The following is a 1,153,433-nucleotide window of genomic DNA, read 5'->3' on the forward strand; positions in this document are numbered from 1 at the left end:
GAGGACAGGAGTTCGTGACCACTCTGGACAACATAGCGAAACCCTGTCTCTACTAAAAATACCAAAATTAGCCAGGAGTTGTGGTGCATGCCTATAGTCCCAGCTACTGGGGAGGCTGAGCTGTAATCTCAACCACTGGGGAGGCTGAGTCTGGAGAATCACTTGAATCTGGGAGGCAGATGTTGCAGGGAGTCAAGATCAAGCCACTGCACTCCAGCCTGGGTGACAGAGTGAGACTCCATGTCAAATAATAATAAATGATAATGTGTTTGGTATTGCTCTTATTCTCATGTTTGGAGCAAGCCTGTGAACAACTGAATTATTAATGTTGCCTCTTTATCTTCCATCCAAAATTCTCATATCTAGCCATAAATTTTCCACACAAGAATTCTTGTGTTTCTCCATAAATATTACTTGACTTTGCCTTCAGTCATAATGCTTAATTTGACGTATGTGGGCAGAAGTTAAGATCTTACCAGTTCTGAAGCTAGGACTTAGAAAACATTGTTATGTGTCAACTTGCTATCTTATGCCCTATTGTTGTCATAACAAGAATATGCCTCAGCGGGCTCACTGAACAAATAAGCATAAAGACACATAATTTAGACTACTTCCTCAGCTACATGTTGTAGCCAAGACCAGCGGAGCCTAGCCAAACACAGCCTGTATCTGCTTATGCCTACTGATCTGCAGACCTGTGAGAAGGATGGTTGCTGCTTTAAGTCATTGATTTTGGGGATGATTTGTTATACAGCAGTAACTAGCTTGCTCTCCTTCCTCTCTTTTCTCAATCACTTAGTCTTTTCACTTCAGAATTAATATCAGAATAATTTCCTGTTATGGTTATCCTTGTGGCACTTAACGATGCTTTGAATTCTGATAATCCAGTTCCACTAACAAATCAGGAAAAGAAAAAGTAGAATCTTACAGCTAACATAAAAAGCTTTCTTTTTCCACAGATAATGTGGTAACTTTCACAGTCCTTTTGGTAATTTTACTATTTGAGATTGAAAATGTTTAAGAAAGTCTCACAACTCTCTATGTAACAAATGGGAGCAACTTAGAGGATATTAAAAGAAAACAAATGTTGCTGTTTGTGCATTGAGTATATTATTGGATTTTGAATATTTTCAGCTCACTAGATTTTCAAATATTTAGCATTAGGGACAGAAAACAAATCTCTGAGTTTCCTAAAGCTCAAATAAGCCTCTACATTTTACATAACACTTCTATAAGATAGTGAAAAACTCCAGATAGCATTGCTCTATTCTTATTTTATTGATTAGAAAGGTAAGCACAAAACATGTTAAACAATTTTCCCAAACAAAGGAAGCAACCAGGGAATATGATTTTTTCAAAGTTTCAGTTTCAATTCAATGTCCACTCTGTACTATTTCTGGTGAAGTTGAATAATACTACTTTGTGCCTGTAGAACATTCAAAACATTTTATAGGGCTTTATAAATCTTTTTACTTCCCTATGAGATTGAAAAATCAAAATGTTTGATATATAGCACAATGAATCACCATGGTTGTACTACAGTTTCAAAATGCTTACACATCAAAACCATCCCCATGAATTTCTACTAACTGTCAGCATTTGCAAAACAACAGCATTTCTGGCTAGAAAGGTTTCAGTATTTCATAAGAAATTCAAACTTAACCCCTCATGTATGAATTTCTTTCCCTATTTGTTATGAAACAGCTGTACATATTTTGCAAGTTAAGCTATTGCATGTTTTTTAGAGCCTTATGAATTTCTGTGATTTTAGAATCAAGTCAATATATGTTTTAAATAGTAAATGTACTTAAGTGTCACATAGTCTGAGTCCTCTACAGACATAAAATAGTCATATTCAATTTCTCAAAAAAATGAGGTAACTTTGGGCCGGGCATGGTGGCTCATGCCTGTAATCCCAGTACTTTGGGAGGCCAAGGCAGGTGGATCACAAGGTCAAGAGTTCGAGACGAGCCTGGTCAATATAGTGAAACCCTATCTCTACTAAAAAATACAAAAATTAGCTGGATGTGGTGGTGCACGCCTGTGATCTCAGCTGCTTGGGAGGCTGAGGCAGGAGAATTGCTGGAACCTGGGAGGCGGAGGTTGCAGTGAGCTAAGATTGTGCCGCTGTACTCTAGCCTGAGCGACAGAGTGAGACTCTGGGGGAAAAAAAAAAAAAAAAGTTACTTTAGTGTAAGCATCAAAAAAAAGAAGAAAAAATTTACGTAGCTTGAATACAATTAGGTCAACACACGATTGGTCATTATAAAAATGCCATGATCCATTTCTCATAGTTACTTCACATAACATATTGTGAAGTGTTAAACTTTATGAAGTATATCCTTCATCACCATTGTCCAAATTTATTATTGTTTCTTTATCAAAATGAAGTGAAATATTAAGTGCAGTAAATACTGACAATAGTCATAACAAATGTACAAAACAGACCTAAGGAATACTTGAAGATTTTATTCCCAGTTTTTATTACTTTAAATATGTATTTTTTAACGTTAATAATCTCACAATGTATCCCATTAGAAAATCTGAGAGTGAGAGGCAGAAGATACTAGAGCAGATTTAAGAAAAGTGCACATCTCCAAATGTGCTGAAGTGGGGAATGGGTAATGAAGCTAACACAGCTTCCTAATTAGGAAATTTCTGTAGCACCCAGGAAATGAAGAAGAAGATGAATTTACGTTGCCACAAATTAGGTGTAAAAAAGGTGGTTTTATACTGTCTGGTGAATAACTTGGGTATATTAGTGGAGAAATTCAGGGTTATGCCTTTGCTTGACAGGTTATCTGAAAAGCAAGAGTGTTGAAAGTTTGGTCAAAAGAATTGAAGTAATAAATTCTTATATCTTGTTGGAAAATAATACAGAGCTAAGAGACTAATAGAAGAGAGAGGGTGAAATTAATGCTAGGCCACCGTGAATCAAGAAACAATGGTAAGAAGGGAATGAGAGATTCAGAGAACAAGAATCTTACTTGGAAGATGAAAGTTTAATATGTTGTAGTAAAGATGTTTGGGTGAGGATGAGTCTAAGGTGTAGTCAAAGAAGTAATCTTTTGATATGGAGCTGAAGACAGGGCTATTAAATTTGAGCAAGAAAATACCATGAACATGCACATCAATAATTTAAAAACGATGTTGGTTTTTTAATATTAATTCAAGTACTTATGGCACCCTGCTGAAACCATATCTACCGTCAAATGTGGGATAAATATTGGGAAATTTATGCCATAGAAGATATTTGTCTTAGCTTTTTTTATTACTTGGTTGAAATGTATGCTTTCTAACTGTGATAAGTAAGTTTTCTTTTTAAAATAGAGGTGCTTTGTGACCTGAATAATTGTACCATTACAACCTAACTTTATTTTTTCACATTTCTGTTTTTAAATTTCATCTCTTTTCTTTTTACAAATATTATTCTTAGTTTTCTGCAACCAAATAACTTTTTTTCCAAGCTTTCCCACCCTTGGGGAACAGACTGCATCCTGACATCATCTATGGATAAGAACTTACTCTAGTGGGCTATTGTGCTCATAGAGCAAGCATATTCTGCATTGTGACTTAAAGTCAAGAATCTTAGTTGATAATTATTTATTAAGCTCACATTATGTGCTTTAAATAGGAGAGAGGGAGTACTCAGGAATGAATGGTACTGGGTTATAGATAGAAAAAAAAGTATAATGGAATGACTTGACAGGCAACACAATAATCCATTATTTACAGCTACCGTATACAAACATTATTACATTAATTCCTTAAGAAAATTTTACTCAGCGCTTTTTAAAAGCCAAGCACTGTCCTATTGTTGGGGCTATAAAAGGGAGGAAGCCCTTAATCTTATGTTCAATGCAGTCTAGTTTATTAGAGAAATTCACAGATGATTTTACTACTATAATATTAAAATGTTAAATGCTAAAGTGACATTTACTATTTTGTGCAATTGCTATGATGCTACATAGAAAGAATCCTTTAACAGTGGTTTAGGTGCTAGAAATTTCAACAAAGAGAAATATTTTTTAAGTAATCTCTGGAAAAATAAAGAGGATGTTTCTAGGGCAGACAGAGAGAAACAACCCAGCAAGAATGAATAACATCCCCTTTATTACCCCAACAGAAACTCAGTGTCAGATACTGAATGAAGACTGAGTCAAGTGGCTTCTCGAGATCCTACACATCTATTAGATTTGGGCTATGTTATTCCACCATGAAATATTTGTTAGATATTTTATATAATGATATGCTATTAATTATATTTTATTGTTAAATTGTTATTTGATACAATATACTATACTGATGCTATATATTTATTTTATATAATACTTTTAATTTTATATAATATTTATATTTTTTACATTTGTACAATTTACACTGTTCTTATACTTATGACATATTCCTTTTTGTATTCCATAGTAAATTATTTAAAAAGTATATTATGTATATAATATACATATTTTTTATGTTTTCTATTTACGAACTCTAAATTATATTTTATGTTACTATGTATCATCATACATTTAGCATACTTTGAAAGATGAATGTAGAAGATATTTTATAAATGTGAAATGTGTGATTATGCATAATTATACATAAATCATATATAATATATGATCAGTATACAACTATTTAATATTTTGAAATTTGTCTATTATTTTTTAAAATATTGTTTAATGGAATGGATCACAGTACCATAGTTTTACACCATAATGTTTGACTATTATATGTCTAACCAAAACTCCCAAAACACAAACACAGAAAATAATTGCCTAAATAAGGAGGAGTTGAAAATTTATTTTAAAAGTATATTTAAAACATTAAAATTGTTTGTATATTTTGGATAACAGTCCTTTATCATGTATATCTTTTCCAAATATTTTCTCCCAGTCTGTAGTTTATCTTCTCATTCTCTTGACAGTGCCTTTCCCAGAGAAGTTTTTAATATTAATGTTTACACATCAGTTCTTTCTTTCATAGATCATGCCAATAGTGTTGTACCTAAAAAGTCATATCTGCTTTCTTCTCTGTTATCCTATAGGAGATTTATAGTTCTGCATTTTATCTTTAGGTCTAATAACATATTTTGAATTAATCTTTGTGAAGGATGTAAGGTCTGTGTATATATGCATTTTTGTTTTTCATGTGGATGCCCTGTTGTTCCAGTACCATTTTTTGAAAGGACAATCTTTGCTTCATTGTCTGTTTTTCTTTGCTTCTTTGTCAAGGTTTAGCTAAATATATTTTTGTGGATGCATTCTTGGGCTGTCTATTCTGTTTCAAAGGCCTGAATATTTTTTTTTTTGACAATACCACACCCTCTTGATTACTGCAGCTCTATAGTAAGTCTTAAAGTAGGGTAATCAGTCCTTTTGATGGCAACAGCAGGCTGCCTGGAACAGCCTACTGCCATCATGCCAGCTGCAACAGGGAGGCATGGCTGGGGCTGCATGCTCCATGGAGTCAGCAGGAGTCAGGGACAAGTGGGAGTCTCACCTCTTCTGAGTTGGAGTGGGAGCTTCTTGGGTGCCACTGCAGCTGTCCAAGCCCAGCTGTGGACCAAGGCATCTCTGTGCCCTTGGGGGTCCAGGTGCAGGTGGGAGCCCCACCCTCCCTGACACAGCTGCAACTGCCCAAACCACAGCTGCGCACCCAGGCTTCCCCCTCCAGAGAATGGGTGGGAGAGGGGGAGGGGGAGGGGGAGGCCCACCCTCCTGGGTGTAGCTATAGCCACCCAAACCGGCAGCTGCAGACCCAGGCATCCCTGCACTCTTGGGTGCCCAGGAAGGTCCCTTTGCCTTCACAGGCTCAGAAGTGTCTGCTCCTATGGCCTGGCTTCTCCCTGTTGTTGGTGCCCACTCCAATTTTAGAGCAAAGTCAGGGCCAAGCCCAGGTGCTGTTACATCCTGTTCAGGCATGCACACACTTGGGGCAGTGCTGAAATACCAGCCCCCTCCCACCTCATTCCCCTCCGATTTTGGGTATCAATGAGCATAGGCGGGAAACTGAGGGGGGACTAAGGGAAGTTCAGCACTGGCCTGCTGGTACCACTTGGCACCTACAGTCTGGGCTCCATGAAAGGAAGTGGGAGGCAGACAAGTGCCTGGGGAGAAGGGAGCAGGTCCCTGGTGAGGCCTCACCTTCAGGCCAGAGAGGGCCTTAAGGCTGGTGTCTGGGCTGCTACTCCCATGGACCTGAGTGGGAACTTGTGGTGCCTTTTCTGGGCCTGCCCATGGACCAACTGGTGTGCTCTTCCTCCCATCTGAGGCCCATAAAATCCCCAGACTCAGCCAGAGCTGCATAAATGTTGGGATGACCAGCTGCAGAGAGGAGCTACCCACTCCAGGGTCTCCTCTTTGCTGACAGCTGCAGAGACAATGGGGGCAACCTGCCTGCAGAGAGGATCCTCCCACTCCAGGATTTCCTCACGTCTAGGAGCTGAACACTCTTCATAGGGATACCCTGGCTGCTGAAAGGAGCTGCTCCCTTCAGGAGACTGAGCTGTTCTATCTCTCAATAAATCTCTTTGTCTTGCTCACCCTTCACTTCTCTGCATATCTCATTCTTCCTGATCACAGAATAAGAATTTGGGACCTGTTGAATGGCAGGGCTAAAAGAGCTGTAATACAAACAGTGCTGAAACATGTCCGTTGCTTGCCATGTTTCAGGCAAAGAGAAGGGGAGAAGAGCTGAGGCCCTTCAAGAAGCACAGACCTAGGAGGTCCCCAGGTCAGGGCTGTGACTCCCTCTTTGGGACCCTGTATTCCCTTGCATCTACAGGTTTCTGTGTGCCACCATGTTCCCCTGTGCCAGCCACGGAAGCTGCTTCCAGTATGCCTGGTCTGGCTGCAGCTTCACAGAGAGCTAGTGCCTATGCTGGCACCTGTAGCTGCCCACGCACCTGCAGAAGCTGGCATGTCTGACTCACTCACACACCCCTCGTTGTTCCATGCTTGGCTCTCCCTTGGCAGGTGTGAGACCCAGGCCTCTAGGGTGAACTGAGCATAGCTTGACAGGCTGAGTAGGCAAAACAAGCCCAGCAGATCCAAGGCAAAATGCAGGCAAAGGTGCCCCTGGCTTCAGAGGTTTCTGGCCAGAAAAACTACACCTCAAGGATCATGTAACACTGTGACTTTATTCCTCTCTTTTAATTTTATGTTGGCTACTCTGTGTTTTTCCCTTCCCATATAAATTTTGAGTCAGTTTGTCAATGTACATAAAATAATTTGCTGGGTTTTAATTGAGATTTAATTGAAACTATGGCTCATTTTGGAAAGAACTGACATTTTAAACCTTTGAAACTCAACTACAGGAAAATAAATAATAAGAAAAAGATCAACCCAATTCCCCTCAACAATAAGAAAAGGAGCAAATTGAATTAAAAATGGGCAAAAGACATAAATGAAAACCTTACCAAAAATGGTATGTGGCAAATAAGAGTATGAAAACATGCTCCACTTCATAATGTCATTAAGGATTTGTAAATTAAAAAGAACAATTATGAGAATTACCAAAATCCAAAACTCTGAAAATAGTAAATGCTGGAGAAGGATTTGGAGCAACAGGAACTCTCATTCATTGCTGAAGGGAATGAAAAATAGCATAGCCATTTTGGAAGACAGTTTTTACCATTTCTTAGAAAACGTGATTAAAAAACAACAGTAGATTTGCCATTAAATATCCTTGGATTTAGTTAATAGTTTCAGATTGAATATGAAACCTCAGTTTTTATGGGTACCATATTACAAAATAAAATTTAAACACATCCAGTTATACATAAAAACGATTATTGATTTGGGAATTCAATAAGGTAGATAAAATATCTACATTTGTTCATCAGTCTTTTAATTGTGGAAAAATTTTCATTGATATATAAAAGCCAAAAAGTGACTTTTATTGTTTTAATTAAAATAAACATGTTGGAAATGATGTTATCTCTTCAAATGTGTATCTTCCATTTTTATTCATATCCTCCATGGTTGTAATATCTTAATTGCCAGACAATTTGAAAGGCATTGAGTTACAAGAATAAACTACATAGGTTGAGCCTAAGTTATGCCACCTAAGCTAATAATATTGCTTATTTTTGGTTATTTTAAAATTTTATTTTGGGGATATTTAAAATGAAAAATTAAACAAGTTACTTTTTTCTCCAAATTGTTATTTATTTTCTTCCAATTTCTTGAAAATGTAAAAAAGGCAAACTCTCAGAGAAACAGGTGCTATACACAGGATATTACATATAGCTTTCATTGACTTACATTATCTGACAGAACTTCAAATTCGTTTCACAAGACACTGATTGAAAATGTAATTTTTTTCTTCTACATCAGATGTATTTTTGTTGTTTTCACATATTTATAATAGTAACAGATGATGGTGTTCTTCTAAACTTCCCGGCAACCAAACAGTCAGGGACATTTAAAAAAGAAACAACTTTTATTTGTGTTGATTACCGATGTCAATCATTTCAGAATAAATTAGGCATGCTGTTATTAATAGGAAAGTATGTTACTGCTGATATTTTAAACTGTGATACATATAAGTTACTACAAGAATGCCAAGAAATCATTTCTCATTGCTATAGGTATAATTTTACTGAAAGAAAGACCATTAATATAAATAAGGTCAAGATATGTTGCTGGTAGCTATTTTAATGCCATTTTAGAGTGCATTATTGTTGATAATAAAATATGTTAAATAATATAATTCTTAACAAATATTTTTAATACTAATATTTAATACTGATATAATTATTCTTTCAACAATATTGTTTCCTTTACAGTACACAAGGATATAGCTTGTCATTTCCTAAACTGAAAGGAAATCACGTAGACAAGAAAAGATGTTTATAAAGGAGTGCACTAAGTGCCACAGTGACTGGAAGAATCTACCCTGAGCCTGTTATTTGAAGTAAGAAAATACCCTCCGAACCTGACCTGAATTAAGTCTTTTCTCATCGTTGTAATCTTTCTTTTTTGAAATTTAACATTTGTCGCAGTGCAGTGGCTCACACGTGTAATCCCAACACTGTGTGAAGCCGAGGTGGGAGAATAGCTTGAGCCCTGGATTTTGAGACCAGCATAGCAAATAAAGTCAGATACCATATCTGCAAAAAACTAACCGGGCCTAGTAGTGCATTCCTGCGGTTCCAGCTACACGGAAGGTTGAGGCAGGAGGATCAATTGCCTGATCCCAGAAGGTTGAGGCTGCAATAAGCTATGCTGCATCTGCAGGCCAGTGACATAGTGAGACTCTGCCTCAAAAAAAAAAAAAAAAAAAAAAAAAAAAAAAAATTAAATAAAATAAATAAAATAAAAAAATTAACATCGTTTCTAGTCTGCATTCACCACCACAAAACACGTTTCAAATTACAGTCTACTGTTATATGCCAATAGCCTTATGTAAGCTATTTTATTCAAATCGTATAATAATACATTTAAGAATATGATCTGTTAGTCTTACCTCCGTTTCATGATCAATACCCACCCAAATTTCATTTTGAATGGTAATCCCCAGGTGTAGAGGAAGAAACCTGGTGGGAAGTGACTAAATCGTGGGGGCGGTTTCCCCCATGCTGTTCTTATGATAGTGAGTGAGTTCTCACGAGATCTGATGGTTTTATAAGTATTTGACGGTTCCTCCTTCACGCGCGCGCGCACACACACACACACACACACACACACACACACACACACACGCTGTCCTACTGCCTAAGGGGGGGCCTGCGTCCCCTTCCGCCATGATTGAAGTTTCCCGAGGCCTCCTCAGCCATGTGGAACTGTGAGTCAGTTAAATCTTTTTCCTTTATAAATTACCCAGTCTTGGATTGTATCTTTATAGCAGTCTGAGAATGGAGTAAAACAATGCCCCTAGCATTAAAATCTTTTTTAAAAAAAGTATAGGGCCGCGTGCCGCGGCTTAGACATGTAATCCCAGCAGCTTAGGAAGCTGAGACGGGTGGATCACGAGGTCACGGAGTTCCAGACGAGCCTGACCAACGTGGTGAAACCCCCTCTCTACTAAAAATACAAAATTAGCCAGGTATGGTGGCGCATGCCTGTAATCCCAGCTACTCAGGAGGCTGAGGCAGGAAAATCGCTTGAATCCGGTAGGCGGATTTTGCAGTGAGCCGAGATCGCGCCATTGCACTCCAGCCCGGCAACAACAGCAAAACTCCGTATCAGAAAAAAATAAATACGTAAGTATACACAGAGTCTTTCAGTATACCCTCCGAAAAAACAAGTATGCAAACCAAAAAAATGTAAAAAGCTACATCAGAGGTAAAAGTAGCATCCTTTATTGTGTCAGGTTACAAAATCAAAACAAGAAATGTTTTGCTCTAAACCCCTAATATCTAGCTTAGAAATATAAAATAAAATATTAGCCACAAGTAGAAAACATATCTATGAATAAAATAAACAAAAAATAGATAAAATCCATTAGACATAATTTTAATGTCATCTGAAGGAAAAAAATGATATAGGAAAAAATATTAATTGTGGAAAAAATAAAGCTCTACCTCCTTCTCATGCCTAACGTAAATATGTATACTAATGGATTAAAAAACCTAAATGTAAAAAGGAAACCAAAATTATGCTGGAAAATGCAAATGTAAATATTTCAAAGTCTCCGGAGAGTGGGTTTCTAAGAAAACAAGATAAAATCTGTATAATCAAAGATTGGCAGAATGTATTGTAGGGAATATATCTTCATCAAAGTACTCATATACAATTTGATCTACTATGATTTCATAGAACAAACAGATCTTATAGGAAAATGCCCTTCTTATAAATTTAGTATCAAGTTTTTAGACAGGTGTTTTTCTCTGCTATCTTCTGGAAAACATTAATTTATTCCTGGTTTATTGTTAAAAGCGATAGTCCTTTGTGATCCAGCATTTGTTGGAGTATTCTGTTGGAATGTTGAGGACAGATACTGAGCTTTGTCTTTCAGCAAGAGTGGTAGTGAGTGCAGGGCTCTTCTGCCTCTGTTGATTCTCACTTTCACTTCGTTTTTGTCATCTATGAATTCTTGTATTGTTGCAAACTCATCCCTATATTTACAAAGCTCTAAGCAAGGTTGTTGATCAGGGTATTTGTTTTGCCATATTGCAAGATAAACACTTGGTATTTGTTCCCTTAAAAGCAGACAAACAAATAGTAAAAACCCTTATCAAGGAATGTAAAAAGTGAAATTACATTAGAAATCAAAACTTTTTGCAACATATATAAAAAGCAGAAAGTTGAAGTACTTAATATTTAAGAGATCTTGCAAATCAATAATAGACTTTTCCATTCATTAGACATAAACATCAGCATGTAACATTTTCTCTTCCAACTATTGTATTAGATTTTTAATTGGGTATAGAGTATATTTAAGATTTAGAAAATTGTATTACTCTGAGTTTCTTTTTTATTGTGAACATTAAGGGAGATGATGACTATGGGTACATTTCTTGCAAGGTAGTATAATAACATATCTGTCCAACTTACCTAGTATTCTGAATAATATTGGTAAGCACAAATTATCTGTTATGTAGGTTTATGTAATTATGTAAGTTTATTTTTAATTTTAATTTATCTCACCATGTTTGTGTAAAAATTATTTTCTGTATTTTAAAAATATGTATCATGATTTGCCTTTCCATGTTATTTAAATGTATTTTCTAATGGTATGTCATTGTTTTTAGTTCACATTCATTACAATCTGAAAATTTAAAGCTTATTACTTCTTGTTACATTTTAATACAATCTTCATCCATAAATGGGACACTGTTATGCAATTGTTTTTAATGCAAAAATCCAGAATTATTATGAGGTTATACTTTATCTCTCATGACAGTGAGTGAAACATTATATAACTTCCATTTGCTTTAAGAAGAACTGTGGCTAGCTGACACAGTTGTTATAATAATGGTAATTTGGTGCTGAATGAGAAAGACGCTACCCTGGGAGAGAATTTCCATAACTATTGCATCTAATATCAGAAAAGAAGTGATTTCCTCCCATACTGCATCCAAAATATTCTGTGAGTTCAGGGACAAGAAAATAGCATGTTTAAAATCTATATACCCACCATTAGCTTCTGTCATTCCTTTGTTCATCTAGTGCATTTTTGACATATTTCAATGATAAAAAATTGAAGAAATGTATAGAAATGCAAATCCATACCTTCCTAATTCCATCCATTAGAAATAATTTACAACCAGTCTGTCTCTGTCTCACACACACACACACTCACACATGTACTATCATGGATACCTCAGAAAGTTTATTTGAGGATAGAATTTTCTATAGATTTAGTTAAAGACCCTTTGAATATTATATGATTGTCTTATGCCAAGTTTGTTTGGAAGAGTGTAAATGTACTACAGAGACATAATTATCTCAGTAGTTGTCATTTATTAAAGAACAATTTAGAAGAATATAAATCAGGTACTGAATTGACATTTGTGGAAACTGTTTGTAAGCTCCTTGGAATCTGGGAGTACCTAGGTATATTCTCTTTTCTCTCTTTTTAACTAGTTATACAGCATAAGTTTAGACAAGGTTAACACTCATAAGAAATAAAGGTATGTATTAAGAAATATATATATTTTGTAGCAATACAATATATTGAAATATAGTTCAGAAACTTTTCTGTATTTTTGCTTTGGTTTTTAATTTTTGAAAATACATTTATTATTTATTTAATATATAAAAATGTATTGAAAGTTTGTTTCCCTCTGGTGTATTGTCCATGCAGTACTCTGCATATAAACTCAATCACTGGGTTTCAGACTAATCTCCCCACAAATACCGTCTATGAGTTGGAAAAAATACAAAACAGTTTTGAAAACACCAAGAGTATTCTAAGGCAGTCAAGACTTGAAGGACAAATATCTTGGAGATAAATGCTCACTGATGCAAGCCAAACTTCTCTGCACCTTTTTTTCCTGAGAGTGTTTGCTGATTCACATGAGAGCAATAAGCACTAAATAGAAAAAAGCGTATATTATTTAATGCAGTTTCACTGAATTTAGAAGTGAAATATAAGGGAGTTTGGGTCTATAGAGGCAAAAAATGATTTCAAATGAAAGAATCCCAAAGAACAAAAGGACATTAAGAAGCAATCCCGGCATTCTGCAGGAATTTCTCCTTGGGGCATATAGTAAATAATATGCTAAACATAAATGGACCAACAGCAGAGGAAGCAAGCAGAATACACCTGCTAACTAAAAATAACAAGTGTAGATCTCAACATTCTTACAGTACTGAGAAGAAAACAATTTGAGTTCAAAGACTGCAAGTAGGAAGCAGCCCAGTAAACACTTCAAGTTTTCAACGGATATGTCTGAGGTAATTGGAGATGACCTAGAAATAAACGAAAAATTATTAATAGCCTCAAAGTACTTTTTTATTATCTTGCAGTCTTCTGCCAAAAAATAAATAAATAAATATAAGTAAATACGTCCTCTCTGATGGAAGACTACTTTATCCAGAGTCACTACAATTTGTCATATACAAACTCATACATTTAACGACAAAATAATTTGCCATGTTTACCAGGAAACAGAACATAGAAACAAATAATTAGAATTATATAAAAGTCAATAGAAAAAGATTTATAAGTAATAAAAATTATTAGAAAACATATTCAAACAACTATGGCTAAGAGTTTTAAAGAAAGGGACAATCTTTTTTAAAATTACATTTTAGGTACCAGAGTAAATGTGCAGGTTTGTTATATAGGTAAAATGCATGTCACGGGGTTTTGGCACACAGATTGTATTGTCACCCAGGTAATAAGCATAGTATGCAAGTCGGTAGTTTTTCGATCCTCACACTCCTCTGAATCTCTACTCTCAAGTAGGCCGCATTTTCTGTTGTTCCCTTCTTTGTGTTCATATGTACTCAGTATTTAGTTCCCACTTTTTAAGTGAGAACATGCAGTATTTTGTTTTCTGTTCCTGTGTTCACTTAGGATAATGACCTCCAGTTCCATCCGTGTTACTACGAAGGACATGGTCTCATTCTTTTTATGGCTCCATGTTATTCCAGGGTGTACATGAACCACACTTTCTTTATTCAGTCCACCATTGATGGGCATTTAGGTTAATTCCATGTGTTTGTTACTGTGAATAATGCTATGATGAACGTACATTTACGTGCGTTTTCATGACAGAATAATTTATTTTCCTTTTGGTATATATCCAATAATGGAATTACCAAATCGAGTGGCCATTCTGCTTTGAGATCTTTGAGGAAGTACCAAACTGCTTTCCATAGTGGTTGAACATATTTGCATTCTCATCAGCAGTATATAAGTGTTTCCTTTTCTCTGCAACCTTGTCACCATCTATCATTTTTTGACTTTTTAGTAATAGCCATTCTGACTGATGTGGCATGGTATCTCATTGTGATTTTGATTTGCATTTCTCTTTATTAGTGATGTTGAGCACTTTTTATATGCTTGTTGGAGGGCCGTATATATTCTTCTGAGAAGTGTCTGTTCATGTCCTTTGCCTGCTTTATAATTGGGTTATTTGTGTTTTGTTTGTGGATATATTTAAGTTCCAGATTCTAGATATTAGCCATTGTTGGGTATATCTCTTACAAATTTTTTTTTTCATTCTGTAGGATGTCTGTTTATTGATAGTTTCTTTTGCTGTGCAGAAGCTCTTTAGTTAAATTAGGTCCCATTAGTCAATTTTTTGTTTTTGTTTCCATTGCAATTGCTTTTGGCATCTTCATCATGAAATCTTTGCCATGGCCTATGTACAGAATGGTGCTTACTTGGTTATCTTCCAGAGTTTTTAGAGGTTTAGCTTTTACACTTAAATCTTGAATCCATCTTCAGTTGATTCTAAGGAAGGGGTCCAGTTTCAGTCTTCTGTATATGGCTAGCCTATTATCCCTGTACCATTTATTGAATAGGGAGTCCTTTCCTCATTGCTTATTTTTGTCAACTTTGTTGAAGATCAGATGGTTATAAGTGTATGGCATTATTTCTGGGTTCTCCATTCTGTTCCATTGGCCTATGTGTCTGTCTTTGTTTGCTTACCATGCTGTTTTGGTTACTGTGGCCTTGTATTAGGTTGGTGCAAACATAATTGTGGTTTTTGCCGTTAAAAGTAATTGTGGTTTTGCCATTATTTTAATGGTAAAACTGCAATTACATTTTCACCAAACTAATAGTATAGTTTGAAGTCAGGAACGTGATGTCTTCAGCTTTGTTCTTTGTGGTTAGATTTTCCTTGTCTATTTGAACTCTTTTTTGGTTCTATATGAATTTTATTTTTATTTTTTCTAATTCTGTGAAGAAGAATGTCATTGGTAGGTTGATAGGAATAGCATTACATTTTTATGCCATGTTGGAAAATATGGCCATTTTAATAATATTTATTCTTCCTATTCATGAGTATGGAATGTTTTTCCACTTGTTTGTGTCATCTCTGATTTCACTGAACAGTGTATTGTAATTTTTAAAGATTTTTCACCTACCTGGTTAGCAATATTCTGGAGTATTTTATTCTTTTTGTGACTATTGTGAATCAGATGGCATTTTTTAGTGTGGCTTTGAGCTTGAATATTGTTGGTGTATAGGAATGCTATTAATTTTTATACATTGATTTTATAATCTGAGAATTTGCTGAAGTTGTTTATCAGATCAAGATGCTTTTGAACAGAGATACAGAATTTTCTAGGAATACAGTAATATCATCTGCACACCGGGATAGTTTGACTTCCTCTCTTTGTATTTGGATGCCTTCTATTTCTTTCTCTTGCCTGATTGCTCTAGGTAGAACATCCAATACTATGTTGAATAAGAATGGTGAAAAAGAGCATCCTTGTCTTGTTCCAGTTTTCTCTGGAAGTGCTTCCATCTTTTCCCCTTTAAGTATAATGTTGGCTGTGAGTTTGTTGTACACAGCTCTTACTATATTGAGGCGTGTCCTTTAATGCCTAGTGTGTTAAGGGCTTTTAAAATGATGGAGTGTTGAAGTTTGTTGAAAGCCTTTTCTTCATCTATTGCAATGACCATGTGGTTTTGTTTTTGTTTATGTTTATGTGGTAAATCACATGAATTTAACTAGAGAAGTAGAATTTATAAGAATCAAACGAAAATGCTAAAGAGAAAAAAAAACTTTTACAAATTAGCAGCAGATTGAATACAATGAAACAAAGATTAGTGAATTGGAACATATAAGTATAAATTGTTCAGGTTGATACATAAAGCAAATGTATAAAAATATATTAATAAGCTTCAGACATGTGAAATGACACAAATTTTTGTTTGTAATTGAAATTTCTATAAGAGAAGAGAAAAAGGCTGGCAAACTTATATTTGATACATTACTAGCAAATTATTTTTCTAAAACTGATCTATATACAGTAAAAATAATCTCGAGAAAGGTAAAGGTAAAAGTTTTAATGTACTTTCATTTAAAAGTGGAGAAATTTACATCAGCATATATGAATTATATGAAAATTATGAAAGTGGCTATTTGGGTAAAATTATTCCAAATGAAAGCATGAAAACTCAAAAAGAAATAAATAGCAATCCCTGTAACCCAAAATAATTATTGTCTTTGTCAACCAAAAATAATACAATGGTGAAGTTAAGAGTATCTGTAAATTTGAAAAACATGACAATAATTTAACAGAAGGTGAGATTAAAAAAAGAGATAAATTGGAAATACTATTTTTCTTTGTTTAGGAAGTAGCACAAATGATAATGCAAAGTAGTGTAACTTTTACTGAGGACACAAGTAAAATGTCTAAGATAAACACTGGATGCATAATAAAGACATGTATAATCATGAGCTAATAAAATAAAAAGTAAAAAAAAAAAAAAACAACCCACGAGTTAATTGAAAAAGAAAAAGATAAAGGGTGTTTAAAAAAGAGAGACAAAAAGTTAGTAGTAAGAAGGCACAATCAAACCCAAGTATATCAGTAATTCCATTTAGTATATGTACAATAATGTTCCAATTACAATTAAAAGAACATCAGGATTGAGGCTCTAAAACTATATGCTGTTCAGAAAAAAATACTTTAAATCTGTGGAACATTTAACTTTCTTAGAAAAAGGATAAAAAACAGTGTTCTGCTCAAATTTCAACCAAAAGAAAGTTGCTGATACCATATAAAAACTATAAGAATAGAAATACTAGAGGAGATGAAGAGGGCTACTTCATAATTATAAATAATCCAATTTAACAGGAAAATGTAATCATCCTAAAAGTTAATTACCATGTGGCATATTTGTAACATGTGTAGTAAAACATAAGTGACATTTATGTACCTAGCATAAAACATACACTACCATATATGTACCTAGTAACATAAGCAACCTATTTGTATAGGTTGAGAAAACTAAAATAAAATATAGAATAATTTACAATTACAGCTAGAAATTTTAACAAACCATGTAAGTAATAGCTGGAATACACACACATACACAAACACATACACACACAAACATACACACACATAAACTCACATGCAGAATTGGTAAGTATATAATCATTTTGAATAATGCAATTTGGATTTAACCAAACTGAAACCCAAATCGTGACAAATATTCATTTCAAATGAGCAAGGAGTTGTCTCCAAAATTTACAAAATATCTAAGGGCACGAAACAGACTGATAAGTCTTCCTAACTACAGACATAAAATATCTTTGATAAAAAAGAGATTGACAGATGGCTTGAAACATGACTTAAAGCAGAAAGAAGGACTCAGGGAGCCAAACTAGGCCCTACTTAAGGACTATTCCCCATTTCTTGAGATCTGGAGATTTATGTGTGACTGAATTCCAGAGTTGTTGTGGACCAGTAACTGCTATGCGCTCTCGTTCCTCTCTATTTTGAATGAGAGTGAATCCTGCTGTTATCTTGTCCCTGTTTCACACTTGTAGTTTGGGAATTCAGAGGTATTAGTTCATAGGTCTGAGTTAAGAGGCTTCCCTGAGAAGCTACAAATGAGTGGGACTTGATCTACCTCATACACATTTGGGAGTGATTTAGATAACAAGATACTAAAACCTAAGCATGATTCTGATGTAGTAATATGATAAGAATTTTGGAGTAGACAGTGAGTATATGGGCATATGGGAAAAATATAAATATTTGTGTCCAGGGTGCAAGTGTTTTTAGATTGAAAATTGTGTGTAATATTAATTCACAGGTGTGAGTGTTAATTTGAAAATATATATTGTAATACTAGAACAACAATTAAAAATTAAACATAAAGATGTTTAATGACATTAGTGAGAAAAAATAATTAACAACAACAACAAAAAACCAATTTACACCAAAAATTCAGGACAAGAGAAAGACAAAAACAAACAACACATGACAAAATTAAAAAAATATATTGAGGAGATGGAATCAAGCCCACCATTATCAATAACTACATTAAAAATAAGTTGTATAAGGTTATAAACAGACACTTTTCAAAAGAAGACATATATATGGCCAACAAGTATATGAAAAAAAGCTCAATATCATCAATCATTAGAGAAATGCAAAGCAGAACCACAATGCAATATCATCACACAGTAGTCTGAATGTTAATTACTGAAAAGTCTAAAAATAACAGATACTGGTGAGGTTGCAGAAAAAGGGAACATTGTGTAAAGCAGTATGGCAGTTCCTCAAAGAGCTAAAAGCAGAACTACTATTCAACCCAGCAGTCACATTACTGGGTATATACCCGGAGGAATATAAATCATTCTACCATAAAGAAACATGTACGTTAATTTTTATTGCAGCACTATTCACAACAGCAGAGACATACAATCAACCTAAATGCTCATCAATGACGGATTGGATAAAGAAAATGTGGTACATATATACCATGGAATACTGCAGCCATAAAGAAGAACAATATCATGTCTTTTGAAGGAACATGAATGGAGATGTAGGCTATTATCCTTAGCAAACTAACAGAGGAACAGAAAATTAAATACCACATGTTCTCACTTGTAAATGCAAGCTAAATGATGAGAACTCATGAAAACCAAAAGGGTAACAACAGACACTGGTGTCTGCTTGAGGGTGGAGGATAGGAGGAGGGAGAGGAGCAGAAAAATAAGTATTGGGTATTAGATTTAATACCTGGGTGATGAAATCATCTGTACAACAAACCCAGGTTACTTAAGTTTGCCTGTGTAACAGATCTTCACATGTACTCCTGAACCTAAAATTAAAAATTTTTCAATTAAAAAAGGCAGAGATTGTCAGATTAGATGAAAAAGCAGGAATCAAACATAGCTGTTTACAAAAGATACCCTTCAAATATAAACTCATAGATAGATTAAAAGAAAAAGGATGAAAAAGAGATTTTAAAAAAACACTGACACAAACAAGCATAAAGTAATATATTCAAATCTTTAAAAAATATAAATTCTTTAAGAAAAAAATTCTAAGCACCAAACTATTAGAATATTTTTTCAATAAAAAAGTTTCAGTTTATCAGGAAACTGTAAAATCTTAAATGTAATTACACCATAAAACGGAACTTCAAAATAGACAGAACTAAAGAATAAAATAGACAAGTCCATAATTATACTTGGTGATTTTAACATACATCTTTCTGTAATTAATAGAAAAGATAGACAGAAACTTGGTAAGGATGTGGAAGATTTAGTCAACACTTTTAATCCACTTAATGAAAATTCATAAAATATTTCAACTAACAACAGCAGAATAGAAGTTATTTACAATTTAACATCATACAAAAACTTAGCCATTTCATAGAAAAAAAACAAGAGTGACTATGATCATATGAAAACATACTAAATATCTTTAGTCATCAGAAACATGCAAATTAAAAACCACATGTTGCAGGAAGTCAGGGACCTCAGTGAAGGGACTGACTGAAGCCATGGCAGAAGAACACAAATTGTGAAGATTTCATAGGCACTTATCACTTCCCCAATTAATACTCTTGTGATTTCCTATGCCTGTCTTTACTTTAATCTCTTAATCCCATCATCTTCATAAACTGAGGATGAATGTCGCCTCAGGACCCTGTGATGATTGTGTTAACTGCACAAATTGTTTGTAGAGCATGTGTATTTGAACAATATGAAATCTGGGCACCTTAAGAACAGGATGACAGTGATTTTCAGGGAACAAGGGAGATAACCTTAAAGTCTGGCTGCCTGTGGGCTGGGCAGGATAGAGCCATATTTCTCTTATTACCGAAAACAGGTAAGAGAAGTACTCTTGAATTCTTTCCCCAGTAAGGAATATTAACAATTAACAGCCTGGGAAAAGAATGCATTCCCAGAGGAGGTCTCTGAAATGGCCGCTCTGGGGGTGTCTGCCTTATGCAGATGTAGATAGGGATGAAACACACCCTAATCTCCTGCAGCACCCCAATGCTTGCTAGGATTAGGAAATTCCAGCCTCGCAATTTCTAGTCAGACCGGTTTTCTGCTCTTGAACCCTGACAATGCATGCACAGAGGGACATGGAGATTCATTAGTGAGTCTAGTTTTGCCCTGACCTTCTGCCGTGTGATCTTTTGTCACCCTTGAAGCATGTGTTCTCTGTGACCCACACCCTATTCGTACACTCCCTCCCTTTTGAAAATTGCTAATAAAAACTTGCTGGTTTTATGACTCAGGGGGCATCACGGAACCTGCTGACATGTGACATCTTTAAAATTTCTCTCTTTTGTATTCTTTCCCTTTATTTCTCAGACCAGCTGACACATAGGAAAATAGAAAAGGACCCACGTTGAGTATCGGGGGTGAGTTTCCCCTGATAACCACGCACCCATTAGAATTGTTAAAATTAAAAACTTTACAAGCAAGTATTCATAATAAGGTGGAGCAATTGGGATTCTCATGTCTTGCTGACAAGAGTGCAAAATGGTACAATTGCTTTGGTGATATTTGGCAATTTCTTATAAAATTAAACATACAGTAAGCCTCACTTAACATTATTGGTAGGTTTTGTAACTTCAAGCAAACTGATGTAGAGCAGGTCCTCGAATAATGTAAACTCCAACTCCTTGTTTCCTTATAACATTGATGAGAAAAAAATTGGCTTTGTTATGAGTTTTGCTTAACATTGCAGTTTTCAAGAATCTCTTGATGATCTTAAGTGAAGACATACTGTATACATATGCTATGGTCCAACAATTCCATTCCTAAGTATTTACCAAGATAAACAAAACAAAATTTAAAAAAAACTACCCATATCCACAAAACACTAGTTTAAAAATATTCATAGCAACTTTATGATAGCACTAAAATATAAACAACTCAAATGTATATCAATTTTAACCAGAAATATTTCCCTTTTTTCCCACAAAAAATGGTATGTCATAACTGCCTTATGCAATATTGCTATATGTTATATTGCTATACATGTGTATATATACATATTGCCATGTAAATATATGTACACGTATAGCAATATATGCATATGTGCCCATATAGCAATATCAATATATAAATATATATTTATATATTTACACATATTGTACATATTGTATATATTGCATATACACATGCTGCCATATGCGTATATGTATTTATATAGCAATATATCCACATATGCAGGGAATGGATAAACAAGATTTTTTACATTCAAACAAAGGAATACCAGTCATCAACACAAGGACAGAATACACACACACACACAGACACACACACGTACCTTATGAAGTAATTTCACAGACATTGTGTAGAAGGAATAAAAAAAGTTACAATATCATCATGTTCAGTATGGTTCTACTTCTAAGTAAAGGCAAAAACTATCTAGGATTCTTAAAAAATCAGAAAATGGTTTCCTGTTGTTGTGTGAATAGGGGGTGGCATGTAGACGAGAAAGGAACTTGAGGGAAGTTTCTGGGTAATGGAAATTTATATCTTGATTTGTATGATGGTTTCATGATACATATAGTCAAACTCATTGAAGTGGACAGTTCAGATATTTGTGGTTTTTATTACATAATTTCTACCTCAAAATATTAATTTAAGAAAAATATATCCCTCCACCTTCTTTACATTTGTCCCAGCTAAGATAACGCTATTGAAATACATTACAGTTATGAGCACAAATAAAAAATTATCAGATGATAGTCTATTTTGTTGCTTATATCAAATGAAGAAAAATGCAACCTACATAAATGTAATAAATTCCAATCTCCATCTTCCCTCAGGAATGATTTCTAAATAGCTATAATATTATGATAAATATTAGCTTGTCTAGAGAAAATCAATTAGAGAACCCACACTTATGTCTCTACGTAATAAATAAGATCATGGAATTTCACATGATTAAGGTAAAATTGGTCTATTTGCATAAATATTTCTTGACCAGGACAGCTATCAGTACACAAAAGTGATTTACACAGCTCATAAGTATAGTACACGAAACTGAAATTGAATGAATTCGGTGTTCTCCCAATTCAACTTCTTTTAGTGGCGTCACCTAAATTTTCATGTATATTCAAATGAGAATGATCAATTTTTATCATTTTACTGAGACTGAGTGACTTTGAAAAAAAATATTGATTCACAAATACATTGAGGAGAATAGTTTTGTTTTGAGGATAAAGCAATGAAATCACAGATTGAAACGACAGTTTTAAAACATACTTAAAGCTGGACATTGTGGATCATATCTGTAATCCCAGCACTTTGGAAGGCCAAGGTCAAAGGATCACTTGAGCCCAGGAGTTTGAGGTCAACATGGGCAAAATAACAAGACCACATTACTACCAAAACAATAATAATATTAAAAAAAATTAGCCATACATAGTGGTGCCTGCCTATTGTTCCAGCTATTCATGAGGCTGAGGTGGGAGGATCGCTTGAGCCCAGGAATTTGAGGTACATATCACATTGGGAAATTATTATGAGTATTTTGAAAAAAATACAGAGTGTCAGAAATTTTCGAAAGTGAAAAAAAGGAAGAGAAAATGATCAATCCAAAATTCTACACACTTTACACCACATTATACTAACTTGATGTGTCTGTATTTGTTCTCTTCTAGTTGTTTTCAATGTGTAAGTGTTTTTCTTGAAATTAACAAAGAAAAATAGCATTGTCTCATATAACTTTTATAATGATATTTCCTAATAGATTTTAAATTCCCCATTTTTGAGACTAGGCATGTGTAGAGATAGTATGTATATGGGATATATCTGTATCTTCCTCTCAGTCTTGCTGTGAACCTAAAGTTGCTCTAAAAAAAAAGTCCTTAAAAAAAACCTCTGTTTTTAAAATACAATAATTTAGTTGGTTATTAATGACCAATTAATGGCTAATAGTCATTAGCCTTTGCTTACTGAGTTACTGGGATCTTTATAGTTTATTATTTGCAATGTTAAAATAATTGATGTATTAAATCGCAAATACATTTCCTTATATATTATTTTCCTTTTAAAGTATTTTTTAGAAATATGGTCTTACTATGTTGCCTATGTTGGCATGAAACTCCTGGGCTCAGCTTATATTTTTAATTTAAAAAATATAACAATTTTTTGTTTTGACACTTTTTTCTTTTCAGCAATGTCCTGATCTTTACACAATGTATTTATCTTTCCTAAATAACTCAGAAATTGATACAACACCCCCCTCCAAAATAAATTATTTACAGGTTTAAAATAATCACTTCGGTCCCTGAAATGACTCCTGCTGTTTATTGACATATATACAGATGTAGATTCATTTCAGGTATCTTATAGGATCAACTTTTTAAAAATAAACATTTATTTAACTTCAAAAAATTAATTTATAGAGATTATTTTATTGGAAATCAAGAGGAATATTTCTGAAGTAATCTTTCTTAATTGCTCAACAGTAATATCAATCCTATATTCCAAATAATTATTACTTTCTGAATAATTGTTACTTTCTCCATCGACAAATAGTGCTTTTTTTTCTTTTTATTTTATGTTAGTTTTGAAATCAGCTGTAGAGTTTAGTTTTGGTAATTATGTTAAATTTCTTCATAAATTTAATTTCTTCTGATGTAATTCAAAAATTACATCAGAAGAAAAAAATGGCATTTTCACCCACCATTTTTGACAAAAGAAGGTCTCAAGATCAAGTGAGATGCCATTAATGTAGAAATGGAAAATACTGCAAGAAGGTGAGACAGTGAACAATTGGAGAAAAAAAAAAAATATATATATATATATATATATAGTTTATTACACCAACTTTTAAGGCTATAGCCCAGATCCTGATTCTGTAACTACATGGCCTGTGAAGGCTAATTTAGCCTTTCTGGGTTTCAGCTTCCTTATTATAGTAATGAGCAGATAATCAACAAAAATCAATCAAACAATATGGAGACTATATTTAAGTGCTAAATTAAAGAGATAGTTGATTTTCCTTTTCTGCACCTAGAAAACATCTACACTGATGATAATAAATACTTTCATTTATATGTTTAATTTTTATTCTTTCAATCTCATTTCCAAACCTTCTAAAACAATAGTAAAATTAATCTATACAAGGAGAAGAGGAAGCAATTTAATCCTATCAATCTGAGAAAAGATTTGGTCCTTTTTGAATTATTTATATTGCCCCTAAGATTCTTTCTTTTTCTTATAATTTTTTGACATGGAATGGTAATTTGATTTAGGGACTTTGTGAACTCTTTTAACGTATGTTTAGTATTCACTTTATAAATATAAAATTATTATAGCTGACAAATTTTTCATTCTGTGATTTATACTTATTTCTACTCAGTTCTTTATTAATGGAGATTGAGAGGAGTTGGTCACTCTCCTGAACGCAAGAATCTTTTTTTGTTGAAGCTTTTCATTAGTCAGTTTCTTTAACATTATCTTGTAGCTCTTTTTTGACTCACGAATAATCACTACCACTCTTCTCTGAACCTTATTTACATTTCCACATATTTTTAAAGTTCTGAGACAAAGAGAAGGAAAATACTCTAGTATTCATTTACCTTAAACCGTTTATTGGAATTTAAATTTATTTGGTCGTCATATAAATCTAAATCAATAACTTGTACAATTTTTTTAAAAGATGGAAAAGTGAGTAAATAGAATATATTAATAACTAACAGTGTAATCTTCTAGGTACAGCTTATTAATTGAAGATATATGCAAATAGAAGAGAAAATTCTATATGTAAAAAAGAAGACTGTTAGCCATCACCATGATTACACCTCCTTCCAAATATAACATCAAAAATATGTTTGTCCTGTTGGTTAGGGAATATCATGATGACCTTTCTCTCATATCTTCCAATAATTCACAGAAATACTAGAATATACAACTAATTTGACAATATGAGTAAATGGCTTCCTTTCCACTGTTGTTTTACTTCATTGTTATTTACCTTTTGTGAATGACAATTTTGAAAAAGGATTAAAAACATGAATGTCAAATAGAATTGACTTGTCAGCATCCAGATTCTATAATCTATAAATATTTTACCTTTGACAATTATTTTTTCTGTGAAAAACAGGGATAATAGTAATATTTTTCTCAGAATGCTAAAAGCAATAAATAAGACACATAAATAATTAAGCAGTAAATTAGACACAGTGTTTAGCAGTGTGTCACAGAGAGGAAATATTTAATAAGTGTTACCTGTGATTATCTAATGAACTCTATGAGAATTATCAAAATAAAGAAGTACCTGTTTCTTTTATACTTTCCATATTTCTTAAATCAGGGCTCTTCTTGAAGTAAATATATGTTGTCAGAATCAAATTTCTCCAGATCCTAAGGAATCTTAACTTCAGGGCCCTATGTTTGCATTCCAGATAGACTGCTTGTAGTTCATATTTTTGTTTTTCATGGCAATTGGCATTGAGAGGCTGTGGAAATTTTATATTTTCAATTTTATACATTTTTTTAAATTAAAGAAATAATCCTCCTACAACATGTAAAAGGAGCCAGGAACAGGAAATGCTGAACCCAGAATGCCTGGTAAATTGTTCGTATTATTTCTACTTCCTGATGAATTAATGTGGATGTTAGTATTAAAATGTTTCAAATGTTTCTCAGTAAGTAACATTATTTATTTTAACATTTATGAAAGAATTATTTGTATTCATTTATAATCATTTTTCCATTAATTCATATTATAGAATTGGATTAAATGAAAATTTTATAACTACACTGAGTAAAAAAAAATTTCTGAATATGCATAGATATGAAAATTCAGTACTGTTTTCTACCATTCATTTAGGATCAATATTTCTATGCCTAATATAACAATTGCTAAAAATATTTATAAATTGCTACCAAACCATAGTAGTTGTTTAACCAAGGAATATACCCCAATTTTATAAACTTCAAAGGATTAAAATCTCCCTTGTGTCTTCCCTGAATCATTTACCCACTAAAGCATGGACACATTCCACTGTTGTATCAATATAACTAGCAGTGGAATAAAAGCAAAATGAATTACATCATTGATTTTAACTCAAATAATTCTTGAAAATGGTAATCTGAGTCATAACTAATCAAAATGTCATTTTTATAATTTTAGAAATGAATACTATTTTTCATCTCAAGAAAATGTATTTTATATTTACACATCTATTTAAAAATCTGCAGTACTAAAATCTCAGAGAATGTATTTTTATAAACACATAATTTTTCTCTTTGAATAGAAGACAATTATCTTTCCATCATTTCCTTAAACTTATGACAGAGTTATACGGTGGCATTTCCTGAATACATAGTACTGGGAATACAATGCCACCTATTCATCTGTTTCTCATCAATAACATTTGTTCTGTTTGTGGTGATTTAAGAATTCTCTAGGGCAATTTAGGTTTTCTCTACCATGCTCTTCACTTTTCTGAAAGTCCTTCCCAGCAGAGTTTTTAATGTCCATATTTCTGATAACAGTCTTCTGTTAAAAATCATCTAGACATTTTCTATCATGGGCTCTTCAAAAGTATTCCAATTTCTTCCCACTGTTCAATTCCAAAGGCACTTACACATATTTTAGGTGTATGTCACAGCAGAACCTCACTCCTCGTACCAAATCTGTATAGTCTCCTATTGCCATAACAAATTACTACTAATTAGTATTTAAAACAATGATGACTTGTTATTTAACCCTTCCTATGGGTCAGAAGTTCATGCTGCTGACACTCAGATGGCTTCTCTGCCTTGATTACCCAGGGTCAAAATCAGTAGATCCATTGGGCTGATCTATTATCTGAAAGCTCTGAAGAGGAATATTCTTCCAGGCTTATTCAGGTTGTTGAAATTTCATTTCCTTGTCATACTTTGCATGTTGTATAGGGTCTCTTCAAGCCAGAAACAATAAGCATAATCATTGTGCTTCGAATTTCTGACTTTTTTCTTCTCTTCTCTCTTCTTATTTTTAAACAGCTTATAAAGAGGTTATACTTAAGGCAAGTCCTGAAGTTTGGGCAGTATAAATGCTAGAAAAAAAAGTTTTGTGAATAACTATCACTCTGTGCAAACTTCTTGGAATAGAATATCCTGGATTTTTTGGGAGAAGCAGCATAAAATAAGGTTGGAATGAGAGTCAGGGGCCAGATTATAAATAATTCCAAAGTACAGCAAATATATTTTGATTCTGATCACAAATAATATTGGAAATCATTCTAAGTTTTAAGTTGTATATGTGTGTGTGTGTGTGTGTGTGTGCCTGTGCCTGTGTTTATGGTATGTGTTGATTGTGAGAAGCACAATTAAATTTGTTGTTGTATACGCATTTCTAGGAATTCCTTATATATTCTGTATTCAATACCTTTTCTAGTTTTTGTCAACAATCTAATCTTCTGGCTTTATTTTTTGTCAACTATCTTCTGTCTGTGTGTCTTCATGTTTTACCTTCTCAATAGTGTCTTTAATTAACAGAAATTCCTACTTTTAACCATTTTCTTTATGCCAGTGATTTTTGGTCCTTTTGGAAGATTTATTTTCTTGCCACAAATTTGTTAAGGTATTTCCTTATGTAACCATTATTGTGCTTCACATTTAGATCTTCAATTATCTAGAATTGATGCTTGTACTTAATGTAAACTGAGTCGTTTCATTTTTTTAATACAAATGATACAGTATCACCTTTTGCAAAGTAGTAGTATTTTGAAAATGTTTGCATCTAAATCAAAAGATACAGTGATCACCAGTTGTTTTGTTTCTTGTGAAGTGTTTGTCTAGTTTTGGTATAAAGATAAGCTTGACTTCAAAAATGAGAAAAAAAATGTTCCCTCATCTTCCATTTTTTCACAACAGTTTGTGAAGGACTATTGTTAAATTTTTAAAAAATATTTGGTAAAATTCTCAGGGGAAGCTACTGGACTCTTTATTTGGGGATTTTTTTTATTATGATTTCATTCTTTTTGTTTACTATGTGTCTAAGCTTTATTATATGATCTTGAATCTTCAGTCTTGTTAGCACATATCTTTCTAGAAGTCTATAGATTTACTCTAGGTTATCTAATTTGTTAGTATACCATTGTTCATGGTATACTCTTGATTTTTCTTCTTTCCCTGATAATGTCAGAGTGATTCTGATTCTTCCTAATTTTTCTAAGTTGTCATCTCTCTTATTTGATCAGTTTAGACAAAGTTATGTCAATTTTGTTGATCTTTCAAAGAATCAACTTCTGATTTGATTGATTCCTTTATTTTTTATCTGTTTTATAATTTCCAAATTTGTCTTTAAAATTTCATTCCTTCTGCTCGCTTTGAATCTGTACTGCTCATGTGTCACCCTAAAAAAGGTTTGCCAAATTTTGTCTTCCCTCTCAATGTGCTAGATTCAGTTTAGTTTTCAGTTTTCTCATAGTTGCTTTTTATATTTTATTCACAACTGTAGTAATAATAGCAGGAATGTTAGGTCGTGGTGATTATACTGTACTTTGACTAACAACAGAAGTCTTCTGTGTTTTCAACTTAACCTGGATAAATATTATTATTAGTTCTCCTTAGGAGAGAAATTCATGATTTCTTTTTTCTTAGCTCAGGATATGGACAGATGTATGACTTTATATAAGAAAGTCTCAGTTAAGCAGATATTTTTAAACCTATGTTTTAATGTAGTAGAAAATCACATATTTTAGTATTATAAATTCTGTGAGTGCTCTATTATCTTTAGATCTAGAGTTATTGATATTCATTGGTAGGATTCTTAAAATCTACCCTTCTGAAATTTCAGGAACTGTAGTTTTTAGTAGTCCATAAAAGCCACTTAATTTAAGATATCAATTTGAGAGTTACATTTGAGAACAATTTATGAAAGAAAAGGAAGCTCTATAGTAGGCATTTTATATTGGAAAGCAATGCTCATTGTTTTATTAAAATATAAAAAATTCCAAGAGAATGGTTAACATAAAATGACATGTAGCTGAAAATGTGCTAATGTTACAACTCCCACAGCCTATAATGAAAGAAAAACTTTTGGTTTCCATAGTTCCTCTAATCTACTGCATGTCACATTCTTTTGTCCGTTTTAGCTAAACTTTTATAAAAATTAAAGGTGTCAGAAGCTAAGAAACAGTAGGCCAAAATGAAAATACTTATCAAATCTGAAGGATGATTATAGTCAACCATAAAGCATAGGAAAGTTGTGATCTGACTATATCAGCAATTAGAGGAATTAAGCAATAGTTTTAGATTTTACTTTAGACACAAATACAAAGAATCATATTTTTATCACTACACACCAAAAAATGCAAAGTAAAAAGTCAAACCACAAACAGGGTGAAACTATTTGCAACACATATGTCAGAAAATGTCACTATATCTAAAACACATATATATAAATAGCTTGATAAAAAAGGGAGAAATTACTGAAATCAGAAAAATAAAAAAATAAGCTATCCAAATGTCTTCTGAACATGTCAAGAGATCACCAACGTCATTAGTTGTTTGGGAAATGCAAATTAAAATAAAAATGAGATATAATACACATACACCAAAATAGTTAAAACTAAAAATACTGATAACAATAAGGGTTGGCAAGGATGTAGAACAACTGGAACCATAAAACCTCGTTAATAGGAATAAAAAGATTCTCAAATTTGAGAATTTATTGGTAATTTCTAATACATTTGAGTATACAGGCTGAGTATACTTTATCCAAAATTACTGAGACTAGAAGTTCCTTAGATTTCAGATTTTTTGTTATTTTGAAATATCTTGGAGATGGTACCCAGTCTAAACATAAAATTTATTTATGTTTTACATATACATTTTTACACATACATTTTTACACATAGCAAAAGGTAATTTATACAATAGTTTAAATAATTTTGTGTGTGAAACAATGTGTGTATACACTGAACCACCAAAAAGCAAAAGGTGTTACTATCTCCTTCACCTCGTGGAAAATCTGTGGTTGTTTGGTGTCATTCCTGACCCCAAATTTATATGTAACCCATAAGCAAACATTTTTAAAATTTTGACCATTTTTCATATTACTGTTTTTAAAAAAAGAGATCCCATCTCTACAAAAAAAAAAAAAATACAAAAATTGGCTGGACATGGTGGTATGCACCTGTAGTCCCAGCTACTTGAGAGGCTGGGGTGGGCGAATTGCTTGAGCCTGGAAGGCAGAGGTTGCAGTGAATCAAGACCGTGCCACTGTGTTCCAGCCTGGATGATAGTGATACCCTGTCTTAAGAAAAAAAGCGAGAGACTCTTGTGCTTTCTTCAATATGTCATTGCATTTTCCAACTCCAGAATTTCTACTTGATTTTTAAAATTATTTCTAATTCCTTGTGAAATTTACCTGCTAGGATTTGAATTTCTTCTCTGTGTTATTTGAACTTCCTCTAATATCCTCAAAATAGGTATTTTGAATTCTCTGAATGGTCACATATCTCTTGTTTCTCTGCGTTTGGCACCTGGTGTCTTATTTAGTTCAATTGGTAAGGTTATGATTTCATGAACGGCATTGATACTTTTGGATGTTTGTTGGTGTCTGGGCATTTAAGAGTATTCACAGACTTTTCACAGTCGGAGTTTGTGCTCACACTTCTTGAGAATGCTTTATAGGTGTTTTATGGGACTTAAGTGCTGTAATTCAAGTTTTGACCGCTGCATTCATATCTGCCTTAGGGGCAAGCCAATCCCAGTAATGCTGTAGTTCTTGCAGAATCATAGAGGTACCACCTTGGTGTTCTTGGATAAACTCTAGAAGAATTATCTTGATTACCAGGCAAGGACTCTTGTTCTCCACTCTTATTTTCTTTCAAACAGTGTCATTCAGTTTCTCTCTCTCTCCCTCTTTGTGCTGAGCTGCCTGGAATCAGGGTGGGGTGACACAAGCGTCCTTGTAGCTACTACCACTGGGACTGCACTGAGTCAGACCCAAAGCCAGCATAGTACTGTATGTCACCCAAGACCTGCTGTAACCGCTACCTGCCTACTTCTGAAGGCCCTATAGCTGCACAATCAGCATGTGGTAAAGCAAGCCAACCTATTTCCTTTCTTTCAGTTCAGTAAGTTCTCCAGGACTCTGGGAACGTCCTTCTTTTGAGAAGCGGCTATTCATGTCCTTTGCCCACTTTCAAATGGGCTTGTTTGTTTGTTTGCTTGTAAATTTGTTTAATTTCCATTTAGATTCTGGATATTTGACCTTTGTTAAATGTATAGTTTGCAAATATTTTTTCCCATCTGTAAATTGTCTGTTTACTCTGTTGAGTAAAATTTGTTTCTTTTACTGTACAGATTTTTAATTTGTTGCAATTGCTTTTCACATCTTCATCATAACATCTTTGCCAGAGCATATGTCCAGAATGGTACTTATTAGATTATATTATAGAATTTTTATAGTTTTAAGTTTTCAATTTAAGTCTTTAAGCTATCGTCAGTTGATGTTTATATGACATAAAAAGGGGTCCAATTTCAGTCTTCTGCATATGGCTAGCCAATTATCTGAGCACGATTTATTGAATAGGGAGTCTTTTCCCCATTGCTTGTTTTGGTCAACTTTGTTGAAGATGAAATGGTTTTAGGTATATGGCATTATTTCTGGTATCTCTATTCTGTTCCATTGTTCTATGTGTCTGTTTTTGTGGAGTTATCATGCTGTTTCAGTCACTGTAGCCTTGTAGTATAGTTTGAGGTTGGGTAAGAAGATGCCTCCAGCTTTGTTCTTTTTGTTTAGGATTGCTTTGGCTATTCGGATTTATTTTGGGTACTATTTGAATTGTAAAATCGGTTTTTGGAATTCTGTGAAAAATGTCATTGGTTTTTTGCAGTAGTTTCAGAAGGGTGGTATCAGCTCTTCTTCATACATCTGGCATATTGTGGCTGTGAATCTGTCTAGTCCTGGGCTTTTTTTGGTTAGTAGGTTTTTTGTTTTGGTTTTCATTTTTTTTTTTCTTTTTCACTGATTCGATCTGGAACTTTTTATGGTTTTATCCAGGGATTCAATTTCTTCCTGCTTCATTCTGGGGAGGTTGTAGGTATCCAGGAATATTTCCATTACTTCTGTATTTTCTAGTTTATGTGCATAGAGGTGTTTATAATAGCCTATAGGGATTAAAAAAAAATCTGTGGTGTTATTGGTAATTCCACTTTGTCATTTTTAATTGTTTCTATATGGATCTTCTGAGTTTTTTTCTTTATTACTGTAGTTAGTAGTCTATCTTATGAACTTTTTTTTAAAGAACTAGTTTATGGATTATTTGATCTTTTGTATAGTTTTATGTCACAGTTTCCTTCAGTTCACTTCTTATTTTGGTTATTTCTTGTCTTCTGCTACTTTTGGGGGCATAATTTGCTCTTGTTTATTTAGTGTCTCTATTTGTGATATTAAGCTGTTGATTTGAGATCTTCCTAACTTTTTGATTTGGGCATTTAGTGCTATAAAGTTCCCAGTTAACATTGCCTTAGCTGTGTCCTGAGAGATTCTGGCATATTGTATATTTGATTTCACTACATGCAATGTTTCTGCCTTAATGTTCTTGAAATGATTTGACTGTGTCCCCACCCAAATCTTATCTTGAATTCTCACCTTTTGTGGGAGGGACTTGGTGGGAGGTAATTTAATCATGGGGGCAGGTTTTCCCATGCTGTTCTCGTAATGGCGAATAAGTCTCGAGAGATCTGATGGTTCTATAAAGGGAAGTTTCCCTGCACAAAATCTCTCTCTTTGCTTGCTGCCATCCCTGTAAGACATAACTTACTCCCCTTGCCTTCCACCATGATTGTGAGCCCTCCCCAACCATGTGGAATTGTAAGTCAATGAAACCTCTTTCTTTTGTAAATTGCTCATTCTTGCGTATGTCTTTATCAGCAGTGTGAAAACAGACTAATACAGTGCTTACTTACCCAAAAGTCATTCAAGAGAAGATTGTTTAATTTTTAAGCAATGGTATAGTTTTGCGCAATTTTCTTGATATTGATTTCTACTTTTATTGCACCATGGTCTGAGAATGTCACTGGTATAATCTCGTTTGTTTCATTTTGTTTTTGTTTTTGTTTTCTTTAATTTTCTGAGGATTGTTGTGTGGCCAATTGTGTGGTCAATTTTAGAGTATGTGTCATGTGGCAGAGGGGATAATATATATTCTGTTGTTTTAGGGTGGAAATTTCTGTAGATTTTCATTTGGTCCATGTGGTCAAGTATTGAGTTCAGCTCATGAATTTTTATTTTTATTTTTTTAAATTTTTTTGCCTGATGATTTGTGTAATACTGTCAGTAGGGTGTTGAAATCTCCCACTATTTTTGTTGGGTAATCTAACTCTCTTCATAGGTCTTTCAGAAGTTTCTTTATAAATCTTGGTGCTCCTGTGTTTCATGCATATATATTTATAATAGTTAGATCCTTTGTTGAATTGACCCCCATACTGTTATGTAATGCCTATCTTTGTCTCTTTTATACCTGCTAGTTTAAAGTCTGTGTTGTGTGAAATTAGGATAGCAACCATAGCTTTTTTCTCTTTTTCATTTGTTGGGTGATATGCTTTGGCTCTGTATCCCCAACCACATCTCATGTTGAATTGTTCCAAGTGTTGAAGGAGAGGCCTGGTGGAAGGTGACTGAATCATGGGGGTGGACTTCCGCCTTTGCTGTTTTCATGATAGAGTTCTCACAAGATCTGATTATTTAAAAGTGTGCAAAACCTCCCCCTTCACTGTCTCTCTCCAGCTCCACCATGTGAATGTTGTACCTGGTTCCACTTCACCTTTCATCATGATTGTATGTTTCCTAAGGTCTCACCATCCATGCTTCTTAAACAGCCTGCCAAACTTTGAGTTAATTCAATCTCTTTTCTCCATAAACTGCTCAGTCTCAGGTATTTCTTTATAGCAGTATGAGAACAGACTAATATACTTGGTAGATGTTTTTCCATCCTATTATTTTGAATCTATGTGTGTTATGGCATGTGAGATGGAACTCATGAAGACAACATACCACCGGGCCTTGCTTCTTTATCTAACTTGCCACTCTGTCTTATTTAATTGGGGTATTTAATCCATTTACATTCAAGATTAGTATTGATATGTGTGGCTTTAATTTCTGTCATTGTGTTATTAGCTGGTTATTATGCAGACTTGTTTGTGTGGTTGCTTTTTAATGTTACTGGTCTGTGAACTTAAGTGTGTTGTTGTAGTGCATGGTAAGGGTCTTTCCTTTCCTTATGTAGCACTTCCTTCAGGGCCTCTTGTAAGACAGATCTAGTGGTAACAAATTCTCTCAGATTTGCGTGTCTGAAAAAGATCTTACTATTCCTTATTGTATGAAGCTTAGTTTGGCAGGATATAAAATTCTTGGTTGGAAATTCTTATCTTTAAAAATACTGAATATAGGCCCCCAATATCTTCTGGTTGTAGGCTTTCTGTGGAAAGGTCCACTGTTAGCCTGATGGGGTTCTCTTTGGTTGAGTGACTTACCCCTTCTCTTTAGCTGCCTTTGACATTTTTTCTTTATTTTTACCTTGGAAAATCTGATGAATATTTGCTTTGGGATGGTCTTCTTGTGCTGTGTCTCACAGGGGTACTCTGCATTTCTCAAAAATAAATGTTAGCCTCTCTAGCAAGGTTGGGAACGTTTTCATGAATAATAACCTGAGATATGTTTTTAATGTTGCTTGCTTTCTCCCTGTCTTTTTCAGGGATGCCCATGAGTCCTAGCTTTGGTCTCTTAATATAATTCCATATTTCTACAGATTTTATTTGTTCTTTTTTCTTTATTTTTGTCTGTCTTAGACATCCAGTCTTCAAGCTCTGATATGCTTTTCTCAGCTTGATCTATTCTGCTGTTAATACTCATTATTGCATCATTAAATTCTTGTAATGTGTTTTTGAGCTATATATGATCATTTATACAGCTTTTTAATAATGACCATTTATCTGTTACCTCCTGTATCACTTTATTGTAAACCTTAGATTTCTTGCATTGGGTTCAACTTTCTCCTGAATCTCGATGATCTTTGTTCCTGTGTTCTGAATTCTGTTTCTGTCATTTCACCCATTTCAGCCAGGTTAAGAATCATTGCTGGGAAACTACTTCAGTCATTTGGAGGAAAAAGGTATTCTGGCTTTTTGTGTTGCTGAAGTTCCTATGCTGATACTTTCTCATCTTTATGTGCTGGTGTTCCTTTAAATGAAGTGTAAATTGAGCACAGTTATTAGACTTCTTTTATCAGTGTTTTCAGAGTGTGAGGCTTTGTGCAGGGTCTTTATTTGTAGCTGTATTATTGTCCTTGGTTTCACAGGCTGGGTTCGGGTTATATTAGCAATGTATTTTTGGTGTTGAAGCTTTGGGCTGTGATCCAGTAGATGATGCTTAAGCATAATGGCATATCTGATACACATCTGATATCCAAAACTCTGAATAAACTTATAAAATATTCTTTAACTTTGCAGACTTTTTCTGGTATTATATTCCATACAGTAGCTGTTAAGAGCATAACTTCTGGAGCTAGACTACCTGTGTGGAAATTCTGACTCTTCCTGTTCCAGTTTCTACTACTGTCTAACATATACTTTAAAATTTATCTGTTTAAGGCAATTACAATTGACCCATGAACAACACCAGTTTCAGCTGTCTTGGTCAACTTATATGCAGATATTTTAACCTAGCTATGGATCAAAAATACTGTATTAGAGGGATGTGAAAGCTGATTATGCAGAAGATCAACATTTTTTATATTTTGTGTATTGAGTTTCACAGAGTCAACTGAGGGATTTAAGTATGCATGGATTATGGTATACAGCAGAGGTCCTGGGACCAATCCCCTACATTCACTGAGGGATGGCTGTATTTTATTATGCTCATGGGTGCAGTGGGTCAGTAATTTGGACAAGACACAGTTAGGGAGACTTGTCTCTGCTCTATGAAATCTGAATTTTACGTGGGCAAACTCGAAGGCTGGGCATACAAGAGTTGGTGGGGCCAGAAACATATAAAGACTCATTTACTCATCTGTCTGGCATCTGGGATGGTAGAACTATTAGACTAGAGTTAATGCAGATCTAAATGCCTACATTTGGCCTCTTCTAAGCTGTTACGCACAGAATGGTGTTAACTACTCACAGTCCTAATCAGGACTCCAAGTGCCAGTGTTACAGGAAATACAGTGGCAGTTGCATCACTGTCTTAAACCTACCCTCCTCTGAAGGTATACAATATATCTTTTATCATCTTCTATTATTATGAGTCACCTAAATTTCCCTTTGAAGAAATGTTACTGAATTCTCAGTCATTCTTATGAAAATTGCTACAGTCTCCTAGAGTTCTCTAATTTTGAACAAATTGCCTAACTTTATTACTTGAGTTTTTTAAACTATAGAAGAAATATAATAATAATAATTACCTCATCGGTTTTTGTATTCAGTGAATTAATATGTGTAAACTATTTGGACAGTCTATGGCATATTGCAAATGTTCAATAAGAATTTAATAATTATTTCTATTATCACAATTATTTTAAGAGAGCAAGTAAACACAGTGGAACCCACCTCTGGGAGGTTTGCTTTCCTTAGTATTGTTAATTCATTAAAAATCTATTAATATAATTAAATAATGAATAAATATAAACAATATTTATTTATATAAAAGGAATGTCTAAGAATAAAGGAAATGAATACTTCAGAAAAATATAAAAGATGTAGATTTACAATAACAATATATTAGACTACTATTAAAGAAGTTTTATAAATGCACTATTCCAAGTAATCATTTTACAAATGATAAGAAGCATTCATGAGCAAGCCTAAATGATTTGCCTTAAGTCAGTGGGAGAGTAAGGATGGGAACCAAGGTCCCTAAGGCCACTGTAGAGTGGCTTATCCTTTACACTACAGTGCTGCAATTTTAATTAATATTTGTGAATTTTTAAACTTTGAATATCTGTGAATTAAAAGAAGAGGAAAGAACAAAAAGTGGAAATAAATTTACTAGTTTTAAATTCCTTTAGCACATGAGTTCATCACTTGTTAATAACTTACAAACTTTCTTCTAACAAAGAAGAGAACTATTTTTGTAACAGAAACTACCAGAAGTGGTTATTTTGACACATTGTTTAGTATGTGCTAAATATTTTTTAATATATTACATGTAAATAGTATCCTACTGCAATAATTCAAGATCCACTCTCGAAATATCTTGCTTCATAATATCTGGACTTCAGCTAGGCAAACTCAATGGCTGGATATGCAGGAGTTGATGGGGCTGAATTTCTTATGGGAGAATATTTTTATTTACAAAAATAGAATAACATCGACAAAATTTAAACATTTTTCAAAGCAATAACTACAGTCAATGGTCAGAAATATCCTTTCACTGGTATGAAATATCTTTAACACAAAATAGTGATTTAAATATAATGAAAATTATTGGTCTACATATTTACACACATGAAAGTTTGTATTTGACTGAGAAATAGACAATTTAAGGTAACTTTATTTTATTGCAGTTACTGACTTAAATAAATTGCCAAGGTTATAAAGTTACAAGCATTTTATATATTTTGTAGAAGTTGACACCTATTACACTAGACCTTTATGTTTGAATAAGCACAGAAAAAGTGATACAACCACAGGAATATAAATATTTATTGCAAAATCTTATTTTGCTATAGAAAAAAACTAATAAACATTTTATTTCTACATTTGCTGAGTATGCTAAGTTTTCATTGTATAAATCATGTTTTTGCTTTAATCGTATATATCAGCATGTCAATATCGTGACTGAACTTATTCATGGTAATTTAAATTAGACATACAATTTAAATATACTTATGAAAAAATACCATCTTTTAATAATGGTCACTTATGACCAATAATTCAAGCAAAACTCTTAGGTAATCAAATACATGATTACTTTTTAAATCTTAAAGTATAAAATACAGAACTCTTTGTGATTATCTTATATAGCTTCAATGTTATAGATTGAAGATATTATAGATATTAGATAACCTAACAAACACAAGTATGCATACCACTTATGACCTACTATGTAACAGATGTGCTCTAATTATTTCTTTAAAATGCTAAGTAATCATAAATATATGTTGGAGTAACCAGAAAAGTTATCAGGTGTATACTAGTTAGACATTTTTGTCTCATTTTTTACTTTCTAAGATGACTGAGATAGATGAAGTCACTTCCCAATCATCAGATCATGCAAGTTGTCTGCTGGGAGAGTGGTAAACCTGGGCAGAAAAGTAAGCAACATTCTAAGAGAGAAAGGACAGAGATCACCAAGCATTTCCCTTTTGAGGTAAACGTGGACCATGTGGGTGATTATTTTGTTAACCTAAAAAACAAAAGGGGCTCTCTAATATTTTTTAAAAGCTACTTATTTGGAAATAGGGTACTGCAATGGGGATACTCCTGCCACAACAAACTGTACACATATTCAGAGAGTAAAGAAGACAAAGGTTTTTTAAATAAAAAATGAGGAGGATTACATAATTGTTTTAAAATTGTTATCTTTGGATTCAAAGAGGAATAGTAAGGGTGACAACAGTTCGTGGTTGGACAGACAGTTGCTCAATAGATGTCCTTGCAGAAGTATTTTTTTAGTAAGGTTGCAATGCTCTTTGCAAAAGATTGTGTTTTTTGCAGTTTTTTGGTAAGAGTTTTTGTTATCAATCATACAAGCATAAGAACATTCTCCTCATAGCCTTTCTGGCTCCACTTGCAAGAATAATTTTAACATTAATGACTCCATTTTAACTTTGACAACCTCCTAAATTTTCAATAATAGCTGTGATAAACCCAGCCTAAATTCTTTTTGATGCGAGTTTCCTGCTCTGACATATGAAAAGTAGCTATAGAAAGACAAATATCTCAAAAATAACTGTGAGTATAGCTTTACAAATATTTCATCTAGAAATAGCTCAAAGTATTATTGAGGGAGGCTTACCAGCAAAAACAGAACCATTCTAGGGTACAGGAGGTTAAACGGTTCAAATTCCATAAACGTCTCTGGGTCCCCAACTTTTTACAGGTAAAAAAGCTGGCTGAGAAAGCTATTCAATGGACTGGGCAGCTTCTTTTATAGAGCAGTATAGAATAAATGCCCGAGGCTCCAATTGTATAGTATAACAAGGTCATGGTTAAGGATTATTTACTACTTCTGGAGTAAATAGGTCTATTGCAGTCATCTTTTTGTATCCTTTGGGGGACTACTTCCAGAACCCACCTCCCTCCCCCAGGTACCAAAATCCACGAAAGCTCTAGTACCTTATTTAAAATAGCATAGAATGTGCATATGATCCACATCCCCCCACATACTTCAAATCATCTCCAGATTACTTATAATACGTAATACAATGCACACATATTAATTCATTGAATGGCAATGTAGTACTTGGCAAATGGCAAATGTAAATTTTGTTTTTTTGAAATTTTGTGGATTTTTTTCTAAATATTTTTGATCCTTGGTTTGTTGAATTCATGAATGCAGAACACATGGATATGGGGGCCAAACTGTATATCTAGCGGGTTTTCAGAATTGTTTTGGAGGAGTGATTGCTGTATACCTTCCATTCTCCCTTCTTTTGAATAGGGGGGATTGTGATAGCATCTCCCTTTCTCATTACATGTTGAGAATGTGTGGGAAGATGGCTTGCATTTTGAATTCACAGATTTATGAATTAAGAGAGGAGCTGCATTTTAGAAGTTTATCTCAACATGAAATAATACCAAGATTTTGGACTTTGAACATGATACCACACTTACATAAGACTTTCAGGGTTCTTAGCGTGGGTGAGTATATTTTGCATGTAGCAGTAATGTGATTAATTACAGCAAACTAAGAGCTATCATGTGTTGCTTGTACCAATGGCTGTACTTATTTCTCTTTCCACATGCATGCTACTTTCCAATATGATTTTGTAGCTCCTTGCATTAAAATTCTGGAATCACCTTCTCATTCACTTTGATCAATAAAATTATGTGGAAGTGACAATGAGCTGGTTCTAAGCCAAAGCCTCAAAAGCTATGACTATTTCCTCTCCATCTTTTTGAAATCTACACAATCACATAAGTTGAAGCCAACTCTAACCTACTGGATTATAAGTGGTACATGGCTCAATCACCTCCATCATCTGAGCCATCAGTCATCTTAAGAGTTAGAAAACCTACTAATATGCTGTTGACTTCACACATACATATGAAGAAGCCCTGCTGAGGCCAGTTTAAATTTTAGACCAACAGAATCATAGGCTAACGAAATGGATGTTTTAAATCACTAAACATTGTGATAATTTTATTTTCAGCAATATTGACTGATACTGATAGTGACTGACGGATTGAAATCGTTTCAGATTAGGTGTGCTCTCAGGAAGGGGCACCAGAATGAATAAAGAAACTCATCATGAGAATAAGTAATGACTTTGCTGGTGACCTAGGTACAATAACTGAGCCAATTATTTTAAAGTAAAGTTAGTTGTGGTGGCAGAATGTGAATGAGTTCAGCATAGTTTTCCCTCTGGCTATCCTGACATTACTGAGCATGCTGTAGAAATGTAAATAAAAAGCTGAAAAATAAAATATGACATTATTTAAAGTATCATCTAATGACGGCACAAGGCTTAAATGTTACCGTAAAGAGAAAGGCCTCCTCCTCTTCCCACTTCCCCATGAGGAAATATGCTGACCTCACTAACTTGGTCATTACTAGAATAAATAATAAAGTAGGGACTTGTGAAAACTTTCTATTTATGGCAGCAATAGCATATGGCAACAACAGCATTAAAATGACAAATGTTAGGGGTAATTATTAGACCTAACTTCAGATGTTCTTTCCTTGTCCTATGGGCACTCTTCCCTGTTCCTCCCACTAAGTATAGTATAGTATAGTACTTCATGAGAGAAACAGGCAAGAGTGCCCATAAGACAAGTAAACAGAATTTTAAAACTTTAAAAGGAAAAAATCAAACCACCTACTTGTATTTGTTCATTGCTAGTCTCACCTCAGCTCCTTGAACTGAATCTGGTTATTAGCTTATATTCCAAAAATATTTATTGAATGAATAAATACATGAGCATTAAAAAAGTGATATGATCTTTCTTTGAGTTTCATACTGGTGAGATAAAAATATTAATTGTAATAACAATATGCAAGTTATGTAAGGCTATAAAAATACTCAATTGCTTTCCTAAAACAATAAAAATAAACAGTTTTTTATACTTGATACTTTGAAAAGTACCAAAATATATGTTGCTAATCCAATTATAAATGAAATTATATTAAGTATCCAACACTATGTCAAGAAATGTATATTATTTTCCCTATTTTAAAAACAACACAAGTTAGAAGAGATTAAGTCGTTTACTCAAGGGCAAGTAATTAGTCATGGATTTTGAACTCAGATCCTGATATGGTTTTGTTCTGTGTCCCCTCTCTAAATCTCATCTCAAATTGTAATCCCCATGTATCAAGGGAGGAACCTGATGGAAGGTGATGGAATCGTAGGAGTGGTTTCCCCTATGCTGTTCTCATGCTAGTGAGTGAGTTCTCATGAGATGGGATGGTTTAAAAGTGTTTGGCAGATCTCCCCACCCCCAATACTGCTGCCAAGTAAGATGAACCTTACTTCCCCTTTGCCTTCTCTCATTATTGTAAGTTTCTTGAGGCCATCCCAGCCATGCAGAACTCTGAGTCAATTAAACTTCTTTTCTTTAAAAATTACCAAGTGCCAGGCAGTTCTTCGCAGCAGTGTGAAAACAGACTAATACAGAAATTGGTACCAGGAGTAGGGTACTGCTATAAGGATAAACTGAATATGTGGAAGCGACTTTGGAACTGGGTAACAGGCAGAGGTTGGAATAGTTTGGAGGGTTCAGAAGAAGACAGGAATATGTGGAAAAGTTTAGAACTTCCTAGAGACTTGTTGAATGGTTTTGACCAACATGCTGCTATGATATTGACCATGAAGTCCAGGCTGAGGTGGTCTCAGATGGAGATGAGGAACTTATTGGGAACCAGAGTAAAAAGTCACTCTTGCTATACTTTAGCAAATAAACTGGTGACATTTTGACCCCACCCTAGAGATCCGTGGAACTTTGAACTTGAGAGATTATTTAGGGTATCAGTTGGAAGAAATTTCTAAGCAGCAAAGTGTTCAAGAGGTAACCTGACATTTTCTGAAAGTGTAGTCCCATATGTGTAAACAAAGAGGCTATCTGAAGCTGGAAATTTTGTTTAAAAGGAAAGCAGAGCATAAAAGTTTGAAATATTTGCAGCCCGACCATACAGTAGAAATGAAAAAAACATAGTCTAGGGAGAAATTCAAGTCAGATGCAGAAATCTGCATAAGTAATGAGGAGCTGAATGTTAAGATAATGGGAAAAATGTCTCCAGGTTATATGAAAGATCTCTGTGGCATCCCCACCCATCACAGGCCTGGAGGCCTAAGAGGGAAAAAATGGTTTTGTGGGTCAGGCCCAGGGCCTGGCTGCTCTGTGCAGCCTCAGGACATGGTGCCCTGAATCCCTGCTGCTACAGCTCCAGCCATGGCTAAAACAGGCAAAAGTACATCTCAGGTCGTTGCTTCAGAGGGTACAAGCCCCAAGCACTGGCAGCTTCCAAGTGGTGTTGGGCCTGTGGGCATGCAAAAGACAAGAGGTGATCTTTGGGAACCTCTGCCTAGATTTCAGAGGATGTATGGAAAGGCCTCAATTGCCAAGCAGGTCTGCTGCAGGGGCAGAGCCCTCATGGAGAAACTCTACTAGGGCAATACAGAGGGGAAATATGTGGTTGGAGCCCTGACAATGAGTGCCCATTGGGGCAGTGCCTAGTGGAGCTGTGAAAAGATGGCCACCATCCTACATACACCAGAAAGGTAGATCCATTGACAGCTTGCACTGTGCACTTGGAAAGACAGCAGACACTCAATGCCAGCCTGTGAAAGCAGTCATGGGGTATGTACCCTAAAAAACCACAGGGGCAGAGCTGCCCAAGTCCCTGGGAGTTCACCCCTTGTATCAGCATGCCTAAGTGTGAGACATGGAATCAAAGGAGATCATTTTGGAGCTTTAAGATTTAATTGCTGCCTCACTGGATTTTGGACTTTCATCAAGCCAGTAACTCCTTTGTATTGGCCAAATTCTCCCATTTGGAATGGGAACATTTATCCAATGCCTATGCCCCCATTGTATCTTGGAAGTTACTAACTTACTTTTGATTTTACAGGCTCCTAGGTGGAAGGGACTTGCCTTGTCTCACATGAGAGTTTGGATTGTGAACTTCTGAGTTAATGCTTAAGGAGTTTGGGGTACCAGTTGGGAAGGCATGATTGGTTTTGAAATGTAAGAGGACATGAGATTTGGTTGGGGCCAGGGGTGGAATAACATGGTTTGGCTCCATGTCTGTACCCAAATCTCACCTTGAATTGCAATTCTCATGTGGCAAGGGAGGGACCTGGTGGGGAGGTGATTGAATCATGAGGACAGTTTCCCTCATACTGTTCCCATGACAGGAAGTGAGTTCTCATGAGATCTGATGGTTTAAAAGTTTTTGACAGTTCACGCCTCAGCCTCTCCAGCAGCTGGGACTACAGGCGAATGCCGCCACGTCCAGCTGACTTTTTGTATTTTTATAGAGACAGGGTTTCACTGTGTTAGCCAGGATGGTCTGGATCTCCTGACTTTGTGATCCGTCTGCCTTAGCCTCCCACAGTGCTGAGATTATAGGCGTGAGCCACCTCGCCCGGCCTTACTAGTTTTAATAGTTTTTTTGGTAGAATCTATAGTGTTTTGAATATATTAAATCATGTATTCTGCAAACAGGGACAATTTAATTTCCTCCTTCCCAATTTGGATGCACTTTGTTTCTTTCTCTTGCTTGGTTGCCCTGTCTAGGACTTCTAGTATTATGTTGACTGAAAGTAGTTTCTTATTCCTGAACTTCAAAGAAAAGCTTTCAACTTTTGCCCATTCAGGATGTTGGCTGTGGGTTTGCCACATAGGGCCTGTATTACATAGATCTTTACAATAGATCTTTACTACACCTAATTGGTTGAGAGTTTTTAAATCATGAGAAGGTGTTGAATTTTATCAAATGATTTTTGTGCATTTATTAAAGTGATTATGTATTGCTGGTTCTTGATTCTGTTGATGTGATGTATCATATTTATTGATTTAAATATGTTGAATCACCCTTGCATCACTGTAATAAATTCCAATTTATTATGGTGACTAATCAAAAAAAAAAAGTGTTTGACAGTTCTTTTTCTTCTCCTCCTCTCTCTCTTTCTCTCTCTCTCTCTCTCTCTCTCTTTTGCTGTCTCTTCTGCCACCATGTAAGATGTGCCTTATTTCCCCTTTACTTTCTGCTGTAATTGTAAGTTTCCTGAGGTCTTTCCAGCCATGCAGAGCTGTGAGTCAGTTAAACCTCAACTGGACTAATACAGATCCCTTGCTGTTCTTATCACAGTAGCCCATAAATGATGAGAGAAAATAATTTCTTATTGAAAATATCTAGTGCTTGCTGTTTAAAGTTGACAAATGATAGAGCACAACTTGATCATTTATACATAACATTTAAGAAAATGTGGTAATTTCAGTTTTATGTTGAACAAACATACTCTGGGTAAGCAATGAACCTGCATTTTGGGTTCAGTTCTCCTAAATATAATTAAGTAATAACAATAAGTAAACCACTTAAATTTTCTGGAATACCTCTTTCCTCATCTTTAAAATGAACAGATAAAGTTTTCAACTCTAGCTTTTTACACACAAGCTTATTTAAAATTACAATGTGTAAAACAAATAGAAATATATATGCTATGCTTGAAGGCAGCAAAGGAGAAGAAATTTCTAACATAATCCCCTTATTACAATTTTGTCAGGGATGACTACAGCATCTACAATGAACCAGGGTTCAGTTGGACCTATCCTAAAATGGTCATAACCAGGGATCTTCTAAAGTTCATTTTAGTCATAGGTGTGTTTTATATGGTAGTTAAATCACTGTGATATCTGTATTGGTCATGTATTGCATGTATTGCTGCATGATAAATTATCTCAAATTTAGTGGTTTAAAACAACAAAGACTTAGTATTTCACAGACTATGTGATTCAGGAATCTGGGAGTGGCTTAGCTGGGTATATTTGGCTCAGGATATCTCAAAAAGCCATAGACAAGCTGTGGTCCTGGGCTAAATTTATTAATATCGCAGGGCTTGATTCAGGCTGGAGGATCTGCTTATAAGCTCATTCACATGGCTGTTAGAAGGTCTTAGAATATGTAATTCCAAACTTACTCACATGGTTGTTACAGCCTTAATTCTTTGCCATGTAAGTTTTTCCATAGATTATTCAAGTATTTTTATCACATGGCAGCTAATGATTTGAGTGTGTGGTGGAGAACACTTAAGGTGGAAGTCAAAGTGATGGAAAAATCTAATTTCAGAAGTGAAATTGTATCATGTTCACTGTATTCTAGGCACCAAACACATGCCACTAAGTCCAGCCCATACTCATAGGGATGAAATCAAAATTTCACATCTTGAAGGTACATGCATCAATGAATTTGTGTACAACTGTTTAAAACCATTGAAAGACCTGATGGTGAGTTTTATTGGAGGCAGCTACATTCCTAGCTGGTGTGATTATAAGCAAAAAAAGGTCAAGCTTTATGATATTGAATGTGAAAGTAAATAAATGTTACTTATATTGTTTCATGACGAGATGCCACTTGGACTAAGCCAAAAATGCAAAACCCCTATTCACTCTCATGCACAAACTCACCTGATATCCAACATATTATGTTTAAATGAATATCAATTAAAATAAGATTAATTTATCATTACTCAATCCTACTCAAACTATTCAGAATCACTGAATTCCATATAGAAATATCTCAAGATCTGTGTATTATATTGATGCCACATTACCTTTGAATGCTAAATCACAAATTAATCTTTTCCTAAATATCACTTAATACTTTGCAATATATCTGCCCTGCTATTCAGTAATCAATATTTTAAGTAATCCCTAGTATTTTAAAAAGTCACACAGCAATGGAAAAATTGCTTTCCTTAGGAATCTTAGAGGTGAAAAAACTGAAAAAAAAAATGAATTATATTAAAGTTTTGAAATGTGTTTCTCTTGATGTACATATGAGTCTCTATCTTCTTTGATACATATAAATGGCAAATGCAGCGTAATATATATTATGCAATTTCTGTACTACTTTTGTTTTTATTAAGTACTATTCAAAGTGCAAAAATAGCAATTTCAAACATAATTTATAAGGTTATATATACAAAAAAATCGTAATTTAAATAGTTGAAAGGGAACCATGAGCTCATATTTTATATTTATATAACAATAAAGTCTCTTAGGATTTATTAGTATTGGTATCCTTGTCCTTCAAGTCCCAGTTAAAACGGTAATCCCAGCACTTTGGGAGGCCGAGACGGGTGGATCACGAGGTCAGGAGATCGAGAGCATCCTGGCTAACACTGTGAAACCCCGTCTCTACTAAAAAAAATACAAAAAACTAGCCGGGCGAGGTGATGGGTGCCTGTAGTCCCAGCTGCTCTAGGGGCTGAGGCAGGAGAATGGCGTAAACCCAGGAGGCGGAGCTTGCAGTGAGCTGAGATCCGGCCACTGCACTCCAGCCTGGGCGACAGAGCGAGACTCCGTCTCAAAAAAAAAAAAAAAAAAAAAAAAATGGTAAGTTCCTTATAGAATTTTCTTCCCAGTATAATTACTTTTTTTGTACGCTCTCTCATCTGATTTGTGCTTCTCATTGCAATCCAGCACTCACTAGACTACAAATTTTGTGAATGTTGAGAATGTGTTCTTATATCTCTTACTTTAATAACCATAATACAATTATTTATTTACATATCTTCAGCTCTATCTTTGAAGTTTCTGTGCAAAACTAAGCTAATCACCCAATAAATTTAAGAATAAAATTACCAGATAAACTATCCATAGTTGTATTAGAATAAATTAAAATTCCTTGTTGTAACAAACAATCCCAAATTCTCAATGGCTTAAAGCAATGAAGGTTCATTACCTCTTCATTCCACAAGTCCAGTGCAGACCTAAAGGAGAGGTCAATTTATTGTTATCAATACGGGTGATGGAAGCTGCTGGCATTGCAGTACAAGGTTTCAGGATTCATCTCAGCTGGGTAAGAGAGCATGAAGGATCACTTATCAGGTATCAAGAGCTTCCACCCCCAAGTGACACACACTACTTTTGTTCACATTGCAATGACCATGAAACAAATCAGATATTCACAGCTAACTTCAAGACACTGTGTGGCCAGAATGAAGAGCCAAAATCCTGATGACCAGTAGTGATGGCCTCCACAATAGTCATTACATAGTATGGTATATAATCTGTACACAGGGGGTCACACAAGTTAATGAAGAAAGTAGTGAGTAATGAGCCAGAGCATACATGATTAATATAAGTCATTTGTATGAAACTTGGATTACTTTAAAATAATTTATCACAAATTTTATTGTTTTAACTTGTATTATCACATTAAATGTGTGTATATAATATATAAATAGTCATCATTTGAAGAAAATAATTTCAGAACTATGACATAGAAAATATAACAGTGTTTTATAGTAACTATTTTCTGCACTCTTATAGTATTACAAATATCTATTTATCTAATCTTTAAATATTAAATTTAAAAGATTCTTTTAGCTGCCCTTCTTTTTCTAATTTCCTGCCTCTGGTTTATATTGGATCACTGGTCCTGCCTAGATACCATTTCATCATTTCTCTGATTTAGGTCTGCTTTTTCAACCATATTCAAAGAATTCTTGTATTTTCTAAGTAACCAGTTACAGAAAAAAGTACTATAAATTAACTTAATTAACATATTCACTTCTCACATACATGTACAAATGTTCATCTTTGTCTTGAAATTCATAGAAAACATTTTTTCAAAGCAAAAAGGAGTTATTTTGAATTGTGAAAAATAATGTCATGATTCTTAGTTGTTTTTATTTATTGCATTAACTTTTCATTATTTCTCTTTAGTTCATAATAGATTCCAATTTGACATGATGAACATTATACCCACTATTGAATTGCGGTGAGAAAACTTATTTTCTTGGCTGTGAGTAAAAAACAGAAAACTTTGTATAATGTAATACACTACCATTGAATTCCCATGACATAATATTGATAGTATTTATCCTAGAATTATTGAAACTTTTATCTGCCTTTAAAATAAAGACAATAAATATATTGTCTATATATATTGTCTATATAAATATGAATACATTGTCAATATTTATTTTTGTTTCTATTTATTCATTTATTTATTAAAGCCTAAAGTGTTTAATTTATATATTATAAAATATTAGCATGGGTTTACCATCATAAAGGTTTGAAGACATTATTAAATTTAAAACGCAAAAAAATACTTTACATAAAATAAATTACTCCTTTTCAAAAATTGCGTTCCAGTCAGGTTTTTGTCCTTTCATGTATAGTTCATATTAATATCTTGCTAACCTAAGCCACTGATGCCCCAGTCACTTCACGTGATTTGACGACAATCCACCACCCGCTACACACAGAGCAGCTTTCTGGTGGTCATATTACCTAGTCTTGGACAATTACATTTTCTACCCCATGAATCATAGAGATTGCTTCAAGGATGGATAACTGACCCAATATGTTTAAGTGATTTTTTTTTTTAACTACTGAGAAAGTACAGTTCTGTTTTCCAAGGTAAAGAGGTAAGATATTAACATAGCATTAATGGGGGGTCACCATTATAAAAATAACTTGCCTGAGAATAAAGCCAACACAGAGATGAAGAAACCAAAATAATAATATATTTAATTTCCTGGATCCAACTAAGGCTGAAGTTAATTTTATCCTTGGGCTTTTAAGTTGCATTAGTCATTGAATTCTTTTTATTTCTGGATCAGTGTGAGTTTAGTTGTTATAATGTGTACCATGAAGTCCTTGTGAGTTCTGCATTTAAACATCTCTTTATGAGATGTCTAGAAGGCAGCTGGACTGGTGACAAAGCATTAGAGATGACAAACTCTCTAAAATTTTTATATAAAGAGTCTGTTAAAATCTAGCACCCAATGCTTTTGACAATGGTTGGAGTTTTACAGATTCTATGTATAATTTAACCCCATAAAAGAAGTAATTTTTATTCATTGTAAGCTTTTCCAATATTATCATTAAATAGAGCAGCTGAGTCAATATTATGAAAATTACTTACGGTAATATTATACTCTATAATATTAATGAAAATCATTTAATTATATATTTTAATTATAATTAAAATTAAACAGTTCAATTTTAATAGATATCTAGTAAGAGGAAAAAATATTTTATTTTCAAATATTTACTCCTCTTTTATATTATATATGTAATGGAAATAGTTAGACAGTCCATGAAAGTGAATATTATTGCCATTTCAGACAATAAAATGATTTCAAAATTAACACTGGAAAATTCAATGTTATTCTATTTTATATTTGTCTCTCATTTTCTATACAAATTGAACCATGAACATGAAATGTGCTTTAAAAGAAAAACAAAACTTCCAATAATTTTATTATTTGCAGTTAAGTTGCAATTCTCAGAAATACACATAGTGAAAATAAATTTAAAGCATTAAATATGGCAGAAAAATTTTCAAAATGCATAAAGTATTAGTAAAATAACTGCTAAGAAAATAAGCCATTCACAAAATAAAGTTAATATCTATATAATTTTTTTCAATGATTATTACTCAATCTGATCATTAGAAATTGTCAATAAAAAATTTTTTCCAATTTTAACTATATTTTAGTTAAATTTAATGAGTTGAAAATTAATGTATTAATTTTATTAATGTATTACCACATTAATATATTAATGTAAAATGTATATAGAAATATTTATACTGATCAATCTACATATAGAAAATGTAATATTAATTGAGAGAAATTTTCACCTAAAAATTGTTCTGAAAGCTAAATATTGATATATTTTCTTCCAGTTTGTTGAGATTAAAATGTTTTTTATTCACAAATATATTTAAATACACCCTTAATGAGAATTGAAAGTCTTACTGATTCATTCTAACATGTATCCCTCATCTCTTTTTTTATTTTATTTTACTTCCATTGGGATTTTTTTTCTAGTTAACATTTCAGCTGTTTCATTTGGAATGAAATATGCTCATCTTCATCAGTCTGTTTTATAACTATTTTACAAAGGAGATTGATATTCTTCAGACTTTGTCAGCTATCTTGTTTCTGTAACATACTGTTGCTTAAAAACATCCATGAGATTTCCAGGATCCTGAAAAAATACTTAAACCTTATACACCATGGAATACTATTCCGCCATATAAAAGAGATTATGTCCTTTACAGAGACACAGATGGAGCTCAAGGCCATTATCCTTAGCAAACTAATGCAGGAGTAGGAGACCAAATATTGCATGTTCTCACTTATAAGGGGGAGCTAAATGATGAGAACACACAGATACACAAGAGGGCAATGACACACACTGAGGCCTATCAGAGGGTGGAGTGTTGGAGGAGGAAGAGGAACAGGAAAAATATCAAGTGGGTACTAGGCTTAATACCTGAGTGATGAAATAATCTTTGCAAAAAAGCACACCATGACATAAATGTACCTGTATAAGAAACCTGCACATTTACTTCTGAACTTAAAATAAAAGTTAAATAAAAAATGAATAAAGTTTAATCTTACTATGCAGTTATCTAAATGTTAGACATAATATCTAGTATATGTTATATAAGTAACAAAACAACAAAATAAGCTTTCCTCATTTTATAGATGCTGAAACTGAGTAATAAATTATTTAAATAATCTTGCCCAGTCTCTTCAAAATCATCCCAGTCTGGTTCCAGGATCCAAGGTCTTTACTGTTCTGCATACTGTCTCTCACTCTACAGTGGTATTTAGTTAAGTGCCTAACACTTTGTAACTGCTCAGAATCTATCTGTTTATTATTATGTATGAAATGACTGAGAGAATGAATAAGGAATATGAATAAATTTCTAATGTCTGCAATGATTTAGACAAACTTTGAAAACATGTAAGTTAATCAAATTATTTTAAAAATGCTTAAATCTTGTCTGTTTCATTAATCTATTTTTTCAATAAAGTTATAGTGCTGTATATTAAGCTTTTATTAAGAATGAAGACATCTCTTTAACTCTTTCAAAGCCTATATGAACTTTGTGAAAATTAATCTTGAAGTTAGATTTTCTGAATATTGCTCATAACAAAATTAAATACTAATTGAAATGAGACTCAAGGAAAACATTTAATGCTTATAATTATATTTGGAATTTTTTTCAAATGATAGAAATTTCACATAGTCTAATGCTTCTTCTTTCTGTAAAAAAGTATATTTCAATGAAAGTTAGGTGCACATAAATATTTAAGATGTGACTGAATCTGTAAATGGATAAGGGTAAGACTATATATAAAAATAGAATCCACACCCACAACCTGCAGCAATTAAGCCAACATCCTATCTCCAGAAACCACCTGCAAAAGCTATTCTACTGTCTATAGTAACTAGTCCAGGAAGCCAGACGATCATCTCAGACAACCAATTTAGGAAGACAAACAATAACCCTTGTAACAATAAGCTGTTAGTACTTGTCAGCTTCCCTAATATTTGCTCTTATTTAAAACAGGACTAACCAGAGAAACCCAATTACAGGGATGCCCCACTTCTGCTAGCCTGCCTGCAACTCGTCTATGTCAACAGCTTCCCATCAGGGCATACCTGAGGCTGGCTGTCTTTATTCTGCTATATACCAAAATCAAGCGGTGGTAGCTGATTTCCCTGCTATAGCAAGGTCTGAATAAGTAGCCTTTTCTTGTTCTCATTTGTCTCGGTTTCATTTAGTTTTGCCAATCTTGAGTCTAAATAGACTTAAATATATTTAACTATTACAAAACTTTCAAATGATCTATTTTATCAGATGGTTTTTTATTATTGTGTTATAATTGATAAGTTGAGATTAAAATATATCCTATAAACATTGTTTAAACATATTTATTATGGTGCTAGCAAAATACATTCCAAACAGAAAAACTTATTTGATTTTTGGAAGGAAATCTAAAAATTTCAGAATCAGCAAGATTTATTTTGATTTATTTTCTTTGGTTTGATTATATAACTATGGTGATGAATACAACTTAAAATATATTAATGCTCAAACGCTTATTTAAAGGTCAATTAGAGTGAGCTTTCAGGTGAGATTAAAACACTTAAATTTATCACTCATTTTATTCTCTGAATTTTTGTAAAAGACTTTAAACAATCTTTAGTTCACACGTAGTTCCTGTTGTTGCATTTCTTTGTGTTGTTTCTACTAAGTGTTAATTACTTTTCTATTTTTCATATATTTAATAGAAGAAAAAACTGACATAAAAAATGATTCAAATGACAATAATGGATTGTAGATCACTTGTGGGAGATTATAAGACAACCTGATCATATTGACCAGTATGCTTTATCTGTAACTATGTTAATCAAGACCACTTCTGGCTGGGCGTAGTGGATCATGCCTGTAATCCCAGCACTTTGGGAGGCCGGGGCAGGCAGATCACAAGGTCAGGAGATTGAGACTGTCCTGGTTAACACGGTGAAACCCTGTCTCTACTAAAAAAAAATACAAAAAACTAGCCGTGCGTGGTGCGGCACGCGCCTGTAGTCCCAGCTACTCAGGAGACTGAGGCAGGAGAATCGCTTGAACCTGGGAGGCAGAGGTTGCAGTGAGCCGAGATCATACCACTGCACTCGTCTGGGCAACAGAGCAAGACTTCTTCTCAAAAAAAGAAAAATAATAATAATAATAATAAAATAACCAAGACCACTGCTAACACCAAGTGAGCAATATAATATTGGAGCTTATAAAATCTGGCCACAGTTTGTTCTCTAAGAGTCAGTTTTGATGTCATACCCTGTTTTCCATAGAATTGATAATGGCATGTTTTTTCAGTCAACAGGTTTTGATTTGCTGTAAGTTTCCAGGATATTAGGATCATTTCTGCTTTAGAAATAATTCTGGTAATTGAAGTAAAATGGTGAATAATTTTTAGTATGTTTTTAGTCCAGGATAAAACTTTAAAACTCTTTAAACTTCTCTTTGACTTTGGCAACTCTAACTTTTCAGAACACTATGTTAAGATTATTCTCTTTCAGACTGCAGATTGTTTCTAATTACATTTTCATCTTTTGCTTGTTTTTCTAATTCTTCATCATACCAAAGTTACTTCTTTATCCCATAAAATTACCAAATGCAAATCTTAGGAATTTTATGGATAATAATTGAGTAGATGTGAATGAAAGAAGTAATCAAATTATTAGTTAATATATAAACACATTATAGAGAGAAGTAAAAATCAATGCATTGGTTTCTGAATCAATTGAGAGTATACTAAATTTTCATTTAATTATTTTAATACTAGTTATTTATTACTGAGATGAAGGACATACCTTTAGAGCCTCCTTTGGATTTTTATTTCTAACATTCAACTTCTCTCTTTTCTTTCTTTTTTTCTTATTCTCTTCACATATGTCATTTATATTCCTCTTCCTCTATTCATATACCAACATATGTAATATTCTTGGGTAGAATGGTTAGAATGTGTCGGGGGACATAAACATTGTGGATGATTCTGATTTCTGTCATAAAGCAAGACTCAGTTGAGACAAACAGAAAAAGCTAATTCATTGCAAAATCTACAACCTTCATATTTCTGACCACAGATATGAGGAAAAGGGGCTAATAATTCACCTAAAATTATTTCAGCGCATTCAAACTAATTAGGTCATATTTTCGTGTATTACCCAGGAGGCAGTGAAGTTATGCTCAGGCATATTGAAAGAGAATCTGTGGCTGACTTATAGTATACCTGGTAGGAAAACCACTCCGATATCCCCTATATGTGGTGTAGGATCAATTGTAACCTCAGATTTCTTACAGCATTTCCTGCTGTGCTGTTAAAGTAACAGAAAATCTTTAATTCCAATCTTTTAAAAATACTATGTTTTTCTCTTTTGAGAAAAGAGCAAATAACATGTAACTCAGTGTTATGTCCTGATAGTCCCAATGTCCACTTTAAGCTCACTTTTTCAGTTGTTTATGCCTGTAAATTGGTTAGTATGTTCACGATAGTTTTCTTTTTCAAAAAATAATTGAATTTCTATTCTCTGTGGAAACATTTGGCTTGCAAGCTGCTTTCTTTATTTCTTTATAATATTTCAACTAAAATGTAACTCCTGGTAATTATGAAAGCAAACAAAACAGAAACAGTATGTGAAAATATGTTTAGATTCTTTCAAAATCTCCTGTTTTAAAAATCTAAGCAATAACCTTGCTGTTTTTCTTGATCCAAATGACAATGAACATAAAGATAGCTATGTTAAATTTTATATCTAAGCACTTTCAATACATTTGCAGATAAACTATAGCAACATCTATTAAATATAAAAGGTACCTATAATAAAAATAAAAATGGCTCTTGTTAGTAGGGTCAGTGGGTCAAGAAACTAAATGTAATCCATTGTGACAATTTGAGATTAAAAAATGGTTCCATGTGAGATAATTATTTCATAATGATTTCTGAGTATAATTATGGCTTATGTTTTGCAGATAATTGTCATTTAGTAGTTCCAGAGAATTTAGACTTTCAGAATATTTAACATGAAAATTCTATGTTCTCAAAGTTATAACAGCCTTGACTGTCGAGATGTACAACCTAATTTAACCAGATTTAATGGCATACTGAAACTTTCATTATTTAGAAATTTGTATAAAAACATCATTTAACTTTTCATTTATTAGTGAATACAGGCATATACAAAACATCATTATGCTGTGATAAGAGTCTATTTTTTCAGTTCTTGTGAAACCAAGACTATTTTAAAACACACATATATTGCACTGTGTAGTGACCACAGTTAAAAATACTGTTGTATATTTTATATTATTAAAAAATAGATTTTTAGCATTCTCACCACAAAAAAAAAAAGTTGGTAAGCAAATATGTGAATTTGCTTGATTGAATCATTCTGTGAAGCATACAGAGATCAAAACATCACACTGTACTCAGCAAGTATATACAATTATAATTTTTGAACTAAAAATAAATTTTAAAAAATACACATACTTGACATCTGCACCTAATTTTCCATGTAATATAAAATATTTAAGTAAACGTTCTTAGAGTTTAATTTTAGTGTTATACAGTAATTATTCTTGCCTTTCTCAGTATTTATCAAGTTAGTAGAAAACTATATTTGTTAGACTTTGATATATAGCTATAAGTTGAGACAGCTTGCTTGTGAGATATAGATCTTTTTTAAAAAATATTTTATTCAGGCTCATAGTCTACTGGGTGATGGATTGTGTGCTGATAGGATGAGATTAAGTTGGTATCATTTCAACATATTATACTTCATCTTACATTTGCTCAAGGTGTCAAACCTAGTGGTCCTTGAAAAATATGTGAGACATTTACTGAGAGACATTTATATTGGCCAAACATATCAATTCAGTCATAAAACATGAGCTTTCTGACCCTCATATCACATATGGAGAAATTAGTAACTTGTCTCAGACTGATTTTCATTACTTTGACTGATACACCAGAGTATTCACTGAATTTATACTTTTATCTGGTAAGATCCATGTCAATATTCCCAACATTCTAAATTTAACTAAAATAGCACAAACGATTCTCTGCATGTGTAAAATATGTGTTATATGAGCTCTTTGGATTTGAAAAATTCATCTAGATTCTTCTGTCTTTGGGGGAAAATCTCTTAAATCATAACTTAAATGGAAGAATGGTAGTGTAGAGAAAGCTTCTTCAGCTGTTTAATTTCAGTTGTTTCAATCTGTGATCTCTGGGTTTGAAAAGTCTGTAGGGCAAACCAAGGAAAGCATACTTTGCTCCTCACAACCAGTTCAACCTAAGAGAACTGAATCTTAACTTTGGAAAAGCACACATATATGATTGAGGGCCAAGTGCAGTGGCTCATGCCTGTAATCCCAGGCATGTAATCTCACTTTGAGAGGCCAAGGGGGAGGATCACTTGAGCCTAGGAGTTTGAGACCAGCCTGAGGAACATGGTGAGACCCTGTCAATACAAAGAATAAAAAATTAGTTGGGTATAGTCAACACATTGTGGTCCCAGCTACTCAGGAAGCTGAGGAGGAAGGATCTCTTGAGCTCAGGAGGTTGAGGCTTCAGTAAGCCTTCGCTGCATCGCTGCACCCTAGCCTGGGTGACAGAGTGAGACTCTGTCTCAAAAAATTAATTAATTAATTAAATGTTTAAAAGATACGATTGGAATCTGAAGTAGGGTGGCTTAAATCCTTAAACAAGTATAGCATTGCTTCCAAATAAAAAAAGAAAAAGTGGAAGTCTTGGATAGAAAATAAGATGCTAAATATTAACACTTTTGTTAGAGTAAGAGCTATGAGAAAAATCACGTTTCCTTGGCTATACATATTATAAGCAACTGTATTGTAAATTCTAGAGGCCATCAGGTACTTTTACCTTTTTAAACAATCAGAAACAGGTATCTAGAAAAAATTATATTATTAAATTTAGATTTATTTTATTCAAAAACTATTATTTGGTTTGACACAAGCAAAGCAAAATAAAACATTTTTACATATTATTTGGCTGTTCATATTATCAATATATTAGATAATACTTATTAACTGAATAATTAATTACCACATTTTTATTAATAATCTTTAGGTGCTAAGGAATTCCCTATGTCATAGGTTACAATGATGCATAAGACGGTCAAGACTTGGGTACCTCTAAACGAGGTGAGAGGCTATAAACATATATAGAAAGGCACAAAACATACAATATAAGAAAAGTGAAATTAAAAGGATTATACAATATAGAGAGTAACTGATGAGTAGAAAGTATTTTAGATAGTATTTAGATTTGGGCAGGATTCTGAAAGATGAAAAGGAACCAACTACTAAGTTCTTGAGGAAGTACATTGTTCGAGACAAAAACTGCAAAAGTGATGGAGTAGAAATGGGCATGGTAAGTTTGAGCAACACTGTAGTTAGAGCATTGTAAGCATGAGAAGATGCATGCGAGATGGAGTTGAAAAGATAGGCAGTGTCCTAACATGCAGGGCCATGGTGACTTTAGCTTTTATTACAAACTCAATGAAAAGCTCTAAAATGCTTTTCCACAAAGTAGCTAATACAATCTATTTTACATTTTAGAAAATAATAAGCTAAGAATGGTTATAACAAACCAGTAAATTTGATGGTGATTTGGAATAAAAGACCAGACAAAGAAATGTGAACATAATTGAGCTTTTGGAGTTAGCACCAATAAGAATTGTTGATGGCTGTGTTTTGCAAATGTGTGGCACTTTAAATATACTCATTACATATGTTAACTTGTATCTCACTTTACTACATAGGATATACTTTTAAAGCAAATGCAAACTTCTTATCCAAGACTTTTGAGAGAGAACATCAAGCTGAAGTTGACTTGCCTATCCCCGACGTTAAGCATCGATTTTGATAAAATTATTTCAGCTTATGGATCATCTCATTCGTTTTGAAACTCAGGCCATTTACCTTTTCTTCATTGATTTTGGCTTAAAATGAAGGAATTAAAAAAAAGTCCACTATAACTTATTTTTCAGTGAGTAGTTTTGAATATCCAGCAGAGTTTATTAAGTTGGATAAATGAAGATGGTTTACATTAAATTAATATAAGCAGTTTAAAATGTCATAACAGCTCCAAATTTATTTTGACCACTAAACTACCAGAAATCTTTGCATATTAAATCACACAGTGCATACCTTTCTCCATCTTTAAATCTAGTTGAAACGTTTTCTTCCTCTAACTCTCCTTTTCCCCACCCTGTTGTTTAAAATATAGTTACCCAGACAACTAATAATTTTTCTAATGTTACTATGCATACATGTTTACTTACTTCAAATTCCTCCTCTTGATTCAGTTCCTGGCACACTTCACATATTCAAAGCCCATGGGAGAATTTAGATGAACAAAATGGCCATATATACCATGCCTTTCATGAAGAATAGGCAGAGACCCTGAAGTTGACTTTATCAAGGTTACATTTAACCCATAAAATTAAATAACAAAATATAAAATCCTTAGAGATTGGAGTCTAAGGCAAAAATTAATTTTGAAAAAATCAATTTTCTTTTTCTTTTTAAATTTAACATGTAAAATTAAGCAGCAAAATGAAATGCTAAAAAATACAAATTGTGTGTGTGTGTCCTTTATTCCACAGACAAACTTGTGTGGAATATAGGGACGATAAAATGGAGACCACCCCACCGTTTCCATTAAAGGATATATTTACTGTCCAATAAATCAGTGGCTTCAGAAGGAATTTGTTTTAGATATTTTAAAATTCAAGATCCAAAAGATTGGCCAGGGGCCCTGATTTTCCTCTATGGGTCCATTGTTAAACTCTTAATTTTCAGAAAGATTAAAAAGAAATAAAATAATATCTGCCTAACCCCTCATTGTAATACATGAGATATCTGCATTTTACTCCAATATAAATTACCTAGCTGCACACCAGTAATTTGTTAGTATAATATTGAACTTACCATTGCTAACACATTTTGAAAAGTAGTTGATAAGAATATGTAATTTATTTATATATTCAAAAATCTCCTGAAATAGATTATAAGAGAAATGGGTACATGGACAAGTAGTGCTTAATTGATCTGCTGTTGGACAGTCTTTTACTAAATTGTGTTTTACCAAGTTGTTGTATGTATGGTAGTAACAGATACATTTCGCTTTGTTTTTTTCTTACTCTTCGGGTCTATGGATCTGGGAGTGGAGCTAATAAAGTGTGGAAATTATATCATGAAGAATTAATATTGGCAAGAGAAAAGTCTGTTTCCTTAGCACATGCTTCCTCAGTGGGATGTGATATTGCCTACAATAGATGAAAAATTGGTTTTGGGGAATGGGGAGGCAAACAAAAGTACTCTTTTATGTACAAACCAGAGATACACATGCAACACATAAAGAGATATACAGTATATATATACTATTAAAATTTTCTTTATGGGAGGAACATTTAGGAAAAAATTAGAAAAATATCAAATTCTCTCCTTAAATGGGCAATAATGAAAAAAAAAAGTTGAGAAATACCAGTCTCTAATATACGTTCAACCTGAGAAATAAACTCTTGAGAAGTATAGGGAAACACCACTCTAAGATTTCACTCTTGCATTCACCAGCAAGTGTGGTTCTAATTATTAGATTGTTTATTCTGTACAGATTTTCCAAGGCAAACTTGTAATTTGTGTTATAACAAGAAGTAGCCTTATGAGTCCCCCAGGCATTTTTACTAGGTGGATTATTTTGAGAAAATTAATTAGTTACATTACATAATGTTCTCATGTTGAAAATGTTTCAATGAAACATTGACCTGGCCTCAATGCTTGTAATAATTGTTCTCCTGAGTATCTGTTTGGTTGTCTTATGAAACTTGTGAAATCTATTTCCCTCTTCATATTGGCTAACAGAAAACATAATAAAAATTTTTTACCCAGTGTGAAGTATAGAAAAGATTGAAAATATGTATATATGTAACCTCATATTGGTTGTTATATCTTGCTTTCCTGCATTTTTTGTTTTATTATTTTAACCTAGTTTTAAATGTATGTAATTTTACATGAATTGTCTTATGGCTTATGCTATCTGCAATTACATTTGTAACATAAAAGATATAAATGTAGATAGAATGAAAGAAAGGACAGTAGCTTTTACTTAAAAAAAAAAAAAAAAAAAAAAAGGCAGGGTTTCAAATTTACTATGGACCCTTCCAGTACTAAAATTCCAAGTGAGTAAACTCATAAGTGAATCCAACCCTTTAACCCATGTTATTATTCAAATGTGAACATCACCCTTTGTGATTGTTGAGAATGCAGTCTGAGTGTTGTGTGTATGTGTGATGAATATGTTTGTGGCCATATTGTGAGGCATGGAGACCAACTGACATTCAGCAAAAAGAAACCTAAAGGAATGAAAAATTGTGTACTTCCAACCCCTTTTTATTTATGGAACACAAACTAACAAACAAACAAAAAAAAATAGCAAGTAGTCCTCATATAATGCAAACTCAAATGTATGGAGAACTGTGTTTTCAATTATATTAGGACAAACTTACTGGAGCACTGATGCATTATGACTTAGCGTAAACTCAGCCTATGGAGATCAATATCTGTTCGTGAAGATATTTCTGTCTCCCAAATGTTTAAAGTTAAAATAAGACAGGTGTGAATAAGCAAGCCCTTAATAAAACCCCACAGAATCCAGCACATGGATATTCTTGCTTGTACAGTAAAGTGCCTATCTTTGGATCAACAAATGTCATTTAAATTCTTATTGTCACAAGACCCTATCTCTTTAACTAGATTGCGTGAGAAGTGGAAGGCTCCAGGGGACATACAAGAAGGGGCAGACGTTATGAAGATCTTGAAGTATTAAAGGAAAAATAAAGCCTTTTCAGTGTCCCTATTACTATATTAGAATTAGCAAAGATACAAGTGATGTTGTAAGGACTAAGTTTATTATTTTTTTCACCCCCAATCAAACTGATGTTTAGTTATATGTTTTTATGAATTGTAAACCCAATTGATTTTGTCTAGGCTTTTATTTAGTTTAGTTGACTGGCTGTTTTCTTATTTAAAAAGTCTAGAACCTTTAGGCAGGGTGCGGTGCCTCACGCCTGTAATCCCAGCACTTTGAGAGGCCCAGGAGGGTGGATTAAGATGTCAGGAATTTGAGACCAGCTTGACCAGCATGGTGAAACCCTGTATCTACTAAAAATACAAAAATTAGCCGCGTGTAGTGGTGTGTGCCTGTAATCTCAGCTACTCAGGAGGCTGAGGCAGGGGAATCGCTTGAACCCAGGAGGTGGAGGTTGCAGTGAGCCGAGATCATGCCACTGCACTCCAGCCTGGGCGACAGAGCGAGACTCTGTCTCGGGGGGGGGGGGAGGGGGAAAGTCTAGAACTTTTATACTTCCCTTATTTAATAGGAAAAATTTCAAGGAAAATGTAAGATTTCCAAGAGCCAAAGTTGCTAAATTATATAGATATTTTTAGATTACTGAATATTTAATTAATCAACAATAGTGTTCTATGTAGCATTGAGTGATGTCCTCCAACTTAAGACACACGTTCCTTGCGATTCAGAAAGGATTGAAAGAAACAGATTTACTAGTTTCAATTCATGTTAGGTGACTAATCACAAAAGTCCTCTATTAAAGTAGAAAATAGTAGCTGTGCTTATGGGAAGAATACACCAAAGTTCAGCTCAAATTGCACAATATGTATGATACATGTGAAATTTGTTTCGAATCCAAATTTTGAATATCAGAGTAATATTTTAACAGCAGTTCCTAAATCCTACTTGGTAATCATGTTGCAGTTACCTTCAGAATAGATTTTTGATGTCTGTTGCCATTTTAAGTAAGATAGCTTACTGATGTGATTCTCCCCTGAGCTGGTAGAATAAGGAGGACAACTTCGCATTTCTATTTCCGATTTAGTAACTGGTAGTAACTTTTACCTCAATTTTTGTAGAAAAATGTCATGTCTCCTTAAGCCTTAAAAATACCATTCTAAAAATTCTCTAATACTTTAATGTTTGAAGAAAATCTAAAGTTTTATTCATGGAATGGAGCTTTTATGTCATGCAAAGATATAAAATGTTTTGATAGTACCTGTTCTCTCTATTTTATAACTGAAATAAACTCTGCTTTGCTGTAAAGCCACCTAAAATGGTAACTGGATAATAACTCTACTTCTAAATATCACAACCATGAAAAAGTAGTGATTTTGCCTTTATGGTTTAAAAAATAAGGAATTAAAATATCAGATTTCTAACAATGCTTTATTTGAAGAAGAAAATTTAGGCATTACTATTTGAGGAACTTATATGTAGTAATGTATGAGAAATAAAGACACATAAAACTGAGAAAGTTTGCTTCTGTGGTTCTACATATTTTCATATATATATATGTATATATATTTAGACAACTAGAATCTGAATTTTATAAAGATATAGTAAAATATTCTCAACCTGATTTCATTTTAGTTTCAGCAGATTTAGAAGAACCTATCACAGAAGTACAAAGTTTCCAGATAGTCTGAGATCTAATCCTTTATCCATTGGTAAGCCTCTGCCTTTGTTTTCAATATTAAGATAACAGTGTCTCCAATAGTGTCTGCTCAATAACTACCAGTTTTCTCTCTCTTTCTATATTAGCAGTTTACTCAGGATGCAGCTGTTGGACTTCTGGTGTATAATTGGCACCCCAATAAAACCATGCATAGAATTTTCCTTTAGTCTTGAAAGAAAAAGAGAAAAGGAGTCCTTTACAATATGATTTAATTATTTTAACTAATCATTTTATTGAAAATTATATGTAGATAAGAGACATGTAATATTATGTGTACATGTTCTAAATTCATAACAAAATTATTTTGTTTATGATATACCTCTCCTGATAGCAATGTCAGAGCCAAAGGAAGCTCCTCGCATTGATATAATTTGGGGGGTCAGAATCAGATTCTAATTTAAGGGTTCCATTCTAGTGATTCAAGCAAAGTGACTAAATAATAAGTAGGTGAGGAACAATGATACAGGAAAGTAAAGGCAGCAATAACAGGTGGGCTATTAAGCCAACTATGTAGTGGAATCTGGAGAATAATCCAAGGAGCAACTCTGAAAATGTAAAAACACAAGCCTCTGTAATAACAGACAAAGTATTAGGAAGCTATTAGACCATTCACTGGGTGGTCAGTGGTTAAATCTTTCCAATATGATAAACATTAACTTCCAAACATATCCAGCATCTTGAGGACAGATCAAGGGAAATCAGATTGATTCTGGCTCTTTGAGGTCAGCCTCACATAACATAAAAGTATTTAGAACTTTTGGTACAACAATAATTGCAACTCTATAAATGTTATTTTATTAAAAACCCATTTATTTAAAAATATAAATGTAGATAATTCCTACTCACAATAAATTTAATTTAATGTATTACACATTTTTAAAAAACTTAGCTAGATGAAACGTTTTATTACTCAACTATGAGGAATACATATTTTATTCAAATAACAATACAAATTATTTTTCTTACTACAGAACAAATGCATGCTTATTTCGTAAGATTAGAAACTATAGATGAGAAAGGTAGGTAAATTAAAATTTCTGAATATAATAAATACTATGAATACATAGGTACTATTAACTTTTTGAAAATGTTAATTTTTTCCTGATGCATAACCTTATTGCTAATGATGTTAGGATAGATAATAATATCTAGGATAGAATTAGGATGGATAGATAATACCTACCCTGCATTAATAATGAATATTTATTTTTATAAAATATTTGACAGAAAGTAAGAGAAAAACACTTCCACATTGAGAGAATATATTGGTCATGAACTAAGCATGGGTGTGCACGGATTTTAGAGTAACAAATAATAAGCCTTGTTTATGTGTGTGGGTGTGTGCACATGCATGTATATGCCTAAGTAGTGTCAGGTAAGGTATGCCTGCTTTTTTAATTGTTTGGTTCTCTTAGAGTACACAAATGTAGGACCATACTAAATTAATGCATACACTTACACTGAAGAGTGGCTTCTCTGCATAACATATAAAGGAGAATGATGATGCTTCATTCTAATTATCTTTATGGTTAGGCTAACATATAATACACAACTCTATAACATTATTTGGATAAACATATATATTTCTAAAATTATGTCAAATTTTATCAAATCTGACCCTACTAGAAACTTAGATGAGAATATCGTATTTTTATGAGTTTCTTAACATAGCTTTGGTTCTATGTGAAGTGATTTATGTAAATTATGAGGTGTTTTCCTGTATAGCTTAATTCAGATCTCTCACTCCAATTTCAGCTGTAATTTATTATACAAAATTTATGTAATTAACTTGCTTGTTTATTCAGCAAAGTACTTAGACACTCACTATAAGCATTGTGGTAGTGGCTAGAGATAGTCTATCAATTAGTTTTTAGTGCTTTCAAAAACCCCAAAACTTAGTGATTTAGCAAGAAAATATTCATTATTTCTTTCAGTTCTGCAGTAGAGTCATTATTTTGTTGTGTGTCAGTCTCTCTAGTATCTGTGTTATGCCGGTAGCTCAGCTGAGACTGATTATTCTAGGATGGCCACACTATGTATCTGGCATTTGGCAGGCTATTTGATCTAGACCTTTTCTAGGTCTAGGCTATTTTTTCTAGGCTAGAACACTTTACCTTTGTCCCATGAAGTTCTCTTTCCCACTTACTGACTAACCCATGCTCCTCCAGTTGGTAATATCAAGGGTCCAAAAAGCAGTGAGAGACAAAGTGCCCATGCGCAGACTTTTCTCAAATTGCTAATGTTTTCTTGGACAAATCATAAAGCCAGCCCAACATCAGTTTGAGAAGCTACAACCAAAGAGACTGAATAGGGAGAAGGGAATACAATATTAATATTATAAAATACTATGCTGTGTAATTTCATGTAACATTTGTTCTGAAGAAGCTCACAGTTTGGGGAAGGAGAAAGAAACATAAACATATTTTTAAAAGGTCAGTGAAAATATAATTATTGAAACTTACCAAGATGACCTTAATATTGCTTTTCACTGGGCTAAACCTTGATGGATTTATTTCTGACTGTGAGCTCCTGACCTCACTTTTCTGAAAGCATTACTTTAGAAAACTTGCAATTATAAATTCTTTCTCTGCCCCTTTGAGATGTAAATATTCTTTCACTTTCTTGCCAGTTTTACAATCCAAGAATGTCTTTCTCAAGGACCTTGAAGCCATCCCTTTGGAATGCAATCATTCAGAAAGAGCTCTGTCTTAGCCCATTTTCTGCTGCTACAACAGAATACCTAAGAATGGGCAATTTACAAAAAGAAAAAAAAAGATATATTTCTTACAGTTCTGGAGGCTGGAAAGTTCATTATCAAGGTGCCAGCATCTGACAAAACATTTCTTGCTATGTCATCCTGTGGCAGAAGGTGAGAGAGTGAGAGAGAAAGGGAGAGAAAGAAAAGTAGGCCAAACTTATCCTTTTATAAGGAACTCCCCCTCCGCCGTGATAATTACATTAATCAATTGATGAAGGCAGAGCCCTCAAGACCTAATCACCTCTCATTAGGCCTCACCTCAAAACACCATTGCAGTGGGGATTAAGTTTTCAGCACATGTTTTTTGGGGGAACATCAAACAATGGCAAGCCCTTATCTTTCAGTTTATATGTCATAGTGAAAGCCTAACTTCCATAGGCACCAGTTATTAATACCTAACACAAATGGCCTAATTACATTAGCCAATATTTCCCTTAACTTCCTCTAATTTAATTTTTTCACTGCTCACCACAATGCTAAAAATACTCTCTTACCTTTTGTTTTAGGGGAGTCTTTCTCACCAATTGAAATAGTCTTGAACAAAGTATTCCTTGACTGTTTAACATGTTCAATGCAATTTTTCTTTGACAGAAACAAGAGGGAGGGAGATTTAACCTGTCTTGGACAGAGCAGTAGAGTAGGAATCAGGGGACAGGACTTATGTTGGTATTATCTAAGTTAACTGTCCTTATTATGAACTACTTTGTAAACAAAACTTGATTTTTTTCTTCAAGGGACTTTTAGATAATTTCTGGTTTCACTATTATTTTGAAAGAAATAAAAGTGATCTGGAGTTTAAAGAAAATATTTCTGAATTCTATCTCAACATGTTTACTCAAATCTTCTGAATTTTTTTTTTATTTTCAAGAGTTATTTTGACACAAGCACTGGTATATCTTCAAAAGAGTACATTTTTTAATTTCCCCCAGCTTTTATTATAAAATTAGACATTTATATTCTGGCATTTTCATTATGCTACTGTATGTAACTTTTGATAGTAAGAATAAGTCAGAATAAATCTTTAATAATTCTAGAATAGTTGACTTCAGAGAATGGGACATTTCTTGAAAGAAAGAATCTATCATTTAATGTGAAGTTGAGTCTCATTTCCTGATAGACATTACTTTTGACATTAAGAAAATCCTCAATACTCAAGTTGCTAAATGTGTTTTTTAGAAATATTAGTAAACTTAAAAAGAGATGTGTATTTTTATTTTATCCACCACCCTTTAAACATACTATTTCTGCTTGATATATTTATGTCATTTCTTAGTTTTGCCAAATTCCTGTATTCTGAAATTAAATTTTAATTTCTATGATCTATTATAATACAATGGGGGGAGTTTATTTTCTGTTGTTATAATGAGTAGATTTTATGTTCATAAGTATACATAATTGATTCATAAATTTTTATGCTAATTTTCATCTTTGAGCTTTAGTGTTAGATCAACATTGTAACATACAATAAATTTTCCATCACCAATTTTCAATAAGTAACAGTTCTTTTCAAATTTCAGTATATCAGAAATTCATCTAAATGCAAGCACATTTATCTTAGTTATGTTCCCAATTTCTCTTATAATTATTGTCCCATTATATTTGTCATCTTTATATTCCTTAAATCAATTCTATTAACCTATAGTTTTTGAAAAAATTGTACACTGATAGAATAAATTATTTTTGTATAACTCAGTGTTTGTATGCATCCTACTAATATCTCCCATATTATGAAGAGCAAATAATCCATTATCTTTCATACCTACATATTATAGAGAAGTTATAAATCACTGTTAGCTACAATTCATGTGTAATGAAGCATTCAGAACAGGCAGAGGCATCCACAGGGCATGATGGTTGAGAGAGCTGGGTGTAGAGTTTTATGGAAAAGAGGAGAGGAGCATGGGACCAACAATGGTAGAATATACATAAAAATTACTTCAGAATTTCCCTAAGTGGAAAAATGTGGAAAATAATCTCAGATCTGGCACTTTTAAGATACTGGCTACTATGGAAATCAAAAGCCTTACCCTGAGAAGGCATTACTTCTAGGAATGGGGGAGATGACTTGGAAGGGATGACAGCCTCTGGAGGATTCAGTTTGTTGATGGAAAAAAGAAAATGAAGAGAAAAGTGAAAATTAAGAATCTTAGAAAAACTGAAGAAAATTAGAAAGTCAGAAAAGGCAAATTCCTCCCTTCCCTAAATACCACCAATATATTACTTAAAATGCAGTTCACTTTATATGATCACTGTATATGATCATTTTCCTGAAGAAGAAAATTATATGACATTTTTAAATGGAAAATTGTGGATAATATCTATAAAGAGATAGTAACTGAACAAAAGATCAAAATACTCTGGCTAATAAAAATATTCAATAAGAAAGCAATCCTAGCCAGGAGCGGTGGCTCACGCCTGTAATCCCAGCACTTTGGAGGCCGAGAGTGGCGGATCACGAGGTCAGGAGATGGAGACCATCCTGGCTAACATGGTGAAACCCCGTCTCTACTAAGAAATACAAAAAACTAGCCGGGCGAGGTGGCGGGCGCCTGTAGTCCCAGCTACTGGGGAGGCTGAGGCAGGAGAATGGTATAAACCCAGGAGGCGGAGCTTGCAGTGAGCTGAGATCCGGCCACTGCACCCCAGCCTGGGTGACAGAGCGAGACTCCGTCTCAAAAAAAAAAAAAAAAAAAAAAAAAAGAAAAAAGAAACAGAAAGCAATCCTAAAGAAGAAAAATAGTGTAACATATTATTTCACTTGCAGAATAAAAGAAAAAAAAAACAATATTTAAAATCCAGAATAGAAATAAGAAAAACATAAGAAGATGTGAAAAAAAAAAAAAGGTGACTAAATTTGGGAAAGAAATTAAAGTAGGTGTGGGATAGAAATTCATCCCAGAATTGAGACTAAATCTAAAATACATAAGAAATAATACTTTTCACTAAAGACAAAATACATCGAGGAAAAGAAAAGAATAAAAAAATTGTTTAAATAGTGGAATTAAGAAGTATAAAGGATTAGAGAAGTAATGTATTTAGATAATAAACAAACCGACTTCAACATACATACAGTTAACATCTCTGGGGGAAAAATAAGACAGAAATTATATTCTAAGTATAACATGAGTAAAATTTCCAGAAAAAAAAAAAAAAGAGACTCTTGAATCTACCAATAAAACAGGCTCATAATGTAACTGAAAGTCCTGATCCTAACGACACACTATAGATCTGTACCAATGATGTTACTTGAATCCAGGAAAAAGGATTGAGAAAATGGAAAGACAGGTAGGTTGTTGAGAATACTCAACAACAGGATACAAATGAGATGGCAGTGAATAATATTTTCAAAAATCTCAAGAAAATAAATTATAATCCATGAGTTTTATATGGAGCCAAGCTATTCTTCAGATATCAAAGCTATTGTACTAGGATTGTTAACACATGAGATTTCAGGAATAATCATACACACAGGGTCTTTCAGGTCATCCTACTACAAAAAGAGCTTCACCCAAATAAGATATGACTGGGGATATCTTTGCAAAAGTTCTGATAATGAACATCGAATATGTTTAATCATACAACTAAGACAAAATAAAAGTAAAAACGAGTGAAAGAATAATAGTCAATGTTCTATGTTCTGACCAAGTAGACATAACGTAACTAAATAATTTGGAGAAGGGAGAAAGACTGAAGTAGAAGAAGCTCATTGATAACTTCGAAGGAAATAAATAGAAAAAATAATAAAATGTTAGAGCATTTAATGCTAACAAAAGAAACTAAATGATAAAATAGGTCACTACAAAAAATATGAAAGGCATAATTGTAAAGAAAATCACTAAAAAATGCAAGAGAAAATAATGAAAAATAGTAATAGAAAACCAATTTTGAAAAGTTTACAAACCATGTAGACAAGTCAATCATTATAAGCATCCACAGTAAATATGACAATGTCAGCTACAAGTTTATCTTCACAGGTACAGAACAAGACCAGAAATCATCCTTCTTCTTACCCTGAGACTGATGCATAATTGACTTTTCCTCTACTTCTTCTTTTCACATGTTTACCTTAACTAATATAAAAGGTAGACTTACTGAGGGCTAATCAGAGCCTCGATGGAATGTAACCTTTGGCTTACCGGCCCACCTTCCGTCCCATTTTCCCTTCTCCTTGCTTTTTCCCTTTATTTGTTTTTATTTTTTAATTAAAAATTACACAGTTAAAAAAAACGGTTTTTTTCTTTAAATTCTGAGTTCCCAAAACCCTCTTTAGAAAGCACAAGTCACAGAAGTTCCTGTGACTTGTGATTTTCCCAAGAGCTATATCAAACTTTGGCTCAATAAAACTCCATTGATTGAGACTCTTGCGTCAGTCATTTTTCCATTAACATATGTATGAAATTTTAAAGCTGCAATAATGAACAATGTATCTACTCAAGTTCTTATAGGACATTTAAGAAAATTGGCCACACACACACACACACACACACACACACACACACACGTATGTTTCATAAACTAGAAATACCATGACAAAGTTATCCGGTAATAAAGGAACAATATCAGAAATGTTTAATGAAAGCAAAGGCACATAAAAGTTGTTCTAGCTAGACTTGAAAAGCTTTTTATTAAAAGGGGTCTTTGGTGAAAGGAAATATAAAGACACATAATCATTCATTACATTAACTTTTCAAATCCCTCAAGGAATATTGTGTTATACAGTATTCTCTTAACATTCTTATTTTCTCATATAGACGTTTAATACAATTTTTCTATTTCAAATTTGAGAAATGGATGTGTTCTTTTTGTGATCCTATTGAAAATATGAATAATGAATTTTTTTAATAGATTGAGGTTGTCAGATTTATCAATTCCAGTATCTACATTTTCACATTCATTTATTATTTGGATTTAATATTTTTTTCTTCTGGCTTTCCAGGAAAGAATAGACATTTCAATTACAAAGTATTTTGGAATGCTGTAGTCAAAGAAAATGTACACAATATATTTTTCTATTATTGAACAACGATGTGCAGTTTACAAGAGGAATATCTCAAACAATACTGTGAGGGGTCAAATAAAAGAATAGATTACGCTGCTCAAATAACAAATACAAAAACTGATCTATTAATGTGAGTACATAGGTTTAATAAAGACAAATTATTAGAAATAAAAAGATTACTTTGTAACCTAAACAGAAAGATATATAAATTAAAATTTAATAGATATACAAGATAAAATAACAAAGCCAAAATTGTCTTTCATCTTAGCTTTTCCTGCCTTCTTAAAAAAAAAAAAATCATTTTTGGTTTTCTGTCATAAAATGTATCTTTTGGTTTTTTTAGTAAATTATCCTTAGGGGTATGTTCTTTATTTCAAAGATATATTTATCACTGTGTGTGCATTATATAGACACAGGCTATGGCATTGCTTTCTGTTTTTTATCTTTAGTGAAAGCTATTTTGATCTGGGAAAAAAGTGCATTTTTTAATGTTGATTTCCAATGTTTCATACACCAGTTTTTGAAAATCGTACTTTTTCTCCAAGTAACTAAAATTTACCTGGATCTAAGATCTCCTACTATATTGTTGCTTTGGATGGCATACCATACAAAGGAAAATTATTTGGCATGAATAATGAAGTATGAATGTATGCTGCAACTTGGATGAACCTTGAAAACATGATATCGAATGAAAGAAGGCAGTCACAAAAGGCCACATATTATATGATTCTATTCATAAGGATTTTCCAGAATAAGCAGAAGGTAGATTAGTGATTGCTGTGTAATGAGGCAGGGAGAAATGGGGTGACTGCTAATGGGTACAGAGTTTCTTTTGGAATGACGAAAATTTTCTGAAATTAGATAGTGGTGATGGTTACATAACCTTGTAAATATACTGAAAACCAGTTAATTATACACATAAAAAGTGAATTTTATGTCAATCATATCAATTATATTTCAATAACACTGTGTGTGTGTCTGTATGAGTGTGATTATACAATAGATGGAACAGCCAAATAGGAAGAGAAGTCTTATGTCAGTTTCTGCAATCCAAAATTACATATCTTCACAATGCATATTTGGCTGAGTCTCCTTGAGCAAGAATGTTGCAACACTACCTCGAATACATACAATAGATATTTCTTGAATTAGTTAAAAGAAAAAACAACAACAAAAACAAACAAAAAAAGAAAACAAAAAAAACTTCTACCCATTTAACAAAATACATTGGGGAAAGTTCAGTAGCCAGACACATTAAGAGCTATTACATACAGTATCTGTGCTGCCTCAGTTTTCCATATGATCCCTTTATTAGAGGTAAGTTTAGGGAAGTTAAATCCTGGCCCAAGTCTATTGTACAGTGAGTCCACTAAGTGTGTGGTCCTCCCCTTGGTTATTATTGCCTTTAGCCTCTGCTGCAATGAAATATGTACCAGGTGGCAAAGATCACACACAATGGCTATGTGACCTACAGATAATTTGCCTTATGTAAAAGCTTGGCCAAGAGGAAACCACTAAAATTACCTCTCTGTCTGTATTCAAGATTATAAATAAGAAATTATACTTTATGCCTGCAAGAATAAGATAGGTCATCACTTTTTTTTTTTTAACTTTAAGTTCTAGGATACATGTGCACAACGTGCAGGTTTGTTACATATATATACATGTGCTGAGTTAGTTTGCTGCACCCATTAACTTGTCGTTTACATTACGTATTTCTCCTAATGCCATCCCTCCCCCATCCTCCACCCCACGGCAGGCCCTGGTGTGTGATGTTCCCCTTCATGTGTCCAAGTGTTCTTATTGTTCAATTCCCACCTATGAGTGAGACCATGTGGTGTTTTGTTTTCTGTCCTTGGAATAGTTTGCTCAGAATGATGGTTTCCAGCTGCATCCATGTCGCTACAAAGGACATGAACTCATCCTTTTTTATGGCTCCATAGTATTCTATGGTGTATATGTGCCATATTTTCTTAATCCAGTCTATCATTGATGGCCATTTGGATTGGTTCCAAGTTTTTGCTATTGTGAGTAGTGCCACAATAAACATACGTGTGCATGTGTCTTTATAGTAGCATGATTCATAATCCTTTGGTTATATACCCAATAATAGGATCGTTGGGTCAAATGGTATTTCTAGTTATGACTCTTGAGGAATCGCCACACTGTCTTCCACAATGGTTGAACTAGTTTACACTCCCACCAACAGTGTAAAAGCGTTCCTATTTCTCCACATTCTCTCCAGCATCTGTTGTTTCCTGACTTTTTGTTGTTGTTGTTGTTGTTTTGTTTTTTTGAGACGGAGTCTTGCTCTGTCGCCCAGGCTGGAGTGCAGTGGCACAATCTCGGCTCACTGCAAGCTATGCCTCCCAGGTTCACACCATTCTCCTGCCTCAGCCTCCCAAGTAGCTGGGACTACAGGTCCCTGCCACCACGGCCGGGTAATTTGTTTATATTTTTAATAGAGGCGAAACACAGTTTCACTGTGTTAACCAGGATGTTCTGGATCTCCTGACCTTGTGATTCACCCGCCTCCACCTCCCAAAGTGCTGGTATTACAGGTGTGAGCCACCGCACCTGGCCTGTTTCCTGACTTTTTAATGATTGACATTCTACTTGGTGTGAGATGATATCTCATTGTGGTTTTGATTTGCATTTCTCTGATGACCGGTGACGATGAGCAATTTTTCATGTGCACAACATGCAAGTTTGTTACATATGTATACATGTGCTGAGTTGGTTTGCTGCACCCACTAACTTGTCATTTACATTAGGTATTTCTCCTGATGCTATCCCTCCCCCATCCCCTCGCCCCACGACAGACCCAGTGTCTGTTGGCTGTATAAATGTCTTCTTTTAAAAAGTGTCTGTTCATATCCTTTGCCCAATTTTTGATGGGGTTGTTTGGTTTGTTCTTATAAATTTGTTTAAGTTCTTCATAGGTTCTGGATATTAGCCCTTTGTCTGATGAGTAGATTGCAAAAATTTTCTCCTATTTTTTAGGTTGCCTGTTCACTCTGAAGGTGGTTTCTTTTGCTGTGCAGAAGCTCTTTAGTTTAATCAGAAACTGTTTGTCTGTTTTGGCTTTTGTTGCCATTGCTTTTGGTGTTTTAGTCATGAAGTCCTTGCCCATGCCTATGTGCTGAATGGTATTGCCTAGGTTATCTAGTAGAGTTTTTATGGTTTTGAGTCTAACATTTAAGTCTTTAATCCATATTGAATTAATTTTTGTATAAGATGTAAGGAAAGGATCCAATTTCAGCTTTCTACATATGGCTAGCCAGTTTTCCCAGCACCATTTATTAAATAGGGAATCCTTTCCCCATTGCTTGTTTTTGTCAAGTTTGTCAAAGATCAGATTGTTGTAGATGTGTGGTGTTATTTCTGGCCTCTGTTCTGTTCCATTGGTTTATGTCTCTTGTTTTGGTACCAGTATCATGCTGTTTTGGTTACTTGTAGCCTGTAGTATAATTTGAAGTCAGGTAGCATGATGCCTCCTGCTTTGTTCTTTTGGCTTAGGATTGTCTTGACAATGCAGGCTTTTTGGTTCCATATGAACCTTAAAGTAGTTTTTTTCCAATTCTGTGAAGAAAGTCATTGGTAGCTTGATGGGGATGGCATTGAATCTATAAATTACCTTGGGCACTATGGCTATATTCATGATGCTGATTCTTCCTATCCATGAGCATAGAATGTTCTTCCATTTGTTTGTGTCCTCTTTTATTTTGTTGAGCAGTGGTTTGTAGTTCTCTTTGAAGAGGTCCTTCACATCCCTTGTAAATTGGATTCTTAGGTATTTTATTCTCTTTGTAGCAGTTGTGAATGGGAGTTCACTCATGATTGGGCTGTCTGTTTGTTATTGGTGTATAAGAATGCTTGTGATTTTTGCACATTGATTTTGTATGCTGAGACTTTGCTGAAGTTGCTTATCAGCTTAAGGAGATTTTGGGCTGAGATGCTGGGGTTTTCTAAATATACAAGCATGTCATCTGCAAACAGGGACAGTTTGACTCCCTCTTTTCCTAATTGAATACACTTTATTTCTTTCTCCTGCCTGATTGCCCTGGCCAGAACTTCCAACAATATGTTGAATAGGAGTGTGAGAGAGGGCATCCCTGTCTTGTGCCAGTTTTCAAAGGGAATGCTTCTAGTTTTTGTCCATTCAGTATGATACTGGCTGTGAGTTTTTTTATAAATAGCTCTTATTGTTCTGAGATGTGTTCCATGAATACCTAATTTATTGAGAGTTTTTAGCATGAAGGGCTGTTGAATTTTGTCGAAGGTCTTTTCTGCATCTATTGAGATAATCATGTGGTTTTTGTCTTTGGTTCTGTTTATCTGATGAATTATGTTCATTGATTTGCATATGTTGAACCAACCTTGTGATTTTTATCTTTGGTTCTGTTTATATGCTGGATAACATTTATCGATTTGTGTATGTTGAACCAGCCTTGCATCCCAGGGATGAAACCAACTTGATCTTGGTGGATAAGCTTTTGGATGTGCTGCTGGATTCGGTTTGTCAGTATTTTATTGAGGATTTTCTCATCAATGTTCATCAGGGGCATTGGTCTAAAATTCTCTTTTGTGTGTGTGTATGTGTGTGTGCGCCAGGCTTTGGTATCAGGATGATGCTGGCCTCATAAAGTGAGTTACAGAGGATTCCCTCTTTTTCTATTGATTGGAATAGTTTCAGAAGGAATGGTATCAGCTCCCCTTTGTACCTCTGGTAGATAAAAACCACAAAGATGGGGAGAAACCACAGCAGAAAAGCTGAAAATTCTAAAAGAAACAGAGTACCCCTTCTCCTCCAAAGGATCACAGCTCCTCGCCAGCAATGGAAGAAAGTTGGATGGAGAATTACTTTGACAAGCTGACAGAAGTAGGCTTCAGAAAGTCGGTAATAACAAACTTTTCTGAGCTAAAGGAGGGTGTTTGAACCCATCTCAAGGAAACTACAAAACCTTGAAAAAAGATTAGACAAACGGCTAACTAGAATATACAGTGTAGAGAAGACCTTAAATGACCTGATGGAGCAAAAACCATGGCACAAGAACTACGTGATGAATGCACAAAAAGCCTCAGTAGCTGATTTGATCTCGTGGAAGAAAGGGTATCAGTGATTGAAGATCAAATTAATGACATGAAGTGAGAAGAGAAGATTAGAGAAAAAAGAGTAAAAAGAAATGAACAAAGCCTTCAAGAAATATGGGACTATGAGAAAAGACCAAATCTACATCGGATTGGTGTACCTGAAAGTGACAGGGAGAATGGAACCAAGCTGGAAAACACTCTTCAGGATATTATCCAGGAGAACTTCCCCAAACTAGCAAGGGAGGCCAAAATTCAAATTCAGGAAAAACAAAGAACACCACAACGATACTCCTCAAGAAGAGCAACCCCAAGACACAGAATTGTCAGATTTACCAAGGTTGAAATGAAGGAAAAAGTTAAGGGCAGCCAGAGAGAAAGATCGGGTTACCCATAAAGGGAAGCCCATCAGACTAACAGTGAATCTCTCAGCACAAATTCTACAAGCCAGAAGAGAGTGGGGGCCAATATTTAATATTCTTAAAGAATTTTCAACCCAGAATTTCATATCCAGCCAAACTAAGCTTCATAACTGAAGGAGAAATAAAATCCTTTACAGAGAAGCAAATGCCAAGAGATTCTGTCACCACCAGGCCTGTGTTACAAGAGCTCCTGAAGGAAGCAGTAAACATGGAAAGGAACAACCTGTACCAGCCACTGCCAAGACATGCCAAATTGTAAAGACCATCTGTGCTAGGAAGAAACTGCATCAACTAACGAGCAAAATAACAAGCTAACATCATAATGACAGGGTCAAATTCACACATAACAATATTAACCTTAAATGTAAATGGGCTAAATGCCCCCATTAAAAGACACAGACTGGCAAATTGGATAAAGAGTTAAGACCCATCAGTGTGCTGTATTCAGGAGACCCATCTCATGTGCAGAGACACACATAGGCTCAAAAATCAAGGGATGGAGGAAGATCTACCAAGCAAATGGAAAACAAAAAAAGGCAGGGGTTGCAATCCTAGTCTCTGATGAAACAGACTTTAAACCAGCAAAGATCAAAAGAGACAAAGAAGGCCATCACATAATGGTAAAGGGATCGATTCAATAGGAAGTGCTAACTATCCTAAATATATATACACCTAATACAGGAGCACCCAAATTCATAAAGCAAGTCCTTAGAAACCTATAAAGAGACTTAAACTCCCACACAATAATAATGGGAGACTTTAACACCCCACTGTCAATATTAGACAGATCAACGAGACAGAAGGTTAACAAGGATATCCAAGACTTGAACTCAGCTCTGCACCAAGCGGACCTAATAGACATCTACAGAACTCTCCACCCCAAATCGACAGAGTATCCTTTCTTCTCAGCACCACATCACACTTATTCCAAAATTCACCACATTGTTGGAAGTAAAGCACTCCTCAGCAAATGTAAAAAAAACAGAAATCATAATGAACTTTCTCTCAGACCACAGTGCAATCAAATTAGACCTCAGGAATAAGAAACTCACTCAAAACCGCACAACTACATGGAAACTGAACAACCTGCTCCTGAGTGACTACTGGGTAAATAATGAAATGAAGGCAGAAATAGAGACGTTCTTTGAAACCAATGAGAACAAAGACACAACATACCAGAATCTCTGAGACACATTTAAAGCAGTGTGTAGAGGGAAATTTATAATACTAAATGCCCACAAGAGAAAGCAGGAAAGACCTAAAATAGATACCCTAACATCACAATTAAAAGAACTAGAGAAGAAAGAGCAAACAAATTCAAAAGCTGGTAGAAGACAAGAAATAATGAAGATCAGAGCAGAACTGAAGGAGGTAGAGATACAGAAAACCCTTCAAAAAACCAATGAATCCAGGAGCTAGTTTTTTGAAAAGCTCAACAAAAATGGATAGACCGCTAGCAAGACTAATGAAGAAGAAAAGAGAGAAGAATCACATAGATGCAATAAAAAATGATAAAGGGGATGTCACCACTGATCCCACAGAAATACAAACTACCATCAGAGAATACTGTAAATACCTCTATGCAAATCTAGAAGAAATGGATAAATTCCTGGATGCATACACCCTCCCCAGACTAAACCAGGAAGAAGATGAATCCCTGAATAGACCAATAACTGGCTCTGAAATTGAGGCAATAATTGATAGCCTACCATCCAAAAAAGTCCAGGACCAGACGTATTCATAGCTGAAATCTGCCAGAGGTAGGTCATCACTTTCTTCAAACACAAAGGACACAGGGGAGATTGTCTCATCCTTTTAACAATTAATTGGCATGTGTATTCCTTGCACAAATCCAATTATTGTGGGTGAGATGCACTTCCTTAATCTTGTGCCCCTTTAGTTAAACAAATTAACAAATCCTCTAGCACTTGATATGCTGTTGCTGAATTGAAAAATGTATTATTTCCAATTTCCGCGATGAAAAAGGATAAAAAACCAATTACTTTTAGGTGGAAAGAACTACAGTACAAATTCACCATCTTTGCTTTATGGCTATGGTGACTCTCCTATTCTCAGAAATAGCATAGTCCCAGGAGCCTTAGTTATGTTATGATTCCTTTGACTTTCACATTGGTCTTATATTATTAATATCATGCTAACCAATCCTGGAAACAGGAAGTAGATTAGTATTCTGAATGCCCTTGGAAGTATGTGCCTTCTGTGGCATTGAAGATAAGCCTTTGATGCCAAACCACTGTGGATAGCCGTAATAATCAGCAACCCTGCTCCCTGGTTACTTTGAGCAATCTGATAACCAGTAAATACCGTAATGAATAGAGTCTTTGATTCCAATTATTTTCAAGGGAAGTTTTCTGCAACAGAATGGAAATAAAAGAGTAGTGTATATATATACATATATGTCTTAAACTCAGAGGACTCATCTTTTGCTTCATGGCCTGTATTAAGCTTGTTTGGGTATTTTCAGCAACCATACCTGGCAGCAAGGACAATGAAACCAATAGCTCAAATCTTTCAGGTATGGCAGTCTGGGTCACTCCACAAGGTTAGCATTCTAGATCAGCTGAAGTATTCACTGGAAGTAAAGGAAAGCTAGTAAGTATAGTAAAAGAAGGAGATGCTAAGACAGCTTCTGTAGAAGATTAATTTCTTACAACAGCCTTCTTGAATAAGTATTTTATTGAGATTGTACCTGACCACTGTTTTGAAATTTTCTAAAGAGGAGATTTAATTTGGGGCACCAGAATATGTGAGTAATTAATGGGATAGATTTTGATTGATGTTTTGGGCTGCCCAATATCACATCCTTTTGACCACCAGTAACTTTGACCTTTAATGCATTGAAAAGTTCCATGTTAACATGAACTGAAGTTGGTGGTATCTCACCTGCATTGTTCCGTACAGATTTCAGATTTCAGATTTCTGCCACAGGACTGTCTCTAAAGCAGTGGGAGTCCACTAAGCGTGAAGGCATGAGAAGTCTGTCACATGTGGGAAAGTTGATTCTCCCTGGGGCAATCTTCAAAAAATGTGGATGAAAGCTGATGGATAAATGATCCATTCTATCTTTTCAACAGACAACTATAGGAACCATTCTTTATGTTTCTCTGAGTTCCTAATGGAGTAGAACTTGTACTTGCCACAAGAGTAATGTCAATAGAGTTTTCTCATTTTGGCCTTTTTGCTTTTATCTCACTTCTTGCTCCTGGTCCCTGGCAGTTCCTTCCAAACATACTGCGTGCATCTAAGCATTTTTCTTAAGCTTTTCCTAAGCTTGGTTAACCCCAAAACTAAGACAGCTGGTATTAATGTATAATTATTAGTTACATTATACATTTATATATCGTACATTTCCCTGGAAGTGAATTTCATTTCATAATTTTAAAAAGATTTTTTATTATTGTGTAATAGGAATTCATTGAAATGACTTAATAAATGTCATGAAATGATTGATTTGTATTTTAAAACATACAGCTTGGCTGCTGTGTGAAGAATAAATTAAATGAGGAAAGAGTGGAATGCAGGAGACCAATGAGTGTTACTGAAGTTGTCAAGATGAGAAGTGAAGTTGATGCCCGCAAATATAGTGACTGTGGAGACAAAGAGGAATCAATGGATTTCTGATACGATTTGTAGTTAAATGTTTATGATATAGTGATGGGTTTAATGTCACTATAAGTAAAATATGTGGCTTTTTAAAATATACGTAACACCCATCTTTCATTCAAAACCATTCTTTAAAATTACTCTAAAATATTCATTATGGGTTTAAAATGCTGTTACTTAATGGTTAAGAAGAAAAGAAAAACATTGAAGAAATAGTAACAGATCTATTCTAAAATAAAATCAGATAGACTTTGAAAGATTTTTATTTACTATAGAACTGAGAAAAAAATGGTAAAAAAAAATAATAAAACCATGAAATTTTATTTATTTATTTATTTTTTTGGAGGAAGGAGAGAATGGTGTCCAAGAGCAATTATTTTCAGTAATTGGTGCTTCCAAGTACAAGGCAAGCCATAAGCAGAAAAAAAAATTTAAGAAGTAGCAAACAAAGATAAAGACACTAAAAATGTTTTTAAATGTTCAAATTCAATTCAAAGATGTGAAGTCTGGCAAAAGTTCAAATTTGAAAGTTTCAACACATAAAAAGGTATTTTCTGATATAAAACACTTTTTAATTAAATTTAGAATATTGGACTAACGAGAAACACTGCTTATAGTTAGTTAATTTTAATGAATGTATTTTAATTTACTCATTCATAAACATAGACATAGACATTGAACAACAGTTTATTTAAAAGATAATAATGAGAGCTAGCATTAATTGAATACTTACTATATGCTAAGGCTTTCCTTTTTTTTTTTTTTTTTTTTTGAGACAGAGTCTTGCTCTGTTGCCCAGGATAGAGTACAGTGGCACACGATCTCAGCTCACTGCAACCACCACCTCCTGGGTTCAGGCATTTCTCTTTCCTCTGCCTCCTGAGTAGCTTGGATTACAGGTGCGTGCCACCACACCTGGTTAATTTTTGTAGAGATGGGGTTTGACAAATAGGTAAATCTGGTCTTGAACTCCTGACGTCAAGTGATCCACCCGCCTAGGCCTCCCAAAGTGCTAGGATTTCAGGCTGTGAGCTACTGCACCTGGTCGGTAAGCCTTTTCTTATCATTCAACATGTATTAGCTGCATTTTTCCCTCAACTATTCTAATGAGATACATATTATTATTATTGTTTTATACAAGTAGAAACCAACTAGAGTAAGGTTAAGCCACTTCTGAGGGCTACAAAGCAAAAAGTGCTAGAGGTAAGTATTAAAACCAAGAATCGTATTTTCACAGTTCACATTTTTAATAAAGTCAAAATAACCATGACTTGACTGTAATTTTAATTGTTTTAATGATTGTATACTTATTACAGAAAATTATTTTATTTTTTCAACTATCAGATTGATACTCACATTTGTATATAACTAAAATTATAATATGTATTAAAATAGATGTATATATTTAATTTGGCCTTTCTTTTATTGAAGACCTAAAATTAAATGTGTGGTAAATCTTACATTACATGACATTTTGTAATCATGACCAGATGGAAATCTATATTTTCTTGTTTAATAATAAATGGAACTAGTGATAGCTATATTGAAATTTTTTTTCAGATAATTTTGTTTAGTACCAACTGTAATTTTAATAGTAATTTTAAAATGAAGTATTCTATTAAAATTTAGAAATAAAAAAATCTTTATATAGATTTTCTGTTCATGTCATTATTTGTGAACACATTGCTTGAAATGAAAAGGTATTCTGTCTTAAATTAAAATTCAATCAAAAGAGTAAACCCTTTCATTACAATTGATTAACCTCATTTCATTAACCAATAGCTCCATCCCCTTTCTCCTCTAATTTGTTTAATAAGACTGGTAAAAGATCCAGTCTTATTAAAGTTGAGTTTCACCAACTTTTACTTACTGAAAAAAATTTACCTATAGGCTGGGCACTGTGGCTCACACCTGTAATCCCAGCGATTTGAGAGGCCAAGGTGGGTGAATTGCTTGAGCCCAGGAGTTGGAGACCAGCCTGGCCAACATGGCAAAACCAATCTCTACTAAAAATATGAAAATTAGCAGTGTATGGTGTCTTATGCCTGTAGTCCCAGCTACTTCTGAGGCTGAGATAGGAGAATTTCTTGAGGCCAGGAGGCAGAGGTTGCAGTGAACCCAGAGGGCACCACTGCACTCCTGCTTGTGTGACAGAGTGAGATCCTAACTTAAAAAAATATATAATCTATATAATAAAGCAGCTTCTGCTTTATCAATCTTTTGAAACCTTTTTCTCTCTGTAAGCTCTTCCAAAAGAGGTCTCAAGATATCAGTTTGCTTCTGACTCATTTCCTGGTAAAATGGCCCATAGGATGTAGTTAATATAATCAAAATTCCACTGACTTTTCTAAATTATTGCATCAGGTAAGTGAGGTGGCTGCTTAAAATTAATGTAATCATAAATAGTAAACATATTTACAGAGAGTGGATTGATGCATGAGAAAGACTCCACACAGGAGTCCCAGGTATCAATGTAGATGTCTTGGCTCTGCTCCCACAAGTTTCATCTGAAAAATAAGAATAATAATAACTCTTGTTTATATTATGTACTGATATGGTTTGGCTGTGTCCCCCTCTAAATCTTATCTTGAATTGTAGCTTCCATAATTCCCATATATCATGGGAGGGACCTGGTGGGAGGTAATTGAATCATGAGAGTAGGTCTTTCCCATGTTGTTCTCATGGTCATGAATAATTTTCATGAGATCTGATGGTTTTATAAACGGAAATTCCCTTGCACAAGCTCTCCCTTTGCTCACTGCAATGTAAGAAGTCCCTTTGCTCTTCCTTCATCTTCCACCATGATTGTGAGGACTCCCCAGCCACATGGAACTGTGAGTCCATTAAACCTCTTTCCTTTATAAATTATCCAGTCTAAGGTATGTCTTTATTAGCAGTGTGAGAACAGACTAATATTAAAGTAAATTGGTACAAGGTAGTGGGCCAATGCTATAAAGATACCTGAAAATGTGGAAGCAACTTTGGAAGTGTGTAACAGGCAGAGTTTGAAACAGTTTTTAAGCCTCAGAAGAAAACAGGAAAATGTGGAAAAATTTGGAACTTCCTAGAGACTTGTTACATGGCTTTGACCAAGTGCTACTTGTCTCAGATGGAGACAAGGAACTTGTTGGGAACTGGAGGAAAGGTAACTCTTGGTATATTTTAGTAGAGAGACTGGTGGCACTTTGGCCCTGCCCTAGAGATCTGTGGAACTTTGAACTTCAGATAAATGATTTAGGATATCTGTTGGAAGAAATTTCTAAGCGGCAAGTTGTTCAAGAGGAAGCAGAGCCTAAAAATTTTGGAAATTTTGGAGCCTGATGATGCAATAGAAAAAAAAAAAAAATGTGGGGAGAAATTCAAGCTGGCTGCAGAAAATTGCATAAATAATGAGAAACCAAATGTTTATTGCCAAGACAATGCAGAAAATATCTCCAGGGCATGTCAAAGACCTTTGTGGCAGCCCCTGCCATCACAGGCCAGGAGATCTAGGAAGATAAATGGTCTCATGGGCCAGGCCCAGGGCTCCCTACTGTGTGCAGCCTAGGGACTTGGTGTCCTAAGTCCCAGCTGCTCTAGCCATGACTAAAAGGGACCAACGTACAACTTGGGCCATGGCTTCAGAGGGAGTAACCCCGAGACTTGGCAGCTTCTATGTAGTGTTGAGCTTGCAGGTGTACAGAAGTCAAGAATTCAGGTTTGGGAACCTCCACGTAGAGTTCAGAGGATGTATGAAAACACCTAGATGTCCAGGCAGAAGTTTGCTGTAGGCATGGAGACCTCATGGAGGGCCTCTTCTAGGGCAGAGTGGAAGGGATATGTGGGGTGGGTACCCCCACACAGAGTCCCCACTGGGACACTGCCTAGTGGAGCTATGAGGAGAGGGTCACTATCCTTCAGACTTCAGAATGGTAGATCCACTGACAGATTGCACCATGCACCTGGGGACAGCTTGCACCATGCGCCTGGAAAAGCCACAGACACTCAACGTCAGCCTGAGAAAGCAGTCAGGAAGTGTACTGTACCCTGCAAAGCCGCAGGGACAGAGCTGCCCAAAACCATGGGAACTCACTCCTTGTAGCAAGATGACCTGGATGTGAGAAATTGAGTCAAAGGAGTTCATTTTGGAGTTTTAAGATTTGGGTGCCCTGCTGGATTTTGAACTTACATGGGGCCTGTAGCCCCTTTGTTGTGGCCAATTTCTCTCACTTGGAATGGGTGTATTTACCCAATATTTGTACCCCCATTGTATCTAGGAAGTAACTAACTTGCTTTTGATTTTACAGGCTCCTAAGCAGAAAGGACTTACCTATTCTCAGCTGAGACTTTAGACTGGAACTTCTAAGTTAATGCTGAAATGAATTAAGAACTTGGGGGACTGTTAGGAAGGCATGACTGGTTTTAAAATGTGAGAACATGAGATTTGGGATTGGCCAGGGTGGAATAATATGGTTTGACTGTGTCCCCATCCAAATCTCATCTTGAATTGTAGCTCTCATAATTCTCATGTGCAATGGGAAGGACCTGGTGGGAGGTAATTGAATCCTGGGGGTGAGTCTTTTCTATGCCATTCTTGTGGTAGTGAATAAGTCTCAGAAGATCTGATGGTTTTATAAACTGGAGTTCCCTTGCACAAACTGTCTTTGCCCACTGCCATGTAAGAAGTCCCTTTTCTCTTCCTTTATCTTCCACCATGATTGTGAGGACTCTCCAGCCTTATGAAACTGTGAGTTTATTAAACTTCATTTCTTTCTGAATTACCCAGTCTTGGGTATGTCTTTATTAGCCACATGAGAACAGACTAATATATGTACTTTGAAAACTAATATATTGTGTCAATAATTTTAATAGAATTTAGGGATCTGTAAATTAAAATTGTTGCATACTGTAAAAATGCAAGGTAACATGATTACTAATCTCGTCCTTCAACATAATCATCATTTCATATTGTATTTACTAAGTTAAATGCAAACAACAAACTACTGATATACTTTAGCTGCTTATATTTTATTTCTACATTAACTTCAATTTCATATTTATCCAGAAAAAAAAAAAAAACAGGGCATTAACAAGTGCTTCTTTGATTAGCTGTCCTCACTCAAATGATTATTTACATTATATAGATAACATATATAAATGAACATAATATAAAATATATATTTTAACATAATATAAACATATATACATAAGTAAATATATATGTTTATATATAAAAATATGATTTAGATATAATTTGAAAGTAAAATTTATGAATTTAATAGAAATATAAAATTTTTATATTTTACATAAATATAAAAGTAAATATATAAATACAAAAATAAATATATAAATGTATAATACATTTTAAACAACATCAGATAAATATATATAATTACTTACAAATTCAAATAGTCCAGAAGATTATACATACATTCAGTGTTTAGTTATCTCTTGTTAACTTTTCACACATAAGTCTGTTAACTGTTAAGAGTCAACTCTTGTGCATTATCTTATACTCATGCATTTCTAAAGAGAAATGCATCATATGCACATTGAACTGCATTGCTGCTAATGCTGCTTGTACTGAACTTGCTCATACTGTATCACTGTTATTTTTCCTGACTTCACTGTCCTTCCCTTCATTGGATCCCACCTGTGTCCTAGCTTTGTTTACCGTGGCCATTACCTGCTAGGAGCCTTCAAATCTCTGTGTCTGTATCCCAGACTATAGCAAGGTAGTTCCCTAGCTTTACCATCATAACTCTCAATCTTTCCTTCTCTGCATAACAAAGGATTAGGAAACTGTACACCTGAAACTTTGCTAATGCCAATGCACATCTCTGATTCCCTGACAGAATACTATTGAAAGAATTATTCTTTGTGTCATCTTCCTTATTCCAAGAACACAAATACACAAATGGTTGATTTTCATATACTTATTTCGTTACTTTCAATTTCTCTCAGCTAAAGCCACAGTTGACAGACATATATTTACCTCTACTAAGGAAATAACATATAATATTTGATAGCTCTTGTCTCAGGTACAGGGACCAAGAAATGAACAAATTAAAAGGTTGGGGTAGGGTGGAAGCAGTTAGTACTGAAAGAAGATTTTTTTTAAAAAGTTTAAAAAATGTAGTATATTCAAGTATTTGGATAATCTGGCATTTACATGCTTATGATTACAGAAAAATAATTAGTTACTGATCTTTAAGACCTATGATTACTGCTATTAAAAATAATTCATGGAGCCTCACATTAAAAGTTCTCCATGAAAAGGCGTCGAATTATTTTACCAATGTTATAGTTTATTACTTTTCATTTCATGCTCCTGCCATAATGAGTTATTTTCTTTACAATTGCCCTACACTTTACTGTTTGCCTTTGCCAATCTGTCCTTATTGAGAAAAATGCCCCTGTCTTCCTATGACTTCTGAACATGCAAACCCTGTCTGCTTCTCAAGGGGTCTTCAATGCTCTCTCATATGCAGAGTGTTTCTTAATCCCTGAGATGGAACTGAGCTCTCCTGTAACTACCCAAGTCATTTTAGCTGTGTCTCAGTTTTGAGCTTATATTTTTGTGTCTATTGTGTATGCACTTAAAAAATACCTGGTCTTATGCGATAATTCCTACTTTACTCTTTATATACTCCTACTGTACTCTTTAAGAGAGTATCTTTACTCTCTATAGTGCCATGCCTGGTGCTTTACATGATAATTGACAGGGTGGACATATAAAAAAGGGATTCAATTAAATTTGCTGAATAATGTCATATTTAACTGTACCAATATGATATAATAATCATGGGTAAATTGTATAAGAAAAATTCCAAGTGAAATTTTCATTTCAAAATTGCAGTACTATTTCCTAATCTTTTTTTTTTTTTTTTTTTTTTTTTTTTTTTTTTTTTTTGAGACGGAGTCTTGCTCTGCCGCCAAGGCTGGGGTGCAGTGGCCGGATCTCAGCTCACTGCAAGCTCCGCCTCCCAGGTTTACGCCATTCTCCTGCCTCAGCCTCCCGAGTAGCTGGGACTACAGGCGCCCGCCACCTCACCCGGCTACTTTTTTGTATTTTTTAGTAGAGACGGGGTTTCACCGTGTTAGCCAGGATGGTCTCGATCTCCTGACCTCGTGATCCGCCCGTCTCGGCCTCCCAAAGTGCTGGGATTACAGGCTTGAGCCACCGCGCCCGGCCCTATTTCCTAATCTTAATAGTGAGCTTCTCACAACAAGGTTAAATATCCTTTAGTTCATGTGGTATGACATAAATTGCTATGGTTCTAACATAGAAAATTTTTGCTCTTATCACTCATTTAAAAATATGTTTTAAAAAATAAATATTGGAAAAGCAGCATTTATACTACAGAATTTCTAAGTATGTTCAGTAAACATCAAAACAACCTTTCAGAGTCATATTAAAATCTTCTTCATTATTTCCTTTTTGTATAACATTTTAAACATTTAATATTAACATCATTTTAGTATGAAAGGTTAATATGAAAAGAATCATGTTATATGTACTGAACCTGGATCTTCAGGCTCAGATATGGAGTAAATTGGGATGAAGAAACATATAGATGGAAAAGAAAAAGGTGGTAATGGAACTCAGTTTGTAAAAATACTAAAACTTGGGTGTGTATGTTGTGTGAGGGGATAACCAGCAGACTCAACGTTGGTGGTGAAACACAACTATCATGTTTAATAGAAAACATCTTCAAGAATAAATTTCAGCACAATGGTAGGCTTTTGTTTCTCAAAGCTCACACATTATTTGTACCATATTTATCCATGTGGAGCAGGACTAGTGAGTGAAAAAGAGGAATGCAAAGATTTAATCAGTGTATCAGCACTGTAATAAAATGAGCTATAATTCAGAACTTTCACAGCTGTGATTCAGATCTGGAATGCAGTTAGATTACTGAGGTGGAAGCCCAATTGTATTATCAAACTCAACTGGCTTTAGCTGGATGATGGCATTTAGAAGACATGGAACTATCTTTCCATCTCAAATAAGGTATTTGGACAAAACGTTAACTCATTCTATCCTTTGATATCCTTTCAATGCAGGTTTAGCTTACACATTGTTCTGGATGTGTTAACACTGTATGCAGAGACTCCAGTTAAACTAGACTGAGAAAAATGGGCTCTTTCAATATGCATCTACCAAGCTCTAGCATCATTCTGTGGAGATTTATATTTTCCTTTAGACCTCCTTTTTAAACATTGTATCATTAATTTATTAATTTTTAAGCCAATGGGGTCTCATTCCATTGCCCAGGCTGGAGTGTAGGGGAGTGATCGTAGACCACTGTAGCCTTAAACTCTTGTACTCAAGTGATCCTCTTACCTCAGCCTTCCAAGTAGCTAGAACTATAGGCAGGTGCCACCATGCCTGGCTAATTATTTTTGTTGTTGTTGTTGTTGAGATGGGATCTCACTCTGTCGCCCAGGCTAGCCTCAAATTCCCGGCTTTAAGCCACCCTCCAGTCTTAAAGGACTAGTCCTTTTTTTTTAATGCTGTACAAAAAAGAAATGCTGTTTTGTTATTTGACACATTAAAATTACCACTATGAGCTCTTTGTGAGAAATAATATATGGCAATACATTATGTATTATATATAAAGTATACAATATATGTAAAATATATATATTAGATAAATATTACTGTATTAATATGTCATATCAGATTATATTATTACATAATATATTGTAATATAACATATATTGCTCTGTCCTTTAGTAGTCATTTTATCTGTAAACTGTTTTTACATATACATATTCTTTGCTATTCACAACTTCATTAGTACCACCAAGGGGCTGGATCTCCCATAAGGCATCTAGCCAATGATTGATAAACTTGGCTTCTACATTTCCATTATCTTTTCATGCTAACACATCAGGAAGGAGGCTGACATGGAATGTTGACAGCTTGAGGAAAAAAGTACATTTCATAAGAAGGTATGGTGCTATGATTGAAAACAGAAATATCCTCACAATTCCTTCAGGTTTACCTATCAACACTGTCACTCCAATGAGAAGCGAGGGAATGTGACCACTCTGAGAGGCACAGAATAGATAGTATTTTAATTATGAGTAAACTAAAGCTTAAAAGTTTAAATCATTTGGTCAAGCCTTTACATCATTTAGAGAGATGGTAAAATATTAAAAACTAAACCTTTTTAAGGCTTTTCTATCAATCATTAACTCAGAGAAGATGGAAGGCAGTATTAAAGTACAAGATAGCATGGAATAACAAGAAGTCAAAAATGAGACAAAGAGAATGCTGATGGCATAGACACAATTAAAATTTGATGGAGACAAACACACTAATTTCAACATGTTACATATCTTTAGAACTCTAAGTAGTCTTAGAGATCAGCAGAAAGCAATTTGATATGAATTTTAAAAACCTCAGTTTAAATCCGAGGTGTTTTATTGCATTCGCACACTATCTACATTTTACATGTGTTTTTTTTTTTTTATTTTCTTTACCTTGGAAATAATAACATACACTTGCAGGTGGTTGGGAAGATTTCATGACTCAGTGTTTAACAAAGTGCCTGTCTCAGTGCTGATTTCACAAGAAGAGTATAGTAAAATATTAGATGGTGATAGTGATAATGATGATGGCAGTGACAAAATTGATGGCAGTGACAACAGTGAATAAAAATAAATAACAGAAATCCAAGTAGGGTAGGAGACATCTCTAAATACATATGATTATTTGCTTTTGATAATTCAGTTTTTTATTTATATTTCAATTTTTATGCATTGTTCAAATGACCCTTTGTTTCTGATTCAGTTTTATAGGTTATATTTGGAAAATAGGACCTCTTAAAACCTTTAATTGGCTTAAATTGACCATAGTTTATAAATTTATGCCAATAGGGATTTTTAAAATTACATATTTTGTCTAAAGGTGTAATATATGTAGATTAGTAAGTGGGAAAGTGAATTACTCTTTGTCTGAAAAAGATGGTGTCCTTGGCTCTAGTAGAGAAGAAAAGCAATGGTGTGTTAGTGAGTTTTGTGTCACAATAAAGGAATACCTGAGGCTGGGTAATTTGTAAATAAAAGAGGTTTATTTTGGATCATGACTTTGCAAACTGTACAGGAAACATAGTACTGGTATCTGCTTCTGGTGAAGCCTCTGGAAGCTTCCAATTATGAAGCCTCTGGAAGGCAAAGAAGGAGCCAGTATCTCACATGGTGAGAGAGGGAGCAGGAGAGGTGCCAGGCTCTTTGAAACCACCTGCTCTCACGTGAACTAACTGAGTGGGAAATAACTTATTACTATCAGGAGGGCACCAAGTCATTTTTGAGGAATCCATCCCTATGACCCAAATACGTCCCACCAGGTCCCACCTCTAACACTGGGAATCACATTTCAACATGAAATTTGGAGGGGACAAACATCCTAAATATATCAAATGACAACTTCCCTTTCAATCTGATAATGAAATCATGTGACAAAAGTGAGATTCAAAATTCATGTAGTTATAAATGAAATTATCAGATAATTCATACCTATGTATTCAATTTTTGTCATTTTTCCTTGATGTATCATAAACAGAGCTTTATACAATTTAATATCTTACATATTTATAAGCTATTCAATGGGATAGAAATAACAACTTTTAACTTATTGTGTATTTTTTTCTCTCTTTTTTTAAAGATCAGAAAATAGAAGTGCATATTCTGGATAAAACTGCCAATATAGGCACCTTAGAGTGGTATTTATGATTTATGTCTTCAACCACATAGTTAACAAATGCTGGTGCCTTTACATCCCTTAAGGCATAATTAACAATCAAAAACACTTTTCTATGGATCCTGCTTTACTAATAGTTCTCTAAAATCTTAAAATGTATTAAATCATTATCTATAACAATCAGGATAGCTACCAGAAAGAGTTGCTATACCTCTCAATGATAAGTTAGTAAGACCCCCAGATGTTCACAGGTGACACCATGTTTGCTTAGAAAGCTAATGTGGTTCTGGTATTAGAGAAAATGCTCCCATTCTGGATCTAAAGTCATCTAAACATAGATAGAAAACCATTCTAGTTGAGAATAACATGCTTTCATCTGTTTCTCCATGAACCCAACTTGGCATCAAGAAATATCCAACAAAATAGAAAATGTTCACTTCATGCTTTTTTTCTTTTCCTTTTTTTTTTTTAATGTGACAAATGGAATGAAGAATTGAGATCACTGACCAGATAATTTGGGGGGAAAGTGTTACTGATTCAAGCTATAACCTTAGTGATTATATGATTTTAAACGAACTAGGCATTAATTAACAAGGCAATTATTTTAAACTTTCTTCACATTGTGTTTTAAATTAGATAGAAAAACTAAACATATTTGCATATATCACATAATTATTATTTCTAGTTTTATGGTTTATATTAATTACCTGTAATATTTTATATTAAAATTTCTTCTACCTATAAACTTGGATGATTCTTATTTTATCTGGGAGATAACCAATTATATAGAAAAACTAGTTTCATATAAGTTACAAGAATTGCTTTCAATTTTTCTGAAGAACTACCTAAATTTCACCTTTTGGGTGGGAGAGAATATAGATGAGAAAAAAAAAAGAAAAATCCTTACTCTAACTCTTCAATGAGAGGCAAAAGATGGATTTCTATAGTGGTCATGGGCTTCCACGTGTTCTGTGAATGTATTCCTTGGTATTAACACTGAGAAGTGTTCTGTAAAACACACCTCTATTACCGCTGCTTCTCTGTTCTTTGAGGAGACACATATCCTCAGACTTGCAGGAAAAGATACTGTTCAACACTTTAATAACACCAGAATCTAAGGTTTCAGAAGCTTAATTACAGGATGAATATTTAATCAAACTATTTCAAAAAGTTTCCTTTTCATCTTTATACATACCTTTTTATGGAATTACTTTTCTGAAAAATTACTTATTTTAATTTTAATTTTGGTTCTATCGAGTACTACAGTACTAAGAGTCTGCCCTTTACCAATGTTTATAGATCTGGGAAAGCATTAGAGACTATGTAGTTAGTGCTCTAGTTTTAAAAGGAGAAAATACAGGACCTAGAAGATTAAGTAAGGTTTGGTAGCTACACTATTAGAATCAATATGCTACAATATTGCATGTATTTTGCAACCATTTGATGTTTCCAAAAGCAGAAAAATAATGAAAATTATAAGGGATATTTTGTAAATAAAGCGATGTTTTTTTTTTTGTTTTTTTTTTTTTTTTTTTTCTTTCACTGGAAATAATTCATTGTTGATGCCAGGGACATGAAGAAATCATTTATACATTTTGCATATAGGAAATTACTAGTATGTAGTGAAAACAATTACAAAATTTAGGGTAAATTTCATAAAGCTATCAAGAAAATAACTTGCTTTGCTCACTTAAAAATATTCAGTAATTCACAATATGAATCACATACAAAAGTATTTCCCATTGAGGTTTACTTAGAAGTATACAAATATCAATGCCTATTTTAGAAGAGCATTTTGTAAATTCAGAACTGTTATGGACTAAATGTTTGTGTCTCCAAAATTCATATGTTGAAGCCCCAACCCCCAATGTGGCTGTATTTGTTGATGGACTTCCAAGAAAGTAATTATCTTTGTAACAGTGGGCCTCTGATGTAATAGGATTGGTGTTTTTAAAACAGATGGGAGAGCCAGTGCCCTCCATTGCTTATGCTTGCTTGCTTTCTTTCTCTCTCCATTTGCAAGTACCAAGGAAAGCTCATGTGAGCACACAGTGAGAATGCAGCTGTCTGCAAACCACAAAGAGAGCCCCCACCAAAAACCAAACTGGCCAGAACCTTGATCTTCGACTTTGAACTGGGAGAACTTGAGTAAATAAACTTCTGCTGTTTATTCCACCCAGTCTGTGATTATGGCAGACCAAGAACACTAAGACAACCACTTTTTGAGTTTTGAGTAAGTCAAGGTCATACACAATGTTTCATTAGAAAATAATACTCTAAATACACCGATTTTAAGATGATTAAAATGTATTTTGTAATAAGATTGCAAAAAACAGAGTGGAACAAATTGGAGGAGTTGGTAGTTAAAATGATAGAGCACATTCACTCAAAAAAATATTCAATAAATTAAAACATTTTAGGTACTAAAAACAAATTTTCAGAGTCCTTATTATATATTTAACTATTTCATAAGACTCAAAATATTTAATACATTATGGAAGAATAAATCTGTTTTAAATACATTTTAAGAATGTTAAGAAAAGGCATCTAGCTGATCACCAAGACCATTTATTGTTCCTATTTATAAATGCAAATATTTCCCAGCCACCTACAGTTAGATTTGGCCAATGATTAATTTCTAGTCAAATAAATGTGGATAACAAGGATGGGCTCACTTCAAGCTTGGCCCAGAGATACTCTCAAACATGTTTCTCCACGTCTTTACTTCTGTCTGACTCAGTGTGAATTCCTCTTCCCGTGGTGCTATTTGGAGACGTGTTGAAGATTGTGGAACCACAAGACGACAGAAACCTGGGTTCCTGTGTCACCACTTAGAGGAGATCCATCCAACCAGGAATACCCACAACTGAACTCTTATATGTGTAGTACCTAAACTTTATTTAAGTAATTTATTGAGATTACAGAGTTCAGCATCTAGTGTTATTTTCATTACATGAGATTGTAATAAAATTGCATTAGGTAGAGAAGATGGCAAAAATTTCTTGATGTTTTGTGGTTACTGATTTTTATTCAAAATAGATCTGTATAATATAGAATTTCACCACTTTAGGAAATTAATGTCTATTTTCAAAAAGGAAAGAGAAAAAGGTTTATTTAAATTACATTTTACTACCAATTTGATATTTCTAAGAACCTGTGGAGAATTATTTCCCAACTGCAAGTTAACTTAAAACAATTACAGGTCACAGGTTGGGTGGGTTTCTTTCTTAAACTGAGTTTAAAAGGTGAAAACTAAAACTATAATTTGTAAGCTTTCCCTGTGTTTTATGTGTATTATACTGACTACTCAGGGAGACTCCACTAAAGACCAAATCCTGCCTACGTGCCTTCTATTTGATCTCTGTGTTAATACTTTCAGTTTGTTGTTCTTGAAACATATAAGCCATTCTTTTCCTGGTTGTTGAATGCCAGCTGGTACTGTCAGCAACCATTGTTTCCCAGCTGTCTGCCTTGATACCCCATTGCTTCAGGATGCCTGAAAGAGTCTCCTTGAAGCACATTATTTGACCTCCTTATTCCATATTCTCAATTAGTTTATCACAGGTACTTGGAATACTTGGTTGTAAAATCAGTCTACTTTTTCATGGTATAAGAGTTGATATATAATATATATAAATTTGCCTCCTGAAAATATTTGGTTTACATATTAGTCCTGTGGTCTCCAAAGTTTTGGTTACTTACTCCTATCAACAAATTTTCTAGCACACAAACCAAATATATACATAATATATGTATTTAATTATATAATATGTGTTCACAGGTACACAAACCTAATATATGTTGTGCAACTTGCATAAGCCTATTTCTAAAATATTTTTATTTTATAATTATAGTGCCTATCTTTGCTCATGTTAGAAATTATTTGTAAAAAGCTTTTTCTATTCATTTTATTTAAATACATAGTTTCAATGAATGCTGTCATTGAAAAGGCTATGTAGGCCATATTTTTTAAATGGTGTATTAACCATAAATCTCATGATAGGCATTTTACAATCAGATCTGCCAAATATGTAAAAGCTATGTTGTAATTTAGCTGGTAAGTTTCCATTCATTTAAAACCAGTGAGATATTTGTTTCCTTTTTCTTTTTTCTTTTCCTTTATCTTCTTTTATTTTTCCTTTTGAGACTGAGACAGTGTCTCGGTCTGTTGCCAGGGCTGAGTGCAATGGCGCGAACACTAGCTTACTGCAGCCTTGACCTCCTAAACACAAGTGATCCTCTCACCTTAGCCTCCCAAGTATCTGGGATTACAGGTGCTGGCCACCACACCCTGTTAATTTTTTTTTATTTTTCATAGAGACAGGCTCTTGCTTTGTTGCCAGGGCTCCTGAACTCCTGGACTCAAACGATCCTCCCTCCTTGGCCTCACAAAGTGCTAGAATTACAGGTGTGAGCCACTTCACTGGGCCCAATGAGGTATTTTTGAAAACTAATCAGATCCTATAGCATTTTTATATTTTTAAAAAATGGTTCAAAAACACAAAAAATATCAATTGGTATATTTTTGAGAAAATCAGTAAAAACTTCTGTCTCCTATTGTATTCATTAGAGACATGTTTGAGTGTTTTTACAAAATCATATAACAATAAAGACATGGCCAAAATATCACTTTTTCACTGACTTCTCTTTACCCAGAGTTTCTTTTGAAAAATAATTTTACACTCATTATTAAAATGTCAAGTTTACCTTGAAAAGAAACATTGAGGGTGATGTTTTGAAGTTTGTAAGTAGCAGCTTAACAAGTATTTGTGAAAAATGGAATGAAATCGATGCAATGATTTTTCTATTATGCCAAATTATATATTTTTATTCATTCATCCATTGACTTATTAAACTAATTTGTGCACTATTTGAGTCAATGTGTTCTCCTGTGTCTTTTATCAAACTATACTTGCAGAATCCTCAGAAAGTAATAATTCTTATTAAGTAATCATTCTGTGAAATGTTCCTTTTAGGTGTCCCATATTATATATATTTTTGCTTTGAAATATATATACACACACAAATATATATGTATATATGTACATATATACACATATGCGTATACACATATATATGTATATATGTATATGTGTGTATATATATCTCAAGAGGAAGTTTATGAAGAAAGTAAAGGAACAAAAGAATGGCTACTCCATAGACAGAGCAGCCCTGAGGGCTGCTGGTTGCCCATTTTTATGGTTATTTCTTGATGATATGCTAAACATCAAGGGTGGATTTTTCATGTTTCCCATTTTTAGACCATCTAGGGTAACTTCCTGTTGTTCTGTTGTTTCGATGGCATTTATAAACTGTCATATCACTGGTGGGAGTGTAGCAGTGAGGACGACCAGAGGTCACTCTCATTGCCATCTTGGTTTTGGCATTTCTTTTTGAGATGGCGTCTTGCTCTGTCGCCCAGGCTGAAGTGCAGTGGAGGGATCTCGGCTCGCTCTGGGTTCAGTTTTTGTGGGGTTTGGCCTGTTTCTTTACTGCAGCCTGTTGTATCAGCAAGGTCTTTATGATCTGTATCTTTTGCTGACCTCTAATCTCATTCTGTGACTTAGAATGCCTTAGCCATCTGGGAGTGCAGCCCAGTAGGTCTTAGTCTCATTTTACCCAGCTCCTATTCAAGATGGAGTTGCTCTGGTTGAAACGCCTCTGACATTTCCCCACTCCCTTTTACAAGAGAACCCTTAATCCTAAGGATTGCAGAGGGCAAAGATGAATCTTCTGTAGCTTCTTCAAGCTGAATAGGGGTGATGATATTCCTGCCTGACGAATCTTAATTCATATAATATTTGAATTAAGTTTAGGCACACATTTTTTTTCAAACTCAAATTTAAATATAAAATGTTAAGTGCTATTAAAGTGTACTTTGAAAATATATAAAATACCCCCTGTGTATGACGGGCATGCAAGAATGTATGTATAAAATTGTAAATACTATACATTTAATTCAGCTATTTTCTTCCAGATTTTAGTAGCTAATTAGAGATACCCTTGCCTAAAATTATTTAAATAGAAAATGTAGTGATTCTGGACATAATTCTTCCCTTTATATGATCCATGTTTTATGCAGCCTGCAACATTATGGGTTAGTTGAATCTTGAATCTGTAGTTTCATACCTGTTGAATAAAATGTTTAGTCTGTGCAAATCTTCTTCTTAATATACTAATATAAAGGTATATCCAAATCTGGAATATATTCATTCTTTTATTGTTTTTGTAGATATTCCTGATATAAGCCCATTCTATCCAGAATGACTTCCATTCTTCCGCACTTTACCTGTGTTAATCAATGGATTTCATCATTCAGTCTTTGATCTATGCTTTTCTGCTGTGGAGAAGGGGTTTTACACATCTCTCTGCCTCTTTGTGAGAGACAGAAGCACCCATCTCTTCAGAAGTCACTGAATTTAGTTTGTTATGTGTTGATTTAGCAAATGTCACTTCCTGCCTACTGGCTATAACAACCAGAGCTTCTTATACTTTCTTAGTTCAGAGTAACTAGATTTAGGAAAATAGAATCATGTACTAAATACTGCTAATAATTACAAGAGAAGTTGAATATTTTCTAATGTAATTTCAAACTATTATTATTTAGTGAAGTCAGAAGAATAATTTTAAAAAAGAACCTACACAATGCATTACATGCAGTGTGCAATAAAATGGCTGTTGATTTGTAAACAGGCATGCATTCCCCTCCATTCTCACTTAGAAAGAAATAGATCTAAGACATTCTTTTTTCAGAAATCTCTTGGGGTTTGTGAAGTTAAAACTAGAGAGTAGGCTGGGTGCGGTGGCTCATGCCTGTAATCCTAGCACTTTGGGAGACCCAGGTGGGCGGATCACGAGGTCAGGAGATGGAGACCATCCTGGCTAACACAGTGAAACCCCGTCTCTACTAAAAAATACAAAAAATTAGCCAGGCGTGGTGGCGGGCGCTTGTAGTCCCAGCTGCTCAGGAGGCTGAGGCAGGAGAAAGGCATGAACCCTGGAGGCGGAGCTTGCAGTGAGCCCAGATCACGCCACTGCTCTCCAGCCTGGGCGACAGAGCAAGACTCAATCTCAAAACAAAACAAAACAAAACAAAACAAAACTAGAGAGTAAATAAATACACATATATTAAACACTAATGTTTATTTTATGCATCTAAGCTTTTTTATGTGATTAATATTGTGTATGAGGTACTATAGCCTTTAAAAATATTAGTTGATACATGAAAGTGGTCATTTTTTTGCCTTCAAATGTTTTAAATCATAGGATATAAAAGTAATTCACTATACATGGTAAGAAAAATATTTTGTTTTACAGGTTTCTATATTCAAATTTAATTTTAAAAATATTAATGGTAAGTAGAGTCTTTTAAGACTCTTGAAAAATGCTGAGAGTGGTTATAAGTGTTCTCACTGCAAAAATGATAAAGCTGTCAGATAATGTATATGTTGATTAGCTAGATTTAGTCATCCCATAATTTACACATACTTCAGAACATGTTGTATGTGGTAAATATACACAATTTTATTTGTCAATTTTAAAATATAAAAACTAAAAATTATTTTTTAAAAGATGTTATATTGTTATTCCACCCCCCAAGTTTGTAAGGGGAAAAAAAAAAGGAATTAGAAAGGCTACATGAAATACTGATAGTCTGAGAAAAGATAAAAATAAATGGATAAATGTTCACAAAAAGAAAAAGCAGAAGACAGTATAGGAGCCATGTACTTTGACCTAACTTCAAATCTCAATGATAAAGGTGATTTAAATTTTGACATTTAGCTTAATTGCTCCTTTATTATCTTTGAAGTATTTGCATACATATTTTATATATCTAATTTGATACAGTTTGCTTATTTGTCGCCTCCAGATATCATGGTGAAATTTGGTCTCTGGTATTCCAGATGGGGACTAATGAGAGGGGTTTGGGTTATGGGAATGGATCCCTCATGAATGGCTTAGTGCCATTCTCATGGTAATAAGGGAGCTCTGACTCCATTAGCTCCCCAGAGAGCTAATTGTTAAAAACATCCTGCAAATTAAAACTGCAATGAGATACCACCGTGTTATCCCAGTCAGAATGGCCATTATTAATAAGTAAAAAATACATATATTAATAGGTGTTGGCATAGTGAAGTAAAAATGGAATGTTTATACAACATTGGTGGGAATGTAAATTAGCACAATATCTTTGGAAAATGGTATGGAGATTTCTCAAAGAATTAAAGTAAATCTAACCTTTGATCCAGCAATCTCACCACTGAGTATCTACCCAAAGGAAAAAAGTCTTATCAAAAGGACATCTGCCCTTGTCCACCACTCAGCCATAAAAAAGAAGGAAATAGTGTATTTTGCAGCAACCTGGATGGAACTGGAGGCCATTTGCCAAAGTTAAGTCACTTAGGAATGGAAAATCAAATACCAGACATTCTCACTTATAAGTGGCAGCTAAGGTGTGGGTACACAGGCGTCAGAGGCATGTGAACCAGAGCAACTCCATCTTAAATAGGTCCTGGGTAAAATGAGGCTGAAATCTATTGGGCCGCATTGTCAGATGGTTAAGGCATTCTAAGTCACAGGGTGAGATAAAAGGTCAGCACAAAATACAGGTCATAAAGTCCTTGCTGATAAAACAGGTTGCAGTAAAGGAGCTGGCCAAAACACACCAAAACGAAAATGGAAATGAGAGTCACCTCTGGTTGTCCTCACTGCCACACTCCCACCAGCGCCATGACAGTTTACAAATGCCATGGCAACGTCAGGAAGTTACCCTATGTGGTCTAAAAAGAGGGGGCATGAATAATCCACCCCTTATTTAGCATATCATCAAGAAATAACCATAAAAATGGGCAACCAGCAGCCCTCAGGGCTGCTTTGGCTATGGAGTTGCCGTTCTTTTTTTTAATTCCTTTACTTTCCTAATAAACTTGCTTTCACTTTGCACTGTGGACTCGCCCTGAATTCTTTCTTGCAAGAAAGCCAAGAACCCTCTCTTGGGTTCTGGATTCAGACCCTTTTCCTGTAACACAGGGGCATACAGATTGGTGTAATGGACACTGGAGACTCAGAAGAGGGTATGAGAGTGGTAAGGGATGAAAAATTACCCATTGTGTATAATTTACACTATTAAGATGATAGGTACAACTAAAAGCCCAGACTTCACACTATATAATTTACCCAGGTAACCAAAAACATCTGTACCCGTAAATCTATTTCAATTAAAATTTGTATTTAAAAAAGAGCCTGGTTTATCCCTTTGTTCTCTCTTCTTTCCTTCCTGTCTCACCATGTGTTGGCTCTCCTTCACTTTTCATCATGAGTAGAAGCAGTCTGAGGCTCTCACTGGAAGCAGATGCTGGCACCATGCTTCTGGTACAGCCTGCAGAACCACGGTATAAATAAACTTATTCTTTTTATAAATTGCCCAGTCTCAAGTATTATTTTATAGCAATGCAAATGGACTAAGACACCATTTAAATCTGTCTTATGTTTCAAAGAGATTTTAGTGTCTCTTTTCTAGACTAAATTGTGAATATCTTTTGTGAAATGACTTCTTTTAATGACTGAAATTCCAAAATTTCCTTGCACTGTATCAAAAATGTGATTGTTTGTTTCATTTTTCTTCCTAGTCCTCAGATGCTCAAAACTGAGTTAAAAATCTTCCTTGGGACGCCTTACATATTACTATCGTTCTGTTTTGTTTTATCATTTGTATTTCTATTTATTTATTTATTTATTTTTTTAACTTCAACACCAATCCATATTCCATTCCTTTCCTTCTCCAATTATTCATTGATATGATAAGTTAATGGGACTTGGTATCTGAATGATATTGTTGAGGTGGCATAGAGTAAATATTATGAGTGGCACATCAAGTTTTCTATAATATACTATATACATTTCTGTTTTCAAATCTAAAATATTTACATATGTCTTGCCAATTCAATATATTAATTTGAATGTGTGTTCTAATGCTTTTGAAACTTTTTGGAAAATCATGATAGTGCAAACTTAATTATTAGGGACTACTGAACCTCTGAGAATTTGGGGTTTCATACAAAAATTTTCTAAGATCAATGTTTAAAAAATGAACTATCACTAAACAAAAATGTAAAAAAAAAAAAAGTGAAAAAAAGAATACATTTAAATACAGTGTGACGCTCAAGACCAGAATGCAAAAGAAGTATTTTAAAATCCTTGGTAGATGGTATTTGTCTATACTTTGTCTAAATTATCCAATTTAAAGTGCATTGGCTTCTATATAATATAATACGTGTCTTCTATAATGCATTATCTGATATTCTCTTAGAGGAAAGTATTTTTGTCTATTTTACAACAGTTTGAGCAAAGGTAAGAATTTAGTTGCAGAAGCTACATTCTAATTCTTTTAAAGCAAAAAAAAAAAAAATTAAAAATTAAAAAAAAAAAAAAAGAGAAAAGGAAAAGAGAGAGAGAGAGATCTAACAGGCAAACCATAATTGGAGGCCTGATGGAGTAAAATCTAGAATGGGCCTTCCATTTGGCTGCCCATCACATTACAATCAGGAAAGTGGGAAAATACAAGGCTACCCAACAATACAAAATTCAGGAAGCCGATAAAACCATCACAATTTTATCTTGCTCTCCATAGAGGTGATACCAGGACACTAGAAACATTCCTTAAAGCAAAGAAGGACTATAATTACCAGCAAGGGGGAAAAACAAAAAGCAATTTTACTTTTGTCCCACTAAACTCCTAAAAGTAGAACAAATTGTCAGAACTTAACCGATATCCAGAACCTCGGCATCAAAGGATTCCAGGAAATGTACTTTTACAGAATTCGAAATGTTAGAAGAAACAGTAGAAGTGTGTGTGTGTGTGTATGTATTTGTGAGTAATGAAAAATTCTACTCATAAAAAAATGTAAAAATGCCATGGTTGACATAGGAATATAACAATTCATAAAACTGCGGTACGATGTGAGACTGTTGGATGATATATATAACAAAGTCCTTTGACGTGTGTGCCTCACTTCTAAACTCTCAGATAAGAAGACCTCTACTAGAAAGAATAGAAGGGATATAACATCTGTGAAATTAAACAAGGGGTTAGGATATATTAGCATAATAGCATAGCGGTGTAAATAGAGAAACTAATGAATTACAGAATGTACATACCAAGAGTTGCTCCTGTTCCTAACACTTTAGAACATGCTAATATTACTTTTTCTTATCAGACTTTTTCTGGGATAATCTTGTTTTAAGGAACTGTAACAGACACATGACAATTTTTCTTTAAAAAAAAAAAAAATCCACAGAGTAGAACTTTAAAGATGGTAGCTCAAGAGTTAAAATGCATTAGAATTGCCCATACCCTTCAAAAAAGGAATTGCTGTCCTCCTTCAGGTATCATAATTAGCAGTTTTCACTGGCCAGCTCCTCCTGAATCTTCCATTGTCACATAGACTTTCCCAGAGCAGCCTGCATGATATGCCTGGATGAGATGAGAGTGTAGAAACCCAACCATTTTGTCATGATGTGGGACTACTCTGACAGGTAACATTTGCTTCAAAGCTTCCCACTGGGTTAAGCGAAGTTCAATGGATCTGCAATGGAGATTACTTCTTCCTCCACACAATTCTTCTCTCTCACTTTCCTTCAGAGTTATTGATTGCTAAACAATATTTTGCTTTTCAAACCCCATTTCAGTATCTGCATCCAGAGCACCCTTCGAGGGAGGACTATTAATAGGAATCATACTGCAATGTATTGAAATATATCAAATCTTTATTAGTATATCTTACCTTTCCTATATAAACTGTATCACTGGGTATGCAAGTATTTGATGAAAGAAAGTTCTTCTGTATAGAATAATCCTAGCCAAACAATTAAGAAGGAATAATAGAATTTTAATTCCATCATTTTGTAACTTCTAATGAATTCATGGATTCACGCATTGTATTTCAAGGAGTGCTAACATCACAACAAAGATATCAGAATAATAATGTGCCTTTTGGTGGGAAAAATCAATACCTAGGAAGTAGTTTTTCTACCCTTTCATACTAAATAGCATCTGAATTTGATTAACCCTCCCTACATAAGTGCTAATTTCCAGGAAATGCAGGGGAAAGAAAAACAAGTGAACTTGATCATGCGATACAATTTCCAAAATATAGACATTGGTGAACTCCATAGAAAGGGTAACTCAGTTTCTACAATAAATAAGTTATAAAAAGTCAAAAAGTAAGAGATGAAGGAAAATGTGTAAATTTAAAATACTTTAATAATACTATTCAACTGTAATATGAACTTTATTTGGGTCATGATTTCTTTAAAAAAACTCTTATAAATGTAACATTTGTAAGATATTTATTAATTTGAACATTCATTTGGATATTCAATACTATGATATTTTTAATTTTTACAAGTTATAATGATATTAGGGTGGTGTTTCAAGATGTCAGTACTTTTGTCATTCAGAGGTAGATACTATTTTTTTTTTTTCACATGGAATTAGGATTTGCTCCAAAATAATATGGAGGAAAGAATGGGATGGAGTATAAATATATCAGATTGTTTATGAGTTAATAATTGCTAAAAGTAGCAAACAGGTACATAGGCCTTAATTATACTCTGCTGTCTGGTTTTGTGTCTATCTTTTTGAGGTTTTTTTTTTTAATAGTACATTAAAATTTGTAAGTATGTACTGAAAAATAGCAAGAGAACCATGACATTGGCACAATCAGAGCAACTAAATGAATCAAGACACTGTCAAAAGAGATTTCTTTTGGATGTTTCAGTGGGAACTATACAGAAAGGAGTCACCTAGAGGAGAAGGGGTTGTATCCATAGACATGTTTTATGTAGTTTAACATAGAAAAGCGTAAAACATATAATAGAGTGTATCATTATTTTCTGTTAGTAATCTCTTCTATTAGCAAAATAATGATACCAGAAGAATGTGTGCCAGAGACAAATGAAGCATATTTATCTATGCTGCATCAGGGAAATCCCTGTGGGCAACATCACTGATTGCCCAGAGTAGTTTCTAACATGGCTGACTTTGAACTCTTCTTCAGACATTTCTTCAATATAGGCTTTTAGTCGCTGCCTTGAATTCATTCAAGTTACTGCTTAAGATGAAATATAATCTACATCCACATTCAATGCACATTTTTTCCTCAATCAAAAACATTAAGAAACACAGTGACATCATAATTTTGTTTTCAGTTATCAATTTGGAACACTATTACTGGAATTTCCATTAAGGAAATTCTAGTATTTCATGTAATTTGTATTTCAAAACATACTTAGATACCAACCTGTGTTACACCAAATTACAGTTAATTTTTATGATAGATTTCTTCAAATCCAAATGTTAACTTAGAAGGCACTCTTCATCTCCAATACAAGAGAAGATGCACATTTGTAATAAAAAGTATAATTCTGTGTTGACAGTTATTGCAAATTAATCAAGATATTTTTAAAGAAAAAGTATTTAGATATAAATTTATAGGATATTGTTTCAGAATTTGTTAATGCAGAAGAGTAAAAATAATATATTTTATGTGATGACATGTAAGAAATAGTTAAAGATCAGGTTTGTTCAGTTTTAAACTCAATCATAGTGATGGTTCCAATTATTCATGTACATTATTTTTTATTTGAAATGGTATTAAAAATAAAAGTGAACATCTTTCAGGTAACTATTATTACTATTCCAGGTGGCCATTATTCCTGTCCTAGTGATATCTGATAAATATGGAAAACAATAGTTTTTCTAAAAGAAATGTGTTACCTTACTATATCATAAATTTCTCAGCAGATTTACCAGAGTCAACAATCATTTCTTATTCTTCCACAGTGTTAAGTGCAATATCTAATATGTTGTAGGAACTCCAGATATATTTTTGAAATTAATAAATTGATATATGTTTAGAGATTAGGAATATTTTTAACTTGATTATTTTTGTTTGTTTTCTAATTTAGAAAATAAAGGCTCTGAAATATTTTTAGATGTCTCATCAAATAAATTTTAAAATCACTTGATGGCAAAAGGCATCACATTTTACTATGTGGACTAAAAAATCTGTGCTTTTAAACTATATTTATCATAAAAGTAGCATATTTTGAATTTGATATTTACTAACCTGGATGATAAAAACTTTAATAAATTCTCTTAAATATAGTAAACAAAATGGCATTATAGAGTCATTCTTAGATAAGGAGACTGTAATTTCTGGAAGTTAATTTGTCCACGATCAAATACTTAGAAATTGGAGGAGTTGATCTGAAACTATGTTAAAAATTATCTATAAGATTGTACTTTCCATTGTACACATAAAATATTGCAGCAAGTATTCAAATATGAAATTACCAAGATTTTGTGTTATTTGAAGTTAGAAAAATCAGGTAAACCTATGATCAATAATTTTAATTAGATTTGCTTATGTCCTCCAACTCAGCACCTTAAATTAACAAGGACAAAGAGTAGTGCTATGATGTATAATCTATAATGGATACAGATCATTAATGTGCACTCCACAAAATAGCAACTGGACAGGAGGGTGAAGAAGAGATGAATGGATTGAGTAGACTAATTAGCAAGCTGAAGTGTAGGAGTTACTAGCAGCAATAATGTGGTAGGAAAGACACTGCAAGCAATGTAGTATAAATAATGACTAAAATTGTAATAAAAATAACAAGTATTCTGGGAAACAAGTGCTACTGCAGTTTTATTTAAGTAAATTTCTTTGACCGTTACTAGATGTACTTTTGAAGGTGCAAATCAGTAAATAAAATTAAGACAAAATTTGACTACATCACACAAAGTGGGAACCATTTATGAGAAAGGCATTGTTGCAGTTCATTTGTATTTATTCTTATCACTGATTTTCTTATTTAAAAACTTCAAACACCGCATGTTCTCACTCATAGGTGGGAACTGAACAATGAGATCACTTGGACTCAGGAAGGGGAACATCACACACAGGGGCCTGTCATGGGGAGGGGGGAGGGGGGAGGGATTGCATTGGGAGTTATACCTGATGTAAATGACAAGTTGATGGGTGCAGCACACCAACATGGCACAAGTATACATATGTAACAAACCTGCACGTTATGCACATGTACCCTACAACTTAAAGTATAATAATAATAAATAAATTTAAAAAAATAATAAAAATAAAAACTTCTGTTTACTACCTAAAAAACAGTAATGCTAAACACCTTACATAAAGAGCTAGATTTATGAAACCAGATGTTTTTGAAAATTTGTAGTGAAATGGAGTAATTAGATGTTGGTTGTTTTTATAATCTCACCATAAATTTAATGTACATATTTATGAACATAATTGTGTGTGCATAATATATTTGCAATTATATAAGGTTGAAATTATTATAAAGAGTAATTTGACCTACATAAATGGATATTCCATATTGCCTAAATTTCAATGCATTTCCAATTAAAATCAATTTCTATAAGAAAATGAAAGATTGTCAGTGAAAGACTAGACCGCAAAAATTAGTAATGTATATTTTGTCAAAATGTGACAAAGTTCTTAGACATTTAAGACTATTGATATTTACAAATATTTGTTATTGGGCATCAGTGTCTTATGTGATTGACGCCAATAATAAATATTTGAAACTGTAACTTTGGTGACATTTAACGTTTTGCGTAGAATTTTAGCAGCGCTAAAAAATCAACTGAAAGAACTATAATAGAAATGGAGGTAAAAAACAGAGTTAAAGTTAAACAATATTTAAGTGAATCACAATAAAATATATCACTTCATAACATGCATATTCATTGTTACATATTGCTGAATCTCAAAAGTCTTAAACAAGTTATTTACAAAGGGAATCACATAAAATATACAAATACACATACACCTTAGAAGTTTGTTCAGCTATAAAATGAGCAGCAGATTTCAATTTCCTCCACTGTCATCCCATGAAAAATGAGTTTTATTATGAAAAGTGTTGTAAACCTTAGCTTACCAATTTAAAACGCATGTTTATTTGGCTTTCTCAAAATATAAAGTACCCATACTTCAAAATCCCATTTAAAAATAATAATAAAGTAGTATGTCCAGATTCATTCCCAAGTTCAACAACTTGGAATACAGTATTTAATGAATCTATGAATTCCTAGCACTGTGCTGGTTTCTGATAATAATATTGTATTAGTTTCAAGTTGTATTAGTTTCAATATTTGAAACTCTATGCTCAAATGTTCATTTAAAAATGATATATTTAAAATTGTTACCATGCACAATAAGTACAATTTTATTACAATTTAATCTTAGCTCTTGACCACTATTATAGTAAAAAAGACATTCTGTACTACTAATAAAAGTGTGTCAATAGACACAAGTTCATATATTTATTTTTACATTAATACCTGTAGATATATATTGCTATGTAATCCCTTATTTTTTGTATTTTAATGAAAACAAAACGTTCATAATATTTATACTTAATTTTTCCAGAAAAAAGAATTTACATATTGAATATTCTAGGTAAATTTTGTATTAATAAAACAAATTTTTAAATATATCAATAAACATATTTGGGTAATATTGCCTCCTACTTATTTAAATATATATCTATATCATTTATATATTCAATTATGTTTTTATAACTATGCATATATCAATGTTTTATTTTGTAATGTATCTGCAGAACACTGTTCTATATACAAAGTATTTTAACACTAATTTTTTCATTTATACTTAAAATAGTCTTGTGATTTGGACAGTACTGGTACAATTATCCTAGTTTATTACAACTAGTAGAGATAACTTGGCCAAGGTCATTTAGCCACTAAGAGTCAATTAGTTCAAATATCTAGCAGGTGATTGAACTAAAATTAAAGTTCACAGTTTTTATTTTCTAATGTATAATTATTTTAAATAAAGGACTCAGCCCCTCTAAAATAATGCATGGATTGGTTCTGTACCATTGTATTAGAACAAATAAAATACATCTCTGTATTCTCTGCAAAGATTCAACAAAACAGGTTTCTCCTTTCCTTTGCTTTTCCTTTTAGGGAAGTGTAGGGATTTATTGTTTTTGTTTGTTTGATTTTTATTCTATCAATAAACGAGCATCTAAAACTTGTATTGGAAGAGCCATATCGTTAGTGATTGAATTTCCCCAGTATCGGATCAATTAGGCATGCACAGATTTGAAGCAAAACTTGGAACAGTGTTCACGTGTGACCCATATGTTTCTACACATTTGCTAAAGAGGTTTGAAAATTGGTAAAAAAGATATTCTATTAATAAAAGTTATTATTTTTCAAACCGATGTTACCTGGCAATGCACTGATGGCTATGGAGCCATTGTTCTCAAACTTTTTGGTTCCAAGGAATTGAAAGACATTTTGATTAGGAGGGGTTTTTTTTTTTAAATTTTTTATTATACTTTAAGTTCTAGGGTACATGTGGATAACGTGCAGGTTTGTTACATATGTATACTTGTGCCATGTTGGCGTGCTGCACCCATCAACTCGTCAGCACCCATCAACTCGTCATTTACATCAGGTATAACTCCCAATGCAATCCCTTCCCCTTCCCTCCTCCCCGTGATAGGCCCCGGTGTGTGATGTTCCGATCAGGAGGGTTTTATCCAGTACTGTGATAAATATTTAACAACAGGCTCTTGGGAGAGGAAATGGGTGAACAAACCCTTATTTGTTGTGTTTACTGATTGTTGTGATGTCAATACTTCTACCATTTTCAATGTCAGGCTACCAATGTGATATCACTGAACACACAATTGTAAAGACGTGTGCACAATTAGCTCTCACAAGCCCAGGCAAGCTAGTTCCAGTATACCACTGATTATATCTATGAATATTTATCATAAAATAAATTAAATCAGAATGTTTAAAAATAATTATAAATTAATTCATTTTAAAATAACAATAATCTATTTCTTATCTGTTAACAAAAATAACACGATCTTGATAAAGAATAATATTTTCCAAACAACAACAACAAAATGTTAGAGGCAGAACTGGCCTTGTTTTACATATTCTCAAATTACTTTAATATACAACTTAATAGAAGACTGCTGGGTCTTCATATCTGAGAAAGCATTCAATCTGGTATAAAATCACATTAAGTGTCCAGTGGAAAACTGCACTATATATCTGTACAGAGACACAAATAAAGAGAACATGTTAGTATTACAAAGATATCTCATCTCACAGACCCACATAATAGGTCTTAAGGACTCACTGCAATCCTTGAATCACACTGTAAAAAATGCTACTAAAGAGAAATAGTTGGAACCAAAAAATGGCCTATGTTGAAATTATCTAAATAAAAGGAAAGCAAGTCACCATGACTGTGATTTTTCTTCTCTGAGAAAAACAGGTGGTAGCATTGCAGGACTTTTCCTTAGTTCAGCTAAAGACAGGGTCCTTGTCACACAGCCACGAGAAATTAGGCTTGCAGACAATTTGAAGGGTGAGTAAGGCAGGATTTTGTTGGGTGGAAAGGAAGAAAAGAGGAAACAGAGACTCTTAGTAAAGCGAGAGTATGTGTTTCTCTGCCAGTGGGTTTCCAGCCTCACAGATTGAAATTCAGGTTCCACCCAAGAAAAGGAGGGGCCAGACTCCTCCCCACTGCAAAAGATGTAAAGTTCTGTGGCTACACCCCAGTGTGAACTCTTCCCAGTGTGCAGGCTGGTTGGAGTTTCTCTGGGAACCCCTTCCCACCTGGCTGTCTCAGTGCGGGAGAGAGAGAGACAGAGAAACCGTGAGGCACTATACTAATGTTATAGTTTATATATCATAAACTTCACCAGGCAATCTGTGATCTTCTGAACAAGGACCAATGTGAGGAGCTGAAACAAATTGAGATTTTAAAATATCTGAATTGATTAATGTTGTCCTACTTTTCTGTGCTTTCTACATTTGTAGGAGGTATACTGATGATCATCTATATATGTAGAAAGTCCTATGGAATCTACAAAAAAGTTATTAAAATGATTATTTGCATCTTGCAAAGTTGCAGTCAATTAAGTCAATGTAAAAATTCAATTGTATTTCTATATGTTAGAAATTAAGAATCAAATTGAAAATTTTAACTATATGGTATTATAAAGCATTCAAATAATTAGGGACAAATCTGACGAAAGATGTGCATTCTCTGTGTACTGAAACACTAGAATATTGCTGAAACAAATGTTAAATGATCTAAATATATGGTGATAGATACTATGTTTATTGTTTGGGAGACTCAATAATGTTAAAAATTCAGTTCTCTGAATATTGGTCTCTGGATTCAACACAATCTGAAAACAAGTATCAGCATTTTTGTTTTTTTGTAGATGTTAACAAGCTGATTCAAATATAGATATGGAAATGCAAGGACTAAGAATGCTAACACCACTTTGAAACTGAACAGCAAATTTAAAAGACTTATGCTTTCTAATCCCAAGAAAAATCAGTTTCAATGAAACTACACTGATTAAGACTGTGATATTTACATAAAGATTAGATTAATGGCCAGCAGAGCAGAATTGAGAGTCCAGGAATAGACCCAAAAATGTATGGTCAGTTGCTTCCATGGGATTTATAAAGAATAGCATTCCTGACCTGGAATAATTTATTTTCACCTCATCAGGATTAGCAACTTATACCACAAAAACTCACACTCTGATGGCTGAAGAAATGTATCCTGAGTACAGACCAGAAAAAGCCATTCATCTCTTCCCTATTTCTCTTGGAGCACTCTTCTTTGAAATGCAGTCACCAGGTAACAAGTCTGATGGCTCTGAAATGTCCATACTGGAGAGGCCATACCTCGGTGCTTCCGTAAATGGTATCAGCTGAACTCTCAGCTGACAGCCAATATAAACAGTCAGGCAAGTGTGAGAGCCATCTTGGATGCCCAAACCTGTTGAATTTTCACCATAACTAACATCTGACTTTAAATTGCATAAGAGACATTGAGAACTTCCAGTCAATCTCACTAAATCCTTGTCCCACAAAATGGTGAACAAAATAAGATGCTTGTTTTAAACAGCTAAGCTTTAATGTAATTTGCAGTGTAGCAAAAGGTAACTGGAACATAGCCTTACCATAACATGCTGCAGAACTGTCCTAATATGTAATCATCATCTGCCTTCTATTTTACTTATTTCCCCTTTAAAATTAGAATTTTTATAGCTCTATCCATCATTTGTCTTTCTATTAACTGTCTTCTCTACTATTCATTTTTCTTTCTTCCAAATATCTTATGCCTATATGATTTTTAAGTACCATGTAGATAAGTTATTTTCAAGGTATGCCTTTCTCTAGTTTGATACATGTATCAGGTTACTATGGAACAGTCTTTAAAATTCCTGGAAGCCTTTTTGCCTAGTTTAGAAGGCCTACAAGTTAACGCCCAGTAAATCTTTCAAAAATATTTTTAAAGAACTTATAGCCACTCCCTTGATTTAATTTTATCTCATAATTTCTTACTTTAAGGATATTTGCTTTTGAAAGAATGGAGATGAAAAAGGTTTTAATCTACATGTAGGCAAACTCTGGAGCTTCTATATTTTCTCTAAATTCTGCTTGCAGACTGTTTTCTTTCACTCATGTCTTTCTTCCCATACAATGTTACAATATTTTGCTGAGAAATAACCTTAACAAGGTCTACATGTCCATTAGAATTTTTCCATCTTCCATGTTACCAATAGGGTACAATTTTCTAATTTTTTCTCTATTTCATATGAGACACCATACTTTTAGCCTGTTTAGATGTTTCCTCACTACTTTTTCACATTTACTAACAAAGTTGTCATCATTTTCCAGCCTTCTTAGAGTTTCCGCATTGCTTTTTCATCCTGTTCCAGCCACCATGTCAAATCACATGCCATTATGTTTTAGAATTTTGGTTATGTAGTACCTCACTTCCAATTTCTGTATCAGTTAGCTTATCCTGCAAAACAAGATATTCTAACTTTAAGCAAGTTAAAGCATACAGATTTATTATTTCTTCATGATTCCGTATATTGTTCTGGCAGTTTTTCAGTTCTGGTCCAGGTCAGCTGAGGCTGGAGAGTCTAAGGTACCTCAGTCATATGTCTGTGGGGGTTAGGAGCTGGAACGTCTGAGAAGACTAAGGGCCTCTCTCATTCTTCTAGCCCAGTCTTGTTCATGTGATGAATGAAGAGTTTTTGTTATCAACAGAAGCTAAGTACCAGTGCAAAGGAACATTTCAAGTCCCAGTATGCATCATATTTGCTATCTGTCATTGCCAAAATCAAGACGAAGGCCAATGCCATGAAAAATGACTCTGAAACATCCGTGCTGGAGAGGGCATACCTGGGTGCTGAAATAGACAGCACCAGCTGAATTCTCAACTGACAGGCAATATACACAGCCCAATGTAAACACGAAGAATGGCAGTGGCCTTTGAAGACCAGTGATGATAAAGAATCGGACTTCTCTTTAAATGGAAAGAGTGTCAAAGCCATGTTATATAGAAACTCTATTGAGTAAACACATCCCACCCCAAATGCATATGTTGAAACCTAATTCCCAGTATAAGGTATTATGGGGGTGAGGTCTTTGGGAGGAGATTGGATCATGAAGGCTTTTATTAGTGGGATTAGTGTCCTTTAAAAAAATAATCTCAGAAGGCTCATCTACTCCTTCCTTGTGTGAGGACACAGAGAAAAGACAACCATCTGTATACCAGAAAAAGGTCCACAAAGACTCCAAATCTGCCAGCATCTTGATCTTGAGACTTCCTCAACTCCATTACTGTGAGAAACAAATTTCTGTTGTTTGTAATCCATTTGGTCTGTGGTGTTCTGTCATTGTAACCTGAATGACCTATAAAAAGGGTCATAGATACAGGGAGGTGTGAACAAATTGATAGTCATTACTGAAATAGTGTAATAGTTGAAATAGTTAGATCATATTAAATTGGGTCATCTTTGGACATTTATATAAATGAGAATAGACTTGTTTGCTGAGCAGCTAATAAATCAAATGTAGTGGGCTACTATTAGAGGGTTTGCAAAGACTATGCACTTCTTTTTAAAATAATTCCAGAAGCCACTTATGCATTTAATGTGACATAAATTTTAAATTTTGTTCACCTAACTGCAGATGAATAGGTAAATTTAAACATAGGTGTAACCAATCATATTTTCTTGCTCTACAATTTGTGAGACACATGGAGGACTAGTATAAACTAAGTTAGATCAATATTAGATAGATAAAGGTTATAAAATTGCATCTCCCTTTTTTCTTCAGTTCTCGATTTGTTACTGATCAATATTTTCTATTTCTTTGAAAAACTCCAGGGTTCTTTCATAAATTTGCCCTCAACTTAATGTATATGTATATGTTTGGGTGATTAGAATGGTTTGCAGTATTGCTCTGAAGCTTACAATCAACAATATTGTTCAAGGCAATTACTTCAGTTAGGATCCAGAGAGTGGTATATCTGATTCTGAAACCTGTACCCTTTCCACTGAATCATGCTGCCTCATTGTTTTGTAATGGCTTTTAGGGGAATTGAACTTACTCTGCTCTGCCTTTCTCCTAGGCTTTGCTTCCAAGGAGAGAAGATGAAAGCAGAATTACAGAAGACTGTTATGGCAGATAAACTGATTATAATATTTGATAAAGAAATGATGGATCAGCATTTATGGTCTTGCTCTTACAAGTTTGCTACTACCTATTTTTTTTTTTTAATCTTTGCTTTCTAACAAGCAGCTTCTACTATTACACTCACAACTCTGTTTCTTTCTATACAGAGATTCTTCATCACACTTATTAAAGTTTGTTTTATTAGTATTATTATGCTTTAAAGATATGTAGTTCTTTTTTTATTCCCTGTAAGTTGCTATATTCTGTGAAAGTCCAAGAAGGAAATGTACTGGGAAAGCTTATTAAGGGAATAAGGGAATAGCCATTTAAATTCAATTAGCTGATGATAGTATCTAGAAAGTTTACTGGGTATACTTTTTAAAGATATTGAACCAGGAACCAGTTTTCAAAGATACAAAAACTCCAGATATCTTTAGAAAACATCAGGGCAGCTAACCCAGAGTGGGATATAGTGTTACTGCTACAACTTTTTCAGGCCACGGGTAATACAATAAAAATAAAATCTCTTTCCCTGAAAACTGGTAAAATTTGCAAAAGTTCTTACTCAACTCTTTACATAAAACATATATTAGTTAACATTTTCTTTCATTAAGAAGAAAGTAAAGGCCAAAACATAGTACAAGAGCAATTAGTTCTAGTAATGAAAAAGTTTAAATTCTTGACTCTATCCTGTTTTTCTAATCTTTAGAGTACTGTCATACAGAATATTTTTTCAGCCTGAAAATATTACTGAATGAGTGTTTCTGCCATGGGATGATATACTGAACTCATTTCTGCAGCCTTAACAGCAACCCCTAGCACTGAGATTTGTATATCTCCTCAAAAATCCCCTTTCAACAATCCCATGTGGCACTTGCTCCAATTATCACAAACAATAATGTCATAAAGTTAATAATTCCAAAAGTCAAGATGGCTTTTTGATGTATCAATGTCCAAAACATATCAATAACTCAACAGTAAATATTTGTTGAATATATACTGTATGTTAGAAGAGTGCATCAGCATTATCTAGGGTAAATATCGTAAAAACCAAAAACAGGGTGTTGTACAAAATACACATGTTTGAAACTACCCCAGACCTACTAGGAAAACTTGTGGAATTGAATCCCAGCATAGGTTTCATTTTTTGTTCTCTGAATTCAGAAATTTTACTGCATTTTTCTCTCCTTCATTTGTGAAATAGGGCTAGAAGCAATCCTTCTCCTCATATGAGTTGTAAAGCTCACAGTGTAGAAGTCAAAGGTTAGCTTTTACTATCATGTTCTTCAAAACCATCATCATGATCATCATCAACAATCTTATGTTTCACAAGTACTGAAAACTTAATATCACTTTGCTTCTAACAAATTCTTTTCTCTATATTTTTACACAAATTAAAATGAACCATTTTTTTTATAAACCAATTCATTACATTGCATGATGTCTATTTCTATTACAAGTAACAACATATATATCAGAAACAACACATTCAAATAAGAGAGCAATACATGAAGTATAGTCATTAGAACATAGAAAATTCTGGAAGAAAATTACTGAAATATTATTTGTACTTAAAGACATATAAATCAAATTTCTGAAAAGCATAGATAATATTAAAATTTATTATTTAGTATTTGTAAAAACAAAACTCATTTTGGTATAAGTACATATGTTTTTTTATGAATAATACAGAAATCTATGTGGAAATTTCCATATCTACTTCCTCAGATTCCCTGTGAGGCAAGAATGAGTACACTATTAAACAATTCATTCACTCAAACTAATGAACCTTCATTTCTCAGGACAATTGGAACTCTGTCAGGTGGCTTATTTTAAAATAATCATAAAAGTACTCAGTAGGTTTAGAAATAATTAAAATGACTGTATTATTTCTATGTTACAGTATAATGAGTTGTTAGAGGTGCCTAGAGGATTAGAGATTGATATTGGAAGACTTTAGTTTTTTCAAATTGGAAAAATGAACATGTATAAAAATTCATGTTTCTGCTAAAATATTGTTTTTGATGTATAGCTTATAACATATTTCAATACAATTATTTGAGATTGTGAAAAATTAAAGATCTTACCTTACATTAAATTATAAAAACTCCTTTCTCAAATTATTTCCTGTATGACCTACTATATACAAAATTACTTTGAATCATTTAGTACACTAATGATGTCATTTTCATTTTGAAATAGTTTTCTTCTTATTCCTCTGAATCAAATAAATTCAATATTGAGTACACCATTAAATGTAATAAACCCAACATGAACTCCCTCTAAATATTTGGAAATTGATTTCAGATAAATTTATTATATAAGTGCTGAGGCCTTTGTGAATCAGGAATTGTTCCCGATGCTATATACCACCATGCAGAAAACATATAACAGATGATCACAGAAGCATATAATGGAGGACACCAGGCGGGATATATGAAAATATAGCAGGGATATCTTAGTTGTCAGGTGAGATAAGAATTGTAGTGATACTACAGAATTTAAATTTTTAAGAATGTTTACTAAAACAATGATTCTGAATATTCTTTTTAAAACTTCATTTTAAAATAATGTTAAAGTTACAGAATACTAGAAATGGTAACGCAGAGTTTCAAATATGTTTCACTCATCTTTAATGTTAAAATTTTACATAAATATTATATATTTTTATATATAATATTATATATTTAATATATTATATATTATAAATTATATATTATAGATTATAGATTATATATAATATATTAATTATATATTATATATTAATTATATATTATATCATTATATATAATATATATAATTATATATTAATACATTAATAAATATTATAGGCCGGGCGCGGTGGCTCAAGCCTGTAATCCCAGCACTTTGGGAGGCCGAGACGGGCGGATCACGAGTTCAGGAGATCGAGACCATCCTGGCTAACACGGTGAAACCCCGTCTCTACTAAAATACAAAAAAAAATTAGCCGGGCGAGGTGGCGGGCGCCTGTAGTCCCAGCTACTCGGGAGGCTGAGGCAGGAGAATGGCGTGAACCCGGGAGGCGGGGCTTGCAGTGAGCTGAGATCCAGCCACTGCACTCCAGCCTGGGCAACAGAGCTAGACTCCGTCTCAAAAAAAAAAAAAAATTATATATATTTTATATTTATATATAAATATTATATATGTTTTTATATATAAATTTATATATATATATATATATAATAAACAAAGTGAAGAAGGTAACATTGGTCCAATCCTGCCAACTGAACTACAGAGTTTATTCAGATTTACCAGTTTTTCACTAATGGACATTTCCAGGATTCAATCCAGGATTCTGCATTGCATTTAGTTGTCACGTCTCCTTAGTTTCCTTCAATTGGTAAGAATTACTCAGTCTTACCTTACATTTCATGAAGAAACATTTTTCAATACTGGTCATGTAGTTTTTAGATTGTTCCTTAAATTGAGTTTCTTTGAATTTCTCTTGATTCCACGGAAGATATGGATTTGGCGGAAAGATATCAGAGAGGTGATATGCCTTTCATATCACATATTGCGGACACATGATGTCAATATGTGTTATTACAGGTGATGCTGATCTTGATCACTTGATTATGGCACTATCTACCAATGTTCTGCAGTGTAAATTTACCACTTTCCCCTTTTCGTACTCAATTCATTAGAGGTGAATTTCTATATTCAACCCACACTCAGGAAAGGACTTCTGCTCCATCTCTTGGAGGGAGAATAATCTGAGAAGGTTGTATGTATGTTAAAATCACCATAGTAATTACAGACTATATCCAAAAGTATGCTGTGGGTTATGCAAATATTTTCTTTCTCTTTAAAGTTTTAGTCAGTAATTTTAGTAGTCATCAATGGATCTTGCCTATTGCAATTATTACTGCAATTCTGCAGTCCTGATCTGTTTCTCTCCATACTTACACATTCATGTATTTGATTTTTTTCTGTAAAGAAGAGTTGTCCCTTCTCCACTGCTTATTTATTTACACATGGATATTTATTTTATTTCTTGATTTATAATGAATACCATTTTTGAACATTATTTTATACACTTTTATATTATTTATATTTGCTTTCTTTTGGCAGAATTGGTTATATTCTAGTACTATTTCTGAAGATACTTCTTATATGTACTTTTAATTAGCTTTTCTCTGCTGTTATCCAATTAGTAACAAGTACTGAAAGAAAACTAATTAATTTTTCAAAGGAACTATAAATATATAATTGCTGTTTATTATACCCACTACAGTTAATATATATGATAAATACATATACATATGTGTGTGTGTGTGTATGTGTGTGTGTGTATATATATATATACACATTCTTAACCAAATAATCAAATATCAGTCTCACTATTTTCTTTAAAAATCAATCTTCAACTATTGGGGTATCTTTCTCCTTTAAAAACTTCAGCTAATAGAATTTTAATGGACTATCTTATAATAGTCCTGATATTGATCATTTAAAAATCTAATAAAACGGAAAATTTTTAAATCTAGAATAAATTTTGGTATTTGTTACTTTGCATTGTAATTTTATTTTTAACTTGCTGTTTTGTCTAATATATTCATTCAATCCTGAGGCAATATTAGTTGTTAAATAAATAAAAGTTGGTAAAAGGTTAGATAATCACTCAAAAATAAGTAGAATGTGTATTGAAATGCAGGATGGTATACAGCATGTTCTAGTGACATTTATTACTCTTGCAGCTAAAAGCGACTTCTGGCTTATGTAATTCAAAAAAATTTATAGCACATTCTTTCATTCCCCATTCTGCCACATCACATGCTCCTCTACTTCCTCCTAAAATTCTTCAGTGTCTATGGCCAATATTATAGCAGAGATTGATAAACAAAAAGTGAATACATAGATAAATTACTATTCCTTCTCCTTTTCCAGAATTATTTCAAAATATCATATCTAATAATTGAAAAGAAGATTTGGAACATATAAGGAGTAGGAACACAGCATTCTGAAAGAAAATAACAAATATTTATTTCCCTTATAAGCTTGATAATGTCTTTGTGTTTACAAACTAAGGTAAGTTTGGGTAGAACAGCTCACTGAAGATCATATCTTACTTATTTCATAATATCAAGCATGGTGAAAATTTGAAATCAATGTGTATATCATTTATATACATTGCAGCCTTTAATGTTTGAAATTAGTGTCAAAATTACTGACAATGGACATGCATATTGTCTCTTCTAACAGGTTATCTCTTGAAAAAGCTTTCTAAAGCTTAAAATACTTTGGACTTGGAGTTTTCATATTAGAGTTTCATGACTTGGATTTTTGGGGGCTTGGTTGTCATTCTATATGAAAGATACCTATTCTGAATCCAGCACTCACAGATAGGCTGTCTGTTACCCAGAGTTAGGAAGCCCTAGTCCAGTGTGTGTTTAGAACATATCAGTTTTATTACTATGTTCAATGGGAAAGTGTACATTTTCTTATTTATAGGAAACACAGTAAGATGCACTTGATGTTAGAGAAATCAGTTCTCATATAGATAAACATATAGATAAGCTTCTCTCTCAGGCATAATTTGTCTAAAATAATAACCATAACATTTGTGTAAAATTTTTTTGTAACAGCTTTCATGAATAATTCAGTAATAATTTGTTTTGTGAACCCCCAGCTAAATTGGGGTTCTGATATCAAAGCAGCTAGCAGCCCTTCCCTAAGGACAATGAAAGAGAACTCGATGTGAGTGTTTACAGTGTGCCTTTCACAGGGTACTGCTTTTATCTGGCACCCAGCCTAACATGTAGTTATACAACCCATGACCAGGGGACCCCTCACATGGCAAACTTGTTTATCCTGGAAGATGCCTTTGTGGCTCTTGTCTGACCCATGTTCAGCATATGTCTGCCTGACCATTGCTCTGAAGCTGAGAACCTGATGCTGTATTACTCCTAGCACCCTGGGGATATCTCAGCCTGGGGCATCCCCTAGTTCTTTAGATGGATGCCACAAATTCAATGCACCAGCACAATAGGAAACACGTTCAAAGATTTTACTTTCAGATTCTGGGCAAGGAGGGTCCAGTGAGTCAGGAAGGCAGTACTTGGTATCCAGGCCATATGAGGCAGGAATGAGGAATCAGCAGGGAGAGAGAAGAGCATGTGGCAATTGGCAGTATAGAGAAGGGAACAATGTGTGGGTCACTTTAAGAGTCTGGGCAAATGCCTCAATGGTCAGCTTAAAGGAAGCTGTGGGAAAACAAGGAGCCCAGTCAACTAGACTGGAGAGATACCTGTAAGTTCTTACATCTGCCCACTGGCTTGAGATACTTGAGTAAGGCATAGAACTGAAAACTGTGTCAAGAGAGATTGACTTCTGTTTGTGGTACAACAAAGACAAACCTGTATTCAAAATGATTGCTGAAACAACATAAAATTATAAGAATCTACTACATACTTATATCAAATGTATATAAAATTCAAAAAGATATATATGAAACCAAGTTTACATGAAAGAACAATCAAATTCAAGAGAATACCATTGATATTTGTCTGTGGATGATATTTGCTTGCATGTATACATGACTAGTGGTAATTTATTTGGCTTGAGGTATTTTTAAGTACTCTAAAACTTAAACAAAGAAAGAAACCCCTTAAAATGGGAGAAAATTAGAAGTTCAATTTCCATTACATTTTAGACAGTACGGTAAAATAACACATTATTAAATTATTAAATTTTGAGGTAAATTATTTAAATATTTCTGAAATAATTCTAAATCTATAGGGTTTTAATAATTGTCTTTGACCATGTACTCCTAGAAAACTAAAAAAGTTATAGGCTCCTTCTCCAAAAAAAATACTGTTCATAACCAGATACTCACACCCAATAACATGTACAATTTTAGACATTAGCTCCTCCTTTGAACCCCACTCATGGAATCATAGCCTTCCATATCATCTAGGTTATACCCTTTTGTTTTAAAGGAATGAAGATAACAAAATACTAGAGAAAGTGAACAGATAATGGGGAAGAAGAAAATAATAAAGGTTTTGACACTAGTGTTTGAAATACCATATTCACAGAAAATATGACTTTACTAGGGTTTTGAGACCTATAAAATCCTTTCTTTAATAAAGTCTATACCTAATATTATACCTTGGAAAGAAAAGAATGTGGAAAGAAATTTACAGGACACTATCATAGGGAGAGTGTCACATTCCCCAGGTACTTCACTGACATAATAACGTGAAGCCAATATAAAGTCTTACAGTTAGATGAGAACTGTTGATTTCAAGGAAGGGATGAACTTGACTGAAAAACTGTCACTGAAAACTAAAAAAAAAAAAAAAAAAAAAAAAGATAAATACTTCAGTTACAAAAGACAGGACAGGAGACAATGTATTTCATTATTTTCTGAATTGACTCTGTCAGTGTTATTAATTCATATGTATCTCTTGATAATCTAAGTTTTTGTATTAATAAAACTATGGATCAATGTATATGCTCTGTCTGATATTTAATAACAAGACATAACAAAAATACAAACAAATAATACCTCAATGAGATTTCTTCATTATCATTTTTTAAAAAAACTTTTATTAATCGCATAATAATTCATTGTCTTCAAAAATTCAAAGGAACACTAATACATGTAGAAACAAAATTAAGTCTGACTAAAAAGAAAATAATTTATTTCCAGAGAAATAAGAATAAATAAACAAAACCACAAAATATCAGTAACAGTAAAATAGTTACAAATAGGGTGCTAAAATATTCCTTTTGTATAACAATTCAGTTTCAGATGGCCTCAATATACATTTTAGTTTGACTCTTCTCAGAATTATAGAGATGTATAAGAGATAAATATGAAAATGATTTACTGCTTTCTCATTCAGATAAGTATACAAACTAAAGCTTTAGCTCTATAATTTAAATAATTTTAGCTGTGCATTTCGTATTTCATCTTCTTGAAGATTGAAAAAAGCATATTAAAAATATGCTTTTCACACAGAATTTTTCTTTATAAATTGCCTAGAGAGACAATCTGTTGATCTCCACAGGCCTATTCCTAGCTACTCTTCCCAAAGTAAAACTGACTTTTAAAGAAAGTAATAGAGTAGCTGTTTGAATGACCTCTTTATTATTTATTTACATTTTATTTCTTCCGCATACATTTGAGTAACCTTTACATTTTATTTTTTCTCCACTGATTGATAGAGCCAACTTGATCCCCTCTAGAGGCCACCAAAGCTAATTCCTGACTCAGCAGCACCCTGATTTTGTTTTAGTCCTGGCCAATTAGCAGAAAAATCACCAAATTATGATGTATTGAAACACAATTAAGAAAATGACCAATTCACTCAAAGCAGATTTGACAAAAGAAAATTCCTTGAATGAATGATTCTCCAAATAAACATTCACTGAATTATTGAGATATTTTCCAGAGCTTTTGGTTTGCCATAGCTGCAGCTGCTCTGCAATAGCCTTTGCAAGGATTATTAGCCCAGCTGGGTTGATTTTCAGATTTGTGTGTTTTACATGTGGGAAAGCTCCAGGTTGATATGTGAACAGTAGATTTTCTCTACGACACCTGTTTCCGCTCTCTTATTCTTTGTCCTTACACCTTCTCTGCACTGACTTTGCTTGTGCTACAGCATCTCTCTAGTGGCCAGGTTTTCCCCTGCTCCCATATATCTGTATTATCAGGATTCTCCAGAGAAACAGAAATATATACATATATGTGTATGTGTGTGTGTGTGTGCACGCGCATGCACATATACATCTATAGCAATACTTTTTATATATTTATATATATAAATATATAATTATATGTAAATGTATACATATATATTATATATGAAGTCAAGGGGCTGTATATGTATACATTATGTAATATACATATACTGTATATGTACACATATGTATATGCATACATATTATATATGTAAATATATAAATATATAATTATATGTAAATGTATACATATATTTTATATATATATATAATATATATATATGAAGTCCCAAGATCTGCAGTTGGCAAACTGGAGACCAGGGAAGGAGTGTCAATAGTGTAAGTTCCCATTTGAGTCTGAAGGCAAAAGAAGAACATGGTCTTAACTGCAAGTTGGTCAGGCAGAAAGAGCAAATTTCCCTCACTGAACATTTTGTTCTATCAGGCCTTTACCAGCTTGAATGAGGACCACTCACATAGGAAGGAATCCATCTTCTTTATTCAGCCTGCAATTTAAACATTAATCTCATCCAGAAACACCCTCATAGACACACTGAGAGTGTTACCCTAAATATCTGGGCACCTTGTGGTCCAGTCACATAGACACATAGAATTAACTATCATAATACCTTTCTGCTCCTGCCTCCAAGCTTTAATAGACTGACCAAAAACTGAATGAGGATAGAAAAGTGTGTTGGGAGAGTGAGTAGCCTTGAAAAGTAGAGAATATTTTAAATGATATGAGCTTTTCTCTAAGATCCTTTCATTTTCTTTCCTCATAGCATCAGAGGTTACAAAAATCTGACAATTACCTATCTGAATCTAGAAATAAGTCATCATTAAAAAGAAGTGTCTCCCTACATCTGGGGAGAAGGGTCTATTTCAGTCTACTTTGGAAGCAGCAAAGTTATTAAACATAAAGAATGCTCAAGAAAGTTTTCTGGAACATTCCATAGAAATAAAAGAATGTAATGAAAAAGCCAAAAATCTAGCGCACCAGCATAATACTGTTGCCTGCTAAGTAGCTTTTTAACCCACTTGACTACTTCTTTCTGCAGTAATTCCTTCTTTAGCAAGGAGAGCATCTTCACTCCATCTTGTGTAGAAAAAAATAAAAACTGTATATGTCAACAGAGAGGTCACTGAAAATTTTCTATTTACTAAAAATTTAAATACCATAAATATTCCCATATACATAATTTTTATTCATGGGTCATCCGTAAACCTTGACTCTAAGGATTGCTATATATAACCTAAGCTTAGAATAAAATGAATAAATGCCAGCAGAGTGTTCATCAAACATTTTCACCACCATTATCAAAATAATTAATTATAGGTTACAACCCAAATATATTTAGAATTATTTGATGTCTGACAGAATAATGCCAATGACAAAAACTCAATATGAGCAGGAATTTATCAAATTTTTATTTTTTATTTTTATTATTTACTTTTGTGAGTACATAGTAGGTGTCTATACATATGGGATACATGAGATATTTTGATACAGGCATACAATGTGTAGTAATTACATCAAGATAAATGGAGTACCCATCACCTCAAGCATTTATCCTTTCTTTGTGTTAAAGACAATCCAATTATACCCTTAGTTATTTAAAAATGTACAATAAAATTAGCCAGGTGTGGTAGTGGACACCTGTAATCCCAGCTACTTGGGAGGCTGAGGCAGGAGAATCACTGGAACCTGGGAGGCTGAGGTTGCAGTGAGCCAAGATCATGCCATTGCACTCCAGACTGGGTGTCAAGAGTGAAACTCCATCTCAAAAAATAAATAAATAAATACAATAAATTATTGTTGATTATAGTCACCCTCTTGTGCTATCAAATACTGTATGCTATTCATTCTATCTAAGTATGTTTTTTTATCCATTAACCATTTAACCATCCCCATTTCCCCCCACTCCCACTACACTTCCCAGCCTCTGGTAACCATCCTACTCTCTATCTCCATGAGTTCAATTGTTTAGCTTTTTAGCACCCACAAATAAGTGAGACTATGCGAAGTTCATCTTTCTGTGCCTGGCTTATTTTACTTAACATAATGACCTCTAGCTCCATCCATGTTTTTGCAAATGACTGAATCTCATCCTTTTTAATGGCTGAATAAGTACTCCATTGGTATACGTACCACATTTTCCTTATCCATTTGTCTGTTGATGGACTCGGGTTGCTTCCAAATCTTGACTGTTGTTAATGGTGCTGCAGTAAACATGTGAGTTCAGATATCTCTTTAATATACTAGTTTTCTTTCTTTTGGGTATATCCCTAGTAGTAGGATTACTGGATCATATGTAATATGGTTTGGTCTGTGTGTTGTGCCCAAATCTCTTGTTGAATTTTAATCCCCAATGTTGGAATAGGGCCTGGTGGGAGGTGATTGGATCATGGGAGCAGTTTCTTATGATTTAACCTCTTGGTGCTGTTGTGGCAATAGTGAGTTCTTGTGAGATCTGGTAGTTTAAATGTGTGTGGCACCTCCTCCTTCTCTCTCTTCCTCCTATTACAGTCATGTGAACTGTCTTGCTCCCCCTTTGCCCTCTGTCATGATTGGGAGCTTTCTGAGGCCTCCCCAGAAGAAGCTGCTATGCTTCCTGTACAGCCTGCAGAACTGTGAACCATTTAAATCTCTTTTCTTTATAAATTTCCTAGACTTAGGTATTTCTTATAGCAAGAAAAAACTAATATAATAGGGTAGTTCTATTTTTAGTTTTTTGAGGAATCTCCAAACTGTTCTCTATAGTGGTTGCACTAATTGACATCTCCACCAAAAGTGTAAGAGGGTTACTTTTTCTCCACACCCTTTCCAGCATTTGTTACTGCCTGTATTTTGAATAAAAGCCATTTTAACAGGAGTGAGATGATATCTCATTAGTTTTTAGTTATTTTTCCCTGATAGTCAATGATGTTGAGCACTTTTTTATACACTTGTTTGCCATTCCTATGTCTTCTTTTGAGAAGTGGCTATTCAGATCATTTGCCCATTTTTAAAGCAGATTATTAGATACTTTCCTATAGAGTGATTTGAGCTCCTCATATATTTTGAATATTAACCCTTGCCAGATGTAGAGTTTGAAAATATTTTCTCCCATTTTGTGGGTTGTTTCTTCTCTTTGCTGAATGATTTCTTTGCTGTGCAGAAGCTTTTTAATTTGATATGATCCTATTTGTCCATTTTGCTTTGGTTGTCTGTACTTGTGGGGTATTATCAATCAATTGTTGCCCAATCCAATGTCCTGAAGAGCTTCCCCAATGTTTTATTGTAGTACTTTCATAATTTGAGGTCTTATACTTAAGTCTTTAATCCATTTTGATTTGATTTTTGTATATGGCGAGAGGTAGGGGACTAACTTCATTTTTCTGCATATGGATATCCAGCTTTTCCAGCACTGTTTATTGAAGAGACTGCATTTCCCCAATGTATGTTGCAGAACCTTTGTTGAAAATGTGTTCACTGTAGATGTATGGATTTGCTTCTGGGTTCTCTATTCTATTTCATTCGTCCATGTGTCTGTTTTTATGGCAGCACCCTGCTATTTGGTGAAGAAAGTCATTGATACCAAGTTCTTAAATAGCAACAAGTCCTGACCTTTTTCTTCCTAACCCTGCCTCACTCATCGCATCATAATGCTAGTCCTAAATTAAACTATTAAACACTCTATAAATAAAATATAGATAATAATAGAGCATTCCTAATTATGCTGTTTTTAACAAATGACATAATCTATTTAAAGCCATCCAGTATACAATAGGTGTCAAAAATATTAGATATTATTGCTGTTTTTGTTGTTGTTTTTGTATTATTCCCAATCATGCCTAACTTTGTCTGTATTCAATCTTGCATATTTAAAATTTTCAAACTTTCTCCTATGACCTCATTGGTGAAAGTGATACACACTTTGGATAGGTAAATATGTATTAAAGATCAAACCCTGTATTTATTCTATAAAAGTATCTTAATCAATAGTTGTTGAATGAGTAAATGAAAGGGTAAAATAATTTTTTGTGGCAAGCCATGGTCTGCCAATCCCTGTAAAAAGTGACATTTCTAAGCGTCTCTTTTCTTAATTTCAGGGAGACAATTTTTGGTGAATGTCTTGTGAGTCTGTATGTTTTCCATGCACAGGCATTTTAACCTGTGCATGAAAGATATACAGATTCAGGGCTATGTTTTCAAGTATGACTGTATAGCATGCAACCTTGGAACAAGGTACTGTCTCCCTCCAGTGAAGAAGATACGTTTGTTTGTTCACCAGGACAAGATTCAAGAAGGTTTGCCTGCAACCACTTAAAAGGATTAGAGTGTTACTAGCTAAGGTTTCCTCATTGTGATGGATATTCACCGCTTAGGCAGCATTTTTCTGAGTCCTGAGTCTCTCTGTGCTCTGCATGACTCTGTGAGACTTGGGGGATAAGGAGAACTAAAGCAAACATAAAATACATGCTGCCTGCTATGTCATGATGAGTGAGGTCCTTTGTCTCCGACCTGAGAGTCTCATATCTCCTGCCAGTGTTTATGAAACTGTGGCAGCCTAAGTCATTACACTGTAACCAGGGTAAAATCTCAGACCTAAGTTTTTGACATTGGTAAACATTTTGTATAGTAAATCATGAAGAAGATGAATTTTAAAAGTGCATACTTTGATTTACAGGAGCTTTCAACATGAATGTTGACTTTCAAAGTTAGTGACATCTGGAGTTTCAGCTGAGGAGGAAAAATATTTCCATTTATTCAGTCATTCAATTCATATTTTTATACATATAGGCCAAGCATGTTACTAGTATCTTAGAATACTATATTACTTAGAATAGCTAAAAATAATCTGTGGTGAATAAATTTTAACCCCAAAATATCAGCAATTAACAAACAAAGGTAATATTTTCCTCATTCTAGATATTTACAAAGGAACCCAGATTAATAAACATTCTGTTATCTCACACACATGTACCCCATGGTGGTCATTCCATGGAAAAAAACAGAGCATTTGCTGATTCAGCTCAGAAATTAAAAGTATTATTTAGGTATTATAGTCCAGAAACAGTCACATGGCTATACTTTACCACATAAGAGCTATAATCTTATATGTGTCCAGAAAGGAGGAATAGAAAATAAGCTTTGGTACACCCACAACATTGTACCATAGATTGAATGAAAAAAAAGATGTGCTTCTTCTATTCACAATAGCAAAGACTTGGAATCAACCCAAGTGTCCATCAGTGACAGACTGGATTAAGAAAATGTGACACATATACACCATGGAATACTATGCAGCCATAAAAAAGGATGAGTTCGTGTCCTTTGTAGGGACATAGATGCAGCTGGAAACCATCATTCTCAGCAAACTACCGCAAGAACAGAAAATCAAACAGCGCATGTTCTCCCTCATAGGTGGGAATTGAACAATGAGATCACTTGGACACAGGAAGGGGAACATCACACATTGTGGCCTTTTGTGGGGAGGGAGGATGGGGGAGGGATAGCCTTAGGCGATATACCTAATGTAAATGACAAGTTAATGGGTGCAGCACACCAACATGGCACACGCATACATATGTAACAAACCTGCACGTTGTGTACATGTACCCTAGAACTTAAAATATAATAATAAAAAGAAAAAAATAAGGAGACAGCCAAAAAAAAAAAAGAAAGAAAACAAGATATGCTTCTTGCATTAAAATTATAATATATTTAATGAAGAACCCAAAGTAAAAACCCAGAAAAAAAAGAGGTAATTATAATAAATAATAACAAATTTTGTAATAGCCGTACTCCCCGAATATGTATAACCCAACTCAGTTTGGGGTTAGAGATATCTTCTCATTACAGGAGGCATCTAAGATGAGACACACAAGATCACCAAATATTAACCAGAAGAAAGAGAATGTGGTAGATTCTTAAAGCCTCATTAATAATACATTTCACTGTTCTAGCATCTCATGCAACTGATTAGGTATGCCTAGCCTTGATAACTTCTATCTCCATCACCTAATAAAGAAGACATACATATCGAACAACACAAGTACAAGATTAAAGAAGTTGTTATTTGTAAAATATATATGCTTAGAGACACATGGAAATCACTGGACAAATTGAGTATTTTCAGACTGGCATAGTTTCGATCTGGAACAGGATATTTGTTATTATTCCTAAGAGGTACATCCCCCAAGCCTGAAGAAAAATTTCCTTGTAGAATTTATGTCAGTATTTATTCATAACAAGCTTAAATTCACAACTAAAACCAGCATTTATGAAAGCAAATCATATCTCTGCTTAGAGAGTGGTTGGGGTCCTAATCACAGCTGTGTAATAATGGTTAATGGGGATTGTCTCTGAACATGGATCTGCCAACTTAACCCTTCTGGGAGTATGAGAGGTGAAAACAGTAACATCAAAGTTCTTCCATTTAGCTTAGGTCTCAGTGACACAAACTTCTGTCTTTTGTTTCTTTGAGTAGTTTTAGCACAAAGAATCTGAGGATAAAGTACAAAAAAATAAGTACCAGTTAAAGAATCTATCATTTAAAAAGTTAGCCATAAGTAAAAACAAATTGATCTGAAGTTAAAATCAATCTAAATATTAATGTTAAACCATTGTTTTCAGTTTCTTACTTGATCTTGTAAAAGTATTAAAGTCATTTAAAATGAAAAGGCCACTTTTTAAGAACAATTTGCAAAGCAGCAGTTTTGTGTCAGTTTCTTTTATAAAAAAAGAGGTAATTTTAAAATAATCTGCTTTTAGTTAGTCTATCCTAGTTTCCATGGTGTCTACTGGGGCAAAGTGACATGCCAATTCAAAACTGACTTCTAAAGGACTAAATAAAGAAATCTTCCCAATGAACAGTGAGAATTGCTTAGTAAATGATAATTGCTAATGACATTGAACAAACACGTTAATTGACATTGGGAATTTGAGACATTTTGTGTGTCATTTTCTGATAAAGGTGATAATATTCCTCATTTTTTCCTTAACAGTATTCACTATCCTGCCATATGGGAGGCAATTTTCCTAGTCTGAATCTCTCCTTATGTGCACTGAGCTCATTTTCATATCAGTTAACTCTGAATGAAGACAGAGGTCCGTGCCAAACAGTAATGAAAGGGAGATCTACTACTCCTATGGGGGGTTGGGGGGGTGGAAGGGAGGGAACATTTATGGCTGTTGGATTTATTTCTAGTGTTCAACATAGGCTGCCTATTTGACACCACAACACTCAAACTGATAGCAAAATTTCAAAACTTACACATACTTTGAGCTCTCCCTCTCCCCAAGTTGCTCCTCTTCTAGTCTTTTCTATTCTGATAACAGTTCATCTGCTTCTACCCAACTGCTCAAGCCACAAAACCAGGAGTCACTATTGAAGACACTTAACTCTATTTTAACACCCATCAACTTTCACCAAATTCTACTAATTTACCTCTCAATATATTTCAAATCTAACTTTCTTAATCTCTGGGCACCCTAGTAAATCTCTTTTGTAGATTATCACCAAACAGTCATGCATGGTTTAACAATGTAGATATATTCTGAGAAATGTGTGGTGAAGTGATTTCATCATTGTGTGAACATCACAGATTGGGTGTAACAAACTTAGATGGTATATCCTGCTACAAACCTAGGCTAGACAGTATAGGCTAGTTACTATAGCCTATTGCTCCCAGGCTACAAATCTGTATAGCATGTCACTGTCTTGAATACTGTTGACAAATGCAATGCAAAGGTAAGTATTTGCATATCTAAACATAGAAAAGGTACAGTAAAAATACAGTAGAAAAGATTAAATAAAATAGTCCGCTTTTATAGGAGAGGCTCCATCATCATCTTACAGAACAACTGTCTTATATGCAGTTCCTCATTAACCGAAATGTTGTTATATGGCACATGACTGTACGTTTTAAATAAAGCTGGGCTTCTCTTTGTGTCACTCAGAAGGATAGTTTAAAATGCAAATACAGCAGTATCAGCTGGCCAAAAATCTATTTGGGATTTCTTTTGCATTTAAGAAAATATAGAAAATATATAACCTGTTTTCCAAAGTTTGCATCACTTGCTCTAAATCTTCATTTCTAAGCTTGTTTCTTGCCTCTTTCATTGGTTATTGAACACTCTTTCCCCCTTTCTTTGCCTGCCTAAGTCTATGAAACCATATGCAACTTTTTGCAGTGAGATCTTCTCTAACCTTTCCCTTTTATTATATTTATCTGAAAATTCCATTTTAATATAGCATTTACTAAAGATTAATAATTATGAATTTAATTTTCCATTTTTTAAATTAAATATTTTCCCCACTAGGTTATAAGCCATACATGGACAGGAACAATATTTAGTTCATTGAACACCTTGTATCTGTAGCCTATTCAGAAATTAGAAAAAAAAATAGAATAAATGAGCAAGAACTTTTAAGTTTTATTTTGTTTTTGTATTGTATAACTGCAATTAAGATAAAGAAAGCTGTCAGTCCAATCTATGACTTTATACCTACGTTGTCTTTTCTTTTTCTTCTCTTTTTTTTTTTTTTTTTTTTTCTGAGATGGAGTCTCACTCTGTTGCCCAGGCTGGAGTGCAGTGGTGTGATCTGGGCTCACTGCAACCTCTAGCTCCTGGGTTCAAGTGATTGTCATGCCTCAACCTCCTGGGTAGCTGGGATTACAGGGGTGAGCCACCACACCCGGCTAATTTTTGTATTTCTAGTGGAGATGGGATTTCACCATGTTGGCCAGGCTGGTCTTGAACTCCTGACCTCAGGTGATCTGCCTGCCTTGGCCTCCCAAAGTGCTGGGATTACAGGTTTGAGCCACCATGCTTGGCTATACCTGCATTTTTTACTAGTATTTATCCTTCAGTTACAAACCTATTTAAGTTCAATATCCCCTTTAGTTAATGAACAGACTTTCATGGTCACTTTATTCAATCAAAGAAATCTCTATACTTGTTTTGCCAGAAACCATTGATTTATTTTTAATGTTTTTAATAATTCATTTACATAACTTCAGAGTTTTTATTTTGCACAATGAAAAGCCTCCCTCTCATGCCTGGCTCCCAGACAGTTAGTTTTCTTCTAGTTGACAACTCATCTTACTGGTTTCTGGTAGTTGTATTGCAGATATTCTATATGGTTACATGAAAAATATGTTTATAATGCCTCCCCTTCTTTCTTTTTCAAGTATTAGCTCATGAATATTAATTCTATACCTTGACAATGTATCATGGAGGTGGTTCTAACTAAACAAGATGGCTACTTTTATACATTGCCAAATCTAATGTGTAAAATATTTCCTAATAGCTGTATTAAATATACTATTCTGTGATTTTAAAATATATCCTGCTATTGTATCATCAGTAAAAGTGCTATAAGAAATAACTATAAGAAGCCCCTCTAGGGAAATGTTTAGAAAAATAAACTGGGAACAGAGAAATGAACTCCTATATCTAGATTAGGGTTCAAGACAGGTAATGGTAGTTGTAGACGAGGAAAGAAAATGGAGAAATAAAGAAAGCTGGATGTGAAAGGAGACTTGACCTAAGTTGAACAGGATTGAAAATATGAGGACAATTAAAGGTGAGCCAGACTTCACCCTTCTGTATATGTGCCTATATGTGCATATATGAATTTCTGTATGTGTAGAGAAGGTAGAATACACTATACCTAGGATATATGGTGCATAGATTAAAATTCAACTTATAATGAATATTGTTTCTTTTTATTAAAAATGAATCTTAAAATATGTTTTTAGTAGAAGCTCAAACAATAACTCCATGTGACATCTTAAATTAGCTAATGAATATTTTCTGAATATATTATTACAAATATATAAATTACTGGTTTGGGGCAAAATGTGAAACCTCAGACACTAATATAACCTTGGAATAAGAACAGTTAGGTGAAATTCAAATGCCTTCTGGTGCAGTGACTGAGCTGGTACAGTGATTTAACTTGATTGAACAAATTCATCTCTTACAGATGGCAGAACTGAAGCTGCTTGAAGTCATTTGGGCTGACAGTATTGAGATAGAAAAGATCCTTGAATTTCTATTGTGGAAAATGTGCTGTACACAGAAGTAGCTTTCAAAGCCATTCAATGAAAAGAAGTTGCTCAGTCAAATTCAGGCAGAGTCTATTCTCTTCAAAGTAACTAAACAAAATTAAGGTCATGATCTACAGAATCAGCCTATGTCAGTACTGATTTGAGATAGCTAGACCTGCTCTAGAGAAGTGGTCTAACTTGGTGATTTGAAACAGGGGAATGGAAGATGGCCATTCAGGGATCTTTGTCTCTATTGGGGACTTTTACCCTCAGTAGAGGCTTCTTTCAGAGCAATTCATAGTTTAAAGTGACATAATATGGATCTTAATCACTCTTTCAAATGAAGGTGAATTTCCTTCGGTAATTCTAGTTTACCTCCAAGCTGAAACAGCATTCCTAAACCAAAGCACTAAACTTCTTAAGTGTAACACTTAAAGTTTAATCTTCAAATTCATAACTATGGTGTTTCTCTAGTGTATGTGAAATTACAATTTTGTTATCTACTTTTATTCTTTGTTACTTTGATATTCTTCTATGGAGTAATGTAGGCTTTACTTAATTAGCGATACTGAAAAAGGATTAACACTTTGAATCAAAGCATGAATAGAAAGATTATTGAGATAATTTAGGTTTAGGGTAAGTAGCCACCGTAAACTAACAGGAATATCTGTTGATGTCCTACTACACAATCTAAAAGTTCTAACTCCATTTCTAGTGCTATATTCAGTGCCTTACAGCCAACATGTACATGTAAAATTACTATGTGAATTAGAAGTTATCATGCATCTATCATTATTATCACCCTGAGATATTTCATATAAAATTATTACTCAATTACCACTTAAATCCTGGAGATCTTTAATTTACTATTTTCAGTTCATTCAGATCACTCCCTCGCACCCCAGTACCATAGAACATATATGATCAGCTGCCTACTGGGTGTTCTATAGGTAGTTTTATTACACATATTCAATTTTGAGTATATGAAATTCGCCCCTAAATCTGGCCCTCCTACTTTATCCTCTCCCCAACCATTCAGTTGCCTAAGGCAGAGTGACACCCTTGTCTTCTCGACTTTTACTTATCACTAACACCCAAAACTATTGTCAGTAACTATGGATTCTACCTCTGAAGTATCTTTCATAATCATTTACTTGCCACCTTCAATCATCTTATTATTTCATCTCAGCACATCTTATTTTTTCATCTGGATTACTACAGTAGTGTTCTACTTGATGTCCTTTTCTACACATGTCTTCCAAACATTTTTCCTAAATAGAAAGTGATTTTCTATTACCAAGCTGTGAATTTGTCATAACATATCATTTCAGTAATGCTTCTTCTCTTACTAGGTTTTATCTCAAAAGCAGAACCTCAAGTAAGGATTTATATTTGGGAGGTGATCCCAGGAAACAAATACAGAAGACCAGGGAATAAAGGCAAGGAAGGGAGGTAAACTAAAAAAGAATCTGTTAACAAGTCTGTTGCCTTTGCATGCAACTGAAGCTTTCGTTCTCCTTAGAAACTGAAAGATAATGTAGAAAATGCCTTGGAGGTTTGTTCAAATGAGCAGTGAAAACACCTAGTGTTTTCATTATGAATGACTGTGTAATAACCCACTAAAAATGTGGAAGTACAGACTTAAAACAACTTTATTTTCTTCTGTGATCTTTTTCAGTTTACTGGACTCAATTGGGTGATTCTTCAGCTTCATGTCATTTCCCCTGTATTCTATTGGTTAGGGAAAATTTCAAAGCCAGCCTAGATTTGAGAACAGGATCTCATAAATGTGAGTACCCTGGGAGATCTGCATCATTGGTGGTGGGGCCAGGACTGGGGTGGGGGCGGCAAGGTATCAGTGTAGCACACCAGACAGCCTTGATAACAGATTGGATTATCTTTTAATCAAATTTCCATTCATCACATTTTGATAGCTGTTTCTGAGGAAATTAACCTCAGGAACTCAGATTTTCTGGGAGAATGGAATAACTTTGTCCTGCGATCAATAAAGAATAACAAATGCCCCTCAGAAAAGAGTTAAAGGTTTTTGTAGTATACCCATTTAGTGTGTAGAGAAAAATGCTGTGTGAATATGGGCAGCTTACTGATACAATCTACGATAAAGCTTAAAACATTTTTAACATGCCTTACAAACTCATGATTTTTTACCTTTAGAGATTTTTCTCAATGTGTTGATGCATTGAACCATTGACTACTTCTAATTATTTTTATTTATTTTGAACTGCTTCTATTTATTTTTATTTTGCTTTTATAGTTATACAAGTTACAAGTCTACAAAAAATTCAACCCGTCTTATAATGGAAAGCAGTAATCTCTGCCTCACTCCTTCTCACTCATATTTCTATTCATTACCAACAATTACTTTCAAATCATTTGGCTATTTGAAAATTTTTGTTTCATTACAATTTAAAATAACTAAAGTGTACTTTTGTTGATTTTTACATTCTAGATATCACTCATTAACTCCTTCTTCCCCTCACCTCACTTGCCTTTCCCTTTCTATTTAATTTTTGGGTTAAATATCCAGTACTTAACATTATTAAGGTTATATAGGCTGAGTGCGGTGGCTCACTCCTGTAATCTCAGCACTTTGGGAAGCCAAGGCAGATGGATCACTTGAGGTCAGCAGTTCGAGACCCGCCTGGCCAACATGGTGAAACCCCATCTCTACTAAAAATACAAAAACTAGGCAGGCGGGGTGGCATGTGCCTGTAATCCCAGTTGCTCTGGAGTCTGAGGCAGAACTGCTTGAACCTGGGAGGAGGAGGCTGCGTGAGCCAAGATTGTGCCATTGCACTCTTGGGTGACAGAGTGAGAATTCATCTCAAAAAAAAAAAGTTATATAAATAACACTAGCAGTTATGTAGTATATTCTTATTTTATTTGTTTTTTAAAATAAAATCTTGATTGTTTTTGCCCAGAAATGAACATCTTATTCATTCGATTATTTTTTCAGTGCACCTATGAATTAATGCATCTCCTTGAAATACACTCAAACCAATCAGATCATCTCCAATTTTATCCTCTTCTTGAAAGTGTCCCTTCTGCAGCTCTTTATATTTTTGCTCCAGTCATGGTTATGTTATCTACCAGACCATGGCACAGATCTTATCTGTGGACTTTTCATCACCCTAAATTATCCAGAAAATTTCTTTTGCCTGTTTTCTGTGACAGATCCACTATATTGTGCATCACAGATCTTCCTCTGTATTCAAATATCTCCCTTGTTTTGTTGGAACACAAGCCACAGCCTCCAGTCATGCAATAGAATATTAGTTTCTAATAATTTGTATGCCTGGGAATGTCCTCCAAATCTTACCCATGATTAGTAGTTTATCTGGGTATAATTCTATGTAAAAATAACTATTCTATTGAATTTTGAAGCCATTTTCACTATTGTCAGATGCTAGTATCCAAAAACTAAAATGTCTTTGTTTTGTTTTAGTTTTTGGATGACAGTATCCAAAGACTAAAACTTTTTTTCTTCTTTTTTTAAGAAACTCTTTCTGAAGTCATTGGCTTTACTTTTCATTAATGTGGCTGGGTCATTTCAGTATTATAAGTTTTTTCTTTTGTCATAGTCAGTTTTCTCAAAGAGTAACCTGATAAACTCCTGCATAGGTTGCATAAGCCCAATTTCTAGTGTTCCTAGAGTCTGGCTGGGGAAAGAATTAATATTATTATGCCACTTACTAAATAGACTTTTATTTAATTCATCTTTAATACAGTACCTATGCCTCCTTCTGCTGAACCTAGATTTTCTGAGTCCCAAATTAATCTGTTACACTAGGTTGAAAAAGAGAAAATTGTCCAAATTGTCAGGCTGGGAAGAGGATTGGGGTGTCTAACTGTTTTGTACAGAGAAATTTAACTAAGGCACCTTTTTTCTACCTTAACTGAACTACTACTCTCAGAGAAAATTTCTGACCCTTTCTGAAGTATATTGTTTAAGTCTGTTTTGGAATTTCTCTCAATTGTTAGTTTAAATTTTAGGTTTTTGATTTCTGTTTAGTCTAGTACTACACTTCTATCTTTATAGTTTTTTGGCACATTTTCCTTTTGCTGCATTCTTTCTTCCCATGGGTTTATTTTTAACTTAACACTAGTAAAAGTTCAGTGTGTGAATATATATATATTCAATATATATTTCGAATATATATATATATTTCAAAATATTTCATGCTTAACTACAACCACACTATTCATTCATAAAATGTGTTATATGATAATTTATATGATGACCTTCAGGGTCACTCCTTTTATCTCCATGACTGGACTAATAGGTGTCCTCCTACAGGATATCTTATTAGACTATAACAGCCACCTGATTACTTCTCTGTATCTTCGGCTTACTGCAAGCCCTTTGAGAAGGTAGATAATGTCTTCCTTATGGCACAGTGTCTATCATGACATAACACTCAATAAGTACTTGTTAATTACTGAGTGATTATACTATGATACATTGGCCCTCCACATTCTTATCATTGCACTCTTGAGTCTGTTTATTAAGATCAGAGCTATTCTCATCTGAACTATCTTGAAATACAATCAAACCATTTTTTTTCATTGAATTCCTTAATTTTTGCCCTTTATTGTCAAGAATTCAAATGTCAGCCAGGCACGGTGGCTCACGCCTGTAATTCCAGCACTTTGGAAGGCCGAGGCGGGTGGATCACGAGGTCAGAAGTTCAATATCAGCCTGGCCAAGATAGAGAAAACCCCTCTCTACTAAAAACTACAAAAATTAGCCAGGCACGGTGACAGGCTCCTGTAATCCCAGCTACTCAGGAGGCTGAGGCAGGAGAATCGCTTGAACCCAGGTGGCAGAGGTTGCAGTGAGATGAGATCACGCCACTACACTCCAGACTAGGTGACAGAGTGAGACTCCATCTCAAAAAAACAAAGCTAAACAAAACAAAACAAAAAAAGAATTCAAATGTTAACAGACACAAATTAGTCGCTGCTTGTTTAGTTAAAATAAAAAAGAAATTGCCCTCTTGGAGTTAAATTTTAATAAGGAAAACTGGACATATTCATAAATGATGATAATACCATTCATTTGTTATTCCAATTTTTCATTTATTCAACAGACAAGACTGGGTGTGGTGGCTCACGCCTGTAATCCCAACACTTTGAGAGGCTGAGGTGGAAGGATGATTTGAGTCAATAGTTTGAGACCAGCCTCAGCAACATAGTGAGACCCCATATAAGCAGAAAAAATTAAAAATTAGCCGACCATGGTGGCACATGCCTGTAGTTCTAGCTACTCAGGAGGCTGAGGTGGGAGGATCACTTGAATTCAGGAGTTCACAGCTGCAGTAGAGCTATGATTGTGCTGCTACACACCAGCTCAGATGACAGATTGAGGTATTATTTCAAACAAAGAAACAAACCAAATATAAATAAATATTGAAGAATTATTCTATGCCTAGCCTAGCCTAACATTGTTTTAAGTACTGAGCATACAGGGGTAAACAAAACATACAAAAATTACCTTCATGCAATTTATGTGCGGTAGAGGTAAAGAGAAAGTAAATAAATATATAGTTACTCAAATGGTGATAAGTCCTCTAGATAGTTGTACAGCACGTAAGGGTATAGCATATGCAGGGGGTGGCTTACTATTTTATGTAGGGTGGTCTTCGAAGGTCTCATTCTTAGGAGACATTGAGCAGAAGCTGAAAGAAGAAAAGTAATGAGTTGTGTGGATGTGAGAGGGATGAGAATTGTTCTCACTGAGATTGCATGTGCAAAGGTGAGCTGGGAACTGTTCACCCTGCTTTATGAATAGTAAGAAGTCCTCTGGCTAGACGGCAGGAGCAATGGGGTGACTAAAGGATGAGCAGCTCTTAGGGAGAATGGAGCCTGATTATATAGGTCCTTACAGGTCATTTAAATTTTTTACCTTTGTGTTAACTGAAATAAGAAGACTTTAGATAATTCTGAGTAGAATTACAACAATATCTATTTGATGCTATGAAAAAATGATTCTTTCCTCAATGATGGAAGCTTGAAAGAGGGAAGTGACGTAGCTGTGGGAAAGGCACAGAGCCCTACTCAACACAAAGGGGAAAATGTTTTAAGCCGCTTAGGGAAACAGCAAATGTTATCACGTCCAGGATACAGGTAAATTTAGGTTTTAAATATGGGCAAATTTGCTAATGCAAGTTGATAACCATCATCTTTAAAATCCTGAGGTTTGGCCTCCATGGCATTATTTACCTATCTTAAATTCCCAGCTTTCTTGAGCCCAGTGCCTTATATTCATGGAAGCTTTGAGACAAAGTTTGCTGATTTCTATGACATGGGAAACATTTGAAATTTCAATGGTGATGGTAGAATATCTGTCACTTATCTTGCACATATGTGATATATTAAGTTTTCCAGATACTCATTCTAGGGGAGAAAAAAAGATACTTACCAAAATTATCACAAGATAGTAGACAGCCTACAATCTTAAGGCTGTCATGGTCTATTAAGTACAGCAAACATGCATGGGAAATACTGCATTAGTTTCCCACAACTAAAATATTTTATTAACCCCCCTTTTCCTCTCCTGGCTAAAAAGTCAAAATTGTTCTTACTTACCTCCTTGTTTATTCTTACACAAACTTCAAATCTTTTGGTTATTTTTGCAATGTCTCTCTTTACTCCTAGTTATTACACAGGTTGTAAAATCCAGAACCCAGTTCCAGACAGGTTACAGTACTTGTAAGTGTGGTAAAATGATTATGTTATTATTAAGTTCCAGAACTTTGAATAATGTGAAGGAGACTGTATGTGTGTTTTACATTTTATTATATTAACTAACTTTTAAATTGTGATATTTTATTGATACCCACTGTTTTCTCATTCTTACAATGAACTAAAGGAGTGAATATGACTATACCTAATAGTGATAGGGACCAAACCATATTGTCTAGTTCTTGTGATATTTTTGAGACAATAGGTATTTTTTTAATTTCTTATTTTGCTATATTTACCAAGATACCTATTGCTACAAATAGGCACATACAAAGTGAATGGTTAATTCTCTTTCACTTAATAGGTGTAATTTGTGTAATTAACTGTGGTTTAATAATCATCTCATCATTTTCTTAGTGCTATTGTCTCTATGAGCACCCACTGATCTTAACAAGCCACAAGAATCACAGTATTATGCCCTCGGTACAGTTCTACATTACCCTGCCCATTATAGGCCTATTATCTTTGCAACATAAATAAAACTGTTCCACACAGAAAAGTACTCTCTAGAATAATAATATTTTTACATAGAAATGCCTGATGTAAAACAATGACACAGAGCAGCATTCATGTGTTTACTTTGAAGTCAGTAATGCATGAGACTGTAGTTTCCAAATGGATGCCCTTGTTTTATGACTTACCCACTATAGCCAACTTGGTATCCAGGCCAATTTAGCTACTCTGGGTTTAGCCTGATTCAAATAAAGTGAATGGTGTGTTCAATTTCCATATGGGATACTTAACAGTTTCAAGAAAAAGACTTCAGCATCCTTAAGTGGCAATATAATTGTGGCCAACCATTTCACAGATGTATGTATATGGTCACCAGAGAATGAGATAAAACGAAAGATTTACAACACAAAGTTACTGCATTATTTCGGTGTGGCAAGTTCTGTTCTAAATTACAGGGGAAACAAAGCTTATACATTTGTTACAGTAACCCATTGGAGGTAGATAATATCATTATTCCTTTTCCATAGATGAGGAACTGGAGGAACAGAGAAGTTAAATCAACTATCTCAAGTTATAAGACTAGTAAGGTATACAGCTGGGATTTTAACCCTGGAAGTTTGGCTTAGATAATGTAACATATGACACTAGCATATCCCCAAGTAGTCATGTCCATAAATCTTTTTTATGAGGACATGGATATAACTGGCCTTGAAGAACCTTGTCTTCACTCTCTTCCAAGTTGACATTTTAATTACTCACTAATATCTCATTTAAAATATGTTAATAATTTTAAATATATATATTTTTAATATTGTTCTTTGGAAATGCATGAGAGCTACTATGCGCTAAAATTATATGATCAGTTTTAATTTTGTGTATTTAAAGAAAATTGACTATAATTTGTAATTGCTAGTTCTATAGGACTGAGTCACCTAAAATATGATAAAAGCAGTAAGTAAGGCATACATTGAACAGATACCAAGACTTTTCTAAAAAGCCTGATGTTAGGCTGGTTGGCAAAGAATATGGATCAGTGACTATTTAATACACACTAGTGATAATTCACCTAATAGCACAATTGGATATTTTTAGAGTGATAGGAAGATGCCCATTGATACTTCATAAGGAAATAATGGGTCATCACAGGCTATACTTAAAGTACTCACAAACATATGTAAACATGTATAGCTAGCTAGATAGATAGAGAGATAGATTGCTAGATAGATAGATAGATAGATAGATAGATAGATAGATAGATAGATAGATACATACATACATACATACATACATAAATAGATAGATAGATAGATATGTGAGGGATACATCATTTGAAATGTAAGTCAAACTGCTTCAGCTAGTTTAAGCAAAGGAGAAGATTGTGTAGTTTTGTATCTTAAAATCATGTGAAGTCAGGAATAGATCTGACCTTTTTATGCATGTGTTACAGAGTGAAGCACTGATGACCCTTGGTTCTAAACACTTATTTCTAGAATGTTTGTATAGTGAACAGCCTTGGAAAATGGAGATAGCGTCTCCCTCTAGAACAAGGATAAGGCATGCTTAGGACCATCATAAAATATTTGTTATTCCTAAACTTGGAGTTCCTGTTATGTAATGTCACCTACTTGTTTACAGATATAATCTGGTATTCTTCCTATCACCATAGGGGAATTAGGACTTTGAGAAAACATGCAAAAATGATGATTCTGTGACCACTGCTATTGCTCTGAGTAATACACTGCCCTTTGTCTTTAATCCATGAGTCTTGTATATTATACCAGCATTCACAAAACTGGCAGGCTAATTCATTAGCTTGCAAATTTGGTAAAATATCAGACATCACAGTTGTTTGCACTGAATACTAAAGAGGTTTATTTCATCCAGATTCAAATATCCAAAATATTTCTTGTCTTTCTCTTCAAGGTTTTGTTCATATTTCACATTCTCAGTATGGTACACACTTCCTTTAAATTTGAAATTTTCTGTTTCTCTTCAGAATATCCTACCTTGTTTCCTGATTATTTTTTCATAACACTTCTCTCTGTCCATATGTATACACATATGCATGTGCATGCACACACCAACATATATGTACATATTTTAATTTGTATCTGCATCTTCTCACAAAAATATAAACTCCCTGAGGATAACAATTTTCTTCATCTTTATTAGCAACTGCTATGTGCCTAGGGTACCAAGAATGTTATCTTTAACATAGTGGGTACTAAAGTGTTTAGTGAATAAATGAGTGATTTCACTATATAAAATATCAGAGAGTTTGACATACATGTTATTCGCAGCCCAATCATCTTGCTCAGATAATTTGAAAAATATAATTATATGAGTCTGGATTACCTATCCCCTGCTATGCTCAGGAAGACAGCTGCTATTACTGCAAGAAAGGTGGAGATGAAGCCTAGAGGTAAAACCTATAAACTCACTTAAGAAATAAGCAAGCAAACAAACACATAATAATAGTAATAATAATAATAATAATAATAATAATAATAATAATAATAGAGTGGTTCTCTGGTTGTCCCTTTGGAATTGAATTCCATAGAGTTTTATATATTTCCAAAACATATCCTGGCATCTCACATAAAACAGCCCCACATGAAACTGCAAATGGTAGTCTTCCCTTCCCAAGGGACATGCTCATGCGTAACTACTGTATACAGCTATGAGTAGAGAACTTGTGAATAAAGAAACTCCTGTTTAATCAAACTTAGGTGTGCCACTTTGTGATACATCTAATTAATCCAAACACAGCTGCCTAATCTACACATGAAAGTGCAAACTTTACTTTTTCTAAAAATGACAAACAGAGTTTTATAAACCTGTATTGGTCATTTCATGTAAGCTGTAAAGGCCATTTCTTGGAAATATTGCAAACAAGAACTTATCCAAATGTTCAGCATTTTGTCCAAATATTGTTAGCCAGTCAGCATCACTCTGAGACTTTGTTTTATAAACATGGGACAGAGACTGTTTGTTTGTTTCTGCTTTTAAAGAACACACTCTCTTTTCATCCTTCACCCTCATCTCATATACCCTAATCTGGGTTTTCTACTTAACAGTAAAACTTTCCCCCAGCATTCCATCTTTGGACCCATAATTTTTATCTTCTCTTGACATGGCAAACTATTTAACAAATGACAAAATTTTCCACCACAGAACAAAATGCAATCATAATCATCATACAATTTTTATACAAAAATTAAGGAATTAGGAAGCAATATAATAGGCAGAAAAAATATTCCATACACTGGCAGATATGCAACAGTACATCCATTTTTTAATCATGTTCCTGGAGGTGGAGAGAGCGCTAGGCTGAAAAGTTTCTTTTAGCTGTGTTTTCCTAGCTTGAATGTTCTTTCATGTACTGTCCACGTAACACTAAACAGAAAAACAGATTCTTATTTCTAAAGTAATATCATGTAGATGTCTATGTTCCCATGAAACAGTTTTAAGCACGAAGGTGATGTGTTATGTGTTGAGAAATATTGGACTTGTTTTGGCCGGAATTGAGGTTTCTCAATACTTGTCCCTTAACACTTAAATGACCATCTGTCATTTTCAATCTGGAGGACTCCATTGCCAAACATTCAGTATTAGACTTCTTGCTGAGACAGCAATGCTTGTGTCTGGGTACTAAACTTGTGATTTTCTTCTTTCCAAACAACCATACATCTTTCTAATCAACAGTTTCTCTCTTGGTTTCTACCACAGACTAACATGAAACAACACACTGCCTTGGAAAAACAGTATTAATTGGCTTTATGTCCCGCAGGATACTTCCAAGTGGATTTTATTTATTGAAAGAATAATTCACAAGGGAATAGCTTAAGAATAAGTCTGGAAGAAATAGGTTTCCTCATATCCCTCTGGCTTTCCCAAACATCACTATTTCTAGTCTCCCCACTTGTCAGCTATCTAGAAGCATTGACCAGTGGCAAAATAACCTTTATTAGAAAAGTGATGTAATTCTCTCTCTCTCGTTTTTGCTTTCAAATGGCCTCCTTAAGTTGAAGCCTGTTGTATTATTGTACATTACTTCAGCTCACAAAGGGTAGCGGACAAAATTCAATCACCATTTTTCTACAAAGTTTTCCAAATATAATTCTTTTTAAGAAATGATGTGTAAGAATGAAATGAATAAATATATAAGGCTACAAAAGAAAATAAAATAGAAACTGAAGGAATGGAGAGAATATATTCCTGGTTGTGAAGATTTAATATTATAAAAGCATCTATTGTCACCATAGTAATTTATAAATTCAACACAGAAAACCTTTTAAATAACTTGTCAAGCTGACTCTAAAATTTAGCCAAGAGAAAATATTAAGAATATTTTTTAAAGTGAAAAAGAAGAATGGTGGAGAAATGGTCATAAAAAATATTTGTATAAATATGCATAAAAATATCTATCAAGTACAAAAATACAGTAGTTAAAACAATTGGTATCAGCTGAAGGCAGGGCAAAGATAAAGCAGACAATCGAAAAACAAAACAAACCTAAATATATATGATATTTAATATATAACAAGGTTGTCATTTTGAAGACATAGAACATTCTATTTAACCAACTGCATTAGACAATTGTCTATACACATGGACTAAATAAAATTTGAGTTCCATATTACATATAAATAATATACTTCTAGGTACTCTAAAGACTTAAAAATAAAACATAATTAATATAGTGTAAATAAGAGGGGAAAAGATTAAACCACCATGCAGTCACTGGTTTGAATCCCTTGCAGAGGACAGAAAGAAGAAACTTATCTTTCTAGCTCAGGATCTGTCAACTCTCAGGGCCTTAACCCAAGCAGTTTCACATTCCGTGATGCGGGTCTTGCAATATTGCTCAGGCTTTTTCACCACTGAAAAAGAGAATGGAAATGGTATTAAGAATAACAGACTCAAGTGACACAAATGTTGGAAATTTCTCTTTTTCTGTCTCTGTCTCTGCCTATCCCTTTTTGTCAACATAATTTTCCACTACTATGGGTGCTTTTCTCTTTATTACGGGGACCATAAAAATATGCAGGATCCATACACTGTAGTGATCCTAGATAATGAAGGATTATTTTTCTATGTTTTGGTATATAAAATTCCAGGGAAGGACTCAGATTATCCTACTTCTGTTTCATTGTTCATATTTAACTTATCATCAAGACCAGATATATGAGATATATATCACTTAAATGTAAACCAAATAATGCTGCATAAGGAACCAACCACATCTCAATACACCAGCATTTATTAAGCTCACAAGTTCAAAGGGCAGTTCATCTGGTCTAGTCAGCTCAGCTCTGCTCCCCACACATCTCTCAACCTCCTTCTAGCTTAGATATGCTTTTTTCATGGTGATGGCAGAGTCACAAGATGGCAAGAAGAAACATACAAGGCTTCTTTGGGTCTAGGATTCTATCTAGCACACTGTCTATTCTACTTCATTTTATTGATCAAAGTAATTCAGATGGTCACATGACTAAATCCAAAGTTAAGGGAAATGATAGTAAATATACTGCACTTCTTTAAGATCCTTCTTGTAAAGGGACTAAAGGATCACGTAGCAAAGAGTATGAATCCAGAAGGAGTAAAGAATTCGAGCCAGTAATGGAATTGAATCCAAGAAACATGAATGGTTCCACTGAGATTTATGCTTACTCTCATGATCTTAAAATAAGAACCTGTTTTCAGAAGACAGAAAAAAGAGGAGTTTGATAGAGCTAACGCTAACTTGACCACATACAAAATCATGTATGTAAACTAGTTTCACAGACTGGTTTAATGGCATAAATACGAAATCCTTTAAAGAAGAGAGGTATTTTCATTGTTAAAGTGTATAGATGTCCACAAATCCTTCATTCTCAGTAACCTCTTCTTTCTTCTAGACTTTAGTGTACTCTGCATATTAGAAAGGAGTAAATAGCAAACCCATACCCTGCTGTTATCAGAGGGAATATTGAGCAGTATTACAGAGAAAGTGCCACAGAATTCATATTTCTATTCAACTAACTGAAACTGAAGTTACTTTTTCACCAAGTAGTATAAACTCTTTTGCTGCTACAGGGATTGCAGAGAACACAGATGAACAAAAGAAAAAATCTGTGGAAAGCTATATTATCATAAAAGTGAAAAACAATGGGTTGTTCACCAATTATTATTAGTTTTAGACTTTTTTTTTTTTTTACTGGATAGAAGCTCTAACAATACAGTGGAATAAATTTTAATAAACTGTGGCCTGTTTCTATGTGTGGCAAATTGTAGATAATTTTAATAAAATGTGTAAAGCAACATAGAAATAATATTATTTTAAAATATTAATGCAGGCCTAATCCAAGGAAATGATATCCAATACAGAACTATAAAGGGACAAAAATGTATCCATGTAACATAGGAAAAATACAGAAAAATAAGTGTCATATGTCATTAGTGAAAATTAATATCACTTTAATTATAAGCTTTTTAAGTTCTTACTAACTTTAAACACATAGTTTTGTTTTTTTTAAAAAACATTTAAAAATATTGAAATTAAGGAGAAGTTCTTTCATTTATTGTTACTGATGGATGTCTGGCCTGTTAGAAATAAGATACTGGTTAACAGTACAGACTTTTCATTCAGACATCTTGGTATATTAACTAGTACTCAACTACATACTGTCTGTGTGCTGGAGCTCTAAAAGGAGTCATCTTCCCCTGTGACCAGTGTTTGAATGAGGTCAGGAGGTTAGATACTGGGGTTATATGGAGGTGGAGTAACAGAGTGGATGATGGATGGGCAATTAAAATATATTATCCAATTTATGTTAAACACTATCAACCCATTAGTTTCTGTTAAATTCCTTCATTTTAGGTCCTTCATGCCACTTACTAATATTGTTATTTATTTACTTATTCTATTTATTTTTAACCCCTACTAATTATAAGCCTTATGACGACGGGAAATATATGCTATGTTTCCTGCTGTATCCCCAGAGTATAGAATAGTGTAGGATCACAGTACACAATCAGTGTACATTTGTTAAATCAATTTATTATCTACTCTTCAATCAGGAAGTGAACAAAGAAACTTGGTCAGAAGAGAACAGGAAATTTGGAACCTTGTTATCTTACATTCTCATTATGTCTCTGTGTGTGTGTGTGCATGTGTGTGTGCATGTGTGTGTGTGCAAATTTATACATGCTAATATGTCTGCATGAATTAAAGTCCCACTATTCTCTCTTTTTAACATTTCTTTTGTGGATATTATGTAAACTTGGCCTATGTCAACAACTAATCATGACCTGCAAACATTACTGTTGACTCAAAAATAATTCAATTCTCGCAGGAAGTAATTTACACATTAACAGAACTGACTCTCTTAGGAAGTCATTTTTACAATTAATGTAAAACTGTCCTTGATCATACAGATCGATAAGTCCAATTTGCCTACATCTGTAGGCTTTACCACGTGTATTATTGCCTTTGATGCATTGATTGAAGAGGAAGGAGTTAATATAGCTCCAAAAATGCACTATATATTCTGATCCAAGATATTAAGGATGTTTTAGATTCCACCAGAGAAAACACTAAAACATAAATAGAAATGAATTATGGTGTTATTTAATTAACTGGGAAGTTCAATGTGCACTAGAGACAATTTATTACAATAAATAGAGCATCCTATCCTTGCAGTGCATTGTAATGAATATAAATCAAGGATTTTTTTTTTCCTCAAAGAAAAACATTCACCAATTTCCTATAAACTGTACCTAAGGGCCTCATTAAATTAATACTTCACTAGAACGCTTCATTATTTTGGCAGACATTATGTTATGGGGCATCTCTGCCACATTCTACATCATTCATCACTCATTTCTCTGTGAAACACTCCTCTTTTAGCTCACATGAGATCTGTGCTCTCCTGCTTTTCCTCCTAACTTTCTATAACCTCTCCTGTTCAGTTCTTCACAGCTTCTTCCAACAATCATCTCTTAACTGTTGAGGGTTCCCAGAGTTTTCTTCATGCCACAATTTTCTCTAAGCACAGCATACTGAAAAAGTACTTATCTTTTCTCCTAAAATTAATCTCAACTTCAATAATCAACATTTCATTTGGTGGCATGGTTATTCAGTCTGTTATTCAAGCTAGAATACTTGAATTCACCTCTGACTCATTCCTCTCCTCTTTTACCACATCCATTTAATCTAAACTTATGTTCTCTTTGTCTCTACCATGTATTTCAAGTCTATCTTCCCCACTTCAATCTTACCATGGATCCAATTAACACACTCGTTTATTTCATTTGAATTGCCTCCACAGTCCTCTAGCCAATTTTGCTGTCTCCCAACACAGCCAATGGACTGAGAATTTAAATTCAAATTCATCTTTTGCAGTTGTTTTTAAAATATCTGGAAAAACATAAAGATTATGATATTAAGTAATCCTGTCATATTTGTACTGAATCTTTGCCTATTAGTTGCATATTCTCACGCCAAACTCACAGTATACAAAAACGACCAATATCTGGGATAGTAAATGATATTCAAATTAAATTGCTTTACCGCATATCTAGAGAATAACAATCAACAGGATACATAATCCAGAGAAATAATACATGACTATTACAATGCTCAGTTCTTCCTATGAAACTGATTCTTTTTAAATTGTCCTAACAAATATTTTTTCATCATGCCACTTAGTCAAAAAATTTTAATTATTGTTCATTGCTTTTAATGCCATGTGTAAATTAGTTAATTATTTAAAGCATTGTTATTTTATCTCACTGTATCTTTTAAATTGTGGCCTCTACTATTTCCTGCAAAAGACTCTGATTTAATCAGTTTTTTTAAATGTTCAAAATATTGTGCACAATTTTGACTTTGCACTTCTCTTTTAATAACATCTGTTTGGCACCACCATTCAACTTCATTGTCCAAACCTATAAATCTTTCAAGGTCTAATTGAAGTCCAACTACTTTCCCTGAAGTCATTCCAGAACTATTTAGTTCCTCGAGCTATTACCATTCTCAGAGAATTACTGCCTGAAATTTTAATTAGTAAATTAATTGTATATGGTGCAATCTTTTTAACTCTTTAATATTTTTAATTTTAATATTTTATTTATACTTGATGCTACATTTTATTTCTGAGAGCAAATACTCTGTTTCATAACTATTTATAACTTATTGAATGTCTTCCATGATCTATAATGGCCTTGAATTTTATTTTAAAGATAAAGATTTAACTTAATCATCATATTATTTACTAATGTACTTGTCTCCTCAGATTTCATTTTTGCCCAATAATACAACAGTTTAAAAATATTTATAGATCATTTAAAAAGTGCTTAAATAGAAATTATGAAAATAAAATTGGACAGCTTCTCTACCTCTTGTATTGATTTTTAAAAATGTAACTTTTTTTGAGGTAGAATACATCAAAATTATTTTACACAATCATGCTAATTTTTAATTTTTATTTTCTTTTATCCAGTAAATAATTTAAAAATAATTATAAAATACTATTAAGTTTATCCACCACTGCTGAAATAGTATAAAGTGTTCTTTATGAGACGCTGAAGCAAAATGTATCAACTTGCTACATAAATACAACTTAAAATTTTTATTATAGAGGCAGGCATGGTCAACTGATCTGTATATCACAATACAACCAGTAAATGAAATAAACAAAATGGAGTATCACAAATCAATTTTTCAAGCTTCTACCAAAATAGCTGAAATGGCCTCCTCATAAATTAATTAAGAACTAAGGTAAGATGCTCAATAGAATGTAAAACCTTAGATATAATTTTAATTTCAGAGATTCAGAATGCACAGAATTTTTTTTCTTCATTTTTAATAGTCTTGGGTAGTTGGAGAATTGCAGAATGAAAACAGTAGACAAACAGCAGTAGAAATATTCCTTTCCATTTTTATGGTTGTAATGAGTTACAACGTAGGCTTTTTTGAGCTTATTAAATGTCCCTGTAGGATCCTGGCAACTTTCATTTGGAGTACAATAGAATGCTTGCACTTGAGCTACATATCTTTTGAAATTAGCAGGATACAAGGCAGCCCTGATATTCAGACTGTCCTGTCAGTAATTTCTATTAAGATTAATGTCTAAGTATATTTAGGAATCTGGCTGACAAGAGGCATTTAACGAAACTTTTTATGACCCACCATTCTTTTTTGTTAAATGAAAACAAAGAGATCTGGACATAGCACTGTTATAGAGAGTAATTTATAAATTTTTCAATTATTAAAATGCCTTTGTCTAAATGAGTTTCAGAACCATCAAACATTGTACTTTCAAAACTACAAACATTGTAAGTTAAGAAGTACCATTTTTCTTAGATTGGCAGGTCACTAATAATTTTTGAACCTAAATTTTGACCATACTTAGAGTCTTTTAAAGTCAAGAAAATTGTTGAAACGACAATGTTACAAAAAGTATATAAATACACTCTAAAAAGCAATCCAAATATTCTGATACAAGATGGCATATATTACAGGGAAATACATATAATAAAAGAACAATAAAACTGAGTGGAGACTAAAAGCAGAGGTATTTGAATTAAAATATAATTCATTTCCTCAATAGGTTATTTGTTGATAATATGGTACTAATAATTCTATATAATTAAATTCATAGATTAGAAATTTGTACCAGTTAAAGATGATGTTTTCTTATGTATTAGAAACCAACCTGATACTTTCTTGCTGGTAACATTATTGCTGTCCACGAAGATAAGATCACCGGTGGTGAGAGTCAGAAGTCATTTTAGATAACTAGAATTTAACCACTTTTTATTGCAATTCACCTTGACTTGAGAAAGGCAAAATATAACTAGAGTTTCTTATATAAACATATATAATGTATCAAACTTTGAATAAAAATGTAATTATCAAAGCAAATAGAATGAAATCATGGGAAAGAACAACAGCATGTATTTCTGAATCAATTTGGTGTCCTAGGTCCCTTTGAAAATTGATGAAAGATATGGACCCTCTATTTAGAAAAAGTAGATGTTCACTTAAACAAAAATATAATGATAAATTACAAAAGTTTAATGAATCCTGTAATACCTGGCCATGGACTCAAAGAGGTCCATGAAGACCAAAGTTATTATTCTGTGTTAATCTAATGCAATTTTGAAATGCTAGATAGAATGCAGCAATTTGATGTAAGATAAAAACAAAAATTATAAACATATTGCTTTAAATCATTTGAGTATGAGTCGAAAAGGGGAAAATAAGGAAGAAAGGAACAAACAAAGAGAAAGGAAAAGGAGATTAAGGCATTCCCACTTGTCTGATAAAAATTCAGCTTCTAACATCACCTCTGTTAGAAGTTGCAGGGGTCCCCAATCACTGAGCCATGGACCACCAGTACTGGTCCCTAGCTTGTTAGGAACTTGGATGCATACCAGAAGATGAGAGGCCGGCAAGCCAGCATTACTGCCTGAGCTCCACCTCCTGTCAGATCATCAGCAGCGAAGACAATAGGAATGTGAACCCAATTGTGAACTGCCCATGTGAAGGATCTAGGTTGCACACTTCTTATGAGAATATAACTAATGCCTGATGATCCGAGGTGGAACAGTTTCATTCCAAAACTATCTCTCCATCCCCATTCGTGGAAAGATTGTCTTCCATGAAACCAGTCCCAGTCTAAAAAGGTTGGGCACCACTGTCCTAAAGTATAATTATAATAAAGAGAGACAGGTACAGTATACACAGTTGTGCCAACTGATCAAACGATCTGAGAAAATCATAATTCATTATAAAAGTTTTGCTTAGATCCCTTTAGTCATGCATACATTTGAATGGCATGTGCATCTAAAAAAAGTTGTGATTGAAGACAAAAAAAAAAAAAAAAAAAAAGAGAGTGCCTTTTCCTGACCTAATATTTTTAATTAACACTTAGAGTAGTTTTAGGTTCAGAGCAAAAGTGAACAGAAAGTTAGTACAGAGAGTTTCCACATCTCCTTTCCTATCTTCCCTGCTCCAAAACCCACAGAGACAGCTTTCCCATTGAACATGTTGCACCAGTGTGGTATATTTGTTATAAAAAATTAACCAACCCTGACACATCACTACCACCCAAAGTCCGAAGTTTACCTGATAGATCCTTCTTTGTGCTGTACATTCTTTGGGTCTTGACAAATGTGTAATGCCATATATACTCCATTTTAGTATCATATAAAATAGTTTAACTGCCCTAAAAATCCTCTGTGCTCCACCTATGCACCCCTCCTTATCCTGAAATCTCTGCAAATCGTTGCTTTTTTTTTTTTTTTTTTTTTTAGTTTTTGTTTTTTACTGCCTTCATGGTTTTACCTTTTTAAGAATGTCATGTAGTTGAAATTATTAAGTAGGTAACCTTTTCAGATTGGCTTTTAAAGTTCCTTTTTCTTGCAGTATCACAGTTCATTTCCTTTTAGTGCTATAATATTCCTTTGTCTGGATATACTACAATTTATTTGTTCATTCACCTACTGAAGGATATCTTGGTTGCTTCTAAGTTTTGGCAACTCAAATAAAGCTATTATAAACATTTGTGTGCAGGTTTTTGTGTGGACACAAGTTTCAAGAGTGTGATTGCTGGATCATACGGTAAGAGCATGTCAAGATTTTAAGAAAATGCTAATCTGTCTTTTAAAGTGACTATACATTTTGCATTTCCACCAACAATATAAGGGAGTCCCCGTTGCTCCACATCCTCACTAGCATTGATGTTGTCAGTGTTTTGGATTTTAGCCATTCTAATAGGTGTGTAGTGGTATCTTATTGTTATTTTAATTTGAAATTCTCTAAATACATATGATATTTACATGCCCTAATGTTGAAAAATATTAGAAATAAATTGTATTTGCTTCACTTATTCTTCTGGGAAATCCTTCTGACACAGTGAGATGAATGATAAAAGTTCTCCAATTATATCCTCTCGTTATTTTTGATTTTTAACTCAACAAACAATCTTTGAATTGCCTTAATGAGCTTCTTGAGATAGCAAATTTCTACAATCTCCTGATGTGACCCCGTGGAAAATTCAAAAATTTTCAGTCATGTGTTTGTAAATTCAGATGTGGGCTCTATTTTTCACATAATATATTACCCATATCATTAGGTGCATCCAAAGTTGACCAGAGGAGAATATGATTTCCACATAGATGAAACAATAATGTTAATAGCCTTTCAGTAATTGTCATCAGATTGAAGCAATTAATAAGTGTGCAGTGTTAATTACATTTATTTTTCACAGGTGACTTAAAAATTTTGTCGTGTCTTTTGTTTCTTTTTTTGGGGGGGTCTTAAAAAACAAACTTTATTCCAAATTATCAAAAAAAAAAAAAAAAAGGTGTTAACTCGGAAACATTTAACAGATTTTATTTAAACTCATATGGTCATAAAAGTCAAACTATCAAACAAAAATAGCATTGTGCGTTTAACCACTTTTAATAATGAACCTTTAAGAGGAAACATGTAGAGACTCCCTCACAATTTGGGAGCCATTAGGCAACACATATTTAATATTAAGCAAAGATAGCATTAAAAACTAAAAATCCTCAAAGTTCAAGAGAATGCCCGATTAAGTCTTTAACATGCATTTGCACATGAGAAAATAAATATTTTAATTTAAAAGAAACCAAGTCTGAGTGTTTACCCTTTCTTCAAATGTAATCTCCTGTCCATCCTTCATTTTATGACTGCATACCCCTCACTCTACTTCATCTGCACTGAACCAGTGTTAGTTCAACATGATTGGCTTCACTCAAAGCCCTCTAGATCTCATTTCATATATCCCATTGATCACCATTATTCCCTTACATGTTTGCACAGCCTTATACTGAGTATTACATTGTAACCGAGCTTGGGAATTTCAGGTATCCAAAGGTAATTATGTACACACACGATTGTGTTTTATTGCACAGTTCACAATATAGCCGGTGATTATACAGCCAACCACGTTAGGATGAATATTGACTATTTAGATGAAAACATCGATTTTGTCCCCAAACACAAATGAAACAAGAAAGACAAACATATTCGCCACCATATAAAGATTGTGTTTACTCTGTGGTGCAGTCCTGAGGGCTCATACCACTCTCAGTGTGTTAAACACAGAATTCGTAACATTTCTGGTGGCATCAGACATGAAGTATAAGACACAAGACCATAAGTGTCCTGCACTCATGAGCCGTTTGTGCCACATACGTAACAGAAAGGCCACTTTTAAAGTTATTCAGATATTCAATCATGTTTGCCTTTTTAATTTTTTATATTTATTTATTTATTTTTTGAGACAGAGTCTCAATCTGTAGCCAAGGCTGCAGTGCAGTGGTGAGATCTTGGCTCACTGTATTCCCCGCCTCCCGGGTTCAAGTGATTCTCCTGCGTCAGCCTCCCAAGTAGCTGGGATTACAGGCATTTGCCACCATGCCCGGCTAATTTTTTGGTTTCACCATGTTGGCCAGGCTGGTCTCAAACTCCTGACCTCAAGTGATCTGCCCACTTCGGCCTCCCAAAGTGCTGTGATTACAGGCAGAAGCCATCGCGCTGGCCTGCCTTTTCAAAATTTTAACCACACTAGTTCACATTGAAGGTAAAAACAATAGTTAGAATCTCTTACTAACAATACATTTTGACTTCAAGTTCAGACAAAGCTGTTGGTTACAAGTTCTGTAAATTTTTTGTCAAACTTAAGAAGTCTATAGGACAACACAAAACCATCCCTGGTAATGCATTTGCAGTTTGGTCTTCAAAAGCTGTAAAGAGTGACAACGAAATTAAAAAATCTTTATACTGAGTTAAAAATTATTAAAAGTATTTATTAATAATTGTTTTTAAATGCTACTTATTTGGGATGGCAGAAACCAAAGCATTTTCCTTAGAATTCTCACTTAGCTTGTATTTCACAAAAGTGCTTTAGAACTCAGATTTCTACCATCTGTATGGAGTGTAAAGACAAAAGGAAGCCCAACAAAACCAAAGGCCCAATGGTATCTATTCCCAGGGCCAAGGTATTACCCCAGGCTAACCCACCTGCCCTGTGCTGAGTAACTGGACATGCCTGTCAGTGCTCGGAGTCACACACATGAATGAGTGGGTCAGGCACCAAGGTGCCTTTATTCATTCGTTTCTCAAACTCAACTCCCTTTAAATCCTGACTCTATTTAATAGGCCAAAGGATGCTACTCATATTTATTTGGTGCCAAATTATTTGTTTAAATCTTTACATCTACAACCTGAATGTAAACTGCAATATCCAGCACAACATTGTCAGACAGAGTTGCTGTATGGTTATGTAGCTTCATTACTGCCTCGCTAATGCTTAACATGCTTCATCCTTTACAGCTGAAAGAAGGAGGTTCACTGTATTTAACCAGCCATACTGCATTTAGAGGTAAACAGCTTTTATGGACTATTTGCCCAGACAGTTTCAGTAAACTACCAACTTGAGGCCCTGATTTTATTTTGGTCAGTATGTGCAAATATTCAAATGCAATTACCCAGAAAGAAGAAAAACTGGTTAACAAGAAACCTACGATCATGTCAGATGCTGGAAATCAATCTTTACATACTTACAGAAAGGGTTTTAAGATTCATAATCCACTTTTTCAGTCTGTCTCTTACATTTCATTAGTCAGTTGGAAGTGGCATATGAATCATTTTGCTTTATCTGGAAAAAATATTTTCACATTTTCCAATTCCTTTGACAAAGAAGTTTTTGTCTACTAAGGGATGAAAATGCTATTTGGCTATTGCCTACTTTTAGAATTCAAACTAACTCTTCAAATGTCTTCATTTAGAGCATATGCTCTCAAACTATCTTACTGTTTTACCAACACAATGGTAAAACTGGGTTCCCAAAATGTGAAAACCCTAACGGAGTCTCTATTTCCAAGGGTAAAATAAAAGACAGCCAACACTGCAGGATGAAAACTATCCTGAGCCTTTTCCCCTCTCTGTAACATTTAGAAACTAGGAGGGAAAAAGTGGGATTACATTAATAGACTTCCAAAACAAAATGTTACGGAAGTGTTTATTTTTTAAAAGGAGAGTTTTAAGAGAACAGGATGCTTAAATATGACCAGCTCCTACTCAGGGGAAAAATAACCACAGACGTTTGCTGAGATGGCCCCAATAATTAAAGAAACCACGCTAACCAGAGTTTGATCTATTCAAAATTAATATGAAAATGTTTTAACAGGATGGAACACCTATAACAAAATTTAAGCCCCTTCATCTTTTGGCAATGAAATAAGTGAAATTTACATAAGGATATTTTGGAAGGGTTGAAAGTCACAGTCAGAATCAAATAGAAAACTTCAAACCTAGAAAGCAAAATGGGAACTTTCATAGCTCCTTAATCTACCATATCTTAATACAAATAGTATAATGACTATCCAATAGGTACTTAGTTCCAAAACTAATACAAGCAATTTATCATGAAAAGCCTATACCTAATAAGCTGTTTTTCTTCTCTGTTCTGCCCCATTGTCATATGCTTGAGCTTAATGAGGACTATCCTCTGCAGCTGCTCCTGAGGGCAGAGAAGCAAGTAAGGGAGTAACAAAGGAAGCCTGAGGAGCCCCTGGCCCCTGAGAACCTTCTCTCTGGCTGGTCACAGCCACTTAGGTTTCAATGCAGAAGACTTCAAGACTGGTTTGAGAAAATCTTATTTTGGGGATTAAGTTCCCTGTCAAAGGCCATCAGATGGACAGCTACTTACCAGGCAATTAGTCTAAAGCTCTTAGGTAATGATACAAAAACAAAACAAAACAAAACAAATCCCTTATATTTTCCTGTTGAAACCTTTTATTCTGTTTTATTGAGGCATAAGCAAAATAGCTTTGCCCATAACTCACTGTGGCCTGGAGTTATGACACCAGCTTGTATTTGGCCAATTAACAAAGAGGTCAAACTGCATTCTTCTTAGAAGGTCTATTTAGTTGATAAATGACACTTAACTGTTGTTTTTTTCATATAATCTTTACTCATAAGTTGCACTGATGATGCTCCAAGATATAAGGGACCAATGGTAATTCAAATGGGCACCTCTGAAAAGATTTATCAGTTTTCTGTCCCGTTCCAGCCAGATTTTTTGGAAAACCTTGGGAAAGACTGAAATTCCCCACGAATCTGAGACTGTATGCGAGTTTTTGCAACATTAATTGGAAAAAAATAAGAATCCCAACATGGCACCCAATAGACCTTCACAGATAAAATCATTGACCAAATGAGCACTGTGAGTCATTTCGGTAGGCAGATGCTCCTTAATGGGACCTCAAAGGCCTCAAACAAGACATTACTGGGTTCATTCAGGAAAAGAATGGGCACCAGGCCTGGATAATACTTTCCAATTCCATTATATTTCAGTGCCTTGAAGGTCTGATAAGTGTTGGTGAATTTGTCATGATGCTTGTGGTCTCGAAGCAATGTCTGAACTATTTCCAGGGGAGTGAAAATTGCTTCTGCTGTTCCTGCAAGCACTGCCGCCACGCAACAGGTTGCAAACTCTGGAGCACTGACATGCTTGTGGAGAAGGCAGGATAAATCCTCATAGAGACCAAACATAAGTGCAAGTGTAGTCGTCGTCTGCATTAATAGGGGAAGGATTCCAGGATACAAGTTTCGAAATCCATCCCTTCTCAACTGAAGTATTGCATCCCGTGTTTTGATGCCATACAGCTGTTGTCGAAAGAAGACCTTCTGAATGGGAAATGTGATTGCAACGTTGTTGAAGGCTGCGCAGCCGCCACACAAGTAATGCTTCATTTCATCAACATTTGCAATATGAGGTGATATATCTTGTTCTGAAGACGTTAGTACTGGTGGCCTCTTTTCATAGGCTTCTGAATCCATCGTGTTGCTTAAGATCTTTCGTTTTCATGAAGGACTGACTTTTTTTAACCTGTAACACAACCTGAGCCTGGAGTTTGGCATGATGATGCTTTCTGACAATGTTCTCAATTTCTTCCATTGTTATTGTTCTGTTAGTTTCTCTCTTCTGGAGTCAATTTTGTTAACTGAATTTCCGTTCTCCAAGCGCCCATTTCCCCAACCCGTGAAAAGCGGGGAGGGGGTTGGACAAGAACACTAAGTCCTCCTCCGTCTCTGACACTCCACAGTCAGGGGTCCCGAGCTCAGGAGGCCGAAATCAGTCTCCCGTGGGAGGTGGGGTGCGCTTTGCGCGGTGCCAGCCCTGCTCACCCCGGGCGCAGGCGGAGCTCTGCTCCTCCCCGCCCCTGCGGTTTCTGCGAACCAGGGAGGAGCCTCCCCAGCCCGGGGCGCTCCGGAATGAAGTCACACCCTCTTTCGCGGGAAAGGTCGCCCAGCAGCTGTATAAACACGAGCCTTAGGCAGGAAAGCCGGGAGCCGAGGAGGCTCAGAACTCATTCAGCGCGCGCCGCCTGGGTGGGGCCAGCAGCGACTGGGCCAGGGCAGCCAGAGCGCGCAAAGGACTGGGATGGGACCCGAGAGCGGCCGGCTGCCCCGACGGGCCCTGTTGTGTTTTTTCTAATGCTCTTGTTATGAACAAACCAGTTCGTTGTAGGGTGAGGTAAGGTAAATTGCTTTTACCTTTCTCTCGTTGTGCATTGGATCACAAAATACTGGTGTTTGGTTTTTACTTTGTGTCAAATGCTAGGATAAACTTTCAACTTTGTTGGCTCAATGCTTCATTTGCTGCCTAAATTAGACAAGATCTCATTAAGATGGAAAATGTGTGCCCCTCTCCTCAAAAAAAAAAAAAAAAAAAAAAAAAAAAAAAGGTTATGAAGCTCTAACTCCCAGCATAAATATATTTGAAGATGGAGCCTCTAATTAAGTAATTATGGTTAAATCCTGTCATAATGGTAGGACTGTTTCGACAAGATTAGTGGCTTTATAAGAAAAGACACCAGAGAGGTTGCTCACTCTTTTAGTGCACTGAGGAAAGGCCATGTGACGTTACATAAAATGGAAGCCATGTACAACTGAGGAAGAGAGGCCTCGTCAGAAATGGAATAAATAAGCATCTTGATCGTGGACTTCTAGCCTCTACAATTGCGAGAAAATTGATTTCTTGTTGTTTAGGCCATCCAATCTGTGGTATTTTATTATGACTGCCCAAGAAGACTAATAGGATCAGATGGGCTTAAAATACTATCACAGGATCCTTGGGGTGTCACTGCGCCAGCCAGAAACCTGTGTGGGCTGCAGCACCTCTGTGTGAGAATTGCTTTCGTCCTCTGGGCTCCTTCTGCCCAGCCCACTAGGCCTAGCAGGCTGCGATCCACTCTTTCTACCCGCCGGGATCCCACGCCTGCTGTGGGAGAGCCAGGCACAGAGCGACAGGCGAGGGGTGAGTGGGTGAGCAAGCACGAGGTCTGGTCACTGCGCACAGCCAGGCATATTTTAGGAAAATCATAAGTTAATTTTACTCAAATATTATGCTCTTACCATGGAGTGACCATGGAAGCCAAAAATAATATTATTGATAAAAGCCTTGTGGATATCACAGTAAATTGGTATCAGTACACATTATAAAAAGTTAATTTATCAAAGAGGAAATAATGACATATATAAGAAAATAACAAAAATAATAAAGTGTAACAGATTTTTAATCTCTGAAATATGGAGACAAAGAAAAAGGTTTTCTATGTTACTCCTATAGACAGATAATAAAAAGGATTTCCTCATGGGAGTTTTCTCTTTTGTGTTCTAAATTGAAAAATCATCTTCAGATCAAAATATTCCTGAACTTGGCAGTGTATTTCCAAATTGTTCTTGGTGAAGTTATGTCAGTTAGAGAGATGTGTACATGAATTAAAACATGAAGAACACTCTGTTTGGCTGAGAGACTAATAAGACTTTAAGAGAACTGCAGCAGGTAAAAATGGTGTTTGTAAAATCAAATGTCTCCAGAATCTGGCCAAAGACCAACCATCACCAACTGTAGTGCAATGAAACCTCCAGCACTGAACAGAGGCAACCAAGTAAATTCACAGCCATACACATAAAAGAAAGGTGTGACCCACAGGCTATAATGTGGCAATTCCTGATCTAGACAAAGAGAAAACAAATAAACAAATACTAAACATAGGAAACTCTTCATTGAGTTTGAAATATTAAGGAAGACAAAATTTACCTAGTAAGGATTAACACATGATAAGACTTTTTTATCTTATGAGCACTGGGACCATCTTAAGGGGCAGACTTCTTGGACCTATGCCCACTCTATAAACTCCCTCTTAAAAAGACTCAAAACAAAAAGTGACAAGGACAAACCGAGAGAAAAGTTAGAGTGTTGCTACTGACACGTTTTTACCAAAGATAAGAGTTTTCAATTCATGAATACATAAACAAATGATTTATAGAGGAGTGATTCCCCCATTCTCAGGAGATAAACTCAGCCATCAGGTTTGAAATAAGAGATCAGTAATGTTGTCTCTAAAGGAGTAAATAGTAAATATTTTCCGTTGTGGTGATCATATTGTCTTTGTCCTATCTGACTCTGCTGGTGTGGCAGCAAAGAAGACATAGACATAAATGAACAATTATAGCCTGTAGGCTATAACTTATCTAGACAATAGAGATCATAGCTCAGGCTAAATGTGGGGCATAATTTACGATTGTGATCAGAAAGGTTCCCATATAGGATACTTATTAGATGACAGGATAATGCACTGTTTCTGAATTGAGGGTCTTCAACCATGCCAAGAAGATCTTGAAGTGATTTCCAGAATGGATATCCACAAACCATCAAAACATCTGTTGATTAAGGAAATCTTTGTTTATTAAATTTGTGCAACAACAAAACACACTACCTGGATACAGCCTCAATAGTGTCTCAAAGACAGAATGTTAGTGAAGGGCATTTATGGGATTTTAAAGTACCAGCTCAAGTGGCTTAAAGTGGGTCTTTAGAGATGGGGAATGTTTTGGAACTGGATAAAGTTTTTACACAATAGTATAGGATTGCTAGACAGAGAAGGGTGAAGATTTTGAAGACTAGATGGAACTGTTGTCATAATAACTGAGCTGTTTCTTTAGGTGTGAAAAATGTCTGACAGTTGTTTGCTCAGATGTGAGCAAATAGTTTACTCAGATACTTTTGTTGCAATAATTTCTTCAAGCAAACAGTAAAGTTATTTATTAGTTCACAATCCTAACTTCTTGGATGAGGATTTATTGGAGTAAACATTAAATTTATATAGGCACAGGGGCTTTTATTTTTAAGGCAGATGGAGGCAGGGACACTTTCCAGAAGAGAAAAGTTCCAGCTTAGTAATAATATAAATGTTCACACTGCAATATTTTTATTTCCTGCCTACTTCCACTCTTGCCAACTAGTCAGTGGACTCTATAGAACCAGAATATGTATTTTAATTTGTAGATCCTTAATAATGATAACTCTATTAATTTTAAGGATACTTTTACTTAAAAGGAAAAGAAAATAAGTAAATATGGTAGAGACTATAATATGCCACCCAGATCTGTTTTCTCGCATGAAGGTGTCATTCTAGCTACCTACTCAAATTTTGCCAATTAACAAGTCTTCACTGTAAGCTCTCTTTCACATTGTCTCAGCTGTAGAAAACTGCTTTTCCCAATGTCATGACTCTTTCTGTGAGCAGACCCCTCTAATGACCTAACAACATAGAAGTATGAAAGTCCTCCTCTCAATTTAGGACAACTCTGAAGTGTATCCTAGTTTCAAAAATCCTTGTGGGGTCAGCTGAGGCATTTGTTGCAACTGAATAGCACTCAAAGTTTCTATATTCGTAATCCTCATACCTTTTCCTCCATTTCAAGAACACTGATTCCAGCAGCACTCTCTATAAATTTCCTGCATGCTTGTCTATGTGTCATATTCCATTTCCTTTGTAATTCAACTTGAATGTTGAAGTCAGAAATGATCGAACAAGGAAATTTAAAGTTAAATTTTGGAGTTGAATCACTTGCTACCTTGACAGTGAGAAAACTGTCATTGCAGGTAGATGAAGTATAGACAGTTCCTGAAAAAAGATAGCTATGTAATTTATAAAAGTTACCAGTGGTAAGCTTTATGAACTAGTGGTATGGTTTATTTGTGGAGAAAAGATATTTGCTGTGTTTAGATGAGAAGAATAGTAGAGTTGAAATAATGACTGTAAGGACAATGGAATTGGGTGGCTATAGCTAAGCTGTCTTAATAAACTGAAAAATGGGAATAATTACTAATTAAAATTAAGTACGTTTCTGCTTATAAATGTAGATAACAGAAAAAGGTCACTTCATTATATAATTTTAAAAATCGGGTCAACTTTAAATTCAGATTTTATTTTTAGACTCCTTGCATAGCTAAGGAGGCAGAACAAGACACTGGCCAAAATCTAAGGATAAAATACTTTTCTTGGAAAACAGTAGATGTGAGTACTTGCTCATCTGGATAACAAGCCACTGGAAATCTGTAAAAAGAGTTCAAATAGAATATCTGAAAAAAGTTTTAAAAGCTGAATGTGAAGTGGTGAACAGTATAAACCTGTGGCCTGGGAGTCACAGAAACTGGGGAAGTTCATACCCTTTTGCAGTCGTACTTACACAAACTCTACTCACAGATGATATCAGAAAGATCCCTAAAAATTTTGCTTGGAATGCAAGGTGGGGTTGGGTAACAGAAGCTGTATAAAAGTGCAAGAAATTCTACCCAGATCTTTCTTGCATACCCTCACTGTGAAGCAAAAGCCTTAGTAGGTAGGTATAAGAACAAAAAGCATTGTTTTTAAGGCATTGGTAAGGACTAATTGCATCTGTGGGAAGGAAAAAGGGGAAAGAGGGGGGCTGTTCTTAGGAGAAGGGCAGGATAGGTACTCTGCCCACAACTACAGTCATTGGTGGGTGAAAAAAGTCAGCCTACATTCCTGAGACTCGGGTACATAGTCATACCTAAGACAAAAGTTTAGTCCAGAGCCGCAGAGAATGGACTCCTCCAACTGCCCTCCTCATGACCAATTTAACAAGTTTTGAGTAACAATCAAAGGTATTTTATTCATGAAAAAAGGACAGAAGGATCAAGAGAATGCAAAGGACCCTTCATGAGGCAAATATAAACGGAAGACCTAAATTTTATACTCCAACCGACATTGCTCCAAAAACTCAATCTGTACCATAAACACATGATGTAGCTATAGGAATCTGAAACCTGTGGTTCACTGAGGGTACTCATAGCAACCAAAAACGAAACAAAACTAACATCTAACCCAACCCAACTACTAGTTAGATTACTTAACACCTTGCACTAAAGGCCCAGTAGAAGAAAAGTTGTGGCCATTTTCAGGAGTCAAGCTGTTTTACTCAGCACACACAGGCATGATACTAATATTCGAACTGTCTGACAGAGAATTTAAAATAATTGTGATTAAAATATGTTAATGATGCTAATGAAAAAGTTGCAAGATCAGATAGAAAGTATCATAAATAAAATGAAAACTGAAAGAAAAGTTAAATGAAAATGCTATAAAAATTGTAAGAAAAATATATTTGGAAAAATGTCAGAATCTTCAATAGACCAAAATAATTTCAATATGAGGTCATTAAAAATTATCCATACTGAAACATAAAGAGAAAAAAGGAGAAAGAATAACAACAGTATTTTAAAAGACCACCAAAAGCTATGATTCAATGTTAAACATTGTAATATATGCATAATTGTGTCTCAAAAAAAGGAGAAAAAATATTTCAACACATAATGGATGAGGATTTTGCAAAATTATAATAAAGAGCCACCACAGATTCAAGAATCTCATCGAAAACCAAATGGGATAAGTAAGGGCACCCCACCAAAAATATCACCTAGATATATCATATTTAAACTTCTACAAACAAAGAAGAAAATCTTGAAGAAAGCTGTCGGGGGAAAGGGATTATTATATAAAGGAGAAAATTGTGAGAAATACTAAAGACTCTTTTTCTGAGACTATGTAAGTCAGAGGACAACAGAATGATATCAGTAAACTGGCAAATGGAGTTGGGGTTACCCTGAAAACACATAATCCACAATTCTATTCCCATCAAAATGAAAATAAATTAAAATGCTGAAGGAATTAAAGATGGCATGCTGTGCAAAAAGAACGCATAAAGGAAATGAAGTGACTACATTAATTTTATCATAATAAGTTTTAAAAATATGTTACTAAAGACAAATAATTTATCATCACAATTAAAATGTTTATTATCAAGAGATAAAAATTGTGAACATATAAGCATGTTAAAACAGACCCCAGGAATATAGTAAGCAAACACAAAGAATTAAAAGAAGAAATAGACAAATTTTGAGTGACTTCAGTATTCCATTCTCAATGATAGATACATTTACTAGGAAAAAAAAAATCATCAAATATATAGAAAACATGAACAACAAGAATAAATAAAAGACTATAGTAACATATAACCAAATAGGGCATGCTAACCAACTTCTCACAACCCTCTGGGATGATGTCTGGTTTGCAACACCAAATAAGCCCCCAGAAGGTAAGGGGAATTAAGAATATACAGCAGAAGATGGAAATGATTATTGTTCTGTTGTGGTCCTGAGAATAGCTGCAGAAGCAAGGACTGGAACTTATTCCATTAACCTTAATCTTCTAAGTACCTCAGCAAGAGAGGTTCACTGTGACCCATGAGGAACTACCCCCAGACCTCATTCAAGTAAGGGGACTATAATTGACATTATGATAAACTGATTAGATGTATTTTCATGCATGAACTCCCTGTCTTACCAACACACTAATTGTGAATTCTGCCCAAAGACATTTTTGCATTTAAGCCCTGTTTTTGAATTGTTCCTCTGAAGAAAATTACCATGATCCACACTATTACTCCTTCCAATAGTAGCCTCACCCATGGCTCACCAAAGGAAGGGTAAAATGTCTTGGTTATGTCACTTCAACTTGAAACAATTCTGATGGGCCATGATATCTCCAGAGTACTCCCAAAGGGTACCATTTTGGTTGGCAGTGTATTACAACTCATCTTTGTCATTTGTTCAGTTCTTTATTTCTGTTCCTTCCACAGATGATAATCCCAAGAGAACTCCACAGCAAACATTCTTCAGGCTAATGTATGTCTCAGAATCTGTTTTCTAGCACCTGGGAACCCAACTGGCCATGGTAAAGTGGAGAATTATTTTTCTCTTATTTTCAATGTAGAACAGTACACCATCTTTTCTTATTAGTGGGAACATTCTTTTTATTTTTCTTTTTTGACTCTTAATATTGTAACATACATTTCTTAGCCTTTATCACATGTCAAGTCTCAGCTAATGACCGAAAATGTTTCACAATTTTCTATACATAAGCTTTTAACATAACCAGTAACTTGAGAAACTACGTATATGTTTTAGATCTTGTCTAAGAAAGAACCTTTTTTCCCTCACTGACATTGCCTCGTATTGTTTTATCAAAATTTACTTACCACATTTTTTCCATTCATTTTAAACTGTAGTCACACCTAAAGGCTTTTGAAATTTTATGTTATATTTTTCATAATGTTTTTGAAATCTACTTTCTTAATATCTTGTGTTCAAATCTGACAACCCTTTACATTACTTGTCTATTTCAAACACTAAAATGAAACAGCCTTTTTTCTATACTCTTTCCACATCATAAATCCATTTTTTTAAAAAAATTGTCACATTAAAAAAAGAATAGCTATATCCATTGTCACTTTTACTTTCAAATGTGTAAAGTACTCCTATTTTTCCTTCTGCCAGTGAATTATATCTGACAATACAAAAATTAAATATATTACATATTTCTATAATATATTAAAAGTCATGAAGTCATTCAACAGTTTATTTTTATTTTTATTATGAATAAATGGCCACAATTTATAATGCCTGCCGTAAAAAATTTTACATACTGCTTTATTTTTATTTTTAAGTTCTTATGTACCTATTTTTAATGAAACTGTAAACTGTCTTTTAAAAACGTGACTAGTGAAGAGAGTACATATATGGACAAAGTGGTAAACATTTTGTTTAGTTTTCCATTCATCTATTCTTTTTTTTAATCAATATTTTTTAAGTACCTACAATTGTCAAATGCTGTTAATAGGTAATTGGGATAGAAAAGTGATGCAAAGAACAAAAAAGACAAAACTTCTGTTTCCATGGAATTTATAATCTGCTAAGGTGAGACAGACAATGAACATCATAAATAAGTGAATTATGCAAAGTGTGGATTGGCAAACTTTTCTGCAAAGGACCAGATATTATATACTTCTTTAGGCTTTGCTCACCACGGGATCTCTCATACTTTTACAAACTGGCACTGTGGTGACAAAGCAATCCCAGACAATAGCTAAATATATGGGCATGGCTATGTGTCAATAAAATTTTATTCGCAATAAGTGCTATAGAGAAATATTAAGTAGAATGAGGAAGATGGAAAGTATATGTGCCATTTTAAATAGGATGGTCAAAGAGTAGTCACTGTAAAGGTGATAGTTGTGCGAAGATAAAGAAGATAAGGGAGTAAAGTCACTTGGCTATCAAAGGAAGAATGGTCCCAAGAGTAAGAATCATGTCAAAGATTACTAATTACTAATTACTAATTACTAAATTGTAGTGTGACCTACAAGGGGTGATATTTTGTAAGTTTGCGCACAAATGATTGTCCTTTTCTGTTTGTCAAAGCTAGTATCTGTTCTGTGTCTGTACTGTACAAGTTATTAAATATTCAGATATCACCAAAACTTACCACATAAAAAGCATATACCTCTACTTTGGAGGCTGAGGCAAGAAATCACTTGAACTTGAGAGGTGGAAGTTGCAGTTAGCCTAGATCCTATCACTACACTCCAGCCTGGGCAAAAGAGCGAGACTCTGTATTAAAAAAAAAAAAAAAAAAAAGCATATAAATATAAAACATGAGTTTGGAAATTTGGGAATTATAAGTTTAGTAAATAATTCATTATTATATAATTATGTACCATTTACATACAGACTAATTCACATATATAACATTGACATACTATTTATATGCTTTTTAAATATTAAAAATATGAAACATTGCGTGAGGAATAAATTATATTCTTATTGATAACAGAATTTTCTAGAAAAGTAAGCTAAGATGATTACCAGAACTATTTCATTTTATTTATATATTTACTTTATTTTTATTTTATTTTCAATTTTTATTTTAGATTCGGGAGTACACATGCAGGTTTCTTACATGCATAAATTGTGTGCCATGGGGGTTTGGATTATTTCATTACTAAGGTAATAAGCATAGTATTTGATGGGTAGATTTTTGATTTTTATCTTCCTCCCACCCTCGGCTCTCAAGGAGACCTTGGTGTCTATTGTTCATTTATTTGTGTCCCTGTGTACTTGACGTTCGTCTCGCAAGTACAAGTGAGAACGTGCAGTATTTTCTTTTCTGTTCCTAAATTAATTCACTTAGCATAATGGCCTACAGCACTATCCATTTTGCTGCTTGATTTCATTCTCTTTTATGGCTGTATAGAATTCCGTGGTGTATATGTATCACATTTTCTTTATTCAGTTTACCTTTGATGGACATTTAGGTATATTCCACATCTTTGCTATTGTGAGTAGTGGTGTGGTGAACACATGTGTGCATGTGTCTTTACAGTAGTATGATTTATGTTCCTTTAGGTATATAACCAATAATGGGATTGCTAGGTTGAATGGTAGTTCTGTTTTAAGTTCTTTGAGAAATCTCAAAACTGCTTTTCGCAGTGACTGAACTAATTCCTCTTCTCACTAGCAGTGTGTAAATGTTTTGTTTTATCCACAACCTCACCAGAATCTCTTATTTTTTGACTTTTTAATGTTGACTATTCTGATTGATTGGTGTGAGATAGTATCTGAGAGTGGTTTTGATTTACGTTTCTCTAATGATTAGAGATGTTGAGCGTTTTTCCATATGCTTGTTGGTCATGTGTATAACTTCTTTTGAAAAATGTCTGTTTATATCTTTTTCTCAATTTATAATGGGGTTGTTTGTTTTTTGCTTGTTCATTTGTTAAACTCCTTATAAATTCTGGATATTAAGCCTTTATTGGTTGCATAGTTTGCAAATATTTTCTCCCATTCTGTAGGTTGTGTGTTTACTCTGTTGATAGTTTATTTTGCTGTGCAGAAACTTTAGTTTAATTAGGTCCCTTTGGGCAATTTTGTTTTTGTTGTAATTGTATTTGACATCTTCAGCATGAAGTCTTTGCCAGGGCCTGTGTCTAGAATGTTTTTTTCTAGGTGTTCTTCAAGGTTTTCTATTGTTTTGGGTTTTACATTTAAGTCTTTAATCTATCTTGAGTTGATTTTTGTATACGGTGAAAGAAAAGGATCCGTTTTTAATCTTCTGCATATGACTAGTCATTTATTTCACCATTAATTGCATAGGGTTCCCTTTTTTCATGGCTTGTTTTTGTTGGCTTTGTCAAAGATCAGGTGATTGTAGGTGTGAGGCTTTATTTCTGGGTTCTGTAACCTGTTCCATTGGTTTGTTTGTCTATATGATGTTTTGTTTGCTGTATCCTTGTAGTATAGTTTGAAGTCAGATAGTATGATTCCTTCATCTTTGTAATTTTGCTTTGGATTATCATAGATATCTGGGTTCTCTTTTGGTTCCATTGCAGCTTATAGCTTTCAGTGAATGCTAAGAATGAGTACTTAGACAATTCCAGCTGAGTGGGGCGAGGGGAAGCTCTTCTGAGAAAGTGCCCCCCAGAATCCATCCACCAAGTATTTATTGAAAAGGCTTGCTAAACTACAGACATCCGCCAGATGGCATTTTGCTGTCAGGTCATGAGATACATATGGCCCTGTAAAAGCAGTTACACATTCTTAGGAGACTGTTTTCAGCATTCCGTAACACACACTCAATTAAAAAAAAAGTTTGCGGATCCACACTTTGCATAATTCACTTATTTATGATGTTCATTGTCTGTCTCACCTCAGCAGATTATAAATTCCATGGAAACAGAAGTTTTGTCTTTTTTGTTCTTTGCATCACTTTTCTATCCCAATTACCTATTAACATTATTTGACACATTGTAGGTACTTAAAAAATATTGATTAAAAAAAGGAATGATGAATGGAAACCTAAACAAAATATTTGTCACTTTTTCCATATATTTACTCTCTTCACTGGTTATGTTTTAAAAGACAGTTTACAATTTCATTAAAAATAGGTACATGAGAACTTAAAAAAATAAAAATAAAGCAGTATGTAATTGTTTATGCAGGCATTATAAATTGCAACCAATTATTCATAATAAAAATAAAATAAATTGTTGAATAATTTCATGACTTAATATATTATAGAAATATGTAATATATTTAATTTTTGTATTGTCCTGTTTTCAGGGTCAAGGAGTTATGGTCTCATGCACAAACAACGTACACACAGTGCCTCAGTATTTTTCTTTCTTTTTTTTCTTTTTTTTTTTTTTTTGAGACAGAGTCTTGCTCTGTAGCCCAGGCTGGAGTGCAGTGGCAGGATCTCAACTCACTGCAAGCTCGGCCTCGCGGGTTCACGCCACTCTCCTGCCTCAGCCTCCCGAGTAGCTGGGACTACCGGCGCCCGCCACCTCGCCCGGCTAGTTTTTTGTATTTTTTAGTAGAGACGGGGTTTCACCGTGTTAGCCAGGATGGTCTCCATCTCCTGACGTCATGATCCGCCCGTCTCGGCCTCCCAAAGTGCTGGGATTACAGGCTTGAGCCACCGCGCCCGGCACCTCAGTATTTTTCTATGTTCCAACCTCAAATGCCTTGTACATAAACTTGAATATATTGCCATGCAATCCTCTACATCCATATAAATTTTAGAATATATTTTCCTAATTCTGTGAAAAATGTCATTGGTAGTTTGATAAGAAGAGTGTTAAATCTGTACATTGTTTTGGACTATGTAGCCATTTTAACAATATTGACTCTTCCTATCCATGAGTATGGAATATTTTTCTACCATGAGTATGGAATATTTTTCCATTTGTTTGTGTTGTCTCCGATTTCTTAATTCAGGGTTTTTAAATTCTCTTTCTAGAGGTTTTTCACCTCCCTTGTTAGCTGTATTCCTAGGTATTTTAATATTGTTGTGGCTATTGTAAATGGTATTTTGTTCTTGACTTGGCTTTCAGCTTGGATGTTGTTGGTGCATAGATATGCTAGTAAATTTTGCACATTGATTTTGTATCTTGAGATATTGCTGAAATTGTTTATCAGCTCTAGAAGCTTTTAGACAGAAACTCTTTTTTTTTTTTTTTTTTTTTTTTTAGGTATAAAATCATGTATGTGAAGAGAGAGGGCTTGATTTCATCTCTTCCTATTTGGATGCCTTTTATTTCTTTCTCTTGCCTGATTGCTCTGGCTAGGACAACCAGTACTATGTTGAATAAAGTAGTAAGAGTAATTCTCTTCTTCCAGTTCTCAAAGGGAATGCTTCCAGTTTTTGCCCATTCAGTATGATGTTGGCTGTGAGCTTATCATTGATGGCTCTTGTCATATTATTTTGAAGTGTGTGTCTTCAATGCCTAGTTTATTGAGGATGTTTAATGTAAAGGATGTTGAATTTTATCAAATGCCTTTCCTGCATCTATTGAGACAATCATGTGTTTTTTGTTTTTAGTTCTGTTTATGTGATGAACAACATATATTGATTCATGTATGTTGAACCAACTTTATATCCCAGGGATAAACCCTACTCGATTGTGGTGACTTCACTTTCTGATGTGCTACTGTATTCAGTTTGCTGAATGCAGTATTTTCTTGAGGATTTTTGTATCTGTTTTTATCAGGGAAATTGGTCTGAAGTTTTACTTTTTCTGCTGTCTTTCAGCCAGGATTTAATATCAGGATGAATTAGGAAGGAATCCCTTCTCCTAAGTTTTTTGGAATAGTTTCAGTAGGTTTGTTACCACCTCTTCCTTATACATCTGGTAAAATTCAGCTGTGAATCTGTCTGGTACAGGGCTTTTTCTGGCTGGTAGGCTTTTATTATTGATTCAATTTCATAAGTCATTATTGGCCTGTTCTGGGTTTTAGTTTCTTTTTAGTTCAATCTTGTGAGGTTGAATGTTTTCAGAAATTTATCCACTTCTTGTAGGTTTTCTAGTTTATGTGCGTAGAGGTGTTTGTAATAACATCTTGTCTGGAGGTTTTTGTTTGTTTTTGTATTTCTATAATGTCAGTGGTTATATCACCTTTATCATTTCTGATTGTGTTTATTTGTATTTTCTCCTTTTTTATTAGTCCAGCTACCAGTCCATCAATCTTCCTTGTTCTTTCAAAGAACTAACTCTGGTTTCATTGATCCTTTGTATGGGTTTTCATGTCTCCATTTCATTCATTTCCGCTCTGATTTTGGTTATTTCTTTTCTTCTGCTAGTGTTGGAGTTGTTTATTTAGTTCTTCTAGGTGTGATGTTAGCTTATTAATTTGGGATCCTTCTAACTTTTGAGATGGGCATTTAGTGCTAAAACTTTTTTTGTGACTTTTCTCATAACACTGCTTTAGCTGTGTCCCAGAGATTCTTGTATGTTGTTTGTTTTCATTGGTTTCAAAGAATTTCATGATTTCTGCTTTGTTTACCCAAAACTCATTTAGAAGCAGGTTGTTTATTTTCCATGTTATTGCATGGTTTTGAGAGATCTTCTTAGTACTTATTTCTTTGTTTACTACACTGTGGTCCCAGATTGTGGTTGATATGTTTTTGACTTTGTGAATTTGTTGATTTTTTTTTTTTATGGCTGATTTTGTGGTCGATTTTAGAGTATGTATCATGTGCAGACAAGAATAATGTATGTTCTGTTGTTGGGTGAAGTGTTCTGTAGACATGTGTTAGATTCATTAGGTCAAGTGCCAAGTTTAGCTCCCAGTTATCTTTGTTAGTTTTCAGCCCCAGTGATTTGTCTATTACGGTCAGCGGGGTGTTGAAGTCTCCTACTATTAGTGTATGGTTATTTAAATCTCACCATAGATCCCTATGAACTTGTTTTATGAATCTGGGTGCGCCAGTGTTGAGTGCATATATATTTGGGATAGTTAATTTTTCTTGTTCAATTGAACCCTTTATGTTACGCCCTTATTTGTCTTTTTGATCATTGTTTGTTTGAAGAAGTCTGTTTTGTCTCAAATTAGAATAGCAATGCCTGCTCTTTTTTGTATTCTATTTCCTCAGTAGATTTTTCTCCATTCTTTTACTTTTAGCCAATGGGTGTTACTACATGTGAGATTGGTCCCTTAAAGATAGCATATAGTTGGGTCTTGCTTTGTTATCCAACTTGTCACTCTGTGCCTTTTAATTGGGGCATTTATTCTGTTCACATTCAAGGTTAATATTGATATGTGTGGATTTGCTTCTGTCATCTTGTTTTTAGCTGCTTATTATGCAGATTTGACTGTGGTTCCTTTTTAGTGTTAATGGTCTGTGTACTTAAGAGTGCTTTTGTGGTGGCTAGTAACAGTCTTTTACTTTCATGTATAGCACTCCCATAAAGATTTTTTGTAAGCAGGTCTGATGGTAACAAATTCCCTTCACATTTGCATGTCTGAAAAGGATCTTATTTCTTCTTTGCTTATTAAGCTTAGTTGACTGGATATGAAATTATTGCTTAGAATTGTGTTTCCTTAAGAATGCTGTATATAAGTCTTCAATCTCTTCTAGCATACAGGATTTCTATTGAAAGATCTGCTGTTAGCCTGATGGAGTTCCCTTTGTTGGTAGCCTGTCTCTAAATGCTTTTAATATTTTTTTTATTTCACATTGACATTGGGAAATTTGATGATTATGTGTCTTGGGGAAGGAAGTCTTGTATAGTATCTCACAGGGGTTCTCTGCCTTTTCTGAAATAGAATGTTGACTTTTCTAACAACATAGAAGAAATGTTCATTGACAATATCATCAAATATTTTTTCCAAGTTGGTTCTTATCTCTCCCTCTCTTTCAGGAATGCAAATAAATCCTAGGTTTGGTTTCATGTATAGCACTAATCTCACATTTACACATTACATAATCTCACATTACAGAATCCTACATTTCTTGGAGGTTTTGTTCATTATTTAAATTATTTTTTCTTTATTTTTGTCTGACTGTGTTGATTTGAAGAACCAGTCTTTGACCTCTCAGATTATTTCCTCAGTTTAGTCTATTCTGCTGCTAATATTTCTAATTTTATCAAATTCCTTTAGTAACTTTTTCAGCTCTATCAGGTGGTGGTTGTTGTTTTTTTTTTTTTTTTCCCTCTTAAAATGGCTATTTTGTTTTTCAGCTCTTATATCATTTTATTGGATTCCTTAGATTGGGTTTCAACTTTCTCCTGAAGCTTGATTATCATCCTAATCCAGATTCTGAATTCTATGTGTCTCATTACAGCCATTTCAGCCTGGTTGAGAACTGTTGCTGGGGAACTGGTACATCATTTGGCAGTAAGAAGACACTCTGGCTTTTTTGAGTTGCCAGACTTCTTGTGTTGGTTCTTTCTCATTGGTGTGGACTGATGTTCTTTTAATCTTTGAAGTTGTTGTCGTTTGGATGGGTTTTTTTGTTTGTTTGTTTTTATATTATTTGATGTCCTTGAGAGTGGTATAAGGTGGGTTCAGTTGACTAGTTTCATTTCTGGAAGATTGCACTGGGCCAAGGCTCAACCCAGCACTCCTGGGCTGTATGCTCTAACACTTGGGGGCTGGTACCTGGCCCATGGCTTTGTTCTCTAGCCTCTCGAGGTTGAGCACCTCCTGCCCTGGAGGGGCCAAGGTGTTCCTCATTCATTAACAATAACACTCAGGTCAGAAGTACCAGCCAAAGTGTTTTATCATGGTGCTGATAAAGTGGGATCCATGCTTGTACACATGTGTTAGTGGTGGTGGTGGCAAAGTGGAATCAGCAGTGGGGTCCGTGCTTGTGTACATGTGTTAGTGGCAGTGGTGGTGAAGTGGGGTATGTGTGTCAGCTGGGGTGGGGCAACAGCAGAAGTTGGGTGGCAGGTCTGTGTGTGCACATTTGCATCAGTAGTGGTGGTGAGGCAGAGTGCAACCATGCTAGTGGAGGCAGGGTGGCAGCCATAGGTCTGCATATGCACGTGTGAGTGGCAATGGGGCAGTGAGTTCTGTGTACCTTCTTGCACCAGCAAAGTGGTGCAGAAGTCCATGAGCAAATGCATGCTGTCAGAGCGATAGGAGGAGGCTGTGGATGGGTGGGTGCCCATCAGTAGGGTCTTGTCTTTTAAATCTTTTCGATGATTGTGCTTGGTCTGCTGGCAAAGGAGCTATAATGTCAGCTGCCAAGAAACTGCCCCACACCCCCTCAGGCATCCAAGGCTGTGCTGCAAGTAGGCATGACCAGGCAATGACTGCAATGACCATGTCAGAGGCCAGCACACAGTGGGGCACTCAGAATAGACCTTCCCGTCCCACAGGTAATACCACCCTGCTGTGTCCAGGTTCAACAGTCAACAAAAGTCAATGCCCCCTAAAGGAGCATAGTGAGCGTTGGGGGATAGATGTCTTGGTCATGTTCCATGGCAGCTGTTCCCATGCCAAACCCTCTTGGCTCTGCATAGGCTGGCGTCTTATCCCTATCACCTCTCCAAGCCACTCTCCCTGATAGCTCAAATGTCCATGGGGGTCATAGGGTCTCCTGCAGCTAGGATTCTGGAGGTCTGTGATGAGAATGGGTCACCCCTCATCTATTTAATTCACCTCTTCCCCCAAACCCTCTCGGGGCCAGGAACCAGAGTATACCATCCTTCTTCATCATCTGATCTCTGTTGGAGATGCTCTTCCTGGCTGCATCTAGTCATCTATCTTGGCTCCCAATCTATACATTTTATTTAAAATGCAATGAAAAGACTTCAAGGTTTCCTTTTCTAATTGAAATCCTTTATAATTCATTATATTCATTAATAATTTACAATTATGCAATATGTTTAACATCATGAGAAATTAAACATCTCTTAGGATCTTTATCAGTTTTTTAGAAAATAAGAAATAGTTTGAATTAATATAATATAATTTGGGCTGGTATGTTCTTATTTCTTCTCTGTGCATCAGGGAGGGATTTGAAGTCACTATTTGAGACCCAGGAGGGATTTGAAGTCACTAATTGAGACCTAGGTTTCATGATCAAATAATTATTTTTTATTTTATAGCCTTATGTAAAATTGTCCAAATATTTCTTAACATTCTTGTTATCAGGTGTATGTCAAGCACTGTGTTGAGAAAAAAAGGAACACATACAAACGTTTGGAAAAGATAGTGGCTTGTTAGTAATTTTCATAAACTTGATATAATCAGAAGCAGCATCCAAATCTAGGTGAGACTTTTATTTTGTGTATTAATTTTAACTTTAAAATTACCAAAATGAGACTGGTTAAAATTCCATTGTACTTTAAAATTTAATTATAGAAATCAAAAGATACTTATGACATACAGATAATAAGAAAATAATGCAGTATGTCATAAAATGCTTACCTTAAAACTGTAAATATTTTAGTTGGCTTTGACGAAAAAGATAAATTACATGTCCTTGACTTATATTCAGAAAGTAAATTGTTGTAGAAAGGTGTGACATGTATTCTATGGTAGCAACACATTATCTGTACTTGATCATTGAAACTATCAAATTTATTAGTGATGCTACTTCACTAGACTGGCTTTTATACCAAATAAATTTTATTTAAATGTTGGATATATAAAAACATGGAATAATGCATAATTTAAAATATTAGCAGAATATTTTTAAAATTTAGTATCATCTTGTCCCACCCCCATTTTTGTGCCATGTGTTATTAGGGAAAGATTAGCAGTTTATAAAGTTATTCTCATAAACATGTTGATTGATACCTTATAGTTGATTAATGTTTTTCATCTTCTGTCTCTGTCATATTCTCTCCTGCCAGAATCCTACCTTCTATATATAAGCAAAAATGCCCAATTCCATTGTTGACATGACTAGCAAGAGAAAAACAAATAGGACATTCACAAATCACAACTTGCATTCAACACTTAATTCAGATATTAATTTTTGAAGAAAATTGAAATAGAATTTTGTCAAAGCAGCTACCAGGTGGCAAACTTGAAGGATATTTAATTTTTAGAGTTCAAAATGCCTTTCAAAATTTAAAATAAAATGACTATCAAATCAAAATTATTTTTACGTAAAATATATGCATTCTTTGTATTGTTAGTGGCGAAGAATATATACTTTTTAGTCAGATTACCTGAATTATAATGTGGATTCCAGTATTTAATTGACATGTAAGTTTTTACACTTTTTAAGACTCTCTGTGATTTTGTTTCATCGTCTTTAAAATGAAGTAGTAATAGTATTTCTGTTTTTTTGTTTGTTAGATTTATGGAATTACTTAGTACTGGTAAACAGGGTTTGGTACTAATTATGTGCTGTGTACATGTTTAAGAACTGTTTTCTGGAAATTAGATACTATTTTAACATACTTCAGTAGTATCAATACAGAAGACTTCATTACTAATGGAAAATGGTAACAAATATATGTGATTCACTGTCACACCAAGTACAAATTTAAATATAAGTATAAATTAGGGGATGGTGTCATATTCATAATTTGTTTATCACTGTACATGTTACATAACTAGCCAGAAACTGATGAATTTAGTGATCAGATTCTTTAAGCCTGAAGACATATATTTGTGAATACATAAATATCTGGACACATTAAATTTACCCCACTTTAAAGAAATAACACTATCCCAATATTTCATGTAAAATAATCACACACACATCATTCCATATTATTGTAATAACATTACCATGTCACAGAATTTGAAGGTATTATTAACTACACTTCACTGATAAATAAAATCTCTAAGAAGTTTGTAGCAAGTTAATGACAAATTAAAATTCCCAATTGTTTCCATTACATGTTCATAATAATTTCATTTACACGTACTTCTGAAAATTTATGTGATTGCCATTTTCCAACATATTTCTTGAAAATGAGAGAAAAAAGGAGTTTGAATTGACATAATTTTATTATTAGAGAATAATAGAGGTTATATATCTTCAGTATTTTAAATCAATAGAGATAGAGACTTAAATGTAGAACAGATAAAATAGAGGAATAAATGAGTATGTTCTTAAAGCAGAATTGTCTCAGATTCTTCTTGATCCAGCAGTTTTTCAATGAGGGTTGATAGAAGAGAAAGAAGTGTAAGAGGAGGGGCAGAAAGACAGTCTCTCCCCAGGAGGCATTTTTGACTCACACAATAAATGCAGAGAATACAGTGTTAGGTAGGTGGGATCCAGAAATGTCAAACTTTTGCAAGAAACAGGGCAACTGCTAACTCCAAATTATTGTTCCACTTAAAGTTCCAGTAATAGCTCAATACTGGTAAGGGTCTTTTTTCTAACATATTTTAAGGGATATGAGTATTTCATCAGTTAGGAATTGTACAAAATATATTTTACTGTACATGGTGGCTTACTGTGTTCCTCAAATTATTTATCACAAACAAGTGGAAAACTTATGAATTTAGATTAAATTTCTTATAACTTTTTGATAATTCAAATAACTGGCAATACCTTCTGCCATAATTGCCCCCTCTTTAGTTAAAGTAAAAGAAAAACAATGTTTACATATAGGAAGGGGTTTTACTGAAAATTTACCAGATTCTATGACGCCATTGTCAAAATCATTTTTATCTGAGTTTGCCTCTATCAGAGTAATGAATCAATGTGTTAGTCTATAAGTAACAGAAATTAGTAAATAATTATTTATTATTATTATTATACTTCAAGTTCTAGGGTACATGTGCAAAATGTACAGGTTTGTTATATATGTACACATGTGCCATGTTGTTGTACTGCACCCATTAACTCGTCATTTACATTAGGCGTATCTCACAATGCTATCCCTCCTCCCTCCCCCCACCCCACGACCATCCCCGGTGTGTGATTTTCCCCTTCCTGTATCCAAGTGTTCTCATTGTTCAATTCACTCCTGTGAGTGAGAACATGCAGTGTTTGTTTTTTTTGTCCTTGCAATAGTTTGCTGAGAATGATGGTTTCCAGCTTCATCCATGTCCCTACAAAGGACATGAACTCATCCTTTTTTATAGTTGCACAGTATTCCATGGTGTATATGTGCCACATTTTCTTAATCCAGTCCATCATTGATGGACATTTGGATTGGTTCCAAGTCTTTGCTATTGTGAATAGTGCCACAGTAAACATACGTGTGCATGTGTCTTTATAACAACATGATTTATAATGCTTTGGGTATATATCCAGTAATGGGATGGCTGGGTCAAGTGGTATTTCTAGTTCTAGATCCTTGAGGAATTGCCACACTGTCTTCCACAATGGTTGAACTAGTTTACAGTCCCACCAACAGTGTAAAAGTGTTCTATTTCTCCACATCCTCTCCAGCACCTGTTGTTTCCTGACTTTTTAATGATCGCCATTCTAACTGGTGTGAGATGGTATCTCATTGTGATTTTGAGTTGCATTTCTTTAATGGCCAGTAATGATGAGCATTTTTCATGTGTCTCTTGGCTGTATGAATGTCTTCTTTTGAAAAGTGTCTGTTCATATCCTTTGCCCACTTTCCTTTGGGGTTTTGTTTTTTTCTTGTAAATTTTTTTGAGTTCTTTGTAGGTTCTGGATATTAGCCCTTTGTCGGATGAGTAGATTGCAAAAATATTCTCCCATTCTGTAGGTTGCCTGTTCACTCTGATGGTAGTTTCTTTTGCTGTGCAGAAGCTCTTTAGTTTAATTAGATCCCATTTGTCGATTTTGACTTTTGTTGTCATTGCTTTTGGTGTTTTAGACATGAAGTCCTTGCCCATACCTATGTCCTGAATGGTATTACCTAGGTTTTTTTCTAGGGTTTTTATGGTTTTAGGTCCAACATTTAAGTCTTTAATCCATCTTGAATTAATTTTTGTATAAGGTGCAAGGAAGGGATCCAGTTTCAGCTTTCTACTTATGGCTAGCCAGTTTTCCCAGCACCATTTATTAAATAGGAAATACTTTCCCCAGTCTTGTTTTTGTCATGTTAATCAAAGATCAGGTGGTTGTAGATGTGTGGTATTATTTGTGAGGGCTCTGTTCTGTTCCATTGGTCCATATCTCTGTTTTGGTACCAGTACCATGCTGTTTTGGTTACTGTAGCCTTGCAGTATAGTTTGAAGTCAGGTAGCGTGATGCCTACAGCTTTGTTCTTTTAGCTTAGGATTGTCTTGGCAATGTGGGGTCTTTTTTGGTTCCATATGAACTTCAAAGTAGTTTTTTTCCAATTCTGTGAAGAAGGGCATTGGTAGCTTAATGGGGATGGCATTGTATCTATAAATTACCTTGGGCAGTATGGCCATTTTCACTATATTGATTTTTCCTAGCCATGAGCGTGGAATGTTCTTCCATTTGATTGTGTCCTCTCTTATTTCCTTGATCAGTGGTTTGTAGTTCTTCTTGAAGAGGTCCTTTACATCCCTTATAAGCTGGATTCCTAGGTATTTTATTCTCTTTGAAGCTATTGTGAATGGGAGTTCAAAATGATTGGACCCTCTGTTTGTCTGTTATTGATATATAAGAATGCTTATGATTTTTGCACATTGATTTTGTATCCTGAGACTTTGCTGAGGTTGCTTATCAGCATAAGGAGATTTTGGGCTGAGACAATGGGGTTTTCTAAATATACAATCATGTCATCTGCTAACAGGGACAATTTGACTTCTTCTTTTCCTAATTGAATACCCTTTATTTCTTTTTCCTGCCTGATTGCCCTGGCCAGAACTTCCAACACTATGTTGAATAAGAGTGGTGAGAGAAGGCATCCCTGTCTTCTGCCAGTTTTCAAGGGAATGCTTCCAGTTTTTGCCCATTCAGTATGATATTGGCTGTGGATTTGTCATAAATAACTCTTATTATTTTGAGATACATCCCATCAATACCAAATTTATTGAGAGTTTTTAGCATGAAGGGCTATTGAATTTTGTCAAAGGCCTTTTCTGCATCTATTGAGATAATCATGTGGTTTTTGTCTTTGGTTCTGTTTTTATGCTGGATTATGTTGATTGATTTGCATATGTTGAACCAGCCTTGCATCCCAGGGATGAAACCCACTTGATCATGGTGGATAAGCTTTTTGATGCTGCTGGATTTGGTTTACCAGTATTTTATTGAGGATATTTGCATCAGTGTTCATCAGGGATATTGGTCTAAAATTATCTTTTTCTGTTGTGTCTCTGCCAAGCTTTTGTATCAGAATGATGCTGGCCTCATACAATGAGTTAGGGAGGATTCACTCTTTTTCTATTGACTGGAATAGTTTCAGAAGGAATGGTGCCAGCTCCTCCTTGTACCTCTGGTACAATTCAGCTATGAGTCCATCTGGTCCTGGACTTTTTTTGGTTGCTAGGCTATTAATTATTGCCTCAATTTCAGAGCCTGTTATTTGTCTATTCAGGGATTCAACTTCTTCCTGCTTTAGTCTTGGGAGGGTGTATGTGTCCAGGAATTTATTCATTTATTCTAGATTTTCTAGTTTATTTGTGTGGAGGTGTTTATAGTATTCTCTGATGGTAGTTTGTATTTCTGTGGGGTCGGTGGTGATATCCCCTTTATCATTTTTTATTGCATCTATTTGGTTCTCTGTTTTCTTCTTTTTTAGTCTTGCTAGCAGTCTCTCAATTTTGTTGATGTTTTCAAAAAATCAGCTCCCGGATTCATTGATTTTTTGGAGGGTTTTTTGTGTCTCTATCTCCTTCAGTTCTGCTCTGATCTTTGTTATTTCTTGCCTTCTGCAAGCTTTTGAATGTGTTTGCTCTTGCTTCTCTAGTTCTTTTAATTGTGATGTTAGAGTGGCAATTTTAGATATTTCCTGCTTTCTCTTGTGGGCATTTAGTGTTATAAATTTCTCTCTACACATTGCTTTAAATATGTCTCAGAGATTCTTGTATCTTTGTGTCTTTGTTCTCATTGGTTTCAAAGAACATCTTTATTTCTGACTTCATTTCATTGTGTACCCAGTAGTTATTCAGGAGCAGGTTTAGTTTCCATGTGGTTGAGCGGTTTTGAGTGAGTTTGTTAATCCTGAGTTCTACTTTGATTGCACTATAGTCTGGGAGACAATTTGTTATAATTTCTGTCCTTTTACATTTGCTGAGGAGTGCTTTACTTCCAACTATGTGGTCAATTTTTGAATAAGTGTGATGTGTTGCTGAGAAGAATGTATATTCTGTTGATTTGGGGTGGAGAGTTCTATAGATGTCTATTAGGTCTGCTTGGTGCAGAGCTGAGTTCAATTCCTGGATATCTTTGTTAACTTTCTGGCTCGTTGATCTGTCTGATGTTGACAGTGGGGTGTTAAAGTCTCCCATTTTTATTGTGTGGGAGTCTAAGTCTTTGTAGGTCCCTAAGGACTTGCTTTATGAATCTGGATACTCCTGTATTGGGTGCATATGTATTTAGGATAGTTAGCTCTTCTTGCTGAATTTATCCCTTTACCATTATGAAATGGCCTTCTTTGTCTCTTTTGATCTTTGTTGGTTTAAAGTCTGTTTTATCAGAGACTAGGATTGCAACCCCTGCCTTTTTTTGTTTTCCATTTGCTTGGTAGATCTTCCTCCATCCCTTGATTTTGAGCCTATGTGTGTCTCTGCATGTGAGATGGATCTCTGAATACAGCACACTGATGGGTCTTGACTCTTTATCCAATTTGCCAGTCTGTGTCTTTTAATTGGGGCATTAGGCCATTTACATTTAAGGTTAATATTGTTATATGTTAATTTGATCCTGTCATCATGATGTTAGCTGGTTATTTTGCTTGTTAGTTGATGCAGTTTCTTCCTAGCATCAATGATCTTTACAACTTGGCATGTTTTTGCAGTGGCTGGTACTGGTTGTTCCTTTCCATGTTTAGTGTTTCCTTCAGGAACTCTTGTAAGGCAGGCCTGGTGGTAACAAAATCTCTCAGCATTTGCTTGTCTGTAAAGGATTTTATTTCTCCTTCACTTACGCAGCTTAGTTTGATGAAATTCTGGGTTGAAAATTCTTTTCTTTAAGAATGTTGAATATTGGCCCTCACTCTCTTCTGGCTTGTAGAGTTTCTGCCAAAAGATCTGCTGTTAGTCTGATGGGCTTCCCTTTGTGGGTAACACCGTCCTTTCTCTCTGGCTACCCTTAACATTTTTTCCTTCATTTCAACCTTGGTGAATCTGACAGTTATGTTTCTTGGGGTTGCTCTTCTTGAGGATTATCATTGTGGTCTCTGTTTTTGAATCTGACAGTTATGTTTCTTGGGGTTGCTCTTCTTGAGGATTATCATTGTGGTCTCTGTTTTTCCTTAATTTGAATGTTGGTCTGCTTTGCTAGGTTGGGGAAGTTCTCCTGGATAATATCCTGAAGAGTGTTTTCCAGCTTGGTTCCATTCTCCCCATCACTTTCAGGTACACCAATCAGACGTAGATTTGGTCTTTTCACATAATCCCATATTTCTTGGAGGGTTTGTTCATTTCTTTTTACTCTTTTTTCTCTAAACTTCTCTTCTCTCTTCATTTCATTAATTTGATCTTCAATCACTGATACCCTTTCTTGTAGTTGATCAAATCAGCTACTGAAGCTTGTGCATTCATCACGTAGTTCCTGTGCCATGGTTTTCAGCTCCATCAGGTCATTTAAGGTCTTTTCTACACTGTTTATTCTAGTTAGCCATTCGTCTAATCTTTTTTGAAGGTTTTTAGCTTCTTTGCGATGGGTTCGAACTTTCTCCTTTAGCTTGGAGAAGTTTGATCGCCTGAAGCCTTCTTCTCTCAACCCGTCAAAGTCATTCTCCATCCAGCTTTGTTCCGTTGCTGAAGAGGAGCTGCATTCCTTTGGAGGAGGAGAGGCACTCTCATTTTTAGAATTTTCAGCTTTTCTGCTGTTTTTTCCCCATCTTTGTGGTTTTATCTACCTTTGGTCTTTGATGATGGTGATGTACAGATGTGGTTTTGGTGTGGATGTCCTTTCTGTTTGTTAGTTTTCTTTCTCACAGTCAGGACCGTCAGCTGCAGGTCTGTTCGAGTTTGTTGGAGGTCCACTCCAGACCCTGTTTGCTCGAGTATTCACATCGGAGGCTGAAGAACAACGAATATTTCTGAACAGCAAATGTTGCTGCCTGATTGTTTCTTTGGAAGCTTCGTCTCAGAGGGGTACCCGCCCCTGTGAGGTGTCAGTCTGCCCCCATTGGGGGGTGCCTCCCAGTTAGACTACTCGGGGATCAGGGACCCACTTGAGGAGGCAGTTTGTCCTTTCTCAGATCTCAAACTCCATGCTGGGAGAACCACTACTCTCTTCAAAGCTTTCAGACGGGTACATTTAAATCTGCAGAGTTTTCTGCTGCCATTTGTTCGACTATGCCCTGCCCCCAGAAGTGGAGTGGACAGAGGCAGGCAGGCCTCCTTGAGCTGCAGTGGGCTCCACCCAGTTCAAGCTTCCAGACAGCTTTGTTTACCTACTCAAACCTCAGCAATGGCGGGCGCCCCTCCCCCAACCTCGCTGCTGCATTGCAGTTCGATCTCAGACTGCTGTGCTAGCAATGAGCAGGCTCCGTGGGCATGGGATCCTCCCAGCCAGGAGCGGGATATAATCTCCTGGTGTGCTGTTTGCTAAGACCATTGGAAAAGCACAGTATTAGGGTGGGAGTGACCCGATTTTTCTGGGTGCTGTCTGTCACCGCTTCCCTTGGCTAGAAAAGGGAGGAATTGCCTGACCCCTTGCACTTCCCGGGTGGGGCGATGCCTGCCCTGCTTCACCTCACATTCGGTGGGCTGCACCCACTGTCCTGCCCCCACTGTCCGACAAGCCCCAGTGAGATGAACCCGGTACCTCAGTTGGAAATGCAGAAATCACCCATCTTCTGCGTTGCTCACGCTGGGAGCTGTAGACTGGAGCTGTTCCTATTTGGCCATCTTGGAACTGCCCCAATAATTCTTAAAATAAGTTAGGAACTCATACTTCTCTTAAATAATGAGATGTATATTGGGCAGTCCAGACCTAAAGTAGCCACTCGATGACATTGATTTCCCATTTGTTTCCATGTATGCGTTCTGCCATCTTTAGGCTACCATACTTTAGGTGACCTATGTTTATGAAATAGCCACTAGGATGCCCACCATCCCATTTGCCTTTCAGTAGAAAAAAAAAAAAAGACAAAATGGCATATGCTAGTTGAGTCCTAACCCCCAGCTCCCTTTAAGATTCCAGTTGTCATGACCAAAAACTACTGTTAAAGGTCTTTAGCTGGGACTAACCAGTTATAAGGCTAGTCCCACTTGTCTAGGGGGCCAGAAATTGCAGTTTTCTTTGCCATTGCATTTCATTTCCAGTAAAATCAGCTTTCTGTTGTTAAGGAGAAAGACAAGAATGGATAAAATATAGGCAAATAGCAGTATCTGCCACAAGGATTAGGGACAATAATTAGGTAAATCAGAATAAATGATAAAAGAAAAATATTTGTGGAATGGGGTAAAGGAGATTAGCTTACTTGGCATGGAGTTCAAGGCCTCTGATGGCCAAGATATGTACAGACAGGTGAAAACAGTAGCTAGGCAGGTCTGCCAATTTGTTGATATAATCCAAGCAAATAGGACATTTTGGTAGAGGAAATATTAGCTCTAGAAAAGACCATGTTTGCTGTGCTAATGTGAGTAGTTCAGTTTGAGATGATAAGAATCTGGTCATGGAATTTTATTCCCTGTGCAGCTAGTAACTTACTCCTCATCATAATTATATCTTATTTTTTATTTTAATTTTTTGTCCAGGTCCGGAGGAAACTAAAACATAAAAACCAAATTTTTCATTCAGGAGTTATTAATAAATTTGCTATGAAGTTTTGGCATGTTTTCTAAAAGTAAAATGAATTAAACACATTTCCTGAAAAATTATTTACCATCCATCCATATATAACAATGTTGCTCAATTTCAGACGTATAAGTAACAAAGACAAAAGTAAAACCCATTTCTCTTTCAAGCCGAGTCTATGTATTTACCCACTAAACTATACTAAAATCTCTTCACCACTTCACTGTACCGTGTCATTAATGGGTATGAAATGACTAGATGAGTAAAGTGGGTCAAACTAACTGCACATGACTAGAAGCACATGGAAAACCATGTTTAAACCTGGGCAGTCATCACTATGAACATTATTAGCAAACTGCTAAGCAATTCAGATGGAAAAAGGTTTTAAACTACAAATGTATATATATATATGAAGACCATTTGTGAAAAAGCAAATAGAATTACTTGGACTTGTCTCAAATGACAACTGAGTTTGGCTACTGATACATTAGCTTGACACTTAAAATCATCAGTGGTACCCTGGGACATCATGAGTATTTGTCTGGGGTTATGTAAGCAATCTAGACAGTTATCTTTATTTATGTTGAACTTTGTTTATTTATAACAAGAGTACATTTAAAGGATTAGGTGTTAGGCCAACTCCTCACATTTTCACTACTTTTGACCTTATACCATTTCAATAAAATATCTAGTTGATTGGCATTTTCAGAGCTTTAGTGAGAACAGAAAGTATGCTATAAAGAGTGGTGCTTTCAAAGCATGGTTATCATTCCACTGTCACCAGGCTCATATGGGTGCTTGAAACAAAAGCCAGTTAATAAACCCTGGTCTAAATATACTAAATAATAATATCTACAAGTGGACACCAGCAATTTGAATTTCTCACAGCTCACAAGATGATTCTTAGTACTCTAAAGATTGAGAAATGTTGGTATTAAGGATGGACATTCATCTGTTACTTTTTCATTGCCTTTACATGATGGCAAATATGGGCATTCAAGCCCCTTTCCCAGTCTTGCACACCAATAGGCAGTGTCACTAGTTAACATGGCACCCTTGACTACTGAACTCAGGTTAAGTCTTAGAGTCCTTTTCAAAACTATACTCTACTCATCATCCCTTATATGTTGGTACATGAGTTGAATCATACCTGTCAACTTAACGCTGATAGTTATTAAAAAAAAATTGATAGAACTTGCCTAAATAAAATGTCTACTGTGCACTTACATTCGTTTGGTGAAGGGTACAATTATTAAGCTCTTTAATAGTCTCCAAACTTAAAGAGATGAATAAAGTTTTAATTTTTATTTTATTTATTGGTAATAAATGAACATTTACCCCTAGCCTAAATGTTGAGACTAAGCTCATTGAAACAGCTGTAGCCAGTTGTCAGCTAAATTCTCTTTACTATTAATCGGAAACATGCTCCTGAGTCTGTGGAAAGTAGACAGTGTTAGACAAAAGTAAAACTTCTATATTAATTAAAGTCAGATAAGCCTATATAAGTCTTTTGATTTTAATAGATTAGGTAATTTCATTGCTACTGACATGTAAAATAAATATACACAATGGGATATATTTGTCGTGCTTTGAGAGATATGACTCTAAAAGTAAATTATTGATTTTGATACCTAAATATCAGTTATATTAATTTAAAGCACTTAAGAGCTTGAAATTGAATAGCATAATTCTTCTCAACAGATTGTGAAGTAGGAAACCTAAGCGAAGTCAAGGTCAACAATCAATATGAATTATTTATCATCCTCCATACTCATAATACAAAGAAATATCATATTGCTCAAGTTTACTTTATACCAACTGCATTTAGATTTTTAGGATTATTATTATTTTAAATGTGCAACTTAGGAAATGTCTAAGACTTATGTGTACATCAAGAAAAGACTTATATGTACATTAATAAAAGATAGGAATAATATTATTTTGAAAGTGTTATTTTTTAATATCTCAAAAATACATTAAAAAATGACAGATCTTAGATGTATGGTGGTTCTTTCATTTGTGCCTTACTCCATTTCTATAACTGTGTACCTAGATAATAAGTTCTATGGAACTTTTAACAGCTTTCTAATAATATTTTCAGCAGAAATTATTAGGTTGGTGCAAACATTTTTGCCAAGGGCAAAAACTGCAATTATGTTTGCACCAACTTAATAGCAAAGTTGTTTTATGCGGTTCGGTATTAAGAATGCTAACTGCTACGTTTCCATCCCCATTCTTTTAGAACCCACAAATTCTTAGTGATTGCCCTACTGTCAAATCCAGGAGTGGGCCTTGGCTTATGCTGATTACTCGGTCCCAGGGTACGTTATAGGTTATAGTGGTTGGTCACATAAGAGTGTGTGGTCCAATATGACCATTAAGAATAGCAATAGTTTTTTGTTTGTTTGTTTGTTTGTTTGTTTGTTTTAACAAGTTATCTACTTGCTCTGGATATAAAGTTTTTTGTCATCTACTTTTATAACACTCTAGATAAAACTTGAGGAAATAAACCATCATTTAAGATAAGAAACATAATTTATAATTTTATTTTGGAGTGAGAATATGTTAGAGTCTGTATTAGTTAATATTCTAGGTTCTACAACAAAGTAAAAAAAAAGTATGTATTTTTGTGTGTGTGTGTATCTGTGTGAAGTATGCTTTGTTCCGAATAGTGACAGGTGATGGAAAAACTAGACTGGAAATGAGTATAGGAAGTACAGGCAGAATTAATCTTTAAATGGGGGTATGAGTAAGATGAATTTGGTCTCGGCAGGCCAAAAATTTTACTACAGTAACTGGAAAAGAAAATAATAAATTGTATAAAAAAATGTGTTTCTAAAGACAACAGAGACTAAAGGAAGCAACAAGGACTTAATGAGTTAAAATTTCAGAGAAATAAAAGTCTTTTGAAATGAGCTAATGATTGCCAACTATTTTTTTCCTCCATTTTCTAGATCAGCTACAAGCTATTTCTATTCACCTGAGTAGACAAACTGAAAGGAAATAACAAGATAGTAGATATTTGGCCATCTTGTGGGGCTACCTTCACACAGTGGAAACTCAAAATTCTGGTAATTCATTTCTTGGAAATGAATCACCCCAATATTTGGTTAAATTTAAACTTAATCTTAAAATAGAAGCAATAATTTTATTTTCTTTTATACTTTTATTGGTACAAACATTCTGGAAGTTTTCAGCTTGGTGATTCTGGCCCAGAGTCCCTCAGTTGGCTGCAGTCAGCTGTGACTGGAGCTGCACCAGTGGAGAGATGGAATAATTGAGGACTAGATCTCTCTCTCTCTCTCTCTCTCTCTCTCTGTCTCTCTCTCTCGATCCATGGGTCTCAGAGCTTCCCCAGGTCATCTCTCTCTATGTGGTCTCAGGGCCATCAGATTGCTAGCATGGCAGCTGAAGGGAGTAGAAATAAAAGTATACCAGCAAGAAAGGCAGATGTTGAGTCACTTTTTATGACCTAGCCTTGGAAGTCAGTGGCTCACTTCCATCACAGTCTGTTGGTTGAAACAGAAGCTTACACAGTTTGTAGGGAAGGGACATAAATCTTAGCTCTCAATGGAAATGATAAGAAAGGTTGAATGAAAGCCCCCAGGGAGTCACTTCAAAACCAGGGACTACACTCAAACATTTTAACTGAAATGGGAGTTGGGAGGTTGACTGTTTGGAGAACCACACTGGAGGCATTGTTCACTTCCCCTGGTTATTTTAGGCCATGCTTGGTGCTCCTGCAAAATTGTCAATACCATTTTGTATATACCATATACAATCAGGGGGCTGTATTTTCTATGTGTAACCAGACATTAACTTGCTTCCCTCCCCAAAACATGGTGATCTGAAACTTAGGGTGGTCATAAGAGACCACCCTAAGGAAACACTACCAGTAAATCATACATTCCTCAAGACAACCTGAGTATCTCTCCAAAAGACAGCTGCCGTTGGTTCCTATAGTCCTAAAGGAAGACTCCTAGAAGAATGTGTGTGTGTTCATGTGTGTGAATGTGTAAATATCAACCCCTTCTTCTCCCATTCTCCAAACAAAACTCTTAAAAATAATTGCTTGATTACTTGGAGCTTAAAACACATTCTCCTAGAAACATGCTATTAAAATGATAGTCACAAAATACAAGACATGTATCCATTGAAGTAAATCAGTCCCTACCTAATACCAGGTAACTTGGTTTGTTGTGGTCAAGGAGCCCTGTTGCATAAAGGAGAGAAAACGATGGAAAAGGTTATTTTCAGCATCCTGAATGCAAGACGGGCCACTGAAAAGAATTCAAAATATATCCAACTCATCTTTAGCACTCAGGACCAGGAGAAAGGTGAGGCAAATAAGACACAAAATTTAGGAGCTCACCAGAAAATGTAGTAATCAAATAAATAATAGTTATTGTGATATTATTATTTTAAGGAATCATATTGGCAAACTAATCTGACACTTGTTTCACAAAGTGGGCTGGACACTTGTTTTCGTAAATAAAATTTATCCTAACGACATGCATGCATTTCTTTTTCATCTCCTGAAAGCCAAATATTCTGTTTGTTTAGCATTTTATATTGTTCTAATAATTTTACTAGCACAACTGTTATTGGAGGGTAATGACTAAGAAATATTATATTTATGCACCCCTTTAATTACTTTAATATTTGGACTTTGCTGGATATCAAATTGAAGTATACATTTTAAGACATTTTCAGAGGAAGATAGATTTCCCCTGGGCCTAACCAGTGGAATAGGAATATTTGGATTTAAGCACATAGAGAATTCAGTCCTACCTTTGAGTCTGTACATTACTCAATGGTTCAAATTATTTTTTCAGGTTCTAATACTTTCCAGCTGCTGTTTCTGAACTCACCTACTTTCTAAAAACAGGAGTTCATGTGTGAGTTGTTGTTTTGTTTTCAGCATTTATCATGACAAAGGCAGCAGCAACATCTCTGCAGTGAGGAGTGAGAAAAAGGGCATGGCATGAGTCATGGTTGGAGATGACTCTTCATAATTTAGGAGTTTATTTGGATAAGGCCTATATACAACATCCATTTCTACTGCAGTTCAGTGGGGCTGAAGGAGTGTGAATTATTGAATGGAAATCCACGTTGATGTTACTTATGTAGACAATCCAGGGAGTGCAGGTTTGCTGTACAGTATTTCCATTGTAAAACGAATATTTCCTCCATGGCTAATGATACAGGCAAGAAATGTCATGAAATGCTGCTTGGCAAACAAAAATGAGAGGCCTTATATTTCTCTATTACTAAAGATTTGTTACTTTCAATACTAAAAGAGTTACTACATTAATATTAGGGAAATGATATCCTATGAGTTCTTGTTTCTAAAATTGTCAGAGCCTCATACATTCTTACTCAGATTATTACATTTATATTGGATTGTAAAATAACCATCCTGGAGACAAGTGGTAAAATAATTTTTAAAGTGCAAAGACTTATATTACATGTCAAGTGATTATTTTCAGGGAGCAAAAATCAAATTCTATCTGCTGCGCAGCAGGATAGAATTTTATGATAATAGAAAACACTTGCAAACAAATCTTACTATAGTTTTAAAAAATTAGACAGTTCTCTGCCTCTGAACATTGCCTTTATAAATGATCCATGAATGGCTGCTGCCAACATCCTCTTTACTGACTTCTCTCATCCTCTCATTTCCCTTTCTCATTTTCGCTTAATTTCAGCTGCTTATGATGTTTATAAGATGTATAGATGCTGTAGCTCTTGGAAAGTGACATATCTGGAACACAGACTAGAACAGTGCACATCCTTGAATTACATTATTTTGCTCACCCTATTCCAGTGGCTGAAACTGTAGATTGGAAAACAAACAAACAAAAATTCCCCAGTTCTAAAAAAATTCGCAGGGCAATTTGTGAAGAGACACAGCACTCCCGATTGAGGAAGTAGGGGTATTTCATGTTCCTAGAAACGAAAAACTTGTATCAGACCAAGAAAACAATATTAAATGTTTGTAGTTACTTCTTAAGATGAGTGAAAATGAAAAACTCCAGTTAGTCATAGAAAGCAAGACCAAGCAGCCAGGTAGGGACCAGCAACATTAGCCTCACTTAAGGATCTGGGGTTGATACAGTTGTGACTCAGTCTATCACATCCCTACCCCCCTCTTGCTAGGAGTAATGCTTTTCCCTATCATCAGATTGCCCCTTGAATTAGTCCAGGGCTGTCGTATGTGTGTGTCTGTGCAGAGGGCCACAGGAACAGGGTAGATTTCATTAGAAGGAGTAGATAGAAACTCATAATTACTTGGACACAAGAAAGGACCTTTCCTAGTTCACTTGGTCACAGTGAAGATGAACATTATAAGGCAGTCTGCACCAGTGAGGATTCTTATCCTATGGAAGGAAAGTTAAGAAGGGTCACTAAGTCAGGGAATGATGACCCCATATAAGAAAATACTTGATAAACAAGGCATTCTAATCATTCATTCAGCCAACAATTAATTGTTAAGAAATTACTGTATTTCAAGCATTTTTCAGGCCCTAGGGTATTAACAAAAGCAGCAAAAACAAACAAAAATTCATGCCTGTTGAGAACTTTCATTCTCTCATGGGGAAAAGATATTTTTTCAGAAATCCTTTTATACATGGAAGTATCTGTATTTACAATAAATTTCTTGACAAATTCATTTACAGTAGAAGATATATTACAAAAATATCTAAGTTCTGTTAACTGAGAGAGAAGGAAAGAGAAGTAAGGCAGCTTTTGCAAAAGATTGTCTGCATTGCTATCCCAAAGACCTTTTAACATTTAATATAGTCCAAATTTCACTAAATGTTTCTATGTGTGTAGACTTTTATTATGAAAGTCAATAAAAGGACAAGCTTTAAATCTGGGTGACATAAAGAAAATCTGAGACAACCTATGGCTACCAGGTTACCCATGAACAGGTGACTAAACTTCAAAATTGAAAAAGCACAACTGCTATAGTGGAGTCCATCTGCCCACACAGTAGTATCAGGACAATGCCTTTCCCTGATGAGTTGGATGACTCACCAATAAAACATTTTAGGGCAGACTAGGTCAACTCTGCTTTAGTCATCGTAACTACAGCACCATTGTCCCCATCCCACCATGTATTTTGTTCAGTAATTCTTCAAAGATATTGAAGTATTGTGACCAAAACCTTTTATCTATTTTAGGGTATATGTGTAATTACTGTTACAGAAATAAATTTTATTGAGTATATTGAAGGTATTCAATATAATGTTATAAGATACCACCATATATATATAGTAACACATATATATAGTAAAATGAAACAGTGAAACAAACATTTCCAACATCTCTCCTAGTTACCCATTTCTCCCCCTGTGGCTAGAGCAGCTGTAATCTACTAATGCAGCAAAAATCCTGATTACAAAATGTAATTATTAACAATAGTCTTCATGCTGTACAGTCGATCTTTTGGCTTGCTCATCCTACAAATATCTACCATTTCTTAACTTGTAAAAATATTATTTTCAAATATTAAGTTTTCCATAAGCTTCAGTGTAGTTTTCTTCATACAAATGATAGAAATTTAAAATTAGATTCTTTTGACTAAATAGCACAGGTGACAATTTAATCTTCTGAAGAAGATTAATCTTCCAAAAGAGATGAAGACCTTTTGGAAGTAAGGCAAGGTTTTAGGTTTTATACATAATGTGATAGACCTACAAATTACTTAAATATTATTTGCTCATTTGTAAAAAGGTATATTTTTATTATATTATTGTTACTACTTCTGTCAGGATTTGAATTTGTCTTTATTGTAAATACAGGTTCTCTGACTCTGTTCTCAGAAATCTGATTTTGAAAGCCTAGGATTGTTCCTATTAAGAAATTTCCCAATTAATTTCTGATGTAGGTAGCTTTAACACAGTTCAGGCATACACAATTTAGATATACAGAAATTCCAATGATTCACTTAAAATTATGAAAATGCATATTAGGCCAGGCGTGGTGGCTCACACCTGTAATCCCAGCAATTTGGGAGGCCCAGTTGGGCGGATCATGAGGTCAGGCGTTCAAGACCAGCCTGATCAATACGGTGAAACCTCGTCTCTACTAAAAATACAAATGTTAGCCAGGTGTGGTGTAGTGATGCATGCCTGTAATCCCAGTTACTTGAGAGGTTGAGGCAGGAGAATCGCTTGAACCTGGCAGGCGGAGGTTGAAGTGAGATTGTGCCACTTCACTCCAGCCTGGGCGACATAGCAAGACTCCAACTTAAAAAAAAAAAAAATCCTTCAAAAAAAAGAAAACGAAAAAATAAAAATCTTAGAGCATTAGCAGATGGAGAAAGAACAGTGGAAACAGCAGAAATAAGGACAGCATAAACTTCCAATGAGTTATATAAATTATATTTGATGATTGAAATAAACTGTAACACCATCTGATGGTATTAAGTAGGGAAGATAAAGTGACTAAATGCAAGTGATAGTTTCATATTTCACTTGAAATTGTAAAAATACAAGTAGAGTTTGATAAGCCACATGTATATAATATATTACTAAAATCAACAACTACAAAAGCAATGCAAAGAGAAAAACTCAAAAGCACCATAAATTAGTTAAGATCAGATTCTAGCAAATGTTTGAGTAGCCCAAAGAAAGGCAAGAAAGAGAAACAAACATAAAGCAAATAATAAAATTGCAAAATTAAGATGCAGAAGATCAACAATTATCTTTAATGTAAATAGTCTAAATACACTGGTTAAAAGACAGATATGCATAGTGTTGACTAAAAAATACTCACCTATATGTTGTTTATAAGAAACTCTTCAAATTTAATGATATAGATAAGCCAAAAGTGAAAGGATGGCAAAAGGTGTATCATGCAAACATTAATGAAGAGGAAAGCACAATTGGCTATATTAATATTTGATAAAGTAGATTTCAGAGGAAATAAAATTACTAAAAAAGAGGGACATTATATAATTAATAAAGAATTAATATGGTATGAAGACAAATAATCGTAAATGTGTGCAAAACACAGAGCTTCAAAATGTATGAAGAAAAAAACTGACATAAAATGACCTTACCGTCAAAAGCAATCTATACATTCAATGCAATTCCCATAAAATACCATCACCATTCCTCAAAGAACTAGAAAAAAAAATCCTAAAATTCATATATAACTGAAAAAGACCACACATAGTCAGAGCAAGACTAAGCAAAATAACAAATCTTGAGGCATCATATTGCCTGACTTCAAACTATACTATAAGGCTATAGTTACCAAAACAGCATGGTACTGGTATTACAAACAAGCACAGAGACCAATGAAACAGAATGGAGAACCCAGAAACAAAGCCAAATTCTTACAGCCAACTGATCTTCAACAAAGCAAACAAAAACATAAAGTGAGGAAAGAACACCCTATTCAACAAATGATACTGTGATAATTGGCAAGTCACATGTAGAAGAATGAAACTGAATCCTCGTATCTCACTTTATACAAAAATCAACTCATGATGGATCAAAGACATAAATCTAAGTCCTGAAATGATAAAAATTCTAGACGATAACATTGTAAAAACTTTTCTAGACATTGGCTTAGGCAAAGAGTTCATGACCAAAAACCCAAAAGCAATTGCAACAAAGATAAATAGATGGGACTTAGTTAAACTAAAAAATTTCTGCACAGCAAAAGACATAATCAGCAGAGTTAACACACAACTTACAAAGTGCGAGAAAATCTATGCATCCAACAAAAGGCTAATATCCAAAATCTACAAAGAACTCAAACAAATTATCAAGAAAAAAAAATCCCATCAAAAAGTGAATAAGGACATGAATAGATGATTCTTAAAAGAAGATACACAAATGGTCAACAAACATGTGAAAAAATGTTCAATGTCACTAAATATTAGGAAAATGCCAGTCAAAACTACATTTTGATACCACTTTACTTCTGCAAGAATGGCCATAATTTAAAAATGAAAAAATAATAGGTATTGGAGTAAATGTGATGAGAAGAGAGCACTTTTATGCTGCTGGTGGAAACTTAAACTAGTACAACCACTGTAGAAAACATTATGAAGATTCCTTAAAGAAATAAAAGTAGAAATACCATTTGACCCAGCAATCCCCACTACTGAATATCTGCCTAGGGGAAAATAAGTCACAAAATGAAAAAGGCACTTGCACATGCATGTTTATTTATAGCAGCATAATTCACAAAATTGCAAAAATATGGAACCAGCCCAAATTCCCATCAACCAGTGAGTGGATAAAGAAAATGTGATATATATACATACACACACACACACACGTATCAACAATTACAAAATCACAATCAATAATATGTGATATATATCACATATATATCATATATAAATGTGAAATATAATATATAATTTATATATATAATATATATTATATAATCATCTTTTCTTTATCCACTCCCTGGTTGATGGGAATTAGGGCTGGTTCCATATCTTTGTAATTGTGAATTGTGCTGCTATAAACATGTGTGTGCAAGTGTCTTTTTCATTTTATGACTTATTTTCCCCTAGGTAGATATCCAGTAGTGGGGACTGCTGGGTCAAATGGTATTTCTACTTTTATTTCTTGTTGACTTTTTAGAAATAGCCATTCTGAATGGTGTTAAACTGTACCCCATTGTGGATTTGATTAACATTTCTGTAATGATCAATGATGTTGAGCTTTGTTTCACGTGATTATTGGCTGCATGCATGTCTTTTAAAAATGTCTGCTCATGTTGTTTGCCCACTTTTTTATGGGATATTTTTGTTGTGAATTTGTTTAAGTTATGAATGCTGGTTATTAGACCTTTGTTGAATGTGCAGTTTGCAAAAGTTTTCTCCTGTTCTGTAGGTTTTATGTTTACTCTGTCAAAAGTTTCTTTTGCTCTGCAGAACCTCTTTAGTTTAATTACATTCCATTTGTCAATTTTTGCTTTTGTTGCAATTGCTTTTCACATTGTCTTCATGATACCTTTGCTTGTGTATGTCCTGAAATGTTATTCCGAAGGTTGTCTTTCGGGGCTTTTATAGTTTGGGGCTTTAAGATTAAGTCTGTAATCCATCTTGAGTTAATTTTGTATATTGAGGAAAGAAGGGTCCAGTTTTTATCTTCTGCATATGGCTAGCCAGTTATTCCAGCACCATTTATTGAATAGAGAATCCTTTCCCCATTGCTTGTTTTTGTCAGATTTGTTGAAGATCAGATCATTGTAGGTGTGCAGTCTTATTTCTGGGTTCTCTGTTCTGTTCCAGTGGTCTGTGTATCTGTTTTTATATCAGTAGCATGTTGTTTAGGTTACTGGAACCCGATAGTATAGTTTGAAATCTGATAGCATGCTACTTCTTCTAGCTTTACTCATTTGACTTAGAACTGCCTTGGTTATTAGAACCCTATTTTGGTTCCATATGAATTTTAAAATACTTTTTTCTAGTTCCATGAACAATGTCAATGGCAGTTTAATAGGCATAGCATTGAATGTATTGATTCTTCATATCCATGAGCATGAAATATTTTCCTCTTGTTTTTCTCATCTCTGATTTCTTTGAGTACTGGTTTATTGTTCTCCTTTGTAGAGATTTTTCACCTCCCTATTTAAATGTATTCCTAAGTATTTTATTGTGTGTGTGTGTGTGTGTGTGTGTGTGTGTGTGTGTGTATATATAAATTTCTGGGGTACCTATGCAGGACATGCAGGTTTGTTACATTGGTATACATGTGCCATGGTGGGTTACTGCACCCATCAACCTGTCATTTACATTAGGTATTACTCCTAATGCTATCCCTCCCCTAGCCCCCCACCCCTGACAGATCCCAGTGTGTGATGGTCCTCTTACTGTGACCATGTGTTCTCATCATTCAACTCCCACTTATGAGTGAGAACATGCGGTGTTTGGTTTTATGTTCTTGTGTTAGTTTGATAAGAATGATGCTTTCCAGCTTCATCCATGTCCCCTCAAAGGACATGAACTCATCCTTTTTTACGATTGCACAGTATTCCATGTATATGTGCGACATTTTCTTTATTCAGTCTATTATTGATGGGCATTTGGGTTGGTTCCAAGTCTTTGCTGTTTTGAACAGTGCTGCAATAAACATACATGTGCTTGTGTCTTTATAGTAGAATGATTTATAATCCTTTGGATATATACTCAGTAATAGGATTGCTAGGTCAAATGGTATCTCTAGTTCTAGATCCTTGAGGAATTGCCACGCTGTCTTCCACAATGTTTGAACTAATTTACACTCCCACCAACAGTGTAAAAGCTTTCCTATTTCTCCACATCCTCTCCAGCATCTGTTGTTTCCTGACTTTTTAATGATCGCCATCTTAACTGGCATGAGATCGTATCTCATTGTGGTTTTGATCTGCATTTCTCTAATGACCAGGGATGATGAGGTTTTTTTCATATGTTTATTGGCTGCACAAATACCTTCTTTTGAGAAGTGTCTGTTCATATCCTTTGCCTATTTCTTGATGGGATTGTTTGGTTTTTTTTTCTTGTAAATTTGTTTAAGTTCTTTGTAGATTCTGAATGTTAGCCCTTTTTCAGATAGATAGATTGCAAAAATATTCTCCCATTCTGTAGGTTGCCTGTTCACTGTGATGATACTTTCTTTTGCTGTGCAGAAGCTCTTTAGTTTAATTAGATCCCATTTGTCAATTTTTGCTTTTGTTGCCATTGCTTTTGGTATTTTAGTTATGAAGACTTTGCCCATGTCCTGAATGGTGTTGCCTAGGTTTTCTTCTAGGGTTTTTATGGTTATAGGTCTTACATTTAAGTCTTTAATGCATCTTTCATTAATTTTGTATAAGGTGTAAGGAAGGGATCCAGTTTCAGCTTTCTGCATATAGCTAGCCAATTTTCCCAACACCATTTATTAAATAGGGAATCATTTCCCCATTGCTTGTTTTTGTCAGGTTTGTCAAAGATCAGATGGTTGTAGATGTGTGGTGTTGTTTCTGTGGCCTCTGTTCTATTCCATTGGTCTATATATCTGTTTTGGTACCAGTACCATGCTGTTTTTGTTACTGTAGCCTTGTAGTATAGTTTGAAGTCAGGTAGCGTGATGCCTCCAGCTTTGTTCTTTTGGCTTAGGACTGTCTTAACTATGCAGGCTTTTTTTTGGTTCCATATGAAATTTAAAGTAGTTTTTTTCCAATTCTATGAAGAAAGTCAATGGTAGATTGATGGAGATAGCATTGAATCTGTAAACTACTTTGGGCAGTATGGCCTTTTTCAGGATATTGATTTTTCCTATCCATGAGTATGGAATGTTTGTTTTTCCATTTGTTTGTGTTCTCTCCTTTTTCCTTGAGCAGTGGTTTGTATTTCTCCTGGAAGAGTTCCATCACATCCCCTATAAGTTGTATTCCTAGGTATTTTATTCTCTTTGTAGCAATTGTGAGTGGGCATTGACTCATGATTTGGCTCTCTGTTTGTCTATTACTGATGTTTAGGAATGCTTGTGATTTTTGCACATTGATTTTGTATCCTGAGACTTTGCTGAAGTTGTTTATCAGCTTAAGGACATTTTGGGCCGAGACGATGGGGTTTTCTAAATATACAATCATATCATCTGCAAACACAGACAATTTGGCTTCCTCTTTACCTAATTGAATAATCTTTATTGCTTTATCTTGCCTTATTGCCCTGGCCAGAACTTCTAACACTATGTTGAATAAGAGTGGTAAGAGAGGGCATCCTTGTCTTGTGCCAGTTTTCAAAAGGAATGCTTCCAGTTTCGTTACATTCTGTATGATATTGGCTGTGGGTTTTTCATAAATAGCTCTTATTATTTTGAGATATGTTCCATCAATAACTAGTTTATTAAGACTTTTTAGCATGAAGTGCTGTTGAATTTTGTCAAAGGTCTTTTTTGTATCTATTGAGATAATCATATGGTTTTTGTTGTTGGTTCTGTTTATGTGATAGGTTATGTTTATTGATTTGCCTATTTTGAACCAGCCTTGCATCCCAGGGATGAAGCTGGGTTGACCCTAGTGGCTAAGCTTTTTAATGTGCTGTTGGATTCGATTTTCCAGTATTTTATTGAGGATTTTTCCGTTGATGATCATCGGGGATATTGGCCTGAAATTTTGTTTTGTTTTGTCTCTTCCAGGTTTTAGTATCAGAATGATGCTGGCCTCATAGAATGAGTTAGGGAGGAGTCCCTCTTTTTCAATCGTTTGGAATAGTTTCAGAAGGAATGGTACCAGCTCCTCTTTGCACCTCTGGTAGAATTCAGCTGTGAATCTGTCTGGTCCTGGACTTGTTTTGGTTGGTAGGCTATTAATTAATGCCTCAATTTCAGAACTTGTTATTGGTCTATTCCGGGATTCGACTTCTTCCTGGTTTAGTCTTCGGAGGGTGTGTGTGTCCAGAAATTCATCCATTTCTTCTAGGTTTTCTTGTTTATTTGCGTAGAGGTGTTTATGGTTTTCTCTGATGGTAGTCTGTATTTCTCAGGGATCGATGGTGATATCCCCTTTATCATTTTTTGTTGTGTCTATCAGATTCTTCTCTCTTTTCTTCTTTATTAGTCTGGCTAGTGGTCTATCTATTTTGTTGATCTTTTCAAAAAAACAGCTGCTGGAGTTTTTTGAAGTGTTTTTCATGTCTCTATCTCCTTCAGTTCTGCTCTGATCTTAGTTATTTCTCATCTTCCGCTAGCTTTTGAATTTGTTTGCTCTTGCTTTTCTGGTTTTTTAACTTGTGATATTAGCATGCCAATTTTAGATCTCTCTTGTTTTCTCTTGTGGCCATTTATTACTATAAATTTCCCTCTACACACTGCTTTAAATGTGTCCCCTGGTACATTGTGTCTTTGTTCTTATTGGTTTCAAAGAACATCTTTATTTCTGCCTTCATTTCATTATTTACCGTATAGTCATTTAGGAGCAGGTTGTTCAGTTTCCATGCAGTTGTGCCATTTTGAGTGAGTTTCTTAGTCCTGAGTTCTAATTTGATTGCACTGTGGCCTAAGATACTGTTTGTTATGATTTTTTATTTTATTCTTTTTGTGGCAATTGTGAATGAGAGTTTATTTCTGATTTGGCTTTCAGCTTGATTGGTGTTCATGTATAGGAATGCTAGTGATTTTTTTCACATTAATTTTATATACTGAAACCTGCTGAAGTTGTTTATCAGCTTAAGAAGCTTTTGGGCTGAAACTATGGGTTTTTCTAGCTATAGATCATGTTGTCTGCAAACAGAGATAGTTTGACTTCCCATCTTCCTATTTCAATGCACTTTATTTTTTTCTCTTGACTAATTGCCCTGGCCAGAACTTTCAATATTATGTTAAATAGGAATGGTGAAAGAAGACATTCTTGTCTTGTGCTGGTTTTCAAGGAGAATGCTTCTGGCTTTTGCCCACTCAGTATAATGTTGTCTGATATGTTTTGCCATACATGACTCTCATTGTTTTAAAGTATGTTCCTTTAATACCTACTTTATTAAGAGTTTTTAATATGAGGGGATGTTGAATTTTATTGAAAGCCTTTTATGTGTCTATTGATACAATTGTGTGGTTTTGAACTTTAGATCTGTTTATGTGATTAATCACATTTATTTGCATGTATTGATCCAACCTTGCATCCCAGCATTAAAGCCTACTTGATCCTGATGGATAAGATTTTTGATGTGCTGCTGAAATTGGTTTGTCCATGTTTTGTTCATGATTTTTTCATTGATGTTCCTCAAAGATATTGGCTTGAAATTTTCTCTGTCTCTCTTTTTTTCTTATCTTTGCTAGGTTTTGGTATTAGAATGATGCTAGCCTCATAGAATGAGTTAGGGGACAGTCCTTCTTCCTTAAATTTTTGGAATAGTTTCAGTAGGAATGGTACCAGCTCTTCTTTGTATGTCTGGCAGAATTCAGCTGTAAATCCTTCTGCTTGTGAGCCTTGGTTGGTAGGGTTGATAGGGTATTTATTACTGCCTCATTTTCAGAGCTCATTATTGGTCTTTCAGGGATTCAGCTTTTTCCTGGTTCAATCTTGGGAGGGTGTATGTGTCCAGGAATTTATCTGTTTTTTTTTTTTTTCTAGATTCTCTAGTTTATGTGAATAGAGGTGTTTATAATATTTTGTGATGGATGTTTGTATTTCTTTTGGGTCAGTGGTAATATACCTCCTTCATTTGTGATTGTGTTTATTTGGATTTTCTCTCTTCTATATTAGTCTAGCTAACAGTCTATTTTATCATTTTTTTTTTTCAGAAAAACAAACAAACAAACAAACAAAACAGCTCCTGGATTTGTTGATATTTTGAATGGGTTTTGGTGTCTCTATCTTTTTAAGTTGAGCTCTGATTTTGGTTATTTCTTGTCTTCTGTTAGCGTTTGGATTTGTTTGCCCTTGGATCTCTAGTTATTTTATTTGTGATGTTAAGTTGTTAACTTGAGATATTTGTAACTTGTTGATGTGGGCATTTAAATGTGGGCATTAACTTTTTTGCTATCAATTTCCCTCTTAACAATTCCTTAGCTGTGTCTCAGAGGTTCTGGTATGTTGTATCTCTGTTCTCATTAGTTTCAAGGAACTTCTTGATTTCTGCCTTAATTTCATTACATACCCAAAAGTCATTCAGGAGTAGTTTATTCAATTTCCATGTAATTGCATGGTTTTAAGTGAATTTCTTAGTCCTTGGTTTCTAATTTGATTACACTGTGATCTGAGAGACTGTTATTTCAATTTTTTCACATTTGGTGAGGAGTGTTTTACTTTTGATATGTGAACAGTTTTAGAGTATGTGTCATGTGGTGATGAGAAGTGATGAGAAGGATGTATAGTGTGTCATTTTGGGTGGATATATATATAGTTCCATTTGATCCAGTGCTGATTTTAGGTCCTAAGTATCTTTGTTAATTTTCTGTCTCAGTGATCTGTCTAATATTGTCTGTGGGGTGTTAAAGTTACCCACCATTATTGTTTGGGAGTCTGAGTCTCTTTGAAGGTGTCTAAGAATTTGCTCTTTGAATATGGGTGCTCCTGTGTTGGGTGCATATATATTTACAATAGTTAGAGATTTTTCTTTGTTGAATTGAACCCTTTACCATTATGTAATGCCTTTCTTTGTCTTTTTTGATATTTGTCTATTTCAAATCTGTTTTGTCAGAAATTAGAATTTCAATCCCTGCTTTTTTTCTGTTTTCCATATACTTGGTAGATTTTTCTCCATCCTTTTATTTTGAGCCTATGTCTGCCATTGCTATGATTTGGGTCTCTTGAAGACAGCATGTTGATGGGTCTTGGTCCTTTAGCCAACTTACCACTTTGTGTCTTTTAATTGGTACATTAAGCCCATTTACATTTAAGGTTGATGTGATATGTGTGGATTTTATCCTGTCATCATAATATTGACAGGTTATTTTGCGGACTTGCTTATGTGGTTGTTTTATAGTGTTACCGGTCTGTCTGTGTACTTCAGTCAGTTTTTGTAGTGGCTGGTAACGATCTTTCCTCTCCATATTTAGTGATTCCTTCGGGAGCTCTTGTAAGGAAAGTCTGGTGGTAATGGATTTCCTCAACATTTGCTTATCTGAAAAGGATGTTATTTTTCCTTTGCTTATGAAGTTTAGTTTGGCCAGATACGAAATTCTGGGTTGAAATTTCTTTTCTTTAAGAATGTTAAATATTGACCCCCAATTATCTTCTGGTTTGTATGATTTCAGCTGAGAGATCTGCTGTTAGTCTGATGGGTTTTCCTATGCTGGTGACCTGGCCTTTCTCTCTAGCTGCCCTTAACATTTTTTGTTTCATTTGCCCTTGGAGAATCTGATGATTATGTGAACTGGGGATGATCTTCTCATAGAGTATCTTATTGGAGTTCTCTTGATTTCCTGAATTTGAATGTCAGCCTCTCTAGCTAGGTTGGGGAAGTTCTTATGGATTATATCCTGAAATATGTCTCTTCCAAATTGGTGCCAGTCTTCTCATTTTTTTTCAGGTATACCAATCAGTCACAGATTTAGTCTTTTTACATGATTCCATATTTATAGGAGATTTAGTTCATTCTTTTTCTTCCTTTTTTCTCTATTCTTATCTACCTGTTATATTTTAGAAAGGTAGCCTTCAACTTCTGAGCTTTGTTACGCTACTTGGTGTACTCTGTTATTAATACTTTGATTGCATTATGACATTCTTGTAGTATGTTTTTCAGCTCAATGGGTCAGTTGCATTCTTCTCTATACTTGCTATTCTGTCAGCTCCTGCAGTGTTTTATCATGATTTTTAGCTTCCTTGCATTGGGTTACAACATCCACCTTTAGCTCAGTGAACTTCATTTCTATCCATATTTTGAATTCTACTTCTGTCATTTCAGCCATCTCAGCTCAGCCTGCTTCTGAACTCTTGCTGAAGAAGCAATGCAGCCACTTAGAGGAAAGAAGGTACTCTGACTTTTTGAGTGTTCAGTGTTCTTGCACTGATTCTTTGTCATCTTTGTGGGTTTATCTACCTTCAATCTTTGAGGCTGCCAGCTGTTGGATTTTTTTTTCTTTTATTCTATTTGATGACCTTGAGGGTTTGATTGTGATATAAGGTGGGTTCTGCCACTGGGCCTCATTTCTGGAAGATTTTAGTGGGCCAACATTCAGATCCCAACTCCTAGACTGCATGTTCTAACTCTGGGGAACTTGTTTCGGGCCTCAACTTTGTTCTCTGGCTCTTTGAGAGTGGGAGTCTACTGCATTGGGGGGACCAAGGTGCAGAAGCCTGCAGCTGAGTGCTAGAGGATGTTGGGGTGCCTGCCTCCCTGCAGGCATTCACCACAGTGTCAGAGGCAAAGCAGTTGGTGTGAGGGTTGGGAGTGGAGGACACCTGCTGGAGAACTTGTATGCTGTTGCATTGGAGGTGGTGTTGGTTTGGGGTAAGTGCTGGGCAGTGCGGGTCTGGGTGCCTTCTCTGTGCCTTGCAACCAGGAGTGATCAGTCGGCGTGTGGGAGGATCCTCTGTTCTCTGTGCAGTGTTAGCACAAGCGTGGGGGTACTGGCAGGGCTGGAACTTGCTGGCTCTGTACCAATCAAGGCTTTGTCTGCAATGGCAGTCAACAAGGGTCAGGGATTGTACTGCACTCATACTTACTGGTAGGGCAAGTAAGGCAAAACCTGCTTGTGCAGACACGTGCCAGCAAAGTAATGTAGGGAGTTTCTGAGGGCTCAGGAGAAGGTGCAGTATGGGGTTGGAGTGTGCAGGTTGGTGTGCAGCTGGAGGGGTCAGTCCCCTGGAGTTCCCCACTGGTCAGGCATGATCCAACAGCACAGAAGCAATGGTGTGGACCCCCAGGGGACCCAAGACTGTTCTGTAAGCAAGCATGGCCAGGCTGAGGACCCAGGAGAGGCCAGCAAACCAAGAGTTCTCGGGTCAAATCAGCCCTCTCTGATGTGCAAGACTACCCTGCAGAGATCAGGTCTGACAATTCCCCTAGGGCTAAAGTCTCTTATGGTGGGAGCAAGTCAAACCTAAAGAGTTGGCCATCCCTAGCCATGCTCTGCTGCAGAAGCTCCTGCACAAAACCCTGTGGGCTCCGCATCAGCTGGCCTGCTGCTCCCCACCTTTGCTTGTCTCCTAAGGGCTCCACCCTGAAGAGATGTGGGTCAGCAATTGCTCAGTGCAATAAGCCCAAGATGCAGAGTCTGTGCTGTGAGCTCAAGACTGGGGTTCTCTGTCTGATGACAAGCAGTGAGGAGTGTTTGGGACCCATGGAAGTCAGACTGGCCTCCTATCCTTGTGTTGACTGCAGATTGTTGGAGGTGTACGTAAGGCACTTACGGTCTTTGCTCCTTTGTTAGTCTAAGGGTAGCAAGGACAGTTCCACTGAAGAGGCAGTGGCAGAGAGGCTTTCAGTTTCCCTAGGAGGCTCTGTCCATTGAGTTGCTGATTTGCTACTGACTTGATAGGTCTGGCAGAAGGTGGCTAGAGGCCCAGGACTGGAGGACCTGAGCATTGAGGAGATATGGAAACAGGCAACCACAAAACAATCTGGCCAATTTTCTGTAGGACTGCTACAGAATGCTGGGGGTCTGCTGCAATCCCTAGTCACCTTGGATTTTCTGGTACCTAGAGGTATCATCAATGAAGGCCACAAAGCAGCAAAGATGGTGGCCTGCTACTCCCTCTGGGAGCTCTGCTCAGGGAGTATGGGCCTGTTGCCAGCATGAACTCACTTGTAGAAAGTGGCTGAAGACCCTAGTCAGGAGGAACAGGATTGGGGATCCACTTTAAAAAGTAGCCTGACCACATTTTGGTAGAGCAGCTGTGCTGTGCTGAGAGTCCACTTTAGCCCTCAGTCACCTAGGCCACTCCAAAGCCTGAAGACTAAAAGGGCTAAGTTTCCCAAATAGCAAAGCTGGTGGTTTGCCCCTCTCCCTGGGCACTTCATCCCAGGGTGACAGGTTCTCTGTCAGCTGGAGAACACTGGCAGGGATGTCCAGAGACCCTGGTTGGGAGGTCTTGCCCAGTGAGGAGTAACAGTATTGGGAACCCATTTAAAGAAGCAGTCTGGCCACGTTTTGATAGAGAAGTTGTGCTGTGCTTGGGGATCCCTTTCACCCTCAGTCAGTTTGGACTCTCCAAAACCTGAAGGCTAAAACAGCTAAATCGCCCAAACAGTGAAGATGGCAGCCTGCCCCGCCCCCTGGGAGTTTCATCACAGGGAGGCACAAGGCTGCTACAAGTTGCTGGCTGGAATTCCAAGCCAGTGGGTCTTATCCTGTGTGGCCTATGGAAGTGGGGCCTGAACATCATTGCTGGTAGGCCCTTGGATTCAGCCTCTTTCCTAGGAATATATACGGAGATCTTACATCCTTCTTTGCCAAAGTTGCAACTACTTTTGTTAAGACATCCAGATAGCTGGGGTATCTAAAGCTCTTGGGTTTCTGTGCATGCCTGAGTGGCTGCTCTGTCGAGATTCCACGCAGCTCTGTCACACTGAAGGCCTGGGTTTAGTGGAGAGACATTAAAAGGAGATCTCCTGACCCAAAGATTGCTAAGATCCATGGGAGAAGCATGGGTTCCTAGAGTTGCACATTCACTCACCGCTTTCCTGGGTTGGGGAGCTTCCTTTGCTCCATGTCTCTCACAAGTGGGCCATTGTCTTGCCTTGCTTTTCTCCATTCTCCATGGATCAAATTGTTTCCTCAGTTCATTCCAGTGTGAGTAGCTGAATGTTTGAGTTGAAGGTGCTATATTTATTTGCCCCTTCTGTTCCCCTCAATAAGAGCCACACACACTAGCTGCTTCTAGTCGGCTGTCTTGAAAAGTCATCTAAAATAATTCAAATCATACAAAAATGTGTTCTCCACCCAAAATGGACTCTAACTATAAATCAATAGCAGAAAGACAACAGGAACATTTCTCAACACTTGGAAATTAAACACTTCTAGATAATCCATATGTCAAAGAGTAAGTCTCAATGAAAGCTCTTAACATTTACATAAAATAGAATGACAAGGAAAATACAATATACCAAATATATATATGGGATGCAGCTAAAGTAATGCTAACAGGGAAATATACAACATTAAATGCTTACATTAGAAATTAGGAAAACATCAAATGAATAGTGTATCTTTACAGACTAAAAATTGTAAACAAAAATAACCCAACACAGAGAAGGAGGAAAATAATAGGAGTAGAAATTATCGAAATTGAAAATGAGAAAACAACAGAGAAAATGAGTGAAATATAAAGTTGGCTCTCTGAAAGGTTAATAAAATTGAGAAACTCGTAGCAAGTCTTGAAACAGTATATATTTTAAATCCTCAGAAGCAATGCGCTTCAAAAATACTTTGGATTAGGTTAACCAAATTCAGTCTAGAAAAGTTCTATAGTTAACTCAGAACATGAAGATATATACCTTCTGTGGTTCTTTGGAAGAACATTGGACCAAATTTTTAAAACACTATCTCTACAGCAAAGTCTACTAAAATATTTGACTCAATTCAAATTATATGTTATCCACATTGTAAACTGCAAGGATATGGTAAAATGTGTAGAAATTTATGCTTTTTTTTCTGAAAGACTAGAACATAATCTATGAATAAAATATTGAAGTATAAGAAAATCAAAGGCATATGTGCTGAAATGTTCAGAAAATTCAGGAAAAAATTTTGCAGGAAATGTGTACTTGGTTAGTTTATGTCATTTATCTGCAATATTATGCACACTGCAGTCTTTTTGAGAACAGATTCTTACAATGTGTCTTTTCTATTTGAATTTTAAAATATATAGGTTCATTTATCATGACAATTATTATTAATATAAACAAATTATGTAAAAAATTAAATTACGAAGGGAGCGCCCAAGATGGCCGAATAGAAGCAGCTCCAGCCTCCAGCTCCCAGCCTGAGCGACACAGAAGACTGGTGATTTCTGCATTTTCAACTGAGGCATTGGGTTTGTCTCACAGGGGCATGTCAGACAATCGATGCTGGTCAGCGGGTGCAGCCCAACCAGCGAGAGCTGAAGCAGGATGAGGCATCACCTCACCTGGGAAGAACAAGGGGGAAGGGGATTCCTTTTCCTAGCCAAAGGAAACTGAGACACACAATATCTGGAAAATCGGATAACTCCCACCCTAATACTGAGCTTTACCAAGGGTCTTAGCAAACGGCACACCAGGAGATTGTATGCCACACCTGGCCCAGAGGGTCCCGTGCCCACAGAGCCTCCCTCATTGCTAGCACAGCAGTCTGAGATCTAACTGCAAGGTGGCAGTGAGTCTGGGGGAGGGGTGCCCGCTATTGCTGAGGCTTAAGTTGGTAAACAAAGCTGCCAGGAAGCTTGAATTGGGTGGAGCCCACCACAGCTCAAGGAGGCTGGCCTGCCTCTGTAGACTCCTCCTCTGGGGACAGGTCATAGCTAAACAAAAAGCAGCAGAAACCTCTGCAGATGTAAATGTCCCTGTCTTTGAAGAGAGCAGTAGTTCTCCCAGCATAGAGGTTGAGATCTGAGAACGGACAGACTGTCTGCTCAAGTGGGCCCTGACCCCTGAGTAGCCTGACTGGGAGACATCCCCCACTGGGTGCAGACCTACACCGCACACCTCACATGGCTGAGTGTACCACTGAGACGAAGCTTCCAGGGGAAGAATAAGACAGCAACACTCACTGTTGAGCAATATTCTATCTTCTGCAGCTGCAACTGCTGATACCCAGGCAAACAGGGTCTGGAGTGGACCTCAAGCAAACTCCAACAGACCTGCAGCTGAGGGTCCTGACTGTTAGAAGGAAAACTAACAAACAGAAAGGACACTCACACCAAAACCCCATCAGTACGTCACCATCATCAAAGACCAAAGGCAGATAAAACCACAAAGATGGGGAAAAAGCAGTGCAGAAAAGCTGGAAATTCAAAAAATCAGAGTGCATCTCCCCCTCCAAAGGAAGACAGTTCATCGCCAGCAATGGAACAAAGCTGGATGGAGAATGACTTTGATGAATTGAGAGAAGAAGGCTTCAGTTTATCAAACGTCTCAGAGCTAAAGGAAGAACTACGTACCCAGGGCAAAAAAAGCTAAAAATCTTTAAAAAAAATGGAAGAATGGATAACTAGAATAATCAATGCAGAGAAGACCATACATGAACTGATAGAGATGAAAACCATGACACGAGAACTACATGACAAATGCACAAGCTTCAGTAACTGACTCGATCAACTGGAAGAAAGAGTATCAGTGATTGAATATCAAATGAATGAAATGAAGCGAGAAGAGAAGTGTAGAGGAAAAAGAGTAAAAAGAAATGAACAAAGCCTCCAAGAAATATGGGACTATGTGAAAAGACCAAATCTACGTCTGATTTATGTGCCTGAAAGTGATGGGGAAAATGGAACCAAGTTGGAAAACACTCTGCAGGATATCATCCAGGAGAACTTCCCAAACCTAGTAAGGCAAGCCAACTTTCAAATTCAGGAAATACAGAGAACACCACAAAGATACTCCTCGAGAAGAGCAACTCCAAGAAACATAATTGTCAGATTCACCAAAGTTGAAATGAAGGAAAAAATATTAAGGACAGCCAGAGAGAAAGGTCAGGTTACCCACAAAGGGAAGCCCATCGACTAACAGCAGATCTCTGGGCAGAAACTCTCCAAGCCAGAAGAGAGTGGGAACCAATATTCAACATCCCAAAAGAAAATAATTTTCAACCCAGAATTTCATATGCAACCAAACTAAGTTTCATAAGTGAAGGAGAAATAAAATCCTTTACAGACAAGCAAATGCTGAGAGATTTTCTCATCACTAGGCCTGCCCTATGAGACATTCTGAAGGTAGCACTAAACATGGAAAGGAACAACGGGTACCAGCCATTGCAAAAACATGAAAATGTAAAGTCCATCGATGCTAGGAAGAAACTGCATCAACTAGCGAGCAAAATAACCAGCTAATATAATGACAGGATCAAGTTCACACATAACAATATTAACCTTAACTGTAAATGGACTAAATGGTCCAATTAAAAGACACAGACTGGCAAATTGGATAAAGAGTCAAGACCCATCAGTTTGCTATATTCAGGAGATCCATCTCACCTGCAGAAACACATGTAGGCTCAAAATCAAGGGATGGAGGAAGATCTGCTTAGCAAATGGAAAACAAAAAAAAAGCAGGGGTTGCAATCCTAGTCTCTGATAAAACAGACTTTAAACCATCAAAGATCAAAAGAGACAAAGAAGGCCATTTCATAATGGTTAAGGGATCAATTCATCAGGAAGAGTTAACTATCCTAAATATATATGCACACAATACAGGAGCACCCAGATTCATAAAATAAGTCCTTAGAGACTTACAAAGAGACTTAGACTCCCATACAATAATAATGGGGGACTTTAACATCCCACTCTCAACATTAGACAGATCAACAAGACAGAAAGTTAACAAGGATATCCAGGAATTGAACTCAACTCTGCACCAGTGGATGTAATAGACATCTACAGAACTCTCCACCCCAAATCAACAGAATATACATTCTCAGCACCACATCGCACTTATTCCAAAATTGACCACATAGTTGGAAGTAAAGCACTATCAGCAAATGTAAAAGAGCAGAAATTATAACAAACTGTCTCTCCGACCACAGTGCAATCAAACTAGAACTTAGGATTAAGAAACTCAATCAAAACTGCTCAACTACATGGAAACTGAACAACCTCCTCCAGAATGACAACTGGGTACATAACACAATGAAGGCAGAAATAAAGATGTTCTTTGAAACCAATGAGAACAAAGATACAACATACCAGAATCTCTGGGACACATTTAAAGCAGTGTGTAGAGGAAAATTTATAGCGCTAAATGCCCACAAGAGAAAGCCGGAAAGATCTAAAATTGACACCCTAACATCACAATTAAAAGAACTAGAGAAGTAAGAGCAAACACATTCAAAAGCTAGCAGAAGGCAAGAAATAACGAAGATCAGAGCAGAACTGAAGGAGATAGAGACACAGAAAACCCTCCAAAAAATCAATGAATCCAGAAGCTGTTTTTTTTGAAAACATCAACAAAATTGATAGACCACTAGCAAAACTAATAAAGAAGAAAAGAGAGAAGAATCAAATAGACACAATAAAAAATGATAAAGGGGATATCACCACCAACCCCACAGAAATGCAAACTTCCATCAGAGAATACTATAAACACCTCTACGCAAATAAATTAGAAAACCTAGAAGAAATGGATAATTTCTTGGACACTTACACTCTCCCAAGACTAAACCAGGAAGAAGGTGAATCCCTGAATAGACCAATAGCAGGCTCTGAAATTGAGGCAATAATTAATAGCCTACCAACCAAAAAAAGTCCCGACCAGACGGATTCACAGCCAAATTCTACCAAAAGTACAAGGAGGAGCTGGTACCATTTCTTCTGAAACTATTCCAATCAATGGAAAAAGAGGGAATCCTCCCTAACTCATTTTATGAGGCCAACATCATCCTGATAACAAAGCCTGGCAGAGACACAACAAACAAAGAGAATTTTAGACCAATATCCCTGATGAACATTGATGCAAAAATCCTCAATAAAATACTGGCAAACCGAATCCAGCAGCACATCAAAAAGCTTATCCACCATGATCAAGTGGGCTTCATCCCTGGGATGCAAGGCTGGTTCAACATACACAAATCAAAAAACGTAATCCAGCATATAAACAGAACCAAAGACGAAAACCACATGATTATCTCAAAAGATGCAGAGAAGGCCTTTGACAAAATTCAACAGCCCTTCATGCTAAAATCTCTCAATAAATTCGGTATTGATGGAACGTATCACAAAATAATAAGAGCTATTTATTATAAACCCACAGCCAATATCATACTGAATGGGCAAAAGCTGGAAGCATTCCCTTTGAAAACTGGCACAAGACAGGGATGCCCTCTTTCACCACTCCTATTCAACATAGTGTTGGAAGTTCTGGCTAGGGCAATCAGGCAAGAGAAAGAAATCAAGGGTATTCAGTTAGGAAAAGAAGAAGCCAACTTGTCCCTGTTTGCAGATGACATGATTGTATATTTAGCAAACCCCATCATCTCAGCCCAAAATCTCCTTATGCTGATAAGCAACTTCAGCAAAGTCTCAGGATACAAAATCAATGTGCGAAAATCACAAGCATTCTTATAAACCAGTAACAGACGAACAGAAAGTCAAATCATGAATGAACTTCCATTCACAATAGGTTCAAAGAGAATAAAATACCTAGAAATCCAACTTACAAGGGATGTAAAGGACCTCTTCAAGGAGAACTACAAACCACTGTTCAATGAAATAAAAGAAGATACAAACAAATGGAAGAACATACCATGCTCATGGATAGGAAGAATCAATATCGTGAAAATGGCCATACTGCCCAAGGTAATTTATAGATTCAATGCCGTCCCCATTAAGCTACCAATGCCCTTCTTCACAGAATTGGAAAAAAATACTTTAAAGTTCATATGGAACCAAAAAAGACCCCACATTGCCAAGACAGTCCTAAACCAAAAGAATAAAGCTGGAGGCACCATGCTACCTGTCTTCAAACTATACTACAAGGCTACAGTAATCAAAACAGCATGGTACTGGTACCAAAACAGAGATCTAGACCAATGGAACAGAACAGAGCCCTCAGAAATAATATCATACATCTACAACCATCTGATCTTTGACAAACCTGACAAAAACAAGAAATGGGGAGAGGATTCCCTGTTTAGTAAATGATGCTGGGAAAATTGGCTAGCCCTAAGGAGAAAGCTGAAACTGGATCCTTTCCTTACTCTTTATATGAAAATTAATTCAAGATGGATTAGAGACTTAAATGTTAGACCTAAAACCATAAAAACCCTTGAAGAAAATCTAGGTAATACCATTCAGTACGTAGGCATGGGCAAGGACTTCATGTCTAAAACACCAAAAGCAATGGCCACAAAAGCCAAAATTGACAAATGGGATCTAATTAAACTAAAGAGCTTCTGCACAGCAAAAGAAACTACCATCAGAGTGAACAGGCAACCTACAGAATGGGAGAATATTTTTGCAATCTACTCATCTGACAAAGGGCTAATATCCAGAAACTACAAAGAACTCAAACAAATTTACAAGAAAAAAACAAACAACTCCATAGAAAAGTGGGCAAAGGATATGAACAGACATTTCTCAAAAGAAGACATTCATACAGCCAACAGACACATGAAAAAATGCTCATCATCACTGGCCATCAGAGAAATGCAAATCAAAACCACAATGAGATACCATCTCACACCAGTTAGAATGGCGATCATTAAAAAGTCAGGAAACAACAGGTGCCGGATAGGATGTGGAGAAGTAGGAACGCTTTTACACTGTTGGTGGGACTGTAAACTAGTTCAATCATTGTGGAAAATAGTGTGGCAATTCCTCAAGGATCTAGAACTAGAAATACTATTTGACCCAGCCATCCCATTACTGGGTACGTACCCAAAGGATTATAAATCATGCTGCTATAAAGACACATGCACACATATGTTTATTACAGCACTATTCACAATAGCAAAGACTTGGAATCAACCAAATGTCCATCAGTGACAGACTGGATTAAGAAAATGTGGCACATATACACCATGGAATACTATGCAGCCATAAAATAGGATGAGTTTATGTCCTTTGTAGTGACATGGATGCAGCTGGAAACCATCATTCTCAGCAAACTATCACAAGAACAGAAAACCAAACAGTGCATGTTCTCCCTCATGGGTGGGGATTGAACAATGAGATCACTTGGACACAGGAAGGGGAACATCACACACACTGAGGCATATTGTGAAGAGTGGGGAGTGGGGAGGGATAGTATTGGGAGATATATCTAATGTAAATGACGAGTTAATGGGTGCAGCACACCAATATGGCAAATGCACACATATGTAACAAACCTGCACATTATGCACATGTACCCTAGAACTTAAAATATAAAAAAAAAAACAAATCCAGTTGCTTTTCTATGCTATCTGATTCAATAGAATGGTAAAATTAATTTTATACTCTTCATTACCTAATTTATATAAGAACCATATATATCATCTCTCTCTTAGAGTTTTCATATATATAAAGGCTTTTAAAAATATGTTATATTTGTACATCATCTAAAGCAAGCTAAATAAAAGTATAAGAACAATTTAGTTGCAAACGTCCAAATTTTGAAACATTTACTATTGAAAAAAAGTGTCATTTTATTCTTCTGGGTAAACAAAAGTTATGTGCCAGTACAAACCATCTGTAATATAATCATATGAGGCCAGGAAGAGTACAATCTGAAACCTGAACAAGTTGCCCTCTGGTCAGAAAACATCACTTTTTTTTTTTTTTTTTTTGAGTTGAAAAGGAAGAATAACTTTTGAATCTCCACAATTAGGAGACTTCAGTTGAAATTCTACAAGGCCACGTAGCCTGCAGCTTTATTTTTCTCCTTCAGTTAACAAACTATAAGAAATAACTGACAGATTTTTGAAGCCAACTTGTAGTGTGAAATGTGTGCTTTCTCTCATCTGTGGATTGTATCATTTTCTGTATCATAAATTTTTTTAGTCTGTGTTCTGATGACTGATTTATAATTTATAGAAGCTACACATATCTCCACTTATGTTCAATGCTGTGCAACACTGTGTTTTCTGTAAGCAATAATGCTATAGAATGTTTCTGGTATTCTTGTAATATTTTTGTAACATAGAGTTAGAGGTCAATATACTTTATTCCACATTCAGCAATGGTTTATTCTACTTTAAAAAAGGGCTGTTTCTTTTTTTTTTTTTTCGGTATTTGAAGTTAGAAAATGGTCTTTTTATTTATTTGTGTAATAGGAAATGAAAACCTAGTAGCTTAAATTGAAAAAAACAAAAAAAACAAAAAACCAGAAACCTTCTTTGTATAATCAGTGATTTCTGCATCACAAGTTAACAATGAAGAGAAAGTCATGAATACAATTTTGTTATGAATTTTAAGTAGGTAATTATTTAGCTGCTTATATGCCTATTTACTTTCCTGATTATTGTAGTCAATATAGAACATCTGCTTATTTTTAATGGTAAGATTTTAGCAATAATGGAAAATATTAAATATTAAGCTCAGTAAAAGGATTATGATTTGTATTTTATAGTTCAATATATTCTTATTTAAATTTCATAAACAAAATTAAAAAAATAGCAGCTGTCTGTTAAATGTATTTGAACATTAGATCATTTAAGTTTTAGAAAGGTGATCTTGGGAACTTAGGAAAGATGATAGGATATAGGAACTGGAACATGACGTATTATGTATGGAAATTCTACCACATTTGCTAGCATAAACTAACTAATGTGGTCAATTCAATGCTGCTTATGTATTTATTTTCTACTCCTACTTTAACACTCTTGTCACAGTGAGACCTTTCAGGCCAAAACGTGTCTGAGACCAGGCTGAACAATTTAGCAGCTTATTGAATGTTAAAGAATAAAAAAGAATAAAAAATTTATGAAAGATTTCAATATTTGGCAAGTAGTACATAACCTAATTTTAGGTCTTAGAATTTCCCTCCTATCCTTGTGAGAAACTAGAATGTGTGCAAATTGTGGTAGAGAAGAGTAGCTTTTCCTATAGTGCAGAGTTTTGGAAGAAGTGGCTGTTGAAAATGAACTCTATTTCCAAGCTTTGCATCTAGTTGGGGCCATTTGGCTAAGGTTTGATCAATAGCAACTAAGAAGAAAATACACGTGCCACTTTTAGTCGTGGGCCTATAGATATCTCTCCAAATACTTTCAGTTAGTTTCCATCTAACACTGATCTCAATCCATCTATAGTCTCTTCTAGTTAGACTCGGAATGTTGCTCATTGGCATAATCTGCTCTTGCAGCCAGTATTTCCTTGTGTGATTAGGTCATTATAATATGGTGAGAGGTTTAGTGTCCTCATGTATCTTGTTCAGTCTGTCTTGAAGATCAATACAAAAACAAAACCAAGGGTACACAATGATATCAAGCTTTTGTGGGAGAAAAAGTATACTAAGACACAGATTTTCACCCCCTATTTTATTATAAAGTTCATTAACCCATATCTCCTTTTACTGCCCTTGTTCTTGTGATTCTGAGAATGTGTGTGTTGTGTATGAATGCAATACACACAGGCCAACAGTTCTGTCATTTTCTCTCTCTCTATGTATCTATGTATATACATAGATACATATATTTGCATTATATACTAATTCAATATGACAATTATAAGGAATTCCAAAATTCTATTATAACAAATTCTATTGTAAGTCTAATTCTAGTAAGACATATATATATATGTATTATACTCTAATGTGTAAATTTGAATAACATTTTTGTGAATTTTAACATCAATCATTTCACTCTTCCTACAACACACCAATTCCTTTTCTTTGCAGCCTTCCTCTAAGGTAAACATTTCATCAGGTTTCATATAGATTTGAATAATAATTCCTGAATTATTATATCTCTCTCTACCACATACACAGTATCTTCAGAGAAAATTATCTGTCTAAAAGTAATAGAAAATGATAGCAGAGCACACACACAAAGAAATGTTCAAATGTTTAGCTTCTTAGATGTTAAACTACACCTGTCATAATAAGGGAAACTTTTATAAAACAAAAGAGTAATCAGGCTGGATGCAGTGGCTCACACCGTTAATCCCAGCACTTTGAGAGGTCGACGTGGGTGGATCATGAGGTCAGGAGATCAAGACCATACTGGCCTACACGATGAAACCCCGTCTCTACTAAAACTACACAAAATTAGCCAGGCGTGGTGGCGGGCGCCTGTAGTCCCAGCTACTGGGGAGGCTGAGGCAGAATGGCCTGAACCCAGGAAGCGGAGCTTGCAGTGAGCCTAAATTGTGCCACTGCACTCCAGCCTGGGTGCGATAGTGAGACTCCGTCTCAAAAAAAAAAAAAAAAAAAAAGAGTAATCAAGTCCTTATTGATTTTATCTATCAGAAAACATGTTACCCATATTGAAAATAGGAACAAAAGGTTGTTCCTATTTTATCATTCCCATGAAGGCTTCAAGAATTTTTATATTTGCTTGCTTTATGGTAGGAGGTTATATTTCTGTGAAATTAAACATATAATCATACACAATTCACTGTTTTCTGAACAATTTCTGGCATGATTAAGCAGTTCCTTATGTGTTACCTGAAAAAATGTTGTGGAATGTTATCCTCAAAACTTTGAAGCAACTTCATTTCTCCTTCCCTTCGTAAGCTAACCTTTTTCTTATTTCATTTGAATGTGTAAATAAGTTTTCATGAAGTGGTGCCTGGCCTATTGTGAACAAATATACAACTGGCCTGGATTTTCTGGCACTTCTGTAACTCCTTAAAGGAGTATCATCAGCTTACATTGGATCAATTTTACAGCCATTTCCCAGTGCCAACTTTGGTGCTGCCTAATCATACAGAACACATATGCTAGAAAAAATTTATTGCTAAAGGAATGTCACATGTCATGGCATTAGCTCAATGTTTTTTTGGTGGATTATTCTATTGAATCATCAATAATAAGTCCTTAGGTCTGGGATTCTCTTTCTCCTCCTCAGGGTAACTTCCTACCAAATTGTGACTCTGCTTTTACAATTCGATTACCTGTGGTTAAATGTATCAACACGGGGAAAGTTGTAGAAGGAAAAAGTTCATTATGCTGAGTACATCCTGAATGCTTTCATTTCCTGTTGCTGCTATAACAAATTACCGTAAATTTAGTAGCTTAAACAATAGAAACTTCTTATATTACAGTGTTGGAGGGCACAAGTTTTAAAAGGAAAGTTTCAGAAAGACTGTTTTCTGTAGGTTAGGGGAGAGTATATCCTTTGCCTCTTTTAACTTGTAGAGGCCACCTGCATTCCTTTGCTCATGATCCCCTTCTAGCAATGACATCCTCTGACCTCTGCTCCATCAAATCTCTATCTCTAATTTTGACGCCCTTGTCTCTCTCTCACAAAAAGACTTGTGGTAGTATGAGATCCACCAAGATATCCTTAGAAAATCTCTCCACATGAAGATCCTTATCTTTACCACATCTGTCGAATCCCTTTTGCCATGTAAGGTATAGTAGTTCGTTCTTGTACTGCTATAAAGAAATAGCTGAGTCTGGGTAATTTATAAAGAAAAGCGGTTTAATTGGCTTTCAGTTCTGCAGGCTGTACAGGAAGCCCAGCAGCTTCTGCTTCTGAGGAGGCCTCAAGAAACTTACAATCATGATGGAAGGCGAATAGGAAGCAGGCATGTCCTAAATGGTCAGAGCAGGAAGATGGGGCAAGGGAGGGGCAACACATTTTAAACAACCACATCTTGTGAGGACCCTATCATGAGAACAGCACCAAAGGGGGAAAATCTGCCTCCATGATCCAGTTGCCTCCCACCAGGCCCAGCATTCAGCATTGGAGATTACATTTCAACTTGAGATTTGGGTGGGGACACAGATCAAAACCGTATCTTAAGGTAACATTCTCAGGTTTTATGTATTAAAATTTGGATGTCTTTAGGTGATCATTATTCTCTCTACAACATGAGTGAATAATGTTTTTGCAATATCTATTAGACATCCTGGTAGACATGTTAAGAGCTACTTGGATGTACAAACCTAAAGTTTACTGATAAGGGTGGAGAGTGAAGTTATATGTGTGAAAAGTATAATTACCTTTGTGATTTTCCTGTGATTCTTTTTTTTTTTTTCTATCTAGGAGAGGGGGAAAATAGTATTACTTTATAATATTCTAGTTAGAATGAATACAAAAATATAAATACTAGTTAAGGGCTTTTATTATAGTTAGAAATTATAGCTATAGATGTAGTGTATTAAAAATCTTTAAATTCCAGAATTTATTTGGAGGAGGGTAAGGATATGTAGAATCAAGAAAGTAGAGCAAAGTAAGAGGAAAACCAGGACCAAACAAACAAACAAACAAACAAAAACTGGTCTCCTGGCAGAGTAGAAAGTATTTCAAGACTCAAGGAGGGAAAGACTGTATCAAATGTTATTATTAGAGAGTTCATTTTGCTTTGTTACATAAAGACACTTTTTTTTTTTTTTTTTGAAACAGAGTCTCACTCTGTTGCCCAGGCTGGAGTGCAGGAGTGCAATATTGGCTCACTGCAACCTCTGTCTCCCAGGTTCAAACAATTCTCAATTCTCGTGTCTCAGCCTCCTGAGTAGCTGGAATTACAGGTGTGTGCCACAAAGCCCAGCTGATTTTTTTTTTTTTTTTTTTTTGCTAATTTGTTTTGTATTTTTAGTAAAGATAAGGTTTCTCCATGCTGGCCAAGTGGTCTTGAGCTCCTGACCTCAAGTGACCCACCTGCCTCAGCCTCCCAAAGTGCTGAGATTACAGGGATGAGCCACCATGCCCATCCATAAAGATACTCTTGAAGACAATATTTCAATAGAAAGTTAGGAGCAAAGATTGTCTGAAGTGGGTTCTAGGGAAAACAGGAGGAGAGCAAGTGAAGACAGAAAATAGAACACTCTCATAAGGAGTTTTACTTTAAAACAGAGTAAAGAAATACAGAAATATCCACAGCTGATGGAGATAAGATGGATAGATAGATAGATAGATAGATAGATAGATAGATAGATAGATAGATATGGAATATATCAGAAAATATTTGCATACTGTTGAGAATTGTCTAATAGAGAATAAGTTTGTTCTAGGAAGGAAAAGTGAATGATTTCTAGGGCAATGGCTGTAAAAGGACATTTGGTTCTAGTGTTGAAGTGGAAGTACTGGTCATAGGAATATAGACAGTTTTCACCGTAACTCATGGAAAGACAAAGTATGAGCATCCAGATGTGATGCAGTGTGGCAGGCACAGTAGTTGGAGCATGTAAAATTTCTTGTCTGATAGCTTTTATTTCAAAATTATACAAGAAGAGAGAAAAAAGCATGAAATGGTATTTTCATAGTGATGGAGACTAAATTGTCTATGGAAATATTATCTTATTATGAAGCATATCTGATAACTCATTTGAGGTTGTGGTCATAAATTTAAAGGTGAGCTATGTAGCAATACTGACTGTTTTATCAAACAAAGTAAGTTGTTAAGAAGTTCTGTCATGGACTAAGCAGAAAATGGGGTTTGCCATCGTTGGGATATTTAAATGTAATAAAAATGGAAAGAGATTATGGATGGCTCTAGGAGAGCAATTGAAATGATGTACACTAGACCATAAGATGAGTAAGGAGGGATGTGATATGAGGCCAATGGAGTTAGTGAAAAGTGGTAAGGTCAAAGGTTTATATGTTTGATTTGTTTTGAAAAAACTGTTAAATAGTCATTTTAGTCTTCTATTTATAAGAAAGTTAGTAGAACTCTCACTTGAGTTACTATCTCACCGTTCCCTGATCCTGCTGTCCATCTGGTCACTATGGTGCTGCTGACAGTCTCAGGGAGTCAACTCTGTGTGTGATTTTGTACAAAGCTTGCATGTTGCAATTTCTTTCAATCTTTTGGTTATTTCAATGATCCTCACATTTTCTCAAACACAAAATAAAACCTGTTTCACAGACTTCTGGACAACTTCACAATTTTGATTGTTGTTTTTCTATTCTCCCAATTCATTCTACTGTATTAAATTCTGATATTTTACTCTTGGTAATATCATCCTGTATGCTTTTAATTGATGTAAATTTAAGGGGTACAAGTAGAGTGTTGTTGCATGTTATTGTGTGATGGTGAAGTCTGGGCTTTTAGTGTAACCATCATCCAAAGAATGTACATTGTATTCATTAGGTAATTTCTCATTCCTCAACACCCTCACACTGCCACCCTTCTGGTTCTCCTTTGAACTATTATTCTAGACTCTATTTCCATGTGAATACATTATTTAGCTCCCACTTATGAATGAGAACATGAGGTATTTGAAATTCTTGTTCGGAGTTGTTTCATTTAAGATAATACCCTTTAGTTCCATCCGTATTGCTGCAAAAGACATGATTTTATACTTTTTATGGCTGAATAGTGCTTTATTCTGTATATATACTACATTTTATTTATCCAGTCATTTTTTAATAGATGCTTAGATTGATTCTCTATATTTGCTATTGTGAACAGTGCTACAATAAATGTATAAGTGCAGGTATCTATCTTTTTAATATGATATCTTTTCCTTTCTGCTTTCCATGGATATTGCACTAATTTACATTCCCACCCACAGTGTATAAGTGTTCCCTTTCCTTGTTATCCTCACCAGTATCTTTTATTTTTTGACTTTTGACAATAACCATTCTGGCCAGTAGAAGACTACATCACATTGTGGTTTTGATTTGCATTTCTCTGATAATTAGTGATGTTGAGCATTATTTTTCATATGCTTGTTGGCAATCTGTATGTCTTCTTTTGAAAAATGTCTATTTATGTCCTTTGACCACTTTTTAATGGGTTTATTTGTATTTTGTGTTGTTGTTGAGTTACCTGTAAATTCTGGATATTCTGTTGTTGAGTTACCTGTAAATTCTGGATATTAGTCCCATGTTGGATGCAGAGTTTGCAAATATTTTCTCCCATTCAGCAGGCTGTGCCTTTACTCTTTATAATAATAATAATTGATGATCATGATTATTATTATTATTGTTTGTGGCACAAAAGCTTTTTAGTTTAACTAAGTGCCATTTGTCTATTTATATTTTTATTTTTCAGTGCAGAAGCTTTTTAATTTAAATAAGTCCCATTTGTCTATTTTTAGTTTTGTTGTTGATGCCTTTTAGTTCTTAGCCATGAACTCATTTCCTAAACCAATGTCCAGAAGTGTTTGCCCTAAGTTTTCTTGTAGTACTTGTATTGTTTCAGGTCTCACATTTAAGTTTTTAACTTATTTTCTGTTGATTTTTTATATGGTGAGAGATAGTGTCCAGTTTTATTCTTCTGCATGTGACAATCCAATTTTCCAAAATTTCTCGACAAAATACTAGCAAATAAAATCTAAAATCATATTGAAAAGATAATACACCCTGATTGAGTGGTTTTATTCCAATGATGCAAGGATGGTTCAGTATACACAAATCAATAAATGTGATTCATCACATAAACTGACATTAAAAACAAAAAAACTTGTGATTATCTCAGTAGGTACAGAAAATACATTGGATAAAATACAGCATTTCCTTCATGATAGAAAACTCAATGAACTAGACATAGAAGAAACATTATCAAGCTGAAAACAAAATCAAGAAGACAATATCATTTATAATAGCTATAGAAATTAATAAAATACTCTGGAATGTGTTAAACAAAAGAAATAAAGGATCTCTAGAAAGATAATCACAAAACAAAGATGAAATAAATTTTAGATGACACAAAAAAATGGAAAAATATTTCATGCTAATGGATCAGAAGAATTCATATCTGTTAAAATGACTATGTTGCCCAAATCAATATATAGATTCAATACAATCTCTATCAAAATACTAGTGTCATTTTTCAAAGAATTTGAGAGAACAATCCTAAAATTCGTATGGAACTGATAAAAGAGCCTGGATAGTCAAAGCAATCATAAGCAAAATTAACAACACTGAAGGAATCACATTACCTGACCTCAAATTATAATACGAAGCTATGGTAACCAAAATAGCATGGTGCTGGTATAAAAGTAGACACATAGATAAATGGAGTACAATAGAGAACCAGAAATGAGGCCACACATCTATAGTCAATTGATCTTTGACAAATTCAACACAAATATGCAGTAGGGAAAGGACACGTCTCCCTACATTTTTGCTTCTGCATTATTCCACTGTATCATCTGTTTTATCCGCTTGAGGAAACAGCCATTCTTTGATCCTTCATACTTTTCTAAATCTATTATAGTCTCATATCTCATAAAACAAATAACCTTTCCTTCTATCTGAGGAAAATCTTATTTCTTGTTTCTCCAAGAGCTTCTTCCATCAGTTATCTCATCTATTCTCTTACAATATCTCTCCATGAACTTAACTGTTTGTCAATAAACATTATCAAGTCTTTCTCATTACCCTTTCTGTCAAAATATTGTTATACATTCCTTCTCATTATTAGCCAAGTTTCATAGAAGCTCAGTTTTATACTGTGAGTTTACTTGGCCTTCACCCATGTCTCCTTCTACATCAGTCCAGCTCATGTCTTCTCCTGCCACTATTTATTAATTCTTCCTGGTCAACCTCACCAATTTCTTTCCAGTTGCAAAATCTAATGGGTAAATTTCAGTCCCCTTATTTTGGTGAAGTTCTTTGATGTGTTTGACTCTGTTCATACCTACTTTAAATAATTTTTTTTTCTATCTTTGATCTTTATTCACCGGGTTTCTTTTTACTTTTCTGATCATCTGTTCTTATCAACCTTTGTATAAATTAAATATGTTTTTATTCGGACTTCATGGTTTTCTGTTTGATCCTGCCCCAGTGCTTTTCTCTCTGAATACTAATCTTGGTGATTCTTTCGACTGCATTTATTTTAACTCTTAAAGGTTTTCAAATGTCTCTATTTTTGACTTTGTCTTCAATTTTCAGACACTTATACACAAATTTCTTTTGCATAGACCACGTTGCAGAGTTCAGAATCCATAACTTTCTTAGATTGCTACTAATAATGTGTTACAGATCTTTTAGTGGTATAACTATTTATACAAAACATAAACTAGAATGCTAAACCATGAAATCTCATATTCTTTTTCCGTATCCATAGCATAATATATTCTGACAGAAATGTTTTCTGAATATTTCTTTTAATGTTTAATGTTTTTCACTTCATTTCTATTTCTACTGCTTTTGTTCAGATCTCATCATATCTCTTTCAGAACAATTTATTTGCCACTATGTAGAGTTAAACCAAATTTTCACAAGAAGAAAGTTTGAGTTTATTTTTTTAAACTGAAAATCAATCTTTGTTAAGGGTTACATGTTTGTTTTCCCCAAAAGCACATATATTAATATTTAACCCCTAATTATATGGTATTAGAAAGTCAAATATTTGAGAGATAACTGAGTCATGAGGGTGGGGCCTCATGATGGGATTATTGCCCTTATAAATAGAGATATAACCTTGCCTCTTGTTTTGCTCTCATATAGAGATATATAAGAAGGTATTAGAGGGGTGTATAAGCCAGAAAGCAAGCCCTCACCAAACACCAGACCTGTCATTCCCTTAATTTTTTATTTCCCAGCCTCCAAAACTCTGAGACAATGTTAATTTTGTTATAACAGCCTAAACTGACTAATATAATGCATGTACAACCTGACCCCTATTTCTCTTTGTGTGTACATTTACCCTGATTTCTGCTCCAGTAATACTGAAATTTATGCTGTTCATTTACATACCACTTTTTATCCACTGTGTCTTTACTTGTGACTTTCTCTTCCTGGAATGGTCTCCCTTACTTCATTTATCTTGCCAACTTTCATTCTTCATTACTTATTTCAAGTAACATTCCCTTCATCAAACCTTCCCTGAAAGCTCAGATCGTTGTAAGTGCTCTGTCAATCTCACTTAAAAATTTCTATTTATCTATCTCCCACTCCTTCTAGTAGTTGTCTTACCTTTCTGGCAAAACTATGCCATTCCTACAACAATTGACTATCTCAGAATATAGCATAGCACCTGAAACTGTATGAACTAGAAATCATACTAAGTCAACTGAATAGGACTACTTTTGCAGGGTCTTTCTGTTAGTAAAGCTGTACCTATCAATAGCCAATGATGTAATTTCTGTTTATGATAATAGTTTATATTTCTTGAATATTCACTGTGTGACAAACATGCTTCTGAGATTTTTTATATTAATTGTTCCTTCAAAGTGATTATTATTTTTGTTTTTCTTATCCCTGTTTTCTCAGGTTGAGAACTAGGGCACAGAGAATTTGAGGTATTAATGATCACAAAATTAGTAAGAGGAGAAGATTGAGTTCAACACTTAAAAGTCTTGATCAAATGCAGTTGCTCTGAATCTCTACTCCTGTGTGGTGAATTTTCAACTTCAATTTTCTGAATGGAGATTAAAATAAAATATATTACTTTTATTTACTTAGAGGCCAAAGTTAGGTGAGTGATGGGTCTACATTTAGCTATGTATACCTATATGTCAATATTAATCTTAAAAAAATATAGCTATATCTCCACATACAGATAGAGTAATAGTGATCTTTAATTACCTACATTTGAAATACATAATACCAATAAATGAGTCTCAAAGAACAAGCACTGTGGCTGCAAAAGGTTATTCAGAGGCAACATCCCAGCAGAGACAGCAATCCAATAATGTCCTTACATTTTATTGTTGTTTAATGCATAAGCTATTATAAGATTGCACGAGGAGAAGCCGAGACAGTAGGATCCAAGAAAGGAAGGTTCAGTGACAAAAAATGGATAAAAAAGTAGGTCCAGGGAATTTAAAAGAAGGTGGTCTGAAAAGGCTCAGGCATAGAAGGTCAGGCTTATACTACACAGCACAGCACATGTGGGGATGCTCATTGGAATACCCTAGATCCCATATGATCTTTTCATTATGAGTGTTAATTATGGTTTTAAATCAATTTTATATGGGGTTTCCTTTTGAACTTTTAGGGAATTTTGGCAGTTCAAACTGAATTTCCTACCGGGAAGTAAAAATCATTTTCCATTTTTAGACAGACATCCTCTGTTACCTGATATACATAATAATTCAAGTTCATGGGGACCAAAAGAGAAGATACAGAGATCACTCACACTCAGCTTAGAAGTTTTGTTTTGTTAAACAAAGTAATACTCAAATATTTTTAGGTAACCTTTATGCTTGCTATTTTATTACAGTCATGGAGTCGAATATTGTCTATGAGTCCTATTCCCTAAATGGAACCCTGAAAAATTACCTATTGATAGAGAGGTCATAAAGCTCTACAAATAGCAAAAGTGGGCATTCTTTCAGGGGAGCTCTAAGCACATTGTAACCTCATTTGTCTGCCTTTGAACTAAAGATGTCTAGCAGAAGAGACCTGGGGAAGTGATATTGACAACACTTAAGTGCCACTCTCCAGGCCATGCAGCCTCTGAGGTGCTTTCACTTGTCTCTCCTACACAGTACATTTGAAACCAAAAAACAAGAGAAGCCCTTCCTTAGCAATGTTTGGATGTTGGTGTTTAAGAAAAGCCAACTTTAGCTTATTTAGGTTTACTCTGTAAAATGTGAAGCTCATAAGGTCTTAATACTCATTTTCTTCATTTAAAAAATGTGTAGATTCTCAATTTGTTTCTCAATTCAAAAGTTTCTTTTACTGAAAATACTGAATAGAGTGAGACAACAATGCTACATGTTTTTGGCTTTTTTGGACGATGCTTTAACCTTTTAACTGCTGAATATAGAAACAATAAGTAGCCAGGAATGACCATCTTCAGCCATATTTAAATTCTAATCATCACTCATCTAGCAAGGGATTAGACAGAAAATGATATGAATGCCTGTTGCTGTGTTGCTTAGCACAACATTCTGTGCATGCTTTTAAAATACTGTAGATCACATTACAGATGTTATCTTCTTATCAAAACTTTCCCCAAGTAGCTTACTCTATGTGTTATAACTTTTGTTTCCTTGTTAAATGATTATTGAATATCTGCTATGTAATACATTGTAAAACTGGAGACTTTCTCATGAGTCCCCCTCCTATTTGGCTGAATATAGTTGGTTTTTTTTGGATTAAATAACACTAATAATGGTAACAGTGGTGACAAGCACAAACAGGCTGGTGCCTCTTTGTACACTTTGCCACTTGTCACCCAATAAGTGCTTTGATGTATATTTATATCAATCTGAGGTATATATTATAACATTACCCATATGAACACACTGAACCTTATAAAGGTTAAGTGTTTTGACAAAGTCACAAAGCTAATAAACCATGGAATCAAAATCCAAATTGAAGCTGTCTGATTGCAAGGCTGGATTTTTTTTTTTTTTTTTTGAGACGGAGTTTCACTGTGTCACCCAGGCTGGAGTCAAGTGGTGTGATCTTGGCTTGCTGCAACCTCTGCCTCCTGTGTTCAAGTGATTCTCCTGATTCTCCTACGTCAGCCTCCCGAGTAGCTGAGATTACAAGCACCCACGACCATGCCCAGCTAATTTTTATATTTTTAGTAGAGACAGGGTTTCACCATGTTGGTCAGGGTGGTCTTGAACTCCTGACCTCAAGTAATCCACCTGCCTTGGCCTTCTGAAGTTCTGGGATTATAGGCATGAGCCACCACACCCGACCATCTTTAACTCTTGTTAAAAATCCTTAGTATACATATGTAACAAACCTGAACTTTATGCACATGTACCCTAGAACTTAAAGTATAATAATAATAATAAAAAATAAAATAAAATAAAAGTTTTTACATTTTCAAAAATAAATAAATAAATAAAAATAAGAATCCTTAATTCTTGTAAAACTGTATCCATAAATCTAAACTCTTTATGCAGTTTGGTAAATTATGGTAAGGTAAATGCACCCACTTCACTTGATTCCATTATGTTTACCTCAGTTTTCTTCCACCTCTGCTCTAATGACATGAATATAACATGCACTCATTTTTTTTTAATTTCAAAATTTGTCATTGTCTGTGCTCAGAATGACTTCCTCCCCTTTGGCTTTCCTTTTCTTAAGCTTCATCTCTTTCAGGAAGCTTTAAATCTTCCAGGTTGTGATTAGTCTCAAAATCTCAGAACATTTAGTTTATGGTTGTGCAACAAAAGACTTCAAGAGAGAAAGAATATAGTTTAAACTTGCCAGACTCTGGGTTAAGGAGCCATTCAGACAAAGGAGTGGGAAGGCAGGCATCCAGCAGTGGGTATGCTATCCCCAGGCTGAACCTCCCTTTCTAGAACTCACTCAGCTCTACTCCATGGGGAAAAAGCAAGAGGATCAATTTGCTTTCTGTCAATCCTTCTGAAGAAGGATAACAAAAAGATCTACAAAAACAACCTTGGGCTACACTGAGATATTGTCTGGCCTGAATTATTTAACTGGTCAAGAATGTTTTTTATAGAGTCCAGAGTACAAAAGAGTAAAAGCAGCTGCTGTTTTACTGTCAAAGGAGGGGGAGCAGGAATATTACAGCTGCAGGTAAACTGGGCCTGAAGTAGTGAATCCCTAAGACAGCAGTGCAGGCACTGATACATAAGACAGCAATAGTGAGTCTTTAGCATAAGTGAGAATAACAGCTCTGGAGAAGCTTTGCCTTGGTGGCATCAGGGTCATACCAATGTGGCATTTATCCTTGGTAGTGCCAGTATCAGTGGTAGGAGGTCTCCAGCTACTCTGAAGCTGCTGGACTCTATCTAAGTACAATGGAAACTAAGAGACCTCGAGGATGTGAAAATTCTGAGTTTACCTTTCTCGGCCCCACAATTTTGGAGGTAGAATTTGAACTAAGCTAAGTCTAACTGCCACTATGCGATATTAGAAAATATTTATTGCTTTTTTTAAAACCTCAACTCTACCTTCAGACTGATGTAGTCTTATTGAGAACAAAATAAAACCTTCTACTGTTACTGATTAAGTTTATATGACTTTTGAATGTATTACTACCCCTTGACAAATTTTCTTGTAATTATAAACATATTTTATTTCTTTAATCAATAAATATTTATTGAAGTACTGCAATGCTAAGAACCAGGCAGACGTTGTTGACGTGTCTTCTGTATTTATGGAGCTTAAAGTGTAGAGAAGAATCAGAGTGAATAAATAAACAAACAAACAAATATATAAGTACAAGTTGTGATATGACAAATGAAGAAAATGGATAGAAGAAGGGGCGAGCAGTAATGATACAAGAAGTTCAGGGGGTATTTGGATAAGGAGATAAGGGAAGTGATATTTCGGCTGAGATTTGATGAATGAGAAGGCCACCAAAAACATGTACAGGGCTGAAGGGTGGTTGGAGAGCATTAAGCCCTTTAGGTGGTAGGATGAGGAATCTGGAGTAGCTGGAGCACACCAGACAAGAAGAAGAACTGAATGAGATGCAGATGGAAACTTAGGCAGGGGCTAGGTCATGGGGAGCCATGTAGGCCAAGATGGGGATATTAGATTCGGCTTGAAGAGGGGTGAAGGTCATGGACTGAAACCAGACTTGGTGAATAGAACCCAGCTTGTAACACTTACTAGATATTTGAACTTTAGAGAAGTTATTTATCTTTTCTGTACCTCAGATTTCTCACATGTAAATATGGGGATAATAAGCATCTAATTCATAGGTTTTCTTTGAAGAATATTTGAGTTAATGAATGTGAAGTGCTTAGATGAGTATCTTGTTCTGTGTGTGTGTGTGTGTGTTTGGGGAAGGGAGAGCTCAAGGGTTTTAATCAGGGAGATGATATGGCCAGAGTTCAGTTTTAAAGATATAATCCTTCCTGCCTGGTGGGAAATAGGAAAAGGAAAATTTGAAATGGAGAAGACAAATAAGACTGTTTTAGGGTTCTGATAAAGTACTTTGACATTCAATACTATTCACTAATTCTGCAATACCCTCTGTTTGTCCTGTCACTCTTCTATTTTTGAATGCCTTTACTTTGCTTGACTATTTAGTATGAAAGTCATCTGTTAGTGGCACAAATTATCTTGAGTGGCTATATCATCCCTCAGAGAACAGTTGCAAAGTCTGTTGTTTCTTTTACTTGTAAAAATATTGGGAATCAAATTGTTTTTAGCCATAGGCAGAAAACTGAAACTGGACCCCTTCCTTACACCTTATACAAAAATTAACTCAAGATGGTGTAAAGACTTAAAAGTAAGAACTACAACCATAAAAACCCTAGAAGAAAACCTAGGCAATACCATTCAGGACATAGGCATGGGCAGAGACTTCATGATCAAAATACGAAAAGCAATGGCAACTAAAGCCAAAATTGACAAAAGGGATCTAATTAAAGTAAAGAGCTTCTGCACAGCAAAAGAAACTATTATCAAAGTGAACAGGCAGCCTACAGAATGGTAGAAAATGTTTGTAATCTATCCATCTGACAGAGGGATAATATCCAGAATCTACAAGGAACTTAAACAAATTTTCAAGAAAAAAAACAACCCCATCAAAAAGTGGGAGAAGGATATGAATAGACACTTCTCAAAAGAAGACATTTATGTGGCCAACGAACATATAAAAAAAAGTTTATCATCCCTGACCCTTAGAGAAATGCAAATCAAAACCACAATGAGATACCATCTCACACCATTAGGATAGTGATCATTAAAAAGTTAGGAAACAGCAATGCTGGAGAGAATGTGGAGAAATAGGAATGCTTTTACACTGTTGATGGGAGTATAAATTATTTCAACTATTGTGGATTGTGGAAGACAGTGTGGTGATTCCTTAAGGATATAGAACCAGAAATACCATTTGGCCCAGCAATCCTATTACTGGGAATATACCCAAATGATATACATCATTCTACTATAAAGACACATGCACACATATGTTTACTGCAGCACTATTCACAATAGCAAAGACTTGCAACCAACCCAAATGTCCATCAATGATAGACTGAATAAAGAAAATGTGGCACATAAACACCATGGAATACTATGCAGTTATTTAAAAAAAGGATGGGTGCATGTCCTTTGTAGGGATATGGATGAAGCTAGAAACCATCATTCTCAGCAAACTAACACAGGAACAGAAAACCAAACACCGCATGTTCTCACTCATAATTGGGAGTTGAACAAAGAGAACACATGGACACAAGGAGGGAAAAATCACACACCAGGGCCTGTCAGGGGGTGTGGGGCTAGGGGAAAAATAGCATTAGGAGAAATACCTAATGTTGATGCCAGGTGGATGGGTGCAGCAAACCACCATGGAACGTGTGTACCTATGTAACATACCTGCACGTTCTGCCCATGTACCCCAGAACTTAAAGTATAATAAACAATTGTTTCTCATTAATTCATTTATTCAACAGACATTTATTAAAAGCTAATTATGTGTTAGAGATTGTCCTAGGGGTTTAAAATATATAAAGAAGCAAATTATATTCTGTTTTCTGAAATTTATATGTTACTGGGTAAGGCAAAGTAGTTACATGACATAGTTGAAAATTCTATACCTGAGAAATAGTTACTCAAAAATATAAAATAAGGATGAATTCCATCACAATCTTTTTTTTATATCTGTCCAAGGCAACCTTAGGGTTCCTCTTAACTTGACTATGCTTCAAAAGCATTTCTTTCTGACTCTAGGCCCTGACGTCCCTTTTCCTTGAGCATTTGCTTTAGAAAACTTGTAACTGTAAATTATTTATCTGCCTCTTTGAGAGTAAATCTTAAAAGCCTTTTGCCAGTTTTATGACCTAGGAATACGACCTGAAAGTCATCCCTTTGAAATCTTCAAGGAAGATTGTGCCCTATTTCCCAGTTTCTGAAGGAGGGTAAGCATCTAATTTCTGGTGGCACCTATTAGCTGGCACAGATACCCTAATCACAGAGAAAAACATTTGCAAACTCAGGAATAACTCAACGCACTCCACACATTCCACTGGTCCCCCCTCAAAATCCTCTAGTCTTTCTCACTATTCACCCCAGAAATTAAAAACCTTTCTTCCTTTAATTTTAGGAGAACTGAGTTAAACTATATTCTGCTGTCTCTCCTGTGTTTAAATAGCCTAAAGTCTTCCTTAACACTTTAATTTTGCCTTCGTTAACACTCTAATTTGGGGGCAATGTTTGCTTTGGCATGGGTATATGAAGCTATAGCGCAGTTTACCGATAGTTAATAAAATGCAATTTTGTTGTGGAGTTTAACATAATCTAAAGAGAAGGAAAAAGTGAGTGTGTGTGAGCATGTGGGTGTGTGGCTGTGTAAAATATGTTTTCAAAAACAGCATCAATGTAATCAAAAATTAATATCTAAAATTTTTGGAGAAACAGTCAAAGTTCAGAAGTCTTTATTGTTTTTAGTAAGATAAAAAATGTTCCAAGAATCATTAAAAACTAAATTTAAAATATCTGAAAAAATGAAAACCAAGAGATATTGATCTTAAAAGAGAAGTGCCTTGACAGTATATTCATACATGCAACTTATGAGTACGACTTTAAAAGATTTATGTCTTTAAATGTCAACGTACACCAAAGCATATTGGAAGTGCAGTACATAAATTATGTTAGTCTGGGCATAAGGTATCTCTAAGTAATGAAGTAATTTTAAATCAATGCATTTGTCCAACAAGTAGTCAGTAGTCAATGGGGAAATTTAATTGTGAAATTCATGCTTATTATTTTAACTTAACATGAATTCTATCAACTAGTTTGAGCCAAATTACCATATATATTATACGTATTCAGGTGGTAGATAAAAATTACATTAATTTGGGTTTTGAGAGAGACTTGCAAGCTTTAACATTTTAAGATCAAGAAATGAAGGAATGCATAATTGTAACATATAGTCTAAGTGATAATGAGTTAATGAGTCTCAGTGCCTTACAAAAAAGGATCTAAGCCTTCAAATAGTATTCCTCACCTTGGACATGCAAGCAGTTGGAATTTAGCTGGTACTAGCTAAAGAAACGAAAATATACACAAACAAGTCAGGAGCCAGAGTTTTTCCTTTTAAGTTAAGTGAGATGACTTGGCAGCTGACATCAGTGATTTAATATCTAACAAACATTTCAGTAGCCCCGATGATTTATCCTATATATCACTGAAGAGTAGAAAAATAAATGTACATCACATCTGCATGACAGTGATAAACACAATTCAATTTCTGAATCTATGACAAGAGCAGAAAAACCTACTTAAAAGTAAATTTAGGCATATATTTAGGCTATTCTGCCTGTAAATATCATGTGTTAATTTACCTTTGTTCAGAGAACCTTTTGAATTAAATTGTAATGGAAACAACTTGTGCAAATATTTCTACCTTAAATAATTTGTGTTCTGATGTTTAAACAGTATTTACTATACCATCAGATTATCCATTAAAGAAAAGAAAATATTCATGATATCATTAAAAATCACCAAAATATACTAAAAGCAAGTTTTAACTGAACTTTTCCTGATAAGCTAAAATTAAATATAAATATACATACATTGATGGGAAAACTGAAAGAACTTAGCAATGGTATTCTGTTATCCCTATTACCTTTCTCAAGGCTGTTATTTTGCAAGATTTTGGCAAATTCATTGCATGTTTCGTTAAAATTAAAATGTACTAAGAAGTCCAATAATAAAGATCCCCCTATGCACATATATACATATCTGGCTACGAGAAAAACTTTTCCATAATTAATTAGTTGCACACAAGTTAAACTTTGTTGCCTGCTATGCACATATATACATATCTGGCTACGAGAAAAACTTTTCTATAATTAATTAGTTGCACACAAATTAAGCTTTGTTAATCTAAGGTCTGCTGTAGCTTTAATGTAGGCAAAGAAAGAAAGACAGATTTGGAGTATGAAGAATTGCTTGGGATGCATGTGCCTCAGTAGGAGAATGCATAACTAGGAACAACCTGAAGGCTGACACAAGGACAATGGGGAGATGGCTTGGGATGATAAAAATAATCACAAAAGGGGATGAAGGATGAGTTCACAGATAAACAGGACTCGCTTAAGACGCTTAATCATTTTCTCAATATCATTGTCTAATTAAATAATTTTTAACTTTTCTGTTTATGTTTGTTTGGTAGAGAATCTATAGTTTGTCAAAAAGATTACACAACTAGCTGTGTAATTCATACATCCCTGACACAATAGGAAAATATAAACTTCATAATTTTTAATACAAAGGATAGAAGTTGTCTCTATTTTTGGTAGAAAGAAGTATTCAAAGTAAAAGTTAAAAAGTTTCCTCAGGATCTTGTGAATATGGTTTGTATTTGCATGGCTGGGAAATCCCAAATAAATGCATTCTGGCTAGAGTCCAAAGGAACCTAAAATTGTATTTAACACATATTTCTCATTAATAAAAAAACAAAAAAAAATAAACAAAACAAAAAAACAAACAAAAACTGTTCCAATGAAAATACACAGATATCTCTAATTATTTTCTTTTTCTTTCTATATTAATACATAAACATACTTTATTTTTTTTTTATTTTTTTGAGACAGAGTCTCACTCTGTCGCCCAGGCTGGAGTGCAGTGGCATGATCTTGGCTCACTGCAACTTCTACCTCCCAGGTTCAAGTGATTCTCCTGCCTCAGCCTCCCCAGTAGCTGGGACTACAGGCATGCACCACCACACCCAGCTACTTTTTATGTTTTTAGGAGAGATGGGGTTTCACCATGTGGACCAGACTGGTGTTGAACTCCTGACCTCAGGTGGTCTACCTGCCTCGACCTCCCAAAGTGCTGGGATTACAGGCGTTAGCCACTGTGCCTGGTCTAAAAATACTTATAATAGAGTAATTACTCCATTATTACTGGAGTAATGAGCTTTAACTGTTGATGGCTATTATGAACACCAAGATGTCTGTGATTCAATGCTTTACAGTATAATGCGACTGAATAAAACAAAATTTTTCAATGATTTTCAGAAATAAGGTATTTTTATGAATTAATATAATGTTTAATTTACCTTTATCATTTTTGTAGAAACATACTTTGATCAATATTTAATGCAGAGCATTTATTTTGTACATGCAGTCTTAGTTTACTTATAGAAAGTGTCACACATAACATACATTAAAGTATTATCTCAGTGAAGTAAATTTTATTAAGTACAACTTTCTCTTAGTCATCATTACCTGAATGAAAAACGTGATCTCCTCAGTGAAGTCATTCTCAATACTTGAGAATCTGGGCTAGTTAAGATCAAATATTTAACATCATTGACTTGAATACTCACTTTTCAAAGTTTAGGTCTAGAATGACTACTTAGCTTTTAGTGAATTAAGTTTAATAAAGTTCAGAAGGATTTTATTATATAAAAGGCAGTAAACTACTTAAGACAAACACAACTCACTGATATTATCTAGGAAATTGAAACAATTAGTTGAAATAGTAAGAAAAGTGAGTAAGAAAAATGGAAAAAAAAATAACAAAAGTCCTGTTTGCCAATGAAAGTAGAAGATACTGAAAGGCTTAAGTAAAATGACAGTAAATAAAATAAAATCTTTTTTTCATAGAAATATGGGGAAATTTATAATCTATGAACAATTAAAAATGTAGTAAAAAGTAAAGCAGGAGACAGGAGCAGTTGCTTCAAGTACAGGCTATAGTAAGAGATATTTCATGGTAGCAAATGGTTAATTAAATGTAGTTTAATAATGGCTAATATTCAGCTTTGAGTTGCTGTTTATACAGTACAATACTCTCAGTTTTCATCATTTTCCTTAAATCACCAGTAAAATATTCCACAAATACCACAGTGTCATTTTAATGGTATTTTGAAAAGTCAGGAGTTGGGGTAACATCTATTACTGATCAATATTGTCTGGAAATGTAACACCAATAGGAGTCAAGAGCAAAGATGCAGAACTTGGTGGAAGTAAAAGGCTGGAGATTACAGAAGAAAGGCATAAGGAATCATAGTAGCCTCACTCCCAACAATCCGAGAATAAATTATAGAATATACTTGTTCTCTCAATATATGAGGGTTCATGTTGTCTTAATATACTATTAAAGAAGAGGGATATCATCTTATAACAGTCAGAATGGCTATTATTACAAAGTCAAAAAACATAGATACTGGCGAGATGACAGTGAAAAAGGAACACTTATACACTGTTGGTGGGAGTGTAAATTAATTCAACCATTTTGGACGACAGTGTGGTGATTCCTTAAAGACATAAAGACAAAAATACCATTTGACCCAGCAATCCCATTGCTGGCTATATACCCAAAGGAATATAAATCATGCTGTCATAAAGATACGTAAACACATATGTTTTGTATCATTAGTCACAATAGCAAAGACATGGAATCAACCTATATGTCCATCTGTATAAAGAAAATGTGGTACGTATATACAATGGAATACCATTCAGCCATAAAAAAGATCAAGATCATGTCCTTTGTAGGGATAAGGATGATCTGGAGGCCATTATCCTTAGCAAACTAATGTAGTAACAGAAAACCAAATTCCACATGTTCTCATGTGTAAGTACAAGCTAAATGATGAGAATATGTGGACATATAGAGGGGAACAACACACACTGGGGTTGATCAGTGGTTTGAGGGTGGGAGGAGGGAGAGGATTAAGAAAAGTAACTAATGGGTACTAGGGTTAATATCTGGGTGATGAAATAATCTGTAAAACAAACTCCACGACACAAGGTTACCTATGTAACAAACCTGCATTTGTATGCCTGAACTTAATGTAAAAGTTAAATTTAAAATAATAATAATAATAAAACAAAAAAGAAGGTGGTTATAGCAATAATTTGAAGAAACTTAGTACCCAGAGGCAACTGACATTTTGTTTCCAATTACATATATGTAATGTATTATACTAAGATTAGTGACTGTTAGATATCTAGTTCTAAAAATAATACAGTTTTATCTTTGTTGAAGTTTAATCATTATGACTACTAGCTATAGCTATTCTTGTGTATAAGTAAAGAGTAATAGAAAACCAAGTATCTTTCAAAAGTTATCTTAACAAAAAGCATGAAAAGTATTAAACTTGGAAACTATTTCATAGAAGTGTGTGTGTGTGTGTATGTGTGTGTGTGTAAATTCCAGTGAAATTTCACAGGGACCTTTCAAATATAGTGTATTTTTAAAAGCCTTTATCAAATGATTTCACTTGAAAAGTTCATTCATCTGTCTGCTTAATACCCATTCTTATACAAATATCTGTATTGCATCCTGTGTGGAAATTTTCTTAACCTTTTTTTACTATTCTCATAGGTAAGCAATTGATTCACAATTTCAAATAAAAAAATGTAAACAACCCTGATTTTGGCATTTGTTTTTGAAATAAAAAGCTAAATCCAAATTTATACATGAATAAAACAGCAGTAAATTCTAAATCAGCAAAAAAAAAATTATTTATGATTTATATTATTTGTATGTACCCCCAAGTAATACAGAGGTTGTTAGAAAATTAGTTTTTGTTGTTGCAATTGCCTAATACTTATTTTTGTGCCCAAAGCAAAATATTAATGTAACAATGTTTAAATGAATAATTCTTATTTTCAATGTCAGAATCACCTTAAGCATTGCACATCATGTGTTTTCAAAAATATGGATAACACTACATACTTTGCCTAAATACAATAAAATATATTCTTAATATTTTGTAGGACATGCATACAGTCAATTAACTTCTTTATAAAAATGATACTGGAATTTGAGTGTGAAATTCTGTAGTGGAATATACTAGTAATAAAAAATAGGGTGCAATTTGCAACTACTAAAACTTGATCAATAAATTTTTTTAGACTGTGTTTATTAAAACTTCAAATTTGGCTCAATTTTAATTTAAATCATTGCAATAATTAGTAATCTCTAACTCTCTTTTAGTAAGTAAAATAGTTGCTTTTCTTGGCAACGTGGAAACTTCAGTAAAGGTTTATTAGATATGTAACTCTGACATTCAGTTTCTCTGAAAGGATGCTCAGGTTAAGATGTCACAACCTTTTTACTGAAAATGCCAAAAGTGTACACTTATTAAAACAGCCTTCAATTTCCCACATGAAGATAATAAAACTTATGTTCTCTAAAGTTTACCCATTTATTTGACAGGCAATTAATTTTTAGATGAATTTTATTTACCTCTAAACCACAATGTAAATGCATGTTTATTGTTGGTGTATGTATTAGTCTGTTCTCACACTTTTGTAAAGAAATGTCCAAGACTGGTGGTAAAGGAAAGAGGTTTAATTGACAGTTTCACATGGCTGGGAAGGCCTCAGGAAACATACAATCATGGCAGAAGGGGAAGCAGGCATATCTTACGTGGTCGCTGGAGGGAGAGAGAGATAAAAAGTGAGAGAGAAAGAGTGTTTGAAGGAGGAACTGTCAAACTCATGAAACCATCAGATCTGGTGAGAACTCACTATCACAAGAACAGCATGGGGGAAACCGCACCCATGATCCAATCACCTCCCACCAGGTTCCTCCCTCTACACTTGGGCATTTTGAGGATGACAATTCTAGATGAGATTGGTGTAGAGACACAGAACCAAACCGTATCAGTGTAACTAATCGCAATTTTAATAGTGTGTATGTGAATCTGATAAATATAGGCTATACAACTATACAACATGTTACTATAATGAATATTGTAGGCAATTTTAACACAATGATAAATTATTTGTCTACCTACACATATCTAAAAATGAAAAAGTACACTGAAAATATTGCATAAAAGATAAAATACGGTACACTTGTATAGGGCACTTACCATAAACTGCACTCACAGGACTGGCAGTTGCTCTGGGTGAATCAGTGAATGAGTGGTGAGTGAATGTGAAGGCCTAGGACATTATTGTATGCTACTGTAGACTTTATAAACACTGTATACTTATACTACAGTAAATTTAAAAGATTTTTTTAAATAATAAATTAACCTCAACTTACTGTAACTTTTTAGTTTATAAACTTTTAAATTCTTTTTTAACTTTTTGACTCTGGTAAAAACACTTAGCTTAAAACAAACACATTGTACAGCTATACAAAAATGTATTATTTCTCCATATACTTATTCTATATGTTTTTCTCTAATTTTAATTTTTAATATATTTTTACTTTTTAAAGTTTTGTTTAAAACTAAGACAGAAACACACACATTAGTCTAGGCTTACACAGAATCAAAATCACCAAGATACCACTAGGTAATTTGAATTTTTTAGCTCCATTATAAACTTATGAGATCACCATTGTATATGCAGTTTATTGTTGACCAAAATTTTATTATGTGGTGCATAACTGTACTTACTTTGTAAAGTTGCTATTGTCAAAATACAGTTGTATATTATGTGAAAATGCTAACATCAAGCATGACAAAAATCAGGTACTCAAAAATATTCATTTTATTTGTCTTCTTTCTCTTTCTTTTCTCTTGACCATTTTGATTATTGTTTTTCTTTTTAATACACTTTAAATTTTTCAAATATTTCTGATATTAATGAGTAGTTTAATTAGTCACAGCCTTTTTATTGAAATTATTCTCCTTAATGCCATGATTATTAATATATGGATAATGAATCATTGTCTTCAAATGTTGAAGTCAGTAATTCTAAATCTAGATCTTGAAAATGTAACATTTAACTAATTAAAAAGGAGGGTGCTTTGCAGTTGTATTAGTTTGTTTTCATGCTGCTGATAAAGACATGCCTGAGACTGGGCAATTTACAAAACAAAGAGTTTTAATAGGTTTACAGTTCTACATGGCTAGGGAAGAATCACAATCATGATGCAAGGTAAAAGGCACATCTCACATGGTGTCAAACAAGAGAAGAGAGCTTCTGCAGGGAGACTCCCCTTTTTAAAACCATCAAATCTTATAAGACTTATTCACTATTACAAGAACAGTGTGAAAAAGACCTGCCCCCATGATTCAATTACCTCCCACCATGTTCCTCCCACAACATAGGAATTCAAGATTAGATTTGGGTGGGGACACAGCCAAACCATATCATTGCCCCTCAGGCTCATCCCAAATGTCATGTCCTCACATTTCAAAACAAATCATTCCTTCCCAACAGTCCTCCAAAATCTTAACTCATTTCAGTATTAATTCAAAAGTCCACAGTCCACAGTTTCACCTGAAACAATGCTAGTCCCTGCTGCCTATGAGCCTGAAAAATCAAAAGCAAGTTAGATACTTCCTAGATTCAGTGGTGGTACAGGCATCGGGTATATACGGACATTCCAAATGGGAGAAATTGGCCAAAAAAGGGGCTGCAGGCCCCATACAAGTCTGAAATCCAGCAGTGCAGTTAAATCCTAGAGCTCTAAAATGATCTTCTTTGACACCATGTCTCATGTCCAGGTCACACTCATGTCCAGGTCACTCCCACAGCCTTGGGCAGCTTCACCCTTGTGGCTTTTGCAGGGTATGTCTCCTCTCTCAGCTGCTTTCATGGGTTGGCATTGACTGACTAACTTTTTCAGGCACACCATGGAAGCTGTGAGTGGATCTACCATTCTGGGGTCTGGAGAATGGTGGCCCTCTTCTCACAACTCCACTAGGCAGTGCCCCAATAGGGACTCTGTGTAGGGGCCTCACTTTCATCTGCCAAAGGCAGGACTGTAATCTCAAGACCCTCATGTCAGAAGGCATCCTGCCCCATACTCTGAAAGAATGAATGCTACACAGAGAGACAAAGAAGAATCTGAACAGACAGACCTTCCTGGGTTTCTCCACGTGGTCTATTAGTGTTAGATCACACCTCTTTTTTCCAGTCACATTTGTATGTGGTTGTCGATCATGCTTATGTGATGAAGCTTCCATAAAACTCCCAAACCTGGGTTTGGAGAGTTTCTGGACAGCTGAACATGAGGCAATTTCTGGAGGGTGGTACACTGAGTGAGGGCATGAAAGATCTTCACTGATTTCCTGATACCTTACCCTATGCATTTCTTTATCTGTAACCTTTTAATATCCTTCATAATAAACTGATAAACATAAATGTTTCCCTGAGTTCTGTCAGCCATTGTAGCAAATTAATTGAAGCTGAAGAGAGGGTTGTGGGAACCCCAACTGGAAGCTTATTGGTCAGAAGATCTGGAGGCCCAGACTTGTTACTGGTGTCTGAAGTGGGGTGGAGGGTGTGGGGCAGTTTTGTGAAACTGAACTCTCAACCTGTGGGATCTGTTGCTGTCTTTAGGTTTATAATGTCAGAATTGAATTGGAGGTCATCCAGTTAGTGTCCACTGCAGAATTGATTGCTTGGTGGTGAAGAGAAACCTCTATACATCTGGTCACAAAAGTCTTCTGTGTTGACTGTTACAATCAAGTGAGAGAACAGAATAAAACTCTTTTGAGTATATTTGTTATGCTCAGTGTGTGTGTGCATGTGTGTGTGTGTATATATATATATCACATATATAAAACATATCTATCTATATGGTACCATAGTATATATTTACATGTGTGTGTGTGTATATATATCTTACATATATAAAACATTATCTGTATGGTACCGTACTATATATGTACGTGTATGTGTGTATATATATTATATATATATATACAGAGAGAGAGAGAGAGAGAGAGAGCGCTCCTACTATGAGTTCTGTTTCTCTAGAGAACCCTGGCTAATACAATGATGGTTTTGGCAGTTTTAAAAAGTATTTATCAAGTTATAATTTACATCCAGAAAAATATATCATCTTTAGTGTATAGTACACTAGTTTTGATAAACACATATAGTTGCATAAACACCACTTAATCTAGATATAGAGCATTTCTAAGACCTCGAAAAGTTTCCCTCATCTGTTGGTAGTTAACCCCTCTGTTTTCTGTTTCTACAGTTTTGTCTTTTCCAGAATGTGATATAAATTGGTCAGTTTTACTTAAGAATAATATAGTATGTGAAGATGAGTGGAAAATAAAACTGAAACAAGATTTGAGGCCAGATAATGAAGTAGCTCCGTTAAGGAATCTAGAAGTGGATTCCTACCTTGTCTTGGAAGTGATATAGTTTAATAGCAAGTGTACAGATTTTGAAGCCTACAGTTTCTGAGAATGAATCAAAAGTTTTGTGGTCTTTACACATTCTGCTTAATTTTCCTGACATTCATTTGAGCAATGGGAGAAAATACCCACTTCATTAGATTCCATTTGTATAAAAATATGACAGTATTTGCATATTATTTAATACAACAAAAAGTATTGCTAGGGTCTGAATATTTATACCCAACCCCCCACCAAAAAAAAAAATGTATATTTTGAGATTCTAACCCCCAAGATATTGGTATTAAGAGGTAGAGTTCTGGGGAGGTAATTAGATCATAGGACAGAGTCCTCATGAATAGGGTTAGTGGCCTTATAAGAGGCTAAAGAGACTAGAGTTCTCCACTTCCACCATGTATGGATATGACAAAAAGGCACTTTCTTTGAACCAGGAAAGGAGCCATCACCAGACACTATATCTGCTGGAGCCCTAGACACTGTATCTACTGGAGCCCTGATCTTGGACTTCTCTATCTCCAGAACTGCAAGAAATAAATTTCTGTTGTTTATAAGCTACCCAGTATATGGTACTTTGTTATAGCACCTTGAACAAACTAACAAGTAGTGAGCATGTGATTAAGTTATACCACAACTAGTATTAGTTTGCACAGGCCAATAGAAGTTTTTGATGTGGGAAACTCTGACCTCATCAGAGGTGTTTTTGTTTTTGTTTTTGTTTTTTTAATGTGGAATTTATTTGAAGTTCAGGTACTGGAAAAATTACCAGTTCAGAAAAAAACTCCCCAATAGGTAGCATTGATCAAATGACCTTCTTGGTCATTTTTATGCCTACAGTCATGCAAGAAGAGGACTGAAATCAGGGACATGATGAGAGCCTGTGAGTAGGTACTTAGAAAATAAATGAAGAATTGATATTTTTAATAAAGATAAAAGTGTTCATTAGAGGCTGGATGTGCTGACTCATGCCTGTAGTCCCAACATTTGGATGGTCAAGGCAGGAGGATCACTTGAGCCCACGGATTTGAGACCACCCTGGGCAACATGGCAAAACCTTATCTCTACTAAAAATTAAGAAAAAAAAAAATAGGTGTTCATTAGAGCCATGTAAAATTTGAAATTACAAGCCTAGATTTTCACAAACATAAATAGGTTGATGAGAGAGAGAGAGACTGGGCAGAACTGAGGGCCAAGTCAGTACCATCCATTGTCAATCCACTACACTTTGTAGTCAGGAGCGCAGGGCTGGATCAGTGAAAGAAAGACAAAAGAGTAACAGAGTGTGGTATCATAGCAGCCACACAAACCAAAATTTTCAGGGAAGAGGCCAGAGTCAAAAGATTTAAACAGGCAAAAGGAAGACAGAATGAACAGAGTCAGAAAGAAAAATCCCATTTATTATATTGGGTGCTTTCAGAAATGTTTTAGAGTCTTCTCTTTACAACCAATCTGAGAAGTAAAAATCTGAGATTCATATAATTTTAATGGGTCGACAAAGGTCATACAACTAGTAAAAGATAGAACTGAAATTTAATCCTAGATGTTAGAAAAAGAATGATGAGGCCTTTTGAAGTAGTAATAAGGAGGTTACTGGTCACCATCAAGAAAGTTATTTTAGGGGGATTGTGGAAGCATAAGAGAAAATTGAAAGAGATTTAAAAGTAAGCAGATAATGAGAAAAAGGGGAACTAGTCTTTCAAGTTTTCAGAAAAAGGAGACAAAGATAACTAACTCAAGGGATTAACAGTGTCAAGAGGGAGATCCCCAGGGATGGAAGGAATTAAAATTGCTAGTAGGCAGGTTGCAGGGAATAAAGTTTCAAGAGCTGTAAAACATAAATCTCTGCAATGAGTTGCTCTGAGAATTGAGATAGTTATACTTAAATATTTTTAGTACATGAAATGAGAGAATGGTCTATTGTTTTAGTTTTTTACAGTGCTCATTGTTATTTACAGTATTTTATTTATTTTGAGAAATTGAACTTTTTCTGATAACAAAAATATTCTTTATTTTGGAGAATGTTTGTGGAAAGTTTAGGTAAAGGTTCCACTGAAGAATGTTGATGTTTGAAACACTCAAGAAATAAATGGGATCCCTAATTTTTAAATGGCTAATTTTGTTGTGTGTAGAGTCACGTTCTTGAATTCCCCTTATGTGCATCTTTGGTAAATGTTTGTAAGTATTGTAAGAATGTTTAAGTGTTTAAGAATGTGTGTGTGTGTGTTTGCCTATAGGTCCATGCCTTTGATTTTGTTCAAGAAACAACTGCAAAATATCAAGAGCAAAGAGTAAATGAAGACAGAAAAAACATAGAGACATATTTTCATCTCACACTGTCATGAAACCATAAGAGCATCTGACATGACGATGTGCAGCTCTGGCCATGAATTTGGAATAATACCAGTTAAAATATGTGGGACAGTAGCCATGTGCTAAATACTTTTCATGTGCTTTATCTTTCTCTCTAGTGTGTGTGTGTGTGTGTGACATTCATTGATTTGTGATCCTCTTAGCAGTCCTCAAATATAGGCATTACTATGATATTAGTTTTACAGATACAAAAATTTGTAATTTTCTTAAGGTCACATAACTGGTAACTGGAAGAGCCAGGTTTGATTCAAGGTCCTAAGGGCCCAAGTTTTCAACTATACTCTATTGTCTCTGAAAAACCCAGATATTGGGATAATCACTTATTGTCTGATTATTGTTGTTGTCAGGAGCCATGAGATAAGAAAATTCCCTACAAATAAGTGAGAAGGTTTTTCAGATATGAGTGACTGTTTTTAAAGATCTGAAAGGAGAACAACATTGGCATGAAAAATTAGGTTTAGTTGTCTAAATTCCCAAACCCCACAGGATAGATCTGTGTAGCACATCAAATCTGTGACAGGGTGGGCTAATTTTCCCAGAGGATATATTCACAAACTTTAATACTGTAACTTTCCCTTGACCGTCTTGAATGGAATGTGTGGGACAATAAGAATTGTCTCATATAGTCTCTAATAATAATTCTATAATAATATATTCTCTCACTAATAATGTATCAAATGACACTTAAAGAAAACTAAGTACTTAATGGCAACTGGCAATTTTGGGTATGGGGGAGCTTATAGTTCCAAAAACTCAATCCATGAATTAAGGAGAGGGTATTTAGAGAGAATGGAGTTTGAGGAATAATTTTTTTCCCCTTGCTTTCAGGCTGAGAGTGTTGGGGAAGAAAATAACTTCCTTTTTAAGTATAGGAAACTTAGACTAGGAAGGATCTGTAGTCTTACTCTCATCAAGAATTTTGAGAGATACCTTCCTCACCTCATAGGTATTGAGGTATAAAGTAGAGACAGTCACACTGGATGCCAGAAACAGAGAAGCCTGAGGTAGCCCACTGGATCACACTTCCTTGGACTGTTGTGGCAGAATGATGATTCTCATTTCTTCAGCTACACATACAAGTTATATACTTGAAAATGCCTATAGTCCAGTGTTCTAAATATCTCTCTGCAGTATATGGCACAGATTATCATTCCCTTCTTTTTTTTTTTTTTTTTTTTTTTTTTTTTTTTGAGACAGAGTCTCGCGCTGTCGCCCAGGCTGGAGTGCAGTGGCGCCATCTCGGCTCACTGCAAGCTCCGCCTCCCGGGTTCACGCCATTCTCCTGCCTCAGCCTCCTGAGTAGCTGGGACTATAGGCGCCGCCACCGCGCCCGGCTAATTTTTTGTATTTTTAGTAGAAACGGGGTTTCACCGTGGTCTCGATCTCCTGACCTTGTGATCCGCCCGCCTCGGCCTCCCAAAGTGCTGGGATTACAGGCGTGAGCCACCGCGCCCGGCATCATTCCCTTCTTGAAATGTTTACTTCACCTGCCTCAGGGACTTCATTCTGTCTTGTTTTTTCTTCCACTTCAGATAGTATCCCTTTGCACTTTCATGTGCTGATTCTTCTTCATTTTCAACATCTCCAAATTTTGCTGAAATCTTCTCTAGTCCCATAGCTTTATGAATAATCTGTGTGTTAACAACTCCCAAATGTTTATCTCTAACTTGGATCCCTTGTCTGACCCACAAACATGGCTATTTACCTACTTTCATAGTTTCATCACTTGCATGTTTAATAGTCCTCTCAAACTTAAAGTGCCAAGTGCTAATACTTGACTTCCTTTCCCACTCCACCCCAAACCTACTTTTTTCATATTCTTCCCCCACTTGTAAAATAAAACTTGACTTCTCCATTATCCCAGGTCATAAGACTTATAGTCATTATTCTTTCATTTGCTTATTCAGCAAAAAATTATTGAACACTTACTAAGTGGAACACAGTGTCCTATGCAACTGTACATGATGGAAAAAAATAAAGATCCTTAGACTCTTAATAATTTCAATCAACAGGAAGAATGACAACTATACAGTACACATATTCATAAGCAGTTTAAATAGTATCTCAATGGTGACATATTCTGCGCAAACTAAAATGGAACTGGGTGGAGCAGATTGAAATGAGAATAGCAAGTTGTAATATTACGTGGAAAGGTTAAGGTAGGTATATTCTGGAAGGTAAGGTTACTCATACACTTGAAGGTGAGACAGTTTACCTGAGTCAAGATAGTTGAGAGAAGAGTGTTCTGAGAAGGGTAACACTGAGAAAAGAAGCTAAAGCACTAACCTCCTTGCTGTCTCTGAGAAAAAACATGAAAACTAATATGTTTGGAACAGGGTAATCAATAAAAGAAAATCAAAGAGGTAACAGAAAAACAGATCCGGAAAGGCCTTTCAGGTCCTTGTTACCACTCTGGTCTGTTATTCTAAGTGAAGCAGAAAATAATACAAAGTTTGGTTAAATATTTGCCACTATATATCTTAATTTTTAAAAAGATCACTGTGGCTATTCTCCCAAAAATAAACACGGGAAGAGGGAGGTGGGCAAGAGTGGAAACAAAAAGATCTATTAAAGGACGTTTGCATTAACTCTTGGGATAAATGGTGATGGTTTCAACCAGAGTGACAGCAGTGAAGATAATGTACAGTGGTTAAATTTGTGATATCTTTCTCTTTTTTTCAACTTTTATTTTAGATTTGGGAGCACATGTGCAGGCTTGTTACCTGGGCACATTGTGTGAAGTTGAAGTTGGGTGTAAGAATGATCCCATCACCCCGGCACTAAAATAACCCAACAGTCTTTCAACCCTTGCCTCTCTCTCTCCCCCTCCTTCCTCTAGTAGTGTCCAGCGTCTGTTGTTGCCATCTTTATGTCCATGAGTGCCCAGTGTTGAGCTCCCACTTATAAATGAGAACATTAAGAATTTGATTTTCTCATTCTCATTAATTCACTTAGGATAATGGCCTCCAGATGCATCTATCGTGCTGCAAAGGACATGGTTTTCTTCCTTTTTAAAAATAGATTCATAGTATTCCATGTTGAATAAGTACTACATTTTGTTTATCCAGTCCACCATTGATGGGCGCCTATGTTGAGTTTGTCTTTGCTGTTGTGAATAGTGCTGAAATGAACATGTAAGTGCTTATGTCTTTTCAGTGGAACAATTTATGTGCTTTTGTATATATACACAGTAATGGGATTGCTGGTTCAAATGGTAGTTCTACGTTCTTTGAGAAATCTCCACACTGCTTTCCACAGTGGCTGAACTAATTTGCATTCCCACCAGGAGTGTGTAAGCATTCTTTTTTTCTCAGCAGCCTCACCAACATCTGTTGTTTTTTGACTTTTTAATAATAGCCATTTGTACTGGTATGTGAGGATATCTCATGGTTTTGATGTGTATTTCTCTGATGATCAGTTTTTCTCTGATATTGGGCATTTTTTCATGTTTCTTGGCCTTTGGGATGTCTTCTTTTGAGAAGTGTTTATGTCTTTTGTGTTATTTTTTTTTTTGCAAATATTTTCTCCCATTCTGTAGGGTATTTGTTTACAATGTTGATAGTTTCTTTTGCTATGCAGAGGCTCTTTAGTTTAATTAGGTCCCACTTGTCAATTTTTGATTTTATTGCAATTGCTTTTGAGGTCCTAGTCATAAATTCTTTCCCAAGGCTAATGTCCAGAATGGTGTTCCCTAGATTATTTTCTAAGATTCTTGTAGTTTGAGGTGTTAAACTTAAATTTTTATAGATTTGGGATATATTTCTTTCATACGTCACAACAAATTCATCATCTCTTCTCTAAATTCTGTTCAAATCTATATCCAGAATCCAACATTACCTTCATTACTGCCAACTTGATCCAAGCCACTGCTAGCCTGTGTCTGAATGGATATAATAACCTCTAATCTGGTTTAGCATCTTCCCATTTCCACACACCTCTCACTCTAGTCACCACAAAATTAAAGTAATGCTTTAATTGACAATCAAGTTGTGTATTTTCTCTTCTCAACACCTCCATGAACTTTCCATGAGATAAAGTAAAAGCCAAAGTCCATAAAATGAACAACAGGGAGACGTCCACATTCTGATTTATCCTTTATTGCTTTAGCCTCTTGTCCTGTCATGCTCCCATTTGTAGTTTCTACTCCAGTCATCTCTGGCCTACTTTAGGATATTTTTAATCAGTGTTTTCTCTATCTACATATCTCTTCCACAGATGTCTTCATAGTTAAATTTCTGTCTTGTTTCTTTTTGTTCTTCTATCAAATGTCATTTGAAAGTAAGAAGGAAAGGGACCAGGTGTGGTGGCTCACACCTATAATCCTAGCACTTTGGGTAGGTGGATCACTTGAGGGCAGGTTTTGAGACCAGCCTGGCCAACATGGCAAAAACTCATCTCTACTAAAAATACAAAAATTGGCCGGGCATGGTGGAGGAGGCACCTGTAATTCCTGCTACTGTGGGAGCTGAGGCAGGAAAATTGCTTGAACCCAGAAGGCAGAGGTTATAGTGAGCTAAGATTGTGCCATTGCACTCCAGCCTGGGTGACAGAGTGAGACTTGTCTTCAAAAAAAAAAAAAACAAAAAAAAAAACAAACAAAAAAAAACCAAAAACAAAGACAGCAATAATTAAAGGGGAGAGGGAGAGGGAGAGGAGGGGAGGGGTGGGAAGGGGGAAGGGAGAGGGAGAGGGAGGGAAGGGGGAAGGGAGAGGGAGAGGGAGGGAAGGGGGAAGAGAAGGGGAGGAGGGGAAGAGGAGAGGGGAGGATGATGGGAGGAGGAGAGATGGAAGGGAAGGCGGATGGAAGGGGGAGGGGAGTGGAGGGGAGTTGAGGGGAGGGAGGAGGGAAGGAGATGGGAAGAGGAGAGGAGCAGGGAGGGAAGTGGGAGGGAAGGGAATGGGGAGGGGAGAGGAGGGAAAGGGGAGGGTTAGCGGGGAGGGGAAGGGAAGGGAAGAGAAGGGGGAGGGGAGTTGCAAGGGAAGGGAATGGGGAGGGAAGGAGGAAGGGAAAGGAGGAGGGGAGAAGGAAAGGGAGGGAAAGGTGATGGCAAGAGGGGAGGGGGAAGAGGAGAGGGGAAAAGAGGGGGAAGGGAAGGAAATGGATAAAAGGAGGGAGAAGGGAAGGGGGAGGGGAGCAGAGGGGGAAGGGAAGGCAACGGGGAAAAGGAGGAGGAAGGGATGGGGGACAGGGAGCAAAGGGGGAAGGGAAGGGAATGGGGGAGTGGAGGAGGGGGCGAAGAGGGCGAGGAGGGGGAGGGGGAGAGAAAGGAGGGGGAAGAGAAAGGGGAGGGAAGGTGAGGGGAAAAGAAGGTACACAGGGAGGGGGAGGGAAGGGAGGGAGTGGAGGAGAGGGGGAAGGTAGGGGAAAGATACAAGAAAGAAAGAAAGAAATAATGGGAGATGCAGGAGAAAGAAAAGTGAAGAAAGGAAGGAAGAAGGAAGAGAAAGTAACAGTAAGAAAGATAATGTAAAGAAGGGAGAGAAAAGAAGAGAGGGAGAAAGGGAGGAAACTTCTACATCTTACAGAAGCAAAATATAGTAGATGAACTGTTTTCCAGATACAAATGGATATGTGCATCATGATACTATGTTATGTTCAGCGTAAATTGTCTTGGGAGGCCACAATGTATAATCATGAATAACTCATTTCCATGAGTCAACAGATAAAAGTTCTTCACTTTAGATAACAAAATGTTAGTAGCATTTTGATTCATGAAAAATGTGTAAATATTATATAAATTATATTAAGAATAAATCATATTAAAACATATACACATATGTATAATTTTATTTATTGCTACAGATAGAAATAGTTTGTCTACAGTGTGATTTTAATATTTTAAAATATTTCCTTTCATTAGGAGATTGATTAAATATATGTTTCACACACCGCAGGATCAAGTATAATACAAACGATTTATGTTTAATTTAGTAATTTGAAAATATAAAGATACTATTAAAGCCAATGTCCAACTGGGACTGTGGGTTCAGGATATACTAATAGAATCTTAATTTGACAAAATTCTAACACACTTAGTAACTGTTCTTTCTATAAACTCACAGATAGAGGTGAGATTTCATTTATTCTACCTTTCAATGGTATAAATTTCTTGAGGCTTTCTTTGTTATGGTCCCATAATTCTCCTTTAGAAAAAGATAGATTCTGTATTATTTCTTTTATAAAGATCATCATGGAATCAATAAGTAACATACTAAAATCATTCTTCGCATCAGCAGGCCCCCTTTCTGTTCTCTTACCCTGACAGCCTTTGCTGTACAACACTATCGGAGGTTGTTACTAAACCTTCAGCATCAGGTTTCCCTAGCAACAGAAAGCCTTTTTCTTTCTCCTACTGTCTGTATCTGAGTTTTTTACAAAAAAAAAAAAAAAAAAAAAAAAAAGTAATAATCTCTCAAAACACTAGAAAGCATTCAGACTGAGACATATGAAGTTAGCAATGAAAATTGTGAGTTACAAATAAAATAGGGAATAATTAAATTGTAGAGAAGTATTTTGTTTATGGATTTACACAAAGCTCCAGATGGTGATTTGCTATATTCATCTCCAGATTAGCTAAATAAAGGCCAGGCCTTATGTCAGCCTGCACATGGCTTTAATGACTTTACCTTTATACTGCAAAAGGTTAAGGCTTTTAGTGCTGTGTTTCAGAAGCCACATATAAAGGAAGCTTTATTGGATTAGGCTTCTGAGAAACAAAGTGATACATGCTAGCAGACATTAACCGTAATCAGAAGCCTCCTAGGGTTGCAAGCTTCCTTGGCTAATGGTTGGGGTAAGTTATACTTGATTCCACCTAGAAATTATTTTTCTGTTACTAGATAAAAACACTGCCTAGCTGAACACAACTACAAAGATCTCTAATTGTAATCATAAGCATTTCTTTAACCAGTTATTTTTACTTATTCTCTACAAAACATTTTCACTAAATTTTCTGTCATTTTCTTAAGGATATTCATTCGGTTTGAATCAAGAACAACCTGTGCTTATACCTTATACCTCCTTGGATGTACAAAGAATATAATTTTCACCTCCTTTGAGAAACAGGATCTGGGGGATTGCTAGAGAATCTTTATTTAGTCACGAAGTACTTATGATTGCTTTTGATTTCTAAGATTTTCCCCCATTGTCTGCCAGCATATACATAGAGCCATGAAAAGTCAATTGCATATGAAACTGTATGATTTTTCAGTTTGTTTAGAAAAGTTTTGGCCATAAATCTAGAGATACTCATGCTAGTTTTGTTGGATGTTTATTCTCATGTTAATGATCAACATTTTTTTCCTCCTCAATGGCACTCTGAGGATAGTGTTTCCTTTGGACATGGTTGTTTATTTAAGATTTCTTACAACTGATCAGATATGATGATTTTTAACAGCTTTATTGTGATTTTTTATTTTTAAAAAGAAAGCGTAAAGGTGTTTCACAGGTACAACACTCTTATTAATACACTACCAATCTTATTTTATTATTTAGGAGATTCATGGTTCAATAAGATTTATTAGTTCTGTTTAATTCTTATGATTTTAATGAACTTAAAAATCTTTATTATTTAAATCTTTCAGAAATCATGTATGTTGAACTATTTGTAATTACTTAGTATGCAATATTAAAATAAGGGACTATTGCTTACCTTAAAGGTTAATGTTATTTTCAAAGTTAATTACATAACATTAGAAACTATTAATATATATATACTAGTGTATGCATATATACTCATATATATACTTATATCATCTATATGATATGAGTATATGTCTATCGATCATTCTGCCTAAAATTATTAAGTGTGATTTCATAAAATACATACGAAATGAATATTGAAGCATGCAACATATTGATATATATTATTTTGTCTTTAATTTTCATATATATTATGTTGCAGTTAATTTTTGTACTATATTTATATTATTCTAACAAGTTTTTATTTAAAACTTAATATTTAGGTAATAATGATACATTTTATGTTATTAGCAGGATTAAGAAAATACAATATTGCTAGTGGATAAAGTGTGTTTTTATTATCAACAACAATTGCAATTGTTAATAATTCAGATTTTTAAAAAAATAATTCTCAGTTTTTACCTTAACAATTTTAATTGGCCTAAAAATGACCCTTTTAAACGAAAGTGTTTGCAACACTTTACTATTTAGAAAGGAAAAGGGCATAGATATTGATTTAATCCTAACTATACTCAATATTCAAGAACTCAAATGCCAAACCATGAAGAGACTTCCATGTTTGCAGTTGCCATAAATAAATGACACACACAGTTTGTATAATTTTCTGCATTTTAACCAACTAGAGAATAACTTGTGAGCATAGGGAATAAGCACAATGCCCCTTTTCCCATTAAATTACCAAAACCTAATACCAAGCTTTGATTTGGAGGCATTCAACAAATATTGAGTTAATACGTTAGAAAACAAAACAAAACTGCATTGACAAACTTGGTTCCATTTTACCCTTTGGTAGCATCCTTAAAACAATAACAAAAAATCTTAGGGAAAACAAAAAAGAGGAAAGGAACAAAATAAATAAAACATTTCTGGTGAAGAGTGGCCAAAAAGCCCTGAGTACATTAAGCTATGCTTAGCTGTTCCCTGAATACATTTTCCTCTTACACAGCCCAGATTCTTTGACTCTGGCCAAGCTCCTCCCCTAAATGGCAGTAGCCAAAGAGTTAATTGCTCCCCATGAGTGCCCTAAGTTGTCAGGAGGCTAACCACTTAATAATCTTAATGAAAATCATGTATGCTTGCAGAGGCTCATGGTAACTTTTATGGTGCCCATATAACACTGGAGAAGGTGGTCTAATCATATAAGTGTTTGCTACCCCAACTGATATAAATGAATGTCTATTATACTTCTCTATTATTGAAATAAAAAAATGAAAAAAAAATACCATTTTATGAAAGGCCATGTGTTCCCAGAGGAAATTCTATTTTTAAATATAATAAAACTAACACTTCAGAAAATAACCCTGGAAAATAATGCTGAAGAAACAATTTTCATCTTTGAATGAACTGGAAGAAATAAAGATTAGAAAATGTGCCTCAGGTCATATTCGGGGTTTTGCCCCAAGAGAACTCAGAGAGAGAGTGCATCGCTGCTGTGTAAGATTTGGTTCATTTTACTTTCACGGTTATGCTTATTTTCACCAAGTGCATTTTCTAATGATCAAAACAGTATTTACTAAATTCATGGTGCTAACTAAATTTCCTGATGAAATAGATGGTGTCTATTCATGAGTTGTTATGTTTTATCTATTTTGGAAAGCTACTGAGAAATCAAATATAACCGAATATTAAGTTATAAATGTGTAACAGTCTATTATTTTGTGACAAGAAATAGAACCACATCAAAGTCTGAAGAGGTATATTCTCCATCAAGCACACATTCTTTCTTTGAACAAGTAAATGTAAACCTGAATTTTAATTGTAACTGAACTTGTTGAATTTAGAATCTGAATCTGGAAAAGATTAGCTTAGCAGAGTAATCGAGCATAGCCTCGGAAGTCAGACACACTGGTTTAAGACTATTAGTTTGTCACTCATTAGCTTTGCAATTTTTAGCAAATTTATTTCATAAAATGGAGATAATTTTTATGAAATGGAAACAATAGTACACATCTCATCTAGTTGAGTTGAGGCTTACATAAAATATTGTATGTAATGTGCTATGAACAGGATCTGTGAGCTGAGAACTCAATACATATTAAGGATTATGAGTTATGTGATTTGCATGCTTTATTACACAAAGAAAGTTCAAAGCACCCACATGCACAATGATGGCATATTTAATACTGGGCTTGTTCCAGTGGAGTTTTTTATATCAGCGTTTACTCCTCCTTAGAATCTGCTTGAAGACTCTGCCTAATATTGCTTCCATGGCTCTTCTTTTCACCTTCCTTCTCAGGGACCCTCACTTTCAATTCACTCAGTCGTTCTCCAGACATATTAATACTGTGTTTATCAGATTACAGCCAGATCTGACAGTCTTGGACAGCATCTTTGAAGTGAATTTGTAGCACCATGCCAATCCATTACATAATGATTTTACAGTTAATTTTCAGAAACAATTCATTTTTCTCTCCTCAAGGTCTTGGGGAGAGAGAAGGTCATTAGATGTTCCAAATATCAGTAAAATACTTTGAGATAATGTGAATTTCTCACAATGTTAGTTCAAAATATTAATCAGATTTCTTCTAAGAGCTTTCTTTCATTACTTCTAAAGTATTAATTTATCATTTGTAGAATTGTAACTTCAATGTAAATATAGACAAAAAATAATTTTAATATTAAAAAATGTAAATATAAATTCAATTTTTATATGTAGAAAATAAACACACATGGAACCAATGCACTTTGCTTATTCAAATTTTTGACAGGAATATATTATCGATAAAAATGTAACATTAGCATAAAATCTATTTTATAAGTTAATATGCAACTATTAAGATGGTTTATTCAATGTATTATTTACATTTTAGGATATAAGTTTGGAAATTAGCAACTAACATAATTAAATTTATAAAAAAAGAATTATTGCTCACATATTTTTTTATTATATATCTATCCATGTATCTTTCTATGTATCTGTTTATGGTTTATGTATCTATCTGCCTGTATATGTGCATGCATTAGTCAGAATTCTCCAAAGTAGCAGTATCAATAGGATGTGTGTGTGTGTAGGTGTATGTGTTTTATGTACACACATTCTATTGGTACTCTGTGTGTGTGTGTGTGTATATATATATATGGAGAGAGAGAGAGAGAGAGAGGAGAGGGAGAGAAGAGAGAGAGAGAGAGAGGTACTTTAAGGAATTGGTTCATGGGATTGTGCAGGTTGGCATGTCTGACATTTGCATGGCCAGCTGCTGAAGATCTAGGGAAGGGTTAATGCTGCAGCTCTAATTGGAAGGCAGTCTAGAGGGTGAATACTTTTCTTTTTTCTTTTTTTTTTTTTTTTTTTGAGACGGAGTCTTGCTCTGTCGCCCAGGCTGGAGTGCAGTGGCCGGATCTCAGCTCACTGCAAGCCCCGCCTCCCGGGTTCACGCCATTCTCCTGCCTCAGCCTCCCGAGTAGCTGGGACTACAGGCGCCCGCCACCTCGCCCGGCTAGTTTTTTGTATTTTTTAGTAGAGACGGGGTTTCACCGTGTTAGCCAGGATGGTCTCGATCTTCTGACCTCGTGATCCACCCGTCTCGGCCTCCCAAAGTGCTGGGATTACAGGCTTGAGCTACCGCGCCCGGCCGAATACTTTTCTTTTTAGGGGACCTCAGTCTTTTCTCTAAAAGTTTTAAAGTTATTGGATGAAGCTCACTCACATGGTGGAAGGCACTTTTCTTTACTCTAAGTCTCCTGACTTAAATGTTAATAACATCTAAAAAATTACCTTCATAGCAACATCTAAACTGATGTTTGACCATAAAGGGGATACTATGGCACCATGGCCTAGCCAAGTTAAAATATAAAATTAATCATCATTTTACACACACACACACACACACGTGCACACACACACACACACGTATCTATGTATTTATAGATTGCCTCATATATTTTATTTTATTATTTATTTATTTATTGACGTGGAGTCTCACTCTTGTCACCCAGGCAGGAATGCCCTGGCGCCGTCTCTTCTCATTGCAACCGCCACCTCCTAGGCTCAAGCGATTCTGCTGCCTCAGCATCCCAATTAGCTGGGAATACAGGCAAGTGCTACCATGCCTGGCTAATTTTTGTATTTTTAATAGAGACAAGCTTTCACCAGGTTGGCTAGGCTGGTCTCAAACTCTTGACCTCAAGTGATTCGCTCACCTGGGTCCCCCAAAGTGCTGGAATTACAAGGCATGAGCCACCGCACCAGTTCACCTTATATGCTTTATAAGATAATCTGTTTTCTTGGTTATTACAGAAAATAAGTAAGCCAATGTTTATCAAATTAGTATAAACACTGTCAGTAAGCTTAATGAGCTTTTTTGGTTGTTCATAAAACTACAACTTATTTTGAAACACTGAAAATTAAAATAAAATTAAGTAGCTTCAGCAATTAAAAATAAAATGTAATGAGAAAAAAAGATTCTTTTATTTTTGAAAGAAAATAGTCAAAAAAACAAAGTAGAGAAATATTCTCTCCAAAACATGGAAGAAATAACTGAGAGCCAATGAGGATATGGTAGGGCAACAAACTGATCCTAATCATCTCTCTACTCCGTGGCGATGATGACTTGTTAAGCATCTGTCAGTCATTACCCCACAGGGCACAACATGTTGAGATTAGCTCATTAAATATAAGTTTGGCTTCAGCTTGATGGTTAAGTGTCCAATATTACCTTTGTGGGTTTGCACTGAAGTCAGAGAAATATGTTCAAGTATTAGAAGAATGTAACTCAACACCTTATGAAATATTTCTAAACTGTGATATTACAAAGCATATATATATATATATATATATATATATATATATATATATATATGCCCTTTTATTTATTTATTTATGCAACAAATGCACTGTTATATTCCCTGCACATTCTAGGTCCCGAGAAAACAGTGACAAATTAGACAACAAAGTTTGTGAATTTTGTTAACCTTTTATTTCTGGAGAGGTGTGAGAAAACAACCAGCAAACAAATAAGCAAGAAAAGAATAAATAATAGAAGCTATCCAGATAATTCAAATAGGGTGAGAAGACATTACCTGGGAGGGTATTTTAGACTGGGAGGTCAGGAAGCATTGCAGTTCATGTTAATGTTTAAACAGATTTTTATAACAGTGCAGGAATATTATTGGTCAGTTTTAAAATAATCATTTGGCAGTTGTGTGAGGAGACCTGACTGCTGAGAGATGAGCAAGCATGAAGGAGGACGGTAATAGGGAAGCTAGAAAAATGGACAGATTTATTTTCAATTTGCCCATGTTCTTTCTCCCAGTATTAATATGACTTCATTTCTTCTCAATGTTTGAATATTTATCCATCTGTGATTTATTCTGGCATAAGGAGTAAAATAGACATTCGTCTTATTTTATGCACATAGGTAGCCTGTTGCCGCAATCCCCTTTATTCAATAATGGGAGAATAATTTTAAATATTTTTATATTCATAGTCAAATAAATTTTCCAATACTCTTTGAGGAAGAAATATATTTAAAATGTACAGGCAAGGATTCCTCTCCTGGATACATACTCCTGAGAAATTATTGCAAAGATCTATACAAGGATGGTGTATATGGCAATAGGGAGTTGAAAGCAACCTGTGTATCCATCTCCAGAAGAATGGATAAATAAAATACAGTAAATCACACTATGAGATGCTGTATAGCAATATGAAACAATAAACCAGATATGTGACATGGATTGGTCCCCAAACAAGCCTGAATGAGTAAAGTAGGACAGAGATGGGATTTACAAAACCCTTAATGGAGCTGAAAATACACAAACCCACACTATGTTTTACAAGACTGTATCTATGCTGAAGAACATACGGCAAACACATTACAAATGGTTTCCTTTGACAGGAAGCAGATGGGATGGGGATTAAGAAATAAGGGACAACCCAGACATGAAATGGGCTTTGTGTTGATGATGATATGTTAACAGTAAGAAATGTAAGGTGCATTCCAATTTCAGACACAACAAATGTAAGAAAGTGTGCCTGAGGCTTAATGAATATAGTAAATATTATAGCTCAATATTATGCCTCAGAAGTTTAATTTAAAATATGAAAGAAGGCCGGGGGCAGTGGCTGACGCCTGTAATCCCAGCACTTTGGAAGGCCAAGGCGGGCGGATCACGAGGTCAGGAGATCGAGACCATCCTGGCGAACACGGTGAAACCCCATCTCTACTAAAAATACCAAAAAAATTAGCCGGGCATGGTGGCGGGCGCCCGTAGTCCCAGCTGCTCCGGAGGCTGAGGCAGGAGAATGGTGTGAGCCCAGGAGGCAGAGGTTGCCGTGAGCTGAGATCACGCCACTGCAACTCCAGCCTGGGTGACAAAGCGAGACTCCGTCTCAAAAAAAAAAAAAAAAAGAAAGAAAGAAAGAAAGAAAGAAAGAAGTAAGATAAAGAAAAACATTTAGATCAATACTACCATACATATGTTTTAAAAGTTAAAATAACTTTTTGGCCGGGCGCGGTGACTCAAGCCTGTAATCCCAGCACTTTGGGAGGCCGAGACGGGCGGATCATGAGGTCAGGAGATCGAGACCATCCTGGCTAACACGGTGAAACCCCGTCTCTATTAAGAAATAAAAAAAAAAGTAGCCGGGCGAGGTGGCGGGCGCCTGTAGTACCAGCTACTCGGGAGGCTGAGGCAGGAGAATGCCGTAAACCCGGGAGGCGGAGCTTGCAGTGAGCTGAGATCCGGCCGCTGCACTCCAGCCTGGGCGACATAGCGAGACTCCCTTTCAAAAAATAAAAAATAAAAAAAGTTAAAATAATTGAAGTGTAACAGAATATTTACCATATGTGTAGCCACAGTATCTCCATTTAACCTTTGGATAGTTCTGCTGTAGTCTACTTGATTCCTGGGCTTTGTTGTTTCCCAATTGTCAAAAGCTTTTGCCGACTCTGTTTCCTAATATCTATCATTAAAATGCTTCCCCTTTTTTTCCCATGCCACTGACACGGTCTTAGTTTCTAAGTCCTGATTGTCTTTCACTTGGATTATTGCCATGGTTTCCTAATTGGTCTCCCAGGGTCCAGTCTTGTGAGCAGCTATGATGCCATATGATCTCTCCAAAAGTGAAAATGTGATTATTTAACTCCCTTTCATAAATCCTTGTGATGTTTTTATATAGTTTTAAGGGAATAATCCAAACTGAGCTTGGTTGGTTCATGGCCTTCATTAATCAGACTTTGATTAGAACTGTCCCTTTCCATATTTCACCATTCACTTCCTTTGCCCAGTTACTCCAGCTCTTGGGCTTCCTGTCATTTTACAGAAGAATGTTCATGTCTTCCCTCTGGACTCTTCACTGATGAGCACCCAATCAGTTAAAAATCTCCATGCCTTAAAATGAATAGATTATACACACCAGGTTATTTTTCAGCTACTATACATGCTCATGTCAGACTTTTTCTGTGAAATTGGGTACATGACTACTACTTACATCTGTTGGCTTATTTGATTCCCTACCTCATTGTGAACTTGTTCAAAGCAAGGTCTGCATCTGTCTTTTTTTTTCTTTTCTTTTTTTTTTTTTGTAATTACCATTGCCCAGCATGAACCATAATATTGAGTGAAATTTGACAAATATTTATTCAGTAAGGGAAATTCATAATTTCAATTTTCAATTATAAGTAAAATAAAGTTTCATATTTTTGATAAAAATACTTGTAAAGAGGAATAAAATTATGTGAAACTTCAACTTCATTATAAGCACAAATAAGCACCCAAAATATCATATCCAACCATAGTAAAAATAATAAAACAAAAATATAGACATGATCTAAAACGAATAAGTATGCAAGTAGAAGATAATAAAATTATTTTCACTTGGCAAGAATCAAGTGCCGTTGTTAACATTGACAAAATGGTAAGAAAAATTGGGAGAAATATTTACATAGAAAGTAAATTTAATTCATGAATAACAAATGAAGCTCGTGCCGAATCAAATGTGAAAACTCTGGTGATTTTGTTTTACTTATTGACTAGTTTAAAGAAATACACATTATGTTGTATCAGTTTAGAAAAGTAATTTGTAGGTAAAGTGATCTGTTTTGAATACTATTAGGAAGGCTGATTCTTTAGTTTTTCTTATGGTGAAACAATTCATGTTTAATGGTTTCTTTGGAGAATTTTAGAAAAAAATAAACTTCTACAATTAACTAGCAAACACTGTGCTGATGCAAAGTCGTAGAATTTTAGTAAGGAAAGGTGTATGAGGAAGTCAAAGGATAACACGTATAGACAACTGCAGCATGGTAAATGTTTTAGCAATTCATGTAATAGGAACCAGAGGTGCCATGAAATTCACAAAAAACAGTAGTACACACCACAGTTGTGGGAGAACACTCAGAGGAAGATGTGGTATAACATCTGAGTTAGATAGAATACGATTTCTAGGTGCATTCTTCATTTTTTAGCATCCTAAAAGTAAGTGTGGATAGTTTTCATCAGCTCATATCTCTTGTCGATTTATAATTCAAGAAATATTCATATATTGTTGATATAACCTATAGTTCATATGTAATCTATGCATTAATTATATAGAACCCACCAGTATTTTGAATTAGCTAAAAAAACTTTTATTAGAGAATGTTGAGAAATGTACTGCATTATGACAAAAGCTTCATTAAATCTCCATGCTATTAATATTCAGAGATTATGCTTTCTCAATTAAGCAATACAAAATTCATAAATTTTAATGCAAGTCATCTATCTACGTACAGAAGATAAATATTTATTTGTGTCAGTGCTTAGGAAGGCAACTATTCATTATGTATAATGATGCACCTTTGTCAGACAAGTATTTCCCAGATATCGTATTTGAAATAATACATGCCTTCTCCCAGAGTCTGACCTAAACCATATCCCTCTCCCTCCCACTCTGACACACATAAATATTACCTGACGTAAATATTACCTGACAATGTTTCATAGGAAGCTCATGAGCTAAGCAAGTCTTTAAGCCACTCTTTGTGAAATAAATGTCGTATTTGTTACTTTGTACATTTTCCACTAATTGCGGTAGTACAGCAGTTTTGAAATGTCACATATTGTCTTCATTTGTGGATTCTGAAAATGTCTTCTTGTGCCTTATAAACTGTGACTAGGGATACAATGTACTAGGCAATCAGCATACTGACAGGCTGTGACTAAGATAGATGAAATGCCATGATGATTTCATGTCTTCATTAACATATGCTTGTTATTGGTTCCATAGTCTAATTTTATAACTTCACAAGCCAGGCTCTTTCTACATTTAAGTTAGTTGTTTTTAAATTCTAAATGCCTCGGACCCAATCATTTGGTAAGAATTCATAAAATGAAGAAATACTGTTGTTATTTTCTTCTATTTTTAAGCTTGATTGAAAAGAATGCTTCTGTCAGAAATAAAATGCAGACCTGTCGTGTTTTCTCTGTGGGCCTGCAAACATTTAGTTATTTTGTTTACAATGAATCTCATAAGATTAGAAAATCAAATTGACAGATGATCAATGTCAGATCTACTGAAAGACTACCTGCACAAATAGAATACAAGGTCAAACCTCAAATGGTCACTCAAGCCTTGATGATCATGTGTACATTGTAAAGCATGCCTGCAGTAAACACTTAATGTAAAAGTCACTTTGGTGTGAATATGCCCTTAACATGAATTTCACATTAGCCTGTGAAGAATAGTTTTAAAACATCTAAAGTATGCATTATGAAGTAGCTATACATCATGATAAATATACACTGAGAATTGACTTTTTAATCTATATCATTTTAATTATTAGAGACTGTTAATTATAATAATTTTAAAGCTAAGAGAGAAAACATACCTTTTTATCCAAAGTGAATTTATCATTATATGTATAAGTGTACACACACAGAAACACACAAAGTCATATATGTTAGAATATATGTGAGATATTAATGCCTCAGAATATATGTAATCTGGCTGCTGTTTGAATTTTTTAACTATCAAATCTTTTCATGCCTTTGGTATCCTAACAAAAACCCGACTAAGCTTATGAAATTCAATGTGGTATATTTTAAAAGTAAAGACATATACTGTTCGATAGCTCTTACCTTTATCAGGAGAAACAATATAGATTAAGAATTCTATATTCTAAGTACTCTGGATGATTTTTAATGTTCTTAGAAACATTTTTGTCAATGTATTTAAGGAGTGCATAAAATAAATTTCAAAGTTTAATATTTCATTTACAATCGCTTAAGTGATCTTTGAATTATTTATCATTATTAAAATAGCATTTCATTTTTAGGATGTGCAACACTCAAGTACTGCCTTACCTTACCAGTGAGATAACTTACACGATACTTTTATATATGTTATATAATTGAGGATTTGAAGAAGTTTCCATATTCTTAGCTCCCCCTATATTTTCCATAAATTTTCCTTCATTTAATAATCTAGCTTATCAAAAACAGAGAAAGAGGTTTGTAATATTGATAGCAACTAAGAAAATCAAGACTACCATTAAGAACAACCACACAAAATGAGTAAATGTATACATAGTTTACTCCCAAATAAATGATTAAAATCAGCTCACAGTTACTAACTTTAAAAATTGTCTAATATTCTTACAGCATATTTATGTAATACAGTTTGAAAACAACGAATCATATTTTAGAATCAGTTTGCATTTTTAACCAACTATGGTAAAATAAATAAAGATGTTTAAATAAATATATAGAATTTTTTAAACCAGGAGTATGACATTTTTAAATATATCTCTGAGAATTTGCCATGAAATGTTTAATCAGAACAGGCATATTGGCTCAGGAACCAGTCAGTCGTTTTGAAGAATACAGCAGAATCTTTAACTTTTATCTCAGTGTTCACTACTGCAGGCAGAGGAACTTTTGTCTTACAGGATTGCTGAGTAGGAAAGAGACCTATTCGATTAACTATTATAAATTCTCCTGCCAAAACAAGATAGATCATTCCCTCTAATCCCAGCTGAATTCTGGGATTTCATATGACTTTGGAATAATTATTTTAGACCAAATTTGAGTAAAATGCCCGAGCTGCAGTTAGCTTGTCATTTCTTAACACTATAAATACAGAACCGTGTGTGTTTCTGTATGTGTTTGAATATTCACAGGATATAGAATAGCCAAATGGCTAGTTTGTAATTATTTAACTATGTTTATATAGCTTTATACTTGACTACAAAGTTAGTTTTCTATAAAAGTCAACAGAAAATCAACTTTTTGACAGAGCTATATTACCTGTATGTGCAAGTATTTACAAAATGATATTGTAGAAATAGTTACATATAGATATAACATTGCTAAGGCATGCAAAGTAAAAAGAATAACAATTATTGACTCCTTGATCTTTAGTATGCATCAACTTAATATGGCTGTCACCCAACTTCTTCTCCCTTTTTCCTTCACTGACTTCTACCATTCTCCTATTTTCCCACTGAAAACTTTTTATTACATGATATATGAAGAAAAATCAAAAGATTACGTTGGATCTGAGGTATATATCAAATTAAAATCCAATAAATGTATTAGAATTTCTGAGAACACCTGCAGTTTAATAACAGAATTATGTTTTAATTCTACTCTTTACTAGCCATATACCTTTTGAGAGTTTCAGGAAATATTATTAATCCTACTGTAATATTATTTGTCATAATCTCTCCAAACAAGGGTGATAAATACCATGAGTTGTCTCTTCTAATTTTGCAATCAATATTTAACTTTTCCCAGAGGTTGGTATTTTTAAAATATTGCACACATAACTCTCTGTTGAAAATTTCTCAGTGGCGCCTAATCATTTAAGCAACAAAATAAACACTTATTTCTATACACATGGACACCTATTTGCCCTTGCATATTGTATTTCAATATTACTGAATGATAGGTAGTTTTCTTGTAAAATTTATATTTTTTGCAAATTATTGCCTCTGCTCTCTTTCAACTCTTCCTAAGCTTTCAGGTCTCACCTTAAATTCTCCTTCATTTTGAAAATTTTTATGACTTTATTAGGGAGATTAAGGAATTTTTCTCTGTTATTTAGTCATTATATCAAATTCTGTATTTTTATTAATGATTTTTCTTATGCAATGCTGTCTTTTCTTGAGATTATTAAACATTTTGAAGGAAGAAAATGAACATTTTTCTTTTGTCTTCTCAATCTAACATAGCAGAGCAAACTATTGGTAAATATAAATGGCTAAGGGTTTTACAAAATTTTCTTTAAAAAAAAAAAATCCACAACAAGCCAGTGGTTTGCCTTGTTGCTAGTTAACATCATTTTGCACAAGTTCATCAATTTGCAGGTGAAATAACCAGTCAGTGTTAGGTCTGGGATTCCAAGTGAGGCAGGCTGACCCCAGAAAATACATTGTTAACTGTATTTATAGTTTTAGTTACCTGAGCCTCTTCTATACTACTGATTACACAAGGGCAATCTCTGCTTAGAAATTATAATCAAGAAGGAATAATTTAGTTTAAGTGCAAATATTTGTCATTTTAAAAATACACCTGAAGATGTTTCTTTTAACAATCACCAAAAACATTAAATTGCATCACAACTTTGAGACAAAATATATATATATATGAAGAATCAAATAGCAATATGATTAAGCTCCATAAGTTACTAAATTTAAAAATATTTACATACTAATGTATGCAGAGTGCATATGCATGTGTGTGTGTATGTGTGTGTGTATATATATATATATATATATATTAAGATAGAGTTTTGCTCTTCTTGCCCAGGCTGGAGTGCAATGGCACAATCTTGGCTCACTGCAACCTCTGCCTCCCGGGTTCAAGCAATTCTCCTGCCTCAACCTCCCGAGTAGCTGAGATTACAGGCATGCGCCACCATGCCTGGCTAATTTTGTTATTATACATAATTTTTCAACAATCATGTTCAGTTATAGAACAAACATTTCAGTCTTTTTATTGATCTTTGATATTGTCTACTTTCTTCATTCTCCTTGTGGGGATTCTGTATTCATCAGGTGACTATAGCATCAAAATCAGGGCATTCTTAAAAGTAGTAAACACTAAAGTAATTGAAATGAAAATAAAGGTCTAGGACAACCCATAGAAACCAGCAATGTACTGTGCAAACTGAGGTGGGTGCTTAGATTTATCTATTGACCATTTCCTCGGTGTCTTATGAGCCATTATTACACAAGACACATAAGATCTTCCATATCTCATTGCATTTACTTCATGTCCTTTTTAAAAAATTCAAATGGATTTTCTAAACTCAGATGCATAAAAGCAAGTTCTTACTCCTCCTGTTATCCTTTCCTAATTTTCTCTGTCATTATCTTTATACTTAAAATTCTGTACTTTTCCAAATCTTAATACTTCTCTAATATTAAATATCAAACTAGTGACTTCTGCAGGTTTTATTGTAAAAGATTTTTTAATAACCTCATGTTAAAAATCAGGATGGTACTAGCAAATGTGTCCCTAAAATGCCAAACATCCTCCTTTGTAAATCACCACTGGTACAGTTTTGTTGTAACTATGGCTTGAGACTTACAAAAAGAAAGAAAGAAAGAAAAAGAGAAAGAAAGAAAAGAAAGAAAGGAAGGAAGGAAGGAAGGAAGGAAGGAAGGAAGGAAGGAAGGAAGGAAGGAAGGAAGGAAGGAAGGAAGGAAGGGAAGGAAGGAAGGAAGGGAAAGAAAGAAAGAAAGGAAGAAAGGAAGAAAGAAAGAGAAAGAAAGAAAAAAAAGAAAGAAAGAAAGGAAGGAAGGAAGGAAGGAAGGAAGGAAGGAAGGAAGGAAGGAAGGAAGGGAAAGAAAGAGAAAGAAAGAAAGGAAGGAGGAAAGGAAGAAAGAAAGAGAAAGAAAGAAAAAAGAAAGAAAGAAAGAAAGAAAGAAAGAAAGAAAGAAAGAAAGAAAGAAAGAAAGAAAGAAAGAAAGAAAGAAAGAAAGAAAAAGAAAAAGAAAGAAAGAAAGAAAAGAAAGAAAGAAAGAAAGAAAGAAAGAAAGAAAGAGTTTGCTTTTGAGGGCAGTGTCGCTATCAGAGCTCTTCTACATGTTTTCTTCATTTTTACAAAGTTACAAGCTATATAAACTGTAACTCAAAATTATATAACATAAATTCATTGTAGAATACATATGGAGAAAAATGAGAGAGCAGAGAGAGGAAAAAGGGAGGAAAGAGGGGAAAAAAAAAACAGAAGTAAGGCTGGAGAGAGAAGAAAAGAGAGAAGGAAGGAAAATAGGAAGAAAGGAAGGAACCAATAAAATCTATTTGATTTCTTGTTATTATTAGGAAATTTGATAGAATGCTTTATATTATTTTCTTGCATAGTGCTACTTATGAAGACCATTTTACCAAGCTATGTCTCACCTTGTGGTGTATGGTATTTATTTATTTATTTACTTAATAGATGTCTGAGCATCTAGATATCTCAGGAGCCAAGACCATATGAAAGAAGGGATGAAAAACTTACAATGTAATGGTGCGATTATTATTTCCAAAATTCTAAAAAGTAAAATATAAAGCTTCTCTATGAGTTAAAAATTAGCCTAGACTCTATATCTTTCAAAAAAAATATAATGCAAAGCACTGGAAATTGCCTTTCCACCTTTTTTTAAACTTGTAGCAATTTGAAAACATATTTTAAAGAATGGCTTTCTTTCTCCAGAACTGGATAGTTCTACATGTTTATAAATATTACATGTTGTGTTAGAACCAAAAAATTATATTTTTTAGTCTGTTTGTAGTTCCTTACGGAAAACGATTCTTAGAAATGATTAATTGGAAAATTATATTTTTCATTTATATTTATCATTGTAGTAACATCTTTTACAATTATAATATCACAAGGAAAAATGTATATCCACTTTTTTCAATACCAGGAAACAAGTATGAAAGGATCTTCTTTTAATAAACTAAATACCTCAAATTAATATTTAGTGTTTTCTTTGAATTATTTCAATTTTTTCATATTCTGTTTCTTTTTAATTTTAATTTATTTTTATAGTTTTAGGGAGTACAAGTGTGTTATTATTATATGGCTATATTGCATAGTGGTAAAGTTCACTCCTTCAGTGTAAGCGTCACCCAAATACTGTACTTTGTACCCATTGGTAATTTCTCATCCATCACCTCCCTGCTTTCCAAGTCTTCTATGCCTATTATTCCACTCTCTATGTTCATGTGTTAGCATTATTTAGCTCTTACTTACAAGTGAAAATATGCAGTATTTGACTTTCTGTCTCTGACTTTGTCACTTGGTATAATGGCCTCCAGTTCCACCTAAAAGACATAATTTTATTATTATTTTTTTTATTCCTGAGTAGTATTGCATGGTCTGCGTTTATGTGTACACATTTTCTTTATCCAATAATCCATCGATGGACCCTTAAGTTTATTTCATGTCTGCTATTGTGAGAAGTGCTGCCATAAACATACAAGTGAGGTATATTGTACTGGTGCCAAAACAGAGATATAGACCAATGGAACAGAACGGAGGCCTCAGAAACAACACCACACATTTATAACCATCTGATCTTTGACAAACCTGACAAAAGCAAGAAATGGGAAAAGAATTCCCTGTTTAATAAGTGGTGTTGGGAAAACTGGGTAGTCATATGCAGAAAGCTGAAACTGGACCCTTTCCTTACATCTTATACAAAAAAATAACTCAAGATGGATTAAAGATTTAAATGTTAAGACCTAAAACCATAAATCCCTAGAAGAAAACCTAGGCAATACCATTCAGGACACAGGCATGGGCAAAGACTTCATGACTAAAACACTAAAAGCAATGGCAACAAAAGCCAAAAATGACAAATGGGATCAAATTAAACTAAAGAGCTTCTGCACAGATAAAGGAACTATCATCAGAGTGAACAGGCAATCTACAGAATGGGAGAATATTTTTGTAATCTATCCATCTGATAAAGGTCTAATATCAAGAATGTACAAAGAACTTAAACAAATTTACAATTAAAAAAAAAAAAACCTGTCAAAAAGTGGGCAAAGGATATGAACAGACACTTCGCAAAAGAAGACATTTATGTGGCCAACAATCATGTGAAAAAAAGCTCATCATCACTGGTCATTAGTTACAGGCAAATCAAAACCGTGATGAGATATCATCTTACGTCAGTTAGAATGGCGATCATTAAAAAGTCAGGAAACAACAGATGCTGGAGAGGATCTGGAGAAATAGGACCACTTTTACACTGTTGGTGGGAGTGTAAATTAGTTCAACCATTGTGGAAGGCAGTATAGCGATTCTCCAAGGATCTAGATCCAGAAGTACCATTTGACCCAGCAGTCCCATTACTGGGTATATACCAAAGGATTATAAATCATTCTACTATAAAGACACATGCACATGTATGTTTATTGCAGCACTATTCACAATAACAAAGACTTGGAACCAACCCAAATGCCCATCAATGATAGACTCAATTTTAAAAAATGTGGCACATATACACCATGGAATACTGTGCAACCATAAAAAAAGGATGAGTTCATGTCCTTTTCGGGGACATGGATGAAGCTGGAAAGCATCATTCTCAGCAAACTAACACAAGAACAGAAAACCAAATACCGCATGTTCTCACTCATAAGTGGGAATTGAACAATGAGAACACATGGACACAGGGAGGGGAACCTCACACATTGGGGGGCCAGTTGGGGGGTGCGGGGCTAGGGGGAGGGATAGCATTAGTAGAAATACCTAATGTCGATGATGGGTTGATGGGTGCAGCAAACCACCATTGCACGTGTATACCTATGTAACAAATCTGCACATTCTGCACATGTATCCCAGAACTTAAAGTATATATAAAAAAGTAGATTTTCTAAAGAAAGATCGTATAAAGTTGAAAACATGATGAAGTAGTAAAATACTTATGTTATTATTAAACATATCTATATTCATATATATCACAGCAACTCAAAATAAAATAGGATAACTTTTTCTACTTTTCAATTTATCTTAATTTTTACACATAATCTTTATCTGTTTATGTTTAGAATCTTTCTCCTTAGAGGTTTATTTACTGCTGGAAAAGTGAGGTGGTAATTTATTACAAAAGGCGGAAAAGTAGGGAGTTATTTGACCTTGATATGTCCCTAGATTATTCAGATTTTTTCTATTGTCATTCACTTCAGCATATGTCATATTTAAAGCTGGAAATTTCCAACTGGACTGTTACGTTTATAGACCTTGAAATATTATCTTGAGTTTATTTTTTTTCTTGCATATATAACCTTGCATTTTTAGTATGTAATTTTTCAGATAGTGTTGTATGCTTTTTAAGTAGTCTCAGTGCTACTGCTCATAAATTATTCAGTTGCATTTTTTATGCTTTAAAGATGTATAAATTTAAATCTGAATATTTCTTGGTTTCAGAAACACAAGAACAACAATGATATGGCTAATGCATCATTTATCACTCATGCATGAAACTAGTCTAGGTATAAATGTGTGACTAAAGAATATATTATCCTTTTTATTTCTATAGAATAATTATACTTCTAATACTTTAAATTAAAAATAACATTTTGTATTCTAATAAAATCTATTTAAATAGCTAATAACATTTAAAAAAATCTCCCTTTCAATTTTTCATGTTGTCACCAAGCCCCATCAATTCTAGCTTCCAATGAGTACCTCTTAACTTTTACCATTGTCAATACCCAGCTTCAGGTATTCATCATCTCTCACCTCATGTGTTATAATAACCTTTGCATTGGTCGTCTTTGTGTATACAGCACATGGCTACTATTTGCCTATTAGGAAAAAAAAAAAATCAGATGATAGTACTTTCTCTTGCTTTAAAAACAACACATTACCCAAAGGATAAATAAGAATTCCTTAGAATGATATTTTAGAAGTTCATTTGTATTTATCTTTCATTTTGTGGTTTGTTTAACAAACATATGAATCCCCCATCCTCCCCATTTTTGTGTGTACATATGTTGTTTATGTGTGTTTATGTATTCGTGTGTGTGTGTGTGCTAGCACAAGCACAGAAGCATACACACGCATAACCACATAATCACATCGATTCCACTCTGTAGGCCTCCTTACTGTATGATCAAGGAGCCATCAGAACACCACAAAGAAAATAATAATTACTAAAAAATGACATTGTAATAAATGGCTTTTGACCTTGGTGGAGGACTTAATTTCAGTCTTTTCTGTCCCGTATTAGATTTTTCAAGATGCAGAGGTAGACATTAGTATCAATTAAGGACTCTTAGCATCGTCCTCTGTGGAAGAGCCAGGAAGAACACCAGAGAAAATGTGCTTTGATACAGTCTGAATAAAGACCTCTAGAGATGTCCCTTCAGGTTTTTTTAAGTAGAAAAGAAAGGACTCGGTTTTCATTCTGTTTGTTTGTTTTATACCTGCATCTGGCTATCATTAGATGTAGGATGACACTGGGAAGAACATGATCTTTGTCAAGGCAACATTCTTCAGGTAGAACAATTCCTGAAGTTGAGGAAGAGCTGGAAATAATCTCGCAATGCACTTCCAGTAGATAGGGGAATGAGTTTTCCAGTCTTGAAACAGGGTCTGGGAAGCACACCATATGGTCTTCTGTACTTACTTTAGAACAGTGACCAAATATATTTGATACATATTTAATGTTTAGAATATTAATTTGAGGATTGAAGGCATTAGAATTTTTAAGAGAATATATTGCAACATTGTTGTGTCTTCTAGAATGTGAATGACTCATTCATTACATAAAAGATACAGATTACAAAGGAAAATATGAAATTTGGACATATTAACTGTCTTCTTTCACATACGCTCACGGAGACACACATTTCACTGTAACTGAAATAAAAAGAGGTTAAAACATAACAAAAAGAGAATATTAAGGCAAATATGTCAGATGATTAATACTCTTGCAACTGGTATATTGAACAGGGAATGAAGGTTGAACTCTTATGTGATATAAATAGGAAAATACTTTAGTTTTCTCCAGACCCTGCCTTCAGTTATACTCTAGTAGATTCTTTTTGCTGAACCCTAAGTCTGTCTATTGGCTTTCCAATCAATTTCAATTAAAAGAAAAATTTTATTATGGTAATTCTGACACATTCAGTCATTAAAATGTCTAATTTATATAAACAAAACTTCAGTTTGACATCATAGTCGCAGCTTCTTTCTTCCCAGCACAGACTTGATTCTTGATTCTAGATTTAAGAAACAATAGAGGAAGTGAGCAAAGGGATTAGAGAAAAAATGCTGCTGAAATATGGCCATTGATATCTCTATGTGTCCATCATTCAAATTGAGGTTCTTCTTCAGGTATCAGGCTTGCTGTCTTTTGGAAGTGCTACAGGACTTTGTCCCTACTCACCTGTCTAGTTAGCCCTTATAGAGTGACCCATGTGAAAACATTACTTCCATATCTTATTACCCTCACTCTAACCCTATTATGGGTTGGACTACATAAAAATAACAGGAGCCAACCCATTTATCCGTATTGTCTCCTCGGGTCATAGAAGTCCTATACATCCTTAGGCTGCCAAGTGATATAAGAAAACCAAATACTGTCTGTTTTCTTTCATAAGTTGGAGCTAAACATTGAGTACACATGGACACAAAGAGGAGAACAACAGACACTAGGGTGGAGGTTGGGAAGTGGGAAGAGGGTGAAGATTAAAAACAAAAAACAACAACCAAAAAAACCACAAAAGCCAAAAAACAAAACTACTTATCAGATACTATGCTTATTACCTGGGTAATTAATCTGTACCCCAAAACCCCATGACACACAATGTGCCCATATAACAAACCTACCCATGTCCCCCTTAACCTAAAATAAAAGTTGAGTTAAACAAAACAAAACAAACAAAAAAAAAAGGATACATGTTTAACTTCTGACCCCTGTCTCCTCACCTTACCGGGGGAAGTATCTCAAAACAGACTGTTGCTTTTATACTTCTCCAGTGGAAAACAGTCCGTTGGTTGATGTATATTACCAAATTCTCTAGAACACACACAAAAGTGTATCAAAAACTCTCACGCTACACTCCATTTCTGTACCATATAGTGTCTATACATTTCTGCAGCTCAGCAAACATTGTTTGAGAAAAAGGTGCTGGCGGGTGTCCTCTCTGCATTCTTTTGAACATGCTCCCATATTTAGCTTTAAGAAAAGCACCCCCCTCCCACCATCTGACGGAGGAAGTGCCACAACTTTCTTTATAGCCTATTAATTCCCTTCAAATAATCCATTAAAATGTTATTTTCCTGTAGAGCTTGGGGAGGTAAGAGGATTTACTATTTTTAACTAAATCCTGCATGACTGTGTCTTGGACCATTCTTTAACATAGCAGAATGTCTCCTATTGTTTTCAATCCTGGTTTTATCAGAATTTGAAGACAATAAATCAGTCCTTACTGTTATCATGTTACCTATCCACCAAACAAATTGCTTGTACAACAATTGATTGGCAAGTATCATGACTTTAATAATTCTGAGGCAATGAATATTAATCTATAGTCCACTAAAGAATAAACAGAAACCAAAAGGAAAACCAGCTTTTTCTCCTTTTAACAGTGATGATACCCTTTGCCAAAAACTATGGTCCAAAATTAGCATTATTGCAAAGAAAATGAAGTAAAAACATAGTATAGTTCATTTGCACTGGATCTATTTAAATTGCTTGGCTTCAACAATACGTGGTTGAGAGAGAGAGTGGATACATTCAGATAGGGTTGGAAATGTTGCCTGCCATTCTGCTGAGTATACGTCCTAGACCCAGTGGATTGTGGAAGAAAATATGAATCTGTTGCTCTTTCAGTCCTTGTGAGTTCCAGCTCATTTCCCTGATACTGTGGGCTTCAGTAAGCACTGAATATGCTGCTAGTTTTTAAAAACACAGTACTTACCTTAGTAAAACATGGACCCTAAATATAAGCCACTACTTCATCTGATATTTCCATCAAGGCTTTGTAAACTGTTTCACCATGGAGAAAAAAGTGGTGTTGTTATTTTGAAAGTCAGATTGTGGATCTTCAAAATGGCACCTTTATCAGAAACTGACAAGGATAATTTGCACCTAACAGTTAAATAGGCAAGCAAACTTTATTCAATATTATTGCAGTAGTAGTTAAGACTATTGCAGTAGGGGAGAGACTGAACTTGACACCACTGAAACAAAAGGCAGGAGAGTTTTTAATTGCTGGAGTAACCTAGTACTTTGAAAGACAGTTTGGGGATCTTTTTTTTTTTTTTTTTTTTTTTTTTTTTTTTTTTTGAGACGGAGTCTCGCTCTGTCGCCCAGGCTGGAGTGCAGTGGCGCGATCTCGGCTCACTGCAAGCTCCGCCTCCCGGGTTCACGCCATTCTCCTGCCTCAGCCTCCGGAGTAGCTGGGACTACAGGCGCCCGCCACCACGCCCGGCTAATTTCTTTTTGTATTTTTAGTAGAGACGGGGTTTCACCGTGTTAGCCAGGATGGTCTCGATCTCCTGACCTCGTGATCCGCCCGCCTCGGCCTCCCAAAGTGCTGGGATTACAGGCGTGAGCCACCGCGCCCGGCCTGGGGATCTTCAAAATGGTACCTTTATCAGAAACTGATGAGGATGATTTTGACTTTAGATTATTTTTCATTGGATGTGCTAACTTTAAAACTAAATTCTAATTAAGATATAATGCTTCTATAAAATATTTTTTGAGAAACAATTTGGCAATTTTTATCATGAGTGATAAAAACACATCAAATATATTTTTGAAATGAATACACCATGGGTAAAGAAGGTTTGGAAATTTATATTCCCTGTAGTTAATTCAAGACTATGACAGTTTCTAATAACAGTCTCTGTGTAGAGTATTGCCTCTCTTTTATTCAAATCTGAACATAGTACTGTTCTGCATAAAATGCTTAAATGGCATCACATCATTTACAAATATAGCCCAGCTTATTGATAGTGGCCTAAACTTTTCTTTCTGACGTGACCTCATTTATTTTTCCAGGTAATCCTAGCCACTCTCATATGGCATTTACTGTTCCCTCAAATACTCCATATTAAAGCCATTTTATCTTCTTTTCTTTCTTTTTACTATGTACATGGCCTTTCTTTCTCCTTGTCTGATCAATTTAGCATCACCTCCTGAAACTCTGTATTTGTCTCTGTGCTCTGTCTCTGATTTCTTTGAATGTGGTACACAACTAGAAAATTATTTAGCTGCTATTTGTAGCTCCTGGAGAGCATGAATTTACTGTATCTTATAGCTCTTGATCAGAGCATGTGATATATATTAGGCAGTCTAGAAAAATGTTTGTGGAACACTGTATTAAATAAATTAATATGTGATTGAATAATAAAAAATATTTGTATTTCAAGAAATAAGTATATTTTAATATTTTCAAATTATAATATACCAAATGAACAAACATTTATTATGTAAGTATTAACTCTTAGATATAAAATTATTTATGATATATGTTAGGATAGCTAAAAGCCTTGGAAGATACAGAAAAGGTTTCCTTTTGGGTCAGAGACAAGATTTGTCTCCTTCCTAATCAGGATAATAAATATCATGTTTTCTTCCCCCTCCGTGGTAAAGATTGGACAGACTTGCTAGCAACCCTCTGATGAAACTGGAGTTTCCTATGCTTGTATTTCTCAGCAGCGACATAAATAAACTATTACTGCAGCTTCTACCTGGACCACTCTTCACTGCTCCCAAGGGACTTCAGAATTCAAAGAAAAATTGCACCTTACAGTTAAACAAGGAAGCAAACTTTATTTAACATTATCACAATTGTAGTTAAGACTATTGCAATAGGGGAAAGATTGAACTCAACACCACTGAAACAAAAGGCAGTTTTTAATTGCTGGAATAGCCTACTGGAAAAGTATTGAAGACTATTTGTTAGGTAGGGGTCAACGTGATGAGGCTAACTGTGTTTGCTGATTGGCACTTACCAAAGTCAGGGTCCTACTCTCTCGCGGAGCCTGACAGGTAGAGGCACTATATTTCTTAATGATTACATGTTTACAAGGATGACTCTCAAGTTCTTAAGACAAATATACATGAGCTATAAAACTAGCAAAAGGCTCAGAGATGATTTACATCTCAAAGGGCAAAGAAATAAATCTGTAATTGCAAGTTATCAAAAGTAAATGCTCAGAAAGTCAGGGGCCTAAAATTAAAAAAAAAAAAAAAAAAAAAAAAAAAACCATCTTTTTAACATTTACTCAAGCTGAAGGGAACATTAAAATTGTCTTGTTCAAAAGACAGGAGAATGATATTTATACTGCCTCTTATGCCATAAGTAATAAGGTCTTTTGTCTCTGGCCCAGGAGTCTCATGTCTTCTGCTAGCATAAAACACATTGTTCATGTCTAAGGGGAAAATTTAAATAAAAGCTTGTAGCCTACCATTGTAATTCAGCTCTGCTGTATCATGAAGAACATTAACATAAAGTAAAAAGCTAATTCCTTTGTTAAATTATCTTCCTCACTCAAGCTTTCCACCAAAATATTAATATTGATTTAATTTCACTTGCATTTTTCTTCAAAGGATGGTATTATGAAATATATATTTGATCTTTGACCCCATTTCTTGGAATACAACTCCTAAAATCCTTAGGCTCTCCAAAGTCTTTTAATATGGTAATGAGTTGGGTGATGGCTGGTAGCCCCCACAGATGATGACAGTTGTTCGCCAGATAGACCAAGGCTCTACGGACGAATTGGGGCTGAAGGTCAAAATGATCACCGATGGCCAATGGGAGGCAATCTCATGAAACTGAGCCTTCAACCTGTAGCTCAGTTGCTACTTAGAGGTAGAGTGTGAGAACTGAATTGAGTTAGAGGACGCCCAGCTGGTGTTTCTGGAGAATTGATCACTTCTTTGCTAATGGTGAGAAATCCCCACATATCTCCTGTCAGAAGAGAATTGTGAGGATATTTGTTATTAGATCATTTATAATAGAAAGCTGAAGTTGAACTCAGCATATATATTAGAGTCAATCATAGGGCTAACCTAAACAAATTGCAGTATTTAAACCATATTTACATTTTTAAGTCCATAATAAAAGAATTTCAAAATATTAGTTTAGCCATATAAATGATCAATTTTTCTTGAATCTTAGAAAACAAAATAAACTAGTTTACTGTCATTAACAGACTTTCAAGTTCTTATGTTATTTTCTTTACTGTAGAACGAATAAAATGCCTATGATGCTTTTAATAAAGTTCAAAACCACCAATTCTTTGCTTTTTAAATTTTTTTTTTTTTTTTGCTATTTTTGAGGTTGAAAACAAATAATATGATTATCAGGATCTTATGTAATGTTGAAAGCGGTTGGAACTTTCAAATCTAGTTCATATTGTTAAGGAACTTTGAATAATTTTCCTTAATTTTCTAGATCTGAAATTAGTATGGATTATCAAGTGTGATCAGTAAGATTAGAAGAGTTTAGTGAAGATACGTGACCCTCTTCTTTGAGTCAAAGTCAAACAATGAATTTAACTTCAATATAACTTATCTTGATTAAGAATATTTGCTCTGTGTGTGTGTGTGTGTGTGTGTGTGTGTGTTTGTGTGTGTGAAAATTTAGGAGCTCATAATATATATGAATATAAGCTTTCATATAAAGCAATGTCACAAGTTTTATGTATATAATTTTCACCTGGAAAGAATACTTAAAATACAGATTCATGTGTACCATCCAGCGTAACTCTGATTCAGTAGGTCTGGAGATGTTCTTAGATACCAGAGTTTTTATTCTGACTGAAGGCTACTGCAGACCACACTTTGTGAGAAATTGGTAGAAGAAACAAATTGCTATTGTACAACTTGAGATTAATAACAGATTACAACATGATCACAGATAATTCATAAATATTTCAGGATGCAGTTTTCATTACTATACTGTAGTGATTTTCTTGCTTTTAATTTGTCATAACAAGGAATACTTTTTATCATGGTAAAAAATCTCACGCAACATGAAATATATCTTATTAGCAATGTTTTAGTTATACAGTACAGTGTTGTTCACTATATGCACTTTATTGTAAAAAAGGTTTCTAAAACATTTTCATCTTGTATGACTTAAACTCTGTACTTATTAGACAGTAACTCCTCATTTCCCCATTTCTTCAGACTCTGGCAACCAACATTCTACTTTCTGTTCCTATGAGTTTGACTGTATTTTGATGACTCATAAAAGTGGAATCATGCAATATCTGGCCTGGTGATTAGCTTTTTCCACTTAGCATGATGTCCTCAAGTGTCATTTATGTTGTTACAGATGACAGGACTTCCTTCTTTTTTAAAGTTGAATAATATTCTATTTTATACATATACTTACACACACACATGCACACATATACACATATATGTAACTTTTTAAACATTAATCTGTCAATAGCCATTTATGTTTTCATTTCTTGGATTTTGTGAATAATGATGCAGTGAGCATGAAAGTGCAAGTATCTCTCCAAGATCCTGCTTTCAGTTACTTTAGATAAGTATGTAGAAGTAGAATTTCTAGATCATAAAGTAGTTCTATTTTTAATTTTTGAGATGCCTTCACACTATTTTTTATAGCCCCAGCACCATTTTACATTAACACCAAGAGGGGATATGGGTTTCAATGTATTTACATCCTCTCCAATACTGAATTATTTTGTTTTGTTTTGTTTTGATATCGGCCATCTATAAGAGGGATGAGTTGATATTTCATTGTGGTTTTGATCTGTCTTTTCCTGTTGATTATTGACATTTAGCATTTTTTTCATGAACATGTGGGTCATTTGTATGTTTTTTTTTTTTTTTTTTTTTTTTGGAGAAATATCTTTCCATGTCCTTTGCCCATTTATAATTAGGTAATTTCTTTTTTTCTATGGAGTTTTAGAAGTTCCTCATATATTTGGATATTACTCTTTATTAGACATATGGTTTGTAAATATTGTTTTCTATTCTACAGGTTGCCTTTTTACTCTGTTGATTTTTTGCTTTGCTGTGTTGAAGTATTTTAATTTGATACAGTCTTACTTCTCTGTTTTTGCTTTTGTTTCCTGTGCTTTTTGTGTCATATTCATAAAATCGTTACCTGCACCAACATTATAAAGCTTTCCACTATGTTTTCTTCTGGGAATTTTATAGTTTCATGTCTTATATTTAAGTCTTTACTCTTGAGTTAGTTTATGATTAAGCTGTTATATAAGAATACAATTTTATTCTATTGCATCTGAATATCTTCGGCATGTGAAAAAAATTCAGGTTTTCCCAATACCATTTATTGAAGATACTGATATAATTTTAATGTTTGTCCCCTCCAAATCTCATGTTGAAATGTAATCCCCAGTGTTGGAGATCGGGCTTGGTGGGGAATGTTTGTCTCGTGGGGGCAGATCCCTCATTAATGGCCATTACTGTAATAATGAGTGACTTCTCACTCTGAGTTCACATGAGATCTGGTTGTTTAAAAGAGCATGGTACCCCGCATCCCCTTGCTCATGCTTTCATCCTGTGACAGGCTGGCTCGCTTCCCTTCACAATGATTATAGCTTCCTGAATCCCTCACCAGAAGCAAATGCTGGAGACATGTTTGTACAGCCTGCAGAACCATGAGCCAACTAACTCTTTTCTTTATAATTACCCAGTCTCCACTATTCCTTTATAGCAACGCAACAATAGACTAACACAGATACTATACTTTCAATATTGTGTGTTGTTGAAGATCAATTGACTATATGTGCATGGGCTTATTTCTGGACCCTCAAATTTGTTTCATTGGTTTATATGTCTGCCTTTATGCCTGTACCGTGTTATTTTGCTTACTGTAGCTTCGTAGTATGTTTTTAGGTTAGCCCTCTAGCTTTGTTCTTTCATGAAATTGTCTGGCTACTGGGGGTCCTTTGTGGTTCTTTATGAATTTTAGGATTATTTTGTCTATTTCTGAAACATAAAATGGCATTGGAATTTTGATGGGATTGCCTTGACCCTATAGATCGCTTTGGGTGATACTGACATTTTAACAATATTAAGGCTTCCAATATTAATACAGGATATCTTTTCATTTATTTGTGTCTCCTTCAATTTCTTTCATCAATGTTTTATAGTCATTCATTCCCTTGGTTAAGATAATTCCCAATTATTTTTTTTTTCTTCTTTTTGATGTCATTTTTCTTCTTTTGATATCATTGTAATTGGTATTGTTTTTAACTTATTTTTCAAAATTGTTCTTTGTTAATGTGTAGAAACACAACTGATTGTTGATTTTTTTGTACTGGAAATGTTCTGAATTCATCTACTAATTCTAACAGTTTTTATATGGGATCTATTGTGTTTTCTACATATAAGGTCATATCCTATGTGAATATAGTTGATTCTAGCTCTTCCTTTCTGAGTTGGTTGCCATTTATTTCTTTCTCTTGCCTAATTTCTCTAGCTAGGACTTCCAGTACTATATTGAATAGAAGTGATAAGAGTGCACATTCTTGCCTTATCCCTTATCTTACCACAAAAGCTTTCATTTTTTTTTTTCACCAATGACTATGGTAAAGCTATGAGTTTTACATATTTTACCTTCATCGTGTTGAAATTTTTTTTTTTTTCAATTTCTAGGTTTTTAAATTTTTTAAATCATAAACAGTGCTGAGTTTTGTCAATTTTTTTCTACATCTATAAAGGTGATCAGGTGGTTTTCACTCTTAAATCTGTAAATGTGCTGTATCATATCAATAGATTTTCATATGTTGAACAGTTCCTTCATCACTGAGAGAAATCCCACTTGGTCATGGTATATGATTCTACTAAGATACTATTGAATTTGGTTTGCTAGGAAATTTCAGAGGATTTTTGCATCTGTGTTCATCTGGAATATTGGTCTGCAATTTTTTTCTGGTGTTTTTAGTCTAGTTTTAATCTCAGAATAAGGCTTGCCTCATAAAATGATGTTGGAAGTATTGTCTCCTCTTCAGTATTTCAGCAAGTGGAGAAAGATTGACACTAATTCCTCTCTACATATTTGGTAGAATTCACCAGTTAAGCATCTAGTCCTAGACTTTATTTCTGTTGAGAGGTTTTGCGTATTGATTCAATTTTCTTACTAGATATATGCCTGTTAACTCTTTCTATTTCTTCATGATTTAGTCTTAGTAGGTTGTATGTGTCTAGGAATTGATTCATTTCTTTGATGTTATTCAATGTGTAGATGTATAATTTTTGTAATACTCTTTTATAATCTTAATTTCTGTGGGATCATTTGTAATGTCTCAATTTATAATTTTATTTCAATACTCCCGCTTTTTGTCTTAGTCTAGCTGAGGTTTTGTCAATTTTGTTGATATTTCAATAAACCAATCTTATTTTTGTTGATTTTTAGATTTTTAAAATTGTTTTTCTCTTTTCTATGTTATTTGTTTCTGTTCTAATCATTAAAATTCCTTCCTTCTGCTAACTTTGGTCTTATTTTGTTCTTCATTTTTTTGGTTTCTTATGGCATAAAGTTAGGTTGTTTATTTGAGATACCTTTTCTTTTTTAATATAGGTATTTATCACAATGAAGTTCTTCCCTAGTGCTGCTTTTGCTGCAGCTCATAAATTTTGGTATGTTATGTTTTCATTTTTGTTTGTCTCAGTACATATTCTGATTTCTCTTGATTTTTGTCTTTGACCCATTGGTAGTGTGTTACTTTTCATATAACTGTAAATTTTCCACTTCTCCTTCTTGTATTGATTTCTATTTTTATTCAGTTGTGTGCAAGAAAGATACTTGGTATGATTTCAGTTGTTTTAAATTTCTTAAGACTTGTTTTGCAGCCTACAATGTATTCTTACCTGGAGAAGAATATGTACACTTGAGAAGAATGTTTATTCTGCTGGTTTTGTGTAGACTGATTCTATGTATCAGTTGGGTTCAATCAGGCTATAGTGTTGTTCAAATTCTCTTATTCCTTATTGGTCAACTATCTGGTTTTCTATCCATAATTAAAAGTGGAGTATGGAATTTCCTGCTATTATCATGTTACTCTCTATCTCTCTCTTCAGTTCTGCCTATTTCACTTACATATTTGGGTGCTGTGTGCATAGATATTTGGTATGCATTCCTAGTGACTTCACCCTTTTATAATTATAAGATGTTATTTTTGTTTTATGACAGATTTTGACTTAAATTTTATTTTGTCTGATACAAATATGGCTACCTCTGCCTTCTTTTGCTAACCACTTACATGAAATATCTTTTATTCATCCTTTCATTTTCAACCTATGTGCATCCTTAAAGGTAAAGTGAGTCTCTTGTAGGGTACTTACAGTTAAATCATGGTTTTGGTTTTTATCTTAATCTATTTAGCTACTCTATATCTTTTTATTGGGGATTTAAATTTATTTATATTTAAAACAATTATTGATAGAGAAAGACTTATTATTGCCACATTATTCATTTTCTTTCTTTCTTGTAGCTTTTTTGTTCCTCTTTTCCTCTCTTGCAGTCTTTTTTTCCCCTTGACTTTTTTACTGTCTATGTTTAATTGCTTTCTTATTTTCTTTTGCGTATCTCTTATAGATATTTTCTTTGCAGTTATCATGGGGCTTCCATAAAACATCTTATAATTATAACAATCTATTTTAAACTGATAACACATAATTTCAATTGCATACAAAAAACCTTTGCTACCAGCTGTATACTTTCATATGCTTTTTTTGTTGCTATCTATCATTCTTTTGTTTACAATGGAAGGACTCCATTTGGTATTTTTTTGTAAGGCAAGTATAATTATAAACTATCTCAACTTTTGTTAATCTGGAAATGTCTTTATTTCTTTTTCATTTTTGAAGGAGAGATTTGTTCCATATGGTAATCTTGGTTGGCAGTTTTATTTATTTATTTCAGAACTTTGAATATGTCATTCTCATTCTAGTCCTTCTGGCCTGCAAGGCTTCTGCTGAGAAATCCTGTGTTAGTTTTATGGATGTTTTCTTGTATATAATGAGTCACTTTTACTGTGCTGCTTTTTTTGTTTGTTTGTTTGTTTGTTTGACGGAGTCTCACTCTGTCACCCAGGCTGGCGTGCAGTGGTGTGATCTCGGCTCACTGCAATATTGTGCTGCTTTTAAAATCCTCTCTTTGTCTTTTATTTCTGACAATGTGATTCAGTTTATGCCACTGAACTTCTTAAACGTGAATGTTCATTTCCTTACGCCAATGTGGGAAGTTTTCTGCCATTATTTCTTCCACTAAGAGTTTTACCTCTTTTACTGTTCTCCTAAAACTCTCATAATGTGTATTTGTTCCCTTGATGGAGTCACATTAATCTTTTAGGCTTTCTTCACTCTTCATTCTTTTTCTTTTTGATTGCCTGGATCATTTCAAAAGTTCTCTGATTTTTTTTTCTTCTGCACAATTAAGTCTGTTTTTTAATTCTTCTAGTGAAATATTTAATTATATAATATTATTCTTTAGTTTCAAAATTTGTTTGTTTATTTTTATTATTTTTGCACCCCCTGCCTTCCCTACACATCAAGCTTTGGGATTTGCCCCTGCCCAGAACTGGCAAATTGAGTTTACTCACATGCCCCAAGTCAGGAAACTAAAATACCTCTGGGTCTAAGTAGACAGTTTCACTGGATGGGTAGAGGCCTTTCCCACAGAGTCTTAAAAGGTCACTGAGGCCATTTCTTCCCGTCTGTAAGACATAATTCCTCAGTTTGGCCTTCCCACCTCTATAGAGTCCAATAACGGACTGGCCTTTATTAGTCAAATCACCCAAGCAGTTTCTCAGACACATGTGACAATTTTCTGTGTCTATGTTGATATGCTCATTTTATGTATGTATTTATTTTCTGTATTCATTGAGCATTCTTTACAATGGTAATTTTGTATTTTTTCTTGAGTAATTCATATATCTCCATTTCTTTAGGACTTATTTCTGGAGATCTTTTTTTTTTTTTTTTTTTTTTTTTGATACTCTGCTTGGTTCATATGCCCAACTGTTGGTCACAACAGTTTCCTCATGTTCCTTGTTACTTTTTGTTGGGATCCATGCATTCTCTCAGTATTTCTGGACTGGCTCCAAACAGGAAAAGTTTTTCATGAAATGACCCAGCTACATATTTTGCAGGCCTCTCAAACTTTTTCTGTGAATTTGTAAATTCCTAATTAGGGAGATTTTACTGGCTTCCTTTTTTAGAAGCTGAAATTTCCTCCTCCTTGTGGTGTCTGTCTCCACTAATGAAGATCCTTTGATGTTACTGTAAGCCACCCATTTCTTTTTCTCTTCATTGACCTCAGGCATTTACAGTATGCCAGCTCCTGTTTGTGCTCTGAGACGAGCAAGGAAACAACCAGTTTTTCAGGCAACTCCCCCCCCCACTCCCCCCCACCACCCCCCCCACCCCCCGCAAAGTCAGACTATTTGACACACCTTTTATTCTTCCCTTTTCCCCCTAAGGGACAAACTGTCAAGTTGAATCAACCTTTGTCTGCTATACTGTAGGTCCTCTGGAGCTCTTATGTTTGTTTTCAGTATCCTCAGGCATCTAGAGTATTCAAATTCCTGTCAGTACCCCAAGTTAGGTAATACTGTTATGCTGAGCTGGGGAGAAAGATGACCATAACTGAGTGTGTGCTAGTTCAAAGGTCTGCCTCTGTTTCCATTGGTTTCTTGTCTGACACCCTTTCCTGTCAGCACTTAGATTCAAACAAGGAAGAAATCAGTCTCTTAGATAGTGCCCTCCAAATCTGAACATTAGACGTATGTTCCAGTCTTCTATTTCCTCCCCAGGGAGAAGTGAGGAGTTGGGATCTTCCTTCCGATTGCATATTGCTGACCTAAGGGCAGGGCTTTGGCAAGAGGGTGTCGCAAATTTTCCCATTAACTTCAGTGTGGCTGGCATGATACTTAGGTTACAGGAATCTCTTGGCTGGTCTCTGGGTTGCTCACAAAGGAGAATGTTTTGCATATTGTTGAATTGGTGTCCCTTTTGGAGGAGGGTTTGGTACTTATTCAGCCATCTTCCTAACTTCACCCCCCCAACAAGGAACAAAATTTATTCCTAGTATTACTGTGTCAAGAAAGCCTGTCAGAATTTTTTTTTTCGATTAGTTATGTGAAATATGACAGTATTTTATATTTGTTTTCTTTTGTTCAAAGTTTATTATTATTTATTCCTCTTTTTATGTAAACTAATTTGCAGAACACAAGTGTTAGTCAACCAAATTTTAGAACCTTACAAAATAAGATTAGTAGAGAAAAAAATACTGTAATTTACCAATGTAATGTTTATAAAATACAACTCTTTGTTTTCATGTAAAATAAAATAATATCCAAAATAGAAACATTTACAAATTTGATCATTCTGTTTCATAATTGAAACAAGAGTGGAACTGATTTTGATTTAATGATCATACTACCATCTGGCATTTGCAATTTTGTTATCTCCACAGATGCCCTACGATTTTGGAGGCTGAAACAGGAGAAACAGAAAGTGGATGCATAAAATTAACATATCACATAGCATAAAATCTTAAATTTTAAGTATGCAATTACTACAATAAGGACTATCTGAAGTTATAATAATCAGACAAATCAATGTTTAACAATATTTGAAAAGACATATTTCTGAAGGTTTTCTACTTTCTTTGTGCTTTAAAGGATGGGTTTTTAAATGTGTCTCGGTGAAAAGAAATATAGGTGCCATTTATATAAAATGTGTTTTCTCCTCTGTGAGATAGCTATAACTGTAGCCAAGGAAATAAGGATAGTAATTAACTTGCTCTTTTTATGTTAAATAAATGTTTTTAAATATGGAATTATGAAGAGAAAATATCCTAATGTCGAGGGTAAACTGATCATTTGAAATGGCATTTATTTTGGAAAAGAAGAGAAATTAGTTACTAAGGTAAGTGTTTTGATTTGATTTAACTTAATTTAGGAGAGCTAAGTAATTAAACATGAGGCCAAAGTACGTAAGAAAGTGGCAGTCTTTTATTGCAAATATGCACACAATCTTGGGCGAGGTTCTCTGGTCGTCAGGTGTGGGGGGCCAGGGAAGTCGCGCCGGTGCTCTCCGGTGACTCCGGTCCACAAATGCGGGGGTGAAGAAGTCACGCTGGCTCCTGCCGGCAGCAGACTTTTATGCATTGGTACTGGAAGGGGGAGGGCAGTGGGCAGGATAAGGGCGTGATAGGGGCGTCTCCATAGGCGTGGCCGGGTAAGTTTCGATCTCTTCAGATTGACATCACCTGGCACATGCTCGGTTGATCTGCATCTTCCTGGCGGGGGGGGGGGGGGGGGCTGCATTTTCCCGCCCGCGGGAAAGTTGGTGAGGAAGAACCCGGAAGCAACATGGATTATGCCTTCTTGTTCACCTTCCTCCATCTTGTCCTTTCTCCTTCACCTAAACAGTAAGTAACGGGGCTTTTTTCTTGAAATAGGGTCTTATTGTTTGCTCCTATTAGTCTTGAGTTAGCATTCATTATCAATTGTTCAAATTTCTCAGTATCTGACATGTAATAAGCTATTAACAGAGTTTGGATGATTAACCCTGAAACTGTTAGACTAACACTTCTACTGACTCCATAAAGATGATAGGCATCTGTATCAGTCATGGTCTTGACACAGAACAGTAGCACCCAGAGTTTAATATGATATTTCAATGAAATAACTATTTATAGAAGTGTGAGCGGAGTGAGGAAACCTAAACAGAATGGTGAAATACCTCTTGCCTAGTAACAATGGGAATCCCTTACCACCCCTAAACCAAAGAGATAAGGGAAACCAAAAGGTCGATCCATGGAAAAGGAGATATGCAACAGAAGTTCTTTGGTTCCATAATCGACTTATAATGAGAGATTGTTTACATTACAAGGAAAGATTAAGAACATAACAAGTAGTTGAACAATAAATAGCATTCAATTAGAAGGCACTGAGAGCAGAGGACAGAGAGAAATGGTCATTATATAGAAAGAAGCCAAGCTTTCCATTGAAAGATGAAAAAAGGAGAAACAGAAAGATGCAGGGTTAATCTTGTTGTATTTGTTCTAATTTCTCAGGTGAAAGAGTAGCATGTGGGTTACATGTTGGAAAACGATGATGAGGAGGAGGAGTCAGAGAGTCATGATGGAGACAATAAATCATTTTTATTAGGACTAACTATATGCTACCACAAGTATATGTTATAAACATTATTGTCATCATTTTACAGGAGAAAAAAAAAACTAAGAGATGGAGAGTTTAACCCATTTTTTCCAGATCATGCCATTCCTGTGTGACAAAGCCATAGTTGACTCACATACATCCAACTGTGCAGATGTTAATAACTATTTGACACACAGTTTGTACATAATGATAGTAATGAGGGAAACAGCAGTTTACAGAAAAAAAGAAACGAGGTGGTCTTGCTATATTAAGGACTCATTTAATGATGATGACCTTGGATTTAATGTGGCACTGATATGCTTAGCTCTTACATTTCTGGCCTGCAAATCATAGTTGTCTGTGTATAAGTGAAGAGAAGCTGACAGAAAGCTTTAAGAAGAGATCAGAGCAACCAGCGAGGGACAGTTGTTGACATCATGAAGGACAAAGCATTCTCTAATGATTGGTATTATTTTACTCCGATTCTAAGCTATACCTAATGTTTCTGGAGGGCCAAAGAGGCCAGAAACCCTACTACAGAAGGAAAATTTCAGTCTTTTATAATCCCTACTGTACAGAGAGTCTGATGCCTTTACATTGATTTAAGTGTTTTTATATGAATAAATCTTATGCCTCTAGGAAAAGCAGAGGTCCAAGTCAGATTCATTTTAGCATGACTGTATCATCTACTTTGTTTATATATGAGGATTCACCATGAGTCCACACACACATTCATTGTCTGTAGTTCAGATGCAGGTACCTTAAGAGCCTCTCTTTACTTTGCATGGGTCAAAAAAAAATTTATTGCAAAATGAGAGACCCTCCTATCTGCATGAATGATTATATACCAAGAAATTCATAATAAATGTACTTTAGATAAACATCATAACCATACATACTTAAATAAACATCATACATTTAAATTTTCTTAGAATTCATAGTTTATAACTGTGTAGGTACTAAGTCAACAGTCTGTGTGCTATAGCTATGGGCAACAAATTGCAAATCTTATTTCCAGGTGCAAAATTAGTTAGCAATGGCAGTAATTGCCCACCCTTTTAGTGAAACTAATCATTTTTTCAAAAGCTTAAAGCAGCATAATCTACTGATTTACACTGTGGTTTATTGGCTTCCTGCTAAATAAGGTAACTTGTCAATTAACAGTTTTATTAAGAAACTAGTGAAAATGAAGTAATGTCTGTTTGCCAATGTCTTCAATGTTTAAAGACTAATAAGAGATCTTGAAAGGTAAACTTTATATTGTATGGAAAGGGAGAGAGACAGATATGACTCAATAAAGCTGATGGAAGAAAATGATTTGAATTTTATATAGTTTTTAATCTCTATAAAACAGTGGTTTAAAGTAGGGACAAGGAAACTTTCTGATAAAGGACAGATAATACATATTTTTTTTGCTTTATTGGCTGTACAGTCTCTGTTGCAGTGATCCTGTCATTGTAGAGTGAAAGGAATCATAGACACTAAATAAACAAATAGGTGTGGCTGTGATTCAATAAAATCATGTTTACAAAAACAGGTGGCCAGCTGGATTTAGTCCAGGAACCACAGTTAGGCAAGGTCCAATATAAAATAATAAGGTGCTAGGTTATTGCCTATTTAATGTGATAATGAAGTACAGTTGAAAGATATTTTAGAAAACAGGCTTTTACTTTAAATGAATTGATTTTAGGGTACTTTTAAATACATATGTGAAGAAGCATGTTAATTACAACAGTGATTTCTACTAATCATTGATTCAAGTAAGACTAAGATTCACATTATAAAGACAACACTTAATTAGAAGACAGGAAGGAATATGATAGCCCAAAATAAAGTGGCCAAAGGGGATCGAAAGAAAGAGCCAAATACGAAACTTATGGAAGAGTTAGAGTGTAAACTATTTAGTGATGAATTGGCTATGTATATTACTTATACTTCTTCAATGGTGCATTTCCTGATATTTCTGTTCACACTTAATGTTTTTAGTGTGAACATTAATGTCACACTTAATGTTTTAATGTTTAAATTGCTGTTGTACAATACACATCAACCACTCACCCCATTACCATTGAATATCTTTTCCAACACTTTTTATTCCAAATTTATTGATAAAATTCTGTTTGAACATCAGCATTTTCATATTAGCATATCAGCAAGCTTCTCTTTTGATTTATATCATTTTATTCATTGATTACATGAATATGTATTGTGCTACTGAAATTTAGGAAATATTTTTCTGGGTGGGAGAAATGTACTAGTGGAAAAAGCCAGCAAAATCCTTGGTCTCAAGGAGCTTGCAATCAAGAAGTAGGTGAATGAAAAGATAATTTCAGAGAACAATCATGTTAATATGCTACAAGACTAATGTGATTGACAATTAACAAAGGTATTGGTGATAAGGATGGAGTTTAAATAACAATTGATTTGGTAGTTGGGAAAGGCCTCTGAAAAGAGGCATCACTAAGTTAAGATCTGAATTATAAGAATATGGCAATGGTGCTAACATCTAGATCCGAAGCTTTTCAATCATAGGAAATGGCAAATACAAAGTGTTTCTGCTGGAAATAAATATAACTGTGTTCCAGAAATAGAAAGTTATAGGTGAAGCCGAATAAGTGAGAAAGATGATGGTATGAATTTAAGTCAGAGCATTAGGCAAGGAACAGATTACATGAGTTTTGTAAACAAAGGTGAGGAATTTAGTTGCATTTTAAGCACAGTGGAAGAATTTGAAGAGTTTTAGCAAAACAGTAACATAATCAGTTTCATGTTTTACAAAAATTGCTCTGACTACTGTGGAAAAAATAGAATAAGTAAGAGCAAAAACAGAAGTAGAACAACAAATTAGGAGATAGGGCAGTAGTCAAAGCAAAAGATTAATTCTGTGTTTGCATTTTTAAAATCACTTTCAACAAATCTCTTAACAGGAAATTCTGATTTGTCAGTACGTATAACTTATCATTTCCAGGCATACGTCATACGTATTGATGGAATTTAACAATTCAAATCTTTTTTATTTTTTACATTAGGTGGCAATTTAGATTTATGTTTTTATTTTATATATATATTTTTATTTTTTACTTATTTTTAATTTTTGTTATTTTTATGTATTTTTCAAGGGTATTTATCCTTAATCTTTCTTAGCTTAATAAAATAAAACAAAAATAACAGATAAAGAACCTTTTTTATTCTATGATTCTAGAAGAAGATGTCTATAGGATGTCTATAGGATTCACATATGGTTTCTATAGTCTCATGAACCCAGCAACTCTATATTTTAGAATTTTTTAATATGTCAGAGAAAAGTCACAACTTAAATTCTCAAATATTATATTTAATCAATATCTGTAGAACACAATGAAGAATATTAATTTCTGTTAAGAATATTCTTAATATTCTATTAAGAATATTAGTATTGACAACCACAACTTACTATTTAGTACAACCACATAATATTTATTACCCGACAGGTACAAACTTTAGTTATGCTAACAATTACTACAGTCATTAGCAATTTAAATATGCTATATAAAGCATATGTATAATTATCTCCATTTTAAAATTGAGAAAACTGAGACAAGAAATTTTTAGACTTGTTGGAGAACACAGCAAATAAGAAATGGAGATGGGAGTCAATACAGATTATTCTGGTTCCAAAGTCCCTGTTTTTAACTACTATTGCTTCTACATTACTATAAAATAGTAAGTAAATATTGGCCAATGTGTCTATGGATATTTTATGAGAATAATGTTTGACAACCTATTATATAGCTTGGAGTAGTGATTTCTTACATTTTTACACACACATACTATTCCTTTTTGGCTTGGTGTGATGGAATCTTACCTATAGGGAAATGAAAATGACAACAATGACTTAGTTTTAAAGAAACATAAATCTAAACTACCACCCAATGTTAAAAAGAAAAAAAAGATTTGAATTGTTAACATAAATTCCATCAATATGTATGCCTGGAGATGGTAAGTTCTATGTACTGACAAATCAGAACTTCCTTTGAAAACTGGAAAAAAATATTACCATGTTTTGAATTGGAAACCATCAAGCACAAGAGAGAAGTTTGACACAAATAACTGGAGTGTATATGATTATGAAGAAATAACCCACACTATTATTATTTGTATCTTAAAAAGAGAAAGTTTACAAAGTTTATCCATACTTCCATACTTATCTTATTTAGATATTTATTTATCGTGGTTATGTAAATTTAGATCGGTAGTTATTTGTTTCAGTTAAAAAGTACAGATTCCAAAGTTTTGTTTCATTCTCTAAATCTTTTATACAAATCATAAAGATAAGAATGGAATATTATTTAAAAATCTATTAATTGCTCACTGGACACCTTTACACATTTTTACTACTATGTATTAAGAGACAGCATATTTACAAATATACACAATTTCATAATATAACATCAAGGATAGCTAAGTAGCATAGACTGAATATTTAGTACATGCCATGCATGATGTTAAGCAATGTTTCTGCTATAATTCTCATAAAACCTTGTGCCATTTTTAAGAAAATAATCTGATTTTACTGTGTAGGAATTCATAGTTTCCCACAGTTTATTGGCCATTTCTTGAGGGGTCACAGCTATTATGAAACAAAGATAAATTGAAACTCAGGCCTTTAGCTCCTTCATCTTAAGACCGAGGTTTAAGAGATAAATGAAGAAAGAAAGTATACTTCCTGGTGCAATTATGTGAGGGATTTAAGAACATCTTATAGCACAAATAAGACTGCCTTTTCTATTCTTCAGTTCTCATACCTTAACTTCTTATGGATTTTTGATATTTGAAGTTAAGACATTATGACTTGTATGTCCCTAGTTAAAACTGAACTATAACCACAGACCTATTCCATTAATTTTAGATTGTAAAAATTTCTCTCAATGTCTCTATGAAGATTTCCCTTAAAGAACGCTGATACCTAAGATCACACCACTGTAGGAGGAAATTGGGTATATTTGACTGCAGAAAAGGTTAGCCTGGATTATTAAGAGCTGTTTTCCTGATGGGCAGATCACAGAGACAGAATTGCCATGTCCCATCTTGTCACAGACCTTTTGCCATCTACTGGGATGAAAATATTGAAAACTGAAGGGACAAAACAGAAAGCACAAATTCTTTTAACTTCAATATTTTGCCTATTAAATAGGTGATCTGATATCTTAGTTTGTCTAAGTTTTGCACCTGTTGTCACATCATAATTATTAAAAGGATCTCTGTTTACTCCCTCTGAAAGAAATAATATGAAAACAAATTATTATCCTACCTGTTTAATTGTGAGCATATTAAAAATGAATAACTTCCCTAGGGTGAAATAATTTATAAGTGGAGAAATTTCATATTGAACCCAGAGAATCCTTCTCCTCTGCCCACTATCCTCTCTAGCAACTTTCTCATATATAATAAGTGCTTATTAATGTCATTGTCTTCTTTTCTCTATCAAATTATATTTCCCTCTGACTCCTCTCAGACAATACTTCTTTTGTAACTCCTCTCTTCAACTTTCTTTAATATGTTTGCTTTACTTAGCTCTCATATTAAAATATTCACAGCAGTAAAAATGCATTATCTGAAGTTATCCATGGGTTTTGTATGCTGGATTGATGTTCTTCTTTCCTTTACTCCCTTCATTTCCATAGCACTCCTTGAACCCCAATAATGCACATTCATCTCAGTCTGCCCTTTCTTCTGTGTGCATGGTGTGCTTTTGCCCGTACCATTTGAGACTGAACCTTTGGTGAAGATTGCCACTTTCTGGTTCTTTTATTATTAGTAGTCTGTTTTTCTAATTTTGGTTGAAATATATACAAATTTATGGACTGGATGGTGGCTCATGCCGGTAATCCCAGCACTTTGGGAGGCCGAGGTGGGCGTATCATGAGGTCAGGAGATCGAGACCATGCTGGCTAACACGGTGAAACCCCGTCTCTACTAAAAATACAAAAAATTAGCTGGGTGTGCTGGCGGGCGCCTGTAGTCCCAGCTACCTGGGAGGCTGAGGAAGGGGAATGGCGTGAACCCGGGAGGCGGAGCTTGCAGTGAGCTGAGATTGCGCCACTGCACTCCAGCCTGGGCGAGAGAGTGAGACTCCGTCTCAAAAAAATAAAATAAAAATAAATAATAATAATAAATAAATAAATAGATAAATTATGATCTTATCTACTAATGATGTATCTACGTAAGTTTAACTTATTTTTGTACCATGATCCAAACCATGACAGATGCATTTCAAAGCTATCTTTCTGCCCACTTTGACCAATCAACCCATTTGGTTTCCCTGATGGCTCCAGTAAGGGTAAGTCCAAGATGGTGTATTCTCATTATATTTGCTAATGACAATTCCGTTCTTTAAGTTTCTTTTCCTATCTCTTGACTATATTTAGTTTTGCTAATTACCCGCCCCCACCCCCCCCCACCCCCACCCCCGCCTTTTGGAAATGGGACTACAGCCTGATGAAACTCTACTCTTATTTTTCTATGGTGTCTCCTGTGGTCCTATTCAAATTCATGGCTCTAACAATCTTTCTAAGGGTTTGACTCCTGAGTCATATACTCTTAGGACTGGTTTCTCTGCTGAGCAACATTTCCAGATCTCTTCCTGTTCTCTAGATACCTAAACATAGAGACACTTCTAAACTAGCATGAATTTTTAGAGTATCTAATCCCTGGAAAGAATATGCCTTCCTAACGTGAAATTGATAAACAATGGCAACTGTAGAGTGCATAAAAGAGCATAAGAAACATTGGCCGGGCGCGGTGGCTCAAGCCTGTAATCCCAGCACTTTGGGAGGCCGAGACGGGCGGATCACGAGGTCAGGAGATCGAGACCATCCTGGCTAACACGGTGAAACCCCGTCTCTACTAAAAATACAAAAAAAAAAAAAAAAAAAAAAAAACCTAGCCGGGCGAGGTGGCGGGCGCCTGTAGTCCCAGCTACTCGGGAGGCTGAGGAAGGAGAATGGCGTAAACCTGGGAGGCGGAGCTTGCAGTGAGCTGAGATCCGGCCACTGCACTCCAGCCTGGGCGACAGAGCTAGACTCCGTCTCAAAAAAAAAAAAAAAAAAAAAAAAAAAAAAGACACATTGTGATTATCCCAGTATGATTACTTTGCTGCTTCAAGAAAGAAGCTGCTGCTGCTTTGAGTTATCAAAAATAGTTTTAAAGTATTATTTTCAAATATGTTTCTGATATTTTAGGGGCCCTCCCTCTAAACCCTAACACATGCTTAGCCTAACCATCATTACATTTTAGAGTAGATTCATTTTTTTCTTATGTATCCCATTTTGAGTATTATAGTGCCAATGTTCTAGTTTGCCAGAAGTAAAATTTTATTAAGTTGATCTAAATCATCACATTTTATAACAACCTTGACCAACTTCTTTCTTTTCTTCCACCTTCCCTTTTATTTTTTCTCTATAATACTGTTTCGCATTCCAGATAATGCTAGCAGACATTAAAGATAAACCTTAAAAGTTTAGTGTTTATAACAGAGCATGTAGCCATTTCAACACAGAGGTTCTTGACATGCTGCCTTCTTCAATACAAGGTTTCCACATCCACCCTGAGCACGGATTATTGAGCTGAAAGATGGGGCAAAATATGTGGAGCACTCTTTTATTGAGGAGAAATTCCATTTACAAACAGTTTTATGGTAGATTAAAATAAAGCAAATACTAATTCCAACTGTATAAGTATGTAGCAATACAAAATAGATTGTTCTAAATTCTTTTGTTTTTTATTTAACATTGATGTCTCCCTTGCCTTTGAGAGAAAATATTGCATTGCAAAGCTGATGGATGTTTGAGTGAAAAAATATATATCAAGCTCATCCTTAATGTAACCTGGTGATCATACTTTGGCTGATATGAGATTGGACATTAGCTTGGTGATGAGCCATTTTATTAAGCCACAGTGACCTCCTCTCTTCACTAAATTTGAGTGGAAGATAAACTTCTTCCAGAAATTAAGTGGTAAATTTTGGGAATGTTCAGAATCGGTACCTTTTATCTTTTTATTCTGTTGTTAGCTGTATATGATGGGTTGCAAATAATTTATTTACTTTTGTCTTTTTTCATCCTTAACCTTTACTTCAAGGAAGTCTAGAAATATGGTCCAATACTGTGACCAGGAAAAAAAGTAAAATGAGTGTGGTGAATTTGCATCCAGTTTCTTCCCTACTGTCTCATCTCTGATGATTATTAACTTTTCGTTAGCTGTAGCCTTTTAAGTAGCCTCCTTCTTGCCTCTCCATCCTTTCATTATACTTCCATTCAAAACTAACACAGAAAGATCCTGTACACATAACTAGGAATTCAGAGTTTTATAAATCAGCCTAATATGCATTTTACAAGAGTAGCTGCCATTTTGTATTCTATTCTCTAACCAAACCAGACTGTGTATGGTTCCTTGTGCAGGCAAAGATTTTTTACCATCTTCATACATTTGCTCATATAATTCCAAAACTGCTTGGAAGAAGTGGTACAAATGACCACTCATGAAATCATCCCAAAGTTCCAGGTAGGATTTGCCTTATCCTCCTTTCTGTTCACATAGCAATATGTCTGTAACTAAATTATGGAAATAGTGTATAATGCAATTCCTTTCTCTTCCACGAAAGTAAAAGCCAAGAATATCTTATTCATTCAAAATTTTATTATTATTGGAGCCTAAGTGACTTTATTTATGTTTATTATCATGAGCTAAGTAGGAAAATACTTTGTAAGTTATAAAGTTCTGTGAAAATATTTTAACATTGTAGCATAGCCTTGTGCAAATTTACTCTGTTTAAATTTATATAATCTTTTTAAGCCTCAGTTCCCTCAAGATGTGTATAATAATGGTCACTACCTGGAAGGGTTATAGAACAAAGCAAAAACAAAACAAAAACAAACACCAAACAAAAAATTTCTTGCTTCTGATATAGCCTAGAAAAAGTTATCAAAAGATGCTTATTGTTGTAATTAATATTTTTCTGTCTCATATATGGTGGTTATATCAACCTAAGTATCGTTCTCTGGAGGTGAGATACATTCCCTAGGTCTCAGAAAGGATCTAAACATTCCTTTGGTAGGGAAGATCATCTTTCAACTAATATCACTTTCTGAATACATTCTGGAAGGTGTTTAGGAGCTGCAGAAAAACAAATAAAAGACTACCTACTTATAGACCAAGTTATTTTGAGAATTTAGCATTTAAGCTCTGTAGACTGTATTTACAGCTATTTCAAGGTACAATTTGTATTATTAAATATCACTTTTATTATCATTATCATAATAATCATTGTCACACTAGTGCTACATAGTAGAGTATTAAAGCAATTACATAAGAGCAGTGTGTTACAAAGCAATAAAGAAGGACACTATGAGTCCTAAGGTGCTTTCTAATTGACTTTTTCAATTTTGAAATATAATTACAGGTTTACAAAGCTTCACATGTGAATAAAATGAATTATCAAGAAATTAAGGTGATCACAGTACCAGAAACTTAATATATCAATTTTCCATAAACATTGCATACATCTGTTATTTCATGTTATATTCAAACATAATAGAATACTAAAAATATATAAATGTGTGTGAGTGTGTTTGTGTGAGTATACATATATTTCCCTTGCCATAGAAGAACATTTTTTTTTCCCAAAAATGTAGAATTCAGGAAATTACAGTACATATGGATATCTGTCTTTAGATGTTCAATTGTTTGTCCTTACAGGTTTCAAAAAGGCATTTAGTTATGTAAATTTAAGATTAAAATAAAGAGCCATGAAACACTTTTCCACTCCTCACCTATGACTAAGTGCTACATGAGGAACTGTCCCCTCATCATATTTCATTTATTTTAAGGTATATAAATTAAATAAATACAAGAGAAAAGCAGAAACTTAAAAGGAGAGATAGTACATGCAATGGTATACCAAAGAAGAGACAATAGTTTAAGCTTATGGATTCATACTTAAAACAAGGGATCACTAAGTTACCAAAAGGAAAATAGTATTTATTCCCTAATTCTCACTACCCCTATGCAGGACCAGCTTCATGATTTTTTACATTTGCACAGGACTCAATGCTTAGAAGGTTCTTGCTGTTGGTTTCATGCTCTTTTGGTACCATTTTAAAATTCTGAATAATTTTTTTAATAAGCAGTCCTTTATCTTCATTTTGCACTATACCCTGCCATATATACAGCCAGTCCTGTCCCCAACTATAGTAGAAACCAGTTTATGTACTAGTCAGTTCACAAAAATTTCTCTAAACTCATGAACACCCTCCATACTTAGGGGTGGATGTTCAAGAGCTGTTATCTGCAATTCTGGCTTCTTGACTACAATAATTTGATTAGTCATAACCTTGTGTGAATTATTTTATTAACCACTTAAAAATGAAAGAAAACATACTCTTCATTGTATAGTAATAGAATTCTGTATATATAATAATAATAATATTAATTAGTAAGTTCATAAAATTAGTAAATTTGTTTGAAAATTCTACTGTCTCAAAAAAAAAAAAAAAAGGAAAGAAATAGGAAGCATAGCAGCTAAGAAGACAGCAAAGCATTTTTTCATAGTACATGAATTTAAGGATATTTATTATCTCCTATAAGTCAGTATTTCTAGTTCTTCTAGTGATTCTTTTAACTTTTATCAGCTCAAGTGTTTCTAAAAATTGACCAGGAACAGTATATATACACCAGTAGTGAATTCAACAACGTCATAAGTTTTATGAATCTTGATGGAAATCTGAGTTTGGTCTCAATCATTGAAATCACAAAAGGCAGGCTGGGCGCGGTGGCTCACGCCTGTAATCCCAGCACTTTGGGAGGCCGAGACGGGCGGATCACGAGGTCAGGAGATTGAGACCATCCTGGCTAACACGGTGAAACCCCGTCTCTACTAAAAAATACAAAAAACTAGCCGGGCGAGGTGGCGGGCGCCTATAGTCCCAGCTACTCGGGAGGCTGAGGCAGGAGAATGGCGTGAACCCGGGAGGCGGAGCTTGCAGTGAGCCGAGATCCGGCCACTGCACTCCAGCCTGGGTGACAGAGCGAGACTCCGTCTCAAAAAAAAAAAAAAAAAAAAAAGAAATCACAAAAGGCAGAGATTTAACACAGGATTCCTTATTTTATATTCCAATATTTTACTTTCTAGTATATTTTCTTATAGTTTTCCTTCATAAAGTGCTTAATATGTGAGTGTCATGTAGTTGTATTTCAAATAAACTTGTATTGCCAGATAGTACTCCTGCACAATAAAAATTGTTGAAAACAAAGTTTCCTTTTGTTAATCCTGGAAAAAAATACTGAATATAATATATGTTGTATGTGGCAGAGCAAATAATAAAGGAAGTTAAAAAAATTATCTGCAATACTTTATTTCCTCCTTAAAAATAAAAATCTAAAGGAACATTTTCAAGTTGTTCCAGTATATTGATATGTAAGGCTATAAATTAAAGAAATCAAGAGGATTTAAATTAACTACAAAAACAATAGGATCTAGATAAACTAAGAGTGAAATAAAGCTGCACCCATGTGATCTTCAAAAAGAGAAAAAGAAAAAGATTCTGGGGTTTATGAGAATAAAGCTAAACAAACTTCTAGACCTTTCATTAAAAAAAAAAAGAAAAAAAAAAGGTTTAAAGAATTTTTATAATGCTTGCTATATGAGATATAATGTATTTTTCTTTATCCCTATCCCAAGACAATATCTGTAAACACAATATGATTTGCCAATGTGCTTAGAGTTGGGTTAGTGTTGGAATTGTCAAGTAGGTAGGTGGAGATGCTCCATATTAAGTTAGGAAAGGCTGCAGTTCAATTCCATATACATTTCATGTGTATCATAATTTAAAATTTAACTTTACTCATTTACTTCTGGGCCATATTTTACTTTTAAGTATGTTTCCATTAAAGAAACATTAAATTCCAAATATATTGAATATCTGTGTAGATTGATCACTCAAAATATAATCATGTTAGTCATAGTTATCATTATTCATAGTTCTTAGGGAGTTTATTATTTTAACTATATTTTACTAATCTAAGTTTTTAAAAAATAAACTTTTCATTTTATAATAGTTTTAAGTTTATGGAAGAGTTGCTGGAATATTAGTCTTCTCTTAAATTTCACACCTAGTTTCCCCATGATACATCTGTTGCAACTAATGAACTGATATTGATACATTACTATTAACAAAAATCCATACAGTTTTCAGATTTTTATAGCTTTTATGTCATTTCATTTTTCCATTATAGGATCCTATATAGGACGTTATTTTGCATTTGGTGGTCATATCTCCTTGAGCTCACATATACTGTGATAGTTTCTCAGACTTTCCTTGGTTTTGATAATACAGACGTATCTCATAGATATTGTGAGTTCAGTTCCAGACAATCTCAATAAAGTGAATCACACAAGCTATTTGGTTTCCTAGCACATATAAAGATTATGCTTACACCATACTGTAATCTATTAAGTGTGCAATAACATTATGCCTAAGAAACAATGTGTATATCTTAAATTAAAACTACTTTATTGCTAAAAAATTCTAATGATCATCTGACTCTCCAGCAAGTTATGATGTTTGTGCTCGTGGAGGATCGTGCCTCAATATTGGCTTTTGCTGACTGATGAAGGAAGGTTGGGATATCTTTGACAATTTCTTAAAATAAGACATCAACAAAGTTTGATACATCAATTAACTTCCTTTCATGAAAGATTTTTCTATAGCACAGAATGCTATTTGATAACATTTTACCCATGTAGAACTTCTTTCCAAATTAGAGTCAGTCCTCTCAAACCCTGCCACTGCTTTCTCAACTAAGTTTATGTAATATGCTAAATCCCTGTTATTTCAATGCTGTTCACAGCATCTTCACCAGGAATAGATTACATCTCAAGAAACCACGTTATTTGCTCGTCCATAAAAAGCAATTCTCATCTCTTCAAGTTTGATCATGAGATTACAGCAATTCAGTCACATCTTTCAGCTCCACTCCCACTTCTAGTTCTCTTGCTATTTCTACCACATCTGCAGTTACTCCCTGCACTCAGGTCTTGGATCCTCAATGTCATTTATGAAACTTGGAATCAACTTTTTCCAAACTCCTATTAATGTTGATATGTTGACCTCCTACCATGAAACGCTAGTGTTCTTAATGGAATTTAGAATGGTGAATCTTTTCCAGAAGATTTTAAATTTGCTTTGCCCAGATCCCTCAGAGAAATTGCAATCTACTGCATCTGTAGCCTTATGAAATTTATTTCTTAAACAATAAGATTTGAAAGTAAAAATTACTCCTCACCATGGACTACAGAGGGATATTTTGTTAGCAGGCATGAAAGCAACGTGAATCTCCATTGTATACCTCTATTAGAACCCTTGATTGACCAGGTGCATTATCTATTAGTAATATTTTGAAACAAATCTTTTTCTGAGCAGTATGTTTCAAGAGTGGGCTTAACATAGTCAGTAAATCATGCTGTAAACAGATGTGCTATCATTGAGGCTTTCTTCTTCCATTTCTGGAGGTCAGGCAGAGTAGATTGAACATTATTCTTACAGGGCCTAGAATGTTCAAAATAGTAAATGAGATTTGGTTTCAACTTCAAAGTCACCAGCTACATTAGCCTCTAACAGAAAGTCAGCCTGTCCTTTGAAGCTGTGAAACAAGACATTGACTTCTGCTCTCTAGCTATGAAATTCCTATTTGGATCTTCTTCTCATACACATAAAACTGTTTAGTTTCCATTGAAAATCCATTGTTCATCTTAGTCATCTTCATCAATTATCTTAGCTAGATCTTCTGAATAACTTGCTACAGCTTCTACATTAGCACTTGCTGCTCTGCTTTGCAGTTTTATATTATAGGGATGACTCCTTCCCTTAAACCTCATGAACAAACATCTGCTAGTTTCAAACTTTTCTCTGTAACTTCCTCATCTCTCTGTCTTCACGGAATTGAAGAGAGTTAGGACCTTGCTGTGGATTAAACTTTGGCTTGGGCAAATGTTTTTGTTGGTTTTATCTTCTATCCAGGTCACTCAAAGTTTTCGCGTATCAGCCATAAGCCTGTTTTTATCATTCATATGTTCACTAAAATAGCACTTGTAATTTCCCTCACAAACTTCCCCTTTGCATTCATAACTTGGTTAACTGTTTGGTGCAAGAGGCCTGGCTTTCAACCTGTCTCAGCTTTCAACGTGCTTTCCTCACTAAGCATAATCATTTCTAGCTTTTGATTTTAAATGAGAGATGTGCTACTCTTCCTTTCACTTGAAGATTTAAAGGCTATTGTAGAGTTTCTAATTGGCATAATTTCAATATTGTTGTTTCTCAAAGAATAAAGAGACTGAGGAGACGAGGAGGAAAGAGGTAATTGCCAGTGGGTGGAGCAGTCAGAACACATACATTTGTTGATTAAGTTTGCGATCTTAAATGGGCACAGTTTGTGGTGCCCCAAAACAATTACAATGGTAACACTAAAGATCACTAATCACCTTAACAGATATAATAATGAAAAAGTCTGAAATATGGTGAGAATTACGAAAATGTGACCCAGAGACACGAAGTGAGAACATGGTGTTGGCAAAACGACACCAATGAACTTCTTTCAAAATTAGAGTCAGTCCTCTCAAACCCTGTGACTGCGTTCTTAACTAAGTTTATGTAATATGCTAAATCCCTGTTATTTCAAAGCTGTTCATAGCATCTTCGCCAGGAACAGATTACGTCTCAAGAAACCACGTTATTTGTTCATCCACAAAAAGCAACTCTCATCTCTCTAAGTGTGATCATGAGATTGCAGCAATTCAGTCACATCTTGCTGGACACAGTTACCACAACCCTTCAATTTGTTAAAAACACACACACACACACACACAAAACACAGCATCAGCAAAGCACAATAAAACAAAGTAGGCCTATTTTAAAAGTGTTGAGGAACATGATGAGATATTTTATGAAAAATCCTTAAGTCTGGGTTTTTCTGATGTTTTTCTCATGGCTAGACAGGGTTTATCTATTTCAAGGAAAATAAAGAGGTAAAGTGCCATTTTCATTGTACTATTTCAAGGGGATACACTATCAACATGTATTTATATACTATAAACAACAACTTATTAATGATGTTAACCATGATTAACTCACTAAAGCAGTATTTTCCAGGTATCTTGATTGTACAGATGTTATTTTTCTCCTTATTTTCGTACTATATTCTTTAGAAGGAAGTCACTATATGCATCTCATACTTAAGTGGTGAGCAGTTATGCTATATCTACTTGATGGGGGAGTATTTAAATAAATTATTGAGAATTCTCTATAAATTATTGGGAATTTTTCTAATAATGAGTTTTCAACATCATGCAGAAACTTATCTCTAAATCCAATTTCATTTGTATTACACAAAATTAATAATACATTTTAATTATAAAAAATACATTGAATTACTACAAATTCCTGTATGAATAGAAAATTAATTCTCATGGAGATACTTTATTCCTGCTCTAAATCTTAGACAAACTTTTTTTTTTTTTTTTTTTTTTTAATGAATGGCCCAGACTCTTCAGGGAGACAAACACATTATAATTTGGACATATTTCCATATGTGAAACTTTGACTTACCCATTTTAGAGTATCTTTTAAAAACAAATAACCATAGTTCTATATAGTAAACTTAATGAGCTGGTCTCTGGTGCTACTTTGTGTCTCTCTGTGATATGGTCCTAAATCATTTCTTTCGGCGATCTCATTTTTGTCAGGTAATTCTCAGGAAAAAAATTTAGTTCTTTTTCTCTTTTATTGAGCATTTCTTGACTCAATTCAGTGAACAATACTTGTGAGAACAGAACTGAGTGACCTTTTTCATGGACTCTCACCTGGTATAGAGATGTCTCTATAACCCTTTGACACGCAGTACTATGTAGCTCAGAATCTTTAACACTTTTGATATAATTTCTGAGATCTATCAGTTTTGAGAAAAACCAAATTTAAACCTTACAGTGGCAGGTCAAAAACTGGGAAGTCATTACCTCAGATGCTGGAAAAGAAGTTTCCTCAAGAGTAAATAAGATAATGGTCCATTTATTAACCATTTGGAAAAATCTTTGAGTTTTCAAAGAATAACATCCAAGCCCAAGAGTTGTGTTTTCCTCTCCTACAGGATTTCTTATATTCAATCTTATTTATTCCAAGTAATAAAATAAGCCAATTACAGAAGCTCAGGTCTATGAGTAACTATTACAGAAAGGCAAAGGAAAGTGACACATACACTGTGAATTCATAGACTATCTCTGGCTGAAATAGTTTCATGCTGCCTTTTTTAACAGAAACTTTCATACTTTGAGAAAATTGTTTTGAGAACTAATAAATAATGAAAGGAGTAAAGTCGAGGGGTTGTCTTGTTAATTTATGACTAACTCTGAAGTATTTAGTGGGCATGCTAAAAACAAAAATAAGTATAAATACTTCTAATAATCCTGTAATTTTTTATATCAATGAAACTTAATTGTCTTCAGTCTGAAGGACTGTCAGATATCCATGGCAGGAAATGAAAATGGCAGCTCAGGTTGTGGTGGCTGTGTTGACCTAAAAAGTGAGATCAGAAGGTACAGACATATTTTTATTTCTGGAAGTTGCCCTCCTATGTCCTTATAGATGACACAAAGGATGTGAGCTATAGAGGACACTTGGACTTTGCCAATGCATTAAACCTGCTAGTAACTGGTTATTTCCTAAAAAGCTCTTATAAGAGGAAATAGAGTTCTCTAAAGTCACCACTCTTCAGCTATGTCAAAAATCTGACTCTATTTGCCTGTCCTTGAGATACAGCGCTGAACATAAACAGATCCTGGAATGGGAGAGACGACAAAGCAGTGCCGTTCAACATGGTGTTGCTGTAAATCTAGAAGATTTATATAAGTCAGAATTAAAAGTTGGATTGCCCCCAAATCAGTTTAAATGTTGTGAATATGGCAGTGACATGATATCGGACCTGAAGTGGGTGCCTATATGAAATTAAATGGGTTCTGAAATTTAATTGTCCCAGTGGCACCAGTATCCTAATGGGGCTCTGAAATCAGTGTATATCAAAGCTAGTTCTAGGCACAATTGTTTGGTGGCAATTTATCTTAATTGTTAGTTTATATCTCTAGATTCATTCTTTTTATCAAGTTATTTAATAATTTGGTCCCCCTTACATATAAACCATGCCCATCCTGGGTGTGTTTGGCCAATTATTTGTTCTGTTCTTGCTGTGCTCTGTGTAACAGGGGTGATAATCTTGTATTTTCTGGGCAACCCTGTCATCTGCTTCTGGGTGGTTTAGGACAAAGGTAGGCACAGATAAAAATTAATTAAAGAAATAGAAAACACACGGTATTCCTCTCTCCCTCTCCCTTTCTCTCTGAATTGGGTAGTGTCCAGAATCTGTGTATCCTTTGTGGCTCCCACTTTTTCAGGACATGTCCACAAGATTGTAGCTTCTGCCTGTTAATGCTATCTTCTGGCTTAGGTTAAACCTCCTCTTCGTTTATCCCTCCTAATTAGTGTTGGTAGTGGCTTCCTACTGTGAGATATTTGGCTTCTCCACCATCTGTGTAACCAAACCTCTGCATTACAGTCCTGTTATGGAAAATACTTGAAATGATTTATTATATCCTGAATAGTTATGACTGATTCAAAATATAGTTATTTAACGTAAATACAATCTCATGATTCATTAAACTAAGCTCATGTTGATATAGATAACTCATATTTCATCTGTACCCTTCCTGCCTTAAAGATCTAGACAACATCAGCTCAAAATTTTACTGTACTTTCAGGGGAAAATTCAATATTCTCCCTAGTATGTCTTTAGATTCCTGCGGTTCTCTTTTTTTGTAGTGACATCTAGCTCAGAGTTCCATCTTCTTCTAAATTATTTATTTATTTATTTATTTATTTTTTGAGACAGAGTCTCGCTCTGTCACCCAGGCTGGAGTGCAGTGGCCGGATCTCAGCTCACTGCAAGCTCCGCCTCCCGGGTTTACGCCATTCTCCTGCCTCAGCCTCCCGAGTAGCTGGGACTGCAGGCGCCCGCCACCTCGCCCGGCTAGTTTTTTGTATTTTTTAGTAGAGACGGGGTTTCACCGGGTTAGCCAGGATGGTCTCGATCTCCTGACCTCGTGATCCGCCCGTCTCGGCCTCCCAAAGTGCTGGGATTACAGGCTTGAGCCACCGCGCCCGGCCTTCTTCTAAATTATTTAACCTTACTAATTTTCTTTTCACTGAGTAGGTACTCTCTGTATTTACACTAACCACACAGAAGTAGAATCAGTCCTTTCTGTGATCTGTACATACATTAAAAATTTTCAAAATATTTAAAAAGAGATACAAATAAGCCATCCAATGCCACTACCATTATACTTCTCTGGGATATTTTCTTTCTCTTTCTTTTTCTGTCTTCTCCTCCCTATCCTCCTTAACTTCAGCACATTTTTTCCTCCCATTGCCTCAGCAAATATCTAACTCTTTTCTTCTCTTTTCAAAACAATTTTCAAAGTCAACTACAAAGTTACTTCTGCATCTATAACTCCATCATAGTTTTCAGTGAGCAAAAAAATAAATTATTTCATAAGATGTATACCCTTTAGTAAGCAGTTTTGTTTGCAAAAAACATTTTTCTTTTATTTCACATGAATCAATTCTTTGATTTCATTTCCCATTTTCCTTCCTCGAGCCATTCCAGCTTCTCTCTAGTTTGAGCTACACATTTTTATAGTTGTTTTAATAATTGATGTTTTGCTTTTTTTTAATTCTACATACATCAGAAAAATGGAGTTTCTATTTTGTCTAATACCATCAAAGTGAGGTGGAGTCTAGGGATTTAGTGTAAAACAAGGAATCTTTTATATATTTTTCTCTCTTTCCAGGAGTTCTCAATTTAGTGTATTAGTTATTTATTGCTGCATAACAAATTATCCCAAATAACAATGGTTAGTTTATTTTTTCAGTATGACTGCTAATATAGCACTGAAAATATACCTTGGATTAAAGAGATTGGTTACACAACTACAGCAAAAAATTTGACTGGATAATAGGACACTTAGGATTTTTTACAGAAAAAGAGAGAGAGAACTTAATAGCTTCAAAAGTAAATATGAAAATCAGGACATAATGAGATAAGATCTATCTTGCATCCTCTAGTGGTTGCTGTATTATTCATTCATTTACAAAGAAGGAAGAGCTTTGCAACTGGAGAGGGGAAATAATGTCTTATGCTTTTAAAAGTTTAAGTTTGAAATATTTATAGGAGATATACATGAAGATATCATAAGATTAAATATAAACCTGAGACTCAAAGAAAGTTATAGAAGAGATAATGGCAGTCAATATCAGATATATATGTACAGAAACACTATTGTATTAATGTAAACATTGTCTCCAAAGAAACTGAAGTTTCTTTCTAAAATTGAAATTCAAGCTCTCTTACAAGCCTATATTTTCTGACGGTAACATTAAATACACACACACACACACACACAATATATATATATATACACACACAGACATATTAGACCATTCTTCTGTTTTTTCATTTATTTTTCTAATCTAAAAATTTAAACAGTTCCTCTAGGTAAAAGCATGCAAGGTCATTCCCTGGAAAATGATCAGCTTCTATGATTCCCACCCATTTGGAGTAGCTTTCTCTAGCACAATTTGTAATTGATAATATTAACATGTCCCTGAATTCTCTAAGACTTTTGTCACTATATAATTTAATAGACAGTAGACATTTTATTATGTGAATAAAGGTTTTCATATTTAAATTTGTTGGAAACTGCTACCTTGTTATCCAGCACTTTCATTTTCAAAACATAATTGAATTCAGTCCCATTTTCTTGCAGCTCAACTCTCTGAAGCAAACTAATGTGGTAAAATAATCCCTGTTATGGTGTTGACGAATGATAATGAAGTCAGAGGCACTCCCATTTAGTTATTTTATTTGCATTTTAAAAGGAACCTCCTAGATATATAGGATCTGTAAAAATAAGATAAAACACTAATAGAGATTAATAGATGGGCAAATGTGAGGATATAAGCAGGACACTCAGCAGCTAGCGCTGTTTTTGCTCTCTATTTACCCTCAGTCTGGACTGCTGTGAACGTTGTTTCCTCAGAAGAAAACATCCTCCCCAAACACTTGTAAATTTGGACTTCAACAAAAATTGTCTCAAAATGCAAGAGTAGAGGAACAATAATTTATCATTCATCTTTGCCTTTGATGTCAATGATTGAACAGAGAATCCTGTTTACCTTTAACAAAAGTGACAGTAAAGCCACACAAAACAATCATTGCAATGTTTCCAACTCACTTGGGATCTGGCAATACACTGCAGGTTTAAAATCAAAATGAAATAAAATAAATATGTGGTTACTGTGCTATAACCCAGACTGGCATGCTATAACCCAGACTGGCATGGTAACTAGTATTTATCTCTTCAAGTCTAGACTTTAGCTTAATTGTGAGACTGAGAATCCGTTATTAATATAGCCTTATAACCCTCATGCCTCAAAGATAGCATTGACTGCTGAGTTGGAAGAGCTGTGTTTGGGTCCTTATTCAGCCTGTAGATATGTAACAAGGGGCTAATGTTTTCTATTTAAAGTGTTATATGATATTGATTCTCAGTCTTTTCTCTGTATTTTGCCAGCCTTCATTCAGAAAAGGTTATATAGGCAATAAGAATGCTCAGATAACCCTGCGAATACTCAGATAAAAAGCTGCTTTCCCTTCATTGACAGAAAGTTATGTAAACCATTACATAATTCAGATAAAACACTGAAAACGCAAGCATCCTATTCCTGCAAAATATATCCATTTTAATGTATTTAGTGCTAGTTTTAGATCACTCTTAAGTAGTGTATATTTAATATTTTAGAATTCATTTTTAATGAAATTTTCTTCATGAATTTTAACCCTTTTGATATTCTCTATGTTACTATGTAAATTAAATGTGTTTTCTTTCACCCATTGTCATCTACGAGTGACTTTTGGTTCATCTTTTGTGTCATTTTACCACTCTAGTGACAGAAATGTGGGGCTCCATGAAACATCATTACATCAATGCTATTCACACCTATAAAAAAAAAAAAATTCCTTCATACTGAATTTGTAAAAAAAACAGTCTAAATAGTTCTGATCTGGAGAAAGGAGAGAACTCATCAATGGTCTAATAAAAAAGAATGGGATATTACTTTAAAGAAATTACAAATGGAGTTCAATTTGTATGTATCAGCATTTCATGGATCAAACCAGTTTTGCCAAATACTGGTAAACAATCCTGTTTTCTGGCCTCAAACTTATCTTACAAAATCATTTATTTTATTTATAATTTAAATGGATATTTGATGATTATTATATGTTTGATGAAGAGGAAACAGTAAGGTTCATTAGATTCTTAGTAATCAGCTTCTTTTAGTTTCAGTTGTTACAAATGCACATGGGTGTGTGTGTGTGTAAGATTGGACACACTTTCAGAAAAGAACCTATACTATACACATTATGCACAAACACATAGGTTAAGGTATTTGAAAAGGTGTCAAATCTTAAAAACAAAACAAAACTCATACAAAACCCTTGCTAGAATAAAGGAAACCATAGAAAATCCTTGGATCTTGCAAGTACTGTCAATTTTTATTATTTAACCTTCCTTTCCTCCCTCCCTCCCTCCCTCCCTCCCTTCCTTCCTTCCTTCCTATCTTGCTCTGTTGCCCAGGCTGGAGTGCAGTGGTGTGATCTCGGCTCACTGCAACCTCCACCTCCCGGGTTCAAGTGGTTCTCCTGCCTCAGTCTCCCGAGTAGCTGGGACTACAGGCACGTGCCACAAGGCCGGCTAATTTTTTTTGTATTTTTAGTAGAGATGGAGTGTCACCATTTTAGCCAGGTTGGTCTCTATCTCCTGACATTGTGATCCGCCCCCTCCTCAGCCTCCTAAAGTGCTGGGATTACAGGTATGAGCCACCATGCCCAGCCTTTTTAAAAATCTTTTCTTCCCTTTCTTACATGTGTAAAAGCCTAGGTGGAATAGTGCATTGTTCAGCCAGCAATTTCAGTTAAATGTGAATGAGGGTTATTTTACTTTTTCTTCCCTTTTCTCTGTTTGTTTTATAAATATGATTTTTTTTTTTTAAATTTCAATAGGTGTTTGGGGAACAGGTGGTGCTTGGTTATATGAATAAGTACTCTAATGGTGATTTCTGAGATTTTGATGCACCCGTTACCCACGCAGTGTACAATTGTACAATGTACCCAATGTGTACTCTTATACTCCTCACCAACCTCCCACCATTTCTCCCAAGTTCCCAAAGTCTATTGTATTATTCTTATGCCTTTGTGTCCTCATAACTTTGTCACTACATGAGAACATACGATGTTTGGTTTTCCATTCCTGAGTTACTTCACATAGAATAATAGTCTCCAATACCATCCACGTTGCTGCAAATACTATTATTTCATTCATTTTTATGGCTGTGTAGTATTCCATGGTGTGTGTGTGTATTTATAGCAGCAAATTGTGCTGCTATAAACATACACACGCACACACACACACACACACACACATATATACATAGTTTGTTTTTTTTTTTTGTTTTTTTTTTTTTTTTTTCTTTCTTTCTTTATCCGCTCATTGATTGATGGACATTTGGGCTTATTCCTGTTTTTTTGTTTTTTTTGTTTTTTTTTTTTTTTTCAATTGCAAATTGTGCTGCTATAAACATGTGCATGCAAGTATCTTTTTGGTATAATGACTTATTTTCCTCTGGATAGATACCAGTGCTGGATCAAATGGTAGATCTACTTTTAGTTCTTTAAGGGATCTCCACATTGTTTTCCATAGTGGTTGTATTAGTTTACATTCCTACCAACAATGTAAAAGTGTTTCCTTTTCACCACATACATGCCAACATCTATTATTTCTTATTTTTATTATTTTTTTTATTTTTGGCCATTCTTTCAGGAGTAAGATGGTAGCACATTGTGGTTTTGATTTATCTTTTCCTGATAATTAGTGATGTTGAGCATTTTTCTATGTTTGCTGGCCATTTGTGTATCTTATTTTGAGGATTGTCTATTCATGTCCTTAGCCCACGTTTTGATGAGTTTTTTTGTTTGTTTTCTCACTGATTTGTTTGAATTATTTGTAGATTCTGCATATTAGTCCTTTGCTGTTAATCTGATAAGTTTTTCTTTACAGGTTACCTGATGCTTTTGCCTCAATGCTCTTAAGATTCTTTCCTTCGTCGTGACTTCAGATAACCTAATGACTATGTGCCTAGGCAATGATCTTTTTGTGATGAATTTTCCAGGTGTTCTTTGAGTGTTTTGTATTTGGATGTCTAGATCTCTAGCAAGGCTGGGGATGTTGTCTTTGATTATTCCCTCAAGTATGTTTTCCAAACTTTTTATCTTTTTCCACTGAAACACCAATTATTCTTAGGTTTGGATGCTTAACATAGTCCCAAACTTTTTGCAGGCTTTGTTCATTTATTTATTACATTTTTGTCTTAGATGGTATGGGTAATCGAAAGCCTTGTGTTCAAGCTCTGAAGTTCTTTCTTTTGCTTGTTCTATTCTATTGCTGAGGCCTTCCAGCACACTTGGGATTTCTCTAAGTGTATCCTTCATTTCTATAAGTTGTGATTGTTTTTATTTATGCTATCTATTTCACTGAAGGTTTTTCTTTAATAATTTGTATCATGTTTTTGATTTCAAGTTGGATTTCACTTTACTCTGATGCCTCATTGATTAGTTTAATAATCAACCTTCTGAATTTTTTTTACGGCAATTCAGAGATTTCATCTTGGTTTGGATCCATTGCTAGTGAGCTAGTGTGATCTTTTAAGGGTGTTAAAAAACCTTGTTGTGTCATGTTACCAGAATTGTTTCTCTGTTTTCTTCTCATTAGGTAGATTATATCAGAGGGAATATCTGGGACTCAAGAGCTGCTGTTCAGAATTTTTTGTCCCACCAGGTGCTCCCTTGTTGTGGCATTCTTCCCCTCCCCCTAGGGAAGAGCTTCTTGAGAGCTGAACTTCAGTGATTGTTTTTGCTCTTTTGCATCTAGCAACCAAGCAGAGGTACTGAGCTCTGGGCCGGTACTGGGGAGTCCTCTGATGTGATTCATCTTCACGTCTTTCAGCTGTGGATACCAGTACCTGCTCTGGTGAAGATAGTAGCAGAGTGAGGTGAACTCTGTGAGGGTCTTTGGTTGTATTTTTGTTCAGTGCGCTGGTTTTGTGTTGGTTGCCCTCCAGGCAGGAGGTGGCATTTTCAAGAGTGCATCAGCTGTGGTACTATAGGGAGGATGCAAACTTGCCCTAGGAATGTCTGGTTAAATATTCACGTTTCTCAGTCAGTGGACAGAGCCATAGAGCTCCCGAGAGATTATGTCCTTTATCTTTGGCAACTATACTGATTAGAGAAAGATCACCAGGTGGTAGCAGGGATAGGCATGTTTTAGTTCAGGCTTTCCTTGGGTGGGGCTTGCTGCGGCTGCTGTGTGTGGAATGGGAATTTGGTTCCCAGGCCAATGGAGTTATATTCCCAGGTGTATTAGGTTGCCTCTGCTGAGTCATACAGGTCACCAGAGAAGTGGGGGAAAGTCAGCAGTCACAGGACTCACCCTGCTCCCACACAGCCCACAGTCCTAAAGGCCAGTCTTACTCCCACTGTGTCCCCCCAACAGCACTGAGTCCATTTTTAGGCAATTAGTGACCAGGGCTGAGAACTTGCCCCAGACCACCAGCCTCCCTACTGAGAAAGCAAGTACACTCCCAATTTTTTGGCATCTCAGGGAGCCTGCAGTAGCAATCCAATTCCTTCAAAAGGTCAGAGAATTCTCTCAGCTTTCCTGGTATTTTCCTGTGGTATTTCTTGGAGCAAAATTGTATGATGTGAGTCTCCACAAACTGCTCTGTCTGTCCAAGCAGGAGCTGCAAGCTAGTCCTGCCTCCTGTCTGCATTCTTAATCAAAACTCTCTAAATTATTCTGAAAGTTATTTTCTGGAGGCTAGATGTTTCCCATAATGGCAGGATTGTTTGTACAAACACTTCTATTAAAAACTTCTAAAAATCTGCATAACATATATTTAAAAGTATCTTCTTAAAATCACTGCAGGTCTTGTAAGAAAAGAAATAATTATTAGACTGAAATCAAAGGGAAAGCTAGAACCAGTAGAAGTATTTGTTAGTTACATAAATGTGACTATTTATATTGACATATGTATAGTTAAAAAATATAGAACAAAATGAAGAGTCTAACAGGTAAATGTCCCACAATATGTTGCTACCTAATACACTTTTGGGACAAAGGTGAATAAAAAAAATAAAATGATTGGCTTCCTTGAAGAATTGTAGCCTAATTTTAAAAGTCTGGAGCCTTCAGTAATCTAAGGTATTCAAACTGTTGAATGTGACCGAGAACAAGTAATGCCCCCAATGACTGAAACAAACAGAAATCCTCTCTGGATGAAGGTTTTCCTTCATCTCAGTCCTCTAATTATTCCTACAAATAATTATGCAATGCTTAATTATGCTTAATTGTACAACTAATTATGTATAATGCTTAGCTCAATCAAAGATAGCCAGGTACATAAAGTAAAAACACACCAAAAGCATGTACCCACCGAAACACAAACAACAACAAAAATAGACCCAGAAGTACATCCTATTGAAATCATCAGGAAGAGCACAAAACAATTCTATCCTTTTTTGGCCATGCTTTTATTCAACAAATATGTATTGAGTACCTCTCAGACACTCAGAGCTCCTCTAGGTCCTATAAATTCAGTTATGGATAAAATAAGCAAATCTGTTTTTTATAAGGACTTTACAATCTAGTGTGATGTTAAACAAAGAGAACTTATTTATTACTTAGGAACTGGTCTAAGCTGTGGTTTGAGCTCAGTTGTTTCTAAATCTTTTCATGGATCACTCTGTGAGATGACTAATTCCAGGCCAGAAAGACCACTAGAGCCCAGGAGTTCAGGGCAGAAGAAACTCTTACGCTTTTTAAGTTAAAGAAATCAAAGACAAAAGTAAAGGATATCAGCAGAAACAGGGAAATAAAATGTGATGCTACAGGTGTAAAAAAGGATACAAAGAATGTAAAGGACTCCAAAATTTAATAAATTAAAAATTCACTGCATAGACCTCATAGCTAATTATATACAAGAATGTAAAGTTAGTGTTCTAAAACGAGTGCAGTGAAACAGTACACAGTACAGACAAAGTTCAACCACATGAGCACTACCACTGTTAAGTAATGCAGAATAGGACTTGATTATAGCACTAACATTTTAGACAACTGCGCAAGACACTGGGTAAGTAAGGGTCAGAATGAGTGAATTAGAGGAACAGAAAAATTTGCTCCCCTCCTCTCTGAAGAACCAGTAAGGGTGGACAAATTAGAACTTGCCAGAGACATCAGAAACCAGGCATGGCTGACTTGCCGAATGGGACCATTATGGAAAGCTGGTGGAGACATCTGTGTCAGGGTATTGCCTTTCCGTCTGAGATGGAGTGGGCCTGAGGTCACTCTTGGTCAACAGGGCTAGCAGGTCAATACTACAAATGCAGAGTTGGGGAGAGTATGGTTAATTTCGAATTTGCTTCTCTGAGAGTGGCTGCTTCTGGTTCTCACAGCCTAACACCAAAACAGCCAACAGAGGTTATGACTGTTGCTTCCTCTCCACTTTCTAAATCATTTACAAACTTCTGTTTTGTCCCACTATAACCTGGAAGCATATAGGGAAGCACATATGGAAAACATATTTCTAGCTAAGCTAAGTTTACACTGTTAAAAAAAAAAAAAAAAAACACAAGCATGGGAGACAAAGAAATAAAAGGAAAATACAGCAAGAGAATAAAGTATATACAGGACAGAGTGAGAAAATGTAACATAATTTCAACTGAAGTCCTAAGAGGAGAAAAAAAAAAAGAAATAGGACACAAATAATAAATGTTACCAGCCAAGGTTAAAAAAAAAATTGTGGCTGATAATTTTTCAGAAATGGTCAATAACAGAAATCCATAGAGTCAAGGATCCTAAGTAATTTCAGGAAAAAAAGAAATAAAAATAAATCCACAACTAGAAACATAATGAAACTGTAACTCATCAAATACACCATAAAAAAATTCTTAAAAATGGCCCAAGGGAAAATATTAAGTTGAAAGGTGACTCATCAATAGCAGTAATAAAAGTCAGAAAACAGTAAAATGATATTCTCAACATGCTGAATAAAAACCCAAAACAACACAAAAAGAACAATAACAGCAACACTCCCAACCTTGAATTCTATATGCCTCAAAAATATCCTTCAAGAATGAAGATGAAGTAAAATACTTTTCAGAGAGAGGAGTAGCTGATCTTGCTTTCAACAACAACTGAAGACATATACATATTTCATGGATAGCCTCTGTATTAAAAAATTGCCTAAAGAAAAAAAAAACTTTTTAATGTAAGAATTATTTTTGAAATTCATTTAGAGATACTCTTATGAAAACTATCACTATGAAAATACAAATATGATCCTGCATATAATTTGAGAGTTATCCTGCTAAGTTGAAGCCCTTTCATTGACCCACTGAATTACTGCTGACATTTCCCTAACATTTCTTTCCAGTATGGCATTTGGTTTCATAGTTTTAAAATACAGTGGAATGGGAAAAGCATTAGTCTATAAATAATGTACTATTTTATTATTTGAACTTACTTTTATTTGTAGAATTTTTGTATGTCAATTGCTTTCAAAGACTTTGTTACAGCTATACTCTCCGTTTTGAAAGTTATTTACCATCTTATTTCTCTCATTAATTACACAGACAATAAATGTAGGACCATAGCTAAAGGTAGGATACTGGCTAATTTGAAAAGAGGGGGTTATGTCCCTCCATGAGATGTGGGAGAGCTTAGGGATGATGAGAAAAAACTGAAAGATAAAATAACTTTTCTTATTTTTTTTTTTCCAGCTTTGTGTCTCACTCCTCTCTTACACCTGGGGAGTCAAGTCTGGATCCTCTGCTCCATATTTATTTAGCAAATAAAATACTGATCTCAAATCTCAAACAGAAAGGGAACCTGTGTACTTCAGGTAAGGATAAGAGTCCTGAGGAAAAAAATAGGTTCTGTGTTTTTATAATCTTGCCTCATTCCCTGCTTTCCATGGCAATTTTTGCTTCCATATTCAGATTCTTTCACCATTCATTAACATCCTACTCTAGAGAATTTCAGGTTTTATCGTTTTTGACTCTACTAAATGGTTCCTACCTCTTAAACTCACTTTAGATCCACTAAAAGTGGGCTGAAATATCTCAATTTTTATAGTTACAATTCTATGGGTTTTCACATTCTTGGTGTTACTTTGTCATAACATTATTGGGGCCTTGGGAAGAGAAAGAGATGCATTTAATAATGGATTATTTAAATGAATCTCTTTCTCTTTCAAGATGAAAGGGTTGACTTTTTTTTTTTTTTTAGTTAATAGATAGACATGCATAGGTTTTTATATCTTCTAGAAATGACCCTTTATTACTTCCCTAATAACTTTTCTTATTCTTTCCAACTGGAAAATTCTTCCTGAAACTTGACTTAATAGAGTTGTATTCCCTTCCTTTCTCTACTCCTGCTTCTACTGACAACTAGTTTTAAATGTAGTATTTTCTCAAATTGATATTATATTAATCATGCATTCTCAGCTTTTTTGTTCTCTGTATTTTATTATGAGCTTATTTACTTTTTCTCTTAGATATGACAACTAAGAGGATATTGTTCTGAAGTAGCTTGATATCTGCTTGTTCTAGTATCCTGCCAATCTCCATTTCAATCATGTTACTATTTGTTTTGTCTGAACTTTGTTCTACAGAGTGGCTAGGAGGATATAGAGCATGGTAATTAAGAGGGTATTCTGTGACTTCGCAAAGTTAAAGTTAAAATCTTGGCAATACTACTGTCTTGAGTTCCTTAGGGTGTTGCTTTTCCATCCGGAAACCTCTGTGACCAGTGGCATGTTTGCCTGAGTTTTGCTTGGGCCCACTGGGCTCATTCTGCCCAGTCAGCCTGGCAGGCTGTGCTTGGCTTGCGCTACTGGCTAGGATCCCACGCTGACCAAGGGTAAGCCAGGCACGGTGTGGCAAGGGGTATGTGAGAAAGTGAGCGTGGGGTCCACACACTGTGCACAACCAGGCATGCTGGCTGCTGCAGCAGAGTGGACAGCTCCAGTCACCGGCACAAGTGCCAGATCTGTGTAAGGCTGTGGCTGGATCAGATGTACCACAAGCAGCTTCCACTGTGGGCACCTGTGCCCGGATGAGGGGAATGTGGTGGCACCCAGAAGCTTCCAGACACAAGGAACCACAGAGCCCCAAAGGGGGTATCAAAACCCTGGCTCGGGGAGCCTCTAGGTCTGGCATCCCCAAAGGACCTCTTCAGCTCTTCTCTCCTTTCACTGCCCTCAGCATGGCGATCAGGGGGGAGTTTCAGCCCTGTTTGTGTTACAGCTCTTTCATTCCCACCATTCAGTTGGTCCTGACTTCTTGTCCTGCCTCTTAAAAAAATGAGGTATGCGGACAGCTGGAGGGTGAGCAAGGTGGAGAAGAGCTTTATTGAGCAACAGAACAGCTCAAAGGAGTCCCCTAGTGGGTCGCTCCTTTCTGCAGACATGTCATCCTTATGACACCAGGAGACCTGAAGTAGGTAGTTCCTTCCCATAGCTGGTAGTCCCGACATATGTCCGAGTCTGGCTGAGTGCAGGGTTTTAATGGGCTCAGAAGGGAGGAAATATGCTCTCATTTGTCCATGAACTGTTATTGACAGGCCCAAAAAAAGCACCATAAGTTCTCACTCTGGGAAGTGGACTCCAGCTAGAACTGACAACTGATAGCTTCAGGCCATCCCTGCCTTGAAGGTGGGGTTTCACCTGGGATGCACCCCTTTCCACCAAAGGGCCTGTCTGCCACCTGCCACCTGCCACCATCAACATGCTGTCCACAGTGCCCACGCTGTTTGTGCTGAGGGGTGCCGCAGACCCACGCTGAGCCACTCTCACCACCCACCCCTGGCCAGCCTCCCTCCTGGTGCCCGAAATCTGGAGGAGGTTGAGGCAGCAGGAAGCTGGTATGTCAGTGCTGCCCTAAGTGCCCGCACACTTGGTCGAGCTACAACAGCACCCAGGCTTGGTCACAACTTTGTCCCATGCTAGAGCGGGTGCTAGAAGTGGGGAGAGGCCAGGGAGCAGGAGCAGGTACCTTCAAACCTGCGATGGCGAGGAGCTTCCTGGGTCCCTGAGAGTGCAGCGATGCTGGAGTCCAGAGCCAAAGCTGGGTGGCTGCAGCTGTGCTAGGGAGCACGGGCTTCTGCCCCATCAACCAAGTAGGGGTCTTGGCTCTAGCCTGCTCCTAGCTCCTACCAGCACTGCAGAGCACACAACCCTGTCCATGTCTCACGCTCTGCAGCCAGCGTCCTTGCAGTAGCTGCTCCACACTGGTCATCACTATCATCACTACTCACTGGCAATATGATTAAAGCCCATTATTTTAAATATAGTAAGTTTGAGTTTTTCCTTTTTTCTGTGGAGGAAATAATTCATTAATATGAGGATTAAATGAGAAAATGCATGTTAAATTCTTCACCAGAAAGTTACTAAAAAAGGCCGGGCGCGGTGGCTCAAGCCTGTAATCCCAGCACTTTGGGAGGCCGAGACGGGCGGATCACGAGGTCAGGAGATCGAGACCATCCTGGCTGACACCGTGAAACCCCGTTTCTACTTTAAAAAAAATACAAAAAACTAGCCGGGCGAGGTGGCGGGCGCCTGTAGTCCCAGCTACTCGGGAGGCTGAGGCAGGAGAATGGCGTGAACCCGGGAGGCGGAGCTTGCAGTGAGCCGAGATCGCGCCACTGCACTCCAGCCTGGGCGGCAGAGCGAGACTCCGTCTCAAAAAAAAAAAAAAAAGAAAGTTACTAAAAAAACCGTGGGTTCTCTACAAATAAAACAAACAAAATGTCTGCCCTTGTCATTTTTAAATTGAATTTAGGAAGATATATAGTAAATAAGTAAACAAATAAATATGACCAGGTGTGGTGACTCATGCCTTTAATCTTAGCACTTCGGGAGGCAGAGGTGGAGGATCGCTTGGAGGACTTAAAGACCAGCCTGCACGACATAGGGGGATGCCATCTCTACAATTTTTTTTTAAACAACATATCCAACTGTGGTGGTGTAAACTGGTAGTCCCAGCTATTCAGGAGGCTGAGGTGGGAGGACTGCTTGAGCCTGGGAGGTTGAGGCTGCAGTGAGCTGTGATTAAACCACTGCACTGCAGCCTGGGTGACAGAATTGAGATCCTGCCTCAAAAAATAAATCACTAACTAAATAGAAGTAAAGTATATACTATTATAGAAGACATAAGAGCTAAGGAGAAAAAGCAAATACTTAAGAGTAGTGTATATTATAGTACGTAAATTATACATCATAATAAAAAGTTAATGATAGAAATAAAGCATGGAAGATTAGAGAATATAGGAATGGGAAAGGAAAGTGGATAATCTTTTGTGCTTTTATTTTCCTTTTTCCTTTCCTTATTCTTGCTGTCATCTTAAGGGAAGTGGTTAATAGTTGGCTGTTTTATACAGAATAGTTGAGGAAGAGCTCACTGAAGTAATCAAATTTGAACAGAAATCTGCAGGAAAAGAGATATCCATGTAGCTATTTGGGTGAAGAGCAATGTGAACAAAGAAAACAACCAGAGTAGACTTCCAGGCAGGAGAATGCTTGGCATGTTCAGGAAGACAAGTAAGCAAGAAAATGTAGCCAGAGGACAATGAATGAAAGAGGCTATAATATGAGATGAGGTCATGAAAATAACAAGGTAGGGTTGGGCTGGAAGTGGGACTGATTGCAAAGCATTTTGTAGGTTGTCAAATATTTTGGCTTCTATTTAAGAAAAATAGCAAATCATTGAAAAATTTTGAGCAGAGAAATGACTTTGTCTTCTTTTCAGTTTTACTGGGTCATTCTGACTAAGGTATAGAGAATAGACCAAATAAGACAAGAGTAGACGTATAATTGCTTGATCAGTTCTTCCTTCCCACTGCATAAATAAAGACCATAGCATTGCGCTAAAGAAGTTTAATTCACACAAGGCGCGCCATACTACACAGAAGATGGGGTTGTTACTCAAATCAATCTCATCTCAGGCTTTTAGGTTAGCATTTTTTCAAAGACAGTTTGAGGGAAGGGATGGGGTGGCCAGGTAATGGCTACTTGCTGCTGATTGGTTCAGGCAGAGATAAAATTGTAGGAGGGCAAAGCTGTCCTCTTAAGCTGAGTCCTCCCATGTGGAACCACAGCAGCAATCAGGTCCAGGTTTTCGACAGGCAAAAACCTGAACAAATATCTCAAAAGGGCAATCTATAGTAGTGATGTTGTGATCAGACCACACCTTAGCTCCTCCCCCTAGCCTGATAATGTTTCATTAGATTTACAAAGGTGGTTGAGTCGTTGGGGAGGCCTATTATCATTTAAAACTAAATGTCATATAGACTGGGTACATTCTCATTCCTGTAATCCTTGAGGTTTGGGAGGCCAAGGTGGGAGGATTGCTTGAATCCAGGAGTTTGATACAAACGTGGGAAATTTATGGATACCTCATCTCTATAAAAATAACAAAATAAAATAAGATAAAAGTCATATAAACTAAATGTCTCTCAAAGTTAGCTTAGCCTAAGCTCAGGAATGTTGAAGGGAAATGCAAGATTGGGGGGAGCAGGTAAATTAGATCTCTTTTACTGTCATAATTTTTTCCCTGATATAATTTGCAAAGGTAGTTTTAAACCCTGCTTTGGGTTCCATAGCACCTTACTCTTAAGGTGTTGGCTATAAAGATGGGAAAAGGCTGATGATCACTCTAGCTTCTTCCTGTTGACAAGAGGCATAGTTGGGGGTTGAGATGGGTTATTCACAAGGGAAATAAAAATAAAACCACTTTGCAGCTGTTTGCATGTACTCATGGAGTTCCCAGTTAGTATTCCTAGGCTTATGTGACAAAGATGTTAATATCCTTATCAACAGTTTTAGCACAGCACTTAAATGAACTGCAGACTAGTCCTGAAACTAGATCAGCTCAGTTAAACAGCTGTTTCCCATATCAGGAGATAGCATCTTAGATGGTCTTGACTTCTGTCTGTGATGAAGGCAAATTGATTTTTAATAAGAGGTATTTCTATAGAGACAGAAGAAAAATGAAGTTTAATGTTGGGCACAATTTATCCAGATGTTAGACTCAAAGAACCTTTAGTTATAGAGAAGGAAGGCACTGGCGACCTGACATATTCTTCTCACCTGTATAACAAGGAATAAGCTCAGCTTGCAGGGCCTCAGGAAACAGGTAGTAGCAGTTTCATCGAGTCTAAGTCATAAAAAATGGAAGAAAAATTTGAAAGCAATAATTTGGGACTTGTAGCCTAGAAAGATTCAGAATTCAGTTCAAATTTCAGAAAATTATGTAAACTCAGGAACGATGAACAAGACTAGAATCTAACAACAGATGTATTATAGTTTTTTTCTGAAACCTAATTTTTCTCCCTCCAGTCACTGGTTTTACTGAACACAAATCATAGTAGGACAAAATAACTTGCAAAATAAGTGTTAGTCTTATTATACTTGACCTGAATATTTGCTTAAAGCCATAAAAGCAAGTATTTGCCATGCAAGCTCTTTTTTAAAAATGGCTTTGCTGGAGCTTTATTACATAAGGAATCTCAGATTAGACTTTCTAAAGTCATGAGCCCAGCCATGAATTTAACTGTGCTTACAAATATCTGTACAAATTGGGAGTATTCCTCACCTCGAGGTCTCAAGATAACTTAGGGCTCATGGGCCTGTCAGAAAGTTACATTCCTTACTTACCACAGGTCAGGAACCCTCTACAGGAATTGCATGGACAAGGTATGATGTCAGTTTTTCCAGGGGCATTTTATTGGCTCCATAAATCAACTTTTATTCCTTAAAGCAGTCTGATAGTATGCCATTCCAGTCAAAGCCTTGGTAAAATTAACCAGTGTCTCCAATGGTGTCCTGTTACAAAAGAAAACAGATTCTTAATGAAGTTATGCAAATACCTATACTTTCATAAATACGTATACTTACAAATAGTTTTCAAATTCTGGAGAAATCATTTAGAAAGAAGTATGCTCCATATTTTGATCACAGAAATGTATTTTACCCAATTTTTTATATTTATATATAACTCAAGAGAGAAAAGGTTTTCTGGACTTTGAAAAACAGACAAACAAACAAACAAAAAAAAAATTAGCAATGTTTCAAACAAAAGGTTATGAAGGGATTATGTTGGTTTTCCATTAGTTCAATCCAGATAATTAACTCCTGTTCTGCTTAATGTTTATAAACATTTCAGCTCCCATGAGAGTCCTGGGAGTTTTTTTTTTAAATTATATTCTAATGTTGCAATCTCTAAAGTCATCAGAAACCTGCCTGCAAGAGCACCTGTCAGAGTCCTATAGCTGATTATAAAAGTCCCTTTTGGAAAGGACAAATGTAAAACAATTGTGGATGACGAAAGTCTGAGAACAGCCACAGTTAAGGTCTGGACATCTATGTGGCACACAGTAATTTAACATAACAGTCTTAATTATTACTGTTAACATGTATTGAGACCTATCAGAATTATAGGAACCTTATACAATTTTGGAACACACACCAATAACATATTTATTCAAATATAGCCCAAAGAAAGTCAAACATTATTTTATACCCTACATTGCTTCCTGTGTGATTTTTATATACCAAATAATCCAAATACATCTCTTTTGAACTTTAGGATATCTAATAGCTAAAAGGCTAACCAGATTATTTTTTAAAGCTTAATTTAGAATTTGACTTTGGAAAGTTTGTCAGATATCAAAGTTTTAAACACATTATATTACAAAATAAAATCCCAGGTCACTTTACTCACTGGTAGAGGGGAGACTCAGCATTTCAAACAGGACCAATAAAGACAGCGTAAGGCAAACAGAATCTGCCTCCTCTCTCTGTTCTCCTTTATTTCCTGTCATTTATTTAAAAGGTAAACAAAAGTCTTTTATTATCTTTTAATATTACACAAAGATCTTGTTCAAAAGAGAAAGTCAAAATTTACCTTGACATTAGTGGTACTATTAACATTAAACAAAATTCTTAATAAAACTTCATAAACAAATACATCATATCTTAGTTTGAATATGAGGTAAAATTTCCATAAGCATTTTTATAATATTTTATAATTTTCTGTTAAACAGCAGATCAACTGTCTAAGAAAACCTTGTTAATCAGACACATGAGCCCATATTTGAGGCTTGCATCAGTGTGCTTTTATTTCAATATTCAACCTATGGTAAAACTAGATCATTTCCTTTAAATCTTAGCCAACTAGCTCATACTCACAGAACTTTCTTTTTAAGATCCTCTTTCACAAATCGTTTACAACTTGCCTAAACCTTCAGTTTTGTCCCATTCCTTTTTTTTTTTTTTTTTTTGGACAGGACAATCTTTAAAATCCTCAGAACTAAACAAAGTTATCTTCTCTTTAACAATATTTTCATGCTTTCTTATTTGCTTTTACCAAAAACATTCTACTTTCCTTACACACCTTGCATGTATAATTGTTTCTTCAGTAGTCTCAAGTACATGTTACAATGCCAACTTTCAGCAACTTTTATTTTGGTTGAGGAACCTTGTAAATAAGCAATTTTTAACCATGTATCAGCTTGCAGAGCCCAGTACAAGAACAGAGTTGTAATGTCTGACTCTTCCCAAGCTAGTTTAGCAAACCTGGCTAACTCTGTATGTCCCCAGACCTTACCTAGAATATATGACTCTACAACAGACAAGTCAAACAATTAGAAAAAAGTGATAGAAGTAGTTTATGGCCTTAAAATTCTAACAAAGACAGTATTCAACCTGCCGAATTTGGACCAAACGTCTAAATGTTGAAGACATTTTTCTTTTACTTTACCAATAGTCTTTAAACTGTCTTTATTGTCTAAAGATTGTTAGAGCCACATGACCTAAAGGCATGAAAGTTTATATTTTTTCTGGCAATATATTTGTTTTAAGTTCTTATTTTTCTTTAAGCCAATTAATTATAGTTGTTTCATATAAACATCACACACACAACACATAAACATACACAGAAACACATCTGGTAGTGTGATAAAAAAATATTAGTTATAAGAGAAAAGAGGAATAGACAGGAGAAAACTGAGACTCAAGGTAGAATTTCATCAAATGGGAAGTTTGCAGAGGGAGAGCAGGGGCTTTAAAACAATAGCTGTAAAGACAACCTCCTGCGTGAAATAAGTAAACCTTAACTGATGGTATTGAGAAGTGACAATGTGCTGATGGCCCTCACTCTCAGCGCCTCCTTGGCCTGGCGTCCACTCTGGCCATGCTTGAGGAGTCTTTCAGCCCGCCAGGGCACTGTGGGAGCCCCTCTCTGGGCACTGTGGGAGCCCCTCTCTGGGCTGGCTGAGGCTGGAGCTGGCTCCCTCTGCTTGTGGAGAGGTGTGGAGGGAGAGGCATGGGCGGGAATCGGGGCTGCCGCCAGGCTCATGGACCAGCACGAGTTCTGAGTGGGCATGGGCTCGGCAGGCCCTGCACTCGGAGCTGCCCGCAGGCGCTGCTGGCCCTGGGCAGTGAGGGGCTTAGCACCCGGGCCAGCAGCTGCAGAGGGTGCGCAGGGTTCCCTAGCACTGCCAGCCCACTGGTGCTGCGCTTGAATTCTCACAGGGCCTCAGCTGCCTCTCCAGGGGGCAGGGCTTGGGACCTGCAGCCCACCATGCCTGACCCTCCTCCCACCCTGCTCTGGGCTCCTGCATGGCCTGAGCCTCCTGGAGGAGCGCTGTCCCCTGTGCTGTGGCGCCCAGTCCCATCCACCACCCAAGGGCCGAGGAGTACGGGCGCACAGCCTGGTACTGGCGGGCAGCTCTGCCTGTGGCCCTGGTGCAGGATCCACTAGGTGAAGCCAACTGGGCTCCTGGGTCTAGTGGGGAATTGGAGCAACTTTATGTCTAGCTAAGGGAATGTAAATACACCAATCAGTACCCTGTGTCTAGCTCAAGGTTTGTAAATACACCAATCAGTACTCTGTATCTAGCTAACCTAGTGGAGACTTGGATAACTTTTCTGTCTAGCACTCTGTGTCTAGCGAAAGGATTGCAAATGCACCAATCAGCACTGTGTCTAGCTCAGGGTTTGTAAATACACCAATCTGTACTCTTTATCTAGCTAACCTAGTGGAGACTTGGAGAACTTTTCTGTCTAGCACTCTGTGTCTAGCTAAAGGATTGTAAAGCACCAATCAGCACTCTGTGTCTAGCTTAGGGATTGTAAATGCACCAATCAGCACTCTGTCAAAATGGACCAATCATCTCTCTTTAAAACAGACCAATAAGCTCTCTGTAAAATGGACCAATCAGCTCTCTGTAAAATGGACCAATCAGCAGGATGTGGTGGGATCAGATGAGGGAATAAAAGCAGGCTGTCCCAGCCAGCAGCAATCGTGGTGGCTTTCCACATGGTAGAAGGTGTGTTCTTAGCTCTTTAGGGTAAATCTTGCTGCTGTTCACTGTTGGTCCGCGTGGCGTTAAGAGCTGTAACACTCACTGCTAAGGTCTGCAGCTTTGCTCCTGAGGCCAGGGAGACCATGAACCCACTGGGAGGAATGAAGAACTCCAGATGCACCACCTTTAAGAGCTGTAACAGTCACTGCAAATGTCTGCAGCTTCACTCCTGAAGTCAGCCAGACCACAAACCCACCAGAAGGAAAAAACTGTGGACACATCTGAACATCTGAAGGAAGAAAATTGCGGACACACCAACTTTAAGAACTGTAACACTCACCGCGAGAGTCCCGGACTTCATTCTTGAAGTCAGCGAGACCAAGAACCCACCAATTCTGGACACAGTATCACTTAACCACAGATGCATAAGATGTCTTCAAAAGGATTATAAGCAATGTTTAGAAGATCTAGAATCTCCGCAAGTGTTGCAAACTCAGAGGCTATTCATGAAAGGGAAAATAATCAAGAAATGACAAATGTCCCAAAAGTATCAATCCACAAAGGATTGCTTCCAAAGCCAAAAATTGAGTCCAGGCCACCATTGTGAATGGGCAAAGCCTTAGCAACTGATCTATAGCATACAGTGCGTGCAATTCCTTTTCCCAGAAGCAGTCTAGAACATTTTCAAGCTTGCAAAGGATTTACCCTGCTCAAGAGAACTTTCTAAGTCCAGCCATGTTGTTATTACACATCCCTTTTTTAATTTAACCTTTTTTTAATTGTTAAGAATTAGAGAGCTCTAAAATCCCTTTTCTTTCACTGATGTACTTAGTCCAATAGCGACTCAATCCAAAAGCCTATAAAAGTCTGGATAGCAATTTCTCAGGTTTTTAGCATATAAACATATAAGGTATTTCTAGAAAGGCGACAGAGGAGGCATCTCTATGATCTCCCAGAATTCACTATTGCAAATGGGCTTAAGATAGCAAAAGATGACAAAGGCCCCATGGGGCAATACTTACTCAATATCTTAATGTGTTTGGGATGAAGAGTGTGCTGACTCCTCTCAGACTCCCAGTCCTCTCAGACTGACTTCCTGAAATGAACCCCCAAATCTCTGCCTTCTGAATGATGGAGACCAAAAGATCGTACCCCGATGCAGTCACAAAGTCATGCTCTCAAGAGCATAAAGGAAGATGAGAGGGGAACCCTCATTTGGTTTTCGTTTTAGAGATGCACAGCAAAGTTTGTAACCAGTCTGCCAGAATGGCTTGAATAGCCGGCTTAGAGGGGTCCTAAGCCCACATTTTATACTGTGTTAACCCTCTTTATGACAGAACAACACAAAAAGACAAATTTATAGCGCAAAGTACACCAAATTTGCTACAGCCTAAGACTAGCCTCACAAATCCTTTTTCCTATTAATCAAAACCCTGCAGAGGAGACAGCAAATTTTATCATTTATTCAAGTAGTTCATACAGAGAGAAAGAGAAGCCAGAAGCCTGACTGATTAAATAAAAGTTCTTACTCTTTTGCTAGCATGCCAGGTTTATGGTGTCCCTTTCCCTGCGTGGCCCTGGGGATCCTGTTTGCCTTAACATAGCTTTAAGGGCAAAGCTGCAATACAAAGGAAAATCACCTTATTCTATCTCATGAAACCATATGCAAAAGCCTTTTAATTTTGCAAGATACCACCCAATGGGCTGCTTATGGGAACCGAATTAATGTTATCCATTCCAGCTGAAGAACATAATGTAACAAAACAGACACAGAGGTTCTCTGAGTTAGTCTTGCTGAACTTAATCAGCAATTCTTTCAGAGATCCCCTCCACATATAAAAACACACACAACAAAGATAAGACAAAAAAGGGGGAGGGGGGCTTCCAAAGCTAGTTCCCTAACCAATAATTTCCAAGAGTATTCCTCCAAACTAACTTCCTGTTCTCTATCTGAGTAATCTTCTCAAGGTCTCCCCAGTTGAGGAGAAATCTCCCGAAGTAAGGTGCCTCCTACTATTCAGGGAGAGCTAATCAAGACCCCTAAAGGAGTTGAATGCATCAGGAGAAAGAAAATGTTGGCAGCTCCTAGAATACCTGCCAGACCAGTCTAAAGTTGTCTTAGATGGTGTTTAGTTAAATGTGCAGCTGTGAGAGCTCATCTCCAGGTCTGTCACACTGGCAGGGGACTGAAAAACCACAAGCAACTGTGATGGTGGGTCCCTGACAAGACTCCAAATTTAAGTGCTTACTTTTCACTTATAAATAGTGAAAATTGTACTTTCACTTTTAAATGGTGGTTTCAGGAAGAGCCACCCGACAGGTTCTTTCTGACTGCTGCATAAATAAAGACCATAACCTTGCAGTAAAGAAAGATTTTCATTGATGCAAAGCCAGCCATACCACATGGGCAATAGAGTTATTACTCAAATCAGTCTTATCTCAGGCTCATAGGTTAAGGGTTTTTCAAAGGCAGTTGTGGGGAAGGGATGGGTGATGGATGCTTAGCTCCAATAAGGACTCAATTCAAAAGTCAGATAATGGGTGATTGCTGCTAACTGGTAGGGGTAGAAATGAAATCATAGGGGATGGAAGCTGTCCTCTTGAGCTAAGTCCCTCCCAGGTGGAGTCACAGGAACAATCGGTCCAGGTGGATCCATGGGGGTCAGGCTTGCAAAAAACCTGAAAAGATACCTCAAAAGGCCAATCTACAGTAGTAAAGTTGCACAGGTAGTGACCAGTCTACACGTTAGCTCCTGCTAGCCTAATGACCTTTCATTAGCTTTCCAAAGGTGACTCAGTTTTGGGGGAGGTCTATTATCATTTAAACTATAAACTAAATGTTTTCCAAAGTTAGCTTAGCCTAAGCTCAGGAATGATTAGGGGAAAGGCAAGATGGAGGGTGGGTTATATCATATCTCTTTTACTGTCATAATTTTCTCACTGATATAATTTGCAAACGCAGTTTTAGGAGCAAAGGGAAGAGTTAAGAGGCAGTTGCAATAATCTGTGCAAGAAATGACGGTGACTCGGATAAGGGTGGTAGAGTAGGAGGTGCTGAGAAGTGCTGAGATTTTTGGATATATTTTGATAGGGTTACGACTAGATTTGCTTAAATATATAATGTAGGTGGCAGACAGAAATCAAAGATGACTCCACAGTTGTTGGCTTAAGCCTTGAAACATTAAATTACTACTAACTGGAATGGGGAAATCTTCAAGAGGACCAGGTTTTGCAGATGTCAAGTTTGAAATGCGGATAAACTTCCATGTAGAGTTGCTGAGTAGCTAGCTGAATACATGACTGGCCTTGTGATAGAATTAAGATTAATCATCACATAAACACAGTGTATATTCATGAGATTATATAAGATCACTAGGGGAGTGGGTGTAGATAAAGAAGTAAAATGCTGAATCCTAAACTGATTCAATATTTAGTGGCCTTAACATGGAAGCTAACACGATTGTTATGACTCAGTAAATGACAGGATTTTGAATGCATCCATTATATTTTATTTGTTTGTTTATTTATTTATTTATTTATTTTATTTATTTATTTTTTTGAGACAGAGTATCCCTCTCACCCAGGCTGGAGTGCAGTGGCGCGATCTCGGCTCACTGCAAGCTCCGCCTCCCGTGTTCACGCCATTCTCCTGCCTCAGCCTCCCCAGTGGCTGGGACTACAGGTGCCTGCCACCATGCCCAGCTAATTTTTTGGTTGCTGTTTGTTTGTTTTAGTATAGACGGGGTTTCACCGTGTTGGCCAGGATGGTCTCGATCTCCTGACTTCGTGATCTGCCCGCCTCAGCCTCTCAAAGTGCTGGAATTACAGGTGTGAGCCACCGCACCCAGCCAATTTTTTAAAAATTATAATCAAGTAACATTACTATCAGTGTGTTTAATAAGTAGATAATTCTTTATAGATCCACAAAGTCCAGGGCTGAAGAGGTTGCTCAGAAATGTAATTCGGCACCCTGACTCTTTTTTCCTTCTGTCCATCATCATTTGTTCATATGTTTGTCTCTTCATCGATACAAAGTAACTACTGCAATCCCAGATATTGTTCACAATAGAGGTTAGAAGAAGCAAATATAGGAAAAGGACAAAGAAAAGAAGAGCCAAGCCAGTCAAGTCTGTTTATTTTAAAAACATTTCCTGGAAACATTACTCAGAGATTTCTGTAGTTTCTGAAAGAATAGCTGCAAGAGTCTGGAAATGTACGTTAGCTGTTCATATTCTATAGCAGGGGTCAGCACACATTCAAGGCAAAGTCCAAAGAGTACTGAAGACTTTGGGACCATATGACCTTCCTCCCAACTACTTACCTTTGCCATTGTAGTGGGGAAACAGCCATAGACAATATGTAAATGAATGACTGTGGTTGTGTTTTAATAAATCTTATCTACACAAATAGGAAGGACTCTAATTTGATCTGTGGGTTTTGGTTTGCTGACCCCTGCTCTATAGAAGTGTGATAAATGGGAAAAGGGCTAGTGTGTGGCTTTGAGGGTAGGTATTTTATAATTATAGTAGGTATGTTCTAGGCAGCTACTATTAAGTAACACTGATTATCTCAGAAAACTGTAGAGGGAGAAGCATAATGGAGAGCTTCACCATTTAATACCACTGTGAACTCGGGCAAGTCAGTTATTCTTCCGATGCCAAGTTTTCTCATGTATAAAACAGAGACATTAAAACCTACCTCACCTACCTCTACAGATGAGTGGGAGAATTAAATGAAATAATGTGAAATACAATGAAAATGCTTTGAAAACTCTCTGGTATTCGCAAGTAATGTGGTACTTCAGACTTGGCACAAAATACATTCTGTAAAATACATTGAGCTTTTCTTTCCTCTTTTTTAAAGTGTCTTTTGATATAATTACAAAATGAAATATAGCACACTGCAAGAAGGTAAAGTGTTACCTTTGTAGCCTAACCCTGCTGAGACAAGTGATGGGAGGAAAGTGAACTCCCAGATCTAAGTGAGATAGGATTAGTTATACAAAAGTTAGAAAAAAAAAATCTCACGATGGATAGTTCAGAGAAAACACAACTCTAACAATGCAATGATTACATTAAGAAAAATACTTTACATAGTGTCTTTATGTAGGCCAACCTTTTTGACTCATTTACTATTAAAAATGCTATTTAATAAATTTCTGTAGATAGACATATTTGCGGTGTAACATTGAGACTTTTATTAATTACATAAGCTATGTGGAACATAGATCCAAGGGCCCTCAGTTATGGTCCTCAATTTATCCCTATATACTAGTATACTCTGAAATTCAGGGCAAGTTATTTAACTTACGTGGGACTCAATTTCTTCATCTATGGAACATAGAAATTAAACTAGGTATCATAAGATAATCTAGTTTTTCAATTCTTTCTTTCTACTTGAGAAAATATAACTTACCTAGTGGTATATATTACATTCTTATATTCATCCAAGTAGCATAATAAGTTATTAAGGAATAACTAATAGATGTATAACACTGTTCGGAGTGCATATTTCTTCTGCTCAAAAACCACACAAACAGCAACAATGACCTTTCAATGGAAAATGAGTATGGCATTTGATATGCTAACCTGTAGTTAAAATGAAATTGGAATATGATAGAGCATGAATAATAACATACTTACCTGCGCTGAGGGAGCCCTTTATACTATAGGAAAAAAAAAAAAAAGAAAATTTAATATATATTTTATCTTTATAGAGTTAGTGAGTACAAGTGCAGATTTCTTTCTTTCTTTCTTTCTTTTTTTTTTTGTCTTTTTTTTAGAGTCTCGCTCTGTTGCCCAGGCTGGAGTGCAGTGGCCTGATCTCGGCTCACTGCAAGCTCTGCCTCCCGGGTTCGCGCCATTCTCCTGCCTCAGCCTCCTGAGTAGCTGGGACTATAGGCACCCGCCACCACACCCGGGTATTTGTTTGTTTGTTTGTTTGTTTTGTATTTTTAGTAGAGGTGGGATTTCACTGTGTTAGCCAGGATGGTCTCCATCTCCTGACCTCGCGATCCGCCCACCTCGGCCTCTCAAAGTGCTGGGATTACAGGCATGAGCCACCGCTCCTGGTCCTAAGAGCAGATTTCTTACATGCGTATGTTGTCTAGTGGTGGAGTCCAGGCTCAGAAAAAAATTTATTAGACATTGATTTTGAATTGTATTCTAGTATTTACACTTCCAAAATGTATTAACTTGTCAAGTGGAAATCAGGAACATTTATCTGCCTACTGATGAATGAGCAGAGAAAATCTGGTACCTATAAAGCATCCAGATAAGAAAATAGGTAGAAAGCATGAAGTTGCTTTGCATTCAGCATTGTAACAGGTACTTTCTTAAACTCCTCATGAGCTCACTTTGCTTGCTTCTTATTGGTGCTGTCCATACAACTTTCAGGACTTTATTATTTATTTATTTTTTTAACATTTTTATTTATTTATTTATTTTTTGGCAGTTAAAAGTGTTGGGCTCTGTGGCAAGTTTGAATCCCACCTCTATTACATTGACAATTGTGTTACCTAAGACATATTGTTTACCATAATCTTTCTGTAACTGAATTTCCTCATATATAAAGTAGGGAGAAGTTGTAAGAGAATAATGGGTGATATGAGACATAAAGAGTGTCTTCCACATTGTAAATATTCAGTGATTTTAGTCACTAACTTAATTATAACCTTCATTTCCATTAATTATCTTCTTTTATGCTTGGGAACTCTAACATCCACAATGATGGACTTTCGAAAATTTGGCCTCACATTTCCTTGAACACCTACTAGTAAATTTTACTTATACTCTATTCAGATTATCCATAGGCACATTAGAACTGCTGACACAATCTTATTTGCATGTTAAAAAATTTATTCTCCCTCGATGGAAAGAAGACTTGCAGATTATGGACATGAAAGAGAAAAATCAATTTTAAGTCTGTTATAGTATATCAGAGATGACAGTTTTTACGCTTGTTCAGTCATAATGAAGTTGTAGAGAAATAGTAGAGATCAGACTAGATTTTTCAAGTAAAACTCACCTCCCACTTGCCTCAAAGAGGGAAAACAACACAGGATTTTTTTGTTTTGTTTTGTTTTTCCATTCATGTTAGGTGTCCATTATAGCCCAGTAGTTCTGGTGTATAGGCCATCCTTATTCAAGGACCAAAGCTAATATTACTTTTCACAGTAGCTGGAGGAAGTATGACACTGGAGGATATCATAGTGGATTAAGTACTTTGGTCCAGAAATGATGTGCATTCTTCCACCTACACCTCACAGACTGAAATTCACCACCCAGCCCCATCCTCCAGACAGAATTCAGGAAGTGCAGCTACCTTGTGTCCAGAAGTTGGGCTGAAGAATGAGGATGTTTTTCAATAGCACAAATAATGGTCACATCTGTCTTCATTATCACCAAAAACTTGGTTGATCCTCTTTTTTACAGGGATGTCCCATTAATCACAGTAATTTACTCCTGCAAATTAGAGGTTTGTGTGTGAAAATACTAACAGGTAGCCTATTTCTTAATAATTTAAATGAAAAGAATTCCTAATGAGTTACATATCAGTCAAATATTTACAACCAATATATTACTCTTAAAAATGCAGTAAAGAATACACATTATGAAATATTGCCTCAGCATGTAAATTGCTTACGTTTTTGGTTCTTAACTACCAAGCAATTAATATGGTTGTTAACAAGTAGTTCTTTTGCATTCAGTAAGTTTTCTTCCATTAATATAGCTTTTCTCAATAATTTTATAACCTTTTATACAAATTTCTTTATTGTTTGGAGGAATTATTTTACTATTTTAGACAAGTATTGTGGAAATATAAAAAGTAATGTGGCAAGATGTTCAACACAAGTACAAAGTCACAGAATATTTTAATTGACAATGACACTGTGATGTGCTTCATATAAGAATGGTATTTCTTTTGTTGATACTCTCTAAGTTTTCAAAATATCTACATATGATTTAGAAGTTCTGTCAAATGTATTTGTTATGCAACCTGAGACTTTCACATATACCATTTTTGCTAAAATATTGCTATTTAGTTTTTGAATTGTTTAGATGAATATTGGTCAAAAATTTACATTAAGAAATATATAAATTCTACTAAGTTTAGATATAAAAAGCAGAAAAATGCTCTATCAAGAAAATATTAATGGAGAAGATGTTCCATAAGGTGTAACTGTTTACTTCTTCTGTTTCCCCGGGAGGGGGAACACAAAGTCCCAAGCAATCTTAGTATCTAACTAAAATCTAGGAATCTAGGTAATGTGATAGTCTCTAAATGAAGTTTGGATGTGATTCCTATTGACTTAAGTGTCATGATCCCCTTCCCCTACCAAATATTCCATAATGAAGCAGACACAAGACAACCACAATGACCATTTTGATATGGGAAGAACAGGAAATATAATGGTCATTGTTCAGCAGCAATTGTGAAATCCAGCTGTGTTGAATTTATTAGGTGCTTTTAAACTGTATGTGTATTCCTTGATTAGACCCTAATTTCACTTCCTGGGATTAGCAATCCAGTACTGTACCTTGGTCTTCCTCATCCATGGGATTGACCTTTAGGAGTTCTTTAACTTTCTATTATCCTTGTTTTCACTTAAAGAGGGAATTTGAGAATTTGTCTTCTCTGGAGGCTGTGCAGGATTTTTTTTATAGCCTTGTTTTACATCTTTAGAATATTGAGGTCATTTTATGTTTTTTAGTCCAGAGAGATGGATTACTTTGTGGCATTATAGCCTCAAAAGGTTCATTGCCCATTGCCCTACGTACAAGATAAATCAATACACCAAGACATCAGGTTGCAGCAGAGAAAGAGGTTTAATTGTAGGGCTGCCAAACAAAGAGACAGGAGGAAACATGAAGGCTGTCTTCTCCAGGAGTTTGGGGTAGGATTTTTAAAGGTTTTGGAGTGGGCTGATGTGTGGAGATTGTTGATTGGTTGAAGAGTGCAGGGTGCCGTCATGAGACATGGAGAAGAAGAAACTGCATCCTCATGCTGATTTGATTCTCATATGGGTTTTTTCGGTTGGCATCAGCTGTTCTGCTGGAATTCAGGATTCTTAAAAGTCTTAGGATTAACTTCAGAGATCCTACCTATAAGAACAATGGACATGCAAATGGTAGATATCTAGTGACTTTGACTTTGGTTAAAAGGAAGTGGGTCAAATTGCAGCCTGAGTAATGTGTACTTGTAACTATATTTCTGTGCAGAATTCTTGTTTACCCTGCGATGACAGCTTCAGAACAACCCCTTAAAGTTTCAGGTCTTTTGTGTGTGTGTGTGTGTGTGTGTGTGTGTGTGTGTGTGTGTGTGTGTGATAACTTCTGGTTATCAAACCTACTCTTTTTAATGATAAGACTCTTCCTTTAGATTTAATTTTGGGTACCTTAATCCTGCCAGGTTTCTGTAGAACAGTCTCACCTTCAGTCTCATTTCCTTGCACTATTTGTTCAACTGAAAGGATTGACTGAGTTTCATCTTAAACTACGATATAGTATTAACAGGGAGTGTGATAGTCACACCCTTGACTTTACTGTGAATCTGAGTTTTGATTGACCTTTGCTGATCAAATCATTTCTCAATTTTGTTTTTTAATGTTTGTGGTTAAAAATGTGTTTCAACCCTACACACACCTAAAATTCTAAACAATGCCATCATATTGTTGCATGAAAACCATTGAATTATTTTCCAAGCTCATCTCTTTCCTATAGTACCATTACAAATGTAACCATCATACATTCTCTTTGTTAAACTTGTTCAACTTTTGACCTAAAGCTACAGGTTCACTGGGATATTTTCTCTCTTTCGTGGTATCACAAGTGACAGCTTTATGTTTCACTGTTGCATAATACAAATTGCCATTCTTACAGCCTCCAGTAAGAGTTCCCTTGCTGTTTACTGCCCAGACTTAAAGTAAATGTTATGCATTTTATTGTCGTTGTTACAGTAGTATCAATTTCAGGTAATCAAATATTTATATTAAAGATAAACTGGGAAAGGAAAGAGAAAAAGAGAGAGAGAGGAAGGAAGGAAGGAAGGAAGGAAGGAAGGAAGGAAGGAAGGAAGGAAGGAAGGAAGGAAGGAAAACCTGAAATATATTGGTTTTTAACAAGAAGCGTTTTTATGTTTGTTTTGTTTTGTTTTGTTTACATAATATGCCCATTTCCATTGAGCCAGGGGCTCTCTGTTCTCATGAGTCCATACAATTACATAAAACACTGCCCGGCACACACATAGTCAATATGTATCTATTATTATTATTATTACTAATTACAACTTTGAGGCTGGGATATTTGTTACTATGTTTATATTTGTTATTTTGTAAATTAGTCATTCCTTACTTTTGACTTCCTTACTCCATCCCTATTCTGTATTCTAATCTACTCCTTACTAGGGTCCATGGCTTATTTTAGGTGTACAAAAAAAATGATTTCAATGGTCAGAGGAGTTTTAATTTAAAAATTAGGGTTTGTTTGACATAGATTCAATTATACAAGGAGTGGATTAAGGTTTAGTTTATTCATTGTATCTATCCCTATATACACTCTCACCCTTATCAAAGGGATCATGTGAGTTCCACAGTACATCACCTAGGCTTTTGAACATTCTAGACTTCCTAATAATATGAGATTACTAAATGCATATAGAAGATAACAACAGCAACAGGAAAACAAAGACTATGATCGTGGCCTTAGAATTCAGTCAAACTCGGCGGGGCGCGGTGGCTCAAGTCTGTAATCCCAGCATTTTGGGAGGCCGAGACGGGCGGATCACGAGGTCAGGAGATCGAGACCATCCTGGATAACACGGTGAAACCCCGTCTCTACTAAAAAATACAAAAAACTAGCCGGGCGAGGTGGCGGGCGCCTGTAGTCCCAGCTGCTCGGGAGACTGAGGCAGGAGAATGGCGTGAACCCCCGGGAGGCGGAGCTTGCAGTGAGCCGAGATCCGGCCACTGCACTCCAGCCTGGGTGACAGAGCGAGACTCCGTCTCAAAATTCAGTCAACATCTAGGTAGTGGCTCTGTTTCAGCCCCTAAATATGGCAAAGTCTGAGCCAGAAATGAATTTGATGAACTGTGTGACTTAATGAACAACAAATACAAGAACCAAATAATCACTGTGAGACTTTAGACCTCAAATATCTCCCGGGACTGAATAGTCTGACTATAAATGATTTGTGTCATAGTCTGGGAGGCTCAAAACGTGTACAGGAGATGATATTTATGGAACATCTTAGGGACTAATAGACTATACATCACTACACAGGCTCCAGTGATTTAGATCATGATTGCTACCTGGAAGCTGCTATCTGGAAGCTACATTTGAAAAATCTGCAATTAAAGGAAGAGAAGGAATAATTTCAGTACATCCACAGGAAAGTTCAATAAATGTAAAATAGTTTTGGTAACTGAAAAATATTACATTTGCAAATGATTATTGCAATGTAGAATTCTAAGAGCAATTTTAGATAGACAATTGTTACATTTAACTTCAGGGACTACATTAGGAACCTTTTCTTGAGGAATTTGTCTTGCTTAATGGCTTTAGAGCTAAATGGAAATCATTGTCAGTGTAATTTCAACTTTAAAACAAAACAAAATAGTTAGATTTCAACTAATGATGCAAGTTCTCAATTTGCATATAAGCAATTGTGTTTAATTTTCAGAAACTTAACTCAAACTCTTTAAATTTCATTTATTCAGTAAACATAAAAATAGAAAATATGTATGTTATAATTATATGAGAATATTTCACAACCTCTTTTTGCCTAAAATATGTGGTATTATATTAACATTTTCACATCAGAGCTTTCCTTTTGTTAACTGAGGAAAGTCACAAAATTAACATGTTTTTGTTGTTCATATTGGAAAGATCTAAAAGGAAGCAAATGAAAGCTGGATAAATTTGTAATTGTCTGAATCCCCCATTATGCCTGCATTAGTTTTCTATTGCTGTAACAAATTGCCATAACCTTAGTGAAATAAAACAACCGAATAGATTATCTCACAGTTTCAAGAGGTCAGAAATTTGTGATTTCAGCTAGTTTCTCTGCTCCAAGTCTCCCCAGGAAGAAGTTGAGGTGTTGACAGAGTACCATGGCTTTTCGGGTAATATAAGATAATCTGTTTCCTTGCTCACTCAGATTGCTGGCAGAATTCAGCGCATTCTGATTTTGAGATTGAGGTCCCTGTTTTCCTACTGCAAATTGGCTTGAGGTCTTCTCAGCCTCTAGAGGTGGCCCACTTTCCTTATCTAATACCCTACTTCCTCTAGGTTGAAATTTTCTCAGGCTTTGAATTTCTCCTCTCCCTCCCTTTTTCATATTATCTATATTATTCAGGGCTCACTAGAGGAACAACACTAATAGGATAGATGTATATATAAAGGGGAGTTTATTGAGGGGAATTGACTCACGTGATCACAAAGTGAAGTCCCACAATAGGCTGTCTGCAAGCCGAGGAGCAAGGAAGCCAGTTCAAGTCCCAAAACTTGAAAAGTAGGGAAGCCAACAGTGCAATCTTTAGTCTGTGGCCAAAGGCCTAAGAGCCCCTGACATACCACTAGTGTAAGTCCAAGAGGTCAAAAGCTGAAGAACTTGCAGTTCAATGTTAGAAAGCAGGAACCATCCAGCACAGAAAAAAGATGAAGGTGGAAAGACTCAACAAGTCTGCTCTTCCACCTTCTCCTCCCTGCTTTATTCTAGCCGCACTGGCAGCTGATTAGATGATGCCCACCCAGATTGAGGGTGGGTCTGCCTCTCCCTATATACACTGACTCAAATGTTAATCTCCTTTGGCAACACCCTCACAAACACGCCCAGGAACAATACTTTGCATCCTTTGCTGCAATTAAGCTGACACTCAATATTAACTATCACAGCATCTTTCTTAATTCAGCTGAAAAAGGCTCTCCTCTTTTAAGGGCTAGAGTGATTAGACTGAAACTGTGGAGATAAGCCAGGATCGTCCCTTCATCATACCTTTCATCACCTTTGCCAAGTTTCTTTTAGCATGTAAGCTGACATATTCATAGGTGCAATGTCAAGGGTTTGAAGATTAAAGAGACAAAACTGCCAACCACAATACTAAGTCATTTTAAAATGCAGGGTTTAATGTAAACATAACATTCCCATACTGATAACTATCAGGGGAACTTTCATTGCTTTTGTATAAGTTTGAGATTTCTATATAGCCACTGTGTGTGTCTCTTCTATGCCTAATATCATTATTTTAGAAAAGATTTTCTCAAATTCTTGAACTATAATATGAGATATTGAATTAATTTGTAATGTTTAATTAAATTGCTGTTTGAGAATATCTGCCTGTCTGCTTGTCTATCTATCCATCCATCTACCATATACTTACTTACCTGTAGTTAATTATTTAGGAATAGGATACATTAATTCCTGAAAGCAGAAATTCTTCCATGTGATTACTCCCTTGCTTCCCACTCAACATGAGCATATGTTCAAGGAAGGTGAGTTATGCTAGGTTATATGAGAGAGAGAGAGAAAATACCAATTCTCTTCTGTCTCACTCTGTTCCAAAAGTAAACATTATGCACCATTTATGACTCATTGGATGTCTACTGCATGTTAGACATCATCTAAGAAATGTACATACATTACTTTTAATTCACAAAATAATTACATGTTTATTTAACAATGATTCAGATTTACATACTCAAGACCCTGAACTGAACTGATTAAATGGCAAATCCAGGCTAATCTATTCTCTCTTCAATTATTATTATTATTTTTTAAGTTTTTACTGAATACCTATTATGTGTTAAAGTTTCTCCTAGGCACACCAATACTATACTAACAATTTTCAAGTATAAATTCATAAAAATTATGCCTCTCAGCTGTCCTTTAAAGATAAATTGATTTATTATAAATAATTGTTAAAAATTTTCCAAATTATTTTGAGCTGAAGGCACCTGAAATATCTGCATTAAATTTTAATGTAGTTCATTTCAAGGCATAAACATTCATTTTATATAAGCGGTTTAAAAATTAAGGCAAATGATTTTAAAATAATAGTATATCTGCAAAGTGTTTTTCATGTTAGTTCCTCCTGGATGATGACTTTGCTGTCCCTTGCTTTCTACCAAGTTCCTACGAAAAAGGGAAATTGAGAAAATTACAACCATGTCTTTGGAGGTTATCCAACAGGACATTGTACTTCAGCTGCATCAGCTTGTGTGCCCAGAGCTCGGACTCTTTCTTCCCTCCCAATTCTGTAATTAGAAGTAAGGTCTACTGCTTTCCTGGCCACATCTCAAATTAAGGTATTTAAAAAGGAGGATGGCCAAGCGCAGTGGCTCAGGCCTACAATTTTAGTACCTTGGGAGTCTGAGGTGGGAGAATCACATGAGCCCAGGATTTTGAGACCAGCCTGGGCAACATAGACAGATCTCACCTGTACGAATAATTTGAAAATTAGTCGGGTAGTGTTGTGCATGCTTATAGTTCCAGCTACTTGGGAGGGTGATGTGGGAGGACCACTGGATCTGGGAGGTTGAGGCTGCGGTGAGCTGTAGCTGTCCCACTGCACTCCTGCCTGGGTGACAGAGAGATACTGTTTCAAAACCAGAACAAAAGAAAGAGAGAGAGAGAGAGAGAGAGAGAGAAGGAAGGAAGGAAGGAAGGAAGGAAGGAAGGAAGGAAGGAAGGAAGGAAGGAAGGAAGGAAGGAAGGAAGGGAGGGAGGGAGGTTATTCCTATATAGTAAGAGATATTCATTAAAAATATGGTCTTATGCTTGATTAACTCAAGAAATGCAACAATCTTAACAATGATAGTCTGCTTTAAAGTACATTTATCTCCAATGCAATAATCCAAACCAGGTGTCCTAAATACTTATTATTCCAAGAAAAAATAATTTTAACATCACCATTCCTTAAACTGTCATATAGATCTTAAACCAGAAAAGATATGCAAAGTGCTTACCATAATTAAATAATGTGTAAAAGAATGTAGCAAGTACTATTATTTTACTACTAATAATATTATAATAATAATGGAAAACATGTCTAAGGAAAATTTGATTAATAACAGAAGTAATTTTGAAATCTCTAAACCAGAAAAGTTATAAAAAGTTGATGTATTTCAAGGTAATTTAAGTTGGTGCTCTGACTTACGGGTAACCTGATACAGAGCAAGTGTTCAGTGTAGCCTGTAGAAATAAAGAAGAAGAATATAAAAGTTCAAATTTCTCATCTCCAGTGGTTCTCCTCTGTTTCTAACCTGTATGAAGAAAACAATGGATTAACCAACTGGGGAGAAGAGTGAGCCCCAGAGAGAGTCAGCTGAGAAGGACAAACGATTCTGCCTCATTCTGGTCTCAGTTTAGATATTCTTTTATTGCTGACATAAACTATAAAAGTTGTTCAGTTAAATTTATAGGCATCTCTCTCTTGTGCTTGGAGACTTGGGAACTGCTTGTTTTTAGTTTTGTTTAGTTTTATTATTTTTTTCTATAATGTGCCACAATGTTTGCCACAAGGAAAGATTAGTGACAGCATAACACCACAGTTTTATAAACATCTGTTGATTAACTCACTTAACTTCTCTTCATTGAATGCTGTGATTATCTGTATTTGGTGATTCATCATATTAGAACTCAGCAAAAGAGACACATCAAGGAAACATTTAAAATAAAAATTACAAATAATACCATATGAACTTATTTTGGTAATTTTATATAATTTTAATTCAGGTATCATTAAACATTTACCAATAGATACGTGATAGGATAGTTTTTAAAGTAGTAACAAGTGTTTCTTTTTCTCTGTTAATTTGCATTCTGAATGTCACTAGTAAACTAGATATTTTAAGTCCCTCATAAGTAAATTAATAGCTTCATTCACAAGCTCTTGTTATATTATCAACCTGCTCAATTAATATCAAATATAGATCAGAGGTGAAACAATCTTTTTTTCTCCAAGTCAACATTTCTTAGTGATACATTGGTTTCTAACACTCTTTATGTTTAATGAATATCTGCAGAAACAAGCACATTAAAGTTATTTAAAATCACCTGAACTAAAGATCAAAGAATGTATAAAAATATTTCTCCTTTTCCATAAAAACCCATATCCTAATGTTAGAAATAATTTGTTGTAACTGCATATGATGTTTAATTTTTATTTGTTTTAATGTTTATACACATGTTCAATACTTAATTAGTATAAATAAGCCAGGGAAATAATAACATTTTTAGAAGCTTCAATGTATTAATTAGTCATAGTGATCAGTCACCAATTGAATTAAAAATATTGAACAAAGATATATACATATTTATTTTTTCTTAGTTTTATTAGAAAATAAAGGTTTCCTTTTTTTTTTGTTTTGTTTAGAGACAGAGTCTCACTCTGTCTCCAGGCTGGAGTGCAGTGGCGTGATCTCGGCTCACTGCAACCTTCGCCTCCCAGGTTAAAGTGATTCTCCTGCCTCAGCCTTCTGAGTAGCTGGGAGTACAGGCGTGTGCCACCACGCCCAGCTAATTTTTGTACTTTTAGTAGGCATGGGGGTTTCACCATTTTGGCCAGGACGGTCTCAATCTCTTGACCTCATGATCCACCCACCTTGGCCTCCCAAAGTGCTGGGATTACAGGCGTGATCTACTGTGCCTGGCCTAAAGATTTACTTCTTAAAACATATAGGAAAATAATGCCATATTAAATTCGCTGGTTCAATAAAATTAGTCTTAAAATTGGTCTAACTTATAGGTTTACTACTTGAAGCAAACAAGGCTGATTAACACATCAGTTGTCTTAAACAGTGATTTGATTATTTGCAAGAGTAATGAATTTCTACAAAGTGCACAAATAATTCTGAATGAATTAAAACAAACTCAGAGAAGACTTAAACACAAGAATTAGTGAAGAAACTCAGAGCAGAAACATTTTATATGACTATTAACACCAGAAAAATGTCATTACGTCAGAAAAAAATGAGTAAAACATGTAGAATAAACTCTGGCTTTAAAAAAATGGATGTCAGCCTTCCATTATCCTAAAATATATAATTTAATAAAACTACTTAAAACTGAAAAACTGTAAATGTTTAATACTTGGCACTACTGCATTAGCATGTTCTTCTAACTCTTGATATAATTTTGTGTCAAGAAGTTCACATCAAATTAATTTGTGTTCATACTATTTGCGAATTTTTCTTTTCTTTTTTTTTTTTTTTTTTTTTTTTTTTTCCTTTTTTTCTTTTTTGAGACGGAGCCTCGCTCTGTCACCCAGGCTGGAGTGCCGTGGTGCAATCTCGGCTCACTGCTACCTCCACCTCCCGGGTTCACGCCATTCTCCTGCCTCAGCCTCCTGAGTAGCTGGGACTACAGGCGCCCGCTACCACGCCTGGCTAATTTTTTGTATTATTAGTAGAGACGGGGTTTCACCGTGTTAGCCAGGTTGGTCTTGTTCTCCTGACCTCATGATCCGCCCGCCTTGGCCTTCCAAAGTGCTGGGATTACAGGCGTGAGCCACCGCGCCTGGCCTAGAACTTTTTTCTTTTTCTAAGTAACCACATCTGAGAAGTATTTGTATAGATGCCCTGGGGAAAAACATACTTTAAAAATCAAATAGATATATCTGATCTCAAGAAAACATAATATTTGAAAATTTAAAAATCATATTATCCAAAAGACAGTAAAAATGTGGCAGAGTAAACATCATTTAGCTTTGTGTCTACATAGATAATATATAGTATACATATATATGTATTAAATACACACACACACATATATATATAATGAACTCGGATTTGAATACTGGGATAACTGAGATGAATTATTTTCCTCAGATTATTCATTTAAATCGGCCAGTGCTCATTTAATACCCACTACTTGCCAGTCTTGTTTAAAAGATGAAAACTGCAAAGTATTCTAGACTTTGTCTCAAGCAAGGTATTGGTCAATAGTAATATAGATATAAAATTAAAAATGAAAGGACAAAGTAATTTGCAAAGTATTTAAAAATAATTATTCGAATTAAATTAAGCAACCTACCTGCAGACAAGTCACTAAGCAACATTTTTCAGATTTTTAAAATAGCAAATAAGATGATTGAATTTCACCTTTTGGTATATTCTAGAAAGTTTTGTTTGATTCTGCACAGTGTAGCAGTAAGCTAGTGGTTTTGAATAGATAATGAACAATGAGAACATACCTCTCATCTTTTGCAAGGACTAGCCTTTGTAGTGTGTGTACATGCACACACAAACATGCATGTATATATTTATATCTACAGTCTTTATTGATAATCTTTAAAGATTACTACAGAATATGCATAATTGTATTTGAATATTTACAGATTTTATTTAAAAGGCTGGCATATAAATACAGGCTGAGAAGTATTTCATTAACCATTTTGCCACTAGAGGATTTAAGAATAATGACAACTAAAAAACCAATACTGTCATTTATTTGCTATAATTGGTGCAACACCTTTCTCTATCTAATAATGTAAATGTTTTTCTTGCCAAGTATAGTAAACCTTATGTAGATCCATTGTAAATACACCTAGTTCATTTTTATGCATTTCATAACAAATGTACATTTTATAGAGACAACTGGTCATCTGTGGGGAACATGGTTTATTGTACTTTCTTCTGAGTCATGACACTCATTGGACTACATCCAACATATATATGTTATTAATACAAGATATTCTGGATCATTTCACAGGCATAGATATTGCTAGGTGGCTAACTTTTCTGGAGATATCCATAGATATTACCATTTTTACCAAATATACTGACATTAAGTGAATTAAAGCTTTGACCCCAGACAACAAGATTCTTTCATTAGACTGTAATCATTAGCTAGTCCCATGTATTTTGGTGAAGCACAGTGTACCAGGAGTAATTTTTATATTGTAGTCTAAATTTTCAGCATCTCACCATCTGTTTGGGGGTCCATATCTCCAAAAATACTCATAATGTGCATTTATATGGGATTTCAGATTTAGTTATGAAATGTGTAGTTATTATCTGTAAAATAACATAAACCTAAAGTTAATGGAAAATGAAATAAGTAAAATTTGAAGACATGTCCTATTGTATATCCCATGTGCCTGGTACTTTCTGAATAATTAAATTTTGTACTAATCATGGACATCATGTTACTTGTAGTTACTAAATTGCTTTTTTTTTCCAGTTGTTTAAGTATGCAAACGTTTCCAACTTTATTAATTTAGGCTCTTTTATTTCATAATCTAAATAAATAATTTTGCCTAATAACCATAAACCATCCATATTGAAGTTATCAAAGTAGGAAATCATATTACAAGTGAAAACATATTTATGTGAAGACTGAGGTAGTGTGTTTTTAATCACTTTATCATAATTCATCATAATTGAAAAAGGTCAATACTCAGTTAAATGAATTGCCTGGATCTTTACATTCTGTTGTACACATGGCTTACAGTTAAGACAAAGTTATCTGCTAACTTTTAGTACCTGTACAATACTACCCTAAATCATGTAAACCCAATCAGATCATGTATTTGAATTCCTGCTAATGCTCACACACAGTATATTTCAGGGTTCATTTATTTCTTTCTTTTCCACTTAAAAATGATCTTACCCAGTGTACCAGACTTAAAATTGTACTTCAAATTCAGGTTTCCCACACTCCAGATATTTTTCCTTTTTATGTTTATAATTACTAGGATGAACAGTGAATTATTGACAAGATTGCCTGAAGAATATTCATAGAAAGGGTTCAACTAGGTCTCTCACCTTATCCATAGAGAAGTCACCACCATATTAAACAATAAGATTAATTTAGTCAACAAATATACCAATATTCTGAACATCTATTGTATGCCAGACACAGCAAATTTAATATGTTGATTTCTCCAATACTAAATAATGTGATTTTGCATGTACTGTTATATTCATAAGAAAAACAAGAAAATTAAAGTTATAAGACAGATGTATATATCTGTGCAGTAGAAATAGTTGAAGCAAAAACCATCTATAAACTGAGATGCCTGTAGATGTTTCATTTACAGAGACTTCTGGGGTGGCTAGAAAAAAGTTAATTTAACTTTTAAGATTGTTATTTTCTTTGTATATTTATCTTGTTTACACAATAATGCTCAAGAAAAATTCATACCTAAACAGCTTTGATATTTTTGATAAAACTGATGAAATTCTAATAAGAAAAAGTAAAATAAGTACAGAAAAAATACTTAAAAGGAGGGAAAATATGATGAACAATTCTATGTTTCCCCTAATCAACTGACATAAACTATCTTAATTTATATTAAACCTCTTGCTTTTTTAAGTTATAATAAATTACACACCAGAATAAAGATTAATAATATTCTATAAAATATATGAAAAGGGCCGGGCGCAGTGGCTCAAGCCTGTAATCCCAGCACTTTGGGAGGCCGAGACGGGCGGATCACGAGGTCAGGAGATCGAGACCATCCTGGCTAACACGGTGAAACCCTGTCTCTACTAAAAAATACAAAAAACTAGCCGGGCATGGTGGCAGCACCTGTAGTCCCAGCTACTCAGGAGGCTGAGGCAGGAGAATGGCGGGAACCCGGAAGGCGGAGCTTGCAGGAGGTTGAGGCAGGAGAATGGCAGGAACCCGGGAGGGGGAGCTTGCAGTGAGCTGAGATCTGGCCACTGCACTCCAGCCTAGGCGACAGAGCGAGACTACGTCTCAAAAAAAAAAAAAAAAAAAAAAAAAAAAAAAAAATATATATATATATATATATATATATATGAATGAAAAGAAAACTTCTGTGATTAATACTATAGAATGAGAGATTATGTAATACTAATATCCACAATATATTTTAATTAAATGATATTAACATTTCATATTGTAGAATGTTTAGTTGTTGCTTAGTTAACTCAGAAATATAAATATTTAAAATAAAGTGTTATTTTTCCAGAGGGTTAGGAATTTGTTTATGAGAATATTTTTATTCGATAACACAGTTAACAAATACAATTTAGTTTATAGCTAGCAAGAATTATTTTAGTCAGTGCATAATAAATTTAGTATTACCTAATTTAGTCAGTTCATAGTAAATTTAGTGTCTGTGTTTTTCTTTAAGCAGTAATCAGATAGATGGACCAAACAACAATCTGAATCAGTATCAAGGAAGTTCAATTGATCATATTTCATGAACTCTGGATTATATTTTGATTGAAGTAGTAATGAATCGGATTATATGTCATGCACAATAAATATATATATATGACATATATATACACACATATATATCATATGTATGCATATATATATACATGGTTTATATTCAAAGACGCATGCCAGTACAAGCAGTTACGTTATTTTAACATCTTGTTAGCGGTTTAAAATGCTGGCTATGTCTCAATGATTTAATATATTTTTATACCATTATGAATGTTCCTTTTGGAGTTTGCTAGTGAAATTGTTAAGATAATAAGTATTGTCAAAGCCATTTTAAATGGTTTATATATGCAAATAATGTTTTCTGTATTACTAGATGAATTTTGAGAAATGTGACAAATTTAAAGGGAATGTCTAGTTTGCACTTTAGACTTTATTCTTCTGTTGATATACCTTTTCAGGAATGTTTCCTAAGCTTGGCTCAAAATGGAAGTTCTTGGGGAACTTTTAACAATCCTGTTGATCGGGCAGCATCCTAGGCCAATTAAGCCAGAAGTAGTGGGTTTGAATCCCATTTATTAGTATTTTTTTAAAGCTCTATGGGAAATTGCCGTGTTTAGCCAATGTCAGAGAACCATAGTGTAAAGGTCTAGAAATCTTGAGATAAATCACAAATGCCATACTATTACAACTTTATGTGTATGAATAGGACATTTAAACAGATTGGAATTTGTAAATATAATATTTAACTGTCTCAATCAATACAATTTTTACAATAAAATAATTTTAATTCTGGATCTTTTCAGTCTTTCTGCTGATCATGACTTAGGGCTTTAAGGAATTTATCTATAAAAAGAAAACTAAACATAAAACTAAGAAAATTAAGATTTCATGAGAAAATAAGAAATAGTCTTCCTTACTCTTACTATATTCAAACTGAATGTATGCTTTATACTGATTTTCAAATAATTTGCTTATGTTATCTTAGAGTTTCACCAAATGAAACTCTAACGTGTTATCTTAGAGTTTCACCAAAACCAGTTGGAAGCATGCTGCTTAAAGTTTTAAATTGCAATTATACAGAAAATGAACTTATGTAGGTTGATTTCTCTCAATTCTTCATCATAATCAGTGAAGAAGACATGTATATACCAAGAAAAGGTAGCCAAGAAGAAAGGAAGCTTTCTTTTTTTCTTCAATATTCTGATTATACCCACATGATTATTTGATTCAAGAAATAAAAGAGAAAAGTCTGCAATAAAAAGTATGCATTATTTCCTGGGCATTAATATATTAAATTATCAAGCCAGAGACTAATAGTGCCATTTGGGTCAACAGGCCATTTAAGCATTTAGTTAAATTTATATGAATACATTGCTTGAAAGATAATTGTAATCACATAAAATGATTCAGTTCAATGATTCCAGTGTGGCATAAAGATAATGAATCTTTTGTATCATTCATCCTGGTAATATTAACATTATTGAGTCCTATGACTATTAATGAGCTTTTTGCTGGGAGAAAGAATACGTTACACAGAAAGATATTTTGATTATTATAAACATGATATTTTAAAAAGTAATTAGTATGCTTGTGAGTACATAGAATTAGCTTTGATCATAAGGAAGCTGAATATTGCAAACATCATAATCATCCTGTGAAAATTAATCCCTTAATAAAACTAGAAAAGTTATAGAAGTTTTAAATAAAGTACAGTTAGGAAGACTTAGAAATACTGCCAGAAACAGAGGACATATGTCAAATTTGAATAATTTGCTTTATATATAGGATGCCCCCCTGTAGTTATGGCACATAGTTTAGAACATTTACAATGAAAAAATGGACCTCTTGACGAAGAGAAGTAGAAAGTCTGGAATTTATGGCTCCAGAAACTTAAAAGTATCATAATAGGAAAATATAAACATAAAAATGTATCTAAATGATTGAACAAAATGTATCTACATATGCTTCTCTGCTCTCACCAATTTAGATTTCGTTGTTAGCAATCAATGACGAATGAAGGTAAATAATCCGTGTACATCTATGAGTTTGGAAAAATTAAGTCATGCAAATCTGAGTAGACAAACTCTGATATGCTAAGAATAGTTGAAAAAGAAAAAAGAAAAAGAACAACAGAACACAAACAAACAAACAAACAAAAAACACCAACAAAAAAGGAATAGTTTAATAGGCCGGGCATGGCAGCTTATATTTGTAATCCCAGTGTTTTGGGAGTCTAAGGGGAAAGGTTCACTTGTGGCCTGAGTTTGCTTCAAGTCTGGACAACTTAGTGAGATACTGTCTCTACAAAAAATAAAAATAAGAAATAAAAATAAAAACAAACAAACAAACCAAAACAAAACAAAAAAAAACTAGCCAGGCATGGTGGCATGCACATGTAGTCCCAACTGCTAGGGAGGCTGATTCGAAAGGATACTTGAGCCCAGGAGTTCAAGGCTGCATTGACCTCAAATTGCACCATTGCACTCCAGCCTGAGCTGGATATTTTTATATCCAGTTGTAGGAACTATATCTCAAAAGGTGAAACACAATGCATTCAAAAAGATAATTTAGATACATGAAATGTGGCTTATATATTTTTTAGTGGCATAACAATTTAGTTTTATATAACTTGTTTATGAACATGATACATATTCATATTATGCATTTGATTCAGAGGATTAAATGTATTTAGAATACCTTTAGAGAAACGGATTGCTTAAAGAACTTTTTGTCATTGGTTTTGCCTGCAAAGAAATATGAACTTGAATTTCCATGTTAGATATCTGATAAAGAGTGAATGTAAAATATGATATTATAATACACTGCCAGGTGGCAATTTAAAGCTCTCCAAGTGTGTGAGATAATGCAATAAATGAAATAAAAAGTGATATTTAGTATAAGTGAGATTATATTATACTGAATGAGAATGTCCTTTTAAGATGATTTGAAATTGTGATTATATTTTTCTCATCTAGAAAAAGGAGAGTCAGCTAAGTGTTAAGAGTAGCAAGTGTATATTCTCTATTTTAAAAGACTCATATAATTTTAAAATTAAATTGTATACAGTTCTTATGATGTTAATGCTAGATTTTTTTTTTTTTTTTCTATCTTAGATACATACAGTTGTACACCAGATAAAGTTGTTTCAGTCAAGGATGGACCACATATGCTAAGGTGTTCCCATAAGATAATAATAGAGCTGAAAAATTCCTATCTCTTAGTGATGGTAGTCATGGTAATGTAGTAGTGCAATGAATTACTCGCGTGCTTGTGGTGATGATGGTGAAAACAAACCTACTGCTCTGCCAGTCATACAAAAATATAAGGAAATACAATTATGTGCTACTTTATAATAAAAGATTACATTATCAATTTATGTATTTACTATGCTATGTTTTTAATCATTATTTTAGAGTATATTCTTCTAATTATTAAAAAAGACTTAACTGTGAAACAGCGTGAGGTAGGCCCTTCAGGAGGTATTTCAGGAGGAGGCATTATTATCATAGGAGATAACAGCTCATGTGTGTTATTTCCTCTGAAGACCTTTCAGTGGGACAAAACGTGGAGGTGAAAGTCAGTGATATTGACGATCTTAAACTGTGTAAGCATAGACTAATATGTGTGTTTGTATCATAGTTTTTAACAAAAAAAGTTTAGAAACTACAAACTAAAATGATTTTTAAAAAAATTTTATTAAAAACCTGTATAGTAAGGATATAAAGGAAAAAGCTTCTACAGTAAGGATATAAAGCAAGAAAATATTTTTGTATAGTTGTGGAATATTTTTGTATTTTAACCTACGTGTTATTATAGAAAAGTCAAAGAGTTGGCTGTGTGCAGTGGCTCATGCCTGTAATCCCAGTGTGTCCAGAATTGGTGGGTTCTTGGTCTCACTGACTTCAAGAATGAAGCTGCGGCACTTGCGGTGAGTGTTACAGTTCTTAAAGATGATATGTCTGGAGTTTGTTCCATCTGATGTTCAGACATGTTTGGAGTTTCTTCCTTCTGGTGGGTTTGTGGTCTTGCTGGCTTCAGGAGTGAAGCTGCAGACCATTGCGGTTAGTGTTACAGCTCATGAAGGCGACATGGACCCAAAGAGTGAGCAGCAGCAAGATTTATTGTAAAGAGCCAAAGAACAAACCTTCCACAGTGTGGTAGGGGACCTGAGCTTGTTGCCACTGCTGGCTTGGGCGGCCTGCTTTTATTCCCTTTTATGACCCCACCCACATCCTGCTGATTGCTCCATTTTACAGAGAGCCGATTGGTCTATTTTACAGAGTGCTGATTGGTGTATTTACAATCCCTTAGCTAGACATAAAGGTTCTCCAAGTCCCCACTAAACTCAGGAGCCCAGCTGACTGACTTCCCTAATGGATCCTGCACCTGGAGGCAGGCAGAGCTGCTGGCAAGTCCTGTGCCCTGTGCCTGCATTCATCAGCCCTTGGGTGGTTGATGGGACTGGGCACCACAGAGCAGGGGCTGGTGCCTGTAGGGAGGCTCCGGTGGCACAGGAGCCCATGGCGGGGCGGGGCTTGGGCATGGTGGGCTGCAGGTCCTGGGCCTGCCCCGCCTGGAGGCAGCTGAGGCCCCGTGAGAATTTGAGCGTGGCAGGGGTGGGTCGGCAGCGCTGGGGGACCCGGTGTACCCTCCGCAGCTGCTGGCCTGGGTGGCCTGGGGCCGTTACGCAGGCTAGCGGCTCCGAGTGTGGGGCCGGCAGAGCCCACGCTGGCCTGGAACTCACGCTGGCCTGTGAGCGCCTTGCCAGCCCAGGTTCCTGCCCACACATTTCCCTCCACACCTCCCCACAAGCAGAGGGAGCCGGCTCAGGCCTTGGCCAGCCCAGGGAGGGGAATCCCACAATGCAGGGGCAGGCTGAAGGGCTCCTCAAGTGCCACCAGAGGGGACGCTGAGGCCGAGGAGGTGCTGAGAGCGAGGGCTGCTAGCACGTTGTCACCTCTCAATCCCCCCTCTAAACAGGACACCCAAACTGCTGTTGGGAATATGGCCGATGACTGCTCTAACTACTTCCTGCTAGATCAGGGCAATGTAGGGGCCCTGCAGTTGTAGTGTCCTCCAGAGGGGAGCTCTCTAGGCCAGTGAAAATGCCAGTGGGTCGGTCCGGGGTCCTCAGTAGAAGTTGTTAGTTGAGCTCATTTGGGGTTCCATTTGGAAGATCATCTATAGCTTGATGGCCTTGCTTCTAGAGGAAACCAATTTGACAAGAAGGTTAAAGATACAGGGCCCAAAGGCAAGTAACAGCAAGATGGCTGCCACAGGACCTAGAAAGAAAAGAAGCCATGTTGCCCAGCTACAGAGGTTGGTATAAGAGTTTGAAAGGTGTCTGATTTCAGAAGGCTTTTCCTATAAACACCGGGTGGCATCTCGTACTGTACCTGACTGGTTAGTGTAAAAGCAACACTCTTCCCCTAAGACGTTGCATAGTCCTCCTTTCTCAGCAGTGAGGAGGTCTAGCCCTTGGCAGTTTTGGAGAGTCACTGCTGCCAAAGAGTCTGTTTGGGATTGTAGAGTAAGGATCAATTTTGTTATTTCTTGCAAACTGTCTGAGAGGCAGATATCGGTTGAAGTTCCATATAAGAAGAATGTGCCTTGGCTGGGTAGACTGAAATTTACCCTAGCTTTTAAAGGAATAGGGTACACTGTTTCTTTACTACTTCCATCTCTCTTTCTTTTTGACTTCTTCATCTTTCTGACTCTCTCTTTGTGTCTCTCTTCCTCTCTTTCCTTCTGCCTCCCTCTTTGTCTCTCTCTGTTTCCTTCTTTGACTTTCTGTCTGTCTCTTCCTCTCTCTCTTTGACTCCTCTTTGTCTCTCTGTTTCTTCCTCTCTCTGTCTCTCTCTTTGACTCTCCGTTGCTTCCTCTCTCTCTTTCTCTGACTTACTGTCTCTTTCTCTTTGTCCTTTCTGCTGTGCTGGTCTTTCCCTGCCTCTGCCAGCTGCTTATGCTGTTCTCCCTTCTCCTTCCCCTTTTTGATGGCTTTGGCAGTGTAAGACTGCCACCTCCTTGGGTTTTTGCACTGCATGTAGTAACTCCATAATTTCCTTGTGGCATTTAATGGGGTTTTCCCCAGAGGGTAGGAATGCCCTTTCTTTCCATATTGCAGCATGGGCATGTAGGATTAGATAACCATATTTGCTATCTGTTTGCACATTTATTCTTTTTCCCTTTCCCAGTTCTAAGGCTCGGGTAAGTGCCACTAGTTCTGCTAACTGGGCACTGGTCCCTGGGGAAAGAGGTTTACTTTCAAGTACGGTTACATCACTAACTATGGCATAACCTGCCCTTCATATCCTGATATCCACAAATGAACTTCCACCAATGTATAAGTTAAGGTCAAGATTAGCTAAGGGGACTTCTAAGAGATCATCTCAAGCGACATAAATCTGGACTATAATTTGTTGGCAGTCGATTGGTTCCCCATCCTCTGGGAGAAAAGTGGCAGGATTGAGGGCCATGCATGTGCATATTTGAAGCACCGGTCCCTCAAAGAGTAGCGCCTGGTATCTAAGTAGGCAGTTGTCTGATAACCATAAACTTCCTTTGGCACCTAGTATGCCATTTACATCATGAGTAGTCCAGACAGTGATATCCTTTCCTTGTATTATTTTGATAGCCTCTGGCACTAAGATGGCCACCGCTGCAACTACCCATAAACAGTGAGGCCACCCTTTTGCTACTACATCAGTTTCCTTACTTGGGTATGATACTGGTTGTGAGGTTGTCCCACGAGTCTGAGTAAGGACTCCAAGAGCTATCCCTGCTCTCTCTGTGACGTATAAAAAGAATTTTTGTCCTGTTGGAAGGCTTAAAGCTGGAGCTTGTACTAGGGCCTGCTTTAAGGTTTTGAAGGCTGTTTCTGCCTCTGGTTCCCATTCTACTAGATGAGTATTTGCTCTCTTGGTTTCCTTGTTTAGAGTATAAAGGGTCCTTGCTATCTCACTGTATCCGGGGATACATAGTCGGCAAAAACTGGTCATTCCAAGGAACCCCCACAACTGTTTTAATGTCTTAGGGTGAGGGTAAGCCAGTAGAGGCTGTATTCATTCCTTGCTGAGAGTCCTGGTCCCTCTGGCTAAGATTAGGCCTAGATATTTGACCTGCTGTAGGCAAAGCTGGGTCTTCGACCTAGACACCTTGTACCCTTGATTAGCTAGAAAGTTAAAGAGATCTAGAGTAGCCTGCTGGCTTGAGGTTTCCGAACTGGTAGCCAAAAGTAAATCATCCACATACTGAAGGACCAGAGTGCCTGGACTTGAGAAGTGGCCTAGATCTTGGGCCAGTTCCTGACCAAACAGATGAGGACTATCCCTAAACCCATGGAGCAACACCGTCCACATAAGTTGGGACGTGTGGTCTGTGGGATCCTCAAAGGCAAAGAGAAACTGGGAGTCAGAGTGCCAGGGAATACAGAAGAAGGCATCCTCGAGGTCCAGAACCATGAACCATTCTGCTTCCTCTGGTATTTGAGAGAGCAGGACATAGGGATTGGATACAACTGGATATAGAGGAATTACTGCCTCATTGATGAGTCTAAGATCTTGCACTTGTCTCCAGTGACCATTCGGTTTTTGTACTCCTAGAATTGGGGTGTTGCAGGGACTGCTGCATTTCCTTACTAAGCCTTGAGCTTTTAAATGTTTAACAACGTTCTGTAATCCTTTATGAGCTTCAGGCCTTAAGGGTTATTGCCTTTGATAAGGAAAAGTGGTGGGGTCTTGTGACCTTGACTGGGTGGGCATTTTTTGCCCTTCCAAATTGTCTTTCCAATGTCCAGAATTCAGGGTTGATTCCCTCCTCAAGTAGGGGACAACGAATGGGTAACTTATTCCCCATATTCTTGTAGATAATAGCTCCAGCCTTGGCTAATATATCCCTCCCTAATAAGGGTGTAGGACTTTCAGGCATAACAAGAAAGGCATGTGAAAAGAGTAAATTCTCACAATTACAGCTGAGGAGGTGGGATAAATACCTGGTTACAGGCTGTCCCAGGATTCCTCAGATGGCAACGGACCTTGAGGACAATCATCCAAGACAGGAGATTAACATTGAGAAGGCTGTGCCGGTGTCCAGGAGGAAGTCAATTTCCTGGCCCTTAGTGGTTAAACATACCCGGGGCTCAGTGAGGGTGATGACATGAGCTGGTGCTTGTGCCGGGAACCCTCCGTCCCATGGTTGGATCATCTGGTTGGGGCTTTTGACCCAGAGAACCTTTGCCCTCTGGGACAGTGTACCTTCCAGCGATTGCCTTGGCATAGTGGACATGGACGAAGGGACAGCTTGTTTCTCATTGGACAATCTTTTTTAAAGTGTCTTCATAAACCACACTGATAACAAGCCCTACTGGGTGATTGGCCTGCTCCATTTTCTGTCCTCTCTGAACCAGCAAGGTTTGTTTGTCTGAGTGCCATGACTAAGGCTGCGGCCCTTCTCTGATCTCACTTTTCCCTTTGGACCTGTTCCTCTTGGTCCCTATTATAGAACACCGAGGTTGCCACGTTTAATAATACCTCCAAATTTTGTTCAGGGCCCAGGGCTTGCTTTTGGAGCTTTCTCCTTATATCTATGCCTGATTGGGTAATAAACTTATCTTTTAGAATCAATTAACCCTCAAGTGATTTGGGTGATAGGGGAGTATATTTTCTTAGGGCCTCCCATAGCTGCTCGAGGAAGGCAGAAGGATTTTCTTCCTTTCCCTGAGTTATGGTGGACATCAATGAATAATTCATGGGCTTTTTCCTAATTGTCCTTAATCCTTCTAGAACACAGGTCAACAGATATTTATGACTCCAGTCCCCGTGATCTGAGTCAAGGTCCCAGTGGGGATCCATACTGGGGATGGCTTGGTGACCAGTAGGGAATTTGTCCCTTTCTTCGGCTGTCATTCTATCGTTTACTTGACTAAGATACCATGTATCTCCAAACTCTTAGGCTGCAGCTAAAGCCGCATTCTTTTCATTAAAGGTCAGGGTTTGATCTAACAGTAGCATGACATCTCTCCAAGTGAGGTTGAAGGTTTGCTCTAGGCCCTGTAGACATCTATGTAGCTATCAGGATCATCTGAAAACTTCCCCAGGTCTGCCTTGATCTGTTTTAAATCAGAGAGAGAGAAGGGGATATGTACCCAGGTTGGGCCACATTCCCCTCCCACTACAGCTTGAAGGGGACATAACCGATAGCCTGGGGTTTTTTGTGGTCCTTTGGAGATTTCTTTGCTTATTTCCTTTTGGACAGGGGAGATTGGAGGATTATCATTACTAGGAAGGGGAGCTATGGGGAGTCTAGGATATGGGGGTAAGCTGAGAGGTCTTCCTGTGGGATGTAAAATGTAAGCTTTGAATAGTTGTGTATTCTCCCTCAATGAAAAGAAATCTTGGGCATAAGGTGTTTCACTCCATTTGCCTTCCCTCTTACAGAAAAGGTCAAGCTACAGCATAGTATTGTAATTTGTACTTCCCTTAGGTGGCCATTTTTCCCTATCAGAGAGAATATTGGGGCCAAGCCATAGTGCAGAAAAATATGAGCCACCTTTATTTTCAGGGGTTGTGGGTCAAATTGGTCCCAATGGCATGCATTCCAAGGGTGAGCCTGTTGATGCCTGAGTGTTTCCCATCTGAAAGACAAAACCACCTGCGATTTTGGTTTGTTTTGTTTCTCCCCCTGCCTAAGAACTCACAATGGTCCCTGGACCCTGCTGATTGGAATGGTTGCACTCACTGTCACAGCAGCAGAAACACTAGTTTTTCTCCCAGACCACAAGGATGACCAAGGAAGGTCAGATTTAGCAGCCCTCAAAAACCTGCACCCTTGCCTGTCCTCCTAGACCACAAGGAAAACCGAGACAAATCACATTTAGTGGCCCTTACTGACACATTCTCAAAAATCTGTTAGAGTCCTAAGCAGTCTCCTGTTAGTATTGGGACTTTACCCCTGTCCTATAAAGATGTTATGCCCCCAAAATGAAGTGGAGGGCCATATCTTGAGGGAGGGAAGGGATCTCCAGAGTTGGAAGAGTGACACCTTTTGTCTACACTTACATGAATAGCAAGGATACAATTGCTGAGGCTCCCCATATCCTAGCTTCAGAAATAGATTTTCTTAGGCCTGCTAGTCTGAGGAGTGATCCTAAAATTCCAGATAGTACCCCCTACAACAGGGCTTTGGGCAAAAATTATGTCTTTCTGATTGGTGAGCCTGGGTGCCTAAAGAAGGTAACAGAGTCCTGGAGTTTATACTAGAAGTCATTCTTATAGGAGAAACTAGAAAAGCACCAGAGACAGGGAGTGATTTTTAGAAGCAGGACTAACCTCGTAGAAGAGAGGCATGAAGAAGTTTGTCTGACAGGCATTAGGACCCAGAGGACAAGGGTCAGGTTAGATAGGATAGATGGGTGAGTCTCGCATGGGTGACATGCCTTTGAGAGTTCCACTTATGGCCACAGGGTCAACCAACTTGTTGTCAGGACCCCAGAGCTCAATGGCTTTCCTCCCTATTGATCCTCAGCTCAGCCCAGAAGTACAGGAAAAGTGGAAACTAGTTCAGGCCAACCAATGTTCCCAACTCCAATGAGTTGAGGGTTGTTAGAGAGCCCTTTGCCAGAAAGCCTGACACCTGCCAGAAAGTCTTTAGTCCAGCGGCCACGCTAGTCACTTTTAACTAGTCGACAGGTGCCTGATATTTAGCCCCCAAATTCTAAGGAAAAATAGGATAGAATAGCAAGCAAAAGGGGTCCGTTGGTGCTCACTGCTCGGAGATAGTCAATGTCCCACCACTTGGCTAAAGGCAAAAGTCTCACCGCATGGTGATAGGTGAAAGTCCCATCTGCATCGCCAAAATGTGTCTGGAATTGGTGGGTTCTTATTCTCGCTGACTTAAAGAATGAAGCTGTGGGCATCTGCGGTGAGTATTAGTTCTTAGAGATGGTGTGTCCGGAGTTTGTTCCTTCTGATGTTCAGACGTATTCATAGTTTATTCTTTCTGGTGGGTTCACAGTCTCACTGGCTTCAGGAGTGAAGCTGCAGACCTTCGTGGTGAGTGTCACAGCTGTTAAAGGTGGCGCGTCTGGAGTTGTTCGTTCCTTCCATCCGGAGTTGTTTGTCCCTCATGGTCTTGCTAGCTTCAGGAGTGAAGCTCCATACCTTCACAGTGAGTGTTACAGCTCATGAAGGCGGTGTGGACCCAAAGAGTGAGCAGCAGCAATATTTATCGTAAAGAGGGAAAGAACAAACCTTCCACAGTGTGGAAGGGGACCTGAGCAGGTTGCCACTGCTGACTTGGGCAGCCTGCTTTTATTCCCTTATCTGACCCCACCCACATCCTCCTGATTGGTCCATTTTACAGAGAGTTGATTGGTCTATTTTACAGAGAGCTGATTGGTGCATTTACAATCCCTGAGCTAGACACAGAGTGCTGATTGGTGTGTTTAAAATCCTTTAGCTAGACACAGAGTGTTAGACAGAAAAGTTCTCCAAGTCCCCACTAGGTTAGTTAGATACAGAGCACTGATTGGTGCATTTACAAACCTTGAGCTAGACATAGGATGCTGATTGGTGTGTTTACAAACCTTGAGCTAGACACAGAGGGCTGATTGGTGTATTTATAATCCCTTAGCTAGACATAAAGGTTCTCTAAGCCCCTACTAGACTCAGGGACCCAGCTGGCTTCCCCTGGTGGATCCCACCCCGCTGCCGCAGGCAGAGCTGCCCTCCAGTCCTACACCATGTGCCTGCACTCCTTAGCCCTTGGGTGGTCAATGGGACCGGGCACCTGGGAGCAGGGAGTGGCCCTGTCAGGGAGTCTTGGGCCACGCAGAGTCCATGGGTGGGGCGGGGCTGTGGACCTAGGGCATGGCGGGCTGCAGGTCCCCAGCCCTGCCCTGCTGGGAGGTGGCTGAGGCCCAGCAAGAATTCAAGTGTGGCACGGGTGAGCTGGCAGTGCTGGGGGAACTGGTGCACCCTCCGCAGCTGCTGGCCTGGGTGCTAAGCCCCTTGATGCCTGGGGCCTACTGCCTAGGCCAGCGGCTCCTACTGCTCGGAACTCATGCTGGCCCGTGAGCCCGCGCGCAGCTCCAGTTCCCTCCTGCACCTCTCCCTCCACACCTCCCCACAAGCAGAGGGAGCCGGCTCCAGCCTCGGCCAGCCCAGGGAGGGGCTCCCACTGTGCTGTGGCGGGTTGAAGGGCTCCTCATGTGCTGCTGGAGTGGACACCGAGGCCAAGGAGGTGCCAAGAGGAAGGGCTGCTAGCACGTTGTCACCTCTCACCAGCACTTTGGGAGGCCAAGGCAGGTGGATCACGAGGTCAGGAGGTCGAGACCATCCTTGCTAACGTGAAACACCATCTCTAATAAAAAAGACAAAAAAAAAAAAAAAAAAATAGCAGAGCATGATGGCAGGCGCCTGTAGTTCCAGCTATTTGGGAGGCTAAGGCAGAAGAATGATGTGAACTCGGGAGGCGGAGCTTGCATTGAGCCAAGTTGGCACTACTACGCTACAGCCAGACAGAGCGAGGTTCCATCTCACAAAAAAAGAAAAAAAGTTAAAAACCTTAAAAATTAAATAAACCTAATATGTTATGGTGAGTTAATTTATCATTGAAGAAATAAAATATGTTTTTAATGAATGCAGTGTAGCCTAAGTGTACAGTGTTTATAAAGTGTAAAGTGTTTATAAAGTGTAGTGTTTATAAAGTGTACAGTGTTTATGAAGTATACAGTAGTGTAACGTCCTAGGCCTCCACATTCACTCAGCACTCACTCATTGACTCACCCAGAGCAACTTCCAGTCTTGCAAACTCTATTTGTGGCAAGTGCCCTATACAGTGTACCATTTAAGATCTTTTAAACCGTATTTTTACTGTACCTTTTCCTGTTTAAATATATTAAAATACTTATCTTGTGATACATTTGTCTCCAGTATTCAGTACAGTAGTAGTATCCCATACAGGTTTGTAGCCTAGGAGCAATAGGCTATAGCATGTAGTCTAGGTGTGTAGGAGGCTATCCCATTTAGGTTTGTGTAAGTACACTCTGTGATGTTCACACAATAACAAAATTGCCTAATGATACATTTCTCTGAATGTATCCTCATAATTAAGTGACACTTAACTATATCATCCTAAAACTTGCTGAATGTGCTTCCTCCACAAAATCAAGAATTTTTAAGAAGATTAGAATATATTCTTATTCTTTAGCAACGTAAAGATAAAAATATAAAATATGAATTTGAAATTACAATTTTAAAGTGTTTTGCTTTTGCTGCTTTCTCACATTCCAGGGAAAGCTAATTTGCTTCTCTGTGCAGAGATTGACCCATAAGATGAAATATAATTTTCTAACAACTGCATTTTCCAACTAAACAGTAAGAGTGACATTTTATTTCTGTGAATATCAACTCTGAAAGGAGAAAATTCTGCATAATGTATGTGTGTGGTTTTACATATAATTGATTTTTCACTCCATTCTTTTCACTGAGATAATGAACTTTAAAGCACAAATTTTTTTCGACCATATTCAAGCAGATTAATTATCTCAGATAACAATGCATATTTGAAGGAATGTAAAGTAAATGTAAGAAGAGTTTGATTAAACATACCTCTTAAAAATAAAAGTATTTATTTTTCAAAAAGCAATTAAAAGAAGCAATAATATCATAGGGTGACTCTGTTATAAAAAGTACTGTTTTAATAAACAGACAAAAACTAATAGAAGGCGTGAGGAAAGTTACAGCAGGAGTCTTATTAGTTGTATTGGTTCTGTTATAATGAAATTTGCAGAAAAGTTGTCAAGAGCACAAAGGGTAAAAAAGCTGAGAAAGAAATAACTTTAGAGAGAAGTTACTATGGTTTCTGTCAGATGTGACAGTATTTTATTTTAAAAGTGAATACAGAGGAAAATAAATGTAAAGCCACTGTTTTGCCTTGCCAATTTTGTGCAGAGTGCCAACTTTTATGACAAACTAAAAATGTGATCCAGGGTGAAATCTCATAAATGAGATTCTGGAAGGAAGTTTGAATATCACTTGATGCCTGATAGCTAATTAATTAAATTGCAAGTGGTGGAGAGAGAATTTAAAGTTCCCTCAAAACATTAACTTCAAAAGTTTCACAAGAAATTATGTCACAATATCTAAATTAAGCATATCTGCTGAAAACATTTTTATTAGTTATTGGATTTTCATAAATAAATATCTGATATTTCATTCCTGTTCTTAGATTAGAGTTTTATATACTCTCCTTATTCCTGCTTAAGACATTATATCCCATTATTATTTCTTCATTCATTAAAATAACAAGTAAATTCAAAATTGCAAAAAAAAAAATACTTTGGAAGAGACTAATTTAACTCAGATATTAGAAAAAAGTAAACTGGTGAACTTCTCTTTTTTACTTATATGTGTCTATGGTTATATTTCTAAGTTTAAACTTGTTTAATTCATGTTTAGATACAGAAGGATAGTCAAGCTGATTAAAATTTTGAGTCAATAACTTCAAATTTTACTTTTCGTTTAAGCAATTTTAAATGTATTAAATGGTTCAGATGTTGTAAAGCCAGCTGTATCTGTTTTAGAATTTCAGTTTTCCATATTTTGAGTTGCTCATCATCTCGAAGGCTGAGAGTAATTAATCATGATGGTCAATGTCCAAAATTTATCTAATTGGGGCAGAATGTTGCTACATTCAAAGGAGATTTCATTTCTTCTTCAAACTCATAAATGATGATGCAATCTAAATGTTATTTATAATCCTTTTCAAAAAAACAAAATTCGGCAAATGTATCTTAGAATTTCATTTTACGAAAATGGTATTTTATTTATACAAATTCATATGCTTTAGGCAATTAGAATTATATTTTAAATACATTTTAATATAGCTTGGACTATGTACTTTGCTCTGATCATTTCACATTTGTGTGTATAGAATATTAATGTACATTTAGAGTGGTTAAACATATTTTTAAAACTATTTTTGAATACTGGTTCTAAATATGTGGAAGGTAAGAAATATGTATTCTCTATATTTCTTATTCTCTGTATTTCCTAGAGCCTACCATTTTGTCATGTAAATAAATATTGTTTTTAAAAATTTGCTGATGTTGGTAGTTTTTTAACTGTAAGAACTCAGCACATTAAGAATATTAATTATTTGTTATATCTGATGTGAGATATTTCCTCAAGTTTTGATCTGTAAATGTTTATTTTTACTTTTCTTAATACTGAAATGTGTAAAAGGAAATGTATAAAAGGAAAGTACACATCGACCACAATACGACATTTCCAGAGATAGCAAATTTTATTTTATTCTACATTTTCATTTATTCTTTTATGCATACAAACATATATATACACACACACACATACACACATATATATTCAACATAATTTTTCATAGCTTGCCTTTTTCACTCAAAAAAGTGTGGCTATATTTTTGTGTTCATAAATATAAATCTATATCAGTGCTTACAATACAATAAAAAATTTTAATCATATTATTTATGCCAAATGTATTTAATCAAATAATTTTGCTAAATATGTAGGTCATATACTTTCAATTTAATAAGTATAAACTTTTGAATGTATATCTTTGCATTCAATATTTCAATGTTTCATGAAAATACATTCCTAAAATTTGAACTGCTGCATCAAAGGTAATGTCATTAAATTTATTCGACACATATTCAAAAGGAGTACTTCTAAAAGACTGTACAAATTTACATTGTATATAATTCTCAACACCCTCACCCTCAAAAACCTTGTGTATTATAATTTATTTTATTATTTAAAGACATAAGAGAATAAATATCAATTTAATTTTACTTATGTGATTGACAATGAAGTTATGCATTTTTTCATATATGTTTTGTTCACCTGTGTGATTCTTTTAAATTTTTTGTTGATAGCATTCATGTTAATGCAAATTTTAATTGGTATTCAGTTGCATTATATTATTTATTAGAGATCATCATATGGAAGTTTTTCAACATTTTATTATGAAAATTTCAAATGTGCAGTGAAAGCCTGTGTGGTGACCCATGCCTGTAATCTCAGCAATTTGGGAGGCCAAGGCAGGAGGATTGCTTGAGTTCAGGATATCAAGACCAGCCTGGGAAAAATAGTGAGATCCCCGTCTCTCTAAAAAAAAATTAAAAAGCTGGGCATGCTGGGGCACACGTTTAATCCCAGCTACTCAGGAAACTAAGATGGGAGAATAGCTTAATCCTGGGAAATTGAGGCTGCAGTGAGTCATGATTGTGTCACTGCACTCCAGCCTGTGTGACAGAGCAAGACTCTCACTGAAAAAACAAAATGTGCAGTGAAGTTAAAGGTCTTTTACGATGAACATCATTGATCTACCATCTGCATTCTAGCACTAATATTTGTTTAAACTTGTGGCATAAATCAATCCATATTTCCTTCATCCTATCCATACATTATTCTACCTTATTTTTGGATGCAATTTAATATACTTTGCAGGGATCAGTATACTTTCCCTTAAATACCTTATTACTAATATCATTAACTAGAGTTCAAATTTACTGATTTTAACGTAAAATTTACATATAATAAAATGCACAAACCTTAAGTGTACATTCCAAATTTTGACAAATATATACACATGGATAACTCAAACCTTGACATTTTAGTACTCATATGGATAGTTTGTATTTCATGGCTTTACTTTTCCCTTTTCTCTTTTGAACTCTTTAATGTGTTTCCATATGACTTTTTAAATGTAATTAGTAGACTGATTTTCCCTTTTATGTTTTCTGTGTTTTGAGTGCTCCCTAGAATGGCCCATACATCAACATTTTAAAATTACTTATTATTAGTCTTCTGGTATCTAATCCAAGTGTGATCGGAAGCTGAAATAAATTATTCCTGTTTTATAGCAAAGCTGAGAGAAATAATAAATAATTACCAACATTTACTGATAATAAATAATTACCAACATCAACTCCCTCCCATATTTAAAAAAGAGGGGAGAGCAAACACTTTGTTCATGGCTATTAATCAAAACAGAATTAATTCCAACTAAACTATGTAAGAGAAAACTGGAAATCTCCTGGTATTTGTTGAGAGGAGGCTTTGAGGACATAATAAGTCAGTAATCCTATTTTTTCCACTTCTGTTGCTTAAAAAATACAATTTGAAAATAATTCACCTATAAGTACTTCAAAAGAAAAAAAAAAGTCATTCAAATCAAGGAAAAAAATCTAAAACCTGAACAAAGATAAAGTTTGCAGGTGATATTCTGTATGACAATTTTTCAACTTGCTGTTTGAAACAAACAAACAAACAAAAAACATAAGCAGTTTTATTTTTAAATGTGAAAAATCAAGAAAGTACCCCAAACAATCATAACCTGCTAGTATAATTTTATACAACAGGTTATACTCAGAAATTTTTTTGAAAGCACTGAGGGAAATAAAAGGAATAGAAACCTAAAATGTATTTGTCTTATTTAAAAGATTTTTCATAATGCTCATTAAGAAAGCTCTGGGGTTTACAAAAAAACAGGTAATAAAGCTCAAGTTTAAAATGAACAGAAGAGTATTTATTTAAGAACTCTTCAATGTGGTATGTATTATAAAGTGTTTCCAGGTTAACATATTAAACCTCTATTATTTTCATTTCAAAATAGATTGCCTTCTCAGGTAACAGGGAGTTCAAAGAAATATTAATAGATGGAATTATAAAAATATATTTCTATAGAAAAAATGTAAGCAATTTTTGAAGGAAAATTATAGTTTTCATTCACCAAAGTTAGGACCTCATAAACCTCCAGAGATATTATCCCAACTGAGAAATGACCATCATTCACTTCTAAGTCTCATGTCCGGAGTCCTTTACTCTGTGAATCTTTTTTGTTTTTGTATATAGTTGAAATTCACCTCTCTTTCCTTGGTAATCCACTTACCCATTGCCAATTACACTAGGATTCCTGTAGCCCTAAGTTATATGCATGTGTTTATTTGTCTGTCTCTTTCAAATGGGCTGTGAGCCTCTAAAGCAGGAAGTGGTATATCATTCTGTTATTTGAACTTCTGAGTCTTGAATGCCACTTATTCTGTGAATAGATAAGTGACTTAAATACATGAATGGAAAAGATTATTTAGATTATTTGTATCAAATATATCCACATTTCTGGATCTCAGTTACTATCTTACCAAACCTGCTTCAATGCTTACAATCAGTCTCCTACTTTACCTTAGTCATTCTCCTAAATATTTGAGTGGAGCAAAGGCTACTCTGACAGACTGTTAGGACAACGGTAAATTTTTTTTTTTTTTTTTTTTTTTTTTTTTTTTTTTTTGAGACGGAGTCTCACGCTGTTGCCCAGGCTGGAGTGCAGTGGCGCGATCTCGGCTCACTGCAAGCTCCGCCTCCCGGGTTCCCGCCATTCTCCTGCCTCAGCCTCCTGAGTAGCTGGGACTACAGGCGCCTGCCACCGCGCCCGGCTAATTTTTTTTTGTATTTTTAGTAGAGACGGGGTTTCACTGTGGTCTCGATCTCCTGACCTTGTGATCCGCCCGCCTCGGCCTCCCAAAGTGCTGGGATTACAGGCTTGAGCCACCGCGCCCGGCCAGGACAACGGTAAATTAAAACTGTCTTAGGCAAACTTAAAAGTGTGTCACACCATGGAGTTATCACTTCAAAAAGGCTTCCCTGTCTTTTCCCTACAATGGGCCTTCATACATTATTCTGTATCACATCACTTTCATTCAGATCTTTACAACCTGTTCTTCCCCTGTTGACTTATGTGAATAGTTTGCTGCCTGCTTAACCACAAACTGCAAATGTCACAAAAATAGTTTTTGTCTTTCTTATTTAATATATAAAACATGAGCATAAGTACCACAAAGGCCAACATTTAGAATGTTTTTATTTATTCATGTGTTCTTGCTTCCAAGAACAGTGTCTGGCATATTTCAAAGCTCAATAAATATTTCTGGAAATAATGGATAAGTATTTTTCCATAGCATAAGGTGCATGTGGAGAAGACATTTATTGAATTATACATTATTTAATTCATTAATGTTTATATTTATTTAAAAACTTCAACTAATCAAATTTAGTAAAAAAATAAATTTCATGAGCAAAACATGTTTTTATAACTCAACTTGAGCTTGTGTTATACATTTTTACATGCATTACATGTGTTTCTATTATAATCCAATAACTGTAATGGAGAGAGTTCTAAACTATAGTTTCACATTTATAATTTATACTAGTAGACATATTTTGTGTACATTTTGTTGAATCAGTGACTCACTACTTAATTTTAAGTTTTGGAGGAATGGAAAAAATAAAACATTGACAAGATATTTTAAATTGTTGAACTTCCCCAAGAAACATGTAATTATATCCTTAAAAATATCCATTCAATTTGATAACAAAATTATGCATCCACACTGCAGAAGACCCAGACCAATGAGAGATTAGATATCTGGATGTTTTTGTCATGCTTTGTTACATAGGCTGTAACAACAAAGCTATTTTTATTTTCTTCATATCAACATTATAAGTCCACTATGAAAGCAAAATACAACAGATAAATAGATATTTGTGTTTAATTAACCAAAAATTTGAAATTAATTATATGTTTTGATATTTCTATTTAGAAAGTTTAAAAACTGCCACTATTTCCCACACTATTATTATTAAAGTTGACATGTTATTACTTTTAATTGGTCGAGAAAGAAAAATATCTCACACTTGACATTTTCCCACATATTCACTTCTTGAAACAGCTGCAGTTTTACTAATCTGTGTTTCAAGAAAGATTAACAATCAGTTCTATTTTTATTTCATGGAGAAATTCATTTCAAGCTATTATTCCATCTTAGATCTCTAGTATTTGATAGGCTCACAGTGAAAAAGGTTAATATTGTCTCCTGGATAGAATTAGCATCCTTCAGATGCATTGATTGGACCCATTTATTATTATCAGTATTTTGAGATATTCATAAAAATCACTGCAAGAGACAGAATAAACTGTTCTCTTATTGGTGCTGGTATCTGTGGGGGAAAGAAGCATAATTGACTGTAGCCATGGGGATTCAGACAATTGTATGGGGACTGATAAGAGAGATTTATACAAGGTTTCATATTTCTAATCTCATATGGTTTCTTTGTAGATATTATCAGACTTATTGTGTAGCTATTGTTACAGTTTTTTGTTTGTTTGTTTTTTCCCAAATGAAAAGATATGGCTAATGTATGTACCAACGGAATTAAAACTACTCTCAAATTAACCTTAATGTGTTTAATCTTAATGTAGTTAGTCTATGCTTGAAAGGAAAGCACTAATAAACTTTCTTCCATGAAACAATATAAATGTCCCTATATAAGCTACCTAATTTTAAACTGGAGTATTAATCTATGAATTCTGCATTACTTTACTTTAGTATTCTTAATAAACAACTTGTATTTATTTATATATATTTATATATATATATATATATATATATTTATTTATTTATTTATTTTTGAGACGGAGTCTCACTCTGTCCCTCAGGCTCCAGTGCAGTGGCGCGATCTCAGCTCACTGGAAGCGCTGCCTCCTGGGTTCAGGCCATTCTGCTGCCTCAGCCTCAGACTTAGCTGGAACTACAGGCGCCCGCCACCACGCCCACCCGGGTAATTTTTTTTGTATTTTTTGTAGAGATGGGGTGTCACCATGTTAGCCAGGATGGTCTCGATCTCCTAACCTCGTGATCCACTCACCTTGGCCTCCCAAAGTGCTGGGATTACAGGCGTGAGCCACCGCGCCCGGCTTATTTAGATATGTTTTTAATCTATCATTATACATAAGTAATAGTTTTAAAGGAAAATAATAATTCACATATACAAATAGACATGGAAACTGAGTGACATGAGTTGTATTAAAATCCCAGTATCATTGTTTTCTTTGCAAAACAGATAACCTGATGACTTACCTAAAAAAATAGAGAAAGAAATTCCACAGAATTTCTTTCTGCCCATGAAAGTAGATAGTACTACCGATAAAATTGCCACTGTTGTTTTGATTACTATGTGTCCTATATTTATCTTGGTCAAAGTCATATTTTAGAAACAAATTTCATACAACATAATTATATAACTACTAAACATTTTTATGTTTTAATTTTGAAATCAGAGGTACAATTTCAATGCACAATATTTATTCTCCTGACTGGGATTTGGCTTTACCACAAAACACATGTAAATTACCAGGAGCTTGTTTTCATGTACATGAGGGAACAATATGCTTTCATCATTTCATCATTTGCATTTCTGAGTACCTCCCTATGTTATTGTATAGCTTTCTTTTTTTTTTTTTTTTTTTTTTTTTTTTTTTGAGACAGAGTCTCCCTCTGCCGCCCAGGCTGGAGGGCAATGGTAGGATCTCTGCTCACTGCAAGCTCCGCCTCCTGGGTTCACGCCATTCTCCTGCCTCAGCTTCCGGAGTAGCTGGGACTACAGGCGCCCCGCAACGGCGCCCGGCTGATTTTTTGTATTTTTAGTAAAGACGGGATTTCACCGTGTTAGTCAGGATGGTCTCCATCTCCTGACCTTGTAATCCACCCGCCTCGGCCTCCCAAAGTGCTGGGATTACAGGCGTGAACCACCCCGCCCGGCCTATTGTATAGCTTTCATTTACTTGAGAATAAGGATGGAGATGATGTCAGAGATAATACTTAATAGTTGACATTGAATTTAGGATTATATAAGAATATGAGAGTCATCCTTACCCATGAGGTATGTTACATATTATATTGAAGGAATAACAATGAGGAGAAAACTCTTGCCCATAGTCCAGGAGTCTGGGATGAGGTTCTTCTTGAAGGTTTACTTGAACGACTAGGGGCTCAGCTATAATTACTTAGTAATGCAACAGGTCAGGGAGAAAAGGCCCTATGTTGTAGCCTTTTGAAACCACCCTTGGTTCCAGAGATAAACAGGATTCAGAATTTACCAAGAGGCTGATGGGAGCACTGTATGGAGTCAGAGGTCTTTGCACAAAGAGTTAGGAATCACTACCTCCTATCCCCCAGATGAAGAAAAATGAAATTATAGCGAGACTTCGTAAGTGACAGGTGCAGTGGAAGCTGAGATGAAGCTTCCACTTGATCAAGATCACTTGATCACATGATCACTTTTACATTCTTTCTAAGCTGAGAGACTCACTTGATACAGAATCAGCAGTGATCACTAGCAGATGTCAACAGCACATAACCAATTCTATGTCAACAGCACATAACAAATTCGTTGGAAACCATAGAAGTCTGAGGACATAGCACTGAAGGTCTTTATTTACCATGAAACCTTATAAAATAAGTTCCATTTATCCCCCCAACCCCTTCCCTATGAATAGGCACTATCTTAAAGAGACAAAAACTGAGAAGGAAAGGTGTCTGAGAGACTAAACATTTTTACCCAGAAGACACTGAAAACCTACATTGGACTACATTTTCATCCGAATAAACATTTCATATTTTTTAATGCTAAAAAAAATGGGTAGGATCCTCTAAATTTAATAGAAACAAAAAAAAAATATTTTTCTGAACATCTAGTAATAAGAGCTGTTTTTTTAAACCTGCTATAAACAAGAGAGTTTGAATCATTAAATTCACAAAGATGGATCAAGGACCAGGGACATCTACAAGTCAGTGAAGTAAGAGACAAAGATAATACAAAGTCTTGAAACTGACGGTTGGGATAGCAAGATGAAGAACATAACCTCTGTGAATCTTCTAGATCAGCCAATAGAGGTAAATGTGGGCCCACACTCACATAAAAATAAACAAGCAAAGGAAGAAATCCTCTGCGTCCATGTCTTCCCAAATGGAGAGTCCAAAAGAGATATACAGTTTACCCTTGAACAACATGGTTTGAACTGGGCAGATCTATTTATATGCAGATTCTTTTCAATAATTACAGTAGGTCATTATTATTGCTGGATTCCTCATTCATATTCATCTGCCAAAAGCAGATAGAAAAATAGTATTTGTGGGAAGCTAAATCTGCATATACGGAGGGCCAACATTTTGTATCCATGATTTCCATAAAGCTGACTGCGGAACTTGAGTATGCATGGATTTTGGTATTTGTGGTCAGTCCTTAACCTAATCCCCTAAGGATACTGAGGGATGATTGTATAAATATAGATATATAAATATAGATATAGATATATACACCACACAGCTGTTCTAAGTGATGCATATATTAACACATTCAATTTAATTGATAACCTTAACACACACTATTACTACTCCCTTTGATGACAGTTGTGGAAAATAAGGCAAAAAGGGTAAATGATGCATTCAAGGATAGAGTTAGTAAGTGACAGAGCGAAAATTTGAACCTAGATAGTTTGGCTCCAGCTACTGTGTCCTAACTGCCATAATACTATTTCTCTTGCTCCAGATTTTGGTCAATGGACATTGTACTGGAAAGCCTATAGTTTACTCAATTATGGAACAAAAACTAGGATGTAATTTCCACAAAGGAGCTCTAAGAAACAGCTGAGATATAATTTAAAATTTCTCTGAAATAAAGTATGTTGGCAAATGGAGTAAACAAGATATATGTGAATTATGTTTTTGATGAGTTATTCAGATCAGTCTGCTTCATGTAGGCAACACATCAATGCAGATATTGTGTGATTACTTGGTTCATACACTTTATTTGATTGACTGTAATCCAGGTGATGCTGGATAGTATAAATATTGGTTAAAATCATTGAATTATATCTTCAAGAAGCAGTCTAAAGTTCTTATCTCTGTGTGTGCCCTTTGAAAATCCAAAACTCATTGAAAATAGTATATCAGTTTTCCTGATAAAAGAGAAAGAAAGAAGGGATTACTAAATACCTGGAGAGAAAAGAATTTTTGTTTTTTCTTTTTTTTTGGGGGGGGGTGGGTGGGTGGGGAGGAGGATCTTCTCAATAGCAGGAATCTATTACTACTACCCTGTGGTAGAAAAATTTGTAAATTTAGCAATGAGGACTTAAAAATAGAGTGTTTTTTATTTGTTTGTTTGTTTTGTTTTTGTTTTTGTTTTTGTTTTGACAAGGTTTCATTCTGTTGCCAGGTTTAGAGTACAGTGGCCAGATCACAGCTCACTGAAGCCTTGAATTCCCAGGGTCAAGCGTTCCTCCCACCTCAACTTCCTGAGTAGCTGGGACTACAGGTGCATGCCACCATGTCCAGTTAACTTTTTTATTTCAGTTGATACAGGGTTTTCCCATGTTGCCCACACTGGTCTCGAACTACTGAGCTCAAGTGATCTGCCTGCCTTGACCTCCCAAAGTATTGTGATTACAGGTGTGAACCACTGCGCTTTGCCATTTTTGCCAGTCTATGATGATTTCAGTACCTTCCATCTGAATAGAAGCTGCACAGATGCCAGCTTTCAAGGAACCTAAATAAGGTCTTGGATAATGTTGATATTCTCCGCAATCATGACAGATTATTCTTGAGTGGAGGGTCCTTCCTTTGATCCTGTGTGCTGTTACACAAGCCTCCAGATTTCTGAAGTGACCTTGGATTGAGATGCTGGTGGAAAGATGAAGAGAAATAAATCATTATTTGATGCAAGACTACAATTGAAAATACTATATGCATATAGCTAATACTTTCAAACTTACAGTTTGGGGGTATCTATCCATTCATTCATCAGTAATTTCTTAGCAAAAGCCTGCAATGTCAGTACTGTACTTAGTACTGGGAATACACTGAGAGTGGCTAAAGGTGGTTCCTGCTTTCTTGTAGCTTACTGTGAACTCTTTGAATTATGATATTTAAGAGTGTTCCTCATTTATTGTTCCATGGAACATTACTCTGGGCAAGGCTAATTGTTTAGCCTTCACAAAAATTCTCAATGCTCAAATGAAGGTAGGAAATGCTGTTTCTTGGCTCACTCTTAGAGATTAATCGTGCATATCAGTAATTTAAAGCACAGGAGAGCCCTACAATTAACAAGACTCTCTAACCAGCATTTTTTTCTCAAATGTATTTGAGCATGAATCATTTTTTAAAATATTATAACTGCTTATATATTATTAGGTAAAATACCAGTTTGGGATGAAATGGTCTCTAATATAATGTTCATATGCATTACTATGTTTTGAACTTCTGATCCTTTGTGAATCTGTATCAAATTTGAGTTACTTCAGTTTTCTGGCTTCTGTCTTTGTTGAAAGCAGAGGTGCATCATTCTAATGATGTTCTTGAAGGACTATCATTTCCCTAATTAATGACTTTGTTCTATTAGAACTGCTGAAACAAAAATCTTATCATCCCATTAAATAGTTAGAATAAGATATTAACAATGCTTTTTCATCCATATCAATTTTAAATGCTTTGTTATCCAAACCAATTTTTATAATTGTAATGAATATTTCTAGTTTTATAAATAAAAAGTTTGAAAATGATGTACCATTCCTTATTTTTTATGGAAAACCTACTGACATATTTGGCATTAATAAGGAGAATTATCAAGCACCTTTATTTAAAAAAAAAAAAAATTCTTCCTACATTTAACCTAGAATATGCTGTGGAGAGTTGTTCTGTGTGAGAAGCATCCCTGTACATGAAAACATGTAATTCATAGTGCCTGCTACTGTCTTTCATTTCAGGATTCATATTGCTCACATTTTTGTTATCTGTACATATGGTGCATTTACATAAAAATCACATCTTTCCCAATATTCAGTAATGTAGGCTTTTGTTTTTATTTGGTTCTATCTGCATACATTTCTGATTGAAGTTTATGTGAGGATTCGAAAATGGATTTTACGTATACGACATAAACAAAATATAAATTATTAGTTATCTATTGCTGCATAAAAGTGTATCCCCAAATGAAGTGCCTTAACAAAAATCTTATCTCACAATTGTGAATGTAGTTCAGTTGTGCTCCTCTGGCTCAAGGTCTCTAAAGAGGCTGAAGTGAATCAGCTGGCCACAGTGATCTTAAAGCTGAAGTGGGAGACAATCCACCTCCAAACTTGTCAAAGGGACTGACAGCAGGCCTCAAAAGACACTCTTTCACACTCACTCACTCACCTATAGGCAGGCCTCAGAATTTTACTGGCTGTTGACGAGAGATATCAGTTCCTCTTCAGATGGACCGCTCTCCTCACAGGGCTGCTCACAATTGACTGCTTTTTCCACTGAGATAGGGGGTTGGAGAGAGAAATAGCAACACTCAGAGCTCAAGGCTAAAGATACTTTATTTTTATACCTTAATCTCAAAAGTGATATCCCATTATTTCTGATATTTTCCATTCATTAAAAACAAGTCTTTAAATCCAACCCAGACTCAACAGTAGGAATACCAAGAGGCAGAGATCGTTGGCCGCCACCTTAGAAGCTGCCTACCACACCTATATTCTGTATTTGGTGAAAAGACAGTAATGTTGCAATTCTGGATGTTTTCTCCCTTACATTTCCCAAAGAGATAAACTGTTATTTAACTAAACTGATATTTTTTTAAGAATATCAGGCTAAGAGATATTAAATAAGACAGACACAAACATATATATATGTGTGTGTGTGTGTATATATATATACACACACATATATATAGCAGCTCTAAATACTGTACAAATTCAATTCCATTCAATTAAATAAATAATAGTTTACTACTGTTTGAGAAAACTATTATTAAATCCTGTACAAGATACAAAATGAAAAAGAAAAAGGCCATTGTTTTAACTATGGGGTTTAGTTCAGGCTCATCTGCTTATTGATTGGGTGACTGAAACAAGTTGCTTACAACAATAAATGTTCTCATCTCACAGGGATATTGTGAGGTGAAAATGAAATAAAGCATATACAACCATGTAACTATGTAAAGTTCTTAGCATTATGCCTAGTACATGGTAATCACACAGTAAATAATAATACAAACGATCATAATGATAATAGTAAGGTAAGCAATTACTTAACACTTGCCAGAGCTGTTCTAATTGTTATATGACTATTAACTCATTATTTTGTTATTATTAGTCAAGCACCATGCTGCTCTGGGGTTGTATCATGTCCATGCTACCTAATAGCTGACTGATTTTTAGTCAAGTTATTTCACCTTCTCTATGCTCCAAGTTCCTTGTTTGTGAAATGAAGATAGTAATAGTGCTGTAGACTTAGTATTGGAAAAGTTTTTTGGAACACTACCTGGTACATTCTAAGTGTTTATTAATTTTTAATGCAAAATATTATTGTATTATAATTAGAAAGTAAAATAATTACAATATCTGACAGAAACAGTTTCCAAAGAGAAGGACAAAATATAATTAGAGTACTAATGACCTCTTTGTAATGTATATGTATGGGGAGAATCAAGAATTAGTATCATGGGAAATACATGAAATTTGCTATGGAAGAGTATGTAGAAAAATGGGATTTTAAAAATAGACTTTATTTATTTAGGTTTCTTACCTCTTAAGAGTAGTTTCCAATAGCATATGCTTATGAGAAACACCTTGAAACTTTTCAAACTCTAAACATTTTGGTACCATCCAATTATAACTTAAATGTTCTGAGGTGTGCTGTCAGCTTTCACCTGAAGTGTCAGAAAGAAGAAAAACAGAGAAGTAATAAAATATTATGGAGAAGCAAAAGGTCTTGATTTGATCTTCTATTATGAATAATATTTTGTTTCTGAAGAATATGGATTTTTTTTCCATTTATGTTTAACAAATATCCTATACTACTCAACTATGTAAAGATAACTGAATAGGAGTTTGTTTAAAAGACAGTTTTTGGAAAAATAGAAGACATTTATGTCTAGAAATGTTACCTAAGTATTTCTTAATAAGGTACATCTTTAATGGTTACGCATCAGAGACCAAAAACAAACAAAGGATTTACTGGACTGTATGTTAGAATAATTTATGCTCTTTCCTAGCCGACTTAGGGGTGATGTTGAATTATTAGTGATTTATTTGCATATTATCTTCAACATTGACTCCTATTGCTGGAGTTACTGGAAACAGGAGGCAGAATTAAAGATGATTCTCATGCTGTTGTCCATAATGTTGTGCTATGTGGTAGAGAAGGATGCTACCTGCAGGAATCATAGAAGGATAAAGCCAATGTTAAGTTTCATTACTTTTAATTATAAACCTGTCGTACTGCTCAGTGGCATTAGGAAAGGGAGTTTAATAAAACCAACCATTCTTCTTAGTTTTATTTCTCCTGCTTCCACAGATACATTTTAAGGATCTGTGTTTAATGCAGTGAAGTCATGGTGCATCATGGTAGGGCCTCAAGCATTTGAGTTAAGCTCATTTTTTAGAAATGGATACCTAGGTATGACTATTGTTTCCTCATGTCTAAATGAGAATAGTAGCATTTACCCCTCTGGGTAGTTGTGAGGGTTACATAAGATAGCATATGTCAATCACTTATCTTATACCTGCTCATGATAAATGTTAGCTGTGAGTTTTGTTGTTATTATCTGCATCCTGTATTTCACTTATTTATTTATTTAAACTAAATAAAATGCAATAAAGTAGGAAACTTTGAAATATAGCAACAAAATATCTGTTTTGTAAAAGTTACCAGATGTTAAATATTAAAACTTGAATTCAATGCATAACTTGTAAATATCTAACATACATAAAATTCAGTTATATACTATAATTTGGCAATTTCTAACTTAACTAAATCCAAAATTAATCAAATTAAGTTGCCTTTTATGCTGAATGCTGTTAGAATAATTGATAGTGCCTTTTTTAAAGTTATGAAAATGTTCATCTTTTAGAAAACTTTAATTCACAAAAGTGAAAGCTATAGAATAGCAGTGTGTTTTGAAAAAATGATCAAAATTAGCTAATACTAAGATGAACATACAAATTGGTACAATGATGCTAAGGATGATTAGCCTAGAAATACCACTTTAAAAATATTTGATTATGAGGTACTGCAGTTATCCATCACATGCTTTTGTGTATCTATTACGTTCTCATCATAGCACTGTGCTTTCCTGTGACAAGATATGTTGGAGACAATGACACATGGTGCTTGTTTTTAGATAGCATATGGCTTAATGGTGGATACAGAAATGCCTTATTAAATATAAAATAATACTTTAACTTTCAATTTTTTTAAGAATGAAAAGAGTTAAGAATGCAAATTATGAGAGAGTATTTAAGTCCAGGACCCAACTCAGATGGGATACAAAGAGATTTTCCAATGCAAAGTCATGTCAGTCGATAGCTGAAAAATCGGTAGTACATAACCAGGCAAAAATCAGGGGAAGGATTATTCCAGACAGACAGAATGGTGATCTGCATATAATGTGTGGGTGAATATAACAAAAGAAGTTAAATTAGTAAATTCAGAAGAAATTTTTGCATTTTTGGAGCTTAAAAAAGTGAGTCAAAGATTTAGTCTAAAAAGGCAAGAAAATGAAACAAGAACTAGAAAGAGAAAGAAAAAAGATAATATCTAGGACTATGAAATGGGTTGTTTTCTTTTAAATGTATTGTGTTTACTGTAATTCCGGGGACTTTTCCAATATGTTCCTCACATTATGGAAAGGCATTATGAGAAACACACACAGGCATACACATACACACACACACACACACACAGAGATTAAGTATCTAGTAAGTGGCTACTTAGGAGGCTGAGATGGGAGGATTGATTGAGATGGAGGGGTCAGGGCTGCAATAAGCTGTGATGGCACCACTGTATTCTAGCCTGGGTGACAGAGTGAGACCCTGTCTCAAAACAAACAAACAAACCACTGTAAAATATCATCTCACCTCACCTGCAATGGCTATTATCAAAAGACAAAAATTAACAAATGTTGGAGAGGCCGTGTGGCGAGAAGGGGATCCTTAACACACTGTTGGTGGGAATGTAAATTAGTGCAGCCATTATGGAAAAAAAGTATGGAGATCCCTCAAATAATTAAAAATTGAACTTTAATATGATACAGCAATCCCAGTACTGGGTATATATTCACAGGAAATGAAATAAATATGATGAAGAAATATCTGAACTCTAATATTTATTGTAGCTCTATTCACAATAGCCAAGTTATGGAATCTAAGTGTCCATCAACTGAAGAATAGGTAAAAAAAAAAATGTGGTATATTTACCCAATGTAATATTATTCAGCCATAAAAAATAATAATAATAATAATAAAATAAAATTCTGTGTTTTGAGGAAACACGAAATTGCCTGAAGGACAATATGTTAAGTGAAACAAGCCAGGCACAGAAAGACAAATACCACATGATCTCATAAGTGGAATCTTAAAAAGTTGATCTCCTAGAATTAAAGAGTAGAATAGCTGCTAGCAGAGGCCTAAAGGGATTTGGAAGTGGAGGAATAAGAAGAGGTTGTCCAGTGGCTACAAAGTTACAATGAGATAGCAAGAATAATGTTTAGTGTTCTGTTGTACAGTTAGGTGACTTTAGTTAACAATAATATATTGTATATTTTTAAATAGGTAGAAAAGAAAATTTAGAATGTTTGACCATAAAGAAATGTTAAATGTTTGAGGTTATAGATATGCGAATTACCCTAATCATTACATATTTTATACTTGTATTGAAACATCACACTGTATCCCGTAAATATGTATAAATATTATGTGTCAGTTAAAAATTTAAAAAGGAAAAATTTTGTGTTAATATGTTTATGTGTATTGTAGGCAGCAGGATATTCTGCTTCAGGTTGATGGAGGCTCTACTATCTGTAGCACATTGTTTCATTGGTTACTGTGGTAGTGGAAGAAATAACTAGAAGATTCCATGCTACCTCTTCCTTGCTTTTGCCTAGAATTGACATTCATCTTGCTACATATTCAGAATCATTTTACAATTGCACTTAATAGTAAAGTGGAATTGTGGGAAAACACATAGAATTGTATTAAGCACTAAGGTCTCTACTATGATGCTATAATCCTTTCTTTCTTTCTTATATGTTTTAAAAATATCCAACATGTTCATTTTGCCAATGGTTTTGCTTTCAGCATATGATTTTTTTAATTATAAAGATATATTTAACGATTGTAAACATTATAAAGACATATTTAACAATTACGGAAATAATTGATTTCAGAAGTAACACATATTAATAAACATTGAGACAAAGTTAAAACATAGGCCATTATTACCCCCCAAAACCTTTAACATTTATTTCTAATACATTAGAAAATTGAAATGTTGGCTAATGGTAAAATGCTACATTTATATAAAGTATTTTTTCTTAGTTTTGAATTATTAGAAATATTCATATGTACTTTTAAGATATAATTTAATTTTTTAAGCATACAATCTAGTTTGGTTTTCTAGGCATTCTAGAATGTAGCCAATTTCTTTTAAAAAAAAATAATGATCTGGGCCTTCAATACAGCGATAAGTCCAATTGCAGTTTATATATTGGCTGTTTGAAAACTTTTGCTACATAAGAGTATAAGCAGAATTCAAGACAAGAATCAACCATTTCTACCTAGAGAGTGAGTGTGTGTACAAGTGTGTGCACTTAAGTGTGTGTGAGTATAATCATTAAAAGAAGAGAGTATTTAAAATAGATATTGAAATAGAAGTAAAATTTCAACTGGAGGTAAAGAAGAAAGAGATAATTGCAGACTGATGAAACAGGCTGAAGTAGGGCACTGAATAAGGATAGTCAAAGAGCCACATGAGAGGAATTAAAAGCAGTGTACTCTGGCCAGAATGCAACATGGAGAGTGCCTGGTGCTTTCAAGGGTTGGTTGGAAGTAGAGTACAACGTGTGTACAATGCTCTGCTTAGGGTCTTGGGATCAGAGAAAAATAGTTTCCACTCAGGGATAGTGACTGTAAGCAAATCCTGGTAGGAAGTCATAGGGCATGAGGAACACACCATTATTCCTTTTGGAAGTTAAGAGGTTACTAGAAATTTGAGTGGTGTGATACAGGAGAAAATAAACTTAAACAGGAGGCGAAAAAATGGAAGTAGAAACTTTTAAAAAATGATGACTATTATATAATAGTATCATTTGGTTTAAAAAGTTAATTTAGAGGTTTCAAAAATATAAAAGTCATTGATTTGCCTCTAAGATCATATATGTTTATTTCACTTTTTAAAAAGAAGGCCTGATGTATATATCCTATTAATATATCAAAACTATCAAAATTATATATGATCCCTCTTGAATACATTGGCATGCCTTCTGCAGAATGTTAGTTTAAGGGTTATAGAATCCTGCAAGAGACACATAATTATGATAAATACCATTTCATTTATTTTTGTACAAATGTGTCAATGTAGCTCTCTGAAAGGCTTCTTGGAGGAGCCCTTCCCTTTGCCAAAAATATAGGAGTGATCTTTCTTTGAGAAAGTCTCATTATTTTCCTGTGAGTAGGTATTTTTAAGTAAAATTCTGTGTCTAGTAATATTATATTTTTAATACAGAGGAACAATATGGGCAGGGGGAAGGTTTAGAAATAGCTTAAAAGAGATCAGTGAAGGAAACAGACAGGTAAGTGTAACTGATGCCAATTCGCTAAGACCTCAGAGGCATAAAACTGCTTCTGCCATCTCCACAGTCTTAAGAGGCTCAGCAGATACTCTCCCTGTCACATGACAGACCCACATCTGGAGATACCTCAAAGGATAAAGTGGCATCTCTTTCTTTATGTTAGCCTGTTAGATTTTGTATTAATGGTATTTGGCACAATAAGAATAATGATGTGTGGGAGGAAAAAAAATCAGTAAAAATGTTAAATGAAGTGGATAGAGGTTTATGGTATAGAGAAAAAGAAAATAAGCATAAAAATATGTGGCAAGAGAATTTATTCAGTCATGGCATGTGATACACAGCAGGAAATTTCATTATCTAATTTCATACTCTTAATTCCCTTTGGATCAAGGATTTCAGAATTTAATCATTGTCACAAAATTATTCTTCTAAACATCTTTCTAATAGTAAATCTTAACACTATTTTCTCAATCTTTTCTAAGGGGAAAAGTAAACAACCAGCTGGGTACCACTCTCTGAATGATGTATTGTTCAAACTTAAGATAATTATTATTACTCTGCCATCTTTAACTTTGATAATAAAAGCTGAGTAATTTCAAATCTTGGAGCTTCATCCACATGTTTTAATTTATAAAACTACAACTATAAGAAGTTGTTTATGTCTCACACAAACTTATGCTTACAGTGAACTTTTAAAAATATTATTGCATATGAAAGTGTAATATCATATGCTGTTTTATTTTTGAATGAAGATTTACAGTTCATCTTTTTATGTTTTCTTTTTAACTCTTAATTCCAAATACTGTTGTCTCAATAGAGAGGGATTTATGTTGGCCTTTTATATTAGTCCATTCTGACACTGCTAATAAAGAAATATCTGAGACTGAGTATTTATCAAGGAAAGAGGTTTAATTGACTCACAGATCTGCAGGGCTGAAGAGGTCTCAGGAAATTTACAGTCACGGCAGAAGGGGAAGCAATCACCTCTTTCTTCACATGGCGGCAGGAAGGAGAAAAATGAGAGCTGAGGGAAGGGGGAAGCCCCTTAAAAAACTATCAGATCTCATGAGAACTTTCTCACTATCATGAGAATAGCATGGGGGACATGGCCCCCATGATTCAATTATCTCCCCTGGGGTCCCTCCCATGACACCTGGGGATTATGGGAACTACAATTGAAGATGAGATTTGGGTGGGGACACAACTGAACCATGTCACCTTTTAACACCATCACATTAAAAACTTTGTTAGTACTCTTCAGCTATATTCAATAAGTAGTAAGTTGAGCTGAAGGATTATAAAACCAATGATGATAATAGTGTTATACATGGCAGCAAGGATTGTACTATAATCTAAACAGCTAGCTGTTTAGAATAGTTTGATGATGAGTCTTATCAAATGTTGCTTAGAGAATCATCCTCTCAATGGTAGCCTAAAATGTGGAACATTTAATGCATAGACTTTAAGATATTTTATACTTGAACACTCAGATTTTAATAATCTTTGTCTTCTAAACTTTTGAAATAAAATAAAAACATGTATTTTGAATTAAGAGCTCCAGAACTTGAATTTTAAAAGATGTTTGACATCTAAGAGAAAACATCATACTGAAATTACTAAGGCATTTTAGTGAAAAGAAAAAATACATCTAGTTAAAGATAAACTGTCTATCGTAGAAATTATAGTGGTCCTAGATTTAGACTTGCCTACAATAGAATTGGACAGGGAATGTACACACTACTACTCAATATATCAATGGGTTTATCTTTTACTTTAAAAAATTTCTTTATTCCCTCTAATAACAAATATTTTCCTATCAAAATTTTATTTCCTTTACTTTTTAAGTGCAATTCTTATGCTGTGGTGGGAATGAACACACTTCTTTATACATTTCATTCTTAAGTTGTTTCAACCTAATTGTCAGTTTAAAAAGTATGTTGCTACTCAAATGTTCCACAGTTCTGACAAATCAGTTTTGCCTCTAATGAAGAACTTGACAAGAAACAAATGCAGGTATGTTCTACGTTTAAAAGTGCTGTCCTAATTCCACAATGACTACATCCCTTAAGATAAGATACCCTTAATCTCCAGCATCTCAATAGTTGCCTCTTTTGGTTATAAAATTATTCATAGAATTTAATTACCTAAATTTCAATTTTAGTTTTTAATTCTTGTTTTAAATTAATTTAACAAGAAATCAGTGTAACAGCAGTGCATATTACCATGTTAATTTGAAATTATCTACCTTTGTTGTTGTTCTATAAATCCCTCTGTTCAGTTAAAAACCTCTTCTGAAATTCTCTATGTATATAGTTACAAGATAAACTACTTTGATTAAAGTAAAATGAAGAAATTACATCCAACAAAACAGCCTCTCCCCCAACCTCTCCTAATGCAGACATTCCTGAAACCATAAAGAAACTCTAGAATTCCCTAAAATAGAACCTGAAACCACCAAATAATGGAGTGGCCACATAACACGGAATGTTAAATTAAATATTGATTTTCCTCCTTGTATGAATAGCTGGGTGCACAAGCAATTGCTGTTTTTGCCTTTAAAAGTAATGGTAAAAGCCACAATTACTTTTGCAACAACCTAATAATAAAATATTTTAGTAACAGGCAAATTCAAATTGAGTAGTTATTAAACCTTTTAGTATTTTTTTTTCTATAAGTGAAGCTTTCATTTTAGCTCTTAAAACAATAACTGTAAGGCTTTCATATAGTTTTATTAAAATCTTCTATTAATAAGTCTTTTCTAGGTAAAACTCATTCTTCATTGAAATATAATATACAGTCACATAAATGTAGTCTCATATGCCAGACAATCTTAATATTTGGAAAAGATGTTTAAAATTGTCTTCTTATTATGACAAAGCATGTTATAGTATTTCTGCTTCAAAGAGTACAGTAAAAATTGTTATTGAAATAATATACTGAATTGCATTGTGTTATTTACTTTTAACAATTTTATATCACTTCAAATTCTTTATGTGAATAATAATTGAGCTTATTTTAAAAATATTTGATGTATATTTTTGATTATTTTTGTTTCAAAATTATCAATTTTTGTTTATAACATCTAGATTCATGAATTGAGGATTATTGAAGCAAGTATTAAATTCCTTCAGTCAGTCGCCCATGAAAATGAGCCAGTCTGTTTATTTCTTTTCTTTATTTATTTAAATAAATAACTGTGCTTTGTCAGAGATGAATACATTAGCAATAATAATTCAAAAGAGCTATAACTTTGGTAAATACAGAAAATTATGACGTGAAATGGTTTATGTGACTGTTCATGCATTTATTTTTTACTGTGTTCCATTTCATATACTTATATTGGCATTCTTGAATTGTCAAATTAATGCTTAAATGTAACTATTTTCTAATAAATTAGAAAGTATTTTCCTGGTGGTCTTAGTACTATTTAAAATTTGGAACTTTAGTAAGGCAAATAGCAATGGACTACACTTTTATCTCGTAAAATATCCTGCAGAAGCATGAACAGAAATGTAAGATACAAATACAGTTTGAACAAAATTGTACTTTTATTGAAGATTATAAAATCACAAAATTCGGGGACAGAGAGATTAAAAATATAATATATATAATATTCCTACAGTGCTAACTTCTTAATATGTTTATAAGTAAATTGTATTTGTGTGTGTACATGCATGTGTAAAAGACATATATATTATTCATGCTTTAGAAGTGATTTAAATGGATTATAAAGATACATATATCATTCATAATATTCATATTATAGTTATATAGCAATGCAAGATATTATTGTAAGACTGGATAAATAAATGCCATTAACTTTGGGTGGGGACCTCCACCTTGAAAAGTGAAAGATTAGTCTTAACCTAGTATTTTAAAAAAAGATTCTTTTGAAGCTATTTCATAGAATATTCTGGATAATACAGTTTGAACTCTAAGTTACTAATTCTTCAAATTTTTGTTTGAGAAAAAAAAAAAAAAAAACACCTAATTGGTAAAAAGGCATCTCAGCCCCTCACTCTACCTCACATTCCCCAATTAACTCTAAAAAACTCATCCTAAAATCCCAGATATAGAAACCATAAATACCACCTGTTTTAGGGTCTTCTAATGTTGACATTACTGACCTTTTAAATTGGATAATTTTCTGTTGTGTGGAGCTCTCCCGTTCCATTTTACCTAGTAGATGCCAGTATTGCCAGCCCTAACCCCCTTCCCACTGTTGTGATATCAACATTATCTTCAACCGTTGCCACATGTCCCATGGGGATGCAAAATCATCCCAGCAAAGAACTATTGATCTAATACAACCTACCTGTTTCCAGGTAATAGGACTATGATGCAGAGATCTTCCATGAGTTATTACATTCACGTAGCTAACTAGAGACGTAGTATTAAAGAGAGATGGTTGGGGTTCTTTTTCAGTTGTGTTTTTCTCTATTTGTCATAGCTGGCTGAAATACATTTCCTATTCACCGTTAGAATTCATCCAGTCAACAAAAGTTTCTGCTTTAACTTTCTGTAGTCTGAAATTATTTCTTTTTATTTTAAGTAATATGTTCATAAGATATGTTAGGTTGTAAGATATATTAAGTAATACATTCATAAGATATGTTAGGTAATATGTTAATATGAACATATTAACATTCTGTCACTATCCCTATTTTGTGTAAAACATACAACCAAATATCATATTGTCCACTCATGTCAACTGTGAATAGAAATGCACTTGTATTTTAAAAATAAATAACTTGATTATTTAAAGAAAAGAATAGGAAGGTCCAATTGCATCAATTGATTTCTTAAACAGAGCAGCCACTTTAGGTCATTACAGGAGCAGATTCATTTATGAATGTATTAGTTGTTGATTTGTTAGAAGTTGAAGCTTTCTATTTTCCACTTTAAAAAGTGAAGATATTAATGCAAATGGGAACCCAAACTTTCTTTTTCCTCCTATCAGTGACCAGATGGAGTTCAAAACTATTGAAATGAAATGGCAGTCATAGAATTAAAGATTCTTTGTAGTCGAATATTGGCTCAGACTTGCCATTTTGTTTTACTTTTGGCATCCTTAAGGTGTATACAACACTACAAGCAAACTTCTACCACTTACATAAAGTAAATCATACCTAAGGAAAAGCATAGTCATTGCCTTACTGAAAATGTGACATAAATATACCATTAAAGTAAATTATCCTCTGCATTTTTATATTTAATATTCATTTATAAAATTCCTTTTATGGCAAATTAGTTTAAGAGAAAATAATATTAAATTAATTAGACTTGAGCCTCCATTTTAAATCTGGGTTGTTATAACCTAGATTTTCTTCCAGAGCAGAAGGGAATGAAAAAGATTGTATAGCAGTATTATATAACAATTATAACAGTACCTTTGAGTTATAAACTTGGAATTCAAATTTCTTTTTTGTCACTTATGTAACTTAAATTTAAAAATAACCTTTAAAATTGTGTTATAGGGATCAATATTACAATCCGCTTGCCATTACTGTGATGAAATGAAGTAGTAGTATACTACTGTCAGTGATTAGTAACATGAGTGTTAGCTACTATTGTTATAGAGTCACTGCTAGAGTTTCCAAGCAAGATACTAGGCATAAACATTTTAATGTGGTTACATCTTTCAAAAAACAAAACAAAAAAAGTACATAAAATAGAGAGAATTATAACATTTCTTAAGTGTATTTCTCTGTCACTTATTACACATATAATCTGTCTTGTTTGTACAAGAGTATTCCAAACTACTTGGTTATGGTATTCTAAATTTGTGAAATCCCTCTGTTTGGATAGACTAAATGAATTTATTTATTTCTGTAGAATCATGATGGTGTGTGGATAGTGACGGGGGAGTTGTATGTGTGTTTGTTGAAAGTAAAGAAAGTTCATTTTATTCTGTTTTCCAATGATAGCAAAATATCATTTAATTCTCTCAGTCAAAAGTGAAGATGAGTTTTGTCCATTTATTTGGTTCAGAATGACATGCAGAAATGAATACAGTTGACATGAGAGCTAGCCTTTGTTCTTTGAAAGCTAATCTGCCTAAGCCTCTATAAACAGGACGGAGGGGAAATTTATAAATTGATTAGACAGCCTTAAAACTGAATTTCTCTTTATTAAGTTCCCTGGTCGTGACTGTGGGTGATATCTTAATACATAACTCCAGAAATCTGTGAGGTAATATAAAGTATTCCCTATAAATGAAATAACTTCACACCTGCTTTTCCAACAAAATTTTGGTAAAAGATAAAATATTCTTAGAAAGCTTTTATTTATTTATGTATGTATGTATTTATTTATTTATTTATTGAGATGGAGTCTCACTCTGTTGACCAGGCTGGAGTGCAGTGGCACAATTTTGGCTCCTTGCAACCTCCACCTCCCAGGTTCAAGTGGCACTCCTTCCTTAGCCTTCCAAGTAGCTAGCTGGGATTACAGGTGTGCCCCACCATGCCTGGTTATTTTTTTTTTTTTTTTTTTTTTTAGTAGAGACAGGCTTTCACCATGCTATCCAGGATGGTCTCAAACTCCTGACCTCATGATCTGCTGGCCTCAACCTCCCAAAGTGCTGAGATGACAGGTGTGAGCCACCATGCCTGGCCAAGCTTTTAGATTTTAAAATTATTTTGAAAAAAATCACCAATAGTAATCTCAGTGCACTAGAGACTTGGATGTATATATAATAGAGATATAATTAATTTATCTTGCTACTTTTTAAAAATTTTTATAGATATTTATTTGTCATTTTTATAAATGATTTTCATTATTTACTAATGGGTACTAATAAAAGCATGATGTGTATCCACATTTTTGGTTAGGTGAATATAGGTATGTATTTAAATATTACAATAATTTTGGTTAATAGGAGCATTGCTAAGGGACCAAGATCATACAGTTTACATAAAGCAATTAGGAACATTAAACATTAGAAGGGATTGTTATAAAGCAACATTTTTGTTTCCCTCATTGACTGGCACACCAAGTATTGAACATTGGCAGTTACTGTGTTTCCCTGGCAAAAATTTTACTTTGACATTCCTTATGCCTACTGAGAATAATTCTGGCCATTATAGATGAAAGATAAATATTTATTAATGCTTTCTGATTGTATAGAAATAGAACAAATATAGCCTTAATTTTTGTAAAGTGGCTTGTAAAACATTTGCTGTACAATAAATCAGTTTTTCTTTTATATCTTTCCTCCATATCACTTTATAAATCACATATTTGTAAAATTCTTCAACCAGTCCTCATCTGCATGAGCCACTTTTTTCCCCTCTATATTTAATAAAGGATGGAGTGGGTGAAAACAATGAGTAAATGAAATATTACTGATTAGACCCACAGCAAAGTTGCAAAGAAGTCCCACATCAATTTACAATTTCTTTCATGAAGCCATTAATAACATGTATTAATTTCTAATTATAGATAATTCCTTAAGAGATCCTTTATGAGAAATTCACCTTTTAAAATGTTGAAACAAAGTGCAAAATTACTCATTGCAATTGAATAGATTAAAATATGTCAAATTATATTTAGCCACAAAATTCATTAGGTGACATTTTAATGCTTACAATTTGAAATATTTGAATATTAATATATTATCTATATTTCAGGCTTACCTTGAGATAAAAAATGGCCTTTAATATCTCTGTCTGGGGGAGACATGACACTTGAAGTTTTAGGATGAAGTATTTAACATTATAAATTTCTGGTTAGAACATTAGCTGTATTAAATTGAAATAGTAGCTTTATATAGAACAATGGAATCAAGGTTAAAATTGTATCCCATTATGCATTATGCCATTTTGAATGGACTGTGTCTCATTTAGTTTTAATTTTTATACAGAACTATGACATTTAAATAACAGCACAGAGTAAAGTATTAATCATTAATAATTGCTTCAAAGAATGCAATGTGTAGAGTACTTACAAATGCTATTTTTTTCTATGACTGATTAGTTACATTTTAAACATTCTACAGAATTAGGTTTTCAATTAAAAGAGAATTTCTTACATTCATCGTCCTAAATCTTCTTAGTCTCTTAATTACTTTTGTAATTTGTTGTCTACAAATCTTATTAATTTCAGACTAGTAGTTACTAGACCCAATGAGTTCTGTTTGGATTCTAAATCTTGAGTAAGCACGCCATATTTTTAGTAACTTTATTGATCGTATCCTTAATATTTATAGTTGTTTTCTCTTTGAGTTGAATTAAGTTTTATTTCAGAGCAATCTTTTCTCCAAATAGAACATTTGCAGTTTTACTAAATATACTACAATTTTGCTGGATTAGTCTTGGAATATACTCGTTGATTTTGAATAATATTTTAATGGGCTGTTCCTTCTTGAGGATACAGATATTTTTCTGTGACATTTTCCAAACCTAACAAAGTACTCATGCATATGTCTTAGGTCTGTAAAACAAAATTATTAAATTAATTATATTGTGATATATTATTTAGTAAAATGCCATGGTAATGGAGATACTTAATATTTACATGACCATGTAGATACAGTAACCGTATTATTTAAATTTTGTGTAACTTACCTTTCTGAGTAAATTTCACATTAACATTTCAAATTACAAAAAAGTAGAGTGAGAAATGTCTCCTTCCCTTTTTTGTCTCCTGACAATGCAAATTATCTCCCTGGAGACATGGTTCTACAGACTGAATTTTGTCTTCTCAAAATTTGTATGTTGCAACATTTACCCTTAATGTGACTGTATTTGGAGACAGGGCTTTTACGAGGTAATTAACGTTACGTGAGGTTATAACTGTGGATTTCTAACTCAGTAGAATGGGTGACCTTATAAAAAGAAAAAGAGACAGATTTCTGTCTCTCTATCTCCATAGCACACACATAGGTAAGGCCATGTGAGGACTCATGGAGAAGGTGGTCATCTGCAAGGAAGAAAGAGAAGTCTTACCGGAACCTCACCATGCTGGCACCCGATCTCAAACTTTCAGCTTCCAGAACTGTGAGAAAATGGATTTCTGCTGTTTAAACCACCCAGTCTATGATATTTTCTTTTGGCAGCCGAGCTGGCTAATACACGAAGACCTTTACCGTCTCTGATGTATATTTCCAGAAATATATTGTAAATATATGAATTTTCTGCGCAAATATCAGCATACTGTTTATATCTCCAACTTTCTCCACTAAAATTCTACTTTGGAAATCTTTGTATTTCAGTGTTTATAAAGCTGCCTCATATTTCAGGCTACTAAATCTAATATATGTTATATCTTCTAGATTCTTGTAACTGGCCTATGTTTTTTAAGTACTTGCTATGTTCAAGTATCCTTAAGTTCCCTAAGAAAGGAACCAGAAAACACATGTACACGGAAAATGAATAATGGTCAAAAGTTTCTCATTAGTCAAAATTGAGTTGGTCATTAGGTCACTGCCATATTTGAAGAAAACTTAATCCAGTCAGAGCAAAAGTGGCTAGACAAAATGTGTTTGTGTGTGTGTGTGTGTGTGTGTGTGTGTGTGTGTGTGTGTGCGCGCGCGTGCTGGATTTATTCTTACATGGCTTTGGAAAAAATTTAAATTAGAAACATACATAAACAGAGTTTTAATTGTCTAATTAAATGCTGTGACCAAAAGAGAAGGGGTACATTGTAACCTTTGTGCTTCTTTAATGCCTCAGTCAATATGCAAGAACATTTTATAAAATAATTAGTAAATTAATTATAGTCCTTAATTTGTTATGAGGTTATTTTGTTGGAAGATTAAATTAAATGTGTGGAAGATGGGTCTAATTTCTTTTCTGTTTTTATAAATTTAATTTTTAGTTAAGTAAAAGTTTATATATATATATATATTTGGTACATATTGGTATATGTATTGATATACGTACAAATTGTGAAATCACTGAACCAAGCTATTTTACCTATGCATTATCTCACATACTTATCATTTTATTATACCAAGAACACTTCAAAATCTATTGCTTTGCTATTATTTATTTATTTATTTATTTATTTTTATTATACTTAAAGTTCTAGGGTACATGTGCACAATGTGCAGGTTTATTACATATGTATACATGTGCCATGTTGGTGTGCTGCACCCATTAACTCATCATATACATTAGGTATATCTCCTGATGCTATCCTTCCTCCCTCCCCCCTCCCCCCTCCCCACAATAGACCCTGGTGTGTGATGTTCCCCTTCCTGTGTCCAAGTGATCTCATTTTTCAGTTCCGACCTATGAGGGAGAACATGCAGTGTTTGGTTTTCTGTTCTTGTGATAATTTGCTAAGAATGATGGTTTCCAGCTGCATCCATGTCCCTACAAAGGACAGAAACTCATCCTTTTTTATGGCTGCATAGTATTCCATGGTATATATGTGCCACATTTTCTTAATCCAGTCTGTCACTGATGGACATTTGAGTTGATTCCAAGTCTTTGCTATTGTGAATAGTGCCGCAATAAACATACGTGTGCATGTGTCTTTATAGCAGCATGATTTATAATCCTTTGGGTATATCCCCAGTAATGGGATGGCTGGGTCAAATGGTATTTCTAGTTCTAGATCCTTGAGGAATCGCCACACTGTTTTCCACAATGGTTGAACTAGTTTGCAGTCCCACCAACAGTGTAAAAGTGTTCCTATTTCTCCACATCCTCTCCAGCACCTGTTGTTTCCTGATTTTTTAATGATTGCCATTCTAACTGGTGTGAGATGGTATCTCATTGTGGTTTTGATTTGTATTTCTCTGATGGCGAGTGATGATGAGCATTTTTCATGTGTCTGTTGGCTGTATGAATGTCTTCTTTTGAGAAGTGTCTGTTCATATCCTTTGCCCACTTTTTGATGGGGTTGTTTGTTTTTTTCTTGTAAATTTGTTTGAGTTCTTTGTAGATTCTGGATATTAGCCCTTTGTCAGATGGGTAAATTGCAAAAATATTCTCCCATTCTGCAGGTTGCCTGTTCACTCTGATGGTAGTTTCTTTTGCTGTGCAGAAGCTCTTTAGTTTAATTAGATCCCATTTCTCCATTTTGGCTTTTGCTGCCATTGCTTTTGGTGTTTTAGACATGAAGTCCTTATCCATGCCTATGTCCTGAATGATGTTGCCTAGGTTTTCTTCTAGGGTTTTTATGGTTTTAGAGCTAAAATTTAAGTCTCTAATCCTTCTTGAATTAATTTTTGTATAAGGAGTAAGGAAAGGATCCAGTTTCAGCTTTCTACTTATGGCTAGCCAATTTTCCCAGCACCGTCTATTAAATAGGGAATCCTTTCCCCATTTCTTGTTTTTGTCAGGTTTGTCGAAGATCAGATGGCTGTAGATGGTATTATTTCTGAGGGCTCTGTTCTGTTCCATTGGTCTATATCTCTGTTTTGGTACCAGTACCATGCTGTTTTGGTTACTGTAGCCTTGTAGTATAGTTTGAAGTCAGGTAACATGATGCCTCCAGCTTTGTTCTTTTGGTTTAGGATTGTCTTGGCAATGCAGGCTCTTTTTGGTTCCATAAGAACTTTAAAATAGTTTTTTTCCAATTCTGTGAAGAAGGTCATTGGTAGCTTAATGGGGATGGTGCTGAATATATAAATTACCTTTGGCAGTATGGCCATTTTCACAATACTGATTCTTCCTATCCATGAACATGATATATTCTTCCATTGTTTGTGGTTTGTGTCCTCTTTTATTTCATTGAGCAGTGGTTTGTATTTCTCCTTGAAGAAGTCCTTTACATCCCTTGTAAGTTGGATTCCTAGGTATTTTATTCTCTTTGAAGCAATTGTGAATGGGAGTTCATTCATGATTTGGCTCTCTGTGTATCTGTTACTGGTGTATAAGAATGCTTGTGATTTTTGCACATTGATTTTGTATGCTGAGACTTTGCTGAAGTTGCTTACCAGCTTAAGGAGATTTTGGGGTGAGATGATGGGAATTTCTAAATATACAATGATGTCATCTGCAAACAGGAACAATTTGACTTCATATTTTCCTAATTGAATACCCTTTATTTCTTTGTCTTGCCTGATTGCCCTAGCCAGAACTTCCAATACTATGTTGAATAGGAATGGTGGGAGCGGCATCCCTGTCTTGTGCCAGTTTTCAACGGGAAAGTTTCCGGTTTTTACCCATTCAGTATGTTATTGGCTGTGGGTTGTCATAAATAGCTCTTATCATTTTGAGATGCGTTCCATCAATACCTAATTTATTGAGAGTTTTTATCATGAAGGGCTATTGAATTTTGTCAAAGTCCTTTTCTGCATCTATTGAGATAATCATGTGGTTTTTGTCTTTGGTTCTCTTTATATGCTGGATTACATTTATTGATTTTCCTATGTTGAACCAGCCTTGTATCCCAGGGATGAAGCCCACTTGATCATGGTGGATAAGCTTTTTGATGTGCTGCTGGATTTGTTTTGCCAGTATTTTATTTAGGATTTTTGCACCAATGTTCATCAGGGTTATTGGTCTAAAATTCTCTTTTTTTGTTGTGTCTCTGTCAGGCTTCAGTATCAGGATGATGTTGGCCTCATAAAATGAGTTAGGGATAATTCTCTCTTTTTCTATTGATTGGAATAATTTCAGAAGGAATGGTACCAGCTCCTCCTTGTACCTCTGGTAGAATTCGGCTCTAAATCCATCTGGCCCTGGACTTGTTTTGGTTGGTAGGGTATTAATTATTGCCTCAATTTCAGAGCCTGCTGTTGGTCTATTCAGGGATTCAACTTCTTCCTGTTTTAGTCTTGGGAGAGTGTAAGTGTCCAGGAAATTATCCATTTCTTCTAGGTTTTCTAGTTTATTTGCATAGAGGTGTTTATAGTATTCTCTAATTGTAGTTTGTATTTCTGTGGGGTCGATGGTGATATCCCCCTAACCATTTTTTATTGCCTCTATTTGATTCTTCTCTCTTTTCTGCTTTATTAATCTTGCTAGCAGTCTATCAATTTTGTTGTTCTTTTCAGAAAACAAGCTCCTGGATTGATTGGTTTTTTTAGAGGGATTTTGGGTATCTATCTCCTTCAGTTCTGCCCTGATCTTAGTTATTTCCTGCTTTCTGCTAGCTTTTGAATGTGTTTGCTCTTGCTTCTCTAGTTCTTTTAATTGTGATGTTAGGGTTTTAGATCTTTCCAATTTTAGATCTTTCCAACTTTCTCTTGTGGGCATTTAGTGCTGTAAATTTCCCTCTACGCACTGCTTTAAATGTGTCCCAGGGATTCTGGAATTTTGTATCTTTATTCTCTGAACAAAGAACATCTTTCAATAAAGATGTTTCAAAGAACATCTTTATTGCTGCCTTCATTTTGTTATGTACCCATTAGTCATTCAGGAGCAGGTTGTTCAGTTTCCATGTAGTTGAGTGGGTTTTGATTGAGTTCCTTAGTCCTGAGTTCTACTTTGATTGCACTGTGGTCTGAGAGACAGTTTGTTATAATTTCTGTTCTTTTACATTTGCTGAGGAATGCTTTACTTCCAAGTTTGTGGTCAATTTTGGAAAAAGTGCGATGTGGTGCTGAGAAGAATGTATATTCTGTTGATTTGGTGTGGAGAATTCTGTTGATGTCTATTAGGTCTGCTTGGTGCAGAATTGTGTTCAATTCTTGGATATCCTTGTTAACTTTCTGTCTCATTGATCTGTCTAATGTTGACAGTGGGGTGTTAGAGTCTCCCATTATTATTGTACGGGAGTCTAAGTCTCTTTGTAAGTCTCTAAGGACTTGCTTGATGAATCTGGGTGCTCCTGTATTGGGTGCATATATATTTAGGATAGTTAGCTCTTCCTGTTGAATTGATCCCTTTACCACTATGTAATGGCCTACTTTGTCTTTTTAAATCTTTGATGGTTGAAAGTCTGTTTTATAGAGACTAGGATTGCAACCCCTGCCTTTTTTTTGTTTTCCATTTCCTTGGTAGATTTTCCTCCATCCCTTTGTTTTGAGCCTATGTGTTTCTCTGCATGTGAGATGTGTCTCCTGAATACAACAAAATGATGAGTCTTGACTCTTTATCCAGTTTGCCAGTCTGTGTCTTTTAATTGGAGCATTTAGTCCATTTACATTTAAGGTTAATATTGTTATGTGTGAATTGATCCTGTCAGTATGATACTAGCTGGTTATTTTGCTCATTAGTTGATGCAGTTTCTTCCTAGCATCGATGATCTTTACATTTTGGCATGTTTTTGCAATGGCTGGTACTGGTTGTTCCTTTCTATGTTTAATGCTTCCTTCAGGATCTCTTGTAGGGCATGCCTGGTGGTGACAAAATCTATAAACATTTGCTTGTCTGTAGAGGATTATATTTCTTCTTCACTTATGAAACTTAGTTTGGCTGGATATGAAATTCTGGGTTGAAAATTCTTTTCTTTAAGAATGTTGAATATTGGCCCCCATTCTCTTCTGGCTTGTAGAGTTTCTGCCGAGAGATCTGCTGTTAGTCTATGGGCTTTTTTTTGTGGGTAACCTGACCTTTCTCTCTGGCTGCCCTTAAGATTTTTTCCTTCATTTCAACTTTGGTGAATCTGACAATTATGTGTCTTGCAGTTGCTCTTCTTGAGGAATATCTTTGTTTCTTTCTCTGTATTTCCTGAATTTGAATGTTGGCCTCCATTTTCCCCGTCACTTTCAGGCACACCAATCAGACGTAAATTCAGTCTTTTAACAGAATCCCATATTTCTTGGAGGCTTTGTTCATTTCCTTTTACTTTTTTTTCTCTACACTTCTCTTCTCGCTTCATTTCATTCATTTGATCTTCAATCACTGATACTCTTTCTTCCAGTTGATCGAGTCAGTTACTGAAGCATGTGCATTTGTCACGTAGTTCTCGTATCATGGTTTTCATCTCTGTCAGTTCGTTTATGGACTTCTCTGCATTGATTGTTCTAGTTATCCATTCTTCCATTCATTTTTCAAGATTTTTAGTTTATTTGCGTTGGGTACGTAGTTCCTCCTTTAGCCCTGAGAAGTTTTATCGACTGAGACCTTCTTCTCTCAACTCGTCAAAGTCATTCTCCATCCTGCTTTCTTACGTTGCTGGCGATGAGCTGTGTTCCTTTGGAGGGGGTGATGTGCTCTGATTTTTTTGAATTTCCAGCTTTTCTGCACTGCTTTTTCCCCATCTTTTTGGTTTTATCTGCTGTTGGTCTTTGATGATGGTGATGTACTGAAGGAGTTTTGGTGTGGGTGTCCTTTCTGTTTGTTAGTTTTCCTTCTAACCGTCAGGACCCTCAACTGCAGGTCTGTTGGTATTTGCTTGAGGTTTACTCCAGATCCTGTTTGCCTGGGTATCAGCAGCAGAGGCTGCAGAAGATAGAATATTGCTGAACAGCGAGTGTTGCTGTATGACTCTTGCTCTGGAAGCTTTGTCTCAAAGGTGTACCCAGCCGTGTGAGGTGTGAGGTGTAGGTCTGCACCCAGTGGGGAATGTCTCCCAGTTAGGCTACTCAGGGGTCAGGGACCAACTTGAGCAGCCAGTCTATCCTTTTTCAGATCTCAACCTCCATGCTGGGAGAATCATTGCTCTCTTCACAGCTGTCAGACTGGGACATTTACATCTGTACAGGTTTCTGCTGCTTTTTGTTTAGCTATGCCCTGTCCCCAGAGGTGGAGTCTACACAGGCAGGCAGGTCTCCTTGAGCTGCGGTGGGCTCCACCCAATCCTGCTTCCTGGCGGCTCTGTTTACCTACTTAAGCCTCAGTGATGGTGGGCGCCCCTCCCCCAGCCCCGCTGCCACCTTGCAGTTAGATCTCAGACTGCTGTGCTCTCAATGAGGGAGGCTCCATGGGCATGGGACCCTCCGAGCCAGGTGTGGGATATAACCTCCTGGTGTGCCGTTTGCTAAGACCCTTCGTACAGCACAGTATTAGAATGGGAGTTACCCAATTTTCCAGGTGTTGTATGTCTCAGTTTCCCTTGGCTAGGGAAAGGAATTCCCTTCCCCCTTGCACTTCCCAGGTGGGGCAATGCCTCGCCCTGCTTCAGCTCTCGCTGTTTGGGCTGCACCCGCTGACCAGCACCAACTGTCCAACATGCCCCAGTGAGATAAACCCGGTACCTCAGTTGAAAATGCAGAAATCATCCATTGTCTGTGTCCCTCATGCTGGGAGCTGGAGGCTGGAGCTGTTCCGATTCAGCCATCTTGGGCGCCTCGCCCTGGAATTATGCCTGCTTTGCAATTTTTAAGTATACAGTATATTGTTATTTACGGTGGTCACCATGATGTATAATAGATCTATTAAATTTATTTCTCTAACTGAAATTTTGTGTCCTTTTACCAACATCCTCCTGAGAATTCCACCCCAAACCTCTGGTAACAACCGTTTTACTCTGTTTCTATGAATTTGACTTTTTGAGTTTTCATATGTAAGTGGGATTATGCAGTATTTTTCTTTCTGTGCCTGGCTTATTTCATTTAACATAATGTACTCTAGGTTTATCTGTGTTGTCACAAATGATAGGATTTCCTTCTTTTTAAAGGCTAAATAGTATTCTATTGTGTATGTATGTGTGTGTGTGTCACAATTTCATTGTCTGTTCATCTGTAGATCTACACTCCTGCTTAATACATACCTTAGCTATTGTGAATAGTGCTGCAAAAATTATAGTGTAGATATATCTCTTCGGCATAATGATTTCATATTATTTGGATATATCCCTACTGGTGAGATTGCTGGATCATTCAGTGCCCCTATTTTCAGTTTTTTTGAGAAACCTCCACAATATTTTTCATAATATCCTTACTAATTTATATTCCAATAAGTGTACAGTTGTTCCCTTTTCTCAACATCCTCTCCAGCAGTTATCTTTCCTCTCTGATAATAGCTATTCTAACAGGCATGAGGTGATATCTCATTGTGGATTGATTTACATTTCTCTGATAATTAGTAATTTGAGCATTTTTTCATATACCAATAAGCCATTTGTATGCCTTCTTTTAGAAAATATTTATTCAGTTTTTTTTTTTGTTTTGTTTTGTTTTTTTGGTCCAGGTTTTTTAAAATAGGCTTTTATTATTATTAATATTATTGAGTTGAGTTCTTTATATAGTTTGGATATAAACTTCTTATCAGATGTCTGGTTTACTAATATATTCTACAATTTGGTAGATTGCCTTTTCACTCTGTTGATTGTTTCCTAGTAAAGAAACTTTTTAGTTTAATGTAATCGACTTTGTCTATTTTTGAATTGTTGTCTCCTTGTTTGGGGTTATATCCAAAAACATAATTTTGCTGACCTATGTCATGGAGCTTTTCCTCTATGTTTTTTTCTAGTAGTTTTATAGTTTCATGTCTTATGTTAAAGGCTTTGATCTATTTTGGGTTGATTTTAGATAGAGATGGGAGTCTGACTTCATCCTTCTGCATATGGATATCCAGTTTTCTCAGTGCCATTCATTAAGGACTGTCCTTCTCTCATTCTGTGTTCTTTGAATTTTTGTCAAAAATAAATTTACCATAAATGTATGGATTTTATTTTTGGGGTTTCTCTTCTGTTCCATTGGACTATGGTTTTTTTGTTTGTTTGTTTGTTTTGCCAGTACCATGCTCTTTTGATTACTATAGTTTTGTAATAGATTTAGAAATCAGGTAGTGTGATATATGTGGCTTTGTTCTTTTCACTCATGTGCTTTGGCTATTGGGTTTCTTCGTGTGTTTTCATTTAAATTTAATTTTTTTTTTCTATTTTTGTGAAAAATGTCATTGAAATTTTGATATAAAGTGCATAAAATTTATAGATTGCTTTGGGTAATATGGACATTTTAACAATATTAATTATTCTAATTCATGAAGAGGAGATTTTTTTCGTTTATTTATGTTTTTTCTTTAATATCTTTCATCAGTGTTTAGAGCTTTCAGTATACAAAGTCTTTCACTTCTTTGTTTAAATTTATTCCTACGTGTTTTGTAGCTGTTGTGAATAATCCTGTTTTTTGACTTTTTAAAAATAGTTTGTTGTTAGTGTATAGAAACACTAATCAATTTTGTATGTTGATTTTGTATCCTGAAGCTTTACTGAATTTATTCGTTTTAACAGTTTTTGGATGGAGTTCTTAGGGTTTTCTATATATAAGATTATGTCATCTGAAAACCAAAGCACTTTCACTTCTTGTTTTCTAAAGAGGATGTGTTTTATTTATTCCTCTTGACTAATTTCTCTGGTTAGGACACCCAACTCTAGTTTGAATAGAAATGGGGAGAGTGGGCATTCTTGTTTTATTCCTGATCTTACAGGAAAAGCTTCCAATTTTTTACCATTTAGTATAATGTTAGCTATGGGCTTTTCATATATGGTCTTTGTTTTGTTAAGGTGCATTCTTTCCATATTTAATTTATTGAGAGTTTTTATCATGAAAGAATGTTGATTTTTTTTCAAACTTATTTGATGCATGTTTTGAGATAATCATATGGCTTTTGTCTTTTATTTTGTTAATGTAGTGAATCACATTTCCTGGTTTGCATATATTAAATTATCCTTGCATCCAAGGATAAATCCTCCACTTGATCATAGTAAGTGATCCTTTTAGTATGCCATTGAAATCTTTTTGCTATTATTTTGTTGAAGAGTTTTACACCTATGTTCATCAAGATTATTCACCCGTAATTTTCTTTTGTGGTGGTGTGCTGTCTGAATTTGGTAGGCCCCATAATTTTCTTTTGTGGCAGTGTGCTGTCTGAATTTGGTAGTTGGGTGATACTGACTTCATAAAATCCATTTGAAAGTATTATCTCCTCTTTAATTGTTTGGAGGAGTTTGAGAAGAAATGGTATTCTTTAAGTGTTTGCTAGAATTCAGCACTGAAACCATCAAGTCTTGGACTTTTCTTTCATGAAAGAATATTCATTTCTGATTTAATCTCTTTACTTGTTATTGTTTTGATGAAACTTTCTTTTTCTTTGGAAAATGGTCTTGGTATTTTGTATGTATATAGGAATTTATCCATTTTATCTAGGTTATGCAGTTTGTTAGTGTATAATTGTTTAAAGTGGTCTTGAGATCCTTTGTATTTCTGTGTTATCAATTGTAAATATCTCCTCTTTAATTTCTGGTTTCATGTATTTGAGTCTTTCCTTTTTATTTTTTCCTAGTTGGTCTAGCTAAAGGTTAGTCAATTTTGTTTAGTTTAAAATAACACTAATTTTAGTTTTGTTGATTTTTTCTGTTGTTTTTCTCATCTCTATATTATTTACTTCTACTATAGTCTCTCTTATATTATTCCTGCTACTAACTTTGGGTTTATTTTGTTCTTTTTCTAGTTCCTTGATATGTCTGTCACATTAGGTTGTTTATTTGAGATCTTTTTCTTTGACTTTGTAGGCATTTATTACTAAACTTCCTTCTTAGTAATACTTTTGCTAAATATTTTAATTTTGAATATGTTGTTTCCATTTTTGTTTATCTGAAAATAATGTTATTTTTTCTTTTAATTAATTATTTTTATTTTATTAATTTATCATTATTTATCATTATTATTATTATTATTATTATTGAGAGGAAGTCTCACTCTGTCACCCAGGCTTGAGTACAGTGGCATGATCTCAGCTCACTGCAATTTCCACCTCCTGGACTCAAGCGATTCTCCTGCCTCAGTCTTTGGAGTAGCTGGGATTACAGGTGTGCAATATACACTTAAACACACAAAAAAATTGTATTTTTAGTAGAGATGAGGTTTCACTATGTTGACCAGGCTGTTCTCGACCTCCTGACCTCAAGTGATCTGCCCGCCTTGGCCTTCCAAGTGCTAGAATTATAGGCCTAAGCCGCCACGCCCAGCCATAATTTATTCTTGACCATTTGGTTGCTAAGGACCATGCTGTTTAATTTCCAAATAGTCCTATTCTTTTTTGAAATTTCTCTTATCGTATATTTTTAGTTTCATAACACTGTGGTCAGAAAATATATTTAATGTGATTTCAATCTTCTTAAATTTGTTAAGACTTCTTTTGTGGAATAACATATAATCTATTCTGGAGAATGTGTCATGTGCACTTGAGAGAAATTTGTTTTCTGTAGCTGTGGGATAGAATGTTCTGTATATGTCTGTTAGACCATTTGATCTAAAGAATATAGTTCAAGTCTGGTGTTTCCTTACTGATTTTCTGTCTGGATGATCTGCCCTTTTGTGAAAGTGGAATGTTGAAGACTCCTACTATTGTTGTATTACAATTTATTTCTCTCTTCAGATATATTACTATTTGTTTTACAATCTTAGGTGTTCCAATGTTGGGTATATATGTACCTGACAATTGTAAAAGTGTTACATCTTGATTAATTAATACATTTATCATTATATATTGCTCTTCTTTGTCTTGTTTTAAAGTTATTCACTTAAAGTTTATTTTACTTGATACAAGTATGCCTGTTATCTTTTGGTATCCACTTGCATAGAATATCTTTTCCATTTTTTCACTCTCCGTGTATGTGTCCTTACGTGTTATGCTTTTTTTCTGTTGCTACTTGCAGGATTATCTGTTTGTCTTTGATTTTGGACAGTTTTATTTTATCATGTCTTTGTATAGTCTTGTTTGGGCTGAATTTGATTGGAGACCTTTGACTTTCCTGTTCCTAGATATTTGTTGTAGCTAGTGACTTGCTTTTGGCACTGGGAATGGCTTAGGGGCCCACTAGAGGTGCCAGTGGCACTGATGTCTGGGTGGCACACATAGAACAGTCACAAAGCTGAGGACTAAAGAATGAGAATGTGTGGAGAAACTACAGTTCTGGGAACTGGGGCAGTAATAGGACTAGTGCCTAGGGTGCAGGGACTCCCACTGCCATGTTGGTTACTGTATGTGAGGCATGGATGATTGTGAACTAGCCAGAGTGCCAAGAGTGGCAGAATAGACATGCACAGTGTTAGAGCAGCTCCAGGGCTGGGCTACTGCTTAACTCTCTAGGCAGCTGAGCTAGTGCCTGGGTCATAGAGGCTTACACTGCCACATTAGTAACAGTGTGCAAGGTGATCGTGAAGCAGTATACTTGTGAAATAGTTGAGAAGATGAGAATGGGAATGCAGGTGTGTGCAGGTTTAGAGCAGTTTCAGAAACAGGGCAGGGCCTAGCTATTTATCAGAGCTGGGCTGATGTTCAAAGCATGGGCATATACTGCAAGAACTTAGCCCTGGAGCCTATGTGTGCCAACTAACATCTTATGGCTGTGGTTCCAGTATCTGAAAGGTAGATTGTACCAGTACAGCTACAGAGTCTGGGGCTGAAACATGGGCACTTACAGGGAGGCTGGGCTTCAGGGTCAGGGTTTGCACAGAATACCTGAATGAACGTATGCACGCATCTGTGGCAGTTCTTTTCCAGAAGAAGCTTCTTTCCTGAGGTGACTGAACAGCAGCCAATTCTTGTGTGGGAGAAGAGTATACAGTGGCATCTCCCTCTCTGGGTTCCTCAGCCAGGATAGCTGTTGATTACTTCAGTGACAAAAGATGCTGGTCTCCTTTGTAGAGCAGACTTGTGGGGATCACAGTGGTTCCAACCATGTAGCTGATATCAATAGCTTTTATGTTTCTTCTTTGCTTCTACTGATATCTTGAGTATTCTGATCTCATCAGTGATCCTTTCGATGTACATATATTCCATTTTTGTTTCAACATGTTATAGCAGATTCATTAATGAGCTCTTGAGCCCTCTCTGGTCTATTTTTGATTTTGAATAGCTGTCTATAGTTTTTTTGCAGGGGAGATGAGAGCTGCTATGCCCTCTCCACAATCTTTGTGACATCACTCCCAAGTTGAATTTCCTGATCCTCATTGCCTATATTAACATAATCATAAAGGCTAAATTATAGATGTTTCAGAAGCACACATATTAGATCTTTAAGAGCTCCCATGGAATTCTCTCCTCAGCCCATTGAAGTAAATCATCAATTGTTTTGATAACATGTATAAAAAAGCAGGTATAAACTGCCTGGAGAAAAATGTAGTTTTGTTTAATGGAAAGCATGAAAATAGATTTTTCAAATGTTTGATCATGTTTTTTAGCAATTTTTAAAATAGATGTTCCTGTATAAAACATAAAATGAATGGGAGAATACATATATAAATATATTAATATTTTGCTTAGCAAAACGTATACATTCTGAGAAATGCATTATTGGACAATTTCGCTATTGTATGAACATCCAAGAGTATACTTACACAACTGAGATAGTATTGAGTACTACATACCTTGACTACATGGTATAGCCTTTTGCTGTGATCGCCATCTTATATATGGTTCATTACTGACTGAAATACTGTCATGTGGCACATGATTGTATATTTTAATTTCATTTCCCCTGTATATGATAAAACTAATAGAAAGAAATATAATTTATCCTTCCCCACACCCATTTTTCTTATATGACAAAAATATCTTCTTCTAATTTGTGACTTATCATTTAATTTTCTTTACTTATGATTTTTATTTACTGAGACTTAACATTGTTTATTATTATTTTTGGCTTCTGTGCCTTTTTAAAGAACAGTTTCTCTATCTAGAGCCAAGGCATATATTTTTAAAGTTTTTAACATTATTTTTCACATGTGTGTATTTAATTTACAAGAAATTGATTTTTGAATATGAAAGACTGCTATATAATTTTGTATCTCTGTGTGGATATACAGTTGTTCCAGCATGATTTATTGAGTGATCTATAATTTTCCAGCTTGTCTACACTGTCATATTTATTCAATAATTAAGCTCTATATTCTGTTTCATGAGTTGATTTAAAAGGAATTAATGGAGTAAAATTATGGTATCTTACATGCATAGCTTTTCATGTTTTGATATTCACCAGAGAAGGTTTTCCTTTCTCATTTTAGGTAATGTTCCTTAAAAATATATTATTTAGTGTTTGTAACTTTGGGCTTTTGCCTTATGCATCCCATTACATTCTTTTCAAGTTTTACAAATGATTGCTGAAAATTTGATTGGGATTTCTTATAATCTATAAATAAAACATCTTGAATATATTAAACCCTATATCCATAAACATATGTATTCACTGATTTGGATCTTCTTTACTGTTTCTCAAAGTGTTTCTTAAAAAAAAAAATTAATAAAAGCTTTCTGTATAGACTGAATTTGTGCATTATACATTTTTATCAAGAGCATTTGAAAAATTTCATTATCAAACTATTGTTGTTTAGAAATGCAACTGATCATAGTACGTGGAATTTATATTATAGTGGATCTGAATATGTTACCCAGGACTATGGCTATAGGAGACCAGACTATATCATCCCAAAATAGAAAATACACTTTTTTTTGGCCTATAAGATTATTTTGAGAAAGAGCAGATATAATAGAAACTCTAAAACCAGAGTAGAAATTATACCTTTATTAGGGAAATTTACATTTGTAAAGGAAATTTGTATTTGTAAAAGTCTATCCTTCTCTGTACCTGAAAGAGTACATGACTCTAAATCATAAGATCATTTTATCTATGGAGAAGGCACTGATGTAAATCTGCAAAACAACTTTTATTCTTGTTCACCTTGCTTTTCATGGTCACCTTGCCATAACATACCTCCCAGATATCCTTCTCTTTTTTTTATTTTTTTATTTATTTTTTATTTTTTTATTATTTTAGCTGAAGATGGTGTTTAAGCTTAAATGCTGAGCTACCCCTTTGAGAGTTGATTGCCTTGTCTTTTTTCTCAAAAATATACATGTTTGTTTTTCTCTTGTTAATCTGTCTTTTGTTACAAATGCCCCAGCTGAAAACCTAGAAGGATAGAATGAAAATGATTGTTTTTCTAAAGTGTAATATGTGTAATATATATTCTCCTGCCCCATCAAAGCAATTATTCAGTACTTATGGCAACCTTATGGAATATAACTGATGTAAATAACAAGAAACAAATGTACATGTGTAATGGAGTTTCTAAAACATATTGCCTCCAAGTAAATTTCTTTTAGAATATAAACAAAGGAACAAGTAAAAAATACATTGAAAAAAATCTTCAGTTACTTTTAATCTACAGAAGACATTCATTTTAAAAGGTATTCACTTCTATTTATTTTTAAGGCTGAAGTTTCCAGAAGCAGTCCAAACAATAATGCAAAAGGAAAGGAAAGAAAATAAACCCTTCTTTTTATTGAGACTTTATTCAGTTTCCATTTCTAGATATATTGCAGAAAGAGTCCATCTCTGTTTATCTTAAAAGTTATTGGCTATTTCTTGTTGACAGTTTTAACAGATTCACTTAGAGGAACCTAACTAGACTGCTCTGTGACAGTATCAGCAGGCATTCTTGTTATGCCCAGACCGTTTATTCCCCGAAGAAGACCACCAGAGTCCAGAGTCAAAGCTAAGCAGCAAGGATCTTTATTACAGGTTCGAACCTGGAACTCTCCCTCGCTCGTGAAACGAGACGGGTAGGAGAACTCCCCCACTGAGCTCCGAGCAGTGTTATATAGTCTAAGAAAAGTGGGCATAGAGTTATTATACAAATCAGATATATGATTGGCTAGTGTTTGAAAAGGCGATTTGGCTAACTATGATTGGTTCCCGCCATTTCTGATATTTTGGTTCAAACTTTGAGGCGGGAGAGCAGGTTTATGGCAGCAAGAGTTTATCTTACTTAAACACGTCTTGTGACCTTGCCTCAGAACTTACAAAATCTCTGGTATGTGCAAAACAAAATCTCTGGTACGTGCAGAAAACCAGGTACTCACAGAACTTACGAAATCTCTGGTATGTGCAAAGATTAGAGAGCAGAACAAGGGTGTAGCGGGTGGGGGGCGGGTACACATCTATCTTTGTGTCCTTTCATTCTCACCCCCAGTTCAAGCAATCTATAAACCCAGCATGAGAGATCGTGATAAAAATCAGTTGTGAAACTCATACAGTGGGTGAAGTAGATAGTAACTCTGCATTTTTCATGAATTTTGAGGGGAAAAATGGCACAGTAGTTAATCACAGCATGATAACTTCAAAATGACTTGCTGATGAGTTCCCAAAAAAAGTCCTAGTAAATCATTGAAGAGTATGGAGAACCTATTTGCTAAGCATAATTTAGCATGTTTTCTGCATATGCTATTTATAAGTATGATGCTAATTCATTACCATTCTTGAGAAAGGTCTAGGCTCTTCTTTCTTTACAATTCCATTTATTTGGTAGGGAAATTGTTCAGTAATCTCAAGTATACTGGCAGAATTGGAGGAGGAAACCTATCTTCTTGATAGGTTCTTGAATACCTTTTATTTTTTCCCTAGAGGAAAATAACTTTTTTAAAATTTCCATCTGTCCCCACACACCTAGAGCTGAAAACCTGCCAGGCATTGAGGTTGGAATGAGTCCATATTTAGAATATTTGAATCTTTTTTTTGTGGCTGACTCCTCTTTCCCTCACTCCAACTCTCTTGTCCTCCCACACCAATGTAACCACTCAACAGGTTCGTTTTGCCTGCTGCCTAGATTGAGCTGATTTATCAAGACAAAGGAATTAAAATAGAGAAAGAGCTTAATTCACACAGAGCAGTCTGAAAGGAAGACCTGAGTTTTATTATTACTCAAATTAGTCTCGCCCCAAATTCACAGACTGGATATTTTTGAGGATAATTTGGCAGGTAGGAGGCCAGGGAGTGAGCATTGCTGATTGGTCGGGTTGGAGATAAAATCAGAGGGAATCAAAGCTTTCCTTTGCGTTGAGTCAGATCCTGGGTCTGGGCCACAAAACCAGATGAGCCAGTTTGTTGATTTGGGTGGGGGCAGCTGATTCATTGAGTGCAGAGTCTGAAGAATATCTTGAGCACCAATCTTAGGTTTTAAGAGAGTGGTGTTAACCCTAGGAACAATTGAAGAGGTTCAGAATCTTGTGGCCACCAGCTGCATGACTCATAAGCCATGCTTTATAATCATATGGCTAATTTGTTAGTCCTACAATGGCAGTCTGGTTCCCAGGCAAGAAGAAAATTTGTTTTTGGAAAACTCTTATTTTCACCCCTGTCCGTGTAAAGAGACCACCAAATAGGCTTTGTGTGAGCAACAAGGCTGTTTATTACACCAGGGTGCAGGCGGGCTGAGTCCAAAAACAGAATCAGAGAAGGGAGATAGGGGTGGGACCGTTTCATAGGATTTGGGTAGGTAAAGGAAAATTACAGTCAAAGGGGGTAGTTCTCTGGCGGGCAGGAGCAGGGGTCACAAGGTGCTCAGTGGGAGAGCTTTTGAGCCAAGATGAGCCAGGAGAAGGAATTTCACAAGGTAATTATCATCAGTTAAGGCAGGAACAGGCCATTTTCACTTCTTTTGTCATTCTTCAGTTACTTCAGGCCATCTGGATGTATACTTGCCAGTCACAGGGGATATGATGGCTTAGTTTGGGCTCAGAGGCCCTGACAATTATCATCTTTGTCTCAAAGTTAAACTATAAACTAAGTTCCTCACAAAGTAAGTTTGGTTTATGCGCAGGGATGAACAAGGACAGTTTGATAATTAGAAGCAAGATGGACTCAGGTCAGATCGCTTTCACTGTCATAATATTCTCACTGTGATACTTTTTGCAAATGTGATTTCATCAATGTTTTGTATACGTACATTTGTCTCTAATTCTTCAATTTTGTATTCTTGAGATAAGTCACGAGTAACTTTTGTCAATTAGAAAAGACAGGCTGACATACACAGCACTATTTCTCAACTGCTTCTCCTGAGAAAATCAAATAAGTGAGCCACTTTAGAAACAAAAGCAGCTTGGAGGACATGACCACTTAGAAATTACCTAGTCTAATTTTGTCATTGAGAAGTCATCCATAACTCTTTTGCTATTATTTTCTGTTTTTAATTTAAAGTATAATTTTCACTTGTATAAAACATTAACTTGTGTTAAAAAGTGTATTTAATTCTTTAAATAGCCAATGAGGGGGCCATGGGCTCTTGGTCCCTTAAAGAGTCACTGAAAAATCCCTGACATGAGGCAGATAGACTAATAAGAAAAAATGACATACAGATGTATTTAGTCTATATACACAGAAGCCTTTAAAATGAAGACCGGACTTTCCAATGAGTTATGAGAAAGCTTATATACCATCTTGAGGTTACAAAAAACAAAACAAAACAAAACAAAAAAAACGGTGGGAGCTCAGATTCTGGTAAAACAGGTTATGGGAGAGGGGAGAAGAGGAATTCTATTGAGGGACAATAAATGGTTTCTAGGGAGGAATGAATGGATATGGATCAGGAACAGAGATTAACTTATAAATAGTTCTCTTGGGGATTTAAATGATCCTCAGAGACAGTCGTCATAATTGTAAAAGGGATTGCTCAGGTGTGGTTACTCTTAGTCTTCTTTTCTGCAATAATGAGATAATAGGGAGGGGGAAGAAAAAACAATTGTTCGTATAGGTGGGAAAACAGAAACATCAATATCTGTGGGAGAGACAAGGAGAGGTGGGGAAAAATCAGAGAACTTGAGATTCATCTTCAGTTCAGCATGTCAAAATGCCATATTTTGAGGTATTGTTTTCTGAGCCACAACACTAGCAAGCCAGTTAGGCAAGTACGAGTTCACTTAAGGACCCAGAAACTTGGGGGCAATATTCAAAGATGGTATTTGAATAAGATACCTAACTTAGAAAAGTAACTGGTTAAAGTCCTGCATAACTATAAATCCGCTAGGGGTTATCTTATGTACTAGCAAAATTTATTTTAATTGGTCCAAAAACTAGAGGTTAACATATAACTTCACCAAGTGTAAGGCTTTCATTAATAACAAATATCAAAATAAAATAATAATACATTTCCTAGAAACCTAAATAATCCTTACTGGACTTGAATTTTTGAAGCAATCCTTCAGTGGAATATTAGAAGACATTCAGCCATCATCTGGCCTTATTTAAAAAGCTGCATCATTTTTATTACCTAATCAGACGAATTTGACAGCTTAAAATGTTGACTAATATATATTTAATAAACATCAATTTATAACTTAAAATATTTTACTTATTTTATTACTATACAAATATAAATACTTTATCATTTCATTTGGGTCACCATTTTAGAAAACGTATCTGTTAGAACAGAATACCACAGACAGGTAACTTATATTTAATATATGTATATATTATATATATATGTGTGTGTGTATATATTTTTTATTCATACATGTATATATTTCTGACAGTTCTAAAGAGTGGGCATTCCAAGATTGAAGTGCCTGGATCTGGTGACAGCCTTCTTGCAATGTTTTCTCATAGCAGAAGGTAGAAGGACAAGAGAGGGCAAGAGCAAGAAGGGACTGAGCTAGTTTTTATAACAATCCATTCACACAATAACAACATTAATCCATTCATGAGGGCAGAGCCCTCATGATCTGAGCACCTTTATTTGGCCTCACCTACCAACACTTGAATTGGGGAGTAAGCTTCTAACACATGAATTTGGGGGGACACATTAAAATCATGATGACTTGCTAAGTAATTTAACTGATGTTTTTGTGGTAAACTCCTTTTCTTTGATTTTTAAAAATGCAGTCATATTGTTATTTTGAACTGTCTGTTGATTTCTGAACAAACTCTTTGGATATGATTTTTTAAACTACTAAATCGTGTAAACCTAGAGAAGAAGGAAACTCTGAAGTCATTGTGTATAATTTTCTTACTTTTTAGATGATGAAATTTAGTCTCTAACAAGTTAAGTTAGCTTCTTAAGGTCATAGAACTAGGCTGATAACACCATGATAAAATATAGAAGTTTTTAGTTGTTTGTTTTTGTTTTTTAACTTTTATTACTGGTGGCAAGTCTGGGTAGACTGCAGTCCTCAATTGTTGTCTTGTTGAGAGAAAGAATTCAGCCAAGACACAAAAGTAGATTTAAGGCAGAAATGAGAGTTTATTGATGCAAAGAAAAATACACTTGGAAGAAACCAAGTGGGCAACTCAAAAGATTGAGTGCCCTACCTGACTGTTGGTTCAAGGCTCTTAAAGAATTGCTATTTCCTGTTCTTCTTTTATTACAAGTCTTATCCCCTCATCCTTTCCCTTATATGGGCTGTTGGCTAATCACTGCATGCTCAGTGACTTGCCAGTATACTGGAGGAGCTGCATGTGCCATTTGGTGGTTGAAGTTACAGACATGCTCTCTTGGGAAAATTTTTCCCTTACCAGTCTAATGCACCTGGTGGAAGGTCAAACTCCACGAATTTGACCCTTACTGTACACACCTGTACATGTCCCCAAGGAAAGTCAAATTCCACCATTTTACCATTTACTGCACATGCCTGAACAACTTTGCTCAATTCTTCCTTTTCTTTTCTTTTCTTTTCTTTTCTTTTTTTTTCTTTTTTTTTTTAATACTTTAAGTTCTGGGATACATGTGCAGAACGTACAGGTTTGTTACATAAGTATACACCGGCCATGGTGGTTTGCTGCACCTATCAACCCATCTACATTAGGTATTTCTCTGAATGCTATCACTCCCCTTGACCCCCACCCCACAACAGGCCCTGGTGTGTGCTGTTCCCCTCCCTGTGCCCATGTGTTCTCATTGTTCAACTCCCACTTATGAGTGAGAACATGCAGTGTTTGGTTTTCTGTTCCTGTGTTAGTTTGCTGAGAATGATGGTTTCCAGCTTCACCCATTTCCCTACAAAGGACATGAACTTGTCTTTTTTTATGGCTGCATAGTGTTCCATAGTGTATTTTCTTTATCCAGTCTATCACTGATAGGCATTTGGGTTGGTTCCAAGTCTTTGCTATTGTGAACAGTGCCACAATAAACATACATGTGTATGTGTCTTTATAGTAGCATGATATATAATCCTTTGGGTACATAAACAGTAATGGGATTGCTGAGTCAAATGGTATTTCTGGTTCTATATCCTTGAGGAATTGCCACACTGTCTTCCACAATGGTTGCACTAATTTATACTCCCACCAGCAGTGTAAAAGCTTTCCTATCCCTCTACATCCTTTCCAGATATTTTTAATGATCACCATTCTAACTGGTGTAAGATGGTATCTCGTTGTGGTTTTGATTTGCCTTTATCTAATGACTAGTGATGGTGATGTTTTTTTGATATATTTTTGGGTGCATCAATGTCTTTTTTTGAGAAATGTCTGTTCATATCCTTTGCCCACTTTTTAATGGGGTTGTTTGTTTGTTTTAAATTTGTTTAAGTTCATTGTAGATTCTGGATATTATCCCTTTGTCAGATGGATAGATTGAGACCAATTTCTTCCATTCTATAGGTGGCCTGTTCACTGTGATGACAGTTTATTTTGCTGTGCAGAAGCTCTTTAGTTTAATTAGATACCATTAGTCAATTTTGGCTTGTATTGCCATTGCTTTTGGTGTTTTAGTCATGAAGTCTTTGCCCATACCTATCTCCTGAATGGTATTGCCTCGGTTTTCTTCTAGGGCTTTTATGGTTTTAGGTTTTATGTTAATATCTTTAATCCATCTTGAGTTAATTTTTGTATAAGGTGTAAGTAAGGGGTCCAGTTTTGGTTTTCTGCATATGACTAGCCAGTTTTCCCAACACCATTTATTAAATAGGGAATCCTTTCGCCATGGCTTGTTTTTGTCAGGTTTGTCAAAGATCAGATGGTTGTAGATGTGTGGTGTTATTTCTGAGGCCTCTGTTCTGTTCTGTTGGTCTATATGTCTCTTTTGGTACCAGCACCATGTTGCTTTCATTACTGTAGCCTTGCAGGATAGTTTGATATCAGGTAGTGTGATGCCTCCCACTACGTTCTTTTTGCTTAGGATTGTCTTGGCTATATGGGCTCTTTTTTGGCTCCATATGAAATTTAATGTAGTTTGTTTTTTGTGTTTTTTTCTAATTCTGTGAAGAAAGTCAATGATAATTTGATGAGAATAGCATTGAATCTATAAATTACTTTGGGCAGTATGGCCATTTTTTTCGATATTGGTTATCCTTGAGCACGGAATGTTTTTCCATTTGTTTGTGTCCTCTCTCATTTCCTTGAACAGTGGTTTATAGTTCTCCTTGAAGAGGTCCTTCACATCCCTTGTAAGTTGTGTTCCTAGGTATTTTATTCTCTTCATAGCAATTGTAAATGGGGGTTCATTCATGATTTGGCTCTTTATTATTGGTGTATAGGAATGCTTGTGATTTTTGCACATTGATTTTGTACCTTGACACTTTGCTGAAGTTTAAGGAGACACTTTGCATAAGCTTAAGGAGATTTTGGGCTGAGACTATGGGGTTTTCTAAATATACAATCATGTCATCTGCAACATATTTGCTCAATTCTTAGGATTTTATTGGGAGTTGTGGCCCACAATTAAAGGGCCACCTGACAATTGCAAGACAGTCACCTGACATTACTTTGGGGCCCTATCCTTCCCTACTATTGTCTGCCTATCTACTACTCTAACTTCATAGCAAACTTGAATCTGATTCATGGTGTTAAGTGTCATAAATTAGTTAACTAAATCTGTATATTCTCTGTGTACAATGTCATAATGGTTGTCAATTGGAAAGTGGGGTTTTCTTTCGGAAAAAAAAATAACTGCATAATTAACTTTTGGAGATTGTTAGTCTTAATTTAGTTACATATTTTAAAAGAGATACTATGCTTTATAAAATATTGCTGAAATTGAATGATTTTCTATAACAAGTTTTGATCATAAATGAAAATGTAGCTGAATATTAAATTAGCAAAAATAAAAAATAACATAATTTTATATTTTTCTCCTGCAAATACTCTGTAATGTGACTACATATTTAGTGAATGAACTTGAAATAATTATTGAATATTCTACTGAGTTTCTGAGTATTTTGATTTAATTTTGCAACTGGTATAATTGATAATGAATTACTATATCCTTTTCACTAAAACTTTGGCAGCGTTTTGTGTTGAAATGAGTATGTACTAAACTAGGAAGCTGGAGACATAAATTCAAGTTCTTCTTACAAGCCAGGGCTTGTTATATAATTGTTTGAACAATTTATTCAAATTCTGTCAACTGTAATTTCTTTATCAGTAAAATGAAGCAGTTGGATGAAAGGATACTTAATTCTTTCTAGAACTAACATTGTATGAATTCTGTAAATGTTGATGAAAAAGTGGTACTATAGGGCTCCCTGGCTTAGAATTCATTCAGGCAAAAAAAGTATCATTTTATTAAACTTGATGCATCAATGATCAGTATCAGCTTCAAACCACCTACAGATATTATAATTGCTTTGGAAGTCTTAGCCAATTAATACCACATTTTTACAAAATTATTTAAACTGTACTTCATGCAGAGGACTGTTAAAATCACAGCACATTTTTAAAGTTACCAAAGGAAACTTTTACAACTGGCTATTGAAATAAAATTAACTGAATTAGCACAGTATTTATTTCATTTCATTTCAGTCAGGCAAATTATATATAAGTCATACCTACTGAAGGCATTCTGTCCCTGTGAAATTTAAAATAAAATTGGCTCAAACTTTATATATTTTGGGAAATTGAGAGCCCTGACTAACTATCTCCAGAGTCTTGCTATGTGGAGGTCCAGGGAACATGGTATACCTACTTCAAGATTCCTTTGTTTATTAAATTTGGAAGATTTCTGATATTTCAGGGTTTTTTTTTTCACTTATTTCATTCTTTCTATGCTGTTCTTATATTAACTACAAATTTTGGATAACAGTATGGGAATACACTACAATAAGTTATAGGTGACTATTAAAATATGTTAACTATTCCTCTTAAAATTGTTTGGCTATGACCCCATGGATGATATGTACTCTGCTATGTTTTCTTATTAAGCTGCCTCATTCGAATTTGATGTTTTCTTGTCTTTTGTTAGCTCACATCTGATTTTTGTTCCTGATATTTGCTGATAACTTTTTGCAAATATAAAATGTCAAATTGTCTCTTGAACAAACATAGCTTCTTCCAGAGGGAATATAGTAGTCAGATAGTAGACTAATTTTTTTTTTTTTGTATTTACTAAACATGCATGCTATATGTGTATATGGTGTATATGGTAATTTTCTATAATTATCATATACAAAAATTATTATATACACATATAGCATGTTTATATAATATACAAAAATTTGTGAGAAAGTTGGTGCAGAAATTACGATATTGTAAAATATTTACATTAAAATACTGTATTTTTATAACCATTTAACTAATTTAGAAAATTACTTTCTGATAAAAAATATTAAATGTTATATAAAATTCTGCTTATTAATGCTAACTAAGTAATATTCATAGTATGAATCAGCACTTTCAAGATTATAATAACATGTATTTTAAAAGATTTGTAATAGAAGTAGAGTAGTGGTTTTCATTGTTTTTGCATTTCTAAACCCAAAAAGTATTTTGAAAAACTATTGACAACCCTACATATTTTTAAGATGTCATCTAAAATTTATTAGTTTAAATATTTGGAAGGTGGTAATTTCTAAAACATCGTACATATTGACACTTAAAAATAAAACTGTTGCATTACCTTTTGAACATATCTAAAAGATACCATTTAATACATGCCATTACCCATTTAGAAAAGCAAAATAAGACACACAAACATGACATACCTGGAAGTTAACAATTAGGTCAATAAAAAATGTAAGAGATAATAAGGATCTGAATTCAATGGCAAATGAAATAGAAAAGGGGGACTGCACTACAAATATTTGAGAAATAGAACTAATAAAGGGAGTCTTGAGAGAGAAGTAAATGGTTACTCAGGAAGTCTCTTCAGCTAATTGGGACCATTAAAGGTTTAGGTTTGGTTAATGGAAAGATTCATTTGCCTAAGCAGATTTTGTGTTATAGACCGTAATGTTAATAGTAGAGCTTACGTAAAAATATCCAACATGAAGTTTTAAATTATCTCTGCCTATGGATGGCAATCTAAGATGTGGGTTCCAACTTGCCTATAGAAAAATAAATGCCGCTGGAGGCAAAGTTGATTGTCAGCCTTAGCAGGAGATAACATTGACACTCTGGGTCTTTCCAATCACATTTTCATTAGTATTGTCCGCAAGATAAAGAGTAAATTCAAGAGCAAACAACTTTTAATCTGAGAATATCTGTGAATTATCCAAGGTACCAACAATCAAAATAAGAGATAATGAAAAAATAACAAAGTACTAACAGGTCTTTAAAAAAAAAATCTTCAGGCTTGAAGATTATGGCTAGACCATTGGTTGTCAAATCTCTGCAACTTAGAACCACCTGAAAGCTTTAAAAAATATAATGACATGGATGTACCCATAGAATAAGAAGATACTGTGTATGGGCCAGTATATATAATATGCATACTCATACTCTTTAATGTAAATGTGCTTTGTATATTCATTATATTACACATATTCATTATATATATTCATTTAATACACTTTAACTTAAAGGTTGTGTGCTTTTGGATGCTTCAGAAAGAATAAAAAATGTGAAAGACATCAGAATTGTGTCTGCCTATGAATGGCAGAGATGCATGCCATCATTTCAGTGCACGTTGAACAGTATTTTCTAGACAATGAGTAAAAGTCTTGCTTAAATACACACACATACATCACATACACACACGTACTTCTGAAGTGAAATTTACAAAATCATGGACACCAAGAACAGTCTAACACCTTTTTTGTGTCCTGCAATAGATACAAGTTTTGAATATTGTTATTACATAATTATATATAATTATATTATATATAATATGCAATATATAATAATGTATTATATGTTATATGTGATATATAAATAATGCATTATTATATGCTATATTAATAATATATTATATGTTACATGTTATATTAATAATACATATTATGTCATATATTATATATTATAATTGTATATAATTATAATTATTATATTTTATAAAACAATATAAATATAAGTATAAATATTATTACCAAGTGTTATAGTGATTGATATTATCTTAGTATGAATGAATGAATATTAGCATCTTAGAATATTAGTAAATGCAGATTATAGTTTGTCAATGTTTTGAGTAATAGATATAATGTAGGATATGATCATTATAAATATTTGACAAAATATAAACTACAAAACTGAAATACATTGTTTAATATCATTTTAAAAAGTCATCAAAGTGCTTGATATATTTTAAGGAAACTAGAAAGTATTTTAACTAACACTGCAATAAAAATCTTTGAACTAAGTTTTAAAATGTAAAGGACTGTATATTCCAAATAAATGCTGTTTGAAAGGTACAAGTTAAAATATACATCAAAAATTAGATATAAAGTAATTTTCAGTACCATAAATTCAAAAATTGGGCAACATTATTGGAAAAGTTTTATAACTATATTATTTGTGTATCAAAATATCTAGAGATATAATTAATGAAATAAACATGGTATTTAAATGATAATTATTCAGAAAATTGCTCAACTGTATACTTTATTTGGTAAACTATAGTAAAAACATAGTATTTCATCTTGTTTTATTAACAGTTAACTGAGATTGAGTTCTTCCTGTTTGGGTGTGGATATTAAGATGCAAAGATGAAAAATTATATTTACGCCCATGAAAAACCTTACGGCCTAATCTTGGGGAGTGAATATGTAGCAATCATTTTTGTACCTGCAGAAAAACAACCCAGTAGTTACATAGAAAATCTATTGGGAGTGACCAAAAAACAAACATTTTTCTTTCCTTTCTTTTCTTTTTTTCTCTTTTTGAGATAGCGCTTACTCTTGTACAGGCTGGAGTGCAGTGACGTGATCTCAACTCACTGCAACCTTGGCCTACCAGGTTTAAGCAGTTCTTGTGCCTCAGCCTCCAGAGTATCTGGGATTACAGGCATAAGCCACCATGCCAAGCTAATTTTTATGTTTTTAGTAGAAATGGGGTTTTGCCATGTTGACCAGAAAAAAACTAAAGACTGATCTCAAATTCCTGGCCTCAAGTGATCTGCCCGCATCAGCCTCTCAAAGTGTTGGGATTACAGGGATGAGCCACTGCACCCAGCCTGCTTTTATTTATTATGCTTAGGTTTTTATTTATTATCGCTTCTCTCTTTATTCTATTTCATTTATTATGGATTTTGTATAATATCAACTTTGATGTTTCTAAACATAATTTAAAGAACTGTGATATTATTAAAAGTGGGAAATTCTTTAAAATCTTCCATTTCATCAAACTCTCTCTTATTATAATTAAGGAAACTAGGATATGGTGAGGTTGTGACTTTTCTGGAGTTATGGAGCAAAAGTGTTGGACTAACCTAGATTTGCTATTGTCAGAATTATCCTCTGTGTGTTCTCCGCACATAGGCCAGGCTGATGCATTTGCAGAATGAATGACACGGCAGTGCATCTTGGGGTCAAGTAGAAAGGTAATTTCGTTCAGTCCCATTTTTCTTTTTGCTATATCCGAAGTTGTGTTTCTTGCTATATTCTTGTTATTCGTCTTCTTGGTGGCAGTGGCGGCTCATCTGGAACAGCTACTACGCGGAAGCCAGATGCATCAGAGGAGGCTTGACTGGGGATGTGCAATCTGTGGAGCTGGTAGGGGCTGGGAACAAGCAGGAGTCCAGTATTCCCCGGTGCAGCGGCAGCCACCCAGCTGTGACTCCTGACCCAGATATCCCTGTGCTTTTGTGGGTCTGGGAAACCCCTTACCCCTGCAGGTTCGTAAGTGCCTGCTCCTGCTCTCTGGCCTCTCCCCACTCCCAGCTCCTGCTTCAGCGTAGAGCAAAGTTGTGGCCAAGCCTGGGCACCTTCGTAAGCCAGCCTGGTGTGCACACACTCAAGGCTGTGCTGACATACCACCCTCCCTGCCGCCTTGACCCCTTCCAGGCTTTGGGCGCTGGTGAGCTTGGGAGGGAGGCCAGGTGTCAGAGGTCAACTGGGTGCTGGCCTTCATTCGCCCCTTGGCACTGACAGCCTCGGTGCCCTGGATGGCATGTTGATGGCAGCAGGAGGCAGACAGGTTCCTAGACAGGAAAAAAAGGCTCCAGTGAAACCCCACCTTCAAGCAAGAGCAATAGACAGCCTGAAGTCTGGGGGCTCGGATGCAGGTTCTGGATGGAGTCTGTGACCAGAGTGAGAACTTAGGGTACTTTTCCCAGGCCCTCCCACTGCCATCCATGAACCAATCAGCATGGATTTCCTCCCTGGTGAGCTCATAAAAACCCCGGGTCTCAGACTCAGCCAGACTCAGACACTCTTCTTGATGACCTCCCTGCAGGTAGGAGCTACCCACTTCAAGTCTCCTCTACACAAAGACCTGTCTGTGGAAAGGAGTTACCCATTTTGGGTCTCCTGAGAGCTATTCTGTCACTCAATAAAACTCCTCTCTGCCTTGCTCGCCCTCCAGTTGTCAGCGTAACCTCATTCTTCTTGGATTCAGGAAAAGAACTCAGGACCCATCAAACCTCAGGAGTGAAAGGAGCTCTAACATGTTCCTGGCTGGCTTGCTGAGCTGTAGGTGATTATGCACTCCCAGACTGTAACAGTGAAGAGTGGCATTTCTTCTGAGAGCCCAGACCTCAGAGCTCCACGAGCCAGGGTTGTGGCATGTTGTAACACCCTCTTTGGGGCCCCACAACTCCTGGCATCTCCGAGCTCTCAGCTGCCACTGTGTTCTGCTCCTCTGGATACTGGTGCCTACAGCAGAGACTGTTTGTGACTTGTTGTACATCTAGTCCAGATGTAGCCTCACACAAACTCGCACCTGTGCCTGCGCCTGGAGCTGCCTGCCCCACTGCAGTAGCTGGCGTGCCTGCCTGTACGCAGTGGCTGGACCCTGCACTCGCTCACACACACATCTCTCACCACTCTGTACCTGGCTCAGCCTTGGCAAGTGTGGGATCTGGGCTGACAGCGTGAGATGAGTGATGCCTGCTGGGCTGGGTGGGCAGAACAAGCCTAGCAGGTGCCAGCAAATTTCAAGCAGAGGCTTCACCAGTCACAGAGGTGTCTGGCTGGTGAAGTGACACCCGAAGGATCTTGTGACATTGTTTTAATTCTTATTATAATTTACTTTGGAATATCAACAATTTATCATAACTATACCATCTGTACATTTTTAATGACTAAAGTCTCTTTATATTGATTTCAAAACAGTTCTTAATATACTGAAACCAGATCTATGACATATATTATTACCATATACTGTTACAATACAAATAATAGTATTTGTTTTCTGCTTTTATTATCCAAATTTTCCTAAGAATTAAATATATGTGATATTAGAGGCAATTTTAAAACACATTAAGAATTATATTAATTAAGTTATATGGAATTCATATGAAAAGATAATAACAATGGACAAGATAAAAGTAGCAGCAGCCTTAAGTGAATTGTTGCAAAATTAAGTCAAGATACACCTGAAAAAACTAGACATATTACAATAAAATTTTGAGGATATTAAAATTTATAATGCCCATGGAGCTAATATTGCTAATATTTTTTTTCTGAAAATAGCTACATTATTATTATATGATATTTTAAAGATTTTATCAATTAAGATAATATTTTCTTTAGAGAAGTGCATACTGGATAAATTACTCAATCTTCCTTAAGATTCTTTCTCTGTCTGTAAAATAGGAATGATATCTCTCTTACATGGACTTTATTTAATTAAAATGAGACATCTCATGTAATATCACTAAAAGAGGATCTGACACATGTGAAACCTTCAAAATTCTCTCTTAGTCACACATACACACACACACACACACACACACACACACCCCCAGCAGTCTCCCTCCACATATTAAACAGTAAAGCTGAAAGGGAAATTTTATGAATTCAAGTATACATATTTAAAAAGAAATAAATGGGGTCTTTCTGTGTTGCCTAGGCTGTCCTCAAACTCCTACTCTCAAGCAATCCTTCTGCCTCAGCCTCCTGAACAGCTGGGACTACAGGTGTGTGCGCTGCACCCAACTTAATAGTTTAAGTATTATAGGTTGGTACCAATAATGTGAAAATGACCCCCTAAAAAAGTATTTTTTTTCAGGTGGAAAAAGAAAATAGTTAAAGATATAAAGAAAAATGTGGCAACAATATGAAAAAGGACCATTGAGCAAAGCCAGAACAGCATAGACCAAAGGAAATATAATGTGAGCCACAAAGGCAAGCTGTTTATGCAACTTTAAAATTTCTAGTAGCCATGTTAAAAAAAGTAAAAATAAAAGTAAAATTAATTTTAATTATATATTTGATTGATTCCAATATATTTTAAAAGTTTCAGTTGCCTTATTGAGATATTTTACGGTATTCACCTTTTTACTGTTTTTGAAAATCTGTATTTTTAATACTTACAGCACACCTGAATTTGAACTCTTCAAATTTTACATGTCTAATAGTGACTATTCATTATTGTCTCAGACAGTTCATTTCTAAAATGTAAATTAGAGTCTCAAAAACTAATTACAAAAGTAATAAACAGTCATTAATTTGCCAACAAAATTTGGCGAGACAACAATGAAGTGTGTTTTAAGACTAAAAAATATTTGAACCAGCTTCTGTGAGTAATCACAAGTTAAAAGTAAAATTAAATTACAGTATAAATGCTTTCAATAAAAGTATCAAATGCAGTTTTATGCAAAGCAAAAATTAAATATATAAACATTATTTTTTCTTGAATAAATGTATAATAATAAAAATATATTGCTAAGTAATATGAACTAACATATTGTGAAAAAATAAAGTAAAGGGCTAAATAGATCATTTAAGCAGTCGTATGCATTGTAAAAGATAAGAGAAGAAATAAAACTCTAGGTGGTAAATTTATTTCTTACTACACCTTCAGGAATGTTATTTGGCAATTTATAAATCTATTAAAGTGGAATTGCTAGTAATGGTGTGAAGTAAATTCAGTTTATTTCACAAAGTAGAATGAATTAGTTTATTTCATGGTCGTTTTAGGTGTACCATAAAGATAATGAAAACATAAATTTTATTATTTGGTCAGAAATCAGTTTTATTACTTTTGATTGATAGTGACTATAACTATCAAATTCTATAGCCTGATGATCATCTTGGGTTTGTGCTCTGAAATTTGCTTTGAAACAGTGTTTGGAATATAATTACACCAGGTACAATTTGAATTGTTTCTTTTTTTTTTTTTCCTTGTGAAAAGTTACGGTACAAAATCAATATTTTTATGATCAAGAAGAAATTGAAAACAATATATGAATGCTTAATTGTGCAAATTAAGAGTTTTGTTGTGAAATATATGTTGAGGTCCTGGGATATTTCTAACTTTAATTGTGGTGCACTGTTTGCACTGACTTAAAGCCTTCTACTCCTTCTTGGCTAGACATTGCTTTCTGTAATTAGCCTTTGTGAAATTTTATGAATCAGGAAACAGAAGGCCATTATTCACTTAGTAATCTTTCTGATAGGGCATTGCTATTTTTAACTGAGAACTTTATCTATTCAACAAATAATTGAGTATCTGCAAAATGTGAAGTACTCAGTCTTGTATCTGGGGAAAATGGTGAAGAGGACAGAAAGCAAAAGTAGTATATAGTAATTACTATGGAAGGCAGATAGATAAGTAGGCAAATATGGCATAGCATGACAAAGTTATGGAAACTGTAATAGAGTGAACATACAGGAAAAGCATCTACCAAAACAAGATGGACTAGGAAAGGATTCTTAAAAGAAAAGGGAATATTTTCTTGATTGATATCAGTATAAAAGCAAGCCAAAAAATAAAGAAGGAGGTTGAGAGAAAGTTCAGGAAAGGGATTGTTGAATTAATTTCTTGTTCAAGGATACAATAATAAAAATGTAGTCAAATAATTTCTTGGTAGGTGTTAGAAAATACCATGTAGATACTAAATCTTTGAAAAACCCTTACAGGAAAGGGAAAGTGCCTTTGTATCTTTGGGCTGCTATAACAAGTACCATAGCCTGGGTGGCTTATAAACAACAAAAATGTATCACAGTTCCAGAGGCTAGAAGACAGAGATCATCGGGTGGCAGGATGATTAGAACCTGGTGATGAAGTGCTTCAGATTGCCAATTGCCGTCTTCTCATATCCTTACATGGCAAAAAGAGAACTAGTGAACTTTCTGGTGTTTCTTCCATAAAGGCAGAGCACTCATGACCCAGTTACCTCTCAAAGGTACCATTTCCTAATATCACATGGGTGATTGGAATTTCATCTTGTGAATTTTGGAAGGACACATATTTTAAGTCCATAACAGAAAGGTATCTTTCCACTGGCATATTTTTTAAAGATTTTATGTATTTTGATTAATGTATATGATCATGTAATAATAAATAACTTCCTTTATTTAAATGTAAAAGTCAGCTTGAGATTTGGACATTATCAATTGCTTAAAAAGCAGTACAGAACACCACATGTTCTAATACGTTGGCAAAAATTAACTACATACAACTCATCATTATTTTATAAAAATTATTGTGGTGTTTAAGTTTTTGTTTGTTTTGTTTTAATTTATTTTTAGAAGCAAGATTTCTAAGTGTTAATCATAATAAGGAACTGGTAAATTTTCATCAAATTAACAATAACAAAAGTCTCATAGGTAAACCTTTTGTTTCCTATTAATATAATTTGCCTCCCTAGTACAATATCACTCTAAGATATAAATCATTGAATTCTCTGTGCTTGTTTTAGACAGAAGTACTGACAGGAGCATAATCCAGATTTTTGTTTTGGACGCTGGACATAGCCTCCTGTTTATCACTTTGCTTTCATGTTTCTACACAGTTTTACATTTTCCTTTTATTGAACAAAACATTAAGATCTATCCTATATCCCATGAAAGGAACCTCAGTGATATATTGTGATCTTCTGTTGCCTACAGTGACTTTTCTAAACTGTTTCTGATTACTGGATCCTTTTCACATTACAATATGCTGTTTCAGATGAAGCCTCTTGGCAAAAATAAAACATGTCAGGTTATCATTTTAGGAGGATATCACTATAGAGGTGAATTTATATTTTTCTAACGATTTTTTGTCAGAATGACTTCAGTAGAGCTGTGGACATAGAAACTTAAAAACAGTGAATTAATCTGCCATCACCTGCATCATATAAATTCAGGTGAGATTCTAATTCCAATACCTTGTTCCCAAAACCAAAGTGCTGATTTGAATCAATACTTCATTTAAAAGACACAAAAAATAGTGAATATATTTTTCATTAATGCAATTTCCTCAGTATTTGGCTTCATTTTTTAAAATAAGTACCTTAGAATTGAAAGGATTTTGCCTCTGATCACAAATTTGCATCTCATAATTTCTGGCAATTTTCGTTACTCCTTTTATTTTGAATCTTAGGTATAATATTAAAGATAATTATATTAGTATTATCACAGTTTGAGAGTAAATTAAATTTTAAAATGTTTTGAACCCCTTGTGAGAAAGATGCCACATTCCCATTAGTATGACACATAAACATCTTATCCATTTGTTCCTGGGCATTAAATAAATTAAATTGCCAAAGAGAATGCATCTGCACATGATTAATAAATTGAAAATGTATTCAGCTTCAGCTATGTGTATAGTGTCATTCTGGACATATGAGAAATTCAGCAGGTCTTCAAATGTTACCTACTGAATTGGCAGCTTGTGCAGTATTTGAAAAGAAAATTACAGTTTAAAGTAAAATTATTTAAAATAATTTGAATCATCAAGTCAATTTCCTTTTCGTGTTAAGTATAACTATTACAAGATTTTTAAAAGCAAACTCCTGTTAAAATATCTTGAACCACTTGAGAGAACAATGTTTATTTCTTAGTTAGTGGATTTTTACTTCTAATAAAGATGGATCACTTTTGCTTAGGGTCACTGAAAAAGTTCCAAATAAGTGTAAAAACAATCTTTAAAGACAGCATAAAGCTAGCAAAGTAGTCAAGACAACAAGTTTGAGATGCCATGAAAGATAAAGGATAAGAAGTAAGTCTGGACTCTGAATCCATTTTGCCTTGAGGTTTTTCCCTGATCAGAAAGATGTAGTAGAGTCAGATGTTAACTTTTAACAGGCTTAGGGGAAAAACAGGTTCAGCTACAAAAGGGCTCAGTGAAAAATGATGGATGGGAGTGGGCAAAAAGCTTCTGCCTAGTCATTTGGAGAATTCACTGTACCATTGCTGGTGCTGGGAGGACAGTTGCCACCTTGGCCTTCCCTGAGACATTTCTGGCCAACTCCAGAGCCCAATCCTCCCTGCATTCCAGACCAGGACATCTGCATGGTGGAACCTGGATCTCCCTGACTAATGTAATCTGTAGCTGTTCTGGCCAATGGGCGGCAGCCATTGAAGCACCAGATCAGGAAGGACAAGGATAGGCAGACAGGGTTGACTGGGAGCAGCTGTCAGAAAAATTCTTCCGGAGGAGAAAGGGAGGTTGGAAAAAGATATGAGCTGACACATTAAGCCCCCAGTATATCATATGTTGCCCCAGCAGACTTTATGAACACTAATTCAAAAATAAATATTTTAAGAATTTCAACAATGTAACTGAAGAAAATTAAACCTTAAATATAAGCCCTTCACTGTGTGGTACCCTGTGGGACTGCACTGGGCACATGTTCATAAAGACAGCCCTAGGAATACAACAGAGAAGGTCTTTATAGCAACTACACAGCTACAAGCACAAAGGCAGAGACACGCAGCAGTAGTGAGCAGGGGTGTGATCTCATAAAATGTTATTTACCAAACAGGAAGGCAGGCATATATGGATTCAAGCTACAGTTTACCACATTCTAGTATAGAGCATAACAAAGTAGAGCCAAAGTATTTTAGAATAGTTTATAAAGGAAACATACTGCATCTCTAACTCTCCCCATGGGCATTGTGTGATGTAGCTTTAAGTCTCTGCATTAGATTTAGTTAATACATTGTCTGCTATAAAATTAGTTACAGATGGTTGTAGTAAGATCTATTAGCCCAGGAATATCTGCTACAGCAAGCATCCTCAGCCCCCAGAGCAGGGACAAGTACCTGTTTTTATCCATTTAGGAACCAGGCCTCATAGCACGAGGTGAGGGGAGGGTGAGAGAGCATTACTGCCTGAACTTTGCCTCCTGTCGGATCAGGGGCGCATTAGAGCCTCACTGGTGTGCAAACCCTATTGTGAACCGCACGTGTGAGGGATCTAATGCCTGATGATCTGAGGTGGAACACTTTCATCCTGAAACCACCCTCCTCTCCCATCTGGCGGAAAAATTGTCTTCCAGGAAACTGGTCCCAGGTGCCAAAAAGGTTGGGAACCACTGGGCTACAGAACATCAATAGCACAACTCCTTCCTCTGGCATAAAGCTGAATTAGTCTTTGAGCAAGTTTGAGTTGAATTGTCCGTGTATTTGTATCCAGAGAATGCTGAAGCAGGGCTTCACAGGGTGGGTTTAATACTCAGCAAATCTTATACCATGGAACAGTTGCAGAAAATTGAAGTGAGTTCATAAGGAGAGGCATGAATTTAGATTATTGGGTTGAAATTGAAAAGAGTACAATCATAGACAAGAGGTGGAGCTAAGAGCCAGGAATCAGACAGATACGGAATTTCTTGGAAATGGATTGGGACAAAGGAACAGATTGAATCGCTATGGAAACGTCCATTGGATAGTTCCTTTGCAGTACAACTTAAAAATAAAAATGTACATTTACTTTTCAAGAGGTACTACTGTGCTGGGTCTATAGCAGTCTGCAGTTCTTATGAAATGGCTCAATTAATTCAGTTGTTAAAAGCTTTGACAAGTTGCAATTTTTTAATGTCCTATAAAAATAATAATGAGAAAAAAATTGCCATAATTGATAACCTAACTGATTCAGTGAATACAGGTTTATGGAATTTACCTTCAATTTAGCAAACTAGAATTCAAATAATCACAAATAATGAAAATATATTTCATTTCCTAACATAAGTATCTTTCTTTATCAGTAAATTCTGCATTAAGTATGATGATGTCACATTACTTATTTGTAGAATAGTTATTTGGACATTTTCACTTTTGTAGTTTGTTAATAGCAGATAGCACCACTATTTTTATAATTTAAGAATAAAATATCTACCAAAGTCTGAGTCAAAGTTCAGGGGCCTGGGTGAAGGAGAGAAGTCTGACTAAACTTTGATTAAGTTTTATCTAAATTTGTCAGTGGGGAAAACAGTTCAACCAACCATTTATGAGGTAAAGAATGGGAATTTGGAGAGTCTGTCTAGCCTTGTCAAGGTAAATAAGGAGGCCTCTGTATCTGTTTAAATCATATTGGGAAGAGTGTTTCAGAAGCTGTTGCCCAAATCACAAAATGATTAGGAAGATTTCTTGACCTTCTCTGTTTCAGGGAGTCATAGGGCTTAGGCAAATTGCAACATTGTCACTATAACCAATCACATTTGATTCCCTCAACCTGAAAAGAACAACAACAACAAAATTCCAAAAGATACAGACAATTTTCAAAGTAGAAAGTTCTAATGGCACATAAATATATAAAATATTTTCCATTTCGGTTATTGCATAAATACAACTTTTACAAGTGTTATATTTTGTCTATCATATTAGATAATACAAAATCCAATAATCCCAATACAATACAGACACTATGTACACTAATATTAAAAGTAGGCATGCAAACATACACATACATACACACATACAAGTAATCAGAAACATATTTTATCTACATAGATCTAATTCTAAAAGTAGTATAAAACATTCATTACTGTAATATTATTTATTAAAATTTATTTTGTAGTTTAATATGGTATGCATAGTGCTGGTCTCAGATCAATTTAAGATAGCAAACACTTAAATACCTTCTATGACCAACATTAGAAGAGGGCTTAGGCCGGGAGTGGTGGCTCATGCCTGTAATCCCAGCACTTTGGGAGGCCAAGACAAGCAGATCACAAGATCAGGAAATCGAGATCATCCTGGCTAACACAGTGAAACCCTGTCTCTACTAAAAATACAAAAAATTAGCCGGGCATGGTGACTGGCACCTGTAGTCCCAGCTACTGGGGAGGCTGAGGCAGGAGAATGGGGTGAACCCGGGAGGCGGATCTTGCAGTGAGTGGTGGAGATTGTGCCACTGCACTCCAGTCTGGGTGACAGAGCGAGACTCAGTCTCAAAAAAAAAAAAAAAAAAAAAAAAAAAAAAAAAAGAAGAAGAAGGCTTAAATAGTTTTTAGTAGATTCATATCATGCAGCCATTTAAATATTTCTAAGGATTTCCTGATGATATGAAAATATCTGTGGAAATAGTGAAATTTAAAATTGTCTATACTAGATGAGCTCAACTCTATAAAGAACATGTTGCATAAGAATATGCATACAGTGACAGGAAGTAGATAAGACCTATAAAGAGGAGTGGGAGTTACTGTCAGCAAAATTTGTCAGACTTGAAACAGGCAGAAGAGACGACTGGCAGTTTTTTTGTAGTGGCATTCTGGAAACTGTCTAGTGAACCTTCTGATTCTATAGAAGTGTGTACCTTTAGTTGTTTTAGATTGATTAAGCTATTTATAACTCTGAAGGAGTAGTAGAGTTGTAGAAAACTTATGGCAAATGCTGCCTGCTCCTAGCCATGAAGATACTTTTTCTTCATTAAAGTGCAAATGAATGGCTGAGTGCGGTGGCTCATGCCTGTAGTCCCAGCACTTTGGGAGGCCAATATGGGTGGATCACTTGAGGTCAGTAGTTCAAGACCAGCTTGGCCAACACGGTGAAACCCCATCTCTACTAAAAATACAAAAGTAGCTGGGCATGGTGCCAGGCACCTATAATTCCACTTACTTGGGAGGCTGAGGCATGAGAATCTCTTGAACCCAGTAGGCAGAAGTTGCAGTGAGCCAAGATCTTGCCAGTCTGGAAAACAGAGCAAGGCTCTGTCTCAAAAAAAAAAAAAGGAAAAGGCGAGTTGCATTAAAAAAATTAAAAGAAAAAAAAAATAAAAATGAATGCTGTCTAGTGGAGAATAAAAACTCTTTGTAAGTGAAATTCTCATTTGAATTGACTTATTCGTATTCCCATTAATCAGTGAATTAAATAAAATGAGTGACATATGTTTATTTAATATTTACAGAGTCACAGTTTTACCATTTTGAAAATTATACCTTTTCAATGTAATTAATGATCAGAGAAAAAACTTAGAATTAAAAAAAAAAAAGTGTAGGCTGAACTTTGGGAGAATCCCAGAATTTTGGGAGGCTGAGGTAGGCAGATAGCTTGAGTTCAGGAATTTAACAACAACCTGGGCAATATGGCAAAACCCTGTCCCTATTTAAAAAAAATAAAATAATAAAATAAAAACAAAACAACAACAACAACAAAACTAGACAGATGTAGTCGCGTGCTCCTGTGGTCCCAGTTACTCAAGAGACTGAAGTGGAGGATTGCTTGCGCCTGAAAGGTAGAGGTTGCAGTGAGTCATGATCATGCCACTACACTCCAGCCTGGTTGACAGATTCAGACTCTATCTCAAAAAAAAAGTTAAAATAATTTTAAATTAATTTTTTTACAAATATAAAAAGGATTTCCAAGATGCTTATAAGTTTACTAAATGATATAAATACTAAAATGGTTCAATAGCAATGCCGGTGTATACAAGTTTAACTATTTCATCAATCAGCATCAAACTTTGTATAAACTTACATAATCATCTAATCTTGTATTCAGCACTGGATCTTCCATAATAGTCATGAAATAATTAGTCTTTGTAAATTTAATTTGATGGTCTTTCTTAACTATTAAATTTGAAGATATTCCATATTTGTTCATTGCTTTTAATCCTTTAATCCCTCCATAAATACGTAGCTTATTTTGATTTAGCCATTTGTATTGAAAATTGATTAGATACTTCTTTATCAGTTTGTATTATTACATATACAACACGCATATTGAAATTTAAAACAGCAAGTTGTAATTCTGTCTCTTGTAATTATAACATAACCCAGATAATATACTCTTTGATCCCACTTTCTTCATTGACATTTATGGGTTGAAAGATTATTTACATTGACATGATATTCTTAAAACAAAATTCAATTTTGAGATCACTGACATGTGATTTTGTTACTCATATCAAACTCCATAAAATCACTTTAAAAAGTGTATAAAAATGTTGGTTAATATCTAAGTACTAATTTAAAATCTGTAGCACTAAACCAAGCACCTATTCACAACCAGGCATATATTCTAACTAAACAATATTTTATTTTAATATTTAGAGGCAACAATGATCAGAGAAAAAAAAGTAGAATTAAAAAAAATCTAGGCTGGGCATAGCGACTTGCACCTGTAATTCCAGAACTTTGGGAAGCTGAGGCAATTTTTTAGTTTAGAGTCAACTTTTTTCTTTTTAACATCTTCTTTCTTTAAGCTGATGAATATTAGAGTACTGAGAAGTCTCTTTCCCAATGTGTTTTCCAGTAAAATGTATTTTTTCGTCATTTTTAAAGCAAAATTAGATTCAATGCCTAAGTAACGTGCTTAATACTTTTGAATACAATAACTTTTTTCCATAAAACTTTAAAAACTATTAGTAATCTTTCCTGTGATTATCAGTTCTTTAAATTGTTTTTTAAAGAAGATTTTTGTAAACATGTACTTTGGTTAGAATGAATTATGTCAAAATAATCTATTAAAATACTCACATTAGTTATTATTTTGCCTCAATGAGACACCAAGAGAGAATTTTCTCAAACTGTCATGGAATTCACATTTAAAAGCTTTACATTTAAAAGTTTTAGATCACTGGCATGGAATTTCACATTTAAAAGTTTTGATGGCTTTTATTTTTACTTTTCTATATATAAAAAATTTTACTTAGTACATATTAGTCCATTCTCACACTGCTGTAAGGACCTACCTGAGACTGGGTAATTTATAAAGGAAAGACGTTTAATTGGCTCACGCTTTTTCAGGGCTGGGAAGCTTCAGGAAACTTACAATCATGGCGGAAGGTGAAGTGAACACATTCTTGTCACATGGTGACAGCAAGGAGATGTGCAGAGCAAAAGGGGGACAAGCCCCTTATAAAACCATCAGGTCTGTAAGAACTCACCCAATATCATGAAAACAGATGAGGAAAACTGGAACTACAATTGAAGATGAGATTTAGGAGGGGACACAGCCAAATCGTATCATAGAATATACAAGATACTTTAGTCGAAAAATAATTTTAGCCAAAGTTATCTTCCAGCTATGCAACTATTGGAAAATATGCACAAAATGACATTCTGCAAGAATAGACTTAAATGAATTTTTTAAATTTGGTTTTCAGTAAGAACTTCACACGTTCTCATGAGTAATGAGCTACTGCTATAAAATACAAAGTGCAATGACAAACAATATCCATATCCAAGTTACAAACCAAAGGCCACACTGGTCATGAAATTGTTAAATGGAAAACAAAAACAAAAACAGATCTTCCACATAGGGTCTGTAAAGAGGTCTCTCTCTCTCTCTCTGTCTTTTTCTCTCTGTCTCTCTCTCACAAGCACACACACGCTTTCTCTTTTTCAATAATACGTGGGAAAGTTTGATTCTGTGTTCACACTGAAATTTCTCAGTCTCAACTCAAAAGCAAGGTCATCTCTACTATGCTCCCTCATACCCTTCACTCCATCTGTGATAGAGAGAAGTTGACCAATTGCTATTCACTGCAGCAGAGTATTTTTATGGAGCAAGGATTGTTCCACTCAAAGTCATCTGTTACTTTGGTTTAGAAACTAACAAATTGTGATTCACAATGTTAGAGCAAAAGCAAAAAGTATCACGGTCATGACTCTACTTAAATCTGAATTTTAAGCAATTACAGACTCTGGTGCAATCAGTGCTGACTATGGTTTTAAATCATAGGGAAAAGATTAATGAATAACAAAGATTGAAGTGATTAAAAGGCAAAACAATAAAATCTTGAAAACACCTGGTCTGAGAGGTTCCCTTTTCTATGAAGAGAGAAACATTTTATCAATTCCCATATGGCAAAACTATTTGAACTATAATGTAATTGTATACACACACACACACACACACACACACACACACAAATTATGTAATATGTAAATAGTATACATAATATATAATATATTATGTATTTACACATAATATGCATTTATATATTATATATTTACATATATAATATATAATATATATAAATATTTAGCAAAACATAATTAGTTATGTAGAAAAATACCAATGTAAAATAATGTAAAAAATAAAACAGCAGGCTGTGCGCAGTGGCTCACATCTGTAATCCTGGCACTTTGGGAGGTCGAGGCATGTTGTACATCTGAGGTCAGGAGTTCGAGACTAGCCTGGCCAACATGGTGAACTCCTGTCTCTACTAAAAATATGAAAATTAGCCTGGCATGGTGGCAGGTGCCTATAATCCCAGCTACTCTGGAGGCCGAAGCAGGAGAATCACTTGAACCTGAGGGGCGTATGTTGCAGTGAGCCGAGATCATGCTACTTCTCTCCAGCCTGAGTGAAAGACTGAAACTCTGTCTCTAAATAAATAAATAAAAGTAAATAAAATAGCGAACTGTGGTCACATTCTAATTATATAATTGACTGTCCAATTTAATTTTTCATGTGGTTTGTGCAATTCGTTCATAGAAGAGAGATGTTAGTATAAACGTTGGTGCTTTTATTCATGTTATCCAAGTAACAGTGGAGATAAACATATTGTGTAGAAATATATTTGAATGCTTAAAATATGTATGTTTTTACAAAAATTCAAGTCATTAGTAGATTTGCTCATAATGGTATTTACCAATGTCATTTTTAATGTTGCCAATATCAAGGTTTATCAAGTAGCAGGTGTTTATGTCATTGAAATAGAGTTGAGTTTATAAATCATCTTTGAGCCATCCCTTAAGTAACTTAAAATCTAATTAATCAGTTTGTAATTTTCAAACATAATAAAAAATGGAATTTAGAATATGACCAAGGTTGCTGTCAAGAACAAATATTCTGATTTTTTAATGCAGCCAACATATGATTGGTGTGACACATATGCTTAGTGTTTCCAAACATAATGAACACACACACTGACACAGACACACACACACACACTCACACACACAACATTCTATTATGCATAGCCACAGTTATTTTTTTGAAGAATCTCAATATGAAATACTATTTGGAAAAGAATATTAGATATTTTAAAATTTGATAGACTAATAGTTATGCAATGTTTACTCAAATACAAATTTAATGATATATTGTAAAACACTTTGTAAACTATCAAGTCTGAGTCAAATCTAGTTATTATCAGATGATAGATGCCTCCTATACCTAGTTGATTTTATGAAATATTTTTTGTAATGCATCTAAAACCAATTAGGATTAAAGAAGTGCCTGGAAATAATCCCATAGTTGGATATAATCTTAGAATTCATAACCTATTCAATCAAAACTGCTAAAAAGTCAAATCTATCTATATATTTAGAATAAATGAAGTTAAATATTTGCAAAGTGTGCAGTACGATTCCTTGCACATTAATGCATTTATGTCAAGGATAATTATATCAATTTAAATATTATTAATTTGATTTGTATAAGCTCTGTTTAAGCTTTCCAACCTTGCTGGAAGTTTTATGCTTTACTAGCCTTCTAGCTTATTGGAAAATCAAATCTTCTATCAATCCAGGTTCCCAGGTAATTGCATTCCATCCTCCATGATGGTGAGAACTTGGCTAATATACAATCACTTGTTTCTTAAATGTTCTGTAGGCATTCATTAAAGGAATCTTATTGGAACACGTTTTCATATTGAGCAAAGAGATAGCTGATGTATCTATTTAAAGCGGTATTGTTGGGCAGCATACAAGATCTGACTATAGTTTCTAATAAATGCACTATTATCCGCATGGGATGAGGGTAGGCTAATTTGTAAGTCAGCTTGTATCAAACCTTGGGGAAAAATGTTATACATCTAGTAATTAAGTCTTGGCAAGGCAGATAGTTTTTTGATGGGAAAGTTAACATTTAAAATTCAAATTAAATTAGCAATTAAGTTGAAAGATGTGTTAAAATATAGTCTGGATTATAACAAAATAATAGGTAACATTGTTGTGATTTTGAAACACAAGAGATTCAGAATTAACCTCCAAATTCAGTTTAAACGAGATGGCTTAATCAGCTCAATGAATCTTCTAAAAAAATACAACTTGCATAATGGCCAAATATTGATTCATGAACAAACGTTCGTAAACTTCAATAATCTCTGAAATCAAACTTGTTTACTCAGGAAAGAGTCTTACTCATCAGTGGTTATACACTATTAATGGCAATGTTTAAATTAATTCAGAGTCTCTTACAATCAGTATACAATTTGTATATTAAAGGAACATAGCTTTGAACTATTTAATGTACGTGTGTGTGATAAAGTGGCACCACCTAACTTGAAGGGCTATATTTCCAGATTTTGCTGTAAGAAAATTTGCAGAAAAGGACTATGAGGCCAACAGAAACAAAAAGTGTCAGCAAGATTGAAGATGTGAATAAATTTATGCAAACTATATAGGCAATTTGATTTACTAAAATGAAGGAATAAATATAAGTACTAAATACAAATAAAAAAAATGATACTTATGTCAGTTTTACAGTAGTGATTTTTAATTACCTTTCTTTAAGTTTTTTTTTTTTTTTTTTTTTTTGAGACAGAGTCTCACTCTGTTGCCCAGGCTGGAGTGCAATGGCGTGATCTCGGCTCACTGCAACCTCCACCTCCTGGGTTCAAGCGATTCTCCTGCCTCAGCCTGCCAAGTAGCTGGGATTACAGGCGTCCGCCACTACACTCGGCTAATATGTTTTTGTATTTTTAGTAGAGACGGGGTTTTACCATATTAGTCAGGCTGGTCTCGAACTCCTGACCTCAGGTGATCCACTCGCCTCAGCCTCCCAAAGTGCTGAAATTACAGGCGTGAGCCACCGCGCCCGGCCACCTTTCTCGAAGTTTTGAAAGAATATTGCTCCCTACTATATAAAAATATGTGCTCACATTAGTTTTGCTTTAATATTGGTACTTAAAAGTATGCTAAGAATTTTATGTATGTTTGGCATCAGCTAAAATAATTAATTCCCTTCTAACATTACCTCATTCTGATCAATAGACTTTATAATTCTTGTCTCTAGAGGCACAAATTGGCTTTAAAATGTGACATGTTTTTATCTACTTGCATTTAACAAATACAGCATCGCTGAAGAAGTTCTAAAGCATCAACTCTGAATTTTGATACGTCTCCTTTCTCCTCACCCTCTTTATTTAATTTCCTTTGTTGCCCACAAAGTATTTATGCCACTAACACTAGATAGTGGGGCAGGTTAGAGGGTTCGTTCCATTTTCTTAGAATACAGTGTGCTTGTATCTTTCGAATAATGGCTTAATGGAGAAAGCATTGAAGTGGGGACAGAAAACTTCCATCCAAACCCAGCTCTTCTCTTATATTCTTTCTGGATTTATGATTCTGTTAGTAAGACTGATGAAAAACTAAAATAAGATTCCACTTTACTACAAATGTGTTTAGTGTGTGCAAAGACATGGGAATATATCAATCTAAAGTTTTTTTATGCAAAGATAAACACCCACTGAAGCAGTAATGTTAAAACAAGGCTTCACAGATGGCTGCGTGCTGTAGTGGCAGCAAAGCGTTATGAGCTTTCCCCGTTTGCTTTTCATGGTCTTGAGCTTACACATCTGGTTGGATGAAATGCATGACAGAAGATGTTTGAAGGACTATACTTCAGAGAGAATTTGATCAATAGACAGTTCATGAATATTTTTAATACTTTCAATATTTAAATTTTCATTCATCAATTTTACTTCAAAGAACATAGTTTTCGTCTTAATTTTTTACAGCAAACTGCTATAATTATTTATTTATATTGAAAAGGAAGCTTCATCTGACCATGATATACTTTCAAACTTTTGTTTTATGTCATTCTTAGTAGCTAAAAATACAACACATATTTGATATATATAAGAATCATTTTAATGATATATGCCTACCTATAAAAATTAACATGATGATTCAAAGTATCATTATAATGCCATGTTTGCAAATGTGATTCATTATAAACTATGTTGAGTGTTATCATTCTGTTTACTTCTAATCATTCTCAGTGAATCAGTCCAGTGTATTTATACCGTATATCATAGCTTTCTCAGAAATTTCTATCCGATTAGTCTTCTGTAAGTTTGTTTTCTTAGGAAATTTTGCTGAATGAGAACTATGTCTTTAGCTTACATAGTGTTAAAATTTAAATCAAAGTAAGGAACAAAGATGGCAGAAGAACTTTGTCTCCTACTGTATTTCCAAAAATGTTTCTGAGAAATATTATTCTATGAGATGTGTTCTGAGGTCAAATAATTTTGGAAACTATTGAATCTCTTTAGTGATGCAGTGATGCATATTTTTGTGCACCAACAAGAAGACTGGAGAAGCGGAATTAATTCAATTTCCATTTAGATATTCTCTAATCTTCAGAGTTTATATATTTTGCAGTGAAATAAAATAATAAACACTTTAAATACAATGGAGAATAATTTACCTTAAAGACATAATTATTAATAAGCTCTCTATTTCTCTTTATTAATTTCCATTTAGTTCACTTATGTTTTAACTACATTAAACTTGTTGCCAGAGTATTAACAGAAACTGTTTTCAGCCCCTAAGGTTGGCATATATCTTTGCAATATTCAAGGTGGCAACACTAGTGTGACTGGAATGCAGTGAGTGAAGGCAGGGGGATGAGATCAGAGACTTAGCAGGATGCCAGATCACGTTAGGTTTGTAAGGTTTATTATGGTATGGAATTTTGAATACTAGGAGGAGTCATGGAAGGGTTTCACACAAAAAAAAGTCTCCTTAAACTTTGAAAGAGTTGTTGCGACTATATTTTAGTGTTTGAATGGATAATGGGTCATTATTATCCATATGGATAGTGTTCAATTATCCATTCAAACACTAAAATATAGCAGTGGTCTATTCATGACATTCTCTGCTTAACTACCTAGTTTTTTGGGAGATACTCAATATATGTTATATTTGTTAAGAAGGTGAACATGGAAGTATTTGTTTTGTAAATAGAAATTTTTAAGGGTTAAATGAGGTAATATTTGTGAAGCACTTAACAGCACGATCTGGTACAAAGGGAATGCTAAATATAAGTATGGCCTGGATACTTGTAAATCATCTTTTTCTGTGTGTAAGTATGATAATGTAATGCCAAGCAGTTTGTTAAAACATAGATTCTCAATTGCCAACCTTTATTGGGCCCTTGGAACTGTCCAACAATCAAATTATATTTCCTTATTATTATTCCTTATTATTTCCTTCAACCACTCTTCTTGCTTTCTTAATTCTCCTAAAAACATTTACCTTTTCTTTCAACTTATATCCTTACCATTTACTGTGGTAAACAAAGGTTTGTAGTAATTGTTGACCAATACTAAACACTTATTTTGCTAGGAGTCTTTAAAGTACATTTTATTAGTCTTCTTAACAACTAACCTGATCAGGTTATACTTTTTTTTTTTTTTTTTTTTTTTTTTTTTTTTTTTTTTTTTTTTTTTTTTGAGACGGAGTCTCACGCTGTTGCCCAGGCTGGAGTGCAGTGGCGCGATCTCGGCTCACTGCAAGCTCCGCCTCCCGGGTTCCCGCCATTCTCCTGCCTCAGCCTCCTGAGTAGCTGGGACTACAGGCGCCCGCCACCGCGCCCGGCTAATTTTTTTTTTGTATTTTTAGTAGAGACGGGGTTTCACTGTGGTCTCGATTTCCTGACCTTGTGATCCGCCCTCCTCGGCCTCCCAAAGTGCTGGGATTACAGGCTTGAGCCACCGCGCCCGGCCAGGTTATAGTTTTTAATGCTATTCAATAAAATGAGGAAATTGACACACAGAAAGGTGTAAGTAACTTTCCCACGGTTACACAGCTACTAAGAGGCAAAGCAGGAAATTCAGATTCAGACTCAGCCTGACCAAAGGGTTTGACTCTTAATCATTCTCAATACCAATTTGAAAATCCTCTCAGCATCAGCACTTACTGCAGGGATCCTGCTTTCAGCAAAGTCCAATCTGTCTTCATATTTCCTGGATTTTGATTCTTCTATTATTCATCTTCTGTTTCTCCAGCTCTCCCATGCTAATGGCTCATCTTGTGAATATTCAAGCATGTTCTAGTATTTTGCATATCTGCAAGTCTTTTCTGGTAGCAATTATTATCAGAGATAATAATTTCTGTTTTCTTTTGAAATGAATTTTTGATTTTCCAATTAATAATAAATACATTCATAATTTAATGTTTATCCTCCCAGATCTCTCTGTCTTCCTCTCTCTCTCTATATATATATGTGTGTGTGTGTGTGTGTGTGTGCGCGCGCGCGTGCATGTTATATATATAAATATAATAAGTGTGTTATGTATACATAAACAAGTCTTATTTAATTATTGTTTATATATAAATGTAGGTAAATGTTAGGAAATATTTAATATTTAGGGTTTAATTTACAAATACACACACTTGAAGGGTATGATATTCCACATAGCATGGTCTTTTATAATTATACTTTAAGTTATTGGATACTTAAAGTATAATTATACTTTAAGTTATTGGATATGTGCAGAACTTGGAGGTTTGTTTCATAGGTATACATGTGCCATGGTGGTTTGCTGCACCCATCAACCCGTCATCTACATTAGATATTTCTCCTAATGCTATTCATCCCCTTGCCTCCTATTCCCTGACAGGCCCCAGTGTGTGATGTTCCCCTCCCTGTGTCCATGTGTTCTCATTGTTCAACTCCCACCTATGAGTGAGAACATGAGGTGTTTGTTTTTCTCTTCTTGAGTTAGTTTGCTGAGAATGATGGTTTCCAGCTTCATCCTTGTCCCTGCAAAGGACACAGACTCGTTCTATGTCTATGTATTCATATGTGGCTATATAAATCCATACATATCTGTTTAGTTATAAAACTTGTTTTGGTAATTCTTAGTTATTAGCCTTGCCATATGAGTTTAAGAATAAGATTCTCAGTTTTTATGAAAAAAGTCCAATTTTGATTTTCATTTTGGGTGCCTTGGATTGAAATTTGTAGGTTAATTTAGAGACATTTAACAACCTGACAATATTGAGTCTTTCTGCTCACAAGCATATTATATCTCCCCAAGGGGTTGTGTGTGCTTTATGTCTTTTATAAGGGTTTATTATCATTTTCTTTGTTGAGGCCTTATATAATTTTTTTTTTATTTCTGGCCTTCACTACTTTCTTCTATTTTACACCAACTCAGAGAAGCATGTAAAAAATATTACTATCACATTTTTATAGCACTTTTAGATATTATCCAAATAGATAGTGCACTATAGCATTAAAACCAGAAGTTTGAAGGCTCTGCAAACCACATCAGGCTGGCTTTTGCTTGAACTACTCTATAGAAACTGCCCTTGATAACTCCAATAATGACCTCCATGTTGTGAATATAGTTGTTAATATTCATTCAACTTATTAGTCTCTCCAGTACCATTTAATAAAGATATCACCTAGATTTTGTAAACACTTCCTCCATTTGTTTTTCAAGACACTTTATTTCCTGTCTACCTGAAAAAAAATATATGTATATCTCTACTACTCCTTCTCAACCACTTGCCCTATATTATCTTCCTATCTGGCCTCTAAATATTAGAATTTCTGAGAACTCAGGTCTCAGTGCTATTTTTTTTTTTTTTATTTAACTATAGTCTTTACCAAGTTCTCTCTCCTATCACCATGCTTTGCTTGTCTTCTACAGTCCTATGATTCTCAAATTTATCTCTTTAGTGTCATTGTCTTCTTCTTCCCCATATTTACTTGAATATATCACTCTATCTCAAATTAAATGTATCTGAAGTAAATTCATCATCACATCACCACATTTAAATTTCTTCCACAATTTCCTCTTTTTCCTTATCTCAGATAATTTGACTTCATGTTTTATATTGTCTGTTGATAGCACTGTTTCCACTCTTTTCTGTGTGGTAGGGGCTAGAAACCTATATATTACAGTGATGGTTGATTTTGCCTGTCAACTTTTTTTTTTTTTTTTTTTTTTTTGAGACGGAGTCTCGCTCTGTCGCCCAGGCTGGAGTGCAGTGGCGCGATCTCGGCTCACTGCAAGCTCCGCCTCCCAGGTTCACGCCATTCTCCTGCCTCAGCCTCCCGAGTAGCTGGGACTACAGGCGCCCACAACCGCGCCCGGCTAATTTTTTGTATTTTTAGTAGAGACGGGGTTTCACCGTGGTCTTGATCTCCTGACCTTGTGATCCGCCCGCCTCGGCCTCCCAAAGTGCTGGGATTACAGGCGTGAGCCACCGCTCCCGGCTTTGCCTGTCAACTTAACCATGCTCTGGGCTGCTCAGATACTTGGACAAACATTATTCTGAGTGTTTCTGTGAGGGTGTTTTTAAGTGAAATTAACATTTAAAGTGGTAGACTGAGTAAAACAGATGGCCTTCCTAATGTGGGTGGGCATCATTTAATCAGTTGAAGGCATGAATAGAACAAAAAGTTTGACATCCCTGAGTAAGGAACAGCCTTCAGACTGGAATATTGGCCTTTCTTCTGCCTTTAGACTTAAACTAAATTATCAGCTCTATGTTAGTCTGTTCTGTTAATGTAAATAAAAACATACCCGAGACTGGGTAATTTATAAAGGAAAAAAGATTAATGGACTCACACTTCCACATGGCTGGAGAGGCCTTATAATCATGTCTGAAGGCAAAGGAAAAGCAAAATCGCATCTTCCATGGTGGCAGGCAAGAGGGCTTATGCAGGGGAACTCCCATCTATAAAACCATCAGATCTCATGAGACTTATTCACTCTCATGAGAATAGCACAGGAAAGACCTACCCCCGTGATTCAATTACCCCCAACTGGGTCCTTCCAAAGACAAAATGGGAATTATGGGAGCTACAGTTCAATATGAAATTTGGGTAGGGACACAGCCAAACCATATCAAGCTCTTTCTGGGTCCCAAGGCCACTGACCTTTAGACTGGAACTACATCAGCATTCCTGGTTCTCAGGTCTTCAGACTCAGGAGACTGAGACTAAACCATCAGCTATCCTGGGTCTCCAGTTTGCTAACTCACCCTACAGATCTTGAGATTTGCTGGCCTCCATAACTGGCCTCCATAACTGGAGGAGCCAATTCCTTAGAGTAACTAACAAAATATCTCCTATTGCTTTTGTTTTCCTGGAGAACTCTGACTAATACAAGCATATTTTCCAGACTGTCTTTCATCAGGATGATTTTTGATTAAATGAGATGCATGTGAAGGAATATTTGAAATGTGAAAACAGAAACATCATGTTTTCCAGCAGCAGCTAAATCAGGTAGATGAGTGTAGAAATAAACAGAAACCACCCAATGAGAAGCAAAAGTTGTTTATGGAGTCAGAAATTATCACTTGTATTTGGCAGAGACTTAAAGGCAGGCAGTGGAGTGTGAAGCTTTAGGGTGGAAAAGGGGGAAGTCTTCAGTTATGCCCTGATTGGAGGCTGTTGGCATGGAGAAGATGTAGATAAGCTAACTAGAACCAGGACATCCAATGTGATTGGTTATGTGTGCGTATTTGACTTTCTTCATTTGGTCCTAAGTTGCAAGCAGACACAAATTTAAGGAAGCTGTCAGTCAATGAAGTCCTGGCTGTTTTTCAGCTGGTAGCTATGGGGTTGTTTTTTGGCTTTCTGGACTGGTTGCTGTAGAGGTGGGTCAGAGCTCTACTTTCTTGTATGGTCTGGCTATTGTGTTTGTATATCCTGCCTCTTAGTCACTCCTTTTGGTCATTCTCTTACTTTCAAGAGGTTAGCCAATTCAAGGAAAACTGGAAATCCAGCTCTTTACCACTCAGAGATTATTCAGTAAACTTCATATAAAGCTGTATCACAAAATCTTCTTGACCTTTTTGTTGTATTATCATAGTGATTTTCTGTCTAGAGAGCAGATGTGCAGAACTTTTAAAAATCTACATAGCATGCAGCATCATGCCACTCTTACAAAGTCAGAATAATTAATAGTTCCTATAAGATGTTTTGGAACCAGGAACCCCAATTGCCAAATCAAGGCCAAAATAAAAAATTTGATAGGCCATGAAAATCAACCTTAAAGAGCCAAATAGCTTATACCTTAAAACAATATATAAATAGTTTCAACTTGCTTGTTTCTTTGATCCAAGTACAAGAAGTATGAGCAATGGCACACACACCAGGATGACTAAAAGACAAAAAAAAAAAAAAAAAAAAAAAAAACTGGGCTAATATTATCGTCTATCATTACACATGCCAATAAGTTGAGATTGAGCTGTATTTCCACCTAGGACAAAGGCAATATCATCAATAACTTCTGCCAGAGTGAGTGTCTTAGTCCATTCAGGCTACTGTAGTAAAATAACATAAATTGGGTGGCTTATAAACAACAGAAATGTATTTTTTTTTTTTCAGTTCTAGAAGCTGAGAAATTCAAGATCAAGGTGCCAGCAGACTCCATATCTGGAGAAAGCCTGTTTCTCATAGATGACATCTTCTATGTGTCCTCATATTGTTGAATTAGTGAGCAAGCTCCCTTGGGACTCTTTTATAAAGCCACTTATTCATTAGAACAGAAGCCTCTGACCTAATCATCTCCCCCAATTCCCATCTCTCAATACCACCACATTAGGGATTAGGTTTCAACATAGGGAATTTCTGGGGACACAAACATTCAGGCTATAGCATTAACTGTTGGTTCTTTTACAGCCTTTTCTACCTGCATGATTGCCACCAATGGGAACAATGCTCTGATTGTGTAAACAATGAAGCAGTAATTCCTCCAGATAATGTGCCTGTACAATCAGCAGTTACTGTACTTTGGAGCTCATATCTGAGTCAGTATTTCCAGCCCTAGCAATTTATAGTACTAGCTGGGTTACGTATTTGGATCTCTGTCAGTCTCTTTTAGGGTTTTGGTCAATTGCCCCATAAAGGTTGTTGAATTCAATTTTAGAATTACCTAGGGTCTAATGAATACAGCAAAATACTACCTAATGGGTGGATTGAACCACAGAAATTTATGTTCTCATAATCCTGGAGGCTAGGAGTTTAAGATTGAGATGTTGGCAAGGTTGGTTTCTTCTGAGAGCCTCTCTCCTTGGCTTGTAAGTAGTCCTCTTTTCTCTGGGTCTCCACATGATCGTTCCTCTGTGTGTCTGTGTCTTGATCCCCTCTTCTCATAACGACATTGGTTATATTGGACTAGGACTCACCCTAATGACCTCATTAAACCTTAATTACGCATTTAAAAGCGCTGTCTACAAATACAGTCAAATTTTGGCATACTGGGGATTAGGACCTAAACATTTGAAGGGATGGAGAGAGCACAGTTAAGTCATTACTACCCAAGTGAGAACAAACAAAAGCTATTTATTCAGAATATGCTATACAGCAAGGGAGTTGGGAACAAGCACTTGTGTTTGGCCTAGACTCAAAAGCAGACGGAGGAGCGGGAAAGCTTTATAGTGAAAGAAAAGGGAAGACCCTGATTGGAGGTTGGAATGAAAAAGTCATAGTCTTATTTGGAACTCTGAAGTTTTATAGTTTTTTGTTTTTTTTTTGTTTTTTTTTTTTAATCCTTTAAGTTCTAGGGTACATGTGCACAATGTGCAGGTTTGTTACATAGGTATAATGTGCCATGTTGGTTTGCTGCACCCATTAACTCATCATTTACAATAGGTATTTCTCCTGGTACTATCCTTTCCCCATCCCCCCAACCCACGACAGGCCCCAGGGTGTGATGTTCCCCACCCTGTGTCCAAGTATTCTCATTGTTCAGTTACCACCTATGAGTGAGAACATATGATATTTGGTTTTCTGTCCTTGTGATAGTTTGCTCAGAAAGATGGTTTCCAGTTGCAGCCATGTCTCTACAAAGGACATGAACTAATCCTTTTTTATGGCTACATAGTATTCCATGGTGTATATGTGCCACATTTTCTTAATCCAGTCTATCATTGATGGACATTTGGGTTGGTTCCAAATCCTTGCTATTATGAATAGTGCCACAATAAACATATGTGTTCATGTGTCTTTATAGTAGCATGATTTATAATCCTTAAGGTATATCCCCAGTAATGGGATGGCTGGGTCAAATGGCATTTCTAATTCTAGATCCTTGGGGAATCACCACACTGTCTTCCACAATGGTTGAACTAGTTTACACTCCTACCAACAGTGTAAAAGTGTTCCTATTTCTCCACATCCTCTCCAGCATCTGTTGTTTCCTGACTTTTTAATGATCGCCATTCTAACTGGTGTGAGATGGTATCTCATTGTGGTTTTGATTTGCATTTTTCTGATGACAAGTGATGATGAGCATCTTTTCATATGTCTGTTGGCTGCATGAATGTCTTCTTTTGAGAAATGTCTATTCATATCTTTTGCCCACTTTTTTATTTTTATTTTTTTCTTGTAAATTTGTTTAGGTTCTTTCTAGATTCTGAACATTAACCCTTTGTTAGATTAGTAGATTGCAAAAATTTTCTCCCATTCTGTAGGTTGCCCGTTCACTTTGATAGTAGTTTCTTTTGCTGTGCAGAAGCTCTTTAGCTTAATTAGATCCCATTTGTCTATTTTGGCTTTTGTTGCCATTGCTTTTGGCGTTTTAGTCATGAAGTTCTTGCCCATGCCTGTGTCCTGAATGGTATTGCCTAGGTTTTCTTCTAGGGTTTTTATGATTTTTGGCCTAACATTTAAGTCTTTAATCCATCTTGAATTGATTTTTGTGTAAGGTGTTAGGAAGGGATCCAGTTTCAGCTTTCTACATATGGCTAGCCAGTTTTCCCAGCACCGTTTATTAAATAAGGAATCCTTTCCCCATTTCTTGTTTTTGTCAGGTTTGTCAATGATCAAATGGTTGTAGATGTGTGGTGTTATTTCTGAGGCCTCTGTTCTGTTCCATTGGTCTGTATCTCTGTTTTGGTACCAGTACCATGCTGCTTTGCTTACTGTAGCCTTGTAGTATAGTTTGAAGTCAGGTAGCATGATGCTTCCAGCTTTGTTCTTTTTTGCTTAGGATTGTCTTGGAAATGCGGGCTCATTTTTGGTTCCTTACAAACTTTAAAGTTTTTTTTTTTTTTTTTTTTCAATTCTATGAAGAAAGTCATTGGTAGCTTGATGGGGATGGCACTGAATCTATAAATTACCTTGGGCAGTATGGCCATTTTCATGATATTGATTCTTCCTATCCATGAACATGGAGTGTTCTTTCATTTGTTTGTGTCCTCTTTTATTTAGTTGAGCAGTGGTTTGTAGGTCTCCTTGAAGAGATCCTTCACATCACTTGTAAGTTGGATTCCTAGGTATTTTATTCTCTTTGTAGTAATTGTGAATGGGAGTTCACTCATTATTTGGCTCTCTGTCTGTTATTGGTGTAGAGGAAGGCTTGTGATTTTTGCACATTGATTTTATTTTTGCTGAAGTTGCTTATCAGCTTTGGGAGATTTGGGGCTGAGATGATGGGGTTTTCTAAATATACAATCATGTCATCTGCAAACAGAGACAATTTGACTTCCTTTCTTCCTATTTGAATACCCTTTATTTCTTGCTCTTGCCTGATTGCCCTTCCAACACTGTGTTGAATAGGAGTGGTGAGAGAGGGCATCCCTGTCTTGTGCCAGTTTTCAAAGGGAATGCTTCCAGTTTTTGCCCATTCAGTATGATATTGGCTGTGGGTTTGTCATACATAGCTCTGATTATTTTGAGATATGTTCCATCAATACCGAATTTATTGAGAGTTTTTAGCATGAAGGGCTGTTGAATTTTGTTGAAGGCCTTTTCTGCATCTGTTGAGATAATCATGTGGTTTTTGTCATTGGTTCTGTTTATGTGATGGATTACGTTTATTGATTTACATATGTTGAACTAGCCTTGCATCCCAGGGATGAAGCCCACTTGATTGTGGTAGATAAGCTTTTTGATGTGCTGCTGGATTCAGTTTGCCAGTATTTTATTGAGGATTTTTGCATCAATGTTCATCAGGGATATTGGTCTAAGATTCTCTTTTTTTGTTGTGTCTCTGCCAGACTTTGGTATCAGGATGATGCTGGCCTCATAAACATGAGTTTGGGAGGATTCCTTCTTTTTCTATTGATTGGAATAGTTTCAGAAGGAATGGTATCAGCTCCTCTTGGTACCTCTAGTAGAATTCGGCTGTGAGTCCATCTGGTCCTGGACTTTTTTTGGTTGATTGGGTATTAATTATTGCCTCAATTTCAGAGCCTGTTATTGGTCTATTCAGGGGTTCAACTTCTTCCTGGTTTAGTCTTGGGAGGGTTATGTGTCCAGGAATTTATCCATTCCTTCTATATTTTCTAGTTTATTTGCATAGAGGTGTTTATAGTATTCTCTGATGGTAGTTTGTATTTCTGTGGGATCAGTGTTGTTCATTATAATCATAAATACTTATTTTCTATTTAATACTGGCAGTAAATTACACACAAATAGAACTTAGCAATCTTTTAAAGCAGCTAATATTAGTAACTTTTATTTTTTTAATTAAAAACAAAGTTTATCCATTTTTATTTTTTCATTATTAGCAAATCTATAAAATTGACAATTGCAAAGTTAAAATTAAGGAAGCAATTACAATTAATATATTGTAGAGAAATGTTTAAAGATCTCAAATCAAACTTCATTAAAAAAGAAGATATATAGAAACTTCAGAAAACAGATGTGGAGATTATACCCTTTAGTTTATCTAAAAATATACTTGCCATATATATATTATTTTGTTGTTGGTAATGTTTACTCTAAAGCTTTTTAGTATATATCCATCTAGGGAATGTGGGAAAGGGAAGCATTAGAATCATTTCTAATCTCTCTTATTTGTCAGACCTGTGCTCCAGGACAGCAAAAGTGAAGAAATATTCCTGATTGTCCTGCTGTGAAATCTAGGCTGCTTTGCTGGAATTTTCACCTTTTCCCCTTTAAATGTAAAGCAATATTTATACATAGCTTGATAAAACAGTGACAAACGTGATATTACATTGCTTCTTGAACTAACAATGCATCAGGGACTGTAGCTGTAATACTTAATGTTTTGATATAATCTTGAAGAAAGGCTAAGTCAGAACAAGAAGAATTAGACATAATTAATTCACCAGACCATGGCAGAACAAAGCAAGTATTCTAACATCATGTACCATAATATGGATATCAAACAATTTTGGATCAAAGAAAAATATTATGACTTGAGATCATTCAGATTGAACAGAAATATGAAGGCTTTAAAATATGTCCCAGAGTAAGTATAGACTCTCTTGTGTGTAGAGTTATAATACTGTTAGAGATTTTGTCACCACTAGGCCTGCCTTACAAGAGACCCTGAAGGAAGCACTAAACATGGAAAGGAACAACCGGTACCAGCCATTGCAAAAACATGCCAAAATGTAAAGACCATCGAGGCTAGGAAGAAACTGCATCAACTAACGAGCAAAATAACCAGTTAATATCATAATGGCAGGATCAAGTTCACACATAACAATCTTAACCTTAAATGTAAATGGACTAAATGCTCCAATTAAAAGACACAGACTGGCAAACTGGATAAAGAGTCAAGACCCATCAGTCTGCTGTATTCAGGACACCCATCTCACACGCAGAGACATACATAGGCTCAAAATAAAGGGATGGAGGAAGATTTACCAAGCAAATGGAGAACAAAAAAAAGTGGGGGTTGCAATACTAGTCTCTGATAAAACAGACTTTAAACCATCAAAGATCAAAAGAGACAAAGAAGGCCATTACATAATGGTAAAGGGATCAATTCAACAGGAAGAGTTAACTATCCTAAATATATATGCACCCAATACAGGAGCACCCAGATTCATCAAGCAAGTCCTTAGAGACTTACAAAGAGACTTAGACTCCCATACAATAATAATGGGAGACTTCAACACTCCACTGTCAACATTAGACAGACCAACGAGACAGAAAGTTAACAAGGATATCCAGGAATTGAACTCATCTCTGCAGCAAGCAGACCTAATAGACATCTATAGAACTCTCCACCCCAAATCAACAGAATATACATTCTTCTCAGCACCACATCGTACTTACTCCAAAATCGACCACGTAATTGGAAGTAAAGCACTCCTCAGCAAATGTACAAGAACAGAAATTATAACAAACTGTCTCTCAGACCACGGTGCAATCAAACTAGAACTCAGGACTAAGAAACTCAATCAAAACCGCTCAACTACATGGAAACTGAACAACCTGCTCCTGGGTACTAACAAAATGAAGGCAGAAATAAAGATGTTCTTTGAAACCAATGAGAACAAAGATACAACATACCAGAATCTCTGGGACACATTTAAAGCAGTGTGTAGAGGGAAATTTGTAGCACTAAATGCCCTCAAGAGAAAGCAGGAAAGATCTAAAATGGACACTCTAACATCGCAATTAAAAGAACTAGAGAAGCAAGAGCAAACACATTTGAAAGCTAGCAGAAGGCTAGAAATAACTAAGATCAGAGCAGAACTGAAGGAGATAGAAACACAAAAAACCCTCCAAAAAATCAATGAATCCAGGAGTTGTTTTTTTGAAAAGATCAACAAAATTGACAGACCACTAGCAAGACTAATAAAGAAGAAAAGAGAGAAGAATCAAATCGACGCAATTAAAAATGATAAAGGGGATATCACCACCGACCCCACAGAAATACAAACTACCATCAGAGAATACTATAAACACCTCTACGCAAATAAACTGGAAAATCTAGAAGAAATGGATAATTTCCTGGACACTTACACTCTTCCAAGACTAAACCAGGAAGAAGTTGAATCCCTGAATAGACCAATAGCAGGCTCTGAAATTGAGGCAATAATTAATAGCCTACCAACCAAAAAAAGTCCAGGACCAGATGGATTCACAGCCGAATTCTACCAGAGGTACAAGGAGGAGTTGGTACCATTCCTTCTGAAACTATTCCAATCAATAGAAAAAGAGGGAATCCTCCCTAACTCATTTTATGAGGCCAACATTATCCTGATACCAAAGCCTGGCAGAGACACAACAAAAAAAGAGAATTTTAGACCAATATCCCTGATGAACATCGATGCAAAAATCCTCAATAAAGTACTGGCAAACCGGATTCAGCAACACATCAAAAAGCTTATCCACCATGATCAAGTGGGCTTCATCCCTGGGATGCAAGGCTGGTTCAACATTCGCAAATCAATAAACATAATCCAGCATATAAATAGAACCAAAGACAAGAACCACATGATTATCTCAATAGATGCAGAAAAGGCTTTTGACAAAATTCAACAGCCCTTCATGCTAAAAACGCTAAATAAATTCGGTATTGATGGAATGTACCTCAAAATCATAAGAGCTATCTATGACAAACCCACAGCCAACATCATACTGAATGGGCAAAAACTGGAAAAATTCCCTTTGAAAACTGGCACAAGACAGGGATGCCCTCTCTCACCACTCCTATTCAACATAGTGTTGGAAGTTCTGGCTAGGGCAATTAGGCAAGAGAAAGAAATCAAGGGTATTCAGTCAGGAAAAGAAGAAGTCAAATTGTTCCTCTTTGCAGATGACATGGTTGTATATTTAGAAAACCCCATTGTCTCAGCCCAAAATCTCCTTAAGCTGATAAGCAACGTCAGCAAAGTCTCAGGATACAAAATTAATGTGCAAAAATCACAAGCATTCTTATACACCAGTAACAGACAAACAGAGAGCCAAATCAGGAATGAACTTCCATTCACAATTGCTTCAAAGAGAATCAAATACCTAGGAATCCAACTTACAAGGGATGTAAAGGACCTCTTCAAGGAGAACTACAAACCACTGCTCAGTGAAATCAAAGAGGACACAAACAAATGGAAGAACATACCATGCTCATGGATAGGAAGAATCAATATTGTGAAAATGGCCATACTGCCCAAGGTAATTTATAGATTCAATGCCATCCCCATCAAGCTACCAATGAGTTTCTTCACAGAATTGGAAAAAACTGCTTTAAAGTTCATATGGAACCAAAAAAGAGCCCGCATCTCCAAGACAATCCTAAGTCAAAAGAACAAAGCTGGAGGCATCACGCTACCTGACTTCTAACTATACTACAAGGCTACAGTAACCAAAACAGCATGGTACTGGTACCAAAACAGAGATATAGACCAATGGAACAGAACAGAGTCCTCAGAAATAATACCACACATCTACAGCCATCTGATCTTTGACAAACCTGAGAGAAACAAGAAATGGGGAAAGGATTCCCTATTTAATAAATGGTGCTGGGAAAATTGGCTAGCCATAAGTAGAAAGCTGAAACTGGATCCTTTCCTTACTCCTTATACGGAAATTAATTTAAGATGGATTAGAGACTTAAATGTTAGACCTAATACCATAAAAATCCTAGAGGAAAACCTAGGTAGTACCATTCAGGACATAGGCATGGGCAAAGACTTCATGTCTAAAACACCAAAAGCAACGGCAGCAAAAGCCAAAATTGACAAATGGGATCTAATTAAACTAAAGAGCTTCTGCACAGCAAAAGAATACCATCAGAGTGAACAGGCAACCTACAGAATGGGAGAAAATTTTTGCAATCTACTCATCTGACAAAGGGCTAATATCCAGAACCTACAAAGAACTCAAACAAATTTACAAGAAAAAAACAAACAACCCCATCAAAAAGTGGGCAAAGGATATGAACAGACATTTCTCAAAAGAAGACATTCAGACAGCCAACAGACACATGAAAAAATGCTCATCATCACTGGACATCAGAGAAATGCAAATCAAAACCACAATGAGATACCATCTCACACCAGTTAGAATGGCGATCATTAAAAAGTCAGGAAACAACAGGTGCTGGAGAGGATGTGGAGAAATAGGAACACTTTTACACTGTTGGTGGGATTGTAAACTAGTTCAACCATTATGGAAAACAGTATGGCGATTCCTCAAGGATCTAGAACTAGATGTACCATATGACCCAGCCATCCCATTACTGGGTATATACCCAAAGGATTATAAATTATGCTGCTATAAAGACACATGCACACGTATGTTTATTGCGGCACTATTCACAATAGCAAAGACTTGGAATCAACCCAAATGTCCATCAGTGACAGATTGGATTAAGAAAATGTGGCACATATACACCATGGAATACTATGCAGCCATCAAAAAGGATGAGTTTGTGTCCTTTGTAGGGACATGGATGCAGCTGGAAACCATCATTCTTAGCAAACTATCACAAGAACAGAAAACCAAACACCGCATGTTCTCACTCATAGGTGGGAACTGAACAATGAGATCACTTGGACTTGGGAAGGGGAACATCACACACTGGGGCCTATCATGGGGAGGGGGGAGGGGGGAGGGATTGCATTGGGAGTTATACCTGATGTAAATGACGAGTTGATGGGTGCTGACGAGTTGATAGGTGCAGCACACCAACATGGCACAAGTATACATATGTAACAAACCTGCATGTTATGCACATGTACCCTAGAACTTAAAGTATAATAATAATAAATAAATTTAAAAAAAAATAAATAAAATAAAATAAAATATGTCCCAGAGTAAGTATAGACTCTCTTGTGTGTAGAGTTATAATACTGGTTATAATCTTGAGATCTTTATTTTAATTTTTAAAAATTTGTTAAGCACATGATTATATATAATTTAGCAAGTAGTTGAGTTTATTAGCTGTTTTAAATTAAAATAAAAAAGACCACCTTTTAAAGTATTTAAAACATTTGTATTTCATTTTTATACGTTTTCTATAATAACAGCAATAGAAATAATAGTAATTTACATATGTAGAGTATTTAATAAATGCCTAGTATAATTATAAGCATTTTTATATATATTATCTACATCACATAGTAACTTACACAGAGTTAACAAATTCCCTTCTAGGTTCAAAGAATTTACATCACCAAACAGATCTTATGAATTAGGTTAATGAAAGATGTTTTAAAAATCAAGATGTTCTATATATTACTGATGAAACGAGAGGTTAGTGCATCAGTTGCTTCTTATACTGGCTCCTAATTAGATAATTCTGTCTTTCAATCAGCATTTGTGGGCACCTGTTGATTACTGCTCCCGGCTTTGGCACCCAGCCCACAAATTCATACCAACATTGTTTGCCCACATTAAGCAGTGTGCATAAAATGAAGAGGAAATAGATCCTGCCTTGACTTTATTTTTATGCTGCTCATAGCGATCTCCCTATCCACTTAAAACTCTGAACAAAGGGTCCTATGTGCATAGTAGAACTTGAATGTTTCATTTCATGTAGTCTGACTTTGGGGATTGGGCTTTCTGTTAGTTATATCTCTCTGGTTTTATCAGATTCTAATGAGGCCACACTGTATCTTCTTTCTTGACTAGTGTTCTAATTAATCCGAGAATCCTGAATGCTGAACATAACACAGACCTTTGTATTTCACTCATTTATTCATTCAGTTATTGAAAAACGTTTATGAAGCATTTTCTATATAACTCATGTCATGATAAATGTGACAAATACAATGATGATAACATAGGCATTGCCTCTTAAAGCCATTTCCTTTAAGAAATAAATGCCTGTTCATTTCCCTCTTGCCTGGAGAACATTAATTTCTATAAAATTTCCTATCCTGGACTCTGTGGCATTCCTTGTTTATTTCCTGATCAGAGATTATCAGGTATCATGGATCAAAGAGTTTTAAAAGAACTGAATAAGTAAATTTCAGTAAGGTCATCCACACTTTCCAGTGTGTCACAAAAATTACAGATTATTCATTTTTATTTCTACTGTAAAGGAGATCTAAATAAAACAAATTATTTAATTTATTACCTTTTTTTTTAAAGGAGAGAGTGATTGTATTAACTATCATATTAAAAATTTGTAGGCAATCTAGTTTCTTTATTTTTCTAGAAAAATATGTTTATTGGAACTATTTAAAGAGAAAAATATGGGGCTTCATATTTTTAAATGCAAGCACAAGGAGCAAAAACTATGCAGACCAAATGGCCTTAAAAACTTTTGACCATACTTAAACACTGTACATACATGATGTCCTTTAAAATTCATAGGAAATGTATGTTGTCTTTCCACATTCCTTTTCATATATGAATTGAGGTGTAAAGCAGTTAACTAACTTGACTGAGGTTAACTAAATGATTTTGTCAAGATGGCAGGTATATTTTATTACAAGAAAAAAATGAAACATGAGAACAGAGAGTATGAATCCAGTTTAATTATTGGAATGATTAAAAAATTATGTTTTTATAAGCTTCTTTAATAATAATAACTGTTGACATTTAAGCCAGGGGTTCACCAGCATTTCTGTTAAGGTCTAGATAGATATTTTAGACTCGTTGAGCCATGCAATCTTTGACACAATCCTGATCTTGTAGCTTAGAAGTCATAGACAATATTTGAACTAATGTGCATTATTGTGTTCTGAAAAACTGTTATGTACAAAGACAGGTGATGGGCTGAATTTGGAGGCCCATGGGCCATAGTTGGCTGACTCCTACTTTGGAGTTGGGCCAAATAGTATGTGAATTTAGAGTTTGATAGACACTGAGAAATTGCTCTCTCTAGAAATTTCACCAAGTAGGCTACCAAGCAAAATAATCGGCAATATCTTCCCATTTAAAATACTGACAAATGGTAAGCTCATTGTTGATGATCTCATTATATTAACCTTAATTTCTTTATAAAAACAAAATCCTGACATGGATTTTAATGACTCTTTTTTAATCTTATTTTACTTTTTATTTATCATTATTATTTTTTGAGATGGAGTCTTACTCTGTCGCCCAGGCTGGAGTGCAGTAGCACGATCTCGGCTCACAGCAACCTCTGCCTCCTGAGTTCACGCCATTCTCCTGTCTCAGCCTCCCGAGTAGCTTGGACTACAGGCACCTGCCACCATGCCCAGCTATTTTTTTGTATTTTTAGGTAGAGACGGGGTTTTTGTATTTTTTAGTGTTAGCCAGGATGGTCTCCGTCTCCTGACCTCAGGATTCGCCCATTTCGGCCTCCCAAAGTGCTGGGATTACAAGCCTAAGCCACCGCGCCCAGCTGGATTTTAATGATTTATTATAGGATACAATCCCAAGGTTGAGACAAAAATAAATAAACAAATAACAAAAATATGAGACAGGTAGGGAAATGTAAAAAGCAAACAAAAGATAATTTTTCTTCATCACTTTGAGCTGATATAACTAAGTAACATAAACTGCATGGCTTCTAAACAACAGAAAATTATTTCTCCTTGTTCTAGAGGTTGGACGTCCAAGGTCAAAATGCCAGCATTGTTGGGTTCTAGTGAGGGTCTGCTTCCTCATTCATAGACAGTATTCTCACTGTGTCCTCCCATGATGGAAAGATCGAGGGAGCTCTCTGGGATTTCTTTCATAAAAGCATTAATCCCATTCATGAGGGCTGTAATGATTATTACATCATGATTTAATAATGAAAGCCCAACACTTAATACCTTCATCTTGGGGATTATGATATTGGCATGTTAATTTTAGGTGAACACAAACATTCAGCCTATAATAATGTGTTATCAGGCTGGTTGATATTTCATAAAGAACATGTGTTTCATGCTTCGAAGACAACTCTGAGGGGAATGTATATAAGAAATTATTGCCTCGGGGGAGTAATAGAAAGATAATTTATTAATCAGCTTCCTCTAGTGTCTTGTATTTCATCTGTCAAAATTTGTTCCAGGAGATTTTAGTCCTCCTGTACTTCTGAATTGTATCACCTAGTATCTTAAGCAGCTTCTGGGAAGCCAGATCTTTCTTCATATTCTTTGGTAATTCATCTGAACCCAGAGACTCCAGATATTTGCTTCAGGTGATACACACATATAGACCTCAACAGAGTGGGTTACTTACACAGAATTATGAGGAAGTAAGCATCCAAAAGGCAGGACATCATGAGGTTGAGATAATTTTAGGTAAAGCATAAAATGTGTCACTCCTTGCAACATTCACAATTGCTTGAAATGTCATTACACCAAGATCCATACTTTTTATTTTTATTTTTATTTTTTTAAGAATAGCAAGCCCCCAAGAGGAAATCTAAAGCCTCATCAGTCATAATATCCACTTCAAGATGGTGGCTAATTTTGATCTTCTAGAGAACGTAAAACGGTTAAAGAAGTCATCTATAATCCTTGCTTCTGCATCTCCTTTTGAATAATTAATTGATATTTCTTATCTTTCTCCTGAATCATCCATTCTAGATTTCTGAAAACTTGCAAAAGACTTTAGCTTGTCTCAGAGTTTGCCAAGAAAAAAAAACCTAGAACTTTGTTTCTTAAGGGTCTGGACCTTTAATTAACATGCTGTTATTGGTTTGTTATTATTGAAATTTCCATAAAGAATTTTCAAAGAACATGGAATAATGAGTGAATTCTCTCTACTTTATGTGTAAATAAATTTCCCCAATTGATTGGTTAATGTCTTAGTCTGTTTTGTGCTGCTATAACAGAATAGTCGAGACTAGGTAATTTATAATGAATGGAAATATATTCGCTCATAGTTCAGGAGACTGTGAAGTTCAATATCAAGACACTGGAATCTGTCAAGGGCCTTGTTGCCGGGCCATAACATGGCAGAAGGCAAGAGGGTGAGAGACGCAAGAGGGGGTCAAAGTTACTTTTTTACAATGGAACCCATTCCTCTCAGGAGGGTAGAGCCCTCATAGCCTAATCAACTCTTAAAACTCCTACCTCTTAATGCTGTTACAACAGCAATTAAATTTCAACACAATAAACATTCAAGTAGTAGATAACATCAATCATAGATCCTCATTATAAGCAGGACACCCAGCCTTCACAGTAAATACATTTTGTCTGCTTATAAATAGCATTTGAACCTAGTTGGTCAGATTATAGTTATAAATTCTATTTCAGTGAAATTTTTTTCTATGTTCCCTTGGAGAAGTGTTGCTCCTAACAATCAGAAACATAGACCGAGTTTATGAGGAGAGAATTCGACAATATGACCATTTTGAAATATAAATTATTTCTACTCTCACCCTTATTTTCTTAATTCATATTAAGTCACAATCCCATTATGTTGGCCATTGTTTCAACATATGTGCTGTTAGCAGAAGGACAGTGTCTCAACCTTGAAAGTATAGTGCTTGAGCTGATGCCTCAGTAATATTTTCAGCCATTCAGTTAATAGTTTTTAAAAACTGATCCTAGGTTATTGCACATGGCACAACCAGTGAATCCAATCGTTGTGAGCCTGTTGAACCAACTCCTTTGCCATTAAATGAGCTTCTTAATTTCAGACAATGTTGTATGGATTATCATGTTGATGGACCTCCCTTAACTAAAGCTGTTTAGGGAGGTCCCATGTATAGAAAATCAAACCCATATCTACGCAGTTTATCAAGTCTGCTATGGATGAATGACTTTCATTTTGTGTCAATGCATTTAATTGTAATAGGTGTTTGCCTGGTCTCCCTGAGTAAGAGTGTGATAGCAAAGACAGCATCCAATTATACTGGCAAGTCAGACATAGTGGAAATAACTAGATCAGTCTGGATGAGAAGTCATCTGTATTATTGGGCCTGTGCATAACCTCCTTATCTGCCACCATGACATTTATGGCTTTTCTGTGCTAACACTGGGGTGATCTGAAGAGAAACTGTATGACTTTTAAAAGGTATATCATCTGTTCTGTTGAAAGGTGTGATCAATTTAGCACTCAGAGATCTATCCCCTGAGAGGATTTCTGTTTTCCATCATGCTACTGAGCTGTCCTGTGTGGGCCTCATAGCCATGAAGAAGATGTGCCATTTTGAATAGTGCTATCATAAAGCAACTCATACGTGAGTCATACTCCAGAGTATTTCTCTACCATTAGTTAGTCATAAGGAAACTCCTTTTGTGAGTATAATGTGAATTAGGGAGGTGATACAGGTATCTGTAATTTATAATGCGTTCTGGAGTTCCTTGAAGTTGACCAGAATATACTCCTCCTAGGCCACAATAGGGTGTTGCTGAGATTGACCAACCTTTATGTACCTAAGGACAGGCCCCTCATTGAAAGTCATTCTGTCCGATGGACTCACACTTAGTTTTTAGTATGGTGCATTAACAGACATGGAAATTGTTTAAGTGTTAAGAAAGAGAAAATGGCTTAACCTTTCTCCAGAAACCAAAGGACTCATCTCTCTGGACTACCAAAAGCTCCACACACTCCTGTTCCAGCACAAATTCCTATAGCTTTATAAAATATACTGAATTATTTGGGCTGAGTGTTAGAAAAGCTTAAACCACCACCTGGACTTTATGTAGTGCCCTCTCTTTATTTGGATTCCGCTCAAGATTAGCAGCCTTTTGAATTAAAAAAAGCAAACAAACAAATAAAAAAACAGGTTGGACCAGTGTTTCCAAATGTTTACTAGCTACAAATCTAAAGAGACTTATCAAGTGTTGTGCATTATATCTGGTGATGAGAGGAGAGAGGAGTGATGGCATCTTTTAACATAAAATAAATATTCTAAGATATTTAAGATCAAAGGACCTCAAAATTTTACTTACAATTGGCCTCTGAATCTTCATGTTTTACACCTGCTGTGGTTTGAAATTTTTCCATAAATATCATGTATTGAAAACTTAATTCTCCAAATCATATGTTAATGGGATTCAGATTTGGTGCCATTGGACGATAACTAGGATTAGATAAGGTCAGTAGAATGGGGCCGATAATGGAACTGGTGGCTTTATAAGAAGAGGAAGAAAACCCTGAATTGACATGCTATTGCTCTTTCGCCATGTGATATCCTTCACCATGTTATGACACGGTAAGAGAACTCTCACCAGATACACCTCCCTGAGCTTGGACTTCTCAGTCTCTAGGGACCAGGACTAAATAATTTATTTTCTTTATAAATTACCCAGTCTCATGGTAATTTATAATTATAGCAAAAGAAAATGGACTGAAACACCCCAGACTCACTGTCATGTATGTAATTACTAGAACATTTAAGACATTTCTTATTTTGTTATCAGTAGTCTAATTAAGAGAATATAGTCTATAAATGGGCAAGAGTGCTATTTTGTGAAATTCCAAAATAATCAAGACTTCTGAACTACTCTGTTAGACAAAGTAGGAGCACTCATTGCCATGAGGCAAGACTCAAAGATATACTATTGTTCATTTCATCTAAAAGTAACCTGCTTTTGATACTTCCTGTTTATGGATATGGAAAACAAAAGATTCAATAATTAATTACTTCATGTCGTATACCATACTCTGTGTTGCTCATCTCCACTTACAATACCTTTGTTAGATTAAGTTCTTTGAGAAACAAACAATAAGACAGGATTAGTCAAAGATTTTATTAGAGAGATGCCTGTGAGAATAATTAGTGGTGGGCAAGGGGAATCAGAAAGCCTGGGAAAACTGGGAGATCATGAGTTAAGTTGAATTTTCAGATTTGAATGGATGGCCAGGGACTTGGAAGTGACTTGATTGGAAAATCAATGTTAAGGAGCGTCAGGGAAGACATGTGTATAATGCCCTTTCTGAATGGGCAAATAATGTGAAGATATTTGTTTTTCATCTGGATGCTTGCTAAACAATGACTTCTACAGAAGATGATTACAATAATCCAGTTGATAGGATGACTTCTTCTGTGGATACCAGTCATGTTTCTCCAGTTTTTTTCAGTGACTTCTCAATGGTTTTATTGAGCCCCATCTTCAAATGCTACGAACATATGAATTTAAAATGGATTTAGAAACCACCATGGCACATGTATACTTAAGTAACAAACCTGCACGTTCAACGTTCAGCACATGTATCCCAGAACTTACAGTAAAAAAAAAAAAAAAAAAAAAAAAATCGATTTAGAAACAGTGGACATGGTGGCAAGGATGGAGATTATGCATGGACCCAGCAATGTGAATTTCCAGTCACTGTGGTTGACCTGGCTAAAGCCATTACTCGATGCTCAACCTGCCAGCAGCAAAGATCCACACTGAGTCCCTAACATGACACTCAAAGGTGATCAACCAGCTTTCTGGCGGTAAGTTAATAACATGAGACACTTCCGTCATAAAAGAGCAGCATTTGCTATATTACATACTTTGGACATGGATTTGTATTCCCTACATACGATGCTTCTTCCAAAACTACCATCCATGGGCTTACAGAATACATTTCTATCATCATGGTATTTTGTACAACGTTGATTCTGACTAAGGAATTTATTTCATGGCAAATGAAGTGTGGCAGTGAATCCACGATCATAGATTTCACTGGTGTTTCCATGTCACCCATCATCCTGAAGTAACTGATTTGATAAAACAGTGAAATTGTGTTTTGAAGAGCTGGTTACAGTACCAGCTAAGTGGCAACATCTTGAAGGGCTGGGAAACAGTTCTCTAGAAGGTTGTATATGCTATGTATATATGACATGTTTCTCCCATTGTTAGGATTCATGGTCCAACATGTTAAGAAGTGGAAATGAAAGTGGCACCACTCACTGTTACTCCTAGTGACCCACTAGCAAAATGCTTACTTCCTGTTCCTGTGACCTTGTGCTCTGCTGGCCTAAATCCGTTAGTTCCAAAAGGGAGAATGCTTCCACCTGGAGACCCAACAATGATTCCATTGAAACGGAAGTTAAGACCACCATGTGGCCACTTTGGATTCCTCATGCCTCTGAATAAACAGGCAAAGAAGAGAGTTACTGTGCAGGCTAGGGTGGTTAATTCTGACTGCTATGGGAAAGTTGGACTTCTGGCCGGGTGCGGTAGCTCAAACCTTTAATCCAAACACTTTGGGAGGTCAAGGCAGGCAGATCACCTGAGGTTAGGAGCTCGAGACCAGCCTGGCCAACATGGTGAAAACCCGTTTCTACTAAAAATACAAAAATTAGCAGGGCGTGGTGGTGCATGTCTCTGTAATCCCAGCTACTCGGGAGGCTGAGGCAGAAGAATCACTTGAACCCAGGAGGCGGAGGTTGCAGTGAGCCAGGATCGCACCATTTCACTTCAGACTGGGTGGCAAGAGTGAGACTCTGGCTCAAAAAAAAAAAAAAAAAAAAATTGGACTTGTATTCCACATTGGCTGTAAGGAAAAGTATGTCTGGAATATATCCTTGAGAAACACTAATTCAGCAAACCATCCTTATGGAGCCCTTGTCCTCTCATAATGTAGACTACCCCTGACATAGCTATATAATTTCCAGTATATAATTATATACTGCCATCTAGCAGTATACAAACATTTAAACTTGGTTTTTAAAAAGTTATTTTTTAATAAAATTGGGCATATTTAACGTATACAGCACAATTTTTTATATGCATATACATAGTGAAATGATCACTTTACATTGGACATCTAGACTTACTCATCTTATGTAGCTGCAACTTTGTACTCTTTGCCCAACATTTCCCCATTTTCCCACCTCGTCATTCTTCATAACAATTGTTTGCTCTCTGCTTCTAAGAGATGTGCTGTTTTAGATTCCACATATAATTGAGATCATGCCCTATTTTTCTCTCTGTGTCTGGCTTATTTCACTTAGCCTAATGTCCTCCAGATTTACCTATGTTGTTTCAAATGGCAAGATTTCTTTCTTTTCTCAGGCTGAATAAGACGCCATTCTGTCTCTCTCTGTGTTTGTGTGTGTGTATACCACAATTTATTTTTTTAACTGTCACATGGTTAAGTGTTTTTATAATTTACAGTATGATGTTTTGAGGCATATATATGTTGTGGAATGGTAAAATGTAGGTAATTAAAGAATACATTACCCCATAATGCATTTATAAAATGTTAGTAATAAAAATCATAGACATTTAAAAAAATCATATGTAACAGGCCTGCTTTTGGGGTTTGCATGTCATATGAAAGAAGTGTTATTTTTTTCTTCTGTTAATCTATGCATTTGAAGATTCTGTTTACATTTAATTGTACATATAATTCCAACAACATCATCAGATATTAAATTAAAAATGGAAACTATTTGAACACAAAAATGTAATATCCTACATTTAAATTCATTTTCATGTTTTGTTGTTTCCTGGTAATTATAATTAAATGTTAAATTGTTCATAGAGGATCAAGGAAAAGGTTAAAAAGCATAATTAGCCATAAAATATGAAAAGTTCAGTTATTACAAAAATTTTCAGATGCATTAAGATTTATATCACATCTGCATAAAAGCTATCAAAAATGTGAGAATACAAGGAAAGATAAAATTAAATACATATTCAATAACTTTCAGAGATTAAATTATATATAATATGCAAAATGCATAATAAAAATTAGCATATAGGTCGGGCACGGTGGCTCATGCCTGTAATCCCAGCACTTTGGGAGGCCGAGGTGGGCGGATCACAAGGTCAGGAGATCGAGACCATCCTAGCTAACACTGTGAAACCCCGTCTCTACTAAAAATACAAAAAAGATAGTTGGGCGTGGGGGTGGGCGCCTCTAGTCCCAGCTACTTGCGAGGCTGAGGTGGGAGAATGGCATGAACCCAGGAGGCAGAGCTTGTAGTGAGTTTGCGCCACTGCACTCCAGCCTGGGCGACAGACCGAGCCTGCGTCTAAAAAAATAAAAATAAAAATAAATAAATAAATGAATAAATAAAAATTAGCATATAATTTGGAAGCAAATTGCATTGAAATTCTTAAAATATTTATGCTTGTATGTGTTTTGATGCAAAAATATGCATACATATTTCGAAACTTAGGAACACTAACACCCCAGCCTTGATGACAAATCAAGATTCTCTCAAAAACAAGCTACCCACCTCCACCCCACTCCACACACAGACTTAAGAACAATCCACAAAAAATACTTTCACTATTATTTTTAATGTGCGGACAGTGTCTCACTTTGTTACCCAGGCTGATCTTGAGCCATTGTTTTCAAGCAATCCTCTGGCCTCAGCCTCCCGGAGTGCTGGGATTACAGGCATGAGCCACTGTGCTGGCCCACTAATTTCTCATTTAATTTACAGCTATAAAAAATATGTTCTACTATTACAGAGGAATATATTATTCATTTCAGAGATCAGAATATATAGAATCTTATTTTCAATTTACCAGAAAATTAGTCTATATACTTTAGATAAATAATTCAAGTAGAATGAAATCTAAAGCTTACATAATAGATTACGTCAGAGTATTTTTTAGAAGTACTAAATATTTTTGCAAGTGCTAAGGAAAGTATAACATGTCACCAAGATTTGTTAGAATTGTTATAAATGTTAAAACTGACTTTTTGTAAGAAGAGACCCACAGGAAATTTGAAGGTAAAATTTCTCAGAATCTGAACAATAAAATTATTTATGACTAAAAATGAATTAAATTATCATTCACTTACATTATTGACTATTAATCAAATAAAATATTTTTGAAACATCCATTATATACCAAGAACCCCATGAGACACTGGGAATAATGAAGAGTAGGAGAGATTAGAATCTCTGCCCTTCAGAATTTGAGGACCCTTAATACAGTGTGGCATTAATCAAAAAATTACATTTACAATCTTCTGTAACTCTGCTAAGTGTGATAAAAGAATATTGGAAGAAGTGGATACTTTAAATATAGCCATTCAAACAAATTACTTTCTTCCAAAATAATAAGACTTAATTCCATAAGAAACCTTATTCAAATTGTCTAAATTTTCTTAATATAGATTTTTGGATATGAACTGTCAGACATGTTGAGCTATATAAATTAGACTAAGATATGCGATACAGGGATTTTTTTAACAAAACCTGATTATGGACTTCTTCACACATATACTATTTCACTCAAAGTAACAAATTTACTAACTTTTCTATCTGAAAGGTCTGAGTTCTCAAAAATATTTTTATGATTTATATAATTTAGTCCTCACAATAATTTTGTGAGATAAGAAAGAAAAGATAATGACCTTCTTTTCACAGATGAGGAAAGTGTGTTCAGTAATTTATTCAGTATAAGAAAAGTAGAAAGCAAACACACCAAGATTTCTTACCCCAGGGTTTTTGACTCTAGAGCCTCTGTACTTAACTGCTGCAGTGATTTGATACAACACATATATATGTTGAGCAGATGGTCATTCTCTATCATGATTTCTACATCTCTAAAACAAAAGTTTTATTCAGCATCTAATTATGTGAGAATAAAAATTGATAAGCTTGAACAAACTATATTTTTCTCTTAATTGCAGCAAATGCATCCATATAAACTTGTTTGGAATGATAGAAATTGTAATAATTTTTTGGTGTCAACCTTGCAAACAGCAAATTGGAACATATGAGTCTCATCCATCAGCAGTCACAATTTCATATTTGTCCTCAAATTTAGGGTTTTGAGAAGATGTTTGTTACTCTTAATTTTTAATGGCCTCTCAAATTGCAAAGAAATATACAATCAAGCACTAAAATTGGACTACCCTTTGTCCAGTGAAATTCTCACTCTGTAAAATCCATGATTTGTGTCGTTAATAAAAAAAAAAGATAGAGGAAACATTGCAAACAAATACATTGGTCTTGCTTAGAAACCCTGTAAATAGGGTAGACATAGCAGTAACTCACAATTATCAGTCAATCCTTATTCTAGTCTATTCTTGATATATACATATATGTGTATATATATATATTATATTCCTCTATGATATATGTGTGTATATATACACACATATATATGTATATATCAGGAATAGACTGTTATATACAGGATATATATGTGTATATATAATTGTACCTCTTCAATAACACATATTATGTAACATTTTTACTTCTTGTGTTTCTATATTCTGCCCTATATTATGAAAACTTAGACATTATAACTTCAGATTTTCTTAGTGTTCAGCACAAGACCTAATTCCCAAGAGGGGCTCATTGCATCTTGAGGAAAATTAGTCAGTTGAACCTATGTCTTGTTATCTTAGCAACATCTTTATTACACTTATTTAAAATAAACACATTTTTAAATGTCTAGAACTATAAATTTTGTGGAGATCAAATTGAGTTTCTTTTTATCATATATAAATTATTTGTGTATCTTATCTGATATCAAAAAGTACAGTGACCAAATTCAGAAGTATTGGCCCCGTATGTTTTCTGAGTTTTCAAATTATAATGGAATTATTTTGCAAGTACGCATTTTCCACATAACACAATTCTTTTATTTTGGGTAGCCAGAGGGGCTAATGTATATCAATTACTACTGAAATACATTAAATATGTTGTACATATTTGAAAAGTTAATTTAATATGCAAAGTAAACTTAAACGGTGAATCGATAGAGAGTAAAATTAATCTTTAAAGAGTGAAAATCCATATATAGTTTAGGAAAGTATTGATTCTTAGGCAACATGGTGAAACCTCATCTCTACAAAAAAATAAAAATAAATTAAAAAATACAAAAATTAGCCAAGTGTGATGGCATGTGCCTGTAATGCCAGCTACTCAGGAGGATTTGGTGAGAGGATCACCTAAGCCTTGGGAGGTTGAGGTTTCAGTGAGCTGTGAGCACTCCACTACACTCCAGCCTGGGCGACACAGCGAGACCTTATCTCAAAAAAAAAAAAAAAAAAGCTTCATATAGTTATTACAGTTTCTGCAAATGTTCTCAGTTACCTGGCCCAGCATATTATAACAATGAATGCAGACTAATAGAGACCATAACAATTAACTGTGTTATTTCATGAAAAACATCGTATTCAATCACTCATTAATTCAATTATTTAATTTAGTATTCTACATATACTTATTAATTATCTACTATTTGGTATGCCTTTGTTTAACATTTAATTTAGATGTTAAAAAGTAATATTTAAGGTAAAATCATAACTTAAATATCGATACACGATAAAAGTTTTATTTAACTCATCAATTGAAGAGGAAACTAGCATAATGTTAAAACTCATTTAAAGTTTAATTTGCTACCACCATCACCACCCCCTCAACACACACACAGAGGCAATAATATACATTGAAATGAATGTACATATAGATGCGAAACTGATAAACATCCACAATCCAATAATCGAGTGTATCTGCATTGGACACAAATTGCATGTCAATGACCAAGAATTATTAGCATTATTAATGATATGCTACAATTTACAGAATTGTAAAACAACTGAAACATAATGAAAGAGAGAGAGATCCCAGAAGGATGTACTCAATAGAACACACGAGAATCATTTTTCTTCATTTCAAAGAATTTCACAATGTATTTCTTTCTGACATGGGCATTACACATTTATATGGTTTGGCTGTGTCCCCACCTAAATCTCATCTTGAATTGTAGCTCCTATAATTTCCTTGTGTCACGGGAGAGACCTGGTGGGAGTTAATTGAATCATGGGGTCAGGTCTTTCTCATGCTGTTCTCATGATAGTGACTAAGATCTGATGGTTTTATAAAGGGGAGTGTAAGACATGATTTTGGTACACCTCTGCCTTTTGCCATGATTGTGAGGCCTCCCCAGCCCTGAATAACTATGAGTCCATTAAACCTCTTTCCTTTATAAGTTACCCAGTCTTGGGTATGTCTTTATTAGCAGTGAGAGAACAGACTAATACACAAATATTGCTATACTTATAGCAATGAACAAGAAAACACAATAATTTTTGCCCTCATGGGGTTTTTATTCTAAGCTTAAGATGATACTGAAATTTTTCACTACCTAAAGAAAATAAATAAAGCAAATCTTACCTTCTTGATTAGATAATGTGTTCAGTAAATACAGAATACACGTATTTCAAAATGCCTATTTCCTTCTTTAGTGTTCATGGAAACCTGTGACACTTTAATACATTATTGAATATTTACCTTGTGTTTGCCAACTTGCTGTACTAGTGAAATACACATACAAAAATTGAGATGTATTCCATGCCCTTTTTGGGGAAGAGATGAAGGTGGAAAGTTGGAGGTGAAAGCCATAATTTTTATAAGATATGGGTAATGCTGCAGATTTTTCATAATATGTTTCTTAATTTTATAGAAGTTTTTTTTTCGCTTTTTTTTTTTATTTCTTTCCAATTTACTCTACTCTAGGACAGTAATTAAGGACTCAGGCACTGGTAACAGAATGCTTGGATATAAGTTTGGATTCTGCCAAATATGAACTGTAAGACTTTGGGAATATGACTTCTCTGAGACTCAGTTTCTTCATTTATCAAATAGAGGTAATACTGTTACCTCTTAAAGCTGTTGTGAGAGTTAGATAATGTATATATGTTAAGCATGTTAAAGAAAGTATGCCTATTAAGAATCATGTCATTAATTATTATTATTATCCTTAGCTTTTTGTTTATTTATTTATTTTTTTCTATCTAAACATCAAGATTGTTGACTGCAGGAACCACTTCTAAATCACTGGAAACTCTTACAGATAGAACATGTTTAGAATTGAATGTTCACTATCCTACTTCAAACTTACATATTTAAACTTGTATATTCTTGAAATTTTTATTCCCTTTAATGATTAATATCTATAATTCACAACAATGGTAATAATCTATCATTGGTGTTATATATGCCTGTACTTACCTTTAATTGGTTGAAAAAATTAAACTGTAATTTCATACCACTATTTTTAAACATTAATTTCCAAACGTAAAGTTTGTTTAAGTTCTTTTACTTTAAAAACATTAGTTTTATTTAGCACAAATAAGTTGATAAAAAGTTCCAAATGACCTGCCCAATCGTAGACCTCATGAGGATGTAACTACAGCATCATTTTTAAATAGTTTATTTATCCTTAACCTAACTTTATATATTGCTTCAACTATAGTTTTATTAGCATGGGTGTAAAGGCAGATGAATTCTTTGTTAGAGATTTTAACAAAGAAACTGGTTTAAGGTTTGGGCTTTTGTTTTTATTTTTATTTTTTGAAAAAACACAAATTCCGAAATACTTTTGTTACAGACAATTATTTTTATTTAAAAAAATGGGATAGAAAATAAGCCATTAAAATATGAGTTATAAAAGATCTCCTAGGTTTATAACGGAAAATAAAATAATATGATATAGTTTAGATATATAGATATATAAACATATTATATAAAGATATATAAACATATTAGATATATAGCACTTCCAACTTCCACAGCTCCTTTGGTTTAAATCCAATTTCTATGTTCCAAGAGCAAGTATTTTTCATTAGTATCATGTCATAGCTAAGGAAACTGAGGCTAAGAATTATTTGCAAATGGGTAAATAAATAAATTAATGTAATAGACATTGAGAGCACCATAAATAATAGAGCTATTTTCCACATACTATCTTTTATTATCATTTTACAAGAAAAAATAACATCATACGGTGTTATAGTCAAAAAATGTGTGAGTGTTAACTTTAAACTCTTTTTTCCCAGTGAGAGATTGTGTTCTTTCACTAGTAAGTGTCAGAAACTAGAATAGGCCGGGCGCGGTGGCTCAAGTCTGGAATCCCAGCACTTTGGGAGGCCGAGACGGGCGGATCACAAGGTCAGGAGATTGAGACCATCCTGGCTAACACGGCGAAACCCCGTCTCTACTAAAAACACAAAAAATTAGCCGGGCGAGGTGGCGGCGCCTGTGGTCCCAGCTACTCGGGAGGCTGAGGCAGGAGAATGGCGGGAACCCGGGAGGCGGAGCTTGCAGTGAGCTGAGATCTGGCCACTGACTCCAGCCTGGGCGACAGAGCGAGACTCCGTCTCAAAAAAAAAAAAAAAAAAAAAAAAAGAAACTAGAATAAAATCTAGTTTGTTTTCTCATAAACTCTTCTTTCTTTTGCATTGTATTTTCTCTGAGAAAAATTTTTTGAGGATATTTGAGAGAATTTTTGAGAAAAGAGGAGTTAGTAATACCAGGCATCCTTGTGTCTTTGTACATCCTTATGTAAAATGGATGTAAATAATATTTGTACTAATTTCAAAGATTTTAGATTAAAAGAATAAAACACACACCAGACACGTAGCATAGGGCCTGATGCAGATTAAGCCCTTAATAAAATGCTAACTCTTGTCCTGATGTCTTTAAGAAATGTTCTCACTCTGTACTGAAAATTCTATTTGTCCATTTCCCTGTATTTTCTCCTGAAACATAAACTACCATTCATGCTTCTATGATGTATTATCAGTCCTAATTCTAAATAAGACTTCTGAAAGTTGTTGACATGTCATAATTTCTCCTTTGATTATTAAACTCACATTTGTAGGGACTTTAAACCTATCATAATTAAACGTACCTAAATAGCTATGAGGATTAGCAGTGGTCTTTGTCTAGCCATGGGCCTAAATGCTTAGAAGTAAACAGATTTGCATGATAAATATTGGCTTTCACATATAGAACATGCAAGTATATAAATAAAAGGTTTATTTATATACATGGGCAGGGAACCAATTTGTCACATTATACAAAAATTAACTGAGAACCTGCTATGTGCCAGAATTATTATACCTGTTCTCTTTTAATGGTTTCATCATCCTTATGCTTTACACCTTTCTTATTTCTTTCCTTCCTTCCTTTCTTTTCCATTCATTTTCTTCCTTTATTTAGCTATTCTATAAATATTTTTCAGTCTTAATATGTGCCTAGGGGATGTGGATTACATATATAATATTTCCCAAAAGAGTTTTAGTATATTGAAGAAGCACTTTTATAATTAAAATTACTTTACAATGTAATTATTATATTAAGAGTATCTGTAAGGTAGTAATGTCTAAGTGTGTCAGAAAGTTAGGGAAAAATTTCACAGGAATGGTAACCTGAAAGTGATCAACATATAGAGTTAGACACTACGTTTTGAATCCTCAATTTCAATTTATCGTATACAAGTTATATGATTTTAGATGAGTTATTTTATTTTATTTTATTTTTTTTTAAACAAGAGTCTTGCTGCATCACTTAAGCTGGAGTGCAATGGCATGATCTCGGCTCACTACAACCTCCACCTCCCAGGTTCAAGTGATACTCTTGCCTCAGCCTCTCAAGTAGCTGAGATTACAGGAGTGTGTGCCGTCATACCCTGCTACTTTGTGTATTTTTAGTAGAGATGGCCTTTTGCCATGTTGACCAGGCTGGTCTTGAACTTCTGACGTCAAGTGATCCCCTGTCTCAGCCTACCAAAATGTTGAGATTATAGGCAGGAGTCACCATGCCTGTCCTGAGTTATTAGATCTTTTTGACACCATTTTTGCTAATCTATAAATTGGAAAAAATAGTACCTACCTGGGAAGATTAAAACAACAATTGAAAAAATACCTAATCTAGGTTAGAGCAGGTGGATTCCACAATACACATCATATTATAAGCAGTTTGCTTATAAGACTGTGTGATAAAGCATATGCAGAAGCATGTAGATGGGAGATGAAGCAAGCAAAGAGAAGGTTACATTGTTAATCTTAGGTCCTAGATAGGTGAGTATTTAAGTCTGATTTCTATACTTTAGGAGTTCTGACAGACTTTCATCTTGTAAAAATATTCTGAATACATGCCACAATTCCATCTGTCTAACTCTCTTTTCTCTCTCTGTCTCTCTCTGTCTCTCTCTCTCTCTCTTTCTCTCACACACCACACACACAATGCATTAACATTAAGAAGTTAATAGTTTTAATTAATAATTTTATCTGTTTTAAAACAGAATTATTTACATAATCTTTAAATAATAATTTCTCCCTAGTAGATAAAAAACATATACCATTAGTGGGAAAAGAAGCAGGTGTGCTATTTTCGTACAGCTCTTTTAAGTAATGTCATGTATAATGTATTCTTATTGCAATAAGATAAAAGAAATAGTCTAGTTACTGTTTGCCAATTTTATTGCATGACTGTGAGAATGGAATTGGAATCTCTGTAGGTGAAACTTAAAAACAAATATATCCTTAAGGAATTAGTGAGAAAGTATCTCCTATTCACAAATTCTTCACAAATTAACACTCGCCTTAAAATGTTGTAAGTACAAAGAATGCTTTTGAAGTTCAGCCTCAAAAAGAGCAAGAGGCAGATAGAGAATATTATGTGCATCATCAAATGTTGCACCATATTTACCAATGGAATAAGAAACCATTGAATGAAATAAATGCCTTGAGTAATACTATTTTAGAATTAAATAACAAGTTTCTAAATTAACAGTAACAACATACACACACACCTTGTTTTGATACATCTAAATGAATGAAAACTGACACACTCCAAGTCTTAATCACTGAAAATCTTTTAACAATAGAGATAAGGATTTTTGAGACAAAAACATACCAAAAATAAGGTCATAATCAAAGGATTTGAAGTAAGAATAACAATGGACTTTTACATCAAAAAAACTGGAAGAGATGAAGAAATACCTTTCCTACAGGAAAATGATCTTCAACCCAGCACTCAAACTTCAGTCAAAAAATATTAATCAAAAGTGTGAATCAAATGGTATTTTTGAGATATTTGAAGTTTTAAAAATGTATATCACATTTCCCCTTGCTGAGAGACCTATTGGAAAATGTTCTCCAGCAAAATGAGAGATTATAACAATAATATGTGTGGTCCAGGAGACAAGTATCCAACAGAGAAGTGAGGCAATAGTAATAGGCAGAATGATGTTTATAGGAGGTTTCAGAAGTACAGCTGGGTTACCATCTAGAAAGAAATCACTTCACATTGCAGCATTTCAAGGTGGGAGTCTACAGGGGGGAAACAAATAAGTAAGCAGAAAGGAATTACTTGCTGTATTTCACCGTATTGACAGGAGGTGTACATTCAAGTTTGAAAGCACTGAGAAAAATTATTAATTGGACATTATCAAATGAAAATCTTCTCTTCTTTAAGAGTTACTCATCAGAAAATGAAATTTTAATCCATAGATTGTTAGAAAATATTTGCAAATCATATGTATAGCATAGAGTTTTCATCTAGAAGGTGTAAAGCACTCCAAGCACTCAATAACAAAAAAACAAAAAACCCAAATAACAGTAGGCAATATGTTTGAATAGTTATTTTACCAAAGAAGATATAAAAGTGGCAAACAAGGGTTAAAAAGATTCTTGACAAAATTGATAATTAAATTAAACCACAATAAAATTTTTTTAGTTTAGCAAAAGTTAAAAAGACCACCCATAACAAGTATTGGAGATGATATAGAGTAACTGGAACCCTCAAAAACTACTGATGGAAATGTGTAATATAAACCATTTACGATGAAAAAATCTTAGAGAAAAGCTAGAATTCAACACCAACCGTTAAATTTTCTAGAATTCCACACCAACTATCTTAAATTCTCTAAGGAGAATCTGTTATGAGCTGTCAGCCTGTAGCTCCTGCAGAGGCTCTGCTTCCTTTCTGGCATTCTTCTCTCATCCAATCAATGAAAGGAAGATGTATTTGCTTTTTGTTTATAGTATGTTACTCCTCTTATGCTATGTTTATCTTCATCACCAATTTACTCATTGGATACCTCTGGGTCCTGAGTCATCTAACAAAATACATTTTGTGTAGATTTTTTTGGTCTTCTTAACAAAAGTATTTTAATGCACATATTTAACTAAAATTCTCTTCCCAGTGAATTTGTAATACACTACTGAGACCTCAATAAATGAGAAGCTTGCTATTCATCAAGGTAACTTCTTTTTTTTTTTTTTTTTTTTTTTTTTTTAATTTTACTTTAAGTTCTTAAATGTATTGCTGAAGACCAAATGTGGATTAGTGTGAGGGAGAATCTCCCCCCGGGGCTACACTACAGTCTTAGGTAGGTCCCCACACTTTCAGGTAGGTAGGTCCCCACACTTTCAGAGGCTTTTCCTCCAGGATTTTTCTCCAAGTTCTTACTGTAAAGATCTGAGAATGATTCTGTAGGATACAGGGAGTGGGGAGAGGAAGAATTAACCTTTTAAATGAACCCATGCCGGGCGCGGTGGCTCACGCCTGTAATCCCAGCACTTTGGGAGGCCGAGGCGGGTGGATAACAAGGTCAGGAGATCGAGACCACGGTGAAACCCCGTCTCTACTAAAAATACAAAAAATTAGCCGGGCGCGGTGGCGGGCGCCTGTAGTCCCAGCTACTCAGGAGGCTGAGGCAGGAGAATGGTGTGAACCCGGGAGGCGGAGCTTGCAGTGAGCCGAGATTGCGCCACTGCACTCCAGCCTGGGCGACAGAGCGAGACTCTGTCTCAAAATAAATAAATAAATAAATAAATAAATAAATAAATAAATAAATAAAAATAAATAAATGAACCCAAATATATATATATATATATATATTTTTTTTTTTTTTTTTTTTTTTTGAGACAGAGTCGCTCTCTGTTGCCCAGGCTGGAGTGCAGTGGCGTGATCTCGGCTCACTGCAAGCTCCGCCTCCCAGGTTCAGGCCATTCTCCTTCCTCAGCCTCCCGAGTAGCTGGGACTACAGGCGACCGCCACCACGCCTAGCTATTTTTTTTTTTTTTTTTTGTATTTTTAGTAGAGACGGGTTTTCACCGTGTTAGCCAGGATGGTCTCGATCGCCTGATCTGGTTATCCAGCCACCTGGGCCTCCCAAAGTGCTGGGATTACAGGCGTGAGGCACCATGCCCGGCCAAACCCAGACCTTCTTTGTAACAAAGGCCTATTCTCCAGTGGGGAGAGTTTGGCCAGAGTCATGCCAGGATTGTGAGCAAGGGCATTTGTCATACTCCAGCCCCCTGTATATTTCCTATCTCAATTAAAATGGGAAATTCATATAAGAAGAAACATTTCTTAAGGCTACAGGCTAGAGACACAGACCCAATAAAAGACTGATATTTAATTGGAGGATCATAGACCATAGATCATAAATTATATCATTTCCCTCTCTTATACATTACCATCAAACCCACAGAGTGTCAGTACTATAAAAGACAATAGTTGAAAGCTGCAAATCATAGACATTCTCTGTAGAGGAGTACTTAGGAAAGTCCAAAGCAAAAGGGACAACAAAACCAGACACTAAAGGAATTTGAAATCAAGTCTTAGACACCTTTAGGTACAGCAAACTCTAAATAAAGCCAATGCCCAGTGACATTAACAGAGATCCTCACTTTAGAGGCCTATTCATATCAGTTCCTATTACCCGATACAGTATGCTTGAATTTCAACAAAAATTTGCAAGGCATACCTAAAGGAAAAAAATAATAAGCTGAAGAGACCAAGTAATCATCAGAACCAAATTCATACATCACAAGGATGTTGTAATTACCATCTAGATAATTTAAAATAACTGAAAAATATGTTAAGATATCTAATAAAAAAAGGATGACAGAATGCAAGAACAAATGAGTAAAGTAAACAGGGAGATGGAGACTCTAAGAAAGAACTGAAATAAAATGCTAGAAATTTAAAAAAAAATAATAGAAATAAATGTCATTGATCGGTTCATTAGAGAATGGACATAGGTGGAACACTAAGGAAAGATCAGTGGGCTTGAAAATATATTAACAGAAATTTCCCAAACTAAAACTCAAAGAAGAAAAATAAAATAAAATAAAATCACAGCAGAATATCTAAGTACTGTGGGACAATTTCAAAAAGTGTAATATGTGTTATTATAATATTAGAAGGAGAAGAAAGAGAACAGAGTTGAAAAAATATTTGAAAAAATAATTGCTGAAAACTTTCCAAAATGAGTGACAGATGATTCTCATGTCCTGGAAGTTGAGAGAACACTAAGCAAAATAAATTATAAAGATAAAAACAGAACAAACAAACAAAAAATTTCTCTAGGCATGTCATATTCAAACTGCAGAAAATGAAAGACAAAGGAAAAATCTTAAATAAAGCCAGAGGGATAAAAAACACTTTTTCTATACAGAAACAAGGGTCAGAATTACAGCCCACCTCTTATCAGAAACTATACAAATGAGAAGAGTACAATGATATACCTTTCAAGAGAAAAAAAAAAAAAAAAAAAACTAACCTAGAATTCTATACCTAGTAAAATGATACTTTAAAAGTGAAGAAGTAAAGACTTTCTCAGACTAACAAAATCTGAGAGATTTTAATGTAGGCAAACAGGTCATGCAAGCGATATTGAAAAAAAAGGAGAGTGAAATAATATAGGCCAGAAACTCAGATCTACATGAGGAAAGGAACACAACAGTCAGAGAAGGAATAAATAAAGGTAAAATAAAATGCCTTATTTTCCTTATTATTAACAGTTATAGAAATAACTTGAAAGTAACAATGATAACCATATATTGGGTGATTGTAGGGTATGGATAGGTGAAATATCAGTCATGTCAGAAAGATCAGGAGGGATAAATTAGGAATACTCTGTTACAAGGTACAGGTGCTACACATGAAGCAGGATACTGTTATTTAAAAATCAAATTACATTAGTTAAAAAAGGATATTGTGGCTGGATGTGATGGCTCATGCCTGTAATCCCAGCACTTTGTGAAGGCAAGGTAAGAGAATCACTTGAAGCCAGTAGTTCAATACCTGGGCAACATAACAAGATTTTGTCTAAAAAAAGAAAAAAAAAATCATACTCTAGTCTGGTGACCTGTGGTGGTAGACCCTGCTACTCGGGAGGCTGAGGCAGAGAATTGCTTGAGTCCAGGAGATCAAGGTTACAGTGAGCTATGACCAAGCCACTGAACTTTAGCCTGGGCAACAGCAAGACACTGCCAAAAAAAAAAAAAAAAAAAAAAGAAAGAAAGACAGATGAAAGAAAGAAAGGAAGAAAGGAAGAAAGAAAGAAAGAAAGAAAGAAAGAAAGAAAGAAAGAAAGAAAGAAAGAAAGAAAGAAAGAAAGAAAGAAAGAAAGAAAGAAAGAAAGAAAGAAAGGAGGGAGGGAGGGAGGGAGGGAGGGAGGGAGGGAGGGAGGGAGGGAGGGAGGGAGGGAAGGAAGGAAGGAAGGAAGGAAGGAAGGAAGGAAGGAAGGAAGGAAGGAAGGAAGGAAGGAAGGAAGGGAAAGAAGAAAGAAAGAAGGAACGAAAGAGAAAGAAAGAAAGAAAGAAAGAAAGAAAGAAAGAAAGAAAGAAAGAAAGAAAGAAAGAAAGAAAGAAAGAAAGAAAGAAAGAAAGAGAAAGAAAGAAGGAAGGAAGGAAGGAAAGAAAGAAAGAAAGAAAGAAAGAAAGAAAGAAAGAAAGAAAGAAAGAAAGAAAGAAAGAAAGAAAGAAAGAAAGAAAGAAAGAGAAAGAAAGAAAGACAGAAATGAAGGAAGAAAAGAGAAAGAGAAAGAAAGAAAGTTGTAAACTTCAGGACAATCAATACAATCATTAAAAGAAGTATAATTGATTCTCTAAGAGAGAAGATAAAAATAATCATGTAAAGTACCCAACTAAAACCAGAGCACATAGAAAAAGAGGAATATGGAAATCAATGAAATACAGTTAGGAAAAAAAAAAGTACTTCTCAGATTGGAGAAAAACAAATAAGCAAACAAGACCCGCCTATAATCTATTTACAAGAAACACTTTAAATATAAAGACTCAGGTAGGTTAAAAGAGTTGCAAAAAGATATATTACGCTCCCACTAAGCAAAAGAAATCTGCAGTAGCTCAAGTAATTTCAGATAAAGCAGACTTCAGGGAATCAATTCCGCAAGCAGACATAACAATCCTAAATGTGCATGTACCTAGCAACATCATGCCAAAATATATTAGACAAGTGATAAAACAGAAAGGAATAAGAGAAAACCCACCATTATAGTTGGATACATTAAATACCCCTATTTGTAACTGATAAGCCAAGCAGGCAGAAACCTCATAAAGATATGATTGACCAATCAGCAGTATAAAACAGTTTGATATAATTGGCATTTATAGAATCCTCTACCCAACAGTAGGACGAATTCTTTTGAGACTGTGTGGAACATTTAACAAGACAGACCACATTCCAGACCATAAAACACACCTGAACACATGAAGACAAAATGAAATCATAAAACATATATCCCCATGCCACAGTGGAATAAAAGTAGAATTCAGTAAAAGAATGATACTTGAAGAAATGTCAAATTATTTGAAATTTAACAGTGTACTTTTGAATAGCACATTGGTTAGAGAAGTCTGAAGAGAAACTTAAAAAAGTATTTTGAACTAAATGAAAATGAAGCTGTAACTGGTCAAACCATTTAGATCCAGAAAAAGCAGTGCACAGAGACAAATGTATAACATTAAATGCATATATTAGAAAATAAAATCTATAATCAATCACTTAAGCTTCCACTTTAAAGAGTTAGAGAAATAACAGTAACTTCAGTCAAACTAAGCAAAAGAAGAGAAATAATTAAAATTAGAACAGACCTCAGTAAGATTAAAAATAGAAAACCAATAAAGAAAATAAACAAAAACAAAAGTTATTATTTGAAAATATTAATAAAATTTATAAAGACTCTAGTCAGGCTAATCAAGGGAAAAAAGAGAGAGGGGACATAAGTTATTAATATAATAAATCAAACAGGAATTTCCATTATTGTTCCTATGGGCATTAAGAGGACATATAAAAGGATACTAAAAACAACTTTCTGTCTCAATATTTGAAAATGTTGATAAAATAGACCAATTTCTTGAATAACACAAACTATCAATACTTGCGGACAAAAAGATCATCTCAATAGGCCTACATGTATTTAGGAAATTGAATGAATAACTAATGCTCTTCCATAAAATAAATCACCTCTCTCAGAATAATTCCCTGGTAAATTCTACCAAGTATGAAAGAAAGAAATGATACCAATTCTTCATAACCCCTTCCAGTAAAATAGAAGCAGCTGGAACACTTCCTAAGTCATTTCTTGTGGCTAGCATTACCCTAATTCCAAAAGTAGACAAATATATTAAAATAAAGGAAAACTACAGACTAATAATTCTCATGAACATAGACACAACATTCTCAACAAATATTTAAACTTGAATCTAACAATAAGTAAAAGGAATAATAAATAATGAAAAACAGTATTTATACCACAGTGCAAAGTTAGCTCTCCATTTTAAAATTAATTATTGTAATCTACCATATCAATTCTCTAAAGGAAAAGTATTTTATAATTATATAAACTGATACAGAAAAAAATATTTTACAAAATTTAACAACTAATCTGGATGAAAACTCTCAGAAAGCCAAAAAATAGAGAAGAAAAGCATCAATTTAGTAAAGAATATCAGTAAAATCCTACAGTTATGCTAATTAGTGTAGAAAAATGGATAAGTTCCTCCAAAGGTCTAGAACAGGGCAAGAGTGTCCTCTCATCACTCCTATTCAACAGTAGGAAATTCTCGCTAGCACAATTAGAAAACAAAAGCAAGAAAATGTATGCAGACTAATAAGAAAGAGATAAAATGGTCTCTATTCCCAAATATTAAACAATGCCTTAAATAAGTCAGTATAGCATGTGTCCAGGATAAAATTTAATACTGTATACAAAAGTCAACTGCTTTCCCATGTAATAGCAATGAACAATTAATATTTAAATGAAAAATAATACCATTTGTAATAGTACCCAAAATAAATAAATAATTGGGTATATACCTATAAAATTATGTACCGACCTATACATGGAAAACTAAACTCAGATAAAAATCTAAATAAATATTATAAATAAATGGAAAGAGATTCCATGTTCATTAACTGGGAGCCTCAATATAATTAAGATTTCACTTCTTACCTGTGTGATCCATAGATTCAGTACAATCCCAATCAAAATTATATCAAGCTATTTTGCCAATATTGACACCCTGGTTATAGAGTTTTTATGCAAGGCAAAAGACTAGAATAAACCACCACGATACTGAAGAAAATAAGGTTGGAGAATACACTCTGCCTCATTTCAACATATAACCATTAAGCAACAATAATAAGGTAGCCTGATATCGACAAAAGAACAAGCATGTATATCAATGGAACAGAATAGAGAGTTCAAACATAGGACCACACAAATGTAATCAACTAATATGTGATGAACAATCAAATGCAGTTCAAAGCCAAAAGTATAGTCTTCTTATTAATTGGTTTTGGAAGAATTTGATATTCATATGAAAATAAAATGAACATAGGCATTGAATTTACAACTTATACTCTCCACAAAAAATAGATCAAAATTAATTACATACCTAAATGCAAAACACTTAACTACAAAATTTCTAGGAGAAAACATAATATAAATATAAAATAATATATAATATATAATAAATATAAACATAAAATAAATATAAAATGTAGATGACCCTGGGCTTGGCAATACATTTTTTGATACAACACTGTAAGCATAATTCCATGACAGAAAATGGAAATTTGGACTTTATTAAAATTAAAATCTGCCTTGAAGTGACATTGTTAAGATAATAAAAATAACTACTTGGAGAAATATTGGCAAAACACTTACCTGATAAAGGATTTTTATCCAAATGTAAAAGGATTCTTAAAACTCAATAATAATAATAAAAACAAAGAACTAATTAAGTGTGCATAAGATCTGAATAGACAATTCAACCCCCAAAATATATAGATGGTAAATAAGCATATAAAAATGTGTTCAGCATCATTTGTCATTAGAAATTTAAGCAAGCAACAATGAGATATCAGTAAATACCTATTTAAATGGCTAAAATCCAAAGAACTCACACTACTACTGCTGGCAAAGATGCAAAGTAATGATAACTCTTGATTAATTGCTGGTAAAAATTTTAAAAAATCATGGTACCACCACTTTGGAAGACAGTTTAATAGTTTCTTCCAAAACTAAGTATAGTTTATTACATTCCAAAGCATTCGTATGACAATGGAGGCAGGGTTAAAAGGGTGATAGTGAAACTTGACAAATACTACCTCAAGACAGGTGATCAAGGTTAACATGAATGGTGACTACTTATATTCCATATGATGTGATGAAAATGACACTTTACTGCTTCACTTTTTAAAGAAGATTTTACTTCTGTGGTCTTTCTCCCCAATACGCACTACTTTTATACAACAATGGAAAAGAAATCAGATGAATCATAATTGCAGGGTGTTCCTCTACAAATACTTAACCAATAGTCCTAAAAAATGTCAAGGTCATCAAAACAAGGCAAGTAACAACCAGGAAGAACCTAAGAAGATATGACTACTATATGCAATGTAGTAGCCTGAATAAGATCCTAAAAAAGAAAAGGGGACATAATGTAAAAACTGAAAAAGTCTGAAGAAAGCATTGACATTAAGTAAAATTAATTAGTTAGTTAATATACTATTAACTCATTAATTATGACAAATGTATTATACTAATATGAAACATTAAAAAATCATAGAAACTGGACAATATGGTACACATGAGAACATTCAGCACTCTCTTCCTAATAACTTTGTAAATTTAAAACTCTACTTTTTTAAAATATGCATTCAAAAGTTAATATGATAAAGATCCCTGTGCAGTATTTTCTGGGATGTAATTTTTCAACTTCTTTGAGTTAATACCAAAAGTATGATTTGTGTGATTTGAGTATGATTATTGGATCACATGGTAAGAGTATGTTTAGTTTTGTAAGACATCCTTATGCTCTTTATAGCAACTTTATTCATAATTGTCAAAACATGGAAGCAAAACATTTTTGTCTATAAGTCACATATAGCCTTTGACTTTGTACATGCTTAAGCTATCTGAATTTCAACGAAAGGTCAATGTTTAAACAAATAACCTTTTTTTTTTTTATGAAAGCTAAAACATATAGACAATGGAAAAGAAGTTATACTTAATTTTTTAAAAAATCAATAATCTATAAGACCATATGTGGAGAAAGGAAAAGGAAGTACAAAATAAGGCTTAATTTATTTAACATTTTATTTTATAAAACCAGCTCTGTTTGTTAAAAGCAAATATTGGTAAAGGTATGATGCTATTATCTCATCCATTTCTGTTTAATGATAGTATTTTCACCCTCTAGTTAATGGCAAAGTTGTCTAGATAATATTTTTTAAGGTAAGCTTAAAGCGTTTCAAAAAAAAAAATTAATTTCTTGCAGCATATTTTAATATGTCAAAAATAATCTATATGCTTTTTATAATGTCACATATGGAAATATATTTTGATTGAAATTTAACCACAAACTAAAGAAAAGTTAATACAAAATTTATAATTGCAATTGAAATGATATCTTGAATGGTAAATCATTTATACTCTGTGAATCAGTGAGTTACTAAGCATCATTCATTCTTCACTCCAATTACAATATATTGATGTTTCTTTCCATTTCTTTACCACTTTTAATCCATATACTGTAGACCAACTGGATTATGGTAACTATAATTTAGATGTTTTTCTTAAATGTAGTTTTTCCTCATTAAAATGAAAATATTCTAGAAAAAAATTATCTCTGTTAAGAGATAAGAAATATGATCTTAAAAGAGTTGAATAATGAAACCTCGATGCAATCATTTAAATTCTCATTTTAATCATCTACAAAAGAGAAATAACTAACAATATCAATATGCTGTGATGACTCAGATTGAGATGAGGCTGCATACATCTCCCTTCTCCCACATACACACAAACGCACATGTATGCATGGACATTCACAGATATACTGATACTATTATCAATTATTTTCTATTCTAGATTACTTACACAAAACCAATTTCACTTCACAGAAGACAAACTCTGTTTCTAATAAGTACTCTTTAATACAGCTATTTAAAATTTCTGAGGCCTACTCATAGAGCATGTGAATTAAAAAGGAAAATATTTAAAAAAATAATGACATATTAAATTTAGTCTCTAAACATTTAAGCATGTTGAAAAGCATTTTAAAATTATACATTTGTAAGTAGCTGAGTAATGAGCAAACAGAAAGTTCTGACCTTCCCCCCGCCCCAGGCGTCATCCACAATGCACTTCATTCCTTAGCTCATCTGTGACACTCACAGTCTTGTGGCTCTTTGTAACTCCTGACATCACTGTCCCCTGCACATTCCCTACAATCACTTCATTCCTGACTGTTTATTCCATTTAGGATAATATAAACCTGGGAGACAGAAATAAGAGGGAACTGATGAAGGTACATTTCTGCCTATTATTTCTTCTTCAAAAAGGATACTATAATGTGAAGGCTCTTGTAGAGTGGTGCTCAACCTAGAGATTTGAGTTTAAACACCGCTTTATGAAGAAGTTGATGTAGTAAATGAGATTTTAACTCTATTTTGGCAACTTGTTTACTTAATTCTCTTCTTCCACACACAATTTTTTCAAATATTTTTCTAAATTTGATTTTTCTCTCCCTTAATCCCACCATACCACTCAAATCTACCTGCTCTTATAGCATCAACTGACCAGTTACTGAGTTTACCACCATTATGATCATCAAATATACAAAACTCACTTCATAATTTATAAAAGTGCCAACTCTAAAAATTCTGAAAACCTTTCTCTTTGTCTTTCTTAACAAAATCCAAGGATAATTTGAGATACCTTCCTTCACTTCTCTCTTGAATATTATTGTTCCTCAGGATTCTCAGTCGTCTTTTGCCTGAGCCACTTTGTTTAATGCTACGCCTTATTATGCCTTATTGGCAATCATGTTGTGAATATTCTTTCTCCTAAATTAGCTGCGTCCTTTGCCTCAGAAACTAAACTGGGTGTGCGCATTTGTGTATGAGACGGTAAATGTGACTGAGAACATGTGTTTTAGAGTCAGGTCAATCTACACACCACTGCTTATTGATTGTGTGAGCTTGGGCAAGTCCTTAGTCTTTCTGTGCTTCACTTTTCTCTTTTTATTATTTTTTATTTTTTACTCTTTTTATTTTTATTTCTTCAGACACTATGGTGACTTAAGTTTTCTCATTTTTAAAATGGGGCTGTGACTATTTACCTCACAGGATCATTGTCATAACCAAGACAGTGGACTAAAGAAGGATTGGTGTCTCCCACATAGTAGGTGCATAATCGATAAAGTCAGTCACTACTCCCTTCAAAAATAATGAATAAATCAGCTGTCTCTTCTCCATTACTCTATCTCAGTTTTATTTTAAAATTTACCATTTTTTCCCTTTTCTAGTCTCCTTGCTAAAATGTTCATCATTCATACTGCTGGTAGCTATATTAGCATTTCTGAAACACACATTTTCACTCCCCTCCTATAATTTTAGTCCAATCTGTGGTAGGTAAAATTTGTTATTTACTTTCTAGAGAACAGGCATAAATTATGACAACTTTTGTATCTGTTAATTTTATCTCTTCTAATTTTCCTCATTGTATATGTTTTGAAAGTACAATGTATAATTCATACAAATAAAAAGCTGCTTATTGTGGAGGTCATAGTCCTTAAAGAAGTGAAACATGAAAAATATCAGGTATGTAGAATCAACTACAAGCTTATTAAAGGCTTCCATAGTTTATAATATTGTCTGTTGAATGCAAATAAAAATAAATTACATCTGTCATCTCCAATATTTACTCAGCTATCTTTAATTGAATGTCTGTTATATGCCAACTATTATAAGGAGCATGTTCTATTCAAATTATTTTTTGGCTTATATAAAAATTTATTTGTTTAAACCTATTTCCTTATTTTTTGAAAGATGTCATTTAAGATGACAGCTATTTGTGAAAGGAAGAAATATTGTTCATGTTTTCTTAACTACTGAATTTAAGTTGGGCTTTATTTGTTAGAATAACCTAACTACAAAGGTACTATAAAAGTGATACAGTTCATATTCATCTGAAATTACACATATTTTCCTGTGAAATATTTTTCTGGTAATGTAACCTGTCAAGTGATGTTATGGTTGTAATTATGTGCAATGCTGTCAATGTCTTCATCATAGTTCTGGGTTTCTGGACTTCTTGGCTCAAGAATTTATAAGATATTAATGGTAATATCACCTGGGATAAAATTACTTCCTCATTTTAACTCTTAAATATATTATAATCAATATGTGTGTTTAGAATTGAGGAGAATACCATTTGGCTTGCCATTTTGACAGGGTTTGAAGAATGTCTTTGTAAATGAAAAGCTGAGACACATAACATCATACCTTTTGGGTCAAAATTACATCACATTTTTCAAATTTATAATGTTTATATTACTCTAGTTCCCAATAAAATCCAAAGCATTTTGTATTCAGCATGTATAGATATACAGTGACTTCACAAATGTTTTTCTGTTAGTGTTTTTTTTTTTCCTTTGCTGCTATTTTCATTTATTTAAATTTTTACCAGGCGGAAATGCAATGTATCAAGCCACTTTCTCTTTGAAAACATAAATGCACAATAATTAGAGACCCAGCGTGCTCTAAGAAGCATGGGATTAGCCCTACAATAATGCGAGCTCACATCTGCAGTCAGTCTAAAAATGTCACACAGGCCTAATTTTGCTTCAATGCAAATGTAGTTTGTTTCCTCGCATTTACATGTGGAAATAAATTTGTGACTGTGTTTAACTCATTTGCTATTTAATCTTTAGTGTATCCTTTTCAACTAAGCTACTGGGAAAATAATACACCTGTGCAGGTTGCTACTACTGTAAATTTGTGATTTACAGGTACAAAAGTATTTCAGTATTGCCTAGTGATTTGTATCTTTCTCTAAAACTTCACTTTCTCTCTTGTGATTTCTGAACATTTCTGCTAGAAAATCACTCAGACAAACCTTAAATTGAGTGTATGCTTAAGTGAATCAGACTTCTCCCCTCTTCCTTGCAGTCTTATTGCTCCAACTGGTCTTCCTGGATTTTCTTCTCTTTCTTTAGGTCAATAGCCTTGGAGATGTAGTAATTCTACAATTTCAATATTTGTGGACTCCCACCAGTGTTATATTTGTATTGCCTCTGTACTAATCAGTCTTCATTATTGTTTCACAGAGTTAATGGAGATAGCCGGGAGACTATTCTCTTTATTTCCTTTCCTTCCGCACACCTCTTCCCTTTGATACTGATATTTTAATACTTAAAACTATTTGAGAGTTGCGATATAACTGCTATTTAGATCTCTTGGCTCAAGGGATCTGCCCGAGGCCAGCGCAGCCATAAGCAGGGGGTGAAGGGGCATCTCCCCTACTGGATTTCAGACTTGTATGGGATCTGTAGCCCCTTTGTTTTGGCAAATTTCTCTCATTTGGAATGGCTGTATTTACCCAATGCCTGTACCCCCATTGTATCTAGGAAGTAACTAAGCTGCTTTCAATTACTTTAATGTTGTTGTCTCCTCCACAAGTGTCTCAATTCTTTTAATTGCACTCACCAATATGTTCCTCACCTTGAAACTAGACTAATACTATTAAATTATAGTGAGTTCTCAATGTAGTTGACAGGTTCTTCAAAATTGTGACTTTAAGCAAAACGACACACAACACGTTGATCCTCAAATAACATCTTTTCCTCCTCTATCTTTTCATTATAACATTGAAGAGAGAACAAAATTGACTTGTCATATGTTGTTTTGCGTGAAGTCGCAGTTTCCAAGAACCTATGGACAAAGTTAAGTGAGGATTTATTTTATTTTTTTGTTAATCACCTGTATGAAATCTTCAAGAGGCTTTTCATTGCTCTCAAATAAAATATGAGCTCCTTTACTGAGAATGGCTGCTACTTCTTGATATAATCTCTTCCTAAATCGAGTGCTTATCTTTAATTGTAATTCCTTTTCCCTCTGATGAGAAAGCTCCACTTCTCTTACATCCTTAAAGGCATACAGTGTCACATTCGCCTCAAAATCTTTAGATAGATGCTCTCTCCTGGAACATTTTTCCTTTGGCAATTTTCCCAGGTGATTCAATTTCATCATTTTAGCCTAGATTTTGTTTCCTAGCTTGGATTAAATGTCCTTGCTACATGTCTCATAGACCATTAGACTACTTTGTTGATAGCAATTTGATGATGTTGCTTGTCTAATGATCTGTCTCCTTCATTGAGTTCTTAATTCCTTCCATTGATACCTTATTCCAACTGATTATTGATGAATCCTGGTACTGAGCATATTGCCTTGCACATAGATTGAGCTCAAATATACTTGTTTGAATTATTTTTTAAAACCTTTAGCAAGATTAATAATTTAAATCTATAAAATTAACAAGGTGATTAATATATGCGAAATTAACGTGATTATGTAGAACGTTTAATCATGTAGAAGTTGTATTTTATCTTTCTATATGCATATTTGTGTTATATGTCACATATGAATGTATATTTCATAGATTTCTAACATGTAGAACTGAAATTGCAAAGAGGTAATTTATAATTAAAATTTGATTTCTGCCTAATCTAGACTACCCATTAAGATATTAGACTTACCATAAAGATTTGATATTAATTAACAAATAAATTATATAATGGCATAACATAATTTAACAACATTTAATTGATCTTTATGGTACAGTAGAAAATGCCGACATTTTGAATCTGACAAACCTGAATTTTAATACAACATATACCACTTACCTGTTGGACGAAATTGTACAATAACAAAAATAAAAGTTACTATTTACTGAGTGACTCATATATGTTTACATAGTCATTCAATCTTCAATCTTACCTTGTTAATTAGCTGTACTTCTCCCCAGTGTACCTATTTGAAAGTGGAGATAATTAAATCTCAGGTTGCCTAAAGACATTAAATGAATGAATAACATAACTGACATCCAAAGAACACGTTTTTTTCACTGAACTTATTTACTTTTCTTCTCAAAATTTGAGTTTTATTGCGAGGATTGCAGTTCATTTGTTAATCAAGTAGTAGAGTGATTTGTACAGAGAAAACTTTCAATAATTGGTAGTTACCTTTAAAGAAAATAGGTCAATATATTAAACTCAGAAATCCTTTATGTTTTCTTGCCCTCTGGAACAACAGAATTGATGGACTGACTCCTCCTTTCAGTTACTACCGTTTTACTTATAATATTTTCATTACTGCTTTTTGACCTCTTTTTCCCTCTTTATCTGACACCTTCCACCATTCCTACAGAAGCTGATGAAGACTCGTTCCAGGTTTAGTCATTTGCACAACAATAATAAACTCTGGTTTATTATTATATATATATATATATAAATATATATATATGAGATCTCCCATCCTCTGGATAAAAGGAGCATGATTGTCACTATCAGGCATTTTAAGGCTTATTTTTATATAAAATATTACATTAAAAATATATTTAAATGATTTTTACTCTTCTATGATTTAAAGGTGTTTTTTGAAAACTAATCAGAAGAGGAATGCTTAGATCCCAGGAAAATTGAAACCATCTGTAAACAAATCTTGGCTGTGCTGTGTTTCGATTAGATTGAAGCTTGGTGTAAAGAGAAAATACAAAAGACCGCAGTAAGTTGCTGACTAAATTATGTCATGAAACCAGAACTTTTCAAAATCAGGTGACTACATAAAGCTTGACCAGATCAACATATCTTGATCATGTTTTTCTTGGCCTTCTTTCCCAAAGAAGGTCCCTAGCTGTTGGTGACATCTTTGCAGTGTAGGCTCTTATTAAATCTACAGAAAGAGCTAGCATTTTCTATACTATTAAGTAATTTAGGGAAAACGTCACTAACAATGTATGTTTTTTTCTGTTTAAAGGAATATTTACAACATTCAAATTCCTCCGTTTCTCCATCAAAGCACATTGCCATCAAAGCTACTTTGGGGACAGAAAAAAAGCCAATTCCATTTCCCAGGAATCCCTAACAACAACTTTGCTTGGAAATTTCCAGCAATACTTAAAACACCATTTTTGCAGCAATTCTTTACGATAAACTGTAAAATACAGTTGCCCGAAAATGACTGACAAATCAATCATCATTCTGAGCCTCATGGTTTTTCACAGTTCTTTTATAAATGGAAAAACATGTAGACGGGAATTGGTGGAAGAATGGCATCCACAACCCTCATCACATGTGGTAAATTGGACACTAACAGAAAACATCTGCTTGGACTACTACAGAGATTGCTGGTTTTTGGGTGTAAACACTAAAATAGATACTTCAGGCAATCAAGTTGTTCCCCAGATTTGCCCTTTGCAAATTCAATTAGGAGATATCCTTGTAATTTCTTCTGAACCATCTCTTCAATTTCCAGAAATAAATTTGATGAATGTTTCTGAAACATCTTTCATTGGCTGTGTGCAAAATACCACAACGGAAGATCAGTTACTTTTTGGTTGCAGACTAAAAGGAATGCACACTGTTAATTCTAAGTGGCTGAGTGTTGGAACACATTATTTTATCACAGTTATGGCAAGTGGTCCATCACCTTGTCCACTGGGACTTCGACTAAATGTGACAGTGAAACAGCAGTTCTGCCAGGAATCTCTGAGTTCAGAATTTTGCTCTGGTCATGGTAAATGTCTTAGTGAAGCTTGGAGCAAGACATATAGCTGCCATTGCCAGCCTCCATTTTCTGGAAAATACTGCCAGGAACTTGATGCATGTTCTTTTAAACCATGTAAAAATGATGGCAGTAGCATTAATAAAAGAGGAAACTGGGATGAGCAAGGATATGAACGTGTCTGTCACCCACCATTTACAGGTAAGATTGTTTAAAATATATAATTTTATTAAAATAAACACAACAAATTTATAAATGGTTACTTAACAGAAATCAAACTGCATTTTAAAAATTTTAATAGATTCCTTAGATTTGGCTAAATATAGATTCTGGACATACACAAATCCTATCAGGGACCCTCCAAAATAAGCTTTTTGCTTAACTGAAAGAGGGCTCTTAGAAACATGTTTAATAGTGAAATATCTATATTTATATCTTTCCCAACATCCATTCTTAATGTCTCATACATTAAAACATAAGATTATCAGAATAATATAAAAGCTTTTAGTCACTGAATGAATTCCCAAGATCATGGTATTTAGATAGGTGATAACTTGATAATGAAGTATGCATCTGAGTAGAGGAAGTTAAGGAACTATGGTTGAAGGGAAGTCATTGAAATTGCTTGGCAGAATTGGAGAGGAACAGATAATTGTGAGCCAAGAGCAATGTTTTAAATGGATGTTGGTATGGCATCCAAACCTTGATTTATAGCTGATAGTGACAAGGATGAAAATAAGATGTTATAATTAATAACCGGTTGTGATAAGCACAATAAGAGGCAATAATCAGGAAAGGTTGTAAAAAGATGTTTGGTGAGTAATTAAGCCAGAGGAAAGACAATCTAAAAAAAAATGTAAATGATGCTGCCTGAGGCTAAAGTGAGATTTGAAGGGAATAAAACTCTCTCTACTTGAGAATACACTAGAAGAATCTGGGGTCATAGAAGGAAAGTGCGGAGAAACATTGAAAAAATGTAGGGAACATTTAAACCTTGGAAACTTGTGAAAGAATTTAGAGAGTTTGACAGAACTGGCTTGGAGAGTTACAAGTGAAATAAGACCACGATGATCTAACAAACAGAAGTATTTGACACGGCTAATAATAATAGTATAGGAAAAGAGCAGATTGGTATGTATTTTGGTCATAAGAGGAAGGAAGGTTAGAGCAGAGATATGTCTAGAACAGATCACCTGCAGAGATTTAACTGTAATTGTGTTAGGCAGGCTTTAGGGGGATTCCTTTTCCCATGTGCCTGACGCTGACTCCATAGGAGCCAAAGGGGCTGTGTGGTAAGATGTAATGGGGGCCGACGGGGAGGCGGCGCACACTTGTAATCCCAGCATTTTGGGAGGCCGTGGTGGGCGGATCACTTGAGGTAAGGAGTTCAAGACCAGCCTGGCCAACATGGTGAAACTGCGTCTCTACAAAAATACAAAAATGTGCTGGGCATAATGGCGGGTGCCTGTAATCCCAGCTACTCGGGAGGCTGAGGCGGAAGAATCCCTTGAACCCGGAGGTGAAGTTTGTAGTTAGCTGAGATCGCGCCATTGCGCTCCAGCGTGGGCAATGAAGCAAGACTCCGTCTAAAAATAAAATAAAATAAAATAAAACAACAACAAAAAAAGATGTAATGGAAGACCTCACTAAGCCATTGTAGGCTGTAAAAGTCACCTAATCCAATCTTTCAAATTCTCATTTTGAACTTGATACCTCAGTACCAAGATCATTAGAGAAATTAATACCAATGATAGCCACTGAATATATTGTCTCTATAACGTGGATCAAATTATCATTTGACTGTACTGGCATTGGTGATAGAAGGTGCAAGTTATACCTCTGATTTACACTGGGGTATATCAGGTGATTAAAGTTAAGGCAGACTAGAGAAAATGTGAAAACACTCAAACTGCTGATTTGGAGTCAATGACAAAGCAATTTAATAGACAGTCTTTAAAGCATACATTTTCACCCGTCCAAAGAGTTTTAAAGAATATTTGGTCAGAAAATTTCTACCATGTGTCAGAATATTAATTTGCATGTATGCATTCATAGTTCATGGGATATTATTTTAGTGCTTTTATTATAACTGCATAGAATGGTTTGCTTCTTACTCAAGATTTCCTTCCTTCCTTCCTTCCTCCCTCCCTCCCTCCCTCCCTCCCTCCCTCCCTCCCTCCCTTCCTTCCTCCCACTCTCCCTCCCTCCTTTCCTTCCTTCCTTCCTTCCTTCCTTCCTTCCTTCCTTCCTTCCTTCCTTCCTTCCTTCCTTCCTTCCTTCCTTCCTCTTTCTTTCTCTATCTCTCTCTTTCTTTCTTACTTTCTTCTTTCTTTCTTTCAGCCATAGGTGCTTTAAATCATTAAACTTTGAGCACTATAAAATATCTAAATAATGCTTACTTATTTTTGTAACATTAAGAATACTCCACTTGCCACTTTAATTATAAATAATTACTTCAATTTTAAAATCAAAGAAGATAATGAATTATGTAGAATTGTGAAAACAATTGAGAGTGCTCGCTGCATTATTTTGTTAGAGCTGTCATAACAAAGTACCATAGACTGGATGGCTTAACTTATTTTCTCACAGTAGTAGATGCCAAAAGTCAAAGATTGGCAGGCATGTTTTCTTCTGAGATCGATTTGATTTGGCCACAGACTGCTATCTTCTTCCTGTGTCTTTACATTGTCATTGCTCAGTGTGTATCTGTGTGTAAATATTCTCCTCTTGAAAGCAGACCAGTCACGTTGGATTAGGATGCATCCTACTGACCTTATTTAACCTTAATTGTGTACTTCTCTAAATATATTGTCTTCAAATATAGATACTCTGTGATACTGAGGGTTAGGACTTCAACATATGAATGTGGTGGGGTTGGGTGGGCACAATTCAGCTCATAAAACTCACTAAGTTTTAATTAGGGCATGGCCTATTGAGCATTATACTGTTAATTTAGTTTTTATGTTTGGAAAACATTTTGAAACATGATTTTTATTTATATTTTCATTATTTATATTTTCATTACGTTTAGGGTTGCTTGGAGGCAAATGAAGAAAAAAGAGTTCTGCATTAGGCAGGGATGTCAGTATATAAGGAATTTCAAAGATATCAATGATAATGGCAAAAACTGCTCATAAATTAAATTAAGAGCTTAATTAAACTGAGGAAAAAAACATATTGCCAAATTACATGCTGTTGTTTTGTAACATTTGTCCACTTGCTATGCTTGGGATTTCCAAAGCGCATTCCTCTACTAAGAGTATTATAAGATGATTAAATATGCATAGAATGAGTACGTTATGGAAGGCTATGTTAACTGATGTAGTGGGACCACAATAGTATGTGTAAGTGAGATTTTGAAAATTTGCTATGGCAGCAAGTGCAAAGAAGTGTTGAATTTGCAAGTTTGTGCACATATTCTGAGAATCCAGGCAGCCATTTCTCCTTTTGAATTGTTCCCTTGGCTAGGGGGTAAGGCTGAGACACAATACACATTTGAATGTGTTACTTTGTAAATTATCATTGCAATACTAACAGTGTATGTTGAAAAACTGGTACTTTTATGTATTAATATTATCTACCATGAAAACACAATTAAAATTTTAAAATATTACATAAATAAAATAAAGCTCAAATACCACTAGCCAGAAAAAAATATTTGGATATTATAGTCTGGGGTCAGAAGATAAAAAACTTATGTAAAGTGCCAAAATTAATTTTTATTTCAATTTAAATGCATCATCGTAACATGGTTTCATAACTGAAATTGCATTTGTCAGAATTTGATATTTTCATTATTAAAGAATCGAGGGAAAACTGATGGTTATGATATTGATATGCAATGTAAAAAAACTTTTTTTCATTGTTATAGGAAAGAATTGCTCAGAAATAATTGGCCAGTGTCAACCACATGTCTGTTTCCATGGAAACTGCAGCAATATTACTTCAAATAGTTTCATTTGTGAATGTGATGAACAATTTTCAGGTAAAATATGCATATATATACATACATATACACAAATAACTTTAATTTTTGTCTATGTATTTCAAATTAAATGTGAAATATTTCATTTCTTTTTGAAAAATACAATTTGAGAAGTTATATATACTGAATACTTTTATGGTAAAGTTTAATAAATCAATTTGGCTAATACAATTAAATCATACCACTGCTAAATGTTTTATAGCATAAGAAGAGTTTGACCAACAGTTCATATGCTTTTCACCATAAAATGACTTACATGTTTCTTCAAACTTGTATTTATGACCAATGAATTTGAAATTGTTCATGTCCTTATTTGGCACTTCTTGACCATGAAATTTTAGATTATGGACATTTTCACTGGACACATGTTGAGGTTTCTGTTAATTTCTTTAAAAAAAAAGTCTGCTAAAGGAAGATATTATTAAATCTCTTTTTGATATACAATATGCAGATAAAATATATATATTTTTAAATTATACTTTAAGTTGTGGGTTACATGTGAAGAATGTGCAATTTTGTTACATAGGTATGCATGTGCCATGGTGGTTTGCTCACCCATCAACCCATCACCTATATTAGGTATTTCTCCTAATGCAATCCCTCCCCTAACCCCTGACCCCCGACAGGCCCCAGTGTGTGATGTTCCCCTCCCTGTGTCCATGTGTTCTCATTGTTCACCTCTCACTTATGACTGAGAACATCCAGCATTTGGTTTTCTGATCTTGTGATAGTTTGCTGAGATTGATGGTTTCCAACTTCATCCATGTCCCTGCAAAGGACATGAAATCATCCTTTTTTTATTTTTTATTTTTATTTTTTTTTATGGCTGCATAGCATTCCATGGTGTATATGTGCCACATTTTCTTAATCCAGTCTATCATTGATGGACATTTGGGTTGGTTCCAAGTCTTTGCTATTATGAACTGTGCTGCAATAAACATTCATGTGCATGTATCTTCATCGTAGGATGATTTATAATCCTGTGGGTATATGTTCAGTAATGGGATTGCTGGGTCAAATGGTATTTCTAGTTCTACATCCTTGAGGAATCACCACACTGTCTTCCACAATGGTTGAACTAATTTACACTCCCACAAACAGTGTAAAAGCATTCCTACTTTTCCACAACCTCTCTAGCATCTGTTGTTTCCTGACTTTTTAATGATCACCATTCTAAATGGCATAAGATGGTATCGCATTGTGGTTTTGATTTGCATTTATCTAATGACCAGTGATGATGAGCATGTTTTCGTATGTCTGTTGGCTGCATAAATGTATTCTTTTGAGAAGTGTCTATTCATATCCTTTGCCCATTTCTTGATGGGGTTGCTTGCTTTTTTCTTGTAAATTTGTAAGTTATTTATAGGTTTTGGATATTAGCCCTTTGTCAGATGGATAGATTGCAATATTTTTCTCCCTTTCTGTAGGTTGCCTGTTCACTCTGATGACAATTTCTTTTGCTGTGCAGAAGCTCTTTAGTTTAGTTAGATTCCATTTGTCGATTTTGGCTTTTGTTGCCATTGCTTTTGGTGTTTTAGACATGAGGTATTTGCCTGTGCCTATGCCTGAATGATATTGTTCTAGGTTTTTGCTCAGGTTTTCTTCTAGGATTTTTATGATCCTAGGTCATATGTTTAAGTCTTTGATCCATCTTGAGTTGATTTTTGTGTAAGCCGCGAGGATGGGGTTCAGTTTCAGTTTTCAGCATATGGCTAGCCAGTTTTCCCAACACCATTTATAAAATAGGGAATCTTTTCCCCATTGCTTTTTTGTGTCAGGTTTGTTGAAGATCAGATGGTGATAGATGTGCGGTGTTATTTCTGAGGTCTCCGTTCTGTTCCATTGGTCTATATATCTGTCTTGGTACTAGTGCCATGCTGTTCTGGTTACTGGAGCCTTGTAGTAAAATTTGAAGTTAGGTAGCTTGATGCCTCCAGCTTTGTTCTTCTTGACCAGGATTGTCCTGGCTATGTGGGCTCTTTTTTGGTTCCATATGAAGTTTATAGTAGATTTTTCTAATTCTGTGAAGAAAGTCAGTGGTAGCTTGATGGGGATAACACTGAATCTATACTTTGGGGAGTAAGGCCATTTTCACGATATTGATTCTTCCTATTCATGAGCATGGAATGTTTTTCCATTTGTTTGTGTCCTCTATTAATTCATTGAGCAGTGGTTTATAGTTCTCCTTGAAGAGTTCCTTCACAAAATGAAGGCAGAAATAAAGATGTCCTTTGAAACCAGTAAGAACAAAGACACAGCATACCAGCATCGCTGGGACACATTTAAAGCAGTGTATAGAGGGAAATTTATAGCAGTAAATGGCCACAAGAGAAAGCAGGAAAGATCTAAAATCGACACCCTAACATCACAATTAAAAGACCTAGAGAAGCAAGAGCAAACACTTTCAAAAGCTAGCAGAAGACAAGAAATAACTAAAATCAGAGCAGAACTGAAGGAGATAGAGACACAAAAAACCCTTCAAAAAATCAATGAATGCAGGAGCTGTTTTTTTGAAAAGATCAAGAAAATTGATAGACCGCTAACCAGACTACTAAAGAAGAAAAGAGAGAAGAATTAAATAGATGAAATAAAACAGGATAAAGGGGATGTCACTACCAATCTCACAGAAATGCAAACTACTATCAGAGAATACTATAAACATCTCCATGCAAATAAACTGGAAAATATAGAAGAAATGGATAAATTCCTGGACACATGCACTCTCCCAAGACTAAACCAGGAAGAAGTTGAATCTCTGAATAGACCAATAGCAGGTTCTGAAGTTGAGGCAATAATTAACAGTCTACCAACCAAAAAAAGTCCAGGACCCAATGGATTCACAGCCGAATTCTACCAGAGATACAAAGAGGAGCTGGTACCACTCCTTCTGAAATTATTCCAATCAATAGAAAAAGAGGGAGTCCTCCCTAACTCATTTTATGAGACCAGCATCATCCTGATACCAAAGTCTGACAGAGACACAACAAAAAAAGAGAATTTTAGGTCAGTATCCCTGATGAACATTAATGTGAAAATATTCAATAAAATATTGGCAAAGCTAACATCATAAAGCTTATCTACCACAATCAAGTCAGCTTCATACCTAAGATGCAAGGCTGGTTCAACATACGCAAATCAATAAACACAATCCATCACATAAACAGAACCAACGACAAAAAACACATGATTATTTCAATAGATGCAGAAAAGACCTTTGACAAAATTCAACAGCCTTTCATGCTAAAAACTCTCAATAATCTGGGTATCGATGGAACATATCTCAAAAAATAAGAGCTATTTATGACAAACCCACAGCCAATATCATACTGAATGGGCAAAAACTGGAAGCATTCCCTTTGAAAACTGGCACAAGACAGGGATGTCCTCTCTCACCACTCCTGTTCAACATAGTGTTGGAAGTCCTGGCCAGGGCAGTCAGGCAAGAAAAAGAAATAAAGGATATTCAAACAGGAATAAAGGAAGTCAAATTGTCTCAGTTTGCAGATGACATGATTGTATATTTAGAAAACTCCATCGACTCAGCCCAAAATCTAAGCTGACAAGCAACTTCAGCAAAGTCTCAGGAAACAAAATCAGTTTGCAAAAATCACGAGCATTCCTATACACCAATAACAGACAAACAGATAGACAAATCATGAGTGAACTCTCATTCACATTTGCTACTAAGAGAATAAAATATCTATGAATCCAACTTACAAGGGATATGAAGGACCTCCTCAAGGATGAAATATTTTTATAGGAGTTCTGTATTTTACTTATTCCAAATCAGTTTGTTAGATAACATTTTCCAAGATAATCATGAAGTAAATGCTTTCTATTTATTATTCTTTAGAATGTTTGTCTAAATTTAGATGCTGCAAAGTTGTCAACCCTCTCAATTTATTTCCATTATGCTCTAGTATGTAAGTTTATCCTTGAAATTTAGGAGCCCTCCTCAAATGCTTCCCACAAATTCACCTATTCCAAAGCACTGTTACAATATTTAAAATCTTGTATACTTTTGAAATCTTATTAAATTTGCTAAGTGTCTTTCTTGAATCATGGAGAAATAAACTTCAGTGTTTTATTTAAAAAGTGCAACTTACTGTAATGTTCAAAAACTGATTTCTTTGGTACTTAAATTATTTTAACGGTTTAATTAAATTTTTGAAACTGACTTGAGCAAGATGCAGCTAAATGTAGAGCATTCTGTTACTAAAATGTCAAAGCTTCTGTGCACCCTTAGATTCATTTTCAAAGTCATTCTTTGGAGACTTAAACATTTCTAAAATTTGAATATTGATGAAAAGAAGCAAGAAAAGAGCACATTATGGCATGTTACACTTTTTTCAATAGTAGTTTTCTCACAACAAATTAGTTCTGTTACTCTGTGAGTATTTAAAATTATTTGTGAATTTTGCAATTACAGTTTTTATTTTAGTTGTGTGAATATCATGACCAATTTGTAACAAAATATGAACTATGTGTGAACTACAATACATTTCCTATATTTTCTGCTCCACATTTTTCTATATTTGATCAATACAATGTATTATGCCACATACTTAACAAAATGTGTATTTAAAATTTCACCACAGGAACCAATAACTTTAGTTTTGAATATGTTTTGCAGAATTCACAAATTCCCAATAGCACTACCAATGCTGTCAGATGTCTTGCCTTTGACAGAATAAACTTGCAAAACTTTATTTTAATTTAATGAATTGAAGGGAAAAAGCAAACCATTATTGGAATTAACTGATTATCAATTTGAAGTTTCTGCTTTTATTAATATAGCTCTCATTTTTTTTTTAAAAAGTATTTATTTATTTTTTTGAGACAGACTCTCACTGTTTCACCCAGGTTGGAGTGCAGTGGTGAATCTCGGCTCACTGCAACCTCTGCCTCCCAAGCTCCAGTGAGTCTCCTGCCTTATGCTCCCAAGTAGCTGGAATTATAGGCGCATGCCACCACAGCCAGCTAATTTTGTATTTTTAGTAGTGACAGGATTTCCCCATGTTGGCCAGGCTGGTCTCGAACTTTTGGCCTCAAGTTATCCACTTGCCTTGGCCTCCCAAAGTGGTGGAATTACAGGATGAGCCACCACGCCCAGCTCAAGCTGGCATTTTTTAACTGTAAATGAAATTGTCTACTAGCTGAGCTGATAGTTTGACAACTATCACTTTACTTTTTGCATGCACACAGGAACTTGCATTAAAAAATGAGAAAAACAATTTTGGGACAGTCATTTGATCTAAATGAAAAGACATGATTCACAGAGTGATCTGTAAGAAGACCTTCTGCTTATGCACCTAAATCATCATCAGAAGACAATCTTCTAAAATACTTACTAACATTTTAAAAAGTAGATGCTTATGATTGCTCAACTAATGTATGCATTCTTGTTTCTGTACAGTCAGTAATGTCACTAATATCTTACAGTGGATAATTAATAGTGGCACAATTTAGGGGCAACTACATGTTCGTCATCAATTTTCTAGGGAAACAAATTTGAAACTTAATTTTATTAATTGTAGAATAAGAAATGTTCATCAGTGCATAGTAAAATATGTAAATAGTTGTAGATTTATACCAAAGGCTGCCAAATTTTTCTGTAAAGGGTTAGATAGTAAATATTTTAGACTTCTTGAGCCATATGGTCTCTATCACAATGATTCAACTCTGCTATTGAAGCATGAAAGCAGCCACAGACAAACATAACTGTGTGAATTTCACTATATCAATAAAACTTTGTTTACAAAAGTAGGTGGAAGGTCTTATTCATCTTACAGCTATAGTTACCACTGTTTTGTACCATACAATAATTGACCAAACTTCTATAGCAAGAAAATACAGGCAATTATCTATAAACCCTATGAAAAAACTAGCAGCCTCAATTTTCCTCTCATATATAACATAGACATAACTCATAATTTCCTGTGGTTCCTACTGACCAAGCTCACTGGCAGCCTGGAAGCATTGTGCTGGAAGAGTAGCATTATTAGTAACCTTCTCAGCATACCAACTGAAATAAGAAGGAATTACCTACTTTTGTCTGCTTGGTTCTTCAGAGTCCTACAAGCTGTCCTTGATTGATTGATACAATAAAATTTGCATCTGGAAAGCATTGCAAAAGAGAGGTGGGATATCACTGGTTATATTACCATATTATCCTCATGTGAAAAATAATTTTCTGCTTTTGTATAACTCTATATCTCACACTCCTGGAAAAGAAGATGGCAGAATATAAAATACCAAGTGGTGATTTATGAAACCCATCCCTATTTGTTTTAGTGCAACCATAAATAATAGTATTTGTTTAAAACATCCAGGACAAATGGCATTTTAATATTTGGAGAGAACTGAAATACTTCAGCAATATACTGTCTTCTACCCCATGAGCATAAACTGGTGCTATCCTGAGCAAACTAGAATGATTACCCTGTGAAGGTTTGGTAACTATAGTAGGGTTCTTTTTGTTTGTTTGTTTTTGTTTTTTTGCAATATTTTGAGATCTACAGCCTGTGCCAAAAGTGTATAGGAAGCATCACATTTAAAAGATGTATAAAATATGTCTATATCTATCCATCAGTTATGGCTTAACTGTGCCCCCATCTTGAATTCCCACGTGTTGTGGGAAGGACCTGGTAGGAAGTAATTGAGTCATGGGGGCACGTCTTTCCCATGCTATTCTCATGATAGTGAATAAGTCTCATGAGATCTGATGGTTTTAAAAAAAAATGAGTTCCCCTGCACAAGCTCTCCGTCTTTGCTTGCTGTCATCCATGTAAGATGTGACTTGCTCCTCCTTGCCTTCCTCCAGGATTGTGAGGCTTCCACAGCCACAGGGAACTGTAGGTCCATTAAACCTCTTTCTTTTGCACATTGCCCATTCTCAGTTATGTCTTCATCAGCAGCATGAAAACGAACTAATACACCATCTATCTCTATATTTCATACATATTTTCTTATATTTTATTATTGGTTTCTTAAAAACTCTTCAGAAACCAATATATGTATATTTTTCCACCATGATCAACTGTGCATATTAATATATATTACTGGATATATGAATCTGGATTCATAATCAACATTATGTTCCAATGAGCCATCATAAAACTACAGAAAATATTTTTAATGCCTTATCAACCAGTGATTATTATAAAATTAGCCTTTATGTCAAGTTCTCATTTCTCTTGAATTTCATTCCAAACAGAATTTTGGAATTCATATCATTTGGAATATTATAGTTGTCATACCTAAAGCAGTTTAATAACCCACATCTAATGCATCCAGACTGCAAATAAGTATGGTGTAGAGTATGCCAATCCTATTTCAAAACTAAAGAGCCATTAGAAAACCAAATTCTTGATTTTTCAGATATCTCAAATATTGTGAAATAGAGTATAAATAAGAATCATTAGCCATAAGGTCAAACTTCAATTTCAAACATTATAAAAGTAAAATTAAGAATTAAAATCTAATAGAAAACCACATGAAAATGTATTCTTAATTGTAATCCCAAATTTGAAACATTACACGAGATTTATGCATCCATTAGAAAGTGATTTATTCAAATTTTATAACTATAAGATTTATTGCTAAATTTTTAAATGTGTATTTTTGATCAATGCAAGGACATGTCAAAATTATTATGCTATACATTATTAGATAATGACACATTTTCAGATGTGAATTTGATGTAGAAACAGGTGATTGTCAAAAAATAGATTGTTTTTAGTTTGACTAAATTAAAGCTACCATAAACAAATTTAGTTTCAAGATAGGAACGTTTATTTGTAAGGATGTTGGGATGTTTGAACCCAAGATGAGTGATGTTAAAAAGGTTTTGCAATGGCATTCAGTGATGGTAACTTCAGCTACCATTTTGGGCATATAACAAGAGATCCAATCTGACTAGTAGATAATAGTGTAAGACATTCAGTTAGCAGTTTAAATCAGAGGGTAGACAGAATATTTTCCAATGTAAAGTACATATTTCTCCATTTGCATAATCCTCACAAGTGGGTAGAATTTATGAAGAATAGAATTTTGTTCATTGAAAGAAAAGCAGGCAGGAGCTAAATCAGATATAACTTTCTTCATTATTAATAATTGAACTTTAATCCTATTTTGAAATTCAATTCTGATAGAGGTTGGAAAATTAATCTCTGTCAATTTAACCCTATCTCTAACATAACCCCCTGCCATGTAGAGAATTGAACTAGTCCTTGCTCTCGTAAGTGGAATTTTAAAAAATGATGGAGTTACATGAGCTGATAAGCACACATGTATAGTCAGTATTAAGGCTTAGTATGTATAAAATTTGGAATGATAATTTATGGCAAATGTTTAACACATTTAATAATGTGAATAATTTTTTAGGCATTGAATTGGTAGGAGTTTATATAAGTTTGTTCTGGGTTGCTATTAGTTTTACATTGTCAAACTGTATTTTGTAGCATTTTTCTTCTTGATTCTCTAGTCACTATGATAATTACTAGCATTGATGGTGACTGTTCTTTCCAAACACAGCATAATCCACAATAACACAACATTTAAAAGCAGAGGCTCTGTATCGATTACTAACATGAACAATTTCCTTTGCTACCATATTCCATCCAGATAAAGAACTAAATCTTCCTCTGAACCTTCCAATTAATTTCTTCCATTGTGATGAATCCTCCATAGATTTATTGGCAAAACATTATTTCCAAGTGTTCTCCACCCTACTATAAATTGTCTCAAAATAGTTTATGTGTCTACCAACAAGGTAGTGTATACTATGAACTTAATAAATAGTAATTACTGATAATTATGAGATCTCAAGATGCTAATGAAACTTTATTGCTTGTATTGAGAAATGAGAGTGTAAATTGATTATAAAATGAAAAGACTTGAATGCTCAATAAAGCATATAATTTAGCTAAAGTTATTAAACAGATATACATATCTGCCAATTTGAATTACTTTTTATTGTTCAATGTATAGAACACTTATTTTTTCCTTTTGACTTTTTTTGGTTGACAATAATTACATTTATAGGATACAGAGTGATATTTTGATATATCTATACAATATGTAAGGATCAAATCAGAGTAATTAACATATCCATCACTTCAAACGTTTATCATTTCTTTGTGTTGTGAACATTCAGAATACTCCCTTCTAGCTTTTTGAAAATATATAGTAAATTACGTTAACCACATTCACCTTACAGTGTTCTAGAACACCATGAATCATTCCTTCTATCTAGCTATAATTTTGTATCCATTAACCAAACTGTCCCCATCCTCCTTTTCCCTACCCTTCCCAGCATCTAATACTCACAATTTTACACACTACTTCCATGAGCTCAAATTTTATTTAGTTCTCCCATATGAGTGAGAACACACAGTATTTCTCTTTCTGAGCCTGACTTATTTCGCTTAATATAATATCCTACAGGTTTATCCATGTTGCCAGGAATGACAGGATTCCATTCTTTTTATGACTGAATAGTATACCATTGTGTATATAGACCACATTTTCTTTATCCAAGCATCTCTCGACGGACATCTAGGTTGATTCCATATATTGACTATTATGAATAATGCTATAATAAATATGGGGGTTCAGCTATCCCTTTGGTATACTAATTTCACGTCCTTTGGTTATTTTTAACTACTATTTAATATGCACCTTTCTTTTTCAGAAAGTCCATAAAGTAGTAAATAAAATAGTTAATCTCTTCTCTATTTTACCATTTGAGGAAATGGCAATTTGGAATTATTTGAAGAATATATATTGAGAAATATAATTTGGAATTATTTGAGTCCAATGATTTGATCATAAATGAATATAATATTTTGCTTCTCTGGTTTATTCATGAAAATGTCAATGAAATATTTAATAATGTGGTATTATCTGTGTATATTTATATAAGGCCCATAATATCCTGTAGTCATTGAAAGCCAATATGGCTCACTCACTCTGCCATTTTTAAGTTATCTTTTTATTAGTGATATGTAGAAAAGCTGTATATGTCCTGGATAGAAGTCACTTGTCATGTATGCATACCATACAAGTAATTTTTTTCTGACTCTGACTTACCTTCTAATTAATTAATTAATTAATTAGAGATGGAGTCTTGCTGTGTCACCAGGCTGGAGTGCAGTGGCATGATCTCAGCTCACTTCAACCTGTGCCTCCTGCTTTCAAGCGATTCTCCTGCCTCAGCCTCCCAAGTAGCTGGGACTACAGGCATGTGCCACCACGCCCAACTAATTATTTTTTTTTGTATTTTTAGTAGAGACAGGATTTCACCATGCTGGCTAGGATGGTCTCAATCTCCTGACCTCGTGATCCACCCGCCTTGGGCTCCCCAAGTGCTAGGATTACAGGCGGGAGCCACCACCGCATTCAGCCTACTTAATTTTTTTTTTCCATGTACTTTGATGAGCAAGAGTTTTCAATGTTAACAAAATAAATTTATCATTTAAAAACACATTTTGTATGTTTTGTGCCTTTTTAAGGAAACATTTGCATGTTCCAGAATCCCAAAGAATTTCTCCAATGTGTTCTTCTAGAAGACTTATAGTTTTAGCCCTCTGTTTAGGTTTATAATCTACTCAGTTATTTTTTGCATTTCATAGAAGGTTGGTTTGACTTTTTAATGTATGGAAATACAGTTCAGCACCATGTGGCACTTTTCTTTTACCCATAGATTTGCTTGGCATCTTATCATAAATAAATTAAACATATATGTGTGTATGTCTAGTTCTGTAATCTCTATTCTATTCTATTGGTCTATTTTTCTTTCCTTAGCCAATACTACTGTTTCTTGATTAGTGTGTATTTATATCAAAACTTGAGGTTCTATAAAACAAATCCTCCGGTTTCTTATTTATTGAGATTGTTCTGACTATTCTAGATCCTTTGCATATACATATAAGTCTTAGAAACCACTTGTCAATTTATTTTAAAACTTCTACCAGAATTTTAATTCAACCTCTTTGATATTTGCCAAATATATGCCAAGGAGTTATTTGCTAAAATGTCTCTTTCCTTTCCTTCTACAGTTACATGTATGGTAGACTCAGAATTCTCCTACTGGTCATTGAGGCTCTGTTCATTTTAGTTCAGCCATTTGTGGTCCTCTCACTGTTCTTCTGATTAGGTGATTTCTTTGGATAAATGTTTGAGTTTACTCATGCATTCTATTTTTGCCTGGTTTTGTTCATTCTTAAAGGACTTTGTGCAGATTTCTGTGTGTTTTTATGCAGATTTTTTGTAGTTTTCAGTGACAGAGTTCATCTGAAAAAAAGCTACACCACCAACAGAATAGCAAATTTCAATGTGGCTTTCTCTCTCTCTTTTTCTTTTTAATTTTCAGAACTTTTCTGTGTTTTCAATGAAACAAGCAACTCTTCAGTGATTCGAAACAGGGCCCTTTCAAGTAGAAACAGTAATTTGGGACATTTAACTAAAATCAATTATATATAATTAGTCATAAAGATCAATTTCTTGTAAAGTGGTCCTGACTTCACTATAATTTGGTAATTGTTTAAAAATGAAATTCACTAATATAAATGAGGAAACCAGTAAATGGAGCACTGTCAAGAGGGTGAATTTAAGGGGAAAGGGAATTGAGTAGCATTTTTCATGTGTTTTTCTTAAGACTAAATGAACCAATTCATGTAAAATACTTGGTGAGCATTTAATTAACTTTAGTTTTTGCTACTTTTGTTATTGTTTGGCATAACAACTTCTCATTCAATTTTTTTTCCACCATTTTGTGAATACAGTCAAATCCGGTATCCTTTTTATGGCATTCAGGTGTTTATGTAAGTTATGTCTATCTACTTTTATAAACATTTTTTCTATATTTTCTTAACCAATCTTTTGCTCTAATCAACTAGTCTTAGTGATTGTATCATGAACAAGCCATATATACTCATATTTTCTCTGCTGTCACTCATATCTTATATCTTCTCTAGAATAAAGTCTCTCTTCTCCTTCACTTCTGCAAATATCCACTTCCTTTACTCCTCCTACTGATTTGCAAAGTTCTTGACAGCAAAGCCTGTGATCGATTCAAATTTACAGCCCTGTTTTATAGCACATATAAGGTATTGAATAAATATTTGATAATGAGGGAGTACAAGATTTGGGGATGTTCTTAATCTTAAAAGAAGTTCAAAGTATTATCATTCTCTTCTGACAGACATATTTGAAAATAGGTATGACATAATTTTTTAGTCTGAAATCACAGAGTTATATTTGAGTATTGTACATTCTTATTGCCATGTGTAGAACAAAAAGAATCACAGCTTTCTCTCCATGTTTTATTAACACAGAGAAAAAAAGATTGAAAAATACATCATTTCTCAAAAGTGAAATGTATGATTTGCTACAAATGGCCATATGGAAAATGTGATACCTGCTTATTTTTGACTCAGAGTGTATTTAATTTTTATACTAACTGAAAATTACATGATTGCTTTCTTTGTTTTGAAAGTGAAAAAAATGTAATAACTGCTTTTAGTCTTGTAGTATTGAATGCATCAATTGGCTCCCCTTGTAGAATGTTGAATTGGCTATCACTGGTGACAGATGTTCTATACATCGCAGTAATACTGCTTATATAATTGTGATAATTTTCCACTTCTAATTTGTCATTTTTAGTGATTTAAAAATCACTTCATGACTGCCTGAAAAATGACTGACGTTTTTCCTATATTAAGTAATTTCTGCTGGTAAAGTGCAAGTCTTTTAATGAGTTCTTGAATTCTGTTGAAGTCTGCATATTTTCATTCTTTGTTCAACTAAACAGGTGTGACAATTTATAGAACTCCATGTAGAAACATCTCTCTAATTACTCCATCTTGGGACTTAGAAATGTGTTTTATGGGGAAATGCCATAAGCTTATTTTTTAGATACAGGAACATTTCTGAACATATGGCTTCAACTTTTATTTAGTACAAAAACTTGAAAATGAAAATCTAGAAAGTTAAATTTATAAGGCATTTTACCTTTTCTCTGTGGGTAACCTTATTATTGTATTTTTTTTTTTTTTTTTTTTTTTTTTTTTTTTTTTTTTTGTTGAGATGGAGTCTCGCTCTGTCGCCCAGGCTGGAGTGCAATGGCCGGATCTCAGCTCACTGCAAGCTCCGCCTCCCTGGTTCACGCCATTCTCCTGCCTCAGCCTCCCGAGTAGCTGGGACTACAGTCGCCCGCCACCTCGCCCGGCTAGTTTTTTGTATTTTTTAGTAGAGACGGGGTTTCACCGTGTTAGCCAGGATAGTCTCGATCTCCTGACCTCGTGATCCACCCGTCTCGGCCTCCCAAAGTGCTGGGATTACAGGCTTGAGCCACCGCGCCCGACCCCTTATTATTGTATCTTGTCTGTGATACTCAGTGATATTACAGTTTCAGAAGCTGGCTATAAAAGCACAATACCATAATTATTAAAGTGTCATCATCTTTTCAATAGATATCATACTGGATTTCTTAGAATGTTGATTTGATTCGCGTGAATAAAAATTCTAAATTTTTACAACCTACTTCATCATGTCCAGGCTTACCTTAATAACCCAATCAAATTCTTATTGTATAGGTTTAAAAGCAATTTTAGGTTGGGCACTGTGGAGGTGGAGGTTGCAGTGAGTCGAGATCGCAGCACTGCACTTTAGCCTGGCGACAGAGTGAGACTTTGTCTCAAAAAAATTAATTAATTAATTAATTAAATTTAAAAAAAAGCAATTTTAGAAATGACTTGTAAGAAATGAACGTTTCCTGATTCAAGATAAAGATTTGGAAACGATTAATACATTTTGAACTCAAATGTATGCCACAGTTCAGGGGAATTTTCCATCAAGCTTAAAAGCAAATTTAAAAATAATCTGAGATAGTTAATTAAATTAAGATGTACATATAAATATCTTAATGAGCAATCAATTTGGTAAATTTGGGGAAAAATGTAATTTATTTTTCTGTCTTTGATGCATTAGATTTTGTTTGATTGGTATTTGTTAGTCTATCTCTGGTAGACCAACTCTGATGGCAGGGTATACTTGAAATAACTTTTATGGAACATCTTTAACAGAGTTTATTCTGTTTGATAAAACAAATATCATGCATCATGGCAGATGAAGCCACCATTTGTTGTTTAGGACCCAAGGTTTCACTTCAGGAGCAGGGTCGCTAAAAACTGGTTTCTCTAATTCAATCATGCCTTTTTTTGGCAAGTTACTTTTTTTTTTTTTTTTTTTTTTTTTAATACGAGAGTAATCCTCATATCTTCTCCCTGACAAAATTTTGTTTAAATAATTGCTCTTAAGAGGTGTTATACTTGTATAATGAAGAATATCATTGAGATAGTGAGAAATACAGAGCGAACATCACTCTTGGCTTACTGGAATCATGTAATCGGTTCTGTAATATTCCTTATTTATTATTTTCTGAGTCTAAGATTTTAAAAATGGAATAAATTTAATTACTCCATGAAGAGAAAGCTGGGAAAAGTGCTATGTCTCTCTCTCTCTCTCTCTGTCTTTATCTCTCTCTCTCTCTCTCTCTCTCTCTTTCTCTCTCTCTCTCTCTCTCTCTCTGTGTGCGTGTGTGTGTGTGTCTGTCAGGGGATATAAAAATTAATAAAATGAGTATATACTTTAGGTAAGGTAAACAACATATATCAGATGATTTTTATTTCAGTTAATTTAAAATAGTTATTGACTAATGACTTTCTGATTCAATCTCAGATGTTAATTTTAAAATGGTGCCTTCTTATACTTTTCAGAATATTTTCATAGAAAAGTAATTATCTGGCTACTTATCATTAACTAAATATAAAATTATTTTCAAATAGATATCCTTGACCGCACAGAATTTCATTAGTATAGCATTATGTGTAAATTTATCCTATAATTTTGAATTTTCAGTTTGTTTTAAAATTTTGAAATATTGTTAATAAAATCATTGTTCCACTAGGTATATATAAAGACCAATGCTAGAAAGATTCAATAAAACCATTATTGAATAAATGAAAAGCAGTGGTTCTTTTATCTCACCTAATATAGTTTGTTTTTATGAACCCAAACCAAGAACTACTTGTATATTTTTAGTGCTTTGAACTCTGTACAATGTTTTCATACAAAGATGGCGTTCAATGATTTTAACTATGAAAAAATAAATACAATAACCATTAAGTACTCTCTCTCTCTGTGTGTGTGTGTGTGTGTGTGTGTGTGTGTGTGTGTGTGTGTATGTGTAGACAGTTGGACCAGGAGGTGGTTACTTTTCCCAAAAGAGACACTATAATTTTCTTAGTAAATTTATTTTGAATGCTGATAAAACACTTTTGTCTGAAAAAATCTGACTTTTATCAAGAGCTGAAATTCTGGGATTTTAGTCTATATTGCAAGCATATTTTTTCTCTATGCCTTTGATCTATGTTCTTCTTATCCTCAGCCAAAATGCAAGTCTCTCTGGTTTTGACATTCTCAGCAGCTCTCATTTCTTTCTTAACTTTTCCTCCTCTGTTGTTCACGTCCAGTTCCTTCAGCACTTTTAGTTCTTAGTGCTCTTTCATCTTCACTACTCAAAGTTTTTACTGGTCATCTATTTCTGTGTAATACTCTAACCCTAAATTAAGTGGTTTAAATCAATGACAACCTTTATTTTCATAAATCAGCAATTTTATTTTGATTTTGCTCTGATCATTGTCATCAGGGTGGGTATTGCAAAGACTGGGTACTAGAATTATCTAAAGATTGTTTCCTCACAAATCTGGAAATTGATGCCAGCCATTGGCTTAGATGTTAGCTGATGCCATCTGTTAGAAGACTTACGTACCGACTTTCTACGTGGCATTGGCTTCCTTAGACATGGTACTAAATTCCACAATAAGCTTCAATAGAAACACTGAGATGTATTAACTCTTATGACTTATCTTCAGAAATCATGCACTGTCATTCTCTGTATATTATATTTTCTGAGGATTTTATAGAAGCCCGTTTAGGATAAAGGGGTGGAGAAAGGTCTGGAAGATCAATTTTGGTTGGAAATTTTGCTGAAGCAATTTTTGATAGTCTACTACACGGCACATTCTTTTTTCCTCTTTCTGCAGCTTGCTATAGAATGATAGAAAGTTATGAATTCTACCATGTACCATTCCCCATGGGGGTCATTATTACTTTCTCTAAGTACAATTGCATTTATTAAACTATTGCTTTAGACATGTTATTCAAAATCTGCTCCTTCTTTGAGCTCCATGTCACCTTGTATCAGCTTTGCTACTGCTTTTAGCTTTGTCTTTTACTGTCTTCTTGGTTTCTCCTCATTAATTGATGGATACACCTACTTGATAGCCTATCTTTTCAAATACAAAGCTTGTCGTCAGCATTTTAAAATCTTACTTCAAAATTTTTGATCTCCTAAACTGCAAGGAAAATCACAACCACTTTAATGTAACAGCTCATCCACAAAAATGCCAAGAACCCCATCATTACTCTAAAAAACACTGGGCCTTGGGCCTTGTTATCCTTCCTTCTCTCACTTTCTGAATCATTGTACATTTCCTTTTTTTTTTCTTGAGACACAAATCCCATAACCAACAGTGTTGTTTTTCCTGTGGAGGAAATTGTATTTTCTGGGAAAATATTTCATTTTAAGTTCAAGGACTTCAATGTCACCCCATACCTGCTGTTTATTAATCTTGTCCAAAACATTTAACTTTTCTGAAGCTAATTTTTTTCATGTGCAGTAGTTGGGTAAAAAACAAGAGCATTATTCTGAAGTTTAGTTAGATCTTGTATCTAAAATATAAATATTGTGCTTAGCCTCTAGATAGTACCAAATTATTAATTATTGTTTTTCTCTTGCATGTTCGTACTTTCATAACTAACCAAAATCCAGGTGTCACAGTTACTGACCACAGTTGGTGGAAATCCCAACATTTTTTAAAGTTTTAAAAATACAATGACCTATAATCTCAGAACTACTGCCAATACAGTATTTCCATCTTTTCTTAGGTATTGGTACAGTAACCTCTTTAATTGTCTATTACTTCTTTTTCAAATTCTGCAAGATTTTTGGGTTTGTTTGCTTTTTGTTTAATTTATCCTTCCTAGTTTTCCTTACTCCATCCTCATCAAGGAGATTGTTTTTATCTCCTACACAGAAATGACATATCAACTTTATTATTTATCAATTTATTCTTAACCATACAGTTGCTTACCTTTTTTCTCTAGTTTCATTTGCTTGAATCTGTCTACATACAGTAATAACATTCTGACCTGAATTTCTCTCCTTACCGATAGCCTTATGTAATATATTCACATGAATTTAGCACCATTGGATTCATTATTTGCTATATATTTTTCAATGTCTAAGAACCGAGGACTTAATTCCATTAGATTACTTGATAGAAGTAGACTACCTATGAGGGTAAATTGTTTCATTTCATTAAACCGGTGCCATTGCTTATGAAAGCATAACCTAGGGACCTTAGGAATTTGGACCCAGGGAAAATTATTTAGATTTTTAGCACACAAGAGAGGATATACCAAATAAGAGCACATTATTAAAAAAAAAAAAAAAAACCTGTAAATCTTAGGAGAGAAACAATTTTATAAAATCAATATTTACAAGAACGAACCTAGGAATTAGGTAAGAAAAATAGTGAGTTTTAAATAAAATATACCTAAATATATAAACCAGTTAATGAGATGGAGTGATGGCTCTCAAATACAGAAATATAAATTGTTTAGTGTTTGACTTCCCCTCATTTGAACTTTATCTCATCGGTAAATTTTTCCTGTCAGTAAAATCACATTTTTGTACAAATAGACACTTTATATTTCTGTTTATGTGCTATATGACTGAATCCTATATTCTAGTGAATTCCAAATGATTTGTAAGTCATAATGAAGAGTTGTTCAATAAATTCAAGGCATGTTATTCAAAAGCTCATCAAATTTGTAACTGCTTACATTAAAAAAATTTTAAGTTAAATTTCTTCCACAAACTTTTCCATAAGAATATGTATCTGACATTTTAATGATAGTGTAAATATGGAAAATATAATTCGTAAAATAATTATAAAACATCTCCCATTTTGTTATCATCCTAACATACTACCTTCCAAGAGAAAACATAAATCTCCCAAACATATCCATATTCTTCCATGATGGTTATGTTTACTAGACATAAATGGCATTCAGACTTACAAAATATTTTGTTTTAATTACATTTCATCTTCAACATTGGTACACACTTCTTTATATTCATCTTCCAACTCTATGATTTTGTTTTTGAGAAATAATTAAACAAGTACATATTCCAGTGTATCACATGATCCCCTTCAAAGTGCATGGAAACTGACAATATGATGTTAGTTTATGTCCAAAATATATGTACTGTTTATTCAGGCACTGAGTAATGTGAATTAAAGCAAGATGAACAAATGCAATCATGTTCATATAGACTATATATAGAAGAGTTTAACAGCATAAGACATAGCATAATCTAACCAAATTTCTTCTCCCATTTAGGTTCTATATTTAGTTTTTAAATATGTCTCATTTAAAGCTATAATGCCATGAACATGTTATTTAATATAGTTTAACATGACAATACCATCTTATCTTAAGGTTAAAATATCTTAAATATTTTATTAGAAATAGAATAGTAGTGGTAATTTACATAATCACATGATTTGTATTGTGACCAAGAATACAAATCATTATGATTCATAGAAGAGAAAAAATTAGTCAACTAGTATTTTCCATAGCATTTATTTTACAGTAAGGAATATTTGTCTTTCTAATGGCTCTGGATACAGAGGTAATGAGATCATATTCTGAATTTTCAATTATGTCAACATAAATTACAATGATATCAGAGTAGGAGTTAGTGAAAAGCTGGTTGTGATATGCTAAGTAATTTGTCCACGATCTGAAAATCACTGGTTTTACTCTCTTGTACTAGTACAATGTACAATCCCAGCATTCATTGTCATTTATCTTTATGTTATTAGTTGATTTTATAAACTTGTTTTTGTTTTTGTTTATTTGTTTGTTTCTTTGTTTTCGTTTTTGAAACAGGGTCTCACTTTGTTGCCCAGGCTAGAGTGCAGTGGCATGATCTCAACTCACGGCAGCCTCAACCTCCTGGGCTCAAGTAATCCTCCCACTTCAACCACTGAGTAGCTGGGACCACAGGCACAATTTTTTTTTTTTTTTTTTTTTTTGTAAAGATGAGGTCTCACTATGTTGCCCAGGCTGGTGTTTTTGTAAACATTCTATGCCATCCTTTATTTTGTTTTTGTTTTTATTTATTTGTTTGTTTGTTTTTTGAGATGGAGTCATGCTCTGTCACCTAGGCTGAAGTGCAGTGGCACAATCTCAGCTCACTGCAACCTCTGCCTCCTGGGTTCAAGTGATTCTCCTGCTTCGGCCTCCAAAGTAGTTGGAATTACAGGTGTGTGCCACCACACCTAGCTAATTTTTGTATTGTTAGTACAGACAGGGTTTCACTATACTGAACAGGCTGGCCTGAAACTCCTGACCTGATGATCTGCCCTCCTCACCTCCCAAGCCATCCTTTTTTTTATAGCTTCACCTTTGATTTTAGAACTAAACAGTATATCCACATCCATCTTCTTAAGTGGATTTGGCATGTAGGTAACAACTTCTTTTCCTGGTATCACACTTAACAACTTACAAGTTAATGTAGATGACATGTCAAATTCCAGAGATTTACAGTTAGCTCTCTTTGATTATAGTACCAACATATAAACATCAGTTTATATCAGCTTGGTTACTGAAAAATTACAAATTATTTTCATGTCTTTGGACTGGCTAACACAGTACTAGCCGTATGTAATAATTTAAAGTTTAAATGTGATATCTGTTATATAGCATGGTTAGTGACAATATATTGTATTCTTGATTAATGAATATTGCTTTTAATGCAAAAATATTAGAATGCATACTTAGATTGGTCAGGCTATATCAAGGACATCTAGCTTCATAAATTTTAAAACCAATATAATATATTAAATTAAAATTGAAATTAATTAAAAATAATAAGTTCTATTTATTGAGTACTTGCTACATGTTAGGCAATGTGTTCATTGTATTTTATGCACTATTTACATTTACTCTTCAGAATGATACCAAATAGTATTTGCCACCTTACTTACCATTGCACACATTAATTAGAGAAAAGAAAGCTCAGAAGGCTCTCAAGAGTTTTAAAATTTCTAAAGTCTATACCTTATTAGTGGTAAAAAAAAAAAAAAAAAAGGTTTTTAAACATTAATGACATCAGCAGATTTTTCTCCTTCATTCTCAGTCAGAGACAGTATTTTAATTGCTGGCATATACTCTTCTCTTGCTTGCTATCGGTTCTTTAAAGTAAGCACATTTTAAGGAAGATGGTATTACCATAAAGTCTTCTAGAAACATCCTTTTCCTGAGAAAGTATTATTTTGTATATAATCTCTAATATACACAATTTTAAAAAGCCATACATAAAATTTAAAATGCCATGTGGAGGAAGCTTGTGCATTTTTCTTTGATGTGATTTTAAGTCACAGTGCAATCTGGCAATTGCTATACTTAGGCTAAAGCTAGGGACTTAAAATCTTTGGAAATTTACTTACATCATTTCCTCAACAGATGCTTGGCAGAATAGATGCCTATGTATAGCTGAGGAAGAAAGTTTTTTGAGGATAGTGAGAGATTTGTTGAAGTTTGAATTCCTCTGGCTTTTTGTGACTAAAAAAAAAAAAAAAAAAAAAAAAAAAAGAGCTGAATGGTATTCACCAGTATTAATGGCAAAATGTCCCCTTTTCTTGAAAAATATAAATTTTAAAGAAAATTAAAGAAATAAAAAATACAGAGAAGAATAATTTTAAAAGAAAAACAACATTTGATTTTCATGAAGTTCATGTGACTCATAGATGTGAAGGTGTATATATTTTCTTTCATACTTTGAGTTTTGATCCTATTTTTAGATTCACTGACTTAAAATATTTGATGAGAATATATGAAAATATTATGTCCTTGAAATTTTTAATGGAAAAGAAATACATATCTATGTATATTTACTAGATTGAAAATTCAATCTAGTAATTCTTTATGAAGATTTTTAATGAAGATTCAAAAGTATAACTGAAAGAATTTCACTGAAATATTTTTTTTTGCAAACTCTCTCTGTTTGAAGTACTCATGACATTATATGTCAAAAAAATTGGTTGTTAATTCTTCCAATTTAATGCTTAACAAAGTTTATGAACTCATAAAATTTGATGTATTACATAAAGTCACTAGAATTGGCAAATAAAAATGGGAAAAATCCAGTTAAATATGAACTTCAGAAAAGGAATGGATATATTATTATATCTCATATCTTGAATGGGAAATATTTATACTAGAAAATATTATTCTATCAGAAATTCAAATTTAATAGTGTATGATATATATTATCTGCCAACCCTAGAAGCGAAATTGAACTTTGATTTTATTTCTTCTTTGCTTCAGAGAAAATTTAATTAGATCAAAGAAGTAAAGTATTTAAGTAGAGAGCGCATAAAATGTTAAAAAGAGTGAGATATTCCTGATACCATATCTCATAGAATCTTAAAGTTTTAACATCTGCAAAGGACATTAAAGATATCCTTCACAGAAATGAATGAGACATTTCTTTGGAAGAGAATAGAGTTTCAGTTTTGGTTTGTTTTTATTGAAATGTAATAATCACCAGAACTTAAATTGCTCTCTCAGAATTCTTCTATTGGGCTTCCATAGAACTTATACCACTTTGCAATCATAGGTATATCAAGGTATATGTTTTTTATTTGTGATTTCCTTAATAGGTAACCTTTGTCCGAATTAACCAAAGGCACCCAAATACTTAAAAGGACTCTGGAATACAGAAGGGTCATAATGAAAAAGGAGATTATATTCAGCTCCTGACATGCAAAATAGGGCCATGCATCAAAAATAAATAAATAAATAGATAGATAGATAAATAAATAAGTTTAAAAGACTGGCTATTACGTTGTAAGTCCATCCTGAAGCACTCAGGTCATAGACTTCTCCCTCACTGTCCATAATATTATTTAACTAAATCTAATGTAGCTAATCTAGCTTAGTGGGAATAATAGCAAAGTCCTGGAGGAATTAAGAATCAAATTTCCCCTATTCTTGCCCCAAAAAGCGTGAGAAGAAGGCTTTGAAAACAGAAAATAGCAAAAAGAAGTTAGATAAGTGTCACTGTCTCTTCTTCTAGCTTTGGCTCTGAGTAGGAAGAAGCATCAGAACATTTCTTGCCATGATTCCCCATTTAAGGTTCTGGAAACAGAGCATTTTGTTACTTTCCCTTTAAGGACAACGAGTCATAGGAATGCTTAGGAGGTTAATTTTCCTGAGCTGCCCTTAGTTCTTCTCTGGTATAAACCCAAGAGAGAAACCACTGAGAGTCTGACTGGAGACTCTGGGGAAAGGAGCAAACAGGGCATTGGAGTTTCCATAGTCAGCGATGTGACTTCTTTATTTTCAAGAGTAATGTTTACATGATAGTAATTAATCCTTTCTAGCTTGGAGACATTTTAGGTATATCTCTCAATATATTATCTTTATCTGTGGCTTTTATTTATTTTTTTTTCAAAAGAAGAGCTATAATCAAAATCTATACATTCTTCTTAATATAATTCTCTCATGGATTTTGATTCTGTCTGAACAATTACCCCACACTATTATTTTCTAGTGTTAATCTATATTTGCGGCTCTTTTTCACTTATGTATTTTTAAGTAATGTTGTTAAGCATTATTAAATATGTAGTTTAATTTGGTTTAAATTAATAGGATAATTTGGAGAGGACAGTATACTGTTAATTCATGAAATCTCATGAAGTGACATGTCTCTTCACTTATTCAGATTTTTAAATCTTCATTATGATAGTTTCTGTCATATGGGTCTTGTATGAATGAGTGTGTGTGTGTGTGTGTGTGTGTGTGTTTAAATAGTCATGTGTATCAGATAGTTTTGTCATTCTAGGGAATAACATATTATTTCTGATTTTTTTTTTTATAACTGTTAGTCTTTTGGTAAGGAAATGGCATTGAATGTTGGGCATCAATCTTGTATTCTGCAACCTTGTGGAACTCTTGTATTCATTCAGTATTTTACCTATCCGTTCTATGCATTTACTTGCTAGATAATCCAGTTTCTCTGCATATGGTTAGAATAACTAATCTTCCAATTTTTAAATTTTGTTATATAAGTGAGGCAAAAAGGCCTCTGTGTTTTGGCTCCTACATTGATATTTCTTCATTACAGGATGATATCTGTTAGCTCAAATGCCAACTGGTACCACACTAAAATTTATATATATATATATATATATAATTATTTTAAAAATAGTCCAGACAAGAAGATTTTTAGCTATTAGATTGGTGCAAAAGTAATTGTGCTTTTGGCCTTTACTTTCAATGGCAAAAACCTCAATTACTTTTGTACCAACCTAATATGTAGAGCCTGCCTACTTTATATAACCTGTAAAACTACATATAGCATCTTCTGGGCATTGATGAGCTAGAGCTTTGTAGTGATAAAGCCTAAGCTGCTACTGCCCTTAAGAGCTCTCTGACCCAGAAACTTTTGATGGTGCTGCTTAGTTATCATTTGGACAAGTAAGTCTCTCTCTGATTCCCTTTAACCTCAGGAGTTTCCTTGTGTTCCTTCTCTTCTGGATGGTGGCCTCCTCACAATTAGTGTCTGAAGGTCTTAAGTTAGAGAGACGTCACCTCTCATGCAACCTTGTCCAAGTGCCACTCAATGAATTTCCGTGTGTTCTTGTCTTTTTTGATCACATCGTTTTTACTTGATCAATCCTCGAATCTTTCCAATCTCCACATATCTCTTATTTCCATTTTGTTTTTCTTTTTGATTTGACCAAGACCTCTAGGACAGTAGTAAATAGTTGTACCAGTGAGAATTTTAACAATGTTCCTCATATTAAAGGGAATTAATTTATTTTTTTCCATTTCATATGAAATATACATTGTCCAACATACTCTCCTATGGTTTTATTTGTAACTATCCTAAATGAATTTGTTTCTACTAAATGGTACATATTATATTTTATTTTGAGGATTTATTTCTTTCAACTCATTTGCTTAATGTCGTATTTTATATTCTAGGTCTAAGTGTCAACAATGAAATTTTTTTTTTTTTTTTTACTGAATCCCTTAATAAAAACGTTATATACAAAATTATTCAATAAAATATTATCTTATATTTACTGCTTCCATTACCTCAATACCTTTCCTAGTTCCAATCCTTAGTTTTGGTAGTATTTTTTGAAATCATATATACATTATAATATAATGATCCAGAACAATTATTAAAATTTGTTACACTATTATACATTTTATATTTCTGAGGGCAATGCAATTTCTAAATTGTTTTGCTAATTCTCTGTCCCATTAACATTTCTTTCTCAAAATTGTAGAATTTTTTTCTCTTATTGATTAATTGATTGATACAGGGTCTTACTCTGTCATCCAGACTGTAGGGCAGTGGCACAATCACTGCTCACTGCAGCCTCAATTTCTCAGCTTCAAGGGATCCTCCCACCTCAGCCTCATGAGTAGTTGGGACCAGCCAACACGCCCAGCTAATTTAAAAAATTTGTAGAGATGGGGTCTCGTGATGTTGCCCAGGCTGGTTGTGAACTCCTGGGCTCAAGTGATCCTCCTGCCTCAGCCACCCAAAGTGCTGCGATTACAAGAGTGGGAGTAAGTGATCATGCCTGGCTCGATTTTGTTCTGATATTAGAAAGTTCCTCCAATTTGTATTTTAAAAATATATTTATTTATTTCAATGTTAATTGTGCTTTTCTCTGATTCTGATATAAATTTAATTCCAATTTTTTTTTTGTTTATAAATTCTAACTTATGTTACCCTTCTCCTTTTCCATTTCATTCTATTATCTATCTTTTTTTGTTTGGTTCGTTGGTGTTTGTTTGTTTGTGGCAGAGCCCCACTCTGTCACCGAGGCTGGAATACAGTGGCACAGTAATGGCTCACTGCCACCTGCACCCCCTGGACTCAAGTGATTTTCCCACCTCAGGTTCTGAAGTAGCTAGCACGGCAGGTGTACATCACCACACCTGGTTAATTTAAAAAAAAAAAAAATTGAGGGGAGATGAGCCCCCATTATGTTGCTCAGGGTGTTCTCAAACTCCCGGCCTCATGTGATCCTCCCTCTTCAGCCTCCCAAAGTGCTAGAATTACAGACGTGAATCACCACAACTGGTTTCTGCCGTCTTTTTATGTCATTTTTTTTTTCCTCTTGGTGTTCTTCTCTTTTCATTTTATAGGAATTGTGTGTTCTTGAATATGGCAAAAGTTTTTTCTTACTAATGTAGTATACTATAATCTAAATTATATTTTATTTTGGTATTCAGGACAATGATTCTATTCTCTGTTTTTGTAGAATTTATCTATAAATATTGCTATTTGTTTTATCAACATTACTTAAAGAAGTGAAAGCTACCCCAATTCAGAAATTGTTAGTAATTAGGTCATGTGGATCCCTTTAATCCTCATCTCTATTCATGGAGTATGGCAAAATAAATGTCTCGGTACCACATGTGGAACACAAGGTAAGTTTCCAATCTAGTCAATGGTTCTTGTTGAACATCTACAGATTCTCTAGTCTACTACAGTGGATTCTGCTTCTATGCTCTGAATCAATGGAAGCATGAAAAACTAAAGTTTCCAGACTCTCTCCTGTGTGTTCACTTGGAGTATTGTATGGAGTTGCTGTTTCAGAATAGATGCAAAATGAATGGGGAGAGATGGTTTAGAGGAGATAGGGCTCCAATTTATTAAAAGGCGGCATGCAACTTGGGTTTTTATTTAAGGGGGCAGATATTGGGAGACGGATGATGAAACTTTGTACTTTCTTTTAGATGATGAGAAGACAAAATATTTGTATGTTGATTACATTAACTTTGATGTTGGTAGAGATTCAACTTTGGCATTTAGTTGTGTTACAAACTTTAATCTTACTTTCAGTTTTCACAGATATATTTGACATACTTTGGGAGATATTTATCATGCACTACAACTCAGACATGCTTCAAGCCAGACAGTATAATTTGCTATTCTGTAGTTAGCAAAATTTAACTACCTTCATGGTACAGCCAAGATAAATATTAGACATATCTACCCCCTGTAGTTGTATATCTAATCTTACAAACTATATCCAAAAAGTCTTCTTTGCTTCTTATCTCCTATGTCTCCTGTGATCTTGGTAGTATGTATGAAATAGCAATTAAAATATATGAATATATATACTTTTGAATGATCTCTGCATTAACTGGGGACTGAGTAATTGTGTAAGATTAGATTACATGACAATTTACATCCATTTATCAGAATCCAATAGATAGAAGAAAATTGAAAACATAACTGAAATTTGAAAAAAGAAAATAGGTAGATTTTTGTTTAGGATAAAGATAAAAGAATCAAATCATGCATTTTTATGAAATTAAATATATTTAAATTAGATAGTATCACAATATATTAAAATTATATACCATCACAATTAACCCATTTATGCCTGAGGTTGCAATTTTTTGAATTTTTGCAATCAGACCTTGGTGATGACCTTGAGCAGTAGGATATAAATAACTCCCACATGCTTAACGCTCCAATAATGGAACACTAGGCATAAATGGGTCAAGAGGGAACTTGAAGTATATCTCAGTATTTACGACTGAGTGGTCATTTACATTATTATATTTTATTTTAAACTCAGGGTTTATTTTTCTGACAAATATTTTAAGGAGACAAACTATACTTTTTTAAATAAACATATCAAACAATATTTGATCATGAATTATTTTTATATGCATACAGAAAATAATTCTTGCACAAATTAATTTATAAATTATTCTTCATCACTGAACAAATATGTATTGATCACCTTCTGTATGTCAGGCACTGTATTAGGTACTTGGAAAACATAAATAATTTTATGTTAATATATGATAGGTTAATAAAAATAGAAAACAGTAAAACAGTGTGAGAAAGTCAGCAAATGCTAAGTGAATAGGTTTACCAATTTTATACCAATTGTTTACAAGGTGATTAAAAGAAATCTCATCGAGAAAGTGATATTTCATCTAATATTTGAGGGTGTAAGGCAATTAGCAATGACAATTGTTTGGGGAAGAAAGTTCTAGACAAAAGAACCAGCTAGTGTACAACCAGGAGTGTGTCTGGGATGCAATTAAAAGAGTAGTAATAACAGGGAATTATGTCAGATAAGCAAGTAAGAGTCAGAATCTCAGATACCATCTGAAAGACTTTAATTTTGACAGGGAAATGGGGAACTAGTGCAGAGTTTTGAGCAAAGGGGTAACACAGTCTGACACATTTGGAAACAGTCATACTGACTGCTGTGGTGAGAGAGAAATACAGCAGAGATGAAGGCAGGAGTAGAAGCAGGAAAACCAGTTAAATATCTTCTCCAGTCATCCATGTAAGAAAAGAAATTTTGCATGAAGTAATATTATTTTGAATACCTTGGAAATCGAGAGAAAAAGCTTGATTATTGAAGTATTGAAAAAAATTCAGCCAAATAAAATGTAAATTAGATTGAAATGCGTACATGTTAAAAATTTGACACATTCACAACACATATTAAGAACCATAAAAAGTATATATATTTAAAATGCAAGCCATATAACTAACAATTTTACATATATATTGTGAGAGAATGAATAGTTTTAAATTTAATGACTCTATGAAATTATACACGTTAAAGTTCCTGTAAAATTTAAGAGTAATGGTGTGGGCCAGGCGCGGTGGCTCAAGCCTGTAATCCCAGAACTTTGGGAGGCCGAGACGGGCGAATCACGAGGTCAGGAGATTGAGACCATCCTGGCTAACACGGTGAAACCCCGTCTGTACTAAAAAAATACAAAAAACTAGCCGGGCGAGGTGGCAGGCGCCTGTAGTCCCAGCTACTCGGGAAGCTGAGGCAGGAGAATGGCGTAAACCCGGGAGGCGGAGCTTGCAGTGAGCCGAGATCTCATCACTGCACTCCAGCCTGGGAGACAGAGCAAGACTCCGTCTCAAACAAAAAAAAAAAAAAAAAAAAAAAAAGAGTAATGGTGTGATATCAAAATACAGTGAAAATAATAATGGAATATTTCAACAGTTGCTTGTATGTTGTAGTAAAGACATACACAATTCTAAGAGAAAATATACTCTAAATAATACACTAAATAATACATAAAATATACTATAAATAATAAATATAATTCTAATATTTCTACTTCCAGTTATTGTTCAATGCAAAGACTTAAATGTAACTTGTTAAAGGAGCATACCCAAAATTGATTTTGTGTGTGTGCAGAGTTCTATGAATCTTTACACATATAGATTTGTGTAATCACCATTATAATTAGGATACAAAACATTTCCATTCACACCAAAACTTCCTTCACACTATCCCTGTGCAGCCACACCCTCCCTCACTTCAAACCCTGCCAATCACTCATCTGTTCTTTGTCATTATAGTTTGACTTTTCAAGAACATTATATAAAAGTGTCATACATAACATGAGTTCTTTAGGTTGACTTCTTTCACTCAGCATATATTTGAGATTGATCCAAGTATTGTTTGTATTTATAGTTCACTTATTTTTATTTCTCAGTAGTATCCTATTATACAAATGTCCCAAAATTTATTATGCAATGGCCAATATAAGATATTCACTCATTTAAAGACATTTGAGTTATTTCTATTTTTAATGATTATGAATAAAACTGCTATAAACATTCATGAATAGTATTAATGTTTCATTCTCTAGAGTAATAGGTTTTCATTCTCTATGGTAAATACCCAAGAGTGGCATTGCTAAGTCATATGAAAGTATATGTTTAATTTTATAAGAGACTGATAAATCATTTTTCAGAATGGCAATACTGTAATGCTACTTCCTATCAGTAAAGTATGAGAGTCCCTGTTACTTGGCATTTTCATTAATAATGGTTGTTTTTACTGTTCTATTGTTTTAGTTATTCTAATAATTGTGTAGCAGCACCTTGTGATATAAAATATTTTAACAATTATATTTAAAATTTATTCAGTACCCTTAAAACTTGAAAAGGTACCCTTAAAACTTCAGGGTTTCAGGCTGATCAAGGAAGAAGGCATGATTATGAAGTGGCAATAGCATTTAATTGTGTAGGTTTAGGATTACGTGGGAGGGGCATACACAGCAGATGTTTCAGGAACAGAAGCAGAAGTCCAGAACTCAAATAGCAGAGAGGGCAAAGGAGCTCCAGGAAGAAGGGAATGTGAGAGTGAGCTTATACATCTGGGTGATGTATCTCAGCACTATAACTGGAAGTTGATGAGTTGGAGAACTCCAAAGATCAACAGTCGCTTGGTGTCATCTGTAGCCTCAGAATGTGTCTTATCTATGACTAACAAATGTTGAGTGAAGTTTTCCTAGATATGTAGTGGAACTAGGCTCTAAACTGCTGAAAATAATGCTTATCAGGAGTATGTTTAAATCAATTACATCTGTGAAAATTAGTGTTTGGCACCATTGGGCTTTTGAGATAATGGTCTTAGCCTTCTAAGAAGAAGTAAACAATGGTAGAGTTAATTTACCAAGGCCATTGTTGCCTCATTTATATGACAGAAAAAAGTACAACTATATATGGTGTTTGATCCAATCAATCACATCAATTGAGTAATATAATTTCTCAATAGAGAATCATAATATTTTATCAATATCTGGATAAACCAAACTTGGAAAATACATCTTTGGCAATTTATATTTTAATGCTTGATATAAAAAACAGTATTTGACCTTCATGTATGAAGAATATTATGGATCATTTAGTAAACTTCTTTATTTAGAAGTAGAGTTGGGAGCATGTTAAGAAATTCATATGTGCCAAATCTTTTATAGTAATGAATCATGTTAATGGAATAGTTTTTCAATTTAATAATGTAGTGTAAAGTAGTCAGTCTGTGTTTGTATGTGAGCTAACCGATCTATATTTTAAGTTTATTTGGCAACTGTTGTGTTGTTTGTAGTAATCTATTGATTTGTTCAGGCCAAAACATCACTAGATATTACCGGAATAAATGTTCATATGCTTGACTGAAAAATTGCCAAAGGAAGACTGAATAAACTAAAGCTGGCTTTTGGCTCTAGGTCAGCATGAATCTGAGCTAAATAGAACTAATTTTGCTTTAATCTCATTTCTTCCATCATTAACACTATCATTATTTTCAACTGGCCTGGTCATAATATGCAAATTATCAGGTCTGATGAGATGAGCTAAACAGTTTCACAACTATGGAGAGTTCTTCCTTTCTGTACCATGTGTTCTCAAAAGAGAAAATAATTAATCAAGATGGAAGAACAAGGGAACTTTATCTTCTTAGATATTTGACAGAAGTTATATTTTTATCTGCATATTAACAATGCAAACATTTATAGTATGGCTAGTGTAAATTTCTATTTTATATATAATACAGATTATTGCCTATTTCTTACATTGTGGATTTATTAATTTATATGTAAGTTTAGAAAGATGTGATTATCTCTAGGGAGGAAACAGTAGATACCATAACTCATGATGTCTCTCTGGATAATTCCTTCTTTCCTTTTATTTTTTCTTTCTCCATTCTTTCCTTTCTCTTAGAGGAGATTTTATGTGTATGTGTGTATATGTGTGTGTGTGTGTGTGTGTATACACATATATATACATATATACACACATTAGATATACATATATACACACGTATCAGTGATATATATTATATTAATATATACAATAAAATTATATATAATACACACACACACACACACATGCACCAGAAAAAGTATAGATAAAGAAGAAAAGAAGATACAGTAGTAATCCTTTTAGATAATTTCTATTTAGGAAAAACAACCAAAATACAGTGACTACTTTGTGGGAATGAACAATTAATTTATCTTACTATGACTGTAAACATATTTTCAAATATTTTAGTTTGTTTTAAATATTTATGGGTTTAAAAATAGTTGTTTCTCCATATAAACAGATATTTGAGATCTCTTGAACAGTCTTTTGTTCAAGACTCTCTGTGAAACTCTTTTTTATCCATTCATTCACTTAACAAATATTTATGAAACATTTACCAGGTGTCAGGCACTTCTCGCCTTAGCATCTTTGGTATAAAGTTGTATAATAATATTTTATTTTATCTTTTTCATTTATTAAATTGTCAGATTTAAAATATCATGTACTCTTCATTATAGGTACATTCATATTATTTGCATATTCTGAATACTGATTTTGAAAGTTATAGTAGGTTCTTTAGTCATTTTGTTTCACCCTTAAACTGTAATGTTCTCTAAATTTACTCTGCTTACCTGTGCTAAATAATGTACAGATAATGACAGCAATTATTCAGAATTAATATCACTGGCATTTAAAATATCACTAGGAACATCAATTGCTTCATCTTTTCTAATAAGTGAAAATATTAATTGAATATCCCCAGTCTCTGTGACATATTCACTCAGCATATCCTCTTTCTCATTTTTTCATATACTGTTACAGCTGGCCTTTCAAATCAGCAGGTGCATCTTGCTCAATTAATTTTAGCAAAGTTCACTTAGCAGGAGCCATCTTATCAGATTTTAATGACTGTGTGTATAATTCTATCATAGCAAAAGTGTTTCTGTCTGATTTTCATAAAGAAAATATAAAAGCGATGTTTAGAACAAATCTTATTAAGCATCAACAATTTTAAAATTATATAAATTTTAATTAAATTTTTTGTAAGATCATTTTGCAAGTACATTACAAAGTTGTGAAAATAAGTCTCTGTATTACCTCTCTCTTTCTCTCTAAATATATATATGCTATTAAGATTGCAATAGTACTGGCAATGATGTTTTATTTGAAACATTGCAATTTCTCCTCATTGTCTGGCGAAATTCAATATTTTTAGTAGGCAACCAAAAAAAAATGTCTTTGTCTACCCAAACTGTTTTCACAATTATATAAGATAAATGTGTATGTGCCTTGCAGGCAAATATAAACAGGTAGCTTAGATTGGGTATACCCTAAATTCCAAACTTTTAATGCATTATATGCACTTTATTAAATTATGTAAATCCTGAACTTAACAACAGAAACTTTATTTCTGAGCAATTCTGTTAACAGAAATAAGTGATATTACTTCAGCTTTGAAGTGATAAATAGGAATCGGAAAATTAGTCATGAAGTTCTGGAAACATTTCTGAGAACACCTTATTTGAGTCAGCATAAATTATGCTGTTTTTAGGTATTAACATTTTGATTTCATTTGACAAATAGTATTCCCATGGTATATTCCCTGAGGTTAGGCTGGGAACAAGTATAAGATGGGTGAGGGAGGATTGAGAACTGAGACTACAAAGATGAATCCATAGTTTCTGTCCTCAAGGAAGTCACAGGTCGGTGGAGAATGAAGACAGAAATGTATACAAATAAATTATGATGGAAGATGTGAAGTGCCATGGTAGAGAATATATGGTTGCTATAACAAACATTCAGTAAAGTACTTTATGCATGATCAGATTTGAATTTTACAGTGATATCTTGAATGACAAGTGTAGGGGATAATTCAGAGTTTGGGAGGTTGCAACTAACCTCGTTATATTCCAAAGATGCTGGTCCAAACTTATAGTGCCAACAAGGAAACAGACAATGATAGATACATGTTCAAAATCCACATGGTTTTTCCATATAGGATTTTATGAGTGGTGATGGATGAAGAGTTAAGAAAGAAGATTGCTTCCTGGTTCTCCCTGGATAAAATTAGGAAGACAATATAGCTTTGAGCGTAGGCAAAATTTTGTATTTGCTGAGCTTGAGCTACTACTGTGGGCCATTTAAAAAGATGAGATGACTAATATTTGAGAATTTTTACCAAACTTGTATACATCTAATTGTGTCTAGGAACATATGTAAGAATGTTTAAGCTTGATTTGTAAGTGAATATTAATTATCTTTAGCTTTGTAACTTTCAGCTTGATTCCGTGACAATGTAGTATATTGGGGTAAGCTTGATTTTTTTTTTTTAATTCACCAGAATGTGTAGATTATTTTAGGATAACAAAACAAATAATAGCATTTATTTAGAACAACAAAGATTTATTTCTTACTCATACAAGGAAACTGCAATTTCAGATGATATTCCAAGGAAACCATCAAGCAAAGAATAGTTCAACTTTGCAATTCCAACATCAATTCCAATCAAGGATTGCTGCTGCACTGAAAGAGAACCTTAGGCCAGGCACAGTGCCTCACACCTATAATTATGGCACTTAGGAAGGCTGAGGTGGGAGGATTGCTTGAGGCCAGAAATGTGAGACCAGCTTGGGCAACAAAGTGGGACCCCATCTCTACAGGAAAAAAAAAAAAAAAAAAAAAATTAGCTGAGCGTGGTGGTGCATGCCTGTGGTCCCAGAAACATAGGAGCCTGAGACAGGAGAATCACTTAAGTCCAAGAGGCTTCAAGAGCCGTGTTTGTGCCACTTCACTCCAGCCTGTGTGACAGAGGGAGACTTCGTCTAAAAAATAAAAATAAAAAAACAAAACACAAAAAAACAAAAAAAAGAGAGAGAGAAAGAACCTTGGAGAGGCTTCCATCAGCAATTAATTGCTTCCATCTTTAAGTGACATATGACATATGTTCCATCTGCATAGATTTATTTAACTAAAACCACTCATAAAACCATGCCTAAACTCAAGGGGGTAAAGAAGTTATATACTGACCCTAATGTGCTCAGGATTTAATGGTAAGCAGCACTAATGTCTTCAACAGTTTTGAAATCAGAAACACTTGAATTTCTCTACATAAGATCATATTGTCTACAAACAGGGACAGTTTTACTTCCTCCTTTCTAATATGGATACGTTTTATTACTTTCTCATGCCTAATAACTGGTTAGAACTTTCACTACTATGCTGAATAGAAATGGTGAAATTAGGCATAAAGGTACATACTTTGAATTTGCTGTGTTTTTTTTTTTTTTTTTTTTAAATCATGAAGGAATGTTGTATATTGTCAAATGCTTTTTATGCATTTATTAAAATTATATGCTTTTGTCTTTCTGTTAATGTGGTATGTATCACATGTATTTATTTTATGCATGATTTATTTTGTACATGTATTTATTTGCATAAATTAAAGCCTCATTGCATGCCTGGGATGATTTCCACTTGATCATAGTGAATGTTCTTTTTTTATAATTATAAATTAATTATACAAGAACAATGGTAATGAATCTTAAAATTAAATCTGAATTGTATTAAGTTATTAAGTGTAATTTTTTTTTTTTTGAGACACAGTCTCATTCTGTCACCAGGCTAGAGTGCAATGGCTTGATCTCGGCTCACTGCAACCTCCACTTCCCAGGTTCAAGCGGACCTCCCGCCTCAGCCTCCTGAGTAGCTGGGACTACAGGTGCACGCCACCATGCCCAGCTAATTTTTGTATTTTTTAGTAGAGACAGGGTTTCACCATGTTGACCAGGATGGTCTCGATCTCCTGACTTGGTGATTAGGCTGCCTTGGCTTCACAAAGTGCTAGGATTACAGGCATGAGCTACCTCTCCTGGCCTGTTCTTTTTAATGTACTGTAGGATTGAATTTTTTAGTATATTGCTGAAATTTTTTGTATCTGTGTCCCTCAGAAATATGGCTTGTAGCTTGCCTCTCTCTCTCTCTCTTTTCTTTCTTTCTTTCTTTCTTTCTTTCTTTCTTTCTTTCTTTCTTTCTTTCTTTCTTTCTTTCTTTCTTTCTTTCTTTCTTTTTCTTTCTTTCTTTCTTTCCCTTCCTTCCTTCCTTCCTTCCTTCCTTCCTTCCTTCCTTCCTTCCTTCCTTTCTTTCTTTCTTTCTTTCTTTTTCTTTCTTTCCTTCTTTCTTTCTTTTTCTTTTTCTTTCTCTTCCTTCCTTCCTTCCTTCCTTCCTTCCTTCCTTCCTTCCTTCCTTCCTTCCTTCCTTCCTTCCTTCCTTCCTTCCTTCTTTCCTTCCTTCCTTCTTTCTTTCCTGCATCCTTGTCTGGTATTAAAATCAAAGTAATGCTACCCTTGTAAAATTAATCTGGAATTATTTCATTCTGTTCAATTATTTGGACTAGGTCGAGGACAATTGCTATTAATTATTCTTTAAATTTTTGGTGGAATTCAGCAGAGAACCCATTAGGCCATGAGCTTCTCTTTGATGGAAGACTTTTTGTTACTGATTCAGTTTTCTTACTAATTTTTGGTGTGTTAAATTTGTATTTTGACAAAATTTAATCTTAGTAGAGTGTATGTATCCAGAAACATTTAAATTTCTCCTATGTTATCTAATTTGTTGGCATATAGTTGTTATTAATAGTCTCTCATCTTCTTTTGTATTTCTGTGGTGTCAGTTGTAATGATACATTTTTCACCTGATTTTATTTATTTGAGTCTTCTCTCATTTTTTTCTTAAAGATTTGTGAATTTTTATCTTTTCAATAATCCAACTCTTTATTTTGTTGATCTTTTAAATTGGCTTTAGTTTCTTTCTTAAATTTCTTTATAGAAAACCTTAAAGATTGTATCAAGAAAAACTGTTGGAACTAATAAATTCAGTAAAGTTTCAGGATGTAAAATCAACATACAAAAATCAGTAGTATGTGTATACACTAATAGTGAACTATCTAAAAAAGAATTCAAGAAAGCAATTTCATTTACAATATCTATAAAAAAAATAAGATACATGAGAATCACCTTAACCAAGAAGGTGAAAGATCTCTAAACTGAAATGTATACAACCTTGATAAAAGAAATTGAAGAGGACAGAAATAAACGGATATATATCCCATGTTTACAAATTGGAAGAATTGGTACATGGCTGTACTACCCAAAGCAACCTATCCATTTAATACAATCCCTATCAAAATACCAGTGACATTCTTCACAAAAGAAAAAAAAAATTCTAAAATGTATATGGAACCACAAAAAGACACTGAATAGCCAAAGCAACCCTAAGCAAATATAACAAAGCTAGAGGCATCACATTTCCTTACTTCAACATACACTACAAAACTAAAGTAACCAAAAGAGCATGGTACTGGCATAAAAACAGAGACATAAATCAATGCAACATAATAGAGATCCCAGAAATAAATTCACACATCTACAGTGAACTGATTTTCAACAAAGGTAAGAAGAATACACATTGAGAAAAAGACAATCCCTTCAACAAATGGTGCTGGGAAAATTGGATATTTACATGAAGAAGAATGATATTAGACCCCAGCCTCTCACCATATACAAAATCAACTCAACATGAATCAAATATTTATATGTAAAACCTGAAAATATGAAACTATTAGAAAACACAGGAGAAATGCTTTACAACATTGGGTTGTACAAGGATTTTTTTTTTTTTTTTTAATAAAACTTCTAAAGCACAGGCAACAAAAGCAAGAATAGGCTCATTTGATTACATGAAACTAATTAGCCAAGTTGAAGAAACAACCTACAAATGAGAGAAAATATGTGCAAATTCTACATCTAACAAAGGATTTATATTCAGAATATATAAGAAACTTAACAGCAAAAGAACAAATAATCTGATTTAGCAATGGGCAAAAAAAAATAATATACATTTCTCAAAAGAAGACAAGTGATCAACAGGTATATAAGATATACCCAACATCACTAGTCATCAGGGAAATGCAAATCAAAACCACAATGAGATACCACTTTACTCTGGTTAGAATGGCTATTATCAAAAAGACTAAAGAAAACAAGTTGTTGGCAAGGATATGGGGAAAAGGGAACACTTACACACATTGTAATCTAGTGGAGGCATTATGGAAAGAAGTATAGTAGTTCCTCATAAAATGAAAAATAGAACTACCATGTGATCCAGCAATCCCCCCTGGTTATATATCCAAAGAAAATGACATCAGTAGGTCAAAGAGATATCTGCACTTTCATACTTATTACAGAACTATTTATAATATCCAAGATACAGAATCAACCTAAAAGTACAAAAAGGGATGAATGGATAAAGAAAATATGGTATTTATACTCAATGGAATACTATCTGGCCATCAAAAAGAATGAAATGCTGTTATTTGTGGGAACATGAATGAAACTGCAAGGTATCATGTTAAGTGAAAGAAGCCAGACACAGACAGACAACTATTGCATGATCTCACTCATACATGGTATATAAATAAAAGAAGTTGGTATCTTAGAAGCTGAGAGTAGAACAATGGTTACCAGAGACTGTAGAGGGGAGGGGAGAGGAGAGGTTGGGGAGAGGTTGGTCAATAGATACAATTAGATAGAAAGAATAAATTTTGGTCTTCTATTTCACAGTAGGGTGACTATGGTTCACAGTTTAGTATTGCATGTTACAAAATAGCTACCAGATAGACTTTTGAATGTTCTCATCACAAAGAAAGGATAAAGGCACAGAAGTGACAGATAAACACTAACTACCCTGATTGGATCATTATGCAGCATAGATATGTCTTGAAACATCAAATTGTACTTCATAACTATGTACAATTACAATGTATCAATTAAGAAAACAAATAAAATATTTTTAAAATAAATTTGAGTTTTAAAATCAGTTCTAATTTTTAAATACAAAAGCTGAGAATATTGGTGTTCCTCCTAGAATTTGGAATAAAATTCCAAAACTATCTAAATGTTCTAGCCTATTCCTCTATACATGGTGCAATTAGAAAGTAGTTTGCTTGAAAACAGTATAGAAGTTAAATACATAAACAGTATAGAAGTTAAATAGTTAAATACATGCTATGTGTACATATGGACTTTGAACAATAAACCTGCCCATACATACCAACCACAGGTATGTCCATGAAAATTTGTTCTTTTAGGGTATATTAGAACATCTATCTTGAAAAATATGAACAAACAAGTAATCAACTTCAGGCTGTGAACTTATAAAGGCTTCCCTGTGCTTTGTAGATAAACTTGTTTTTTGAGAACCTTATGGAGCTTGTCTGTGATCTAATGCCCTTCATGTGTTTCTTTAAAACGAAGTCCCAGCCGGGAGCGGTGGCTCAAGCCTGTAATCCCAGCACTTTGGGAGGCTGAGACGGGCGGATCACAAGGTCAGGAGATCGAGACCATCCTGGCTAACACGGTGAAACCCCGTCTCTACTAAAAAATACAAAAAGCTAGCCAGGCGAGGTGGCGGGCGCCTGTAGTCTCAGCTACTCGGGAGGCTGAGGCAGGAGAATGGCGTGAACCCGGGAGGCGGAGCTTGCAGTGAGCTGAGATCCGGCCACTGCACTCCAGCCCGGGTGACAGAGCGAGACTCCGTCTCAAAAAAAAAAAAAAAAAAAAAAAAAAAACGAAGTCCCCTTTTAGATTTCTCATTATCAGATCGATTGTCTGTTACAGTTTATCGGTCAATGGATGTTTGTTCATATTTGTAGTCAACAAATTTACATCTTCTCTGATTGTTGATATGGGCCAACTACATGACATGTGCAAGTACAATGATTTATTACTTGCCCATATATAAGAAGACCAATATCTTAGACTGTATTATACTTGCTAACATAGTTCCCTCAGGCTGGAATAATGCACAAAAAGCTCTTCACTACAACACTTCCTTGAGGACTTCCTTAGGGACAATGTCCATTGACTTTAACAGTAGTCTGCAAATCTTCTAAATGACATTTTGATTTTAGGCAGATGTTGGTTTCAATTACATAATATTTTTATTAGGAATATAAATTGAAAATTCCCAGTGAAGTCAACTAATTACATATTATTATCTTGAATGAGGTAATACATTGCAAACTATAATTTAATTAATCCTACCTTAGTGGCTTCTATACATATGTCTGATACACACTAAAAAACTTAATTATTTTAAGCAGGTAAATATGGTTCAATATTAGAACATTGTATTTAATTTAGAAAATATTTAGTTTTGTAAAAAAAAAAAAAAAACAAAGTTTCCATGTTCTTACTTCTGTCTTTAAAATGTTTTTCATGTTTTATTAAAATCAAAATACATTGTTTTCTATAAAAATGATATAAACATTCCTTAAATTTTAGACTGAAAATCTTACTATTAGAAAGTTTTATTACACCCTAGTTATTTGTTTGGTTACTTGCTGTTAATAAGAGCTGTCCATTTCACACTAAGTGTGAGGTCATAAGGTACTATTAAAGGTACTATTACAAGTGTATGACATATATTAACTCATTTAATTAAATTAGTATTAAATTCTACTAATAGTTGCATGTAAATATATTAAAAATTAAGATTAGTAAAACTTAAAGTTTCTGTGAATAATTTTCAAATTAAAAATTAATTTCCCATTAAAACATTTAACAAGGCAAAAGATGTAAAATTATTTATTTTAAATGAATTGTTCCAGTAACAGTTGTTCATTGATAACATATCATTGAACACTTTTTTAAAAATTATACACTTTAATTTGGAATCAATGTATATAAAGATAAAATGTTAGAATATGCATTTAATAAAAAGAAATAAAAAGTATAGATCAGTGCCTATATTTAAGAAGAAGTTCTCATTATGATTAGAAGTTTTCACTGTGGAAGTAGCAATTGAAAAAACAGTGTGTTTCATACTCAAAAGACTATATGTTTGCTAACTTTATTTTTTATTGTATTTGAGCAAACTCTTTTTTTTTTTTTTTTTTTTTTTTTTTTTTTTTTTTTTTTTTTTTTTTTGAGACGGAGTCTTGCTCTGTCGCTCAAGCTGGAGTGCAGTGGCACGATCCTGGCTCACTGCAAGCTCCGCCTCCTGGGTTCACGCCATTCTCCTTCCCCAGCCTCCCGAGTAGCTGGGACTACAGGCGCCCGCCACCGCGGCCGGCTCATTTTTTGTATTTTTAGTAGAGACGGGGTTTCACCATGGTCTCGATCTCCTGACCTTGTGATCCGCCCGCCTCGGCCTCCCAAAGTGCTGGGATTACAGGCGTGAGCCACCACGCCCGGCTGAGCAAACTCTTTAAGCTAATGACAAATCCAAGTTATGTGAGTTTACAATGTGACAATACTAGATATCTCTAAAGTACTATATATCCCTAAAGTATTTGACAATACCGTATATTCCTAAAGAACTCTTAAAGATCTGTGATTATGTATCTTTCAGATATTTATTTATTGAGAATTTACAGTGAAAGAAGAATTATTAGATGGTAAAGAGGCATCTGAGTCATTACTAGAGTGTCAAATAATACATTTTGATTGAGTTAGTAAGGACATTAATTCTTTGAATTAAACAAATGAAAGCATGGTCAAAATTGTGTGTGTGTGGGAGGTGTAAATAAACAAATTAATGGTATTTTCTCATTTATCCTCAAATGTGCTACTAGTAAACACTACAAACATGAGTCTTTATTATCTGTGTCTACTTTGTGTCGCAATTAAAGGCTCTATTATTCCTCCAACTTAGAATTGACTATACCACTTATCTGCATGCATTTTTTTCTATCAATCTAGAAAATAACAAAGACAAGTGAAGAATAAATGATAACAACATTAATACCAATAGCTTATAATTGTAAGTGCACCAAAGGAAAAATAAAGCAAAAATTAAAAGAACTATGTGAGTACAAAGCAGGTATATACAGCAGTATTTCTGACCCATGAATAAAAATTAAAAGGAAGATGAATTATATTTGGATAAAATGAGTAATACCAAACAAGTGTGAGTTTTGAGTTTGTCAGAAATTTTCGTATTAATGATGAGCTAAGAAGGTATCATATTTTAAAATAAAATTCTTCAGCAAAAGTCTAGGTTGTTAAATGTTTCTTAGGTGTTGGATGTGGAGATGGGTCACCCACATTTCTCGGGGAGTATCCTATTGCCACTGGTTTTAGGAGTGTAGATGGCAGGAAAGCTTCAGGAGCTTAAGGGATTGCCTGAGTTGAGGAGCTGCCTTGCCCAAGGTCACACCCATTTCCAGGGCAAGGCACATCTGCATATCTGTGACTGACAGAGGGAGGGATATAAAGGCCTAGACACTTCCACTTCAAGCAAAAGAACTCTGATTGGTCATTTTTAGCTTCATAAATCACGGGTCACCTAAGTTTCTGGTCACTGTGTGGAACTCCACTTCTACCTCTGTCTGGACTACTTTTTTTCCCCATTGGTTCCACACACTAAACTCTGTCTCAACATCTGATTCCCAGAGAATCCAATCTGTAACATCTGATTCCCAGAGAATCCAATTTGTAACATCTGATAAATACAATGTAACTTGAAAAAAATAATGATATATAAAATTGCACTTCATTAGAATGACTGCTTTTCCCCCATACCTAGGATTAAGTTACATGTATTCATTGCTGATTTTCTGTAGAAAGCATGGAACAGACATGACATAATCCAGAAGAAAATGCTCTAAAATCCGTGATAACTGTGTTGTATTTGAAGAAATGAATAGGCCAGGATTCTGATGACAGTAATCACACAAGCCAGAACCCAACAAAAACCTGGTTTGTTTTCAAACTGTGTAAGAATGTCAGAATTAGACATGCACTGTTAAAATAAGTGTAAAATTTAGACACATATCTTGTTTTTCACACTTTCTTTAAAAGGCAGCGGAGTCTCTAGTATCTTCTGTTTTACACACTAAACTATTTTGAAATCTGCCTATGATCACAGAATTTTTGATGTGCTGAAGTGTTTAAAATACTCAGCTTTTAAAATTTCAATTAGTAAGTGCTAATTAGCATCTAAAATGAGGAAGACGTCCCAGAGAGGCTGTAATAAAAACCAGGAAGATAAAAAGTTGAGGAGACCAGTTAAGGAAGAAATTACTTTAAAACAGAGAAGGGTAGAATTGAAGGACAGAAGGTGGGAAATTAGAGAAAATAAAGGAAATAAAATATTCTGAAGAAAGGAAGGAAATGAACAAGGTCTTTTCTTCGCAAGGCTTACTTTTCTTGCTTTTGCTTTAAAATTAGATTCCAAAACTCATCTTTGTATACTTGAATGAATTGTTTGATTTTATTTGATTTTATCTCACAATTGAATCTGACCAAAATGAAATTCCATTCAGCTACTAGTAGTTTTCTATTTCCAATAGTTAATAATTAGGGCAACAATGTATACTAACCTTACTCTCAGTGTTGTTCTTTTGTTTTAAATTGTACATATTTCAATAGAAACTTATAAGGTTTGGGAAAGATAACAACCCAATGCATTTTTTAATAATAGAAATTTCAGAAAAATCCCCTAAGAAATTATTTTATTCTATGAATTGACAACTCAAATATTTTAATTAGAAAGTTATTCGTGTGTCTTATATGCCTTCCAATAAGGCAAAATGTCAAATGATTGGCCATCTATGCTACAGGCAGCTGGAGACAATTCTTGAAATTCTTACAGGAGGGAGCCAAGATAAACATCAGTAAAACAATAGGTCACTGAGAACATCAACAAAACCATTCTTTAGTAAAGGAAAACAACAGAAGCCTCAGAAGGCAAAAATAGAGCAGATGGCCCCAAGAATCTTTTGGACTAGGTTATTTTTGTGCTCAGGCCATAGCTTATGAAAGACAGTGAATAAAGTGGGAACAAATTAAACATTGCATATGGATGTGGGTGTTATTTTCTTAAGGTGAGAACCAAATTCACAAACCTAACATTAAATCAGAACTGTTGTTTCTAACTAGAATGGTATGCTGTACTGTTTACAGATAGGATTATGTAATCATGTTGAAATAATCATATGTTGTGGACACAGCCTTCTTGAATGAAATAATTTGGCTGAAACATAAACTGTGTTTATTTGCTTTGACCACTATTTTCATCAAGTCTTAAGTTGATTTTTGTTTTCATAGTTTAATTGCTAAAAACATTGCATTTGATATTGCCAAATTGTTAAAAAAAAAAAAAATTCAAAGAAATCAAAAATTTATTCTTCAAAAATACGTTTGTAAGAGCTTTATAAAGCAGTGTATACAAGTGTATGTGACTGTGTATGCATATGAATGTGTGTGCCAATGAACAAAATATCCTATTGTGTTTATCTTTGAAGGCCATAAAAAGTGTTAATAGAATAAGGACATGTTCTAATGCAGTTTTGTGTCAATAAAGCAGTAATGGACAAGTGGTAAGTTATCATAATGCGAAAACTAGCACATTTTATAACTGCAATCCTTTTTTTTTTTTTTTTTTTGGGACGGATACTCGCTCTGTCGCCCGGGCTGTGCAGTGGCTGGATCTCAGCTCACTGCAAGCTCCGCCTCCCGGGATTACGCTGCCTCAGCCTCCGGAGTAGCTGGGACCACAGGTGCCCGCCTAGTTTTTTTGTATTTTTTGTATTTTTTTTAGTAGAGACGGGGTTTCACCGTGTTAGCCAGGATGGTCTCCATCTCCTGACCTCGTGATCCGCCCGTCTCGGCCTCCCAAAATGCTGGGATTACAGGCTTGAGCCACCGCACCCGGCTATAACTGCAATCTTAATGAATTTTCATAAAACTTTTCACAGTTTTACGAATAATTTCAGCTTTCCTCTTACAGTTTGGACTAATCATATTAAGGAATTAAAATTTGAAAATTATAAAGCATAGTACAATCATGTTAGTTATCTAGCATCTTCTTTATCTTCATTTGTCATTGAATATTGTCCAAATTCCTCAGTACTCCACATTGGCCCTTATTGCCACGCAGTATGTATATGTGTGGGATTACAATTCCTGATGGAGGCACTTGGAAAACAGATGGGAGAAATGGGTGAGTTGGGTTTATATCAGCTTGTTACAAAGACTAGGGATTACTTGGAATTTAGTGGACGGGACAAGTGATGTTTAACATCCCTCAAGTAATATGTCTGAACAAAGAAAAAATTGTCCAAATTGCCAGTAATACTTCTGCTGAACAGCACTTCATCATAATCTGACTTGACCATATTTCTGCTAGCTTAGATTCATTTCATTCTAATTCACACACTACATCACAGGCAACCTGAGCATCCTATCTTCTATAACCTGGGTCTTTGTGCATTGTTTCCTTTTCCTGAAATGCTTTTCCTTTCTTCCACTCCTTGCCAACATGAAGCTAGACAAGAAACTACTTTTCCCTGTTTCAGCCCACAGGTGGCTTCCTTAGCAAAGTGTTCCCTAGCTCCCTCATGATTCATTAGTTATTTCTCTCTCTGCATCCGCAAAACACAAACCATTCCACTAATACTATGTGTGCACCTGTTTGTCTGATTTAATGTTGTTTGCATGCCGCTGCCTTCAGACAATGAATCACTTCTTATTCATCTTTGCATATGGAGACTCTAGCACATTGAAATCTATGTGTTCATTAAGTGCCCAATTAATGTCAAATGAAAAAAAAATATACAAAGAGCATATGAAAAAGTGAATATATCTATGCAAAAAGTAAATACATGCAAAGACATGTTACAATATTTGATCTAGGAAAGTGCTCTTGTTTTGAAAGAAATATCGCACATATACACTCAAAAATTATGAAAGATTTATGATACAGTACACTAAATTTATAATTCTAATTATATATAATTATATACATATATTTATATACATATATATACCCAGAGAGAGAGAAAGAGACAGAGAGAGTCAGTTTCTGCGAAAATTGCTGGAAATTAGAAGTAGAAAGGCCAATATTAGTATGTACCCTCACAAATATTGCAACATTGGGGAAGATAGATGATTAAGCAAATGAATAAAACAAAGTTTAGTTACTGATTTGAACCGTATTTAAATTCTTACTTCTGTGTAACCTTTAAAAACGTACTGAATATTTTTGAATTTTAGCTTACAAAATATGTAAAATTTAAAAGGAGACACGTTCTCACTTACTGGTGATTATGTTATGAGGATTAAGATAGATTATATAATGATCTAAGACAATGTCTGGAATGTGAGAAGTCTTTGATAATTGATAACTAATCTATGAAAACTATAAAATTATTAGAATGGCTTTTTCTGTGCCTTCTCTTTTTCTCATAAAATTTTAAGAATTAATATTTCATACTACATTTTACACTCAAAAACATAAAATTTGCTTACAGTATTTTATATGTTTTCTCAATTTTTATGTAATAATATATTAGTTATTTATTTCATAGGCCAGTTTAGATTTAGATCCCACGAACACTCTTTAATATGGCTTTTGACAATTTAGCATGAATTCAGGAATGTATCAAAGTACAATCAAGAACAATGTTTTACTTTTTCTTTGCTTTTTGTTAGTGTGACTTATTTCCCTCTGGCTTTTTCAGCTTTCTCTCAAGTTAATACTTTCTCAACTCTTAGATGCCTGATATCTTGTCTTGCCATTAATCACTGTGAAGTTAACAGCCAGCACAACTCTCAGTATTATCTTGAGTTTAATTCTGTCTACACAGCAATGAATCAAAGTCATGAAAACAGAGGATTGTACCTCTTCAAATCAAAGCATTTAAAAACATTTATATCATTTAAACTTTCAGGCTTAAAAATACTTTTAGTTCTGACGATTTTCTCTTTGAACTTAATATACTTTAAACACTCTATCTGGTAAAATTTTACTTGAGGAAAATTATTAATTAGGTATAATTATTGAAAGTGATTTTGCAAAAAAAAAATCATGGTTTCATTAAAAGTATTAACATATAGTCATTTTTTTTTCTAAAACTAATGTTTCTGTGTTTATTTCTCGATATTGATGTATTATATCTTGTGTCTTAACACCCTTTGAACAAATGATTAACTGTAAATTTGCTACATATATGATAAAACAAGTGATCAGTTGGGTCCACTAATTGACATTAAACAAAGTGATTGTCTAATGTTTTTGAAAATGTTTTTCTATGATTGATTAAAAAACCTCTGGGTATAAATAATAACCATATTATTTATACTATGAGAATTTTCAAACTCTACTACTTTTAGTTCAAATTTTATTTCTCCTAAATTATGAGTAGTAAACATTAATCTTATTGCTATTATAAGCTAATTGGGAAATTTTTATGTGGAAAATTATATATCATAAAATTATGGAAACAGTTTAGACATTTAAACATTCAGTACATATTAACTTGTTTCTAAAATATTATCTCTTAAAAAAGGAAGTTCAGAGAACATCAATAAAGTAGAATTGAATTCAAGATTTTCCATTCTGGTTAAATATGAAAACACTATATATTATTTCCATATAAAGGCAAATATTTTAAAAGAATACCTTTTTGGTTTATTTCTGCACTGTTGAGACTATGTCTTAGCACACATCTCATCAATCAGTCATACCCATGATTTTGCTATCTGTTTGAATACATGCTTTGGCTGCGAGGTAATTTTTTTCCTAATCAAAAGTAACTTTGAATACCTAAAATCACATGAAGGAGGAAATCATTAGATCCAAAAAGGGCTACAAGTTTAGCAAGTTAAAATATAAATTAGCAGGCAAATTTAATTTTATGCTTTTATGTTTGAAAAAAATGATAAAATTTTATTCAAAATAATTATCACTCTGATTTTTATATACTTAGGAGAATTTTAGAGTTCAGTTGTTAAAGATGAATATTATTATACTTCCCTAATAAACTATAGGCCTGAGCAAAGCAAGCCTTAGGTATTTTTATGTGATCAGTACACAGGATTAATAAAAGCAATCATTTTCCATCTAGTACAAAAAGTTATAAGAAATATTCAATCATGGTGGATTGCTGAACCCAGACCTTTGGCTTGTCATATTAGGAACAGTTAAATAAGCATAAAAGTAATTATCAAAACGTTAACAACCCGAACTATCCGAGGAGTTTAAACGACATTTTTTTTTTCCAGGTACTAACTTGGTAGGCATTAAATTCACTTTCATTTGTTAATGCAGCATTTATTCTAGAGATCTTTTATCAGATTAATCAAGAAATAAATGCTATGCATAACATATTTGTATGTTAAAACTAAAACAAGATAAGGTCTTAGGTGTAGACAGGTAACAAGCTAGTGAAGACTGAATTAATTGAATACATCAATGAGAAATGGAAGAGCAATATATTGATCTTGCTTCCAGCATCTAAGTATAGATATAATCAAAGAGTTGATATAGTTCATTACTTTTCTAGGAAATAAAGGAATTTGTAAAGATGGCCTATTAGGATCTGTAGCAGAAAATGTCATAATTGCAACTAATAATATTTATACTAAGTGTTAATCTTGGCTAGAATAGAAGTTCCTAACATAGAAGACCTAAGGTAGACTGCCTAGCAGAATGTTTACCTGGTATCAAAAACACCCAATATTTAAAAAGAGGATCAGAAATACTTTATAGTTGGCCTAAAGTCACATAGCTTGTAGGTGCCTTACAGGATTACAACCCAACCCTCTCCAAAGACTGACCTTTCCACTAAGCTACCCAGCATCCTGGTCTCCTCATATTAGTAGGCCTTGTGGCAAAATAAACACCACTTGTTTATGTTCTTTTTATATATCCTTCCTTGTGAAGGAGGGGAGAATAAATCAATTAAATCATCTTTAAACGAGATGACTTTGAGTCCCATTCCGTACTTGTTTAAAGTCAAAAGTTAACGCTGTGTTGTTGTATTTTAAATCCACAAAAGTCAAAATTTAGTCTGGGAAGATTTATTGAATATAAGATTTTGAAAAATAGTGACTGAAGTTAGTAAAAATATGTATTTTGAGACTATATTGAAGAATAGTGACTCCAGTGTACAATGGGAATATGTGGGTTAAGGAAATTGATTACTCTGGTTCCTTGACAGCAATTCTCAGTAATATGCATATAAGTAATGTCCTAATAAAACTGCAGTCTTTAAATTTCAGACACAGAACAGGACCTTATTTTTAACCATTAGAACCATGCTTTGATAATTATTATTAAAGTCTATTATTACTATTATTATTACTTGTTCCATCCAGCTTAGGTTAACTAAAGTGTTCTTCTGATCTTATGTATATAAGGAAAAAGGTATAGGAACTAACATGAGGATTAGCTTAGACTTTTTCATTTAATTTAGACTTATGTTTGATTAATATTCTTAACAGTAAGGGAATATTACTACATTTATATGTGTATATACATATATGTACATATGTATATGTGTATATGTATGTATATATGTGTATATATACATATATGTGTGTATATACACACACATACATATATATATACACATATTTTTTAAAAAATTGTCTTTATTTTTTTAATGAGACGGAGTCTCACTGTGTCGCCCAGGTTGGAGTGCGGTGGCACCATCTCGACTCACTGCAACCTCCACCTCCTGGGTTCAGGCATTTCTCCTGCCTCAGGCCCCCAGGTACCTGGGACTACATGCACGCACCACCATGCCCTGCTAATTTTTTGTATTTTTAGTAGAGACAGGGTTTCACTATATTGACCAGGATGGTCTCATCTCAATCTCCTGACCTCATGAGCCGCCCCGCTGGGACTCCCAAAGTGCTGGGATTACAAGCATGAACCAATGTGCCTGGCCTATTCATTTTTTAAATTTATGAAAAACAGTAGTTTATAGCAGTATGAAGTAATAAAATTGCCCTACCATAAAGTGAATAATAAAATGTCTAAGTTCTTAAACTTTAGAATGTGTAAGAATATTAAAAATTTAGAATTCTAAGCTCATGTAATTCAAACCCAATAATCTAAATCAATAGTCCTGAGGTGAGACCAGGTACTTAATATCAACTATAAGGTATAGATATTTAGATAGGAAGTAAAGCATCAGGTATTTCAGGAGTCATTGAGCTAGAAATTTTCATGTATAAGGAACTCTAATTATTAGAAAAATTATAGTCACATATTTTTTAAAGAAGAAAACACAAATAACTACACGGTCTAAATAAAATTACTATAAATTCTAACGGGGTGTATGAAGTAAATAAACCAGGCTTTCAGTTACAGAACAGTCATATTTGGGAATAAATCATGTCACACAAAAAAAGAAAAAGATCTCAAGAAGGCCTCTATGAGGAAATGACATTTAATTATTCAAGAAAGCAAATTTAATGGCTTCACGTATGACTTTGGTCTTGAACTTGCTATGCCATTCCTTGATATATCTGAGCAGGATTTAGAAAACAGTACTTCTGAATGTCCTTGCAAAGGTCAGTTCACTTCTCTGGTTCTCAGCGTCCTCCTCTGAAAGCAATAGAATTTGAAGTAGATATATGTTTAGTCCCTTCGACTTCTACAGCTCTATGTTTTTAGGTTGACTTTCCTTACTTTACCTATTTCATAGACCCCACATTTAAATGGTGCTAAGGAAAAGTTCCTGTGTTCCTCAGAATATTTTCCACTGTAATTTTATTCACATAATCTTTTTGATCACACAGTTTTGATCTGCAACTGTCTGTCAACACATAGAACAGTTGGAAGACCTAACTGTCGAGTGAATTTTTAATAAGTCCTGGAAAGGTTTTGTCATTCCATCTCAGAGGATTCATGATTTCTAAAGTACAATTCTCTCATAATGTATTTTCAAATAAGAATTTTAGAAAATGGAAAAAACCGTTCATGGACATTTTTAAATAGAACAGTCTAAAACTAACACATATAGTGTGAAAATATTAAAATGTAAAAGTTCCTTAATAATATAAATATTTAGGTGATACAAAATATAAAAAATATAAATCCTGTAGAGAAATAATGAACAATTAATGAATTTCATAAAACTCAGTATTAGGCTATGTGGATATTAAACAATGGAACTAAATAAATACTAATAAAAATGGTTTGTAGTGAAAAATATTATCAGCAAAGTACACACATTTCTTATTGCTCCATGGTTCACAAAACATGAGAAATGAAGGCATTAATGAGTTTAATTAATTAATTTTATTTTTTCAGAAGCATATTGTTCCTATGATATGCCAAACACACACACACACACACACACACACACACACACACACACACACACAGAGTTTAATATGTATACACATGTATACACTGGTTAAATATATATATTTTTATATATACAGACACTGTTTTATATATATATACTGTTTATATATATATACTATATATACTGTATATACTATATATACTGTATATATATACACACACACATATATACTATATATATAGTGTATATATATAAACAGTATATATACACACACAGTGTGTGTATATATATACACACAGTATATATATATATATATTTTTTATTTTTTTCTACACAAAGGAATTAAGTCAGGTTCCTAAAACAGTACTCCTCATGAAACAGACATTAATATAAATTAATGTCATTAGTTCTATCAAAAAAATTTCTCAAAGATACTTTATGCTACATCCCAAACACCTTCCAGTGTAGAAGTATATGATATGAGTACAAAAAAAAAAAATTTGCTTTACATGGTCAGCTTTATGAGGATGTTTATGGAGGAAATGTGGGGAAGACTCATTGAAGACAAGCAAAAATTACTTGTGAGCCGTAAAGTAAAAGATATCACAAACTTGCACATCTTATTAATATGTTTCTCAAACTCTGTTCTCTGGGATTTTTTCTTGATATTGTAATGCGTCTTCCAAATGAGGGAAATTTTCATTTTCATAAAATTTAGAAAATGTATTAAATTAAAGTCAAGGGGGTTTTTGGTTTTGTTTTTGGGGTTTTAATTTTTTTGTTGAAAGTTGTTTATACATGAATGTGCATTGTAAATTTTCAAGACAAGTTCAAGTAGACATATGGTATGGAATCTATCAAATGTTTCTCACTCCTATTTCATCTTGGAACTATTTATGCATACAAGGCCCTGTCCAGTGAGCATTGCTTAGGTATCATTGTTTATCTATCACTATAGAGTAAAGTGCATGCTTGAACAATTGCTTAAAAAGCCACTGCAACTTTAACTTCACCTTTATTTTAAGCTCATCTGTATTTATCCATTTGTTCCATTGACTTTCACAATTATGTGATTTATCCTTATTGAATAACTTAGTTTTTTTTCTGAAAACTGTATGCCCTAAAGCAGCTCTTTAACCTTCCCAATGCTCTTTTATTTGCCTGAAATACCTGCTTCTCCTTGTCTGCTTGACAAGCACTTATTTGCCCTCCACTGTCACCTTTTATCTTTGGATTCAACTGGCCATTATGAACTGTTCACTCATTTGTCTTTTATCAGATGTTTAAAGATAGATTCACTATAGTACTTTTCATATTATAGTTCTATGTCTATGAATGTTTGTTGAGTTTAATTAAATTGAAATATAGGAATGAGAACTGGGCACGATTGGGGTAGAAATTGTGAGGACACACATAAGAGCCAAGAAAAACTGAAATATAACCAAAAAGATGAATGTTTAAATTTGGAGGTGCATTTGAAATGGACAAAAAGCATAATGCCAGAGACTGTTTTATCAAATGTCTGCACAAAGGAGATATCAAAAACACTAAGTTATTACAGTAAGAATAAAAATGAATCTTCCCCATTTGAAAATATTTTTGTAACAGTTTTTTATGCCAAGTTTCTTAAAGAAAATTCTTCTATACAGTTCTTAAAGAAGCATACATGCAGTGCTCTTTAAAATGTTAAGTTACGTTAGCATGTCCATATGTTATTCTGTGGGTAAATTCTATACTTAAATATCATATGGTAACCAATCTAAATTTCTGTCTTTATTTTCTCAATTTCCCATTATGATTGTGGTGATAATGATGAAAGAAAGTGATTTCCATGAAAAAACTGCATACTGAAGAAATCCTAAAATTCCAAAATCCCCTTTTTCTTCCTGTATTTTCAGCTATCATCTAAGAGTTAATGTTCATGCATGAATTTGCAAATATCCTAATAGCAAACAGGTTTAAACTCATATTACCATTAAAAAACACTAATGTATGTTTTTCTCTCTTTAACCCTGTAATTAATTTTTGACACTGAGCACACTCATAATTGTAGTTATTAGGATATTGCTTTATTATTTTGAAATGAATTTTATATTGTGAGCCATTTTAGTAAAAAAACAGGGTTGCATAAATTCAGTGGAATCATCTGCAAAATTTTCTGTAGTATAAAGAAAAAGAGAAACATAATGAATTAAGTTTTCCCTTTATATACAGACTTCCTATTCTGCTACCAATCAGCCAGCTTACACAAAAATACTATACTTTTTTACTTACTGTAGATTTCTAGTTTTTACTTTACATACCTGTTAAAACCTGCTTTTTCTTTGTGCTTGCTACAGAATTGTCTTGGACATTCTTGACTGTTTTTGAGTATTAAGTTGTAGGTTTTGATTAGAAATTTCCTGAATTTGTAAATTAATTTTGGGAGAATGGTTTCTTTAAATAAAATGTTAAAATTTCAACCATTCTTCAACTCTATATCTATTTAGATTTTTAAAATTTTCAATAAATATTTATAATTATCTTCATATATATCTTGAACATCTTGTCTAAGTATTTATTGAAGGTATATAGGACAGTTATCTATTTTGTGTATTGACATTTGCTCTAGCAATCTAGATGAATACTTTTTCTGAAAGATTGTCTTTCACTTTGCTGATTTACTATATAGAACAGGGTTCTTAACCATTTGCAGCAGAATACTACTGTGTCACAAATGGTTTACAATTGAGGAAAGATATTGATCTGGTTCCTTTAGCAATTTCTGTGTTTCCCCTGAAATGAAAAATGCTGGGAAGCACTGAATAGACAATCAAAACATCATTTTTTTCTTCTTCTTTTTTCTTCTTGTCACATTGCTCTGGCTGAGTCCTTTCGTGTGGCTTTGAATAGATGTGGTGATTGCAGTCTACTTTCTCTTGCCCTGATTTTCAAATAAAACATTTGTAATGTTTCACCATTAAAAATGATGAAAAAAATAATGTCTGTTGTTGGTTGTTAGTAAGTAGCAATTGTCAGACTTAGAAATTTCCCTTTCATTCCAAATGCCCTGGCACTTAATCTTCAAAAGTATGTGGAATTTTATTAAATATTTATTCCAGCATCCAAAAAGATGATCCATGATTTTGTTTCATTCCATCTGCTAATATGGCCAATTACATTGATAGTTTTCTTTGCTGTTAGACTTTTCTTCTACTCTTGGTTATATGTATTTTAAAATTAAATGCTCTGTTTAGTGTTATATTGATTTGTTAGGGCTATCGTTAAAGAAAAAAAAAATACCATGTACTGGGTGGCTTAAAAACTAAAATTTAATATTTTCACATTTCTGGAGACTAGAAGTTAGAGATTAAAGTGTCAGCAGGATTATTTCTTCTTAGGCCTCTATCTTTTTGGCTTTTAAATGGCCGTCTTGTGTCCTCACATGGTCTTCCCTCTGTGCCTCTATGTCCTAATCTCCTTTACTTATAAGGACACTAATCATACTGGATTAGGACCCACCCACATGTCCTCATTTACCTTAATTATATCTTTAAAAGCCCTATGTACAAATATAGCTACTTTCTGATTTATTGGAGGTGGGGGCTAGGACTTCACCAAATGGATTTTGATGAGGACACAATTCAGTCCATAGTAAGTGTGAAAATATTTCTATTAAGGTTTTTTTCATTTAGAGATAATTGTAGATCCACATGCACTTGTAGGAAATAATAAAGATTCCATGGGCCCTTCACCCAGTTTCACTGTAAAGTTAACAATTTAATCTCTCCATTGTTACTTAGTAATTCCATAAGAGACCATAAACATGCTTACGTAATTATTTCCTTTTAAGTTTTCCTGATAATAAGCCTATAAAAAGACATCTATTGTTAAATAATATGTATTTGTATTCATATATATAAAACACAATTCTATTAGAAAATTAGTGAAAATAGAGCTACTAAATAGAATATCATAACTGGAACTGTTATAATCTTTGACTTACAGAAATCCCCTGAAGTCTCATAAAGGCTTTATCATCGTAAACAATTAATATTACATGTATACTTTCATTTACTGTCCCACAAGGGCAACATTTAATTATATAGGTAAATTTTTAAACATGCTGTTTTTTGAGGTTATTTTATAACGCTGTAACCAATTAATGAAATGCAATAGGTATAATAATTTGTCTTTCATTTTTTTCTTAAATCAGATAGAAAATATCTTATTTAACATAAAATCTGGCGACTTTAGATGTGATGTTAATTTATTCATCTATTAATTATTTAAGATACTAACCCAGTTGGCCAGGCGCATTGGCTCACGCCTGTAATCCCAGCACTTCGGGGAGGCCTAGGAGGGTGGATCACGAGGTCAGGAGATCGAGACCATCCTGGCTAACACAGTGAAACCCCATCTCTACTAAAAATACAAAAAATCAGCAGGGCGTGGTGGCGGGCGCCTGTAGTCCCAGCTACTCAGGAGGCTGCGGCAGGAGAATGGCGTGAACCTGGGAGGCGGAGTGTGCAGTGAGCCGAGATCGCGCCACTGTGCTCCAGCCTGGGTGACACAGCAAGACGCTGTCTCAAAAAAAAAAAAAAGATACTAACCCAGCAATAAGGCAAAATACAAGTCATGCAGAATACTAGTCCCTCTGTCCCCAAGAGCCTATGTGTAATAAATATTAAGTATACTAGGAACAGTAGAGATAATTAGATAATAAAGGTACAGAAAATAAAGAGATATTTAATTGAAATGAGGCGAACAGGTCTTCACAGGGAAGTATCGATATAAATTAAGCCTTAAAATATTAATACGTTTTCATATTAAAGGAACATTTTAGATGTAAAGAGTAGAATATGTCAATGTTTCTAGCATTAAATGCATCTTTCAGGAGAAGAAGGATGATGAGAAGAGATTTTGGGCTCCCTGCAGCCTCTCATAGATGAAACGTTTAAGTGACAATTTAAATATGTTCCTTATTTAAAAATTTATGCAAATCTAGGAAAATGTCACTGATATAACCTTTTGTTGTTGTTCTTGTTGTTTTAATATTGCCCCTTCCTTCTGCAAAATTTTATGTGACAGTATTTAGTGCTTCTCTTCATCTCTGGCTAATGACTCATGTCTTCAACAAGGTCCACATTCTTAGCAAAGTTTAGTTCTTGAGGACTCTCAGCACTATGCTGCACTATTTACTCCTCCACATTGTTCTCCAGCCACTCTGCCTTTTAAAAATTTTCACTGAAGAATCAGGGAAAATAAAAAATGGTTTTGTGTGGGATGATTATGAGGTCAGCTGTATTTCTGTTGAAAGTGTGATGCTTAGGAAGAACTGTGACTGATGTGGTAGGAAATGATAGAGGTCCTTGACTGTCATTCTCTAAACCACAGAAGTGATTTGAAGAAGAGATATATTTCATATTTCAAATCTCATTCTCAAATTAAACCCAAACATGGCATTTCAACTCATTAATTTTTCCTCTGGGCCAAAACAAAGATTAAAAGTAAATGAAATTAATTAAAGAGCCAAATCCTGATCAAGTAAAATAAAAGGAAGTGCATATTCAAATGTTAAAGTCATTACTTGGTTCATTCTAGTACCATTTTTATTAACAAACATAAAGCTATCAAATTATTAACAACTCCCGAAATATTTCTATTTTGCCTTCTGAAAAATGTAATAAGTCTGTCCCTAAGAGTCTGTAGGCTGACCCCAAATTTTAGATGTTTCACAGCCACTAAACTTGGGTGGGTGTTATTACTTTCATCTCTCATTTAATGAGTTTAGACATGATTTAATTATTTCCATCATTTCTCCAAACTCAAACATTCTCTTAATCAAAAATTTGTAGCACTGAAAAGAGATGACCATGAAAATATAATCTTGTTGAAGCATTCTGGTTTATTTGAATCATGTACCCTGGTGAGTCCCACAAAATGTTAAGACTGGGAATGACTAGAGTCCATTAGGTCATGTTTCAATGCCTCCAATTGCAGATGAAGTGACTAACACTCTAGAAGAGCTAGTGATTGTCATAAAATTGATCCTTCCTTGCCCTTTAAAATACCATCTTCACATGGACTCCTGGACACTACATATTGGCTTTCATGTCTTTGCTATCTTCATTTCCTTTGTATTTTTGTCTAGTTTTATATATTTAAAAACAATCCATAACCTGAAAAGGCTCAATAGACTTTCCCCATGGACTCCACAGTTTCGTATCTAACTGCCCACTTGACGCGTTTCCTTAATGGTACCTATTATATGCTGATGTATCTTAAATTCAACAATGTAACTCAATTTCACAAAACAAATACGTGATATCTACCCCCTCCCATTCCTCCCTTAATTATCAGTCTATCTTCCAAGTTGGCCAAGGTTAAAAAACAAACAAAAACCTTGCAGTTTTGCTTCTTGACTTCTCGTTTCTCTTACATTCATATTTAATCTCTCAGAAAAGTTTGTTGCTCCTACCTACAAAATACATTTAAAATCTGACCACTTCTCACCCATTTAATTGCTGCCATGTCAGTTGCAGCTTCTGCTTTTACCTCCAACATCAGTGAGAACAATTCTGCTCAAATATGGGTCAGAGCACATCAATTTGCTAAATTCCTTTCTGTGCAGAATCTCCTATATCACTAAGAAGAGGAGTCGTCAAAATGCCGTATAAGGACCTAAACTGTCTGACCTCCTTTCCTTTTGCACCTGGTCTCCCACCTCTGTACTCCTCTCATTCTTTCGCAGTCATCTTGGTCTTCTTCTGCATGGTTAGGCATTTCCTTACCACATTATTTAAAAATGAACCCTATACCCATAGCTGAGCAACCCCACCCTCTTTTTTTTCCATAATACTTGTCTGTATCTAAGTTATTATAAATTACAATGGTTATTACATAATCATAGATTTTGTGTGTATGTATGTGCCTATATATGTACTTATTTTTCTGTGTTCTCCCACCAGAATATAAGTTCAAGGAGGTGACATATGGTTATCTGTTTTGTTCATTATTTTATCTCCAGTCCCTAGGAAAGCATCTGACACAATAATTTTATGTTTCATATAAATAATTAACTTCAAAAAAAACCTTATTTATAAACTGCTATTGCATTCCTGTCTTATGAAAAGCTTAATCTTTACCCTTACTCTGAAAATACAGCAACAATCCTCTAATGTTCTATCTACAAATATGAGTAATATTTATCTTATGTTTATGGATCAGAAGATTTTAATTAACTAGGTTTAGAGAATGCCGTTATTGTTGGATATTTTCTTGGTTTCCAGAAGGAATCTAGTGAGGAATTGTTTTGGGTATTCTAAATTATTTTTAAAATATACAATAACAACCTCCCACCAGAGATAGTTGCCCAACATTACTAAATACAAGCATTGTGAAATATTTATATTTGATCTTTGAAAATTCAGACATGTTCAAAGAATGATGAATTGCATTTAATTTTGTTATTTATGCATGAGTTTAATGTTAAAATAAACATTATAACTAAAATTACTATCACATTTTAAAACTTAGTTTGACTTTATTCTTCATTTTCATTATGACAATTACAGGCATTTAGAGATAATGTGACACAGATATTACCTAATAAAATTGATTTTAGAACAGCCAGTGATCATGAATATAATCTGAGCAATTTTTTTCAACACATAATATTTCCACCTAATAACGTTACTGTCATGTATAATGAACAAATATTGATGATCGATAATGTAGTGTTTTCAACATATTTAAAGAATGAAAGCTCCCCAGAAGAGAGAATAGTAAATTACAAATAATATATTATTTATATTATTGTCATAAATATCATATACATATTAGTTGACTTCCTGGGATCTGGTAGTATCCATCAAAGGAAAAAGGTTGAATAGCAGACAACTGTCTTCAGAGCAGAGTAAGGAGGAACACCAGCAATGAAAGTGAAAGCAAAGTATGAAGTATGGGACAAAGAGACACTGACACAAAGGGCATTGAGAAGTAACAACCCAAGATACAAGATGGAGCAAAGGAAAAGGTGTTTCTGAAAAGGAGGTCATGATCCACACTTTAAATGCTGCTTTCCTGACAGGTCAATTAACAAAAATGGTGAAAGAGTTCACAATGGATTCTGAAGTAAGATGGTTTTTAGTGATCTTGTCCACAATCTGGAGTGACAGTAGAAAAGGCAAATTGAAAGTAGTAGTGTAGAAGATTCTTAAGTGCCCACTTGGTGCTCTACTCCACTGTGGCAGTATTTGTATCTAAAGTGTTAGACATAGCTTCCTCTTCTTTTTCCTCTGCTTTTCTCAAGAAGGACTTTTTTACCACGGCCGTGTGCTGCATCTCACCTGAAGACAGCAAGTCTCAGAGGCTCACCCAAGGCCCTCCACCTAGTATCTGGGTAATACTGCTGGTTATTCAGGACACAAGGACTCTTCAGGTAGCAGTTAATGAGTGCTGCCAGGACTGGATCCTTTCCTTCAGGTCAGCAGGTTCCTTTCTGGCCCAGGATGTGCCTAGAAATGACACCTCGCAGCTTGGGCCTGGAACAGGGGCTTCATGACTCTGACTGGTGTCCTATCCTGTGGCTGATCAAGATCAAAGATGCAAGATAAAGTCCTCCCCACTCTTTTCTCTCCTTTGCTCAAGCAGAAGGAAAGGGTTAGGGTTAGCCTAGGTCTAGGGAGGGTTAATGCCAGCATTCCCTTAGCTGCCCCAGCTGGTGTCCTTGTGTGTCACATGCCCCACAAATCAACCGCATCAGCTTACTTCAGTGCTAGGACTTGCCTATGAGTGGCAGTCCTTATGGCCCAGATTGCCTTTCAAGTTTACTTAGAGATCAAGAACATTTTGGACCTCAGTGGCAAGGTTTGTGGGCACTCAAGTCAGGGCTGCTGGTATTAGTTGTTCACCTCTGGCTAAGGTTGTTTAAATGTTCCATTTGTGGGTGGGTATCAGATGACTTTGGTCTGGTTTTTCTTTCTCTTGTAACAGAACGCTGTTTTGACTGATATGAAGTTAAAACGGGATACCATGAGTGCTCACCTCATTTTGGTTATTGTGACATGTTTTTCCCTTGTAGATAGTTGTTAACTTTGTGTCCTTGAAGAGGGAGGATGATTGATGGAGCCTTCTATTCTGCCATCTTGCTCTACCTGTCAACCCCTGGTTCAGACACAAGAGTTTATTGTTTATGAAAATATGCAAATTGCTCTTATTTCCTATGCTTCACTTATCTATAATGGTAATAATGATACTACTATCTGATAGGTTATTATGAGGATTAAAACAGCTATCCATGTAAAGATATTAGAACACTGCTTGGCATAGTAAACTAAAAATATTACTAAAAGTATTATTATAAAACATAAACTATTATTGTCATTACAATAATTAAAAGCATCTGTCCATCAAGTGTTATTTTCTTCATTTATTTTCCAAGCCATTTTCATTAGCCTGAAATTATTTGTATATCTATTTTTGGAAACTCATCATAAATAAGCAAAAATTCATTCTCAATGTTTCTCCATAGACAATACATTTTATTCTCTTTTGCTCGTTTTATTGTATAGTGAAGTGCCCATATCATTTGTTTATAGTGTGTAATCTGGGGGGGTTGGTGTTACCAACATAAATTAGCAAATTGAGTTTGGAACCAATGAAGTAAGGGTATTAGAATGTGCTTGATACTGCTGTATATGGACAATGAAACCACTATGACAGGGCTCAGATATTAGTATTTAGCTTTCCCTTTGGCTATAAGGCTATAAGAAATGAAGTTGTTAGTATTTAGCTTCATTTCTTTGCCTGCTGGAAAATGAATAACTCTGCCTCACTGTTTTGTTTTGTTCTGCTTTCAATTTTTTATATCCAAGTGGAAGAATCCCAGCGGCTGGAAGAGTAAGCTGCTTTATAATACTTTTGAGGATTAGTGGTTATTAAAGGGAGATTCCACATAGTTTATTTCTAGTTGCACACCATGCACTGGCCCCTAGTAATTTCTCTTCCAGTTAATTGTTGCTACAAGTGTTGTGCCAGAGCATCTTTTCTTTTTTTATTTTTTTCTGTGACAAGAGTTTTGCTCTCATTGCCCAGGCAGGAGTGCAATGGTGCAATCTCCGCTCACCACAACCCCTGCCTCCCGGGTTCAAGTGATTCTTCTGCCTCAGCCTCCCGAGTAGCTGGGATTTCAGGCATGTGCCATCATGCTGTGCTAATTTGGGTATTTTTAGTAGAGACGGTGTTCCCTCCATGTTGGTCTCCAGGCTGGTCTTGAACTCCTGACCTCAGGTGATCCGCCAGCCTCGGCCTCCCAAAGTGCTAGGATTACAGGCATGAGCCACCGCACCTGGCTCAGAACATCTTTTATTTATACGCCACAATTTATATTGGTGCCTCACATGGGGGGTTTATTAGCAATGAAGCACGGTGTTTCTTTGATGCATTTGACAGTTTTTGATATCTTTAGTGTAATTTGATCCAACTTACATTATATTTAACAAAAATTCTTCAGTGATTTTTGGTTCCCAATATGATGTAAGATTATCTATATTTTATATTATTTTGTTTATTTTATTGAAGACCTGAAGGCATGGGTGGAGTTTAAGGAAAAGGAGAATTTTATGCCTCTGATGTGGTCAGTCCATTATCTTGTCTGTTAATGGCTTGAGAAGAAGGAGAATGAAAAAACAGCATAGATTTGGCATACAGTTCCAGCTTGGATAGTTACTTAACCTCAATATTACTAAAAAAAAAAAAAGTTTAATGGCAGTGACTACTTCATAGAAAAATATGTGATATTTAAATGAGTTAATATATGTAAGCCTGAATAGCAATGATTGACATACAATTAGCACAATACAAGTGTTTGATGTAATTATTTTGAAATTTAATGACTACTTAGCATTTTATCATTTCAATGTATTTATTTAACCATTCTATTTATACATTCACTTTTTAACATTGCTTTTATAAAAAAAAAAAAAGCTGTCATATACATCTAGATCTTTGAGTATATATTTGTATTTTAGAATAAAATTTTAGACAAAGGATAACTGGGTCAATGTTCAAAATAATGAACATAAGCATACTGAGAAATTCCCTTTGAGAATTGATGAGCAAGTTTGTAATCTCATTACTGCTGTATAAAAGAGGCCATTGTACGTCACTCTCACCAGCAGTAATTGATATCATTACAAAAATTTAAAAAACATTTGCTAAGTTGAACATCAAATTTCACTTATTATGTATAACATGTTAATATTTTAAATTTACATTTTATTACTAATAAAATGAAATTTTCTTTATGTGTACTTTCAAATCATAGAATGTATCATGTATACTTTTGTAATTATATAGCATGTTCTTGATATCATCTGTATATGGAAACATCCTAAATATATAATTTTGAATCTCGTGCTTTCTCTCATTAGTATGTCATGGATTATATCCTGAATATAATAAGTCATATATTGCATTTTATACTATTTTAATTATTTCAAATCTATATGAATTTTTTTTGAAATTTTTATTACAGATGGTGAGTTAATACTGAATGATATAATTTGGCATTTGACAGGGTACTGCTACACCATAATATTGCCCCTTTTACTGTTGCATGTCTTCAAATGATGAGAACATATTTTATGTTGGCTCAAATATGCTGCCTATCTATGAAGTAATTCTTATTCTACCCTGGAATAAAACAAAATAATTATATTTTTGTGTATATTTATTTTTAAAATATATATTTATAATTACTTTAATAGGCTATTGAAAACACAATTTAAAGAGAAATGTTTATAGTATTACCCAAAAATACATGTTAACTATGAAACAAATCTAACATGAGATAGTCAATGCATATTTGTATTTTGAAAAATTTAAACGTATAAATGTATTGAGGGAAATAGCATGTTCATGCACAAGGAGACTCTTCATCATCTCAATTAATTTTCAACTTGATCTCTAATTTTAATTAATATTCCAAAAGAATTTTCCAAGAAATGTGCTAAAATGTTTACAAAATTTGGATGGAAGGCCAAAGAATAGCTATGATGCTGCTGAAGAAAAAGTGAAGTGAAATGCCTTGGCAGATATCAAGACTACTTGGGAAGGTGTAACTAGAGTAAGAATTACCCTACACCATTTAAAGAAAAAGCTTCAGGGAGCCAAACTTTACAAATTTTATTTAAGGTATAATAAAGAAGATTATGACTTCATTACGGGAAATATTTTCTTAAAAACACACAAACATACAACACACGCATTCAAAAATTAAACCTAAAAGAAAATATTTATGTATTTAACTACATTAATATTAAGAACTTCTAATAATTAAAAAGCCATAAAGTTTAAATAAAGCCACAAAGTAGAACAACAACAACTTTAAAAAGTGGAGGTGATTCAGCAGGCAACTTTATTTAGGAAAACATGCTCCAAAGAATATAGTCCCAGATACTTGAGAGGATGAGGTTGTGGGATCACTTAGCCCAGGAGTTTGAGGCTGCAGTGAGCTATGATTGTGCTACTACACTCTAGCTTAGGGGACAGAGTGAGACCCTGTTTCTAAAACTAAACATGAAATTCTTCTGTTTGACTTGTTAAGAAGTCTTTGTTCTCTAGTGTTCAGTTTGGTTACATGCACTTGAGTTTGGTGGATAAATAGAGCTGCAAAACATCTAACATTTCTGCTCTCACTTCTAGAGAGAAAATTTGTCATCATAAAGCCATAAAGTGCTCTAATACCTGCTGAGATGACCAGTAAAATCCAGGAAAAGACTATGGCAGAGATGAAATTGCTTTAAAAGACTGGTCCCTCACCATGAACTATAAACACTTGCCCATCAAAGCCAAAATTTTATGAGTAATAAAAGGATTCTTAGCCTCTGCTCACTGTTTAAATTTCTTATGGAAGGACAACCTCATAAGAATAAATCACACCCAACCAAGTTTAGCATAAATGCTTTAGACATTGTTTTCACCTCTAAAATACATAGACTATTATTGAAGCTAATCTTGTTTTATAAAGCAAGATATTCTCCCCAACAATGATGCAAAGCAAAAACAATTGAATTACCTACTCAGCCTCTTTGTACTCTGGGTCTATGTATTTTTTAGCTTTCCTCAATATATGAGTAAATTAATGGTACCATTTTAATGTGCTCTAAAAAACATAAAGAAAACAAGCGTATATGGAGGTCACAGGCTTGAACCAGAAAACACATTTCAAAATTTTACTTGTTTTGCACGTTTACTAAATCTATTTAAAATTGACTATATTAATTCTCCTCACGATCATAGAGAACACATCTAGAGGCAGATTAATGTGTAATTCAAGTATTTTAATGTACCCTTTACAGTCATTATTCATATATAAAAATAATATTTTCCTTTCCTGTTGAAAGCATGACTAACCACAATATTCAACATTACCTTTGTAATCAAATATACATTTATACAGCTGAAGGCTTTTCAGCTGACCAAGACAGTTGGTCAAAGGAGTGCTTTGGTACTGAATTGCACATATAATTACATTAGCCATTCAATTTGTATTCATTATAAATATCTGCAATAACACCCTTAGACACAGAGACACCAAACAAGAAAAAACAATCTCTAGTTTCATTTAGTATTCGCCTTCCTGGAGTAAATTTCATTTGGGCAGAAAATGTAGAGTAATATATGCACTTGAGGTTGGGATGCAGATAAAATCTCCCTGCTCCTTATTAATAATAGCTTCTAGGTTTGAGGGTTATTGAAGGCATACTATTTCTTCCATCTTCAGACAGAGGTGAGAGATCTATTAACCTGTACATGCCTCAGTTAATACAAGACACATCATCTAGATACTAGAATATTTGAATATTTCTGAGATATCAGCAAAATACCAAAGCATTTATAAACTTAGGATACCTACTCTCAAAACCTCACTTCTTAAAAATATAATTGTGTACTGATTGGTAAAATGAGATAGATTTGATGTAATATAAAACAGATGCCTTTCATTAAACATGGACAATTTGTAATATATTTTCAAGGACAGGAGGATGAATGCATTTATGTAATACTGTGTATTAAAAATAGGTTTTGATGGCCCTGAAAGGAAGAGAGAAAGGAAGTAACAAAGGAAGATTATTTCCAAAGGCACGAAATGAAGAATATAGGATAAATATTCATTTTCCATAAAAGTATTTTTGTGGAGAGTAAGACGAAAGAAAATAATAAGATAATTCACAGACCATCAGAAAAAATCGTAAAAGCAAGGTTATATGAGGAAAAGAAAGAAAAAAAAATAGAAATAAAATTGCTAGGGAACGTAAAGAAAGGGAGATAATGGATTGTTAATCTTCTGGCAACTTAGTAAGAAGGATAGTGCACCCTACCAAGAAAGAAGCAAGTAAAACTTCGAATGTATAGAAAAATGTTGGCAGTCTTTGGCTGAGTTAATGAAGAAGGAAGCTGCCAGGACACAGATTTCACGGTGAATTCATTACACCTTAGAAACCTGGAAGGAAGGTGGTCCCAAGAAAGCTGGAGTTAAATTTAGACTTTGAAACAGGGGGCTAAAGGTAAGACGCATAGGGACCTAAAAGAGAAATTTACAACTGCAGGGAATTGAAAAGTCAATGGATGGGATTTATTTATTCAAACGATATAATTAAATAAACACTCTCGGGGATAAAGTAAACCCTGGAGAATGTCACTTATAGTGGGGAAGTTAGAAGACTAGACAGAGAGATTAAATATCTTAAGTAAGTTTACCAGGAAAATATTATGAAAGAATAGAAGCGGACTCCCTGAAGATAATAGTAGGTTTGGGAGGAGAGGGTAACCTAATTATGTGGCCTTGTTGGAGCTGGGCCTAGGGTGAGTGTAAAAGTGAGTTAGCTAGGTGACAGTGAGGACGGAGGGAAGTATATTTCAAAGGGGATAGCAGAAGCCAGAGATTTATAATGGGTGGTCCTATATCAGCAGCATTAGAATCATCTGGGAACTTGGCAATATAAATTCTCAATTTATGGTACCTAGTGTAGAACCACTGAATCAGAAGCTTTGGAAGCTAGGTCCCGGCATCTGTTCTAACAAGCTGTCCCTGTGATTCTGACGCTGGCTAGCATTTGACTCCCAGTGACACAAGCAAACACCTAAAAACACTAAAGAACATCTGCCTGTCACACACATTACATTTTAACAAATTACTTGCCTTTTAATTTTGTGCATAGTTTAATTACATGTATTTTTAAATTGAATTTAACTTTTTGAATACAAAATTCTCACAAAGCAAAATCCCACATACATGTGACATAAGAAATAAAATGTTGCCAGCATTCTTAGATCTTTGCTCCTCCCCATTCTCAGTAAATATGCCCCAATGATGACAACCAATCTGAATTTTTAAATTTTAGTTTTGTTTTCCCTCATTTAATTTTTATGTGGACGGGGGTTATGCGTATATTCTCTATTCTCTTTATACTTTTTTTCTAAGTATAGGATGTTTGTGTAATTCATGTCGTGTTTAGTTTTAGCAGTTATTTCTATGGTCATGTGCTTTTTGACTGAATGATCATATCAAAATTATATATCTGTTATAATGATGATGGACAGAATTTAGGTAATTTTAAGTTTGGAGTTATTATGAATGATGCTACCATAAGCTTTCTTGCACTTCTCTTGTTCCTTTGTTAGGATGTACACATAAACATACATATATACGTGTGTGTGTGTGTGTGTGTGTATGTATGTTTTACTATATAGAGAGAGGCTTTTGGGTCATGATTTATGTATTTGTTAAATGTTACTAAATGATAACACATTGTTTCCAAAGTGATTGTTCCAACTCATCCTCCCGTTAGAAGTGTACAATATTTCCTATTGCACCACATGGACACATTACTCTGTGGGTCACAGATGTTTATTTCAGCCACTCTGGCAATTAGGTAGCAGCATTTTTTGTTTGATTTTATGTTTATTAATGATATAAAAGCTTTGCATGTTTATTGGGCATTTGCATTTTTTTCTATGTGAAAGGTCTATTTTTCTTATTAAATTTCTTTCCTATTGAATATAAATCAGACTTATTATATTCACAGATATTCTAAAATTTTCAGTCTTAAAATGGATCCAATTTGGTTGTGTTTATTGCTACGTGTCAATACTATTAAAATGTAATTGCTCATATTTCATTGAAGATTCTTCCCACTTTAGTCAGTCTCAAGACTAGAATTAAATATGGTGCATTCATTATAAGGTATTTGTATCAAGTTACAATAACTTCTTGAGATTAGATTGGAAGTTTTATTTATTTTCCATGCTCTAAAAATGTGCTACTCAGTATAGAACCACAAGCCATGTGGCTATTGAGCACTTGGAATTTAGCTCTTTCAAAGTTGAATATGCTATAAGCATGAAATGCAGACATACATTGTTTTCTTGTGCTGTAATGTGCTTCACAGATACTTCAGTTTCTACAAATTGAAAGTTTGTGGCAATCCTGAGTCAAGCCAATCCATCAGCACCAGTTTTTCTAACACCATGTGCTCACTTTGTGTCTCTGTCACCTTTTGGTAATTCTCACAATATTTCAAACTTTTTTTATTATATCTACATGGGGCTCTGTGATCACTGATCTTTGATGTTACTATTGTAAACATTTTGGAACGTCATTGCATCGGTATAATATGGCAATCTTAATAGAGAAATGTCGTGTGTGTTCTGAATGCTTACAACTGACCGTTCTGCTTTCTCCCCTGCGTCTTCTCACGTCTCCACATTCCCTAAAACACAACAATATTGAAATTAGACCAATTAATAGCCCTGCAATGGCCTCTAAGTGTTTCAGTGAAAGGAAAAGTCACAGATCTCTCGATTTAAATGAGACGATGTATATTTGTAGAAAGAAGCTTAGTGAGGAAATCATATGGAAAGCTCAGATAGCCCAGAAGCTAGACCTCGTGCTCCTAACAGTTAGCCAAGTTGTGAAAGGAAAGGAAAAATGCTTGAAGGAAATTAAGAGTGCTGCTATAGTAAATACATGAAAGTTAAGAAACCTAAAGAAACTTATTATTGATATGAAGAAAATTTTAGTGGTCTGAATAGAAGACCAAACCAGCCACAACATTTCCTCAAGCCAAAACCTAATCCAGAGCAAGACTCTAGCTGTCTTCAATCTATAAAGGCTGGGAGAGGTGAGGAAGGTATAGAAGAAAAATTTGAAGCTAACAGAGATAGATTCATGAAGTTTATGGAAAAAAGCTGCTTTCATAACATAATAGTGCAATGTGAAGCAGTAATTCCTGGTGTAGAAGCTGTGGTGAGTTATCCAGAAGATCTAGCTAAGATCATTGATGAAGGTGGTTATACCAAACAACATATTTTCAATGTGAAGAAAACAGCCTAGTATCAGAAGATGGTGCCACCTAGGACTTTCACAGCTAGAGAGGAAAAGTCAATGCTGGCTTCAAACTTTCAAAGAACAGACTGCTTCTCTTGCTAGGGGTTAATGCAGGTGGTGAGTTTTAGTTTAAGCCAGTGTTCATCTTCCATTCCAAAAATCCTAGGTTCCTTAAGAAAGATGCTAAATTTACTCTGCCTGTCCTCCAGAAATGAATGAACAAAGTCTGAATGACCACACACCTGTTTACAGCATAGTTTAGTGAATATTTTAAGCCCGCTATTGTGACCTACTGCTCAGGAAAAAAAATATTTATTTCAAGATATTACTGCTCGGTGACAATGCAACTGATCACCCAAGAGATCTGATAGAGTTGTACAAGGAGATAAATATTGTCTTCATGACTGCTAACATGGCATCCATTTTGTAGCCCACTGATAAAGGAGTATTTTTACTTTCAAGTCTTTTTATTTAAGATATACTTTTTGTAAGACTATAACTACCATAGACAGTGATTCCTCTGATGGATCTAAGCAAAGTCAATTGAAAATTTTCTGAAAAGAATTCACCATTCTAGATGCCATTAAGAATATTTATGATTCGTAAGAGATCAAAATGTCAACAACAACAGGAATTTGGAGGTGGTTCATTCCAACCTTCATGTGTGACTTTGAGTGGTTTAAAACATCATAGAAGTAACTGCAAATGTAGTGGAAATAGCAAAAACACTAGAATGAAAAGTGGAGTCTACAGAGGTGAATGAATTGCTGCCATTTCTTGATAAAATTTTAATGGATGAAGATTGCTTCTTATGGATGAGCAAAGAAAGTGGTTTCTTAAAATATAATCTACTCCTGGTGAGGATGCTGTGAACTTTGTTGAAGTGACAACAAAAGATATAGAACATTACATGAATTTAGTTGCTAAATCCAAGTGCACAGTTTGAGAGGATCAACTGTAATTTTGAAACAAGTTCTATTGTGGGCAAAATGCTCTCAAATGGCATTGCATGCTGCAAAGAAATATTTCATGAAATGAAAGCTTGTTTTATTTTAAGAAATTATTACAGCTTCTCCAATCTTTAGCAACCACCACCCTGATCCATCAGTGACCATAAACATTGAGGAAAGAACTTCCATCAGCAAAATTATTAGGATTTGCTGAAAGTGTGGATGATTGTTAGCATTTTCTGTCAATAGAGTATTTGCAAATTAAGGCATGTACATTGTTTTCCTTAGATATGAAGTTATTGCACACTTAATAGATTATAGTATAGTGTAAACATAACTTTCATATGCATTGGGAAGCCAAAACATTTGTGTGACTTGCTTCAGAGTAATATTGACTTTATTGCAGTGATCTAGAAACCTACCTGCAATAGCTCCAGGATATGCCTGTACGCACTTTACCACTTTGGTTTTCTAAGACTTGGTATAAACAAAATTTAAAATATAATGTTAATAATGTTTTATATTGATAATGTGTTACGATAATTTTATTTTGGATATATTGAGGTACATTAAATATTATTAAAATGAATTTTACATGCTTTATTTTTTTAAAATATGACTAGAAAATTTAAAATCTCATGTGAAATATTATATTTCTCTTGAATGGAGCTGTTCTAGAACATAATGAACAAAACTGTACAGATTTCACAGGTTTTAAAGAATCAGAATCTAGGCTCAATGTGTTTTTGGAGGTTAATTACCTGATTTTTTTTTGACAAATTATATTTTATGTTGTTGGTATTTTCAACCATTAGAAATTTATTTGTGTGAATTTTTGTACATGTTTAGATTGCAATTTTACTAGCACAGAATTGTTAATCATTCTCTTATATTTTCAGTCTTTTAAACACATATAATCAAATTATAAAAAATTTCTATTTTAATATTCTTAATGATGTATAGATATGTTCTCTCACTTTTTAAGAACTACTAAAGGACTAATTATTTTATTTGTTTTTTAAAGCCTCATGTTTGGGTTTATACATCCATAAGTTATATATTTATATTTTATTCATCTTCCAATGACTCTGCTCCAGAAAAAAAATGACTGCCTTATTTTATTTTTTAACTTTTCTTTTGAATATTAACTCTTCATATATCTGGTTTATTTTCTCTTTTTTCTCATTCTCCCAGAGAAATTACTAAATTTGCATGGTATTAGAGGTTGAGGTGCTTTCAGCCAGAGATTAGGCAAGCCCCTGATCAAAGCTTTAAGGTTTTGATGAAACAGGAAAATAAAATTAGATGTAGAGAGTCTTCACCGTCCAACTACAATTGAAGGTTCGCTAATTGTGGCTTGAGGCCATGCTTTTAGTATTAATGACAGATTTTTTTCTTTATTTCTTCTAAAAATAAAATGAGGTACATGTGCAGAACATGCAGGTTTGTTACATAGGCATACGTGTGCCATGGTGGTTTGCTGCACCTATTGACCCATCCTCTACATTCCCTCCCCTCACCTCCCAACCCCCAACAGGTCCTGTTGTGTGTTGTTCACCTGTTTGTTTCCATGCATTCTCAATGTTCAACCCCCACTTAGGAGTGAACATGTGGTGTTTGGTTTCCTGTTCCTGTATTAGTTTGCTGAGGATGATGGCTTTCAGCTTTATCCATGTCCCTGCAAAGGACATGATCTCATTCCTTTTTATGGCTGTATAGTATTTCATGGTGTTTATGTACCACATTTTCTTTATCCAGCCTATCATTGATGGGCATTTGGTTTGGTTCCATGTCTTTGCTATTGTAAATAGTGCTGAAATAAACATACATGTGCATGTATCTTTATAGCAGAATAATAGGAATGCTTTTACAGTGTTATTGGGAATGTAAATTAGTTCAGCCATTGTGAAAGACAGTATGACAATTCCTCAAGGATCTAGAGCCAAAAGTACCATTTGACAGGTCTTCTCTGTATTACTTTTTGTTTACATCATTTTGTTTATGTTGCTCAAAATTACTTTTCTAACTGGAAATGTAGTTTCCCTGCTAGGAATACTTGAATTTATTAAATAGGAACTTAGGCTGGTATGTACAACATAGTCCCATGTAACCTAACCTAAAATTGCACTCTGGGATATGTAGCGTATGCATATTTTTCCAAAAATTATACCTCACAGTCTGTTTTGAATTCTACCACACCATTCTCATATCATAACTCAGTGCTCTGGGAGCCTTCATTATTTCAGTGTCCTGCTTTTTGTTGTTTTTTGTTGTTGGTATTCTATGCACGATTTACATGTTTTTAGGAACTTTCTTAAATCCAGTATTGCATTTTGGGCTTCTGGCAGCCGTTCCTCAAAATTTCTGATGAATAATGTAGAGATGGGATATTTCTAGACTATCCTCCATGTGCCTCAGTCACCTCACCTATAATAGGCACAATGACAGTATCTGATTTATAAAAATTGCTGCATTGTTACATATAAAGGGCTTAAAGCACTGTGTGGTTTATTAAAGACATAGATGAAAAGCAATATAACAATCATTCTTATGTATTTATGTGTAATCTTTGCTTTCATGCTACAATAGCAGAGTTGAATAATCCAAGAGACCTGAAGGCCCACAAAGTCCAAAATAATTACTATCTGCTTCTTTAGAGAGAGAAAAAAAAATGCAGATCCATACAATGGAGGAATATATTGGGTTTTAATTTCCTTGTAATAGGTTGTGTGTTCAATCCTGATAGTTTAAGTGGAAGAGCTGAGTGGTGAGAGTCACACGTTAGAAACTTAGTAAAGTCAGTACTTTTAACTGCTAAACTTTCATATCCTGCATGGCCAAAACTGAATTAATAACAAGATAATAACTTTACTTAAATAGTATTTGTTAAGGTATGTTTACAATAAATAATTTAAAGTAATTTTTTTTTATCTGAAATGCTAAAATAGCAACTTTTTACATAACTACTTTTACTATGGATGGATAGTAACTGAGTATTTCCATTAAATGTTCTTTCTTATTTTGGAGCAATTCTTTATCTTGGCAAACTCTTAAAAATGTAATCAAACATGGGTAAACAAGTTAGCTGTCTTTCTTCAATTTTCCTGTATTTACTTCTTCTGTCACTTTTCAAATTCTTGAACAGAGCTCCTAGCAACCATTTCTTTCTCTCCCCATAGAAATGAAAGGCAAATTATCATCCTACTTGGTGATGTCTTTGTGTTGCCTATCCTTTGAGTATAATAGCTTCATTCTCACAGGAATGCAGACTAAAACGAACTTGAGTGAATAAAATACTCAACTAACTGCAGTGCATTATTTTACACAGAATTGCTTCGGAAATTTTTGACACTTCATCAGAGGATTGACCAAAAGAATTTACTGAAATTGTAATAAAGCATAATGGTCTAAAATAATCTTTTATTCATCGTGATTTTTTATGGATATATGCACACCATTAGGATAGCAGAGCTAGTTTGTTTTATAGAGCCCCCATTGTGATTTCTGCTAAAATAAAAACTACTTAGGTAATTTTAATAGGATTGCTGCTTAAATATCTTACTTCAAATTATTTGGGTAATGTGTATATGTTTGTACATGTATGTATATGAGAGAGAGAGATAGACTTTTTGAGATAAAAATGATATTAACTTATACCTGGAATTATTTCTTTATCATGAACATCTTTTAATAAATGGCTACTTATTTATTTATGCCACACTTACTATTACTATGAAAAAGGCACTGTACTCTTATAGCAAACCCACACTATGTATTTTTTTGTATTTAGATAAAATTTTAAGCATTCTACTCCAAGACTATAACTGCCTCATTTTTCAAATTTGTTCCTTCTAGGATTCCAAATTATGTTGGCTTTTCATTCCCTCAAACAACAAAGTCTATTGAGCCTTTACCATACTTTCATTATTTCCTAACTCCTTGTGATGTCTTTCTCTTCTTGTGCAATTAAATTATATGGTCTGTCATTACTACCACTTTTTCACATTCTCAATTTGTTTTTCCTCTCTCCTCGCACTGTAACCCCCTGCAAAATTACAAACCTGTTAAATTTATCTCTACTTATTAATTTGTTTGCAGTAAAATATATATGGAACCATGCTACCTGGTCTCATATATTCACTAATTTCAAGGAGTTCATAGACACTGCCCAAAAATTTTGATAGGGTTTTCTAATGTGTATGTTTTTTCTCTCACTATGCTAGGCAACCATTTCTTACGTCTCTTCCTTACTCAAACTTCCATTTGCTTCATTACACTTCATTTTTGTCCTTGCTTCATATTTTAGTAAACAGCAGAAACAATCAGAAAAAGAGATCTCCAGGCTCTGCCTGGATGCCACCAGTTGACTTGATTCTTTGCCCATCTATTTTTGTCTTTTCTCCTGTTATATTGATGTCTCTTACCTGATGTTAATCCCTCTACTGGTGGGCAGATTTCTATGTGTCTCTCTACCCTACTTATAGACATTAATCTAGAATCTGTCCCCTTTATTGCCTTCATTATCAATTTTCTTTCTCTAGTTAATCATCCCATCTGTTCACATATATGACCTGACAATCTCTAAGACCTCCTTAATTGCTACTTCATACTGCTGTACTTCATACAACTCAAAAGAGATATTTGGATCAATACTTCACAAATTTTTATTTACATATGAATCATGTTGGAATCTTGGTTAAATCGGATTCTCCTTCAGTGGGTCTGGAGTGCATTTCTAATGAGATACCAGGTGAAATCTTGATTCTTCTGGTTCAGGGACCATCCTTTGAACACCCAGGAATAATATACTACTTCTTTCCATTTTTATTCTTCTAATTTCTTCTTGAACCTATGCAACTAATGTTTATCTCCACTATACCATAGAAACAGTTCTACTAATGTTTATTAAATCCCAATTGCTAAATTTAATCTTTAATTAATTCAGTCTAATTCTTCATCTTTTTAAGCCATTTGCAGTATTTGACACATTTTGTATTTTTAAAACATCACACTCTTGTTTCTCCTACATTCCCCCTTCCTTGGTTGTTTTTTCTTAGTAGCTTTTCAGGTACCTTCCCATCTTTATATTTTCTATATATTGAAGTGAACTTTCTATACATTGACAGCACAACTCCGCTATTGTAACATTAAATATCAATGTTGTTGTCTCTCTCTCCATTTTTTCCCTAGAGGATCATACCTGCTCTCTTGGCTTTAAATACTTTTTTCATACAGGCAGATCTCAAATATTTATCTTCACTTCTGACCTCACCCTGAAAACTGCAGATCACTCTATTTACTGCGTATAAACCAACCTCACTAGGATGTGTAATAAATATCTTGAAATTAACATATCTAAAAGTGATTCTGATTTATTCCCTTAAATTATTTTTCCCTATCTTAGAAAATATTAATCCTTTCTTTCTGGTTACATACATTAAAAGAAAAGAAAAAAAATAAAAAAAGATTAAATCTTCCTTTTCCTTCACTTTAAATCCATCAGCAAATCTAGCTGACTGTAATTTCAAAATATATTTAGAGCACAATTTTTTTCTCACTGTCTTCTTCACTAGCATCCTAATCCAGTCTCTATAATTCCATTACTGAAATACTGCAATTGTCTAAAATCTTGTGTCTCTGCTTTCCTTCTTGGACATCTACAGGCTACTTGTAAAGAAATCTTTTGAAAATGTGAAATCATCCCACTATTTAGAACAAAATGCTCCATAATCTTTCCATAGAATCTAAAAGCAGTAAATGCCAGAATTCCTGAAATAGTTTATTACATACTCCTCTGAGCTCATCTCCATACCCATACACTTGTTGACTCAGTCTCTTAGCTTTCATTCTGTTTCTTGAATACCTAAGCATGCTCTCAACTCAAAGTCTTTGCATTTGCTGTTTTCTATGTTGATATGCTCTTTGTTTATTCATTTTCTTGTTTTTTCACCAAATATTTATTGAGAATCTATTGTGGAGTAGCAGCATTCTATTTGCTTGTAATAAATCAGCCGACAAAACAAACAATTACCTGCCCAAGTAGAGCTTATATTTAAATGAAGGCAACATATTATAGACACAAATCTTTATATAATATATTATTTTAGAACATTATCTAAACTGAAAAATGTAAATACAGCAAGATGAGGGAAGTTGGTGTTCACCTTCTTCTTTTTTTTTTTTTTTTTTTTTTTTGACGAAGTCTCCTTCTGTCGCCCAGGCTGGAGTACAGTGGCGCAATCTCGGCTCACTGCAACGTCTGCCTCTCAGGTTCAAGCAGAATTGAATCCTGCCTCAGCCTTCCGAGTTGCTGGGGTTACAGGTGCCTGCCAACATGCCCGGCTAATTTTTGTATTTTTAGTAGAGACTGGGTTTCACCATCTTGGCCAGGCTTGTCTCGAACTCCTGACCTCATGATCGGTCCGCCTCGGCCTCCCAAAGTGCTGGGATTACAGATGTGAGCCACAGCACCTGGCCCACTTTACACTTAAACAACCTATCCACAGGACTCATTCCTTTATTTCTATAAATCTTAGATATTCCTTGCATCTTTGAGGCTACACAATGTGCCCCCTCTCTTAAGAACTCTTCTTAGAAATCCTTTTACTGATTTATTTTTCTTAATGTCATTTATTACTAGTAAACATACTATATAATTAATTGATTTTATGTATTTTAAATGTGTTCTATTTCCTTGTAAATTCATAATTTCATGAGGTCAAAATCTATTTTGTACATTGCTATAATCCAAGTATATAGAATATTTCTTGACATATAATCAGTGTCAATAGACACATTATTCTAAATTAATTAAAGTATTATTTTAATTGCTTCATAGCTGTGATGAATAATATTTTACATAAGAAAAAGTCTGATATCTTAATTTGGGGGTCTAAGCATATATGATCGTTTTCTTTTCATCAAACGTTCCATTAAAGTAAACAAATGGGGTGTTTCTGAAGCATAACATGGAGACCATTATCACATTTTTTATTCAGGAATTCTACGGAAATTGAGATGCGATCGAGTCAGGTAAATTAAAAAGTCAAGGCACAGAAAATCACATTTTAAAATGTACACAACAAAATGCTTTCACCTCAGAGAAAGCAGTTCTTCCCATTTTGAAATCTTGGGATCAAGCTTATGAGAACGGATCACTGCTTTTAGATATGGCACTAAAAGCACAATTCATAAAATAAAAACTAAATAGATAAATCAGAATTCATAAAAATAAAATATTTTTTTCTAGAAATACCGTGTTAAGAAGATTAAAAGACAAACTATAGGCTTGCAAACCACATATATGACAAAGGACTCATATGTAGATGACAGAAAGGTGTCTCAAAACTCAATAGCACAACAATCCAAAAATCCTGATAAATAATAGACAAAAAATACAAGGAGAAAATTCATTGAAGAACCTATAAGGATAGTAAATAAATGTATGAAAAGATGTTCAATGTCACTGACCATGAGATAAATGCAAATTAAGGTCACAATAATATGTTGCTACATACCTATTAAAATAGCTAAAATAAAAAAAAATAATAATGATAACACAAAATGCTGGTGCCTATGAGGAGTAACTAAATCTCTTACGCATTTCTGTGGAAAATGTAAACTAGTACAACCACTTTGGAAAACAATTTGACAGTTTCTTTAAAAACTATACATGCCTTAACCATATGATGCAGCAAATCCCACTAGAATAAAAATTTACTTTCACACTAAAGCCTATATATGTATATTCATGATAGCTTTATTTGTGTCTTAGTCAGTTTAGGCCACTATGACAAATTAACACAGATTAAGTGACTTAAGCATTTATTTATCACAGTCCTGAAGGCTGGGCAACAGAGATCAAGGTCCCAGAGATCTTTTGCCTGGTAAGGCACACTTCATAGTTTGTCGATGGCTGACATTTTGTTGTATCCTCACATGGTAAAGAGCTGAGAGAGGGAGAGCAAGTTATCTGATTCTTATAAGGGTACTAATGCTATACATGAGAACTCCACCATCATAATCTAATTACGTCCCAAAATTCCCACTCCAAATCTATTACATTGAAGATTAGGTTTCACCATAATATGTGGGGGACACAAACTTTCAGTCCCTAGCAATTTGTAATAGTAAAAAACTGGAAACAATAAAAGTGTCTTTCAATAAGTGAATGATTAAACAAACTGTGGTACATTCATACCAGATACTACTATTAACCAATTAACAACAACAACAACAACAAAAAATGACCTATTGGTACACACAAGAGCTTTAATCTATCTCAAGGGCATTATAATAAGAGGGAAAAAAAAAGACAATTTCAAAAAGTTACATATTATATGATTTCATTTAAAGAACATTATAAAATAGTTAAACTATAGAAATGGAGAAAATTGATGGTTGTCAGTGATCAGGAAATGGTAGAATGCAGAGAAATGGGTAAGACTATAAAGGGGTAGCATGAGAGAGATCTTTGTAAGCATGGAATGGTTCACATTTTTATAGTGGTGATTACCTCAGTCTACGAATGTGATGAAATGACATAGAACTGTACCCAAATATTATGCTAATGCCAATTTTCTAGTTTGATATAGTGTTATAGTTATGTAAGATGTGAACATACCCAGGACTTCCTGGTATTAGCTTTGTAATTTTCTATGAATCTATTACTATTTCAAAATGAAATGTGAAAAATCACACATTTCACTCTTTACTGTGTTACCCAATGGATTGCTTTGAAAACTGCCATGACAAATATACACACAGGATATATTTATACATTGGGGAAATTTTGTTTGTTTGTAGAAGAAGTCAAATAATTAATATTTTTTTGTATATTTTTATATTCAACACATGATGTTGAACAACATAATGTTTTATCTGAGAAATATTGGTCTAGTACTAACAATCAAATGGTATTTGAGTCTTCTATTTTTTTTGTACAGAATTAATCTGGGCATGTGTTGCTGTGAAAAGGGCATAGAATTGTTATGGTATTTGGTGGTACACACTTTTTTAAATTATCAATCTTCCATTAATTAACCATATGTCTGACATGTGGCAAATTGCTTAACATCTAGAAAAATTAGTTTCTTTTAAATAAAATAAAATGAAAATATAAAACTCATTTATTTTACTTAACATAATATCTACCATGTCTATCCTTCTCACAAATAGCACAATTTAATAATTTTATATGGCTGAATAGTATACTATTGTGTATATAGCTCACATTTTCTTTATCCATTCTTCCATTGTTGAACACCTAGGTTGATTCCATTTTTTGGCTATTAGAAATCATGCTGCAATAAACAGGGGTTACAAATATCTGTTTGCTATACTGATCAATTCCTTTTGGAGATATGCCTCATGTTAATTGAAATAGGCCAGACACAGAAACACAAAAACTGCATGATCTTACTCATAAGTGAAATCTGGAAGAAAAAAAAAAAAAAAAAAGCTAGTATCATAGAAGTAGATAGTAGAAGAGTGTTTACTAGAGACTGGGGAGGGGATAGAAGAGGAAAAATGGGTAGAGGCTGGTCAACAGGTACAAAGTTACAATGAGATAAGAAGAAGAACTTTTGCTGTTTTATTGCACAGAGTGACTATGCTTAACAAGTAAGGTGCTATGTATTGCAAAAGGGCTAGAAGATATGGTTTTGAATGTTCTTGCCACAAAGAAATGATAAAGGCATGAGGTGATAGATATACTAACTATCCCGACTGGATCATTATACCACATGGATATGTTTCAAAATGTCAAATTATACTCAATAAATATATACCATCACAATGTGTCAACTAAAATAAAACTGAGTAAGAACAGACCTCTATAAATTTCAGGTTTTGTTTTAAAAATTTTCTCAAGTCTTTATGGATGTAAGTACTATGAAAAGGCCAAGAATTACATACCTATAAGGTAGTATCATTCAAACAATGTTTTACTATAATTTCTTTTTTTTTCTTTTTCTTTTTTTTTTTTTTTTTTTTATACTTTAAGTCCTAGGGTACATGTGCTCAACGTGCAGGTTTGTTACATATATATACATGTGCCATGTTCGTGTGCTGCACCCATTAACTCGTCATTTACATTAGGTATATCTCCTAATGTTATCCCTCTTCACTACACCCACCTCACAATAGGAGCCAGTGTGTGATGTTCCCATTCCTGAGTCCAAGTGATCCCATTGTTCAATTCCCACCTATGAGTGAGAACATGTGGTATTTGCTTTTCTGTTCTTGCGATAGTTTGCTGAGAATGATGGTTTCCATCTTCATCCATGTCCCTACAAAGGACACAGACCCATCCTTTTTTATGGCTGCATAGTATTCCGTGGTGTCTATGTGCCACATTTTCTTAATCCAGTCTGTCACTGATGGACATTTGGGTTGATTCCAAGTCTTTGCTATTGTGAATAGTGCCACAATAAACATACGTATGCATGTGTCTTTATAGCAGCATGACTTATAATCCTTTGGGTATATACCCAGTAATGGGATGGCTGGGTCAAATGGTATTTCTAGTTCTAGATCCTTGAGGAATCGCCACACTGTTTTCCATAATGGTTGAACTAGTTTACAATCCCACCAACAGTGTAAAAGTGTTCCTATTTCTCCACATCCTCTCCAGCACCTGTTGTTTCCTGATTTTTTAATGATTGCCATTCTAACTGGTGTGAGATGGTATCTCATTGTGGTTTTGATTTGCATTTCTTTGATGGTGAGTGATGATGAGCATTTTTTCATGTGTCTGTTGGCTATATGAATGTCTTCTTTTGAGAAGTGTCTATTCATATCCTTTGCCCACTTTTTGATGGAGTTGTTTGTTTTCTTCTTGTAAATTTGATTGAGTTCTTTATAGCTTCTGGATATTAGCCCTTTGTCAGATGAGTAGATTGCAATAATTTTCTTCCATTCTGTAGGTTGCCTGTTCACTCTGATGGTAGTTTCTTTTGCTGTGCAGAAGCTCTTTAGTTTAATTAGATCCCATTTCTCCATTTTGGCTTTTGTTGCCATTGCTTTTGGTGTTTTAGACATGAAGTCCTTGCCCATGCCTATGTCCTGAATGGTATTACCTAGGTTTTCCTCTAGGGTTTTTATGGTATTAGGTCTAACATTTAAGTCTCTAATCCATCTTGAATTAATTTTCGTATAAGGAGTAAGGAAAGGATCCAGTTTCAGCTTTCTACTTATGGCTAGCCAATTTTCCCAGCACCATTTATTAAATAGGGAATCCTTTCCCCATTTCTTGTTTCTCTCAGGTTTGTCAAAGATCATATGGTTGTAGATGTGTGATATTATTTCTGAGGGTTCTGTTCTGTTCCATTGGTCTATATCTCTGTTTTGGTACCAGTACCATGCTGTTTTGGTTACTGTAGCCTTGTAGTATAGTTTGAAGTCAGGTAGCGTGATGCCTCCAGCTTTGTTCTTTGGGTTAGGATTGTCTTGGCAATGTGGGATCTTCTTTGGTTCCATATGAACTTTAAAGTAGTTTTTTTCCAATTCTGTGAAGCAGGTCATTGGTAGCTTAATGGGGATGGCATTGAATCTATAAATTACCTTGGGCAGTATGGCCGTTTTCAAAATATTGATTCTTCCTATCCATGAGCATGGTATGTTTTTCCATTTGTTTGTGTCCTCTTTTATTTTGCTGAGGAGTGGTTTGTAGTTCTCCTTGAAGAGGTCCTTTACATCCCTTGTAAGTTGGATTCCTAGGTATTTTATTCTCTTTGAAGCTATTGTGAATGGGAGTTCATTCATCATTTGGCTCTCTGTTTGTCTGTTACTGGTGTATTAGAATGCTTGTGATTTTATTTTGTATCCTGAGACTTTGCTGAAGTTGCTTCTCAGCTTAAGAAGATTTTGGGCTCAGATTGTGGGGTTTTCTAAATATACAATCATGTCATCTGTAAACAGGGACAATTTGACTTCTTTTTTTCCTAACTGAATACCCTTGATTTCTTTCTCTTGCCTGATTACCCTAGCCAGAACTTCCAACACGATGTTGAATAGGAGTGGTGAGAGAGGTCATCCCTGTCTTGTGCCAGTTTTCAAAGGGAATGCTTCCGGTTTTTGTCCATTCAGTATGATATTGGCTGTGGGTTTGTCATAAATAGCTCTTATTATTTTGCGATACATTCCATCAATACCGAATTTTTTGAGAGTTTTTAGCATGAAGGGCTGTTTAATTTTGTCAAAGGCCTTTTCTACATCTATTGAAATAATCACGTGGTTTTTGTCTTTGGTTCCGTTTATATGCTGGATTACGTTTATTGATTTCCGTATGTTGAACCAGCCTTGCATCCCAGGGATGAAGCCCATTTGATCATTGTGGATAAGCTTTTTGATGTGCTGCTGGATTCGGTTTGCCAGTATTTTATTGAGGATTTTTGCATCAATGTTCATCAGGAATATTAGTCTAAAATTCTCTTTTTGTGTTGTATCTCTGTCAGGCTTTGGTGTCAGGATGATGTTGGCCTCATAAAATGAGTTAGGGAGGATTCCCTCTTTTTCTATTGATTGAAATAGTTTCAGAAGGAACAGTACCCACTCCTCTTTGTACCTCTGCAAGAATTTGGCTGTGAATCTGTCTGGTCCTGGAATTTTTTTCGTTGGTAGGCTATTAATTATTGCCTGAATTTCAGAGCCTGCTATTGGTCTATTCAGGGATTCAACTTCTTCCTTATTTAGTCTTCGGAGAGTGTAAGTGTCCAGGAAATTATCCATTTCTTCTAGGTTTTATAGTTTATTTGCATAGAGGTGTTTATAGTATGACGGTTTGCATTTCTGTGGGGTCAGTGGTGATATCCCCTTTATCATTTTTTATTGTGTCTATTTGATTTTTCTCTCTTTTCTTCTTTATTAGTCTTGCTAGTGGTCTGTCAATTTTATTGATCTTTGCAGAAAACCAGCTCCTGGATTCATTGATTTTTTGAAGGGATTTTTTGTGTCTCTATCTCCTTCAATTCTGCTCTGATCTTAGTTATTTCTTGCCTTCTGCTAGCTTTGGAATGTGTTTGCTCTTGCTTCTCTAGTTCTTTTAATTGTGATGTAAGGGTGTCAATTTTAGATCTTTCCTGCTTTCTCCTGTGGGCATTTAGTGCTGTAAATTTTCCTCTACACACTTCTTTAAATGTGTCCCAGAGATTCTGGTATGTTGTATCTTTGTTCTCATTGGTTTCAAAGAACATCATTATTTCTGCCTTCATTTCGTTATGTACTCAGTAGTCATTCAGGAGCAGCTTGTTCAGTTTCCATGGAGTTGAGTGGTTTTGATTGAGTTTCTTTTTCCTGAGTTCTACTTTGATTGCACTGTGGTCTGAGAGACAATTTATTATACTTTCTGTTATTTTTTATTTGCTGAGAAGTGCTTTACTTTCAACTATGTGGTCAATTTTGGAATAAGTGTGATGTGGTGCTGAGAAGAATGTATATTCTGTGGATTTGGTGTGGAGAGTTCTATAGATATATATTAGGTCCGCTTTGTGAAGAGTTGAGTTCAATTCCTGGATATCCTTGTTAACTTTCTGTCTCATTGATCTGTCTAATGTTGACAGTGGGGTGTTAAAGTCTCCCATTTTTATTGTATGCGAGTCTAAGTCTCTTTGTAAATCTCTAAGGACTTGCTTTATCAATCTGGGTGCTCCTGTTTGGGTGCATATATATTTAGGATAGTTAACTCTTCCTGATGAATTTATCCCTTTACCATTATATAATGGCCTTCTTTATCTCTTTTGATCTTTGTTGGTTTAAAGTCTGTTTTATCAGAGACTAGGATTGCAACCCCTGCTCTTTTTTATTTTCTATTTGCTTGGTAGATCTTCCTCCATCCCTTTATTTTGAGCCTATGTGTGTCTCTGCATGTGAGATGGGTCTCCTGAATATAGCAAACTGATAGGTCTTGACTCTTTATCCAATTTGCCAGTCTGTGTCTTTTAATTAGACAATTTAGTCCATTTACATTTAAGGTTAATATTGTTATGTGTGAACTTGATCCTGCCATTATGATATTAGCTGGATATTTTGCTCGTTAGTTGATGCAGTTTCTTCCTAGCCTTGATGGATTTTACATTTTGGCATGTTTTTGCAATGGCTGGTAACTGTTCATCCTTTCCATGTTTAGTGCTTCCTTCAGTATCTCTTGCAGGGCAGTCCTGGTGGTAAAAAAATCTCTAAGCATTTGCTTGTCTGTAAAGGATTTTATTTCTCCTTCACTTATGAAACTTAGTTTGGCTGGATATGAAATTCTGGGTTGAAAATTCTTTAAGAATGTTGAATATTGGCCCCCACTCTCTTCTGACGTGGAGAGTTTCTGCCGAGAGATCTGCTGTTAGTCTGATGGGCTTCCCTTTGTGGGTAATCCGACCTTTCTCTCTGGCTGCCCTTAGCATTTTTTTTCTTCATTTCAACTTTGGTGCATCTGACAATTATGTGTCTTGGAGTTGCTCTTCTCGAGGAGTATCTTTGTGGTGTTCTCTGTATTTCCTGAATTTGAATGTGACCTGCCTTACTAGATTGGGGAAGTTCTCCTGGATGATATCCTGCAGAGTGTTTTCCAACTTGGTTCCATTTTCCCCGTCACTTTCAGGCACACCAATCAGATGTAGATTTGTTTTTTTCACATAATCCCATATTTCTTGGAGGCTCTGTTCATTTCTTTTTACTCTTTTTTTTCCACACTTCTCTTCTCACTTCATTTCATTCATTTGATCTTCAATCGCTGATACTCTTTCTTCCAGTTAATTGAGTTGGCTAGAGAAGCTTGTGCACTTCTCATGTAGTTCTCGTGTTTTGGTTTTCATCTCTATCAGTTCTTTTAAAGTTTTCTCTATAGTTATTCATTCATCCATTCTTTTTTCAAGGTTCTTAGTTTATTTGCACTGGTTACGTAGTTCCTCCTTTAGCTCTGAGAAGTTTGATCGACTGAAGCCTTCTTCTCTCAATTCATCAAAGTCATTCTCTGTCAAGCTTTCATTGCTGGTGATGAGCTGTGTTCCCTTTGAGGGGCAGATGGGCTCTGATTTTTGAATTTCCAATTTTTCTGCACTGCTTTTACCCCATTTTTGTGGTTTTATCTACCTTTGGTCTTTGATGATGGTGATGTACTAATGGGGTTTTGGTGTGGGTGTCCTTTCTGTTTGTTAGATTTCCTTCTAATAGTCAGGACCCTCAGCTGTAGGTCTGTTGGAGTTTGCTTGAGGTCCACTCCAGACCCTTTTTGCCTGTGTATCAGCAGCGGAGGCTGCAGAAGATAGAATATTGCTGAGCAGCCAATGTTGCTGTCTGATTCTGGCTCTGGAAGCTTCGTTTTAGGGGTGTACCCTGCTGTGTGAGGTGTGAGGTGTCAATCTCCACCTAGTGGGGGATGTCTCCCAGTCAGGCTACTAAGGGATCAGGGACCCAACTGAGCATGCAGTCTGTCCGTTCTCAGATCTCAACCTCCATGCTGGGAGATCCACTGCTCTCTTCAAAGCTGTCAGACAGGGGCATTTACCTCTGCCAAGGTTTCTGCTGCTTTTTGGTTAGCTATGCCCTATCCCCAAAGGTGGAGTCTACAGAGGCAGGCCGGTCTCCTTGAGCTGTGGTGGGCTCCACCCAGTTTGAGCTTCCTGGAGGCTTTGTTTACCTACTTAAGCCCAGCAATGGTGGGCACCCCTCCCCCAGCCTCACTGCCACCTCACAGTCAGATCTCAGACTGCTGTGCTAGCAATGAGGGAGGCTCTGTGGGCATGGGACCCTCTGGGCCAGGTGTGGGATATAATCTCCTGGTGTGCCGTTTGCTAAGACTCTTGGTAAAGTGCAGTATTAGGGTGGGAGTTACCTGATTTTCCAGGTGTTGTGTGTCTCAATTTCCTTTGGCTTGGAAAAGGAATTCCCTTCTCCCTTGTGCTTCCCAGGTGAGGTGATGTCTCACCCTACTTCAGCTCTTGCTGGACGGGCTGCACCCGCAGATCAGCGCCAACTGTCCGACACGCCCCAGTGAGATGGACCCAGTACCTCAGTTGAAAATGCAGAAATCGCCCGTCTTCTGTGTTGCTCAAGCTGGGAGCTGCAGGCCTGAGCTGTTCCTATTTGGTCATCTTGGGTGCACCCCCCAGTATAATTTCAAGTAATATTTATGTCTAAATAAGTACCACTAAATATCTAATCAAATATCATCAATATTTGATTATTTAAAAGGAATACATTATGGCAGTGTATCCTAACATGGAGAAATACATATTTACTCTTTGTATGATCAAAATAAATACTTAGATATTAATAAATATCCCCAAATTAAAGGTTGAGTTGTTTTAAAATAATAATGTCTATGTTGTGGTGGCTGAACATTTTATACTGCCTTTATGCCTGTCTGTTTTAGAAACCGACACACAATCCAAAATCCAAATGAATTAATATTATATAATCTAAGCAGTATTTTCTGGCCAGTAATTTGTTGTAAATAACTTAATATTTTGTAGATAAGTATTTCTTTATGCTCCTGTTCACATAGTAATAATTGAGTTGGGTATAAGAAATTTTTCCAATAAATATGTTGTTTACTAAAAAGTCTTGCATTATATAGTAATTTGGATGAAAATGATTATAAACTTGAATTACAAATACCTTAAATTTTGAAGTCCACGTATATCTTTTTTAGCTGGGAGTCAGATATCTCCCTTTTCAGTTTTTTCTAACACGTATCAATTGTCCAAAGCCTTACTCAAGCTAGGAGGAGCAAAAGAATAAATTTTGTCTTCAAAATCTAGGAGTTCACAGAGATGGCAAGGCCTGTCAGCCTACTACTGCAGTTACATTTTAATGCCACTATGGTGTACCTAATGACAGCAGATTGAACAGATTGACAAGTGTATTTTAACTGTGAAGTGAAACACATGCTGATCTGAGTTCTATAAAATTTGCAGTGGGTACTCCAGGCTTGGGCCTTAATAGTACTAGTTTGCTAACTCTATTCACATGATCTTAGTAGAGCAGGAACTAGGGAGAGGCAAGTGACTTGCCTAGGAAATAAAGTTTAAAGAGGTACTTGCTTTCACATCCCTCCAAGTGCCAAACCTCACTGTACAACTGTGATGTTGATAGATAGTGTATCAACACATAGGTATGGCAAGAAAATTAGTCTTAATAAATCTAAAGGAATACAAAAAATATCATATATGTTCCTCAACCCTCGCAAAACTAAATAGAAATCAACAACATAATTGTTTCTAGAAATCTTAACGTATCTGGAAATTATTATAAACAATAAATTTCTGAAATAACTTGAGAGTAAAGAAGAAAAAGAAGGCTGAACGCGGTGGCTCAAGCCTGTAATCCCAGCACTTTGGGAGGCCGAGATGGGTGGATCATCAGGTCAGCAGATAGAGACCATCCTGGCTAACACATGAAACCCCATCTCTACTAAAAAATACAAAAAACTAGCTGGGCGAGGTGGCGGGTGCCTGTAGTCCCAGCTATTCAGGAGGCTGAGGCAGGAGAATGGCGTGAACCTGGGAGGCGGAGCTTGCAGTGAGCTGAGATCCGGCCACTGCACTCCAGCCTGGGCGACAGAGCGAGACTCTGTCTCAAAAAAAAAAAAAAAAAAAAAACAAAGAAGAAAAGGAATAATATGGAAGCATATGAAAAGTTATGAAATGTAAGTAAAACAATGCTTAGCTAAAACAGTGCTTATACTGTGCCTAAGCACTTATAACAGTGCTTATAGTCCCAAGTTTCTACACCAGAAAAAGAACTCTCAAATCAATATTTTAAGCTTCAGCCTTAAATAAATGGAAAAAAGAACACATTAAATGAAAAGCATACAAACGAAAGAGAACAGTCAGATTTGTACAGAAATCATTAAAACTTCTTAGAGAAAATCAGTGAAACAAAAAATTGATTTTTGAGGAAAACAAAATGGACAAATCTTTAGTCGGAATGAACAAGGAAAAAATACAAGGAAAGACACGAGTAAATAAAGCAAGCATTGAAAGTGAGGACTCATTAATGACCACTCAAAATTTAAAAGATTATAAGGAGATAACGTGAACAACATTAGGCCAACAAATGTGACGACTTAGATGAAATAAATAAATTCTTAAATATATGTAAATTGCTAAAAATGCCTCAAGGAGAAATGGAAAATTCATATAGGCCTGCCAGATATTTAAGAGATTAGTACCAATTCTCACCAACTGGCACTAATCTCTTAAAAGAAGAGAAAAGGAAAAAGAGAAGAGAAAGGAACACTTCTGAAGTCATGCTATCAGGCCAGTATTACCCTCATACCAAAACCAAAGACAAAGCTGCCACAAGAAAACTAAAGACCAATATTGCTTATGAATAAAGATAGAAAATCTCAGCCAAAATATGAGAAAATTGAATCCAATCACATTTAAAAATATTTTTCTATCCTGATAAAGTACAATTTTTTCCCAGGATTGAAGATAATTTTGATATCTGAAAGTCAATTAATGTAATATACCATATTAATATAATAAAGGACAAAGCCTACATAATCATCACAATAGTTGCAGGAAAAGCATATCACAAAATCTAACACCTGTTCATTATAAAAACTCTCAACAAATTAGAAATAGAAAAACAATCTTTCAGCCTGATGAAAAGCATCTATGACAAATGTCTAGGGAACATCATCCTAAAGGTGTCAGGATGACAGCTTTTCTCTTTCTCCGAAGAATTAGGAAACAAGACAATGATATCTACTTTCACCATTTCTATTTAACACTGGAACATAGGAGGTTCCAGACTATTTGTTAGACACACACACACACACACACACACACACACACACGGACATATTGGTTGAAAGGAAAGCAGTAAAACTGTCTTTATTCACAAATTACATAATCTAATATGTAGAAAATCCTAAGGAATCCCCCTAGTAACCGGGTTTATAAAGTTTTCAGATTACAAGCTAATATACACAAGTCATTTGCCTTTCTCTATAGATTAAAAACAATATTTCAAGGCTGGGTGTGGTGGCTCACACCTGTAATCCCAGCACTTTGGGAGGCCGAGGCGGGCAGATCACAAGGTCAGGAGTTCGAGACCAGCCTGGCCAACATAGTGAAACCCCATCTCTATTAAAAATACAAAAATTACCCAGGCATGGTGGTGCATGCCTGTGGTCCCAGCTACTTGGGAGGCTGAGGCAGGAGAATCACTTGAACGCAGGAGGCTGAGGTTGTGGTGAGCTGAGATCGCGCCACTGCACTCCAGCCTGGGTAACACAGTGAGACTCTGACTGAAAAAGATAAATAAATAAAAATAAAATTCAAAAATAAAATTAAGAAAGCAATTCTAGTTACAAGACCATCAAAATGCTTAGATATGAATTTAACAAATAAATGCAAGACTTTAACTTAAAGCTATGCAACAATGTTGAGAAAATTGCAAGAATAGTAAAAAAGATGGAGATACGTTGCATATTCATTGATTGGAATTCAATCTTGTCAGGATGGAAATTTCTCCCAATTTTATCTATTGATTTAATAAAATTCCTAATAATATTCCAGCAGGCTTTGTGTAGAAATTGACAAGCTCATAGAAAAATTTATAGGAAGCTACAAAAACAATCCATAGCATAGCTAAAATGATTTTTGGAAAAAAAGAAGGAAAGGTTGAATGACTACCCAATTTCAAAACCTACCATATAGCTATATGCATTATGTATTTTTCTGGTCAGTGGATTATTGCACATAAAAAGGCATATAAATCAGGAAAAAATAATTGATATGCCAGAAATCAACTTTCATATTTATCATAGGTCAGTTTTAACAGTCGCTAAACAAACAAACAAATGAGGAAAGGACAGTCTTAAAAGAAAAAAGTGTCATAACAATTCTATGTGTATATGTGAACCACATAATCTAAATAATTATCCCACATCATATAAAAAATAAATCAAATGGATTAGGAATCTAAACAGAGGAGCTGAAATTATAAAATATATTAAAATTATAAAATATATTAAAATGTCTTCATGACCTTGGGTTAGGCAAAATATTATTAGACACCAATTATATGACACCAAAAGATATGATATAAAAATGACAAAATGGACTTAATTAAATAAAGGAAAAGTTAATAAATTGGGTTTCATTCAATAAAAACTTTTGCTATCCAAATGTCAACAAGTGAGAAAATGGAAAGGCAAGGCAAGGAGAAAATACTTTCAAGTATTTTCATAAAGGACTTTTATTCAATATATACAAAGAACCCACTCAAAGAATGTTCTGAATCATAAGAAAGCTGATAGCTCAATTTAAAAATAGTTAATAGATTTAAATAGACATGTCATTTTTGAAGATACACACATGAGTAATACACATACCAGAAGATGCTCAAAATAATTAGTCATTAGTGAATGCAAATTGAAGCCACAGTGAGATACAATTGTACATTCACTAGAATGACTACAATAAAGAAAACGGACAATATCAAATCTTGGCAAGAATGTGGAGAAACATAAATCTGACACATTGCTGATGAGAATGTTAATATGGCACAGCTAGTTTGGAAAACAGGTTAGCAGTTTCCTAAAATGTTAAACATGAATATTCCATAAAATCCAGCAATTCCACTCCTGGGAATCTTTTCAAGAAATATGAAAATATCTATTCCCTCAAATAATTGTATATGAATTCATGATTCATAGGAACCAAAAATTGAAAACAGATGTCCACTGAAGGATGAATGGATTAACAAAATGTTGTGTATATTGTGAATTATTCTTTAGCAATATAAAGTACCAACTACTCATACATGATACAATATGAAAATTCTTTTTAAAAAATGCTATGCAAAAGAAGTCAATCACAAAAGACCACATACTCCATCATACCTTTCTAATGAAATGCCTGGAAGTGGGTTTGGGTACAAAGATTGACAACAACAGAGCTCTTCTCTGGGTAATGGAATTTTGCTAAAACTGCATTCTGATGATGCTTGAGTAGCTCTATACATTTGCAAAATTTATTGAATTGTAGAATTGCAGTGAATGGATTTTATAATATATAACTTACACTGCAATAAATTTGTTAAAGAAAAATATTTCATGAACTCTAGAGAAATTTTCTAGAATGTTTTGCTACATACCTATGTTCATTTCTTCTTTCCTTCCTTCCTTTTCTTTTATGTCTTTCTTGTGTGTGATTTTTTAAGGTCCATTCTGTGAGGTGTCAACAAAACCTTGTGTTTCTCTGCTCTGTTGGAAAAGAGGAATTTGCCCAAATAGCAGCTCTGCTTACACTTATGAATGCCCAAAAGGATCTTCCAACCAAAATGGTGAAACTGATGTCAGTGAGTGTTCATTAATACTGTGTGAGAATGGTACCGACGGCATCAAAATATCAAATGTAAGTCTCAATCTAACATACAAGTGAGTGGTTTCAAATTTTTTTTACTATTACCAAGCAATTTGAAAAGAATAAATAATTAGAATTCTCAATAAGGTAGTTTAATTGTTAAACTCAGAAAAGCAAGACTAATCTACTTATTTTAGTTTTTCCTATTTATATAGGAAAAAATTTGCTCTTCCATTGGTATTCTGCCTTTTAAAAGAATATAAATTTGTATACTCTTCATTTTTACTTACTGCATTTTGTTCATCTTTTAGTTATTCAATATTGTTATACTTTAACTTTTCATTTTAACATTTGAATAAATAAGAGTAGGAAATATTTTGTTAGCAGTTCTCACAAATTACTGTCTTTCAATTTAGACTCATATTTATCATTAACTCTTTAAAGAAATTTAAGAGTTTATTTTTCCAACCTCCTGAACGTTTTGTTACTAACACTCTGAAAAGAATTTTTTTTTTCCCTGGAGAACTGTCTATTTTATCAAAAAAAAATTGCTGAACTTTTGCTGAGAATAATTAGTTAAATTATATAGAACATAATATACAGATAAAAGCTTATAGAAGAACATTTTTTACTCCACCTGAAATTACTTCTACCATGCGCAAAGATTTGTTACCAATGTACAATATACTAGACCCAAATATTTGGAGATACAGGGGCAAAGAGCAATAATACATGCTTCTTCTAAAAATCAAGGAAACTATTATTGTAGTAGGCAGACTATGCCCCTCATCCTGCACCAAAAGATAAAATAAAAATAAAATGAATAAACATGTCTATGCACTAATCCTGGGAATATGTGCCTGTGCTATGTTACCCAGCAAGAGGAAATTAAGATTGCAGATGGAATAAAGGCTGCTAATCAGCTGATGTTATCCTGGATTATTTGGGTGGATCCAGTGTAATCACAAGGGTCCTTTAAAATAGAGGAGAGAGATGGAAGAATCAGAGTCAAAGGGAGATTCGATGATGTAATGAGGCTGGTTTTAAACATGGAGGAAGGGACCATAAAAAAAAAAAAAAAAAAAAATGAATGCAGCTTCTAGAATCAGCTGGAAAAGTGAGGGGAACATTTTCCTGCAGAGCCTACAGAAGGGACACAGCAGACATCTTGGTTTTAGCCTTCTGAAACTTTTCATACTTATGACCTCTGGAACTCTAAGAAAATGATTTGTTGTTGTTGCTTTAAGCTACTAAGTTTGTAATAATTTGCTATATAAATAAAAAGTTGTTATATAAATAAAAAACTAGTACAATAATCTATGAAGAACTTTTAATAGTATCATTTAAAATGTTTTGCTTTTAAACTTGAAAATAATGAACAATTGAACACATTCTTTAACTTTACTAGTTAAAGGAATCTTAAGATGTGACTTTTAACGGATGTGTGCTTAACTATTAATTCATAGAAGTACTTTAATTCTATTTTCCTTCTTAGCCACAACCCTAAACATGATTTCTCCATGTGGCCTGAACTTCCTGAGAGCGTGGTGGCTGGGTTCAAAGAGCAAGAACCCTAAGATAATTAGATAGAATCTCTATGGCGTTTAAAGCATCCTTTTATCCATGGTCACAATCCTGCTTACATTCAAGAGGAAGGGAATGTAGACCCTGACTCATAATAGAGGAGTTTTGATTTCACATAGCAGGAAGACTGTGTGAGATGGGAGAAGGTGTTGTGACATTTTGGAATATAGAATCTGCCACAATGTTGACAGATAATTTCTACTCCAAGTTCATGAAAATAGTTTTAGCCCTTCTCCAGGTAAGAACCCATTCATTACCTTTAAAATATCCAAACTACTTTGTAAAAATGTTTTTTAATCTTTCGTAGGATGTTATGTGCATCTGTTCACCAATATTTACAGATTTGCTTTGTAAGAGCATTCAAACATCATGTGAGTCATTTCCTTTGAAGAATAATGCTACATTTAAGAAATGTGAAAAAGATTATCATTGCAGGTATAATTAATTTTCTGTTTATTTTTAATATAAAATATATGGATTTTTAAATCATGTGAATAAAAATATAATGATGTTCTGGTTTTAACCCTAACTTTTACTTAATTATATATAATATTCTATTTTAATTTAAAGTAAAATTTTGTTCCATGTTTTGGGTTAATTGTTATGGTATTAATTTAAAATAAATATTTGAGAAATTATCAAGCATAGTTTAGGTGTACGGTTATAAAACAAATACTTTGTTTCATAATGGAGGTTTTAATATAACCAAATAATAATTGAAGGTCTAGAAAGAAAAGAGAGATGTATGTCTCCATAGCATTATTTCTATTATACACATAGTGTTGAAATATTTTAAAATAATAGAATAACTATTTCTTCCTGTATTTCACAGACCTCAGCAGATAGATATTAGTTAGGGTGTTTAGGCAGACTTTTAGGAATTCATTATTTCTTTAAGTAATAATTTTCCACAGATTACTCATTTATAAATGGCAGAAGTGACCTAAATATCTGGGCATATAATTTAGTCAATTTTAAATAGCTTTATAGACATTTTCTCACATCATTAAGAAATACAATTTGTACCCTTCACACTTGCTTGACTTTTATCTGGCTGCTTAAAGTAAATTCTGTTGGGCATTATTGAAAAGCAGTAAGTAGCCTCAAAATTTTAGAATAATTCATAAAAGCAGAAAATTAACATGTGGGGTACAGAATAGCCTTGGAACACACTGAAAAGAAACTTAGAATATGCATCCATTTCACACTGTACAATACTTTAATCTATTTCAAAGGAATCCAAATTTAAAGGTTTTTTTTTTTTTTTAACCTTTTGAAATGTGACTTTTTCAAAAGAAATGACAATAAACCTCATCATTATATCAAGATACTGAAAACTCTAACCCATTCGGTCAAATTTTTGCATACCTTCAATCGTGTATTAATTCATCAGTAAACCTAAATGCTATCCCTTTAAAAACATTTACTTTTAATTTACAATTCTATTTCTATGCCTTAATATGCTAGTATATTAGTGAATGTACTTAGAAAAGTGATCAACTTAAAAAACAAACAAACAAACAAACAAAAAAACCAGACACATCTCCTCTACAAACATAAAACTGACTTATTAGAAAGAAAATTGCTAACTCTGGCTCAGGTGAAATAATTGAGATATAATAAATATTAATTAAGTGTGAAGTTGAAAAATAATGACAGGAAATTAATCCTGAAATCTATTTTTCTGTTCTCATATGAGTCAAAGAATATTAGTGAATATAATAATAAATAAAAATGACTTGACTTCAATGCTTTTATGTTAAGGATTTATCTGTGTGTTACTAACTTATGAGGTAAGTTTTCTGAGGTCAGTGACTCTAACACTTTGAAATTAGAACTTCTTGAAGAGCTAAAGTACCAATGGTTGTTCCTTGTCTCTAGTGTTTATAATTTAATAGGTCTGGAATGAGGATTGCAAATGTACCTTTCCAACAAAGTCGTAAGTGATGCTGATGCTCCTGATCTAGAGACGCCATACTTTGAGAACTGTTAGTCAAGATGAGCTTGGCCTTAAACAGCATCAATGTGGGAAATTGTCTTATACCTTCCACCTAGTTTAACTATTCTTTTCTACTGAAGTTTTGCTCTTCTGAATTTGGGAGAAAAAATATGTGTTAAGGTGAAAAGGAGTCAAATGTGGAAAGGAGAAGAATAGAGTGATTATGATGATATTAGTTTCCTACCTGAATATATGCTATTGATCTAAATTTATATGGGTAGATGAGAGAGAAACTGAAGCAGAATTACCTCCTTGAGAAAGACAGTGAAACATTGGTTATGGAAATTTTTATTTGGTACCTAGTAACTTAAAGCAATACAATTAGAAAGAAATTAATTTTCTCCTGTAGTTAAAAATCAGAAAATTCCTTACCACCTAGAAGACTGAAAGCTTTAGGTGTCTATGGGAAGTTAGCATAAAAATGTTATTATTATGAGCAGAAAGAGTTGTAAAGTATCAAAAGTGGCAAAGCTGGGAGCAGGTAGCACACAAGTAGAGCCTGATAGGAAAGGAAAAGGAATAATTGATGTCTTGGAGGTATCAGACAGATTGAATACAATTTTGGCGACTCTCTTAAATTACAGAAGAATGATTTGATTGTTTATGTAATACTTTGGATAATAATTTGAAAATAATATGGAGTTTGTGAAATACAACAATTGTAAAAAATGCAACAAATATTTAAAAAAGGATAGTTGACCAGTATTTGGGTGGTGGTTTAGCCATCCAAATACTAGGAATTCCTAGATAATTCCTCTAACTCTTCTCTAGCATTACTGCTCTCCATCTACAAAAGTGAGATAACTTTTTCACCCCCTACTTGCTTGTTTGGCCCTAGAAGGTAAATTTTTTCAAGGTATATTTGGCACTTTTGCAAGTTGATACTTTAACCATTTGGAAGAAAGTCTGCACTTAAGATTAACAATGAAACTCCTACTAGAGGTTTTAAAGGGAAATGAAAGTCACACTCTACAGTGATACTAAGAAACTGTGTTGCAGCATGTAATTGTGCAACTGGAGGTCATTTTGCAACCATGAAGTTCATCAAGGAGACAAAGCCAAAACAGATATACATCTGAAAGGATTAAAAACAGAGCCAGAACAATGATCAATTTCTTTATGAAGAAAGAACTGCCTATAGACAGTTTAACAATATGAGCCAATAATTCCCTGCATTGGTTTAGTCTGTTTGAGTTAGGATTATGTTATTTATAACTGAAAACTTTCCACGTAAATATGCTGAAATTCTTTACAAACCACTAAGTTAGATTACTCACGTATTGTAAATGGTTAATCTTTAGCCATACAAGTAGTTTTGTTGCGCACTAAATTATTAGTTATCTATTAAAAGAAAATCAAATATTTTTGTAATATTGCTGACTACTTTATGAAAATGATTTTGAATTACTAGAAAAACCTACTCTACTGTAAGATATTCAAGAAGAATGTGTTTTGTTCATTTTTGTATTTCTTTTTACTCTTTTTTCTCCACGCTTCTCTACTCACTTCATTTCATTCATTTGATCTTCAATCGCTGATACTCTTTCTTCCAGTTAATTGAGTTGGCTACAGAAGCTTGTGCACTTGTCACGTAGTTCTCGTGTAAATGTTATGGTTTTCATCTCTATCAGTTCTTTTAAGGTCTTCTCTGCATTGATTACTCTAGTTATCCATTCATCCATTCTTTTTTCAAGGTTTTTAGTTTATTTGCACTGGTTACGTAGTTCCTCCTTTAGCTCTGAGAAGTTTGATCGACTGAAGCCTTCTTCTCTCAATTCGTCAAAGTCATTCTCCGTCCTGCTTTGTTCTGTTGCTGGCGATGAGCTGCGTTCCTTTGGAGGGGGAAATGCGCTCTGATTTTTTGAATTTCCAGTTTTTCTGCACTGCTTTTTCCCCATCTTTGTGGTTTTTATCTACCTTTGGTCTTTGATGATGGTGAGGCACTGATGGGGTTTTGGTGTGGGTGTCCTTTCTGTTTGTTAGATTTCCTTCTAATAGTCAGGACCCTCAGCTGTAGGTCTGTCGGAGTTTGCTTGAGGTCCACTCCAGACCCTTTTTGCCTGTGTATCAGCAGCGGAGGCTGCAGAAGATAGAATATTGCTGAGCAGCCAATGTTGCTGTCTGATTCTGGCTCTGGAAGCTTCGTTTTAGGGGTGTACCCCACTGTGTGAGGTGTGAGGTGTCAGTCTCCACCTAGTAGGGGAGGTCTCCCAGTCAGGCTACTCAGGGGTCAGGAACCCGCTTGAGCATGCAGTCTGTCCGTTCTCAGATCTCAGCCTCCATGCTGGGAGATCCACTGCTCTCTTCAAAGCTGTCAGACAGGGGCATTTACCTCTGCCAAGGTTTCTGCTGCTTTTTGTTTAGCTATGCCCTGTCCCCAGAGGTGGAGTCTACAGAGGCAAGCCGGCCTCCTTGAGCTGTGGTGGGCTCCACCCAGTTCGAGCTTCCTGGAGGCTTTGTTTACCTACTTAAGCCCAGCAATGGTGGGCACCCCTCCCCCAGCTTCACTGCCACCTCGCAGTCAGATCTCAGACTGCTGTGCTAGCAATGAGGGAGGCTCCATGGGCATGGGACCCTCTGGGCAAGGTGTGGGATATAATCTCCTGGTATGCCATTTGCTAAGACTCTTGATAAAGTGCAGTATTAGGGTGGGAGTTACCCCGATTTTCCAGGTGTTATGTGTCTCAATTTCCTTTGGCTAGGAAAAGGAATTCCCTTCTCCCATGCGCTTCCCAGGTGAGGTGATGCCTCGCCCTGCTTCAGCTCTTGCTGGACGGGCTGCACCCGCGGACCAGCGCCAACTGTCCGACACGCCCCAGTGAGATGGACCCAGTACCTCAGTTGAAAATGCTGAAATCTCCTGTCTTCTGGGTTGCTCACGCTGGGAGCTGCAGGCCTGAGCTGTTCCTATTCGGTCATCTTGGGTGCACCCCCCAGTATAATCTCAAGTAATATTTATGTCTAAATAAGTACCACTAAATATCTAATCAAATATCATCAATATTTGATTATTTAAAAGGAATACATTATGGCAGTGTATCCTAACATTGAGAAATACATATTTACTCTTTGTATGATCAAAATAAATACTTAGATATTAATAAATATCCCCAAATTAAAGGCTGAGTTGTTTTCAAATAATAATGTCTATATTGTGGTGGCTGAACATTTTATACTGCCTTTATGCCTGTCTGTTTTAGAAACTGATGCACAATCCAAAATCCAAATGAATTAATATTATATAATCTAAGCAGTGTTTTCTGGCTAGTAATTTGTGATAAATAGCTTACTATTTTGTAGATAAGTATTTTTTTATGCTCCTATTCACATAGTAAGAAATAAGTTGGGAATAAGAAATTTTTCCAATAAATATGTTGTTTACTAAAAAGTCTTGCATTATATAGTAATTTGGATGAAAATGATTATAAACTTGAATTACAAATACCTTAAATTTCGAAGTCCACGTATACCTTTTTAGCTGGGAGTCAGATATCTCCCTTTTCAGTTTTTTCTAACATTTATCAATTGTCCAAAGCCTTACACAAGCTAAGAGGAGTAAAAGAATAAATTTTGTCTTCAAAATCTAGGAGTTCACAGAGATGGCAAGGCCTGTCAGCTGCGTTCCTTTGGATGGCAGCTTTGTTTACCTATTTAAGCCTCAGCAATGGCGGGCGCCCCTCTCCCAGCCTCGCTGCTGCCTTGCAGTTAGATCTCAGACTGCTGTGCTAGCAATGAGGGAGGCTCCATGGGCGTGGGACCCTCTGGGGCAGGTGTGGGATATAATCTCCTGGTGTGCCCTTTGCTAAGACCCTTTGTAAAGTGCAGTATTAGGGTTGGAGTTACCCATTTTTCCAGGTGTTGTGTGTCTCAGTTTCCCTTGGCTAGGAAAAGGGATTCCCTTCCCCCTTGCACTTCCCAGGTGAGGTGATGCCTCGCCCTGCTTCAGCTCCCTGGTCGGGCGGCACCAGCTGACCAGCGCCGATTGTCCGGCACTCCCCAGTGAGATGAACCTGGTACCTCAGTTGAAAATGCAGAAATCACCTGTCTTCTGTGTCGCTCACGCTGGGAGCTGGAGGCTGGAGCTGTTCCTATTCAGCCATCTTGGACATGCCACCTCATTTTTGTATTTCTAAATTATTTTACTATGCTATGTATAGAATATTTTCTAACTAATTTATTTGATGCATTATGTAATTTGTATGTAATAATTATTTTGTATCTTTATGATTGAAATAGAGGGTCTTGACTTGGGCTGTGACATTAAATGACTAATTTATTTAATTTAAAGAATATTTATATATTTTTCAGAAACTTTCCTACTCTAAGTAAAACTCTTCTGCAACCATTAAAAAGACCAAAAAAATTTAAAGAGACAAGAAACTATTTTCATAAGAAACTTACATTCTAGTAGGCAGATACTGCTTTAAATGATCACTCTGACTCAATTTTATTGAATAGAGTGTTGGTGTATGTTCTCAATGGAAAGGAGACCACTTAGAAAACTACTGTGACTATGTAGCCCAGAGTTGGTGGTGACTGACACTGCCATCGAGATGACTTGTGATTATGGTAATTAAGGATCAGATATGGAACATATTTCTAAGAATAATTCAATCTTTTGCTGAAAGATTAGATGTGAAGTAACATAAATAAGTCAAGGGTAACTCTAAGGTTGTTTGCTCAATTGAAAGGTTGGGAAATAAACCTAAACAGTTTTCTAATACCATTTCCAAAATGGAAAAGTCTGTAGAAAAAAGGGCCTGGTTGTCAGAAGAGGAAAACAAGATGTCAGTTTTGAAAGCATTAGACAAGACACCTATAAGAGCCAAGTAGAGATACTGAAGTAGATATCAAGTATGTTTCCATTTTAGAGAAATTATCAGGGCTAAATATATAAATTTGGAAACCAGTGCCAGAGACATGACTTTTAAAACCAGGAAACTTGCTGTGCAGAAACCTTCATTTTAATTATATTCAATTTTGGTCTATTTTTGTTTTTGTTGCATTTCCTTTTGATAACTTAGTCATTAATTATTTGCCTAGGCCAGTGTCTGGAAGAATTTCTCTTAGTGTTTTTTTGTTTGTTTGTTTTTTTGTTTGTTTGTTTGTTTGTTTTTTTCCTAGGATTTTTGTAATGACAGGTCTTATGTTTAAGTTTGTAATCTAACTTGAGTTAATTTTTGAATATGGTAAGAGATAGGGGTCTAGTTTTATTCTTCTGCATGTAATTCTTTATTTTTCCCAGCACTATTTATTGAATAGGATGTTCTTTCCCCAGTGTATATTTTTGTTGACTTTGTCAAAGATCAATTTGTTGTAGGTATGTGGTTCTCTATTCTGTTTCATGATCTTATGTGTCTATTTTTTATATCAATACCATGCTGTTTTGGTTACTGTAACCTTGTAGTATAATTTTAAGTCAACAGAATAAACAGACAACCTATAGAATAGGAGAAACATTTTCAAGGAAACCATCCATCGAAAGGCTAATATCCAGAATCTACAAGACACTCAAGCACCTCAGTAAGGAAAAAATCAAATAACCCTACTAAAAGTCAGCAAAAGGCATGAAGAAATATTTTTTTATTTGAAGAAGACATACAAGCAGCCAACAAATATATAAAAAAAAATGCTCAACATCTTTAATCATCAGATAAATACATAAAACCACAGTGAGATGCCATTTTACACCAATCAGAATGGTTATTACTAAAAAGTCAAGAAACAACAGATGCTGACAAGGATACAGAGAGAAGGGTATGCTTACACACTGTTGATAGAAAAATAAATTAGTACATCTCTATGGAAAACAGTAGGAAGATTTCTCAAAGAGCTAAAAATAGAACTACCATTTGATCCAGCAATCCTACTACTGGATATCTACCCAAAAGAAAATAAATCATTATATCAAAATAGCATCTGCACTCATATGTTTATCACAGTACCATCCACAATAGCAAAGTCATGGAATCAGCCTAAGTGTCCATCAATGGATGACTGGATTAAAAACGACACAGACACACACACACACACACACACACACACACACACACACACACACACCCCATGAAATACAACTTAGGCACCCAAAATAATAAAATCATATCTTTGTGTAGCATGGATGGAACTGGAGACCATTATCATAAATGAAATGACTCAGAACCAGAAAGTAAAAAGCCTAACTTTTCACTTAAAAGTGGGAACTAGACAATGGGTACACATTGACATACAGAGTAGAATAATAGATATTGGAGATTCTAAAAGGTGGGATGGTAGGAGAGGGTGTAAGAATGAAATATGTACTATTGGGTAAAATGTTCACTATTTGGGTTATGGGTACACTAAAAGCCCAGACGTCACCACTATGTAATATATCCATGTTAAAATAACAAAAAACAAGCAAACAAACAAACAAACACTACACTTGTAGTCCCTAAATGTAAAATAAATAAATGAATAAATAAATAAATAAATAAATAAGTTAGCTTAGAAAAAATTGAAATCAAAACAGGTAACTCAATGAAATTACGTCACACTGAGCCCAGATAGGAACATGAGAAGGTTTTAGACTGAGACTTGGGACACTCATATTTGAGGGAGTTAATGGATTAGAATATGAGATTTAAAAGGACTCCATGAGTTAAGATGAGAAAAATACAGACAATTATTAGAGAAGCTAATAAACTGGCAACTAAGGAAAGTTCAAAATAGTTTATTTTTAGGTAGTAGTAGAAGTGGGTTGGGATATAGGGCACAAGCAGAGGAGTTAGCTTAGATAGGATGGCAGATGTTAAATGAATTGTAATGGAAGGAACAGAATAGGTTGCTTAAATGTGTGGTTGTTGAATCATTTGGAAAGTGTCTTCTGATGGACTCAGGTGAAATAAGCAGCAATGTCTGATGAAATAGCAATCAAAGTGAGTATGAGGAAAATAGAGTGTTACTGACATGCTACAGCATCTCCTTGAAGTAAGTGAACATGAATTTAAAGTAAGTTCAGTCTACAATCATGTGTGTCAATCTCAAACCCAGTGTAGTTTACTCATATGCCCATCAGAAATAGTTAGGGTATTGAATTAAAGTAGGATTGAGCCTTGACCAGGTTATGACAATGGAGGGGAAAGAGAGTGATTTAAGGGTGTATGCAATAAGTGATTATAGAAGTAAAAGGTGTAATCTAATTCACACAAGGAGGCAGTAGAGAATATGTTGGGGATGACAGACACTGAAATGTTGGTAGGGTCAATGGATTGTGGGATGGAATAAGCACTAGGGGAGAAAAGAACTACAAGGAGTAAATTAGAAAGAGAAATGAGGCTGTGCATAGAATATAAAATACTTAACATCAAGATTATGTAAGTTAACATTGTGAAGATAATATAGTTATATATTATGGTAGTATATAGCATACTAGAGTGGGAGTAGGTTGTAGAGTTAGAGGGAAAATTCAGATCTTTGAGTTGAGACAATATACTCCTAGGAGATGCTAATGTTGCAAATAAATAAACTTTGCAGATATTGAAATAATGAAGACACTTAGGTGTTCTCCATGCCTTGGCTATTGTGATAAAGAGAATGTGATGTGTTTGCATGTGTATGTATGTAATATTGCACAGCCACATAAAGAAGGAAATTCTGTCATCTGCGACAGCATGGATGAATGTTGAGTGCATTATGCTAAGTGAAATAAATCAGACAGAGAAAGACAAACATTGTATCGTCTAACTAATATGTAAAATTTTTTAAAGTCAAAGTCATAGAAACAGAATACTGGTTTTCAGGCAGTTGGGGCTGAGAGAAATGGGGGAGGGTGTTCCAAGGGTTATAATATTGTATATTTCAGTACAGTTAGAAGAAAGAACTTGAAATGTTTCCAAGACATAGAAATGGTAAATACCGGAAGTGATGGATGCCCTAAATCTGACTTGATCATCACATATTCTAAGCATGAAACGAAATATCACATGTATCTCATAAATATGTACAAACAGTATGTATCAAGTAAAAAAAAGACAAAAAAGATGAATAACCTCTGGGGAATTAATGTTCAAAGTAATGACTATAGCTAAAAATGTTGCATTGCATACTTGAAATTTGTTGAGAGAATAGATCTTACCTGCTATCCCCCCACACATACAAATGATAACTGTGCAAGGTGACAGATATGTTAACTAAGGGTAATCATTTCACAATATATAGTATACCAAATCATTATCACGTTTTACACTTTAAATTTATATAACTTTGTCAATTATGCTTCAATAAAGTTGGAAAAAATAACAAAGTAAGGTTGGGATTGCTGGGCGTGGTGGCTCATGCCTGTAATCCCAGCACTTTGGGAGGCTGAGGCGGGAGGATCACCTGAGGTCAGGAGTTCAAGACCAGCTTGACCAACATGGAGAAACACTGTCTCTACTAAAAATACAAAATTAGTCAGGCATGGCGGCACATGCCTGTAATCTCAGCTACTCGGGGGGCTGAGGCAGGAGAATCCATAGAACCCAGGAGGTGGAGGTTGTGGTGAGCCTAGAGCACACCATTGCACTCCAGCCTGGGCAACAAGAGTGAAACCCTGTCTCAAAACAGACAAACAAACAAAGAAAGTAAGGTTGGGATTACATTAGAGAAAGATATAACAAGTCAGATGTTAAATGTTAAAGAATTAGAGGGGATGCTCAGGAAGGTTAGCTATGACTATGACAAGGAGAAGATATGGGTAGCATGGTTTGATGGCATCATCTTCAAATAAGTAAGGCTTTTAAGGAGGATAGGGCATGAGGAAAAGATAAAGACAACTATACAACATGTAGACATTGAGCTGTGAGAGAAGAGGGAGAGAGAATAGCCACCACTTGAGAGTTTACAGTCAAAGGAAAGAGATTCCTAAGAAGAATATGAAAGAAGTGTACAGAGCTGCTTGGGGAAAAAGAATCACACATTGAGGGATGACTTGGAAACTGCTGACTTCCTGGGGTATCTGAGGTAATGGTAATCAGGGATTAATTTTAACGGCCTCAAAGGTAGATCAGAGTGGGTTGACTGTGAGTGGTGGTATGAAGTTAGTAGTGCTGGGTTTTGTTAGGAGCTCACAGAGCTCAATAGACATTTGGAAATTCCTCCAAAGGCAGTGCTAAATCTATAGGACTCTGTATTCCACTTCACTTACACAGGTGGCATTGTCCACGGCGCTGCAGGACACAGCTCCAGTGATGCTTCCTAGAGTCCTTGATCACCTCTTGGATGGAAGTTCAGAAGGGAAAGTCATTGTGACCTGACATGTAGGTTTCTGAATTCTCCACCATACTTCCCACTTGTGTAGAGTGGAAAGTGTTTATTCACCAAAGTCACGTACTGGCTTTGAAGATTATCATGAACTACATTATTAATATTGCCATTTTACACACACAAACATTCTCTCTCTCTCTCTCTCTCTCTCTCTCTCTCTCTCAATTTTTACTGAATGCAATGACTCCAATATTCTCAACATATCAGGAGGATCAAACTTTTACTGCTTAGAGTAAAATGAGGAAATGAACCAGGAAATGAAGTTTCATTAAGCCACCTGGTGTCTTTCTAATATAACAATTTTTCAAGTCTGAAAATCAACTATTTAACCAAATTAATTGGGAGAAAACGTTGTAAAATATGCCACTGAATAGATATTAGAAAAATATGAATACTATGTTTTTAAAAATCAGAAATGTTGTGGTACCGAGAATTTTGCTTTCTAAGCCTTTTATTTTCTCCTCCCAGATTCTGAGATATTTCAAGGGATAATGATGTTCTCTTTTATATTCTCAGCTTATTGTATTTTTTTTTCTGTTTTCTACTCACTGAATTTATATTATAACTTACACTACTTAAATTTCAATTTGATGTATTAACATACCTTCCCCCACCCCCACCCGCAAGTCAGTTTCAGCATTTTTTAAATTTGGCTTGTGATAAATCTCACCATGTCAGTCATGGGTAAACTTAAGGTTTTCAGTTTATGTCACAAATACAACTAATTAAGTATGTATGCACTGTGACTTTGAAATAGAACACTGAATTTGCAGAAATGCATAGGTATACATATTTCAACATATAATAAAATTATATTTTCTTGTTAATTTTGAAAAATGATTTTTAAAATAGCAATCACATATTTGCATGAGGAATTTATTAATTAATGGAATGCTTCCAGTTGGTCACTCAATAATATTCAACAGGAAAGCTTAATCTTTTGGAGTTAATTTTCTCAAAAGCTGGGCTGCTACATTTTTCTTTGCTTGAAATCAATAGTCACATTTATAAGGCTAACTTTTGAATCCATCATTCTGAAATTTAACATAGGAAAAAGTTTTTTAAAGTTTAAATATAGTTTTTAACTTCAGATTCTGGTCATAAACTATATAACTATTAAAAATATCTAGGACATTGTTGCCATTTTCTCATGAAGAGTAACTTTTGATACTATTAATACGACTTTACATTCTGGGGTACTGTTGTAGGTGACAGGAGGTATCCTGTAATCTGGCCCTTTAAGTGCCTCATTTAAGAACATATGTTCTCATAAGTATAAACTTTTTTCCTTCCTTGGATTATTAATTTCCATATAAAATATAATAAGTTAATACAGGCATATGCACATAAAATTTGAATTAACATCATGAAATCTTTAAGTCTTCCTGGCATACCTGATTAAAGGAAACTTAGCCCCATAATGCTCTGCACAACCTCCAATATTTCTTAATATCCAATATTCTTCCACTGTGTCTTCTGTATCTCATTTTGTCCACAGAATATTTTCCAAGTATCCACAATATATTTTCTTTTTCTTTAATTTTTTATGTTAATTTTTTAGTTTTTAGAGACGGGATCTCACATTTTCACCCAGGCTGGCATGTAGTGTTGCGAACCAAGCTCATGCCAGTCTCAACCTCCTGGGCTCAAGCAATCTTCTCACCTCAGCCTCCCGAGTAACTGAGTAGCTGGGATTATTCACCTGGCTAATTTTTCCAAAAAAAAAAAAAAAAAAAAAATTGTGGACATGGGGTCTTACTATGTTGCCCAGGCTGGTCTGGAACTCTTGGAGTCAAGAAATCCTCCTGCCTCAGCCTCCCAAAGTGCTGGGATTGCAGATATAAGCCACACGCCCAACCCACAATATTTTTTCTATACCTTCCTTTCTTTTTCTCACTGAAATCTGAGGACAGTTTTTCTTGTAGCCTTCTTAGTTGGTCACTATTCATTCTTCTACAGTTGTGTACCATAGACAATGAAGTATATAGACAGCGTTGCCTTTGTTGCCATATTCAGGCCGTTTTTTTCCCTTCTCCTTCTGAAAACCCTAGCCAGCAGCTGTATCTTGTCTCTCTCTCTGACTCTCTCCCCCTTACCCTCTCCCTGGCTCGTTTTCTAGTAGCTTTACTCTCAGTTTCTGCTTATCCTTTACTAAATGTTTTAGCATCTAGCTTGCTGACCTTTTCTTTATCACCACTGTGGTGATATTTTTTGATAACTTTGGCATCCCTCTTGGTAATCCACTCACTTTGGTTGTTTAAATTTTTTTATAATTATTTTGCTAATTTTCCCCTCTCCTTCACCTCAGTCCATCTCCCATGGTCTTATCGTATAAGTTATCATGCCTGTAATTGCACACCCTGCAATACCTTTAATTTAAATTCTTTCACTGTCTGATCACCACTTCCTGTATTTCAAGTTCATTCACTCATGCACTGTAATGACAAAATTTCATAAATTTTTTAAAAAGCAACAGGCACCTCAAATTATATGACTGCATTGACACTCCTGTGTCTAGTGCCCACTGCAGGTCCCCATTTTCTTTTTAAAAACATACTTACACATCCACTTTCAAATTCCTTGACTCTTTTTCTATGTTCCATTGACCTGAAAACACTAAACCTGTTTAATTCTCATCCTACCATTAAACTCTTGTCCATTTTATATATATCTAATATAGCAGCTCAAACTTAATGTATTCCAAATTCATAATTGATTATTGAGTCCTGGACAAACCTTCTTTTCTGCCAGTATTTGTTTATATTACTCTTTGATTTCTTCATTTCTCTCTTTTGACACATCTTGTCCATCAACAAATCCTTTAAACTCTCCCATAACTACATATCATGGATATGAACACTTTTATCATTATGAATGTTAACACCCTTGTTCAAGTCAAATTCTCAGCTGGAACATTTCAATAACCTCCCTCTTGACCTCATTGTTTCGAACCTTCATTCTGGTGCATGTCAAATAGTGAATGGATGTCTCATCAAAAAAGCTAATATTTTGGTGGAGATTTGAATGATGTGAGGGAATGTACAGCTGTCTAAGGGAAGAGTGTTCATGGCAGAGGAAGTACCTATTGCAAAATCCTTAGCCTATTCAGCCTACCCATGCATGAGTCCAGACTAACTGCTCTGGAGAAAGCAAGGGAAGTAGCAGAAATGAAGATAGAAGAGAAATCAGAATCTGGGGCAGTTTTAGATCATGAATGCCTTTTTAAAGTCTTTCATTTTCAGTCTAAGTACAATGGCAAGTGTTGCAGTGTTGCTGGCAAATGAGTTATAATATTTGGCTTATATTTTTAAATTGTCGTGTGACTGTTGTTTTGAAAGGAAACTATACAGAGACGTGGGCAGATACAAAGAGACCTGTTAGTAAGCTATTATAGTAATTATAGTATAGTAATCTGGGTAGGACAGTGACTTAGATTAGAATTGGAGGGAGGGCATAGTAAGAAGGGGTTGGATTGTGGATGTATATTTAAGATGGAGTCAATACAATGTTTCTTTAGAGTGGACTGAATGAGAGAAAAAGAACAAATATAGTGGCTCTATAGTTTTTGACCTGAGCAACTAGAAAACAGATTTTCATTATGTTAGATGCTGAAAGTTACAGGTAAAGCAAGTGTAAAATAGTTTGCTTATTTATCATTTTTTTATCCACAAAAAATCCACATAAAATATATGTTTTAAAATCATGTTATTCCTCTGCCGATGTGATTCAGGGGGTTCCCGTGCATTAATAAAACATATATTTAAAATGCTTACAAGGTGAGCCATATTTTCCTCCTGCCTCTCTCTCTGCCACTATCTCCTACTAAGTCACCACTTTGGTCTTTGAGATGTTTCCTGAATATCTCAAGGACCTCCTGCTTCAAACCTCAGTATTTGCCATTCCCTTTTCTGAAGTGCACGCTTCCCAGAAAGCATAGTAGCAATTTGTACACTCCTTCAGCTATTCACTCAACCATTATCTCCTCAAAGATGCCTTTCCTGTTAATCCTGACACAGCGTTGAAATACCTCTTCTCAATTTCTCCCTCCACTTTTATCTGAATAAAATTAATTAATTATATAGCACCTCTCCCTATCTGTCATTATACTCATGTATTGTTAATTTCCCTTCCCTTCCCCATAAACTAATGTATAATAAGGCAGAGGAGTTGCTGTTTTAATAGGTTTAATACTAGCTTTCTATATTCTAGGATAGAGGCATAGCATGTTAATTTTAATTATCAAATACAGATAGTTTTGTCTAAGATTCTTATTTTCATCTTTAAATAACTTTTACATCTGAATTATTTGCTTCCTGAGATCCAGGAAGTGACCTTGTTGCTCAGTTTATGGTTAAAAGATAAATTCATCATATGAAGTAGTCCATAAGTCTAGACATTTGTCTGTGCTCATACAAGTCACAGTGTGTAAGCATGCAATAGTGTTGCAAAGGTTCTATTATAATAATAAATCTTAATTTCCTTCAAAGGCTTTTTTGCCCAAGTAGTGGAATAGGTACATGACAGCATTGAAACTGATACAAGTAACTTTCCATCAGAATCTCCATGTATGCATGATGAAACCAGAAAGACAAATGTGAACTACAATGCTTTGAGGCAAAAATTACAACTTAAACATTATAAAAATTATAAATATAATTTTGTTCATGTCCTGGAAAAAATGTATCAAAAATTGATTCTAAGTTTTCAAACAAGTGATGAGAGTATTTCAAGATAGCACAGGAAGAGAAAACTATTTGAAATTAGTTTATAGCTATCTCCTTTCCATTTACTAGACTAGTATAGAGTTTGAAAAAGCTGTTTCGGCCACTGGAAAACTTTAAGCAAAAGTATACTTCTAATTTGAAGTTAACGCTTTAAAAAATATTTTTTTCTAATTTTTTGTTTTATGAAATTACTTTATTATTTTAATGCAGTAATAATTTTTACTAATAGTTTGTTAGTAAAATATCGAGCATTTTATTTTTAATTTTATTAAATTTATGGGCTTTTCTTAATATTTAAAAAATACATTTTGAAACCTATTTAAGATGTAGTAAATATTGTTTCACTGATTTTTATTTTAATTTATAAATTATTCTAACTTTAAAACTAAATAGCAGTTATAAATACTAATACTTCTGTATTACATAAAACATTTATCAAAATGCTGGTGATGGAATTTTGTTCTGATATTGCCGTCCCTACTCTATTAATGCTGCGTTACCAACAGTGCCCGACACTTCTCATTAAAATCAGTAGTGTGCATTCCACAGGTCACTGGACAAAGTTTGGAATACTATGTCCAAAAAATAGAGTAAAGCTAATTAACTAATGAATATTGGCTTTATTGGGAAAAGGAAACCTAATAATAGAAAGATATTGAAGTCGGTGGTTAAGAAATCATTTTAGGAGGAGAACAAGTAAAAGAAGATTAGAGTATGTCTTTTTTTTTTTTTTTTTTTTTGTCTCCTCTTTTCCACTATTGTATTTTATTTTCCTTGTGTTTTTTTTTTTCCTTCCCTTTCATGTATCTTCACAGATCCTCACTGCTTTCCTATCTATCATCTCCCATTTTACCACTAAAATGACACCTTAAATATTTCCATCACAATCATGAGGTTACCCTTACCCTAAAGTCTCAAAATAGTTTTATATAAAACACAACTATAAATTGGATGTTTTAGAAATATGGTGATCTGAAAAGTCTTTCTTTTCTCTCCCCCCATATTTACCACAATTGGCCTCTGACTAAAATGGCTGCTAGACACCTAGCGTAGCTCAAATTAGTTAGCTGTAAGTCTCTCTGACCATTTCAACAGGAGTTAATGCACTTTTGTAAACACATTTCTTAAAAAGGTCTATGTTGTTCCAGAGTTTGCTTTTGTTTTCTTTGCTTTTGTTTTCTCTGTTTTGCATTCTTCAATGTCAAGGCTACTATTGAAACTTTCTTTTTCCTTGAGAGCAGGCTGAGTTGATAGGATGTAATTTTTCTTACGAGTAAGACTTGGAAGCTCCTTTTAGATTTCAAGCTATCACTGTGAGTGGCAGATTGGAGATGATTGCCTGAAACTCAATAGGAAAATTTTCCGAAGGAAGAGGAGGGGAGGGGAGGGGAGGGGAGAGGAGGGCTTCTAAGTTTAGGATACAAGTGCAGGTTTCTTACACAGGTAAACTTGGGTTATGGGGATTTGTTGTACAGATTGTTGTATCATCCAGGTATTAAGCCTAGTACACATTAGTCCTCCACCTTTGGATTAAACCTCTCTGGGGCACACATTGCAGATAGTATTTGGGGGCCTCTTACCTAGTATATATGAGAGTAGAAAATCTTTGGCCCTTTTTTTTTTTTTAATTGGATCAATAAAACCTGCTGTGTTTAGAAACACTTTCTCAGAGTTGCTGCTGCCCAGTGCTCGTCCAACACCCTTTGGATCTGATTCTTCTTAATGGCTGAATATTCATTCTTCAAGTCATAGACCTGATCCTGTTCTTTGGAAACTGCAACAGAAAATAAGTCCAAATATCACATGCATCTTTAACTGCTGTTGGCCAATTCAGTCCATTCTAACTCAAAAGGAAAATTGAAACTCATCAACTTTTAGGATATGCTAAAGCTCTTCTCTTCTTCTCTATGCTACTACATGCTCATCCTCAATAGGAAGGGATGCTACCTTTCATTAAGTTGGTATTTGGAGTGATTTCTGTATATCTAGCTAGGCCCTCCGAATGAGAGATGTAAAGTAAATATATCTTACTGTCTGTGGAGTAGTAGAGTAAAATACATAAAGATTTTCATCTATGAAATAGCAGAGTATAATACACTTAAAGTTAGGACAAATTTAATTTTATTAACCACTCTAAAATTTTTAAGTAATATGGCCAAAGCAACTAATGTAATTTCTATGAGTATGTTTCCTCATTTATAAAAGTGATAAATAATAATAAATATATTTCACAACTTACAAGAATTGAATGAGAACATAAGAAAATTATGTAAAAGTAATTAGCCTAGTGGCTGGCATGTGGTGGGTGCTGAAAAAAAAAAACTGGATGATTATTTCTGATATAAATGGAGAAATAATTTAATTCTGCAAGATGAAAATGCATAGCTGTGTGCCTCAAACTACAGGAAAGATAAATTACTAAGGCATTTTATTGATGCTATTTCAGTGAAATTGTGCCAACAAGGCCTTTGATCCCTTTTATGAAATTATTTTTTGTTCTTATAACAGATTTAAAACAATAAATACATAGTTAAATTCCATTCATTAATAAATAGCTTCTACCAACTTAAAGTCATGAGAAGTGATATTTTTGGTCTTAAAATATTTGGTGTTTACATTAGAAAAAACAGTATTTCATTTGGGGCTCCATTTATTTTATACTAGAAAGTTTACTAAATATGATTTAAGGCACAGTAGTATTTCCTGCAAATTAAGGAGAAGTGAGGGCAGTGGAAGCCAGAACACCAGTGCGTGTTCTTTAGCAACTAGTAGATTTCAGTTAATGAAGTACAGTAGACTGGAATATAGATTGTTTGAAAAACAATTGTAAGAATGACAACTAACAAACAGAAGTCCTCTAAGTAGCTCATCTATAACTAGACCATTATCATCCACCGGCACTCTATCCTGTCTCAAATTCATGTAGTCGTGATTAAAGCCTGCTAGCACATCATCGCTATATAATGGCTCTACTAAACATTAAAAAATCACATTTGTCATCTTTTTTCTTCACATTTCAGTACTTTTCCAAAACATATATTGTATTGTTAATTATCAGTTTAGGCCAAAGTTGATTTTATTCTTAAATTCCCAAAAGAGATTATTAAGAGCATACATTGAAAATGTAGTTTACTATAATTCTTTCCAAATACAAAAATATGAGGTTTTTGGCTAAGATCACAGGTATGTAGGAAAAAAATGATTAATAATACCATATAATTTAAACAAAGCCTTGTTCCTTTGGAATAATGTTAATAGGCTTTTCTGAAAATATTTAAATTATATTTTTTCTAATTTATACTGATGTATTTACAGCTGTATGTCAGGATTTACTGGAAAAAACTGTGAGAAAGTAATTGACCACTGTAAACTGCTCAGCATCAACTGTCTGAATGAAGAATGGTGTTTCAATATAATTGGAAGATTCAAAGTAAGTAATTTAATACATGGCAACATAATTTAGCACTTCAAAATACAATAGATTCAGTCAGTCTATATTTCAAATATTCCTATTAATCTTAGCCAGAGAAATATATCCTTATATGTATATTTAAATATGACTTCTGTAAAGCTTAGCAATAGGGGTTTTAATTTATAAGAATTATGTTGGGAGGGAATTAATAAATGTTCTAGGAGGTGTTTTTATTATAAAGTAAGTGTAAAGCTAATTGAGTCCTGGTGATACAACTCTTAGTATATAAAACCCCAGTTACTAATACTTTAAGCTCTTTAACTAGATGAGAAATAAAATCAGTCTAGTGATTGTTAGGGTCCACAAAATATGCTTTTTTTAGTGAATAGTTTTTGAAATTAATTTACAAATACAAAATATCTGTGCTACACATGGTAAGGGATATTTTACAACCTAGCAATGTTATTTATAGGTGTGTCTATTGGAGAAATTATCAGGTATTTACTAAGACAGACATACACAGGAATTTTCACTTCAAATCTGAAACAAAACCTTGTACATAAGAGAATGGACAAATTCATCATGGTGTAGTCTTACAATGGAATTTTAAAAACTAGTTAAAATGAATAGACAATAGCTATATGTATTAATTCTTACAAATATAAAAATATTGAATTTGAAAATGTTATTCATGTACAGTGTGACAATATTACTCAAAGTTGTAAAACAAATGTATACATGCTTCTGTAATTACATAAATGTATATCAAAAGTATAAACACAAGCTTGAGGATTACACACACCAGCTTTATTTGAAAGGCAACCTATAGGGAGGTAGATGGGAGAATGAAATCAGGGAGAGTACAAAGGGGACTTCCAATGTTTCTGCAAAGTTTTGTTTTTCAAAAAATACTTTTTTTGAGAAATACGGCAAGAAAAATAACTACAACATGAAGATAGAATAAATAAAAGTAGTACGGTTGTGATAAGCATACCTCATTACTATTCATTAGAAAGCTATAAAAATTAAAAAGTAGAACTAACAAGTTAAATATGGCAAAATTCCAGGATTCAATATAATTTTTTTAGAAACCAGTAGTGCTTTTGTAATATAACAACAATGAATTAAGACATGAAACTAAAAATTAATACTATAAAAGTGAAAAAAGTATGATTATAAGTGTATCAAAGCACTTCAGAAAATGTTTAACAAAATGTGGCCAAGACCTCTATGTTAAAAACTAAAAAAAAAGATAACAGAGGGAAATTAAATATGCCCTATAAATAAAGTTATAATATATTTATGAATTAGAAAAATTAATATTTTATGATATCCTCTCTTCTTACTGATATTAACAAGTGTTTTGTAGAAATAGGCAAGCTGATTATAAAACTGATATGAAACATCAAAGGACCTCAAATAGCTAAGTAATCAAAAATAACAGCAAATTTGAAGGATTTTACGAACATGATTTCAAGAGTTATTTTCAAGCTAGAGTATCAAGGCAGTGTGGTACTGGCATGTGATGCTTAATACTGAGTGTCAACTTGATTGGATTCAAGGATGCCAAGTATTGACCCTGGGTGTGTCTGTGAGGATGTCGGCAAAGGAGATTGACATTTGAGTCTGTGGGCTGGGGAAGGTAGACCCACCCTCAATCTCGGTGGGCACCATCTAATCATCTGCCAGCATGACCAAAATATAAAGCAGGCAGAAAAACATAAATAGGTTAGACTGGCTTAGCCTCGCAGCCTACATCTTTCTTCTGTGCTGGATGCTTCCTGCTGTCGAACATTGGATTCCAAGTTCTTCAGCTTTGGGACTCAGACTGGCTTACTTGCTCCTCAGCTTGCTGACAACCTGTTGTGGGACCCCGTGATCATGTGAGTTAATACTCCTTAATAAACTCCCCTTTGATATAAATCTATCTTCTTAGTTCTGTCCCTCTAGGGAACCCTGAATAATACATAGCATAAGGATGAACTAGAAGATGTCACACACACACACACACACACACACACACACGCACACGAAAGGCGAGTTCAAAGATAGATCCACAGGGAAATTTCTTTCTATCTCAAAAACACCAAGATAATTTAATGAACAAAGGAACATCTTCTTATTAAAACACACTTGGAAAAAAAGTGACTCCATACCCCCTACCTCAAACCACACAATAATTAATTTTACATGAAGCATAAACCTGAGAGTAAAAGAGAAATTTATAAAACTTCTAGAGAATAAAATGGAGCAAAAAAACAAAACAAAACAAAACAAAACAAAACAAAACAAAAAAAAAAAGGATGATGTTCTTTATGACCATGCATTAGACTAAACTTTGTTAGATAGGGCACAAAATTAAATGGTTTATTGAACTTAATTAAGTTTAAAAACTTCTGTGCATCAAAATAATTTTTACAAAGATAATAACCAGGGATTACCCATCTAAATTTACATTGGAAGTAAACTTAATCATAATAGAGGTATGTGTTGTTCACATGAGATAATATGAAATAAAATGTCTTTATTGAAACAAAATGATGTCTTTATTGAAACAAAATGATGGAAAAAATCGAGAGAAGTACTAATCAAAAACTGGTTGATGCCTACCTTACTTTTATGTAAAATAGACTTTAAAACTTAAAAATCAGAAATTGTAAAATTCTGATTTTTAAAATTCTTAAAATTAATAAATTAATAAATTCTCTTTCATGGTGGGGTGTATTTGTTTCTTCGTGCAAAACTATATCTGAGTTATATTGTCCATTTTTAAAGGGAAAGAAATAAAATTAGAAAATATATATTGTATAGACAATCTTTAGATATCAATGAAAATAAAAGGTAAATACACATTTTAAGTGTTCAAACTGTCTCAAATTTTTAAATTTTATTTTATTTTATTTTACTTTAAGTTCTGGGATACATGTGCTGAATGTAAAAGTTTGTTACATAGGTATACATGTACTATGGTGGTTTGTTGCACCTATCAACTCCTCATCTAGGTTTTAAGCCCCACATGCATTAGGTATTTGTCCTAATACACTCCCTCCCCTTCGCGCCACCCCACCTGATGTGCCTCAGTGTGTAATGTTTCCCTCCCTGTCTCCATTTGTTCCCATTGTTCAACTCCCACTTATGAATGTTTGCTTTTCTGTTCCTATGTTGCTTTGCTAAGGATGATGGTTTCCAGCTTCATCCACGTCTCTGCAAAATACATGAACTCATTCTTTTGTTATGACTGCATAGTATTCCATGGTGTATATGTGCCACATCTTCTTTATCCAGTCTATCATTGATGGGCATTTGGGTTGGTTCCAAGTCTTTGCTATTGTAAATAGTGCTGTAATAAACATACGTATGCATGTGTCTTTATAGTAGAATTATTTATAATCCTTTGGGTATATACTCAGTAATAGAATTGCTGGGTCAAATGGTATTTCTAATTCTAGATCCTTGAAGAATCACCACACTATCTTCCACAATGGTTGAACTAATTTACACTCCCATCAACAGTGTAAAAGTGTTCCTATTTCTCCATATCATCGCCAGCATCTATTATTTCCACGTTTTAATGATCATCATTCTAATTGGTGTGAGATGGTATCTCATTGTGGTTTTGATTTGCATTTCTCTAACGACCAGTGATGACGAGCTTTTTTCATATGTTTGTTGGCTGCATAAATGACTTCTTTTGACGGGTGTCTGTTGATAAACTTTGCCCATTTTTTTATGAGGTTGTTTTTTTCTTGTAAATTTGTTTAACTTCCTTGTAGATTGTGGATATTAGCCTTTTGTCAGATGGCTAGATTTCTCACTTTTCTCCTTATTTAATCCGGCTAGTGGTCTATTTATTTTGTTAATCTTTTCAAAAGAACAGTTCTTTGATTCAAAGATTTTTTGAAGGGTTTTTCGTGTCTCTGTCTCCTTAAATTCTGCTCTGATCTTACTTACTTCCTCCCCTTCCTTGTGGCATCAATCAGCATTCTGTGTCTAACTAATCAAGTGGGGACTTGGAGAACTTTTCTGTCTGGCACTCTGTGTCTAGCTAAAGGATTGTAAATGAACCAATGAGCACCCTGTCAAAACGGACCAAACAGTTCTCTGAAAAATGGACCAATCAGCAGGATGGGGATGGGGTCAGATAAGGGAATAAAAGCAGGCTGCCCAAGCCAGCAGTTGCAACCCACTCCAGGTTCCCTTCCACACTGTGAAATCTTCATTCTGTCGCTGTTTCCAATAAATCTTGGGGCTGCTCACTGTTTGGGTCCCCACCACCTTTATGAGCTGTAACACTCACCACAAAGGTCTGCAGCTTTCCTCCTAAATCCGGCAAGACCACGAATCCACCGGAAGGAAGAAACTCCAGACACATCTGAACATCAGAAGGAACAAACTCCAGACACACCATCGTTAAGAACTGTAACACTCACCGCGAGGGTCCGCAGCTTCGTTCTTGAAGTCAGTGAGACCAAGAACCCACCAATTCCAGACACAATGGCACAGTCCGTCATGGCTTCCCTTGGCTAGCCTAGGGATGTCCCTGACCCCTTGCACTTCCCATGCAAGGAATGCCCTACCCTGCTTCTGCTCGCCTTCCATGGGCTGCACCCACTGCCTAACCAGTCCCAGTGAGATGAACAGGGTACCTCAGTTGGAAATGCAGAAATCAGAAATCACTCGCCTTCTGCATTAGTTTTGCTGGGAGCTGCAGACCGGAGCTTTTCCTATTCAGCCATCTTACCACATCTGGTAATCCAAACTGTCAAAAAGTTAATGAAATATTGTTTAAGGCAATATGAAGCTATCATTTTATATATTCATATCACAGAACATTAAAGTATACACAGTTTATATTTCTGTATCACAAAGGAAAATTGAGACAGCATGTTCACACGTATCCAGGAAAAATATGACTTGTAATAAGCTCACTGAATGGCGGTAGAGCAGTATGTGCCGGAAATTTTTCAACCTGTAATAATTCAGAAATATCCAAAGTAAATTTAAAAGATTATATAAAACATGCATACAAAATATTCATTATAATATTTATTGTAAAGGAAAATCAAATTAAACAACAAAAATAGTAAAAATTATAGTGTATCCATATAATAGAAGATGAATCTGTGTGGCCTTGTTTTTCAAGCTTGTTAATCACATTGAAAATGCTCAAGTTGGCCGGGCGCGGTGGCTCAAGCCTGTAATCCCAGCACTTTGGGAGGCCGAGACGGGCGGATCACGAGGTCAGGATATCGAGACCATCCTGGCTAACACAGTGAAACCCCGTCTCTACTAAAAATACAAAAACTTAGCCGGGCGAGGTGGCAGGCGCCTGTAGTCCCAGCTACTCGGGAGGCTGAGGCAGGAGAATGGCGTAAACCCGGGAGGCGGAGCTTGCAGTGAGCTGAGATCCGGCCACTGCACTCCAGCCTGGGTGACAGAGCGAGACTCCGTCTCAAAAAAAAAAAAAAAAAAAAAGAAAATGCTCAAGTTAAAATATTTTGTGAGAAGCCGTTGTATCATTCTATTATTTTGTTTTAGATATTTGTATGTATTTATCTGCTTGTAAAAAAAAAATAAATTTTATGTGTTTTCTGAGGTGCTGAAAAGGGTAAAAGTCATTCCAGGACTGCTCCCTCAGAAATTGATTTTACCTTTTAGAGTGGTACAGACACTAGAAAATACATATCAGTAGCGGAGACTTTCCCAAGTAGCAGAAAGCATAAGGGAAGGGAGCCATTTAGATGGCAAAAGGTGATGTGGGATTTGATGTCATCCATCCCCATTCTCATTTAGCATTTAACATGAAAATTTCTTAGCATATTTGATTTGGTTTGATGGAAACATTAAAATATCCAAAGCCTGTGACCTGCCTGGCCCAGGGACAAATTGAAACAGACAAGGACACCGAAGCAAGGATCCAAAGAGAAACATGGAGGAAAATGGATTTGGAATTCACAGAGTGGTTCCGTTAGTATGAGGATTTAACATAAGACCAAGTTTAATCAGAGTTTTGATGGCCAGTGGGGCCAGGATGAAATTTGTATTTATTCAGATGTGTATTAAATAAGCTAAAAGAAAATAAACCAACAAATTTGACGGTGGTTTACTCTGGTTAATGGGATTAGACTAAAATTAAAATGAGAACAAAAATATGTTTCTTTTTTAGTATGCATTTAATGAAAGTTCTATGAAGAATAAAACATTCCTCATAGTAACATTAAGATTAGGAAATTGATATTAATAAAATAGGCTGGAAAATATGAGGAGAGGAAAAAACCCTGTAGGTCAGAACCTTATTAATTCTAAGCCATGCTCTTCATTATGAGTTAAATTTCTCTATTTTCAATTCATTTTCTTTATAATTGAAGTGGCATAAGGATGGCAAACTTTGTCATTGAAACTGTGATGAGGAATATCTAATTAAGCACATTCACAATGTCAATTGCATTCTCAATATTAATAATATAAATGGCCTCAGTGATAAAACAATTGTTGCTTTACAATTGAGAGTGTTAGGTTTCTAATCACCATCACATAAGTATGAACTATTGAACAGATTAAGAGCTCGTGGAAGAAAAAGAAAACAAAAAAGTGTAGTTATTTTCATGTTTATATAAATAAATGACATCCAATACATTTTAAAATGTTTGATATTATGCGCATTGTAATTGTAAAATACAGGTACTATGCAATTAAATATTATTTATTATGCCTTACAGCAATGATTCAGACATTCTTTTCCTTATAGTTTCAGTAATTTACTGACACATTTATTTTCATTTTGATGGATAATACATATAGTTAGAAATGCAATTTCTGGTTTGTGTCTATTCAAATATTGTATAGCTTCCTAATGTTATGACTTTAAATTATTGATTGTTTTTTGTTATACCATCAAAGAAAATAGCACTGGAGCTTTATACAAAGCTCTTTTGGTTCTCTTCTTTTGCAATTGGCTCAGGAGTGCATATATAATTATGGATTCAGTTTATGTTTTATCTTGTTTTCTTAAATCTCTTATAAGGCTTCATTAGAGAACCGACAAAAAACATAAAATTTAAAACTAATCTACTTTAACTTCACCATCTGCTTTATTTCTGTGTTCTATTTCTATCCACCAGTTAAATCTTTTTTTTTTTTTTTTTTTTTTTTTTTTACAATTATCTTCAACAAGAGTGACTTATGTAAACTCACGCTGAAAGAAGTAAAGCTCGAATTAGAATTCCATATGAGTACAATTTGCATTTGGGTAGGATTAAAAGTTTTAAATTTCAGTTGCAACAATTGAAAAATCTAAAGAAAATCTCTCTCTCTCTCTCTCTCTCTCTCTCTCTCTCACTCTTTCATTATGTCTGTCCCTCTCTCCTTGCCTCCCTTCCCCCATTACACACACACACACACACACACACACACACACAGAGGGAGAGAAAGAGAGAGAGAGAGAGGAATTTGAAGGCTCACATAATTAAACTTTGCAGAGAGGAAACCAGGTAAGCTTTTAACCAGAGGCTCAATATTATCATACTTCTCCTTGTTTGCTCTACAATAACAACGATATCATCCTGGAAGTTCCCATAAGAACTCAGACATATTCCTGCTTGAGGCCTTTGTTGTAAGCATTTATACCCAAATTTTCACCCACATTTATTATTCATCAGTTTCTTCATTCTGCATAGGTATTTTCTCAAATGTTACATTCTCAGTTTGTCCTTCTTTAGAAACCCAATCTAAAATGTTAAATACAGTCCTCCCTAGGTATCCGTGGAGTGTTGGTACTAGGGACCCCCACCTACTTGGAAACTTCATGGATGCTCCAGTCTCTTATATTAAAGGATACAGTGTTTGCATATAACCTGTCTACATCCTCCCATATACTTTACATTATCTATAGATTACTTGTAATACCTAACACAAAGTAAATGCTATGTTGTTATACTCTATTTTTAAAGGAATAATGACAAGAAAAAGGAGTCTATATGTGTTTCATACAGAGGCCACCATCAATTGTCTTAAAAAATATTTTCAGCCACAGTTGGTTGAATCCATGGATGCAGAACTCATGGAGATGGAGGGCTAACCACACTCCCATACTCTCATCCAGCCGATAGGCACCATCTCCTCTTTCTTTTTTTTTTTTTTTTTCTTAACAACTAATTGCCATCTGGCTTCCCAGTTTACAACATAGTTCTTCATACATTCTTTTTATTGACTAGATTAGGCTGAAATGTAATCTCTACGAAGAAAGATATATTTGTTTCTTTGTATGATACTAATTGTCTTCTAGGGAAGGAAGAAATATTGCCCTAAAGGCAAATTATGCCAAATGTAGTTGGTGGAACCCTATTTGTAGGGACTCCCTTATAGAAAGTGCACAGACTACATAAACAGACCAGGCGAACTCTTTCTTAGTAAGGAGATAGTCAGAGCTAATTTGACCAAGACTGGAAAGCCAGATTCCATTTTATAGCAATACATAGAATATGGGAAAAGATGCATGTGTTGAAAGGTGTGAACAATTAAGTGATGCATAAAAAAATTGCATTATGGTTTTATGTAAAAAAAATATATATATATATAAAAGTCAATCAAAGAAAGAAGCATTACAGCCAGGCCTGTAATCCAAACTACCAAGGAGGCTGAAATGGAAGGATGGCTTGAGGTCAGGAGTTCGAGACCAGCCTGGAATAGATAGTGAGCTGCAATTTCTATTTTTTTTTTTTTTTCAATCTGTGTGGTCTGGTGGCACATATCCATAGTCCCAGCTACTTGGGAAGCTGGAGTGTGATAATCACTTTGAGCCCAGGAGTTAAGGCTGCAGTGAGCTATGGTTGTGCCACTACACTTCATCCTGGGGTAACAGAGTGAGATCCTGTCTCAAAAAAAAAAAAAAAAAAAGAAAGGAAAACAAGGAAAAGAGAAACAGAGGGAGAAGGAAAGAAAGAAAGAAAGAAAGAAAGAAAGAAAGAAAGAAAGAAAGAAAGAAAGAAAGAAAGAAAGAAAGAAAGAAAGAAAGAAAGAAAGAAAGAAAGAAAGAAAGAAAGAAGAAAGAAAGAAAGAAAGAAAGAAAGAAAGAAAGAAAGAAAGAAAGAAAGAAAGAAAGAAACAGAGAGAGAGAGAAAGGAAGGAAAGATGGAAGGAAGGAAGGAAGGAAGGAAGGAAGGAAGGAAGGAAGGAAGGGAGGGAGGGAGGGAGGGAGGGAGGGAGGAAGGAAGAAGGAAAGAAAAGAAAGAAGCAGCATTGGGTAAGCTAAGTATGTTATGACACTCGAAATATTAGTATACAAAGGTACACAAAATTGCAAAATCTGAAATTCATGCTATGCTGATCTACTAAAGCCTGAATTAAACAGAAATACTGAGACCATCACCTCACCAATTACATTTTAATCTGCCAAAGATAGCTTCTGATTACACCCCAAACCAAATAAACACGCTAATATATTCATTCTTTATCAGTCTTCAGAGACAGTTTATTCAGGCTTAGGGACTAGGTTGTCAGTGCTGTAATATGTGCCGAGAGTCACAGACATCTTTGAAAAGAAATAGTTAGAGTCAAAACCAGGAAGATCCCTGGAGGAATCAAGTGTGATTTTTGCCCTCTAGGTAATATGTGGCAATGTCTAGAGACATTTTTGGTTGTCACAAGTAGAGATCAGGGCTGTTACTAGCGTTTGGCTATAGAGGCCAAGTTTGCTGCTAAGGATCCTACAATGCACAGGAGAGCTTCTTACAGTAAAGCAATATTGAATCCAAAATGCCAGTATTGTTGTGGTTGAAAAATTCTTCCTTAGAGGAAGTTTAGGTTGTAGAAAGTGGAAAATAGTAAGACAAAAGGAAAGATCAAATGCATACAACTTTATGAAAGTTAGGGAACCTAGACTTACAGAAGAAAAACTTCTGTTTCAGACTAGCAGACCATAATAACATGAGATAGATTCCAGATTAGGAAATCTTTTTCTGGTTCATGTGGGCATTGCGTCTGAGAGTTAGGTGCACATATTTGGTTAAGACAAATTGTTTTCTTGTTATTTTTCTTGCTTTGTTGGAACAGACTAAGCACTTTTGGTTCAGAATGGTATATATATAAATTGCTTGGTCACAAACTTTCTTTTCAGTTCTTCCCTCTAAAATGCTAACTTACATTAAATTTGCTTGACTTTTTTCCTCTATGTATATTATTAGACATGTAGGTGAAAAGTTTGAAGGATTTTTGTTAAGTAGAATGAACTTGTGTGATAACAGAGAGCTTGTTCTCCTTCATTTTTAAGAAGAGGGGCAGGGGGAAAGGTAGGATTCCAGATGTATTAAGCATAAAATAACAAAATCAAATAGCCACTGAATTGTTCTGATATAGCTTCAACAATACCACATGATCATGATCCATTTCATTCATGTCCTGGTCTATGCCTTACATCTCCTCTCTTCTCTCTTTTTCATGGACATATTTTCAATGTCTCTCTGAAACAACTTCATTAATTGAGTAGTTTACCTTGCTCTTGTACAGACTCTTGGGAGGGAAGTTGGCTTATGCTTAAAGTACTACTTGAAAGAGAGCAGCATCCTCACACTAGCTGTTCACTTCTAAATATTTTTCATGTGCACATGTTACTGTTTTTCTAGTTCTATGATATATTTTAATAATTTAAATTACTATCATATTTTAAATAAGCAAACAAAAATGTGTTTTTACTTGGAAGAATTATTTCAAATAACATAAGAAGCATCTGTCACAGGATTCGTGTTTAAGTCGTTCTCAAGTGGTGTTATTGCCATAAAATTGTTAGTCATTCAAAGTGGTAGAAACTTTATTTTTGGTCAACCTTAAATAGTATTATCTGGGCCTTTTTGGTTTGTCCTTTCCTAGGCAGCAAGCAATAATAACGTTTCAGATGTGTTCAACTGAGAAAGATTAATAGAAATCAAAGTTACCACGTAACTTCCATTATGTGTGAAGGATTTGATATACAGGAAATTTACCAGTATCTTAATAGATCTAGGATAAAAATAGAAATTAACATAGTTATTCTGTGTCCCTACCCAAATATCATCTTGAATTGTAGTTTCCATAATCCCCATGTGTTATAGGAGGGACCCAGTAGGAGGCAATTGAATCATGGAGGTGGTTACACCCATGTTGCTGTTCTTGTGATAGTGAGTGAGTTCTCACAAGATCTGATGGTTTTTTTAAGGGGCTTTTTTTCCCTTTTGCTCAACACTTCTCCTTCCTGCTGCCATGTGAAAAAGGACGTATCTGCTTCCCCTTTTGCCATGACTGTAAGTTTCCTGAGGCTTTCCTACCCATGCTGAACTGTGAGGTAATTAAACCTCTATCCTTTACAAATTACCCCGTCTCAGGTATGTTTTTATTAGCAGCATGAGAATGGACTGGTACAGAAATGCTCAGGAATTAGTGCTATGCCAAATTTAGCTCTACATACATGATATGTAAATTAACAGATTTCCAATGAGAAGTACTTTAATAATTTCACAAGTTTTCTGTTGATTGGCTACAATGATTGATATTGGCTATACAGTAGGAAATATTTAAAGGAGACCTCTAATAATGAATTCATAAACTTCTTCTCTCACACTTTTAAACTTGATTTTTATGCTAGTATCCACTTATAAGAGTAAGCACCAAAGGAGTTGCAAGTTTATCTTTTATCTTGCTTGTTTTCAGCAGAACTTTTGTAGGTGATAAAGTAAATTAAAATAGCTAAAATATAAGAAGTGACAGATCGAGATTGATTCATTCAAATTAGTGCAATGGTTGTGAATAGTTAAAACATTCATATTTAAAGGGAGCATATAAACATTTTAAATGTCTTAGAGAAACTGAGGATGTCACTATGTCTTTACCAGTGCTGGAACAGGAAAAATAATTGGAAAAAAACTTTTTAAACAAGTTGTATTATTTAAAAATTTGCCTGCTATGCTTAAGAATAAACCATTTGTGAAAGAAAAACAAAATAAGATAGGGTTATTTATGTGAACCTATTTCACATTTTGTTTTGGATCCTTATGAAGCAGCTATTCTACCAATATGTTTATTAACAGGATTTAGAGCCATACTATCTGTACATCTGCTAAGACTCAGTACTTTAGAAGGAGTTTCACAACTATTTGGGAAAGAAACCAGAACATAAACTTTCTTCAACAGTTTCTGGGCATCCAGAGTATGCTGGGCTGAATAATGGTACCCAAATTTTCCTCTTTGTCCCAATTCCCATAACCTATGGACGTTATCTAACACGCAAAAGGGACTTTGCAGATACGTTGAAGATAAGTATCTTGAGATGAAGAGATTATTCTGATTATCAGATGGGGCCTGATATAATCACGAAGGTCCATATTAAAAAGTTGCATACAGAATCAGAGACAGAGAACTTGATATGATAGCAAAGCAGAGATTTGGAGTGTTATCTTTTAAAGTTGAAGGAAGGAAGGAAGGTGCAAGCCAAATAAGATAGGCTACCAATAGAAGCTGAAAAAAACATAAAGAAACAGATTTTCTACTCAGAACCTGCAGAAGCAGCCAGTTTGCTGACATCTTGACTTTACATCAGTAAGACTGATTCCAGATTTCTGACCTCCAGAAATGTTAGAGAATAAATGTTGTTTTATGCCACTACATTTGCAGTGTTTCTGTACAGTAGCAATAAAAAGCAAATTCACAAAGGCTTCAAGAAAATTTATTTGTAACACCAAAGTAAACTTGTTAGCTGAAAATCATTAAAGAAGCTCTCTAACTGAACACATAATTTTGAAACTAAATATGGTGATAGGTCCTCTCTAAAAAACGTATATAAAATACACAAAATAAGTCAATCTAGATTTATTCTTAGCAGTCATTTTTAGTCTTAGCTGAGTTTTAGATCCAACGGAAATAACTGATACAAGTGGATTGGGTGTCGATCGGGAAAAACCAAAAGCAGCAAGATGATTGGTTAGTTGAGTATCTCAGAACAAATGGATTTAAATTTCATTAGTTAAAATTCTGCATTTACCTTGACATGGTTGGCACATTTAGAAGATCCATTTGTCAACTGCTTATGGAAACAGCAGACTTTCACAAATGAGATATTGGCTTGTAACATTTTGCTGTCCCATTTCTAACTCAGGAATAGCCCGTGCTAATGGCATATCCTGTATGTGTACATACTTCACTAATTTATTATCCTCATTAAGACACACTTGAGAATGAAAAAGGATCCTAACAGTTGTTTGGTTGGAGTAACAGGCATTAAACTAGGTTTGGTTTACACAAAAGGCACTAACTGGTGTTCTTCACAATATGAACATCTAATGTTTAGAAATTGGTGTCTACATGATTCTTATGTTATCTTTAACAATTGCAAAGTCATGTTTTCACCTTGTACTCAAAAGTCAACAGAAACACTGATTTAAAAAATAAGGCAATCCATGTTACAAAGTGAGAATCATGCATAATTTACTAGACAGCCAACATTCTGATTGCAGATGTAATCACAGGTATTACAAGAAGCCTATGGACTAAGTAATTTTATTTAGCCTCAGTAAGTTTTGGCAAAATCTTTAGTCACTTGTCTTTAGGGAAAACATCTCTCTAATTCTTTTATAATCTCTTAGTGCTATGTAACTAGTACATCTCATTGAAAGAATATTGAAAATATTACATTATGGAACCTCTCAACTCCAGGCACACAATGTTGAACAAGACAGACCATGATCTTACCTTATGCTTTGTAATAGTCACTCACTGAGAGAGATATATATATATATATATATCTCTTAACTTTAATTGCAAACAAAATAAAAGATAAAAGAGAAACCTAACATCAATTGCTGAAAGTTTAGATTTGAAAATAGTGTCCACCTATTACTGAGGAGGGACTGACCACATATACACACTCCCACAGGGGGAGATATAGGACACAGAGACAGAGATCCACAGGTTAATATTGTCTATCTTTTGCTCAGTTCTTCATAATCATTTCCTATCTAAATCTGGGATCAGGCAGAAAATTATTTCAGGCGTAAGAAGTGCAGGCAGATGGAGGGCCAAAACAGGAATCTTCCCAGATCCTGGAAAAAATATGAGTGAGATTTTTGTTGGTTGTTGCTATCGTATATACTTTGGATAAGCTTACTATTAGCAAATATAGGTCAGTCCTTGAGTATTCTTACTTTTGTTATGAGAACAGAGGAAGGAATTTATTCATTCTTTGTTGGCTACCAAGTTTCCCTAGATTGATAGTTGCCTGAAGTCCTGACTGTTTATTTTTCCAGCTGCTCTTCAGAGTTAGGAAGACTTTTTTTAAGCAATGTATCTCAACTCACAAAAAATCCTTTGACAGTATGCAGATGACCAGAACTCCTTAAAATGAGGTGGAGAGTTTAATTATGCAATTGTACCAAAAATGCTTGATACACACTATCACTCAGATTTTCATCAAAAGAAAAACTTACTTTTCGCATTTGAATAGTGAATTTAGAAATCAGAAGAAACATATTTCATTTTTTTCTAAATTTAGCCACCTCTCCTCTAACTCCATAATATTCTACTTGGCCAAGTACTTGTTTTAATACATGTATCCTATCTCTTTAAGTAAAGATGTTGAGAGCTCCATGGTGTCATCCTGGGTGAAGGAGCTGAACTTTAAAAGTACCCAAATTAACCAAGAAGAGAACATTGTCTGTGAACTATCCGTTAAAATGCCTGATATAAAAGGTAGATGTAAGAAATATCTGAAATAATTATAAAATTACCTAGAATCAAACCCAAAGAGAAGGATATCATAATGAGTCTTAATATTTTTAGTATAGTTCAACTTGATCTCTTTTATGAGGGCCATGGGTTAAAATACATCTGAAGCACATGTCTGTAATGAGTGGACTATCTGAAAAAAAATTTTTCAACTCATGCAAGATTATCATATTTTGAAGTTTTATTCATTTTGTATTTCTGTGTTATTACTCTAGTATATCTGTAAATGTTTCCTATGTAATGACTAATATCATTCTGAAGTTGATTGTTTACTACTCCTTATGGAAGGAAATGTTCTAATCAATGTTCTACCATGAATTGAAAAAAAAAGACATTTAGTTGATTATATTTTTAGTCAAAGCCTGAGAAAAATCATATTACCCTACAGTTTCAAAAATTTGCACAGACAAAATCAAACGATGTAATGTATCAGACATTATTTAATAATTTACGTATGAGAGATATTTAAGAAAAAATATCCAAGAGTTTATTTGGAAAAACAAATTAAAAAATATATAAGGAAACTTTGAAAAACTACCAAAGAAGTACTTGGAATACCAGGTGAAAAAATTAATTATAAAGCCCCAATAATTAAGATATTATGGTAGCACAATAAAAAAGAGAATTACATTAAAATAGAGAAAATCAATGCAAGAATATATTTAAAGTCGTTTTCTGAGTTTATAAACTGAAATCAGTGGAGTAAAGTTTAATTATACAAAAATGATATTGAAAAAATTATAATAAGGTATTTTGAGGGAAAATTTAGTTCACATACACATCTACAATTGGAAAAAATATGTGACACATATATTTAACTGAAGTTTTTAGTTAAATAACAAAATGTAAAATACTGATAGATTGAAGTAATCTAAATAAATGCTACTAAATAAACTTGACTTGTATTAAAAGAATTAAATCATCAATTTTCAATCTAATTTTTAACTAATTATGAAAATTAAAAAGAACATTAAAGTCATTTTTAGTCTGTTAAAGATGTACTCTTCCTGAGATGGCAACGTTATCAAATATATCTGTCTATGCCATGAAAAACAACATCAATCAGAACATTTACAATATTGTGGAAACAAAATGATGTACATTTAAAGGAGTTGAGATTTTTTTTCTATCTTCTGAAATGATTAAATATAACTGTAACAAAAAATGGGTAGAGTCAATGTAGGTTATCTTGAACCTAAAGTTTAATTGCTTCATTAATTGTTTATTTAATATTATGCCACTTTTATAAGAAGTTTGCATTAGCAATTATCTGGGAAGGGAAAATAGGGATTTTGGTTTTCTACAGTCATTTGTTTGTTAGAAGAATGAAACAAATAGATGTTATGTAGCCTATAAGAACAAAAGGAAGATGTAACTACAAAAAGGAAAAAAAAAAGAGTTTTAATATTATTTTAAATCATTAAGGTAATCATTTATCTTCTTTTGCAGCCCATGTTGATCACATTCATTCCTGAAGTTGAATGACATTTGGCATGCAAGTCTATGTAATATGTGAGAGACAATTACAAAGGTTTAATGTCATGGCAAAGGCATTTTTAGCCCAGCAGCTAAAAGTTGATTTAGGACTAAACACAATCAGATCATTTTCATGGTTCTTTGAGACTGCTTGATTTCCTGTTGAAAAGGGTGACTTCACTCTAAAGATTTCCCATAGCTTTTCTTTTTTTGAATTTAAAGTAATGATAAGAGTTTAGTAAGAGACACTGTATTTATAAAGTTTAAAAATGAAAGCCCTTGAGAAAAAATAAATACATCAGAACCAGAGAACAATATAGCACTGGAGAATATTACACTTTGTCTACAGTGATATAAAATACAATATAGAAATTTTTAAATAAAATGTATATATTTAGGAAGGGGAAGAAACTGTCTCCTAAGAAGAAAATACTTTAAGCACCTGTAAAAAAAAATTACATATAAACACATGCACATACATTACATATATAGGCATACATATAAGTGTACACATACATATATGTGTATATATAATAACATATCATGTGTATACATACATATATGTATATATGTAATGTATATGCCTGTGTATATACATTTATACAAACACACATACGCATATATACACATGCACATAAATACATATATGTCAATTTTACTTTACTCCCAAATAGTAACATATATCTAGGTGTGTTTAAATGACACACTCAACTTTCAGCGTCTTGGATTAATGATGTCCTAGAATGTATTGCCTTTAGGAATTGTGAGATTTTCATTGTTTATTTGTGTTCATTTTAAAGTTATATCTAAGAGAACTGGGACAATTTTGTTCTTTTGCTTTCTTTGTGCCATATGTGATTAATAAGTCCCCAGAGCATACTCACAATAAAAACATTTTGAATAAAGAAGTGATCTTGAATAATAGTGATTATCATGTCTTAAAACAAGAAAATTAAATACTTGGTGATGAATTAGCCACATTTTTGTTCTTGTAGTAATACTTTTGAAAATCAAAGAAATCTTTAAAAGGAAATAAATGAAAATAGGGGAAGAGCAGGTTCTCTGGCCATTAGCTGTTGTGAACTTTGATGGGATACTACAGATTGTGAATAATAGTTACTCATATATGTTTTCGAATAGTGTACATTTCTTCACAGTCATGAAACATTCCAATATTTGCTCAATTTCTTGAGTCATTTTCTCATAATTAGAAAATAAGAGGCTTGAGCCCAGGAGACAGAGGTTGTTGCAGTGGGCAGATATAGCACTACTGCATTCCAGCCTGGGCGATGGGAAGAGAGACAGACCTTGTCTTAAAAAAAAAAAAAAAAAAAAAATTAGAACGAACGAACAAAGGAAGGAACAAAGGAAAGAAAAAAGAAAGAAATTCCTGTCAGTCACCTCACAAGTCATTAAATTACATTGATCACTCACGTATCCATATATTAATATTTCTAAAGGAAATTTAGAAATTAGTTAATTATAGTGTCTTTGGTAAAAGGACACATATTCAATAATTTATGGTCACCTACCATTCCTTGAACTCCAGTCACAATTCTATATGTAGAAATATAGATGGCAATATGGAAAAGAATGCCTTTCCTATTTCATGTATAGCCCAATACATGCCTTCATCCAGAATGAAACTACCTCGTAACATTTGTGATTATGTCAACTGCTTCTTCCTTTCTATTCCCATTGTTTGGAATACTGTCTTCTACACAGCACTGACTACACTAAATGGGACTTCTTGGGATGACTGTAAACACACATTAGACTGTGAGCTCAGTGAGATCAAGGATGCTGTCATTAAATTTTGTGTTTCTTTTTAGCATAACAGCTGGAGAAGAGTTGTATTTCAGAGAATATTTGTTGGATTTTCACATTTCTCTAGAATATGGTATGGTCATGGAATTGTCAGCAACTACTGTGATTTATGGAAAAATGTTAAAATAATAACAGGAGACCAAAAAATGATCTCATATAATTTCCCAAACTGCTTGAGAATTATCTGTTAAAATCATATTTCCCTTGATCCCCAGAGAGCCAAAATAGGCCAGCTTTGTTTTTTATTTTGTATTATTTTACCTTTTTTGGTACAGTTCCTAAATTTAGGTGCTACTCAGAAGAGCTAGAGGAAAAATAATGCTATTTTTAGCATTATTTTTATTAATATATAGTTATATTAATAAAACCTTATAGTTATTAATTTAAATAATATATTTGCTATTGATTTTACTTTATTAATTTTCCATAGAAGTGTTTGACTATGAGTGAAAATTGAACATTAATTTATGTAAATTTATCATTGCTTTTTAAAAGATCATTACATTTCTTTCGACTGGGTTGAATACAATATTTTAGAAATAAGCTGTTAATAATGTATTAGTACTTCAGACGGATAAGTGAATAAGTGATGCCAAAGCAAGAAGGTGGTGTCATTAAAACAATAAAACCTCAGAATTATAAGGTTATATGCTTCAAATTTTTAATGATAATAGTTTCTGTGTGTCAATTAAAACTTCCATTGAAAATATTTTTATTGGGGAATAGGGAATAAATTTAAAAATAAAGTAATAATTGATGAGATTTGAAACCTGAGTATAAAGGTTTTATGTCTTAGACCTGTGAGAATTGAGGTGTGTGAGCTGAAAAGAAATCTATACTTTTTATTTCCTTATCTGAAGTATAGAAGTGAATATACAAATATTCTTTCCAGGCTATTAAAAAAACAATGAAATGAATAGAATGAGATAATGCTTTTGAACCCATTTGAACAACAGTGAATTCACATACATGGTAAAATGGCCACACATACAAATACTAAGAAAAAAAAGAAAGAGAGAGAGGTGAGGTATTCCCACTACTAATATCTGAGTATATACAGGAATTTATTTTCATTGTTCTGTATAGTTTTTAAAAACTAACAAATGCTTTAAATAAATATAAATAGAATCACCAGGAAATCCAGATGCTGTAATAATAGGTATATGCCATAATTTCATGATACAGTTTCTTTAAGAAAGAGAAGTTTACAATGCTTAATACATAATGAAAAGTAGGATTTCTAATGGAAATCATTATCTTTCCTAAGAAAGGTTGCTGCTGAAATAAGAAATCAGCATCTAGAGTTGTTTTAAAATCCTCTTCATACTAGCAATCAAAATCAGTTTTCCTTTATGAAATAGAAAAGCCTTAAGGAAAGCAACATTGAATATATTTGGCATATAAAATGATAAATCAGTTAGTTAAGGTTATAAAATTGTTATGAATATGTATTTTGTGTCAATCAAATAAAAAGCACAAAACTTTGATACTGCAAAATTTGCTTATTTCTGATGTGACATGAGATATAAGAAATAGATTACTTTTTACAGACAATTTTCTTGATTCTCTTGTTTCTTTTTACTGTCATTGTGAAACTATTTTATCTTTGTCTTAATTTCACTGTTTGCTTACCAAAATTACTCCTCTCACAAGCTCATTGAGGTTCAAAGTCAGTTCAAGTTTAGTTGTCTAATATGTACCAGTTAATTAGTTCACTGTCAACAGTAAGATAGATGTTTGCTTCCAAAGGCATGCTTGTGTATTCCCAACACTTGTCACCCTACTCAGTAGCAGAAGAAATAGAGGAAATGCTGAATTGATTCCTCTTTTCAATTTTTATACATCGAGTGGGCTGTCAAGTACAGGATAGATTAACACATTGCTATTTTCTTTTTTTTACAATACAATCTTATGTTTTTATTAGAATTAAAAATGCCTAGATGACATAAATGAAAGAAAGATTACACAAGTGTGTGCATGTTAGTATGATTATATCTGTGTGGAAAAATCACTCATAAGAAAGAAAACTAGAAGAAAGTACCTCAAAATATTGACTATAGCTGTTTGGAAAATGAAATCATAAGTGACCTTTTTCCCTTTTAATGAGCCAAATTACAGAAAAGAGAATCTAGTACTTTTATAATAAAAAAATGCATTTTATTGTATTCTATTCCTAATTTTTTTCTCAGAAAGATACACACAACTGTTTTCTAAGACACATTGCTATTTTTCATGTATATTTTTATTAGCAACTTATAAACACCTATTGTTTACTGCAATTAATGTAATTTTTATTTTCTTATAGAAATAAATATGAGCTATACATTTTGTAGTATAAGGTCTAATTTAATACATTTGATAATGAGTTTAGTCTCACCTATAGGTGGAGGAAACTTCTGATAAGCGTGTTAGGTTGGGTTATGCTATGGTAACTAAATACCCCCTCCCCCAACACACACACACACACACACACACACACACACACACACACACACAGAGTTTAGAAACCTACAGCAACAGAGGATCATTTTCCTCTCTTGTGGCATGTCAAATACAGCTCTGCTCCTCATCCTCCTTAATTTCAGAAATAAAGCTTTGAGTGTATAATCTACACTTAGGAAATGTAACCATTCTAATTTCCCTAGGACTGAGTAATTTAGTAGACACAAGACTTTTAGCTTTTAAAAAAGGAAAGTCCCTGGCAAACAGTTAAGTTGATCACCTTAAATTCACCATACCATAATAAGTGAAATTATTTAAATGAAGATAATCCTACTTCTATTTCAGAGGTAAAGTTTGAAATGTATAAATTTCGAGATATATTCCCAGACTACAGAAAATTTTCTGTTAAATGTTTTTCACCTAATCCACAAATTAAATTGAAGATAGTATTTAAAATAAGGATTATTTTAAAGCATCAATTTCAAGTATTAATTGAAATAAATTGAAAAATCAAACTAAGTGAACACTTCCATGTAAACTAACTTCTTTTTAATCTCTTTGGTTCTAAATAAGATTGATGAGAAAAGTTAATATTACCTTATTACCTGAGGTCACTGTGAAACTTAAGATATCTTAACAACAGAGAAGGCCGTCATTCTACTGAAAATTAACTTCATTCTGAAAAAGAGGTCACATTAAAATAACTGAATTCCACAAAGACACCTATCTGGTCACACAAATAACGTTTGCCTCACTTAATTGTCTTTTTATTTAGGTTTACAAAAACTAAAAAAAAAATAGTGTTTTAGCAGGCAATGAGCATTTCACTGTGGAGATGAAATAATTTCTTTTATTAGCAGCATTTTTGAAATTCATAATCAAAAAAAGGAAGTTGATTTACTTAAAAATCATCTTACTTGTATAACATAGAACTTAAGAAAATACTTTGTAGACCCCTGGTCAGTATAATAAATATTTTTTCATAACAATATTACCAAAGTATTGTCATTTGTTTAATATTCTCCACCATACAACAGTTGTCCCTTAGGAATATCAACTGGAAATCTGGTTCATCCAGTAAACCAAAATGGATCTACCAGTATAAAATTAATCAGTAAAAACAGCTGTGGTATATTTTAATGTTTCCCCTTTTCCCTTGGCTTCTAGAAAGGTCAGAACAGTTTAAAGACAAACATTTAGTTTATTCACTCAATAGATGGCATCACTTGAAGCTTAAGAAGCTGCACATGCGTATTATAGACAATGGACAAGAACAAATTAAGAGGGCAAAGGCCAGGAATGTATTTCACATAGCAAGCCAAAAAACACTTGAAGACTAAAAACAAAGCAACACTAGTTACCACTAACCTTAAGAAGATAAATATTATGCATGATTTAGAAGGTAAGAAAGTGAATAAAGCTTTTGTAAATATACAAAAAGAACTTGTGGCCGGGCGCGGTGGCTCAAGCCTGTAATCCCAGCACTTTGGGAGGCCGAGGCGGGCGGATCACAAAGTCAGGAGATCGAGACCACAGTGAAATCCCGTCTCTACTAAAAATACAAAAAATTAGCCGGGCGCCGTGGCGGGCGCCTGTAGTCCTAGCTACTCAGGAGGCTGAGGCAGGATGCAGTGAGCCGAGATCGCGCCACTGCACTCCAGCCTGGGCAACAGCGTGAGACTCCGTCTCAAAAAAAAAAAAAAAAAAAAGAACTTGTACACTGCTCAAAAGGCCTTTCTCTCGAACCTCTGCAGAAATGATGAGCGTCTCAGCAACATGATGAAAGTGAACAAAGTTAATACTGATGAAGCTTCAAGATTAACGGCTCAGTTGTAATACAGCAGTGATGCATCTAATTCCTCCAAAAGACTGTTAAGTTAAATGTTTTACACAAAAAGTGCCTCCACTCTTCCTTCTCACCATCATACTTTACTTATATTAACTTGCTTTAAAAGTTATATTCTATATCTATTTTCATGTTGGTGCTGTGAAATGTGTGTGTGTGTGTGTTTGTGTGTGTGTGTGTGTGTGTGTGTGTGTGTGTATCTGCATCCTCACATGAACACACAAGGTATAAATGAGAGGTTGGAATCAGAGATAGACCTATATGACAATATTCCTCACCTCTACATATGGCTTAAATAAATTGCTCTTTTAAATTAACTGTTCTTAACATTAAGGTTGTTATGTTAGAGGATAATGTCCTGGTGTTGCAATAAGTTTTAAAAGGTATTAAGAGCTGCAATCACAAATAACTCCCTCTAAATCCAAACTTTATCTAAAGTTATAATATCTTCATAGTGTCCTTATTCAGTATAGAAGGGTATAAGGACAGATACGTTGTTCAGACACGCCTTGAAATATATCCTCGGTGACTTTGTTTTTTCATTAAGCAAAGTCAGAAGTCAAATGTGGTCTTCAGGTTAAAGTAGTAGGAAGAATACCACAGCACCCCTGTGAGCAGGGATTCATATTATTTTTGTTGTTTTTCCTGGCATCTGTCATTGCTCCTTAACGGCCCTTCTCTCTCAAGGTTATTACAGAATATTTAATGTCTCATTTTTTAATGATTCCTTAACTCCTGAGTGGCAGAAACAGGGATTCATATCTTTGATCCTGCTTCTTCTGGTATTCTTAGTTTAAAAAACAAACAAACAAGAACAAAAGCAATTTCAGACAAAACATAACAACTTAGACAGGGCTTAATTCAAATTTAGTTTTTGTTGTTGCTGTTTGTTAATTTTTTTGCCATAGAAGACATGATTTTATTCCTTGTTATTGCTAAATAGTATTCCATTGTGTGTATGTATATGTATGTGTATGTGTGTATAAATAATTTTCTTTATCCAGTCATCAATTGGTGGACACTTAGGTTGATTCCACATTTTTGTTATCATGAATAATGAATCAATAAACATACTTGTGCTGGTATCTTTTTTATATAATGATTTCTTTTCCTTTGGGTAGATATCCAGCAGTGCGATTGCTGGTTCAAATCACAGTTCTGTTTTTAGTTCTCTGAAAAATTTCCATACTATTTTCCATAGCAGTTGTACTAATTTACATTCCCATCAATGGAGTGCATGAGCATTCCATTTCTCTGCATCTTCACCAACATCTATTTTTTTTTTGACTTTTTAATAATGACCACTCTGATTGGTATAAGATGATGCCCCATTGTGGTTTTAATTTGCATGTCTCTGATGATTTGTGATGTTGAGCATTATTTCATACGTCGGCTGGCTATTTGTATGTCTTTTTTGAAAAATGCCTATTCATGTTGTTTGTCCACTTTTTAATTGGGTTATTTGGTTGTATTTTGAAGTTGTTGAGTTGCTTGAATTCCTTGTAAATTCTGGATTTTAGTCTGCTGTTGGATGCATAATTTGCAAATATTTTCTCCCAATCTGAAGGTTGTCTGTTCACTTTATTGATTATTTATTTTGCTGTGCAGAAGCATTTTAGGTTAATCAAGTCCTATTTGTTTATTTTTGTTTTAGTTTCTTCTACTCTGAGATCTCAATCATGAGTTGTCTTCCTAGGCCAATGTCCAGAAGAGGATATTCTTAAATTATTTCTTAATTTTTATTTCAATACTCTTTGGGGTACAGGTGGCTTTTAGTTACATTAATAAGTTCTTTAGTGGTGATTTCTTAGTTTTGGTAGACCAGTCACCCAAGCAGTGTACACTGTACTCAATATGCAGGGGACTCAGAGGGAAGGGTGAGAGGGGGATGAGAGATAAAACTGTCTACTGTTTTGTTAAGTTTTAAGTGAAGAAATGACTCTATAGGATCCTATCAATATGAATAATGTACTATTCTGCTAAGTTTATTTTGTACAGTCATATATTCAGAATTCATTAGGCCTTCATATTTTCTATCACAATGAGGACCCAAATCCAATAAAGGCAATCTCCACTGACAGTGAAGATTGGTTAATGCCATTTGTAGAGTTCAACATTTGATGTCTCAGTATAAAAGTCATGGGTTAAAGCTTTTGATCATCTCACAGCTTGGAAATACATCATACAATTGTATTATTTTGGTAGTCATTTAATATTACTAAATGATAATTATTTTTTTAAATTATTACTTTTTTTTTTTTTTTTTTGAGACAAAGTCTTATTCTGTAGCCCAGGCTGGAGTGAAGTGGTGTGATCTCAGCTCAATGCAATGTCTGCCTCCCAGGTTCAAGCGATTATCCTGCCTCAGACGTCAGAGAAGGTGGGATTACAGGCACGTGCCACTGCACCTGGCTAATTTTTTGTATTTTTAGTAGAGACAGGGTTTCAGCATGTTGGCCAGGCTGGTCTTGAATTCCTGACCTCAGGTAATCCACCTGCCTCGGCCTCCCAAAGTGTGCTAGGATTACAGGCATGAGGCACCACACCTGGCTTTTTTTTTTTTTTTTTTTTTTTTTTTTTTTTTTTTTACCTCGCCTTTAGTGTTGACTCATACTTTAGGGTTGTTGTGCAATTAGGAAATTGTGATTGCAAATCCAGGTAGACCACCATGACTTGAAACAGAACAATGCTTACTTAGTGTAGTAATTTCATTAATGGAACTGTTAGATTCCTTGTACTGCATGTCTCAGCTGTGCTTTTCTCTGCCTAATTCAAGGGAGATTTGTTAATCAAAAACATGGAGAAGTAGAAATAATTGAGGGGTATGCTCTAAAGAGAATGCATAGCCCTAGTTTGTCTCTAGGGCTTAGATTTCATGCTGGTTGATGTCTTCCTAATACCTAAGTAGTGTAACATGTACTAAAACTTAGTGATGACCTCAATGTGACCTAAAATGGTTTACATTTAGTTAGTTCAGTTGTGGATATAACTATATATGATTTTTGTATTTGAAGATGCTGGAGATTACATAAACAAATCATATTATTATCTTAAACTATTTTCAAATGATAGCAAAAGTCTAATTTGAACACTACCATGACATTTTATTGTGCTAATTCTACTGTTATGTTTTAAATGGTGTATCTCTTAATTTATATCATAGGTATTTTTAATTTGTGAGGGGAAAGATGTATTATAGCCCATCAAACAGAAGATTAGGGACTGTTGTATATTGAGAGTGAGTCAAAGCTAAAAGATTATCATATAGGCTTTTGAAAATGAATGACAAAAGATGGTACAGAAAGAAAAGATAAAGAAATAGAATAAATAAAGAGAAGTATAAAAAGTGTGTCCTAGAAAGCTTTCTATAATCACTGGTTTTGAAAATTAGCTGTTTATGTTATATATATCTATATCTATATCTATATCTATCTATCTATCTATATATATATATATAAATATTTCAAAAAGGTATTTACCATTTTTCCTTGTTTCCTTTTTGTAGTATGTATGCATTCCAGGGTGCACAAAAAATCCATTTTGGTTTTTGAAGAATGTTCACCTGATTCATCTACACCCCTGCTACTATGGAATCACCTTCCATGGTATTTGCCAAGATAAAGGTCCTGCTCATTTTGAATATGTGTGGCAATTGGGATTTACAGGTAACAAATTTATGTAATTTTTTAAAAATCTGCTTGAATTATTTCAAAATTTACTAGTCAAGTATTCACTTTCTAAACACACAAGGTATTTTATATCTCAAAACACAATATAAAGTAAAAATAAAATAAATACTCTTATTTTCCGATGTATTCCTTTAACTGACGTGTTTAACACCAACTACATCCTAGGAAATCTACTTGGTGCAAGATCCATAATAGTGAAGTAAACTAGAGCTATTTCCTACTTTCTTTTTTTTTTTTTTTTTTTTTTTTTTTTTTTGAGACGGAGTCTCATGCTGTTGCCCAGGCTGGAGTGCAGTGGCGCGATCTAGGCTCACTGCAAGCTCCGCCTCCTGGGTTCACGCCATTCTCCTGCCTCAGCCTCCTGAGTAGCTAGGACTACAGGCGCCCGCCACCGCGCCCGGCTAATTTTTTGTATTTTTAGTAGAGACGGGGTTTCACTGTGGTCTCGATCTCCTGACCTTGTGATCCGCCCGCCTCGGCCTCCCAAAGTGCTGGGATTACAGGCTTGAGCCACCGCGCCCGGCCTATTTCCTACTTACTTAAATCCATTTGTTGGAAGGGAGTGGTTAGTGGACAAATACAGTGATAACTATGTTATTTTATTTAAAATCAAAATGCTCTTAAGAAAACAAGTAGCATTCCATGAATGCTTATAAGCAATAAGCCTGTTTAGGAAAAAAACAAAACAAAACAAAACAAAAAACAAAAAACAAAAAACTGGGCAATTGAGAGATTGAGTTGCGTTGTCAGAAAAGGTTTCCCTAAGAAAATGACCCCTGAAGAGAGATATAGAGAATAATGTCATGGCAGAGAAGCTGGAAAAGAGAGGATTCTAGGTTGAGGGAATTGTATTTGTAAAGACATTATATTAGAAGAAGTGGCGTCTTTGAAGCCCTGTCTGGGGCTGTGAGAAAAGACTAATAACAATTCCATGGAGGGAATAAAGCCAGAACTAAAATGCTGGGTTAAATATTTTGATTTCTATTCTAAAAGGAATAGAAAATTACTATAGCTTTTGATGCATTCGATAATTTTATAGCAAGTAGAGAAATACATGGAAGAGAAGAAAAAAAGCTAGGGAGTTGGTTGGAGTAATAATGTGAGTCATAATGCTGGAAGCTTGAAATAAATGGAAGATCTTGTTTATGAATTGGAAATAGCAAGTGTGAAGGTGTCAACAGGACACCTTCAAGTCTTACATACTTGAAATGAAATCATTTCAATACTTATATTCACATGTATGTTTTTGTTTTATAGAATTTCAATTTCTATCTCAATTTTTTTGATGAACATAATTTTCATTCTTTGATTACATGTTTAATAGTATTTAACTTAGGTGATGCAAATTAGATTTACATTCTTAAGACTATATGATATTTTCATTCTTTTAAAGAATATTTCCTCTGGCAATGATATTTTGGCACTTCAATTTACAAACAACCAGCAAATTAATAGTTTGATGTTTCGAGTAACAGCTAACCGACAGCAGCTGAATTTCTAACATTGCATTACAACACAACAGTGTTGAAGTAAACTAACAATTAGCCTTTTAAACAGAAAACACGATTATTTGTTTCACCATGCTCATAAAATAGTACACTGTAGTGTTAACAACCTTTAGTGACAGAAATAGTTGTCAGTTCATTAATCAGATCACACTGAAGACCAAAAGTGGTAGAAGAGAGCAAAGCATTGTTGATAATACTATGTTGATGGTAAAAGGAACTTTCAGAGACTCTGTTATGTATAGTTACTATTTTATAAATGACACAATGAGACAAAACAAAGAAATAAGAATAGTTGAGGTTAGAGGAATTAACTTCAGGACTATTTAGGGATTGTGTCAGTTCAGTTGTTTTTAAACCCTGACCACATATTAGAATCATCTGAGGAGCTTTTGAAACATACTAATGGTGAACTCCCACTATAGAACAATCAAACTGGAATTGTAGTGGGATGGACACAGAGTATTTTTTGAGGATCCCTAAATGCTTTTCATGTGCACATTGAGAAATGCTATCTACTGTTACAACCAAATTTGTTCACATACTGCAGTGCCTGCACCATTTTTGAACTTGATTTTCCTTTGTCTCATAGTAGGAATAATGCTTTCATCTGTTTGGTTATTTTTAAATATTAAACTTCTTTTGAGAACAAAAAATTGCGACAGAGAACATATTCACAATGATGAAATAGCAAAAGTATTTTTGAGGGAAAATGGAATGAATAATAGCAAGTCAAATTGCTCATGGATAAATCAGCTTTGAGCAAATATAGTCAACTTTATTAATGGCAGTACAATAACAAATGTATGTTTTAGAAAATGGGTGTTGTAATACAAAGTTAAAATTACTCATGGATAACTTAGCAAAAAGCAATTATCTTCAAAACAATGTATGCATATTTCATCATTATTTCTTCCTGAATTACGGGACAGAGCTTACTGAATATAGCTAATTATAACAAAAATAAAAATTTTGCGACCCCTACATGTGAGAATCTAAATGAGTTGGGCTGTCCAATGGAAAAGAAGCAGTGTGATAATGCACAGGCTGAATGAATATTTAAGTAAAACACTTAAACTTATTTTGAATTTCAATATGAAGATTCAGCAGTGAAATTTCTCAAGTTTTCAAAACAAAATAGAAGTTAAAATAAATGAAAATAAATATGTAAATAGAATTATACATTTTATGTATTGCAAAATTCCATCTTGTTTATTTTGGTAATTGCCATTAAGATCTTTTTTTACTTTTTTCCTCATAAAATATAAAATATAATTGAAGAGGAACTTTAAAATTATGCTGGTGAGTTTGCATGGGGTGCATTAATTTTACCAGCAGGAAAATTATTTTAATTAAGGGATTTCTCTAACAACTAAACGAAGTGTCTTACATGCCCAATCAATTCTTGCCAATATGATTGCTCTACAGAGAAGGGATGGTAATTAATTAGAAGAAGACCCTTCAAGGACAATTGGTCGACAGTGCACATCTTGAGAAAGAGCTGACATGCACTGTTTCTTTTCGAAATCATCATCTATGTTCATTATGTGTATTATTAGATTTGAGGAAAAGAGCTGCTGACAGAGTGGATAAAGAGTTGTGAAGTGAAGTAAGACAATATGAATAATGCTTAAGAAAAGATACAATTCTAGCTAAAAAAAAGAAAATAAGACAGAAATTCTTTTAAATCTCTTTCTTCTTGAAGCATGTCCTTATTTCAGTGTGCTTATCTAATATAAACATACAGAGTTAAAACACTTAACATGTACTAGTAAACTTTTTTCTAAACAAATAGTAATTGTTGCATTTGCAAGTTGATATTGCAAAAAAAATTTACTTTGAAAGTTTTATATTTCCCTTACAAAATAATGGATCTTCTTGTAGAAGACCTTCCAGTATGTTAATTATAATCTATGCATTATACATTACTTTTTAAATTTTAAGCAATTTTTGTGAAAATAGGAAGTGCTATACCAACAAAGCAATCCTTATCAAAATCCATTTTTTCTTTGTATATTGTTCTACCTTCAAGTCTTCTTTTGTCAAATGTCTGCTATTTATATATATATTAAGTATTTTAGGGACTTTAGTTTTAATTTTTGGTTTTAATCTTTAATTGAAGATTTTTTAAAAAGCTGAGTATTAAAAAAAGTGGTTTAGTGCTTTTCATTCATATCACTTATAGAAAGTTTTTAAAGCATTTTTACATGCTTTGAAAGAGAATTCTCTTAATTAAATCGTTAGTTAGAAATAAGTAACTTTCATAAACAGAACAAAGCTAATTAAATCATAAGGAAGAAAATATTTCTTACAAACAAGAATTAAAATGTTTAAATGCATAGTACTAAAATTAACAAAAACTTGCAACCTCTACATGGAGAAAACTTTTGATATTGCTGTAGTATAGGTGCATGCATACATAATCTGAAAGAAAATCCTAAAGATATATTATGCTGTAGCTACTATTATTCTTAATAGTTTTTTCTTTTAACCTTCATACTAATTATATTAGTAATATACACACTACCATGCAGTATTTGAATATTCTGAATTTTACAATGTGTTTACTTTTGCCAGTGAGTTTTATAATTTCAAAAGTGTTCTTACCACAAACATGATAACTATATGAGGTAATGCATATGTTAATTAGCTAGATTTGGTCATTCTGCAATGTATATATACTTCAAAATATCATGTTGTATATGGTAAATACATACAATTTCATCTGTAAATTTAAAATAATAATAACCTTCCCCCTAAAAAACTTTTATTATACTGGAGATACAACTTTTAAAGATTTCAACTCTTCATATTATGTTATAGGTTTATTGAAATTTTAACAAAAAAATGATGTTATCTTTGTTTCCTATGAAATTGACATCTTATTTCTTAATGTTCACATGGAAATAAAGACGAATAAAGTCAAGTGTACTCTGCAAAAGCACATCGTGTGGACAAGTGGGGTATAGAATGAGCTCTGCCATGTATTAAAGTAGATTACATAGCTTCATTAATGAAAAGCATCGCACCACTGCATTGGTAGTCAAATATGACAAAATACAAAGTCTCAAAATGAATCCAAGACATTAAAAAATATATAACATATAATAAAACTGCCCCCTCAGATTATTAGAATAAGTAGGCACTATTTAATAATTAACATGGAACAAATGGATAGCCATCTGAAAAAAAAAAATCAACTTGTATATACATTTAAACATTCTCTGGATTACACTGAAATAGATGAAAGTTTTAATATATAAAACAGAAAGTATAAAAATATTAGAGAATGTTGGAGAAATGCTTTGTAAATCTGGATGGGGGAAGAATGAAACTAATCCATATCTCCCATGGTACACAAAAAGCAAATCGAAATGGATTAAAGACTTACATCTAAGACCTCAAACTATGAAACTACTAAAAGAAAACATTGGGGAAACTCTCCAGCATATTGGACTAGGCAAAGATTTCTTGAGTAAAACCCCAGAAGCACCAGTAATCAAACCAAAAATAGACAAATGAGCTCACGCCAAGTTAAAATGCTTCTGTAGAGGAAAGGAAACAACCAACACAGACAAAACTCACAGAAAGGGAGATCATATTTGCAGACTATCTATCTGACAAGGGATTAATAATGAGGATACAAAAGGAGCTCAAATAACTTTACAGGAATAAAATAATAATATGAATTTTAGAAATGGGAAAAAGATCTAAATAGATGTTTCTCAAAAGAAGACATGCAAATAGCAAACAGGCATATGAAAATGTGCTCAGTATTATTGATCATCAGAGAAATGCAAACCGAAACTAAAATGAGATGTCATCTCATCCCAGTGCAAAGGACAGACAATAAAAAATGCTAGCAAGAATGTATAGAAAAGGGAACCCTTGTACACTGTTGGTGGGAATGTAAATTAGTCAAATCACTGTGGAAAACAGTTTGGAGGTTCCCAAAAATATTAAAAATAGAACTGCCATATGATCCTGCAATCTCACTGCTAGGTATATACTCAAATGAAAGGGGATAAGTGTATTAAAGAGATGTCTGCACTCCCATGTTTACTTCAGCACTATTCACAATAGCCAATATTTTGAAGCAACCTGAGTGTCCATCAACAGATGAATGGGTAAAGGAAATGTGGTATATCTACCCAATGGAATACTAAATACACACACACACACACACACACACACACACACACATATATATGTATGTATAATGAGATCCCGTCATTTGCAACAACATGGATGGAACCAGAGGTCATTATGTTAAGTGAAAGAAGCCAGGCACAGAAAGATAAATTCACATATTCTCACATATTTGTAAGAGCTTAGAATTAAAAAAAAAATGGAACTCATAGAGATAGAGAGTAGAATGATGGTTACCAGAGGTTTGGAAGGATAGTGAGGTGGATGGAAGTGAGGATAGTTAATGGGTACAAAAATATAATTAGATAGAATTAATAAGATCTAGTATCTGATAGAACCACAGGATGACTACAGTCAACAATAATTTACCGTACATTTTTAAGTAATTAAAAGAATATAATTGGATTATCTGTAACACAAAGAAAGAATAAATGCTCGAAGTCATGGATACACTATTTTCCCTCAGGTGATTGCTATGCATTGTATGCCTGTAGCAAAATATCCCAGGTAACCCATAAATATATACACCTAATATTTACCCACAAAAATTAAAAGAGAAAAACGAAAAATAAAATGGATGGGGAAGATGTTTATAGCTAATACTAAAAATGTTGATGTCAGAAAGAAAAGACTTGTGAATTTTACTACAAGTAAAAATATCTGCTTATGAAAGACATAAAAATCAAAATGCAAAAGAAACACCGCACAGAGATTTTACTCACAAAAGATAGATTAGGATCAATAATATATCAATAACTTAGAAATTAAGAGGCAAAAACTGAAAAACCTGATAGGTAAGTCAGTAATATAAACATACAGTTTACATATGAAGACATAGAGAGTATCCCTAAATGTGTGGGGAAAATGCTAAACTCTATTCACAATGCAATCAAAGCTATTTGTTTGTTTGTTTATCTATTTATTTATTTATTATACTTTAAATTCTAGGGTACATGTGCATAACGTGCAGGTTTGTTACATATTTATACATGTGCCATGTTGGTGTGCTGCACCCATTAACTCGTCATTTACATTAGGTATATCTCCTAATGCTATCCCTCCCCCGTCACCCCACCCCACAACAGGCCCCGGTGTGTGATGTTCCCCTTCCTGTGTCCAAGTGTTCTCATTGTTCAATTCCTACTTGTGAGTGAGAACATGCGGTGTTTGGTTTTCTGTTCTTGCAATAGTTTGCTGAGAATGATGGTTTCCAGCTGCATCCATGTCACTACAAAGGACATGAACTCATCCTTTTCTATGGCTGCATAGTATTCCATGGTGTATATGTGCCACATTTTCTTAATCTAGTCTGTCATTGATGGACATTTGGGTTGGTTTCAAGTCTTTGCTATTTTGAATAGTGCCACAATAAACATATGTGTTCATGTGTCTTTATAGCAGCATGATGTATAATCCTTTGTGTATATCCCCAGTAATGGGATGGCTGGGTCAAATGGTATTTCTAGTTCTAGATCGTTGAGGAATCGCCACACTGTCTTCCACAATGGTTGAACTAGTTTACTAAAGTCCCACCAACAGTGTAAAAGTGTTCCTATTTCTCCACATCCTCTCCAGCATCTGTTGTTTCCTGACTTTTTAATGATTGCCATTCTAACTGGTGTGAGATGGTATCTCATTGTGGTTTTGATTTGCATTTCTCTGATGGCCAGTGATGATGAGCATTTTTCATGTGTCTGTTGGCTGCATAAATATCTTCTTTTGAGAAGTGTCTGTTCATATCCTTTGCCCACTTTTTGATGGGATTGTTAGTCTTTTTCTTGTAAATTTGTTTGAGTTCTTTGTAGGTTCTGGATATTAGCCCTTTAAAATTTTCTCCCATTCTGTAGGTTGCCTGTTCACTCTGATGGTAGTTTCCTTTGCTGTGCGGAAGCTCTTTAATTTAATTAGATCCCATTTGTTGATTTTGGCTTTGTTTCCATGGTTTTTGGTGTTTTAGACGTGAAGTCCTTGCCCATGCCTATGTCCTGAAGGGGTTTTCCTAGGTTTTCTTCTAGGGTTTTTATGGTCTTAGGTCTGACATTTAAGTCTCTAATCCATCTTGAATTAATTTTTGTATAAGATGTAAGGAAGGGATCCAGTTTCAGCTTTCTACATATGGCTAGCAAGTTTTCCCAGCACCATTTATTAAATAGGGAATCCTTTCCCCATTTCTTGTTTTTGTCAGGTTTGTCAAAGATCAGATGGCTGTAGATGTGTGGTATTATTTCTGAGGGCTCTGTTCTGTTCCATTGGTCTATATCTCTGTTTTGGTACCAGTACCATGCTGCTTTGGTTACTGCAGCCTTGTAGCATAGTTTGAAGTCAGGTAGCATGATGCCTCCAGCTTTGTTCTTTTGGCTTAGGACTGTCTTGGCAATGCGGGCTCTTTTTTGGTTCCATATGAACTTTAAAGTAGTCTTTTCCAATTCTGTGAAGAAAGTCATTGGTAGCTTAATGGGGATGGCATTGAATCTATAAATAACCTTGGGAAGTATGGCCATTTTCACGATATTGATTCTTCCTATCCATGAGCATGGAATGTTCTTCCATTTGTTTGTGTCCTCTTTTATTTCATTGAGCAGTGGTTTGTAGTTCTCCTTGAAGAGGTCCAATTTTAAAAACACTTTAAGTATATAAATTTTCCTCCTCTTAGCCTGGCAAAAATTTTAGAGTTGGACAAGTTAATGACTATCCATTGCTGGCAATAATGTAAAATCACTATAATATCTAAGTGGGATAATTTTGCAATATCTGTCAATACTACAAATTCTATGCCATTTGACCTAACCTTCCGATCATTGGGAATACATCCACCTGCTAAATAATTTGCGTATAATTTTATAGCTGGTATCATTGGTTATTAAGAAAAAGAATAAACATCGATATGGAAATGTATGTAGAACTCATCTAGGACTGAGATACATAAGGTGAAAGAAAGGCATGCAACTATGTAGAATCATGTGTATAATAGACAACTTTTTGATTCTTTATATATAATTTGTGTTTATTTCTGTGGAACACTTTTCTATGTTTGTTGATCAGTGTTCTGAAATTTCACAATGTTGAGACTTTTACATAGTATGTTCTTGTTGTCTCTTGTTAAACTCTTCTATTTGGAAGCTTTCCATTTTTAGGTAGTTTCTGTATTTTTTCCCCTAAAAAGTCCTTTTTCCTGTTTTTTTTTTTTTTTTTTTTTTTTTTCTTCTGTAGCCCCATTTCCACCAATTGAATATGACATCTCCTAAATCGATCCTCTCATTTTCTCATAATTTCTTTTCTCTTTGCTATTTGTTTTTGTATTGCTTTATTTTCTACTTCATTCCCCCACTTGAATATCTCAAAATGAGTTTGAATTTTTAATTTCTTTTACTATATTTTTATAATCTAGGGCATTTTTCCATCCTTTAAATTGTATACATTTGTAACATCATTTGTGATATTCTGTTTTGTTTTGTTTGTTTTGTTTTGTTTTTTTTCCCAATAAGGGTAAAATGGCTTTTCTTCTCTCTCTCAAAATGTTATAGTTTTGTTTGTTTTAATTTTCTTCTGTTTTGCGTAGGGTCTCAGTTTTCTGTAAATGCTGTTTTTGAAGATTTGTTCTCTCTCGTTTGGAGTCTTTCTACCAAATGTGGAGTGATCATATTTAACGGTGAGGAACTAAGAAGGCTGACTGGAAACTGACCATACAGGGATGGGCCGTGATGACTGGAGCTCTATGAGAGGGTTGCAGGTTGGCAACTAGGCTTTCATTAGGGGACCCTCAAGGAGCTTGGTGTCCTTAAGACAGGAGCCCCTGAGATTCTTTAACTCCTGAAAATAAACCTCAGAAATTGTTTGTAAAGCTGAGTGAGGGGTTAGAATAATAATCTGGATCACTGAGTTGGGAGAGAGGCTCTGAGTGTCAGCTAATCTTGTTTCCAGAGCCCACCTTAGTATCAGATTCTCAGATGCTTTTTAAACCCTGAGCATTTCAGTATTTCTGCTAAGCCAATATTTTTTTTCATGATTATGTCCTCTCACTTGTGTTTTGGCTGTAGTCTTTCTGCTAATTTAGTCAGTGTGTCATTTTTTCATCTTCTCGCTCTTTTTCTTGGGTTAAAACGTTCATTTTATTTTGTTGTTGTTGTTGTTGTTTTCATTATCTCTTTTTTGAGTCTTTGGGAGGCAGCGGGAAAAATTTAAGAGTTAAATCCAAATGTTTAGTCAGATATATCATTATGAAAAACTTTATGCTAATAAATTGGACAATGTAAATGAAATGGATAAATTTCTAAAGAAATACTAATTGGAAAAACTGACCAAATCATAAATTTCAATTCTAAATAATCCTACAATTTTTAATTAACTGAATAAAATAGTTTTAAAAATCTTCCCACAAAAAGCATGCTTGAAATATATGGCCTTCTATTAAAGTTCTCCAAATTTTCGATATTCATTCTAATCTATATAGATTTGCACAAAAACACAGAGGGAGGGACACATATCAATTAATTATATGGAGCTAGCATAATCCTGTTTGAGTTAATTACTCTCAGAATGTTGCAGGTAGAATTTTTATTGACCTATCATTAAATTTACTGATCTTTTCTTCTCTTGTGTCTGATCTTCTTATAATCTCATCCATTTATTGTTTTATTAATATAACCATAATTGTCTGAAATCTTAAAATTATAAACAGTCAAATTACATACGTATGATTGAAGAGCTTTGGGATATTGTGGTTGGTTACTAGCTCCTTGTTTTTTTCCAGTAATATGTGAGATTTCTTGGTGAGATATTCACATGATAGGGAGCATCATCTCTAATGAATCATCTCTAATTTATAACTCAGTTGTAAAATGCACAGTTTACGTGATATTTTCTAAGAAATGATGTCTTGCAAGTCCCTAGAGTTTAGATTTGTTTACTATAAGTGATCCAAAGCCAGAGATATTTTGCTAAAAGATTCTTTAGATAAATACTGTCCTCTAACAAATATTTTGTGTTTGTTTATTAGGAGATGTAGTCATGATTACAAAAAGATTGGATCAGATCTCCTATGTTCTTTTATTACCTCTACTAATGACGAATAACAAGTTATCAGCCCAGCTTAATTAACTCCTTTTTCCCTACAATTCTGATATTTACAATTATTTTTTATTTAGTTTTTCCTACAATTTCAAAATCTATCATTCCCTAATTCCTTATCTAATTATCTATTTTATTCTTCTTTTCCTGTGGACTTTTCAGCAAATTTAGCATAATCATTTTAAAGTCCTTGTCTGTTAATTCTAGTCTGGGCCTTAAAATGTTAGTTTTCCTCTTGAATATAGGCCACATTCTCCTGAATATAGGTCACTTCTTTCTTCTGCTCTTTTGCAATCTCTGCTTTTATTATCGTTATAGGACATTGTTCCTTTTATGGTTCTACTATCCTTTCTTATAATTATTAATTACAGTTTAGTCAACATTTGATTATTTTAAAACGTGAATTGGCCTGGGAGCTGTGTCTTCTTGTGATGCTGTATTTCTCAGTCCATGTTTAACATGAGAGTGTTGGGCTCTGAGGTGTCCTTCAAATTCAATATCATATACATATAGGAACTTATTTTGTGACAGATGTTGTCAAATTTATCTTTTCAAGTAATTTGACCACAGTCCTTAATAATTCATTGTGAATTCAAGTATGTGTTTATTTAATTTTTTATCTCTCTCTCTCTCTCTCTCTTTTTTTTTTTTTTTTAAAGGATCTGAAGGTGAAAAGTGCCAAGGGGTTATTGATGCCTATTTCTTTCTGACTGCAAACTGCACTGAAGATGCAATCTATGTGAACAATCCTGAAGATAATAATTCTTCATGTTCTTTCCCATGTGAAGGCACAAAAGAGGTAAGGTAAATTTATATAGTTGCTTTTCATTTTTCTCTTTAGCTCATAATTTTCTGATTTTTTAAAAAAGTTAGAAATGTTTAGGTTACAGATTCTTCAATATTCAAAATATGTAGTTTGCATAGTTTAAATATAACTTCTTAAACAAATTCCCAGCAGTCTACTTGGAAATTTGTATTTATTTCTTACATTTATAATATGGAAAGGTAAAAAAATTTGAAAAATCATTTTGTTCCTAGTCTTCTTATGTTTTATTAATGTTATAATTTACAGGCTGACTAAAGCCTCTCAAATACAGTTGTGATTATGCCACTTTTTTTGCTTACAGATCATAATGAAATGCCATTGTCTTTTGGGTATGTTTAAATCTCTGAGAGATTTCTAATCTCTTACACAAGCAAACTACTTGAAAATAAAATAAATAAAAATAAATGAAAATAATTTCAAATTTCTAGGCGGTTCCATCACTAAAAATTGTGAGGCCTATGGCAAGAATAAAAGAGAGGCCCTCCTTTTATCCCCTGACTTTTGTCTCACACTAATTAAGATTATATTTTTTAATATGTAACAATAATTAAGAAAAATTTAAGAATCTTCAGTTTAAATGAATTAGGAATAGGAACTTTTTGTTAAAGTGATTCAGAAGTTTTCCAAAAAGTTAGAGAATTAACAAAGTATTTGTAACCTATCTTGTCTTGATATAACCTAATTTGGTCATTTTAAGAAAGCCATATTTTAATTCTGTGTATTGTATAAATTTCAGTAAAGACTAATAAACCATTTTCTTTATTAATATATCAGTTTACGTTGAGTCCAACCTTGTAAAAACTGATACAAGTCACTATTTCCTTCAAATTCACCATCTAGAGGCATTACAATTACAGGCAAAAAGACTTCAAATACCACAGAACATCTAAAAGTATGCCCTCAAATATATTTTGGTATATGTTTACAAGTCATAAATACATGAAGTAAGCTTAATACATTCTTACATATATATATATATATATATATATATATATATATATATATATATATATATATTTAGCCAATCACATATACATCAATATACAAATAGATGACTACATTACAACTTTATCTTTAAGACTTTTAGCTTTATCAGTATATTAAAAATAATTACATATTATAATACACTTAATAATTCAGTAACTATAAACCGTTTTTAGGAACAAGCAAATCATATTTGTGGGGTTTTTTGTGTATTTTTAGTTCTCAGTATTCTTTTATAATAATCACCAACTTCAAGTAAATTAGCCATTAATTTCTTTAGATTCAAGAAAATACAGAAAGATAACAATCTAAGATCATTTTAGCTATTTTATTACTTTATGATTACATATTTTATGTAACTTTAACAACTTTTATCACAGGCAAAATAAATATAAACACACATCCCTCAATTGTATTTGCACACCTTATTTCCATTCTATAAGGACAGGGGTAATTTAAATCTATGTTTAGAGACTATATTTTTATATTTTTCTTAACTAGGAATTGTTTAGGCATCTAAAATAATTTGATTAATTTGATTAAATATCTGTATAAGTTCTTAATGTTGACTAAATATTTAGAAATTGCAAACTTACACAATCATGTTAAGTTCTTATGATTTGTAGTATCAATAAAACATTCTAGTACATCAATGTAGTAAAATTAGTAAGCATTCACAAGATTCATCCCTTTTAAATTATATCTGTTATTAAAATTTCAATTATATCAATTTTAGATTTGTGTAATCATAGACAATTTGAGGACATAATTATAGAATATTTCTCTTAAAGTTAAATTAAATCAGGTTAATTTATCTGAAGTGTCATTTAAAATTACATGAGTCCGTTTTAAATAAATAAACCTCTTTAGAATAAATAAATACATATACTAATATAAATAAACAAAACTCAGTATTTATGTATTTTGAAAAATCAAAACTTTAGGATTATGCCAGAGCTCTATGGAACCCAGTTTTCTTCTCAACTAAAAGACTAACAATATTACCCATACACATGAATGCTTTTCCTGATTTGTTAAAATTTTGGCAAGAGAAAACATGTGAATAAAGCACAGTTAATCATTTCCTTTCATTGTAAAATATGGACACTCTGAAATCCTAGAATGGCAATATAGAATGTTAGAAAAAATATTTATGGTCAATTAATTTCGATTTTTTTTCTAAGCAAAACAGAAAAGGAGAAAAAGTGAAAAATGAATAAGTTAAGTTTATCTAGATTCCGGTGGATATAAAATTATGATTGCAAAGATTATCTCCTTTCTGCACAGCATTGGAGATGCTTAAATGCAGAAAAACCTATTTTCATACATGCAAGAACAAATTATTATAGACAGTTTAAACAACTCACATACTTGACAATTCCCCAGACCATATAATTAAAAATCTAGTGCATCTTAATCCCAGAAGCATGAAAATACAAGAGGAGGTTTTGTATAATACACAGTAGTTTCTCTATTAGACATACAGGACAGAGAATCTCCTCATGAGGATTTTTCCCTTTTTGTTCTATTGGATCTGTCAAATAAACAATCTTGTTCATGTCAAAATTTCCCCAGAGTGGTCACTGCAATTTCACATTGTCCTTTGAGAAATTATGCCAATTAGAGAGATACATATATGGCTTACAATATGAGGGGAGGAATGTGAGGTGTCCAGGCATAAAAAATTGAGAGGAACCCATGAAAACTTATGTCAGAAAGCATTTGTACAATATCATGTCTCCAGAACATTCTAAATATCAGTCCATTTCAAATCAACTGACAGTGTTTAGAAGATTTTTTTAAAAGATGACAATAAAAATATTGCCCAAAGGAACACCAGAGTGATGTGACCATCTGAACTCATCACTTACAACACTTGAATCATGCAGTTTTAGAACCCACACTTTCCTCTCCCAGCTGACTTCCTCTTATAGTCTCACCTGAAAAAGTGATGAAGACAGAGTTTTTCTATTTACATATATTTGAATCATATAATTAAAAGATTACTAAAAATGTTTTCTTATTCTTAAGAAACAAAAGAAACATAACATTTGTGAAGTTGATGAAAAAAAATTGGAGTTTAGACTTGATGCTGTACCTATGTCACTTTCACAGTTGGAGAGAATATCCAGTGGTCTCAGGGTAGTGCATTGGTTGCTATTCAGCATTGAGAGTGAGTGCATTTTAATGAGATTTTGTGGAACTTTCGATTTGTTCACTTTTTACCCTCCAAAAGATCACCAGATAATTCTGCTGATCAAGAAAAACTAATTATTTTAGACTTCTTTCAATAAGGGAAAACAACCCCTTACTAGAATCTTAGTAGTGCCTCAGATGGGAGAAGTTGTGGAAAGTTATTTATTTGGCATAGTGCCTTGGGCCAGTTGTAGAGGGTATCTAGTGGAGATTGGTTAGAGTTTATAAATGAAAGCTTTGTATAGGTGGCACAAAATACTGAGAATCTTTAAAGTGAGTCTTGATTTGCAAACTGTTAGTCTTTATAAAAAACTTATTTTAGTTGGTTCACAGTCTTATGTTCCGGAAGCAAATATTTCATGGAGTATATAGTAAGTTATTCTTGCTTTTTCTCAGTATTTTAAAACAGGTGATGGAAAATTAGGTTTATTTTAGTTTTCATCATCAAAGACAGAAATTCCAAAATTTTCTTTTATTTCTTTGCGGTAAAATCTGTCCCTTCCCTGAGTGAGGTCCTTTTAAATGCAAATACTTCTGGAATGGGAACACATGAATATAAATAAGTTTATCTTGTTTTCTACACCCCTACTATAAAAACATTATAAAATTATATATTATTATGAGTTACTGGGAAGGGAAGTTGAATTTCAAGCAAAGTAGAAGAGTCCATGGAGCACTAAAATTTGGGATGTGAAAGGTTTTAATCAAGTTTATTTTATTTCAGAACTTATGACTAGGTTGTAATCCAGTATAAATTTGAACTTTAATTCATCTAGCTATAATTTTTTAAATCTGTTCCTTTTTAGTTACCTAAATATAAAGCCAAACAGCCTTTTTCTTTCCCTCACCTTGACTAAACTTAAGACAGGTTTCTGATTGCCTACAGGCCCCTGCACTCTTTTTTTTCTTATAGGATGCACTTTAAAAATGTTGCAATTGTAAATTATCTGCCTTTTTGAAATGTATGTAAATCTTCTTCCAACCTCTTGGCAGTTTAAGGATGCATGGGATGTCTTTATCAAGGACCTTGGAACCATGTCTCTGAAATATAAACATCAAATACGATAGTACTCTTACTTCCCAGTGTACTCTACAGAAGGCCTACTCACAGAGCAAAATCTTTGCATACTCAATAATAACTCAATCTGCTTGACACATTCCATTGATCCAACTCTTCTCTAGTGACATCAAGTATAACAGTCTTCCCCCTTAACTGCAGGGATACTTTCCAAGACTCCGGTGTATGCCTGAAACTGTGAATATTACCAAACCCTGTATTTACTGTATTTTTTTCCTATATATACATACTCATGATGAAGTTTAATTTATAAATTAGGCACAAAAAGAGATTAACAACAATTACTAATAAAAACAGAACAATTATAACAGCATACTCTCATAAAAGTTTTGTGACTATTGTCTCTCTTTTTCAAGATATCTTACTAAACTATACTAACATTTATTATTATTATTATTATTATACTTTAAGTTCTAGGGTACATGTGCACAACGTGCAGGTTTGTTACATATGTATACATATGCCATGTTGGTGTGCTGCACCCATTAACTCATCATTTACATTGGGTATATCTCCTAATGCTATCCCTCCTACCTCCTCCCACCCCCAAACCAAACACCGCATGTTCTCTCTCATAGGTGGGAATTGAACAATGAGATCACTTGGACACAGGAAGGGGAACATCACTAACATGTTTTTGAAGTGTGGTAACTGAAAGCATGGAAAGTGAAACCAACAAAAGGGAGGACTGCTGTCATTTTCTATTCAAGTTCGCAATTAAAATCCCTCCTGTTTTCTATTTTTGGAGAATTGAGTTTAGTTTCTCTCCCCTATTTCAATAGTCTTTAATAAAATTTAATTACTTATTTAACTTTCATGCAATTTTTACCTTGACAGATATTGTTTTAAGGATCCAGCTTTCTACATATCATGATTACAAAAAGTCACTTTCACCTCTGAAGTCACTTTATTTATCTATTTAATATCAAGGGTCAAAAATGGCAAAATAAAGGGCATATATTAGATCTTACATATTTTTTTTTCCCACAGAGTCCTGTGCCAAGTGACCCTATGTATTAATATATTGTGGATATGACAAAATAATTTATAGAAAATTGCACTATATTCCCTGAAATGATAGCTGGCATTATTTAACTAGAGTTGTTTACTTACCTATGCAGAACATTTTCTGTAAGTATGTTATAAATGTTCTTCAGGTAGGTTAATTTCTCTACAAAAGAAGTGACTTTGGGGTAATAATATTGTCTTATGTATATACATTAATAGGAATGAATTCTCAAAAAGGGAATTTCCAGCTGTTTGTTTTACTTCTATTTCCTTTGGGAAGAACAGATCTTCCACTGCCCAGAATCATGATTTTATTACATTCCTTCCTCAAGTAAACATTTTTAAATATCTAGAATAAAACTTCTAATTTAACTTTTGTATATTTTGTAATATTGAGGTTTTTGTGCAATCAAAGTTTAATAATTAATCATATATTTTATGTACATGGTATATGTACAGTTGACCTGTGAATAATATAGGAGTTGGGGTTGCCGACCACTATGCAGTCCAAAATTGCCTAACACATTTGATTTAACATTTTGATAGAATGTTTTGCATAAATTTTTTTAAAGATTAATGGACTCCTTTAAGCAGATCTTTGTTTCTCTATGTACACAAAGTTGAGAAATACAAGGTAGATTCCTCCGATATGCAAGGCAGATTCAAGTTTCTATATGTCTACTGATATAATTTACTGTCTTACTAATTTTTTGAGAGATTACTTATTTGTAAATTTAATTATAGAAAACCAAAATTCTAGTAGAAGTCTAGACTATCTGAACAGATGAGAAATAATGTTGAAATCCAAAATTATTTTTTAGTCACAGAAATTACTTGCAATAGCTTTTAGATATAGTAAATACCTGCAGCATAAAATAATGCACCACCGTTCCCATTTAATAAAAGTGTCTCAACCAGAGCATTGGATTTAATTTAGGTGTTCATATCACACCCCTTAGATAAAATGTGCTGTTTTGGAGGTGTAGTCAAAAGAAAAACCTCATTACCCAACTTTTAGTTCTTTCAGATTTTTTTAATCCCCGTAATAATTATTTTGAAAATAAAAGGGAAAGCACATAGTTATGTGAAATAAGTCTGTCCTATTCCAAATTCTATACTAATATTTCTTGTTAATATATTGCTCTTTTTCAAGATTTTATTGTGTATTATTTTGTAATGTAGATATATAATAATTAAAAATACAATGAGTAATTTGAAATTTTGATGTTTCATATTTTCTAATTATATTTAAGGTGCAGAAATAATACGTTAGGCATTTTTCCATAAAGAATATTTTAAAAATTAGCAAATTTTGAATAAGACTTATAGGCTATAAAATATAGTTTTATAGCCAAATCAACCTTCTGACTTTGGCAATTTTTCTGAGGTAGCAAAATAAAATATTTTCATTTTTGAAAGAAATACACAGTAAGTTATAATGTTCAATATAGTCTCAGATCTCAGGAAGCTAAACTACCTATATACATGGATATAGAGATACATAAAATAATCAAGTGGTGTCATAAAATGCTAATATTTGTTAGTTCTTTTTAATTTTAATTTAATTTTTCTTATATATTTTTTGAGACGGAGTCTTGCTCTATCGCCCAGGCTGGAGTGCAGTGGCCGAATCTCAGCTCACTGCAAGCTCCGCCTTCTGGGTTTACGCCATTCTCCTGCCTCAGCCTCCGGAGTAGCTGGGACTACAGGCGCACGCCACCTCGCCCGGCCAATATTTTTTGTATTTTTTAGTAGAGACGGGGTTTCACCGTGTTAGCCAGGATGGTCTCGATCTTCTGACCTCGTGATCCGCCCATCTCGGCCTCCCAAAGTGCTGGGATTACAGGCTTGAGCCACCGCGCCCCGCCAATATTTGTTCTTATATGAGTACTTATTCAATTTGTAAGCCAATTATAATAGTGCTCCTTTAATTGGGGAAAAAAAATTACAACTAATATCCTCTGAATGTAGAAAATCATTACATACTCAAAGAGAGATGAAGACCTTTATGAATTACAAACACATAGACATATAGACACAGATAAAACTTATAGCTTCAATTGTAATATTTTAGACTTGGGGTAAGTGTAAATAACATGTCACTATCATGTTATCAAAGAACTATTCTCCTTCCTACTAGATTTGACTTTCTTACTTATTTTGATCTCTATGTAGAAAGTGAAAAGACAGATTCTCATTTGATTCTAATTCAACAGAGAGTAAATCTCTATGAACCATTTATCTACTTAGATATCAATAAAGGATCAGACCATGAAACCAAATTCCTAATCTGTGTTGCGACAGATGGAAAATAACTTGTTGTCTATGAACCAAAACCAAAAAGAAAATATGAAAATATGCAGAGAAGTGTTTTTAAAGATAGTAAAGTTCTATTGTCATTTGAATTTACTTGTAGGAATTAGGAATATAGGTATATGTAAATATACAAATATATGCCTGTGTTTAAGCACTCCATAAGAAGTGCACTTCTCTTCTGACAGTTTACCTAACCGTCAGGTAAATCCATTGAGCATATCTGTGGAAGAGTTTTAAAGCCGAAGAGTTTTAAAGCTGTTAAAAATATAAATATAATTTTCAATAAAACATACCATCATGACTTTATGAAAATATTAAACATGTGAAAGATATTATTTAATTTACTTTTAATAAGGAATCAAGTAAAGCTTTACTATCAGTTCAAAGGAGAAAACAGGTAAACCACTGAAGGATAGAAACTATTTAGCAAAACCACAAATAGATTTTCCATGGATCTGTCTATCAATACAATGCTATTTCCATCATATCAGTTAACAAACAATGTCTATAAAAATTTGGTTAAAATGGAATTTTTAAAAAAATTGTGTAATAAATGTACATGTATTCAGTACATATATATATACACATATACATATATATTTCTGTCACAATTCGAGTATAAACAATTTGACTATTAAAAATTATTTTGACATAAATCAAAACTGATTTTTTCAACCTTTGCTAAAGGAACACATTATTTCAACAAATACATGAAAGCTTGAAATTCAAACTTTGAAATGATTGTGTCATCCAAAAGACTACCAAGAAGACTAAATAGTAGAATGAAGAGTTTATTTGTGATATCAGTTTGCTAACTGGGTGCAGTAGTCCATTCTCACACTGCTATAAACCTGACCCTGGGTGATTTATAAAGAAAAGAGGTTTAATTGACACAGAGTTCCACAGGCTGTACAGGAGGCATGGCTGGGAGGCCTGAGAAAACTTTCAATCATGGCAGAAAGCAAAGGGGAAGAAAGCATGAGTCTTCACATGGCAGCAGGAGAGACAGTAAAGGGAGAGGTGTTACATACTTTTACACAACCAGATCTCAGGAAAACTCACTTGGTATCAGGAGAACAGCAAGGGAGAAACTGCACCCATGATTTAATCATATCCCACCAGGCCCCACCTCCAACACTCAGGATCACAATTCAACATGAGATTTGGGTGAGGAAACAGAGCCAAATAATATAACTGGGAAAACGTTATCTCTGATATCGACCCAAGGTGCTCTCTTAGAAGTGGTAAAGGGCAGGGTGATTTTTGTGCCTCACAGGGTCTGTGTTCAAAATAGACTCAGACATATTCAACAGGTTTGCCGGGAAAGCAATACATATTTATGAGGAGGAATCAAGCACATATTCAGTGAGTAAACATATATGTAACATGCATACCATGTTCTTTTTGAAGCAGGGCTTTAGTGTTAAAATGAGGTGGAATTTGGCAGTTTGCATGAAAAAGTGAACTATAGGACACAAAGACAGTTTGTATCCTGTTTGTATAAACTGGCTGAAACTGATCTGAGACCTACAATTGCTTATCAGAAGAGTGTTTGTAAGGCAGTTCTGTCTGATAAGGGTTATGGTGGCCTTGGTTGTAAATCAGAGTTAGGAATGGAATGACAATTTGACTGATAGCTCCTATTAGGGAGTTTAGCAAGGGTGTGGTTTTTCTTGTAGCTCTAGAAGTTTAGAGAATTGCTGTGCCAGCCAAGTTCTGAACCCTTGTCCCATAGTTATCTTCTGTTTCCTTAACCCTAGGTTTCAACTTAGTAGACAGAGAGGCATGTATTGTGGTCTCTCAGATCACAATTGTAATATTGTAGTAAGTGATGGGAATTTATAACATTTTTATTTCTTTTTGTTATAGATCTGTGCAAACGGATGCAGTTGTTTGAGTGAAGAAGACAATCAGGAATATCGGTATCTATGTTTTCTCAGATGGACTAGCAACATGTATCTGGAAAATATAACTGATGATCAAGAAAATAAGGGTCAACATGAAGCTATTTGTGAAGATGAAATTAATAGACCCAGGTATTTATGTATCATTTGAGCAGATAATATCACCTATTGAAAAGTTATAATTACACTGATGAGTCATAATCAAACTCTTTCATGGTAACAATCTTTTTTTTGATTAAAATGATTGGAATTTTCACACCAAACACTTATACATACATATATACTTATTATATATTATGTTACATAATATATGTTATGTATAACAATTCTAGCACAATAAAAGAGAAGAAGAAATATATCTGTATAGAAATAACTTTTCTATATCATTGTAGAATCAAGTTAGCATAAATCCGTGATAAATTCTGCTAAGTTAAGATGAGTATGATTAGTTCCAAAGCAACTACAAAAAAAAAAAAAAAAAAAAAAAAAACCAAAAAACAAACAAACAAAAAAAATGAGTGGTGAGAGAGGGCATTCCTGTCTTGTGCCAGTTTTCAAGGGGAATGCTTCCAGTTTTGCCCATTCAGTATGATATTGGCTGTGGGTTTGTCATAAATAACTCTTATTATTTTGAGATATATTCCATCAATACCAAATTTATTGAAGGTTTTTATCATGAAGGGCTGTTGAATTTTGTCAAAGGCCTTTTCTGCATCTATTGAGATAATCATGAATTTTTGTCTTTGGTTCTGTTTATATGCTGGATTATGTTTATTGATTTGTGTATGTTGAACCATCCTTGTATCCCTGGGATGAAGTCCACTTGATCATGGTGAATAAGCTTTTTTATGTGCTGCTGGATTCGGTTTTCCAGTATTTTATTGAGGTTTTTTGCATCAATGGTCATCAGGGATATTGGTCTAAAATTCCCTTTTTTTGTTGTGTCTCTGCCAGGCTTCGGTATCAGGATGATGTTAGCCTCATAAAATGAGTTAGGGAGGATTCCCTCTTTTTCTATTGATTGGAATAGTTTCAGAAGGAATAGTAACAGCTCCCCCTTGTACATCTGGTAGGATTCGGCTGTGAATTCATCTGGTCCTGGACTTTTTTTGGTTGGTAGGCTATTAATTATTGCCTCAATTTCAGAGCTTGTTATTGATCTATTCAAGTATTCAACTTCTTCCTGGTTTAGTCTTGGGAGAGTGTATGTGTCCAGGAATTTATCCATTTCTTCTAGGTTTTCTAGTTTATTTGGGTAGAGGTGTTTATAGTATTCTCTGATGGTAGTTTGTATTTCTGTGGGGTCAGAGGTGATATCCCCATTATCATTTTTTATTGCATCTATTTAATTCTTCTCTCTTTTCTTCTTTATTAGTCTTACTAGCAGTCTATCAATTTTGTTGATCTTTGCAAAAAAACAGCTCCTGGATTCATTGATTTTTTGAAGGGTTTTTTGTGTCTCTATCTCCTTCAGTTCTACTCTGATCTTAGCTATTTCTTGCCTTCTGCTAGCTTTTGAATGTGTTTGTTCTTGCTTCTCTAGTTCTTTGAATTGTGATGTTAGGGTGTCAATTTTAGACCTTTCCTGTTTTCTCTTGTGGGCATTTAGTGCTATAAATTTCCCTCTACACAGTGCTTTAAATGCGTCTGAGAGATTCTGGTATGTTGTATCTTTGTTCTCATTGGTTTCAAAGAACATCTTTATTTCTGCCTTCATTTCGTTATGTATCCAGTAGTCATTCCGGAGCAGGTTGTTCAGTTTCCATGTAGATGAGTGGTTTTGATTGAGTTTCTTAATCCTGAGTTCTAGTTTGATTGCACTGTGGTCTGAGAGACAGTTTGTTATAATTTCTGTTCCTGTACATTTGCTGAGGAGTGCTTTAGTTCCAACTATGTGGTCAATTTTGGAATAAGTGTGATGTGGTGCTGAGAAGAATGTATATTCTGTTGATTTGGGGTGGAGAGTTCTGTAGATGTCTCTTAGGTCTGCTTGGTGCAGAATTGAGTTCAATTCTTGGATATCTTTGTTAACTTTCTGTCTCATTGATCTGTCTAATGTTGACAGTGAGGTGTTAAAGTCTCCCATTATTATTGTGTGGAAGGTTGTGTCTCTTTGTAAGTCTCTAAGGACTTGCTATATTAATCTGGGTGTTGGTTTAAAGTCTGTTTTATCAGAGACTAGGATTGCAACCCCTGCTTTTTTTTTGTTTTCCATTTGCTTGGTAGATCTTCCTCCATCCCTTATTTTGAGCTTATGTGTGTCTCTGCATAGTGTTGGAAGTTCTGGCCAGGACAATCTGGCAAGAGAAAGAAATAAAGGGTATTCAATTAGGAAAAGAGGAAGTCAGATTGTCCCTGTTTGCAGATGACATGATTGTATATTTAGAAAACCCCATCATCTCAGCCCAAAATCTCCTCAAGCTGATAAGCAACTTCAGCAATGTCTCAGGATACAAAATCAATGTGCAAAAGTCACTAGCATTCTTATACACCAATAACAGACAGAGAGCGAAATCATGAGTGAACTCCCATTCACAATTGCTTCAAAGAGAATAAAATACCTAGGAATTCAACTTACAAGGGATGTGATGGACCTCTTCAATGAGAACTACAAACCACTGCTCAATGAAATAAAAGAGGACACAAACAAATGGAAGAACATTCCATGCTCTTGGATAGGAAGAATCAATATCATGAAAATGGTCATACTGCCCAAGGTAATTTATAGATTCAATGCCATCCCCATTAAGCTACCAATGACTTTCTTCACAGAATTGGAAAAAACTTCTTTAAAGTTCATATGGAACCAAAAAAGAGCCCGCATTGTCAAGACAGTCTTAAGCCTAAAAAACAAAGCTGGAGGCATCATATTAACTGACTTCAAACTATACTACAAGGCTACAGTAACCAAAACAGCATGGTACTAGTACCAAAACAGAGATATAGACCAATGGAACAGAACAGAGCCCTCAGAAATAATACCACACATCTACAACCATCTGATCTTTGACAAACCTAACAAAAACAAGAAATGGGGAAAGGATTCCCTATTTAATAAATGGTGCTGGGAAAACTTGCTAGCCATATGTAGAAAGCTGAAACTGGATCCCTTCCTTACACCTTATACAAAAATTAATTCAAGATGGATTAGAGACTTAAATGTTAGGCCTAAAACCATAAAAACCCTAGAAGTAAACCTAGGCAGTACCCTTCAGGACATAGGCATGGACAGGGACTTCATTTCTAAACACCAAAAGCAATGGCAGCAAAAGCCAAAATTGACAAATAGGATCTAATTAAACTAAAGAGCTTCTGCACAGAAAAAGAAACTACCATCAGAGTGAACAGGCAACCTACAGAATGTGAAAAATTTTTTTCAATCTACTCATCTGACAAAGGGCTAATATCCAGAACCTACTAAGAACTCAGACAAATTTACAGCAAAACACAAACAACCCCATCAAAAAGTGGGCAAAGGATATGAACAGACACTTCTCAGAAGAAGACATTTATGCAGCCAACAGATACATGAAAAAATGCTCATCATCCCTAGCCATCAAAGAAATGCAAATCAAAACCACTATGAGATACCATCTCACACCAGCTAGAATGGAGATTCATTAAAAAAAATCTTGAAACAACAGGTGATGGAGAGGATGTGGAGAAATAGGAACACTTTCACACTGTTGGTGGGACTGTAAACTAGTTCAACCATTGCGGATGACAGTGTGGTGATTCCTCAAGGATCTAGAACTGGAAATATCATTTGACCCAGCCATCCCATTACTGGGTATATGCCCAAAGGATTATAAATCATGCTGTTATAAAGACACATGCACACGTATGTTTATCGTGGCTCTATTCACAATAGCAAAGACTGGAACCAACCCAAATGTCCATCAGTGACAGACTGGAGAAAGAAATGTGGCACATATACACCATGGAATACTATGCAGCCATAAAAAAGGACAAGTTTTTTATCCTTTGTAGGGACATGGATCCAGCTGGAAACCATCATTCTAAGCAAACTATCGCAAGAACAGAAGACCAAACACTGCACATTCTCACTCATAGATGGGAATCGAAAAATGAGAACACTTGGACACAGGAAGGGAAACATCACACACCGGGGCCTATTGTGGGGTGGGGGAAGCGGGGAGGGATAGCATTAGGAGATATACCTAATGTAAATGACGAGTTAATGGGTGCAGCACTCCAACATGGCATATGTATACATACATAACAAACCTGCATGTTGTGCACATGTACCCTAGAACTTAAAGTATTAAAAAACAAAACAAAACAAAACAGCAACAACAACAAAAACTCATATACTTTAGTAAAAATAGCATTAAAAAATTTAAAATGTTGCCCTCATGATCTGGCACAATGGCTTATCTCTGTAATCTCAGTGTTTTGAGAGGCCAGGGGAAGAGAAGAGCTTGAGCCCAGGAGTTTGAGACCAGCCTGGGCAACATAGTGATAACCTGTCTCTACAAAAAATTTTAAAAATCAGCCAGGCATTGTTGTGCACACCTGTAGTCCTAGCTACTTGGGAGGCTGAGGAAGAAGTATCACTTGAGCCCAGGAGTTAGAAGCTGTAATTAGCTATGATTGTGCCACTGCACTGCAGCCTGGGCAACAGAGTGAGACCCTATCATGAGAAAATAAATACAAAAAAATAAAATATTGCCCTAGAGTAATATGTACTTAGTATAAAAGAAACTAGTATTAGAATAATTAGAATGAGAAAAACAGAGGTACAGAAGCGATATTAGACATGTGGAAAACAAAAAGTAAAATGGCAGGCGTAAATTCAAATATATCAAAAATATTTAACTAAAGTGATTTCAGAAATTCAATCAAAAGATAGAGATTTTTAGACTGGCTGTTTTCTGATTTAGTCAACTACATACGATCTATAGAAGATGCATACATATGTATACATATGTGTGTGTGTGTATATAAATATACATGGTTTATGGAAGATACTTTAGATTCAAAGATACGAATAAGGTGAAAGTAAAGCAATAAAAAATATATCATTCAAACTGCAACAAGAAGAAAATTGGAGTGCCTATACTAACATCAGGGAAAAAAATAGATATTAAGAGAATAAAATATATATTAAGAGAAAAAATGAAACAGTTACTAGAGGAAAAGAAGGATATTTTATAATTATAAAAGAGTCAAACTCTCAGAAAAGGTCGTGATTACAAACATATGTGTGTGTGTTTGTGTGTGTATGTATATATGCATGTGTATATACAACTAACAACAGAGCCTCAAAATAATGAAGCTAAAAAATAATTTAAGGGAGAAATAGCTAATTCAACAATAACAATTAGAGACTCTAATATTCTACTTTCAACAGCAGATGTAACAGTTGGCTGGAAATCAACTAAGATATAGAAGATTTGAACATTTTAAATCACCTAGAAATAGTAGAGAGCTATAAAACACATTACCCAACAACAGCAGAATTGCCTTCTTAAATGTACATGGCACATTCTCAAGGATAGACCATATCCTACAATATGCTATAAAACAAGTTGTAATGTATTCCCAAAAATTGAAATAATAAAAAGGGCATTATCTGACCAAAATTGAATGAGATTAAACATCAAAAACAATAAGTAACTTGGTAAATTTACAATTATATGGAAGTTGAATAACACAATCTATATTAAACAATGGATCAAAATGAAATTGCAAGAGAAATGAGAAAAGACTTTGAGATTATTGAAAATGGATACCAAAACTCATGGGATGTGGGTGATGCAGTGCTGGGAATAAAATTTATAGCTGTGAATATCTCAATAGCCTAAACTTCCACAACACAATGGACAAGAGGCGAAATAAAATAAGTAGAAACAAGGAAATCATAAAATTTAGAGTAAAATTAATAAAATAAAATATAAACGAGAATATCAGAAAAACAAAAGTTCATTTGTTTTAAACAACAAAATAAATATATTAAATCAGGAATAAGATATAAAATATTACTGAAATTACAGAAAGAAAAATAATTACAAAGAAATACTATGAACAACTGTAAATTTTAAAAAATCAGTTAACTTCAATAAAATGGAAAATAGAAAAATACCAACTACTGAAATTGATTCAAGAAGAAATAGGAAATCTAACCTATAACAAGTACAAAGATTGAATCAGTAATTAAACAAACCAACAAAAATTAACACTATGAAATGCCCACGCTGAGATGACTTCATTTGACATTGTAACAAATATTTAAAACAAAATTAAGAGTAATTATTCACCACCTCCTCCAAAAATAGAAGAGCAGGGAACATTTCCCAACTCATTTTATGAGGCCGATATTACAACAATAGCACAACCAGACAAATCACAAGAAAACTATAAGCAAATCTATGTTTTATGTTTTCAATCCCTCTATATACCATTAAACTTAATGAAAAAGAGAAAATTATATAAACTCTGAATAAATGGAAATATAATGCATAGACTTAAATATTAGGCCTTAAATTAGTTAAAATATTAATTATTCCCAAATTAATTCACACAAGAACCCTCAACACAGTATCACACCAAATTCAGCAACATGTAAAAAGATTTATACAGCATGACCAGGTGGGATTTATCATAAGAATATAAGGTTGGTTTAATTTTTTTAAAATCAACTAATGTAATTTACTTTATCAATAGAATAAATAAAAAAGAAAATGCATGATAATATAAATAGATGTAGAAAAAAAAGCATGTTACAGAATCTCACAACTATTTATGAAACAAACACTCAACAAATGAAGAATAAAAGGGAACTTCCACAATCTGATAAGGGAAGTCTAAAATAAACAAGAAGAACAAAGAAACATAACTAACATTATACTTAATGGTGAAAGGCTGAACGACTGGAATTTTAAATCAAAACTGTGAGATAACACTTTACAACCACTTGAATAGTCCAATCATAGAATTTCCATGTGACCCAGCAATTCTACTTCTAGTATAGACTCAAAAAAATGAACATACATGTTCTTACAAAAGTTTGTATGTGAGTGTTTGCAGTTTTGTTTAAGAGTCCAAAAGTTGAAACAACCCAAATGACCATCAACTGATGAATGTATACATAAAATTTGTTATATTCATACAATGAAATGTTATTCAGCAATAGACAAAAATGAATCACCGATACATGCTTTAATACGGATGAACATTGAAAACATTTTGATAAGGAAAAGTAGTAAGCCACAAGACACATAGAGTAGTGCTCAACAAATACTTGTTTAATGAAACAATGATTTTCAGAAGCTTTTTATTTATTAGGAAAATTATACTTAATTTTGTGATATAATTTCCTTCTTTTCTGATTTTGTGATTCTCTTTTGTTTGCCATTATTTTTTGACACCCAGAAAATCTTGGGATTTTTTTGCAATTGAAATTATCAACACTTTAATGAGTTCTTGATATTGTCTCATAATTAATACTAACAATGGAGCCCAGCAAATTTTGCATATACAAGTATTTTATGTAAAATTAAGTTTTTCCATATCAGTTGCAATATCTAGAAATTATATATGTGATACCACCTGTTATAATGTCAAAAGATATGCAAAATCTTTAGAATTAAAAAAAAAAGTTCTAATTCTCTGTTAAAGAGACCCTCTATGTACCACTAAGCTCAATGAAAAAGAGAAAATTATATATACTCTGAATAAATGGAAACATAATGCATGGACTTAAATATTAGGCCTTAAATTAGTTAAAATATTAATTCTTCCCAAATTAATTCACACATTTAATGCAACAACAAAAATATTGCAAGTTATTTTAGACACTAATTATCATGTTATATATATTTATGAATAACATTTTCCAAATTATGAAGTTATCTTTGAAAAGGAAGACTAATGGTGTGGGATTTCATGAACCGTATGGTATGACAAACCCAGAAACCCATATGGGTGCCTTTAAAGGAAAATGATGATAATAATAATAATGGGTCAACAGAGAGTTCTAACAACAACCCAAGTATATATGGGATCTTGATATATGAGAAATTTGGCTATAATTTCGTTTGAACATACAGGGTTCTTTAGTAAATGGTATTGAGGAAATGGCTTATTATAAGACCTTAAATGAAACTGGATTACAACCTTATACCTTATGTAGAAGGAGACTCTAAATGTGTATAGGGATCTAAAAGTAAAAGGTAAAATTATGATATAAATGAAAGAAATGTAGAAAAATATCTTTGTGATTTGGAGATGGAGAAATTTTTCAATTAAACTCAATTTATAAGACAAAGTAATGACAGTATTATAATAATAGACACGAATAATGGTGATGATGGTAACAGACACAAAATTAATGAATAATGTATAAACATTTTCTTTTAAAATGTATTTTAAATGGGTACAGATTAAAATTCATAATATAAATGACATGTTTCAAACAGGTCTGCATATTACCACATTTTTAGCCCTGAAATGTTCAAAAATTTTTTCTGGGAATTTATAAAATGTTTAATGAGCCAAAGAAAAAATCATACCAACTATATTGTTAGTTAAGACCAGGAAAGATTTGCTAAGTATGGGATGATAATTTCTTAATACCATGCCCCGACTGTGAAGTGTTCATGACTCCCACCTCTTTTTGAAGCCTCAAATTTATGTCTAAGTCACCAATCCCTACTTGCTACCAGAAATACTGTAACAGAATGAAATATCTTCATTTGTACATTTATTATTTATTGAATATCCTCTAATTGGAATATATTATTCAAAACGTTATGACAGTGAGACATGATATCTGTTCGCAGGTAGTGTACTATACATAGGTAAGATTATATACTCTTCAGAACACATCTCATGGTTGTTCTATTTTATTTAAAAAGTGAACATATTTTTTAAAGTACTAAAATAATTATTTTTTTTCACTTTCTGAACATACAAGTTGCTTGATTATAGCAATGTGTCTTCTGGCTTTCTTTCTGGAAGTTTTAAATTAAACCTGTTTCCTTTACAGGATATTTTAGGAGATTCACATTTTCTGTGTAATGTTAAATATATCCAAAACATAATTTTCAGTTATAAGCAAGAGTTCTGTTTCCAAGTGCAAAATCTAAAAGTCCATAAGAAAATCAGGTATAGTTTCAAAAACTATTTCTGTAGAGTCAGGAGGCTTGTAAAAATAGAGCTTTATGTGAATTTGGCACAAAAATATAGTATAATTTGACCAGGATTTTCTTAAATTATTTCTGATCCAAAAAGTCTGATAATTATTTATTCCAAGACTATTGTAATTTCTGCCATGATGTCAGTGATTTTATTAACAAATTGAATAGTTTGTTTTAGGTTTATTTATTTATTTTGGCTATACTATGCAAACTTTTCTGCCATCAAGTAAAAGCTTTATATGCTTATATTTTTACCTTCAAAACAAAAAATATATTGAACTACATATGAAAGTGTCATACTGAATGTATTTTTGGGTTTGGGCCAGTCTTGATACTACTAGATCAAGTGTCTAAATCTTTTTGTCTAAAGCACTTACCTACACTGATATATTTTCTCTCTTTATTATGCTCTGGAAAACCAAATAATCTTGGTTCTTAAATCTTTGTAGTAAAATGATACAGAAATCATTCATTTAAGCAATTCTATAGTGCATATCATTGTATTACCCGTACACATACCAAAATTATTATGACAAACTTCATTAAATGAAGCATTTTTCAATAATAAAGTTTCAAGTTTCATATGGGTTGAAACTTAACTCATCTATACACAATTATCTCTCATATATTTTTCCCAAATACATATGTTATATATTTAAAATAAAAGTTTGACTATATTATAACTTCAGGTTTTATGATTTTTCATCCTTTAATTTCATATCTCAAACAATACAATGATTTATGCATGTTATATAATTTTATATTACCTGAGTCAGATTTTTATTTAAATTTATATTTAAAAAGTTTTTATAGATATAACTTTTTGCATTGCTTTTCAAATTATATTCTAAGAGTTGGAATTTCATGCACCCTTTTATGGAGAATCTTTAAAAGGTGATCTTTGTCTTGAGCATAGCTTGTTCAAGTTTAAAATGCATTTGTGGACAATATTAACACATTAATTGAGTATCTACAGTTTATAAGGTATTTGGGTCATAACTTTAGGACTCAGGATAATAAGTAAAGGAATACATTTTATTTTTTTCTATTCCTAGATTTTTTTCATTAAAAATATAAATAATAAAAACTAATAATTATAATATTTTCACATTAGATCATATTTTTAACTTATAGAATTTTACCTAGTAGGCTTCTGTTTTTTTTACTTTTTATATGATTCACTATTTTCCCATTTAACTGTATTTTAAAATTTATATATTTAATAATACAGTTAGCAATACATCCATAAATTATTTTAGTCCAATTTGATATCTCAAAGGAAATTTCTTTAAATTTACATAATTTTAAGATATCAATAACATTTGTAGGTTACTATAATTTTCATCAAAATTGATATTTTATCAAAATTGATGTATTTCTCCCTGAAAAGCTTTCAATCTGATAGCCATTTATCTTAGTACTCAATACCAGTGTACACATACATATTATGATTTATTTGAATTTATTAATTATGATGACAAAATGCTTGACATACTACTACATGGTTGGGTGACAAGTGATGACTGCTTTTGTAAATTGGAGAAATTTATTTTAGCTCAGTGATTTTTAGGGAGAGTATTTTGTCTTCTAGAGGCATCTTGGGAATTTCTAGAGTCATTGTCAATATTCAGAATAATTGGCTGGAACAGTTGACATTTAGCATGTGGGTAGTGAATGATGAATGCTATAAATCTTTCAATACACAGAACAGTTCAGGCAAAGAAAACGTTTTCCATGGATTGCACAATTTCTAAAAGTCACAGCATAAGTTAATGTGTATATAAAACCTACATATAAATATCTAAGGCTAGATCTGAATTTCAGGTCGTATATTGGCACAAAATATTTTTACACAATTTTAATAATCATTGAATATATCAGGAATAAATATTTTATGTTAAATCAATAAATATTATTTTTCACTCAGAAATTTCTTAGAATTTGTTAACCATATTGAAAAAAATACATCATCCTACTTGAGTGTCTAATAGGAAATGACCATTAACAGTCTTTATTTATGGCTACCAAACCCAATATAATTCTGTGTATGAGTACAAACAACTAACCACTGCAGTGTATCTTCTAGTTTAGTCATTCCTTAGTATCTTTGTATAGAAATAGTGGTCTTATAAATTAGTGGTCTCTTATACTTTTTGTATTAGAGTTAGGGAATTATCTTGGTTAATTTTTAATATTTGGTGTGTAGGTAGGATACATTATGAATTCCATTTTATGAAGTAAGGTGTGTACTACAAAACCCAGAAATGTACAATTAACAGAAAATATTGGTCTGATTGATTTTAGTTTATCTGTTTCAGGAAGTACAAAGCTAAGTAGATTATACACCTTTAAAAGCATAACTAATAGAAGATCAAAACCAGGCAAATATTTCAAAATTATAACAAATAAATCACATTACAAACCAATTCACCAAATAAAGAAATAAAACACAACTCACATTTCAAAACAGAAAAAAATATTATAAACACATAAAAGATATATTGGTTATTAACATTCATTAAATTACCTCAAAAATCAAACTAAAACAGACCAATTCTAGGTTGTTTAAGAAGTTCATTATAACACTTTGACTTAAAAGGATTAAAAAATATGTAATAGAAAAAATTACTGGAGAGATGCTAACAAGAACAAGGCTGGAACTACAGACTTGATATATCAAGGTGGAATTTCAGACAGAAAGTGTTAAACCAGATACAAAGTAGTTTTTATTTAGCTTTATGTTGATGTACTAAAAGCATTTTGCATTACAATCAATAATGTCTGATATTAATTTAGGCTCCTGAAAGTATTTAAGTATATGAAAAAGTCAAAAAATGAGGAAGTATAGATTGGTAGGAAGACACTCAATTATTGTGGTTTATAGATATGATTATGAATATAGTAAAATAAAAGAATTGATTTAAAAAACTTATTAGAAATAAAATAATTTTATATTGTGGTCTGCTGACAAATCTTCATAAGAAATGTATAGATTTCCAATAAGAAATAAATGTCATTTAGAAAATAAAATGAAGACGAATATTTTATTTATAATAGTAATCCAAAACATAGAACACATAGGAATAAACTGTCATAAATGCATAACGAAAGAAAATCTTAAAATTATAGTGACGATTTATGAAAGATTATTAAATGCTTTCAATTTGCATAGTGTGTTCTTGGGTAGAAAGGCTCAACATTTTAAATATGGTAACTCTAAATTCATATATAAATTCTACATGGTCTCATATAAAATAAAAATGAAACTTTTGTTTTGCTATGTATATAAAGAGGATAAAAGTTGAAAGAAAGAAAAAAACTATAAGAGTATGAGAAGAGATATAAAGCAAGGTATTAAAATATGTTCTTGGGTGTTAAATCAAACACCTTCTACTGAGGCAGACTATGACTCACATATATGAGTCATAGGCATATATAACTTATATATAAATATATGTACTTATCTATATGAATTTATTTTATTATAAATAGCATTTCTAATCAGTGGTAGAAACGAAATTACACCATTTAAAAATTTATCAGATAATTTGAAGGGGTGGCCTGCCCCTCCACACCTGTGGGCGTTTCTCCTTAGGTGGAAGGAGAGACTTGAGAAAAGAAATAAGACACAGAGACAAAGTATAGAGAAAGAAAAAGTGGGCCCAGGAGACCGGCGCTCAGCATACAGAAGACCCACACTGGCACCACACTGGCACCGGCCTCTGAGTTCCCTCAGTATTTATTGATCATTATCTTTACCATCTCGGAAAAGGGGAAGTGGCAGGATAATAGGATCATAGTAGGGAGGTCAGCAGAAAGACATATGAATGAAGATCTCTGTGATATTAATAAGTTTAAGGAAAAGTGCTGTGCCTTGATATGCATGTGAAAACATCTCCATAAACCTTTTTAGTGCATAAAGAGCAGCATTGCCGCTAGCAAGTCCCACCTTCAGCCCTAAGGCAGTTTTCTCCCATCTCAATAGATGGAACACACAATGGGGTTTTACACCAAGAGGTTCCATTGCCCAGGGACGGGCAGGAGACAGATGCCTTTCTCTATCTCAACTGCCAAGAGGCCTTCTTTCCTCTTTTACTAATCCTCCTCAGCACAGACCCTTCACAGTTGTCAGGCTGGGGAAAGATCAGGTCTTTCCCTTCCCACGAGGCCATATTTCAGAGTATCACATGGGGAGAAACCTTGAACAATACCTAACTTTCCAAGGCAGAGTTCCCTGCGACCTTCAGCAGTGTATGTGTTCCTGGGTACTTGAGATTAAGAGAATGGTGATGACTTTTAACAAGCATGCTGCCCTCAGGCACTTGTTTAACAAAGCACATCCTGCACACCTCCAAATCCATTAAACCTTGAGTCACCACAGCACTTGTCTCTTGCAAGGACAGGGTTGGGGGTAGGGTCACAGATTAACAGCATCTCAAATACAGAACAAAATGGAGTCTCTTATGTCTACTTATTTCTATATAGACACAGTAACAGTCTGGTGTCTCTTTCTTTTCCTCACAATAATTCATTTATGAAATAAAACTATTGCTTTCTAAAAGACAATGAGAGTGAATATTTGTATATCTTAAATTGGGGAGGCTTTTCTAAACATGACACAAGATTGAGAAGCTATTAAAGGAAAAACAGATACAGGTGTTATATAAAAATGTATAATTTATAAAGGCATAAACTCCAAAAACATTCAAGCATCTGGAAAAAAAACAGCCTGTTCCATTCTTGAGCAATACACAGAGCCCAAGGATGTGGTGCAATACTACAGAGGAGAAATTAAGTAAAAGGCTACTCCCAAAACAAAGGTACCAAGGTATTTTTCCCTATTCTGCTCTACAAATATGGGTGGCCGGATCACTTCCCCTGGCTGTCACTGACTGGATCTGGGTAAAAAACACAGACTGAGAGAGTTAGAGAGTTCTTAAACAAATCAGCCAGGTCTCTACTTGATCACAGTGCAATAAAGTTAGTCACTAGAAAACCATTCACAATGAATACATGGAATTTCAAACCATATTTGAAATGGTGATTTATTTTTCAATATAAGTGGAGAGTCCGGCATAACTATATATGTTAAGAAATTCTCTTAACTTCACAGCCAGAGACCAAAGTCAGTTGGGGGTTAGAAGGTGGGGAGAGAATTCAGAGGAAATACAAAGACGAGAAGCATGTTAAACTTTTGAAAAAACTCCAAAACTGAAGATCACTGCCCTCAAAGTAATAAGGAAAAGGTCGAAAAAATGGTTTTCAGATCTACAATATGTGAACATTTTTAGTTCTCAAGAGGTCTAACCTAAAAATAATATACTTCACTTAAAATAGGAAGTCAAGTAAGGAAAAAGATGAGGGATTTAGGAAACTGAGGATGCAAACCAGAAGACAGGAGGTAAAGCTTTCCAGGATGAAGGTGAAGAGTCATCCCAGAAGACACTGTGCAGTGAGTCTACGGATCTACCCATTCAAAAGACCCACTTCGAAGGACAAAAACACTGAGGCTGAGAGAATATTCAATGTAGTTTGCATATTGAGGGACGTGGGGAAGTAATGATGATTGGGTGCCTAGAATAAGTAAACAAAACTAAAAATAAAGTGATTAATAACTGCCAGGAAAACAAAAAGGTTCTGTAAAAGTAAATATATACCACCTCTTTCAGCTATATATGATATCACTAAAGACATAATTATATACAATGCATGTTAATTTATCACAAAATTAACCTATTTTTATATTGGGAGAATGAAATAAGGGCTTGGTGTGATTGTGTGTGTGTGTGTCTGTGTGTGTGCATGTGCGTGCACGTGCACGTGTGTGTGTGTGTGTTTTGGGGTAAAGAACAGTGTAAGAAATGTAAATCCTTCTCTTCCATAGGATGACATCAATGAATAATGTTTAAATGTGCTTTTTTATTAAGTAATAAATGTAAAATATTTTATTTGGAAACATTGAGATAAATGAAAACACAAAAATAGTTAAACATCTTAGTTATATATAGGTGTCATGATGAGTTAGAAATGGAAATGCACTGTAATATTTTACCCTCAGAAGACACTATAGTTATTCTATAAGAAATATTTGCATGTATTATAGGAATATTTGCATAGTATTTTATGAAAATATAAATTAAAATAAACCAGAATATTAAAACTTGGAAATAAATTTAAAACCAAAATGCTTGGCATTTCAGAAATTTTGAACTACTTCCAATGCATCAGAAGTGACACTTTCCTAAGAACATCCCAATGAGCTTTCAAACAATGGCCATTAGAAAGCAACAGATTGCCGAGTTGCTTTTTGGGGGGTCAGGGGACGTTTGTGCTGCAAAGGAGAAGGAAGTGTTGATATCTTATTTTCTTTTGTGCTAATTATAAAATTAATGTTAAAAATATAAATTATTTATTGTAGAAAAATTACCAAAAATAGGTTGCTAATAAGAAACAAAAAGGTAAATGACCAGTAACTTTGCAAAAAAAGTGCAGATATTCATAAATTAAACACATAAAAATCATAGCAAAATAGGATAGGTTTTCTAATCAGCCTGGTAAATACTAAAACATTTTATGACATGCAGAACTCTCTGGTGTTTGGGAGCCCAGCATTCTGAACATCAGCCTTTTAGAGAGGGCTTTGATAAGAACTATTAAAATTAAACACGTGATTTCCTTTTGATGAAGGTCAATTTTGCAAGGGATTTATCCTATGGATCCTCTTTACAGAGTCCACTAATATATTTGTATGAAGACTTCCATTTCTGTATAAATATTAGCACAACAAATTAAAACACATAGTAACTACAGTGTCTTCTGAGGGTAAAATATTATGGTATATTCATATAATAGAATATTTGCAACCTTTGAAAACAAAATGTGCTAATTTGGATCGGTATCTCAGACATACCATTGAATGGAAAGATAAAATTTCAGAGTATTATATATTACTAAGATATAATCATTTTTGAGAATTTAAATATATATATAAATATATATGTGTAGGTAGGTTTATATTGCAGGTAGGTTGATATAGAAATGATAATTCTAAACAATAAGGGAATGTGCCTATGTTGTGTCAAAAGTAAAATTTGAAAAATTCCAAAATTGGTAACAAGTAGGTTGTTGCTCTAACTGCAACTCGTCAAATTTTAAAAAGACTAGTACACAAGAAAAAGTATTCTCTTGAGGACATTAAAGCTCAATAAAACAAGTATCAGGTCAATATAAAAATATATGAAATATAGTGAAGTAAAAAAATCAAGTCAATTATCATTTCAAATTTGCTATGGCCAAATGCAGATTCCTAGTTTCTACCCCAAATTTTATCCTATTAAATTTTCCTCTTAATAAAAGGTGTCACTATCCCCACACAGCTCAGACTTAAAAAGGAATCATTCTTTATAGGCTATGTGGGTTTCAGAGACTTAAGCAAGTTCATAATAGATAATGATAACTGGCAAACTCTATTTCAGTTATTATAGTTTTTGTTTGTTATAGTATCTGATTGAGCTGGTACCTCCGTATTACTCTTAATCTTCAAAAATACTCTCAATGCCGTAAGCTTCCCATATATAATTTAGAGTCTACCTCTTGATACCTTTGTTGAGATTTAATAAATTAGAGATTAGCTCAGGAAGAATTATAAAGATATGCCTTCATGTTATTGTACATGATGTCCATTTAGGAAGGAATTCTCTAAAATTTTCTTTTCATTTTCATGGAATAACAAATAGCATTATGACTAAAACTTGTACAGTGGAGGCACAAAACTATATAATAATCTTGGCATTATGTATAGGGCCCCATGTAATCTACCACCCCAATCAGAACACTGTTGAAAGTGAAAGAGCACTATTAATGCACTATTAACAATTTACAAAAATATGGTTAAAAAGGCCTAACACAGGCCAATTTTTTATTTTATTTTTATTTTTTTATTTTTTTATTTTTTTGCCATGTGGCAGTTGTTTCGAATTTACCTAGGATTTTTTTTTTTTTTTTTTTTTTTTTTTTTCCTGTATGTGGAGGGAGAAGAGGAAAGGTATTGAGAGGAAGTAACTGTGTTCTATGATTTTATTTCAGGTAACTTTGTTGTAAGAGTGTTTGATATAGTAGCTAACAGTTACTTGCCCATTAAAAAATGCATTCAATATTCTTCTGTGAAATAGATGTGCATCTGGGAATTTTGTAGATGAGGAAAGCAGGCATAAATATACTTATTTAACAAATGTTTGAAAATAATTAAAACGAAAGTTTTCTCTCCAAGACCAGTGATTTGAACACATCAAGGCATCCACTGTATTCATACCATTAATAATCTCAGTGATCCTTGACAAATTGCATTAAATGGCTAAGTTCTTTCCAACTACGAGAAGAAAGGCTTGAACTAATTCACCTTTAACATTTTTGCTGGCTCCAAACACATCCCATCATTTAGAGAATATGAGTGTAATGACTTAGGTTCAGTAGGTCAATTTTTATTAATAATAACAAGCAAAGTGATTTGACATTGCTCTTCTCAGCCCATTGGTATGTTTATATGATAATGTTAAGTGCCCTTTGAATGCTTGATAAAGAATACTTGAAAATCGTGATACTTTACTCCTCACTATGATTTACATGTTTTTTCACCTTATGCTTTATTTTTCAATTTATGTATATATATAAAATATTCAAAGAAATGCATATGGATATGTCATGTAATGTATAATTATATTAAAATGATCTCATAGTTTATTTTACCAACCTATAACTATGCCTACATATAAGGAGGACCCGAGAAAAGTTGTTCAATGTATAATGATTAAATACATTAGATATTGAACAGATGTGTGTGTGTTCCTGTGCACATTTGTATTTGAAAGGAAGAAAAAAGTGAAAAATCCGTGTCTCTCTAACTCCAGAAAAATATCCCCACTTTTGTTGATAGTCAACATGGTTCTCAACATTAAACCTAAAAATATTTAAAATACATCTACATAAATTGCAGACTATTTCACAATTATCTTCACATACAAGAAAACTATGTTAAAAACTACTAGAAAAATATATTGGATAAATTGAAATTACTATGGGAAAATCTCCTCACAATTTGCAAATTAATTAAAAATGTATTTAAAAAATAAAAATAATGAATGCATGAATTATGTCCATGTATTCAAGAATACAGATCTTTTAAAATTCAAAAATACTATAGATTTAAAGAATAATAAAAGAATAAGTGGCATTACCTTATAGCTACATCTGAAATAATTGCGTTGAGTGACAAACTGAGTTTGAATAATCTCATATATATATATATATATGATTGTTGCAAAAGTAATTGTGAATTTTTCCATCATTTTCAATGACAAAAACCATGATTACTTTTTCACCAACCTAAAAATATATGAATACACACACACACACACATTAGCATAGGCAGAGTTCATGATGTTATCCCAGGTAACTTAGCAATTAAGTGGCAGAATATGTTTTTGAGACTGGATATATTCAGCACCAAAGTTATTTTCACTCATAATTCTGCACAATAATCAAAAGTAATTTTGCCAAGAATTGACACTCTATGAAAATATTTTTAAAATGTACCCCACAACTATCTTCATTAAATAATTCTTTGTGTTTTTAAATAAATGTGTGATTTAAATACTTAAATATATCAATATAAAGTATATGACTAATTGGGTTTTTCATTTTTCTGTGTTTCAGATGCAGCTGTTCTCTTAGTTACATTGGCAGATTGTGTGTTGTCAATGTTGACTATTGCTTAGGGAACCAGAGTATATCAGTGCATGGCCTCTGCCTGGCCCTTTTGCACAATTGTAACTGTAGCGATCTGCAAAAATATGAAGGGAACATCTGTGAGATAGATACTGAAGACTGCAAATCTGTGTCCTGCAAAAATGGAACAACTAGTATACATTTAAGGGGATATTTCTTCTACAAGTGTGTCCCAGGATTTAAAGGCAAGTCTTTTTTTCCTGATAAATTAAATTTTCTAGTAAATAATGTTGTTAATATATTTATTTGATATATCTCAAATGTGTCTATTGATTGGTATTATAGTGTGATTTCTTATTTGGTAAAGTAAAAAAAAAAAGCATTCACTTGAATAATAGGATTGCTTCTTTGGGCAATTTAATCTGACTACACAGCCTTGCTCATGCAAATAAGACTAATAAGGTCAGACTGAAGCATTGGGAATATGATGGTGTATGTCAAAGGTCTGAAGAGAAAAACAGGCAGCCATAAGCTCCAAATAATTTTGCCTAAACAGCTTAGCACTGCATTTCAACCTTCTGTTTGGCTGCATAAGCACATGGAGTGAGCACATGGTCAGTGTTTTCTAGTTTAAGAATAAAATTTGGTTCAGTATTGTCTAGGTCAGTTTGATGCCCTGACATTAATAACATTTAAGAAAAGGTAAAGTCACAAACATACTATATTTTCTGTATGGTCATAGAAAACAAGATTCACAGTGTAGTAATAAGACAACTTTTAACGTTAAATGTCAGAAATTAAGCATTCAAATTTAATTACTTGATATATTTATGATTGGTCTTACATTGATATGATTATTTGTAATAACTTCAAACTTATTATCATTACCTTGTAAAAATCAGAATAGTGACCATATGGGAAAACAATTACATTATCACTTATAAAACTTTTTTTTTAAGTTTTGTCCAATTGGCTATTCCGTTTTATTAAGCAGACCCAATTCAAAAAGTTATTTAGATTTTCATCTTAACACAAAAAATATTTTCCCTGCTTGGTATTTAAAGTAATATGTTGAAGGTTTTGGAAGCAATTTAAAGATAAATTCCAAAAATGGAAATGGTGATATCATTGGAATAAATGTATAGCCATCCAGATTAGCTTTTTTAAGGTAAAAATAAATTTGAGGGCAAAAATTCTGGTAAGCTTGCTAAAAAGTTGGTCATGTTACTTCACATTCAAACATGTTCTAAGTAAAAATAAAATTGCATAAATGTGCTAGCATTGTTAAAATATAGGTGTCTGTCTTAGAAAACATATATATCATTTCTTTAACCATCTTCCAAGTATCAGTAAATATATAAGTAAGTAGTAATTTTACATAAAATAAAGAACGAATTTCACTCTGCATAATGCCATTACTAATAGAAAATGTAATTTGCCATAATCCTTTTGCATGGCTAAATACATGTGTGTATTTGCAAACGTGATCAATGAGTCATCTATTAGTTTATATATCAACTCTATATTGGTTATTCATTATATGATCATTAAATATGTATTGTGTATAAACTGTATAGTTTTACCATATATACATAATACTTATTATTGGAATATAATATAAAATTGGTATGGCCTACTTCTCTAGGTGGGGTTAAACACTATTATGTTTCTTTTCAAATTAAACCCAACACAAGCTTCACAGGTCCATCTTATCAGCAAGGCCTGTATTTTCTATCGTGTCTTTTTTCTTTCCACTGACTTATAAAAAATCCTCTGACTTTCCTCAGTTCAAAATGTTCAGTCCTACTTCTATACTCTTCACATAGTGAGAAGTAAAGGAAGTGATCTGCCTAAACTTTCCCAGGGATGCAGAGTTAATCCCGCTGAAAGCAGAAAATTTTGGGGGAAGTTTAAAGCAGATGCCCCTCTTTCTCTCCAGCCCCCTTCTCCTCCTCTATCTGGTTTCTTCTATTAGTTGTGTCTCCCTTCATCTTGAATTCTTCCCATCTGATTTCTCTCTTTCCACCTGCTTTTTCTCCCCATCATACCTATATATGTATATGTATTCTCCTCCTTCCCTTTTTCCCTTTCCTTTTGATTTCTCCTTGCTCTCTCCTTTTCCCCCTCCATTTGGTTTCTCTCCCTCCATCTCCAAACTTATGCGCTTTCTGAAGGCATTCGTTAGCATTTTAAAAACAATGTTACCATGGCTTTTATATCAAGTATAATCACCTTTTATTTCCTTGATCCCCATCACATTTTTGGAAATTTTAGACTTACAGTCAAATTTCCAGATTAAATGTCAGTCTCTGTATCTCTAGCCCAGAGGATCACAAACTTTATGTTAATAGAATCACCTGGAGGTCTTGTTACAACACCAATTATTGGCCTCACGTTAGGAGTTTCTCATTTGGTAGCTCCAGCGTACAGTACGTCTGGGGTGATCCTTACACTGCTAGTCTGAGAACCACTTTAAGAAAACTGTTCTAAACCCAGTAAATTATATTAATTGAGAGGAGTTGTATGGATCCTAAGATGTAAAATTCACTTTTGAGTGTGAACTACCATGAAACAGAGCATGAGGAAAGCAGCTAGTCCAATCTTCTCTGCAGAAAACCGCTCATCTCTGGAGTTCTTGAAGACGCTGATGCATTCATTTGGTAAGGCCATATGCTTGAGTGAATCCTACAGGATTTAAAACTGATTCCAATCAATTTTCTGAAACTCCCCAAAGATTTTTAACTCTGGGAATAATTTCAAAGAATGTGTTTTTTCAGGTTATAACATTTTTGCAATTCCAATGTTATTTATATCTATAGTATTTTAATAATGAATTCAAAATTGATTTTTTTTTAATTTAATATTCTTCCCTTGTCCTGTTGACACTTTCAGCACTAGTGTTCTCTAAAATTTTTTCATGGTCAAAATAAGACCATGTAAAGTTTATCATCCTGCTTGATTTGAGTAACCATCTTCTCATCTTATGTTTCTTATAATTGCCTTTATTACCAGAGAAGTCTAGGAAGTTCTCCTTTAACCAATAGGAGGATTCAAGTTCTTAGACAACATCAAGCCCAGCCATTTCCTATTTGAGATGAGACTGAGATAAGTCTTATTGGTAGATTTGCTTGTTTTCATCTAATTTCCATGAGGCTGCTATCCTAAAGCAAACTCCTTTTCTGCTACAGTCTTATATATTATAAATTTGACTTGCAAATCTTTGTGATTCTATTCTCCAAAATGCCAGCCAGTCAACTTTATTCTATTTTTAGGTCTAAGTTACCTTGGCAACACAAAAACGTTTAAATTCCAGGATTTTTTTTTTTTTTTTTTCCCTCCATGGGCCCTTTCCTTTCCTTGTCTGCTAACTTTTATTTCTGTAGAAGTGTAGTAGGATGTTTCAACCACGTTTGCATTTCAGCTGGAACCCAGCTCCCACTATATAGTGCCAATTATTGATGCCTAATTTTCACTGTTCTATTATATTCCTTCAGGCTATAGTTTCATTTTCCCCAAAGCAGTCTATAAGTACCCAGAGTGGGTGGCGGGAAAGGAATTATACATATACAAAGAGAGAAACTTCTAAGTGACTTCGAACTTCTAGAGCACTCACTGGAGTGATCACACTGCCCAAGACTATCTTGTCCACATTAGAGTTGAACTACTTCATGGTGGATATTCAAAACTGACCCCGTTAGTAAGATTTTTACCCTTGATTGCTTCCTTCTGCATTCCAGTCTCTGTACTTTGAATAGACATTGAATTAACCTAGTCGTTATAATCACCAATTATGTTAAGACCTCATGGATAGTTTTACAGAAAATAAATTTATAGTGTAGCCTATTTTGTGTTGTGATCTTTTAAAAACACCAATGCACAAATAGCATTGCTTTTATATCTTATATAATTGCTTTTATTTTGTATATAATGTTTTCTTTTGTAATTTATGCCTAAGAGGAGAAAGTAGGCGATATTATATAAGCCTGTTGCTTGTATTCATGGTTTTCCCCAAAATTTGACGTGATATAGTCGTCTTCCTTCAGAAAATATGTTGTTTTTAGTAACTGGGATTGTGCCTTAAAGTCACTGTTTTTTTGTTGGTATCGCTTATCCCAGCATATTCTGTCTCTCATGGAGCTGCATGTACATCCCTCTCTTCATAAAGTATTCCATTAACCTTTTGTGTCTGCTCAGGGCTTTCAAGACGTATTGTAGGATCACGTCAAGCTCAATTTCATCACTCTGCACTATGTTCAGCCATACTGGCTCTTAAACCGCTCATTCAGTGGCTTAAGATCTCTGATGTAGGTAGAAGCAGGATCCCACTCTTTCGATGTACTGAGAATTTAGCTTCTCATGAAAATGAGCCTCATCTTCGAAGCAACATAACTCTTTTCGTAGACTCCAAGATGAGTCACCACAGAGCTGATCTGTCTCTAGGAGTATTCATCCCTAAATTCCCAGAGGTGAGCTCCTGGAGCATTTTCCTTTAGTTTTTGTCAACTTCCTACCCATTCATGTCATGGAAAGAACAACCTCCCTTATAAAATGTTAACAATGGATTTCATGTACCTATGTTTATAACCTCCCTTTTTTAAAATAACACGTGAATGTTGACCATCAGTATATATCAATAAGATAAATATACAACCTCACTTTTTATGGCTTCAAAGTATTTATTTAAATGAATGCACCTAACTTGAAGAAAATTGCTAAATCAAAAAAAAACATGTGAGGGGTTGTTGATTTGGTACAACCAAATTATCTGTGCTCATTTACACTCCAACCAACAGTGTGTAGGGGGACCATTTGGTTTACACCTTCACTATGCCAATTATTAATCATATGGTTTTGACTTTCCTCCACTCTTACGTATCAGATTATATCTCATTTTGATTTTCACTTCTTGCAGCAGCAAAAACAAGGTTGAGTGCTTAAAATGTGAAATTTTTACAGGCTCTTTACCATTTTTTCCTGAGAAGTGTATCTTACTTAGTTGCTATTGTTCTTTATAATTTAAAGATACAACTTTTCTTACTATTTCTAGAGAGAATTATATCTACAAATAAAGGTAGTTTTTATTTTCTTTTTATTATTTACTTAATTGGTATTATGTTGCTGTTTAATACCATTTGATCAAGTTTCTAAGACAAAGTACAATATTAATGGTGAGAGTAAACATCCATTTTTTTGTTCCTGAATTTCAAAAGACTTTAACTTTTGTTATCATTAAACATGGTGTTGGCTTGGTGTTAAGGATATTATAAATAAGGTATCATTTCTAACTTAAAGCACTTTAAATAAGAATAGAAGGGGAATTAACAATTTAGCACAACAGCTGTTTAATAAACTGACATTTTACTTTCATAATTTTTAAAGATTTTGCAAATTACACACACTCATGCACTAACGATTTTGGTCTTTTAGATGTGTTTATTAGAAGTTTTGTTTATGGCCTTATAATCTTGTGGTGACTTTATACAAAGACATGGAAAGTACTTCTGACTCTAAACTCTAAAATATTTTAAATAAAGTGGGTTAAATCATAATGGTTACACAAATTGTAAAAATTCCTTAGGATTTGCTAAGAATTTGCTAATGTATATTACTGGAGTTACTTACAATACTCACATTTAAAAGTATAATTGTCATAGAATAATAGTTCAATGATATGTAAAATTCTAGCTATTCCATAAAAAACTAATAAAACAGGAGAAAAACGTATAGACATAAAATCAAAATCAAATTTTTTCATCTTTTGTATTTTCTCTTATAATAGCTAGACTTTACTTTATATCATTGTTATTTTCAAGAACTTATTTTCATAGATTTATTCTCAAGGTTTTCTCTGCTTTTTGTTTAATACTTTATATGTTTAATGATAGAATCCTTTCTCTATCTTTACTAAGTTTTACAATGCGTTGTTCCTTGTGTTCTTTAAATTTTTATTTTTTGTTAACCCTTAGTCAATTTATTATTGTCTTTGTTGTTTAATAATAACAAGTTTGGAGCTAGAAATACTTTGGGTGTTGTTTTGCCTGTTTTCTAAAAATATTAAATTAAAGTTTCTTATTTGTACTGTTTTCTAAATAGATTGTTATTTCAGACTTGATTTTCATTTCCACTTATGAGTAAATATGGCATTTGAAAGAAAAGGCTTCTAAATTTACTTGGCAGTACTTTTTACTCTTTTGATACTATTTTTTCAGTGTTATTGTATCATTAAAAAAGAATAGGATTACTAATCATTGCTTTTTGGTATATTTTTGCTCTTCTTTTTTTTGAAAAATACAGAAATGTAAAATTATTTATTATTCTTCCAGTTGTAGAGAATTTCTAGCAACTACCAAGAGGACTGAAACGAAGAGTGCTGAGAAAAATTCCTAAAGTTTGGCAGAAATACTGCTATGATTTGTTAGTAAAGTGTGAACTTAGGAAGGAGTTAGGAATGTTGGATTCCTATGACTCATCTGTTATGCTTGGCTTAGCATGTGATGATTTTTGAATAGTGCTTAGATATTTAGAAGAAATTTACCTCATGCATATACTTTAAAATGTCTTTTTCTTTGGTATATATACCAGGCCGGGGGTAAGAATTACCTGAATAAATTTTTCTGAAAGCAGTATTTTGATGCCACCTCAAATATAACATATCCACATATTTGGGAGTAGTCCTCAAGAAAAAAAGGCAGTGTTTCAGTCTATATACCATACGGCCATGTGGTTTTAAAGTGTAGCAAAATGTTGGAAATTTGACTATACAACATTTACATATATTTATAATAAACATAAATGTATATATATACACAAAAACCCAATATAAATGAGTTAGAGGTCCTCATGCCAGTTGGTTTTAAGAAGTTTCCAATAGTTCTAAAATTGTGCCTTTTAAATTTTGAGCTATGTTATTTAGCATATTCTTAAAAGTTTCTTATCTTGTTTATTTTAATCCATATTCATATAAAATAAACATAGTTTCTTATTTAACATCTATTTATAGGATAATACTTTTGCCTTTATCTTTTATTTGGAGACCTCACCTACTTTCCTCTTATGTAGTTAGTTTATATTAAGGTTTAAATATATGCCTATACTATTTGTTTTTTTATTTGTTTCATCCATTCTATGTTATATTTTTTCTTTTTATGTATTCTTTTCGATTGATTATTTGTCGATCCAATTTCCTCTTTATTGATATTTACACTTATTTTTACTACTCTTTAAGTGCTTAACCTAGGGATTGCAATACTTTTAATTAGCTTGCCATATTTCAATAGAAATTGGTACTTGTTACACATTCCTGACAAGGAAAGGGTCATAAATATTTAACTGCATTTAATCCCCTTCACATATATGTTCATATGTATTCCATATATCTTTAAAATAGCAGGAGACATTGTTATTTTATACATCCAATATTAGATTTACCCACATTGTATTATTTTATTGCCCTTATTTATCTCCTACATTTGTGAAATTCCAACTAGTGTCTTTTGCCATATGTATGGTAACTTTTTAAGCAGTTCTCGTGTGTTGAATTCTCCACTCTCTAATTACCTCTTTCTTTCACCTTCATACTTAAAAGATGTTTGATGGTAGGAGGTCAATATTACTTAAGTAAAATGAAAAAACTGTACCAAAACATATATATACACATACACACACACATACACACACACACTCGTGCACATATGTGTGTGTTTGTATCTATGAACATATATATACATATGGGTTTGTTTGTATCTATCTCGTATTCTTAGTCCTATAATAACTTTGACTCCTCTTTGTCCGTTCCTGTATATTTTTTAAAGCACACCATGGTACAAAGACTTTAGTGGAAGACTCAGACAGCTATAATACAAAATATTTCCCATATTTTTTGTCAGAACTTGAGCTATTCACTCCAGATCTGTATTTATAGGATTCCCTCAGACATAAGGTTGTCATTTCCTACAGGTCATTTATATTCTTTACGTTCTGAAAAACAGGGAATTGAAAGAGGGCTAAAGATATTTAACAAATTTAAAACGTCCAATATTTCAAGACAATTATTCTGCTACATAATTTTCATTTTATTTAACAACTAATACATATTTTGTCCTATTAATAGAATACTGTTCTATACAATGTCTGATGAAATTATTGATGAAATCAAGGAAATAAAGTTGGGCATTATATTTTTGCCTACTTTAATCTCTGAACTTTGAGTGTACTGAAGGCAAATCTAACCAAATAGAATATGAGAGCACTGGAAACTTTTTTGAAAGGTAATATTAAAGAAAAGGTTTTGGGAGAGAGAACAGTTTTTCTTCACTTTGGAAGATTCTTACGTGTCCTTTGTGAATTTAAATATTTAAACATCTTCCCATAAAAAGGCAAAAAAACGAAAATTAAGCAGAAAATTTGTGACTTTTTAAATGGCAAAGGAATTACAGACTCATGGAAAGTAGAGTGTGTTATTACAATTAGATGGCAGCTCTTTAGTACAACACATGTTTGTTTTTTTTTTTTTTCAGAATCTGATTTAATTCTAAATCGGTTTCCCCCAAACTCATTAAAATGCAAAAGCTATACAAAACATTGTTTGCATAATTATAAAATAATTTACTAAATGTTGCATTTCAGGAAGAAAAAGGTTATGTGCAGGAATTTAATTAGTGATCTGGCAACACAAAATATTTGATGTTGGTTCTAATTATATGCACATCTGGGATTTTCTCCAAAAGAACCACATTTTTAAAGGTTAAGCATTTATATTAAAGTGTTATAAAATAACCATCTTGGGAAGTGTCCCCAAGGGAAATGACCAAATATATTCATCATAACATGAAGTATTTGTAATGATACGTTTAGCATTTATGCTGAGCCCATTTCTACACTGTGGAGTGTTCCAAAGTAAATGGTAGTAAAATTATAAGTGTGAGCACCATTCATTCTGTATCAAAGTAGCTAAAGGAGGCTTGGTTTCTGATTCTGTTTCATCTAAATATAAAATATCTTATTATTATTTTTTTCAATTTTCCCATTATTTGTGTGTAGACATTCTATTTCCCCTCTGTATACCTACCCTATTTTACTATTAGGAGAAATACTGCAAGGATCTTGAGCTTCCTGGGGGAAATCCAATATAGTAGTATAAGGTGATAACATTACTGAGCCCAAGACTTTTTAAAGCTGCTCCAGGCTTTATGTAATTTCATTTTCTTACACATTCTCATTGAATTTGAAAGAATCCCATTAAGAAATCAATCAACAATACAGCACCCATACAAATGAACAAAGGCAAAACTAAAACCCCATTCACAACTTTTAAAATTACTGTTTTTCAATTACCTGCTTTTAAATCAAATATCAAGCAGCCCAAGACCACAGATAATTTTAAAATATGGGGTTTTAATTTTAATATGAATTTACACAGCATAACTAAGTAGCATATCAGTGAGACTTTATTTTGATAGCTTGTTTTTCTTCCTTTTTTATTGAGAACATTTTTAGTACTCTCAAAGAAAGAATTACTGTTCTTCTTTGCGTAGAATCTTGGTATTCATTTTTATGATTCTTATGTACATAGATAATATAGTTTTATCAACATTAAAGACATCACATGTTAAGTTTGGAGATATATGTATATTTCTATGGGTTACTGGTCCTAATTTTTAATTCAACACATGTAGAAATGTATTTTTAAAATTTTAATCAAGAATCTGTCTTGATGGATCATCAATGTCTTTTGCCTGTGGTATTAGAAAATGCAATATTTGAGATGATTCTTGAAAGTTGAAAGTGATGAAACTGAGTCTTCCAATACTCCATGAAGTTCAAGGTAACTGTAAACAAGAAAGAAGTTAGAAAAAGACAAATCCACATTTGGCAGAGATTGAGATAATGTACAAGAGGCCAGCTTGTTAATTTGGAAGTGTGATATATGCATACTGTATAATTATTTTAATTGTCAAGCAACTGAGAAATAACTACATGAGAGTAAATGCGAATAGACACTAAAATGAACAGGTCTAAGTATGAAAGTGACACATTTCCAATCAGAATTAATTTTCTGGTGGCAAATTCTAACATAATTTTTATGTTTAGATTTTTTAATTATGGAAGTGATTTGGTCACCCTCCAGAGTACTGATACAAGTTGTCTAAGTTCCTACAATATCTGGGGAACTTTTTCTCCTGATTTTTCACACCATTGTAAGTTAAATGATGTAGTTGTCAAATTTCATTCTCTTTCTAACAGATACCAGGTTAGCTCTGCATTTATAATTCAATGTGATACGACTGTAATATTTCTGAATTTGTACACTTAGGACATTTTCTATCATTTAATACAGTTCTATTTGTTGACACTATACAATTTATATTTTTGTAGTTTTTAAAATTTATCTGAAAATGTTATTTTGCAGCTGCATTATATAAACAGCCTCTGAAAGCTACTGAAGGAAAGTACCTTTCCAAAATGATAATTTTTATGAATAGAAGATAACATGGCTTTTCTTGCTTTTAGGGCACTTCTTAAAAGATTTCTAATCTGTACAATTTTCAAAAATGCTGACTAAATGTAAAAAGCATTATAAAACAGCATCTAAAAATGCAAGAGAGGAAAGATACATTTTTGCATTCCTCAGAAAACTGTGTGATTTCTCTATCTTTTATTATTTTTGCTAAAATGTAAAGGTGATACTGCCCTGCTCTCATAAATAAAATGTAGCAGAAAATAAACACAATCCTCAAAGGGTTTATTTGATGTTTTAATTTTTAACATATATTTATCAATTGTGTAAAAGATCCCGCATATCAACAATAAGTTTGAAAGCTTCCGTTACATGTCATTCTTTTTTTCTTTTTTCCAGGGAAGACCTTTAATAGAAAACCGTAGCCAGAAAACATCAAACACTATAAATATGCACATGCTTAAAAAAGAAGGAAAATAGATTTGTTTGCTTTTAAAGATATTTTATTGTTTTTATTTAGTTAAAAATAGAATACCTCTTGCTATATGAACACTGTGTAAAAGTGCAAATTAATCAGATGTTATAAGTTACAGGATAATCTAAGCTTATTGCTCCAAACAGTCTTTCAATAGTTGGATGTTTTTAAATATGCTTTAACAAAGTTATGTATTATGTATTCATCCATCCATTCATCTGTTAACAACCTGTTTATTCTTCAATACTTGTATTTACTTACCTTGGAACAAGGTATCCAGTATAATGAGGCCATAGGGATGAATTATACATTTAAAACCATTTAGCTATGTTGTGCCTTTTTTATTTATACCCCAAAAATGAACGGTGATTGGAGTTACATTAGTTAAGTTCAAGCTGGATAGATCTGTAAGCCAGGATATTTTCAGAGAAGCATAGATGGATTCTCATTATATAGTATTAGATAATATTTATTATAATAGATATTAACTTTTCAATTTTAATAGTTATAAGCATACATGGTAAAAATAGTTTTTAAAATGATATTTTTTCTTATGGTCTACTTAACAGCTTCTGAGTTTTTAAAAATCACTTGTAAAAAAAATGCAGTAGCTTTTTTCATATGGTAACTGAGACAGGTAAAATGTATTACTAAAAACAAAATGGCAGAAGCAGGATTTTCACATAAGTTATTTTTAGCAAAATAAAAAGCACAAAATGTGGCCAGACTTCTTTTTGAGAAGTTGGATTTTCTGTTATCTGGTAGCCATTCGTTTTCTCAAAGTGTGTGGCTAGGGCAATGCGCAGCCTACAACATTGAACCTAGCAAGAGAACAGAGGCTAAATGGAGCCCACAGCCGCACAGGAAATGTGCCATTTCAGTTCTTGGCAGGTGACAAAGCAACGGCTCCAGGTATCTTTCAACTCTTCCAGGAGTAGTACTGGTGCATGGCGTTGATGGAAAACATTTATAACATTCAGTCTATCGAATCTAGATCATGTAAGATTTTAATAGTGGCCACAGAAATGGCAAGAAAATTAAAATAAACATAACGTGCTATTTTGTAAACAATTATTTAGATTGTTCAGATTTCTGCTCATACAAATGAATTCACTTAATATGCAAAGCTGAAATGCGGCCCATAAAAATTTGCGACATAAACCAAAATAGAAACTAATATTGACACTGAAAAGTATAATTCTTTACGAGATCTGCTAGAGATGAGAGAAGCTAGCTTGACACAAATATTTTCTTAAAAAGGCATAGATACTGTGAAAAAAAGGTTATGAAATGAGATCAAAGTAAAAATAAATAGCCACTTGAATAAAATTGGAGAAAAGTAGCGTTAACATAGTAACTCTATTTTACTGTTGACATAGTAAAATAATCTCCATTAAAATCAGTAAAGAATGGGATTAGTATTACAAATGTCAGCTCTATAATATGAGAAGGGAATTTAGAATGTTTTAAATGTAAAGAAAATAGAAAAAGTAAAAGATGTTATTAACAAATAGTAATGACAGTGAACTGCCAACATATTGATAAATGTTGCTACTAAATGCTAACAAGTAAAAATCAAAAGTAAGACATAAAACTAATTTCTAATCCATATAAACAACTGATATTATCATTTGGAATTGTAAACTAAATATCCATGTATCTTGTTTAACATCATGAGCTGAAATATTTTTTACAATAAAAATAAAATTATTACAGAATGAGACTTGTTCTTTTTAAAGTTCAGTGACAAAAAGATCAAGTAGAACATTAGTTATGGAGTTCTGATAGGAAAAATATTAACTAACATAATATTGAGGCCTATTATTTTAATTTTGAGGACAAAAAGAAAAATTAATATTGCTTTGGATAGTTGAAAGTGTAATACATTAACAAATATCACATTTTTAAAATAATGCATTTTGTAAGTAAAATGATAGACCATGTCTAATAACATATAAACAATCATTAAAATGACAAATTTTAGGGTGTGGATGTATATATACTTAATTTTGCCTACCTGGAAAATGAATGGCGTTTGGGGAAAATAAGCTAAATTACATGAAACTCTTTGAGAAATGCAACAATTTGAGAAACTCTGCAGACTGAGCCATTTAATTGTACAAGTAAGACGAATAGTCAACAGTATACAAATGCTACTATATTTAGTAATGAAAAATATTATAGGTATACAGCAATGAAGTAATACTAAGAAAAACATTGTACCTGGAACATAAAGTTAAAATATGCATGTCTTTACGGAAAGCCATTATTTGTGAGCTATTTTGTTAATACCTGTGACATCAATTATTGATACTAAAAATGTATTATCTCATTCACCCCAGAAAGTAGGAAATGTTTACAGTGTTTATGAAAAATTGGCTATATATTCCAAGTTAAAGTTTTCTATTCTCTAATCGTTTAGTATAATTTGAAAATTAACATTGCACACAATAACATACTTAAAAATTTGCTCAAGTGTTAACAACTTATTTTTGTTTTACTTTCAAAACTGTTACTATTTTTTCTACTTTTAGACATTTTAAGAGCCAATGTTATGTTTTTATTTAATTTTAGTTCATTTTGCTATTCAGTATATTGTTAGAAATTTGTTGAATTGTAAATTGATACTTTATATAAATGTATGATGTACAAAGCAGTGTTTTGAGTTATAAATAGAATGTGGAGTAATTAAATCAAACTAGTTAACATATCCATCACCTTAAATATTTAATACGTTTGTGATGAGAACATTTGAAATGTACTTTCCTAGCAATTTTGAAATGCATTTAATACTCTATTATTAACCTATATGCACCATGCTGTGCCACAGAACTATATATATATTTTTTTCCCTCTTGTCTGAAATTTTGTATTCATTAATCATCGCCCACCCCTGCTCAAATCCTCCATCCTCTGTAACAGTCACTATACTCTGTTTCTGTGACTTGAATCATTTTAGATTCCACATATTAAGTGTTAATTTCAGTACCATTCACAATAGCAAATATATGGAATCAACCTATTATTCATCAACAGATGAATGTATAAAAAATTTTAACATAGACATACGGTTTAAATATGTGTAAATTACCCAAATACTATATAAAATTAGAAATACAAAGCTATAGGTAAAAACTAGGAGACATATTTATCTAGAAATGGAGTTTTTCTACAGAAGAACTTATAGAACCTGGTTGATCTGTTATGAGCTTTCAGAAGAAGTCCCCAATGTCATTAGCATTCAATCCACACCTATTCTCTTTATGATATGATGCCTAGTAGAAATATATGGTTTTCTCTCTCATGCTATGTGTGATTATCAAGGCTTTATCCTTTCTTGGTTGAGATTTCAAGTAAAATACTGACATATGCAAGAATGATTACACATTCAAATGTACATTTATGTGATCTTTCAAAAGTGTGCAGCTGCAAACATTCACAGAGTTATATTGAGAGTGATCTTTCTGAAATACAAGAAAATAACATAATGCACAAGCTCAGGACAGTATTTCCAATGTTTTAAACTGTATTTCAAAGTCTATTTTCAGTGACTAGGCAGAGACTTTAATTATTCCACAATAAGAACTACATACATTGTGATTTATAAAAGAAATTATTTTAGTGTTAATTATAGTGAAAATACTTCTGAAATATTCCGTTGAATATTAACATTTATCTTTAATTTTGCTAGTTTTACTTACAAGCACTACTTCTAATAAGAGTAGTTGAATATCAAATTAATATACTTGAAATAGAAAACAAAATGTAAGTGATTGTTAATATTGTTACTTAATGAGAGGTGGTATAGATAATATTCCAGATTTTCCAACTCTCACTTTATTAATGATATATATGTACATATACATGTATATGACAAAAATAAAAAAGCTTACCTCAATAGGTGTTATTATTTCTTTCTTTCTTTTCTTTTCTTTTCTTTTTTTTTTTTTTTTTTTGAGACAGCATCTCACACTGTTGCCCAGGCTGAAGTGCAATGGCACAGTCTCGGCTCACTGCAACCTCCATCTCCTGGGTTCAGGCAATTCTCCTACCTCAGCTTCCTGAGTAGCTGGGATTACAGACATGCACCACCACAGTCAGCTAATTTTTTAAAATATATTTTCAGTAGCGACAGGGTTTCACTTTGCTGGTCAGGCTGGTCTCGAACTCCCGACCTCAGGTGATCCGCCCACCTCGGCCTCCCAAAGTGTTGGGATTACAGGTGTGAGCCACCGCGCCCAGCCAGGTGTTATTATTTCTATGTATCAGATGAATTAATATCATAAAATAGCACTAGGAATTGTAATTTTACATTACAAGTATGTGAAAATCACATCCCCCACAGACCAAATTAAAAAACTGAAGTCATGTAAAAATGACTTAGAAATATTTATTAAACCTAAATTCATAAGAAAAAAATAGTTACAGATATTTATGATATAAATGGTACAGCATTAATTTGTTAGTGTAGCTTGAAACTAGCATTCTGTGTGAAATGTCAGGGTGCTCAAATAGGTAGCTTCACTATTAATAATTTCCAAGTGCCTCTAATTAGCTATTATATCTTGAAAATGTATGTACTACATAAAAACTAAAGCTATAATTCACCCAACACGTCTGATACAGACATTTGTTTTTGAGAATAAACACATTTCCTAGTGAGAACATTTAGTCGTTGTGCAGTGCTGGAGGTGGTGTGGATGGCAGAATGGAGGGAGGGGCTGAGTGAAGGGATGTTAGGTTGACTAATGAGTCATTGTGGATTGGAAGAGTGGCTAACAAAATGGAAATTAGTAACACTCTTTTAGAGATGCTGTTTAGCAGGTACGGGAAGTCAGTTAAGTCTAAAATAAAGCTCTGAGAAGAGCAGAAATAATACAAATCTACTTCTTTTATCCAGTACTTTAATAAGTGACTTTATAAGAGAATACTACAAAAAAGTAACTGGTTGCTACTCTGGGTCTATTTCCAAGTGATACCGAAAATGCTGTAGGAAAGCTTCCTTTCCTCGGGTATTCATTATTTCAGAGACTGTCTTCTAGGAAAATTAAATAATCTGAGGAACTCCTGTATTTTCTGGGCTGGTGAATGTCAAAATTATAGAATTGAAATCATATTAGGAAAAGAATGAACACATTATCTTTTTATAAAATCTTTAGCAAGATATAAACAATCAAGATGTCACATGAGAAAAGTTTATGTAAGTCTACATTTAAAAAAAACGGGAAGGATTTATGTTGATTTTAACATGATGCCAGAATTATTTAAAGGATGCTTGATGAGTATTGAAAAAAAAAAAAAAGTTTGTTTATTCATTCATTTAGTCATTCATATAGTCACCTAACAAAATAATATCAGTTGTGACACTACTTGTCAGACATGCAGCTATTTTGGGGGAATGGTTAAGGCAAAAAAAAAAACAAAAACAAAAAACAGATGAACAAAGAAAAAGCCTGTCTTCTTTTAGGAAGCCAAAATTTTACTACAGAAGACTGAAATATGTAAGTTAGGGAAAGTATGGTATGATGCCTAATGTTATCACTTGCTACAAAGGAAAATAAAGTGGGACAACAGAAGATGATATGGTGAGTAGAAAGCTACTTTAGATAGCAAAGGGAGAACTCTAGGGAAATGACATTTAAGCAGAGATCTGGATAAAATAAGATAAATAACTATGAGAAAGTCAGGGGGAAAGAAAGTTGCAGGGAGAGAGAGCCCTAAGCAAAGACATCTTGAGGTACACTGGTACCATATTTGTTATTTTTTTATTCATTTTTATAGAGCCAGAGCCTCGCTCTGTCGCCCAAGCTGAAATGCAGTGGCATGATCTTGGCTCATTGTCAACCTCCACCACTCAGCTTCAAGCAATTCTCTCACCTCAGCCTCCCGATTAGCTAGGACTACAAGTGCGTGCCACGATATCCAGCTAATTTTTTTGTATTTTTAGTAGAGACAGGGTTTAGCCATGGTGGCCAGGCTGTTCTCGAACTCTTGACCTCGGGTGATCCGCCCACCTTGGCCTCCCAAAGTGTTGGGATTAGAGGCACGAGGCACCAGCGGGGCCACAGGTACTGCGTCCAGAATTGGTGGGTTCTTGGTCTCACTGACTTTGAGAATGAAGCCGTGGACCCTCGCCATGAGCGTCACAGTTCTTAAAGATGATGTGTCTGGAGTTTGTTCCTTCTGATGTTTGGACATGTTCAGAGTTTCTTCCCTCTGGTGTGTTCGTGATCTGGCTGCCTTCAAAAGTGAAGCTGCAGACCTTCGCAGCAAGTGTTACAGCTCATAAAAGTGGCCTGGACCCAAAGCGTAAGCAGTAGCAAGATTTATTGCAAAGACTGAAAGAACATAGCCTCCACAGTGTACAGGGGAACCCAAGTGGGTTGCCTGCTGGCTCTAGCAGCCTGCTTTTATTCCCTTATGTGTCACCACCCACATCCTGCTGATTGGTCCATTTTACAGAGAGCTGATTGGTCTGTTTTGATGGGGTGCTGATTGGTGTGTTTGCAATCCCCGAGCTAGACACAGAGTGCTGACTGGTGCTTTTACAATCCTTTAGCTAGACACAGAGTGCTAGACAGAAAAGTTTTCCCAGTCCCCACTAGGTTAGCTGGATACAGAGTACTGACTGGTGTATTTACAAACCTTGAGCTAGATAGGAGCTAGATACAGAGTACTGACTGGTGTATTTACAAACCCTGAGCTAGATACAGAGTGCTGATTGGTACATTTACAATCCTTTAGCTAGACAAAGAGTGGTAGACAGAAAAGTTCTCCAAGTCCCCACTAGGTTAGCTAGATACAGATTACTGATTGGTGTATTTACAAACCTTGAGGTAGACACAGGGTGCTGATTGGTGTGTTTACAATCCCTTAGCTAGACATAAAGGTTCTCCAAGTCCCCACTAGACTAAGGAGCCCAGCTGGATTCAGCTAGTGGATCCCGGACCGGACTGCAGGCAGAGCTGCCTGCCAGTCCTGTGCCCTGCGCCTGCACTCCTCAGCTCTTGGGCAGTTGATGGGACCTGGCAGTCGATGGGACTGAGTGCTGTGGCGCAGGGAGCTGTGCTCGTCAGGGAGGCTCAGGCAGTGGGCCGCGCAAGAGCCCACGGTGGGGGTGGCCGTGGGGGGAGTTTCTGGCATGGCAGGCTGCAGGTCCTGAGCCCTGCCGCACAGGGAGGCAACTGAGGCCTGGCAAGAATTCGAGCGCAAGGCCGGTGGGCCGGCACTGCTGGGGTACCCGTCATACCCTCTGCAGCTGCCGGGCCTGGGTGCTAAGCCCCTCACTGCCCAGGGCCGGTGGTGCCGGCCAGCAGCTCTGAGTGAGTGGTAGTAAATTTAGTATATTTCACAGAAATGTTGTACAATCTCACGTCATCTGGCACAATAGAAACAATTATAAATTGACTAGAAGAGTCAGCAACAAATGATGAATTATATACAATAGTGAGCATGACAAAGTAAACTCCTCTGACTTGGGCCTTGTGTTTAATCCAAAGAAAAAACAAAACTCTATCAGTAACTGGGGTGAATACATTTATGCCACATTGGATAACCTTAAAATTGATCCTCAGAAATAAAAAGTAGAGTCAATATCCAAAAATATTACAGCAAAAGAATGGCATCATTAGAAAAAATTTTTGAATAATGTAATATATTGGTATGAGCTGCTGTATTACGGTTCTCCAAAGAAACAGAACCAATAGGATATAGATATAGATATAGATATAGATATAGATATCATAACCCACATGATTATGAAGGTTAACCAGCAGCCAGATCTGCAGTCTACACCGGAAGAGCCAATGCCATAACACTCCCAGTCCAAAGGCCTAAGATCCAAGAGAGCCAAAGCTATAATTCCAGTCCACAGGCCAACAAGCTCTAGACCCAGGGAGAGCCAATTTTCAGTTTAAGACGGAAGGCAGGCAAAAAAAAAAAAAAAAAGAAAAAAGAAAAGAAAGAAAACAACCTGGTGTCCCAACTAAAAGGTAATTGGAGAGAAGGAACCCCCCTTATCCAGGGAGGGTAAGCCTCTAGGTATTTTCTGGCATCTAACTGATTGGATGAGGCCTGCCCACATTAAGGAGGGCAATGTGCTTTACTGGGTTTACCAATTTAAATGTAAAGTCATGCAAAAGCAGCTTTACAGAAACAGCCACAATGTTTAAGCAAATATCTGAGTACCATGGGGCCCAGTAAAATTGACAAACATTGTAAGTCCACCCCTTGTTAACTTAACCACCCATATGCATCTCTTTAAATCATACTCAATCTCTAAATGAAGACAATAGCAAGGTCTGAATCTCCTAACTTGATACATCTATCTTGTGTACAGTGGAAAATGTATCACCACCTGCTTCTAACAAGGAGGTAAAGTCATTGAGTGACATTTACTTTTCTTCATATCCCATAACTTAATTACTATGATGGATTAGTCAGTTTGGTTTCATATTACAAAGCACCACAGACTGGGTGGTTTATAAAGAGCACAAATTTATTTCTCACTGTTCTTAAAGATAGGTGTTCAAGATGAGGGTGCCAGCATTATTGAGTTCAGGTAAGGGTTCTTTCTCAGAATGCAGACTGCTGACTCCTTGTATCCTCACATAGTAGAAGAGGAAAAAGAGTTTTCTGGCTCCCTTTTGTTAAATTAATTAATTATAATTATTATTTTTTTTTGGACGAACCCTTTCTCTGTCGCCAGACTGGATTGCAGTGGCATAATCTCAGCTCACTGCAACCTCTGGCTCCCAGGTTCAAGCGATTCTTCTGCCTCAGCCTCCTGAGTAGATGGGACTACAGGTTAGTGACACCACGCCAAGCTAATTTTTGTTTATTTTTAGTAGAGATGGTGCTTCATCATATTGGCCAGGATGGTCTCAATCTCCTGACCTCGTGATTTACCCACCTTGGCCTCCCAAAGTGCTGCGATTACAGGCATGAGCCACCGCACCCAGACCTGGGGTCCCTTTTGTAAGGGCACTAATCCCATTGGTGAGGACTCCACCTTCTTATGTCTAGTAGTTACCTCGCAGTGGCCTCATCTTCTGATGGCATCACCCTAGGAGCAAGAATTTCAACACATGAATTTTGGGGCAACATAAACATGTATTTTGTTGTCATGCTGTAAAATTAACAATAAATACTATGTTAAAAAGTCAACATATCTTACATTACATGACCAGGAAATAAGAGAGAAAACAAAATATTTTATACAAACATGCACATATTTATAACAAAATAGAAAGGAAATGCTCATGTTAATTACAGTTCTCTTTTCTGTAACTGGACACATGGTCGCAGCTGGCTATGACCTAGGATTAATCCCTGCTTCTTCTACTACCTAATCTGTATTTCTTTTGTCTTCATTAAGTACTTCAGCTGATCTTGGGTGACCTAGACGTTTGCTCTTGAGGGGCCTTGGCCATTAGTAGTCCTGACTGGATTAAGTTGTTTTCTGTTTTCCTGTGACCTTCATCAAAGAGCATTGTAACACCAAGAAATGCTTTCAATGATCTTTATTCCAGATATAGCTTTTCTTACCTCTGTTGTAGGACAGTAGACCAATTTACTCTTGTAGTCAGAGTCAATAACTCTAGCCAGTGTAGTAACTCTTCTTTGCCTGTTGATCCTGAGCATGAGGAATTCTAAGTGTCCCAGTGGTAGTCTTAACTAAGAGTCAGGAATCATTTTTTGTTGTTGTTGTTTGATTTATTTTTTTCTTCAAATTGGTGAAAACACTTCCCTCTTTGAAACTAAGGACTCTAGGTTAGCAAAGCATAAGGTTTTGAAACAAAAGCAAAAATTTTTTAGTGGGTCACTAGGAGTAATGGTGCTACTTCTATTTCTACCTTTTCTATCTTGGACCATGAGTCCTGGCAATGGAAGAAATAACTCATCTATGGACACGGATTTAGAGCATATACAGCCTTCTAGAGAACCTTGCTCCATCTTGTGAGATATTATCACCTTGCTGGCACTACAACTGAGCTTTCAGAAAACTCTTCTACTGTTTTATCAAACCAGCCACCTCAGAATAGTGGGAAACATGATAAGATGAGGGAAATCTATGAGCATGGGCCCAATGCATCACTTCATTTGCCATAAAGGGAGTTGGTTTTTTTGTTGTTGTTGTTGTTTGTTTTTATTAGAAGTAATGCTATGTGGAATACCATGATGATGATGAGGTATTTGGTAAGTGCATGGATAGTAGTTTTGATGGAAGTAGTGCATGCAGAGAAGGCAAATCATATCCAGAGTAATTTTCTATTTTATTAAGAACAAAATGATGCCCCTTCTGTGATGAAAATGTTTCAGGTAACCAATCTGCCACAAGGTAACTAGCTGGCTGATCCCCCTGGGGAATGGCGCCATATTTGGGGCCAGGTCTATCTACAGACTTCTTTCCCAATTTCCAATTTATGTTCTTTTTGTCTGTGATCATCCAGCCAAACCATTGGCTCCAGATACAGCCCATAAATCCATATTTTATTATCCTTTTGGGCATTTCATCTTCCAAGCACAGGGAACAACCTGACCTAAGTCTTTTTTCTTGTCAAGTCATCCTAGGGAACTCCTTATAAAGCCATAAATGCGGGCTAAAAGAGAGAAGGCAGTGTGGCAGAAGTGGCGACCATGGGCATTTGGACCACTTCATGTAACTTACTTGTGCCTTCAGGGCCTTCTCAAGTCCAATGACATATATAAAAGTTTCATTTGATGATGAAGTGCTGCTATGGAAGGTATAATGTTGTGACTTGGTGGATTAATGACATCTAACTCATTATGGACAACTCAGGTCACATGGTTGAATTATCACATGGGTGATAATTCAACCCGTACTAAGATCCAGTAACATACCAACAACTGTTTCTCAAAAGGAGTATAGGTGGCCACAGCGGATGGCAAGGTTTTTTTCCTAAAGGCCTGCACTATGATTTACCTATAGGAACCTATCAAAGGCTCCAAACAGAATGCCTGTCACTGCCATTTTGAGCACCATTGTATCTACTGGATCATACAACCCAAGAAACATACAACCCAAGAGTAGCTTGTGCAGCAATCTGGACCTCCTGTAAAGCCCTCCCTTATTCTGGGCCCCACTCAAACTAGCAGTTTTTCAGATCACTAGGTAAATGGAAACACCCAAATAAAGAACATTTTACCTCTAAATCTAGGTATTCTCTCTCTCTCTCTTTTATTTTTTGTATTATTATTATTATTATTATTATTATTATTTTTGCCTGTAGGAGGAACCAGATGCAGCAACTTATCCTTCACCTCAGAAATTATATCATGATAGGCCCTATGGACCCCTAGAAATGTTACTGAGTTAGAAGGACCCTGATTTCCTGTTGGATTTATTTCCCACCCTCTGATATGTAAATGTCTTAACAATTGGTCCAGAGTAGTTGCTACTTCTTGCTCACTTGGTCTAATTAACATAATGTTATCACTGTAATGAACCAGCATGATATCTTATAGAAAGTAAAGATGATACAGATCCCTGTGAACCAAATTATGACAATGGCCTGAAGAACTTTTATAACCCTGAGGTAAAACAGAAAAAGTATAATTCTGTTAGTGCTAGCTGAAAACAAACTACTTTTGGTGGTCCTTATTAACAAGAATGAAGAAAACAGTCTGCTAGATCAATAGCTGTATACTAGGGACAAGGAGATGTGTTACTTTGCTCAAGCCGTAAAGCTACATCTGGTACAGCACTGCAATTGGGGTTACCACCTGGTTAAGATTTTGATAATCCACTGTCATTCTCCAAGATCCATCTGTCTTCTGCACAAATAGAGGAATGGAACTAGGATAAGATGGAAATCACCACCCCTACATTTTTTAGTTCTTCATGATGGAACTAATCTCTGCAATCTTTTCATAAATACTGTATTGCCCTTGGTTTACAGTTTTCCTGGTTAGAGATAGTTCTAGTGGCTTCCACTTGTCCTTTTCTACCATAACAATTTTCACTCCACAGGTCAGCTGCTGAATGTGTATATTCCTACTGTGCATTCCAGAACTGGAGAAGTAACCACAGGGTGTGTTTGGGGGACTCACTTGGACCATTGTGATTTGAACCTGTGTGAAAACTCCACTGCTCACCCGACCTCCATAAGCCCCAGTTCTGACTGGTAGACACTAGTGATGTTTTATGTCTCCTGAAATTAGTATGGGTTCAGGCACAGTGTCTGGTAGTCCTTAAAAGGTCTGATTGTTGTGGGAAACTGAGGACAGGAGAGACCGATATGGAGAACAGGTGGATTGTTTATTTTAGGTACACTGGCTCCATGGATTCACATCCAAAAAGCTGAGCCTTGAACAAAGACAGAGCGGGGTTTTTATAAGAGTACCGAAAGAAGTAAAACAAAAGCAGTTAATCATAGAGTGATAGGTCATGGAATGTAGAGCATAGCATAACTTGTGGCCTTGCATAGCTGGTGACCTTGTAGCTGCATTGAAAGGAAAATAAGAACTGGCTTAAATAGAGACATTTGTACAACATAATCATGCTTAAGAAACCAGGGAAAGGAGTAACAGTAAAATAATTTGCCTTTCTCTCTTTTTTTTTTTCCCCCTTCAACCTTGCTCTGGATTGGGGGGTGTCTGGAGCCCATTCCTTTGGCCTTGCCTTCTTGGACATTATTACCTTATAATTGTCCTTGAAGCAAGCTTGCTAGGTAGGGTAAAGCTTGTTCTTTTCTTTTTAACCCTTGCCTTGCCTATTACTTTCCTTAGGAATAAATGCATATTTTTTTTAAGTTTCTACCTCATGATTGTTTCCCTTTCCTTAATGCAGAGCTACACTGGTAAAAGGCTGTGAAGTCACTTGTGGAATGCTGGCAGAAAGAGTAACGGTCCAGTAGTCCCCACTTATCTGTAGTTTCACTTTCCATGGTTTCAGTTACCTGTGGTAACTGTGTAGTCAACATAGTTGACTACTGTCCAAAATATTAAATGGAAAATTCCAGAAATAAACAGTTCATATATTTTAAAGTATATGCCATTCTGAGTAGCATGATGAAATCTCACATCATCTTGCTCCCTCTCTCTTAGGACATGAATCATTTTTTTTTATGCAGTGTATCCATGCTGCATGTAGCACCCACATGCACTTAGTAGCCATCCTGATTATTAAATTGACTATTATGGTTATTGCAGTGTTCGTGTTCAAGTTATCCTTATATTACTTAGTAAAGGCCCCAAAATGCAAGAGTACTGTGACTAATTTATAAATTAAACTTGATCACACATTAGGATGGTAGACCCTGTCATCCTAATCTTAATCTTATGCATCTGTGGGAGATTTAGGTCACTCATGCCAATATATTTATGCATAAAGTTATTTTTAGATATGTTATACTTTTTAATGTCAAGATATTTTGAATGCTGATTCTACTTATCTGTGAGGATGAATTTTAAATTTGTTCAGTATAACATTAATGTATTCATTACTGTGCTTAGTATGAAATTTATATATATATAATAATTATAATATATGAATGAATTAATGTATATCCTAATTGTTCTGTTTCCATAACTAATATAGATTTTGGTACTGAGAATGGTTCAAAAGGAAGGGATTTATAAAGATGAGTTTGTTCAGAAATGGTTCTGGGATTTTTGGAATTGACTCGAACATGATTAGATTTAGATTCTGATTGATGCAGAATGGCTGGGCTCCTGGCTAAACTCTACCCTCAAACCTGGAATCTTGGCCCTAAGTCACCCTTTAGTGAGCTGTTAATTCTTAGCCATCCATGGACTGCAGGCTGAGTGAAATAAGCCCATTCGGTTCCTGCTCATGAAGGGACAAGGTCACGGTCAAGGGGGTCAAAGTCAAAGGAACAGTCTTCTCTCATGATGTCACTATTTTCAGCAGTTCAAAGAGCACTGATTGCCCATGGTGTGATCTGGCAATAGAGATAAATAAATAATCATCATTGGATACTCCTAACCAACCACTTATAAGAAGCAAAGATCTTGGTGACTGAATATATGATACTTTTGAATATTTGTCCCAAATTTAGAAATATAATGTAATTGGTTGATTTTTCCTAATGTTGCTAGATAGAGTGGGAAAAGAAAAGGATGATCTCAGGAATTTGAATTACCAGTTTAAGCAGCATATACACAATCTGTAAACTTTATGTATGCTGAGAACTTTACCTCCTGTAGACATAGGATTAAGAATGCTGAAAGTCAAATTCAGGATTTTATCCTTCAACTGGCTAAAGGTAGAGCTCATGGTCTCTGTGATGGTTAATTTTATGTTTTGACTGGGGCTGGGTGCAGTGCCTCACGACTGCAATTCCAGCACTTTGGGAGGCCGAGGCAGATGGATCACTTGACATCAGGATTTCAAGACCAGCCTGGCCAACGTGGTGAAATGCAGTCTCTACTAAAAATACAAAAAACTAGCTGGACGTGGTAGTGAACACCTGTAATCCCAGCTACTAGGGAGACTGAGGCAGGAAAATTGCTTGAAGCCAGGGGGCGGAGGATATAGTGAACTGAGATCATACCACTGTACTACAGTCTGAGTGACCAAGCAAGACTCCATCTAAAAAAATAAATAAATAAATAAAAATTAAAAACTTGACTGGGCCACTGGATTCCCAGATAGCTGGTTAAACATTGTTGGGTATGTCTTTAAGGATGTTTCTGGAAGAGATTAGTATTTGAATTGGTGGATTGAGTAAAACATGTGGCCCTCCCCAATGTGGGTGGGCACCATCCAATTTGTTGAGGGCTGGAATAGAATCAAAAGTTGGAGGAAGGTTGAATTTGCCCTCTGTCCTATTGTGTGAGCTGAGACATTGATCTTTTGCCATGAGTGCTTCTGCTTCTCATGCCTTCATACCTAGACTGGAACCATCATTGACTCTCTGACTCTCAGAACTTCAAACTATGCCACCAACTTTTCTGGGTCTCCAATTGGCAGACAGCAGATTGTGGAATTTCTCAACTTCCAGCTTTCTGTGAGCCAATTTCTTATAATAAATCTTCATATATATATATATATATATATATATATATATATATATATATATATATATATATAAAATCTATTGATTCTGTTTCTCTGGAGAATCCTAAAACAGATTTTGGTATTGAGAGGATGGGATGTTGTTATGATAAGTACCTAAAAATGTGAAAGCAATTTTAGAACTGGATAATGGATAGAAGCTGAAAGAATTATATGCTAGAAGAAGCTGAGACTCTTCTGAAGAGACTTTTAAAGACAATTCTGTTGAGGGCTCAGAAAGAGAAGAGAGGTAGAGAAAGTTTCAGTTTTCCTAAATAATATGTAAATCATATATAGAACACTGCGTTATGGCTGCCATTATGGTCTCAGGCAAAAACAAGAATCATGCTATTGGATAATGGAGAAGATGTGATCTGTGCTACAAACTAGCAAAGAACTTTCCTGAATTTTATTTATGTTCTAGTAGTTTTGTGGAAGGAAGGGGTTGCAATTAATAAAATTAATATTTAATTGAAGAAACTTCTCACCAAAATATTGAAGTGCTTGGTTCTTTCTCACTTTTCATAGTAAAATGTGTGATAAGTGACTTAAAGACCAAATTATTAAAAAGAAACCTAGAAATTAAATATTTAGACAATTCTCAGTCTATCCATATCACACACAAAAAAATGAGAAAGTGTGTTAAGCAAGAACAGTTAGGATGTATTTTGTGTTGGTGTTGGGGACATCACGTTTCTTTCAATAGTACAGATGGCCTTCACTCAAAACCATGAGCAGAGGGGCTGCCCCAAACTGTGAGGGTAGGGCCACCCTAAGCAATAAAGGGGTAACTCCTCCTCCAATAATTCTGGAAGGCAGGACACCTACCCCAGTGGGATCAGAAGGAAGAGCATCTAGCCAAAGATAATTATTCTTGAGCCTTAAGATCACCTGGAGTTTCCTTGCTAGGTTTTGAACTTGCTTGAGACCCATCACCCCTTCCTTCTTTCCTATTTCTCCCTTTTGGAATGAGAATGTTTATCTTATGCCTGTCCTACTATTGTAGCTTGGATGCACACAATTTGTTTGGTTTCCAAAATTCACAGAGGGAGAGGAATTTTGCCTCAGGATGAATTGGCTTTCAAGTTGCACCTATATCTAATTTAGATGATATATAGGTAAGACTTTGCATTTTAAACTTTAGAGGGGATGCTAGTATAAGTTAACTTTTGGGGCTGTTGAGTTGAATATATTTTGCATGTGAGAATGACATGAATTTGGGGGGAAGAATGGAAAGTTATGAATTGAATGTCTCTGTCTCTTTACCCACAATGTAAGGATATTTGGAGGTAGGGTCTTTGGGAGGTAATTAGGTCATGAAGGCTCCACCCTCATGATTAGGATTAGTGCCCTTATAAGAAGAGGTCAGAGACTAGCTTGCCCTCGGTCTGCCATGTGAAGATGCATGAGAAGTGAGCAGTCTGAAACTTGGAAGAGGACCCTCACCAGATCCCCACCATTCTGGCACCCTCATCTCAATTTCCCAGTGTCTAGAACTGTGAGAAATAATTTCTGTTGTGTACAGGCCACCTAGTATATGGTACTTTGTTATAGCAGGCTGAATTAAGACAGTCTCCATGAGTGCCGTAAGTCAGATTCTGTAGCTTTACAGGTAGGAATCACATCTAACCTACATGTCACAGCAGCTGCTGAAGCAGAAACTCAGAACTACCAAGTCTTATAAGACTCAGGGCTGGATATCACAATTCTTTCCTGCTTGTTTCAGGAAATACCTATGCATGGCACTTGTCTGGAGATGACATCCCCCTTATAAAAGTGCCTCCACAGGTTGCTCCCTTTTAAATCCAATTCTCTCACTGTGATACCTTGAATCTGAGTCACACACATATACCTAAACTGCAAGATAATCTAGATATGCTTGTTTGTTTGTTTGAACTTATGCTTTGGGAAGTGGGACACACAATGTGGGTGATTATAAAATATAGGGAATACATTCAAAGACACGAAGGACAAAGATTGACTAGAAACTGTATTTGAATTATTGAGCAGGATTTGGTTGTCATTTTAAGAGCTGATACTGACAAACAGAGCCTAGAGTCATGAAAAAATGATAGGATGATGACAAGGCTGAATAATGACTATTATTAGGCTTAAGTTGGAGATAATATTTGCCTTCAATTTTTTTTATCTCTTTAAATATTTGTAATATGATAAATTAAGGTATCAATTATAAATTTTGAAGAGAAAATTATAATAAAATTTACTGATTTAATTGCATTTTTGAAAGTTTTACAATCATTAAAGCTAACCATTAGTGGGATATTAGAAATGTAAAATAAAATTATATTAAGGGATCTTAACATCTTTAAAAAAAAAAAACTTATGTTGAAAATACCACATTATGTTACAAAAAAATATTCCTCTTGCGTTTAGTTCTAGCAATTTTTCTTTCCAGATAAAATCATGATGTTCCTTCTAGAGAATGAGAATGATACAGTCCCTCACATTTCCAATTTCGATATAGTTGCCAAAAAGTTCAAAGTTAAATGTTTCTTTCCAGTCTCAGTAACTGTCCTAACTTGGTTGTTATGCTTTCATAGCCATTTCTATTATTCTCCCTATCTTCAGGGAATTGCTCTTGTGACCTCTATTTTTATCAGTAACTTTATTTGTATTAATGCTTGATTGTATGTTTTCCCAAATATATTTTATGGAGTAGGGAAAAAGGGAGGATGTAAATTATATGTAAACATCATAACTATTGTTTGCATATATTACTTATCGAACTAAGTATGATATTGAAATACATAATATTCATGATCTTTTCAAATCTATAATTTATCATTTTTATCATACGATCTACAACCAAAACCATGAGTTACCTAGTAAAATTTATCTCTTTAATAATTTCGTAGGTGGAAATCAAGTATCTTAAATTGCAGAATCAATTTTAATGATATATTTGTAATCTATTTCATATACATATTTGCAATGATTCTATCATGATTACTGGTAAACACCAGTGTGTGTTTCATAGGTATTGTTTCAAGAATTATAACTTATTAATTATTCATTGCACATCCACAGCATGGCAACATTTTTACATTGTGAACATGTAAGTCATTTCTGAATATAATTGCCTATTACATTAGCAAATATCCTGTGCATAATAAAACACAATTATGTTTTCTTTATATGCTGTGTGTGTGTGTGTGTGTCTGTGTGTGTGTGTGTATAGAGAGGAGAGAGAGAGAAACACACATTTTCTAAGTTAGGTTAATTTCAATATGGCCAATTTTTGAAGAGGTATGGGTTTAAGAAGAGATCCATCTTGGTTTTTTGAAGAAATTGGATAGAAAAATTTAAAATATTTCATACTTTGTTTATTCCAGAAACAGATTTCCATTTGTTTGTTTGTTTGTTTGAATTTTAAAGTTTAAATTTTAAAGTTTGGGAATCAATTCTCATACGCTTACCTGGAATTTAGCTGGTTGCATGATAATTACCGATCAGAATTGTTCGAAACCTGTGTTCTCGCTTATACACTGCTGGGGGTAACATCTGTACATGTATCCCCTAAATCTAAGGACAGAAAAATACATACTAAATAAAATATAAGAGAAGTATTAAAAAGAACATGTAAAAATATGTTACTGTGCTTCTCCTGATAAATTATGATTCATCAGGCCAGGCATGAAACCCCATGGAAAACACTGGTTGAACTTCTGTGTAACACTCCTGCAGGCAATGTACTATGACTAAATATCTTATAAAGATTGTGCCTCTCAAGTTGAGGCAGACTGCGATTGATATTTTTGTCAAGTGATGTTCTCATAGTACCCTTTCTTTTTCATGTGGTTAGTCATTTTCCCAACTATAGAATTATTATATTTCAGTGGAATGTTACTACAGTCTAGAAAATCTGAAAAGAAAATTGCAGAATTAATGTCAAGAGAAGTATTACATAACTGATAAATATTTTATCCAATGATAATTGAAAATTTGAGCTTTTTTACAGCCTTGCATAAAGCACCAGGAGTCCATATTTTCAAATCTCTTCAGGATTGCACGTGCTTCTGAAAAGCCAAGGTACTTGTCTGCTTGACAGACATGTACAGAAAAATTCTGGAAGAAGCAAGACTTGAGAACCAAAAATAGGGCTTAATTCAAATTTTTTACATGTGTGATCTCTCTCTCTCTGTCTCTCTAAATATATGTCAAGGTAGGTGTGTGTGTGTGTATATATATAAATGTTTGTATATATATGTCTGAAGATGTGTGTGTGTGTATATATATATATGCACACACATTAAGATGTGTATTCATAACAATTATAAATGTTAATTTAAAATTTTCAATGTTTTTTATTAAACAGATATTGTAGAGTAGCTTAAGTAGAAATTACCTTACTGGAAATGTTTTATATGTTCTTTCTTGCTTTGAGCTCATAATACAATGAACTAGTTTTTAATATTTTAACACAGTATTATAAAACACCTGGCAGAGATGCAAAAAGAAAATGAAATTTCAGGCCAATATCCCTGATGAACATTGATGCGAAAATCCTCAATAAAATACTGCAGACCGAATCCAGCAGCACATCAAAAGGCTTATGCACCACAAGCATTTTACATAAAGCATTTTTGTAGATTTAAAATTTTATTTTTTAATTTCATTCATTCATTCATTTATTCATTCATGCACACATGCAACAAATCTTTGTAAAGTAGCTTTTAGATGCCATGCATCAAAGTGAAAGAAAATAATGGTGAACAATGTATATGGAGTTCCTCCCTTCATAGATTTATGGTCTTATATGTAGGAGTCAAACCTCTTTCACAGTTTCACAATCAATTTCCATTTTATCAATATTATCATTCTCTAACCAGTCCTTAAAGTCTATATGGTCTCCCAGTTGACTGACGGGAAAGTAAGATATAGATTCTACAGGTGTTGCAATAACTAGAATGAATAACAAAGAATGTAATAATCTTAAGTTGACTGAACGGTTATACCAATTGTCTGAAGGATTATCTGGTACGTGCAAAATAAAATATAAAAATTATATCTATGTTAACAATTTGGATATAGTAAAATCAAGAATGAGATATGGAAGGATAATACTGTGTTTCTTATTTACAAGACAATCTTTTTTTGTTTGTTAATTTTTGATCTTCTGATGGCATAAAGAAATAGATGAAAAAATTTTAAATAACTTGGATGTGTACTCAAAATTAGAAACTACAAAATATTATCAAATTCTGTATTTCATTTAAACCTCAAAACACCCAGTAAATTAAGGTGAGTGCTATTATTTTCATTTTACAGATTCAAAAATAGAATCCTAGGTTAAATGGCTTAAATTTGCATAGCTAAAAAAATAAGAGCATTTTCTGAAATCCACAGCCTATGTTCTTTCCATATATCCTTAGTCTCTAAGTTACATTTGATACATTCTTCAAAAGCAGGATCAAAATTCACTTCCCCATGAAGTCATCCTCTTTTTTGACTAGTTCTATATCATTTAATCTTCATTTATTCCACCTAACTTTCAAACACATAATTTCTTTTGCACTTTAAACAATTGGAAGTGGGGTATTTTAGACAATACTCTATACACATTGTTATTTTGTTTAGCTCACTGCATTAAGCATACCATATTAAGAAAATATAATAATAGACATATGCACAAGTTCCAGGTTCAGTCAGCAAATGTCTACTCACTTCTCTTAGGAACCATAATCAGAGTTGTAGAAGAGTCACAGAATAGCAAACCATAGCCCCTGCTTTAAATACCTTATCCCTTAATAGTGACACAATCCATAAATACAAATAATAATTCAAGACCAAATGAAGTAAGAGAACTACAGATACGGTTCTATGAGATAACAAAGGGACAATAAATTACTTTCCTTAGAGATTTATTTTTCCAACTTTTAGTTTTGATCCTGGGGGTACACGTGTAGGTTTGTTACCTAGGGTATATGGCATGATACTGAGGTTTGGGTACAAAAGATCTCATTACCCAGGTACTGAGCATCACACCCAATAATTAGCTTTTTAACCCTTGCCTCTCTCCCTCTGCCCTGAAACTAGTAGTTCCCAATTTCTATTGTTGCCATGTGTATTTAAATTTTATATGGAGTTGGCTACTTATCTTTTAAAATCTTTCAGAACTTTTCTAGAGGGTAAAAATCAATGCAATCTGTATTTCATTGTATACTAATGCAGTAGAATATAGTTCATAAATAATATCAATACAATAAATTATTTTAGATAAAATAAACAGAATAAGATATATTTACACAGATATGTCTATGATAATGTGGTAAGTAAAAATCGTTTCAAATATTTTTATTTTAGAATGCTAATGTGAGAATTTTTTTTTTTTATATTTAGTAATGGGCAAAATTACATCAATAAGTTCAGTAAATAGTCTTTCATTGTTATCAATATGATGTCTTTAAACAGTGAAACATACTCATCATACATGAAACAAGAGAAAAATACACAACCAATAACCTAAAGGAAATCAGCAAAGCATAATGATAATAATTATTAGATAAATAACTATAACGTCTGAACCAAATACAGACTAGACGTTTCTAAAAATTAAATCACTTTTATTTATTTTCTATTTTTCTATTGACTTAACTAACAACAACTAAACAGTTTTATCAAAATAAAATGGCCTAAAAGCACCCAAATTTGCAATACAATTTCGATTATTTAAGGAGCGACAATGAAGTACTTCTATTCTGAGGTGTACTTATTTTCTAAACTTTTGGTGTTTTAAGTGAATGTCTGACGTGCACCAAAATTCTGACTATTTTTAAAAACCCAGTCTCATTCTCTGCATGTTTAAAAGTATAAAAACAATTTTCAATGAAGTGTAGTTATGGTTTTGAAAACAAAGAATAACTTGAAGAAGAAATATTAATTAGCACTTATTAGTACACTTTTCCTACAAAGGAGAAATAAATATTTGAATGTTAGAATTTTTGCTAACATTTTCCTTTATTAGCTGGTAAATAGGTTTAAATTGGTTCAAAAAGTGCCTTGCTAGGTATAACAACTAGAAAGATATTTTATTGGTTATCTCAGATCTATCACCTACAGTCACATGTCAGAAATTCAGGTTGTTTTTGTTTTTTTTTTTAATAGAACATTCCAAATAATTTACTGCAGAGATATTATTTCAAAAGAAAGAAAGAAAATTTAAATGTGTAATTTGCCTAACTCCTCTCCTTTTTTTCAGTACTGTCTTCCTCCACTATTAACCATCGTGACTGGCTTTTCTCCTCTTCTCTTGACTTCTTTTTTTATATTTTTTTCTACTTATTTTTTACTGGGAGACAGGGTCTTACTGTGTTGCCCAGGCTGGAGTTCAGTGACTATTTCCAGGTGCAATCATAGCACCTCACAGCTTTGAACTCCTGGGCTCAAGTGATTGTCCTGCCTCTGCCTCTCAAGTAGCTGACAAGCTGTTATTTTCATTTTACAGATTTGAAAATAGAATCCTAGGTTAAATGGCTTAAATCTACTTCATTAGTATACAATGCAATAGAGATTGCATTGATTTTTACTCTCTAGAAAAGTTCAGAAAGATTTTAAAAGATAAGTAGCCTACTCCATATACCACAATTATTTTTTTATTTAATTTTAAATCACACATACACACACACACACACACACACACAGAGTTTTGCCTTGTTTTTGCTTTTTAGGTGGAAGTTCTATGCCTTATTTGTAAATCAGTTACTTGCTACCCTTATAGAAAGCATATTTTTATTGTTCCAATATTCAAGAAAATAATAAATTACTTTTGATTCCTCAAACATTAATTATAGTACAAATTCATCAGCTTGTTTTCAAACTGACTTTTAATTTTTAGTTTTCATTAATTTTTCTGGAATGTTGAAAGAGCTATTTATGTAAAGGGTATTAACACTTTATCATATTACTTTACGGAATTTTGGTGAGGATTTCAGGTATTTTACGTTTATATGACCAACACTCTGCATATTTAACTTCTGATTTCTTACATTGTTTGTTTATTTTTGAGAAAGGGTCTCGCTCTGTTACCCAAGCTGGAGTGCACTGGCACGATCATAGCTCACTGCAGCCTCGACCTCCTGGGCTCAAGTGATCATCCCACCTCAGCCTTCTGAGTAGCTGGGAATACAAGTGCACCCCACCATGACCAGCTAATTTTTTTAATTTTTTATAGAGACAGGTTTTGCCATGTTGCTCAGGCTGGTCTGGAACTCCTGGGTTCACGTGATTCACCTACCTCAGCCTCCCGAAGTGCTGGGATTATAGGTGTTTGCCACTGTAACTGGCTTCCTGCATTGTTTAAAATTTGCTATCATCCAAAACTAAGTTATCTCCTTTTCATATGTTTTGATTGTTTACATTAATAACTATTTCTGCTTCGTAATAGACCTGAGTTATACAATGGACTTAGAGCAATATAATATCAATGACGAATTCAGTGGCTTTATGATTATAAGCAAGATGATCTATATGATGGACAGTTACTGAATAGAGTCCACTAACTAATTATCCTCTTAATATGGGTGTCCCATTAAACTCTTTTAAAGGTATTCTTTAAATATACAGATGGCTACATGGGCTTTAAATGAACCTAACAAGTGCGTCTCAAACCACAATGTGTACCTTTAAATAAATTGGGTGTCTGGTGTTTTGTCCATGGTTGAAAATCTAACACATAAATGTGTTATTGTTGTTCTTATTGTATCATATAATAGTATATATCATTTCATATCGTATTATATCATTAAAGAAATTGTATCTTCCATCATATATATGATGAAGTATAGAAATTTAACCCCGAAACTTATGGGAATGCAAAAATCACTCTTGTAATTACCCAATGATAATTACATCTCATGCATTCTAGCTCTCAAGTAACAAAATGTCATTTTCTAAGTGAATGAGTTAATGTGTTTCTGGGCTGGGTAGGTCACTGAATGCTATTCTCAGTAGATGATACATTATATTGAATAATACATTCCTTATTCAATTATATATTAAGTCATTTGTTTTCTAATAATCACATTTGATTAAGTATGTGCTTAGCCCTGTATGGCATGTAATGTATTGAGAAAAATATTTATGATTAAATTGATTATGAACAATAACACAAAGATTCTTTGGTAAGAAGTAACACAAATATCCCTGGCTAATTGAATCAAAGGTATGTTACCGGAAAGATATAATGAGCTCTCAGAATTAATAGAAGGCTAGCTAGGGAAAAGCACCTGGGAGCTATTCAGAACTAAATCAGGTGCAGAGATTTAGGGATGGGGTACAGGATAGATCTTAACATGATCAGTGTACTTTTCTCTTTTGATCTCCGATAAGAATGATATTCTCAGGAGGGAAGATTTGATTGAGTATTTTGAGCCACTGGCCATAAGAGGAAAGTGTCCATAAATATAATATCAGTAGGCTTTCTGCAATTGGAAAAGCAAATTATTCAAATAATATCATGGTGCTTTCAGAACAGCTGTAGACTCTTTCATAGATAGAAAACAGTAAACACTTTTATATGCTGGTAAAACTCTATTTAATGAGCAAATAAAGTTAACTATTGAAAGGATTAAAAGAAAAATAAATTAAGATTTTCCAAGTGGAAAAATTTTGACATACCACTAATAATTGAAGAAACAAAGCAGTATAGATTTAGAATAAGAAAACTTAGGCTCAAGCCATGACCTTAAAATTTTTAACAATTTGATCACAGACAAATGACAATCTTCAGTTTTTTTTTATTTATACATAGTTGTTTTATCTGTTTTATATTATTAAATTAATACCAAATAAATCCATGTGTGAGAATAACTGTTAATCATTATGCAAACCATAATTGATTTTACTATTGCTTGGAAGATGTCAGCCTTTTTATTAAACTCAAGCAACTTTAAGAGTTTTCTTGATATTTGCTACTTAAGCATTCAGTAACGGAGGAGTGGTCAACACATGCACACCAGACAGGGATTTTTCCTTATTTTCTGCTCATTTTGTGTATATTTGGATGACATGTAAAAATTATACATATATATGTTTGTGTGTATGTATATTATATGCTCATGTGTGTGCAAATATATGTATAATTACACATATGTATATATGTCCTTTCAAAGTGCAGTTTAAAAAATAACCATTTATTAAACTCTTTTTTCTTGATTCCACACTGTGCCAATCAGTGTTGTGTGAGATAATCCAACAGAACCTGAGTGATATAGATAACATTTTCTGCTCTTAAAATGTTCCTAATGCATTCTGAAATGTTATACTCCACTCTTCAGAGATCAGTGAAATGCAAAGTTCCCCCAAGTAAAGTCACTCCAAACAATGATTATAGTACTCAGTAACTCTGAGACCTAGAATAAGTGAAAGCTTTTAGGTTTTAGACAAGATAATAGTAAATATAAGTATAATATTTGGAAAATGGATTAATATAGTCGAAGAACAAATAATTCATCTTGATAGAATAAAGGTAGTGATCTCTTTCTAATAAGTTCTTATAGGAAAATAATTATGTACAAGCCATGTTTCAGTTTTCTCTTTTATTACTTTTGTCCTGGTGTTATTTTGTGCTTTTTCACCCATTGTTCTTAAAAGTGTATTTAGAGCACATACAACATAAAAGGGCCATATTGGATATTGTGTGACATATAAGTAATCTTAAACATGTATTTCACAGTTTATGAATTTATAATACATTGAATAGGCAAAATATGAAAATAATTGATTAAAAAATAAACACTACAAGAGGCAGTGATAATGTAATATATTTCAAACAAAGACAATTTTAATGAGAGAAGAAAAAAGCTTTATGGAAGAAGTGGCATTGTGGTGGGTACTTGAAATATTGATAAGCCATAGAAACAATAAAATGTTTCTAGGAAATAAGAAGAAGAAAAATGATAGGTCAGAGAAATGAAACAACAGAAACAAAAGCTATTGTGTGGTAAAGTAGAGCGGGAATCTGCAGGCAGGTCTTTGAAATTGAGTGATATGGTTAAGCTTTGTCTCCCTACCCAAATCTCGTCTTGAATTATAATTCTTATAATTCCCACGTGTCAAGGGAGAGAACAGGTGGAGGTAATTGCATCATGAAAGACAGTTTCCCCCGCGTTGTTCTGATAGTGAGTGAGTTCTCACGAGATGTGATGGTTTTGTAAGGGGCTCTTCCTCCTTCTCTCAGCACTTCTCCTTTCGGCTGCCTTGTGAAGAAGCTTCCTTGCTTCCCCTTCGCCTTTCACCATGATTTTAAATTTCCTGAGGCCTTCTCAGCCATGCTGAACTGTGAGTCAGTTAAACCTTTTTACTCTACAAATTATCCAGTCTCAGGCCGTTCTTTATAGCAGTATGAAAATGGACTAATATATTGAGTAAATGAAAGAGATTCTACCCTCTCCACTCACTTCATTTAACAGAAGCGAAGTTGAGAGAGATTGCATGAGCTGCTTCAAGACAGTTTCTACTCCAGGCAGAACTGGAGTGACACTATGTATCCTAGGTCTTAGTCGTTTTTCATTATTCTGTACTTTTGGTTGAATTTTCAAGCACATGAAAATTAGAAGTACATTCCCACTAGTATCAGTTAGACATTGAAAGATATGGTGAGCTAGGTCTTAAATTCCATGTGAAGATTTATCATTTTTACTGATCAGTCCTATGGAGCCAAAGGAGATTTTGAAGAAAAAAAACAATAATCTTGGCTTTGTGTATGGTTTTCTAAACATTAAAGATAAATTTTTCATCTGTTCATAGTACTGTTTGATGTTGTAATTCTTAAGTGACTATTTTACTGTCTAAATTTGCATTCAAGTATAAAAACACATTAACCTTTTTTTTTTTTTTTTTAATTTATTGAACATCTCTCTCAGGATAGGATATGCTATACTGTGGTGCACAAAGACAAAATCTCAGAAGATTAACACCGAAGACATTTGGTTCTGGGTTATAGAAAATTTGCTGCAAACCTGCAGTAATCTCTGAGGCAGTTTTTTCCCTACCTAATGACTCACTCTGTATTTCCAGCTGTTTCAGTTTATTGCACCTTCATTTGTTACCACCAGGAGGGCAGAGGAAGACACAGGTGGAGCAATGACTCTTTAATGCTTCTGTCCTGAAATGACCAACACCAATTCCTTTCACTTTTCATTGACCAAAGTCTCAGCTTACTTCAATATGTATACGTATAAAGGAAGAGACACAAGACATTAGTAATGTCTACCATCTATATGATTTGTCATTTTAAATCTTCATTTATGAAAATATTTAAATTTCTGTAATCATTCTTAACCATCTTGCATAGGTGTGGAAATTAAGAGATATTCAGAAGTAACAGAAGTTTTTGTTGTTGTTGAATTTAATTTAATTTAATTTTTTTTCTGTGTTCCCCTCCAGCCTGCATTTCCATATGCAGGGTTTTCTTACTTCTATCAGTTTTTCTTTTTCCCCAAAATTTAAAAAATATTTTTGTAGGAGATTTCACAATTATGTCATTTCACAAATGCTTTACCAGTTTTAGTTAATTTCAAATGGTAATAAACCAGAAAATGTTACTTTAACTTTCAGCCTTAAGCATATGGTAGATTCTTGTTTTGAGAAACTCTCAGTATACATTTCATTGTATCTCCTGCAATGGCATACCTATTAGGATTCATTTATATTCCACTGCAAAATTTCTCTGTAGGTACTAGAACCAGACAATGTTGCTCTTATAATATCTGATAGGAGCTTTATTACTTTTTAACCAATGAAAGAAAGACATTTTCCCAACCTTTGAAATTATTTGTTGGTTGGAATACATAGCTCTCCCCCTCCCCTACACCTTGTGACATATACTACATCAACTTTTAAAGGGAAACAGTTTTTCTCTTTTGAGATTAAACTACCGTGCACGATACAATATACAAATGTAATTATGTTAATAATCAAAACTTCACAGAAATCCTGTATCCCACAATGTACAATGCAGATTTTCTTAGAAGATTACCTATATATCACAGGGAAATTGTGGACATTTTGGATCATATTACTTTGAATCAAAAGTGTTGCTTTCTCCTCTAATTTAACTCTTCTTCCCTTGCTTTGTCTATTGTCAATGGATTTTTTCCCCCACTTTTAAATTCCAACAATTTTTTTTTCTGTCACTAACTTGAAAATGATATCCATGTTAATATCCTTGCATTTTCAACTTAAAAGTTATTTAAAACTTTATAACATTTAAATTTTTATAGGTACATATTAGATGTATATATTTATACGGTACATGTAATGTTTTGATATAGGTATGCAATGAGCTGTCTAAAGATAGCTTCTACTGCAGGCAGAACTGGAGTGTCACTATGTATCCTAGGTCTTAGTCATTTTTCATTATTCTGTACTTTTGGTTGAATTTTCAAACACATGAAAATTAGGAGTACATTCCCACTAGTAACTGAAATCAGAGTAAACAGAGTGTCCATTATCTAAAACATTTATCATTTCTTTGTGTTAGGTACATTCCAAGTCCACTCTCAGTTTTTATAAAATGTACAATAATTTCTTGTTGACTGTAGTCACCTGATCATGCTATCAATACTAGATCTTTTTCATTTTAACTATATTTTAAAACTCATTAACTGTCCTTTTCTCCTTCCCTGCAACCCTTTCCAGTCTCTAGGTAACCATCATTCTACTCACTATCTCCATGAATTCAATTGTTTTCATTTTTACCTCATACAAGTAAGTGAGAACATGTGAAGTTTGTCTTTCTGTTCCTGGCTTCTTTCATTTAACATAATGACCTCTAGTTTCATTCATGTTGTTGGAAATGACAGGACCACATTGTTTTTTATGACTGAATATTACCTCAGTGTGTATATGTGCCACCATCTTCTCTATCCATTCATCTGTTGATGGACATGCAGGTTGCTTCCAAATCTTGGTTATTATCATTAGTGCTGCAAGCTGCATGGGAATGCAGATGTCACTCTGATATATTGATTTATTTTTTGATATTTATCCAACAGCAAGATTGCTAGATCATCTGGTAGATTTACTTTTACTTTCTTGAGGAACTTGCAAATTGTTATCCACGGTGTCTATGCTAATTCATATTCCTACCAATAGTGTATGTGGGTTACCCTTTCCTCACATCCTCGTCAGCATTTGTTATTGACTGTCTTTTGGATAAAAGCAATTTTAACTGAGGTGAGATAATATCTCATTGTAGTTTTGATTTGCATTTTTCTGATGATTGATGATGCTGAACATTTTTTATATACCTGTTGGCCATTTATATGTCTTGTTTTTAGAAATGTCTGTTCAGATCATCTGCTGAATTTTTAATTTGATTATCTGATTTTTTCCTATTATTTGAGATCCTTATATATTCTGGATATTAATCCCTTGTCAGATGGGTGGTTTGTAAATACTTTTTTTCCATTCTGTGGATTGCTTCTTAGTTGATTATTTCCTTTGCTGTACAGAAGTTTTAGCTTGATATTATCCCAGTTTTACACTTTTATTTTGTTTACCTGGGCTTATGGGGTAATACTCAAGAAATCTTTGCCCAGACAGTGTCCTGGAGTGTTTCCCCAATGTGTTCTTTTAGTAGCTTCATGACTTATATTAAATTATTAATTCATTTCAATTTGATTTTTGATTATGGTGAGAGATGGGGGTCTAGTTTCATTCTTCTGAATATGAATGTCCAATTTCCTAGCACCAATTATTGAAGATACTGTTCTTTCCCCAGGGTATATTTTTGGCATCTTCGTTGAAAAGGAGTTTACTATAGATGTTAGAATTTATTTCTGTGTTCTCTATTCTGTTCCTTGGGTCTATGTGTTTGTTTTTACGCTGGTACCATGCTATTTTGGTTACAATGGCTCTGTAGTATAATTCAAAGTCAGGTAATGAGATGTCTCCAGTTTTATTCTTTTTGCTCAGGATGGCTTTGGCTATTCTGGGTCTTTTGTGGTTCCCTATAAATTTTAGGATTATTTCACTTTCTGTGAAAAATACCATTGGTATTTGCAAAGGGATTTCATTGGCAGGTTTTGGCTTGAACTAATTCAAGTGATATGCCCATACCATTGTGGGCATGGTTTATTTAAAAATGTATAAATTCATGTTTACTTTTTCAAAAGTGGAAATGGAGCCATATTAATAATTTTATCAAAATGTTACTTTATGCTGTAAAAATGTGCTGTTTCCTTTTGTGTATCATTTTAAATTACCAATGTCTTTGATTTCAGATGAAAATAAATATTAGAACATTATTCCACATGGCACCGGAAATCCACTTATATCAACAGCCCTACATAACTTTGCACTGTTTCGAATGGTAATAAATTTGGGAAGCACCTTAGAATATGAAAATTCTATACTGAATTCCGTATTTTACTATGGTCTTGTTTTAAAAGATGTGTAACCAAATTAATAATCTTTCCACAATAACTTTGGAATCTAACATTTGTAGTTCTGTGTCTATCAATTTTTTATTGTACTGAACTTTAGAAAAGAGTTCTTTATCATTCAAAATACAGTAATTTTTCTTTTCATAATTAACATTCTATTCCATTCAAGTACAATTATCTCTTCCACTCCATCCTGCGTAAATTGAATTTCCTACTTGTTCTTACATTTTAACTAGGATCTTCTTCACTTTATTCAAAAAGAAATAGAATATTAGTGGTCTGAGTAGATGTGTTTAACGATACCTGTTTTATCCCCTAAAATATCTCATCGTGAAATCGTACACAAGCCAGTTGATTTCTATGTGTGCACTGGTCTGTATATGCATCAGGGTGTGTGGGTGTGGGAAGGGATTAGTTATAAAAGAGGAATACTCAACTGCTCAGGTGATTTGAAAATGTTCAAAGAGATAAAAGTAAATCTGTGTATCAAAATAAACGCTATGCTATCTCTGCATATGTTTTAAAGACTTCTTTTTAGCAAGTCTTCTTAGAAACTTTGAAGTTCTTAGGTGACTTTATAGATATAAAGCACTTTTAAGCTTCCTACCTTAAGATTTATTTTAAATCCTCTTAATCTTTTCAATGAGATTAAGCTTTACTAAGAATTGAATCTGATACAGTAGCATTTATATTGTATTAGGGGAAATGCCTGAAAAATCAGAAAAAGATAGGATATTAGAAGTTTGACTAAGTCACTACGTAATAAAAAGAAAAAAGTTTCAATTTACAATGTATACTCTTATATCCATGTATACTGTTTTGAAGTAGCGTTATGTTAACTTTAACTTTTGATTGCTTGTATTTTTATGAATCTAGCTCAAATATAGCAATGGTCCACAGTGACTTCTATTCTGAAGACCTTTCTGAATCAATGCAAACTGCTTTTAGAGTAATTTTGTTAAAATACTGTTTTTAGAATAATTTCAGTGATGGATGTCATTCACAATAATGTGTATATGACTTATAAAATATGTCAGTCTTATGTGTTACATCAGAACACTGCATTTATAAATAATTCAAATGTATAAAAATTACAATATGTTAATATTTTTCTGGTAGGCCATAAAACAGTTAAAGGAAAATCACCTTGGATAAGTAGAGTATGATGATCTCAGTGGGCGTTTCATTTTATGTTCACATATTTCAATTTAACAGAAAGGCAGAAGCTACAACACAACCTTCTTTTTAAAACAAAAACCAGGATAACTCATCTGGAATTAATGGAGAGGAATAAGAAAAGTATTTCAAAGCCTTTCTGGCAGATTGGAATAGATTAGAGCCTAGATATATTATGCGGGGGTCCAACAGCAAGAGCTCCAGTATAAATATGTCTCAAGCTATATTATCCTTCTTTAGCTTTCAGCAGTTTTCTTCTGATGTGTCTGAAAGGTTTTGTTTTTAATGTATAGAGTTCATTGTATTTATTGAATCTATCGATTTATGTGTTTTAGCACAGTGGGGACATATTCAGCCACAATTTCTTCAAGGTTTTTGTTTGTTTTAGAACTGCATGCTTTCATCTCTTTTCTTGGTACACGGATGTCTCAAATGCTAGAGGTTTCATTGTCTAACAGGTCTAAGGCTCTCTTCATTTGTTTTCACCAATTCTTTTCTCTATTTAGATGGATAATCTTTATTGATCTGCTGTCAAGTTCACTGACTCTTCTTTTCTGTCATCTTCATTCTGAATTGAACCCACCCAATGAAAAGTTTCAGTTACTTCAATTTTCAATTGTAAATTTTTCATTTCATTCTTTATATATTTTATCTATTTGCTGAGACTTTGTATTTTTCCATTGATTTCAATAGTGTTCTCAATTATTTACAAGGGCATTTAAAAATAGCTAAAGTGTTTGTCAGATAAATTTGACATTTAAACATGGGCATCTGTTGACTGGCTTTTCCCATGTCAGTTGATATTTTTCTGGTTCTTCATATGTTGAATAATTTTAGTCTATACCCTAGGCATTTTAAATAATAAATATGAGATGCTGGATCTTATTTAAATCCTATTGAGGATATATGCATTTTATTTTAGCAAGCAGTTGATTTGTTTAGTTTCAGGTCACAAATTCCAATGCTTCCCTGAGCCTTGTCTCCAATGTACATTCTGTTTTAAAACCTTTGTTCTGTTTGTGTTTGTATTTATCCTAAGTGTTTGCCATCAGTGGTCAATCTGTGATATGGTTGGTCTATTACTCCATTCTCTTTATCTTTGGTATGCTGAATAAAATCAGAGAGATCCACATCTATGCAACACAGGGGTGATCTAGGAGTTTATTAAAAATGTGATAGGGTCACTTTGCTTAGCTCCTCCCTCTGCCATCTCCCCTGTGCACTCCAGCTCCTTTCCACTTAGACCTCTTGCCAGGAAGTTAGGGTTTAATACTCTGCTCTTCACTTCCATGACTGCACCCCCATCTGATGCAAGAAGCAAAAGAACAGATAATAAAAAACAAAAACACTAGGAGTCACCCCTACCCCCTGGAAAAATTACTCTAGCAAACAGAAAGAAAAGTTCCCCTCCCTCATAATTTTGACTACTATAGGCTGTTGTCACCATCAGCTGTCACCACCCGCATGATGGAATTGCTTAAGGCTAGGACAGAGAATAAGAGAGAAAAACAAAAACAACAACAAAAAAGGGATGTAGTACAGGGAGGTTGGGATGGGGAAGGAATTTGGTATTCTCTTTAGGCATTGGGAGTCTACTTTTCCCACTCTGAGTCAGAACCAGAGTTCTCCCGTAACTCTCTAACTCCATCTATGGCCAGTTCTGAAGCATTACGTTCAGGCTATGGATATTTGAGGGGAAAAATTGGTAAATTCACTGGCATTTGGGTCTTTTACCCATTTTATCTGCTACTGTTTGCTTGAGTCAGTCCTCAAACAGCAGCGACAGGCTTTCTATAGCTACATTCACTGGGAAATAGTAGAGTGGAATGTCATTATTCCATCTTCCCTGGAATCAGAGCTGGTCTATTGTTATCTTGACAACAGTGTCTCTATCTTGAGCGTGTATTTCCCACAAATAATTAAATTTCATTTTTTTATTTTTGTTTGGAAATCCTAGGAACTTATAGCATCTTCAAAAATATTGAAAGTAAGTTTTTCTCTATAATTACAATTTTTATAGTTTGTAATAAATTGCTCAATATATACTACTGTTTTATAGTTTATTTTATATATAGTGATCAAACATCAGTAAGATTTTTCTAGTGTAGTTTACTTTTGATACATCTTGTAATTTTATAAGATTGGTGCTATTTATTTACTTATTCATTTTTATTTATTTTTTGTTGGAAGGTCAATTTGGTCTTTTTTTATTTAAATATTCCTAATGATTTCCACTTAATAACACTACGTATATCTGGATTCTCAATGCTATAAAAGTGTACATTTGTCTATTCATAAAAATTTTTTTGTCTGTTTAGATATGTGTTAAAGTCAGTGCTCTCCTGTTTTTTTTTTTTTTTTTTTTCCTCTCCCCCTTGTTATTTATATTTTTCTTATCTATTTTCTGGATATTTTTTTCATACCACTTAAAATCATATTAGCCAATCCCCTTTTAAAAAGAATAAACTCAGGCTGGGCGCAGTGGCTCATGTCTGTAATCCCAGCACTGTGGGAGGCCAAAGCCGGCAGATCACAAGGTCAGGAGATTGAGATCATCCTGTGAATGGTGAAACCCCGTCTCTACTAAAAATACAAAAAATCAGCTGGGCGTCATGGCGGGCGCCTGTAGTCCCAGCTACTCAGGAGTCTGAGGTGGGAGAATGGAGTGAACCTGGGAGGCAGAGCTTGCAGTGAGCCGAGATCGCACCACTGCACTCCAGCCTGGGCAACACAGTGAGACTCCATCTCAAAAAAAAAATAATAATAAAATAAAATTAAAATTAAAAAGAATAAACTCATTGGGATTATAATTTGAATTGCACTAAATTTTACATTAAGGTATGAGGACTACCATTATTGTAGAATTAAATCTTTCCATAGAGAAGCAAATTCTAATTTATGGTAGATTAACTTTTTTGGTTGTTACTGTTTTGGTTTGTTAACTTGCAAAGGGATTTATCTCTTGGACTTAAAATATCTGTTATTTTGATAATATACATGGGTTTATATTCAAATTTCATCATTTATATTGTTGATGTTCTTCATTATGAGAATATTTTTATTATGTCATTTTATCTCCTTGAGAATTTTTGTTGTTGTTTTTGTTGTTGTTGTTGTTGTTGTTGTTGTTGTTTTAAGGCCAGGTTCTGAATGTCTTTGGAAGTAAGTTGGGATGAAAATAGAACAGAGAGTTAATTTTTAGACTTGATTTAGTGGTGCCCTTGGAAGTCAACTTTATTAAGGTACTGTTAGATTTCTTCTCAGAATTTTTGGTGAACAAAATCTACTCTGCTCACTAGTAACCCCAAGAAGATCCATAAAAGATCAGTGGTTTGTTTTACGGGCACTGCCTCATAAATGTGGGAGAATATCAACTGATGGTGTCTCTTCCCCTCAGCTAATAAGGGTAGTCACTTAATAGGTATAACCTATGCTTATTTTTTTAGCCAAATTTACTTAAATAGAAAAATGTATACAGTATGAAAGCATATTTATTTCAACTTAGCTGGATTTTCCAGAACACCCTCCAGACTTCATCATGCATGTAATAGAGCATAGTTTTAGTATGTTTGATACTCTTAACTTAAAGCGACTATAGCATCATCATCCATTCAGTTGCACTGGACAAAATTTTAATCTAAGTGTCATCTTCAATTTCAGTATTTTCCACATATTCCACATACTGTCTGCCAGTATATTTTTTGAGCCTTGCTTCTCTGATATCTCTGAAAGTTGACATCTTCCATTGACTTTGTTAAATCTGGGCCCAGTGCTTGAAACATCTCTTATATGGATTCCTGTATGATCTTCCAGTATAGGGAGTCTCTTCACCAACAATACAAGTATTGAAACCACACATTTCAAGTGATGCTTTCAGTTATCAACCGTTTTGCTGCAGTAGCTTTTTTTTTTTTTAACCTTGCTTATTATTAATGTAGTAAGTGATTTTAAGTTGCACATTATTTCTCCTATCTGCGGGCAATCTTTTATAATTTATCTTCTCCAGTGCATCTTTCATTCAATGGTTTTCTCTATATTATGATAGAAGCAGAATATGTACTTTAAATTCAAGGAAAAAAAGTATTTCACAATAAATGTGTTTTAATGCTTGCTTTGTAAATTTCTAACAATTTTTATACATTATTTTTGTGTTCACAGACAACATATTTTTTTTTTCTTGATAATGTTTAAACCACTTTTACCATAGCAAGAAAAAAAAGGATATTTATCTAATTGTTTGTGGATTTAGGTCTTTTTCTATTTAAGTAAGAATTTTTCAAATTCTTAAGAATTTTTCAAATTTCTAACATTTTAGGGTTGTTTGGTGACATTGCATGAAACACTGGACTGGGAGTTGCATGACCTTAGGTGTTTCTCAAAAATGTTGGTTCTCTTCATTGTCAAGAAGCTTAATTTTGGAATGTCTTATTTATTTTTATTTTCATGGCTTGATACAGCCATTCACATCTTAAAACACAGTGTCTAAGTTCTGATTTATCATTAATGATACCAGATAAATGTTAATATTTTAAACTTGTGATTTTCAGCTTTTGGGGGTTGGTGTTCATTATATTAGACTATTCTTACTTTATAATGTAGTTATACTCTGAGAAATATCAGTGATTCTATCTTCTTTTATACTTTTGTTCTTATTACTCTTCATTTTATTCCATAGTTTGTTCATGTTGGTTTGAGTTTTTTTGTTTCACTTGTTGATTTTATAAGGACACATTTTACTAAACCCAGACAATATTCTTAAATCAACATAATTGGATATTTTCAACATAACAGTATACTGAAATTAACAGTCTGAGCTCCACAAAGGAGTCTGGTAGCCACTGGCAACCTTGCTTGTTATAGGACCTACTATTCTTCCTCAGGATAACTTGTACACAAGGTATCATGAACATACAAATATCAATCTGAATATTACACACTTTAATGAAAATGAGTCCATGTTTTCTTATGTTTAGATAAATGTGCATATAAATGGAAGTTATATTTTCTTCCTGTACATGCACAACAAATTTATTTTTTTTCTGTATTGAGTATACATCACCCTAATTTGTGGACTGATAGCTAGGAGATATTATTTACAGTTAAATATGATTTCTAGTTTTTTCACATTGTGTTTTTTTCTTTTATTCTAGATGATTTAACTCCTACGGTATTTGATCGCTGTTTTAATTAACTCATTATTACTGTGCTACATAGGGTAACCAAAAACACAACCAGAGACTCTAGGCATACAAAACTTGCACACATTGCTGATCACTGAGCTATCCTCATGTACTCCATCATTTCTCTCTGGGGAAAATATGACATATGTCATTTCTTCTGCATTGAACTGTCTCTCAACAAGCTCACTTCCATGCACCCCCACCTCCTCTTCCTGAGAGGTCTTCCAGAATGTTTGATGACTTATTGTTACTACTACATTTATCCTGCATCGTCAATAAGCAAGTCCTAGGAAGGGAATACAGATTAATTCACTAAGTGATACATTGATACATTCTCAGTGTTATTGCCTATTACTCAAATGTTAATGCAATGGTTATGGCAATCTCAATATAAAATAAAATATCTCTGACTTAATAATAGTAGGCCATTAAATCACATAAATGTTTGAGGGCTCTCTGGGGAATGTTAAAATTGAGCAGTCAAAACCAGCTGAGGGAGAAAACAACCCAACAACAATCTGAATATCTTTTGCTTTTCTTTCTTTTAAATTACCTTTTTTATAGAGTAAATTGCAGGGAAAATTATAAGCAATCTAAAATCATAAATGTATGGTCTTTAATGTATTATACAGGTTTTATAAAAGCCTTTTTTTTCAAAATAAGCAAAATAAAGAGACTCTCAAACTAATTGTAAAGTCTAAAGATAACCTTGATCAAATTTTATTCTGATATTATTTTTAAATATTTTCTTTCTAATATAGAACAATATTAGTGACTGAACACCCGATTTTAAAGAAAGAATTGTATATAGGCTATGGACAAAAATAATTTGGAGTGATTCTATACAAAATGAGACAGCAAACACAAATAAATGTAATGTATTCTAATCTTTCTATTTTCTTCTGTGGTTTACAGATTTGCCAAGGTGTCTGATAATTAGGTTAGAATGCGTAGTGAGATCATTAAAAGAGAATCTGTTTTCTCCCCTATTTAGTTTATTCTGTCTTCAAATAATTATGAGTGCTTGTCATGTACTAGGCAATGTTCTCTGTACTGGAGGTGTAACAGAAGATAAAACAATTCCTGTTAAGGTTTCACTCTGCTAGAGCAACAAATAGTAGGCAAAACAATGAATATTTATATATTAGGAATAAAAAGATGTTATTGAGAAAATACAGCAGGGTAAAAGAGATTAGGTATAGGAATGGGTCCTATCTGATATAAACTTATCAAAGGAAACTTCTCAAATAAGTTGACATTGAGAAGCAATCTGAAGGAAGTGAGATATTGAGAAAATTGATATCTGGAAGGAAGGACACATAAATAGTCCCTGAGTCAAGTGAGCATATGTTGTATTCATGAACCTGACAGGGGCTATATGGTTGGACCTGAGTGAGCAAGAGAAAGTGATAAGATGATTAGATTGTGAATATTTTCTCCCACTCCATGGGTTGGCTAAACTATGAGGATGCAAAGGCATAAGAATGATACAATGCTCTTGGGTGACTCAGGGAAAAGGGTGGGAGGTGGGTGAGGCATAAAAGACTACAAACTGAGTTCAGTGTATACCGCTCAGGTGATGGGTGCACCAAATCTCGCGAATTACCACTAAAGAACTTATGTCACCAAATACTACCTGTTCCCCCAAAACCTATGGGAATTAAAAATAAATAAATAAAAAAAAGATTAGAGGTGAGGGGAACATCTGTAGACCTCTGTAAACCATTGTAAGTACTTCATCCTTTGCTATGAAATGGAAAGCTATTAGGTATGCTTTGATTTGCAGTTTCAAAGACAATGTCTATCTCCAGTAAAATAACAAAATGGCCATAACTAGGTTCTAACATAAACTGAAGTATGTATCTCCCAAGTTTTCTGAAGTCTGAGGAAGTAAAAACAAAACTGTTATTTAAATGCAGCCATCTTTAAAGTATTATCTGGTAATTACTGGATTGGAAACAGAAGTAGAAAATGACCCTTTATATTCAGTTCACCATCACAGAAGGAAAAAGGAGACCAAAACAGAAGATAAAACATTCTGAGGCCTTTGCTTAGTTAATAAAAGTTAACAGAGGGAGGAAGGGCAGTTGCACAAACTCCTTATGTCCAAATTTTTTCATCAGTGAAGTAGAAATACTACTACTGACTGATGGTAATAAGTGATAATAATTGTTGCTGTGGTTTTTATTAGTAGTAATGTAAATGTTATGTTTATTGTGTTAATAAAGATCAGGTTTTTAAGCCTATGTTCTAAGAGCTAGATGTCAAATTGTCATATATAAGTTAACATAATGAACAGACCCACTAGAGTCTTCTATAAATAATCTATGTTCTTTACTTTCAGTGAAGCAAAATGTATTCTCAATAGCACTCTCAATTATTTGTAAAGTTCATGGAAGCCACCTACACCATGCCTTCACTGAGGTTTGGTAGAGGAACTTGAAAGTAGAATTTTAAGGACAAAGTACATGTTTAAATATGAGACAGTGTCCAAAAATGTTAATATTAACTATGATTAGATAGATTTTAATACCTGTAGAAATTAGACACTGTGAATAAAAAAATTTAGAGTTGATTTATCTAAACAATAAACCTGATATTCAGTGCTGATGGAAGTAAAACTCTTACACAATTCTTTATGCACTATTAAGGCATGAAAAGACCTGCTCTACAGCATGCCTATTAATTGTTTTAATGTCATAATAGAAAATATTTTCATTGACCCTAATGAAGTGATCTTGATTCATCAACAGACTCTGATGGTAGATATCAGATTTCAGCTCTTATATTAACAATCATAAGCTGAGTTAATAAACTTATGCGCTTTATTCATTAATACATTGGCCCAGTAAACAGGAAATTTGGTAGTTTGATAGTAAAATTTGGAGTTAAGTCTACTTATAATTAAAAAATGTATATTTTAATATTCAATAAAATTGATGTTTAAAAATTGGTGCTATTTTAATTGCTTTTATCTTTTAAAAATATGTTTAAAAATTACAGATGTGGCCATAAAAAATAACTTGAATTCAGGTTAGCAAGCACATGGATTGTGTATATCTGATTTTTAAATGTTCCAACTTTTAAATACTACATAGAATCTCATTGGTAAGTACCTCATCATTCTAAGAACTTGGTTATAAGAACGTAAGAAAGTGAGAAGGTAATCATTCCTAATGCATTTGTTAGTATAGATATTTCTCTTTTGAAACATGGAAAGTCCATGTATACAGCTTATTAATTTGTCCCTGCCTTCAGTTTACTCAGGCCTTAGTTACAACATTAATGAATCTGCGTTGAAATACATACTTTAAAACAAAGTCACCCTATGAACTATTTATGTTGTTTGCTTCATCACTTTATATTGTTCTTCCATGAGACCTGGCATTGAGAGAACAATACGAGAAATAGAAGAGATCTTTTCCATTCTCTTCATTTCTGAGTTTATTCTAGGCTTTTCATTTAGCCTTATGTTTGTTACTTTAGAAATGTATTTGAAAATATGCTTGTCACAAGGACACAGTGAATGAAAAAGCAAAAACTGAACTAATAGTGTTTTAAAGATGACCTGAAAGTGGATTATCTGCTTAGCCATTCTTTGTTGTTTTAAAAGTTTTTGATTGAAGAATGTATGAAAGAGAGAGAATAGCGCAAGAGCGATCACGCACACATGTGTATGTGCATTTCCAATCTGAATACCAGAAGACTGCAGTAAAATATACCATGTTTCAGATGCATTTAGAAAAGGCAATATGAGCAAATGAGAGAATATATTAAAGGTAGGAAAAAGACAGGAGAAAAATATTACTACTGGGGGCTCTTTTCCCAGTGACCACCGAGCTTCTGTTAGGCACATTGAATCCCTGTGGATATACTTGTAATGATAGATAGAAAATTAAACTGAAATCTAAACCAAAATAAAGTTCTCTTGATTTGATTTTGTCCTCTGGCATACCATAAGACATGAATAATTAAATAATGTTACAAATTAACAGCCTTGCCTTGTGTTATTCAACAAACTCATATTAGCATTCTGTCTTCTTGATGTATGTGTACTTGTCCCGATACATTTTCATATTCATAATACAGGCTGAAAGGTCTATACTCTCTGTATGTCAGTTTCATCATCTGCAAACTGAGAATGATACTAGTAATTACAATATAAGGTGAATATAGGAATCAGTGCAATAATCTATTCATAGTGCTTAGTACACACCCTGACACATGGTAAACACACTATGTGATAATTATTTCTATGACATAGTACCATTTAGGAACAACCAAAATAAGATTGAATGAGAAATCATTTTGTATATTTTTCACATTGCTGTTTTGCATTTGATTGCCCTTCCCATCTACTGTACTGGGGAGAAATAATAGGAATATAAGGAAAATAGAAAGACAACAATGTTGGTGGGGCAGGTTCCAGTTATGTCAAGGTCAGTATTCCCCAAAGTATATTTTTCAGAAATTAAAAATAAACTAGATTATACTGTTAAATAGATGCTATATTATTTAGCTCTTTGAGAGATCATCTCCCCATGGCCAAAAATAGAGCCCTCAGTGTCACCAAGATGATAACACCAAACAAGCACCAGAAACAATAAAAAAAAGTCATGTTTATCCAAGATTTTTAAAATAAAACCAGCTATAAATATCTAAACATCCTACTGCTACCTCAAATTTTTTTTCTTTTTTTTTTTTTAGTTTTTTAAGGAGAAGGTGCATTTAGATTAAACTGAACACTAGCAAAATGTAATTTAGAAGAAAAACAATAGATTTCGTTATCTTGAAAACCTAGTTCAGGGAAACAGACGTGAGAAAGAACATCAATGTGTAAAGGTCTTGATGTGAGAATAATAAGCTGAGGTGGCAGCCTTTTTTTTTAAAGTCGGAGCCATTGTATGATCTTTGTGTTACGGGACTTAATGTAACTTAATAATTATGAATGAAATACAGTTTTAATTTGCCTGAATCCTGAATTGCAATTATCCATCTTAGTGCTATTTTTCGAAGCATAGATAAATAAAAACTGATTACGTGTTTGGAAAACTAGGTAATCTGTAGAGAAAATCAGTGTACTTGATGTATCCCTCCTATCGCATATTCCCTTCTCAAACTGAACAGAATCAGAGAATTCCATTCGCTAGTTGCATTTTCTTTATTTACATATTGATCGTGAGCATGTTCTGAGCTGCTATTATAGGTTTAAGTCCACATTTTAGCAACACCATGTGTAATGTGCTGAGATGATTCTAAATATCTGATAAACTTGTATTGAATTGCTAGTACTGTTCAAAATGATAGCAAAATAATCTAATAGTTAAAACATCTAATAATATGAGCAGCAGTATAATTTTCACCATTTTTATGTCATATTTGTTTCAAATATTTAATTTTATGTTAAAATAGTGGAAGTATAATATACTAAATAATACTAAATAATATAATATACTAAAGTATAATAAGCCAAATCTTTCAAATTAGACATTTGTGGGTCTAAAGGTCATAAATGCAGAAATAAAAATAGACATTTCTGGATGGTATTTTGGTATAACTTTGGTAAAAGATGCCACAGTGGAAAGAAGTTTGGATAATTAAGGTGGAAATTAGGGTATAATTATTTTAGAACAACATGATTCTTTTGAATAAGAGACTAATAGGAACAAATACATTATTTAGGGTGACATTTCTAGTAGGTTTTAAAGAATAGTTTATGTTCTAATTTAATTTGTAGGTAAAGTGAAGTTTAGTTATCCCTAGCCAATCTTCATGGTCAAAATGCATCAACAATTAAACTTTATTAGGGAAAAGAAGATAAAATAATTTGCGTTGAGAGACTAAAAGAAATATTGTACCAATGACCTCTTCTCCTATTAAATATTATTCACAAAAAAGAAAGTTGTGCAATCTGTTCATGTTTCCTTAAAAAGACAAAAACAAGCCTAATTGGAAAATCTCCAAGCCCGTTAGGGAGAGGCCTCAGCCCTCTTATATTTCAACTCTAACCATTGCCATTTATCAGAGTGAGTGTTCAATAGGCCCAGCTCAGATGAAGGGATGGAGACAAGAGGACTATGGCAATGATAAAGGGTGAACTTATCTTTATTGGTTCAAAAACTATTTTATTTGGAATACAACTAGCAAAATGGAAAAATAAAATACAAACTTTAAAAACAAATTACTTTGAAACAGATTCGTAGTCACCTAGGCTGGAGTTCAGTGGCACAATCATAGCTCACAGAAGACTTGAACTCCTGGACTCAAGTGATGTCTCAGCCTACAGAATACCTAGGATTACAGGCCCGTGCCACCATACATGGCTATTATTTTTTCTTATTTTTCTGTAGAAATGGGGATCTCACTATGTTGACTGGGCTAGAAAAGATTTCCAAAATAGTGGAAAGAGTTGCTCAACATGTCCTCTCACCAGAGGAACATAAATTTAACTGCTGAAAGTTATTTATAAAAGAAGTCTTTGATGTTGTCTTAAATGGCATACAACAAAGGGAGAAACACTTATTAGAATCTTATGTTAATCACAGACAGAATCTATGGGATTTGAGTCTTGATTGTTTCCTTAATTCCTCCCCCATTCCCACCCAACAAAGTGTCACAAAAGCTCAGAAGCTCTAAAGCAAGGAAGTTCCTTCACGCCAATTCCTATTTTAGGACTACAATTTCATTCTGAGAGGGTCAGGCCTCCAGTAACTCTGATCTCTGCTGCTGTGATGGTTGACAGTCTAGTGTAGCCATATCTTGTATATGTACTGGAAAACCAAAATCTTAATGGCTAACTTTATTGCGACATTTGTTTTTTTGTGATGATCTGAAATAGAATCCACAATATCTTTGAGGTATACCTGTAAAACCAAAAGCACAAATGACAAACATGCAAAGAAATAAATGAATGAATAAATGAATATACATGAAAATATGCCTGACAAAATTAAGTATATTTTTGTTGCAAATCATATTGTTATATACAATGTAAGAAAACATTTGTTAATCATATATCTGATAAGGTACATTTAGCCAGAACTTATAAAGAACATTTAAAATTCAATAACAATCCAGAAATAAACACATTAAAATATGAGCAAAGCATTTAAGTAGTTACCTCTTCAAAGAAGATATCAGTGTTCTGTAAGCACATGAGAATATGAAAATATACTTGACATCATTAGTCATTTAAAAAAATACAAGTCCAAACTTCAAAATGCTACCATTTTAAAACCACTAGATCAAATATAATGAAAATATAGACAATTTTCCATTAAGATGTAGATAAATGGGAACCCTAATATGTTGCTGGTGAAAATGTTAAATCGTCCAGCAATTTTGGAAACTATTTTGGCAAGACCTCACAATGTTAAATATAAATTTATTGTATGACCCATCAATTCCAATTCTTACATGTTCTGAAGAAAACAAACTACGTATCTACAGAAAAAGTGTCCACAAATGTTACAGTGGGATTAATAAAAATTTAAAAATGTAATAATCCAAATGTCTATCAACTGATGAATGGATAAATGAAATGTTAAACCTGTACAATTAAAGATTAGATGGCGATACAAAGGAATGACAAACTGATGCATGCCACTAAATGGACTAACCTTAAAAAATTATGCTAAAAATCAAGACAGTCACAAAGATAACATATTGACCATTATCATTTATAAGAAATGTACAGAGAAGGAAAATGTATAGATACAAAAAGTATATTATTGATCACCTAGAGCTGAGATGGGGAGATGGAAACTGAATGCTACTAGATTATTTTCCCGGTTTAAAAAAAATTATTCTAAAATTAGATTTGTGATGATTTTTGCACAAATCTCTAAATATACTAAAAACACTGAATTGCATACTTTGAATGGTAAAGTGTATATCTCAATATAACTTTAAAAAATACATAGAAATTTTACACATAAGGCTATTTTTAATAGTGTAATGAAGTCATTATACAAGTAATCAACTTAAATGTTTATTTAAAAACTTATCTGTAGGAATTTTGCTGGAATTTGCACAATATTTTCTCATTCACTATATTTTTCTAATTTTTAATTGACAAATATAAATTGTGTATATTTATCATGTAATACATTGTTTTGAAATACACACACGCACACATTATGAAATAGTTAAATTGACTCTTTAATAAAAAGTGTTAGGGAAGCAGAAGGAGTTAATATTCTGCCTAAGACAATCCCTAAAGTACAAGCTAACACTCAATTTACTCTTTCTCTGTCCAAGCAAGATTAGCTAATCACATATAGAACTTTAAGAAATACCCTCTAAATGGGTAGGAAAAAATCAATCAAGTGTGAAACCATAAATATGGTATATAGGAAGGGAAGAGTTATTTTTGGGACTCCTTTAACTAATGAGCAAAGTACTATATATCGTGGATAGAGACTCGTGATATCAATTCTATCAGAGCTGAAATTGTAGATACAAATTATTATAATTACAAAATGAATTTTTTGTAAAAATTATACCAGAGGGAGAAGAAAATTAAGTGGGTCTTGGTTAAAAAAATAATGTGGGTGTTGGAGTGGATTATGAGTTTATCCATCTCTGAAATATTCATAAACTTCTGTTACTGACTCTCTAGTGCAGAATAGAAACAGAGTAAAAGCCTATACTTAACACAGGGGCACAATGGAAAATGTTGCTATGCGTGTAACTGTAATTCGATCATATATGTAACACACAAGAAAAGAAAAAACTAGCAAGGAGGACTTCCATGAAAAGGTCATTTAAAATCAAGTTTTATCAGTATATCTATTTCATGATTTTACTTTTAACATTTTTTAAATCTTTTTTATCTTTATTTTTATTATACTTTATAAAAATGTGCACATGTGCACAACATGCAGGTTAGTTACATATGTATACATGTGCCATGTTGGTGTGCTGCACCCATTAATTCGTCATTTACATTAGGTATATCTCCTAATGCTATCCCTACTCCCTTCCCCCACCCCACAATAGGCCCAGGTGTGTGATGTTCCCCTTCCTGTCTCCAAGTGATCTCATTGTTCAGTTCCCACCTATGAGTGAGAACATGTGGTATTTAGTTTTCTGTTCTTTGCGATAGTTTGCTGAGAATGATGGTTTCCAGCTTCATCTATGTCCCTATAAAGGACGCAAACTCATCCTTTTTTATAGCTGCATAGTACTCCATGGTGTATATATGCCACATTTTCTTAATCCAGTCTGTCACTGATGGACATTTGGATTGATTCCAAGTCTTTGCTATTGTGAATAGTGCCGCAATAAACGTACTTGTGCATGTGTCTTTATAGCAGTATGATTTATAATCCTTTGGGTATATACCCAGTAATGGGATGGCTGGGTCAAATGGAATTTCTAGTTCTAGATCCTTGAGGAATCCCCACACTGTCTTCCACAATTGTTGAACTAGTTTACAGTCCCACCAACAGTGTAAAAGTGTTCCTATTTCTCCACATCCTCTCCTGCACCTGTTGTTTCCTGACTTTTTAATGATCGCCATTCTAACTGGTGTGAGATGGTATCTCATTGTGGTTTTGATTTGCATTTCTCTGATGGCAAGTGATGATGAGCATTTATTCATGAGTCTGTTGGCTGCATAAATGCCTTCTTTTGAGAAGTGTCTGTTCATATCCTTTGCCCACTTTTTGATGGGGTTGTTTGCTTTTTTCTTGTAAATTTGTTTGAGTTCTTTGTAGATTTTGGATATTAGCCCTTTGTCAGATGAGTAGATTGCAAAAGTTTTCTCCCATTCTGTAGGTTGTCTGTTCACTCTGATGGTAATTTCTTTTGCTGTGCAGGAGCTCTTTAGTTTAATTACTTCCCATTTGTCAATTTCAGCTTTTGTTGCCATTGCTTTTTGTGTTTTAAACATGAAGTCCTTGCTCATGCCTATGTCCTGAATGGTGTTGCCTAGGTTTTCTTCTAGGGTTTTTATGGTTTTAGGTCTAACATTTAAGTGTCTAATCCATCTTGAATTTTTTTTTTTTTTTTTATAATGAGTAAGGAAGGGATCCAGTTTCAGCTTTTTACTTATGGCTAGCCAGTTTTCCCAGCACCATTTATTAAATAGGGAATCCTTTCCCCATTTCTTGTTTTTGTCAGGTTTGTCAAAGATCAGATGGTTGTAGATGTGTGGTATTATTTCTGAGGACTCTGTTCTGTTCCATTGGTGTATATCTCTGTTTTGATACCAGTACCAAACATGGTGTTTTGGTTACTGTAGCCTTGTAGTAGAGTTTGAAGTCAGGTAGCATGATGCCTCCAACTTTGTTCTTTTGGCTTAGGATTGTCTCACAATATGGGCTCTTTTTTGGTTCCATATGAACTTTAAAGTTGTTTTTTACAATTCTGTGAAGAAAGTCATTGGGAGCCTAATGGGGATGGCATTGAATGGACAGTATGGCCATTTTCACAATATTGATTCTTCCTATCCATGAGCATGGAATGTTGTTCCATTTGTTTGTGTCCTCTTTTATTTCACTGAGCAGTGGTTTGTAGGTCTCCTTGAAGAGGTCCTTCACATCCTTGTAAGTTGGATTCCTAGGTATTTTATTCTCTTTGAAGCGATTGTGAATGGGAGTTCACTCATGATCTGACTCTCTGTCTGTTACTGGTGTATAAGAATGCTTGTGATTTTTGCACATTGATTTTGTATCCTGAGACTTTGCTGAAGTTGCTTATCAGCTTCAGGAGATTTTGGGCTGAGATGATGGGGTTTTCTAAATATACAATCATGTCATTTGCAAAAGGTACAATTTGATTTCTTCTTGTCCTTATTGAATACCTTTTATTTCTTTCTCCTGCCTGATTTCCCTGGTCAGAACTTCCAACACTATGTTGAATAGGAGTGGTGAGACAGGGCATCCCTGTCTTTGGCCAGTTTTTAAAGGGAATGCTTCCAGTTTTTGCCCATTCAGTATGATATTGGCTGTGGGTTTGTCATAAATATCTCTTATTATTTTGAGATATGTTCCATGAATACCAAATTTATTGACAGTTTTTAGCATGAAGGGTTGTTGAATTTTGTCAAAGGCTTTTTCTGCATCTATTGAGATAATTTTATGGTTTTTGTCTTTGGTTCTGTTTATATGCTGGATTATGTTTATTGATTTACCTGTGTTGAACCAGGCTTACATCCCAGGGATGAAGCCCACTTGATCGTGGTGGATATGCTTTTTGATAATGCTGCTGGATTTGGTTTGTCAGTATTTTACTGAGGATTTTTGCATCGATATTCAACAGGGTATTGGTCTAAAATTCTCTTTTTTTGTTGTGTCTCTGCCAGGCTTCAGTATCAGGATGATGTTGGCCTCATAAAATGAGTTAGAGAGGATTCCCTCTTTTTCTATTGATTGGAATAGTTTCAGGAGGAATGGTAACAGCTCCTCCTTATACCTCTGGTAGAATTTGGCTGTGAATCCGTTTGGTCCTGGACTTTTTTTGGTTGGTAGGCTATTAATTATTGCCTCAATTTCAGAGCCTGTTATTGGTCTATTCAGGGATTCAACTTCTTCCTGGTTTAGTGTTGGAAGAGTGTATGTGTCCAGGAATTTATCCATTTCTTCTAGGTTTTCTAGTTTATTTGTGTACAGGTGTTTGTAGTATTCTCTGATGGTAATTTGTATTTCTGTAGGGTCGGTGGTGATATGCCTTTTATCATTTTTTATTGTGTGTATTTGATTCTTCTCTCTTTTCTTTATTAGTCTTGCTAGTGGTCTATCAATTTTGTTGATCTTTTCAAAAAACCAACTCCTGGATTCATTGATTTTTTGAGGTTTTTTTTTTTGTCTCTGTCTCCTTGAAATTAAAAAATATCAAAATATATATGCTACAAATACATGGATTTTTAAAATCAGGTATGTTTTCCTCACAGGTGTTTAATTAATCTTAGTTTCTTAACAGATTTCTTTTTCTGCCTATAGTACAATGTAAAACATTCATCAGTGTACTAATTTGAGGTTTAAAAAGTTACCCATTAGAATTACATATTTGGTATTAGTATTTTGTATTACACAGCTGAGGTAAATATAGCCATGCATTTAATATTATTTGTCCTTTCACAAATAAATATGTATATCTTAATTTCAAAAACCATTTTCTTTAATATCAACTCTTGCTGCACCCAGCTTCTAAACCCACAAAATTCTGAAGATTTTCAAATTTGTTCTTTTAATGAGGTTCTGTTACATTTCTGCTTCTACCTACTTGTTTATCTGGAGTCTATTTGTGAAACAGAAGTTAATAACTTTTATTTGTGAAACAGAAGTTAATAACTTTTCTATTATTTGTGTGTGTCAGAGACAGGGAGAGATAGAACTAAAAGAGTACAAAAGCACTTTTAAAAAGTAATGATCCACCATAATGTTATTATTGCTATTATTACTAATATGATAATTAGTAGGTGAAAAAAATATTGAAGGCAAAAAATTTAAAATAATATTTAAAAACTTAGAGTGGGCATTAGCCAATTGAACAGAATAAAAATATGAAAATTTATATTATGTTTTTAGCTACATTTATACTTTCAGATAATTTTTATATATTAAACTAGCCTTTAGTTAACAAAAATATCCAGATTATAATTTGTACCAAGATATTTTTGTAAACCTTATTGGTCACATGATGTGAAGTGTGATTCTTGTCTATAATTTGTTGATTCATTTATGTCAAAATAATATATAGAAATGCTTTATTAATTTAAAAATTATAGTGATTGTTATTTTTATGCCGTCATTTCAAATGATTAGAAGGTAATGAGTGTCACCCTGTGAAGTCAGGATATGTCTTGTATTGGCCTTTGTCCATGAGTTTTTCATTCTGCAGACTAATTTTTATACATTTTTTTAAAACTAGAAATGTAATGGAGATTAAGGGCAATGGGAGATTACTTGACAAAATATTTTAGCCAAGTTCAATTTTAGTAAGCCTATGGTATTCTCAGCTCTTATTTTTTGAACTATAATGAGAAGAATATGGCAGCTGTTTGTCATCCTATCATTCTTCCAATAACTTTTGTTAATCATATTAACATGATCATTGTAATTTTATATTCATTTGGTCATGTAACTGACTTCTCATTATAGCATTTGTTCATCTCAGTTATGTTACCACAATTTGGGTGTTTTATTTATTGGTATTTCTAATACTTTAAAATGAAATTTTGTGGAAAAGTACATAAAAATATTTGGCTATTCCTACCTGTTGGCATTGAATAAGATTTAAAACCAGCAATATATGGAAATGTTTTGCTCTGAATTTTAATTTTCTTTTGAGAGGAGTTCAAGGATGTGACCATAAATTATGATTATCATATTAGTAATAATAGCAATAATAACATTATGGTGGATCATTACTTTTTAAAAGTGCTTTTGTACTCTTTTAGTTCTATCTCTCCCTGTCTCTGACACACACAAATAATAGAAAAGTTATTAACTTCTGTTTCACAAATAGAACGTTATGATTAAAGAGGTCTAATAATTTGGGTATGATCGCAAAATTACTAACTATCAGACCTAGGGTTCAAACCCAGCACTTCAGATATCAAAATGCATTAACTTTTCAGTATAATCATGAAGATGCTTTGGATTATTTCTTCTGACAAGTGATAGAGTGAAATAGTAATTGAAAATGGATAAAAAGTGATTCTAGTATTATTGATTCATGTATTGGTGTGCCTATCTTGAATATTACATATTTATATCATATAATATTTTTTATTTTAAAAGGATTATACACCTTGTCTGGCAATTACCTTTACATAATAGTATTTGAGAGTAAAAAATGTAGCAGGAATTAATAGAAAATGAATAAAAGTATAGCAAACTACTTTTGTGTAATATAGTATTCCCACTGTTAATCTTTAAAGTTCTGAGGTTTTAAACTATTAACTTACATACATCAAACTTTGGTAAAAAAGAAAAATGTTTCCGTCTATATAAATATAACTAAAGCCATTAACTATGATCAAATCTTGATAATTGAAAGAGAGCTGTACTTCATGATTTTACATGACCATTTTGTGATCATTTGAAACACAATTCAGTAGTTTTTACTGTCAATTTTTACCATTTTTCTTTTGCCAAAATGGTCCATGATGCACTGTAATCAGTTAAATGCTCATTATTTTACCAAATACACTGGATGATATCAGTTTCTTGCATACCCATACATCATTCCATCTATAATTAGTTCAAAAAATGAAGAATTTATATAACAGTATTTCAATATTAGCAATGGGTCCTAAACAGCAGATCCTGCTTATGAACCCATTTAAATCTCATAATGAACTTAGATGGATATACCATTATTATCAGTATCACAAATGAGGAACAGACACCAAAAGCATAACTGTTTGCCCATGCAATTATACAAATGTGGTTTATAGCACTACCATAATCCTTGATTGATTGATTGATTGATTGATTGAGACAGGGTCTTACTCTGTCACCCAGGCTGGAGTATTTCTTTATTTTCAGTTTTTTCCTACTGTGACTTCTTTAATCCCCTTTTGCCTAAATGGCACAAACACCTCTCCTTTTAGATATCTGAGATCAGTGTGAAAGGTCTACTGGAAATCTGCATTCAATTATAATGATATAAACCTATACTATTCAAGTCTCTAGAGAATATTCTAAAATGTAGTGATATTTTAAAAACATTCCTTATATTTTGGAGTTCAAGTAGTGTCCTAAGTGTTCATGATGATAGACTTTATAAGAGGCCACTGACTTATATGCTTGAATAGTATCTGGGTATATGCAAAAAGAGGTAAAGTGAGCAAAGCGCAGAGCTAATTTTTATATAAATCTAGTTGGCTTTCATTTTTTCGCATAAAGGAATATGCTTATTCCTGGAAAATGTACATGCATTACCCAGGTTTATCCAGTTCTCTATTATGTCCTTATATTTTAGATTTTCATTTTGTATTTAATATAAATGTAAAAATGTGTTAATATGTTCAAGTGAGAGAAAGAGAGGAGCATAAACACAATTGGATCTTCAGCACATCTACCACCTTATACCCAACTTAATCATTTTCAATATATTCATTTTAATTTACGTTTTTGAATACTCAAGCAGAAAACCACATTCATTGTATTGGCCAAAGAAAAGATAAAGAAAGATTTAATCTACAAATGCTTAGCTTACATCAGGCAAAGATAAAAAATTGTCCCAAGTTGCTGTGACAAAAGTTTCACAGTAGTTAGCTTTGAGGAAAACAGTAAAATATTTTATTTGTAGTCATAGTACATGAAAGTTTCCACCTATTAAATGTAAAAGAAAGTGTACCACTGAAGTCAGTACCATAAAGGTGTTACAAACATATATTTGGTAGCCACAAACCATCATCTGCCAAAATAATACTGTTATTTATTTATTTTTTTTTTATTTGAGACAGAATCTCACTCTGTTGCCCAAGGTGGAGTACAGTGGTGTGATCTCAGTGCACCGCGACCTCCGCTTCCCAGGTTCAGGCAATTCTTCTGCCTCAGCCTCCTGAGTAGCTAGGACAACAAGCGTGCGCCACCATGCCTGGCTAATTAGAAATGGGATTTCACCATATTGGGCAGGCTGGTCTCAAACTCCTGAACTCGTGATCCACCTGTCTTGGCCTCCAAAAGTTCTGGAATTACAGGCATGAGCCACCTTGCTAGGCCCATTTCATAGGTTTTATATTTGCTTTGTAATTTTAGGTTATGGTGTAATTGAGTATGTAAGTCTAAGAAATGTATGCCCAAAGTTTTGTACATTTTAAGTAACATAATATAAATTCTGGTAATATTAGGATCCTCAAGATTTTTTTTCCCCTTTAAAGAATAATTAATCATATGTAAGAAATGCTAATATAACCAAACTAACAAATTAATGCGACTACTACTAACACTATTTATTACAAATTACTACTATATATATTTTACTTTGTTACGTAAGAGGTGCACATTATTCAAAAATCAAGGAAAATTTTCCTAAATAATCTAAAATGTAAATTAGCAGAATCACATATGTAAGCCTAATACATATATGCCCCAATTTTTGTACATTTTAAGTAACATAATCGAAATTCTGGCAATATTAGGATGCTCAAGATTTTTTTCCCTTTAAAGAGTCACTAATCATATGTAAGTAATGCTGATATAATTCAAACTAACAAGTTAATGCTACTAATAATAATGATAATATTTATTACAAAGTACTACTATATATATATTTTGCTTCGTTACTTAAGAGGTGCACACATAATTCAAAAATCAAGGAAAATTGTGCTAAATAATCTGTAATGTAAATTACCAGAATTACATAATTTTGCCATCTTAGAATATTGAAGCTCAAACTCTGAAGATTAGCGACTTGTCCAAAGTGACAAAAATTGTAATAAAGAGCTGGAATTAGAATCTACATCTCCTAATTCATGCTTCAGTTTCCTACTGTAGCTGTCAGCTTGTACCTCTTGGCATTATGAACTATATAAAGGAGAAATATGATATGTGAAATAACTATAGCATAAAAATTGCCCAACCCTCATACCAACTACTTGTGTTACAGTTTTTTTCCTTATGGTATCTTATTATGCAGTTTAGCCACATATTTTCATTGCACATTTATACATCCCACTCTTCACAGTATCATACATATTCCATTTATTTCAATTTACTTCCAGTAGATTAAATGTGGCTCAGTCACAGTACGATTAAGGATGACAACCTCTCTGCATATTTAAGAGAAACTTGAACAATGTAAATCAGTTTTACTATTTTCCATGTTAAAGAATGAAATCTTGACATCCTCTGTAATAGTACAACTACAAAATTCTCCACCAATATTTTAAGGCAGAACATCTAGCTTAGGCTCATATACTGAATATTTTCTTGCAATGCTAGCTGATGCATCTTGGTTTCTGTGACAATTTAATGCTGCAAAGATAAAAGTTTAATGAACCTTAAAATATTCTTCACCCACCCCTAATATGGCTTTAGGCATACTGAACTACTTTAGTTATTTTAACACTTCATGCCCCAAATTCCTCTGTGACTTTATTCTATATTCTTACTTGCAGGAATTTTTACCCAACCTACTCCCAATTTACTAGTAAATTCCTGCAGAAATTTTAAGACATCAAATTTCACTAGCTGTGTAGTATCTTTAAATCCTGGAAATTTAATTAATGGGATTGTTTCTTTTTGGCATCAACCTATCTCACAAAGGCATCTCCATATTATACAAACGTTTTGTACATATTTATCCCGCTAATTGACAATATAAATAGTATAATTTGTGGTTTTTTTATATCTGTTACACTGGATTATAAATACTTTGAATTCTTTGTGTCTTACTCATCTTGGCATTTCCAGTATCAACTGTAGTGATTGGTAGAAAGGAGATGTTAAATAAAAATAGCACAAATCAATCTGATTCAAATTGGAAATGTGTTTTAATGCTCTAGAAATGATGGTGATCTTCAATTAGAGCTCCAAAGGCTACATCACTTCTCATATATAGAAACTAACGATATCTACATAGACCTCACTGGTAGAGAGGAAGTTTCTCCTGAGGGAAGCAAGCAAAGAAATCTGAGACTTTGATTGCCTGTGGCCCAGGTCCCTTGTAATGTAGGAGTTCCTTGAGAGAAAGAGCAAACCAAAAAGACCAGGAAATAATACCACCACCTCCATCCACTGCTTACTCTTAGTTTAAGAGTTAAAAAAAAAAAAAAAAAAAAAATTCCCTCCACCCAGCTCTGATGCTATGGCAGGAGGTTCTGCCCACAGGAGAGGCTGGCCACAGGTCAAAGAGCTCTGCAGATTTGTCTGAGATGACTGGGTTTACTTGTTACAGAAAGCATAGAATTCCATGCCTAAGGACCCTATTAAAAATAATGAAGATCTTGGTGGGCAGTAACTAAGAAGAGACTAGTAGACCCATAATATACACAAAACAGCAGAGCAGCCAGAAATTTGATAGAATCAGGAAGAGAGATAGCCCAGGATGTCCCTGTGGAGATCACAGTCAACTCAGGGCTTCTGGAAGGCTGTGTGCATGTGCTGGGTTGCCCTCAATCGGGAGCAATCCAAGCAGGACAAGGCATGGAAATGAAGTCATTCTCCAAGCTATATGCAGACCCATTAACACGGGGCAGAAACAAACACAAGGAGCTTAAACACAGCTTCTAGCAAAAGAGTGACTGAACAGCAAATTATCCTGACATGGAGTTGACTTCTAGAGAAGTTAAACATAAAGATAAAATAACACTTATCCTCAGCTTTCTGGAAGACTGTACATGCCCAAAGAAGGCTACACCCTCTAAAGTGCAATAAGAGACGGAACCTCCAAGCTGGTAGTCCTTGGTTGAATGTGAGACAAACAGACATAAACTCCCTAAATAATGCTTGCAGCCTCCAAGCCACACACACATATCTAACAGTAAAAGGGTAAAACTCCAATTGGCTAAGGAGAGCTTATGCAAAATGTTTCAACAGTAAATAGCTATATTCTTCCTGGGACAACCTCTAGATATTAGACTCAAAGATTAAAAATAAGAGAAAAATGTGATCAGGGAAAACACTGCAAGGAAAATATACTTCACAGTGTTAATTCAGGCAAATCACTATGCAAACAAATGACCAAGTGAACAGCAGCAATAATAACCACTGCCAGATGGAGGGGTGGGTAATGTATTCAGAGGTGTGACAACATATTACCGAAAATATCCAGCTTGCAACAGAAATATATGACACATGCAAAGAAATAAGAAAATATGACCCACACACAGTAAAAAAGCAAACAAGAAAAACTGTCTTTGATGGGGCCTACATGGTAGATTTAGCCAACAAAGACTTCAAAGCAGCTATCAGAAACATGCTCAAAGAATTAAGGGGTACTACGATTAAATAAAGGAAGGCATGATGACAATTTCATATCAAATGGAGAATATCAATAAGATACAGATATAAGAAATACAAAGGAAATTATATAATGAACTGAAATGAAAAGTTCACAGGAGCAGATTAATAGTACTGACGTGTGGCAATATTGGTGTATCTTGAAAACATGCTAAGTGAAAAAACAAGTCATAGTATCTGTAATATTCCATTTATATGAAAAGTCTAGGCAGTTTATTAGTAGATTAGTGATTACCTAGGATCTTGAGGGTTATTATGGGTCAAATTATCACTCACCACCCAAATTCATATGTTGAAGTTCTAACTTGCAGTACCTTAGAATATGACCTAATTTGGAAATAGTATAACGTATTCTATATGGGAATGAAAACAGACATTAGGTAAAAAATGAAGCTAAATAAAGTATGGACTTCAGTTAATGAATCACTATTTTCATTAATTGTGACAAATGCCAGATCTTAAGCTGTTAAGAGGAGAAACTGCGTGTGGTATATATGGGAACTCGGTGCAATCTTTGCAGCTTTTCAGCAAATTTAAAACTACTCAAAAGTTTAAGAATGAGACTGGGGCATACAAAAAGCTTTTATTCTGAATATTATAGAGCATGTTAAGAAATTTGGACTTTAAGAATTTGGGAAAATAATTGAAAGATTAATTATAAAAAATTAATCACTTTTGAGGAGTCCATTAATACAGTAGATCCCAGTGGTTTTAGGCAATATTTGTTCCCTAAAAATACCACATGCTTGATTTGATGGGAAATCAAGTAATACTTTTTTCTTTTCTGTAGTCATGTAGTGAGGATTTATATTTTATTTTTGGACATTATATCTGCATCCACAGTTCTGGTAGCTCAAACTACACAATGGTGCACAAATATACACAGAGACATAAACATAGACTTATGCAACTTGGACTGATTAGGAATATGTCTCTTGGATCTTCAGAAAAGAGAAGGCTCAAGAAACTGTATATAATATAATATATCATATCTTCTACAGACCTTTTTTACCTACATAGTGTATTTTAAAGATAAATATAGAACATTTTTAAAAGAAATATAAACACCTAAGTATGGTCTTGCACACAATAGTGACATTACCTACATTGGCATAGAGATTGCATTCACTAATTGCTATGTGAGTTTTCCAGCTTAATCTCAGGAGAAGCCTTTATACTTTTTCAACCACAAGACTTCGGAACTATTCATATCACTACTTGCTTTCTCCTGATTTAAGAGTGCCTTTTGTTTTTCAATCATACGACTGCGTAGTTGCAGATTCCTTGGTAACTAAGGATTCAAGGAATTATAAATATATCCCATGACTGGAGTCTTTCAAAGGAGATGATATATTTTCACTAAGAAGATATCTATCAATGTTTCATTATTAAATTTAATTATTAAGCAACACTTCAGAAGAAAAACTTGTCTGTACATATAACTTTCTCAAAGCTTGATAGCAAATTTATCCTTTGCTGTTCATCCATTTATATATTTATGGTAAAGACAAAAAAAAAATGAAATCTGTGATACAGACTTTATTGGGTTTGAGCCATCATGAAGATTTTCTCTGCCAACAGAAGAATGTATTTCATAATTAGATAAAGAGTCACTCCCCAATCCTCTCTTTTAATAAAAGATCACAGAGAGGGAATTTGAGTGACATAGAACAGTTTTAGAATTTGACTGTTTCAATGATTGGATTTCATTTAAATAAATACATGCATACATTCATACACAATTGTAAGTGTGATTTTTATATATTTTTTCTGATGTAACAAATAAGCCAAAAATCATATGCAGGATATTATAGTTTAAAAAGCAATAGAAATTCATATATATATATATCTGAAAAGATATATATATACTTTTAAGTTTGGGGTACAAGTGCAGGTTTGTTACATAGGTAAAATTGTATCATGGAGGTTTGTTGTACGGATTATCACCGAGTTATTAAGCCTAGTATGAAATATTTATTCACTTTTTGTTTTTCTTATTGCCAGTAAAGATAAAAAATCACTTAATCTGTACAATTAATTAAAAGTATGCTGTGTAACACAATGAAATACTTTTTCCCAAAACAGTGATAGGTTTGACATGCATATTACTGTAAATTTTAAAATTTCTACTCATATAAATGAGGGATATTTCAGACAAATTTCAGGCCTTACTCTCTGAAAAAATATATGACTCAAAGAAGAATAATTGTCAATGTTGTAACTCAGGAGTATGTGAAAACTGAGGGGCGGCTCTCCACATGTAAGATAGGCCGATTGCTCAAATACAGACCGTCTAGAAAAAAAAGACATGAAAATAAATTTCTCATTGTTGATAATTTCATTTAACCAAAATAGTAAATTTTTCTCTCTGAAAACAGTTTTAAGGGAGGAGGATTAGCAAGTCATATTAAAGTTAAAAAGAGGTATTAAAATGTATGGCATTGTATAAAAATCTTTTTTTCAGGGAAACTAATTGTATTATACATGAATAATTGCATTATACATGAGTAATTGTATTAACACATTGACCCCATTAGATGGTTACTAAACCTGGACCGATCATTCTGGATGCTCTGCTATTCACCAATTATTTTTATGTTTTTCTTTATTGGATTTTAAAATCTGCCCAGTTATGGAACAAAAACACAATATAATATAGGAGAAAATCATATGAAAGTTAAAAAAAAAACGGCAAGAAATGTGACTCCTGTTAAGGATTTGATCACTTAATTTATCTTTAGGTTACTTCTATTGTGTTATTAGAAGAAGAGTTGTTTAAACTGCAAGCTGTCTGTGATGCATTCTACCCTTTATTACTCAAGTGGTTATTGTACAAATATTCACTTTTCATAGTTAATTGACCCATATACTTTCTAACAGTCTGTCAGCCTTTCCTTTCTTTTTCATTTCCCCTTATTAAATTAAATGGTTGATTATTTTAGGAACACTCCCCTAAGACCCGTGGATGATTTATATATGTGTCACAGATCTCTGACAAGACCCATGTGCACTTTATTCTACTCCTTCAACTGGGCAATTACACAAAACTGTATTACCTCAAAATAAAGTAGAATTATCTTGCAGTAAATTCATGTTCTCAAATCTAAGTTGAACACAGCAAACTGCCCAGATATTACACTTGAGACTTCTCAGTTTCACTCATTGTCACTTCTTCAACATTAGGTTTTTTCACTTTTCTTCATCCTCCTCTGATTTCTGCAACTTGCCACCCAGCTCCAATCTTACAAATAGTATAAAATCACTATCCATGAATTTCTCCCTCTTCTTTCAATCTAAATCCACACCCATCTGCACTCTTGTCTTCTCTTACATTAGAGAACCTTCTTTCTGTCTAATTTCCCAAAGGGCTCCAGATTCTGCAACTTTTATGTTTTTCTGTAACTTTGTTTATTAATAGTACATGTTATTTTCTATACAATTGACTTTTCTCCACCAATTTGGTCCTAAGAGCTTAAATCATGCTCAATTCTCTACTGTTACATAAGGCAACAACAACATCCTTGCTATGCTATCTCCCTATAAATCTCTTGCTCAAAGAAAAAGTTGTTTTCTAAAAGTTACTGCCTAAAACCTGTTTCCTTTTTTCTTTTTGTTTAGCCCCAACACTAGTAGTTCAAATGGTCCATATCTTGCTAAATACACTGGACATTTTCTAACCTTAATCTTATAAAACATTTCAACAGTATCTAATGAAGTATTCTTTTCTTTTTAAAAATCAATTATCTTTCTTTGGTTTCAGTGAAACTGTGTTGTCTTGGTCTTTCTTCTACCAGTTTCTTTGCTCAATTTTGTCTGCTCTCAAGAATCTTCCTTCCTAATGATTACTTTTAGGTCTATAATCCATTTCGTCTTAATTTTTGTATAGCTTGCAAGGTATGGATCAAGACTGGCTCTTTCTTTTTTAATACAGGAATCTGATTCTCCCAGCATCATTTGATAAAATGCTCTTTCCCACTGAATTGCCTTTACACCGTTGTCAAAATTAATTGACGATGTAACTAAGAGTCTATTTATAGACTTTGAATTCTGTGTCATTAACAAATGTGCCTTTCTGTCTTACCAATGCCACCACTCTTGTGATTACTACAGCATCATAACAAGTATTGAAGTCAGAGAGTGTTAGAACTCCAATTGTATTACCATTTTTTTTTTTTTGCATTTTCACATGATTTGTAAAACCATCTTGTCCATTTCTATAAAATGCCTGCTAGAATTTTCACTGGGACTATACTTAATCTATAAATCAATTTGCGGAGGATTAATATGTGAAAGTATTCATTCAAATGGTAGGGTTTTCAGCATGATTAAAAGCTGTTTGAAAGGACCAAAATGTTACAGAAAAGCCAATAGTGTAAAAGAGGAAAAGTATTATTAATGATCCATGAACACAATCTATTTGTTGGATATTCTTTAATTTATCTCAACAATCTTTTGAAGTTTTAAATGTATAGGTCTTGCATATTTTTGTCAGATTTACCCAAATTATATATTTTGTTACTGAAATATTATAACCATGTGAAACATAAGTAATAGTTTTAATATTTTTAGTAGATTTAATAGGATTTTCCACATAGACAATTATGTCATTAGTCAATACTTTTATTTTTTTCCTTTTCAGTCTGAGTGCCTTTTCTTTATTTTCCTTGTCTTATTTCACCATTTAAAAACCTTCAGTACAATGTTGCATGTAAATGGAGAAAGTGGATATCCTTGTTTCCATACAAAGCTGTGCTAGCTATAGACTTTTTATAGGTGCAACTATTTTTGAAAAATGTGTTAAAATATATGTAATTTCAAACTTAACATTTTAACCCATTTTAATACATATAATTCAGTAGTATTAAATATACTCCCATTGTCATGTAACCATTATCCTTATTCCTTACCAGAACTTTTTAGTTATCTCAAACTGAAACTCTCTACCCACTAAACAATAATTACCTATTTCCTCCTTCCCACAGCCTCTGGTAACCACTCTTCTACTTTCTGTCTCTATGAATTTCAATTTATACATCATATAAGTGGAATCAAACAATATTTGTCCTTTTTTGTCTGGCTTATTTCAATTAGCATAATCTTGTCTGAGTTCATTTATGCTGTATCATGTATCAGAATTTCATTTTTAAGATTGAATAATATTCCATTTTATGGATATACCACATTTTGTTTATTCATTCATTAATATATGAATATTTGAGATATTTCAACTTTTGGCTATTAATAATGCTCCAATAACGCTGGTGTTAAGATATCTGTTTGAGTTCCTACTTTCAATTCTTTTATTTATACCTAGAAGTAGTATTGCTTGATCATATGTCAATATGATCATACCTCAATTTTATGTCTAATAGTCTGAGGAACTGCCATATCATTTTCTACAATAGCTTTATCATTTTATACTTTCACAAGCAGTGCAGAGAATTATAATTATTTCATCTTCTTATATGTGTATTTTTAAAATAATAGCCCTCATAATGGGTATGAAGTGGTGTCTTCTGTTTTATCACCACACAAAGAAAACTCATACCCAATAAACTGTCACTTCTCAGCCCCCTGTAATCATTAAACTTCTTTCCATCTCTATGAATTTGCCTATTCTGGACATGTCATTTATTCTGGAATATTTCATAAAATATGTCATATTCACATTCAAAATTACTTCATGTTGCAACATTGTCAGTACTTCTTTCCCCTGCCCCCCCGCCTCAGCCTCCCAAGTAGGTGGGATTACGGACATGCCCCACCACGCCTGGCTAATTTTGTATTTTTAGTAGAGAAGGGGTTATCCATGTTGGTCAGGCTGGTCTCTCATTCCCAACCTCAGGCGATCGTCCCGCATAGGCCTCCCAAAGTGCTGGGATTACAGGGATGAGCCACCGTGCTCAGCCACTTCCTTTGCTTTATAGCTGAATGATATTCCATTGTTTGCTGTACCACATTTTGTCTATTTATCAACTGATGGATATTTGGATGACTGCATTTCTACCTTTTGACTACTGTGAAGAGCACCACTAAATTTGTATAAAAGTATTGATTTGAACAACTACTCTTAATTCTTTTGAGTTTATACTGAAGAATAAAATTCCTGGGTCATACGGTAATTCTACTTTTAACTATTTAGGAACTGCCATTCTTTTCCACAGGGGTTGCACTATTTCATATTTCTATAAACAATATATGAAGGTCGTAATGTTTTCACATCCTCAATGATACTTGTTTTTTCCCAGGTTTTTATTATTATTGTTGTTCTGCTCAGGGTGAAGTGGATCTCACTGTGGCTTTGATCCATATTTCCCCATTGACTAATGATATTGGGTATATTTTTATGTATTTGTTTAATATTTTCTTTAGATAAATGTCTATTCACATCCCTTGTTCATTTTTAAATTGGTTGCTTGTCTTTTTGTTGTTGAGTTATGAGAGTCCATTACATAGTTACATTATGAATACAGGATGTATATTCATTTATTTAGTTTTTTAAATTTGTTTTCAGTAATATTCTGTAGTTTAGAGTATAAGAGTCTTTCACCTTCTTGGCTAGTGTATTCATTGATTAAGTTTATTTCTAAATATTTTAATCTTTTATATGTTCTTGCAATTGAATTGAGATTTTAATTTTTTAAAATTTGTTTATGGCTGGTATATAGGTACACAATTGATTTTAGTGTGTTGATATGTATTCTACAACCATGTTGGGTTTGCATATTACTGCTAATAGATTTTTTTTTTTTTTTACTATTCTTAAGAATTTTCTAAATACAGCATCATGATGTCTTTAAATATAAATAGATTTAATTTTTATTTCTAATAGGGATATATTTTATTTATTTTTCTTGCATAACTTTCTGTCTTAAACTTCCAGTGCAGTGGTAAAAACATATTTCTTTGTCTAGTTCCTATTATTAAGGGTAAAACTTTCCAGCTTTTGCTATTGAATATAATATAGCCGTGGGTTTTCACAAACGCACTGTATCATGTTAAGCTCCCTTCTATTCATAGTTTCTTGAATGTTGTTATTATATAAGTGCATTGGAGTTTTCCAAATGTTATTTTTCTTCTTCAATGAATCACGTCGTTTTTTGGTCTCATTCAATTAAAGTTACATGGATTGGTTTGCTTTTCCTTTTTTTGAGATGGAGTTTTTTGTTCTTGTTGCCCAGGCTGGAGTACAATGGCACAATCTTGGCACACTGCAAGCCTCCCAGGTTCAAGTGATTCTCCTGTCTCAGCCTCCCAAGTAGCTAGGATTACAGGTGTCCGCCGCCACACCCAGCAAATTTTTGTATTTTTAGCAGAGATGGGATTTCACCACGTTGGCGAGGCTGGTCTCTAACTTTTGACCTTCATAATCTGCCAGCCTCGACCTCCCAAAGTGCTGGGATTACAGGTGTGAGCCACTGCACCCAACCTACAAGGATTGGTTTTCTATGTTAAAACTCCTTGCATTTCTATGATACATCCCCCTTGGTGAGGGTATATAATGTTTTTACCATTTTTAATATGCTGCTTTTATATTTGCTATAGTTTATATAATATAGATTCAAATCTTTTCAATACATTATAATTAGTTTTTAGTTTTATTGTAAAAGTTTTTAAACTTAGTTTTGTTGATTATTATATTTCAATTCTCTATTTCATTTATACTTTTCAATATATGTATAATATATTTGCAACTATATCCATAAGATATATTGGTCTATAGTTCTCGTTCCTTTTGTTTAAATTTGGTATTAAGGGTAACACTGTTCTCATAGAATGAGCTAGAAAGTACTCTTACATCTTCTATTTGAGAAAGACTGATATTATCTGAAAATTCCAAAACTTTCTTTAAACATCTGTAGAATTTGCCAGTGCAGCCTTCTGGTCTTGAGTTTTATTTTTGAGGAGGTTTTGACTATGAATTCAATCGCTTTGCCTATGATAAGTCCAGACAGATTTTGTATTTCCTCCTGACTCATTTTTGGTAGTTTGTGTTTTTTTCAAGAATTTGTTTAGTTTGTTTTGGTTATATAAATTATTGGTATAGAACTGTCTAAGTATTCCTTAGTATTCTCTTATAAATCTTTATATCCTTTTATTCCTGTTAAAATAGCAGTAATGTCCCCATCTGCAATTTCGTTTCTAATTTTAGTGATTTGAGTATTCTTTCTTGGTGTTTTTGTTTTTTTAATCAGTCTAGCTAAAGGTTTGACAATTCAAAGAACGAAATTTTAGTTTTTTTGATTCTCTCTATTGTATTTCAATTCTAGATTTAATTTGTCTCCACTCTAGTCTTTATTGTTTTCTACCTTTCAGTTTCATGTTTAGTTTGTTCTTTCTCTGATTCCTTAAGATATAACATTAGGTTGTTGATTTGAAAACTTTCTTATTTTTTAATGTAGGTACTTATTGATATAAATTTATCTCCAAGCACTCCTTTACTGCAGTCTGTAAGTTTTGGCATACTGTGTATCTTTTTCATTTGTCTCAACATATTTTTTTTTTCAATAGAATTTACCTTGTGATTGCTTCTTTGACTCATTGGTGTTTAAGAGTGTGTCATTTAATTTCCACATATTTATGAACTCTCCACTTTTTTGTTACTTATATTTATTGCGATCCATAAAGATAGTTTGTATGACTTCAATTTTTTTTTTAACATATTAAGACTGCTCTGGCCTAATACATGGTTTGGCATAGAGGATGTTCCATGTAAACTTAATAAGAATGTGTATTTTGTTGTTGGTATTTTGCTGTTATTGGATGGACTATCCTGTGCATGTCTGTTAGGTCTTGTTTGTAGTGTTAAGTCACCTTGCGAAGCAACTTCATTGAGCATTGGTTACCAACTTTTCTGAGTCTGATGAGACAGGACACTCAGGTAAAAGTTACCTAAAGTGAGTATATTACTTACAGATATGCAGCAAGGGAGAACAGAGCCTAGTATACACTGAAAGCTAGCATTCCAAGACAGGAAAGCTGCCCAGGGTGGCTATAGTCTTATCTGTGGAGGCTCACCTGGTACCACAGTGGGGGGATCCTGTAAAGCAGCCTGCCAATTCCTTCCCCAGTCTCTTCTTTCCCAGGCTTTTTCATCTGTCTGCTACTTGCCCTGGGTGGTATCCATTGTCCCAGACTACTGTGGTAGTGTATTTTCCTATGGATGCTTTTGCCAAGTGTGATATAAGGAGCTGTTCTTGGCCTGAGAATATTTCTAGGCAGTTGAAACAAATGCAGACTTCATATCCAATCCCTCAGCAACCCACCAAACATGTCAACACACATCATATGTCTTTGAAAACAGTCATTTGTGCCCTCTCTGACACAAGCTAGCCACTCTAGGAATGTAGACCACTTATCTCCACAAATAGCACCCAGCTCGAGACTGGGAGATGATAGAAGGTAAGTTAAAATGTCATCGGTTCTCTTGCTAATATTTGGCAGTGTTTTTTTTTGTTCATTTGTTTGTTTGTTTTTTTGAAATGGAGTTTCCCTCTGTCGCCCAGGCTGGAGTGCAGTGGGGCGATCTCGACTCACTGCACCCTCTGCCTCCCAGATTCAAGCAATTCTCCTGCCTCAGCCTCCCAAGTAGCTGGGATTACAGGCACCCACCACCACGCCCGGCTAATTTTTGTGTTTAATAGAGACGGAGTTTTGCCATGTTGGGCAGGCTGGTTAGCAGTTTCTTTTATCATTATACATTCCCCTATTTATTATGAGTTTTTGATTAGCAGTCCAGAGCTTTGAGAACAGTTGATTCTGACAGGTTTTGTTAACTTTATCATTGCTTTTGTAGAGGGACTGAGTTTTGAAATTCTTACCATCATTGTTGATGTCATCCCCGGGGCTATACTCTTAATCACTTCTGTTCAGCTGTTCTGTTGTGAGGTACTATGTACCCTGACTCTTACTTCTTCTTCACCCTTATTTCATGTATTTTCTCTTATGTTTTGTTATCCAGACAAACTGACCATTTTTAGTTCTTCAAGCTGGTGACACCACATTTCTTCTTACTGTGATTTTTCTCTTGACAAATTCACTTTTCTCTGCTATCCTATGTATCTAATTAGTTCCTATTTTTCTCTGCAACTCAATTATTATTGATTCCTGAGCAAAGATGCCTGTGACTTCCCAGAGTAGGCCAATTAGGCATATTATATTTCTTAGCACTATATATGCATCCTTATAAAACGTTCAGGGTTATATGTCCATTTGATTCTTGTTTTAATTTGGTTGAACGAGGCCAACTTCTGTGTTCTTTTGTATTAATCCATTCTCTTGCTGCCAATAAAGACATACCCGAGACTGAGTAATTTATAAAGGAAAGAGGTTTAATGGACTCACAGTTCCATATGCTGGGAGGCCTCACAATCATGGCAGAAGATGAAGGAAAAGCAAAGGACATCTTACATGATGTCAGGCAAGAGAGCATGTGCAGGGGACTCCCCTGTATAAAACCATCAGTTCTCATGAGAATTATTCACTATTACAAGAACAGCACAGGAAAAAACCCACCCTCATGATTCAGTTACCTTTCACTGGGTCCCTCCCAAGACACATGGGGATTATTACATTTCAAGGTGAGATTTGGGTCAGGACATAACCAAATCATATCATTCTGCCTCTGGCCCCTCCAAAATCTCATGCCCTCACATTTCAAAATCAATTATGTCTTCCAACAGTCCCCCAAAGTCTTAACTCATTCTAGCCTTAACTCAAAAGTCCAAGTCCAAAGTCTCATCTGAGACAAGGCAAGTCTCTTCTACCTATGATCCTGAAAAATCAAAAGCAAGTTAGTTACTTCCTAGATATAATAGGGGTACAGACATTAGGTAAATATACCCATTTCAAATGGGAGAAATTTGCTAAAAGGAAGGGCTACAAGCTTCATGCAGTCTGAAATCCAGCAGTGAAGCCAAAACTTAAAGCTTCATAATGATCTCCTTTGACTCCATGTCTTCCATCCATGTCATGCTGACGCAAGAGGTGGGCTCCTATGGCCTTGGGCAGCTCTGCCTCTGTGTCTTTGCAGGGTATATTCCCCCTTCAAGCTGCTTTCATAGGCTGGCATTTTGTGTCTTGTCTTTTCCAGGTGCATGGTGCAAGCTGTCAGTGGATCTACCATTCTGCAGTCTGAAAGACAGTGGCCCTCTTCTCACAGCCCCACTAGGCAGTGCCCCAGTGGGGACTCTGTGTGGGGGCTCCAACCCCACATTTCTCTTTCATGCTGACCTAGCAGAGGTTCTCCATGAGGGCCCTGTCCCTGGAGCAACCTTCTGCCCAGATATCCGGGTGTTTCCGTATGTCCTTTGAAATCTATGCACAGATTCCCAAATCTCAATTCATGACTTTTGTGCACCTGCAGGCCAAAAACCACGTAGAAACCACTAAGGCTTGCAGCTTGCACCCTCTGAAGCAATGGCCTGAGCTCTATGTTGCCCCCTCTTTTAGCCACACCTGGGATATAGGGCACCAAGTCCCAAGACTGCACAAAGCAGCATGGACCTGGGCCTGGAACACAAAACTATTTTATCCTCCTAGGCCTCTGGACCTGTGATGGGAGGGGCTGTTGTGAAGACCTCTGACATGCCCTAAAGACATTTTCCCCAATGTCTTGGTGATTAACATTTGGCTCCTCATTACTTATGCAAATTTCTGCAATTCAACTTGAGTTTCTCCTCACAAATGGGTTATTCTTTTCCATTTCATCATTGGGCTGCAAATTTTCTGAACTTTTATGCTCTGCTTCCCTTTTAAACATAAGTTCCAATTCCAAACCATATCTTTGTGAATACATAAAACTGAATTAGTTTTCAGTACCCAAGTCACTTCTTGAACACTTTGCTGCTTAGAAGTTTCTTCTGCCCATGCCCTAAATCGTCTCTCTCAAGTTCAAAGTTCTACAAATCTCTAGGGTAGGGTTAAAATGCCGCCAATGTCTTTGCTAAAATATAGCAAGAATCACCTTTATTCTAGTTTCCAACAGATTCCTCATCTCCATTTCATACCACCTCAACCTGTACTTTATTGTCCATATCACTATCAGCATTTTGGTCTAAACCATTCCACAAGTCTCTGAGAAGTTCTAAACCTTCTCACATCTTTCTGTCTTCTTCTGAACCCTCCAAACTGTTCCAACCTCTGCATGTTACCCAGTTCCAAAGTCACTTCCATATTTTTGGGTATCTTTACAGCAGCACTCCACTCTACTGGTGCCAATTTACTCTGTTAGTTCATTCTCATCCTACTAATAAAGACATACTCAAGACTGAGTAATTTATAAAGAAAAGAAGTTTAATGGACTCAGTTCTGCATGCTGGGGAGGCCTCAAAATCATGGTGCAAGACAAAGGAAGAGCAAAGGGACGTCTTACATGGTGGCAGGTAGGAGAGCATGTGCAAAGAATTTTTCTTTTTAAACTATCAGATCTCATAAGACTCACTTTCATGAGAACAGCATGGGAAAAACATGCCCCCATGTTTCAATTACCACCCACAGGGTCCCTTCCATGACACGTGGGGATTATTACAATTCAAGGTGAGATTTGGATGGGGACAGAGAGTCAAGCCATATTATCATTTATCATCACAATATTACCCTCAGTACCTAGCAGAGTGTCTAGTACATGGTAGGTACATGGTAAAAATGTACCTAATGAAGAGTGAATTGTTTTTTCCACTATTGCTTTTTATTGGATTTGGTGATGCTTTTAAAAACAAGATCACAGTCATTAAAAAATGCAAGTAGTCTTTTTGACATAACCAATAAGGATAAAAATGCAAAAATCTGAGCCTGTAAAAAGTTTAAAAAAAAAGTTTTGCAGAGAGATTTTCCCACAGCTATAGGATTATATAACATCAATATGGAGGCTTATAGAAAGATAAAGATATTGATATGGTTTGGCTTTATGCCCCCCCCACCACCAATTCTCATCTTGAATTGTAGCTCCCATAATTCCCAAGTGTTGTGGGAGGACCCAGTATAAGATAATTGAATCATGGGGGCAGTTTTCCCCATACTGTTCTCGTGGTAGTGAATAAACCTTATGAGATCTGGTGGTTTAAAAGGGGTTTCCCCTTTCCCTTGATTCTCATTCTTTCTTGCCGGCCACCATGTAAGATGTGCCTTTTGTCTTCCGCCATGATTTTGAGAATTCTCCGGTCATATGGAACTGTGAGTCCATTAAACCTCTTTTTATTTATAAATTACCTAGTCTTGCATGTCTTTATCAGCAGGAGGAGAGCAGACTAATACAATTATTGTCTTTGACATCTGTGCTATTTCATTTCACTGGAATTCAGAAACAGAATTCCAGTGAAAATGATTTGTCTGGTGCTTCACAAATGAAGGAAAAAAAAGATGGTAAATCTCATAGAATATTTCTTAATACTTGAAAGCTGCATTTCTTAGTCTGAAAAAAAAATTCTCTGAACTCAGTAGAAGAAAATGTTCTCTTTTTTTTTTTTTTTTTTTCAGCTGCTGATACTCCAGCATCTTTCCAAACAGACTTGGCAAACACTACTGTATTTTACTCACCAAGATAATTTAGGTTGTGCACTATTCTGTATGGTTTTACCAATCACCAATATCCTCTATGTTTCCTCTACTGAAAATCAACATTCCAATTTATTTGGAACCATCGTTTTAATCTTTGTCAAATCTGACAGCATGAACCATATTTTCTGTATTGGTGAATCTCTACCATCCAAATATATGTATGTGTGTTTATATGTCTAAACATCTCCAGAAATGATTACAGTTTTATTGTTTCTTGATTTAAATGCCATATAAGCCTACTTGAAGATTATGAGTCCTCTAAAATATTTTATGTGCTTCAAATCATGCAAAATTTGCAAGATATATCTTCTATGTAAATTAAGGCTCACTGAGATCATAGTAAAGAAATAACTTCTCTGTCTTCATTTTTCTCCACCTCTCATTAGTATTCTGACAGTTGTCTTACTTTACTTTTTGGGAAAAAAGTTATTTTGATTTCTATCACTGTTCACTTGCTTTGTTTTATTTTGAGTCCTTGGTATTTTGCAAGATTTTTCTGCCATAAAGCAAAAATCCTCAATAAAATACTGGCAAACCGGATTCAGCAACACATCAAAAAGCTTATCCACCATGATCAAGTGGGCTTCATCCCTGGGATGCAAGGCTGGTTCAACATTCGCAAATCAATAAACATAATCCAGCATATAAACAGAACCAAAGACAAGAACCACATGATTATCTCAATAGATGCAGAAAAGGCTTTTGACAAAATTCAACAGCCCTTCATGCTAAAAACGCTCAATAAATTCGGTATTGATGGAACGTACCTCAAAATCATAAGAGCTATTTATGACAAACCCACAGCCAATATCATACTAAATGGGCAAAAACTGGAAAAATTCCCTTTGAAAACTGGCACAAGACAGGGATGCCCTCTCTCACCACTCCTATTCAACATAGTGTTGGAAGTTCTGGCTAGGGCAATTAGGCAAGAGAAAGAAATCAAGGGTATTCAGTTAGGAAAAGAAGAAGTCAAACTGTCCCTGTTTGCAGATGACATGATTGTATATTTAGAAAACCCCATTGTCTCAGCCCAAAATCTCCTTAAGCTGATAAGCAACTTCAGCAAAGTCTCAGGATACAAAATTAATGTGCAAAAATCACAAGCATTCTTATACACCAGTAACAGACAAACAGAGAGCCAAATCAGGAATGAACTTCCATTCACAATTGCTTCAAAGAGAATCAAATACCTAGGAATCCAACTTACAAGGGATGTAAAGGACCTCTTCAAGGAGAACTACAAACCACTGCTCAGTGAAATCAAAGAGGACACAAACAAATGGAAGAACATACCATGCTCATGGATAGGAAGAATCAATATCGTGAAAATGGCCATACTGCCCAAGGTAATTTATAGATTCAATGCCATCCCCATCAAGCTACCAATGAGTTTCTTCACAGAATTGGAAAAAACTGCTTTAAAGTTCATATGGAACCAAAAAAGAGCCCGCATCTCCAAGACAATCCTAAGTCAAAAGAACAAAGCTGGAGGCATCACGCTACCTGACTTCAAACTATACTACAAGGCTACAGTAACCAAAACAGCATGGTACTGGTACCAAAACAGAGATATAGACCAATGGAACAGAACAGAGTCCTCAGAAATAATACCACACATCTACAGCCATCTGATCTTTGACAAACCTGAGAGAAACAAGAAATGGGGAAAGGATTCCCTATTTAATAAATGGTGCTGGGAAAATTGGCTAGCCATAAGTAGAAAGCTGAAACTGGATCCTTTCCTTACTCCTTATACGAAAATTAATTCAAGATGGATTAGAGACTTAAATGTTAGACCTAATACCATAAAAATCCTAGAGGAAAACCTAGGTAGTACCATTCAGGACATAGGCATGGGCAAAGACTTCATGTCTAAAACACCAAAAGCAACGGCAGCAAAAGCCAAAATTGACAAATGGGATCTCATTAAACTAAAGAGCTTCTGCACAGCAAAAGAAACTACCATCAGAGTGAACAGGCAACCTACAGAATGGGAGAAAATTTTTGCAATCTACTCATCTGACAAAGGGCTAATATCCAGAACCTACAAAGAACTCAAACAAATTTACAAGAAAAAAACAAACAACCCCATCAAAAAGTGGGCAAAGGATATGAACAGACATTTCTCAAAAGAAGACATTCAGACAGCCAACAGACACATGAAAAAATGCTCATCATCACTGGCCATCAGAGAAATGCAAATCAAAACCACAATGAGATACCATCTCACACCAGTTAGAATGGCGATCATTAAAAAGTCAGGAAACAACAGGTGCTGGAGAGGATGTGGAGAAATAGGAACACTTTTACACTGTTGGTGGGATTGTAAACTAGTTCAACCATTATGGAAAACAGTATGGCGATTCCTCAAGGATCTAGAACTAGATGTACCATATGACCCATCCATCCCATTACTGGGTATATACCCAAAGGATTATAAATTATGCTGCTATAAAGACACATGCACACGTATGTTTATTGCGGCACTATTCACAATAGCAAAGACTTGGAATCAACCCAAATGTCCATCAGTGACAGATTGGATTAAGAAAATGTGGCACATATACACCATGGAATACTATGCAGCCATCAAAAAGGATGAGTTTGCGTCCTTTGTAGGGACATGGATGCAGCTGGAAACCATCATTCTTAGCAAACTATCACAAGAACAGAAAACCAAACACCGCATGTTCTCACTCATAGGTGGGAACTGAACAATGAGATCACTTGGACTCAGGAAGGGGAACATCACACACCGGGGCCTATCATGGGGAGGGGGGCGGGGGGAGGGATTGCATTGGGAGTTATACCTGATGTAAATGATGAGTTGATGGGTGCAGCACACCAACATGGCACAAGTATACATATGTAACCTGCACGTTATGCACATGTACCCTACAACTTAAAGTATAATAATAATAATAAATTAATTAAAAAAAAAAAAGAAAAAAGATGGATTGCCGTACTCCTTATTCCTCTTTAATTTTTTTCTTCACTCTAGGCTAGATGATTTTATTTAGGATTCACTGATTATGTGACATATACTTAACAATGTTTCTCGTGAGGCACTGCTCTAAAACAACAACCCCTGAAGTTCGGTGATTTAGAACTGTAACCATTTATTTGTCTTTCTCACAAATCTTGAGTGGCTGGAGTAATGCTTTAGGCCTGGGACTGGGTTGAAGTCTGATTCATTTGTTTTTCATTTCAAGATCAACAGGTACCCAGAGTATGCTCTTCTCATGGCAGAGGGGCAAATCACAAAAAGAATGAGTGAAAATATTTCATGTCTAATAAAACCTAAGCTTACAACTGGTACATTGTCACTTCTACTCATGTTTTGTTTTGTTTTGCTAAAGCAACTCACATATCCAAACCCAAAATCATATGTTCGAAAAATATATTCTTACCTGTATCACAAAAGCAGGGAGGTAAAGAAGAATCGGGCGCATCAAATATGCTCCATACCATCTGAATGCCAATAACTAAATTTTTTTCTGTAATTGATTTATTTAAAAGTCAGTCTTAAATATCTCATTTAATATCCCTATCAGGGTATGTTTAAGAGATGAATTAAACATAATGAGGCAGAAATAAAACACTTTATGCTTTGTATCTATCCCCCATACTGTCTAATGTTCATTTATCTTCTTTTAGTATTTTTAATTTGCTTAATTACTTAAGGAAAATATTAAGATGCTTATTTAATTCCTTTCTCTTACTCAACTCCCACAGACATACCCTCCAGATCTAGTTTATTCTGTTTAAAAATATAAACTGAACCTATTCATTATCTAATTCAGCTGTGACATCCTCTGTAAAGGTTACCAAGATCTCTCAATGCAGACAATGTAAAACCTTTCATAGTTAGTCTCAGTGCTTCTTTTGCTTCTAGTCTTCAATCTCCACACAGCAAGTCAGAGTATTTTCAGTGTATATTTAAATCAGATAATATTTCTAACCTACTGACATGTCAGTGTCCTTAGCATGACATCTAAACTTCTGACCACATCCCAGAAAACTCTATATTTTCTGTATTTGGCCTATTTTTCCAGCTTCTGCTTTATTTTTACACCCATCTTTGACACCCCTAGCTCCATGCTCATAAAGATTGTTTGCATTTCTTATTCTTTCAGACTAAAAGACTTTTCACATGGCTCTTTTCACTGCATTCCTGCTTATCTATTTATATGTCAACAGAACTATTATCTCCTCAAAAGTGCCTTCTGTGACTGCCCTAATTAAAAGAGCTCCCTTCTTTTGCTTCAGCCCATCACATCATCTGGTTTCAGGTTTATTTTGATCATCCCTAAAAATGAGCAATTAGCAGAGTGTTTGACAAATATTTATTGGCATTTTTTAGAATGGTTGGTAATCTTTACAGTAAATTTCTCATTGTGATATTTAATAACTTATTATAAGTGATCATATAATTTCTAATGTATAACTCACTTATCTTTGAAAAAAGCATTGCTATACGTAATACTTCATCTTCGTGGAATGAAATGACCATAGACATTAAATTTAGATAATTGTCTAAAATTGATACAGCCTTAAATTTATTCAGGTTAAAACAATCAAGAAATTAAGTGACTTGGTTTCAAATGATACATCGATTTTGGATTCCAGCTGACAACCCTGTAAAATTCATTTACTTCTCAAGAGCACAACATATTGTTAAAAATAACCACCAAATCATTTTGTATTCTTCTATCTCCTGATCAGATACACTATTAAAATATTTTGATTGCCTCATTCACCTGGTCTTGCTTAATGGACCATAAGTATTAAGCAGTATTGCTGAGGCTCATTTCTTCAATAAATTCTAGATTGAGTAGTTGATTAATTGATTAGTATGATCTAGCAATTCTCCTTTAAATGTAGGCTTATTCAAACTAGGTTTTTACTAATTTTGTGATGTTTTGCATGTTAATGGAATTAGAAAATAATTGATTTTTACTTGCCAAATATGTCATAGGAATAAGTTACTCAACATATATCCTCAAAAATAAAATTTGATGTATGCAATATATACATATTATATTATAAAATATTTGCAAGCCAATTATAACAGTTTAAGATTATATGTTTTTATTATTTATATATCACATGCTATTGATTACTGATCACATCATTTACACATTTTTATATTCTATTTATAATAAACTTCATAAAGGGTTTTCCCAGAAATTACTGCTAATATGTTAAACATTCTGTATTATTTTTAAACTCAATATATTCTAATATAAAAATGTGCCTTAACCACAATAGCAAATTAGTGCTTCTAACACCACAATGTTTCAAAATTCACAAAAATATTATTTACTTTTACTTTATATTTCTGGTAAATTAAATATATTTGTGTGCATTAATGCTATAAAGTAGTAATACAATTTGTATTATTTTACAGTATGGATTATAAATGTATTCATATTTCATGATACAATGCATATATTCACACTATAAATAACTTATGTGTGTATGGGTATTCATACATTATGAACATTAGTCATGTAGATGTGTACAGAACCCACACTTCACTCATGTAAACACTTTTTACTCATTTAAGACAAACCTCAAAAAGAAATTACATATATAGAGTATAAATATATAAACATAAGCTAAAAGATGAATTTACTTATATAATCTTTGGTTTTGTCCTTAATTTAAGAATGCTGAACATTTGCCTCCTTTATTTATAATTTATATGAAAAATTAGAACATTTTATATGTAAGTATATCTTTGTGTACCATGCTGACAAAAGTACACTGATTGTGAAGACTTAAATTGAAATTACAGGTTTGGTTCTAGACCACTGCAATAGAATATTTTTGTTCCCTAGTGCATATAAAGTTATGTTTAAAGTAAACTATATTCTGTTAAGTCCACAGTAATATTATGTCTGCAAAACCAGTATGTATAGCTTAACTGAAAAATTCTTCATTGTTAAATATGCTAACAATCATCTGAACCTTCAGTAAGTCATAGTCTTTTAGCTTGTGGAGGGTCTTGTCTCAATGTTGTTGGCTGCTGGCTGTCAGGATGGTGGTTGTTGAACACTGAAGAGGCTGTGCCGATTTTTTAACATGACATAACAATGAAATTTACCACATTGGCGCACAATTCCTTTTACACAAGATTTCTCTGTTGCATGTATTGCTGTTTGACAACATTTTACCCACAATGGAACTTCTTTCAAAATTTAAGGCAATTCCCTTTAAGCCTGCCATGGTTTTATGAACTAAGTTTCTGTAAGATTTTAAATAATTTGTTGTTATTTCAACAATGTTCATGGCATCTTCACAAGAAGTACATTCCATCTCAATAAACCATTTTATTTGCTCATTCATAAGCAACTCCTTATCTATACAAGTTTTATGAGATTGCAGCAGTTCAATCACTTCTTTAGGCCCTACTTCTAATTCTAGTTCTCTTGTTGTTTCTACCATATTTGTAGTTCCTTCTTCCACCGAAGTCTGAACACCTTAAAATCATTCATAATGACTGAAATTAACCTCCTGTTAATATTGATGATTTGACCTTCTCCCATGAATCACACATTCTTAATGGCATCTAGAATGGTGAATCCTTTCCAGAATTTTTCAATATGCCAAGATCCATAAGCAGAATCACTATCTATGGTATCTATAGCCTTATAAAATGTATTTCTTAATAATATTGAAAGTTAAAATTACTCCTTTTTCCATGGGCAGCAGAATGTTACCAGGGATGAAAACAATATTAATCTTTCACCTCTTCATCAGAGCTCTTGGGTAACCAGGTACGTTGTATATTAACAGTAATATTTTGAAAGGAATCTTTTTTTCTCACCAGTAGTTTAAAATGTTGAGTAAACCATCCTGTAACCAGATGTGCTGTCATCCAGGACTTGTTTCATTTATAGTGGAAAGGCAGAGTAGAAATAGCCTATTTTCTTCAAGACCCCCAGAATCTTCAGAATGGTATTCTGAATTGGCTTCAAATTGTCTTCAATGAAGTCTTCAGCTGCATTAGCCCCTAACAAGAGTCAGTCTGTGATTTGAAGCTTTGAATTTAGTCTATGATGTCTCCTGTATAGCTGTGAAAATCCTTGATTATGTCTTTTTTCAATATAAGGCTTTTTTGTCTACGTTGAACATTTGTTGTTTAGTGTAGTCACCTTCATCAGTGATCTCAGGTAGTTTTCCTGGATAACTTGTCACAACTTCAACTCAGCACTTGAGACTTCACCTTGCACTTTTCTATTAATGGGGATGGGTTCCTTCCTTAAGCCTTAAGATCCAACTTCTGCTACCTTCGAACTTTTCTTCTGTAACTTCCTCACCTCTCTCAGCCTTCCCTGAATTGAAGACACTTAGGGCCTTGCACTGGATTAGGCTTTTTAATAAGGGAATGTTGTGACTGTTTCTTTCTCAGTATCAATAATAAGGGTGCTTCACTCTCTTATCATTCCTTGTATCACTGAAGTAACACTTTTAATTTCTTTCAACAAATTTTTCTTTAAATTCATAACTTGGCTGCTTGGTACAAGAGGCCTAGCTTTTTCAGCCTGTATCAGCTTTCAATATGCCTTCCTCACCACGCTTAATTATTTCTAGCTTTCGATTTAACCTGAGAGGTGCACTACTCTTCCTTTCACTTGAACACGTAAAGGCCACGTAGGATTATTAATTAGCCTAATTTTACTATTATTGTGTCTTATGGAATAGGTTTGAGGAGAGGGAGAGAAACAGATGAATGGCTGGTTGGTGGAACAGTAATAACATATGCAACATTTAGTACTTAAGTTATCTGACTTATGTGGGTGTAGTTTGTGCAATTTGAGACAATACCATTAGTAATATAAAAGATCACTGAACACAGAGCATAATAACAGATATAATAATAATGAAAAAGTTTGAAATATTGTGCGAATTGCCAACCTGTGACACAGAGACATGAAGTGAGCATATGCTGTTGGAAAAGTCAATGCATGCTCAATGCAGGGTTTCCACATACCTTCAATTTGTTCAAAAACTCAGCATCTGCAAAGCACAATTAAGCAAGGAATAATAAAACAAGGGATGTCTGTATTGTAAAAACAAGGGAACGTTTGTTTCAAAATTTTACTGCAAATACCTAAAAACAACTTTGGAGGTCACTGCTGTGCATTCAGCTAAAAGCCTCCAGCAGAATTGCAGCAGGTGTGCACACAGATGACAGTTCATGGGTTCTATCAGAGCTGCTTTTACAGGGACAGCATCCTCTCCATCTCAAAATGCTGTTTTAAATAATTTCACATATTTCACTTTATCTGCATCACATGCAAATATATGCTAATTTTGTTTAAAAGAAGTGTGTTTCTGACTATAAAATAGCATGCCCCGCTATAATTCCTCTATATCAAAGAAAAAACAATAAAGAAAAACAGTTGGATAATCCTGCCACTTAAATATGACATCGATTTTATATATTAAAATTATATAAAATATAAGCCCAATTTTATTTGTTCAAAATTGAAAGCATGTAAATTCATTACACATATTTTATGTATTATCGTGAGAATATTTTCTAGTGTGATAAATTTGTTTTCTAAATTACAGGTTTATATGCTTTATAATTTTTATGAATATAACTTATTTGAGTAGTACAATATTAATGATTTTTTTAACACGTCCTCTTAAGATAACTCTTCTTATACATAAATTTTCAAGAGCATCTCTCCTTTTCTAAAAATAATTTTTAGGACAGCACTGTCCAGTAGATCTTTCTGTGGTAATCAATGTGTTCTGTATCTGTATTATATAATTCAGTAGCCACTGGAAACTCTGGCTATTAAGCCCTTGAAATGTGACTACTCACACTGACAAATTTATTTTTAAATTGTATTTAATTTAAATAAAAATTATGTTTAAATAGTCACACATAACTAGTGGCTAACATATGAGAAAGTTCATTGAATATATTAAGAAAACAGTGGGCCAAAAAATATCAAGCTTTCTTTAGCTGTAATTAAAATATTAGATTCAGCTATATAGATCCCAGATATCCTCTATTTTCTTCTTAAAGTGTTATTTGATTACTTCCTTTTTCAATTCTTAATTTCTTCCTGGAAAAGAAGAAATGCTATGTTGTGTTAGACCACCATATTCTTTCTTTTCCAGTTATCAGTTGTTATCTCTCATCATTTTGTTTGTATTCTTGTATAGTACTCAAATTGTCAACAGACTTGATAAAATTCCCATCTCTATCCATTTTAATGGCATTATTACAAAACTTTATTTCTAACCTTTCTCTTGTGTCTTTCTGTTTCACACTATTTGGTGAGGTTTAAATTTTTTTAATCTGGCATACGTTTCTGAATCTCTATGGCTACGCGTTTTGTTTTCCTTGCTTCACAGTAAACACAGTGTTGTTTTCCATAATCACAGTGGTGTTCAATTTTATACTTATTTGTCCATAATTTAGATGCTAAGATCTATTATGCCTTTACCTCACCCAGAAGATTTCATATATGGATGAAATTTTAACCTACTCGGAGTTTTCCCTGAGTGATATTTGAGCCTATTCTCATATGGATGTGAAAGTGAATTAATAGTCCTCTCAGTCTAGTTATGGCAAGCCAAGCATTTACCTATTGTTTCTATACTCTGTTGAGAAGGCTCTATCTCTTTCTAGGGTCTGAATGTCTTATACCTTGGAGTACACACACAAAAATAATAATCCTAAGTTTGGATAGCTATAGGGGCTTTTTTTCTGCCCCTCCTACAGACACTCCTTTCTCTCTACTCTGTTTACCAGAACACAACTCACAAGGAGAAGTCATACTCTACCTGTCTGCTCCTCTGATTTCTGGAAATTTCTCTCTCTAAATGGGTATGGGTAGATGCAAAAATATTTGGTTGAAAATCAGAGTTAGAAAGTCAGTGCTTTGGATGACTATAAATATCTTATACCTCAAAGTTAGAGAAGAGTCAGAGAATATATATAAAGCATTCGTCTTATTTTTTATGCATAAAGTAAGACCTACATCTCTAACATTCCTGTTCCATCAAAATTTTTTCTAAGAGTATGCTAATAGATGGTTTGCATGTCATGTCTGTGATAGAAAGCTAGTCTTCTATATTTTGCTCTGATAGCAGTTTTGGTTGGGATTCTACAAACTGCATTTTTCAGATTCTTTTACCAGGTGACTTCCTGTTAGAATATGAAAATAAAGGTATCAGCAGCACAAACACAAGCCCTTTCCTAGGAGATATGAATATTCAATTTGTGGAACTTCTCTGAACTTCAAGGTTCCTGTAACTCCAGTACTTCTCTTATTCTCCCACCCATAAGAGTAATAGGTTTTCTTGAAGTTACTACATTTGGTTACCTCAGGATTTAATATCTCTAATATTTGTGTAAACACTTCCCTATTTTACATTTCCTCTTAAAATTATATATCAGTGTCTAGGAATAGTTAGACACTGACTAGTATATTTATCTCTCACTTTTCAGTAACCGTGTTTGTTTTCTTCGTGTGTATGTGTATGTATGTGTGTGTGTGTGTATGACTTTATAGGTAAATTAAAACATTGGGAAAAGCTGCGTGGAGGGACTTGCTAGGCAAGAGGCCACTATAATCAAGAATTATAAAATATTTCTTTTAAAACTTTGTCTAAAACTTAACACTGAGAATTTAAAACCTCATTAAATATATTATAAAATTATCTACGTTCTTCATGCTACAAGTGATTTTCTATTTTTTGCAACTGTCAGTTACATTTAAATTTTCACCCACTATTATCTTTTTATTCATGCTTCCTTTCATGTGGTTTTCCTCTATAATATACTATGATTTATTTTCTCTTTGCCATGTACTTACAAAGCTGCCTCCCCTTCCAAGCTTTCCACAACTGAGATCACACCAATTGATTTAATGTGAGGCTGCTTTCCTGTGAGCATAGTAACTGCAGTCTTTATTTTATATTGTTTGAAAATTATCCTCTTTATCTTAAATGAAATTATTAAATGGCATCATTAGTCAAAATTAATTTTACCAGATATTATGCCTACATATGTAAGTGGGAAGATAATTCTGCCATGATTCAGACTTTCCTCTATTCTCTCATTATTTAAACTCCCTAAAGAGAAAGAGACAAATAGGATTCCAATGGGAAAATTCCCATGTAATCAACTCCAACAAACACTGTTCCACAAAGGCCAAGATTGAAACAGTGTACCTGTGAAACTCATGAGGCTTAGCATATTATGAATTCACATATAATTTGTCAATTCTAAAGCACTTTAAAATTTTAGAGTTCAATCCTATGCCTGTGTTTATGTCTTCATGTTTTGGACATTGTTTGGTAACATATATCACTGTTTTCCTTTTCAGCTGTCATTAATTTGATCCATTTCACTATTAATTTAATATTCCAGTGCCTATAACAGTGCCTGACACATAATAAATATTAAATACTATTTTTGGATTAACAAATGCATAAAACATTTAATTGGGCCAGAAAATCAACCTGAGGGTTCAAGGATATGAAAATAAACATTCCCTGTTGTGTTTATATTACTCTATATTAAGTGGGGATCATTAAGTGGGGGTAAAAATTGTATTAATAAATCTTGATTTGTGGAGCAAGTAATTGTTTCATTCTCACGTATTTTTTTTTCTTTTAATATAGCAGAAAGGTTGGAATATTTTCAAGTACTATGATTAGTTCAGTTTACTGAGAGTCAAATAATAAATATACATAGGAAGTAAAAATTAAAAAAAAAACTTCCTCACATGCTGGGCTTTGCTGCTATTATACTTTACTACCTGATTTATTCCTCACAACCATTTTGTGAAAAATATCAAGATTATTTTTTATTATTTTGCATATTAAAAAGCAATCTTACCTTAAAGTGCTTCAGGAAACAAAAATAGGGCTTACTTTCAAAAGCCCTGATGCCATTCAGTAAAGCGCTGGAATAACACCAAATTAGTTGTAGATTATTATCGTATTTGCAAATATTTTCAACCTGTTGGGCTTATGTTTTATGTTTCAGTCTTATTTTTGAGGTATTATGAGTAATACATCTTACAATATTATTTACAATATTATTTTATTCAGGGTGCACATGTGCAGGTTTGTGACTTAAATGTATTGCATAAGGGTGAGGTTTTGGGCTTTTAGTATATTCATCATCCAATACTGAACATTACCCAGTAGGTAATTTTTTAACCATCGATTCCCTCCAACCCTATCCACTTTGGGCATCACTAGTGTCTATTATTTCCATCTTTATGTCCATGTGTTCCCATTGTTTAGCTCCCACTTGTAAGTGAGAAGATGTGGTACTGATTTTTCTGTTTGTAAATTCTTTCATTTAGGATAATGGCCTCCAGCTCTATCTATGTTGCAGCAAAGGAAATGACTTCATTCCTTTTATGACTGAGTGGTATTCATGGTTTAGATATATAACATTTTCTTTATCCAATCAACCATTGATGGACACATAGCTTGATCCATGACTTTGCTCTGGTGAACAGCACTGCAGTAAACAGACAAGTGCAGGTGTCTTTTTAAGATAATGATTTCTTTTCCTTTGTGTAGATGCATGAAGTAATATCGCTGGGTCGAATGATGGTTGTAGTTTTAGTTATCTGATACATCTTCATACTGTTTTCCATAGAAGTTATATTAATTTACATTCCCTCAACTGTTTATAAGTGTTCCCTTCTCTCCACATCCTTGTCAAAATCTGTTGTTTATGGACATTTTAATAATATGCATCTGACTGGCTTAAGATTTCTCAATTTGATTTAATTTGCATTTCTCTGATGATTAGTGATGTTGAGCATTTTTCATATGTTTGTTAGCTACTTGTATGTCTTCTTTTGAGACACGTCTTTTCATTTCCTTTGCCCACTTTTTAATGGAATTGTTTGGCATAATTTGCAAATACTTTCTCCTATTCTGTAGGTGGTCTGTATACTTTGTTGATTATTTATTTTGTTATGTAGAAGCTTTTCAGTTTAATTCCCAGTTATCTATTTTTGTTTTATGTTTCATTTGCTTTTAGGGTAGTACTCATAAAGTCTTTGCTTAGGCCAAGGACTTCTATAGTTTCAGGCCTTACATTCAGATCTTTAATACATCTTGAGTTAATTTGTGTATACTGTTGGTGATAGGAGTCCAATTTCATTGTTATGAATAGACTAGCAAATTTTTCCATCACCATTTTTTAAACAGGGAGTCCTTTCCCTATTGTTTATTTGTGTTGACTTTGTCAAAGATCAGTTGACTGTAGGTATGTGGCTTTAGTTTTGGGTTCTCTATACTTTTCCACTGATCTATGTGTTTATTTTAATATTAGTACTTGATCTTTTGGTTAGTATACCCTTGTAGTATGTGTTGAGGTCAGGTAATGTGATGTCTCTGGCATTGTTCTTTTGGTTTAGGATTGATTTTGCTATTTAGGCTTTTGTTTAGTTTCATAGGAACTTTACAATTGCTTTCTCTAATTTGGTGAAGAATGACATTGCTACTTGATAGGAATTGCATTCAATCTGTAGACTACTTTGGGCACTGTGGTACTTTTCACAATGTCAATTCTTCCAATCCCTGAACATGGGATGTCTTTTTACTTGTGTCATCTACAATTTTTTTTCATCAGTGTCTTTTAGTTCTTCTTGTAGAGATCTTCTGTTTAATTATTTAAGTGTATTCCTAGGTATTTTTTGTGTGTGCATGTGGCTGTTTTAAATATGATTGAGTTTTTTATATGGTTCTCAGCTTGAATGTCATTAGTGTATGGAAATGCTACCGACTTTTGTACATTGATTTTGAATCTTGAAACTTTACTGCCTTTATGTATCAACTCTAATAGCATTTTGGAGTTGTTAGGGGGTTCTAGGTATAAAACCATGTCATCAGTGAATAGAGGTAATTTGACTTCCGCTTCTCTAATTTGGTTGCCTTTTATTTTCCTTGCCTGATTTCTCTAGCTAGGACTTCAACTACTATGTTGAATAGTATTTTTAAGAGAGAACATCCTTTTCTTGGTCCAGTTCTTAGAAGGAATGCTTGCAACTTTTCCCCATTGAGCAGAATGTTACCTGTGGGTTTGTCATATATGGCTCTTACTATTTTGAGGTATTTTCCTTCAATTGCTAGTTTGTTGAAGGTTTTTCTCTTGAAGAAATGTTGGATTTTATCAAATACTTTTTCTGCATCTATTAAGACAGTCATAAGATTTGTGTTTTTAATTTGGTGATGTGGTGGATCACATTCATTAATTTGTGAATATTGAATTGTCCTTGTGTCCCTAGAATAAAACCCACTTGACTATGATGAATCATTTTTTTGATGTCAGATGCAGTTTACTTGTATTTTGTTAAGGATTTTTTATATCCATGTTTGTTGGAGATAATGGTCTGTAATTATTTTTGATGGTGTGTCATTGCATGATTTTAGAATTACAGTGATACTTGTTTCAGAGAATGAGTTAGGGAGGAATCCCTTCCCAAATTTTTGGAATAGTTGCAGTAAGATTGGTAGCAGCTCTTGTTTGTGCATCTGGTAAAATTAGCTCTGAATCTGTTGGTGCTGTGCTTATTTTTATAATTTTTTTATTGATTCAATTTTATTACTCATTATTGGTCTGTTCAGGATTTGTATTTCTGCTTGATTCAATTTTCGGAAGTTGTATGTTTCCAGGAATTACCTACATCCTTTAAGTTTTCTAGTTTGTGCACATAGAGATGATGTTCACAGTAATCTTTGATGATCTTTTCTATTTCTGTAGCATGTATCAGATGTGATATCATCTTTATCGTTTATGATTGTGCTTATTTGAGTCTACTCTCTTTTTATGGTTAAACTATCTAGCAGTCTATTGATTTGTTTATCCTTTCAAAGAACCAACTTTTCATTTTGTTGATCCTTTGTGTCATTTTTAAGTCTCAAAATCATTTAATTCTGTTCTGATATCCGTTATTTCTTTTCTTCTGTGAGCTTTGATTTTGTTTCTTCTTGCTTTTCTAGTTTCTGGAGAAACTTGCTTTTCCAGTTCCTTGAGATGTGACAATAGGGTGTTAAAATTGAGATTTTTCTCTTTTTGATGTAGGGACTTAACACAGTTAGCTTTAGTGTTATCACAGGTTTTGCTGTATCACAGAGGTTTTGGTATGTTATGCTTCTATTTTTCTTTGTTTCAAAACTTTTGAATTTCTTCCTTAATTTATTGTTTACCTGAAATTCAGGAGCAAATTGTTTAGTTTATATGTACTTATGTGGTTTTGAGAGTTCCTCTTGGTAATAATTTTTAATTTTATTCTGCTGTAATCTGAGGAAATATTGATGTGATTTTGATTTTTTGAATTTATTGAGATGCTTTATTACCAAGCATATGGTCAAATGTTCCATGTGCAGATAAGAAAAACGTATTCCCTCTGGTTGTTGAGTGGAATGTTCTGTAAATGTCTATTAGGACCACATAGTTTAGAGTATAGTTTAAGTCAGAGTTTATTTGTTTACTTCCTACTTTGATTAGCTGTCTAGTGTTGTCAGTGAGGTGTTGAAGTTCCCAATTAATATTGTATTGCTATTAATCTCTTTTATTAGGTTAAGTAGAAATTGTTTTATAAACCTGGGTGCTCTGGTATTGGATGCATATATATATATATATATATATATATATATATATATATATATATATATAAAATATTCTTGTTGTACTGAAACCTTTATCGTTATATAATGCCATTCTTTGTTAGTGTTTTTAACTGTTGTTTCTTTAAAGTCTGTTTAATATAAGAATGGCTAGTCATTCAGACTTTTGTTTTCCATTTGTTTGCTATATCTTTTACTGCCCCTTTACTTTGAGTATATATGTGTCTAGCCATTAGACTCCCTATAGGTTCTCTTATAGGCAGCAGGCAGTTGGAGATAAATACTACAAATAGGAAAAAAGCTTATAGACTAGTGATATAAATAAATAAAATATTTTTGTGCAGCTGTACAATGTGCTCGTGTTTTAAGCTGACATTACAAAAGAGTCCAAAAATTGTAAAAAGTTTATAAAGTAAAAATGTTGCGGTTAGCTAAGATGAATTTATTACAGAAGAAAGAAAAAAAATAGTGTAGCCTAAATACAGTGTTTATAAAACCAATAATGTTCCTTCACATTCACTCAGCACTCATTCAGTGGCCTACCCAGAGCAACTTCCCATCTTGCAAGCTCCATTTATGTTAGGTCCCCTATACAGGTATAGCAGTTTTTAATTTTCTATACTGCATTTTTACTGTATGTCTTTTTGTTTAGGTATGTTTAGATATACAAACACTTACCTACAGTTTTCAGTAGAGTAACATACAGACTATACCATCTCAGTTTGTATGAGTACACTCTATAATGTTTGCACAGTGATGAAATCACTGAAGGATGTGCTTTTTAGAACATATCCCGCTTGTTAAGTGACAGATGACTCTAATTAAATCTAATGTCATCAGTGTGCCTGATAAGGTCCAACATGATCTTACCTGTACCTCTCCAGTTCACATAATATTGAACTTCCTCTTCAAAACCACTGACCACCTTTCTGCTCTCATATAAGTGATATTTCACATGTTCTTCCTCTTTCCAGAATTCCCTTTTTTAATGGGCTCTCCATGGCCATCCCTTTTTAGTTACTCTGGTCTCAGATTGAATATAGGTCTTTATTAGATCCTTAATCAAGCAAAAAAAGTAATACCTTCCATCTTTCGTCTCATCATACCAATCTGTTTTATGTCCACCCTGGTATTTATCACTAACCTGTATATCCTTTCTACATGTTTATTTTAGCTCCCTTATTATATGCCCCCACACCAGAAAGTAAACACCATGAAAAGAGAGTCTATTTTGTTCACTACCATACTGTATTCTGCCTTTTATGTACCTCAAACAGTTCCTATAACTGCATCTACTGTTGTTGCTCTCCACAAAGCTACAGAATTACCTTTGGAAAAGCCTTGTTTAAAATGCAATTTACATGGAATTAAATTTAAAGTCCTTCCAAAAAGTGTTCTACAGAGTCTGATGATGTTATCTTTCTTTGACTAACACACTGCTGGCACTCAATTGCAGCCACCTTGCTGATTCCAACTTAGTGAGGCTGCTGGCCTCTGCTATTCTCCAGCACACCAGTAAATTCCGTACCACTCCCTCTTAATGGAAAGCACTTGCAATGATTACTCCCTTGTTTCTTTTGAGTGCTCCCTCCAATGTAACATTGATAGATAACTTGTAATGAGTCTATTCAAACGACAATAGTACCACCATCACCAAAAGTCCTTCATTCACCATGCTCTTACTGCTTTAGTTTGCTTTATAGTACTTCTCAGCACATCAAATATATTTATGTGTTTGTTTTTTCTCTCTCCACACTAGAATTTAAGTCTCATAAAGGCAGTTAATTTGTATGTTTTCTTCACTGTTGTATTCCCAAGGGCTTAATAATGCTTGGTACAAGATAGGTGCTCAAGAATGTTGATTGAATGATTGCCCTATGCAGGTGATTGAATGAATGAAAATTGAGAGTTCGATGAAGATTTCTTGAGTAAATAAGTGAATCAAACAATCCCAAAGGGGGGAGGCATATTTAATTGCATGTGTAAGAAAATTTATATTTTCTTAATATGATATTATAAATAATATGTGGTAACTGGAAGAACATATAAAAACCATGGAAATGGTAAAGGTTATTTGAGCTTGAGTACATGAAAAGTATAATGTATTTCTTAAGTGAATCCTATTAAAGAGTAAAGTTCAATTAGTCACATTTCAGATAATTTCACTTGCTTAGAAACCATCTCTAGATCTAGTAGCACTCATTTGGGAAATAATAGCTTTATGGGTGAACGAAATTATGGTAAACTGACAAAACTAGCAAAAAATATAAATGAGATAACTTGTTTTATTGTCTTGCAGATAATATGTTTAGCAAATTACATATCCAATTATCTTTCAAAACAGGTTGTGTCAAGGCATTCATTATCCACTGAAGGTTGAAATAATGTCCTTTCCATTTCATGCTAGGTGGATGACTAACTGGTTGATATTCCTTGGGTCTAGGTCTCTGAGATTGGCAATTTTTATTCCAGAAGTCAGTGTTTGGAGACATTCCTGTTGCATGATTTATTTTTTTAGAGTCATTTTAGACACAGAAACAGAATGCTGTTCTGTATGAAGCAGCATTTTCCACTAATATTCTTCAAAATTTATCTCTATGCCAGCATGGACATAAATAACAGAGGCTTTTGCATAGTTTAGTGATACATGGAGGTGATGTGTTCATGGTGTGCTCACAAGTAAAATGAAAAATTGCTTGGTTGCTCTCAGCCAAGTGCTAGGGAAGATAGCAATGTACGTACTCAGCTCTCTTCAATGCATCTAGTAAGAATAATGTTCTGATGTTTGACTACGTCAAAATTTCTCAGTCTACTTTCCATTTAACACATTCAGCAGACATGGCTATAGCATCACTGATGAGTTCTTTTTAAAGAAGGCAAAAGGAAGTATGCAATATGACAATGAAATTGTATGTTCACTTGATTGTTTTTAAGTTAAAACAGTATTTAACCTTATCAAGAGAGATTCACAAGCAGCTACAAAAATAAAACCACAATGTTAAGAATAATGAAAAATCCAGGCTGATGTTTTGTGAATAGACATGCATCATTCTTATATAAAATATATTGTTATGCCATATCCAGAAGAAAAACTTATAAGTTGATTATGGAATTGTAAAAAAACTCTACTAATACATCATGCCAATAGGTCAAATAAGCAAAAGGATATGCAATAATTTATAAAGGTATCTATGTAACAAACCTGCACGTTATGCACATGTACCCTACAACTTAAAGTATAATAATACTAAATAAATTAAACAAATAAATAAATAAATAAAAATAAAAAAAAATAAAGGTATCTAAAAGTCAAGAAATTTTAAAATCCATTTCAATTATTTTAGAGCAGAAGTACAAATCCTTAATATAAGACAAAAAGGTACAGGTCAAACTTATAGCGAACATAAAGTCATACTTAACACAATATCACATTGAAATGTGAATGATTAGAGGCATTTCCTATACAATTAGAAGTTTTAAAAATTGTTTCACTATCATATCAACTAACATGCAGTCTTTGTAATAAAATTAAATGAGCAGGAAAAAAATAGAAACCCATAGACTATATTCCTATTCTCTTCTTTGAGAATATAAACCAACTAGGTTTAATATAGTGTTCTACTGGTAATCCAGGTCTAAAAAAAATACAACAACAACAAAAAACTGGCATTCTCCCTGATATTTTAAACTGTAGCCACAACCCAAACTATTTTAGGAGGTTGGACGTGGGTCACTTGTTCTCCTCAATTCTCTGGGTCTGGATCTTTTCTCTAGTGTCAGGAGGACCCTTTCTGCTTGCTTCACTGTTCTCAAGGAATTCTGCCTCCTCACCCTTGGGGTAACAGGCCCCTCAATGGAAAAAGCCCTTATCACAAAGTGAGAAACTTGTTTAAATGAACATGATTTCTGCTTGAGGTCCTGACACAACTTTGCTGTTGTGCGAAGGAACATAAAGCCCGCTTCCAGCATAAATGGAGGAAAACACAAGGGGTGGAAAGGCTAGGCAAAAAAGCATGTTAGTGTCTGAAATTTATTATATCACATTTTATACATGTTATAAATAATACATTAGTATTTGAATTTTTAAAACTTAAATTTAACATAAAATGAATGTGACTATGAATATTCTGTAGTTTCTTTTAGGTAGATATAAGTTGATTTCATAGACCGTTTTTCTAATTCATGAGCCACTTGAAATATCAAACTGTAGCAATGAAATACAATAGAAAAAGGAAGTAACTTCTTTCTTGTTTTTTTTTTTTTCTTTAAATCTCCTATTGAACAGAAAAAGTTCCTTTGATAAATGAGCTATACTTCAGAGATCTTCAACTTAAAGAATACATTTCAACATATTAAAACCTCACTGCAACAGAAATTTATTTTGATTTAGGCAGTAGCCCTAAGCAATCTATAATGCAAAGTTCATAGGCAAAAAAATAAAAATCCTTTCTCATCAGATGAAGAATTTTGGTAAATTCAAAGAAAGTGCATTTGAATTATTCATAAGGAAAGACAATTTTTTTTTTTTCTAAATCAACCTTTAATTGAAAACCTTGGTTTACTGGGAAGTTAAACTATGTTGTTATTGCCAGCATTTCAATTGGATCCACTTACTGGTGTACTGAGACACTGATCCTCTTGGTCCTCGGGAGGTTTGGTTGGCAAGTTTGCACTCAGTCTCTGAGCATCTCCCAAATTTTACCTCAGAGAGGCAATTGTTGTTGTTTTCTTTACTATTATTTCTTTTGTATTATATTGTTTACTTAACTCTTCCCAACTAGTAAATATACTAGATAGAGGCAGAGATTTTTGTTCCTTACTAAGCTCTAAATTTCTAAAACAGTGCCTGATGTAGGCACTCAGTAAATATTTGTTGAACAATAAATGAATGGATGAGAATTTGGAGAAACTCTCACCCAGCTTCTATATAGAACTAGTTCTTATTTCTAAGATTACATCAAACTTCCAGTAGAAAAAAAAAAAATTGCATCATCACATATACTCGATGATTCCATTTGTCTTTCTTTGGCCCTGTACTATTGCTCCATCTTTTTGAAAAGACACATCAATGTCTGTCCCTTATATAGGTATGTGGGTGAAAACTAGCCAAGTTTTCTCATAAGTAATTTTGAGGGTTACAAAAGAAGAGGCATTACAGTAAACTGGTGATAAATGTGGACTCTAGCAGTAGACTTTCTAGGTACAGATGCTGAATAGATTAATTACTAGCACTGTGAACCTGAGCATTTACTTAAAATTTATGTACTTTAGTTTACTCGTCTGCAAAATAGAATAAAAATATAACTACCTCATTGAATTGTTGTAATAATTAAATTAACCTGTTAAGGATTTAGAATATTCTACTCCCGCCGGGCACGGTGGCTCACACCTGTAATCCCAGCACCTTGGGAGGCCGAGGCGGGCGGATCACGAGGTCGGGAGATTGAGACCATCCTGGCTAACACAGAGAAACCCCGTCTCTACTAAAAATACAAAAAAATTAGCCGGGCGTGGTGGCAGGCGCCTGTATTCCCAGCTACTCGGGAGGCTGAGGCAGAGAATGGCGTGAACCCAGGAGGCGGAGCTTGCAGTGAGCCAAGATTGCACCACTGCACTCGGAAAAAAAAAAAAAAAGAATATTCTACTCCCTACCCCCATGAGATCAATTCCTTAGCTCCCACAGATGACTGAGAACATAAATGTTTGTCTTTCTAAACTTCACTAATTTCACTTAATGACCTCCAGTTCTAGCCATGTTGCTGCAAATGAAAGGATATTCATCTAATATTGAATAGCATAGTGGGGTGACTATAGTTAACGACAATGCATTTTACATATTAAAATAGCTTGAAGAGCGGAGTTAACATGTTCCCAGCCCATAGAAGTGATACATAAGGTGATGGACATCCTAAGTACCTTCACTCAATCATTAACACTTCCTAAACATATGACAAAATATTTTATGTACCCCAAATATATATAAATATTATGGATCAATAAGCCAAAAATCACTCTTATGAGAACAAATTCATTATTGCAAGAACCCAGTCTATCTTGAGACTTTTAATGACCTAGTAATCTCATACAGGCCCTATCTCTTAACACTAATATAATGGCAATTAATTTCCCCATTAGTTTTGGTGGGGAAAACTACATTCAAACCATAGCAGACTGTTAGATATTTATTAAGGACTCTAAAAATAGTAAGAGCTTGTATTTTTAAAATTCACATTTGCATCAAATTCAGTATCTTTACATCTTCTTAGAAAGGTATGTTTAGTACAGTATGAAATTAGACTTTTTTGTAAAAATTATGGTCCTTTATTAATATTTTTATCTTTGTTTTGCAGAAGTTACAATTTTTCTTGAAAAATATATAAAATTTGATGCATAAATTTTTTTATGTGAAGTTGTATAGAAAGGCAAATTTTAAAAGAATATCACACATTATACACACACGCACACACACCCTTCTGACACACACAAAGAATGGAAAAAGCTATAGGGAAAGAAATAGTTGTTAAGATGCCTAATCCTAGGAAATGTTATCCATATTTTTTCTAATTGAGTGTTTTTTTAATGATAAAAAATTGTGATTAAAAATTGTGTGTAAAAATCAAAAGCCTAATCTTTAAAAACAGTTTAATCATACTGTGCTTCTTACACCAAAGGACCTGGATTGTATTTTTCATGGCTAATTAAATATATTTAATCGTTTATTTTTCTTTCTTAAATTGGCCATTTCAACTCAAACAACCGAATGGCCACTGAGTAGATATCAAAAGCAATAGATATTTTGGAGGTGTTTAAAATTTGGAAAAAAAAGAAAAAAAGTACAAATGAATACAATGTATTACCATTAACCACTGAAAATAGGACAAATTATTTCTAGTTAGCAGTTGTAAATGACACAAGGCAGCACGATGATCACCTGTTTTCAAAGGGTCAGACCCTTTCTTTGTAGCTCTGCATCCCCAGATACATATGTGCTGTATTGAAGCATAAGTTAGCATATCAATCTACAGTGTCATTTGCCTAGAGATATCTCCTTGTTCAGGGTACTGGCACTGGTTGGACAGAGTGATATACAAGCTGATTTTCTTTTGGCAAGTCTCAGTTATCTCTCTCCCAATGCTGTGATGAATGTGTAATTTTTATTGTGGTTTAGTTGATTGCCTTGAAATTGTTTTTCATCTCATGTAAATTTGCAAATGTCTATGTGTGATTGGTGTTCACAGTTGAAAGAATGTAAATTGTTCCTATTTTACACAGGTGATATATGAGCATATTTTTCTAAGTTCTTTCGGAAAAAAGGCAATCAAGGGCTGAAAATCAAATAATAGTAATTTATCTGTTGTAGGAGTGGCTGTTACTGTGGTCTAAAATACGCATTCCATTTTTTGTTCTTTTGCCACAACAAAACCAATATTCATTAGGTCAAATGATATTTAACATATTCACTATTCTTATCACATTTTACAATTTTCTTTAGCAGGTAGGTGTTATTTTGTCAAACCTAAACATATAAATTTAACAGACACTCACATAATCATTCTAATTCAGAGAAGGTAAGGCTGACTTTGTAAGAAGCTAAAATTACAGATCATTTTAAAGAAATATTTTCAGTCCAGAGAAAAATATTTAACATACTGCATTATCTTGGAATGTAGACAAGATTGTAGAAGCTTCTAGTTTACCTAACTAACCTATAGCATTTCACATTCATGAAGAATTTTACTAAGGCAGGAATAGATTTAACTCAATTTTCCCAGGCCATTCTTCTCAATGCAAATGTTTCAGAATTAGCATAGAAACATTCATGTTCCACTTTTGCAGTCCCTCGTTCGCATCCTACAGAGTACATAGGAAAGTTTCTAGAATTTTTGTGTTAGTAATAACCTGTACCTATATGTTATCATGCACGTGTTACCCTGATTAATAGTCATTTCCAGTGTTTACTTGTTGGGTTAAGATGTGATACATGCAGATTATGTAATATTTTTAGAAAAGATACATTATATTCAAATATGTTTTGGAACACTTTGGATTAAAAGAGGGAAACAGATTTGAAAGCTTTAACAAACACACTAGTGCTTTAATGCATATACATAAACAATTTATACTGAGCCTATACATATTTTGAATTTTAGGTAATCAGCATGCCCATATTCTTATCAACATGAATTTATTACAAATATAAAATGAGGGACATCTGAAGGTATACATGTTTAGATAGCAAATGGTTATAAAGGCCAGAGACAATTTATTGATCAGACACAGTAGGTATGGCACTTAGGCATCGTGAAAATTTTATAGGTCTATGATATTTTTAAATTTTAATCTATTTTAGAAACCAAAGAAAAATAAGTATAACAATGAATAATGATTAATGTAAAATAGTGAACACAGCCTGGATAATATTACATATATTTCACATATAAATATGTATATAAATATAATATATAAATATTTTATAGGAAATATACATATTTATATATGAAAATATATAACATATAAGCATATCAATATAAACATATATTTACATAAAATATAAATATATTTATATGTTTTATGTTTTATACACAGAGATAGAGCACAAGGGGCCCAAAAAAGTTATTATGCTGCCCTGATAAACACATGCAGACCTTATGATAAAGGCCGCTCTTGTAGGTTCATTCCCATTCTTGTGCTTGTATATTATGGTTCCATCACTCATGTACACTGCATACAAATGATCATACTAAACTTATTTCTCATTTTTCTCTATATTATTAATAGTACTTTAAATGAAGTTCTTGCAAACACTAAGGAATATCATCTGTGGCCCTTGTAATCAACCACAGAATGATCCACCTGCTGTCTCTGGCCAGAGGAGCCTGAACAGAGGAAGCACAGACTTTTGTTTCTTTCTACATTGGTCTGCAACTTGTTTTGACTTCGTTCTTTTGCTCTTGTATTTGTCCGTTTGTTTTCCTGTTTTGTTTTATTCAATGGTAAATATTCACTTTCCTCTGAAGAGGCTTGCAAAATGATCACATATGCTTTTCTGCATTAGGATTGTTCAGGTATGATGATGCTACTCGACACTTAGGGAGTCATTTCAATTTTAGAACTCTTTATAAACATTAATAACAACTAACCAACTGTGATCCAAGAAGGTGCATAACCAGGGATAAGTTGGTACTCCATCATTTCTAGTATATGCTCCTGTCATTGTAAACCTTCTTTAACATAAAAGAAAAGAACCAATCACTGAGACATAATTAATAAATTTTATTTGTGCTGATTTTGCTTTATTTTATTCTCTTCTGTGCTTTAATGGGGCAATATTTTATACTAACATTAAACTGCTCCTACAAGAAAGCACTCAGTAGCATTGATCTTGAGAACCTTATTAATATGTTCCATAGAGTAACACATGTGCTGTGGCTGCTCTTATTTCTTTTATAGAGTACAGGAGCATATGACATATAAGCATGAATTAACCACCTGAAAACATCATGAACTAATCTTTCCAAAATAATTAACAGCATACTGGTGTGATTTACAGTGGGCAAGCTGATAGTGAATAAGGAATAGTTTAATCATATAGATATTTATGTAGACTGGTACATTAACACTCCAATTTATAATACATATATTATTGCAAATTACTATCATTATAAATATGTAATAATTATACTTTAAAGAATTTTCACATTACCTTTTTGCCTCTTTCATTTTTTATTTTATTTATTTTTGTTATTTTAGTTTAAGTTATAAGGTACATGTGCAAAACATGCAGGTTTGTTACATATGTATACATGTGCCATGTTGCTGCACCCATTAACTCGTCATTTACATTAGGTACATCTCCTAATGCTATCCCTCCCCAATCCTCCCACCCCATGACAGGCCCCGGTGTGTGATGTTCCCCCTTCCTGTGTCCAAATGTTCTCATTGTATAATTCCCACCTATGAGTGAGAAAATGTGGTGTTTGTTTGTTTGTTTGTTTTTTTCGGTCCTTGTGATACTTTGTTAGGAATGACGGTTTCCAGTTTCATCCATGTGCCTACAAAGGACATGATCTCATCCTTTTTTATGGCTGCATAGTATTCCATGGTGTATATGTGCCACATTTTCTTAATCCAGTCTATCACTGATGGACATTTGGGTTGGTTCCAAGTCTTTGCTATTGTGAATAGTGCCATAATAAACATACATGTGCATTTGTTTTTACAGGAGCATGATTTATAATCCTTTGGGTATATACCCAGTAATGGGATGGCTGAGTCAAATGAGCTTTCTAGTGCTAGATAATCGAGGAGTCGCCAAACTGTCTTCCACAATGGTTGAACCAGTTTACAGTCCCACCAACAGTATAAAAGTGTTCCTATTTCTCCACATCCTCTCCAGCACCTGTTGTTTCCTGACTATTTAATGACAGCTATTCTGACTGGTGTGAGATGGTATCTCATTGTGGTTTTGATTTACATTTCTCTGATGGCCAGTGATGATGAGCATTTTTTCATGTGTCTGTTGGCTGTATGCATGTCGTCTTTTGAGAAGTGTCTGTTCATATCCTTTGCCCACTTTTTGATGGAGTTGTTGTTATTGTTGTTTTTTCCTGTAAATCTGAGTTCTTTGTAGGTTCTGGATATTAGCCCTTTCTCAGATAAGTAGATTGCAAAAATTTTCTCCTATTGTGTAGGTTGCCTGTTCACTCTGATGGTAGTTTCCTTTGCTGTGCAGAAGCTCTTCAGTTTAATTAGATCCCATTTGTCAATTTTGGCTTTTGTTGCCATTGCTTTTGCTGTTTTAGACATGAAGTCCTTGCCCATACCTATGTCCTCAATGGTGTTGCCTAGGTTTTCTTCTAGGGTTTTTATGGTTTTAGGTCTAACATTTAAGTCTCTAATCCATCTTGAATTAATTTTTGTATAAGGTGTAAGGAAGGGATCCAGTTTCAGCTTTCTACATATGGCTAGCCAGTTTTCCCAGCACTATTTATTAATACGGAATCCTTTCCCCATTTCTTGTTTTTGTCAGGTTTGTCAAAGATCAGATGGTTGTAGATATGTGGTGTTGTTTCTGAGGCTTCCGTTCTGTTCCATTGGTCTATATCTCTGTTTTGGTACCAGTACTATGCTGTTTGGTTACTGTAGTCTTGTAATATAGTTTGAAGTCAGGTGGCATGATGCTTCCAGCTTTGTTCTTTTGGCTTAGGATTGACTTGGCAATACAGGCTCTTTTTTGGTTCGGTATGAAATTTAAAGTAGTTTTTTTTGTTTGTTTGTTTGTTTCCAATTCTGTGAAGAAATTGGAAGCTTGATGGGGATGGCATTGAATCTATAAATTACCTTGGGCAGTATGGCCATTTTCATGATATTGGTTCTTCCTATCCATGAGCATGCAATATTCTTCCATTTGTTTGTGTCCACTTATTTTATTGAGCAGTGGTTTGTAGTTCTCCTTGAAGAGGTCCTTCACATCCCTTGTAAGTTGGATTCCTAGGTATTTTATTCTCTTTGAAGCAATTGTGAAAGGGAGTTCACTCATGATTTGGCTCTCTGTTTGTCTGTTATTGGTGTATAAAAATGCTAATGACTTTTGCACATTGATTTTGTATCCTGAGACTTTGCTGAAGTTGCTTATCAGCTTCAGGAGATTTTGGGGTGAGATGATGGGGTTTTCTAAATATACAATCATGTCATCTGAAAACAGGGACAATTTGACTTCCTCTTTTCCTAATTGAATACTATTTATTTACTTCTCCTGCCTGATTTCCTGGCCAGAACTTCCAACACAACGTTGAATATGAGTGGTTTAACACCCCACTGTCAACATTAGACAGATTAATGAGACAGAAAGTTGAAAAGAATATCTAGGAATTGAACTCAGCTCTGCACCAAGCAGACCTAATAGACATCTACAGAACTCTCCACCCCAAATCAACAGACTATGCATTCTTCTCAGTACCACATCACACTTATTCCAAAATTGACTATATAGTTGGAAGTAAAGCACTCCTCAGCAAATGTACAAGAACAGAAATTATAACAAACTGTCTCTCAGACCACAGTGCAATCAAACTAGAACTCAGGATTAAGAAACTCAATCAAAACCGCTCCACTACATGGAAACTGAACAACCTGTTCCTGAGTGACTACTGGGTACATAAAGTAATGAAGGCAGAAATAAAGATGTTCTTTGAAACCAATGAGACCAAAGACACAACATACCAGAATCTCTGGGACACATTTAAAGCAGTGTGTAGAGGGAAATTTATAGCACTAAATGCCCACAAGGGAAAACAGGAAAGGTCTAAAATTGACACCCTAACATCACAATTAAAAGAACTAGGGAAGCAAGAGCAAACACATTCAAAAGCTAGCAGAAGGCAAGAAATAACTAAGATCAGAGCAGAACTGAAGGAGATAGAGACACAAATAACCCATCAAAAAATCAATCCAGGAGCTGGTTTTGTGAAAGATCGACAAAATGGATAGACCACTAGCAAGACTAATAAAGAAGAAAAGAGAGGAAAATCAAGTAGACATAATAAAAAAATGATAAAGGGGATATCATTACCGATCCCACAGAAATAAAAACTACCATCAGGGAATACTATAAACACCTCTACGCAAATAAACTAGAAAATCTAGAAGAAATGGATAAATTCCTGGACACATATACCCTCCCAAGATTAAACCAGGAAGAAGGTGAATCTCTGAATAGACCAATAACAGTCTCTGAAATTGAGGCAATATTTAATAGCCTACCAACTAAAAAAAGTCCAAGACCAATGGATTCACAGCCGAATTCTACCAGAGGTACAAGGAGGAGCTGGTACCATGCCTTCTGAAACTATTCCAAACAATAGAAAAAGAGGGACTCCTCCCTAACTGATTTTGAGGCCAGCATCATCCTGATACCAAAGCCTGGTGGTGAAACAACAAAAAAGGAGAATTTTAGACCAATATCCCTGATGAACATCGATGCAAAAATCCTCAATAAAATGCTGGAAAACTGAATTCAGCAGCACATCAAAAAGCTTATCCACCATGATCAAGTGGGCTTCATCCCTGGGATGCAAGGCTGGTTCAACATACGTAAATCAATAAATGTAATCCAGCATATAAACAGAACCAAAGACAAAAACCACATGATTATCTCAATAGATGCAAAAAAGGCCTTTGACAAAATTCAACAGCCTTTCATGCTAAAAGGGCTGTTAAATTTTGGTATTGATGGGACGTATCTCAAAATAATAAGAGCTATTTATGACAAACCCACAGCCAATATCATACTGACTGTGCAGAAACTGGAAGCATTCCCTTTGAAAACTGGCACAAGACAGGGATGGCCTTTTTGCCTCTTTCTTAAGCACATGTTATATTGCTTACAACTTTTCGATGGATATGCATTATAAAAAAAATTTTAGGCCGGGCGCGGTGGCTCAAGCCTGTAATCCCAGCACTTTGGGAGGCCGAGGCGGGTGGATCACGAGGTCAGGAGTTCGAGACCATCCTGGCTAACATGGTGAAACCCCGTCTCTACTAAAATTACAAAAAAAATTAGCCGGGCGTGGTGGCGTGCGCCTGTAGTCCCAGCTACTTGGGAAGCTGAGGCAGGAGAATGGCGTGAACCCGGGAGGCGGAGCGGAGCTTGCAGTGAGCCGAGATTGTGCCACTGCACTCCAGCCTGGGCGACAGAGCGAGACTCCGTCTCAAAAAAAAAAAAAAAAAAAAATTTTAAAACTGTAACTACATAATTAAGATAGAGGCATTCATAGAAGCTATGTTAATTTTATGTGGTAACCTTTACAAATTACACAATTTTGTGGCTTAAAACAGCACAGATTCCTTGTTTTACAGTTCTGCAGCTCAGAAAATTAAAATAGGTCTCTGGGCTAGTCATGATACTGGCAAGGCTGCATTCCCTCTGAAGCGCCTAAGAAACAATTTGTTTTCTTGCCTCTTCCATCGTCTAGAAGCTGTCCCCATTCCTTGGCTCCTGGCCCTCTTCCTTCATCTTTTTTTTTTTTTTTTTTTTTTTTTTTGCCAGCGATAAAGGATCAGGTTTTCACATTGCATCACTCTTACTTCTTCCCTGCCTTCCTCTTCCACTTTTAAAGACCCTTGTGATTACATTGGGACCTGCCAGATAATTCAGAATAATATCTGTCTTTTAAAGTCAGCTGATTAGAACATTAATTCCATCTGTAACCTTAATTCTCCTTTGCTGTGTACATTCATGCACATTCACAAGTTCTGAGGATTAAGATATAAATATCTTTGGAGGTGATTATCCTGGCTACCACTGAGATGTATTGTAAAATATTTTCCCTGGATAAATTTAATGCTACCCTGAATCTCAATTAAGCATGTATTTTGAATAGAAGATTTCCTTGCATTTTGTTTATAACACAAACCTGTTTTTAAGGATATAAGACTACTTTCGGCCGGGTGTGGTGGCTCAAGCCTGTAATCCCAGCACTTTGGGAAGCCGACAGGGGCGGATCACGAGGTCAAGAGATCGAGACCATCCTGGCTAACAAGGTGAAACCCCGTCTCTACTAAAAAAATACAAAAAAACAAACAAACAAAAAACAAACAAAAACCCAAAAAACAAAAAGCAAAACTAGCCGGGAGAGGTGGCGGGCGCCTGTAGTCCCAGCTACTCGTGAGGCTGAGGCAGAAGAATGGTGTAAACTCAGGAGGCGGAACTTGCAGTGAGCCGAGATCGCGCCACTGCACTCCAGCCTGGGAGACAGAGCGAGACTCCGTCTCAAAAAAAAAAAAAAAAAAAAAAAAAAAAAGGATATGACTACTTTTAACGCTAAAATTTCAAGCATTGTATTCATAAGTATTTTATATTTCCATTAAATTTTACATACTGACAGTCTCATTATTAACATTTTTTCCTAGTCAAGACCATTATCTTCCAACTGAACTGAGAACAGAAGAAAGAAATTTATAGAGCTAGGTTAATGTGAATTGAGGAACCTGTAAAATATTTGATATACCTTACATTGTGTTTCTAATAAGATCAATATGAGTATATATACTTTATTCACTTTTCACTGTGATTTCTTTTCAGAATAGCAAAAGCATTTATTTTAAAAAGAGCCTTGAAAGCAAATTTGAATATAATTTTACATGAAAGTTCAATGTAATAGTCATCAGTTACGAAGGAATGCTACTCTAATGTCTTAGGAAAAGCCATTATTTTATACAGGGACATTGAAATTGGAAGAAAAAACATAGTTTAATTAGTTGCAAGTTACTTTAATTTCAAGTGAATCTCAAAGGCAAAAATTAATTTGGGAAAAATTAGCACTATTTTTATATGAATATGCCAATTCTCATAGATTTTCAGAGTAAATGGTAGCCATAATTACCAAACTTTTTCTCAAGTTTGAATGAAACTCTTTCTCAATAGACATGTCTCTCAGTTGATAAAGGAGAGTTTGTTTTTTCTTGGAAACTAAATTATTTTTGATACTTATTACTCAGTCCTCACAGTTTGAGCAGTTGCATTTATTTAACTTGCTTAACTGACAACACTGTATAAAATACATAGCAAACACAAAATAATAACTGAATAAGCTCTGATTCTCAAATAGAGAGAACTGAACACTGCATGAAGTAGTTGGAATTATTCATATTCTCACAAGGAATACCTGCCACTCTGGCTGTAATATTTTCTTTCCCATTCTATGTCTATAAGATGACATGTTGACATAAGTTTGACTTCCTAAAGTCAGTTGAGGCTAGAATATGTTGGAAAAAAAAAATGTGTGCTATTTTAATACTTAATGTTAAAAAACTAAGAAGAAATCTAGAAGTTGTTATATTAACTTCTATTCTTAGATATCCCACCCTGAGTAATCTATTTCTGATGGCTTTTTCTCTTGTTTGAAGGTCTTAAAATTTACTCAAAATATAAAACCCGAAAACTAAGAAATCACATAAGTTCTATTTGTAAATTGAATATTGAATAAATGTTGTGTGTGCCTAGAATAAATTTGGTACAATTTAAACTATAAAGAATGTGTTTAAATAACACTTTAAAAGATTAAGTTTCATGTGGCCAGACTGCTTCTGTCTAGACTTGAGTATACAACCCCAAATAGTGCCTGTGTTCCCAGCCTATTGGAATCTGCCCAACCCTTGAGGCAGTAATAGTGAACGCTGTTACTATGGCTGCTAAGACAGTTTCTCATTGCAGCAATATAAAAAAGGGGGTCTACTTGCCTCAGCATATTTTCCGTTTAAACAAAATCTGTTTATTTATGGGAGAAATATATCAAATATTGTCAAGGACAATGGTATGTCAAAATTAAAAGTCTCGTGGTATCAACTAACACTTCCATTTAAATATATTCAAAATGCTGTGATGTTATGGTGACTTTTTACACTTGTCACCTTAACCTAAGAGGCAACACTGTTCTGAGGCACAGTCTTTTAAATGAGATAAATGCTTTCCATGAATTGTAATGTTTTAAAGTAGATATTTATGTTTTTGAATTTGAAATGATCCATAATTCTTAGTGAATTCTATCACCTCATTTCCAAAGTACTTTTATTTCCACCATTGCATTCTGTATTTCTCACTCATATGTTATATAACTGAGCAAACATCAATCCTCAAAGTAAGGAACTGTACTAAATAGGCTTATTGACAAATATGTAGTTACCAGTAACCCAGGAGTAGTTTAAAACCAATAGACTCCGACACCCTCTATTATCCCACTTATCTCATTACCATTGCACTAGACCTCTACATGCCTATAAAGTAATTTTTGTCCAGATATCCTACATCAAGAGGAAGTATTGACTTGTGATTTTTTCATATGAAATGTAATATTTCCTATATCTTCACTCTCACAAATTGACAAGAGCACAAAACATTTTCTTAAAGAACATTAAATTCTCATTCCCATCTTCAATTTTTGTTAAGGTAAAATTCTCTCAAAAAATTTCAGGAAGAAAGGTTATCTAATATATCTCTAATAATCAGTTAAAATGTTAGCTAATAGATAATATCTAAGACAGATGGTCTATTTAATTTCCTATCTACAATATCAGAAAGCAAGTTAGTATTATATCTATGTTTCTAGTTTGGGAATTGTAGGGAACTAATACGTGAAGAGAAGTAATTTGTAAAGTGCTTTGCAATTAAACAACTAACTTCTGACAAGAGTCATGGATGTGGAGATTAAGTATTCATTTTTAAAGATGAGAATGTCAATATTGAGTGTATATCATGGACTTGGTAAAACTAGGACTTGTACTTTAAATTCTTATTTTCTATGTAACGTTTAAATACAATTATATAATAAAACCGAGAACATACTATTAATAGTAGCCAGGTAACAATCAACTAGCCATTACTAAAATCCATTGCTTAAGACAACTGTTTTTCCCTGATGAACTGTGCCCAAAATACAGTGCCATTCTCCTAAGAGAAAACAAAAAATAACTAATACATAGCCTAAAAGTATAACAGAACCTGGCACTCATGTCATAGTCTTCATGGCTTCTTTGAAATTAAAGTAAGGTAGGTTACATGCTGGAAATAGCCAAGAAAAATTACGGTACTTTATTTATAGTGGTAATTCTACCATTGGTTGCAACATTTTGTGTTTGGAATGAATTGATTAAACTCCACTGATCCATATTTTCAAATCTGTAGAGCAAATGTGATGCAATAGATGTTTTCTAAATGTCTTTCAGCTCAGCTCTCTAAAATTGGATGCTGCTCTGAAATTAAGATTTCAGAGCTGGTGGCAATGGCTGCCGTAGATATTTCTGAATATGTGAGTCTGAGTGTTCTGAGTGTGAAGTCTACTTACATAAATTCAGTCAACACTTTTACTGAAAAAGTTCCAGTTTGGTGTGGGACATGATGTCACGAAATTGGTGTACTCTACTCTCTAGTCTTCATAAGGCACATAAGAAATATATCAAAATGATTTATAAGTTATCTAGAATCTAAAACATAGAGACTTAATATTTTAGTGGATCTATGTGTATCTTTATTCATGATAAAAATGAAATGTTATATCTATATAACATTTGAAATTACAAGCAATTCACATCATGCATATATATAGTTTTTCTTTTTTACATACAATATATATGAAAATTTTCCACTTCAAATTTATTTTTATTACATACTAGTACAAAATATTTTATTGTACCTATGCATCTATCCAAAATAAACATTCCATAATTTCTGACATTTAATTTTTCTTTTTTTCTACTTTAAATAGTGTTGTGCCAGACATTAGTGTTTTCATATCTTTATCCAAACGTTTTATCATGTTTTAATAATACATTTCCTAGAAATGGGGGAGATTTTACTGATAAGTCAAAATATATAAACTTATTTGAGGTTTTAAATTTATGAAGCCAAATTGCTTTCCAGGTTTTTAGACTACCCCCCCTCCCCCAGAGACTCAGTAACAAAACCTTTACCAGCATTAGGTGTTATTTTTCTTAATTGTTTTTAAATTCAGTTTTAAAAATATATGTTATTATTTTATATTTGAATCTGTATTTGGAATTAGAATGTTTATTTTTATGATGCATTAGCCTTTTGTTGATTTTTTTAAATTTAAAATCAGGATTTATATATTTGTTTTCAGGTTTGTGGCTGTTTATTTGTTTGAATCATGCTGTGGTTTGAATGTTCATTTTTTCCAAAACTCTTGTCGAAACTTAATTGCCATTTTGATGGTATTGGGAGAAGGGACTTTTAAAAGTTGGCTAGGTCATGAGGTCCTGACTCTCATGAATAGATTAATGCTGTTATCATTTTCATGGATGCAAATTTGACCCCTCTTGCTCTCTCTCCTACTCTTTGCCTTTCTGCCATGTGATGACTTCTGCCATGTTATGACACAGCAAGAAGACTCTAAACAAATGCTGGCCCCTTGATCCTGGAGTTCCCAGCCTCCAGAACTAAGAGCCTACATATTTCTGCTCCTTATAAATTACCTAGTCTGTGGTATTCTGTTATAGCACCGCAAACAGATTAAGACACATAATGATGTTTTATGTGACTTTATCAATTTATTTAAAGTCGTTCATAACATATTCTGAAAGTATTTATAACTAAACCTAAACTAAGGACAAGTCAGTGCAACAGAAGACTATGAATTTACTTTAGTCAAATGATATAATTATGTTCCATGGAATTCCTATTCCATTGAGATATTGATCAGCAGAAGTATTTCTTGAACTGCAGTATAGACACACTGTATTTCAGCTTAAAATGTTTGTTTGGGGAGCAGCATGAGGTAATAGTGCAGTCATTGCTTGAGAAAATTTTATTTCACTCATTGATTATGGAAGAAAATGCTAACTACACTTTTTTTCCCCTAATCTTTCCCTAATCCTAATTTCCCTAAATTTTTTTCAGTATCTCCATATATATGACACACTTGCTTCAAGAGAATCAAAAATAGAAAATATAAAATACTAAGTGGGTAGAAAGTATAATAAAATCAGTACATTTATAACAGTTTCAAAGCATTTAAAATTAGAAGAAAAAATATTAAACAAGAAATATGTCATAACTGGATAACACAAACGCAAAATTTGATGAAGTATTTAAGGAAGAAGGATACGAGTGGGGAAAATACTGTATTTCCAAATAAATTTTTTAGTACTATAAGATATGTATTTTCACTTTTATAACATGATCAAAATTCCATATAAAATTTAAAGAAGATCCTTTAGAAACTCAAAGTAACTCTGAAATCGTATTTGGATTTATAAATAGGAATATATACTTTAAAAATGTTGGTGAAATTTGTGGTGTCTTACCCTTTGTACGTTTTTTTAAAGGGACTCAGCAAAGCTTAAAAAGTTTAAGTGAGACCTTTTGACAGATGAAAAATGCAACCAATTGAGACATGAGAAACACGTTAAGAATGACAATATATGGCATTATATGAAATCATTTAATAAATGTTCAGGTAATAACTCATTATATGAAAAAATAGTGTCCTTTATTTCTCAACATTTAAAAATTAAATTTTAAAAGTTGAAATTTTAAACATGAATGCAAATAAATAAAGAACAGAATAGAGGCTGGTCGCAGTGCCGTATGCTTGTAATCCGAGCAGTTTTCAAGGCCACGGCAGGAAGATTGCTTGAGCTCAGGAGTTTGAGACGAGCATGGGCAACATGACAAAATCCTGTCTCTACAAAAAAACTCAAAAAATTAGCCAGGCGTGGTGGTGTGTGCCTGTAGTCCCAGCTACTTAAGAGGCTGAGGTGGGAGGATCACTTGAGCCAGAGAGGTCAAGACTGCCCTGAGCCAAGATTGTGCCACTGCACTCCAGCCTGGGTGATAGAGTGAGACCTTGTCTCAAAAAACAAAACAAAACAAAACAAAAAACCCAGAATGATTAATTATCTTGTTTGAGACTTATCCAATTCCTTATGAAGTATAAAAGTAAACAGAACAGACTGATATAATTCACTATATAAAATTATATATCTACTACAAAAAAGTTAAATAAAATTGAGACTAATGGATTTGTGAGGGTTAACATTTAAATTATTATTGAGTGTGTGTTTTAATAATATTGTATATGTCAAGGAAATACAAAACATGTCAAGGAAATAAGTCATGAAAAGTATGCTAAATGCAGCAACATGGAAATACTAAACATCTAGTATTTGGAGAAATGTTTGCATTATTATGATGTAAAACCATAAAAACCATTAAGAAAAAATACTATATTTACTAACAATGTGCACAGGATTAAAAAACCAAACTTTTGGCCAGGCGCAGTGGTTCAGGCGTTTAATCCCAGCACTTTGGGAGGCCGAGGCGGGTGGATCACGAGGTCAGGAGATCAAGACCATCCTGGCTAACACGGTGAAACCCCGTCTCTACCGAAAATATAAAAAATTAGCCGGGCGTTGTGGTGGGCGCCTGTAGTCCCAGCTACTTGGGAGGCTGAGGCTGGAGAATGGCCTGAACCCGGGTTGCGGAGCTTGCAGTGAGCCGAGGTGGAGCCACTGCACTCTAGCCTGGGCGAGAGAGCGAGACTCCGTCTCAAAAAAAAAATAAATAAATAAATAAAAAAAAATAAAAAATGATAGCAAAAAAAAAAAAAAAAAAAAAAAACTTTTAAAAGCTTTAAAATTGGCCTGGAAAAATATAAAGAGTCAAATAAAGTTTCGTTAATAGCCTATTTGTGTTCAAATTTTAAAAATAAGTTTCGTTCTCTTCAGTCAAAATTAGACAAAGTTGTCATGGTCAACTGTCAGAGGCTGGTGCATGAGTAGTAAAGGAATTTACCTGAGACAGTAACAAGTTTAGAAAGACAGATTTATTAGAAAAAAGGGAACAGTACATTGCAAAGGAGCAACAGGCAAGACAGCAGAAAGAAGGCTCTCTGCTGTCTGCAAAGAGGCAGGAGCTGGGGGGAAATTTTATAAGGTCATGCTGTTTAGTCTGAATGCTTGTAGACAGGATGCTTGGGTACATGTGAGCTGGTGAGCTCAGGGCCTGTGACAGGATACTTGGGTGCCAGTGAGCTGTTTGCAGTTGACCCCATTTCTTGAAACACTCACTCCCATCTACCCATGTTTCTGTTTCTGCAAGCTAAGACTCTTTGTCAATTTTATTTTAACCCCTTAGTGCTCCACAAAAGTGAAAGGGACTAACAAACTCAAATTTAATTCTGTGAATGATCTGTGGAGAAAAAAAGTCATTCTCATGCATGATGTGTTGTTGCTGGTGCGATGCATTGCTAAAACGTCTCTGGAAGGCAATTTTACAATGAGTAACATCAAGTAACATAGGTACATGTTTTAAACTCACTAATGACTCTTCATGAAAGTGACTCCAAATAATCATATGATTAATAAAAACAGACACTGCTGTATGTGGATTATGTATAAAATTTGCCAATATGAAATAATTTATTGCTCATTTGTCCATTTAGAGAAACTGGTTAAAGCCATCTCTGAATGCAATTCAGATTTAAAATAATTATGTATATGTATGTGAGAGTATATGTACCTATATGCACATACATACATACTGAATTGGAAAGAGAACAAACTTGTTTAAAAAAGACAGATATAAAAGAATATATATAGCATAATAATATAGCTAAACACATGTACACACTACAAACAATCATGAAATATAGTAAAAGACTGAACTGCTATGATAAACAATTAATAATAAAATAGAATTTTTCTTCTGACACATTAGAAAGATAATGACATAATGCCCATTTTATTCCAGAGGGTATATGCCATGCGCTATTTCTCAAATTGCAAATGGATGAATCATTGCAAATTATTTCTAGTGGCCAATTTGATAATTTACGTCGAAGTCCTTGAAATGTGATTGCTTTTTGACCTGCTTAAATTACTTCTTGATGTTTTTATTCTAATGAAATCTTGGCAGACAAATTAGTAGTCAGTAAAGATTTTTGAATATAGTCTTGTTTATAAAAAGTTCTGAAAGCACTCAAAATATTAAATCGAAAATTGCAAATTCTCTTAGTTAATTGAAATACTCACAAATGTAATATTATGTTTATACAGGCATTAAGACACTTTTTAAAGTAAGTAATGATTTGGAAAACACTTAAATTATCATAGCGCCAAGTTAAAAACCAGAATACAAAGGTATATGATAATGATGTGAACTGACATATGAAAAACATATACCTAAAAATTCCATTATTTTAGAATTATGAAGGATTTTAATTTTCTTAAAATTTACATGTTCTAGTTATTTATAATTAGCATGCATTTTATTAAAATTTAATGCAAATAATTTCAAATGATGTTACCTACCATTTGGGTAAGCTTTCAAATTTTACAAAATAATTGCAAAATTATATAATCATTTAATTCTCAAAATCTTTGCATTTGAAATTACTATCTCTAATTTATAGATAAGGAACTGAAATCTGGATTGTTGAAAATACTTCCGCACTTTTCACATAGACTTTAAGTGGTCTTAAATCCTAGGATTTTATGTGGACAATGAATGGAAGTTAATATAGACAAGTAAGGCTTTTAAGTAAAAAGTATATAGAAAGTTGTTATTTCAATATAGTTTACTATTTTAATATTTTTTTGAAATAAAATGTCGTTATATAAAAGTTAAATTATAACAAGTTTTTATTGTGAGTCTTTACTCTTCAATAAATCATCTTGCTATTTCTGTGTCAATTTCTAATTTTCATCTGGGAAGTCAACATACATTTTCTAGCTAGTCATTTTTTTCTTTTCTGAAAAGCATTCCAAGGGACCAGAGTTCCTTCCTGACTTCTACATTGCTCTACAATGTTGGTTTTACGTATACATTTAGCTATGCATAACAAGGGTAACTGATGAAGAGTAGAATTTTAGTTTCCAGAAACTGAGAGGATCAGGAAATGGCAAGATCTTGGTCAAGGGATAAAAAGTTTTAGTTATGTAAGAGAAATAATTTCTGGAAATCTAATGTACAGCAATGTGAATATAGTTAACAATTCTGTGTTGTGGACTTAGAATGTCCTGAGAAAATAGATCATAAGTGCTCTCACCACACACACACACACACGCTCTCTCTTTGTGAGGTGAAGAATATGTTAATTATCTTGATTGTGGCAATTATTCCACAATGTATTACATGTATCAAAACATCAAGGCATATATGAAATATATGCAATTTTTATTTGTTAATGATACCGCAATAAAGATTTGAGGGAAAAATAAACATCTCATTGGCATTTTGGTAAAAAGCAAAACTAAGCATACCTATGCCTTGTGTGTAAGTTAGTAAGTTCTACAAAGGTTATGGTTCTTGTATATTCATTGAGTCAGTTAAGTTTCTTGATTTTATTAGAATTTTTATCACACAAAACTTTTGACTCAGTGTCATTCACCATTATTGATATTATTTCATCATGATCTATGATCTCAAGTCCACTTGTTAAAATCTTCACCTTCATATATAAACTTACACTTAAAGATCTTATACCTGTTTATTCATATTTGTTCCTCATTTATAAAACCAGGAAATTATTCCTAAAGCATTATGACCTAAAGCACTTATGATCACAAACAATGCTGTTTTCTCATTCTTTATTTTTCTTCATTTTAATTTTTTGATAGCACCATTTATTCCAGTAAGGTTTTCCCATCTCTTCATTCTCATACTACTCAAACCATATGCTTTGCTCAAATAATCTTTTCTTGTGCTTCTTCTCTGTCTTCATTATTTACCTTGGATATCATGCATAGTTTGTAACTTTAACTATGACTGATATAGTATCTAAAAGTTGTTACTATAGCCTAAGCACATCTTCTATGCTTACCTTACTATTATATTTCCAAATGTCGGAAAACTGTTTCCAGTTGAACATTCTACCAATGCTTCAAACTCAGTAGGTCCAAATTCAATGAATGATATTATCTTACCTTAAAACATCTTTTCCTTTTCTTGCTCTACTATTTTTGTTTGTGATAAAACCATCTTCACAGTTTCTCTAACTGTATTACGCTTTCCAGATATCCCAATGGTACTGTTACAAAAAATGAAAGAGCTCTTTCATTAAAACCTTTTGAATTTCAGTGTGTGACATGTTTGGGCTGGCTTTTGTGAAATGAATGAAACTACATAAGGAGTAACTTTAGAGACAGGTTATTTGTATCTGTATCTATGAACAAAAAATAGTCTTAGTTTAAGAAAAAATAGATGTCATATTTTTACATGGGTGAATATTTGAACTTTTTAACAGCTGCCAAAACTTCTGTTAATATTTAGTTGCAATAGGAGTTAAATGTGGTATGTATTATATTATAATACATACAAGTGTAATTTCTTTTAAAAATTTCCAGTGCTCATCTTTTTATACTTAGTGCTTCACTTAGATGATTTGCAACAATTTATGTATCAGTCAAGCATAGAGAATGTGGAATAAAAAATGCTTGCTAACATGAATATCAGTTATTTTTTCTGGTTTTAAAATTCATTGTCAGATGAAACTTTAGAAGATCGAATTATCTTATAAAATCTTTTAAGATATTTTGTTGGTATTATTCACGAACTTTTTCCAACTAGTGTTGAAATATTGATTGACTTTAAATTATCATAAATCATCAGTGATTGGCTTAAGCAAATGGAGGGGACTCTATTCTGGTAAAGAGTTTTGGAATTTGTAGAATGTTAAAATCTAATGGCAATTTCATTTTTTGAAGGTGGACAGAGAAATTATAAATATTTTTGAAATTTGTATTTAAAAATCATTGCTATAAAGTGATGTGTCTTGTGCTTAGTTTAATGGAAAAAATGAGAAATATTTGTGGACAATGATGAGCAATGGAAAGTTCTAGGCCATATTTATAGCCATATAAATGTAATGTGGAGTGAGTGTGTTTTATATAAAATTATGTTCCTTTTCACAGCCTTTTTTTCTACATAAGAAAGTGGTCATTATAACCTGTGTAAACTGATGTAGATTTACCATCTGTTTGGTTTGTGGGTGAAGTTTGCTTTAAAAATTATCCAAACTGTGTCCCTTTTATAGCATTTTTTTTCTTGTAGCTTTTATTATTTTGTATCATGTGGGTTGGTGTGTCCTATTTCTCATATTATTCCATCTTTATGAAGTCAGCATCCATATGTTATCTTTAAGAAAAAAGCTATATATACATTGCAATTACTCAAGCATACACCTAAGGGTATGTATGAAATTTTAGTAAAAATCTTTTATTCTGTCAATGTAATTGTAGCATATTTATTTAAGATTTAGCCTTACTATGCAACTAAATTTCAAGTAACTCTAATCTATTACTTTAGTTTCAAGGTAATCAATTCCAGAATGTGCTATAACAATTTTCTTCACACAACATAATTACATCTATATATACATATATTGTATCATAGAAGATTAAGCTGTATGTCAGATGATTTGCCAATGTTAAATCTGTTGGCAGCATTCAGTAATGTCTTTTTTAATAAAATAAAAAGAAAAATGATTAGCTTAATAATTTATATTCTAATGGAAATGAAAAATTGTTATATAATCCCATCATTGACTTCTTTTTATGATTGCTTAAAATAGGTTTTCATGTAAAAGTTGTACTTCAAAAGATATATTTTTTAATAAATGTAAAACCAACATTAGATGTCAGGGAAAAATTATTGGTGTTCGATAATACATATTATTTTTTGTAATACTTGGTTTGGCAAGTCCCCATTCTATTTTGATTTATATTTTATTCTTCTGATTTATATTTTAGAGAGGTTAGTAGTTTTACAGTGAAGTAGCAAGAAGTTCTCTCTGTCTCATTCACTCCTGCTAAATATTTTACAGTTCTACAGAACGTGATCTATAAACCATCATCATTTTCAGGAAGCATGTTCCAAAAGAACTACAGACATGAAAAACCACTGAAGTTTAATATTTTTATAGCATAACAAACAGTAAGGCTATCACAGCCCCACAGTAATTTAAGATGGGATGAGGTTATCTATTGCAACTTTTAGGCCAACATGATGGAATCTGCTGCCGGAATCCAGACAAGCTAATTAATCTCTTCTTTATTATCTTCTTGATAAAGCTGTACACTCTAAAGTAGGAAATTTCAATTTAAATTCATATTTCTTGTATAAAGCTCTAAGTTTTTTTTTTTTTTTCTCCAGGCTTTAGGGCTCACATTGCTTTCTGAAACAGTGCAACACAAATTTGATCCCTTGACCACATTGGGTTCTTTCATGTTCTGATAATACATTGCAAACATACTATGTCTTCTGTGTTTTAAAGACAGAGCTCAAGATATTATTCTCTTCTTATCTAAGATCAACATCAAAATACTCTCAATAAGTATTATTTGACATGATATTAATAGAGACCTCTCAAGACCATGTTATCAAAATGTTTTCTAAATTTCCTAAATAAGTTTGCAAGGACCAAAATTGGAAACAGTATTCATATGCGGTCTGATTTGCAGGGTTGACAGCAGAGATTTAGTCTTCTTCATACTAAAGAGTGAGTCAGTGACAAACCTCAGGGATCCAAATTATTGGTTATCATTTTCTTAAAATGTTGTGACTGTAGTCAATCAATTCAATCACTGTTAACAAAATACAAATCTGTTTTATGTCCTTATAAACTGTTCAGCTATGTCCTCCTTCCTGTTTTCTAGTTGAATAGCTGATTGCTATAGTAGAAATATAAAACAATGAATTTTTAATATAAATTTGGGACACGTTTTACATTTAAGAAAAACATTAACATCATCTATATTCAACAAATTAAACATATATATGTAAATATATTCTTTGAATTTATATTCCTTCTTCAGGTAGCAGAATGGCCAATATCATAGGCTTTGGGAACCTGCATGTGCTACTCGTTTGCATTCTTATTGGTATATGTATGCCCTTCTGTCATAATTTCACTCGAGAAATAAATTTAGATGATGTTTGCATGGCATATTTTCTGTATCAGATGACTTTCAAGTAGGATTTCCAAGGTACTAATATACTTAAAAGGCTAAGGTTAGACAAAGATTTTCTGTAACTCAATTTATCTTCTATGAAATCATAGACTGATTTATCCTATGATTATTTTAATCAAAAGTATAAAGTTTCATAAAAATTATCAACTCAATTGTGATATTAAGGAATAATTCAATGAGTATTGCAGTTTTCTATAAGAATGAGACTCTGCATTAAATTCAGTTTTCCATTGTTCTTCATCTAAAATTTATGCCAAGAAGGTAAATTAACTTTGGAGTTTTGGGAAATTTCCATGATCAATTAATTTTCCTAATACGACACTATCACATACTTTCTAAATTAGTAAAATTCTGTTAACTCATAATACTCATGGTATATAACACTTGGTAAAAAGTTAAAACAACTGTTTTTAATTAAATAAAATACAACAAAAATTATATTGAATAATTTTCTTCTCAGTTCTTAAAAACACTTTCAGTCTGTATACAATTACGGAGTCTCAAGAAACATTAAAAAATACATATTTTTACCTTGATCTGGTAGAATTTATCAGCTTTACGTTTCCTGTAGAATGAACAATGCATATAGAAATGAGGTCAAATGATCCTGTGAGCGGTGTTTGCTTGGTACGGTGGGTGGCAGAGTTTTGATTGTTTTTTCTTGGTGTGAACTGTTTTCATCAGCAGTTCCATTTTAGCACCAGAAACAACCTCGCACAACTGAAAAAATATACTTCAGTGTTGGGCTCTTACCACATATATACAAATATACATCTGGCATTTTTGGTCTTACATTTGAAATACTTTGTTTCTGTTTAACTTCATAAGTATGAATAGCATAGTAGATTTTGTGACATAAAAGTTGAAATGTAAGCATTGAAGTTAAGCAAAGGTTTAGCCTCTGAAGAAGATCCACAATTAATACAAGAATTACTGTCTTGCATGGATATCATGGGGATTATTTAATGTGTTGCCTGTTCACAGTGAATGACTATAGTTTATGTATTTTCCTGGAAAGAGAAATAATATAAATTGTAAGGGTAATTAGAAGTCATGTAAGACCCAATAATTAGGAAATCAGTAATATCTCAACAGTGTTTTCAAGAAACTGATTTTGTTTGGATTGCTAATTCTATACATGCTTTCCTAAAGCTGCCTATAACTATTTCAAATTCAAGTAACAGATATTTAGTGACACTGCCTTGTAACTTATGCAGGCTATGCAGCTTCCATTCAGTTTTTAATTAGAATTATGAGTAAATTATTCAGTGTCTGTTAGAGTTGCCTAGAGGAGAGAAAGTAGTTGAAGGTTTCATAAGTCAAGGAAGAGAGTTGCCACTTAAAATATAAAATTATTGAGAAAAAGATGGTGGAAACTGTTATCATTTGGATATTATTATTGTGTCTTACAAATAATTTCTCATTGTTGTTATTGGATACTCAAAGGTTTCTATATAACTTTAAAAATAAGTGAGAAAATTTATGATTATTTTTGTTGTTAATTTTTCATCTTAGATGTCATTGATTTCTATTGCCTTGGTCCTTAGTAGTAATTCAACTATTAATGCATTAGTATTTGGCTGATGTATTAAAATGTAACTGTGCTTCCTCAGTTTTCCAGTATTTTTATAATATTTAAGTAAGATGAAATAAGCTACTTTTAGTATTTATGCTATTGAAACTATTTTTGGCTTAGACATTTTGGAAACCTTGTACGAATAAGTTTAGTAGTTATTTTCTGACCTTTTAAGTTGACAGATTCCAGTTCATTAAACTGGCCTATTTCCAGAAATTGTAATAAATTCTTTGAAATGGAAATCACCCCTTAGAATCATAGGATGTCAACATAGCTAGAGCATTTGGCCATGCTTTCATTTTAATTCCCACTTTAGTATGTCTTTTTGTGGTCCAAGAAAATGGTTTATAATGTAATATATTTGCCTAAAAAATGTCAGTTTATTTGAAATCAACCTCTTTTTTCTATCTGACAAAAAACTCCATGTACCTTTCATTTCAGGGATGTTCTTTTCATTCTCTCTTTTTCTCCTCTGTATGTGTGTGCGTGTGTGTGTATATATGTGTATGTGTGTATGTGTGTTCTAAAACCTGTAAAAATCCAACATCTTCACCATGGGGTTCTTTGGTAATTGACTTATTTAGCTGTTCTCTAAATTGAGTCACTCAGGAAAGTGTCCCTATAATTATTTTGTAGCACCATCATTACCTTATCACAAAAATAGTTCTTGGAGGTGAAAGGAAGTTTCCAATTTTTAGAAGATTGCACTACAATAATCTGTGCTTATTCTCTTCTGTTTTATTGCATACAATTCAAGGCAATACACATTAAAATTTTTGTTTTCAGTGCTAGGGCTTAGTGTGTTTCATTGAATCTCTTCTCAATATGTACAGTCCAAAGGAAGTTGTTCCAACTGTTTAGTGTAACAATTTAGTAAAACATCCTTAAAAGTGTTACATATATTAGAAAGAGCTTAAGTGTACTCAAAATTTGAAAATCATTATAGAATGTAAAATTATTTAGCATAACTTTGGATACTGTAGTTAGGTAGAAGTCAATATATATAGACTTGCTCTCACCCAAAATCAAATTTTGCCTTTAAAAGTTTCCACACATTCTTATGTTTAATTTTTTACATTTAAATAATTGTTTTAACACTTGAAAAAAGTATCATAATTGAAAAAGCATGTGTTGTATTGGCTGATTTATTTGGCTTTATGTGGAAAATGGAATATCCAAGGAAATTACAGGTCATACTGTATTTTCTGATATCTCTTATTAAAATGTAAACATTTAAAAATAGAACATAATACATATATTTATATTTTTATTTTTAAACATTTTAGATAGAGCAACTAAATATTCAAACTATCAGTGCCACAAATTAAATTATCAAATTTGTTTGTGTTATCTTGCACAATTATGTATAGTTTAGGTGTGATTTATGTCGACATTGGGGATTCCCTGTGGTACTAATAAAGTGTACTAACTCAGCTCTTGACCTTTTCCAATCTAATTTCACAAAGAATAACCAACTAGTTAAAAATAATAGAATACATTTTTCTCTACATGAAAACATATTCATTAAGGAAAATAATTGAAAATATATATATGAATTAACCCAAAAACCTTTCTTCTTGGACTCAGTCACATAACAATATAACTACATTAGTACATGAAGTAAATGTTCAGGAACAGGGAATGATTTCTTACAGATCACTTTTCCTTTTTAGAACAATTAAAAATGCTGAACAATTGTTTTGATATGTTTTAAAACACGATAAAGGTAAAATGGCTGTAATTTTCACCAAAGCAATGTAAGAAGATGGATATCCAGAGAGATCAGCCATGCCATGTTCACTTTGGCCAATTTTGAAAAAGTTGCTTGTGAGATTAAAAACTCAATAGCTTTAAAAAACTTGGGAAGAGAGTGGAAATTTTCTATCTGGTACTAAAGTTTAAAGAGGTTACCTAGTAAAATCCCTTCTTGAAAGAAGTTGAAAACCTCAAAGTGGCCACAATTTAAAAGGAAGAATGACTTGAACATAAATATACCCTTACATGGTACTATGACCTGAATATTTGTGTACCCTCTACATCTCCATGTTGAAATCCTAACCCCCAAGATGATGGTATTGGAGGGTGGTTGGAGCCTTTAGGGCAAGATTAGGTCATGAGAGTGTAACCCTCATGAATAGGATTAGTGTCCTTACAAAACAGACCCAAGAGAGATAGCTTGCCTCCTCTGTCATTTGAGGTTACAGGGAAGAGACAGTGAGGAGATAGGAAGGAGGCCTATACCGGACCTTGAGTCTGCTGGTGCATTGATCTTGGAAGTCTCAATTTCCAGAATGAAATAGAAATAAATTTGTATTATTTGTAAGCCACCAGCTTATGCTATTCTGTTATGGCAACCCTGAATAGACTAAGACTCATGAACTACAGGCCCATTTCAATCCATCTTACTTTTTGCAATTAGATTTTGGTGGTACTGGATTGCTACCGAACTTCCTGGCCTGCCGGATGTAAAAATATTTACTTTTTATATAAGAAAAGATAATTTCATTCCCTGCCTCATATTCTTTCCATTAACAACTTAAAAAAAATGTGATGTCACTAACAGATTGAGAAATAACCATAGATTTAAGGAAAAAGGACAATTTGAACAAAAACCAGTAGAAAAAATAGAGAATAACAGCATCCTTCAAGGGCTCCAAGCATTTGAGGAAGACTTTAAAATAACTATTCTCTCTGTTCAAGAAGAAATGGCAAGATTGACAACCTGTAAAAAAAATCAAGTGAAAATTCTAAAATCGAAACAAAGCAATAAACAAATCACAAACTAAATATAGAAACATAACACCAAAAAAAAAAAAAAACACACACACACAACTAAAAAGAAAGATATGGGAATTGATAATTATACCAAATGAACCTCAAGCTACTGAACAATTGGGAAATATGTAAAATAGATCAAGTTAGAGCATAAAAGAAGAAGGTATAAAATGCAGTCATTTGGAATCCCAAAAGGCATGGTGATAAAGAATGGCACAGAAGCAATTTTCAGAGAGATAATTATCAATAATTGCCCCAAACAGATAATCTCAAGTCAGTTTCCAGAAGTTCTATAAGGCAGGAGCAAGGATGAAATTATCTTTATTCCTATCCTTCTATCTTTTAATCCATCTATATATCTTTGTATCTATGTACCTATATACCCCTTTGGGCATTTCACAGCAAAATTGCAGAAAACGAAAGAGAAAGTGATCTTTAATTTTTAAAGTATTTTAGACATAATTCACATACCATAAAATTCACTTTTTAAAAGTGTACAATGTACCTGTTTATAGAAAATTCACAAAGTTGTACAATCATTGCCACTATTTAATTCCAGAAGATAATACTTTCAAGGTTAATTAATGTTGTAAGCTATATCCACAATCCATTCATCTTTTAAAATAATTATTGAATATATTCCCTTGTATGCAGCTACCACATTTGTTTATTCATTCAGCAGTTGATAAGTTTGGGCTATCATCATACATGTACATATATTTGTGTGGATATATGTTGTCATTTTTCTTAGGATAAAATTTCTATGCTGTATGATACATCTATGTTTAACATTATGAAGAACTGCCAAAGTGTGCTGCAAAGTGGCATTACCATTTTACCTTCCCACCAATGGTATATGCGAGGTTCTACTTCTCCACATTTTGCCAACAGTTGTTATCATCTTTTTTTAACTGTAGTCATCCTAGTGGGTGTGAAGGGGTATCTCATTATGGTTTTGTTTTGCATTTTCTGTAATAACTAACGATAGTGATCATATATTTTTGCACTTATTGACTACATGTACTATGTATTTCTTTGGAAGAACTGTATCTTCAAATTCTTTGTCCATTTTTAATTGAGACAGTTGCCTTTTTATTGTTATGAGTTCATTCTATATTCTGAATTAGTGGTTCCTTATAAGATATAGTTTGGGAATATTTTCTACCATTCTATCAGTTGTCTTTACACTTTTCTGATGGTGTCCTTTGAAACATAAAATGTGTTAATTTTTTATCATTTATGATTTTGTTATATGTAAAAAACTATTGCTTAATCCAAGGTCATGAAGATTTATTCATAGATTTTCTTCTAAAAGTTTTATAGATTTAGCTCTTATATTTAAGTATTTGGTCCATTTGTAGTTTTTTTTTTTTTTTTTTTTTTTTTTTTTTATAATGTGAGATAAAGGTCCAACTTTAGTATTTTGTATGGGAATAAACAAAACAATACAAAAAGGATATTCTATGCTTATTGAATGGTCTTAGCATCCTTGTTAAAAATTACTTGACCATAAATGTGGAGAAATATAACTGGATTTGCAATTTCGTCATGGAATTTTTTTTTTTTTTTTTTTTTTTTTTTTTGAGATGGAATTTTGCTCTGTCACCCAGGCTGGAGTGCAGTGGCGCGACCTCGACTCACTGCAAGCTCCGCCTCCCGAGTTCACGCCATTCTCCTTCCTCAGCCTCCCGAGTAGCACCCGCCACCATGCCCGGCTAATTTTTTTGTTTGTTTGTTTTGTATTTTTAGTAGAGACAGGGTTTTACCTTTTTCTCAATCTCCTGACCTCGTGATCCGTCCGCCTTGGCCTCCCAAATGCTGTGATTGAGATTACAGGAGTGAGCCACCACGCCCGGCCCCGTCATGAATCTTTTTTTTTTTTTTTTTTTGAGACGGAGTCTCACGCTGTTGCCCAGGCTGGAGTGCAGTGGCGCGATCTCGGCTCACTGCAAGCTCCGCCTCCCGGGTTCCCGCCATTCTCCTGCCTCAGCCTCCTGAGTAGCTGGGACTACAGGCGCCCGCCACCGCGCCTGGCTAATTTTTTGTATTTTTAGTAGAGACGGGGTTTCACTGTGGTCTCGATCTCCTGACCTTGTGATCCGCCCGCCTCGGCCTCCCAAAGTGCTGGGATTACAGGCTTGAGCCACCGCGCCCGGCCATGAATCTTTTATAACTGCATTTATGTTAGTAAATTTTGTCTTTATTAGTGTTTCTTGTAGTAAGTTTTCAAAATACAAAGTGAAAGTCTTCCAAATTTGATTGTCTGTTTCAATATTATTTGGACTATTTTGTGTCTCTTTCATAGCTGCAAAAATTTTCAAATCAGCTTGTTAATGTCTTAGAAAAAACAGCTTGGATTTGAGACTGTAGAAGAATTTGGGGATTTTTGCCACCTTAATAATTAATTTTCCAATTCATGAACATGGGACATCATTCCATTTGTTTAGATTTTCTTTAACTTTTTTCCATGAAGATTGTAGTTTACAGTATATAGCTCTTATATTACTTTTGATTATGTCTATTTCATTATTATAAGTATTAGCCTTTATTGTTTTTGAAGATGTTGCTAATGGGACTTAATTTCACTTAGGGATTGTTTATTGCATGTGTACAGAAATATTATTGATTTTCATGTACTGATTATGCATCCTGTGAACCTGCTAAACCCACTCTTGATTCTAAGTTTGTCTGTGAATGTGTGTGTGTCTATTCCTTAGAATTTTCTATATGGAAGATTGTGTCATATGCCATAGAGATAGTTTTAATGTCCCTTTCCAAATAAGTTGTCTTATTTTTATTTTTTTTCCTAATTTCCCTGGAAAAAAATATTCAGTACAATATTGTGGTCTGTTCCTAATTTTGTTGGGAGGAATTTCAGTCTTTCACCATTAAATATAATGTAGCTGAGGATTTTCTTTTGGTAGGTCTTGGAAATAAAATCTCACAAGCAGCCAAATGGTTAAAAAGAGAAAAACAGTGAACTGTTAATGAATAAAAGTAAGAAATGCAACTAATTTTTCATATGAAGAAATGGAATCCATAAGATGATAAAATATTTTGAATATGTCACAGAAGATTTCTGAAAAGTAGGATTCTGTTTTCAGAAAAATATCATTCAAGAATAAATATATAATAAAGACATTTTCTGAATTTATTACAAGTAGACATACTCTAAAAGAAAATTTAAAGTATCTTGTTTGGGCAAACAGATAATTTGAGATGAAAGCTTGAAGATGTGCAAATAAATTTTTAAAAAAATTAAATATATGCAAAGTTAAGGGATAAAAAATAATGTCATGTGAGATTTAAAAAATAGTTAAACATTTACAAAAACATCATTTGTCAAGAGTTAGCTTAATGGAGTTACAGTATTTTGACATACTTGCATGAACTGTGTTAGAAAAAAAAAGTACCAATTAATGTTAGAATTTATTTGCCAAGCATTTTGTTTTGTATATACTAGGATAGCTACTGTTACAGATTTAACCATGTACCCCCAAAGTTATTCAGATCCTTAACCCCATTACCTAAGAATTTGGCCTTATTTGGAAGCACAATCTTCATAGCACTAATAAGTTAAAATGAAATCATTGTGGTGGCCCCTAATCAAAATGACTGGTGTCCTTATAAGAAGGGGAACACAGATATAAGCACACAAGACAGAATATTTTATGAAGATGAAGGCAGAGATTGGGGTGGTACATCTAGAATTCAATGAATGATGAATATTGCCAGCAAATCACCAGAAGCTAGGAGAAACATGAAACAGACTCTTTTTCACAGCACTCTGAAGTAACCAAAATGGCTGGCACCTTGAACTGTGGAACTATGAGGCAATCAATTTCTGTTGCTAAGCCACCCAGTTTGTAATGCTTTGTTATGACAGCCCTAGTGATCTAATATAGATTTTCTAAAACAATATTGAAACAGTGTAAATAGTATATATGTTTAAAGATAATAAAATAGATCTAGATCTATCTACATTCACATAAATGTATAATGATAGGACAGTATTTCATAAATTAGAAGTCAAGAGAGGTGATTTAAAAAAGCACAAAAAATGGAGAGCATATAGTAAAAAAAGGAAAGTGTACAGTAATAAAACTGAAGTGAAAAAATAAATGCAATACAAATATAATTGTAGAATTAAGCAGTCTTCTCTTAGCAATCAGTAGATCAATAGACATGAAAATCATTAAAAATATAGAAGGCCTGAAAAATACAATTAAGTAATTTGACCTAGATTAATTTATATAACATATGCATGATTTCCAAGTGCATGTGAACATTTGCCAAAATATACTCCACACCATAAAACAAAGTTAACATATTTAAATCATTGTAATCTTGCAAATATGCAGTTCATAAATGTATAAATGTACACTTTTTCCCCTGAGAATCTTTTTTAAAACCAACTCAATTATTTCAATTAGTATTGTAATATTTATTTTTCCTCAGTTATCTGCTCATGTATGATTAAGCTAGAGTCAGGAGGGGCTGCTGTCTGAATTATAATAAATATGGGGAAATGGAGAAAACACTGTTATTTTAGTCTCAGGGATGCTTCTGATAAGAACCAGGCAAACTTTTTGTGCATAGTGCCAGCTAATTGATACCTTAAGCTTTGAAGCCATCTGATATCTATCACAACTACTGAAATTTGCCATTGTAGTGTGAAAACAGTCATGGACAATACATAAACAAATAAGCCTGGATGGGTTTCCATGAAAATTTATGGACCATGTCATTTGAACTTTATATAGCTTTCATGTGTCAGAAATATTATTCTACTTTTCAATTTTTCTTAAATAGTTAAAAAAAATGTAAAAATAATTTTTATTCCATGGCCAATATAAAAACAAGAATCGGATGAGCTTTGGTCCATATGCTTTATCCTTGCTCTACATACCTGAAGTAGAATAACTACACTGGCAATCCGTCTTTATCAATAAAAACATGCCTTTTACACTCACTCCTTCAACCACCCACCCCTTCACCATTGACCCAGTACACTGGCCCAGAATGTCCTTCTTTAAGAGTGACAAAGGCATTTCCAATTTTAGAATTGTAAAACAAGAAAATTAAATTTTAACATATTTCACATAAGAAACATATGGACAATTTTAATGCAGTGTTTAATTTCATTCTAGGGTTTTTAATCTTATAAAAAAATGGTAATTCAGCTCTATTTTAACTCTCTTTTATAGTTACAACATGTTATGTTGGATGGAAATTTTCTTAAACCTTGCAAACTATGTTTTTGAAAAAACTAAAGTTTTGTGTCTGTTATGAAAATGAATTTTAAAATACTTAGGAGAGAATAAAAGTAGTTAAAATTACCTAAAAAGTAAATAAACATTTGAAAAAGCTCTAAAATAATGGAGAACTCAAGAGGTACATAAAGAGATTTTGAAAATCAGATTTGAGACATGGCAATGAGAACTTTAGAACCAGAAATTATTTCTGCAGTGACACAGACTCCTGGCCCCTAAATTTTGACAATTTAGTACTGAAGGGATTAGATATCTGATAACATGAATATATTTTGGAAAAAAACAAGAGCATGAAAAATACGTGTTTGGTTGGGAACACACACACACACACACACGAGGAGGCCTTGTTGCAGTGACAAGAGAAGGCACGTGTGATTTTCGCTGTATAGGCCAAGGATGATGGAGAACGTCACAAAATAAAACATTTTCAAGTCCTGGCTTGTCCTCAAAAAGAAATGTTTCATTTTAATTTTTAGTTTTAGGGCACAGAGCACCTAAACACCAATGAGAATAAGAAAAATTATCAGAACTATTTAAGTCATGGACATATAATGTATTTATATAATACTTCTAAAGTAACCATAAAGTGGTAATCAGAGTTAGTGAATTGAAAAATGGAAATTTATAACATTATATTCTTTTTGTTGTATGTAATGTATTAGGTATGTCTAATATCAAAATATCAAAATCTAGACTTACAGTCACAGGCCTAAAGTTGATGACTGTCGTAAATTGAGAATTACCTTCCCAAAATAAAATAAAAACTTGAACTGCTCATTGTCAGGGAGTGTTATTGAGAATTTTCCTCTCTATTTCACACATTCTAATTATTTCTTGTATTTCAAGCTCAAGAAAATAACAAGATTTTCTTTCATCTGCGTTGAGAATCATTGCTTTCAAAAGCTGACACATGGATTATGTAATTTGTCTCATAGAATCCTGAGAAATGGACAGAACTGGTGTTATCTCCATTTATACGTGGAGAAACTGAGATTAAAGACCAAGTATTGTAGTCGAATACACTTGGTAACTGACTGAAGTAGAATTCAATTTGCCCGACTCCAAAGTCCATGCTCTTTCCATTAAAACACCCTTTCTTCCGTGAATGTGTATTCCTTGCAGTGGTTTGCCTGTTTCAGATGTTTAATAGCTAATCATAACTAAGACCTTATATTTGTAGAATGCTTTGCTATTTAACCAAATTTTCACATAGATTAGTTGAGGTTATGGACCATGTGAGAAGGCAGAGAAACTAAAAATATTTCAATTTATACAGAAACCATCTGGATTTTAGAAGGTTTGACCTAATTTTGTTGGCAAGAATACCCAGGCATAAATAAAGGATACTGAGATTTGATCTCTATTCTTTTACTTCCAAGTATTTCAAGTTTTTCTGTGACTACATATTGCTTCACAATCCATATTTTTATTAATTCTTTGTAAATGTGTATAGTTGTATATTTGTAAAATACTTTCACAGAAATTTTTATCAGTGTCAGAACATCTCTTTGAGATAAGTAAGACAGCATTGTGAAGGGGAAACAATTTAGAATTTGGTAATAGAAAGCCTATGAATCAAATGCTTTATCTTTCCTTTAGTTTTTCTTTCTTTGAAATTTCCTAATGTATGTTTATTATATGCTAAGAATTATTCTGAGACTATAAGTGAATCTGTAAACATAACATTGAAGAGTCTATAAATAAAATTGGAGGAAATGAGCAAAGCAAAGATGTGTAATTGTGCAGTAGAGTCAGGCTCATGCCCCAAGAGAGAGGCTTCTACATTATCCTATGGGAATATCAAAAAAGAGCCATGGAAAGTAGAGGGGAGATTTAAGGGAAATCTTCCTGAAATGAATGACATTTGAGTTGAATTTTAAAAGATGAATAATAGCAATATCACATAGAAAGAAACTTATATGCTGGCAAAGAGAAATAGATCAGGAAACATTCAGACAGTAAAACAATATCTTTAGACATATTAACAAGTATACTGGGGGATCATAGGAAGTGACCAGAAAGTTAAGCAGTAGCCAACTCCTCATTGCTTACTGACGATAAAATGAAAAGACTTATATGATAATCTAAAGAGTATAAACTGTACACCAAAATTTGTGTCAAGACATAAAAATATTTTAAGTAGGTTATACCATGAAAACTTGATGGCTTAGAAAAATCACTTAGAGTGTAGATGAGAAGAGTTAGAAGGTAGGAAGATATAAGGATATAAATAGAGGAATGAGACCAGAAACTGAGGCTTCAGAGGTCAGTAATTAGAACATTGGGATCCAGGAACAGGATAAGTAGTTTTTTTGGAGAAAATATAATAAATATAATTATAGAGACATTTGGTTAGAATTTCTCATATCCATAGGTACATGGAATTTACATATACAAATCTTGTGCATATCAGAGAATTCCTGGCTAGAATTTTTAATTTGGAACATACAGGTATGTTCCAAAGGACAAAGGTAAATAAAAAAAAATTATTCAAATGCCACCTTTAACATGAGATGAACAAAAGGCTGAGTAAAGAGCTTGGAAAATATTGAAATATAAGGATAAACATCAGAGACATCTAAAAAATGTATTGAGAAGAAATGGCCAAGAATTAGGACCATAAAAGTCGATGTGGTGGTTGCCAACAATGCCAGGTAGTCAAACAAAAGATAAGTGCCCCCAACTTTTAAAATTGGAAGGTTATCAGTATATTCATCTGTAATTATACAGCTTTATGGCCTTGGGTAAGTTATGTCTCAGATAATTTGGTCAAAACCAATAGAAAATAGCAGTTACATTAAAGCTTTCATGAAGAATTAAAAACAATATGCAAGTTTTCAAACCAGTCACTATTTTAGAGAGGACATTTAAAAATGACTAATACATTTCCTATACCTGTAATCTGGAACTGAGATAAAGAGAGGAAAAGCTATGAATTGAAAGTTACATGACCAGAGAATAACAACCTTGAAACTTCAACCCAGCTCCCCAAATTTTACATCCAGTAGACCATAGTTAGCTTTCATAAATGCTGAGGATAAAAAGCAAACAAACAGCACTGTACTGATTATTAAAAATATATAGAAAAACAAGTATGAGAAAAATTTTGGTATAAAAAAACAAATTGTGGTAGAAATAACAACAGTAGTGGGAAATATTCTAAATGTCCCATTATAACTCATTTCCCATATCCCATCAGTCACCTTGAAGTTAATTTTTTTTTACTGCTGAATATTTATTTATTTATTATACTTTAAGTTCTAGGGTACATGTGCACAACGTACAGGTTTGTTACATATGTATACATGTGCCATGTTGGTGTGCTGCACCCGTTAACTCATCATTTACATTAGGTATATCTTCTAATGCTATCCCTCCCCCCTCCCCCTTCCCCACAACAGGGCCTGGTGTGTGATGTTCACCTTCCTGTGTCCAAGTGTTCTCATTGTTCAATTCCCATCTATGAGTGAGAACATGCAGTGTTTGGTTTTCTGTTCTTGTGAAAGTTTGCTGAGAATGATGGTTTCCAGCTGTATCCATGTCCCTACAAAGGGCACAAACTCATCCTTTTTTATGGCTGCATAGTATTCCATGGAGTATATGTGCCACATTTTCTTAGTCCAGTCTGTCACTGATGGACATTTGGGTTGATTCCAAGTCTTTGCTATTGTGAATAGTACCGCAATAAACATACGTGTGCATGTGTCTTTATAGCAGCATGACTTATAATCGTTTGGGTATATACCCAGTAATGGGATGGCTGGGTCGAATGGTACTTCTAGTTCTAGATCCTTAAGGAATCGCCACACTGTTTTCCACAATGGTTGAACTAGTTTACAATCCCACCAACAGTGTAAAAGTGTTCCTATTTCTCCACATCGTCTCCAGCACCTGTTGTTTCCTGATTTTTTAATGATTGCCATTCTAACTGGTGTGGGATGGTATCTTATTGTGGTTTTAATTTGCATTTCTTTGATGGTGAGTGATGATGAGCATTTTTTCATGTGTCTGTTGGCTGCATGAATGTCTTCTTTTGAGAGTGTCTGTTCATATCCTTTGCCCACTTTTTGATGAGGTTGTTTGTTTTTTTCTTGTAAATTTGATTGAGTTCTTTATAGGTTCTGGATATTAGCCCTTTGTCAGATAAGCAGATTGCAAAAATTTTCTCCCAATCTGTAGGTGGCCTGTTCACTCTGCTGGTAGTTTCTTTTGCTGTGCAGAAGCTCTTTAGTTTAATTAGATCCCATTTGTCAATTTTGGCTTTTGTTGTCGTTTCTTTTGGTGTTTTAGACATGAAGTCCTTGCCCATGCCTATGTCCTGAATGGTGTTACCTAGGTTTTCTTCTAGGGTTTTTATGGATTTGAATTCTCTAATCCATCTTGAATTAATTTTCACATAAGGAGTAAGGAAAGGATCCAGTTTCAGCTTTCTACTTATGGCTAGCCAATTTTCCCAGCACCACGTATTAAATAGGGAATCCTTTCCCCATTTCTTGTTTCTCTCAGGTTTGTCAAAGATCAGATGGCTGTAGATGTGTGGTATTATTTCTGAGGGCTCTGTTCTATTCCATTGGTCTATATCTCTGTTTTGGTACCAGTACAATGCTGTGTTTGTTACTGCAGCCTTGTAGTATAGTTTGATGTCAGGTAGCGTGATGCCTCCAGCTTTGTTCTTTTGGCTTAGGATTTTCTTGGCAATGTGGGCTCTTTTTTGGTTCCATATGAACTTTAAAGCAGTTTTTTCCAATTCTGTGAAGAAAGTCATTGGTAGCTTGATGGGGATGGCATTGAATCTATAAATTACCTTGGGCAGTATGGCCATTTTCACAATATTGATTCTTCCTATCCATGAGCATGGTATGTTCTTCCATTTGTTGTGTCCTCTTTTATTTCACTGAGCAGTGGTTTGTATTTCTCCTTGAAGAGGTCCTTTACATCCCTTGTAAGTTGGATTCCTAGGTATTTTATTCTCTTTGAAGCTATTGTGAATGGGAGTTCATTCATCATTTGGCTCTCTGTTTGTCTGTTACTGGTGTATAAGAATGCTTGTGATTTTTGCACATTGAGTTTGTATCCTGAGACTTTGCTGAAGTTACTCATCAGCATAAGGAGATTTTGGGCTGAGACGATGAGGTTTTCTAAATATACAATCATGTCATCTGCAAACAGGGACAATTTGACTTCTTCTTTTCCTAACTGAATACCCTTGATTTCTTTCTCTTACCTGATTGCCCTAGCCAGAATTTCCAACACTATGTTGAATAGGAGTGGTGAGAGAGGGCATCCCTGTCTTGTGCCAGTTTTCAAAGGGAATGCTTCTATTTTTTGCCCATTCAGTATGATATTGGCTGTGGGTTTGTCATAAATAGCTCTTATTATTTTGATATACGTTCCATCAATACCAAATTTATTGAAAGTTTTTAGCATAATTTTATCAAAGGTCTTTTCTGCATCTATTGAGATAATCATGTGGTTTTTGTCTTTGGCTCTGTTTATATGCTGGATTACGTTTATTGATTTGCGTATGTTGAACCAGTCTTGCATCCCGGGGATGAAGCCCACTTGATCATGGTGGATAAGCTGATGGGTCTTGACTCTTTATCCAATTTGCCAGTTGTGTCTTTTAATTGGACCATTTAGTCCATTTACATTTAAGGTTAATATTATTGTGTGTGAACTTGACCCTGTCTTTATGACATTATCTGGTTATTTTGCTTGGTAGTTGATGCAATTTCTACCTAGCATTGATGGACTTTACATTTTGACATGTTTTTGCAATGGCTGGTACCTGTTGTTCCTTTCCATGTGTAGTGCTTCCTTCAGGATCTCTGTAGGGCAGGCCTGATGGTGACAAAATCTCTCAACATTTGCTTTTTCTGTAAAGGATTTTATTTCTCCTACACTTATGAAACTTAGTTTGGCTGGATATGACATTCTGGTTTGAAAATTCTTTAAGAACATTAAATATCGGCCCCACCTCTCTTCTAGCGTGGAGAGTTTCTGCTGAGACATCTGCTGTTAGTCTGATGGGCTTCCCTTTGTGTGTAACGCGATCTTTCTCTCTGGCTGCCTTGAACATTTTTTCCTTCATTTCAACTTTGGTGGATCTGACAATTATGTGTTTTGGAGTTGCTCTTCTCGAGGACTATCTTTGTGGCGTTCTCTGTATTTCCTGAATTTGAATGTTTGCCTGCCTTACTAGGTTGGGGAAGTTCTCCTGGATGATATCCTGCAGAGTGTTTTCCCACTTGTTTCCATTTTCTCTGACACTTTCAGGCACACCAGTCAGACGTAGATTTGGTCTTTTCACATAATCCCATATTTCTTGGAGGCTTTGTTCATTTCTTTTTACTCTTTTTTGTCTGCACTTCTCTTCTCGCTTCATTTCATTCATTTGATCTTCATCACTGATACTCTTTCTTCCAGTTGATGGAGTCAATTACTGAAGCTTGTGCACTTGTCATGTAGTTCTCGTGTTGTGGTTTTCATCTCTATTAGTTCTTTTAAGGACTTCTCTACATTGGTTATTCTAGTTAGCCATTCGTCAAGTCGTTTTTCAAGGTTTTTAGTTTCTTTGTGCAGGTTACGTAGTTCCTCCTTTAGCTCTGAGAAGTTTGATCGACTGAAGGCTTCTTCTCTCGACTTGTCAAAGTCATTCTCCGTCCAGCTTTCTTCCGTTGCTGGCAATGAGCTGCGTTCCTTTGGAGGGGGAGATGCACTCTGATTTTTTGAATTTCCAGCTTTTCTGCATTGTTTTTTCCCTATCTTTGTGGTTTTATCTGCCTTTGGTCTTTGATGATGGTGACATACTGATGGGGTTTTGGTGTAGGTGTCCTTTCTGCTTGTTAGTTTTCCTTCTAACAGTCAGGACCCTCAACTGTAGGTCTGTTGGAGTTTGCTTGATGTCCACTGCAGACCCTGTTTGCCTGGGTATCAGCAGTGGAGGCTGCAGAAGATAGAATATTGCTGAATAGCGAGTGTTGCTGTCTGATTCTTGCTCTGGAAGCTTCGTCTCAGGGTTGTACCCTGCCATGTGAGGTGTGAGGTGCCGGTCTGCACCTAGTGGGGGATGTCTCCCAGTTAGGCTACTCAGGGGTCAGAGACCCACTTGAGCAGGCAGTCTGCCCATTCTCAGATCTCAACCTCCGTGATGGGAGATCCACTGCTCTCTTCAAAGCTGTCAGACAGGGGCATTTACCTCTGCCAAGGTTTCTGCTACTTTTTGTTTAGTTATGCCCTGTCCCCAGAGGAGGAGTCTACAGAGGCAGGCCAGCCTCCTTGAGCTGTGTTGGGCTCCACCCAATTCAAGCTTCCCGGTTGCCATGTTTACCTACTTAAGTCTTAGCAATGGTGGGTGCCCCTTCCTTAGCCTCTCTGCCGCCTTGCAGTTAGATCTCAGACCGCTGTGCTAGCAATGAGGGAGGCTCCATGGGCATGGGACCTTCTGGGCCAGGTGTGGGATATAATCTTCTGGTGTGCCATTTGCTAAGACCCTTGGTAAAGTGCAGTATTAGGGTTTGAGTTACCCAATTTTCCAGGTGTTGTGTGTCTCAACTTCCTTTGGCTTGGAAAAGGGATTCCCTTCCCCCTTGTACTTCCCAGGTGAGGCGATGCCTTGCCCTGCTTCAGCTCTTGCTGGTTGGGCTGCACCCGTGAACCAGCGCCAACTGTCTGTCAGGCCCCCGTGAGATGAACCCAGTACCTCAGTTGAAAATGCAGAAATCTGCCGGGTTCTGTGGCTCACACCTGTAATCCCAGTACTTTGGGAGGCCGAGGCGGGTGGATCACAAGGTCAGGAGATTGAGACCATCCTGGCTAACATGGTGAAACCCTGTATCTACTAAAAAAAAAAAAAAAAAAAAAAAATACAAAAAATTAGCCAGGCATGGTGGTGGGCACCTGCAATCCCAGCTTCTCAGGAGGCTGAGGCAGGAGAATGGTGTGAACCCGGGAGGCGGAGCTTGCAGTGAGCCGAGATTGCCGCACTGCACTCCAGCCTGTGCGACAGAGCAAGACTCCGTCTCAAAAAAATAAAAGAAAATGCAGAAGTCACCCGTGTTCTGTGTCACTCATGCTGGGAGCTGGAGGCTGGAGTTGTTCCTATTCATCCATCTTTGGTGTGCCCCCACTGCTCCAAGTTAAAACTTTTGACTGTTTTTTCTCTCATTTCTAATTGTTCATTTCAAAATTATGCAGTAATGACACTTATATTCCTCTCTTCTCTCTCTCCACTTGTTATTTCTAATTGTTTCAAATTCCATTATAGTGGAGTAATGACATTTACACTACTTTTTCTTTCAAAGCTACAAAGTAAGGAAAAGAAACAGAATTCTGTCTTTGACAAAACCAGGATATCTACAATACCAAAACTTAGCATGAGTAAGTAGAGAGCAGACAGAGAGTTGTTAAGTGACTTAGCAGTGCTGAGAGAGGTTAGAATTAAGAAACTACAGAAGCAGATATTAATGGGAAATATTTTGACTTATCTGGGAAAACTCAGGAAAAGCTTGGTAATTGATAGAGGTTACTGGTGACTGAAAACGAAGAGCTACTTTGAAAATGTGTTCAAAAAAAATATTAAATTCTGTGGGCCACCTGACTTTGTACAGTCTAAAGGATGTCCCTCCCTGACCCATATAAAAGACAATAGGTACAAAAATTAAGCCAAAATGTCACTGACCTATTAAATTCAAACACAAAGGAGATAAAACAGAAGTGTTAGGTATTATGACATACCTAGAGCACTCTTCTTACATTCATGTTTAGAATGCCCACTGTCAGGTCATTGGATGATAGAACCAGAAGAGGTCTACAGACTTGGCCAGTAGGAGTTCACATGTAATAAGAATATTGGCTATACAAGCTATCTATAATGGATCTCAATAATTAATACATTGTGTTCAGATGTAGAGTTCTTCCAATTGGCTTCTTAATCTGTTATACTTAAATTTGAATCGAGGGACAAAAATTATGTGATGTTTTAGAAGGATTTCCAACATAAAAGATAAATCCCAAAAGCGCAGCATAAGGGAAGCTCAGAATTTTTCCAGGAATATTCTGTGGCACAGTCTTACTATTAAAAATACAAACAAAAATAATAGCAATATTAAAAAAAAAAAAAGCCTCTCAGTACAATGCTAAAAGTTTGTTGGTTGCATGCTTGGTGGCGACACAGAACGCTTCATAGAACTTCCATTTTTGGAATAGTATGATGACTCATTGTTTCTATTGGAAAAGATTCCACAGTGCAAATTCATAAAGGCAGAAAGTGTTGCATTATCTATGGGGGTTATCTCTTTTGTGCTGAAATAAAATTACAATTTTAAATAGGACTTACCATAATACACTTTTATTTTGGCTGGAATAAAATTTTGAGACACATGTCTTTGAAATTACAATACTTTCATTTAGAGATACTCAGATTATGAATAATTTCCATGTTTTTAAACCCTGTTCTTTTTCTCTGCCACCAAATAAAGCATATTTGAACTAAACTAAGACAAGGTTAGTCAACTAATTTTAAAAAGGAAATTATCTACAAATGTTGAATTTTGTTATCAACACAAACATATTTCTTTGCAAAGGGCCTAAAACACTAGAGAGCCAAGACATGACATCTAAGAATATGACTATGACATAAGAATTACATCTGTTTCACATTCTAAAATAATGTCACTGAGCATTAAGTTTAAAACTCTTTAGCTTTATCATTGATTATGAATTATTTTTTTAGATAAATTATTAGGCCTATTTTGACACATTCCATAATTGTTCAGTCCAACTAAGGAGGTGTAGTTCAAGCAATAGCTCCTGATCGAACCACAGAATCTTGGATATGCATTCCTTAAAATATTTATTCTTCCAAAATATTTGGTTTTTTAATGCAGTTATCAAATTGGGGATCTACAAATGCATGGATAGTTAGTTTATTGTGACTGGTGATTGTATGTTGTAGACAACTGCTTATTTTAAATACTACGGAATGAGAATATTTGATGTATATTGAGTAATATCTGATTAGAAACTCATCTACCACCCCTATAGGTTATTATTCCATTAAAGCAATTTATAAGGTTGATATGATATTACAAAAGATTTATTTACTTTATGTTCTGCACCATCTACAATAACAGCATTAATCAATTTCATGCAATAGCCCATTTCTAGATTATGGTTGCCAGAAAAAATAATGTACAATACCTTATACCTGATATAGGCTCAAGAACAGTACCTTTATGATGTAAATATAATGGCACTTGATTTGTATTTTTATGTTGAAGAAAACATGTTAAAGTTATAATTTGGGGGAAAAACTTGTCATAGGAATATAACTTTTTCCTAAATAATTTATAAGTAACTAAAAGGAAATCTTAAAGAAAACTTTCAGATATTTTGCTCAAAATAGATACAATATTTTAAGAAATTACATGACTATGTAATTTTCGTGCATTTTTCTAATCCAGACTAGCTTAGAGAACTAAATTTTTCTTTTATCTAAAAATTCTACTTTTCTAGTAATTTTTATGCTATTAATTGTAATAGCTTTTCTGATCTCAGGAACAGTAAAACTTATAATAAATGTCTTTTTATGTTTGAATTTTGATTTCTATGACTGAGTAGGCAATAATTAACTACATTGTCAAATAACTTAAGGGAAAATTCAGAGATAAGAATAATGTCAGTGGTAGGTAGGTAAGTCTAGAATTAGAAAATCTGGGAAATAATTAAACTCCATAGATTTGATGAGAGATTCTAAATAAGATCAAAATGTTCAATGGTTAGTAAACATTTCCATAACATGACATAATGTATCATTTACATCAAGACATTGTATGATCTAAGTTGTTACTTGGATCATTGTAATAGTGGTGTAGGTTACGAAATCACAGAGGCCTATTAGTTGAGTTAACATTTCCCATGATCATTTAAACCCATGATAGAAAATATTCCAATAGAATATGTGCTGATAAAGAAAAAATAAGAAATCAATATTCTAATGGAGATATTCTAAGGAGTCAATGAAGTCAAAAAATTTAAAAGTAAGAGTAACTGACTAAGACAATTGAGAATGGAGTCAAATAACAGATGTAGGAGTTTGTTGGTGGAGGTTGAGCAGTTTTAGAGAAGAATAAGATCATTATTTTTTGTTTTAGAATTGAGTGGCTAAAATAGAATAGATGAAAATGTCACTAGAGTTTAAGGGACTGGGACGCCAATTTGTCAGAGGGATAATCCAAGTAGCTTTTTACATTATCTTTTATGAGAAACTGAGAAGCAGAAGCAAAGAATGGGAGGCCAGGGATAGAGTGATGAAGATGTTGGTAGATAATATAGAAAGGAATAAAAAGGTGTGTGTGGCTAAGTTTAAGTACCAAAGAGCAATGGTATTTTGGACAATATCAGAGGGAAATGGTCTGGATAATTCTCAATAAAGTACGTGGAATGCCATCCTCATATCACAGTCCTAATGACTGAGGAATGTGGAGAAAATTTCCCTTAAATTGAGAGGGTAACAGTAAGATAATTTGTTCTCAGGAAGAAACAAAATTTAATTGAAACATTCAGCAATGATTATACAGTCAAGTTTGTTAACTGAGGAGTATGCACAATACCCTATACCTGATATAGGCTCAAGAACAATGCCTTTATGACACGTAAATATAATGGCACATGTGGGAAATCTTAGGAGGAAAGGCAACTGAGGGAAGTTGGACTTGGAAAGAGGAAGTCCGGAAAATATGGGAACAAGCGCAATATGAGAGGATATATGATTTATAGTCGTACATCTGGGCCAAAGATCTAGGACTACAAGAATATGGAATATGGTTAAAGGAGCCAAAATTTAGACAGCTGTCAGTCCTGGAAACTGGACTGCATAGGAATTGAATGAGAAGGACTCTGGGTCTTTTTAGGATTTAATTGTTCCTGGAATACACTGTAATTTCAAGGTAGTCTCTGAAGCAGTCTTATTATTACTATTTTTACTATTTCTCCTCTTCTTATGCAGTCAAATTTAATCAGGCACTAGGTCTATTAATTATATCTCTTGACTATTTCTATTATCTCTCCTTCCTCCCTTCACCATTGCTGCTGCCACCACCTTAGCTTGTGTTAATCCTCTTTGAAAAGAAGTTAAAAGTTAAAGCAATTAAGATCTACACACTGGAGCTTGGCTGATTTTTTAAAACACAGATCTTCCTTATTACTCTTCTTTTAAAAATATATAAAGGTCTTCTCACTGTTTATTAAATGCCTTGGCATGTTGTACAAGGATCTTTATAATCTGGAAACTTGCTAGTGTCATTTCCTGCCTTTGGACATATTCAGCCAAAGCTTTAGCAGCGTCAAACTGCTAATATTTCTCCAAACACAATGTAATTAGTTAGTCAATGCTTTGACTTGCTTAATTGTTATCTACACTGCAAGGCTTTTTACATAATAGACTACTTTCTGTTGAATAAATAACCGAGGAAATCATACTGATTGAATGCTGTCACTAAAATTTCCAAGGACAATTTATGTCAAAAGTTTTAAAAGTAAGGAGAGTTAATTAACAAAATATTTATTTTATAGGGTTAATAACCCACGAGACAGTGACTAGAAAGCTAGCCATTAAAGGAATCCATACATTTCAGCAGATGTTTCCAAGACTCATTTAATCTACAAACTCCCCCTTTGGAAAGAAATAATTCAGGAGAAATACTAATCCCTCTGGCATGATCAGTAATGGCCATAGCTTCAGTGTTGTATTTGGTGAAACCTGTTCAATGTCATTTTTTGAAAGCTTTAAAGGAAATAATGGTACCTGTTGGGTGGCAGAGCTCTTGGTGTGGGCATGGCAGCCCTTTCTTTGTCTTCTTTTCATCTAATTCCATTAGAGTTAGTCACCTACATGTCAGGGTAGTAGCTTTGATGAAAGAGTTATGTTAAGGCTTAATCTAGATAAAGTGCAGTCTATACTAACCTGTCAGTGGTAATGCTGATAGAATGTGGCCTGAAATAAACACCACCTTTCTCTGCAAAGACATGCTACCTTTCTGTAATTCTGAAGATTCAAAATGATGTAAAATTCCTGAGTGCATTTGCTTATGTGTAACAATTTAAATACTTGGGAAATGTAGCATGCCTGTGCTCCATTGTCTACATTTCAAGATGTATTATATGAGCTTATTTTAATTTCTAAAGCCATTTGTCAATTAACTTGTGGCATTTTAATTTTTCCTGTTTTGAAATAATAGAACAAACTGATATTGTACTTTTTGGTGATGTGACCCTGTTGAATTCCTTATTAACTATTAATTTTGGTTGAGTGGCTTGTCTAATTTAAATATGAAAATAAATCACCTTTACACTTGCTATTAGTATAATTATATATCCTGACTGAAAATCTGAGACTCATGTCCATTTTTTTAATATTTTAGTTGGAAAAAATAGTCTGCTCTAGTAATCAAGCAATGAGTATGCTTAATGGAGGAAATTTAGTCAAGGGACTACTCAAAGATTATCCAAAGTATTAAAAGTTCTCCTGCTTTCTCACTTCCTCTTTGCACATATAACCTTTACAGTTTAGAAGAGATATATTAATAATTATCCAATAAGAGAGTGTGATCTTTAATATTATTAAACATATAATTATATAGAATCTGTCATAGTAATTATCCAGTAAAGCGGTTTCTTCACAGTTATTCTACTTTAGCATTAATTATAACAAAGCAACCATTTCATTGTATGAAACTATTGAAACACATTTTCTTACATTTTCTGTTTTTCAGTGTATCATCCTTATTTTGTTTCTCCTTTCTTTTCTTCCTTCTACCTTTTCTTTGCCCCTTTCTTTTGGAAGTTTTTTCTACTTTTGTCCATTTTAAGGCAGTTTATTTCTCCTTTCACCTGTACCTACATGAATTTTCTATTTTCTTAAAAAAAAAAGCTTCAAGAATCTTGAAGGTAATGAATTATGGAATCACATGACCATATAAGTAAAATATATACTTATATGTGGTAAGACTTGGCACTGTGAGGTCCGAAAGACTTGAGCCCTGTTTTCCAAGAGCTTAAAATATTGTAAAGGATTTAAGACATACAAATGAATAGGTGAATCCAAAGGCAATCTATGATGAACACCAGCTGAGTGACATAACATGTAGTTAATATTAATAGAAGAAATATCTTTAGACAATTATTAGCTAGTTGTTTTTTTTTTGTTTTTTTGTTTTTTTGTTTTTTTTTTTTTGAGACGGAGTCTCGCTCTGTCGCCCAGGCTGGAGTGCGGTGGCCGGATCTCAGCTCACTGCAAGCTCCGCCTCCCAGGTTCACGCCATTCTCCTGCCTCAGCCTCCCGAGTAGCTGGGACTACAGGCACCCGCCACCTCGCCCAGCTAGTTTTTTGTATTTTTTAGTAGAGACGGGGTTTCACCGTGTTAGCCAAGATGGTCTCGATCTCCTGACCTCGTGATCCGCCCGCCTGGGCCTCCCAAAGTGCTGGGATTACAGGCTTGAGCCACCGCGCCCGGCCAATTATTAGCTAGTTGTAAAATAAATGGAGGCACTTTGAATGATATCAGATAATAATGTACCTTTTAATAATGTAAATGTCACTTGTGAAGTGAGGGCCATAATAGTCTTATCTACTTAACAATGATATTTTAAAGCCAGAGAGTACAACAGATGATGCCTAAAGACAAGATTAACAGTCTAAAGAATTTTTACATGAATATATTCTGCTTAAAGAAATCCAGAGAGATGCTTTTGTGTTTATTAGATTTTATACAAATATATCACTGATGATCACCCTTGTCACTTGTCAGTATGCAGTTAACAAGAGAATACAGAAGGCTGATTAGAAATCATAATGATACTATTGATAAAGAACATGGCAGCACTGAGCATAACATTTATAAGAAAAGGAATTTTCTCTAGAATAAAGAAGAAAATTAGCCTTCATGTAGATATGGTGAAAAATAAGTACCCAGCTAAAATATTTAGCAAAACACATCATATAATATTTGAAGATAGGCATAATATTTGTTATCTATTACTGCACAAAAATATTACCATGCACTTAGTGGTTAAAACACACACACACACACACTCACAGAGACACACACACGTATTTGTGATCTCTGAATTTCTGTGGGTAAGAAGTCCAGTACAAATCAATTGAGTCCTTTGTTTAGGCTCTTACTTGCATAAAAATATGGACTGGATCTGTGAGATCCTTTGAGGTGAAAGCTCCCGAATGCTGGCAATTGAATGTGGCCACCCTCAGTTCCTGCTGCATGGCCTTCCCATATGGTGGCCTATAATATGGGAGCTTGCATTTTCAATGCCAGCAGAGAAGAGATTAATCTAGCAAGATGGATGTTACAATGTTATGTAGCATAATAATGTACAGACAATCAGATATTCTCATTAGTTAAAAGCCAGTAACAGGTCCTGTCAACATTCAAGGTAGAGATTACACAAGGACATGTACACGGGAGGCAAGTCACAGTTTTTGACTTCCTTTTTTTTTTTTTTTTTGATCTAATACAAGTGTAGCCATCTGTGCTCTCATGTATTATTGGCATGAAATTAATTAACAATATGAACTCATATTGTTAATTAATTGCTAGAGCAGCATCAGGGCATATGTTACATAAAATCCAAAGTTATGAAAATATTTATATTTTAATAAATAATATTTAATTTTTTAAATTTTTACATTGTTTTGTCTATGATTCATGTGTTTACTTCATGGCTGAACTATTAAAGTGGAACTAAAGTACTCAAAATGACCTAAATATGCTCTTTACTATACTAGCTGCCTTAGTTTGCTAGGGTTGCCATAAAAAAATACTACAAACTGAATTACTTAAATAGCAAAGATTTATCTTCTCACAGTTCTGGAGGCTGGTAGTCTGAGATCAAAGATGGCAGGTTTATTTTTTTCTGAAGTCTCTGCTTGAATTGCAGATGGTCACCCTTTTTCTGGCTCTTTACATGGTTGCCCTTCTGTGCATGTGCCCTGGTCTGTATTTGTAGACATTTCCTCTTCTTATAAAGACCAATTGGATTAGGGCCAACTGTCGTGGTCTCACTTTAATGTAATCACGTCTTTAAAGTCCTATTTCCAAATAAAGTCACATTTTGAGGTACTAAGGGTTAGAGCCTCAACCTTGGGAATTTTAGGGTGAGGGATAAAATTCCTCTCATAACACTACGTGTGTAAAGTATGGAGAGAAATGAAACAGTTCCTGCCTAGAAGAACATAGGCCAGCATCCTTATCTAACAATAGAATGCAAACCCAATTGTATTTCTTAGCAACACAATCCTTTTCTTTGTCCTAGACCTTGGAGAGCTCTATGACAATGATGGTGACATGAGGCAATGAGTGCAACCACAAAGAGCAGCATTAAGAAGTATTATGCTGGTTCATGGCCTTTTGCAAGTAATTTGCTATTAGTAATAAAAGTATCTTATATAATTTAATTATTAAGTAATTTGCACTAACATTAATCTATTTAATAAAAACATATTTTACAAATGTCTTTTAGGTTAAAGATTAAAATCAAAACAAAATTATAGAATATCAATAAAATAGTGGGAGGAAAATTCTAAATATCTGAACCAATATAAGTTAAATATCAAATTTAACACTGGAAATATTTTCCTGAAAAATTAGACTTTCTATAATCTAATTATTAAGAGACTATGTCCAAATATTTTCAATAAGAAAAATATAATGTATTACATGTTGACTCAAAATACATAGTTAATCTCCTAAAATGTAAAGAAAATACAATTAAATGCATATATATGTGTTTGTGTATTTAAAACAGAATAGCACGTTTGAATGAAGCATGCTATAGAACATTACTGTCTAATCAAACTATTATTATTTGTGGTAGACTGAGGGCTTATACTTATTCTTCTAGTTACTAGAAGGAATGCTGTTAGACAGCTTTCTTCATCCAATTTTCTTCAAGAATCACCTAGTCAGAGCAATATCTCATTTATTTCCTGAGGCAGCCTGAATCCAATGAGTCACTTAGTTCCCCAAATCTTGACAATCTCAAATAGTCATTCTAGCTTCAAAGCTTCCTACAGGTTGAGTTAAAAACTTTCTTGGTATTATACCAGAACTGAAATTGTCCCTCTGCCCCATTATCTCTCCTTCCCTTTCCTCTACAGATGAAGATCCTAAGAGCACTCTCTAATAACCTTCTGCATGTTAATCTTTACCTCAAAGTTTTCAATACAATTACACAGTCATTACTTTTTCTGATGCTTGGAGCATTTTTCAAAATGTCTGCATGTGATTTTGATGTTCTACAAATGTTTTCCATACATTTTGTTAGTATCAAATTGAGTAAATAGGTCATAAACTTATTTTATATAATCATTGTCAAAAATGTCATACTAAAAAATACATAATATTCTATGTTTTTCCATAATGAATCAGCAACAGATTCTATCAAATATTGTGAACTCAAGAAACATTTTGAAGATTAGGTGTGAATACTGCCAAAGTTTCACTTAGGACAAAGTTCAGAGCACTGATCATATGGTTTATTAAATAGGAAAAAATGAAAATAGCATTTAGCTAAACAAAGAGGAACACCAAAATACCCAAGGAAGCAAATAGATAGAATTGGTAATAATAAATAAGTATTAAAAATTACTAAACAATAAATTTGAGAGATTAAAAATAAAAAAAATAAAATTTATATAAAGAATATGAGGAAAAATAATCCACTAGTAACCTATTAGAAGATATATAGAAGAAAGAACAAAATAGTAATATTAAAAATGATAAAAAGTCTACAAATCAGTATACGGCAGATGAAGAACAAAGGAAACATAAGAAATAGGTTCTCCTATAATGACAGACTATTTGAAAATGAGTAATATAAGTGAAGGAAAATAAATCTTGAATAAGGAAAGACATAATAGAAAATAAATACACTGGTATTCTGGCATTAACATAACAAAACCACATAACCTACATGTAGGGGAGTGATTTATTTTAAAATATCCATCTTATTAGTGTGGATGTAATTGGGCATAGATATCTTGGTAGAAGATAAATTGTCTTCATATAAAGGATGAGAAATATGTGCTTTTATACAAAATTGAAAAGAGTATTAAAACTCCTAAATTAACAACCAGAAAATCTACACCTTGGTAAATCTTCCTGAAATAAGAAAAAGAAAAAAGAAGGAACAAAAAGTAAAACAAAGAGTAAATATAAAATAATATAAAAAGAAATAATATCAGATATAAGTGTTCACACTATTTCCCCCCATAATGACAGGTGATATGGCTTGGCTGTACTCCCACCCAAATCTTATCTTGAATTGTAGTTCCCATAATCCCTATGTGTCATGGGAAGGAACTGGTGGGAAGTGATTGGATCATGGTGGTGGTTCTCCCATGCTGTTCTCGTGATAGTGAGTGAGTTCTTCTGAGATCTGATGGTTTTGTAAACATCTGGCATTTCCCTTTCTGGCACTTCTCTGCCCTGCCACCTTGGGAAGAAGGACATTTTGCTTTCACTTCTTCCATGATTGTAAGTTTCCTGAGGCCTCCCCAGCCATGTGTAACTGTGAGTCAATTAAATCTCTTTTCTTTATAAATTAACCAGTCTCAGGTATTTCTTCATAGCAGTGTGAGCATGAACTAATGCAATAAATAGGTACTGAGGTAATGGGACACTGCTGTAGAAATACCCAAAAATGTGGAAGCAGCTTTGTAACCAGTAGAGTTTGGAAGAGTTTGGAGGGCTCAGAAGAAAACAGAAACATGTGGAAACGTTTGGAACTTCCTAGAGACATGTTGAATAGTTTTGAACAAAATGCTAATAGTGATTTGGACAATGAAGTCCAGCCTGAGGTGGTCTCAGATGGAGTTGAGGAACTTCTTAGGAACTGGAGCAAAGGTGACTCTTGCTATGCCTTAGCAAAGCATTTTGGTGACATTTTGCCTGTGCTCTAAAGATCTGTGGAACTTTGAACTTAGAAAGACATGATATAGGATATCTGGTGGAATAAATTTCCAAGTGGCAAAATGCTCAAGAGGAAGCAGAGCATAACAATTTAGAAAATTTGCAGCCTGATGATACAATCAAAAAGAAAAACCCATTTTCTGGGGACAAATTCAAGCCTACTAAAGAAATTTGCATATGTAAAATAGAACAGAATGTTAATCACCAAGATAATGGGGAAAATGTCTCCAGGGTTTGTAAGAGACCTTTACAGCAGTCCTTCCCATTACATGCCTGGAGGCCTAAGTGGGAAAAATGGTTTCCTGGGCTGGGCCCAGGGCTTCCCTGCTCTGTGCAGCCTCAGAACATGGTTTCCTGCATCCTAGCTGCTTCAGCTCCAACCATGGCTAAAAGGGGCCAAGGTACAGCTTGGGCCATTGCTTCAGAGGGTGCAATCCCCAAGCTTTGTGACTTGCATATGGTGTTGAGTCTGTGGGTATCCAGAAGTCAAGTGAGGTTTGGGAACCTCTGCCTAGGTTTCAGAGGGTGTATGGAAATGCCTCAATGTCCAGGCAGAAGTTTGCTGCAGGGGTGGAGACCTCATGGAGAAACTGCTAGGACAGTGCAGAAGGGAAATGTGGGTTCAGAGCCCCCACCCAGAGTCCATACTAAGGCACTGCCTACTGGAGCTGTGAGAAGAGGGCCACTGTCCTCCAGCCCCCCAAACAGTAGATACACCAAAGGCTTACACCATGTACGTAGAAAAACTGCAGACACTCAATGCCAACTCATGAAAGCAGGCAGGAGGGGCAGGGTATCCTGCAAAGTCACAGAGGTAGAGCTTCCCAAGGCTGTGGGAACCCTTCTTCTGTATCGGTATGCACTGGATGAGAGACATGGAGTCAAAGGAGATCATTTTGGAACTTTAAGGTTTAATGTCTGTTCTATTGGATTTCAGAATTGCATGGGGCTTGCAGCCCCTTTGTTTTGGCTAGTTTCTCCCATTTGGAATAGGTATGTTTACACAATGCCTGTACCCCCATTGTACCAAGGAATTAACTAACTTGCATTTGTTTTTACAGGCTCATAGGTAGAAGGATCTTGCCGTGTCTCAGATAAGACTTTGGACTTGGATTTTTGAGTTCATGCTAGAATGAGTTAAGCCTTTGAGGACTGTTGAGAATGCGTGTTTTTATTTTGAAATGTGAGAACGTGAGATTTGGGATGGGCTAGAGGTGGAATGATATGGTTTGGCTATGCACTCACCCAAATCTCATCTGGAATTTTGGTTCCTGTAATCACCATGTGTCATGGGAGGAACCTGGTGGGAAGTGATTGGATCATAGGGGTAGTTTTCTCCGTGATGTTCTCATGATAGTGAGTGAGTTCTCAGGAGATCCGATATTTTTATAAGCATATACCATTTCTCCGCTGACACTTTTCTGTCCTGCCACCTTGTAAAGAAGGCCATTTTTGTTTCCCCTTCTACCATGATTGTAAGATTCCTGAGGCATCCCCAGCCATGTGGAACTGTGAGTCAATTAAACTGCTTTTCTTTATAAATTACCCAGTCTTGGCCGGGCGCGGTGGCTCAAGCCTGTAATCCCAGCACTTTGGGAGGCCGAGACGGGTGGATCACGAGGTCAGGAGATCGAGACCATCCTGGCTAACACCGTGAAACCCCGTCTCTACTAAAAATACAAAAAACTAGCCGGGCGAGGTGGCGGGCGCCTGTAGTCCCAGCTACTCCGGAGGCTGAGTCAGGAGAATGGCCTAAACCCGGGAGGCGGAGCTTGCAGTGAGCTGAGATCCGGCCACTGCACTCCAGCCCAGGCTACAGAGCAAGACTCCGTCTCAAAAAAAAAAAAAAAAAAAAAAAAAAAAAAAAAAAAATTACCCAGTCTTGGGTATGTCTTCATAGCAGCATGAGAACAGACTAATGTAACAGGTAATCATGTATTTTGTTTAGAAGCAAAACCTATCTATGTTCTATTTAGAATGGACAAATTTATTAAAGTGTAAGAAAAGTTTAGAATAATGGGCCAAGAAAGAGTGACAACATTAATATCAAGATGTGATTAGATTTAGAATTCAAGGGCCTAAATAGATGACATGAGACATTATGTAACCATAAGAAAAATGTAAGGGAAATATATAATAATAATTAACTTGTATCTTGCAAATAACTGCCTGAAAGAAATACTAAAGTTTTAGAAATGCAAAGCTAAGTTGATAAGCAATATTTTCATGGAAAATTCTAATATCACTCTTATAAACTAAATATTCTGGTGAAATGATAAATATAAAAAATATGTTCCATTATTTATTTTATGTTAATATTTATACAGAGATGACATATGTGCATGCTTAATCATATATCCCTCAAATGGAGAACATATATTTTGTGTTTGGAGAGTATTTGCAAATATTTGTCATGTGCTTGGCTACAAAGTAAATATTTATCGATTAAAATAATTAGATATGTTCATATCACCATCTTTAGTCATATCTAATAAAAGTAGAAATTAATAATCAATTTTTACCAAAAATATAAATGCAGTTAAAAAGCCAAAAAAATACTGTTAGATAATTTTTAGAGCAAAGAATAAATACATATTAAAAGTACAAATATATAGGAAGCAACAAAAAGTAGAATGCACTATTCCAAAGTTTACAGGACACAATGAAAATGATTCACATGAAATAATGTAGTGTTAAATGATGTCACCATTGTAGAACGCAGAAAAAAGACACCTGTATCCTTATTTTGAAAAAGTTTTTGAATCATTCATATTAGGGAATTAACAAAAATTAAACTGACAAATGGAACTCTTCAAATGGTAAAATGAATAAATATTTTCAGAAACTGTTTCCTTTAGACTTACTCTTGAGACAAATCTCTTGGTTATCTGATTAAGAAAAAAGGAAGAAAACGTAAAATTTGACAGGTCTAAGAAGATATAAATAGTCTGATAGAAACAGAAGGACGCTGCCTGAAGCAAATTTGATTTCCTAAAAGAAACCAACAGTTTTCTGACAAAACAACCAAATATATGCAAAAAGAAAACACTAAGATATTAATTAAAGAGATGTCAATTATAATTTCATAGCAAGGAACAGTTGAAGAAAGCAAGGATTATTTGAAGAAAATGTATTTAAAGAATTTAGCATCATCCCTGGTATATAAAAAAATTAGTATTTTTTTTTTTTTAATTTTTGGGGAAGAACAGGAAACCATGAGGAGAATATTTCCATGATTTATTCATATCCTGCTCTCACTTATTTCACATGTTTTCTTTTGAAATGCCCTAGGAATTATTAGGAATCATTTCTAAGAGTAAGAGAATTAGTATTCAATGGACCATTATTATTTTTCTTGTTGCAATTGTTTACATCAGTTATTTTCTTTCCTAATGAGATGATTTTGAACGTTGACCTTGGGGGAAAATGTTTTCTTACAAATAATAATCTAAACATTGCTTAGAGACCTTTATCTTTAAATAAATTTCACAAAGTATTTTTTTCAAATGGTACTTTATGTTATATGCTTAACTCAACAAAATAGTGCTATATTTACTTTAAATATACTCTTAAAAATAAGGAAACTACCATAAAAGTCAAAACTTTCTTCCTGTTGACACTTGAAATAAATTCTGAATCCAGAGAAAAGTTGAATTTAAAGTATAATTCTAGGATATAAAGATATAGAAATATAAAGAGTAAATGTAAATTAAATTCTACTTAATGGAATAGAGTATCTAAAAACTAAAATCATTTTTTAAACCTAGTCATATTAGAATTCACTAACATATTCCTATATGGAATGGATGTATTCCAGTTGTGTTGATTATAAATCACGAATATTCTTCTGAAATACATTATAAAATCAGAGGTCTTTTCCTGCAGAGAAAAACTCCTATTACATAAATTTGAAAATTTTGACAAGAAAGAGAAAGCAATGATGAATATTTTAGGATCAAGCTGTGTATTACTGAATAAATACCAGTGGGGCAAAGACTCCTGGGAGTTGTCAAATTTGTCAGATTTTAATTTCTAGCAATTTGATGACATTGCCATTATGTATTGATTATGAAATCTCTCCTTAAGCATCATCCAATCCCTGAATTGTCACATTGTCACTTACATTAATTAGGCATTTCTCCTCCACATTCTGTTTTTTTTTTTTCCTTTTTTTTTTTTTCTTACATAGTCTGACAGACCTGGACTAAAATACAATAATACATCTTTAATTGTAACCATCTATCACTTAATGTCTTTTAGACACAAATATCTAAAGGGTACAGGGCTTCAATAAACTTCACTATCTGTAAAGTTTTAATGTATAGTTCCACTAGTAAGTTTACATAAACTATGAGGGAAAATGCCTACATATAATAATTCTCATACAACAGTGGCATAAAGAAAAAATAGCAACCAAATATATGTTAAAAAAATTGGATAATATATTCTTTCTTCAATTTTGTGCTTTTAAAATATTAATATCTAAAACAAATTGGAAGCAGTAATGGACTAGATATTAAGTGAATAAAATCTGTGAATAATTTTCCATTGGGATATTATTTTTGTTTTCCATCTAATAAAAAAAAAGGAGGTAGTTCTTAGTTACTAAGGTGAAGAATGGTGTGTGTGTGCTTTAAAAGGTGAGTATCTGGGCTCTGTGGCTCATGCCTGTAATCCCAGCACTTTGGGAGCCCAAGATGGGTGGATCACCTGAGGTCAGGAGTTCAAGATGAGTCTGGCCAACGTGGTGAAACCCTGTCTCTACTAAAACAACAAAAAATGAGAGAGGTGAGGTGGGGCATGCCTATAATCCCAGCTACTTGGGAGGCTGAGGCAGGAGAATTGCTTGAATCTGGGAGGCAGAGGTTGCAGTGAGCCAAGATAGTACCACTGCACTCCATCCAGCCTGGGAGACAGAGACTCCATCTCAAAAAAACCAAAAAACAAAAAAACAAAATAGTAAAATAAATCTGTTCTTCTGTGATTATGAGTAGACATGTTGAATGAATCACTTTTTAAAAATTTTTAGCCTAATATAGAACATATACTGTCCAATTTTAAATCAATGAATTATGATCATGGAGACAGAAAAAAGAGTTTTTTCTTTAAAGTTTGCTTTGCACTTTATATTAAGTTTTTAAGCGCAAACATTTCCTGTGAATGCTGTGAAATCGTTTGGATCAATAACCAGATATTAGATATTGATAATTGATTACTAGTTTAACCAAACTCATTTTCTCTGTTTAAATATTTTCCATTCAAAGGTAATATAACCATATTCTTCAGGTTTCTAAGTTGAATAAATAGTCTAAAGAAATATTGCTCAATTAAGCTTATTGAATTCACAATAAGAATATCTTTTAACATAGTTTCTTTTTCAGTACTGTTTACTTGAGACTAAGAAATTACATAGCAGAGATCACAAAGTGGCGTATCTCAGATCAGAAGCTAGAATAGAATTGTAATATATGTGATGTAGATATTTAGCCAAGATGTGAAGTTTGAGCTGATATGACAAAAAAAAACTGAAATATGTCTCTTCTCTTAAAAATCTGAAGCTCTGAAATGCTCAGGTTATATTCCTCCATGACAAAATTTAGCAGACATTGAGAGGAATGTGATTTCCCTTAGATAAGGCACAACTTGCTACATATTCAGAAGTTATTTGTGTCAACCATTTCAATAATTTGTATTAACTGGGCAATATGGACATTTTCATTTGTGAACTTCATTTAACCAAACACTGAGGAACTCACTGTTGTACAATAATAGGGAAAACAAAGGAAGAAAAGAATTTTCTACTTAATTGTTGGTAGTTGTGAATTACATTCTGATCCTTTAATGACTGCTTGCTATAGGCAGATTCTGTGCCAGATGATAGCGATGAGAATAAAAATAAATGAGCCATATTCTCTGGCCTAGAGGAGTAACAGAGACTTACATAAAAAGGAAATACTGTGGCAGATGAATCCGCAAGATGCAGTTGCAGTATAGACGAAATATATCTAATGGAGCTGACAAGTGAGAGACAATGTGGGGGGAAGCTATGTCTTGGAGGATAACAAAACCTTAAGTTGAGAAAATGACAGAATCCTTAAATTACATCTCAATCTGACATTTTCATCATTTTATCTTGTTTTAATTCCCTGGTGCTAAATGTTTTATATACAAATTACAACAATGTGTTTTAATTTCACAAAATAATATTTTTGTTATCTAAATTGAATACATTTGATTATTTTTTCAACTTGAATATTATGGGTTATAATAAATCCATATACTTACAGATATTACAGGAGGCTTTTTCTGGCCTCTTTACATTTTAGTGCCCTTTATATCCCACTGATGACCACTGTTTTGAAGTTCTTTTCCACCACAAATTAGATTTGTTTGGTATAGAATTTTATATAAAATCAGTAATATACTATACTCTGTGGTACAAAAAAAAAAAAACTTTCAGTCTGTATAATGCTTTTAAGGAATATCCATGTTGTTTTATGTCTTAATAAGTCATAAATTGTTCTTCCCACATAGTATTCCATTGCATGAGTATATCAGCATATGATTCATTGTCGTTAGTGGACACTGGTACTGTTTTGGTCTGTTATTATCAAGTTTATCGTGAGAATTTATGTATAAGTCTTTTTCGTAAACATACATTTTCCCCCTCCTGGATAAATATGTAGAAATGGAATTTCTGGACAGGTGTATGTTTAATGTTGGAAGAATGTGTCACGTATATTTGAAAGGTGGTTACTGACATTGATTCTGCTAATTTCTGTTATCTGAAAATGTCTTTATTTGCTGCATTCATAAAAGATATTTTGGGCAGTTTCAGAACTCAGAATCAACATGCTTCATTTTAAAAGTGTTTTGACACTTAAAATAATCCACTATCTTCTAGACTCCATAGTTTTAGATGAGAAGCCAGGAAAGAATACCATAAAGCTTGGCAACATTCTGAAATATACTGAATATTACTGAATATCTCAGGCTTGGCCTCCATTTTGTAGGGCCTTCAACTATGTCTGAACTCCCTATAACTAATGTCCTTTATTATTATTATTATTATTTTAATTTGGAATTACTATAGAGGAACAGGAAGTTGCAAAGATATTACAGAGTGATTCCATGTAGCCCTTAACCAGTTTTCCCCAGTAGTTACATCCGCTGTAGTACTATTACAAATCAAGAAATTAGTATTGGAACTCTGTGTATGTGTGTGCGTGTGTGCGTGGGTGTGTGTGTTTTGTATTTCTATTCCATTTATTATGTTTCCTATAACCACCACCTGAGTCAAGCACAGAACTACTTCTTCACAACGAAGATCTACTGATGTATTTTATCAGTTTGAGTGAAGTATTGAAACTTTAACTTCTTTTTAAGTCTCTTGATTTCCCCTGATTATAATATAATTGTCTTAACCATTTCCTTTTTTACATTAGGAATCCCCTTAGATAAGTTTAAGCTTTTGCTTCAAACTAAAGATAAATAAAATGTACTAGATGTTTTAAAAAAAATGTTATTGTGTATATTTGAGGGGTACAATATGTTATAAAATACATATATACTATAAAATAATTACTATATTGAACAAATTAACTTACCTATCATCTTAGATGGTAGTAGCAAATATGTACAATGAGCAAATTGAAAGATTCAATATACAACATGAGGACTGTAGTTAATGATAGTGTACTGGACTTACACATGTTTGCTCTGCATATTGCACTGTTGAGGTTCCAAGTTTAGCTTTTTTTTTTTTTTTTTTTTTAAATCATTTCTTCCTGTTTACCAAACTTCTTCAAAATTTTGTTTAAAATAGATCTGCTTATAACAGATTCTCATTGTTTTTCTTCACCTAAAGATGTCTTCATTTCTGAAAAATAGGATTGCTGACCATAGGATTTGGGGTAAAGAAAATGTTTAACACTTGAAAATTTGTTGCCACTTCATTATTGCCCCCAGAACTTCTGATGAGAAATATGCTGTCAATTAAATTGTTTTACTCATATAGGTAACATGTTTGTATTCACCCCTTTCTAGATAGACAGACAGACAGACTGACTGACTGACTTCAGTTTGACTAGATGTATGTTTGGATTTATTTGGAATTACCCACTTAGGGTACACTCAGATTCATGAATCTGTAGGTATTTATATCTTTTGCCAAATTTAGAAATTTTCTGCTGCTATTTCTTTAAATACTGTTTTAACTTCCCCCTCAAGTTTCTCCTTTCCTCTGGGACTCTGATGACATTAAAGTTACATCTTATAAACTGTCATTATAGTCCCACAGGTTCCTGAAGTTCAGTTCGCGATTTTTTTTTCAGTTTATTTTCTTTCTATTTTTCATTTTGGCATATTTTATTTTTCTGTTTTCAAGTTTACCAATTATTTCCTCTGTCTTTTCCATTCTCCTGTTAACTTGAAAATAGAAAAATAAATTTTACTTATATTTTTTATTTCTAAAATTGCATTTTATTTTTCTTAATATCTTATATCTCTTTGCTGAGACATTCTAATTTTTTATTTTTTCAAACACATAATTGCTCATTGAAGGATTTTTATAATGACAGCTTTAAAATTCTTTTCAGATCATTACAACATCTGTCACATTTTGGTATTGTCATTTATTAATTGCTTTCATGGTGATATTTACTTGGAAAACATAAGTTTTCTATCCTGGACATTTTAGGTATAGTATTATGAGATTCTGGATATTTTTAAAAATCACCTTCTTATCTGGCATCCTCTAATACTGCTGGTGGGGGGAAATGAGTCCTGAGTCAGTAGCTCCAGGTAGGGTTCAAGGTCCAGATTCCCTAAATGGCATCTTTTGACATACCTTGTCACTTGTTTTAAGTTATTTGAGACATCTCCAGAATGCTTTCCACAGTAGACAAACTAGTTTACATTCCCACTAGCAGTGAAAGTGGGATATTGGGCTCTTCACTGGGCCTCTACTGACACCGCTCTGGCTAAAAGTGGAAGGAGTGCATCATTTCCATTGGGCATGGGTAGAAGTATGGTTACCCACTCAACATTTGATGATGAGGGTGGGAGCAAGTCTGTGTTGTTTTAAATTTTTATTTTAAATTGCATGCTGTGGAGGTTTGGTGTACAAATTATTTTTTCACCCAGGTAATAAACATACTACCCAATGAGTAGGTTTTTGATTGTTACCCTTCTCCCTCCCTTCACCCTCAAGTAGGCTCCTGGTGTCTATTGTTCCCTTCTTTGTGTCTGTATGTACTCACTGTTTAGATTCCACTTACAAGCAATAACAGATGGTATTTGGTTTTCTGTTCCTGCGTTAGTTTGCTTAGGATAATGGCCTCCAGCTCCATCCATGCTGTTTCAAAGGACATGATCTCATTCTTTTTATGGCTGCATAGTGTTCTGTGGTGTATATGTACCAAATTTTCTTTGTCTATTCTACCATTGATGGGCATTTAGGTTGATTCCTTGCCTTTACTATTGTGAATAGGGCTGCAATTAACATAGGTGTGCATGAGTCTTTATGGTAAAAATAATTTATATTCCATTGGGTATATACTCAGTAATGGGATTGCTGGGTTAAATGGTAATTCTGTTTTAAGTTCTTTGAGAAATCTCCAGAATGCTTTCCACAATGGCTGAACTAGTTTACATTCCCCCTAACAGTGCGTAAGCGTTCACTTTTCTCCTCAACTTCATCAGAGTCTTCTTTGACTTTTTAGTAACTATTCTGACTGGTGTGAAATGGCATCTCATTGTGGTTTTGATTTGCACTTCTCTAATGATTAGTGATGTAGAACATTTTTCATATGCTTATTGGCCTCATGAATGTAATTTTTCATGATGTTTGGCTAGAGTAGGTCAGTTATTTTAATGTTTTCTGTCTTGCTACATTTCTCTTGTTTGGTTAGAGCAGGCATTTGAGGGTGCTATTTTTATCTGAACTCTTGTTAGCAGTTCAAGGTAAAATATTTTTCTAAGCACTTATGATCTGGCATATATAAAATATAAAGAAAACCCAGTGTGCTCACCAATATATTATTTCTCGGATCCTGGGATTACTAGCTAGTCTTGATTCTTCCCTCCAACTTTCAATTTTCTGTTTGTTTTACAAATAATATCTAGGGTTGTTAGCCATAATTAGCAGAAATAATAGGAAGAAATGCATTTATTCCATTTCAGCCTGGAAGCAAATACACCCTCTTAATATATTTTAATAATTTTTATTTTTACTACTGTGTTCCAAATATCTCTGATAGTAGATTGGACAATACATTTTAAAGTAATACTGGGCTTCCAAAAAAAAGTAAGAAGCAGATATGTGATGATTGTGATACTCATTTTATAGTTACATTCTATATTATAATTTAACTGTTGCTAATTTGAAGTTATATTTTAATAGTTCAATTTGCATTTCTGTGATTGCTAATGATACTATTTTCCCTAATTTAAGTAATTAATTTTTTCCTCAATAGGACTCAAATCCTCTCATTGAAAAAGTCTCTTTCATTGAAATCTTTCATTGATATCAGTACTCTCCTAGGCCTCATGTGATATTTAAAAACCATCCTTCTCAGTCTTTTTCAGTGGTTCATCTTTTTGTACAAAACATTACATTTAAAGATTTCTTAATTCTTTCGTCTTTTTTAATTCATGCATTATAATCTCTAGCAATCTCTTTTCTGCCCAAGGTTTGATATTACTACCAATAAATAATAAACACAAAATTTTATCTCACTGAAGCTCATACCTTAGTATGTAATGTTTCCTTATATTTTTCAAGTAAATATCATAAATATAGTTGAGACTCAACATATTTATAACCAGACATGTGGTTTAGTTTTGTAAACTTGTTCCTCTTAGATATCTCTCGTATTCCTTCCTCTCTCTCAATACACAAATGCCACCCATTCCAGTACTAATCCTGTATGTTTTAACCTCTTAAATATTTATTGATTCTACCTACTTCTCTGCCCTTCTTTCCATCTCCTTATATCCAGCAGCCATTATCACTTACATGAGCTGATTTAGTCACTTCCTGCTTGCCCCAGACCTCTCTTTCCCTCAGATACTTCTTTTTGTACACTAAAGTCAAATTTTTCCAAAATACAAATCTGATCTTCTCCCTGATTCTCTATTCCATCTCTAGCTTAAAAGTCTCCAGTGCTTTTCTATTGCCTTAATATCAAGTGATCAGTCTTTATCATGGCCTGCAGTCTGGGTACAGTCTTACCTCTCAATCTCACCTCAAATGGTCTCGCTTTTTCATGATGCCAAACGCCTGAGGGCCTTTTAACATTTGGCTGTTTCTGATTGAAATGGTCTCTCCACACTGCTTATTCTCTGATCCTGCTAATTGCTTTATAATGCTGTGTCATAACTAAATCTTTAGTTCCTCAGAAAAACTAGAGTGAATTTCTCTATTATGGGGCTTCCTGAAACCATATATCTATACTTTTTTATTTTTGTCAGTTTTATTTATTTATACATTGGGGTGATTATTTGCTGGATGTTTGCTTTCTTATCTGGACTCTTCTATAAGTTTAGAGGTCCGAAGACATTTGATTGTGTTAATCTGTGTATCTTGAATATCTACACAATGTGTTATATTAATTTAGTACTCAATATAAAAGTTTGTTGAGTTAAAAAAGAAATAAATTGGCTAGGTGTCGTGGCTCACACCTGTAATCCCAGCACTTTGGAAGGCCTAGGTGGGCACGTTGCTTGAGCCCAGGACTTTGAGACCATCCTGGCCAATGTGACAAAACTTCATCTCTACAAAAAATATAAAAATTAGCCGGGCGTGATGGTGGGCACATGTTGTCCCACCTTCTTGGGAGACTGAGGTGGGAGGATCTCCTGAGCCACAGAGGCAGAGGTTGCCGTAAGCTGAGATCATGCCACTGCACTCCAGCCTGGGTGACAGCGTGAGATCCTGTCTCAAAAAAGGAAAAAAAATTTTAATTGTGTGATTTTTTTTTTTTGTCTGGTAACATACTGTTTTGATAATATATGTGCGGGTGCATAGGATTTTTAATTTTCATTATTTATGTGAGAAATTTAGTTGTAATTTGTTTTTAATGTTTGTTATGTTAGTAAATAGTCTATCACCTAAGATCTGACATATGTATTATAAATATTATTACATATTGAAATATCACATATCCGAAGTGTTTTCAGGGTAGACCTTGCTAGTTTTCTCAGAGTAGCTCAGATACTCCTATTAGAAATAATTCTAACTATAAAAAAGTGATTGTAATATGATTTGTACCATAATAATGACCTACTTCAATTATAAAATATAATTACAATTTACTTATTCCTGCTTGAAAATTTGTTATTTTCAAGAAAGTTTATTCAGATTTAATAATACTTTACTATTAATTTACATTGCCTAATACTTTTATATGTATCCAATTTACACATACCCCTCTATGGCTTACTTATTTTATTCATGAAGAATATGCTATTGATCAAAATTTTCTGGTAACATAGGTACAAATTCTTCAATGTACTTTATGGAATACATTTGACTTATAATTCAAGGAGAAGGCCACATTGACAGGATTTTTTTGTCTTTATCATTTAATTCTGATATTAATGAATGAATGATTTAGAATCATATATTTATTTCTGCAATGAAAGTTAATATTTACATTAAATTTACATGTAAAATATTCAAATATAGATTTACTATATACCATACTTTACAGAATTTTTAAAAGAAGTTCATGAAGCTTCTCTTGGCCCACTATTTCCAAATAGTTAAATCCAGTTTTAGAGTAACTGAGAAATATAGGACAATTTGCACTTGTGAAGCTGCATTCCAGTAAGCATCACAGAGAGCTATGTATAATCAAATAAAATCACAGTGAATGGTCACTACTAACATTCCAGATGAAACATATCAAACAAAATCACAAATAACAGTTAGTGCCAAAATACCAAATTGAACAGATGGAATCTGATTTTAGATTTAAAAAAAATGAATGAGATTTACTGTTTCACAGTTAAATGATATTTAACAGACTTGGAAGTGTTCAGCAGAAAACTTTCATGCTAAACCATCTATAAGTAATTTTTTTAACCTATATTTGTATCTATTTTAAATCCACTGAAACTATATTCTTTATAAACTATTAACTTGAAATACAGTCAAGTCCTATATTCATAATCATCAGGAATAATACAACATTTAAACTGCAGGTCTTCTATCTCAATTACAACCAAGTTTTTGTATATTAAATAAGAGGTAGAATGAAAAAAAAAATTCAGTGACATTCGTTTTCTTTTTCCGATAAAAAGTAACACAACTTCATAAAATGAGTTTGTCTTTGGAAAAGTTAACTTTTTGTTTGAGGATAACATAGGGAATGTATCTGACTAAATGTTCTAAGAATTAAAAAGGTGATGTGATTTATTTTACTTTTCCAACCGTTGCAAACAAAATAACCTAAAGCATCTCACCAATACTTGAAATAGATTTTCTCTATTATTTCCCTAGGAATCAAATCAATTTTCCAAAATAAGACATCAGTAGACATTATGAGTCTAAATTACTGAAGTGTGTCATCACTCACCATTCAACTTCTATAACCACTGCTAGAGTTCCAACCGAAATCATCTCTATCTGAAAATATATATATATATATATATATATATATATAAATATTTATGTTAGTTTCCAAACTTAAAAATCTCCTATCACTTACTCATATATATATGATCACAGACTTTCTCAACAACTTCCTATTTTTTCTAGGTCTGGACAATTGCAAGAGTATCCCAAGATCTTGTCCATTATTCTTTTATAACCCCTGATCCAAAATATTTTGATATGTATGGGGTACTCTGGCCCCACAATGTAATTTGCCATTCCTAAAATGCATCACAATTTTTTTTAATTATTTTTTATTATTATACTTTAAGTTCTAGGGTACATGTGCATAACGTGCAGGTTTGTTACATATGTATACTTGTGCCATGTTGCTGTGCTGCACCCATCAACTCGTCAGCACCCATCAACTCGTCATTTACATCAGGTATAACTCCCAATGCAATCCCTCCCCCCTCCCCCGCCCCATGATAGGCCCTGGTGTGTGATGCTCCCCTTCCCAAGTCCAAGTGATCTCATTGTTCAGTTCCCACCTATGAGTGAGAACATGCGGTGTTTGGTTTTCTGTTCTTGTAATAGTTTGCTAAGAATGATGGTTTCCAGCTGCATCCATGTCCCTACAAAGGACACAAACTCATCCTTTTTGATGGCTGCATAGTATTCCATGGTGTATATGTGCCACATTTTCTTAATCCAGTCTGTCACTGATGGACATTTGGGTTGATTCCAAGTCTTTGCTATTGTGAATAGTGCCGCAATAAACATACGTGTGCATGTGTCTTTATAGCAGCATGATTTATAATCCTTTGGGTATATCCCCAGTAATGGGATGGCTGGGTCATATGGTACATCTAGTTCTAGATCCTTGAGGAATCGCCATACTGTTTTCCATAATGGTTGAACTAGTTTACAATCCCACCAACAGTGTAAAAGTGTTCCTATTTCTCCACATCCTCTCCAGCACCTGTTGTTTCCTGACTTTTGAATGATTGCCATTCTAACTGGTGTGAGATAGTATCTCATTGTGGTTTTGATTTGCATTTCTCTGATGGCCAGTGACGATGAGCATTTTTTCATGTGTGTGTTGGCTGTATGAATGTCTTCTTTTGAGAACTGTCTGTTCATATCCTTTGCCCACTTTTTGATGGGGCTGTTTGTTTTTTTCTTGTAAATTTGTTTGAGTTCTTTGTGGGTTCTGGATATTAGCCCTTTGTCAGATGAGTAGATTGCAAAAATTTTCTCCTATTCTGTAGGTTGCCTGTTCACTCTGCTGGTAGTTTCTTTTGCTGTGCAGAAGCTCTTTAGTTTAATTAGATCCCATTTGTCAATTTTGGCTTTTGCTGCCGTTGCTTTTGGTGTTTTAGACATGAAGTCTTTGCCCATGCCTATGTCCTGAATGGTACTACCTAGGTTTTCCTCTAGGGTTTTTATGGTATTAGGTCTAATATTTAAGTCTCTAATCCATCTTGAATTAATTTTCGTATAAGGAGTAAGGAACGGATCCAGTTTCAGCTTTCTACTTATGGCTAGCCAATTTTCCCAGCACCATTTATTAAATAGGGAATCCTTTCCCCATTTCTTGTTTCTCTCAGGTTTGTCAAAGATCAGATGGCTGTAGATGTGTGGTATTATTTCTGAGAACTCTGTTCTGTTCCATTGGTCTATATCTCTGTTTTGGTACCAGTACCATGCTGTTTTGGTTACTGTAGCCTTGTAGTATAGTTTGAAGTCAGGTAGCGTGATGCCTCCAGCTTTGTTCTATTGACTTAGGATTGTCTTGGAGATGTGGGCTCTTTTTTGGTTCCATATGAACTTTAAAGCAGTTTTTTCCAATTCTGTGAGGAAAGTCATTGGGAGCTTGATGGGGATGGCATTGAATCTATAAATTACCTTGGGCAGTATGGCCATTTTTACGATATTGATTCTTCCTATCCATGAGCATGGTATGTTCTTCCATTTGTTTGTGTCCTCTTTTATTTCACTGAGCAGTGGTATGTAGTTCTCCTTGAAGAGGTCCTTTACATCCCTTGTAAGTTGGATTCCTAGGTATTTTATTCTCTTTGAAGCAATTGTGAATGGAAGTTCGTTCATGATTTGGCTCTCTGTTTGTCTGTTACTGGTGTATAAGAATGCTTGTGATTTTTGCACATTAATTTTGTATCCTAAGACTTTGCTGAAGTTGCTTATCAGCTTAAGGTAAATTGATCTTTCCCTCTTTTTTTTTTTTATTTTAGATTCAAGGGCACACATACAGGTTTGTTATATAGGTAAACTCATGCCATAGAGGTTTGTTTTACAGATTGTCACCCAGGTACTGAGCCGAGTACCCAATAGTTACTTTTTCTGATCCTCTCCCTGTCCCATCCCCTACCCTCAAGGAGACTCTAGTGTCTGTTGTTTCCGTCTTCCTCTTTGTGGCCACGAGTTCTCATCATTTAGCTTCCCCTTATAAGTGAGAACATGTGGTATTTGGTTTTCTGTTCCTGCACTAGTTTGCTAAGAATGATGACCTCCAGCTGCATCCATGGGCCAACAAAGGACATGATCTCATTCTTCTTTTATGGCTGTCTGGTATTTTGTGGCATATATTTACTGCATTTTCTTTATTCAATCTGTCATTAATGGGCATGTAGGTTGATTCCATGTCCTTGCTATTATGAATAGAGCTGCAATTCATATTTGCATGCATGTCTCTTTATGGTAGTCTGATTTGTGTTCCTTTGAAATTGCTGGGTCAAATGATAATTCTGTTTCTAGCTGTTTGAGAAATCACCACACTGCTTTCCACAATGGTTAAACTAATTTACACTTCCACCAACAGTGTATAAGTATTTCCTTTTCTCCACAATTTTTGCCAACACCTGTTGTTTTTTGACTTTTTAATAATAGCCATCCTAACTTGTGTAATATGGTGTCTCATTGTGGTTTTGATTGGCATTTCTCTAATGATCAGTTAAATATTAAGATTCTTTTATATGCTTGTTGGCTGCATGTATGCCTTCTTTTGAAAAGTGTGTTCAAACTTTTCCAACCCTTTTAGTGGGGTGTTTATTTTTCTTGTAAATTTAAGTTCTTTATAGATGCTAGATATTAGACCTTTTTCATTTGCAGTTTGCAAATATTTTCTCCCATTCTGTAGGTTATCTGTTTACCCTGTTGATAGTTTATTTTCCTGTGCAAAAGCTCTTATGTTTAATTAGATCCCATTTGTGTCTTTTTGCTTTTGTCGCAATTGCTTTTGGGTCTTCATCATGAAAAATTTGCCTGTTTCTGTGTCCAGAATGTTATTACCTGGGTTGTCTTCCAGGACTTTTAGCTTTAGGTTTTACATTTAAGTCTTTAATCCATCATGTGTTGATTTGTGTATGTGGTGTAAGGAAGGAATCCAGTTTTAATCTTTTGCATATAGCTAGCCAGTTATCCCAGCACGATTATTGAATAGGGAGTCCTTTTCACACTGCTTGTCAGCTTTGTAGACCATCAGGTGATTGTAGGTGTGCAGCCTTATTTCTGATGTGCTCCCTACTCTTTTCCATTGGACTATGTGTCTGTTTCTGTAAGAGTACCATAATATTTTGTTTACTGTTACCCTGTAGTATAGTTTGAAACTGGGTAAAATGATGCCTCCAGCTTTGTTTTCTTTGTTGTTGTTTGCTTGCTTGGTTGGTGTTTTTTGTTGTTGTTTGGTTTTTTGTTTGTTTTTGTTTTTGCTTAAGATTGCCTTGGGTACATGGTCACTTTTTTTGTTGTTTCATATGAATTGTAAAATAGTTTTCTTCTAGATCTGTGAAGAATGTCATTGGTAATTTTATACAAATAGCATTGAATCTGTAAATTGCTTGAAGCAGGATGGCCATTTTAATGATATTGATTCTTCCTACCCATAAGAATGAAATGTTTTCTCATTTGTTTCCTCTCTGGTTTCTTTAAGCAGTGTTTTGTAATTCTCATTGTAAACATCTTTCACTTCCCTGAGTAGCTGTATTCCTAGGTATTTTATTCTTTTTGATGCAAAAAGAATAGATTGCATTCATGATTTGGCTCTCAGCTTGGCTGTTCTTGGTGTATAAAAATGCTAGTGATTTTTATACATTGGTTTTGTATCCTAAAACTTCGCTGAGGTTGTTTATTAAGCTGATGGAGCTTTGGGGATGAGACTATGGGGTTATCTAGATATAGAATTATGTTGACTGCTAACAATGAGAGTTTGAATTTCATTCTTTCTATTTGAATGCTTCTCTTGTCTGATTAAGCTGGTTAGGACTTCCAATACTATGTTGTTAATAGAAGCGATGAGAGATGGCATCCTTGTCTCATGCCAGTTTTCAAGGGGAATGCGTACAGCTTTTCTCCATTTAGTAAGATGCTGGCTGTGGGTTTGTCATAGATGACTCATTACTTTGAAATATGTTCCTTCAATACCTAGTTTGTTGAGAGTTTTTAACATGAAGAGATTTTGAATTTTATTGAAAGCCTTTTCTGCATCTATTGAGATAATCACATGGGGTTTGCCTTTTTTTCTGTGTATTATTAATCACATTTATTAATTTATATGTGGTGAACCAACTTTGCATCCTAGACATGAAGCCTACTTGATTATGGTGGATTATCTTTTTGATATGCTGCTGGATTTCATTTGCAAGTATTTTGTTGAGGGGTTTTGCATCAGTGTTCATCAAGGATATTGTCCTAAAGTTTTTTGTTGTTGTTGTGCCTCTGCCAGGTTTTGGTATCAGAATGATGCTGACCTCATAGAATGAGTTAGGAAGCAGTTCCTCCTCCTCGATATTTTGAATAGTTTCAGTAGGAATCAGCTCTTTCTTATACATATGGTAGAATTTGGCTGTAAATCCATCTGGCACTGGATTTTTTTTGGTTGATAGGGTAATTATTACTGATTCAATTTCAGAGCTCATTATTGATCTGTTCAGGGAATCAACTTCTTCCTAGTTCAGTCTTGGGGTACTGTGTGTGTCCAGGAATCTATCCACCTATTCTAAGTTTTCCAGTTTGTGTGCATAGAGGTGTTCATAGTAGTCTCTGAGGATTATTTTTATTTTTGTGGAGTCAGTGGTAACATCTCCTTTTTCATTTAAGTGTATTTATTTGGTTCTTCTCTCTTTTCTTCTTTATTAGTCTACTAGCAGCTTCTCTATCATATTAACTTTTTCAAAAAACCAACTCCTGGATTTGTCTATCTTTTGAGTGTTTTTTTATGACTCCATTTCCTTCAGTTCAGTTCTGATTTTGGTTATTTCTTGTATTTTGCTTGCTTTGGGGTTGGTTTGCTCTTGCTTCTCTAATTCTTTCAGTTGCGATGTTAGATAGTTACTTTGAGATCTAACATTTTGATACTGGCACTTAGTGCTATAAATTTCCCTCACTACCTCTTAGCTGTGTAACAGAGATTCTGATAGGTTGTATCTTTGTTCTCATTAGTTTCAAAGAACTTTGTGATTTCTGCCTTAATTTCATTATTTATTCAAAAGTCATTCAGTAGTATGTTGTTTAATTTTCATGTGATTGCATAGTCTTGAGTGATTTTTTTAAAATGAAAGTTTCATTTTTTATTGTGCTGTGGTCTGAGATTGTATTTGGTATGATTTCAGTTCTTTTGCATTTGCTGATGATTGCTTTATATCTGATTATGTGGTCAATTTTAGAGCATGTGCCATGTGGCAATGAGAAGAATGTATATTCTGCTGTTTCTGGCTTTCCCCCTTACTTACTTTATAGTTTTATTGACTTATCTAAGCTCAAGGGAAATTACTACTTCATTCTCAAAACTAACTTCTCCTCATCACACACACAAAAAGGTAACTAAAAGAGGGGATTAATATGTTAATTAGCTTGATCGTATTAATCATTTGCTGGATATATGTATGCCAAAATATCATGTTGTACTCCAAATATATATATATATATATAAAGTTTATATGTATATATTATTTATAAAAAGGAAATAAATTTCCCTTTTATCATTTATGTCCCAAATAGTTTATTTCTGTCAATGTATTTCTTCTTTTTCATTCAGTTAGTTAATTGCATTTTTACCACTTACAATAAACAGGTTTTTTAACCATATTCTAAAACTATTTTTAAAAACAATTATTTTTTTTAGTCTTTATGAACATATATATATATATATATATATATATATATATATTTTTTAACTTTAGTTTCAGGATATATGTACCATTTGTTCCATAGGTAAGCTTGTGTCATAGGGGTTTGTTGTACAGACTATTTCATCGCCTAGGTATTAAACTTAGTATCAAATAGTCATTTTCCTGATCTCTCTTCTCCCAACCTCTCCCCTCTGATAGGCCCCAGTGTGTGTTGTTCCTCTCCGTATGTCCATCTGTTCTCATTATTTAGCTTCCACTTATAAGTGACAGTATGCAGTATTTGGCTTTCTGTTCATGTGTTACTTTGCTAAGGATAATGGCCTCCAGTGACATCCAAGTCCCTACAAAGGACATGATCTTTTTTTCTTTTTTATGACTGCATAGTATTCCCTGGTGTGATTTTCTTAATTACAGTCAGTTGTCTTACAACTTCAAAAACTACTTTCCCATTGTCATAAAATATTTCAAATATGTATGAGAAGGGCAAGCTAATGTTTATTGCTAATTTTATTTCATGAATGTAACTTTTTAAAAATGTTTATTTTAGAATCAGAGGGTACATGTGCAGATTTGTTACGTAAGTATATTGCATAATGCTAAGGTTTGGAGTTTGAATGAGTCTGTCAGCAAGGTACTGAGCATAGTACTCAAGAGGTAGTTTTTCAGCCCTTGCCCTCCTCCCTTTCCCTCCTCTACTAGGCTCTAGTGTCTATTTTTCCTATTTTTATCTCTATGTATACTTAATGTTTAACTCCTACTTATAAGTGAGAACATGTGGTATTTGATTTTCTCTTTCTTCATTACTTCATTTAGTATAATGGCTTCCAGCTGCATCCATGTTGCTGCAAATGACATGATTTTGTTCTTTTTATGGCTATATAAGATTCTATGATGTATGCACCACATTTTATTTATCCAATCCACTGTTGATATACCCTGGATTAATTTCATGGCTTTAATACTTGTGAATAACACTACAAAGAACATAACAGGTGCATGTGTCTTTTTGGCAGGATGATTTATTTTCCTTTGAGTATATATCCAGTATTGGGACAGTTGGGTCAAATGTTAATTCAATTCTTAGTTCCTTGAGGAATCTTCAAACTGCCCCTCCTGTGACTAATTTACATTCCCACCAACAGCGTAAAAGTGTTTTCTTTCCTCTGCAGCCTCAGAGGTACCTGTTATTTCATCACTTTGTGATTATAGCTATTCTGACTGGTGTGAGATGGTATTGCATTGTGTTTTGATACGCATTTCTCTGATGATTAACGATGACATTTTTTTGTGTTTGTTGGCTACTAGCCTGTCTAGTTTTAAGAAATGTCTGCTCATGTCCTTTGCCCATTTTTAATGGGGTTATTTGATTTTTGCCTTTTGTTTCGTTCAAATTTCTTATAGATTCTGGATATTAGACCTTCATTAAATGCATAGCTTGCAAATATTTTCTCCCATTCTGTAGGTTGTCTGTTTATTCTATTGAGAGTTTATCTTGCTGTATAGGACCACCTTAGTTTAACTACGTTTCACTTGTCAATTTTTGTTGTTGCAGTTGCTTCTAAGGATGTAGCCATAAATACTTTACCAAGAACAGTATTGAGAAAGATATTTCCTAGGTTTCCTTCTAGGATATTTATAGTTTGAGGTCTTACATTTAAGTATTTAATCCATCTTGAATCCATATTTGTTATGGTGATAGGTAGGGGGTCCAACTTCACTCTTCTGCATACGGATAGCCAGTTATCTCAGCACCCACTATTTATTGAGTAGGAAGTCTTCTCCTCATTGATTATTTTTGTGAAATTTGTCAAAGATGAAGTGGTTGTAGGTGTGTGACTTAATCTGGTTTCTTTATTCTGTTCCATTGGTCTATGTGTCTATTGTTGTGCCAGTTCCATGCTGTTTTAATTACTGCAGCCTTGTAGCATAGTCTGAGGTTGGCTAATGTGAAATTTCCAGCATTGTTCTTTTTGCTTAGGATTGCTTGGGCTATTCAGGCTCTTTTTTGTTCCATATGAATTTTAGAATAGTTTCTTCTAATTCGGTGAAAAGTAAAGTTGTTAGTATAGCAGAAGTAATGCTGAATCTGTACATTGCTTTGGGCAGTTCAGCCATATTAATAATATTGATTCTTTTGATCCATGAGCATGGGATGTTTTTCCACTTATTTGTGTAATCTCTCAGGATTATTTTGTAGTTCTCCTTGAAGAGCTCTTTCTCCTCCTTGGTTAGCTGTATTCCTGCTTATTTTATTATTTTTAGCTAATGTAAATAGAATTGCATTCTTGATTTGACTCAGCTTAAACTTTATTTGTATATAGAAATGCTACAGATTTTTGTACATTGATTTTGGACTGTGAAACTTTACTGAAGTTGTTTATCAGTTCTAGGAGTTTTTTTGCAGAGTCTTTAGGGTTATCTAGGTGTAAAATCATATTGTCAGTGACGAACGATAGTTCGAGCTCTTTTCTTATTGTGATGCCTTTCATTAACTTCACTTGCCTGATCTAGCTAGGACTCTCAATACTATGTTGAATAGGAGTAGTGACAATGGTTATCCTTGGTTTTGCTTCTCAATCTCTCCCTTATCCTTTCTGTTAATAATTTATTTTAGATTACTCTGTAAATAAAATTTTGAATATTTTTCTTCTTCCTACCTTGATCAGATATGGTAAAGATTAAGCTGCTATAAAAATTAGACCCCGAAATGTAATGATTTGGGTGAGATAAACATTTATTCATCTCTTAATAGTTTGATCATGGGAAGTTCTTACTGGAAGGCCAGATTTACTTACCAAAAAGTCATTCAGAAAGACAATTGCTTACATTTTGGAATCTTTCGTCATGTAAGTTGTTTGTATGATTAAAACTAGATGTCTGATATGTCTGTGTTTTTGCTTATAGGAAGATAAAATAGAGAAACTACTACACAATTTATTTTTAGCCAATGAGAGGAAAGTTGAACACACATTTTTTTCTGTACATATTTAATTTATGAGGTCTTAGCCCATCATCCTGGCTCTTCATTTGGGAGATGGTATGCCTAAGAAAATGAGGAAATGGATACTGACGGAACCACTGTTATTCTCTCACACACCTCATTAAAAGTCTGCTTAAACATGTGTTCAATGCTTGCCTGAAAATGTTTCATTTTATATATTTACACATGATATAATTCAGCCTTATTATTAGATATATAGGCTTCCTGTTTCAGGACAATAACACAGCTACACTAAATTCTTTTGCCATTAATATGTTTCTGTACTTTTTGTTAATTCATCAGCATAATTTTTCTCAAGGTGAAACTATTGTATTAAAATGTTCAAACACTATTGGATTCTCTACACATTGTAACTTTTCAATCTGAGAAAGTCATGTTAGTTTATATCATGTGTATTTATGTTTCTACAGAAATTTCACATGATTAGACTGCACTTATTTGTTAAAACACAACTTCTTTCAGTATATAGTTGGGAGATAATTCTCCATCAGTCTCAGGTTTCTGAATATCTTATAAGCAGAAACACTTAACTTCTTTTCCTGACTACATTATCAAGGATTCTTGTACAGTAAACAGCCTTGGAAAACAGAAATACTGTCCCACAAAAGCTTAAGTTTGCCTGTAGCCTTAAAGTACAGGGATGGTGTGTCCTTTCAGAGCAAGAGAGCAAAGGATAGACATGTATACAGTGCAGTATAGTAAAGAGAATGTGTCTCTCAAAGTCAAATGGCAGACAGTTTTAATGCTCATTATAGGTGATTTCATTCTCTATTCTCAGAGTTCCTCTGTTATACTACAATTACTAGTTCTTATTTTATAAGAAATGTACATAATTTCATTTTTTTGAATTTTGCTTCTTTGAACATCTAATTTTCTCTAGCTGCTTCTTGCCCTTTTTATAGGATGTTGTGAACATATAAAATGCATTATTATGTAATAAAGTTATAATATTATTATACATGTCAATATAAAAATAGATATGCAGAGAATATACATTTATAAAACATGATATTTTGGAATTCTGAATGAAGAATATATTCTCATTGCTTTTCTAAGGTCATTTGCTGAACTAGACCATCTATTTATTTTTTACGACTCTCTGGCCCTCACTGCATGAAAATAGAGTAAATTTAATGTGTTGATAAAAGTTTTACCTTGCTAATTCTGAGAGATTTAAAAACATGGTGCCTAATTTATAAATAATTATACAATACATGCTATTAATCATGGTGTTATATAATTACCACCACCAGTGTATATTTTCAGATAGAAAACGCAAAAATCATTTAGTGTTCTTCAGTTTATAATTATGGTTAGATTAAAACCATTGTAAATGTTTACTGTGTTGATAAGCTTCTGTTTTCTGTAGTTTGTTTATTGTATTTTGGGGGCTACATTTAAAATTTAACAATTGCTTTGCAGGCTAGTTCTTTCTTTGCTGAAAATACATAAATGTCAGAAAATGTTATGTTGATTAAAGGTGGATGTTGTGTAAAGTCTTAATTTTATTTTTATATGTAGATAAATATATGCATTATTTCTAGGAATTCAAATACTCTTCCCTACTAGGTGTAAGGGAAATTACAGTGTAAAATTCATAAAAATCTATTGGTTTATTTAGTTTCTTTTTTTAGTATTTTTCTTCTAACTGAAGACTTAAGTAGTACAACTATGTTGATTAGAATTATCACATTTTGACACACCACAAAACCTAGTTATATTTTGATGATTCTAGAGTTAAGATTGCTGATATAAAGAAGAATTTTGAGACAGTTTTCATTGTCACACACTTCCCCTGGCACAGTGTTCCTTTTTCTATCAATTGCCAAGACCAGGTGCATTGCTAATAGCCTCCGATCAGGGTTCTCCAGAGTGATGGATCACAATTCACAGTCTTAACACAATCCAAAAGAGCCTCAGGACAACAGCTTTCAGCAGGGTGCCACCTGTTAGCTGAGAGGTGTGAGTTGAGAGAATCCAATCCAGCTCCTAGCAGGGGCTTTCTGAGCACCATCCCCCAGGCTTTTCGGAATGCCAGGACTTTTTCATCAGTTGACATGCTGGGCTGCATGAGTTGGAGAGAAAACTTGGCACAATAAGTGGCAGCTTCCTGCTCTAAAATATTTTGAGGCTCCAGAATACATTCATTACTAACTAGTATTCCTATACTTAGCTGACTGCATAAGAATGCTGAAGGGGTGCTTCTTTAAAAATCATTATTTGTGGGCCCTACACCAAACTTATCTGTGGGGTAGGCTCAAAAATCTGTGCTTTAATAATGCCTTTTGCCTCTTGTGTTGCAGATGTGGTCAGGCAGGTACTTGCCTATTAACTGGCAGTTTAAAACTACACGCAACAAAGAATTAGATGTGATGGAAAATTCAAGCAGCCTATTTAGGAGCAATCTCTAAATCAAGCTGGAAAGCAGAAATTTGTCAAATTTAGAGTTAGCCTTGGCATAAGAAATCATGATGACATTTCGATTTATTATTGTTGCTAATATTTCTCTTGATTTGTTTTACTTGATTTGTTCTGAGATAGAAGTAACATTGAGCACATTCCTGTGCTAAAGTCTTATTGCCATTGAAGATACAAAGGTTTAAGCCATAAAGAAGAGTAGGAGAATAATGCACAAGGTAAAGCAAGAATTTAAATGAAAGATTTAATAAGTTTATCCAACAAACAGGTATAAAAGGTAAAATGTTCATGCCCCAAGTCTGTAAAAACAACAAACAAACAAACAAAAAACGTGACTTGTTGGTGTCTCACTAGAGTGTCCAATTCACAAACTTGCAGAAGGTCTAGAAATCTATGCTTTATACTCTTACCAGGTACTTCTTATGCATACATGATTTGTAAAACCATTGTATACAACCAGCAAATGCAGGCTGGATTCCTACTCACAATTTGGTTCAGATGTAGAGACTGCTAAAACCACACATACACCAAGAAGGCACAAAAAGTTTTATTACTCACCAAATGGGGTTTTTCTGAGGAGAGGAAGTCAGGCCTCCTAAATTGGCTCAAAAGCAAGGAGAGGAGATTGTCTTTGAATCCTTATTGTTAGGAGGTGGGGCCAGAATGGGAAGGGGCTTACATGGCTTGAGCTTCTTACCTGTGCCAAAGTAGGAAACACACAGACTTTCTTATCCACGTTTTCTAGATATGGGGGAGTAGGAGAGCAAGGAGGAGTGAGATGTAGAAGCTGTAAGCCATCAAACATCAAAAATTTCAGTCAGATTCTTTATTACAATAGCATTAGTCTATAATAAATGCAATTCAAAATAGAAATAATAGACATATATTATCGAAAGAACATCGGTAACATTGAAATAGATCCGCATAATTAATGAGCTTAAAAATTTCTGTCATGAATACCTTCATCATAATACCCATTATTGTTCAAGGCAACATATACAAAATTCTAAACAACTACAGATGTGCATCGTGGGACAAAGGAATTAATGAGGAAGTGACAACATTAAGTTACTTGAGATGGGGGGTTAGCAACTGGTTTCATTGAGACTATATAGATGAATTGTTTACACTGAACAATCCTAATGACATTGACTTTGCTTCATGTTTGTAAAAAAAATGTACATTATTTTATCTCAAATAACTGAAAGGGAAAAGGAAGTTGAATTAAGCCACCAACAGTGTGTTTAACAGTGACACTTTTGGAACATTTTCCATTATTTTAAAGTCTAGATTAATGTGTTGCAGGAAATACTATGGCCTTTCTGCCCCTTAGGCTTTGCCACAACTTAGACAAATGACCCTTCCTAGTTGTTCAAAGTGTTAAAAGTTTTCCTGCTACTAGCAGTGAAGAAGGATGGATTCACTGAGATTTTAACAGATTGACAACATCTTATCTTAGTGGTGCACACATGCTTCAAGAAGGCAGAAAAGGCAATTTGCCCTCCACTGTGACTATTTATTTGCTTTTTAATTGGCTTGGACTAGTTTTGTACAAGAAACCATTAAATCATAGTTGAATACAAAAGAGGTGTGTGACGGGGGAGAGCATCTGTGTTGGTAATTTCTAAGTAAATAAATTACACCTATTCAAACACTTCACAGAGCATTTACATGAACAATTAAGTTCTCGGTCAGTGCTGGTTTCTGGAGATGTACAAGATTTGTGTAATTCTGATTAACAAGCATGTTCCTAAATGAAAATAACTCTTAGCATTTAGCTATTAATGTAACTGTCACTATAAGTTAATGCAGATTGATATAGTGAAGAGAAGTAATGCATATATTGTTCATTAGACATGGAGATGTTTAAGTTGTAATAGAATTACAAAACCTCAAATAAAAACTCCATTTTTTATTCCAGTGAATTATATTTTATAATTTGTGAATTATGTATAAAAATTAAGCATGCACATTATCTTTTGATACAAATTTCTGAAGACTTGAGTTCAAATCACATTCTCACTTCAGTATACCATTGACATTTAATGCAATAAATTTATTCATCTGGAAATAATGATTGAAATTTTATCAATGTGACATAAAGCGAACATCAAGCTCAATGATAAATTCTTATTTGTATCCAGGTGTAGGTGGTCTACAAAGTCCCTTTTACTTCCAATTTTTTTTTTACATTTCTTTATTTTTGTGACAGTGTCTCACTTTGTAACTGAGGCTGGAGTGCAGTGGTACAATCTAGGCTGACTGCCGCCTCGACTCCTAGGCTCAAGGTATCCGCCTACCTCAGCCTCCCAAGTAGCTGGGACCACAGGGGCATGCCACCATGCCCTGCCAATTTTTGTCTGTTTTGTAGAGATGAGATTTTGCCATATTGCCCAGACTGATCTTGAACTCTTGAGCTCAAGGGATCTGCTTACTTTGGCCTCCCAAAGTACTGGGATTACAGGTGTGAGTCACTGCACCTGGCTTGCTTTTAATGTTAATTTAACATTATGAACATCCTTGTGATAAAGTGAATGTTTTCACCATTTCGGAATTTAGGTAAATTCTTGGCCAAAGATGATAAACTTTTCTCTTTGCCAGACTAAAATGGCGTGTGTGTGTTGGGGGGGTGGGGGGGGTGGGGGTGGTGGGGGTGGGGGGTGCTTATAAGTCAGCTGATGAAAGATTAAGAAAGCCAAGAAATAGCCACCAATTGAAAGTTTTTCGTCAAAGCTGTTTTCACTTTTGAAAAGACATAACATTAAATAATAAATATATATTAGCTACTCTGGTTTGTCAACCTTCTGCTCTTGTATTGTTTCCTTCCTCAACTGCAATTATTTCATGGGTTTGAGCAGTGAATTCCTATCACAAACTGTCTTAGAAGGTCAAGCTGTGTTCAAAGGACTTTTTATTTCTTTGCTTTCCCGGTGAAAGGGGAAGTTCCCTTATATGTTTTGTCCATATACTCAACTTAATTCAATTAATTATATTTAGTTACAACTTTTTCTCATTTATGGCAACATGAGGTGACTTCCTCTATTTTCATATAGGTATATCACCAGCAGCAAAAAACAAATTTAACACAAAGTAAAACATAATTGTATTACAGAATACGTTATGCTTTCATTCTTTCTCTTTTGTAATTTATTTTTAAATATCTCTTTAGAAAAATAATAGCTCAAGCTTTGCATTAGGATACAACATTAGGGTGAATTAATTTTTTTAATGTTTGTACATTCATTTTTGTCCCCTGTGGAAGAAAGGATGTTTACCTAGCAATTAGTCAAGAAATCTCTTTGGAATTTAAAATCACAGTTGCTCAAGTTTCCTTTTATTTATATGAGCTCTATATTTAAGTTAAATAGACATGGCATAGCTGCAAGTACTCATAAACATCATTTTTATCTGTATTTATTTTTTAAGAAATCACAACTAATTGTGTCTTCATATTAATATATGCTCATAATGTCTATGTTCAAATATTACTCAATAAATAGATAGATGCATATCTATGCCAGGCACTGAACTCAACACATTATTGCATTATTTCTCACATCATCATTGTTAAATTTTCAAAGAGGTTATTCTCATTTTATTTCTAAAATTGATATTTAAAGATTTTAGATGATTTACTCAGATTTAAGAGTAAAAAGTAAAAAGAGTTTTAGTTTGTGGAAACTTGACTCAAAGGTTATTTATATTTTTCTCACTTTTTATAACTTTAATAAATGTTTATATAATCCACATTTTATAATTTCAAACTATGGAATCAAAAGACAATTCAGTGTTGTGTTAAAACTGAAACTAACATAATTTCCTATCTCTTTGATAAACATCAATGGGACCACACTTTTTTTTTCCTATGATAAACAGTACAAATTTCAAAAAATAAGATACCTGTTTCGCTGAGATAAGACTGCAAATTAACTAATATAAGTTACTTTTCAAGACTATCAAATTTTCTCATTGACACTCTGTTCATAACTTTCACCTTATTATGTGTACCAATCCAGTGCATAAGCCCAATTAGGTCCCTGTCTTTGAAGACCTGTTTGAATTATAAACATTATTGTTAGGAAAAAAAAAAAAAAAGTGGGGTGATATATATGAACGGTTTCTTCTGGTGTGGCAAATACCCTTGTTGTATTGTGAAAGCCAAGTTATTCTGGATTAAGTTTGAAAACCTGCTTTTTTAGTATATTCATTTCTGTGCATATGTTACTCTGTACTTTATTTAACATTTTACTTGTTAAAACAATTTTTTGGGATTCTGATATTTTAATATCTGTCCCAATTCAAGATTCAACATGAGACATCTTCCATTATACCTCATATGAAAGCTTATTTTACAAATTTTTTAAAAGACGTAGGTGGCTATTTTCTCTTAAGAATGTTTATAGTAGGTTCAGTCATTTTAAATATATGAGTCATTTTAAATATATTAGGCATAAAGCATTTATGACTTTTTTTCCAAATTTGATTTTAGTGTTCTTCTTCTTATTTTTTTTAGGTTGAAAACAAAAAATAAATTAGCTATATGAAACAAACAGGAAGAATGAGTAAAGAAATGAGTAAAGGTTAGACTAAGCAGAAAACAAAAATAACCTAAGTAAATTGTGTTCTGCTTTAAATTTTACCTAGGGGCTTTGAGATACTATAGCCCAACCTGAATTGCTATAAAATTCCAAATCACCATGGCAATTTATTATACGTGTATCACTGTAGAGTAGTAGAACGCAGAAGAAAATGTTCAAAGAAACATGCAAGTCATTGTAGATTAGGCCATTCACTGCTAAAGTAAACATACTCCAGAGCTGATCATTCTCCAATATACATGTTCTCTAATCACTCACTCCCCACAAAATATTCTGAATTATTTTTTAACTTCTACCTTAACATCATGTCCTGATAGCATTGACATGGTTTTTCACAAATTTCCAATAAGACGCTCATGAAAATACAAAAAGTGATTAGCACAGCACATGAAAATTTAGTAATAATTAGTCTAGTACCAGAAATAGGATTTGATGGAATAAGGCTAGAAACTTAGATAAACGGCTGCCTAATTCCATCGTAATGAAAATAGAGACACAAACGTTCCCCATTCGTTCTCTTCCTTTGTCTCCTTTTTCAGCTATGCAAGTTTCAAAGCCATCTCTAAACTGAGAAGACTGTTCCCTTACTTGGTGTGTACACTTTTGGGTCAGTCCATATCAATGTGCACAAGTGTGTTGGCCACTGACAAGATTCACATGAAACAAATTGCTCAGTGGTTAGTGGGCTGACTGCTCATGCAGATACCAGAAAGAATTCTCATCTGCCTCTGCTCCCTGCCAAGAATGACAAGAAGGAGAGTGAATCTATGAGGGGCCCTTCTGAGAAAGTAGTAGAGTCAAAATGCTCAGGGACTTAATGATTTCAAGAAATGATGGCAATGAACGTATAGCATCAGGAAAACTGTAAGAACATATGGGACATAGGATGGTGCAGCAAAATAGAAGATGAAAACCAGGTATTTAAAATAGACATATCAAATGTAGTCTTGTTTCTTGTTCATAAAGTACAAGTATTAAGGTGAAGTAGAGGGAAACGTCATTGAATGTAAGATGATTAACATACAAAATGTTCAGGTTGAGATTATTTCATCTATATAGATGTTTATGTCATTGGGATTGATAAAAGAAGATGGGGAAGAAACAAAGTCTGTGCACCAGAGGCTAAAATTGAGCAAAAGAATGGGAGAGTGAAGAGGCGATTCACAGAAAGAGAAGATGATATTGGCCTGGGCTTTTTAGGTGTGTTCCATGGACCAGCAGCACAGGAGTCCCTCTGAGATTTTAGAAGTGCAGAATCTTGTTTATTCCAGTCTTACTGAATCATAGTCTGCACTGCATTTTAATAGAAACTCCACATGGTTTGCGTTAAACTGTGGGACACTGGTATGGAAAGACAATATATACCTTAAAGGAACCAAAGTTTTTCTTTTTTTTTTTTCCTTATTTAAAGAAAAAGAGTAATGTCTGGAAGCATTGATAATGAGCCGTGAGGACAGCTACTCGGTCCCTTGTCTCTGCTATATGTGATGTGTAAGAGAAGAGCCTTAATTTAAGAAGGCTGCGGAGGAAGCTTGTTTTCTGAAGAAAACTATTAAAAAAAAAGGTGTTGTTTTAAAGTGTGTTTTCTGATTTAAACCAGTCTTCATATGGGGAAAAGGTAGATTTTCATTTGTTTGTTTCCTTGCTTGTTTTTTTGTGAATGCTGTTTTTTTTAGTTTGGTTGGTGGGGGGGGGGGGGGTGTTTTGTTTTGTTTTGTTTGCTTTTTGAGCCAGGATCTTGTTCTGTCACCCAGGCTGGAGTGCAGTGTCCCAATTATGGCTCAGCCTCTGCCTTCCAGGCTCAAGTGATTCTCCCTCCTCAGCTTCCCAAGTAGCTGGAACTACAGATGTGTACCACCATGCCTAGCTATTTTTGTTCGTTTTTAATATTGAAGAGTGATTCAATATTATGTAAATTGAGAACAACTGATTTAGGGATTTAAAAAAAAAAAAAAGATAAAAAGGCTAACAAATGTAAAACATGAGATTCTTTTTACCAGAGTGTGGAGGACCCTAAAAGTGCTGGGGAATACTAGATTGAGTAGAATGTATATCTGGGTGAATGATGACCATCAATGCTTGAACATCTGATAATAACTCAAGTTTACCTATATTTGAATCATAATATGATTGGTTTTGTTGGTTTCTGAAACCCTGCAGTCACCAGTTCTATTGCTGTTTCTCTTTGTGTTATGGTTTAGAGATGGTAGCTCCTTGTGCCTTGGTATAAGATGATGACTTTTACTGGAAGTAACTTACACATGTTTAGTTTTGAACTTTTCCAAATTTCTCTAAGATAATGGTATTCCCAAGCATGCTGCCCACTTCCTAAGTCTATAGTAGAGTTCACTGGCAGAGACTCAAGTCTTAGAGCAGCAATTTCTTAACTAGAGGATTTAAGTTTATAAAAATAATACATAAACTAGTTCTTATAGAATTAATAATTGAAAAGAGGAAAACTTAGCTATTGATATTTTACCTGATTTATTTGGTATGTTTTCTTCCCTCATTCCATTTCCATTATTCCTGCTTTTGCTTTAACATAGAGCTTTATTTTTACAATAGACTGTTACTTAAAATATTTAACATTTAATTTAAACATTTTATATATTAACAAACATTCTGTTAACTTGATTCTCAATGACATTTTCAATGCCAACTTGATTAGGCGTATAATTATCAGTTACTTCTTTTTTTTCTTAACCTATGAAACTTGATTATTTGTAATTTTTGTTAACATACTCCAAACTGGTCATCCCGTTACAATTTCTGCCTTCTAGTGATCCATTTGTCACAAAGCAACTGTGGTAGTCCCATTAAAATACAGATTTGTTACTCCCCCGCTTGAAACTCTCTTGTCTCTCTCCAACTGTCAGAACAAAACACAAACTACTAAATTTAGCATATCCAGTCTATACATAAGTGGTTACTGAACCCTGTGCAGATGACACAATTCACTGCAATCGTAGGTACAGAGACAGAGCTATAGGGCGTGGAGAGGTGGGATATCTAGCCAGCTTGAAGAGCTGCAAACACATGTGATGCCAAAGGGCTCAGCCTTCCTGCAGAGGTCAAAACAGCCAGTATCATAATTCATGGCAAGCCAAACACAGGTGTTTCTTTTCTCATTAAAAAGACCTATCTAAACACACATATTTAACAAGAGATGTATTTAACTTTACAAAATGCACCGGAATATTTTAAATGTATTTGGACTAGTAATTCATAATTTGGATGTATTTTCTAAATGAAGTCTAACTAGGTCCTCATAATGTGACTACCAGCATCTGTCACAAAAAGGCCCAGCCCACATCTCCTACATCATTTCATACAATTCTTCTCAGGCTCAGAACACTTCAGGTGCACTAGAATACATTCTGCACCTTGAATGCTGCCAACATGATCTCACCTCAAAGACTGAAACCTCAAAACACTGAATTATTCATACCATTTGAATTTCAGTTAACTTTCTTCTCCTAGAGAGACCTTCCCAGGCTTCTGAATCACCAACAACCACAATCCTTCCCCATTCTTCCTCATACTATCAGTTTTCTTTCTTTCTTGTAGTTATTGTCTGTAAGTATCTGGTTCAAGTTTTGCTTTCCTTTTTATTTCATTGTTTTGCCTCCTTCTACCTCTAGATGTAATAATTCACCACATTCTACAGCCTCCTCAAAATATTTTTCATGCAATAAAAACAAATCTGGTATTGCTATTCATAGCTCTATGACTAGGACATCTATCAGTGCCTAGGGCATTAATAACATATTTAACTCTTTTTTATGTCGGATTCTTCCTCAGAAATTCTTTCAGTTGTCCCTTCTTTTTTGTTGTCTGCTTTTCCTATTTCTTGACTAACCTATACATGCAGTTCTTCCTATAAACATAAACAAAGTATATTATGTTTTTGTTGTTGAACTCTCTAATATTAAATGGATGGTATTTTGGTCCTCAAATCAGCTAGTTTAATTCCTCTTACTGCTTTTTATTTCCTGCTGTGGTTCATGTGAGGAGGGACTTATTCTTGAAAATGTATGTTCAATTGACTGTTGGACAGATATTTTGGGTTATGTGAAGCGGTCTGTAAATTACTCTCTTTATGTAATTAGAGAGTGAAAGGGCACAGCTCAGCGTTTACTGATCACAATGTCTTTCAATGCTTTACTTTTCTCCAGTGCCCTTAATGTCTATGACAGTAAATTCTACCATCTACCCATGTTTGCCCTATACCTGTTTTAATTATGGAAATGATAGTACATAAATAGCTTTAGAAGGCGCTATGTCTAATTTGGGATCGTGTTGGAAAGAGTTCCAGCTAGAAAGAAAGCAGTTTTCATTAATTCATTTGGTTCATTTGGTTGGTTCATTTGGTTCACTTGGGTTAGGCTAAATAATGATATGGTAAAAACCCGTGACCTCAAAAGCTTAAGGCAGCCTTTGGACTGGAGAAGAAAGCACAGGAGAGTTGCATTCTGGCAATTAAATGTTTCCTGAAAGTGATTTATATCACCTACTCACATTTGACTGGCCCGTGCAAATCTAATGGCTACAACTTACTTCAAGGCAACAGAAAAGTGCCACTGTTCCATGTGCCTGGGAAGAGAGGAATACTAGACATTGATAAGGGCTTGAAATGCCCACAGAATCCCCTAAACCACTGAGGAAGGGAGTAACTGATAGGGTGGCAGGAAATATTCTCCTTTTTGATAGACTCAAGTTTCATAATCACAAACACAGATTTTCAAAAGTAAGTAACTATCATTTTTGTGTAACAACTTAAGTCACCAACCTATTCTGCTTAATGTAGATATGAAATATATTGTCTTGGAAGCAAATGCAACATCTCTCTGTTTTTTTTTTTGTTTGTTTGTTTTGTTTTGTTTTCACAGAATTGTTATTTTAAACCAGCTGCATTTCCATTCCTGGCTAATTTTCTTTCCTATCTCTTCAAGGACTCAGGTGCAGAGATGACCTTTGTCAGGAAAGAGGAGCCATAGCCAGTTCCTTGTCACCTTCAATAGCCAGCATCTTGCTCCAGAAGCCAGTCATTGCTCTTGGGCTAGGGAGTGCCTCATTCTGTACAGGCTACCCACAGAGATAGGTTTTCTCTCTCAGTGATCCACTTATAGCACTTGTATCTCCTTTTTCCATCCTTCTAGCCGTAAGGCACCTTAAAGGACTAAAATAACTCACTCTCTATGAATCATGCATCCATGCCTCACTTTCCAGAGTGCTATGGGGAAAATGTGTTAATTAGAGGTGAAGAATGTTGACTACTTGTGTTTATTGTAGTTGGGTAAAAGAGGAGTGTGCTACAGTTGGTAATAGAGTCATACTGATCTTATGAATGTTTGGCATATTATAGACCACTAAGCTTAGTTGCCATTCTACTTTAAACAACTCATAAGTGTTTCTGTGTTTTTATGAGTATTTAAATTTGAATGTAGGGAGAGGGTAAATTACTCCAGGTATGTTTTCCAAAATGTTACTATTTGGTATTGTCTAGTCTCTAATTTGTTTTAGATGTCAAGTCAGCATTTAAATATTCAGGAGGACAAAAACAGATAGATAGATAGATAGATAGATAGATAGATAGATAGACAGACAGACAGACAGACAGAAAGACAGACATAGTTATTTCATTGAGAGAAGTTACACCACAGTGTTATGAAGTAAAATGTTGGAAGTCAGAAACATGTGGGGTGAAGTCCTAGATCCGCCACTTAGTTATATGATATCTTACAAGTAACCTAAGCTCTGTACATCTTAATTTTACCCTCTGAGGAAATTTAATGAACAAGTATATGTCTTTTATCAGAGAGGCATTAATTAAACTGGAGGATAGCCTCCAGTGGATAATAGTGGTATTTCTGCCACAGTCTGTTTTAAGTTTAATGGATATACCTATAAAACCCTGAACATGGGTTCAGATATACAAACATGCTCAATGAACTATTTCTAATTAGTATTAGTATGTATCTTAAGGCATGACTTAGCTATGAATGTACCTAATGAAAAGATAAGATGTAATATATACATTTTAATTTTCTCACTTTGACATAATGTGAGGCATTTTAAAAAAAATTTTTTTTAAAGCATGTTTTAAAGCATGTTTTTAAAGGCATTTTTAAAAAGCATTACAGGTCTATTAGCTAGTCTGATCTGAGTCACAGAATATAGTAGAATTTAAAGCAAGAATAAAAGATAATTTCAGGAAGTTGGGACATGAACAAAAGCATAGAGAAAAGAATGCAGTTTGCTATTGCTAAAATAACTGCAAAACAGTGAGTGATGAAGATGAACATGGATAGGCACATATATCTTAGGTCATTGAAAACATTAATGGTCATAGAAAGGTATATTATAATACTTTGTATAAAACGTTTTGTTTTTGTATTTTACAGAAATTCATTTTATAAGTTTTAAAATAAGTGTTTTACAGCCACATTTCATGATATTTTGGTCAGCCTGATAGCTGTGCAAAGTATGTATTTGTGGAAGATTTCAGGCAAAGATACAAAACGATAGCCAAATAAAGAATTTCAGGTAATGGATACTGAAAATTCAAGTTGATGTAGTAGGCCAAGAAATAGAAACAGCTTGAGGATTATTTATTATGTAAAATTGGCTCTACCTATTGACTGAAAAGGGTAAAAGATAATGTGAACTTTAGTGGTGCCAAGAAAAGTTTATAAGGTAATGGGAATCACTAGAGGAATGAGTAGCAAATTATGAGAAAAGCTGATGAATAATGTAAGCGAAATAGAGGAAGTATAATTTTGGTAAAATATAAAGTACATAGGAGTATTCAGAACTAGAGATGTGAATTTGGGAGCCATCATTGTGCAGTTGGTTGTTAACCTGTAATAGTGGATGAAATCACTTGAAGAAATAACTCTGGAGTGCAGAGAACTGCGATCAAAGAGGGATAAAACACTTCAAAGCAGAGAAATAGCATACCACAAAGAAAATAAAGAATGGTATCCAAGAAAGACAGTGTTATCTTCTTTATTAATATTAGTATCTATGGAAGAAAATAGAATAGATTTTTTCCACTTCTGGAGATACTTACGAAATCCCAGACAGGACAGAAAATACTACTATATTTTTTAAGTAACCACCCTGAAATATCACTTTAGAGATGGAGAAATTAAAAAAAAAAATTTGGAAAGATTACCCAAATTTCAAGAATAAGAATGCCAGGATTTCAGTTCAAGTCCTTCTGGAATTAAAGATTATGCTGCTGCTGCCTTTTTTTTTTTTTTTTTCAAATTTAGTTATAAGTTTTAATAAGAAAAAATAGAATATTCTATAAAAATGTAAGGCAACGAAATATAGTTTGTTTTATTTCATAAGTCACATATATTTGGAAATTATTTGTATTTTTATTCATGTATTTAGAATACTTTAACATTTTTTATGTAATGGAGAGAAAATTAAATACAATGAGTACCTTTGTTGATACCAGTGAAGCTATCATTTGTTGAATATTTCTAGGTTTCTGATGTTTTACTTACATTAAATGTATTAATTGGTAATTCTTATATTTGTTTCTCATATGTTTTGTTATCCCCATTTGGTGGATAGAGATATTACAAATAAGGTCAGTTCTATGTAACAAAGCAAATATTTTCATGCTGATTTCTTAGTGCCATTGTTTAATCTGGAAAGCAAGCGTACTTTGTAGAGCTGCCATTTGACAGTGCCTCTGTAATCACACCTACAAAGAGGAATCTGGCTTCAGAAAAGGCTGATTTTAATATTTCTCCTGTCTTTCTCTTTGTTTAACTTACTCTGTCTTAACAATCATGCAGTGTGGGTGCTACTCACCTCCAGCTACTTGGAGGAACAAGTTAGTCATAGGAAAAAGTGAAACAAAACCAGTAAATTGCTTTGTTTTCCCAATAATTCACAGTAGGGACAACAGCTAAAAGTTGTCACGTTTTTTTCTTTCATCAACAATATAAGAATTTGAATAAGAAGTAAAGAAGAATATGGAATGAAGAAAGTTAAGCAGTCATTCCAAGTAAATATATTCTTGTTCAAAAATTAAAATTCTGCATTGAATAAGCTAGAAGATACTGCCATTTGAAGTACCATGGCTTATAATTTTATAGGTAGTCTTAAGGATCTATACTACCTGGTTTTAAATTTTGCCTCAAAATTGGTCAAAAGTACTATTATGTGACTCAACTCTGTATTTTCTCAGTAATAAACATATACTTTTTTTTTTATCTCAATACACTCTATAAAATTGAAAGGGAAATGTATAGACATACTCATCAGATAGATTGTCAATTTCTCATTGTATTCTTCACAGAGAGAGTATTGCCTTTTCCTAAATTTCAGTAGCAGTAAAGCAATACATTTAGATTTAACTGAGATTAGTATTTTTCTCTTTGATTCTGCAAATATTATTTTGCAAGCAGTATTACTATTTTGATCGCTAGAGAGATGGGTCATTTTCAAAAGATATATAACGCTTAGTGCCTCATCTTTCTGCTTATGTGCACAAGTAAGAGGAGGTTTGCAACAGCTAAATTGACATTTTTAAATCTTATAATGTGAGAGTTGTATTATGTGGGCAATTTTCCTGGCATTTTATATTAATATTGCATGCTATCACAATTCATTTTCACCAATTTAGAAGGTGTAGAAACATGCTGAACACTTCAGTAAAATGGTATAATGATTATATTTGCATACCATAAGAGTAGAAGCAAATAGTAAAAATATACAGCACCAGTACTTTATGAAGGGCAACTTTAATACAAATGACTACTTAGTAAAGTATTTTATTATCTTCAACTGGTAGAGAAATAGCTGCTTCATTGAGCTTGCTTTTGTGTCATACTATAAAATTCATAAAGTAATATCCACTGAAGTTAGTAGAGGTTTGAGTAAATGACCATAAATACTGTTTTCTATTTTAACCAGAAACTGCACTGCTACATTATTAAGGAAATCTCTTCTTCTAAATTGTGTACATTTAATTGAATTACTGGGCATTAACTTGATGTAAGCATACAGGAATTCACAGTGTAATGTAAGCTATTTATTGAATCACATTTATTTTGCTATGTAGATCTTTTTTCTATTCAGAAGTTTTAAAATACAGAGGGAGTAGAGAAATTTGATTTTGTTTTTGTTTTTATTTTTAACATTCTCATATTTTTAATAGAGGTTGATGTTTAATACAAATTTAGGCCATGGTCGCAGGTTGAAAATTAGATGAAAGGTCCATCTATTGTACGTACTTTCTTTAGGCATGAGATTTGAGAAAGTATAAAGATAGGTCATGTATACATCAAATCAGGTGTTGTTTTTCTTCTTAGGCAGCTTTGAAAATCTATCATAAAGATTATTTAAAAGATTATATTTGACTTTTTGTGATTAGGTTGCCATTTTGCATACTTGGGAATGTTCATGATCATTAGTATCCAGTATTGAGTAAAACATATAATAAAATGCCAAGAATAACACAATTTTTGACTGCAGAGAAACCATGCTATGGTGGAAAGCAAGTTAATATGATCATCAAAAAACCTGCTCTGGGCCTGCATTTGACAAGTTGTTAAAATGCAGAGTCTTGGTTATTTCATATCTCAAGTGGAGGTTAAAAGATCTCACTCACATTGATATTGTAGCAAATAAGCTCCAAGTTGAAAGTGAGTAAGGTTTTCTGGGAGATGAAATTATAATGAAATTAGATGAAAATTATGGCAATGGGATAGTTTATGGAAACAAAGTAAACGTGGGTACCTTTTTGGTGGGGGGAAATAGAGTCTTGCTTTGTCACCCAGACTGGAGTGCAGTGGCTCAATCTTGAATCACTGTAACCTCCACCTCCTGGGTTCAAATGATTCTCTTGCCTCAGCCTCCTGAGTGGCTGGGATTACAAGCATGTGCCACCACTCCTGGCTATTTTTGTACTTTTAGTAGAGATGGGGTTTCATCATATTGGCCAGGCTGGTCTTGAACTCCTGATCTCAGGTGGTCTGCCTGCCTTGGCCTCACAGTCAGGAAGGGTTACAGTCCTGAGTCACCTCACCCATGTGGGTGCCATTTTGGCAGGCAGTCCAAAATAAAGGTGTGTAACATGTGCCAATTATGTACAATTTTGTGACAAAATAATTGGTGATTCAAGAAAAGAAAGAAAATAAATTAATAAATGTACTTTGTATTAATAAATATATATATTGTCTATATTGCTAGGAAGTTTTCTCAATAAATTTGGGAGTTGGGGCCAGGGTTGCAACAAAACAAAACAAACGGGTTAAGAAACACTTAAAGAATTAAGGCAAGAGAGAGACAAGGGAGAAATAATAATGGTGAAATTACCAAAACTAAAAAAATAAATAAAGTAGGTTATTATTCTGTTGTCTACATATTCTTCCTAAATGATATAAGAAATAATAATTTACAATATATATGCCAAACTCCACAATGGCTAAATAAAACTTTTTTCTCCATCTTGAAAATGTCTTCCTTTTTTCTAATGTAATTACTAAAAATAAAATCTTGGAGTCTTATTTAATTAATATTTCCTATGCACGTATTTCCTATTAGCTGCCAAGTCAATTTCATCTGCCATATTTTCTTAATGCAATATAAAGTTTCAATACCTATTATCATTGAGGCAGTTCATATCCTTATAATAACTCTTCAGAAGCATTAGATAGTCTGCTTTATATACAATTTTCCCAAATTTGTTCTCTATGCTATAACCATAGTTATCATTACTATCTAATACATACATTTTATCATGGCATTATTTAGTTAAATCTTCAGTGACTTTTTATACTGCACAGTTGAGGATGGAGGACAAGTTTTATCAGCTTAGTATCATGCATCTTGACACAACTCTACATCCATTCCATGTACCTTATATGTCAAACACATAGAAAAACATTTATTTTGAAAAGAAAACACACATTTTTAAAATATGTACGTTAATATGAATGTTTGCATTTTTGGCTTAAAAAATAGCCACAGAGAGAAATAGGGATAACACATGGAAAAAATTATTATCTCTATTTACTCTTATTTCTGTCTGGAAAGCTCTATGCCACCGGTATTATTTGGAAAACATCTTGTCATTTTTCAAAAATGAATTCAAATGTTCTTGTACTCTATAAAGTTTTACCTTCCACCTTAAAACAGAGGTAAACATTTCCTTTACCTTCCTTGCTCTTTCAGTACTGTGTAATAACAATTTTAAAAGCATTTTATAATTTATTTGCTTATGCATTTGTTTTCAAAACTTCTTTCAAAGAACACAATTCAGGGTTGGGATCTTCTTTGTTCATTCTTTTGTTTTGGAATTTAACAATTACTGGAACATAGTTCTGGGTCATTAAATGATGGTTAATGAATGAACAATGTAAATAGAATGAAAAGAGAACAGAATTTTGCAATTACTGTTAGAAGTAAAAGACAGTAGAAAAACTGTTTTTCTAGGAAAATTTTCTTGTGAGGCTCTTCTTCACAAAACATGATATAAAGGGTTTCAGGAAGTTTTGTGTAATAGAGATGCTGTGAATTCTTAAAAATTAGGAAAAATGCCAAGAACATAGTTTTAGAAGTTTCGTTTCTTGTAAACCAAGTTGCTTGAGAGCTTCAGATGAGAAGAAAGCCTAGTCTTAATTTGGATATTTCATTTAAACAAAAAGGGAATACCATTTTTGATTCCAGTTTTCACAGTAAGAGTTGAGTGAACAAATCCCCTGAAGAAAATTATAAAACATGTATATAATACAATGAGCAACTATCTGAAGGTACTGAAGGGTGAATAGAAGTAGGCAGGTTCTATAGCAGAGATTTTGCTTACCTGTAAAAGGGTAGGTAGGCAGAGTAAATTACTGTCACTGTGGGTTTTAGACTACATCTAAGGACAGTACAAGCAGTGCTCACAGTTGTGACAGGGACACACATGGAAAAAGACAGTGTTTTTTATGTAAAGAGTTTTAAAAGTGAAGTAAGGAAACCAGGATTTGTTAAAAACAATGGGGAAATTTTTAAAAGGGAAAGAGTCACAGAGGGGTCTCAAAACTTTACCTTCCCACATGTTCAACTAATACCTTAACCACACATATGCACAAAAGACTCAAGACAACTCTTGTAATGACAAATGTGTGAAATTATATAGGAGCTACCACCCAAGTAAAAAAAGGTTTGCAGTTCAATCCCACCAAAAAAAAAAAACCCAAAAAACAAAAAAATCTGCTATAGCAAGAGAAACAACTTAGAGAAAAATGATGAAATTTAGAATCTCTAAAATTTAACATTTATAATAGCTATAATATAATGCCAAAATTACTAAACATGCAAAAATCCAAGAACCCATAGCAAACATTCAAGAGAAAGGAAAATCAGTAGTTTCGATCCTAAAATAAAGATGTGTTAGAACTAACAGAAAAAAATTCTAAAAGTGGCTATTATAACTATCATCAAAGAAAAAAATAAAAATAGTATGTAAAGATGATCTTACATGTATGTTTTACAAAATAGACAAAATAGATTTTTAATATAAAAAGTTCTCAGCAGAGTAATAGGAAATCGCTACGTGAGAAGGAGAAGTTCTGTATAAAAAAATACAGTTTCTGAAATTTGAAAAGAAAAAAAATCACTGGGTGGACTTAAGAGCTTAATGCACATGCCAGAGTAGAAAGAAAGTGAATTTTCAAGTGTACCAACAGAGTTTACCCAAGGTGAAGAACAGAAACAATAAATATTGAAAAAAAAATGCACTGATCTCAGGCAATTATTAGATGTTATTCAAATGTCCAACATATATATATAATTTTAGTAACAGAAAGGGAGTGGAGAAATTATAGGACAGAAAAAATTATCTATAAACATATCATACACTGGACTTTCCCAAATTTAATGAAACAAATTTTCAGACAGAAGTTAGTCAAACATGAAGTAGTCTATACACAAAGGAATCCATGCTGAGAAACATAAATTATTAAGAAGCTCAAAGGATATGAACAGACATTTCTCAAAAGAAGACATTCATACAGCCAACAGACACATGAAAAAATGCTCATCATCACTGGCCATCAGAGAAATGCAAATCAAAACCACAATGAGATACCATCTCACACCAGTTAGAATGGTGATCATTAAAAAGTCAGGAAACAACAGGTGCTGGAGAGGATGTGGAGAAATAGGAACACTTTTACACTGTTGGTGGGATTGTAAACTAGTTCAACCATTATGGAAAACAGTATGGCGATTCCTCAAGGATCTAGAACTAGATGTACCATATGACCCAGCCATCCCATTACTGGGTATATACCCAAAGGATTATAAATGATGCTGCTATAAAGACACATGCACACGTATGTTTATTGCAGCACTATTCACAATAGCAAAGACTTGGAATCAACCCAAATGTCCATCAGTGACAGATTGGATTAAGAAAATGTGGCACATATACACCATGGAATACTATGCAGCCATCAAAAAGGATGAGTTTGTGTCCTCTGTAGGGACATGGATGCAGCTGGAAACCATCATTCTTAGCAAACTATCACAAGAACAGAAAACCAAACACCGCATGTTCTCACTCATAGGTGGGAACTGAACAATGAGATCACTTGGACTCAGGAAGGGGAACATCACACACAGGGGCCTATCATGGGGAGGGGGGAGGGGGGAGGGATTGCATTGGGAGTTATACCTGATGTAAATGACGAGTTGATGGGTGCAGCACAGCAACATGGCACAAGTATACATATGTAACAAACCTGCACGTTATGCACATGTACCCTACTACTTAAAGTATAATAATAATAAATAAATTTAAAAAAAAAAGAAAACTGCAAAAGACAATTGCCATATTACATACATGGTAATAAGAATGCAATTAAGAGTTGACTTTTACACTGGAAACCTTGAAAGACAGAAGAAAATAAACACATATTTAAAGTGCATCACAGCCTGAGCAACATGGCAATACCCATATCCACTAAAAATATAAAAAATTAGCTGATGTGGTGGCACAAGGCTTTAGTCCCAGCTACTAAGGAGGCTGAGTTGGGAAACTCGCCTGAACCCAAGAGGTCAAGGCTGCATTGAGCCAAGATCAAGCACTTGATCAAGCACTCCAGCCTGAGAAAGTGGAGTGATACTCTGTCTCAAAAAAAAAGTGCATATTTTTTTTTAAAGTCAACCTCAAATTCTACGCAGAATAAATACCTTTCCGTAACCAAGAACTGATAGAGATATTTTAAACTAAGCTAAAGGCATTTATCTCTAATGGACTTGCATTAAAAGAAAGTCAAAAAGAAGTTCTTCAAGCTAAAGGGAAATTGTCCTAGGTCAACACTCATATGTATATTCAGTAAAGAAAGACTAGCATTGTAAATGCTAACTAGTAAATGCAAAATATTATCTTCCCTTGTTCTTATTTTATCTAAATTTCTTTAAAAACATGATTGTATAAAACAATATAACATTAGAGTATCACACGGAGTATTTTCACTGCCCTAAAAAAAAAAAAAAAAATCTGTCTGCCTATTCACCCCTTCCACAACCCCGATCCCTTGACAACTACTGGTCTTTTTACTGTCTCCATAGTTTTGCCTTTTCTAGAATGCCATATATTTGGTTTCTGTATTTTTTTAACTTTTAGGTTCAGAAGTACATGTGCAGGTTCATCACATAGGTAAACTTGTGTCACAGGGGTTATACAGATTATTTCATCATCCAGGTACACTTTATTATATATTTGTTCAAACTTATAGAATATACAACACTAAGGGTGAACCTTAAAGTAAACTATGGAATTTGGGTGATTATGATTTGTCAATTGCAATGACTGTACCACTCTGGTGGAGGATACTGATAATCAGGAGACACTAGGCATGTGTGGGACTAGGTGATAAATGGGAAATATCTTTACTTTTCTCTCATTTTACTGTGAGCCTAAAACTGCTCTAAAAAATTGTCTTAAAAATTTGAAAGTATAATATGTAATGATTATATTCTCAGAGAGTGTATAGATAGTACAACTATATAAAACAGAGGGTGAATAAGGAGAGCATATGCATATGTTTTTATTAATCATATTGATATTTGTAACATTTGTATTGTTATTCTGAGACTATTGTGTATGTAACAAGAAATAAAACAACTGAGCATTTCTGGAAAAAAAACAATATAACATTATCTTACAGGATTTATAATGAAGGTATGTGTGATACATTTAAGAATTATAACAAAGAATGAGAGATATAGTTGGAAGATTTTAATGTTTTCATATATATTCTCATGAAATATTGCATTAACTATAATTTAACTATAAAAAATCAAGGATGTAAATTGTAATTTACATCCAACCAACCAAGGGCAACCAAGTAGTATATAAAAAATAAAGTGACTGACTTAAACCAACCATGTGAATAATTGCATTAGACATTAACAAATTAGACAGCCTGATTAAAAGGCAGAAATTGTCAGAATATTGAAAACCAAACCAAATCAACCAAACAATAAAAAATACACCCACTGTACTGTGGGAAAAATAAATCTTTCCTGGATTTCAATTTTGTAGTTGTTCTGTAAAACCACAGCCTCTGGAGCTATGGAATCTAATATATTATAATACGTTATAATATAGTATGAAGTTATAGAGTGTAGCTCTCACCTTTTCCAAGAACATTTTCTTACACCAAAAAAGTTAGATCTGCAGCCATTTGTTTCCCTAAGGGAACCAATTTTTCAGATTTAAAAAAGATAATACAAGTTTCTTTTATGTTCCCAAGAGCCAATCAATTATATTTTAGGATGTTATATAACAATAACATTAACATCAAAGGTAGACAAATAGTCCTGTGGAAAAGTTGAAGAATTTTCTTCCCAGGTTTTTACATTAAAAAAAAAAAAAGTGCAACCCAGACCCTTGAAGGTTTGAAGCTAAAGACAAGTCTTTATCTGAGTCCCAAGGAGTATTTTTATGACAAAGGTAAAAATTAAGGATTCTTCCCATTGCTTCTCCAAAAAGACTCTCTTAAAGGAATGGGGGAAAGTGAATAGTCTCTGCCATTTATAAGCACTGAAAACACTTTTTTTTTTTTTTTTCCTCCTGTATCCCTTACCTATTGAGTGAAAGCTGGTATTCTCTAAGATATTTCTACATGTGACTCTCACCACATCGCTCTATGGTGATGCTGACTGGGAGGAGCCAGGGTGAGAACCAGCACTGAACTGTTACCATAGTTGTTCATTAAATAATATTAAGTTCTTTTTCCCCAACCCAACCATGTAGTGGCCATCTGTCCATAAATATCTGTGTATGATGTGTAACATTTCAAACCCTTCACAGTTTATAACAACGTATTTATTTATATTCTTAGAATTAAATAGTTTCTACAAAAATGTATTTGAAATGTAAAGACATATATAGGTCTATTTGAAAGACTGAAAGTAAATAGAAGGAGAAAGATATACCATGAAAACGGGAACATAAAATGTCTGAAGTGGCTATATTAATATTTTAAAAAGACAATTTCAAAAGAAATGTGTTACCAGAGATATGACACTTCATGATTATAGCAGGATCAATGCATCTGGAAAACATAACAGATAAACAAGAGTATCGGTTTCAAATATTAGCTTTAATACTCACCTAGGTATGCCTTTTGTAGGCTGATGTAACATTGTTGAACATCAGTTTTCTAATGTGTAAAATAGTGATAACAGTAGAACAAAGTTACTTTGAGAGGCAAATATAATTATGTATTTAAGACATCTGTTTTCTTTTAAGAACATTATGTGGAAAAGGAAGTAAAATAACCTCAGTGGTAATGTCACATTACATGAAATTAAAATAGCCTCTCCAAGTTACAAGTAAAGAAAAAAATAAAAAGGGTCACAGGAAGAAATTTTAAAAATAGATGTACTGTATCTATTAAAAGGAAGTTATATTTTAACAAAAGGAAATAAAACAGAAGTATATGTCTAGAGGTAGTACTACCTTCAAGCCTAAGATTTTTTGCAGTCTTTTAATATTCTCATCTATCCATACTGCATAAGAATATTTTTTGTGTCTAATTTTTCTCCAATGAAAGGTCAATTCCAGAATTCACTGAGTGGCCCCATTTTGCATGATTTTTCAGATCATAATGGTATTATCATGTTGCTGTATGGTCTGTAAGAACTAGCCTGCTAACACCTTTGTTGGTATTACTAACTTCACTTTCTTTCTCCATGGTCATCTATGAATCAACTTTTTAATCTTTTTTGTTTACTTAGCTACTAGAGGAAACTGCTTTTTCCTTAAATATGAGCAAGGATTTATGCTCTTCAATTAATCTCTCCAAAGATATAATTTTCCTGCTCTAGCAATAGCATGTAAATTAACCTCCAGTTATAGGTTCATGGTGTCTCCTCAAAGAGGAATCACATACTCATGACTTTTTCTCTGAATCTCTGCAGATTTAGGAAATTCAGAAACACAGACGTCATTCATGGAATGGGGATTCAAATCTCACCCCACCTCTCTTGCCCTTTATGTACTGCACTGCGGTGGTTTCACAGACAGGATTAGGGCAAAATTCAAATTAATAAAATGTATACAAATGTGACTATTTCCAACAAATAAATAGAAATGTGAAAATGTATAGTCATTTAAATGTTCCATCAAACACGTGGTCAAAGAAATAATTATATAAAAATTAAATGAAAGAAAACCATAAAGCATGTTTATGTTTCCTTTAGGAAAGGAAACAAGGTTTTTCAGAAAGAGAAAAATAGTTTGTGTGTACGTGTGTATATAATGATATAACCATTACACTATGATTATGGATTCTGTTTTATATAATTAAAAATTTCATTTAATTATGCCTCAATATAATTTTGAAGTTACTGAAATGCAACATTATAAGAATGTAGTCAGTAGAGTGAAGAAAATGTTTCAGTAGAGGCAAAGCTGATTTCTAGCATATAGATGGTTATTAAAATTGTTTGATTTTGTAATGTTTAGTAATTATTGTCTTTCATAAAATTCATACAAACCTGCATATTCATATATATCCTGTATGTGATTATTCAAAAGTTTTTTTTTTTTTCCAAAACATTAGTTAAAAGGAAACATTTTATATCAACATTTGTGGTATACATGTTTTTTAACCATGGTAAAACATGTATACCACACAGGTTGTGTGGAAAGCCTAGTGGAAAGACTGAATTTTGTTTGCCTGCAGAAATATTTTCATGATTTCTTATCCTTTTTGGAACATTTCAGTCTTAAATGTGGCACTGAAAGCTAACTATTTGTGTTTTCAGAAAATTTATTTTTTCAATATACATATTTGCAATGATAACATATCATTCTGAAATTCTTAAAGGAAAATATAAAGAAAATATAACCTTGATAGGCTACATGATTAGGGTTTCATGCTGATAAACACATAATTTTTATAAGATTTTGTATTCGGGCCGGGCGCGGTGGCTCAAGCCTGTAATCCCAGCACTTTGGGAGGCCGAGATGGGCGGATCACGAGGTCAGGAGATCGAGACCATCCTGGCTAACATGGTGAAACCCCGTCTCTACTAAAAAATACAAAAAACTAGCCGGGCGCGGTGGCGGGCGCCTGTAGTCCCAGCTACTCAGGAGGCTGAGGCAGGAGAATGGCGTGAACCCGGGAGGCGGAGCTTGCAGTGAGCTGTGATCCGGCCACTGCTCTCCAGCCTGGGCGGCAGAGCGAGACTCCGTCTCAAAAAAAAAAAAAAAAAAAAAAAAAAAAAAAAAAAAAAAGATTTTGTATTCGATGCAAACTTTGAAGAGAGGTCACAATATTACACAAGATGAGATCATGATATGCCTTTTAGGAGAGAAAGAAAGAAAAGAGACATGAAGTGAGTTGATAAGAAGTGAACTGAAACTGGGCATTTAAGAAACTTGTAAGTAAACATGAAGATATTAGTTTAATAAAATGGTTACTTCCAATTTTTTTCCATTATAATAAAAATTCTTACATTTTAAAAACTTTTCAACATCTGCATTTAGGATAAGTAAGAGAGACCTGAAGCAGCAAAAAAAAAAAAAAAAAAAATGTTAGCATGTACTCAAATTGTGGGCTTAATACTATGAGGTTTGCAATAAAGTTATTTAGAAATGGTATGTGAAAGATATAAATTAAAATGTGTCCATAATTCTTATTTTATTAAATATAGTAAAGAAGAAACAACAGATTCTAAACGTCGAAGGACGCATTACAAGACATTTTGTAAAATAATCTGTTTCTCCCACAAAGCATGAATTCATATGTAACATTCAGAAAAGAATCGTTAACTATTTTTGCTTTAGAAAAACATTGGAAGTGATGATAGTATGATCACTTCCAGTGTTTAACACTTAAACATCTTGTTAACATAAACTTCTTTGAAAATTATCTACTTCACAAATAAAGTGCTGTATTTATAATGTTCTATAATGCAACCTTGTTTTTAATTCTTAGGTATCACAACAGTTTGAGAAACACTGAACTTAGAGTCATGAACAACAAAATAAAATTTAAAAAAAAAAACGGATACTTAAAATTTCTGGACATTCAAACATTTTTGATAACTAGTTAAATCCCTAGCATGACTGGGAGTTTGTTAGGCCTGAAGAATTACCACCTGACTGGATTTCTATGTTAGTATTTCATTTTCATAATCTCATTATAAACTAATAATGCTATAACATAGTAGCATAGTAGGAACAAGCTAGGTTATTAAGTGAACAGGAAATTCAATGGACTTATAATGCATTTTTACTGCATAACATCATCTAAATACTTACCGGAAAAAAGATCTAATGGGATAAGATGAGTAGCCTAAAAAAACAGTGAACTATGAGGGTGACCTTTGTATTTGTTAAAAATTACTAATACGATGTTATTTGTGTGAGGAGATAGTAGTTTATTTAAATTGATATGTCACAATACAAAATAAATCACAGCATGGGTCCCATCAGGATGTTAGGAAAAAATGGGAAGGCTTGGCATTGAGTATTAGAGTCTGATGATCAGATAGTGATTTTTGAATGACAAGGTCAGTGAAAGAACACTCTCAGGTCCAGAGAAAGGAAAGAGGAATACAAAACTCTTTCGGATGTTAGGTAAAATCAGTGGTTCTCAGCCCTGGCTATACATTAGAAATATGGTGCTTTAATAAGTACTATGTCTTCTCACCAGATAATTTATTTCAATGGTTACATCATGAGACTTATGCATGTATTTATTTTAACACCTCTGATCGTTCTAATATGATACCACAGCTGAAAACTCATAGGTTAATGATTCTCGACCTTTAATGCATACCAGAATTATCCAATGGACTTGTTAAGACATACAGTGCTTTACCCTCTCCCCAGTTACTGATTCAGTCAGCCTAGGATGAGGCTAGAGATTTTGCTTTTCTAATAAGTTTCCAGGTGATGGTGCTACTGCCAACCTCAAAGACCACACTCTGAGAACTACTGCCATATGTTAAAACAAGAAAAACAAAATAGTTCCTTGGTAATTTAGGTGACCAGTGTTTAAACCACATACTTTTATACATGTCATGTCACATCTGCAATTGTATAAATTTAAAGAAAACTAATTTATGAATGTTGTCACCTTTAAATAATTATATCCTAATAAAACAACTAAGACCAATGGAATTAGTAGCATTTGTGAAATTATATCTTTGTAATACAAAACTGGGCTTTAATTGTCATAATCTTATTAAAGGAAAATAGATGTTTTTCCTGAAAAGATGTCATGCTATGCCAGCAATCGGAGTTTTAAAATTCAGCATTTTAACTTAATTTTTATCTGTTTGAAATTATCAAGCCTGAACTGAAATTCATTCCTGTTAAACTTGCCCCAAAAATTTAGTTTTAAAGTTTCAGAAATACTTTGTATGTCATTATATTTTATACATAAATTAGGACCTTGAAGTATATTTAATTAAAGGAAATTAAATATCCACATAAATATTTGCTTATTGTTTATAGCTACACAAAAAAGCAGAAAAAGTCATGATATTCTTCAGCTTCTTTGGTTTGAAAAAATGAAATGAATACTGGGTTTGTCTGTTTTTTGTACTACATTAAAATTGCTAATTGATTTTAGAATATTGTCACTTAAAAATTAGCATTGAATAAATATAGTGCAAAATACTGTATTAAAAATGAGTAATATGCTTTAGGAGATACAAATTAATATTAATGAAAGTCATTTTGCTTTTAAATTGTTGAAATGCAAGCTACACATATTTTCTCAAAGTCATTAAAGGTATAGAATAGAAATAAAAAATCTCCAAAAATCTTACAGTGCAATTTGCTTAATTCTAATTGTACTGCTATGTTTCAAAGATAGTTTTTTCTGTGCGTCACAATGTAATTTACACTTATAAACACAATAAAACATAATTGATTTTTTTTGACTTCTGAAAGAAAACATGTTTCATTTCAGTGGGAAAATAGCAGGTATGTGAATAATGATGTGGTATAGTCCTAGATACAACAGTTGATTATCTGGTAAATTGTTTCAAGTTCGTAAGATTTTCACAGCACAATGTGTCTGGGAGGCTGGAGGATTTATGTTAGTACATGATTTTGGATAGCGAACACTAATGCTAATAGGTAACCTACAGTATTGTCTGGGGAATGTCAGCACCAGGCTGTAAATGAAAAGCTGACCATAAATGCCAAGTGGGTAACTAGGGACTGCAGTATAGCAAAAAATAAGGTCATTACCCAATCTGATACTTATACCAATAGCAAGGTCAAGATGAACTGTGACTCCAAGTCAGAAAGCAGACAAGGTACTCTGCAATTTGATCCAGGACAGTGTAATTTAGAGATCAATCATCAACTCACAAACCAGGAAGTACAGAAAGGTCAAACAGAATACAATGAATAAATGTTGTTTTTTATCTGGGTAGTTTATTGCTTCAGATTTGGCTGTTTCTTTCTTAATATTGTATGTAAACAAAATTCATGTTTTTAAGTGGAATAATGAAAATGAAAACAAACAATATATATTATAGCCTGTTGATAAATTTAGAATGAAAAACTGAATAAATAAGAAGGACCACTTTGTTTTTAAATAGTTTTTCTAAAAGTTAATTTGCTCTTTCATCTATTTGCCTAGCATTTACTTACAAGGTACCAACTATATTATCAGGCACAAGTGGTTTGTAATTTGTAGTGGCTCATCAACTAATTTAAAAAACTCAAATGTTTTCAATATTATGTTACCTTGGTCCTCAACCTTCAAACTAAGGCTTACTTGAACAGTTTTCAAACTCTTAAGAAATTCAGCTATTAAGTTCTCAAGTAAACAAATGCTTGCCACTTCCCCAAAATTATTCCTTTTGGCATGTAATTTTAATTATAGACTTCTCAGGTACAAAATTTCATTTATTCTTACCATTCCAATGATTCTTGAATCCCAACTCCTGCATTTCTGACTAATATTTATTACTCAAGTGTGAGTATTTTGAGAGAGGAATAATTCAGTACTTCCCTAAGGTATCTCATTTCATCTTTGGATATTGGAGTGAATATCTGTTGTCGTATTAATTTCATCTTTTTATTCCACCTTTCTAATCAAATTCCTTGAGTAATTAAAAACAAGACCAATGAATACTTCCTCTTGTCAACTTTCACGTGTCTTTATTTATTTATTTATTTTTGAGACGGAGTCTCGCTCTGTTGCCCAGGCTGGAGTGCTGTGCGTGTTCTCAACTCACTGCAAGCTCCACCTCCCAGGTTGACGCTATTCTCTTGCCTCGGCCTCCCAAATAGCTGGGACTGCAGGCGCCCGCCACCACGTCCGGCTAATTTTTTGTATTTTTGACAATTTTTTGTATTTTGACGGAGTTTGACCGTGTTAGCCAGGATGGTCTTGATCCCCTGAACTTGTGAACTGCCCACCTCGACCTCCCAAAGTGCTGGGATAACAGGCGTGTAAATAGTTCTTAATTGGTTACAATTAAATCTAAAGTATCTTCTCTATATCGACTGGGAGAAGGCATATCAATAATATTCAATCTAGTTTTTATGTAAAACAGAATTCCAACAGATAATTGGATAATCACACATCATTGTCACTACATCTTACTTTGTCAGTCTTTTCATCTTTGCCATGAAGCGTTGATCAATTTGTTCCAGTTTTGTTCTTGAAACCTATGTCATCTCTTGTCTTTTGCCTTTGGTAAAACAAGTTATTGAAAATTACCTAACCATCTGATTTGCAGCAGTCCAGAGATATGTTGGTATACAATATTTTTATGTTTTCTAATAAAGACCCATTTCGGTTAATTTAATGGAAAGTGTACTCTATTTCATGCCCATCCCATATATTTAAACATACTTCAAAATACTTATATTCTCACATTTAATTTGAGTATTTCCCATTACCCTGGAAATTACATCAGTTATATTAGCTGAATCTATTGTTTTGAGTCAAAATTATTTATTATTCAGTGTTAATCTCCATTTTAACCCCAATACTGTGCCATTTCATCTACTTTTTTAGGTATTTAATATTTCTTTAGTAAAGTTTATCTTAATGTACTACGTCTTTCTTTTTAATTATTCTTTTATTTGAAACAGCAATACAATATGTGCCAGATATTAGATAATATGATTTCCTTACTCCCTGCTATTTATCAAAGTAAAGAATGAATCTTAATATATAATCTTGATGACATTTTCATTTTATTCATAAATGTAGATGTCAAAATACTGTTGCCACTAGAACACCTTTTAAGATTACACTCTTTTTATTATTTTCATAGGCATTTGATCTATTCAAAGCATTTATTGTATATTCATAAAGCCCTAAGACCTATGTCACATACAATTTATAAATATAGATTATTATAAGGTGTTTGAATTTGGTGAATGCACATTTTTCTCTCACATCTACCTACAGATATATGTGTGTGTGTGTATATATATTCTTTACTGGTATTGTATTTTATTTGAAATACATAATCTTTATTTCTTATTTGATCTATGCAATATTTAGATTAAACATTTACTTTGTAATTGGTTTAGCTGGATGGTGTTTCTGCAAATAACAGGACATAAATATGGACTCTGCTATTCTTTGCATATATGAAAAAATTGTTATTGTTTTTAAACTTTGTAATTTCCTTACAGATTTCAATTTTAGCTTCCTTTTGTTTATAGGAATTTTGCCTTTAGCACTTCCTCCAGTTAGAACTGAATAGAAGTAGAAATGTTTCATCACTCTTCAGCTTAAGGAGTTAAATGATATTGAAGAAATTTAAACAAAATTTATTTGTAATGTTGTAAACACCATTTAGTGGCTCTTCTACCAGAGTATAATTACTACATAAGAAAAAGCTGTTCAGAATCCTAAAAATGTATTTGACTTCTTGGGAGTTATATTTATAAGTTGTCAAAACTGGCATTTAGCTTCCATTTATAGTATCTCTTCTGGTCCAAAAGATAAGCCAATTTACTGCTGGTACATATTGTCATTTATCCTCTACAACCAGAAAACATTCTGGCAGTGAGAGCTTTACTAGACGAAAAGGGAGTTTAGTTTCAGCTTGACTAGTTCAAAGCGTACTCAAGTACTTTAAATCTTCATTTATAAGTCATTCTTTCTCATATTAAGAGAAACAGAATCTCAGCTGGATTCATCTCAAGCACAGAATTTGCTTCTAAAACCCTGAAGCTACAGCAGTGACATCTCCAAAGTTACAAATATCTGTGCGCTAACCCTTTTACTCAAAGAAAATGCATTTACTGATTCCAATATATTCTTTTTATTTCTCTAAACAGAGGCAATTCTATCCAGTTATATATCCTGATTACTGCAATGGAAAAGAAAAGCTTTCTTATATTGTGCCTCTTCCTTAGAATCTCTTTTTCATTTCCTTTTATCTGCATTTTACAAAAGAGTGTTACCTCCCAGATAAGTGTCCCTACATATTGGTAGGACATTTTGAGATATGAGCATCCTATTTAAAAGTGGAAATTAAAAACAAAAGCAAAAATATGTGCTTGTGTTAGTTAACATCACACAGAAACAATATAATGTTTTACAGGAAAAAATTGTTAAGCATGAGCACGATGTAGTACAGCAGATTTCTAGAAATTATTCAACGTGTATAACAGAAATTTTTACCCATTGAACAACAACTCCCTATTTTCCCTTCTCCCCAGTATCTGATAATCACTATTCTACTTTGTTTTTTTAAATTTTAGGTACTTCCTATTAGTAGAATCACACAACATGGGTCTTTTGTGGCTGACTTGTTTTGCTTAGCATAATGTCCTTCAAGTTTATCCATGTTGTTGCCTATAGCAAGACTTCTTCTTCAAGACTGAATAATCGTACGTATGTACCACACTTGGTTTCACCATTCACCATCCTTTTATCATCAATAGACATTAGGTGGTTTCCCTATCTTGCCTATTGTGAATAATACTGAAATGAACTTGAGAGCACAGCTGTTTCATCGAGATTCTGATTTCAATTATTTTGGATGGATACACAGAAGTCAGATTTCTGGATCATATAGTAGCACTGTATTTACTATTTTGAGAGTAGTTTCCATACTGTTTTCCATAGTGACTACATTATTTCACATATCCACCAACAGTATATGAAGATTCCAATTTCACTACATCCTCACCAACACTTGTTATCTTGTGTTTTTGATCATAGACATCCTAACAGCTGTTGACTAATTACTCATAGTGGTTTTGATTTTCATTTCCCTGATGATTCGGGATGTTGAGCATTTTTTCAAATACCTGTTGGCCATCAGTATTTCTTCTGTGGAGAAGTGTTTATTCAGATTCTCTGCAAATTTGTAAATCAGATTATTTGGGATTTTGTTTGTTTTTGAATTGTAGGAATACCTTATATATTTTGTATACTATTAACCCTTTATCAGATATATGCTTTGCAAATATTATTTTTCTATTCCATTGTCTTTTCAAGATGTTGATCATTTCCTTTTCTATGTAGAAGCTTTTTACTTTAATGTAGTCATAATTCTTCATATTTGCTATCATTTTGGCTGTTCTTTTGGCATCATATCAAGAAATTGTTGATAGGGCCAATATCAAGGAGCTGTTTCTGAAAATTTTTTTCTAAGAGTTTTAAAGTTTCAAGAACTTACAATGAAGTTTTTCGCCCAATTTGAATTGATTTTGGTGTAGGGTGTAAAATAAGGGTCCAATTTCATTATTTTGCATGTAAATATCCAGTTTTCTCAATAGCATTTGTTGAAGAAACTATTCATTCCTCATTGTGTAGTCTTGGCATACTTGTTACAGTTCAATTGACCAAATATGCATGAGTTTATTTCTGGGCTGTCTATTCTGTTTGATTGCTCTATATGTCTATTTTTATGCTAACACAATACTAGCAAAAATTATTTTAATTGTCATAGCTTTGTAACATCTGAATTCTGAAAGTGTGATATCTCCAGCTTATTCTTTTTCAACATTGTTTCATCTATGAGTGTTCTTTTGTAGTATCATATAAATTTTACAATTTTTTTTTCTATTTCTGTAAAAACTGACAGTGGAATTTTGACAGGGATTGCACTGAGTCTGTAGATCACTCTGTGTATTGTGGACACTTTTACAATATTGATTCTTCTAAACCATGAAATCAAGATGTCTTTCCATGTATTTATGTCTTTTAAAATGTATTTCTTCGTATTTTTGTACTTTTAGTGTACAAGTCTTTAACCTCCATGGTTATATTTATTCCTAAGAATTTTATTAGTTTAATGTTATTATAAATTATGTCTTTAATTTCTTTTTTTTTTTTTTTTTTTTTTTTGAGACGGAGTCTCGCTCTGTCGCCCAGGCTGGAGTGCAGTGGCGCGATCTCGGCTCACTGCAAGCTCCGCCTCCCGGGTTCACGCCATTCTCCTGCCTCAGCCTCCCGAGTAGCTGGGACTACAGGGGCCCACAACCGCGCCCGGCTAATTTTTTGTATTTTTAGTAGAGACGGGGTTTCACCGTGGTCTCGATCTCCTGACCTTGTGATCCGCCCGCCTCGGCCTCCCAAAGTGCTGGGATTACAGGCGTGAGCCACCGCGCCCGGCCCATGTCTTTAATTTCATTATTAGTTTGTTTATACATAAAAACACAATTGATTTTTAAGTATGTATGTAATTTATCAATTAAAAAACTACATTTTTGAAAACCATGATTTTCGTATGTTGATTATGTATACCGAAATTTTATTGAATTTGTTTATCATTTCTAACAGATTTTTGTGGAGTCTTTAGGGTTTTCTACTTATGAGACCTTGTCATCTCCAAACAGATATATGTTTAATTCTTCCTTTCTGATTTGGATGGCATTTATTTTATTTTCTTGTCTAATTGTTCTGGCTGGAACATTTAGTACTACGTTGAATGGAGTGGAGAGTGAGATTCTCACCCTGTTTCTGATCATAGAGGAAAAGTTTTAAGTTTTTTGCCCTTGAATATTACGTTAGCCGTGAGTTTTTCATACATGGTCTTTATCATATTGACTTAAATTTCGTGTATGCATAGTTTTTGAGAAATTTGACCATGAGAGCATGCTGAATTTAGTCAAACGCTTTTCCTGCATCTAATGAAACGATCATGTGATGTTTATCCTTCATTCTGTTAGCAAAAAGAATTAATATTAATTATTCTTTGTCTGGTAGAGTTCACCAGTGAAGCTATGTGGTACTGGACTCTTCTTCATTGGAAGGATAAAAATATACTTTATTGATAAGTAAAATTTGTATATATTCATTGTGCCCAACATGATGCTTTAATGTAGTTATATATATTGGTAGAATGGCTAAATGAAGTTATTTAAGATACAGGTTACCTCATGTACTTAACTTTTTTTTTCCTGGTGACAACATTAACATCACACACAGGGGCCTATCATGGGGAGGGGGAAGGGGGGAGGGATTGCATTGGGAGTTATACCTGATGTAAATGACAAGTTGATGGGTGCAGCACACTAACATGGCACAAGTGTACATATGTAACAAACCTGCACGTTATGCACAAGTACCCTACAACTTAAAGTATAATAATAATAAATAAATAAATAAAAATAAAATAAAAAATAAAATCTCCTAGCAACTTTCAACATTTAAATTCTCTTAGCAACTTTCAATCATATGATATATTGTTATTAACTGTAGTCACCGTGTTGTATAATAGATGTCTTGAACTTATTCTTCTTGTCTAACTGAAATTTTGTGTCCTTTGATTAATATCTTCCCAGTCCCTCAGTACCACGGCCTCTGGTTACCACCCTTTTACTGTTTACTTCTGTAGGTTTTGCTTTTTAGGAAATTTTTGATTACTGATTGAACCTTTTTCTTTGTTATTGGCCTAATCAGACCATCTCTTTTTTCATGATAAGTCTTAGTAGGTTGTGTGTTTCTAAGAATTTATACATTTATTTTAGGTAATCCAATCTTTTCGTGCAGAACTGCCAATAGTAGTCTCATATAATTATTTGTATTTCTGTAGCATCAGTCGTAATATCTCCCTTTTTTTTTTTTATTTTGAGCATTCTGCCTTCTCAAGTCATGTACCTAGAACTTTGCCAGTTTTATCTTTTCAGAAAACCAACTCTTTAGTTTGTTGACATTTTTTCTTGTTTGTCTAGGCTATTTATGTTCACATCTTAGTTATTTATTTCCTTCTGCTAATTTTTGTGCTTAGTTTGTTATTCCTTTTCCAGCTTCTTGAGATATAGAATTAATTGTTTAAGAGCTTTCTTCTTTTATAGTATAGGCATTTATAACTATAAACTTCCCTCAATATTGCTTTTGCTGCACACCTTAAGTTTTTCTGTTGGTTTTATTTTTTTAAGAAAAAAATCTATTTTGAGATAGTTTCTAGTTTCCATTTTGATTTCTTTTTTGACCATTGTATATTCAAGATTATATTAATTATGAAATTTTTAAACATTTTTCAGTTTGTCTTGTTATTAATTTCTAGTTTCATTTTTTGTGGTTGGAAATAATACTTGGTAAGACTTCAAGCTTCTTAAATTTATTAAGACTTGTATTGTGGCCTCAATTGTGATCTGTTCCAAAGATTATTCTGTGCATGTTTAAAAACATGCTTATTCTGCTGCTGTTGTATGGAATGTTTCATATATGTCTGTTAGGTCCCATTGGTCTACAGTATTGTTTTAGTCCTCAGTTTCCTTTTTTTTCTTTTTCTTCGTTCAGATATCCCATTCATTATTTAAGTGGAGTATTAAAGTCTCCTGCTATTATTTTTTCTATCTATTTCTCCCTTCATATAAGTCATGTTTGCTTTATGTATCTACTTAGGTGCTCTGATGTTGGGTGTCTATATATTTGTAATTGTTTTATCTTCCTGATGAATTGACCAGTTATCATTATATAATCTTCTTTCTCTCCTGTGAAAGTTATTACTTATGATGTTCAATATGTTTTCAAATATGTATACATTGTGAACTAACTAAATAAAACTTATCAACATATTTCTGTAACAGTTTGTTACTTAAGTATATTTTGTCTCATACAAGTATAGCTATCGTGCTCTCTATGGTTTGCTGTTTGCATGGGATGTCTTTCTCCATCTCTTGACTTTTAGCCTATGTTAGTCCTTAAAGCTAAGGTGAGTTTCTTATAGACAGCCATAGAGTTAGATCTTTGTTTTTAAGAATCTATTCAGGCACTCTGTGTATTTTAATTGTGAAGTTTAATTCATTTATATTCAAAATAATTATTATATGTGAGGACTTTTAATTAAAATTAAAAAGATTATATTCTATCTATTTTATAGTTATTTTGTCCCTATTTCCTTCCCTTGCCATCCTCTTTTATGGAATTATATTTGTTTTGTAGTGATATACTCTGATATATTTTATTTGTGTATATTTATAGATATATTTTTTTTATGGTTACCATGAGTCATGCATGTCTTATAGCCGTCAATTTTAAGCTGATGGCAACTTCAATTGAAACATTATAAAATTTCTACACTTTTACCTCCACACATATACTTTATCTTATTGATTTCAGAGTTTCCCTATTTTATATTGTGTATACATTAACATATTTTTGTGGTTATGCTTAGTACTTTTGTCTTTTAACTTTAATGTTAGAATTATCTACTATCATTATGGTATTACAGTATTATCTACATATTTACATTTACTCATTATATTTTATACTTTGCTGTTTAGTATTATTTCATTCCTTCAGAATTCCTTTTAGCATTTATTTTTAATTTTTTTAATTTTTTATTGTACTTTAAGTTCTAGGGTACATGTGCACAATGTTCAGGTTTGTTACATATGTATATATGTGCCATGTTGGTGTGCTGCACCCATTAACTCTTCATTTACATTAGGTATATCTCCTAATGCTGCTCCTCCCCCCTTACCCCTCCCCACAATAGGACCCGGTGTGTGATGATCCCCTTCCTGTGTCCAAGTGATCTCATTGTTCAATTCCCACCTATGAGTGAGAACATGAGGTATTTGGTTTTCTGTTCTTGTGATAGTTTGCTGAGAATGATGGTTTCCAGCTGCATCCATGTCCCTACAAAGGACACAAACTCATCCTTTTTTATGGCAGCATGGTATTCCATGGTGTGTATGTGCCACATTTTCTAAATCCAGTCTGTCACTAATGGACATTTGGGTTGATTCCAGTCTTTGCTATTGTGAATAGTGCAGCAATAAACATACGTGTGCATGTGTCTTTATAGCAGCATGACTTATAATCCTTTGGGTATATACCCAGTAATGGGATGGCTGGGTCGAATGGTATTTCTAGTTCTAGATCCATGAGGAATCGCCACACTGTTTTCCACAATGGTTGAACTTGTTTACAGTCCCACCAACAGTGTAAAAGTGTTCCTATACTCCACATCCTCTCCAGTACCTGTTGTTTCCTGATTTTTTAATGATTGCTATTCTAACTGGTGTGAGCTGGTATCTCATTATGGTTTTGATTTGATTTTCTCTGATGGTGAGTGATGATGAGCATTTTTTCATGAGTCTGTTGGCTGTATGAATGTCTTCTTTTGAGAACTGTCTGTTCATATCCTTTGCCCACTTTTTGATGGGGTTGTTTGTTTTTTTCTTGTAAATTTGTTTGAGTTCTTTGTGGGTTCTGGATATTAGCCCTTTGTCAGATGAGTAGATTGCAAAAATTTTCTCCCATTCTGTAGGTTGCCTGTTCACTCTGATGTTAGTTTCTATTGCTGTGCAGAAGCTCTTTAGTTTAATTAGATCCCATTTGTCAGTTTTGGCTTTTGTTGTCATTGCTTTTGGTGATTTAGACATGAAGTCCTTGCCCGTGCCTATGTCCTGAATGGTATTACCTGGGTTTTCTTCTAGGGTTTTTATGGTATTGGGTCTAACATTTAAGTCTCTAATCCATCTTGAATTAATTTTCGTATAAGGAGTAAGGAAAGGATGCAGTTTCAGCTTTCTACTTATGACTAGCCAGTTTTCCCAGCACCATTTATTAAATAGGGAATCCTTTCCCCATTTCTTGTTTGTGTCAGGTTTGTCAAAGATCAGATGGCTATAGATGTGTGGTATTATTTCTTAGGGCTCTGTTCTGTTCCATTGGCCTATATCTCTGTTTGGTACCAGTACCGTGCTGTTTTGGTTACTGAACTCCCATTCACAATAACTTCAAAGAGAATAAAATACCTAGGAATCCAACTTACAAGGGATGTAAAAGACCTCTTCAAGGAGAACTACAAACCACTGCTCAGTTAAATAAAAGAGGACACAAACAAATGGAAGAATATACCATGTTCATGGATAGGAAAAATCAATATTGTGAAAATGGGCCATACTGCCCAAGGTAATTTATAGATTCAATACCATCCCCATTAAACTACCAATGACTTTCTTCACAGAATTGGAAAAAAAAAAAAAAAAAAAAACTGCTTTAAAGTTCATATGGAACCAAAAAAGACTCCGCATTGCCAAGACAATCCTAAGCCTAAAGAACAAAGCTGAAGGCATCATGCTACCTGACTCCTTTTAGCATTTCTTATAAGGCAGGGCTACTATTGAGGACCTCTCTCAGGGTTTGTCTGGGAAAGTGTTTTATTGCTCCTTCATTTATGAAGAACAGGTTTACTGGGGATAATATTCATGGTAGACTTTTTTTTTTTTCTTTCAGCACTTTCAGTATGTCATTCTACTCCTTTTTTGCTTGCAAGGTTTCTACTGAGAAACCAACTGATAGTTTAATGAGGGTCCCTTGTATGCGAGAAATCACTTTTCTCTTACTAATTTTAAAATTATCTTTGGTGTTGACTTCTGATAATTTGATTATAATGCATCAGTGTATTGGGAGTTTGTAAATCTGAATGTTGTTTGCTTCCAAAACTTTGGGAAGTTGTTTGTTATTATTTCTTTAGATAAACTTTCTGTCTTTTTTTATTCCCCTTCTTTGACTCCTATAGTGTGTATATTGGTTCACTCAATGGTTTCTCAAAATAACCTTAGGCTTTCTTCACTCTTTTTCATTCTTTTTGTGACTTGTGACTACACAATTGCAAATGACCTGTGTTCAATCTTACTGCTCAGTAAGTAGTCGATTCAGTCAGAAAGATAATTAGATATGTGCTTGGATGTAAAACACAAAATGTGTAGGATAAAGATGACCGTATGATATCATGGCAACTAAAAAATCTATGCCTGGCTGCATTTCAAAAGTTTATTATTTTTGAAGTATTTGATATTAGATATTTAGATATTTGATATCTAATTGAAGAGCTAAACAATTATCAGAAGATAAGATTCAATGAAATTAGTGAAATGAAAACATTGGCAGTAAGATGATTGTTATTAAAATAGTGTGTTGCATGACTTTTTGCATTTGCAATTGCATAGTCATGTATTTCTATGATAATTCATGTTATAGCATATTTGATTTTCATATGCTGGTAAATATATGAGCATTTATTATTTTATGTCACGAAAATCATAATGTTAGGAATGCCTGAGAAATAAAGCAAGACAGTTCTAACTTTCTGAGAATTTAATTGTTAGGCCACTTCCACAACTTTTCTCTCTTTTAATAGTATGAATCTTTGCAACTTTGTTAAGTACTAAAAATTTTACATGAATTCAAGACTGACTGGATTGAATATAGTTTTATTCATTTTCATTCTTGAGTTTGTTTCATGAAAGAACCAAAAATTATTTTTTTATTTTTCTGGTAATTGTATTTTTATATTCTAATGTGCATCTTCTTACACAGATTGGATCAAATAATTCACAAAAATATAAATTTAAAGCCATAATAAATACTATTTTCAATATTAAAAGTTATATTAACCTATTTGTCAGGTTGCAACCCAAACTGGGATCTGAGGGAAGTCGGTAGATGGGTGGAGGGTAGCTGAAAAACATTCAAGGGACCGTAGGCAGGTGGGATGTGGATTTATTTTTCTCTCTTTCTCCTACAGAGTCAGCAGTATAGTTGTATTTTTCACAGACAACAGTGGCTCAAAGCCAGGGATGAGCTCACACAAACAGGTTAGAACCAAATGGCTACATAAATGTAATTATGTGGTACATGGGGTTGTGCACCTCTGCTCCAAACCCACTGTGTCATGTACTGGATGTCGGCCTAGGCCTACTCCAGACAGAAGCACAGCCATTCTCCTTACACTAATCAAAATTATGAAGCATATAAGTACAATAAAAACTGAGTCAAAGTACGTGAAGGTGAACCTTAGCATTTTAATAAGCTATAAAATTGATTCCATGATTACTATATTCAGCTCATTTGTTGTCAGATTATTTTTTAATCATAACAAAATACATGTTTGAATTATCTAACTTCTTTTTCATTAAGTATTTATTTATTTATCTATTTATTTATTTATTGAGATGTAGTCTCGCTCTTTCACCCAGGCTGGAGTGCGATGGAGTGATCTGGGCTCACTGCAAATTCTGCCCTGCAAATTCAAATGATTCTGCTACCTCAGTCTCCTGAGTAGCTGAGATTACAGGTGCCTACCACCATGCCCAGTTAATTTTTGTATTATTATTATTTTATTTTATTTTATTTTTATTATTATTTTTTTTAGTGGAGATGGGGTTTCACCATTTTGGCCAGACTGGTCTCAAACTCCTGACCTCAGGAGATCCACCCACCTCGGCCTCCCAAAGTGCTAGGATTATAGGCCTGAGCCACTGCGCCTGGCCAGTTTTTAAAATTTATAATACAAACTGAGAATTAAATTTCTCCTAATCCGGAATATGAACAAATATAATATTAACAATTAGTGTTTATTTCTTATACCCTAAAAAATACATGTCTAATCATGCACAATTAATTTTGAAGAAAAAGGTACAGAATATTGTACATGAAATACTAACTTCATGAAGGTTTGTTAATAATAATTAAATACACATTACTGAATATTTACAGTGTACTAGGCCCTATTAGAACATTGCATTCTCAGACCTTATAACAGGTTAGTATTACTACCCCTAATTTATAGAACAGAAAATGACACTGTACGGATGTAAAATTAATTGCTCAAGATTTAATAGTAAATATAATAAATGGATCTTTGGGATGGCAGCTTTGTGTTGTGGATCCATGTACTATAATTTCTTTCAAATGTTTTGGGATTTATGACACACTGGTAGAGACTGCATTAGCCACTCCCACAACTTATCCTTTAACTTCTCTTCTGTTTCCATTCAGTTCGTATGTTTTTATTTAATGTTTCCTGTATGTGAGGTACTCTACTTTGCAATGTAGAGAATATAAAGTCAAATCTAGTATATTTCTAATCCAGAAAGACCTTACTGTATTTTTGGTGAGTGTATTAGTCCATTTTCACCGTGCTGTAAAGATGTACCCAAGACTGGATAATTTATAAAGAAAAAGTTTTAATTGATTCACAGTTCTGCATGGCAGGTGAGGCCTCAGGAAACATACAATTATGGTGGAAGGTGAATGGGAAGCAAGGCACCTTCTTCACAAGTTAGCAGAAATAAGTGTAAGAAGGTGAAATGCCAGATGCTCATAAAACCATCATATCTCATGAGACTCACTCATTATCATGAGAACAGCATGGGGTAAACTGCTCCCATGATCCAATTACTTTTACCTGGTCCTGCCCTTGACACCTGGGGATTATGGGTATTACAATTCAAGATGAGATCTTGGGTGGGGACACAGAGACAAACCATAAGCCCCTGCCCACTCCCAAATATTATGTCCTCAAAACAGAATAATGCCCTTGTGCCCTTCCAACAGTCTCCCACAGTGAGTGTGTGTATGTGTGTGTGTGTGTGTGTGTGTGTATATATGTGTGTGTGTATATATATATATATTTTTTCTTTGTTGCCCAGGCTAGAGTGCAGTGGGGTGATCTCAGCTAACTGCAACCTCTGCATCCTAGATTCAAGCAATTCTCCTGGCTCAGCCTCCCCAGTAGCTGGGATTGCAGGTTCATGCCACCATGCCTGGTTAATTTTTGCATTTTTTTAGTAGAGATGGGGTTTTGTTGTGTTGGCCAGTCTGATCTCGAACTCCTAACCTCAAGTGATTGGCCCGCCTTGGCCTCCCAAAGAGCTGGGATTACAGGCATGAACCACTATGCCCGGTCCCTGAAAGTCTTAGCTCATTCCAGCATTAACTGAAAAGTCCAAGACCAAAATCTCATTTGAGACAAGGCAAGTCCCTTCCACTTATGAGCATGTAATATCAAAAGCAAGTTAGTTGCTTCCTAGATACAATGGGGGTACCAGCATTGGGTAAATATATCCATTCCAAATGGGAGAAATTGGCCAAAACAAAGGGGCTCCAGGCCTCATGCAAGTTCAAAATCTAATAGAACATTCATTAAACCTTTAAGTTCCAAAATGATCTCCTTCGATCCTTTGTCTTACATCTAGGTCATGCTGATGCAAGAGGTGGGCTCCCACAGCTTTGGGCAGCTCTGCCTCTGTGGCTTTTCAGGTACAGTACTCCCTCCTGGATGCTTTCATAGGCTGATGTTGAGTGTTTGTAGCTTTTTCAAGTGCAAGGTGCCAGTTGTAGGTGGATCTACCATTCTGGGGTCTGGAGGATAATTGCCCTGTTCTCACAGGTTCACTAGGCAGTGCCACAGTGGAGACTCTGTGTGGGGGCTCCATCCCCACATTTCCCTTCTGCACTGCCTTAGCAGAAGTTCTCCCTGAGGACTCTGGCCCTACAGCATACTTCTGCCTGGACATCCAGGCATTCCATACATCCTCTGATATCTAGGTAGTGGTTCCCAAACCTCGGTTCTTAACTTCTGTGCACCCACAGGCTCAATAGCATGTGGAAAATGCCCAGGCTTGTGACCTGCACCCTCTGAAGCAATGTCACAAGCTATACTTTGGCCCTTTGTAGCCATAGCTGGAGCTGAAGCAGCTGGGACTCAGGGCACCATGTCAGGAGGCTACAGAAAGAAAGGGGGCTCTGGGCCTGGCCCATGAAACCATTTTTTCCTCCTATGATGATATCTAGATGGGAAGGGCTGCCATGAAGGTCTCTGACACACCCTGGAGATGTTACCCCATTGTCTTGGTGATTATCATTGGGTTCCTCATTACTTATGCAAATTTCTATAGCAGGCTTGAATTTCTCCCCAGAAAATGTTTTGTTTTGTTTTCTTTTCTTTTCTACTTCATGGTCAGGCTGCAAAATTTCCAAACCTTTATGCCCTGCTTCCTCTTGAATGCTTTGCTCATTAGAAATGTCTTCTACCAGGTAACCTAGATTATCTCTCTCAAGTTTAAACTTCTACACGTCTCTAGGGCAGGGGCAAAACATCACCAGTATCTTTGCTAAAGCATAGCCTGAGTGACCTTTAATCTATTTTCCAGTAAGTTTTTCATCTCCATCTGAGACCACTTACAGATGGACTTGTGCATATCACTATCAGCACTTTAGTCAAAACCATTCAACAAGTTTCTAGAAAGTTCCAAACTTTCCCACATCTTCCTGTCTTCTTCTGAGCCCTCCAAACTGTTCTAACCTCTTCCTATTACTCAGTTCCAAAGTTGCTTCCACATTTCTGGGTATCTTTATAGCAGTACCCTACTCTCTGTAGTACCAATTTACTGTATTAGTCCATTCTCACACTGCTATGAAGAAATACTTGAGACTGGGTAATTTACAAAGGAAATAAATTTAATTGACTCACAGTTCCAGATTGGTAGCAGTCCTCGGGAAACTTACTATCATGGCAGAAGAAAAAAGAGAAGCAGACACCTTCTTCACAGGGCAGTAGCATGGAGTGAGTGCAAACAGGGAAAATGCCTGACTTATAAAACCATCAGATCTCACAAGAGCCCCTTATAATCATGAGAACAGCATGGGAAAAACTGCCCTGATTATTCAGTTACCTCCACCTGGTCCAACCCTTGACACATGTGGATTATAAGGATTACAATTCAAAGTGGCATCTGTGTGGGGACACAGAGCTAGACCATATCATTGAGCTTAGACATGTGTATGGAATGATACAATTGTGAAGAATGTGATCAGAAAATCACAGATGGAAGCTTATGAGAGGTCATTTATTATTCAAGCAAATATGCATATTCCTTTTGGTGCCTAGTACTCACTTAATGGGCATGAGGGATTTAGTTTTTATTCTGGCCTACAGCTCAGATCTCTCTAGTTCAAGAATACACTAGTCATTCACTCAACCTCTAGGAGTGTTGATATCTGATATCATTCAGTTGAGTCTTCCAGTTACCATGAGGTGGGAGAAAGAAGAAGAGTGAAAAGAGTGGGAAGAAGGGGCCAGTTAGGTAAGATGCACAGCTGTGTAGTGTCATAAAACCAATGTGTGGATATAATTCAACAAGTAAGGAATTGTTGACAATTTTGAATGCTGCACACAGGAAAACTAAGATAAGATATTCAAATACCCATTGGATTTGGCAGTAAGAGGGCACCAGTGTCCTAAAAAAATAGTCATTTTAGTGGAATAATGGAAAATAAACCAAACCAAAGGTGATGAGGTTTTCAAGATGATCTGCGATGATGAAAGGGGAGAAATATGATACCAGTTAAAATGAAATATTGGATCTAACTCTGATTGAATGTTGTCATAAAAACAAGAGGTTTGCGATGTCTGGTGCCTCATTAACTTTCCAGTACTTCTTGGTTTTACTCTTCGCCTATGTCATGACTTTCGGCCTCACTCATCACTCGTAATTTCTTATTTATCATTTTCTTCTGTTCACCAATTGAGATCTCAAATGACCTAGATTCCTAGACTAAAAATCTTTCTTTTTTTTTTTTTTTTCTAAGATTTGATTCCAGTATTCTCAGAATTCTAACAGTTCAATCAGGGAGAACCCCCATATGCTTTCCCGTAGGAATATAGCCTGAGATTTAGACAGCAGGATGAGGTGTTTCGCTGTCTCAGCAACACATCTTCTTTCTTATTCCTCCACAATGATGCCCATGCTACTACACACTTCCTGCACATCCTATTCTGTTTCAGCATGCTGTATGCTATATTTTTTTTCCTACTAAAACACTAACTTTATTTCAAGAATTACTTGTAAGCTTTTATAACACTCACTGAGATAATGAGACGTTTATCTACGTTCAATGTCATGAAATGCTGACAAAATTAAATGTGTATTTAAATTGTAGATGATTGTAGGGAAGTAAAAACCTGATATATTTCCAGGGGTATGAAGAATTTGATTCCAACTATGGTTCCTTGTCTCTGACACTTAGATTAGGAGGGGCATACCATAGGATACACAACAGTGAAGAAGATGTTTTGACAAAATAAGTTCTAGGGCAGATATTATTTTTATTTTAAAAAGTAAAATAAAATTTCACTACTGGTTTTACTTTCTTGGACTAGCATTTACTGTTTCAGAAGAAAGCCCATATTTAAATTGGCAATTTGAGTGAAACAGATATTTAACAATCTAAAGATTAACTGGATTGTAAGTATAGCTTTTCTCTAATGTATTCTACTGATTTTCTACTGTTTATCATAGTTGGGGAAAATGCAGTTTCATAATCTATATTCTTATATGTATAGTTCATGGTAAATTAATGGCAATTGTCATTAACAATAGTCTGGCTTTACAGTGAGAAAGAATGTTTTCAGCAGTTAACCAGGACTCAGTGTGCTGTCTTAGAGAACCTTTTGAGTGATTCTAAGGGAAAAGACAAGCATCAAATAGTGTTATTACTTCTTCTGCCGACATGATAATTTGAATGTCATTTGGGTTCAGCCCTGAATTAATCATGAGATACTGACTGACTCTTGTCAAAGATAAACCAAGTTTCAGAAATAAAAATAATTTTGAGCATATTTTATTTAAAAAATATACAGTCTAATATGTCTTTTATAAGAGATTTCTGATACATAGGAACATTTATATTTGAAAAATATACATGTCAACCTATGGCTTAGAGTAATATAAAAATTTGGCAAACTAATTATAAAATTATCAGCTTCAGATTAATATTAGGAAGACCAAATATAGTATATATTATATAAATACTAAAAAGTATATTATGAAAGTGATTTTAATTAAAACTCTAATAGAAAGCATACTTAGAGACCAGTCTCAACAAAGGAATAGTTTTTTGGTTTAATGTTGACTCTCATTGACAAATTTCAATGTTCAGACAGAAAGAAAATGAGTAAGATTAAAGTATTCTTAACTGGAGGAAATAAAGATAATGATTAGCAAAACATAGTTGAATACGTAATGGTTATCAAAACAAAATAATATTTGAGATATCGGTTATGCACTGTATTTAATCTGCTACAGACAAATCATTGAATAAAAGTAGTCAATTTAGGAAACAAAAAAATTATACAGTATTACATAGACTTTTGCTAACAATTCTAAACATATCACAACTTTTACATAGGCATGTAAAGAGCCATATTTTTGGATGCTACCTATAGATTTTTATATTATCAATTTAATTTTAGGGGATATAAATTCTAGGTTGTGTAGCAAATTGAGAGAAAAATATACGTTTTAAAATTTGATTAATTCACTGATTTATTTACCTTTATGAAGTAGTAAATCATAGAATGCTGATGCATTGGTTCTACTGAAGGACTTCTTTTGAAGGACAGCCCCACCCTACCCTTTTAAAGGTTCATGAGTCTAATACTGAGAAAATGAATAAATGAATGCAATTATGTTTCCTGCTTCAGTGGAGCTGTCAAGTGGTGTCACCAACCTTGTTTTTTTCTCAGGAGGGAAACTACTCTAAACAATGTGAATTTTTTAAAGATGGACTGTATATAAAAATTGGCAGAAGTTATTAATATTCTCCACTAGTAGCCTTGAAAGATAGTATAGTATTTCTCCTATCAATATGCTGCTTCTGAAATCCCATCTGCATTCATCTTTTATCTATTTATCTGTTTACTTCTATAAATTGCCTCAAAGCGAATAAATTATAGTCTATTACATGCATTTACTTAAATTACTAAATGTTTGTGTAATTAGTTGTTTAATATGTTACCTAAGATTTCATATATCAGAGTGAAAAAATCATATATTTTAAAATTATGGTATGATTAAAATAATACATCAAAACAGGTTGATAGCAATATAACAATGGAGGAATAGCTGCAAGAACTCAGAAACTGTTTATTATGTATATCCCTCATTATCAAAGTAAACTTTTATGCACAGAATGTAGGAAAAATGCCATGTAGAAGCAAGTTTCTGTCCATTTTCAATGCAATAACCTTTGCCAGTACCTTAATACTTAATTTCACTTGCGGACATATTCTGAGATTCTGTACTTGAAGTAGAATATCTTATGATTTTTGCTAAAACAATGGCCCGAGATATCTGTAACTAAAATTACTGTTTTAACATATTTTTTCCTTTGTAATACTTATCTCATTGTCATGGAATAAATTGACCAATTTGGTTTTGTGCCTATTACAAAGAAGTAATAAACAATAATATAAGTATTCATGGTTTTGTATTTTTAATATAAAAATGAACATGACTCATAAGTAATTGGTTTATTTATGTGAACCATATCCATAACCTCCAGCATTAGAGAGTTTGAGATATAAGACGAAAATGAGTATGACAATCAGGTGAATGGTAATCTCAGAAAGAGTGATTTTATTATTAACTATGCTTGACTAGGTTAGATCATTTATATAAGGAAAATAAATCTTGACATTTATATGGATAATTTTGTGGCTTACTTGTCAACCTTCCTGTGAGACATGGGTCTGATTAAATTGTGATTGAGAATGAGAACTGTAATACATTATTAATGAACTCAGGGTAATTGTAAAGTTTTATGACTTAGAGATCAGTGGAAATTGGTTCCATGGTCAGTTTCAGAAATGATTGAGAATACACCTTGTGCCGACAGTGCTGATAGCTCGGCATCAGTCATGGTATTCCCATAGCCATGGCCTGTGACAGCCCTAATGATAGTCATTTTGTAGCATGACCATGCATTAGAATATATTTAGAAGAGCACAAAATGTCAAATTGAAGTAAAGGATTTTCAGCAGTTCTTGGTACAAGAAGTCTTATTTTCCTGGATGTTCTTAAAATTGTGACCCATGTTTAGTAATCTGAAGATGAATAGAAAAATGTAGATTAAAAATCAATGAATCTCATTTTTTTTAATAACTAGTACTTTGGGCAATAAAGTCATATTGCCAATCAAAAAGAAAACAATGTTAAAGTTCGTGCTGTCAAAATTCTCTTTAAGTAAAATTCCTATCAATGAATTTATATTTCTCAGTTTTTTTTTAGTGAACATAGTGTAGGATAAAATAAAATCTGTGGAATGATTTATTTAAATACGTAATATTGTGAAGTTTCAGTTTCAAATGATAGTATTTTATATAATAGAGCAAAATATGTGTTGTAAATTTACAATATAATATCAGATAATGGCTATTACAAGAATTAGACTAACAGAACAAGTAAGGGCGTGAGTTTGGAAACAGAGGCTTGGAAGATTCCAGGCTCCAACGTGTCCCTGTTTTGTTGCCTTAGGTTAGCTATGGGTCCCGACTAAGCTTGCTTTTGTCACCTTGGAAGTAGAAATTATAGTGATCTACTGAGATATAGAAAATGGTCATTTCAGTATCTGACACATAATGATCACATATATTATTTTCATTTCAATAATATACTCGCTTTAAAAAATGTATTCACCATTTAAAATAGTCATGATGAAGCAAATTTGAAATTACTACATTATGCCTTGCTATTAAAATAAACGTATTTGAAGATTATAACTGCGAGGCCTGCTTTAAGAAATGTCTGTGGTTTGAGTAAGAGCATTTCTACCTGCTGAGACTACAATGGGAATTATTTTTGTTTGTCTTTTGCTCTCCCCGATGAGATGTATTTTTAAACATAGATAAAGATACCAGGTTGTTCATCAAATTCAAATAACATAAGAGGGACTAAGGCATCAGTGTATGTAAAAAGATGCAAAATTTAGTGCTTATGAAATATTAGAAAATATCATTGTTTTGAAATAGCACATTGTGTTTTTAGCCAATTTATTAAAACGTTACGAACTTAGCTAATAGTTTTCATTTTCTTTTCTTTTTAATTTTAATTAACAAACAGCTGGAAAAAAAAAACCTCATTTTGGTAAAAAATATATCTTGAGATTCCTTGAGACTAACAAACCCAAACCAATCAATTCAAAATTGCCTGTGATGCAGAGGCAATGTAGTGTCTGAGCTGCCCATAATGAGCCACAGTGTATTGAGACAATGCCAAATGATATCTAGAATCAGCAGATAAGTCTTAGATTCATTCTTTAGCCATGAAACAGAAGTTGTGAAAGTTGTATATTTTCAGGAAATTTATAGGAGTTATCTGATAAAAATAGAATTGAGTAGGAAACCAAAATTGATGATATAGGCATTGGCTTAAAAAAGTTATATTAAATGTGACTTTAGCCAAACTCCTGTAAGGGCAGGGAAACAAGTATGTTATTGTTATTACCTTTCTTTTTATCTTTCTGGATCATTCACACTGTATTCTCAGTTGGCCAGTGTTTCCTGATGGCAACAATACTACTCTGACAACAACTTGTAACTCTAGGCGTGTACTGTCAAGGGCTCCTTCCCTCATCCTGTTCTGAATGACAAGTGTAGTGATGTTTTCTCAGCTCTCTTGTAGGGAACATGGATCTTATAGTGGTCACGGGGAACAGAGTTTACAGACAGAGTTCACCACCTGAAAATTTTCGCATTCTTCTTCTTCTTTGACTCTTCACTGCTTCCAATTCAAAAATCTTTTCCCTCGTTGCCATTCTTGGTTAATTAATGATAGTAATAAAAATGCACCTTTATACCTGTACAAAAGAAAAATCTAAGATATTTTTCTCTCTGTTTATTATCCCACTTCTGCCTTTCAAGCCCCATCAAAATTTCTGGTTGTTGAGAAACAATGAGGGAGGTTACATCATCAGAATTTCTGATTTTTGGGAAACAGTAAGGGAGGTGGGGTAAGTGGGTTGCATATGTGTATGAAGAGAGAGAAAAATATATATAAATTAGATTATATTGTCCTAAAATATATTCTTAGTAATATATTTAAATTCAATGCAGATTTTGATTTTTTTCTCAATGCTGTTCAATAAGAACATTACATGAGCCACATATGCAATTCTAATTTCTTAAAGAGCTATATTAAAAATAATTTAATGTGAATAATGTTTAACTTAATATATATCATTATTAAAACAATATTTAAATAATTATGCTTTTTTTCTAACTTAGTCTTTGAAATCTGACATGTATTTTGTATTTATAAGGCATCTTAATTTGGATGCTAACTTTTCATGGGAATTAATCTGTAATTACATTTCATAAAACTGAAGGTTGAAATAGAGATTTATATCAAGTTGTCAAATATATTTAAAAGTTTTTGAACATCTAAAATGAATTAGTTTTTTTTTAATTTATTTATTATTATTATACTTTAAGTTGTAGGGTACATGTGCATAACGTGCAGGTTTGTTACATATGTATACTTGTGCCATGTTGGTGTGCTGCACCCATCAACTCGTCATTTACATCAGGTATAACTCCCAGTGCAATCCCTCCCCCCTCCCCCCTCCCCATGATAGGCCCCGGTGTGTGATGTTCCCCTTCCTGAGTCCAAGTGATCTCATTGTTCAGTTCCCACCTATGAGTGAGAACATGCGGTGTTTGGTTTTCTGTTCTTGTGATAGTTTGCTAAGAATGATGGTTTCCAGCTGCATCCATGTCCCTACAAAGGACACAAACTCATCGTTTTTGATGGCTGCATAGTATTCCATGGTGTATATGTGCCACATTTTCTTAATCCAATCTGTCACTGATGGACATTTGGGTTGATTCCAAGTCTTTGCTATTGTGAATAGTGCTGCAGTAAACATACGTGTGCATGTGTCTTTATAGCAGCATAATTTATAATCCTTTGGGTATATACCCAGTAATGGGATGGCTGGGTCATATGGTACATCTAGTTCTAGATCCTTGAGGAATCGCCATACTGTTTTCCATAATGGTTGAACTAGTTTACAATCCCACCAACAGTGCAAAAGTGTTCCTATTTCTCCACATCCTCTCCAGCACCTGTTGTTTCCTGACTTTTTAATGATTGCCATTCTAACTGGTGTGAGATGGTATCTCATTGTGGTTTTGATTTGCATTTCTCTGATGGCCAGTGATGATGAGCATTTTTTCATGTGTCTGTTGGCTGTATGAATGTCTTCTTTTGAGAAATGTCTGTTCATATCCTTTGCCCACTTTTTGATGGGGTTGTTTGTTTTTTTCTTGTAAATTTGTTTGAGTTCTTTGTAGGTTCTGGATATTAGCCCTTTGTCAGATGAATAGATTGCAAAAATTTTCTCCCATTCTGTAGGTTGCCTGTTCACTCTGATGGTAGTTTCTTTTGCTGTGCAGAAGCTCTTTAGTTTAATGAGATCCCATTTGTCAATTTTGGCTTTTGCTGCCGTTGCTTTTGGTGTTTTAGACATGAAGTCTTTGCCCATGCCTATGTCCTGAATGGTACTACCTAGGTTTTCCTCTAGGATTTTTATGGTATTAGGTCTAACATTTAAGTCTCTAATCCATCTTGAATTAATTTTCGTATAAGGAGTAAGGAAAGGATCCAGTTTCAGCTTTCTACTTATGGCTAGCCAATTTTCCCAGCACCATTTATTAAATAGGGAATCCTTTCCCCATTTCTTGTTTCTCTCAGGTTTGTCAAAGATCAGATGGCTGTAGATGTGTGGTATTATTTCTGAGGACTCTGTTCTATTCCATTGGTCTATATCTCTCTTTTGGTACCAGTACCATGCTGTTTTGGTTACTGTAGCCTTGTAGTATAGTTTGAAGTCAGGTAGCGTGATGCCTCCAGCTTTGTTCTTTTGACTTAGGATTGTCTTGGAGATGCGGGCTCTTTTTTGGTTCCATATGAACTTTAAAGCAGTTTTTTCCAATTCTGTGAAGAAATTCATTGGTAGCTTGATGGGGATGGCATTGAATCTATAAATTACCTTGGGCAGTATGGCCATTTTCACGATATTGATTCTTCCTATCCATGAGCATGGTATGTTCTTCCATTTGTTTGTGTCCTCTTTTATTTCACTGAGCAGTGGTTTGTAGTTCTCCTTGAAGAGGTCCTTTACATCCCTTGTAAGTTGGATTCCTATGTATTTTATTCTCTTTGAAGCAATTGTGAATGGAAGTTCGTTCATGATTTGGCTCTCTGTTTGTCTGTTACTGGTGTATAAGAATGCTTGTGATTTTTGCACATTAATTTTGTATCCTGAGACTTTGCTGAAGTTGCTTATCAGCTTAAGGAGATTTTGGGCTGAGACAATGGGGTTTTCTAAATATACAATCATGTCATCTGCAAACAGCGACAATTTGACTTCTTCTTTTCCTAACTGAATACCCTTGATTTCTTTCTCTTGCCTAATTGCCCTAGCCAGAACTTCCAACACTATGTTGAATAGGAGTGGTGAGAGAGGGCATCCCTGTCTTGTGCCAGTTTTCAAAGGGAATTTTTCCAGTTTTTGCCCATTCAGTATGATATTGGCTGTGGGTTTGTCATAAATAGCTCTTATGATTTTGAGGTACGTTCCATCAATACCGAATTTATTGAGCGTTTTTAGCATGAAGGGCTGTTGAATTTTGTCAAAAGCCTTTTCTGCATCTATTGAGATAATCATGTGGTTCTTGTCTTTGGTTCTGTTTATATGCTGGATTATGTTTATTGATTTGCGAATGTTGAACCAGCCTTGCATCCCAGGGATGAAGCCCACTTGATCATGGTGGATAAGCTTTTTGATGTGTTGCTGAATCCGGTTTGCCAGTATTTTATTGTGGATTTTTGCATCGATGTTCATCAGGGATATTGGTCTAAAATTCTCTTTTTTTGTTGTGTCTCTGCCAGGCTTTGGTATCAGGATGATGTTGGCCTCATAAAATGAGTTAGGGAGGATTCCTTCTTTTTCTATTGATTGGAATAGTTTCAGAAGGAATGGTACCAACTCCTCCTTGTACCTCTGGTAGAATTCAGCTGTGAATCCATCTGGTCCTGGACTTTTTTTGGTTGGTAGGCTATTAATTATTGCCTCAATTTCAGAGCCTGCTATTGGTCTATTCAGGGATTCAACTTCTTCCTGGTTTAGTCTTGGAAGAGTGTAAGTGTCCAGGAAATTATCCATTTCTTCTAGATTTTCCAGTTTATTTGCGTAGAGGTGTTTATAGTATTCTCTGATGGTAGTTTGTATTTCTGTGGGGTCGGTGGTGATATCCCCTTTATCATTTTTAATTGTGTCGATTTGATTCTTCTCTCTTTTCTTCTTTATTAGTCTTGCTACTGGTCTGTCAATTTTGTTGATCTTTTCAAAAAACCAACTCCTGGATTCATTGATTTTTTGGAGAGTTTTTTGTGTCTCTATCTCCTTCAGTTCTGCTCTGATCTTAGTTATTTCTAGCCTTCTGCTAGCTTTCGAATGTGTTTGCTCTTGCTTCTCTAGTTCTTTTAATTGTGATGTTAGAGTGTCAATTTTAGATCTTTCCTGCTTTCTCTTGTGGGCATTTAGTGCTATAAATTTCCCTCTACACACTGCTTTAAATGTGTCCCAGAGATTCTGGTATGTTGTATCTTTGTTCTCATTGGTTTCAAAGAACATCTTTATTTCTGCCTTCATTTCGTTATGTACCCAGTAGTCATTCAGGAGCAGGTTGTTCAGTTTCCATGTAGTTGAGCGGTTTTGATTGAGTTTCTTAGTCCTGAGTTCTAGTTTGTTTGCACTGTGGTCTGAGAGACAGTTTGTTATAATTTCTGTTCTTGCACATTTGCTGAGGAGTGCTTTACTTCCAATTACGTGGTTGATTTTGGAGTAAGTACGATGTGGTGCTGAGAAGAATGTATATTCTGTTGATTTGGGGTGGAGAGTTCTATAGATGTCTATTAGGTCTGCTTGCTGCAGAGATGAGTTCAATTCCTGGATATCCTTGTGAACACTCTGTCTCGTTGATCTGTCTAATGTTGACAGTGGAGTGTTGAAGTCTCCCATTATTATTGTATGGGAGTCTAAATCTCTTTGTAAGTCTCTAAGGACTTGCTTTATGAATCTGGGTGCTCCTGTATTGGGTGCATATATATTTAGGATAGTTAGCTCTTCCTGTTGAACTGATCCCTTTACCATTATGTAATGGCCTTCTTTGTCTCTTTTGATCTTTGATGGTTTAAAGTCTGTTTTATCAGAGACTAGTATTGCAACCCCCGCTTTTTTTTGTTCTCCATTTGCTTGGTAAATCTTCCTCCATCCCTTTATTTTGAGCCTATGTATGTCTCTGCGTGTGAGATGGGTCTCCTGAATACAGCAGACTGATGGGTCTTGACTCTTTATCCAGTTTGCCAGTCTGTGTCTTTTAATTGGAGCACATAGTCCATTTACATTTAAGGTTAAGATTGTTATGTGTGAACTTGATCCTGCCATTATGATATTAACTGGTTATTTTGCTCGTTAGTTGATGCAGTTTCTTCCTAGCCTCGATGGTCTTTACATTTTGGCATGTTTTTGTAATGGCTGGTACCGGTTGTTCCTTTCCATGTTTAGTGCTTCCTTCAGGGTCTCTTGTAAGGCAGGCCTAGTGGTGACAAAATCTCTAAGCATTTGCTTATCTGTAAAGGATTTTATTTCTCCTTCACTTATGAAACTTTGTTTGGCTGGATATGAAATTCTGGGTTGAAAATTCTTTTCTTTAAGAATGTTGAATATTGGCCCCCACTCTCTTCTGGCTTGGAGAGTTTCTGCCGAGAGATCTGCTGTTAGTCTGATGGGCTTCCCTTTGTGAGTAACCTGACCTTTCTCTCTGGCTGCCCTTAAGATTTTTTCCTTCATTTCAACTTTGGTGAATCTGGCAATTATGTGTCTTGGAGTTGCTCTTCTCGAGGAGTATCTTTGTGGTGTTCTCTGTATTTCCTGGATTTGAATGTTGGCCTGCCCTACTAGGTTGGGGAAGTTCTCCTGGATGATATCCTGAAGAGTGTTTTCCAACTTGGTTCCATTTTCCCCCTCACTTTCAGGCACCCCAATCAGACGTAGATTTGGTCTTTTTACATAATCCCATACTTCTTGCAGGCTTTGTTCCTTTCTTTTTCTTCTTTTTTCTTTTGGTTTCTCTTCTCACTTCATTTCATTCATTTGATCCTCAATCGCAGATACTCTTTCTTCCAGTTGATCGAGTCGGTTACTGAAGCTTGTGCATTTGTCACGTATTTCTCGTGTCATGGTTTTCATCTCTTTCATTTCGTTTATGACCTTCTCTGCATTAATTACTCTAGCCATCAATTCTTCCACTTTTTTTTCAAGATTTTTAGTTTCTTTGCGCTGGGTACGTAATTCCTCCTTTAGCTCTGAGAAATTTGATGGACTGAAGCCTTCTTCTCTCATCTCGTCAAAGTCATTCTCCGTCCAGCTTTGATCCGTTGCTGGCGATGAGCTGCGCTCCTTTGCCGGGGGAGATGCACTCTTATTTTTTGAATTTCCAGCTTTTCTGCCCTGCTTTTTCCCCATCTTTGTGGTTTTATCTGCCTCTGGTCTTTGATGATGGTGATGTACTGATGGGGTTTTGGTGTAGGTGTCCTTCCTGTTTGATAGTTTTCCTTCTAACAGTCAGGACCCTCAGCTGTAGGTCTGTTGCAGATTGCTTGAGGTCCACTCCAGATCCTGTTTGCCTGGGTATCAGCAGCAGAGGCAGCAGAAGATAGAATATTTCTGAACAGCGAGTGTACCTGTCTGATTCTTGTTTTGGAAGCTTCCTCTCAGGGGTGTACTCCACCCTGTGAGGTGTGGGGTGTCAGACTGCCCCTAGTGGGGGATGTCTCCCAGTTAGGCTACTCAGGGGTCAGGGACCCACTTGAGCAGGGAGTCTGTCCCTTCTCAGATCTCAACCTCCGTGTTGGGAGATCCACTGCTCTCTTCAAAGCTGTCAGACAGAGTCGTTTGCGTCTGCAGAGGTTTCAGCTGCGTTTGTTATTATTTACTGTGCCCTGTCCCCAGAGGTGGAGTCTACAGAGACAGGCAGGTTTCCTTGAGCTGCTGTGAGCTCCACCCAGTTCGAGCTTCCCAGCAGCTTTGTTTACCTACTTAAGCCTCAGCAATGGCGGGCGCCCCTCCCCCAGCCTCGCTGCTGCCTTGCCGGTAGATCACAGACTGCTGTGCTAGCAATGAGGGAGGCTCCGTGGGTGTGGGACCCTCCTGGCCAGGTGTGGGATATGATCTCCTGGTGTGCCTGTTTGCTTAAAGCCCAGTATTGGGGTGGGAGTTACCCGATTTTCCAGGTGTTGCGTGTCTCAGTTCCCCTGGCTAGGAAAAGGGATTCCCTTCCCCCTTGCACTTCCCAGGTGAGGCGATGCCTCGCCCTGCTTCAGCTCTCGCTGGTCGGGCTGCAGCAGCTGACCAGCACCGATCGTCCGGCACTCTCCAGTGAGATGAACCCAGTACCTCAGTTGAAAATGCAGAAATCACCGGTCTTCTGTGTCGCTCGCGCTGGGAGTTGGAGACTGGAGCTGTTCCTATTCGGCCATCTTGCTCCGTCCCCCAACCCCCTGCTCCGCCCCCCTCACCCCCATTTAGTTTTTAAATTTAAATTAATTTAAATTAAAAATTCAGTTCCTCTTGCACCAACCACATTTCAGGTGTTCAACCATGTGTCTACTGACTACCATATTGAAAACTGCATCTCTCAATATTTCTATTAAATAAAATGCACTTTTTATAAGAAACCAGACTTCTTGATATCGAGATCAATTGCATGCATAATACTCTGTCAGCTTTAATAATCAAATTGATTAATGTTTGTAGTAGGCTATTCTTGCATTGCTATAAAGAAATACATGAGACCGAGCAATTTATAAAGAGAAGAGGTTTAATTGTCTTACAGTTCTGCAGGCTGAACAGAAAACACAGCACCAGCATCTGTTTGGCTTCTGGGGAGGACTCATGAAGCTTTCGCTCATGGCAGAGCAAAGGAGCTTGCATGTCACATGGCAAAAGGAGGAACAAGAGGGAATGGGAGGGGAGGTTCCACACATGAAAACAACCATATCTCATGAATACTTACTCACTATTTCAAGGACAGCACCAAGTCATGAGGGATCTGCCTGCATGACTAAAACACCTCCCACCAGGCCCCACCTCCAACATTGGGGATTACAATTCAACATGAGATTTGGGCAGGGACAAATAACCAAACTATTTTAATGTTGTTTATCCTTAGTTTTTACTGGCCGTGGAAAACGTACCTAAATTTGATTCCTCTGTTATTTTTTATCTATACCAATTACCTTGCTTTGCATGCATTATTGCAGCCTACATGATTATTGCTTTGGAGTTTTTGCCCAGTCTGCATTTCGAACTTATTCACATACATATGAATACCTTCAGTGGCTTAGGTTAATTTAAGTATCAGATATTAGTCACACTCCTCTGACCTCTACTTTTCTTTAAAGGCATAATTTAAAAAGCATTTTTCTTCTTGGCAATCTTGCTTTGTTACTGCCTTTCCTATTTGCTATTGTGTTCTAAAACTTCTTCAATTGACAACTGAACTGCAGGGAATAGATTAAGAAAAATAGCTTAACAAATAAATCCTTATTTAATTTCTACTGTTATATTTGTGATCATACTAACTGTCTCAAATTTGAAACTTGTTTACCATAAATAATGAAATAACAGTTGACATAAAATTCTAAACCTGACTGCAAACATCAAGTTCATGCTGGCAAATAAATATGTGAGACTGCTAGAATACAATAGACTATTTAGATTCCACAAATTAAATTAAGGAGTCAACTTACAATAACACACCACACAAAACAACCACTGGGCTGCACAAAATAGAAAAGAGGAAATCAATTATGGTTCAATGATGCTACTTTCCCAATCAGTTAGAAATGAAAAGTGTGTTGTTTACAGGAATTCTGAAGGCATAATTTTCTGACAGCTTTTCATCTGTGAATATTAAGCACTGCTTGTTTAATTATGAGGGAAAGTACAACAACTGAAATCATCTGAGGAAGAAGCACATTTATTTTTTCTAAAACCGTTAAAATTATCTCAAAGTAATTTTAAATTATTTTGAAGTTGTTCACTTATAAGTATATGTTGACACATTTTTAACTTTGATAGACATCTTACATTTAAGATCAAATAAATGAAATTAATTGCCATGATTGCTTGACTTTTGGTAAAATGTGTTTATAAGAAATTCTGTTGTCTATGTGACATTAATCTAGAAATGAAACAATATCATCAAAAGGAAGGCTTTTGCCTATGTTCAACAATATTCTTCCATAAAACAACCTAAACAGTAATTTTGAGTTTAATTAATTTGGGAAATACGTTGAAAGTTAAGAAGTTGTAATTCCGTTTAAGATTTTCAGTAAATGCTTATTTATATACTAAATTAACAATGCATTTATTTGTGTTTATATTAGCTGCTATTAAATTTTCTCTTAATACTATGCAATTTAATTACAGACCTAGAACATTTTCTTCGGTGCCTAGTGGGCTTAACTTATTGAATCATAGTGTAAATGCAACCAATACATCGATTTAAATATTTTATTTACTGTTTGTCTCTCTTTAATGGTGATAGACTAAGACGTTCATTCAAGCAGCTATGTTGTAAATGCATACTTTGAGTAAAAATGTGTACCTCATGTGAAAATGACATTCTGTAGAGGCCACAACCACACATAGATGATTGTAATAATTATACATTACCCATAGGTTTGTTCACACTTAATCTTAGGGCTAATAGATCCTGTCAAGGAGTAGTATATCAGGTACCCCAGAGTTGTGTATGAGACTATACTGCTTCCATGCTTGATGCTTTGTATGTGTAGACATGACTACAGGTAACACATATTCCCACTAATCGTTGGATTTTCACCCCATTGTTGACTTCAGTTTAGTATGTACTATACTACTGTTATTCCTTCTAAGTCCCCTGTTTTCCTATTTCCTAATTCTCAGTTCAGTTTTCTGTCTAGTTTGAGCTGAGCTTCAAAGAGCAGTCTGAATATTTTGGAGGTGATACTCAGATACAAATCCTCCTACAAATATAGGGAAGATAACAAGTAGATTGGGTGAGAACTCACAACATGATATGAAAATTATATATATTTTATTAAGTAGTGATTTTCCGTATTATACGCAATGACTACTTGTATTACAGCATGTGACTTTTAATACCATTTCATTTGTTCCTCTGTTAAAAATTACCGAAACTCTTAGACAATGTGCCTGAGTTTTTGGAGTAATCTTGTGTGAACGTTTCTTGTTTTCGCATGCACTGAGGTCCGACGCATCATCTTTGGTGAAGCACATGCCAGTTTAGCTGGTCATATTTCTCCCTTACAACGGAGGCCTATCTTTACCTGTATCAGCAGTCAATTATGTTCCTAGATACTTCTCATTTAAAACTTTTCTTCAGAATGTTACTTGGCCCCACAAAGCAGCCTCTCTCTTGGCTGTTCATTTCTCTGCTATGATCTGATGCTCTATGTTTGCCATTGGTCTTACTGCTTTGCAACTATTTTGCACTCACTTTCTCACTGCTATAGAGGGAATAATATCATAAATTCTGCTTCCAGAAGGGAAGTGTAAGTTCCTCTTTGAAATGTAACTTGCAAATGGATTTAACAATACTGCTTTTGTAAAATTATTAAGCTCTCCCTTGGCAGTAGCCACTCAGAGACATTCATAGTTGATAATGTTTTGCCACATGGTCTCTACAAGGTCTCACCAAGACCTTGAGTAGAAACAGGCAAGATTCTGCCCTGAAGGGCAGGGCTGCACGGAATTAATTCAGGACAATAATTTGAGAGATGCAGTGCAGGTGAGAAAACAATGCTGTACCTGCTATGACCCTGAGATTTCTGTGTTGGCTGAACATTTGGAGCAGAGGAAAGGAATAATTACAGAGTTCAGGACCAGTACTTACCATAGAGTCGACATATTGTCGTCTCAAAAGGAATTACCTGTTTTTCATTTTTGTTTATTTTTAGAGTTAGAAAACAATTCCAATGTTTTATTTTCATATTTTACTCTGAAAATACAAACACACAAAATAAATACTATCTTAGTAAGTTATTATAAGATGAACAAAGTAACGTACCCTTAGAACTACCACCTCGAGAAAGCAGTTGACTTTCACCACTAAACATCTTCTAAGTGCCCAGTGGCAACGTGACCGTCTCCCTTCCTGCAAAACTAACCACTCTCCTGATTTTCACAGAATAACTTTCTTGCTTTTGTAATTCAAGTGTTCATTTCTAGGTAGCAGTGTTTAGTTGTGCCCATTTTTAAAACATATGTTTAAGTATATGGCAAAGATCAATTTCTTTGTTACTTCATTCCAGAGCTACCAATTCAAATTCAGCATTATGTAATCTTAACGTCTTCTGCATAATATTTGTATATTCTTTCTTCCATAATAAAATTCTAGTCTCAATAAAATAAGGGACAACAAAATCAGAATATCTATTTTTTTCATATATAAAAAATTAAAAAGTATATATAAAAATAATATCGATGTAACATTTTAAATTTTGTTCATATACTCTCCTCATTTTCCTCTAATTTTTATTATATATCTATATTCTGAGGCTACAGGCATTATATGCAATGCACTTTCCTTTTTTATCTTGTTTTGGTTCTATTAGTAGATATATGTATAGTGCATACTGCCTATACTCATATTGAGCTCTGCATATGAGATCAATATTTAAATCATATATTTAAACAACCAAAATAAACATATTTTAGTTGTTTAAAGCTTATTATCTACGAGATACTTCAGAGAGGGCTAATGGAAATAATTATTGCATTCCTGGGTGTTCATGATCATAGATTTGTGCCCTTTGTACTTGAAAGTCAGTTTTACTCTGTAAAATCTTTGACTCACATTTTCTCTTTTTTTCATAAATAGCTTAAATATTCTTAAGTATTAAATATTTCATTTATTTCTGGCATATATTGCTGTTGAAAAGTCTGATGTTAATATAATTTTCTTTTCATTATAAATCAATTGCTGTTTTTTATCTACTACATGCCCAAAGGGTATTATTTTTTCATTGAAATGCAGTTATTTTCTTCAAATATATCTGAGTGTTGATTGTCTATATTTTCCTTAATCTTTCCATGTACTTTGAAACCTTTTTCTTTTTCAGGAAAGTTTTCTTTAATTATAATAATGTTTAATTACACGATGTCATATAATGTTGGTTCATAAAAAACATTAATTATATAATGCTTGCTCATTTTCTTTCTTTTGCTTCTTTTCCAGGAAGTCTTTTAATTCAAATATTGAATCTTCTTTACATAGTTTCAATATTTGACCATTTCTCTCAAATCATTTTTATCTCTTTCTTAATTTACTTTTTACTTATTTTTTTTCAACTAATTATCTTAAGTAATTATTGTATGCATCCTTTGTCATATTCTTTTTGGTTTAATATTCATTTCTGAAAGTTTTCATTTTCTGATACTTTTTTGAATTTGATGACCTCATTACTGAATATTCAATTTGATATTTTGTATTTTCATAGCTTAGGTTATTTTCTCAAAATGTTTTAGCTCATTTGGAAATAGTAATACATTGCAGATTTGATCTAACTTTGACAATGTTTTCGTTATTTGCTTTTATTATTTTAGAAACTTTCATTTACTTTAAGAATATTGTTCCATTTCTTTTAAGTAACTTTGTATTGGAGTTGATTTTGATAATTTCTTTTGCTTATTTTCATATAGTATTTAGTCCTTATGGATGTTTAGAAAGAGACATAATTCAGGGTAGCTTTCCTCAATTCACAGTGATCCGTCTCTCTCTTTTCGTTTTTTTTTTTTTTGCTTATTGTTCTGGTATATATCCACTTGCTAAGATATCTTAGGTCTCTGTTTCCTTCTCCTACTATTGTCTAGTCTTCTCTGTCTTTAATGTGTATTTTCTCTATCCTACTCAATTTCTATTAAATTTCTAACAATTTCTCCCCAACATGGAGCCCTGTTTGGGAAGACAGCTGAGGCAGCTCAATTTTGTGAGTTTATAGGGATGTACTGTTCTGAAGATATTTTTTGTTCATCTCTTTTATTCCCACATGATATGAGTAGATAAAATCCTTTGAAACTTACTATTTGTCTTAGTCTATTTTGTACTATAACAATACTTAAGACTGGGTAATTTATAAAGAGAAATTTATTATCTTACAGTCTGGAGGGTGGAAAGTCAAGATCAAGACACTAGTAGGCTCAGTCTCTCTCAAGGTAGTGCTTTTTTTTTTTTTTTTTTTTTTTTTTCCTGCATTGTCTGGAGAAGAGGAATGCCCTGTCCTCACATAGCAGAAGATGGAAGAGCAAAAACGGATGCAGTTCCTCATCAAGCACTTTGATAATGGCATTAATCTATGTAGTAGAGTGAAGACCTCATAAACTAAACATCTCTCAAACTGTTACACCTCCAAACACTGTTGCATTGGTGATTAAGTTTCCAACACACGAATTTTGGAGAGGCCACATTCAATAATGCTGCTGTTCTCAAGTTGATTTACTGTGCTTTCTAGGGAATACTTCATATCTATTTTAGAATTATCTTATCTTCAAGCCTATACGATGCCATATTATTTCCCTTGGTTGTCAATTGAACAGATGTATGTGACACATAGTTCTTGGTTTTTGTGAATAGTTTTAGAGTTGCTGTTGTTGGTATATATGTAAGTATGTATTTATGGGGATACCATGTCACTTAATATTGTTGTGCCTGCCATTCATGGATTTTCAATTTTATTATCTACTTGATCTGCCTGTTACTAGATGGCCATTCAGAGAAATCTAAAAACTATTTCAACACTACCATTATTTTTTCCAGAATTCCATTTCTAATATGGAATAGCCCCATTCTGATTGTTTAGATATATGTCAATGTATTTTTAACTTTCAGTGCGTATTCCAAACAAATTTTCTGATATTGAATAGGCTGAAAGTTAAAAACCCTAATGGGTAGTTTATATACTAATAACTTTCTTGCTCTCTAGAGTGGATTTAAATTACTTGTATTTTTAAAATAAATATTTTGTTTTTTTCTAAATTCTACATTTTTCTACAATTTTTTAAGCTGGTGATAACTACTTCATCCATTTAGCCATAATCCAATCTAAATACATTCCTTTTGTTTGGCTTTAATAAAGACAAATTTATAATTAAAAACTAAAACAACATGCCCGGCAATGATAAATGAAGGGCCATTTTTTAATGTACACCTTAAAGAAGAGAACTCTTTAAGATAGTACATGTCATTTTAACTGTAAACTGTGAAATAAAAAAGTGATAAATATATGCATAGGTGATTTCTAAATAATGTAAAATGCAATTTAATATTATGCATTTTATCCTTAGTTTATTATTATATTATGTTTTTAGTAAATATTATTGGGTTATGAATAGTGTTGGGCATAGAGTATTAAATGGTAAATAGTAGGGAAAAGGGTTCTGTTTACAATCGAGTGGGAGATACAGCCCAGTAAAACTAAACATAGATATGAGTCGTGTCATGAGATGCAAATAAATAACAGGGAGTATTGAAGACCCAAAGGAGAAGGACCTAATCCAGACTTGCCCCCACAGAAAAAGATTTCTCGAAATAAATCTCATCTAGAACGGGATATAGTCAGTAACAGGAATTGGCCAGGATGCTAGTAACCTCTTTATCACCAAGAAAACAGCATTACAAACCCCTAGCCATGATATGACCTACAATGAACCTGCAAACAAAATAAAAAATTTAAAAAAATCTCTAGATGTAAGAATGAGAAAAATATTGTAGAAGATTGAGAGAAGGGTGTTATGAGTGGAAAGCAACAGTGAGTGCATGTGAGTGACTGCTAAGTGTGGATGCAAAGAAAAGTGACAAGACATAAGGTAGAGGCCTAACAAGGGTGAAGACTGTCCACAACCTTGCAAAACATGCTGAGATATTTGGGCTTTTACCTTAAGAGGATTGGAGACATATGTGAGGGTTTTACACTGCCAAATGTCATGCTCATATTTGTGTTTCAGGAGAGAGAAGTTTTGCTGCTGGATGAAGAATGAATTAGCACATAGATGAGACCCAAAGCAGGAAAGCCACTTAGGACGCTGTTTTTGTAATGAAAGGGAGATTTAATGACAATCAGGATTAGATAGTTGCAGTGGTGAAGGAAGAGTGGATGTATTACGTAGTATTTAGGAATTGTTTTAACCTCATATTTTTACTGAAGTAAATGGAGAGAAAATTATAGGATATATGTATCACTTGAGTTAATTAGTGAAAATGAGGTTCTGAAAAGAAATGTCAGTTTTCTGACAGGAGCATCTATATAGACTTGGTGTTATTTACTGAGAAACAGGATTAGAAATCAAACGTTTGGGAGCAAGATAATGTTTTATATTGGAAAATGAAAAATCTGACTATGGGATTCCCAAATTATCTTTCAATAGCTGTTCAGATATTTCAGTTGAAGGAGAGATTTTGAAGCATGGAAGACAAGTTTGAGTTAAGGATATAAACTTGGAGTCAATAATCTAAAAAATAAAACCAGTGTAATGTATGAGTTTACTCAGGGATGTATACAAATTGAGAAGAGAAAGCCCATGACCAAAGCTGAAGCATGTCAATAATTAAAATACGAGTAGAAAACCACAGTAGCTACATCAGGAGACACACAAAGCAAGGATAAAAAACAGAAGTATAGCTGAGAGGAGTGCACTTAAGAGAGATCAACAATAAACAATGCCACCTCAAGATTATGTAAGATGGGGACCAAAAGATCACAGTTTGGATTCACCTTTAATGATGTCCTATAACAATGGCAAAAAGCAATTTCTGTAGCAGGAAAGGCAAAAGTCACTTGTTCTGTGACTGAAATTGAGATGACTTAAGGAAATGGAGACAATGAGTATAAGTTAAATCTTTAAAGAAAGTTGGCATCAAAGGAAGGAAGAGAGAAAAAATGAGGATGAGGTAAGATGAAAGTTTTCTGTTTTATTTTAAGGTAGAAAAGGCTAGAATAATTTTAAATGCTGATCAAAGAAGAAAGTAAAAGCAGAAGTTTGAAGATGCAAGAGATGAGGAAGGAGATACTGAATCCCCCGAAACTTCAAACTTGAGTAACAGCCACATGTGTAGGAGTGATATCACATTTATTTTCGGAAAGAAAAAGAGAATTCCAAAATTGTAGGAGAAAATGTGTGTAAACATGAAGATTACGAGTCCTAAATTTAATGGAGTGCTTCTCTTCTGCCTTCTATTGTCTCTGTGAGGAAAAAAAAAATTAAATCATCTCTTGAAAGGATATGATGTATTTTAGCAAGATTAGATATTAGAGGAGTGCAGAGAAATTTAAAAGTGTACTAAGGTATCTAAGAAGGGTTTATAAATAGCCTAAGAATTTAACAGATACTGCAGAGCATGACTTATGAGCAGAGTTGAGCATAAGCAAACAAATATTACCTTAATTCAAAGAAATGCTTGCCAACATTTTTTTTTTTAATATAAGAGTACAAGTAAAAATTGGTAACATTTTCTGACATCTGTTTCTTACATGGCTTCTTGAAGCCAGAGGTAGCTGGCCTACAATACCTAGAAACTGGTATTGACCAGTTTCTATGTCCTGGGCTAGGGCTAAGGGAATTAATATCTAGTCCCACTGGGAACTCATGTGTTGGTACATTGACACACAGGTGAGAAGCTATGACTACCCTCTGCTTTCCTGATAGCACTAAAACAATTCAAAGAAGTGAAAATATTTGCAAAAGAGTGGCCTCATGGAATAGAAGAAAAAATAGTACAAAGGCCTGGAGGTCAAAGTAAAAGTGTAATGGTAATGGGAGAAATTGAGAATGGGCAACAAGGATAGGTGATGGAGGTCACACTTGATTAACTGAATAATAATATGTCAGCAGAATGTTTGTATTCATTATTTTTGAGAGAACAGTGAGGGCAATATCCTTGGATTAGCCATGGGAGTGTGTGACTGATGTGAAATGGATTTCCATACCATTCGACTCCATTGGAAAGTAGAAGGTGGAGAAAATGAGAAATGCACTTATTTCATGGGTGTTCTAAATGCATGTTGGCATTAGTCAAGATGACAGAAATAGGTTTGAAAAATCTCTGTCAGGCAATAAAATGTTCAGTATAAGAAGAAAAGTTTCTAAGAGGAGAAATGCAATGAGGGTATAGAAGATAATGTCAAAAATTGTCATTAGTCTTTGCAATACAGTGATTTTTATATGAATAGGAATTAATGTCCAGGAAATAACAGTGTAACCTGAGGATATTAACCCTGCCTTCACACTATTAACCTGCTAGCATGTGATAGAATTAATATCTACCTCTTTAAGAAGCATGTCCCTTACTGAAACTGTAATTAAATTATTAGTTGACTCTATACTCGTTATACAACATGTAAATAACAGAAGATATTAAAATTTTTAAAAACAGGAAACAAAATATTTTTTAAAAAACATGGCAAATTTGGTACAAGTGTCTTCTCATTGCCATGGTACTTTTGCATTATCCTGTCCATGGGTAAACAACTTTATGCAATGGGAGATATTACCTGCAAATATTAGGGAAGCCCAAATTCTTCTATTCTTTAGGTGTCTCTTTACTCTTCCTAGTAGTTAATTATGTTTTCTTGTTAATAATTGTGTATATTAAATTTTTCTTGTTCAAATTACTAACATAATTCCTGTCTCCTATCTGTACTCCAACTGATACACCCATTGATTTCTGGCTTTGACAATATTTTATACTTTCTAAAGCACACTTACTGTATTTCTTCACATCTTATTTCTAAAGCCAGAGAGCCAATAATTAATGGTGTGTTTGTCTATTTTGTGATGAATTGAGCAATCTGTGACATCTCAGATTTAATTATTATTTTTTTATCCTTTACTGTTTGTGTTAGACTCCAATCTTCAGGGACTAAGGCAGAATAATCATTTAATTATGTCCAGCTATTCAGAAAGAATATCCTGTTCTTGGTTGTAGACCTATGTATTTTAAGCTTGATTTTAAAAATGACCCGCTGTGGGACTTTGGGTTAGTTTGGAAATGGACATTTCCAATGAAATTCTCCACACACATGTCTCTTTGTCCCTTTGGGGATATAATTAACTTCCTCTCTTTCTCATTATCTACTTCCCTTCCTTTCTTTAGTTTGATCCAACAGACACAGATTATTAAGATTAGTCTAATGGAAGTAGATATCTTAATTCTTGAAAGTATATTGCCATTTTCCTCCTAACAAGGCCATTTTCCTAAGCTGATTAAAAGTAGAATTAGTAAATAGACCATGACCTTTCTCTCCTCTGTCTTTTCAGGAATAATAATTCTTTATGCTAAATATTACATATCACATTTAAATGACCAGTCTCATTTGATATTGTTAAGCAGATATTTTATAGCCCATCTCCCAATTATATGCACAGTATATCATTAATATCTTCACAATGCAATATGTAACTATTTGTGAATTAATTACTTTCACTGCAGTGAGATTAGTGCATGATTAGCAAATGTCTACTAAGAAAGGAACTGATTTGAAAGCAGAAAATCTAACCAATTTAGATAGCTTCCCTGATGAATTCAAGCTTGAATTAATTTGTATTCAGTCTTTTGAATGTGTTGTAATTTTGACTAAAAACTGAGACAAGATTATTTCTATAAATCTAATATCTTCTTTCTGAAGCACTCTGTGATATAAAGTCTACTGTACCATGAAATAGGTCTGTTGTACTTTTTCTTTCAACTCTGATAGCATGCCTAATAAACTCCTTCATTATACAAAAATGTATTCATTTATGAGACTGAGCATTATAGGAAAATGGGTTTCCATATTGTTATCTCATAGACTATTAGGAAATCTGCAAGTGTATAATTGCCAAGAGTAATCTTGTTATTACCAATTGTACATGACCTAGAAATAGGTTCAAAATTGTTAAAGATACAATCAAAGATAATTTTTACATAACTTGCAGCTTTAAGAAATTTACATAATTTCACTGGCTTCATCTTATCAATTCCAGTAACAATATACATGTTTGGACAGTGGCAAGTGGTAATATTTAATAAATTGAGAATATTTTATTAACCATTTACTAATATGAGGAATCTCTGTGGGATCCAGAATGAAAAGGCTTGGCCAAGCTCCTATTCTGTGGCTTTGAAAATGCCATGCCCATCAACAAGCAATAATGTCGCTAGCCTCTTTATTTTTATAGTTGTCATTGAACTAATTAAACAGATGTCTGAACAAAAATTAAGATAATCAATATGCTTATTTTGCAGTAGTGCCATTCAGTTGTAGATATTTGTAAATAATGTAGAGACCCAATGAAATTTACACTCATTGAATAGGTTCTAATAACAATGACCATAGGAAAAAAATAAGGTAGTAAGTGTAGGGATTGAAAACAAATACAGGTGACATATTCTTCTGTGTATTGTCAAACATATTAGTTTACAAGACCAATTGCCAGTTATAAAAGGTTCCTAGGCATGTGTGGCAATAGTGTAAAGAAGAATTACTTTACACTATTAATGTGTAATATAGTATATTATACTATATATACTATATATATATACTGTATACTATATAATATACTATATGATATACTATATATAGTATATTAGTATATAGCAAAATATATTAGTATATAGCTGTATTAGTATATGGCAAAGCATTATTATATAGTTTAGTGTAAAGTATTAGTGCATAGCTTTGTGTAAAATTCTTCCATCCAACAAAGTATTACATTTATTAATAATAAAGTACAGGAGGATATAGATTAGTGTAAAATCCAAATGAGTATATCCAGTCCATAGAGCAGAGTACTTAGACTATTGGCTACTACCACTACCAGTGAGGAAGGCAAGAGACAGTGATTTACTATTCTGCCAACTTTGAGAGATTAACTGTACTGTAAGCTAACAACTTTGAGCCAGTGGCTATTTCTCACCATTTAGATAACTGTTTGTGCCTTTTTTGGGAAGGAAAAAAAATGGAGTAACAGAAGGTCAAGAGTTTTAAGGCAAAATTACTCTGAATGAAAACTAAGCACGAAAGAGAAAAGACATTTCCTTTAACTTTAGATTTCTACCTCATTTAATGGCATCATTGGTGAAAGTATTGAATTTCTCCCAAATTACTTGGATCAGACACCTTTTGGCCATTATTTTGACCTGGGTTGTAAGTGAAAGAGCTACTGCTCTGACTTGATTTGAAATTATGGGACATTTCCCCCACCCTATTTTTCTGACGGTACTCTATGCTTCAGTTCCCCCACTGTAATAGTACTTAGCGCCTAACTTTTTCCTTTCTACTCAAGAAGAAATCTCATATAACATGCTATACGGTGAGATTTTTTGTTTAGAATACATGTAGTTTATAATATATTCCACAAACCAAAATATATATAAAAAGGAATTTGATGGTGATCAAATTCAGTAGGATACACAATAGCTTCCACCTCTACATTAATAATAACCAGATTTAATAATGACATTAATATTTAAGATTGAAAGACATTTACATATAATTTCAGAAAATTGTAAAATATGTAAATTAAGTTCTTATAATTCTATTATTTCTTTTTTTTATATATTAACAGATGGTTGCATTTCTATGTAATTTTTGTTTACTAATAACAGACTCTGACTTCCAAGAATACATTAATTCATTTAAAATATTTAATGTGGTCCAACTTTGTACTGCAAACTATTTTGTTAATAGTGAAACCGTTAAGGATGGAAGAGAAGGTACTTGCTATTGTGTGCTAATTTTCTAGTGAGAGGAAAACCAAGCAAAAATAAGAAATGTACACACCCATACACGTATACATGCATGTCTATGTGTGTAGTAAGTTTTATAAAGCAAAGTAAAAGACAGTGATGTGAGAGGAGTGATTGGATAGTAAAGATAATCCTCTTTAAGCAGTTTCCATTTACACCAAAAACTGGATAAGAATGAGTTATCCTCCAGAGAAGACTTTCCAGTGATAGAAGTCTGTTAGGGCAAGACTCTCAGGTAAAAATGTGTTTCATGAGATAATCTAAAGAAGTTCAGTGGAAAATAAGTGAGCAAGAAAGGATTATTATGTGTTCTAAACTCAAAGGTTTTCAGGGCCTTATCATATAAGGTAAGGAGTTTGGAGTACTGCCATTAACTTTTTTACTGGATTTGTATTTCTTAATTATATTACATTTTTAAAAATTACTCTGGATGTATTGCAGACTGCGTTAGAGTAAGAGGGAAAGCAGAAAAACAGTTAAACAACTCTTGTTCTCATTGGGGATGGGAATAATTATAACAGACTAAGATTTTGGTAATAGAGATGGAGGTAAATAGATAGGTTTGGGACATTTTTAGGCATAAAGTTGCCAAGATTTACTAATAATTCAGCGAGGGTGAGGAACAATAAAGAATAACTCTTGGGTTTTGTAATTTATCCTGGTTAACAAGGAAGACGGAAGGTAGACCTGCTTAGAGTGTTTTGTTTGCCCATGTTGGACTTGAGATGCCTTGTATATATCCAAGTGGTGTTAACAACTGATATTTAATTAGGCATTGAAGTCAGGAGTTCCCGGGGCTGGAGAAATTTTGATTTGGGAGTGTGTCATGTAGAGGTCATGATATGGTTGATGTTTATGTAAATTAATTGATGGTTTCAATTACATGAATAGGTAGAAAAATATAATTTCAAATGAAAGAATGAATAAACAAAAATAAGGATGACATCCAACGGACAGGAGAAAACAGGAAGCAAATTCAGGATTTAGGACAAACCACAAAAAAGAAAGAGTAAGAAGAAATAGAAAACCCAGAGTAAAGAAAGCATAGAATGTTTGAGATACTATGCATGAAACACAACTCTAAGTATCTGGATTGCTCTTTGGTCAATGGATTATTCCTACATGATGGTTCCTATGAGGAGAAAACGAGTGATTTAGCCCAGATGGTGCAAGCAATTGAAGAATATGATGGAAGTAAATATCATTAAGTAACAGATTAAAATCCAGTTAAACAATTAAAAGGAAAACTAATTTAAATGTGTGTGTTTGTGTGTGTGTGTGTGTGTGTGTGTGTGAGGCAGAATTGAAACATAGACCTAGAAATATATGAGGAAGAAAAAATATGCTTATTTGGAAATTAACACATGAAACTTATTTTAAAATAAAGTGTCTAATATGTCAATGTATGTTCATCAATTGTCACAAATGTCTCCAGTCTGGTGGAGGATGTTGATAATGGGAGAGACTACATATGTGTGGAGTGAGTATATGGGAAATCTCTGCACCCTCTGCTTAATATTGCTGTGAACCTAAAACTGCTCTAAAAATTAAAGTATTTTAAAATAATAAGACATAGAATGCTTTATTATTTGTCTACCCAGAAACTTTTGAAAAGGATACATGAATGCTATTTTATTTAATGTGTTCAAACTACTTATGCTTAATAATTTGTCAAACAAGTGGAAATTTTACTACAGCTCACTGAATCAAATTGAAATCTCATTTAAATTCAGTCTACATTTTGGCAATAAAAGCTCTAAAATTATATACATGTACACCTTAAATGTGGCCTATTGTTGCCAAATCATGTGGAACACACTCTGAAATTGAAAAGAGTCAGTCACAAAATCTGTTTCTGGCAATCTTTATGACATTTATTATATCATTTGGAATTTTATTATTTTGTTAATGATTTGTCTTAAACAGGGTTGAAAATTATTACCTGTCCTTTACAGATACAATATCATTGCCATTTTTCTGCATTTAGTCTGTCAATTTTTCATTCATTTAACAAATGTTTTTTGAACACTAATATCAGTAGCTATTCTAAGAGCTATGGATACTAGAATATATTTTCATAAGCATACATTTTAAAGAAATTACATATATATGTATGTATATACATACTGTGTATGTATATTTATATATGCAACTGACCACAGAAGAAGTTGTAAACACTAGAAAAGTGTTGTGCTAATCTGTACCCGGAAAGAATAGGCCAAGGGTACCTGAGATGATCCAGGTTTTAAAAGGAAACCAAGTATTCCCAGGCAAAATCTCAGGCATTTAAAAATTCATTGTGGTTACTTGGGTAAGACGGTGAACAAGAAACGGGGAAGGATAAGAGAGAGAAACCAAGAAGGAAGGCTAGGTACAGACCGTGATGTTACCGTAGACTATGCTGTGAGTTTTTTACATTATCCTCTAAGTTCGTATTTCTCTTGCTAGAGCACTATACATTAGGGGATGAATTTAAAGCTTCATGAAAGTCACAACAGTGATTGTAGCATCATCTTGGACAATCAAATTTCCCTATGGGTGTATACGTATTGTGCTATAGAATGTGTTATATATTAATGAGGACAAACTATGGTGTAAAATTCAATATTTGCATGAATTTTAAAATTAAATGTCAAATTAAAAAAAAAAAAGCCTTCCTTGTATCTTGTCGAACCCTATTGATGTCTAAGATCATAAATTCTCTATCCTCATTAATTAGGACTGCTTTAATAGATTAGCTTGGGAAATATGGATGAGGGGTGGAAAGAAATTGAAGGCTGAAATTGTTAGGCATTTCATCAGATTTGTCTTTTAGAAATATAAACTCGTAGTGGTGTGACATTCGGGTTCATAAGGGGAAGCTGGGATCAGAAGACACAGAGACATATTTAAAAATAGTAACCTAGAGAGAGATAGGGTGATTGATTCCACTGTGTGCAGAAATGTGACCCATGTTTCTCAGACTTCACCAGAAATTTAGAATAGTGTCACATTAATCATATAAATTAATATTTCATTATTTCTTTCCACCTTCCACTCTTCGGGAATTTGAGGACTGTAGGAATCTTCACAAAGCGTATTTGTCACAAGACAAATAGGTTTCCCTCAGTGGGACTAGACTTTAGACAGGTTTCTTCCGGAGCTGCTTTTCTTCTTACCTCTTTACAGGATCCAAATGATCTAACCACAGAAGTCCCTCCCTTCATTTTCTTAGAGAATTTACTTCATAACCCAATAATTATAAATTATTTCTTTGCCTCTTTGGGGTATAAATATCTTTAAAAGCCTCTTGTTCATTTAAGAACCCAAGACTATCTTTCTCAAGGACCTGGGAGCTATCCCTTTGAAGTGTAATCATCGAGGAAGATAGCATCTGTATCTCCCAGTCTCTGTAGGGGGATAATACTACATCCTAACTTGAAGATTGTAAAACAAATCTAATTTTCTTTTTGTTAAGGCTAAATAGCAAATGCATGTGACCTATGAGCTCTCTCACTCCAGCTCTTAAAAACTCTCTCACCCATTGTTACAATGGAGTCAAGCTCAGACTGACTTTTGGCTTCTCTCCTTCACTGCAATAGCCTTGAATAAAATCTTTCTTGGTTGTTTAACTTTCTTTCTGGCTAAACTTTTGCTTTAACAATAGGGTTCTCAATTTCCACAAAATTAAATTATCTCATCTTGAATATTTGTTTAAACTCAATTGTTTACTGCAGTATGAAGTTTTAATTTTATAGTAAATGTAGCACCGTAGCTCTCCTAGTATTTTGTTAGGCAGTATAATCTATTTTTTCCAGGCAATATTTATTAAAATTTAAACTTCAAAAGACCCCACAACACCTTGTAGGGAGAATCTGAGTCTACCTATTCCTCAAATATCACATGATCCATTTCTAAATGTGAAGAAGAAAAAGGTATACAGAATTTTTTTTCCTGTTTAAATTTTGGTGTGCATAAGAAACAGATTATATTGATGGACACCTTAATAAATAACTCTATAGGCCAGGTGCAGTGGCACATGCCTGTAATCCCAGCACCTTGGGAGGCCAAGGCAGGTGGATCACGAGGTCAGGAGATCGAGACCATCCTGGCTAACACGGTGAAATCCTGTTTCTACTAAAGATACAAAATCAATTATCTTAGCGTGGTGGTAGGTGCCTGTAGTCCCAGCTACTTGGGAGGCTGAGGCAGGAGAATGGCGTGAACCTGGGAGGCGAAGCTTGCAGTGAGCTAAGATTGAGCCACTGCACTCCAGCCTGGGTAACAGAGCGAGATTCCATCTCAATAAATAAATAAATAGCTCTATTTTGAAATTCATCTTGTGTTATCTGCAAGGATGTTCAGAAAAGTTACCCATATCATCTATAAGAAGATCCTCTAATGACATTTCCTTCTGCCCATAATGTCAAGAGCAATTGTTCTTCCTCCTGAGTTAATAACGTGTTGTTACATAATGAACACCGAAAATTATATAACTGGCCAGGTTTTCTTCTGTAATGCTTGCTAAAAATATTGAGGCCACAATATTGGCCCAACTAAAGTCATAGGTTTTTAAGGTATGGCATTTTTAGCCTATTTATTTATTTATTTATTTATTTATTTTTTTTTTTTTTTTTTAGTTCATTTTACAAACCCCCTACGTTTTTTTTTTTTTTTTCTTTTAGTCTCTAGCTTCGACTTCGACATAAAGTTCTTGTGTTCTACTTCATCTGTTTTCAAATTGTCTTCAGGACAAGGCCTAGCCTTCATACACAGATGGGAGGGTAGATAGCTGAATAGATAGCCAGTTGGTTTGGTGTAATCAAAGGAAGTCTCCAGAATTGGTTTGCTCTGGAACTCTTTTCTCAGCTCTTTGAGGTGATGCTTGGTAAAACTCCTTCACTTAGATTTGATCGGCCCAAGATCCTTAGCAGGAGACATCATAACAGGTCGCATGTTGACAGCAAGATAAAGCCAGAACAGGAGATGAGGGGAAAGTTACATGCCACTTTTTACCAAAAGAATTATTCTATGTATATGAATAACCAGATATATATGAAATGATTCTATGGAGTGAGAGATCCTATTAAAATGAAGTATAAACAACAAGACATCCAACAGCTGATTGCTTAGAAAGTCGATCATGTACCAGATTAGATACATAGCAAGTTGTATAACTTCTATTCATTTAAATCACATACCTTTAAATGAAGATAATAGCACCCCCTCATAAAATTATGGGAATTAGAGAAGTGAGCAGATGTAAAGTTACAATAAACATAGTGTAATTGTGACTCAGCTGATTTGACACAGAAATACATAAACAATACACTAAAACAGGCAAGTTTAGAGGAACAAAGTTTTTCTCTGAAAATCCTCGGTATCTAAAATAATAGCAAAAGAGATGCACAGGAACAATACAATATTTTTCATAGTTTAAGAAACAATGTTTTTTTCATAAGATGGAAATCATGCCCTGTTCTGGCATGTAAGCTACTGTATTCATAACTGAGTTGCATAGAAATGCCACCCTTCAGGCTCTCCAATAGTTAGGTGATGTGTGTGTGTGTGTGTGTGTGTGTGTGTGTGTGTGTGTGTGTGTATAATTTGTTAGATATTGATAGGAATATTTCACAATCATCAGCTTTTGAATTTTCTTAAGGGAGCTTATTTTTCTACATTTATTTCTCTTGTTAAATCAATATTTTTGCTGCCATATGATTCATTATTTTCATAGACTATCAGTATTATGGAAAAAAACCCTTTTTCAAGTAGAGGAACTGATAACAAATTAACCCAAAAATCTAGTGAAATGAATTTGTTAGAATTGAATATAAAACCTGTTTGGTATAACTGAATAGTTTCATGAAATGTTATAAGAATCAAATATAGTAAATAAATCACAGCTTTACATACAGCATGATTTTAAAAAAACTGATTTTTTAAAATGAGACTTAAATGTAACTTTAACTTCTTTGTGTTTTTTATTATAAAATTGAAAATCAGAAATCCTAGTTTACTTAATGATACTCAGAGAACTAGTCATGTTCATGAACTTCAAACTAACCTATGTATATTTGTCCATTTAAATTCAAGTGTTTCATGACAAGTGAAATATTTTCATAAGAAATTATTGAAACCATTGCAATATTTTAAAAAGTTAGAAAAAACATGTTATGTATTGCACATGGTAAATAAAAATCAAGAGAATTTCCAATAAAAAGCAATGGATTCCCAGATGAATTCATTTTGGATTTAAGTCTGCTAAAAGAGACAAAGTTTAAATACTGCCTTATTTTATTTTTTCTGTATTCCTTTGACTTGCTCATACATCTATTTTTTAAATTTGAGATATAATTACATATTTTATTCATTGGATTTCTATTATGAAAGATAAATCTTTTGTTCACTAATTACACAATCTACTTCTCCAACTTTCTGTCAGTAGTTTTTTTTTTTTTTTTTTCCCCCCTTTTTTGACATAGTCTCATTCTGTTGCCAAGGCTGGAGTGCAGTTGCAGGATCTTGGCTCACTGCAACTTCCACCTCCAGTGTTTAAGCAATTTTCTTGTCTCAGCCTCCTGAGTAGCTGGGATTATAGGTACCCATCACCATTCCTGGCTATGTTGGGGTTTCACTCCTGGCTATGTTGGGGCTGGTCTCGAACTCCTGACCTCAAGTGATCTGCTGCCTAAGTCTCCCAAAGTCCTGGGTTAACAGGCATAAGCCACCATGCCCAGCCTCTATTATTAACTTTAATTCTTTTAATTATTTTTGTAAAATTATTTTCATTCTTATGTTGGCTACATGAACTTAAATAATACATTAAGATTACATGTTTTAATTGAATCCAATCTATCTGGACTTTTATTAAAATTAAGAGAATTGGTGCCCTTACTGTTCTATCTACCTCTCTCCCTATTAACTTTTTCCACCTAATAAATTATATCACCTATATTTTGTGTTTACATTGCCATTATTTGGCTATGTTACACTCAAATATATTAAGTATAATGAAGACTTCTGTGCTGTTTAAATGTTGAGTTTAAAAATTGAAATCAGTAATAAATGTGTACAATATTATGTATATATTAATATTTGCTGCCAAAGTGAAACTAGAATATATTATTTGTAATACAAGTCCATTTGAAGGACAACATTTCTTAGCTTTGAGACAAAATAATTTCTTTTATTATACCCTGAATAGATTGTTCAAATCAAGTCTTAATTTAGTTTGGTTTGTATTTGGACCAGGGCCGCCTTTAAATATTTTAAAACTTTCTCATTGAATTCTTGATTAATTATTAATTAGTAAGGATCTAATTTTAATCTTTAATAATTAAATTGTTTATTAATGTAGCTCTAAATTAACAAACATACTACAGTTTCATACTCATTTTGTATGTGTGATGGATCCATCCACAAAACCCTTCTTGAAAAGAGAATTTTTTTCAGTGTTCCCTGATTTTAGTTTCTAAGTTGGACAATCAGTGTCTCAGCTATTATACAATACCTCATCACCGAATTCCTCAATTAAATGAATAGTTTCTATTGTACTTCTCTTTTATTTATCTCCCTGATCTTTCTGGTATATATCGTAAAGTAACTTCTTAAGAATATATGAGAAATTTTGTTATTATTACTTTCATTACTCTGTGTGATTTTTTGTTTTTCTCTAAAAGTATTTAAATTTTTATTCCTATCTTCTATTAATATGGTAATGAAACTAGGTTTAAGTCTTTTTCTTAACCACATGTTAACATCCTATCTAACAACTCATGTCCCATATAAGCTGTGGTAAGATTATCATTTACTTGATAAGTTTCTTTTACCCATTTCTTCCAGTTCCTTTGAATGATGGACCTCTTGACGTGTTCTTGTACATGATTTCATTTCTCTCACGAATTTTCTTTTGGTGTGATTTTGCAATACATTATTGGAAGTTTTTCTCACTCTACTTCTTTATTCTTATAATGGATTTTATTTCCACAACGTTACTGCTAATGCTTATGTGCCTTTTTATTCTTTGAAGATTTCCCTTTACCTATAATATCATTCTTGTTTTGTAGATGTGATATTTGTCTATATTTCTTTCAGGAAAATTATTATAATTTTTTTTTTAAATTATTATTATTATACTTTAAGTTGTAGGGTACATGTGCATAACGTGCAGGTTTGTTACATATGTATACTTGTGCCTTGTTGGTGTGCTGCACCCATCAACTCGTCATTTACATCAGGTATAACTCCCAATGCAATCCCTCCCCCCTCCCCCCTCCCCCCTCCCCCCTCCCCATGATAGGCCCCGGTGTGTGATGTTCCCCTTCCTGAGTCCAAGTGATCTCATTGTTCAGTTCCCACCTATGAGTGAGAACATGCGGTGTTTGGTTTTCTGTTCTTGTGATAGTTTGCTAAGAATGATGGTTTCCAGCTGCATCCATGTCCCTACAAAGGACACAAACTCATCCTTTTTGATGGCTGCATAGTATTCCATGGTGTATATGTGCCACATTTTCTTAATCCAATCTGTCACCGATGGACATTTGGGTTGATTCCAAGTCTTTGCTATTGTGAATAGTGCCACAATAAACATACGTGTGCATGTGTCTTTATAGCAGCATAATTTATAATCCTTTGGGTATATACCCAGTAATGGGATGGCTGGGTCATATGGTACATCTAGTTCTAGATCCTTGAGGAATCGCCATACTGTTTTCCATAATGGTTGAACTAAAGAGCTTCTGCACAGCAAAAGAAACTACCATCAGAGTGAACAGGCAACCTACAGAATGGGAGAAAATTTTTGCAATCTACTCATCTGACAAAGGGCTAATATCCAGAACCTACAAAGAACTCAAACAAGTTTACAAGAAAAAAACAAACAACCCCATCAAAAAGTGGGCAAAGGATATGAACAGACATTTCTCAAAAGAAGACATTCATACAGCCAACAGACACATGAAAAAATGCTCATCATCACTGGCCATCAGAGAAATGCAAATCAAAACCACAATGAGATACCATCTCACACCAGTTAGAATGGCGATCATTAAAAAGTCAGGAAACAACAGGTGCTGGAGAGGATGTGGAGAAATAGGAACACTTTTACACTGTTGGTGGGATTGTAAACTAGTTCAACCATTATGGAAAACAGTATAATTTTTGAAACTTCTTTATTGCCCATTGAATTTCACTAAGAATTAAAAAGGGTACTTGATCTGTTTCTAGGGCTCAATCATGAAGATCACTCTATTTCTGATGCAACCTTAGCTTTGTTTATGTTTCTCCTCTTAATCTCTATCATCTTCCATCAAACTGAAATTTGTGACATATCCAGTTGCTCTAGATGCCCTCTCTCTACCAATCTTTTTGCTCTTAAATATTAAGTCTTTTTTAAATTACTTACTCATTCTTTATAGGATTTTTCAGAGAGCAGAAAGATAAATATTTAGGAAATAAAATAGTAAACTACTATGTAATGAATATGTATAAAACTAATATACATGTGTACACATGTATATGGATTGAAAAATTTCATTGAAAATATTTTGAAGTTTGTTGTAAAATATATAACACCCAAACATATAAAATATATATTTATAAATACATAAAAATTTATATTTTGGATTTCCATTCAGGTATTGGTATATGTAGAAAATACACAACATATTTTTAATTATTCTAGGATTTAGTAGTTTTATTATCTTTAATAGAATAGAAAAACAACAACTCTTTCCAAAAAATTAACTGATTACATTGATACGTAGCAATCATTATTTATCTGAATGACGTTTATTTGCATGGCATAAACATGTTCTTAATGTAATTGTTTCATTTGCCTCATTTCCCTTAAATAAGACTTATGCCCTTTTACTGTGCTAAAATATCTTAAAGTAAGTTACAGATATGATTCCTTATAAAGAAGATAAAGAAAAACATGACAATGAAACACAAAAATGATAAATTCATTTGCATATAAATAATCTTCCTCTGCAAATAAAATTTGCTGGTACATGTTCTAATTAATAATAGACATTCATCTCTAAATTTTCAGACAGGGAACAAATAATGTAAAATTAATCCTAAATTTTTAGCCTGAAGAGTTATCAGTAAATTATTGTCAAATATATGAATTATAATACACTGAAAATAATATTTTAATTGGAGAAAAATTTAGTTTTATGAGATGTTCAACTTGAGGTAAGCAGATGACAAGTTTTAAAATGACACTAGGATTTGAGTAAAAAGTCAGGATCTGAGCTATAGATGTAGAGTTCTTTCTTACATCAGTACAAGAAACCCTGAATGCAAAAGGAGAAAAATTGGATAAATAGTTAAAGCTTGGTAAAATCGAAGATGATATTTGCACAAAAACAGAACAATGTATTAATTTACAAGTGGGAACCTAAATTATGATTATAATCTGTTCTGATTAATGCAAAATGGTTAATAATTTGTCAATAAAGTGAACTTTTCTGGGATTGTTTCCCATTCCGGTTGCTGACAGTAGGTTATAGATATCACATGTAATTTCCATGGAATGATCTTCAAATTTACTGATTCTTTCTTCTGGAATTTTATATCTGCTACTGAGCTCAGTTAGAAAACTTTTCAGCCGGGAGCAGTAGCTCATGCCTGTAATCCCAGCACTTTGAGAGGCCGAGGTAGGCCGATCAACTGAGGTCAGGAGTTCAAGAGCAGCCTGGCCAACATGGTGAAACCCCATTTCTACTAAAACTACAAAAATTAGCTGGGCATGGTGGTGGGCACCTGTAGTTCCAGCTATTTGAGAGGCTGAGGTAGAAGAATCACTTGAACCCGGTAGGCAGAGGTTGCAGTGAGCCAAGGTCCTGCCACTGCACTCCAGCCTGGGTGACAGAGCAAGGCTCCATCTGGAAAAAAAAACAACCACCTTTTATTTCACCTATCTTGATTTTCTAGTATGAAATTTCCTTTTTATTATCTATTAAATAATAAATACTTTATAGTTTCTTTACTTTTTATTGTGATTTCATATTTGTTGTGACATCATCATATTTTAATTAAATCTTTAGTTATAGTTTCCTTTAATTCCTTTAACATATTCGTAATTGCTGATTTCAAATTTTGTCTGCTAAAAATAACATTGGGGCCTACTCCAATCACAAGGCAAAGCATTTGCCAGACTGGTTAAAAAAAGCAAGATCTAACTGTGTGCTTATATTTGAAGACTCAAATAGGTTAAAAGTAACGTGATCTTTAAACAATATACCGTGTGACCAGTAAACATAAGAGAGTTGTGGGGAGTGGAGGGGGGGAGCTTATTAATACCAGACAAAATCAATGTTAAGTATTTTTTAGCAACAAAGAGTAAAAATTTCATGATGATCAAAGAATCAATTAGTCAGAAAGCTATAACAATAATAAATGTATACATATCTATCAGCAAAACACAAAAATACATGAAGCAAAACCCATCAATATTCAAAGGAGACATACAGAATTTAGCAATTATAGTTGGAGATTTCAATAACTTTATTACAATCATTAATATAACAACTGGATGAAAAATCAGTGAGTATATGGAAGAGTTGTACATAAGCCAACTTGCCTAACTGGCAGTTACAGAAAACTCAATAGCCAAATATGTATTCCTTCTAACTGTACACAGAGCATTCTCCATGTGGACAAAATGTTGTATGTAAAACAAAACTGCAACTGAATTAATTATAAATCAATACCTGAAAGATGTGGGAAATATGCCAATACTTAAAAAACACACTTATAAATAACCCATTGGTCACAGAAGATATCACAAGACATATTAGAAATTTTTTTTTGTGCCGGGCGCCGTGGCTCACGCCTGTAATCCCAGCACTTTGGGAGGCCAAGGCAAGCGGATCACGAGGTCAGGAGATCGAGACCATCCTGGCTAACACGGTGAAACCCCGTTTCCACTAAAAATACAAAAAAAACTAGCCAGGCGAGGTGGCGGGCACCTGTAGTCCCAGCTTCTCGGGAGCCTGAGGCAGGAGAATGGCGTAAACCCGGGAGGCGGAGCTTGCAGTGAGCCGGGATCGCGCCACTGGTCTCCAGCCTGGGCGACAGAGCGAGCCTCCATCTCAAAAAAAAAAAAAAAAAAGAAAAGAAAATTTATTTTGTGAGATAATTGTGAATATATCAAAATGTATATTGAGTTAAAGAGGTGCTTAGATAGAAATGTTTAGCTTTTGATGCTTAAATATGAAATAAATACCTGTTTAATAATCTATGTTTATAACTTAAGAAGCTCAAAAAATAAAATCAATTTATATCAAAAGTTAAAAGGGAAACTAAGACCAGGTTCAGAAATCAATAAAATAGAAAACAAAAAATAGTAGTTGGATCTTTGAAAACAACAACAAACTTAGCTAGAATAAGAGAAGAGAGCAAGAGGGCAAGCATTATCAAAAACAGGAATCAAAAAGGAAACATCTCACAACACTACAGAAATGTTAATAATGTCATAAGAAAATATTATAATCAATTTTATACCAACAAATTAGATTGCTTAGAAGGAATATAAAAATTCTTTCTAAGACACAAGTTACAGAAACTTAAGAACAGATAGAAAAACAACAAACACAACAAGAAAAGAGACTGAATTACAATAAATACGAACCAAAAAGGCAAGGACTCAGATGGTTAGGCTGGTGCGTGTGATCAAATATATAAAGAGAAAATAATATCAACCATAAACAAACTCTGCAGAAAAAGAGAAATAACTCTTTCCAAGTAATTCTATGAGACCAATTTTACCTAGAAAGCAAAGCCAGGCAAAGAAATCCCAAGAAAACATAAAAATATTTCTGACTTCAGAAGTTGGTGGCTATAACCCTCTCTGTTACTGAAAATAGAAGAAAATAAATATAGGTTAACAAAAATGATGTAACTTTAAAATATATATTCAATATATGTGAAAACTCTTTATAAAAAATTTACCTGATTGCTTCACCTCTAAAATTAAAATATGTAATAACAATGGCAAAAATAAATTGTAATATATACCAGTAATAGAGTTATTCATTGTGGTTGCTCAAAATGCACTCAGGCAGATTTAATTAGAAAAGGATTTAATTTACAGTTTATTAAAAGATTATTACCTGTAGAACCTGTAGAAGTCTCTAGAATTAGATTTGGAAAACTGACATAAAAGGGCCCAGGCCAGCACACTGGGACACAGCAAATATGATATGACACTATCAGTGGGGGAGCAATGCCACCAACACTAGATAACACTATTGCAGAGCAGTCACTGAGACCCTTGAAAATTGGTTATGATGTCCCTGGCATTCCCACCTGTAGGGAAAAGAGCTATTTTCCATCTCTGCTTCTTTGTGTCACCAGCATCCTTTCAAATTCCACAGTAGGTCCATCAGATAAACCAGCTTTTGCCTGCATACCCACATGTAGGGGTACCTGAGCCTGGGAAAGAAAATAATTTGTACTTTTACCTCTCATATTGAGAGGTGGTCTCTAACTTTCATCAAAAAGTCACTAAGTAGATAATTCTCTACATTTAAAAGGAAGTTCAGATGATGAGTAACACAAATAAATAAAAGCTAAATTCTACTACATGTTCTTTCCTTAAGCAGTTTTGCTGAAAATGTATCATTGTGTTTTTCTAAAAGAGTATCTAAAATAACTTGTGAATATGTGAATTAATTTTGTTCACATTTATTTGATGAAACAGGAGCTGAGAGGTTTTTTGTTCACGAATAGTAGATAATACCCAAATGTGTATAATACTCAGCTTTTGAATGAAAAGATATCAAAGAAAGTAAATTTGGTTAACTCTACACAGTATTAAATAGAATGCTTCAATTTTATGGAAATAATAGAAATTTGAATTTTCTTTGGTTACGTGAGGTGAGAGTAAGCCACAGTTTTTGCATCCAGAACAAAAATAAAATAAACCAAACAAAAATAAAAATAAAGAATAAATACCTACTTCATAGCATTAGGCAATGCATTGACTTTTTGCAGCCAAGTTGAATATCTTACATATACTATATCTTACATATACTTACATAAACAATCTTGGACTTAGTTGTATGTCGCATCAGCGACATATTTATAATGAATCCTTTGTTTTAAGTGAGAACTGTGAGATTCAGGTGGATGAATTCCTAAGTGATCACTTAAATTGTGGTATTTGTGTTGTACACAAATTGTAGTACTTGTGTTGACCTTCATGGTGCCTTTAGCTGACGGCGTCAAAATGGATTTCAAGTAAAGCAGGCTTGCTGATCAAAACTATGATAACTGAATGTTAACTTGAGATCGAAGTTATTCTTTAGTTTTAGAAAGTACAATTTGTCTCATGCGTATGCATATTAATTATTTTTCAGTGGAATAATACATAATTTATGCTTGGATTCTAACTACATTTTTATATTGTCACAAAGATTGAAATATTTAGTATACAATGCATGTTTTTACTTTTGTAAAGGCTTATATATTGTGTCATCATTTTTTTCAAAAAGTTGACTAGTTAAAAAAAACAAATGAATATATTTAAGATTTCAAAAGTATTCATTGACTCACATAATTCTTTTAATATTCACTTTTTTAGCTTAACTTGATGTTCTTGTGTCAGCTTTTCACTAAATATTTCATTTTGTCAGTGATAATAGTGATGTTTTCTACTTAGTCTAGTATGTTGATTCCTATTAAATTTGATGTATGTTTTCTTCTTTCTAAATTCATGTTACTGTTATAGAGATTTTTTTAAAGAAGGAATGTTTTCATTCATATAACTTGCTAATAATTTGCATGGTGTCAATGTCAATTTTCTATTATTGTTATAAATTGGTAAGAAAATTAGCTGTCATAAGTCATAAAAATCAATTCAGTATCAGTTGAGGCTATGATTTTCAACTGTTGGGAAATTTACAGGCAATCTAAGTGAATGGAAAATATGAATTGGACAACAGTTTAAAGAAAATGCTAAGACTATATAATTAAGGGATATTTATTTATTTATTTTTCCATGTAGGCTTACATTCTAAAATTACTAGAAAAAAATGTAATTCATCACCCTGGAACCCTAATATTTACAAAGCTCATGAGTAGATTCAAATGAATCTACCCATTACCCATGGCTTTCTTGGGTAAATAGCATTCAATAACTGCGCCTTGTAAAGATTTAGGGCCGGGCGCAGTGGCCCATGCCTATAATCCCAGCACTTTGGGAGGCCAAGTCGGGTGGATCTCCTGAAGTCAGGGGTCTGAGACCAGCCTGACCAATACAGTGAAACTCTGTCTCTACAAAAAATACAAAAATTAGTTGGGCATGGTGGTGTTTGCCTATAATTCCAGTTCTTTAGGAGGCTGAGACAGGATAATTTCTTGAACCTGGGAGGCAGAGGTTGCAGTGAGCTGAGATAGTGCCACTGCACTACAGCCTGGGCAACAGAGCGAGATTCCGTCTCCCCTGCCAAAAAAAAAAAAAAAAAAGAAAAGAAAAAAAAATCAGCCCTCGGGGACATACATCAGGATGTTATTGTTTCATCAATATTTTCTTTTCGTTCCTTTTTTATTTCCTTTTGCCTAACATTGGATCTGCACTCCAATGACTTGAAATATCTATACCATCTCTAGACTCCTCAGCAAAAGAAAATTAGTTCACTTCTTAAGAGACTTTGCATGCCTACAAACTCAGAATAGTTTAGTGTGCATTTAGTAATTCTAAGAGAAGTTACTGCAGTTTGTAGCAAGGTGAAATAAATGGGTTCTGATAGTAATATATGTGACATTCTTATCTAATAAATTTAGTTTCAGATAAGTGAATGAAAGGCTTGTACAAATTTAAAAATTACTTGATACATGCCTACCTTGTTAACACCTAACGTATTTTTTTTACTATTTTCCAAAGGTACAAGATGTGAAATAGATCTAGATGAGTGTGCCTTACATCCCTGCAAAAGTGGAGCCACCTGCATTGACCAACCTGGTAATTACTTCTGCCAATGTGGGCCTCCATTTAAAGGTAATGAACACCGAGGGAGAAGGAAGAGCAAACATAATTAACTTTAAAAATCACTTCTGTCTCTTGTCTGAACTCATTTCGTCTTCCGACAACATTATTAGTCCTTCATTTTCTTAAAGTCAGCTTCTAAAGTGGTCAACCAATTATTCCTTAGGCAGAAACTACAGTGAAATTAGTTTTATTTGCATACACACTAAAATAGTTGAGTTTCTTATTTTTCTATTTGAAAGGTCACCAATGAAACCAAAAGATACAATTTAAAAAGTAAGGAATATATTACCAGCCTATCATGTTATATTTGAAATATTCTTCCATATTATTTAATTTCTCATGAAATTGTCAGGTTTTCTTTTTTTCTTTCTAAACTAATCATCTGTTTAATTTTTCAGTGTTCAGCTTTGATGATAATTCTTTAGCTTCAGTTCAGGAATTGTATTTTTTCTCAATACACTAAACAAATCCTTGCTTTGCCTTATAAATATGTTCATATATTATTGCAACTAGTATATAGAAACTAATTAATTGAGTACTTCCTTGAACTTTGGTATCTCTTTCTAAGCTAAGAAATTTGAAAGTGTTCAACTAAGTAAAATTAATTTAGATATTTTAATGTTATACCTATTTACCTTGGAAAGTATCTTATAATTACTTATGAAAAGTGTAAGATTGTATGCCCTACTTCAAATATTTTGCATCTATTTAAACACACTAAGTTATAGCTTTCTTACTATTAAATGAAAGTAAGAATATACCTAGCTCATTTAGTTGAATGTGATTTAAATGAGAAATGTTATATAAATACCACAATGTCTGCCAGAAATTAAAAATAATTGTTTACTTATACTTTCCAATAATGTTCTAAGATATATGTAATATTTATATAATGGACAATATTTTATCATGTTTGGGTAGGTGGGATATCAATACATACTTATTTAATCATGCATCTTTAAACATTCGCAGGGAATGGCCTAAATAATCTCAGTAAAAATATTAGGTTTCATTTTTTATTTTTTGAGGGAGGATCTCACTTGGTCACCCAGGCTGGGGTGCAGTGGTGCTATCATAGCTCACTGCAACCTCTGCATCCAGGGCTTAAGTGATCCTCCCCTCAGCTCCCGAGTTGAGAGGACTACAGGTGCATGCCATCATATTAGGGTAGTTTTTGTATTTTTGTAGAGATGGGGTTTCACCATGTTGCCCAGGCTGGTAGACGTCATTTTAAAAATAACAGTTTTTCTAATGCCCAGATTTTTGTTTCTCATACGTTCTTCAATTAAACAAAAATCAAATCTCCTTAGAGATCTGGCTAATTTTAGGATTAAGGCATGGAATATAGCTTGAATAATATTGTAATGCTAAAAAATATGAAAGTAATTAAACACAAAAGTATGAGATTAAGTCAATGGAAGGAGCTCCCAATGATCAAAGTTAGAATGATTTGAGCACCAAAATAAAGGAGTATTGATCGGTACCCAAAATATAAATATGTAAGAGTCCATATTAATGGAAATATATGATTGATTAAATAAATGAGAAATAATAGACACATCTTTTTGTACTATAGTACCAAATAACTTATTTGGTACTTGAACGTAAGGAGGTGGAACAAAACTCCCCATCTCTTAAATTTGGACAGCAGATAGTGACTGGCTTTCAAAGAGTATGGCACGTAAACAGGGGGTCGTGGAGGGAAGAGCAGCTTTACAATGGAGAAATCTGACAATTGCTACCTCAGCCACGTGTTCAAGGTTAACATCAACATTCGCAGTCATGTTAATAACCTAAATTTTTGATATGAAGTGATCAGAATGACACTTTTTGACTCTTACCTTCCTTTCAAAAGTGCATTTTCCAAGTCCAGTCATCAAAAAATTACCAGACAAATCCCAATTGACAGACATTCTAAAAAATAACTTGACTAGAATTTCTCAAATCTGTTAAGGTCATCAAAAGCAAGAAAAGTCTGAGAAACTTTAAAAACTAAGAAGAAGCCTAAGGAAATATTACTTCTAAAAGTAATATGGTATCCTGGAAGAGATCTTGGAACAGAAAAAAAGACATTAGCTTAAAACTAAGGGAATAAAAATAAAGTACAGATGTTAGTTAATAACATCAATATTGGTTCATTTGTTCTGACAAATGTACCATAGTAGCATAGGATATTAATACAGGGGAAAGTTGTTATAGAGTATACAGAACCTCTCTGTACTACCCTTGCAACTATTCTGTAAATCTAAAGCTAGTCTAAAATAAAAGTTTAATTAAAAAATAAACAATTGCAAATAATTTCTGATTCAAAATATTTTACATTAGGCTGGACATAGTGGCTCATACCTGTAGCCCCCTCACATTGAGAGGTTGAGGCAAAAGGATTGCTTAAAGCCGGAAGTTCTAGACCAGTCTGGCGAAAAAGCAAATTCCTGTCTCTAAAAAATAAAAAGGAACGGGCGTGGTGTGGCTCACGCCTGTAATCCCAGCGCTTTTGGGAGGCGGAGGTGGGCAGATCACCAGGTCAGGAGATCGAGATCATCCTGACTAACACAGTGAAACCCCATCTCTACTAAAAAATACAAAAAAAAAAAAAAAAAAAGAAAAAAAAAAATTAGCCGGGCAAGGTGGCGGGCGCCTGTAGTCCCAGCTACTCTCGGGAGGGTGAGGCAGGAGAATAGCGAGAACCCGGGAGGCGGAGCTTGCAGTGAGCCAAGATAGCGCCACTGCACTCCAGCCTGGGTGACAACGAGACTCCGTCTCAAAAATAAATACATAAACTAACAAATGAAAAATAAATAAATAATAAAATATTAAAAAAAAAAAAAAAAAAAAGGAAAAATGAGCCAGTTGTGGTGGCATGCTTGTGGTCCCAGCTACTCAGGAGGCTGAAGCAGGAGGATTGGTTGAGCCCATAAGTTTGAGGCTTCTGTGAACTATTATTGTGCCGCTGTACCCCAGCCTGGGCGACAAAGTGAGACCCCATCTATAAAATAAACAAATAAAAAACAGTAACAAAAGAAAACCTAAAACCAAAACCAAAATATTTTCCATTAAAACAAAACAGAATTTGTAAAGCATGAATAGAAATGTTAGGTAATCATGATTATTTTAACCTTCATATACCAAATACTAAATATTTTAATCTATGAATTATAATGAAAAGGATTCTTCAGTTAATGGTAGTGCCTTAGCTTTATGTGGTACACTAACATGTTCAATGGAACTATACATAAATAAAACAAAAAAGCAAAAACACGGTTAAACTATTTTAAAATGCATGTGCTTAATAATGTATAATATTTTTCTAGTAATCACATCACATAAATGTAGCTACCCTATCCTAGAGATAAATATATTCTAATTCAGTTTATATTCTTATACATCTTTCAGCTGGAAACATGCCTTGTATATCAAAAGCTGGATACGTGTTTATCTTTTTATTTTGCTCCTAGGCATAGGCTTAATTATCTTTTATTTAGATGAGACAATGTGAATGAATTCTAACCAACAGAAAATCAATAGTAGTTTTTATCTTGCAATGTGGTTCATAAAAATATCTTACAGTTTTTAACTTTTTCATTTCTTCTACATTCTTGATGGAAGGGAGTTGCCTGAAAAACTAGAGAAAAGCCAGAAGATGGAAGGTCCCTAATTCTTACATAAAAAGATATTCATGGACCAGGAATACCCCTATTATACTGAGAGATAAGAAAACAAATTAATTTATGAGTTATTATTGTGCTAAACCACTAAGGTTAAGGTACTTGGTTCTTTACAGCAACCAGCATTGTTAAGAATTACTCTTTGAATGCTAGTAGCAAAGACTTTCCTTGAATACCTCACTAGAATTGATTTTTATATTGTTATAAATAAATAAAATTTTTGAAAAAAGTGTATAATCCATTTATGAATTCAACTTCTATGCAAAAAGCACAAATAATTTCCTTTTGTAAAACTTAGTACCTCTTTGTTTTCTGTTTAAATTTGCTGTGAGCCTGTTGGTGATTTCATAGTCTTTTTCCCAAAGAAAGAAAAATAATGCACATAAACAATGTACCTCCAGGATGACACATTAAAATCAAAAGATTAAGTTGGTAAATTTTTAGTTGATTCAGTAATTTGATAAGTATACTTGTTTGGAATTCAATAGATACAGGTTAGCAAAATATGTCCTGTGGGAGAATATCCAGGCCTTTACCTGTTTTGTGCCTCTCAGAAACACCACTATACTCATTAATTTATGTATGGTGGATTCCTGCTTCAGCCGTAGATACAGAGTATATGTTCTCTTTGCTTGTAAATCCTAAATTATTTACTATCTGGTCCTCTATAGAAAACATTTGCTGACCGCTGGTGTAGAAAATGCTCAAACAATAACCTATTTTTTAAGCTAATTGTGGCGTTTGTTGATAGAGTCCAAGTTTTATCTATTAGATGTTTATTTGCACAAACATATGTTTTGATAAAATGACGTCTATCATCTTCTTTTTTATATAAGAAATAGGTGACTCTGCCCCATTGTACTAGGTTAAATTCATAACTGTTTTCATTTTGTGTAAAATTTGTAGCATAATAATATATAATTTTATGAGTTTATGCATTTATGAATTTGAAAATATAAAGAATATATACAGTTACTGTTTAGCACATACATGAAATTGTAAGATATGGTGCCTTGCGTGTTTTTCTGAGAATTTACCCTAGTTCGAACATTTTTCATTGATAGAAGTTATGTTTTATTACTAGTTATAACTTTTTAAAGCACATACTGGAAAAAGGAATTTGTCTGAAAAGGGAATTGTGCTTATATAGTCCATTTATGGGAACAATAGAGAATAATTAGAACAATCTTGGTGTAATTACTTCTGTAGAGCTGAATAATGCAGTGTTTTTATGCATGTTAGTTTCTAGTACTAAAATTACAGATCCTCCAAAAATAGCATAGCTTTCATACAAAATGTTATTAATGCTATATATGTTTTTTGATATCTGTGGAATCTTTTTTCTTCTGTTTTTAAAAGACAAATAAATATGGAAAATAAATCCCTTAATACAATTCTTTTTCCACTAAGTGTTCATCCACTGGCGTAAGTGGTTAGCTTTGATTGAATCTGGCTCCCTTTCAAATTCTAGTCTTAGAAACTGAACTTAGCAAATGAATTTCAAATATATATTTCTTTTTGAAGGAAAGGGTATTTTCATTTTGTTTTCTGTTTACTATGGATGAATTTTTTTCTTCAGAAATGAATAAAAATTTTAATATGTAAAAATGAATTTTTACTTTCCCTGATAAAATTATTATAACATACCTGAACAAAACCTCATGCTTTTCATGTAACAAAGCAGGATACAGACTGCGTACATATTATCCATGTTTGGATACCACAATTTTCTATCTTAATTAAAATAAGACGATACAAGGAAGTCATTTCCAATAAGCACTGTTGTCATTAACCTGTCTATTGTCATGGCCAATGATTGCTTTCTGAGGCACTCTTTGTTAAAGCCCTCTATGCCCAATACTTCCAAAAATGAATTGTGATATAAATTTGTCTTGATATACAAAATGTATTAAGTAGAGGATTTTTTGTTTTGTGTGTAATGTAAATGAGATTAAATAATGCCTCAAAGTATAAATTGTCTTTCTACATAAGAAAAGTAATTATTAAGCACATACATAAATGCACACACACAAACACACACACAGACACACACACACACACATACACCTGGGATTAAGCACACTTACTCATCTTTCACCCAGAACTAAATGGAGTTGAGTATGTGAAAAATGCTAGTTATAACTATTTCCTTAAAAAATATTATAATCAGTGCCAACCAATAAGGCAGCCCTTACTCAATCAACAATTTTAAATTCTAAAACTAATGTTCAAGAAACATAAGAAACATAATGAAAGTAAAGAGAAGAGACTCCATCTCAAAAAAAAAAAAAAAAAAGAGAGAAGATAACTGCCTACCATGTAAATGTTGTTCCTGACAAAATTGAGGCAGTGTCCTATTTACCAATGAAGTATTTAAAGAAACAAAGTATATTTGGAATAGGACTGCTTTCTTAGTGGGTAGAAAAGACCACAATACTCAAATTGTCTATTATTAATATTGCCTATTAATATATCAGGGATACTGTAATCTATATGAATTTAATGCTAGTACCTACAGAAAGGTATGATTAAACTCTCTGATTCTATGACTTTATCTTTTTTTAGATTCCACATATAAGTGGGATCATGCAGTATTTGTCTCTTTGTGCCTGACTTAACGTTATGTACTCCAGGTTCATCCAAGAGGAGGTATTGGGAAAAGGATACAAAATTTCAGTTAGATAGGAGAAATAAATTCAAGATGCCCTGTACAACATGATGATTATAGTTAAAAACAATGTATTATATACTTAAAAATCATTTACAGATTAGATTTTGTGTTCTCACCACCTCAAAATGTGTGTGAGGTAATACATGTGTTAATTAACTTAATGTATACATGCATCAAAACATCATACTGGGTGCTGACGAGTTGATGGGTGTAGCACACCAACATGGCACAAGTATACATATGTAACAAACCTGCACGTTATGCACATGTACCCTAGAACTTAAAGTATAATAATAATAAAAAATAAATAAATAAAACAAAACATCATACTGAATGCTACATATATACATATTTAATTTGTCAATTTAACAATAAAGTATGATTCACAATTCAAATTTTAAAATGTGAATTTACTGGCATCAAACTAAATTGTTCATGACTTTATAATTCATAAAATGAAACTCGTACATACTGAATTTCATTAAATGAAGGTGTTCTGGGGGAAAATAATGTTGCATATATCACTGTTAAAACAATCGTCCTTGTATTTCTGTCATGTATTGGTGCTGAGAAATAAGTTGTTACTCTTCTAAAATACAAAAGTTTTCAATAGCTAATACAAAAAAATAAGGCTTTGTCATAAATTATTGCTTGATTCTCAAGAAAGTAAGTACTTAATAAGAATGTCATTCTGATAAAGCTACATATAGACAAGTAAAATGAAAATGTTTGAGCAAATGTCTTATCTGCTAGAGCTTTAAAGATACATGTCTCTAAATGTGTAGTAATTAATATAAAAAGCTGAAATGGTAATTAGCCTTTAAACATGTTTGCAAAAGAAAGTAAAGAAGAACAAAACTCAGCAAAATAAAAATGCTTAAGTGTGTTGGAAGCCAGAATAATAATGCTATTTTCTGGATAGGACACTCTGTTATGGGAACTTGTAATTAGAAAGCAGATTAAAGTATATATTTTTAAGTGCTTGTGAAGTGAAAAAGACTGGAGTGCAGATAATGGAGCAATTAGTTTTTCAGCCTTCACAGGCGATATTCAGTCATTCTTGTGTCAAGCTACAATGGGGAACTACAGATGCTGTAATTAAATGCTCCAGTCTACTCAATCTACAACTATACTAAAGGTTCTTGGAGTATAAAATATTTTGGCTGGGCTACCCAAACAACCATCTCTAATATTCTGGAAATGTATTAAAGTCAAGTCCAGATCAATTTAGTATATTAACCAAAAGTCAATTAAATTTCTCTAATGAAAATGACAATATGCGTATTATTTTGGAGGAGTGGTCAAATAAATTGAATGAACTGTAAAATGCTGAGTCCATAATAAGATATTAATCCAATAGAAAAAAAGATTCATTAAATAGTTGAAATTAATGTTGTCTTACATTTGTTCTGTCTAGCAATTAAACAGTAAATATGGAGCAAATATTGGTTTTTATTAGCAGCATTGTGTTCTTCTTCCTGGTGATTAAATCATTACCTTTAGTTCAATGTAAGTGCTACCATGCTAAGGTTATTTTGACAGCAAGCATATAGGGAATCTGAGTGAAAGATGTGAATATTTCTATCTGCCATTTAAAACAAATTTTTTTTATTATTATTTTATTTTATTTATTTTTTAAAAAATTTATTTATTATTATTATACTTTAAGTTGGGAGTTATACCTGATGTAAATGACGAGTTGATGGGTGCAGCACACCAACATGGCACAAGTATACATATGTAACAAACCTGCACGTTATGCACATGTACCCTACAACAAATTTTTTTTTTGCTTCTTTTATTCCTTTCTCTTATTTTTATTTTAGATTCAAAGCTCTTTAATATGTTGGCCAAGCGTGTATTTAATTCTATTTTAATTTTATTTCCTGTGAATGGACCAGACCTATTTATTCCTTCTTCCTTTATAACCTATTGGCTGCTCCATTTGGGTGGCTAATTATATTTGACTATATTTTCTGTAAAATTAGCATATCAAGTAAAAAAAATACTGTAATTGACCATAACTATAAACATATTATATAGTTTTATCAACAGGTTAATGTGCAGCCCATCCCAGCTGAGTTACCTATTATGTGCAACAATAGGATGGCAGGTCTGGCAAACTTAGAGAAATGCTTATCTATACTGTACATTTTATACTAATCATTTTCATTTGCATTACCAAAAGGAGAAAATATACTCCTGACACTCTGACAATGAGACAAAATTATAATTAAATTAAAAATCACAGAGAAGGATTGTTTGCAATGAATTCATAATACTCTGAAAGTTTTGAAAAATTGGAAAGTAATAACAATGCTATTGTTTTCTAAATGTGTACCTTTCTTAATTTCCAGCACAATACTCACCCTTAAACTGTGATACTATTCAGCATTCTGTCCTCAACTTTTAAACTTTTTCACTATATATGCTTTTCAGATTGTTCAAATCTATTCAAATGTGTCAACCACCTATTTCCCAACATGTGAAAAATGGTATTTTCCCTTTAAATAGAAAGAAGTATATGTTGATAAATTCTAAACTGCCATGCATATCCTAGTATTACACATGTTCCTGGAATAAATTTAAAATAAAATAGGGAGCAGAGACAACAGAAATTGTGGGAATTCAAAGACCTCAAAGACATTCAGTTTGGCTAAAATTACTTTGAGAGCATGAAGCTGGAGTTTTAAACAGAATTCAAACCAGATCTGTCACCCAAGGAATATTAGGGTCAATGGGAAGTTATTAATCTGGGGAAAAATTAATCAAATATAAATTTGGGGAGATTATTCTAAATTATAAAGGAGAATTTGATTTTTTTCTTCTTTTGAATGAATTTTGTGTATTTGAGATTTACAACATGATTTATGGGATACATATAGATAGTAAAATGGTTACTATAGTGAAGCAGATTAACACATCTATCATCTCACATGGTTACTTTTCTTTTTGTGACAAGTTACCTAAAATCTACTTATGGCACACTGGAAAGAGAGAAAAAATTAAGTGCTTGCAGTAATCAAGCTGTGGTCTATTGCAGTGGCATGGAAACGGGGCTTGAGTTAGGTAGTTGGATAATTTCAGGAGATATTTAGCTTACAGACAAAATAAGTTAGAATGTTGTGGTATTGAGATGTGTAAAGTAAGAAAAAAAAGAAAACTATGTTCAGTTTCCTAGGTCAGATAAATGGATTATTGCTTTAGGGCAACAGGAGTGGAAGAAGCACATTTAATGAAGAGGGAGATCGGCAGAGCTTCAAGCATACTGAATCTGTCAGATTGTAAATTATTAAAATCAAGGTTTCCTTCAAATAATCCTAGTATGTGCTTCTGAAGCATAGGAGAAAGTTCTGGAAGGACTATAGTTTTATAAAGCATCAGTCAAAAATAAGTATATATGGAATGGTCAAGTTTTTTCATAGGACTGTTTACTAAGAAATACTAAAATGGAAAGGCTGGATGGGGAAAGCGACACATAATGAGAAGCCAAAGGTGAACACAAAAGATGGGAGAGCTCCAGTTAGGAAGAAGTAGTAAGAAAGTCCTAAATAGGGTTGGACAGTAGTGTGATTTGGTGTGAAAATGATCTATAAAACTATTACTAAAGTGGCCTTGATAAACTTCACAAGAAGAGTTTCAATGGAGTTTAGTCATTGACAATGATATATGTGGAACTGTACAGATGGAATGAAAAAGTGGCGATAGTAACACTAGATTCCTTCTTGAAAATATTTGGTAGAAAAGTGGTAAGGAGAAAAGAGGCTAAATAGGGGAAATATGAGACAAAAGCAAGATTTGTTCATCAAAATGTTACGGGCTTAAGGGACGTATGGCTATCTTCCATTGAGTAGCCCTTTCAGATCTACTCAATGTCCAAGAAGCTACACTACATGACCTGTATTTTTCCCGCTTTCTTTTGAATTTGGCAAATGGGAGCCCCAATATGAAATAAGAGGAAGGGAAGAGACAGATGCAAATACGTTTATTACCTCATTTTCCTCTGTGTTTTACCCTCCACTGATCAACTCATCTTCCCTATGGCAGTGGTCTCCACACAGCTCCTCTGCCTTAGGTTCTATCACCAGCTACCTCCACTCAGCTCCTGAGTGGCAGAAAAGACCTCATTCTATTTCTAGTGGTTTCCACATGCCCTGCCACACTTTGTAAGTAGTCCCTTATTAAATTCCCCACACATTTCTGAGTTCGATTGCATCATCTCTTGCCTGCTAGGATCCAATCACACTTAGTAATCCTAATGTATGCATAGGAAGATATTAGAACAGAAGTAGAGACTGAATCTTCAGGATGTAAAGAAGATAATTAACATAGAGGGCAGTGGAATGTGGTATGATGGTGAACTACAAATCTGATGATAACATTAAATTTAAATGTCATCTTAAATATAAATGGCCATAGATTTAAATGTGAAACATGATCATAAATATTTTAGAACAAAACGTAAGAGAAAATATTTGGGATTTAGAGCTATTCAAAGAATTCTTAGACTTGAAACATAAAACAGGATCCAGAAATGAAAAAAAATAATAAATTGGACTTTGTCAAGATCGAGAGGGATGAATGAATCTGTTGTTATTTGATAATAAAGTAACCAAATACAAAGGATAGATGGAAATATAGGTAAGACTAGAGATTTTACTGGTAGAAATTTGAGGGAGTTTTTTGATGGAAGTCATGTTTTCTGAAATTTAGGGGTATGGTTATATTCTGTGAGTGACCAGAAAAATAACAATTTATAATTCAAGGAGAGTATATTAGTCTATTCTCAAAATGCTATAAAGAATTACCAGAGACTGGGTAGTTTATTAAAAAAGAGGATTAATTGACTCACAGTTCTGCAGGCTGTACAGGAGGGATGGCTGCAGAAGCCTCAGAAAACTTAAAATCATGGCAGAAGGTGAAGGGGAAGCAAGCACAACATCATATTTCATGGCAAGAGGATAGAGAGAGTGGGGCAGGGGCGAAGGTGCCACCCACTTTTAAATGATCAGATCTCCTATTAACTCAAAATGAGAGCTCACTTATCACAAAGGGGATGGCCCAAGCCATTTATAGGGCATGTGCCACCATAATATAAACATATTATTTTTTATATAATAATATATTGATATATTATTACATATATTAATGTATATATATTACATATATTAATGCATATATATTACATATATTAATGTATATGTAATATTACATATATTGTATATATTAATGTAATTATATTATTGTTACATATATTAATGTATATGTAATAATATATTACATCAGGTTCCTCCCCAACTTTGAGAATTCAACATGAGTTTTGGGTGGGGACACAGAGCCAAACCGTATCAGATAGTATAAAACATTTCACATTTAAATGAATGTACATTTTCCTGTATGCTGGTGATAGTATCTATCTCACTTGAAAATGATTCTCCTAAGCAAATTTTTCTTTAGGAGTTGCTACTTTGGCTAGAGTTAATATCTACCCTAAACCAGATCAAATATTATTTTAGGGATCTTGAACGAAGAATTTGGGAAAATGTTGCTCAGACTTTATTTGACATTGACCATATGAAACATGAATTTACAATTACTGGCAAAAGGAAGTCCTCAAGTTGGAAGAAAAAAAAAGTTCATAGAAGTTTAGGATCATAACAATAATAAGGAAAGCTATAAAAAGACAGACAAACAGATATGGCAAAGTTATAGTCCTTAATGTACCTGAGCCGAATGCACTTCTACTCTCATAATTTGCTACTTGAGCTAATAAATTTCACTGTACCAGTGTTGATTCTACTAAGGTTCTGTCTCTTTTCCCTTAAAGAGTCTTCCATTATAAAAATGTAAGCACTATTGAAGTCCAGTTCACACATTTCTTGACATCAGTCTTCAAACTTGTGTGGTTTTCCTCTATCGTTGCTCAGTAGCCTAAGAGGAGTCACATAGAATTAAAAAGTTAGAGTAGTACAGCATTGAGGAAATAAAGAGAAAATAATAGGTTCTTTGTGTCAGTGAATAACAAGGGGAATGTAATCCCGCCTATTGAGTCTGAAGTTTTATTGATATAGGAAAAACTGTTGCTTAAGAGGGACAAAAGAAATATGATGCAATCATAATGAAACAGGTTTTAATGAAGCAATAAGGTAAAAGTATATTCAACATATAATATAAGAAAGGTTGTTAATAACAAAAGGGTGAGTTTGTTTGTGGTGCTATAACAAATCTACCAACTACATCCCTAGCTGTTTAACCCTAATTGTTAAATTCTAAACACATCTACATCTACCGGCTACATCCCCAGCTCTTCTATAGCTGTTCTTGAGCCAAACCCTCTAAGTCAATTAAACCTCTTAGCAAATATTTCAGAGTTCGTATCTTAAATTCCATAAACTAAGTGGCTTATAAACAACAGAAACATATTTGTCATGGTTCTGGAGGCTGCAAAGTCGAGTATCAAGGCACCAACAGTTTTGGTGTCTGGTACCAGCTCACTTCCTCATAGGTGGTTATCTTCTCACTGTAACCTCACATGGCAGAAGGGATGAAGGATCTCTTCTATAAGGACTGTAGTGTCTTTTATAAGGACTCAAATTTCTTACACAACTCAGAAATTATTCATGAGGTTTTCCTTCTCAGAATGTCATCATACCCCGAAGACTCCATCTCCTAAACCTTCACATTGGAAATCAGGTTTCTACATAAAAATCTGGGGCTGTGGATGGTCACAAGCATTCAGACTACAGCAGGATACAATGGCAAAGTTTTGGAAGACTATCACAGTGGGATGTTGATTCAAGTGAGAAGCGCCGAGTTAATTGGAAATAAATGATTTAGAAAACATTGCACTATTAAAAACATATTTTGTGAAAGATAAGAGTATTCAGAAGATATTGTGGACTTAAGAGAGCACACACACAAAAAGGCAAACAGTAATCATGGAGGCTTCTGGCAATGGTGGAATAGCATATAGAAAAACCATTCTTCAGATGACAATTGTAAACTCTAAACAAATAATGAAAACAACTGTTTTAAGCCACTAAAGAGTTACCAGAAGCAGGCAGAAATTAAAGAGGAGTCAAGCTTTGAAAGAAAGAAGCTCTGCTGGGTAAAATGTGTCTTTCTATTGCTTTTCACCTGAGGATTACCTTCAGTCTGATATGTATGGGCAGTGAAAAGAATAGGAGAAAGCTGCAATGTTAAGTGTATGAAGAGTCACAGGACAATTTAAGGCTCCCAGAATGGCAGAAAAGTGAAGGGACTGGGGAATTCAAGAAAGAAGGACACCACGTAAGGAAGAGTACCAAAATACAAATTGCACAAATCCTTTGTTAATGCCTGAATGACACAAATGTAGGGAATCTAAATTTTCCCCAGTGAAAGCAACCACTCAAAGTATGAGGAGCTGAGTGGTTGTGGCTGCTTCCAAACACACTGAGGTGGGATATAGCATTTGAGTTCAGATGTGATAACATCTTTCTATAATAAATAACATATTGCTTAAAGGAAGAAAACAGAATCCAGAGACAATGCAACATATCAGTACGATGTCAATAATATAATTAACTATTACTAGAGAGACTTAATCCTCAGAATATTTTCACTATAGTAAAATTACCAGAAGAAAACATAGGCGAAAATCTCCACAAAATTGGATTGGGCAAGGATATTTTGTATGTGACTCTAAAAGCACAGGCAACAAAGGCAAAATTAGACAAATGGGATAGAATCAAGAAATCTTCTGCATGGCAAAGCAAACAACAAAATGAAGACAACCCACAAAAAGGAAAACAATATTTTCAAACCATACATATGATAAGGAATTAATATCCAAAATATATAAGGAACAGAAACAACTCTATAACAAAAAACACGCAACCTGGTTGAAAAATGGGCAAAGGATCTGAACAGATGTTTCTCAAAAGCAGACATAAAAATGGCAAGCAGATACATTTAAAAATGCTCAGTATCACTAAGCATGAGGGAAATACAAATATTATAAAAACCACAATGAAATACCACTTTACTCCTCTTAGCACGGCTTTTATTATTATTAAAATGTGAAAAACAATAAGTGTTTTTGAGGATGCGGTAAAAAGGGAACTTACACATTGTGGGAATGTAAGTTACTAAAATCATTATGAAAAATGGTATGGAGATTCCTTGAAAAACTAAAACTAGAACTAGCATATGATCAAGTAATTCCATTTTTGGGTACGTGTGCAAAGGATATGAAATCTGTATGTTGAAGGGATATTTGCATGCCCACATCATTGCAGCATTATTCACAATGGTCAAGAGATGGAAACAACCTAGGCATCTGTCAATGGAAGAATGGATAAATAAAATGTCGTATATATGCATAATGAAATATTAGTTAAAAAGAAAGAACTTTTGTGACAACATTGATTAACCTATAGGGAGAACATTATGTTAAATAAAATAATCCAGGTACTGAAAGAAAAGTACCAAAAGTACCACTTACATATGAAATCTAAAAATGTTAAACTCATAGTAGCAGAGAGCAGAATAATGCTTACCAGAGACTGAAGGAGGGGTGCAGGAGGGAATTAGGAATTGTTGATAAAAGGATACAAAGCTTCAAAAAGAGGCATAAGATTTGAAATCTATTGCATAGCAGTGTAACTACAGTCAATGATAAAGTACTTTAGATTGCCATTAACATAATCTATTTAGAGTTCATTTGTACTATTACACATAGATATAAAAATATTATACCATTGTAGTTCCATTTACTTCATTTGCTGTAGTATTGTCATATTTATTATACTTATGTTATTTATAAGTGCCACAATTTGCCGTTATAAAATTTGCTTTAAACAATTACTGCATGTGTATATTTCAAAATAAGAGCAAATTTCAAATTTCTCCCCATAAAAAAAGATAAGTAATGAAGTAATAGATATATTAGCTCAATTTAATGACTGAACTTTGTATACATATATCAAAACATCACATTGTATCCCATAATGTACACACTTATAATTTAACAATTAAAACTCACAGTAATTTTAAACTGTAGAATACAATCAAAAGATATCTAAATTTTCAGGCCATCCCCATTCTATAGGAGAATCAGAAATTGAATTTTCACAGGACTCTCAAGAAATTTAATACACATTCAAGCTTACATAGTTATAATTGAGGCCAGTGATTCTCAAAAGAAATAAAATGTCAGCCAAATGTGTAGTTTTAAAATAGCTCATAAATATATATAAAATAATTTTAATAGCATACATATTAAGATAAATAAAATCTTAAAGAAGTTCTTCAGCATAAAAGGAAGTAGCACCAAATGGAAACTTATAGAAAGACATGAAGTCTTTGAAAATGAAAAATATGTAGGAACAAACACTAGAATATACAAAATTTGTATTTCTTTATTTTTTTTAAATACATGTAACTGTTTAAGACAAATTTTATAATGCTGAATTGTGAATTTATAAATAACAAGTATAACAAACATGATAATATTATAGCAGATGGGGTAAATTGAACCATACTGGTGTAAAATTCTTATATTTGTGTATAGTTGTGCAAATTATCTCTAAATGGATTAAGGAAATGGCATTCTAAAGAGCAATAAGTACAAAATAATGCATAGGATTTATACCTGATGTAAATGACGAGTTGATGGGTGCAGCACAGCAACATGGCACAAGTATACATATGTAACAAACGTGCACGTTATGCACATGTACCCTAGAACTTAAAGTATAATTTAAAAATAAAAGAAAAAAAAATGTAAAAAGGGATGACTATACCAATGAAATAATAAAAATATTTAATCAAAAAACAGAAAATGAAAGCAAGAAAATTACAACAAAAAACAATAGGGCAAATTAAAAAAAAGCAAATGATGGACATAAATTCAATGATCAAAATAATTCCATTGAATGTCAATGAACTAGACAGAAATCCAACCAAGGTATAGATTGTTCATCTGGATAAAAAAGGCCCAACTTGATTAAATCTACAAGAAATGCATGTAAAATATAAAGACATAGATGAGTTGTAAGAAAGACAGATATACTATTCAAAAAGAACTCATAAAAATGTGATGATCTATATTCATATTAGAACAAATAGATTCCAGACCAGAAGTAAAAATGATTATCATAATAACAAAAGGGTCAGTTGATCAGTAACTCCAGTCAACAAAATGTGGGGCAGCAGAACTATCCATACAATATGAAGATTCACGAGAAATAATAACAGGTTTTTATTTGTTAAGTCTCTAAGTAAGTCAGTTGTTTGTTACAGACAGAGACAATTGAAACAAGTTGGTACCTAGAAGTGAGATGCTACCATAAATAAAACACTTTTGTGGCATTGAGACTGTTTTGGAAAGAGGTTGAATACAGAAAATGTTAATGATGTCTGGAAGATCAGTGAGGAAATTTGTACTGGAGCTGGAGAAATGGAAACCGTGTTATATATTGACCAAATAATGGGACCACTGTTGCTTGTGCCAATGTGAAAGATAGAAAATATACAGCATGACCTTATTAACTAGGCTGAGATTTCAGGACAAAACGTGGAAGTTACCAAATAGCTTCATCTACTGGCCTATGATAAAACAGGAAATAAGAGATGAGTTAACGATGGGATTGTTTTTAACCAAAATTTAGAAAAAATATTTTTAACATAGGAGTACTGTGTTGAAAAATAAACAAGATTCTTATTTTCAGACTTCCAGCTGGTAAAAAGTTTTCAAAATAGACTCAGAGCTATTATAGAATCCAGGACATTACCAGTAAAAGTAGGGTTCAGGTCAAGATCAAGGGTACATGGTTTTTAAACCCTTTGTTAAGACAAGAATCATCTAAGGCAGAGGAATGTAGACCCCTCATGTAGATAAAAATATTTTTAAATCCTAAGGATATATCTTAACTCTTACCTTGTGGTAGAGAGGAGAAAATTCTGAGAGATTTGTGTGTCTGACAGGAAGCTGGCTAAGAAAATTATTCACCTGCAACATGGGCCACTACTTATGGCTTGCGGAGGAAGGGTCACAGAAGTAGAATGGACCAGTCTCTGCTATATACCTTTCTTCTTCTCTCCTTTTTTTAGAACGTTTGTCTATTGTAGTATGTCTGTCTCTGCTTAACTTTACATATTGAGAATATGGATGAGCAGATAATTCGTCCTAACTTTGTAAGTCTCTGAATCAAGAAAAACTGTACCCAAAAGTGAAAACAGAGAAGCTGTAGTAAATAGCCTCATTGGCAATCTACATCTGGACTTAATTTAAATAAAGCTATTCTAGATTTTAAGTGAATTCCAATGTGATAAGACATTTATGGGTAGAAAAGACTATAATTTTCTTATTGGGCATCTTAGTTATAGTGGTCAGAAATTGAGCTGTGGTACATAATATCTAAAAATGACCACTTATCATCCCGCTTGATCAGCTGGGATTGGTCAAACACTCTTCTGTCCATGTAGTTTTCTGTATGACTAGCTTAGGCTTCCTTACAACATGGCAACCTGGGGGTAATCACATTTTTTTAGAGCATTGGTTCTAAGCTAGAAATGACTTTGCCTTTCCAGGAGACATTTGGTAAAGTGTAGAGACATTTTTGGTTGTCAGGACTGGAGGAATAAAAGAGGCACCAAGTGAGTACACTATGTGCTAAATTTTTCCTCCAAAAATTCACATTTTAAAGTTCTAACCCTCAGGTCATATCATATATCATCAATGTAATATTATTTGTAAATAAAGTCATCTCAAATATATGTAATTAGTTAAGGTGAACTCATACTTGAGTAGGATGACTAGTAGGATAACCTAGTATGACTGATGTGCTTATCAAAAAGGAAAATTTAGGCACAGACACAAAGGGAGACCTCCATATGAAGATGAAAGCAGAGATTGGGGTGATGCTTCTACAAGTCACAGAATGACAGACATTGTCATCAAAGCACTGGAAAACATGGGAGGAACATGGAAGAGATTATCTCTCATAGTTCTTAGAAGGAATCAACTTTACCAAGACCCTAATCTTGGACATCTAACTTTTAGAGCTGTTAAACAATAAATTTTTGTTGTTTTCACCACTGATTTTGTTGCATAGCCTCGCAAATACAAGGTAGAGGTCAGGGATTCTTTATACATCTTACAATGAATAACAAAGTCTCATATAACTAAAAATTATCTGATAAAAGTGTCATTAATGGTGAAGTTCAGAACCTGGTAAGAAGCAACTATTTCAAGAGGAAAGAATCAGAAAGTGCAAGTCTCTTAAGATCCATCATCCAAAATTGGCAAAGTAACACTTCTGCAAGATTCTATCATGCAAACATTTCAGAGTCCATCAGATTCAAAAATGGGGTAATATTTATTTATTTGCTTGTTTGTCTGTTTATCCATTTACTTTTTACTACACTCTGCTATCTAGTAATGATTATTTATATTCCACTTACATGCAAAATACACCCTTTTTTACTAAGATACCAAAAGTCTTCCTCCATCATAGCATAAGACTTAGGTTGAGATTATAAATTAAACTTTCTAAAATATATTTTTATAAAAACTGCAGAAGCATAAAATATTTATGGTTAATATTTTAAAAAAGGAAAATGTGCAGAAAAATACAAAACATTGTAAAGAGAAATTAAATATATCTATAAGAATGCAAAAATGTAATCGCATCACATACTGGAAGAATAAATATGGTTAAGATAATTCATAGATTCAATGTAATCTGTCTTCTAATGCAAGTAGTGTTTTTAAAAAATTGACATGTGTTTTAAGATATAGAAATGTATAAATGTATAGTGGCCAGTAAATATATTAAATACAAGAAAAAGTTGAGAAATTGTACCATCTAATTTTACAACTTAAAATGGGTTTTATTTGAAAAATAAAAAGACACTTTGATCAATGAAAGTGAAAAATTTCAGAAACAGAACCACATTTATACAATTAATTTATTTTCAACAAAGTATCCAAAGCAATTCAATAAGAAAATAAAAGTCTTTTTAAAAATGATGGTGGAAATGGTATTCTTATGGAAAAAATGATATTGACTTCTACCTCACATCATACACAAGACACTAATTTTAGATGATCATCAGTCTCTATGTAAAACCTAAAACTAGGAAGATTTTAGAAGAAAATGTAAAAGAAGTTCTTTGTTATCAAGTAGTAGGAATTTTTTTTATTAGAACATGTAAAATGAGCAATAATCATTAAAAATGGTAATTTAGACTAACCAAATTTAAAAATTTGCTCACAAATGATACTATTTAGAAAATGAATAAGCGTAAGAGAAAATATTTACAAACACATACCCAGGACTTAAAGCAGAATATATCCAGAAAGCACTTATAATTCACTAATATAAAACAAAACACTAAAAATGAAGTGCAAATAACTGGAGACAACATTTTCATTGAAAGATAAGTAACAAATTCTTATTATGATTAATCATCCGAGAAATGCAAAACTAACCGAAAGTGAATACTCCTCCAGAGTCTAAAATTAATAAAAAAATATTGAAAATGTGAAGTAACTCAAAGTCTCATACACTGTTGATAGGGAATCAAATAAAAATTTTAAAAAATTGAAAAACATTTTGCAGATTATATTTAAAATTAAACATACACCTATCCTAAGAATAACAATTTATATAAACAAGTGAAATGAAAGTATTGTTCTATAAAAAGTCATTTACAAGAATGTTTATAGCAGTTTTATTTATTGTAACTGAGATTTGGAAACAAACAAATGTCTGTCAACCTGAAAATAAATAAGGATCTAGTGATATGTATGTACAATGTATAATGGACTATTACTCAGTGAAGGAAGGATCAAACTACTGATGTAAGACTATCTCAAACATTATGCTGAACAAAAGATAAAAGAAAAGGGACCTTTTGTAAGATTTCACTTTTTATTTCAAAAATAAGTAAAAATATTTAAAAAATTGTTACCCCAAGGAACAATGTTGATTGGGAAGTGGATAGAAGTAATTTTTTGTTTGTGAAAATGTATTTTATCTTTAAAAAATGTGAGTTTTAAAGGTATATGCATTTTTTAAACCCATCTAATCTACATATGTTTAGGATTATGCACTTATGTGTATATTTTAGCTATGAACAGGATGATACATTTTTTTTTGACTAGTTTTGTTCTCTACAGTGGTTTTGGTTAGCAATTCTAAACCTATTAGTCATGCATTCTTGAGCAAATTTGTAGATATTGTTGAAATTAATGGAAACTAGGTTTCTCACTGTTGGAGAAAGAATTACTAATATGGAGAGGAGAAGTAAAAGGCACCCTGAGGTATTGTTTATAAATTGGTGATATGAGTATAAACTCATGTTTTGTAATATACAGGCATATAAATATAAATATATGCAAATGCATGTATTTACCTATGATACTGGAATATTCCTAACACTTTGAATGATTGGATAAGATTGCATAGAGTTGACTCTTGAACAGTGTGGGAGCTAAGGGTACTAAAACTGCACAGTCAAAAATTTATGTATACATTTGACTCCTTAAATCTTAACAGCTAATAAACTCTTGACTGGGAGTCTTACCCATAACATTAACAGTTGATTAATACATATGTGTATTTTGTATGTTATAGGTATATATATCATATTGTTGCAATGAATGAAGTAACCTAGGGTAAAGAAAAAGAAAAGACTAAGAAAATCATAAGAAAGAGAAAATATATTTACTTTTTATTAAGTGAAAATAAATTATCATATAGGTCTTATTTCTTTTCATTTTTTACTTTAGGTTCAGAAGTTACATGTGCAGGTACATAATATGGGAAAATTGTGTGTCATGGAGGTTTGGTGTGCAGATAGATTGTTTCATCACTGAGGCAATAAGCTTAGTACCTGATAGGTAGTTTTTTGTTCCTTGCCCTCCTCCCACCCTTGACCTTCAAGTAGATCCTGGTATCTATGTCCTCTTCTTTGCATCTGTGTGTACTCAATGCTGAGCTCCCAGTTAGAAGTAAGAATGTGCAATATTTGGTTTCCTGTTCTTGCATTAATTAAATTAGGATAATGGCCTCCAGCTCCCTCCGTATTGCTACAAAGAATATGATCTCATTCAGTTTTATGTCAGCTTCATATTCCATGGTGTATTTGTACCGCATTTTCTCTATTTACCCCATCATTGATAGGCATTTAGGTAGATTCCATGACTTTGCTATTAGGAATAGTGCTGCAATGAACATACATATGCATGCATCTTTATGGTAGAACAATTTATATTCCTTTGGGTATATACCCAGTACTGGGGTTGCTGGGTCAAATGATAATTCTGTTTTAAGTTCTTTGAGAAGTGTCCAAACTGCTTTCAACCATGGCAGGACTAACTTATATTCCCACCAGCAGTGTATAATTATTCCCTTTTCCCCAAAACCTCACCAGCATCTGTTTTTTGTTTTTTTTTTTTTTTAACTTTTAATGATAGCCATCTGAGTGGTATGAGATGGTATCTCATTGTGGTTTTGATTTGCATTTATCTAATGAATAGTGAAGTTGAATATGTTTTATAGATTTGGTCATGTGTACGTTGTCTTTTGACAAATGTTCATGTCCTTTGCCCATTTTTATGTATTTATTTATTTTTTTTTTTGCTTACTAATGTGTTTAAGTTCCTTATAGATTCTGGATATTAGACATTTGTCAGATGCATAGTTTGCAAGTATTTACTTCCATTTTTTAGGGTATCTGTTTATTTGGTTGGAAGTTTCCTCTTTAATTAAGTGCCATTTGTCAGTTTTGGGTTTGTTACAATTGCTTTTGGTATCATAATGAAAATATTTTATTTTCCAGGGCCTATACTCAGAATGGTATTTCCAAGTTTTTTTCTAGGATCATTATAGTTATATATATGTGTGTGTGTGTGTGTGTGTGTGTGTGTGTGTGTGTGTTTAGAATGGTTATGTCTTCTTGTTGAATTGACCCACTTGTCAATGTATAATGCCCTTCTTTTATCTTTGTTGGTTTAAAATCTGTTTTGTCTGAAATTAGAATAGCAACCTCTGCCCTTTTTTGTTTTCCATTTGCCTTACAGAATTTTCTTCATCTCTTTAGTTTGAGGTTATGGGTGACATTTCATGCAGTATGGGTCTCTTAAAGGCAGCATACAGTTCGGTCTTATTTCTTTATCCACCTTGCCATTCTTTGCCTTTTGACTAAGATATTTACCTATTTACACTCAAGGTTAACATTGATATGTGGATTTGATCCTGTCATTTTGTTGTTAGTTGTTATGCAGACTTGATTGACACTATAAAGCAGCCCCTGAAGGACTACTACCAGGTCCATGGCTTTCTTTTTCTCTGGCTCCCTCAACGTTAAGCACCTGCTGTGTTGGAGGAATCAAGGTGTGCCTTGTCCACTGGCAACAATACCGCAATGGAATTTGTCAGCCAATGTGCTACACTGGAACAGTGGCAGTGGGATCTCAGCTTGTGCATGCATGCCAGCAGCAATAGTGGTACAGTGGAGTACATGCATGTGGACAGGGTGCTCAGGGGATGCCATGAGTTCTGCCCACACAGGTGCCAGAAAATCAGTGGGGGTGCTACAGGTGAGTGTGTGCCAGCATAGTGGTGGGGGAAGGCTGCAGTGTGGGGAGGCCGTGGGTAGGTGGGTGCATGCTGATGGTAGTCTGTCTGCAGAAGCTCTCTCATGGTTAGGCAGGATCTGTCAACAAAGGACCTATGGTGATGGCCACCGGGAAGCACCTGGTTGGGCATCTGATGCTGTGCTGCAAACAGCATCAGCCAAGCAGGGACCCTGGGAGTGGCTGGCAGAGAAGGGAAAGCTCAGATCACACTGGTTCCATATTATTGGCAAGATCACCCTGCTTCATCCATGTCTGACAGTCATCAAAGGCTACAGACACTTAGGGGAGTGTGGCCAGACTTGGAGGATGTACATCCCTAGCTGTTCTCCAGCTGTTCTTGAGCCAAACCCTCTAGACTCCACACAGGCTGGAGGTCTGACCTCTCTAAACAGCTCTTCTTGTCAGCTCAAATGTCCATGGTGGCCACGGGGTGTCCTGAAGCTAGCATTCTGGTGTTCCATAGTGAGAGTGAGCTATCCTCGCCTATTTATCTCACTCCTTCCCTGGGACCCACTGGCACCCGGAATGAGTCCTGGTACTCAGCAGGCCAATGCAGAGATTGCAGGTTGCGCCCTATTCAGCTCAGGGTATTCATCTTCTTTCCATCCACTCTGAGTGGCTTTCTTCCAAAGATCTTCATATAATGTGCCAGTCTTCTTAACAGTCTGGTTTCTTGCTGGGAGATGCTCTTTCTGTCTGCATTTAGTAGGCCATCTTGGCTCCTTCTCCTCTTGTGAAGTTCTTCATCGTCATCATCTTCAAGTTGAATAGGCTTAGGAGAAGGAGAAGAGGAGAGGTTGGTCTTGCTGTCTTAGGGGTGGCAGAGGCAGAAGAGGTCAAGGAAGTAGAAGGGGAGGCAGGAGAGGCAGGCACACTCCATGTAAATTTTATTGAAAAACTTTGCATATAAATAAACCCATGTTGTTCAAGGGTCAATGGTTTATCAGTATGAATCTGATATGTGTGTATATGTGTGCATGTGTATTTTATATAATTCTTACAAAGTATGTTTCTGCATATAAATGTATGTATATCAGTATATATACATAAATATATACATATGTGTATGGACATATGCATACATACTCACACATGCACATATTTCCTATTTCTCTTTATAAGAGAATACTCTGATCACCTATATCTTGATTTCTTAATATCATTCTCTACTTAATGGAACCATAACTTTTTACAGAAAAGATAAATTTCAAGCCTAGAGCAAGGAAGTTAAAAGAGAAGGCTTAAATATCTTTTTTGTGTTATAAAGAAGTACTCAAAGAAAAATGAGAATAAATCAAAAGGACACAGGGGACAGCTCTACAGGTTTTCCACTGGCTAAGTATGAGGAAATTTCAGCAATAAAATAAATAATAAAGTTAATGGATTATAATTCAGTGAATAATATAATTGATGATTCAATTCTTATATAAATGTATAATAAATTGAAAAATAGACAAATACTTAGGGAAGTATAAAGGCAAAACTCTTCCTTATAGCGGAAAATCAACATATACATGAAAGTAAGGTGGAATTGGAAAATTATCAATGATCGCTAAACTAGTAGGTGAAAGATTCTTTAACAAAAATAAGTGTTTATAGTTCTTAAATGACAAAATTATTCATTAAGTCCAAGGGGATAAGTTACATGATTTTGTTAATGGAAAAACATGACAAATATTAGAACAACCTAACTAAAAATGTCCACTGATATGCACTGAGGATAGCATATCACTTCTGTTGTACTTCTTTCAAAGTTATATAAAACCTGAATTTGAATCAAAAGATGACATCAGATAAACCAAAATTGAAGGACACTTTTCAAAATTAGTAGACTATTATGGGCAAACTATACTAAAAATCTACTCTCAGCATCTTTTATGTGTACATTATTATTAACTATAGTCAATAGTGTTGATTTTTGTAATTGTACTGATGATGTAAGAAATAACATTGTTCTTAGAAAACACATACTGCAGTAATTAAGGATAAAGGTTCATAATATTTCAAACTTCCTCTAAAATGGCTCACAAAAAGAATCGTATGTGATATAGATAATATACTCTATATTATTCTAGAAATGCATATAATATAGATAAGTGAACACAGAGATAAAATATTAAGGCAAATATAGCAAAATATCCCAGAGCATTTTGGGATTCTGAATAAAGTATTGGAGTTTCTTGCACTATTTTAATTTGTTTGTAAGCTTTCAGCTATATAAAAATAAAAAGTTAACAGAAATTGATCTTAATCCTCCATGATGAGCACTGCACACCTGTTAGTAAGATAAAAATTAAATAAATACAAAGCAAATAACAATAGTAAATGCTTGTGATGCAGAATAACTCAAAGTGTGCTCATTGATGATGGGAATGCAGGATAGTAAAGCAGACTTTGGAAAGAAATCTGGCATAATAATTTAGTGTGAATTAAGTATTCACTTACCATACAATTCAGCAGTCGAGTATTTACTCAAGTGAAATAAAGATTTTGTTAACCTAAAAACTTATATGCAAATGTTTATAGGGTACATTTATATATATTCATATTCAGCTTTATACATATTCACCAATAAATGCAAACAAACAACATGACTTACAACAGATGAACGGATAACTTCTGATACATAAATACAATGATACACTATTTGGCACTAAAAAGGAACAAAGTGATTACTACAATACTGATAAGTCTTAAGTGCATTTTCTTGTGTGAAAGAAGCCATATACAAAAGGTACCTGTTGCATGATTCCACTTATACAGTATTCAGGAAAATGCAGAGATAAATATCAGAACGTAAAGCAGATCAGTGGTTGACAGAAAGTTGAGATTGGGATAGTTTTTAATGAGGCATTCAAGAGAATGTTCTGTGATGGGACATACATTTGTCAAAATCAATAGAACTCTACCCTGAAGAATAACTTATTGTACACGAATTAAAAATATCAGCCAGGATGTTGGAGGGTTCAATAACAAAAAGCAGACTGTCACAAATAAATCCGACTTCATTAGAAGTCAGAATTATTAGAAAAGTTTATTAGAACTAGTTCATTAGAAAATGACGTTAGAGAAGTTAAGACATCACTAAATGATGTGGAAAGAAAAGGAACCGATCTAAATAACATTAGAAACAGAGTTTTGATTGACTACAGTAAGGTAAAAGCTAAAATAACTGTACAAAAACATTGTACTCTTTTGGGTAAATTTGTTTCTTACAGAGGTATAGATGTGCAACTCTGAAACTACATATAAAAGTAGAGTTCAGTATGTAAATAAATTATAAATAATGGCAGCCAAGCTTCTCACTGTGAGAAAAACACATTACCAATAGGCAAGAGAAAAAGGGTAGAACAAACCATGTGGTGACTATTTGACTGTTTAGAATCAGCGATATCTAAATCGGTGTGTTTTTTGTTTGTTTGTTTGTTTGTTTGTTTTCTCTGGAGACGGAGTCTCACTCTGTCACCCAGGCTGGAGTGCAGTGGCGAGATCTCAGCTCACTGTAACCTCTGCCTCCCGGATTCAAGCGATTCTCCTGCCTCAGCCTCCCGGGTAATTGGGATTACAGGGGCATGCCACCATGCCCAGCTCATTTTTTGTATATTTAGTAGAGATGTGGTTTCACTGTGTTAGCCAGGAAGGTCTAGATCTCCTGACTTCATAATCTGCTTGCCTCAGCCTCCCGAAGTGCTGGGATTACAGGAGTGAGCCACTATGCCCAGCCAATATCTGAATCTTTACTTGTTTTTTGACAGTATTTCCCAAAATGCTAGGTAGACTTTGGACTGTGCTCTCCTAATGGATCTTCTAATACAGGGAGGCAACACAGGCCCATATAACATCCCCTGCCTTATTTGTAGCCCATTCATCTGTGCATAAATGCCTTACTACATGTTTGTCTTATGGTCATACCCCTGGTCTTTTTTCATGAGTCCCTTTGGCCTGGAATGCATTTCCTTCCTATTAGTTTTATGCTTCTATTAAGAAAGTTTAGAATTCAACAATTAACAACTCTAATTGTTAAATTCTAAGCACTCTTCATTTAGTTATTTGTTTTCTAGAGAATACCTGCAGTGCAGTTCCAGGCTACAGTATTTAGAGCACCTGAATTAATTATGTTTTCCTAATAATGACCCTGTTTCATTTATTAAACTAACAGTGGATAGAGTTAATAAAAACTGTGTCTTATTAGAAAGCCTATGTAAATATTTCATAAATAAGTGACTGAAGAAGTCTTTTTAGATCTGTAAGAGAGGGACTGAAGAATTATTAGAAGAGCATAGAAAAGTAACAACTGATGAAGAATGAGAGACACTGACACAGAATTGAATAAAAAAATACATATGGCAATTTAGAGTACTTTCAGACAGTTTAACTATTAGGAATTTTGTATTTATGGACTGAGTTTTAAAATAAGCCCTGTATATGAGTGACTCACTATATTAATCTTGAGAAAGTTGTGTAGAAGTTTCTCTGCCCTGGGGAATCTTTTATAATCGTCGTCCTTTGTATCCCAATGTACCCTTTATAGAACATCATTAAAACACATATTTCACTCACTGACAGACATCTGTTCTGTTATCTAAAATTCAAGATTCATAAAGCAAGAAATTGTTTTTCTTAATATTATTTATTTTTTTGAGATGATGTCTCACACTTTTGCCCAGGCTGGAGTGCAGTGGGGCGATCTCAGCTCACTGCCACCTCTCCCTCCTGGGTCCAAGCAATTATCTCGCCTCAGCCTCCTGCGTACCTGGGATGAATGCATAGATCTACCAGAGTACCAGTCTTACACCATGTTTCTTTACTGTGTATTTACTGAATAACATAATTATTTTCAATCTTTTTCCTACTTGAATAACATATATTCTCTAAATGCATAAACGCAAATTAAATATAATAGAAAAATGGAGTTAAACATTTAGCATATCTCAAAGGATTCAGATTTATACATTCACTAAAATCCATTGGTTTAAAATCAATTCATTTTTGTTATTGCAGAGATTTTAGTAGACATGATATGTGCTTTTTTCTGTGTTGTTTTAAGTGGGGTGATATGCAATTGCTCCATTTTTGACATTCAGTGGTTTAAGTGTTTAATGTAAAGGATTTGAGGGAAGTCAGAACTCTTAAAATCTGCTTTAGCTAAGTACGGTTTATCAACTTTACATTTTTGTGGGCAATGCATATTGATTTTCAATTGTATGATAGGTACAAATATACTCTGTAAAGTCTATTGAATAATCTATAAAATATTCAGAAGAACAGTTTTTCTTGGAAATTTAAATGTGAATTAGCATTTCTGAAAATATAGTAATGTTTTTCATACATAAGAAGAGTTTCATTATATGAGAATAAGGTAGAGGTATTCATCTGCTTCTACTTGATTCAATTTTAGGTTTTTACCTAAATTCACTACCCTTAATCACCCTAGTTGAGGATTTATGCCATGAAATTGCTGAAACTAATCATTTGACTGATGGTAGTCCTCAGTGAAAGCGTAGAGGTATAGCTGACCTTTTTCAAGGTTATTTAAAAAAATCATTTTGAAACACTTTCAAACAATACCAAATGTTAGTTTCTAGAACATAATATTTGGGTTTTTTTTTTAAAGCTACATGAATATATTGCTTGCAAAGAATCTGAAGAATTAAACAATGTAATCTTATTTATCAAAACCTATTATTTCCAACTTTTTGGAAACTCAGTGATTGAATAAAAAGCAAAAATGGAATTTATTTTTTTATACATGAAAATGCCTACAATATCTTTGAGTTAAAAATACAATTTTGAAGAAGTAAAGCACATTCATGAAGCATGAATTTACAATTTTGAAGAAGTAAAGCATATTCAGGAAGCATGAATTTTGAAAAACTGAAGCACATGGGCATTCTGAAGAACACTCAGCCCTGTAATAAGGTTGAATTCACAGACTCAGGGCCTGGACAGAAGCCTGGCTCCCCACAGACATCGCCCTGCATCTCCATTTCCTCAGGAAAGAATGGGGATGACAATAATACCTACTAAGGTTCTCTGTGAGGATACAATGACTTGGCTATAGAAATCACTTAAAATAGTACCTGAGGTGTTTTAAGTTGTAAGGACTTGCCATTTTCATGAATATTATCTAAATCATGTCATTGCTATGAATACTACTTAAATCACATGGGCGTCCTTAGTGAATAAATCTCCCTAAACATATGAACACCAGCTATATTTTCGTTGCATTGCTATATTTATTTGCAATGATAGAATTTTACAGAAGCTACAGATTTACATGAACTACTATTTTCTCAAGTTACAGTTAGTTTTGTAAAATGTGATGACAAAATAAGACCACCTAGAAGACTGAGGTTTGCTCTTGCTTTACAAAAGAGGGCTATGGCATGTAATGGGAGACTCCTCCCATCTTAACTGATGTATTCTATTTTCCAAACTTTTAACCTCACCAACCATTGTTTACTTGAAATCATTTAATTTATTGGTGTGCTAGGTATGATGTTTAACCTATAATTTGAATTAAATGTCTTCTCTCAGAAGAAAACTTTTTGAAAATGTTAACCCTGTCAGTGGAATGAAGATGTTAGAGTAGCCAGATAGCTAGTCATGAACAGGAGGGGGATCCCTGGAGAAAAAGGGAGGTCTGGAAAATCTGTCACCCCAGAGATCACCCAAGACATGCATGCTAGAGAAGGCGGGAAACACCTAGGCAGAAAAATACACTCCTTAAAGACATTCAGTAATTGTTCACTCTGTAGTCAACCTATCAGAATGTAGCTAGATGCATGATGATAAGGAGGGAAAAGGGGAAAAGAGAAATTCCTGAGATAGGCAGGCACAGTAAGTATAGATTTAACTGCTATGCAACCTTTCTGGGGTGGCAGTAATGAGCAATGCAGACATTAGGTAAAATTCATATCCAACATGGAGCCCACATGTTAAGGGAGGGTCCCACAAACCCAGCAGGAACTAAGTGGGGAAAATGAGGGGACATAGGCAGGAGTGGGTAAACTAGACAAAGAGGGTGGGGACTTAAGAGAGAGGCAAGAACTTAAAAAAAAAAAAAATCTCACATTATAAAAACCAAACACAGACCTCTCGGGCTACTGCTAGCTCACTCTTTCAGCAGCCTGTTCTGCCTCATCTTTCAGAATCTACTGTCTTTCTAACTAAAGTCTTTGCTCTCTATTTTCCTTCAATAAATTCTGTTTTGACTAAATTAGTTACTTGGCTGAAATCTTCCTCCCGACTAAGAACCAACAATTTCCTGTCTTCTTAGCAACAAAGACATGGCCATAGGAAAACAAATAGGCAAGGATCTAGGTGAACTCCTAGAATGGGTTCCCTGATAAATACTTACTGTTCTACTCATGAAGCAAAAGATTTTCTATTGTTTTAAACTGATCCCTACCCACCACCAATACAGTGCAACTTATTATAGTGGTGGGAAGTGGAGAAGGTTGTGCCCCAATTTTCTTGCCTCTCATTAAATTGAAAGTCAGCACATTGAAGTTTGTATACTGACACCAGGATGTATAGTGTGAAAAATGTAAATTTGTAGACAAGCAACCTCTTTTTATATTTGATCTCAACATACAATTGGAAGTCCTATTACTATTGACAACATAAAATTTATCTTGACTGTTAATGGTAACGTGGTCATTATTATATAGTCATTAATATATGGCCAATTAATATGATTGACATAAAATGGTTGGTTCTTTCCAGGTAAATAACTTCTTTTGTGCTAATAGTCTGTGCTTTGGAGGAAGTTTCTTCCTGTCTATGATTTTGTTTTTCACAATGTTATCTGGGTTTGGAGGTGGTTTAGGTAATATGATGGCTTGGAGAAGTTTCATTTTTGTTTTGTAACTGAGTTTTCCCTGGCTTACATCAAGATTCCTCATAGTACTTGATCGGTTTGCCTGTTTCTGCCATGGCAGTATCCTCTGCTGTGAGACCAAGTGTGATGTAAACTGCAACCTATTCTCCTTACTTGGTAACTGTAAGATGGTTTTTTCATTCCCTCAAACTCACCTCACTCCTCTACTCTGCTATTATCATTTTAGCTTTCACTGATGCTGAATTTACCCTTCAAGTCTCCTTGGTTGTCAAGCTTGGGGCTTCAACCCTTCAGATCTCTGACAGAGTATCATTCCGTTATTTCCTGAAGAAAATCACCCTAGAAAACTTGTCTGTTAGCCTACTCACTCCAAAAAATTAGGAATTGCCTTTTTGCTAAGGAGAAACTGAGAAGAGTAGGGAAATAGCTTAGTCAGTGGTGTATGCATGGGCAAGTTACATCAACGTCTGTCCCTGTTTGACTACCCTATTGCCATTGCTACCTTATTGTTGTCCTGCACTACAGGTGTGTACTTTCCTGTAAGACTGCTCTTGTGATTTCATGATGCAAGCAAACCTGAGTCTCTTCTGTCATTGAAAGACTGAGAAATTTCTGCGTCCACTTGTGCTGCTTCAACTGGTTTCAAAACTGAAGGTTCTATAAAAGAGAGGCTGTTAAACAATTCTAGTCCTTTTTCTTACTGCAAATTATGGGAACTATGAATTATTTCCTCTTCTCCCGTTTTTCTTATTTTGGATTAACATATTTCAATGGCAGGAAATTCACTATTATCGCCACTTCAACAACAGCAAAAACACAAAACAAACACTGTAATAAAAATACTTCCAACAATTTTTCTCCCTTGAAGCCTAACTTTTGAAATTAAAGATCTCTTTGTATTTAGAGTATTATATCTGTTCCAGTGATACAGAAAAATAATCATATGGAAATTCAATTGAATTTTTTTATTGCATATGGTATCTAAACTTCTCCAGACACAAGCAATAAATAAGGTAACTGAGACCAAGCAAGATTTAACTGTGACCTCAGTTAATATAATTAAAAAGATAATATTACTCTACTATCACTCCTGTAATCCCAGCACTTTGGGAGGCCGAGGCGGGCAGATCACAAGGTCAGGAGTTCGAGACCATGGTGAAACCCCGTCTCTACTAAAAATACAAAAAAATTAGCCGGGCATGGTGGCAGGCGCCTGTAGTCCCAGATACTCAGAAGGCTGAGGCAGGAGAATGGAGTGAACCCAGGAGGCGGAGCTTGCAGTGAGCCGAGATCACACCACTGAACTCCAGCCTGGGGGACAGAGCGAGACTACGTCTCAAAAAAAAAAAAAAAAAAACAAAAAAAAAAAAACCCAACTATATGTTAATAGCTTTATTGAATTATAATTCACTATTCAGTTGAGATATAATTCATAAAATTTACTGAAAGTAAACAATTCAATTGATTTTAGCATATTCACAAACTTGTGCAACCATCATCATCATCATAATCTAATGAGAACATTTCGCCACCACCAAAATAAAAGCTATATCCATTAGCAGTCCTCTCTTCCTACTAATCTACTTTCTTTCTTTATAGATTTTCTCGTTCTGGACATGTAATATAAATGGAATCATACAATATGTAGTCTTTTGTGAACGACTTCTTTCACATAGTAAAATTACTGAATATATAGGATGAATGTCTGTTATTTTGTTCTATACATATTTTTTCCCCATTATCTTCCATTATTCTTTCTGTATAAAAATACTTTTTTATTTTTTGTGTACAATATTAACTTTTTTGTTATGTATTTGCCCATATTGGCTTTAGTTATGTTGCTAGTGGTTTTTCTGGGGTTACAATTAAGCATCTTAAGATAAGTTTTTCAAGTTAATGTTACCAATTTCAATAGTACATAAAACCTTTGATACAACATATCTCTATATTCTCTCCCTCCCTTCATTGTACTGTCATACAAGTGATGTCTTTATGCATTATAAATTTAATAATGAAGTTTATAAATACTTATGTAGATGCCTTTTAAATTAAATAGAAAAAGAGAATTGTATTACATATATTTGTATTTATGTTTAAAAATATATAAATATATATGTTTAATTTAGTTTTATATATGTACTTCTTTAAAAATTTACCTGTATATTACCTTTATCAGTGCTCTTTATTTCCTTTTATGGATTCAAGTGACTGTCTAATGACAGTTTATTTCAACCAGAAGATTCCCTTTAGTGTTCCTTGTAGGGCTGATATGCTGGCAATAAATTTTCTCAGTTTTTGCTTATTTGGGAAGAGCTACAGAAAGAATAGAAGTAGCCATAACAGCTTAGCCAAGATGTGATCATTAGTACTCCTCTTCCTGCTTAAAATCCACCTAACACCACCACTGCTACAGCAGCTGTTAATGTTACTATCAAAATAAGCATGCCTTCCAAAGCTTTCTTCTTATCCAATTAGATGAACTGGCATAATATGCCTCTTTTGGTAAGCCAGAGAGCAAATGGAGGAAACAGCTAGTCTGCTGGGGTTCTGTAGCAAGATGTAGGTAGTGGGATAAATAAGGTTAAAAATGATCTTTCAGCTAAGAATAGACTTAGGAGAAAAAAGAAACCCTCCATCAGAAAATCTGGATGCTAACAGATAGATGCTAGGCAGCTAAAACACACCATTATAGAAATGGAAGAAATACATGTTAAATGATTACTGATATGGTTTGACTGTGTTCCCACCCATATTTCATCTTGAATTATAGTTCTCATAATTCCCATATGTTGTGGGAGGGTCCCGGTGGAGGTAATTGAATCATGGGTATGATTACCCCCATGCTGCTGTTCTTGTAATAGTCAGTGAGTGAGTTCTCACAAGATGTGATGATTTAATAAAGGGCTTCCTGTCTTTTGCCAGCAGTTCTTCTTACTGCCACTATCTAAAGAAGGATGTGTTTGCTTTTCCTTTTGCCATGACTGTAACTTTCCTGAGGCCTCCCCAACCATGCTGATTAGTGAGTCACTTAAAACTCTTTCCATTTTAAATTACCCAGTCTCAGTTATGTCTTTATTAGCATCATGAGAATGTACTAGTACAGTAAATTGCTACTGAGTAATGAAGTGCTGCTGTAAAGGTACCCAAAAATGTGGAACCAAGTTTGGAACTGGCTAACAGGCAGAGGCTGGAAGAGTTTGGATGGCTCAGGAGAAGACAGGAAAATGTGGGAACATTTGGAACTTCCTTCTCTGGAGGAATCAGAAGAGAGGAAGATGTGGGAAAGTTTGGAATTTCCAAGAGACTTGTTGAATGGCTTTGACCAAAATGCTGATAGTGATATGGACAATAAAGTTGAGGCTGAGGTGGTCTCAAACAGAGATGAGGAACTTGTTGGGAACTAGAGCAAAGGTGACACTTGTTATGCTTTAGCAAAGAGACTGGTGGCATTTTGCCCTTTCCCTTGAGAACTGAGGAAGTTTGAACGTGAGAGAGATGATTTAGGGTATTTAGCAGAAGAAATTTCTAAGCAGCAAAGCATCCAAAAGGAAGCAGAGCATAAAAGTTTGGAAAATTTGCAGCAACCTGATGATGTATCAGCAAATAAAAACCAATTTTCTGGGGATAAATTCAAACCAGCAGCAGAAATTTGCAAAAGTAATGAGGAGCAGAATGTTAATCACCAAGACAATGGGGAAAGTGTCTCCAGGACATGTCAGAGGCCTTCATGGCAGCCCCTCCCAGCATAGGCTTGGAGGTCTAAAAGGGAAAAATGGTTTGCTGGACTGGGTCCCAAACCCCACTGCTGTGTGCAGCCTTGGGACTTGGTGCCCTGCCTCCCAGCTGCTCCAGCCATAGCTTAAAAAGGCAAATGTACAGTTCAGGCTCTAGCTTCAGAGGGTGCAAGTCCCAAGCCTTGGCAGCTTCCATGTGGTGTTGGTCCTGCAGCTGCTCAGAAGATAAGAATTGAGGTTTGGAAACCACCATCTAGATTTCAGAGGATGCATGGAAACATCTGGATGTCCAGGCAGAGGTGTGCTGCATGGGTGGAGCCCTCACAGAGAAACTCTGCTAGGGTAGTGCAGAAGGGAAATGTGGGGTTGGAGCCCCTACTCAGAATCCCCACTGGAGCATTGCCTAGTAGAGCTGTGAGAAGACAGCCACAGTTCTCCAGACCCAAGAATGGTAAATCCACTGACAGCTTGCACTATGCACCTGGAAAAGTAGCAGTCACCCAACGCCAGCCTGTGAAAGCAGCTAGCCTGCAAAACCATAGGGACAGAGCTACCCAAGGTCGTGGGATGTGATCTGGATGTGAGACATGGAGTAAAGGAGATCATTTTGGAACTTGAAGGTTTAATGACTGCCCTATTGGATTTCAGACTTCCATGGGACCTGTGCCCTCTATGTTTTGGCTAATTTCTGCCATTTGAGATGGGTGCATTAACTGAATGCCTATATTCACATTGTATCTAGGAAGTAACTAACTTGCTTTTGATTTTACAGGCTCATAGGTAGAAGGGACTTGCCTTGTCTCAGATGAGACTTTGGACTTTGAGTTAGTGCTGGAATGAGTTAAGATGTTGGGGGATGATTGTAAGGACATGATTGTGTTTTAAATTGTGAGGATATGAGATTTGGGAGGGGCAGGGGTAGAATAATATGGTTTGGCTGTCTCTCCACCCAAATCTCATCTTGAATTGTAGTTCCCATAATCCCCATGTGTTGTGGGTGGGTCCTGGTGTGAGGTAATTGCATCATGGGGCTGGTTACTCTCTTGCTGTTCTCATAATAGTGACTGAGTTCTCACAAGAGCTGATGATTTTATAAGGGACTTTTCTCCATTTTGCTTGACACTTCTCCTCGCTGCCACCATGTGAAGAAGGACATGTTTGTTTCCCCTTCTGCCATGATGGTACATTTCCTGAGGCCTCCCCAGCCACGTTGAACTGTGAATCAATCCTCTTTCCTTTACAAATTGCCCAGTCTCAAGGATGTCTTTATTAGCAGCATGAGAATGGATTAATACAATTACTAAGAGTTGGGTGCCTATCTGGAGTTAGAAATTCTGATTTTGAAATAATTCCTGTTGTCTTACCAGAAATAATCAGCAAGATAGACAAATGGACAGAGATAATGAAAAAGTAATAATGTGTTAAATTAATATACTGCTTAGCAGGTACTTTTTGAAATGCTTAACATATCTTATCTCATTTATTTTGTACTACAAACCTATGAGTTGTGTGATGTTATTATCTCTATGTTAGGTATCCGAAATCAGAGGCATAGAAAGGTCATATGCCTAAGATCATGTATCTACTTAAAGATCAAACCAGGATTTGGATTCAAGCTCTTTTTAATGTTGTGTCCACATTGTTAGCCACATATTGCCTTGTGTGGATGGCTGAATTTTTATAAAATAGACATGACAGAAAAATAACAGTACAAGGATTTCGGAAGTGGCAGTGAGAGTGGTTTAATAGATACAATGTTCAATTAAATATTTTTAGAAACATAACAGAAAAAATGTAAAAAAAGAATAAGAATGTTTAGTCTTTGCTTATGTGGGAGTACCTAGATTCACAAACATTTTAATATAAAGAAATATTTTTCCTATTAGACTGAAATTATTATCAATGGGTTTATCTTAATCCAAACTATGTGTTACCCAAAAATAAAACTAAGTGTTGAAATCATCGGATTGATAAAAAATATGACACCCAGTCTTTCTTCTTATTCTACATTTATGCCACTTATTCTGTTCCCCATTTTGTGTTCATTGAGATAATCTTATAAGCTTTATTCTTATTTCTAGAATCCAAAATGATATCATACAATAAGTTTCATTTTTTTGTAACTATGATTTTTAAAATATCATTTAAGCTAAGATTGCACAAATCACAATTTAACTGTATTTAAACAACAACAATAAAATTCAGAACTACTAAACAATTAGCAAACATACGCACACAGGGTATACATACAGGCTTTACTAAAGGTAACCTTAGAGGAAGTATGAGACAGTTTTAGTAGAGAACCATTAGAAGAACATGGTCTTTTAAAAAAGCTTCTAAACAAACAAACAAACCAAAAAACAAAAGCCAACAAACAGAGAAACCTCTTATGCTTCCTTCACTTCAAAATACATTGTTAGGGATTGAGTTGTTCCTACCAAAATTATGTTGTTGCCCTAATCACTTAGTACCTTATTGTAATAATGTGACCTTATTTGGAAATAGGATCATTTCAGACGTAATTTGTTAAATTAAAGTGAGGATATACTGGAGTAGGTGGGCCCTTAATCCAATATAACTGCTGTGCTTAACAAAAGGGAAAATTTAGACACAGAAAAATATTGCGAGAGACCTCAATGTGAAGATGAGGGTAGAGATCAGGGTGATGCTTCTACAGCTATGGGATGCCAAAGATTGCCAGAAAAACACAGGAAGCTAGAGAAGAGAAATGGAACACATTTCTCTTACAGCCCTCAGAAAGAACCAATCCTGCCAAGACCTTGATCATAGACTTCTAGACACCAGAATTGTCAAACACTAACTGTCTGTTGTTTAAGCCACCCAGTTTGTGGTACTTTGATAGGGTTGCCCTAGCATACCAATACATACGTATATTATACATCTATGGGAATATACTGCATTTTTTTATTGGTCACAGAAAAATAGACATAAATGCTCTCTTATTTCTAGTCCAGAGTAGAAGTATCTTTATGGACACTCTCCTGTCAAAGACCACCAGAAATTCACCTGTCATTAGACAAACTTGAGTTTATTGGCTCCATACTATGAAGAAACAGCACACCATGAGGAATTTGGGAGCACTTTGTTGAGAGGATTTCTTTTTTTTTTTTTTTTTTTTTTTTTTGAGACGGGGTCTCGCTCTGTCACCCAGGCTGGAGTGCAGTGGCCGGATCTCAGCTCACTGCAAGCTCCGCCTCCCGGGTTCACGCCATTCTCCTGCCTCAGCCTCCCGAGTAGCTGGGACTGCAGGCGCCCGCCACCTCTCCCGGCTAGTTTTTTTTTGTATTTTTTTAGTAGAGACGGGGTTTCACCGGGTTAGCCAGGATGGTCTCGATCTCCTGACCTTGTGATCCACCCGTCTCGGCCTCCCAAAAGAGATTCAAGCTCGGATTTAGTGACTCTGGAGATGGTTCCAGGAAGTTTGGCCTCTACTCTACACTGAGAGTTACAAAGGAGAGTATTTTGAAAATTGTTATCTAAAAGGTGGAAGAAACAGATCCAGCTAAACCTTTAATTGGAAAAAAAAAAAAAAAAAAAACTATAGAAGAGATAGGAGAAATGAACCTAAGCTATTTAGTAGTTTAGACAGCTTTATTGTTTTTGTTTGTGCTCAGAAATGAGTGTGGAGTGATATTATTTGTATTATGTTCCTTCATGAGCACAGATCTTGTCTGATTTTGGTGTTCCATAAAATTGTTTATGCTCAGAAGAAAAGCACCAGCGTCATATTATGCAGCCAGTCCAGCTTAGCTGATACTGGTGGGGCTGCTTCATTGACTCTCAGTTTAATTACTCACAAAATATTTTACTGACATGAAGAAAATCAATTCATTTGCTATTTAATCAGGTCAAGAAAGAACATACATGAACATCGGTATTAATGTTTTATTTATTCATACTTGAAGGTATGCTTTTTAAAACAAAAATTATTTAAAAGAGTAAATCATAAAATTAAAATGAAAATAATTGACTTCATATGTTTGCATTCAACCTGGAAAGGGGATTTGCTTTCTCACAGTAAAATAAATAAATAAATAAATAATATATTCCAATTTATGACAATATTTGTAAAATGCATCTGTAACATTTGCCATTAGCATTTTATTTCTAAAGGTTATGTGGAAACTGGGATTATTTCCATTGCTTTCTGTCTCTCTAATCATTGCAAGATTTGAGAAGAAATTTGTCCAACTTAAATAGGAGCTAGGAAGCTGGGAGGGAATGGGACAGGGAGAGTGAAAAATTATGTCTCCCCATAAAATTCATCACTCAGACTTCCTTGGTTTACATAAAATTTCTAGATGATAGATAACAGCAACCATCTCTGGTCTTTTACAATGCACAGAATATCTACCACTTAAAGTCCCTTAAAGATATACAATGTCCATTACCACTTAATGTCCCTTAAAGATATACAGTATTAGCTAGATCTTCGTCTAGTAAAAAGGACTGTCTTCTTTTAAAACTTTAGTATATGAATAATGAGTTTTATGAAAATACAAAGAGAATTAGGACTCATATTTAATACGTTGAGGTATGCTCCATAAAGAACTGTTTACCTGCTATATGTCCTTTGATATTACTGCAGAAACAGAATTTATACTGTCCAGTCTAATCCTTTCATGTTTTTATTGCTGATTATAGAAGTTGGATGACTTGGTTCTACTTTACTTAACTTTAATAGTGGATGTCACTAAGCCTTCTGTCATTTACACGTCATATATGATGTCTCTTGTGTGGAAAGATTGTCTCTACCCTATTATTTACTCACTTTTAAACTACTGTGTTTCTCTAAATATCTGAATTTTTGTTATCACTTTAAACATTTTAAACAGCAGATTTTAAGTTTGTCTAAATCATGAGAAACTAAAATTCAAGCTACTAGACTCACATGAAGACATGCTTGGCATTTTCACATTTTTGTAAACATCTATATCAACTTACAGCTCTTAAAACAGCAGTATTCTTTAAGAAGTTTAACATATGAATATATGAAGTTTATCATAATGAACTTGATATCGAAAGTCATCCATCCAGTGGAAAGTCCATCCATCCATCCAATGGAAAAAGGAGATATATGGAGATATATCTATCTATCTATCTATATATGGAGATATATATATATATCTATATATGGAGATATATAGATATCTATATATGGAGATATATCTATCTATCTATATATGGAGATATCTCCATATATAGGATATATATCCTTTTTTTTTTTAAGTGGAAAGGGGGTTTCACCATGTTATCCAAGCAGGTCTTTGAGCTCCTGACCTCAGGTAATCTGCCCAACTCGGCCTCCCAAAGTGCTGGGATTACAGGTGCGAGCCATGGTGTCTGGCTTTTTTTCTTTTTTCTTTTCTATTTTTTTCTTTTTCTTTTTCTTTTTTTTTTTTTTTTTTTTTTTGATGTGGAGTCTCGCTCTATTGCCAGCCTGGATTGCAGTGGCACAATCTCAGCTCACTGAAACCTCTGCCTCTGGGGTTCAAGCAATTCTCCTGCTTCAGCCTCCTGAGTAGCTGGGACTACAGGGGTGCACCACCATGCCCAGCCAATTTTTTTTTTTTTTTTTTTAAAGTAGAGGTGGGTTTTCACCATGTTGGCCAGGATGGTCTCGATCTCTTGACCTCATGATCCATCCACCTCGGCCTCCCAAAGTGCTGGGATTACAGGCATGAGCCACCGTACCCAGTGGTACAATTTAGTGGGAACCTCAGCATTTTTGATTTTCTGAGTTGATGACATCATTGTAAAAATCTAATAAAAAACAGGTTCTTAATTGTTCCTACCAAATATGTACGCAAAAAAAATGTGCTTTAGCTTCTTAACATTAATTTGAGAGAATATAGTTTTCAGCAAATAAAACTTCAAGGAAATAAAGAAGCATTATATATATTTTTAAATACAACTAAGAAATACAATACAACGTGATTCTCTGTAAGGAGACCAACCATACTTTATAGCATTTTTAGGAAGGCTTTCAACAGTTCCTCAGTGTGCACCAGGTTTAAGTTCTATAGATCACAAAGCCTTTTAGGATCTTATCCCAGCCTATGGAGATGTTATTTCAAATTAGTGAACTTCATTTAACACATCCCAATTTTCATCACAAATTAGCGTGATAACTAACACATTACATATTAACACAAGCATCTTTGAAATTGGGATGAGTTTTTCACAATAATGATGTCTTAAAACACTTTATCGGAATTTAACTGTCAATTTTTGCTCTCTGTATTAGTTTCCTATAATGGCTGTAACTAATTTTCACAATCTTAAAACTGTACAACTTTATTATTTTATATATTTGGAGGCCCAAGTCTAAAATGCGGTAGGTGTTGCAGGGTTGTGTTGCTTCTGAAGACTTCTATTTTCTTGCCTTTACTAGATTCTAGAGGCTGACTATATTCCTGGGCTCGTGACCCCTTCCTTGCATCAATCCAAACTCCAGCTTTCATCTTCATGTCTCCCCTTCCTCCTTTAAACATCTTGCCTCTGTCTTATAAAGGCCCTTGGAAGACCCAGTTAGGGCCCACCCAGATAAAATAGGATAAGCTAACCACATCAAAATCCTCAACTTAATCACATCTGCAAAATCTTATCGGCCACATAAGATAGCACTCACAGGTTTCCAGAATTAGGAGCTGGATATCTTCAATGGGGAGGTAGTGAAGGGAGTGGGAGGGCATCAGTTTTTCTACGACCCTTAATGGCACATAAAATAAACTCCCTTAAAGTCGGTAGCATATTATAATTCCTTAAATGTGGTAATGCATCTCCTTATTCCCTGCATTTTGTGTTCCACTCATATTGATTTGTTTTCAGTCTCCTGAACTTTCTCACCTTCTGGCCCTCATCCTTCTAGAAAGCTCTCCCCATCCCCTTCTGTATCCCACATGTCTAACCTCGATAATGTCTGATGATTCCTTATGGCTCACTCCAAATATCACCTGTTCAGTAGGCTTTCCAATAGCACTGAAGATATCTTAGTTGCCCTTATATTTGACTGTGTTACTTTTGCCCTTATATTCGACTGTGTTACTTTTCTGTGCTGAATAACAACTAATCACAAACTTATATATTTAATACAAGTCACATTTTTTATTTTACAATTTCTGCAAGTCGGAAATCTGAATGGCTTAACTGAGTTCTCTACTCATGGTCTCACAAGACTGAAATCAAATGGTTGACCAGGACTGTGAGCTAATCTAAGGCTCATGTTTCTCTTTCAAGCTCACTGGCTGTTGGTAAAATTTAGTTCCTTGTGATTTTAGAACTCTGATCTTTCTTCCTTACTGGCTGTTTAGAGTGTTCTCGGCTGCTGCAAAGCACATGCCATTCCCTGTCTCATAGAGCTTTATAAAATACGGCTTTCATTTGCTTCTTTGAGGCAAGTAGGATAATGCCTCTGACTTCTTTTAAAGTCTTACCTGATTTAGTCAGGCGCACTCAAGATAATGTCTCTTTTGATGGACTCCCTTATGATTCTGGGACTTAATTATATCCACAGTCTTTTCTTTTCTTCCATAATTATTATTTACTTCCGTAAATAATTACGGAGTGACATTCAATTATATTCACATATCTTACCCATGTTGATTTATTTATTTAAGAGAGAGAGTCTCACTTTGTTTCCCAGGCTGAAGTGCAGTGGCTCAATCACAGCTTGCTGCAGCCTTGACCTCCCAAACCCAAGTGATCCTTCCATCTTAGCCTCCCAAGTAGTAACTGGGACTATAGGTGTACATCACCACCTCTTCACACCTCTAGGGGCCTCACTATATTGCCACGGCTAGTCTCAAACTTCTGGCCTCAAACAATCCTCCCATCTTGGCCTCCCAAAGTGCTGGGAATACAGTTGTGAGCCACTGCACCCAGCCTCACCCACATTTAAAGCGAGGGAATTATGTAGGGTATGTACACTAGTGGTGGAGATCTTGGAAACCATATTGGAATTCTACTTACAGAATGACTCTTTAGCACAGGAAATTGACCATGTTTACCACTTACTGCATTTCTTTACTTGCCTATTTGAACCTATCATTGTTCTTTTAAACACCTGCCCCCCTCCTCCCACATCTATCACAGTGCTTGCCACGGAGTAAGGGCTCATTACATATTAGTATAATGAAATAATATACAAATCAACATGATATGGGGGTACAGTGAATTCATGTGTGTTCTGTAAAAGAAAATATCATGAGTATTTTCTCATATACATTGTTGTTCAGCTACATAATGTTTATAATGTACAAAATTATTTACAAAGCAACAGCTAAATTAACTTCCCACTAGCAAAGCAAAACACCTAGTGTCACAATTAAATATTTAGCAGTAGGTAATTAGAAAGAAAGAGTATGCATGGGAACTTTTCATTAAAGACAATTCATTTTTTCTGCATGAGTAGAAGATGTTTATTCAATGCAATTTCCCTTACTTCACAAAAAACTTTGATTATGATAAAATAATGTCGAGAAATGTATTACTTGCAATACATTTCAATCTCATAATAGTTTCAGAAAAAGATCTTATTTCTATTTGAATTCTCCATACTGCTAAGCATTGTTCCTGCAAAAAGTAGCCACTTAATAGTTTTTTTTTTATTTTTTTTATTGAAGGACATTTTTATTTTTATGTTCTTGGGAAGTAGTTTTTTATTTTCACTGTTTTTTTGTTTGTTTGTTTGTTTGTTTTTGCTGTACTTGGAAATTGAAGTACTGAGTATCTCCATTTTGGTACAGTTTTATTGCTCTTATTTTATGGACACTAATGATATCAATTTGGTGCCTTTACTCTACACATTGTTGATATCCTCAGCAGCTTCTAGGCAGGCCCTCTTACAATTTTTCTTGTGATCAGAATTGGGAGAGTCACAGGGACACTGGGATATTATAATTTTTCAAACTACTATGGTACTTCTCAACTTTCAAAACTTAATCCCTTATCCTAAGTCTTTGTGTTTTACCCTTTTCCCTGCACTTGTGAAGTTACTGAGAAAACCCAAGCAGTTCAAGGACTTAATGATGACTGTATATTTTCTGCTTTAAAGTATTCAATCAGGCCTTTTTAGAACCTATGTTTGTACCTATACACTATACATTTTAGTGAATAAGTGACATTATTTTTAAATACTTTCCAAATAGCTAACATCTAATTATTTTTACTATGCCTTGAAAACTGACACTCAAGTAATAATTTTGCTTTGTGAAAAAGTTTGTGCTGCTTATACTGAGCTTTTTGTCTGATATGGTTTCTCTTGAATCAAACCATCCTATTTCTTAAATACTTGTGTACATTTCACACATTGGCAATCACTTTATGCAATTAGATTTTCTGAGTATAATATTTTAAAAATTCAGGACTGAAGTGTTTCTGTTAAGATTAGATGCTTATTATAATGTTCTTTTTTCAGTTATTTGTTTTGAGAATAGCAAGAAATCCATCAAACAAAGCTTACCGTGGTAGCAACCTCCAGGGTACCAGAAATAAAACATAGGGAGCATCAAATTGTTAATAATCTACTTTCTTAATTGCAATGTCTTCAGAGAACATTGTTGAACAAGAAGTGGGAAGTATGAAGAAACAAAATATAATTTTTTAAAATGCTGTCACTTATCATTGCTGCCTGCTGGTACTTTGTTAGATGAAGCATAGAAATCATAAATAACATTTATTTCTTAAATTGTAATGTAGAGGGAAAGAGAGAGAGTCACAAACATAATATGGAAGAGAATAGAGAATAAATTGGATGCATTTATGCTGAAATATGCCAGGTGAATGACAGCAGTTGCAAGAATTGGTTCATTCAATAAGCACTGGCATTTTGATTCTTTCCTTTCCAAGTCATCACTGTGAATTTGGGCCTTGCAAAGCTAGTAATCCTTGTGAGAATGGAGCTGTGCATAAAGAGAAAATGGATTTGGAAATGTTTCCCCTTGAGTTCCAGTGCCAGTGTGCCAGCTTTGCAGGTCCATGCTGTGAGATCATTGTCAATGAGCGCAGTTCCAGCCCTTGCCTGCGTGGATATTGCTATGATAGTGAGTTCCTTCAGCGGCTGCAATTGTAGTAGAGCAGACCAATGTAGAATCTAACATAGTAATGGGAGAGTTTAGGATTTAACCAGGATTATTTACTGACTTTAGCCTGGCTTGAACATCAAAGTCAATGTCAGTTATCTTCACTAAGTACCTCCAATTTCTGACAAATCCATTCATATTTTTGTGAGTGCAGCAAACGAGGAAATCTGATGAAATGTGACTTTTTCTTTCTTGTGTGAGAATTAGCCTTTGAAAATTTGTTTGAAATGGTAGAATTTTAAAAAATATTCACTTTTAGGCATGAGAAAGCATTGTTTACAATATTCAAAGTAATATTAGTTTAGCCTATTCTATACATATACACCCCACACACTCACATTTCTTCCTACTGAAATTTATATTCCTAAGAAATATAAATTTATAGAGGAAAAAGAAGACAGGAAGAAAAGAAGGAAAGAGGGAAAAGTAAGATGGAAACATGGATTTTTCTGTGGAAGAATATGCCTAAAATGGGTAATTTTGTTTAGACGCAGGAAAATGAAATGACATTATACACAGAATGTGGCTGAGGCATGAAGAGGAGAAACAGAAATAAACAAAGGTCTAGAAGGGTGTTGCAAAAAAGTATCTTATTTGTTTTTATCTCACCTTCTTTAAAACATATTTCTACATGATCCCTCAGTATATGAGTAAATAGTTACAATTAAAACCTCATTTCAATAGAAAGTTATGTTATTGTCTTTTTATGTAGAAATAGTAGGATTTAACTCAAATTTTAAATTTGTTTCTTAAAACAAGTGCTCTGCAAATAAAAGCCAATATCAAGGCAACTGAATTTTGTAAATTGGGTGAAGCCATCTAGATATAAAACAACAGGTAGTGGTGGGGTCCTAGCAAACTGAAATATCTATATAGATACTAATATCATGTTAATTTTCTAACATTGTGCCAGCTAAGCAAAACAGTTCTGTGGACTATATGCCATCTGTTTGCTGCTCTTGCTATAAATCACCAAGCTATTATTTCTGTTCCAGACTTTGTCACTTCAAAGATTGTATTTTTAGATTTCTGAAATTCTCAAATTACCTTGAAATAAGTCAGCATTGTATCATTTCTGAGCTCAAACCCACAGGTATCTGGTGAGGAATGATACTTAAAAAAGATTCATGTCTTTTTAACTATCGCATGGCTGAGAGAGAAGTTAGAGATTTTTTGTTTTTGAAATACGTAGGCAGCCCTACTATAATGACTACATATAGGCAATTTAAATTTAAGTTGTTCATATTGATTAACAATGTATTATATTTAACTTTTAGAAGTTCTTTGTAAATATTTTAATGTATATTTTTCCAAGATAAGAAAATGCAATTTATAATGTGTTACTTATAATGCAATACTGCCTATTAAAATTTTGATACCACAATATATTATGGGAAATGTAAAATTTGAATACCTAATATATTAATGTATTTCATCATATAATCATTCATAATATATTTTGGACCCGATCTAAGGATATTTAGGTACCAGGGAACCAAAATATTTATTAAAATTTATATCACACATGTAGAATGTTATCAGAATGAAACTAAGACACTAGATTCTTGATACTTTCTCTAAAACAAAATAGTATGGGAGGCCAAACTTTCTGAATTCTAGTTAATAGTGATACAGATAGGAGACAGGGAAAGTTCCCTGGCAAATGTCACATCCTCAAGCCTGGATAACCATGGCCATACATGAGAACAGGCATTCCTGTTTTTCCACCCAAAAAGTTGCCTTTTGCCTGCCATGCTCCCTATCCTGTACCCATATACATGCTGAACCCCAGACTCCAGAGTGAACCGGAAGATGAGGAGATAAGACAAGCAGACGAACGGACTATGCAGCAGAGAAAGAAAGAAGAGGAGGAACATCTGAATACAAAGAGGAGTTCAGGAGTGGTCAGAGAGGAGTTTGGCCACTGTATGGCCCAACTCCAGGGGAAGATTATCTTCCCACTCCATCCCCCACTTGCACTTCCCCATCCATCCTGCTGAGAGCCACCTCCACCACTCAAGACCTCTCATTCATCCTTCACACCCATGTGTGACCCGAATCTTCCTGGATGCTGGGCAAGAGCTCGGGATACAGAAAACTGTCACACTGACCCTCTGCCCTTGTGAAAAGACAGAAGGTCCATTGAGCTGGTTAACCCTTAAAGCCATCTGCGGACAGCAAGGCTAAGAGAACATTGTAACACTGGGGTTTCAGGCACCCATCCTTAGACACTACCACAGGTCCAGAGCCCAAAGCACTCGCCCTGGACTCTACACCTGCCTATCTGCGTGGTCTCCCTCCCGCAAGGGGTTTTAGCAGCTGCACAACTGAACAGGCCAGCCATACCCCTGTTGCATGTCCTGCAAGAGGGATCAGGGAACTCTACCGTGTCAATAGTACTTATTACAGGACTATATATGAGCAATATATATATGTGTGTTTGTGTGTGTGTGAGTCTGTAAATCTCAAACACCATTATACAGTTGTTCACTATTTTGTTGCTACAGGTTTTTTTTTTTTTTTTTTTTTGAGATGGAGTCTTGCTCTGTCTCCCAGACTGGAGTGCAGTGGCACGATCTAGACTCACTGTAACCTCTGTCTCTCATGTTCAAGCAATTCTCCTGCCTCAGCCTCCCGAGTAGCTGGGACTAGAGGCATGTGCCACAAGCCCGACTAATTTTTTTTTATTTTTAGTAGAGATGGGGTTTCACTGTGTTGGTCAGGCTGGTCTTGAACTCCTGACCTCAAATGATCCTCCCGCCTTGACCTCCCGAAGTGTTGGGATTACAGGTGTGAGCCAACATGCCCGGCCTACTGTTACAGTTTTAAAATACCTCTGTATATTCCACCAAAAAGTTTTGTCACATTTCAAACTTTCGTTCAATACAACCAGTATATATGATGTCTGGTACATAGTTAAGTATAAAATGAATAATACATCCAGATTCATAGAAGGCCTATTTTAAGAAAATTTGGCCTCAAAATAGTAGCATGAAATATTTATAAACACAGACTAATACCATTGCAGTTGAAATAGGAAATGTTCCTTTGTCCCCCTTGCAGGGTGTGTGACAGGGGGAGTGGCTTGCTTCTTCAGTGCCCCATTCCTCTAGGAGAGTATATAGATGGGCAGGATGTGGGGCTCTGACTCTACATCCTGAGGATGTGGGGTGGATGTGTAGGGGTGGATGTATAGGGGTGGATGTGTAGGGGTGAATGTTTCCTGAAGCCCCAGTGGGCGAGTGTTAAAGGGTGCTCATTTAGTTTTGCTCTTTTAGTTTTGCCATCTATAGGCGGCTTGTGATAACCAGCTCAATTAGACCCTCTACCTTGTCACAAGGACAGAGGGCTTTCTGTATACTAGGTTCTTGCCTTGGTGTACCATAAGAATCAGATCACACCTGGGCTTGTAGAATGAGTGCAAGGTTTTATTGAGTGTAAGTAAATCTCAGACAATGGGAGCTAGAAGGGAGATGGTTTTCCAAGGGAAAACCTCAGACTGCTCGGCGGCCTGGGCTTTCCTCTGACTGCCCTGGCAGAACTCCATGTCCTTCTGGGACTCGGTGGCCTGCCAGCATGCCGGTGCTTGTCGGGGCATTCCTCTTGATGTCCAGCCACCTGTGTGTTCCTCCGCTGATGGTACACCTCTCAATATCCAGGTGTACTGTGTCTTCTTCCCCTGATGTGTTCCTCACTATATCCAGACACGTGTCTCTGCCTGCTAGGGTCTCTGGGGTTTTTATAGGCACAGGATGGGGTTGGGGGGGCCAGGGTGGTCTTGGGAAATGAAACATTCTGGCATGAAGGCAGGAGTATCAGTCCTCACCTAGGTCCATGGGGGTAGAGCCGTAGCCAGGGACCATGCCCTCCTCTACCCAGCACTTCCCTTCCCCCTTCTGTATCATTTAAAAGGACCACACTCCTCCCATCCCAGCACTTCCACATCACAGTGACTAGATTCTCTGTTAAAAACAACAACAACAATGGAGAGCAAGACTATGTGTGTAACATGTCTTTCCTATGAAATGGTTATTGGCTATCACATAGCCCCATAGTTAACAAATTACATGTGAGAAAAACGCTCTACTTTTTGTTACTTTGTTTTAAATATTTAAATTGTTTCTATCTTCTTTGCAGTATCCAATTTCCCTTTGGTATCCAATTTAGTTCTCAGGTTCTCTTCTGGCACTTAGTCCATTGAGTGATTTTTATTCCAGAACAAAGTATTAGAAACACGTTCCTTGTCTGTATTGATCTATGTTAGAAACACATTTATTGACAATAAAAGCATGCTTTTATCTTTTTAACAGTCTGTTTCCAGATACTTTGTTTGTTCAAAGTTACCTTTTGTTGTCTTTTGCCTTTAATGTAATTTATAATTTGTCTTCATAGAACATGTAACATCAAGGCTGAAAGTTAATTTGACTCGTTGTTTGTTACTTGTCAGAACACATCAGTATCCAAACTTAAATAATAACCATAAGTGTAATTTTAAATATTGTTATGATTGATGACACTCCACAATGTCTTAACTATATATTGTATAATATGTGGTTTTAATTTGTTAAAATACAAAATACCATGTGTAACACAGAAAGAAGCACAGACTGACATCATTTTATCACATTAATTCATTTACAAATACATCTGTTTATTTATTAATAATTTGTAGTCAATGACAGGTTAAAAACTAGGTACTAGATAAAAAAAAAAGAAAGTACAACAGAAGTAAAATCCTGTCTAAGGAGCTGCCTATTCTTGTGTATTTCACTAGTCTCTTGTGGATGTCTATGACATATGCTGTACAAAACATGGCTGCAGAAATCTAGAAGCTAGATAAATTTCTTACGGTGCATTAAAAATTTTGTTGCCACTGAAGACCTAAGCAATTAATGAGAGTAATAGCAAGTACATTCACAGAGGCGTAATGGCAGTATAGATTTCATGGTAAATCTCAGGGATAATGAAGAACTTAGGGACTGACTGTAAGTAGTTATAAATTGGTGCCTGCTCCAAGTGCAATTCATACTGTCACTACTTCCTTGAGAGGCTTCAGACACCATTCTTTTTCATCATTAATGGTAAAATGAAGAACAAATTTTGATCATTATTTTAAAAAGATTTTGATGAAACGTGAAAGCTCTTTTTAACTAAGACTTAAGTAAGTAGCTCATTATCAACTTCGAGATCACAATGCACTTTACATAGAACTTTAACAACTGAACAGTTAAGGTCTTGTTTATTAAACCTAAAACAACTTGGGAAGATTAAATGATACAAGAGTAACCTATTTATCATATATATTGAATACTGCCAAAAACAAGAGAGAGCAAATAAAATTGCATATTTTCATTGTTGCTTTGCAAACTGTTACCAAATGTCCATTGTAATTGTTCTTATTTCAACTAATTGAAGTTTCATTTATTTATTTATTTATTTTTATTAAGTTAAATAGAACTGAGTAAGATGGTTATTTAGAAAATACTATAGAGGACTATGTAATAGATTAAATATGATAATTCACACTTTATTTGGTTAAAAGCAAAATATATAAGTGATTATAGAATTTTAGACTAATTATCTTTACCTGTACTGAGGTTAAAGGAATGTTAAGAGTTTTCTCTTTTCTGTTGTTTCCAGTGGTTGATGGCTTTTCCTGCTTATGCAATCCAGGCTATGTTGGAACAAGATGTGAACAGAACATTGATAACTGCATCCTGAATGCCTTTGAGCACAATTCTACCTACAAAGATCTGCATCTCGTTAGTATCCACTGGTCTTTTATATACCTAAATGTGGACTAATATAATTTAACCCCTACCTACAAATAGAGTGAGCTTTTGCCTGTGTGTTAGGTTAGTATATATATTACATATGCTTACTTCTCAAGATTAGAAAACAGAAACTCAGGCAATATACATATATATTTTTTAATGTAGTAAAACATGTTCTATTCTCCACTCTATACAGTTTGGCTTAACTGTTATATAACAAATAGTTCACTTATTGTATTCACAACTTGTGGCAATATTGAATTTGTATAAAATGTCAGAAATTATTCTGAAAGGCACTGTGTGAGTCTTACAGCTGCCTATTTTTATCTAACTCATGGTATTACATTCACACATATATTTCATTATCATTATCTTAAATTTCACTCTGACCTCCATCTCATATAACATATTTCTAGTTTCCTTCACTCATCGGTTGGTGCTGTCCCTTCAGTACATATTCATTTGTCACTGCCTTTGTCACAAGCATGTTCCATTCTGCCTTAAACGATCTGTGACACGGTTGGCAATTGATTTGGGATCCCCTCCAGCTCCTCATTTCTCAGAAAGCCTGACATAAAAAATATCTACTCAAGGTGGACTCACTCATTGACTGGCTTCAGAAAATAAAGAGCATACAACACAATGCTGTTTGTGCTACAATACTAATCCAGGCTTATAGTTTATTACTTAACAACAGAACTGATATTTGCAAGAGGACTATACTTGTTGAAGTTAGAAAACAAAGCTTTGAAAGTAAACCTTTGAAAAGTCAAAATATGGTTTCAGTCAACACCTATTTTGACTATCAGTGAACTGACATTGTTTTTTTTATAATAAAAGGAACATTTGTGGCAAACTGATTTTTCCCACAAGGACTGCAGATACCTAAAGGAATAACTGTAACTCACATTTAGGTATCCATGAACAGAAACAGAGTTGCTCCAGAGGTTGTCTAGCCACTTTTCAGGTATTTGTGGCTGTCTGGATGCTTGGTCTTGGTCCATGTCACATGCTTTATGTAAGGCAGTCATGTTAATCACATCCCATTCTTGCAGATTCCTTTAGAAATGGACATGCGACACTACGTTGGTCTCTGAGGTCTAAGGCAGTCATGTTAATCACATCCCACTCTTGGGGATTCCTTTAGAAATGGACATGTGATACTATGCTGGTCTCTGAGGCAAGGGAGGCACTCTTTCTGAGGAAAGATTTCCTCCCCTGCTCTTAGAATGTAAGTAAGAAGTACACATGACCTCTCCTATACCTTCTAACATCTAGATTTATGTAGTTACTGTTACCATTTTGAGGTCCTAAAGCAAGATGGGGGGTGTAGTCAATTAGACTATCACTATTAACCATTTAAATAATAATATAATAAACTATTAGTCTATTATTAGTGAGTACCCTGAAAACAGCAGATCTTAGAGATAGAACAAATCTGGTCTGTGATCAACTGTTGAATTCTTGACTGAACTTCTCAGGTTGCCTGCCCAACCTCTGGACCTAATATATTTGATCCTTATGGCCTCTTATTTAATATTGCTTAAATCAGAGTTCCTTTTACTTGCAGGTAAATCGTCTAATGTACACATCCATAATGTAATTAAGCTCTTTTTTTAGGCTGTGATTTTGGCAGTAACTTCAGCAATAATATGAGTTTATTACAGAAGAAAGAACCCCATACCTGTAATCATAAGGGTTCACTTCTAGACCTGACACTGCCACAAATATTCTGTGGGACACTAAGCTAGTCATTTGACAAGTCAAGGAGTACCAGTATAGATGCTGCCTTATACCAAATAACAGAACTTCCAAGTATATTATTGTCTCATTTATCTATTTTATGAATTGCCACTAAAAAGCTATTCCAACTAACTTTAGGATCAGCTTAAAATCTTGACTCCTATTTCCAGAAATTATGATAATAAGAATATGGGGTAGGGGGGAAGCAGAAAGAAACAGGTTGAAGAATAGATAAAGTTCTCATCTTATTAACTGGTTTAAATATATTTTAACATAAGGAAACTGTTGAAATGATCTAACTCCTAACTGTAAGTCATATATCAACTTCAAGAACAGAAATGTCATCGTACTGGTGATATCCTTCCAAGAAAAGGTGTTATGGAGACCACAGATTGCTTAAGATATTAAAGTTCAAAGCATTTCATAACTTTCAGATATTGTGTCTGGGGCCTAAAGACTACCCTCAGGTTTGATAATGTACAAGAAGAACTGAGAAAAACTGTTTTACTTCTTGCTAGGGCTTATTACAATAAAAGTTACAGATTAAAATTAGCAAAAGGAAAGACACATAAGATAAAGTCTAAGAGAAAGCAGGTACAGTCTTCCAGGTGTTATTCTCCCATTGGAGTTACATGAAAGTACTTGAAATATTTTCACAGAATGTAGGGCAACCTATATAAAGTGTAACCAACCAAGGAAGCTCACATAAGCCTTGTTGTCTATGGTTTTCCTTGTAGGTCAGTCATGATGACATGAAGCACCTGCGTAACTGACCTTAGCTAATCAGTCTCCAGCTCCTGCAGGCACCAAGCTGATGCAGCATGGCCCAAAGCCCCAGGCATATAAAAAAAGGGCTGCCAGCATAAATCACATCTAATTAGCATAAACTATTTGGCACAGCTCAAGGTCTCAGGTATCAAAGACGTTATTATCCGTCAGGATATTCCAAATTCAGAGGTTATCTCCCAGGAACCAGTAAAGGGCCGGTCCCTTCAATGGAATATATATAGGCTTGAGCCCTCAATTTTGAGTTAACACTTTCTTGCACAAATTTCTTGTTAAATATTACCTTTTTGTGTATGAATAAATAGTATATTATTGGAAAACAATGCATGCTATAATAATAAAACAAAAATAGTACAAAGATATTAAGTCATATAAAAAGAGCCAAAACTCATATTTTTAAGACAAAGCCTGGAATGGACATCATACATAATTTTTTGAGTTTCATATTTACTGGCTTTTAGTAACTCATTGGTAAAAGAAAATCCATAAAATGCTGAAGCATTTGAATTGGAAGATAAAATTAGAAGGGCACAGAGTTGGATTTTTCTGCAGAATATTTAATACTCTTAAAAAACAGGAAGATGATCTATTTAATCTATAAAACATTTGCATTTGCCTAAAGAGTCACTGACCTGATTGTTGTATGAGCCAGACCGTCCAGATCAACCCAGGCAATCCCACTGACATGTGGCTTGCATCTTCTTTGAACCTGACACGTGTATAGCTTCAAATTAACATTTTTATATTTACAGCGTTTTCTTTTGATTACATTGCAGCATCATGATGTTGAATTTAGATGAAAAGCAGAAAATAAGAAGACTTCAAATCCACAGTAGGAAATGATTTGTAACAATGAGCCAGTTTTCTTCTTTTCCTTTCTTTATGGTTCAGTAAATCTAAGAAAACAATAGGAGGAAAAAAAATAATCTTTTGAATGTCTAGCATATAATATAATACAAATGTTAAGAATGTGTATAGTAAGACCTATTCCCTAGTGCAACTTTCTTAGGTATATTTGAGAATAACTATTTCTTTGTGGTTATTTAAATATGTATGATCAAATTAATCTAGTATTTCCCCCTCTCATTTTAGTTTTGTTTTCCTCTGTATCTTACATGAATAATGAATGCTTAATTTTAATAACAGCAGAGGAAGCAAAAATAGTGCAGTAGAACTAATGTGGAAAGAACAACTCTGCAATATATAAATATACATACATATATATAAATATCACACACACACATATACATGTATACTACAGGTTTAACTTTCCCCCCAAACATTCAGATGCAAAGACAAACTGAATTTATATGTGTTCTAAAAAAAAAATAAAACTACCTTTACCTTCATCCACCATATGGTTGAAAATCCGTGTCAGTTATTTGAGAGTTGCTCATTTCCTTCCCTTGGGATTCGAGTAAACCCTGGGGGTAGATCAATCCAGAATTAACGGGGAACAGCCATTGCTATACAGTTCATCTTGGCTCCTACTAAAATGCCTATATGGTATCTCCATTCTCCTTTCAAAAATATATTAATCTGTGAAATGGTTTCAATCCTTGCCTACCAAATGTGGCTCCCAGGACCTTCTCTATACCCTTGCCTTCAAGGGCATGATGCTTAGCTAATCGGTGGTCAGGTTCCAGTTGTGTCATCAGTATACCAAGTTGGAGCCACAAAAACCTCTAGGTTCTGTTCTCTCTCCAGAAATACAAACTCCCCATCAGTGCGGAATCAATCCAACTGTACTCTGTCCAAATACTAAAGCCTTCATTTCTTTCATACCCTCCTTCTCCATAAAGATTTGCTTAATCACATTTGTTGGAAATTAACACAGAAAATCTGACTCATATCAGAGCTTCAAAGTTCCAGAATTCTCAAAACACAAAGAGCCATCTAAATATGCCTAGAGAAAGGAAAAATTCAATTTTCGTAGCAAGAGAGAACAGCACATTTAGTTCTAATTAATTTATTAGATTAGACATTTTAATTTATCAGTTTCTTCCATAAAATGTAGTAGCTGGACTCAGTTGTTCCAAAACAGGGAGTTGCTTTTGAAAAGACACATGCTTAAAATTCTGATTCAGATGGTGGGTCCAGGCATCTATATAATTTATAATGCCTTGTGATTTTGATATGTACTTCTATTTGAAAATCTTTGAACTAGTTATCTAGATAGCACTTTCTAGCTCTAAATTTCTGTGATATTCTGAGTAAAGCACAAAGATTTCTATTTCATGTACACTGATAATTCACAATTTATTTATCTCCTTAAAAAAGAAATAATGGATGATCTGAAAAATCTGGAAAATGGTAAAACTGATTTATCCTCTCTGTTTTTAGCAGCATATTTCATGGCATCTTTCTTTCACAAGTACTATTTTCTTGTGGATTCCTCCATCTGTTTTAATGTTTTTGTCTTTAATACAAAAGGAATAAAATCTATTTTTTCTATTCCAATCCTTTTGTAAGGGAGATAATAATATATGGTTTTCTACTCACTATTGTAATAACTTAGTGAAGTGTTAGTCTCCCTATGTATTGGCATTTACTAATCAGAAAATCCATACATGAAATTATACCTTCTCTTAGAGGCTGGATATAATGTTTCAAATCAGTATGAGAGTATTAAAAATATTTGATGACTGATTAATTATAATGATATCCAAAAGGTTCACTTAAGTCTGTTGATTACATCTCTTGTTGCAGCATCATCAGTAGTTATTATGCAGCCAAAACTTGAACTAAACCTTGATGTATTAGCTAACTTCCAAATCTATTGTTAAAAGAGGCACTACAGTGACTAGGTAACAGAAAATCAAGCTTTTTGGTCATGCCCATTGTAAATAGCCTGCTATGTTTATATAGAATAAAATCTGCCTACAATTTATTACTCAGATCTCTACTTTTTATTATACTGATCTTCCCTTTAAGAATTTATTGAGCATAATTTAATGTTACATTTATAACTATAGTTAACTATGATAGGGGTCAGCTTTCTATCATTTCTACAATAAACTCGATTATGGAATTATTTTCCCTGTATGATATAAGACTAAAATAGAAGTTAAGTTCACTCATCTAATGACCTGTATAATTATCTTAATATGTTCTCCCTCAATTGTCAGTTTTAATCATAGTTACTATGCCTATCTGAAGCAACCTCATTTCTTCTCTTTTAAACTACTGTTTTGAACCTATGATGGCTCTGAAACTGATGATAAAATTTATCAGGATTACATGCAAAATAAAAGCAAACAGAACCTGAGAAAAAGACTTGTTGATTCACCTGAGTAAACAAGTATGTGAGCTTTAATGCTTTGGACTTCAGAAATCTCCTCTGGAAGCTGAAGCATATTTTCCCTTCTTCCTTATTCCAAGATTCATTACAGAGAGAGAGGTTTACAGATGGCTGAATTTTGAGGTTTAAGAAATCCATGAAGCAGTATTGAATTTTATAAATAATATGTGAGGACATAACAGATCACTGAGAGGAATTTTCCATTTTCAGATTTTCTAACAAAAGGCAGCACTTTCCAGAAATTATCTAGCTTAAAAATGATTTAGAACTGATTGAATACTATTTCCATTTCCAATATTAGCCAAAGTGCATAAAGAAATGTATTTATTTTGAAAGAATTATGAGACAAATTAAGGTTATTTCAAAACAAATACTGCACTTTACCATTATTACTTGTGATATTTGCATAACTATAAATGGGACTCATCTCTGAACTTCAAAATTTATTTCTGAGAAATCAATCGATAGTTACATTCTACAGTAATTCCACTTTTTTTCCTGGAAAACCTTTATATGCCATTTATATAGATACCATTTTTAATCAGTTGACCATATAAAAATTGGTTCTAAAAACTGCTATGTTGTGTACATTGTGTTCATATCATGTATTTAAGGGCATTATAGAGCCATAAAATCACACTTTCTTTCAGAACAGATTGATTTTAGCAATTTATTAACTTAATAGCTTTTAAAAGGTAGTAGATCCTTTATTTCGATCAGTAAATAACTCCATTGTGTTCTAAGTCTGTTTATTTCTAACCACCTCATTTGTCTGCATGAATTTTATTAAAAGTAAAAAATAGGACATTTAAGATTTGGCAGTTGATAGATACATGTGTAAACAAGCATATGTGCAAGTATGCATGTACATTTGTGTGTACCTACACAAAAAAGAGAATATGTGTATCTCTCTTCTTTAGTGTTCTGCCAACCATCCTATGATAAATAGAGTATAACACTTTTCTAAAATCAAGTTCTTGAGCTGAAACCAGTTATTTCCTACAATAAACCCGCCTTGGTTATAGTGTGTGTGTGAGTGTGTGTGTGTGTGTATGAAATACATATTCTATATTATATTTTTATATTTATAAGAAAAGAAATAAAATATAATTTATATATAAGAAATATGTAATCTATAAAATGTCATGTATAAAAATATTTTTATACATTGCATACTTCTTAAGTATAAACTATATATGATATAGTATAACATAATATAAAATTTTATATTACATGTTTCTCATATATATTATAATATTATATATATATAGTATATATATTACAGCAAGCCAGTAAAGAGCCTCTTTCTGTAAATTGATGAAGAACATTGATTTGAACTGATAGAGAATGATCTATGGCATCATCTTGACTACAGTAGGGTTAAATTTTGTAGTGTGCTCTTTAAAACCAAAAGTCTGCTTATAGAAGTGAAGAGGGCCTTTGGGATAGATAACTTTGGCCTCACTAGCTGTGTTACCTTGAACAAGTCATTTAACCTTTCTAAGCCTCAGTCAGTTTTAATAACAACATATTAATAGCAGGTACTCTGTGGAATTGTTACACAAATTAAATGTAAAATGCTTCATGTATTTTACTTTATGTTAAATCTATAACATAATTTCTGTCCCATACAAGGCATTAATAGATACATACCATGTTTTATGATTATTATAATGATTTAACCATGGTACAGATAGTGTTTGTCTGAGTTGAGCTAAAGCTCTTACATTGATTTGCCAAGCCAGGGTATTTTACTCAAGGGTATGGAAGTGAGCTATAATTCAGTCACTTCTGTGTTAAAAATAATTTCTTTACTGATCATGGGTTTCTATGTTAATGTATTTTCATATCAAATAATAGTATATAAGCTTATATTTTTACATAAAAACTTTGAAGAAGGTACAAAATAAAATACCTATTATGAAGACTGCTTACTCTTAATATTTTGCCAGGATTTAATTATTTATTTTAACCACTAATGTCAATTCTCTGAAGATGAGGTTATGCTTTATAATATTTAAAAAAATTATATCCTCAAGGCTGAGTTATGACAATGCCTGAAACACTGCAGATTGCTGAGAGAGAGAGAGAGGAGAGAGAGAGAGAGAGAGAGAAAGGAAAGAGGGAGAGAAGGAGGGAAGGAGGAAGGGAAAAAGAAAGGAAGGAAAGAAGAATTGAATGGTCAGTTGTTTACCTATATCTCTTTAACTTTTTTGGGATTTTCTCATAGAGTAAGAAACTCGCAGGTCTATGCCCAGATTCCAGAGATTTCCCAGATGCTGATAGCATTTGTTTGACATGATATCAGATGCTGAGGCTCTTGGGCCACCTTTTAAGGCTTGCTGTGAGATTGCTACATTTCTGCTGAAATGCTCTGCATCTGATAGACACAAAGCAAAACACCTCAGCTTGATCTGTCTCTCTCTTCAGGTATCAAGCCTTTAATCTGGCTAAGCCCACGTAAATCTTATCAGTGGCACAGCCTTTTAGGTCAGTTTCCCTGGTTTAAGTCGCTGGTCTTTTTTTGCCCTCTCAGAGCAAGAAAATCTCTCTTCCTGTAGCTGCTGTGCTTAAAAGACTAAGACCAAAACTTTGCCCTACATTCTTTAAAAAAGCCTGAAACAAAAACTCGAAAGAGACCAATGGGATTGCTGTGGATATAAATGTGGATGACTATATTAAATATCATGTTAAACATAATATATTTAATACAATAAGTATATTAAATATAACACTATATTAAACACAAGTGTATTAAATATGAAAATGAATTTACACATACATGTGGGTTTAGAGTGTTATCACCAATTCTATGATTTTTAAAATCATTATTAATATATACAATCAAGGACTAGTTTGTTTTTCAGAACATATAAATCCCACTTTGTTCTGAGGTGTGTCTTTCCACGATGTCTTTTATAGTTCACTCGTATATCATAGAAGATACATTTCACAGAGAAAAATGTAATGTTCATAGAAGTGAAGCAAGTTTCACAAAGAGACACGACGGGAATGTACAGCACAGGTCATGCCTCCCCCAACATTCCCTTTCTGTCTTACATATGCTGTACCTCTGAAAGGATCAGACCTTGAGTTCAGCTGCCCACAGGACTCACAAAACTAGGAAGGACGAGGATTCCAAGAGCAAATCAGTATTTCAGAGTCTCTACAATACCCCAGAATCACCTGTGCCAGTTATAAACTGCATGCATATTTGGGATTCCCCCTTTGGGGGTTCTGATTTAGTGAATAGAAGGTGAGGTTGAGACTCTGTGTTTTAATATCCTCCACAGAGAATTCAGTTGCAGAGCCATAGTGCATAAGTATTGGACTGTGCACAGCCACAGTGATTTATGTTTCTAAGCATTTTATACTCAGCATTCTGCATCCAGCCAATGCTCATCTGCATGGAAGCTTGCACTGAGAGGTGTAGCAAGAACCTGATGATTCAGGAAATGGTCTACTAAGAGCCACACAGATTGAAATACAAGTAAAACTACTTGTGGCCAAAATAACTAGAGTTGAAGGGAATTTAGAACTAGAATTCTAAATATATTGACAATAAAACATAACAAAATCCCAAACTTTTGAAATCTTTTTCTAAGAATATAGACCTCTGGTCACTTCTCCCAAATAGTATCAATACTGCACTTTCGCATCAGAAAGGTGATGTTCTAATGGAAAGAGAGAGTACTCTTTTCTTAAGGTTTGCCAATTCAATTAGCCTAATCAACAGATTTCTGTCATTTGCCACCAAAGTTTTTCTTTAAGCTTCAATATAATAAAATTGAATAGACAAATCAACAACTACACTAGAATTTTTGGTCTGAGTTTATATATGTATCTCCTGAGACAAACTAAACACATTTCTAAAATACATCAATTTTAACTAAAACTAAAATTTAAAATTAATACTATAAAATGGTGAAGAAATATAATGTGCAAAACATTTTGAATTTACTGTGTATTTGTCTAACTGTAATTTGGCCCTTACAATTGTTTCTAAAAGGAGACAATTGGATGAATGAAAGATGTAATAGACTCAAACAAAAAGTAAAAACAAACCATAGTAAGTGTTATTATAATTTTTGTGTAGATATCTGGGAAACATTGCAGGAAACACCATGAAGTATTAGTAAAAAATAAAATTCATAGGACTGTCTTTACAGTATACATCTTGAAGGATCTTCCAATAATTCAAGGCAGTCAAGTTAAAATTGTGAAATAAAGTGAATTTATTGTGTACTGCCTTTTCATTCACCTTGCTGTGAATGATATTTATACAATAGAGATAGGAATTTGTGTCATTTACATATGTGTATATTTTAGTTGCTACATTAGATGAAAATTATAGAAAAAATATAGATGTAGCAAAGGAAATGAAACAAGATGTCCTTGAATAATAAGCCTGTCACCTTCTGATAAATGTTTTTCTTTTTTTCTCTACATTCTTTTTAAATCATTATTCTTTTCTTATAATGAAAATAAAGGTATACTTTAATTCCTTTGTGGATGGGAACATAGGCTTGCAAAACCCTTTATTTGCTTGAATATTGAGAAATAGAATAAACAGGTTTAAAAAAGTTATCCGATGTAGAGTCTTCCATATGATAATGATAAATCAAAACTTGTTCTCAGTAAAAATTGAGATATGAGTATGGAGTGCGCTGTAATAGAACATAGCTGGATTCTGGAAAACGTGGTAAGTAGAAGCAACTGAGGAGAGGAGAGTGCTGGACAGTTGTGGCAGAGCAGGCATATATCTAAAGAGCTGGGTCCGACTTCCGCAGTTAGTTTTTATACAAATCTTCTGAACCCTCTTTTAAACATATGTATTCTACACTTGCTCTGGAATATAAATTTAGTCTAAGATTGCCAGATTCAGCAAACAAAAATACAGATATCCAAATATTGCATGGGGCATACTTGTAGTAAAATAATCCATTTTTATCTGAAACTCGTATTAATTGTGTCCAATAGTTTGTCTAATAAACCTAATTAAATCAGACTTTATTTTAAAGATATTTATTTTTCAATCACTGTATGACTGTTATGATATTCTTATCTTTTTGTAAAAAAGGTTTTTTAAATTTTTAGACCTCACTTACAGTTTGACTTAATTTCAATAAAAGAAGATAAAATTGTTCTAAGTGAATTCTTCTAGAGCAGCTTAGAATATGGAGTTGAGCAAAATATCATAGAGGAGGAAGAATAAAATAAAGAAGGCATTACTCCCTCATTGTCTCGACTGACAATTTAGCTAAACAAATAATGACATTGCCTGAGGTACTTCCTGATAGGCTTAATTAGTCAGATTCTCAAATAATTTGCTACTTCTCATTATTCATTCAACTGACAAATTCTCTTTTTGTTACTTGAGTTCAAAAAGAAGAAATTACAGCCCTAAGCAAAGTCATAACATTTGTATTGGTTAAGACCTTTCACAGGCTTGTGGAAATATTTTGACAAAGATGGTCTTCAGTGGCATCTGCTTTTGTTTTCAGGGATGACATGTGATTGCATTGGTTCAATTGCTACAACCAGGACCTATTCATATAAGGCTTGTCCTACATCTGCATATTTATAAAATAGGAGCTAATTATTAAATATTTACAAAAGATTATACCAGAAAATTAATATATATTATGTCAAGAAAATTAATATACCCCAATAGGTATTCATTGCCTTATTTTCAGCAAGTGTTTTAGATTGTCTGAATGTTAAAAAGAGGTTTATTTGTACTTTGTTAAAGGGAGGCAGAATCTCAAAAATCCTTGAAAGTCAATAATTTCCAGAAGCTAAGAAAGAAACTTTTATTTCTGTTACAAGAAACTGAGTTTGCTACAGTAAGACTGCTGGAGGGATGGATGAGAATAAAACCTGTATCGTATCAGAGAAAGAAGTTCACTAAGAAGATATGTCCCTGGCTGCACTGTAAGGCAGAGGGAGATCAGTTGTCTTTATTGGGTAGGACATATTACAAACCCATCATAAATAAATTTACAATTTAAAATAGTCTCTTCTATCAATAATGTATAGCTAGCTAATTCTTTCATATTTTCAAATGATGTCATTGTCTTGTTTTGCTTGTACACCAAAATTGATTACAGAGCATTGAACTTCCTTTTTTAATTCTGTACATAATTATTTAATAACATTTACAAATCTGAGTGAAAAATTAATACATGTTCTTTTGTAGACAGTTTGGAAAGATACAGAAAAATACGATTTTTTTAAAAGTCATTTCAAATCTTATTACCAAGACAGTCATTATCAATATATCCTTCTTCACAAAAATGTTGCAGAAAATATTATCATATATCTTTTAGTTTTCAGTTGATAGTTTGGTAACCTGTCACTCCTTTAGAAGAAAAGCCATCCATCCAGTGGGAGAGTCAGTCTATAAGGGGTCATCTCTGCTTCCACATGATTGGAAGGAAGATGTCAAGGGTAGTTTATCTGGAGGCCCAGAGACTATATCTGACCTCAGAAGTCCAGCTTGCGTTTCATTAGTTGGTCTACAATGTTTTAAGTTTGAATCATTTTTCAAAATTTAATAATGGACAAATTTCATCACATAAAAATCAGGATTTTCATTTTCTTTTGAATAATCAGATCTCCTAATTCCAGACGGGATTCTAATACAAACAGGATTCCTGGGGTTGAGTAGTCTCTACCTACTTTAGACAGCGCTCTACTTTGCTGCTTCCTCAGTTTACTAAATACAGATGCTCTACGCCAGGTGTTTAAGAGCTTGGTGTTTAAATGCTACAAAGTCATGAAAACTGGTGCCAAAGACTGGTCTTCCTGAGACTCATGGTTTTATGACTTTTCTGTTAAGGAATAGAGTACAAGAGATTATCTCATTATGTTTAAAACAGGGAGAAATAACCACAAAATTGAGTCTTAAAACTTAGCAAAAAAATAAATTACCAAGAAAATGTTCATCACCTGTTGGCAAATCAGCATATCTACTTCCCAGTAACCTCATTAACACACACTAGTACAACAGAAGTAAAAAGCAGGAAGAATCCTTAAATGGGCTTTATAATAGTATCCAAATATCTTTAAATAATGATTTAAATTATAATAGTTTTTAAAAATATTATGTTGGAAGCATCATTGTTTTTCAGTAGAAACATCAAAGTATAAGTTGTGTGTGTGTGGTGGGGGGGATACTGGTTGTATAGACTCAAATGAGTGAAGCTGTATATATTTATTATCTATCTATTTATCCTGACACAAATAGCTCATAGGCTTTCTCATTTCTTACATTCACCCTGAAATATGAGTAGATTAATTGACATAATGTGGTTATCTATCTTTTTTATGTTTTCACTAGATAAGAAGTGCACTCTACTGAGACAAATTCAGTTAATTAAGTCACTCTTACTTCATATTGTACATTATTCTGTTTAGGAAGTGTAGCAATCCTGTTGACATTTTGCCCATAGATGACATCTTTCAAAGCTAATTCCTATTCAGTGGTACTCTGTAAGTAAATCAAAAGATGAAATGTAGTATCAATATCTTCCTAAAATAGAGAATATCAATGTGAAAGAAAAATAAAACTGACATGAAATTCATAATGTTGTAAAATAAGAACCATTTAATCCATGGTATCTATTTATTTAATAGATTTATGCTTGACATCTATTTCTCAGGCATTGACAAGCATCATAAGGATTTTATTTTCAAAGATTTCTTGTATAGATTTAAATGTTGCTACTGGACAGCTGAAGGGTAAAGATTCTGTACAAATCATATACAAAAATATTATTTTAGAACCATATTTTGGGTTTCACTCAGAAGTTGCCACTTTATTAAGCATAAATACAATTCAACAAAATCAGTTTTTGTTTAAATTATAAACTACATCTTTAAATTTTCAGGTATCTATCAACTCTAAAAAAGGATATAACTACTTTAATTATTAAATTATAATAACATTAAGTGTTTTAAAAGCACTCAAAATCATTTTCAAAGTCATATATATCTATATCGATTGAATCTGTCACTATTAGGAGTCAATTGCAATTGATTCTATGTCCCTATTTAGTCAGACTTCTGCCAACAGTTTTCAAACTTCTTTGATTTTGATCTGCTTTCAATACAATGTTTTGTTCATATATTTCCAAAATATGTATAATTTATAATAATGTGCATGACTGACTCTACTAATAGAAATTATTAAATTAAAAACATACACATGAAATGTAGAATAAAAAGCAACTCAGTAAATAAATGATTTTTAATGTTGCATTGTTTATTAGTAATCTAAAGCATTGGCATATTTAACTTATTATAATTGATTCACGAATATGCTGTAAGTAAATATGCTTTGTCTTCCCTTTTTTTACTTGAATTAATTCTACTACAGTAATTTGAAACTTTGTTTCTAACTTCAATTTGTTTCAATATTTGATTTAAAGTGCTGACCAACATGAAAAAGATACCATGCAGAGATACATAATTAAAAGGGGGAATAGTGTAACATCGATTGTGCTTACTGAATCATTATATTTACATTTGCCACACCCACTAATTAAGCCAATCCTGTAGAGAGAAAGGAAAGATATTAATGCTGGCATGGTTCTCTTTTGATTTCCTTTCTTTTGCTGCAAGTACTGTTGTGGCCTGGTTTTATTGAAATCTAGAGTTGCCTAGTTTAAAAAGGGGACCCTTCCAACAGTGAGGTACTTTCATATGACTGGTTTTTGATTCTTTGGAGACACAGCCACTGGTAACATCTAGCAGTAGTTCTAAGCTTGACCAAACTCTGTATTCCATATTGTCACTTACTACCCCTTCTCCCTCCATTGTGTATCCAATCATTCCTTTCAAACCCAAAGCCAAGGAGCAAACCTCTTGAGAGAAACCCTTTAAAAATGGTCTGCATTTTCTTTTCTTTTCAGATTCCCCTACTAGTGAGGCAGTAAGATAAAATGGTTTAAAATAAAGCAGTTAAGACATTGGATCTGAAACCAGACTACTGTATGAAAATTATGGCTCAACCATGTACAGGCTCTATAATTTTGAGGAAATTACATCATCTTTCTCTGCTTCAGTTACCTGATCAATATGATAAAATATGTGTATAGTAAGAGAAATTATGATTTTTGCAAGGTGATTTGAAGAAGGTAAAAGTTAAGAAGGGCATGTTTGATCTTGCAAGAAATCGAAATGGAGGTGAAAGGTGCCTAGAGTGAAAAAATATGAACAAAAGTATATTTGTTCAGAAAGAAGGTATAGAGGCAGCTGATGGAAGACCTGGTAGGCTATCATAAAAACTTTGATTTTGACTCAGAAAAAAAGGGAAGTCAGTGAAGAACTTTAAAGAGAAGTATGACAAAATTTGACTTAAGTTTTAGGTTTTCTTGGATTTCTCTATTATCCTGCATTCTAATTTAGTAGGTTTACATGTTTTTGTTTTTGTTTTTTTTTTCCTCATGTCAGTTCTTGAAAGCCAGATATGTTTATTATTTATCTCTGAATCTATAAAGCCCAGTATATTGCCTGGATTAAAATCAATGCTCAATAGTTATGTGATAAAAGAATGAATTGCTCATCCACAGTGATTTTATAATCTAAGGCAAATTCTATAATTATTGATTTATTCATCAAACATTTTCTAAGTGAATTTTACCATCGAATTACAGAAACTCAAATCTGGGCCTCAGTTTTGTTACTTTGTTTTGTTTTTACAATAAGAGCAGTACCTACTTTTAAAGTCTTATTCTCTTTTAAGATATCTAGTTTTAAATTAAGGGTATTGTTAAGCCTCAAGTGTTTTTTGTCTTAACTCACTCAAATGGACCATTTCCAAAGTATTTTTAAATTATATAGAAGATGACAAACCACATCCCAACTGTTAAAGTCTTAGGCCTGGTGAGAAATCATTAGTTATAAAACTAGAATGTATCCTCTCATTTAGTTTGACATTGGTAATGATTGTAAACATATTTTTCCTTTGATATTCTTATATTGTCTCATGCATAAAACCTAACAAAGCATATACAACATATAAACCTACATCATTCTTCAATATGAAGAAGATAGGAACACAAAGTATATGTATTAATGCAGCTACATTAAAACAATGATATTAGCTAATATCAGACATGCCATAATATAAATTCAGCTGATAATTATAGAAATATGCATTTAATAATTCATGTTTCATTAATGTACAATAAACATACAGCACTTAAAAATATATTTATTGTGGCATTCTGGAGAATTATCTTCAGGCTATGGACTAATTTAAAATATCATCAGTCTTATCACATATTTGGGTCCATTTCATAAAACCAGCCATATATTCTGTTCATGACCTAGATTTAACTTGATTCCTCTGAAATTTTTCTGTGCTATTTTAATGCCTTAAGGGGCGAAGTAGGATTTAAACTGAGATCATTTCTTCATAATCATTGTACATTATTGTGGCATGTTGAAATAACAATAAAATTTGCTTTGCCATTTTTTGTAGAGAAGGAAAGAAAAATCTTGCAGTACATTTTTTATTATTGCTCAATTCAGAGTAGAAAGTCTTACTGTATTTCTTTCATTTTCTTTCTTTGATTTTCTTAAAAAAAAAAAGCAATAGAAGACTAAAAGGATGTCACTTATTCTACAGAAAGGAGTTTCTATTATACACCATCACATGGGACAAAGAGTTTTGTAGTGCCTCCAAGGATTGTGCATCGTTTACTGTTGTGACATCCCAGAATAATGTTGACTATATTATTTCCTTCATCATCTACTGAAAATAATTTGGCCAACTCACAATAACTTAGTGGGAATTTAAAAAAATATTAATCATGTTGGCTGATTAATGTATACAATAGTATATCTTTTAAAATATCCTTTATTTTTCAGGAGACTACATTACTTAAACAATTCTCTTGCGTAACTAAGAGTCCTTTAATTTTAATAGGAGACTATATCACTTAAACAATTCTCTTGCATAACTAACAATCCTTTATCTTATATATATATACACATATATATATAAAATATATTACATATTTTATATATATATGTGTATATATATGCAAGAACTGTTTTGCTTGACTTTTTAAATCTTGATTCTCATGTGTTATTTATTTTCCTTTATTCCCCTTATCATTTCTTATTCCATTACAGCTATAAATTGATCTACCTGTCAACAACTGATCTTTGCTCTCTCTCCTCATTCTTCACTACAATCAGACGCTTCCAGGGTACAAGTCCTGCTCTAGCTCAAAAGAGACAAAGAAAGTAGTGCAAAGTGTAATTCCCAGTCAGAATTATGCTATTAAATGTAATCAGGAAAGCCATTATGATTCCTCTTTGGGCAGTTAGCTCTGCTTAGGTGAGTTCTGTCAAGTTTCTCATAACCTTGAGATTTATGCAATTACCTAATAATATAATTAATTAGCTGGTACACTAACATAGTTTCGCTTCTGTGTAGGAAAAATTTATTTTCATCTTTTTTAAGTTCACATTGGTTACTTCATAAAATTGTTAAAATACAGGCATACCTCAGAGATATTGTGGCTTTGGTTCCAGTCTACTGCAATAAAGTGAATAGCAATAAAGTGAGTCATACAATTTTTGGTTTCCTAATGTATCAATTGACTCTTCCTTTCACAAAAGATTTTTCTGTAGCATTGCTGTTTAATAGCATTTCATCCACAATAAAACTTGTTTTAAGTTGAAGTAAATATTCTGAAATCCTGCTACTGTTTTTAAACTGTTTATGTAATATTCTAAATCCTTTTTTGTCATTTCAACAATGTTCATAACATCTTCACCAGAAGTAGATTCCATTTCAAGAAACCACTTTCTTTGCTCATCCATAAGAAACAGTTCCTCATTCACTGAAGTTTGATCACAGTAATGGCAGCAATTCAGTCACATATCCAAGCTCCACTTCTAATTCTAGTTCTCATTATTCCCACCACATCAGCAGTTCCATCCTCCACTGAAGTATTGAATCCCTCAAAGTCATCCATGAACATTGGAATAAACTTCTTCCAAACTCCCAAAATTAATGTAGATATTTTGACCTTCGTCCATAAATCCTGAAAATTCTTAATGGCATCTATAATTTTCATTATTTTCCAGAAGTGAGAAAATGTGCAACTTTTCCTTTCACTTGAACGCTTAGAGACCATTGTAGGGTTATTTATTGGCCTCATTTTAATATTGCTGTGTCTCAGGAGACGGGGAAGCTTTAGTAGAGGGAGAGAACTAGAGAACAGCCAGTTGGTGGAGTAGTCAGATGCACATAACAACCAAAAAATTGCAAGCTGTTTATTTTTTTCCCTTCAAACTTAGTGTGTAGCAGCTTTATAGATAAGAGCAGCCCTGATCATAAACCCAATTAGTTTTGTATAAAACAGGAGAGTTAGCCTCTCTCTATCACCTTAAATCCTGATGCTCACTTTTCATCCATGCTAATGAATGTCCTTTGTGGCTTTTTTTTTTTTTTTTTTTTCCTAGAACAAGACACTTTCATCTGCATTTGTTCAGGCAAATATCATTTCTTCCTCAGTGATTTTCTTATTGGCATCTGGGAACTTTGCTGCTGCCTCTTGGGCAGCAGAAGCTGCTTCTTCTGTTATCTTGAAATTTATTAAGCCAAAACTCTTCCTAAAATTATCAAGCTATCCTTTGCTGGCATTAAATTTTCCATCTTGAAATCCTTCACCTTCATTTTGCTGTAAGTTATCATATAATGATTTTGCTTTGTCTTGCATTATATCAGAGTCTATAGTTATGCCTTCTTTAGAACAATCCTGAACCTACATAAAAGCTGCATTTTAAATATGATATTTAAAATAATATATTTCACAAAAAGAAGTGCAGTTTTCACATCTGCTGATGTAGCTGCAGTGATGGCGTCACAAATTTTCTTTTCTTTATCACAGTGGTTCTTAGTCTGAATGCATTTGTCTCAAAATGGCAGCAAGTGCAGACCTCAGTCTATGGTAGATATCAAGCAATTTAACTCTTTCTTATAATGTCATGACTCTTCTCTGCTCCTTGGGAGCACTTCCAGCATCACTAGGTGCACTTCATATGGGTTCCATGGTGTTATTCAAAGTTTACGGTATTGTACTAACCAGGAAGAAAAATCTATAAGAACTTTGAAAAATCACTTTTTACTGGGATGCACAATTTGCTGGAGAGATAACGGCTCACTCAGAGATGATTAGCATCACATGATGTTTTAAGTGGATACTCATAACACTTGGGATCACTGCAATAGCTACAGAAGGTGGTTATAAAATTATTACGGTGGCCGTGGGCACAGTGGCTCACACCTGTAATTCTAGGACTTTGGGAGGCCAAGGTGGGCAGATTACCTGATGTCAGGGGTTCAAGACCAGTCTTGCCAACATGGCGAAACACCGTCTCTACTAAAAATACAAAAATTAGCCAGGCATAGGAGCACATGCCTATAATCTCAGATACTTGGGAGGCTGAGGCAGGAGAATCACTTGAACCCAGGAGGAGGATGTTGCAGTGAGCTGAGATCACGCCACTGCACTCCAGCCTGGGTAACAGAGTGAGACTCCATCTCAAAAAATAATAATAATAAATAAATAAATAAATAAATAAATAAATAAATAAAATTACAGTAGTACAGTATGGTTAATTTTATGCACTTATAATGAATACTGCATATTTATGTATGTTTACATTTGTCTCAGCTATGAATGACACATGTATTTTCTGCGTTTGCTTAGATTTTCATAAAATTTAACCTTTTACAATGGATTTGTGTATATTTTATGGGGTAGTGAATAATACGATAGACTAGTATCTACATATATTTTATGCATTAATGACATTTCTAACTTTTTCACAACTTTTTTTGTTCATATTTCTAGGCTTGGCAGTTCTTATGTGAGATTTTTACATTGTCACAAATCTACCTGAAATTTTCCAACAATATTTATTGGAAAAAATCTGCTTATAAATGTATATGTGCATTTCAAACCTGTGTTGTTCGTGGAACAACTGTATTACATTATTATTATAGAAATAGCTACTGTATTAAAGCCACAGATTTTATATTCATTGTTATGACAATCTATAGTAATTTTACATAGTATGAGATTAGAAAGTTTAGATAACATCTGGGGTCACAAACTGAGGAGTAGCAAAGTGAAATTCTACTAGGCCTTTGATACTTCACAGTTGGTAAAATTCTTTAGACCTTTTACTGCCTCTGTATGAGTGGAGATAGGCCAGTAACCTCTGTGTGAAGGAAGACTTTGCTTGGAAGCCTTATCATATCATCTTAACATCACTAGCTATGTGGGATTAAATCCTAGGGGAAGCAGTTGCATGTTATTATCTTGGAATGTAGATATATCTGCCCCATCTTCAAACAAAAGAAGTGTGTTCTATAGTCCTAGTGGCTTCCAGGGAATTTGGGCTCTACTGTCATTGGAAGTAAGTCCTGGACCAGGTCCTCATTTTTTACAGATCTGTGGCTGCCAAGATGAGAGTCTAAATGCTTCGAAAGTGACCTCCTAAAATGGTGATTATTCACCCTTAATCTTTGTCTTTTTCAATGCCTCAACGATACCTAGCAAGAGCCATCTGATTACATTACTGTGATTCCCACTCCCACTGTTCTCTCAAATGCTTGTGATACTGCATTTGCGAAGACATTCTCTAGTATCCTGCTCCAGTCCCCAGATAGGAGAGAGTTTTAACAGTTGCACTACTACAGCATGCTATGGGCCATTCACACTCCACCTGCAACCACTGACAGAGATTTTTTTTTTCAGACAGTTTAGTTTCAAACCATCATTTTACATTGTATGTCTTAGGCTATGCCAGTCTCCAATGCTTTTAGGGGAGATTCCCCAGGAAAAGTTTTAGGAAATTAGTTTGTTTTTGTTTGTTTGTTTGTTTGTTTGTTTTTTCATGGAAGGAGTTGATTGTGAAATACTCTGAAAACAATGTCTGTGAGAGAGTGAAGGAAAAAGAAATAGACAATTTGAACAGCAATATGGTTATAACAGAGATCTTGGGCAATCCCACAGAAAGTGCTTGAGCTGGGGTACCTCATTAGAGATGTCTTGAATTTAGGGAAAAGAGCTTGGTCTTTGTACCTTCATATAAAGCAATGATTGGTTGTGGTCTGGGGGTTCGAGGAAGAGAAAAGCATCTTTCAAGTAAGGACAAGTCCTAGAGAAAGACTCAGCTGGGAGTTTTCAGCTGCCAACAATCTGGGAAGCTAGGGCTAAGAGAGCCTTAGCTATGAAGACAGATCCACAGCAACCACAACAGCAGCCAATGGGGCTACTGACTTTAAAGAAAATAAAGATGGAGTAGGCAATCCAGCTTCTGACAAGCAGAATTTGGGAAGCCAAATTGGGTGTCCTAGGTAATGTGATGGTTTTATTTTCTGAAAAAAAAAATAATAATACTGCTTCGAGCATCTATATAAAGCAATCAGACCCTCTCTCAGGTAACAGTTCAAAAGGAGAAAGAGATCGATTGGAGAAAAGTATTTTGAGTGAATATGCAAAGGTTTTAGATCAGAAAAAATGCAAAGATTTTAAAATTTAATTTGTAAATGAAGAAACTCATACAAATATATTTTGAAAGAATAACACATTTGATCAGCAAAATTATTTTTTAAACAAGTTTTGAAAATATAAAATTGCCATACTTTTCAAGGCAGTGGAGAATTTATAGAACAACTGCATCACTGAGTAATTTTCAAATTCCCATAAAGAAAATCTTGGGTCAAGTGTTAACAGATGTGTTTTATATACATCCTTACTGTTTCTGTAAGGAATAAGAAATAAATACCCATATTTATTTAAAAAATCAAAGTTAATTTCATATTTAATCAAAGATTATTTCTTGAGAGGACTCGAATGTTATATATGGTCATAATCTTGAAGAGATTGTACAAATTTGTCTTTTAGGTTGTATAGTGGGCACTAGTTCATTTCACTTGCCTCTGAAGGCCTCATTCATTTAACTAATCACATTTGTCCAAAGTCTTCTTTCTGCCAAATTCTAGGCTTTGGGGATACAAAGATGAACTGGGCATAGTACTTTTCACATGTCCAAATTCATGTTGAGGAGATAGAGTCATTACTTAAAAAAAATAACACCATACAACAAATATTATAAAAGAAATAAGAATGAATTGTGAAAACCCAAAAGATGGAGCAGTCATTTTTATACATTGCAGAAGGAAGAAAAATCATTATTAAATTTAGCACCTGCCTTCCTGAATGATAAATGGGAGCTTTCCAAGCAAAATGCTGGAGTTAATTTTATGGTACAGATTTATAAACTAGTGTTAATTCTCTGTGTAGTTGGAGCATATGCTGTACTGAATGGAATGATGTGGGTTATAGAACGACAATGAAGGCTGGGCACCGTGGCTCATGCCTGTAATCCCAGTACTTTGGGAGGCCAAGGCAGGTGGATCACCCAAGGTCGGGACTTTGAAATCAGCCTGACCAACATGGTGAAACCCCATCTCTAACAAAAATACAAAAATTAGCCAAGTGTGGGGCTCTAATTCCTGTTACTCGGGAGGCTGAAAGAGGAGAATCACTTGAACCCAGGAGGTGGAGGTTGCAGTGAGCCAAGATCAGGCCACTGCACTCCAGCATGGGGGATGGAGTGAGACTCTGTCTTAAAAAAAAAAATGGAGTTTTGATCTCAGACTGCAGTGGACAACTTATTCCAAAGTGTAAGTTTAGATTTTGTCCCATGAATGTAGAAATAAGCAGAGTCTTTCTAAGGAACTGAGTAGCATAGCTGTATTTATTTATTTATTTATTTATTTATTTATTTATTTATTTATTTTAATCTTTTTTTTTTAATTTATTTATTATTATTGTACTTTAAGTTGTAGGGTACATGTGCATAACGTGCAGGTTTGTTACATATGTATACTTGTGCCATGTTGGTGTGCTGCACCCATCAACTCATCATTTACATCAGGTATAACTCCCAATGCAATCCCTCCCCCCTACCCCCTCCCCATGATAGGCCCCTGTGTGTGATGTTCCCCTTCCTGAGTCCAAGTGATCTCATTGTTCAGTTCCCACCTATGAGTGAGAACATGCGGTGTTTGGTTTTCTGTTCTTGTGATAGTTTGCTAAGAATGATGGTTTCCAGCTGCATCCATGTCCCTACAAAGGACACAAACTCATCCTTTTTGATGGCTGCATAGTATTCCATGGTATATATGTGCCACATTTTCTTAATCCAATCTGTCACTGATGGACATTTGGGTTGATTCCAAGTCTTTGCTATTGTGAATAGTGCTGCAATAAACATACGTGTGCATGTGTCTTTATAGCAGCATCATTTATAATCCTTTGGGTATATACCCAGTAATGGGATGGCTGGGTCATATGGTACATGTAGTTCTAGATCCTTGAGGAATCGCCATACTGTTTTCCATAATGGTTGAACTAGTTTACAATCCCACCAACAGTGTAAAAGTGTTCCTATTTCTCCACATCATCTCCAGCACCTGTTGTTTCCTGACTTTTGAATGATTGCCATTCTAACTGGTGTGAGATGGTATCTCATTGTGGTTTTGATTTGCATTTCTCTGATGGCCAGTGATGATGAGCATTTTTTCATGTGTCTGTTGGCTGTATGAATGTCTTCTTTTGAGAAATGTCTGTTCATATCCTTTGCCCACTTTTTGATGGGGTTGTTTGTTTTTTTCTTGTAAATTTGTTTGAGTTCTTTGTAGGTTCTGGATATTAGCCCTTTGTCAGATGAGTAGATTGCAAAAATTTTCTCCCATTCTGTAGGTTGCCTGTTCACTCTGATGGTAGTTTCTTTTGCTGTGCAGAAGCTCTTTAATTTAATGAGATCCCATTTGTCAATTTTGGCTTTTGCTGCCGTTGCTTTTGGTGTTTTAGACATGAAGTCTTTGCCCATGCCTATGTCCTGAATGGTACTACCTAGGTTTTCCTCTAGGATTTTTATGGTATTAGGTCTAACATTTAAGTCTCTAATCCATCTTGAATTAATTTTCGTATAAGGAGTAAGGAAAGGATCCAGTTTCAGCTTTCTACTTATGGCTAGCCAATTTTCCCAGCACCATTTATTAAATAGGGAATCCTTTCCCCATTTCTTGTTTCTCTCAGGTTTGTCAAAGATCAGATGGCTGTAGATGTGTGGTATTATTTCTATGGACTCTGTTCTGTTCCATTGGTCTATATCTCTGTTTTGGTACCAGTACCATGCTGTTTTGGTTACTGTAGCCTTGTAGTATAGTTTGAAGTCAGGTAGCGTGATGCCTCCAGCTTTGTTCTTTTGACTTAGGATTGTCTTGGAGATGCGGGCTCTTTTTTGGTTCCATATGAACTTTAAAGCAGTTTTTTCCAATTCTGTGAAGAAACTCATTGGTAGCTTGATGGGGATGGCATTGAATCTATAAATTACCTTGGGCAGTATGGCCATTTTCACGATATTGATTCTTCCTATCCATGAGCATGGTATGTTCTTCCATTTGTTTGTGTCCTCTTTTATTTCACTGAGCAGTGGTTTGTAGTTCTCCTTGAAGAGGTCCTTTACATCCCTTGTAAGTTGGATTCCTAGGTATTTGATTCTCTTTGAAGCAATTGTGAATGGAAGTTCGTTCATGATTTGGCTCTCTGTTTGTCTGTTACTGGTGTATAAGAATGCTTGTGATTTTTGCACATTAATTTTGTATCCTGAGACTTTGCTGAAGTTGCTTATCAGCTTAAGGAGATTTTGGGCTGAGACAATGGGGTTTTCTAAATATACAATCATGTCATCTGCAAACAGGGACAGTTTGACTTCTTCTTTTCCTAACTGAATACCCTTGATTTCTTTCTCTTGCCTAATCGCCCTTGCCAGAACTTCCAACACTATGTTGAATAGGAGTGGTGAGAGAGGGCATCCCTGTCTTGTGCCAGTTTTCAAAGGGAATTTTTCCAGTTTTTGCCCATTCAGTATGATATTGGCTGTGGGTTTGTCATAAATAGCTCTTATTATTTTGAGGTACGTTCCATCAATACCGAATTTATTGAGCGTTTTTAGCATGAAGGGCTGTTGAATTTTGTCAAAAGCCTTTTCTGCATCTATTGAGATAATCATGTGGTTCTTGTCTTTGGTTCTGTTTATATGCTGGATTATGTTTATTGATTTGCGAATGTTGAACCAGCCTTGCATCCCAGGGATGAAGCCCACTTGATCATGGTGGATAAGCTTTTTGATGTGTTGCTGAATCCGGTTTGCCAGTATTTTATTGAAGATTTTTGCATCGATGTTCATTAGGGAATATTGGTCTTAAATTCTCTTTTTTTGTTGTGTCTCTGCCAGGCTTTGGTATCAGGATGATGTTGGCCTCATAAAATGAGTTAGGGAGGATTCCCTCTTTTTCTATTGATTGGAATAGTTTCAGAAGGAATGGTACCAACTCCTCCTTGTACCTCTGGTAGAATCCAGCTGTGAATCCATCTGGTCCTGGACTTTTTAGCATAGCTGTATTTAATTTCTAGAAAACTAATTCTGGCTGCTGTGAAGTAGGACTGAGTATGGTTAGAGACATGCAGATTACATAGAAAATGGATGCCATAATTGAGGCTAAAGATAATATCCCAGTAATAAGGTGGTGGTAGTTGATTGGAAAGGAATTTCAAAGAAAAAATAATTTCATGTAATTAGTGGAATATAATTTAATAATGCAATGGAATTTAATTCGAACACCATGACTGTTTGATGTGCTAACTGTAGGACTACCTTTGTGTATAGAATGCCATAGAGTAGCCAGATGATCAAAGGTAGACTTAATGGACACTAAAGAGATGAAGTTTCAATTCTTGGAACCTGTAGAAGTGGTGAGAGTTACCTTATATGGTAATAGGAATTTTGCAGGTGCAATTAAATTAAGAATATTGAGGACATTATCTTAGATTATCCATGTGGGTCCTAAATGTAATCACAAGTATCTTTATCAGAGGGAGGCAGAAAGAGATTTGAAGAGAGAATAAAAAGGCAATATGAGGATTGAAACAACCATGTTACACTGTTGTCTTTACAGATGAAGGAAAAGATGCGCATAAACCAAGGGTGATAAGAAGGCAGTTCTAGAAACTAGAAAAGGCAATAGAACAGATTTAAAGCCCCTTGAGGGTGACCATATCTTTTATCAGCAGAGTGACCACATAACCTGTTTTCATCCTCACATAAAGAGAAGCAGATATTTGGCTTTACACCGTACATCTCTCTTGTCAACAGTTATTAATCCTAAGCCATGGCAATTTTAATAGAATATAACATATTTCAATCCTTAAATTAAAGCATCAAGACTGCCTAATAATCAACAAGCTTAAACATTTAGCAAGTTAAACAATAAACCCCACACCAGTTTCTGGCTAGATTTTGACAAAACATACAAACAAACCAATTTAGGCCCTCTTTTCTCATAGCTAAAAATAATCTATCCATTAAAATATAGGACAAATGAATCTTTTTTATCATATTTTGATACTTATCTAAGTAAATAATAAAGCAACAACTCAGAAAAATATATGTTTAGCAAGAAATAATTCACTCATAAGAAATCATCTTTTCTTTTCTCCAACTCAAAGGCATGGAGTAACTTTCAGTTGATCAAATTAAATTAAATTCCCTGTACCGTTTATACCCATTTCTCAACCCAGTAAAATAAACAAACATTTTGAATAGACTTCAGAATACACAGGCAAACACACACTCTCTCTCTCTCACACACACACACACGTAATTTTCTGTAGCTATTAGGCAACCAAACACTTCTTAAAGTCACTGCCTTTTCAAAAAGACATAACTTTCGGTAACAAATTTCAAGCCGTAAACTGCTTCACAATCTATATGACCCTAATATATAAAATACATTCTGTTTTCAGTAATAGTTTGTAGGTAGCTTTATCTTCATATATGTATCCAAAATATATCTGCACATAAAATATAAAAAACCAAGCAAGCAAGGAGCATATAAAACCAATTGAATTATCAATATACTTTGTAATAAATCTGATAACCTCTATAAAGTAAATGAAAAAAATTCGGGATGATGCTATATAAAAAGTATAAAACTCATGGGGGTACTCATGAGTTAGAAAATTTGCCTTTTTGTTTTTTTCTTTTATTTTGTCATTTTGTTTTCCTCATTTATAACCAAGAACCAAAAGTCTGAATGATCTTCATTTATATGATTCTTCAATTAGTGACAAGTTAATCGCACATTTACAAATATATCAATGCATTTCTTTTCCTATATGTAAAAAATAAAATGTATATATATATTTACATTGTAATAACATATATAATATATTGGACAAAAAGGCCTATAAACAATAGCTCTTTTATTATCTTTTTATGATCATTTAGGGTCAATACTGTGATCTTCCTACATGAACATAATAGTAATTTTCAGATAAACAGTCAAGCAGGAATATTTTATCAATTTTGTTAACTAAAGTATTTCAAACACCTAGGATGCAGATCATTTAATACATATTTAGCAAATATTTATGATATCCAAAAAAGACTACATGAATTTTCTATGCTTCAATTTTGAAGTTTTGCTTATTAATATTATGAAGATATAACTTAATAGCATTTATTTATTGCCCTTGGGCATAAGGGTAAATTGTTTTATATAAAATTCATTTGTTTCTTTTTTTTTTTTTTTTTTTTGAGATGGATTCTCACTCTGTCATCCAGGCAGGAGTGCAATGGTGTGATCTCGGCACACTGTAACCTCCACCTCCCAGGTTCAAGTGATTCTTGTGCCTTAGCCTCCTAAGTAGCTGGGATTACAGGTGTGTGCCACCACACCTGGCTAATTTTTGTAATTTTAGTAGAGACAGGGATTTCCCCATGTTGGCCAGGCTGTTCTTGAACTCCTGACCTCAAGTGATCTGCCTGCCTTGGCCTCCCAATGTGCTGGGATTACAGGCGCAAGCAATAGCGCCCAACCTATATAGAATTCATTTCTATGAACTCAATTGTTATTAATGTTATTAATAGAAACTTTCCATACTTTTGCTTTTTAGGCAAAAAGACATATTTTATGTTCTTTTGCATCCACTAAAGAGCAAAGAATGTAGCTCATACTTTGATGAATTGCTTGCTGGTGCCACTACTGTGATAGGAAATTTCCCAAATATTCACCTTAAAAAAACATAAAATATTTTATCAACAAATAAATATTGACTAAAATTAGAATATATGAATTATGTCAGTGGACAGGAAAGAAAAGTGAATATAATTTAACTTAGGACTTTTTAAATTGGCACAGTATATTAATAACATAAAGCTCAAAAATATCTAATAATTAAATAAAATCATTTATCAAAGTTGAAAGATTTTCCTTTAAGGAATAAGGAATGCTGAATATCCACTTAATCATAAATAATATGGTTTGAAAACTGTTGAAGGGAAAGAAGTTAGAGAGATGGTAAAAAAGTGCTTATTTCCAAATTAAAGAGAAAATAAAAATTCCTTCATCATTTACATGAATACATATTGAGAGCCTTATATTAAAATCTCACTAAAATTTGGGTTACTTTTATTTTATTTTAAACCCAAATGATATAGATCTTATTTTCAAATAGTTTGAAAAGTATGTGTTTATTAAAAATATGTTATGCTGGTGATAATCATAAAAGATAAAATTTGTTGAGAAGTTATAGATGTAAGGTTTTATAAACTCCAGTTGATAACCATTGCTTTCTAGTCTCTAACTGGAAATAATAACCCCTATTGCTTAAAAGTAGGTAGTGTATTCATGTGTGTTTTACCTAATAAAGTACAACATAATAATATTGTAATTCTATATTATATATTATAACTTAAAAGAGATAGTTTATTTTCTAAAGAAATATTTTGCTGTTGGTCAGCATTTTATGTATGTGCTGTATGTTGTTAATTATTCAGTGAACTTTTGGTATACAAAAGACTCCTATTTCACTCATCTGAAAAAATGAATAGAAATGTACTTAAGGATTTGGAAATTGACTAAAATCTGTTTGAACTTAGATAATATTATTATTTTCCACTTGGTGTGTGTCAATCACTACGAATAGTTAGAAATAGTGTGAGTTGCTTCCTTCCTCACTAATTTAGCACTCAGTTATCAAAAACAAGCCATAGGCCAAATTATGCTATCATGCACACATTTATTGCATCAATGAGATCTCTTTTCTCTATCTTTTGGTGGTTTCAGAAATGTTTTGTATAAAAGTTTCACATTAGATCACAATTGACAATATTCCAGTCATTGGATTATCTTAACATCTTTCAGAGTCAAAAGAATGGGAAATCTCTGAACAAAGGGCGAGGTAAAGGATAATTAAATTATCACGCCTAGGGTGCATTCCTATGGCTAATGACTATAGGACTCACTACATCCTGGTCAAGAAGGAACTAAGAATGGCTGTAAAATATTTTCTAAGTCTATATATCTTTAATAATAATTTCACTAATAAAATCCAATTTGTAAATTAATATTTTGCTATTTGCAAAAGTATTGGGTGTTAGTCAGAGATAAAGATAGCTGAAGTATTTGCAGTAACTATCTTTAGAATGTGGGCTTTCTAATCAGAACAGTAGCTTCCTATACCTCGAGAAAGATTTTCTGCTAAACAAAGATAAACCATTGTCTGTAGAGTGGTACTCAGAATAATACATGTACACACACATTCGTACGCATACCTTTTACCATAAAAGTTCAAAATACTTTAAACTACATACAAAATATTATTCAAATAGTCCTGAGTACAGTAATACAGAAGTAAGGAGATGTGATAACAGGACTAAGGGCACACATTTTTCAGTCTCATTGAGCTAATCAAAATTATAGAAATTTGTGTTATTGATACAAATGTTTATACCACTTAAATCATTTTTTAATTAAAATATACTTACTTTTCAGTAATCTATTGAGAATTTGATGCACTTGTTCTATATTTCTCTCTTTTCCTCTCTCTTTTTTTTCAGGGTTGTCGGGGAGGAGACCTGGTCTTGTTCTGTTGCCCAGGCTGGATTGCAATGGTGTGTTCACAGCTCATTGCTGCCTCAAACTCCTGGGCTCAAGCGTCCCTCAAGCCTTAGCCCCTCAGCCTCCTGAGTATCTGGGACTACAGGCACATAACACCATGACAAACTTTTTTTTTTTTTTTTTGTAGAGACAAGGGGTCTTCCTATGTTACCCAGGCTGGTCTCAGACTGCTGGACTCAAGTGATCCTCCCGCCTTGGCCTCCCAAAGGGCTATGGTTTCAGGCATGAGCCACCATGCCCCACCTACTTGTTCTATTTTTGTAACACAATTTAGAGTAAAGAAATAGTACACTTTATCTATCTAATACTGTTAGATAAAGAGATAGAGTGATAAAGAGATAAATAGATAAATTAGATAAACACAGTTTATTTTATTTTTATTTAACACAAAGAAGTAAAGTTTAAAATAAACCTCTGTTTATCAGACTACTGTACTACTAGTGGTGTAGTTTTTGGGAACCCCCTTATGATGGTGTTTATGCTGAAAAGTGAAGAGAGAGAACTAATAGTTAGAAAGCAAGGGTGCTGACTGAGAAACACTGAGAAGAGAAGAATAGCAGCTAGAATAGAAATGCAGGGTTAGGAGTGATAAAGCTGAAGAAGTAGTGACAAAGAACAGAATATCATAATTTGAGGTTTTGGAGATACAAAATGTCTTAGGGGAAACATGAGGAAGTTATGGTTATGATTTTGGTGACTTCACTAGTGGTGAAGAATGAAAACTCTGAGAATTTTAAAATACTAATGGATCAATTAATTATGAGAGATAAATTATAATTAATTTTTAGTATATGAGTGTGAAAAAGCTCTTCAGAAATTATCTCCCCAAAATTTCCTATTATTTTTCCAGTTTTATAAGTAAAAAGATAGGCTAAGTAAACTATCTAATACCATAAGGGCTCAAAACGGAAACTGAATTGCAACGCAAGTGCACTGAGCATTGTGAAGGTGTATTAGTAGGATTTTGAGTTGGGAGAGAATTAATGTTGTAATAGAATGAATAGAATACATGAAAATGCCTTATAGATTCCCTCTGGACTTACTCCATTGTACTGATGAAGCATGCATTTTTTGCAAAACATTATTCTTAGCTTATAAGTGACTGTGAGGTGAACAACATAGCTGTTGAGTATTTTAAAGAGGAGGAGGAATTATACACACAGTTATGCATGTATATACAAATATACAATTTATGTGTATATAAATTGTGTGTGTGTGTGTGTGTATATATATATGTATGATATATTAGAAAGGATAACTGATCACTTCATTCCTGTTCACTACAGTTAGATGATCACAATAGGATTTCATTTACTTACATTAAAATGTATTTGAATAATTAATAGTTTACAACAACAGATACATATGACACCATTGACCAAAAGCAAAATGTTCCTTTGGGAAACATGTCTTTAAAGGGCTACATTCCATGTAAAAGTCAATTAGTTCAACCATTGTGGAAGACAATGTGGTAATTCCTCAACAATGTAATGACAGAACCACTATTCAACCCTGCAATCCCATTCCTAGGTATATGCCCAAATAAATATAGATTGTTCTTTTATAAAGACACATGCACACATATATTCACTGTGGTACCATTCACAATAGCAAAGACAAGGAATCAACCTAAATGACTATCAATGATAGACTGGATAAAGAAAATATGGTACACATACACTATGGTTTATGCAGCCATAGTAAAGAAAGAAATCATTCTTTGCAGGAACATGGATGGAGCTGGAGGTCATTATCTTCAGCAAACTAACCCAGGCACAGAAAACCAAATACCACGTGTTTTCATGTGTCAATCAGAGCTAAATGATGAGAACACGTGGACACATAGAGGGGAACAACCCACATTCGGGCCTATCAGAGGATGCAGGGTGGGAGTAGCGAGTAGGGAGAGGATCAGGAAAAATAACTAATGGATACTAGGCTTAGTACCTGATGATGGAATATTCTGTACAAGAAACCACCATAATACAAGTTTACCTCTGTAACAAACCTGAATATATACCCCTGAACTTAAAATAAAAATTTAAAAAAAAAAAGATAATACCAGATGTAAGATGGCATGGATTTAGTTTGTGATGTCAAGGATTTGGGGAACAGAATCAGAATTGTAGATATAAGTTGAATCACAATTGGCTCTTCTAAAAGTAGAAAAAAAATGAAAAGGAAAACATAAATAATTTGGAATATATATTGGAAAAAAGAAAGTTATATAAAACTCTATTCAGTTACCTGACTACTGAAACATTGTTTGGGTTCTACATTGTTAAAAAATTGTTGACAACAATTTAAAAAGGTAAAAGGAAAAATCCATTCAAAATCATTTTTGTCTTAACATTTGAAGATACTTGCCTAAAATTATCCCTTATTTTACAAGAAAATGATTATATGACAGATGATTATGATGTAACCACTGATTCCATATTCTACATAATCACAGATTACTTTTATTGTTCATATTAATATTCACATTGAGAAGATATTAGTAATTTCTTCTCATTATAAATATTTGTTAACAGGATTAAGAAAATGTCTGGAAAATTATTTGTAAACTTCAAATCACAAATCAAACTTAGCCTTAGAGACTCCACTTTTTTCTGTACCTAAAAGTTAACATTGATTTTATTAAATTGAAAGGCATTAAGACTAATAGCGCTTATGTGCTTGGTGAATAAAACATCAATCATTGTGACTGAACAATATAAATTTCTCTCTGCATGTTTTTAAACACATATTTGCCCATGAACTGTGGTACGTGATTGGCAACAAAGACAAACTTTAACAGTGGTTCTTCTGAAAAAAAAAAAAAAAAAAAAAAAAAACAAAAACAAAACCTGAGTTGTGAGCTACTTAACTGTGTTCGCACTGAGTTGTGAACTACTTAACTCTGTTGGCAGCTGAAACTTTACAACATAATTTTGTTACTCAGGGATTAACCAATCACTAGGAACACCTTAGACATCAGATGAGGATACTTGGCACAATAGAGAGATTGTTCTTGTTAATACCTGGCTCTGAAACCATCCACTACGCTTCCCAGGCTCTGGTAACCGTCCTTCTACTCTCCATGTCCATGAATTCAATTGTTTTGTTTTATAGGTCTCACAACTAAGTGAGAACATGCAATATTTGATTTGTCTTTCTGTGCCTGGCTTATTTCACTTCATAATAATCTCCAGTTCCATCCACGTTGTTGCAAATGACAGGATCTCATTCTTCTAGATGGTTCAAAATCTCTCCATTGTGTATATTTACTGCATTTTAAAAAATCCATTCATCTTTTGATAGACACTTGGGTTGCTTACAAATCTTGGCTATTGTGAACAGTGCTGCAACACACATGGGAGTGAAGATATCTCTTTGATATATTGATTTTCATTTGGGGGATATACACCCATCAGTGGGATTGCTGGATCATTTGATAGCTCTATTTTTAGTTTCTTGAGGAACCTCAAATTGTTTTCCATAGCGATTGTACTAATTTACATTCACACCAACAGTATAAGTGGATTCTCTTTTCTCCACATCTTCACCAGCATTTGGTGTTGCATCTTTTGGATATATTAACTGGAGTCAGATGATTTCTCATTGTAGTTTTGACGTGAATTTCTCTGATAATCAATAATGTTAAGCACCTTTTCATATGCCTGTTTGCCATTTGTGTGTCTTCTTTTGATAAATGTCTATTGAATTTTTTGCCCATTTATTGATCAGATTATTAGAGTTTTTTTTCCTATAAAATTGTTTGAGGTCCTTATATATTCTGGTTATTAGTCCCTTGTCAGATAGGTAATTTACAAATATTTTCCTCTTATTCTGTGGATTGTCTCTTTACTTTGATTGTTTCTCTTGCTGTGCAGAAGCTTTTTAACTTGATGTGATGCCATTTGTCCATTTTTGCTTTGGTTGCCTGTGCTCGTGGGTATTGCTCAAGAAATACTTTGACCAATGTCCTGGAGATTTTCCCCAGTTTTCTGTGGTAGTTACATAGTCTGAGGTCTTAGATTTAATTACCTAATCCATTTTGATTTGACTTTTGTACATGATGAAAGATAGGCATCCAGTTTCATTCTTCTGTGTATGGATGTCCAGTTTTCCCAGCATCATTTATTGAAGAAACTTTCTTTTCTCCAGTGTATGTTCTTGGCACCTTTATCAAAAATGAGTTCACTGTAAGTGTGTGGATTTGTTTTTGGGTTCTCTAATCTGTTGCAAAGGTCTGTATCTGTTTTTATGCCAGCAACATGCTATTTGGTTACTGTAGCTCCATAGTATAATTTGAAGTCAAGTAACGTAATTATTTCTGTTTTGTTCTTTTTGCTTAGGATAGCTTTGGCTATCTTGGGTCTTTTGTGGTTCCATATAAATTTTGGAATTTTCTTTTCTATTTCTGTAAAGGACATCATTGATATTTTGATAGGGATTACAGTGAATGTGTAGACTGCTTTGCATAGTGTTGCAGTTTCCCTATTTCTTAATTCAATGAGGTCTGAGTTCTTGTCTCAGGACAAAGAAGAATAAGGCATGTGGACACCAGAGAGTGACTAAGACAGAGTAGAATTTATTAAGCAACAGAAAAATTATTAGCAGCGAGAAAGGACCCAAACCGATTTCCCAGAAATGGGTCTGAGTGCTGGGGAATTTGTGTGTGTGTGTGTGTGTGGGGGGGAAACAAGAAAGTCTTCTGTAGGTTCAGTTTTAATGGGAGGAGTAAAGTACCAACCCCCCACGGGGGGGTGTTACATCTATGCATATCTGGAGTAGACCATAGTGACTCCATCTTAGTTATTACCCGAGAATGCCTAAGCAAAACCCATGGGATAGGGGACCAAAACGGCAATGCTAATGATATTACAATAAGCTCTGGGTCATATTCAGGACATTTAGTTGATTTATTGTGCTTGCGCCTAAGTTAGGACAGTCCCTTCTGAGCAAACATCCTGATATAAGAGGAAGTTCTTAACCATATTTTTACCTGCTAGCTACACCACAGGGGTGGTGGCAGTATGTTTCCATGTACACTGCCTCTCTCCCAAGACTCCTCCTCTCTATATGCCTAACCAACCTCTTACTACGTCCTCTCGCAATAGCATGGACTTTTTAACAAATTGATTCTTCCAATCCATGAACATGGAATTTTATTTTTCTTTCAGTTTTTGATGTCCTCTTCATTTTCTTTCATCAGTGTCTTATATTTTCATTATTGTGATCTTTCCTTTCTCTGGTTAATTCCTAGGTATTTAATTTCATTTTTGACTACTGTAAATAGAAGTTTTTTTTTGTTTTTTTTTTTTTTTGTTTTTTGTTTTTTTTTGTGCCAAGTCTCAGTCTATCACATAGACTGGACTGGAGTGCAATGACGTGATCACTGCTCACTGCTGCCTCTGCCTCTCAGGTTCAAGTGTTTTCCCTGCCTCGGCCTTCTGAGTAGCTGGGACTACAGGTGCCTGCCACCACGCCCAGCTAACTTTTTGTTTTGTATTGTATTTTTAGTAGAGAAATGGTTTCACCATGTTGGCCAGGCTAGTCTTAAACTCCTGACCTCAGGTGATCTGCCTGCCTCAGCCTCCCAAAGTTCTGGGATTACAGGTGGGAGCCACCATGCCCAGCTCATGTTTTTGATTTATTTTGCAGATTGTTCACTTTTGGCATATAGAAATACTACTGATTTTTGTATGTACTGATATTTGGTTCTTATGAAGGTGTTTTCATTATATATAGTTGCTAATTTGGTGTCCTTGCCAGGGGTGAGGGAACAATTGGAGAAACTTTCTATTCCAACATCTTGCTCTTCCTCAGTTGCTAATTTTCTTTGAGGTCACAATACTGGAAATGAGTTTTGTACTTGTGGTTCAAAACTTACAAGTGATTTTTATTCCATGGTGTGCTTGCATTATTATTGTCATTTGGCTTTCAGAGCAAAAAAATGTAATGCTCCCCAAAACTATCTGTTGCAGAATTGCATTTATCTACTGGCATCTTTATGTGATAATCTCATACAAGATTATATTTTCTGAATTCTTACTATTTGTGTACTAGGGAAAAAGCTTTGGGTATTAGACTTTATCTCTAATTGTCAAATTGAGTCAATATGGAAGGTAATATTCAAAACATAAGAAATATGTTTGAGCAGTGCACATCAATGACAGATGAGTTATTTTTTGCTATGGTTTATTACTGTTAGTCTAAACTTCTTTATTCTAGTTTTAAATTCTGCTTTTTTTAAACCAACATCAAAAGTAAAGGAACCCTTTAAAAAGGATCACAAATGGTTTATGAAGGTAGGGCATGCCATAAGAGAACTAAATTATAAGTAAAGATTACTAATAAAAACTATAGATTGAAAATAGCATAGTAGACAAACAGCTGAAATTATTTTGATAGTAGATTTACTAGATATAGAAAATAAAACTAGTAGAAATTTATATTTAATGTTTGTTTTCTCATTTGGAATATTAGGCACTAAAATGCTTATTTGCTTTTTTTTGCTACTAATGAAAAGTATAATCACATGGAAACAATGACTAAGTTTCTTAGAGATTTATGTTTTATTTAGAAAATGGTTTCAAAATCCAGTATAGCTTGATTTATACTCTATATTATCTTCATCTACCATGTGGCTTTTCATATTCTTCATGTATTTGTATTACATTTTCCCAAGTAAAAGAAATTGTGTTTTTCTACAACAGTTTTGCCTTGAAAATATCACACATTGTAACGTGTATTTTCTTTGTCTTACTTCAAAATATGTTCAATCAAATTCAGCATTTATAAAATTTTATAGAAATTGTTTCTAAGTATTCCGGTAACTTTCTGTCAGAATAATACATATTATTTTACTTTAGATTTAAAGCACCAAGATAAATCATTTTCTCTTGCTGAAAGAAATCATATTAAGATAGTTCTGTTTGTTTTTATAAATAAAGATTGGCATTTTTATGAATAATCCTGAGTATCAGAATTCAGTATTTGGAAACCTTTGTGTCTATAGCCAACTCTATAAGTATTTATGAATTAAACTGAAAACTTAAAATAACATTTAAATAAAACAGATAATAAGTCAACAGGGAGAGCCCTTTATTTTTACAAGGATTAAATTCATTACAAATTTTACCTCAAAAGTTTTTTATTAAAGCAAAGAAAAAATATTTGTCCTTTTTTCAAGAATTACATAAATAATGACCAGAACAAGACTATAATTTGAAATTTCTATTTTTTTTTTCAGTATATATCTACATTTTCTGGAATCTAATAGAAAGTTTCACAAAGCACACATTTTAGTAACAAATTGTGGCTATGACTGAATAAAATACAATAATTCTAATGTATAAAAACTTTTCAAAATGGAACCAATCCACGTTTTCTTTCAATGGGGATTTTAGTTCTTCATTTATTAAAAGAACTGCTTTTGGTTGATTGTAATGAAATAATTATTTAAATGAATTCTTTTAAAAAAGTCTTTCTTCTTGTTAGGAAAATAAGATTATTAAATATCTAGAAATCAAATAAAATATCCTCCATGACTATATTAGTACCAATGAATATCATTATAGATGTTCCAAGTTCTAGCACCTATTCAGTCAAACATTAGACACTATTCTAAATGTTATTATGATGATAATTGTTGAACAGAGTAAAGAAAGTTTCTGCCCTCTTAGAATTTATACTTTAGAAACTGCAGAAATACACAGTAATATAACTAAGATTTTTTTAAATACAATAAGCACTAAGCAGAATACAGCTTATATGTACATAAGTAACTAATGTGCTTTAAATGTATCATAAAATCTAAAACAGTAAATGTGAGAAGGTATACTGAAGGAAATTATCAAAGCTTCAGGTACTGTGTAGCACTTGTTTTGACATTTAGAGATGGGTAAAACTGGGAAAGTATTGTCAGGGATTGGTGGAAGCAGACAAAGTCATTCCAGGTGGAAGAAATTAAAGGAAACAAAAATCATAGAGACTGAGAAGTAGTTTAGCTTACCTGGACAAGTCACAGTACATCAGAACATTTTAGTTAAAATTTATGGTTGTCTTACTATGTTAGATATTATATTATGTCCCATACTAAGTGTTATAATTTGTACACCCTCATTGGGCAGGTAGCATTATTTCTGATGTGCCTTGAAATTAAGTAACATGCTTAAAATTATATGTCATAATTCTTAGAGCCTGAATTTAAATCCAGGTTATCTGTCAACAAACTCCCACAATCTTAAACACTTTAGTAAGTTCTCAGGTTTTGTTTTTGTAAAAATTGAATTTGTTCTGCTTTCATAATTGAAGTGTGTTTTTACTGGGTATAGAAGTTTAAGTTGTCAGTTATTTTCTTTCACTACATTATGATGTTGGCCCATTGAGTTATTGCTTCTGATACTGGGGAGTAAGGTGTGATCTTTGTGTCCCTTTGAGGATAAAATGTCTTTGTTCATTGGCTGCCTGTATGATTTACTCCTTGTCTTTCATTTTCAGAAATTTTAATCTAGACAAAGTTTTATTTTTATGTATCCAGCAGAGGTCTTGAGAACTTTCTAAATCTGTGGTTATTATCTTTTTGTCATCTTTTGAAAATTCTCAGTCAGGGAATTTTCAAATATTGGTTTTGCCCAATTTCTCTACCTTCTTTTTTGATACTCCAATTAAACAAGTAATGGCTATTTTCATTAGTTCCCATATTTCTTTTGTTTTCTTTTATGACTGTTATATCCTTTATATAAATATTTCAATCTGTATATTTTTTACTAGCAAGTTTATTACTTCTCTCTAATATGTCTATTATTAAAATAATATATTAAGTTATTAAATTTCAGGTAATAATTTTCAGACTCAGAGTTCTTGTCTCTTTTATAGATTTCAGTTTTCTAGTGGAATTCCCTATTTGTCTTCTATATTTTTATATGTATTCATCATAGGTATTTTTAAATGTCTATCCAATAATCACAATATCTCAATCGTATATTTCTACTGTCAATTTGTCTCTTGACATTTGTTAATCAGCATTTAAGAAACTTTTTTAATTAATGGCAGACATTTTGTTTCAAACATTGAAAAGCTCCATCTAATGTTAACAACTCCCAAAGAGTATTTTAATTTTTTTTTTTTTTTTCTGGCAGACAGAATAGGAATACACGATCACATTTTAGGCAAGTGTGGTTTTCAGGCAGTTTAAGCTGTTTTTGTTGTTGTTGTTGTTGTTGTTGCTGCTGCTGTTGTTTTTGTTTTGTTTTGTTTTCCTGGTTTGTTCTTCAAGATATGTCCCTCTGTTGTGTTCATTGAAAGCTAGAAGTGTTTAACAAGACTATTAGATATTGCAGGCCCTAAACCCCAACTTTTATCTGCCTTGCACTACTAGACTGCTAATGCTTTACTTTTATGTAATTTCATACTACAAATGCAAGGTTGAAAGGGAAAAAGTGCCTCTGTAGAATAGGGCTGATCAAATTTTGGGCTCACTCTCTGTTCTTCTCTTCATGAACCTATCTCCTTGACCACACTGAATGCTAGTATTTTCTTTTCATTCAAAGAAGCTGCTGAAAACTCCTGCTACTTCTTTCCGCTTATCTAGATGCAACTACTTATCTGGCAGCAAATGGACAAATGTCCTGGTTTGAAAATCAGAGTCCACTGTAGTCTTAACTTTGCTTGCTTTTTGCCTCTCTAGATTTAGAAGATCTAGTCAACTTCAGTTGTTCTTGTAACAATTCAACAATTACTATATATATATATATAAAAAAAATTCAGTTTCTACACTTGTTTTTGGTTAACTGATGTTTGGCAGGTTTTTTTTTTTTTAATTTATCATTTTGTAGATAGTTGTTGTTAATATAAGTACATTCCCATTTTGTTTTCGTTTGCTAAAAGAAATTTTTAGCATGTGTATTGAATTTTATAAAATAATTTTCAGCTCTGAAATGATAAAAGCATTTTTCCTTCTCTGAAATATTTTCTTGTGTTGAGGCATATTTCCACTTCTGGAATATTTCCGGCTCAAATTATATAATGTATTTTAAATACATTACTGTTTTTGACTATCTAAACTTATGTTTTTTTGAAGAAAAATTGACTTTTTGATCCTAAAAATATTGGCTGAATTTCTATTTGTTGTTATATGCTTGCCAGAATTTGGTAGCGAGGTTTTGATAGTCTCAAAAAATAATTTGAGTAGTTTTTCCTGTTTTTCTATTCTCCTCACCTATGTGGCATAAGAGAGGAAATAAAGACTTGGGAGTAATTTTGTTTGAGTCTATGTTAGCAAATCTCCCTCCTTTGGTATATTTTTGAATGTTTACTGGTTTAGTACGATCTTCTATTTCATCTTGAATACATTTTCCTCATTTATATTTTCTTATATTTATCCACTTCATATAAGTCTGTGTTCGTAAATTACATATTGCTGGATTCTCTTGTTCTTCCTCCTTCTTTGTTTTTCCTATTCTGGTTATCTCTTATTATATGGTTTAAATGTTTATAAAAATAAGTAATGTATAGATGAATAGGTTTGAGCCAATGGTGGTACTTCTGTCAATTATTCCTTGATGTTGTTAAATCTAGACTGTTTTGCCTAGAGGCAATGGCTGCTACTAATTAATGATAATTATTTGTTGCTAGGCTTAAGAATATTATAGTTATTACTACCTTCAAGGCTTAACTACATTTATGAAGTAGAAATTATTAGTACTTTACATATGAAGGCACCTGAGGCTTAGAGAACTTGAGTAGGCTACTTGGAAAAATTAAGTAGGTTAGTAGATATCAAAGACAAAATTATAAGATGATCCTCGAGATTCCCATCTCCTGGTGTACATGCCCTATAAAATCTCCCCTTGGGTGTGAGTGAAACCTGTAAATATGATATTTCTTCCATGATTATATTATATGTAGAAAGAGACTTTACAGTGTAATTAACACCCCCTATAAGTGACTTTTATATAATCAAACATGTGGTTGTCCTAGATGGGCTGCCCTAATTAGATGGGCCTTTAACAAAACAAGAAGTAGCAGCAGAGATTCTCCTGTTCTTAAAAAAACAAACTGGCATGCTGTGAGAGGAGGAGGCCATGTGTCAAGGACCTGCAAATACCTTCTAAATGCTGAGAGTAGTCCTTACCTGGTAGCTAGCAAGAAAAGGAGACCTAAGTCCTAGAGGCAGAATGAAGTGAATTCTGCTGCAATCATTGAACTTGGAAGAGAACTGCATTTCCTAGATGAGGTCACATCCCAGTCAATATCTTGATTTCAGCATGGTGAGACCAAAAGCAAAGGATTTAGGTAACTGACACTTGCACACTGACTTATTGAAACTGTGAGACAGTACATTTATGTTGTTTTAAGACACTAAATTTGTAGTAACTTTTTAGGCAGTGAGAGAAAACTAATACACTAGATGTCTAGAGATTTAATAAGCATCAGAGATATTGTTCAAAAATTATCTTTCTAATTTCAAAAGTCATGTTCACAATTATGCTATCCATCTTATTTTAGTACGTATGTTACTGATAACAAAAATTTAAAATATCTGGCTGTTGACCTGAAAAAGTGAATTACTATATAGTTTATGCAATTATAACCATCAAATTTGACAGCTTTGTCTTTAGATTTTTCTCGCTGACTGCAGAGTTCAATATGCTAGACCTGTGTTTTTATCATCTTCTGTCCTTCCTGTCTCATGCCTATTTTCAAATTATATATAAACTGTTTTATCTAAGTTTGGTGGGAAGAGTAAGGCCTACTTTGTAGTGAGAAGTAAAAAAATGATACGATTCTAATTTAATAAATCATGCAAACCTTTACTCCTTTTGGTAAATACATTTTAATAATACTTTCCTCTTCCATCAAAATTGGCTCAAAATGTGCTTCTAAAAATAGTGCTTTACTTTAATATGTGGCTACTGTATTAACCAGTGGAAATTTAAATAACAGTTATTTTAAATTACTGGAATCAATTATTCAATGTTGAATGAGAAACTGCTTTGCAGCAAGAATGTCTAAATTCAGGAAAATGCTTCTGAATCAAGTGAGATACTGATGAATAAAAATCCTCAAACTCTGGGTTATTTTTAGTTGCTGTGCACTTTTGTTCTCCTCATCATTTACATTTTGTAATTTTAATTTTTAAATTCTATTTTCTTCATTTTATGTTTTCTTTTTGTAAATAGTTCATCATATCTGGAATTCAATGCTATAGTACCTGATACTTTAATGATAATGATACCTCTGAAATTGATAATTTTCTACTAATTACCAGTTATTAAAAATACCAATAGTTATTAACCTTTAAGAAATATATGAATTTACGGAAAAATTTGATTGACTTTTTGACTCACTAAATTTGTTTCAAAATATTATTGAGGCATCAAAATAAAAACCAGTAGTGTGCTTATGCTTTTGTCTTTACAGAAATAGTTTATACCCCTTAATATGAGAAATTTCAGAACATAACGAATGGGCATTTTCCAAAGATTTTATGCATATGCCATTTATGCTACTGAGTGGGATGATTTTCTCCCACTCACCACAGCTGATGTTGTCTTGCCTATTGTGGAATTGCTTTCATTTTACATAGCACATTCATAAAACAAAATATAATCATTATATTTAATTTTTATGTAAGTCCTCTTTTAATGTTTACAAAAAAAAGAAAAAAAGAAGCCAAATGCAACCAATGAAAACTGCAAATGTTACCATACTCACAGAGGAAGTTAATAATGTAGGGAGCACGATACGTGAAAAAAAATGCTGCTAAAATCCAGCAAAATTTGAATACTCTTAAAGAATATTCCGAGTGGAGAATTAGTATATGTGTCAGGAATAAAGCACAACGTTGATAAGGTAGCTCTCATTCTTGTGCTTTTAAGCTAGTTATTAATAACTAGCATGGAAAACCAATTGGCCCTGTTCAACCAAAGCACAGTACTGAGTAGAACTTCTTATACATTTAAACTATTGTAACTTAAATGCACATACATGGGGCATGAATTTATTTTTCTTCATGGTTACCATGTTTCACTGTTATGTTTGTTAAAAAAAAAAAAAATGTTGTCCAAATGTAGGAAACTGATACAGGATCATTTTGAATTTTGTTTTGGGTACTAACTTCAGCCTTTACATTATTGGTCATATAATGTTTGTCCTTTTCTGTTTATTTAATCAACATTAATTAAACATAGGGTGCTAGATCTGCACAGGATGTTGAGATGTATTAAACTAAGACGTGTTTTGTAATCTTAGGGCTCCTACTCATCACATTGTGCTTATGAGTATATAGACTTCTTAACTCTATCAACAAATGGAGAAACTGGGCTGGCATTATCTAAGACAACTCTGTTCAGTAGAAATTAAATCAGATCTCTCTTTGTGTTTTAACTTTTCTAGTAGCCACTACAAAAAAGTTAAGGAAATAAATGAAATTAATTGAAATCATACGTTTCATTTAACTCTTTATATCAAAATTATTTCCATTTCAACCAAATGCAAATAATAAAAAAAATAGTGAGATACTTGGCATTCATTTTTAATACTAAATTTTCAACATTCAATGTGTATTTTATATTTATAGCACATCTCAATTGGTACTAGCCATGTTACAATGTTTTGTAGCCACATGTGGCTACTGTATTGAAAAGTACAGATTTAAATAAGTTAACGCTGATTTTACCATTTTTATAATGCTATATCTAGATTCTCTACAGAAAAAAGCCCCAAATCTAATTTTTGACAAGAGCTCTATTCTTCAAAAATATTTTTTTCACATAGAAAGTATTTTTACAGAGCAATTTAAAGTGTTTCTTTTGTTTGTTTGTTTGCCCAATACTAGGAAAGCAAAATTTTACCTCTAGTATTTTGAATTACATCTTCATAGGGCAATTCTCTGTTTAAGAAAACACTATGAAAAGTTTTACGATTTTGATTGGCCAAAAGTTCTGTTAATTTATTTTAAATATTTATCTGTAACAATAAATCTGTCAAAAGTTTCCTTATTTATAGTTATATTTTTAACTCGTGAGCTAGTTGCTGAGTTATTTAGTTATTTAGTTATACTTCATCATCTACCATCATATTACTAACATGCTATTTTTCTTTTAAAACATTTAACAAAGATAATAATTGTACATTGTGAGCATAATGCATAAATCTTTAAAACCTTCTGCAGAATCTATTGAATTACTAGAAAACTTTATTTAATTAGATACTAAAGAATACTGTTCACACAGTTTTAAAAATGGGGTAAAAGTCATTTGGGGGGAGTATTGGCATTCTATAAAACTAAAAAAATTATAAATTGACAGATATATCAAAATAGCCAGGAGTAATATCTGTATTATAGGCTTAATAGTAAGAAATAGCCTAAAAATATATAATTTCATATTCCCTTAGAGCTACCAGTGTGTGTGCCTATCTGGTTGGGAAGGAAATTTTTGTGAGCAAGAATCCAATGAGTGTAAAATGAATCCTTGCAAGAACAATTCCACCTGTACTGACCTTTACAAAAGCTATCGGTGAGTACGTTTTTAGTTTTCTTCATGAAATTACTTGGAGTGCTCAGTGTCCTTCGGATACATCCAGACATTATTTTCACTTTAGATACATTTAATTAAAATAACCACCCAGAGATGAAGAGCCATTCACTAACAAGATAGTATCGCAATCATTTGAAATTTGAAAATACTGAAGGCCAGATGTCAACAAAGTATAAATAAATTTTAACTTGAAAATGCAATTTTCTGATATGGTAAATGATACAAATGCATTTACTTCTTCAAAACATGTTTTTGCCATCTTAACATTGTTTTGAACCTTTCCATGCAGTATGAGAACTACCATACTATGCCAAGAAAGGAGTGAGTCCACCAAATTAAGACTTCGGTTTTCTTACTTAGAGATTATTGTGAGTTTGGATTATTTTAGTAAAATTTTTAATATATTTTATAATATAAACTATCCACATATTCCATAATTCAATTGTATTAATTAGTTTTTAGATGATAATTCTGAAGAAACTCTAAATAGAAATTCTGAGTAGGTGTTTATGTCTATGTCCACCTTCTAATGGAGTTGGTTTTTGCTTGTTAAATAAGTTCCTTATAGATTCAGCATATCACACATTTGTTGGATGCATAGATTGTGACTATTTTTCCCATTCTGTCAGTTGTCTGTTTACCCTGTTGATAACTGTTGATAATTTGCTATGCAGAAGCTCTTTGGTTTAATCTCACTTGTCAATTTTTGGTTTTGTTGCAATTGCTTTGGTGGACTCACTCATAAATTATTTATCAAGGCTGATGTCCAGATGGTGTTTTCTAGATTTTCTTCTAGGATTCTTATAGGTCTTATATTTATATATTTAAATCGTCCTGGGTTACTTTTTTGTATATAGCAAAAGGTAAGGGTCCAGTTTCAGTCCTCTGCATATGGATAGCCAACTATCCCAGCACCATTTATTGAATAAGGGGAACTTCCCTCATTGCTTATTTTTGCTGATTTGTCAAATATTAGATAGCTGCCTGTATGTTGCTTTATTTCTGGGTTTGCTATTCTGTTCCACTGATCTATGTGTCCATTATTGTTGTTTTACCTGTGCCTTGCTGCCCTGCTGTTTTTGGTTACTGTAGACTTACAGTATAGTTTGAAGTCAGATAACATGATGCCTCTGTCTCTTTTTTTGTTTCCTCTCTAACATTGCTTTGGTTATTCAACCTCTTTTTTCATTCTACACACATTTTAATGTATTTTTTCTCTAATTCTGTGAAAAATGACATTCGTAGGTTGATAGGTTGAATCTGTGCATTGCTTTGGGCATTATGGCCATTTTAATGATATGAATTCTTCCAAGCCACGAACACGGGATATTTTTTCATTTGTTTGTGTCATTACTCATTACTTTTAGCAGTGTTTTGTAGTTCTCTTTGTACAGATCTTTCACATCCGTGGTTAGATGTATTCTTTGGTTTTCATTCGTTTGTTTGGTTGGTTGGTTGGTTTTGGTGTGTGTGCTATTGTAAATGGGATTGTATATTGTAAATGGATTCTTGATTTGGCTCTTAGCCTGAATGTTATTGGTGCATAGAAATGTTACTGATTGGTACACAATAATTTTGTATCCTGAAACTTTACCAATTTTTTTTTATCAGTTCCAGGAGCGTTTTGGTGGAGTCCTCAGCATCTTCTAGGTGTTGAATCATATCATCAGTAAAGAGAGATAGTTTGACTTCTTTTATTCATTTTTGGATACCTTTTAGTTATTTCTCTTGCCTGATAGCTCTGGCTCGGACTTCTGGTACTGTGTTGAATAGGAGTTGTGAGTCTGGGCTTGTTTCAGTCCTCCAGGGTAATGCTTATAGACTTTGCCCATTCAGTATGATGTTGGCTGTGGGTTTACCATAGATGATTCTTATTATTTTGAGATATGTTTCTTAGATGCCTAGTCTATTTAGGATTTTAACATGATGTATTTTGTAGCAGAATTTTCCACTTCTATTGGGATCATCATGTGTTTTTTGTTTTTAATTCTGTTTATGGGGTGAATCACATTTATTGATTTGTGTATGTTGAAGCAATTGCATCCCAGGAATGAAGCTTAGTTGGAGAATTAACTTTTTGATGTGCTGCCATATTTGGTTTCCTAGTATTTTGTTGAGGAGTTTTACATCTAGGGTCATAAGGTGTTTTTGTGTTGTATCTTTGTCAGGTTTTGGTATCTGGATAATACTGGCTTCATAGAGTGAGTTAGGGACGAGTTCCTTCTACTTGATTGTTTTATTTTTTATTTTGGAATAGTTACAGTAGAATGGGTACCAACTTTTCTTTTTACATCTGGTGAAATTTGGCATGAATCCATCTGGTCTTGAGCTTATTTTGTTGGTAGGTTGTTTTTATTAAATTACTCATTCAATTTCAAAACTTGTTATTTTCAGGATTTCAATGTTTTTCTCATTCAATCTTGGGAGGTTGTGTGTTACCAGGTATTTATCATTTCCTTTAGATTTTCTAGTTTATGTGTATGCAAGTGTTCATAAGGGTTTCTCAGAATCATTCTACATCTGTGGGATCGGTTTTAATGTCACCTTTGTGATCTCTCATTGTACTTATTTGGATTTTCTGTCATTTTTTACTTTGTTAGTGTAGACAGTGGTTTATCAATCTTGTTTATGCTTTCAAAAAAACAACTTTTGGTTAAATTTATTCTTTCCCTGGATTTTGGGGTCTTAATTTTGTTCAGTTCTGCTCTGATTTTAGTTATTTTCTTTTGCTTCGTTTGGAATTAGTTTGCTCTTATGTTTCTGGTTTTCCAAGTATGCTATTAGATCATTAGTTTGAGATCTTTCTGACATTTTGAGATTTAACAAGTGCCCCATAAACATATGAAAAAAAAATGTTCAACATCACTAATCAGAGAAATCCAAATCAAAACCACAAGGAGATAACATCTCACACAAACCAGCATTGCTATTATTAAAAAATTAAAAAACCAACAGATGCTGGTAAGGCATTAGAGAAAAGAGAAAGTTTAAACATTGTTGTTGGGAATACAAATTAGTTCAGCTACTGTGGAGAGCAATAAAAAAGAAATTCTGAGTAGCTATTGCTATTATTCCAAAAGCTTAATAATCAAATATATATTTATAATTTTTTTTGAGGCAGAGTCTCACTCTGTTTCCCAGGCTGGAGTGCAGTGGCATGATCTTGGCTCACTGCAACCTCCATCTCCTGGGTTCAAGTTAATCTCCTGCCTCAGCTTCCTGAGTAGCTGGGATTACCAGTGCCTGCCACCATGCCTAGCTAATTTTTGTATATTTGTAGTAGAGATAGGGTTTCACCATGTTAGCCAGGCTAATCAACTTTCTATCTTAGGATTTTTCTGTTCTGGACATTTCATATAAATGGAATCATGCAATATATGTTGTTTGTGACTGGTTTGTTTTGCTTAGCATGATGTTTTCAAGATTTATGTCATAGCAGGTATAAGGACTTTGTTTCTTTTTTATGGCCAGATAACATTACAATTACTTATATTAGCCATGACAGATGATTGCTTTGTTACTCTTTTGGTTTGGGTGATGTTCCTTGTTTTGTCTCTAATTAATATGATTAATTAACATTACATCATAAAGTTACAGCAAATTTATTTTTCAGCTGATAAACATGTTGATTATTACAACTTTTTTGTCTGTTATGAATAATGCTGCTATAAACATGTATAATATATGTCTAGACATACATTTTCAATTCTTTTGCATATAAAACTAGGAGTAGAATTGCTGGATCATAGAGTAACTCTATGCTTAACTTTTAGAGGAACTCCCAAACTCTTTTCCAAAGTGAATGTACTATTTTTGCCGTACCACCAGCAGTGTATGAGAGTGTCAACTTCTCCACATCTTGCCAATATTTGTTGATGTTTGTCTTTTTAACCCTTCTAGTGGGTGTGAGGTGGTATTTCAATGCATCTCCCTAAGGACTAATAATACTGCTCATCTTAACATGTGCTTTCTGACCTCGTGTATTTCTTTTTGGGAGAATATCTCCTCATATCATCTGCCTATTTGGGAATGGAGTTATGTACCTTTTATTTTAGTTGTAAGACGTTTTATGTATTTTGGATACAATCCCCTTATCAAATATGATTTGAAAATATTTTCTTCCATTATGTGAGTTGTCTTTTTCTTCACGGTGTCCTTTGAGGCACAAACAATTTTAATATTGAGGACAACCAATTGACTCATTTTCTTTTGTCACTTTTGCTTTTCATATCATAGCTAAGAAATTGTTGTCTAACTCAAGATTATAATAATTTTATTCCTTAATTTCTTCTATAAACTTTATATTTTTAGGTCTTATATTGAGATATAATCCATTTTGAGTTAGTTAATTTATATGTGTGGGGTGTGAGATAAGGGCCCTGCCTCATTCTTCTACACATGAATATCCAGGTGTCTCAGGATAATTTCTTAAAAATACTATTTTTTCATATTAAATTATCTTAGTACTTTTATTTAAAACCAATTAGACAAACACGTAACGATATCTAGACACTATATTCTATTTATCTTTATTCTAATACCACACCCTCTTATTGTAGCCTTTAGTAGGTTTGAAGTCAGGAAGTATGAATCCAACTTATTTTTTTGTTTTAACATTGTTTTGCTAAACTGGGCTCCTTGTACTTCCATATGAATTTTAGTATCAGCTTGTTACTTTCTGAAGAAAATGGCAACCATAACTTTAATAGGGATTTTGTTGAATCTTCTTTAATTTCTTTCAATAATATTTTATGGTTTTCAGTGTATACTTGTACTTCTTAGAATCTGTTCTTAAGAATTTGAATCTTTTTATGTTATTAGAAATGGAATTGTCTTAACGCCATTTTCAGATTGTTCTTTGCTAGTATATAGAAACACCACTGATTTTTGTATATTGATCATGTATTTTTCAACATTAGTAAACTTATTTATTAGTTATAATAATTTTTGGTCGATTCCTTAGGATTTTTAATATCTGATAATGGAGATAATTTTGCTCCTACTTTTCCAATATTGATACTTTTTTCCGTTTTCTGTTTAATTATCCCAACAACTTCCAGTACAATGTTGAATAGAAATGACAGACTAACTATCCTTGTCTTTTTCCTGAGCTTAAAAGAAAATCAAGCCGTCTTTCATCAAAAAGTATGATGTTAGCTGTAGATTTTTCATAGGACACTTTACCAGACTTTGTACATTCCCTTCTGTTTCTGGTTTGTTGAGTGTTTTGTTTTTTATAAAAAAAAGTGTAGAATGTTTTCAAATGCTATCAATGAAGCTATTTATATGTGTAATTTATGTTATATTATATTAATATGGTATATTGCATTCAGTGATTTTCTAATTTAAAACCAACCTTGTAGTACTAATATATATCCCAATTGGTCATAATGTATATTTCTTTGGATATGTTGCTTAATTCCATTTGCTAGTACTTGATGAAGGAATTTGGGGTCTGTATTCATAAGGCATTTTGATCTGTATTTTAAATTTTTTGTCATATCTTTGACTGGATTTAGTATCTGGGTAATATTAGCCACATAGAACATGTTAATAATTTTCCCCTTCTCTTTTGGAACAGTTGCAGAAGGATTGGTGTTCGTTATTCTGTAAACATTTGGTAAAATTTACTGGTAGAGCAACGTACTCATGCTTACTTTGTGGAACACATTTTTATTACTAAATCACTCTCTTTGCTTATTGTAAGTTTATTGATATGCTGTACTTTTTTGGGGTTACTTTCAGTGGTTTTGCCTTTCTTTAAAGTTATCGATTTCATTTAGGTTTTATAATTGGTTAGCATGTAATTGTTTAGTATTCTCTTTGAATCCTTTTTTTATTTTTGGAAGATTGTAGTATTTTCTTCTCTTTCATTGCTGATTCTCGTAATGTGAGTCTTCTCTATTTTTTCTTGATCAGTATAGTTAATAGTTTTTCAGTTTCTGAAAGTGCCAATTTTAGAATTCATTGTTTTATTCTATTGCTTTTTTATTCTCTGCTTTATTAATTTATGCTTTAATTTTCATTATGTCCTCCTTCCTCTTGCTATGAATTTAGTTTTCACTCTTGAATACAAAGTGTGTCTATTACAAATAGCATATAGTTGAACAATTTTTTCGTTAAACACATTCTGCCATTTGTCTTTTGATTGGAATGTTTACTCAATTTACATTTATTTTAATTACTGATAAGGTAGAGTTTACTTCTACTATTTCGCCATTTGTTTTCTATATGTCTTTTTCTGTTTTGCTCCTGCATTCCTCCATTATTGCCTTACTTTGTGTAAAATAGATATTTTTCTGATATACCACTTTAATACCCTTGTTACATTTATTGTATTTTTTTTAATTAATGGTTGCCCTATAGATTGCAAGTAACCTCTTAAGATAAAGCAATTACATAGCATTAATAGTGACTTAATTTTAATAATGTGCAAAAATATTGTTCCACCATTGCCCCCCTTTTTTCTACTCCCTTATTTTATTATTGTGATACAAATTATATCTTATACATTATAAGCCCATCAACAAACTGTTATAATTATGGCTTTATGATCCATCTTTTAAATCATATAGAAAGAGAAAAGAGTTATGAACAAAGCATACTTATACTGGTTTTAATATTTACTAATATAGTTACCATTACTGGATCTCATTATTTTTATGTGTAAATAATTAAGATTGTATAGTTTATTTTCATTTTAGCTTAAAGGACTATCATTACTATTCTTTATATGTTGGTCTGCTAGTTATGAATTCTCCCAGTTCTTATTTGTCTGAAAATGTCTTAATTTCTGCTTTTATTGAGAAGGTAGCATTGTGGGATATAGAATTCATGGTTGATAGTCTTTTTTTCTTTTAGCACTTCAAATATATCATCCTGCTGCTGTCTCGTCTACATGGTGGCTTCTGATGGGAAATCAATTGTTGTTCTTATGAGGATCCTTGTATGTAATAAATCACATTTTTCTCTATGCTATCACTATTATCTCTTTGTGTTTGACAGTTTGACTATCATGATTAACTTTCGATTTCTTTGAATTTTTTCTACTTTGAGTTTGATGAGATTCATGGATGTGTAGATCAAAATTTTTTCATAAAATTCAGAGAGTTTTGGCCATTATTTTTTCAAAGGATTTATCCCTTTTCCTTTTGGAACTCTCATATATGAGTAGATCTCTGAGGATCTACGCATTTATTTTTTTCTGATGATCCTCTGAAACAATTATCTTAATAAACTTATCTTTATGTTCACTGCTTCTTTCTTCTGCCAAATTAAGTCTCTTGTTGTGCTCAATTAGTAATTATTTTATTTTTTCCAATAACTTTTTTAAAAAATATACTTTAAGTTCTGGGATACATGTGCAGAATGTGCAGGTTTTTTACATAGGTCTACACGTGCCATACACATGCCATGGTGGTTTACTGCATCCATCAATCCGTCATCTACATTAGGTATTTCTCCTAATGTTATCCCTCCCCTAGGCCCCCCACCTCCCAACAGGCCCTGGTGTGTGATGTTGCCCTCCCTGTGTGCTCATTGTTCAACTCCCACTTAGGAGTAAGAACATACAGTATTTGGCTTTCTGTTCCTGTGTTGGTTTGCTGAGAATGATGGTTTCCTTGTTCATCCATGTCCCTGCAAAAGGCATAAACTCATTCCTTTTTTAAGGCTGCAGAGTATTTCATGCTGTATGTGTGCCACATTTTCCTTATCCAGTATATCACTGATGGGCATTTGGATTGGTTCCAAGTCTTTGCTTTGTGAACAGTGCTGCAATAAACATACATATGCATGTGTCTTTATAGTAGAAAGTTTTATAATCCTTCAGATATATACCCAGTAATGGGATTGATGGCTCAAATGGTATTTCTAGTTCTAGATATTTGAGGAATTGCCACACTGTCTTCCATAGTGGTGGAACTAATTTACACTCCTACCAACAGTGTAAAAGCATTCCTATTTCTCCACATCCTCTTCAGCATCTGTTGTTTCCTGACTTTTTAATGATCGCCATTCTAACTGGTGTGAAATTGTATCTTATTGTGGTTTTGATTTGCATTTCTCTAATGACCGGTAATGATGAGCTTTTTCCCATGTTTGTTGGCCACATAAATGCCTCCTTTTGAGAAGTGTTTGTTCATATCCTTCACCGCTTTTGATGAAGTTGTTTATTTTTTCCTTATACATTTGTTTTTCAGTTTTTATAATTTTCAACTTTAAAAAAAATTAATAATTTATTCCTTTATTTTTATTATTGATTTGGTATGACATCAATCTCCTACTTTCCTTAATTGATTATATATAGTTTCTATTTCTTTGAACAAGTTTACTATAGCTGACTTAATATATTTGTCAAGTAAATCCAGTATTCAGGTGACCTCAAAGGCAGTTTCTATTTACTGGTTTTATTTCTGTGCATAGCCCATACTTTTATTTGTTTGTATGACTTATAATATTTTCCGGTAACTTGACATGTTAAATAGTATAACTTGGTACATCTGGAAGTCAAATCCTGCTCTTTCCTAGTAGTTACTGTTTTTGATTTTGTTGTTTCTACTATTTGTCTAGTGTTTCACTGGGATTGTTCTTTGCCATGTGTGGCCCTTGAAGTCTCGCTTGATTAACTTAGTGTTCAGCTAAAATGAATAATTTGACAGAGATTTTTCTTAAATTTTTGGAACAAAAACATCTTCTAACCTTTCCTGAAGGACTCTGTGTGTATGCTGAGACATGTCTTCAGCGCTCAGCCAGGCAGTTTACAACTGTACTTTATTCTTTACTTTCTGCTTGTATAGAGCCTCAAGGTTAGTCAGAGATTAGAGATTAGGGCTGTTTATATATTTCTTAGGACTGTGTATACACTTGCATGCTGTGATATTTTCTGGTTTTCCAGGGTTTTTTCTAGCTTTCAAAGACTTCTAGGTACATCTAATTCCCGAGTTATTAAATCTTTAATTATATTGGTCAACCTAGAGTTGCCCTCAACTCAAATTATTGTCTCAAACACTGTGATATGAAGCAATTGCCACTGATTATTTTTAACAAGTTCTCTAGATATATGGTTTTATATAAGAGTGAATTTTTAGTCAGGTCAAATAAAGTCAGTCCCTGAGAATGGAGTTTTCCAGAGTGCTGTCAAACCAATGAAATAGTGACATTCCTTGGGAAGAGTCTTTTGAATCAGATTCATACTTTTACTGTCCCCTCCACTGGCTATTAGGTTGCTGGTTTCTCAGCTACCCTAATTGCAATGATGTTGGATTTCAAGTCCATTAAAGAGCTGGGGAGAGAGGGATGGTTGTTTACAACCACAAAGCTAATTAGGCTTATGAGACTCAATCATTTTTCTTGAATAAACATGGAGATTGTTTCAAGCCTTTAGTTCATTTGCATAGTTCTGAAACAGCTTATTTCAACTATATTTATCAATGCACAGGTTTCTTTTATGGAAGTGTATTTTTGACTAGTTCTTCTGCTATTACAGAAACAATTCTATCATGTTATATTTTATATTTATATTATTGGGGAGAGGGAGAATAAATATGGGTTCTACAATCACAGTGTCTTCAGTGTCTGCATATTAAGTTTGATTCTGTCTCTAAAGGTTGATGTGAATTGGGATAAGTAAGTTTACATTACATTTGCAAGCTTCCAGTTTCCTTAGCTAGAAAGTAGAATCAACAATAGTAATGTCTCACAGAATTATGGTGATAAATAATATTCTGTCCATAAGGTTTTAGTTAACTTTTTGATATATAGTTCACTCTAAATGTCATGGTTTTTGTTATTTAAAACATTTATCTTGTTTTCAAAAATATATGCATAGATAAGATTAGTGTGGCATTTTATAAATGATGAAACTTTTTAATCATATAGATATCAACTAATTCAATTTTATATATCTATATGTACAACAAATAACACTAAAAAGAGATTACTTAATCATCCCTTTATAATTTTGAAAAATTTTATTTTATTAAGGATTAAGGTTCTCTGTAGCTTTCCCACAAATTTCCGCTGATCAAAAATTTAAGGAGTCTCAGTGAAGGATATATGAATATCCTATTTAATTTTGTGAAGAGTTATTCTAATGAAATATTATAAAAATTATAAAGAAGAGTCTTAAATTTTATGCCATTTGAAGAAAATTATATACCACAATGAACACTTAAAATTACGTATTTTAATACATCAAATTAGAATTGCATTTCATGGAACATATGCTTATATTCCTTGAGAAAAAAAATAGATAAATGAATGTTTGATGAAATATCAAATCTATTTAGGTGATTTGTGTGTCCTAAGTTGCTGAACTACTTACATGTGCTCGTGTCTCTAAACAACTGGAGTTAACATAGTTTAGTGTTTACACAGTTTCAAGACATTAAAAAGCAAAGTGGGCTAGGGATGTAATTTGAATGCTGACTGCAACCTGCCTTCTGCTATTCCTGGCACGGTTTAAAATTTAACTGCCTTCTTTATTTCTGATTTTTCTTCCCCCAAAGCAGAGTCAACAGCTTTAGCTACAGATGGGGCTCTGTATGGCCGTTATTGGACCCAGATGCCACACTCTGGAGCATGTTTTGCCAACAGCATCTGGCTCTTTGCTGCCTGTGCAGTTGGCATTTGTGTTGATGCTTTGGCCTGCTTTTCTTATGGACACTACAAAGCTGACTTTCAGACAACATGAAGGTTTGCTCCCAGTTCACTGTAAGAATTTTCTTTCTTAGTTTATATTTTAGAAGTATTTAAATAGATGCCTTAGATCATGAAGCACTATGTATTAAAATTTTCATGTCTCTTATAAAAATATGTTTAAAATTTGTAATAGGTATAATAACTGAAAAAGTCTGACATTTATTAAGTAAAAACTTATGTTGATTTATGTGTATCTTAACACATCAAATAAAAACTATGAAAACTTTGGTGTGTTGTGTGTTACCAGAGATTTTATTTTGCTTTTTTTTTTTTTACCTTATTTATGCATAGAAGTCTTAAGTGCTAATATAAAAGCAAAGCCATGACAAAATTTTAGTTCAGGCAACAACAATCTATGGTACAGTGTCTATCTTTAAGAGTTAAAAGATTTTTCCTTCACAAAAACCAGAGGTTTGAACAAAATATGTGTGGGTAGGTAGATCACTCATCCCCTTATAGTACAGCTACACTGTGGTTTACAGAGATAAAAGACACAGGGAATTTTTAATATTTTACAATCATAATCTATTACTTGGGGAATTAATTATATATGCCTCTTTATATATGTATGCAAGTATATTTGTAGAATAAATTACTGTAAGTGTAACTGCTGGATCAAAGTGGTCTACATTCAATATTTGAGTAGCTTTTATTAAATTATCTTTTGGACAGATTCAATAAATTCACATAAGTAATTAAAGCAATTGTCTATAGCAGACACTTACAGTTTGTATCATTTTGTTCATGAGTAAATCTCTTAGATTTTATTTTATATATGAAAGAATTAAAACTTAGATATTTTCAGTAACTTATGCAGAAATCACAGTGTTAAAAAGTGATAACTCTAAATACCAGAACAAGACAGGCATGATTCCACATCCATAGTTTAAGATTATCATCATCTGATGCTACTTATAGTATATAATCATACATATGTTGCCACTGGCAACATGTGTATGTATGATATGTATATCACTCAGTTTGCAAGGTTTAACAAATTTGTGAAGACTAAATAATTATTATTTTCTCACTGGAAAAGTTGGAACCTCATGTAGTTCAAATTTTATCAAAAAGGAGTAACTCAGGAGTTAAGTGTAATTTTTTTGACAGATACATACATCCTACAACCAATTATAACTGTACAAATAGGCCTTAGAAATCACTGATTAAGTAAAATTGCTTTTTGATAACAGTAGCACAAAGGAAGAAAAGGGGAAATCACAGTATCTTGTTGTAAGACTATTACATTATACATGAAGTGGCATATTATTTGAAGACAGGCAGTGATAAACAGAAAAAGTATTAAAGACCTTATTTTGAATGAATAGATGAACTCTCTTATTTCACTGAAACTGAGTTGAAAGAATAGAGGAAGAGACAGTTTTATCAGGTATCATAGTAATTGTAAAAACTCCCCTTATACCTTCTGTGTTACTTTGTCAGGACAATCTTTGGCATTCCTTGGCTTCTGAAGAATCACCCTCATTTTACCCTTCGAGGTTTGTAGTTTTCTTCCTGTGTGAGTGGCTATCTCTGTATCAAAATTTCCCCCCTTTTTAAAAGACAGTAGTCCTATTGAATTAGTTTCCACCCTAATGAATTCACTTTCATTTGAATATCACTGTACAGACTCTATTTTCAAAAGAGGCCACATTTTGAGATCCTGGCAATTAGGAGTTCAAGGTCTTCTGGGGAGCTACAATTCAACCCTAACACCTTCTGATGTCTTCTGAGTGCAGTTATGAAAACATAGGGTTAGTGAAGCCCAGAAGTTTATAATTTAGCATAGCCATACATAAACTCTTTAAATTTTATTCACAGAACTGTATAGAAACATATTCAAAGATAATTTTAATTATTTAGAAGTGTAGTTAGAAAAAATCATTTAATATTAGCTTATCTAATTATTTCATGTAGAACCACAATACCAAGTTCAGATTAAAAGTGTTGCCTTATTATTTGTCAATTAAAAATAAACTAAAATTTTAAGAAATGGACTTTTAAAAAGTACCATATCTAAGAATAGATTTTGCTTGTTTTCTTCTTTTTTAACATTTGTTTTTAAAGATGATGAATTGTTTTAATGAAAAGTACTAGAAACTGTAAAATTTAAGAAACATGTAAAAACATAATACTAGGAAACAAAACCAGAATGATGCAGACATATTCAGAAATTGCTAATTAGAAATGAATTGAAAGCCATTAGTTATTGTTTGTTTCAGATTCAGTGTTGCATGGGAGGGCAATGACCATGACTGTAACAAAAACAAAATGTGACATTTAGGATTATGGTATTTGTGAGTAAAATTATTTTTATTGAACTGTGGAAGAAAGGTAATACACATTTGGAAACAAAGGAAAAATGTACATGAGAATATTATTTACTGCAAAATCTATATTTTCTTTTTTTGAAAAGTAATCAAAATTTGATATTAAGTTCTTGAATAAAACATGATCTAATTAAGGTCCTGCATTTTTCTTATGTTTTGAAGTAGACTTTTTCTCTTACTCTTTCTTTTTATGGGGAAGGAAGGGGCAATGTTTTAAGAGAAATAGACTTTTCATAAGGTGTTCAATAGGTTTTGGACATTTTTTATTGTGATTATGTATAATAAAATGCCAAGATTTTGCATATACAATTTAAGGAGTTTTGGTCATTGCACTTACTTGTGTAACTACCACTGAACCCAAAATATAGAACTTATCCATCACCCTAGAAAGTTTCCTTGTGCCCATTCACAGTTCATTTCCACCCTCTTACACCCTGCTATTTGTTGGGCTTTTGAAAAATTTCCTTCTGTAGTAATTTCTGATAAACTATCCTCAAAACATCAATACATTTATTTTCAACATGAGAAATATTTAAATGTAAATTAAATTATTTAGTTATTAGGTTTATCTTAATAAAGGAGTTTCATAGAAACTTTTAATTTGACTTTTATTATAACTATAGCCAGACGATATACTGATATTATTTATGTTTCTTATAGGAGGATATAAAAATTATATAGATCAGTTGCTTTTCCAATGACATGTTATTAGCAGAAGAAATAAAGAATTTAGGACTTCTTACACCAGAGCCCTTAAGATTTTACATTGTTTTTTATTGTCACTTACGATTCCTTGCCAAATCAGTGATGAAGGGGTTGTTCATATGCTGTTCAATGCTGGGGAGTTTTTCTTATGCTGGGGAGTTTTGGCAAAAATTTAATGGTGAAAAGTTTTATTTCTGTATTTATTATTCTAAATTGTTTCAATCTATAGAATTGATCATGTAAGTAATCAATAACTTTTCTTAGTGTATTTCTAGGTAAGTAAGATTTTGTATTGCTAGTTTGATTTAGGGATATTTCTTTTCTTGTAGAGAGCTTTCTTCCCAGATCAATGTTGTTTTGGTAAATAATCCGTGGGCATTTCCAATGCATACCCTGAGAACTATCAGCTTTCAAAATGATAAGCCAACTGACAAACACAAAGAGCTCACATAAAAATAAGAAATCCATTTTATGTGTTTCTCAGATCTGTGTCTAGAGCACATTATTCAAGCTAATAACCCCCCCTTTTTTTTTTCACACTAAGCATGTTACATTTTGCCTTCAGTTTTCATGGAGAATCAGTTTAAAAGATGTGTGCTTGAACATTTCTATACCTCTTGCAAAGCCATACATCAAGTCATGGTCCATTATATTTCCCAATGTCCTATACTAAAAGATTCAGCCATAAAATTCTTCCTTGACTTCAGAATGAGAAAATATAACTCCACTTTCTTTTGTAAAAAAAAAAAAAAAAAAAAAAAAAAAAAAAAAAAAAAGACGTATATCGCCTATATAATCTTTATATTTGCTCTTACTTTTCACAGTAAATCACAATTAACATGTCTTGGTAAAGGAATTCTTTACAAATACTTACATTTTAGGGTCTATCTCTTTTTCAAAGTTTTTAAACACTTTTCTTTCACCAGATGGCTAATTGGAGGCTTTGTTAGTATACCTCACCAACTTAGAAATAGCAAAACTGTGTGTAAGGATTCACACTGTGAACTTCTGTGCAAAAAGGAACACAGGAGATCAACATTAGAGTGAAAGAAAACTTTGGGTACTTACAAAAAAAAAAAATGCAGGTAACAACCCATGTGGCAGACACCAGCAGAAAATTGTGAGTGAATCCCCAGTGCATGAGGTGGAGAGTGATTGCCTCCATGATGCACAGTCTCACTGGGAAGCTGCGCAATCCAGGCTATAATGGAGATCCTTGTCCCAACCAAGCTCTGGATCTAACTTGGGGAGCAATAGGGAGACTATGAGTAGGAACAGCTCTAGAAATTATCCTGCATGCACTCCTAGAACTGGGTGTCAACAGAATGAGGCCATTCTGTATCCTAGCTCATAGAGAGCTATGTGGAAACCTGCCAGCCAGCACAAGTGGCAGTTCCTGGTTTGGAGAGTCTCAGGCCAGAAATTTAAGATCTTGAGCAGGGGAGAAGCCCCTGGGGCCAGAATTGAGAGGCATATGTGGTATGTACTCCAGCCACAGGCACAGTACTTGGGTGCTCCCACTTCACAAAACCTGAGTGGGTGTGGTTTTGACCCCAGAAGAAAGTTTTGTGGCCTGGGATAGGTCAGTCTGAAGGCAAACTGGGGGTGCTTTGGCTAACTGTTCTAACTTTCTGCCAAAGTCAGACTATCAGAGGGAGCCCTGCTAGGTCGGGAGTATGAGAGCACAGCAGGTCCCTCTACCACTTGCTAGCCTGTAGAGCCTGAGCTGTTTCTCATTCCCCATCCTGGGTCTTAGGCCCAGCAATGATTATTCTGCTCTTCACTGGGAAGTTTTTCCAGGAGCCTGAGAACTGACTCTGACCCCTACTGGGGCTGGTGCTTGCACCCACCATTAGGGGCCCTCATGTAGCCTCACTTGGCCCAGTTCCAAGCTGTGTTGTCTCTGCCCTCAGAGGCAAAGTGGGGGACTAGGACCAGTGAATGTTCTACAACCCAACCCACCACCTGGGAACCTGAGAACTTCATCTAGATTACACCTTTGGGTATAGATGAGAGATCATCTAGACCAGGTGAGACCATCTTATAGGTGAGAGCTAGTGACCATGCCATCTGGCTCTCACCTGTAAGCACCACTTTCTGGCCTTAAGATCTATCTTCATAGCCCATTTCAATATCTGCTGACACAAGTACACAGCATTTGGGAAGGATACAAGCTTCATATGACCTCTACTACCACTATTATTCACACCACCCTTGCTCATTAGGAGGCCTTGAGCCTGCTGACACACCAGGCACATGACTACCACAATGAGCATTTGAGAAAGCCACCATATGAAGATTATGTATAACCAAAGAAATCATACAGAGTCTATTCCACTGATATAGTTTGGTTGTGTCCCCATCCAAATCTCAACTTGAATTGCATCTCACAGAATTCCCACATATTATGGGAGGGACCCAGGGGGGAGGTAATTGAATCATGAGGTCTGGTCTTTCCTGCACTATTCTTGTGATAGTGATTAACTCTCATGAGTTCCAATGGGTTTACCAGGGGTTTTGCTTTTGCTTCTTCCTCATTTTTCTCTTGCCACTACCGTGTAAGAAGTTCCTTTCACCTCCCACCATGATTCTTAGGTCTCCCCAGCCATGTGGAACTATAAATCCAATTAAACTTCTTTTTCTTCCCAGTGTCCGGTATGTCTTTATCAGCAGCATGAAAATGAACTAATACAGTAAATGGTACCAGTAGAATGGGGTGCTTCTGAAAAGATATACAAAAATGTGGAAGTGACTTTTGAACTGGGTAACAGACAGAGGTTGGAACAGTTTGGAGGGCTCAGAAAAAGACAGGAAAATGTGGGAGCATTTGAACTTCCTAGAGTTTTGTTGAATGGTTTTGCCCCAAATGCTGATAGCGATAGGGACAATAAGGTCCAGGCTGCGGTGGTCTCAGATGGGGATAAGGAACTTGTTGGAAACTGGAGAAAAGGTGACTCTTGTTATGTTTTAGCAAAGAGACTGGTGGCATTTTGCCCCTGCCCTAGAGATTTGTGGATCTTTGAACTTGAGAAAGATGATCTAGTGTATCTGACAGAAGAAATTTCTAAGCAGCAAAGAATGTAAGAGATGACTTGGGTACTGTTAAAGGCATTCAGTTTTATAAGGGAAGCAGAGCATAAAAGTCTGGAAAATTTGCAGCCTGACTATGCAATGGAAAAGAAAAACCCTTTTTCTCGGGAGAAATTCAAGCTGGCTGCAGGAATTTGCATAAGTAGCAAGAAGCCTAATGTTAATGTGGAAGACCATGGGGAAAATGTCTCCAGGCCATGCCAGAGACCTTCACAGCATCCCCTCCCATCACAGCCCTGGAGTCTCAGGAGCAAAAAATGATTTTGTGGGCTGGACCCAGGGTCACCATACTGTGTGCAGCCTAGGGACTTGGTGCCCTGTGTTCCAGACGCTCCATCCATAGTTGAAAGTGACCAAAGTACAGGTCGGGTTGTGGTTTCAGAGGGTGGAAGCCCTAAACCTTGGCAGCTTCCACATGGTGGTGAGCCTCTGGGGGCACAGAAGTCAAGAACTGAGGTTTGGGAACCTCTGCCTAGATTTCAGAAGATTTATGGAAACGCCTGGATGCCAAGGCAAAGTTTGCTGAAGGGGCGGGGTCCTCACAGAGAACCTCTGCTAAGGCAGTGTGGAAGGGAAATATGGGGTCAGAGCCCCCACACAGAGTCCCTACTGGGACACTACCTAGTGGAACTGTGAGAAGAAGGCCACTATCCTCCAGACCCCAGAATGACAGGTCCACTGACAGCTTGCAACACGTGCCTGGAAAAGTCACAGACACTCAACGCCAGCCTGTGAAAGCAGCCAGGAAAGGGGCTATACCCTGCAAAGACACAGGGACAGAACTTCCCAACACCATGAGAACCTACCTCTTGCATCAGCGTGACCTGGATGTGAGACATGGATTCAAAGGAGATCATTTTGGAGCTTTAAAATTTGATTGCCTCGCTGGATTTTGAACTTGCATGGGCCTTGTGTCCCCTTTGTTTTGGTCAATTTTTCCCATTTGGAACAGCTGTACTTGCCCAATACCTGTACCCCCACTGTATCTAGGAAGTAATTAGATTGCTTTTGATTTTACAGACTCATAGGTGGAAGGGACTTGCCTTGTCTCAGATGAGACTTTGGACTGTGGACTTTTGAGTTAATGCTGAAATAAGACTTTGAGGGACTGTTAGGAACGCATGACTGGTTTTGAAATGTGAGGACATGAGATTTGGAAAGGCCATGGGTGAAATGATATGGTTCGGCTGTGTCTCCATCCAAATCTCAACTTGAATTGTACATCCCAGAATTCCTACATGTTATGGAAGGTACCCAGGGGGAGGCAATTGAATTTTGGAGGCAGGTCTCTCCTGTGCTATGATTACATCTCATGGGATCTGATGGGTTTATCAGGGATTTTTGCTTCTGCTTCTTCCTCATTTTTCTCTTGCCACTGCCATGTAAGACGTACCTTTCACCTCCCATCATGATTCTGAGGCTTCCTCAGCCATGTGGAACTGTAAGTCCAATTAAACCTCTTTTTATTTTTCCCAGTGTCTAGTATGTCTTTATCAGCAGCATGAAAAACAGACTAATACAGCCACTAAACATACCCAGAAGCAAAGCCAAATGATTTTACTCAACATACATCATAGGCATGTCCTCAAGAAAAGTAAAGTCTCACTCCAACCAAAGTAAATTCAAGAATAAGAAGAATTTCTCCAGATGAGACAAAAATCAGCATAGTAATACTGGATCCTGAATTCTAAACAAAATGAAATGTTGGGATGCCAGATAAAGAATTCAAAGCAGGTCTCTCACTCAAGCCAGAGCTTGAGGTCCATCTCCACTGCTCTATGTCCTCTGCTGCAGGAGACCCAGATGACTGTCATAGTCTCTGTTGCCTTGTGACCAGCAGGTACTGGGATATCTGTAGCTAAGATGCCAGGACACCCTAGAAGCTAGGGGATGAGTTAGAAAATACATTTAAAGGGGTGTTGGGTCAAGATGGCAGACTAGAAGCAGTACATGTGCACTGCTTTCATGGAGAGGAAACAAGAGTCAGTTAATACTGGCATTTAATTTATCCTCTATTTTTTTCTGGAATTCTGCCATTGGAACTCCTCTCATTTTATTAACTGATTTATATCCTGAGTCTTTCATATCTCCTTAAATATTTTGGTGTAGAGTAATATTTGTACTAGCTTTTTATTTATCTTAAAATTATTTGGCTATAATTTTAGTATGTTTGGTAAAATAATTCTTATATAAGATGTCTGGCTGTTTCCATACTCATTCTTACATTTACATTTGCACATAAACACAACAGTTTATTTTGTACTAATTCCTTTTTAAGTTTTTCTTATCTTTAAAATTAGTTCTTCAAAACCTTAATATTTGCAGGAACACGTGTGAGTTAAGACAGTGTCCTTGTCAATGAGAAACAAGCAGAAGCTTCCGTGGCTCAGAGGAAAGCAATGTATGCTACTGGTTTTTCACTTGCTTGTGTGTGAACACACGTATGCATATGCATGTGTATGTATGTGAGAGACATGGGGGAGAAGGAGAATGGATATATTTTTTGTCACCCCAGTGAATAATGGTAGCAACAGGACTGCTGATTTTCCTTCATGAGCCTTCAAGGTTGCATGTCTCTGAAATTCCAAATTCTGCCAGTGTCTTTTCTTCTGCCCCAAACACTCTTTGATGGAAAGTTGGCCCAGCCTTTATTCCAAGCGAGGTTTTGTTTTGTTTTGTTTTTAATTTTTGTTCTTTTTTAAATTTTTTTTTTTAATCATCAGTTTCCTACTCCGAGAACTATTTTTGTGCCATGTCTGCTGGCTTACTCCAGCAGCAGGCACCTACCTGCCCTTCATATCTGCTCTTATCTTGGTCCTTTTACGATATTTGTCATCTCATTTTCTTTTGTGCTTTGACTTGGGATTATTGATGACTGTTTTACTGAGTACGAAGTTTTATTTTCTGTTTTTAATTTTCTTTGTCACATTGAGTTAGATTCAGAGAGACACAGGCACCACTGATGATTTTACTTCATACTTTACAAAGATAAATCTCTTCTACTTTGAATTTATTCTTTCCCTTCCATGAGTCTGAAATTCTGGCTTAGCAAATTTTTTAAAGACTTTTTGAATATCACTTGGACTCTGGATTGACTAAGTGCCAGGAAGAGTCTCATCAAGGAGCAGGATCATAGATATAAAACTTTCCACATATCCCCTGGGAGACAGCTGACCCTTTAGTGACATTTTTTAATATAATTATTTTGCTTCTCTTTCTTTCTTTCCATTTCTCTCTTATCTCTTCTATCCTTATTTATTTCTGTAGTTCCATCTGTTTTATTAAAAAAATAAGTACAAGACAATTTGAATGTTATTTAAATTTTTAAGGGAGGTCATGTTCTATAATTTGAAATTTTAAAAAATTGATTCATAATAATTTCTGTATGTGGAAAGATATGTTAGTGTTCATTTTCAATAGGTTTGTTTTTGCATATTTTCACATTGGCTAACTGAATTTATCTTACATTTCAGAATTAATGGTGTTGTATGCATATAGTCTAGAACTAAGTATATGTGATTAGTAATTAGAATATATATATTTAATACATGTTACCTCTAAGGAGTATGAAACAGATATAGCATTTATTATAATGCCAGTCCTAATAAAAAAAACAAAGATTACTTTGCTTCCTCTTTGCTTATAATATTTCCGTATGTATAAAAATCCACTGGCTTTTCTAGCTCAGTTGATTTTCTTCTGAGACCAAGTGTAATGCTTATTAAACTGGGAGTTTAAAATGTTTCTCGATATGAAACACCTGACATGCTGCAGATTTATGAATTATTTTGTAAAATGTTTATAAATTTTTTTAAGTTCTATATCTTAGTACTTTGCTTGTGTAACACTCTGTATCCTGCTTTTGTATTTAAAATTCTGCCTCCTACTCAAATTGTACCTGAAAGAATAAAAATATATGTGTAGGTATATAGGATTTTTATACATTTTAAGCTGTATTGGAAAGATTATATATGCATTTTCAAGTATAATTTGAATACGATTTGAATATAATGTGGGTATAGGTATGGATATTATACTTGCATATACACACACAGACATATGCTTATGTAAATTTTTAAGCATTGAAAAAAGTGCAACTGTGAATTCATCTGAATATATAAAACATTATATTTAAAAGCAGACTTATTTGACTTGCCACAAAGATCCTTTTTGGGAAAAAACAGGAGCCAGAAGTAATACTTACTTGCTCAGAAACTGATTCATCATCCATTTTCTGCTTACACACACATACAATCAAGGAAAAACAAAATAAAATAGAAGAAATGAAAGATGGTAACTTAAATTAGGTTTATGTTCAAAGTTAAATCACATAATTGTTCATGTTACTCATGTTTATAACACTAGTCATTTTTTTGACTCAACAGGTAAACTTACAGAATAGTAGCTTCAACTATCTTATCATGTAGTCAGCCTTTTTGAGCAAGTGTTTTCTTTCAGCTTTATTCAAGATGTTGTTGAAAGATTCATTTTTCAACATAAATGTCTTAGGACTTGTTGTAGGCCTACAAAAAAATCTACATTGTGCTCATCTGTCTGAGCAGTAAAATATCCCATTCTCATGGTTTCTGTATTATGACCACAATGACAAAAAAAAAAAAAAAAAAGGAACTAATCTCACTATATTGCATCTCACTATGTGGCATATGTTTGGCTTTGTTGTTCCAGTTCCAGATTCAAGTGTATTTAACTCTGGGTTTTCTTCAAAATACAGCATGAGTTCCATCAGATTTATCTGAGATTTTAAACATGAATATACTGAAGGCTTGACCCAATGCATTCTCTACCTCTGTTTGTCTGGCATTTTAGCTTTCTTCTATGAAATGAGGAATATTCTGAATCTTGCAAAAGCCTTGAATTGTTTCTTTTTGGAAACACTGACCTACAAAGCAACTTGAATTAAATAACTCTGAAAAAGACTATTGATCAGTTGTCTTCTTACATGGCAGAGGAGATTAAATCATATAGAATATTGGAAACAGATAATTTGAAAGAATTATATAAAGGAGTTATCCAAACAGTTCACTTACATCAAAATTTATGTTGTATAAAAAATATAGATTATAGTTCTTCCAACTGAAATGATTGGCTTGTAATTATGTGTATAAATGGATAAATTATATGTCTGAATTTATATTTTTTGACAAAATACATGAAATGAGGCTTGATCACCTTAATAGAAGAAATCATTTTTCTATTAATATTAAAACAGAAATTCTTGAATTCATTTAGAATTCATAAACTTCCCTTCACCCTAAAACAAACAAACAAACAAAAAACATAGAAAAGAAAGATTTGCCCAGCCTGGCCAACATGGTGAAATCACGTCTCTACTAAAAATACAAAAATTAGCCGGTCGCGATGGCAGGCACCTATAATCCCAGCTACTCAAGAGGCTGAGGCAGGAGAATCGCTTGAACCCAGGTGGCAGAGGTTGCAGTGAGCCAAGATCGTGCCACTGCACTCCAGGCTGGGCAACAGAGTGAGACTCCATCTCAAAAAAGAAAAAAAAAAAAAAGAAAAAAAGAAATATACAGAAAGAAAGGTTTGCTTACTATCTATCAGACCACATGCTTACACAAATTTGCCTAGTAAAATTCTTTCCTGCCTGTTTCTTCTCAAATAATCTACATATGTATCTAAGATTCTATAAAAATACTGCAGAATACCACAATGAAGAGGATTCTATATGTTTCATAAATTAATTGTATATTTCAGTAGAGAAGGCCAATTTTAAACTTACTATTCCTAGTAATGTTTGTTAGAATGGTCCTTGAATTTTTATTGCATGCTTTCATTTTTCCAGAGCGCCATATTTCAATTTTTAATACATGTAGGATAGCATCTGAAATAATGGAATTTATTTGATTTAAGTTGTTACATATTAAGCATCAGTAGCATCTTATTTTCTTCTATTTCTGTCATTGTCATCTGTCTCTTACCTGATGGCATCATGATCTTTCCAATAGTGAATGTGAAGCCCACTGAGTCCTCCTCACTCTTCACTCTGCCTCATCTGCTTACTAACCATTATCCAAATCTTCTCTCGCCTGCTTCAGAAATATATCTCAAATCTTATGTACTTTATTACTCCCTTTGTGTAGTACTCATAATCTCTTAGTAATGAAACAATAACTTCCTAAATGATCTTCATGCTACCAAGCTGACCCTATGTTAATCCATGTTCTACTGGATAACAATCAATGTTATACCCATGCTTAGAAACAAACAACCTTAAATATCTTCAAGGGTAAAGTCAAAATTCCTTAATTTCACTTTTCTTGTTGTTGCAGTAGTCTTCACAATCCTTAGCAACTTTGCCTTGCTATTACTGTTTTTAGGCTACCTCCTCACTTTCATTTTACCCATATCAATCTTCTCATATGTTTTTACACACTAACACTTTTAGACTGTTATTCAAAGTGGTCCTTAATCATGTATTCTATTTTTAATGTTTACAAATAAAATAAATATTTTTAAAAATGTATTTTCAGTCTAAATGAGCTTAGTGATATTCCACATTTATTTCCAAGAAGATTGCAGAGGTTAAGAGTATAGTAATGTTCATGTTGTAATTCAGTATGAATGTAGTTTTGTTGATGGTATATACACAAGGGTATAAATAGGTTAACAGACAATAAAATAATGAATGAAGTATTTAATTCGGTAGCTCATTTTTTAAAAATTTCCTTTTCTATGCCCCCAATTTATAGGACACTAAAAAGATGACAATACTATTTTATTGTTCACAGACATTATTTCTTTTTTACCTGGCAGTTTGGTTGAAATTTTGTGTTTCATATACGTAATGGTTGCCGGAAACAATGAACTAATTATTATTATTATTATTATTATTATTATTATACTTTAAGTTCTAGGGTACATGTGCATAACGTGCAGGTTTGTTACATATGTACACTTGTGCCATGGTGGTGTGCTGCACCCATCAACTCGTCAGCACCCATCAACTCGTCATTTTCATCCGGTATAACTCCCAATGCAATCCCTCCCCGCTCCCCCCTCCCCATGATAGGCCCCAGTGTGTGATGTTCCCCTTCCCGAGTCCAAGTGATCTTATTGTTCAGTTCCCACCTATGAGTGAGAACATGCGGTGTTTGGTTTTCTGTTCTTGTGATAGTTTGCTGAGAATGATGGTTTCCAGCTGCATCCATGTCCCTACAAAGGACACAAACTCATCCTTCTTTATGGCTGCATAGTATTCCATGGTGTATATGTGCCACATTTTCTTAATCCGGTCTGTCACTGATGGACATTTGGGTTGATTCCAAGTCTTTGCTATTGTGAATAGTGCTGCAATAAACATACATGTGCATGTGTCTTTATAGCAGCATGATTTATAATCCTTTGGGTATATACCCAGTAATGGGATGGCTGGGTCATATGGTACATCTAGTTCTAGATCCTTGAGGAATCGCCATACTGTTTTCCACAATGGTTGAACTAGTTTACAATCCCACCAACAGTGTAAAAGTGTTCCTATTTCTCCACATCGTCTCTAGCACCTGTTGTTTCCTGACTTTTTAATGATGGCCATTCTAACTGGTGTGAGATGGTATCTCATTGTGGTTTTGATTTGCATTTCTCTGATGGCCAGTGATGATGAACATTTTTTCGTGAGTCTGTTGGCTGTATGAATGCCTTCTTTTGAGAACTGTCTGTTCATATCCTTTGCCCACTTTTTGATGGGGTTGTTTGTTTTTTTCTTGTAAATTTGTTTGTTCTTTGTAGTTTCTGGATATTAGCCCTTTGTCAGATGAGTAGATTGCAAAAATTTTCTCCCATTCTGTAGGTTGCCTGTTCACTCTGATGGTAGTTTCTTTTGCTGTGCAGAAGCTCTTCAGTTTAATTAGATCCCATTTGTCAATTTTGGCTTCTGTTGCCATTGCTTTTGGTGTTTTAGACATGAAGTCCTTGCCCATGCCTATGTCCTGAATGGTATTACCTAGGTTTTCTTCTAGGGTTTTTATGGTATTAGGTCTAACATTTAAGTCTCTAATCCATCTTGAATTAATTTTCGTATAAGGAGTAAGGAAAGGATCCAGTTTCAGCTTTCTACTTATGGCTAGCCAATTTCTCCAGCACCATTTATTAAATAGGGAATCCTTTCCCCATTTCTTGTTTCTCTCAGGTTTGTCAAAGATCAGATGGCTGTAGATGTGTGGTATTATTTCTGAGGACTCTGTTCTGTTCCATTAGTCTATATCTCTGTTGTGGTACCAGTACCATGCTGTTTTGGTTACTGTACCCTTGTAGTATAGTTTGAAGTCAGGTAGCGTGATGCTTCCAGCTTTGTTCTTTTGACTTAGGATTGTCTTGGCAATGCGGGCTCTTTTTTGGTTCCATATGAACTTTAAAGCAGTTTTTTCCAATTCTGTGAAGAAACTCATTGGTAGCTTGATGGGGATGACACTGAATCTAAAATTACCTTGGGCAGTATGGCTATTTTCACGGTATTGATTCTTCCTATCCATGAGCATAGTATGTTCTTCCATTTGTTTGTGTCCTCTTTTATTTCACTGAGCAGTGGTTTGTAGTTCTCCTTGAAGAGAACCTTTACATCCCTTGTAAGTTGGATTCCTAGGTATTTTATTCTCTTTGAAGCAATTGTGAATGGAAGTTCATTCATGATTTGGCTCTGTGTTTGTCTGTTACTGGTGTATAAGAATGCTTGTGATTTTTGCACATTAATTTTGTATCCTGAGACTTTGCTGAAGTTGCTTATCAGCTTAAGGAGATTTTGGACTGAGACAATGGGGTTTTCTAAATATACAATCATGTCATCTGCAAACAGGGACAACTTGATTTCTTCTTTTCCTAACTGAATACCCTTGATTTCTTTCTCTTGCCTGATTGCCCTAGCCAGAACTTCCAACACTATGTTGAATAGGAGTGGTGAGAGAGGGCATCCCTGTCGTGTGCCAGTTTTCAAAGGGAATTTTTCCAGTTTTTGCCCATTCAGTATGATATTGGCTGTGGGTTTGCCATAAATAGCTCTTATTATTTTGAGGTACGTTCCATCAATACCGAATTTATTGAGCGTTTTTAGCATGAAAGGCTGTTGAATTTTGTCAAAGGCCTTTTCTGCATCTATTGAGATAATCATGTGTTTTTTGTCTTTGGTTCTGTTTATATGCTGGATTACGTTTATTGATTTACGTATGTTGAACCAGCCTTGCATCCCAGGGATGAAGCCCACTTGATCATGGTGGATAAGCTTTTTGATGTGCTACTGGATCCAGTTTGCCAGTATTTTACTGAGGATTTTTGCATCGATGTTCATCAGGGATATTGGTCTAAAATTCTCTTTTTTTGTTGTGTCTCTGGCAGGCTTTGGTATCAGGATGATGTTGGCCTCATAAAATGAGTTAGGGAGGATTCCCTCTTTTTCTATTGATTGGAACAGTGTCAGAAGGAACAGTGCCAGCTCCTCCTTGTACCTCTGGTACAATTCAGCTGTGAATCCATCTGGTCCTGGACTTTTTTTTTGTTAGTAGGCTATTAATTATTGCCTCAATTTCAGAGCCTGCTGTTGGTCTATTCAGGGATTCAACTTCTTCCTGGTTTAGTCTTGGGAGGGTGTCTGTGTCCAGGAATTTATCCATTTCTTCTAGGTTTTCTAGTTTATTTGTGTAGAGTTGTTTATAGTATTCTCCAATGGTAATTTGTATTTCTGTGGTGTTGGTGGTGATATCCCCTTTATCATTTTTTGGAGGGTTTTTTGTGTCTCTATCTCCTTCAGTTCTGCTCTGATCTTCGTTATTTCTTGCCTTCTGCTAGCTTTCGAATGTGTTTGCTCTTGCTTCTCTAGCTCTTTTAATAGTGATGTTAGAGTGTCAATTTTAGATCTTTCCAGCTTTCTCTTGTGGGCATTTAGTGCTATAAATTTCCCTCTACACACTGCTTTAAATGTGTCCCAGAGATTCTGGTATGTTGTATCTTTGTTCTCATCGGTTTCAAAGAACATCTTTATTTCTGCCTTCATTTCGTTTTGTACCCAGTAGTCATTCAGGAGCAGGTTATTCAGTTTCCATGTAGTTGAGCGGGTTTGATTGAATTTCTTAGTCCTGAGTTCTAGTTTGATTGCACTGTGGTCTGAGAGACAGTTTGTTATAATTTCTGTTCTTGTACATTTGCTGAGGAGTGCTTTACTTCCAATTATGTGGTCAATTTTGGAATAAGTGTGATGTGGTGCTGAGAAGAATGTGTATTCTATTGATTTGGGGTGGAGAGTTCTGTAGATGTCTATTAGGTCTGCTTGCTGCAGAGATGAGTTCAATTCCTGGATATCCTTGTTAACTTTCTGTCTCGTTGATCTGTCTAATGTTGACAGTGGAGTGTTGAAGTCTCCCATTATTATTGTATCAGAGTCTAAGTCTCTTTGTATAAGACTTAGTCTCTTTGTCTCTAAGGACTTGCTTTATGAATCTGGGTGCTCCAGTATTGGGTATATATATATTTAGGATAGTTAGCTCTTCCTGTTGAATTGATCTCTTTACCATTATGTAATGGCCTTCTTTGTCTCTTTTGATCTTTGATGGTTTAAAGTCTGTTTTATCAGAGACTAGTTTTGCAACCCCTGCTTTTTTTGTTCTCTATTTTCTTGGTAGATCTTCCTCCATCCCTTTATTTTGAGCCTATGTATGTCTCTGCATGTGAGATGGGTCTCCTGAATACAGTAAACTGATGGGTCTTGACTCTTTATGCAGTTTGCCAGTTTGTGTCTTTTAATTGGAGCATTTAGTCCATTTGCATTTAAGATTAATATTGTTATGTGTGAACTTGATCCTGCCATTATGATATTAACTGCTTATTTTGCTCGTTAGTTGATGCAGTTTCTTCCTAGCCTCGATGGTCTTTACATTTTGGCATGTTTTTGCAATGACTGGTACTGGTTGTTCTTTTCCATATTTAGTGCTTCCTTCAGGGTCTCTTGTAAGGCAGGCCTAGTGGTGACAAAATCTCTAAGCATTTGCTTATCTGTAAAGGATTGTATTTCTCCTTCACTTATGAAACTTAGTTTGACTGGATATGAAATTCTGGGTTGAAAATTCTTTTCTTTAAGAATGTTGAATATTGGCCCCCACTCTCTTCTGGGTTGTAGAGTTTCTGCCGAGAGATCTGCATTAGTCTGATGGGCTTCCCTTTGTGGGTAACCTGACCTTTCTCTCTGGCTGCCCTTAAGATTTTTTCCTCCATTTCAACTTTGGTTAATCTGCCAATTATGTGTTTTGGAGTTGTTCTTCTCGAAGAGTATCTTTGTGGCATTCTCTGTGTTTCCTGAATTTGAATGTTGGCCTGTCTTGCTAGGTGGGGATGTTCTCCTGAATGATATCCTGAAGAGTGTTTTCCAACTTGGTTCCATTTTCCCCCTCACTTTCAGGCACCCCAATCAGACGTAGTTTTGGTCTTTTTACATAATCCCATACCTCTTGCAGGTTTTGTTCATTTCTTTTTCTTCTTTTTTCTTTAGATTTCTCTTCTCGCTTCATTTCATTCATTTGATCCTCAATCGCTGATACTCTTTCTTCCAGTTGATCGAGTCGGTTACTGAAGCTTGTGCATTTGTCCCGTATTTCTCATGTCATGGTTTTCATCTCTGTCAGTTCGTTTATGGCCTTCTCTGCATTAATTATTCTAGTTAACAATTCTTCCACTCTTTTTTCAAGATTTTTAGTTTCTTTGTGCTGGGTATGTAATTTCTCCTTTAGCTCTGAGAAGTTTGATGGACTGAGCCTTCTTCTCTCATCTCGTCAGGTCATTCTCCGTCCAGCTTTGATCCATTGCTGGCAATGAGCTGCATTCCTTTGTAGGGGGAGATGTGCTCTTATTTTTTGAATTTCCAGCTTTTCTGCCCTGCTTTTTCCTCATCTTTGTGGTTTTATCTGCCTCTGATCTTTGATGATGGTGATATACTGATGGGGTTTTGGTGTGGGTGTCCTTCCTGTTTGTTAGTTTTCCTTCTAACAGTCAGGACCCTCAGCTGTAGGTCTCTTGGAGATTGCTTGAGGTCCACTCCAGACCCTGTTTGCCTGGGTGTCAGCAGCAGAGGCTGCAGAAGATAGAATATTGCTGAACAGCAAGTATACCTGTCTGATTCTTGCTTTGGAAGCTTCCTCTCAGGGGTGTACTCCACCATGTGAGGTGTGGGGTGTCGGTCTGCCCCTAGTGGGGGATGTCTCCCAGTTAGGCTACTCAGGGGTCAGGGACCCACTTGAGCAGGCAGTCTGTCCGTTCTCAGATCTCAACCTCTGTGTTGGGATTTCAACTGCTCTTTTCAAAGCTGTCAGACAGAGTCGTTTGCGTCTGCAGAGGTTTCTGCTGCTTTTTGTTGTTGTTGTTATTGTTGTTTAGCTGTGCCCTGTCCCGAGAGGTGGAGTCTACAGAGACAAGCAGGCCTCCTTGAGCTGCTGTAAGCTCCACCCAGTTCGAGCTTCCCAACAGCTTTGTTTACCTACTTAAGCCTCAGCAATGGTGGTTGCCCCTCCCCCAGCCTTGCTGCTGCCTTGCTGTTAGATCGCAGACTGCTGTGCTAGCAATGAGGGAGGCTCCATGGGCATGGGACCCCCCCGGCCAGGTGTGGGATATAATCTCCTAGTGTGCCCGTTTGCTAAGACCCTTGATAAAGCACAGTATTGGGGTGGGAGTTACCCGATTTTCCAGGTGTTGTGCATCTCATTTCCCCTGGCTGGGAAAAGGGATTCCCTTCCCCCTTGTGCTTCCCAGGTGAGGCGATGCCTCGCCCTGCTTCAGCTCTCACTGTTCGGGCTGCAGCAGCTGACCAGCACCAATTGTCCAGCACTCCCTAGTGAGATGAACCCAGTACCTCAGTTGAAAATGCAGAAATCACCTGTCTTCTGTGTCGCTTGCGCTGGGAGCTGGAGACTGGAGCTGTTCCTATTCAGCCATCTTGCTCTGCCCCCCCGAACTAATTTTTTAAATTAACATATAAAAAGGTGTATGTTTATTTTGTGTAACATAATGTTTTGATATATGCATACATTTTGAAATAGGTAAATCAAGCTAGTTAACATATGCATTACTTCGCATAGTTTTCTTTTTCATGAAGAAAGCACTTAAAATTTACTCTCAACAATTTTTAAGTGCACAATTTCATGTTATTAATGATAGCCATGATCATATGCAGTTGATCTCTTGAACTTTTTCCTTCCGTCTAACTTTATCCTGTGACCAGAATCTCCCCTAATCTCCTCCACTTCCCAGTATCTGATAAACAACATTTTACTGTTTGCTTCTATAAGAAGTGAACTAATTTTTGTAAGAAAATATTATTTTAAACTGCATATACTATTAGGTTTGTATTAATAAATTTATAGCCAAAGAAGCGTATATGCTTTAATATACAAAATATATTCAAACAAAGATACGTATTGCTGAATGATACTTTATCACAAATAAATATTTATGGTAAGGTAAACATAGAATGCTTAGCAATTAGAAATTGACATTTATTAAGATATTTGAAGCTAGTGATTTTTTTTTTTTTTTTTGAGACTGAGTCTCAGTCTCACCTGGGCTGTAGTGCAGTGGCGAGATCTCGGCTCACTGAAGGCTCAGCCACCCGGGTTCAAGAGATTCTGCTTCAGACTCCTGAGTAGCTGGGACTACAGGTGTGTGCTGCCACACCTGGGTAATTTTTGTATTTTTAGTAGAGACGGGGTCTCACCATATTGGCCAGGATGATCTTGGTTTCCTGACCTCGTGATCTACCTGCCTCAGACTCCCAAAGTGCGGGGATTGCAGGCGTGAGCCAACGCACATTAATGAGTAGAATTTCTTCCACTTTTTAACAATGATAACTATTTTATTTTCTATTATCAGCTTTGGTACTTTAAATCAACATTTAAGATTTGAAAAGTTGTCCTTAAAGGTATTCAATGTATTTTACACCAATGAATTTAGATTTTCTCATGCTAGGAAAAAGATCAAATTAGAATATATTAACCTATCTTGGGTGCAGCACAGCAACATGGCACAAGTATACATATGTAACAAACCTGCACGTTATGCACATGTACCCTAGAACTTGAAGTATAATAATAATAAAAAATAAACAAATAAAAAATGCATTTTCCTATAAAAACTTTAAAACAACAACAAAAAAAAAAGAGAGAGAGAAAGAAGGACAAGAATTACATGTTAAAAAAAAAAAAAAAGAATACATTAACCTATCTTTAGGCACACACTTACTTGTTTTCAAGTGTTTACTACCAGAAATTGTACACTCAAAAAGTCATAGAGTATGTGCTTTGCATTTTTTTTATTCCATAAACGCTCTGCTTCTAGCTGTGAGTTTGAAAATATCTGCCAGGTTCCACTAAATGCTGAAATTATTTCGTGGTGCAAACTTAGAATCTGATTGAAGCCTTCACATAAAATATGTTTTCCCATCTATTAAAGACTAGCTTCTCTGACATGTGCAGAAGCAGATTCAACTTTGTAAACCTGTAGGTATGATAGTTAGTCACTAGTAGTTACTTTGTTCCTTGGAACTTTATTTTTCTACAAAACATCCATGTTATCCCCGTAGGACTCAGCCTTGGCATCATCAGTCCTCTTGACATACAGCCACATTCTTTCCTGAGGATTTCATCCTTGTAATGACACCACGTGAGGTCTTAGGCCACCTGTTATGTGAGAAGACAAAACAAACCTTCAGCACATACGCCAAATAGGCAAGAATTGTCGGTTTTTCTTAGGAAACTCTTTTAAATTAACCAAGTTGAAATTATGTACTCAGAATACAATAAAGAGAAAAACATAAATACTTATGCAATACCCTCAGGACCTGTGATCATGATGTGGTAGTGACTACGATTTTAGAAAGTATTAATTCTTTGGCTTTTCTCCTTTTAAAATTGTCATAATATATTAACTGAGTCCTGTTATGTGACTGAATAGTGATATTTACAGTGATGTTATTTAAAGTAAAATAAATGCACTGAAGTTTATTTCTTAAGATGGTTAATACCCAATTTTAACATTATTTCACAAAATGTTTAAAGGAATGATACTAGATTTAAAGCATGTATTTAAAAAAAGAAAACAAAAAACAGGAACTTGAGAGGAGGAGATCTGGATTCTAAGTTCCATTTGCTTAACCTCATGACTTTGGATACATCACTGTTATCCTTTGAACTTCCACCTATCTCATCGGTAAAGTGAGAATAAGAATGTCTCTTCTACATATTGCAAAGCTTTATTGAAAGTATCAAATTGGATAGTATATTTGGCAATTTTAAAATGTGATGTGATGATCAAAAATTAAAAAGAAGTGCTACTGAAAGTTAAAGAAGTATTTATTGTTGAGATACACTTTGTATTTAGGCTCATAGGTCAGAAAACATATTCTTAAAACTTCTGTGACAGCATCTAGTAAACAGTGTAGGTGGCCAGGCAATGCAGATTCCAGGCACTATATACACTTTTTATTCATCATCTCATTTAATCTTTAAAACAATTCTCTTAGAGTACCAATTTCATTAAACTCTCCGATCTTCAACTTCCTAAATGAAAGAGTGCAGATAGGTTGATCTGATTCCAACATTGAGGACCTTGTATCAGTCAATTCTTATAGTATTGTCAACATTTATTATATTGACATGATAATGTGGAGATTCAGATCATTTTTACACATTCAGGAACCAGAAGCTTAATGGTGGAGGCAAACCGTGAATATGGTTTTAACACAAGATAGTATATATGATGAGTTCCTAAAGTGTGTGGCAAGCAAATTTTAGAGCAAAGTGAAATAATTTATAGGATTTGAAATATGTGAGAGTATAGTTTTTTTTTGTTTGTTTTGTTTTTGTTTGTTTTTGTTTGTTTGTTTTGTTTTTAGATGCTCAATTTCAGTAATGGGACATGGGAGATAAAGATAAAAAATAGCACCTTAGAAACTTTTATAAGTGAAAGTATGCCCTGAATATTATATCAGAACAACAAACTGAATGAGGACTCTCCAGGTAAACTAGAATGGAAAGTCACAAAAATAATTAGAGCATTTTGATTTTGAGAAGAAAAAAAAATACTAAGTAAATAACTTACCCTTAAGTATATATTTTTTATATTATAAAGGTATGAATTGTTTCAGTCATAAATTTTGCCTTGTGCAAGCATACTTCACAAAGAAATGTGCAATTAGCATGATAGCAATTACTTTCTGCCCAAAACCAATTAAACAAAATTTAGACAGCTGTGAAATCAATTGGCTTACAGTACATTGGATTTAAACTTATTGAACTAGTAAAGACTTCATTATTCAATTATGTCTAATACCATTTTGCCAATTATTCATTTTAGTTTTTATTTCAATGGTAACTATATCTATTTAGAACTCAATTTCAGATGTTGTTGCAAGTCATTTATTCAATTGTTTCCTCCAATATATTGGTATCCTATGTATTTATAATTACAAAAGGGCCTTGATACATCTGGGGCTTTGAAACTGCAAATTAGGTGACTCTTTTCTTTCTTCCTTCCTTCTTTCCTTCCTCCTTGCTCCCCTCCATTTAGTAAGATATTTTGTATCATAAAGTAGGTTACATGATCTCAGCACTATGACTTTTTTTAGTTATCTTAAAAATCTAATCTATCAGTAAATATACTTTTTTGAAAATAATTGTTCTACTATTTCCTGTGCTTGTTTCATGATTCATAACTTGCATAATAGTAAAGTTGCTCAAGATTTGGAACTCTACCTTGCCCACAAATTGACACAAGTTCTCTCCTTGAACACACCTACAGTTTGTGATTGATTTCCATTTACCCAGCTGATGGACTAGCCTTCTCTCTGTTTGGATTTACTCTCTATCTGCAGTCTTCACTATAACCTTTCCATTTCCTGTTTGTGTAAACACCTTTTTCCATTACTGTTTGTGTAAACACCTTTCCCCCTCCTGCCTGCTAGGATTTTTCTCTTCAGAGGAGGACTAGCCTAGTTTCAAGGATGATGACTGGCCAAAGTGGTATTTGAAGATAATGACAGATACTGAATGGAGGACTAGACTGAGCTAGAAGCCTGTGATATACAGATAACTTTCAAATGCTTTATTTTTCATTTGTTTGCTTTCCCTTCAATTATCCCAAATTATTCAAATATTAATCCAAATTTAGTTCAGCCCACGGAAAGCATTATGGAGATTTCTCAAAGAACTAAAAATAGAGCTATCATTTGACCCAAAAATTCCACTACTGAGCATCCACCCAAATAAAAAGAAGTCATTCTACCAAAAAGACAACTTCACTCATATGTTTATCATAGTGCTATACACAAGAGCAAAATCATGGAACCAACCTAGCTGTCTATCAATGGTGGACTGGATAAAGACAATGAGATACATATACATTGTGGAATCCTACAAAACCATAAAAAGAATTAAATCATTTCATTTGCAGCAATATGGTTGCAGCTAGAGGCTATTATCCTCAGTGAATTAATACAGAAACAGAAAATATAATACCACATTTTCTCACTTGCAAATGGAAGGTAAACAGTGGGTACACATGGATATAAAGATGGAAACAATAGAAGCTGAGAACTCCAAAAGTGAGCAGGGAAGGAGAAAGGTCAGGGTTGAAAATCTGCCTATTGGGTTCTGTGTTCACTATGTGGGCAATGGGTTCAACAAAAGCCCAAACTACAGCATTATGCAATATATCTGTGTTACAAACCTGCCCATGTAAGCCCTGAATCTAAAATTTTTGAAAAGAAATTTTTAAACATGCATTTCAAATGATTCAACAAATACAAAGCCAAAAACAGATGCTTAACATAAAGTAACACCTGTTATATACTCTGGTGATGGCAAGAATTTCACATATTGCTAAGGACACTGAATTAAATAGCACTTAAGGCTTATAAATAGTGATCTCATCTGTAAAACTTATTTCATAAATAAGTTTTCCTAAAACTTATTTCATAAATAAGTTTTCCTAAAACTTATTTCATAAATAATTCATAGGAAAATTTTGCTCAATTGGTAATTTAGCTCAATAATTGTTCTCTGACGTGTCTCAGAGGCCTATGTTAGAAATTTGCTAATGCTTTTAAAATCTTATTTCAGCCAATGTGGTAAGTTTTATGGTAATATATATTATATTGTCACAGGAAATTAGGCAAAAATATTTTAAAGCTATGTATTATTTATTAGTCCTGTTATAAATTTAAAAGCACCACATACTATTAGTTCAAGGGAGTAATTAAAAATACAAAAAATAAACTTGAAAAACGAGTTCACACTTCTTAAAATTTTAATATTTTATTTCAGGTGTGAGTGTACGTCTGGATGGACTGGGCAGAACTGTAGTGAAGAAATAAATGAATGTGACTCTGATCCATGCATGAATGGAGGTCTTTGTCATGAATCTACCATCCCTGGACAATTTGTATGTCTGTGCCCACCCCTTTATACTGGACAGTTTTGCCACCAACGCTATAACCCTTGTGACCTACTTAATAACCCTTGCAGAAACAACTCAACATGCTTAGCTTTGGTAGATGGAAATCAGCATTGTATTTGTAGAGAAGGTAAGAGCTGATATGGATTTTAATGGTTTTAAATAATTACTTAATTAATTTGTGTATTTATTGTGCCTATGGGTTGATGGCCTCTTCAAATGGGTTAGAAAAACCCTATGCACATTGTGGGTAGAGGAGTATCTAACTTCAAATCCTGTTATAAAAATATAATAGAGAAATACACCAAAGGAGTTAATGTAAGAATTCACTATTGGGAAAAGGGAAAAGAGTAAAGCTTTATAGCTTTTTGGCCTTTTTTTTTTTTTTCTTTCAGAAGCTGTCTCTCCTTTAATAACAGTTTCTCTTTTCTGAACAATCCTGTTCATGCAGTGTTCATGACAATAGCAGTTAGTTAGAGATGGGCATAGGTATAATTGAAAGTAATGAAATGTCTTAGTTTACATTTTATTCTGGAGCTATCAAAATATTACTTCTTTCTACTTAGACTGTTTAGTTATAATCACATAACTTTGGTGGCTGCTTAGTCTCATAAGAGAAATCCTATGCAAGAAAGAATGAACAGTTCAAATAATACTGTTGGAGCTCCTGGATCCAACCATATCTGAAGCCAGGATATTTCTGGCTATCTGGGTCATATCAGCCAATAACTCTGCTTATATCATTAAACTTTCTTGATTGGGGTTTCTTCATGTGCAAGTGAAGAAAGTCTCATTGATGCACAGTGGTTTAGGTACATGTTCACTGTTCATGTGTTGATGGTTACTCACAAGCAATTATGATTTTCAATGGAAATGCTTCTGCTCCAAAACACATGGCCAGTTTTCAGAATAACTAGATGTGTCATAAGCATAATATAAAAAACACATTGTGTTTGGAGGTCCACAACTGCAAGTTATTTTCTAATATTCACCTGTGGTTTCATGTTTTCCTCCCTCTCACTGGCCCTTAAGGGAGTCTCTTAATGATAAGGATATTACTTATTTACTCTTCTGTTCAAAAAAGCCAGCTTAGATGACTTTAGTTAAATAGGTATCTAATTCAAAGCTATTTCCATTTGTTTTTGCAAATCCTCTAAAATTTTCTTAAGATATTAATCTTTTTAAAGGATTTTGAGGCAAGTCCTTGAACCTGTATACATGACAGAAACTTCTGGGTGTTCTGAAAGATTAAAACTAAAAGCTAGAAAACCATCAATAATTGATTTTGCAAAAATGGCATGGGTTTTACAGACCATGTGAAAGAATGTTTGCAAGAATGAGACAGGTGAAACAAGATAGACAAGAAAAAATACAAGGGGAGCATTTGATGCCCAAATTTAGTAATTATGAAGAACATAATTCCAACAAGTAAATAGTTTTCCTTTTAGCAAACGTTGAGAGTGAAACTTGTTGAAAATTATTCAATATCAGTGAGGTGAATTTATTTAGTAGAACAATTCTACTAAACATTCTACTACATAGAATTTTTTTTACTTAATAACATTATTATTTCTGAGAATGTAAGTAGCTAAGTAAAATAGAAAAAAAATCTCAGAACATAAATATTAGATAGATATTTATTGAGAAGGCCATAGTATATTTATTCACTTTAGGTAAACCTCCTTTGTTTCTATCAGATATAATTTTCTACAAAGTGGGCATTGTTTTCAAACCTTAGTATTTTAAAAATTCATTTGCTATTTATAAGTGCATTTAATAAATTTATAAAATATAGTGATATTTCTTTCCTGCTATGGGGTCAGGGAAAGAAAGTTTAGAAACATTATAAAACCTTCTAGTCATATATTGAACTAGTAATGATATCTGCTGTCCCCTTGAACATTAACAAAGATGTCATGGGTAGAATTTAGATTTCACTATTATTAAATAAAGGAAATCTTATTTCCCCTTAGTATTTTATTATTGTACTTAAGTCAAATGAGAGCTTTGGCTAGAGTGGCAGGTGGACACAGTGAATTATTTGTTTATTCCTTTGTGATTGCGATTCAGTACAAAGAGATACTTGAAGTGCACATCATTTTTTTTTTAACGAATTTACATCTATGTTTTTCTAAACCTAATTGTGGAGTATGTTTCTGTAAATCAGATCTGACTACTGTAATAATGTGTCTTTAGCAGTTTTAAGTTCTGTAGCAGATCAAAAATTAAAGGTTGTAACATTGCTTTTAAAAACTACTTCAGAAAATTCAAAAGAAGTTGACTGCAACATTTTAGAAGCTTTGACTGAGTTACTTTAACAGCTTTATTTAAGATAGGTTCTATGTCAAAGCCAGCATATTGTTTTTAAAAGAAAATATTTTATCAAATTTAATTCTCACAAGTATCAACATTTAGAACTACAAAGAATTCCAATACTTAACATCTACAGATATGATTTGGAAGCTCCACTGGATCTCTTTGTAAGTTGTCGGTGTTTGTCAATTGACTAAAATAGGACATCAGAGTAGAAATTTAAGACTTTAGGCTAAGGATTCAGCATATGTATTTCTGAATTTGTTTTCACAGTTTTTAGCCAGTCTATAGGGTCTCTCACTAGATAAATGGGAGTATAGATAAAATTTCAGCCAGAGTAACAATGCGACTATATGTTAGACAACTATATTAGAAATGACATTCAAATTCACTCTGAAGGACCAGCAAGTAGAATAACTGATACTTTTGGGTTTATGTCAAACTGTTTGCTTAGCAGGTAAACTATTTTGGTTAATGTGATTGAAATGTATAGTAAAAATGATCTAATCCTTTTTGCAAAGTAAGCTACTTAAAAAATTATCAGTATAGTTAAGCACCGGAACTATTGTGATCCTGCTTTGTGAGATAAAGGGCAATGCTTCTGTCTTCTGACTGGAATTGAGGTGATTATTTGGGTCTCTATGAATAGTAAACATTTTCTACAAGTAAATGAGGGGGCAAAAGAGCATGTGACACTAATAATTCAATATGTTTATTTTATATAAAATCTTATTCGTTTGGCACAATGTAAGAAAAAACATTGCTTTAATAAATAGAAAAACAACACATAGAAAGGCACATTTTATAAGATTTCTATAAACAAATGGGTTTTATTTTTGACACCTCAATAGTGTTAGCTTTGATTATTTAGTATGTAATGAATTTACACACCTAGAAATTTATTGTAACAAACTTTTTCTGCCTTTATAAACTGTACTCTGTACACAAATACATGTCTGTCTTGTAACTGCATGTTGGTAGTGTTCCAGAAGTTTTAAAAATATTATTAACTGATTCAACAAACATATTGATTTCCTATGATGTGTCAAGTCTTGAGATAGGTTCTGGAAAAATTAAACATGGTGAAGATATGCCCTCAAGGAATTTAAAGTTTAAAGGAGAGACACACCAGTTAATTAATCATTAAAGTACAATGCTGTAAAAGCTTTTGATAGTGACAGGAGGCAGCCAAATGCCTAGACAGATAAGGATAGGTACTTGGTGAAACATCACCTCCAAGCCAATGACAGTTTAAAGCCTGAAAGCCAAGCTATAAGTTAAATCCTCAGACCAGATTGAGAACTTGTCTTCCTGTTTGGCAGTGCTTTCCTCTGATTGATCCCCACCCTTCACCTATTTTACATACACCTACCCTTTCCTAATTGGTTTTCCACACTTTTGTACCCACCTTCGAGTCTTGTCTTCGTTTTAACTTTTGCATACTCACAAACCAATCAGCGCACACTCCCCATCCTGTGTCTATAAAAACCCCAGACTCAGTCAGTAGAAGATGAGATGGCCTGACTTTGGGGAAGAGACAGCCTGCCTTCAGGTTGTACAGGAAGACAACCTGTCCTACTTATACCCTCTCAAGCTCCCCTCTCCTCTGAGACCTGTTTTCATCACTCGATAAAATTATCCACCTTCATCACCCTTCAGTCATCTGCATGACCTCATTCTTCTTGGACACCAGACAAGAGCTTGGGACCCTCTGAGTATGGGTACCCAGAAAGGCTGTCCAGCCAGCCCTTTGCCCTCCCTCGCAGAGGGCAGCCAACCATATGATGAGGCAAGGGGCCAGCTGAGCTGCTAACACACTGCTGTCCGTGAATGGTGGAACTAAAGGAGCACTGTAATGTCCCCTCTGGGGCTTCAATGTCACATACACACTCAACTGGGTGCCACCGTGTTCCCCACAAGGCAACACACCTGGTCTGGCTGGGGGGGCTGTGTGGAGCTTTCTCCTGTTTCGGCATGTGGAGTGGCCAGAGAGGTCCTGCACTCACTGGCTCACATGATCCCTCCCCCAAAGGCTTGAGCATAGTGGACCGAGTAGATGGGGCACCCCTCCCACAAGTCTGGCAAATGGGCTGAGAAAAATCCTGCATCACTTCCACATTTATGCCAGAAATATGTACAAGGGATGACAAGTTGTGGATACATAACATTGCTTTCTCATTTCTATTGACAACTTTTAGTTGTGTTCTGCATGATTTATAAGAAGGTCTCCAGCATATGAAGCCTCAGTTGCCCACAACAATTATGTGCTCATTAAACCACTCCCTTCCCTGCTTTATCTTCCACTCCCTTGCAATAATTCCTGGGATCTGGGATGACCTCTCAAATAAACTTCTTGTGAGAAAATCATTGTCTCAGACTTTTTTTGTTTGTTTGTTTTTTTGTTTTAAGAACTCAAGCTAAGACACATAGTAAATTCCATCCTCTGGTAACTATGGTTTACCTAAGTCTGGGCATGCATGTGACTGGAATATTGGCATTCAGACCCTTTCTTTGGAATTGATGCTGAGAGAAGAGGCCTTCTCTTTCTGCCAGATGTTTTCAATTGGTACAGTCAACGACCATGTTCTCTTCATGTGGAGATGATCTGCATATAGTAGGATAGAAGTGTTTGGGAAAGAAGGAATCCTGGAGGAACTTACAGTTCTTACTTCAATTTTGTGAACTGCCTGATACCCCTCTCAGCCGGGTTACCAATAAATCTCACTTCTTAACTAAGTTCATGTTTTTGTTTATATTGTTTATGGCCAGTAGAATAATGGCTACGACATAGCGTGAAGGCAAAGAGTTAATTTGAGTGGGAAAGGTTGAATAAACTGGTTTCAATTTCAAGCTGGTAGAAATAAAATATAAATTTTATCACTTGAGTGCCAGGCACAACAATTCACACTTGTAATCCCAGCACTTTGGGAGACTAAGGCAGGAGGATTACTTGAGGCCAAGAGCTCCAGACCAGCTTGGTCAACATATCTATCTCTACAAATTATGTTTTAAAAACTTGCAGTGCATGGTGGTTCATATCTGCAGTCCTAACTGCTCAGAAGTGTAAAGCAGAAGGGATCATTAGAGCCCAGGAGTTTAAGGTTATAGTGAGAACTTCATCTTGGGCAACAGAGCAGGACTTTGTCTCTAATAAAATAATAATAATAATAATAAAACCAACAAAACCACATGAAGATTAAGAAGATAAAGAGGACTTCAGATGAAATGCATGAGAATGTGTGTGTTTGTAGCATACAGTAGAATTATTATGTTAGCATGTGTGTGTCTAGCCTAGAAATATGTCAAGAGTTAAGTAATTTCTTCTAATGGTCTTTTTATGAATTTTTTTTTGTTTCTTCTTGAATTACTCTATTTCTCAGTTTGTAGGCAAAAAATTACCCTATCAAATGCTTCTTAATTTAATCTAAAGAGCTTAGTTTATAAAACAGCCACTTTGTATGTCTTCAAGGTGAAAGAAGCAGATGTTTCTTTAAATGACAGGATTAAAATGTGGCAAAGATACCTTGCAAGGAGCTGTAGTGAAAGCAGAATCAGATCATTTACATGTGCTATTGATTTACAATTGTGATCCTAAGCTTGATGGAATTGTAGTATCAGGGGAGACAAGTAGTTGCATTTAAATGTGTCTATTACTCCAGTATATATACTATCATTATGTTAATTCTACATTACCTAAGGTATACAAGTACAAATACCAAATAAATGTGTCATTTGACAAAATAGTTTGTATAAATTAGAAATTACTCCTGTTGACAATTAAAAACAGGTACCCATGTTGTAGCACATACTTATTAAGGTTAATAGCTGTAGAAATTTGAATTTAGAAAATTCCTTAAAGAAAATACATACATAATTAAACAAAACATGTTAAATATTTATTACATTCTAAAATATTAGCTTTTCTTTTTTTAAGTTCACTTTAAAAATAGGTGTTAAAAAATCTTATTAGGGACTATTGGAAATATTAGTTCTATATATTCATATTTCATAGTTTTTAAAGTTAAATTTGAAGAATTACTTATATTGGTTAATTATTTTAGAAAATGTTAATATTTGAATACAAATATTTTTCAATAAAATAATATTTTTTAAAAATCTGACTTGCTAAGAGAAACTTCTGAAGCATTTTTTGTTTTCTTTTTATCAAGTTTTTAAATCCAGAGAAATTAGATTATTTAATTAAGAATAAATAGAAATAAGACATTTAATACTTTTGAAAGAAAAACATTTTTAAGTGAGCTTTTATTTTAAAATATATTATTTTTAACTACCTTGTTTGAATTCATGCTATGATATACACTAGTTTTTTCCCTATTTACATTCATTTCAAATTACTCCAATTAATACCAGTTCTGGGCCGGGCGCGGTGGCTCAAGCCTGTAATCCCAGCACTTTGGGAGGCCGAGACGGGCAGATCACAAGGTCAGGAGATCAAGACCAGCCTGGCTAATACGGTGAAACCCCGCCTCTACTAAAAAATACAAAAAAAAAAAACTAGCCGGGTGAGGTGGCGGGCGCCTGTAGTCCCAGCTACTCGGGAGGCTGAGGCAGGAGAATGGCGTAGACCCGGGAGGCGGAGCTTGCAGTGAGCTGAGATGCGGCCACTGCACTCCAGCCTGGGGACAGAGCGAGACTCCGTCTCAAAAAAAAAAAAAAAAAAAAAAAAAATACCAGTTCTGAAGTGGAGATTGTTAAAATATAGTCCTGAACAATAAAATGTTATGTAAAATGGGTTTTTTAATGAAAATTTCATTATTGTACTCTGTTCCAAACATTACCTTCTAGAGCACAAACTGCAAAAAGGCTGAATTTGTTAGGAAAAATATTATTTAATTTTAAAAATTAATACCTATAATCCAGATTGATTTAGATCTTATATTTCTGCAGTAGGCTTTAAAATTTAATTTTGTATATTTTCGAAGAATAAGTGCAGAAGTATAAAAATATCATTTACTAACCATGTGTATTTGTTATCATACACAGATGAGACAGTGTAAGAAAAGGATCAAGGCAGTATCCATTTGAGAATGCTTCACTTTTAATGCATGTGAAGATCCTCACTGCAGTTAACAAAGTAGGGTCAACCGAATAGTTCTGAGTAGGAATAAAGAACAAGGGGACAACATAAAATTAGTAATACTAAACTTTCTTTTTGGATAGTTTCTTACCTGTAACTTCATATATTCAAAACAAGAACCTTTCATAGAAATGAATTGTAACTTCTAACACCAAGGATTATAGAATATGTAGTTTGGGATTAAGTATACAGTCATGTATTGCTTAAAAAAGGGGATATATCCTGAGAAATGTATCACTAGGCAATTTTGTTGTGTGAACACCATAGAGTGTCCTGACACAAACCTAGATGAGATACCCTACGCATTTACAGGTCCATTATAATCTTTAAAGATCCTTGTCGCTAAAAATGTGGTCTGTCATTGACCAAAATGTTGTTATGCAGCACGTGACTGTATGCACACTTCACTCTTAAAATCCCTAAAACATAAGCTCTCTCAGCAAAGCTTTGCTTTATTTTGAATGCAATCCACATATACTTTATTTTTTCTCCCAGTGTCTACTGCATTTCGGCAATCTCATTTCCTCAACCCATTGACATATGTTGCCAGTTGGTAACAAAACTCCATCTCAGAAATGTCAAACTTAATGAATACGACAAAATCACGGGAAACAAGGTTATCCTGTGAGCTACCCAAGGTCCTGGGCCTTGAGTGTTCTAATTCATCAGCACAGCTGAAATCATGGAGGCTCACTCACACTTCTTTATAGCCAGTCAGTGCCCCTGAGTTCCACTGCCTCAAAACAACATTTCTAAGAATCACTTTAGTGTCAAAATGCCCTGCCTCCCAGAGAAAACTAACCAGGCTTAAAGTAGGAATGGTGAAATGCACTCAACTTTTTAAATTTTTTTTTTTTTTTTTTTTTTTTTTTTTTGAGACGATGTCTCCCTCTGTCGCCCAGGCTGGAGTGCAGTGGCGCAATCTCGGCTCACTGCAAGCTCCGCCTCCCGGGTTCACGCCATTCTCTGGCCTCAGCCTCCCGAGTAGCTGGGACTACAGGCGCCCGCCACTGCACCCGGCTAATTTTTTCTATTTTTAGTAGAGACGGGGTTTCACCATGGTCTCGATCTTCTGACCTTGTGATCCGCCCGCCTCGGCCTTCCAAAGTGCTGGGATTACAGGCGTGAGCCACCGCGCCCGGCTAACTTTTTAAATTTTTAACTTGTGAAAAATCTAACCTCAATCAAATACTTAAAGAATTAAACATCTTGCATGTTGGAACAATTACAACTTGCTCACCTAAAGTGAGGAGAGCCGTATTAACTTGGAAGTAATTCATTTTAACTTTGTTTCTAATGCTGAGGATACAACATCTAGTGTATGAACGAACTACAAAAGTGTAACTTCAGAAATTCATTTGTAGGCTCTGAGAATTGAGTAAGAAAAATACAGCATATTAAAAATATTGTTTGTCATGAAGACTACCTGGGCTGCTAGCCACATAAGTACTGTAGCTTACTTAACAATTAGTGTTTTATAATGTGTGATCATTCCATCTTTTAAATGTTTACCTATCATTGTTATTATGTTTTAAATAAATTTCTTTTAGCTATCATGTAGTTTCTTCTGTTATTTAGTCTGCCTCTACCTTCAAATTGGAGTTTTTAAAAATCATATTTAATATAATTTTTGATATGTGTGGCTATAAATACACCATCTAGCTATTTGTTTTTTATTTGTTATATCTGTACTTTGTTTAATTTTCTTTTTTGTTTTCTTTTGGATTATGTAACTTTTAGTTTTCCATATTATATCCTACCAAAGAGGCAGCCAGATTTCATAAGGTGTAACACCAAGCTCCCTGTTAAATTGCAACGGGAGGCAAGTTTGGAGTTTGATCCAATGGTAGACACCACAGAGAATGGCATTGACTGTGGCATGGTATGATATGAAAAGATGAAGTAGGTCAGAAATTCCATGTGCTATCATGAGAATCTGAGTGACGAAATACCGAGGGAATTTTTTATTGAACAGTTGGTGCTGAAGCTGAAATATCATAATATAGACAGAGACCAAGAAAACTGTGCTATATCATTTGCATGGCAACATTACAAGTGATTTGAAACTGAACATGTTGAGATATTTGTGATAGAAAGAGAAGAAAAAGTGATATGAGAAGGATAAAGGACAGGTACTATGAAAGGAAGACAGCCATTCCTGGATAGCTAGACTATGCTTCCCTTTAAATGCTTCTTAGTTCCAATTCCAGTCTATGTGTATGCCAACAATGAATACAGTTTCCTTAAAATAACTTGAATGACACTTTGTTCCTCAAACTAAATTAGCCTGATTGCATATTGACATTTAGAATATTGTATGATGTGACTGAACTTATTTAGTGCTTAGTAATATCACCGAAAAAGCAAAATAAAGGGAAATCTTGTTTCTTACATGTTTGAATTAGTACAGAAACAATACGAACAAGAAAAATAGTTTTAAGCATATACTTTATTATACTTAGTCAATATATAACCATAGAATTGTTTAACTGTTTATTATAAATATTAATATATTTCATTGTATTGTAAAAAGTGATTACATGCAGGTTTTTTTCTGACACAAATGAGTTGAAATAATTACAACTGCCTCTTTTATCAGCCTGTATAATTTTCTTTCACATTTTTTAAAAAATATAACTGGTGTGTGTTTAAATGGATGACTGATTATGTAGCTATGAATCAAAATAATTTGTTTTCTTTGAATCACTTGCATCTAAAAAGCAATTAAATAATTTGCCTCATCTGCTAACTGCCTTGAATAAATTTGATCATTGAAGCTCAATTTTACTTTAAGATTGGTCATCACATTAATTCATTTGCTTTCCGGATCATTTCAGTTCTTCTTGTTCAAACATTTAAATACTTTAAAACAACAGCAACATTAGCAACATCTCTACCTTCTCAGAGGATTTAGTAGAGTATTCCTCCCTAGAATCTTTCATTCAAACTGATTAATCTAGAAACTGGTATGTTTTTATGCACACATTATGTGAAATGGAGTTTTATGAGAAGCTTGAGATTATTTTCTTTTTTTTTTAACCTCCATTATGAATGTATTCTTTAGACTACCACTGATTCTGATTTTTTTACTCTATAACAAGGATTGCTCATCCATACTCATCTCATACTCTTTGCAGAATTTGAAGGTAAACACTGTGAAATTGATGTGAAAGAGTGCCTCTTCCTTTCCTGCCAGGATTATGGTGACTGTGAAGATATGGTCAACAATTTCAGGTACAGAAAACTAAAAAGTATCTAGATACATGTTTATGTGTCTAGATGTATATATAGGTATAGAACTTTAATTGGTGAATTAAGCAACATTTATACTTATTAAAAACTTGCCACACTGCAATTAGTTGAAGCATTGATTTTATACATCTATACTAATGGAGTTACTAAATTTTTTGTTTAAAAGGTGTATTTGCAGACCTGGGTTTTCTGGATCTCTGTGTGAAATTGAAATTAATGAATGTTCCTCTGAACCTTGCAAAAATAATGGGACATGTGTGGATCTGACAAACAGGTAAGAAGCTACTTTTTATTAAATTAATTATTTGACATGTGTAATTCAGCAAATAATAAAGTGAGCACACATGTGCCCATTATATAACTAAGGCAGCAGATCACTACTGATACGTTTGTGCTTGTACCAGTACATCCTCATTTCTCCCATCCAATCACTTATGTCAAAAATCTCAAATTTTTATTTAACACTCTTGCTGTTAGTTTATAGTACTATTTGTATGTGTGCCTGAACAAAATGCTCTTTAGTTTCCATGTTAATAGAAGCAAAACAATATTGTGTATAGTCTCTGGAAATTGTTGTTGAACATATTTTGTCGTTCCTGTTGATGCATGAATCTGTTGCTCATTTTTAACTTTTATAGAATATTTCATATTAAATATATGCCAAAATTTATTTTTCTACTGATTATAGATATTTGGACTATTTGCTTCTTTTGTCTTACCTACAATGATATTAAAGTTTTCAAATATTTCTCTAAATACACAAGTACTAGTATATCCGAGGATACATACATAGAATTGTTGAACCATTGGGTAAACATGGTCACATTTGCTAAATCACATCTATATATTTTTTTCATTTCTTTTGAAAAATACAATTTTTGTACTCTTAGCAGGGAATAAATGTTTTTATTGGCATTTTCAGAATGTTCCATCTTTTTTTTAAATTTATTTATTATTATTATACTTTAAGTTGTAGGGTACATGTGCATAACGTGCAGGTTTGTTACATATGTATACTTGTGCCATGTTGCTGTGCTGCACCCATCAACTTGTCATTTACATCAGGTATAACTCCCACCATCTTAAGCTTTATGTAAAGTTATATCTTATTGTAGTCTCCCTGCATTCTTATAATAATATGAAGTTTAACAATTTTATGTACATTTTGAGATGTTTAATTTGGCCTTTCTAGAAATGCCTAATTATGGCATCTGCCTATATATGTATTTATTTACTTTAAGTTCTGGGATACACGGGCAGAATGTGCAGGTTTGTTACATAGGTATACATGTGCCATGGTGGTTTGCTGTAACCAACGACCCGTCAACTACATTAGGTATTTCTCCTAATGCTATCCCCTTGCCCCTCAACAGGACCCAGTGTGTGCTGTTCCCCTCCCTGTGTCCATATGTTCTCATTGTGCAACTCCCACTTATAAGTGAGAACATACAGTACTTGGTTTTCTGTTCTTGTGTTAGTTTGCTGAGAATGATGGTTTCCAGCTTCATCCATGTCCCTGCAAAGGACATTAACTCATTCTTTTTTTTATAGCTGCATAATATTTCATGGTGTATATGTGCCACATTTCCTTTTTTATCCAGTATAACATTGATGGGCATTTCGGTTCATTCCAAGTCTTTGCTATTGTGAATAGTGCTGCAATAAACATACATGTTCATGTGTCTGTGTAGTAGAATGATTTTTAATCCTTTGGGTATATACCGAGTAATTGATTGCTGGCTCAAATGGTATTTTTAGTTCTAAATCCTTGAGGAATCACCACACTGTCTTCCACAATGGTTGAACTAATTTACACTCCGACCAACAGTGTAAAAGCATTCCTATTTCTCCACATTTTCTCCAGCATCTCTCCAGCATCTGTTGTTTCCTGACTTTTTAATGATCACCATTCTAACTTGCATGAGATGGCATATCATTGTGGTTTTGATTTGCATTTCTCTAATGACTAGTGATGATGAGCTTTTTTTCATGTTTGTTGGCTGCATAAATGTCTTCTTTTGAAAAGTGTCTGTTTATATCCTTCACCCACTTTTTGATGGGATTTTTTTTTCTTGTAAATTTGTTTAAGTTTCTTGTAGATTATGGATATTGGCCATTTCTCAGATGGATACATTGCAAAATTTTCTCCCATTCTGCAGGTTGTCTGTTCACTCTGATGATTTATATATATATTTATTTATTTATCTATTTATTATTATTTTATTTTATTTTATTTTTTTCTGTGCAGAAATTCTTTAGTTTAATTAGATCCCATTTGTCAATTTTGACTTTTGTTGCCATTGCTTTTGTTGTTTTAGTCATGAAGTCTTTGCCCATGCCTATGTCCTGAATGGTATTGCCTAGGTTTTCTTCTAGAGTTTTTATGATTTTAGGTCTTACATTTTAATCTTTAATCCATCTTGGGTTAATTTTTGTATAAGGTGTAAGGAAGGTGTCCATTTTCAGAGTTCTGCATATGGCTAGCCAGTTTTCCCAGCACCATTTGTTACATAGGGAATCCTTTCCCCATGGCTTGTTTTTGTCAGGTTTGTCAAAGATCAGATGGTTGTAGATGTGTGACATTATTTCTGAGGCTTCTGTTCTGTTCCATTGATCTATATATCTGTTTTGGTACCAGTATCATGCTGTTTCGGTTACTGTAGCCTTGTAGTATAGTTTGAAGTCAGGTAGCATGTTGCCTCCAGCTTTTGCTTAGGATTGTCTGGGGTATACGGGCTCTTTTTTGGTTCCATATGAAATTTAAAGTATTTGTTTTTTGTTTTTTGTTTTGTTTTGTTTTGTTTTGTTTTCCAATAATGGAAGAAAGTCAATGGTAGCTTGATTGGAATAGCATTGAATCTATAAATTACTCTGGGCAGTATGGCCATTTTCACCATATTGATTCTTCCTATCCATGAGCATGGAATTTTTTTTTTTCATTTTTCTGTGTTTCCTTTCTTATTTCCTTGAGCAGAAGTTTGTAGTTCCCTTGAAGAGGTTCTTCACATCACTTGTAAGTTGTATTCCTAGGTATTTTATTCTCTTTGTAGCAATTATGAATGAGAGTTTATTCATGATTTGGTTCTCTGTCTATTAATGTTTGTCTATTAATGTCTATTATAATAGCAATGTTTGTGATTTTTGCACGTTGATTTAGTATCCTGAGATTTTGCTAAAGTTGCTCATCAGCTTAAGGAGTTTTTGGGCTGAGACAATGGGGTTTTCTAAATATACAATCATGTCGTTTGCAAACAGAGATAACTTGGCTTTCTCTCTTCCTATTTGAATACCCTTTATTTCTTTCTCTTGCCTGATTTTGTTATTTACCCATTAGTCATTCAGGAGCAGGTTGTTCAGTTTCCATGTAGTTGTGCCGTTTTGAGTAAGTTTCTTAATCCTGAGTTCTAATTTGTTGCACTGTGGTCTGAGAGACTGTTTGTTATGATTTTTGTTCTTTTGCATTTGCTGAGGAATGTTTTACTTCCAATTATGTGGTCAATTTTAGAATAAGTGCTACTGGTGCTGAGAAGAGTATATTTTCTGTTGATCTGGGGTTGAGAGTTCTGTAGATATCTATTAGGTCCACTTGGTCTAGAGCTGAGTTCAAGTCTTGAATGTCCTTGTTAATTTTCTGTCTCGTTGATCTGTCTAATATTGACAGTTAGGTGTTAAAGTCTCCCACTATCACTGTGTGGGAGTCTCTTTGTAAGTCTGTAAGTACTTGCTTTATGAATCTGGGTGCTCCTGTATTGGGTGCATATATATTTAGTATAGGTAGCTCTTGTTGTTACATTGATCCCTTTACCATTATGTAATGCCATCCTTTGTCTTTTTGATTTTTTGTTGGTTAATGTCTGTTTTATCAGAGACTATGATTGCAACACCTGATTTTTGTTTTCTTTCCATTTGTTGGTAAATATTCAACCATCCCTTTATTTTGAGCTTATATGTATCTTTGCATATGAGATGCATCTCCTGAATACAGCAGCACACTGATGGTTCTTGACTCTTTATACAATTTGCCTGTCTGTGCTTTTCAATTGGGACATTTAGCCCATTTACATATAAGGTTAATTTTGTTATGTGTGATTTTGATCCTGTTATTATGATGTTAGCTGGTTATTTTGCCCATTAGTTAAGCAGTTTCTTCATAGTGTCGATGGTCTTTACATTTTGGGTTGTTTTTGCAGAGGCTGGTACCCTTTTTTCCTTTCCATATTTAGTGCTTCCTTCAGGAGCTCTTGTAAGGCAGGCCTGGTGGTGACAGAAACCCCCAGCATTTTCTTGACTGTAATGGATTTTATTTCTCCTTCACTTATGAACCTTAGTTTGGCTGGATATGAAATTTTGGGTTGAAAATTCTTTTCTTTAAGAATGTTAAATATTGGCCCCCACTCTCTTCTGGCTTGTAGGTTTTCTGCAGAGAGATCCACTGTTAGTCTGATGGGCTTCCCTTTGTGGATAACCTGACCTTTCCCTCTGGCTGCCCTTAAGATTTTTTCTTTCACTTCAGCCTTGGAGAACCTGATGATTATTTGTCTTGGGGTTGCTTTTCTCGAGGAGTATCTTTGTGGTGTTCTCTGTATTTCCTGAATTTGAATGTTGGCCTGTCTTGCTAGGTGGGGAAGTTCTCCTGGATAATATCCTGAAGCATGTTTTCCAATTTAGTTCAATTCTCCCTGTCACTTTCAGGTACACCAATCAAACATAGGTTTAGTCCTTTCACATAATCCCATATTTCTTGTAGGCTTTGTTTGTTCCTTTTCATTCTTTATTCTACAATCTTGTCTTCTTACTTTATTTCATTAAGTTGATTTTCAGTCTCTGATATCCTTTCTTCCACTTGATCTATTCAGCTATTGATACTTGTGTATGCTTCACAAAGTTCTCGTGCTGTGTTTTGCAGCTTCATCAGGTCATTTATGTTCTTCTCTAAACTGGTTATTCCTCTAACATTTTATCAAGGTTCTTAGCTTCCTTGCATTGGGTTAGAACACGCTTTTTTAGCTCGGAGGAGTTTGTTATTACCCACCTTCTAAAGCCTACTTCTGTCAATTCGTCAAACTCATTCTCCATCCAGTTTTGTTCCGTTACTGGTGAGGAATTGTCATCCTTTGGAGGAGAAGAGGCATTTTGGTTTTTAAAATTTTCAGCCTTTTTGTGCTGGTTTTTCCACATCTTTGTGGATTTATTTACCTTTGGTCTTTGCTCTTGGTGACCTTTTGAGAGAGTTTCTGCATGGCCATCTTTTCTGTTGATGTTGATGCTATTGCTTTCTGTCTGTTAGATTTCCTTGTAACAGTCAGGACCCTCTTCTGCAGGTCTGCTGGAGTTTGCTGGAGGTCCACTCCAGACCTTGTTTGCCTGGGTATCACCAATGGAGGCTGCAGAAAAGCAAATATTGCTTTCTGCCCGTTCCTCTGGAACTTCATCCCAGAGGAGTACCCGCCAGATGCCAACCAGAGCTCTCCTGTATAAGGTGTCTGTCAACCCCTGTTGGGCCCTGGACCTACTTGAGGCAGTCTGTTCTTTAGGAGAGCTTGAGCACTGTGCTGGGTGATGCGCTGCTCTTTTCAGAGCTGGCAAGCAGGAACGTTTAAGTCTGCTAAAGCTGCTCCAGCAACCGTCCCTTCCCTCAGGTGCTCTGTCCCAGGGATATGGGACTTTTATTCATAAGCCCCTGACTGGGGCTACTGCCTTTCTTTCAGAGATGCCCTGCCCAGAGAAGAGTTTTCTAGAGAGGCAGTCTGGCTACAGTGGCTTTGAAGTGCTATGGTGGGCTCCCCTCAGTCCAAACTTCCTGATGGGCTTTGTTCACACTGTGAGGGGAAAACTCCCTACTCAAGCCTCAGTAATGGCCCCTCCCCCAACTAAGCTCCAGCATCCCAGGTGGACTTCAGACTGCTGTGGTGGCAGTGCAAATTTCAAGCCAGTGGATCTTAGGTTGCTGGGCTCTGTAGGCGTGGGATCTGCTGAGGAAGACCACTTGACTCCCTGACTTCAGTCCCCTTTCCGTGGGAATGAAGCGCTCTGTCTTGCTGGCGTTTCAGGTGCCACTGGGATACGGAAAAAAGAAAAAAAGAAAAAAAAAACTCCTGCAGTTAGCTTGGTGTCTGCCCAAATGGCCACCCAGTTTTTTCCTTGAAACCCAGGGTCCTTGTGGTGTAGGCCCCTGAGGGAACCTCCTGGTCTGTGGGTTTCAATGACCGTGAGGAAAGCATAGTGTTTGCACCAGATAGCACTGCCCCTCACAGCAAGGTCCCTCCAGGCTTCCCTTGGTTAGGGGAGGGAGGCCCCTGACCCCTTGCACTTCCCAGGTGAGACAATACCCCACCCTGCTTCTGCTTGCCTTCTGTGGTCTGCACCCACTATCTAACCAGTCCCAAGGAGATGAACTGGGTACCTCAATTGGAAATGCAGAAATCATCTGCCTTCTGCATTCGTCTCTCTGGGAGACGCAGACCTGAGCAATTCCTATTCCGCCATCTTGCTGAGTCAGCATCTGCTCTTTAATGTTTTTTCTTCTTATTGCTGTGTAAGAATCCTTATATATGATTTTTTAAATGTCTTTCTTAGTTGTATTTATTGAATATAAGTTCTTATTGAAAGAGACACTTCACCTTTATAAGTTATATGTACTAAAACTTAATTTTAATATATTTGAATTAATCTATTACTTAGTATATGGTTTGCAAGTTTCATCTTATTTAACTTTTCTTTACACTAGGATGAAAGGATTTTTTCCCTATATTTCCTTTTAAAATAATTAAAATGTTCTTTATATGTAGATGCATCAGGCATATTGTATGTATGAGTATGGGTATAAAGTATTCTTATCTCATTCTTTACACACTTAAAAAACAAACATAGATTCTTAAGTTTATTTTTTTATATAAATAAATTCATCATTTACTCACTGATCTGTAGTGCCTTCTTGGTTGCAGATCATGTTTCCACATATGGATATGTCTATTTCTCTATTTCTGTCCTGTTGCTTTAGTTCAGTTACTCATCCATGTGCTAGTGTCATGAATCTTAATTACTTACCTTTGAAATATCTCAATACTAGTAGGGCTACTTAATCTTCAGGCAGCTTTAGATATTGCGGCAATTTCTTCTGTTAGAATCAACTTGTATTCTTTTTTTTTTTATTATTAGTATTATACTTTAAGTTCTAGGGTACATGTGCATAACGTGCAGGTTTGTTACACATGTATACTTGTGCCATGTTGGTGTGCTGCACCCATCAACTCGTCAGCACCCATCAACTCGTCATTAACATCAGGTATAAGTCCCAATGCAATCCCCGCTGTGTGATGTTCCCCTTCCTGAGTCCAAGTAATCTCATTGTTCAGTTCCTACCTATGAGTGAGAACATGCAGTGTTTGGTTTTTCTTGGGATGATTTGCTGAGAATGATGGTTTCCAGCTGCATCCATGTCCCTACAAAGGACGCAAACTCATCCTTTTCTATGGCTGCATAGTACTCCATGGTGTATATGTGCCACATTTTCTTAATCCAGTCTGTCACTGATGGACATTTGGGTTGATTCCAAGTCTTTGGTATTGTGAATAGTGCTGCAATGAACATACGTGTGCATGTGTCTTTATAGCAGCATGATTTATAATCCTTTGGGTATATACCCAGTAATGGGATGGCTGGGTCATATGGTACATCTAGTTCTAGATCCTTGAGGAATCGTCATACTGTTTTCCATAATGGTTGAACCAGTTTACAATCCCAACAGTGTAAAAGTGTTCCTATTTCTCCACATCCTCTCCAGCACCTGTTGTTTCCTGACTTTTGAATGATTGCCATTCTAACTGGTGTGAGATGGTATCTCATTGTGGTTTTGATTTGAATTTCTCTGACGGCCAGAGATGACGAGCATTTTTTCATGTGTCTGTTGGCTGTACGCATGTCTTCTTTTGAGAAATATCTGTTCATATCCCTTGCCCACTTTTTGATGGGGTTGTTTTTTTCTTGTAAATTTGTTTGAGTTATTTGTAGGTTCTGGATATTAACCCTTTGTCAGATGAGTAGATTGCAAAAATTTTCTCCCATTCTGTAGGTTACTTGTTCACTCTGATGGTAGTTTCTTTTACTGTGCAGAAGCTCTTTAGTTTAATTAGATTCCATTTGTCAATTTTGGCTTTTGTTGCCATTGCTTTTGGTGTTTTAGACATGAAGTCCTTGCCCATGCCTATGTCCTGAATGGTATTACCTAGGTTTTCCTCTAGGGTTTTTATGGTATTAGGTCTAACATTTAAGTCTCTAATCCATCTTGAATTAATTTTCCTATAAGGAGTAAGGAAAGGATCTACTTTCAGCTTTCTACTTATGACTAGCCAATTTTCCCAGTACCATTTATTAAATGGGGAATCTTTTCCCTATTTCTTGTTTTTCTCAGGTTTGTCAAAGATCAGATGGCTATAGATGTCTGATATTATTTCTGAGGATTCTGTTCTGTTCCATTAGTCTATATCTTTGTTTTGGTACCAGTACCATGCTGTTTTGGTTATACGTTCAAACAAGCAATTTTGATTGGAATTTCATTGAATGTGTAGGGCAATTTAAGAAAAATTGTTTTCTATTTATTTAGGTCTTTTGAAATATCTTTAAAAAGGCATTCTGACAAATTCAAGTGGAGCTGCACTAATTAGAATACAAAATAACTAATTTTCTCTGCCATAGTTGGACTCAGGTACCAGGAGCTCTGTTTATCTATCTTCATAGAGATCCAAACTTTAGAATTGGTGAAATTTGCATCAGATCCTGTTTAAGTTTCCAACAATATTCTATCATTCCTCTCATTTTCTGTGCCCTATCTAGCTTTCTCATTGTCCAATCTGGTGAGATAAGTAGAGATGTTTGGAAACACCACCCCTACAACTTTCATTCCTTTCAAGGGGACACCAATCACTACAAGTACCATAGGAATACAAAATTGCCATCAGTTTAAAATCTCCATGGGTCTATAGGGGCAGGACAAGATCTTCCAATTGGATTTTTCTCCATAATAGCTCTTACTGTAATGTAGAAATTGTGCTGTTACTAAATATATCAACTACACTGTATATTCAAGAACTATGGGTAAAAAACAAAATCAAAGAGAAGATGTGTTTGTGGCCTCATCTGAACTGACCTCAATAATTTGTTTCTACTAGTGGATTAGTAGCATTGTAAGGTTAAGTATACTTTCAGAACCAGTATTCAGCAACTCCTAAAAGGTCTGAATATCTTTCTTTCACCAGAGAACAGTCCTACTGGTAAATAGCCTCAGATACCTCTGAGGAAGACTTCAAAAAGATACATAAAATACCTATTACTCTATTAAAGATTCCTCTTAAGAGAGTAAACCCTGATTTTCAGTTGAGTAACTGAGTCTGTGACATAGCTTAGGTCTTGGAATTGTGAAAGAGGCAGAGAATCCCTACAAAGCCAAATTGAATTATGTCTCTGTCCTCCAAAACTAGACATTTCATTGTATATACGAGGCAGCACCATAACTAGACTGTTTATATATTTCATTTCTAAAACCCCATCATCAGTTAGCCTCTGCCATAGATATCTGTGAATCAGTCCACTGACGTCCACTCTGTTTCTCTGATTTATATGCTTATTTGCTCATTTTGCATTTGATTGTCAAGCATATCCAATAGTCTATGCATTGTTAGATCTATTTTAATTAATATCATGAAACCCAATTCCATGGCAACATTCAGCACTGTCAGCAAGGATATATGAACAAGGTGATTCCTTTCCAATATCTTGACATTGGTAAACATTAGAAAACAAAACAAATACAATGCAACATAATCATAAGCATTTATACATTACTTACTGTGAATAAATTATAGAAAAGTATATCACTTAAATATTTATTAAAATGTATGATTGAAAAAATAAGTCTCAGAATAATATGATATGTAATTCATATTTAGTGAAGTATTAAAACATATTTTAAAAAATACATAGCATCTTAAGAGTAGCAATTTTCTCCCGGTAGAGAGGAATGGAGGATAATTAATTGAATGGATGCATAGGAGTTTCATGCATTTATACCTGTGTGCATACATATTTATCACAGATCTCAGATATATATATACATATATACATATATATACACATATATATATCATATATGTGACAGATCAACTGCGTTTTGTGTGTTTTCCTTAAAAAATTTTCAGCAACATGAATCAATACTAAGATGAGTTAAATATGGGTGATGGGCATACAGGTGTTAAGTATTCTATTCTTAGAAAATTACCTGGTATAAATTAGTATAATAAAAGCCATTTTCAATGAATTAAAATCTTTCAAAGATTAAAAATCAATTAGCAGCTGAAAATGAGGTAGTCACATTTGATTTTCTTATCTCTTCTTAAAGAAAGTAATTTTTATTTTTTTGAAAAACTTAATCTATTGATTAAGTACTCATTAAAAATATTTCAAGTAATCTACCAACTAATTTAAAACAAATAATTTTATAGTTAGTTCAAAGTAAATTAAACTGTTGCCACATAAACAAAAACATATTAAAAACAAGAGTTACTACATATATGCCTCATAGTTAGATTCATGTTTTTAATCTATTCTATTCTCTCTTGTGGTTATTGAAACTGTGGCCTGCAACAATTAAGACTTACCTATAGTAACATGATTTAAAGATGAGTTTGCTGAGATATAATGACACATGAATGACAGCCCCAATTAATATACAAATCCATTGCAAAAATGAACACTGGAATTTACATTTTTCTGACACTTCATAGCATATGTTATCCAATACAACTAATGTCTTTTCAAGTCATTGCTACTAGTTCACTTAGGTCACTCACAATAGTATCTATCTACTGAAAATTTACAACTAAATAGAATTTGCAAGAACAATTACAGTAACAGTGGCTAGTCCATTTAAAGAAAACATAGAAGAAAATGTTGCAAAAGCCTGGCTGATGTGATTATCATAGCCAGATAATTATCAACAAGCATATTGTGACCATTCAGTTTGTGATGTTCACAAGTTGAGTAATTCTTCGCTGTTACAAATTTAAAAGTGATTAGTTAATATGCATTTCACCAAAAGACAAAAATCTGTTTACTCTTCTGTAATTGTTTGCCTAGAAACACTCATCAATCCAAATGATGTTTATTCTACTAGAGAATTTACTATAACATCACTCTTTCAAATCAGATTCACACCCACATGCAATTATAATAAAAACATATAAAGACATGTTGTGAGTATGATAAATAATGTAGACATATATTTATATACAACGCAATAAAGACATGTTGCAAATATAAAATAGATTATTCATGTTCTAAGTAAAAATTGTCGTTAATTATAAAGAAGTGTGGTTCATGAATGCAGTTATAATATCACAAGAAAAAAGTAGAAATGCTTTAAAATGTAAAATAAATTCTTTCAAAATTCGAATTGCTTTAACATAGGCTAAAAAGTCCTTATCAGAAAGTTTCACATGTGACACTTTATAATTTCATTTTCTTCTTTAGAATGTAAGCTTTTTTTTTTAAAATTAATTTATTATTATTATACTTTAAGTTGTAGGGTACATGTGCATAACGTGCAGGTTTGTTACATATGTATACTTGTGCCATGTTGGTGTGCTGCACCCATCAACTCGTCATTTACATCAGGTATAACTCCCAATGCAATCCCTCCCCCCTCCCCCCTCCCCATGATAGGCCCCTGTGTGTGATGTTCCCCTTCCTGAGTCCAAGTGATCTCATTGTTCAGTTCCCACCTATGAATGTAAGCTTTTAAAAAATATCTACTCAAACAAGTATGATTTAATCTTATTACAATTACATTTTAGAATCAAAACTCTTATTAAACATTCTGTTCTATATTTGGATTTTGTGATACTATTCAATCTATTTAATAATTACATTTTAAAATAACTTCAGAAGCATACAAATAGCACATCTACTTATTAATTCCTCTCTCATCTGGAATAAGAGCAAAAGTATACAAGAATAATGCAAATTAAATGTAATCGTGGCTAATTTGGGGGCTACAAATTTGTGTGATTATCTTGCATTTTTCCATCTTTTTTCAGTTTGACAATATCATTTTATGCAAATTATAGTTACTCTTCCTTATCTCTATTTTAATATGTTGAATTTTCTTGAGAAGTCACTGTTAAAATGTATCTTAGTGATTGAAAAAGTATCTTGAACACCTATTTGAAAAAGTTTAGGCCAATGCCAAATTAAACGTATGAATTATAATTTTAATACTTTGACAATATATTTGTTCGATTCTAGTAAAACTTTTGAAGTGAAAGCTTTTTATTTAAATGAGAAATTTTTATTTCAACAAAAATACATATTTCATGGTCTTAATTGTTCTCTCAAGATAGAAGATATTATTATATATGTATATTTTAAAAGCTATTAAAATTGAGTTTATCAAAGGAAAATATACTTTAGGGACATTTAACATAAAATGCAATACTTACCGTACATTTGACTGGATCCCTTAGGACATTAATAAAAATCAGGTTTACTTTTAATTTTTCTCTAGCCTTATTAGAGGCGGTTCACATCAAGGGACCCTCAGCAGGTAATAGTGAAAGGAAAATTATACCAAAGCTGAAGTAATTGCACACTATAGTCAGAGGCCATTAGGGGGAAAAATTTGGTAAGGATCTTTTCAGACATACCCTATACACTTTTATTTATTTATTTTTTTTAACGTTTTGAAGGGCCAATGTTAAGTGCATAGTGAAAACGTCCCAAGTACTCCAGCATTGTGCTTGCCCTTCCTATTAGAGACAGGGAACAGGAAGAGAGCAGGGTGGGGCAGGTGGAGGGAGGCAAGGAGAAAGAGAAAATGCGAACATTTACATTTTTCTGGGAAAGCAGAGACAAGGATTAAAGGTAGATGCTGTGTTCTAGAGTCAAATGTTATTTTCACACAAATTTGCCCTCATATTGTTTAGCATGGTGGAAAGTAAGAAACATAAGTTGAATATTTTCTGTAAACTGTTTCACCGGGGCTGCTGTTAATAGTGGGTCGATGATTTTTCTCTTTGATCTCTACAAAATTTTAGATGCCATTCAGAAAACTTCCAAATGGACTCTGGAATCCCAGGGCCTTTTCGCATCATTATTAACAAAGCAGGGACCCCCAACATTCCAGTTGAACAGGCATCTGTGGGTTAACAGAGTCTTGAAATTTAATAATGCTTGGAATTTATTTTATGTAAAAGTAAAGCATATTTTTGCTATGTTGAAAAGTTCAGATTTCAGGAGTAGTTTAGAAAATGAGAAAAAATAATAGTCTTGGAATGAGAGCAAAAAGGAAAGAAAAGTTATTGAAATAGAAGCGAAGCATTCTTTGAAGAAAGGATCATTATCATTCTTATTATTAAAAATAATTCTTCACATAGTTATCTGTATGCCAAAAACTTTAGAAAAATAAACTTCTGTAAGTCTTGAGATAGTACATGTATGTTTATTTACTGTGTGACATCACTTTCAAAATCAGAAGTGTAAGGTATGTATTTGAGATTCATAAAATAAGTTACACGATAAATGTTAAAGAACAAACAAAAAAGCAGAACTTTTTCAGAAGTTCATTTTAAATTAGGGTAAATATATTTGAAGGATGGCGATGGAAGCAAAAAATGCATATAACATTTAGTAAAAACTATCAAAGGGTTCAAAAGGCACAATTCAGAAGGAAATCATAATTGAAAAAACAAGAATTCTGGGTAGGTGTCAAAATCTGAATCTCTTGGTGTATCTTCAAGATAACTATACAGACAAAAAAAATTAACATTCGGCAAAACCTACATCTTCATCATGACAAAAAGACATTTCACAAAAATTGCCCATTAACTTATGGAACAAGTAAGTAACTACATTTAGGATAATGAAAATCATATTTCTTGTTATTTAAAAAAGTAATTTCAGATAAAGAAATAGACCGGATTAAAATGAACCCTGTTGTGTTAAATTATGATTGGAGTGTTTGGTATGAGCTCATGCATTCCTATGTATGTGTTTAAAACACACACAAACACAAACATGCACAAAGATACAGAAATAGACTATGTATGTATACACAAACACAGTTATATACATACAACTATATGTGTACATACATATGCCAATGTATCCATACATGTAGCTATATTTATACATATAGTGATGGATGTATCAATAATTTAATTTCTAAGTAATATCCTTCACTTAAAGAAACCAGGGCTCCTGAAAAAAATGCCTGATGCCAAATCTAGGACAGAGAATGCATTAAGGTAAACCTGGAACATCTTGTGCTAGAAAGTGGGAATGATCAAAGAATGAGGATATGTGGAAAGAAAAGAGAAGCCAGCTTGAAGAGCTTCCCTTAGCTAAATCTCTGACAAATTAAACATTAAAATAAATAGTAATTATTACATATTTTATCCATTGAGAAAATAAAAATCCATGAGTCCATATTGATACAAAATCATTGAAAAAATGAATGAATAAATGAAGATACTCTTTCTAAAAGTAGAATGTAAACTAGTAAAAGAAGCACAAAGGTGATGGGTGCTGACGAGTTGATGGGTGCAGCACACCAACATGGCACAAGTATACATATATTACAAACCTGCACGTTATGCACGTGTACCCTAGAACTTAAAGTATGATAATAATAATAATAATAATAATAATAATAATAATAATAATTTTAAAAAAAGAAAAGCACCATTTGGCAGAAAGTATGACTCAGACAAGAATCATTAATGAAGAGCATCTCTGGTTTTTTAGTGGTCCAGATTTCCAGATTTTAGGGTACTTGGGTACTGATTGATCATGATACTACTAAAGAATCATTTGTATTAATAGAAAACAAAAGTTGGGTGGCAAAAGACAAGATATGTTATGATTTTCTGATTTTCAAAATGAGAGAGAGAGAAAATTCTATAGAGTAAATGAGTAAACTACTATTTAGAAAAAATTGAGACAATCGGTGGTGATTATCATAAAACACTGAAAAAGCAAGATATCTCAAAATAATTCACTAGTATTCAATATTTCAAAATATAAATTAGATTTTGAAACTTCTACAAATATAATAGAACTGTTAGAAGTACATGAAAGAAATACATAAATTGAAAGTCATTATTTCTTTTTATAGCAATATAACATTTTTAAATTTGCCAATATGAAAAAAAAATCATTTCTTGAGATACTTTTCACTACTATTTTTGAGAATTCTGTGTCCAATTCCTATCTATTCTGTGATTCCTTGGAATCATCATTAATTCAGTGAGAACACAAAGTAGCAGTCAAAGACAGTATTATTAACAAATCTATTGATTTTAGTAAGGCATTTGGTAGGTTCATTACATTACCTCTCACTAGATGGGGAGATATTCGCAAAATAAATAAGATGGAGAAAAGCAGTTTGACTATTTGAACAAAAATTCAAGAAGTTAGTAATTGGATTAGTGTTACTCTAAAAAGGTGATTATAGTAATTTCCCTAGTCACATGAAGAACTCTTGGGAAATACTCTATTCTTTCACCCAGTATCCCATTGCACATGACATTTTAATGCCTTCTGTCCAACTGGTACAAAGATTCCTTACTCTTTCTTTTTCTATTAATTTTATTTTTAATTTACACATAATTATAACATTTATGTGTTGTGCTATTTTGATACATTAATACATTGTATCATTATACTACATAATATATTGTATTACAGCAGATTTGTTCATTCATTTGTAATGAACAAATCAGGATAATTAGCATAGAGATCACCTCAAACATTCATGATTTCTTTGTGGTGAAAACATTCAAAATTTTCTACTCTAGCTATTTTGAATATACAATACCTTACTGTTTAGGAAAGACAGTTAGACAATACTGCACTATACTATGCGATAGGACACCAAATTTATTCTTCCTTTCTAAGGGTAACTTTGCACCCATCAATCAACCTTTCCTATCCCCTCTTCCCTGCTGTCTGGCTTATTTTACTTAAGAGATGAATGAATAAAAAATGTGTAGTATACGTAAACAATGAACTACTCTTCAGCCATATAAAGGAATGAATTCCTGTTTTTTGTAACAACATACATGAACCCGGAGGACATTATTGTAAATGAAATATATCTGGCACGGAAAGACAAATACTGCATGTTTTCACTCATATACAGAATTTTAAAACCCTGATCCCACTCCTTTATTAATACTGAGTAAGACCTTTTCTGTCACCTCTTCTCTAACAGTTAGCCGTGCTTTCATGAGACCTGTCTCAATTGATATGTATCTACTGTAATGTTTTCACATCTGTATTCCTGTTCTGTTCCTGAGACTTTCAAAAGCAGGCTCAAGTTTAATTTACACTTGAATATGGGTACATGACTAATGCCTAATGCCTGGTGCTCAATTAATTAATGTCGGTTGAAGAAGTACAAGAAGGAGCCTGGAGGATGTTAGACTTCTGTGGTTATAAAATGATGAAAGAAGTTAATTAGGAAGAGTTTCCTCAAAAAATCTAAATAAAAATCTAGCTCAAAAACATTTTATGGAAAGTTTCTAGAGCTTCTTTATCTAGACTTCTAAAAGGAAAAAGTATGAAGAGATATTTTTGCTAAGTATACAGTTTTGATCAGTTTAATATATCCTTTGGAAATTATTTCTATATTTTGATACTAGTATTCATCAGGTTACAGTAATTATTTACCCAACACATTGGTTTTCAAAATTTCACACATCAAGAACATTTGAGCAGAACAAAATTTTGCAAGGGGAATTGCTATATTTTTTCAAAGAAAACATGAAATATATATATTATTTATTTCAATTAAGTCAAATGTCTTACATTTAAAATACAAATATGAATCATATATAATAAATGATTATCATTGTTACATGGATATTTCTAATTTTTCCACTTTTTTCCAGATTTTTTTGTAATTGTGAACCTGGGTACCATGGGCCCTTCTGTGAACTTGAAGTAAATAAATGTAAAATCTCACCTTGTCTAGATGAAGAAAATTGTGTCTACAGGACTGATCGATACAACTGCCTCTGTGCCCCTGGTTATACAGGTAAATCCATATCTGCCCCTGTGTAACAACATATTGCTGTCTGCAAGCAAAAGGAAACCTCATATTTATACTCCAAAACCTGAAATAACCTGCCAGATGCAAACAGGGTAAAAATGTCAAGAGATACTTTGTCTCTTATAAAAGAAATTAATAAGAAGTAAAATTATGTGTTTTATTTTCAATTTATTAATTCCTAAGATTAGATTTTAAGTTATCTTACATTTTTATCTTTTACAGTAAATTTAATTTAGTATGTTTGCGTGGCTATAATATAGGAAAAAGTATTTCTGTATGGATAATCTGAGAGAAATAACATTATTATATCTGTTACACAACTGTCATTTCTAAAATACATTTAGCATTAAAAACATTTATATAAAAAAGACAGCCATTGTAAATTCAAAGGTAAAGCAAAAGAAGATTGGAATTAGCCGTCAACATCAATTATTTCACGATATAAATTTTATCCAGACATAAAGGCAAAAGTCATCAAGGAGCACATAGAAGGTAGAGGCATTAGCCCTCTAAATTTCTGGTGAGAAATTGCATTTACAAAATACAAAAAGCTATATTGTTTTAGTTTTGGCATACTAGTATTAATGATGTGGGACTAACAATAATATAGTTTTTGTGTTATTTTGTTTCATATTTATTTTTTTCACACGATTCCCACAGATACTATGATAATGTATTTAAATCTCAAATCTCAGTTTATTAACATCTGATTTGTGCAGCATTAAAATCATATGGATTTCTATCCTAAGGGATGAGTAGTTAAATACATCTAATATGAGGTTCTCTGCCAGTGGGAATAAAATAATACTAGACAAATGGAAATTATATTGGCAAGCAAAAATGGTAAGGAACTAGAAGTATTTCCAGAGAATAAGTAATCAAAAGGTGAGAGAAAGTTACATGACCTTAAAAAGAACTATGCAGGTGTCTTTTCTGAGAAATCTTGATGCCTTCAGAGGTTATCTTGGTTACAAATCTTATATACACAAAAACTATCAGATTAAGTTAATACTTCCTAAAAAATATCATTTTCTGCAAAGTTCATTACATATAATAAATAAGACACATTAAATTTCAGCTATAAAACAATGTGCTTTCACATTGCCTATTATCTCCAAAATTATTGAGCTATCACTGTAGAACCATATATATCCACTTAGCAGTACCATTCACCTTGCTGTTGTTACTGCTGCTAGAAGTGCTAAAATAAAAAAATAACACACTGAGCTCAACATGACTAAGAAACACATTTTGTAAAATTATTTGTTATAACACCTTGCTCTGATATTTTAAATATATCTTAACATTTGAAAGATTAACATGCTCTTTATTTTTCTTGTAATAACCTCTCTAATTTCATTTCAAAATATGGTACTTAGCATTGTTTTAAAATTATATTATCTAAGATGTTACCAGTGGCACATGATTTAAGATGTTTTAATATATGTTTGCATATTGGTACAGCTACAAGTAAAAGAAAACTCAATTAATTATTGTCCTTAATAGATAGGGTTCATTTTTTCTTACATAATAAGAATTCTGTAGGTAGACAGCTACTGGTTGTTGGTCCAGCGACTTGATAGTACCAGAATGGGGTAATGGTTTTCTTAGTTTACAATTCATGATTATAGGCTCGCGTATTCAGAATTGCTGCTGCAATGACTTATGTCATTATTTCTACACTTGAGTCAAAGGAAAAGAGTGGTGCTAACTGCATTGAGTCTTTATATAAGGAGAACCTTTTTTGAATAACAATTAAAACCTGCTAATACGTCATTGAGCAAAACTGACTCACATGTTCATTTTTAGGTTCAGTGGAAGGTAAGAAATTAAAAGTGTACCACTTTCAGAATTTACAGTTGAATATAGAAAAAATATTATGAAATATGTGTTACAGTTTGGTTTCAAACCAAGAAAGATATATGACTGGACATTCAAAAATAAGTTTTCCCCCTCAAGAAAGTTACATGTATTTGTTTTTCTGTACATGCTCTTTTGACATTCAAATTGACCTTCTCTGTCATGCATGGACAGATAAAGCTTTTCCTTATTCTCAGACACTTAATAGCATTTATTTTTCTTAGCCTTCTCTGGAAATCTTTTTTTTTTTTTTTTCCCAAGGCTCCTAAAGCATTACTGTTTTGTGGGATGTTTAAATCTATTCATTGTTAGGTTGTTCAATTTCAAGAGAGTCATGACACTGCAAGGTTTCACTTGAAGAATCTTAAACTTTGAAACACAAGGATGTTACACTTTTGTATATTTTTCAAGATCATACATCTGGTAGTGACAGAGCCAGAACCAAAATATACATCCCTCTCTATTCCAGTTTTATTTCTACTCTAGCTTTGTTCCATCAGAAAAAAAACACAATTTGAATAAAATGGTATTAGTGATATAGAAGAAAGATAAAATAATGTTAAATACAATATTAAATAGGTTAAAATTTGGTAACCAAATATATTATTCAGAAAAAATTAGCTTTGCCTACACCTATGAATATACTTAACCAAGTTATTAAGGATATAAATTTTTCAAGACTCTGACCAGGAAAGTTTATGATTCTTAATTATCTAAATCAGAGCATTCTTTAAAGAACACATTAAATGATATGTACACAAGCTATCAATGATTAACTCAATACTTCTTTATTTTATTCTTTGTATTCTATTAGCTGTTGAGATTTTGTGATGATCAAGGCTGACATGGTTCTTATTCTTATGGAGACTTGTGGTATCTAGAATTGGGAAAAGATAATAAACATTTACAAAGTTGACTATTTAAAGCCATTCTATAATTAATTTATCTAGAGTATTCTTAATTAAACACTATCACAAATATAGTCCAAATTTACACATGTAGTGAGTTGACTGAATTTAATGAACAGGAAGTACACAAGTGATGGCATATAATCAAAGGCTTATGTTTTCTTTTGCAAAATATATAAATCAGTTTATCAGTAGATTTGCAGTATTGTCTAACTGTCTTTCCTAAAGAATATTGGCTTATGAATTTGAGTTTTAATTATTAGTGATTTAAATTTAGGAAAGATGAATATAAACAATAAATTTACATTGCTTTCTAAAATAGTCATTCACTCATTTAGCAAGAAGTTGCCTCTTAACTAGACACAGTTATATATTATTAATCTGTAGATAAAAGTTTACGAACTTGTGCTTAAGGACTTTAAATATGATTACATGTAGTCATGTCTACATCTGTGTTTATATCTATAATAATATTTATATATCTGCGAGAAAAGTATAAATATTTTTAAAATGCCTAAGTCCTATCTTAGAAATAATAACTTTGATAATAATGTCATGTAGAAAACATATACAATTCAATAGTTCAGAATAATAAAATATAATTATGTTTGCTTCTAAGTGATGCATGGTTTTTCTTGGATATGTTTCGTATACACATGCAAACATATGACTATATTCAGTTATAATATTTTCTGCTTGAGATAAATAAGCTTTTTTCTGAATATATTTTTTGCCAAATGTCCAATCTACATAAGAAGTAAAACAATCTGCTTTGAGTATATGGATAAAGAAGCATAGTTTGGTAAAATATGGACAATTGACCAATTGTACATTTTTGGTTACTGTAAAGATATTATTATCATATTGTTTCTGCTGCCTAAAATATTCCATTTATCCTATTGCAAGTACTGACCCTCATACCATAACTCAGATGCAACTTTCTATAGGAATCTTTTCTTAGACTCTTGGCTTCTGTTATTTTCTTCTATATCACCCATTTTATCCACTGAACTTATTATAGTTTTGTGAAATTCTGATTTAGTTATCAGTTCATCTGAGGAGACTCCCCAACTCTACTTGCTCACCATTTTATCTCTTCTCTCCATCAAAGTTTAGTCTACTCTGGTACAATTTGTCACCTGAGTTCCTAGTTTAACAAGATGTATTAAAATAGAATAAAAAGATAATTAAGTGAATGGGAAATAAAAGATGTAAAAACAATTTCTAATTTCTAATTACATATTATGCATCTGTAATGATTTAAACACAAAGGGTTTAGTGTTTATTTTTTGTTTGATTGATAACTATAAGTCTATAGACATAAACATTTTGGGAAATATTTGGTATTTGATTATATTTAGCTTTAGATTAATAGTAATAACTTCTCTTTGTCAAGGACAGCAACATTATTAACATAGCATTTACCATTTCCTTTTTCTGTTAGTGTAGGCAGGAGCTACATTAAACAGGCAACTGAATTGTGCTCAACCACTTTTCCCTTATGTGACAAGATTTAAAATTCACTTTCACAACTCAAATGTGCAAAAATATGTTATTTCTGTCATAATGAATTCCATATAATGTATGGGTCTAATTTCATCAAACAGAAGAAAATGTCAATATGCCAAGTCAACATGGGACTTTTTCAAGACAAAATTCAGTTATATCAGTTTTGAAGTTGAATATCTTTTTTATTCAGAGATCCGTCACTCTTTTGCTCTGTTTAATCTGGACGCAATGGAGAAAGACATTATCCCTGGTATTTGGGTACTGTGTACTGGTATAGACTCTTGACTTCCATGGTCTCTTCCATGGGCTTTGCTCACTATGTCCAAGCTGTCTCATCCTCATTTCAAATCCAAAACCTCATTATAAAATTGCCTTTATCACTTAGAACTCTCAAATCCATTTCTCTTTTATCAAAAGCTGGATCTTACACATTGAAATTGCACTTTGAAAAATGATGTTTATTTCCTTGAATTACAAACATTAATAGTACTTTTAATTAACTTATTTTATAGACTGTCTTTGGCTTTTCTTAAAACAATGTTTATTTAAGTAAGCCCTTATATCAGCTTAAATGCCAAGAGGAACAATTACAAAGAAGGAATAAAACTCACAGGGTTTACTATTGAAGATTTATATTCTAGATTTACTATCCAGATGCAAATGTTAATAGCCAGTATCTTACTTTATTGAGTTATAACCACTAATGAATGCAGAATACAATTGCATTTTCTATTTGCTAATGTCACAAATGTGCATGTGCCTCTTATGTCCCAAGCCTTGTTGAAAGCCCTCAGTAAAGTCTGGTGAACATAACAGAGAAGGTCCGCTACCCTAAAGGAGCTTATGTTCCGGTAAAGAGAGATATTGAACAAAATCCAACTAAATATGTAAGGTAATCGGTGATAGTTATAAAGGATATGAACAAAATGTATAACTGAATATATTCATTCAGATTGCTAACAAAGAAACGCTGAAATATCAAAATACAATGGCTAAGAAGTTGAATTTTCCCACAGATGACATTCCAGATGTTTAGACTTGGCACAGTGAATCTGTTATACAACATCATTCAGACCTTAGTCTCCTGCCACTACAATCAATACCTTGTCCTCATGTGTATGACTTTCAGTTAACTCTGTTTCAGGCTTCTCATATTGAAAGAAATGAGCTTTGTTTTTAATTTCAAAAAAATATGATAAGGGTACAAAAACCCAGCTCACATACAGTTGTTAGGGGGTAGTTTTTGCGCCTGGATTAATGCAGTAACATGAGACATAAGGTGAACTTGCTATGCAGTAATCAGAATGGACAAAGTGTCTCAATAGATTCAGTAAATTCTCAATTGATTCAGGCATCAATTCAGGCCAGGTGTGTCAGAGACTGGCAATACTGCCTCCTAGAAGGGTTGGAGAATTTAACTCTCAAAATTCTGACAGAAAGCTATGACCATAAAAAATAATTTATTCACATTTACCTCTCTCTAATATATATACTGTACTGGCCTTATTTTATATATTATATGTGTATATAATATATAAAATATATTTTATATATTATATGTGTATATAAATATAAAATATATTTTATATATTATATGTGTATATAAATATATAAAATATATTTTATATATTATATGTGTATATAATATATAAAATAAGGCCAGTATAATATATATACTAGAGTGTGTGTATACATATATATGTGTGTATATATATAAAATCTCTTATATGTATAAAATATACACAGAAACCTACAAATAAATATATATAAATATGTCTATATAGATATATATGAGATATAATAGCCTAATTGCTATATATGACATTAACTTTCCATGGGAAAAATTATAGAAAGAAATTAAAAACAAATGATTATGGGAACCAGGATGAAGGTAAGGAGTTGGGGAAGTGAATTTCAATGGAACATTAAGGGGAATCTATGGAAAAAGTTGGTTAGGTTTGGGTTCAAGATGCCTATAATATATTGGTTCGAACACACATAAACAAATGTATATAGAGAGGGAGAGGTAGGTAGATACAGAGAGAGATCAAGAACCAAAATTACACTTAATTACATGTAAAGATAAAATAGTTCCTTACTAACTGATACTTATTTTTTTAATGTAATAGAATAATTAGAAAAAGAGAGTAAAGCAAAAAAGAAGCTTTGATATGTCTATGGGACATGAGAATCTTCATAGCATGTATATATGATTATATAAAAAAAGCATCATCATGTCATGAATTAAATAGGAGAAGCACCTCAAAATTTTAGCTATAGTTAGCAGTCTTACAGTCTGAGGTATTAAGAAAAAAACACACGATGTACAAAGACTAATCTGGTTTTAAAGGACTTACAGATTCACTGATTCCTCAAAATGCTTTGCTTTTTCTGCATATGTGTAATGAGGGCCCTGTGCTTAGCAATGACTATACTTAACAGTTACAGAATCAGGTAAATAACTCTATAATGGCACTAGGAAGAAAGAGGTGTTATACCAGTGACAACTCTGGAAAAGGTATGATTTGCCTGTATAAAGCAGGAGTGAGGAGGTGGGAGAATAATATTCCAATATAGAAAACACAGAAGACTTGCTTCCAGAAGCAACTTCTTTCAACACTCTTAACTATTTCTGCTATTTACCTCTATATTCCTAAATGGCATGACTATGCTACTCTTTCTTGAACTTTTCTATTCTGTGTTTCACATATCTAATTGTTTCTACGGATAATTAAAACTTGGCTTGCTTATCACCATCCCCCTAACCACATATGCTTTCTTACTCCTTCCTCCTCACAGTTATATAAAAAATGTTATTAGTCAGAAGTCATTGTTAATACTATTGTAACCATATCAATATTCCTCTCTAATTTTATTTTTATTTTTGCTCATTTGAGGAAAGATTTACTTACATCTTCTTTTCCAGTGCCTCTATTGCATTGCTAATATTTAACTTTCATTTCAGTTCCCTAAAACTGTCTATCTTACCTAATATTTTTAGTAGATTCTGCAATGTTCATGAACAAAATATCTTGTATTTTATTTAAATAATATTTATAAAGCTTTTTGTATGTTTTTCTCCCCTGCCTTGCCTCAGTGTTTCAAAATTTCTTTTTTTCTGTGTGTAAGTGCTATTTTCTTGTTTATGTATGTTTATTTAGAAGTATCCTTTTAATATGAGAAAATCCTTGAATATCAGTTAATATCTAAGAGAGAACCACCAAAATGCTAATTGAAAAATCTGAATGAATGGGAATGCCGGACTGGTGATTTTGATACTATTTGTGAGTGAGCATCAAAGCCAGCTATTGTATTTTAAAAAGCTGAAATGTCATTATTGGTCGGTCTTTTCCCCTTCATAGAAAATGATAGGTGGAGATGGAGGTGAGGACATACACAGTGAGAAAATAGATTTGACAAGATTTGGTGAGCCAGAACCCAAGGACCAGTTAGATAGTTCTGTTCAAAAAAGCCAACACATTGCTAAAAGGTCTACACATAAAAGTCAACTTATTTATTTTAATGTGTTCTAAATTATTACTTCAAACCCTTAGTGAAAGTGTATAATGCAAAAAGAATGTGTTAGTGGAACTTTAGAGAGTAAAATATCAGTGCAGTTTCTAGCACAGGACAAAATAAAACACCGGGAGGATAGAAGTTGCAGCAGGAAAGAAGCACAGAGCAATGACCAAGAGGCTGGTATGACATTAGCTGAAGAGATGAGTAGGAAACACACACGTCTTCCAAGAATTGTTGATTAATGCTATTTTCAGACTGCCCATTTTGACTCTTGTAAAAAAAAAAAAAAAGAATCCTTATTTCCCATGCTCCCAGCCTACATTATAGGACTCATTATTAAAATCACTCTTACTTGTCAGAAAAAAAAAAAATGCATGTGTTTAAAGAAACACACACACACACACAAACACAGAGAGAGAGCGGGGAGAGAGAGAGAGGGAGAGAAGGAGGAAGGGAGGGAGGGAGGGAGAGAGAGAGAGAGAGAATGTTCTTACCTTGATTTCTTGACCACAAATCTCAGGAAAGCCCTTGGTGCTGCCAAGTCCTGCAGTCCTGCTTCTGAATCAATTGAATTTCCGAGTATCCTAGCCTACTATTCCAGTATCTTTTTACACCATTATCAATCCTTTCTCTATTAAAATTTCAGCTGTCTTTGTTTCTTATATCCCTGAGAAAATAAAAGCCACCAGAAGAAAACTTATTTATCTTCACACTAACAACTACCAAACCACATGCATCTGCATTCATAGACTACATTTTCTGTTTTTCCACATTCCTGTCTATGGTCAACCCTACTATCCTACTGCTGTATGGATTCTCTCCATTATTATTATCATTTCTTCTTTTTTCTGATGGAGTCTCGCTCTTGTCCCCTAGGCTGGAGTGCAGTGATGCAATCTCTGCTCACTGCAACCTCCGCCTCAAGCGATTCTCCTGCCTCAGCCTCCCAAGTGGCTGGGATTACAGGTGCTCACCACCACACCCAGCTAATTTTTGTATTTTTAGTAAAGATGGAGTTTCACCACGTTGGCAAGGCTGGTCTCAAACTCCTGACCTCAAGTCATCTGCCCACCTCGGTGTATCAAAGTGCTGGGATTACAGGCATGAGCCACCGTACCTGGCCTCATTTATTGTTAAGAAATGTTTATCCTGCATTTATTTTCTTCAGCATAAATTATTCTCTCCATACTATATCACTTACTATCAGCATATGAATAAATATTTACCTCTTTCTCATTTCATTTTTGAATCTTTCCTTTTTACAATGTGTAAAAAGTGTTAAACTACTACTCTATTTGTTATAAAAAGAAAGAATTATGAAACCTGCTGTCTATATTGAATATCCATTTCCTTATTCCCCATTCTCTTTCAATCCCACTTCCAATCATGTTTTAATCCCAAGATTAAAATGATATTCTTCTTGTTGCAGGTCACTAATTATTCTCCATTTCCAAATTCAAAGGCAAATTTTCTTTCCACAGTGTAGTCATATTATCAGTAGCATTTTACCTATTTTGATTATGTAAAATACCTTGTAAACTTGCACTCCATGTTTCCACAATTATCAATTTCATCATTGTTTTCTCTTAATATTAGTGGATCCCATAATTGTTTAGATCTTCATTATTTCTATTTTTAGATATATTCACTGACTGAGGTGCCCAAAGCCCGGGTATGGAGCATACTGTGCACTTTTTAAAGTATGGAAATCCTTACTGTCAGTATCTGAGACATTACCGTTTGAAAAACAGATTTTCACTAATTAGGTAGAAAGGGAAGGAAAGAGAATTCGATACAATGAAATTCTACCTCTTTTGGTTATGTGAGTCTGAAATTACTTCACCTATGGAAACTAGAGAATGAATCTATAAATCTTAACAACCATATAAAATGCAATGTGCTGCCTATAAAGGAGAAAATATCTTTACTTTTGAGACTGAAGTATTCTAGTCTGTAAATGACTATTGATGACATCTCCAAAAGTCAATGATTTTTATCTGTAACAAAGTGCCTTCCTGCACTGTCATTATTCAACTGAAATATGCTGTGGAGTCATACAAACTGGTCAAATTTAAAGAAATCTTAAAGACATTTAAAAATCAAAGTTTTGAAGTACTACCAGGTCATTTAATTGTGGCTTTTAATGGAAGAAATAAATAGAAATATAATCCATTAGAAAGCAAAGAGCTTTGGAGACATTTGCAATTTGAAATCTTGGTCCTAATATTTCTAATGCAAAAAGAAAAAAAATGCTTCACATGTATTTTTTCATTTGTAAAATGTATGTATTTATTTATTTTTAATTGACACATAGTAATTGTATATTTTATGAGGCACAATATGACGTTTTCATCTATGTATACATTGTTGAAAGATTCAGTCAAGCTAATTAACATATCCATCACCTCAACAACGGATTTCTTTTGTAATGAGAATGTTAAAAATCTATTTTTAGGCAATTTTAATATATGCAATACATTATTATTAACTGTGAAATTCATACAATGCAATAAGTCACAAAAACATATTCCTCTATTCTAATTAAAAATTTGTACCCTTTGATCAATATCACCCCTCTCTCCGCCTTGCTCCTTCTTCCAGCCTCCGGCAACTGCCTTTTAACTCCATTTCTATGGAATCAACTTTTTAGATTTCACATAAAAGTGTCTCCCATGTTTGAAAGGATTCTTTCCTCTGATGTGGTAGTGGAAAATTAATCTCACTGCTTGATATGATTTTGCTGTGTCCCCTCCCAAATTTCTCCTCGAATTCCCATATGTTGTGGGAGGGACCCGGTGGAAGGGAATGGAATCATGGGGATGGGTCTTTCCCATGCAGTTCTCATGATAGTGAATAAGTCTCATGAGATCTGAGGGTTTTAAAAATGGGAGTTTCCCTGCACAAGCTCTTTGCTTGCTTCCATCCATGTGAGATGTGCCTTTCACCTTCTGCCACAATTGTAATGCCTCCCCAGCCATGTGGAACAGTAAGTCCTATAAACCTCTTCCCTTTCTAAATTGCCCACTCAGATGTGTCTTTGTCAGCAGTGTAAAAACAGACTAATACAATGCTCTATCTTAGTTCCTCATTATTTTCCTTCTAGATCTTACCTTGTTTTAGTCTCTTTAGCATTTTATCTCTTAAGTCTTTTCCATAACAGCTCCTGCTGTTATATGGCTGAAACAAATTTAATCATGTGAACATATTGATCAAGTCATACTTTTCTAAGTGTGATTGCACTCCTGAAGTTACTGTTATCCTTCCTGGTCCATTTATGGAGCGCCTACAATGTGTCAACTTGTCCAGCTACTGAGGGAAGTGCACAGAACACATTAGACTTTCTGACTCCATGCTGTTTACGTTCCTTTGAGACTCTAAGATAATCTATCTTTCTTGTGTTTACTCTCACTATCATAATTTTGATGATGCTGGAACTCTAGATTTCAATTGAGGCTTTAAAGTGGGTGAGGATTAAGGAAAGGTGAGATATTGATTTGTATTTTCTCATCTCTAAGCACAGGGGAGTCAACTACTACTCTCTGGAAGCAGAGTAGCTATAAGAGATGGTCTCCTCCTTCTGCACCTTGACTTCCACTTCCATGTCTTGTGATCAGAAACTTTGGGCTGGATCCTATGTCCTGAACAAGAAATCGCCAGTCAGCCAGATCTTCTATCATCAGAAGATAAGGGTTTTGACTTATTGCACCACTGGTTTTCAACATTTAATTAATTATTAGGCACCTTGCTAAATGTGGCCCACAGGCTGAATACAGTCTGGAACTGTTTTGTTTGGCAAGATAATTTATAAAGATGAGATAATATTTATAAGTTAGATCATTTCATGATACCCTTAATTTTTGCTTCTTATTACAATGTAGAAGACCTGTAGACATTGGGCATACATTTCACTTTGGTAACAACAGGCTGGCTATGAGGAGCCATTGCCTCTTTCAGATGGGACATATACTGTCTCTTTCATGTGAGTTATCAACTGTAGCTATTTAGGCTGTTTACCTGGCCACTATATACATTTGAATTTGCTACCACCATAACTTCAGAGGACAGTAAAAACAAGATTCTCCATCTTTAATAGATCCACTCCCTTCATTTGCTACTTTAGTCCAGAGTTATCTATCTATTTCAGGATAAAGACTTTTACAATCACTTCTCAGCCTTCTGCTCTTTCTATTGGCAAATGAATGATTGCCTTCTCTTTCATATTCTTTGTTGTCAGTCCTTGGTTGGCTTATCCTTTAGAGCTATAACAGAAAGACCCTGTTAACCTTTAAACAGCTGAGATTTAATTTTCTGAGGAAAATGACTATTTACAAAAATACTCTGGTGAAAACCTACCTTCTCTCAAGAGGAGTAAAACAAATCAAAGCTGCATCTGCAAAATTTGTACAGAGCTCGGGAAGAGCTGACTAGCATTTTAGTAATTGTGTTTTTAGCATTGTGTTTAGTATTGTGTTGACCTTTGAGAAAATTTTGACTCCAAGAGAGCGGACATAGTTACCTACCTTTATTTATCAGCTCAGAACATTTATTTTACTCTGTTGTCCTCTCTAAGAGCAAGAGATGACTTTTTTTCCTCTCCAAAGTATTGTATTTCATTTAGGAAGTTATATAAACATAGCATTAATTTCAGGCCTAAAAGAAAACATGTGTTACCTCTGGTCAGTTAGAGACATTTAACTCCAATACCACAATTGGTATTACCACAATGCCCTCCTAATCTTTTCCAAAGGGAAATTAAGTAGATCTATAGGTCCTTTCCACTCTGTGACCAAAACAAGTTTTTTTTGTTTTGTTTTGTTTTGTTTTGTTTTTTGAGAAGCAACTGTGAGAAAATCTAGCAGAAAAATAGTTTAATGATGTCTTGTTCCTTAAAACATCCTTTAGAGTCTTAATGGGAACGTTGAATATTATGCAATGGCATGTTATACAAATAATATTATGTAAAACACATTTATTAAATGTCTATATGATTGTATAATAACAATAATTATAATTCACACAACAGCAGAAAAATCTTAGAAACTTCATTTTGAGTGAAATAAGCCAGCTTCTTGGATGTTCATATTTTTCACTTTACTCAGTCAAATGTAAGACATTTTAAGCCATTATTTCTTCAAGTATTTTCTGTGTTTCTTCCTCTTCATCTTCTTCTGAGACTCCCACAGTGTGTATGTTGGTCCACTTGATGGTATCCGACAAGTCCCTTAGGCTTTGGTCACTTTTCTTCAAACTTTATTTATTTTCTGAATTCATAATTTCTATTGTCTTATCTTTACATTCACTATTTTTTTCCTTTGATCTGCTCAAATATACCTTTAAGTCCCTCCAGTGAATTTTATATTTCTGTTATCGTAGTTTACAGCTCCAGAATTTCTCTTAGTTCCTATTTAGGCTAATTCTTTATTGATATTTCCATTTTGTTCATATATTTTCTTTACATTCTCCACATCCTCTATTACTTCATGAGCATCTCTAAGACAATTATTTTAAAATTGTTGTCTGGTAGATCTGCCACCAGGTATTATTTAGGAAGGTCCTGTTGATTTTCTTTTTTTTTTTTTTCTTTTTTGTTTTTTTTCCGTTTCAATGGTCCATCTTTTCCTGTTTCCTTCTTTCACTGTGCCTTGTGATGTTTGTTGACAAGTGGATATTTGAATCTTATAATGTGGTAAATCTGCAAATCAGATTCTCCCACTTCCCAGCTTTTTCTGTTCTGTTTTGGTTTGTTTTGTTTGGTTTTGTTTTTTGGGGGGTAGAAGGTAGGGACATTATTGTTTTTGTTTATTATTAGCTTTTTAATTGTTGTAAGCTAACTCTTTGTCAAAGATCAGCCTAAGTTGTAAACTTCTTCTCATGTAATTTCTAAGCCTGTGACTTTTGGTTGAGTATTTACAATCACTTTCTAATATGCACATTTTCAACTGTTATGAATAGCATTGCTATCAGTATTTATGTGTAAGATTTGGGGTGTATGCATGCTTTCAATTCTCTTTGGTGTATACCTAAGAGTGGAATTTCAGTGTTCTATGGTCCTACTCATCTTGTGTAAAGAAACCATTATCCATTCAATGATCCAAGAAAACAACATGGAAACTATGATTGATTGTTTTCTCACTCTCACTCTCCTATTCCGTGCCTGATCCTGTCAGTTCCATCTTAAGAACCATCTTAAATGTCTTTTTCTTTCTTCACTGTTATCACTGAAGTTGAAATAATAGCCATCTCTTTTTTTGTATGACTGCACTGATATTCTCAATCAGCCTCCTTACTTCTAGTCTTACCTTTCTCCAATAAATTCTTTACAGACTTGTCTTACAGAAAAAAAGAAAAATAAAGCAGATCTTATAACTCCCCACTTAAAATAATTTAATGGCTTCTCATTTTTGTTAGAATAAAATCAAAACTTAACCTAATACTCAAGATCCTTTACAATCTGCTTTATCTCTGGCTTGCCTCTCAACATTGTATCAAAACATTATCTATTTTATCATGCAACTTAAGGAGCTGCGGCTTATTTATCAAACACACTACCCTATTTTCCTTTGGAGATTTTGTTAATCATGTTTCTTCTACAGAAATATCCTTTCCTCAGATCTGCACATGGCCATTTCCTTCTATTCAGGTCTCAACTAAGATTTTTTTTTTTCTTTTCAGAGGGAACTCTTTACGATGAAATAACCCTAAATTACTTTACTGTGCCATCTTTTTTTTATTTTCTTCTCATTCATTACCTTAATTTGTAATTATCTTATTTATTATTTTGATTGTTAGTTGTCTTCCCTTGAGAACAAGTTTCCATGAGGACAGGGATTTTCCCTATATCCCCTGGTCCAGATATAAAAGAGATGCTGAAAACATGTTTGTTGAAAACAAACAAGAAGTAGATGAGACTGAGGAACTTGTATTTTTAGTAAATTCACAGTAAATAGAAACAACTGAACATGGATTATAATAGTCTGAACAAATGTTCATGTTTATGGAACACGATAGTTATTTCTGTTACGCTCACAAGACAGAGTCACTCCCTGGATGTATCTGAGTGATAAGTAGATAAGAGAATCCTATCATATAAAATACAAAATGAAATTTAAGATATGATAAAACGATAACTGAGAAGTCACAACTGAGATCTAAGAAAACTCAATTTCTAGCATATTACCTAATTAATAGATTACATCTTAAAGGATTAAAAGGATCTTATTCAATTAAGTATATTTACTCTGAAGTCTTTAGAGAGTGAAATATTATTTACTGGGGAAAATCAAAAGGGAAAGAACACTGAGCTTAAAAAGTTTCATGCAAGTCCATTTGCAGTAATCATGTAAAGAATGATAGAAAAATTCCAAAGGGATTACTCAGATTGTAATTCTTTATAACATGATGGCCTGTTTGTATAATTTAATCAATACCTTCAGAAAAATATGTTCCTGTAATGAAATGATACAATGCTAATTTTCCTAGAAAATAGTATTCTCGCCCATCTTTGAACTTTTCTGAATATCCTCCTTCCATAAGGAGACAGGATTATGGATTATTCCTGGATTATTCCTGGAATACTTTGGATTATTATGTATAAACAATCCTACCCACTTAGTTGATACAGCAATAATTTTATCAAGTAACCAATACAAAAATTTATTAATTCTAAGAATAATACCTAAATATTTTGCATAATATTCTGGCCACATAAGTCATAGATTAGGGTTTAATTCATGGTTAATTGAATATGATGGAGTTACATAAGACTACATAATCATTGGAAACATTGGCTATGTATTTAGGTGTAAGGAGGCAGTAACAGGAAATTTACATTTAGTGGCATGTGGCATTTTACATGCTTTCTCCATTAATATTTTGTAACATGCATTTATGTTTTAATAAGTTAGAACAAATTGTCACTATGAAAATAAGAAAAAAAAATTCAATTCTACATGAGTACAGAAATCTTTGTGCTTATTCACAAATGTATTTTGAGGATTAAAAACCACACTTGTCACATTTGAAGGGTTCAATAAGTATTTTAAAACAAACAAACAAATACTAGCATCGGATTTGTTTCAAAAATATAAAAATATAATTTAAATAAGATTAAAATGATGATATGTAAATGAATTAATAAAGACAATGTTTTCAAGATTTTGAAATATGCCATCTTTTCTTTATATATTTTATGAGTATTGGAACAATCTATAGTATTAAAGCTTTTTCTATATTATATACAAGGGTTTTAATTATCCACAGGGTTTTTATTTAAGAAAGAAAATCAAAATTGATGATGCTTTTAGTGAAGCTTGTCTAATGTCAATTGTCTAATGAAAGTTCATTTTATAACAAGTGTTAATTGAAGATAAAAGACCAGGAAATGTACACAAGTAATTACAATTCACTTAATCTGAAGGCTTGTTTTGAAAAGTAGAATTTAATTTTGTATGGCTTTCTAACATAGACTTGGAATTTTCTGGAAGTTCAAGCAAAGGAAGTTTTCATCAATATTACAGAAAATTCAGAGATAAAAACAGCTCAGTTTAGTAAATGAATATTGGACCACATACTATAATAATACAATTAACATCTAGAAAACAACACCTGCCATCAAAGATAAACAGGCTAAGAAGACAAGCATCTATGGAGAACTCAGATTTCACTGACAATGGAACATTGATAATGGTTTTTGAAGACAGGGACAGATTTTTGCTCTGTGTGTCATAGGATCACCTGCCTGATAGGTTAGTCAAGAAAAGCAATAGGAAAAAGATAGAATGTTTGTGAATTCCTACTGTGGACCATATTTGAAGGCACTTGTCATTTGATATCTCAACATTCGGATTTAAGCATATTGCCACCTTACACTTGAGGAGACAGGACAAATTTAAATAAGTTGTATTAGGTGAAAAAGATGGTAAATGATATGAGACTGAAATTCAGGATTGGCATTTTCTGAAACAATTCATCTGTAGAAAACCAAAATAAAAACAAACAAATGTACAAATTCTCTATAAACTTTTAATTATAACATTGTAGGAAATCAGTCATCTAAAGCTGGAAATAAAATAAGATACATGGTGCCTTTGATATTTTTATGCCTCAAATTAAATATCTGGATTTAATTAACATTTATTGAATGATAGCTATATTCTAAATTTATTTATGCATATTGAGTTCTCCTTTCTAAAGTATTTTCTTTTAAAAGTTCTTCTGTATTCCATACCCAGAAAATAAATTTTACCTTCTTATCAGGCATATGTATATATTTTTGGAATATGAAGGTGATAGATCAATTGTGTAACTTGTAATTAATGATGAACTGAGTCTGTTGTCAGTTTTTATTGTAAAACCATTTATTTCTCCTGTTTCATCACTCTTCATGATAATCATCTGCACTTTTTTTTTCAAATTGGAAAATTAACATTCTCAGGACAGTGGAGTCACTTTAAAGTGTTTTATAGCATAACTTGTCACTGAAAAAAAATACAGGTTTCATCTTTAACAATATATTTGGATAAAAATGTATTTTGTTAATATAAAGTAGAACTACAAATATTGTCTAACAACTTAATTCAATGGTAGAAATCTAATAGCAGAAAAAGATAAGTAAAAAATAAAAAACACAGTTTGAGAATAATAAAAATGATATCTAACTAGAGGCCTTTTGAGCATATTTAATATTCCTTCAATACAGGCAGAAAAATTCTCTTGCTTTAAATATTTTAAAGACTGTTGAATAAATAATAAACCATAGGAAAACGTGACCTATATTGGCACATTTAAAGAAAAAAAACCTGAGAAGCTATTCATTTTTATATCTCTACTTTATAAAATGACAACCAAATAATTTTGGTGATTGAAACAGATCTCAAGGTCTAAGAAAGACATTCAAATTTGTTGTTGCCTATAGGATGCAATTAATCAACTATAGTAGGACTGTATTAAATATTTCACTAAAATAGAAAGAGGCAATTTTCTTTAAAGTGAAAGAAATCCCGTATCAGTAAATTCCAAATAATAATGATAAAGATTTGATTAACTTTTATTATCTCCCCAGACAGATTGCATGCATTTTCATGAACATTCAAAGAATGGATTATAAGGTTTAAGCAGATTACTAAATGTAATATGGTAATAAAAATAAGATTATGAGAATCAAAAAATAAACAATAAGTAGTTTCAGGTAATAAATCATAATCTTTTACTTAACACTTTCAATTTAAAGAATCTCCAAATCATCTATAATTAATTTTTAAAACTTTCTCAATTCTGTTCCATTTCAGTAAAAGCTTCCATACCTACCAAGCCATAAATCTTAGAGTCATATGTGATTCTGATCTCTACTTCATTCCCACATCCAATCCATCACAAAGTTCTATTAGTTTACACAACAAAATAATCTTACTTAGCTTACTTCTTCCCTTTATTGCGGCTACGTCAGTCTGGGGTATCATTATCATTCATTGAGTCTTAAAATCTAGATTCCCAACAGATATCTGTGCTTCTATATTCTTATCTTCCCTTTTCCAGATAGCAGAAAAAAATGAACATAATTTTAAATATACATTTAATAAATAACTTTACCCCTATAAACCCTTCAGTGATTTTCCTGCTGTGCTTAAAATAAAAGTTAATTTTAACATGGCCAAAAAGACATATATGACTGGGACACTGACAACTTTTTAAATATATGCATTCCAATGCACATCTATGTTAAACTTTATCTTGTTTGTTTCCTTTAACATATCTAAAAATCACTCCTTCTTAGAAAACACTTCATTTTTTCTCCTCTATGCCTGGGGTGCATTTCTAACGGCATTCACATGGTTGGCTTCTTTTGATCTCAGCTCATATATTGCCCTCTTAAAAATCACTTCCTATAGTCTTATCCTCTTTATAAACTGATTTAATATCTATTATACAATCTCTTTTAGTTTCTTAACAGTACTTACCATAATCTGAAATTTCTTAGAGTGTGTGTGTGTGTGTGTGTATATATATATATATATATTTTTTTTTTAATTTCCACATCTTGGTATTTGAGTTACTTGAAAGTAGAAAGACATTTTTGTTCACAGCCCAGAAATATCCCTAGATAATTGGCTTTTGAATAAATATATAAATTTTTATAAAGTAACCAGTATTCTAAGACAGAAAAGTTAGGTCTATAGAGAATCTTGATATCTTCAAATAACATTATTAACCTTTATTTTATTTTATTTTATTTTTTGAAGATGGGGTTTCCCTCTTGTTGCTCAGAGCTGGAGTGCAAAGGCGCCATCTAGGCTCACTGCAACCTCTGCCTCTCGGGTACAAGCAATTCGCTTCAGCCTCCTGATTCGCTGGGATTACATGTGCCCACCACTGTGCCTAGCTAATTTTTGTATTTTTAGTAGAGACGGGGTTTCACCATGTTGGCCAGGCTGGTCTTGAACTCTTGACCTCAGGTGATCCAACTGCCTCAGACTCCCAAAGTGCTGGGATTACAGATGTGAGCCACTGTGCCTGGCCCATTATTAACCTTTCTAAGTCAATTTAAAGTTCTCAATCTCAGACAAGTCCATTAGAAGTTATAGCACTTCTGGGTTGGTTGCGGTGGCTCACGCCTGTAATCCCAGCACTTTGAGAGGCTGAGGCGGGTGGATCACGGGGTCAGGAGACCAAGACCATTCTGGCTAATATGGTGAATCCCCATCTCTACTAAATATACAAAAATTAGCTGGGCATGGTGTCATGTGCCTGTAATCCCAGCTACTCGGGAGGCTGAGGCAGGAGAATTGCTTGAACCAGGGAGTTGGAGGCTGCAGTGTTCCGAGATTGCGCCACTACACCCCAGACTGGTGACAGAGCAAGATTCTGTCAAAAAAAAAAAAAAAAAAAAAGCAAAGAAGAAGTTATAGCACCTCTGTATTTCTCAAAATTATTTTTGCTTTCTCAAAAGCACATGTACCAACTTAGTTCTGATTTGGCCTATGAAACTCTCTTTTAATATAAATCTAAAAATATAATTTAGCCAGTACCAAGGGGGACAGTGGATGAGGTCACAAAAACATATCCTTCCATTTAGCAAAATCCCGTTTAATAGATGTATGTATGGCCTATGATTGGTAACCAGACTTTTGGATCCGATTGATAATCAGTCATTGGACTTACTCTTCTGCTGTGTACAAATAAAACCTGGATAAAATATATTTTTAAAAGGCTTTTCAATGGACCTACAAACTGCAGGGCTATGATGTATAACACAAGAGAAACACATGAGATGATTGTCACATTGAAACAAATTTGCTTTCTAGAGCTAGTTTCCAAAATGTAGCATAGGGAATTAGAATCCATATAGATAATAGAAATCAGAGTGCAGGTTTCATTTGGAAATTTTGGAAAGTTGGACTTACTGGGAAGGCCTTAGAAATGAGGCAGCTTCGCAGGAAAAAAAATAATTATAATTTAAAATATGCATGAGCCCTAGATTTTTGGTTGAATGCAAACCTGCACATTCACAGACAACGTTCTATGAGGGTTTTCAGAAAATTACTGGAAGACTAAGGGATAAATGGCAGATTTAGAGTCCATAGAGTACTGAAAGATGAATATCTGACTAACCAGAGTTGAAAGATGATCATGACTTAAAAATAAAGCTACAATGGCTATATAATGAGAGTTATTCTAAGTGTACCCAAAGGAGGCTTGATAAGCAACAAGTCAGGCTACTAGCAAATTAACAGCCTACCAGCTCAAACTGAACAATTTTTAAAGGAATAAAAAATGCAAACCTTCAATACTGTGATATCTTTACTATTCAGCACAAAATTTTTAAAAAGTATGTGAAGAAAAAAAAAAGTGTGATCTATATCTGGGAGCAGCAAAACAGATAATAGAAACAGATCCAGAGAATAAAGACGTTTGAGCTGCCATGTGCGACTTAAAACAGATATTGCAAAAATGTTTAAAAATGTAAAGAATCTAGTGGGAATAATGAACAAATAGGTAAAAGTCTCAGCAGAGAAAGGGAAGGAACTCAGAAGAATTTCTTGATAATGAAAATATAATATGCTTTCTAAAAATAAAATGGATAAAAGAAACAGGACAATGCATGGCAAAGAAGAAAATATGAGGGAATTTGAATATTCAAATTTTGAATTAAAGCAGAGAGAGAAGAAAAAATTAAATATATGTATAGACCCAGTAACCTAAGGGACAATATTACATGAGCTAATAAAAGAATAATGGAATTAACATTTGAGAGGATTAAAAGATTAGAGCAGAAGAAGTATTTTAAAAACTATTGGCCAATCCTTTTTCTAAATTTGCTGAAAACAATATATCCAGAAATCCAAAAATCCAACACAACTTTAAATGGAATAAATACAGACAATACATCAGGAAGTCTCATGGAAATCAATGATAAGGAGACTATCTTAAAAGTAGCCAAAGTGTATTTGAATATATACATATAAACAATAAGAATTAATTTTGATTTATCAGAAACAATGTAAATTAGCAAAAAATTGAATAATATGTTTATCTTAGTTATTGTTATTATTTTAATATTATTATTATTATTACTTTTGAGGCAGAATCTTGCTCTGTTGCCCAGGCTGGAGTGCAGTGGCACAATCTCAGCTCACTGCAATCTCTGCCTCCCAGGTTCAAGCGATTCTCCTGCCTTAACCTCACAAGTAGCTGAGTCTACGGTTGTGTGCCAACACACCCGGCTATTTTTTGTATTTTCACTACAGATGGAGTTTTACCATGCTGGCCAGGCTGGTCTCAAACTCCTGGCCTCAAGTGATCTGTCAACCTCAGCCTCCCAAAGTGCTGGGATTACAGGCGTGAGCCACTGCACCCTGCTGAATAATATAAATACTAAAAGAAAAAATATAAAATTTTATATTTAGTGAAAACATTCTTTGAGAATAAATATAAAACAGTTTTTAATAAAGAACTAAGAGAAAAGAGTTTACCAATCTAATGATTCATACATGTCAATCAGAATCCCTGTTATTTTAGTTTTATTTTGTCAACCAGTGTGTTGACATAATAAAAAACTGGTTCTCCAGCAGGCGGAGATTGCAGTGAGCTGAGGTCTTGCCATTGAACTCCAGCCTGGGCAACAAGTGCAAAACTCCATCTTGAAAACAAACAAACAGGCCGGGCGCGGTGGCTCAAGCCTGTAATCCCAGCACTTTGGGAGGCCGAGGCGGGCGGATCACAAGGTCAGGAGATCGAGACCACAGTGAAACCCCGTCTCTACTAAAAATACAAAAAATTAGCCGGGCGCGGTGGCGGGCGCCTGTAGTCCCAGCTACTCAGGAGGCTGAGGCAGGAGAATGGCGGGAACCCGGGAGGCGGAGCTTGCAGTGAGCCGAGATCGCGCCACTGCACTCCAGCCTGGGCAACAGCGTGAGACTCCGTCTCAAAAAAAAAAAAAAAAAAAAGAAAACAAACAAACAAAAAACCCACTGCTTTTGGCAGTTTTAATATTATCCCGGAATTATTTAAGAAATACAAATGTCAAGACCCATACCCAGATCATTTACTTAAGAACTCTAAGGTCAAAACGTGGGTGTCACAATATTTAAAATCTTCTAGGTATTTCTAATTGCTTATAGAGAACTGATAATAGCAGAGAAATACATTAAAAATAAATAAATAAACTTCCTAGACTTAGGCACACAGGACTTTCCTAAGATTCAGGTTAGAACAATTAAAAAAAACTATCCCACAACAGAAACATAGCATAAAGTAAAAACCTGCAACAATATGCACTGGAGGAGGAAAAAGAATGTACAAAAATACTCTGTCATTAATGAAAACATAGAGGAACTGCCAAAAGGTGATGATTGAGCAGTGACAACGAGAAAATTCTCCAGCCCACTAGACCTCAAACAAGGCTGAAGTTAATAGAAGCCCAGTGCAGAACCAATTTAAATCCTCTGGTACAACAGCAAAGGTCTAGATCAGCTCCTAAGTAGATTGACTCAACTGCCCATACTAACAGTTTGATTAAAAAAAAAAAAAATTCAAGTTCAGTTATGAAGAATATTCACCTCAGTCTGTGTCATTCCCTGTGAATGTCTGGCATTCAATAAAAATTGAAGTTGCCAAAAAAAATAATTTTAAAAACCTCAACCATTGCGCAGAGGAAGAATAATCCACAGAACAAGACTGAATGATTACTCCATATGTTGGAACTATTTAATAGGAAATTAAGAATAACTGTAGTTAATATATTAGAAGATCTTGGGGAAATGAAAGATAACATAAGTGAAAAGATAGACATAGCAGAAATGTAGAAATAAGAAAGAGTCAAATGGAAAATTTAGAAATATTAAGCAATATCAAAAATTGGTTTCTGCTCTTACATGTAAAAAGCTAAGGTCATCACTCCCATATTCATTGAAACAACAACAACAAAATGAAAAACTGGGAAACAACTGAAGTCCACCAGATAACTGAGGTGACAAGACAAACCTTCATACACAAAACTAGAGAAACCAATGAATACAGAGAATTGCAGCTGAACAGAAGCAGAATCCATTACAGAAAACCATAGATAAACTCTCAAAAAGACCCAGAGAGGGAAATGAAAGACCACCTCACCTATAGAAAAACAAGAATAGCCTTTGCACCTGGCTTCACATGTGAAAACATACAAGTAGAAAAAGAGTGAGATGAAATATTTAAAGTGTTGAAAGAAAAATATCACCAACCTAGAAGTTACTGTCTAGCAAAATTACCTTTCAAAACTTAAAGAGAAATACTTTCTTTCTTTAAACAATAAAGCAGAGAATTTGTCACCAGTAAACTATTTTGCAAACAATGTTGATAAATTATTCAGAGAGAAGCAAAAATGATATTGGTCAGAAATTGAAATCTACGTAAAGAAAGAAACATGATCAGACACCGAAATCTATGTAAAGAAAGAAGCATTAGAGGAGTAAGTGAAGGTAAAACAAAATATCTTCTTAAAACTGTTCAAACTCTTAAAATTGTTAATAATAGCAAAGATGTATTATGTACATTATGGATAAGTGAAATGAATGACAGCTATGTAATAAGTGATGAGAGGAGGAATTGGGAATGTTATATTATAAGGTTCAGAAAATCCCTTTGAAAAAGTTTATTTAAAAGTGGACTTGTGATAGGAGTTAGGACCGGGTGGAAGCCCCGCCCTTTTCTAGGGCTGTCCAGCCATGAATGTTAGCCCAGGTATCGCTGTGCTCTTGGGGACTGGGAGCAGTCAGGAGCCACACCTTCCCTGGTGCACCTGCAGCTGCCCAAACCATGGCTGTGGACTTGGGCATCTCTGCACTCTTGGGGCCAGCAAGCCCCCCTGACCTCACTGGCTCAGAGGTGCCTGCTACTGCCACCTGACCTCTTCCTGTTCCTTGTGTCCTCTCCAGTGAGCAGAGTTGAGTTGAGGCCAAGCATACGTGCTGTTGTAACCCAGCTGTGTGTGTGCATGCTCAGGGGAGCACTGGCATGCCAGTCCCCTGCTACCTCAGCTCCTCTGGACTTTGGGCACCAATGAGCACAGGAAGGAACCTGAGGAAGGGGCTAAGGGCAGTTCCACACTGGTCTGCAGGAACCTATGGACATGAACAGGCTGGACACCATGAATAGTGGCAGAAGGCAGACAAGTTCCTGGGTGGAAAGGGGCAGGTACCCAGTGAAGCCCCACCTTCAAGCCAGGAAGGCCTGAAGCCTGGGGTCTGGGCTGTCAGTACTGTAGAGTGGAGCAGGAACTTACAGTGTTTTTTCTGGGCCTGCCTATAGCCACCCATGGTCCAATCAGCACACACTTCCTCTCCTCTGAAGCAGGCAGAAACCCAGAACTCAACCAGGCTCCAGGACATGACGGGACAACCTACCTGCTAAAAGGAGCTATCCACTGTTGGTCTCTTCTGAGCTGTTCTGTTGCTCAACAAAGCTCTTCTTCAGCTTGCTCATCCTCCACTGGTCTATATACCTCATTCTTCCTGGGCATGGGACAAGAACTTGGGACCCACTGAATGGCAGAGCTGAAAGAGCTGTAACACAAACAAGGCTGAAACACACCCCTTGCTCACCATGTTTCAGGGAACAAGAAAGAGAAAACAGCTGTGGCACTTCAGGGAGCCCGGACCTAGGAGCTCCCCAAGCTAGGGCTGCAATACCCTCTTTAGGGATCTGCAGGTCCTGGTGTCTCCAACTTCCAGGTGCCACTGCATTCCCTAGTACCAGTCACAGAAGCTGCTTGCAGTACTTCTGGCCCAGTCACAGCCACACAGAGAGCCGACACCTGTACTGGTGCCTGGAGCTGCCAGCCCTGCTACAGCCAGTGCACCTGGTTGTGTGCCGTGGCCTGACCCCACACTCGCTTGCTGACAAACCCCTTGCCACTCTGCTCACCCTTGGCAGGCATGGGATCTAGGCCATTAGCATGAGCCGAGCATGACCTGCCATGTCAAGTGGGTCCATTGGCCCTGAGCAAGACTTGGGCAAAGGCACCACTGGTCACAGAGATTTCCAGCTGACAAAGTGACAGCCCAAGGATTCCATAGCACTTGGATTATTGTAAATACATATTGTAAGCTCTAGAGCAATCAATATTTTTCAAAAAGAAAGGATAGTATACACAAAGAGAGATCAAAAGGAGTTATATAAGATGCACCACTAGATCCAGAAGAGGCAGAAAAAAGGGAGATTTTTTTTTAATAAGAAAAAAGGAAAAACTTCCACAAATAGAGAACTGTTACAAATTTGGCAGTTATTATTTCAATGAGTGAGATTAATGTTTTCAAAAGTGAATGATAGAAGAGATAGAAAAAGATATAACATGCTAAGACTAATCAAAAGAAAGCTGAAATTTTTATAGGGCTTGCATTGAATCTGTAGACAGCTTTGAGTCACATGAATGTTTTCACAATATTCATTATTTCGATAAATAACATTTGGATTAATTTGTTTTCATGCTGCTAAAGACACACTCAAGACTGGGCAAATTACAAAAGAAACAGTTTTAACAGACTTGCAGTTCTACAAGATTGTGGCTGGAGAGGCCTCACAATCTCCGTGGAAAGTAAAAGTCATATCTCACATGGTGGCAAACAAGAGAAGAGAGGTTATGCAGGGAAACTCTCTTCTTTAAAACCATCATATCTTGTGATACTTATTCAGTATAATGAGAACAACACAGGAAAGACCTGTCCCCATGATTCAAGTACTTCCCATCAGGTCCCTCCCACAACATGTAGGAATTCAAGATGAGATTTGAATAGGCACTCAGCCAAACCATATCAACATGGGATATATTTCCATTTCTTTTTGTTTTATTCAATTCCTTCATGAGTGTAAGTTTTCAGTATACAGGTCGTTTAACTCCTTGGTTAAATTTACATGTAGGAATAATTTTATTGTTGCTACTGTAAATGGAATTTATGCTATAAAAAAGAATATTTAAATATTCTTATAAATATAAATCTATAAAATTAAATATAAATATATTAATGTATTTAATAAAGATATAATATATTTGATATAAATATTTTTAAATATTCTTTTGGATAGTTAATTATTAGCATATAGTAATGTTATTGATTTTCTCTGTTGAAAGTATATCCTGTAAATTTGCTAAGTGCATTTATCAGTTTATTATTATTATTATTATACTTTAAGTTCTAGGATACATGTGCACAACGTGCAGGTTTGTTACATATGTATACATGTGTCATGTTGGTGTGCCACACTCATTAACTCGTAGTTTACATTAGTTATATCTCCTAATGCTGTCCCTCCCCCTTCACCCCACCCCATTACAGGCCTCTGTGTGTGATGTTCCCCTTCCTGTATCCAAGCGTTGTCATTGTTCAGTTCCCACCTATGAGTGAGAACATGCGGTGTTTGGTTTTCTGTTCTTGCAATTGTTTGCTGAGAATGATGGTTTCCAGCTTCATTCATATCCCTACAAAGAATATGAACTCATCCTTTTTCATGACTGCATAGTATTCCGTGGTGTATATGTGCCACATTTTCTTAATCCAGTCTGTCATTGATGGACATATGGGTTGGTTCCAAGTGTTTGCTACTGTGAGTAGTGCCACAATAAACATGTGTGCATGTGTCTTTATAGCAGCATGATTTATAATTCTTTGGATATACACCCAGTAATGGGATGGCTGGGTCAAATTGTATTTCAAGTTCTAGATCCCTGAGGAATTGCTACACTGTCTTCTACAATGGTGGAACTAGTTTACAGTGCCACCAACAGTGTAAAAGTGTTCCTATTTCTCCACATCCTCACCAGCACCTGTTGTTTCCTGACTTTTTAATGATCACCATTCTAACTGGTGTGAGATGGTATCTCATTGTGGTTTTGATTTGCATTTCTCTGATGGCGAGTGATGATAAGCATTTTTTCATGTGTTTGTTGGCTGCATAAATGTCTTCTTTTGAGAAGTGTCTGTTCATATCCTTTGCCCACATTTTGATGGGGTTGTTTGTTTCTTGTAAATTTGTTTGAGTTCTTTGTAGGTTCTGGATATTAACCCTTTGTCAGATGAGTAGATTGCAAAAATGTTTTCCCATTCTGTATGTTGCCTGTTCACTCTGATGGTAGTTTCTTTTGCTGTGCAGAAGCTCTTTAGTTTAATTCAATGCCATTTGTCAATTTTGGCTTTTGTTACCATTGCTTTTGGTGTTTTAGACATTAAGTCTGTGCCCATGCCTATGTCCTGAATGGTATTGCCTAGGTTTTCTTCTAGGGTTTTTATGGTTTTAGGTCTAACATTTAAGTATATAATCCATCTTGAATTAACTTTTGTATAAGTTGTAAGGAAGGAATCCAGTTTCAGTTTTCTACATATGGCTAGCCAGTTTTCCCAGCACCATTTGTTAAATAGGGAATCCATTCCCCATTTCTTGTTTTTGTTAGGTTTGTCAAAGATCAGATGGTTGTAGATGTGTAGTATTATTTCTGAGGGCTCTGTTCTGATCCATTGTTCTGCATCTCTGTTTTGGTGCCATTAACACACTGTTTTGGTTACTGTAGCCTTGCAGTATAGTTTGAAGTCAGGTAGCGTGATGCCTCCAGGTTTGTTCTTTTGGCTTAGGATTGTCTTGGCAATGTGGGCTCTTTTTTGGTTCCATATGAACTTTAAACTAGTTTTTTTTTTTCCCAATTCTGTGAAGAAAGTCATTGGTAGCTTAATGGGATGGCATTGAATCTATAAATTACCCTGGGCAGTATGGCCATTTTCACGATATTGATTCTTCCTATCTATGAGCATGGAATGTTCTTCCATTTGTTTGTGTCCTCTTTTATTTCATTGAGCAGTGGTTTTTAATTCTCCTTGAAGAGGTCCTTCACATCTCTTGTAAGTTGGATTCCTAGGTATTTTATTCTATTTGAAGCAATTGTGAATGGGAGTTCACTCACGATCTGGCTCTCTGTTTGTCTGTTATTGGTGTATAAGAATGCTTGTGATTTTTTCACATTGATTTTGTATCCTCAGACTTTGCTGAAGTTCCTTATCAGCTTAAGGAGATTTTGGGCTGAGACGATGAGGTCTTCTAAATATACAGTCATGTCATCTGCAAACAGTGACAATTTGACTTCCTCTTTTCCTGATTGAATGCCGTTTATTTCTTTCTCCTGCCTGTTTGCCCTGGCCAGAACTTCCAACACTACGTTGAATAGGAGTGGTGAGATAGGGCATCCCTGTCTTGTGCCAGTTCAAAGGGAATGCTTCCAGTTTTTGCCCATTCAGTATGATATTGACTGTGGGTTTTTCCTAAATAACTATTTTGAGATACGTTCCATCAGTACCAAATTTATGGAGAGTTTTTAGCATGAAGGGTTGAATTTTGTTAAAGGCCTTTTCTGCATCTATTGAGATAATCATGTGATTTTTGTCTTTGGTTCTGTTTATATGCTGGATTGCGTTTATTGGTTTGCGTGTGTTGAACCAGGCTTGCATCCCAGGGATGAAGCCCACTTGATCATGGTGGGTAAGCTATTTGATGTGCTCCTGGATTAGTTTTGCCAGTATTTTATTGAGGATTTTTGCATCAATGTTCATCAGGGATATTGGTCTAAAATTCTCTCTTTTTTTGTTGTATCTCTGCCAGCCTTTGGTATCAGGATGATGTTGGCCTCATAGAATGAGTTAGGGAGGATTCCCTCTTTTTCTATTGATTGGAATAGTTTCAGAAGGAATGGTACCAGCTCCTCCTTGTACCTCCGGTAGAATTCAGCTGTGAATCCGTCTAGTCCTGGACTTCTTTGGTTAATAGGCCATTAACTATTGCCTCAATTTCAGAGCCTGCTATTGATCTATTCAGGGATTCAACTTCTTCCTGGTGTAGTCTTGGGATAGTGTAAATGTCCAGGATTTCATCCATTTCTTCTAGGTTTTCTAGTTTATTTGTGTAAAGGTGTTTGTAGTATTCTCTGATGGTAGTGTGTATTTCTGTGGGATCGTTGGTGATATCCCCTTTATGATTTTTTATTGTCTGTTTGATTCTTCTCTCTTTTCTTCTTTGTTAGTCTGGCTAGTGGTCTATCAATTTTGATGATCTTTTCAAAAAACCAGCTCCTGGATTCATTGATTTTTTGAAGGGATTTTTTGTGTCTCTATCTCCTTCAATTTTGTTCTGATCTTAGTCATTTCTAGCCTTCTGCTAGCTTTTAAATGTGTTCGCTCTTGCTTCTCTAGTTCTTCTAATTGTGATGTGAGCATGTAAATTTCTGATCTTTCCTGCTTTCCCCTGTGGGCATTTAGTGCTGTAAATTTGCCTCTACCCACTGCTTTAAATGTGTCCCAGAGATTCTGGTATGTTGTGTCTTTGTTCTCATTGGTTTCAAAGAATATCTTTATTTCTGCCTTCATTTCATTATGTGCCCAGTAGTCATTCAGGAGCAGCTTGTTCAGTTTCCATGTAGTTGAGTGGTTTTGAGTGAGTTTCTTAATCCTGAATCCTAGTTTGATTGCACTGTTGTCTGAGAGACAGTTTGTTATAATTTCTGTTCTTTCACATTTGCTGAGGAGTGCTTTACTTCCAACTATGTGGTCAATTTGGAATAAGTGTGATGTGTTTCTGAGAAGAATGTATATTCTGTTGATTCGGAGTGGAGAGTTCTGTAGATGTCTATTAGGTCCACTAGGTGCATAGCTGAATTCAATTCCTGGATATCCTTGTTAACTTTCTGTTTCGTTGATCTGTCTAATGTTGACAGTGGGGTGTTAAAGTCTCCCATTATCATTGTGTGGGAGTCTAAGTCTCTTTGTAGGTCTCTAAGGACTTGTGTTATGAATCTGGGTGCTCCTGTATTGTGTGCATATATATTTAGGATAGTTAGCTCTTCTTGTTGAATTGCTCCCTTCACCATTATGTAATGGCTTTCTTTGTCTCTTTTGATCTTTGATGGTTTAAAGTCTGTTTTATCAGATACTAGGATTGCAACCCCTGCCTTTTTTTGTTTTCCATTTGCTTGGTAGATCTTCCTCCATCCCTTTATTTTGAGCCTATGTGTGTCTTTGCACGTGAGATGGGTATCATGAATACAGCACACTGATGGTTCTTAACTCTTTATCCAATTTGCCAGTCTGTGTCTTTTAATTGCAGCATTTATCCCATTTACATTTAAGGTTAATATTGTTATGTGTGAATTTGATCCTGTCGTTATGCCGTTAGCTGGTTATTTTGCTCGTTAGTTGATGCAGTTTCTTCCTAGCATCAATGGTCTTTACATTTTGTCATGTTTTTGCCATGGCTGATACTGGTTGTTCCTTTCCATGTTTAGTGCTTCCTTCAGGAGCTCTTGTAGGGCAGGCCTGGTGGTGACAGAATCTCTCAGCATTTGCTTGTCTAGGATTTTATTTCTCCTTCACTTATGAAACTTAGTTTGGCTGGATATGAAATTCTGGGTTGAAATTATTTTCTTTAAGAATGTTGAATATTGGCCCCTACCTCTTCTGGCTTGGAAAGTTTGTGCCGAGAGATCTGCTGTTAGTCTGATGGGCTTCCCTTTATGGTTATCCCGATCTTTCTCTCTAGCTGCTCTTAACATATTTTCCTTCATTTCAACTTTGGTGAATCTGACAATTATGTGTCTTGGAGTTTCTCTTCTCGAGGAGTATCTTTGTGGCATTCTCTGTATTTCCTGAATTTGAATGCTGGCCTGCCTTGCTAGGTTGGGCAAGTTCTCCTGGATAATATCCTGCAGAGTGTTTTCCAACTTGGTTCCATTCTCCCGATCACTTTCAGGTACACCAGTCAGACGTAGATTTGGTCTTTTCACCTATTCCCATATTTCTTGGAGGCTTTGTTTGTTTCTTTTTACTCTTTTTTCTTTAATCTTATCTTCTCACTTCATTTCATTCATTTGATCTTCTATCACTGATATTCTTTCTTCCAGTTGATCAAATCAGTTACTGAAGCTTGTGCATTTGCCGTGTAGTTCTCGTGCTATGGTTTTCAGCTCTATCAGTTCATTTAAGGACTTCTCTACATTGGTTATTCTAGTTAGCCATCCATCTAATCTTTTTTCAAGGTTTTAACCTTCTTTGCGATGGATTCAAACTTCCTTCTTTAGCTTGGGGAAGTTTAATCATTTGAAGCCTTCTTCTCGCAAATCGTCAAAGTCATTCTCTGTCCACCTTTGTTCCATTGCTGGCAAGGAGCTGAATTCCTTTGGAGGGGGAGAGACCCTCTGATTTTTAGAATTTTCAGCTTTTCTGCTCTGTTTTTTCCCCATCTTTGTGGTTTTATCTACCTTTGGTCTTTGATGATGATGGCATACAGATGGGGTTTTGGTGTGGATGTCCTTTCTTTTTGTTAGTTTTCCTTCTAACATTCAGGACCCTCAGTGCAGGTCTGTTGGAGTTTGCTGGATGTCCAGTCCAGACCCTGTTTGCCTGGGTATCAGCAGTGGAGGCTGCAGAAGAGTGAATATTGCTGAACAGCAAATGTTGCTGCCTGATCGTTCCCCTGGAAGCGTCATCTCAGAGGGGTACCCAGCCGTGTGAGGTGTCAGTCTGCCCCTACTGGGGGGTACCTCCTGGTTAGGCTACTTGGGGGTAAGGGACCCACTTGAGGAGGCAGTCTGTCTGTTCTCAGATCTCAACCTCCGTACTGGGAGAACCACTACTCTCTTCAAAGCTGTCAGACAAGGACATTTAAATCTGCAGAGGTTTCTGCTGCGTTTTGTTTGACTATGCCCTGTCCCCAGAGGTGGAGTCTACACAGCCAAGCAGGCCTCCTTGAGCTTCAGTGGGCTCCACCCAGTTCGAGATTCCTGCCTGCTTTGTTTACCTACTCAAGCCTCAGCAAAGCTGGGCACCCCTCCCCCAGCCTCACTGCTGCCTTGTAGTTAGATCTCAGACTGCTGTGCTAGCAATGAGGGAGGCCCCGTGGGCATGGGACTCTCCGAACCAGGCACGGGATATAATCTCCTGGTGTGTCGTTTGCTAAGACCCTTGCAAAATTGCAGTATTAGGGTAGGAGTGACCCGATTTTCCAGATGCTATGTGTCACAGTTTCCCTTGGCTAGGAAAGGAAATTCTCTTACCTCTTGCCCTTCCTGGGTGAGGTGATGCCTCACCCTGCTTTGGCTCTTGTTCTGTGGGCTGCATCCACTGTCCTGCACTCACTGTCTGACACACCCCAGTGAGATCAATCAGGTAGCTCACTTGGTAATGCAGAAATCACCTGTCTTCTGTGTCGCTCATGCCGGGAGCTGTAATCTGGAGCTGTTCCTATCTGGTCATCTTGGAACTGACCCCATTTATCAGTTCTAATAATTTTTTGGTGGAATCTCTAGCATTTTCTATATATGAGATTATCAGGTCAGCAAATAGAGACAGTTCAATTCTTCATTTTCTATTAGAATACCTTTCATTGCTTTCTTTTACCTAATTGCTCTGGCTATGTCTTCCAGTACTATGTTAAAAAGAAGTGGTGAGGATGGATATGCTTGTCCTTGATCTTAGAGAAAAAGTTTTCAACATTTTGTCATTGAGAATTATGTTAGCTATATGTTTGTTATATTTCACCTTAACTGTGTTGAGGCATATTCCCTTTATGCTTAATATTTTGCAAGTTTTATTTTTATCACTATGGGAAGTTGGATTTTAACATGAGCTTTTCTTGAATCTATTGAGATGATTTCATATAATTTTATTCTTAATTTTATTTAATTTGTATCCTGCATTTACTGTTTCTGTACATTGAATCATACTTGAAACAACACAAATACCACTTAGTCATGGTGTTTTTCCTGAAAATAGAAAAACAATCTTAAATTTGGATGGAACTACAAAATACCCCGAATAGGAAAAACAATCCTGAGTGACAATAACAAAACTGACACCATTACGTTTTCTTATTACAAAGCACATTATAAAGTAATTATAATAAAAATGGCATGGTACTGACATAAAAAGAGAGACACAACCACCAATGGAACAGGATAGAAAACCCAAAAATAAGCCCTCATATTTATGCTTAATCGATTTTTTACAGAGGTGCCAAGATTACAATAGATAAAGAATAGTCTCTCCAATCAGTGATGCTGGAAAAACTGGCTATCCAAACACACATGAATAAAATTGGATCCTTATCTTATACCACATACAAAAATTAAAATGAATTTTGAAAATTAATATAAAACCTGAACCTATAAACCTACTGAAGGAAAACAAAGCTGACAATCACCGTTACATTGGTTTGGCCAATAGTTTTTTAAATATAATTCTGAAAGCACAGATAACAAAAGCAAACATAAACAAATTAGATAGCTTCAAACTAAAAAATTCTGCATATCAAAGGAACTAATTAATAAAGTGAAGAGGCAACCCAAAGAATGGGAGAAAATATTTGCAAATCATACATCTGATAAGGGGTTAATATCCAAAGTATTTAAGAAATTGAAACAACTCAAAGACAAGAAAACAACCTAATTTAAAAATGTGAAATAAAGTCAGAAGGTTTTCAAAAGAAGACATGCAAATGGTCAATAGGTATACGAAAAAATGCTCAACATCACTAATAACTAGGAAAATACAAATTAAAACCACAATTAATTTTCTCTCATTAGAATGGCTTTTATTTAAAACAAGAAAAGAAAGAGAACGAATGTTGGCATGGACATGGAGAAAAAAGGGAACTCATGTAAATTGCTAGTGGGAATGTAAATTAGTAAATCCGTGTGGAAAATGGTATGGAGGTTCCTCCAAAAACTAAAAATAGAAATGCCATATGATCCAGCGTATCTGCTTCTGAATATATATACAAAAGAATGGAAATCAATATGTTAAAAGTATATCTGCATCTCCATTTTCATTACAGCATTTTTCATGATAGACAAAATATGAACTCAACCTAAGTCTTCATGAATGAATTTCATCAATGGATAAAGAAAATGTGTTATACATATGCAATGAAATACTATTCAACCTTTTATAAAAGAAAATTCTGTCATTTGCTATAAAATGGATGAAACTGGAGAACATTATGCTAAATGAAATAGGCCAGGCACAGAAAGACAAATGCCACATTATTTCATTTGCATATGGAATCTAAAGTGTTGAACTCATAGTGGTTACCAGAGGTTGGGCAAAAGGAGGGAGGGATTTAAAAAATTGTAAGATTCAGTGAAAATAGTACCTATAGGGAAATTTATGTCATTCAGTGCATGTATTAGATAAAATAATCTAAAATCAATAATCTAAGCCTACTTGCTATACTTTATTATGGTATTGCTGGAAGTATAGACAAATCAATGGAACAGACTAGAGAACCAAGAAATAGACCCATACAAATATGATCAACTGATCATTTATAAAGAGCAAAGGCAACTCAATAAAAGAACAGTCTTTTAAGCAAATTGTGCTGGAATAACTAGACATCCACAAGGAAAAATAAATCTAGATACAAACCTTACACATTTTCTAAAGAGTAACTCATAAAACATTATAGATCTAAATGTAAAACACAAAACTATAAAACTTCCGGAAATTAACATAGGTGAAATATTAATCTTAGTGTGTATTAACCTAAGTTACCTTGGGTTGGCATGAAGTTTTTAAATACAACATCTAAAGCTCGATCCACGAAAGAAAAAAGAAAAACATAAGTTGGAAACTTATAAGTTCAAAGCTTCTATTGTTTGAGACTGTGAAGGAATAAAAAGACAAGCACAAAATGAGAGAAAATGTTTGTGAAACATGCATATGTTAAGAAACTTATATACAAATAACTCTTAAATGAAACAACAAGAAAAAAATGTCCTTTAAAAAATGGGCAGGCCAGGCACCATGACTCACACCTGTAATCCCAGCACTTTGGGAGGTCAAGGCAGGTAGATTGCTTGAGTCCAGGAGTTCAAGACCAGCCTGGTCAACATGACAAAACCCCGTCTTCTAAAAATGCAAAAAATTAGCCAGGCATGATGGCATGCACCTGTAGTCCCAGCTTCTTGGGAGGCTGAGATGGGAAGATCACCTGAGCCTGGGAAGTTGAGCCTGCAGTGAGCTGAGACTGTGCCACTGAACTCCATCCTCAGTGATGAGAGAGAGACCCTTTCTAGGAAAAAGAAAAAATGATGATACCAAATGCTAGTGAAAATGTGAAGCCACAGGAACTCTCATTTATTTCTGGTGGAGATACAAAATGGCATGACCACTTTGGAAGACAGTTTGGCACTTTCTTACGGAGCTATACATAATTTTACCATATAGTCCAACAATTATGTTCTCTAGTATTTACTCAAATGAGTTGGAAATGTATATCACATACAAATGTGTATATAATTGTTCATAGCAGGTTTATTCATAATTGTTGAAAGCTGGAAGCCCCAAGACATCTTGTAATATGTGCATGGATGAAACAGTATATCAGTAAAATGGAAATTTACTCAATGATTTAAAAATTAAACTATCAAACCATGAAAATAACTGGAACAACATTAAATGCATATTGCTAAGTGAAGAAGGCCAATCTGGAAAGACGACATACTGTATGATTCTAACTTTATGTCAATATGAAAAAGGACAAATTATAAATAATGTAAAAGGATCAGGATTAAATGTGTGAAGGGAGGAAAGAGGTGAAGCACACGGGATTTTGAGAGTAGTGAAACTATTCTTTATGATACTAGAATGGTGGATACATCACATCATGCAATTGTGAAAATCCATAGAACTATATAACCCATAGAGTGAACCCTAATATAATCTATGAACATTAGTTAATAATGTGTCAATATTGGTTCATCATTGTGACTAAAGTAGCACACTAATATTAGCCATTTATAATAGGAGAAAATGTGTATGGGGGAAATGTTTTCTGTAAACCCCCAAACTGTTCTAAAACTAATACAAAACCATTGTAAAAATAGTATACTCAATACAAAATGACAGTATCAGAGATGGAAAATTATTTTGGAATAAAAGTGAAAAATAAGAAAAAACTAGAGAAAAAGAAAACTGAACACTGAAGAGCCATGAAAAGATATAAAATAGTCAGTCATAAATATGAATGGAGTTCCAGAGCAAAAATAGAGAGAAAACAAGGAAGAAGAAATTTTGAAAAGATAAAGGCCAAGATTTCTCCAAAAACAGCAAAAAACATACATCAATCCACAAAGCTCAGAGAACCTCAAGCACGATGAGTACAACACACACACACATACATAAAGACACAGACACAGACACACAAACACGGTGGGGGTTGGGAGAGAGAGAGAGTGCTAAATACAAATAGTAAAACTGATGCAAACCATAGATAATCTTGAAGACAGACAGAAAGTATGAAAACATAATAAAAAATATAATAAAAACAGCTGACTTTTGTCAGAAACTATGCAAACCAGAAGATAATAGTGACACCTTTTAAAGTAATGATATTTAAAAAACTGTCAACACAAAAGTCTAAATGAAAATACCTTTTAAAGGAAAAATAGGCCAAAAGGATTCATTATCTTCAGACTATCACTTCACAACATATTAATTGTTTTCCTCCAGAAACAGTATGATACCCAACAGAAACCTGTATCTTAAAAAGAAACAGGGTATCAGGTATAAAAAAAAAAAAATGAAGGTGAGTAAAAGAGAAATACATTTTCTAAGTTATGTGAAAGAGATTATGGGAAGCTTTCTGTAATTCTCTTATTACTCAGATACTCCAATCTTTTCTGCATTATAGATTAACTCACCAGAATTTTTATTTTTCCCATTGCCAACTTAATCATTTTAAGCAAAATGGGATTTCATATCCCAAAATGGAAGTATTAAGAAGTCCAAAAATAGAACACGACTGTTATGTAGCCTTCCAATATCTACTATAAGTAAGAATGAATTATCACATTTGCTAAAACAAAAACACTTAAATTTTAAGAGCTTAAATTTATACTAGCAGATAAAGAGTTTTGAAAATGTGATTCTTAATAGTGTAAAGTATGTAGAAACACATTTTCCATAGAGTTTGCAATTAGTAAACTCTCATATTTGTTTCTCTTGTTAAAATTCCTATATGTTTCTTTTATTTAAGTATATTTTCTATAAAATTTTGATTTTACATTACTGATTTTTCAAATGATATTTTATGAAAATTAAACTGGAACCAGTGAATGAAAAAGTTTTTTAGGTATCTGTAAAATATAAAATTATATTATTAAAACTTACGTTGCCAGTATTGCTTGGACTTGGAGTATACATTAACACTCAACTAAATGAATGATCCATTTAATTCTCAAATAAAGTCTAGAAAATTTTGCTAAGTTTCATCTAACCCATACTTGAAAACTTCTAACAATATGACACAGCCACCTGATATATGAAATTGTTTCTCAATATTAAATATTGGATTCACTGGAACACAAGGCATAACATCCACAACTAGTCTCAGACATCAGCAATAACAGTAGAAACATTACCTTAAATTTCCAGAATTTTAATAGATAAACCATGGAAACTTAATTGGTATAAGTTTGTTTTATTTGAAAATTAAAAGTGTATTCATAAACAATCATTCTCTATTCAAAGTTCCATCTTACTTCATGGGGGTTCTATTCTAGCACAAGTGAGGCATTTCATCAATTCATTAAAAAATTTTAGGCATTTAATATAGTAATAACAAAAAATTTATCTTTCAAGAGAGTCAATAATTTTTAAATTTTAAGATACGCTTTCTACTTTTTATTAACAAAAGCTTTACCAATACCAAGCTGCTTTACCTCTCCAATGAGATAAGTTTGAACCCTTAGCATTTTTCTTGCTTAATTGTCCTCTCTTTTCAAAAGACCCAAATTAATCCTGGTAGTAATTATTAAAGTTTGTACTTGCAAAATAATCTCAATTGGTTGAGGCAAATTTGAACAAAAAAGTATAACAAAAGCTTCTGATAGTCAGCTATGAAGTTTGGAAACCTGGTATTCTGCATGGAAAAAGAAAGCCCTGGACACAAAATTATCTAATGACACATAGACTTTCCACCTTCCCTTTTGTTTAGCATACTGCAAATATTTGATATTTATGTCAAATAAACGACACAGTTACACAATGTACTGTCATTAGTACACACGTCACATAAGATAAGGACTTTACAAGAGTATACTTTTTCTTCTCTCCCATTTTTGTGCTATCATTGTCATAAGTTTTATTTCTACGTAAGTTTTAAAACTTATAATACATTGTTATTTATATGAAAGGATCTTTAGAAGAGACATCTATATTTAATCAACTGAACTCTACACATTGATCATACAATACCTTGGGTCTTTCTAATTTCGTAGTGTGAAGAAAAGGCAAGAAAAAAAAAACTTCTCATTTATCACTATAGGTCTGCCTTATCTTTTCCTGTATTTTCTGGGTTAGTGTCCTAAGGCTGTTGTAACAATGTACCAGAAACTGGGTAATTTAAAACAATGGAAATGTGTTTTCTTACCATTCTGGTAGGTACAAGTGTAAAAACAAGGTTTCAGAAGGACCATGCTCCCTCTGAAGGGTCTAGAGAAGACTCTGTTCCATGACTCTCTCCTCGCTTCTGGTGGGTGCCAGCAAACCTTGGTGTTCCTTGGTTTGCACATGTTACTTTAATTGTTGCTTCCATGTACACTTGCCATTTCTCTCTGTATCTGTGTATCCATGTCTTCACCCATCTTCTTATAAAGACATCAGTCAATGGACTTATGAGTGATATTATTTCAGTATAACCTCATCTTAACTTTATTACATCTACAAACATTCAATTTTCAAATAAGTTTACATTCACGGGTTTATGGTAGACATGTGTATTAGTCATATGTATGTAAAAGAGAGTTTATTAAGTAGTATTAACTCACAAGATCACAAGGTCCCACAATAGGCCATCTGCAAGCTGAGGAGCAAGGAAGCCAGTCCGAGTCCCAAAGCTGAAGAACCCGGAGTCTGATGTTTGAGGGCAGGAAACATCCAGCATCTGATAAAGATGTAGGTTGGGAGGCTAAGACAGTCTAGCTTTTTTACATTTTTCTGCCCGCTGTATTTCCTGGCCAAACTGGCAGCTGATTAGATGGTGCCCACCCAGATTAAGAGTGGTCTGCCTTTCCCAGCACACTGACTCAAATGTTAACCTCCTCTGCTAACACCCTCATAGACACACCCAGGATCAATAGCTTACATCCTTCAATCAATCAGGTTGACTCTCAGTACTAACAATCACAGCATGAAACTGTGAAAATGAACAATCACAGGTTCTTGATGGACAAGTTTTGGAGGATACTATTCGACCCACTACTGTCTACCTTGTGGCTACCCAAAAATCAGGATCTTTCCACAAGCAATATAAATGTACTTTACCCCAACAATCCACAAATCTTTTTTTAAACTTTTATTTTATGTTCAGGGGTAAATTTGCAGGTTTGTTACACCTGTAAACTTATTCATGGGGGTTTCTTGTACAGATCACCCCGGTATTAAGCCTAGTAGTCATTAGTTGTTTTTCCTGAACCCCTCCCTTCTCCCACTTTCCACCCTCTGGAAAGCCACAGTGTGTATCGTTCCCCTGTATGTGTCCATGTGTTCTCATCATTTAGCTCCCACTTACAAATAAAAACGTGCAAAATTGGTTTTCTGTTTCTGTGTTAGGTTTCTAAGGTTAATGACCTCCACTTCTATCCATGTCCCAGAAAAGGACATGATCTCATTCTCTTTTTATGGCTGCCTAGTATTCCACGGTGTATACGTACTCTGTTTTCTTTATCCAGTTTATTATTCATGGACATTTAGGCTGAAGTTTAATGCATTTTAACACCAACTGTAAGTCTACAATTTATCTAAATAACATCAAATCAATAAGTCCAAAGTATTACCTAAGTCATCTAAATCAGGTATGAATGAAGCTCTGGCAAAATTTCTCTCCATGTGTGAACCTTTGATGTTAGAACATAAGTTATTTTCTTCTGACATTTTATGGTGGGATAGGCATGAATGTCCTTATTTAAAAAAAAAAAAAAAAAAGAAAGAAAGAAACATGAACAAAGGAGCCACTGGCCTTCAACAAGTCCAAATGTCATCAAGGAAAACTCTATTGCCTCAAGTCATAGGAAGTAATTCTTTCTGGCTTGATGTTCAGAACTCTGAACTCCCTTTGGTGACTTCTGAGTCAGAGACTCCACGTTCTCCAGGAATGGTGGCAGCTCCATTTCATCTATGTGCAGTCGCTTCCATGTTATTTTCTCAAGTTTCTGCTCCACTCTAAATGCCAGACCTTGTTAAACAGACTAATTGACATCTCCTTTTAAATACTGCCAAACCCCCACAGTGTACACAAGTTTTAACTGCTGGGTTTTAAACTTAAAATAATTAATGATACACAAATTATCAACATAGGCCAAGTAGGTATCTTAAAGAAATCCCTAATATCCATTGATTCTTCCCTACTATATTACATTTACGATAAAGTTATGTTGGTTGTCATCTAGCTATTTCAAAATAAATCATGTCTATCTCTATCATCACAAAACTAGTCTAATATTCTATCTGATTAGTCTTCTTAATTACTTTTGAACTAATTTGCCTTCATCTGCATAGTAAATAGAATAATTGCCTTCTCACAATTAATGTCTATTATGTTACCTTCATGCTTAAAAAACTTTAGCGGCTTTCAATACTGTCTTCTCTCTCTCTCTCTCTTTCTGCATCCTCCCCCTCTCTCTCTCATCTACCCGTAACAAGTTCTGCCTACTTTTCCTATCTAATACTATACACTTTTCTAATAATTTCCAGTCTTCTAGCTGTTTTTATTTTCTCCTGCTGTCTTATTTCTCTTTCTAATATCCCTATGCTTATTTCTGAAAGGCTCATTCTTTCCCCATTCACCTAATTAACTTCTACAATATCTCATTTCAAGTTACTTCTTCTAAGGAGGACCCTCTGAGATTACGGGGGGCATGTATTTTGGTTCACTGATCCCGAGAACTGAGTGCCTTACATTAAATGGAGTTTCTACAAGTGCTGGACCAATGCCACAGAGTGAATAAACACGGATGAGAGATTACATATTATCTGCTTGACTTCAAAGTCCAGGGGAAATTATAAGGAGATAGATTTAGAGTTAATACAGAAAGAATGTTCTAACATATACTCTTGTTTATAAATAAAATATGCATCCATGAGGGTCAAATGTTTATCAGAACAATTAGTAATTTCACTGTTTATGATGTGGCAAGTGATTCTAAACATTAACTCTTCTACTACTGCCAACAACTGTTCATGGAAGATATAATTAATCTCAGTTTTTTCAGATAAAAAAATTGGCTCCTGTAATAAGCAAAATTGTAGGAATGACTTCCCATAAATATTGCCTTTGTGTAGTCTTCTCCCTGTGAGTGTGAGTGAAACCTACTAATGTGATGAGATATAACTCCCATGATTACATTAAATTGTTATATAAAAAAGAGGCTCCTCTGGCTGGGTCTAATCTAATCACATACCTTTTTTTTTTTTAGCAAAAAATTTTGTCCAGATGGTAAACATAGGCGGAAGTCTTTCTTTGATGGTATTAAAGATGGGGAGCAGTACATGAGAAGGCATACAGGTTGCCTCTAGCAACAAAGAGTAACCTGTGATTAACACCCAGCAAGGAAATATGCATGTTCAATCTACATGTAAGGAACTGTATTCTACCCACCACTTGAATGAGCTCATAACAAATTCCTCCCCAGAGCCTCCAGACAAGATCTGTCTGGTCAACAACTAATTTTAGTCTGGTAAGACACTTAGGAGAAAAACAGTCAAGCCCACTTATATTTCTAATATATAAAACTGTGAGCTAATAAACTGATGGTGTTTTAGCTGTTAAATCTGCTTAAATATGCAGAAATAGAAATCTACTGAAGGATAAGTGACTCCCCAAATATTTTTCATCTAAAATGTGACAACAGAAGGACTAAAGCCCAAGACATTTCTAGCTTCAAATATCAATTTTTTTTCCACTCCATTACCTCTGACTATAATTCTAATAAAATCTACTTTTATTTATTTTAGTAGAATTGTGTTATATAACCAACTGGATATTTCTAAGAATCTCAGAGATTTTAAAAATTATATTAATTAAAAAATTAAAAATGTAGAAACATAAAGTAAGTAAACATGAACATTCTGTAAAGCGGGCTAGTATTGTATTGGCTACATGAATACTGAAGCATTTTCTCTTTAACATGTTTTTAAATGTATTGTGACCCACGCTTGATATCAAAATGCATTCAAATGGTATATATATTGCACTAGCTGTGAATAACCATTGTATTTTGATGGTAAACGAGAATAGAATAGTGTGGAGGGATTATTCAGGGATTATTTTAAAAGCTTCACTACCTTTATGCTCATCAATATGATGTACAGTTCTGCCAGCAGAAAAATATTAGGATATTCAAACTGCATAATTCAAGTTGTTCAACGATTTCATATGGGACTGATATAGAAATTTCTCATCTGATAAATAACGTTGAATAAATTGCCTAGGCACAGTCTGTGAGTTTTCATCTTCCTTTGGAACATTAAATATTGGTTATTGCCATAGGAAGAATTTAACACTAGATGGAGTCATATTCTGATCCATGGTGACAATCTCTAAATTTATCATTCTTTCCTACACTTGTTCTGTGTACTATTATTACTCAGACCATGCTATTTACACCAGCTGCATTCTCTTGTTCAGTACAACTAAGACATTTATCCTTCAGCTCATCCACCTGATCTGCTATACTGCCCCTCCCATTATCATTGGAAACAAACTATATGTCATAATTTTGTCTCCAGTGTCAGTTGATTGTTTGAAAACATCACCCTGTCATTATCAATCTCTCTATTCAATGCCCTAGCAATGCAGTTAACAGAAAACTTCCCCAGAAGTGCCTCTTGCTTTTCACTAGCTTTACTATCAAAGCAGTTTTAACTCATATGCATTTTTCAAATTTCTGCGTGATTATTGTTTACCTACTCTGCATTTCAAGAGGAACTACTGAAATATATATAAACATTTGGTTTTTAAATGATTAAAGCATAATCTTGTTATTAGAAATTATAAAAGAAGATTATTCTTAAAGACTGAAAAAATAAAAGACAAAATTTGGAGGAAAGAGGGAAAGTTACATGAACCATTCACTCAATTATCTATTGAAAGCTGTTAATCAAAATCATTTTTTTCCACATATGTTAAAGAGAAGGCGATCAGCATTTGTTCAGGAACTAGGGCAGTAGACAGAGGATTCGAATGATCTCAGAATCTTAAAAATAAATAAGTAGATCCAATGTGTTAGCTATGAAAACATATTTATAGATAAACTGTACAACTGTATTAGAAAAATATTCAAAAACAGAAAGGCATACATATTCAGATTCAAAGGAAAATACATTCTCACAATTGGAGAAGTTAGGAAAGAAGCACCCATGATATTTCAAGCGTGACTTTTCCAATCAACATTGATAGATATGATTAGGGTTCCACTCTCCAAATTTTTCACAGTGAGGGTAGGAAGGTAAACAAGAATCAAAGAGCCTTGTCTGTGATAAAGATTTATTTTTCCCTTGGGAAAAGGGAAAATAATTGGAATTTATTAGGCAAAAAAAAAGTATGTTTTTTGTTTGTTTGTTTGTTTGTTTGTTTGTTTTAGGAAATGAATAGATGTGGTAGGGGTTAATGTAAATCCAAAAAGGATATTGTTGACCTGATGAGTCTTTTTAAAACACTGTTGGGTTGTAGTGAAATGGTGAGCTCAGGCAGTTGCCAGGGAAATGGAGATGGACTTACAAGACATATTTTAGGAAAATTGGATATAGCATGTAAGAATTCATAGATTACTCAGACTTTTCTAAACTGTGCTGCTGAAAAGATAAAGACGAGAATATGAGATATAAAACAATTAATATTAACTACTTAAGTGAATATTTGCTTGCCATTATAGTCATTTAAGTATAGTAACTATATTTACTAAGATTGTTGTAAATAAATTCATTTTTGATTGGCATTAACATTTAATCTGTATTTGACAGGGTTCTTCCGAGAAACAGAACCAATAGGATACACACACACACACACACAAATATATATATATATATATACACACACATATACATATATTTATACAGAGAGAGAGAGATGGGAATTTTGTATTGCAAGGAATTATCTCATGCAATTACAGAGGATGAGAAGCCTAGACCAGGACAGCCAATGGCATAAGTTGCAATCCAAGTCCAAGTCTCAAGGCAGGAGAAAATCAATGTTCCAGCTTTCAGACAGGCAGGTAGAATTATCTTTGCCTTTTTGTTTGGTTCAGGCCTTCAATATATTGGATGATGTGCATTAACATTGGGGAGGATAATATGCTTTACTCAGTTTATGGATTTGGAAGTTAATCTCACCCGGAAACACCTTCACATACACACCCAGAAATAGTTGTTAACCAGACATTTAAACACCCTGAAATCCAGTCAAGTGAACACATGCAATGATTAATTATGTGGCCTTATTTAACTTTTTGAGTAAACTAATAAAAAACAATAATTTATTTCATAATAGTTGCATATATATACTGAACTACTTCCCCTAAATTCACTGCATTACCACATCAAGCAATTCTTAATACAATGTATTTACCTTAATATTAAAATCAATGAGATTTTATATTGGGAAAATTCTTCTCACTGAAATGTTAATTAACAATTGCTTTGAGAATATATAACAGATAGCTGAAAGTAAAGCTAAGAAATGCCTTTGCATGTCTTTTGAGAATAATATTATATTGTCTATCCTATATCAACTATGATTTCAAATAACAGCCCCAATAAAACTAAATTTTTTCTTCTAATCCTTGAAATAATTTAGACCCCATTTGTTTTTCTCCACACCTCTTGCTAAACTCAAATTTTATAACCAAAAGCTACTAAAGTACAACCTCGATCTGGCTGCCTCTTATTTCTAGTCTGTAACTAATAGAGCCTCAGTTTCCCATTACTCCTGATAACATGAACAGTATTCAATTCTAGGAATAACCTCAACTATGATTGACCTTCACCAATCTGTTATCTCCCTGCAGAATACACATTTTAAAGCTGTTCATTCACATTGTAATGTTTTAATGAAAGGCTTGACATAATTACTTTGTTTTATGTTTTCCTTCCACAAAACCCATTATTGGTAGGACAAGTTTTGACTTATTTTTCCAGTATTAATCAGAAATAAGAAATGTGGATTCTACCTTACTTTGGATAAACAGAGAACTATTGAAAGTCTCTGAGCAAGGAAGTTGATTTACAGGAACTGCCTCTGTAAGATGATTGATTTGAAAAATTTGGAAACATGTTAAGTTGAAGAAAACAAAAGAAGAGTTTCTTAGATTATTTTAAATATAAATGAAGGCCTGGTCTGGACCTATGCCAGTGAAAACAGAAAGGAAAAAAGTTAGCTAAAGCAGCAGACTTATAAAAGTAGTAGAAATTGAACTTACCTCTACAGTTTTAAGCCTGGATAATTTACATAGGGAGGAAAGTTTAGAAAAGGAAGAGGGAAGTTTACTTTTTGAGTCAGGAGAATTAGATGTTGCTTAGAAGGAGTGATGGAGAAAAACTTAATTTTAAACTTAAAAGTAGTAAAAGAATATGGAATATCAAGTAAGTCATCAAAAAGAAGATCTGACGAGTAGAAGAAAGAAATGACTTCAAATGAATTTTCGTGAGTTACCTGTATAGACAGGATGTGGAGTCAAGAAATTCCTGAAGAAGTTAGGAGTGAACAGAGTGAAACAGGGAGATAAAAAAGGCCTAGGAGTAGGCTAAAATGACAACAAGAAACAGATTTTTTTGTTGCTGGAAGAAGCTTGAATAAAATCAATTGTATTTCAACAAATGTAATGTGCTATAAATGATAGGATTCACCATTGTTTTATGCACCATGGAGGATGAAGAAAGATTCTGAGACCAAGATGTGTATATTAGAATCAAGGAAACTTAGCATGTTTAGGAAACACAAAGGGGAGAAGCCAAGAATGGATTCTAATTATATATTTTTTTTAATTTTTATTTTTTTTTTAATTTTTTTTTGAGATAAGAGCTTTCTCCGTCACTCAGGAAGGAGTGTAGTGGTATTATGTTGGCTCATTACAATCTCTGCCTCCCAGGCTCAAACGATCCTCCCACCTCAGCTTCCTGAGTAGCTGGAACCACAAGTGCATACCACCATAATCATTTAATTTTTAATTTTTTGTGTAGGGACCAGGTCTTACTATATTGCCCAGGCTGGTCTCCAACTCACGGGCTCAGGCAATCCTCCAGCCTCTGCCTTGCAAAGTGCTGGGATTATAGTTGTGAGCCACGACACATCTAAAATCTACTTTACTTTAGATAAACAGAGAACTATTGAAAGACTCTGTGCAAGGAAGTAGATTTACAGGAACTGCCTCTGTAAGATGATTGATTTATTTGATTAGGTGTTTTATAAAGAACAACTTACAATGCTGAGTTGCATAGGGTATGTGTCTGTGTGTAATAACTAGTGAGTAGATGGCTATAATGTCAGTCATCTAAAAATTAATTGAGATGGAAGAGGCTGAAACTTTGATCTGAACATCACCCCCAAAACAATGGTTTTTGAAATTACCATGAAATCACGTTGGGAGAAGGAAATATATTTGAATGCATTGTTTTCCAAAGTGAAAATAATGTTAAATGATTACGTTAGTATAAACGTCCAAAGTTAGAACAGGAACTCTACTCATCTATTTCCACTGTTAATTTGAGTTTGTCCAAACAAAATAAATATCAGCTTCCCCTGAAGAGGGTTTCAAAAAGCTTGGTATCATCAGGAGAAAACCAAGAAGCCTTATACTTCATTTAGAACCAGTAGTTGAAAGAAGGGTCTACAAAAATTTAAATATTGAAGAAAGATGTTACCCGTGGATAAAAGACAGATTTAGTTGCTCAGAAAATCTTTAAAATATAATATCACCAGGAAAATGTTTCTGGCAGCAATATCTCATGATTGGTATATTTGGAAAATATTTTGAGAAATAATTCATTATTGGGTATCAAGCACTGAATCTATGCTTCTACTAAAAAAAAAAAAACAGCATAAAACTCTAAATTACATGGTTTTAGTCTCACTCATTTATCATAGTGCTGGGTGAGAAAGGCTATTTAGAGAAAAAAGAAATTTAAGAAACAAAGATGATATATACAAAATTACTTTATACTAATCTAGAATATTCACTTAATATGGAGAGACCAATTAACACCAGTGTATTAGTCCGTTTTCATGCTGCTGATAAAGACATACCAGAGACTGGGAAGAAAAAGAGGTTTAATTGGACTTACAGTTCCACATGGTTGGGAAGGCCTCAGAATCATTGTGGGAGGTGAAAGGTACCTCTTACATGGCAACAGCAAGAGAAAATGAGAAAGATGCAAAAGCAGAAACCCCTGAGAAAACCATCAAATCTTGTGAGATTTATTCACTGCCACAAGAATAGTATGGCAGAAACCATCCCCATGATCCAATGATCTCCCATTGGTCCCTCCCACAACACATGGGAATTATGGGAATACAATTCAAGATGATATTTGGGTGGGGACACACAGCCAAATCATATCATTCCACCCCAGGCCCTTGTCCTCACATTTCAAAATCAATCATGCCTTCCCAACGGTCTCCCAAAGTCTTAACTCATTTCAGCATTAACTCATAGTCCATAGTCCAAAGTCTATCTGAAACAAGGCAAGTCCCTTCTGCCTATGAGTCTGTAAAAGCCAAAGGAAACTAGTTACTTCCTAGATACAATGGGGTTACAGGCATTGGGTAAAGACAGCTGTTCCAAATGGGATAAATTGACCAAAACAAAGGAGTTACAAGGTCCATGCAAGTCCAAAATCCAATGGGGCAGTAAAATTCTAAAACTCCAAAGTGATCTCCTTTGACTCCATGTCTCACATCCAGGTCATGCAGATGCAAGAGATACGTTCCCTTCGTCTTGGGCAGCTCTGCCCCTGTGGCTTTGCAGGGTATAGCCCACCTCCTGGCTGCTTTCACAGGCTGGCATTGAGTGTCTGAGGCTTTTCCAGGTGCACTGTGCAAGCTGTCAGTGGATCCAACATTCTGGGGTCTGGAGGACAGTGGCCCTCTTCTGACAGCTCTACTAGGTGGTGTCCCTGTAGGGACTCTGTGTGGGGGCTCCCACGCCACATTTCCCTTCCACACTACCTTAGCAGAGGTTCTCCATGAGGGCCCCATCACTGCAACAAGCTTTTCCCTGGGCATCCAGGCATTTCCATACATCTGCTGGACCAGATGGAACAAATGACACCAAGTCCCTAGGTTTCACACAGCATGGGGACCCTGGGCCCAGCCCATGAAACCATTTTTTCCTTTTAGGATTCTGGGCCTGTGATGAGAGGGGTGGCCACGAGACCTATGACATGCCCTGGAGATAATTTCTCCATTGTCTTGGGAACTAACATTCTGCTCCTTGTTACTTATGCAAATTTTTTGCAGCCAGCTTGAATTTCTCCTCAAAAAATGGGGTTTTCTCTTTGCATCAGCACGCTGCAAATTTTCTGAACTTTTATGCTCTCTTTCCCTTTTAAAACAGAGTGCTTTTAAGAGCACCCAAGTCACTGCTTGAATGTTTCACTGCTTAGAAATTGCTTCCATCAGATACCCTTAATCATCTCTCTCAAGTTCAAAGTTCCACAAATATCTAGGGCAGGGGCAAAATACCACCAGTCTCTTTGCTAAAATGTAACAAGAGTCACCTTTGCTCCAGTTGCCAACAAGTTCCTCATCTCCATCTGAGACCACCTCAGCCTGGACCTTAACGTTCATATCGCTATCACCATTTTTGTCAAAGCCAATCAGCAAGTCTCTAGAAGGTTCCAAACTTTCCCACACTTTTCTGTCTTCTTCTGAGCTCTCCAAATTGTTCCAACCTCTGCCTGAAAGCCAGTTCCAAAGTCGCTTCCACATTTTTGGGTATCTTTTCAGCAGTGCCCCACTCTACTGGTACCTCCCACAACACGTGGGAATTAATGGGAGTACAATTCAAGATGAGATTTGGGTGGGGACTCACAGACAAACCATATCAACCAGTATTATCAGCAGTAACCTTATTGGAAAATTGGTTTAGCAGAAAAAAAAATATAATGGCATGCCAGATCAATGTCTTTTAGTTTCCTGTCATGTTGCTGGCCGAGACCATGAAAAGTTGTTCCAGACTTTATGTAAATTATGTGCTCCTCACAAATTTGTTTATCTTCACGAAGTTTAGTTCAGTGTTAATTGTAAAACCAATACTGTTAGCATTAATGCCCTGTATGTTAGTTTTACTGATAGACAGTAATAGATAGAGCAAACACGGATGATACTTGGTACCAAACATCATTAAAATCTCACTTAAGGTGAGTTTTCAGTAGGTTTTCTAATAGATGAAGCCATCTATTCCTGGAATTTATGAAGAAATTGGGCTTATTGACGTTTCCATCACTTGCTTGATTTCCAGGGTTTTAATAAAGGCTGTGGAATTAGGATAATTGGGTCTGAGAAGTTAATCTTGTTCTTTTGTTAAAGGTGTTTGACAGTGATGTGTTCGCAAATGATTAACAATCATTTATTGAAGGCAAATTAAAACCCCTGATTCATAGTTTTCTTTCTCACGTCCAAGGAGCATATATTTTAACTATAGCTGATATTAAACTACCAATGTGATAGTACCAATTGTCTCCCAAAACCTTTTAATATTTTACAGTTGGCCCTTGAGAGTTGGTGTTACTGGACCCAGCACATCACTTCCAGTTGATGTATCAAAACAATATAATTTAGTAGAAAAAGTTCTGGATTTGGAATTGGGAAATCTAGATACTTACCTTATCTTTACACCAGTCTTTTAAAATGTGTTGGCCAAGAACTATTCTATTTCCTTTAGCCTTCCCAGTATCAACCACATTTCCTGGTACCGGAGATACTCACAAGAAGATGGTAGAAAGATAACACAGATCTAATCTTGTTATTTTACATTTGGCATGAAAAATATTTCATGGTAATTTCACTTGCATATTAATAAAGTAATACAGTAATAGAGTTAAATATTCTTTTAAATTTACCTCCACATATTTATTGTAATTACATTTATTTGCATATTTAGGAAGGTAAAATTTAATAAGTGGTTTATAGATGTTTTGAACATTAACAGATGATTAAATGTTGTTCTGCCCTTCATGGTGTTGATCTATGGACTGATTCTTTTCTCTTTCTATAGGTCTACATCATGCATTCTCAAGAGTTTCTTGGACCTTATTATTTTTATGTATTAGACACAGGTACATAAAACATATATATTTGGCTATAAAATTTGATGATGAGAAGTGATTAGAAAAAAATATTTAAAAAGGCTATGTACAGGAGCAATAAGAGAAAAATAAAGGTTGAAGAACAGTGGTCTTGATCAATGCTGTCTAATACAAGTTTCTGTTATGATGGGTATATTCTGCTGCGTGCTGTGTAGTTCTTTGTCTATTGAGCAGTTCAAATGGCTAGTCTGACTAAATAACTGAATTTTAAATTCAATTTACTTTTAATTAAAGTATCTATGTGTGTGCTGAACAATTGTAGTATTGGACAGCACAGTTCTAAATTATAGTGATAAAGATCATATTTAATGGGGTAAGGTCAATTATAAAATCATTTAAGCAATCAGTTAACACTTGTTACCATCTACATTCTTTTTTTCTTATAGTAAAATATTTGATATGATTTTACTTTATGATTCTATACCCTATGGATTTACCTTTAATTCTCAAAGAACAATGAGGGTTCTGTGTTATCCACAACAAACTAATCATACATTTAAGGGCTATCCATTAGTTTGGAAGTCCTGTGCCATCTTTCTCTTGGAAATTGAAAACGTGGATATGAAGGAATCTAAAATGTTCTCCTCCCATCACTTGGCCTGTTAGCTGGGAATCAACCCATTAATTCAAATGTAAAGAAGAAGAAATTCTCAAATCCTATCTTTTATTGTTAATTTTCATATAATCCTCTGTTAGAATTGCAGAACACTCAGAAATCATAGACCACAAGTTACATTTTTATTATTTCACTTTTTATGGGTAAATTTTATTGCACATGTTCCAAGTTGGGACACCAATTATCTTATCCCATTCCTAGATAATAATAACAGTGTGTGACCATTTTAAACATCATGACAATTAGTCTTATAGCAATAATATGTAAAGTAGATATTACGACTGCTTTACGGATTTGTTGTAGCGAAATTAAGGTCACATGAACTAATAAGTAGCAAAAGCCGAGTTCTTAATCAGGTTTACTTGACTCCATATTTGAGCTCATAACAACTATATAGCGTTACACATCACGTGAGTAAAATTAAAGTGCCCTACTTAGAATGATCTTCCATGTACACATATGTCCATATGCATATGCTATAGTCTGAATGTCCCCCAAAATTCATGTGTTAAAACTTAATCTCCATTGTGGTGATTTGGGGGAAAGTGATTAAATCATGAGGGCTCTGCCCTCATGAATGAATTAGTGCCTTATGAAAGGGCTGGAAGGTAGGCCCTTTCTATTTGCCCTTCCATCCCTTCCATTATGTGAGAACACAGGGTTCTTCCCCTCTCTAGGATGCAGCAACAAGGCATCATCTTGAAAACAGAGAGCAGCATTTACCAGGCACCAAACCTGTCAGCACCTTGATCTTGGGCTTTATAGCCTCCAGGATTGGGAGAAATAAATTTACTTTATGTAAAAATCAACTAGGCTTAAGTATATCGTTATAGCAGTACAAACAGACTAAGACATTATATATTAGGAGAAAAAAAGGGAAAACTTGCTTCATAGTCTAAGCTTTTAAACATATTAAATACAACTCTATATGTTAAAAACTATTTTGAACCAGTGTCTTACTGCCAGCAAATTTTTAATGATAAGTTTATTTTCCCTGTAAATTTGTACTGTAAAAGAACACTGCTATACAGAAGTAAAATGTATTAGAGTCACAGTACACAAAATCTGAAAGACCATGTAATGAAATTTGGGGTATTTTTGTTATAGTAAATTTTTAATAAAAATTATTATGTATCTGGTTGGATCTATAAAAATTACCTGTGGAATTGATAATTATCTAATGACTAATGAAATTTATGTATCCAATCTAGCTTTTCAAAATGAAGTAATGGATTTTCATTGTATTTATAGTGAACTGCTCAAGCAAAAATTAATTCAATATGAATGCATTGGATCAATGCAGCAGAAATAAGGGCAGATCTCAAAAGTATAGCAAAATGTTTTTAATTACAAGATATTAATCATCAAGAATAATGACAGAATTTGTGTTATGAATAGAATATATAATTGGTAAGAGTTGAGAAGTAGGTAAAATTAAGCCTGCACCTTAAATTCTATATGTCACATATTTTTCTAAACTGTTTCTTAATATTGAACTCTCAGTACAGATTACAATTTACCATGGAGCTGCAGCTCCTCCTAGTTGCTTAGGGTTCATTTTAAAATGCAAAAAAAAATGCATCATAGGTATTGAGTCAACACTAACCAAGTCAAGCATTAAACAAAAATGTTGTAAGTGGAGCATAAGGAAACAAAGTGAATGAATTTCAGTTCTACAAATCCCCAGGAAGTTTATTTTTAATTAATCCACAGGAAAATTATGGAAAGATAACATCTACCAATTCTGATAGCATTTATTTAATAAAATAAAATCACATAAGCAGTAATTTGATATACATTATCAAATAACAGCTCTGTGTGTGTGTGTGTGTGTGTGTGCGTGTGTGTGTGTAGAGAAACAGAAAGAGAGGAAGACTCACTATATTATAGCCATATTGTTACATATCATTTAGTCTAACAAAACATTTAATTTCCAAATGAAAATATTTAATGACAGGAATTTCAATCAGATCGGCAAGCCTGCAAATGCTGTGTATACTGTTTTACTCTCATTTAACCAGCATCCTTAGGCAAAATAATATATAGAGAACCAGATACCACTTGAAATGCTAGCCTTATAAACTTCTGGCCCTGGGTCTTCAGACACTAGGAATTAATGTAAAAAGCATTGCACATCAGCATTAAGTTTGACAAACTATATCTTATTTTCTTGATCTGATAAGTCAGTTCTCAATCTTTGGGCTCATCAATTTAATTTTATTTCAATAAGAAATAGGATAAGATAGGGGAACCTATTATATCATCAGCTTCAGCTTACTCAGAATTTCTTTTGACTGGAACCATTTCAGAAGAGTTAAAAACACCATGTCTTTATGTTTTCTCCTCTTTTTCAACAATTGATTTAACAGTGATGTGGGAATCACTTAACTCACGGTGTCAAAAAGACAGGATCCAAACTGTCATATTCTGAGAAAGCCACAAAAAGGTATTCTCAGATTTATGGTCTCAGAGGACACATTAGCTCAGAGGCTTTCTTTCCTGCAAAACAAAACCCATGAAATATGTTAAAACCACTACCAGCCTAAACAAGAAACGGAATACTTCAGTTTGAATGTTATAGTAAAAAAAAAAACCCTGCTAGGTTAAGTCTTAGTGCAGTTATTGATACAAGTAAATAGATTACTAAATAAAAAAGATCACTAGTATTATGGGTGAAAATTTAATTATTTCCATATTTCTGAAATAGTACAAGGTAAAGTAATATTTTTGGAAAATGACATGAGTTGCAGACAAAAATTTAAGTGATATATGGATGGATAAAATGAAACAACAGTGCTTCATATAAAGTTCTGTATTTGATTTTTATGTTTCTAAAAATATAATTTAAATTATATCAATATTCAGTCATTTCTTGTGAATTTAAGTAAAGTATAAGATAATTCTGTGTGACAGAATTGACAATTAGCTATTTGAATTTTAAGCTATAGAATTATTTATTCATTCAGAAATTATAGTGTTTTGTACATGTGTTTGGCACAAAGATAAAGTCCTTGCCTTCAAGGAGTGCCCACATTAGTGAAAGAATTGAACAGAAAAGATAAAAATGAGAGAGCAAAAGGGAGAAAGAGAAAGAATGTCGAGGAGAGGGGAGTGAAAGAGATAAATTGTTTTAAAAAATTAAAGAAATTCTGTCAGATGCAGGGCCAGACATAATAAATCCCAAACATGCATAAATGTCTTTAAATTGCTCTCTAAAAGTCAAAGTCTATTGGAACAGATTCAGAGCCAAATCCCAAACTATGCTATATTTATGAAACACATATAAAACTAAATGGCACAGGAACACTAAAAATAAAAGACTAAGCAATAATACATTAATATATTTGAACAAAAGAAGCAGAAATAGTAACATTACTGTAAGAATCAGTGTGATTCTTTTAAAAGAAATTGGTTATATATAAAGGACACAAAAATATTCATTTTTTTTTTTCTTTTTAAAAAGTTCATATAAATTTAGGGGATATAAGTGCAGTTCTATTATTGCGTATATTGCATAGTGGTGAAGTCTTACTTTTAGTGTAGTCATCATTTGAATAGTGTATATTGTTCTCATTGCATAATTTCTTATCCCTCACTCTCCTCCTTCAATGTCTATTCTTTTTCAGATAGTTTGCTATTAGCATATAGAAATGCTACTGATTTTTTGTAAGTTGATTTTGTATCCTGCAGTGTACTAAACTCATATGTTGGTTCCAAAAGTTTTTTTTAGTGGAGATATATATATATATCTGTCATATATATATATATATATATATATATGACAATTTGATTTACTCTTTTTTCATTTTGATACTTTTAATTTCTTTCTCTTATCAAATTGCTCTGACTAGAACTGTCAGTACTATTTTGAATAGGAGTGGTGAAAGTGGACATCCTCATCTTGTTTCAGTTCTTAGGGGAAAGGATTTCAATTTTCCCCCCTTTCATATGTTGTTAATTATGGCTTTGTCATATATGGCCTTTATTTTGCTGAAGTGTGTTTCTTCTATGCCTAGCTTATTGAAGATTTTTATTATGAAGAGATGTCAAATATCATTAAGTGCTTTTTAAGCATCTAGAGTCCAACACATTAAAATATAATTTTCTCATTAAAAACAATACATGTGCAAGATAGAAAAATGGAAATTGCAGAAAAACATAAAAAGTAACGATTACAAAATACCTACCACAAAAAGTGAACAATAACAATTGTATAGTGCTGTAACATGTTAAAGATGGATTTATTATTAGTTTTATGCAGTTCATAGGATTTGATCACATGAATTCTTATTTAGTAACAGTGTATTCTGGAAATCCCCCATGCCATTCATTAAATTTCCACAGCAGTTTTATATTAATGGTCAAACTTTTCATCATGAGGATATACTATAATTAATGAGTCTCTAGTTTATACATTTATATATTTTCCAATTTCTCACTTTTTTTCAAACCACTGAAATAATCATCTTTCTAAGCACATTTCTAAAGTGAAATTTCAAAGAAATCTGTGAAATTTTTGTTATATTTGTCTTTTATCATATTTAAAGAGATTATTTACAGCATTTCCCTAAATTTCTCTCTAAATTATGACATTTTCTACATTTTGACAAGTTTTTACAAATTGTAGACCAATCAAGATTGTAAGCATGTGCTCATTTGACTGCATGGTCATCACTACTGGATATTGCTATTTTTAATAGAAAATTTTTATGATTTTATATTAAAATATTGTCAAAATTAGGTCTGTTAGGTCCAGGAGGTACTGCATTCATTAAAGTATACATGTTATCGCCAGAGTTGGTTGAATCTGCTGGACTAGGCATGATGGGTGTTCCTGGTTGCCCTCCACCTCCTGGAGGACCTACATAATTCCCAGGAGATGCTGAGGAGTATGGTATTGAATTGGCATTTGTTGGGTTTGGCCAAGGTCTACCATCACCTGGACCCATGTTCATTCCAGGAATTCCAGGGCCACCTAAAGCATTCAGTGGGAGTCTCATTGCACCTCTATAGTTCTGTGGTCCTAAGGGCACCATTCCTCTTGGAGGAGTCATTCTCTGCATTGGCCCACCCATATTTGGATGTCCTTGTTGTCGAGTTGGATCCATTCCACTGGGGAGTAATGGCTGACTTCCTGGGACACCTCCAAGCGCCTGATTAGGTATCCTCAATGGGGGCCTTGGACCTCCAGGGTACCGAGGTGGCATAAAAGGCTGAAAGAACCCTGGTGGTACAGGACCTACTGGCATGCCATCTCCTGGGGGAATGTTTCCTAGCACTGGACTGGGAGCTGCTGCAGCACTAGGATCATGGAAGGCTTTTGCTTCACTTGAGTGTTCACATGTTTCACGTCTCTCTGGAGCTGCACAGTAGAGATCCCAAAATACACACCACCAAGAATGTAAGAATCCTGGTGGTTCCCCCAATGTGATGTTTTTTTCCCATCTTATCTCTGATAAAAATGTTTGAGCTGATTTCTGAGCTCCTACATGGAGCAGATATTCATATACGTAGAGTGCTAACTTCTCCCGGGCCGGGCTGTCGGACGGGACGGCGCTGCTGTTACTCTTGCCTTTGCCGTACATGCTTGTGCCAAGAGCAGCTCCCACTGTCACGCACCTGTCAACCCAGTCAGATGGTCCCATGGGTGGATTAGGAGGAATGGAGTCACATCACATGAATGGCTCTTTAGGCTCAGGAGATATGGACAGTATTTCCAAGAATTCTCCCAATAATATGAGCCTGAGTAATCAACCGGGCACTCCAAGGGATGATGGCGAAATGGGGGGAAATTTCTTAAATCCTTTTCAGAGTGAGAGTTACTCCCCTAGCATGACAATGAGCGTGTGATCCATTACCAAGTCTCCTCATGAAAACCACAGTGAGTCAGCCCTTCACAGAACTACTACGGAAGAAAATTATTCATCACAGTGTACAGTTAAACAAAGCAATCTCAATCACACCAAACCAACCTTTTTATTTCCTGCTCTCTCCCCTCTTTTGTGAAGAAAGCGGGTCCAAACGTGATTCAAACAACTGTATGGAGTGGCATATTAGAATTGCCCTAAACTGAACTGCAAATAATTATGTGTGTATGTATATGTGTGGGAAAGAGAATGTACTGTATATGTGTATGTTATACAGACATGTACACATACATACACTGACCCACAGGACATTGTAAAATATTACCACATGACATCTTAAGTAGAAATAAGTAGGGACTTTTATTCCATCCTTTTTTTCACGTTTACATTTTAATTATTACAAGTTGCTCCTGCCCCCTCCCTGAACTATTTTGTGCTGTGTATATCACTGCTTTATATAAATTATTTTTTAAGGTGAACTCAGATGTTATGGTTTTGTAAATGTCTGCAATCATGGAGAGGAATAAAATCGCTTATTTGAGAGCTTTCATTAAAAAAAATTGCAAAAAATTATGCTTCACTGTTTTAATATGCATGTTACTGTCTGCTAGTGAGGTAAACACTAGTGAGCTAAAATACTCATTTGACATGAAAATTTTGCATGGAAGAAATATTTCCCTGCATAAATTGTCTATAGAGATTATCCCCAAAACTATATATATGTGTATATATAAAGATCTTCATTAGTTATTTATATTGGTGAAATGTTGAAACAAATGACCATTATTTTGATAATAGTTAAATAGATTATTGTATATATTCTTCATGGAAGAATACATTGCCATATATTTATAGTGTGTATATATATAAAATAAATCATAACAGTTATGATACATATTCCTCATAGAAGAATGTATATATTTTGCAGTAATTGAAATGGTATGACTGAAGACCATTTCACCAAATGAAAAAAAAAATAATGACATGTTATAATTGTTTAAGTAATTATTTTTTACATTGAGAAAGTGCCAATGTATGTGTGTATGGAGGCATATGGAAAAAATTAAAACATAAAATATTACGATTATGAGATTTGAGAGGTTATTTTTGCTTGCTTTTATTTACTCAACTGAAAACATTTTAATATGTTTTTACAATAAAAATGGAGGAAGTGGAGGCATTTGACCATTAGCCCAAAAGAAGTAGAGATGTCTTTTTATACGTCACTTATTTTTATTGCTACCATCATCATTCTAATTTAGGCCTTACCGATTCACAGCTGAACTGATAATACTTCCACATTACTTCACTCATTGTCTCTAGCCTTGGCACATAGTTTTCAATGTTGTTTCATTCTATTTGTATAGAATAAAATTTAAATTTGTTATAATATATACACAATTGATTCAAATGTTTAGCAGTGAATATTCTCATAATTGACTCTCTGTGTTGAAACCCAGATCTATTAACCCAGTTAACAATAGCTTGATCTTCAAGAGGTTGTATATTATCCTGTGGCTACCTTTTTATGTAAAATAAGGACACAACTGGTATCTAAGTCTGGTGCCATGCTTTTACCACCAGTGCTTATCTAGTACATAAGATTCAGTGAGTGTTGATAATAAAATAATCTTATTGTCATCTTGTAATTAAAATCTTGCCCCAAGTTTTTTTTTCTCAGCCACATTATGCTAATTAGTGACTGTATTATTCTGTTAACATTGTGAGGAATTGTCTGCTACATACACATATGCAGACACACACCACATACTTTCTCCTATAATTTCAACAGCTCCCTCAACAACAGCCTCTATTGCCTTTCCCAATCCTTATTATGCACATGTTTCTAGTTCTCTAATACTCTGCTCAACCACAAATTAATACTTAGGAAAGTACCTATCCAGTGGTGTGATGGAGAAAGCTAATAGTGCTCATGAGAGCTGAATATTAATTTTTTATAAACTTTGTGAGTTTGTAGACGTAATTTCGGGACATTGAAATAAAAAAAGGTGGGAGTACTGCATCAGGGAATTAAACTATGTTATAAATAGGCGCTTGCTTCCTGATTTTTTTTCTTCCAGGAGCCAGTTAAACATTTACTAGTACGAAACTATAACTTTACATCTTTAAACTTATTTGACCTCTGCATAACACACATTGGGCCACTCATTTTAAATCAGAAGATGTTACTTCAAAACTTATTTTCACTATTATTTGATATTGGACTGTCTTTCAGTAGTACAACCGTCAGTTTGTCTTATCTATTTCCTGTGGTTAACATCAACTTAAGAGGTTGGTTTATGCATAAATCAAATTAGCAACTAAGAATTGTGTTTTTTAATCAAAACGCACAATATAGAAAGTCCTGTAATTATCACTTAACATTTTATTTCAACTGGCCTTTAAAATTAAGCATTATAGAAATTTATTATTTTTAAAATGACACTCTAGAAACAATACTCTTTTATCAAACTATGAATTAGGTGCAGCTTATAAGCCATTGTCTATACCTTTGAATAAATAAAATGTTATGCTATTGATTTAAGGATTAAAGCAAGCACCTCCAATAAGATGTTTTCTTAATTTTGGAAAATTAAATCTCAAATTAACTAGGTCACTGGATACTTTTAATCATGGATTTTTACTTCTCTGACAAAATTAAAGTGTGCCTCCTACCTAAGTAAATTATGGAATTAGCCATATGGAGAACAGTTGAAATTATATTAATTTCAAAATTTTCCATTTTTCATGCAGCTCTGTGTTAAAAATAATAGCGACTAGAAATGAATTTGCTATGAAGTTAATATGTTTAAAGTGTAACCTCTTTACATAGAAGGGATTGTTCTAACATATTGTGCCTTATTTTATATTTGTAATCATGAGTGTTTTTTTAAATTAAAGAATACCTCCAAAATTGTATAAGTTTCAGATTGCTTTTTGGTTCTGATAAAGACCATTTATTTTCCACTCTGAGTGTTCTGGCTCGCAGCTTGGTCTCAGTGACTGCTAGGTCTGCTTTGTTTTCCCAAAGGGTTTTTCTTGAATGTGTTCGATTGACTCATTGAACCTAAATCAATCTTTATGTCAGAATGTGTCTGTGCCTAACCTGGAGGGGATAAACAAAATCCTTAAATTTCATCAAGGCCCTGGTTTGGAACCCATTCAAATGAAGAATTAAAATTAGAGTTTTTCGTTGATCTCCGGTTACTTGGTAGAGTTGTCAGAAATAAGAGAAACATACATTGTAAAATGTCCCAAATTTTGTTCAAAGCCCCAGGATTCTGTAAAAGTGATTCCATTTGTCGTCTTCTAATCACATAATTTTAGAACATTCAATGTTACATTTTTTTGATTATAAAAGAAAGATTTCAGTGCTTATGATGTATTTTCCTTAGGTAGAAGTATAATTTTAACAAATAATGGCAATTAAAGATTATTTCATTTCTAATTGTTATAAAATACATAAAAATGCAAGCTACTTTGATTCAAAAAATTTAAACATGAGCTCACTGATATGAGAAACATTTTTATTGTTATATTTATCTTCAGAGGTAATAATAAAATTATGTAATGATTGTTTTGACCTATGTATAACCTCATGTTTCTATGCCTCACTTGATGGCTCATACAGTCTGGATAGTTGCAGAAGAAATGTTGGGGCTGCTAAGAAGGGTGAGCAACAGCAACACCCAATGGTTAGTTACAGAACATTTCAATATTTTTACACTAGTCATGCCGGTACATCGCACTGATAATTAGCTTTCTTTATGTCAAGCAAAATTGTCCTAAAATTCACATTTTAAGCATAATTAAAATGTTTTCCTAGCTACACACAGGTTACCTAAAACCAAATATTTTCATGAAATCATTATTCATTTAAAGAATCGTTTTGATGGCAAGCTGATTTTTAATCCTATTCAGTGTAGTCCTACTGAAATACTTTACCATGTAAAGATTGTGATGTACATATAACTGAAATGATATTGTGGTATTCAAGTACAACAAATAAGGTATGCATACTCAGAAATAGAGTTATATGCATCAATGTTTATATGTAATAAGCCATAAAATTAATCCTAATGATCTCAATTCTCATTCTTATGAGTTGGAATGGGGAATGTGGCAGGGTCTACTGTTGGAGCTCAATGATGCACATAAGAATATTTGAGGCACTGATTTAGACAAGCTTAGAGCAATTGTCCCTAAATAGTGTCCTTTGAAATACTTTGATTGCAGTAACTTTGTGTAGACACATTTAATCCTCAAATTAGCCCTATGAGATAGAAATCATTATAGCATATATGGTTAATAAGACTTCATTTGTAGCTTTGTGAGATACAATTGATATCCAAAAACGCTACACACATTTAATATATGCATCTCGACTAATTTTGACATATGTATATATCCATGATACTATCACCAAAATCAAGATAATAAACATATTCATCACCTTCTAAAATTTTCTAGTATTCTTGTGTGTGTGTGTGTGTGTGTGTGTGTGTGTGTGTGTGTGTGTGTGTTTGTGGTAAGAACATTTAACATGCAACCTATCCTAATATTCTAAAGTAAACAATAATATATTGGTAACTATAGGTACTATAGTTAATAACTTATCTGTAGAAATTATTCATCTTGCATAAATGAAATGCTATGCCAATTGAACAACTACCCATTTTCTCCCACTCCCACCCTCTAGAAACCACCATTCTATTCTGTGTCTATACGTTTGATGACTAGATACCTCATACAGATAGAATCATGCAGTGTTTATTTTAATCATAACAGAACCTAGGAACTAAACAGTACTTTAAATAATGAGCTATTTTCTGCATTATATTAGCAAGGGTTAGAATCATTTGTTTGAAATAAAATTTCCTGATTGTATTAATATTTATGTTAGTTGATAAATTATAGCCTTGTACATGCATATGAATATGTGAAGTTCATAAGTTTTGACAATATTTTAACATGTTAATCAGAGTTAATACACAGGGTCCTCAAGTAATAAGTAATTATCTATTCATTAGAACAGAAGTCATCTATAAACTGTTACTTCTATTGTCTAATATCTTTCATTTTTAATCAATCCTCATATGCCTGTTTGTACTTAGATATATTCTGTATATCTTCACCTTGAACAACTTCTCACTTTCCAAAGCTCTCAACATAGTTGCCTAATTAAACACGTGCCTTATTTCACATAGCTTTCTTGACTCATTCAGAGTGATCTGAAAACAATGAGTAACTAATATGAATCAGAATATTGTTTTTGCTTGTCTTAGCAATTTTGTGAAGGCTATTTTGAATGTCTTCTTTAAAAGTTTTTTATAATGACATAGTAATTGTTTTTATGACTTTTACAATAAACTGTGAAGTCCTGTAACATCTGGCCACATTCCTGTGGTAACGAAGTCTAGGAGAGAAGACTTCATTTAATTGTCAATTGCTCCCATTCTTTTCATAAAAGATGTAGGAAAGTATAAGGATAAATAAGATTTAAATGAACATCATTATCATCATCATTTTTATCATCAAATATTTATTGATACTTGTCCTTTTCCAAACCTTTAAGGACTACTGTAATGAATTTTAAAAGCCTCTATCCAAACCTGGGATATTTACAGACAGGAAAAGAAAGCGTGAATAAAAGTTCCTTGGAGAGCCTTTGCAAACAGATATAATATTCTAATAAATTCTTTCCAAACAATGGGAATATTAGCAAATGATGGTTAATCAAATGCCAAATCTGTACTGGTTTAATCCAGTACTTGATATGTACTGCCAATATTTTTATTAATGATATACATTTTCCTAGTAACTACTTCATACACTTTCAATATTTTTTTCTTTAAGTTTTTTGACAGAAAATATTTTAAAAGTGTTCCTATGGAAAAGGAACTTTTTCATATGTTAGGCTTCCTAAGAAAGAGACTGAACTTTACATGTAGGTGAGTTATCGGTGACTACTTTCAACAGTAATGCCTGTGAGGGGAAAGAGAAGTAGGACTGGGAAAGGAAGATGGTGAGCTAAGTTGTAGTTACAACAGAAGCCTCAGTTGATCCCTCCAGGAATTATGAAATGGGGATGGCCCCTTATTGATCCATACTGAGTCGCCTTCACTCATTGCACAGCAGAGGGGAGGCCTAAACTTGGGCAAGGCAGACCCCTTTGGCCCTGCGATATTCAATTCCTGGGGAAAATTTTCACTCTGAACTTGGTAGGAGGTTCTGTTGCTGCTGTTGTGAATGGGGACGTGGAATGCTCATTACTTTATCTACTCTAGTCAACGCTTTGTGCTGCTCAGATCTGCGTGCTTTCTAAAATAAGTACACTTAATCTGAAAACAGATACACAAAATTCTAATTTGCCTCTTCCTAGGTAAATGGACAAGATCACTTTCAGGGATTACTGGGAAGAACTCCAATTTCTTTCACCAAAGTTGGTCTTGGTACTAAGCTTCTGATACTTCTCTTTCTCCTCTCCTGTGCAAATTATGTTACCCTCATCTTTGGATAGAAAATATGCTGGCCTACTGGATTACCTGGTGAATTAATCTAGAAACTCATGCCTGAGAGTTGATCTCCTAGTAAGGCTGTGACATTTTTGTTTGTTCATGAATGACAATGAAGACTGCTCAGTAGATCACCTTACTGCCACATATTTTTATCCTTGTCCCTACTTTATAACAGCATCCTACTTGCCCCCTCTGCATCATCAGCAGCACTTACCCCTGTATCTTAGTCCATTTGAGCTTCTATCACAAAATCCCGTAGACTGGGTAACTTATAAGTAACAGAAATTTATTTCATATAGGTCTAGAGGCTGAGAAGTCCAAGATCAAGGTGGCAACAGATTTGGTGTCCAGTGAAGGTCATTTTCTGGTACATAGATTGTGCCTTCTAGCCATGTCCTCACATGGTGGAAGTTTCCCCAGGCCTATTTTATAAGGGCACTAATTCCATTGATGAGGCCTGTGCCCTTATGACCTAATCACTTTAGGGATTAGGATTTCAACATGTGAATTTGGAGGGATCACAAACATTTCAGTCCCTATCATAATAAGAAACTTTTTTCCTTGACTGATAGTTTCTTAGCACAAAGAGCCTACAACAGCCATACATTTCAAAAAGGAATTCTAGTGATATTCTCTAGCACAAGGATCTCTCCCCTGGTAATCAGTGCCTCTAGATTACTAGAGCCTATGTTTTCAGGAACGCAAAGCACAAATTTCCCAATTGTTCACAAAGAAGGATGTCACATGATCCACTTACTTTTACCCCCCGGTTCCCAATTCCATATATTATACCTATTGGGAATAAAGCATCATATAAAGATTATTGATGTAGAGTGCATACTGCATTCTATAAGATGGTATTCCATCCCCAAAATCTCTCATCTCCAAACTGACATCTCAGTTACACCTAGTAGGTTTTGGTTGGTGTGCTACATCATAAAACCAACAGATCCATCGTTATCTGATTGCTACCATGTTTTGCTGTAAAGTAGCTTCCTTGGTCCAATGAGATGTTATGAGAGCTCTCATATTGATGGAACAACATTATATAAGCCCTTGAGTAGTAATGCTGGCCAAACACCTATTGGCAGAGAAACAAGAAAGGCTGACCATTAAGTGTGTAGTGGCTGTGGTCTCTGTTCCTGGAAGATTGGATATCTGAGGGAAGCAGTAGCTAACTAAGTCTTGGGACATAGGAGCCCATGTATTGGGTCCATGTACAGGCCTCCATATTTGCCACTCAAGCTACTCTGTTCATGCCTGTTGTACCACTATTGTGGTGGCTGATGCCAGAGAAGGACAGATGTTGAGTTCTGGCTGAGTTCTTTCTGTATGGTTATTTAATGCCTCTTCTTCATTAACATGCATTGCAGAGACCTTCATACTTCATACCTACTCCTATTAGTCCAATATATGCCTCTTTCTCAAATTTCCCTGACCCAGATAGTCTCATATTTTACCTTCCAGGCCAGCCATGTCATTTGCCACTACCTAAAACTCCATACATATTCTTATCTTAGGCTATTTCTACCCAAAGATTATGACCACGTCACATGACTGAAGATCTGCCCATCAGAAGGATTTCCCTTTTGCTTTATCTTCTTGGGCAACCTCTTAATAAGGCTTTAAGGAAGCAGCAGTCCGTTTCCAGTTTATACCCATATACCAAGTCAACCCATCTATGAACCAAGCTCAGACTTGTTATTTTTCCTTCAGATGGCCACCAGGGAGGGCCCATACAAAAATAGTAGGAACTTAGGATGAGCTTCTTTTGTGACAGAAGTACGTAACTTAAGAGTGCAACTATCTGTGATCTCTGGCATACTCATACACAATTCCTGATGTTCTACCTACTGTAGATTGCTACTGGTCTTGCCAAATGCATTGGAAGTCCTGTACTTATGGATACTTGATGTCTCATGGTCAGATGTTTCATCTTAACCACTTACCCAGACTTATGCCAGAAACAATTTCTCAATTTCAGGATAATTATCTGCTATATATGTCTTAGTTTTGGTCCAGAGTCTCGGTCTATGATTCTTCCTCTGGCACTACTATAAATAGTATGCATCATATTTTCCACTACATATATCTTTAATACCATAGACTAGGCTTCTAAGATATGTGGGCCAAACAGCAAAATAGCTTGTCTGAAACTGCTACAGAGTTCCATTAATTTAGTAAAATTCATGTCCATTATCTCTTTAAATATTTATCCTATTATACTATCTCTCCCTTTTACTTTAGGGATTCCAGTTGCAAGTCAGTTAGAACCTTCAATATTATTCTACATCTCTTAGAAGCTCTTTTCTGTTTTCTTAATCTTTTCACCTCCAATGGTTTCCTTTGGCTTAATTTATACTTCCTTATCTTCAAGTTCATTGGTTCTTTCCTATGTCCAGTCCACTGATAAGCTCATTAAATTAATTTTCCCAGCATTTAAATTTGAATATTTTTATAGTTTTCATCTCTTTTGATATTCCTTATTGATTCAGTTATCTGTCCACCTTTTATGATATATTTTTAACATATCAGTCATGTTTTAAATAGATATTTTAAATTCCTTCTCTGATCATTTTAATCTCTCTGTCAGCTTTATTCTTATTCCATCCACTTTTTGTTGTTTCTGGATTTTTTTGCACATCTCATAATTTTTGATTGATATACCTTTAAACACTAAGGTTGCATGTTTGCTTAGATTATTTCTCATAGAATAGCATTTGCTGGACTGCCTATCTGGAAATCTTTTATATGACAGTTAAAATTGTTTGTTTTTAATTTGAATATTGTTCAAAGTAAGAAACCTTTACAAAACTTCATTTTGCTTTTGGAGCTCTTATGATATTTTTAAATTTTGTAATTCAAAATGTTTAGAAATATGAATTTGAATTTTTAAAGTCATTGATTCTTAAGTCCCTAAATTATGCAATTATCATATGCCTGCATTAACTTGATTATGTCCTTTGTAAATATCATGCCATTATGTAAATTTTAGTCATTTTCAAAATATTATCACAATTTGGATGTATTCAGTAGTAGTTAAGCAGACTATTTTGATCATTTACTACATGAAAAGTTTTGTATTTGGCATTTTCATGAAATAAAAGTAAATAGGTATGATCCCTGTGCTCAAATAACTAGTAATAAAGTTTTGAAGATAAGACAATAATTCAAATAAATAAACTCCAAGGAGACTCTGATAAATGATATTAGCTGATATGCATTGGGAGACATCGAAAGGAATATTAAAATTAACTAGAATTTTGTAGGACCTCAAACAAAAAAACAGATTGCAAACAGAGATGTGGAAATGACATTTTGGGCAGAACTATCAGGAGCTAACATGGATATGAGAAAATATAGAGAATGTTTAATTTTAAGCCAGTTTGATAAAAAAGCAGCAGTCCTTAGCTATGATTTACCATCATCTAGAGAGATTTTAAAAAATGTAGCTTTTCAGTCCTGTTTCTCAGCGATTCAGATTTTGTATTTTGTATTTTTAAAAACTCCACAGTTGATTGTATTATTCAATCAGGTTTATAAACCAGGAGATGAGAGTAGCTGATAATATCAGTCAGAGCAGCAACAAGAAAGGAAAGATTGGAACAGAGAATTTGGTTTTAGGCGAGGGAGACTATATTTATTTCTGGGGGCGATGGAGAGTTCATAAAGTATGTTTCAAGGTTCTCATATGTGAAATGAAAAAAAAATAAGAATCAGGAAAGTGATTTTGAAAAACTTGTCTGAACATGTAACACTGACCAATGGGAAGAAGTTGGGTAAAAAGCGAATGAAGAGAAAGTAAGAAAAACAAAAACACAGTCTGAAAAAAGACAGCTGATTGACAGATATATATATCTCTCTGTGTGTGTGTGTGTGTGTGTAATCATATATATATAGGAATATATATAATTTCTATTATAATATTGTTGATGCATGAAAATATTTTGCTGATCAAACCTGTCAGTTTATGAACTTAAATGGCTTGATTCTAAAAGGATTGTGTAATTTCCAATGTGAAAATATTCACTCTGGAGGCAGATGTTGAGGCGGACTAGTAAAGAGGATTTTCGCATAAGTGGGATCATAGAAAAAACCTCAAATATCACAGGTAACCTTCCACTCTGCTTAAAAAAGGAATTGCCTGCGTTATGAATGAATCAAAAACTTTAGAACCACAAACTGAAAATTATTTCAAACATAAACTATTGTTGTAGCTCCAAAGCAGGCAGGCGGGTAGGTGGAAAGAACAATATGTTAGACATAACAAAATAAAAAAAAAAGAAAAAAATGTATCATGGCTCTTCTTTTGTCAAATGAAGTCCATGATGAAATCATTAGATTTTGTGAAAATCATCTGCTATGCTGTGATGGAGGTGGCAGTGATGAATGCCAGGTCAAGGGAACTATGCAAGGAGTCTAGAACTGTGACTAACACATACATATGCATTAGATAAATTAATGACCAGTAAGAAATACCTGGTATATAAGGCAATGTAGGCAAAAAACTGAGACTGACACTTCAGCCAAGGCTTTGATCATGTCTAATAAATACTATTTTTTTTAGATGTGCTATGTCAAAGCATTGTTATCCTATGAAGATAAACAATTTTGTTGTAATAATAAAGTAGCATATGTATTGTTTTATATATATGCATACTTATGAACATCTCTCTACTATGCTACAGTAGAGATATTTGTATTCATAGTTTACAGATAAATAACTTAGAGTTTGGATAGGTTGGTAATTATTTGTGGGAGATCATTGTGAACCAAAGTCCAAGACCCTCCACAACTGTGTGTCTTTTTTTACACATGAACATGTCTTTGTTGGAAGGTGGGAAAAAGCAGGGGTCCCATTAAATATTTCCCGTTGGCTGCACAGACACTCTTTTCGTTATGCGCCTCAGAGGCATCACCATCACCTCATTGGATTCTGACTCTCACTTTTGCAAGGACTAACAGTTTCCCCAGATTCTCAAGAACTGCTTTGTTCATGGTTGAGAAGAGGCTGGGATTTCTGAGAAAACAACAGAAATCTGTAAAACAAAATACAAAAACATGCACATATAAACCCAAACACACGTATACGACAAGGATTTATTTTTTAACAAATATTTGAATGTATGCGGTTTGAATGAGACAGACAAAATCTATGCCTTTATGAAGCTAAGCTTATCATGGAGAAAGACAGACAAAATGAAAAATAATATGAATAAATCTTATGGAATGCTAGAAGGAGATTATTTGTTATAGGAGGAAAACATAAAGCAGGATAATGGCAATTGTGGATTAAGACGAGAATGCAATTTTGTATCGTGTGGTTGAATAGTCCTCATTGAGATAGTGACATTTGAGTAAAAACCTGAAGAAGATGTAGACTGTGAAATATTTGGAAGAGATTTCTTGGGAAGGGAATAAACGTACAAAGGTCTTATAAGAATAGCATGCCCAAAACTTTTGAGAAAACATAAGGAGGTCAATGTAAGTAAAGTAGACTAGTCAAGGGTGAGGTTAAAATAAGATGTAGTTAGAAAGGTAAAGGGGACTTTGATATGTATGATTCTGAAGGACTATAATGTTAAAAATGAGAATGGTTTATAGAGACCAAAATGTTCACATTGGCTAGTTATTCCATTCTTATCCTCTTTGGAGGCTACTTAGAAAGTCAAATTATAACCACAATTTTAATTAATGAATAAAACATTAGGAAAAAAAGATCCTAATATAATCTTGATGATGCTATCTCTAGCTAAATTGAGACATGTTTGCCTTTTATGGAGAGAACATTTCAACAGAGTGGAGTGTCTTTTGTCAAATCTCCTCATCTCCCAACATTGCTGGATGCATCCTGTCCCAAACTCTTTTAACACTTTCTGTCTCTGCCCCCACACTTTTGTTATAAATTGACCATCTATCTTTTTTTAACTGAAAATTTCAGCACTGACTCTGCCAACACTCTACATAGCGATACAGAGACTTTTCACTTATCTTCCTAATTGGTATGGTGGTGTCTTTGGAACTGCCCAAATCACTAATTAAATATAATGAGGTTGTGATATTTTAATCAAGAACCTGAAAGTAATAAAATGTTAAACATGTATCAGACCTTGGCTAGGTTGTTTTTGGTGCATGCCTATACTCTATCAACCCAATAAACCTATGATGTACCAATTTACAAGTGGGAAACTTGATTGATTATGCTTGTACTAAATTTTATTGTTACAAATATCTGCCCTTTCCTGGGGGAGAAACATTCTTTCCCATTCCATTTCTGTTGGACTTAGTCGTATAACTTGATTTGTAGGTGAAAGACTTAAGAGTCACTTACATTTTATGTCATATGACCAAGCCCAACATGAAAGAGAAGTGTCTTTTTTCCTCTTAAACACAGATGTCAATATCCCAGATAGAGTATGATTCATTAACATTGGTCTCAGAGTGAAGATAATGTAAAGAGGATCGGTAACTCACTCTAATAATGGAGAGTGAGTGGGAAATAAAACTGTGTCATGAACCTCTGAAATTAGCATACCTGGCACATAGTAAGAGCCCCACATGTCAGCTATTTTCATTGTCTTCTTCATCATAAGAAGCTTATTACTTATGTTTTTTTACAACTAGGTATTATGTACTGGCTACAAGAACCATGTTTTCCAATTGGTATCTACGGCATTACTCAGCATAGCAACTTATGCACATATCAGAGTAGCTGCAGGGTAGGTAATTTAAAGTAATGATCAGAAGCACAAGTCAGAGGAAACATGATTTAAATTCTTGTTTGCTGTTATGGCCTGTGTGGCCTGGAAGTTTTACTTACACTCTGAATACTCACCAGTGAGTTAAGGTTAATGAGATCTGCTTATCGGTTTGATAAGCATTAGCTAAGATAATGTGCAGGAAGCCTTAAGGGCAGGGCACACCAATAAGTGCTCAATCAATGCTAGTTTTTATTAGTAGATGCTTGCTAGTAATGGATATAATGGGCAAATAAATTATTCTAACAATTCTACAATGGTTCTGTGCTCTTTCCAGATATTTCAAACATACGAAACACAATCTTGCTTTCTATTAAGCTCTGCTTATGTTATTATCTAGATGTTTTCTATCTGTAAATTATTGCCTGCTTAACAACGTTTTTGGGTTAACAGGAAGTTTATTTTTTGGTTTGGTACCTCTAGTTGAGCATAGAAGTGGTTCCTGGTAGGTGCTTAAAAATATTCGCTACTTGGCCTTTGAAAATCCCAAGTATGTAGCCAAACTTAGATTTCATTTAGAAATCTCAGAGAGCCCATTAATGGATTCACTAAAGCCAAATTTAGAAAACTTCAAACTCATTCTTAATTTTTATAGGTAATAAATGTTTGACTCTCAAACACCATTACAAAAAAAAAAATTATGAATTAGTATTCACAGTGACAACTTGATATAATTCATTACTTCACTAATATTCTCAACAAACATTACAATGAAAACAATCTCCTCAGTATATTAAGCTTGTGCTTTGTTTTTGTCATTCACATTAAATTATTAATCTGGATGTTCACAGACCTAAATATATTCAACCTTGGAAAATGTTTTATTTTGCTACCGAATATCAAGTTATCATTATAGAGAGAGGTCTTTGTTTCTTGGAGATGTTTACCATAATGAACAAACTTTTGAGTTTTGTATTTAAATGGTTTCATGTTTTGCCTTGTCTGTTCCCACATAGGTATCAATTGTGAAATAAATCTTGATGAATGCCTATCAGAGCCCTGTCTTCATGATGGAGTTTGTATTGACGGCATCAACCATTATACCTGTGACTGCAAGAGTGGGTTTTTTGGAACACACTGTGAAACAAATGCAAATGATTGCCTTTCAAATCCTTGTCTACATGGAAGGTAGCTATTTTTATTTTTTTTATTATTAGCTTTATGAAAATATATTTAACTCACAATATTTAAGGCTTATTGTCAAGGGAAAGTTGATAAAGATAATTTTAATTATGCTGTTTCATAAAACAAGAGCTAAGTATGTTTAATATGACAGATGCTGCCAGTTTTAGCTAATGCAATGTACTGATACATTATCTCTGCCCTTCTTTTATTTCTGTTCATTAGCATAAAGTAATTTTCTATAAATGTGGATTAATTAGACTTTAATATACTTAAAGGTAACTGCTCATGGTAATAGAACTAGCAGGTAAGATGATGAGACATTCTATTATTTGCTCTATGGAGAGATAATACCACACACTTAGTATTTAAAATGTTCCTAAATAAACTGGTTCTTTCATCCCTATGTGTATGAAAAGTATTTTATGACTCTATGAATCTGTGTAATAACTCCTCTGATCATGGATAAAATATTGGTTAATACACATCTAGAGTGAAGGTATTTCTAGGAGATGCAGGTGGCAAAGAAGAATATATCACAGATGCACCATGCTGCTTGCTTCTGTGTTACTTTTCTTTTCTAATTCTGCCACCTACTTTGTAAGCAGGGAAGGGAGAAAGAAGGTTGGCAGCTCATTGCAATGCAGCCTGGCCATAGCTAACTTCAGTTTCTCACATAAGCCCTAGACATACTTTTTATCTTTTAAAACTGTTCATTCTTTTCATTGCCATGGGGAAAATGGCAAAAATGAAAATTGATCCATTTTTTCAGTCCAGTCACCTTCAAGGATAAGAAACCCAGGAATAAACTCTGCTTTGTATTGCTCATGGGAGTGCTTTTTTTCACCTGAACTAGGAAAGAAAAGTTTAAATGGTGAAACTCCCTTGAAGTTATGCTTTAACATCTACTTATTTGAAAATTTAATTCTAATTATGTGTTTCAGGTACACAGAACCTATTAATGAATATCCATGTTCATGTGATGCAGATGGGACTAGCATACAATGTAAGATCAAAATTAATGTAAGTCTTATAATTTTATTAAAGCTATATGACAAAAATTTTAATTTAAAAGAAAAATCAAATTGCTTGCTGTAGATTTCGAAGTCATTTCTCCCACAGTTGATGATTTTACTGTTCTCTCATCTTTCCTCTGTGTTATTCTTTGGCTGCTCCAAACAAAACTACAAATCATGGCTTTTTTTTTTTTCCACCTTTTCCTTCTTTGTCTTTTGTTGTTACAAAATTCCACAATTCCCTTCCCTCCTGCCGACTGCCCCACCAAACTAAATCCTTGAAGTATCCATTATCAACAGTTGCTCAGATGGCTTAAATTTTACCATCTGCCTCGTCCTCTCTGGTCTTAGGAGACAGAGGTATCTGTGGATATGTAGGAATGACATAGGATTCAATTAATGTAGATATCACAAGGTATCTGTGGATATGTAGGAATGACATAGGATTCAATTAATGTAGATATCACAACAAATACTGGATGTATATACCAAGAAGTGGGCAACACCTTTAATATTCTCAGGATATGTCTTTCAATCTTCAGGAGTCTCATGTGGTGTGATTGACATATGGTATTTTATATGGGATGCATCATTTGTTGAGAAATGTTGGTTGACTGAAGATTGTGACCGTTCTTGGTAGATGAGAATCTTGTGAGCCTTTTGGAATCCTTGGGAGTTCTTCCAAATCATTTTTGATTGACAATAACATAGTAAAGGGAGGATGCATACAAACTAAAAGCTTTTGTCATTGTGAAACCATGGATATTTTATTATATTCTTTGTGTCTCTCTCCCTAGTCAGTAAAGCATAGCTATACTAGTTCTGACATCACAGGATCATGTGTGAGAATGCTCATGAAACACAGTAGCTATTCAGTAAGTGGCCCTTTCAGAGACGGGTGATGGAGTAGTTAAATGAGAACCAGGATTGAAACTCTGTATTGCTACTTACCTACTGTGTGTTCTCAAATTACATTTATTTTGAAATTATGTTTTGACTATTCAATAAAAGTAATCACAGTAACTACCTCAGGTTATTGCAAGAATTAAATGAGATAATGCATGTAAAACAATTAGCACATTTTCTGACACAGTTTTAAAAAGCATAATTATCTGTTGATATTGTGTTTATTTTGTTCTGGATTGTGAAAGCCATTCTTGATGCGGAAAAGGAAATGTAATAAATAAATTCCCTGGTAGAGAATGAATGAACCATACATCCTGTTTGCATTACCACAAATATTGCCTGAAGTAATCTCTAACACCATATTTCTTGATAGTACAAATATCATATTCTTTGTTTTGAATTAAAATATCAGTAAATAGACATTTTTGACATATGTATGTATGTATGCATATACATA

At 34.3% G+C, this 1,153,433-nt stretch overlaps 2 protein-coding genes, 4 long non-coding RNA genes and 2 pseudogenes across 9 annotated transcripts; 4 read left to right on the forward strand and 4 right to left on the reverse strand.

The window, feature by feature from the left end:
* Nucleotides 1-1,272: 1,272 nt before the first annotated feature.
* On the reverse strand, nt 1,273-9,603 carry LOC139363172 (uncharacterized). Its single transcript, XR_011623114.1, has 3 exons — nt 9,469-9,603; nt 8,265-8,390; nt 1,273-2,159 (listed from the first exon to the last, which is right to left on the reverse strand). It is a non-coding gene; the product is annotated as an uncharacterized lncRNA (long non-coding RNA).
* Nucleotides 9,604-155,529: 145,926 nt separating this feature from the next.
* Nucleotides 155,530-157,111, reverse strand: LOC105479503 (mitochondrial nicotinamide adenine dinucleotide transporter SLC25A51-like; annotated as a pseudogene).
* A 77-nt stretch (nt 157,112-157,188) lies between these two features.
* On the forward strand, nt 157,189-479,028 carry LOC139363376 (uncharacterized). 2 transcript variants are annotated; one of them, XR_011623635.1, is made up of 4 exons: nt 157,189-157,314; nt 163,791-163,885; nt 311,737-311,858; nt 478,906-479,028. It is a non-coding gene; the product is annotated as an uncharacterized lncRNA (long non-coding RNA). The 2 variants fall into 2 exon arrangements; XR_011623636.1 differs by lacking the exons at nt 311,737-311,858; nt 478,906-479,028 and adding an exon at nt 241,807-241,858.
* Nucleotides 366,132-377,348, reverse strand: LOC105479504 (uncharacterized). Of its 3 annotated transcripts, none has more exons than XR_011623116.1 (6): nt 377,189-377,348; nt 375,865-375,933; nt 369,900-370,023; nt 368,523-368,629; nt 366,832-367,010; nt 366,132-366,289 (listed from the first exon to the last, which is right to left on the reverse strand). It is a non-coding gene; the product is annotated as an uncharacterized lncRNA (long non-coding RNA). The 3 variants fall into 3 exon arrangements; XR_011623115.1 differs by having other exon boundaries at nt 375,865-375,967; XR_985942.3 differs by lacking the exon at nt 375,865-375,933 and having other exon boundaries at nt 377,189-377,345.
* A 270-nt stretch (nt 479,029-479,298) lies between the features above and the next one.
* LOC105479505 (eyes shut homolog) lies at nt 479,299-641,791 on the forward strand. The gene is made up of 8 exons (XM_071096912.1): nt 479,299-480,240; nt 483,911-484,024; nt 573,436-573,629; nt 575,470-575,597; nt 594,486-594,600; nt 620,424-620,583; nt 631,988-632,127; nt 641,606-641,791. The coding sequence occupies exons 1-8, from the start codon at nt 479,493-479,495 to the stop codon at nt 641,789-641,791; spliced, it is 1,785 nt and encodes a 594-aa protein (XP_070953013.1). The 5' UTR covers nt 479,299-479,492.
* Nucleotides 641,792-691,423: 49,632 nt separating this feature from the next.
* Nucleotides 691,424-1,016,457, forward strand: LOC105479558 (protein eyes shut homolog). The gene is made up of 5 exons (XM_071096120.1): nt 691,424-691,493; nt 697,671-697,793; nt 921,516-921,629; nt 971,907-972,028; nt 1,016,332-1,016,457. The coding sequence occupies exons 1-5, from the start codon at nt 691,424-691,426 to the stop codon at nt 1,016,455-1,016,457; spliced, it is 555 nt and encodes a 184-aa protein (XP_070952221.1).
* A 46,150-nt stretch (nt 1,016,458-1,062,607) lies between these two features.
* Nucleotides 1,062,608-1,150,960, forward strand: LOC139363377 (uncharacterized). The gene is made up of 3 exons (XR_011623638.1): nt 1,062,608-1,062,693; nt 1,079,360-1,079,505; nt 1,150,889-1,150,960. It is a non-coding gene; the product is annotated as an uncharacterized lncRNA (long non-coding RNA).
* Nucleotides 1,135,505-1,136,413, reverse strand: LOC139363098 (single-stranded DNA-binding protein 2 pseudogene; annotated as a pseudogene).
* Nucleotides 1,150,961-1,153,433: the final 2,473 nt, after the last annotated feature.

The sequence above is a fragment of the Macaca nemestrina genome, chromosome 5, assembly GCF_043159975.1.
Source record: "Macaca nemestrina isolate mMacNem1 chromosome 5, mMacNem.hap1, whole genome shotgun sequence".
NCBI lineage: Eukaryota > Metazoa > Chordata > Mammalia > Primates > Cercopithecidae > Macaca > Macaca nemestrina.

What these genes read in the sequence shown, in the direction of transcription:
- LOC105479505 (XM_071096912.1), top strand. Translation starts at nt 479,493, where the DNA reads ATGACTGACAAATCAATCATCATTCTGAGCCTCATGGTTTTTCACAGT. An exon ending in ATATAATTGGAAGATTCAAA is followed by an intron (nt 594,601 to 620,423) that starts GTAAGTAATTTA and finishes TCCTTTTTGTAG; the next exon opens with TATGTATGCATTCCAGGGTG. An exon ending in CATGTGAAGGCACAAAAGAG is followed by an intron (nt 632,128 to 641,605) that starts GTAAGGTAAATT and finishes TTTTTGTTATAG; the next exon opens with ATCTGTGCAAACGGATGCAG.
- LOC105479558 (XM_071096120.1), top strand. Translation starts at nt 691,424, where the DNA reads ATGAATAACAAAGAATGTAATAATCTTAAGTTGACTGAACGGTTATAC. An exon ending in CTTCTCAGCCATGCTGAACT is followed by an intron (nt 697,794 to 921,515) that starts GTGAGTCAGTTA and finishes TATTTTCCAAAG; the next exon opens with GTACAAGATGTGAAATAGAT. An exon ending in ATGTGGGCCTCCATTTAAAG is followed by an intron (nt 921,630 to 971,906) that starts GTAATGAACACC and finishes TGTTGTTTCCAG; the next exon opens with TGGTTGATGGCTTTTCCTGC.